We start from the raw sequence: 1,126,381 nt of genomic DNA on the forward strand, positions 1-1,126,381 counted from the left end.
TTGCAAATAGTTTGGGTTTTGCTTCGGATTCCTGGAGGTTACATTTATGCAAAACTGTTACAGAAGTGGTCTGTGCAGTGCAAAGAGCAGTCCTGAAGGTTTGTATCTTGGGTCGCTGTATCACTGTCTGGTATTTTAGAGAATAGTCCTTTGCTACTGAAAGAAAGTGCGGCAGCATTTGCTCTGCCAACCCGTCCTGAAAAACGAGACGTACATTTCAGAAGGTCAGCTCACCAGCAATAATAACAGAAATAGAAAACAGAAGCAAACGGCAGTGAAAGAATTCACTCACTCATGTTGCTCGATCTCATTTTTCTATAGTTTAGTCTCATTGGAAAGTGCCCTGTTGGGACCACATGGGTCCTTTGTGCTACTTCTAGTCGGTGTGAACAATGTTTATCGTATGGCAATGCATATTGCCAGCTTAATGCGCAGTATGAAGAACCTGCTATTAAATTGCATGCTATACTCTGATATTCATGGCATTTTATTTAGAAAATATTGTATCCCCACCCACTGTTCAGTGTTTTCCATGTCTGCCAGCACTTCTTTTCTTTGACTTGTCAAGTTTGATTATTTTGTGTCTGCTTGTTTAAGTGAGGGTATTGTGAATTATCTGATAACAGACTAATACACAAGTCTGTAAACATTCCACACAAATCACTGTGAGGAGCATTTCATCTAAAAGCATAAACAAAGCCATTAAAAATATTTTGCAGTACAGCCAAGGAGTTTCAAATGTTGTTCATTTGGCTTAACTACATCCCTGAAGGAGTTTTACCATTGGATTCCTTGAGGGAAATATAGGTTATTTAAGAAGAAACTTCTAAAACTTTTTCCTTAATTTTGATTTTGGCTGTCAATGTTGCAAAATCACTGCTTTTAATAGTCTCATTGCATTAGCTCTCTCATAGGCCTGACTTGTAGCGCTTTGGGAGTCTTTGTGAGTCTTTCCATTGATTTTACTGATGTTTAGATTATATTCCTTCAAGATCGTTAAGACTCCAAGCCCAGTATTTCTGATTTGTTTTTTCCCTAAGAGATCCCCATCCATTTCTTGAGTACAAATGTATGACAAGTGACAAAATTCCAGTTTTTTTTAAACAGGACACAATTTCTACCTTTACATGGCTTTCTCAGTTAATGCTTGAATTCATTTGTGGCAGTTTCTACACACTGATGGGGCCCAGTCTTCTTTGACTCTAAGTTTTGGCCTAAAAGGCGTAGCTCTAATGTTTAACTTTAACATGAAAAAGACTGAAATCTGTTGTGGGTTGAGATTTATCCTTGCCAAAACATTGCCAACCAAAACCAATTTACAACAAAGCAAGAGAGCTTTCCACAAACTATCCAGCCTTTGTTGGTCTTTTGGATACCAAAAGCAAGAGTAACCAGCCAAAAAAATGTAAGTGGAAGGTATTCAGGGCAACAGGAGAAATGGGACGGTTTTGTAGACTTGCTTATCCCCTTACCTGTTGTCTCCCTAAGCAGGTTTTAATCAGAGGGAGCCTTTGAAGGTGGTTACTCCTGGTAAAGGTGAAATGAAGCTTCCCATTGTCTCAGCCAAGGAGTTTCCCTGGGTTGGATACGGCTCCCTTCATTTTGGGAGGACAAACAACTCCAGGTCAATGAGGTGCAAATAGTCCCCATTTCCCATTCTCCCAGCCCAAGACAAGACCTTACAGAAGTCAGAAAAATAGCGAACAACACCTTCTTCCTCCCCCCAAAGATTAATCAAAAAATCATGGGAAACTAAAACCATGGAGAACCTGCATAAAAATATTGGAAAATACTCTCACAGTTTCCACACCATTAACCTCAATAAGAGGAGAACCTGAAACTCCCCAGAAAGTTTGTGTAGTCAAGTGTGGGTAGTGAACACTTGAAACAATTAGCTTCGCTGTCTGTACAAAAAGGCAACACAACACTGAAGGCCTGACACCAGTCCATCTTGTATTAAATTAATTTTCAATGGTAGGGATCGATACGGGGAGTTAAAACAAGCCAAAAATCACAGCTGGAAGCTGGCAGCAGCATTTCAGACTTGGCCAAAAATTGTTTGGTGGATATGCATGTTAGGTATTCAGATCTCTTCACTTTATAAGAAAGAGACAGTGTTTGCCTGAAACATCCTACTCGTCGAGTCGGTGCTGCGATGCTGGGGATGGGCTGGAGGAGCTGTGCTGACTCGCGGCGGAGAGGACTGAGCAGCCCAGGGGGAGGTAAGCAGAGGTAGGAGGAAGGCTGTGGGAAGAGTATTAAGAACAACAATCTTTGCTTTTTTCTTCAAATGCAGAACCAAACCTCAGGATGGGACTGAATGATAACATGGTGATAAAAATGCAAATACCCTGAAAGGCCTCCAAAGATGTGACTTTTTGTCGCTTTGTTCCAAGTATGAAATGCTCAGGCTCCCGAGTCAGTGTAGGAGGTTTAAGGGTTGCGTGCAGAAGGCCTGGGCTATAGTGAAGTTTTGAGGGATGAATCCCATCGCTCAGGTATCTTCTGAAGGTCACATGGAAGTGTCCGTCTACCTGGCTCCCCCCAGGAAGGAGAAGAGAGGGGTATACCATGTTCCTCTTCTCAAAAATCAAGTGTGGCTAGCACTTTCCTTTTGCACTTGAGCCAGCAGGCAGTTGTACAATCCTTTTAAGGTCTGACACACTCATTAGAAACTGATCTAAAAATGACAGTCTAGGTTTATTTCCTTCTGCTTCCTATGAGAAATACCCTTACTATGAGGCTGTCCCCTGGGGTGGCTTTCTAGGCATAGAAGAGATTTGTTATTCACGGGTGACATAGAGAGCATGACCCTGCCTGTACACACACTTTCCTAGTAGGGCAGAGTCCTTCAGAGGGAAAAGATATCTTCACTAAACAGTATAAATTTTTTTGCGAGTCTGAATTTACACATTTACGGGTGCCAAAACCCTCCTCTGTGCATTTTTGTTTGCTTGTTTTATCTGATCGAAAATACCTGCCAAGTCCAGTGACAAGGAATAAACTCTCTGTGCTCCCCAGGCAAGCCCTTCTCTCTTGATATGGGCTAGCTGTGTCCACTGACTCTTGCAGTCCTTTCTGCAGAGGGAAAGGTTGGCATAATGGATTTTAACTGAGTCCCAGCAGTCTCCAGCAAGTGCCCCCCCCAAAGGATTTTCCTAAAAGGGGTGAGAAGGGGTTCAGGCCTGGGATCTCTCTGCTGTTGGCTCCTATTTCTTTTAGTCATCTCTGTCCATATATTTTAGAGAAATGCCAAGCACACTTATTATAACCAAAGTACAGTATTCATGCACCTCGTTAGCCCAAACAACTACTCTTCATCTCAACACTCATTTCAAGACCACGCAGGTGAGTGACATTAAATGGGAAGAACTTCATCTCAGCTTATGCCTAGTTTGGGGAAATAAACAGTGGTCACACAGTGATTAGAGCTTGTGTTTTCCTCTGTTGTGTGTTCTAGTGTATAAAACACAGCATTTCTGGTTCTTCAGAAAATAATAGGAGAAGGGGTACATGTAATTTACAGGACCAAGCTCTTCATTTAAGTGATGACTAGGTGTGATTTTTAGGGTAATAATTCATTATACAAAAGCATATCCCCCTTTGCACAGCTCTGGGAGTATAGAGAGTGATTTGTACATTCGATCATTTGGTGTGTTTATCTTTCAGCTTCTAATTCCCTTGTGGGAAAACTCTGATGGGTTTCAGTGCATCACTCCTCATTAGCCAGTGGGCCAAACTATGGGAGTTCAAATTCTAAAGCAGAGATAAAGTGAAGAAACCTATTCATTATCTCCAGGTTTTTTAAGGGTATACAGAGCATGAGCACTTGGGCTCTGAGGCAGTGTAAGTGAACCTATCAGAGGAATTAAATCAGTTCATTGTAACTGTGCTGCCCTTTGGCACGGATCAAAGTTGGATGTGATCTCTGACCTGATGTGGTGCACCCACAGCTCTGGGTGTGCAGGGGGAAGAACTTCTGTTTTGCTCTCTTCACTGTTTTGCTATGCATGTTGCCCCGGCCATCTGAACTTTAGCTGGGCACAGTGTGCTCTTGTTACATTTGCAGCATGCACCGTCAGTGCCCTTGTCGGATGGACACCTCTGCCGGGGCAGGTGAGCTATACGTGAGCCAAGCACCCTGTGAACTTGTGTGTGCGCGGTCATGACTGAGGCATGCATTCTTCATACGAGTTCCTTCCTTTACTGGAAAACACCAAACTATTGCAGAGGTGTCAATATAATTGCAGATGTCTGCAATTCACCTCTGCTCCAGAGGGCCCTAAGACATATCTAAGAGAATGGTTGTCGTTGCTCAGCAGCTCAAAACCAAAAATGACTTTTCTATGTGAAGAGATTGGCGAGTGGCAAATACTGATAAAAAGAGGACACCCATGTCCAAACCGTGTATATTGGAACTGGCTGGGGATTTCTCATCAGAATCCATTTTCAGAAAAGTATATGATTTCCACAAAATCAGTAGGAAGGAGATAATTTTTTTAGAAATCTTTTTTGTTCTTAGATCAGCTCAGTATTTCTTTCGGTTTTTGTGAGCTGCTCTGGTGCCTGAATTGGTCATGGTCCTGTCTTCCACAAGGAACTGCTTCAGCTTCTACGAACATCATTTATTGTGCAACTTAGGTGAAATGGATTATTTGATTTAAAAACCCCTGCATTTTGATTGTTGTTCTGCAAAATTAATATTAATAAGTACGGAAGTATCACAATACTCTCAAGGAGTGGAATTTCTCAAAACACTTTTACATTGGTGGATTAGTCCAATAACACAGGATACAGTAGGGAAAAGGAATTGGACTTGTTCTGAAAAACTTTTTTGCCTGTTCTCCCTAAATCTTGACTTATCTTGACTGGATAGTAAGAAGAAAGAGTAAGAAAAATGGCTACTCATAGCCTTGATTGTGGACAGATAACACCAATATAAAAATCACTATTACTCAGAAGAATTGCAGACTGAATTTTCTCATTGAGTGAACTTTCCATTTAGGAAACGGCTTCCTTTGAAATGACAGCAGAAAGGCATTTCACAGGAGTTTTTCATCAGTATTAGCAGTGGAAAGGCATGAAGTGGAAAGGTGTTGCTCCTACCTTGAACCCTTTCACTCAGCCTTTTTCTGGAACTTTTCTTTTTGAAGAAATCAAAATCATAAAGGGCAACCAGTGCAGTGCCAAATCCCCCCCAGATCTCCCACCCAGGAGTAATAATGAGAATCAGAGCAGAACCACCAGGTTTAGTAACAGAAGGTGGGAATTTGCCTTGGGTTAAAAACAGCATACAACCGGCATTAAAACTGACTATCCATATAGCAGTCATCTCTTCTTTCATCCTCCTCCTCCATCTTGGTCACTACAATTTGATCTTGTAAGAGAGTCTATGTAAGCAGATGTTGTGTTCAAAGAAGGCTCGATTACTGCAAGTGGCCTTGGCAGGGCTTCTCTCGAGCCGACCTGATGGTTGCTTCTACTTCTTCAACACAGATGTTGCCTCTTCAAGGCTTTTAGACTGCTGAACAAGCAAGGGATGCTAGGAGTAAATAAAAAAACCATCATAGCTGTACCAAAAATACGATATAAATGGTATCAAAATGTAAAATATGGCTAATGAGTGGATGAATGAAAATAAGTGGCAGAGAAACGTGAGCATTACAGCGTAGATCACTCCCTAATTTGATTCAATTGCCTTTCTACATTCTTTCAAGAAAGAAAAATATTGCAAATATTATTTCTTTTCAGAGATGATAGGTTAATCTAAGTATTAATGAGGATATAAATCACTATCAGATTACCTCTAAAGATTAGCTTTAAGAGACAGGCATCCCAGCAGATTTAATAAGGACAGTTAGATTCCTCCATGGGATGCTCTCCATAGTATATATATTTAGGGTCTCTAAGAAATCCCCTGGAGAAACCTCACTGCATCACTGTAGAGGAAACCAAGGCATACCAGCCTACTTTTAAAATTCCCCCTCTTCTTCCTTCCATCAGCATCATACACAAATAGGAAATGAGTTTTAACAATTTTGTTAGAACATTTGCAATGGAACAAATAAGAATTTTATTTCAAGCTCCCAGTAACATATGTTTCACTCTATAACCTTATCACAGATTAGGTTGCTTTGGAAAAGACAGAGATTTATTCTGAAACATTTTTCTTTCATCTCTTTATAGTTTTGTTGATGATTTTAAATGTTTGTGCTATTGGTACTTACATAGAGTAAATGATAAATGATATATTACAACAACAACTCCATGAAGCTGAATTGCTTTTTTTAGTGAATTTAGTGAATTTACTGCCTTGAAAGGTAACAGATTGATAGTACTAGTGATTTAAATCCTCTCTTTATCCCCAGAACAACTATAATATGGGCATTGCAAATATTTTCCAGACCTATAAATCAGCCATGGCACCTCAACTATCACCCACAGGGACCTGCTGCTCCCTCGTTTTTTTCTCATTTGCTTTTTTCTAAAACTTCTTCCTCTAGGGATTTTACAAGATACATCAATTTCAAGAACAAAAGGGCGGTGGCACATCTCATGAGCTTCTCTTTTCTATATTAAACAATAATTATCAACATTTTATATTAGAAAAGGTATGTGGGGAACATCACGTTAGTGGTTAGTGGTGCCTTGGAAGGTGGACGGGAGCTGCTGAAATACAAGTCATAAACAATGTACTTCCAGCCATGGATGGGAGACTCTCCTTCACCTCTTACAGAAACTGTTTGTTCAAAATCTCAGCTTTTTTACTGCTACTATTGTCATAAACCTCTAAGCGGCCACCGGCTTTAGCCCACCTTGAAAATAACTGAAACTAGACAAATGTTGGAAATACAGGCCTGGATTCTCTCAAATATATTTATTCCATTGCTCTCACACTGCTGGAGTTAATCTGATTTATACACATCACCCCACGGGAAAAGCAAGTTTCCAAAAGAGCTCAGAAAGACCTCACAGGAGCTAAGGGACAATTTATAGCCAGCCCAATAATTTATTTTTCACAAGGCTTCCTCTGTTCAGTATTCTCAACCAGACATTTTGCAAATTCCAGGTTTTAATCTTTTGAGACGGGTAAAAATCAATTCATTACTGAATTTTTCTGAAGAGAATTGTGTGGAGGGAAAAGCAGGTGTTAAATAAAAACAGAAGCACTCCAAACATATTATTTCAGCTTTTATAAATAACAGTTGTCTCATAAATTCATCTCTTGTGAAGAGATCTCATCTATTTCACCTACCTTTGAAAACCTGGGAATATAAAATTAATAGAATAATATTTATTGTTATAGACCAGTAACATTTTAGAGGGAACGAAGGTTCTAGAATAGGTTTTATTTTGTGCGGGTTTTTTTCACTAAGGTAAGGATTCATTCCAAATATCACATAAATTGGAATCATAACTCTACAAACCTGTTTGGCTTTCTGGGCAGTAGCTAATGGGCTGCTCTTAAATAATTGTGTTGCTGTCTCACACTATACATAGACCTCTCTCAGGCTATTTTTTGAATGCTTCCTTTCTTTTGGCCCAGCTTTTCTGTTGTCATCCATTTCAACAAGCATGGACATTTTTATGACCTCATTTTGGATTAGCTGTTCTTAGCCACTTTTTTAAGGGACATTTCACCTTGAGTACAACAGCCCTTGGCTTCTAATATTCATAAAATTCAGATCTTGCCTACAGTCAGTTATTCCCATTGTTCCCTTCTACAGTTGCTTTTTTATCCTTTCAGTTTTACTGGCAACATGAAGTTTGTTATTAACCACCCAACAATTCCACAATCACGGCTTCTGAAGGTTCATGAAAACAATACAAATGCAGCAGAGAAAATATTTCATTTCCCAGTTGTTTTTTTTTATCTTGGCTTAAACTGATGCAGTGCAGGTACTTGAAATTAATAGTCTATCACAGCAAATCTCATACAAGCATTATGGTATCTATTTATATAAAAACAAGAAAAACATTTTTGCTTTATTAGGGACTTTAATCACATTTACCTGTTTGGATTTTAAAGCATCAGTGTCACATGATAGGTTTTACACAGCTGACTGCCTATTAATTGAATACTCTAATTCAGCCTCTAATTCTACCTTTTAATGGTTGAAAGCCCATTAAAGCAGCTATTTCTCTAATAGCTGTGTAGAAAAGGTGATGTTTGTTTTTGTTTCATCCTGACTGATTCTTCTTCTCATCCTCCGGCTGAGCAGTCTGATGGAGCCGCCCAGGCCCTTTCAGTTCGAGTTCGGCATCAGAGCAGCGCAAAGAACTTTTTCAGAAGTATACTTGTGATGAAAATAAGACAGACTGGCTCTGTGTACATTATCCCCAATAAAACACTCCTCTAACTGTTTCCTGTTAGCACATATCATTAGTCTAATATTATTTATTAGCCTAAAATAATGGTCTGCAGATCTCTCTTCAGCATTCAAAATACTTTCAGAAAATTTGGGCCAAACCTTTTGCCTACGCAGCTGGGCAGACTGGATGAAGCTAAATAAGTTCTCAGAAAATTGCACAGGAGGAAAGAAAGCTTTTTTCCCTAGCCTGCAGAGAGCTTTATAAAACTCTGGTCCAAGTTGAAGCAGACTAGGTTACAGGACATTTTTCCTCTTCAGCTATAAAAAAAGAAGCAGGTGTTTGCACCTGCCAAATTTGCTTTTGACTTCCATGCTGTGAACCTGTAATCACTGCAGGTAATGGCATCTCGCTGAAGAGTTAACTCAATAAGTAGCATTAAGGGACATGGAGCTGATGATTCATTTTGTTACAGCGTTTTGTTATACACTTAGTAGAACTGACTAAATATCAATGGCCAAATTATGACTAAATACCAGTGGCTAAGTTATCAAGGTAGCTGATTTTATAACTCTGTCTAAATGCGCTTTGCTCTTTTGTAGGCTCTCTAATGTATTACAAATTGTCCATTTTTTTAATTATTCTAGAATATGTCAACTTACATTGTTGCTTGGCCGAAAGTCAAATGTAACAAATGCTTTGTTAAATAATTGGTCTAAGACTAGAGAACAAAGTCATCCATCATCAAGTCACAGGTTTTGTTTTGTTTCCAATAAATTGTTTCAGTGCAATTTCCTCTGGTAATAAATCTTAAATCTGTGATATTTGATAGCATTACACAACACTGAATTTACTATATGTGTTTAAATGTAGGCTAAATACCTATATGAAAACCAAGAGCTTACACAGACCTTTTACAGGATTTTTGAGTGTATAATGGACATAAAATATTTAAGACATAAGCCAACTACTGTTCAGCTGAAGAAGAAACTTCTGTTATTTCCCAGTGCTCATTATCAAGTTTGCTGAACTTTCCTCAGAAGCAGCTGGTGCTGGGCAGTGCTCGACAAGATGAACAACAGTCTGGCTTGTCGCATCACAAGTAAGTCTCTCAAGTTCGGAGCGGATCACAGAACAGAAATCGGCTGTTTCGTGGTGCAGGAACTGTTGCATTAGCCATATTGTCAGCCTTTGGGTAAAAAACACATTTCTGCCCCTGAGTAAGGATCCTGGCCCTAGAAAGCCATGCACTAGGTGCTGGGGATGAACAAATGGGGAATAAAGTACATCGGTGATGCAAAGAAAACTCAACAGCCATTTTGGGAAGTCACGGTCCATTTTGTAGCATGACTCAATAAATCTAAGAATCTAATTCCTATTATACTACCCTTCTCTATTTTTTAAAAAATTTATTTAAATTGTTTGGAAGTTGAATTGATTAGTAAAGGATTGAGTTTCACAAGCTCACAGAGACATGAGAGTCCAAGTGATTCAATAAATCGAACAATAAATGGAAATATCTTTGGATATGTTCTGGCTTTCTCTAGGTTTTAAGATGGAAGTGAGCCAAAATGGTTCCAAAAGACAGTCAAATTTTGCCTATTTTTTGTGGAAATTTTTGAGAATTTTCCTGATTCTATAAGACTTTCAGATGAAATATGAAGACCATTTTATCACAAGTTTCTCTAAGACTGTCTTGCCAAATCGGAGGCCAGGTTTAGCTGGAAAAAACTGGGGATTTTGTCCTAAAATAGCAGTATGGATCCATGTTCTGTTGCCCTAAATCCCACTAACAGTGCTACCAGGATGTGCTAAAGCAGAGATACAACTCCAGAGAAATACATGACCGTCAGCTCCATGGATGAGTGTACAGACAGCTTCAAGTCTTTCATGAGATTTGCTATTATTTTGTAAGGCGAAGACAAGATATACACGGTACCTGATACATTAGCACAAGATCCAACGGCACATCAAGGGCAGTGAGTAAAAACATTGGCCGCTCAAAAAGACTTGTCAGGAATTTCTGGAATACCTGCAGCGTTTCAGCAATGCTTACAAATCGCAAATGTCATTTTGTGATAGACTGCAAATAATTAAAAATGGCTAAATATACTGCTTGTAAATGGGCTTGTTGAAAACTTTGATCACAGACAGAAAGGAATTCTTTTAAAAACCTACTGTTAACAGTAGGTAAAAAGTTAATGAGAAACATGTAAATAATTAATTCTTCCTCTAGAGCCAGAAAAGATTTGTTGTTGCTACTAATGGACTGACAATATAGGTTGTATTGTCTTTTCTGAAGTAAGCATTGAATTACTTGATCTCCGTACAAAAGAAAATAATTTATTGCACCACTAACTTTATTAATGTTTATATTCCCAGTAAAGAATATTTTCCTGGCTTAACTAAAGCAGCTTGCCTTGATGATATACACAGGATGGCAGAGCTAAACTGGCACTTCAAAATAAACGTCATACTTCAAATCAAAAAAACTGTTGAAGGAAAATATGCAAAAAAAGTCTGGCACTCAGTACATGCAAGAAAACAATTGCAAAGCACACAGAACTATTTAAGATGATCCAATTATAATACTGCATTAAAACATGTCTCCTTCCTCCACGTGGTGTTCTTTGAAGCAGTATCATCAGGACGAGCAACACCCTTCTTTTACTTACACATCTAGAGTATGCAGAGTCATCACAGCTTGAAGGTCATTCAGGTCAAAAATACTTACAGAATCCCAGGTGTTCAGACGTGGTCATTTCACAGCTGAACTGAAAATATACTCTCCCTACATGATTTGATAAATATTTTGGCAATATTACAATAATCTCTCGTTTGACATTATGATATTAAGTAATGTGATTGCTCTCAGTTGTCCTATTGAAAATAATTCCTACATAGTTCTGCTGAACTTATAAATTTCATGCAAGCTTGCTGAGTACATCGTCTGCATAGTATTAGAAACTGTGCTGAGGCAGATACATCTCGGGGACAATAGAGATACCTTGGCATAAACCAGCAGATAGTTTGGGGATAGGTAACAGGTTTAAAAAACGCATAAAAAATTGTATTCCCAGTTCTTTCTGTATAAGATAGAAAATCAACTCCTGGTATGGCTTCATTCATGTGTGACAGACACCGATAATATTTAATCATAATAAATGCACAGGATCTACTGTTGCTTCTGCTACTGATGGAGAAAATGCACCTTGGCTATCTGATGCTATTAATTTTCATTGATATGTAAATATAAATGAATAAATATATTAGAAGGAAGGATATTTTTTTCGTGAGAGGGAAAGTAGGTTTCAGAGGCTAGGGATTTACCACTATTCAGCTGTAAAAATATACGTTAATATTAAACAAAATCTAATCTAAAAGCCACTTAGAAAAAAACCTTAAATATCCCCAGTGAGTCTTTTCAGCTGTGGTTGCACTGATCTTTACAGGAGAAAGCCTTGGCAAGGCCCCCAGCAGGGATGCTGCAGCCGTACCTATGCCCATACCGTTATAGGACCTGGCCTAAGCTTGTACCTATCTTTAGCCTTGCATTAACGACTATTCCCCCAGTCTCCATGTATCCCATACAAAATGGCCAAGATCTTCATCCAGCCTCACGATTCCCCACCCAGCAGTGTTTCGTTGCGTGTGGCACTGTCCTGCCTCCAGGCAAATCTTTGCATCTCAGGTAGCAGATTGCATCTCCTCTGGACATTTCTTCCCGAAATGGAAAGCATTTTAAATTTCGGTAGCACCTACCAGGAGCACGAGGAAATTTAATGAATTCATCCTTTTTTTCTTTTACCCCATGGGGGTCTGAAATAGCTAGAGGCATTAACAGCTTTTATAACTTTGTAAAAACTCAAAGGGCTGATGGAGTGGGGGGGTCTTGCATAGCTCCAGCAATTCTTCCTCTGCAGAAGGAGGAAAGCTCACTGTCTTTCATGTGAGGGCTGTTACTCATCTTAATTATAAGGGACAGTAACAGATTGTCTTCCCACATTAATGGATGCGTGTTTTAGCCTTGTTTCTGACTCCTGTGAAAGCTATTCTCTGCTGATCCAATCGTTAGCAAGTCTCTGGTCATTTGGGCGGGGGGGCCAAAAATGCTGCATGCGATACCAGCCACATCATCCTTGTTTGTGCCTTAGGCTATAGAAGATGATGTGCCTTAACCATGTTAGCTGAGTTGATAGGCTTGTGGCTTTTCAGCTCGTTTTTTCAGAATACCACCTATGTATCACACATACCCCACATTGTTGCTGAAAATGATTTGTGTCAGAAATAAGGATGGAAGGAGGCTACAGTAAGTCTAATACACCCAACAGCAAGAAATCCTGCAGCATTTATACTTCCTGCAAGAATAATTTCTGGGTCTTTGTCACATGCTGTTTCCCACATCTGGCCATGGCATGCATCTCAACTTGTCAGTGGACGTTGCTATTTCTAGGTTTCTGCTTTGCAGGCTTGGTGTGTGCAACTGCATGTGACCTAGCAACAGATCTGTAAGAGCAAATAATATCAATCCTGATGGGAATCAAATTAATATATCTTTTACAGGGCACAGCTGCTGTACTGGTGCTGCTCCCTGCACAGAAATGCTATGAAAAATGTTCCCCGTTTCCCTACTCATGCCATGCAAGGCAGTCATTTTTTATTATGTATTTATTTAGCTATGTCTTACATAGAAAGCAGCCTGGAAAAGCATCAGTCAACATTAAGAATAAAAATAATGAAGAATTTCGTGATGAGGGCTTACCAAGCATGTTCTAGTATGTACCAAAGAAGCTGTGGCTGGGAGTCGCACACGCTTTTGTCTCCGTACGACCTCTCCGTTTGCTGTATTAACCGGCTGCCCAGTAGATGGTGGTGTTATTTCAACTACTTTGCTCTGCGCTCCCTGGGAAGCAGCCAGGCTGCACAGAACAACTCTGGGAAAGGTTGCTTTAGGATTTCGCATCTCGTAGAATTGCACTTACAGGTTATATCCTGCAGCATCCTGATATTCCTTCTTGTCGAAATAAATGTTACTGAGATATATATTAAATTAAAGGTTCTTACAATTGTCTTGATGAAAATACTGGTGACAGGAGGAAGGGCCCCTTCGCACAAGCAGGAAGAAATATTTCTTTGAAGGATCCCTTTTCCAGAAATTTCAGTCTGCTACAAGCTGTGCTCCAGCCCTGGTCTGGTAGTGTAATTACCTCCTTCTGGGATTTCCAGTCTTCTCTGCAGCTTATGTGGGATAACCTAATTACTCATGCTCTTTACCAGCAGTACCCTGTTCCTTTCTTTTTCTGTTCTTGTAACATTTTTTTTTTATTCTTTGTTCCTGTCCCCTCCTGAGCAGATACTTCATTAGATTTGCTGATTCTCTTGCATCTCTTTTTTGCAGCCTGTATTGTGTCCTTTTCCTTCTCAAGCTACTGGCCACATCTAGAAACGCAGCAACTCAGCTCCTGGCTGTTTGGCTGTCATGGAGTAAGATCCCACAAAGGAGTAGTAAACCCCATCACAGATTTGATGGTGTTTCCCCCTTTGGATGGGAGGTAGAGGGGGAAAACAGCATTTTTAGGGTGGAGTGTCTCTCTACAAGCACTAAATCAAGTTGTACTTAATCTTTTTGCTTACTTTAAAAACTATTATAGCCATTGCAGCATGACATGGTCAGTCACCAGCTGGAAATGATCACCCAAAGGCAGTTTGAGAAATTTGGTTGCTCAATTGATGATATTCAATCAATTACAGTCTGACACAATATCTGGAGACTAGCTTATATTTGAAGTATGACACGTTTCAGTGCATACTTTCTGAGTTGCTCCATGTATTTAGTTAGCTGGTGTGTATCTTCATGAATACTTTATATGAACTCAAAGTCTAAAACATGATGCAAGTAATTTTTCTGATGCCAGCAAGAGTGGAAATTTGTAGTACTTGTTTAGGTCTCAGTGTTTCCATATTATAATGTTAAGAAAGCAATAACTGATTATGAATATTACATACTATCTAGAAAAGTTTAGGACCAAACCTGTTTCTTGGATATGGCAACACCTTTAGCAAGACCTAGGAGTCCAAGCAACTTTTGGCATGAATGCCTTCAATGACCTACAGTAAAACAGAGTTCAACACAGACATATATCTATGTCAACATACTTTTGATAGTACTGTTTTTTCCACTCTTTGATCATGAATTGAGCTGCTGCACTTTTCACATCCGTAGCGACCACCAGCCCAGGCAGACCCGTGGCTGGGTGCGGGTGGGAGGTAGGGCCAGGCTGGCCACCCTCCAGCCGGCCAGTCTTGTGCTGCTGCTGCATCCTGCTTCTCCTGGGCACTGCCGAGACACGCCGCACACCAGGCAGTTTGCACAGCAGATCGGCAGCTTCTTGATGTCACAGACTGCAAACAGCAGCTGATCTCTCCAAGAGAGTGTGGCTGTTGCTCTGTGGCTGCAAACTTGTCCACCACCCTGCTCTTTCCTCTGAGGGGTGCCAAAGGCAGGAGTCAGTCTCCTCTCATCACCCTTTAGGGTCTGACAGCTGCCAGGGAGGAGCGCTCCTCCAGTTGCATTGCCTCACAGAGGCCCCACAAGCCTTGATTCCCATTCCCTGCTCCTTCCCAGGGAGTGCAGAGATGGCTCCAAGTCAGCAGCTCGCTTGCAGTGTGCTTTGCCTGAGGCTGCATTAGTTACCTCCAGCCAGGTTGCACGGAGATGGCAGTGCACTTGCAGCCTCTGGCATTTCTGGCCCTAGTGGGAGCTCCCAGAAATCTCAGAGTTTTGGGGGACCCACAGTGCAGATACAGCAGAAATCTGTGGGCAGGACCCAGGCTTCTGTTTCCACGATGTTTCCTCAACCACCACAGCCCACGCATGATCAAGGGGCAGTTGCAAATGCAGCGCTGTAACCTGGGTTGCAGTTATCAACCTAGCAGACAGCCATTCACATCCACTAGCCATGCAGAGTAAGGTATAAAAATGTAAAACACATGAGAATGAGACTGCTTGAGAAGTACAGAATATATTTTTTGTAATATAACGCAATTTATATGTAAAACATCTGTAATCACAAAAGTGCCTTAAATACAATATTCAAATTTCAGCAATAAAAATCCTGTATCTGACAATGATAAATCAGCACATTAAAAACATGCCACTCAGAGAGCAGATGCTCTTTGCACGGGAAACAAGGTTTGTAATGTGGAGTTAAAATAGTGGTGACATAAACAGGATCAGTCATGCACAGCTGGTCTGTGTCCCCAGCAGTGCCAGGACGGGAGCTGAGGAGGTGCAGAAGTACTTCACGCTGCAGCGTGTTGCTATGGACACAATGACTTCTTCACTGGGGCTGCCAGGACTGTGGGTTTACAGGATCGGACCCCATACTGCCCCGAAAATGATGGGAGCTACTTGCTGGTCAAGAGGTAAATTCTATTAAATTGGCTCTAATAGGAATATTGTAGCTATTTCTTTCTTCTTTGTGTTCCAGGACCCAAATCGCTTCATTTTCAGATTGTTTAAAATAATTCATAAACTCAACAAGTCTTACCTAATTACCTTGGTGTACCCCAGTATGAAAATAGCCTTTGGATCATACGTGTCCCTGGTCTTTCAGATGACCTTCTACTGTACTTGATTTCTACGTGGATGATCAGAAAGCAGCTTTTCATGTAACCCAAGGAAAAAGAAACTAAGGAGATCTCTCAAAGTAGAAAACATAAGCAGTTCCATTGCTTAGAGAAAAAGCACCCAAAAGATTTGTTAAAGAGAGTGGAATTAGTGCGTACCATATAGCCACAAGCTCAGCCTGAAATGAACTTTAGACAGCTATATCGGAATTGGGAAATTTCACTCATACAATGCAAAGAACAGGGTCACAAGCTAACTTTCATGGAAAGTAGACCTTTAAATATCTGGTCTGAGCTTGATTAGAGCAGTGGGCTGAAGTGCAAGAGGTTTTCTAGTATTTTCTTCTCTCTTTTTTTTTTTTTAGTTAAATCTATTTCTAAAGCAATAAGATGGAAGGTTTAGATGCTGGAAACCAACTATGCCACCAAGTAGTCTCAGTCACAGAAGACACAAACATGTAATACAGTGTGCAATTTAACAGGATTATCAGAAAGTAATAGTTAAGGTTTTGTTCTACTAAATGTTCACCCATCCTTTGTCAAGTAGTTCTAATTACTAGGATTTTAATGGTAATGTTTAACAGCCCTAGAACTCCAGGGTCTTTTAATATCTGCCACAACAGAGTTTTCAATTATCATAATTCTGTCCTTAATTTCCGTCATCATAATTATCCTTCATTACAGCAACATTCTTAAATCTGACTCATCAAAGCAAAATTTTTCCTTGTTTCACTTGACTTGCAGCTCAAACTGGGATTTAACCTCTCAGTCAGTCATTTCACCCTATAGTTTCAATGAATGAAAAAAAATCACTTCTCTGGTTTCCCACATGCAACAGTTGCTGTATCAGTGTACGGGACACACAATACTTTTTGTCAAAACTGAGAGTCAAAGGTTGAGTATTCATACAATTTTTATAATAACAACAGTAACAGTACAGGATAGAAATCTCTGATATTTGCAACAGTCACTCATATGACAGCATGGCTGACATTCAGAAGACCTAGCATGTTACAAAAGAAGTATTTGTAGTAGATAACAGCCATCTCTCTGATAATTCACCTGTCTTCGAAGAGCAATCCATTTGATATGCTATTAATTACATTAAAAAATACTGGAATACCAATAAGCTACAGATCTTAATTTATTTAAATCGCTTATATGCAATTCACTTTCAAAGTGCCTCAACATTTGCACTTGAAAAATGTGATCAGCCTACAAAAATTTTAGATGTTCTCAGTGTCAGATCTTCTAGCTTCCACCGGCTCTGGCTGACCTCAGTTTGATGGCAAAACCAGGATAGAGTCTGTCTTCCTCAAAAAATGGCGTTCAAACCCACTGAAGAAGGGTCACTGCAACCAGCGGTGCGCCGCTGCATTGGGTCATTCCTGACCTCACCCTGCACTTATCGAAGTCAACGAGGATTTTATTGCTGATTTTGTGGTAACAGACTCCAGCCCTCCATCTCTTTGTCAGTGTGCTTTCAAAGTCTCTTCTGCAGTGCTTCATCCAAGTCAAGAACTCAATTTAACAAATTCAGACCAGGAAGACTACAAAACAAATATAGCTGTAACAAGCAGGTCATGATAAGGGGTTAGGTACTTTATATTACTTCAAGTACTTTATGGTATCTCCTCTCTTAAGTCTGTGTAGCAGTCTCAGCCTAGAAGGTTTCTAAATTAAAACTAGAATATAAAAAATACTACATCAGAAGGCTTTAACAGAGAAAAATAACTGGCAATTTCACTGTCATCTTCTATCATTGCCCTGTGGGAGGCTGTGTGGTGTAAGGAGATTGTGTGGTGTAATGGATGAAGCAAGCCCTGGTAGCCAGCTGAGCCTTGGAGTGGCTGTGTAATTTTGGACCAGTCATTTGACCTTCTTTTGCTTCACTCAAGCCAGTTGGAAAATTAGAGGTAACATAGAGCCAGAGTGAAAACTGGACATTGCTTATAGCAGTATTTTCTAGAAAGTAAATTGCAAAACCATAATTTTGTGATACCAGTTTTTTTCAGTGCTGTAATGTGTGTGGTACATGCAAACAACAATTCTATATATACACAGGTGCAATATACATTTAGGAGATTTATAAATGCATGCCTTCAGTTTTTGGCTATGTGTTATGCGCTAAAGAGATCTGCTTGCAACAACCTCAAGTCTACAGATAAGAAAAGTGTAGTCTATACTCAATTGCTAATTAATCTAAGGCCTTCTCTTTACATTTTTATTAATTTTAACGTAGCTGGTTAGTGGACAAAAGACATGATTTATATAAAGGCCGCAGTTGGCTCGTCGCAAGAGGCTTAAGCTGTCAGCTATAACATAACAGCAAAGGAGGCTTGGATACCTGTTTTTTTTCTCTCATCTGTATGCTTGCTCTCATTAATCTGGTGTTGACTGCACAGTCTTGCCAGGAGGGGATAGAGTCATTGCCGTTAGACCACAGGTAATATACTGGTCAGGTAATAGAGGCTCTGCTGAGAGATCGCTACTGGGAGATGTAAATTTTTTCAGCCTGAAGTGGGCATTAAACCCATTTCTTCACATTTCTTTGGCAAACCTGGCTCTTTGGGCACTTCGTGCATGTTCTTGCGTTAATGTGGCTGACAGCCTCCGGTGACCAGCTCTGTCTGCCTCTGAGGAGACTCAGGAGTGCTCTGAAATACATCTCTGTTTACCCTCATTTCCCTGCCAGACTGAGCACAGAGCTGAGGCTGTCCAGCCGTCTCACCCACCTCCGCAGCAGGAGTGGACTGCGGCTCCCCTTCCAGAAGTTTTCCAAGACTTGGCCCTGGCTGATCTGATCTGGTCTTGGTGATCATCCTGCTTCAAGCAGGCTGGAGTAGATGACCTTCAGATGTTCCTTCAACTGGCATTTCTAGGCACCCCTGGTCCTGCCTGCTCGGTGGTATAACATCAGCTTAGGCACAATGGCATCATCTCTGAGCATGGGCAACAGCTGGGCCTTAGGTGCCTCATTAACCTATTTAAGAGGCTGCCTTGGGGACTTGGAAATCCTCAAGAGTTCACTTTGATTTGCATTTGCCCGTGAACTGTTCTGGGTGTGCAAGTCTGGATCTGGGTCTTACTCATAGCTCTTCTCTAATTGCCTTTGATCCAAAATCTACAACGGATGTAAATGGGAGATGGTGGAACAGGTTTATAAAAAGAATTGTGGATGCTATAAAATATATTTTCAATCTAAGATGATAGTTGACTTTTAATTAACTTCTCTGTCTCAGATAACTGTTCCTGAGCTGCTGCCAATGCAAGAGTAGCAGCTTGAGAGCAGTTTTGTTCTTCCTTTTCGGTAAAACTCTTTCAGTTGTCACAAATGCAGCAATAGGGTAATATTAGCGCTGAGATCTACCTTTATCAGATCAATAGGATTTGATTTAAAGTCTATATGTAGCTACTCCATTCATAACTATATAAATATTTTTTTGAAAAAAATCCAGTACAGCAAAGAAATATGTCAGAGTGACTGGCAATAACTAAAATAATGTATGAAGATAGCAATAATACCAGGTAAATGTGTGTGACACCAAAGAAATGAGTAATTACAAGGTATGGCTTAAATACTACTACCATACTGGGAAATTACTGCCCTTATATTATACTGCAATCTAAAGCAAAGATGAGCATCTTTATTTCCTGATGGCATTTTGAGAACCAGCCCCCATACAAGCTGGTGATCCTTAACTTAATACTGTTAAGAACTGTCAAGATTAAAGTAAATTTATGCACATGAAAGGGTAAGAAAATGCATGTGCTTGAATTTACATGCTTGTTTTCCTGCAGTTCCAGTGTAACTGCTCCTCATGTTCATAAAGTTAAGCAAGATCATGACTTGACTGTTGCCCATTTAAAATCTTCAGAAACTATTAGCTACCTTAGATAATGAGATGAGGAAATGTCGTTTGCATCTACAGAAAATGGTGTCCCAAGCTGAAGTAAATTTATAAACAAGTTATATCTGTCCTGGATGCATTACCAGCCCTTGCTAGGCATTGCAACACAATACTCTGGTTAGGGACCATCTGCCATTTAGCACGTTCAACCCAACATCTTCTGTATGATGGAAGCAAAAAAATGTCATTCTTTGCTTAGCCTCTACTGGAGCACAATCGGTGGCTCATAAAAGCTTACGCCACATATGGGGAAAGAATATGAACTAGCACTTGGAGTCTGCTGTGTTGGAAAATGGTTACATTTCAGAAGTTCTTCACAGCTGGAATTTCTATTTCATCTGGTGGAACTGAATCAGTTCATTTCATCCAAGCAGTAAATCAAGCTCCCAGAAGAGCCAGGCAGGCAAATTCTACCAAAGAATCGAAATTTGGCTATGTGTGGAGAGTTGACTCTGGGCTTGACTTACCTTTACGAATACAAGTGCATATTTCAAACTCTACAAGCACATATGGTATTGGTTGGCAATTAGGCATCCCTTGACAAGGTTATTTGTCTTCAGAGTCGACAAATACAGTACGATTAACCTTTGACTAGGTAAAGAACAAATATATTAAAGTTCCTTATTTAAAATTATTTGTTTACTATTCATAAAAGTCTAATCATGCCATCATTTAATCTAATAAAATAATATTAAAAGACCCATGGCAGGTAGGTAAAATGTAACAGCAAAAGCTCAACAAGAGATTTTCTCTGTAGTTTGATTACAATAACTTACTGGCCTAGCATAAAAACACTAAAGAGAATGGAAAACATTCATCTTGTTCACTTTTCTATCAGCACAAGACTGTTTTGCCTTTTGTTTCCTCAGTGTCTTGTCTACTCTAGTCTCCAGTGTTCCTGACTATGAGACTTCTGAAATAATTTAGCAACAAAATAGATACTGTTGTTAAAATTTTCTCTTTGCTATATGTCGGTATTTGCCAGACATTTCACTCTTCTCTTATTAACAAGTTGCATTTGCAACCTTTGAGCTAATGTACCTTCTAATAAATCATATTTTTGTGTCCTTTATCTCATATTACTATCATTGATAAGAAGTAACTACCCTATAATGCTAGCAATCAAATCTGTTATTCAGATAGTTAAATTTTATCAGTTGTGTTCATAACCAAATCCTAATTTTAGTACGACTTCAAAAAAATCTTTGTTTTCATTGTATTTAATAAAAAAGCCCTGTAAAGAAGAGCTTGGTTAAGTTTTACAATTATTCACTTCTTGTTAATAAGAGAAGAGTATAGAGTTAATAAGAGTTAATAAGTTAATAAAAGGTAAGAGTTAATAAGAGAAAACATATAGGCATGTTTTCAAATGAGGCTGTAATAAACACATTATTTTCAATGGAGCTTTCTTTAACAAAATACTAAATGCATTTTTGCAAATTAAATCATGTATAAAGAAGATCATGATAAAGGCAAATATGTCAACAGTCACAGGCTAGCCAGTCCTGTCCTTGACTGACTGAGGGAAAGCTTTTCTGCTCCGGTAAATATTAAGAGCAGAATTTGAAAAACACTAATTAATGTGCACAGCCCCTGTTGACTCTCAGAAAGACATGACTTTCAAGGTCACTTAGCCATTTTTAATTATTTCATCCTTAGTCTTTAACAGGAAACTCACATCACCATGGTATTCAAGAAAAAAATGATGTGCCATATATTAGAAACTACCCTAATGACTGAAAAATCTAAATCCATTTTAGTTAACTATTTAAAACCTCTAATTGGAAGTGTCTTCAGCAGAGACTTGCCTGGCATTTGGACAGGGGGATCCAAATATTCCTTGGATTCCCTTCCCTGCTTAGGTGGGGAGAAAAAAGTGTATAGTTCCCTGTGACAGTGAATGGAAAACAACTAATCTTCCTCTGATGCCAAAATATTTTTGCCTGGCCACAAAGTGAACTGTAATAGGAAAAAAATATCATAAATAAAATACGTTTTAACGATACACAGCAAATAACATATATAATACTTTAGTAGCAACACCAGACTGAATGGCTGCTCGTAGAAGAGACGTACTGTTGTTATGATCAGCATCAGAGTAAAAATGAGTGTCCCAGAATGGATTCCTTTTTGGCTCATTATTGGATGTAAAAAACACTACCTGTCCTGCTCCAGGGAACAGTAGATTGTTTGTTTGTTTTTAAGGGAAAAAGTCAAAAGGCAATAAAGAGGAATCATACAATCTGCCAGCAGTGCAAACAGTGAAAGCTGGACACGTACATCACATAATGCTTTGTAAGCTGACAACGGATACTGATAAATACCGTCAGACCATACCTCTGTCCTCCCACTGCTCATCTTAATCTTGCCTCAAAAATCCGGTAGTCTAGTTATAAGAACACAGAGATTCCTGTCCTGACACAATGGAGAGTCAGTGATGGGGGAAAATACTGAGACAAAAGTAGGATTTCATAAAGGAGAAATAGTTTTATTATAATTAACATAAGAAGAAAAATGAGTTATGTGAGTAGCAGGAGGCTTTTTGTGACAGGAGATATTGAAATTTCAATTCATCCATATGATGGAGGCTTGTAAAGCTCTGACATGGAAACATCTGTTGAAACAAACTGCCCTGTATCTCGCCTTATAATCTAGACCAGAGGTCTATTTCCAGCTCTGCCACTACCACCTCCGTGACCCAGGGTGAGCCACCCACCTCTCCTGTGTCTCTGTTTCCAGCTATGAAAAATGGTTTAATAACACCTATCTCACAGGGAAGTTGTGAGCTTGCATTTTTCAGTCGTATTGGGGACAGTAAGAAAGCGCATTGAGGTAATTGACTGATACTTGCAAAGTGCTTTGGATGCGAATATCAAGTAGTCTTACTTTATTCAGGCTTTCTTATCTTTAATTTCCCACTTACAAACCAGTGCACATGTGGCAAGTTTCTTAGTTACAAAAGACATTTTTTAAGGAAGTTTACAAGCAGTAACATCTCAGAAGGTCTGAACAGGGTGGATTTGTTTTGCTTCTTTCAGATTAACGGTTTAGATCTTTTACGACTGAAGTTTCAAAAGTGCAAGAAAAGACATATAAATGCCTATTCAGCTTTAAAAGCATTTGGAAGTCTATAGCATGATCGTCTTCTCCCCACATTAAAGAACCTGGTCATTTTTGGTGACTTTCCTTCTTTCCATTGCTGTCTTAACCTTGTGCTTTTATCGGTTTTAGTTTTTCATCTTCTCTTCGATTTCTTCCCCTCTAAGTGCACACACTTACTGTCTCTCACTTCCCCGCTCCCTCTCGAGGTATGAAATGCGCTACGGCTGTCCAGTGCAAGGGCTCTTGTATCGCTCAAGGTCAAAGTCTTGTGGTTTCTGTGACTTGCGATATGTTTTGTAATTCCTGTTGTATCCCTGAAAATGCTAAAGCTGCTGCTGCACTGGGAGGCCATGAGCTGTGAGTGTGAAAGCTTCTGATAGCAGGAGAAGTGCCCCAGGAGCCCCCAGAAAGAGGGCAAAAGGTGGGACCTGGCAAATCCGCCGGCACTAATGGCAGCTACCCCACAGAAATGTTCCCAGAGAATATCTGCTCTTCCTCATGGATTTGCAGAGGTGGAAGCCTCCTCTTCCTCCTCCCTTTCCCAACAGATTGAGCCATCACCAGTGCCCCAATTCACAGCTCAAGCTGTGGATTTTGCAAAACCAAATCACCTGGCGTATGTGGCCTTTGGAGAGTTGAACCGACCATGTATAAATGTACTGAGGATCTGGTGTGAACCCCATTAGCAGTGGCATGCAGCCAGTGCTGGAGTGAGTGGCCCTGAAGTTCACGATGACTTTTATTTTAATTTGTTTTCTAATCTGCTGAACAACCTTCAGCATGACCTGGTTGGTGCTTCTGAATGCTCGCAGCCATGGTTGTTATTGAAACAAATGCAGGAATTATTGTTCTCATTAGTCAAATATTGATTCATACGCTGTTTCTCCTGCATAGACATCATACAGTCATGATTATATTTACACAACAGGACCAAGACAAGTGGATCAAGTCCATTTGCATTCTACAGGCCATTGTGTTTTCTGAAGGATATAACGTTCCCTTTGGATGATCTAGGAGAAACTTTTAGGGGTTTAACCAAGATGCCTTTACAGCTCTAGTAGTATAAAAGACCATTTTAAATACCACACTCTTTTGTGAACCTGATTCAAACAGGTAGGTAAAAACCTGTCAGCTGTAATAGTATGCCTTGCCACACTGAAGTACACTGAGTCTTCATCAAAGTTCATGTTTACCATTGTATTTTCAAGCTCCAGAAATCTGAAGTTCCTATCAATAGGCACATAAGTTTGATTTCAAATTGTGATGTTACTTTTGCTAAATGGAAGTCCTTTTGAGACAATCGTGTTCCTGCTTCAATAATCTCTGCAGTTTCTTGTTTCCATCAAACAACTTTCTCTGTGCTGGAGTGATTGAAGTTTCTTCCAGTTCAGGAGCACTGCTACAGACAGAGACTGGTTAAAACTAGTTCCGACATGCATGAAATTCTGTCTCTTTTTTCTGCATGTCAGTAATCATCTTATTTGGTCTTTAAAATGAGGGGTCATTGTGCAATGTTGTTCCAGAAGGCTTCAAAGTCATTGATCAAGAAATATGAATCTATCACAGTGTGTAATTGGGCGTGAACTGTCATCCTCCCACAACAGGCAGTTTGGCAACATCAGAAAGGATGCACTTTTACTTAAATAGTCATCATAGCAGGATCTTGTCTTCTTGGTAATACAGCTTTTACTAACGGAGAATGCGGAAGATAGTTTGACAGAGCTGCTCAAAGAAGTTATGAGCAACCTTTGAGCATATTGCACAGGCTCTCATGATACTGCAAGTCTTCTCCATTATTAAAATAGATGAATTTATGGTCGTACTGTTGAGTAGCCAAGTACTCACCAAATCGAAATAGCTGCACAGCAGTATCCAGAGCTGCCAACCTGCCAGTTTTCAGAAGGGTCTTGGTGAAGGCCCAGCTGTTAGTCCCATCACAGTAGGTGAACAAATATTTGAGCTGACCAGCTGCTGGGAGGACGAGGGCTGGCGCAACAGGGATATCGGGTGGGAATTTGAACTGGTTTCTTGAGAGGGCAGTCTTCCGGTTTTCTGAGAAGTCCTGAAACACTATCCTTTCTGCTGTATAGATTTTAAGTCATGGTTTGACCTTCTTAGGCACACACTAGAAGTTCAGATGCTTGTCTCACACTTAACTCCCTTTTATGCACTCTATTCTGCTGTGCTGTCTGCAGTGAATGAAGGCAACCAGTATGTAAAATCATATTATTCCCTCTCTTTATTCCCTCTCTTTATCCCTCCTTGCCTGTGAGATTTGCAGAGGATGGTTTGTATTTCTGAAGTGTTCAGAAAGCATCACACTTGTAGGTAGCACTGCCAAAAATTAAATAGATTAAAAATGGAACAGGGATTATTTTAAAAAACAGCTTGGTATACTTCATTGGCTCCCATCAGTCAATAGGATGTGCATGAAGAAATAAAGCTACTCTGTGTCTTTTAAAATGTACCTTGAATTCTTTTGTAATGAGAATCTGGTCAAATAAGGGTAGAGACCACTTCCTTCTCTGTATTTCTCATTATTTTTTGGAAAAATATTACCAAAAAAGCTATGACGGTGCATGCAGGCTTTGTATAATAGAGGTTTACAATGGATTTGCTGACAGGCTCTTAGTGCAGCACTAGCCAACAGAGCTATAATAAAGAGCTTTATCTGGGATTAAAGCTTCTGGAATTACTCATTAATTGGATTAATGAACTGTAATTCATCATGCATGTCAATCCTGCTTTAGTCTAACTCTTCTTCTGCCCTCCTTGTAACATTCATCCAAGGAAGACCTCTGTTCTGGGAAAGTTCAAGAACAATGTTAAGACTTTCATGATTTCACATTCATTTTAAATCCCTAATGTGATCAAAATTCCCTTTATTCCTTCCCTGAACACCTCTGTAACTTTTCTTTATATAATATTTAGAGTACTTTGGGTATTTTTTAAAACCCCTCATTTCAGAGCTCAGGTCTGAATGAGTTTTTTTTAGATTTCAAGGCTGCAGAAGTGTCTTCAATGGGCTTTTTTTATTTTAAAAAATTAAAATACTGGAAGTGTTTAACTTAGATTTTTTTTTTTGAAATGCAGTACATTCTATTAAAATATTTTCTTAAGTAGAGTGACAAAGAGATGCAGCTTAAAACTTCCGATAGTTTGTGGTTAAAAATCTTCATTGGAAAACATGGTCTAGTTTTTATTTCCTCCCATTTTTTTCCCATGTGCTGATAAACGATCTGAAATATTAAAATGGTTTTTTAGCTTTTTGCCTCAGATAAGCTATTTCATTTGCACCTTCAAAGGACACTTCTTCATTGAATATACAGAATATACATTACTTGAGCGATGGCACTCTGAAACAGTAACATTAGCCCTGCTCAGCTGTCAAAAGCTGAAAAACAGATTCTGCAGATATCACTCCTCTGGAGTTGTTAATAAATTGCCTCGGAGTCTGGTTACAGAAGAATATGTGCATGGCAGGAAGTCAGAATTTGAAATGAAAATGTTTCTGAAGTTTGGAAGTTACCTAATCACACATCTTCGCATTTGCTCTGTGTGTGTCGAAGCCCCTTGGCCTGAAACTCGAACGGGTAAGGAGCTCTCTGCTTTCATATCTTGGTGGAGAGAAAGAGCCGTTTCATCTGCATATGCCAGCGATTCTCAGTTTTTGGCAGACAGAAGTTCCTGAGGGAAAGGAGCTATCTACTCCCATTTATTTGTAGAGTGGAAGTCAAACATGGTCACAGAGATGGTTTAATGTACATATACTTTCTATACAGAGCATTTGCAGTGAAACAGCAGGACTTGCCCTGCCTAAAAGAAGTGCAGAATAGACTGAGGAGTGGAGCAAAAAGAGCTTCTGCTATTTTATATCAAGGAGATTTTTCTCTTCTCCTGGCCCCTCTGTGTTGATGGGAGGATGCTTTGATGGGAAGCGGTGAAAGCCTGCATCTCACTGAGATGCACTGTAAAGCCCTTCTGCAGGAGGGGATAGCGCAGATGAACCAATGCCGGTGAGATCTCACAAACTCAACTGCTGCATGGGACTCATGTCGGCAAATGGACTGGAAGACAGGTCAAGCTGGTTGCACCCAAACTCTGATATTATAATACTCCCTGGCACCAAAGCAGGGATGTAGCTTAGCCGAGGAAGAAGAAGAGGGGGGAAGTGATATCCAAAGTGACATTTTTTCCATGTGCTCTTCACTTGGTCTGGGGAATTGAGTTAATGAAATACTGACAATGTTTCTGTGAGTGAATGCATTACTTAACATTAAGAGAAATAACTTTTATAAGGAAAGGTAATATCCCTTATTAAACCAACTAATATAACTAGAAAACAAATAGACTTTCAAGCCAGAGTCCCTTTGTCAGTCTGACAAGAAGAACAAAATTCAACCTAACGTAGGTCAGACCCAACAGTTCATAATTCAGCCTAATTGTGTTAATCACTTTGTGGGAGAGAAGGGAGCCCGTACCTTGGCACAGCGAGGGCTGTCAGCAGGGAACAGGGACCTTAGTTTGGGCACCTTAGTTTGGGTGAAATATGAAGGTGCTCAGTGTTGTAGAGTGGGTGAGAGGAAGATTGTAATGTACTGTAAAATCAGAGCTTTTACAGATTTGTATTAACTAGTTGCCTTCTAAGCTTTTAGTTCCTGGCTTGTCTTTTGAAGGTATTTTCCTGGGTCTTCTGTGAGGGTCAGCTCTGAGAGATTAAAGATGGCGCGCCTGTTTGGAGGAAATACTCTTCCACTGGAAAAATAGGAATTGTGATTCATATGGCATTGCTATCTTCCTAATAGGACTGTTCATTGTTTTTTACCCCTAAAAGTTTCCCTTGTTTTGTACACAGGCTCAGGGTGGGATTTATATCACTGAAATTTAGCTGCCTTGTATGAGATAATGATCACCCAATTGGTTAAGGCAAAAACACTCCTCCAGAGAAAAATTCACATCACTTACCTTCAGGGGAGGCTGATATTGGGTATTAACATTGGTAATTCAATAGCTGTCACGTCATCTACAGCATCATACAAAGGGGCCCCCGCTGGGGACGGAAACCACCGAGGTTATCCAGCCTAAGCTGCTCCTGATGTTTCAGATATATTTTAAGATGGGTTGGATCAGCCTTTACAGGTGGTGCAACAGAGGTCACCAAGGTAAGAAGCTTTAACCAGCTACCTTACCTGTGTAGCCATCCCAAGTATAGTGCAATTATTTCACTGTTTGTAAGTAGGACTTAGCAAAATACTATTAATCGCAGGAATTCACAGAAGCTGCTCAAGCCAGAAGTAGTTTTCTTTTAAAGAGATCAGCTTGTTATTTGAATCTGACCCTTGCTGCTAGCAGTAGGATTTGAAAGATTAAATCTAAAGGGAAGTAGGAGTGGAAGATATTTGCAATAAAAATTATGTACTTCTTTTTTATTAGAAGGATAAAAGTGAATTGGGCTGAGTGTCCAGTTGATCCTTCTGCTTTCAGGAAACATGGTGGAAACTTACCATTGCTCTAAGGTTTCTTGACATGGGTAGAAGGCAGAAATGAGCACAGTGAACCGATAGGATCTCTTAAATATAAGACACTGCTTTTTTAATATCAACTAGAGACTTTTTGTCTTGTTTTCTTCATTGCAGACATAAACTGGGATGGTGACAGATAGATGTTCCTGTGCCACGGACAATGAAGGCAAAGGAGAGAGCCCAGGGCTCCTGGGAAAATCAGCCTCTTACAATGCAGGTTACAAAGCCTCGGTCTTGTGGTGAAGCACAAGAATGACTGCACTAAGTCTAACCAACTGCTGTCTGAGATTTAGCTGCAAACAAACTCAGAATCATGGCCAGCCTGTGCAGTATAGGTTGCACAGATTGCCTAAACGTGCAAATTGCAACCAGCGTGTTTTTATAGCTGTAACTATAATCTTGATTTCCCTGTTTGCGAAGCAGAATGCTACACTGAATAGACGTGTGGTTTGTTCTGATTTATTCAGTATGCAGGGTATTAGACATACAGATTTATGCCATCAGTTATGCCAACATCTTCACGTCAAGAGCCAACATCGATTTCATGCTAAGGTGAAGCATTGTGTGGGCTGCAGTCAGGATGTACATATCTGAGCTACTGAAGGCCCATAGAGATTAAAACCTGTCTACAGCTACCGATAACAGTATCAGACATCCTCATTTATGAGCTGCCTTTTGGAGTCTGCAAACTCTAGGGTCTGTCTCTGATACCATCCATGCCAGCAGCGACTCGGTGGGTGTCCGTGAAGCAGCTGACTCAAAGCTTTGGTTACCCAAGGCAAAACTGTCTACCTCGACCTCAAAATCTGAGCAATTTGCAGGAAGTTTAACGCACACAGTTCAGGATGTGGAATACAACAATGAGCAAGCACTGCGTAGAAATGCCACTGCATATATTAATATGCCAGGAGAGTGTTACGCTGAATTGAAATTGTATTTCTGGCTGTAATCTTCTTAGGTGAAAATCATGGTTGCACACCTCACGGCTTGACCCACAGTGCTGGCACATCTCCATCCCGCTTACAAGTGTCCTCTCTTCTGAAACCCTCATGCAGCCCAAGTACAACTCTTTCTATATTGAGATAAATCTCTGTAGCTTGTCTTTTTCTTTATTCAAAGCAGACTTTTTGGGCTTTTTGATACCACAATATGCAAGCAATATACTCTGCATCTATCGCAATTAATCTGAGTGGCTTTGCTCTCCAAACCAGGTAAGCATTGATCTCATTCTGCTCCTGGATCACCTCTACTCTGAGTTTTGTTCTGTGCTTCCCAGAGCCCTGATTCCCCTTCCTAGGCTTTACCCCAAGCAAATGATAACACTTTACTTGTACTTTAGGATGTAGATAGAGGGCTAAGACTGCTTTTCTGAAAAATCCCACATCTTCTACCATAATAATAATATTATTATTTTATTAACACTTAATGACTGGATCACCTTACCAGGAAGATGACAGTTTCTGCACAATTGCAAAAAATATGTGAGCCTAGCAAATAAAATCTGATTTTCTAATACAGCACAAGATAAATTATGATATGTAGTTTTACAAAAGGGTGAGTGCCACAATATTAAAGAAAAAGTTTATTACAGATAATTGCTTGCTCTGTTGATGCTGTTTCTGTAGAACTTGGATAAGCAATTTAAGTTACAGAGATTTATAACTGTTTTCATGAAGATGTATGAAACGAAAAAAAATTGCAAGCCTTTTTAATCCACCTATAAATCATTTTATACATTTAATTTCTTCCATATAAATTTTATGGGTTCATATATAAAATACAAGTTAAAATTGCTACATGCTTTCAGATGAACCAGCTATTGCATTTCTTTTCACCTTTTTATTATTACCTTACGTACTCTCTCAAGTAGAATACATTAAAATTCCCACAGGTTACTTAATATTAAATATTTAATGGCTGTTATAATTCTGCATTTAAAAATATTTTTGTAGGGATGTCAGTGGTGGGTACTGCATATGTTTCTTCTTGAGAGGACTAGCAATGTGTTCATTAGTTTGGAGACCAGACTAACGGTGAGTGAGCCCTGGACAAAAACTAGCCAAGGCTGTCTGCGAGGCAATTGCCAAAGCAAGGGGAAACCAGCTCAGGCGTGAGCAAGCAAGCCCAGCAGTGCTGAGACCCGGCACTCTTGGGTCAGGCCAAAGCCTTCTACATTGTCCCATGGCTGATCCCTGCCCTCGAGGCAAGCCCTGGGGAGCTGGGGATGTTGGAGCCGCCACTCAAAGACTCTCCTTTTCCAATCCATTATCACTCTTGGCAAGATGTGGCAAAACCCCTCTTTTGCTAGCAAGACTCTACGGATATAATTGAAAGCAAGTGGCAGGTGCCAAAGCTCTTTCTCCTCTCTGCCCTTGGTAGCTCACGCTGTCCTGGTCTCCTCCCTTCTCCTTGTCATACCCACTCTGCAGCTGGCGTAAGGCCAGACCTGTTTCTGCGAAGCTAATGGAGGTTTTGCTGTAATTTCGGTGGAAACAGGACCTTAAATTGTGAAATCCCCTAAAGAGTTTTCTGAAACCTGTTAGTCTGCAGCTTGACTATGTCACTTCTATGGCAACGACATGATATTGTTCACTCCTAATTGTTTTGACTGCTTATTCATACGAGTGGATTATTATGCATATTTGTGCTTTGTGAGAACTGATTTCTGAAAAAATACCACTGAGGAAAACAGACTTAAAATGTCCTTTTAGCATTACATTCTGCAGATAGACCAAATACATATGGAAAAAATTTAGATGATCTTTTTTGCTTGCATTTTATTTCACAATAGCAGAAGAATTCTGACTTCAGAAATGGGGAGTTCTATTCATTAAGGTTCCTTTTAAAGCATAATTAGAATTTTAAAAAGAATTAGAGAGACAGTGGCGATAAAGTGTCTGTTTTCCCCAAAAGTTCTGTAGAGGAAATCCAAGAGAAAATTTCAGCTAGGGCAAATTTAGCACAATTTCTAAGTGTGAAAAAGAGATGGGGACATCCTTTTTATTATTTGTACAGAACTCTGTTTTCACTCAACAAGAGTACAGCTTAATCTTACTGTGAAAAACCCTGGTACTGTGACTACAGGCACGGCACTGAGGAAAACGGCATGAGTTGTCCCTTGCTGCTTGACTTCCAGTTGAAGTTCCATAAAGTGTCTGAGCACCTCCTTCACATTGTACCTTCTCTTACAATTGTCTTCTGGTTATGTTACCCGATCTTTCCCCTTGCTCCTTTTGTAATTTTTCTTCTTTTTTAATTGTGTGTGTGCATGTGTTTTTGGTAGTGGTGGGGTGCATGCAGTTTACAAACCAAATATTGCAAGATATTCCTTATTTCTGTGAAGGAGTCCTTCAGTTCCCCCCTGTTTGCTCCAGAATATTCCATCATATTCCAACTGGTCCACCAGGATTTCCATTTGCTTCCACCCTCCAGTGAACTCAGAGTCCTCCTAGGTTATTTAATGATTTTTCAAAGGACTTGAAAAGGTTATTGCCACTAAAGTGCTTATATGTCAGAGGACTGAGAAAAAGAAATGCAGTTTAAGCCACAGAACTTTACAAAATCTTTTTGGAGAAGAATCCTCCAGACTTTATATTTAGGCATCTGGGACATATACCTTGATGATATGCAACTATTATCAACATGCTGCGACATATATTTTAAATACGACAGTGCTTCAATTATAAATTACTTACTTGTTTCTCTATTATTTTAAATGGTAGTTAAGAAGTTCAAAGCCATTTCATTACTACTGCGAAATTTATCTGTGGGGACATTAGAATAAAAAGTACTTATTTGCTTTGTGACTTAAATTGCACCATTGTGGGGTATCAGCTTGCATTTTAAAGCTGTAAATTCACAAAATTACATTATTTTTATAGTTGTCATCAAAATATAAAAAGGAACATTAATCTTCTCGAATTTAATTTTGCCTGGATTTTAATTCCATTGCTTATTACCAGAGGGATTTATAGAATTTTTTTCCTTAATATCTCTGACTTCACAAAGTTTATGTTTGAAAAAAATTATATGCTACAGTACCAAAGTAATTTTCTAGTTGATAGCTTTAGTATTGCCCTCTTATTCTCTAATAATTTACATACAAGTATTACAGTACTCCATTTTTGTCCCAGTTCAATAGAAATTTTATGCCTGCAATATTTCAGCACTCAGCTGAAACACAGTGCTGGGAACAAGGTCGGAGTTTCCCAGGTTCTGCACCAACTTCTCACAGCTCTGCTCAGATTAGAGGTGGAACCAGATGCCCCACTGAGAAAAGATGCTCTGATACTTCTTTCAGCTGTCAAGTGGTTTTTGTTATTAGATTCAGGTTCCTTTTCCAGCAAACTTTATCTTTCCATCTCTTTCTGGTATTAAATCTCCTAGAGCATGGGCTGGGTGTTGCTGAGGTTTCATGCATCCCTACATGATGCATGATCTCTCTCAGCTGCAGGAATTGAGTGAAGGAAGAGAATGACCTAGTACACATCCTCTTTTGGGCAAACAGCTTTGTTCTGTATTAGTGTAGTTCAGAATAAACATTAACTTGTTAATACCATGTTAATTGTATCCTCCTTGAGGAAAAATGGGAGACTTTTTTCCTTCATTTCTTTTCATAGGCAAATATCTTATTGAGCAGATGGGACTCATACTCCAGTATCAGACAAGATATGCAAAATATAATATCCCTGGCTGCCTTGTTCACGCTGATATGAGAGAAGCCTATTTTGTCCCGCAGTTTTGAAGTCTTGCATGAGGTGCAAGATGAGAAAGGTGTGTAACATGGCAGATGCACATTTATTTGTCTCATGACTAGACGTGGGAAGAGCAGCTGAAGTAAGAAGAAGCTACAAAAAAAATAAATTCACTCCTTGGAGACTGCCTATATTTTCTATGACTTCTGGGATCGATCATTCTTTGCTGGTAGGCATCGGGGCGAGGAGGTCAACAATTGCTGAACTGCCCATTTGGGGTGAATTTCTGATACTGGAAATTACCATCAACATCCAAGTTCAGGGAGAAATCTCTCTTTTATCTCTAAATCAGGCACTTTTCATCATTGCCTACCCCACTCTTGTTGCCTGAAGTTTTATGGGCTGTAGTTTAGCTCTGTTGAGAGAACAGCAGCTCCTACATTATGAAACATTTTCACACAGGGCAGCTTAGCCCTTCTTGTATTTCCTTGTGGATTTTGCTTTTTCCATTTTGTTCTACAAGAGCAGGCAGCAGACCTAGTTTCCAAAAGGGATGGTTCGCAATGTTCGCTAACCTGACTTGAGAGAGGGAAACAGTTAATTTGGACATGCTCATTTAGATGATCTTTTTACCAGTCCTTGTGGGAAGCCAATGAATTACTTGCAGATATTAAAATCTCAAAAATGCGGCTGAGAAGCTAGTTTAATAGAAGTCAAAACTTATAAATATTCCATGTGCCTGGGATTGTATATTGCATTTCTGCAATTTTCATACTGCTATTATCTATTTTTATTATGAGCTTTAGTCTATCAGCAGCTCTGATAACTTCAGTAAAAAGTTTATTTAAGAAAACAAATCCAAAAAGGTTTTCATTGTGGACTAAGTTAGTGTATATTTGGACTGTCAGTCATTCTTATTTCTAGACAGGATTTATTGCCTGTTTGTCACTTGTAGTCTACAGATGATACTTATCAGTAAACAAAGACTTGTCTTTTATTATAGCTTATGCATGTCAAGGATGATTTTTTACTTACCTTCGACATCAGACAAGCCAATTTCTGAATATCCTGCACCTCTAGTTTGCCAGTTCATGGGATGATGTGACACCCCTGTTGTCATTGTTGAGGGTCTAGCTATATTAAGTGTTATGCTAGTGTCTAATTCATGGATCTATGACTGAAGGTACAAATGTGAACAAACTGTGGTGGGTGGGTTGGTTCTCACAAGTTCCCAAGGATTAAGATGGATTGGGGTCCAATTTAAACTCAAAATTAAGAAAAATGTGGTTGATTTCAGAGTTTCAAGAGTTCTTTTTCTATGATGAATCTGCTAGACTATGTGTCAGGGAGGGAAACTAAACAGAGAGATAGTTTACCCCTCTTATAAAAACTGATCCAGGATCTTACTGCTTCCTTACCTACTTACATTGGTTAGAGCAGTTACACAGTGAGGAGGAGGCATTTACATGGGGCCACATCCTTCATATGCGTTTCAGACATACTAAATAAATAATACATCCATTACTAATGTCTCAGCAGGATGATCTTTCACCCTTTTGCTCTAGTCTCCGGGAAGCCATTGTAGTTCCAGTTACAGTCATGCTCTTCTAATTTTTGAAAAGGTTAACACAGTTTTATCTTTAATAGCTACTTGATCATTGCAGAAGCTAACAAGTCATGTTGGAAACATTAGTCAGGGAGACAGGGGAATATATCTGGATGTCTCACACAATTATAAGGAGAGTTATTCTCCTGCTGTTATCACTACATTACCATGGCTGGTATTGAAATGACATATTTATTAGGGAAGAGTACATGAGGTTCAAGAAGGTTTGGGTGCCTGCCAGCAGTGGAGTGTTTGTCTCTCTCTCCTCCATCTGGTCATCTGCTTGTCCAAACCATCTTGTGAAAATAGTCAGGCTATTGTTGCTTCTCTTATGTTCAAGGATCCCACGTTGGCAATTTCATTAAAGGGTATCACCATGTTCACTGCCATAGTGATTTGATTAAATGGCAGAGCGTTGTTAAGTAGATAGCCAAATAAAACAGCTTTTTTTTTTTTAAATGTACCTAACTAAGTATATACACATCTGTGTATTGTCTTTGATAAATGAATTGTAATTCAATTTTTTCATTTAAAAAAGTAATCTTGACATTTTTCCCACGTCTTCTCTCTGACCATATCCAGCAGAGCGCTCTCTTCACCAGGAACAAGTAAAATGCCTCCATCCCTCCTGCTTTGGGTTTCATCTTCTCTGGATGGTCTGGTCAGTTGGGACCCATGCAATGGCTTGGAAAATCAGAAGATGTCACTTCTTCCCTGCTTCCCCAGCTCAGCGTTCAAGGGCAGGCTCCAGCATCGTGTGGCGGCGGGTGCAAGGCCAGCTTTGCTTTGCTCTCGCCTCCTCCCCAGTGTAGAGGAGAACAGATACCGAGGTGGAGGCAACACTTGGGTGCATCTGTGTGTACAGGATCCCAACAGAGAATGCTTTGCTGACCCTGGCTGTCTCTTGTGTCCAGCACCTGCCTATGCTTAAAGACAAGCCTGACTTAAGCTCTATAAATAGAGATAAACTGAAAAAAAACCCAAAACTGCTGTGATCCAATCTGTTACTTACAGCCTTCTACCTTGTTTATGGTACATCTCTTGGTGTTACGCTTCCTGATTCCACCTGCACTCGAGCGTGCCACACACAGAGCTTTTGCACTGCAGCTGGGAAACCTGCCCAAAATAAAACTCAGCAGGAAATGTTGGTTAAGTCTTTGTGGCTTGGACGTTGTATAATTTAATGGCCACACACAACTAGAAGAGCCTTTTTCTGCTTCATAAAGTAGTTAGGAGACCAACATAATACGACTGTGAAAGCGGATTGCATTTCTAATATATTTGCATGTTGAACTCCTTGAAAGAGCAGAGAAGCTTGAAATGGCCTGAACAGGAAACAAAATAAACACAGGAGGCAGAAAAACTGGAGGAAGAGCTGGAAGAAGCACCACTGCCAATGCTCTTTTAGCTGCCCTCACCTGGATTAGAAATGATACATTTTGCATTGTACATATTAGGTATCAGGAGCTGAAGTGACATGAAAACCGGAGTCATGGGACAGGTCAAGGAATGTAAGCAAAATCAGTTGCCTTTCATGCGTTTTCAGCCACAAATCCAACCTCTTTCCAACAATCCAGATTAGGAAATGTTATAATTCTTCCCATGGTGTAGGTAGCCATGTGCTCTGGGAAGGGGGTAGGTGCATGCAGACAAGTTTAAGTTGTTTTTTCAGTTGAGGCAAAAAACTATATTAACTTGGAGATCAGCACACTGATCTAATGTTATTTGGCAGTAGTCTACAACTATGGCTGATTTCTAGTATTGTGATGCATTTCTTTGCTTGCGTTAGTTCATAAAATATTTTGCAAAGAAAGACTACAAACAAAACAATGTTTCATACATACTCCTTTTTATTACAAAATATAATATTATTATACTACTTTTATATACTACTTATGTATACATGCATCTATATATAATAATATACCTATATCGATATCTATATTGGTAGACATAAATAGATATCAACATTGATATCGATATAGATATATATATCTCAATATGGATTCTTGTAAAAACATTCCATGTTTAATGAGTACTCTAAGTAAAATACAACTAGCAACATCTTTGAAAAAATCTGCAGATGTTAACAAGGTTGTTCAGGTAATTGTTGATACAGAAGTAACACAAAGAGTTTCTTACACAGTGTTTTAGTGAAGGCACATATTGCGAGTAGGGCACAAAGAAATTATACTCAGTGCAATAAGGCCAACATTTACCCACACCTAACTACATTTTGGCTGAATATAGGTTAATATTGTAGCATCTTTGGTAGCAATTTGCACTAAAAGTAGTATCTTAGTGGCAATATTTGTAGGTAATTTCACATCAAACTACTCTCAGATTGCATTTAAAGTATTTTAGTGGCTTAGCGTTACTACTGGACAATGCTAGTTAGTCACTGTAATTGCCTAAAGATTCCGTATTACTTTTAAATGGGGAAAAGAAAGACTAATGAAGTTATACAATTAGAGTAAACATAGCTAATGATTAAATAAGGATGTGAATTGTATCTATGGAGCTGTTCTGTGTTCTTTGATGTCCTGGGTTTAATGACACTTTTAGCTGAATCTTAAGAGCAGAAGCGTAAGAGAAATTAAAAGTTCCCCATCTAGAGTTGATGACCTGAGATTGTGCAACAGCTTAAAAAGATTAAAAATCTAGCTGAAAACCCAGCTTACTTTTATTATAATGCAGTTATTGCAGTACCAGTTTGATTTTTACTGTATCATCTGAAAATATTTTGGAATTAGGAAAAAATCTATAGAAGAGGTAAAAGAGGCAGAAGTGTAATTCTTTAGCTTGCACAATTTCAGGACATGTTTCTGACCTGAGCTATGGGTATGCATTTGGGGCAAACCCTGAGATCCTGTCCTGTGACCACCTCCTGGCATGCAGGGTGAGAACCTGGAGTTCCCAAGCAGACCTACAGCAGGGAGGATGTTTGGGACATCACAAGCATCTCGAAGATGGTAGAAGTGTCTTCGCTAAAACTTGTTAGATCAATACCCCTAGCTGGGAGGGAAATGCTTTGGAGTGAGATATCTGGAGGCAAGTCTGTAATGGTTCTGGGCAGTCTTTGCAGCAAAAGAAATGGCCACACCAGAGTCCAGAGAAAAGAAGGTATAAGTGATTTTTTTGAACAGTTTAAGTGAGATCAAAATATGAATTTTTGAGCTAAAACTTAATTTTATGGAAAATATTTTTTTTTCCTAGCTAAAGCACTCTCTTCATTTGGTTTATTTAGACTGTTTGTACTCGCGTATTTTGTAATGTTGGATTTCTCTGCTGCTTAATGTAAACACTGGACAACATCTCAGTTATTTTATCAAGAGTGTCATACTAAAAATGAATATGTCAACATGAATAAACTTAGAAAAATTCAAAATAATTGGACAACTAGCTTCTATTGCAGCATCCAGTTGACTAAACTAATAGTAAATGAGAATGCCATGATGGAAATATTGAGATGTACGGTGCAGAAAAAAACATAAAAAGCTGAATGATGACTGTTTTTTTTAATTATGGGAACTGAAGGAGGTGCAGCAAGCACTGCTTCTCACACAGGCTCGTGGGCCTTTGTAGCTGACTGGTAACATATGTTGTTTTGGCTTTCAGCAGGGTCATTGGGGAGCTGCATACCCGAGGAGGATTTGTATCCCATGTACCTTTGGCACTGCCTTGTCGGAGAAGGCTCCGCTGACACCCAGCACCTTCGGTCTGTTTTTGCAAGGAGAACACATTTTCCAACAGTTTTTTTTCTATTTTCTCTGGGATGTTTTGCCCATCACTGTAATGCTCGAGGACTTCAAAGCACAAAAACTTTAAGCACCTTTTTATGCTTTCTAACCTTGATAACAATGCCACATCCTTACAAAAAATACTATGTACAGAATTAATCATATCAATCACCTTTAACTATAGTGTCTGTAACATCTGTGGTACCGTGGCCCATGATCCTGTGATCATCAGTGAACAATCAATGAAAATCTGACATCAAATTACAACAGTGAAACAACACCTGGCTCCGGAAGAAGGAAAATGTAACGAGGCTGACTGAAACTGCTGCTATAACTTGTGACAGGCTTTGGCCATAATCCACCACCTAAACCTGTGTGCGTGTCTGCTGAGTTTAACCCCGGTGTGACGAGATACAAAACCCAGCCTGCAGAATCCAAAAGAACAACTAGGGTAAGTTAAATAAGTGGCTGCTTCTGCCTTTTCCCCCAGGGGCTGCTGGTACAAAAGCTCTGGAGTCACCTGGAACTTCTACTGGAGAGCAAAACCAGTGTTGAGCAGCTCACAGCCTGGGAAGAGCATCTCAAAAACTATCTGCAACTGCCTAGACTGTCATTTAAAGCGCTCCTTCAACCTGTCAAGTTTAAAAAAACCCAGGAGATAGGAACAAACTTCCAACAGATGTAGCTGTCATTTAAGATTAAAGCAAAAAGCTGGTGGTACAAAACCTTACAATGTGTGCAATCACGCTTGTTTCTACCAAAGCAAAAGTAGCAACATCTCTTAAAATATTTCAGTTAAAAATAAAAGAACAAAGTGCAACAACAGTAAATAAATCAAGACACTGAGTAGACGAGCTCCACAATATGTCCACACATGCATCCTATAAGCACCTCAAAGCCCTGTCCTCAAGGACCAATAATCCCTCCAAAAAATCATTTATTTTCTTTTTCACAAAGCATGCTGAAACATGAAGTCATAAACTCTCCTTCTGACAAGCGGGAAACGTACCTGCTCTAAAAGTAAGAGAAATAGGGAACAGGAATGGTTAACAAAACCCACGACATTATGCAGTGTCGAGTCTGGGCAGAGGAGAGCTGCCGGAGTCCCTGGCCTGGGATCAAGTGCTTAGAAAAGAAGCAGGGAAGATAGTTGTTTTAGGAAAATAGCCCCATTTCAAACCAAGCAGCCATCCTATCTAACACAAATTAGTAGTGCTTCCAAAAACAAGCCTCCTGCTAACCTGGAAATAAAGTAATCTTCCTATGTTAATCTGTACCGTGTCCAAACACTCCACGTGTCCCTTCACCCGAAGGAGTAAATGGTATAGACAGCGCCTCATGTCGCCAGGGCCTTTGTCAGCTTCTCAGGACCAGAGAGGACTGAGTGAATAGACTATTGCATACACAAAGTGGGGATAATTGCTTTCAGGTGAAAGAAGCTTAGAGTCATATCCAAAATCCACTTTTCCCCAAGCAGAAGCAAGCCATCTATATATATTTAGGGGGAAAAAAAGAAGCTTCACGGAAATGTGTCTAAACTCTTGCGTATTTTCCTTAAATAATAAAGAAAAAAAAATAACTTTTTGGTTGCATTTATATTTCAGAAATTATCTCTTTCCTGTTCTACATATATGGCTTTAAAACATCCTTTCGTGTTGTTTTACCTAATACCTTAACACTTGCATACAAAGTAACGTAATTTTCCAATTACTGCTTCTGCCATACACATTAGAATTCCTTCCCAAGTGAGTGAAATGATAATTTTTAAAAGCCTATCCAATTATTTGTATTTTAGAAATCATCTTGGCTAATCACTGACAAGCTGCACAGTACAAGAAATCAGTTGAGTGCATATTTTTTAAAAGTACTATATAATCAAACCATTTAACCAAGCATTTTATATGTCTCAGGACAAAACAAACCTCTGCCAATAAAATTACAAGGCATATCGCAATCTACAACAGATGCCTTATTGAATTCTTTAAATATATTACTCTATTAGCATCAGTTCGTGTCACTGTTACACTTCAGGTGAAACCTTCTTAAATGAACACCAGATAAAGGATGGACCTGTTGCAGCGATAGATTTACTGTTATGGATTTAACAGGTCTCCACTGTATTCACATTACTTTATTATCATTTAGCACATTCTAATTAAAAATAAAAAGACTTCTTCCCTTTGCCTTCTTCCCTTGTGCATTTTGAAGTGATTTAATTCTAAAGAGAAAGAGCAAAAGACAGATCAAAAGAAAATGTTAGACTATAAATTACCTGCTTCTCTGGACATATGGACTATTCATTAAGTACGAAGTTGAATGCTAGTTAAATTCCTTGTCTGTCAGGTATGCTAATTCACCCAAGCCATTTCAGACATCATGTAAGACATTCCCATGCTGTGATTTAGAGAATTGCTTCTCAAATGGAAGCTCCAGTTCTCAGAGACTCTCCGGCCACATCTATGCTGGTACAGCAAAGACTGGCACCGCTCACTGGGAGGGGGGCCACCCCTGCTTTTAACTTCTAAGAATGGAAAAAAGGACTTTGCTTACGAGTCCTGTGCCCAGGCGTGTTGTAGACGTGGCTGTACCACCCTGCCTTTCCTGCACAGCCCCGCAGACCTGCCAGTGCCAGCGCCAGCTTGGGCTGCACCAAGCACAAAGCAAAAGTCCTGCTCTCAGGACAGCAAAGCATCCTTCCCGTTAATCTGTCCTTGAGGAATGGCTCACGGGAAAAGAGGTGCAACTGAAGCATCAAAAACACATCTGCCTGGGCTGCAACCAGGAGCCGGAGGAGCCAGCTAAGCCCAGACACCACCGCTGTGCCTGCAGGATCAGGGAAGCAAGCCCAGGCAGGTGTCTGCTCTACCATTGCCATTAAAAACCTTAACTTAATTAGCATTGGATCACATCCCGAGAAGGTAAGCAATCTCAGCAGAGAAGATAGCCAAAAAGTTGCTAGGAATAGAAATCAGAGGTGTACGGACTTGTCTTTCTCTTGGAAAGACTCAAGTCTACCTATATGGAATTGGCACCAGCCAAATGCTGGGCTCTCCCATCTTTGAAAGTGTCCAAATCTTTAAAGACAGCCTGTGCCTAGCCTGTGGTTTATACTGGCAAGGCAGGGAAATTGCATTCAAACTGAAACGGAGATGCAGAAAAAACTGCTTTGCTGACAGCCTAAAAGTATGTTAATGGGAGAGCTGGTAACCCATGCCTTTTTGTATGTTGGGAATGGCTAAAAATAAGCACAGAACTTTGTTGGACATACAAAGCTGCAAAGTACCTACATTAACATTACATTTTATTATTTAATTTTAAAAAGCCCCATAGAATTTGCAGTATTTACGCAAAATTTGCAGTATGGTAAAATTGTCATTATTCATGGATGAAAGTCTTGAATGCTCATTGCTGGATTTTTTTTTTTTTTTTAATGTGATGATTCCTAACATTCATAAAAATAAGAAGCCAATTTGCACTGGATAGATCCTTGCAAAACCCTGCCAGAATCAGCTTAGCCTTCTCAGCAGAGCTGAGTGAATGCTATTTAGCATTCTCCAGCAATCCTTAGCACTTCCCAGGCTTCTTTTTGTCAGAGACTTGCCAAAGTATTTTGAACCACTTGCTTTTTTCTGACTTAGATAAACATCCTGTAGGAAATTAGATTAATACTAGTTCACAATGGAAAACCTTTATGACCCTGTTTCATTATTACTATTCGGATCATCATTCACATCATGAATAAAGATGTGGGGTATTGTTCCTAGAAATACATTATGCTGCTAAAAGGCTGTGTTGTTTCAAGCTACCTTTGCCTTGCTGGAAGGGAAGAGGTGGTGTTGAGGCAGGCTGTCTTGAAAAGCTTTCCCTGTTGCCAAAGTGAGCCGCTACAATGAACTTCCAAAAAGCAAACAACCTCTCTGAAAGGCGCACAAGCTGGTGCTGGTGTCCGACCTGCGCTGATGGATCAGGTCCAACAGTGTCCTTTGCTTTGCTGATGTGGAGCTCACTTCGGCAAGGCGTGCTTCACTTGACGTGGAGTAGAGCATGAATGAACATAATTAAGGATGTAAGATCAGGGCCAAAGGCAGTCTCACTCCTCACCCTCTCTCCAGAAGAGCCAGCACTGAATTTCACAGGCTAAGAAATAGGGGATATTACCTTAGACAAGAAATTTTTTTCTTTAAGGTCTTTTATAGCATACCTGAGTCTCAGGTTAAAGTTTTTCCCAGCCACTAGATAGAGACAGATTAACAAAGCTGAAGTTTAATCACAGTTGACATTGCACTTCAACATGGTTTTTGATGGGTGGGTTTCCAAACTGAGGAGCACACGGTTAAAATTTATTTGGGGGTGTTTCCCTACACAGTAAGTTTACCAAAAGGAAATTCACTTCCGTGACAGAAGAGAAATTTTCTGTGTATGTCAAACCACTTCAGTCATTTGGGATATAAAGAATAGATTATCCAGTTTTAACTGGATATGCATGTCAGAGAGTAGATTTTAACTACTGAGCAGGAACTTGGTTATAGAAATTGGGGTTCTCACTGTCATTTTTGTGAAAAGCACCACTGATTAATTATGTTGTGGCAGGAGTCACCAGGCAATTTTGTTAACAACAGTCTTAAAGTTATTTTTTTCTGAGAGAAGGCAAAGCAGAATTTTTGTCTGGAAAAAACACAGTATTGTTCTTTGTTCTCCTAAAGAGCAGTCCTTCGAGAGAAATTGTCAGATATTTGAGAACATGTTCTTTCATTTTATTCTCCAACTTTCAAGGCAGTTCCCAGGACAGAGTAGCTTTCTGGGAACTGAACCGTGGTACATAGGTTAAAGTTTTCAGAAGAATGGATTATGGATTGCCTGCATATCACTTTTTCCTATTACAAGATTGATGTGTATATGTACGAAGTAAGTTAAACTCAGACTATAGCCGGACTCTGCTTCACTGATTTCTCCTCCCTGAGAGCTACTCTTGGAGCCTCTAAGGGCAATTCCAGCCCTCAAATGTACATAACTTATTAGAATGACATTAAAAGTCTGGCCAATTAGTGAGAGCATAAATCTGAATTAAAATGTCCCCTTCTGAAGATTTTTGGTTGACACTGATGGCGATCGCTCTTGCTTTATCGTACCCCAAGAAGGAAATTATGCGGTGGGTTTGCATGGTTTTATTTGTAGATAGTTGATATTGCGTCTCACTGGCAGTGGGTACAGAAGATGTACAGTGGTTGGAAAGATGAGAGGAGGAGCCGGCAGTTCACACTTCAGTAGTCAGAGCTGCTAAACTTAAAATTCAAGCTACATTCCTGTAAACATGAAATATGAGGATGAGGAAGTGATTTAAATTTATGAATAGGGAATAATGTTCTCCTGCTCTAAAACTCTCTTACCATTTGCTGTAGCTAATGATGGAATGGTTTGTGAATTTACTTTGTGACTAAAATACAGATTTAACCAATTCTGAGCTTTTAGAACATCAGAGTTGGATGGCACGCAATAAGATGTAATTGTCAATTATCGCAATATATCCATAAAGACAAAGTCATTAAACAGCGGTGAAACTGCAGATGGTTTGAAAGGTATCTAAACGTTTCTAAATTTAGCCCAATTAAAATAATAGACAAGTGTAAAAAATAGTGCTTTAAGGAGTCTGAGGGGAAAAAAAATGAGACTAGTGTTCTAGTAGTCTGTGCTCTGTATAAATAAAGCTCTAAAGATTCAGAGACGAAAGACCTTAATTGAAGTCCATTAAAATCAATAGAGGAATAAAAACCAGACAGAAATAGAACAGGAAGGAAAACATGTCAAGGGAGTTTCAAAGTACTGATTGTACCAAGGGAGTTTCAAAATATTGAGTGCCCACCTGTAATTTCTACTGAATTAACAAAAGCTATTGATGATCAAGAACTCAGGAAATCTTGGAAATCTGTCTGCTGCTGAATTTTGGCATGAAGTCCTGCTCTAAGGATGTTATTCCATTGACCTCGCTCAGCCTGTGATTTCACCCCTGTCCCTCCATTTTTCTTTTTTACAAGGTGTGGACTATAAATAAGTCATAATGCTGAATCATTCTCTCTCTCTGCAGTGCAAAATTCTCCGATCTGCTGCATTTGCTTCATCTGAAAGGGCAGAGAAAAGCATTTATGTCTATACTTAGGCTTGTAACTAAGTACCCTGTGAGCACCCAATATCTCTAAAAATATAGCTGTCATTCAGAGAATACTTGTTTCCACCCTGTCCTCCTGTTCCTCATGGCTATGAGGATCCTGAGGAGCCTCACGGAGGTATAGGGACTATATAACAGCAGTGCTAACCTTTGTGTTCTGAATTCATGAGCCAGGCTTCAGCAGCAAAAGATTTTACTTTTATTTGTGTTTTCCATCTGCTTTTTCAGCTTGAACTGTCATTTTCAAGATTTTGTTCCTGTCTATGAAGAATGCAATTTTTCCCATTCAGGGAAATCCATTTTAAAGAACATGATTCTAAGGGTTGAAATTTTAAGAAAACATTAACTAGCATGAGAAATATAAGATATAATTAAATGAGATCTTATTGGTATACCTTAGAGGAAATTTTCTCTTATTTGCCTGACTCTTCTTTCTATTAAAATAACACAAAAGCAAAAAAAATCTACAGCATCCCCATGTCGTCATCATCTGAATTTACAGTGCTCTGATACCCAGTTGACCCATTAACGTTTATCGCTATAGCCAGATAGTGCTTATTTCAGGAAGAACATCATATTTGATTATAAACTGTGGAATACATATAATTTTAATATGCTGTATTGGCCAGTCCTTCCTCTTACAATATAAGTAGTCTCATTTATTTCAGTATAGCACAAAATTAAGTTAAGGAAAAAATAAAAGAGAGAATGGGTCAATTTAATAGTCAGGAGGTTGCACAGTCTGCACCACTCTTTCTGCTTCACTCAAGACAGGCTGCTGTGATAATTTTAACTCTGCCTGGTCAACGATGATGCAAAATGCGGGCCAAATGCTGTACACCTTGCTCATACCAGCAGTCCCACTGAACCCTGGTGTTTATAGCAGTTTCTGTACTCCATCAACCGGATGCCACGAAATGAAGTAGGATAGTCCATTAATTTCTTTTAGTGCAGGACTGGCAAACTGATGAGTGCATCAATTGCTGTGCTGAATAGGGGGCTGGGAGGTTAGAAATGCACCTGATACTGAATCTTTACAAAACAGCTCCAGTAAAAGTTATCATTAATCAATAAACAGCAAAATGTATTTTTCAGAGGTATATTTTCCAATAAGAAATCAACCACTAAAATGGCTGTCATAAGTAACATAGAAAAGGCTGGAAGTTTTCCCATTTCAGGTGAGATGTTTGTATAAATTGGCTAATAAACAAAAGAAACAAGATTATTTGGCAGCCACCTTTAAAAGAAGTTTTAGGCCCATCAAGCAAACAGATGATGTGTTACTGTGACTATGAGTGCATCCCTGGCTCAGAATTTCCTTTACTTTCGTTTGATAGACTAATTAATTCCCATTTATGTTTAAGTAAATGATTTTTCGCAGCATTCACTGACTAAGTTCTTATTGGTTAAACATAAACAAAATTTATGGATAACTCTAAACCCAAGTCCTTGGACTGCTGAGAGGACTGTCTTGAGATTTCAGCCTTCTATTTCTGACTTCTTAAAAAGTCCACAGTAAGTAATGACGCTCAGTATATCAGCCTGATACTGCCTCTGCACATTAGCGCTGGTTAGATGGTGTCCATAACTCTTGCAATGTTGAAACCCACAGTAAAAACAAGTACCATCATGAGGCTTTTCTCCCTCAATAAAAATGTTTCCTTAAGTGAAGACCTATAAGCCTTTATCAAAAGAACTTGTCTAACTAAATAGCCATTTGCTCAACACACTTTGGGGAGCAGAAAGGAGCAGAACGGCACAAGTTTCAGTGGTCTGAGCGGCTCCTCTGGCTTGCTTTCCTCTGCTGTCTTACAAAACATAAGCCCAAAGGTGGGCGACATTTGATAAATTGACACGGGAACTTACACCTATGTATTACCCTGATTAAGCAATCTGGCAGTTCAAAAATATCAACAGGAGTGAAGTTTACTTTAGTAACATCCTTGTAAATGCTCATTTTCAGATCTTTAGGCAAGGGCATAAAAATCAGTATTTATTAAATAAAAATCAATATTTATTAAATAAAAATCGTGATTATTCAATTTTGCATCTATATTATCTGGTAATCACATACTGCCCTCGCCTTTGACCAGATTTGGGCAAGTAAAATGAGTGTGGCCCTGACTAATGGGCACTGTGCTGGTGTAAGAAATCTGCTTAAGAAGCAAAAGCAGGCAGGTATTTAAAAGAAACAAGCAGGCAAACAAAACTATGTTTTCACTTAGAAAAGGAATTTAAAAAAGGAAACGGGCGACAGGCTCTGAAAGAACATTTGTTCTTAGCAGATAGGCAGGCATTTTTAGAGAATATCCAGACTACAAGGGCATTAAAATAAAAATGGAGGAATTTAATGAAGAGAACAGAACATTTCAAGAGCACTGGAGTACATGTTTCACATAATGAAGAATTCAAAGAAAAAGGAGGTAAAGAATGAATTTTAAATACTGTTTTCAGTAGTAACTATTTTAAAGTCTCTAATCAAAAACTGAAGCCTTTATACAGAGCACAGCAATTACAGCTATCAAATACTGTAAGTTTCTTCCTTTGCTTTTTTCTTTCTTTCTTTTGTTCTTTCTCTATTTCTCCATTTCTTTCTTTTTCTCTCTTTCTCACCTTCTTCTCTCTCGCACATGCACTCTATCCCTTTTTCATAACCTTTTCAGTGCTTGTTCTTTTTTAAAGTTTTTTCTAGAAAAATGTTTAAGTGAATGATGACATACTGAAAACATATGCAAAAAGCACTCCTCTTGTTGGTTTCTTAAAGTCTGTAATACAACCACTCTCTAAAAGTGTATTTGAGTTTTGACTGTGAGTAATTATATTTAGGGACCAATTAGGTAACATGACCCCAATGAAACAATGATGTACTTTGTTACCTGCTAAACTATATTTCGTAGACACAAGGATGTCTTATAGACGGCTTAGGTACCAAAGTGCTTTGGTATCAGAGTTCTGGCAACAAGATAAAATAGGAAATTATGTAGGTGAAAATCAGTTGTTTGTAGCTGGGCTCCATTTCCTGGGACCGCAGACTCTGAAACGGAGTCTATGTTTGTATCACCCTCGACAGCAATGGCATCACACAGGAGATGTCTAATAATACAAATAAAGCCCATATTCAACCACTTGCCAACAATGATCACAACCAATCATTTCAACATCACACATAGAGTATATAATCTTACAGCAGAAAGTCTGGGTAGCTTTAAATCATTATTCTTTAGAGTGTTTTAGTTTGTCGTTCTCTCTCTGTCATTATATCTCTCTTTTTTTTTTAAGGTTTACATAATGTATCATTATCAACAGCTGGGAATGAAATTGCCTACATTAGAAAAAAATAATAAAGCAAATAAGGCAGAAACCATTGGTTTATTTTATCCCCAGAACTTCCCAAAACACCAAAATCATAAAAACACAAGGAACTTTAAAATCTCTATTACTGCCCAATTTGGTTAAGCAAAGCACAAACACAAGAAAATTGTGGATGGAAGCAGCAAGACTACTGTTGTGTAACTTACAATGTAAAGAAACATATGCACATCTCACCTTTCTCTCTTTTCCAACCGATACCAAGCTTTGTGAAATAATACATCTTGCTAGACATATCTGAATGTCATGATACCCACAAGATTTTCTATAGACAACCTAGAATGCTGCAACATCCTTACATGAAAATGGTTTCTGTTTTCTGCTATTATCAGTGTAGATGAGCTTTTTGATACACACATTAGTTCCTAACAACATCACTGATCTCGTTAACACTATAAATATTTGTGAGGCAATATGAAGCCTCCAAAATGATATTAATGCCCATTGACATAATTTCCTTTTCAAGTGAAACCTTAAAAATATTTTAAAAGGTTGATACATTGAGCTTTTAAAAAGACACTGCTGAAGACTAATTGTCCTCTATCATGCCTGTAGCTTCTAAGTCTTCCGAGCTGTTCATTTTCATGGAGATATATATTAGAGAGAAAATTAAAGGTTTTAGATTGAGCGTGAAGATTGTTATATTGCAAATAATAAACCAAACGTGAGTGCTTGAATAAACTAAATTATTGGGATTTTCAGGCTCACCTACAAAAGTGTTTCTTTTATTACTAGTTCTACTGCTTCTAGTAATTCAAGATTTAACCGGAAAGAAAATAAATCCATTCCTTGAAAAAAATCCTTGTAAAATTAATTTAAAATAGAGCTTAAATGTTTGTTTTTCAGCAAGATGCTTGATATAATACATTTTTACTACAAATGCATCAGTCTGTATCTTCCTCCATTGGGGAAAGACTTAAAAAAAAAAAATTATATTGCTTTAGTGTTTCCTCAGGAGGCCTCCTCTTTTCCAGTTCTTTTATCATATCTAAAGTCCCCAAAAGAGAATCACTTATGACAGAAAAGCAGAAAAAAATTAGAAGCCATTTTCTTTCAGCTTCTGTGGACTACGCTTTAAGTAAGAGTTGCCTCTATTTTTCACCCAGGAATCATTTTCACTTGGTTATCAATACTGACAATTTTACTCGTTTAGGAAAGACATGATTGGTTTTGACAGGTCATTGCGAAGGGTGCGCCAAATTGTGTGCAGCTCCCAGGCTCTCTGCTCTGATTCCTGTCCCAGAACATTAAATCTCCGCTTTTCTAGCAGGTCAGATGCCGTCGTCTTCTCCTGAGGAGATCAATTTCCTCGATGCCAGTAAATGAACGAATGAAGACACCGCTGTGTCAAAAATCATTGCTGGATACTGGTAGTTCACACTAACAAGAGGAAAGAAGCCAGCGAGTGATTCCTACAGTTAACCTTCACACATACACAGATGGGCCTGAGCAAAAGAAAATGCCACGTAGAGCAAAGCCATAAAGGCAATATCAGAAAGACAAATGTTCCTGATAGAAAACAATCTTTCACCACCAGGTCATTGGTTCAAACCCATTCAAAAACTACAAGAATAAGAAAGGTTAAAGGATTGAAGTTACTGAGAGCCCAAGGCTTTAAAAGAGTTTCCCTGTCTTCTCTATGTACTTAAAAGGAAAAGATAAATAAGCAGCAATACCTAAGAGTACCTGGTAAAAATTTCAATGAAACATGAAGAATGTCCTTTTAAAACTACGGAAGAAAGGAGCTAATACATTTCTTGTATGCTCAGGTAACCTACTTCTAATGATAAATATGGCCACATTATCACAGGAAATAAGGGAGATAAAAGTTAAGTGGGAAAATGAACACTGCTCATAGTAACAATAATATGTAGAAAGTGGTGAGAATAATAAATAAAAATAAGATGTGATATTGATGCATGCTTCAGAAGATGATCTGAGAAGTGAACAGATAGGTGAGCAGTAGATGTAAGTCAAATAACCATTCGTGAAATAAAAAAAGCATATACTGCAAGGTCACCCAGCTGGCACATCAATCGCACCTCACACTTGAGCACACACTTGCCAAAACATTCAAACCGCATTGGCACTTAGACTGGAGTAGAGATGATGACTAGAGATTGTCTATCAAAAATATTAGCCTAAGAAATATTAACACCTTTCAGATATGCCACTGAGCATACACATGAAAAAACCTGCAAAGGTACCCACTTAAAATGCTTTCTTTAGAGGAAATCCCAGGAAGTTAAAATACAGTGTTTTTTCAGGCTCTTTCTCTTCTACTCATTCAACGTTTACACTACCTGCAACATTCAAAATATTTTTAGTTGTGGAGTAGGTTATAATATTGTCTTTTCAAGAGACTGGGATTGCTACATTTTCTGTACTGCTATGACTGTCTTTTAGTAAAGGTATTACTGAAGCATCTTTATTATTTCAGAGAAATTTTCAGTATGTCCTAGACTCGCATAACTCTATAAACTGCATCAGTTTGGGTGGCGCAGGTCATGGCACGTATCTTAAGAAAGAAATAAGGTGCCTAATTATAGTTAAATATCTGAGTCTACATGACTGGGAAGCAGGAATGCCTTTTATGGCATTTATAAATGTTGCCACTTAATTGTCTGGGAGAGGAATGAGAAAGAATAAACCTCACGTGTCAAATGTTAGTAAACTGATTAATGCACTTCTGGATGACATGCAGTTGGTAGAAAATTAAGCTGATGCAGGGACCTGTGCATAAAAATACTTCTTAAGCTCTTTTCTCTTCCTAATGTTAAATAATATGTGTTCCCCACACGCAATAATCTATTCCACTATTCACCGTGTTGAAAAATTATTAATTTTTTCCATTAGCATGAGGTTTTAATGTTGAATCTTGAGTTTTGATGCATGGCTTATTGGATAGATGACAAAACCCAGCATGGTAATTAGCATACACAAGTATGAGGGAGCAGAATCAAGCTTTCTGGGCAGCACAGTGAGTGCTATGCCCTGATGGATGCATTTTCTCGTTTGCTTGCGAAAACAACTGCACCATTTCCTCACACTGAGTCTCAGTTAGAATTCAGGAGCAAATGTGGAGAAGTCATTGACAAGTTTCTTCCAGCACAGAAAGTTAATTTAATTTGCTAGTAGACTGGTTTTCATGCAACAGCACCATGACATCTGACACGGTATGCTTTCTTCTGTGACTTAAATTGTTTTCACCAATTCTTACACCACCATTTGCTTCACTCTCCTTAATGGTTCAGTCACCAAATGAGATAGAGGAAAATACTCTCATATCCCTTTAAAATATCCAGGAATAATTAACCTCTAAAATAAACTTTTGCTCTACTTTTGGAGGAATCATTAAGCAATAATGGAAACAATAGACTTTTTAATTAAACTTCACTGGGGAGGCAATTCTGGCATTTGCTGAGCTTGTCAGATGCCTTGACAGCATTTCCCAGTTTTGCTGACATTTTACTACTTTTTCTCCGCGACCCTCACTGAACTTTAGCTTTATTTTGGGAGACTTGATGTTGACAAAGATGTTCCCAGCAAACTGAATTTTCTTCTTGCTTGCAGATGTTTTCTGACTGCCAGTGTCACCTTGTGCAATCCAAGCGTGTGTTGCTCGCTGCCTTTCTTATCTCAAAGTGGCGGATCAGGGAGCAGAGAGGGAAACATCCATCCTTTAAATTTTGCTTTGGGCATTGGCTCTCTGCTCATATTTTCTCATGAACCACCTGAGGTCCTGACTTCTCCAGGAGCAAGCCAGATTTCTGAAGGTATTTCCTCTCTATTTCAAAGAGGTTGTCCCTTGAAATTTGGATCACCATTACTGACCACCTTACCCTCTCTTCAAGGACTGGCAGGTACAAAATAGTGCTTTGAGGGAATCAACCTATGAAGGATCTGCTGGGGAAAGGACCAGTAGAAGAAACACCAACATCAGCAACTCTAGATTTTATCTCCTTGTGAATAGTCTGTACAAGAGCACAGAAAGAGCATAGAGTGAAAAGTGGACCAAAGAGGTGGAGCAGTAAATTAAGATGTCAGAAGCAATGGAGCATGATAAGTTTATTAAGTCTGTGTTAGACAAATGTAATGCTCAAAATGTAGGAAAGAAAGTTGCTAGAGAAAGACACGCACAAAAAGAGTGGTCAGAGCTGGGCTTATATTTAGAAGTTAGTGAGGGTGGTAAGACATTAATAGATTTTCAATGTCTCAAAGAGAGAAAGTTGGTTATCAGGAGCTGAAATGAGCAGCTCACACATACTCCTCAAAGGGAAAATAAAGAGAACTTCCCTTCCGTAGTGCATTTGGGTGCAGCAGAAAGACAAATCTGCTGCCAAACCATGACATGTTCCAACCATCTGCAAAGGCACAACGATGAAGGCACTAATACAGGTATCTGTTAGTGGCATAGCTCTCCTGAAAATGCTGATGATGATTTTTTGAAGTCTTGGGTAGGCAAGTCCAGGGGCAAAGTCAGAAACAAAGGAGACAGCTCAAGCATGGTGCAACAATTATACCTTCATCCTCATTCCAAGAAAAGAGTGTAAGAAAAAGCCTTATAAACTCCATGTGGGGAAGTTGCAACCTGAGTTAGGCAGGTATATCAAGATACCATCATAAAAGGATCTTAGGAAATGACTAAAAATTGTGTTATGAGATTATTATGAAAAGTGAGGTATACATAATCAATAGTTTTCTGGATGTGCAGAAAACCTTGGCTGTGAAAAATCCAAAGGAAACAACTATTTACTGTATTATGAAAACTAGTTCCTTAAAATCAATATATATTTTAGCTGTCATATCTTTTTTGTGTGGTTATCCAAAAATTTCAGTTCCAACTTGACCTTTGCAGCTACAGTAAAAATTAAAAATAAAGTTGTGCTATCCTCTTCTACCACCTGTTTAAAGAATGACATTCAATTCTGATATAATAAATACAAAATATCTAAATAATATGTTTGGGTTTTTTAAATTTCACTTAAGAAAACATAATTTGTTCCTTGAAAATTACAGTTTTCAAACACCAGGGCCTTAAATTTCTGACCAGGTGATTTTAATGGGAGTCACATTGGACCAGGCATTACATGAAAAATATGCTCCTAAGTGTCTTCATTAAAATTATGAAAACAGTGCAGTTCAGCTAAATCTAAAAAACTTATCCCTAAGTAATCTTGCAATGACTTTTCATTATGGTGCATTAGTTTAAAGCACACATTGAACCCAGGCCAAATCAATACTTGATTTAAAAAGGAAGAATGGTGAGTTTTGTAAAACTCTAGAGGTGTCAGCACCTGTACATGTCTTTTTTCCAATAACCATGCATTGCAATAACAGAATTTCTACCCTCAGCTGTGTCACTGAGAAAACATTTGGTTGGCATTTTCTACAGGCACAAAAACAAGCCCAGTAAAGAATGCCTCAACGTGAAGTCTGTAAATCCAGCTGAGGCCCACAACTGTATGAGGGTCATTTGAATAGCAGAATACATAAGTGACCATTTTCTGACTCTGACTTGTTCATTTCTCAACTCACATAATTTGAGAGGTGCCGAGTTTTCCCTTTCAAATCTTCCGTCATCAAAGGTGTACCTAGCAGAGTCTGATCTAATCCTCCCAGGAGTTAATTTCCGTTGAGTTCACCAAAATGTTCAGGACTCCCTGTTTTCATCATTTGTTTATAATATGAGCTTTTAGAATGGATTCCTGAGGATACAGCAGAAGTTTTTGCATTATGTGTTTTTGTAGCTTATTCTAATATCCATGAAATCTCTTTCAAATATCACCAGATGAAATTTTATTTTTATGCCTTTTCCAGTAATATTAATAAAAATTAACATTATGTTAATGCATAATTAAAGTATTAACATTAAACAAATGTTAAATAGCTAGATGATTTCTAGTCTGAACTACACCTGCACCCTTCGGCACTGTTGCTACGTAACAGCCATCGATACCTGGGAATTCTTGGAAGAGAGTTCAATTTTTCTTCCTAATTTCTCCCTTACACATTTTCTGCTCTCAGACTCACTCTGTGGCCTTTTGGGGGAATATTCTCCTTTCTGGACATACGTGTTACAGTGCTGTGTCCATGGAAACTGGAGTCCCACACAGGCAAGAAAAACAGAACAGTAGTTTTTTGCCTCCTCCAAGACCCAGCACTTAGCCCCAAATCATCTTCTGTACTTTCCTTATCTTCCAGATAATTGTTTGTTTCAAACTATTTTTTTTTCTGAAATGGTTTCGTTTTCATCTTAGTTTTCAACTATTTTTAAAGGTATAAAGATTGATTACATTCTCCCTCTTTCTTTTTAGCTGCCATTTGTCACTGTTGTGAAAAACATCAAAATGAAGGCTACTTCTATTAAACGGGAAACACTATAATTCCCATGCAATTTGTCCTTGTATAAGAAAAAAAGAAGAAATAGCCTTTCCTCCATGGCTAGATTTGATTTCCCCACATAAATCCGCACCTTCACACACCCCACCCACACATCATTTCATACATGCTGCCAAGTTAGTGAAATGCCACAGACTGCAAGCAAATATTTTAGAAACAATTGCATTCATCTTGTGAATGGCACCCTCTGATTAGCGTTCTTATAATCAATCACACTGATATCTGATTCACAAAAGCTCAGTTATGCCTCTGTAAAAGCAATTAGATGGAGACCTTAAAAGAACAGATTAAAAGGTTTGAATACTTGGAGAGAGTAATTTAAAAATATTAAAAGGAAATTACTTTTTAATTTTATGTATTCATCTATTTGTAAGTTAATGAAATTAATGAGGCAAGAAATGAAATGGAAATTCCACAACTTTGCATTTCTATAGTTAGTTTGTTTGCCAGGAGCAATCTCAGAAAAGCCTTATTTACTACCAGTCTACAGCTAAAAATAATAGATAGTCTAATTGCAAGAGTATTTCTATTACATATTTTGCCTCTTTTCTCTCTTATAATCTACAAATATCCTAAATATCTCCCTGAAGGAGTCTCTGCTGGCCAGCATGAGGCTGAAACCCTACCGTAAAAGTGTATAAAGTGACCCTGGAAAAATCAAGCATTTCTATTAAGATTGTTTTTTCCCTTCTGCAAACAATATCTGCCTAGCTTTCCGTGTCAACATAACTTTGAAATGAATCATTTGAGGAACTGAAAGCTGTGGCCTAAGAACTGTGAAAAAAGCAGTTTTCAGAAGCTATGTGTGTACTTGAAGTGTTTTCTTCCTACTGCTACAGATGGGGAAAGATTTGCTCGTTTCTTTCCTCTGAGCTTGGAAAAATCAGCACAATCAAAATAAATATAAGAAATGGGCTGAAACTCAACCTGCAGTTCCTTTGCAACCATTGAACACCTGTAAATTTTGATCAAGCACCCAAGCTAAGAATGAATTCTAGTGATTGATTAGACCAGGTACTCTAATGAGATAGCTGGGCAGCAGCTCCTGCTGCTGACATCTTCTTGAGCGTTTTCAGTCTGCAGCTGGTTCTTGGTAGGCTGCCATCCTCAATCCTTTTCCTTAAAAAAAAAAAAATCATAATTCCCCGTCCCAGCTCTGGGACACACTAATACATACAAGAAATTAATACTTAGCGTCTTAGAGATGCAGGTTGGGTTATGTTGCTTATAGCTGGTTTTGCTGTAGGCAGGATCACATCTCTGGATTAGGGTGGGCTATGCTAGGAGACAGGAGGCTCTAAACAGGCAGTAGCAGAAAGTTTTTGGTTGTTTAGGCCCTAAACACCGTTGGCAGTGAGCGTAGACACAGAGTGAGGGAATAAAAACTGACAGCACTGAAATGAAGCAGAAATGGGAACCACTGCTTTTGAAAATTCTCCTCCTAAATGTTAGGAAGATCATTAGATAAAACCTTATTCAAGTAGGTATTAATATTTAATAAAGATCTGAACCTCAAGATCTGATTTGGGGTGAACAGAATGGAAATAAGAAACTTGGGTTTTTGATAAGCAAACTATGACAATTCCTGTAAGAGCTCACATGTATCAGAGAGCTATGGAGGCTGTGCAGAAACGTTGGACTTTCTGCCTATGTCCTTAACCTCTAAACAAGCCAACAATCCGGTCAGAGCCCTGGTGTCTGTTAATCCATTTAATATCGAATGTGTGTGTTAGTAATTGTAGAATGTAATTCAGAAGTGGAGAAAGACAGGATTTGTCAAAATTTTTCAAGCTCATTTCCTGAAGAATTTCGAAGAAAAGCAAGTCCGATGCTATTGCTCATGAAATCGGTGGGAGTCACTTGGTTGAATCCTAAGATCCTTTGGGAACACCCTTAGAAGGAACAGGAAGGGGAACATGCAAAGCATCAAAATCTGAATTATTACACCTAAAGTAAAAGGGAGTCAGTACAATTTTTCGAAGAAAGTGACATCAGTAGCCTTTAGTTCTTGTGAGGAACAAAATGGAAAGGTAACCTTTTAGAAAAGTAGGAAAAAATACACCATCAGGGCTGGTGTCCCAAGCTAATATAACACCAACTCAGAACATATTTTACTTTTACTGGAAGCTATGAAATACTTAATTAAAAAGATCATGTTGGCAAGAAGTCTTTTTATTAGTTACATCTAATCACAGGCAATTACTGTAGTATTAAACAGGTAATATACCAGAAGTGTCATTTATTGTTATGAGATTCTATGTAGTTTAAAGCTCTGTTTAATAATACCAGCAATGTTGATAATAGCAATAATGGACAAAGCATTAGCAGGAAGCTTGTGAGAACATTCCCTCTCTTGTCCTGCCCAGAAGAAATCCTCCTGGCAATTTTGGGTCTCAAATTGCACCTCTAGGACTCAGCCAGATAGACAGTCAATAAATTGCAGCATTTGGGTCTCACCCCATCAGATATGCATGTTTTCAAGCTTCTTTATGTCAAAATGAGGTGCATGAGCAGCTCCCCTTTGGTCTGAACCAGGTTTCCTTGTGGACTCTTGCTGTCAGTCCCCCATCCTTGGAAACCAGGATGCAGCATGGGCTGTTGCAGGGCTCACCGTAAAAGCATCTTTCCTAGGACCCGAGCCTGGGAACCCTCTTTGCATTGATATCTTTCTTTAAGATGAATGCTTAAACCAGATTTTTTCGAAGTGAAGTAAAGTAACTCCTCTAAAATGAATGGCTCCAGACGAACACACAGCACTTCAAAAGAAGCAGACATCTGGCTTTAGATGCTCATTAGTCACTCTTTGCTTTGGCTGGGGTAACGAAGACATCGATCTAGATTTAATAATAAAACCCTGTAGGTATTTCTTTTCTTAATTTTCCCCATTACTTTTACACGTAGACCTTGACCCGAACAGTTCTTCCTGTACCCCCTTTCCCTTCTGCTAAGCAAGGATCCACTATCTCACCCGACCTATGAGTTTCCTTCTTCTCTTACTGGTCTAATAGTTGAACAGGAGCTACCTGTTATTAAAATATCCGTTCTCTTTTTTTTCTCCCATCTAAAACTTTTTAAAAAATGCCTCACACAGGGATCTTCCCTTTTATAATTTCGAGGCCCATTTAAACACAACTCCCAGATCACTCTCAGCAGGGGAGTTAAGTGTTCCACTGTGATTTTGTCCCAAAACAGTGGCTATGTTTCAGGTCTGATGGCGGTCCACGTGTCTGAATGGTCATCAAGCTTTAACTACTTTCTATTATTTCTAGACAAAATTATGCCAATGACAGACTGCACGGCACTCAGTATATATCAAAGCATCCAATTAAGGAACAATTTTAGACCTCTACCCAGAATTCATAAATTCTGCATAAACAGATTCCCTGAACCATCACTGCTAAGTCAGCTGTGAATATATGTGGGTAAGTGTAAGTGCTTATGTAAGTAAAATAAACAAATAAAGTAGCAGATGACATTATATCTTTAGTAACACTAAAATAGATCTTCAAAGTAAAAGTTGGATTTAGTACACATTTATCTGAAGACAGAATTTGGCCTAAGATGTTCAAAAACCTTTAAACGTATTGAGAATGCACAGCAGTAAAATATTTAATTTCCCCATTTGCAGCAGCCCACTAGCCACACTGAAAATTTCAGGCCCTGCTCTGCAATTAACTTGACTTTGAGAGGGTTTTAGACCTAACTGGAGTCAGCTGCAAGATAAAAAAATTCTACTGCAAGAAATTTATTACTCTATCTTTCATTTTAGATTTGAAGGATGTATCCTTTGAAAGTTTAAATCTAGCCAAATTTTATACTTTCTTTATGATCTTTGTATTATTTTTACAGGGAGAGATTTTTATTTCAGTGTCTGTAAACAAACAAAATGTCTTGATTTTCTCACCTACCCAAGTTGTTATACATAAAGTCGTGCTATCTTCTTTGATGCTTTCTCATTGAAATTGGCATCAGTGGTATTAAATATATTGGCATCTACATGATTTTAGGTGCATCAGTGCATCCTTAGGTATTTATTATTTTCGTATTTCTCATTGCTATCTTGTGTTTTTCTTGGCAGCAGCTTTCTCACCTCTGCTCACATCATCGTCTAATACAATTAATCAACAGGAAGTGCTGGTCTGTACAGTCACTGACTCATAAATATAAAAGCTCTGTCATTGCACCCTGACAATATCAAAATAACGATATCAAAATGTGTTTCTGTTAATCATGCAGTTACTTCTATGGAACCGCAAATACATCTTTTTTTATGGAAAAAAAATGGACCTTTTCAGTAGAGTTTGATTTCCAGAGAAAGAATTCACTGTATCTTTCCAATTTTGCTTGTTCTTCATTTGCTTCATGGATGATTATATTCAGAATATGGATATTATAATGACTGAATCTTTATTTCAATGACAGTTTGAGGTGGAACTATCTGAATCTGCTCAACAAGATAAATTCACAGTAAATAACAAATTACCTTTGTCTTACAAAATAAAATAAATAATGCATTCAAACTTTATTGAGAAGAAATATGGAATGTTTTCAAAATGTTAATTTAGAAAATTGGATGCTCATATTTATTTCATGCATTTCAGGCTGATCTGCAAGTGGAATCACTTGTTAACCAAAGCAAAACAGAGAAGTAATAAATTTGCAGAAATACTTAGAGTAAACCTAAGTGAAAAAAAGTATATTTTTCACTTTAAAAATGTTTAAAATAGTGGGAGAAACTCATGTCAATTCCTGCTTTTCTGTTTTCCACTACATTGCCAACTTTTGCAGTGTGATCTTAGCACCACTGAAGTCCATAGTAAAAAAAACAAAAATCCCTCACTGGAGTAAAACCAAGCACTTCGTGAAAAAAGTGGCACTCTGAAAATTAAGACATTGAAAACTGAAAACATTTTTTCTTCTGTCCTGTTTTCTTATGATTACCTCTGTGAGCCCTCAGAAACCTTCAGCTTATTTGTATGGAAATTATGAACACATTTTTGGCTCTATTCTCTTAACCGTCCACCAATGCAGAAGACACTTATCTTCTTATTTGCAAAGCAGAGCTTTGGAGCTATTGTTTACCCACAAAACAGATATAATATAGGCAGCAGCAGCAGCCAATAACTGTTGTCATGATCTCCACATTTCGGTCCAAAATATTCCAGTCTTTGGAATAAAAAAAAAGCTGGAGCTGGAAAAGCCCTGCATTCGCAATCCCCTCAGTAAGGCTAAGATTTTTTTAGTGGTCCCTGCCAATAAGACAGGACATTTATTTTGGCCGGGATTCATATGTGTTGACAAGGGAATGAGCAAAGTCCTAACCCACTTTACACAGGCCACGAAATATTCCCATCAAAGAGTAACACTGCTAAACTAAGACTTGGGCTGATTTTAAGAGGTTAATAATGCTGTATAAGCATGAATCCTTGGAGCAATTAAATCCTTCAAAAGGCAGCCATATAACAGGATTTAATCTAGAATAAGAAGTAAAAGACCTACAGTCTTGGGTCACATATGAGATAAAGCTCAAATTCTGCATTTTAAATTTTTTTCCAAGAAATAATTTGAAGAATATCCACTCTCTAAAGCTTTCCAAGATAATATACTGCTTCCTTTGATCCTACTTTCACACAGACACAATATGCCTCATTGTAATACAAATCCTCTCTTTTGTTTCCTGTTTAACATCAGCCATTTTGACAGAAGAAAAAAAGTCCCTGTTCCATCCAGGTCTCAAAAACATCTTCTCTGCATCTTTTTGCTTTACCTCTGAAACTGGCAGATCTCACAAAGGTACGATTGCATCTCCAATTTTTCTCCGTTTTCTGAAAATTTCCCTGTCCCACAGCTCGTTTTCACAAATCTGCAATTTGAACCCACAAAATACCCTCCGTCCTTACCTTGCGGAAAACACCAAATATATGCGTGTCTTAAATCTGTGTTCATTTCTCAGTCACATCAAGATGGTCCAGTTGAGGTTGTTGCCATGAACTCAGGGCCTGAGATTATTCACCCTGACAACCAAGAAGTCAAGCTTTAAATCTAGGCTCACTATCATTGACTACAGCTAGGATTTATGACTGAGCTTCTCTTAAATGCTTATATCAATGAATCATAATTGCTCTTCTGAGACAAGCTGGGTTTTGCTATCCAGATCTTCCCACTGCAAAATCAGCTGGCTGCCCTTGACATTCACATTTTCAAAAAGTTTCATAGATTTGCTTCATATAGTCGTTAAATATTATCCAGTCTCTTGATCCATTTGTGACACAGCGGAGTCCAGTATTGCACACAGAGCAATGTCATGGTGCCCAGTAAGGGGTGGTTTTGGAAAAAGAATCCCACAACAAACCAGCCCATCATTATGACTGACACTTCAGACAGTACAAGAAGAGTTTTGTAAGTGATTATGAATCCTTGGTGCCATATATCTCTTGCTGAAAGGTCTTATAAAGGATGATATAGACTTCTAAACACTTTCATATTTCTTCTCTTATTCTCCTCCACTCATTATCAATGACCTCAACTGTTGCATGGAGTTGTCCATCTGTTCTGTATAGGCTTCAAATCATTGCATTAAACCACATATTTTTCATGTTAGCCTGCATTTGTATTTGAGACAACCACGTTGAAACAGTTCCTTTTTCCCTTGCAAAGCAGTGGTTTAGTTAATTATTATTCTTAGCTCCTGCTGGAGTTTGTTCCTGTTTTGGGCTTGGCACACTGCTCTCTCCCAAGAAAGTTGTTTCCTACCTACGTGAGATAAACAGCTACAGCAGAAAGTTTCATTGCATCTTTTATTGCATCTTGACAGAAAATCTGTCAGTCATAGTGCTCCTCACTAGGTTTTAATTACTCTTTTAGATATTATGGACTCAGGTTTTCCTGACTACCTTGAAAGAAAACTCTAAAGTTTTAAACTTATTTTTGTTTGCATTTCACTGCAACAATTTCAGTGAGGGTGGACACATCTGGATTGTAGAGGAATCCTTGCATGGCTGAGAATTTAATAATTTGACTGTGCACAAAACAATTAAAAATTTTCTGAGTGCAAAAGCACTGCACGTTTTCACCTCACTTGTTCAGAGGAATATAAATGAGTGGGTCAGATGGGAATCTTTATTCTTTCTTTTTAAATATCTACTAATGGAGCAATTGTCAGAAGGCTGAGTCATAATGTAAATGTGTTTCTGACCAAAGGTCTAACTATTCCAGCACACTTCAGAGTATCCAGAGAAGTACATATAATCTGCATCCACTCCAGTTATTCAGCAGACTCCTGTAATTCTCTCAAGAGCCCTTTTGGAAAGAAACAAGCACACATGGGGAAATTGTTGGAGTAAATTTTGATCTAACTGAACTGAAGCTACTACTTCTATTATAGGAAGAAAGATTCTTTACAGAGGCCAAAAACAATCACAGTACAATATACTATAGTTCACCTTTGACATCCGAAAGGTGTCTGCTGAATATATATTTTCAGCATAAAGACTGTCTTCTAAGAGAATACTTAAGTCTATCCTTTTTGATATACAGGAGAGGGAAAAGAGCCACCAAAGGAGAGGGAAAAAATGGAGGTGAGAACAACAGTATTAGTACAAAGGGGAACCAGGGCATTTGGATCAAATAGTTTAATAGGAAGTAAACTAACACAAACAGAGGTGCAAATTATATCTGAAATTATTAATACAAAGTGAAATCATGCAAGACATATGGTGAGAAGATTTAGCATTACTCACTTAAGTAGAAAAAGTGTCAAGAACTATACTCTCCCTTCCTCTGGAGAGTATGTATCATTCATAAGCATTACTCAAATTTAAAGGATTCCATATACTTTTCTAACTACACTTTTTCTAGATGGGTGGATGAAAGAAGGTCAGAGGTTTAATAAGTACATAGGAAAAGAAAGGACAGTTAGCAAACAAAAGGAGCAGACAGTGAGAAAGAAGATGTTAAACTAGTCCAAAGACAGACACTGGGATATTTAGTAGCTTCTCTTGCAAATACAGAAATTGTTTGAAAAGAAGTTAAAGACCTTACATAAAAGGCTTTTTCAGAGGAAAGGTATATTTGCAATTTGGTCAAATCCTGAAATCAACCTGTGCTTTCCTATAGATCTACAGGTCTTCCTTCCACAATTTCAAAAGGTATTTAAAAAAAAAATCCTCAGTATCTATTTTCTTAACGTTAATTGTTGTCAAAGACTCTGATCTGTTTTGACAGTCATGGTACATTTATATGCAGCCTCTCAGCTGGAAAGGAGCTGAAGCAGAAGGAAGGATTTTTCTAGACTAGACTGCTAGGACACAAGATTTTGGCTGTGCAAACAGGCTCTGATTCTCAAGTAGGTATGTGCATGTGCTTGCACAGTGTTTCAAATATTTTTAGCTTTGGATTGCCACCAACTTGTAAACTTTCTGTGTGCCTGTGCACATTAATTCTTTTTCTCACTGTAAACTTCTGCACCTTTGGGGAAAAAAATGGCTTGAGATTATGTTAGGAGAGTAAACACACTTAGCCCTAGGTCTAGGTCAAACAATGACTTGAAGAAACAATAATTGTGTCAGTAAATTATTTCTGGCACAATATCTGTCACCTGTTTCAAAAGAATTGAAAGCAAACATGCCCATTCCTCAGCTTAAACAAATCTGGCCTCCATGCTGCTGAGCTGGCAAGAGATGGTTACATTTCTTTTCTCCTTTTTTTTAATCAAGTTTTAAAAGATCCTTGTTGCCAGGTTTCAACAACAGCCATTTTAAGCCCTGGGGGTTTTTTTCCTGCCAACTTCTGGTTTCTTCTTTGTTTTCTGAGGGGGAATTTGAGAGCTTTGCTCTGCATGAAATTGGACAGTCACTTCCCTTGTGCTCATGCCTCCCCTTCTGCTGGAGGGTCAATGTCTGGGAAGGACTTAAAACTTGGGGAATCAGTAGCGACTAGCAGTCAAAGTACTCAATGCAAGTATTTGTGTAAACATTAGGAAATTAAAATTCTACTTATTGTTAATACTACTGTATAGGAGAATAATAATATTGAATGCCATCCAGAGGGACCTTGACAGGCTTGAGAGGCGGGCCGAAGCAAGCCTCATGAAGTTCAACAAGGCCAAGTGCAAAGTCCTGCACGTGGATCCGGGCAATCCTAAGCACAAATACAGGCTGGGCAATGAGTGGATTGAGAGCAGCCCTGAGGAGAAGGACTTGGGGGTGTTGGTTGTTGAGAAGCTCAACATGACCCAGCAATGTGTGCTTGCAGCCCAGAAAGCCAATCGCATCCTGGGCTGCATCAAGTGTGACCAGCAGGTCAAGGGAGGTGATTCTCCCCCTCTCGTGGATCCCACCTGGAGTACTGCATCCAGCTCTGGGGTCCCCAACGTAAGAAGGACATGGACCTGTTGGAGCGAGTCCAGAGGAAGGCCACGAAGATGATGAGAGGGCTGGAGCACCTCTCCTATGAAGACAGGCTGAGAGAGTTGGGGTTGTTCAGCGTGGAGAAGAGAAGGCTCCGGGGAGACCTTACAGCAGCCTTCCAGTACCTGAAGGGGGCCCACAAGAAAGCTGGAGAGGGACTTTTTACATGGGCATGTAGTGACAGGACAAGGGGTAATGGCTTTAAACTGGAAGAGGGTAGATTTAGATGAGATGTAAGGAAGAAGTTCTTCACTGTGAGGGTGGTGAGGCACTCGAACAGGTTGCCCAGAGAAGTTGTGGCTGCCCCCTCCCTGGAAGTGTTCCAGGCCAGGTTGGATGGGGCTTTGAGCAACCTGGTCTAGTGGAAGGTGTCCCTGCCCATGGCAGGGGGGTTGGAACTAGATGATCTTCAAGGTCCCTTCCAACCCCAACCATTCTGTGATTCTATGATCCTAGGATCCTAGGATTCTATGAATAGATTTATCCCCACATCTGTTCTGGAGAGCTCATCTTAAATACATAGTTCAGGAATGCAGCAACTTCTGTTGATGCTTGTACTAGTTTAAAGCTTAACTGCAGTGTTGTTATTAGTTGCTTCTCAGTTTGCTTCTCACTTTACCCATTTCTGAAGTTTTTTAGACCAATCTTGTTCTTTTCCATCCTAAATGAAGAAAACCAGTTGGGTCACAGACAGCCTTGAAATTATGCTGTATTCTCCAAGGAAGGGATGAAATCCTGCAGTTTTATCATTTATGAGTGGTTGTTTACTTATACTGCCTCATAACTAGACCTTGGGATTCATTAATGACTAAAAATCAAAGACCCTGTAGCAAGCATTTATGTAAACCTTAGTGAGTAAAAAAAGAGTCATATGTATCTTTCATATTATGGTATAAGAGAACAATAATATCAAATAGCCCAGAGTATGCTGCAATGTAAATGTATCAGCTGCGGGTCTGCATAAAAATAAGAAGACACATAAAACTTTATAGCCAATGTCTTTTTAATATTCTAAATTACCACATAAGTATAAAAAATTACTTTACCTATGTCCTGTTAGCCAAGGAGGCCAGAGCTTTAATGTTTTATCTTGTAAATTTATTTTAAGAAATAAAACAAACTGTCTTTGAAAAGTACGCTGATGCAAAAATAATGATTACATGCAAAACCCTTAGCATAAAATGAAATTAGACAAGAAATAAGGGAAATGATACAATACTATTGGAATGATTAAATCAATTTAGGCTGGGGTCATGCTGCATTAAGGGAAGACATTATATAGGCAGGACTATATTTTCCCTCCCTTTAGAGAGGACTGAAGTTTATTTGACTCCCACACCTTAGCAATACATGTGACACAGAGGGACGTTATCTTTCACTGTCATTTCAGTAGGAAATGAAAGCTGTTGAATGCAAACCTTGCCACTGCGAGCCATGTATTCTTGAGTTTGGATTATTTGAAAAGGCTATACCAACAGTCACCTCAGCAAATGAAATCGTCAAGGGCAATCATATCTCCCCCATTCAATGTTTTAGCAGAAACAATTCTGATTTTGTAAACAAGTTCTCCTCATCTGCTGATCCTTTACCCCTTCTCTGTACCTATTCCAGTCTGGATTCACCTTATCTGAAGATGGTGTCCTGGTTTCGGCTGGATTAGAGTTAATTTTCTTCCTAGTAGCTGGTACTGTGCTGTGTTTTGGATTTAGAGCAATACTGTTGATCACACACTGATGGTTTAGTTGTTGCTAAGTAGCGCTTATCCTAAGTTAAGGACTTTTCAGTTTCCCATGCTCTGCCAGCAAGCAGGTGGGCAAGAAGCTGGGAGGGAGCACAGCCAGGACAGCTGACCTGAACTAGCCAAAGGGATATTCCATACCATGGAACGTCATGCCCAGTATATAAACGGGGGGGAGTTGGCCAGCGGGGGCCAGTCACTGCTCAGGGACTGGCTGGGCATCAGTCAGTGGGTGGTGAGCAATTGCATTGTGCATCACTTGTTTTTCTTGGGTTTTATTTCTCTCTCCTTTTGTTATCTTCCTTTTCATTATTATTATTATTATTATTATTATTTTATTTCAGTTATTAAACTGTTCTTATCTCAAACCCCAGTTTTACTTTTTTTTTTCCAATTCTCCTCCCCATCCCACCAGGGAGGTGGGGGACGAGTAAGCGAGTGGCTACACGGTGCTTAGCTGCTGGCTGGGGGTACCACAGGCAGTGTTTGCAGCAACTCACTTCAGAGTCTTATTCAGTAGCCTAAATATTTCATTATCTTCACTGGAAAGAGGCTGCAGTTGCAGCCCTACAGAGCAGCTCATGTGCAGCATGCAGCTGAATACTATATGTTATGTTTTTATATGTGTCAAACTGATGACTTCATCACCATCTTCTCTACCTGAACTAATAATTTTCCATATTGTACCAAATTAAATGTTTTGCTGAAAGCCAAAAAGCAAGATATCCATTTACTTTTCCTTTTCCTTTTTTCAAAAATATATAATGTTTTAAAAAATCATGATGATTTAAGTATAGTTAATTTATGGAGCATTTTACTTTATTTCCCTGTATGCACTTTTTTCATTCCAAATGCAGATGGAGGTGAGCCTAGCAGATGTACGGCAGTGGTTTCACATCTTGCCTCAAACCTTTGTTTCTCAAGGCTTTCTTCTAGGAGTTGAAAAGGCTACATCAAAATGTCTAAACAATGTTTGTGTGAAGTTGCGTGTCAAAAGATAAGATTATTTAAGATTCTTAAGATGTTAACTTATTATTTAGTTACATGGTTGGCATCACTTTGAGCACGAAAAATGCAAACTAAAATTAAGCTAATGAAAGGACTGGTTTTTAGACCAGGCATATGCAATTTGTTGAACTCATTGCTGTCAGATATTACACAAGGAAGGAGTTTAGAAAGATTCAAATGAATGATTAGCCATTGGTATGGATGGAGTGAATGTTGACTGAACATCAAATAAGGACATAATGAAGGGGCTGTTGAGCCCTTGTGCTTCAGGCCATACCAGTTAACTGCAGTGCTTAGGAGGAAAATACTGTTATGACTGGGTCTTTCCATCACCAACAGGATTATTGTACTTTCTTCTGAAATATCAAGCAATGCCTAAAGGAGCAAAGGATGCTGCAGTAGATGGACCATAGGACAGTTGTGATATTCCAAGAAACAAGTCCAGAAAAGCAAAACTCATCATTTTAAACCTCTTAATCTATTCTATCATTTATTCTGCGTATTCTGTTTGTAAACTCCATTAAAGTACATCAATGAACTATAATACTGAAGGCATACAAGAAATCTAATTATCTTTTGTCGCAAAGCACCATATGTTTCTTTTAACTTCAAATAATAGACTGTAGAACATTAGTATTTTAAATGAATCTTTGATGAAGTTGAACAAGAGAGAGGAAAACAATAAGTTAACCAATATATTCCGCATACATTGTTTTTTGCTAGATGGGTTTACCTTGTCACATACTTACTTTGCAGCATACCAAAGTGTAAATGAAAACAGGTGACACAGTCACTTTTATGTCAGCCATCATTTTGCTTCCAGCTGTGGCCCTGAGGAAGTTTTTGTTCAGGGTTTTTTTTTATTATTACTGCATTTTTGGCATGCTCGTCTCGTTGCAAAAGCACCAGATGTCTCCACTGACTTTTTGAATGAACAAGCAAACTAGAAAATAATAATAATTTTAAACCCCTTCACATATTGCACACATATATTGGTCCTGTTCTTTGGGATTTATTTTTTACTCCAAAATGTTATACTGCAAAAAATAAAAAACAAACAACACCCCAACCCATCACAAGAAAACGACTTCCCCAAAGTAATACCTTCTTGTGGCTGACGACAAGTGTGGATCCACTGAACTGAAGATTACTTATTCAAAAGGAGTGAAGGCAACGCATTCCCTCTCCATCCTGCTGGGTGTCTGTGTGCACCGAGGAAAGCGAGGCCGCGTGGGTGCAGAAGTGGGGCTGTCAGCCCACCCCAAGCCATGATCTTCACCCAGGACCTCACACACTGAATTTGTGCTGTTGACACCACAAAAGGGATTTCTCCAGCCCGTATTTCAGAGAAGGATGCATTGCCCCAAGAAGCCTGAACAGACGCACAGAGCTCACCCCACTTCACCCCACTTCACCCCTTTCTCCAGTGAGATGGTGAGCCATGTGTCAAATGCACTGTCTATTTTTCCAGGGGTATCTGTAAGGAGGTGAACCCTATTTTCAAATGGCAACCCTTCTGGTGATAAGAAGAACAGTATGGAAAAATAGTTGTTTAAAAATGTTTCTGTTGCTCACCTGTGAAATTTTCCTTTTCCTCTTCCTTCCTTGTTCATGGGTTTTACATGAGAGTTTCTGAGTTAACCAATGTAGTTGTACAGTTCTTTCTATCATTGGCAACTACCAGAAATTTTTTTAAATGTACGATTAGTCTTTTCTTGAGTAATCTATAAATAAACTTAAAAGATACACAAATGGCTGTTTACCATATTGAAGTTAGAACCAAAAAAAAGCTACTTTAGATACTTGGCAAGACTCATTTTGCTTTGTGTCCTGGTTTTGGCTGGGATAGAGTTAACTCTCTTCTTAGGAGCTGGTACAGTGCTGGGTTTGGGATTTAGTGGGAGAATGATGTTGATAACACTCTGATGTTTTAGTTGTTGCTAAGTAGCGCTTATCCTAAGTTAAGGACTTTTCAGTTTCCCATGCTCTGCCAGCAAGCAGGTGGGCAAGAAGCTGGGAGGGAGCACAGCCAGGACAGCTGACCCGAACTAGCCAAAGGGGTATTCCATACCATGGAAAGTCATGCCCAGTATATAAAGCTGGGGAAAGCTGGCCGGGAGAGGCGGATCGCTGCTCGGGCATCGGTCAGCGGGTGGTGAGCAATTGCATTGTGCATCACTTGTCTTTTCTTATTTCTTTTTTTTTGTTGTATTCTTTTTCATTACAACTATCATTATTCTTAGTTAGTAGTGTATTTTTCTTTTTACTTTAGTTATTAAACTGTTCTTATCTCAACCCACGAGTTTTACTTTTTTCTTCCCGATTCTCCTCCCCACCCCACTGGGAGGGCGGAGGAGGAAGCGGCTGCGTGGTGCCGAGTTGCTGGCTGGGGTTAAACCACGACACTTCGTCTCCAGCTAAAAAGAAAACAGAAACCATTTGGCATGTCTGCGAGGATAATGAAGACATACACAGGGACTATCACTAGCACTGCTTCATGAAGCCATTGCATGCTCTTCCAGGTGGTTAATACAAGCCTGTAACTTTAATAGTGCATTTGAAAGAAAAGTGAAATAGTTGTTTGGATATTTTGGTGCCAATCTTCTCTCCCTTTCTCTCTACTTCCCAACCCATTGCTCAGTTTAAGCTCATTTTATAACACTTAGTTACCTGTGCTGAAATTACACTCCTATTTAGGAAGATGGAGATTTAGTAGAAACTTCAGTGGGCTCAGGGTTGCTCAGTTTTTACTCCTCTGCCTGTTTCCCACCAGAGTTAGAGGCCATGTGTCTTGCAGGATCTGAATGTTTTATATTTTAAACGCATTTTTCACTTTTATGTCACATGATATGACATGGCATGCTCATTTCAGATTATGTGTCTTTGCCTTGATGTACAACATAAACCATGTACCTTTTTAGTTGAGATTTAAGGAAAAGAAGAAAAAGGCTTTCATACATGCACACACATTTGCTCCGGTTTTCTTTTAAAGGATTACTCACATTCTTTCCAAAAGAAGTTGGCAATACTTTTTCTCAGAAAGGAAATTAATAATAACAGCAACTTCTGGTTTCCTTAAATATGTTAGTACTTTAATATTTGATATTGGGTTAAGATCTGAAAAGAGAAATAAAAGCTGTTAAATCTTTAACACATCGCTTCAATTTCCTCAGAAAGTCTGGGAAAGCAATTCCATCTATTCTATTCATTACATAAAGCAAAAGAGGATTATTTTAAATGTGTTCAGAGACCTTAACTATGCAATATCCTGGTGGAATTCACATATAATGAAGATTTTAGACCAAATTCTGCTTTCAGACAAAGTCTCAGTAGTATCTTTGACTTCAGGACCAGTTTGACTGAAAGCACATCTTAACCACGTCCTGCTCCGGCAGTTTTGGGCAATGTCTCATTCCCTGCTCAGAGAAGTGTTCGTATGGGTCAATCCTGCTCCGAATGGAGGCTCAGGGATCATCAGTCATCTGCTATATGCTCTCATTCTGAGTGCAGAGTGAAGGAATTTGGAAACTAGATACAGAAATGTAATATCGGTTAGATAAAGAATTTTACTCAAAGCAATAATCCACAAATTAAAATGTTTTTAACTGGTCCTAAGAATGCCCTTTCTCAGTTTCACCCACAGAAGGAGAGGTGTAGTTGGTTAATATAATTCCCAGACTGAAAAGGAATATTTTCCTAGCTAAGCATTTCATTTGGATCCTGACAGTTCGTTCAAGATCTTTTGGGTTTTCATCTCTCCACTTCAAGTATATTATTCCAGATAATAGCTACAGTTTTTACCATTTTTATCTCCTCCTCTCAGTGGTTCTGTGAAAGTGCTTTTTGCATATATTGGTCTAAAGTGTTTCTTGCAGGGCTTTTGAGTGTACTGAGGGGCACTCCAGCCAGTGTTGGCTGGAAGTGGATGCTTAAGACACTTTTGACTTGTTTTTTTCCCCTGTTATCAACTACACTTTTGTATAGTCACTTTAAAATTAGTCTGTCAATACTAGTCTTAGTTGTGTTTCTTTATAAGAAGTCTCTCTCTACTGCTTCCTCTTTACAATGATTCCTTTGCAGCTGGCCTTGCTTTTTTGGGCTGCATGTTTCAATTTTCCTGGACTAATGAACCTTACATTACTTCTGAAATGTGGAATGCAGTTAGAGGGAGGGATGGTGACTGCATCCTCACCAAAAACTGCTGAAAAAGAGACATAAATTTGATCCCACCTCTGGCTGAGGAGGTCTTTCAGCCCCATCCCAAGGCTACTAGTCTAACCTCAGACTACTAATAAAAAGTGCAAAACTACCTCTCTTCTAAAAGTTCTGTTCTGCATTTAGCCAGGGATGCTGTTCTTATGTGAGCCTTCATCAGTTCTTCAAAAGAAAGCACGTAGATACTTCTCTTCATTCAATACTTTCAAGTGAGATGCATGTGGATGATGGCACGTCTCCAAAGACCCAAGTGAGAAACCTGTGCTGCAGTGGGCACAGCATGTAAGGGACTTTCCTCTTTTTACATCTTCCACTTCTTTTAAGTGGATGTCTCCTTAATTGTAAGGTTGAGGATCCTAATAGTTGATGATATCTCCTCATTGTACAGTTTTGGATCCCAGATCCCAGATACTTTACAGAAAGACTAAGATGCAAATAACTGAAATCTACTTTTTTTTTTTTTAATTTTTATTTTTTTCTTTCAGTTGGACTAGATGATCATTGTAGGTCCCTTCCAACTGAAAATACTCTATTCTATTCTTTTTAATGGGTTCAGTCTTAAGCATCATCCACACTAGTAGCTCCCCATCCTGCCTTTGGGCAACAGCTTTTTTAAGTTTCCTGTCTTCACTGCAGAGTGATTCTCTGATCACCAGGAAAGAAGAGAGAAATGGACAGTTTCCCCTGAGCCATCACAAATATTTCCTGCCAAGACCCCCATGATAAGATGAAGCTGATAATTTCATTTTGCAGCTGCATCACAGAATGGCAAAAAGGAATCGTATGGTGTTAGTGCTTATAGAGCTCATAAAGCCCTAGCAAGATCTCTGTCCCCACATGCCCACGCTAAAGAATGGATATGATAAAGCTTGGATATCATCCAAACCCTGCTTTCTGTCTCCAGTTTTGTTTTCAGCAGCCGAGCTTTTCAAATTTATACTAGAATAATGTGACCTCAGGAGATCTTTATTTAAACAAATAGAATTAGGTTGTATAGCTATGTTGCTAATGACAGTTCCTGAAACACATTTAACAGTGATTTGATGTTATTATTACAGCTAAGTAGTTTTCATAAGGCCCCAGATAAATGTTTCTCCACTAACTCATCAAGACAAAGAGTTGACCTCAGCTTTTTTTAAGAGTCCATCAATACAGCTCCTTGGGAAGCAGAGGGGCCGTTTAAAACAAAAACAAATCCAAGAACTTCCACCTCCTCCTGTTCCATATTAGCTAAACACACTGAGCCTGCAGGGCTTCCCATCCCCTGATGCCTCGTAATAGCCATTTTCATTCTATTTTTAAGGGTAAAGTTCTTCATAAAGGTGGGCTGCCTGCTGGGCTCCTGATGGATTTAAGATCTTGATATTTAGATTACGGTGGAAGTAGCTAAAGAGGAAGGAAAATATGTTCTAGTCTTGCTGTTGTGTTCAACGGAAGTCTAATCACATCAGGCATTTTTTTCAAATTAGCATTATTTGTGTTTAGCCTTCATTAACGCAGTTTAGATTAAGCAGTCAGTTACAGTAAACCCTACACAAACTGAGACGTGCTTTGTTTTAAATGCCATACCGTAAAAATCTCTTAAGCTTCTCTACAAAGGGGCCTAAGGGCTATATATTTATAGAGATCCATGAAAAGGATTAGAAAGGAAAAAACACACATGCTTTTGCGTGAATTTAATTTATATGAATAAGATGAGGCTATTAGCAGGAGGGAAGAAGATTCTACCAATAAGTGAGCATCACTGCATTTTGTCAGCATGATGGAAATGTTTTGTAGCTGGGTATTTTCTTCAGAATATGCATATTGCAAAGCTCACCACCCCGACATTGCCCTAGAGTCTGGGCTCAGTGCCTGTCATATTCAGAGGCACATGTCCCTTATTGCTACGTGCTCCTCTCAGCGTAGTCACCCCGGAAGAGCTGGGCTCATTTTCCTGACCTTCCTGCAAAGAAGAAGCTGAGAGAAGACACTGGAAACACAGACACATATTTCCCTCAAAGCACAGCTACAAGAGACCTGCATGAATTTTTGAGGATGGTATACACATTATTTGGTGCTTGATCTCTCTGGTCTTGGAGAGCTCTCCTGGACCCGGGGAAAGATTTGGGCTGCCAGGCAGATCTGGTGTCCCAGAGGAGGCCAACAGGCTCTCAGAAAGGTTTCTGAGTTACCTGAGGTTTTTCCACTGCCTGGAAAAGTCCTTCTGCCCCGTGTCCTGCATTGCTGTTCATGTCAGTCTGTGAAGATGTCCTGTTATCCTAGATGTCCTTCTCTATGCCTTCTGCTTGCCCTCTATACTTTTAAGCCTGAACTAATGTAAATCTACATTCTCCAAAATGTCAAGGACCATTTCCTTCAATCTTCCTTTCATGAGCATTAACTCCTAAACAGTGTGGGATACATACGGTTTCCTGACTGGCACACAGCTCAGTCTTCCAATTCCAGATAAAATTAACAGCGTGAGCTGCTCTTCCCTTTATTCAAGGTTGAATTTTTGCACGAAGCCCTTGTAGTCTGGGGGCTAAAAAAGTCATCAGATACCTCTGGATGCAGTGCCTGGCTGCTGGTGGTCCATGGACCTTGATAAAGTCTGCCACAGCCTCGTCAGCATATGGCAATGCATCAACAAGCAGGGCTGATGCAACAGCAAGATGAGTTAACCCAGCACCGGAGAAGCAGGACACTGCTGTGGGAATCTCTGGTTGCTCTCCATGATCTAAAGAAGCAAGTACAGAAAAATAAACAAAATTTTGCTTAAAAATGGAAGGAGATATGATTGAAACCCCTCTATGGAGAATTTTAAAGCAACCAAGGGACCACACTCTGAGTTTATAAGCTTGCCACCATGTACTGCTTGAGACTGAGTCCTTTCAGCATCCACTGCAACTACGTGCATGTGTTGAAAAGTGAATAAGCAACATTATGTTTTTCCCTTTGGGGGAAAACTCTGAAAACACTTTTTTTCTCTTTAATATACTAAGAGGTGTAAAAGATTTCATGCTACCTTCAGATGTCAGCGTCAGATTAGGATGTGATGACAGAGGACATAAGGTATTGCTGGACAGTAAAATGCCTCTGGCCACAAGCAAGCCTCTCCTCGTTAATTTTATCTCAACCCCATCTCCCTGATTTGTCACTGGCTCTGAATTCTTCAATCCCTTCTCTCCATAAAAATGTCTAGCTGTCTCTTAAATTCATTTATGCCATTGCCTTTTATGACCTTACTTGATAACTTACTCTTTGTGTTTTCTATCCTGAGTAAAAAGCCCTGCCTGAGTGAATTCCCTCATTGGTCTTAATTTCCTAATTTTGAGGTTGTGTGGCTGTCTGCCCTGCTTATTCAATTCCTCACCAATATGAGCATTCTATTTATGGATCTTTATTTTTTCTCTAGTAGCTAAAAAGATTGTTGTTTTGTTTTGTTTTGTTTTTTAAATGGCAGTTCATTTACTAAAAGACCTGTGGGCAGCCTTTTTCACATTTTTATGCCAGCTGTAAGTTTGGAAAAAGTTTTAAGAAACTTTACTTTTACACTATGCGTATGTATGGTATACATATAGCAGGGACTCATTACCAGGGTTGGGCATGGGCCAGATAAACAAAACCCTGAATCGAGTTGCTGGCTTTGGCAAGTTTCTTCCCAACATGCTAGCCTTTTCCCATTTTCTATGGATTGTATTTTTTAAACCATCCTTCTCTACTATGTCAACCATCAACAGATGAGAACAGAGCTTCTACAAAAACGTTCCTCCAGGCTGTCTTGATAATTTTTGCAATGCTTAAAATATCAATAAACTTTAAGAAACAGTAATAAGAACACTATGTTCACATGTATACCTCTACCTTTCATACCTCAGCTTGGGTTATCTGTAAAACTCTCTTATATGCATTTTCTGTTTTGATATGCATTTTCTATTTCGAGACTTTGTGCTCTGGTCCAGCTCAAAAGCCATTATTAAGACTTTCCCCATTTCATTTCTGTGCAGATTTCATTGTCCGTCATGGTCAATATGTCTTCCCTTAATTTTCACAGAGTCCAGCCAGGTAGGTCATGACCAGATTCTTCTATAATCTTTTTATATATTTAGACACTGTAATGAGATCATCATCCAGTCTGCTTTTTCTTTCAGGCTAAATATGCTGCACTTTTTGAGTCTTTTTCTCATCTGTGGCATAAATTTAACTCCTTACCTTTACCGTGCTGCTCTAAAAACTGACTAAAGTGTCAAAGCTGTAGGTGGTATTTCAATCTTTGTACTTTTGAGTTAATAGATGATTTTAAAAATACGGAGGGTCCAGCTTAGGTACAGTTCTTACACCTCTCTTAAGCAGAAAGATCTGCCTCCATGACACCGCTGAGTGTTACAGAAGATGCCATTTGGGAGCACTAGTCAAAAAAAAAAAAAAAAAAAAAAAAAGGTGATTGCTAATCTCTACATGTTGGCTATTCTGGCTGGTTATACTGGGACCTGATGGTTATCTTTACCAGCATCCAGCCCACCAGATAGAGGGAAGGATAAAGGCTCAGGGCATTCTTGTTCCTTTATTATAAACCGTGCAGACCGCAGAGCTTTCATAGGAAATGGAGTAAATCCTCAGCAAAACAACCCAAGGTCTGGTCTGGAACATGCATAACGCTCTCTTACAAAGGTATTTTTTTGTTACAGACTTATTAGTGTGAAGAAACTGTGAAACACTGAACCCATGGATTGTGCTGCAGCATTAAAAAATAATAACCAGTTCTTCTAGTGTTATCTGTGGGCTAGTGATGAAATGACTATGTCCTTCCTCTCAGCATTTAGCTATATTAATTCCTATGTCCCTGAGTTATGTGGAAAGCATAAGTAGAGAACCCAGAGGAAATGCTGCATTTATTTTTCAGTACTGTCTACAGTCTCAAGGGGCTGGCATGGTTTGAACCAAGGAAAGATAATAATTTGTTCTACTTGCAAGGAAGGAAAAAAATAGTCGGGGAGGGGAGGGTATTTACCGTAGTTGTATAAATAAGAACATTTTTATGTTGATTTTGGAGGTAGATGTGATAGGAATTGTCAGACACATAAAAGAGTGTTGGAGCTGATGCTCAGTAGCTAGGACAGGCAGCAGCCACACCAAGGACAAGGTCACACAAGTGCAAGAAAGATAGTGGGCTAATGTCTGTATTGCTATCATTTGCTGCAAGGCTAGCACAATAGACATGCACCGTGTAGCACTTTAAAATATTTGTTCCTAGCTGTAATTTCATGTATGGGCTGCAGCTGCTTTGCCTGGCTGCTGTATGTCCTTCTCTGGTGTTTTTATAAAAATGGGAAAATTTTCTCAGCAGAAAAGGACCATGTAATAGATAAAGCATCACAAGCAATTTTTTTAATATTGGCAGACTGGAATTAGCCAAAGATGATAGTTATCAGGAAAAAAATGCTGTCATTGGCTTGATTTGCTCAAGTCTGGCTGATCGTATGAGCATAGAGCTACACTTTCTCACATCCTCCAAAGCATGCCTAAGATCTATTCCTAAAATTACGTCCAAGTGCTATTCATTAACAGTTTTACCATGCATATTTATTTTGCACTGCAAATGATAATGTGTGAACAACAAAAGGGATAATGTCATTATGGAGGTGCAAGTAGCAGCTCTGTAGTTATGAGCAGGTTTATGTTTTCATTCAAAGCCATACAGCATTTTCTGCTCCAAAGATCTGTCTGCAGTAACTGATGTGTTTGCCTAAAATAGCAGACAAAAAATGTGTTTCAGGAAATTTAAATCTGGATTAAACACATTTCTATGCTAATTAATAAACCATCATTTAAGTATCATCTTGTGCTGTGCTTTTAATACAGATCTCCCACACTGAAGAAAATAGCTAGGGCAGAGACGGACTTTAAGCCTTACCTGTCTCTGCTCCAGGAGTCAAAATGGCAAGAGGTGTAATTTAAGTAGCCCACCCTGGAGATGGCAGCGCTGGCCAGATTTCCTGAGATGATGCGTGTTTTGCCTTTGCATGCTTTACTTGAGCAAAAGTTTGGCACAAACCCCAATGCCAGGATTTATATCAATAAGTCTGGAAAGACCTCAGGGCTCCATGCGGCTGCCTTTTGCAGCACTTTGTCCTGGTTTCAGCTGGGATAGAGTTAATTTTCTTCCTAGCAACTGGTATAGTGCTGTGTTTTGGATTTAGTATGAGAATAATGTTGATAACACACTGATGTTTTTAGTTGTTCTGAAGTAGTGTTTATACTAAGTCAAGGACTTGTCAGCTTCTCATGCCCAGCCAGCAAGAAGGCTGGAGGGGCACAAGAAGCTGGGAGGGGACACAGCCAGGACAGCTGACCCAAACTGGCCAAAGGGATATTCCATACCATATGACGTCATGCCCAGTATATAAACTGGGGGGAATTGGCCAGGAAGGGCAAATTGCTGCTCGGGAACTGACTGGGCATCAGTCGGCGAGTGGTGAGCAATTGCATTGTGCATCACTTGTTTTGTATATTCTAATTGTTTTATTATTATTATTGTATTATTATTATTATTCTTATTCCTTTCTGTCCTATTAAACTGTCTTTATCTCAACCCATGAGTTTGGGGGGTTTTTTTATTCTCTCCCGCATCCCACTGGGTGGGGGGAGTGAGTGAGCGGCTGCGTGGTGCTTAGTTGCCGGCTGAGGTTAAACCATGACGCATGTGCAACAGCGTTGGTCTATCAGTGAGCTCCATGGTTTTAGTAGCTCACAACTACAGGAAGAAATATGTGATTTTTGAAGGAAATATAAGTCACACCCAGAAAAAGAAGATCTAAAATGGCTTTGAGAATAATGTGAGAATATGAAAAGAAAGGAAAATATTAGTATGTCTCCCTAAGATGGGTCTGAAACCCATTTTGAAGGAACCAAAGGTAACCAAAGAATGTTACAATGCAGTTTTATATAGCTATAGGTGTGAAAAAGCAGGCTGCTTGTGTATTTGTTACACATTAGAAAAATGTACGTGCTTTGTGCATGCACAGGCTCCTTTGGCAATACAGCAGGAGCCATGCTGTCCTGCCTTGAGACAGAGCGGGTTGCTGTCACCCAGCCTTGAGCACTGACAGCACAAACAAACAAGGAGGCTGTGTCAGTACCCGCCACATTTGGGAATTTTTTTGACAAAATGAATTGCCATCAGTGGAGAATAATTTATCATACCTGAATCTTTTTTGGTAGAAAACACGGGCTGAGCAAACCCTTTTGTCAGGAAATACTTTTTAGCTGTAAGTTCTGTTCAGGATGAAAAATGCCTGCCCTAAAGTAACCAGCAAGCTGATACCCAGGACAGACAACAGGGATGTGCAAGGAAAGGTCCCTTTTCTGATGACTATACTTGTAAGGCTCAAACAAAAGAGACTAAAAGCCCCCTTTCTGCACAATGGTCAATAACCACATGGTGAGGGCTTGCTCTTGGAAGATGGCGGAATGGCAGTGCAAGGACATGAATGTGTGTCCTATGCCCCCAAACATCAGACGTTAGCTTTCCCCAGGAAAATTTTTTAAATCTCACTATTTCCTAGGAAGGGCAAATTCTTCTCATGAGGGAAATCCTTCTTTTCAGGAAGGAAGAACAAGACTTGTTCTAGAGCACAAGTCTTTTGAGGAGCAGCTGAGGGAACTGGGCTTGTTTAGCCTGGAGAAAAGGAGGCTGAGGGGAGACCTTATCGCTCTCTACAACTACCTGAAAGGAGGTTGTAGTGAGGTGGGTGTCGGTCTCTTCTCCCAAGTAACAAGCGATAGGACGAGAGGAAATGACCTCAAGTTGCGCCAGGGGAGGTTTAGATTGGATATTAGGAAAAATTTCTTCACAGAAAGGGTTGTCAAGCACTGGAACAGGCTGCCCAGGGAAGTGCCTGAGTCACCATCCATAGAGGTATTTAAAAGACGTGTAGATGCAGTGCGTAGGGATGTGGTTTAGTGGTGGACTTGGCAGTGCTAGGTTAACGGTTGGACTCGATGATCTTAAAGGTCTTTTCCAAGCTAAATGATTCTATGATTCTATGAACTGCTTGTTCCTTTGTGCTTTCTTAGAACAACAGCCATCCAGCACTGCATTGCCACCTTTCAGCAGAACTTCTTGTGAGCCATTGGATCTGGTTACTTATTTCTTGTGCCATGTGTGTTTGCAGGCTTTCCTCACTCTAAAGTTAGTCTGTGGTGTCCTAGAAAATCTGGACACCAAGAAAAAAAATTCCAGTTTGTTTTTTTCGAGATTTAGGAAATATTGTCATCTTTCCTAACGATATAATAAACAAAGAACCTATTGAAACAAAAAGACAGCTTTCTTTTTTTGTCTCTTCTCTCCAATATGTTACAGCTTATTTGCAGGAAGCAGGAATTAGCTGAAAGTAAATGAAACAACTCTCCACGATCACCTCAACCTTTGTGACAACTAGGCAAGAAATAGTTTTCTGGTCTTACCAGAATTTTCTCTGTCTTGGACAAGTGTGGCTGCCAGGTGTGGGTGGGGGGCCGAGGTCTCGCATCCTGTTACAAGAAGGCTGTGAGGCTGAGAGAGTTCTCGTGAGTCCAGTCAAAATTTTTATTTTTCTCGGGTTTCATTTCAGTTTTGATCTTCTAATGTTTACACTCAGCCTTCAGAAAACACCTAAATGGGTTTAGAAAAGGTTGCAATGGAACACTTCAATAACATGCAAGCCTTCCTCTCTGAAGAGTTTTACATCAATATCTTTGTGGAAAGAAACATTTCCTGATTTCAACAGGCCAGTGTTTCTCCTTAAAAAACCTTTCAAGTTTCTTGCCTAATTCAGACTATTGCACAGACCCCAACTCCCAGAAACCCTCTTACTTTCTTTAGGCTTTTTGAATCCTCCTAAAAGGAAGGTACTATTTTCTATTCCGTTTTCTGGAATAGAAAGACTGATGGAAGATTGTGATTGTTTAACATTCACTGGACTTTTGCAGCAAAGCCCCAAACACAATAGTTTCTTCTCAGGTTCTCCAAACCCCTACACTTTACTGTTGTGGGTCCAGAAGACAGCCAGAGACATTTCCTCAGTGTCCTCATCTGGCACTGGTGACAGGCATAGGCAAAAAGCTCCATGTAATTGGAATCATGGCCTTAAATCCAGAAATGTTTTTGGGAAACTGAACATGTGTCGTTCAAGCTCCACCAACAGAAGGAGGGCAACTTGTCCGTGAGCCAGCTGCTTCCTCATTTCACTCCCAGTGTACTCCCAAGAAGCCCAGTGGGTAATAGAAAACTTGCTTTACTACCACCCCTCTCTGTATGGATTAAAGCATTCACTACAGCCTTTTAGCAAGACGCCAAGCACTCCCCTGCTCAAGTAATAGACTATAATATCCCTGACATTCAGGAGGAAACAACAGAATACAATTAAAAACAGAATACAATTAAAAACAGAATACGTAATATTCACTGAAATAAAACAGATTTCCAATCAATTAGAACAGACTCTTCTTCCAATAGCACCAGACAAATAATAAATTTACAAAACTAATCGGTTCTACACAAGCTGAGCTAATGAGTGTCATTTGGGTCACATCCTCAAATTGCAAATAAATGTTATCATTTATCAACCTAACACATTACTCAATAAATCTTCTGCACCACTGTTCATACTTATCAGCTGTGTCATTTAATATTCCTTTCTGGTTTAGAAAACTATTTCCTCTGGTGCCTGACCCCTTGTAATGGAAAACTACTGAAACCAGACAGTAGCTAATTCAAGAATTGTATAATTTAGAGCTAAACAGAGCTGTGGACAGTCTTGAAATGCTCTAATATTCATTTTTCAGTGGGTCTCCTCCCAGGTTGGAAATATTACAAGCTGTTGAGATAAAAGTTTCATTTAAGGAAAGTCAGACTGTAGGCAATGCAGTAAGAGCTTTTACGGTATGTAAAATCATGAAAATGATTACGCTCTGTCCAGAGGAGGAGATCTGTTTTCTCATTTATGCAATAGAGAATTGTGGGCCCTCCCAATTACAGGCATAAACCCTCCCCATCTCAGCTATCTGATGTGCTGCGCACTACCTTGTGTGTAGACTGGTGATTTTAGTGATTTCAGCATTTCCCAATCCCTGCCAAGATGGGAATGAGAAAGGGGGGAGCTTCCAAACACTACCCCTTCGCCAACACCCCTCCTCCCCCCACTGTCAACCAGAAGGGAAACAGGTCTTGTTGCCCCACGGATGATACCTGGTGGGTCCTTTCCTTCATCCCAGCCTGCTTCCCCATCAGCGGCATCCTTTCGAGGCTTGCTGCAGGCTTCTCTGCATAGCACAGAGACAGATCTTTTTCTGACACATCCATTCCAGAACTGAATTAGCCAGATTCATCTTCTTCATCACAGACACATAAAAGCATAGGCATACAGCCACTGGGACACATCTAAGAGGGAAGTCTTGTGACTGACCTTGTTCTGAAGTGTGTTTGTTTCTGTGTCTCAAGAGCATGTTTAGATTGACTGTCAAATGCTAAAGGAGTTATGAACTGCAGAGTCCTCTTTGTGCACTTGCTTTACAACAGACTGCATAGCTGTACACAATATATAGGTACAGGACCACATTTTACCAGAAGGGCCCTTACTAGCAGTGTACCGGGTAGTAAATGATCCATTCCACAAACACAGGCTGAGCCGGGTGCATCAGTGGTCAGCTGGCTTATGTTCTTATGTGGATCTATCTCGCCTCTCATTTTCAATTCCCATTCCCCTAGCTCCTTCTGCTTGCTGCTATTTTTCCTATCTCCTGCCCCACTTCTGCTCTGACTAGCGCCCTTGCATTGATTCAAGTCCCCCCTTTACTATCGTCATCACTCCTGTGCCACTTCCTTTATGGCTTTTAATATTCTCATCTGCTTTCTTATTTTTCCTTTGACCTCATATCCCATCCATTTCCTATGACCTCATTTGGTCCCCCTCCTTCATTTCCCTCCTTTTCACTCATCTCAGTCCTTACCCTTCACCATTTGAGTCAGATAGATAAGTTTTCTTATCCCCCACCTGCCTCTGGCACCAGCGCAGCTAAAAACAAAGGCGAGGCCTTTTTGTTGTCACTTTGAGCCTTGTTGTGACAGAAACCCCAAAATGCAAAAAGATATGACTGCTCCAGCAGCTGGGGACCCAACATGAGCAGGCTGAGTCACCCCTCAGTAGGAGCGGTGGGAGTACGGACCGTGCATGCCGAATGCAAAGCTCTGCAACAACTCTCTGCCAAGCTGGGGGGGGACCAAGGTTTGCCAAGTTTCCCCCTTTGGGGAAGTTTTTTCACAAAGCCAGCAAAAAGCACCTCTGATACAAGAGGACTCTGCTGTCAAATAATATGTTCTCGTACGTATAGCCGGAGATGAAATCCAAACTAGTATGTGGCTTAAATTACGTAGCCAAAAGCAAACATAAGTGTGGAGAGAATTATAAGCAACTGAAAATTTGAGGCTGATTATGGGAGCTGTTAGGCAACCTTAACTTAAACATATCATATTTCTCACTATAGATATGGTTCCCATACTGCTTATAAAGAAGTCTAGATCTACTGAAATACTCCAGCATAAACTGTTTTGCAATCCTCATGAACTGGCCCTAACATATTAAGTTCTATCTTATCTGATTTCACTGAGAATGTATGGAAACAAGCAAATCTGCCATTTCTGATTTCCATATCAACAGAACTCAGATAAACTTGCCAACATTTCAGCTGCTCATTTGAACCGTAGTTTTGATCTTACTGCTCTCAGTGAGAGTCCTGAGCACCTAACAACACTGAGTATCCAAACTGTTATCTGCTGTGCAGATCTGAGAGGGAACATTACACTTGACTGTTACACTTATTTTAATGTTTGTTTATATAATTTAATAAACATAGGAGTACTATAGATGGAATCTAGCAATGTGTAAATACCTCAAAAATAGTATGCATAACATTTATGGCACAGCATAGTCATAACACATCAACCACTATTAAAAACACATTTACTTGAATTTTAGGGTTGCACTTCACACTGCTAAATGTCTTAGATATGTTTATCCAGCCATTTCTAATGTAACATGCAACATTAAAGTTAAAGTAAATGCATTCACAGTGCCTGTTGACCACTTTAACCAGTTTAATAAACCATTCATAATAAGATACATGCACAGAAGTGTTGCATAAGTATTGGATAAATCATCATTATTAAAATACTCAGCCTTCCAACTAAAATAAACACCTTTGCTTTGAATGTTAATATGCTGAAACTCATCTGAGTTATAAAGTCTCTTTGCACTTTCAGTAAATATTTTGCTTTCTGAGCCTAGTCTGTGTGTATTGTGTGTGTGAATACTTCAGATGTATGTTTTCTGGCAGTATTTACATTTCTATATGTACGTCACCTATAATGATAATGAACAACTGTTAAGCATCTTGCAGAGCTTTGTCTTTATTTCAAACTATTTCTTTCCTCTTCCACATAAAGAGACTGCCGTCTCCTTAACTGTGTTTCAGCATTTAGAACAAACTTCAGCTTTATAACCTGGAAATATTTTTATTCGGTCATGTTATCTACTTCAGGCAGCTTTTAGGTAGTCTCACGTGAGGTGCACATGCAGGCTATTCCATGACAGTATCTGTTTTCAAAAACATAGAGGTCACAGCTGAGAGCATTCACAAGCCACACTTCTAGTATTTGTTATTTCACTCTAGTGCATATTTTTACATAGAAGTAGCAAGTAGATGTCCACAGGGATGTGAACTTCACACAAATCCCCCGCCTGTTTATTCCGTGAAGATATATACTATACCTTTACTCCTTCGCTAAACCATTCTTCATTTAATTACTTATTTGTGCCACATATTCATTACACCCATGCACAACCAGTTTCCTGTCTTTGTGCTTTCCGTTTGTTCTTCCGTTCAATAGTGTGCAGAGCCCCGGTCATTCCCTCCATATATCACTCCTCTTCCTACCGCAGCTTCTGCAAAGCCTGGCTTGCAAGCTGAGGAAGAGCCAGTTTCAGAAAAAAAATTACCAACCATTTAACAAGACTTTGAGCACCAGTCATCTGGATTTACTCTGCAGGTCTTTAAGCTAGTATTGATCACAAGGAATAACTCTGAAATAGTAGGGTTCTGGGCAAATAAATAGGAACAGCAGAGAGGTGGTTTTTTACCCATGCTTCCAAATATCGAATGCTCCATTATGAAAGCCACTCTGGTTATAATTCCTCTCTTATCCTAACTTCTTTCTGCTGCTTGCTATTTTCAGTAAAATCTAATAAATAGTTTCTGTGGGGTTTTGTTTTCAAAGATACAGAATAATGGTTGTAACTTCCCTCGGGTGCCTGTTCACCATGGTTACCATGTCATGTTTCTGAGAGCTGCCCGTTGACTGAGCTTCGGACCGCAAAGATGTGGGCTGAAGGAGTGAGCCCCTAGCAGGACAGGGAAGCAGCTTGGGGTCTCCTAAGGTAGCAGAATAAATTAGAAGGTAATTGCCACTGTGTAAGCAGTGACAATCGTAATTTATTTTTCAAAAAGATATGACATCAGAAGCCTTAAAAAAAACCCACCTTTGGAAAGCCAGGCAAATTAACACAGGTAGGTATGTAATATCTCTCATCCTACAGTTGTTGGTAGTTATTATTGCAAAACCTTTGACCTTCTTCCCCTCAAATTTCAAAATTTTCACTCTCAGCTCTGCCATTTCTTAATTTTGCCCTTCTTCAACAATTTGCATTAGATTTTAAAAAGTTTTGCCCATAGCACTAAGTAGAAATCACAAGATGATGAATTTTAAACTTTGATTACATGCAAATTAAAGAGACAAGAATGCATCAATATGCTACTGTTCTGAGAAATAACTGAAATCTATTCTTTCATCAGTTTTATGGTTGTAGAAGTCTGACTTGTATGAAGATACTTCAGATGTATTTCGTTCTATCGTAGAGCAGGATGTGCTTTATATAGTGTAGTGTCTGCCGACTGAGTTTTCAAGATCAGTAAGTATTCTCTAAAGACAAGATTCTGAAAAACATCACCTAATCAGTGTGCTCTCTTGCCACAGATTTTATTGCACATGTTAGTTGGCATTAGCAGTCTGTTTTACTTCAGGCTCTGCAGCATTTTGGACATCTTTTGAAACTATTTCAATAAAGTTTTGGTACAGAGCTCAGGGTGTTAAGCACATGTTCACCATTAACAGTAATGGGAGTCATGCACATACTGCTATCAGGACCTCGTTTACTAATTACCTCCAAAGCTTTATATTCTAAACCAAATACATTAAATGCAGCATTTGCCAGAATGCACTTGAGTCTCTTTCATTCATACTTCTGTTCTGGTCTCCAGACAGACCAAATATTCTGATCGTGTCACTCTTTGATGCTAAATTGCATACAAATGTAGTCAGATAATTAATCACACTCAGTGCTTATTGTGCATCTTTCTTATTACTATGCAAGCAGATTTCGCACAGCTTGTAGTTCGTTATCAGATTGCATGAAAACAGCTGATTACCTTTCTTCTCATATAATTACATTAACAGCAAAGCCAACTTCCTTGCTCCATGTATCTTTGACCATGTGAAATATTTCAGGAAAGACTCATCAGGAAAAAAAGAGCAATATTTCACATTATCCAGGTTTCAGTTAACACTGTCAAACACTATATGTTCAGAAATACCCAGTATTCCCAACCCCACAGAAAGCAGAAGTAAAAGAAAGAAATCCATTCTGCTGTCACTCAGGTCCGGTGGAGCTAAATTCTGCTCTTAGTTGCACACTTCTGCCTCTGCCTGGTCATGCTCATGCTCAAGGAAAGACTCTGCCATGGCTGTTACTTACATGAAGCATTTTTTTCTGTTATAGCTACTATCATTCAACTTTTCTTCATTTAAAAATAAGTCATAGTCTACGTTCTCTGGGTTAACTTTTTAATAAGCTCATTCTATTATTTTTAAACAGAACTTTGCTGAAAGCTGGCTTAATGTGGCTTGGGGTTCACATGAGGACCCAGGGAGAAAATATAGTACTGACATGAGCACAGAAACATGCCTAGACTGATTTATTTAGCCTTTTCGCTGATGTCAAGGGGTTTACACAGAGTAAAATTTGGCTGAATGTCACCACCACCTTTCCCAGGAAGAGTCACGTTCTGGAAAATGTCACTAGTCCAACCTCCTTCCTTGACAGCATCACTCCTGAAGCAAATAAAGCCTTAACATTCACAGGGTACCTTAACACCCTAACATTCACAGTGTACCTGCAAAAGCTTCCTTGGTTTCCCCTTGATTCCTCCCACGCCCTCCTGCAAAAAAAAAAGAAAAAAAAAGAGTGCAGAAGAAACCTAGATTGATTTGGCCACAGAAATGTGTTTTCCATGGACCTTTATTTTCGTTGTTAAATTATTAAAACATCCAAAATTACCATGACCCAAGTTGCAACAAGTCACTGACTTTTACTCCTTATCACTCTGGGTCGCTGGGGCTCAGTTTTTTTACCTTATCCAGATATTGCTTTACTCTGTGTCCGTAGCCCCAAGTAAGATGGTTCGGGACCCTCCTTTGGGAGTGGGGGCTCTTCTTCCAGCCAGCCCGCAGCTTCCTCTGTCCTTTTGGTGTTCCCACCTTGGGGACCTGTCCCGAGCCCTCTGCATTCCCCTGGGCCAGCTGCCTGTGTGCTCTGAATAAGATGTGGACATTTATGTCTGGAGCACCCAAAAGAGAGGTGGGCCCCATTTGGACTTCTGTGCTTGAGATACAAGTTCAGCCTTTTAATGATGGGTAGAACCTAAATAGCTTCACATAAATTTATGCTGCTGATGTATATTTTTAAAATAAGCTAGAAGTGCTACTTGGTGACTATTATTTTAATTTCATCTTGACAGGTTGTGTAATTTTTTAGTTTTATCAGATTGTATGAAAATGCACATATAAGATTTTAGCTTCCTTTTTGAGCTCCCATAGTAGATATTTTGCTTTGTATTGAATCTACATTGTATTATTAATAATTGCCCCTTTTTATCTGATAACTTCCAGGAAAAGGAAGAAGAGTAGCTTAAATTTTGTAAAGAAATTAAGAGCTTTGCTGGCAAAAGATTAACACTGTATTGACCCACTTTAGTGTTCTTTTCAAGACTAACATTAAAGGAGAATTCATCATCTGAGCTTCCCCTAAATATCGAGCATTAGCCCGTCTCTGATATAGAAGAATATTGCTACTCTTATTAAAAGTAATGGTAACTATAAACCAGAGAAAACTTTGTTCAAGATGCTCTAATTGGCTTGATCCATTGAAAATAAACAGAGAACTGCCGTCTCCCAGAACAGCAGATAAAATCACCCTTGTTCTCCCTGTGCAGCTTTTGCTGACTTGTACATACAGCTGAGCAGATAGATTTTATTCGCTCAATATTTTGATAGGAAGGACTGCCAATCAAGCATTCACTTCCAGGAGATGGATGAATCTGTGCTAGTAAGGGTTGCTTAAGAGCCATGGTTTCTTGTAAGTGTTTATAAGAAGATTCTTCAGTTCAATTCTGTCCCACAGTGCAATTACAAATTCTTGTTTCTTACCATACATCTTCTTTTGTTTGAAAAACAGAATGCCTGAGCAGTTAATATGCTTATTTGCATATGGGCATTTTACAGCACACACCAACAACCGTGTTCCCTTATGTAATTATATCAGTTCAGCTTTTTCCTAGGGCTTTCTTCTCCTTCTCATTATGCCTTCACCAGCGCTAAATTTCTCTGTATGTGCCTCTAAATTATCTTCTTGGCCCAATCAATGTTTAGAGCTTTAATCAAACTGAATTCAGACTCCACATCCTTTCTCATTAGTTTGGTTACACTTAAAAAACTGTAGAGACAAATAACATTCATTTCTATGATACTTTGGAATTGCTTCTGGGATCAAATTATCTTTCCCACCTGGATGAAGCTGTTGACTTCGCTGGGATTGCATGTGCAGATATGAAAATAAAATACGAGACCAATGGATGCTTAATAAAACAACGCTTTCAGAAAATCAGCTCTCCTTTCTGCTAGGATAAAGCAGTGGCACAAAATCAACCAGAAACACATATTTACAACTCAGAGCCCTCAGTTTTTTTCCCAAAGGTTATCTTTATTTGTCTCTAAATTTACTGGGAGCGTAAATCCCTCTGGTAGCTTATGAAATTTTGTAAATCTTTTATTTTCTTATTAATGACTTCCCTCTCAAATTTTCAAAAAGCGGAAGGTACCTCATGAACTTTGTACTACTTTGTTATGTCATATGCATGTTTAAATACTTACTGCTTACACTTATGAATCTCACCACTTAGAGCAAATAGGGAAGGAAAACTTTCAATTAGCTTCCACAGTACCAGGTTTTCTTTCGTCACTGCTTTTAGACTCTTATGCTAGAGGGAAAAAGAAGGTCTTCACTGTTAATTTAACATATTAAGCAGAATAGCCTTTGAAATGTCTGTATGATTTTTGTACATATTTGCTGTGAACATGAATGTGTACCATATTTTCACTGCTAAAATATTGGAACTTTTTCAGATGGCAAATTGTTCACAAGCTTTATCCTTGCAAAGAGGAGCATCATTATTTTCTTTTGGTTTTTTTTTTAATTTTCAAAAATTAATATATGAAAAGAGAGAAATCTCTGCCCTCAGGTAATTACTCGAGTAAACTAGTTTCATCTTATATCAAAAGCAAGCTAATAATGATGTTGCAACAAAAGACATAAGCTATCATAAGTAAAAGGGTTTTTAATTACTCCTATGGTTATATGAGATGAAGGTAAAATTAAAGCTTCATGTCTCTGATGGGCAGGAGCTATATCTTGTCATCTACTACAATGTTTGTGGATATCCAGGATGTTTCCAATTATGCTGTTTTGGGGTATTGTTTTAGATTTCAATCTTTCCTTCCTTTTCTCTGCCTCCTCCCATTTTTTATTTTTATTTTACTAAGAGCTAGAATTTAATTTCTTTAGAAGGCCAACTTAGAGCATCTTGCTCTATATATGTGTTTGAGTTCATATACTCTGGGCCACTTTGAAAACGTGAGATGAAATACTATTCTTCTCTTCTGATATTCCCTGGGACACAATGCTCTCTGACAAATACCTTCTCAAGCCCAAACTCTGCTATTTGAATTAGCAGAGCTTGCTGCATCCCAGGAGGAACACTCAGTCTGAAGGCAGCACAGACATGTCCTCCTCTTCTTGCTGTGTCAGAACTAAAGCCTGGATCAAACATCCTCAAAACCAAACACCCTTGTGACAGAAGAACAGATGGACATCCACAATTTAAAATCTCTCTGGAATTCCACTGGAATACTTAGCAGTTTTTCTTTTGTTATTGTTGTTGTTGTTTTATTAAACCGAGCTAGATTAAAAAGTATCATCTCAATGAAAAAACTGAAAATTGTAATGAGTTTTGTGGTCAGGCAGTAATTATATTAGCTTTCCCCAAAACTGGATACATTCAAATTCTCATCTAATTATGCTTTCAAAATGAAGCAGGGGAGACAAAGGTCATAGTATTATAGCCAGCATATTTTGTTTTCCTTTGGAAAGAGTACAAGAGTAGTTCCAATGGAAACAGTTTGAGATTATGCTTGATAATTTGTAATTAACTCTCCAGGGTGCTGTGAGGCCTAATTAATTACTTATTGGAAAGCATTTGGAGATCTTTGGATGAAAGTTGCTATAGTAATGCCAAGAATTGTTGTTATTGTTTTCCATCCCCAAATGCAGTTAGGTGGAAAATGTACCTTTATTACCTTATGATATCTTACAACCAGGACTAATCTGCTGAAAAGCAGTATTTAAAAGCTGAGAATAATTCTCTCTGCAGTGGAAAGCTAAAGATGTTTATTCTAAAACTGTGAATATAATTTATGAATAAGCCAAATACATAAATTGCATTCAGAAGTTCCACAGTAATAACACACTTTATATTCTCCATCTGCAGATAAGCAGGTGCATCTATTTGTAGAATTTATCTTACGTTATGAAACTGTCTTCAGTGCTATGAAACTGCTGTATTATGAATGCCTCCGTGTGTTTAGCATCCAGCATTTGTTCTCAGGTCTGTCAACAGGAACATGTCACCCAAATGCAATTAACCCAAATTAATATAATAATGGAGGGTCATGGCGATATTAGGATTCCTATTCAAATCAGGATGATACGTTGGTGCAAAACATTCAGAAACCAATCCATTCTGATTTATTTTTCAAAGCACTTGGGTTTGCAGAGTGGAACAGACTCACATGTAAAAAAGAAGACAGATGTTAGCACTTCTCCCAAAAGCCAGAGAAGAAAAGGACAGCTTCAAAAAAAAAAACTTGCAGGAGGCTTGAGCTGGAGGAAGGAGCTTGCTTTTGCAGTACGGTCTCTGCTGTTCAGCTGAGCTCTGAGCTGCGGAGGAGGGAAACTGTGAGCAATGGAATAAAAATTATGTGCAAGGACCCAAGAGCCTTTCGGTGTCTCCAGCCAGAACTCAAAAAATGTTCAGTCTTGGTATAGAAACTGAGAAAGCTGTAAGAATTTTCTCAGAATTGTATATAGACTTTTTTCTCCCCCTCTCCCCCAGATCTTACAGTTTTATGGTAGCTAAATCTAAAGCAATTGGTTAAATTATGCTCTGTAACCCCTAATCATATCTATGTGTTTATCTTAAATATCAAAACCCCTTGAAAATACTTGCAGTTGTGAAAAAGGATTTATTTGTGTTACACCGAGGAGTCCAAGGGATAGGAAATATTCCTGAGGTTTCCTCGCTGTGAAGAGCTAACAACCTGAGAGTCTAAAGCAGGATGCTTTGCTATACTCTGTTTAGACAAAGAAAAGCTGAAGTTTGAAGCTACTGTCTGTCTTCCAAATACAGATCTACCCTGGAGGAACCCTGCCAGTGCTGTAAAAGTGTGAGTAAAAATAGACACAAATATGCATGCGATCTATGGTACCCATAATAACCATCTACAGAAATATGGTTTACTAATAGTAAGTCTTCAGGCTTTCTTCAGAAGAAGAAAGATCTCAAAATGTATTGCTTTTAATATTTTTCCCATGTAGTAATACATTTATGAATAAATCTCAACATGTGCACAAGATAAATGTAGAACACTTTTTTATGGTGTTGAATGCGCAGTTCCCTCAAGCATTAGCTGTCTCTAACAAGCAGGTTGTGGTGTCTCTCTGTTTACCTTGTCAGTAGCATTAATTTCTGTTATCATTCTTCTGGAAGAACAAAGTTTCCAGATATGCCTCAAAGGTGAACATAGTTACGCTGTTTACATTGTTATTCCTACAGGAATCATAAAATAGTACTTAGAACAATGTTTACAGTCATCAACAAGGCAGAAATCACTCTGTACACACCAGAAAGGCAGAAAACAATACCTCGTCACTAACTAATTACAAATGGGACTGCGCTGTCTAAAGATCTCCCGTCTCGCATATGATCTAGGTGCTGGGTACATCAGTAGCCTGAAGCGTCCAGCAATTACTCCGTCCATCAAATCAAAATTTCTCTAAGGTGTTTTCTTTTCATTGGTGCCCTGCAGACGATATGACTTACCAATTTCTAACTCTCTATTCAAAGCAACAAAATAAATAAACGAAATTTAATGAAGCATGCTTTAATGCACCAACTAAAACGCATTCTTCCTCAACGGCAATTTTTTTCATTTTTCTGCTAGGGTCAGTGACAAAGTTAAGCGAAGCCTGTAGAAGAGTTTCCTTTAACTTCAGTATGGTTTGGGTCAGAAGTTTGCAGTGGGGCTTACAAAAAACAGGAGTGAAGTGCGAATCCTGCTGCAGGGGGGTTCACACCAAGGGAGCATGGCTACTCGTCCTGCCCTCCACCCTGCAAGCTGCCTTCCTCTGTGTGCATTGAGAACGTAGCTACAGCAACACTTTTAAAAGTTACTTCTGTAAAATATACAAGAAACACTGATTTAAGACAGCATAGCAAGGATAATATGTGCATTGGTTGTAGACGACGACTCGGAGACAGTTGGGTTTTAGCACAGAAACGGGTATTTTCCTTATTTCCTGATTACTAATCACCAGTCAGCCTGTTCCATTCAACTTAAGGTAACTGTGATGCGATCTTATATTCACAGTCTTCTGGTTGTAATATTAAGCTTTTCCTGGCTGACACTTTACATTCATCATTTGGTGACTTGGTAGTCAAATATCCTTGCTATTTGCCGGAGGGAGAGCGCAGGGGAGACATCAGCTCCATCGCACATCCGTGGGAACATCAGCGACAGAAGTTCAAACTAATCAGCCAACGTCATCAAATATGTATCATAAAAACCCAAAAGCTATCATTTTGGAGAGAAGAAAAATAATAAAAGAACTACAGCATATGAAATGCATCAAGGATACAGCAATACCAATTTTTGTGGGAATCCTTGGACCTTGTCGACACAGCACTGTTGTCTATGGAGGCAATTATGCCAGTATAAACATATTGCTGATATAAAAGTGCAACTTTAGAAGCTAACCAGATAGAGGACATACCTTTACCCTGGTTAACCAGGAGAGCATAGGGGTCTGGGGAACCCTGCGGGACAGTCGTGCCGTGTTGCTGGCCCAACGCGGGCACCTGTGGGTCCACTGAAACCTCAGCATCGTACCCGGGGGGCTGGGGCTGAGGTGGGCAGAACCTCCCAGTACCAGGGTACCGGTACAAGAAGGACACCGGGGCACTATAGCTACGTCTTGAGTACATAAACCATGCATTGGAAATTACTGTCCAGAGACCAAAAAGAGTTTTGAAGGGTTTTCAGTCATTGGCCTTTTTTTTTTTGATGTGTCTAAGAGTGAGAGCTCGTGAAGTCACTGAGCACATAACCATGGATGACAGCGAGGTCAGGGTTTCCACCAAGCTGTGAAGTTTGTTCTTAGCACAGCACTTCCAGCTGCAAAACACAGGCCAAATTCAGGGTTACTGCTGTCACACGTATTTAGGAGGTGACAATCATGAAAGAAAGGGCATAAAAGGCCACCAGAGGTACAGTACATACATCATCAATTTCACAACCCATCTGTTAAATCCTGATCTCTTTAGACCTATTTCCAGCCAGACAAAATAAAGCTCTAAGACGACAGAGGCATCTTCTAATCACTCAGAAGATTGAAATAAAACATTGCCACATCATGGTTTGCTGTATCATTTTTGCCATTTGTACAGCATATTACAGTCTCAGTTACTCATTGAGTTCTGCACTTACACTATTTAAACTGAGACTAGAGCCGATGTTGGCTGCCTTTCTGTTTACAGAGTTTCAAACTAAAGAACTTATCAGGTCTCAAATACTTCAGTGTTGAATCTGTGTTCATATTACTACAAAGAGGCAGTTCTGGTGTTCTTGTCTTTCCAGAATACTATTCATACTATTCTCTGCAAATGGGGAAATATTTAGAAGCCTGCACTACCTCTAAAGCATTGACAAAATGTCTGAATTTGTTGGCATATATGAATTTTTTACTTATTTCTTATTTCATCTTATACTAAACTTTCCAAGTTCAATAGCCATTCACATATAAGAAGTCTCATTGATTGTGATGGACTTCTTTCTGCATCTCTTAGTAATAATGGATAAATGTTTCGAATTAATTATGTAATTAGCTACCCTCAATATCATTATATAACTAAATTTTTTTTAGCCATCTACATTAATGTGATTTAACAGTTATGATCCACATAATGAAAAAAAAACTAAAAAAAAGAGAGGAACTGCTCACAAACTTTCAGACACATGAAGAAAACATGGCTGGAAGCTGGGGGTAGCACAGACAGAAGGCTTCAGCGTGGTGCTTTCAGGTGTCACATATGACTTGTCCCCTTCCTCTGGAGATCCGTTCAGGTTGGAATGACCCCTTTGCTACGGCCTCAACTGCCCCTCAAGCAGAGCCAGCGAAGCTGATTAACCTGTGAGACCAAATGAGCCGGAGCAAGCAGCAGCTCTGCCCATGTTTGTGGGCAGGTTTGTGCATGGACCGTATTTCAGTGCCATGCTGGTGCGAGGGGTCGTGTCGCCCCGACTTGTGCTCATCCCAGCAAGGTCATCACCCGAGGTAACACCCTGATCTCACATGATTGCACAGCTTGTCCCCCAAAACGAAGCAAAATGCCTCATACATGCAGGAGTTTATAAAAATGTGCCTTTTCAATCCCTGGGATAATATTTCCATGTTAGTCATCTCTTAGTCATCTCTAAATCACCTCACACTTGTTTTCTCCGGTTTCTTTCTTCTCCTTCCAAATGTTGCCAAAATAATTGCACCCTTCACACTGACCGCATTGCAGCCTCTTTTTGCACACACCACTACTCCCTGATGACTGCTTTTTTTTTTTTCTTCTTGCTTTGAGACCAGAAGGGACTCCGGATTGATGTATCTGACCTTCTGTAACATGTACCAAAACACCTGTCTTCCAGAAAGGCACTCAATCTTGATAGAAAGATGTTAAAATTAAATTTGTCATTTCCATTGCTGTTTTAAATTCTAATTATCTTACTTTTCTGAATTTCTTTATTGCAATCATATTTTAATTTGTATATCAATAAATTCATGCACAGTTTCTTAGGCGGACTAGGAGGACTAGAATATGTTCAAGAAATCTGTTTCTAGGAAGCTCTAAATTACATTAGCAGTATATTTTAGTAATAACAATCAAGCCTGGCTCATTTCCTTGGGATTAATGACTAGCTGGGAAGGCTGATGGCCCCAAGTAGTAGTCATTATTTTATTAGAGATCTTTTTTTTTGTTTTTAATTAGGCAAAGATTAAAAAAAATCCTGTCTTCTCTGTGTGTAAGAGGAATGAGAGTATCACAGAAGAAAAAGTACAATCACGCAGAGTAGGGAAAAGGTCTCTTTAAAATGTTTGATAACCTTTGGTAAAATCACCAGGTCAATACTGTAACACACCAGTATTTTCTGTGGGTTTCATCTGTTCTCTCAGTGTTTGCATTTCTCTGCTCCCAGAGGGGGTTTTGTTGATGTTTTGAAAAATGAAGCATGTAGATTTTGAGGAACATTTGCAAATATATTGTGCACTTCTTTTAGAAAATGTTTTACAACATAATCTTTTATTATAGGTGGCTCTGTCTGACTTTGCATCTGTCAGCTAGAATGCATTGAAAATGGCTGAGGAAAAGGAAGACCGGGAAATGCCAAAGATCTTTAAAACATAAAAACCCCAAACCCTTGGGGAAAAAAAAAAAAAACAACAAACCAACAAAAGAAGAGCCAGAGATTTACAAACCAGGCAATTTAACCTCTCTTACCAGAAAAATATTGGAACTAATAGTTGAATTTACTAATTGCAATTACTCGGAAGATAGTAGGGAAATTGGTAACAGCCAGTACAAGTTCATCAATAATTGTGACACTATTTTGACAAGATTCTTTATCGAGAATTGTGTCAACTATTTTCTTCTATCATAAGGCAAGACACGTGTGCTACTTCCAGGAAATTTTCTTACGCTAACATGGCTTAGATGAGCTTCCTAGGGTGGACAGTGAAAAACTGTCAGCAAACCCACACTGAGAAGGAAGGCAAGAGGGGCCTGAGTGTCAGAAGGTGAGGACCTGGCAAGCAGCTCCTGAAAGAGCTGCTGCATCCTCAGCTTCCTGCAAATCCCTGTTTCATCAGAGCACAGACTTAGTAAATTTACACTTAATATGAAGCAGAAGGGAACTGCAAGCACACTGGAACATGAGAATAAATAAATAAATAAATTCAAAACAGTCTTGGTGAATTGTGGAGTTGATCTGGAAAGAAAAATAAAGGTGCTATTCAACAGGAACAAATTTCAAGTTTAAACAGGAACTATAATCTGCACAAATACAGGACGGTGAAGAGCGCCTCATTAGGGGTGATGTAAATCAGAAAAAGATGTGGATCTCATCCAACCGTGGCTGAGAAGAGAAGAAAGTATGGTCAGATGTTTACAAAATGTGCAACTCACATAGGCACGTACATCCTTGATTTTGGGGAAAGAAGAGGCATGGTACTAAATGACAAGGTGGTGCAGACAGTAATTTTATAGCTAAAGACAAGAGCAAAAACATTTGAGTTAGCTTGATTCTGAGGACAAGTTTTACTAACTGTACCTGACCAGGTTGCTCTTGGGTTTCTTTGCAGCTTTTGCACTTCTCAAAAAAAGTTGTCACGAAAAGGAAAAGGGAAGAAGCCTTCTCAGTGTGTCTGATAAGCAGGAACCACCTATCTTGAACAAGAAAAACTTAACCCACTATAGAAAAATCAGAGTGCAAAGTTCAGATCAGTTTGATCCTCATTTTCAAAACAACTTATAAATTACCATCATCTTGCGGGTTGTCTCTCTCTTTAAATGTGCTATTTGTAACTTTAAATGTTGTAGCTAAAGAGAATTAGTGCCCGTGACAATGTTGTTTTCAGTTCAAGTAGACTCTTGATGACTTTGTCTTTGTTAACTTATTTGTGCTCGCTTTGTGAAATTATCTGCCATTTACTCATCATGTTCTGTAAATCCTCTGCAGTAATAACTACATGCAACAGCCCTTCTGTCTAGTCAGTTGAGATTTGACAGCCTCTGTTTGCTAAACGTATCACTTCACTGAGACTTTGGAACACACTTTTCATCTCTCTCCATTCTCATTATCCAGCTAAGGTCCTTATAACATATGGTCCTATTTTCCTAATTGCATTCACTGTTACACGTCAAACCAAGCTAATCTTTCAAACCGTCAGGCTAATCAGTACAAAATGCATGGCCAATGTTTGCACACACGCTGGTAACAAGAGGGGAACAGGACCTACACAAATCAGAAAATGCCACTGAGTCCCAGCTGGCTTGTTCGTTCCTCCTTCATTTTCTAAGATTATCTGAAATGCATCTTCTTTCGCATTTACATTTTCAGAGTAATTTTCTCAGCAGAGAACTATTAGCGCTGGTGGCTGATGTCCTACCCAGGCAGACCTTCACCAGAAAGTACAACTTTGGCTAGTGATTCCCATGAGACAGATCCTAAGATGAAGGACCAATGTTGTATAGTATGTTGTTATTATTCACAAGAAAATACAATATATTATTTAACCACCTTTAAGGCAGCAAAAATGTAGAGATAGTGTGGTAATTACCACTCGCTTGTAGGTTTCTTATTTGGTAAAAATAAAAGGTAACATGCAGCCTGTAATTTACTTATCATATCTCTGACATAATCACAGCAAGCCTGATCATTCCCCTAAAGCAGGTCAGCTGGGAACATGCAGAGAGAGGTTAGGGGAGATATTGGTTTGTATGTTTAAATGTACAGCTGTAGACTATAAGAAACAAAGCCCAAGAAAAACTCCGTGCTTGCATTTTAAAAATATTTTTGGTATCTGGGCCAACTGATACATCATAGACAATTCCATCAAAGCTGTACAAATTCAGTAGGCCTGACCTAACTTCTGATGCATCTTCAGTAAATTACTGAATTTTCTTTAATCTTGAATAAATGTACCAGAAACCTGAAGCCTGAGCCATCAGCACTCTCTTGAAGAACTTGCATTAGCTTGATGCTTTGATTTAACCAAGCAAATTCCAACATCTAAAAGCAGAATACACACACAGAAGAAAGGAATACTCATTGGGCCAATTAGCAATTTTCTGTTCACAAGCTATTTTTCCTAATTCACCTTTAAAAATCTTACAAGTTTCCCAATCCAATAGCCCAGTGGAGGTGAAGCTGCTGCAACTCCACACGCTGAGATCCACCCAGCAGTGAGGCTGAGCATGTATTCCCAACAGACACACCACGAACACACATATATAGGTTGACACAGACAGTAACACTCATGTTAACACAGATGGTACCAATGGCCTCATCCCATCTCCCTCTCTGGCTGATCTGGATGAAGGTCCATTCATGGGAAGTACATGCACATATGCGGTGTGAATCCCTCCACCAGCTGGACTTAGACGCTTAGTCCACTCCGTAGCTAGCCCCAGATGGTCCTATCTCATACTGCCTCGCACACAGACACACACAGACATATACAAGCAGGTCTCCCAGCCAACCTCCAGACCTTACAATCTTCCCTGTAGCTAGTGTGGATCCCTGTCCCTTCAGCAGCCATCCCACAGATTAGCGGTTCTCCAGAGCCATCCCTGACTTATGATTTTCCCTGCCTTTGGTTCCATCCCTCAACATCCCACAATACGTCTTGTGCCGTTGTCCCCTGGGCCCCTTCAAGTGCATGTGGGGCTGAGCCTTTAACCACACACCCTAACAAAACCCACCAATTTTCTAAGTTTGGTCTGCCAGCACACCACTCGTGCCTGTGAGCAGCATTCCTCGCGGTGTTGCTCCACCGGCTACAAATGTACCAGAGGAACAGCCTGAGAGCATCTTCTCAGTGGGTTGCATAAGAGGTATAACCCACTTTAAATTAAAATCTGGGTGCCAAGGGATGATTGGTTTATAAGATCAGATTCTGAACTATCTTTAAGCATAAGTAAATGTTTCAAATATAATTAGTACAAATCCTCAGAAGCCTTCCCGAAAAATTAGTTTCTGTAAAAGTAATTTAGGAGTCACTCCCCCTTCCTGCTCCATGGACAATCCTATAACTTGCTCCTGGTTATGCAGATCTGGGGTTTCCTGCTCTTGCAACAGCAAGGCCTGTTTCCTAACACATAATAATGAGTAGTGAACAAGGGAAAGGACTGTATTTTCTCATATAAAGGGAACAAATACAGAATTCAAGGGTCCTGCTCTCATTTCGCTCACACCTTGCATGTCTCAGATTTATTTGAAACAGGAATTGAGGAACTGTCTTCTGTAAAAGAAACCGAAGTACTGCTCCATGGAAATGTATGTATTCACACTGGGACGCTATTTAGTGCTTTAGTTTGATCTCTAGTCTAAAGTTATATCTGAAGTAACATCAAAGCATGATTTTAGAACAGTTTTTCTTACATGTATTACACAGAGTTGACTTTATACAATTCAACTGATACAACTCAGACTAGAAACCAAGTAGGTAGTTATTTAATGTGAGATACATAGTAGTGCTAGGAAAGGCATATAGAAGAGAGGTAAAGACTATTAGATATAGGGAGCAGCCTCCATGTGGGGAGAGATTAAATAGGTTGGTATGTAGTCTGTTTGGGAAAGAGATGGCTGAGGCGGGATGTCACAGGAGAAAGTTATGAACAACATAGAAAAAGTTAATAGGGAGCAATTATTCACTATTTCTTACCACAGAAGAGCTTGGGATGGTGCACTAAATTAATTTATGTAATTTAAGAACAGGCAAAGGGCAGCGTTTTTTTCACGCATTCACAATTAAACTGTGGAACTGATTATTATAGGGTGTTACAGATGCTAAAATCATAAAAAGGTTCAAAGGCAATTAAACTAATACAGGGAAGAAACGCACTCCTGGGGCTAATCTACATAAGATGCGGATACAACCTTCAGTTCAGACCCCGCTAAGCTGCAAGGGTGACAGCAGAAGTGTCAAACTGCAGGTGTACTCTTATTCCTTAGGCATTTTCTAATAGCCACTGCCAGAAATGAAATACTGAACTGGATGGCTTTATAGCCTAGTCCAGCACAGCCAGTTTTATGTTTTCTATTCTGAGATTTCCCTGTACACAGAGGCCTCTCAGCAGGTAGCTCTGACCCTGGCCACTCCGGAGCCCCTGGCAGGAGAGGGCAGTCACATTGCACCAGCGAAAATCCCAGGGTGCAGTGATGAGCAGGCAGCAACCACCTAGCGATAATTAATACTGGTCACGTAAACGATAAAATTACTTGCTTCTAAACACATTACTAAAGTTCAGCTAATGGCCAAAAGAAAACAAACTGTAATTAAGAAAATTACGTACTTCTCTGTATTTTTGAGGCTCTCTGAAGAAGAGGAGGAAAAGGATGCTTAGGAGCATGGATTTTCAGATTCAGATAATTAAGTTCTGCATTAGAGGCTTATTAAAATATATTGCCCAAGAGACCAGACAGAACGTAAAATGGCTGGGTACAAAACTCTCAGAGACAGAACAAAGCTGCAAGGCCTAAATGACCTTTTACTATTCCTGAATATCTTATGATGTTTGAAAATGAAGATTGAGAAACAGATGGAGCTGTTAACGAGTTTAGGAAACAACACGACATATGCTCAGAAAAGCTTTAGGAAAAAGCTTGCATTTTGTACGAGATGCTGTGGGTCAGTTAAGATCAATCAAAAGTAGAAAGGAAAAAGAAAGGAAAAAGTCATAACTTTTTTGTTATTAAAAGCCAGAAGATATAAAGGCATAGCTCCAAATCAGCTGCAACTTTTGTTCATCCAGATGATACTCCTCACTGGCTCTGGTGGACAGAATAGGCTGCATATGTCTCAGAGGAAGGGAACTGAAACTGGCAGGTCTATACCAGAGCTAACTGCTGTGGTTTATGCCTAAATAAATGAAATCAATTAAATTCAGCAAAAATCTATGGATATTGTACCAGCAGTCAATTGCTGCTTAAGAAAACAGCACTAAAAATTCAGACTTTTCTTTGAAAACTGAGAGCCTATGCTTTTTATCAGTGCAACCTTTGAAGCATCTTTTCCATGGAGAAAAACCAGCAAACTTTATCTGCTGCCAGTGGAGTACTAGAATATGTTTAACTTCAGTTATTTACTGCTCACTGGAAAACACAGTTTTTCAGTATGAAAACTGATCTTAGGCCCTTTTGATTTCATGCTAGCCAGCTGGATGAGCCATTCCCTACCTCTTGGAGCACAGTAGCTTGCTACACAGGGATTGTCCAAACTGTTGATGTTACCCACTGCTGTCATGATGTGTCCTTTCTGAGAGTGCATGGAGCTTTGCAAGCAACACAGTTATCTGGCCTCCAGATCATGAGATCTGTGTCACTACGAAACTCATGGTTGTCTGTTGCACTTGCATTTATAAGGAATTTGAAGAAAACTCCTCTGCTTAGTTTTCAGGCTGAGGAAATGGTCTAGCTCTGCAAAATGCATTTCTGGACAACAACCCACAGAGCGGTAGCATGCTTTTATGAGATGAAGCCACATATCCTATTGTCCTTCAATATCCTGACATAATCTTCTATTTTTTGATTATGTTAGCATTTAATTTTCTTGACTCTATAAGCCATTACTGGCAATTTTATTAACTACAAGACCGAGGGAACGAGGAACAGTTCCTCCTCCTGACAAGGAGGAACACAGCGTTCAGGATTGGTACTCAAGTCCCTGAGGGCAGGGTAGGTTTAACTATCAACTTCTTATTCAGTTTTTTTTTCCAGACTTACCATTTCTCTGGATTTCCTCTCCTCCTCAGCAAAGTTTCCTTTGATTTAAACCCCTCAGCTTGTTTTCTGTGGTTGGAGAAAACCTGTTCCTAGTAGGAGCTCAGGTGAGGTAGTTTAGGGTCCCAGGAAAGCCTGGGCGAATGCTACTTGCATGTGTCTTAGCTATTGAACCGGGTCTGTACCTTGCCAAACCGCACCTGACAGGAAGGTTAGATAAGCTTTCTGTTACATTTCATACCCACCATACACAAAATAGAGATGTTAATAATTTATTAACATTTGTCATTAATATTGCAAAGTCAAGCATTCATAAGCCAGGTTGTCTGGGCAACCTTCTTTTTTGCTCTCTCGTGCACTATATTGATGCGATCTGTAATTACACCGTGACATGCTATTATTTCTGTAGGACTCTTGACTTGTTTGGTGCACAGATCAACCAGGGCTCCTTTAATGAGTACAACTAGTCAATATTTTGTTTCAGCCCCACTGTTAATTGTGTGGTTGTATCACATTTACCAGCACTGTTTAAACATTGTGCTGAGGACAGACCTGCTAAACTCCTTGCTGACTTTCAAACCACATTCATTATTTCCCCAGTTTTGTGTGGAGCGACCATTTGATCCTCACATCAACACCAAAATGACAGGATGGTAACCTGCTAATTTTATTGTAGGAAACCAAAGTACAAACAGATGAAGGTCAAAACGGTTTGCTAATTTTGGATGTCCACTCTGGGACCTCTGGGATCTGAATTTTTTAGAGTGCTCAGCATTATGCGACATTAGGTACGAGCAGTGCTCCCCTCCTATTGCCATCAGCTGCATCTGCAAGTGCTCAGCATTTCTACAGATCACACATGAAGGTGTTGAGTTGCATACCCAGAAAATGTTGCTACTGAGTAGGGCCAGCAACTACTATGACTTCTAAATATTTTTGGGTCATCTTCTGCCTTTGTCTAGCAAAAAGACAGAAGAGCTACCTGAATTATTTTCTCCACTTTCTTTGCTTTTAAGCAATAAAAATCAAATGCTGTAGGATAAGCACCAGTGTTATGCAATGTCCCCACAATTACAAACATGAGATGTCTCTAAAGAAAACATGGGTGTAACGAAAAGAAAGGGAAGAAAAGTAGGCTTTTGTACATGGTGGTTTTGGAGATTTTGGGGCACAGAGTCATAGAGGTTGGGGCAGAAAAGTCCTCTAATTTTTACTCAAACTTAATTAGCTGGGGTTTGGCTTTTTTTTTTTTTTTTTTTTAATCTAGTGGAATATTTTGAAAATATTTCTTTTCAATACTTTAGAAAGAAAAGTTTTGTTTTGGACAAGACCCCATTTTTCTTTCCAATCAAAAAAATGACCAAAGGGTAAAAAAATCATAACTTGAAAATGCTACAAGACTTACCACATTAGGTTGAATTAAACACTCTTGATTGTCCAAATTACATTGTGTTTCCATCTTATTATTATTTCATGTTATTCAAACTTTCCTTCTCATCCCCCCTTTGCTGGATCATCCCAGAAAGCCAGAAAACTCATCCGCTTCTGAAATTATCATCACTTGTGTTTAGGTGGGCTTGAGCTGGCCTGTTAGAACAGGATAAAATGCTGAACTCCTCTTTAACAGGAAGAAAGAAATGAAAGAGAGAAAAAGGAAAAACATATCAAACTCTCTTAACAGTGCACTACTAATTTTTTGCCTTCATTTATATTTTTTTTCACTGGTTTAAGACCACTCAGTGCTCCAGCGCCTCTGGCGATGCATGAACATGGCTGCAGCTCTCTGCAGTGCTAGTTCCAGCGCACCGCAGCTCGCAGCTCACCAGAGTTAGTCAGCAGTTTCTGCATCTCTTACTCCCACACGGTCCCATGCAGTTATGTCCTGATACTGCTTTCATGGAAGTACATAGCAAAACTTTCAATGGTTTTAACAGAGCCAGACTTGGCCCAAAAAGAACAGTATCTAATGCTCTATTCAATTTGGTAAATAATCTTTTCTTGTGATACTGCAAACAGGGATGAACGGATCCATCCAGTGACCTGTGTCCTTCTCTCATTCCCCTACCTTCCCCCATGCAGCTAAACAAATTAATACATCTTCAAGGCAATCAAGTTCAGAAAGGACAGTAAATGGTGTATTCTCTTCCCAAAGCCAAAATAATCTCCATTTGTTTTGGAGCACTACCATGAATCACTTTAATCTTTCCTTTCTTGCGATATTTTTTATTTCTTTCTATAAATTCCATCCTTCCTCGGCTGAACAGGGTCCATTCCAGTTGCATTTGAAAACTCCGTAGATGAGGGTTTTAGTCATTTGCTTTTTGGTGAGTAATTGTACTCATTTTCAGCCAGAAGACGGTTAACCTTTTGAGACAGTCAATTGCCCTCTCTATGTACCTATCACTGTTCGTACTGGTAGTGTAAGACTAAAACTTAATAATCTAGAAAAGATGAAGCATTAACTTCACTCTGACAAAAACTCATTCTAAGTTTTAAGGCCAGAAATTTTCAAGGGAACCTGAAGGATTTGGTTCTCAGAGAACTACAGTTTAGTAGAGTTGGAAACCTGAATAGCTTAGTTCTTATTAAATCACAGTCTGTATGACTCAGACAACATCTATAGTACCTTTTTATATTTGATTGTAATAACTACTTGAGTTCGAAGACTATTGCTGAAAGATATTGTAAAATATAGGGAATGCACGGATGTATATATCCCTTTTATCAATTAGAAAATCTTGTTTTGCTTTAGAAAAAGAACCGTATGTACTTAAATTAAATGATAGCAAACTTTAAAAAACACACAAGGAGATTGTGATTATCTATAAGCATATTTAAGTCTACATATCTTTGTAAAACTTCCATTAAAAGAAACATTATATGCATTACATATGCAAAACAAATATTGCAACGTGATACTCTTGGAATACTACATTTGATAGTAACTTAATAAACTCCAAGGTATAAAAGACTGTGCAAACACAGCAAAGCCATCTTTAACAGTTTATATGCAAAATTCTACCCCGCTTTCTGGAAAGGCTCACACTTATCCAGACAAAGCTCAAGGTGACCTTTAAAGATGAGAACTGTAAAAATAAAGTGAGGGGGTAGGCTCTTTACCTGTGTCCTTGTAGTGTGAGATGGACTTTAAGCACCTACATTTCCTTCTGCTTTCTCTCCTCTTTATCCTGGAGGGCCACCAGAATTGCCCTGGCCTGGGACAGCTGGGACAGAAAGAGACCGGAGGAGATCAGAGGGTGATTAGACCCATCGAGCACTAGTGATGAGAAGAGGGAAAGGAGAGGACAGGAAAGGTGGGAAAAGACCAAAGCCTGGCTTGGGCAGTTACCCTCCATTAGTCTGGGACTTCTAATACAGCATGGGCATAGTCAGAAATTCTGGGAGGTGGTTTTGAGGGAGAGGAGGTGGGAGAAGATGAAGACGATGTCTTTGAGAGCTGGCAGAAGACACACAGGTGGAACTCTTCACCTGAAAGTCAAAGAGAAAAAGAACTAGGTATGGCTTTGGGGACTGGTTTTGTTTGGCTTTTATTTCTACCCACTAGATGAAGAGGGCACATGACCTTTCCATTGGGTTCGGATGTAAAATGGATCTGTAAAATCATTCTTCATTTGACAGACTTGATCTGCTGGGTGGGAATGGTGAAAGCTTTGAGAGAGATGGTTTGGAAAAAAAAAAAAAACACAAAAAAAAAAACCAAACAAAAAAATCCCAGACAAAACCTGCTTAAGATCTTCTTAAGTGTAAAATATAAATAGCACTGTGTGAGATATGGCGAGGTTCTACCCCTGGCCAAGTACGCTAATGATGATGTTGCTATCTCAGAGAAGAGCAGATGTAAAGCTGAAGTTGCATAGTGAGGTGAGTCTCTGATTCACATACTTTATTCTTCCACTGTGCATCATGAAAAATCAGACTCTGGGAGTCTTATCTATGCTGTACAAAGCAGATGGCCTTTTGCAGCTCCTCAGCTACCCTGGTCTTATCTCGGTGTCTTCTAACACGCCACAGCATGGCCATCAGCAGCCTGTGGCAGGGAGCTCGAGATGCCCTTCCTGCTCCAACAGCAGGAGAACAGCAAATCCCCAAACTGGCACATCCATGGCTCTTTCCTCATCCCCATTTGCAGGAAAATATCTCATTTCTAGAAGCCTTTGTGTGGGCTTGAAAAATTCTTAGTAAAATTAATCCTTTTTATAAGCGTTCTAAACTCTTAATTCCTCAAATGTTAAGAACATTTACTGCTGAGAAATGTTTTGTAGAAAAAGTTTCTTACTGCTAAATCCATCTGCCTGATTAAAGGTGAAAACTTACATGCATTTCTTAACAGCCCCAAATGCGTCTTACGTGTGTTCTTATGTGTCTATTTTCAGATGTTTTTTGTTTTGCTGCAATCAAAATTACAAAACTTTTTAAAATGATAGCTCTGAAAATTATATTTTTGTGTCATTTTGATCTTCCTTCAACTGACTACAGAGTCAAAAAGCTAAAAAACATTAATATTCTTTAGGTAGTCATTATCTGACAATTCTTAAGCAATTTCCTTGCCAAAACTAGAAAGAAATATCCCTACAAAGACACTTAAAAAGAGACAATACCTGCTTTGGTCATCACTCCATGCAAAGCCTTTGTGAGAACTGAATTTAAGAAGACATGCTTAAAGCTGGAAGTCTTTCTTTGTTCAAATAAGAATGAACTGACCTGAAACAGCGTTTTGGCTTCTTTTCAAACCCTCAAAAACTTAAAGGTGTAGCACAAGAAATGTCCTGCATGAAAAAAATAAAATGGAAACTTTTACAATATGCAGTAATTTCTGCCCAGACAAAGGACGCACAGCCACCAAGCTCAGTAAAAAGTATAGCCCAGCTGCACACGTTGCAGCATATTAACTAGTCATGACCTGATCCTGCTGGCATAGTAATTCCATGGAAACACTGGGGAAATGGCAAAAAGGAAGGGAATGAGGATTTCTATCAGCCACCGCCTGGCAGAGGTGGTGTCTCATGCTGTGTGATATGTGGTGATGCCAGGCGAGCGCAAGCCCCTGCAGACAAGGGAAGAGCACGGTCGGTTCCCTCCCAGCCCCGGCTCCACAGCAGCGGAGACGCTGGGACACAGCTCGCCCAAACCACCCTGCTGTTTTAGCTGCTTTTTTTCACTGGTTTGGAAGAGGTTGAGTGGACCAAAGCTCTGCCAAAGAGTTACATTCAAATGTGTCTTGTAATGCTTTTATGGAATAATTAGAGGATGATGTAAGACAAAATATCATCAGCTTCTCTACCGTACACTTCTGCTGTCCACTTGGGGTGGGACTATGCAACCAGAAATGAGGTGACAGGTAGTCTTGATAAATATTAAGAAACAATGCTATGCCATTTGCAATTTAAAATTCTAAATTTTACCCTCTTTGGCTGTTCCAAAACACTTCCTCCAATAACTCTTGAATAATTGTTTTCATTGTTTTCTTTGCTCCCACAGGACTTAGTTGAATAATCAGCTTTGGCCAATTCTAAAATTGTTTACTTAAAATAGTTTACTATATCAATGGTTTACTATATATAGATATTTTCTGTATCTTTACAGAAAATTATTCTATCCCTTTATAACCAACTTAAGTTTTCTCTGTAACATCAGGACAAGACACTGTGCAGTGTAAGACATCTTAGCCTTGTCTCTCTGTCCTGGTTTCGGCTGGGATAGAGTTAATTTTCTTCCTGCTAACTGGTACAGTGTATTTTGGATGTAGTGTGAGAATAAGGTTGATGATAACACACTGATGTTTTAGTTGTTGCTAAGTAGCAACATTCCATACCATAGAACGTCATGCTCAGTATATAAACTGGGGTGAGTTGGCCGGGAGGGGCAGATCGCTGCTCGGGCATCAGTCAGCGGGTGGTGAGCAATCTCATTGTGCATCACCGTTTTTTTTCCCTTGGGTTTGGGGTTTTTGGTTTGTTTTTTTTTGAGATAAGAACAATTTAATAACTAAAGTAAAATAAAATGCCACCCTGACAATGCCCAATCTCATCTGATCTCGGAAGCTAAGCAGGGTCAGGCCCAGTTAGTACCTGGATGGGAGACCGCCTGGGAATACTGGGTGCTGTAGACTTCTTTATTGCTCACTACTCGCTGATGGTATGGAATATCCCTTTGGCTAGTTGGGGTCAGCTGTCCTGGCTGTGCTCCCTCCCAGCTTCTTGTGCACCTCCTCGCTGGCAGAGCATGGGAAACTGAAAAATCCTTAACTTAGGATAAGCGCTACTTAGCAACAACTAAAACATCAGTGTGTGATCAACATTATTCTCCCACTAAATCCAAAACACAGCACTGTACCAGCTACTAAGAAGAAAATTAACTCTATCCCAGCTGAAACCAGGACACTCTCTAAGGACATATGCTTGGTCAAGCACAGATTGACTAGGAAATTTGCAATCTTTGTCAAAAGCTCTGCAATAAGATTCTTACAAAAGAGGTGGTAACTGATGTAATGTCCACTTTGTTTCTTTTTTCTTTCCTATTGAAAGAAAATACTGACGTGAATAGATGGCTTATGCTAAGACAGAGCAAAGAAACGTGTGTGACTAAGTCACATTCCTGAACTTAAAATGAAGCGAGCATCAGGATGAGATTTACCACGCTACTTGTGTGTTGCTCTAACGCAGTGGCATGACCATTCTCACGAGTTGACCAAAGTAATGAAAAGGTCATGGGTATCATTTCTTAATTCATATGGAAACCACTGTAAACATCTCAGGCTATGCAATGTTGGCCTGCACAGGGGGATTTGGCTTAGCTGGGAACATGCCCTGCAGCCACCGAAGAGGCTGTGCGGAGCACATCTGCTTTGCGTGTCCATGGGATGAGCTCACAGACACGGCTGCACGCTAAGCTCGCTGCAAGCCAGGGGCTTCTCCCGGTCCAGGATACAAAATGTTGCTTAGAGTGTGACAGTAGAGAAACTCAACGCAGGTGATCTGCACGTGAACATTTGTTACTAAAATGTGCAGAGATGAAGGCACCCATTGCACACAACATACTTTGGCGCAGCTGTGCCGAGGGTGTTCTTCTGCTCTGAGGACACGTCAGAAGACAGCTGTAGGGGCTGTGTCCGCCTGTGCTTTCACAACCTAGGCAACCTTCTTGATGCCTTCATGTTTCATGTGGCAAATTTATTTGCTATTTGGCACATCACCACTCTTTGAAAAACAGTAAAAACACATGTATGATTTCTTTATAATCACTTGCTCTCTGCTTTCTTAGATACTAAGCCAGACAATGGCTTTCTATAGTGTCCTTTTATTATGAGTCTTCAGTGTAGTCACATTTTTCATCATCTGTTGGGGTTTTTCAGCTACTCCTCCTGACCCAATGCCTGGAAATTCAAGAAACCATGAAATATGCTTGATTCTCCTAAGAAGCTTCAAATACTTCTCCAGATTCCCAGCAAATCAGGCAATGATTATTATACAATTTTCACAAATCATAAAATATTCCAGAAAAGCTCCCTTTCTTAATATATTCATGATTTAAGAGAATCAATTATCACTGCCAAGTCTTATTTTAGGGCTGCAGCTTTAACAGACTGAGAGCACTGTGATTTCATTAATAATCAATAAAAGAGGCAATAGAAGCCTCCCCTTTAAGTATTCTATTCACCGTGAAGGAATCTTTTAGTTTAAGGCAAAAATGTAATGCAGATAGATGATGACAACATCACTGGAAAGATCTTCAGGCATTTACATATTTTTCTGATTCCAAAACCCATTAGAGAAGTCAGGCACATTTTGCACTCACTTTTGAGCATTGTGAACACCATGAATTTAATAATAAAAACGGTTCCAAGTCACTGCTAGCATAGTGCTAAATGCAACCTGTATTTCTCATAGGTTTTTTCCTACGTGACAATCTCGACAAGTCTAGACAGACTTCTTCTCCCACATGTTCACTGAATTCTTCCTGTTTTGCTACTGAAAAATTCCAGCAGCCACCACAGTGAAACAATGCAGCCAAAACCGAACACAAAACTACGCTACAAACCTTCAGTGGCCAGTTGTGGGGAAATATCTTTTTCTACAAAAACTGTATCGATAACTTGAGCATCTTGCTTTTATATATCCAAGTAAAAAATTCATATTCCCTGATGGTATCAGGGAATGGCTTGCAGCTGAATAGATACTGCTAACGTTTCCCTGCTAATATTATGGTAGTAGCATTGTAATAGCTGTGATGGTCTGACAATATAAGAGAAACAAGGTTTTCAGGGGGAGAGGTAATACCTTTTATTAAACTAGTTGACATAGCTGGAAGAACGACAACTCTGTGCCCCTGGTAAAAGTTTTGTGTCTGAAAATATCTGTTGTTTGGGTTTTTTTCATCTACTGAGAGCGATTGGTCTTTTTCCTACAACCACTTATAATTAATTCACACCAGCTAATCCAGGGAAACCTCTAACCCTCACTATCTCTGGCACTGCCACAGACAGACAATACAATTTAATCTCACTCTAAAGCGGGCAAAAATTGTCCAAAAAAGATGGGGAGGAAAAGAGGACTGCAGTTTTCTGTCCTGGTTTACCTACCTATGGAGGTAGGTGACACGTAAAGAATAAACCATACCATAAGAGATGCTGAAAAAAACCCAAGGAAGGTGATGCACTGTGCAATCTCTGTGTCGATGCGCAGACCCAGGCTGAGCTAGATGCAGTCAGGGCTTTGCACAGAGGAACCATCGACATCTCCTGGCCCCTTGCACCAGCCTTGTCCCTAGCAAACAGCGGGGAGCAGGGCTGGCGTGGGGCCGTGAGCCGGGGAGCCAATCACCCTGGCTCAGCTCCTGCAAAAATAAAGCCAGGACAAGGAGGGGGTAACACCACTTGAACCAACAAAGCCTCCTCTAAAGGAGAGGTCAATATAGAAAAAGACTAAGGGATTGCCTTAGTTGTCAAAAATGCCATCTTTTAATGAAAATGGCAAGCACAAAGTCACTTATTTTTCATGTATTACATGGCAACTCTTGTCTTGCAGTCAGGTATCACAGACGTGCTTTCAGTGCTGGGGTTTTAATGAGGTGCTTGATCCTTATGTAAAATCAGCACCACAGCCCTTATCCAGCAAGAACTAACAAGGAACTATAAATGGCCCAATTACCAGGCTGAAATGTCACTCACACATTTGTTATTTCCCACACCAACAAGGAAAAATAACACAGAGACACAGTAGCTGAAGGCAAATTGCAATTACTGTCGATTGAACTAGAACTTGTGAAGCTCTTCATGTAATTCAAAGCTTTAAAATTTAACGTGAACTATATTTAGTTTCAAACATCAGTTGGGTTCATTGATATTTTGTTTTAGGTTTGCCAAAAGTCACAATATCCTTATTAATAATATTAGCAGCTCTAAGTGTTGCCTACATGATACTATATTGAGTTCTTAACTCTTTAGAGAAGTTACTTTGGGAGTAGCAGCACTCGGGATGGAAGATTTCTGTGACACGTGGTCCTGGAGGTCAGACGCTCTTCCTCCAAGTCACCACCACTTCAGTGTAAGGCATGATACTTGAAGAAGGGATTTTGCATGTCTGTCTTTTAACTGAATTTTTCATCTCAAATCTTAATCATTCTGTTCCTAAATCATATGCTGGGAATCTTTGAAAAACAGATGCTAATCCCATCTAATTTAGAAGTTTATATTATCAGTACTGTCATACTGGAGCGCCTAAATAAAACCACCTTCCCTGGAAGAAAAAGAGGCCTTCTCGTAGTATCATCATCTTTGATATTATAATAGCATTATAATAATATGAGCTACACCAGATAGTGGGAGTGCCATGGCCATGGCACGGCACCACTCATCTCCTCCCAACTTTCCCCGTTTCTCAAACACATCAGCTAATCCAAGCAGAGCTCTGAAATAAAGCTTTTCCACTTCTAGATAGCACAGGTAATTCCCAGTGAGTAGACATAATCTAAATCCCTCACTGTTTTCAGAAAAATAAGGTTGTTTTTTCTCTTTTCTTTTCCATGAACTATGTTATTACTGTTAGATACCTGGATACATATCAATAGGAGATGACATGATCTCCTATAAAGCACTTTGGATGTAAAGATGAAACAAAGCTATGCACTGAACGTCTCATTTCTGAAGCGCTCAGGGAAGCCACAGGATGTGTTTAGATACCAGCACTGTCAAGTTTAAAAAGTCTGCTAAGAGAAAGAGAAGAGTGCTTGTATTCTCCCTCTTACTGCGAGCTGTCAGTAAATTCGCTAATTGGGGCTGTGAAATTGCTCATTGCTGGTGTTACCTGAAAGGCAAGCAAGAGATAGGGACAAGGACAGGAGCGGATCAGGCGCTGAAATGGAGGATGCTGTTTCGTGATTCACTCGATTCTAGATAGATCTTATACAGGTGTAGATCAAATGTTTGCGATATATTTCTGTTGATTTCCAGCCAAGAAATATCAAGCAGATTTTAACACACGTGCTTAAATTTGCTTGCAAAAGCATGCTTACATTGCACTTTACATAAAAACTAATTATAGTAATATGTGTTGCTGAACGCAGAGAGCTATAAGCACAGGAAAGAATAAACATGTCTTATCTTCTCACCTTTGTGAGTGATAATACTTCAGGCTTTTAACAGTGAAATAACATTTTTTACCTTTGGCATAGCTTGTTCATTCATTGGATTTGGTATAATGAAGGGAGACAGCCTAATTTTTAGTAACTTTTGGTAAATCTCACTTTACCACCCATCTTCTAGAAAATATTGAAGTCTTTTAAAGACAGACCACGTTATGGACTTTTTTGACTCCAAAGTGCATTATTGCCGAATTAAAATTTGGGGCGGGGGGGAAGCTATTGGGAAAAAAAGCCTGGTTTTCATCAAGACTATATATAGCATGAGAATTTTTCATGAGAATATTGCTATAAAATATCAACAACTTTAACACAATAAAAAAATTGCTCCTGAATTTTTGCTGTTAGTATTTAAAACACAAGGAGCTTCTTATTGCCATTTAGTAGGTCTTTCCTTTTTCTCTTACGGTTTTACTTTTGTTCTGTTTTGTTTTGGTGGCTGGCTTTTTGGAGGTTTTTCAGGTGGTTGGGAGGGGATTTGTTGGTTTGGGGTTTTTCTTTTGCATTGCAACCGTTAGGATGGAAGATCAAGATAAATTACATTTTCTACCCATCATTTTTCTCCTGGAGTATCCTTTGCATCAGCATTTCCCTCAAGCTAAACTCATGCTTCACCATTTTTTTAAGCACAACAAGCAATCTCTTGGTTGCCATCTCATAGCAGAGTCAATCCAGCTTGCAGGAGAGGATATTACATTATGCTTTCCACCCTGCACACATCACTCCCTTGAAAGTATATGCTCCTTTCTGCTGTTTAATAAAGGAAGCTTTGGCCTTTGGATCAAATGTCACTTGCAATACCCGTTGGAACAGTAGTGTACATTATGGATTTGCTGCAAAATCCACTATATTACGGAAATTTTCCTTAGGAATGCAGTGGTCAGTGGTTCCAGGAAAAAAGCAATAAACCACAGACAGACACACAGACAACCACTGGAGTGGACAAAGCTACTTCACTTTATTACTTTTTAAATATCACCTGAATGAAGGTGCCTGGTTTTGGCTTGGGACGACTGGACACTGAGATCAGGCCAGACTCAACAGCTTCTTTCCTCTGTCATGTAATGTATTGGCAAAGGAAAGCTACAGCCAAACACTAATCCTGGCAGCACATGTTGCATGAACATCTGCTGTAAGTAACTGCTATAATTTACTCTCCTGATCCATCATGCAGTCAGGGCAGCAAGCCACCCCTCTCCTCCACTCCTCCTTCCCATGAAGCAAAGAGGTAGGGGTGTACAGCTACCAAGGCTGTAAGTACAGCACAACAAAATTTCTTCTCTCCTCTGGTTTTGGGGTTTGTTGGGGTCTTTTTAATATAAAGATTATTAGAAGTTTTGCCCATCAGTCTGGGCTGTGTAAGCTTACACAGAAACTTAAGTTATAAGCAAATGAGCAACAGTGTTTAAAATACGTCCCTACCTGAAGTCAAACAAGAACTTAATCCCTTTGCAGGAATGGTCCCTACATTACAGCCTTACTTGTAGATTGAATTTGCCACAGGACAAGAATTTTCAAAGGGAGTAGATAATCCTATGGACATCCAAGGTATCCAGAGACATAATTAGTAGCTCCAAAGAAGCTGGAAGGAAATTTTAACATTTATATTTCAGATATTAGTGGGCTGGATTGTATTTTGTATCCTTGTATCCTGAGTTTAGGGAAAGAGCTTCCTTAGTTTTTTTCAGGCATCTCTCTGCTGACAGAGACAGATTACTGAAATATATGGTCTTTAGGTCTCATTCAGTTCCTAATCACTAGATCCTGTGATGCAGTAAGCTAACATTTTTCTCTCCAAGCACATTACAATTTGTAGGCGAACTCACTAACATTTTCTAAGCTTGTTTAATATTTCTAGTGTGGTTATCAGTCAGCTTATAAAATGTTTACCTTTACAGTGATTTTCCTGTTCCTCTCGGTGAGTTTCTTCTTTGGAAATTAAACCTACCCATGATCTTGTGCAAAGATATTGCCAGTGCTGTTGACCAGAAGGAGTACTGAGTTTCCTGAGGCCATTTTATAATTGCATTTTGGAATATAAATGAGTTTACTCTCTGAAGAAGATATTTCATTTGACTTCTTCCCAGCTTAATTTCTTTTTTAAACTCCATCATCCAGTGTTCATGCAGTCTATCCACAAATTAAATAGTATTTTGTGACTGTGCAAAGTAGTTCCAGTATGGGATTCTGCCACATAATTCTGGCCCTGCTTTATAACCCGCTCTCTGTGACGATGAAGACCAGATGAAGCAAAGTGGACGCAACCCAAAGCCTGCATGACGTGCAAGGTTAAGTCAAGTCATGCATCACTCTGCAGTGATACTGAAATTGCAAATTCAGAGTCCTCGACTTGCACAGCTAAGAGTCAAATCAAAATAAAATAGGCAACAAATTGCAAGTGGATACTATCTCAGACAACCCAGAGTCCCTTAGATGGAGTAATGCTGGAGTAATGCTGTCAGGTGGTGGCAGTTACTATTAGAGCTGCCCCACTGTGGGGATTTGGGTCAAAAATCCCTGGGAATACTGGATTGTTCCCTATTTCATATTAGTGTTTTGTGATTTCGAAAGGCCTGCATGCTAAACCCCCCAGCAGTTCAGAAGGGAGACTTCCACAGCTCAATATATGTCCTGCCAGAAAAAATGTTGCCACAAATAAATGGTGATTCTCGCCTTCTTGTATTCATGCTTTTTCTCTTGCTTTTTGATGGCATTTTTCCCTGTTTAGCTACTAAAACACACACTTATGCACTAGGCAAGAGCTCCTGAGATCCTTTGGTCTGTCCCCCGGCGCTGTGGTGTCCTGACCACCCCCAAGTTGCCACCGTAAATATCTAAAGAGGGATTTTCTACTTTGTCCCCACATAACCTGTGTCAGCTCTTCGTTATAGTTTTAACACACTGAATTCTTACACTATCCATGTTTATATCCTTTAAGAATTTCTAATAATGATTTTCCAGCCAGTCTAGACATTGATAGCTCATTTTATCTTTCCACACAGTGCATGCTTTGCTGACCCGCTAACCATTTTTATAGCTTTTCTCTAAACTCCCTCCAAATTAGTCAACATCTTTCTGTTAATGATGCATTCAGAGTTAACCTAAAAGGTGAAAAAGCATCACTAAATGAGCTCCTTTCTACGTTAGCAGTGGCTTAAATGAAAGCAAGTTCAAGTGAAAAAGCTGATTTTAATGGTACTAGCGGCTGAGTAAAAGTCTGCTTAGATGTGGAGCCACTAGGCAGATGGATGGTTACATGAATTTTAACAGACCGATATGCTAATGTGGAGATGCCAATAAACAGAACCATTCGGATGAATATTTGATGGATTCAGGACAACTTCATAAGGATTTCAATTTCATTAAAAAGGTCTTGGAAATTAAAGACAGAAACGTGTTCTCTTCATGCTGCTTAAAGGGAATTGTGGTGGGTTTTTTCAATCCAACAACATGAAATTTTCTAAAACAAGGAATAGTGAGTATGCAGTCTCTGTATCTATAGAAATGTCAATCTTCAGAGAAGGATTGAAATATTTATTCTGAGTGCAGCAGAAGGGATATTTGGGGCAGGGGGCTTGAGGTAGAGAAGGAAGTTTTCCAAAACACTGGTAAGGAAAGCAATGCATTCCGATGAATAGTAACTAAATGCTATTCCTCTGTATCCATAGACTACCATACAATTTCTTTGGTGTTACAAGTGAGCACTAACATGGAATTGCGTGGAATTGCTTGGGTTATAAAACATTGTTGGCTGTGTAGAGACATGTGTTTTAAAGTTAAAATTGTATATAGTTCTGTACATGCCTTGCATGTGGCACAGTGCAGAAATATAAGAAATTAAGTATCCAGTCTTTTAAAAAGTCTGCTCAAGAAAAACAATAAATAGGATGATAAAAGTTAGAAAACTTTTGTGACAGTGTGCTCCCCCACCACCACCTGACCTTTACTTCCCATAACCTTACTCAAGTGATAACCACCGATGGTGGTCGTAATGGATGCGTCTGGTTGTGATGCTGTGGCTGCATCCAACCCAAACTGGATTCATGGGAGACAGATAACAACACAATAGCCAAGGGCTAATTTGAGCAATGCGCCCACCTAACCACAGTGCTGGTCAATGTCCGACTCAAGCCAAATCTGGAAGAAACTAACATCTGTAGTCGGTATGTAAAGGTGACTATAAGTCAATTATCTTACTCCGTAAATAGTGGACAGCCCAGGGCCCGTTGAGCTCTCCTGCACGGCAGTGGGCTGCACACCAGGATGTCCCCTTGAGTAGGGATGGCTCTCAAGACTACTCCTCGAGGCTGAGAGAATCTTTATTGTGTCAGATACTCGGTAAGTGAATTGGGAATAAGCGCACTGAAACTTCGAAATCTTAGCTAAGTGATATAAAGGATTGATTGTGCACATATAATCCTTTAGACATAAACCATTGTCCAAGTCTGGGACTAAGTCTGGATCCAGCCGCACCTAAATTCCCCTCTGAGAAGGAGTTTAGAACGCAAGGGGGTCCTTTCTGAACCTCATGACTCAACAGGAGGGTCTCCCTGACAGTTTTGTCTGCCCCTGTCCTCTATGCAGCAAATAATCAAGTGTACTTTGCCATAGAATCTTGTTAAACCACTGTCGCATTTACTATCAAACTTTGTTAAATTGCTGGTTTAGATCAATAAACATATTGCTGCTTCTCTCTTACAAGTGAAGTGCATCACTCCATCTGCAACAACATTAAATGCCAGAGTCTAGATCCACAATTGCTAAAGCAAATACTTAATCTTTTGTACCTTAATTACATGAGCACTAATTCCATGACAAAGTGTCTCTGGCTGGGCTAGAAGAAAAATATGAGCAAAGCAACTTAGATTCAACATCAAATCATGAGAAAACTTCCGATGCTTCCCACAGCTGAGGATCAAGCTCAAAACATTCATGGAAATTCTTAAGAAATTATAACTTCTAATGAAAAGGAAAAGGGTCCTTGTAAATTTTTAATATGAACTATACAGACAATTACATTAATAAGATTTAATTATACCATGAAATATTTACTGTTTTTCTCTATGCTAAATATTATGTCGAACATAGTTCTAGAAAGATTTGAAAGCTTAAGAGATACCTAGAAACAAAACAGGAACAAGTATTAAAAAAACTAATTTTCACAATGTATTCATAGTATAGACCAGCGTTTCCCTCTTTACTTAAAAAATGGAAATATTTTGGTCAGCTATTGCATTTTATTCTCTTTATAAATAGAGACATAACATAATAAATACTTTGTGCAATATGTTTAATTAATAGAAAAACAGCTCATGTATTATAGATTTAATTTTAACAAGTATATCACATAATCTACAATTAACATCAAATTTTTGGCAGAAATGCATAACTATTTATTAGTGTCTACATTTACCTTTTATTATGCCAAAAGTAACCAGCCATATATTTACTGTCATCCATAATGAGACTAGATAATTAATCCACTTGTGAAATACTATTTCCTAAATTGTATGCTATTGCTATTTTTGTTATATGGCTCTTCAGTCTAACACTACTTCATAATTAACAGATGCCAAGTTTCCTGCAAGAAATGCACTGGTTTCTGTTCATCTTAGTCCTCAGCACGGATCCTGCTTCAATGTAGGCTATGTCCATACTGACCCACAGGTTGGGCTCCCTTTCCCACCCAAACGCCAGCCCCGGGTGCCCACACACCTGCCTGCATGTGCTAGGACTTCAAACTGTAATTTAAGCATATTACCGAAGCAGTGGAATACCCTTAGAATAGCTGTAATTGGACAAGCAAGCTGTTATTCTTTAAAATGAACATTTCTATTGCCATGGCAGTCTCCCCTGTAGTATCTGAAACACTGTACAACACATCTGTGGCTCAGACCCACTGATTTCACTGAGGTTCATAAGAATTAGGTGCCTGAACACCATCAAGTGAGGTTTTTCACCTTAAGCATGAAAAAAATACTTTATGCATCTAATATGGCCAATGTTCAACACCCAGACAGGGACCCCAAGGGTTTACCTGGCTTCCAGGTGAGTGAAGGGCAGGCAGAGCATCCAGGGCAGTGTGCTGGAAACCACTGGGGACCCCATAAAAACGTGCAGGACGAGTCCTTCCCGCGGCTGCCATCTCCTCCTGAATGGGAATGAGTGCTATGGAGGTGACCCTGAAAAAATAGGCATCATTTTTTGTAAATGGGAGGTCTGTCTCTACATTTAATACAGTTAATTCATGTACTGACTCATATCTATACAAGTTTTTTAATATGTATATGCATAACATACGTATTTACATATGCACACACACCTATCTATACGTGCGCGCGCGCGCACACACACACACACACAATCTGTGCAGAAGAAAAGCCTCCAACCTCTGCTCCCCCACCCCATCCCACATCAGAAATACAGATCATTCTTATTTCCACAGGGCATGACCACAATTTGTGGAAGAAAGAGGAGAGGCGTTCGCACTGCTGCTTAGCATGGGGGTGTCTGTGCTAAGACGATCTCTGCTTTCCACAGGCATCTCCACGTCAAGGGCACTGTGTGATTTAACGGCACGGGGTTTGCAGCCTGCTCCCCCGCACCGATGGGGTTTGACATAAGGAAGGGGGAAGTGGTACTCTGTATATTCAGCCCCAGCAATTCTTTATGTTTTATTTAACAATTTGTCACAGGAGGAGGCGCTATTATTAATTTTTAATACAAAATGTGCCTGCCGTTTCGCTACGGCAAGCTGTTTAAAAGTTCTGCTCGCAAAACACACACAAATTGTGATTTCCCGCTCGTCACAACCTCCCTGTCTACCTGGTCTTGCTCCCTCTTTCTATTTCCACTCTTCCAAGCAGTAAACCCGGCACAGTAGACCTCACCTTTTCTTTGTAAGGCGTGGGACAATCACCCATGCATCTCTCCCAACTGGTGTGCAGCAAAGTTGCCCCCTTTGGACCAGCAGCCCATGGATAGAAAAAGTGGTCAGCTGCTGTTACCACAGTCTCCATCAGGCTTTGCAACAAATTTCACAATATTTGGCACCCCCAAATCTTGAATTTTCTCACCTCAGACACATTGCCATGCACATGGGCAGGAGGAGAGAGGGAGAAGAAAATGCTGCGACCAGTGCACCATGGTATTCATGGAGGACACTACGTTCAAATTTAGGCTTTGAAGACACAGTGAGTTGAAAATAAATATCAGTTTACCTTGCCACCTTACAAGCTTTTTCTAGAATGCTAATTCATGATATAAATAAATCAGTTAAACATGTGTCTGTGTTAACTTTGCTGTTCCTTAAAGGAACTTTCACAGCAGTAAATGTCCCTAACATTTTGGGAGATTATTCTCATTGCAAATGGACCTTATACTTAAAATGGGAACTATTCTTTCAGTGCCTGGACAGCCATTTTAGAGGTGACCTCAGCATCCGAGTGCTGCCTCTAAATGCTAACACACATGGTTGTGGTTTTATTTATTATTTCACATTCTGTCCCTACGAGTCATCATCACTGCACCACAAGCTGATGTTCCTCCATCTCAGTCAGAGAAGGTAGTCCCATAGATAGGCCTCAGCCACCTCTTCTCTGGATGCTCTTTGTCTTAATCAAATTTTTTTTACACATAAAAAATTAACCAAAGCAAAGACACAACAAAGAAAAACAAAGAGAAAACATATCAAGTAGCCTGCTGACAACTTGGAGTGTATCCACCCAGAAGGCCAAGATAGTCTACACTTCTGCTGGATTTTAACAGCAGCTAGACAACTTTTGTCATCAGTAAAAGCATTTGTAGCCACACCACGGAAGCAAAGATAATAAAGGCAATGCAATTCCATGCACCAGGCAGTGCAGACAGCTACGGGTGCCTCCCACCACCCTGTGGACCTCTGCCAGGGAGGACACCTGAAAGTGGTGGGAGGCTCTGTGGGTAGGGTGCAGGGCCAGCTTCGGTGGGCCCAGGGTCTAACCAAGTACAGCACATTTTATGTTCTGAAAACAGAGGAAAATGAAAGTCAGTCAAGTGCAAGGAGGAGAATTAAAAACAGGACAATTTTGCAACTAGCAGAGGAGAAATGAAAATAAGATTTGGCTAGAGATCAGCTTTAACTCAGAGGCAAATCCAACAGGCGCTAGTGATAGCATTTAGCTATTATCCCTACAGTGACAGAGAAAAACATCAAAATAGATCATTTCCTTTGTCCCTGAAATAGGCCTTTGTCCTAGCTCCACACACGCACAACCTGGACTGGATAATGCAACCAGCCTTATCGTGGTGCTGATGCTCTGACAAGGAGCTTTGTGAGTAAAGCAAGGGAAGGTTTATCATCATAGATCTAGTTATCGGTCCTAAGAATACTTTCCATTTTAGTTTGGTCATTAAGATGGATTCACTCTGCAAGTCTTTCCTTAGTACCAAGCTAAAAATAAGCTAATGCTTTCCCTTCACCTGCACCGTTTCTGTTCTTTGCATACACTTTTCAACAGCATACGTAATAGTTTGACACACATACATACATACAAAATAGCATTTTCACACACAAAAATTAAAGAGAGCTCAGTTCTTTACAGCAACATCCGAGAAGCCCAAGATAAAATATGCTGGTTGAATTTAAAATGATTTCTGCCGTAACAAAAAACTTTTCCAGGGACAGATGCTCAGATAAATCAGCACAGCTCCTCTGAAGTGAACTGAGCCATGACTGCGTGTACTCCAGCTACAGATTTTGTCCATAGCAGATACTTCTGCAGACTGATCCTGATCCTAGCGAAGTCAGCCATCAAATCCCGTATATTTTCAGTATGGCAGGATTGGTTCCGGCGTATAAATATAGTTGAATTGCCAAAAAGATGAAGGAAGAAAAAGACATCGTAAAGTTCCTGGTTTGCTAAGCAGATGGGAGAAAGAAGGCCAATTATAGCGTAAAGCACCATTTCACTAAAGGAAGTGTGAGTGCTGGAAGAGCTCTGAACAGAGGGGATTTTGCTTTGCCATGTGTAGTCTCTGGGAAACAAAAGGAAGAGTGTGACTGAAATGAAGACAGGCAGAATGCAATATTTTCCTTTGATGTGTAAACAGATTTAATGCAACAAAAATCGATGAGGAAACTCTCCAAAGGAGAGTATTTTAATGTGTTATCATATTTCACATAGATTTCATAAAAATTCAATTTCAATTATAGCACAGTTTACAAACAGCGCTGTGCCTCCCTGGAAAACATATGGCCATCAAAACTTAAAACAAAATACTGCCAAAGTCGCTCATAAAAAATAAATAGCCATAAGCCAGTGTGTTATTGTCCTTTTAATGTTTGTTGAATGCCTATAATTCTTCTCGCGTCCGCCTCGGCTGTCAGCTTTCTGACACTCAGGTCTCCCATTCGCACACCTCCCCTTGAAGATGTCTTGGAGCAGGAGCTGTATTGTGAGCAGTGCTTGATTATTTTGGATATTATCTTACGTCTCCAGCTGGGCTGCTGCAGAAAAAGAAATTAAATAAATAACCATACACACCTTCAAAATAGCGATGTAGCAGCAGCAGGGAGAGGCTAAGCTGAGGTGCGGGCCAGCGCTGCAGCGGCTGCTGGAAGGGGAGAAACAGGCTCTACCTCAGACAGCAGCAAATGGTTTCCTGAGAGCTCTGGGCTCCATCCACCAGCTCCTGCCTTGATCAGTTAATAACCTGGTCCACGGCTTGGTTTGCCCCCATCCAGTGAGCTACGACAGCCCTGTCAAAGCTTGGGCACGTGAGCTGGGTGAGGAGGCAGCTCGTCTCCAGCCCTGCCGCAAGAGGCAGGACGGAGCCGGGCTCTGGCCCCATGCAGGATCAAAGAGAGTGTTATGCACACAGGTAGGGACCTATTTTTGTACTTTTGTTGAGGGATTAGATCGAAGTGAATTTTGAGCTTTTGCAGTGCTCCGCACTGCTTAATACACTGCGTTGTGCAACAAAAGGACATTCACATCTTACACAGAAGTTGCTGAAAATAGATCAAAACATTCAGTGTTGGCCTCTGTCCAGGTTTCGGCTGGGATAGAGTTAATTTTCTTCTTAGTAGCTGGTACAGTGCTGTGGTTTGGATTTAGTGGGAGAACAATGTTGATGACACACTGATGTTTTAGTTGTTGCTAAGTAGCGCTTATCCTAAGTTAAGGACTTTTCAGTTTCCCATGCTCTGCCAGCAAGCAGGTGTGCAAGGAGCTGGGAGGGAGCAGAGCCAGGACAGCTGACCCGAACTAGCCAAAGGGATATTCCATACCATGGAACGTCATGCCCAGTATATAAACTGGGAGGAGTTGGCTGGGAGGGGCAGATCACTGCTTGGATATCAGTCAGCAGGTCGTGAGCAATTGCATTGTGCATCACTTGGCTTTTCTTGGTTTTTTTTTTTTTTTGTTATTTTCCTTTTCATCACAATTATTATTATTATTATATTTTTATTATTATTATTAGTTACTATTATATTTTATTTTACTTCAGTTATTAAACTGTTCTTATCTCAACCCACGAGTTTTACTTTTTTCTTCCCGATCTTCCTCCCCATCCCACTGGGAGGGAGGAGGGGTGAGCAGCTGCGTGGTGCTGAGTTGCTGGCTGGGGTTAAACCATGACAGCCTCGCAGCTGGCTCCTTCCACCTGGGCTAGGAGTTGCAAGGCGGATAGGAATGAGGGTAAAGTCCGGGAAGGAAGGCAAAGGTGGCTTTGAAGCATCACGCAGTTGGCAAATGTGCAGCTTTGACAGCAGCACAGCCTGTACCCCAATGCCCACTGCTGGGAGATGCGTGTGACAAACCCCTTCTCATGCAACTGGGATATTGGTACAATTTTATGGAAAAGAAGCAATGCCTTTTCCCCACCTTTAACTTCTGGAAGAGTCACTACGTCTCTCTGTGCACTTTCCAACCGATGGAGAGATGAGCTTCTTCCATTAACAACAAAACTCTGCCCTTTCTTCATTGGAGACATTTCTCTTTTGTCCTTTAAGAGCTTCCTGCTGTTGGATGGAGACCAGCTTGGACAAGTGAAGGGATGCCATGGCTGGAGGAGGAGAAGGTGCCCCATCCCTCTCCGAGCTTTTGCCCCTGCGCAGTCCTCACAGAGGGTGCAAGGGAGGGCTGGGGGGAACTGCTCTTGAGACAGGGCTGAGGGGAAGCAGGGCGAAGACAGCATTCAGGGACAAGCCACCCTCCAGGGCAACACTACCTAGCACCCTTAGGTCCCAGATGCATTTGGGAATATGGTGGGGAGCTACTGGTTACACAGGTTTTGCAGTGTGCGTGGGCCAGAGAAGGAAGCTAGGGGTGGAGGGAGGTGAATATGAAGCAAGTGCTGATAAAATACCAGGTATGCAGCAGAAGAAATAAAAAAAATGAAATATATGGAAGAAGGAGGACATTATTGATAGCATTAATGAAGTGTAAGTGGGGGGAAAGAAAACATGATATACGCTGGCAAGGGAGGAAGAGCTCACAAAACCGATGTATTTTAGCTGTGAGAGAGAGGACAGTGTTCAGAGCTATTACTTTTCCTCGGTACACACCTGTCTAGCAAAGACTGTGCGATGCGATGGCAGGCACCGGTGCTGGCTGCACCTCCGCGAGGATGTTACAGCTGGTACCTGCAAATTTTTCTCCACTTTCACCGGAACAGGGGACAGACATCCTACATAAATATAAAGAAGAAAAATCATTTCTCCTTTCTTAATAGTGGCCTGCACCTAGGCTAGAGGAATTATTTTTCAGAAAGGATATAAAATGTATCATCCCTACCCTCCCATTGGCATTAATGTGTTGTCTCAAAATATGCCCGATCCCGACTCTAGGATGTGTACCCTCTGGAGTAAGGCCAAACATCCACACATCTACCGCTAGGATTTTACAGGAAACCATTTAGCGGCAAGGTTTTCCCACAAGTAGTTCGTCTCTTCACTAAATGGGCCATTTTGACAGCTTCTCAACCATCTTTCTCGGTGAGCTTTTAGGTGCAGTCTGCTATTATGGCTCCTTGGCATAAACAGCCGCCAGCTGTGGGGTTTTGGTCACTTCTAGAATAATAAAGACAAAAAGGAAAGACTGAATTTTTGTTGTTGTTTTTCCTATTACGAGCAATAGTAGCTAAGCTCACAGTAGACATCATAGGAATACTAAAATAGATCATTCCCCAAAGGCCTGAGAAAGTAGCAACAATGAAATGTTAAATATAAATGCATGACACTTTCAAGGTAGTTCAAACCAGCTTCATCAATAAATATTGTTATACAGAAATATGAGTCTCATAGCATCTTCCAAAAGAACTTAAATTGATGGGAAAACTTCAAGTACAATTACAATAGTGATAGCATCACAGTGCATAGGAATGTACATTTCTGCACATTAAATATTCTCCTTACAACTTACCATCTGGGTCTCTCCTATGAGGGCAAATTTATTCCGATATTTTCCAATCCTCTGTTTAGAGATCTGTAATGTCAAGGCAGCTTGAACCCCTAAACCACGAATTCACACTGAGACAAAAGCCCTGGAGGACATTCGTAGGTGTGTGCATTGACTCAGCCTCACCACTAAACAAAAAACCCAAAATCTGCAGCAGTTTTGGGTCAGACATAATGTGCCTTTTGTTTTTTTTACTTCAGTTTCCTCCTACCCTGTTAGCTGAGCATGTTCCTACCCAAAAGTTGGCAGTGGTGGGGTGGGAGGCTCAGGTGTCGGGAGGGGAGGGGTTTGGGTCTGTGTGCTACAGAAGACAACATGTATTTGGGAGTGATCTAGTGCATGTAGAGGAAAGCATCGGTCTAGTCTCTAAGTGCTCTTAAATATTTAACGAAGAGTTGTGAAGAGGAAATTGGCCACCTTGCTTAACCTATAAACAGCTGGGCTGTATTAGCTGACAAATAACAGCGAGTGTCTAAAACGCTAACAGGAAGGGAAAAATAAAGGCAAACAAACACGGAGATAATGGAGGCATAAAAGCACCTTGGTTAGCAGATAAATCAGTGGCCTTGCTCTGCGCGGGAGGTGGGACTGGAGCCCTCCAGGGGATTGCGCTGTGGGCTGTGAAGAGCAACGGTATTTTGGGGGCTCCTCAGAGAGCACTGCCTGTCCTCAGGACAAGGCTTGGGGAGAGGAGAGCAGCTCAGATATGTCACCTCCAGCTTTCTAGCTGATTCTGGCTAAAGCAACGGAGAAATATATCCTTTTCGCTTCCAAAAACTCTCCAAGAATCCACAACAGTAAAATTAGAAAGCTCTAACCTGACATTTATAGAGAGGAATATAAAATATTGTGGTGGTGGGTAAGTAGTTGGTTAAATCAGGCTGGAATGCCAGAAAAATGACATCCCGCGTGATGAAGCGCAGCCAGGAGGACATACCAGTGGGAGGGAGAAGAGTGGAGCCACGAAGTGGCCGGGAGGGAAAACCCACTGCTTGCCTGGGATGCTGCGGCAGCCTGCACGCTTGGGCAAGGCACCCGTGCCTTGATCATGCACGGAGGGAAGAGCGAAAGGAGCAGAGGACACGGCTATGGGCCTCCGGGCAGGGCAAGGAGGAAGAAGTGGCTTTGCAAGACCAAGACAGACTTGCAAGAACTTGCAAGCTCTCAGACGCACCCAGGGTTGACATTGCGCTACCACCATGAGAATCACTGGGGAGGTCTCCCCAGCATGAGATGACTTTCAGGGAGCTGCAGTAACCCCAGAAGAAGGTTGGTTTTGTGCAGATCAGCCCCAGGCACGCTCCCCAGGAAAGGAGCAAACAAATTTGTGCCAGAGCTTCCCCGCCCCAGCCAAGGAGGTGGGAGAAGTCGCCGTGTAAGAAAGCTGTGCTGGACTTTAATGAGGCTGCCCATGAGCAAATGTGAAACGAATAAAAGACAGCTGATGGAAACTAATCATTACTTAAAAGAGTTCAGTACAGATGTGTTTAAGACACAGTTATGAAAGACGGGATTTAACATCTATTCCAATAAAACCTGTGTCGAATGACAGCCAAGCCCGACACAGTTAATTAAAGCGTGGCGTTGAGACACTCATGTATAGAAAGCAATAAACAGCTTTTGCAGTTGATTAAACAGCGAAGGCTGGGGCTTTTAAATTGGCACGGGAGATATTTGCTGTAAGTACACCTCAGAGTCACAGGTATTATGGCTCCAAACAGGAAGCTTTTTGCAGCTTACCTTCCCCAAACCAGGAGCAGCAAGTGCACAGGCACAGGCAAATAAATTATCATCTCAGCGAGGCCTTGGCAAGGGTGACCATGGTCATGAGCGAGGTTGGGAAGCGGCTGGTGCATGGAGCAGAGCCCAGCCAGGCCTCCAAAAGCGGGTAAAAGTCTTTGAAAACAGGCACTTGTTTCGCTGCAGTTGTTTGGATTTTCCTCTTCCATTTCACAAACGCTCCTGTTGGTTTTTAGACAGAGAAAAACCGTGCCAGAGCCGAAAATGAGTTTGGGAGCTCAGAGACTCATTCTTAGAGCGCCTGGCTTCCATAGCTCATAGCTTTCAGCCATTGCCCTCAGCAACAGCCAGACATGCCGTATGACAGTCAGGATACACATACACAATAGCAAAGTGCCTTACCCCAGCTTCTTTTTCTAGACGAAGAAGGAACAATAGAAAAGCAAGAGGAGCATTATATGCATTTCACAATGCCCTGCCATTAACAACAGCCTCCTGCAGCCTTTGTTTCTCAGCAAATAGTTTTACTGAACAATTTACTGGGGCCACGAAGAACTAAAGCTGGGAGTGGGTGAATTTTTGCTTTCCACCTCACTGGGTTCATTAAGCATAATTAACCCTCTACGTGAGAGTGCCACCAGCTGTGCCTCTGCACTGCTCTATCGTCTGCTATGCCACCACCAGCGGTGACACCGGTAGCCCAGGATTTGTGAGCGTAGGTCATATTACTCATTGAGAGTCCCACACTGACGGAATATTTGCATGGATAGGATATACACAGCCCAGACAAAAAGGGGTAAGGTGGCATGGCAAAATTTTTGTTATGGATTTTTTTTCTCTGATAACTGACAACACCGTGTTTCCCAGACATATCTACATGGTAAACAGGGCAGGAAATGAAATCAGAGGAATTCTACTCAAAATATCAGCTGAGAACTGCAAATACTATACTATAATATAATATAATATTATATTATATAATGCAATGCAAGATGCACGCTGGTGTCAGAGGATCGATGGCAAAAGCAAGAGAAGTTGCTGGATACAGCGGCTCATTGACAAAGCTAATTATCCCTCATGAATAGATAATATAGAAAAAAATTATTATTTGTATAGGATCTGGATTTCTGAAGGAGGATAAAAACCATCTGGTTGTGCCAGGAGGAGCGAAGGGGCAGGATGGGCGGAAAGGAAGGGACACATCTTTAACAACCTTGTGCTGGTTTCAGCTAACAGGCAAAGTTCTCCAGGCTCGGGAACTGAGCAGGGCTCCCTGTCAAATCTGTACTGAACTTAAAAGCAGCAGAGAAACGCAGCAACTCAAAATGAGTTTTAGTAATGAAGCTGCGCTTTACTTTTCATAACAATGGATTTTTTAAAAGGTATGTCAAAGTGAATTGAATTTGGATCCATGAATACCACAGTAAGTGATGTAAGTGAAGTTAATTAAATTCTCTCTGTCTCCCAAGAACTAGATTTTTCCTTCTTCCAGTAGATATACGCTATAGATTGTAGTCTTGGTTAAATCTAAGTATCCGCTTTAGATCAACGTGTTTTCCTAGTGAAACTATTCTGAATACACTTCGAATGTATAAAATATTCTCATGAGCAAAAGCTATTGAGAACGAAGAAGATGGGAAAGTAGAGACAGTGTGAATCAGTTCGAAATTCTTTTCTGTGACATTTTCATGTACGTATAGGAGTGTTCCTGGCCAAGACCAGCCTGTGCTCCAGGAGATGGGGTATTGCCAGTCTCTCCGCTTCGGGTAATACTAATTATAGGTCGGCAAAAAGCTCCATCAATGCACAAAGGAGCCTGTGGGACTGACCACCAAATGGCCAAACTGTTACTTGCAGCATTAAATCACAGGGAATCCGAAGGTGTACATGCATGGGAAAAATAAGTTTTTCTCTTGGCTTTGTGGAGAAGATGGTGCTGCTCTGACAGGGTGATAGAAGACCCACTCTCTTTTTGGCCTTTGGCCTGTGAGTATCATTTCACATCATCAGATGCCCATCAGCAGTGTCCAAACAATGTTCATTACAATGACATTATTGTTTCTGAAAAATGAAAGTAAACAAGATGCACGTACATATCAGCAAACCATAGGGCAACAGGGTTTTACAAGCACTTTAAAATACATAATTTTCCAATTTTTTCACTTGAGTACTCTCAATAGCAATATTGTGTGTTCTTACAAGGGTTTCAGGCTGCAGATTTATGCTTTAGTGTGAAATACACTGCTACCTTCAGCAGTAAACTTGGTTCAGGAAAAAAAAATCTCATGTGCCCTGACTGCACAGTGAACCTAAAAAAATGCTATCATTAAGAAGCAGGTTTGCTACACAGAATTTTGAGCAGTCTTTAATTTCCGCTGTACATTCTCACACACACTGGATGGTGAACTCCAAGCTCACACATAAAACATCCAGAGAAAGGATTTTAAATCCTGGAGCATAAAGAAACCAACTTAATCAGCTCAAAGCATGTTGATAAAATATTTAAGTAGATTAGATAAAAATTCCACACTTGCAATGTTGTATGAGCAAAGCTGCTTAGTTCTATGGGTGGCATTTTTCTTTGCCATAGTCTAAGGAAAGCACCACAAACAGCTGTGCTATGTACACTGAATATATGTTACTTATATCATAATAATTGCTCAGTTCCTGGCAAACCTGGAATTCAGAGTACTCATAAAGAGCAGGTTATGTACATACTCATTTCCTATTAGAAATTTAATTACGTGGGACCAGGCTATGAAAACCTGAAATTTTCTTTCCTGCCTGTGTGCCTGGACTTTAGAAGTCATCCACATGTTTCTGTGGCACAATAGCCCCAAATATTCCTAAACTGAGTGTCACCACAGCTCATAATGACACAAGAAATACTTACAGAAGTGCATTTTGATACTCAAATACGAAGCTAATCAGCATCACGAGTAGTATCAGGTAAAGCAGATCCATCTCCGTGGTGATCGTTGCCGAATTCCCCTCGGCTTGGCATGTAGAACGGGTATGGAGAACTCTTAAAAGCATTCAAAACTGAAATTACAGGAGAAAAGGTAGGGTAATGGAGCACTTTGCTTTGCAAGGCTGCTGTAGGTTAGGTCAGACAGCATTTTCAATGGAAACAAACAATTTCTATGAAGTCATAGCAATGAAAAATAAACTGCAATATGCCTTTTAATGTCATAAATTCCCATTTCCCTATGTATTCTTCAGAAATATAACTTTTCAGGAACTCCAATACTTTATAAGGTTACCGTGATCCCCTGATTGCCTCGAAGAAAATACATATCTTTGCACAAAACGCATAGGCGGCCCATTCCTCGTGAGGGAAGCGAGCCAGCCGAGCCCGTCGTCCTTTGTAGCTCGTGTGTCTGATCCCCAGAGGAGGTCAGCACGAAGTGGAAGCGAGAGCGAACGCAAGAGCCATCAGGAGGAGAAATGACAGAATTTCAATTCCTTGGGGCCAGGAAACAGCGAGAGTGGTGGAGAGGGTGAAGAGGGAGAGGAGGGGACTGGAGTGCAAGTTAAGGGCCCCCGAAACCAGCTGGAGAGAAAACGGGTGTGATTGTTGCAATTACACAGAACAGACCTAATGCTTTATACAATTATAGCATTTACACAGAAGCATTTTCCCCCCTTCATGAGGGAAATGTGTGGTTGGGGCATTCCTGGGGTTGCTCTGCATGCCCACATTAACTTTTCTTACCTTCTTTTCCGATCTCTGAAATCCTCTTTTTGGCAGGGAGTGAGTGTGCTTAAATGCGGGGGGGGGGGGGAAGGTGGGGAACAAATCCAAAAAAACAACAACAAAACCCCCAAAATACCTCACTAGAGAGACCTGGGAACATGACAAGACATCAGCTATTTGAACTATCATCCCAGAGAAAGCCCCTGTCTGTTAAAGAAAACAGGTCTTTCTCCCAGCTGCCTTATGGTCTGAGTCTCTGAACCCGCTGGAAAATTCAGTCATTATCAGTTGTATAGGAAGAATAATACAAATGCTATTTTTTTTTTATTGTACAAATACAATGCTATTTTTTTTCCTGAAGGTTAACAGTATTCAGCCAATTCCTAAATATAACACCTCCAAGCACAGTTCAGTGGTGCACCAAACTCCTGGGGTATTTGTTGACTTTCCACCTCCAGCAGTCCCAGTGTGCTCGGTAAATACCATGGATTGCTCTTCCTCAGCCTTCTTTTCTGCAGCCAGAGGATCTGCAGTTGTACTTCTTACACTCAGTTGTTAGTGCTAAACTGTTAATGGACTCACTCATCTCGGGAACTACAAATGGAGCACATCATTGCTTTCTTGCTGATGCTATAAGTATCATCAGACAACTTACACACACACATACCTGTGGCTCTGCATTTAAAATACAGTTGAATAACCTAGTGCCCATTAAGTGCAGCCTGTTACATGGGTAAAATGTGTGACTTCAGCTTATCCCCGTAATTTTTATCCTAGAAAATGAAATGGTACTCTTTTGAAATAACACATGAAAATGAACTTTACTGGTGTTTGGTGGGTGAGTTTTGTGGTGAATGTTGCACCTCTCAGGAGGTTTTCAACCACTGACGAATTGCTTTTGTAACAAGCCCACAGAATCATAGTCCCTGCAGCCTGAACATCATGAACTTCTAGACTGACCCCTTGTATAACATAAGAACTGCTTGAATTAAATCTTGGCTGAATTACAGCATTATCTGCTTAGAAAAACATTTAGTTTTGATTTAAAGATTTCCAGTGATGGAGATTGCAACAATGACCCTTGGTAATTTGATTGCATGGTAAGTATCCTCACTGATCAAAAACAAAGCCTCAGAACTAAAGAAAACCACACATCTATCCTGAACATCATCAAATTTCACTCATCTGATTCTAAATTAATCCCATGGATTAAAGACTCATCTATACTCCTCTATCCTGTCTCATGGAGGGCTCTGTAGACTCTGATCAAATGACCGCTTAAGCTGTTCTTTGTGGTAAGAAGTTTGCAAAGCCATAGGTATTTTTTTTTATCAATGACTCATTCCAGTCCCACAGCTTAGCTATGCTCTTCCTTCAGCAACCCTGTTCAAGATGCTCTTAAATTTCATACAGTTAGTATTTCAATTTATTACACTTAGGAGTTCTGTTGCGCTGTTGGCATTCCTGATTCATTATCTGCATTACTGACCTGATGCTTCAATAGATTCAGCCTGCTGCTGTGAAATAAGGCAGGGCAGGGGAGTCAGAAGAGACTTTCCTTCAAGCTAACGAAGCTCAGAGGTTTCTCTGGCAGAAATGATTAGGAATTCTTTGTAGGACCAAGTCTTGTTTTTATAGGTATAGATATAATGAAATTAGATACATTGGCTATATTAGATACTTTAGATACTGTCTACGTGATTCTCTGATGTCCAGAGCTTTGCAGAGAAATTACCTCTTGCCTTTTTTAGATATGGACATAGCCTTGTTTTTTTCTGCTAAAATATGAAGATATTTGCTCACAGTGCCACTTCAATTTGAGGATTAGTTTCTTACAGATTGTGCCTAGCATCAGCAAGGGATCAATGCATGTCTTCATTTACAGAGAAAGATTTATAAGCGAAGAATTGACATTTTAGAGTTCTGCAGTAAGAAGGAGACAGGAAGGAAAGTGGCTCCACAAGTCCCACGTCACTCTTGGACATATTCAGATAGCAAGCATGGTCCAGTGGTCCAGTGACCACTCCCTCCAGTGAAAGAGGACAACATGACACTGTCGGTCTTCATGCTGCCCCCCATAGTCTGGTTGGAGATGCTATTCCAGCAGGCTCCTCCGTGCTCATGAGACGTGGAGCAGGACTGAGATGTGCACACCACAATGGGGTCATCTTCTCTGCTTCATTTTAACTCTTCACTTTCTTAAAGGCCGTAGAAAGAAGTATGGTTTCTCCATGATGGATAGGACAAGCAGCTTTAAACTTCAGCAATGGAAATTGAGACATATGCATGACCAAAAAAAAAAGGACAGCAAGTGCTGGAATTGGTGTTTTAAGGACATAGTTGTCACTCTTAAAAAATGCTGGAGAAAAGCCTATAGAGGCTGGCTTAGCTATAGCTGATGCTGTTTGGGAAACACAGAGAGGGCAAGAAGGCTCCCTGAGGTCCTGTCAAGCCCCGTGATTCTGTATTTGTTATTCTTAATTAAATAGTTCCCTCCCTCAGTGCTGTCTACAGGGTTTCTGTCATCTGTAAGGAGTATGACTCTGTTTTTCTGTCATTCAAATCTTGCAAAAAGATCACAAGTTTTAAAATTGTAATTTGAACACTAAAAATATAATAAGTACAAATAAAAAGAACAGTTCCGTACAAAGAACTCTATTTCATGTTATCTGTATCCATGGAAATCCAGTTAATTTCCCTGATTTTTTTCAACCTGCCAGTGAACTGCTTCACAGAGAGTAGGAATTAAAAAAACCTACAAAAACATTAAAGAACTAGAAATGCATTTGAGTACTTTGGAATATGAATAAGGAAGGGTTGAAAACAATTTAACAAATAAGATGCTGGTGACTGAGACCTACAGACTTTGGACAAACATAGATACTCTCTAAAATATCTGAAAACAAGAATTAAAATAATCCCATCTGATTCTTTTCATATATATAATATATAATGTGGTTTACTGGCTAGACTCCTTTTCGTGTTTCAATAATCCAAGCAACTTGAAACAGAATACCCAGTTAACCAAAACTGATTAGTGAATAGGCAAGTACTGGGGTATAACCTGTTTCCACTTGCTGCACCGGAATGTTGTTAGTATTTTTCATCTGCAAGCGGCAGAATCTGGGACGCGTAATTCTGGACTCAGCCCCCCTTGTGTAGCACACCACTATTATTTCTGATTGTAATCCTTGCACAGAAAGTGACACATCACAGAATCATTGTAACAAGAGTCCCTGGAGGTATTTAGGGTTCAAGTGTGGTCCCCAGTATTGTTCAGCCTGCTGTTGAAACCTTCTGGATTGCCAACAGAGGGAAGGAGACTTCGTCCTCTCCTGATGTGTATGTTGAGTCCCACTACAGGGCTCATGCGTCATCAGTGGAGGTTTATTCGGGTGCTCTGTGAAGCCTCTCAAGGATACTCTGTGAAGCCAAGGCAACTGTTAAGAGGCATTAATCATCTGATTTACAGTTTCACCATACCTTCCTGCGTGGCATGCCTGGTTGTTATCTTGTACCTTGACCTCCCTCAAAGCTCCAGCCATCTAAGGGAAAATCTAAACACAATTATTTCTTCATAATATCAACATTCAGAATAGACCATGTAGTTGCACAAGAACAAAACCCCAAAATCATAGTCTCATTCTTTCTCCTCTTTTAATTTTAGGTAACTTGCATGTAGTCTTCCACACACCTCCTAGAGTCTCCATCCTTTTGCACGCCTCTGAAGCGGCACCTTTGGAGACAGTCCCTCCTCAGTGCACAATACTTGCTCATGTAGCCAAGCGTATTTTGCATCCCCCAAAGGCTCGTCCCAGATTTAATCTTGCTCTCTGAAACTTGCTGTTATAAGATTGTGTAGGTGGTGTTCTTAATTAAGAAGCACATCGTTTCACTTCCTCTGAGACATAACTGTTGCTTTATTAGGTCAAGAGCCATCTCCTTTCCTGATGGACTAATTAACTGCTCCTTGTCCCAGTGAAGGGTAACGCTTCCTACCCTCTCGCCTTTGGAGAGTCGCCGAGCACATCTCAGTGTGAAGTGTCCTCTTCAGTGAACTTTCATATTTTACATCACGCTGTACAAATAAACACACTTGATGCAGCATCTAAATGGAGTTTCAGTGTTCACAGGTTATTGCTTGTTCCTGGCTGACATGATAGCAATTAACCACACTGGAGTGACGACGAGTGTGGGGTGACTGACCTCAACATTTTTCTCTTTGGTGGATCGTAACAATCGTTCTGATAATAACGATGTCCACGAAAATAGGATGTGATACAGTAATATGTGACAAGATTCAGGCTGTCATACTGTATTTACTGGATACGGCTATTTAAACAGACAATATAATTGCTGCTTTTCGATTACATTGTCATTATGGTCAATGTTTTGCTATTTCATTTAGCGTTAATGTGCTTGTTAACCTAAATTATTTTATTCGTTCATTAAAATATTCATTCTTCAAAAAATATATTTTTTTAGAAAGTCTATTTTATAAGATATGAGAAAAGAAAATTCTTTTAAGTTACTTTCAAATATTGAAATACTTTATTTACATTTTAGAATACTTACAGCAGTAGACGCAAATGCTAATGGATGTATGAACTTCTTAGTATGAAAAAAAGGGGTCTGCCCTACTGATCATAGTCCCTTAAAAGTAATGTAGTACTGTTTCAATTTTGATATTCCTGAACAAAGGGCACTGTTGTTCAGTCAGATGTGATTAAGTAGGACTTTTCAGTGACAAAAGATGCTGTTCAATCCTTTAACACTTATTAATTTTATAGTAAAATGCATGATGAGAGCAGTCATATAGTTTGACAGATATTAAAACTGGGCAGACAATATTTTGATTAGGCCTATGGACAACTGTAACTGCCCAGTGTGATTCAGTTTTGGAAACAGCAAGTTAAGCATTTTGCTGGTCTACAGAGGCAGGGCCCAAACCATTGGTGGTGGTGGTGTCCCCATCAGTCCTTCACATAGCACAGCGGGACACGATGACGTGTAATCTGTATTTCTTGCACAGCCCTTCAGTGCATGACACCATTACTTTTTAACTGTCGCCACTGTACTAGGGGATTACTTTCAGCTCTTCCACTTGCTGTGTCCCAGTGACCTTGCATATTTAATTATAATTGGAAGTCAAGTGACTTTTACGAGACATGAATGTTAATTAGCTTTCAAATTGCTGGAGAGGGTACTTTGTCTGGAGTTCCTCTGATTGTGATAATTAATTAGTTGTGCGAGGTCAATCTCCTGTCTTGCACAGTTCATTGAACAGCGTCTTTTCAAATATTTATAAAGATGTTTTAGTACCTATCACTGAAAGCTACATTAATGTTTTAATTTTAAGCAGAAAAAAGGACAACCTAATACTGTCAGACACAACTTTGGCAGTATATATAATAGCAATCTCAAATTAGCCATTTTATTGTGTTTCATTTTATTCATGTTCACTAAGAATAGGGGGAAAAGATATCTGATTCTGTAACATAGGAAACAAACTAAAAAAAATGAATTAAAGCTACAATTGTAGAATAATTTACATTGAAATACTGTTCAGGGCAATGAACTATTAGGACTTCAGGAATTTCAAGATGATTAGAATAACTAAATATATGCAGAAAATCATCACATCTCTTTCACAAAGGCTTAACATCTTCTGAAAAGTGTCAGATAAGACACATTAGGGCAGTACAATGTATGAACCCAATCACACACACACAGACAAAACCTGAAGAAGGTCACTGCCTTTTTATGACAGACATATTTTCAGACTGCCTATTGAACTACAAAACCCTACAGGATAGATACGGGTTTTTGAACAGCTGTAGCTCACCACAGCCAGTCGAAAGGCTACCAAAAGACCATGGGATGTCCAGCCTGGGGAAGCACGGGCTTCACACCAGCCTTGGGGAGCTCCCACGCAGCATGGCTTTTACTGCACAGTGACTCTGATTATGCTGTACAAAGAATCCTGGTATAGTCTTACTACATAAAAGAAGTTCAAATGACTATCAAGGATCTATAATTGGAATATTGTGACTCCTGCAGTAAGGACAGCAGTGCGGCGTTGCATACTTTCATGCCTTATGCTATTTCAACAAATGGGCTCTGATCAGTGGAGGATGCACTGGCCACCTTAAAACTACCTGGATGCTACACTCCCCCTACTATGAAAAGCAGCAAATACAAGCAGACTTTTAAAGTAGAGCATTTACGAGTGTACACACTAACAAGTGCAGGTTATGCACACATTACATTTTTGGGTGGGGTAGGAGGAGAAGAGAGATGTTAGGATCAACAGACATGCCTGGAGAAGGGCAACCTTAACCTAATACACAAGGCAGACCTCCCATCCCACCTCACTCTCACCAGTCTATTCTTCCTTAAGGACATCTCTTCTGACATACTGTTATAAGATGTGGCAGACCCCCTCCCAGTATGTGGGAACATTACTTGAGCACTGCTTCCTTTTCCTTTTAAAAAGAAAATTGGTTATGGACCTCTAACAGCTCAAAACAATAACGTGACTCTAGCTGCTATACTTCTGTAAGTTTGAGGTTCCTGATTTACAAAATACTTATTTTCATATCATATTTCACCAAATGTGCAGAAATTCTCTTGGGCAACTCCCAAATTGATATTGAGCTCCTCCCTCCAACCTTTTTCAAGGCTTCCAGAATATTTATCCAATTCCCGTAGGCTATGGGAGCTAGCTCCCACAGAAGATGAGGCTTGCTAACTATACGGCAACAAGTTCTGAACAAGGATGTCCGCTACACAACTAACACCAAAGCTCTTAACAAGATCTGGGCTTCAGAATCAACAGATAAAAATCTTGGGGTTTTTTTTTTTCTATTTTAAGCTCACAGTGGCAGCGTATAATTCCAGCAAAGGTCTATTTGCTGTGCTTCACACTTGCCAACGTTGGGAACTACTGTTTGAAATTCAAGACTCACGTGAGTCACCAGGAAGCACGTATCCCACTAAAAAGGGCCACCTACAACCTATATAATGCCATTTGCCAACCTTAGAGGACACCTCAACTGAGTTATCAGCACGCTGCTGTCACACGCCGTACAACAGTGATCACCGTGGTGTCTCAGGGAAAACTCTCCCCATTAAATTATCAAGATCCCCTCAGACACACAGGCAGAAAACCATTTTAGAGACTTGCTCCAGCAAAACGCAGTGCGGGACACACTCATTGCATCTGAACAACAACATAATTCCCCTCTGGAAAGAAAGTTCACTTACCTGGCACTGCTTTTCTTTAAGATGCTTTGCCTACCTGTACACTTACACTGGAAGCATGTCTATATGGAAACACTGCAGGCACAGTATCCATAAGGACATGTCTAAGCTTTCACTGAATTTTTTAAGATTTCATGAAAGGAAAAGCGGAATAAACCTTCTCTTTTACTCTCAAATGAAGTCACAATATTTTCCATATCCTCTTTCTTGCCAATGAAAAATAGAAGGATGGGGCTGTGAATTACTTTACATATAGACAACATACCCCAGAGGAAAACCAGAGTTTACCCATATCTGTATCAGTTTCTCAGGTGAAGGTGCAGGCTGCTCACCTAAACGAAGGGGAAGAGCAGCCTCCTGGTTGGAGTAAGACCTGTTACAAGTGTGAATGGAGCTCCAAGCAGCTGCTCTAACCGTCATAGGAACCAATACATTTTGCTTGAGTCTGACACACAAGCCCAGATACAGTCAATTATACAGGGAAACGGTCTCCGAGCTGACAGTGCACCCTGTCACCTCTCAGTCAGAGGTACGGATACTTGGTTATACTTTCTGAACACCATGAAAGAAAGGCAGTGCATGATAATGTCAGGGCACGAGGTCTGCTGCAACTTTCCTATCAGATGTGACTGCTCTCACACCCAGCAACGATGTGCCCTTCAAAGGTTCATTGCCAGCCCATACCAGGGCTCCACTGCCCTTAGACTGGGATACCCTGTTAGCCATGTGGGTGACGCACAAACCTTACAGTCATCAATGGAATTAAAACTTCGTATCTTAACATTGCCTCCTGCTCTTTGGACAGAGCAAGACCGTTGAGGCTCCCGGCCTGATTTAGGTGTTGGCCTGTTACAGAGCTCCGTGTATGGTGCACACACACAAGTCACCAGATTTAGACATCGGCACATCTAGGCATGTCGATGCAGGTGGAAACCCATTCCCCGAGGCTCAAGTGCAAGCCCTTCCCAACCTCTTCAGCTATTCAGGTGGCTGAACACTGATCTGTTGAGCAGATCACCTCTTCAGCTAGTGCTGTTGTGAATCTACATGTGCTTATCTTATTCTGTTTATCTCTAACGAATCATCAAACACCTACTTATGTGACACAAGATTGCTGCTTGTGCATTACCAACAGGAAACACAAGTGAGAAACTGTTTGACTACACAGCTTTTTTTCTGAAATCTTTTGAGGTGCCAACTCTTGTAACGTTCAAAATTGTTTATTTAAGATTCAGAAAAATTCAGTGACCAGCTTGTATAATCCTTTTTTTTGCTCCAGTTTGAACACTCACTTAAAAAGAGCTTAACAGTGATCCTAAATTAATATATCCCTTGAGTTTCCATGGCAGTTTCAGACCTTCCTTTCTACTCACCTGTGAAAATGAGTTTTTACTCAGAGTAACTATACATCAGTTCTGATACTATACGTATTGTGTATATGTACATATCTTGGTATTTAAAAATTACTTTTTTTTTTGGACAGAAATGGATCATTATTAGGTTTAGTAGCAGTAGTGGAGGTAGTAGTATCATTATCTTCTTTCCAGAAAAAACTCATTCAACATCCTCTTGAGGCCAGCAGACAATTCCCTCTATTCAAGCACTACTTTTGAAGACCACTGTCAGAGGTCATGAGAGTCACAACATGTACTAAGTGATGTGCAGCTGGCACAGGGAAGCAAAAAGATGCTTTATGCTTCTCTGCTCCTTTTTGTCATCTTACAATACGGGCACTAAATTAGACACCATTATTTTCATCAGATCTGTATTTCATACATGTGGAGACGGTAAGCGCGATAAATTAGAGAACTAGGATGATAAATTATCATTCCCTCCGTCACCCATACTTCTGCCCATCTAAGACTTGAAAAATTCCAAATGCCTCAATATCTTTGCAGAGATGCCCAGGGCTAGACAGACAAGATTCACTGTTGGTCTGCTTGTTCCACGTGAAAAATGTCTTTATTTTTAAGGCTGATTACCTTGAGGACCTTTTATTATCCCTGACATTTCTCTCCTTTATCATCTTCTCATCCTCCAAAAAGGGGGATGCACGAGAAGATACTTGGTTTTATTCTGATACATTATGCACTTTCATGTGGAACAAATTTTCTGAAATGTGTTTACACCAAATTTTATTACATATGTGACCGTGCTGATTCTGGTCACTAAGATCTTGACAAAAATAAAATAATTACTCTTATATTAGGACCTTCTCCACAATCGCACTGACAGATGATAAACTTAGGTAGAAGTTTTAAAAGCATTCCACTACAGAGCTTTCCTTCTGCACACATCAAACCCCATGACTGTCTTGGAAATGAAAGCCCAATTAAAAAATGCACATCAAAATAAATATTCTCAAATGCACTTCCTAGTGTGTTTATCAACAGGACTGTATTCATGTTGGCAATCTTAGTTGTGCGGAATGACTAATCAAAGTAGCAAGAGCATCATCCATCTCAATGTGTCATTTTGAACTTTTGCTGTCATAATTTAGTGTTTATGCAAACTCTTGCATAGAGCAAGAGGCCTATCACAAGGCAGAGACTCCACTGCACTGTTGTTACGTGTAAATATACTAGTATAACCTCTGTGGAAAAAAAAAGATCCATTAGACACAATTATATAAAGTTTGGCACAAATGCTTTTTTTCATAGGTTTTGCGTTGAGCTTCTCCATTCAGCAAAGAATTTAAGATCCTAGTTTGTGATGGAGCACATCATGTCACCCTTCAAGCTTATATGTATTTTTTTTTTCTGTTGAATGAAAATGTGGGTAATGAAAGTAAAAAGAGACATAGAGCTGTATCATGGTCACCCAGGAACCTGGAACCATTCCTTAGCCTAAGAGTAAAAAGTAAATGAACAGTGTATTTCAGGGTTAGATTTATCAGAAGTTCCATTTCCCTGAATAATTTTAATACCTGATATTTATGGAACGCACAAACTGCTTCACATTGCTAAAAAATTATTAGTACTGCGGAAGAAAAATTTTACCCTGACGAATTCAGTGAAATAGTACACTACTAGCATTTCACATGAAATGTCATTAGTATCTTCAGGAAAGCAACCACAAAAAGCCTTGCAACTATACCCTGAAGAGACAGATGTTTTAATCAGTGACACAGGCATATTTATCCAAATTTTTTTCTTCTAAGCTTATGTCAACTTAAAACACACATGAATCTGTGGCATTAATAACAGCAAGAAGGCTGTGGAAATGTAGAAAGTTACAAATTTTTGTTGTTCCTTGTAAAAGTTTATAGAATTTCCTGCCCAAAATTATTTTACTGAATTTATGAGGATGCACGTATAGGTTATTGATCAGGTTCTCAGTCTTTAATCCTCCAGCTTCTTGTGTGTTTCTCACAGCTACAGAGCCTGGGGATTCTGGGGCTGTTAAGGGATTGTGAGAAACAGTTCCTATGGAGAACCTTGGTAAAGTGAAAAACAAAAAACCAAAAAATCCATTGGGGATTATTACACGATGTGTAATTTAAAGATCTTTAAGGCATGGCAGTGGTAGAGCTCAATATCTCCATCAAAATTCTGCCTATAAACTTAAGACCAGATTCTGATCTAATATCCAATATCTAATAGCTCCACTGACATCAACGGTGTATTTCTAAGAAAATAAATAAATTTAATTTTTTAAAAAAGTAACTTACACTTAAGCAAGTGTAAAGTAAATAAAAATGTCTCACTGAAAGGAAACATGAGACTTCACAATAAAAAAAAAATTTCATCAGGTCCATATAAGAGTTCATGATTTCAAACTCATGTTACTTGTATACCCACTAGTTAAAATCTAGTTCTACCTGAGTATTAAAGATATGAGATTCTCTGCCAGAAAACAAACAGTAAAGTTTCTGAAAAGACCAACTACTTACACCTCATAACAACTGTAATAATTATGCAAAAATTGAGGGCCAAATCCATCTCTGATGATGTCAGCAGAATAAAGGCAGAACCTGTGGAATCATAGCTGTATGGTATGAAACTATTTAATACAGTATTTTTATAGAAAATAAAATAGTTTTAAAATTCTATTGACATAATATACAGCTATACACCTAAGTTATCCAAACATGTGCAGAGCTGCAAAAACATTCAAATAGAAGTTGTATAAAAAGCAAAAATTGTCATTAAGAAAAGGAATTTATCCATTTGTACAATGTTCTTTCCCTCCAATTTGCTCTTCTTTAGTTTTCATTTTATAAGTTAAACTTAAAAATTAGTCAACACACTGAATTAAGTATGTAGATTTTCATTTAAATAAATCAGTCAACAATTTTTTTATAAAGTATTTAACACTTCATTGTAGAAACATAGGCAAAATGACTATTATAACCAAAATGAAAAATACTGTTCAATTTAAAAAAATGTACTTAAACAAGAACCTGAAAAAGTTTATGATATGCATAACATTGTTCAAGCAAAATTGCACTAGTATTACATAAATCAAGAGTTTTATAAAGGCCCCAATATGGCAAAGTTTAGAAATAGGTAGTATGCATGCACAATAGTACAACAAAAATCTTTTATAAAACAGCAGTTATTTTTGTAATGCTTGTACAAAGGGAATAAAGAGCAACCACAAACATATTTAATCTGTTAGGTTAATATATTATGATAGCTAAAAGTCAGTCATGTCTAGCAGAGGAAGGAAGAGTCCTCCACAGTATATGTGTGAATAAGTCTTTTGTGCCTTTAAAGTTATGTATAAAATATTTCGATTCAGTTCAAACCTGAAAGAAATTGTATTCTTTATTTCCATCAAAATTAAAAAAGGTGAGTCAGATTTTTTCCTCTTAGCAACAACAGAAAGCAGACCAGGTCAGAGCAAGTGCTGGAAACTGATACTGATGCTTTTCACTTTCGATAATTGGATTTTGATATTTAACCCAGACTATTGAAACTCGGGCTTAGGTAAGGTTTCACTAATATGCAATTTGGTTATGTTTTACCTCCGCAATATCACAGTTTATCTTCATTTAAAGAAACTGCTGTGTTTTGTATTCTTTAATATCTCTAAACAGGTATGACTTTTTTGTGATTGTCAAAACTGAATGTTGTGATCATCTGTGTGTGCTTAAGGTTTGGGGTTTGGTTTTTTCCCTACTGCTTGGTATGTGTTGGGGAATTATTAATCCATAAGTAATGCATGTGATTAAGTGAATAAACATATAATGCATGTGTAGGCAATGCCCTCTTGTGCTCTAGGGTGGCTACTGTCCTACAGGACTGTTGGAGTTCATATGCTTTGTCCCACAGCAAGTAAGGTTTCAGCTTCCAAGATATATCGTTACTATGTTCTATAAGGTTTTAATAAATACAAAGCTTGTTTACATGGTATATATGTTTAGTATATCATGTACAGTCACTGAATTTCTGAAACATAATCATTGTGTTCATGCAGATCATTAGATGTTTCATTTCTATAGTCTTGTTTACTTCTTGGCAACCTAAAGCTAATTTAAAAGCAAGTTATGTTTGTTTGTGAAAAGTTATCTAGCTTTATCAGGATCTGAAGAGAAATTCTAATGGGCACAAAGAAGAGAGTAGACCATTCAATCATTCTTTCACCATTTAAAATAAACAAAATTACACACTGTACTACAGCTTCCAGACTACATAATGAAAAAGTGCAGATACCATCTTCATCGATTAAGTAGAACCAAAAAAGTTCATAGAAAATAGATTGCTCATTTTCACGCTACAAACGAATATGTTGTTTGCAATTTTAACAAATTTAAAGGTGTGTTATTTCAGCAGCATTGTTGTAAATTGTACCGTAGTGCAGTTTCTTCGTCATAAAAATACCTTACAAATGGTCAGTCAAAAGTCATCAGCAAAAGAAAAACCCAGAAAACAATCAACCAAACAAAAAACAGAGGTAATGCTGATGCCAAAACAATTATAATACTGTTGGTACATAGAAAAGTAATCCTTATATTTTATACATTTATACAGAGTATAAAAGGTAACAGCAGATTATGCCACAGTCTCCCTTATCCCAATATCTATTTTCTTTGGAAGGAGTTCTCTTCTTTCATCAACACTTGCTAAGGAGTTTCGACAGTTTTGTCCATCCATGTATAACTTTGCATATACTGGATTGGCGTAATTTGTTGGCTGCAGAGAAATTAAGCATAAATTAGATCAGTCGGATTAAACCAAAATAAACATTTATGGAAATGGAAATGGTTTTGTTAAAGCAAGAACAAGTACACATAAAATATAATTGGACATATTTAATAGATACCTGGACTTCTGCAAACCTGATAATGAGTTAATTAGTTAAAAATTAAATTAATGATGAGACATGCTACTAAAATAATCAACGACATGACATGCAGCATATTATGATATTAAAGCCATAAAAATGATGACAAAAATTAAAACAAAAACCTTGAAAAATGTCTCTGAAGTTGACTTGTCCACCTTATTACACTGGAAGATTTCAGAATAGATATGAAGAAGTTTATAGAGAAGGTGCACTGTGAGACCATGTGACAAGTTTAACAGTAGAAAACTGCAACCAACAGTTTCCATATATTACCTGTTCTAAGACATCAGCATCCCATCAATAGCTGACCATGTTTTCGAATTCTGTGGCCCAAATATACAACATGATTTGACCAAAAATTCAATACTTTTGTAATGTAAATTAAACTTTAATAATAAACCAGCATAACTGTTAATATATCAGAGTAGTTACAGATTGAGAAGTATTTTCTCAACAATTTTGGTAGTTTGGACTGTAATGAAAAAATCTATCGAAATGAGTGGTACTTCAGTATAGGACAAGTCCATTTTTAATTCTGCAAAGTACTTCAATATATGAGAAATCTCCTGAGTCTGACAGCACAGAAGGATGCATAACATGGATGAAAACTCACTCTCCTATCACTCATGCTAAGGAGAAAGCACTATTCAAGGTTTGTCATGTAAACATCTCCACTAATTCCTTCATACTTTATGCCTTTATTGTCTCCTAGAAGACCTTTGCTATCCAACTAGATGTTCAGCTTTTTACCTATAACAACTGGAAAGGCTATCTTGTGGTCAAAATCTTCCTTTTTCTTAGAAATAACAAAACAGCACAGCTTTGCTTACACAAATACTGAGTGGAACACCAGTAAGCTATAAAATAAGTAAATTAATTTGTTTGGTGTACGTAAGAAGTGGCTAAACTTTAAATTACTCAAAACAGAAGCGGGTAGGTTTTCTTGACTTGCAAATATCCTGAGTACACCCTGGGTAACAAGGAATGAAAGATGTCTAGAATCTTAGTTCTTCCTTTTCCTGTTGATCAATACCATTTCTGAGCCCAGGCTTCAGATATTCCTTAAGCTGGAATATCTACTAGCTACGGCAGCTACTCATTTAGTTAGTTAAAAGCTGCCTATTCCATCTATTGCAGATGATAAAGTGATTGCCTGGTGTTTCACACTTTCCTGGAATGGAGGCAGAAAAAGGTGAATCACATTTATTAAAAAAAAAAGAAAGAAAGAAAGAAGACGTTACTGTTCTATATTAATGGAACATAAATATGCAATCAACTGCTGCAGTAATTTATGAGAGCAAACTCTCAGTTATACCTGTCTGTCCCCATTGAATTAGAGATCTTTACATTTGTTGTAATGATTATAATCAGAAATTTAGGAAAACAGAAATTTAGTTTTATTTCAATTGACAGGACTCTTTATTTCATTGACAATCATTACTAAGGATGATAAGCACAACAGAACAGAGACACTTGGCATCTATATAGTGCCTTATGGAGTTATTAAAATTATATGTAATAGTAGGCTCTGTCTCTTTATACCTCTTTGAGTGGGTACTGACAGCATAATGCAGTACAGTGAGGTGCAGAAAGTAACTGGAGTGACTTGAATAACAGAAGGAGTTAATGTTAGAGATGGGCATATATTCTAGCTTTCGTCATCCATGGTTTTGTGCTCCATCAGAAATATCATACCTTACACAAATTGTTAAACTTCCAAATACAACATACTACAATCATGCAAGAACACAAATGGCACAAAAGATGAATATATAGAGAGGCACATGAAAACGAATGTCCCTTTTTAATATTTTAAATTCCAATGTTTTCAAACATCATGCTAAATTGTAGTCAAAATCTGATGGTTTAGAAGTAACTGTTTTATGATAAAAATTGATTGAAAGCTGAATATTCAAAAAATGCATTGCAGATATTAAAGGAAAATGTTCATTTTAGTGTGTTTCAAATTCCTGTAAAACAAAAGGACTTGTTTTCATTTATTTGGGAACTCCTTTCAGTTTGATACATGTCACTAAATGCCTGTAATTACATATAAATTGCAAATATATCAAGATACATGGCTGTGAATACTATGCTAAACTTATATAATGCTATAGAAAAGCATCACATTGCTTATCGGTTTTGCATTCCTTTGCAAAGACACATTTGCAGTTTTAGATCATGTTACAATGATGGGTACAGATGAAATTTTGTATGCAGAGAGGAATCCTTTATTTCAAATAGAAAATGTATTATTTACTGTCATTCTTCCTTCCATTAAAAGAAGAAAAACAAAATGGAAAAAAACCCCGAAAATGCCTCTATTCAAAAATGACAGACAAACTTTCTTTAGAAAGGGGCTGTGGTGGAATGAAATGGATTTGAATCATCATTTCTCACCCCTGTTGATAGTGGTCCTTTCAAGTCAGAGTTTAGGTAGATTGATGGAGCTGTGTGGGGAAGCTTGAATGCAGTGGGCCCTCCCCCTATGTATCTGGCCTGTGTAAACAGAAAATTTTAGTTTCTGTGCTAATAGAGCATTTTCCATGTATACTTATCAACACTGTTAAATAAACAGTGCACCGATTAAAAACATTATTTTAGAGTGATCTACAATCAAAAAAATCTACTTACAGGTATTCTTCAGCATGAAAAATTCTTGCATTCAATAAGAGAATAAAACTCAGCATTTAAAAATCATTTTCCATTAAGGATTAGAGCCAGACTTCACAATAAGCATTGGCTCAGTTACTCTTCCTCCCATGAGTAACTCCATTTTCAGCTTACCTCTTGTATTCAGCACACTGACTATGTGATTCAGCAATGACACTCCTAGAGCTAACAGTAATCCGGTTATTGCTTTGTCAGAAATGCCACAGAATGATGCCTGCCCTTTGGTGTATGTCTGATTACAGAGCTCTAGGAAAGATATCGCAGCATTACCCCGTTCATCCCTTGTCACATCACTCAGGGAGTTCAATCGCTGAAGAGCGGTGCTGCAGAAGTGACAGCATCTTTTACAAGAAAATGATAGTACTTACTAGCTTTGTGTAAACATTTAATCTATCTATCCAGCCAGGACTCCGAATTCTTTATGCCTTTGGAAGTTTTCATATATGAAATAAGTTAGTCTCATATGTATGCACACACTCTTTCATGCTTCAAACGGTAGACTGTACAATAATATATTTCCATTCAGTATTTGCGACTAGACTAAAAAGATAGGTTGCGATTTGGCAGCTTAAGGCGGATGTGTCTACGACAAAAAACTCATTTCGTAGTTTAGTTCTAACTCTATTTTGGTAAAATGCAGGCATGAGGAAAAATGTCCATCAGCAAGCATCAGACTGCAAAACAGCCGTTAATATACATATGACATTTATTCTAATGAAATCTAACTTGCCTTCGTATTCATTAACTAAATCTAAATGTCATTGTTTTATGTTTCTATTAATTACATTTAAAGTCAAAACCTTTGTAAGACATAAAATAAGTAGTGATTTTGCCACTAGAAAAAGAAAAAATTACCTTTTCTGCATTTACAGTAAAATCTGAGGCTAAAAGACCACCTTCACTGTGATCATGGCCCACCTCATACATGTTATATGATGGATTGCCAATTTCTACATTGATTCCTCCATTTATAATGGGTTGTCTTCTGATAGTTTTTGTCCTATAATGCATAAACACACAAAAAAAGAAGCTAGTGATTTATCAAGTCATTTCTTGGATGCTTCATCCCAAAACAGTACAAATTTTATTTTATTTCCCTTTAATCATTAAGACCAACAGGATGAGAAAGTGTTTCCTGCAGAGACAATCAGAAAATCCTTCCATTTTTCAAACAAAGTAGCAATCTGAGTCTATGTGTAGATCTCACATAAGCTGGAAGTAGCTTTTTATTGTTTTTCTCAGTCTGGCTGTCGTGGTATGAACTCATGCAAAGTGCTCACTCATTGTCTATAACCCTGACTTCCTCCTATTATTTCCAGATTTCCCTCACTTCCCAAGGAAAGCCTTGCAAATTCATTGCAGATTCCCTGCAATAATGAAGATGGTGTGAACATGAGTCATGTTCCCTTGCTCATTCATTTCACTTCCATTTGAAATCAGTTGCCCAAAGTCAGTTGTAATCAGAGGACAAGCAAATGGTTTCATTACAATGCATTAAAAATGTATGAACTTCTCGTAGTTCCAGTTTGTATTCCCTGCCAGTGGTTATTGGAAAGCTGAAGTTCAGCTTGAATTTTTTCAAACTTTAATAAAAGATAGAGTCTTATTTTTAACCTTGAATTAGATATCAGTAAAAATAAGTGATTGAGTTGAATTGTTTTAGTTGCTGAATTCATTTCTTTTAGCTAAGGAGGTGATTTTAGTCTGTGCAGTTGAAATAACCTCAAGAGGGTAATTTTTCCCAATGCAATATGTTCTCTAGAATTACAAAGAAATAATAGGGAGGTCACAGTCAGGATGATAATAGTCGAGTCCTCTTGTGTGGTTGAGAAAGATGCAGTCAGTGTCTGAAATCCAATACACTAAAGGATCTGTATTTTTAAGAAACAGTATAGAAAAAATATTTCCTAAAATAAGCACTTATCTGTAGCATATAACTGTTGAGCATCTATACCTAGTTTAATACTTGACAGTCTTCTTTGAAGAGATAAAAACCCTCTAAAATACATTTCCAAATATAATTTTAAGAAAAAAAAAGTTCTATATTGAGGTTAGTTCTATTCTTCTACTGAAGATCTATTATTTAACAAGTTATTCTCAATAACTTAAACAATTTACAGACCAGCAACAGGTTTTCAGGATTTGGCTACCACTAAACTTGGTTTTTAGGTACAGCAGCATGTAATGACATCCATGGACCCTGGCAGGGTCAGCATTACTAACAGTATGGTCAGGGAATGTATTTATTTTGTTGGCTTTTTGAAAAGGATTTAAAAATTAATGCTTACTAGTTAGCACCAGAGTTTGCTGGGGAGATCCTATGTATGATGCTAGATGATAGTAACTTAAAAGATTCTTCTAGTCTGGAGGACTGAAATAGTCTCATAAATGGTCACATTTGCAGAAGCAGTAGATTCATCACATATTTCTAAAGGACTTTACAAAAGAAGACATTATCTCGGTTTCAGAGGTGGGGTAACAAGCCCCAGAAGAAAGGAAGACAGCTGCTCAAGACCAACCAGCAGGCCAGTTTCAGGCCTGAAGTAAATGGTTTGCTGTCTGATTCCCACTCCAGGTCTTCCCTAGTTGGCCATGTCCTTATTACTAGGAATCTTCCCTTGTTAAGTCTGCATCGCCACTAACATCACTTTCTCGTTTCTCTGAATACAAGGAAGTTAGCAGCTCTCTCAGGTATCTGCATACACTAGAAACACTCTTGCTTCCCCTGCCACCCAATACGGCCTTTGAAGAACTGGCCAAAGTCAAAATGTCTACTACACTCCCTAAGTTCATTATCAGCTCTAAGGCAGCTAAATTCAAGAGAACAAAAGATTCACTGTTCAGTGCTGGAATTTGGCCTCCTATGCAAGATACTAAAGAAATACAGTAATGATGACAAGGCTTGGAACTCCACAGTAGACACTTTGGACATTGTTTACATCTTCACTATAGCTTATATAAAATTGAAAAGAACTAATCAAAGTAAATAAATTGAAGTGAACTGTAACTAGAAACTAGAAATTCTGCACAGGCTCTATCTGGAAGTATTTATAGACGTGAACAATATTAATTACGTCGTTCCAATGAAATACATTAATTCTGTTTACTAAGTTCACTAAGTCTCTGGATAAAATTATTAACACTTATACAGCCTTGGCAGGATTGAGCAAACTGGATAAGGAAAGAACTACATTTTCTTATCTAGTGTATGTGGAATATAGGTATAAATAATAGACGTGATTCTTCCAGCAAGAACCAAAACGTAACTAAGTCGCTGCATCCAGAAACAAGTTTTGGGTTGTTTGTTGCGGCTTTTTTTAATATCTGCTCCACATATATAAAGTGATTTTTTTAAATCAAAAAGATGTACGTACTTTAAAGATGTACTTTTTTACTTCATACATCAACATAAAATTACTTACCTTCGTTTCCTTTTGCAAAGAAATAGTCCAATTACCAGAGTAGTGATCAAAGTCACCAGTAAAACAAGAGGAACAATGATTGCAATGCTTCCTAAAACAGGAAAAGGAAATATCATTGAATACTCACAGCTACATCTAATAATTTCTTCACAGCTGTAAAACAGTTAAATTAATTTAAAAAGAATAATTTCCCTCACCAACAAATGCAATTTCATGTGATGAGCTTCACTGATTTGAGATTTTAATGTTGATCAATAAGAAAAATATCATTACAGATAATGGTGTACACACAAGTACTTTTATCAACAAATCAGGAAATTCCTCTTTCTGGATACCAATATACTTTGGACTAATTCCCGGCCCTCATTTGCAGCGATACTGTATGAAGGTGTGTGGAATTGCTGAACAATTTGGATTGGAGTGGCATGGCCACTGACTTTAACTGCCACCATCATCTTCAGTAGTTTAAGTCATGCAACTATTAATTTAAAATATTCAGTACGCATGGCTCTAATTGAAGAATTCTATTATTAGCATTTATATGTATTTATTACTTTTATTTGTGGGAAAATGAAAAGTAGTAAGCAATATTCATTTCTAGATGGTTGGTGCATTCCTGCATTTTACTGCATTGTACTCGAGAGTCAATAATTTTGTTATGTTGATATAGGCAATCAAGGAAACTACAATAATGCTTAATGTAGCAGAAAAACAGTGCACAGATCAGACAGCGATGTTAAAGGAGAGGAGGGAACAGGGAAGAAGAAAATGGGCTTAACATTATTTTGGCAGATAACTTCACTGAAATGAGACTACCTGCAAAAATAAGGTCAGCAATTGTACCCTTCTAAGAATTTCTCAGCTTTAAGGTAAGTATCTGGCAATAAAGAAATACATGCAACAAATAATTTTGCGTTATAAAAAACTGGCCCTTATAAACTACAGGACTCCAGTATAAAGCCAATGTGGAAAGACATGCATTTCCTTTAATATCACAATCCTTAACTGGTGGAAAACAAAAATATTGCTGGTTGTTTCACCGGTTACATTTATTGATTTATTAAAAAAATAAGCTGTTGGCAGTCTCTGCTCTACATTAAACACAGTCTAAATAAAGAATTGAAAAAGATGCCTTGAATTCTGCCTGAAGGCTTACTGAAAGCCGAGTCAGGTTGTCAGAGGCCCAAAATGAAGTACTACTGAATAAAAACTTGAAGCATCCTGAGTTCACTTCAGTTTACGAAGATTCAGGATGTGAAGGATATTAAAACAATGCTATTTTAAGATAACATTTGATAAATAACTGGATGCAGTTCTACTTAGGAGGCAAAAAAAAAAAAAAGGTTCATTTTGTCTTGGCAGGTAAACATTCAAGAAAAAAACCTGAAAAACAGCCCACCAGGCATGAATTGCCATCTGGTGACCATGGTGCAGCCTGGGGTCTAGGAGCAGGCACAAGACAAACACCCATTTTCCCAAATCATAGCAGGTATTTCCTCAACATGAAATACTGATCTAGGTTCTGGCTTCTTTTTTGCCCGTTTCCAGCTTGTAAGTGTTATTTCACTTGTCTGGATCTCTAGGAAGATTTCATCTAAGCATCAAGCTGACCTGAATAGTGGGCGATTCATTTTACTGCTCCAGTTGGGTTAAACGTGACCAAGAGACGTAGAGCAGGGTACCATCAGTGTACTCAATGCACCGCAGGGAACCTTGTCCAGTTTAAACTGCCAATAGTGTAGCAATACCATCCTTTTATGCTTACAGACATGTTTAAAAAAATACGACAGGAGCGATTCTTACTTTCAGGATGATTTTCACAGTAGGTAAAATTCAAACCTCTGCAGACAGCCAATGCAAAAGTTATGAACTACTTACAACTCTATTTTTGATGCTTTCAGTAGGACTTAAATGGTCAGAGGTCTCGTGCTAGTTCTCGGCACAGCAGTGATATCACCGAGCACTTGCCACTTGATACACTTTCTTTAAGAAAAGTGCAGGCTAGCCCTTGAAGCAGTGAGTGTATAGCATACGGCTTGCATCCAAACCACCTCATGAAACACTGAATGTCAAGCAAAAAGTTGAGAGAGATCTACATTGGGGTTTTTTTTATTAAAAAAATACAGGTAACCAGCACATTTCATGACACAAACTCACATTCTAAAATATCAGCAGGTTAAAATTTCTAAACTGAGCCAAATTTGACAAGTGATAGCAGTTATTTGAAGCACTTACTTGTACTGATATTGTCAGACTTGCTGCTTTTGGGAGCTGGCCTCTCACACTGTGTGCCTGACCAGTTGGCTGAACATCTAAAAGGATCCAATTAAGATGGTAAAGTTAATAGATGTCAGCTATTAACACACTAACCTATTAAAGAGACCACCAGCATCTTCTCAAGAGCTACACGAATGACAACAGTGATTCTACAAAATAAACAATAAGCTTCATGGAAGGAGTCAGCAGTACTCTGCCACAACACTTACAACGTTCTGAGTAAGTTTTTAGTTTTGAAACTACAGCTTTGTATCTTCAATTCCTGTTACTACCACTGCAATCTTCATTCCAGAGTCCTTTTCTAAAATTCTTGAATAATAAAACAACAGACATAATCAATGGTATGTTAACGTCCTATTAAACCAACTACCACCTACAATGCACTAATGAAGGAACACTTGAGCTGGATCCACGCATAGCCAACTTAGTCCAGGAAGGCTTATTTGCTGAGGCACTTTATTTGCACCATATTGTTTTAGGGTCAGCTTTGATCTAGAAGCTCTACAGACGTATGGCACAGATGGTCTTTAAAAACATGCTTATTAATTGACAGTTGATTCAAAAATTTTCACACAATAGATAAACTGCATTATAATTTAGAAGTTCTTCATGTTTATTGAAATAAGTTTGTTTATTTAAATAAACATGGTAAATACACACTTAAATTTCCTCACTGCAAAGGAACCCCCCAATTACTAATTAATTACACACATTATGGCTCACAATGATATATTTTAAAACTGAACCCAACTGACATTTCCACTCCTGCTTACCACCACTTTAGCACATTCTAAGTCACACGGAACACATGATTTTAATCTTTTAAAAGATGCATCTGTTCCATTTTTTTACAGATCTCTTTTTAGCAATTATATCAAATGGAAATGATTACACTGACAGCCTACGTTACTAAGATATTATTCAAGGAACTCTTTTTTTCAAAAGATCACTATTCAACATATGGCTGCAAAGTAAGTATCTCCAGTTTTGTAGAGAAACACCATAAATCTTTATACTTAGAATATTCTACTGGGATCCAAACTGTTGGCATGTGACAACCATGAAATAAAGTCTTTATATTTCTTACTGGAAGTTTTGCATCATTGCAGCTGGGGATTCAGCTTATGTGATTAAAGCTTGTTACGAGAGGCAATTTTCATTTAATACTACACTATTGAAAGGGAAAGATTTCTCTGAGAGCTAGACATATCTTAACTTTGTACCTAAATCCTTATATTGAAGGTTTCAAATGCTTCCACTGTATAAGAGAATCATTACTATAAATCTGTCTTAAAACAGTTTAAAGAATATAAGATAGTGAGACCAGTAAAAGAATCACTATGAAGCATGCAAGTATAAGCTTATGAGAAAATTGTGTATAATGTACAATTATGCTCTTCAAAATCTTACAGCAGATATGACACCACAACAGTTGGTGAAGAAAGAAATCCTACAGCTATATATGTAGTAAACAGAGGAACAAATTAAGGTAAGAATATTAGCAGCTCTTTACCTATCTCGGCATTTTAATTGTAAAAGTCAGATTGCTATATTGAAACACTTCTGAGGCATTTGATAGAAGTCTCATAAAAACATGATAGCTAGTTGCCACTTCATTTTCATTTCTTTCAAATGCTTGCTGTCTCCAATAAACTTCAAAGGGACTGAAGCTGACAGGATGGCAGTCATTTCCTTCTATAGTCAGAGGTAAAATGATTGCCCTTTTATGGTCCAGCAAGCTAGTAAAGACTTGTCTTGGCCAGACAGAATAAAAAAAGAAATAAAGCCCAGGGGAAAGGTATGTTGTCAGCCAGGGAATTTGACACAGAAAATTAGCCATGAGCAGGCACATGAATAATGATGGGGTTGGGACACGGAGAACTTTTCCTGTAGGAACATGGGAAATGAGCAGGTCTTAACCAGTTTCAATTGTCTTCAGATACCGTAGACAGAAATTGCTCTTAATAATAACATTTTCTGATATTAGGACATTTAAACTCAGACTTCTCAGTACCTAGCATGGGAAATGCCTTCTGGTTCAATCTGATGCACAGTATTTTGTACCTTTCCCAATCATTTGGTACCAGAAGCCTTTGTTCTGTAGCATTGTCAATAGTTGTATGGTCAGCGATAGGACATTTGCAGTACGGGCAAACAAAAAGGCATTAACGAAGCAGGACTACATAAAGCCAGTGGTTTCATTGACGACATTCATATTATCAAGAACTTTGAAGAAAGAACAGTGATAATGCCTAATCTGAGCTACATACAAACAAACACAGATGGAAACAGATGGGGAGCTTGACAGTGAAGGACAGGTTGGAGTCAGCTGAGTGGTGCAAGGCGCTACAGTGAACATCTTAAGGTGCAAACCTCCAGTTCCCAACAGAATCGGTGAACAGATCAAAGAGCAACAATATCATAGAGAATGCCAATATAAAAACTGAAAGCGAATGTAATAAAGGTTGTACACGGTCTGCTGCCAAGGTCATTAATAAAACTATGCTACAGCGCTCTCTCTTACAATTTAGTTCTACATTTAGAAAGAGATGACTGCTTGGGAAACACGTTCTGAGATAGAGAATGCCTACGCGATAGGAATTACTTATTTTGAGGAAACAGTATTACAGAAGAGACACGCTTTAAAAACTTTAAACTGAAATTATAAAGGTGTGCCACTTGTAACGAGGAATATTTAGAATTAATATATTTACATTTCAGAGACTGATCATGCTGTTGTTACAGAATCTATTCATGAGAGAAAACGTCTCTCTCCTCTATTTTTGTATAACCCTTACAGGTCAGTGCACTGAAACACTCTAAACTCAATTATACAGGCACTTGACCAAAAGGAACTATTTGACTATGAAATGTCTGAACAAATAGCAAAAACTAGTAAAAGGGCTAATTTGGTGGCAGTGTGCAATTTTTTTTGTTTTTGTTTCTCTTTTTTTCCCTTTTTTTTGTGCCACAGGCATTGTCATAAAAATATAATATAGCAGGTATAATATGCAGTTAAAAGTGCTTTCGTAGACAACTGCTTTCCAACTCAATATACCAGTGTATCAAAAAAATGACAGAAAGCAGCACTGAAAGATTAGTCTAAAGGTATAGCAGAATCTGTGAAACAGTCATTACAAAATAGAGGTGGAAGGGGAATTGAAAATGTTTCTTACCTATAAATGATATTTCTTCTTTATACAAAGTAATTTTCTAACTTTGCTTTTCTTTTTATAGTCATGGCATAGATAGTAATGTATAGTAAAACTTCCTAATGAAGGTATCCAGCCTCACTATTTCAAGAACACTTACATTAAAATTTCACTGGAACATGTCTCATTATTAATATTAAATCTATTTGTAAGACAAGAGAAGAGAACACCTGGATTATAGTTATTTACTATCTGTATTAAATTGCATTGAAAGATGGAAATCAAAATAATCCTCTTTTTCCCCCAAGCTCTGTAGCATGTCATAGGATGACAAAATCCTTGCACAAACCAAATCACTAAACTATTCCTTATAATAAATTTAGCAATACTTTTGGAAGGATGCTTTCTTCATACAGGGAGCTGATATTATAGAGTTATACCCACAGATAAACCCCTAAAGATACAAAGAACTTTCATAACAATGAAAGACCAAAAAACGCACCCCAACTTCGATCAATAGCACATCTTGTACCTTCTCCTATATTGTGGGGTTTAATTATTTTCAAATAATAACTTTTCCATAATTATTTTATACATGAACAGACCACATTTTAGTATTTTTGTCTAATGAGCATCACTTGGTATCTTTATAAGGAAAACAAAGTGAAGGAATTCGATGTAGAAGCTAAGGGATAGAAACTTTACAACGCTACCTGAAAATGAAATACAGATTCCCTTGCAATCCAATAAATTAAGAATAAGAATATTGCATAATCCAAAAGTAGGCAAAACAACAGAAAATTACTTTTGAGGAACCCAAAGAATCTTAAATTTAGTAACAACGTCCATGAAAAAATAAAATGTGATATAAAATAAATGACACTAAACATGAATTTTAATTTGTGCATGAGATTACTATATACAAATCATTCACAGTTGCTGCATGGTGTTCACTGCAAAGGAACAAGCCTTCAGATGCAACTCAGCCTCTATCATCCCAAGGTAAGAAAAAGAAGTAATTGAGGGTCATTAAACACGATGCTATTAGCAATATGTGTGCAGTACATATGCTATACAAGTATTAATATTAACATAGAGTAAATATGTAAAAATTAAGCATGTCTAGATGACTACTACTGTAGCTGAAATTACACTGAGCAACAAAGCAAAAGGAAAAGAAGAGATTGAAATGGTAAGAAAAAAGAATGAGAAATGACTGGATCAATAGGTATATGACAAACCACTTTTTTCTCTCCTTCTCACAGAGGCAAAGTAAGCAGTGATGTACAGCAGCAGCCACTGTGCAAGTTTTATCCAAACAATTTTAAACTCATGGACAAAGGATACCTGCATTACAGCCTAGCTAGTAAATGTTCAATGAAAAATATGCATACTCCTCTTTTCCAAGGTCTTCTCATTTCTTCCTTTGACAACCACTCTTCAAACATCTGTTTGCATTTAATTCTTGAACTAATACTAGTTTGCGATACAAACTGAATGAAAGATCTTCTATAATATAAAGTTATAACCTGCTGATTATGTTCAAATTCAAGACTTTTATAACAAAGGTATTTTTAGTTGAAAAAGAAAGCTCTCAAAGGACTAGCATAACACTGTGAAATTCCTGTTTTAATTGTAATTGGGGAGCTCATTAAATATACCCCAGGAAATCATATGGAAAACATTTATTGCAAGATACTTGATAAAATTTTCTGTTCTCTGACTTATACTGCCTGTCATGGTTACAATTGCCTTCTGCTCTTAGGCAGTCTTCTCAATGCTGCAATTGTTCTACGCTGCAGTGGTTTTTTCTACTTGACCTTGAGAAAGTGCCAGTCAGGATTGCATGGTACAGTCTCTTTCTTGTCCACAACTGGACTATGGATGTGTCTTAACCTTTTTTTGAACAGAGGTTTGCCATAGTTATGAGTTTTACATTTATGTACGAACTTGCATGTACTTACAGCATTTGTACAAGTCATACATGTACTTACATAAAAACTGTTCATATTTGAAGATTTTTCAACACAAAAGGAATGTCAGGAGGAAGGTACAGCATCACAGGAATATGAGCTGGATGGAAGTTCCTCCATCAAGAGGAATGCACTCTTTTCTTTCTGATTTCCGTGACATAAACACACGCACACATGCATACGCGTGTGTGTACCCACACACACAGACACACACAGTGTCTCTCTCCAACCTACTGGAAAAAAGCTGGCAAGAACATCTCTCTTGTTTATTTCACTCCTGCAGGAATTATTTTTTCTAATTTATCCATGTCTCCACTTCCAAGTTCAAGCTTCTTGTTATCACTTTTAAGCAATTCCACAACTTGTTCTCTCCCCATTTGTTCACTATTGTCTTTAACCTACCACTCCACCAAAATTCTCAGTTTAGAAATGAAGTAATTTATTCTTTCTCCACTCTTCACTCTTCAGTTTCCTCTGTTACCAAACTTACGCTTTCTTTCAACTCCTGTATGGTATGGGCCTTTTAATTAATTTGAAAGACCACTGATTTCTCTATCTAATTTGCTCTCAGAGTCATGCATCTGCTTACTGCAAGCAATTAAACTATCCAGGATGACTTATACTTCATTATAGAAGAACTGATGTTCGTTCTAAGGTAGTGTCCTGGTTTCGGCTGGGACAGAGTTAACTTTCTTTTTAGTAGCTGGTACAGTGCTGTGTTTTGGATTTAGTGGGAAAATAATGTTGATAACACTCTGATGTTTTAGTTGTTGCTAAGTAGCGCTTATCCTAAGTTGAGGACTTTTCAGTTTCCCATGCTCTGCCAGCAAGCAGGTGTGCAAGAAGCTGGGAGGGAGCAGAGCCGGGGCAGCTGACCTGAACTAGCCAAAGGGATATTCCATACCATGGAACGTCATGCCCAGTATATAAACTGGGGGGAGTCGGCCGGGAGGCGCGGATCGCGGCTCGGGAACTAACTGGGCATCGGTCAGCGGGTGGTGAGCAATTGCATTGTGCATCACTGGTTTTTGCCTCCCCCCCCCCTTCCTTTTTTTTGTTGCATTCGTTTTCATTACTATTATTATTATATTTCATTATTACTATTGTTAGTATTACATTTTACTTTAGTTATTAAACTGTTCTTATCTCAACCCACGAGTTTTACTTTTTTTTTCCTTTGCTTTCCTCCTCCTCACCCCACTGGGAGGGGGAGGGGGAAACGGCTGCGTGGTGCTGAGTTGCTGACTGGGGTTAAACCACGACATGTAGAAATGCAGCACACATAACCTGAAGCCCTCTGAACAGTCAACACATCTAGCCACAGGCAACTAATTTAATGCTGTACATTGTCCTATGAATTTCTCTGTTTCTGATGACACCTAGGAAACAGAGGCTCCGAACTGTAGATGCACAGAATTGCACACACCTCTATGCAGAAAGTAACCTAAGAAGGAATAAATTACTATCCTCTTAATTAGACAGCATAATATAATCTTACTTGTTTCACCTTAAAGTCCTCACCCACAGACATGGAGCATTGCTCAAAAGCTCATTAAAGCATTTAAAAGCTCTCTTTAAATTTAGTTGGCTTTAGATAAGGATCAATATGATTTCTATCTTCTACTGGTTTTGACTGTAAACTTGTAAAAGAAACTATCCTTCATCATGTTTCTATAATGCCTAGTGTAAGAGGGTTATGATTTGATCACATTTATTTGCAGATGCTAATACTACTACTACTACTACAAATAGACCACATCTATGTGCAGACGCAAATAATAATAGTAATACAAATAAAAAGATGGAATTATAGCAACCTATAGTTACAGTGAGGGTATAAAAGAAACAAAGGTGAGAGAGGATAATATTCTGTACTAAAGAAATTGATACAGCACTAGTATCACCTAACAACCAGTGACGATCTTGTGTACTTGAAAGTTTTAATTTTTTCCAACTCTCTTCATTGGTATCATACAAGGTATAATCTCTCCCTAAACCTTGCTTCTCTTGCATGAATGTGTATGCAGTTAGATAATTAGTAAGAAGGAAACAGAGGCAAATAAAGGTAATTATTAAAACAAAAGACAGACTGATAGAACAGATGGAACTGACAGTTTGTGAAATGAATAGAAGAAGCATTTCTTGATTATTTCTTGTTCATTCTGTTTTCAATGGATTTGTGAAGTTACTGGAGCAATTCAGACATATCTCATATGCTTCTAGTGTTATACACACCACACACCACCCAACCCATTAGTGAGTAGTACTAAAGATAGCCTTAAAAAATTTACTATGTGAAAGCTAAAAAGACAGCAACTATGTGTAAGATAATACTTCTTTAAAAGACACCCTCAGTGGTACATTTTTCAGAAAAGGTCAGTATGTCAAATTTTAACGTTCTGACTTTAAATTCTCCCACAACTTTTGTTATTGAGCAAGAAGGACAGTAATGGGAGAGAGGGGAGAATGTTCTTTATATTCCTAAAAATAATGCTAAGAATTAATAATCTAGATTGCATAGGACCTTATATCCAAAGAGAAATCATAGTATATTCTGTATCTTTTAAAACCTGACAGAGCATTCATTGAAACTGGAGACCAACTTCACAAAACCTTCCTTTTTTGGTTGCTTATATGCAGCCACGGTAAGGCCTTAATTCATTCCTAAACTGGTTAGGTGAAAAGCACAACTTCTATTTCCAGTATGCACCTAATATTTAGTGCATCCAAGTTTAAAAAAAAAAAAAATTGAGATAGGAAGATAAAATAAAAATGTACCCTAACAGTACAGGTTGGTAAAAGGAGAGTATGTTCTTACAGGCTTATAGTTCCTCTGTATAATTATGGCTTTAGGATTGCCCTTTAGAACAGATAAATCTTATTCTCTATTGTCTTTACTGAATGGTAATAAGGGCTTGATTATGTATAAAGTTTGCATTCTCAACTGATCTGGCTGTGAGAGAGAGAGGAGTTCCTGCTGAATGACAATAAACCCAGCCGTTTGCTATTTCTTCTAAAAATCACCCACCCATGAATTAGAGACTGGTTAAGACAAATGTTAGCCCTTAGATAAGTGTCTCTCAGAGACCAGAGACAGATGTCATACATAACATGGCCACACATGCAGATTGGAGGGATAAACCATTTTCCCTAACAACGGAGCAGAACCTACAAAGAAAATCTCTGAGACTCCTGTTCCCTGACACAATGACTCCTGTGAAGCATGGGATTACTTCATTCCTTCCTGATGTCTTCTACTTGCCAGTATCAGGTTGATAAAATTAAAAACAAGCCCCAGTTAAGAACTAATTTGGCGCCAGAAAAACACAAGATATTGGGAACAACTGGAGCTTGAACTGAGGTTGGCAAGGAGAACTGAGACATATGGAGTTACACTTCTTCCTCTCTATCACTGTAACTGTCTTCAACTCCATCAAACAACCATTTGCTTCTCTTCCCTTTCCTCTAAGCCACCTTGGCTTGGTAAAGAAAGAAACAATTTAGAAGATTCTCTTAATTCCTAGACACAGACAATGGTGGCCGTAGTAACCCAACAATCAGTCTAAAGAGACAACAGAACACCAGTTCTATCTATGCTTATATTCTGAACGTGAAGAAGTGAATTATTTACAAGTTTCATTTAAACTTAAACTTCGTATTGCCAATTCACCTGAAACGCTTCCTCACGCTGAAGAGAAACTTGAATTTAATCTTTCTCTACCACCTTCTTTTCTTCCACGCTTCCCCTTTTCAACCTTACAATACATTTAATAAAAAAAAAAAATCCAAAACTATATTGAAATAAGCCTGCCAACATGAAAGCGAAAGGACAGTTCAGTTCCGCTAAAAGTCATTATATTACTGGCGTGCTTTACTGCTTTTCTTCTTACTTGAGCTTGGATTAGTCACTCTACTATATAGCACAAATGCCTAATAAAAGCAGTCTTGGGAACACTGTCATGGTAAGAATAAATAATCAGTAAACAAAATAGGTTAATCACTACGTTCAAAATGTTGCAATTCCTTCCTCATCTTTTCTGTGGAAGACAACCTTCTCAAAGGGAGGAACCACAGCTTTCATCAACAGAATAGTCCTTGGGGTATCAGCGTTTCACTTTTTGGAAGGAAGAAAATGGAGACTAATACCACTTTTGCACAAGCCCAGCTTTTCCTTTTTGTTCTGTCTTCTTTAAGCCTTTGTTTTCCACATTTCCATAATTGTATCTTTCAGAAAGGAAGAGTTTCACTTTGTCCTAGAAAGCTAATACTTTTCCTTGGATTTCTGAAGCCTGTTTCATTACTTTCTATAGATGAGTCCAAACTTTGACCAATGCACGTCCTGGGCAGTGGCTTCAAACGTATCTGAAGGAGAAAAATATCTTCATCTGTCTGCAAGAAGTGTTTGGCAGCACAGCTTTTCAGAATAGTTCCTATTCTAGCAATCCATCTCCACACTTCTTTCAATTACGCAATTAGAAAAGTAGGAAGAAAGGCTCGCTGGGCCTGTAGAACCTATGATACCTTTTTTTGCTAGCATGAATTCTTGCCATTGTTGGCATCTGGCCTCACACAGAAGCTCTGAGAGGTTAAAATCCATGTTATCAATTGAAAGACTAAGTAAGAGATTCAAACATGATTTAAAATCCTTGGTTTTAATACTTTTTCTCATTTTGACAGTAAATATAGTTAAACCAGATCAAAAGATCATGAGAACAGGCAATGCCACAAAAATAAATATCAATGCTACTGAGAATGTTCCTAATTCAATCAACTTTGCTGAAATCCTACTGTCAGTATATGTCAGTTTTGACTCCAGTTGAAAGAGAAATTAACCCTTTTTAGCTATAAAATTTCATACTGAAAAAAACTCCACACAATTATTTTACATACTTTTCTGTAAAAATCCACCATTAAATAAAAAATTAAACTTCTACAGTTTAAATGATTAACACTTTAAGAATTGTGAAAGAGAGTACGTAAAATTCAGGAGTGATTCTCAATGCTGTATTTTCAGACTATTTTACCTATTAGAACATTTCACAAGACATTTTGCACTGTTACGTTCTTGAGAGCATTTTCGAGAAAAAGGAGGAAAGGTACTTGCAATACCTGACCTTACAGGCAGCAACAAGTTGTTCTTAGGGCTGCATTATTCTGAAAACCCAAGTATGATACACGGAGATACACACTGTTCCAAGCAACCACGTCCCATACAAACGCTGATCAACAGACCCACTCCATACTCTTCAAAGTTTAAGAGGTGGTAGTCAGAACACTAATCTAGTTTCCAATGGATTTATGATAGCTCCAGTCACAGAGTTTCATTGCTTGAGAACGCTGACAAAGGAATCGTGATCATATTTTTCAAAAAAATTAGATTATTCACCATACCTAGTCACTGTCATTGCTACCCACCAGACAACCGCATCGCATCCCCACAGCATTTTATGTTTTCATAAACCACGCATTTAGACGAGATAAGATTAAAGCTGTTTGAGTTTCATATTTTATCCCAAGTCTAGGTCTTTGGCTCATGATTTCACTTCTGACTTTTGCATCACAACTGTTGAGTAAAGCTATGTTCATCTGACTGGTTTTTCATATCTCTCTGTATGTCTGCCTTACAGCACTTTCAAAGACTAACGTTGTTTCTTTCCCTGATGAGGACTAAAATTTTCTCTGTAAAAAATAGACCTAAAATCCTTTAGAGAAATACAGCATACAAATGTATCTATTTTATACTTTTTTTTTATCAGAGGAGAAGTCAAAGTTATGATGTAGCTTGCATATTTTTGTTTAACAGTTTCTATATTGAAATTCTAGAAATAGAATTGAATGAAATAGAAAATGAATTGAAATAGAAAATGAAATAGAAATATCTATATTTCTATTATTTCTATCAAGTTAACAACGAGACTTCTGAACACAAGCTTAACTCCTGAAGTGGTACCTAAATAGCTCTTCTGTTCCTTTCTCTGTACAGATAAGAAGTAGGAAGTCAGGTTTGGACTACAGAACATGTGCAACATCACTGTTTGCTAAACTTTATGCTGTGTAGGATTAACCTGGTAAAATATCTCAAAATGTGAACAATAAAAGCCAAGCGGCATTTTCAGTATTTTCAATTCACTTATTAAAAATAAAGCTTTTTATTTCTTCCTCCAATGATACAGATACTCCAAAAGTATGTTTAAATATACTCATCAGTGCAACTATCAAAGGGTAAGTGTGTATTATAGAAACGAGCCCCCAGATTAAGTATATATTGTGAAATGTATGTGAATGTGCATGACTTGAACCAATGAACTGTGGCCTGAAATGATGTCACAGAATGTGCAGCATTAAGTGGAAGGTTAAACCTACTTGCATCTCGGTTCATTAAACGCAGTTAAAGTGCAAATTCCCTCATTCTGACAGTAGTAATCACAAGGGTTCACTTTCTGGTCACAGCGCTGACTTTTAAACCCCACAGAGCATCTGCAGAATTTCAGTAAAATAGACCTACATAAATATTCTGCCTTTTGCTGAACAGACTTTAAACGCATTATATATAATGATGGCAAGACACGCACACATACACAGGCACACACGCACAGGTAACAGAATTAATACTCTTTTTTCATGGAAGGTCCAATCTGACTATACTGAAAAGTTGGCTCATCAGCGTTGATCAAACACTTTTAAAACAATGGGCCTATACGAACTGATGGGTTCAGGAATCTAACATTCTTAACAAAATATTATTGTCAAACGTACATCAATACCTTTGTATTGATTGATCCAGATTGCAATGGCCTTAAAAATGTTCATGACCATTTTCTTAGCATTGTCAAGTGTTGGTGTATGCTGCAGCACTTATGTATTGTAAATCCATACACAAATTAAGGTATGAAACTTTTTTTTCCTTGAGATGCTATGGTGTTCCGTATGAATTTGAAAAAGAATAAGCCAGTTTTATAAGGAAAAAGAAAGGAAAAATCACAAGCTTCCGAAATAGCCATTCTAGGTGTTTAAGCAAACGAATCATCAGACTTAGTCATCATATTTGGGCATTACATATTATAGCTGTGATAGTCTCCTTTTGCTGAGATTTATGAGTCTCTCTAGTCCTCAACTAAAGACATTTAAGGAGATACAAATAACAGGTAAAAAAGGCTGGATCAAAATAATAACGAAAAAGAGACAGAGGCACTTAAAGCATTTTCAGCTGAATAAGGACTACCATGCAGAACTGCATTCCACTGTCTCTAACCCCAAAGCTGCAAACATCTATTGACAACTTCTTTTCAATAGTACAGCAACTACAGTTTTGCCCCTTTGCAATTCAGAAGTGCTTCAGCTCTCACAGGGAGGAACAGTTGGTTCTTCTCTTACACTGGTCAGACTACAAAATCTAGGCATTTCTGTATGTAACCTCCCTGAGAGTCTGAATACAACAGGCACTCTCTTTTAAGATCACCTACTTCATACACATCAACAAAATGAAGGGATGGCTGTATCTCTATTTACAAAGTTGTAATGCCAGATCCCTTTGGACAACGACTTACTTATGTCACCCTGGAAATGAGACACCCGAGTCCAATTCTCTCTTCCAACACCTCATATGTTCCTGGAGGATGCTCTGACCTCCAGGTTGTCTGAGAAGTGGAAGACTATTCCACAATGAAGCTTTTCAGCAGTCCAGAAAAGATCAGATTAGGCAAAAGTAAAAAACCCAAGGAGTATGACTAGGTAGCTCAGTGTAACTGAGAGCAGGAAAGAAATTAATTTCTTGCTACAGTGACTACTTCTGTATTTTATATTTAGCAGCTGAAAAAGAAGATACACCATAGCTCTCAAGAAAGGACTAGGATGTAGGTTTTTCTACCTTTTAAGACAGTACTTCACCGTCTAGACTACAGAATCACATTTCTTTTGGTATTTGATGTCTGGGCTTAAGAAAAGCGTCCTGAATTATTCTCTCAACCGTGGTGCAGGAAGGAGAGAGCAATCTCACCACAGAACAGCCAAGCTACTGTGGGCAGTGTGAAGGTTAAGGCAGAAACGAGATACATGAGCATATCCCCAGATCCATAAAGGAAATAAACATTGACATGATTCTTCCTATTCTCTAGCCATCAGGAGGAGTGTATCGCCCCCACCTCTGATCATCTTTATAGGAGAAAAGACTTAATCCACTTTTGAGAAGCAGGGCAGGCAACCATCCTGCACCTCCGGATTCCATTCCGGAACAAATGCCTAAATGGGCTTTAGATCTGGCCTGAAATTATTAGAAGTCTCAAAAGATGTATCTTTGTATCTTTGTATCTGTATGCATTCACAATCTATACCTTAGTTATATCTTTCAACGCACATATTGCAAAAAGGTAGACAAAGTATTGGGTTACAGAAATAGCTAGAAAAAGTACTGTAAGTTACGACTGCAACCAGCACATTATACATCCTAGAGAGATCAAAAATACAGACACATGCATAATAATTTTATTATTTGTTGGCACAGAGATATTTTAATGATCTACTCAATGCAGGATACTCACAGACAGACAGGTATATTTGTCTCTGGGTCCAGTTGACATGTACCACCATTGTAACAGTAGCCATCACATAACTGACAGGTAGAGGCAATCTTTCCATTAGTGCAACTGTCACGGTTAAAAAAAAATACAAATAGCAATCAGTATTTTATTAAATCTGGTGAATTCCCTTATAAATATCTATATATTAAAATATTGATTTTATGATATGTATAAGATCTACTGATTGCAAGAATTCTACGTTTCCACTTTGAAAAGCTAGCAGAGGCAGCGAGCTTATTACACAAAATATTTTCAATCTTTCTTTTTATGAAAATAAACTATTATTATACAAAAAAATCACTCAGCAATATAGCAGCACATCTTACTACACATGCTTTTGTTAGTACACAATACGCCTCTATCACTGTCACAGATACTACAGAATGAACAAATTTCAACAGTGTGGTAAAACTCGACTGTTAACTTTATTAAATATTCCAGTTTTTCCAAGTGAAGACCCATTCAGTCTCCTGCTACATTATGCTTCCCCCAGTGAGGAATGCTCCAAAAGTTGGTTTAAAAAGGCAGGAGCCAGTGGGTTTTGTGTGGGCAGGAGCTACGCAAGGCAACTGTTCTGATGGAACCGGTTCAGGGGCTAGCCACTGTGTAAGAGATTTAAAGGATAATGCAATATAATCGCTATTAAATATATGATTTCGAACACAATCATCGTCCTTACACACACTTACTTGCATACTATGTCATTACTGTCCTTGTTTATTATGCAGTGTCCCCCATGACATCTGATACACTTGTCCACTTCACATTTTGGACCTTCAAATCGTACTGGACAGACACATTCTACACTTCCATCATCAGAAATAGTACATGATTCAGAATTCACACAATAATGGTGGCAAACATCTGCAAGCAACGTGAAAGCTAATTACTAAAAGACATTAAGGAGTATCACAGGAAAAATAATACTTACTTTTCTAGGCTTTAAAAGGTTCTATAATAAAAACAAAATGATAAATGAAGTTGGTGGCTCACTGGCAACTACAAGAATCAAGAATACCGCATAAACAGACACATTAATATATTAATGATGTAGTCTTGAGAAGTGAAATAGAAGGATAAAGTCATAAGAGATTTTTTTTTTTCCTTCTAGATGTCTAACCATTTATGGCATCATTCTACATAATATAAAGACTACTGATGAGAAAAGCAGAGCATTGTTAATGTATTTAATGGGACACCGGCTGAATAAAAATCTTCTGATACATTCACATTACCATTAACAGCATTATGCTAAACTGAAATGGAAACAGTATTTTGAAATAATTAAGTTTTATTTTCATTTATCCACATATTAAAATTTCATGAAGTTCTAATAATAATATATAAAGACATAATCCATAAGTACTACAAAAAACTACATAGATGCTTATCTTTATAGACTATGCAAGACCCCATTATCTTATTTAACTGCTTAAATGCCAGCAGGACTGACATTTCAAGTAGTGAATTCTTTAACTCTTTAGAAGCGTCAGTAACTGTCTCATTTTTTTCATATCCCTTTAAAAAAACCAAGTTGCCTAACTGAAGAAGCTTCCAGAGCTACAAAATACCGGTATCTTAACATTTCGGTTAATTTTTATTTATGTGGCAGTGACAACTTTCTTTTGTTTTTTTTTTGAAGTCGTCATTTAAGCTCCTTAATGGGGCCAAATCATGCAAAGTCTCTATTTCTCTCTGTTTCTCTTACTTTCCCCAGTTCTCTGTAGTTACCACGTTGTGTTGAGCTTTTGGTGGTGTTCCTGATGGACAGATGAAGTAATTGATACACAAGATGTATCAATTCTGAACTATGCCTCTGTATTAGCTTAGAGTTAACCTGGTCCACATTAATAAAATATTACCTTTCTGACAAAACTAAAAAATTCAAGCCCTTGGAAGCTCAGGATATGGCTAAGGGTGAGTCAGTAGCAGCTAGAAGTCGGGCATTATCCAGCTGTTCACTAGAGAATGAAACCTTGGCCAAACGGCAACCTCAGCCTTGAGTCTGGAAGTGCAAACGCTCAAGCTGCCGTTTGACTGGGGGCACGCTGTAAGAAGCAAATTGGAGACTACTAAAATTGATATATTTTGCCAAGTGTATTCAGGGTGGATGATTTGTGAGGGTATCTCATAAAGCGGGAAACACATTTTGTTTATGGTTCTCTGTGCTCAGTTTTTCCCCCTGTCAGAGAAGTATGCACTGACTGCCATGCCGTTGGTACTCACCATGCTGGAAGGGTTCTGCTAAAGGCCAAAGCATGACTGTTGGAGGAGTTATTTCTGTTTGATTACTCATTGTATGTCTCCACCTATCTATGCAGGCTGTAGACTCATCTGCTTACGGAATCACTACTGAGCAATCAGAGAGGCTTAAAAGACACTAAATGAAGTAGTACATTGTTTGCCGTTCCCCAATTCAAGGTACAGAATGGTAATTTGCAGCAAAGGGGCTGTTTTTTGAACAAAAACTACCGCAGTTTGAAAGCTAATATTGAGAGACATTTTATGAAAAAAGCATTGCAAGGGGGAAATGTTTCCATGTACATTAGGACAAAAAAACCCCCAAAACCTAGGAATAGGAAGTTCATACTCTAAAACAATTATTGGGTTTTAGTATTGATTGTAGTCATAAACACCTTTAATCTTCTGCTGTATCTAAAATGCATACGCTACATTTGGATTGAAATGACACAAAAATAATTCTTTTTTTTTTTTTCCTAAAGAAAGGAATTTCAGTTTCAGGGAAAGTAACAGCTTGTGAGATCACTATATCCACTTTGAATGATCGTAACTGCATGAAAACGTTTTCTATTTTTTAGGTTGTTTGGGCCTTAAATGATACAAGAAATGAACTTTAACTAGTCTGTATGTCTTATTTCAGGAATTCAAAATAGGGAGTTATATTCAAATACATCAAATTCATGTGTATATAATAACATGCACGATGTTAGTAGAATTCTATGTAAATTCATTCACTTAAATTTATTTCAGCAGTGCCAGTGCCTTGACACGGAGCACACATTTTGGTTATTAGCCCTTATGTGAACTAATCACAGGAGAAACTCTGCATTGGGTAATTGGAGCCGATAAGTATGAGGAAAATAAGGTCTTTGCAATCTGGCAATACCGCAAGTAAATGTCTTCTCTCTGCCATAAAAAACACTAATAATAATTTCAGCTTGGGAGCATGAGTAAAATACCTATGCACGTTCATGTATCATCCTTTGCATATGAACTAGTTTCAATCACATCCTAGAAAGACTGAAAAAGATATCTTAGAGGCAACCAATCTTTGCAATAATGCTATATTAATATATTCCAACATGCATACAAAGTGAATGTGATTAATAAAGCAAAAAATCATAGATGTGAATTTATATACACGTTATTAACTGTAGACCTGTATGATTTCATGGAACTGTTATTCGCCACAACAAAAATACTCTAAAAGATCATAAGACTCTTTTTTTCCTAAAAGTATTAAGGTTTAAATAAACAAAAGCTTAATTTTATTTTGTTTTTTTATAATGTGTTCGAGTCTCTGTATTGTGGCATTTTTCCAAAGTGTCAGCAGACAATCCAAATCTGATAATAAGCGCTGTTTAAAAAGTAACCCTAAATTTACATTTAAATTAATTCTTAAAAAAAAAAAAATGTTTGCAGAAGCATTCAACTAGAAACAATTTGTTTGGTTTCGGGTAAGCCTCAAGTAAATATTTTTTCTTAATCTGTGTGTCTGTCTGTGCATGATTTATGTACTATACTGTTTTCAAATACCCAATTGTGTTTGCAGATAGTTATTTGTGGATCCATGCAGTTTGTTTAATACCAAGTGGGAGAGAATCACAATTACTGCTGGTTTTCCATTCAAAGGTTTCAATTTATTTCATAGTCTTCCAACTGGAAATACATTCAGTTTACTTCAGTACAAATCCTATTTAAGATACACACTAACCCTTTCCTTGTTTGACAGACCTTTCACTAAAACTAAATACTTCTTGTATCTTGTAGACAATTCTAAACCAGACCTTTATAACAGCTAATTTGCCTTCCATTTTGTTTAAATCTAGCCTTCTTCAGCAAATTCACTGAATTATGTACAAAAGAGATGATGGCTTTCACATTTAATGTTCTATTCTATAACAAGCACTATGACAGTCCTCTATTTTAGAGTGTTATAGTCAAAGCAAGGCAGGAGTAGAAAAAAGGAGATTAAAAAATATACCTCTAATCTCAGAAAAATAATCAGCTTTAGGCTAGGGTTGCTAGTGAGTCATCATGTTGAAGAGACATGAGGAAGACAAACCGTAATTTTGAAATTAGTGACCAAAAGAAGAAATTCAAGATTATGTCCAAATGTCTTGAGTTACTGAAAACAGATAATGGTGATCCATGCTAAGAGAGAGCATGGAGAGAAAAGAAAGATGAATGGAGTAAGAACAGAAGGCCTATCGGTTGATAATCTTCTTTCCCCCTTCCTCTGCAAAAGAAGTAAAAAATGAGAGAAAGTTCTAAAAAAGTGAGAAGAACCTTTCTAAAGGCATGGAAACCTTTAGAAAATAGTATCTCAATGAGAAGAGACTGATGGGTCAGTGGAATGAAAAACTAGGGGGAACTTCAGATGCAGAATCTAAGTCCTGAGAATTAAACAAGAGTAATACTTAGAAATCCTGATTTTCCATACCAGGAGGGGGCAGAAACCATATTCAAGGTGATCTTAGACTGAGCAAGATGAAGGAATATAGAGGCATGAAACTCAAAGCAGTTGTCAATATACTGCTTACTGGGGTTAGAAATAAAAACAAAAGGTAAGGCAGCAGTTCGAGACACATGTGTTGGTCTGCAAAGATAAGGGATACCAGAGAAATTCTTTAACTAACTACGTCAATTCACTATGTTTAGGTATTCCACCAGCATAAGATAACATATATGAGAAGTTGGAAAAGAAAATTTTAACACAATTATCTCATTTCTACTGACAAATTCAGCTGTCTTGTACAGCTCCATTGCATGTATTCATTCATGAAAATAATAAATAAATCATTCCTAAAAAAGCTCTTTCTTCACCTACACATGTAGATGGATATTGCAGGAATATGTCCAAAGATCACTTGAATACATCAGACTACGTTCCCTGAGCACCATGAATAATTTTGGAGCTAGGTTTACCAACGCGTGCTGTAAAAAAATCACTCAACTCATGTTAAACTTCCATTTTGTAGAATTTTTGTTATAAATCCTGATTTAATAGTTTGTGGAGATTACTTACAATACTGACATCTGTCTCCTGTATACTCAGGCAAGCAGTTGCAAAAGGGTTGATTCCCAGCAGTGACACTGCAGGTTCCTCCGTTCTGGCAAAAATGATCGCAGACTGTCTGATTGCAGTTTGGTCCTGTAAAACCCAGTGCACAGTTGCAGGTAGGCCTCCCTATTCAAAACAAAGAAAACTATTTTATGATAAAAATAAACAAACACTAAAGCAATAATCAGCACTTTAAAGATAGATGTATTTATCATAACATCAGCAAGTTTTAATGTATGAGTCCAACTACATTTCTTTAGACACTAATAAAACATGCCTTTGCAAACATTGCTTGAATTAAGAACTTTTAAAAAATAAAACTTAGCACTGTAAGATATGGACACCTCAAAAACTGCATCTATGCATTTTACACTTGTGCATACATGGCCATTGACTCTTTATTTGGTAATTATTTTAAAAGATGGTCTTAAGTAGGAATTTGAGATATGACTAAGCTCTTCAAGTCATCCTGCCAAGATGGGTTCTTCCAGTTGCAGAGGATAAATGTTTGTATAATCAACATTCATGCCTCTTCAGAATGCACTCCTTTATTCTCAAACCTACAAACCTTTATATATAAGCACATGAATAAACAAATATTTACTAATGCGCTAATAGCCAGCTTTACATAACAATTTTTACTAAAACACAAATATATGTGCCTGTTTTCTTATCGTACCCCTCTCACAAAATAAATACTGTAACATAAAAATTGCTGTCTTGCATCAGACCAAAGATGCCTGTAATGTCAATATTCAATGTCTGAAAAGTAGTGAACATCTAGGGATGAACATTTGCACAAAATGAACTCCTATTTATAGCTTCTTTTTAAAGGGTTTTAAAATAGTGTTTAAAACCCGATGCGTCTTCCTCCTATGATTCTTCCCTATTGTAATTTTCCCATTTTATTCCTTATCTAAATCTCATGTCTAAAGGATTTATAGCTTTGTTACAATTCCACTGTTTTAATAAACTCTTCCACTTTTCCCTGACTTTTTTCTTAAGGCTTATCTTCTTTAAAACAAACTTCTAGATCCCATAAATGTTCTTCCATCTCCTGACTTTGCTTTTATATCTCATTTGTAATCTTCTCTTCAAGTAAATGACCTGATGTGTCCAACTAGCCATCTCCCTTCTCACTTCCTAATAATCTATTCTCATTCTTGTTTATCTCTTACAAAACATTATTTTTCCCCCCACCCTCCTTCTCTTTGCTTTCATTCAGCCTTCAGGGTTTTCTTAAACTTAGAGAAAACAGACCGAGTTTAACCCTTTTCTTCTTCCTGGCTTCCTGGTAAGGAAAGAGATAAAGATTAATCGGGACCTGAGGACAGTTCTGAAATAAAGGGGCAGACAGGATGGTCTTCATTTGAATCATAAGGAACTCAACCTGCTGGCAAGTACAATCAAGAGCTTAACTGGGTCACTGCAGAGTAAGGGACAGCTGACACGCAAAGACTCATCCCTTTGAGTAAAGTCACAGACATACCATATCTCTGAGTAAAGGACTGTGCATAGGCTAGCAATAGTCAAATAGTAAACAGGTATCAGGCAGAACAAAAAGAATGCCTCGTAAGTAGACTACAGAAAACCAAAACAGTAACACACGTGCTTCGCACAAATAGTAAAAGTCTAAGAATTAAGATGGAGAACCAAAATGTCTAGTCTTGAATGGGAACATCAATATCATTGGCTATAGCAAATTTGGAAAAGGAAGACAACTAATGGGCTGTTGTAAAACTAATACACATTTCCTTGATATCTAGTCTTTGCCGGTGACAGAATAGGGCTACGTGTTAAGAAGTGTTAAAGTCAATCCGATTAGCAAGGTAACTACATAATGTAGTGTATCTGTGATGCAGAAGCCCTTTGGACCGGAATTACAGGCATAAACAGGAAAAATGGCCTATTAGATTTTATTATTGACAGCCCAGTCAAGATAATGATACGACTGTAGAATCCGAAAGAGATGAGAGAAAGTCAGGGAATATGTTAATGATGAGAAACTCCAGTTATCCCCATATTTACATTTGAAAAACTTCACACCATGCCATAAGGTAGGAACGAACTTCTTATATAGAAAAAATCCTACTCCATGGAGGGGTGGGTTAGCGAGCACACAAGAGAAGTTATGCTTGACTTGGGCCTGACTTGGTTTAAAACATGAAGAAGAGCCAAAATCCTAAGTAGCCAAATGAAATAACATTTAAGGGTTACTTTTCCATAATAATTCTCTCTCGTCTTCATACTGATCTACCAGAAAATCCTTACCGCTGCCTGATTTACTGATGCATTATGACTAGGTCCCGTCCTTGCTGTCTTTTGTCTCATTCATTGTTTCCTCATTTTAATACGATGTCTGGTGTAGGTATCCACAACTACTTTCACATTTGCCTCCTGATGTCTTTTACCACAGCTGCATCCAAAGCTCTGAAATGTGCAACCCTTCTTACCTTTTTTTTGTTTCTTCTCTATTTAGTTGACTGGCTCATTAAAGTAATGTAGATTAAACTAAATATTCCATAAACCCCACAATTCTAATTTTCTTCTGGTCTACCTTTGTTTTAATACTATGCAATTATTTAATATCATATTCGTTGGAGGATTTTTCAATGCAAGTGAAGCACCCTCATTTTTTCTACTCTCTCTGATTCATGCAGAATGATTTATTTATTCTTTTCCCTTCACTTACTCTTCTTACATGAAACCCTTCACATAATTCTTTTCTATATTTTCTATTTTAAGCTATGCTAATTTAAAGTGTTTTGCAAATCATCCTAAAGGCCATGAGATCAGTTAGTCTCTTCCTCTAATGAGTACAGCAAGAACAAAACCATTGACTTAAAAATAGCTCCAACCAGTTTAATATGCATCAGCCTGGTTATTCATATCTGTCCCCTGTGATGTAAACATTAAATCAAAGATGTTGAACTCAGATGTTAGCACAGACTCTTTTTGTTTTTCCCCATGTATACACTTGTATTTAAATTTCTGCCCCCAAGCCAGGAGGTTTCACATAATCCTTCATCTGAATCAGTGTTTCAGTAAAAAAGATAAAATAAAATAGTGATAGAACATAGATCTGGTGGTCTGAAATCAGTTTTTATTATTAATACTCCTCTATTTTTTAAGATGATGCGGCAATGATATTTTCCTAGTTTGTAAAAAAGATTATTCTATTCTTTGCTAATGTATGCTTATAAATATGCCAAATTGCTGACAGTTATATGAAAATTTAATACAGTATAGACTAAACTCCATTTTTGTCACTCAATTTAACATGACTTTTACTAATGTTAATAGTTCATTGCCTATTTATACACAGACTGTTGGCATCTAAAATAATACTAATAATGACATTTTAATCTGCCTTATTCTCATAAATTATTTCTGATAAAAAATGGTTCCAAGAACAGTTTAATAAAACTGCAGTATTAAACAATGACAAACAATGCCATAAGGTTTTGTATCATAGAATCAGAATGCAATGAATGTGCATGCACTTTGCTATTTACTATCTCTAATCCAGTTCTTGGATACACTGAGTTTCTCACTATATGTATATGCAAGTGGAAACAACGCATGTAGTCCCTATATTGATGAGAGTATTTTGTATTTAAAATAATTCTAAATAACAATTCTGAAGAAATGAATTGAAGAGAATACATTAAAGGGTGCCTGGTAAGACATATAAAACCAGTAATAAAAATAATAATGAAAATTCTCTGGGGAAACAATGTACTTGAACGTCACTATTATCTGAAGATTCTCTATGCAGCCTCTCAAAAAAATAAGAATAATAATTTACAGAATTTTTACTCTTAATTCTAGAACTGATAGAACTTGAAACAAACATAAAATTATCACATATTTTTTTCAAAGATTTTGCATAGCATTTAGTAAATTAAAGGAGAATACTTTATGGTGACTGTCGTGGTTTAACCAGGACAGTGACCCTAGGACATATGAAGTTATTTTTGGCAGTAGGACATGAACAAAATATGTGAAGTTTTTGGCATGAAGATGAAATGCAGTTTCCCCCTTTCTTACAAAGAAAAATCATCCATAAGAACATGACAGGGATCAAAATCCTACAATGTTCAATTAAGTTTTGATTACAGAGGCTGTAGTTACTCCTAGTTTGCCAATTTAATTTGCTATATAATAGCAAATAACTTTTCAAATATTCTTAAAAAATAGCTAATAAATATTTTAGTGCACTGTCTCTATAATATCTAGGTGATTTCTTTTGGGAATCTAATCGTATATCTTAAACTCCTATTTACATTTATTTTGTAATGAACAGAACTATAAGGACAACAATTTTGTTGATTCATGTTGATTCATGCTATTGCGTAAACAACAGAGAAATATTATGCATTTTGTATGACCACATAAGGTATTTTGCATGACCACATAAGGTATTTTGCAATTAAAAAAAAAAATTTAGGGAAATCGCACTATTTTTGTAAGCTTTCTGAAAGTTTTGAAAAATGAGATCATCCAGATGAATGCCTGCACCAAGACATAGATTATTTATGTCCTCCAGTCAATGGAAAATTCAATACCAGCAATGTGTGGTTTTAAGTTGTTATGTATGAATATGTACATGTTTAATTTGCATATTTCACTAGCTGTCACTATTAAAGAAAACGATATGGCACTACACCAGCCTACTGTAAGTAATATCATGTGTTCCGGAGTAGTTATCAGCAGTCTGTGGAAATCACAATAATTCATTTTGGTGTGGCTGATGAACCATAATTAGCTTTACTGAACCAATAGTAGTGGAGAGAAGCTCTATTACTGTACATAATTAGTAGGTGAGCTGATTGGGATCAATCCCAAGAGATACACATCCTCTCCATGTTGTGAAAGAAAGGGAGAAAAGAACCATCTCGAAATACATTAGGGTAGTCTCAAAGGCTGCTCTTACCAAGGCTGGTTGTGGTGGTTCTGTTGGGACCCTTAGATCAGCTGCGCACCAGCCCAGCCAGCCCAGCCAGCCTTGACATCAGGCTAAACACCATCCCTTGCCCCTTCCCACAGTCCCTGTCCTGGTGACAAGATGATGTGGCATCCCCCTTTGAGGCCACTGGGACTGACATGACATTCGCAAAGTAAACAGGTTCTTCACTGACAGTGTTTTCAGCATGCACCAGCGTGTCCCCAAATCAACTTGTTTTGCTTATAAAATAGAATATGAAATAATATCTACTTTATATATAATTACTTTTGGAGAATATTTCATCAATTTTCATTTAGTGGAAATACATAATAATTTTTTATTAATTTTGATACAAACATCACAATTCCATGTGGTTAGACATACCCTCGGTACTGTAAGTATAGTACAAATATGTCTTTATCTAATTTTGTGAACTAGTTAGATCTAGTTAACGTGTTCAAGACATTTAGTAAATTATTGCTCCAACATTTTTACTTTAAACTTTAAGGAGAAGGGAAGTGCATTTTTATGGTGACATTTAATTTTTTTCCAAATTCCCATTAATTTGGCTTACTGGAAAGTGTTCACTATTATACCCAAACTTTTAATTACACATCTCAGATGTATACTTTTAATTAATTGATGACATTTTCTTTGTTCAATTATTGTAGTTCAATACAACTGTCATAAACTTATAAATTTTAATTAAAGCTGCCCCAATCTCTAGCTATATAATGTTCACATAGGAATTTGCCAAAAGGCTTAGCAGTAAGTAAACCAACAGTGAATAATCCCTGAATTGCCAGTGGGATTTGTTTAACAAATTAACATTTGTGTGCAGATAATGAGGTTCTACAACTTAACACATCCAGCAAAGATTTAGCACAATCATGTTTTAAAAAATGAGTAATATTCTGCAATTTACTTAATTAGTTATCGCATTACTATTATATATTAGGTGGTGAAAGAGAACAGGATTTACACATTCACTAGAACACACACATTCACTAGAAGAGTATTTCATATGCTCCGTCATTTTATTTACATCAGAATATGATGAAAGGCTTGTTTTCAGGATATCTCTTCCTCAGTTCTTGAGCCAGAAGCCAACAATAAGGAAATTCCCTGAATCCTAGGGAAGCCTCCCAGCAGCGGGGACCCTGCAGAAGCTCATCTCCCTGTGAGGCTAAATTTACGGGCAGTCCCTAAGCTTTCCAAAGGGCATGCGTGTAGAACGACACTCATTACATCGACTGCATCAAAGCTGTTTGAGTTGGATAATATATGAGAATTGATAAGGGCAATCAGAGCTTCTAAGAAAGACAATTTCTAAGCAAGCTGAAATTATCACAGGTCATTTATATTTTGCGGAGAGCATTTGGATTGGCACTCACACACATATGGCTTCTGCAACTTCCAGAGGAAAAAGCTTCATCATTTTGAACAAAAATAAATTTAAAAAGAAGAGAAAATTGGGAAAATATGTGCAACATGATTGCATCAGTTTAGCAGGACACTTTGATGAGCCAATTGTATAATGGATCAAAAGTATAACAGCTGCTTTTTGAGGAACTGATTGTGAGCATTGTAGTATGGGAGGTGGTATGCACAGATAGGAATAGCACAGTAGAAGAAATTAAGATGATATTGAGCTGACTTTATTTTAAAAAGTAATTTTATACTTTCCAGAAATGAGAGAGAATTCTCTACCAAAAAAAAAAAAAAAAAGAATTGTGCAATGTACCTATTGCTAGCGGACAGGTCAACCTGGTAGGATGTAATGGTATAATTCTAGACACAATATAATGCTTAAGTTCTACAACCATTAAGGAAAAACTGAGCAATTCCTGGTAATAAAGAACCTTTTTTATTCCTACATGTAGCAACGTGCAAGAATAAAGTAACATAGACACTAATGACTCTCATATGAACCTGACAAAGCAGATGAACTCTGCCTTGAAGGCTGAGACGACGAGAAGGAAGTGAGTGAACACTGCTCTGGTCTGGATTTCACACCCTCAGTCCAAACTGGGCACGGCGTGTGCAGCCCCTGCAGCTGCATGTGCACTCACTGAATGCAATGACTGAATGACATGCTTTGCACAGTGGCATATTTGACCGGAAAGAGGAAACAGTTGTTGCAAAAACACTTGAGGAATTAAGCTTTGTTGACTTAATTACAGTTTTCAATGCTTTGGGGGCATCCAGTTTAGCTTCCCTCTAAGATACGTAATGGCCTGAGTATATCATGGATTAGATTAAAATAGCATAAGGGGACATCTCACTGACATGCTAGTTTGTTTCAGTAACACACGATTTATGGCCTGATATAGATATGAAATACAGTCTGATAAGAAATAGAGATTTCTTCTTAATAGAATATTTACAGGGTCCAGGGGCTAGGCATGCAAGGAAGATGAGATGCGGATCAATTTGAAAATTTTATCTGGAATGCTGGATGGAGTCACTTTTATTTAGAAAGATATACGGTCTTTCTTCCACATCTCCAGCACATGAAAGTTATGGCATGGGCTTCAAGGCATGGCTACCCTCATGAATTGGAAATGGCAGATAGGAAACCTGGTTAACTTGAAATATGTTTATTAAAACTTTGATTAAACTAGGAAAGTAGACATAGCACAGCAGAAGAATATTCCTATTAGCAGGTATGCCCAGTAAGAGTCATCAGAACCAACTCTATGCTGGTCTTGGCTCAGAGAGGCTTGCCAAACTTTGGCCATGTGTGGTACAGTAAACTTCAGTTGCAGTTAAAGGTTTGGATTCCCAAAAATCAGGCAACTGAACAATGAAATGTGGACTGTGGTGACATCCATGCTGGCTCTCCTGATGCATTTTTGGTGCAGGCACATTATCCTGTTTGAGAGCAAGCAGAAATAAGGCTAACGCCTGCATCTCCAGGCCCTCTGTAGCAGCTGGGCCATGATTAACAATTTAGCAGAAGTATACTGTGGAATCTGCTCATACCTCTCCTTTACTCACTGGTGACAAAACCTACTCCACTAATTATTTCAGCAAGGCTGAGAGATTTCAGAGGCTGGATTTAGCAGGAAAAGAAAAAATAAAAATATCCAGGTGATAGCATAGCTGTGTAAGCACAGCAAGCGTTAGCTGCCTGGTAAAGAAAAAACAAGCTGCTGGAGGTGAGTGAGCCCTATGGCTACTGCCAAAAGAAAAGGATTAAATAAAACCCTGGGGTCTCTGCAGGATTCAGAACTGAGCTGAGTTCTAGGCGTTTAGTTATTAATTTTATGAAGCCTTTTAACCCTACAAAAGAATCAATTAAATGCCAGACATGTAAAGATGTGGGAGTAAACGTCCTCTCTTCAGATGCCAAGGAAGTTCTGCATGTCATTTATATCACCCTTGACAAACTTTCATTCACTTGCATGTCCTCACTAAGCATGTATTGATCTCACTACATGGATAAAAATCTCGGCTTATCATTTTTTGCCAGTAGTTCCATCAGCTGTTAGAAGCAGTTTCAAGTATAATTAATCAACTTCAAGCACAAGTAATTATCATTTTCTAATATTTAGTCATTATTAGTGATGTTAACTATGAACAACATTATTAACCCTCAAATACTCAGAACTGAAAAATTCTCTCTTTGGCATACAACAGATTACTAGATTTGCATTCACTTGGATTTTTGCCACCACATCTCAGTAAATAAGAGGAGGCTCCAGAGAAGCCAGCAAGTGAAGCTAAATTACTAAACTATATAAACTAAAGTTAATTAGTAAGGAGTGCTGAGGAAAGCATTAAGAGCTAAGCCCCGTCTGTCACAGAGACTAAGATACATAATTCTGCATTACAGGGAGCTCTCCCTGTTTGTGCTAGTCACAAACTCCTCTTCTAAAAGTCAGGTGCCTGTACTTTTCTTTCAGAGATCTGGGTGTTGGTCACTTAATCACATAGGAGAAAATGATTCACACCATCTTCTGAGAAGAAGAGACTAGACAGCAAACTCTTCTCCAGCTGTTCTACTTTGAATCAAATATTTAAATATTCCTTGGAGCAGAAAATAGAATTCAACTTCTCCTTTCTCACAGAATTACTAAATTTTAGAGTACTTCTTATCACACTTTCCCTCTCTAGCCCAAACACTAATTGCATTATACAAGCTACAACAGCTTACGTGCTAGGGACAAAGATCAACTGTCAAACACCCATATTTTGACAGTTAGGGTAATCTCCCTGAAGATCAGAGATGTAATTTCAAATTCCTTCAGGAAAACAAAGGATCTGAGTTCTGATCAACCAAATCTTCCTGAGATTTAGATGAGAAAAATGCCTATTTTGTGAATTCCAGTAAGACAAAGGTAAAAGATTGAGGTCACACAACTCCGTAATTTAAGGAAATATCTCTGGGTATGCACATAAAAATTTAGAGGGAGAATTGAGATAAAGAGAGAGCAAGATGTGTGGGGTTGTTCCAGATGTAGTCTGGCTGCCCAGTATATAAACAGGGGGGAGCTGGCCAGGAGGGGTGGATCGCTGCTGGGGCATCGGTCAGCGGGTGGTGAGCAATTGCATTGTGCATCACTTGTCTTTTCTTGGGTGTTATTTCTTTTTTTGGTTATATTCCTTTTCATTACAATTATTATTATTATATTATTAGTATTATTCTTAGTAGTGTATTTTATTTTACTTTAGTTATTGAACTGTTCTAATCTCGACCCACGAGTTTTACTTTTTTTTTTTTCTTCCTCCCCACCCCACTGGGAGCGGGGAGGGGGAAGCGGCTGCGTGGTGCTTAGTTGCTGGCTGGGGTTAAACCACGACACCTTACGCTTTACAATTCCATTTCTACACCTCAACTTGTGCACCTTTATACTGAATACTTACCTATATGCTCCCTTTTCTGGGACGCAGCTTAATTCTGCTAAAACACCGAGATACGTGAATGAAAAGCACTATTGATTATAAAGTATATGTATGGTATATTCTGCTATTTTGCACATTGTTTAAAAACAGACAAAGCAAATAAGTTACAAAGAGAAAAAATATCACAAACAAGGAACAAATCCAAACATTTGAATTCAGGCAGGTATAACAGTAAGATACAGCTGCTCAGAAATATTTACCGAGGAGAGAGGCTCCACAGGTTCCTCCATTCTGGCAGTAATTGTAGCAATGGTTAGTTTCACACCTTTCACCGGAGTAACTTGGCCAGCAGTGACAACGGGGATCCCCCTTCTCGTTTATGATGCACTTTCCTCCATTTTCACAGGTTAATTTACAGGTATCATCTGCAGCAAGAGCACACACGCAGAGTTGATTTCAACGATCCCATTTCATCTAACTGGCAAAACAGAACCTTCCATCTTAGAGCTACAGATCTCTATCAATGGGGGGAAAAAAAATACCGCTTTTCCAAATGGAGAAAGTAAACTATCACTTCTGTTGCCACAGTGCTAGGAAAAAAATATACACTTAGGAGACAATAAGCACTGGAAAGGCTGTCAAGAGCTGCAGAGTTGGTGGGGGCTGCGCTAGCCTGTACAGCAGGGCTGGGAGCTTGCACCCTACCGAGTTGGGGGCCTGTGCATGGCAGTTATGCTTCATCCAAATGATGCCACAAGAAAGTTGACTTCCTTAGGATGTAAGTTAGTAATGATAGTATGAATTCTTGTTTGAAACTATCATTCCTAGTTAGTTTAAGAAATGAAAAAAATCAATGCTGGTTTCACCTGAGGGATCTCAGAAAATTTCCCAGTCACTTTCTGGTGATCTCACCCTTTTCTCATTTGATTTTTTGGATCTCTCTTCCACTCTCTCTATTAACTACCACCCTTTTTAACTAAAACCTATCCAAAATATTTAAAAGGAAATTATTCAGCCTTTAAATCCTCCTCAAAAATTGATATTTGCATACTAACTTATTGCTCCTAAACTGTATTTTCTGATTTATTCTTTTTCTCGTCTGCTTAGTCTGTAAAATCACTGAGAAGAGATACTGCCTGCTGCTCTGCATTCACCGAGTGCTTATGGCAGTAGTGCCACCACCTTAGCGGTGAGGTACGAGGTGACAAAGTCTGATTAGGCCAGATTTGATCTTTCTATAAAGCTGTTTTGCAATTAGAGTTGTGCCTGTCTTGGAAACACTTTGAAAAATAAATCTATATTCATTTCAGTGAACAAGATATAAAATCTTTCAATGACACCAAGAAATTAATTATAGACTAGCACGCATACAATGCTCAAACATCCAAATAACTGTAATCCTAAAGAAATAGACAAGCACCTTTCCAGCCCAAAACATGCTTTCAGCAATAAGACCTTTCATTTCTTACATAGCGAAACAAATCCTGTGAAGCCAGACTGCTTCCTAACTAATCCAGCATTTGAGCCTACATGGCTTTTAACAAGAGGGATACCACAAACACTGAGAACTCTTCAGTAATATATCCACCAGCTGCAGATGCTTTGCTGAATTAATCTGTTTTAGTTAAATGACTACTGAAAAAGAGTCAAGGTTCCCATTTGTCCTATACTTGTTGAGGTCTAACGTTGACTGGCACAGGCACATCAACTCCTTTTTTTGATGTTTACAGAAACACATTGTGTTGTAAGCGCAAATTTAGGAATGTCGGATATCCTCTAGCTGAATAGTTCTCTCCAGCACGGACTCTGCAGAGTCCAGTAATATAACTGTGCTTATGCAGCAGCCTTTTCTTTGGATGCACCCAAGTCTCTCTTTCCTGCCTGTGTATGTCCCTCCTCGGCAGGGTCTGGCTGCCTCCGTTCACGGCCGGTGCTGAGGTGGTGCAGACATGTAACCTGGGATCAAACCTACTTAAACAAAACTTCTGGGAACTGATCACCTTTCAGGCAATTGCACCTCTCTCCAATTAAGCTGAAACTAGACAACAAATCTAAAAGTTATTGTGGGGGACTGACTGGCACATCATTATTTCAGGTGTTTTACAATAAAAATATGAAACACTGTATGCGCTTAATTTTTTGGTATCCACCCTGGATATATACATCTGCTGTAACAAAGCTACTTTGTATTTGGGAGTTTGAGGATGCCTCAGTGTCTTATTTATTTGGGTGGTTCATTAAATCCTTTGATGTTCCATGAACCATTCTTCAGTTACTCATTATAGAAGTTGTTTAAATGGATAATGTAGCATATCTTATTGGAGAGAAGGTCTATTTTTGTTTTGCTTATCTTATCTGTTTTACTTATCATTAGTCATGAGTTTATAGAGCAGAACTTGGTAAAAACAGAATAAATAACACTGAAGTACAGACAAGTGCTCATTTTTATGAACCTTTCTGATAGCACATTAAAAACACATTTCTCTTCTAGACCAATTCTGCAGAATTAAGATATAAAATTTGAAAAAAAAAGAAAAGGAAATTAAGACAGACTATGAATTAAACAGAAAAATAGAGTATCAAAAGGCGTTTTAGAACTATAAAACATGAACTACAAACTTGAAAGTTACCCTAATCACACCTAGGAATATATGCCTTCATATATTCAGGAAAATATACTGAGCCAAAAATTGCCCACAGTAATGGTCTTCTAATCCAACTGGCTTTCAAAGATTGGGACATTCATGTCTTATACTTTTAAAATGCAATATATGTTTTAACTTTATGCAATAGTCAGCTGAAAAGGTTCCTGAAAAAACATAAAAGTTTGTAATATTTTGTGTCATCATAGGATTATTGAAATTTGCTACTGATTTTGTTCTCTATAAAACATTTTAAATTCAAGAGTTTCAACACAAATCTAATATGAAACAGAGAAAAGTTACTACAACGATTTTGGACTTCAAATAAGCTAAGAAATAGGATTGAAAGATGTAATGGATAAACCAGTTTTAAAATACTATGTTAGACTTCAACAATATAGGGGTTTTAATGATGCTGCTTTGTTGTCTGATGGCAAATACAAGAATCAAATTACTCTTGCTGATTCACATCAACTGAGTACAAAAGGGGATCAGATGCCTTTGTGTGGGAGACAGGAGCAGAATGGTCCCATAGGAGAAGACAGGAAGAAAAAGAAGACAGAAGAGAAACACAGAATTGTTATAAAAAGCTGAATACTCTTAATTTGAATTACTGAATAAAGACCTCTGAAAGAAGAGCTGGAAACAGGTCTAGTAAGTGCCCCCTCTTGGAACAAAGTTTAAAAAAAAAAAAAATCAGAAAAGTTTCCGTCTGGAGTCAATTCAATACTGCTCTGAGCTTGCTGGAACTTGGACTCAAAGACCTCTCAGCCGCTCTTTTCACTTCTGAAATGACAGAAGTAAATAATTTCACTTGTTATCTTACTCCTACTCTAGCTACTGGATCTCTCTAACATGAAAGAAAGGAAGGGGTTACAGGTCATGTAATTTTACATATTCTCTCCTAGCCTCATTATTTAGCCTTCTGCTGCCTTGATTTGCCTATTTCAATCTTAATATAACTTTAACAAAGAATCAAATAACTTTGATTTGCAATTTTTCTTATGTTTTTCTTTCTGATATGACTGTTTGACACAAACATTAAGGGACTTATGGCTTATTTGCTCCATCTTTGACCCTTTCCTTTAACTGAAAGTAAAAGGAAAATCTTACACAGAAGGAACACTGATAAAGCAGCAAAACAAAGCTTTATGAACCATACTGGTATTTTTTCCTTCACTCGTTCAATTTTTTGATATTCCATCCCTCTCCCCCAATCACACACCCTCCCCCTTTTATTGGCATTTCTAAAACAACCCCTTCTTTCTTGAGAAAAATGCATCTTACTTTTTGCTATTTTTTCCCTTTGGAATATCCACTGATTTCTGGACTACGCAGTTAAATGGAGAGATGACGCTATAAAGCACAAGGTTCATGAACTACATTCTTTGGGACAAGAACAGTTTTCCTCCCCACAGTGGAAAATACTCAGCTCATGGGGCAGAAAGGTATTTGTTCTTGCCTATCCTTCAGACAAGGGTGTAACTCATCCTTCACTGAGCTGAATGCACCTATTAAAGACAGAGTGCAGAGTTCTAAAGTTATGGTAAGGTTGTATAAATCTTCCTGTCCCTCCAGATGAGGGTCTTACTATCTGCTAGTTTTCCAGATGCTGAAATTTATCAGAACAAGTCGTAATCCCCAAATTTTGTCTGAATGCTGTAAGACAGATCCTCTTCTTTGTTTTCCCTTCACATTTTTTTTCTTTTAAAAATCTGTTTGCTTTACAATTTTAAATGGAAGAGAAGGGCTAAGAAAAGGATGCACAGTGAGAAAAAACTAACTGACACCTGCTGTAATGTAACCCATTTTCTTCTGTTCTGGGAAATACCAGTCCCAACGGTAACTCCTTTGTAAATACAGAAGATACTGCTGTAAACAAAAGATTTTTTTCAAACCAGAAGCAGATTTCTGTGCGACCTCTGTTCTATTTGATATCTAAAAAGACTGAAAGCAGGACAAAACCCAAGAAGATAGCATGGATTGAACTGCCATAGCTTTTGCTAGTACAGCTCCCTGAGGCAGACTTTGTGGGTAAAAAAGAAGGTATATAGGGATTAACCTCTACATCCCCAGCCAAAGCACTTGGTCTGCCTGCAATCTGTGTGTGCAATGGGCAAGTCCGCACAGAAATGTGCTGAAGGAAACACCATGATAAATTAAATGTTTCATCTCTGTTCAGAAGCAGTGTCAGATCTGAGTCTTCATAATTTTTCTCAGGCTTTTCATCCAGCCAAGAGAGCGCAAATATTCCCTTCTTAAAATGAAAGTGATAAACGTGCAGCTCCAGAATACAGAACTCTTGGAAGTGTTCATTACTCTTGCTCATTCAGCTGTGGTACACACTGTCTTCTTCCAGTGCAAGTCTCTGAATTTTCATCCTCTTTGTACGTTTTTAGCTTCATTGTGCTACAGACAATTAGATACAATAAACCTAATGGATGCAAATCCAGTGGTCTCTTTTAGGAAAATGAAGTGGTACTCTACGCATTTGAAAACTAAGGGTAGCTTCTAAACTGAAAAAGTCAGGCCTGCTATAGTCAATAAATAAACCACAAAAGGACTGTGCTCTGTTAATCATAATCATCTAGGGAGAAATGAGATGGAAGCTTATCTAAGAACACACAGGAACTCGCTTTCATTTTGTTTTAAAAACATTCTGAATGATGCAACACACATGTTGTAATAACTCCGGCTTGAAAAAGCCAAATCAAACCCAAAAGCTCTTTCTCATCAGTTGCGTGAGATGCTGGTGAAACAGCTGTCTGAAGCAATCTGGACTCAGTCTTACAGAAAGCCACTGAGGATTCAATATTTAGAATTCCTCATGTAGGACTTATGAAGAAAAATCAACTCAATGGATCAAGCCAGTAGTAATATTATGCAGAATTTCAAGACCTAGCTCAATATTCTTTTGTTAAAAAAACCCCAACAATCCAATGAAAAAGAATCTGAGTCATTTTTTGGGATACAGTCACAAGAAACAGAGCAAGACTGATACTACCTCCCAGTCACCAACCTTAAGGTAGACAGACTAATAAGAAATTGTACAAAGCGTGCAAGACATCTTTACAATACTCATGCCAAAAACCACCAAAATGAAGAATGGCATAATAATGTTGAAAATAATCATTATTTGTTGGAAGGCATTTTTCACAAGGAGAGAGACATATGCATTGTCAAAACAGAATCTTCAAACACAGACTCTCCTGGAGGCACTATTCAAGATGGATGGCAACTGAAGATGGCTGTCCCACTTTGACTCTGTCAAGTCATGGAAATCTAGTACTGGCTTCCTTACTACATTTTAAAAGACCAAACCACTTAAAGACATTAAAAAGTATTATGAATGTTCAATATACTACTGTTTACTATTGTAACTTGAATTATGTATTACTCAAAAAGTACAGCTTAGTCACACTTGTTCTTGATATCCACAATTACTACTAATTTGTGAAACTAAAAGACTTCTTACATGACTTGAAATAGCTAAAAAAGTCAAAAGAGTACCAAAACATGCAACTGTTCTTGTGCTATGATACTGAGGCTTGTTTCAATTCATAATTTATAATCTGTGAGGCTACAAAACCTGCAATCTACTATTACAAAAATAACATACAAGAAAAAATGTACAAAAAAGCCTATGCTAGACATTACTTGAAATATAATTGTAATCAGAAAACTAAGAAACACTTATTCAGCAGTCCTTTAAAAAGGCATAACAGATATTGCAGTTGTGGGAAGATACTGGAAATTATCAATATATTAAAAATGCTTTTCTAGGCATTTTCTGTCTATCCATAAAAATTTACAACCAGCAGTGAAATAATTTAAAAGCCTCTTCAGATCTTTCTCTAATAAAAACATACCTTCCTGAAAACTCTGCCATGGCATAATCCTTTGCCCCACTCGTAAAACTGTAGCATTACTGAAATTACGGGTTCAAATTACTACCAATCACCAGTGAAAAGCAATATTCTTTTATTTGTCCTTTCTTCAACACCTAAGTTGTAACTATGGGTCATTTGAAATAATTTTTAGGTGGTACTGCATCAGCAGAAAATCTTGACAGGTATCCATCTCAGATGAACAAAGAGCTGACACTTGGAGGGTCAGGGAGGGTGGATGGTCTCTGAAAGCAACGCGTGTTTAGACTGATTTGTCTCAAGAGTTAGAAACCTTGTACGGTATACTAGTGTTTTCCATTACATCTATTTCAGTGACATCACTTCTCCCCTAACAGTGGAAATTGTCGTAAAACAGCTGTAAACTACTTTATAGTTGTATAACTATTATATAAATACACATTGATAAGTATTCAGCCAAGGGTGTACAGTAATAAAGCTTTCATTTACTCTATTTTTGCTAGAGCATGGTGTAGTACATATAAAAGTTGGTACTGTAAATGCATTGCATACAATGTACTCCTACATAAACAAAAACCATGAATGGCTTTGTTATCTAGGACAAGTTTTCTAATGTTGTTCTAGTCTCTAAATTATTCTTAAATTTCTTGATACAGAAAGAGAAATGCTGCTAGACAGGATAGCTTTATTAATACCACATCATAAACCACTAAACCACAGTTGTGTTAATTCAATATTTAAAGACTAGGCAGTATAAATAGGTGAGATTTTCTCCACAGAATGATGACATTTCAGGTAACTTAATTTAATTGCTAAATTGAGCATCTTAAGTACTGAGGATCTCACCAAAATATGTATCACTTACACTTCTGAGCCTGGAATTAAACATTAGAAAAACATGCTAATACATTCTGACTTCTCATACACATAAGAAATCCTATTCTATGATTTCTAGAACCTTTTAAAATTCCAGCAGTCTGACCACCTTAGGTTTGGCCTCAATTAGAATGGGAATAGTTTCAGAGTACTTAATAATCTTCTATGGAAAAGAATTTTTTTTTAACCCTAAAATATAGCAAGAACTTAGTAGCTTTTTTACCATGAAGTCTGGTTTCCTGTGTCTTGATATTAGTCATTATAGATGTTACTGAAAGATATAATTTTAGATAAAAATGTTTCAGTTGTTTTTTTCCTTTTTGCCTGTTACTTCAAAGTCATTATTACTCGCTATGTTGCTCTTCCTGTCTTTTGGCTATTGCTGCAGTCTAAGCAGAGGTGTTTCTTGATGATCTTTAAGGTTATTTTTTTCTCCTGAATGGCTAATATTTAATTTGGAATCCAAGATGCTTCAGAGCTTTTCAAACTTCTTTTGCCCGATATATATACACATTCACTTTTAAATATCATCTTGTATCAGTTCAGCTGAAAGCTCATTTTTCATTTTGATTAATATAAACAGTTTTTTTGAATCAGGGATTTTGCTTCTTCATATTTCATTTCCATTTCAGATAAGTAACATCTATATTGAACAACATCACAAAACTTTTGAGTCGCAGACAGCCTTTTGCAATGACAAAAACTGACGGGTTGTTTAATTTCTGCTTCTCATGCAGTTTTCAATACCTACCTAAGAGGCTCTGATCAATGCATGTTCCATTCACCAATGATTTTCCTTCTGGACAAGCGCATGTTGCACCAGAAGGGTTGAGTAAACAAATGAATTCGCATGTCAGGTCCAAGCATGGATTAGGCACTGTTTAAAAAGACAAAATATTAAAAATATTGGGGTTTTTTTTAGAATTACACTGTGCTCTAGAACTAGGAAAAAATAAATAATCAGATATAAAAATTCTGATACACTTCCAGTTTCCAGGATAGCAACAGCCTGAAGTCAGTGAACACGCTCACTCAAATGGCAGTGCAAGACTCACACCAGGATAGAATTTATTCCAGTAACAAAAAATGTATTGGTATTATGCAGTAAAAACCCTCATCTCATTGTGGCTAGAAGTACCTGTATTCAGCTCTCTTTTAATTTTTTTATACCTCTTTGACAGTGCGGGTACACAAGGCAAGTATTTGTCCAATGTCCTTTCAAATGAGGGAAAATTGAATGAACGAATGAAAAAAATCTGAATCAAACATATAAAGAAATATGACTAAATCTATTTTCAGTTTGTACAATCAGGCTCTGTTTTATATTTATACAACTTGGTTACTTTCCCCCCCGCCCTGCGGTGAACATGCTCAATATTGAGTTTAAAGTAATTATGCTTACTCACAGTCCATTTGTTTGTAGCGGTGAAAAATCAAGGCACTTTTTGCTTTATCAACATCCACACTTAGATATTCTACAAGGCTCCTGCCAAATTTGTGTACTCTAAATGCACCATTTTTAGGACCTGCTCCATATATGTAATCCTCAAAAATGTCAATTCTATGTGGATGCAGTAAACCTTAAATAAAAATGAATAATAAACACAAATACATATTCATATTCAAATAATAAACTACTTTGTTTTAATAATGATAACTTCAATTGCATTATTGCAATTACCACCTAAAGACATCGTTATTCAGACAGCTTGTTTTGTACCCACAAAGATTGCCTTTAAAAAAGCAACCTTCTTAAAAGGAACTCTTCCCATACTACAAGCAACTAAAATCTCAAGCACTGTGTTAGCTTTCCACACAATTCAGCCTCAGAAACTGGTTGATTATTGAAAAAGTAGGGAAAGCCTACAGTAACAACTAGCTAATTAGAACATACTTAGGTACAACACTTTAACTAGAAGTATGTGACAAGGAAGAAACAGATTATTTCGCTGTACATAAAAGAAACTATTCTGACAAAACATTTCTTCAGCTCCTTCTTAACATATTTGAAATGCTAGCTTTCATACTACACTTATTTTAATTCATATTTATAGTAAACTAATGAAAAAAAAAATGTTAAGACTCTACCAGTTCCTCATTTTTGAGAGCTACGAGTGCCGATTAGATCGCATAGTTGGATTTCCTATGCACAACCGGCTGTAGAATTTCACACATTTACCCATGTAAAAAGACAATAGCTTCTGACTAAAACTCCTTTGCCAGAGATGCATCTCTTCTTGATTTGAAGCCATAAAGAAACAGAATCTATCATTCCTTGTGATACCTTGTTCCTACTATTATCCCTATTTACTGCAAAAATGGTTTTGTATTTCACTTGTATTTATTTAGTTTCAATTCTCAGCCTTTATTTGTTCCTACTGTTTTTCGACTCTATCAATACTTGGTACCCAGTATTTTATTCCAGTAAAAATACTTATGAATTCTAATTCATTATTTTATGCTTGTTTAATTAAATGGGTTCAAGTTTTTGCTCTCATTGCAAATCAATTTCTAAACTCCCCCAATTTTCCTTTGGTCCTATTTCTCTAATTTTTCCATAGTTACCACAAATGTCAACAGGAGACAAAGGGTGACATTGCTTTAGTGATCTCGCATTTCAGTATTAAATGCTACGTATGGAAGCAACAAAGTCTCTACATTCCACTTTCCCCTTTATAAACCCCAAAATTGCTGCATTTGGCACAGTGTAGTATAGCCCTTCCATGCTATAAAATATCTTGAAAGTCATAAACTTATATGCCTTCTATTCTCTAGCACTGTTGTGTCTTTTTTTTCCTTGAAGAATAACCTCACATTTATTCTTAAAATACAAATGACTATCGAGACACATTGAAACACAGTCTAGGATACTCTGTCAGTCTTCATACCAGCCACAAGCACTGAGCACAAGCACCAAGTATGTATTTTGTGATAGATTACAGCCTAGCCACCATGAAATACTATAACCGAAGGAGGTGCAAGCAAAGTTATGAGGAGGAGTTACTGTCTTTTAAAATCTCTTGTCAGGCATCTGCACGGTATGGTTCAGTGTTACAGGAGGTTGTAGTCAGATCCCTACACTCAAAGTGATCCTTCTTGAGATGACTACTTCCATGTATATTGATCCAAGTTGTGAAACAAAATGCTATTAAACCAGAATAAGATGATTTAGATCTGGTTCTCCTCAATTTGGATTATGGGAGATTTTTCCCAGTATCTTCCAGAACCCCCTGGTGAATTCCAGATCATTGGTTAAAACACTCAGTAGCACTAGATATAACATCATCCTGATGAAACTCCACTACCAGCTGCCCACTAAGCAATCCTCCCAAAAAGCCTGCCTTCAAATTTTTAATTTTTTTAATGTGTTTCCTCTTTTCTACTCAAATGCCATGAATTGTTACATACATTATCAAATTGTTAAAAAGCCAACATGCAATTCTATAAAAACAAAGTTTGCTTAACCAGAATCTCTTTTCTTGTGAAAGGAACTTTCCTCATTCACATTCTGTTAGCAGAATTCTGTGATTACTTACTGACCTGAAAGCCAAACCCATTATTTTTCCCAGAACTGATTCAGGTCAACTGTTCTATAAACTATACAATTCCTGTGCAACGCAGACAGCTCTAATTTCTAACTAGTCAAGGTGCTCCTGTTGCTATGTAAGTCCAAGTGAGGCCAAGCATAAATATTAATTACAATGTTATTTGATAATGCCTAAGCTAATGATTAGATAACAAACTTGGAGATTTGCACATATCACTGAATCTTTGTTCCCCTAAAGTAACTTTATCACACTATCTTAAAGCTAAAATTATCTTATCTTAAATATCTATTTGTTTAGATAATGTCTGAAGTATTATCTAACAGAAGCAATGAATATTACTTAATAATCACTGCTTTTTGCCTACATAGTTTCCCTGAATAGTCAAACTTCAGCCAAATAAAATAAAATAGAAATCACGTTATATAAAAGCTCTCCATACCTTGTTTAGTGCTCACAGACACAACTGAATCTGAACCATCAAAAAGAATGCTGCCAATAACAGATAATTCAAAATCAGCCCAGAACAAACGCTGACTGAACTGATCAACTACGAGACCTACAAAGAAAATAAAGTTCAAATAGGTATATAAAACCTGAAAAAAATTAATATTTTTATGTAACTGTATATTTGTATATTGTTCATATTCTTGTGAACACAAAATGTGGTGACAGTGAAAAAACATGACTGGAAACCAAGGAGAATAAAATATAACACCTTCTGCTTAAACCTTCCCCTTGAGGCAACCATGGTTTTTTACTTTCTTTACCTTACTCTTCCAAGGTCAGTACCTTTTCAAACCCATTATCCTCAGCAGGTAGGGATATATACCAGGTGGGAATTAAATATAGAATCTAATCTTGTAATTTGCTCTACCAACAAAAAATCTGTTATGTCAATAGATTTCTAAGCAGTAGCACCAGTGTGCATTCAGATTTCACAGTCTTCCTAACCTATCCTGTTTCCACAAGCATATAATTGTGTTCTTTTTTTATCACCAATACTTCACATGCAGTAATTATTACAGAATTAAAAATCAGATTATTTTAATTACATTAGTGCTGCAAGACTTAAACAGCTATATTGACAGATGTACATATTCGCGTATACATACAAAAAGAAAGCAAAAGAGTGAGTGACTGAGAGCACAAATGAGAATAAAAGGTAGATAACATTGTGACTACCCAGCCTCTAGGCAATAACTAAATAGTTAAATCAAGCAGTCCATGTTTCATAGAGGATGATTAAATGATTAATATGCCATTTTAGGTCATGTCAAAAGCTTCAGCCTGAAAAAATATTTGAACCATAAAATAATTTAATTCTGAGCTTTTGAAGTTGTCATGTGTTTTTAATAAGAATGGGAAAAAGTATTTTTCTTCCTATTTATGTAAGTAGGTAAGTCAGAGAAAATACATCAAAAGAAATTATACATAACAGCAAATATACTCCTCTCATGGTCATAAATTAATCAGCTACAGATAGATGAGAGGAAGTGGAGGAAGTCTGCTGCATAGACCAGTGAAATATGTTTACATTTGCAACTCCATTAAAAAAAACCTCTTTAAAAGAAACACTGGTATTCAGGCATACAGCTTAAGAGAATCACAATGTGTCAACTCTGTGTGATACATGGTACCTGTAAGGCGGGATATTTTAGAAGCAGTCCCCACTCTCCAGCTTTAAATTATTCTTTGCATTTTAATAAGAATATTTAAACATAAAATAATAAATGAATAACATTCTCAATGTATCTTTCACAGTATCAGAGATAACACAATGTAAAAAAGTACTTATTTTCGTTTTATACATATAGCACTCTTGTGATAGTCATTTTTATGTAAATCCTGTGAAGTCAATGCTCTTACTTGAAATAGGAAAGGCATATTTAGTAATAAATTTAAGAGCAGTGGAACACAGATGTTTAGTAAAATCTTAAACTTCATCTAAACAATAGTAGTAAAGTCTCATTTAGGAGGAAATATTAAAGGCTTGGACTCTTTCTTTGCATTCCCTCTACAAAGACATGGATCTGTGTGAAATATCTGACAAAAAATTAAAAGACTCCATAAACGTCTACTTTCTACCAGGAAGTAAAGGAAGAAAAGCACAGAAGGATGCCACAAAAGTGTTTTCAGGCAGTAGGTAGAGGAAAATACAATACCGTGGCAAGGCATTTGTGAAATTTCCTCTTTGCAAAGCCTGCTCATTTTTGGTAATTCTGCTAATTTACTTAATTTTCATTTTATTCATCCTTGGAAGGAGACAGAGGTCCGGTTGAATGTTTATATGAAACCTTTCTATATAAAATATATCAAGGAAAATTTTATGAACAAAAACTCTTGCAGTGCTGCTTCTGGTCAGGGAAGAGGTAAATACTTGCATTTTCGGACAAGTTTGATACCATTACTACCTACAAAATTCAATAAATTCACTAATCCAATACTGATGGCCAAAAAAAAAAAAAGAGGGGGTTTAAATGCCCTTTCAATGACCAAGGAACTGGTGACTGGCTCTGTAGGATGTAAACTTGGTAATCAACCAGACTGATAAAAAGAGACAAAAAAGCACAATTCCAGACAACATTAGAACTAAATCTGATGATTTGTATACCTGATATGTTCACAATGGTTTATATAAGAAGTTCAGCAAAGAATATGTAACAGCTCTGATAAACATAAAATTCTGTTCTTTCAGTCTGAATAATCAGAAGCTTCTTACTGAATTTACTATTGCCTATGTATTTTTTATTATTACTACCATTGTGCTTCTTACTTACCTAAGGAGCGTAAGCTTCCTTGCCTCAAAGCTTTCCTTATCACATACGTAATCTCTTAAGTTGCTATATTTCAGTCTAATCATGTCAATAGAGTGTTTCCTTTAAGGGATGAGTGTAATTTGCATACGCAACACCAGAAGCCCACCTTAGCATGGGACTTAACAGTCTGTTAAAATATTATTACTTGTTGCTCTGATAGTGGCAGCTTCTGAGGCGCTTAGATATTCAGATAGCATCCTCTTGAAAGAAGACTATGTTTCAATACATATGCGTACCAAAGTTGGACAACCCCTAATTTGCAATGCAATAATAACAAATTATCATTGTAAGCCTGGAGAAACATCAAATATTGCATGAGAAAATGGGTCATGAACAAATCATTTGTGGTTTCAAGACAGGATGCTGCTATTTGAGAGAGACACATTTCATTCTGGATTTATCATTTCCTTTGTCATAAAAACTACTTTTATCTTGCCAATGGAGTCTTAATGGTGATTCACAAAATCTCAACATGTACCGTCAAGCTTCAAAATAGTTCTGTAAAATACTGAAATAATTAAGTTGTTGCTTCTTTGAATACCTAAATCTTGTTTTATACTATTTTGCAGTGTATTCAGGAAAGAAACTAGAATAGGCTGTGAGATTTCATATGCATTCTTAAAAAATGTGTCTTAACATTAACTGGTGTTCCTTTAATTGATTTTGCTTGTTCAGTGTTATTCAATAAATTATATTTTAACTGATTATATATAGTCCTTTGGTACTGCTTTGTAAAATCATCATGTTAAGCTTTGTTACAAAAGTTTAAGTCATATTAAGACGTATCATTCAAAAACAGAACTAAGAATTTGATTAGTAACTGCATATGAATAACCAGAATACATATTTTAAAAAGCATGTATTTTTTTTTTCAAACTGAGAAACTGAGAAAATTCAGCCAACAAATCTACACTGAGTTACCAAGTACCTTGTAATCAGGAAAAATGGATAAGCTGTATACCTGTAGGTCTTTGTAAATTCTTTTGAACCAATATCCTTCTCAGAGTACCATCCATAGACGATTCCTCTATGTGAGAGCGATCCCCAATAACTGTCCAGTACATCATCCTAAAAGTGTTAAACATAAAAAGTAAGCTGGATGCCTATACAGAACCTCCAAACACTTCACTGATATTAAATTACTATGAGCCTTTCAACCTACCTGAAAGATGGGAGATAACTGATCCTGATTTACACACGGGTAAATTGAGCATGAAAGTTAAGTAAATGACTTGGAAAAGTTTAGACATTTGTAGACATCATTTTATTTCTCTTACTCGACTTTGCATTTTTGTTTGAATTACCAAAACAGAGTAATGTTGAAACACACTTACCCCTTTTTAGGATTTACAGCGATTGCGTATGGTTCTCCTGCCATGCTTGTAAGGAGTCTTGTACAGTTAGGTCCATTCAATTGACCTACATTGATGGAGTATCTCAGACTAGTCCAATGAGTTGTATAGTAGCTGAACCAATGCATTCTGGAATGATCAGTCCAGTAAATATTTCCAGCAACCCAGTCAACAGCGATGCCCCTAGGTCTTTTGAACTCTGGACACTAAAAGGAACAGATGTTAAAGTCAGAGTTACAGAAATGATCTTTCACAGCAGCTGCATAGTCACAGATTTATGTAACTTTTTACAGTTAAGTAACTTTTACCTTTGATATGGTGAAATATATTTCAAAACACTGCATTGGAAAGACATAAATTCCACCTGTAGGAGATAAGCTCCAAGTGATCTGCTGACAGTTCTATTCAATGCAGACAAACAAGTCAATGGTTCTAAACTGTTTTCTCAAATCTAAGGCTACCTATGTTAAGAAAAAGGCACTTAGGCATGAACTACTTGAACTATTGATCCTGAAGCAAATAAATGTTACAGTAATTCAACAGGAAAGGAAAAGGAAGAATCAAGATTGTACAGCTATTATACCACATGCTGAACTATGGTATGATGTCCCATCCCAAAGCCCTCAGTGAAAATGGTGCTTGAGACCATCCTGAGGTCTGGCTGCTCAGCAGTCTGCCACGGACAAATAAAATCACTGCATCTAGAAAACTTCATAAAATTACCTCCGTATTCTGACCAATACTAGTACGCAATTGTAAGGAAATTTTTAAAATGTTTCTCTTGCCTTGCTGTTAACTGTTCCTGTGTTCGACCACTGATTAAAACTAGAGTTAGTACAGTATTCAGCTTCACATGTAAAAGAGGCTTGACTGATTATAAATTTAAAATTACAAACTGTAGTATCTCTGTCATGATTTCACAATTATCATTAAGGTCTAGATCCTAAAAAATGGTCCTAAGGACAGGAGTTCATATTGCAAATAGGAGATATAGATATGAACAAGTTTCTTTGAAGTTTACTAGAATTCCTGCAGAGAGTGGTAAAATCTGTAAAGTAGGACTACCCAGCTATTTCTAGCATAAATACAGCATATCATAAAAAATTCAAGACCCACATGAGCTAAATACATATGCAATTGTTTGCCTGTTTACCTATAATGACATCAAGTTAAATTATGAACAAAAAATATCTATTCCTTGACAAATGCGGTAATGGAATGCTACTAAGCTACATAACTAAAAATCAGGATAAAAAATCCTAAAATAACTTGTTTTCCTCAGGTGTCAGAGTTCCCTAATACCACAAGACATTTGTAGACTATTTTCATCATAAAATAAAGGTCATTTCATTCTCTAGGTGAAATAATAGGACTGCAAGGGTGAATTTAGATAGTTCATTGTTCATAAACCTTTAATTCTGCAAAAATGTCATAGAATGCATGTGCTAAAGATATACAGAACCCTGACTTTCTATTTAAATGAGTATTAAAGCAGCAAAATCAATCACTGCATTTACAAAACAGTATTTCTTTAAAAACAGGGTCACAGTTATTTTTTTAAAGTTAAACAAAATAATGTATCATAAATCTTTGTTATGAAATGATGATACTGGCAGCATATGCTTCCAGAAATACTGCAGAAATAAACTATTTTTTTTTTCAAGAAATGAAGCATTTGCATGCAACAACCTCTTTTTTTCTTCGTTACATTATCCAAGCAACATTCATGTAAAGAACAAGATACCCAAAAATGTGGGTATTTGCAGATAAGCGTCATTGCGTTTTTAACCCAAACTCCTTTTAATTCTGGGTAATATTCAGGCACCTGTGTCAAGAAGCCTCTCATACCTGGAGATCTCCAGTTACTGCTTTGGAGACTGCAAGGGTTAATGGCACTGGCCTACAAGGCTGGAATCAAATATTCTTTTAAAAGGAGAGCAGCTATCATGGACAGCACAGTCCCTTGCCTTTCTTTGGAGTGTTCAAGAACCACTGTTTACAGGAAGACTTGGTTTTTTGGAACCTGGTAAGCACATGATGGGAGTTACCATGCAGAGTGAGAGGTGGTTACCAAAAAGCTGGTAGTAAAAACAGAGGAGACAAAGGGACGTCCTAAAAAGATTCCGGAACAAGGTTGGGTTGCTTACTAACAGTGACCCTTTCTCATTCTTCTCAGCTATACAGGAGAAGTGAAATTCCAGTAGTGCTGGGGTGCATATTAAAGATCAAATGAACAAGGAGATAACCAGAAGAAATGGAAAGCAGCCATCTGGTGTAAGAGATTAAAAAAAGAGAATAAAAAAACACTGGCTGATGCTATGGCTGTGTAATTCTCCGTTGTGTTCATTAAGTTTCAGCCTAGCTACATCATATTTCTGATTCTTATGCATCTTCTCATACTGTCTAGGAAAATTACTTACTGTAAATGAGCTTTTACCTAATAGCTTATTTGGATTATGATAATTTTGAAGAATGATTCTGCATACAGAATAACGATGAAAATACAGGAACAAAATCACATTAATATTTTCTACAGTTATTTTAGCCCACTTCAATGCTAAATATAACATACTACAACTTATTAGAAAAATTGGGGTTTGAAGCCTAATCACCTTCTATAGTATGGTAGTTTCTGCACAACTACAGACCATGTCAGCTTGACGACTTTTGATCAGAACTGCTGCCTATCATAAAACCTGTTTTAAAGGTAAAGAATTTAAAAAAGTAAAAAAAAGCTGCAGTAACAGCTTGGATTTGGAAACCATTTTGATATAATGGTAGATTACAGAAATATTTTCAACTCCTAAAGTTGAGTTTGACTGGAGAAAATATGTTACACATGCAGCAGGAACCCATCACCTTGCAATGCTTAGCACTTAGCATTTTAACACAGGAAGACTAAACTACAAATCTAGTTTATATCGTAAGCACATGTGAAGCAATGTTTTCTCTATTTACTTTACAGATATTTTTGGTATGGCATTGCTGTGGAATAAAGTAAATCAATTATTTATTGTTGCTTAAAATGTGTTCATTAAAAAAAATACATTATCTAACGATATATTATTAGAACAGTAAAAATAAATGAGAAACAATGATACTAGAAAACCTTTAGACTTTTACTTGCCAAAACAGAAAATTTTCCTTGACAGATGAGCAGCCCAGTAGGCGCAATGGTTCACCAAACCACCATTGGTATTACATAAGTAGGATCATTTAAAAATCCCAACCAGCTGATTCCAGAAAGAGAGGGTCTCCTAAGTACATAAACTTCATCCACACAGAGCTACAGCTTTAAGGTAAAACCATAAATTAATGCTATTTAGAGAAAACAGTATAGAAATTGTTTCCATTCACACTGATGCACTGAATTTCACTGGGTCCTGGGGTAACTGTTGGGAGTATATACGTGGATATATCACAAGAGTGGTTAAGGGTCCTTCTTAAGCTCTCAGAACAGTGGGGCTGGAGCAAGCTGCTAATATACTGACTGGATACATTACAAAACCTATGTTTTTCTTCCTATTACATGGTACAATTATTTTAATATTCAGCTTTGTGTCCTCTTCCATGAAAAACAGCACTTGAGTTTAAGTGGCAAGTCACTCTGTGTTGAATATTCACCTCAGATAACCTATACATCTCTCTCCAAGGATTATGCCAGTAAACAGCTGCAACAGTTATCACCAATTCACTTATACCATCTTAACTCGATTGGAATGCAATCCTCTTCTGCATCTGTTAATAAACTCTGAAGAGTTGATATTTACTGTTTCCTTTAATGCTTCAATTTGTACCAAGCTTAAATCCCTTTTCACAGAAAAATACAAGAGTTACTTAAAGCTATTCTCTGAGGAAGGCTCTTGATATGCTAATTCCATGGAGCAATTTCAGTTGAGATGGATTTTTGCATTAATGTAATTACCTGAAAATGCAGGTGACTTTGTTCAAGTTTACTGTCTTGATTTACATATCAAAGTCTAGATATAAAAGTTATAATGTAACCTTTGAAAACTTATCCATTAAAAAACTTGAGTTACAATTAAGGAATTCTCAAGCTTTCCAAAACCAAATTTAAGTGACAATATTAAAGCAACACTATAAAACCAATTAACCTATTGATCAGTTATATATAAGGCAATAATATTTGAGTATTAATGAGATAACGCTGGGAAAATATTCCGAATAGTTTAGCACAATGAGAAGTAAATGCTTCACAAATGTAAATGAAATGTGTCCAAGATATATTCAGATACAGTCTGTGCATTTTCCACATACAGATCTGCAAAAAAGCTTTGTATGGCTTGGATCAAGCATCTTCATGAGCAACTACCTGCACTGAAGAGACAGGGAAAAATAGTGTATTAAAAAAAAACCGTCATTTTTTCAATAACTTTGAATTAAGAGGAAGTGACTAGAAAGTATTCTTGCATAACAGTGAAACAGAGATACGAAAAGCAAAAAGTATTTCAGTACTTCAGAAAAATAATAGTAATTCTAAGAACATTTTATCTTTACTAGTTTAAACAGGGAGACAATGTCAAATCAGCTATGAAAATTTCAACCCCTGGACTATGAAGAAGTCTCAAGGAAGCTTATGTTCAATTTTATGGACCTGTAAGAAAGTGTAGATCCATTAGAGAGGTTGTGGGTCAGCAGACTACACTTATCCTTGCAGAAGGCATCTGCATATTAACCAAAAAGAAATAAAATAAATCAATAACAACAACCCCCCCCAACACTAATTTCACAAGACTTTACTAGTTCGTTATTTTCTAATAATGAACTCGATACAGAGATGTGTCTATCAGGATTTCTTAGGCACAGGTATCTGCCACATTTAAATGAGAAAAATGTGACAGTAGAATTACTCCGCATCTTCAATACATACTTAGGTTCTCAAAGTATCCTTCCCCAAAACTCAAATGACATATCTGACCTACTAGAAATGCTAGGAATAATTTTCCACTTTAGATCTACTTTACATACACTTTCTGTCAACAAAATCTAGACCCTCTTCTGCTGGGCAGGTGGAAGTGCTGGTTTTTAACCACTCTTCCCATATATATGACATCACAGACACAAGGTATCTTCAGTGTCCATTGGTGTCTACATCCCCAGGCTTTTTGCCCTGCTGGCTTCACAGGTCAGGAATGTCGTTTGTTTGCAAAGGAAATATCCTTGGATGAAAGGTACTTAGAAGTGGTTTCAGATGTGTAAGAGTTGAATAATAGATGAAAGATTAGTCTACTGTTGCTACCGCTGTTTATTCTACTGGGTATATAAAAGCATTCATGTGATGTAAGGTCATTCCTGTTACCTCTCCTAAGTTTAAGGAAACAGCCAGACAGGTGTTATTTCTAACCTGATTTATTACTGGCCAAGAAAAAACTAAAAACTCTCCTTTGCCATCATATTTAACAAAAAGTAGAAAAAAATAAATCTAAATATACAGCATTATAGAAACACCAATGTAAAGATCACACTGTTAACTTCAGTTCAGCACTAACACTTCCGTGAGAATTTTGTAGAAATATATTAGGCAAAATGAGTATCAATCTGCATTTATTTTATTTTCAAGTAAAGACCACTTGAAATTACCCTAGGCTATAAAAATCCACATTTCTGTTGTCAAGTGCAAAATTACATTTATGCTTATTCAAAAGAAGACACTTTGCAGTTCGACATATAAAGGAATAAATACTTATTGTTCTAATTTTTAAATGTAACTTTGCCGATATTATTGTTTATATGGTCACTATAAAAATCAAGCTTGTCTTTGGCCTATCTACATTTTCTGTTTTCCAAGGATTTGAAATTCATGCCTTTCTTTAAACCATGTGTTGCTCATATACGTCTATTATGTCCTCTCTTTTCTCTCTTAAAATAAAAAATCTTGACAGTACACAATCTTTCCAAGTCTCTAACATACTGGTTATTTCTCTGTAGAAAACTTTTTTAAATGCTATAGTCACGTTCTCTTAGAGACTCTACCAAGTCTGTCAGTCTTGAATGGAAAGGCATTAGTAGACATATATACCATTTGAATAAAATCATTCTCAGACAGACATTTTAATTTACCAAATCAGCACATGTTATTATAGACAATCAGAACAGAAAAGTAAATCAAAAGAAATTTCTATCATGTAATCTTTGATCTCGATCACTTACTATCAAACCACTGTTACTTTGCCTTCTCTCTCTGTCGTGAAGTTTTCTGTAGAAAATCCCTCCTGGATTAAATTGAGTACTCCAAACAATCATGTCCCCTTGAAAATATGCATCCATTCCAGTTATCCTTGAATTATGTTCAATGTGTGATATTTGCTGATGAACATCACTGTAGTTGAATGGATATGCAAAACCCAGGATGTCAGTGTCATTAGCAACATACAGAACTTGATCTTCAGAGCCTAGGGATTATTATAATGAAACAAAAATAAGGTAAATGTCAACTAATGCAAAATCAGTGTTTTTCACTCAAGTAGCTTTTTGGTGTTTATCTGATATAATAATTTCTTATGTTAAAATTATTTTCTGATTGTTGAAGACTGCAAAAACACTCACACTCTGGGCAATAACTGCAACCTTTCATAGTCTGAGACCAATATATATTACTTCAATGCTCTCCACGCTCACACTGTGACACCTAAGACTGTATTTTAAGGAGAATGTAATATGAGAATTTGACCACTTTGAGCAGTATACAAATATAGGGGATATTATGCATTAAGCCCATATGAATCGCTACATATTTTTATACACATGTTGTGTCCAGAGGGTCCTAAATGTATATATTAAAGTAACGTAAAGTTGCCAATAAGCATTATTTTAAATTGCTTAGTTGGAAATTAGAAATGGAATGATCCATCTTTAGTGAAGGCAGTGAAGTTTTGAAATTGACCGCAACATGAGCAAACTGGACCAAAGCTGCTACAGAACATGTGCAGTTGTGTCTTATACCTCCTCATTTCAGATAGTGAACATTTATGGATACCTGTGAATGGGTGGTATTTATGCATACCTAGTTACCATCTTGATTCAGATGTTGTAAAGTATGTTATTCATAAGAAAATGCTATCTGATATTCATTAAGTATTGAGAAAGTTTCAGATTTGCTGGATAGATTAGAATGCATTTGCAATTTTTTAGTTTTCCAATTTATATCACATTTATCCATAGAGAATCAACTTTCAATAATGTCTGTCCAACATATTTCCTCCTTATGAGTATGAAATATCAAAAATCACTTGTTCCCTCACTCCTGCTAAATACAAGAAGAAAGAGGAGTTCCATTAAAGCGAGTATCAATGAGGAAGAGGGAAGCATTAACTGTATTACAATGGAAATAAAGTTTGCAAAAAATTCAGATGTAGGATAATGATTCCCAGATTTTTAAATTATAAGCCCTCAGAATTATGTCTGTGTTTCTATAATAACAAGCCACTATCCTCAATTAGTAACCTTGTTTGTTCCCATGTCATAATCTGCTTCTTCAGTAATAGGCAAGGATGCTAAATCCTGATAGAGTCCACGTTACGTATAGAGGAAATTACTAATGACTCATTAATACGATCTTCCCCTGGTAAGTTTGCTTCAAGAAAACTTGAACAAAGCATGTAAGAAACCTGACTATCACCGTCTAACCACCCAGCATGGATGTACCTACATTACTGACTGGTGTGCTACAAAGCAGGAAGAACCGGCATTAACATGATACAATCTGTCATGGTTCCAGGACGTACGTCCACAACATGTGCTTACTGGCCACGAGGTTCAGATCGGGTACTGCTCATAGTTGTGCACCAGGTATGCACAGAGACGTACAAGGAGCCACACCTTGTAACTTTAACACTTGTTCTGCACTGAAGACTCCAAGTGTAGGTATAAGTCAAATTCATGCCAAAATCTCACTAAATTGCAGGTGAGATGCCATGATCATACTTTCAGTTATTCAGATACAGATCCATAAAGATTATGTTAACTTTACTCAGGCAGCTGGATTATTGCTTGTTTCATTTCTGAAATGATTTAAAGGTTACATAATACCTAGACTTAACTTTTACCTCCATTTTGTGCAATACCTCTGCCTTATGAAAGACAGAAATAACATCTATGTGTGCATATTTCTTTACCTTCACTGGACCATAATCTAGGCAGCTGATTTATATGAGGAGTATACTCTTAGGTGACTATACTTAGAAAAACTCCACTTAAATGACTTCTGTAAGATTTCTCAACAAGACAAAGCAAAACATGTTAACTCCAAATATTACTTAATTTATTCCTAAAGTTCTAAAACATGTTTCTATGAAAGAGTTGATTCTTCTCTCAAGCTTCTAAGGCTGCACCAGAATGTTTACATGCTTGCTAATATATAATCTCTGTTTTTCTTATCTGTGTATATCTTTTTGTAAATAGAGAAAGCTGGAGTTGGGAACGGACTTTCATATTAAGTATGTTCATTTACATGGAAGTGATAAGAATTTACTGCTTACTGAAATGAAAGGTAAGTCTGAGTGGTTTTGAGAATTATTTCAAGAAATATTTATCTAAAAATAAATTCTATATGCAACACATTACTGTTACCAACCATGTACATAACAAATGATTTAGTACTGTCTCTATTTTGATTTTTATAGCCTTACCTTTTGCTATGCAACTGTTATTCCTCTCTTTATAATTTTTCTCGCATGCACATTTGTATGACCCCTTAATATTATTGCAGTGTTGGGAGCAGGCACCAAATACCATACACTCATTGATATCTATGAGGAAAAGAATTGTAATTAATATACCTATAGTTTAATACATTATTACTTAACGTGTTCAGAAAATCATAGAACAAAGCACATGAACAAAAGGAACTCATAAACATTGGTATATCCTACAACAGTAAAAAGAAGCCTTCTGCAATTATCACTAATGTTATTTCTGCTGCAATCAACACATCTCAGAAAGATTTTTTATATTATTTCTCCATCCTTCCTATATCAACCTATTATCATTAGAGCTTGAAATCAACTTTGAGAATGAAAATGTCTGTTACAATTATCTCCAACATACCTGCCTCTGGAACAGTCAAAACTACATGATTATCCCTTACTGGAAAAGCTCCTGTGTACACCTTTTTCTTAAGAGTCAAACAATGAAGTTTTTGTATGCAAGTATATTCACTTGGATAGTCCCATTGAAGTGATCTCCACTTTTTCTGTAAGTTACTGCTCACCAGTAAGAAAATGAATTCACAACCCATTCTTTGGGAAGGTAGATTTATCTTATCTTTCTGATCAACTCTTTCATTATAACAACTATGTCTTTTTTTCTGACCAGTGTGGCATCATATATATTAAGACTACATTTTCTAAGGAATTTTACTTTCAATCTGTTTATTTTCATTTCAATTTTGTTTTATGCATCTTCATTATTTTAAGCATCTCAAAATATTCTCATATACCAACTTAAACACCGATCCCAATTGCTCAGTGAAATAATCGACTAGACCTTAAATCACCCGTTTACCCCTTAAATTATAAAATCATTTAATGGTCTGACCTGAACCTTTCGACATTCACAACCAATGTTAATCTTTGATAACCTCTCCAGGTAAAATGCATAAATCTACACCCTGTAAATCCTTTCAGTTTCTTTTCTTGATTTCTTAATCCCATAGCTATGAAACAGTTTTTACTCTGTGGAAAAAAGTATGTGATATGTATCTCCTTCTCCAGCATAGAAAATTGACTACGCAGTTGACTTTTAATACTTTATAGCAAGGGATGATGGAAAAGATCTGCACCTTCACATTGTCTATTCCTCTTGTTTCTCTGAAATCCAGGTTTACACTGACACAGTAGGGATGTTTTTGTTTGATTACAGTATGCATCATCTCCACAAGGATTCACATTATCTTCACATGTATATTCAGTGACACCTAAATATAAACAAACTGTCTAAAAAACCGCTGATAGATTTGTTTAAACTGATAAAATTGGGATCTAAAATAACAACAATAAATAACAGATTTATCTTTCTGTTAAAAGAGTATCAGGTAAATTTGAAACAAATATATGACATCACAATATATACCTACATATGTATATAAATTGACAGTATTTGAGATACTTCATTTCACATCAAGAATTTAATACTAAAATTTATTTTGTTGCAAATATGAAATAAAATACAATGAACTTACAGCTAAACTACTTCAAAAACTCAAGAACTACTCTAAAAATTACTACAACCTGAATTGCTATACAATTTGCCTTCCTCTTGTGGTATGTCAAACAGAATTAACTCTTTTTTAACTAAAAAAAATAAATTTAATTAACTTCTGTGTTGTTGAGTCGGTTTTGCACGGATGAAAGTCTCAGTTAATTATTTCTTTTCTGCTACAATCATGAACACATATCTTGTCAGCCAAACTCACTTATTTTGCAGTCTTGCTCATCTGAACCATCTCCACAGTCATCAAACCAATCGCACTGTAGCTCCATTGGAATACATTTCTTATCATTACAAGCAAACTCATCTTTTTTACATGGTCTTGCTTTATAGGTGACTTTATCTATATAATTACAAATTAATAAGAGAAAAATAAATCAGTATTTAAGATTCTTAGATTATTTTAGACACATACAAATGGGAATGACCATGAAGCATTAAGCAACTGGAAATTATTTCAAGCTTAATTTCTTTCAGTTTCAAATTCCGATCTACTAACCTCCAGTTAAGCTTTACTGAAGGACAAGCAGATCTCTGTAACAAAGTTTGCCTTCAAGTTGTTTTCTTTGATCTGAATGCCTTGAAAGGTAATATCACCTACCGCAGTGATCTTCATCCGAGTTATCACCACAGTCATCAACCTCATTGCAAATCTGCTCAGGTCGCAGACAAACCCTGTTGTTTCTACATCTGTATGGCCTTGTTGGAGGGCATGGAAACTTTACTGTATATTAAAAAAAAGAACCAGCTATTACCCAGCTAGTATTCTTGAACCTTCTTTAATGTCTCCTTATCAAAGCAAGCAGGCATGGCAACACAGTTGTACTTGACATATGAATGGTACTTGATTTTAACTTCTGGTACCTAACAGAATAACACTTCAACAATGTTTACAGCATAAGTTCTTCATTGAGGGAATGAAATTATTGTGTGTGATAAGGGTAATTACACTTCTTTTGAGAATCAGTAAATATGACAGAAATAAAACAAAGGAAGTAGGAAGTTTAATGATGACCAATATTTCAATGTAGAAGTAACTTTTTCCCATCTGTGCATTTCCTACAAAAAGATTAATTTCTCACAAATATCTTATCTGAAATTGCATGAATAGCAATAACAACAGAAAACTATATCCCACATTTCAAGCTAGTCTTCTAAAAGTAAAATAAAGAAAACTTAGGCACATAGGTCCTTATATATTTATGTTATATGTCATTTCTTGCTTTACTACATGAAAAGCACTGAAAAATGTAATGTCATACCACACATTTCAGCAACTTCATCAGAGTTATCTCCACAGTCATCCTCACCATCACAAACCCAAAAATGTAGCTTGCAGAGGGAATTGTTGCACAAAAATTCATCAGCTCTACATATATTTCCCCCTGGGAAGATGAAAAGAAGACAGAAAAAAACCCACGAAAACAGAAAGACAAAAGAAAGAACGTCAATTCTTGATAAAACCAGTACAACCACTTATCATATACTATCTGCAGAGAATGACACACGTAGCATAACTAAATGAAAAAATCCCAAATGAAAGGGTTGGAGAGGCAGACAGAAATACTCATTTAAAAATCTCTTCCTTGACCATTAAAAATCTCTTCCTTGACCATACACTTCTTTCACTTTCTTTTCATGACTGTTAGCTAGGAATTACCTATTTGGCCTGGCTAGAAACAGCAGTTATCAAAGACAGACACTGACAACTCAACAAGCTAGGCATGTTCCCCTTGCATTTAGCCAGGAGATACTTAAACTATCTTTCTGTCTGTAACTTCCTTTGGTGATGCTGCCTTTCAGAAAAGACTTGGCTGGGTACATCAGTAATTTGCGCTATCAGAGAACGGTACAAACCAGAAGACAGAAATACCGTCAAACCTGTGAAAGGCCACTTCAGTCCAGATTTGTTTCACATGAATGTCGGATCCTCCACCTATTCCTACTACCACTCTCTGGGCCACAGATCGTGTTCAGAACAGACAAAGTGACTGCAGTCCCTTAGCCATGAGGTAGCACCTTTTTCTTCTCCTGAGGGGTAATAAGCTTGGCCAGGCTTGTAACGTCCCCATCAACTATAAACTCTGTAATTAGGGAAGATCTAGCCATGTAGGCACAGAGTAGATAAGACTAGGTGACCTCGAACAATCTCTTCCTTTTTGTAACTTCTGAAATTTCTCATTAGGATATTTACTGAACACAGAATGCAGCAAGAATAAATTCTCCCATGTAACTTCAGTATTGAGTGAACTCTGAATCACCTAACAAAATGGAACAGAGGGTGAGAGAAAATGTTTTAAGCTGGAGTGCTCAAGCTTTAACCATTGGTTCAAGTTAGATTCAGTTTTAACATGTGTAGCAGTAAGAAGACATTTTGTTTCAAAACTATGACTAAATTTTACCACTACTAATCAACGAAGTTATGGAAACTTCTTGAAATTAATTTTCTATATAACACATTTTTATGGTAACTGGATTCTCAGTTTCCTGAGAGGAGTAGAGTATAAAAGAAACAAAGCTGTGTACCTGCAGAGGAGGAAACAATGAAATTTTATATGATAACACCAAAAGTCTCACTGTGGCTTACCTCAATGCATTACACCCACCCTAATAGTTAGAACAGGCTCCAGTGGCTTTTTACTTATTTATTCAGCCCTGTTCACATCCCATTACAATCAACAGAAGGCTTTCATTTGCTATAAAGGGTTCAGAATGGTTTAAATTTTTTTTCCAGAAAATTAATTTGCATGAAATACCCACCGTGTAAGAGGATGTTGGGAACTCTCACACTATGTTACCAAATATAATTCACTTCCATTGCAAATATAACTTATGAACATTAACGGAAGTATTCTTTATTACTATCCAAGGAAAAATATATAAAATTCAAGTATTCTTCATGATGAAAGACATGAATATAAATAATTGTATGTGTAATCACAATATAACCATAATTCTAGTTGTACAATAAGATTGAAAAGAGCTATGTTTATAAATATGCACAGTGGGCTACAGATAAATATTACGGAGATTGTTTTAGAATGCTGTAGAATAAAACTCCATTTGTGTTTGCTGTATTTCCAAAGAGGAAAAAATTAGTTATCAGTGAGATAAACCGGCATTTGTTTCATGTGATTGCTCTGCCTGTCATAATTCCTTTACAGAACAGATTTCTATAACAGAAATCATAATTGTGACATAAATCCAAAGTATTATAGCAATAACCAACTAGGCAAAAGGCTTCTTACTGCATTATAAGCAATTTGCAGTTCACAGAAGCTCCATTATGCTATCCAAAGAATAATGTGGGCTTCAGATAAAATAAGCGTGTTACTACTTACTTACACTTCATTGGTTTTTAAAGAGATACAGTCTAGATATTTTAAAAGCAGTTTTAAAATGGACTAGAGGTTTTTTAAAACTTTGTTATCTCAGTCTTCTTAAAACAATTCATACTTCAACACTTCTAAATATGATGTTTTTCTCTTTGCATCTAAACATCTCTGGAACATTCTTCCCATTTTCTTCATTTTCTGGTCTCTCTTTCAAAATTAATCATCCCATATAACTTCTTTTTTTTCCTAGTGGTAAGTGTTGTTTAACAGACTTATAACAAAATAAGGGAAGGATATTTTACTCCGTAATTGCTTGCTTCATCTCTGATTATCATTACTTATTATTGTACTGCACTATGCTTTTGAAGTTACACACTTATCATGTGACTGTAGATGACTAACAACTACTCACTTTAAAGAAAAGGAAAGAAGAAAAATGTGGAAAAAACCAAGAAGCTGACAAAATGCTGAGTAAAATTTTGCTTTAAAAAAAAACTTTTAATTTGAGTTAGAATTTCTGTGTTTGTCACAATTATTTAATTACTACCCTTACTAAGAATTTTGTGCAGAGTCACACTGCTACTGCCTGGTAGCTGAAGCAAGGTTCAGTTTAAAAAAATCAGCAGCAACTATGAGAATTAGATCAACAGATATATTTCTCAAAAACGTATTTGGAAGCTTAATCATAAGCATGAAAGTCTGAGCATAGTGTTTAGCTTCATGTGAATCAACTTATGTGCATAGTTCTGCTCTCTAAGGAGAGCGAGAATTCAAAATGTGGTTTTATGGCTTCTGATTAGTTGCAACATTTCGTGTCCACAGAAATAAATAGAAAACTGGGGTCTTAAGATTACTTATTTAGCAATTTTTCATTATATTGCATGGCTTTGTAATTTATTGTTGCCTATAAAACTGTAAATTAACTGGACTTATTACTGATTTCCCTGATGAGACAGAATATGCTTCCAGTAATAACACAACCTTTTGGTCCTTGGGGAAGGAAACACAAAGAAGGAACAATGAGCTGTGAGTCATAAACAATGTAAGTTTTGCTTCGTCCTGCAAATCGCTTGTGAGCTGCTATACTGTCGTTGTCAAAAGAGGTCACAGAGCTTTCATTTCATCACTCAGAATGGCCAGGGTACCACTAACTTACAATGGGTGTTAATAAAAAAACTAATAAAGTAAGGCTTTTAAAGAAAAGTGTCTCTCGCCTTGGTCACAGTTTTCTTCATCACTGCCATCCACACAGTCATGGATCCCATCACAAAGCCATCTGACAGGGATACAGTAGGCCTTATTTTTGCATCGAAACTGATCTTCTTTACATTCTGTTACACAATCCATCTGTGTGAATACAGATATGAACTAAGTATTAATAAATGAGTACAACATACTTAAGACAAACCTAACAAAATTTACCAACACTGTTTTTCATTGTCCAACGTATTTAGTACAATAAAGTTGTCCCTGACAATGCAATGTGCAATTTAAATAGTTACTGAAGTCCAAGTGAAATTGTAACCACACATTACATATGTTCTGATACTACTTCTTTACATTGTTTAGTATTAGCAATGGAAACAATGGCTACATTTACATTTCTGAAGTCAACTGCCCTACCAGAAACAACCCTGGACATGAGGCCAGTTAGCGCGAACCGGCTCATATCCATGTTGATCAGGACTAGAAACCTCCAGAGTGGATTGTCTTCACCTGCGCTGTGTGGCATTTGGCTCAGGCATCCTTCATCCTCTAAATTTTTATGGCTCTGAGAAATAACAACTATGTTTGGTCTTTTTTCTTGAAGTTGTTCATGAAGGTGGTAATTTTCTAAAAAGATATCAACAGTGCAACAATGTAGGAAGAACATGGCGTGAAGGCCCATGGAGGCTGAGGTGCCTGCTAGGATTGTATTAGATGAATCTAGAGGACGGAGGGAGCCAAATGTGGCACAAACTTGTCCTTGCTGCCAGTACGGAGCAGTCCCTGAAGCAAACTCCCCCAGAACCACGCTCAGGTTTTGACTTAGGGGAAAAAAAATTGTCTACTCCAAAGACGGCCACAGAGCAAACATAATGTGGTGTAACTACCAGGGAACCAAAATCATGGGGCTAAGTTATCTGACAGTGTCCAATGGATGCAAAGAAACCCCATTTGCCCTTTTAATTATTTTCAGTTCTAAAACTGTTAACAAATTTTATGTCAGACAGTAGGAAAAAAAATCAACGGAAATTTGTCAGCTACCTCATCAGATCCATCAGCACAGTCATACTCTCCATTACATTTCAAAGATGCCGAAATACAGCCTCCACTTGCACACACGTACTCACTTGAAGAGCAGGTTGGAGATGCTGGTTACAAACACATATTTTAGCATTAAGAAAAAGACAATTTATAACTAAGTTGCTTTCTAATTTAATGTTTTCATCTGGTTAACATAGTGAGCAAACACGTATTTGTAGCTGACCAGAGTTTTTCCAAACGTTCATAAACTACAATGAAATGTTTGACAAAACTGAGTTGTTGCATCCTAAGTAAATTGTATAACAATAGTGAAAGGATATTTGTGTTTTAATACTGAGAAATTTCTTTTTGTGTTTTCCTTATGCTTGGTAACAATGGTAACTACATGCATACACATATGCATAGAATGAGTATATTAAAAAAATTGCATTCTTTAAAATGGGCTTAGGGTTTAGCTAAAGCTATGTAAGTGCTTATAATTAAATAAGCTAAATTTATAAGAAACCATGGGTTTAGAAAGTATACATTATTACAATTAAAATAAATACATATTAATCAGTTTTATTTAAAATATAGCTGGACATTTTTGTCACATTGTAAATCAGGGGAGTTTTGTCACAGGCTTCTATCAGTTGTACCCGTCTAGACAAAGCTCATAAAATATTTAGGAAAAATCCTGCAAAAATAAATAACTGCATTTTCCAAGACAGTAAAAAGGAAATAAAACAGTAACAACAAAAATAATAATTTGCTAGAGAAAACCTTTGCATAAGGACTAGTAAACTTTGAATGAACACCACAAAGCAAAAAACCCCCAGAGACACTTTAGTAACATGCCAAGAATTACTGCTGTTTTCAGAGCAGAATTTTATACGCTGAGTACACATTATCAAATTATATTTCAATATAATTAAATTAAATACCATTCCCACAACAAGCTTCACATTGCATAGCTGTACATAAGTGGGGTTTTCAAAACACAAGTAGGAAGACACAATGATACACATTCAAAAAGAAAGTATTTCAGATTTCTTTGCACTCCTCCCTACTTCTAGTGCCCAAGGAATCTTGATTTGTTGATTTATTTTCTCCTTGTTTCATTCTGATTTATTCCTTGCTTAATTTTATTTCTCAGCATTATTTAAAACAATACCTGGTTCACAATTTTTCTCGTCATCTCCAAGTTTGCAGTCTTCATGACCATCACATTTCCATTTCACTGATATGCACTGACCATTGGAACACTGGAACTGATCTCTTGAACAGCCTGTCTCACAATACCTCTGGTACAATAAAAACAACATATATATGAGATCAAGAGTTTAATATAAACGTTGGTAAATATACAGCTGATCACAGAAGTGACAGCCTATACTCCTCCACACTATGAAATACAGTAATGCCTTGTGAAATAAAATATATTTGTAGATATGATTCACGGAAGGTGGCTTGCACCCTCTAAGTAGGTGGGAAGCACCTGAGGTCCAGCACTGGCAGGAAAGAAGAAGGGACAAAAGGGACAGGAAAGAACAGAAAAACAGCAAAGCATTATCCAGTGAGCTTCTACTACACAACAAACAGTCTACATTGTTTTCTCAAAAAAACGCACAAACCAAACCAAACCACTGCTGTGTGTAGAAAGAGTGGTTCCCCAGCCCGTACACAAAATATTTCCAGGATGGAAAGAGGTCCAGATCATTGCTGGGACAAAAAGATGTAGACTATTGTTAAGCATGACTTGATTTTATTTGCGTGTTCTCTTTTTAGGATAACTATTTCAATAGGTTTAGTTTTAATTTAGTAAAGATATTTGTCTACATGGATTCATGTGTAGAACTCCCATTGCTGCTTTTTAAAATATTCATATGTGGGAGTCCATTCTCCAACAATATAAACCTACTAATTTTCTAAAGAAATATTTTTCCTGGAAGAAAATACCTACCTCATCTGAGCCATCTGCACAGTCATAGTCTCCATCACACCAGAATCTTGCTGAAACACAGTCTCCATTTGCACAAAGAAAGTCTTTCAAAGTGCATGTTTGAGGCTCTGAATAAAGAAAAGTAACAACCCTAGGTTTATTAGCATTTCCATAAAATATTTTATACCTAACCCCCCCAATCAATCGATGAATGACTATAACAAAGTCAAAACCGCTAACTTGCAAACTATAAGGATTTTTTTTCTGTAGGATTTTGTTTCATAACATTTTATAACTAAATTTCATTTACATATAGTAAGATAGTAATGAAAATATTTTCATTTCAGTTCTATCAAATTTCTTTGGAAAATTATGTGATGCTGACTATATATATATTATTTATTTCAATGCATGTACACTATTACAGCTTTTGTGAGGTATGTACCACAGACTAGAAATTCATTTTGCACCTGTCAATATCCAATGTAATTAGAACTAACCAGATCTTTGACTTTCCATCACGCAATAGCATACCATTTATCACATACCTTTTAACATATGCGTGTGTGTCAAGAGTCAGCTTCCCCTGTGCTAAGCATTCAGGGGAACAGTATTGAGATGGTAAATGGAATGCCTAAGAGGTAAGGTTTCGAGTTTCAAGTCAAATCTGTTTTCCAGAAATTAAGTATGGGAGGAAGCATGACAATAATCCACTGACAAAATTGTTAGAGGGATTTAACAGAATGAGAATACAGTGAGTTACAAAAGTCAATGGACAGTATACTTTCACAAAAAACCCACTACTGTCAATTTGTTAGAAAACAGAGAAAAGGAAAATAAAAAAGGTAAGGATAAGGATGGAATTTTCAAGTAGTTTTAGGGAAACAGAAGGGAGATGTTAGATAAAAAGCATCTAAGGAGCTTACAGATGGATAGGAGACAGTAAAGGTTGGAAGGCAAGTGGGATATTCTGTGATAAATAGGTATGTTGTTCTACTCCCTGGGAAGAAACAAAACACAGGGAGATCTGAAGTCATTATAAAAGGTGGACACAATAAAGGGCAAGAGTAGACACAAAATTAATTCAAGGTTCAGGCAAAGCAAACAGGAGAAGCAGGCTGCAGGGAGTGATGGGGTACTCCTGAGACGGTGAGATTGGCTGTTTCAGCCTATTTACTTCACTGTCTGCACAGCTCTGCGTTTTCGCTACTGCTGCCACAAAAACACTGGCAAGGGGACCAGTGTGGAAGATTCCCCCAGCAGAATACTATGTGCTTTCCTTCTGAAAACGAGGACCGTTACAATAGACACTGGAAAAAATGGAGTTAATGTCTGGACTTTGGACCATTAGATTAAACAAAGGTAGAGAAGCAGTGGGGATTGAGGAGAATTTAAGCAAGTCTCTACATGCAATTTAGACTTTGCTGGTCAGAGAGCTTTGGGAAACCAGGACTGAAAAAGCAAACAAGGATTATTTGTGGGATTATTTCTATCACAGTAAACATTGCATTATGTCAATAATGTAAAATCAAGAATAAGGATTAATTAGTAAGACCTTTTCAACAGAGAGATGGGAAAAGAGTTCAGGCAAATGGTAAATGACAGTGACTAAATCAACGGAGGAAGGGTAAAAAAGAAAGAGGAGAGACTAAGAGCAGACAGTGCCAATGGACAGTAATGGACTGGGTAATGCTAAAGGGTCCTTTAGCTAGTTATGGAAGGTGGAAGCATGAATGCTTCGAAAAATGTACCATAGTGATCAAGGAAAGCAAACACAAAATTAGAGGCTTCTATTTGAGAAGAATTTGGTAAATACCAGCATGAGAATATACTAGACATGAGTTGTGCACATCTAAGTTAAAGTTGAACTTAGTTTTTTTTCTGGATTTATAAAAATCAAAACTGTTTCAAGAAAGGAATAGTTTTAATGAACCTTTCAGCTACTTTTTTTTTTTCTTCACTTCATAAAAAAAGTCAAAATGACCCTGTTTGAAAGTTTTTAAGAGAAATTTAATTTTTCAGATAGGCACAACTTTTCATTTTGAAGTTGTAGGAAAGTCATAATAAAAGCAGATCTACAGCAATTGCATCAGTTCTCCAGCAATGTTATATTTAAGCAAATCAAAGGTTAGCATTTCTATGGATTCTTAGATTATACACATACTACTTCAAATATTTTTCAAAGCAAAAGCTCTTTCTATAAATCTTAGCAAATCACTGACATTTGATTCTTTTTGTTGTCAACAGGCCAGGAAGAGGAAGTTCACGATATGATAAATTATGTAAAGGAAATAATTTGTGGAAAAAGTAATTCACATGCAAATAAACATTTGTCACGTTTCCATATCGATTTGCAAAATATAAGCAAATACATTTTCTATACTGCTAATGAATTATTTATAAACAGAGATTTGATTCTGGAAAAATGTACACAATGAGCTAACTTCTCAATTCTCTGTTTGTGAGAAATATTTCTTTGCTGCTGGAATACATCTCTGTGATTTACATATGAACAGAGAAGAGTACTTTCCCATCAGTGCTCAGACTGTTAGTGAAAGGAATAAGTATTAATAGATAATAATTCTGAATAACCAATGAAGGACAGCATCTTTACCTTCTGCTTTACAAAACCACTGAAACTCCTTCCCGAGAAAAGCATTTTTGAATTATTAGAAAGAATTTTACTTGAAACACAGCACAAAAGATGATTTACTTCTTTCACATTTTGAAGTCTGAAAATAATCTGTAGAGCCAACAGACATTTGCCACCAACTTAAATGGTAGCAAGAAAAGGATCTCATGAGAAACATTTAAACTGATTTCATATTTGGGGTTCAACTTTGCATTTAACAGGCATAGATATTGCACTAAGTCATGAATTGAAAGGATTTTTTAGGAGACTGGTGTACTGATATACAAGTCTGAGGGAAAAAAACATAACTTTTTTTCTTAAAATAGGATATGAAGTTCAAACTTACAGTGTACTTTTTACCTGTATTTGTACAGGATAAATATGTTTGCTCCTTGTGAGAATGTTATGTCTTGTAACTGCTGTTACAAAGCAAACTTTCAGAGAAATTAATTTGTATAATAGGAAAGGTGGAACTTATACGTAGAAAAAGAAGTAACAGCAATACAAACATGGGATAGGAGCACCTCAACCAAAATGAGTTAGAAGTGTACATTGACCTCTTGATTCATCCTGGCATTTGGCAGTAGTAGATCACAAAGATTTACAGGAATTAGGGGACATACTTCGGCCACACTTTCTTGTGATGAATCAATACTCATCAGATCTACTACTACATGGTTGTGTTGGAGTTGAAACCTTTCAATAAGCCAAGTCAGAATATCCAGTATGATGCATCCACATAACATCAGCGAAACAGTATTATCATGATGTTGTGAGTTAACCCCGCAGGGCAGCTAAGCCACACACAGCCACTCAGAAGGGTAAAAGTTTGAAAACTTGTGGGTTGAGATAAAGACAGTTTAATGGGTAAAGCAAAAGCTGTGTGCACAAGCAAAGCAAAATAGGAATTCATTCGCTACTTCCCATCGGCAGGCTGATGTTTAGCTGCTTCCAGGAAAGCAGGGCTTCATCACGTGTAATGGTCTTGGGAAGACAAATGCCATAACTCTGAACATCCCCCCTTCCTCCTTCTCTTCCCCAGCTTTTTATTGCTGAGCTATTGATGTCATATGGTATGGAATATCCCTTTGGTCAGTTGGAGTCAGCTGCCCCAGCTGCATCCCCTCCCAACTTCTTGTGCACGCCCAGCCTACTCGCTGGTGGGGCAGCATGAGAAATAGAAAAGGCCCTGATGCTGTGCGAGATCTGTTCAGCAACAACTAAAACATCAGTGTGCCACCAACACTGTTTGGTAACAAATCCAAAACACAGCACCATAGGAGCTACTACAAAGAAAATTAAATCTATCCCAGACAAAACCAGTACACATGACAAAATGGAAGAGGAGGAAAAAACAAAACCACCCTTCCTTATAATTTGCCATTACAATGCTGCTAAAACCAGTAACATGGACAATCCTGCAGAATGAATGCCTGCAAACACAAGATAATTAAAGCAGTCATAGGTGGGGTTTTTTCATATATTTAATGTAGCATTAAATGCAGATTTTCTTTACTTATTTATTTTCAATAATTTTACTTAGCATTGCATTTCACCAAAACAAAGACGACACTTGTTCTTTGTTAATCTAGGCATAAGATTGGTAGGTGTACAGAAAAGAAGAAACCTTTGGTACACATCATTTTATCATACTAAAGTAGCATACTTGCCTTGGGCTAGCATTGACACCTAGCTGCTTTTAGAAAACTGACACTAGCCATTATCTACTTGCGCCACATCAGTTGAGCCTTAAGCAATGCAAAGAATGTGAATTTACAGCACTGTCCACTAAAAACTTACTCAAGATGACATTATGAGACATTCCAGCTTAGTTTCTTTCAATAGGCTGGTTTAAAATGTTTTCACTTAAACATTAAATAATTGCTAGTTCTCATTGCATTTGGGATACAAACTTATTCCAGGACAAAATTAACTAATTTGTTTTCTTGACAACTTGTAGGAGCAACAAAACAGCACTGAGAAGATTCTCTAGCAACAGTAATATTTTTACACAGATTGAATTCATGTCTTTCTACAGCATTATTACGTTTGCATTGCTTCAATGTTTACAGTGTATTATATTGTCTTTAATTACATTCAATAAAACATTACTGGTGCCTTCTTTTCAGCGGGAATAAGATAGTCATTACTATGGAATTTTCCTTTTTTGAAGTTCCCTGAAAGAGAAAACACTATATTTGCTCTAATCTGTTTTTAAAAATCCAAATAAACTCTGAAAGCAAATTCCCCCTCAAAAAAGATATTAACTCAGAAGAGTTAAAAATGCATTCTACTTTGCTTAGTGCTAAATCAGTATGGACCTATAACCTTCCTAACAACTCTTACTTATTTGGGAGGGTCCAAATATCATTAAAGAACAGCAGACTGTATGACAAACACAGTTAAATAACAAAGTCATAGTGGGCACGACTATTTGCATTATACCACTAATAATTTTTCGCACCCACACGTGATATTTTTTAAGATGCATTCTGTTTCACTTCTGCTAACTTCACCAGGATGCTGTGTCTGTATGCAAAGAAACTATATAGAGAAATGTAAATATTTGAGCTGAATTTCTATAATTCAATGAATTTTGAGAAACAACTCATTTTCTGATATAGTTGCCTGACAAGCCCTTTGTATATTCATGCATGCTATAAACTTATCATAATGTGCAATGTAATATATTTTGTCAAATGCTTTTGCAGTTCTAATTTCGTATATATTTGTTTCATTACACTTTATTCTATAAGGGGCTTGACAGCCTATAAAGAATTTTATACATCTATTTCAAACAACTGAACAGTATTATGTATTTTCCCTATGCTTCCAAGATTTTGAATTTTACAACTGTGTCAGCCTACTGTATTTAATTTAAACAGCAGAATATGGCATTCAACAGTTAGAAGTGAAGTATGCATTTGGCAAGGAAAAGAAAATGAAGAAAAAGCTAACACAAACTACAGTTCACCACTCTGACCTTTAGTTTGATGCACTGGCTCTGTCTGGGTACTCTCAACTCACTAATTCCACCCATTACAATTAACTACAGAATTCTTTATCTGCAAGTCTAGAGAACAGCCAAGAACTGAATACGTAACTTAATTATTGATGTGAACTCAAAGATGGCAAGCTTAACTAATATTTAAAAAAAAAAAGGATGGGTGATTGCTCTCTCATTATTTGAACTTTTTTTTTTTTTAATCACTTTGTACTATGATAATCTAAACTTTAAGGAAGAAAATAATTAATACTGGGTGATAAATAAATCCCACTTCACATATGGTAAATTTCAAATAAGATGCTTGACACTTATTTTGCAAACAGCAATAATCTTTTGTGGAACTTTGGTTTTTTTAAATTTTCAAATTTTCAAAAGATTATCTAGTCATGTAGATTAACATCACTATAGCAAAACTATGTCTCTTTCTTTGATTTTTACATGAGAATAAAAGAACACAAAATAATTTCTTGGTATTTATAACATAAATGAAAATGGAAAAATCCCATTGGCACTAATAATCAATTCCTAAGGAAAATCTCTCACAAAGTTAAGAAAGCTTTTGTGTGTCAACCCCCCCACTGGGGTGTAACAATAAATGGCTCTGAGTGATTACTGAGCCACATGACATTTCCCCCTTTAGATGAAACACTTGCATATGAAAACTACAGCGCTACTGCTTGCAGTAACTCACAAGACTTTCAAATGTAGACAGTAATTAAAGGGCAGACAAATCCACTTTAACCTTTCAAGCAGAATGAGCTAGTCTTCAGACATCCTGTACCTATGGACACCATGTCTCAAAAAGGAGAAAGGGGCACAGAGCACATACTCAGCGTTAGAATGCCTAGTTTATTAAGCTTTCTAGGTCATTACCTTGAAGGTAATAACTATACATTCATGATATACAATCAGCAATATGCATTCAAGATTATCTACACAACAAGATATTCATTTCTTGGATTTCTAAGTACAAAAGAAAAAAACAGAAATTGTTAACTGAAGAAAAGGCACTTCAGAACTATTTGTGGAATTTCCCTCTTGAAATATTTTATAAAGACAATGATTATGAGATAAAGCCATTAAGAATTTGTCGTTTCTTCCTGAGAACCAGATCTAAATTAACTCACTGAAAGTGGCATTACAGAGATTTATTAGGCATTCAGGTTCCTCGTAGGTAGGAGAGAACTAGGCTGACTGAGCTACTCTGAATAACAACATCTACTTCTTAATGTGAATAAATATTATAGAAATGGACTTCTCACAATACAAAACAAGGGAAATCATCTCAGGAATATAATGAATGTAATGGGCAGGTAGTGTTTGATCAAACTTTATTGTTAACAAATATTAATCACTTTATCACTAAGCAGTTTTTATGATTCTTATCCAGAGATAAGAAATGCAATATGTAACTTATTGACAAAGGTAAATTATTTGTAATATTTATTTTGAATTCATCAGGTTATTGAGAAGCCATAGGTCAGGCATTTTCGCATAGCTGATAGAGAATTACAGCTCTTTATCAGAATGAATAAAATTGGAGAATTTCAGCAAGGGACATTTTCAATTCTGGTCAACTGATTTTCAACAGATCAGATGGCGTTATATAAAAACACACACGTGCAGTTTATCAAAATTGAAAAGTTTCCTCTTACATGTTGCTAAACTGACTCCACTCCTTATAACATGTACTTAGGTAAAAGTTACTTACTACAGTTTTCTTCATCAGAATTATCACCACAATCGTTTTGGCTGTCACATCTCCAATGATCTGGAATACAGTTGTTGTTTTTGCACTGGAATTCATGAGGCCCACAAGTTTTTTTATCTGTAATTAAGATGAATATCATTTACATCATTGCAGACAAAGAGTCAAAATGAGAAAGACTGCTACTAAACAGTGACATGACAATATTGTTAGATACATTTAAGAAGGAGCAACCATAATACTTGAAATGTTACTTTCAGAAATAACGTATTTCTCATACCACAGTCTTTAAGATTCTATTTATGCATTCATACCAAAAGAGATATGCTCATAAATTTGATGATAAAATTAAAATATGGACTGTATACACTGTCATTTAAAGTAAAAAATACAAAATTCAGAAGTGATCACAAATTAGTTCGAAGAGAGGGTATTATTGCACTGAATCTCAAAAACTGCATTGACTTTTCCTTGAATTTATCTGTAAGATTGCTGTACAAAAGATCAGATCACAGTAAACCACAAGAATATTTATTTGAAAATGTACAAAATATGTATTTCTCAAAAGTTATGTTTTCATATAATAATTTAGGACTAATCATACCTGACAGAAAACTTTGCATTTTGATTTACTTTTTCACCTTCTGATGTCTTGGATTGGAAGTCCACTTATACAAAGTAAAACATTATAAAGCATATAATGCTAAACTGAGATTAATTTTCTTCATGCAGTAAATTTTCAGTGAGCTTTCCTGTTTACAGAGCAGCATTGTAGGCAAAGCCTTTTGGAGATGCATGAACATCCTGAACTCCTCCAGCAGGAAGGAGCTGCCTCTGTGTTTTATTTATATTTTTTATTTCTTGAGTAATTCTTTCAGGTTCTAAGGACTGAGATGAAATGAAGTAAATTAAAAAGTTATCAGTGACATTTTCTTCAAAAAAAAAAGTTTGCTTTGTAAAAGCCTCAATGACATATTTAAAATCACATGTCACTGTGATGATATTTCAATAGAAATTTTTTAAATTTCCATTAGGCTATTTCATAGCATGTCAGTTCAGACTTCATACTGCTATCATGAAAACTCAATGAGTCCTAATAACTGACAGAATGAAGGAGGACTGAAACACTAGCTTAAATCAACCTGCTTTCTCTGCCTGTGAAACGGAAAGGATCACAAGTGAGAGGTATTAGGTTTGACGCTACAGCCCAAACTGCTGCTTTTTGTGCTTTGTTTTAGGTGTGGTTCTGGAACTAGAGTGATAAATTGAAACTACATTTGAATATCAAGAAGGTAGAGGTAAATGGTGTTGCAGCTCAGTTGTGTACACTCAAAAATTTTATAATTACAATACTGCCTTTTGCATTCGTTCCTTATTCTCTGCCAATATTGTGATTTTAAGTCGTTTTCTCCCAAATTCCTATGATATTTCTCAAGACGACAGTCTATGATATTTCAATCATGACATTTCAAATACTTGCATTGGCAAGCACTTAAAAAATATTTAACATTACAAAACATAAAAATATCCCCCCCGAAAATAAGACATTCTTGTATTTTGTTTATATAGCTTTGCAAAAGATTGTTTCAAACCAGAAATCCATCCTATATCTATTAAAGTACTTCTAGTAAAGTCTACAATCTCCCATTAACATATCTGCCCACAAAATGAGTCCTAAAGACTAATGACAGATTATATTCTGTTTAACCTTCCACATTCAATAGAAATACCAAGATCTAATCAGTAATACGCAGAAGCCAGAGATGACATCCCTTCATTTCAGCTGCCTGCTAGGATGAAGAGGACATTGAATATATCTTTTCTTATTCTTCATAAAGAATTATCTAGTTCTCAAGGATGCTAAATCCATTTTCTAGCATTGCTTCTTTACACTTGTGAAGAAAGGCTGGATTTTTTTTTTTTTTATTTATCCGAGCGTAGTCTAACCTTATGATTACCACTTGAATATTAAACTTTCTCTTCTTGCTCTAGTTTTTATCAAACACAAAGAAATATTTATTTATTTTTAATACAAAATATTTTGCAAGTTTGTAAGTCTCTCTCTTCTTCACAAATCTGCAAGCTTTATTCTTCCTTTGGGTTGACTGATCTCTTGTAGCAGCTTACACTTGACAATGTCTTACAAACCAGATTTGCTTGTCTTGTATTTCCTTCTTCACATTAATGAGAGCTGAGGAAAACACTAGGATACTAGAACTAAAATATAACAAAGAGGAAGATTCGGGAAAGTTGTGTAACAAATATCTGATCTTTGAGACAGACTGATTAACTCAACTCAAAGGAAATAGTGCAAGAACTTATTTTTTTGAATTGTGGAATCCTGAAAAGCACACACAGGCCCCCACACATTTTGTCATTGCTGTCTCAACACTACAATGCTTTCCATTTTTCTTAAAATGAGACCGCCTTAAAACGTGAAATTTCAGATAGGAATGGTACAAAGGCAAAGAATTAAATACTGATAACTCAATTTTCATATCTCTCTTCAAATTATTATTAAGAGATTCATTGATCTACTGTAACAGGCAAAGGCCCCTTCTCAGAAATTTGTGTGACTGCCTGAGTTGGCTGCTGGTTGGTTGGGGTTCGTCTTTTGTGCATACTGAACTAGGATTTTATTTTAGAAATAATTCTAAATGAGCATGAAGAAAATAGGATGAAGGCTTAAATGGAAAACAAAACAAAACAAACTGCAAAATATTACGTATGCACCCTAAAAGCATTTTGATTCAAATATCAATCCCTATGAATTAGAACACTATTTTGTCACTAATTGCACTACATTGTCATTTGGGGACTTTAATTCCATATATGTGCACGTTTGTGCATTTGTGTGTGTGTGTGTGTGTGTGTGTGTGTGTGTGTGTGTGTGTGTGTCTGCCTGAGAGGGACAAAATCCAAAATGAAAAGAAACTCGCTTTTGATCGAGGATCAGCTAGCTGTTGGAGAGCTTGGCAGGCTGTCACTGATGCTGGATACAGGAAATTATAAGCCTGTTGCAGGAAGTTTAAGTTTATATAATGCATCCTTCCAATGTCTCAAAGAACATATTCTTCATCATCAGAAAAAAACCTGCTTTGACTTTTTAGGCTAAAAATAAAATTAATATTAAAAAAAGTGAGGAAGCAGAAAGCAGCCATACTAATTTTGACATATTATGCTAATAAAGACCTGAAATACATATAACCTTTAAAGGAGATTATAATCACTTTCCAAGACCACACACGGCTTTCTTCACATTCTAACTCAAACAGGGCCTTTTCTGATGTAAAGTATTGAAGTTGTGACCAAGGATTACCATAACCTAATGGCTTCTTTTAATTGCCTGGACAGAAAGCATGAATTAACTCTACCTACTGTTCTTTGAAAAACACCACACACTCATTAATAAACATACATTTCCTAATTCTACTTCAATTGTCTGAGTTGGAAAGTAACCACAGAAGACTAAATACATTCAGACTACTTCTAACAAATTTATTCAATACAATATCTCCAACAACACACAGTAGCAGACTAAGCAAAATACATATGACTATGCAGCACTTAAGCAAAAAAGAGATCACCCTTTATACAAGTTTTGCATTGTAAGCATTTTAGAAATGAACTATAAACGATAACAAGTTAGTATTGGCATCAGCATATGCAGATCTTTATTATACTCCGCTTGCAGCTTTAGAATTTAATTCTATCAAACTTTGTTCATAAAAATAACCATCTTTAAATTTAAAAAAAAAAAAAATGCAGAAGACCAAACTGTGTTAAAACTACTGCTATAATAAGGTCATTTAAACATATTTCAAATGCTAAAATTATGGAAAACTTTAAAATGTGATTAAACCCACCCTGTTCTTGTCAAGGTTTAGTTGTTCTATGTGTACATAACCGTGTGTGGCATAGAGATTGTGAATATGGATATACTGTTCTGTCTCCTCCAACACAAAAACTAAGAGCATTATATGCAGCTAGCAGACTTAAAATAAAAATGTAGGTGGTTTTTCAGGGAGATGCGTAATTAAGCTGTGGAACTCCTTGTTGCAGCATGTTGTGAAAACTTTACAAAGGTTAAAAGAGTCTGAAATCCATAAAGGGTTATTGCATACAGAGACATATTTGACTCACGGTATCTCTGATTCTCAAATTGTTAGAGGCTGCAAGAGTATCCCAGGGAAGTTTCATTACAGGCCTGCTTTGCTCGCATATTCTTCCCTAGATACTAGCTTTCAGTCATTGCCAGAGACAGAATAAAAGGCAAGATGAGTCTTAGATATGAACTAGCATAACCAGTTGTATATGTTGTGACTGAACAAACCTATTTAACTTGGGATTGCACGCATTGCACCTCTATACTATTTAATTGTTCAAGTAATTTGGACATTACTCTTTCTATTGGCTAAAATAATGAATCACAGTGAAGTACCTATAATAAATACAATTTTTCCTGTTCAGCATTAGCTTTGGCTTTTTTTCCTCCTTGCTTTTAAACTGTGTCCTGAGGATATTATTAGATGAATTATTTCAAGACCCTTTGTGCCATATCAGTTGGGCTTGCATGGGTTACTCAAAATATGAATCCACAGTTTGGAAGCCTGGAATGCTGTCTGAATTGGAAAGAAGTGGCATGTTGGAGATCAAGGTGATGGGGGACAGTGCAGGAGAAAGCACCTAAGAAGTGGATCAGAAGGTGAGCAGTGCAGGGCTAGTTTTGTAATAGCCAAGAAGGGATATAAAGAGTCTCTATGGCAAAGGTTCATCTCGTTTGCATTCACTGTTTCTTCAAGCCAAATGATTTCTTGGACTGTAACTTCTCTCCAGTTGATATGATTCATTAGTTTCCCCTTCTTGACAATTCAAACAATGGTCTTGGATTCTCAGTGTTGAGGAAGAGTTCTATTTCCTAGGCATATTTACCAGCTCCAACATTTTCATGTACGTGCTCGTGTCAATTGCTTGAAACACATCCCTGGAAATTTGGCTGTCTCTCAGTGCTTTATTCTGGATTACAGCCTGTAATTTTGTTACTCTGTTGCCCCAGTGGTAGCATAAACTTGTCCAGACTCATGTGTTTCATCAAACCATCTATTGATGCATGGATGAATAATGGTGGGAGCTTTGAACGTTCTGTACAACTTTTTCTTGTTCTCTTCCATCTCAGAACATTTTTCCATCTTTTCCTTTATAGACCCATCTTGAAATTTCCACAAGCTTTTCTGCACTTGGTGAGCGTGCGTCTTGCATTGACTTCCATGTTCAGTGATTTTCTAACAATACTGATCCACTTATTCTGACTCTGATTACCTGTAATCCATTTCCCAGGTGGAATATTTATATTCATTATTTTCTTTCATTTACAACAGAACAGCTGACTCAGTACTTTCCAACAATGCAAGCAATGACTGAGAACAGCTACTATTACTACTATACAGCGTGATCTGTTTTTTTCCAAGTGATGATGAATAGCATACTAGGCATAAACAATAAAATATCACGTACAGACCAATGTGAAAACTGCTTAGATTTTCAACTTTCTATGAGTATTTTCTTAATAAAATAATTTTAACTGTTTCTGGAGAAATATAATCAATTCATCTGTTCTGTCAATGAGAAACATGCTAAAAACTGTAGAGTTATATTTGTGATCCAACAATGCATCTTCAAAAAAGCAATGAAAGAAATTCTTGGATTCACAGCTAGTACTTATGTTCTAAAAAATCTGCCTCAGTGGGTAGAACACTGTGGTTCTGAATATTGTGTAAAATCTGACAGAAATTAGGGCTTGGTTTGGTTATGATGTGATTCTATCCTTGATTCTCTGTAGAGGATCTGCCTCCTTAAACTATCAAATTTAAGTGCAGAAGTTTCATAAGCATCAAGGGTTCTTGGAGAAGCCCTATGGGGATGCAAAGTTTGTGGAGCGGTGTGTTAGGGAACATAAATCCCCGGAGCTCACCGAGAGAAGCAAAAGTTGGTTATGTCAAGTTGGAATCTGCTGTGGACCCTTCTGCACAGCCAGTCTTAACTAACACGATTTGCAAATTATTACGTTTTTCACTATTTATGAACTCCAGCAGCAACAAAGTATGCAGAATAACTTGGCAGAAACTGGATAATACTGGGAGAAACATCAAGAATGTCACTATATTCCAAATGAGATACTCATTTACAGCTCCTGCCAGTAAAGTAGTAGTATAATATGAAGTTTATAGACTACTCATATAAAGATTACCATTCAACAAGAACTGTATGAGCCAGATAGAGCTATCATATCAGATAGGTATTATCATACATTGAAAGAGGACATATTAAGTGGGATGATTATTTCCTTTTGCTACTTTTTTCAAAAATGTCAAGCTACAGTAATATATTCAAAACCACTGGCATACTCACCACAGTTAGCTTCATCTGATCCATCAGCACAATCTGGGTCTTCATCACACACCCACAGTTTAGAAATGCAGTGTTTTGTTGTTTTACACTGGAAATGGTCTGGAGAACAACTGTTTTCAGCTTTAAACAAAAGGATTCCAAATTAAAACCAGAAATTTCTGTTAATATTCAAAATATTTGTTTTAAAAAAATTTTTAAGGATTCAAAATTCAGAAATTGGATATCTCTAGCATCAAGTAACATCTGCAAGAAAACAGCATTCAGGTTTATATTGTTTATAATTTTATCTTTTTATATATTATTTTATATATAACAGTAAGGTCAAACGAATCTAATAAACAAAGTGTCTATTGTGATATTCTTTTAACAACAAATAGACTTAACATTGATACAAGCAAACCACTTCAGTAAAAAGCAGTCAGATTTATTTTTTTTCTAACTTCCTAAAACACCAGTTATCAATTCTGAAACTCAGTTTGAAGGACTAAGGCAGCTCTCAATGCTTTGATCAAAAAGGTAGTAAAGGTAATCAATATTATGTACAATTTTGGTGAAATTCTGTGCTCTCTGTTAAAAGAGGCCACGGGTAAATGGTGAGAAAAGTTTGACAATTATTTCACTTTATCAGTTTAGCAGAACAATTTTTTGAATGAATCCTACAGCAAGATAAAGATGCAAAGATGCAGCTAACCTTCATCTTATTCTTTCAGGATGCTTTAAGTTAAACCTTAACTGCTTTAACTTTAGAACAGCCACTTGACAACAAAAAAGGTCCTCAGTGCACTCACGTGATTCTAGATCAACTCCCTCACAAGCATATATGCCAGATCTTACTGTTCCTTCAACTCTTATAACTGAGAGTATAGAGGCAAGATGAATAAAGGACATCTATCTGGACTGGACTGTGAGCAAGCTATTTGTGATCAGATGCATAAGGATTTCTTTAGAGATAAGCATATGTACGAGAACCTCCAAACTGTTCTAAACTGAATTGAACATAGGTGGAAAACAGTATGATCTATTCTCTGATAAGGTTTTCCCACATGAATGTTTGTCCCACTTTTACCTAGGGAACTCCATAAGGTTTTTAACAAACTTTCCTATCCCTGTTGAAAAGCAATTTGCTCCTTGATACTATCATTCTTGTTTCTCAGGTTTGGCAAGACGAAAAATTTTAGGTTTGTTAAAAGGTGGTGTATTATTTCTTTCAGTGTCACGTTTCCATACATAAATTTACAGTGCTGGAATTAAAAAGCATTTAGACTTGGCTATGCTGCTAACTATACTTGATAAAAAATAATACTGATTCTCAGCTAGGACACCTCACCAGGGGATTTCAAAGTGCTTTACAAGGAAGACCAGCATAATTACCTCCATTTTATATATGGAAAGCCTTAAGTACGAAATGTGACTTTTTCAAGGTCACTTGATGTATAAAACAAAACAGTGGTAGAGCTGAAAAAAAGGTCTGTGTCTTATGAATCCTAGTCCAGTGAAATTAGAATGAAACAGAGAATCTCATGTGTTATCTGTCTTGTGACAGAAGCCCAAGTCACTATGAACTTTGTGGTAGACCTACTTAAAACCTCCCCTTTTCGTTATCTCCCCAAAGGCAACTGAAGAGTTTTCAGAAGCCACAAGCTAGATTTTATTAAAATATAAACTAGCACACTTAACTTTCTTAAGAGAGAAGCTAATAAAGTCTAGGTAAGACAGAACAGAAATAAAAAATGTATATAATTAACCTTCCCCACCCCCCGCTGTGTCTTTGCAGGTGGGTTGATGGCTGAGTTTCAGACAATTCAAAAGCTTGCTTTATGTCACAGCAGACTGTCCTATCCGCACTAATCCCTAGGAAGTTTTCAACTCCATCATCGCTGATCCTGACCCGATCCCTCCCACAGTCCCTGAGCACTGCTGTGCTGCAGACTCCACTGCTCTGATTTAATTTCTGTCAGCTACACCTCAAGGTTTTGGGAACCTTCCATATACCATGTGCAGTTCTTTATAAAGAAAAAAGCAATCTCCTCTATCTTCCACAGGAGCTTACCTGCCCCCACTTAATCAGTTTTTAAAGAAACAGAACATGCAAACCAACATATAATACTGTCTGTCAGAGGCTACAGCTCTGCTGAGCTGTTTGGAAGATGGCCATTAAACATGACCATCAACAAAGCCCTTGTATCCTTAGCAACCATTCCCTTGGAGAAGGCCATGTTCTTTGCAGAAATACAGCATATGCAAACCTTGAGAAAGCTAATTCAGAAAATAAGAACAAGCACCTTAGATCAGCAGTAGATCTGAATAATGAATTGAGTGAAGGAGAGAGATGTATTTCAAGACAGCACCATCATTTTAATTACAAAATGATCAAAGACACAAGCTATTCAATACATTTCCATGCTAAATCTAAAATATTTTCTCTACTTGTATCTTAGAAATATGGAGTGAAAATGAATTTATGAAAAGTAAGATGTATTAAAAGCTGAGTAAATGGAAATCAACTTACATATGCAAATTAATGAAGAAGTCCCCAGAGGAAAGGGAATAGAAAAGGTAGAAAACTCCATCAAAGAAAAAAGGATGTAGAAGGAGCTATGGATCTACATCTTTTCCAATAAAAGATGCAGAAAAATATCTTTTTCCATTGAAATGCGTTGCTGCAAGGCACGGCAGATGAAAGCCTCAAGAAGATGAGTCATTTGTGAGGTGGTTAAGAGTAAAATGGATGTTTCAGCCTAAGTCAGAAACCCAATTAAATGCTTGAAATTAATTGTTTACACACCCCTCTTCTTTGCAATGACTTAAAAAAAATGAAATTAATAAATGACATTTTAGTTTGTTCTCTTGTATACGAAGCATTGTACATCAGTCAATCCTGTGAATTAACTGTTTTGCATGTTCCTCAAATTATTTTACATAGAGGACATTTACAGTATTTTACATATTTTACTTGAGTTCCTTGTTTAAAACCAGCTACAGTTGTCAGAGCAAAATTCTCTAAACATAACTTACGACAGTCTCTTTCATCTTCTTCATCACCACAGTCATCCTGTCCATTGCATCTCAGATTTATTGGAATACACTTCTGATTCTTTGTGCACTTGAACTGACCTGACAGACACACATGTGTGTCTAAGTTAAAAGAATAAAAATATCAAGTTAAAAAGAGAACAGTTAAAGATTAAAAGATTTGAAAATTAAAAGGTAAAAGAATAAAAAGATATTCTTGACAGAATTTAAAGCATGGCATTTAAATCAGTTTAGCATGTTTCTGAAGTCTACAATGTATATAATCACCTACCACAGTTCAGTTCATCAGAATTGTCCCCACAATCATTCTCTCCATCACAGATAAAGGCTGGAAGAGCACAAAGTCCAGTTCCGCACTGAAAACGTCCTGGCTGACATCTGAATTCAGCTGAGAAAAAATAAAACTGCTTATGAATACGATCAGAGGAATGGTTAAAGTATCAATAGTGTTGTTCTTCCTCTATGGACTAACCAAAAGAATTTATAAACCTTTGTATTTGCCTATATAATCTTAATCCGAGTAGATATTAGTAACTAAAATGTACACATACTATTGCAAAATTCATTTCAAAGGCTGAGATTTTAAATTTGCATAACTGTAGTTATACGTTACTAATGATACAGTGCAACCCTTTACAGGTTGATGCTTACTATTAGCTCAACAGAGACTTGCAATTTAGGATCTAAACACTTGAGTTCAAGTCTGCATTTAAGAAACTCACTATTCAACTCTAATTCTATTTCCCATGAAGGGTCTAGCATTGTTTCTTCTCACAGCCACTGGATTTGAGTGAATGAGCAATTATGCACCTCTATAGTAATATTTTATATAAACATAGTGTAGCTTAAAATGTAATCTTGTGTAGAATGACTGCATATGTTAAAGCGTGCTTCAAAGGCCTCTGTAGCAGAAAAAGAGAACTAATTATAAAATTGTAAAAATATGGGTGAGAGATTTCAATACTAAAAAAATCAAATTAACTGTTACTTAACTGGAAGATTGTAGAACACATAGTAGAGCATTTTGTGTATACAAGTTTAAGGGAAGAAGGCAAGAATCTTTTGATTTATGTAGATTAATATAATAGTATTAAAGTAGTCAGTGACTGGGACTGAAAAGTAGCATCATCAACAGATAGTACTGTTTACGAATCCAGTACAGTAGAAAGGTACTTTTCTAACAAGTAAACTTGCAGTCAGCTACCATCACAGCAACCAACCTTTGGGATGCTGAAAGCGTCATAATAATTGACTTCCAGCTGCCTACAATTCAACAGGGGAATACTACAGTAACCTACTATTTGGACTATGGCAGGCTATTGAGAAATATGCTGCACCACCTTCAGGGTAGTGTGTCAAAGTTACACAGGATGCGTGAAAAATGTTCATTGCATAAAATTGTTCATACTGGAGGGGTGAGATTTAGCTCTCCAAACTTTCCCTTGACAATATTTATAACACTATAAAATGAAAATATTTATACAAAACATATTGTGAAAAAGACACAGAAACTTAGTAGGAATCACGTGGACAACATTGTTGTTCTTCAGAAAATTGCACTAAATAATAATGTGTAGCTAAACTTGTATAATTGCAATGAAACATAAGCAAATGAGATTTGAATTCCACATTTCTATTATATACAAAAATAAACCAAATAAACCTGGCAGAATTTTGTATTTATATATAAAAATCAGCAACCTCAGAACATACCTTTAAAATAAAAACCTTTAGCAAAAACATAACTGGGATCAAGTAAAGGTTTAAAACATGAAAAACATGTTGTTATGATTTTCCAAAGACCTTAAAAGACCCTTAGTAGACATGAGTTAATGAAAATCTTTTACAGGCTGACAAACAAGAACCTGCACCCTTTGTAAATTTGACAGAGACCAAGGAAAAAAACACCAGTGCTGCAAACAAAAGCGTTCAAAGAAATCCTCTTCCTAACAACTATAAAGCATTATATTTGATTTGGACCCTACTGACAAAGCCGGGTTCCGAATTCAGAATGCACTTACGGCATTCCTCAGGCTCGTCAGAGCCATCTCCACAGTCATCAACAGTGTCACATTTCCACCAAAACGGAATACATTTGTCAGTTTTGCAACGGAACTGTAAAAGGAAGGAAAGAAGGAAGAAAAGCTTTGATATGAATATTTATATATTTATTTTTAAACAGAAATAGTACAGTTTATGAAAAATTAGATTCACTGCTTAAGTCATTGTTCCATTAATCAACTCTGGCTGTTAATTTTACAAAACTTATTTTTTAAATATTCTTTCTTTTTGGCGATGTTTTGCAGTGAGAGTTCCACTGATACAAATCCTTGTAGTTTCAATGACACTGCTACACTGACATACAGTGCTCCTCATATAAACCACTCATTGCATTTTGCTGCATTCTATGAATTGATTGTTTAAGATCTTATTTAAAAAAACCACTTCAATTCTTAAACAGTCTTTGTAGGCTGTTGAAACAGACTTAATATCATTTTTCCAGATAAACCAAAACACCCACAGTTACAGAAAAGGGCCTTAATGTGCAGTGTTGTACTTGTATACAGTATTGCTTATATTGTTTGAATTAAATGAGAAAAACAGAAGGTAGACCTTCCAACCTTTCAAAAGGATAAAATATTTGTACAAAGAAGAAAAATCCTTTGTAAGACCTTGGCAATGCCTTTACTCTGAGCTCAGGCAACACTGTACCTTTGTTCTGACTGAAAGAGGAATGCAAACAAAACAAAGAGTAGAAATTACTTGATGGAATCTTCTAGGGCTAAACCTAAAATCAGAGTTCATTATGTGGCTAATGCTAGGGAGAAAAATCTGGACAGATTATCAGCAACTTTTAAGAAAATTTGTGTTTCCTACGTGGTGTCTGTATGAGCACAGAAAGGAAGGAAACCAACAGGTTCAGAAGTGCAAGACATTTTATTTTCTGTGACTAGGCATGATTTTTTAATTTCTTCACATTTTTAAAATCATTGATTATTCAATAAAGCTGTATTTAAAAGGTATATTAAATTCGGTGCATTAGCTCAGTTTTATCTTTTCTGCCAAGTGAATTTAGGGTTTCATGGCCATTTATGTAGTAGGACCTATAGTTGGAGCTACATTATTCTTGTACCACGTTGAGGGACACACTATATAACAGGTTGGGTTTGAAAGGCAGCTACTCTAAACTGTTAAACTGTTCCACAAAGGTATGCATCTCAGAGTAGCTCAGCAGAAGGCCTCCAAATGTAGGAGACAAACAGAAACTCAGACAATTCTCATTCTTAGTATTTTCTACTTGCTAGCGTAGCCTTCCTGTTGCTTAACTGTTTTAAGGTGCCAGCGTCGCTCTGCTCACCACAAGGGACTTCAGGCTGTTAAAATGACATCATGAATTTAATTCCAGGAAATGGGTACTAACTCTTAGATGCTATTATGCTCTGCATGAAAATGCTTGCATTCCCTTCTAAACGGGGGAGTCAGACGCTTTGCAAAATCAGGGGCCAGAGTCATATGTGTATGCCTGGAACGGCCTGGAACGGACTGAGTTTTGGTGTTCTAGAGTCTGATGCGGTTTGTATTAAACAATTTCTCACGTCAGATTAGCCATCAAAAGACACCTGAAAGTCTGTAGATGTGCAAGACGAGCGAGTCAGCCATCCAACTCCTTTTCATCAGAAACAGCTAACAGTGGGTGTGTTGTCAAGACCAATTACCTCATAGGAACAGCTATGATTTTACAGCATCATCTGAAAATCTTAAGTAGCAAAGTATATTCTTGCCACTGATCTCTGCATCTGATGCCATCAGATTGACAAATTATCAAACAGTAAACAGATTTCAAAATTGGAGGAAAATGACTAATAACCAGTGTCAACTTGTAACTGTCTGTCTGAAGCAGCTTCACGTATTTAACCCTGCTCTCCCTCCTATGGAATCCACAAGTGCTAAAATATTGCTCCTGGAGGATCCAAGATGTGATGCTATCCTTCAATTCAGACTATCAATGAATTATTTAGAAAGGAATGGAGCCATTCAATCAACTGTTAGCATATAAATTCACTGTGAAATAAGCTTCCAGTGCCATTTAAAGAAAATTTTAAAAAAGAAAAAAGAAAAAAAGAGCTGGTTTTTTTAACCAAACAAATTTGAGAAGCTAGATATGGGGGAAAAATAGGTAAGAAATTTCTCATTTTACAAGTGTTTTACACTTTCTTTTTGTTCATCACTTAATGGGAAGTTACAAGCAGCCAATCTAAACAGAAAGGATACGATGAACATAATAAAATCACACCAAACACTACCTTAACAGAACAGAGGAAGACAGTGGGAAAGTTTCTTAAATAACAATATTACTTGAACGAAACTGTGCATCATTTATTAACGTGACCACTGTTCCCTAAAAATTAAGAGCAAAACCCTTTCCTTAATGAGTACAGACGAAATACATCATGATGTAGAACGTTATAAGAGATCATTAGCATACATATAATAGAAGTGGACTACCAGAAAAGCTGGACTACTAGAAAGATTTTAAAGGCCATATCTACTATTACAATCAACCAATTAATTGTCTGGGTAGAACAGTCCAAAGACTTTTATCAAAATGGTTCTTTTATAACAAATCAATATGTTCTACTTAATCTACCTTATATTTTAAGAAAAAAAATCATCAAATATTTATTTCAAGTACTAGGGAATCCACCTCCCATAAAGAATTCAATGTTTTAATTGATGCAATTGTTAATTAATTGCATGGTCTACCATTTCCATTTCAGTTACTGCATTGTTTTTAGTGTAACCCTAACGTTTACCTACCTAGCTAACTGGTCTGAGTTTGTTTTCCTGTATTAATGTAAAGTTTGTTCATGCATGAATACTCCCAAATCATTGTTATATACACTTTGTATCATTGTTATAGACACTTTGTATTTTTATGTTTCATATTTTATACAAATGTTTTTTCAAAGCAATTTTTATGGGTATAGTAGCTGTATTTGTTCTAGTGACTGGCAGAAACATCCACATTTGAAAGGGAACAAGTTCTGCATTCTCTGGAAAAAAGGCATTTGCAAATCTATTTTCATCTAATAGCCTTGAGGATGAAACGCTTTAAATGCACCCATGTGTTACCTAGTCTTCAGCTCCTTTGACTGATGCTTCCACATTTCATGGGCACCAGCATTCATCATTTAAAAGCAGGTGGAAACACAGTAAAATACAATCCCCACTCCCTCTTCCCCCATGCACATGCACTTACCTGACTGGCAGTGCAGTTCGATAAGCATGTCTTGTTATCCGCAGCAAGGTAAAAGTTAGTGGGACAGGCACAAGTATACATCTTGTCAGGGGCTAGAAGGCATAAATGACTGCAACCACCATTGTTTAGTGTACACAGATGTTTAGACACTGTGGACAGAATAGGAAAAGAATATCAAAGTCTATTATTTCAGTGTACTTCAGAGTATCTGCTTTACAGAGGAAGAAACATGTATTACACATACTATTTTTACAACGGAACGTCTCAAATCAAAAACCCACAAGAGGCAATCTTTTCCTTTTGCCTTTAAGCTATTCTCTGTGGTATGCAAAAATTAATTATTACTATGGATGTAGAATCAATACGGAAAGAATGAGAGGAAGAAAAAAGCACTAGGGTTTTTTTTATAATGAGACAAAAAATTAGCTTATCTAGGTCAAGTGCCAAATTGTATTCAGTTACAATTCAAATACAGGGACATCAGGAGATCAGACACAATTGTAACGCCTACATTCTCTGACATTCCCGCAGTCCAACAAGTTTCTAAATACCAGTATTCTTCTGTATTAGTAAGACTCTCTTGCTTTTCAAATAATGTTAAATGTTTTCATAACACACTGTTGCCATCTTGATAACTGGTAACTCGTGCTGTAATGCAACTCAACAGTCTGTACTTCCAGTCAGTATCTGGGTTAATTTTTAAGCACCCAAATTGGTATCTCGCCACTGAACAAGATATATCACATTTATTTAATACCAGACATACTTACAACATTAATCACAGATTTATGTTTAAAAATGCTAATTTGAAAACTTCCACAATTTGAAACAAAACAGAAATAAAAATAAATCACTGCAGATAAACGAGCTTCCATTAACTCAGCAACTGGCTACAAAGTGAAATACATCAATGTGCTGTACGGAAAGCATAGACAGAATAGTTACCATCAGGTTGCCTATAAGAATGATACACCTGGATGTCTGTTATGGTATGCCATGAGTTTATCAGTGACAGTCTGTCTGATCCAGAGGTTTTGTGGGCACGGCTGAGTGATTTGGTTTTCCCATCTGTCCAGTAGATGTAGTCTTCAAACAACGTTAGTGCAATCACCCCTGGAATATCTTGATTAGGGACTGTAAGAAGAGATGCTAAGATTAATGTTCACTCTTGGAAGACTGCCAGTTAAAATATTCCATACTGCATGGGTTGACAGATACAACTGCTATATAATGTCTTGAGAATAATTGTCATGACAATATGTCAAGCCTAGAGGGTTCTTTATTACCAGTTACGATAAAGATGGATGGGGTACAAGCTCTGCTTGCTTAGAATTAGTTGGCCCAATCAGTGTTAAGGAAATGAAAGAATTTCAGTTAACAAAAATCACCTCCAGATTCTAAACCAATGACATCTTAAGCTTTAAAGCAGTACAGAACATAAATATAACTTAACCTACTCCTTACAGAAGGCACATATTCATTTGCTGTTTTAGGGGAATAAAAGTTATTAGAAAACGTCCAAAACATAAGGTATACATCTCCAGATGCACTGTGTTTAACACCCTTTAAGACAATTAATAGTGTTTCATTTTGGCAAAATATACTGATGGGTTTGGGGGGGAAGTTTTGCATTAAAATAAACATAGCAGTAAGAGGGCTTATTGCTTATTCCTAGCATAACCAACCATACAATTTAAAAAAAATTAAAAAGTGATTATTATACCCCATTGTTACAATATCACAAAATTATGAGCCAACGCGATTTTAAAAAGGATGGAAGGACAGAAGGGAGAAAAAGCTTTGGAGCATTCTTTATCCTACTGTCTACTCTTTAATCTTGAACTATTTGTTCTTGGTAAACATAAACTGGACTCTGCTTTTTTTTTTTCTTTTAGTGTATGTAGCTGTAATCATAAATGTCACAGGAGAATATCTGACCACAATGGTCAATTTGTAAATTATAATCTTCTGTCGCTGAATCACTCTCATTACTGATAGAGCTGAAAAGGCAGACCAGAGCAGCTGAGTTTGCCATTTTTAACCAGCATATCCATAACACCTTTACCTTGTTTTCTTAGATGAAAATAGCTTCATCTTTTTACCTGGAATGTGCTTAAATAGAGTTGGCAAATCTCATATTCCAGTTGGAACATTTCATAGTTCACTGCCAACTGATGACTAATACCGTGTATATGGAATGACAACTTAGCAAATTCAATTTCGTATACAATAGTCTTGCCGACAGTGAACGCCAGTGTAGGGTATGTTGCCTTCCGGTCAAGGAAACCTCACTTCTTAGACCTGAAATTATTTTCCCTTCTTGTATGTTTACGTATACCATAGCCATCATACTGAATTAACAGTATGATACTCTTTTAAAGAGCTTCATAACATTTCTAAGAAATTAGTCAAAGTGCAAAGAAATCTTAATTTTGGCACTTATTACATAGGTAATTTTGGCATGATTCCTTACATAGCATAGTACCCGCAGGAAAAGTTCTTATAATTTCCCTTATTTGTAGAATCACATTGTGAGAAGAACAAGAAGTGAATCACTCCCCATGGCAATTGTTGCTGTCCTGTTCCTCTGAGCAAGGAAGTGAAGAATTCTTGAAGTACCATTACTTTTAGTTTTGCCGCTAAAGTAACAAATGAAGTGCAACAAAACAAGAATACAGAAACTGTAAGTACAAGTATTTCCATTATATTGATTCTTTTTCCTCTTTCCTATTTTTCCTTGTCTTCTCACCACTGGATTTATCAGAATAAATTGCAAGAAAAACCTCCTAGATTTGGGAAAACACCCAAAGGCTCGAGCAAGGTTTGTCTGTCCACTGGAAGACCTATATGTATTATCACCTAATTAGATCAACTACTTCCATATTAATTTTATCCCCACTCTGCTCTGCAGTGAACTAAATAATTCCCTCGGTGGGGAAAATAAGCTGTAGACTAGACAATACTACCCGGCGTCACCCTAGATGTAGTATGGAGTGTGAGGGGATCTCTAGTACTGCCAACAGTGAAGCGAACCCAGCACCTAGCCACAACTGAGCCTCAGCAGTCAAATCCCAGTCATTACCTGTTTTTTTATGTTCTTTTGCTTAACATGGGTGATTCTCCTTGAACCTTCTGGAGAGATTCCTTAAGCTCTGCATACATCTTTGATAATGAGGAATTCAACTTAATACTGTTCCAGAAAAGGCATGTATCTCTAATCTTAATTTTAAAAAGTGAATGATCTTTAAAATGCTTTAGCATCATTATTAATTGGGAATACTAATTATCATATCACATGCTTACTGCCAGATTACTGCAATTAATTAAGGAAGCATAGAATTTACACATTCATGTCATTTGGAAAAAGGAAATTATAATTCTGAATTATTTCAGAATTATTAGTTCATCAAAATCTGTGTACAGGCATGCTCTGTAAAAGAAACACCTTTTGGTTTCCATCACTATCCAATATTTCAGCAGATCCCTGAAAAACTGAATTCTCTCAGACTTCCTCTTGTATTGGGTTTGCATGGCAAGGTTTTGGTAGCAGGGGGGCTACAGGGGTGGCTTCTGTGAGAAGCTGCTAGAAGCTTCCCCTATGTCCAATAAAGTCAATGCCAGCCGGCTCCAAGATGGACCCGCTGCTGGCCAAGGCTGAGCCCATCAGCGACGGTGGTAGCGCCTCTGGGGTAACAGATTCGAGAAGGGGGGAAAAAAACCCCCGCACAATTGCAGCTGGAGAGGGGAGTGAGAATATGTGAGAGAAACAACTCTGCAGACACCCAGGTCAGGGAAGAAGGAGGGGGAGGAGGTGCTCCAGGCGCCGGAGCAGAGATTCCCCTGCAGCCCCTGGGGAAGACCATGGTGAGGCAGGCTGTCCCCCTGCAGCCCATGGAGGTCCACGGGGGAGCAGATCTCCACCTGCAGCCCCTGGAGGACCCCACGCCGGAGCAGGGGGATGCCCGAAGGAGGCTGTGGCCCCGTGGGAAGCCCACGCTGGAGCAGGCTCCTGGCAGGACCTGTGGCCCCGTGGAGAGAGGAGCCCAGGCTGGAGCAGGTTTGCTGGCAGGGCTTGTGACCCCACGGGGGACCCACGCTGGAGCAGTCTGTTCCTGAAGGACTGCACCCCGTGGAAGGGACCCACGCTGGAGCAGTTCGGGAAGAACTGCAGCCCGTGGGAAGGACTCACGTTGGAGAAACTCGTGGAGGACTGTCTCCCGTGGGAGGGACCCCACGCTGGAGCAGGGGCAGAGTGTGAGGAGTCGTCCCCCTGAGGAGGAAGGAGCGGCAGAGACAACGTGTGATGAACTGACTGCAACCCCCATTCCCCGTCCCCCTGCGCCGCTGTGGGGGAGGAGGTAGAGAATTCGGAGCGAAGTTAAGCCCGGGAAGAAGGGAGGGGGGGGGGGAAGGTGTTTTTTTAAGATTTGGTTGTATTTCTCATTATCCTACTCTGCTTTGACTAGTAATAAATTAAATTACTTTTTTCCCCAAGTGGAGTCTGTTTTGCCCGTGACGGTAATTGCTGAGTGATCTCTCCCTGTCCTTATCTCGACCCACGAGCCTTTCGTTCTATTTTCTCTCCCCTGTCCAGCTGAGGAGGGGAGTGACAGAGCGGCTGTGGTGGGCACCTGGCGTCCAGCCAGGGCCAACCCACCACACCTCTGTTGCCGCTCTCCCCAGTTAGTTACTTCATTGAATTTAAGTCACTCAGTTGCTTTATTTTGCTATTATATTTACCACAGGATTTTGAGTACATCTGGGCACAATTCATTGTGCTATCTTTATATACCGAGACGTAGGTATATTAAACTCAGCACTTTTTATTTTAGGTAGATTATAAACATTTGCTATTGAAAGTTTTCTTGTAACTTCTAAGTCATATGATTGTGCCACAGTACAAAAATTAAAAGACAAGCAGGAATTTTAGGTACATCTGCAAAACTGCAGAAGATTCCCCACTGATCTTAAAAGGGCAGTTTCTAATGAGAAATACAAACCAGGCTGAGAGAACAAGCAGGAAGGAACAACAGAAACTGCTACTCTGAGTGAAACCCTGAAGCTATCCATAAAGCTATTTATTTTATTTTCGCTTGAGTTCTGGAAAAATATTTGTTCGTATAAATTATGACCCTCGCTGCTACTTTTGACATCAAATTAAAGATGTCAAAGGTATCACTCCAGTCTTTCTAAATAAAACAAATGTGCTTTTTTCGTTGTCTGTTTTCTCTTATTCTGATCACAGTTAAGATTAAAATCAGAATAAATGGGCATGTAAAAGCCTTAATGCACTTGAAGAGGATTTACATAGGAAAATTCTTTTGATTTCATCGTCTTTACTATTCCCCACCAATGAAAAATACATCTAGCAGTCATTCTCATTTTGGCCAACCAGGAATTACAAGTAAACACCATATCCTGAGTATAGATGTATGAGTAAATGCTTACTTTTGTTTCTGTGTATGTTTGTGGGTTGCCATACAATTTATCCTAGTTTCAATGGATTATGCATACATCCGAATCCAGATGAAACTTTATATTCATGAACTAAAGAAGATTCACAAGAGTAACACATACTGTCTAAATTGTCTCATCACACCTTATTAATAGGGAAGCTAAGTTAAATGGGTGGCGTAAAATGATAAATACTGCAGTTAGAGCACTGCATTTCAGAAAACTGTTCATTGACTCAGGTATATTTTTCTTTGATTTTTTTTTTTAAAGCCAATTTGCAAGCACCAGGTTTAAAAGGTTAAATCTTCCAATTGTCTTAAAAACAAAACCACAATATCAAACACAATGTAACAAATACTATACTCTCTTTTTTATGTTCTTTAAAAGAAGTATGACAGAGTATATCTGTTTCTAAAAACTGGATTTTCCATTATTACCACATATTGGTCAAAAGGTGAAACTGTCAATGGTTTAAACACTCACAGATTAGGGTTGTAGTTTGTCCTGCCACTATTTCTTATTTCTGAGTAACTTTATAAGTTTAATGGGCTTCTGCGTTAAAGTCAACTTTTCATTAAATAATGTTCAACACAAACTTGACCAAAATTCTTTCAGAAGCTTGCACCATTTATAGCTGTAAAAGCTATATGTATTCTTTTGTGACTATGAAACTTAGAGGAAATAATTAAAAAAAAAAATCAATCAAGGAAGCAATGAATGGACTGTGTTAAATAAAATAGTACAAATAAATAAATGTAAACAAAAATCTACGTAAAGTAAAACACACAGAAAATAAGTATAGTATCACTGGATACAAATATCTCTTACGAAAATTCTAAGCTGACCATAAAAATATAAAAATTCTTATAAAATAAGAATTAATAATAATTACATAATATAAAACCTCTTATAAAAATTCTTCTAAGCTGACCATAAAACTCAATGCATTCTCTTGCAGTTGATACATCTGTAAAGACTGAAAGAAGTTTCTGAAAACAGGCATTCAATGGCAGCTAATTCTGATTTACTTTACTGTTTAAGGAATAGTCCTATTATAGCTGAATATTATTTTTCTTTAACTTTTAGTATATTATAAACAATGGAACATCAGAACTGTTGACATGTAATAGGTTATAAAATCTACGGTCCACATCAACTATGAATGACCAAAAAAAAAGAACACAAAACTGTGAGGGAATTTTTACATCTTATTTTCTGATGGAACAGTAAAATAGTCTCTCATGCTCTTTATTCTTTGCCTTTGAGGACATCAGTGTTTCAAGCTTTCCAAAATTTCAGGTGGTGACAGCTATTGATTTATCATAAAAGTATGCAGTAGAAGAAACTCACTTACTTTCTTCAGTGTTCCCTTCACTTCAAGAGAACCTTAGCTGCATTACCGATCTACCTCTTCATAAATGACTTACGTTAGTTATATGTTGCAATACTAATTACTAACCTCACAGCATACATTACGGTGTGAATCACAGCTTTAAACAGGGAAGCAAGACTAATTGCTCTCCTTTCTTTGGCAAGTACTATGAAAACAGACTACTTTCTGCAAATTCAAAGTAAAGCCAGGTTAGTCATAACTGGTAAGTACCTCTGCTTCCCCTGCATCACCTATTTGAAAACATTTAATCAAGATGTCTACCTGACAATCCATTAGTAAGAAAGTAATATATTCTGTTAAACACAAAAATTACATGACTTCAACATAAGGGTCAGATCTTGACCAGCAAATTCATGGAGAATTTAAATAGTCATATTTTAACACAGAGCCATGAGAATTGCATTCACTTAGTATTAACTACTTTCTAGAATTACCTATGTATTCAGTAGTTTGTTTTTTGTTTGTTTTTTTTTAAGGTTTCTCATAACAATGTCACCCTATGGCCTCTATGAAAGCTTCCAAAATTAAGTAAGCTGAAGCCCAATTCGTATCTCAAAACATTCAGCAAAAATAACTAATAAAACACCCCACCTGCAAACCAATAATCCACTGGATACAGCTCTAGCAGTCCGTAAGTATTTTACTAGACCAGTACTTACTACACGTGCTTTTTTCCCCTCACTGTTAGAGCATCAAATCCTTAAATAATCCCTTGTAACCCATGCTTATTACTCTTCTTTTCTCTCAGATGAAGAAATCTCAGCAAGTGTAACTGAAGTGCAGTTCAGTCAGAAAAGGGATAACTGCCCTATCGCCATAGGACTCAGGCTCCATCATCATGGATGGGCACACTGGACAGCTGCTATGGCGTAAGGGAAGAGGCGAGAAGTGTCTTTAGCCCCTTTCATAAATCCTTACCTGAACAGTATTACTCAGCTGACTGCTTCCATTGAGTCCCAAATAGTTATTTCAGTGACTCAAGTTTCTTACAGCTTATGATACAGTACATCTCAGAACATACATGCCAGTTTTCATATACTGCAACATACACCATGTACCATATATGAGTAAAAAATGCTACACTTTGTGCCAGCAACAGAATCTTATTAATTCAAACTGATACTTACTTTGATTTTCAAGACCCTGCTCTTCTTATTTGTGTAATAAAATGCATTATGGGGGCATATTCAACAACTTACTCAACAATTATGAGGGACAAAAAACATGGAATGCAAAATCACCACCCTAAGTAATTTCTGAGGAAAAATTGCACCTGAAATTTGCTTTTGTGATTCCTTTTCCTATCACAACCTCCCCCTACCAGAGATGAGCGAGTCCCTTGCAATCCCTCCTTTTCTAACAGACCTTCTACTGCCACCTCTAGTTCTCTACTGGGGTTTCATTTTATACATAAATCATGGATTCTCTTACACCGAATGCTAATCCCAAACAGTGCTTGACCAAACAAGAGGAAGATGAGAAATGTGATAAGAAAGAGAAGGTAGAAAAGAGAAGGAATGCACAGGCCTATCAGAAAGCTGCAGAAAATAGGAGGAAGAAATACAGGGGGTAGTAAAAGGGAAAAAAGGCGAGGCTTGCAACAGATCAGAAGCAGTGGAAAAGAAAAATTATTAGATACTTGAAGACAAATAAAAGTGACCATAGATAACATACTAAAGGGAGATAAAGTGCTGCGTGAATGTAAGGGAAGAAGAGCCACATATCTCCGTAAGAGGGAACACGATTATGTAGACATATGAGAAGCATGCACAGACTTAAAATGTACGTCCCTCTCCCTCCTGCATTTTGTACTAATTTTGATCCAAGAATATAAATTCATATGCTGTAAGTCATATCTGTGATAAAAACGTCTACTCTTCTCTTGTGTGAACTCTGTGTCCCTTATATTTTCTGAGTACCTCTACTTAAGCATAAAAAACATTCATTTGATTTCAGGGGTGAAAATCATGCCGTCTAGGATTTCTTAACTACAAAATATGCTTACTGAAGAAGCCATACAGAAGAAGTGAAGCCCAGTCTCACTCAGCTGTTATTGAAACACAAGTATTTCCAAAAGTAAAAGCAAATACTCTAAATAAAATGAAAAACAACAACAACAACAAAAAGATCTCATTGTCAGCTGGTAAAATCCATGTGCCAAGAAAAAGTGTACTTAAAAAGGACAAATGCTGACTTCTTCTAACCAAGAAACACTACAAAAATATCTGTACTCTATCATGTCCACCAAGGTTAGATTTTCTTTGGCATTCGGCTCCTGTTCAAGCTGAAGCTGGCTGATCACTTCACTTCGGAGCTAGAAAGAGATCTGTCCCTTCCCTTTCCAAAAAGAAGGGACTGCAACCCTGCCATGACCTTGTGCAAAGTCTACAAGAAGAGAAGGGGTGAAAGATTCCTGTCATGCTCCTCCCAAAGCTGCATCCACCCAGCTAGAGTTCCAGTGCTGGTAAGTAACAGCTAAAGGTAATTAATTGTTGTTAAGCAACATTTTAAGTGACCTTCTTGCCCCACCATGGCATTAGAGCAGTTTCTGTTTAAGAATTTTGGCACCCAAAGACAGAAAATTTACATTGGTGATCAAACCTCAAAAACCAGGCTACATTATTTTGCATTCCACTCTCTGAAACTCTTGATTTTCTGAACTGCAATAAAATAAAAATAAAAAGCCTACTGACATCTTGACACAAATGGAACCAGTGATAAACTCTTAGGAATAATTAAGAATGCTGCACAGACAAACTACATCAAGGAAGAACAACACTTAATAAGAAAATAGCCATTATACATACAAAAACAAATAAACTCGAAAATTGCTGATCTTCTCTTGTGCTGCAATTACTGGCCCATACTGTCCTCTTTCCATTTGAACTCCCTTGTAACCATTTTTGTCTCATTTTACATTCAACTTGTAACCTCCTCAGGACACAGTCAATGCTTTTTTACTTCTGTATAGTACTTACTCCTGGTACTTGCTCCTTTTGATAAAGAATTTGAAGTGCTTAGACAATGAAATTAATAATGAACAATGACAATAAGATTATGTCTATTAAGCTTGTGAAAAAGTACGTAATTTTGACAGATGTAATTAAATTTAAGTACGATACACTAAAACACTGATTTTTTTTTTAAAAGATGAGATATTTTATAATCACTATTACTTTTATTAAATTGACACTTTGTTTAAAAAACCAAACCTGTCAAACTCAATGAACAGAAAAAAACATTATTCATAGAATATATACATTAATTCCAGTAACTGAAGCCATGTTTCACAGGAAAAAAACAAAAACTATGAATACACTTTTAGGATGTTATTACTGATATTTTTAATAACAACATGTGCATGCGTACATATTTCTTTCTGCAAATGTAATATATACATCACACACCATACTGGTGATATACATCACATATCCATACATACTAGAAGATACAACTCCTAGCATTAAGTGGTAAGATATTTTGCCAGTCAAAAAATGTAATTGAAATAGTGAAAACTGAGAATATTTCAGCATAATAAACTCAAATAAAAATTGTTATACATCCCAAAACTACTATCACAAAAGAAGCAGGAAATTTAGACTTAAATCTAAACATCTTAAGGCACAAATGTATCTGTGGCATTAAAGCTATTACATATGACTTATAATGATACCATGAGAAGAGATGAATAAATTTTCAAAAATCTGCCTATAAAATCAGTTGATCAAATCTAGGACTGAAATATTTTGTTGTCCCACTTTAAAATGTTTTATTGCCTTTTTAATTTCACTGTGAGCAGTTGTTCATATGCCAGTTACGCCGCAGCAGTACGTCACAGCAGTGATTATTCTCAAATATATACAAGTCACTATTCGAGTAGAACAACTCACAGTGTGCTAATGAGTTTCAAAGATTCTTTAATTATTTTTCAGGTTTACAGAGACCATTTACATGCCTACCAGCCCCTACACCTTAGAGTCGTGTCTTGCTGCTGGTTTCAATATTCATCCCCACTCCGCCCTGCAAGCTATTGCTTCCTTCATCTTTGCCTCTCCATGCTCCTGCCCGGATTGTCTCCTGCCATCATCCAACTATGAGTACATGAACTGCTAAGCCCCTTCCGTCTATCTCATTTATCTTCTACCAAAACCATAGGAGCTGTTCAACACTCTGCAACCTCCTTCATCAAAAACTTCTTATTTTTGATTGCTTTGATACGAAGAGGGGGAGACCTTGTGACACAAGAAACACTGTATTTCATGTTCCCTGTTCGGGTTGCTTTCTGACAGAAACAACTGCATGGAAAGTAATGCCCATCCTTTAAAATTTGTGATGGCGCATGTCCAGCTCATACAGAGAATATACAGTGAATGTCTGCTAAGTTTTTAATGAGTACGTAGAAAAATTATTTTCAGAAGTTTATAATCTAATCAAATTTGGGCATATTATCACAAGAACAGTGGAAGATACAGAAACCAACCTGTTGACAATCTTCATAAACTGGGCTCCATAAACTGGAGACTGTGGAACCTTAGAGTAATGTAACTGTGTGAATTGCCTTTAATATAGCAGAATCTGTGTATTTTTCCTGAATATTATCCTTTAAAAGAGATAGAATACAATAAAATAAAATAATCAGATTTAGGAAGACATACGAATTGGAGAATTTTAGCTGAACAATTATGAAAACTGAATCTAGAATGCAATAGTGGAGGTGAAGCAATTATCAGTTTGTGCTATCAGATGTGGCTATAATGAGTAATTCTATAGACTCCTCAAAAGTTAGGAAAAAATTGTTGCAATATCAGAATTACTTTTTATTTCTCATCTGCTGTGAGAAACCCTCTTTTCAGACTTCTCTAATTTTTGAGCTATGAAAACTGCAGTATAAATCTGGAAGGAATTGGTTTCTGTAATCTCTTAGATTACTTTTACATTAGGACAATTTCATAAATAACTGGATTTACTCTGTTATAAAACTCTGGTGGCAGTGTTCAGAATTAGACACAAATACTCACTTTCTACCTACAAAGCCCTTACAATTAGCAATTTTTGAAATTACAGGTGCTAAAAATGAAAAAAAGGTTATAATCTCCAAAAACCTTATACTTGATACTTTAAAACTTGCATATATGTACACCAATTCTGAGGTTTGTAAACACTCAGGCAGAAGCCAATTCTGAAGAAAAGGTTTTTTTCAAATTGAGATACTATAGGAAAGTTTCTCTCAGTTAACTATATTACAGCTAAAGAAGTCATTTATGAATACTTAATTCATTTAAGGTTCAACACTTTTTCATTGCTTAATTTTCATGCCCCTGTAAGATGAAGCAACAAAGTGCTCAACTTTTGTTTTTACAGTATAAAACATCAAAGAACTCAACACAGTTAAGCACTAATCTCGGCTCAGAGAAGCTTCTGTACTTCCTGAACTGGACTATCAGATTCCACTTTTAGTTTCATTATACTGAAATTCTCATCTTCAAAGAGTGAAATGGGAAAATGGTAGGCACCTCTGGGTTTTAAGGGCTCTGCAGGATAGGAAAACCTGCATGAGGCAATCAGATACCTAGGGAACTGCAAAGCTTGCATCTCCTCTGGGCAGTGGGAACCAAAAGCAGCTGTTAAGTCTGACAAATTCTTAAATGTTTTATTTTAAAGCTCACAGAAGTAAACCAGCTTAGTGCTTAGCCAGATTAGTGCTTCAATGCTTGCTTAATCATTTACTGTGCATAACATTTGTGAATGCTGCAGTGCTAAATTGGCTAAGCTCTAAAGACAGTTTACATAATCAAGCATTAAACTTCAAATAGATAAGCAAGGTCATTGCTGCCCCTAGCGCCAAGAAGAGCTCCCAAGTACTGTACGATTTCTGGCCTAGTTAGCATGTTTTCAAAGTTCTTACTAGGACTCTCTTGATAATTATAAAAGCCCATTTCTCTATTGAAATGCAGAGGAACTTTACAAGAGAAAAGCAGCAGATGTTCTCTTTTCCTGAAAAACCTTTAAGATTCGTAAGAAAGAAAGAAAAAAAAAATACTTGTTGCAAAAAGTGTTAACACTAAGATCTAAATACAAGTAAACTCCCATTGCATGGAATAAACACTCCTTGGTTTAACATACATGTCCTGGTTTCAGCTGGGTTACCCCAGCTGAAACCAGGACAATACAGCATGTCAATAATTAGCCTGAGATTGTTCTGTTTGTGCTCTAGAAGTATCTAGTGCAGAGCACAGAACACTGCAGTCTATCTCATACAATAGTACCTCTTTATGATATAAGGACATAATGGACACAATGAACACCAAAGACAGCATGGCTGGAATTTTGCAGATAGCTTCCGAAATCTAGTGATAGAAGGACGTCTTCTGAGAAAGAAAAATTCTGAAACTTTCAGGTTGAAAGAGAAAATTGAGAAAGGTTTGACCACTGCAGTCAGGTTAGGGCTAAGACGGACACAATGGCTATTATTTACTTCTTTCCTTTGAAAGATCCAGAAGGAAGAGTAAGAGGATAATTGTATGAGAACAAAATACCAGGACAGCAGTACAGGGAATAACATCAAGAGGAGCACGGAGCTTTGCTTCATCTGTCAGAAAAATAGACTGTCAGCAGGAATCCAGCTGGCACTCGGGGGTATGTCTGGGCAAGTACTGCTTAGGCGAGCGGGTTACAACTGTCCTGGGTTCGTTACAAAACCCGTGGAAGTTAATGCTGAGATTAATGGGAATGTTTACAGCTCTCATAGCTATTGCTGTAGTCTCTCCAATTTACCATCTCAAATAAGTGTCATTGAATTGTTTGTTCATTATCTATTTATAACTTACTATTCACGAAAACAAGGGCTAGAAAACTTTTGTTTGTTTGTTTTATTTCACAGCAAAGCTTCAATCTGTAAATAAAGTAGTTATTTCATGAACTGTGGTTTGGAGAAAACCTGGAGGCACCCGGTATGAGATAAAAGCCTAAACAAGCCCAAATGCATGAAGTTTTAACCAGGATAGCAGCAGTTCTAAGGTTTGGGTAAAGCTTGTGGAAGGGAGCTCAAGTAACAGTTTAATCTCAAAAAAAACCCAAACCCCAGCACGCCGATACTGAGTATTTCATATATTTGAATTAAAGTGAAAGATCTTTAATTACATCATGTGGAATATGAGAACTATTCATCATAGTGTAAAACTTTTTTTTTTAAAACACTTTATAGATAAAAGATACTAGCTTTTTAATTATCTGTCAGGTGAGAAGCAGAACAGAGGGATAAAGATTAGTTCATTACATAAGTCTTTCAAAAGTTATTATTTTACCCATCTACCAGGAAAGGCCCAAATTACATTTGCAATACTGCTCTCCTTATTGACTCATGCTGAGCAGACTAATGGGCATTTCCAGGCTTTCTCAGGCTGGAGTAAAAGCTGCTTTTAGCCACATTCTGACACACGGCACACAGGACGTATCCCTTCCACTTTTAACAGACAATTTTCACTGGCTTTGTAACTTGGTCAAGAACATGTGTTGCGAATATATGCTAGAGTACAGAGGGCAGCCTCTGATTGCTGAGTCTGTTCCTAGAGTTTCTGTTTTCATTTGATGTTTTTTCCATGGACATGTATTACTGCATGTTTAAAAATTATTCATATTCATAACAGAGGAATATGAAAAGCAACTTTTGAAATATTGATAAAAAGGAAACAATGTATCAATAAAGGTTGCAAAAATGTTTTAAAGAACAGTTTTTACATAACTACACATAACATGCAAAGCACCTTCAATTTAAAAATTATCAAAAAGAAAAAAACAAATTAAAAAAAAAGCTGTTGACCAACCTTTATGTCTATGAGATCCATCCATGTCAGAAAACTCAATATGATTTTCATCAGCCCAATACAGTCTGTGGTTGACATAATCTATTGTAAGAGCCATAGGTCTAGATATCTGTGTTTCTATCACAATTGTTTGACTGGAGCCATCCATACCAACACGGCCAATGTGAGGATACTCACAGCAATCAATCCAGTATAAGTATCTATAAAACAAAATACAACAGCTGTTTTGTTTAGAAATGCAAAAATAATAACAATAAATAATTAATTTATTTAGTTGACCTCAAGAACAAATCAGTCATTATTCTATAATGTTTCCATTTTCCAGATCGATTTTTGGATTTTTCTAGACCTGTCTATAAATGAGCGTGCTAAATGTAAAGGGTTTGAATAGGAGAGTTCTCATGTTAGATGTGATTTCATCGAATTAATTATGGACTAGTAAAAACTGCATTGAAATTGCTTAGTCTTGATACCTTAGAATTTGAAGTACCGCCCAGATTGGACTTCGCGAATCTCATATCCTGCAAAAATGGCATCACTACTAAACTTATGACAAATATTGTATTACAGTTACTTTTTTTCACACATATTACAAAACCTTGTTTTGTTGTTAATAGTAATACGAAGCAAATTATATCACTTCAAGAAGTACTAGTTCCAAAACATTAGAACAGTAACTCACATGAAGGGCTTAAAAACAGGTAAAGCACTGAGAAAGACTGTTGGAAAGCTGAGTAGCAATTTTCTCCTCAATATGCTATTTAGCCACAATACAGAGCATGTTTTTTAAAAACAAAAGAAAAAGTCCTATTATTTGGTACGTGGATGCATGTTGCTACTGTTGTATGCCATTACTTAGAATCTCAGGACTGATCTTTCCAGCTGGGAAACTGATATGTCTCTACTCTACAGGTTTTGGACAGGCTCCGAAAAACCCAAATGCAGCTCATATTCTTAGTAGCCACCTGGAATACTATTTGTGTGCAGGAGAAAATGGTGGCCCTAAGAATAGCTACAGGTATCCTACAAAACACAGGTGCAATATGTTGGCAGTGAGCCTGCTCCATATAAGCAGTAGAGAAAGGGAACTTTCTCCACTGACTCCAACAGAAAACTTTTTCTTTGGAAACATATCATTACTATTGTATGGCATCAGCAATATAGTTGATTTAGCATTTCTCATTTGTGAGAAAAAAATCTAAGATACAATTAATACTATTTCAAACTCTGAATTTGAAATGCAAACACAGTTTTTATTTCCAGCAGCTTTCCATATTAAAGTAAACGAACAAACAAATAAATATATTTATTAAAAAAAAAAAAGAGCTTGGCCTCAGAAAGCTAAGTCTGTTCACATACTGTGCACTGAGCAGGAGCACAATAAGTTTATTATGCCTGTGTATATCTAAACCTTCCTGGAAGACTGGGGCTCTCTGTAGAAACTTTGTAGAGTTGATTTTTGCATACACAGGGAACACATCCTGGATGTCCAGCCAACCAGAGAGAGATACCATGTATTGGTATCTTGAATACATTTAACAAATGTCTACATCCTCCCTGCCAAATTTTATAGGGAAGAAAGGTTACAGTTACAAGAAAATTCAATGCTGATTCTAAGAACTGGTAGAAAATGGCTTTTCTCTTAAAAATAGTAAAGTAGATGATACGTTACATTTCTTAGCTAGGAAATATACTGTTTTTCTTTGTTTAGGTAGAGTCCAGACCAACTCAACAATTTTCTCCTGTCACTGACACTTGAGATGATTACTTGAGCCTTAGGATTTAGAGATGGAAAAGAATCATTAATTGGGCGTGATACTATAGAAGTGTTATAAGAAACTACCACAGTTTTGTTCATCCAATTTATGCAGATGTAGCCTCATGTTCCACAAAACAGAAAGCATTACATATGGAATTCAGATCTGAAAAGACATAGGGCAAACTTTCCATAGTCTCTATTTCATTTATTCAGGGACTAGATAATAATTTAAGTATTACTATTCAGAAGTATTATTTTTCTTAAAGATTATATGCAGCATAAACATTTATTTAAGAGAATACATTTGGTTAGAAATTCACCAGGTTTTAATGACTTTCAATTAAATGAACACTGACGTTTTAGTGGATAGTGTTAATATAGATGACCGTTTACTGGTGAATTGAGAGGCCTCTGTTTACGAGGCACTAACTGCATATTGAGCCATATAGACCCAGTGACCAATGGCTGTGACTTTACACATATTGTCACATAAGCAGGAAATACCTCAATGTTTTTATGCATTTTCTGTTTCAAGAATACAAAATCATTCCTCTTCTATCCTCTGAACTAGATGCCAGCATGAAATGGTTAGATGGTCTATTTGAGTCTCTCTAATGCTGATTTGGTTTTGACCAAATAGAAATGGCTAGAAAGTTTCTGTTTAAAACAAACAAACAAACAAACGAACAAACAGAAAAAAGTAAAAAGGGCCTGTATCTCTTGGGGTTGGACAAGATGACCTTCAGTGGTCCATTCCAACCTCAACCATTCTGTGATTCTATGAAAATCAAATATTAAATAAATTTGTTAATGGAAAGATGATTTCTTTTTAAAACTCATAGTATTAGCTTAATTTTCTCAAGCACATCAATTCTATGGGAAAAATTATAATCTTTTAAAATTATAATATAACTGTGAAAAAACAAAAAGTCCATGGTTCCTATAGCTCTCACACCAGTCAAGAAATAAAAAATGGTGGTGGTGCTCAAAATTGCACTCAGAATATCAGCACAGATTTATATTAACAAATAAATGATAAGTAATGCAATAATCAGTAACATTAGCAATTAAAGGTACCAGTTAACAAACTACTTAAACTAACTAGGAAGTTCTCACTTCTTATCATTGGTGTTGCAATAAATTTTTCAGGCATATTGATAATTTCAAATTTCTGAAAACTAAAGTCAGAAACTAAGTCTCCTAAAATAAACCCCTTGTATCCTAATAACTAATCAGTCCAGTTATTAGACTTGTGTGAAAATAAAAACTTTAATTTTATAGAGTAAAAAAGGCAAAAGCTATCTTCAAATTATGCGGGATTAAACATTTTCACTCTTCGATTAACATGCAAAAACTATCAGAAAAAAGTCTTCAAATATGTGGTAGTTGAACGGCCTAAATCATTTTGGAAACTAGTAAACACAGAAAAGAGTGCTAAAAAGACAGTTCAGTGAATAAATGAAACAAAATGTAAGAATTGTCTTCCACGTAACATGAACTTTTTGTTATTTAGTAACACACTTCTTAGAAAAAGATAGGGATATTTTTTGAAATATCTGCTTTCCTCCTACCAAAAGAAAACATTTACAGAGTAGTAAATATAACAAAACATGGTTTAGTACCTGCATTCATCTTTCTATTATACCAATTTTATATGTAATGGTCATATAGTAAGCATTGGTAATGCATTTTAGACTACTGATATCCAGTGTAGCTGAAAGGTAGATAATAAAAAACTAATTAGTATTTCCTACCTTCTGTTTTCATAAAAAATATTTAAATATAAAATTAGAATTAAATATGGATTACTGCAAAATGGCTGCTTCATACCCAGCTTGAGGATCTAAGGCCAGATCTCTAGGAAACTTCACTCTTTTGTTCACAAGGACGGTAGGGTATAAGCCATTGAGTTTAGACACCTCAATAATTCTCTTTTCAGTATCAGACCAATAGAGATTCTTCCCAATCCAGTCAACAGCCAGTGCATTGGGAACAACTGTATTGTGGACTACCTGGAAAGGCAAAAATTACATAAATTATTCACCTAAATACTGGGAAAAGGAACATCGATTCAAGAGTTACTAATACCAGAATATTGAGAGGTTGGATATATGATACAGTCACATACAGCATGCGAAAAATAGGTATTATTCCCTGTTAAACACTGACACTTCTGAAGTAATGACACTTCTTAAGTAACTAAGACAATGTGACACTTTCCTTATAGTAAGGGAGAATGGAGAATACCATGAATGTAGTAAATATCAAATTTCCAACTTCCCTGCATTATGCCCTAACTTTTAAGAATTTCGTATCCTTCATTTTTCATCTTAAGTTTCTAATTTTCCTTTTGTCTTAATTTAAAAAAAAAAAAAAGACTTTTTTCCCTTTACTATTCTATTTTTCACAGAACCAAATGGAGATGAGGCTTCTCTCCCCATAGCGTGCCCTCAAACACATCTGCTTATTAGCTCACTATTTCTCTCACCAGTCTACATCGGCTTCTATTTCATTTTAATATGTAGTGCCATATGTCATTGTGACAGATAGACTATAAGGGCAGTCAACTCAGGCAAACAGAAAAAGATTACCTAGTTAGAAAGTAAATACTGTGCTCTTATTTCCAACATTCATGTGGCAGAAGAAAGAGGAACTTTCTAAGAATTAGTTAAATTTCAAAAGGACTACTTTATTAAGGAATAAACTAAGAGACAGAAGCAATTTAGTGACCTACTGGAAAGCCTATGCTCTACTGACAGGGATGTGTTATTCTCAAGGTTTTTGATGACTTGAATAATTCTGAGACTTGAACAACACCTCTACATATACATGATTACAAATTTCATCATGATTGTATGACTCAGTCTTGCTTGGCTGGGAGTACTTCATGTTAAGTGTTGAGTGACATTTAAATATTCCCCATCATTAGAGTCCAACTTCTTCTAGGCTTAAAAATTCTATTCCTGATAAGGTCTATTCTGATCTATGCTATTCCTGATTAGGTCCTGATTAGGTCTGTGCAACTAGAACTTAAGGAAAAAAAATCAGAGAAGGCAATACTTGAAAATATTTGAGATTTCTTAAGTACTAATAATGGGTTTATTACTGTAGTGTACATTCTAATTTATTGTCATCTTCACTACTAAAAGCACGTGCAATGGAGTATACACTTTACACGTAAACCTGACTATGTATAACTGAATGTGTTAATTTTATTTACCATTTGAAGATACTGAAAAGCCTTCAAGGTAACAAGGGATACTGTGAGATACTGTAAAACAATTTTATAGTTATGAATATGTAAAAGCACCCTTTCAGGTTATTACGTTATTTATCACCTTATAAAATCTTTTAAAAATTAAATCCAGGCATGCACCATTTTTTTTAATATGAATAAAACACTTTCTTTTCTAATACCTTAGCACTACCAGCATGAGTTTTATAAATGTGTAATTGCAGCAACTGCTGCACTGTAACATAGGACATTTCACGTAGAGATGGATAGCTCTGCAAACTTAGATAGTGGTTTAGCTACACTATCTAGAAGCATCAACCAAAGTAAGTAGTATCTCTTTTCTGATGACTTTTCCTTTGGAGAGTCACTTTAAGCTTATTCCAGTCACTGAGATCACCAGTGTAACATTTAATGTACACAATCCAGCTTACTACAGCATTTTCCAATAACAGATTTCATTTGAATCTGCAATACTATACATAAAACACTGTGTTAATGTTTGAACACATTTATGTGAAAAAGTTGTTCCTTCAAATTGTATAAATATCTCCTTCATGATCAGATGCAGAAGAAAAATGAAATGCCACCAGGTTTCCCAGAGCAAGAAAGCTAGAGTTGGTATGCTGAAAAGATGCTATCTTCTAAAAGGGAAGTCCTAGGTAATATATCAAATAGTATCATTTACACTAATAGTATATTAATTTATAGTAAATAGTAAAACAAGAAGTATGAAGGAAATAAAATAAGAAATCCATTCTTCAAGGGAGAAAACTGTCAACCATAAAACCTCTCTTTCATGACAAAAAAAAAAATTAAAATACTTAAACAGGTTTGCTGGGAAACTAATTTTTTTAAACATCAATTATTAAATATGTGCTATGGTAACCTATTAAAATCTAAGTCAAAGAGACATAAAGTTTCTGTTTGGCACCTGATAAAAGATTATTGACAGAATATCAGACAGCTACAATACAAAATTCTTGATAAATTTTTGCACATATTTTTAGCTTTCAGAGGCCAAATTTGGGCCAAGTTTTTCAGTGAAAAAACCAAATATTCTTATGAAAATTAAATGCACTTATTTTCACAATTTTTGCTTTGAATTTGGCATCCTATTTGAGTAAAATCTCCATCTACATGGCACTTGTTCTGTAAATTGCAAAATATTAATGAAGGAAAAAAGAAATACCCTCCATGCCCCCAATCTAATTTTTTTCTAATGTTTGTTCAAATTTCTGAAAACTTTCCTTAAAAAATGAAATTATTATTACATCACTAGAAAGCAATGGGAGTTTTTTGTACTCTCCCACCTGGCAATTACAACTTTTTGACTGGGAAAAATTCTTTGTTCTTCTTGAAATAGTTAAGATTAGAAAGAAAAAGTCTGAGGTCATCCCCAGTCCTGAAAACATTCCCTAAAATAACAAAATACAGATTCATCCAGAATGGACAAGAAGCTGAATAGGATGCTTTGGAAAATGTTTAAAGACAATAAATATGATTCAAGGATTCAATGGATTTTGAACCCCACACTCACCTGTCTCCTATTTTTTGCAGGAAAAATCTTTGCAGGGACTCGCTAGAACTTTTGAGCGCACGCTGGATTTTAGTTTTACCCCAATGGAATCAGAGTGGCACAACTTATGCTCATCCACATTTTTTTTAAGTTCTAAGAACAATTATTTCTGTGTGAGGGATGTAAACAAGGTTCACTGCTGCCAGTCAGTTTCAAACCTTAACCCTCAAAAAGACTAAAGTCGGTGTGCTCTGAGGATGTGTCGGTCCATGTACTAAGCTGCAAATGAAAACCAGAAATCTTTTCTCTCTGCATAATTTATTGGTGCACAATGAGGGAACAAAATTCACAGGATATCTTACTGTTCATTTGTTCCGTGTTTAAGAAGGTCAGACATAAGAGAATGAGCAAAGAAGGATTCCTTCCTGCTTATCACAAATTCTGAAAAAATGTTCACATAAGTCAACAAATGTGCTTAATAGTGGATTAATGAACTTAGTCCACTACAGAGACAAAACAGACAGGCCGTGCAGAAATGGGAGCACAGTTTTACCCTGGATTATTCACAGCAACGACATTGAGTTATTTTCATTATCAGTGTAGCAGAGGTGAGACAAAAACAAACTGAAGACCATGGAAAACTGTATATGAAGAAATAATACATCAGTGTATTTACACAGCTCACACCTAATTATACCTCTTTTTTCTTTGGCGTCCTGTAAACCACACTGAACTGCCAATTCAGTCAACTGTCAATTAAGTCATAAGGAATTTAGCTCATAAATACAGTCCTCTTAGTCCCTATCTCTACTTCAAATAAGATACAAATGCAATTAAATTTTACTAGGACTTGCTAGCTCATGCTGTGTTTGTATGCATACACCAACACCTCACAATCTGGGTTAAAAGCAAGAAGGAGCATTTCCCAAAATACTCAAAAAGTTTAATTCCAGTAGTGACATTATTAATCCCCAATTACCTTGATGTCACTTCCGTTTAAACACATTCTGTTTATGCGACTGCCATTTGGTCTGCTGGAATCAATCCAATAGATGAACTCTTCTCTATAGTCGAAGTCTATTGCAATCACATTGTTCAGCCCCTAAAAACAGAAAAAAAAAAGTCTATTTATTCAAATGTTTGAATACAAACTGTTAGATAGCATTCAGAATGCAAAATACATTGCACATAATATTCAAAATGCTTTATTTTACTGACTGCGTACTTTTGAAGTACCTCTCTCATTTTCCCATACATTACTTGTAAACAATCAGAATAAGGTAAAAATTGTAACAGAAATAAATATGGTGACAAAGAACTATCTCACTTCAAAAATGCCAATGACATATGAAACTAAATGAAGCTTCTGCAGTTTTCTTTCCTATTATTAAAATGAACTTTAGCAGTAAATACTTTAACTTTTGCTCAATTTCCCTGTTAATTACTACCTTTGGCATTACTCTGGCAAACTAGATGACATTCATTTTATAACAATAAACTCAGAAATAGCATAAAATTTATTATCTTTACTTAATGAAAACATTTCATTATTAATATAAATTAATCAGGAATTCAAAACTGTGATGTTCAAAAAAGCATTAATTTTAATTCCTGAATAAGGAGGTTTTAAATTCTTAGATGCTATACTATAGGTACTATGTACATATATATATATGTATACACACACACACACAGAGGTAGTATATACATAAAGTGTGAAAGAGACCCAGCAGGCATCTGGAAGTCTCGTATGGCTCCAGTTACTAAGCCAATACATTGTAGGAAAGAGTGCTGATCATATCTGAGGTACTCCTACAGGTTGGAAAGAGCAGTCATACAACAATGGCTTTTCATCCCAAACGGCGGATAAGAAAGAGAGGTACTGTACTGCATTCAGATGACGGCTCTTATTTCCGTATCTGGGAATAGGAAAGCCTTGCCCCATAATCTGCTTAACATTCTGATATGTAGTGAAATCACAATTATTCTTAATATATAAAGATGTTGTTATCAATCAAAGATGGAGCAGCAGCGGTAAAAAGAATGGATGCAGTTCGCACTCCTTTCGAAACCACAGGATCAGTTAATCAATTCCCTTATCAGCCCAATGACATTCTACTCAGGTAGATCAGCAACCTCCATCCTTAATGTAATTCATAGTTGTAGAGGGGATGTGCTGGACTAGCCAACTCTAAAATAAACAACTAAGAACAACAATATTTAATTGTACAGAAAGTGATACACAGCTTATCTGCCAACTACTACAGTGTAATACTGTAAATCTATTTTTTGATCAAAATGTAGAGGAAAGGAGTGATTAGGCTGCACAAACCACCATTAAAGAAAGCCTGAAAGAATACAGTGTTGGAGGACCACTCTTATTTTCAAAAATCACATATCCATGCACACAGTATTTTAACAAAACCAAATGCAGCTCTGTCAGTCATAACTGTGCTGCAAAACACTCCTCCTGTCTCTTTTTCTACTATTAGTATAAATGCATCTACAAATAAACCCCCACCCCAAATTCTTAGCAAAGGAGACATGTGAATGAATACAGAAGACTATCAAATATTTATAAACTCTAGAAAACATAGTCAGTAATTTGCAAAAAATTAGCCTTATATCTACATATTCTACAACACTGTAAAAGTTTCTTAAGTATCCAGACTAATAAAGAGAATTGACTGCCTGCAAGTCTTTGGTTTCAAGTGTTTTATTTTGGGTCAGTTTAGTTCCAGTATTTATCAGAACATCAGTTGCAGGTAAAATTATTTCTGTACATCTGCAATAGAGTTCTCTGTCCAGAGAACATCTCCTCTTCATGATCTACACGTTACTTTTAAGTCCTCCTAGCATAATTCTGTGACATTTCTTGTGTAATCTGCTTTTAGAAGGAATAGGGAAGCTTTCAAATGGCATCAGCTGCATTAGTCTCTCATCTTAAACCTGTGGTTTTGTTTGTTCCTGTTACACACAGCCCATGGTATCCTAGGCCGTGATTTGCATTCCCTTGGTGTCCCAATTTAAAAAATGGAGGTAAAAATCACGAGTAATGAGGACGCAGATTCTCTCTATCTACTCTGTCTATGGAAACCCTAAGGATTTTGATGACTACGAGTGAAGGAAATGGAAGGCAAAGAACATACATGAGACACAATTCAAACAGTTGTACTGTTTATGTATATTTGGGGGGAAAAAAAAAAAAAAGAGAGGAAAAAGCTGGCACATAACAACCCAGAGAAGACTGAATGAGCTCCTACTTTCAGCTCCTTTACTCTGAGTTTATATGAACAACTGTTAGAATGGCAAAGCACAGATCAAATACACAGAGAAGGGTGGTTTTGCTCCTTCGCCAGAGCAGCTCTGGTATTTGCCTTCATCTGGTAGGTGTCTAAGAAAGAGCTGATCCATCGTAACATTACAAGGACAAAAAGATGTCCTTATGAGGAAGACAGCCCACCTGTTCTGCTGGTACAGCTCCCTCTTTTGCTTTCAAATCTGGATGCTTTTAAAAATGCCGTATTTGTAGGATCAAAGGCCAGTAGGTTCAATAGCAGAGGTGTTTATTAATGTGACATGGAAAACACAGATTCTCTTCAATGGCTGGAGCTACACGGTCTCTAACGTACTGAAGAGGAGTCCATTAAATTCAAGACTGATGAAGCTCTGAGACAATCTGTTAGCACCAACCATAAAGAAAATTTACTGTTGCTCCCCTCTTTTCACAGGCTTCTATTAATAGATATACCAGCAAAAGAGGAGAGAGGCAGTGAGATGTAAATGAGAGGTAGTCAGAAGGATTTCAGAAGAACAAACAGACTTTAACATAATGCTTGCTATGCTTAAATAAAGTCAATGTTTAATGCAAGATGGTTAATTTTGTAATTACTGTTGTGAAGACCTGAGCACCTCTCTTGTGACGTTAAGATGCACAGCTTACTGACACAAGAAGTCACAAAAAGCCTAATGATATTGACTGGCAATAACTGATTTTCTAGTCTTTCTACACAATTGATTAATTAGTACTCAAGGAAATAGATGTTTTTATTAAAACATATTTTGGAACTCTAATCTATGGTAAGTAACTACACTTAGGTGAAGCACAGAAGCAGAGCAGAAACTGCTAAAAATGACAGCTCTGTATTTACTGGGTGACTTTCTATTTTTTTAGATTTTTTCAAATAAGTTTTTTTTTCCCTGTTATAATAATTTAGAGTAATTATTTAAAAAATTAGATTTAGCCGAAGATATAAGTTCATGTATTGTAATACTGTAAATCTTGGAATTGTCTGTCTAAATCAAAAAAATAGATTTGGATTATGACAGTGAGTAGCCCAAACAATACATGGCCAAATAGTTTTTTGGGCTTTTTTTTGAAAACTGAAATACACAAATTGCGCAAAACATATTGTGATGGAAGGGGATCACAAATAACAATTTTTTTAGTACATCAGAATGACTGACGAAACAACTGCCTGAGCTTTAATCATGTCAAATTCAGATAAAATAGTCAATTTAAAATATTATAAAAACTCCAGAGATACTGCAGTTGTTCTATGGTGCATACAATGCCAATTGTAGGATGAGGTTTCTGTCAGTTGCACACTTTAGAAAAGAATAAAAGTATTGAGTTAAACTTAGAGCATGGTACTATGATTATACCTGTTTCAACAAAGTGTAGTTGGATCCATCAGTGCTAATTTTTCTTATTTCATGATGATCAGCCAGAATTAAGAAAGGTTCCTCATCTAAACCCCGGGAGAAAGAATATATTAGACTAGCTTTTACGTTAATTTATGGAAAATCAGGAATACAATGCTGAAATACAGATGGTTTGAAAAATAAATGTTACATGCTCTGATCAATGTTATGGATGAAAGAAATATTTAAAACATTCAAATGTTCCAAGAAAGATCAATGATGCAGTATAAAAAATGAACAAAGCAATCAATTAGTATATCTTTCAATGTAATTTAATTTTTTTGCCTTTGTAATATGGGAACCATACTGTATTTTATCCTAATTTAATGTCAGAGATTAAATTTGAACTATATTTCATACCACTTGTTTTAATTTCAACATTCACTTTCAAATTATCACTAAGACTATTATTTGTTATGGTTGCAAACCAAGCATGTTTTGACCATTGCTTTTTGAGATTTCAATACTCTGAACAGTATAGACATAAAGAAACAGCTATTTGGACAAACCTTGATTCTCTAATACCGAACTGAAGCCAGATTTGGCTTTTTTAGCCCTGGTTTTCTAGTTTATCAAAAAATATTCCTTCAGCTACTCATTCATGCCATCACTTACTTTGAAACATCTTTGACACTGACATACATAATAGTGAAAAAAAAAAAAAAATTGAAAAAAGCTGTCTTAATTTTTGCTCTATTAACAGAGACCTCAGCTAAAATTAAAAAAAAATTACTTATAATAATTAAAAATGTATTAAAGGCTTGTATCTACTGCTCATACATTCTGTAATGTAATGTGTTGTCCAGCCTACTCTGTTCTTCTACTGAATACATTGTACCACCTTGCTTGCACTTTATGTTCAACTCTTAAGACATCCTCCAGTTCGTAAATGACCGAAGGCATCACCCTCAGCACTGACTGTTAGTGGTTTGTGGAGAATGGCTGTAATGCTCTGCTCCGTTGTCCAGAGTTCAAGGCAATTTATGCAAGAAATCAGCATTAGGCCAAACATTCACATGTTGGCATCTCCTCGCAGCACAACCATCCTTGCCACAGCACAAACAGCTTTGTCATGATCACTTTTCAAGTTTGATATATTACAGCTCCAATAAACTGCACTATGATGTGTTCCAGCTCCTCTTCTCATCTGAGTGATCTATGGCTTCTAAATGTACAAGTGGCTTGCAAGGCACGAGATAGGAGCAAAGCAAAAAACAGATACTGCATTTCTGCCCTCTCCTGTCTTTCCTCTGATTACTGAGGGAAGCACCTGAGACAGGAATATGAGGCAGACAGAGGTTCCAGTCTTCTTGTCATTTAGAAATAAAATAGAAGTTTTTTGATATTTGAAAACAAAACACAAACAAACAACTTTGTGGAAGACTGGAATAAGGAGGAGTCTGCTCAAGCCAAAGATTGCCTACACTATGAAGGAAATCCAGCGGAATGCAGTAATGGTTTTTTTTGTTTCTTTCCTGTTGACATTTTGCTCTTCCTTTCACTGATCTAGTGAATCTCACTCACTGAAGCACAGAAAAATAACATCAGTGGCTTAGACAGAAGGGTGAGGAAATAACCAATGTTCTTATATATCTTGAACTTCGCTGTGTATTACATATAAGACTGGAGGATTTCATATGCTATAGGAATAATAGATTTTGCAATTTCTATTATTTTTTCCTGTTCCTCCTTTTCATACCAGGAAGCTTGAAGTACCTTCTAATATTCTAAAGTTGATGAAATAAAACAGCAGAAGTCTTTTAAACACTTATAAACATACTATTATGATGTGACTCAGAAGTAGAATTAAGTGATGTATTTTCACTTTCCTAATACTTTTTCTAATAAAGTTACTAATTCAGACTTTCATAATCCACTGTAACTTTTCACTACAAATGATTTGAGCACAATACACACTGAAACCAGAACTTATTAGTACATTCAGACTGAATCATATTCCTATTGTTTATTGAAGAAGTAGTGTGCTTCAAAGTAACTCCGTTTATCTTGCATAAAAGGGTAACACAGACCATGGGGCTAAGGTATTTCAACAATTAAGTTGGACATAGCTGTGGATTAAAAAAAAAACAAACTGATACCTGAAAGGGATTTGCAGCCATTTAGGTTATCAGGCTGTATTTCATACCCATCTGCACACAGGCATTTGTAGGTTCCATATGTATTGATGCATTGCTGGCTACAGGGAAATCCAGATGAACATTCATCAATATCTATACATGTTTTGCCATCATCCTTCAGCAGGAATCCAGGCCAGCATTTGCACTGGGAAAGAAAAACAAATACATTCATTTTGAATTACTCATTGATTCTGTTTGTTATCTTATGTACTTTCTTCTGAATATGTTAGCATCATAAAGTTTTTCCTGTAGTCTCAGTTTTTCAAGTAACATCTTAATTACATTGCTGTTTATACTGTTCACAGGCAGACATACCTAGATTTCTTTTCAACTGTTGCTGGTGTGATCCTAAGTACCATTCCCTCCCAAGTAACCCTGTAGAATGAGTAATTATTCTTTCTCCTTTAACTGAAGAAAAAGTAAAACACACTTTTTCAAAAATATGGAAAGGATTCTTCCATGAAAATAACGACAGATGGACCCTTTGGAGTCCTTTATTTTCAAGTACACATGTGCTTTTTGGTAAAGATACACAGTTGTTAATAATTTTTCTTGAGTCATTGATAACATCTAGCATTCTGTGTAACAAATACAGTAATGTGAATGAGAACTCTTAAAGCTGATTTTCATTGGGGTCTGATGATCACCGTGGCAAGCTTATCACATGCAATGTGAATGATGCAAAATACAACTGGATAGAGGGGTTCTGAAACAGGGGCATAGTTTCATCAATGGGAAACTTTGTGTCATGTTCCCTCCTGTATTCTCTGTATTACTCTCTGCAGACCCATGACATGCTTTCTCCACAACAACGCTACTTCAGCAAGGTTTTTGCTGTACCCAGCCTAGTCTCCAGCTAGTCTCCAGCTCTCTAGTCTACGGCCTCCCAACTAGGACATGGTTTCAGAGGTTTGAATACCTTTAAAGCTAAGCCATGTTGGACTGATTTTATTTAGTTCTCAGTGGGCCAATATTCTATTAAAAAGATAAAACTTTTGGGGGTGCAGGTAGGGTTACTTCAGAGTTAAAACCCTGAAAAAATCTCTCTTCTATTCTCAGCTTCTATTTACAGGTTAGTGCAGTCAGTGGCTAGGGTTTACATAATACCCAAGAAGCATTCCTCTCTACGTCTCAAGGCCAAAGAGCAGACTCAAATGATTCAGAAAACACCACCACATGCAGGCAGCTAACAGTTTTATTCTGCACCTAAGGCGATTATACTTTGTTTAAATATTTCTGTAAGTCTTTTTGACTTGGAAAAAAATTTGGAGAAAACTGCTATTCCTGCTATTCACTCCTATGTGTTTTCCTTTTTCACAACTGATTTTCAGTGCTCTGTATACATCAATATGATTTGCTGTATTTAAAGCATCGTATGTTCTCTTCCATAGGTTTAAAGTATGTATTGTACCAGTTTTTTAATACAATTGGCAATTGTTTGCTTACGGGAAATAAAAATGTGAATGTTCTTGCTATGGTAGGTAAGCTACTTCATTACAAGGAAGTACAACACACTGGAGTTTTATTATAATCACGCAGTAGTTAAGAAACAGTTAAAATTTAAGAATTTGCATTATATTACACCACATTTTGTAATTATTCACCTTGTATCCAACAGGAAGATCCTGACAATCTTGAGAACAGCCGCTAACTTTCTTACTGAGGCATTCATTAATGTGGCAGCTTTTCTCATCAGATCCATCACTACAATCTTCTTTGTTATCACAAATATCACTTTGAGGAATACACTTGCCATTTTTGCACATAAAAAAAGAGCTGTTACATGACTGCTCTGGAAAACAAAAAAGAGAACACAACTTGGTGTGGTCTATTAGTATTTGGAATGAATTTTCTCATGGATCAGCTGCAATGCGTGCATGTGAGATGAAACAATTGTGTAAAAATTGAATATTCATTTCTTATTGATAGTATTATAATACCTTTTTACTTTTCAGTGTCTTTAAAGGTTATTCCTCTCCTGGAAAATGTGTGAATACTTCAACTTATTACTCCCTCTTACACATTTGTTTTCATATAATTGAGAATCCTCTATCTCTGCACAAAATATAGTTCTACAGTTTACAAAACTTAAAAAGCATGGCTTCTCTCCCCTGTGGATGCTGAGGTGTTCAGTAAGATGACTGACTGAATTCTGATGCATTCCTTGTCTGAGGACATGCATACATGTTTTTTCCCTGTTTGGCAAAACTTGAATATGTCATTTCAGCTACATTCAGGTTCTTCAAATCAGAATTACAACACTTAAATATAAGGCAGGTATGTTGCCTCACCTCAAAGCAAATGAGTGATTTCCATCAAAATTGGTATAAAGGACTGGGCTACTGTGCAATAAAGTCATAAGATCTAGACAGAAGAATTGGTCTTTCAAAAAGCCACAGAATAGAATATCATATGCAGACCGGGATTCATTTACCTCTCAAAAACCAGTCAGACCTCAACAAACTCATGTCAGTAGAAAATATCAATAAAACCGATCACATTTGGTCAGTAATTTACTAATAAAAATAAACCAGTGTTTATTATTTATAGGAAGAACAACTTTACGTCCCCTTTTGTATGATCTACTTCTGTGTGATGAGTATATTAAATATAGTAAACATTTTCAGCGCAAGCTAGAAATTTGGCAATTATTACATTAATATCATCTTATTTTACTACTAACAGAATTTACGCATTAAGGAACTAGCAGTCATCATATGCCACAGGAACTGGTGACCTGAACTTTGTCAAATGAGGTTTTGGATGCTCAGGACTGACAACACATTCTCCTCGCCAGACATAAGGAATATCACCATGAAAGCACTGGAGATTTAAGCTACGAGGTTTTACATTTGCCTATCTACAATCCTAAACCATTGCCTTCCAAAAAGAAAGGTCACACACGTTATTCAAAAAATTAAATACAAACCTGAACTTTTGCATTTTATGTTTATAGGTGCTTCATCAGAATGGTCTGGGCAGTCAAAATCACCGTCACATTGCCACTGGGAATTTAACAGGCATCTTCCATCAGCACAAGTGAACTCTCCAGGACGACAGTGACGATACCCTAGAAATACAGCAATCTATGACTTCATACTTCACTTCATACTCTTGATATAAAATTTTGTATATACGAGGCAATGTAAGTAAAAGCATCTTTCGTTCTGTAAAGAGATACAAAGCAATATATGCTTATACATGAGTGTCTACCAACAAAGAGAGAAATCAAATGTCTCTTATGCAGTACAGTATAGTCATGAAATAATTCCCACATATGTAAAACATATTTATGCAGCTCTCAATCATAAATACATTTTCTTTTAGGTGTAATTTAACTTTTTGCTATTATTAGGAAATAGCTTTCTAACAGACATTTCAGAAATTACTATACCCAGCAAATATTTTTGCGACTTGCTCACTACTATACGCTTTCCCTTTAAAACATGCAGAACACTAATCATTTTAATCCCACTAAACATGCATTTTCTAAGATGGTCACAAAATCAATATATATAAAATGTATACATTTTCAAAGTTAAAGTGGATTTCTAACAGAAAATTATAATATATAATGAAGTAAAGAAGCCACAGACAGGCATTTGTTTCTTAGAACACAGCTGTTTAACCTAGAGTTCAAAAATAACTTTTTTGGGAAAGAAAAGTGTAACTTTTCCTGTATTCTTTGTGTATAAATTCTGCCTCAAATAATCTGTAGTCCTTTAAAAGAGCCTTGAAAGCAAGCCTTGATTTAGTTTATAACTCAAGAAAAAAATATGAAGTAAATACGGTTATAAAGTAAGAATTATGTAGCAACATTTGACCATCTGGTATGAGATATCCATCTACATCAAGAGCTTGAAACCTCTTGTATATCTTTAGTTGTCATTTAGAAATGTGTTAATGTACTATTTTCAAAATGCAATATGTCATTACCTCAATTACAAACATTACTTGGAATTCAAATATTTCTGTGGTCTCCTGAAGGTGGTTTTTTTCTCTTTTTTACATAGATGATGCTTGAAAGAAGATAGGCTGGCTTGATACAGAAAAAAGGTGAAGCTTTTTGGTTGTCTGAGACACCTTTGAGTGCAAGATTTTACAGACCAACAGCTCTACCTCATGTCTGCAGCATTTCACAAGTATGTCATCATCAGAAGGGTCATTACAAATGTGCAGAACAAAGGCTTCTGCTTAATATCGCCTCTGCTCTGGATGACAGGACATAAAGAAACTGGAAACTGAAACCAGAAAATCCTTCCTATTCCTGTATTTGTCTTTTGATTAGCCACATAAACAAAGTATTTCATCTTCTCGATGAAATTTCATATTCTTGAATAGAGTTCCTAAATTTTTTTTTTTCATTTTCAAGAACATAAGAGATACCTTACAGTATGAGACAGTGGCTCATATAGCTCAGTATTCTGTCTCTGACAGCAGCAATAGGATGGGCAATTCAGGGAGAATGTATGTTGTTCTCATGTTCTCCCCAGCTTGAATTATTGCTATTTTTTTGTTTACAAGTAATTAATTATTAAGATTTCATTAAAAAGACAACATTATACAATGGAATCAAAACTTGTATCAAAGAAATTTTCAAGGATTAGAATGACTGTGAACTTTGAAAATATGTTTAGATGCAAATTCTGATACAAGTAAGAACTGGTTACTCCAATCACCAGTCCCATTTTTATATTATATCTGAATAAAACTCTAGAAAAAATAAGAAAACATACCTTTCAATGATACAAATGGAAAAAAAAAATCTAGATTTTTAAATGGATTTCCTTAATCCAGCTTTTAGGAATATATTTCAAACCAAATTTCATCCCATTAAGTAGACTGGCTGCTGAAGAGTATCTTTTTTTTTTTTTTTTTTTTATATCAAGATGCAAAGGTCTAGATCTAGAATCTAATAGAGCTATGATCAGGCTACCTAGTTTGCAGTCAAATCAGAAATCACAAGTTTAAAATCTTGGTGAATTAGGCAGTTTATTTTTACATCCTGACAACACCTTGAAAAGTGTGTTTTGGAATTTGAATCCTACTGTCTACAAGTAGTTCCCTTTCTCATAAAAGAATGTAATCCTTTCCTAAAATTACAGTATAACGAGTTTACCATACTAGTCACACCCTAAGGTGTGTATTTGATTACCAGGTAACAGAAAATTGCATTGGAGCAGTGCAACACGTAACACATGTTGCTGTAGATTTCAGTTTACTCAGTAGAAATTGAATAGAGCCAGTGCCTGAAGGTAGGTCCATACTACAATTAGATCAGGAGTTTGTACATCCTCTGCTTGTGTTGCTGTTTCCTCCTCCTGTCTCTTTCCAAAAGTCTGTCAAACTATCACTATTTATTTGTCAGTATTTTAAGGGACTGTGCATGTATATGATACTATAGAAAACAAATTAAATACATCAGCAAGAAATTATAAGCATGTAGAAAAAAAATGGACCTACTTCCAAAGTTTGTGACTGTTTAGTTCTAAATACTTATTTAGGAATTGAAGACTGCTTGCAAGTAAAAACCGATCAGAAAGGTTCTCCTACTCCCCCCACCATTCAACTTGATCATATAGTGCTAAATAGAGGAACAGACCCATAATGAGTCACTTTCTATAAAGGATTCTGGCACGCACAAACTAATACTAACAGAGATAACAGTTTACAGTTTCATTATTGTGTGGGTCCACTCTCACGGCCTCCTTTTGGCAAAAGGTGCTAGATAACCACATCTGTTAAGACACCATTGTGAGTATAACAGCGTGTGCTTCGAACCTGGCAGGGTGGGTACACCAAGTGGAGTCGCCTATCTGACCTCAGGGAGAGCTACAGCCCCCTGTGGATTAGCAGGCATGTGTGCTAGTAGCCCCGTGTCCCGGGCTGGGGCAGAAGGGGCACATAACTCTGCTCTGTGTGTCTCTGTGTGTTCAGAACTTTGGGGAACTGATTATAAAATGGTGTTTAAAAATGCATAAGGTCTATCAACATTTTGCAGGTGTGATTCACCCACTGTGTTGCTGCTATTGATACTGGATGTATAGTTCACTGATTTTGAATTAGTTATCTGTCATTAATAAATCAATAACCTGCTTTGATCCTGATTTGGTTCAAACTACATGAACTAAGCAGTTTTTCCCTACAACAGCTTATTGTTGCAAACTGCTCCTTTCAAAACACCATGTCGTTTACATAAGTGAAAAGCAAATGGAGTTTGCTAGGAAAGACGTGTTTGTTCCCTTCGTTCGTCAAGGATCCAGAAGTCTATGCTGGCAAGCGGTGTGGCGCAGTAAGGGAGGAACAGTAGAATGAAACAGCTGGTAATGAGAACCCAACATCCACACTGGATGCATTTCAGGATTTTACTTCACACTAGGTGTCTTCTGCTCTTGTGGACTTCATGCCCACCATGAAGTGGTGAAGTATATCAACCGGCTCAGCTTCAGAGGTTTTTCGTGGTTTTTTTTCCTGTCAGTTCACTTGCTTCGACACTGCTCCACATGAGCCAAAACACAGTACACGGGGGTTAGTGGGAGATTCGTTTCAAAGGCGCTCTCATGATCTAACCTATCTAACGTGGATGTGGCAGGAATGGCTGTTGCCTCTTAAGTACCAGCCTACTTCTGGTGAGCACAGAGAGAGAATGGACAATTTGGTGACTGCCCAGTTCATCACAGGAGCGGATTTTTTCCATGTCCTATACAGTTCTAAGTGATGTTGATGAAATCTGTTCTTTATATGACCAGCAAACAAATAAGTTCTTATTTACTACATTATATTATTTTCCTAAAATGTTCCATTACCTGTCCAACTCAAACTTTACATGAAAATTTTACTAAATGCAAACACCAAACATGCTTTTTCTTACAATCTTTGGATGTCTACTTACAACATTTATGCACACACACTCTTCAGGTGGTGTGTACAATAGAAATGCCTAAAATACATAGCTAGCTATCTTCTGCGGTGATTCTCATCTCTTGTGCAAATTTAATGGAGTAAATAAGCAATATAGATTTTAACTGCACAAAACTAGGCATGATAATCAATAATTTGTCTTTTTGGAGAGAATATTTGCTCTATATTTTCCATAAATATTATTTATATAGATCAATGTTTCTGAGTATGGCCTAGATATACTGTACAGACATTCACACAATATAAGAAACCTAAATTCATATGAATGGTGAAAATTAAACATTCACATATGGCTTTAGTTGATATCATTTAACTGCAGTGATAATCACGACAGAGATGTTTCATTACTTGATAAAAAAAATGTGTATAGAGACAAAGAAAAAAAGAAATATAAAAAAGATATACACAATGAACAAGAAATTATAGACTGTACATTTTTAAATTCTGTTAAATGTTATTAGCAATCAACTATAAGTCACAACTATAGCAAATAATTTGTCACTGTAGCTCCAGCTCCAAGTTAATTCCAAGTTGTATTCATTAATGCATAATTTAAAAGTTAACATTGAAACAATTTGGAAAAGCAAAGAGCTTTCTTTTTCAATAGTGACTTAAAGTAACAGACCTTGCAGAAGGCCTTACGGTTAACAGTCTGAAATTTTTCTGTTTACTCTACTTTTGTTATACTTGCCACATTCCAGAGATTCATCTGATCCATCTCCACAGTCATCATCATGGTCACATACAAACTGTTTGGGAATGCAGACTTTGTTATGGCACATGAAAGCATTCTCGTCACAAGTGTTATTAGGAGCTAAGGAAAATACAGTACATAAAAATAAATGAAATTGAGAACAGTAAGATATACAGCCATTTTCTTACAGAAAGATGAAATAAGATGTAGCTAGTCTGAGTGGATTCAATGGAAATAACCATAACTTTTGAGTCATACAAAGAGCACCACACAATTCAATAGCAGAAAAAGCTACTCATCACCACAAAGATAGCTAAAGAAGTAAGGATAGCTAAAATCTCACGTAATGCAAGACAGAAAGGCTTCAGAAGTTGACGCTGTCTACAACTAACCTAAGGTCTGCCTCTGAGGACAAGAACACTTGGGACGTACAGATGTCCTTCCTATGTTACTCTGCTCCTGAACAAGGCTCTTTAAAATCCATAAATACTCAAAATATAACTCAGCCTAGAAATGGTAAGTGATAGGATATGCATTCAGTGGAGAGAACATATTTCAATATTTTTAAGCTATACCATTTTTATATACATTAATAAAACAAAACCCCTAATGAAACTACTACTGAAATGTATCTCAGAAGACTGGAAGTAATAGTTTATAGGGCAAGAGATGTCAAGATTTGAACAATTAGCCGGAATAAATTGGAGACAGATCTGTATCTCCCTTTTTGATGCACAACCTCCCTGACATGCAGCAGCATTTTCTTCAGCATAGTCAATAATGTGCTAATTTTCATCAGTAAACATGCTGTATAATGTCTACAACATGACACACATATTGATCTCCAGCTGGTGTGCCTCAGCATGTATTAACAAAACTTGAAGATGCTAAGCTGATTAAAACATTGAAGGATCCTGGTATGTACACTCACATGTGGTCCATCAATCTTTACTAATAATCTTGACAGTATAAGGGCATGATACTACAGACACAAACAGCATCTGGATATTGTAAAGGCAAAAGTACCAAGAAAAGGAACAGTATACATTTTTAACATGCAAACATACCACAGCCCGCTGTCGACAGTTCGTCACTTCCATTAGGACAGTCTCTTTCACCGTCACAAAGCCAGTGTTGGGGAACACAGGCATGGGAGCCTAAGCAACTGAACGTATCTGCTGCACAGGTCACTGAACCTGAAAAAACATTACATGTGAGTGCTGAACACGTTCTCACTGATTTTTTTTTTTTTAAGGTAATGGGTAATGACTGAGCAAGGGGTTTTTATCGTAAAATAAAATTGAAAGAAGATTTTGTTCTGCACAGTATGATAAACATACTGGCTAAGACTGTATTTTACAGTAAAATTTTGACAATCTGCTATTTCTTCCATTCTTTTTGTTTATTCAGTCTCTTAACTTTCTGCAAGGAAATGTAGTTTACCATGCTTCATGAAAACTATCCAGCAGAATAACTTTTCAAACCAACTTTGATCTTTATGTTTGACTGCATGTTTGGACTGACCAAACAAAGGAACTAATCTTGTAAACCGCATAATCCCCGCATCACTATACTCTATGCCAGGAGGCTAAAGGTATTCAAAACTTGCATGAGTTTTGTAGAAGAGAACAATGTGTATCAAGTACAGTAGTAGTGGGAGTAAGAAAATATCTTGACAGTTCTAATGCAAGTAACTCAACATATTGTTTATTTGACTAATTATTTTTTTTTTAACAGGCTTTTCTCCAGGTAAGAATATTATATCCTAGGATTAATTTTACTCTGTTTGGAAGTAAACTTTTGCACAATCCATCACTTACTGTATTCTCTTAGATAAGTTAAATATACTTCACTAAAAAGGAGACAGTGTATTTTCTACTAATTTTAATTAGAAATCAATAACACGGTAAAGCAAATTCAAAAATTTGATTTTTTTGTACTATTTATGCAAGAGAGACAACTTTTGTTTACTTATACTCATTTGCCATTTTTTGATACTCCTGAAGTTAAACTTTATGTTAAATAAATATTGATTTTTTAAGACTGAAAAATCTGAAGTCATCTTGATCTCTCTTTTCTTCTTGCAATTCAGATCTGCCTCCTGTTCCTAAGGAGAAATACAGCCTTAACTCTCCCCTCTTCATAACTGGTGTGGATTTTTCCCTCTTCAAGAGATGGCCTACAATTTTATTGGTGGGCTTTCTTCCAATAAGAGATCTACAATGTGTTGCAAGTCAAGGTATCAAAACAAGCAATTCGGAACAATACTAAAAGAAAAAAAAAAAGGTATGTTGTAGTGAGCTTTGCAATTTGCTGGCCTTTGTTTTCCTCTCCCTTTTTCTATTTCCTGCTCTAAGTTTCCTATTAAGGAAGGAATTTAATTAAGGAAGGCTCCTATTCAAGCCTTGATGTTTCTTAGGGTTTCACATTGTTCTACAGTAGTCCCAGAGGAGGTGCTTGTATTCTCATTTCACACCTTCTCCTTTTCCTAGGGGAGAGAGGCAGAGAGAAATCTGCCCTTTCAAACAGACATTGCCTCCAACTCCCCAGTCCTCAGCATGACCTGAATGTATTGTAGCATGAAAAAACGTATTGTAGATGGATGTCAACTTGAAGTTAATGTAGTAATTTATTCATATTTTGCCATATTAGAACAGTATAATTTCCACCTTCGTCCTTTTCATTTGTTGGCATTTCTACATCTGTGTTTAAGAAATTACTTTAACAAAGCACAACTCTGAACAGAAGCTGAAGAGATTTCTTCTCTGTCTACTTAAGGCTTCCAGTAAAGTTATCAACAATATTTTTACTGTTGTATCACAGATGAAATATGGAATAAAATACTCTTTGTTGAATGGACTTTAAGTAAGAGGATTTTTGAAAAGGAAAAAATATTTAAGAATTAAAATTTGGAATTTTAAAAAGAAAATCTTAAAATACAGCATAGATAAGGATGGAACCAATATATAAAATATCATGAAATTGTGACAGTATGACTTGATACAATGTGATTTTTTTTTTTAAAAGAATTCACTAACACATTTCCAGTCAACTGAGCCCCAGAATGAAAGTAAAATTTTCAATTCCTTATGCAGTTTGAAGGGTTTGGGAATTTGAGAGGAATATTATGCAATAATGCTTATGACTGTATATGTAAAAATTTAAAGGGAATAGGAGAAAGAGCTGGGGAAAAAAACCCAACTTTAGAATGTTCAAGCACCTACCACTGAAATGTAAAACTCAAATAGCGATACAGGGGTTTTACCTCAAGGACGGGAATTGGAGAGGAGTTTGGTTCTCCTTTTGCCTATGCTGGCGGGCCATTCATATCTTCACTGGTAGACAAATCATATAGTCCCCGTAAAAAGGTATCTAGCTGCTGGTTGGAGGGAGCTGGGGGAGGATATCCTCTAATACCCTATCCTTAAAGCACGCGGTCTTTGGAGATGCTGTACTTGTTCCCTTTCCACCACCTTCATGGATCACTTGGTCTCTTTCAGTACATACGATCTGACACAATACAGAACTAAAATTATTCTACTTACCACAAATAGCATCACTCTCATCTAAACCATCTCCACAGTCATCCTCACCATCACAAGTCCATTGCTTAGAGATGCATTTGTTTGCAGAGCAAGCAAATTGATTCCATGAACAAGACGAATCTAGGAATGACACCAGCCACTGCATTTGTCAGGTTCACAACTGCACTGCATTCCCTGTGTTTTCTAGCACAGTTTAGGAATCTCCACACCGCTCCTTTCTGTCCTCCCAATTTTAGTGTATTAAAACACCCAAACACAGTATAATCCTGATCTTGGTATTCAGGATGTTACCAGTTTGTCTAAGAGTTTGCACTCACCAATACATTTATATAAATAAATAAATAAATAAATTGTAAAACATTCAAAACACATTCTAATATTTTTAAACATCTTGCTAGTGGGATGAGGACAAATACTTTAAAAACGTAAGTCTGGTTTGTGTATTTCACATGGATATTACAACTATAGTGAACTGCTTTATTTTGGTAATAGGGCAGAGATGGCACAGTCCAAATTTTCCAACACAGCCTTCCTCGTGGTATTGCAGGATTTAACTCAATCTTTAAAATATTTCATGTTCTTTTCTCTTGCAAGAAAAATTGCTGTGCGTTTGCATTCTGTTGTCCCATTTACACTTTTGTATACATTGAAAATAATGGCATGCTTCTGCATTTCAAAATCAGTCTGCACAACTGTTCTAAATGCTATTATTATGACCTTTTTTGAAAACTTTAAATTGCCCACTTTTCCGAGACTTCTTTCTTAAAGAATAAAATTTATTTTGTTTTAACTGATGACAACAAATTTTAATATTAACAATAAAAAGAATTTTAGGTAATGCAATCTGAATTTAAAAGTAGAGTATTGTAACAAGTACCTCAAAATGGGTAAGAGCAATAAGTAGGGAAAAAATAATTGACTAAACCCCCTTCCCTCTCTCCCACAAAAATTGGCTAATAGGTTTTACAATATTGCATATAAGTATGTATGTGTAATAAAACCTGGAAACGTAAACATCGAGTTACACTTGATGAATGTGGTCAACACAAAACCTTCTGATTTTCATGGTGCACAGCAGTTCCTAATTTGAAGATATAAGATGTATATATACAATGTAAAGTGCAAACCAAACATGGTAACATGTTAATGGAAACTGGATCATGAAGAGAGTAACGTGTAACTTTCAGTCATGTTAAGTGATAAAGCCAAAAAAAAAAAAAACCCACAAATTTCAGATTTTATTTAAATAGGGAATAGGAAAACTTGATACTGCTTTTTGCTCTTCTGCTACAATTTAATTATAGAAATAATCCGTTCAGTTAATCCATACAAATTTAAGTTAAAAGACCAGCTCTCACTATGAGCAAAACCAACCTGCATTGCTCCTCAATCAGGTAGAGCTTAAGAATCTTAAAAGATCTGAGACAGAATGGACCCTTAACCTGGTTCACAGTTTATGCTGTATTTTATTCACATCACTTTTGTTGTTACTTTAAATAATTATACCTGTATGGCCTCTGATGCAAAGAAATGTCTATTTTTATGTCATAAAGGTATATTTGGGTTACTTCCTGTTGGGGTCAAGATACTGATACGAACTGACTATATCTATAAAACCGTCCTAATGAGGAATTATGAAGAATTAGTGAAATTGTTAAGTACTAAAGCAATAGAAAAGTTTGTATACAAACACATCTTTAGGAGAAAAAAGATTTTGATAGGGCTTTCATTCTGGCATGAGATAGGGTTTAAGATATTGGCAGCATGAAGTATTAGAGAGTCGAATCTGAATATAGTATTAAAGATCTTTTTATACAGCTCTAGATTCAACCTCTGAGATATAAATGCACACTTCTTTCTGTTTTCAAAGTGCATTAGTGACTACAGAAATACAAATAAGATAAAATGCTCACCACAGTGCAATTCATCTACTCCATCCTCACAGTCTTTCTGCCCATCACAAAGCCAGGTGGTCAGAATACATCTTCCACTAGGACAACCAAAATAATTTTCTTCACATGTGGGTTTGTTTTGAACTGTGATAAAATAAAGAATGTAATGTAAAATGGTCTCTACTAGTATGATTAGGAGCCTAATACATTTCTGCTAAATTTCTGAATACTAATGGACAACAGTGTTTATGTCTAAAAATGCAAAAAAATACTATTTATATTATTTAATTGTGCTCTTGCAAATGAGAAAATAGTGATAGCTAAGTAGTTTAGGGAGCTGAAACACTTCATTTATTTAGAGAAGAATCAGAGCACAGCTTCAAACTAAATTAAAAGGACCTATAGAGGAAAGGAGTTCAGTTTACAGGTTTTAAGCTCAGGTAGATCAACACTGCTTGTTATTTTACACCAGCTGAAGAAATTGCCCTTCTGATCTATCTGCCATCATCTACAAGATACCCTAATTGTGGCAGTATTTTTGTCATATTCACTGGGATAAGCTACAAATCTGACGCATGACTAACTGGAACTATACCACTGATGTTGGAGCCAGAGATTTAGACTTTGTCACAAATTAAAAAGTTCTTCTTCCTTGCCTTTTTTCTTTGTAGAGCGTGAAAGTCATTTAAGATTTTACTTTTATGAATGCTTAGAAAACAGATGTGAGGAAAGAAAACACACCATATATTTAGTTTCATGACATAAGCATAAATATTAGTCCAATGAGTGGCACAGGTTATTTTCAAAATCGCAAGCAAGGTCTTTGCCTGGGAAAACCCAGGCAATATACGCTAGTTCCAAGCACTGGAGATCATTGAAGCTCTCTTCCAAGGTTTCTATTACTCCCTTAATGTATGGGGGCTATCGACACTGGTTTTGTTCCCCTCGCCCCTGCCCTTTTTTAAAAAGAAAGTTAAAGTTGTCATATTTATGGCTTCTACAGCTGTATGAATAGAAACAAAGAATAAAGAAAGAAGTGGGATGTCTGTGATGACTGGGTAGATATTAAAGATTGTCTAAGTATAGCCACCTCTAAATGAGTATTTCGCCTTAATTTTCTGTAAGAACAATGACACTGAATAAAGACTGTTAATGGGAATTATCATATTCATAATAGAAACAACACTCAAAAACTTAATGTTCCAAAGTTGGTCAGTTTTGAATGAAATGGCAAAGGAAATCACATGTAGGTTGAATTGGAATGGTATTGCTTCCAAGTAAAGGGAGGAACGATCCAGGCAATTAGTCACACATTAAAATGATGGAACTTTCTGGCACACATTTGGAAGACAGAATAAAGTAATACAAATAAATGGATGATGGAATAAAATGCAACATTAGTTTACTTATGCAACATTAGTTTACTGAAGCTATAGCATACTGCCCTTAAAATCTTCTTCGGTATGGAAAAAAAACCCTATAGACAAAGGAAATACAGTAAATCTAAGCTATTTTGAGCTCAGTGAAGTGTTATATACAGCAAATTCTAAAGAATTAATAGATAATCTGGAGAATATGGAGATTAGAATGCAAACTATAATTTAATACGCATCTGGCTTATAGGAAGGATGAAAGTTCTTAATGTCAGGTTGATTGACATTAGTGTCAAAGTTCTAGGTTCCTTCTGGATCCTGGTAATATTTTCATCAATAAAGTTGGCATAAAATACATGAGAATTCTAATAGAAGCTTCTGGTGACACAATGGGATTATCACACAGAACAACAGAATACTAAATGGGAATAATCAGATGATGTTAATTACTTGGCAAAAATTGGATGGTATTTAACAACACAAAATTAAAAGTTTTATTTTTACAAATTAATAACACTAATTAGTAAATATTTATTTCTACTAAATACTAATTCTTAGAAGAAAGAAGTATTGGTTACAGGAGAACAATTACAATCTAGTGTGAGTCAATTATGAAAACAAACATAAACAAAATATTAAAATTGCACGGATAAAAGGCAAAAGTAAGACTTCATCTGCTATGCTGCATACTAGTCTGGTATATTCAAGAGAGATGCAGGCTGAGATGACTAAGATGACACAGACAGATATCCCTATCTTGAAAGCAGGAATTCTAAAATGCCTTGGCTTATCTGCCATTGCAAGTAAAAAGTAAGGATATGATTACTGAAGGACAACAAGGTCCTTCTCAGCATAAGAACAGCTATAAACTGGAATACATCTAGACTAGAAATTAAAAGAATGAATGAAGTTCTGGAAGACGATAGTAACACGAATACTATGAGCAAAAAACACTACTAACTTTTAATTTTAAGATTTTTGTATAAAAGCTCAAGGTGCAGAGGAGGAGATGCAGGCTTGACATCCCCAGAGTTTCTTTACTAGTGCACTGTCTTCAGTTTGATGAGAATTTCCTAGGATGGGCCTAATCCTACAAATATTTATCAATAAACCTGTGTTCATTAAAGTATTCTTATTCTAAATACAGCTTATCACTTCTTTATTTATACGTACGTTTACATATTGTACTTAATATTCTCAAACTTAAATGAGGGGTTCTGGATAATACAGGAGTAAACACATAAATGCCATCCTGCATTAGGTAAGAATTTAATATTGTGAATAATGCATTGGTTAACATTAAATATAACATAAATAACCTCAGCCCTGGGACTGGGACTCAAGTGTACCATGATTGCTTTGTACCGGCTGAAGACCAGAACAATCACAAAAGCAATAACCCTGGATTCTACCCTGGCAGCCTATCCCAAGTACCTCAACAAAATAAAAGAGAAAGTAAAAAAAGTAAGCAAGAAAAGAAATACCATCCACTAAAGCAGTAGCTAATAAAAGTTCCTGAGTGATTGTGCTGATGCTTGATGAGCTTGACATTTTAATGACTAATGTTTTACTTAAATAAAAATGATTAATGACAGACCTAACCTGGAGGAAATAGAAAGCTAGATATTACAGTTTTCCTCAGAGAAATGCAGTAGTAATTGGTAATAATTTGCATAATCTAATGAAACACAAAATACAGATTGGTGAAAAAAACTGCATTCAGCATTATATTAAACTCTGTATTAAATAAAACAGTGTTGACTGAATAAACATTTTGCAACACAATTAGAAAAAAGAACCAGAAATATAGGAACATATTTTTCAAAATGTAAAAAAGTAAATTAATTTTTTCTCTTTTTTTCTTTTTCACAGTTACCTGGGCATTTTAGTTCATCTGTGTAATCTCCACAGTCATTAGATCCATCACATATCCATTCTGGCAGTATACAAAGCGAAGTTGAATTACAGCTAATAAATCCTGAAGATTTTATTCCAAGTTTATAGAAGTAAGCACAGTTTGTATTATCTGGAAAGAGACAGTAAATTACTATATCACACCTAACAGAGATTGAGAGCCTTATAGTTCGGTTCTCAGGTTGAGCTTGAGTTTGCGCGGACCATGCAGCTGCTGGTATCCAACTAGTAATGACTATGAATTAACTGTTATATAACAAGCAACAATCATGGAACAGATGCTACGATGAAGCACAACGCAAACTTACTACAGTTCTTTTCATCTGAAGCATCTGTACAATCAATGATCTGGTTGCACTGTGCTGATTTTCCAATGCAAATCCCATCTGCACAACGGAATTCTGTTGAAGCACACGTTGAATCTATAACATACAGTTATAAAAGATATAAATTTGTGTACTAAACAGACTCTTCAGATGCATATTGTATGTATTATGTTTAAACCTTCTACCTTTTAGAATGAGGCATTCAGAACACACTGAACCTTCCATAGCTAAAAATTCAGTAGAAATATAAGGTCTAATAAACTTGAAAGCATAACTTTCTAATTTTTAAATTTATTTTTTGAGCCTAAAAGTCTCTCTCTAGATAATTCAACTCAATTTGAGATAATCACCATGTGAGGAAGGAGGAAGCATTTTCAGGACGATCTATGAATCTCGCAGATTTCTTTCATATAACACCAGGTTGGGGTTTTTGCCTGTATGCTTTTCTCTCTACTCATATTCAGCTAAATTATTAAAAACCATGCAGTGCTTTCAAAAAAATGCTAGTTAGTACAGCTACATAGGTTTTAGCTATATATTGTGCATATTAGCATAATTTCCCCTCCAATCTTTCTGAATTGTAACTAAGGATCTGTGTTGTCTGCTAGCTAATCTTTATTCATTGGCTGACACATAGATATACATATTCATGTTTTAAGACACAAAAAGAAAAACAATTCTGATATAAAAAGGAGAACAATTCTAGTAAGTTTTGCAAAGGACACAGACATTGCCATGCATCTGAGAAGCAAAGAAACAGAACACTAGCTACTTCAAAGAAGAAACAGTGCAGCGGATGCAGAGAAGAAATCACCCATCTTTCTACCCTTCCATCTGTAGTAAAGATACTCTCTCATTTACTACTTCACAGAAGACGCAGCAAATGTATTTTATGAGTTTTCCATAGCCAAACCCACTCTCCTTCTAGAGGACTGTAGGTGTAAACCAAAATCGGTCTTCATATCAATCCCAACATACGCTTTCTCAAACGTACCACTGTGTACTTGCTTGTTTTTGAATTCTAACAAAACAAATCACCCATAATTCCAATAAAGTTATTTTCTAGCTACTTCTATTTATGTACTAAGTATTTACAGAGCAATATTCCAAATTCACCTTGGAAGTAACTGTCATTTACCTTTACAGTCAAATTCATCAGAGTTGTCACCACAGTCGTTTGCACCATCACATACTTTGTTACTTGAAACACAGCGACGATTAGAACATGGCTTGAAACCCTTCCGACAGCCTCTATTTTCTGGAAAGTTAAGTACAAGCACATAATTTCATTTAGACACTTGATATATAATAAAAATAGCTTTACATTAAAACCAGACAAACATTCCAGAAAAAACATTTTAAATTAAAATGCATTTGAAGCTACAGGAAAAACTTCAGAAATTGTTCATTTATGGTCCAGCAGAAGAACTTGGACTGATAAACAGATAAAGAATAATAAATGAAAGCGTGATGAGAAAGAATGAAAGAATGACAAAAAATGAAAAAGGAAAGCATAGTTCCCAGTTTTCATTATCTTCTGGTATAAAAAGCCCACGTGTTTTAAATGCATTTGTTTTGACACACTTTTGTCAGGCATATGACAATGTTCACATATAGCATCAGTAATTCTATCATACAGAATGAAACATACCAAATTTGCCCTAAACCAAGTTAAGAATAAATGGAGAGTAAAATAACAAAAAATATTAGCTGAAAAATTTCTGGATTTCTGAATACCAATACCGCAAGTGTTCTGCTCAAGTAGGTACACTGTTGAAGAATGTATGAATTTTACATATGTTGATACGTTTGAAAATTGAGGAATTACTTACTGAAGCCCTAACCATTGTAGAAGTCATGCCACAATAATAAATAAATATTGTTCATTGGATTAGTTAATCAATAATAATGAGTCCAGCATCCTGTACTTTATCAGATTCAGAAAACAACATTCTGTATATGACCTAGTGCATGACAGAACCACAGTTCTTCCTGCTTTTTCCAATGTGTAGCAAAAAGTTCAGTATGGTTGATTTAAATCAGGGAAAATGTACACTGTCACACTACAAATTAATATAATGTCCTTCATAAAATTATGTGGCAAATCCATGGAAAGACAAATTGTTGGATCTTTCTCTCTGTTCCTTCAACCTACTCTCCTCTTCTAACAAGGTAAAAGAAACTATATGAAACCTTAATCTTTCTTCCATGAACTGTGAATGAAATAAATAACTAAAATTAATAGTAGAGACAAAGAGGTTTAATCCATATAAAAATACAGCTCACTGGGTTTTTTGGTGGTGGTGGTGGTGTTTTTTGTGGGCTGCGGTTTGGTTTTTTTTTTTTAATTACTTCTTATGTCTAAGCAATATGTATACATAAATACAAATATATCAACACATACTTAGCAAGGAAACCTAAGAAGGAATTCACAGACATAAGTCATTTACTTTTCAGTGCTTTGAAGCTGTCGCTTGTAATTCAAGGGCCTCTCCCCTCGGGTAATTACAGTGTTTTGTATATTCCAGATTCTTATTTCCTTGCCTGATGTGATATCTTTTTTCAGATTCAAACAAACAAACCTCCTTAGTTATCTACATGTAGATGATCTGATGGAATGTTACTGTTTTAGTTTTACATAACACGATCAAAGCAATTATCACATAGAAGTCTGAAAGCTAACAGGACACAAATTGAAGATGAAAGAAGAAAAAAAATGACACGGTATCAGTTGCTATACTCAGATTGTTGGTGGTAATTTTTTTTAAGGAAAAAAAAAAAAAAGAAGAAAGCTATTCCGTTTCTTTTTTCCAGTATCAACCCTGGCTATTAAAATGGCAGAGGTGAACTCCAGGAATTAAAGCAGACATTTTCATAAAACCATAGAGGTGGCAGGTATAAACATAATGGGTGGGTTTGAAATGACATGTAATTGTTCATATGGGAAACAATATGGAATAGATACCAAGGCTGTGATTCGGCCTTTATCTTGTTCTGTATATCCATGAGTTACAGGCACACAGGTAACAAGGAGATTTCACTTAACGTGCAGGATACATGAATTCACTAAGGTGACTCAGTGATTTAGGAAAATTATTTGAACAGTAGTGTTTTAGACACTGCAGCAGGCAAACTCAGTTGGACACAAAAAACCTGTAAGTGATTCAGTTTGTGATTATTAGGGCAAAAAACCCAGATAAGGATAGAATCCCTCGGGAAAATTATGAAAGTAATGAGTAGACACCCTTGAGTCTAACTTGTTGCAAGATGCAGACTGATTGGTGTAAAGAACAATTATATAAACTTAAAGAGAAAATTGTGTGGAAAGATATCTACTACACAGCCATTTTTGTATTTTATAATACTTCTATTTTAGTGTTTTCTATTCACAGTCAGAGAAAATCTTATTAAATATGGAAAACTAAATCAAAATTGCTAAATTAAAGCTGAAAATACTCAATTTTTCATCTTTGAAAAAGCAAGTAGCTGTGTTTTTCCTTATTTTTGTTTTAGAGACAGAAATATGAGAACATTTGAGATGCTTTTTATTAAATGTAAGTCAGCTAATACATGAAGTTTGCAAGGAAAATATGTTCAGGTGTAAGTAATTCTATCCATTTAATGTCAGGGTTTTTTTAACGTGTGCGTTGGCATTTTCTTCTTGTGCATCTTGGTGAGCAGTTGGTATGAATAAGTAGAAAAGTCACAGAGGAATCAATGTAAGCATGTATAACCAAAATAAGAACGTGAAGGTGAAACTTCTAGAAATACTTACCACAGTAGAAAAGTTTCTCATCAGACTTGTCCTTACAATGAGCGATGCCATCACAAGTCAGCTGATAATCAATGCATTCACCATTTCCACATTCAAACTCTGAATAAATGTTGCAAGTAGAATTCTTAGCTAAAAATAAAACACATTAACACATAATTTTTAATAGATTTTACACTTAGTGAAAATGAGAAAAATGTTGGCTGCATTTAAAATATCTCCTACACAGTTTTTGAAAACCTAAGCACAAAAAACCCCCACAATGGCATCAGAACTTAAAAGCTTCTACCAAGTGGTGGCCTGCAAGACTGCTACGCTTCCCTGTAAATTTGTTGATATTATGCAGGATTGAGGACAGATACCTAAATAGCAAACAATTTCCAGAAATTTCATGTTAGGGTGAATTCCAAATCAAGGTAAAAGAGAGTCTGTAAGAGAAAAATACATAGCCAAATATCCATGAAGGAACATGTAGTGAAGCAACTTAAAGGCAGTGATTCTGGTAAGATGATGACTTTGTAACTACTGTGCTCAGCTATCCTCTACACACACGTGCCTCTCCACAATCCCCAGCTTGTATGTAACTGTTTCTTAATAGATGTTTAAAAAAACCTCTTCAACATAGCACATCCAAAAGCAAGAAGTAAACACTTACCATTACCTAGCAGTTAATTGGAACTCTCAACTCTGTTTTGTGGCACTGTGCAGCTGCTCAGTGTGTACACAGGTACCAGCATTAATGTACTACATCCAATGTTGAAGATACAGCCTAACGCCCACTGAAGAAAACCTGCTGTTTCTACTTCACTTATTTCTTTTTATTCACAAAAAATCATTGGTAGATATGTAAATTTTTTGCGTTCTTGCCTTCTCAGAGAGGTTGTTTTATCTATTACTTCAGAAGAGAAAAAGATGTACATTCAAAATTTTTACTCCTGCTTTCTCTTGTATATAGATTTTCTACTAGTTCAGTTAGAAACTAAAAAAGTATCACAAAATTGACACAGAACAATTTGGTCATGAACTTCACGATAGCACGTACATTTGCTTTGTGTACGGTTCTAAACAAAATATCAAACTCGAGAGAAAGAAGAGTATATAGGACAACTCAAGAGGAAGAATAGGGAAATGATACCTAATTATTATGCTTTTTTCTTGTTTCCATTATAATTATTTCAGCACAAATTCAGGAAGAACCAATGTCTGCTATATGCAAAAGTCAAGCCAATATAAATTGAAAACATTTCTTGATTTGATTTAAACATGAACAAAAATATAAAAGAAGTGCTGAAAATACAGATTCTAGACAAGGTGAGATCTGATCTTGAATATGATTTATACAGTCCTTTACATTTTAATCAAGTTTATCACAGCAATTATTTTTCTCTCTTTTCCCCCCATGTTTTAGCATTGTAAGAACTTAGATCTTAGGAAAAGTAATTCTCAATTACATTTGTAGTTCATCTAGTTCAGCATCTTAGACTGCAATCTTTAGAGAAAGATGGGAAAAAAAAAATCAAAATGTACGTATAGTATAATCTGCCCTCAGTTAAAGTCTAACTGGAAACCCTTGTAGAGATTGCTTCAAACCCCAACTTTCAGAAACAAAGCATTTTAATGCCTTTCAAAACTGTTTCTTTGATGAGAAATAAGCAGTCTGGGTAGTCTTATTACCCATATAATCATCCAATCCCTCTTTGAATTTTACTGAAGCTTTGTCTCAAGAATCTTGACTGGCAGTAAGTTACATAGTCTAATTACACTTTGAAAGGACAGTTAATTCCTTTTCTCAGTTGGAATTGCTAACTTTCAATTTTATTGAGTATCCCTTTCAACTGTGTTATGAAGAAAGAAACTTTTGATCTCACAGCTAAACTATAGTCTGTCTTGTTTCCACCCTTCCTGTGCTAGTCAACTCCAATGTTTAACATCTAAGTCTTTTTTTTTTTAACTAATAACTCAGATCAACACTTCCTGCAAACATTCTACAAAATAGTTCAGAAGATGGGATCTGACATCATGGTCTAGATGAGGATTTAAACACGGTTTTACCTAATAGCAATTTTAAGAGTTGTAATGTTTTTGGAAAATGTAAATGCCATATAATATTATAAAATAAATTATCAGACCTATGAATTTATCTGTTGAACCTCTTTCATGTCCACTGCTGATCACTTTCTTGACAAGGTAAAGAAACTGGTGAGAAGAAGTGTTTTAATTAAGGTTCAACTTCAGTAACTCATCTGATATAGCCGTAGACAGACCCAATGAATGCATGTAAATAATTACTACTGAGATAGGTAAAAGTATGATAGATATGTAAACATCATAACTATTACTAAGAAAGTAGTATCTTACTACCATAATAGCAGTTACGTTTTTCATCTTGTGGTTTTTTCAACCTCTTTGGGATGCCAGCAGCCATCTTTCTCATCCACCTCCAAACAAACCAGGACTTTTATTGCATTCATGCAATGAGTTTAAATCATTACATGAAATAAATAACGTCCGTTACATTTAATGAAGGTAAAATGAGGATCAGTGAAAGATTTGTCTCCTTACTGCACCAGATATTAAGAATTCCAACTCTTCTTTGTATTTTCTCTGATTTTAATTAATCTAGGAAACTGAAATGTTTATGATATAAATACCCTAACCAAGCATTGAAAAACTTTTAACATGCTACAATTTGATCTTATCTTCTTTATCAGCCAATGAGGTTTCTGCCCTGCTGTGAGAAAGTAAAAAAACCCATTAAGCTCTTGCCAGCCTAGCAATGAAGGAAAAATTCCTTGCCAGATTCAGAGAAGGCAGTGGCAGTTAATTCCAAGTCTTTAGCAATACCTGTACTTTACCATACTCTGTCTCATGGGTAAAGGGATGGGTGGATGCTAGCTGAGCAAGCGACGGATCTGACCCACAAGAACAAGTGCAGACTGGTAGGCAATGGAACTTAAGGAAATTTTCCAGCTCCAAGAGGTCTCTTGAATGATCAAAATCAATAAAACTTGACAGTGTGGGAGGGTGAAATAAGGTGATTATATAAGCGTGGTGGTAATATTCCATCTGCAGGAAGCAGAAACATTTGGCTCTAGTGGAAAATATCTTTTTGTAAAGTAGTAAAGTCTTAATTTATATCTTTCAACCGTTAACAATCAGATTCCTGTCCATACAATCTCAACTGATCACTGGATTCTGTTACTAGACTAGAAGTCTGCTACTCTGAAACAGTGTTATAGTTTAAATTGAAATCTTTATCCCTGCAAATCATCTGTAAAATTCATTATATCTCAATTATACAGCTAGACAAAGCCGTTTTTAAGTAAGCGCTGTAAATGTAATACAGGCTAGTTGTACATTACTTTACTACTGCATCTTGACTCTAGATCAGCTGTATATTCCCTGTTGTGAAGGATAAGAGTTTTAACCCTCATACTTCCATATTTAAGTACAGAACCAGGTCTTTCTGTGAAATCTCAGTGACCTTATAATGCACTACGTAAATACTTAGTTAACAACTAATAACAACATGTATGTGTGAGCCAAAGCTAAAGGTGGAAGGTGAACTATGAAGTGTGTGAAAGTACAGTATAAAACTGTAGCAATTCACGTATTTGTCTGGGACATGTTAGTAGCTACTGTATGTTTATACTGATTATATGCATAATTAATATATACATCTGGTTTTATTTAATAACAATATTTTAGGAAATGAAGCAAAAGGCAAAGCTATGGATCCAAAATAAACATGGCAAAAGAAATCTTAGGATTAAAATCTTGGATTCAATAACGAGGCAATTAGCTTGGTATGGTATAAAACTAATTACAGGCTCCTCACAAAGCTGTGTAGCTGAGCTGCCAAGCCTAAGAATCTGATTCTAAAGGACTGGGGTCCAGCACTAAGGATGCCTTGAGCCAATTTAAAATCACATCAATACTTAAAGGTGTAATTCTACCCTTTACCTCATCACAGTCTTTTGTTCTCACTAGTTCTCTTTAACTGGCTCAAGTGATCTTGCAGTGTCAAGTTGAATGAGCTCTGCTCACTGATCCAACCAAAACTAGGTCCAAACCCAAAAAATCCTAATTCCCAGTCAAGCAAGTCAGTTCAGTCATCATTCAGTTATACAACTCTTCCTGCTGATGAAAGGCATATGATGGGAGGGAGAATAAGACTGTCCTTAGCAGAAGCACACTTCTTGCTCTTCTTCAACTGATCATTAAACTACAGTATTCTTTCCTGTTACGAAAATACTGATATGAAAATACTATTGACTCAGATGCACCAGGAAAGCCGAATATCATTCTAGCATGAAAAATATCAGTGGCATGACTAAAATAAACTCTGTTAGCAAAGGAGTAGGTTTGCAAAATAACCAGTACAGGTATGTCAATGAAGGACTACATCTCTTCACATCCCACACCAACACAGCTCTGCGTATACAGACCAGCATTTTAAAAGTGACTCTGTATCGGTAGAAGAGAAGCCACTTGTTAGGCTGTCCAGGAGCAACAGACTGCCACAGAAGAGTCTGAAGCAAGCAAACTGCCTAAGCTTCTAGCAGGATGGTAAATCTTGCTAAATCATATACAAAACTTAAATATAATTTTTCTTGAATGTTACAGTGTCTCTCTACTGTTACAATCAAAACATTTGATTTAGAGAAAGCAGGTGGGTCAAAGCTATGAAACTGAAGCAGCAGAACAGGCATACTTGGCAGATAAATATGGAAGTGGAGAACTTGATCTAAGAGTTGGGATTTGTGCCCCACAGAGGTAAAGGTCCAATAAACCACTGGAATTCGGAAGGGGTCTCTAACCGTGACAGAAGAGCTATAATACAGTGACATTACAAAGACATAAGGAACCACACGCTTCCCCCCCAGCTTGCCCTCCATTCCAAATCCAGCCAGCTACACTTGTTGAGGGGAGAAGCACAAAGTCATGTTCCACATTATGAATGTGGGTCATCCCTGGGGAAACAGCCCAAAGCTTTCCAGTTAATTCACTCCTGCTAAGGCACAGCATTAGCAAAGTGATGGAGGTTTTCTCCAAATTATTAGAAAAGCCGGAAGAGTGCAGAGTGTGTACATATATCGCATCCTTCCAAATTACCAGCACATACTTCATGTTCATAAACATCAATTCTGCACAGGGACAATGTGATCTAAAAAAGCTGCAATGGATGACCATATATTCTGAACCACTTTTGAACTATGAAAAAACAGTTCTCTCATATTTCTTTATCATGTACTGAGACATATTGGTTCCGAGGAAGCATGGGAAGATGCGAGGAGAACTTAGAACAGTGTAATACAGAATATTCTCCAACAAAACCAGTCTCCAAGGAGTCTGCCAACTTAAAGCAATACATTTCCCAATTACTAAACCACCAATTGTACATGATAAAATACAACAGCTCGTTAAGAAGTTACAATTATTTTATATGTCTAAGGACATGAAATAAAAATATTTGTACTCAACAGAAACAAACTGCAAATAGGAAATGTTGAGTAGAACACAACTACCCAAACTGGAATTTAAGGAGAGTAAAAGTATTAATGCTTTTTAATACTTAAAAGCCTTGTAAGACATAGAATAGTTAAAAGCCTGGTATGTGCTGAACTGCCAGATCAATTTTTACAGTATATAGAAGCTATAAAATTAATGGCTCGGGCCAACTGTCTTTGCTTATGATAGCCAACTGCATCACACCATAGAAAAGCATTGTGTCAGCTAGTATTACTTACTCACACATCTGTTATCATCTATCAGTATTCTATCCCCTCTACATGAGCAGTTCACTCGTCCGTCAGGAGTCAGAAGGCATAAATCATGACAACCTCCATTCATTTGTGCACAAGGAGATAACTCACCTGAAAAACAAATGATAAAAGATGAACTCTGTTTTATTAAATTTGCTTCAATGGCCAATGTCTTTGAGAGAGCAAAGATCACCATATCTCAGATTCATGGGCAATTGATTCAAGTTTTATCAGTCAGATGAAAATGTCAGCATGCCTCAGATGCTAGCATACTAAAGACAAACAAACGGAGTTACCTTGAATGTAATAATTTTAAACCCCCACAACATTCAAAACTGCTGATATTTGAGAGGAAATGATTTAACTGCTATCAAATGAGCACAATGTCCATAGCAGAAAATGGTCATTCAATAATTATTTACTTGGGGAAGAGGTTATATCCCATCTTTTGTTAACAGTTCCTACAACAAAAAGAATTTATGAAACACCATGAAATATTTTAACTTGGTTAAAACTAAGTAAAATTCTTGAAATGAATGATACTGGAATTAACAAAATAGTGTATCTTGCTTTGTAACTTACAACTGTTAGTATCATTGGCAACAGCAATAATGCCCATTGGCTGATGCGGGATATCAGAACGAAGAACTTTTGTATCTCCTCCTGTATATTTACTGGAACGCAGAATAGCTCTCCTCACTCCATCTGACCAGAAGATATAGTCATCATATACAGCCAGGCTGAGAAAGGTACCTGGTCCAGATTTGACAATTACCTAAAATACATAAGTACAGAAGAGAAACATGAGAAAGAACATTGTTGCTGAGTAAGTTGTTTTAAAAGTGCAAACTGTGACTCACATCCCTTTATAGTTTTAGACAAAACACTTTCTATACCTACAGCACCTGGAAAAATGAGATAACAGCACTTAAAATGTGTTAAAGGGATGCTACAAGGGTCCAAATTTCAGAAATCCAGGCATCTGTTCCTTAAGTAAAAAATCACAGTTTATCTAAATGTGCCTGTAAAAATACCTACTCAACACACCACCTGCTTAATAGCTCAAACAGAAAAGAGAACAAGAGGTATTGTAGCATGGCTGAAAGACTAAAAATTCTGAGTCTTTATGAATCAAAGCGAGAAGCATGTTTCAGAACTGAGGAGCATTCATCATATGATCACATTAGAAACTTGAACCCAAGACAATAAATGTTTTGTATGTGTCTTCCAATTTAAAAAAATCTCCTCAGTCACCATATTAATTATCAGTTTAAAACTGAGAAAGAAAATACGAACTGGAGTTCACTATATAGTAGGGTTTGAAAGAAAACTGCAGAAATACAATTAATTTAATCCCAATCTAAATCACAGCTCTTGTAAAATATTTTCGTATATGTTCTTTCTTTCTATGTATCAGAATTAAAAATTTAATGTACAGTTCTTGTTCTGAAGAATATAACACATTTTTAATCAGTTCTCTCATTGAAAATTTAATTTTGGCTGAACAGAATTATTGGAAGGGGGTTATTATTTCTCCATTAGATAATGAAAATAAATAATATTCTGAACATATTTATTGCATTGTATTCTTCCACATTTCTCTGGGAAAATTAGTAACTTATGTATATTTATAAAGTGGGAATGGTTCTTCTGACCCAGGCTGGCAAAAAACCCCTGCATCTATGTACCTAGCTGCTACTTATCACAGGGAAATTGAGATAAAACCAGAAAAAGAATATCTTTCTTTTAACAACCCAACAGAAATCACTCTTTTTTACAATCATCAATGCTCAACCTGTATCTCTACTTCGGTCACCATGGTTTTCCATCTGCTTTATGTCCTTTATCCTCTTTCCCAAAGGACCTTTTAATAACAATGTGAGTTCATGGAAATCAACTTGAAATATAGAGGATAATTATCTGCATAAACACAGCACATCTGATGAATTTGAGCTATTCATGCTGACTGCACACAGGCACATAGGCTGCACTGTGCACGCAGAGCCAAGAGGTACACTGTTTAGCCTACTTGCAAGTGGATGTTGTGTACCTTTTTTTTTTAAATGATGGGATGAGAAAGAAGTAGTAATGGTCAATCTCATAGTTAATAAATGAATAAATAAATAATTGGGGGGGGGGGAGAAGTCTTTCTTTTCATATAAAGAATTCACCTAATATATAGGACATCCAAATTCAATTCTGGTGAATAAAACCCTCCCATTTTTCCTTCCTTCCTCCTTAATGCCTTGGAGATGAAGAAGGCGCCCTAGCTCTGCAGTATTCAATACCAAGTAATATTTCAGTGGCAGTTTGTTCACACCTATGTCAGTTCACTGCCCAGGATATTGCAACAATTTGCTAACATAAGTAATTGTAGTCCAGTGCACAGGAGCATTCCTGGCCACGTTTAAATTCACTTATACAGATATAGTGTCAAAATTACTTATATTAATTAGATAATTATAACAAATTCTGCATCACTATGCACAATATATATTTCTGCATATTTGAAAGAACGTTTCACCAGCAAATCCTTTTTTCCAGTGAAGACTTTTTCCAGTCATAAGTGTCCCAAGAGGACAAACTTTCTCTAACCAACCTTTTTTCAAAATTAAAAGTATTAAAAGATAAATGGGAATGTATTAATGGCAAAAGACCTCTTCTGTAATTGTGCACATTTACTGTAAGACACTTTTCATAGTACACTCTTAAAAGCCTATGCTAGTCATATTCAGACACATTTCAGAAAAAAAAAAAATCAATTGTGTATGTTTCTGAAAGTTCTGTACGAAATCTGGCCATGCAGATTTTACAACCCTATATTTTTTCTCCATGATAGTGTGCAACTGTCCCAGTTTGAAGGAATTAATTGTCACAAGCAATGCTAAAGAAGGCACTACTCTGTTCAGCTTTCTGTGTTCTGTAGCACTGTCATAATTTTTCTCAAATTGTAACAAAAGAATGTAAATTCATTACAGAACTCATCATCGTTGTTCAACCTTGGGAGATTTGAGATCCAAATAAAGGGTCACAAAAGCTAACGTCCAGGAACATTTGTTCACTAATGCTTATAGCATTTCGTTCACTGAAGTCTCCTCTATTATGTCACAGCACTATCCAAGGACACCGGTTTTATTCAAGCATCCAAAAGAAAGAGTTCCTATTTCTACCAGCTTTTGGTCAACTTTACAGCCCTTTTAACTTTATAGTTTATAGAATAACACTGAAAATGACTGACAATTTCTAATTATTTTTTTTAAAATCTTGATAGCACTCCTGGATGATCAGAATAACTGACAATGAAAGACGATTTCTTTAAAAGTCTGTTCATCCTTTGGTTACCTGCCAAATCATGTTTAAGTCCTGAGGATTCAGTATCAACCAAATTTGTTGTGTATCAAACCTGTTGTAAGTCATCTATGTTTCTAAATCTTGCATTCTGTACAGCTTGCATGTTCATTTTCCCAGCAGTGGCTGAAGCTCTGGACAGATACCTGCAGATTCACTAGCAGGATCATGTAATGAAAATTCAGGTTCTTACACTGTGACCCTGCTGAAATCCTCCTTGGGTGGCCCCATCTGGCTGGCCCAGGAAGGGTAGGAAGCACAAAAGGGTCTGCCCACTACTCCCTGCTTCCTTTTTTCTTGCTGATTGCTTGTCTCTAACAAAAATAATGATGGAAGCCAATGCAAGCACTTTGCAGACTTATTCCTCTGAGTTATCGATAGTAATCTGTTAAGCGTTGGACCTAGACATAAGACAACTGCCGCAGTCTTTCAGGGAATGCACGTACCCAAATACATAAGACAGAGAAGAAAGCCAATGCAGAATCAGTGATCACCATTCAATCATAAGAAAAATCATGTTTTCAAATTGTAAAAACTCCAAGATTATCAACTTATAGCAATTTTTATATAAATTGGTGGCTGAGTAGGCACAAACGACCCAAAGCACTGCTCCCACTTACAAGAATACAGGCAAAAACCTCTTTACATATCCCTTCTGGAAGCACATTATCAACACAAGCATAATGCCCAGTTAATCTGCAATCGTACCACAGCAGTATATGCTGCCTGTTGTTCAACTACGGGTGCAGAAACTGTGCTGGAATACACTGAGTCAGAGGGGAAAAAGGACAAAGTTCCGTAAGAAACTGCACATCTCTGTTACACAGAATACCATACATGGAATAACTTTTGAACCTCTGCAGACAATGTACAGGTAAAAAGAATTAGAAGGTACAACCTCAACCATCAATTTTAGTCAAGCATGATATAGACCACAATGTAATCAAAATTTAATTCAGAAAGGCCACATTCACGTACTCCCACAAACTATTTCAGTACTATATAAATACTTAAAGACCTTTTCTAGAAAGGACAAAAACTGCCAAAAAGCACCCTGTGCCACGGGCAGAAAGCAAGAATAATTATGGTCATCAGCAATGTTTTTGGTCACGGAAGAGAGAAATGTGGTACTGAACAAATGTGTACACATTGAAAAAAGCAATGCATTGCCATTCTGCATTACAAAGATCTGAACAGATTTCTTTTTTTTACAGTAACAAGTTTTTAAACAGTTTTTTTAACAGTATAAAGCAAAATCAATCATATAAAGACCCTGTCTTGACATACTTTATCGTAAGTCTAAACTGATACCAAAAATTGCAACAATATATGTACAATTTTAAAACATTACGGAAACCTGAACAAGACATCCCCACCGTCCCTTCCGCCTGAACCAGTGGAAGTCAGACACATCCAATAGTACATCACATGTTTTAATACGGAATGATACCAACATTCAGTTACAGCATGTACTTCGACCTCTGAATAACAGATTAAAAGTTTTCTGTGCTTCCTGTAAAGAGATAAGGAGACTGGGGGCTGGGGAAGGAATGTCACAAGTAGCAGGGCAATTTAATTTTCACTGCGAACCTTTCTTTTTTAAGTTCTGATTTTTAAGTTCTCCAGACAGCTTTTGTTTTAACATATAAATGCTCTAAATTTGAGGTATGTGTAGCAGTTTCTCTAGAAAAACACGACTGAAAAAGGGGAGGAGCCAGTCAGGTAGACATGTCAGGTAGACCAGAATTTGTGCCAGGATACTATAATTTGAATGATTTACCTAAAACTCTTATTAGATTGTCAGTAAGAATTAGATTCATAACAATTTTTACCATGACAATGCTTAACTTCTATAGAAAGACAGGGTTTTTTTAAAGATGAGTGCATAAAGTTAATGCATCAGCTTAAAATATGGGTTGCTTTTAAGTATTTTAACTCTAATGAATGGCTTATTGGTAATACTTCTCTTTCAAAATGCTTAATAAATAGGCAGTGCCATCTAATAAAGCTTTTAAAAGTTTTTTAAGGGCTCTTTACTCTTCTAAAGATACTCAAATCTACTTAGAGGTCTATAACAATGACAAATCTAGTATAGAAAACTACACTCAAAAAGGTTAAAATTGAAGTCAATTGCATAATAAAATCGTTACACAAGTATAAAGCAATATCAGTAATCTAAAAATAAATAACATTTTAGATGAATATCAGAAAACTCAGTCTGACAGAACCGATTTATACAGAGCACCACATTAATCAAAATTAGAGAATTTATTTTATTCTTTCAAATGGAAGACATAAAATAGAATGCCATATTTATTATTGAGTTATGAATACTGTTTTTGAAAGAGTATAGACAACGATTCTGTGAAAAAAAAATTATATGAGACTGTGATACAGGGAAACCAGTTGCACAGCCAGGGGAAAAAAATAAAATAATCTAAGTAATAACTTTTATGTATTTGATTTAGCCACCTAAAAAAGATACACTTAGATCAGACTCCTTGTTTTGTTTGTTTTTATGTTGTTGCTTTAATAAAAAGCAAAAATGCTATCTCTTGCTGGATAAACAAATCTATCAGCCTTGATCTAGAGTATCCAAATTCTGCCCTTCCAACATTGTGATGTTATTAGGACAAAAATCTTCTGTTAACCAGAAAAAAAAAACAATTGCGGGGGAGCGAGGTGGAAGGGGAGGTTAAAGACAGAAGAAGAAAGAAATTTGGTACTGAAGAGAACACTTGTGAGTTTACCAATTCCTCGTTCCTGTTGCCACAAAAGAAATTAGAAGAATTGCTAGTCTAGGTTTATGTTGGGTTTTGTGGAAGAACAGCGTCAATCACTGCTATACTTTACTAAAAATAATCATGCTTTTTGTTGATTGGTCTGAATAAAGACCGTATTTTCATCATTGTCATCTCTTTCATGCATGGATTTTCTTTTCATTTATTGTATCTTTCAAAAATACCTTCATAATAACTTGAATTACAATCACATAACAAAGGATACAATGGACATACTAGAATACCACATTGACCAAGAAGAGTAAGATCCTGTTTCCATAGAATTGTCCAAGTGCAATGTAACAAAATCAGAAGTGCTTCCTCGTCAGCAATTAATTTTTGTTTGTCCATGCTAGAAATGAACATTTAAGACACTGAAAACCAAACCACATTGCTAAATTTGCAGTGTTCCAGCTGATACTTAGAGCTGCAGTTCAGCTGAATGACATATTAAGCAACTGTTTATAACAGGCCTGTACTTTTCAGTGCCATTCAAATGGAAAGTATACATCTCTGTAAATCACGACTATATTAACCAGATTCTTTGCAATTACATGCTTATTAATTACACAATACTGATTTTCAACATCATAAATGACAATGACAAACTTCATCTAATGTTACTTTTATTTCAATCTCCTAGAATTTTGTGGGATCCTGAGGTATAAATAATCTTACTCTCCATAGCCTTAGAGATTATTTTTATCTTTTCATTAATTCCTTCTTTCAGTTAATTTCTACCAGGCTACTAACACTGGACGTCAAGATATTTCAGCAAACAGTCCCACACTGAGAGTGTTGGATCTGAGTCAACCAGCTACTTAGCTCACACGGATTAGAGGATTTTATTGCCATTGGTTAGGGAATCACTTTCATTAAGTTCGATCTTAGCATTACTTTACAGAACTACTCAAAGAAGGCAACTCATCAACGTCAATGGAGTGAACTCCCGAGAAAAACAACTAATTAAGCAGGGTGGGTATTCACTCTTCATATTGGTTCTGGACTTCTTCAGAAAAATGTTAAAGGGAAACATGGACATCTGGAAAGTTGAGAAACAAAGGCTCTTTTTGATCAGATTTGCAAGAATAGAACATTCCCGCTACAACTAATATATTTATATTGCTGAACAGAGAAAATTAAAAAATCCACCACAACTCCACTTCTAGTACCATTAATTTCCAAGATTATCCACACCATTCTAGCTGCTTTTCAAATACAGAAAGAATGAATTGATTAAAAAGCTTGGAACCTAACAATAAACTATCACAATAGGGGGAACAGGAGAGGCAAAACATGATGAACTTAAATGTCTAGGTGGTAAACTGTGCACGTTGTGCTAACAATATCAATTTTTACTAGCATTTCTTGTTTCTCTACTATTATTGCTTCCAGTGCTGTTTAACAAAATCAAAAGGAAGCAGTAGAAACTGATGAAATAATTTCTCTATGAAGAGTAGGCTCAATCTTACTTTTTTTCTAGACAACCATCCAAGCTTATTAAAATACCTGCCTTCTAGTTGACATTATTTTCCTTCGGGTTAGTTTTCACATCTGATTATTTATTAGTATATAGAGAATACAGCAATGTGATTCTTCAACTCAGAATCACATTCAGGACCTGCATCTTTTTGTAACTGCTCATGTTTAGATCTTAGTGAGAATCTTTTCTGAGATTTTTTAGCACATTCTGATTTTAATGGGGTTAGACATTTTACATTTCTAATTGTTAATATTTTGCATGATTTATCTCTGTTCTGGCTACCTTGTCCAATCTCACTTTTATCCTGCCTTAGTGAGTTATTCGGCCACTTCTCAAGGTAACGTTGATATCATCATGAATACCTTTCAAGAATTGACCAAAATTACTCTGCTGTCCTCAATCATACTTGTACTACAAATAAATAATATGATATGTCTGAAAAGTAATTTTAGATGTCAATCATACAGTCAAGTTTTTCATAAATGCATAGCCAAACCTTTAACTTCCATTTCTGCATTTAGTACTTTGAAGAACAGATCTGATAAAATGTTACTGAAGATAACAGAAGTTGAACACCAACTTTGGAACTTGTTTAATTGCTTAAATACAGAATTCCAACAGAATAAAAACATATGGTCTAGAAATTGAAAGTTATAATTACTGGAAAGTTGCAATTACATGAAGGTTATAATTACTGGAGACACCTCTAAAACCATATTGATTTTGACAATCACACCTGTAGGCCCACAGAACCTTAACCGAGATCAAAACTTTCCAACCTGGATGCTAGAAAATAACCAAACGTCTGTTCACAGGAAATTAACTATATTTCTAGGTTCTTGATATGTAAAATGTTACAGAATACTCAACATTGAAGAAGAAAAGGAAAAAAATCAAAATAGCCCACAATTTATTGGAAAAATAAGTCCAAAACATAAAATCAGCTTTATTTGCTGTTGGCTCAGTCTCTGCGTTCAAGAACAAAATGTTATAATTAAAGCACTAAGCAGCTAAAAACAGCTGTGGCCACAATGTTAAATCCAACTAAGGGCAGGAGCAAAAGTGGAAGAAAAAGGGTAAGAGATTGTGAAAAAAATAATTGCCACTTTTGTTTTTTAAACAGGAGGATCTGACAGAGCAGAGCAAGAAATGTTAAAAAACACCCCTGTATATCTTCTAAGTAATAAAAAGGAACAAAAGAAACAAAAAAATGCTTCCAAACTTGAAAGAGTACTCCAGCAACCAAATACTAGTATTAAAATATCAGCTTAACACAAAATCAATAAACTCTTACAATCCACTTAAAAGAGTCAATTCAATACTGCTAAACTATTTACCCATTCATTGTACTAGATTATTGTGGTGAGTAGAATGAAGAAAGAAGTTGCTATCTGGAAGAAAATTCATTACATTACCATTAGCATTTCCTGTTCTACTATACAATTTCTGCCTTTGTTAACTTAACTGAAACTAGAAAGCAATGAAGCAGAGATCGTGAGGAAAAGGGTAATCTGTTTAAACTATTTTTGAGAGGCAGTTGATGGCAGGACCTTGCTGAAACACCCTAAAGAATCTCAGATCACCAGAACGGTGGAATGATTATTACTTGTATTATCCTAATGTTACAGAAACCAGAGATTTTGTCAAGCTGGACAGCATATGAACAAAGAAAAACAACTGCCCTGGAAATATTATTTCACTAGATCAATAATACAATTTCCTGGTTGGATTCTGGCATTCTTGTATCAGTAAGAATGCATCTACAATGGTGATGAGCAACTCTGCTGCAGCACTGCTAGTGAGCCCAGTAGAGTTTAAGTGCAGATTTGAATGAAACAGCCTGGTGGGTTTCTTTTCTGGTACGACAATCCCCATCTAACTAATGCAGGAAAAATGCCTTCTGAATCCAGGAAACACACACAACTCTGTTTCAAAGCTCATAGCATGTGAGAACGCAGATCAGTATTTTTGACAACAGAGTTAGTTGATTCTCCCAAAACAGGTACTGGTGTAGGACAACCAAGAGTAGTATAGCTTTGTATAGGTAACACACTAGAGCTCCCAAAAAGCCTTCAGAAGAGCATGTTGGACTCAGTTTATTGCTTTCAGCTTTTTTGTTTACTGTAATGGGGAAGAAGAGTTAAAATGACAGAAAGCCAAACCAAGAGGCAATATACTAGGAAAATTAGAAGTTTCAGTGTTCAGTGGCTGAGAAAACTAAATGACCAGTTTGTCTGGCTGATGTAAACTGAAAGCCAGAGGTCTGATAAAAAGATGGGATTTTAGTAATGGTTTCTGCAACTAAGTTGCATCATCTCCCATTTCATGTTTGTGATGCGTATTTTGTTATACCCTGTGCATAGACGAAGTTAAACTGTTTCCACATAACCTACTAGTTACCTTGTACTTAACTGACAGCATATTCAAAACCTTAAGTAAAACAGGATCAGGAAAGTAAAGCTAAACATGATAGCAAAATGGAAAAGAAACAGCAGTACTAGGCAGACATACACATCAGAAAGTGGAAATGCAGCCAAAATGAATAGGAAAAAAAAATACTAATTCTAACTGAAAACAGTGTAAGAAAATAATTTAAGAACCCCTGTTGAATTAGAAGAGGAACAAAAGAATGTCCAATCTAGAAAGAGATATTTTCGAAGAAAACAACTGAAGAAAGCATAGAAGATAAAGGAAATTATTTTAAAAATTATTTACTATTGCTAATCTAAATGAGATATTTTTCTCTTTTCCCTAATAAATGTGACAAAAACAGTAGTGACATAGACAAATAACGTCGTAGATAGAGATGGTTATGTACTTAAGCAAAGCAAATCACTGGAATAAAATGGAATGTCTGTAACTACGTACATCCTTAACCTCCAGGAACTTAAGAATAAGTGTCTGAATTTGCAATCAACTTGCAGGCAAACACAATGAAGTATTAGCACAAGTTCCTACTTGTGAAAGAAATAAAAGTTGCATGTGTCTTTTAAACAGGCATTTTTAATTGACCAATGAACCTTACTTCAAGACAGGAGTTTGTCGTTTACGATTATAATAATGTAGATGAATACATCATGTGATGGAATAATATCCAAAAAATCCTCTAATATACTATCAGTCTTCAAAAATGACAACAAAATAGAAGATAAAGGAAAGGAAGTCAAGAGGAGGAGGATGTAATACACTAGAACTTTCAAATTGTGATTAAAGTCCTACAAAGGAAATAGTTGAGAAAGCTGACAAGTATGAGAAAAATGGGTAATTTCCTCTACCTATACTTCCTCTACCTGTATTTTAAGATGGCAACAAGTCCCTCAAGATTCCATTTGAAAAATACTTCAATGTGGTAGACAGCAAACTGAGGTACTTTCCAGATACATAATTATTCAAATTAGTCAGGAATAAGAACAGGTAAGACTGGATATATCTTAGGAGAGCTGATGAATGAAGCAGGATTTAAGAAAAGCATCAAATGGCAGAAACTAAGCAGAGATCATTTGAACTAGTTCTATCCTTTTGTAATTTAAGTAGGAACTCCAAGATCATTGCATATAACCCAGTTAAAACTTTTGATTGCTTACATTTAGTAACGTAAGAGATAGAATAATAAAAATTCTGCAAATACTATTGAGCTGTTATATGGTTCAATATAGATCCGTTACATGCACTTCTGGAACGCCATGTGCTGTTCTGTTACATTATCTGACAAAAGATGCAGCAGTAACTGAAGGACATACAGATCTAAATGATATGAATCATCTTTGAAAGTATGACCCAAATTTAAATAAAAAGTAAGTACAGATTTTGTATAACATTTCCAGTCAAGATATAATTAAAGGATAAAAACCAAGGAATAATATGAAAGAAGGAAAGACAGTAATTCCATTTTTATCTCCCAAATGACAAAACAAAACAAAACCCCAAAGAAAACCATGAAACTGCCTTCTGTATGTTATTCTCAGATACACAGGTGGATTCACTGAGAAAAAAACCCCAGAAAGTTAATCAATTTTCACAGTAAATATATAGTCAGAGATTGTAGACTTTAGAATCCATATAGCTTTGGTTTGTCCAGTTTCTGATATAGTTACTGCATCTGAAAACATTAGTGAGCTGCGGTTAATTTATACAAATGAAAAAAAAAAGGATAAAGGATGTGACACAAAAATATGTGCCTAGTCATGCTGATTTTACTTCTGTTCTGCTGTTACAAGCTTGGCTTTCTTGTTTTGCTCTGATAAGGAAATTTTGTCTAAACAAAGTATGTGGAACTTCTCCTGGATAAGATTCCAGAAAAACCTGTAATTTTCATTTAAGATGCAAAAAGATTTCAAGGCTTTTATACAGTATATGAAGGATTTTTTTTACATTAATAGATATGAAAGTGAGCTGATGTACCAAACATTATCCTGTAGAGCTGGCAATTGAAAATACAAGTCAGAACGTGCCCTTCGTTCATTTTATCATGCACTTTGGGAGGTACAAAATCCCCAAAAGGAAGACTTCATGAAATATGAGAAATGGAGAGCTAAACATGCAACAAAATCGTGAGCACAGATCAACTGCCTTCAGCATATTCCAAGCAAAAGGTCTACTTGAGCTGAAACTAATAGAGCACTCAAGTATCAAAATGTATTATGATAGAAGAGTAATGGAGTGTGGTTGAATATATCTGAAAATGAATAGATATAAAAGGAAAAAATAAGATTTGTAGAGTAACACTCAAGCGTTACACAAAAGAAATTCTAGTGCATTCAGAAATGTTTGGCACTGGAAGGAAAATTATAATCCTATGTAAAGCAGAACATTTCTCTACCTCTTCCACTGAAATTAGTTCTACGTTTTTTTCAAGCTGATACAGATCATTTAGGACAGTGATGCTTCAGGCTCAATACTAATGCAAACAGATTTCGTGGTAAGGGTCTGCATCTCCAGGTCATCCAGAAACTGGAACGTGTTGAGTAAACAGAGCATTACTTGTAGTTCAGAAGTGTTTTCAGTTTTAAATCTAATACACAGCTAATATTAGGAGAAACTTAGGCAACTAATGATCTTTCAGTAACATTTTCATTTTAAAGATGCTAACAAATGCAAACAAACAGCTTTACAATTAATATGTTTGGGATTTTTGTTTTACTTACATATCTTTGTGATCCATCATATTCACACCTCTCAATTTTTCCCAAGCTGCCATCTGAAAAGTAAAGTTTCTCTGCCCTATGATCAATGGTAAGTCCATTTGGTGTCAGAATATCTGTACTAATGATAACCTGTGCATTTTTGCCCGAGAGGGTAGATCTCATGATGCTTGGGAGCTGCTCATTCCAGTTAGTCCAAAACATTAAGCTGTATTAAAATCAAAATAACAAACAAAACCATAAGATACATTTTATAATTTAATTCTCTATGAAATGAGCAACAGAAAAAAACACATGCCTTCATAGACAATTATGAATGGCATCTATAAGTAATTGTGATAATCAACAGTGAATAAGAAAATGTAATAGCCAACATCCTATAAATTATAGCAGTTTCCTAGTTCATTAACTTGTATACGAGTACAGATTTTTTTCTCTTCACAGGTCTGTTCAATTCTGATCATGTCTCTATACTAATATACCATTACAGAGAGACATAAGCTGTGTAACGATATAAACTTAATTCTGCTAATGTGTATATTAGTAATTTCTAACAGTGAAATTAATCTGCTGCTTTTCCCATATTAGAATTGTGATACAGACCAAAGGACTGGTATGCAGAAGGTTGATAATGGGGAATCAAGTGACCTTAACAGGGTCTACAGGAGGCTCAATTGGCCCGTTGCGACTGTTAAACAATGGTGGGCAAAATGGTATGGAATGAGCTGTGGATGTAATTTATACACTGATCAGAACCTGCCCATCCTCTCATTGCAATCTCCATCAGTATTTGATTGGTTTATTTATGATACCTAGATAAATCATATTTTACAATGCAGCATAAACTCTCAATTTGCATAAACTGTATGTGAGGTCACACATGGAAATAACCTCCTTGACTACCCATGCAACATTGTACGTTCAGCTAGCACAAGTTAAAAATAGAACTTAGTAAGGCAGACATGTAGCCTAGCCTCCCCAAAGGGGAGAGAGTTACAAGAAGCAGAAAAAGCAGGTGGCCTTTCTTCCAGAATTAACAAAGATTAAAGTAACTCAAATTTGTAAGACATTTATTAGCAAAAGGCTGAAGTAGAAATATAAACCCTCCTATTATCTTACTAGGAAACACAGTCTTCTTGAGAGTGGCAGACAGGGAACTAAATTAGACTTCTTTCCAGGATGTTGTCCACGAGCACCGTAAATGTACATCTCTTGTTATATAATTTTATACAACACTGAGTTTGTGATAAACACATGGGCCTACCAATTTGCCACACAAGAAACTCAGATTCCTTTTTGTAAATGCTTACATTAATTTTGTTTTTATTTAAGCCATGAGAGTAACATGTCCGACAAAAGAAATCAGCAAAATGATCGCTCTTGATAATTTGCATTTAGCTCACTTTTCTTAAAACCAGCTTGAATTTTTTAACATTCCATGAAAATGTAATGATTATTTGATCTGAAACATAAAAACATATAAAATGTTGTATCTTAATTCTGCAAATGCTTTAAAAAATTTAATACTAACATTTGTTTCCTAATCAAAGAAATCTACTTAACCTTCATAGGGTTCAGCAGTGTTAGTTGACTGTGAAATAAAGAAGTGCTGCTGTGTCCTTGACATTAGGCAAAAATTAAAATCTGGTAAGAAAGATATAATACATACTTTTGACATTCGTCTAGAGCTAACACATGTGGATGATCATCTTCAGACATTGTTATTACTGCTTCCCGGTTGAAAGCTCCTCGACGTCTCTGGTCAACAGTGTGTCTTGTGATTGAGGATGTGGTTGAACTGGTCCAATAGAGAGTGTCCCAAGCTCTATGATAAGCAAGTCCCTCCACTGACCCAACATCTGGAAGACATGGTTACAGACAGAGCAAATAAAACTCCTTCAAACGAGACGTTTGTTTTTCTTTTTCCTTGAAGTTGATCCTGCAGAATCAGAGAGTTCAGCTATTTCAGCCTATTGACTCAGTGAATTCTTTTATCATTTCACTTGTTTATTTTTTTCGTGGAATCAAAGTCTTATTATTTTTTCATAAATTTAAATAAAAAACCATAGAGAGCAAGATCACTATTAATATCCCTGTACTATATTTGTCAATTCTAACACTCATTAAATTAATATTTTTACTACAGTGTCCCAAGATAATACATTAGAAATAACAAGCATTTATTCAAGACAGCAATAATTTAGTCACAACTTCAAACATCATGTAAGCCAAGTCTTGGGCATGTTTTCACTAATTACTTATATTATTTAGCATTATCTTTCAATGTTTTTTCTAATACAGATACGCATTACATTAACGGGGATCAAAGTGTCCTGTTGTTATTAACTGTATAGGCTCTTTTTAAACACCTGAAAAATACTGAAAAAAGACCAAGTCTGAAGGTCCCAGCATCAATACATCGTTTTAATAAGCCACAATACCACACTCTTTCATTCTACATAAAAAGCTGTGAGCTAGAAACAAAAGCAAACATTAATAAGCAGCTAAAGCATATATTTAACATCCAGAAAAGATAAATTGTATCTGATTCCAATATATAAAAGTGACAGACTGTGAGAAATAGGAGTAATTATTTCCTACCATTATTTTTGAATTACTACAGAAATGCACGTTGATTACTTCACTTATTATTTCGTCAGAAACAAATAATTTTAGACCAGAAGGTTCATGCAGCTTATTAATGAGCTACAGAAGGCAAAAAATCTAGAAATATAATAAGGATTACATTATGCTGGTTATTACAATTGACATTCAGCTTGCTGGAAGATGTAATTTTTACCATGCAATTTGTATACACAGAACAGAAAGTCCCAAAATAAGTTTGATCTCACTGAAAGTGTTAACACAATCAAAACCATGAGACAAATAAATCAAAACTATAAGACAAATAATTACTTATCAGTTTTTTATATTTCTCTTTCTAAAGCATTTGGAGATCTTCTGACTACATTTTCATGACATATCTGTAGAAAAGACTCAGTGACTTGTCTTAAAGAAGAAATAGAAAAAAAAATTAGATGACACTCCTTAAAGGGAGGTGAATATATGTAAAAAGGGTTCTCCTACTTATGAAAAAGAATTTACGAAAAAAGATATATTCAGCTCACTTACAAGTAAATCAAAAAAGTGACTGAGTTTAACTTTAAAAATGGCATTGAAGGCAACTTGAAAATTACAAAAAACTCTTCTGAACATTGCAAAGATGACCCTTTTGATAAGAATTCTGGTTTTCAAAAAGATGAATGAGTTACATGTATTCTTTCTTTGAATGCAATATTTAGTTGTCTTATTAATTTATTTTGAATTTTAAGCATCAAAAACATATTGAGATATAGCAAAGGTTTTCTTTTTTGTTTCAGAAATCACCAACTGAAATGAAAGATAATAAATTCTTTCATACATTGTGACAGAGATGTGCAAACACCTGATGAAGTATTTTAAAACCAGTTAGAACACGCCTGAATGCAGGCTTATTATCAACTATGGTTTATGCAGTTTCTGGGTATGTCTGTCTATACCATGAACTGAGAAAGTCAGTTGCTTCGTTCTTGGTTCTTGCACCCCTGAGTACCCACACCACATGCATGTTACTTCATACCAGGGCAACCTTGTGGAATGAAACAACTAATTCCTTCTGAGATGTAACCCATGTATTCTTCTGGCAAAAATTTGCTACTCTTTCTGAAAAAAAACTCTTTTGAGAGTATAAACAAGACCACATCAGGTTTTGTTCCTTTTACCTACAGAGATCTCCCAACCACTGAAATCTCCACACCTCAAACACAACTTAACTTTCTCAAACCATGCTTCAGGACATGCAAAAAACGTCCTTGACATCATAACATCAAAATATCACTCTTAGGACTGACATACGGCCAGCACACCATTTTAGTCAGCACGAGCCAGAAGAAATCCTAAAAATAGTGATAATTTCTCAGAGCCAGAGAAACACAACACAGGATTCAAAGGAAACTTGGACTGCCCAAATCATCCTAGAGGCACCAGGCCAAGCACTGCATACATGAACCACTCTACTCCTTCGTCTGGGCCCAGGGAGCACTCCCAGGGCAGAAGTCTGTACCATTTAGAGACGGGCTCTGATATACTTCTTGGTCACTTCTTGCAAATCTTCCACTAACTGTGAAACTAAAAGAAAACTTAGTAAGTGTGATAAATGTTAAAATAAAGAGCCAGGAATACAACTCTAACTTAATCTACTAATTTCCATTGAAATTATATGCTGAATCCCAATTTACCACTACTTACAATTCTCTAAACTAAAACCAACGCTTTTAGATATAATTTGGACAATGTTTTTAGATACACGTTTTAACTCTTAGGTTTCCCTGTGTGCAGTCAGGAGTTGGTCTCGATGATCCTCGTGGGTCCCTTCCAACTCGGAATATTCTGTGATTCTATTAAAAAATGACAGAAGATGTATTGACATTTTCTGACCAATTCTGCACTTTATTTGTAATGAACAAACCATCAGAGCATTTATTGCACTATTTTTACCTTTCATATCTGTGAATGTCGAGTGTTTCCTCATCTTTATTATGGAAGTTTTTAGAAAAATGAAATCAAGTCTTTGCCTTGTGGTTAAAGACATAGCCCTTAGGAGGTGAGGATTTAACTAAGATTTGCTGCAAATCATGCTCTTCATTTGAAAGATGACTATCAGAAAAAAAATTCATTTCCCTCATGTAACCTCTTGAATTTCTATCAACTTTAGCTTTGTTTCTTGTCTGAATCTGTCAAGAAATTTGAAAGCAAACTGTTTATACAACATAGTCTAAAACCCTTCTGTAGTAGACAAAAGATAATGATGTTGTTCCTGCCACAGCTAGATGTGATGAACTAAAACACAACTAGAATGATGAAAGTGGTCTTCAAATACAAGATCTATAGGTTTACTTCTAATTTCTATACTTAAGAGAACCCCATTTTTCTACAGGTATCAGAAAGTATAGCTTCACATTCTTACCAACACATCATACTGCAACTCCATATTAAGGTCTGTAAACGGTGACAGAAGAAGGTTTAACTCAACATTACTATCTATAAAATGGTAATTTCTAAATTTTTAGAAAACAGAGTCATGGAAAGTTATGCCATATATGGAGACAAACAAACATTTAGCATACAGATGAAAAATGCATCTTCCTCTTGTTTTAATAAAACATCTAAAATGTGCAGTTTTGAAAAACCTTGCCATATATACATATGTTCTGAGTGGAGCAGAACTAAAATAAAGCAATCAATAAAACATTTTATTTAAAAGAGGACAGCAGCAACAACTTTAAAAGAAAATAAAGAAAATAAGATTAAAAAGCCCAAGAAATCTCCATTTTAATGGGAATTTCAATGATTAAGACTGTGACTGAAAAGAAAAAAAAAAAAAAAAAATCTGAAAATAACCCAGCAACAGAATCAGGCTGTGAAAGCTGCCTGAAATCAAATATCTGATATCCAATTAAGGAAATGTTTTATCACAAATAAAACTTCAGGAACTGCTTGATGTATATATGCTTTTTAAGAAGAAGAGAGGGCTCCTTATTAGATGATCACACCTTTGAGTAAATTAAATATGAAACTATCAAAAGGTTCAGGTGACAAGCCTGTGGATGATAATGGTTTCATAAACACCACAAACACAAAAATTCAGAGTAAAAAAAATACGCTTTTCTTTAAAAAAACCCAAAACATTCAGAGGAATTCAATTGCCTTGATGTAAGACAAGAAAAAAAACACTAATTAAATATAAAATTGTCTGCTGCAAACACATACCAAGTGCATTTGCTTAGCTCCACCAAATGTATAAATTCTGAAGGATTTATACCAAGCACTCTCTTTTATTTGCCAATAAACTTCCAGTTTTATCACGTTCCTCATTTATGGAATTGAGAACTCCACCAATACAGAAGGGAATCATTTAATACTTTTAGAAATCTGTAAATAAGGTGGTTTTAAAGTCAATGGCATACGACTTAGAGAGTAGGTGCTAAAGCAAGCCAAGATTTAGATAAATTCTTACAACAGAAAATACAACTAACTTTGTTCTTATTAGCATGTAGTGTGAGCTGGATGAAGTACCATCAGCACACTACTCAAGCAAATCTTCAGTATAATAAGTTATCAGTGCTAATACAATACTTTTTGTTAGTTTATATTGTTTCTAGGTTAAAATAAACTTTTTGTTTTAGAGGTCAGTGAAGAATCCCAAAACTCATATAAATCCTTTTATGAATGATAAAATAGGTGCCAACTGAGGACAGAAATGGTCCTAGAAATGGTCCTCTAGCCACTTTCAGGTGGTTCCTTAAAACTAAAGCCTTCTAGCAACTTCATATTGCCAAAGACAGGACACTGGAGAAGATTCCAAAGCAACTGCACTCTAGTGTTATATCATTACTGGTTTGCACTGATATTATTTTATATTTACTTATTTCACACTTCCTTAAGGAATATTCTAGAGCACTTTTTTTTTTTAAAGTTAATTTATCATTAGATATTCAGTTACTTTAAAATATATCAGAAATAGCACTATCTGGCGCTACAATTGGGGGATTCAGTCCCAAAATCTACTGACAGGATGAAAATTAGCAATTTATTTACTCTCCGCTTCGTATTTTCACAGCATCATATAATATTCTGAATTAGTAAAGCACAAAGAAACTGGAAATGAAAAGAAACACATTTGTTTCACTGACATATTGAATTAAAACACTGATGGCATTAGATGCCTACAGCACTGATTAAATTTATTCTAGCCATGAAGCAACAGTTTATGATTTTCACATGAATAGCATACTTAAATGAAAGGAACATTAATACAATATGATATTAATATACAAATACTCACATTATTCACCTGCCACTGACATTCTGAATTAAATCAGTAATGGAGTGTATAACTGATTAAATATCTACACAAGAGAATGCAACAGCTTATGATTTACAAAGGCAATGGTAGAGTGATCACATCATTACGTTGCCAAATGCTATCTATCACTTTTACTGAACTTAACGAAGATGGATTGCATCCCACAGATGAGATGCAGCCTATAAATATTGTCATGCTGATCTTCATCTGACTTTCCCAGGGAACAGACAAGCAACAAATCAATAACTGAAGAACTCAGATTAGAGCTCCCTCATTACTGCAAACAGAAAATAAAAATACTAAAGGACATAAAGTTTAAATTACCCAATAGTTGTTGCCACTGACTTTTGGTAATGTATATACCATTTCTCAGTTTCCTAGATTTTTATTCCCTATCTTCTACTTTTAAAATTCTCTAGAAAGTTTACAGTCAAAACTTTTCCAGTTGCACCAGTTCAATTACCTTTTTCCTTTAATTTCATATTTTTAACAAATCCTTTCCTTTATCAAAGTTGTAAAGCAAGAACAACTGTCAACAGCATAATTTTAATACTGAAAAGCCATCAAAGTAATAAAATTGAACATAAACAGCACTTCAATATCAGAACTTTGGAGAAGGCTTTAATGTTCAGTACTTATCATTAAACACCTGCTTGATCTTTATTCATTCTCTGAATTGGCTTTCACAATCTACCTTTCAGGATACAGCCTGTCAATTGTTATACCAGACCGGTCAAAGGAGATGATATTGCTTTCTGTCAATCTGTTTGTGTAAGATCATGGTGATAGATAGCAGGTGGTCACCATTTGATCTGAGGTGAAAAGAATGCCTTACAAGCAATAAAGCACCCAAAGAAAAGGGTTTATGTTCACATATCTAGCTGACTGCACAGTTAGAACTTTAAATAATTCTTTACCCTTCTACGTTACTCTTCAAGTACCATAAAGCAGGAAGCCTTTTGCTAAATAAAAATTCTAAGACAATAATAAGTTGCAATAAAAAAAAAAAAAGGGCAAGATGAGGTCCATTTGTCTCAAAAATTAGAGGGTGATTTAATTTCTTAATTGCTTCCGTCAGTGACATGTAAAAGAAGGCCATCATATATTCTATTATAACAGAAATCTTAAATATCAAATACGGCATAAACAACTCTGAACAGTAATAACCAACTATTTCATTGTCCTATTTAGTCTAAGAACATTATTTTATTTTAGAGCACATGTAAAGTTTGCTAAAATTATACCATAAATCAGCAAACATCTGTATCATTTTTCTGTATCTCCAAAATATAAAACCATGCTATATGCTATTAAACATTAAAGATTATTAAACGCAATAAGACAGTATAAACAAAGGCTTTGGGTTCTTCAAGGCAACAACTAGCTTAAATTCAAGACACTATAAACATCTCCATGGATGTAACCTGTGTTGGGTTTGTGTAGCGAGGGGGGGCTACAGGGGTGGCTCCTGTGAGAAGCTGCTAGAAGCTTCCCTGGCTCCAACCCAGACTGGCCGCTGGCCAAGGCCGAGTCCATCAGCAATGGTGGTTGCACCTCTGTGATAGCATATTTAAGAAGGGGATAAAGACTCCTGAGGAGAGAGTAAGATGGAGGCGGAGGAAGAAGGAGAGCTACAGTAAAAAAAGAGGAGGAGAGGAAGAAGAAGATGAGAGAAGAAGAAGAGGAGCTCCAGTGAGGAGAGGAGTGGGATGCGAGAGGAACAACCACGCACACACCGAGGTCAGTGAAGATGGAGGAGAGGGAGGAGGTGTGCCAGAGCAGAGATTCCCCTGCAGCCCGTGGTGAGAGGGCAGGCTGTCCCCCTGCGGCCCATGGAGGTTAATGGCGGAGCAGAGATTCCCCTGCAGCCCGTGGAGGACCCCACGCTGGAGCAGGTGGCTGGGCCCAGAAAAGGCCGCGACTCTGTGGAAGAGCGCATGCTGGAGCAGTTTGCAGAGGACTGCAGTGCATGGAAAGGACTTGAGTTGAAGAAAATCATGGGGGCCTGACCCCCGTGAGAGGGACCCCACGCTGGAGCAGGGGAAGAGTGTGAGGAGCCCTACCCCTGAGGAGGAAGGAGCGGCAGAAATAACGTGTGATGAACTAACTGCAACCCCCATTCCCTGTCCCCCTGTGCCGCTGCGGGGGAGGAGGTAGAGGTATCGGGAGCAAAGCTGAGCCCAGGAAGAAGGAGGGGTGAGGGGAAGGTGTGTTTTTAAGATATGGTTCTATTTCTCATCATCCTACTCTGATTTGGTTGTTAACAAATTAAATTGGTTCATTTTTCCCCCAAAATTGAGTCTGTTTTGCCTGTGACCATAAGTGGTGAGTGATCCCTCCCTGTCCTTGTCTCGACCCACGAGTTTTTTGCTGTATTTTCTCTTCCCCATCCCGCAGGTGGGGAGGAGTGAGTGAGCGGCTGCGTGGTGCTTTGTGGCCAGCTGGACTTAAAACATGACAAACCTTATTATTCCTTCAAACTACTTTTCCAGTAGCCAGTACTGGAAAGAATGAACAGTTGTTGGGAATAATCTAAAGAGAAATAAAATCATTTTAGAATCCAGAAAAAATAACCTTTTGTTTTTGCAGAAAGTATAATACTGAAATCTCACACCTAACAAAACGTTTGGCGTCTTCCTAATGACAATCAAAAATTCAGTCTACGTGCAAATAAAAATGAAAATACAAATACTGGATAATTGCTCAAGTAACACTTCTAATACATTCAGCAAAAAGAAACTACCAGGTAAATATCTTTCTGGATTTATAACATTGCTTTAGTCTATGTCAATGAAGATATAGAAAATATTGTATGTAATTACTATATCTGTGAAATCAGTACGGTGTGAAAGACAGGCAGATGTCTAAGTAGTAGGATATCTATAGTCCATCAGTGAACGTATGAAGGTCTATACAAAATACCTAATGAGACTATTCAGAGTGGGAAACATCAAAATTTAACATGAAAAAGACCATGAACCTAACCTGCAGTTGAGGACTTTAATCATACTTCTATGAACTAATCAACCAATTGAATAGTATATAATAGATGGATGACATTTCTGTGCAATGAAGCGCGTTATATATTGATTCAATGTATCTGTGGTATACCATTGGTAAAGCCCAGTTTGGAGCTAGACAAGGCAGGTCTGCACCTTTGGGCAAAGCTGGACCTTTGAGAGCAGGTGACCTATCAACACTCTGTGAATACCCGCATGCTCACTAATATGGGGTTATAACTTATGGAGTGCTGATGATGTAAATAGGACAGAGATACTAGAAGGAAAAGCTGATCCTGAAAGGATCAATCAGCAAGTCGTACAGTGTTTCTGGAACGTTTTGTTTGTTTGTTTTTAATTTCATTACGGAGATTGACAGAAATATGTTATTCACTCTTACAAATGTTTTCAGTTATTCAGGCAGAGCTCTGTAAAAGTTGCACACCAAGAAACAGACAATTCATAGCAGCATTTCAATTTTAGATTATTTGAAAAAAAAAATTTTTTTTTGTCCCCTACCAGCACTGGTGGGTTTTCTACATTTTGCTATACAGTTTAGCTTACTTCTGGATCAAACAGATGAGCTCAGAAACCCACAATGAGAGAAGAGAAACAATGCCACTGACTTTTTGGTCATTTTTACCTGAATATACATGGAACAAGTAATCAACTCTTTAAAAAGAGGGAAAAATTACTTTGAAAACAGTAAGCTTGTTCCAGAACAATGCTTATATATGCATAAATGCTGGGTTTCTTTTTGGCTCCCAGTTAACAGCATTTAAAATACACACTAGTTAAGCCACAGTAGATAGTATCATCATAATTTGCTGTGATAATCAGCTTTTAAAAATCAAGTCTGGTTTATGTTTCTAAATACAATAAGTATTTAATTCTATGTCTACATTCTTGTATAAAAGAAAGATAATATCTTTCTTCAAAGAACGATTTAGCCCTTTTATCATGAGGGAGAAAATAACCAACAACTTTTTATGAGGAAATCTATATCTACCTCCAATTACTTTTTTTTCCCAACAATGGATATAGCCCTTCCATAGCTGTTCCCTGACAGCTTACTGAAGAAAACCACATCAACAGAGATATAAACCTGCAATATTCTGTCCTCTATTATCCTAGATATAACTTACTCCTCGATTAAGTTTAGGGACTGTCTTAGGGTCAGCCGGGAATAATGTAACAAAGGAATAATGATATTTCATATACTTAAGGAAATCTAGAGAACTCAACAAATTAGAAAAACAATAGTATTTTGTATAACTGTAAACGGTAACCCTCCCAGTATAGCTCAACATATCATTACTAGTTAACAACTGTTACAATACCATAACTTCAAAATAGTTAAAGTATTCATGTAAAAGAGGCTTTAAAAGCAGAAAGACTTTTAGAATGGAAAGCTAACATATAGAGATAGAAGTGTTTTATTAAGTTTTAAAAAAATCTCAACAATTGTCATGGAAGAATTTTTTTTCCTAATTACAAGAGCACACATTATCTTTTTATGCATTACATGCAGACTCTCAAAAAAAAAAAAATACTACTTAGTCTTACCACCTTTAAATCAATAAAAATTAGCGCTACCCTAAGACTAATAAGTCTTCTAATAAATAGGTATAATCACTCATTTTTCTTGTTACTGTTGAAGTAAAACGAAACAGTATAGAGATATGAGAAACATTAATAGCAGACTAGCCTAATAACCTAATAATATTTGCTGGATCACATTACTCTCTAGAATAAAACAAAGGAGAAATGTCGAGAGATGTTCCTCTCTATAGCTTTTTCCTGACAATTCACCAAATACAGTTTTGCATTTTATGCAACTAAGCCACAGCTGCTGATGTAAAAATTTACATCAGCAAATATTTACATCAACAAAAATTTAAGGGCAACGTGGAAAGTTGAAGCAGCCACAAACAATATTAATTCTTCATGAATAATCTCAAGTTTAATAGGCAGAAGCACCTTTCCTGAATACTGAGATTGGGAATGCTCAGGACATACTGAACTGAAAGATCAGTGTATGTCAGCTCCCGTCATGAATACATTTCAGAGTTTCAAACTAGGAACAGCTAAACAAAGCATGAAATGTGCAGAAAGACATATTTCTAGAATAACAACTGCTTAATATAAAGTTAGTAAACTTTATCCACCTATAGTTACAGTTATTTACTGAACAGCTCATAAACTTTACCCATTAATCATAATATCCAGCCACATCCAGAAACAAAATATAGTGATAAACAAGACACTTTGGTTTTCACTAACAAGGCTGTAGTTGTAATAATAAATTTTAGTTTTTAACACGTAAATGTCCTAGACTTAACAACAGCCTCTCACTTTCCCTTCTTTAAAAAGTGAAAATCACTGGACCTATATTCCAACATATACAATTATGAATCCAATTCATTTATGAAATGAAAAGCAACAATATTAAAGTATTTACTTTTAACAGATTAAAAATGTCCTTCCTGGAGAAGAAAGCTCCAAAACGAAAGGGGCCTCATACAATGTACCAAATTTAATGCTCTGTAAGAGAAATGGGAACATAAATGCCTTTTTGACAGTTAAATTGGACCCATTTAGTTAGAAAGAATAGTAGCACACATTGGAACACCTTTAAAAGATTCAGACTGTAAAAAGCCTTACAATACATCACAGGATCTGACACTTTATGTTAGCAGTGAAAAGATTTTTGCCTTCTATAAACACTAGCACCTAAAGTTCAAAACAGAAGGAGCATTTTTTCACATAACACTTCCTTTTGTGCTGTGAAAGATGTTACACTGGCAAAATGTCTCAGTGCCATCGTTTACACAGGTAGGAAAAAAGCCAGCTCATTGAGAGTATCTCATCTTAATAGTTTTTCCTCTTTCTCATTTGCTTTCTTTTGCCTTTCTTCCCCCTTTTTTTCTTCTCTCTCTTCTTTAGTCTCTAACTTCATTGGTCTTCTTTCTCGTGTTGTACCACTACACTAAACCTACGTGGATGCCGCACTGTTTTTCTACAGATACACTGAGGCGGGCTTTGGTTAATGAATACATTACCTCAAACTTCTACCTATGATAAAAAAAGGAGACTGCACTATTAGCTTAGAAACTGAGACTTAGCTTGAAAAAAAAATGCTTCCTTGCATAAACATAAGCTTTGAAACAAGGAAGGACAACCAAAAGCAGTGTCCAGAAATACTGTGAGGCAGCTTCTTCTTTCCCACTGCAAATTAGTCATCAACTAGCATGTCATCCACTGTCTAAAGCTAATCTTAATTTGCATTTTTACTGGGAGGGAAGATAGCTCACACAGATGGTTTATCAGAGAGATGGTTTAAGATGGTCTTCTCTGTTCTCAGTCGATAGAAATTTTGGACTTTTTCAGAGCTGCTGATACACAATGTCATGTTCACCAGGGAAGGAAGAAGGAAAACATGCTCCTCTGGCACTCTGCTTCTAGGCAGGCAGAGAAGGAAGGATGCTGAAGTAGAGAAGTTTAGCAGATGGTTTGCGAATTAGGGCTTAATCTTGGATATTATAGAAGAAAAACCCATATGTTTATCCCATCCAATATAATGTATTTTTGGCTTAATGGGTCAATCCACAGTGGTAATCATCTTATGTGTAATAGGAAACAAAAAGTTTAGCATACTGGTCTTCATTATTTTAATTTAATTAAGGCTCCCATTAGTTGTTTGCTCCACCAAAACCACAAAGAATCTACTTTGTGAATAATATACTATCTTTCACTGACTTTCTCTGAGTCAAACTGAGACCTCTAATTCCATGCAGAAGAAATCTCTATTCAGATCATCACATCATTAAAAATAAAGTTAACTCGCCATGTATCAGTTGACAAAACAAACAACAGTCAATGGGAGATGTGGTATGACAGGGGATAAGCATGTAATATTAAAAATCTCATATATCAAATAGATGCTTGCTTCCGTTGAAACATTTTCATTTTCAGTCGTTTCATTCTACTTTAAAATTACTTGCAGATGGAAGATAGGTCTATTTAGATCTATAAAGATTTAAAGTACTTCATATAAGTTTATCAGAGTGCCTTCAAAATGGCTTCCAGTTTAAATACTACAGAAACTGGTTCAGAAGTTTGAAATAATAGTGTTGTTCTGTCTAGAAGTGATTAACGACAAAGAAAATAAGAGTAAAATTCTCCCCTGGGCTCCCTTTGAGAGGAGAATCAAGCCTATTGTTCCAAATGAAACTGATAACCCGTAGCACTTTTGAACAAGTCAGATTTCCAAATACCTCCTTACTTAACTCTGTGCCTTTAACTGCTACTGATTTCTGTTCTTTCTTTCTGTGTACTGCTCCATTACCTCATTTTAACCTAGGTTTTCAGTAAAAAATTCTCCCAGAGAGAGTGGCAACAGTTAGAAGGTCTAGTTCTGGTAGAGCTGAACAGAAATTGTAAAGATTATTCGGAGATGGCCACCCCAATATATTGATTTAAACTCAGTGTAACTTCCATGTAAATTTGTTACCTTTTGTACCTCCTTTTGTATTTAATGCCTTCTTTCAATTTTCTACAAAGCCTACAGTCCATTGGGGGCTAAAATTAAATGAAAAACAACTTCCAAAGTGTATGTAATCTCCCTGGATCTCCTCTAGACTACCAAATGAATTAGGATTTGATTTGTCGAGGCACTGGTTCTCACAATTAAAAGCTCGAGAAAGCTTACGTGAAGTGAAAAAATACTCCTTTTTGCAGAGTGAATCCTGCACGATTCCTCAAACTGTAAGAACAGAGAAAGTATATATACATAGCATGAATTTTCCAAATATAATCCCTGTGACTGTGTTTTGTTTTACAAAGGGCTACCATTGACAATGAAAAATAGGAATGTCATGAAGGTTCTCAAACATTTCGCCTTAACAGGTTCATGAAGCTTTTACAACACAACAGGATACAAAAGTACACATATGTATAGCTAGCTTAGGTTACAGGTTAGAAGCAGAAGCAGTCTAGCCTGTGTAAAGTGAACTGCAAGGCTGATCTTTACAACTAAAAAGTGGAAGGTTACAAAGAAATTAATGGGTGGGACCCCACAGTAAGTACCTACTCATTACTTCATAGTCTGATACTTCTCAAAGAGTGTACTTAAAGCAAGAAAGACAATAAAATATAACTTTTTACACTCTTTTTGGAAGAAAAGACTGAGATCAAAACACATGATATAGATGGTAGTCATGTAACAACATATTTAAAATAGATATTGCTGCATCGATAAGTTAATTTTAAATACGTCTGCAGACTGGATTAAACTGTACGTGATGCTACAGCAATAAAGTCATGAGCAATACTGAATGGTTAGATAATTCATCACCCAAAAGAGTGTTCGTGGGAAATCACAACCAAGAACAAGGTAAATTTTTAAAAACTGGCAATCAAGAAAGATTAACCCCATAAAGTTACTTATAAAAATAAGAAAGAAAAAGTCCCTACTGACTGACCAAAGCAAATAATGCTCCTTTCATCGGCAGAGTTCAGAGATAAGAAAGAATCCACTCCAAAAACCTACGCTGCACAAAAAATAAAGGTGTTAGGGTATGGCATACTATGCACATGCTACACTGGTTTTTTTGGTGTTGTTATTGTTTCTTCCTGCTGAAGACAGAACCCTATCAGGTGCTGGGTTCTTGGCGAGTTTTGAATCTGTTTTTAGTGAACTGGAACAAGTTAGATAAAGTTGTTTATATGCTGTAAATCTACTTTCCCTGAGCCGAAAATGTGTTAGCTAATGGGTTGTTTATGAGTTGCAAATCTGTTCAGTGAGGTGAAAATTTGTCAGATAATGGGTTGTTTATGAATTCTAAATCAATATTCAGTGAGTCGGAACTATGTTAGATAATAGCTTGCGTATGGGTTGTAAATCTGTTTTCAGTGAACTGGAAACATGTTAGATAATGGGTTGTTTCTGGGTAGTAAATCTGTTCTCAGTGAGCTAAAAACATGTTAGATAATGGGTTGCACGTGAGTTGTAAATCTGTTTTTAGTGAACTGGAAACTTGTTTAATAAAGGGTTCTTTATATATCTTAACTCTGTTTTTAGTGTGCAGAAAAGTTCAATAATGTGTTAGATTTGAGTGGCATATCTGATTTCAGTGAGGTAGAAATCCATCAGCTAATGGATTCTTTATGAGCAGATCTACATTCAGCGAACTAAAAATCTGGGACAATAGTATCTTGTGTATAATGTACTCTATTTTCTCTATTTGAGTCAAATACTGAGTAAAGGTTTGCATGATTTGTAGACTTCAACTTAATGAGGTAGAAAGGGGTTGTAGAATTGTTAGAACAATCCTAGATATTTTCAATGTGGTTTTCAATCTCTTCTTAATAAAGTAAAACTGGCTACAGATGCGTACTAATAATTTTGGAGGAAAAAGATAGCAAAATGAATGTCAAAGAAGTTATTTTTTTAATCCTGCAATGAAACATTATTACTAAAATCTTTCAGCTGGATTCCATCTAATAATTTCTATGCAATCACGTATAGTTAACATGGAAATCAGAAAATTTTAGAATTTTACGTCTTCCAGTGAATGAAATCACTGGTGTCAACCAGTCTTACCACTGCTTTTTCCTTTATAGGTATCACTGTTGGTCAAATACTTCCGCTATATCAAGTAGCCTCATGAACTGTCTCCTGTTTACAGTGAGAGAAAATCATGTGCAGACTGCAGAAAGGAAGCATATGTAGTACAAAAATACCAGTTTAAAATGAATGACTCAACATAAAGAAAAGGGATTTAAAACACATGAAGGAGAACAATAAACTAACATATACTGGGATGTGATATCCCTTCTCATTTACAATGAAAAAACAACTGAAGCATTTCTAGAAAACAAACACCATAGTTCACAAATACATCCCAAGCATATACCGTAAATTTTTTGCAAGGATACAGAATTTCATCTGACATTCAATTATTCAGAGTGCTGACTCTGCTAATGAAAAATGAAATCAGGCATATTAAGATTACAAGTAGAAACACTTCCTAACAATTTCTTAAAACTATAATTCTCAGCTATGCTTTATAGAATGTCTTTAGCTCTTGTACAACAACCTATTATAAAGTAATGAGGAATACTTTATTGTTCTTTTAAAAAACCAATTTGTATCTGCATTGGTGATTCACCAGTATTTCTTTCTGCTCTTTGTTTTAAATGTAAAAATTTCCAGTGGCTTTTCCTGTAATACTTTTAATCTCTTCCTATAACACCAAAGCTAAAATAGTGCTTGTATGTCACCACTGCACATTTCTGTGAGCTGTCCGTGTCTCTTGTATAGTTAACCTCAACTCTGAATCCCTAGGTTTTAATGCTTTCCTGGGAGTAATGAGAACATCCTGACAACATTGCTTGGTTTCTCTTTACCATATCTTAATACAGATATTATTAATTCCTCTAAAATACGCACACATAAAAACTCAAAGTAAAAAAAAGGCCTTGTATCGTATTTGAAAAATGCTTTTCCATTCATTAGAGTCAATAGTTTTCATGACCACGAATACCTTCCCAGCACCACAGTGCAGAGGTACATAATGATACAATTATCCAATGTCAGTTGTAGAATAATATTTCCTCAGTTTGCAGCTGTTTAACTTTTTTCTTTTCTAAAAATATTTCCATTAACATGTAACAGCAAAGGGTGATACGTTACACATCAAATGTACTTCCATTTTTCCTAATCACTTTCTTTGGTCTTGTTATTAAACTGTTTGACCCAAACAAATAGCTAAATGTAGCAATGCCATGAGCAATGTAACATAAAACATCAGAAATTCAGATGAGAATTATCCACAACATAAGGAGCAAAAATTATACAACACTTCAGACATTTTGGAAAATAGTTACTGAAATGAACTGCAGCCTCCAAAAAACCCAGACAGTACTCAAAAATTACTCAAGGAAGAGAAGAAACACAGTAAATATATGCATGATAACTGACTACAGATGAATGAGGTTTATTGCATATTTTAGAACAATTAAATTGGAACAGAAAGGAAAGACAGCAGAAGTTTTTAGACTTTAGATTTTTGTAGCACAGATTTTTGGATGTTTAGCATTAAGGATATATTTCTTACACATTCGCATTCAGATTTTCCTTGAATTCTAATCTTACCATGATAAACCATGATAACTTTGTACATACACCTTGTATTAAAGTTATGTTAGACTATAAAGATTTCAGTGCCAGATCCTCAGAAGATTTTACTGAGGCCTCAGCTGCAAAATATGTTTTGTGTCTTGCCCTGAAGGCTTCGGTGACCATACTGGCGGCAATTCCTTGATAGCAGTGCCAAGCTTCAAGTATTCAGAAGGCTAAAAAAAATGTCAAGTTTCATACAACTCCTCCTACTAGTGTGGTGAATGAAGGCATAGTAAACATGCAAAGCTGCTGAGTAAGCCTCTACTAAAACCGAAGAATTTTGTAGGTTGGAATCTGCCTCTGATTATCACTGAGCACAAGTCACTTTTCTTGGGGTCACTACAAGAAGGGTGAGTCAACTGGACACACTGACCAGGGTCCTAATATTTTATACTGAGGAATGGTTATGTCAGCAGAGGTATCTTACAGTACTTCACCCCCACTAACTAGAAAAATAAACAACTAATAGGTTCGTGGGGTAAGGGGACTTCTTTCATTGCCAAGCATTGCACAATAAGGTTTTGTTTCAACAGTAAAGCTCCTTAAAATCACAGTAATACAAATTAAGCACCGTCATTATCACTTCTGTTTTCTAGTAATATGCTTCATGCATTGTAAGATTATTATAAAATAAATTATTTTGAAGTTGTAATTTTAAAGATAATGTTTAAATGTATCTTATAGGGATAAAATACAATAATTATGTTATATCCTTAAGTATGATAAAACTTTATTGACACTTTTACTCTATAAAGTCAAGTGATTATCAGCTTTTCACTTAATAAAGTTTATTGACATAAAATATGTATTTTGGGAAATAATTTTTTTACTTACTTTCAATTAGCACTTTTCTGCCAGCCCAGTTGTCTTTAATAACTTGTATATTTCCAAAGTGGGCATCACTGAAGAATATGCGATTCGTACCTCTTCCTTTCAGACTGTAGTCAAAAGCAAGAGCTATCACATTTTTGAAGTACTCTGGATTTTCATATGGCCTTACTGGTGAATTTAAGTTGGTTTCATCTGAAAGATGTATACTTTTTAATATTGTCCTTCCTGAGTACAAAAGGTAACCTTCATGTCTCAGGCAAGTAATTCCATCTTCTGCAATATAGCCATGTGCACAAGCACATGTTCTCCGTGCATTTCCCCGATAAAGGCAAAGTTGATGACATCCACCATTATTCTTGGCACAAACATTAGTACCTGTTAAAAAAAAAAAAAAATCTATCTTTTATAATATTACACTTAGCTAACTTAAATCAAAACATAATTCTATGTATTCTAAGAATTCTTCTCTTAAAACTGTTTCTAGAATATTCACAAGTAAAAAAAAGGCCAAAATAGTAAAGAATGTAACTTTAACCACAATGTAAAGACAATTTTAAAGAAAACAATTAATGAGCAAATATAATTCATGTCCTTTCCAATTCACAAGAGTATATATTTTATTAATAGAAAATGATAAAATGGGTTATTCCTCCATAATCAGCTGAAGACTTAGAGACCGTTTCAAGTGCTTTGAAAGATTTTTTTTTTTAAAACACCTGTTACTGGCAAAAAGTCAAACTTAGATACCATCAGAATACAGTACTGTTTTTAGACAATTTCTATCAAAATGAAAACATACATATTGACAGGTACAAAACTGTGTCAATCCAGTTCCCTGTTTTTAATAAAGACATTTCCTAACATTTTGTTCTAATTTCCTTTAGAACCTGGCTTTAAAAACTTACTCCCTGACAAATGCAAACCATTAAGAAATCATTGTCAAATTAATAACTTCAATGACTTAAACTATTGCAAGCAATATTTAAAATTACAGTAATTGTCAATAATTAGGAGCTATTTTCCTTTGTCATTTTTGGACTATGTATGAATTACTATTACAGTTAGTTTAGATAATTAAGTTTCTGTTTCTGACAGCACTTTCCATATAACAACTCAGCTCTTTCAATATAGTCATTTTCCCATTTCTGAAAGTTTTCCACATAGTGAAGGAGAAGAAAACATTTTAAATAGACCGTTTTCAGGTAGAAAACCGTAATAACTGTCAGGGACTATGTAGTGTCTGAAAGCACTGTTGATTGTATTTTTTAACTGCTACATTTCAAGCTGAAGATATGTTTAAGAAAAAATAATGGAGGATGAGAGCTAACTTGCTCTTAAAATTAGAAACGTTGAATTTTGTGTTCCTAGGCAAAATTACATGAGACATATTCCTCTACAGTTATGTAAAAACATTTGGATATTTAGCTGTATACTTTTCTACTTTTGGTCTGTTTTAAAGATTCTTTTAAAGTTTTATTAGGCTAGAAAAGTTAATATCTGTTTGGAAGGATGAGAGGTTGAGAAGAGAAAGGAAAATATTTGAAAAAGATCCTGAAGCTTCTAAAATCTCTCTTCGAAAACTTCAATGCTTCCACAGTTCACCAGCTGTAAATATCTTTAAAAATGGCCAATTCTGAAACAAGTGTAGTTAGGGCATGACCTTGCACACGTGTAAAATAGCACTGAAGGATAGGAATTCGCTTGCAAATAGCACTGCAGGACTGGCTCATCAGAAAGGGTAAAACAGGTGTTTGAAAAAAAAGCATTCATCACAATCAGCACAGGTTGTTGTTTTTTCATTTGGGGTTCTTTTTTGTTTGTTTGGGTTTTGGGTTTTTGTTTGTTTGTTTGCTTGTTTTAATGATAGAAGGTCAGGAAGCTAGCTAATTACATTTTTTTTTAAACAGTGTTAACTACTTCTAGTTCAATGAACTTAAAAAATATATATAATAGTGTGATATAGAAAAACATTCCAAAAACATTTTTTCACCTGTTTTTTCCCTTTTGTCCTTCTGGCTCACTGACTTCCCCTCCCAAAGACATTAACCATTTGTACCCTAGTAAAATTTGAAAAACGTATTAAAAAATCATTCAGTTATATTTTTCAGTCTAACATCAAAAGATTTTTAGCCTCAGTAACCGTTTCTCCTATTCCTAATGCGATCAAGTCTTTAAAGCTATCAATAAAAATCATTACATTTAAAGAAGCATTGTTTTATCCCACTGTTCTGTTTTCCTAATTCTATAATATAAAGCCCTTCCAAGCAAGCAGACATTAACTATTTCTAGCCTAGTTAAAAGAAACGATAAATTTTTGTGTAGATTTTATTTTAATCCACAAAATATGATGCCCACAGTACTCTGAAATTACATGCAGAAATTCTTAGTAAAATTATTATGCATATGTTTGCAAAGTGATTTTTTCAAAACTATTTAAAATTCTCTTGGGGAAAAAAAAAGACAAGACAGTTTTTCTTATTGATTGTTAAACATGTTTTCTTTCAAAATGCAGATTTATTTTACATGTCATATTTAATGCAGTTATTTAGGAAAGATGTATGTAAAAGAAACAGGATCTTCGGGTATGTAATGCTGTAATTAAAGCAACTTTTGAGCGCTACCAACACCAGAGATATATTTGTATTAAAAAATTTATCCTGTATTACAGTAACATTTTTTTTTCCTCTTTTTGAATATATTTAGAGAAAATCTTGTCTGGATGGTCTGGTAGCAGTTTGTTCTGAGGAAATCATCATCATTTTTGGTAGACTTCTAACCACCTTTGCTCAGTGAAACAAGTTTTTCAAGGACTCTTCAAAACTAGAATTTTAGGAGGAAAAAGACAGCTAAAAGCAAGATTATTCTCAGTCAGGTAGCGCAGAATAAAATTTACCCATCGATACCATAAATCACAGAGAGTATATGATAACTTTTGTCTCTTGAATTCGCTAAACAAATTGAATATAAAGGAAATCTGATTATTTACAAGGTCTTTTCCCACAGAAAAAAACTAGGACTCAAACCCAAGTAATTTTAGGAAATATATATTTGAGACAGAGAGGCTGGGAATTTCTAGCTGTGAAAAAAAGAATTCTGGTTTGCTTTACAATAGAAATCTGACACTGCCTGAGATGACTGCTCTTTAAAGCACAGTTCAAAGTCCCTCTCATTCCTAAGACTGTTTTTTGCTTTAAAAAAAAAAAAAAAACAAAACACACCAAACTAAAAACCACCAAACCTGGAATGATAGGAAGTGTTTTGGTTTTAGATTTTCTCCTTAAAACACTCAGAAGAATTTTAGTAGAATTTGTACTATACGTTTTCTTTAGTACATTAATTTTAGCTTAAAAAAATAAGTCAAGAGTAAAAGGTGGAGATAAAATCAGTGATTACTTAACTTTTGGTATGCTTTAATATACATAAAAAGTAGCAGGTGATATTAAAACAATTAATAGCATCCTTAAGAACAGCCAACCTTTCTCTCGTGCTCTATTAAAGACTTTCACTTCCTTCAGGTTTATTCCAAGGCCAGTCCTCATGGTCACAGCATCCGTGGCCTCATTCTTGTGGCCTCTTCTAATAGAGCCATTTGCATGTGCTCTGTCAAAAAAGTTGAAGATGTCTCATCAACAATCCTCAACTAATTCACACCAAACAAATGACTGAAGGGCAGTGGAGAGTTCACCTAACAGAAGGTGAAGAAACCTGTTCTCATCTATGACACTGATATGCTTTAGCTTTCAGCATCAGAAATGCCCTTTCTTTGGAAATTGCATAGGTTTCTGCGATCCACTCTGTGACCTTGCTAAGGCATGGCTAATCCTACAAAGGTGAAGCACCTGGCACTGAAATAACATTTTGAGACTCAAATACTTATGAAAAATAAATTACCTGTCAGACCAGTAGATGTAAGCTCCAAACACCGCGACTGAAAACATATCCACATTGCTCCCTGACAGCACAATCTCCCGATTCCCTCCACTCTCAAGGTCAATTCTTTCTATCTTGTCGGTACGAGCATCACACCAATATAATTTATTTTCCTAAAGATTAATTTTAAAGGAAATATCAACAGTCTTGTCCAAGTATTTAATTAAGAGTTATTAAGATTACATCAAAGTGGAAGACCAGCTGGCTTTAATGAAACATAACAAATACTGAACATTTTAACAGATACTGGAAGACAGAGGAACTAACCTCATAGTCGATGGAAATCCCATTAGGCCACGCAATCCCCAGGCTCACAAGCACAACCTTCTCAGACCCATCTAAGTGTGCCTTGCCTATGCAAGGAGTCTGTCCCCACTCTGTCCAAAATAAATACCTAAAATGTCGTAGAAATTACCATTTAAAATTTAGCATCAAAATAAGAGTTGAAAATATGTAATACTGTACTTCATTTGCAAACAAAATGCACCATTACCATTAAATAGGTATTTAAAAAACATGATAAGGCTCATGTCTCTAAATAATCTTAAGAGTTTAAATGGTTCATACTACTTGTTTCATAGAACACTTTGTTGAGAGATTTTTTGCAAATGATATATATGAAGTAATTCTTAAAACTGTATTCAATCAGTCAACATGCAATTCCATTCCTTAAAGAATTCAGCTTTGTGCTTTGAAAAATAAAAGCAAATTAGAAAAAAAAATACCAGAACAGAAGCTCTTGCATCTAATTACTAACAAATGTGATAATACAAGAGATGTATGTCTAACTTCAAAATGTTTTAAATATGAATCAGTGAGGAGCACTGTGGGAAACGGTGAAGCAAAAGGATTTTATTTGGGAAGAAAATATTTTTCCTATTCTCCCTAATGCTCATGGGAAGAATCTGCATCTTACTTATCTAATTTTATATTACTGTGTACTTACTGGCACAGTAACATCGCTATTTCGGGATAAGATGCTAGGTCAAACTTCTGCCTTGACCTCCTACTTTGCAATCTGTTGCTTTAGGTATAGCAAAATGAGGCTAGTTAATCTACACAGAGCACTTCCTTTACTGAACAGTAACTTATGGAATAGCTTTAAGTAAATGTCTATATGTCTACAAATATATATATATATGTATATATGTGTTAAAATATATTATAAACACACACACAAAAAATATCTATATGTTCTGAGCAAGAAATCTCTTTCTAAGATAATATAACTGAGGTCTAGCGTATTACTAATTGCCTGAAGAGAAGCATTTTCATAGCAAATATCCGTAAGAACACACTAAAACATTGTTTAGTAATATGCTGTACACAAAGTGAACAGAACATATAAAACCGTTCTCCACTTTTTCTCTGTGTGGAATGTATGTGCTAGTCTGTTTTTAAAGATTACGAAAGTCTTCTGTGCACTACTAACCAGTTCTACCCCTGAGTCTGGTGATATCATTACACCAATCTATTGTTAAATAGCTATGTTTCATAGAATCACAGAACGGTTTGGTTTGGAAGGGACCTTAAAGATCATGTAGTTCCAAGCCCCCTGCCATGGGCAGGGACACCTTCCACTAGACCAGGTTGCTCAAAGCCCCAGCCAACCTGGCCTTGAACACTTCCAGGGAGGGGGCAGCCACAACCTCTCTGGGCAACCTGTGCCAGTGCCTCACCACCCTCATTTGATTGGATGACTGCAGATATGTGAAATAAAGAGGGATAAAAATGGGACAGGGGAGAACAAATACGGATCCTATAATTAGCTCATCAAATTTAGCATCTGAAACAACATCCACCTTACCTTGCCTCTAATTGTAGGGCTTTCTGGCTATAATAAAACTGAATTTGTTTTCATACTTCTTGACATAACAAACAGTAATATGAATACTAACTATAACACTTATACTACATTAGGAAATTGAACTGCTGCATTAGCTAAATTAAAAATACGTTTTAGAAATGTTAAAATAGACAGTATTAACCAGCTGGATATCAACAATCACTGGTTAAGTTTAATACAACTTTAACCAGATTACTAACAGCACCTCTAAACAGAACTGGACTTGCTTCCAGGCATCTAGTCAGAGGTACTTTCTTAACACAGGACATCATCTAAATGTTGACTACAGAAAGGCAGGCATGCAGTACACTTGAATTAAACATTCCATGCTCTTTCCTTAGACTAGTTACTCTGAGGAAAAAAAAAATAATTAAAAACCATAATTAGCAGGTTAAATGAATCTAGAATCCTCCAAAGAAAATCCTGAATAGCTGCCAAAAACGTAACGCAAGTTACTTAATACTCTCTTAGAGCATTAATGATTATAAATATATTGATATATAAACTTACATAAACTATTAACTAGCATAGAAAAACTTGATCTTCCCATATCTTCTCAAAAGGTCTGGGAAGTACCATCTAAAATACTTGTTTCCTGGACCTTTGTAGGTAGTGATATGCTACCGACACATTTGGTGTATATACTGCAATGCTAGAATAACTACGACTCATTTCGGAACTATCCCATATATAATTTACACAGCTGACACAGAGATGCAAGCGGCGGAAATTTGATGCTGGCCTAGAATCTTCAAAAAAACTTCTTTGGAAAAAATTAAATCAGAGTTTAAACTCTCCCCCTATCCCCATCCCCCCCTGCTGCCCCAAACCCTAAACACAAATAAATTCCCAAAATGTTTTTGAAGAAGGTATCTTCAAAGTCTAAGAATTATTTCAGTAGGAGCTTAACTCCATATTTCAATCACAATTCTGAGCTTGATCAAAAAACTATTAATTAAATTGGGGGGGGGGGGAAGTCAGCCAAGTGTATGTTATATGAATAAGTATACCTGACGAGGGACAAAGACACTCCTTTGTAGGACTACACGTTCTTAACTTTTTCCTTAGTAACAATAAATAATGTTACCAACCAGCTGAATGCTGGCTGCTTCATATCTTGGTATAACTGGCAGATTCAACGAGATCCAATAACTGCTATTTTCCTCTCCATTCTTATAGCTGTCAACTCAAGCTTCAAGAGAAATGAAGAATGTGAAGTCAGGGCAAGGGGAGGGCAGAATACCTTTGAAAGTTTTGCCTCGTAAAGGGAAAGAGATATGGCAATAACAGAGAGGGTAAAAAGGCCTTAATTTTCCCAGAGAAAGGTATACCTGTACTTCACTAGCAAAACATTGCTATCTTTCTCCTGAAGAAACTTTGATTGGAGACATCTCAAGATATCATTTTGTGGCACAGTATTAAAAAAGAGAGATGAAGCTTACCTACCTTCACAGAAGATACACCGTTCTACCAGACATGTAAAACAATTACTAATCTGTGGTCCTCTCATCCTCCTATGTTTTCTTAAGTACTCTAAACACATCCGAAAGCTAACTATAAAACTCAACAAGATCAAAACATCTAAGGAATGTTTCACAACTGAATTCATTTCTACATTTAACATTTCTCTTCTTTACTGTTTTTTGTTTCAAGTGCAATAATTTAAACACCTCCAAATTACATTTTACCCACATTTTATTAATATCTGCTTTTTGGTGGCATTACACTATTCTATTTTAAGACCTAAGAAGATGGTTCAGTGGCATCTCTAAATATCCATTAACTTAAAAGCAGGAACTGTTTCTTTCCAAAGAATCTTGTTAATATTGTTGGCTATTATTTCATCTGCTTATGTGCAGACTTCTTTCAGTAAAATAAAACGACAAACTATTGAGTCAGAAAGCATCATGTGAAAATACTGTCATTATAATAAAAAAAAATCCACACTTTAGTAAAAAAGCAACTTTTATATCAATAGTAGTATTAAATATTATTCTGTCAAGGGTTCTGCATTTACTCTTCCCTGTAGCAACTGTTAAATGCTGGATCTCAGCTACAACCCATCTTCCCTCTCCAAATACCGCAGAAGAGTTGATTACACTTTCTAGTTGAAAATAATGGATTTTATTTATATAATTCATATTATTTCAACATTTTAATATCTAAGTATTCTCCAGAGAAACTGCATCTGCTGCACTTAGTCCTCATAGACTTCATGGGGGCTTTTCCTTTCCTTTGAGGTAAGTAAGGGGTGAAAACCTACCTGTGTATGTGTACAGCAAATATGTTATATACATGTTGAGGAAAATTACACTGTAAATTAACTATTATTTTGAAAAAGTTTGGTCTACCCTTCTGGTCAGAAGAATTTTATCAGGATTCTGTGTACTTACCTTCAAAAGTTTTTTGCTTTTTTAAAAATTTTTTCTAACAGAAGAGCACAGGTATTCTGGTACATTAAAGACAAAAATATAATAAGTAATTCGGCCAGATCCTGACTAGGATCTGGAGAAGATCCTACTCTGAAGAACAGCATTAATCCTAAACCGTTAGCAGATACTGCCAAGCAACCAGTGGTGTTACATGAACACAGCTGTAATGATTTGTGGCAAAAGCTATTACATTTTGCAGAAAATAAAACCAGTTATTGCTTTCACCTTCATTCTTAAATACATTAAGTTGCAATGCTCTAGTCTGCAAAATACACAGATCACTATGTCTAAATTCTCATAGAAGAAATCATGGCAAAGATCCAAATGGCATTTTGCATCACTGGTATCAATCTGGCTCAGCGAGAAGTCAGAATTCTTCATTACTATGGCTGCAAACTCCTCTGAATACAGAGAGTGCTTTCCTGAAAATAGTGAGATACTGATTTGATTGAATCTGGGGAAAATGAGCTACAGTGTCATCTCTGGCTTTAGGGGGAGGTAGTTGCTCAAATACTTAAGATTTTGGTACACACTGTTTAGCGCTCCTGTTTTAGCAGGGTAAGTGTAGCAGTTAAATCCACTGAGTCTTGCTTATATGCCTTTTCCTCAGAAAGTACATTTCATATTCCCATGAAAGAAAGATGGGAATTCTTTGCAGAATTTACTGCTTCTGTTTTAGCCGTAGCTTGGCTAACAATAGTTTTGAAGTTGGAAGGGAACAGAACATTCTCTGTTTCTGTTAATGCTGCAGTGTAGTCCCTGCTCTCAACAAACAGTTGGATGATTACACATGTCATTTTTGACAACCCTTACGCTCTTACCCACACGCTTCATCTCACATCACTCTCAGCTACCCTGGGCAATCTTCTTGGTTGTTGCAGTGGGATGTTACATCATACTTGAATTCATAACTACCAAGGATTACACTGTTCTAGGATTTCATCATGACATCGAGGACTTCATTAGCTAATGTGACTTCCCTGGATTTGCTGGAAACTTATGAACAGATTTAAGCATGCTTCCAAGCAATGTCTAAACTTCTGTTGAAATGATTGTCTTAGAAAATGAAAGCTGTTTTGCAAAGAAAGTACAGTATGTCATGTATACAGAGACCAATGACAAAACTTAGCGTATGATAAGAATAACACTTCCTTCCACCTGTGCTTAGTTACAGTACAATCCTTTCCAATACAATCCTTTCGGGTTTTATTAAATGCTTATCTATTAGAACGAAGGCGTCACTTTACTTATCTAAGAGCTTCAGTGCTAGCATGCAAACTTTAAAAGAAATGCAAGTAGCCATGGTCATGTTACCCTTTTTCTGGGTGTACCGCAATAGATCTTGGCTGGTCCAAACCCTGGGATATAATTACATATCGGAATGAGCCGTTGAGCCTGGCAACTTCAATTAAGTTGAAGCCATGATCCGTCCAATATATGTTACCTAGGAAAAATACCTTGGAGTTACTGGAAAAAGAAAAGACTATGTGAAAAGTGTTTAAATCTTAAGTGCATAAGTTAGGACCAGAAACTAACTGCTGTATTTTAACTTATATGTATCTTATATTTGTGATTTCGAGTCCTATTCAGCCTTCCATTTTAAAGTATAAACTTGTATTCGTGGTTGTCACCATTGAGATTGTCGTCCAAGATATTTAAATAATTTTTCTGTCTGTAGTAAAACTGGAAAAACCAGTCGTGGTATCTTCAAAGAAAAATCTCTAGCCATCTGGAATACTAGCAATTAGAGCTGAAAGCAAACCAAGTTATTTAGTCTTGAGCTGAAGATGCAAGAGCGTACTGTCAGAAATCATGACAATTCCTGAAGCAGGTTAAGACCTACCTGCTATCCAGTCCACTGCAATGCCTTCGACTCTTCCCAAACCGTTTGTAACAATGTCTTCTTTCCATGTTTGGTCTCGTTTAGATCTGCTGATTTTGTTGAAACCCATGTCTGTCCAATAGATTGTATCATTTCCTATAAAATACATGGCAATGATTCTTGGATTAATTCAGTTACTTCGGTCCAAGTATCTACACCAGTAACTGTAAAAACTGCCAATTATAACTTCATTAATATGTCTCAGAGTAAACAGAAGAATGGTATCAAAACTATCATCTTTAATTCTTCATTCTTTTTCCTTTTTTAAAATTTTATTTAAAATAATTAAATCAGAATTCTAGGTTTTCTACTGGTTGTTTAGTACTGCACATATAACACAATAGGGCCATGACAACAGACGGAAGCTACTACCCTGTTAAAAAAGCACAATAAATATGTTGTCTTTTTTTTTTTTCCAAATGGGATAAATGTTTGAAAAACATTATTTTGTTTATTAATCACCATTCCAAAATATTTATGAGTCTGAAAAACTACAGTGTAAAACTGCCTATACAGTCTTTTCCTTCAGTAATCATACAGATTGAATTTTGGCAGTATAAAACAATATAACTAGAAAAAAAAAAGTGTGACATTTGAGAGTGATATACTGATAAAAGAATAAAAAATTGACTCTATCCACAATTCATCTTTTATTTTAAATGTTCTGACAAGCTTTCACTAAGAGTCTTTTTTGGTGTTTTAAGGCATTTCAGCTGTCTTCCCTGCCGTTCTGCTGCCGTTTGCGGAACTGTTCATAAGGCGGAATAGAGTGACCACTATGTAGTCTTAGAGCACAAACCAATTTTCACTGACCGTTTAAACTCGTCAGCCAGGCTGAGAATTTGGAGTGGCCAAAGCACAGACACGCACTCCCCTCCATTGCCACAAAGTACCCTTGATAAAGAGACGGGACAAACAAAGCAATGACGTCCCTCAAGCAGAATTCTCTGTATTTCCATTGACAGAGCTCTGAGTTAACAACGCAGATATACTGCAACCCGCATTCTGGTTTCAAAGTCATCAGCTGGGGACCTCCTGAGTGAGCTATTTTGTCTGGGAAAGACATTGCTCAGAGATAAATGATATTTGTTCCTTCTTTATTTTTTCATACTTTATATATCTGCTTTTAATTCCACAAGAGAGAGTGTGTGTGTGTATATATATTTATATAATATATTTCTATATATAAATACAGAAATATTACATATATAAATATGTATATATCTACATATGTATACACATATATATACACACATGTATGTGTGTGTCTGTGTAATTATATATATATGTGTATATACAAAGGGAAAGAGAGAAACAAAACTTACACAGGTAACAGTCAATTCCAAGACCAAACCAGTTTCATATGCTCAAGAACCCTAGCCACACCACCAATAAAACAAATGACAAATTCTGACTTCAAGTATCCCAAACATACAGTTTGATTATCACGTATGGGAGCCATGTATTTTGCTACTTATTCGAAATAAGTACAAAAATTACGTAGATCTTAATATTAGCTGCACATACATTCAACAATAAGATACTGATCCATGATTTTGTGCAAGTGTATGCCAAATACCCTTCAGTGGAATATGAGATACACAAAATTACTACAAAGTCTTATCTGAAAGTACATAGTTAATAAAAAAAAATTCTATCTACTCTGTTTACCAACTGGATAAGACATTCTACAAGTGAATTTTATGTATTTCATATTTCAGTTTAATTCATCTCCATAAAAATAAACCACTTTGTGTTCATACTATGACTATTTAAGTCAGCCATGTGAGCAAGAATACACATAACAGCTTAGAAACTGTTATAAGAACACAGAGATCTCCATGGTTTCACTTGCATGACTAAATCTTAATGTATACAGCACAACTGACTTTGTAGTGCTGTTTTCTTAAAATAGTGTTTTTCAGTAACCCAAAAATTCAAACAACTGAATTACCTGAATTACAACAACTTACTTGCCTACATTTTGTATCCTGAATTAAATCTTCATTAAACGTAGCTGCAAAATGCATTGAGTATGACATTTTGATATAATTGTTCAAAGATGCTCCAAGGCAAGGAAAAAAAAAAACAACGAACTATTTTTTTTTCTGAAGTACTGATAAAGCTTATTTATTCACAGCAATGCAAAACTTTTCAGTCACTATGACTGAAAGAAAAAAAGAAAAGAAAAAAACTATACTCTCTTGCTGTACAATGTGAAAATATCCAAGGAATTAGTTGTCACCAAACTAATAAAGATCCTTCTGGGTTTCAAATACGGATAATACTACAGCATTTGCTGAGTTTCAGTTTGCGCTTGGATACAGGTGATATGATCCAAATGACAAACCCCTCTCATTTTATGGAGACCGTAATTTTTATGGGTTCGTTTCTGTTAATAATCAAAGTTCTCCGTATCTGAATAAAACATGGAGTAACATTCTCAGTAGGACTCAACCACTGAAGACCCATGCCATGCAGAACAAGCTAACAGGAATTCAGATTAAGCAATTGGCCTTTATTTTGTTGTAGTCTGTTCACTTACAGAAGTGGACGACGTTTTCACAGATCTGTGTGTCAATGCTGTCTCTGTCAGGTAGCACTATTTATATTATGGGTGCACAAATCTGTTTTATTTTCCCAATTACTCCGAAAAATAACAGACATGGAGATGAAAACTCCCTTCCGCATCTGGTTCCTGAAGTCTGTTCTGGCTTCAGACAGATGGAAAGACGGCCTATACTCAGTTTGGAGCCTTCAGTATCTATTTACCTATTCTATTGCTGGAATCTGAAAAGAAGAGAATTACTACCTGGAAATGACAGTTGCCACAAAATGGGAAACAACTGTCTGCAACTTTACGCAGCTTCTACAAGCTTTTTGCTAAGTGGTGAGCATTAGTAACCATGGCCTCACATTGACTCCTACAGTCCACAGGCAGCTTAGCAGCAAACACTGAAAATTAATTCCATCTAATGCATTAGCATTTTGCCAATAAAATCCTGTAACTCAAAATTCAACATACAAAGTATTTGCTGAATATTACCCCTTTTGTCAGGCTTTGTCAGCTTAGTCTGTAAATGTTCAAAATGCCTACTTCAACACAGAGAGTAAAATCTATTCTCCTCCCACCTATACACACCTGTATGTACACCACAGATACAAATGCCTGGAGGCACAATGATAGCATGAGCAAGAGGGGGACAGAAAATGGAGACAAAAGGGTGGAAAAATATGTGACAGAACACCTCTGGGTTCCCAGCTCCCACTAAGTTCAGCAAAACTCAGTGAGGGACTGGGAAGACTCTGCTTTTCACAGAGGCAAAATCTTGCAAATCTTAAGCTGTTTCTGAGATGAACTACCGCAGAACTGAAAGGGGCTCAGCAATAACACTGTATTATTTCAAAACTACCAACAATTTTAACTATTACTCCACCTTTATGGAGGCTTTTTGGCACTAATGAAAACATTCATGTAACTGCTCACATTGTTGTACTTTTAAAAGACAGAAATGCTACTACTCATTAAGTAGTTTGTGCCCTCTAAGTCAGTAGGAGTTAAGATAGTGTCTCCTGATGAACAGGATCATTTTCTTGGAGACATAGTTCTATCCATCAATTTGAAGACCATCATTCTGCAAATAAACGTGATGTTCTCATTTCTTCAATACTTAGAATGCCCTTGATGTCTCAAATACAATAGTGTTTCTCTGCCATGCAGATTCTCCTCCAACCAGACCAAGCTTAAGTACAGAGTACCTCCCACCATGTGAAATAATGATTTCAACAAATGCAAACCAGATACTAAGGTAAAAAGTATGGTAAGCTTCCTGGAACAACGTCGAGAGGAAAGAAAAAACAATGGGCATTTGCCTGACATACTGTGCAGAAGTCTTCAGTAGCAGGGAAGAATCAATGCCATTATCTTTGACAATACAGAGATGAAAGGCTACTAGGATCACACTCAGTTTTATAAACCCATGTCTTAAATAACACTGGCAAACCCACTCCCCATTGACCTCTAAAAAAGTCCAAAGGTCAAAACTACTCTTGTAGTTCTTTAATAAGAATTTAGAAGTATCAAGACATAGGGAGAAAAAAGGTGTATTTATCTTCGAGCTCTTTCACGTCTGCAAAAAATATTGCCATAAGTCTTTTAACTATGATATGCTATACTACTAGCATATTTTAATGTATTTTAGCCACTTTGCATACCTAAACATTACTGAGAGTAGATCAGAATTTGGGAATGTTTCACGATTAAGAATGAAATGCAAGCAATAGTCACTAAGTGAAAAAAACTCAAGATGAAATCTGAAAGTACCTCCATTTGCCTTCTGAATCATATTTAATGAACAAAGGTTTTAGGCATGAATTCAGAAAATTCAAGGTAAGGTATCAAAATAAGAAAAACAATTGCTTTTTAAGCTGAAATGCAGTTGAAAGCTGTACTGTAACTTTTTATAGCACAGTATCCCCTTGTGATTTCACTGCTACAGAAGATTTACATTCATGTTTAGCAATGCATTTGTCACTGTCAATCGTATTCATGTTCCCTGTGCCGTAACTGATCATCATGCAAGTTGGCGAGCCTCACTCAGTTTCACCCTTCCTCAAATCTCATTTTTCCAGAAAGCTAAAAATTAGTACATGCATCTTATTCTTCCAAAATATTAATTTGATATTGACTAGTGAAGTCCAAACAAAGCTCTCTCAAGTAGGAGCTAGCATATCCTGTAAGTAGACTATGCTAAAAATAATCCCCAAACCAAACAAAACACAAGATGTAAAATCCCCAATAAAATCCTAGTATCAGCATTTTAGAACAAAAAGGTCAAATTTCAGATTTCTGTATTACACATCATCATTTTTTTAAAGCTTGCAAGACTTGAATTAAAAAATGGTATTTTTTAAAGTAAGTATACTATAATAAAAAAAATAATCCCTGGAAAACCCAATTGCATTGTCTCTCTGTCACGAACAGGCGTAGCTACCACTTCTCTACCATCCTGTATCTTTCAAGGAACAGATGAAATCAGCTGTATCCTAGTCTTTCCCATCTAAGATATGTGTATAAAGACATTGGCTTTTAAGTGATTTTTATGTCTCAGTAGACTGTGACTGAACCATATCTATAAAATAACAAAAGCTCTGAACATTAGCTGTCACTAATTTGAAAGCAAAATATACAAGTATAAGGGCACTGTAAAATGTTGAGTGAACTTGGAATTTTGCTAGGCAGAATAGAGGTACAAGAGCATCAGTGAAGAAGGCAGGCCGATAGAAGAGAAGACTTTAATGAATTTAACTCCTAACCTGTTAACAAAAGGTTAGTGATACTTGTGTGATGTAGTCAAACAGAACAAGCAGAAAAATGTCTGTTTTTAATATGAAGGCATGTATTAACATATACTTAAGCAAAAACTTAGGATCTCTCAATGCTGAATTCCCAGGTAGAATTTATTTCAAAATGAAAAACAATAGAGTATGACAAAATAATTGTATGTTTGAGGAAGACAATGTCCATATGTATATAACATATGTAACTTAAAATTTTAATTCTAAACTGCTAGTTTGTAAACTCAATGGGTAACAAAAAGAGCTCATGAGAAAATCAGTTTAGAAGGAAGGCTGGTCAAAGAGCTAATGGGTTAAAAATATGGAGATACAAGATCTTTTCAGGTCACTACTCGGTCACAGATTTCTTATTTTCTGTAAACTAACCAAAAATTCCTAATGTCTTTGAAGATATTCAGACTTTTAGTCTGAATTATACCTTTTAGTACCAGTGGAAGATGTATCCAATTACTTTTCAGGATCTGATCCTTAACTTCTTTCCACCTTCTTTCACAGGCATGCAAAACAGAAACCTCCTGATTTCACAGGAGGCTATCTAAACTAAATTTGTGAGGCTATCTAAACTAAAAACTGTTTCCTACTTATACACTGCAGTGGAAAGGTACGTCGTGTACTTAAGATAGAAATGCCTGTTCTTCAGGCTGTTAGAGCATCCACTTCTAAAAGGAAGAAACAGATACAGAGTTGGCTTGTATGCTGCAGTGAAGTGGCTGAGCTTTACTGGACAGAAAGAAAACTATCCCACTCAGCTGTCAAAACCACTTGCTAGGTACAATACATAGGACTAAGAAAATTCAGTGGGAAAAAAGTCATGACAGGAACAAGCTTTTTTCTATGAAAAAAGAACTAATGAAACCTGCCTTCCTACAGATTATGACACTTTCTGTAAAACCACCAGTTTCCTACTCAAGTTCTCAGTGATGTCTCCACTGAAAAACAGTGGATAGTGCTGCTAATGCAATCTACATATACATAATACATGTTTTTCTATTAACTGTAAATAATAAGGAGCTAGAGGTTAACACTGTAACACAAAATCAACTTCCATTTCCTTTAAATATAGTTTTAATTACTTAGAAGGTTTGAAAACTGGGGGTTTATTTCATTTATAAGAATAGTATACTGTATTTACCATACATACAATAAACTATACATAATGTTTACCTGCATGGAAGTCTATGCCCACAGCAAATGAAGTTCCAGATATAGGCATTAAAGCATCCATTTTATCATTTGGATCAAGAGGAATTCCTCTAATTCCTTCATGAACAGAATACATAAGAAATGATTCAATACCTATAGGAAAAATAAAATAGCCAATGAGAGCAAAGTGGAGACTTTCCCAATTAACAAGACTTGAGGAATTAACAAGCACTAGACATAGTTTTCCAATACTGCTCCATAGTTTTCCAGATGGTAACTCCATCTCTTTGAAAAAACATCCACAAATTATTATGGTGTATTTCTAATTAAATGATAAACGCAGTCTTATAAAGAGAAGGGAATTACTGTCCATTTCAAGCATCACCTTATAATTAAGTAAATAGCAGCAATGAAAATAAAAATTAGAAAGAAAATATTTTTGAATTATGAGAAATTTAAGAATATTTCCAGTGCACATCTGCACTTTCTGTACATATTCAGCAAGAGACAATTTTAAAGAACTTATGGAAAGCAGGACTCAAGACTAAATTGGCTTTTGAGGCATGGGATTCATCTCACCTCCTTTAGTCATGCACACTTCCTTTACAGACAATAGAAAGAAATACATAGTTTTAGCGAACAACACAGTTGATGCATTTTAAATGTCTACTTTCGTGTTAGATTAATCACACTCCAGATGCACCTATTTCTATTAAGTAGGAAGAAATTCTACTTCTTGTAGAGGTCTTGTTACATCGTCATTCCCAGTTGAGATGAATCACACCTAATTGTTGACAACCAAAATTACAACAAATACTTTGTTGCCCTAATCTGTTCATATTCACTTCTAAATTTAAGGGAAATTATGCAGCATGACGATACATACTCATATTATTGAAGAATTTTTAACTACCATACACAAAAAAGTTCCTTTTTCTTCACACCAATTCTTTGACAATTTCTTTCTTTGTAAAGAACTAGCTAGTAGAAGACCCTAAGAATGTGGACTAAAAAGTTTCAGGCAGAGAATTATAGAATTTTCTTCAAAGCAAGAAGAAATCTAGCTAATAATGAAAAGAGCAATGCTAAACAAGTATATATATATAGAAGAGTACTTTTTCTCCATGAATTTTCAAGACAGAATAAAAATGTTTTTGACTCATGACCTCTTTTTAATTGAAGAAAAATTTAATCATAAAAAGCTGTTATGATCTAGAAAGCAGTGTATCTAGACATAAAGGAGGAATACATTTCAAATACACAGTGTCCACCAATTTTACCTTAACCCACAAATGAAAGTTATAAATAGCTGAAGAAGTAATTGGAAAAGTAAAAATGACTATTTTTAAAAGAAATTAAAAATGTTAAGAACATGTTATTGTCACATATGAAAAGCACTGAAGAAGTAGAAAAGCCACATTTATGTTGCTTAATTCTCCTTCCATGTATACTCTACTATTAACTAGATGAGGTAGCAATCCCTCATAGGAATAAATAATATTAAATTTATACAGCTATAAGGCACCTTGACCATAAGGCTGTTTTGTATTATTCAGGCAAAAAGTAAGACTTTGGATGTAAGCTATGTTTTGATTTTTTCCTGCTCAAATAGACAGAAGATTTAAAAAAAAAATTAAAAAATGAGGCCTTACTTTCTATTGAGGGCAATACAATAGGATGTGACACCCAACCTTTCAGATTCTGTAGCCTATAAATTAGTTTAAAGATAAGGTATATGACCTTGAACAAATATGTACTGCTATTAATGATAGCTCAGATGGTCTGCTTTTCTGCCTACATTTAAAAAAAAAGAAAAAATATACCTCAGTTTCCACAAAAATCTACGCAGAACTAAATAAAGAAATTAAAAGCTAAATTTAAATTCTGTCCTAACCACAAGAGACATTTCTCTGTTACTGCTTTAATCAAGCATATTAAGTATAGTTATTTAACTTAAAGTCAATAAAGAAAGTTTATTTACTCATTAGAGTGTTCCCATAAAACTGAAGTTAGTTAAAATAAATATTGAAAGCCATTTTACCTTTGCATGCCATGCGGTTTTTTTGAAGGTTGTAGCCTACTGTACACACACAAGTTCTGGTGGTTTCTGATGTTGGTAAACAAAGCTGGGAGCATCCACCATTGTTTAACTGACAGGAATTGCTACCTATAACATGAAGGGAGAAGAGACAAGAGGAAACAAAATTTGAACAGTGCAGTCCTGACTAAAAATGAGTGTTGGCATCAATTTATTAATATTACCAAAATGAAATTTTGTTCAGCTAACTTCTTTGAAAAATTGAGATATGCACACAATATTTCAGGCTGTGCTACTATTCATATACTCTTCTGTGCTTCACGCTTATAGTATATTATCTGTGCACTTAAGTGGTTTTTTCCTCAGAAATTTTTTTTTTAAATAAGTCAGTTTTCTGAAGAAGAATCTGCCTCTTTTGAAGTAAAAGCATATGATAAAACTGAAAATACTAGATTAAGTTTGGAGTAGCAATGATGAAATCTCACTGACTTTAGTCTAGAAGGAGTATCTTATTCTAGACCATGAGCAAATAATTGATCATATTGTATTCATTCATCAAATGTTATATTAACCTCATTATCTTCATGAACCAGCATTTGTCTAGTATATTTAAGATACACTCCAATGTGATCTCCCAGATCCATGCTCCTACTTCTTAATTAAAACAATATTTACTTTTAATAGATGAACACTTTTTAATTAGATTTATAATAAACATTATACACAGTACAATAAACACATTTCAGAAATTTGAAGCTTCATGAAGAAACATTTAAGTCGTCTAAGACATTCAAGGGATTAGTTCATTACAAGTTACCAAGCCCATATGAATCAGAGCGCTACTTGTCACATTTATTTTTGCATTCCTAATTTTGAAGTAGAAAGCATTTCTTCATCTAAAATCGTAGATGATTTCTAACGATCCAACCATAAAAATGGAAAAGACAGGTGAGGTTTCAAAGTCTCAGGTATCGTCAGACAAAGGGACAAAATGTACAGTAAAAAAAAATCTAGGACACCAGATTTGTATACAGAGAAATCTGTAAGTGCCCTCACATCGTATTTGCTCTCATGTCACTTTGATTTAATGAAATGCAAGATGCATACGAAATATGCAGATTCTTTAAAACGTGCAAGTGTAAAGCTGAATCCCATCTACAGTGTTTGATTCTTATATCCAAAATCCTGACATTGCTCTTTGTCAAAATATAGATCAGCAAGGTGACATTTCACTACAACAGTGAAATTACAGTTAAAGTTCAGTAGTACAAAAAGAACTGTTCCTTTTCTTGACTTTTGTACAATGAAAGATGCATATTAATGCCACAGACACCAGATATTTCTAACATTTGGGCACTCATGAGGCTATCTGTATGTCTCCATGGTAGGGAGTTCAAGCATTTCAAAATGATAGAAACATTACTGAATGCCTAAATTTTTATTACTTACTGTTCCACCACATTTAAAACTAAGGGCCGGGCTGGCGAAGCACCTTTGGTGTTTCCTAGATTAGGTAAAATGGCAAGTGTTCCCAGAAGTGCTCAATATGGAACTCAATTAACGTACTCTGTACATAGACTACTTATTGTAGTAAACCATCCTGTGTTCTTTTGGAAGCTTCTCCACAAAATGAAATAATTTGTTTCATGTAGATCCCATCCTCATCCCTTTCAGTAGCTGGAATCAGAAATAATCTCTTTCTAAAGACTCTCCCAAATGTTTTCATCCCTGATCTCCAAATTCATAAAACTGTGTGCATGACCCCAAATTACACTTTTTCATATTATTTTAGCTCCCACTTTGCCAGCTAAGTTTTGGCAGTATTAGCAACATTCCCCCATTTTTCTGCTCTCTCACTTTTCTTTTATACTACTGTCACTTCTGTCAATTTAGATGAATTAAACTCTCTTAAAACAAATAGATAATGAAGAATATTAGTGAATTCTCTCATAATACTTCACTTAAAATGTCAATAATTTGAGATGACGTTCACACACTGATTTTTTTTTTTACTAAAAATTTTAAACTTAGATTCTCTAAAAGAACTTCAAACTTCACTATAGTGTAAACTTCAGAAAACATCTGATAAATTAAAATATATCAGGCAGATATGCTAAATCAATTATCCTACTATATTCAGTAATTTATTCAATAATAAAATATTTTATAGCATTTTATCACTGAATTACAATGAAACATGTATTATTTTGTTCTAGCCACGTTTGGAGAATAACATGGGAAAAGATACTACGCAGTCTAAAAGTTGGTTAAACATGCTTAAAATTTAACATACCTTGCTGTGCTGCTTTATCATACACTTTCATATGTACAACACCTGAAGTTTTGTTTCGCAGGACAGTTGGGTTTCTTCCGTCTTTTTTGTTACAGGTACCAATCTGAGCTAAGTTCTGGTCTGCCCACCAAAGCTTTTTATCTGTAAAATTTTCAAGTTTTAAAAATTAAAAGGATCACTATCAAATTATGTATGTTTGAAACCTAAGGTGGGAAAAAGCTTTTAAGGTTAATTCTCAGATCAATTTTAAGGAAAATTGCTCAAAGAATAAATAAAGTTGAGTTTTTTATTTTAAAAACAGAAATTTTGGATTTATAAATTTACTTTTTTATCTTTAGGTGATAGATTTTCACACATTTTTAAGTGGAAAAACTGAATTATGCCCAATTTATAACTGAAAGTTACAAAACCATATTCACAGATCACGTACTAAACACAGGGATTGTTCTCAAACTTTGCTATATCCATTTGTCATGTACGCAGAGATGACAGGAACTCTGGTTCCAGGTTTTCATTGACTTGAGTGTTCAAATTAAGAAGTATGACAATTACCATAAAAATAATTAAGAATCTTGTTACTGTCTTAAAGAAATTTTGAAATTACCAACTTACAGTGATAGTAACTTTTTCATCATAATTTACCCAAGATTTTAAAATAACAGAAAAAATGAGACATGCTATGCACATATTAGCATAAAACTTCAAACCATCCTTGTCAATCCACACATGCAGAACACTTGAATCAAAGTATGAAGGACTTGTCAAAAATCTATGACAGAGAATTCTCACTTGATGCGCAATTGCAGTACATGCAACATATTTTTCAACGGTTAGATTTCAGGTGACTTCAGTCATAAAGATTTCACTTAAATTCAGACAGGATTCTAAGTGACATGAGGATAGAAACACTAAGTTTGATCATACTGCTGTGGCCATATTGGTTACTGTAGAATGTAAATTTTCATTAAAAAAGAAATTAAGATACAAATGTCAGTATTAATGTAAAGATAATCTTCATAACAATTTAAACAACAGTGTATGAAGACAAGCAGTTTAAAAGAAATTTCAAGAGACAGAAAGGTATATGAGACGTATATTCTCTACTTCATTTCACTTACTTCACTTCAGGAAAATGTTATTTTTGAAGCCCCATTAACATAATTTAAATACCAACATTAGGAATTGCTTTAGTTTTGTTCAGAAATATACAACACTTATCAGTGTTATCAGTTTGTCATTTTGAGACTTTGACTCATTACCTGCTGGAATTAATGAAAGTGCCTCTTCAGTTAAAGAGCTTGTTAGTCTTCTATTCATCTAATGAAAGCTAGTAACATGCCTCAGTGTCCATGGTCTGTAATTTCTTTAAGGTAATAATCTTTACTACTTTTCCTCAAACCAGTATTGGGGTGGTATTCCTACCAAGTTTTGAGTATTTCATGTTCCATGCCATCACTTGATATTATACAAATGGGGTATAAAATAAGTCACAACCACCACAAAGCAAAAAGAAAAAAGCAAATAAGACCTATCAGGAAACACAGCAAGAAGAAATAATGCAAACAGAAGAAAAGAATATTAAACATACACTTTTGAAAACCTTCACAGCAGTTCTCATAGAAAATTTGTATTCCCTATTGCTAAGGCTTGGAAGACAGAATAGGTTAAAATGAGGGGCAATCAGAAGAACGCTAGAAATGCCCTTCACTCTCTTGGTATTTCTTTATACTCCTGTGCATATAAAAGGCCACATTTATTAGCTTTACTGTAGCTCTGAAGGATGACATCAAGATCATAGAACTGCTTTCTACAACAGCTATGTCTTGTTGGCGTTTCAACAAAGACGCTGGGGTGATGATGGAAAAGCTCTGTAGTATGGCACTGCTACTCATAATGGCCATACTGTCAGGGACTATCGTCAAGTGTCTAAGGCGTGCCCAAGGACTGCTCACCCTTATATCACACCTGAGAGTATCACAGCTTGAGAATCAGGGTACAGAAATCAGCCATGACATGCTTTTGTGACTTGCCATGTGTCAAGAGAGAAAAAAACCCAACCTTTAAATTTCACATATGCAGGCACCAGCATTGCACCCTCAAGGTGGAATCATTTGTTTAATGCAAACTAATGTATTCTACATAAATATCTTCAATGAGGTACACAGCAATGGTTCAGTTTAAAGGAAACTAAAGAATGCACTGAAATTGCAAAAAAGTATTTCTGAAAGGCAAGCAAACTTTCGTCAGATCCAAAGAATAATAAACATAGTAATGATGCTTACTGTCTAATTTTAACAGACTAAACACTTGAGAATTTAAACTTGCTTCCAAAACAAGAACTCGGCTAACTCATAGCGACTGAATGTTCACAGTGAAGAGCTCCTTACCTAACCAATGCCAAGTCCTTCAGCTGTTTCCCTTATAACATAATCTTTTCATTTTTATCATAATTAATTTCAGCCAGCTTGTTCCCATTATTCATCAATCTCAATGGTTGCTGGAAGCAAAGCAAATCAGTCCTTTCCTGTCTGGGTGAGACTGAAACACAGAGCATACCGAACATACAGAAAACACTTAGCCAATGCTAACTCTTAATGTCATCCTTCCGACATTGCATAAAAGCATTATTTCGGTGAAGAACTTCCTGATGTTTCTAGCTGTAGACAAACAAATCCAATGCAAAGCACTGCCAGCTATTTCTGTCAAATGTAATGGGAACAACACCATCCTGTATTCTACTTTTCACAGTAAAAGCATGAGATACTTCTGCTAGTTTTTGATAACTGTTTAAGACCGTAGAAAAAATCAATGCACAGAGCTAACACAACCTTTGTCAAAATACAGATTTCCTTTGAAGCGAAACCAAGAACACGCATATGCCATACTTTCTTGATGAACTCAAAAGCCACCCCATACAAAATCTTGTCGGACTGAGCCCCAGCATACTGCAAAACAGTGGAATGATTGACTGGTTGAATCCCTTCATTTTGCTGGCAGCCAGATGGCCACGCAGCACATGCGCTGGCCAGCATATCACTTCATGTGTAGCTCCAGAGTGGCAACAGCCTGTGCTTTGTTTTGACACAGAGAAGATGGGGAATGGAGTGGAGAGAAAAAAAGGGAGAAATTTAAGGAATACGTGAGGAAAATGGGGTATTGTGATAGGAAATTGTGGAGTTGTGAATGGGGGAAGGCTCTACAAGCGCTTGCAGTAGAGGCATCTGTTGTGCAGAAGAGCAGGAGAGAAACTGTAGCAAGGTCTTAGGACGAAAGATGTGGGGTATTGCACTGGAGGTATGTCCTAGTTTCAGCTGGGATAGAGTTAATTTTCTTCCTAGTAGCTGGTATACTGCTGTGTTTTGGATTTAGGATGAGAATAATGTTGATAACACACTGATGCTTTAGTTGTTGCTGAGCAGTGCTTACACTAAGTCAAGGACTTTTCAGCTTCTCGTGCTGCCCTGCCAGCGAGGAGGCTGGGGGTGCACAAGAAGCTGGGAGGGGACACAGCCAGGACAGCTGACCCCAACTGGCCAAAGGGATATTCCATACCATATGACATCATGCTGAACAATAAAACTGGGGGGAGCTGGCTGGGGGGTGGCGGCCCGCTGCTCAGGGACTGGCTGGGCATCGGTCAGCGGGTGGTGAGCAATTGCGTTGTACATCACTTTTTTTTGTGTATTCTTTTATCATTATTATTATTTTCCCTTCCTTTTCTGTCCTATTAAACTGTCTTTATCTCAACCCACAAGTTTTACCTTCTTTCCGATTCTCTCCCCCATTCCACTGCAGGGGAGTGAGCGAGAGGCTGTGTGGCGCTTAGTGGCTGGCTGGGGTTAAACCATGACAAGGTACTATGGAGAGAAGGTTATAGAGAGAAGCTGAAGGTACTGTGTTATTAAGACTCAGGAGACATGAAAACAGCCTTTACAAGTTCCACTTTTGCTGCAACAACTGCTGATTTGAGGCTACTTCCATAGAAAATCCTAAATTAAAATGCCTAGTTATATATGAAAATTCTACTGACTTTACTCTAGGGAAGAAATTAATTTTCACAAGTGAACAAAATTGCTTGTAATGCTAAAACATATTTTTCATTAAAAACAAATTACAATCAATAACTAAGAGATCATGAAAAAAAAGAAAAGCAGGCTCTGCCTCCCAATGCATCAGAATATAATTTTAAACAGCTTTGATATCAAACTCAAACTTCAGTGAACTAATGCCCAAACACTGACACAGAAACCATAGCCAATCTTCTGATTTCAAGTCCTTAACACATCAGTCCTCACTGTCTCTAGAGTACACACAGATGTATGATGAGATGGCCTCAGCGTTCCAGGTTGACAAGTTCCACAGTCCATAATACGTTTCACAGTGTCTGTTTCTCAGTTTCTTTGAATGTCAGAACACCCGATCTGAGTCCTTAATCCCTTCACAAGACTTAAACAGTACAATGACCTCCTTCCAACTCATTGTGGGTTATCAGTTTCTCTTGACTTAGTCAAGTCATTCACCTTAGTGACTGGCTAACGCTCTGTAGATCACCATTTCAGAAAAGAAGTTACGGATTTTTATGTTATGAATTTAAAATTATACTTCTGAGGATCCACAACCGATATTTTTCCTAAAATCCTATACTACAGAGAAATTTAAGGTATTTTGTTAGTAAAATTTAATCAATTAAACAAAATGTAGTTCTGGTACTCGCCTTCTAGGAAGTCGCAGCAAAGAAACAAGGTTTCATTGGCCCATCTCTGTTATATTCTGTGAGTTAACAAAATGGTATAAAAACAAGTGCAAACAACTCCCCTCTGCTCTCAGCCTTTTGGAAAAGTAACTATTTTAAACAAACTCAACTAGCTAACATTTTAATACCATATTACCTCAGAGCTAGATTTGACCAATAGTCTCAAGGGCAACATAATGTAGTTTTTGTGTGAATGTTAAATTTAACCATGAAAGGGAAAAAAAAAAAAAAACAGAAAAAGGAAAAGAAACTATCGCAGCAATTTGAATTCAAGTTTCTCTTCAGTTTGTCACATGTATTTTTAAACTGGGACAACGTAAATGGCAGTATATGGACAGTACGACATGCTTAGGTTACTAACAAACTCCCGCTTTGCAGTGATTTAACATTTCACTCATGACTACATTTAAAGTATTAATTACAGTGAAATACAATCTCGCAGCAATGTTCTACATGAAGAAAAAAGTACGAACATTTCTTCTTTTTCTCCAAATAGTTATGTATCTTTTAAATGTCTTAAATGAAATAATTAAATGGAGCAAGTCTGTACAATTGCGAGTTTAACATCATCAGCATCTTCATTTCAGACAGAAAAAGTTATTACTGTAGATGAACCAAAAGTAAAACCCTAGACTGAAAAAACTTTTAAACTTCAGGAACACTGCCTTTCCAACAAATGTTGTGTATTAACTTGATTTTTAGTTCATTTTCTTTTCAGTTAAATGAATTGTTGCCTATGCTGCAGTTTTAATATTTAAATAACTAATTTGTAGAGCCAGACAGTTGAGTGTTTCATGATGGAAATTGCAGATCTGAAAAATAATTTCCATTGCAGTAACTGTAAAAAGTTACTGCACAAAAGAAAATAAACTCTGAAAATATCAAGGAAAAAAGCATTTTCTGAGTAGTCTTCACAGGTATACGATCAGACAACAATCTACAGAATGAAAATATTCTGAATATGAAGACCTGGAGACACAAATGGAACTCTCTAGTGAAACCTGGGTAAAAATTAAAGGAAATCTATCATCCTATGCATGTAAAGATGCTAGAATTGACTGAGTGAAAAGATCACCCTGCGAGATCAATCTGTTAAATTAATAGCAGCTTGCATCTGATGATTCTTTTATCAGACAATCCTTAGAATAAGAAATTCCTGTGCTCAATTTTGATGGTGTGAATTATAACAAAAAGACAGATGCGAGATAAGAATATAAAAGTGATCATGTGATACAACCCAGAAGTGACATCATGGGAATTTGACTTCTTTTCCTTTTTTTTTTCTGTGAGATTATGACCCACAATAATGAAATATCTATCCCAAAGGTTTAGGCTAACTTTTTCAATGAAATGATTGTATGTGAAGAAGCAATTTCAGTCTTCAAATCCTCTATTTGACCATGAATCAGCATGGCCCTTTAAATAATTTTGGTAATGACTGCTGTCTTGCGTATAGTATACTAGAACTTACTGTTTTATGTATCCAAATCCATCCATAAAAATTTTTTTTTTAAGACTGGAGTACAGGAAGGAAGCAAAACACATACAGTTTCAATGTTTTTCATCATTTACTTCAAAGAAGTGATGAAACTCCTTCAGGCATTTCTTTAGTACTTTGTGCAAAACCTCATGCTTGGCTATGGTTTCGACAGCCTCCCAAAACTGCAATCTGCTGACTTGCCTGTCTCTTTAGGGAAAGAAAACAAACGAAACCCCCAAAATAACCAACTTGGCATATTCTTTTACCAAGACATGAAGGCATGGCATGCGCTTAATCAAGAAGTTCAATTACCAATAATTATCTACACCACAAATAGTTTCATTTCTCCCTTTTAGTATTAGTATAGAGCCAAACTATTTCTACATCACCAACCGAATGTTCCACCATGTACCTCTTTTGCTTACTGAGTATTGCTGCTTTCATATACATTTAACTGTATCTAGACAATTTCCATCAATTGTCAGACATGTCAGATCATAGAGTTCTTCTCCCTTTCTGACAGAAGAAACAGAAATCATCACAGCATAAACTCATTACTAGTACTTGAAGTACTTGACTGTACAGAGGTTGTGTACTGACAACACAGAGGTTGAGTAGTCTCCTATGTTACCTACACCATTAAAAAGGACAAATCACGACAAATCACAAGTGAATACTCAAAATACACTTCAAAATGATTCATCTTCCTCTTCTATCCTTGTTAACATGACACCTGGATAAACATTTAATTAAAAATATAACTTACAAAATCTTACTGAACTTGTATTTATTCTTCTCTTACATGGAGGCTTTCTATGGTGCATTGCAAGTTTTAGAGAGGTGTGGATAGAGTATGGGGAGTTAAATGAGAAAGCTCACGCAATTCCTGACATATTAACAACAAACGAAACCAAACAAAAACAACGCCAAACAAAAAAACAACCAAAACCAAAACCAAACCAAAAAAACCAACCCACAAATTCTGAAGTACAGACATCTTGAGGTCAAACCTCTTATGACTACCTGCCTAAAACCATGAACTGGTCACAGCTGGCCAGTTATGCACTAAGACCTAAAGAATACAGGTTTTAATTGTTCAGAAACTGCTGGGTGGCCAATATACACCACCACACAGTCTCATACCAAAGAACCCCCAACGTGTTACACAGCTATTTTTGACCATAATTCTAAGCAGAGTTTTGGACTATTTCTCTCCGCGTTATTAATATATTCTCTCAGTAGGTAACTCATCTGCGATACCTAGTATCAGGATGAATTAATCTATTTCTATATTCATTTTAAAATATAGTAGATGATTTTACAAACCCACTTGACTTTAGCATAAAGACAACTTGCTTTCACAAACTAGGGAAGAAATAACACTATTTGAAACCTTTAAATATCAAACTGAAGTTAAATGATTTATTTGCTTGATTATGCTAACAAGAGTGTTGTTCGATCACTAATTACAATCTTGTTGCTGAAACTGGGTTATAATATGCATTAAAATTGTTGTATTTATCCATTTTGTTGGGTAATTAGCATTAAGCGCAGCAACATATTGGGAAAGAGCAATTTCAAATGCCAAAAATTGCTACACTAGCATTGTGGACAGTCCTTTGGAGATTTCGAGCAGTACTCTGAATGCAAATTTTGATGGGCCATTAGTTTTCATTAATGGTGGTTTGAGTATTTATGGAAGACAACTATGTACTGTACTTAGAACCGGGCAAATTGCCTAGATATATTTCATGTATTAATGCTAATGTAATGAATGGTGTTACGGCAATTAGAAGACTGATGACTTGGAAAATTAAGGTGTATGTATTTGAAGTTTCCTGATCTAAGCAGCCCCTTTCCCTTTGCAATGACATCCAGCAAAGTCACATCTCCCACCATTTGAGTTACTAGAAAAGCATTCTGGTGTTATTTTTAAAACTTTATTTAGGGTAAAACAAAAATCAAATAACCAATATATCATTTAACCACATGATGAAAGTAAATGGCAGCATGAATATCTTTTGGTAATATGAACTCACATTTTCTGTCTAAAATGAAATATTGTAATTGTTACTGTCTATTTTGATTGTTTGATAATACACCTCGATGGCTGTATTATATACAGTTTGTGTTCAAAAGACTTTGTTCTAATATCTGCACTCCCATTGAAAAGCTATTATATATGTCTGGTTTTGTTGTATTGCTGATTGAAATTTTTTTACATGAATTTCAACAGAAATAGCACTTACATATAGAACCATTCACTACATGAAGTTACTCTATTTTATACTAGTAAACAATAACTAGAAAAAGGCTACTACTTAGCATCATGGAATATTTCCTTTGAGGTTTCTACCACAAGTATTTAAAAAAAAAATCAGCAATGCACAACAAATTATCCTCATTATACAATCTACACAATCTACATCATATTCCTATTATGTAGTGAAATGAGCTGAATTTTGTGATTTTGTGTAAACTGTATTTCTCTGAGGACTTGATACAAAATCCAATCAAATACCTCCACCAAAACTGCTGACAGAAGCCTTCAATATCTTTTTCTTCTCAGCTACAAGCTTACAGTAACTAATCAATACTTTTCTAGCAATGCTCAGTTTATGATTCAGAGCCATATATCATTCAAGAAAGAATAAGCCCGTTTGGAAATACATTAGATATTGCTGCAAGTTCCTTTGTAACTCAAATCTTGTAATATAATGACTCTGCTCACCAATCCCAAAATACATATAGTTCTCACCACAAAGGTAAATTTCCAACCAGTTTCAGTCACAGTCAAGGAACCATTTTCATTAAGTAACTTGGAAGGCAGGAAATGAGACTTCTTGCAGAATGCCAAATACATCTGTATAATTTCATCACACTCAGACATTGGCTACTGGGAAAACTGCTAAAATCAGATACTGAATATGATATATTAAACTCAAACCTTAACACAAGTATAGGAAGTATTTTCTTAATGTTGAAAAGCGTATTGCTGTACCATATAAGAAAATCAGAGATTCTCTCACATGGAACATCCTGAGTTTCCAAAATAGTGCATATATTTGTTATCAATTTGTAAATGGTGTCAGTAGTAGGTGTTGAAAATTATGCGGGGCATAGGGTGCTGTGAATTAGATAAGCTTCTAAAAGACCAGAAGAACTTCAGAGGTTTTTGAACAAAATAAAATGAAGAGTTAACATAGGAGCAGAAGAAAATTACCGTTGACCAAGTGCAAGACAATAAACAGTGGGAGGTACTAAACAAAGCATTCACACGCATTTTGAATGGTAAATTAACTAAAAATGGCTGATGTTGCATGTACTGACATTTCACTCAGTGAATGTGTATTTGAAGAAAAAGTGGGAAGAGTAGAAAAGCAAATGTGACTTCGTCATGGATTTATAGCAACATCTTTGTAATACAGAATGGCAACAGCAAAAATAATTTTTTGTATGCTTAAGGGCATGGAAAAAATAGTAATAGCAAAATCAGGCACCAAAAGACTAGGAATTTTGGAGCTCAGCATACAGAAAAAGAAAGATGACTGACACTACTGAGTAGAAAACCAATAAATGAAAGAACCAAAACACAGAAAGATGTGAATTATATAACTTGTTTCCATTTCCCTCATGGATAAACCTGAGAGTCACTTTGGCACCAACTTGTTTGCTAACATTATTTTTTCATGTCTTATCATTACCTTCTATACGCTCCTACTAAAGGATATAATAGTAGGAAAATGTTAAACAGAGCCTGGAAAGGACTAAACAACAGTAAACATCTGAAACAGTAGTGGTAACTTCCAAACAGTTTACAACGACTAAACTGCAACACTAAAATAGAGGGATTGAAAGCAATGAGGTACAAACAATGAGGAGATTGAGGAGTAGTACTAAAGGGGAGTGGCATTCGTCATTGCCTGGTGAAGTTCTGAACTACTCCATAAGCTATATTAAAAAGCAAACCAAAAACTTTACTGACCTAGCTAGCATTATTTATTGAGTTGATATCACAGTACATAACCATGGAGTGCCTCACTGCTTCTCATTTCTTTTCCTGTTTTGAAATTAACAGAATCAAAGATCACGATAACACAGAGATGGCAGAACACAGAGATTACCAAAGCAAGAAAGAAGTCAGTCTTGGGCCAAGCCTCTGTCAGTCATTAGTTTTTTATAGTTCTGAAAAATCTTCTGGAACCTAAACTGTAAGACATAGCAAAAACCACTGGAAACTGTCAGAAGATCTGTTAGTTTTCTGTGCAAGGGGCTGTCCAGACAAAGAATGGAAGACACTAGCTCTTCATGCAGACTACTGGATTATCCTCGGGTGTCTCTGGGAGCTCCTGCTTTCTGACAAGGAGACTGATGGCTGGGACAGATGCTAGTAAGGAGATGCTTCAAAAACAGCTAAAAAAAAATTCAGAAGCAAGAAGGACTGAAGTACTAGAAGAGATCACCAGTATAATAAATTAATTAAGAATTCAGCAATTTTTCTAACAGTCCTTTTTCCCCCAGTGCACCTACCCTTGGCAGAGGGGGGAGGGGGGCATGGGAACCAAGGCTATCTCAGATCACATTACCCTGTCCCCTCAATCCACCGAGGTTCTCTCCACCGTTTCCTTGTTTTAGCTCTTCAGACCAATAAAGGTTCTGATGATCAACAACAACCAACCAATGTATGACCTGGTGAGACTACTGTGCAAAGGGAGTCTCAAAATACCCTACTCTATCTCCTCTTTCTGCCCCAGTGGAAACACAACCCAACAATACGACAAGATCATATACTTAAAACAAAGAAACAAAAAATATAAGCTGTCCAAAATACTACTTTTACCTGGGGAGACACTAAATGCAAAAGACAGAAAAATGCAAAAGACAGCAGAAGCCTACAGGACTCTGTAGCACTGAGTGGAACCTAAATGCCATAAAACAGTTAAGAGTGTGGGCACAGATATCATATCTCTTTCCTTTTCAGTCACTGATGAATTCAAATGGTAAAAAAAGCTAGCTTAGTATATACACGGAGAAGAAACATTCCAGCTCATGTTGGTTTTTATGTTTACTGTGTTTTTAGATAAAAGCAGTCAAGAAAATTTATGAAATGGACCAAAAATGATGCAATAAATGGCATAATTACTGTGATTCACCTCTAAAACTTCCTATTAAACTTGTAGGCAAACAGATCAACAAGGGTACTAAATTTTCACACACTATCATGTTAATTCTTACATTAGAACAAATTATTCATTCTTCTTTATTTATATATTATTAGTTATGATCATTTATCAATTACAGATCTCTTATCTTGCTTCGTATTGCATTGGATTTTCTGTTCTGATCCATTCTACATGCACGAAAGCCTGACTATAAGAAGCTGATGTAAAGCCACCAGCACTTCAGGCAAATAGATGGCATTTATGTTGCTACAGTATGTTCCACAATATAAAAACATACAGGAGAAATGAATACAGAAACTTTTCATGTTTTTCAATCAGCACATACAGTCCTGTTTATAAAACTGTATTTGTTTGCACTTTTCCCCAACAGATTTATATACGGAATCATACTGTAATGTCATATTGCAGTTTATCACAACTATGGCTCCAAAGCAAAGACAAAATCCAAAAGCAAAACTAACAGAAAAACCCAAACACAGTGTAAGTTTTGTTTACCAATTTTGAGTAGAGTTTACCAATTTGAAGAACTGTCATCACCCATAAAAACAAAGCATCCCAAACTCGGAATATTAGACGTATATATGTTTAAAAACTACGCAGCAGAAATTCTCCCATCTCCACATCTGCAAAAATTCAACTACTTTCACGCAAACAAGCATGAAACACTCTTCTTTAAATGATAGCTATAAACGCTTTATTCAATATCCCAGATGGATCATCACTGTTGTAGCTTCTGTGAATCACAGATGAAGACTTGGTACCACAGACATCTCAGTGACAGTATGAACAAATACTCTTTACAACAGCTCATATTAAAGACTTCCAATAGCTCCCTAAAGTAAAGGTCATTCTATTTCTAGTCACAATCAAATCAACGAAAGACAATTTGTCTATATTAACATTCATGACTCCTTCTGACACAAAACTTGCTTTTGTTTATGAATGCATACATAAAAGCATCCCCTCTCCAACAGATTTTGACAGCTTTTAGAATTCAATACTGGCCAAATATGTGTATAATAAAACTATTTTAGCAGTTACTACTTTAAAATATGACTTAATTTATGCCATGTGTATAAAGTCTTTGGAGTTCATTTAGCATAGCTTTCACAAGCACATCATCTATATGTACATTATATAATTAATCAATCAAATAAAATACTTTATAAAAAGACTCTGGCAGTTGATGAGTCAACTATCCCAACAGAAGTCTACTTATCAACTGAACTTTTTTTTGGAACATCCAAGATAAATATAAATAATTTTTAATTAAACCAGAACAGAGGTCAGCAAAGCATTTGGAGGAAATATGGAAAGCTCTAAAATCATCGCTAGAATAATATAAATACTAGTTCTGAGTCAGACTGGAATTTCTTAACATACTGTATCTTAGCTCCAGCAAGGGCCAAGAGCTGATGATGCATATGAGAAACAGTCAATTCAAAGCAATGTTCTTATAATATTCAGCAATCTGCAGCTTAAAGACTTCCTGAATTTTTTAGGAATTTTTCCTTATGTTACCGTTCTTCTTTTGATTTTTTTTTTATAAGTTAGATGTTTTTGAACATTCTAAACATTTCTAATGTGCAAAGTATAACAAACAGAACAACTTTTTTTTCCAACCAATTTAATACAAAGAATATTAGCAGACCTCTGAAAATCCAAATCATCTATTTATTCAAATCATCAACCATTAATTCATAACCCAAAGACGCCTTCACAAAGTGCAAGCCAATCCAACTTTGGCTATTCTGGGCTATTCTGAACTAAGACAGTAGAAAGAAGTGAGCAGCAGAAGAAACAAGGCATAGATAATTCTCTGTAATAAAGAGCATAACACACCTCCTTCCAACGTGCTTTACAAGTAACCATAGTAAATATGAGCCATCAGTCTGTTACCTTCATCCTGTGTATATATATACAGGACTATATTTAGAAACATATACTTGTAATCCAGATTGTAAACTGTCTGTTCAATGAAATATAAAAAACTTTTTTCACAAACAAAACAGTCTCACTAGTGAATGTACTGCATGTATTATTTACATAAAATGACAATAGCTTCTCCAAGCTTTTGATATTTCATTATTAATTAGCTTCCAATCATTTAAAAACTAAGTTATTACCACTGGACTTACCCATAATGGTTAAAGCTGTGGCTTTTGTTAAGTCTTCTTTCATTGATTCTATTATTTCAAGATTACCACCATCCAAGTTGCATCTATTTATTGTTCCATTTCCTGAACTGATCCAGTAAAGTTTGTTCTCCCCATAATCTATTGATAAACCTGTAATTAACGTATACAACTTTAACTGTGGCTTGAATAGATAATACGCATTTAGTGTTAAGCTGTTTTCATAACAAAAGTGTATTTAAGAAATATATATATACACACAATTATGTTTTCTATCCACTCATACTTTAAGAAAACAATCGAGAAAACCAAACAAACTTGGCCACTTATAGTGAAAAACCCCATGCTTTTAAAAAGATTTCTGCCTTTTATTTCTCCCAACATCCAGAGAAATCTATCAGTGACTGACTGATGAAAGAGCATTATCTGGCAATGAACAATTACTTGAATGAACTGAGGTCCTAAGCGAGGTCATTAACTACTAGTAAATGTGAACCAGAAGCCATCATTTATATTCTAAAATTATGAATACATAAAGACTTAGAAAACAAGCTACTTTTTGTGATTCAGAACTATAAAAAGTCTGTTCTCTCCCTACGTGCACAGCTCTCCGTTTAGAATGCTGAAATACCAAAACCTAATACTAATTCTCAAGAAATTTGTAGTATTAATTTTAATTTTGCTTCATAGTGAACAGACCTCATGATCAGTTCTTTGGAGTTAGAAGCAAGAGAACTGCAGAAAGAAAAATACTTGCAAAATAACCTACTAAATGAACAAAGTATATAATTTTCTGGAAGTAAGAGCAAAGAACTAAGAGATAATGTATTTCAGACTTCTATAATCCTCTAAAAATGTTCAAGTAATTGTAGCAGGAAATTTTCCACAGTAAAGTACGCTTGGCATGGTGACGATACATGCCGTAATAATTTGCTTTGGTAATAGACTTTTCCCAGAACTCATGTTAGGTATCCAGCAGCAAGTTGCCAAAAAATACTGTATGTCACTCCATAGGTCAACCTCTAGATATTGTACAGTACTCTTCTTCCATCCTGTAAACTGCTTCTCTGTGGAAAGCCAGATCTATTTTCAAAATCCTGACGGGAGAAAGCAGTGCCATGTGCTGCAGTACTTACAGCTGGCATCATGCCACTACTTCTTTACACACATTTGACATAGTAGGCCAAAAGGTGTCCGCTTTCTAAGCTTCTGAAAAACAGCTTTCCAGTTCCTTTACAGTTACTGATATTTTTTCCCCTCTCTGAAGGTATATCACCCAGAAGAAAACAACACATGCTCAAGAGAGGATAAGGATACCGAGTAATGCCTTCAGGAGAGATTGATCTTGCAGCTTCTCTCTGAACATACGTGTTTTCGTGCTTGTACAACAAGCATTGCTCAAAGCGAAAAGACAGTGCCACAGACCTTGGAGACAAACAGCACTTGCAGTACTTAGGCCTAGCACAGGAAACTTTCCTGGGAATATGGATGAACCTTGCTATGGGTTACAAAGGTAATACACAAGTATAAAGGTTTCCTTACTCTGAGATGGATAGCATTTGCTATTCTCTGCAACTCCTGACTGCTACCAGTCAGCTGCTCACTGATTTCACCTAGACAGATCTATTTATGGGGTTGCTGTGAATGCAATTTACACAGCAATTACAATGTTATCTTGTCAGGTTTTCTACTTCAGATATTAAGCTGGTGTTTCTACACATGGGTATTCCAATTACACAGCAGCAACTGACAGAAATAACATTCCTATCTCCTTCTACCCAAGTCTACCACATTTTTCTTCCCAAAGTATTTTCCTCTTGTGTTATTCCATCTATTACCAACCTTTGTGAAAACGTATTTCTAATGTAGGCAGAGCATGTTTATTTAGATTTTTTCAGGAATTGTCCTGGTTTTGCTAATGAAAATAAGTGACCTACTAGCCATAAGCATCACAGATACTCATGATGCATTCTAGTGTGGGTGACTGGCTTACATGTTATGTCCCAGCTGCCTAAGTCAACCTGAACGTGTGGATTGTAAAACATTGGTCTCGGAGAATTCTGTTGTGTTTTTAAAAAAATACTACCATGACTTAGGCCATTGCTGTCTTCACATGCATTTTCCAATTTCCTTACTCAAATTTCCAAAAATATGCTACTATTTAAAAAGTATATCACACAGGTTATTCCAGCAATTTATACACAGAGGTTCCAATCTTAAAGCCATATATGTAATGAGAACTTAGCTTCCACTACCTGAAAATTAAGTTTGATATTTAAATTTGGTGCATCCCTGAAGTTCAAGGAAATGACTCTTGATAGCATTTTTCATATACTTATTGTTTAAATGACGTATGTTCCTCTAACTTTATTTTTACCTGTGGAAATGTTCTCTAAAAAGCAGTGGAAGCTTAAGGAAACAGTGTGTTCCAAGGACATTAAAGATGGGATTCATTCTTACTACCTAAATCAATTAAATGTTGGACACCGCTATTACAGCTTAGATGAATTATAAGAACAGTATGTGGAATTTTTGTTCACATTTCCCACTTCAGTGACTTAAGAAAGGTTCTTTAAACTGTTTATGGCTGATTACATTTCATGTGAAAAAAACGTGCTTAAAATTAGGAAATCCTTAGGTTTATTTCTCTGCTAAACACACAGACATACTTAAGAAATAACTTTTTTTAAGCAAAATAAATTTAAGATGAAAATTTCAAGAGCCACTCTCCAGAAGATTTTTGGTTCACATCTGCAACAATTTTGTTTGTAGACTATGCTATATATTCAAAAGAAAGAATAAATTAGCAAGGGATATTCAAGTAGAGAGTCAGCCAAGAAAATGAAACAAGAACAGCTAAAACAGCAAATAGGGCTGTACTATAATCATGAGCAAAAGGGAAACTCTAAGTTAGTTCAGAAGAAAGGACTGAACTCTATTAAAAAAAAAAAACAACCACAAAAAAAACCCCCAAACCAAATCCAAACAACACCCCTCCCCCCCCATAATTATGGAGTCCTTTCAATATAGCTGAGAGAGTGATCCAGTATGTTCTTAAAGGTTATTTATCCAAGCTATTTAAAAACTTACTAACTTTTAAATACTACAATACTCTACAATTTAATAATAGCCATTTCCTTAAAAACAATCCAATGGATGCGTGGTTTGTATTTTTAGAGTTTTGTAACAAACAACTGTTTAAATGAAAATAAGTTCATTCACCTCGCTCCCCAAATACTCCAAATTAGCACTGCATGAACTAGAGTTTCACTTACGGAGAAAGACAGTTTCTCAGTTAGAAATGAAATATTAAAATAAGGTTTTAAGACTGCTACTCTCTGGCTCTTCAGCAGTGTTTTCTTGTTCTTAGGATGGGAATGTCTTATGCTAATAGTAAGAATAATTTAAACCACTAAAACAGGCATTTTGCATATATTTGAGTTTGACATTGGAAATTTAATACTTGTTTTATCTATAGTGTATCTGATCATTTTTCCTCAGACATGCAACAGAAGCTGTTTTCATGTCCATCCTAACTGACAATAAAACTGAGCCAAGATGTCTACCAATTAAAAAGTTTTTCAGCAATAAACAGGTGCAAGATTTATTTTCCCTTTACATACATAGATATATATGTATCTACACTCTTTATATACTACATATTCTACACTTTACATACTTGATGATTCAGCATGCTTTCAGACTGCCAAGAAGAAGGGAAAAACAATTAAATCTCTATGGTCTCCTTATTATGCGATAGGTCCATTATTATGCAGTAAGAACTTTCAATCTGGAATATAACCTATTTCAAGTAATTCTTATCAGATCTGAAAGGTGTTAAAAATTAATCCAATACTACAACAGAAAGAAAACAAATTGTCTCACTTGCAGCTCTGTGGTGAAGTAAAAAATTTGTGTCACAATCCTCATTCCTACAAGGCCTACAAGGAATGTTTAACTGCGTAAATAGTCCATCTGATAGCAGTGAGACTGTGCATGTCCGTGAAGAAAAACGTCACAAAACCCACATGGATTTGCACATGCAGCCTTTGACAGTACTGATATACTTACAGAAAAAAAAAAAAAGAGTACTTACCATTCTACCATGTATTTGGTTCAGTGGCTTTACTGCTACTCAGAACAAACTCAATGACAGAAACCATAAGGACTGCAATTTAGGACCTTGTGACCTATGATCACAGGATATTCAGTGCAAAAAGTTGCACACAGCCTTACTTCTTAATATTGTTGTAATATTATTAAATGTGTTTATGCTTCACCTTAAAATTAGTGGGTTTACCACTCTTTTTTCTCCAGATAAATAGATAACTGTCTCTTCAGTGGATAGATAGAAAATCAAATCAACAATAAAACAGTTACCAAATAATTTCTATAAAATTCTTTCAATCTAGGGTCTAAAATGCATGTCGTGTTGCTCTTATGTCAAATTTATTGAACTATTTAACTATTTAAGTAATCTTTGCTTCTGCTTGCTTAATGCATTCAGTTATGAAAATCCATAAATGCGTTCAAATGTAATCACTTTATTGATGGGTCATTAATAAGGCAACAACAATTGACATAACCACTTTAACTCTTTAAAAAATGAAATTACAAAAAGAAAGAGACCTGAACCAAAAATAAATAAATAGTACATATAAAGAGAGCATTTTTTTTTCAGAAAGTGCCATAATTTATCATCAACTATGTTAATTCTCAAATACTAAAACTGAGGCTAAGTCATTATATAAAATGTATGCTTCAAAAGTTGCTCTTTTCTGTATGTGAAAAGTTAAGAGCCAAATTATCTTTTGATCATGCAGCTGGGATTCTGGTGAGGAAGGTTCTACATTTCCAGTCAAAGTATCCTCTCACATATATCCATAACTTATTAAAAACCTGCTCTCTACATTTTTTTACCCATGATCTAAAGATTGAGAAATTCAGATGGGTTCTCCTTCACCTTCAGTCTACTGTAATCCTAGAAGTTACTAATGCTATACTTAACCCACTACAGTAGATTTCAATTAGAATGGACCAAAAATATCTTAAATTGTGAAACACAGAAGTACATCAATGTTTTTCATGTCTTTATGCCTGTTCTTATCACTGTTATATAGCATATGAAAAACGTCATGGTATACTTAAATAGCATTTCAAGACAATGTCCATAATAAAGCACTATCAAATACAAACGGAAACAGGAAAAAAGGTATTTACCAACAGGATCTTTTTGATTCTGAAAGAGTATTTTGCTGTTGCTGCCATCCATGTTTGCCATGTTAATTGTGTTACCATCCGTCCAGTAGAGCTTACTGAAGAAAAAAACAAACATATTTAAAATGTTGCTTTGTGTACACAGTATTTTTAATGCATCAGTAGTGAAAACATTCGTAAATTTAGAAGCAGGAAAATATACAACTAATGATTACATGACTTAATCAACAGTAAGCTTTGGTACGGAAGCAGTACTCAAGAAATTCTCAGCAAAATCTTTCAAACGCATGCATTTACATTAAGTTTGAAAGAAAACAGAATGGGCAAACTCAAAATCTGAATGAAGAAGAAATCTTCTGACGAGCTTTACCGTAGTTTATTTATTAAAACTACAGATATCTTACCCTTTTACTGGGTGAACTGCAAGACACTGGGGTTTATCAATTCCATGGATGATTGAGGTTTTCAAGGAACCGTCTAAATGTGCCACATTAATTTGTGTTTCATCAAATTCTGAGCTAATCCAGTATAAATTACGTGATATCCAATCCACTGCAAGACCTCTGATACTCTGAATATCTGCAAAAAGTGAAAGCAGTTGTTCTTTTGATTTTCTTTCTGGATTATTCTCAGTCTTGCAGAAAAAAAACCCAGAACAGTTTCTTCTATAGTTTGTTAACAATATTGTACAATATTCTATTCAGATGTATTTATAAACTAGTTGCCAATAATTAATAATCATTATGTTTCTTCTTGGGCCTAATACACTTGCAATAAGAACATGAAAATTGCCGTGAAGATTTGGGAAATCCTCCATAAATACTTCTTTAAAAATTAGCATAAAACCTATTGTCCAAAAATAATAATCAGACAAACGCTGAATTTTTGCACTGTATTTTTCTACTTAAGAAAGCATTTATTACTCAGTGCACTATTAAAAAGTGTAGTTTGTTGTGGGGTTTTTTAAGGGACAATGATGTAGAATGAGTTAGCATCCACTAGGAAGTTCAACAATCATATTTAACAAACATAAATATTACTCATGACATAAGAGGAAGGTTCATACTTCTTTAGTTGTGAGTTATACTTTACATATAGAACATTAGGTGGCTTTCTACAACAAAACTATGCTGAAGTTTAAAAGCCTACTTCCTTCTTTAGCAGCAGAAAGGTTCAGTACAGAATATTTGAATTAAAACCGCTGGGCTATAGCATAGTTCTATAGCATGCAAGTAGGTAAGCAGCTACATTACTGATGAAGTCTTTTGGTTTTATTTGTGAAGACTTTGAAGACTCTAACTTACTCCCCTGCTTTACTGGAAATGGCTAAACATCTCTCAGCCGATGGGAAGTAGTGAATGAATTCTTTATTTTGCTTTGCTTGTGCATGTGGCTTTTGCTTTTCCTATTAAACTGTCTTTATCTCAACTCACTAGTTTTCTTACTTTTACCCTTCTGATTCTTTTCACCATCCCACTGTGGGGAGTGAGCGAGCGGCTGTGTGGGGCTTAGCTGCCTTCTGGGGTTAACCCACACCCCCAGTATTATCTGAGGTAGCCAAACATGAGTAAGATACGATTAATTTGTTAGCTTCACAAGTGTCTTTCTTTGTATGTGATAGTCTTCCTTAGCAAGATATTGATTTTAAAAAAATTTAATATATGTTAATATCTGCCTTAAATGCTGGCTATAAAATCACTGCTCAAGATCTAGATACCAACATGCCGCTTTGCCTTGGCATAGCAATGGTTCACATTGACCAGCATCTTTGTAGACGAGGAAACAGGCCAAGGATGATTTAAAGATTTCATTATAATTCATAGTTTGTACACTTTCTCTTTGTCAACTTAACGGGGTTACTTCCACTGTCAGAATTATTGTCATTGACAAACTAACATGGATGTGGCTGTGGACCGGCTTGCATATACATAAGGTGAAACGGTGACTGGGCATTAGGAAGTTTGCCAACTTTAGAGAATGCAACAAAGGACACCGAATACATAGCCTTGACCCATTTTAAACTGATCCCCTGCCTTTTTGGGTTTTTTGGTTGGAGGAACTAGAAAACAAGCTTTTCATACTCTTAAAAAGATTAAAGTATGACTTTGGCACTTTTGTGACACTGGCATAAGACTTCATCCAATGAGAATCCCACTAGCATGTGCTTACAAAGCTTCTTATGTTCTTATAAGAAGTACAAAAATATAACTGTAAGCAAATGAGATCATTTACACATAACGAGTAGTCTTTATAATGTTTTGATGTGCCAGAACATTGTAACTTTGCAAATTTTATATATAATAAGTTACATCTACCCCCCCAAAACCCCCCAAAAAACTCCACCACAGAAGCTACCACAATAAAAATATGAAAGAATGCTGATAAACAGAAACACTCGCATATAGTATGTTTCTTCAAGTTTCATTAAGTTTCTTGACAAGTTTTGTGATTTTTTCACTATATATTTTATATAGTAAACAATGTTTTTATTCTACCGCCTTTTAAAAAACCCAACTCTTTCTCTCTTGCGCACCTCAACTCATGATGTAAAGAAGAGCTCTAAGAGGCACTCTAAACCTTGCTCTCATTACTGGTACTGAAAAACATCTCCAATTGTTAATAAAGTTGTCTCTCAGATAGCAGGGGAAAAATAAAGATACCCACACAAAATAAATAAATTCATCAATCTACATAGCCAAGTGGGGATATTGCCATATTTGCCCAATGATTTCCCAAAATATGCTAATACAAAACAAATTTCTTCTAAAGCGACACCGGGGCAAAGCTTTAATTAATTTTATTAAGTCCCCAAATAATCAACTAAAGAAGTATCTTCTTTTTTTTTTTTAATTTGTTCTCAAAATCAGAAAAGGTCTGATCTTACAGAATTGAGTTGTTTCTTTTCTCCTCTTCCCCTTCAAACATACATTTAACAGTTGAGGAACCAGAGTTTGCAAAATTGCCTCCAGGTAGTCCCCGTCAGACAGCTTTCCTATTTTCAAGCAGGTAGGTATATTACAAAATAGAAGAACATCATGTGCTGCCAGGAGAGGAACTGACAGTGGTTGGAAACAAACAAACAAAAAACCACCACTAGCAAGGACAACAAATGGTATCACTTTAATACCTGAGCTACTGACATAGGGATGAAGCAATCGGGTATAGAATTTAGAGTCCATTAGGTTTCTGAAGCAAATGAAGGCGTTAACTGCAGAAAAAACTGCCAGCCATGATATTCCATTTGCAATATTTTAAGTTTCCTTTTATTGCTGTCAGCAACCTACCTATCATGCAAAAGCTCAATAAAAAGGAAAACCTGAATTGTAGTATTATAAGTAACTGAAGCAGCAACGACAGAACAAACGTATACAGGATTCAAAACCACAGAATCAAAAGACTCCACTTCCTCATGGCATTCAAGTACTGCAAACAGCCTGATGGCAATCAGTTTGAACATGACACATATAGCAAGAAGACAATAGGTAAATGCATAACACCAGTATCACCAAAATTACAAAGCTACCATATTGTGTGTTTCATCAATGGTGCCAAAGCCGAAAGATCTACATGGACTGGAAAGAAAAAATAACTCTGATGGAGCTAATTTCTTTGCTAGGTCAGCACAGATAGCCAAAGGACATAAGAAATCCACATGAAATGCTTCAATGCAAAGCTATGTCAGGATACTGTTATTTTTTCCTTTTCATCTTTATTCCTTCTGCCTTCCCCAGAAGACATTATTTCCATTGTTTACTACACATTTCAATCTTGTATAAAGGCAACGTTACAATTACATCACAATTTATTTAAATAAAAATGAATTATGAATCAATAAAATGAACTAGAATCCTAAACAAAATCATGCTTTCTTATTGTTTAGATCAATTATCCAATACCAGTGAAAGGTACACCCAACAAGAACTTGCACTCTCATATTTTAGCATGCTTATAACACACATTTACCTATAACGAATTATTTTTACTTCAATGTCATGCTATTTACCTCTTGAAATAATGGTTTCTAAGCCAGTCCCATTAATGAAGGCACGCTTGATGGTCTGTGTTTTCACATCAGTCCAGTATAAGCGTTCCTCAACAGCATCAAAATCTATGACGGTCACATCATCAATGTCAGGAACAGTGAAGGCTGTGATGAAGTTGAAGTATGGGTTTTCTATGTCCACCCCTCTTATTTCTGAACGCCTTGCATAAAGAAGAAATTTCTTCCTTTCTGTTAGAAAAAAGGAAAACATCACTCCTCATCCTCTTCACAACATCGCTAACAGAAGTCCAAGTCATTCATTTGAGATCACTTCACAAATGTGTAAATAAAGTTTATACGAGTGATTTAACATCTCCAGAAAATCTGCAGCCTAGTGATGCTTGAGAAATAAAGTATGTTACAGAGCATAAAAGTCACAGGAAAAATATATTAATTCTGAATGCTGGACATGATGTTACTACACCACTAAATCAATATGGTCTTATGGATGTGTAAGGAAAAATGTTAAAAATTATATTTTAAAAATTTTATCTCACTTATCCCAATCAAAAAAATACTGTTTCATTTGCACATCGTAACAGATATTAACATTTGGTATCTCAGGGGAACAGAGTATCACTGTAACAGGGAGGTTTTGCAAACAACAAAACTCAGGAGGAATTCCACAATGTATGTGTAAGCAGTGAAAGGCAAACAGGTGGAAGAAAAAGAACACACGGATTGTTTTAATTTAGACATCCACTAATGAAAAAGGGTGACACATTAAAGGCAAAACAGAACTCTATTTTTTTATCTCAAAAGTCTAAATTATTGGAGCAAAAGTCTGTGAATGAACAGTAATGGTAACTTTTTTCCCCGCAATATCCTTGATATGACAAAATATTTTTTTTTTATTTCCTAAACATTATTAATCAACACTGAAAAGAGTAATGTAGTACAAGGTTTTACAGATAATAGACACAATTATTTGACATTTTGAGGGCTTTTATAGCTTAAAAGTGTTTATTGTAACTTTTTATAAAACTCCCCTGCAAGGCTGCATGTCTAATATTTACTCTTCATTTCATTTTCTTAATCCTTGAAAATGAAACTAAAACAACTTTAGAAGAACAGGTAGAGATTTAAGCTATTAAGTACCTTTTTGTTATTCAGCTTACCTGACTCATCATTTTCTGATGACGCACTTTACAGTATAAATCTTCCTGTTTTGCACAGATAAGTTTTACTAACATACCATACACATAAGCAACAGAAAAAATGGCTGTGGTAATAAATATCAAAGCTCCACATACCTCATATATTAGAGTAAGCTATCAATTCTCAAAAAGTACATGTCCCTTTAAAATATATCATTAAAATGCGCTGTAGAGATTGTTTTTAAGATTATGTATTTTAATTTGTCCAGTTTGAAATTCTAAAATCAACACAATTGCTAGGTTTTGGGAAGAAAACTTACCGTAACATGTTTTCTTGTCTAAAGACAGTTTCATTAGATGTGGACAGGCACATGCAGCACTTCTGTTGTGATTGATCAGACACATGTGAGAACATGGACCTCTGCCCTCATTAGCAGCGCACGGATTGGAAGCTAAAATTGAATAATGAAATACACAAAATATAAAAGCACCTTTTGGAACTAAGGTTTGTCAAACTAGCATAAGCTACACTGGTGAGAAAGTGGTGAAAATTCTGCTTGAAGACAAACCTGGCCTCATTGATTAACTGAGCTTATACTCTAATCACTTTTTTTAGGCTAATATTCAACTCTTGTCCAAGCATATATTTTTTATATTTTTTTTGTTATTAGAGTCACAAAATTTATCATTGGAACTTCATGAAGCCACTGGATGAAATTTTCTCAGTGAAATATCAATTTTGCAGTCTATTTATAACATTTCAATGTAAAGAAATGTACACTCCTAGCCAGGACAGATGGGGTAAAATATGATGAGGACCTGAACAACAAATTTCGTTTTGTGAAGAGTCAAACCTTAGATTATGTGATGAATTTTAGCAAATTCAATGTTCCCTCTCAATTTGATCTACCTACTAGAATATTAGTTGGAAATCTAACATGCAAAGATAATTTGAAAAAAACATGCCAACGTATTTCTACTTTTCTCAAAGAAAAACCTCTCCAAAGTGTAGCTTCTTTCAAGTAGCTTCCTATAGTTCATTGATTGAACAAGATGTGCTAAAATTGCTTTAAAGAGCAGAAAACAAGCTGAAGGCAGAAGACTTCTTAGTCTTACAAAATCTAGAAACTATTCTTATTATCTTCATTCATTATTATACACACACAGTTCCAGAGCACTCCTGAAGAGACATTCCAAGCATAAACAGAAAGTAATGTTGATTTTTCCATTTACTAAAAAAACTGTAGAAAATTAACAGTGATGAAAAGGGAAGTGGGAATGACTAACTCATAAAGACAAACTTATAATTAACAAAATCAATTAGTTTAGAATATATTCCTCCAACGCTGTGCTAGCCTGCAATATAAGTAATTAGATAACTAGAGAAATCTGATGTATGAATTTCTTCACGAAATAAATTCAGCTGAAACTCAAGCACTAAAATTTGAAGACAAACTCAAGGTTTGCTTCATTGAACCATTTCTTTCTCATCAATGCATGCTTCCTTAAATTTATCCACCAACTCCTGAATCCTTTAACTACTTACTTATCTGACCAGTACTACAGGAAGAATGAAACTTTCAAAACCTTGGATAAACAGGTTAATGAAATTCTATCCAGCATCTTCCACCATTCTATCAAAAAATCACAGGCTTTTACAGTTTTCTGTAAAGTCATTCCATTTGCCCCTTTCAAACACTGGCAGCACTGGAGGCCACTCAGTACTCCCAGCCTTTGCAGTTTCTCCTGCTATTCCAAGGTTTATTAAAAAGAAGCATCCCATATCCTCTGTCAGCTCTTCTAAACCTCTGACAAAAGTCACCTGGGCCAATAAGCTTAAAAACATTTATTCTTGGTTAATGACTTAATATCTTCTTTGACCGCTAATGGACTGTAAATATCTTACTATCCTTATGTGATGACTATATTTGATTCTGCCTTTCCCAAAAATTACAATAGAGAAATGTTTATTTAATATCATCACTTTTCTTGTGTCTGTAGTAACAATGTGAAAAAATCTGGAGTGATCTTTTTTAATAAGTTCAAAACTTCGTGTGGAAAATAAAAAACGTGAAGCTGAGGAAAAGAGACTGAAGTTAAGAAGGTTCCAGGAGCCCTTCAGGATAAGAATCAATTATTAATGGACGATTAATATTAATAAATATAAGTCATCTCTCCCTATGGACTACACATCAAAAATGAAACATAATTTAGGGTTTTGACAATATTGTGAAGGAGATCATAGAATCATTTAGGTTGTAAGGGATCTCAGGAGATCATCTAGTGATTCAACCTCCTGCATTTTTTGGCATTCTTAACACTGCTGCTGCGAGATCTAAAATTTAGTCATATGTTTTGTGAAACAGCATTTCCCTTACTTTATTTGCCAATACAAAGCAGTAATTTCAGTGGAACCTCAACCTCTTTGTATGCATATGACCATCTGTGGCAAGGATCTACTTAGGGCCCAAGAATAATAAACCCCATCTTGTCTTTCTGTGCAAGTAGTGCACTATGTTCTTCTCTACCAGAGTTGCTATTTGAGTATGGAATTCAAATAGAAGAACATACAGAAGAAAAAATAAAAGGCATGCTGGTTAATGATCATGTTAAAAAAAGACTTGTGGTCAAAGTGTGCTATGAGCATCAACAAAGAGGAGGCAGTACAATTTGTGTACTATCTGTCCAGATCACAATTCCCTTCCACATATCACGGAATACAAAACTGGTGGAAAAAGAAGTGTTATAAAGCACACGTATTTGTTTCCACATGCATGCACAACTGGAGGAGTAAACTACCGTAATCTAAAAATTACTTATACCAGCACATATGTATACATTCCTTTCATATTCATACTGCTTTCACTGAATAACAGCTAAGCCCATTCTTTACTTTCTAATAAAAACTAATTCTCTTGAAGGCAAATAGATATGCTATTGCTTTGATTCTCAAAAATTTGGCTCTTTTATTTCCTTGTGCTAGTTCTAACACTTCCTTCTATTTTTACTGTGAATAACCACATAACCATTCCTTATTCACCTTCTCCACGCCATTTATGATTTCACAGACTGCCATCATACAGAAGCCTGTCTATAAGCTGTATTTCAAGAAGCATCAGCTTACCTATCCTCATACAAAAACCTTTCCCATACTCTTGATCAGCCTGTCAAGCTTTCTCAGTATCTTTTATATGATCTGTATACAGTATTCAAGATATGGGAGTGATATGGATTTATACAGTGTCACAGTTCACTATCTGTGGTTCTTTATTCCTTTCCTAATCATTTCCACCAATCTATTTTCATTTTGATCACGGCAACCCACAGAACTGGCATTTTCACCAACTGGCCAGCCTTTTGCATTATTTAATTGATTTCCACTGCTGATTGCTTGTCTATCTATTTCTCTTACAGTACTGCGCACAGATATATGTAGCACTGTTTGTCATCATATTTCTTCTTGACTGCTCTCTAAAACATTATTTAAACAAAATATTTATTTTTCTTGACCAGTAACCCTTAAAAAAACCCCTCACACATTCTATCTCCAGTTGACAAATGAACAGTTGCTCTGACAATCTCTGAATATGCATTCACTATGGACCAGCTTATTCTCCGTATTAACTTCATATTGATCCTGTCCCTTCCTGGCATCAGATTTTAGCTAGGCAAAATTTTAATCTTATACTGTAATGGTGCACAACATGATTAAATTCTGCCTACACCTTCAAATCTGTACACTACAGTTACATCAAAAGGATACTTTTAAATTGCTGACAATCTATTCCCACTCATATTTAAAACCAGTTATAGATCTAATCCTCTGCTCACTGTCAATACTTTCTGTAGTATTGCTTTTCATAGGGTCAAAGATCCTTCTGCTGTACTCAGTCAAGTTAAAACCTTTATACTACCTGATTATATCTGATTATTTTAGCATTAATCTTTGGAATTTGCAAGTTAGGACTGATCAGAGAATGCATTAGTTCTAAAATACATATTTATTTCCTATATTCACTATTTCTACTTCAGTTTTTAATCATTCACTTGAAGAATTAGTCAGTATACCATCTAACAAAAATTTACATATTCATCATGAAACAAAATAAACAAGAATATTATTAGCTCAAAGTGAGCACAATTCTTCATGATACTCTATTGTTTACAGTACGATAGCTTTATGGTAATTCTGAAGCTCTTGTTAATTAATCTCTCTGTTTCCCACCCCCCCATCCTCCCCCCAGTGTACAGTTTGAGATGAAAGGGTAGTGCAAAACACAAACAGAGAAAAATGTAATTCATGATATAGGTCCAAAACCAAGAAGGGACTGCCTGGAAGACTGACCTTAAAAAAGCATACTGACTTACTAGGCAGATAAGAAATGCAGATGTAAAAGAATAACAAATGTTGCAATGCTAGGGTATTACCATGTGGAAAGGCCAAAGGCAATAGTACTTTTGGGAGTGGGTGCTATGCTTTATAGAAAACTTTCAAAAAATCAGAAATGTACTGTTTAAGTAACAAAAAAGCAGTGATAAAGGATTAAATTAAATTCAAGTGTGAAAAGCTACACAAGAGTTACATGACAAAGTGACTGAGAAATAAAACATCTGATAAAATTCAATACATGTATGGTAATATACAAGGAAAAAAACAATCTCAAGTTACATACATGAGGATGAGCACTGAAATAGCATCCATACCTCCAAGATCTTTTTCTGAAGCAGCAGATTATATTTATACTTATGAAATGGCTGGCCAATACCCCTCTTATTACAAGAGCTAGGACACACTGAACAGAATTATCAGGTATTAGGGTCAAAACAAGCAAGACGATGTCCTCTCTCACACAGTGTATAGTTACGCACCAGAGCAATCTGCCCAAAAAGTTGTAGACATCAAGAGTTTGTGTAAGTTCAAAAGTCAACTAGAAAAGTTCATGCAAGAAGGATCAGTCAAAGGCTTGAAAGCCTTTGAAGCACAAAGATACCATTTTAGGTTCAAAAATCGCTGAGTTACAGGTTACTGGAAGCTGAAAGGCTATACGGGAGGAGCATGGTTGTTATCTTCCCCGAGGTCCATACTTTCCTGTAGGCACTGATCAGCCATTGTCAAAGACAGGATGCTGAATTAAGACAAAGGTAGGAAAGACTGCTTTTATAATTCCTAAAACAAAAATGGAACTTTCACAAGGCACAAAGGAATCCAATTTAAAGTTCAGAAAGATTGTATATAATTTGCATGGTTTATAATACACATACCAATCTTGCTGCTGGTTTTGACGTAAAAAGAATGTACACAAGAAGGTTGTGATAAAATCTCAAACTAATAACATTTTTAAAATCCCCTCAAAATAAAATAGCCAAAACTTTGCTCATGTGAATCTTAAGGTACATTTCTGTAAAAAGTTATTTATTTTAAACAGTTGGCAATCCAAGACAACACAATATTGTAACAAAACAGTGCTAAGAAGTTAAATGTTTTTCATGTTTTAATTACAAAACAGCCCAGTGGTACCAATATACTTTATATTCAGCAGTTACTATACTGCTTGTCCTGATTTTTAGTCTATAAAAATTCAATCTGCAAAAAGAAAAATAATGCCATGGCCATGTTTTGGGTTTTTTTAACTTCAAAGTAATACCCTTGAGAAATGCAAAAAACTGGGGAATGTGTGAGGAATTCACAGCTTTCTAACTGTTTTCAAGCTGTGATCCTTCCAATGCACTATATTTACTCCTCTCATCACTGTCCTCAGCAGTACACCTCACGGTGCAAGTACAACTTGTGCCTAAAAGAGAAGACCTTGTTCTTTGCAGCGAGTAGATTTTTAAAATATAATGGTAGTTGAGAAAATATTCTTCCTAGAAAACCTGTGTTTGCTATGATAATAGCATTCCTGACACACAACTTTGATTCTGTGAAGATGAGTAGGTCTCAAACTCATATTCCTGAGACGTGACAACATTCTGCATCAGGTCATGAAGCCTTCCACAATCCCCTGTGCTTTACTGACAGATGAACCTATCATCCATACAAGTATCTCACTATAACTTCACTACCTTAAATTAGCATCTGTCCTAGGTTAACTGAAACAATGTTGCTTTAGGCTACAGGAATTTATTTAGCTCTGCTCTACTTTATTTCAATCAAAATAAGTTGCATAATATATTTTAAAAGCTAATAACCTTTCACCTACATAGGCGACCCAGATGTATACCTATGGAGCTGAGACTACAAAATGTTTGTCCTTCAGTGGTATATTTATACTGACATTTTGCAATGTAAATCTACTGTTAATTTTATTTTAGGATTCTAAACTGCATGCTGTTTCATTTATTGCAAAATTGCTAAAAATTCAAAAGAAAAATTAAGAAGCAATCGCATAGTATCACCATTTTTCTCTAGCTCCAATATAGCCAGGTACTGGAGATTTGTAGAAAGAAATTGCTTCCATTGAAAGAGAATAATTTAGAGCAAACTCAGAAGGCCAATCATAAATTGGAATCTGGTGTTTTCTACATCATAAAATAAAAGCTGCAATTACATAACTTGATATTTGAACTTCTTGATTCTGGCAAATAACAGTTGAAAACTCTTCTACAGCTTATACCTTGCCTTGAGGCCAAGGTATCTGTGGCTATGGAATACTGACTGATGTCTCCCTAGGCTATAGTCTCTCTCTAAAGACGTTGCCTGGCCCCAGTCCAAACAGAAAATAGTTGTTTTTTTCTGACAGCAAGAAATGGCTAATGGGAACTCTATTGCTACTGTGAAAACACCAAATATAGAACACGGTTCCTCAAATCCCAAAGTTCAGGAAGTGACTAATTATAAAAAAGCAAAAACTGAAATGTAAGTTCATTATTATTTTAAAATAAAACCATCAGAAAAATGTGTCCTGACAGCATATGTCACATATTGCAAGGTAGATTAGGAGCTGTTCACTGCGAGTCTTTATCACAGTTGTCATCATGCTTAGACTCACGAACTAGCAGTGAGTTGTATTCATTGCTCTCCTTTTTTCAATGCATGCTATTAGAGGGCATTCTTCAAATCTTTTGACTACTAGTGCACAGGGAGAATTTTACTTGCTGGTACTCATTTACATTAGAGCTATATCCATAGTCTTCTATGTATAACTAATGCACAACTGGGTTCTAAGACATTTACAAAGCTATACAAAATTGTCAGGATTTAATGTTTTCAAATAAAGATTGCTCAGAACCTACTAACATAAAAGTCTGAATAGCTTACTGAGCACTACAAGCCCTGGGTGTGAAGAAAAACAAAATATCATTTCTCAATATTAAAAAACCCAAGTATCTGTGATATGAATTTTAAAGTGGTTTCTATTACCATCAGCTTTTTGGCAGAAGAGTCAAAATTTATCCAGAGATCATGGAACATTCTATAACTAATTGGTGGTCATCCTCCAGTGGTATTTTTTACTTTCCTATATTTACATACAAATTAAGTCACTGTCTTTTGTTATATCTCAAAATAAAAAGACATATTCAATGGGTTTTGAAATTGTCAGTAATATCATAATAATGTTTTCCTGTCCTCTACTTGGTTTTGTAACTTTATTTTAAACGTCAACGCAGCTATATTCATATCGAAAAATGTCACTTTATTTAGTTCTTCCTTTTACATTGGGATCCACTGAAAGAACTGATCTCCAAGTATTCTTCCAACAAAATAACTGAAGAAGTTTAATCAGGACCGTTTTCTTCTGCTCAGCATCCTATCATATCCTTTCATTACTACTTCAGCTAACTACCTCACCCTCATTATTTCACATTGAATGAAGTCAAGCATCTGATTCAGAAGTCCAAGGACTCCTAATAAATGACTATGTAACAACACTTTCCAACTATTTCCATTAACATTTATGATTCCCAAGCCAGGGATACAGGGCCTTTGAAGGACTCAAGTCAGAGAAGCAGCAACTGTAAAGCCCAATTAAAATTCTCTTTTTTATGATGGTAGAAGTGGCGATAACCATTAGGAAGAAGAAGAAGAATATTGCCAGTTGTCAGAACTGTACTAAGTGTCTTGGACTCACCTATCCTCAACTGGACAGCAGTTGGGGAAATAAGGAAGCATGATAGAAGGCAGGAAGACGTGCTTGGACCAGCAGCAGATAGTGCTACCAACAGGTAGGTATCGGGATGAAATCAGAGCAAAATGTGCCAAGTCCCTCTATAATTAATTTGGATTTAATTATTGCTTATGTTATTATCAACATGCTTAGGTACAGTCTATATATTGCCATAACTGAAGCCAGAAAATTTAGAGTGGAAAATAATTTTACACCAGTTAAATAAAATCTGTGTATTTGTAATCCTCATAATCCTCAGAGAAGTAATAAATACAATTATACTGTAAAAAAATACTAGATGTGCAACTAATGGGCTACTCTGTGATTTCTTTCTTGGTCCTCATGAACCTTCACATGTACGACCACTGAAATCAATAACTTCAATTTCTTGACTAAATATTTACCATCTGAATGAGAGATTCACTATTCAGTGATAAAATCATTTGAAGCTTTAGCAGGAATTATAGGAAAATCATTAGTCTTTTTACCTATGTGACAGACATTGTAAATCTGTCTCAAGGAGCTAAGTTTTAGCAGGTTCCTGCATTTTTCATTAGGAATTAAATAGAATATTTCATTAAACTACATAGATAAAATCTGGTCAGTTTTCATTTTCAAGATTAATACAGTTTTATCTTAAGTTATAGTAGCTGAAGATTACTAAATACACGACTACTGTTGGACTACCTTCCTAATGACAAAGCCTATGCACTTACCATAATTGTACAGCAGTGTTCTGGTATAAAGAGATGTTATACTATAAAAGCTGGTAAAAAATTGAAATGGAAAAATATACACATGAAAAGGAAAGCTTTATACAGATGAAAATGGGAAGTTAAAGTTACAAAATAATGTATCAAGAAAGAATTAAAGAATCTCCTATTATTTAATTAATGCATATACTGTGAACTTCCTTTCAGTTTTGATTGTTATCCACACCAAAAATAAGTTTTGACGCTTCTCGAAGTTTTATACTCTAAACTCATTCCTCCAGCAGGTTGAGTTCATTCTCCCATGAAAGACATAGTGTGTTAATTTGAAATTAAAAATTGTAAATGTTATTTTAATATAAAAGCTGTTAAGTGAATAGGATATGCTTTGGAAAAGTGTCAGTATGGATAACACCCAGTTGGGGTTATTTAGGTAGAAATGTAGCAGCCTGCAGTGGTGGAATCTAAGTTATGCAGTCCTCAGAGTGAACAAGAAGACTGAGAAGCAAATAGAGACAGACAAGTGAATGAGTAAATTAAGGCAAATTAGAGCACAAAGTGAATATTTACAACTAAGAATGGTATACACAGTTTATTTCACAGAAAAGTTCACCTTCCTCTGGAGACAAGCAAGAGAAAGACAGCTAACACTGTTATGTTTACCTTTGTCGGACCAGTTATTCCGGTTAAAAAAATAAGTTGGAAGCCTTTTAAATAAATGTGGTTCTGCACTATATTTGTAACAGATCAAGAACAAGAGTCCAAATGCACAATATTCATAGACACTGATCCCATGAAGTTTCTGATTTGAATAAAGATTCTATTACCGCCCAAGGAACACTAGTGCTGAATATGACATTTAATTAAGAATTGTCAGTTCAAGGCAAATTCATATACAGATATTTGTATATAAAAAGAATACTTTCTTTCCCCTCATGGGAATAATAATTAATTATTCTATAAATAGTCACCTTGTGGTTGACGACTTGGATGATATATCTGAAGATCAAATGGCTGAGCACTTGTTTTTTGTATTACACTGACATTTTGGCCAGTCCATTTATTGGCTTTTGCAAGTGTATTGGTCCGCCAATCTGTCCAATATACTTCACTCCCATACAAAGAAACAGCAAAAGGGTGAGAAAGATATTCATGACCCCGTATAATCTCTATCATGCTGGTTCCATCATATAATGCAGAATAAATGGCATCCGATCTACAAGATAACCCCAAATTTAAGATTACATAAAAATAAAATAAAAATCGCACAACCGTTATGACATTGGTGCAAAATGTATAAAAACCTGACTCTTACTGGTAAGACCAAAGAATGTTTACAGTGCAGTCATTAACTTCAGAGATGATTTAGTTCACATTATTAATTTAACTAGGAATATGAAATACTGGTTTGCTTGTATACTGTTTTTAAATTCAAATTTACCTCCATGCTGTGAAAATACAGCAGCAAAATCAGTTTCCATTCAGATGAACTTACGGAAAAAATACTGAAATAGCTTGGGTCTTCCATGTATAAGTGTCAGGGAGGACAAATGGGCGACTGCTTTCTAAGGCACAGGGAGCCAGGAGCCATGGATGGTACCACAGCTGGCAGGGCAGAGGCTCCACTGTCCAGGGCCACATCCCACTGGCCCTGAGCAAGGCGAGCAGAGCAGGCCCCAGGGGGTGGCAGCCAAGTTCAACCAAGAGTCCAAATCACCAGAAAAGTTTGTGGTGACAAGACAGGGTCAGGCCAGGAAGCCGCCCTGTGGGTTGGGATCTGGACCAACAGGGCCCATTGCCAGGCAGTGCTGTGGCTGGGCTGGAGACTGGTGCTCCAGTGGTGTCGCTCAGGCAGGTGCCCAGCTCCAGGGCTGAGCTGAAATGGGCTCCTGGGACCATGGGCAGGGTGTGCGGGGGAAGGTGCCGGAGAAGCCTGGTCACGGCCATTAAGGTCTGCCGGTACAGAACAGGAAGACCGTGAAGAAATTATGTATAATAGTAGTGCAATTAAAGAAATGTACATACTGTACATTTGCACACAAGACTCTTCATGTACATAATGTACATAACTACATTCCACTTACCGTGTAGTTCACATTTCTGTATGTAAGAATAAGGATTTATAAACAGATAATAAGAATACTGTTATCACTTTACCTGGCATCTGTCCATACTATTCTTTTTTCAAAGTGATCTACAGTAAGGCCATTAGGCCAGGCTCCAGTATCCATATCTTTATATATGATCTTTCTTTCCGCTCCACTCATGGAAGCGGATTCAATACGAGGAAAATTTGCATCCCAGTCTGTCCAAAACAGAATTCTGGTGAGAGGAAAAGGAAAAGAAAAGATATAAGAAAATATTAAAGCATGAAGAATAATCTGAAATGGTTCAATAAGACAATAGTTGGAAAAGAAGTTCAAATATTCACATGTTTTAAATGAAAGGAATAAACATAGATTAATTTGGGCAACGATATAAATTCCTTGAAGTAACAGGGTAATATGGAGGTAATATTTCATTATTAGTGTTAGAGCAATCGTGAAACTCAAAAAGTTTTTTTAAAAACTAGAAGTTTAATAGCATTCCCTTTTTCATGTCCATTAATACAAGTAACAGCTTGTCTTGTCTTCTATAATTAGCAACCCAGCTCATTAAAAAAAATTATAATGAGAGCCTTTGAAAGCAATCCACAGATGAGGAGGATGGGGAGGGGAGAAAGGGAAGAAACGTGATTTGAGGCAGCAGGGATTAAGGAACAGGCTAAACTAGAGATTTCCATTTATTATTGAGTGTTCCAGTGAAGACCCCTAGATTTTGGTATGTTACTAACAAATTTTATACAGATTAGTCTTGCTAAGAAAATGGAAAAGACGTGTTGTATGGTAGGCTCTCTCAGTTATGTACTATCTCCAATTTTTTTCCAGTAAGGAGAGCTTTCACCTGTATAACCAAAGAAGTTTCTTGTTAAGTAACAGAAGCAGTGTCACCAAAAGACCAAAAATACACTCTGTTCTTAGCTTATTAAGTTTTCAACAACACACAAACTTTTTTTTATTTGTTAAAGGAAAAGAATACCTTTGATATAAAAACTTTTGATTAGCTGTAAAGAGCCAATTGCAGAGAATCAGACTATAACAAAACTTTTGACAAGTAACATCGGACAGCTTCAGACCTGAACATATATTCTAATAAGGCCTCTCCATTTAGTGCCTGTGAACAGTAGTACACGCTATATTTAAATAATACGGGATAAGGGTATAAAAAGGCCTGTCTTTCTACCAAATTCCATTTCTCTCTCCCTGGGTGAGGGTCTCTGCTCCGTGTGCGTGCTGTGTGTATAGACAGCTGTGTGCTAGTGGCTGGAGCCAGACAACAGGTCACAGGGCCTGTACGTCTGGGCTGCCAGCAACTGGAGCGAGTGAGGATGTGCATGTCAGTGTGTGATCGCTGGCAAAATGAAGCCAGACTAACTGGTGAGTGCGTTAAGTGGCTTGGCAGCCAGATGTATGCGTGCATCTCCGGGAGCAAGGCACCTGGGGGAGCTGGCTACCAGAGGGAGCAGGGGGGCCAGGCCAACTGGCAGAGAGATCGTGAGGTCTGGGGCCTGAGACGCCCATTTGTATGTGTGTGTGTCGTGTGCACCTCTTCGTGAGAGGCAGCTGGGGACAGCGAGGATCCAGGGCTAGCTACTGGAAGGACTGGGTGGGACTGGGTGCCTACGCCCAGCTACAGCAGTGTGTGTGATGGGATCCTTACCAGCAGCTGGTGTGGGGCTGCAGCCTCAGAGGCTCATACGTCCTGGAGCCAGCAGCTGGGCAGCCCAGCGATCCCGGGGCCAGCCACTGGCTAGACTGACTGTCTAAACCCAGCTACTGGAGAAATCCACCTTATACATACATACGTATTTCCCACTAAAAGACCTTCATCCTTAACAGCCAGAGAGGTTAACAGGATGAGACCATTGGTGCTGTTTGTTTGGCTCAGTGCTGAGAGTTTCTGCCTGTGTAGCAGACTTACGCGGCCACACATGTGTTTATGTATATACATTTATTTATACGTGCATCTGTGTGTGTGTGGACTGAGAATACATGCTCAGCCTCACTGCAGGTTGGAATACAGCTATGGCAGCCGCACCTCCACTGGGATACAGGATTTGTGCAATCCTAACACAACCATCTACTTTGAATCGTCAGTGTTTGTTTAATCATATTTATTTGTGAAAAGATTGCGGAGCTGTTCTCATTTGTGTTCAAAGATTTTATTCTTTCCTTACTTCTAACAAAATGTAGCATACAATTGCTTCTAGCTTTTCAAAAGGCAGATTAAGCCTTCAGTTTCAGGAAGAGTGGTGATTTGATTTTTTTTTTCCCCTCCCAACCATTTAATTTGAACAACTTATCTGCCAATTCTTCTGCCAACAGGATGCCTCTTTAAAGATCTCTATAGATAAGCGATGCACTCTGTAAATAAGCTTTCTAGCATCTGAATTGAGAGGGCAGCGTCCTTACTCATTAAAGCATGTACTTCCCAATTCAGAATTTAGGTCCCAGAGGGACCTCAGGTCCTAGAATCTGGGACCTTTATCTACTTTTACTTTTATGTCCACAGCTGTGTTTCTGAAATAAATATTCACTGAAGACGCTAGCAGGTTCCTAAACAAAATTAAATATCATGACTCTGCAAACTCATTGTAATTTATATTATTTTTGGCTACATTTAACTTGTGGTTGTTTTTTTTTTTCTCTTTGAAAGAACAATAATTATGAGAAGAGGATGCAGCTATTGACCATTACCTTTTGGCCTCTCTAAGAGGATCCAGCTACACACAGTATTGGGTAATGAGGTTTCTGTAATGAATTTGCAATTTTGTACAGCCTCACAACACTGCTCTAACTCCAAGAATCATAAAATTTTTGTAGTAGTAGACTGAATTTCAATACAGAATCAGAACTGACACCTGGCTTAACAGGGAGTTAAGGGTTCCATGAACAGTTTTACTTCCCTTCCACTACTTAAGTCTATTGACTTAAATTTTAATATAAATGGCATGTATGGGTCATTTTTGCTCTGCCAAAAAATGAGAGGCTAATTTTAAAAGGAATCAAAAATAGCCTAAGCAAAGTTTTAATGTTGGTGGGTTTTTTACTGTGAAGATTTTAAAATGGAATTGTGAAATACATTTATATGTTTGATGATTGCTAAAATTACACTTTATGAGAAAACAGGTTTTATTGTGTTGGCGTATTACCAAAATCAGGCAATATTTTAATTTAAGCACACTTTTTTTAAACACTCAATTTTGGCCTGTTTTAATTAATATTTTGTTTGATATTATGAAAACATTCTAATATTTATTAGAAACATTTAATTATGACAGGCATTAGATAAAATAATTATTTATGGTAGTAGGCTGAATCTACTACACTCAGTTGCTTATGATTAATATTCCAGTTTATAGAATATCCCTTATGAATAGGTAGAAAAAATACTGACAGAAGTTGGCAAGCATTATCTCCACTCTAAAGATGGAGAACCAAACTCAAAAGGTGGGATTTACCTCACTCAACTTTTAGTCTTCCAGTAACACCTAAGCTATACTTTTATAGTCGCACCAAAAAATCAGTCTCTAAGTGAGATGAATCACCTTGGCAATACCTAAATCTGTCCACTAACCACACAGGAAGGTTAGACCAAAGGCTCCAGTTACTATCATCCACGTTAAAAAATTAAATTAAACAATCACATAGCAAGGGAAGGAATTTGCCAACAAATAGATTCCTGTATCTCCCGACTTACCTTTTCTTAACCCTTTTCATTGGGGCAAACCACACTAATAATGGATTGTATTTCACTCAAAATATACTTTCAAGAACTATTAAATCTAAGTTAGGAACTATAACTCACAGCAAAAAAGGAAATCAAACAATCTCACATTTAAACCTCTATCTTTAAAATACTTTGCAACGCGAAAAAGTAATCTTTTTATAATTACCCATATCTGGGATCCAAAGCAATAGCCCTTGGATGTTCCATAGCTCCTGCTATCAAGGTTGCTCTCAAAGTGCCATCTAGTTTTGCTACTTCAATTTGGTCCAAATTGCTGTCTATCCAGTATATGTTTCCTGCAATCCAATCTACAGTAAGACCTTCAGGTGTGGCCAGACCATGTTGTACTACCACCTCAATGGCACTAACACCTTAAAAAAAAAAAAGGGGGAAAAAAAAAAAAAGACAAAAAAAGACAGTCTTAAAGAACTAATATAGAGTCTGATATAGTGAACATGGACATAGAAGTCTATTGTATGTTCTTGGAGTGAATTCTTGATTAATCTGATGGATGATAACACTTTATTCCATGTGACACTTTTTCTTTACAAATGCGATAGACTGCTGTAAATAAGTACACTTTTGGCAGTATACAAATAAATTCATTTCCACAGTAATAGCAATTTTTAGTTCTCTGATGCTTTAGTAAATAAAGCTCTGAAACTGTCAAAAAAGGTCAGAGATCACATGCAGAGTAACACAGGAGACGTACATGTGCCCTATTACCAGTGACCTCTTTTGCAGCATCTGTGAAGGACACGCTCACTCTTCGCCTCCCAGTGACTAGACATATTAGACAAAGCTCACGCAGCTCTATTTCAGTTCTTTCTCAAGCAGAAAAAGAGAAAACTGAAAGATTGTGATGAAGACAGAAATGGCAGGGAGAACCCTGTTTGGACTACACATTTTGAAAAGCTCTACAATAAATAGCCTTACTTTGTTCCTTCGAATTTACATGCACAATTCATCCTGTCACTGTCTACTAACAGCTCTTCCCTACCAAATACTTCCTCTGGAAGGTCTCAAAATGTTTCACGCAAAGGGCAACTACAGAAGCACCCTGTTAGCCCTCAGGACTTCCAGGAAGGCACAGTGTTTTTTGCAGATGCAAGTCAGTTCTTGACAGCTGCAAGACTGAGGGAGTAAATCATTGGTTTTTTTTAATACAGCACAGAAGTCACTTGGGTTCTGGTACAGTGTGATTATAATACAGTGTGACGACAACAGACTACCTTACTGGTTTTGTACAAACACCACAACCATTAATGAAAAGTAGCAAGTCTTTGGCTGTCTTTACGTACTTAATTTCTTTCCTGGTCTGGATCTGTGGATATAAAAATACCCACAAGTACCATCTACTAAGGAGAAGAAAAAACCCCAGAAAACAAAACCCAAATGTGTCGGAGAACATATGCACAAATGCATATGTGAACTTTTACAGAAGCAAGTTAAACATGCTTATGCCTGTTAGCTCATGCAGGAATGAAAGCACCTGAATATACACTTCAACAAAGAACATTTTGTAGAAATACTTTTGTATATATTATGAGATTATATTGAGTTATAGGCCATAATCATGTCACCAGCGCAAAGAACAAGTCTTTCTGAATGCTATAAAATTATGAAGCAAAATCTTTCACCTAGTGAGAGCAGATAATTTATCAGATGTCTGATAAATTCTTATACTTTTTTAATAAGCTGAAGGTAAATTACCAAAAAAAAAAAAAAAAAAAAAAAAATCAATATTGCGCTCATTGGACCAGGAAGAAATATCAGCCCTTTGCATTTGCCATTTTCTTCCCCCTATAGCCTATTGCAAAAGGAAACTTTTACAACAAAAAGTCGTCTTCTAGCTCTACATCAAGTGCAATCTAGATATACACCTTTTTAAAGGCAGAATGCCATTGTAAATTCTGCTTCTGTGAATGGTAGCCCAGTTACAATTTATCAGGTCTAACACCCTGTAACTGCAGTTGTTCTTACTGTTAAGAAATTAAAGATTGAATTCATACCTCCAGTATCAGAGAGCTTGCCTCTGTAAATTTTGTCCTCTACCACATCTGTCCAGTACAGTAAACTGTGACTGAAATGAAAATCAAGTGCTATTGTATTTCTTAAACCAGGAACTAAGAGGCTGTAGTCACGTTTGTGAAGATCAATTTTTCTGATCTCATGTCGAATAGAAAAAATTATGAAAGCCTCAAATGGATCTGGAAGCAGAAGATTATACATTTCAAAAGAATAATAAAGAAGATATTGTTACATATTGATATAAATGACAAGTGGAATAAGAACAACAGAATACTTTATCAGGAGAAACAGATGATTAAAACAATTCATCTTCTGATAAGGAGTCTTTCAAATACATTTTCAGTCCCACAGACTTCTCACTTCTCCCTTCCAGCATTATCTTTGATCACAACTAGAGATATTAAACATTAAATTCGGGAATATCAAACTCAACTATTGAACTGTGTTTTGTAGCTCTACTACACGGAGTCCATACTTAGAGCTTTAAAAAGTCACATGTTATCAAAATCAAAATCTGTTTTTTCAAAAGTTTCAGAAAATCAATCCATTAAATTATACATTGTTTCAAATGCCAGCTAGTTGAAACAATTTACTAAAATATATATAATGTACCTTTTGAATATATATAATGTACCTTGTGTTTTCAATTGAAGTACTTAAAAAAAACCCCTCACCCCAAACTACCAAGCAAGGAAATGAACGTTTTATACGCTTATTGATACACCTCATCACAAATCCAACTGCCACTAAAGTTCTCCTTCCTTTGTTATTCAATTAATGCTAGATTATTTGTGCCTGTGAGTTTATATCAAATTACATACAAATATCTGTAAATGCTCTCTGCACAGGTCAACCATACTATAAAATTGATTTTTTATTATAGTTCTTACTTATTTCAGATTAGGAAAAGATTTTCGAACAAGTAGCTGTGTTACTAAAACAAACAAGAAAGACAAAAATTGCATTCTGTAAAGTGTTGAATCAACTCGGTATATCTACTTTAATAAAGAAAGTTTTTCACACCAATCCTTTTCTGTGGGAAAGTAGCTTTTTTTTTTTTTTGGCAGTACTTTCTCCTAGAGTGAAACACAAATGATACCGGGGTTTTTGTTTTCCATACAATTAAACCTCCATCTTATATAAAAGACAGATTATTGGCAGTTTATGGCAATAGGTAATATTGCATTGTTCTTCTAAAATACTCAAAGAAAAAGTTGCACAAATTATCACCAAATAGAAAGATGCTTATACACCTTTTTTCGAAAAGATTAATTTCATGTTCTTCTCTTGATAACCATTGCACATACAGATTAAATTATCTGTGATGTTTTCAGTTCATCAGGTACCTCAGCAGAGCTATGTTTCTGCTCTTGAAGTACTTGTTCATAATCTGGCTTGGACTTTCCAAATGATCCTCCTATTTGTTAAAGCAATGAATGATTTTCTGCAAAGCCAATTTTTCAAAGCTCTGCAGTAGTTAAATAATTCAATGAAGAACAGGATCACTGACATTAGTCACTATTTCACAAGTACCCGTTATCTGAACCTGCGAAACACTTTAATGGCACTTCCCAATTTCTGATAAATTGGCAGCTATTATGCAGGAGACCACAGGCTACTGACATACTGGGTTTTAGGCAACTCCAATGCATAAGAACACACATGATGGACATCACTAGTAGCTTCTTTTATGGTTCTCAGTAATTAACACCACAATGGAAAAAAAGAAACCTAATAAATCCGTGCTATGTTGGATGGGGTTTTTTCATTCAAAGTAGAGGAAGTCTAGCTTAAGCTACATAACCTACAGTGCAAATTATCAAATATACTAATGAAAAGGATTAGAGTTCAATGGGATCTTGACAAATTTAAGGTACAATACTTAAGAATGTAAATCAACAACGAGAAATGGGTAAGAAAATACATGTAGGCAACGTAACACCATTTTGTTTATTTGGACATTTTGGTTTAAATGAGCAGGTCATATGCTGCTTTTTTCCCCCTCTTTCTTACCCTTCCCATAACAATGCAAAGATGTAAATTCAGATCCTTGGTTATTGTGGCTGATATACAGTCGTCACAGATGTGATACTACGTAAAACAAAAGAATGATTGATATTGCGACAAATAAGAGACACTACATCGCAGTGCAAAATTTCTCTGGAAAGAATTCAGAAAGCAGACAGAAACCAGTTTTACATAGCTTCCTCTATGATAAGGCTATTTAAATATAGCCAAATGGATAGCAGTAATTATTGCCTGGTGAGTTGTGAGCCAGAGTCCAGCCACCACTCTGCTTTACATAATGTAGCAATCAATCACCATAGCCTGGATGACTGGAGTCTAGAATTTTACTTATTACTGCCTGGCCCCCCCAGTTATTGTATGTGTAGTAAGTACCATGTTTCAAGGATAATAAGCTGCAAACAATCAGTATATAACTGATGGGATACCAGATCTGTAGGAAAGAATCTAGAAAATTATATCAAAAATGGCATGGCACTGTAAATAAGGTCAACTCAAGATTTGCACTTGAAATAAATATGACATAACCCTTCCACTCCCTCCCCCTAAGCTTTGGTGAAGACAGTCTACAATATTGTACCCTGTTCTGAGCACGGCTTATAAAGAAGAATGTGAATCAACTACAGGAATGCAAGAGGAAATCAGCACGTGTTGTAAGAGGTCTAGAAAGCATGGCCTGCTGGGAAAGAATGAACAATCTGGAATTGCTTAGTCTAAAAAACAATGGAATAAGATGATGAGTGGAAGCACATAAAATTCTCCAAAGACATAAAAGGCTAATGAATTGAAAATGGGAAAAATGTTGTTTTCTATATAAATAACAAGTAGGCCAAGGATTAAAGGCTTAAACTGGAGCAGGAAGACTCAGAAAGTCTAGGAAAAAAAAAAGGAGAGTGAGGCACTGAAACATCTCACCCCTGGGAAACTTGGAGTTCACCACTGAAGGTGTCTTGAAGGTCTTTGAAAGCAGATAAACAACAGCAGTATTAGATAGCCTTTGATCTTCCTTCCATCCTTATTATTCAATGACTCTATAAAATGAGCTGTATTATAGTGAATTAGAATTTTCAGACTGAATCGAATCAATTTTATTTAAGATTATGCTTCCATCACCCTATAAAACAAAAATTTGATGTTATTTTCCCACTTGATTCCTCTTCTGGAAATTGAGAGCAAATACTCTTTATTTTACCAACTGATTAAGAGTATTTTCATAAAATCTAACCTTAATTCAATGTAATGGTTATTGATTCCATTCTTCAAAGCTTTTTTTAAAGAAAAGTAATTGATAAAAATTTATTAGAGAAAAATAATATATTTCTGTACCTTCTGATTTCATGACTGCACCAAGCTTTTTTACCATATAGGTAAGCGTATAAAATATATGATACAAACATAAAGCATGAACTACATTAACAGTTGTAACAAAAAATTCTGATAGAAGAAAACTGCCTAAACAACACACTCCAAAAAGACTGTATAGAAAGAATAATGCTTCACCTTTTCCAGTGGTTTTAATTTAAAATTCTTTCTTGGGAAAAATGCTAACTGAAGCTTACTGTTTCATTGAAGCTTACTGTAACAACAGCAGCACAGCAAGCAACCTACACTGTGCTTTTATGAAATTTACCTCAAAGGAAAACGATAACTTCGTAAAAAGTCTGAAAAAAAACTTCATTAAAAGTTTGACACTGCTCAGAGAGGATTGGACTATCCTTCCCGCCCCCCCACCCCTCTCCATTTTAGTATTGAAAGCTATCTGGAAATTATAACAAAATTGAATTTAAAACTAGTTAAAACAGATCAAACATACAGACACATCATCCTCTTTTCCAAATATATATATCTAGTGATATAACAGAGTTCCCACAGCTTAGAAAAGGTTGATAGTCATTTTTTAACTAAATCTATACTAAGCTAAGTGTTTCTAAGTTCATCTAACTTTTATTACCCCAAATTCTGAAAGGCTGAATGTAAATATGGAATTTAAATATCTTTGAAGAACAGGTGTTTTTCTGTATGCTTATTATCATCTAAAAGAGTTCAAGTGCAATATATCAGCCCAACTTATTTTGAAATATGTTCCAAGAGAAACTAGGAAGAAGAGTATGAAAATATATAGTTTATATTGACTTTCTATCTGAATAATGGAGCTTTGTAGCATACTTTTAGTTCAATCAATACAAATTTAAAGGTGAATGAAACATTTAGTCTTTGGGAAGTCAGTAATGTAACAATACACATGCCAGAACAGCAAAAAGCAAACTAGATGAAAACAAGAGATACGGAAAGTGAAGAAACTCTGAAGGAGAAAAACACAACAACACTTTAAAACCTCAAGAAATGAAGAGAACATAAGCAGAAATAAGGGAAAACAGGGGAAACAAAGAGAAAGACATTGAAAGAGAAACTAAAAAGAACTGCTCAATTCAAGCAATTTATTTCTATATACTTATTGTTCCATAACTCATTATATTTCTCTGGTAATTCATTAGATTGCTCTCACAAACACACTATTTGATTCTGATATGCCAGCAAAAAAAAAAAAAAAATCACATACATTACTGCATTTTCAGCATTCACATTCCCATTAGATTTCTGATGGACACTCAAGTAAATGTTTTTACAGTATTTTCAAAAAGTGAAGTGCTGCATACTAACTTTGCACGTTATTTCTGCGTACTAGCAAAATGTTTCACTGTATATAGGAAAGTGCTATTTTAGATAGTAAAAAAAATGTAGCTAAGGGCAAGGTAGTAATTTTCCTCTGAGTAATTTTCTTCTCCTGGAAAAAGGATTATTAGTTACTGCTCTAATATAATACACACCTCCTCCCGGTTCAAGGCATTTTAAATCACTATGGCTATTCTAAGAACTACTTTATACCAACTGGTATTACTGAAGAAGTAGTTTGGCATTTGTGGGACTGTTTATCTTCGCAAGATCACTTTGAACTCTACTTGTAATAGTATTATACGAAAGCTTCATTTAAGATCTCATGCACATAGACATAAATGGTATGGACATTTTGAGGCTAATGGATTCACAAATGAGACCAAAATTGTGCTCACTTCACTAAAATGATGTTCACACTGTCAACAACTAAAGTATCAGAGGATCTGTCCTTCAGAGTACTTATCAGGCCTTTCAAATGAAATAAATTGAAAGGGGCCAAGATTATTAGTGACTATAAAAGCATATGTCATATTTAATATGGAATAATTTTGTTGCAGCTTTGATGGCATTAGGATAGTATCTTTATGGTTTGTAAAGAAAGGTATCATTTTTCTTTATACCAGCTGACATCACTGGTCTCTGATCATATATTTCATACTACATTCTTTGAGAAAATCTGTAAAAACCAATTTGTAACTTCAGATTCTCACCAACATCAGTAAACATCATTAAGCAGAAATATCTCATGGGCTTAAGAAAAACTGAGAAACCGTAGTCTCACTTTTCTTACTTTTCAGCACAAATGAGTATATTTCACTTTGGTTTTTTTCCCCTTAGCTTCCAAATACTGGTCATTTCTATTTGCTTTAATTTAAAGTTTGTTTCAAGCTTTCCTCCACCAAGTTACTAATGCTGTCTTAAATGCTTTTCATCCTTTCATTTATGTAACCCAGTAAGAATGCATTTTTTTAATTACTGGAAATGTCCATAATAAAACAAACCAGATTGATCAAAAGTCAATGAGAATAAGACTACAGCAGTGTCATAAGAACTTTAACAGCAATAAAATAAAGTTCAGATTTACAGAGCCACAGTAATATGCCAATGAAGCATGATTTGAGAGTCTACTATCAGCATAGCTCAGTAATGTCTGAACAACATACATTCCTGATATCATACTGTAGTAGTAACTATTTACATATGATAGTAACAATTATGGAGACAGAAAGACTCAATTTGGAGATCATTCTGGAAATTATAACAACAGTTATTCCAGCCTGATGAATGTAAACCACATTCTTAATGAATTAAAAAAAATAGCTCAAAGGCAAGATGTGTAATTCATGAGCATTTGCTAAGCTCTTTAAGAGAACATCCATGATATAAAACTAGATTTTAATTATTCATTGTTTTGCAAAGAGAAACATTATTTTTATTACATCCAATAGATATTTTGGCCATAAGTAAATTATGGGCTTCATTAGTATTGTAACGAAGTTCTAAAATGTTGTGTAAATTAGCTCAAACATTGTCAAAGCAGACAGATTAGAATTTCCCTTTTCTGAAATATGGACCATTAAGTTGGCTGCTAACTACTAAATTATTTCAGGTGACTAGCAATAGGAAACTTGGCCTTTTATTTCTAGCTTACTGATTCAGAATTTTTTCATGTGAATCATCTGAGGAAATGCTGAGTATCTGGAATAAATCAAGAATATCTTAATCACGATATCTATTGAATTATGAAATATCCAAATAAGTGATAGTTTGGGATATTTCTACTCAGAATTGATAAGATGCTATCAAAGAAAAAAGACAATAAAGAAGAAAAATACTAAAGAATCCTAAATTGAAATTTTGAAAATCTAGACAGCAAAATCAATGCTATTTTTAACTCCCTACAGGGAGGGTAAAGATGTGATCATAGTTTATATTGCACATGCATGTTTATATTTTACACACAACACTGCACTTGAAAAAGACACCCCTAACATAGTTTCTAAATCATGCTTCGGTACATAGCAATAGTGAGCAATGAGGGGAATGCATTCCCCTCTCCCATTTTGGCTTATGTTGGTTTTCTTCTTGATTAGGGAGCTGAACGGGCTTACTGATGTCAAAAAACAAGTATCAGAATGTCGTAGGTGAAAACATAGCTTAAATTGTGAACACTAACAGGCAGCAGATAATTGACTGCATGTGTGTGCACGCACGTTCAAAATTAAACTTCTGAACCCTCAAGTAATACTGATCAATATCACGATGTCACAGATTGATCCATTTCTTCAAAATACATAGTAAATCCCCCACATTCCATATATATATATACACACACATACACTTACGTGTATATATATCCCCTGCCTATTAAATGTACATGAAAAACTGTATAAAACTTCAAACAACTTAGAAATTATTTGGTATTAACTTTCTTAGAAAGTCTTAGAAGCAACGAACTAACATTGCAATACCCCTTCATCCTGCATCAAGAATAGGGACAGCTTTAATGAGGTCTTCAGATTGCTATCAGCCCCATTTTTGGATAATCCAAGCCTATATTTCTTATTTAAAAAAAGGAAATAACTTCTCACTAAATGGACATAACAGGTATTAACATCTGGAATATTGAAAATATGCTGAATTTCAGCTTACCAGTACTAACACAATTTTCTCCATCCTTACTGAGCTTCCAGCCTTCGTAACATGAGCACTTGACAGTATTTTTATGCTGTTCACATACTTGACTACACTTAAGGTGCTTGGTACAGTAATCCATAATCTCACAAGTTTTGTTGTCTATACTAAGACTGAATCCTGCAGGGCAGGAGCACACAATTCTTCCTCCAGGAACCACAGAACATTGATGGCTACATCCACCATTGTTAAGGGAACATTCATCTGAAATAACATGGAAAAAAAAACCATTAAGGGCTACAAGGGCTGTCAGTTATATTGTATATTCTTAAATTCACCAGGTCAACTAAAACACATAAAAGGCCTCTAAGAAGTGCAAACTGAATTTTACATTTGTTAAACAGCTTTCTATATTTATTTTAAAAATTATCTGTTTTGTAAGTATTCAGCATGGTAGCTTTACTGCAACCTTTCAAGATTTTAGCATGGCAGATGTACAATGTATGTACATTTTCAGACTTTCATGCATATTATTTCATTCATTAATAATTAACGAGTGTCCATACAGAGTCAGTCCAAAGACCATTATAGCTCAACCGTCTTCAATGGTGACCAAAAGCTGACGCACAGAGAAATAAGCATACTTTCCCAAATACTTCCCTTGCCTCCAGTACTTGAGCTTTCAGGGAGAAGGCTCCAACTCTTAGTCCTACGTATCTATATCACAAGCAACTTGTCAAAGAAACATGTACAAATAAGAAGTAAAAAACAGGATTTCTTTCTCCTCCTTGTCCAATAAGAGCTACTAGAAAATACTACTTCTGCATTCTCTGTGTTGGTGCTGTCACATTATATTCTGCAGGTAACTGATGATTTGCAAAGCTCTGCTAAATGAATTGAAGGTGATTTGTGAAACCTTTAAAGCATCTGAATTAAAAGCATGATAATTGCATCTGTGAGAAATTCTGTGACCTCTGGAGCAAAAAAGCATAGAACTACTCCTTACCTCACAGTACTACTGATATCAGGGAATCAATGGGAGGGCCAAACTGGTCCATTGTTGCACTGGAAACTAGGCTTCACTTTTTTTTTTAAATCTACTTGTGCCTTTATTTTGTTTGATTCTAACAAGTCTCTGAACGCCTTGCTCACTGGTGATAAGATGTATAAAACACAACAGTTTTCTATAGAAGAATTATTTCCTTCCTACTTTAAAAAAAAAAAAAAAAAGCTCTACTTCTAACAGTCCTTTTTTCAGATTTCAAGTTTGGGTCTTTGTAGCTTTTTTTATTATGACAAAAAAGAATCAAGCTCCTTAATGTGTCTAACATGCAAATGTGTGGCCCAACATCCCATATTTGTCCTTCAGTTTATGCTTAGGTATGTTTTAAAACTAAATAATTAACAACTGCTGAAATACCTGTTGACTAATAGCACACCATCTAAAAGTTGCAACAACCATTAAAAACCAAGCTTGGCCCTATACAGTATCCAACAGGATATAGGTGTCATAATGGGCTACTACTAGTAGGAAGACAATTGTCCAAACACAGAAATAGCACAGAAATAATATAAATGACTTTACGCTACAATTTCTTTCACCTGGAGTCTAGACAGCATGGGATTCATATGTAGCTCTCAGAGGATTTAGGTCTACAACATAATCCTAACATATTCCAGAGGAACACTGAATTTAAGATGCCCTCTTACAGTACAGTCTGCAGACCAACAGAGAAGGACAGTGTAAAGATCTCTGCCATATCCTGCAGCAGCTGTTGCCCAGCCAGCGAACTCTGCCTCCTATGCTAAGCCATTGCGCTTAGTTAGCCCAGTGCTGGGTCTCCTAGTAAAGATAAATCCTAGAGGGTGAAAATGCTTGCAAACATCTCCAAACGTTTTGTAACAGAATGCTGGAGACCGTAAAACATTTTACGCAAAGCAAGATCAGTGCGGAGAGGCAAACTGTTGATATAATAAAAAAGAATTATAAAATTACCTAAATTTTTCCTACAAACCGTGTTTCACTTCTTATCCCTAAACCATCACTATAGTACAATACTACTGCTATAGTATTGCAAGTTCTTTTAAAATCTATCCATTTTATCTTTGCATATATTTTATAATAATTCAATTAGATCATCTGTTACACTTCTATCAGATTTATAAAATTATTTTTGTACATTTTTTACTGAATACTGAATACAATTTTGCTGAGATAAGCTACATTGTCTGACATGCCATGAAATCCTTTCAACACCACCATCAGGGAGACATGTTAACTCCTCCTAGTCGTCCCAATGCATTTCTTCATGAACTCCTACGCAGCTACTGACAGGAGTCTATCAACTCAAGCTTTTGTAGTTGGAAAGAACTGGAAATTAGCTTAAATGCTTTCATATATACCAGAGCCTTTTAAATTGTTTACCTCTAGGAGTATTTTAAGGGGTTAGGAAATGAAAGACTTATCTAAGGAACTATGTTTTCCCTTATTTGAAGAAAACTAATACTTCAAGCACAAACTCAGTATGATTTAAATTAAGTAAAAATCCTCACACAGGCTACTGTGGTAAAATTTCAGCAAGATTAACATGAGAACTGTTTTTTCAACAGGAAGTATTGTGACAGACAATATCAAGAATAATCAGGAAAATGTGTCTAAAAGAAGTACCACACAGATCGCCTTCATCAGATCCATCAGGACAATCTCTTCTCCCATTGCAGAGCTTCTCAGGCTGTAGGCAGATGGAGGTATCATTAGCACAAGGGTATTTTGGTGGTCCACACATATAGCCCTCGCAATTATCCTCATCAGACTGATCCTCACAATCAATATCGCCATCACATAGCCACGCTTTGCTAATGCATCTCCCTTGGAGAAAAGAGACAATAAACACAGGAAATCAGACTGGAAGCAAACTTCAGAAAAAAACCTTCAGTAACATTACACAGATAGATTTTTTTTATTATGCTTTTCTATTATTAGTACTTTCCTCTTAGATGAACAGAAATAAACCAACTTGTACTTATACTCTGAAGCATCATCCACATCACTGTTGACAGTCTAATTTTCCAAACAACATCAATCCTAATTATTTCTATGCTGAACAGAACTGCACACAGGCAGGACACATCCTCATAATCTGTTAAATATACCAAATTATACTAAAAAGTTCTATTTTTTTTTTAATTTCTGCTTTTCTTCATCTCTCTTCCTTTATCTTCTACTCCAACAGCCTTCCATAAGAGCAATGTTTCAATACATGACTTTCTACTAGCACGGGTTTGAGAAACAAAAATCTTTCTAGGAAGTATACACAATACATTCCCAGATTATGTCAGATAAATGATCTGCTTTTAGACAAAATAACTACAGCAGATGAAATTTCTTACATGATTTCAGTTTTATTAAACCAGGGTTCAGATCATTTCCTTCACTCCTCAAAAGGGGAAAAAAAAATTCCACTTTTGTGCTGACCATCAATGTTTAGAGATGCTAGACAGTCTCTTGATTGAGAAAGGGGTTTTGATCTTTAAAAAAAACATACAGGTATTAAATTAGAACCACCCAATCCAGGGATTTTAATAGGTGAAAAATAAGCGAGATATTGTGAATGCTACCACTTACAGGTGTGCACGTGTGGGTGCTCCTGTCCCAAATTATTTTTCAGCTCTCAAGCACAAACTTGTTACTTGTTAGCTACAACCAGTAGGGGCTAGTTGTAAATTTTGGTAACACCTGGACTGAACAGAAGTGGCATGTACTTTATTCTCCAATTAATAAAGAGACAACAGGTAGAACCATGGGTTAGGAAGCTGATCTTGCACTGTGTTTCTGCCTATAAACTATTTAGGTAGAGAAAATCAGGCTGGAATGGGAAAGAAGATCCTGGAAACGTCTGGATGCATTGACAGCAATGCTGGTGGATGCCCACGGACTGACTGGTGATGCTCACTGCAAACTGTTGTGCAGCATGAACTGACACAACTTTCTGCCCATCCTTCCCAGTTTAGCAGCAATCTTCCCGATAGGAAATTGAGACGGATTATGACTGTGGGGGAAGCAATCGAGCGAGTGTGTGAAATAATCAACTAGGGTAAAACTCTAATATTGCTGGTTCTTTAATACACCTCAGTGTCAAATCTGCTACAGGCTGTCTTTTACTCTGTATCGACCATGACAGGTTCAATATAAAATCACCTCAAAAGAGATTCTGTACTGCTGTCCACACAATGTAGCAGCTGTCCCTAACTGTAACTCTACTGTCTGCCATAATACAGGAGCAGATTTCAATTTCCTTTAAAGGAAATATTTGCTTAAGATTAGCATAATGCTTTTTGTTTGATATTTTAGTCTTCTTTTAACGGGAAGGGTGCTGACGTCCTCCCAGAATGACAATGGCATAAAATACAGCGAAACAAGAACAATGAAAAAATTATGTTTCTGCAGCACTCAGAAGGCAAATATGAGGCTGTTTTCACTTTCGGTGAAGAAAAGCAAGAAGTGAAACTTCAGGATCAAACTACAGTGAGTGTGGTTTCAAACAACAGAACATAATTTTATCAGTGCAAAATCACCTGGGAAACTTGAACAGGGAGTGGTGTCAATTAGAATGAAAAGCTTTCACAATTTTCTATAGTGGTCAAAGTCCCAAATATCCTACACTGAAAAGACAGAACTGCACAGACTCAAGGAAACAAAGTTGTATGCATGATACGTATGCAGTTTATCGTTACATGCCATCACAACTGTTTCAAAAAAAGTGTCCCTATTCTTTATTATCTTGAAATGATCATTGATTTTATATATTATTATAACACATTAGTAGAATGAAAGCTAATGGAAAATACCAACATCAAGCAAACTAACCAGATCCCAAAGTAAATTGATGTTGCTTCCAGTAGAGCTCCTAATCTGTTTTTTAATCTTTTATACATATAAATGTTTACAGAGCAAATCAGTTTTCCTACCTTTCTCTTACCTTAATGAAGATATGTTTTATAATAAAAGATTCGTCTTCTACTATGATAGCTACGACATGTTCTTAAGTAGAATATACTTTCAAGGAATTAATCTTTGCCAAAATTCTAGAGAGGTGGACTTAATGAAGTATCATGGCTGTCTTGAAATCATTACTTAAAATTCACTGAAGTATTTTTGCTTTATTGCCCCTTATTGAAACTCACATTTTTGGTTTCCAGGAACCTTTTTAGTAAAATTCCATCAGAAATTAATTGCCTCTATGGATATATCTGTTCTTTTCCATAGCTCTTTTGTGTAACACAGAAGAAATATGTGTAAAGTAGTGAATCAGGAGTTCTTAAGCAAGAAGTATGTGGGAAAGCCTGATACGAATGCTTCTCCAACATTTTTTATTCCCTACAAATATTAGCAAGTACACAGATTTAACTTTTTATGTACTGTTCAGTCTTTGTTGGGATACTGAGCCCAGAGTTTTTTGACCAATTATATATTCAACTGTAGGAAAACTACTTTGGTGGAGCGTTAATTGCATTCAGTTTCCTTTACAGTTAATTCTTACTGCCTAAAGCCGTAATGCCTTCCTAACCTATAGAATGGACTCAATCTCATTCCCATCAAAATGAAAGAATGTTCTAATCTGACACATTTAACAAAATGTTGTGATGGTCAATGATCTTGCTTGTCCTGTAGAACACACCTGAGACTTAAACTGAACTATATTGTTTCAAGAACATAAAGCTTTTAGTAGAAAGCAGATGTTTATAAATGTCTCCTGGATGAGACAGAAGAAAAAAATTCAGGGCCTAAAGAAGACAGCTGTTACCACAGAAAACAATGATACCATGAACTGAGGATAAACAAGTATCGGAACAACATATATCGTTTTCTAGTTTACTTGCTGTGGTGGTTTCTTTTTATTTAAATTTTTAATGTCAACTGGATCCACCCCTCCAGTCGGAAATTTCATCATTCTGAACCATCATTATGTTCAAAAAGGTTACTAAAGTAGTTGTACAAGATGTGGAGCTCTAAAGATCTAGAAGTGAGAGAGAAGACAGAGCAGGCAGGGAACAAGTGGAAGCAACACTGGTAAACCCACCTTATGACCGATACCCTTTCTGCCCACCCTTTGAACTCCTCCATGCGTCCTGTTCTTATGTTCTTACTAAATCTCCTCTTTCAAAACTCCTCTCATGCCATATCTCTCCACAGTAACCCTTTCCTTCTCATCAGCCCTCACAGAATCTGTAGGGCAGCCCTACCAATTTCCTCATCAAACCCCCGTCCTTTCCAGCCTTCCTCAGGATCAACTTCTCTCCATTCTTCTTTACTTGTCACATATTTGCATCTTGACTTACACTCCCCATCCAGACAGTACTATTGCTGTTGCTCTCCTCTTCCAGTATCACTGCGATGATCACCCCTTGACTTTATTTCCTCTCTATGTACGTTCCTTATATTCCATTCCAAAGAAATCCTACTTCTTCCCTCATCTTTTTTTCCCCTCTAGCATATTATTAACGTGAGAAAAAAGAAGTATAAAACAATAGCCCACAGGGTAGCATTAAAAATGGTAAGATACAAAATTAACTGCTTCTTGAAAGAAATACAAAAAGCAGTAAGTATGACAAATATACATTACAGTTCAGATCTACTGCTTACTAAAGAGAAGTATTCATGGCCCTTTTGCATTTGTCTTCACAGAAGTACTTGATTATGATCATTAGAGTAATTCGATAACTTTTTAAGCGAAATTGCACAGGTTCTGCTCTTGGTCCAGTACTACTAACTGCAAAGTAGGGAGACGGAATAAAAAGGATAGATTTATGTAGTACATAAAACTGAGTTGAAGTACATGCCTGTAATAATTTTTGGAGGACAGAGTCAGAATTTAAAATAGGAAGTTGGATCTTAGTCTAATCTAATTTAGTCTAGTCTAATTTAAAAGAAGTCTAATCCAATTTAAAAGCAGAAAACAACTGGCTAGAAGCAGCCCAACAGCAGTCAATCTCAATCAGGTAGTTATTGCATCTCATATCCTACTGCTGTGCAAACTCTAGTATATTTTTCATCACACATCACCACAAACAACTGTGTGATGTTCCTGAAAAAATTAGAAACGTCATTCTGAAATCTGTTAACTCAGGTGCCCTGCAGCATTTTGGCTGACTTTGGATACTGCAGCTCAAGAACTGCACAGGTCGGACAGTTCCAGTGAGACAAACAAAAATAATAAAGGTTAAAAAAAATAAAATAAAAACAGAAGACATGTGAGGGGAAAAAAAAAGTATTTATTTATTCAACAAAAAAATGTGGTTAAGGAGACATATGACACAGGTCTTTCAATATTCAAAAGATTTTTATACCGGTGAAAAGATGAAGACAATCAACTAAGCTTGCAGCAAAGATTCAGATGACTTATTAGGAAAAAATGTTCAACTATTAAAGGCAAATTACTAAAAGGCTATCCATATAAGTTATACAATACCCTCTTGTTGTCGTTTAACCCCAGCCAGCAACTAAGCACCACGCAGCCGCTCACCCCTGTTGGATATTCTTAAGTGCGTATCAGAAAAGGGGCTGGATATGATGGGTTCTTGAGACCGCCATTACTCTAAGCAGAAAAATCACTTTTGGCTGAAGGCTGACAAATGCTGTAATTGTAACATGACTCTCACACTTGTGGCATCGTGACAGATTAACCAGAGCCAATAAAAACTATAGTAAGGCAAGACCCTGCAGCTACAATTTACAGCCATAAAACAAAAAAGAAGTCAGGAAAAAAGTGGGCAGTAACATTTCACTATTACTGTTCTCACCAACTGTCATTTCCCTCAAAACGTATTGGCTGTTTTTCCTCCCCCCATACACACGTTCCTACCCAGATGCACCATATTGTGTGCAACGGAGATCAGATGTCACCACCTAGCGATCTATAAGGAGAGAATGAGCCAATTTCTCCTCATCTGAACAATTCTCACAAATGTGGAAGCCAGACAATATCATTTCTTTAGAATAATCCACAGAGAAAATGACGTTGAATTGGAAACCTGAAAGGATCGTGACAGAAACTATTTCTCATAAAACCATTATTACTCATTTGTCCCACCATATGGAATTACTGAAAAGTAGCTAAACAAAAATTTGCTTTTGCTGTTTTCTGCTCCAATGCATTACCAACATGCCTCCTCCAGAACAGCAGTTCTGCTCCTTCCAGGACTGACAGAAGGAAAGAAAAAAATTATGGATGAAACTGTCACAACTGATTCCTAAAGTGATGTTTCCACACAACCAACAAGCACGATTGCATTTTCCTCTTAATCAAAGCCATATACCCTTGAATTTAGCAAATGTTTGGTGAAAATAATTTTTTTGCTGTATTTCTGTGTGGCAATCAGAGAAGTCACATTTCATCCTTCATCCTGTAAACTGACTGAGATATTACTCTCCTTGTGCACGACTGTAAACATAGGTAAGTGTATAATGAGGCAGCGTAGTTTGAGACCTTTTCCCCATTTAAGCACTAGGAAAAAGACCGTATCAAGAAGAAGTGTATTTCCTGGGTCAGGGCTTCTATCAGTCTATTTCAGGAAACAGACCATCCTATTAAAAGTGAACGATCCCTTTTTACTTATTGAAGCTATTTCATTTAACAGCTACTTGTTCTATACAACTTTACGGAAACTGTAAGAACACAAAAGGAAATGTTTTGTTTAGACAAAATTCAGTATTCCATATTTATTTATCCGGACATCATGATTTCTATAACTTTAAAATCCAAGTAGCAGCAAACCTCCAAGCATTTCTAAGACATCCTAAAGTAGTTCACATTAAAAAATGAACTCTGTTCACACTGTAGATTTGAATAAAGTATCTTACTGTAGCCATACATGTTCACAAAGACTTTCGGACAAAGCTCACATAACTAGACTGCAACATTTATTAAGCTTAGCTATAACACAGGCATGAGAATGGGTTCTCCTTTCCTGTAATAATTATAGTTGCCTAATGGCAACTATATATACTATATATAGTACTATTATATCCTGAATTCAACTTTGCTTTGAAAGTTATTTTACCCCTAATATTTCATTAAGCTTTGAAAGAAATTGTAAAAACATTAATACAATGCTGACATATATTAATTTCTTCCTTAACCGGACTGTCCCTTAAGAAAATGTTCCACCTAAGCATTATTTTGCAAAATATCCTCATGTAAAGATTGTCACATTCTTTTCACACTTTTTAATGAAGTATACTTAGCAAAAATTGATTTTAAACGTTCTCAAAGAATGTATTTTTCTTCCAATACTGTGGTTCGAATTTCCAGTGCTGTAGTTCTAATTCTTTGAAGTCTTCTAGCTAATTACTTTATACCATTTCAATCAACTTACTTCTAGGGCCAAAGACGGAAAATAGAAGAAAATACCTGAACTTTGAAGTACTATTAAATGCTACATTTAAGTACTTTGTTTGATGTGCTATCATACAGAACAGTTTCAGCTTTAAGTAGTCTCAAACCCCATCCATTTTATATTGTAAATCAGAAAACAGGTTAGGGGAAGTACATTAATATTCTTTTCCTGGTATGAGTACAATAAGTAACATCACCTCAGTAGTATTAAACATTAAAAGCAGTATTGAAATAGTAGATATGTGATCAAATCACACAGACAGACAGACAGACAGACACACAAACAATGAGTAAATGACAGCAAAACATATCTGCAAGCATATACCTGTACTCTTGCAGGAGAACTTTGTTTTTCCATCACATAGTCGTATAGTTCCATTACAGCCTTTTTCATCACTACCATCTTCACAGTCCTTTTCTCCATCACAGCGCCACAACTCAGGAACACAGTTCCCATCAGGACTGCACTGAAATTCCTTCCCATTGCATCTTCCAGGAGATGGAGTTTCTTAGAGAAATAAGAATTACATTGAAGAATTTGCTCATGTGAGTTTTTTCCACGCCAAGTCTACAATGACTTAGAATCCCCCTTCCTAACCAAACCAAAACCAGAGTCTCCAAGTATAACACTCAATACTCACTATTCCTTCCTAACTTATCACTCCAAAACACAAGCTTCAGACAAGCTCTTTCTTATCCTGCTCACTCCCTTCACTCCCTCCTCCACCACAGGCTCAAGGTAAATACCATTTTTTTTTTTTTGCACAGCTGTCAGACAAGAATGGATTTGGAGATATAAGGAGGACCAAGGCTGATGAAGTTTTCCTGGTGCTTTGTAAGCCCTGCCTCTCACCCTCAAGCTACATTCCCTCCTCCTTCTTCATTCTCCTCTTTTTCCAACAAGGTCCATCTCCTAGTTCACAGAACATGAAAGGTCACACCTCTGCTCTAACTGACACAAGGCCCTGACACCTGCCTGCGTTGTGCTATTACAGCACTGGCAGACTAATTGTAGCCTTTCTGAATTCCACAGCAATGAACTTCAGTCCAGTGCAGCTATGGAATCAGTCTTGAACGTTCCAAAGCACAATCACTATGTGATTTTAATTATTCATCACATACTTAATTCTCTAAGTATTTTCTAGATGATGGCCTTTTCAATTTTATCCTTGCCCTCCTTTTCCCAAACTATTACCACTGCGAGTATTTCTAGTATTTCATAACTTACTAATGACAATAACATGTACTTTAAAGTAATGAGAAACTTACACATTCCTGTTTGTACCAAAAAGCATTATTTGAATAAATTCTTATAGCACTGTCTATAAATATATGGTTTATATTATTAAAAGCTGCCTTGGTTTTCTTCTAAATAATCTGCATTCTTGCATTCTATCGTAAATAAAGCAAAGACAAGTTGTTGGAAAGTGTGCATCGCGTAGCAGAGCAGGACAGAGAAGATGTATGAACTGACAATAACTGTGTAAACCAGTGCTATTTCAGAGGCAGTGGTGCAAATCCCAACATAACATGGTATTGTATAAAAAGGTATAGCGGGACTTTAAAATCTGAGATGGACGTGAACAGGAGAGAAAGTGAGTATTTTAGTTCCAGACCAATTACTTTGATACAGATAAATAATAATAATAATTTTTGTAAATATATAAAATTTAAGGATTTTACACTACTCATGCACAGTATTCTGCTAATTCATCTATTTGTATGAGGTCTGCAACTAGATTTAGAATATAAACTCATGAAAAAGGACCAATAAAATCGTGTACAATTACTTTGTTGTGGAAAAATCAGTATAAGAAAAATATGACAGAAAAATATTCCCTCATTCTTATCTGATTATTCTTTATCCTTTGCTATAAGCATCCTCCCCTTCTCTCCCCACCCAAATAAATACAATGTATGGCATTTGAATGAGACTGTAGTTTGTTAAAACATTTTTATGCTTCCGTAACACTATTGAAAAACAAACCCACCAAAAATGGATCACACGAAAATGAGAGTGTTACTGCATAAAAAACCAGAAAATATAAATGGTAACTTAAGGAGTGCAGCTTACTGTCTCTTTATCTAGGCAGCATGCATCTCTGTAATAGGACAAACATCGCATTTAGCATAATTCAGTAAAGTAAAACTACAAAACTTATCTCAGTATAATACCCATTCTGTTTTCAAATACATTCTTCTTCTATGATACACTTCTGTATTATCATATTACACTTGACATATTTTCCATTCCAACCTTTACCAAGGTTAAAAGCATTTTCTCTTTTTCCATTGACTGAAGATGGGTCCACTGTATTTTAATAAAGTATTCTCTGTGTTTTTAAGTATTAAAATGTGGGAAGAAAAAAAAAGCTAACCTTCCTTGCTGCAGTTTGTTTTGGTTTCATCACTGAAATCTCCACAGTCATTGTCACCATCACACGCCCAATGACTTGGGATACATCTACCATTATAACATCTGAATTGATCAGCAGAACATGAGTGAATACAGCCTAGTTCATCACTTCCATCACCACAGTCGTCATCTGCAAATATTAATTTTTTAAGTTATTTTAAAAGATAAAAAATCTGAATAAAAGATGAGGAGAAAAAGATATTTCCAAAAAGGCAAGAGAAAAATAACATGCAGTAAATAAAAAAGTATGTTTACTGCCCACAGGCATATGGCAAAATTATTTCTAATGCAAGTAATTCCTTAACTCTAATTTTCCAACAGCACTTGACTCTGTCATGTTGCATAGTCTAACCCCTTACACTTATTCACAGTTATTCAATCACAGACACCAGCAAGCATGAGAAGGCTGTAGATTTTCTTAATTTCTTTAGTCCTGTGTAACTACACAGGTTTCCAAACATAGTGGTTTTACTTTATTCTCAGTGATTTGTTAAGTTAACTTAGACAGTTAAGCACAGACACAAAGAGCCTCATATAAATGAAAATGAAAACCTGATGTCAGAATTTCTTTTCAATAGTATTACAAATGTTGTTTCCACATACTTGCAACAGTGCAAGGTGGACAAAGACGGCAGCACATAAATAAGGGTGGAACGTAGTCTCTCATTACTCTAATGTTGTAGTCATTACAACAATCTTAAGGCAATTCCCCTAATTTGATCGTGATCGTCCAGGGAGGGAAAAGATAAATATGTTAGGTAAACACTAAAGGGTCTCCTTGCACAGAATTTCAGTAAGCACACTGTGATAATGTGGGGAATCTGTCCATTTACAGCTATGAATTCCTGTCAGCCTCATAAAAGTACAGTAATATCAAATGCTATGGTGGATGAAGAACCAACCCAATGTTATTAGGACTGGCATGACATCACTCCCATATCACAAGCTCTGAGAGAAGATTCATTTGAACAGCTGTCATTCAAATATGTACTCTCTCAGACAACAGAAATAACTACATTGTAAAGTCTTCCTAGCCTTCCCTCTTGAGGGATGCTATTTATTAAATTGAACTTGCCCAGAAACAACAAAAAATCAGATACTTTGGTCACTGGAACTATTTTGTTTTCTAAAAGTAGAAAATACTTTCATAAGCAATAGCTTAGCTTTTCTTTTTTTTAATAATGAAAGTTTACATCACACTTCATTCTACAGAATATACTATTTGTAACTATTACCATACCCACTGCATCATTCCTTAGATGAAGCTTCAATATTGTTGCTTTCTAGGTGAGGTCAGTAATTTAAAAATACTGTATTTATTCTCTGACCACTTACAAGCCAGACTGGCAATATCAGTCTCAGAACAAAAGAGTGAGTTTCAAAGCAATAGTTATGTAATATCTACCATATTCGTTGCAGATATAGGACACGACACTTGCCTGAATCACAGAGCCATTTGCTGCTAATGCATCTTCCATTTTTGCATATAAATTGAGTTAGTGGCTCACACGTTGGGAATTCTGTGAAAGTGTTCAAAAAGAAATAAAAACCATTTAATGTATATCCTCTCTAATAATATTCTTCCACCTTCCTATATGAATAAATTGCAAAAGTGTATTGTATCAAACATTTACACCTGCCAGATACTTAATCTGGAGAGGAGAAAAAGGTGAGACACCAAAAAAGAGGATAAAAAGGCTTTTAACTGTAAATACTAGTCCAAACCCTATCCTTCCTCAACATGGACCACTGAAATGCATTATTCTGTGTCATATAACATGGTCCTATATTCCCATCAGACCAGGGCTGTCTTTGCCACTAAGCATGCTAATATTTATGACTAATTATAGCTTGACGGCTGATACATATTTTCAATGTGTTTATTTATATAAAAAATGTTCTCCAATTGCAATAGCACTGCCAGTAAAAAACAGGAAATGGAAGACTATAAAATGAGAAGGTTAAGTACCAAGCAAAAGAACAGTCAAGAAACAAAGTTACCGTACACTGACATAATAAAATCCGAAATTAAAATGTCAGTATTTACAATCATTTCCTCCAAGCATTCCAGTAAAAGTAGTAGAAAACTGAGACAATATCATTCACAGACTCATCTATATTACACACAGAGATTTTTTATAATTGTCTAATATGCTTCTGCATAGAACAACTTAATTTTTTCAGACTTCTTTTTCTTCTAAAACCAATGACATAGCTAGGTATGTGCATTCATACCATTAACATGTTAAACAGTGCTTGTCCCCATTCAGTTTGGAAAATACAAGATCTACTTCACAAAACCTGGCAATTCATAGCAAACAATCTGAAAGTCTAACTTGATTCAAAAGGAATAAGGAAGAGCCTAAATTCTCTATACAGACCATCAGGAGAATAAGACACCTCTCAGTAACTGATACCTAATGCAAACCAAAGATGACAATGTGAACAATCTGCCTGAACTGCTACTTAAAGGCAAGTTTGTCCTTCACTGAAGGATTTCAGGTTGGAAGTTCCTACACAGTACATCCTATATGCAACAGAAAGAAATGTCCAAAATGGTGCGTAGTCCTGTCAGTCACACCAAAACTGCCCAAGATTAGAACACGTCTCCAAGTGTATTCCTCGTTAGGTTGCTCTAGCTAACATTGGGTTGTTCTAGTGTTGTTACAACTGAGATGACAAAGCTAAACTTCATAAAGATTTTGAGACTTAGGCCATGTAATTAGTACTGAAGAGTTTTTCTAAACTTTTAAAACGTGCCACATAAACGTAAAATTTCCTTAGGACAAGAATTGAAATAGTCATTGAAGACCATGAATTTCTGACTTGGGTTTGCTGTCTCTTGCCATCTTTGGTGCAGAAGATGTTTTACAGTTAATTCAAAAGCCTTTTTTTTTTTTTTTTTTAACAGAAGCTTAGGGAAAGTTTTGGCTTACAAAAAAGTCACGCACGAACATGAAGCACCAAACCAAACCAGCTGCATCAAATAGTAAAATTGAGAGATCACCAAGAACATCATAAGACTGAAGTGATTTTTCTGCTTCAACACAGAAAAGGGTGGGAAGAAAAGTTAACACTGGTGACAACACTTTGTCAATTACTCCTAGAAAGTGGTTTGGTTTTTTTTAATTAAAAAAAAGCTGGTTTTCTTGGGGGAATGCATTACAGTGACAACAAAAATCTGTTCCAAGACAAATAATGGAGATGTGCAATTACGATGGTACTTAGCTACAATATATGCCTTATGTGCTTCAAGCAAAGCTGAAAGCAATTTTTAATTTTGCTTTTTAGCTGTTCAATAATTTTTCTACAAATTTAACTCATATATTAAATGTAATTTTCCCCTTTTCCATACATGAATGCCTTTATGACTTTATTTTCTTTATGTTCATCTGTCTACCCAAGACCTGTATAAAGAGACAGAAACTAATTAAAATGAATTGTGATTATCCTCACCACCACCCATCTCATGATTCTCAGCCCATCACAGTCTTTCCAAGGATGTTTTGCAGTATCTCCAGTGTTTGCTTCTCATAGCCCCAGCCTCCACCATCATCCACAGCTCCCTCTCACATCCTAGAGGACAGGCACAATACTTCCCCTCATCGTCCCTATGGTCTCCCCAGTACTCCTTTCCTATTTCACAGCAAAGAGATGCACACCCTGTAACTGATTCACAGCCATCCCTGTGCTGACTGCCCTGCAGACAGAGAAAGCAAGAACGGTTCCTCTTGAGCTCACAGTGAAGTCTCTCCACAGTGTAGACACCAATCTCATTTCTCTCTGCTATCCAGCTGTCTTCTAAAAGCTCTGGTTCTTTGATACTTCTTTCACCCTTCTGTTATTGAGTGCAAATGCTATGACAATGAACTCATAAACAGATGGACACAAAAAATGACCACAAGTCTTATCTCCTTTAGAAAAGCAGTAGGAAAATGAAGAGAGTCTCTTTTCAAATTTTCTTCAGAAATGTCAGGCTTCTTAGTAAATCTGGTTGTATCTTAAGAAAAACTGTATGCATTATGATACTGGCATCATCTTTGCAGTCCTGCTCACCCCAGCTATATGCCAATATAAGTATGCTTAAGTTCTTGAATCAACAGGAACCAAAAGTTATTCATAGCTGAGCACTGGTGCAGTTAAAAGTCAACGATTTGTAATGGCAACAAAAAGCAAACCATGATTTTACTTTTAATATAAAAACTTGTGAATACAAGAAGAGTTTTAAACTGTTTCATAGAAGAAAATATATACCACTAAATAGAATAGCTAAATGAATGCCATTAGCCTGCCCACTAGCCATCAAATTATAAGGCAGAATGAAAAATGAAATATTTGACACATTTGCACAACCACAGTGCTCGAGGATAAAGAAACAAGATTCTAAAACATCAAACATATGTAAAGTTTGGCCAAACTGAAAAACAGCAGGTGAAATAAATGCTGATTAAATGATCTGAAGAAATATTCCAGATCAGCTGACAGGATACCAAACAAAACACATGGGAAGAAATTACAAAGATGATGTTAGTATCTGTGTATTGATAAGGTATATGAGAACACAAGGTACAGCTAGTCAGATAAACTATTACAGAACCAAGTGCCATGCTGTACCATTACACAGAATGTTATAATTTTAGAGATTGCAAAATACAGTGAGTCCACTGGGATCACCTATTCTACCTCTGTACACAACAACTTACTTGATTTGGAGCATGGCAATTAGAAGTCTACCTTAATAATATTCTCATTTTTACTCACGTAATGATTTTATTTTGATTTAGATTTTATCAAATATGTCATCTATTTTGAAGTAACTGATCAGATATCAATTACTGTCAATATCAAATTAGCTTTCTTTTTTCCTGCTTTATATCACTATTAAAAGAAGAGAAAGGAAGAAACTAATAAGAAATAAGGCAAGAGAAAGCAGATGAATATTCCAGGAAACATAACAACTATTTACATGTAAAAATCCTGAAAAATCTTGAATGCAGTTATAGAAGAAGGAGATGGTGAGAATTACATATGGACTGCACATGGGTCGGGGCAATCCCAAGCACAAATACAGGCTGGGCAATGAGTGGATAGAGAGCAGGCCTGAGCAGAAGGACTTGGGGGTGTTGGTTGACGAGAAGCTCAACATGACCCCGCAATGTGTTTGCAGCCCAGAAAGCCAACCATATCCTGGGCTGCATCAAAAGAAGTGTGACCAGCAGGTCGAGGGAGGAGATTCTCCCCCTCTACTCCGCTCTCATGAGACCCCACTTGCAGTACTGCATTCAGCTCTGGGGCCCACAACATAAGAAGGACATGGACCTGTTGGAGCGAGTCCAGAGGAGGGCCATGAAGATGGTCAGAGGGCTGGAGCACCTCTCCTGTGAAGACAGGCTGAGGGAGTTGGGGTTGTTCAGCCTGGAGAAGACAAGGCTCCGGGGAGACCTTACAGCAGCCTTCCAGTACCTAAAGGGGACCCACAAGAAAGCTGGAGAGGGACTTTTTACAAGGGCATGTAGTGACAGGACAAGGGGTAATGGCTTTAAACTGAAAGAGGGTAGATTTAGATGAGATGCAAGGAGGAAGTTCTTCACTGTGAGGGTGGTGAGGCACTGGCACAGGTTGCCCAGAGAGGCTGTGGCTGCCCCCTCCCTGGAAGTGTTCCAGGCCAGGTTGGATGGGGCTTTGAGCAACCTGGTCTAGTGGAAGGTGTCCCTGCCCATGGCAGGGGGCTTGGAACTAGATGATCTTTAAGGTCCCTTCCAAACCAAACCATTCTGTGATTCTGTGACTTAAAAAGTAACAATGTAAACTCAGCTAACGAGTATTAGCTGGTTGCCAGTCATGAATAATTGAAAATTAAACAAACTTAAGGGACTGTGGATGAACAGAATTTACTGATTGGATCCTATGTGTTGCCTTCCATAGATTCTCTGGTAATTGAGGACCTGGAGATTTACGTTGATGGAACACAGGGCATCATGGCATCAGCGTATGACTTTCATTTATTCATTTACTTTCTATTTTTTTCCTTGATCTCCACTGCAAGTGCTTTGTAGGTACTGAGATTTTTGCAGAAAACCTGTTATCAGTAATAGAACTCTAATAACTCTACTGAAAAGGTTTACAGCCGTAAGAAGTTTCAAAAAAGCAAAAAAAAGGTAATGTTTTATCAACTACATTGCTTTCATAGTTTGATTTTGATTAAGAAACAGTATATTTTTATAACAGTGAATCAAGTTAGAATATCAGCTGTATCTGAGAAACATACAGGTCTAACTACTAAGTATCCTAAGAAATATACTTTAGATTTTAATTCTTTTGTGCACAACCTTTCACATCATGTTTACATGGTTGATGCTACTAAAATAATCAATCAGCATTCTCCCTTGAAAATTCTTGAAAAGTCATTTCAGAAGCATATCGTATTATATTGCGACACACTTACTAATTCATATTAGTAAGCCAACTGATATCACAAATATTACCTTGTAAACAGGGAACACCCTGATACAATACTTTGCAGACAGCTCATTGACCCTTTTGCTCTCAGACTCACAGCAGTTACCTGTGACCTGCCAAACAGATGAAGGCAGCCATGCTGACTTATAAAAGCCTTAATTGTTTGGAAGCAGCTGATTAGAGAGAGTGCACCTCTCTTTGCAGTATCTCAGTAAAGCAGCAATCAGCAGAGCTGCTGATACTCTCTCATGACATACCCAAGAAAGACTAATTTTTTCTGCAAAATACAACATCAAAATAACCTTCTGTTCAGACTTGAAACAGTCTGATTTTATTGCCATCTACAATATGCTGAGGGGGCCCATGTGAAGAGGTATGCGGCCGAGATAAAGATCAATTTTTGAGGGTGACTGTATTTGATAATGGGCTGTAAATTAGAAAAGTGTGAAGTTGATTGATCTGCATATTCGGTATTGTAGTTAAAAGCTCATTAATAGAAAATGCAGCCTTTGCTTTGGGTTTATTTCTTAATCAAATAAATTGTATTTGCCATTTCAGAAAGAATATTATCACTTCATATAAAACCAAAAAGGCCCCTCATAGTTTTTCTATCCATCAGTTCATGTGTAGAGAGATCCTTATATGTTTAATTTTTTATAGAATAATTTTACTTTTTTCCCCAAAAGAAAATTTACTTACCACAGGATGTCATTTCATCGGTTTCATCTCCACAGTCATCCTCCCTGTCACACAGCCATGATGTCGGAATACAGCGTCCATTCCCACAAGCAAATTGGTCAACCTGACACGTTCTTGCTGTCAAGACAAAACACTCCAAAAATGCAAGGGAAATGGACTAAATCTGTTAGGTCTCTTGGTGCATGTCTGTATGTAGACGTTGCAAGTCTGGAGGGCATCTCCTGGCCTGCTGCACATTTTACCTGATCTGACTAAACATCATTCACCTCCTTTGATTTCAGAGAAAATTGAGATCATCTGCAGGACTGTGTTCTACCTCTGTTATGTAGAATTCTTAGTGGTTTCTTCAACATATGAGAACATGAAGTTTTATATGTAATTATACAAAACTAGGTGGTAGAAGAGCATTAATGTTTGATAAAATAACATTAGTGCTAGAGTTGAAGTAAACAAAAATCAGGGCATAAAAACGTCTAACTTACAACTGGAATATTAACAAATTGTATTTCATAACATAAACAATGATCTAGTGAAATTCATATTTACACAGAAAAATGGTAATACTGCATGTGTGTGATGTGCCTGGCCTCACTGTTTTTAGAATCTTTGCCTTTCCAAAATTGCAATTGTAATGATCCATTAAAGGAAACGATGTATGTCTTTCTTCTGAAGAAACAAAGATCACTAAAAGAAATCATGCTATGTAACTATGTAAATCACTCTGAAAGCTGATGAACAGTAAAACTTCAATAAAAATCTAACATATAAAACTGACATTACTTATAATTTTGTTTATTCAAAATGTGAACCCATAACTACAATGCCAGTGATAGTGACACAGATTTTGATTCCAAATGTAAGCTATTAGAGTTCATCTATATGTGATTCCACACTTTAAAAAAATGACTGATACATCAGAAACCCCAATAATCAAAAGAAAATTTCTTCATTTGGTATTCTAAATTACCATTTTCCTTTTTCTTCACAGAAATAACCCAAAATACAATAGAAGAATATAAGTTTAAAATGTTTCAAAGAAGTATTTTTTAAAACATGAATAGTGTTTGCCACTGCAGGAACAAAAGGAAAAACAAGAATACAAAATTCAACCCATAGCCAACTGACACAGGGACAAAAAATATGGTCTTCAAATCAGACTCTTATCCTACAAGCAAACAGTGGAATATCAAAGGATATCAAGATGTATTACAATCCGCAATAATATGGTAGAGGTGATATGGACACTATAGGTCTGCATTTGTGCTAGAGTGCTTTTAGCCAAATTGCGCAAGTAACAACCTGAACCGGTTATTATACATATGAAAATTTAAATCAAGGAAAATGAGTTCAGGGAATATTTTAATACACAATGTATGCTGTCTATCACTGCATTTCAGTTTAAAATAGTCATCAGCTTATTGATGCCTGATATTTTGTATATCAGATATTTAATGATTGTTTAGTGTACTCTACCATCAAGCGCTACACATCACTTCCATACAAGCAAAGGATAGATTTGGAACTCCATGATTTACTGCAGTAGAATCAGTAAACAATCTTCATCTTGGTGTTTCCTTAAAAATCCACTATACAGTTAATAACTTACAAATGAAAACAATTTCAAGGTACCAAGGGGAAACTGAATAACCAATTATGCTTTTGTCAGCATAAAATAAAATTTACTAGTGACATGGCACTCATCACAGCATGTTAACAAACAAAATTCTAACTGCCAAAAAAGATTTAGCAGGGACAAGTTTGTACCTAAGCAGTGCTTTGACAGTCAACCCATATGAATAGATTAAGTGCTGAATTACTTTGGAAAGCACAGTCAAGCATAAGGATTAAGTAAAATGTAATTTGTATTCCAGGCTTAGTGGCATCAAAATCTGAATTAATTTAAGATGTCAATAATCAGATTACTAGTAGCAGACTGGTTCAGTTCAGAGCAGTCTTGAACTGTTTATGGAACTGGAGTTAGAGAACTTGTATGCACAACCAAGTAAAATTTTTACCTGCACAGGTTTTATTTGATTCATCTTCATTATTACCACAATCATTAGCTCCGTCACAAAGCCACCTCTTGGGAATGCAGCGATTATTTTGGCACTTAAACTGATCATCAGGACAACTATGATTGACTGGGGAGAAAAAAAGAGAGGTTTTTTCCTAAGAAAATAATCAGAGAAAAACAGCTGAAAACAATACATTAAACAGTATTCCCTGGTGATGCAGTTAGAATGGTTATCCTGTATACATAATCACCACGATATAAAAATTGTTCAGCAAACCAGTCAATTAAAAAATATTGCAGTACTTCCAATCATAAATTAAACAATACATAGTAAAGATTCTCCTATCATACTAGTGTCAATACGGAGATCCTCTTCTATTAACTACTAAGTGATAAAACGTAGCAGCATTTTACTATGTTGCTATTTCCTTAAAAAAAATGTCCTCAATCACATTTTATCAATGTGATGAGGTTTGCAAACTGAAGTGCATATAAACAAAGAAAAATACCAAAGGGAACAGATGCAAGTTGCTAAGTACATATCCAAAATATTATACCACAGTGAGCAGGGATTTGGGCAGGTTATAAAATGCTTCTAAAATGATGCACATTACTGTCTATTATGTCCACATATAGATCTGCTGTTTACTTACCATGAAATTGTAGGTGTCATAAAGCGAAATATGCAACACAGTGTAAAACTGACAAAAAAAATCTGGTATTCAAGAGTGAACAAGGTATCTCACAAACATGTTTTTGCCAGCTACCAAGTATCATGGAAAGGATGAAGACTGAATGCACAGAAATTATGTAAATACTATTGGCCTGCTTTTGCAGCTGTAGTAAGTATATATGTTCTGCTTCTTTTATGCTAATAAGAAGATCTATTATTAGCAGATCTTGCTAATCTTGATATATATGAGAGCAGTAAACTATACACAGTTTCAAATGCTGGGTTAAAAATAATCTCAAGCTGTTTTCTACCCACTCAGCCATCCACAGTCTCTTTTTTAAAGTTTAACATATACCTGAAAACAAATGATATTTAAAATGAAAGGATGTCTTGCAGGCTTATCCTTGACATTTCAGTAGCTTTTATCTTTGACCTTTCTACCTATTCTTCCTATTGAAAACAACACAGAGCAAGTGTGATATCAACAGCACGTGAAGTCTTCATGAGTGTTTGGTGTGGAGGGTGCAAGAACACTGAAAGTAAAGATTAATTAATAATCTGAGCAGAAAGGTATTCCAAGTCTCATAATACTTAAGAAGCAACCTAGTTTGCAATGTGACTGGAGAACAAAACTGTTATCATCCACGTAATAAAATTAAAAATTGAAGACTTCTTTTTTAAATCTGACTTTAATACTAGACATAGATTTTTTTTAAATGGTAGTTAAGCTTTTGCTCATACATATTTACTAACATGTGAGTGTATTCTATTCATAATTGCAAATATTTCAGACTAACTAAAAAAGAACTATTGAAGTTACTATAGCAACTGCTGAAAAGAGATTAATGGTATCATACTGGCCACCTAAACTATGTATCACATACAGATTTGGGGCCAGATTATGATTTCATTTATATCTGTATAAATCCTCTGAGAATTACAAGCTTTGATCAATGAATTGGTCTATGTTACACTAATTTAAATGAGAAGCAAGTCAACTCTGCCAAAAGATTTTCCTTCTCACTGTCTTTGTTGATCTCCTTATTTAAGTGTAAGAATCCCTCATATTAAAATAAAATGTTAGTAAGCACTACCATTCAGAACTGGACAAATGTTTTGAATAGAATTAGGACTGAAATCAGTAATGACTACTACATGGAACTATCAAAATACATAAATGCAGGGAAAAAAACAAACTGGCTATGTAACAGCCATGCAGAAAAAGACCTAGGCATTACAGAGGATCACAAGCTCAGTATGTATCAGCAACATCAGGCCAGTGTGAAGCAGGCAAGATTTACCCAAGGATGTATAAAAAGGACTATCAACCCTCACAAACACATTCCCTCAGCCTAACCAGCTTCACAAAGGCCTCAGCAGAAGTACATACATCCAGTTTTGGACATAGGATCACTTGGCGAAGTTCAGAAAAGAACAATGAAATCTAGGAAATCCTTAATCTGCTGGGAAAAAAAGGACAGATTAGAGTTGCATTGTCTCAAAGATATGAAATACTACGATAAGAGTTGTCAGACACATAGAACAGTGCTGAACAGTAGAGGAGTGTATCAGTTCTTCATGTCTATGATTGATAAGGAAAAAAATAATGTATTTTCATTTCAGTAAAGGAGATTTGGTTTAGAGAAGTGATCTAATGATAGAAATGGGAAGCATTGCGACAAACTGAGTACGGAAAGGACTTTTCACTGCTGCAACTCTAATTTTATAGCAGGCTGTCTAAGTGTCTTCCAGGAATGACACAGATACATAATTGGTATGTTTTATATTATTTTTCATTTCAACAGTGGGACTCCCCTACAGCACAAAAATACAGCTCTAGTAAAACTGTATTTTTAAAGACAAAGTACATATAATTTAAAACTGGGAGGGGGGTGGTTTTTGTTGGTTTTGTTTTGTTTTGGTTTGGGTTTTTTGGTGGGTTTTTTTGTGATTTGTTTTTTTTTTTTAAGAGAGACATTACAGAATCACAGAAATGTTCATGGTTGGAAGGGACTTGTTGAGATCACCTAGCCTAATTCCCTGCTCAAGCAGGGCCAAGTAGAGCACGTTTCCCAGGACCTTGTCCATATAAATTTCGAGTATCTCCATAGATAGAAACTCCACAACCTCTCTGCGCAATCTATTCCAGTGTTTGACTATGCTCACAGTAAAAAAGTGTTTTCTTGTGTTCAGATAAAATTTCATGCTTTTCAGTTTGTGTCCATTACCTCTTGTCCTGCTAGTGGGCACTACTAAGAAAAGCCTGGCTCCCTGTTCTTCATTCCCTCCCATCAGGTATTTATACACATTGGTAAGGTCCCTCCTGAGCCTTCCCTTCCCCCCAGACTGAACAATCCCAGCTCTCCCAACTTCTGGGACAAATGCGCCAGTCCCTTAATCATCTTAGTGGTCCTTTCCTGGACTTGCTCCAGTAAGTCCCTATCTTTCCTGTACTGGGGAGCTCAGAATTAGACACAGTCCTCCAGATATGACCTCATCAGGGCTGAGTAGAGAGGAAGGATCACCTCCCTCAACCTGGTGGTGATGCTCTTCCTAAAGCAGCCCAGGATGCTCCTGGCTTTCTTTGCCATGAGGTGTATTGCTGGCTAATGGTCAGCTTGTTGCCCACCAGGACCCCAAGGTCCTTGTCTGCAAAGCTGCTTTCTAGCTGGATGGCCCCCAGCATATACTTATGTCTGGAGTTATTCCTCCCCAGATGCATTTCTCTTTGGTGAGTTTCACCATATTCCTCTCTGTCCAATTCTCCAGCCTATCAAGGTTCCTATGAATGGCAGTACACTCATCTGGTGCATGAGCCACTCTTCCCAGCTTTGTATCATCTGCAAACTTGTCGAGTGTGCTCTCTGTCCAAAGTCATTAATGAAGAAGTTACTGGCCCCAGCATTAACCCCTGGGATTAACCCACTAGTGATTTAGCTCCAACTGGACACTGTGCCACTGATCGCAAGCCCCAAGGCCTGGCCATTCAGACAATTTCCAATCCACCTCATTGTCCACATACCTAACCCATCCTTTGTCAGCTTGTTTATGAGGATGTTATGGCAGTGTCAAAAGCCTTACTAAAGTTGAGGCAAACACTATCCACTGCTTTTCCCTCATCCACCAAGCTAGTCCCATCACTGTAGAAGGCTATGAGGTTGGCCGAGCACGACTTCCCCTTCATAAACCCATGCTGACTACTCCCAATCACTTTCTTGTCTTTCATGCCTTTGGAAATGGTTTCCAGGACTAATTGCTCCATCACTTTCCTAGAGGTTGAGGTGAGGCTGGTCCTGCTTTGTGAAGGTTGGACTAGAGATATTCTGAATATCTGACCCTTCCAACCTGAATTATCCTGTGACCCATATAAAAAAGTGTAACAGTGGGAAACAAAGCAAAAAATTTAAAACATTTAAAGAATCAGAAATGACGATGTCAAAAACAAAAGACGATTGCTCTTGTACTATGCTGTGAAATGAATATACAAGTGTCATTTGAAAGGATTATTATTCTATATGCAGGAAAAGACGAAAATGAAAGATTTACATGAATGACTTAAGGATTATCACTTTTGTTTGACTCCCCTCAGACTTACATTATTTTGTTTCCAATTCTTAAAATAAAGTATGAATTGTGGGTTAAAATGTAAAAGCATACATACAGCAAATTTCAGAATGCTCATCACTGCCATCCAGACAGTCATCATCCCCATCACAGCGCCAGCGATCCTGGATACAGCGCTTATTGTTACACTGAAACTGTTCAGCTTTGCACAACTGTGGTAGCACTTCTCCGTGTTTAACTAGGAAAAATATCCAAGAAGCACATCTATTTTATCAGCTTGATGCATACAGAATGCAATACTACCTCTACATAAATAGATATAAATTCTTGTTATCACTCTTCAGGACCTTTTTTAGTAAACTTTGCATGTTTGAGGTAATTCCACCCGAAGCCTGTAGCAGCATGCATATCTGAGTGTACGGTTGAGGTAATATATTTTTAATCAATGGAAGAACTCAGAACAGAATGGCACTCAAACTGTTTTTTAACAGTGTAAATGATAGTGTAAATACATCAGTTTAAAATATTGCAATGCCTCATCAACAGTGAAAAGAAAATATTCTTACAGACACAAACCAAATTCTGGTGCACGTTAAAGGGCTAGAAAATGATTACTGAAAAGCTGATTCCTGTATCCAAGCAACAACTCAAACACCTGCATTATGCACTGGTACAGACTCGGCAAAGAAGAAAGGATAAAATTCTGCTGAGGTAGAATTAAGTAGCAATCTACAAGCTTATTGATAAATCCAGACAGATATATTTCTCAACATAAGGTTCAGAATGCTTAATGTGTAAATACCACACATCACTCTATGACCCTATGAGGAACACCAAAGTCCTTGCAAAGAGCTGGGCAATGAAGTGTGTTGGGGAAAAAGCAGGAAACCTGCTTCATTCAGATCTGAAAGTGTCTAACCTCTCTTCCTAATGCTTACATTCCATCTTACCAGTGAGAAGTCCACCTTCCAGTATTTTCTGCTAAAAAGAAAAATAGTTTTCTTTAGCAACAGTGATGGCTCTGTCAGCCATGCATTTGGGTCAAATTCAAGGTAATTGCAAGCTCAATAATGTTCACCATGTAATGAAATAATCCTTATGCTTTACTGATCTCTACTAGGCTTATTGCTGGAGACCTGTGTAAAGTTTTACACACTGAACTTCAAGAAACAGATCAATGAGATTAGAAAAAAAAAAAAAAGAGAATTTTGAGTAAGTTACAAATATCAGGTCTAAACATTTAAAAAAATACCTGTATTATCTGATGAGTTATTATTTTTAATTGAAAATCCTACATTTTATTATTAGCACAATTTTTTTAATTGGCATTTCAATGATGATATCCAAGGAAGAGATGCAAAAAAAAGACAGCAAAATTTGCATAGTCTGTGTCAGGACCTATTATATATACATATATCTGCTTGACATGTTCTAGGAACAGTTTCAGCATGAACATTTTCTATGCCAGATTTCAGTTTAAGACACTTAGTCCATATAATAATCTGAAACCAGTTTATACAGGTTTAATATAATATAATAATTATATAGATTAATTTCTGGTATTTCTGATATTCTTTAAAAGAGGTCAGTGACATATTTAAGTGCTTTATCATATCAGACATTCTGAAATATTTTTCAATGCATTTTATCCTCAAATAATGTGTACTAAATATTTTGTCTTTTTTGAAAAATCTTTATTATATTTAATAAACTGTTTTCAATTAGAATCTTTATTCAAGGAATATTTCTTTGTCTTATAGAACTGCAAAAAGCCTCTAGGAGACCACACTTTCTTGTTTTATTTTCAGATTTCACCTGATCCCTTAACAATAGTATCAACTCAGATATTCTTTAAAAATCTTACTCATGCAGGTTGTATTGTTTTCCTCCAAAAGCTGATTATCAGCACAGGCACAAACTCTGCCTCCAGGAATGGCTAAACAAAGAGTGCTGCAGCCTCCGTTATTAACACGACATGCATTATCACCTGTGAAAATAAAAAAAAAACAACTTTAACAGGCATGCTAGAACTAGAAGATTTTTTTTTAGAATGTAAGCACATGAAGAAGTTTTTACAATTATTTTCCTCTCATTTTAGGGACACATTATTCTCATGGTTTGGTTACTACAGTTTATAATATTTAAACAATTTTATTTACAGGTTGCAATAACCTGTAAGAATAAAAAAAAAAACAACTACACCATCAGCTCACAACATTCTATCTCCCTTTTTTATGAGGGGAACAAATACTACAAAATATTTAATAAGATGCAGCCACATGTACGTAGTAGTTTTAAGAAATTAAACGGTATATGAAGGAATGTTCTGAAGTATATTGGCATCTGCACACGTTAAAACAATATGAATACAAATGCAGACTAAGAAAAAAGAGAAAGGAAACAGAAATTAAAAGTACAATGAGATCTATGGCAGATAGAATACAAGGCGGATACTCCACTACTCTTTTCTGAACACAGCTGCTATTTCTCTGCCTTCTTTTTCTGTGTTATTGTTTCTTCCCAAAAGCTGTACACTGCTCACATCAAGATACTGACAGCTGTCAGGTGTTTTAATCATCCACCAAGGACTGCTGCATCCTCACTACCTCATTCCTCAGGCAAGCAGACTTAAAACCGAAGCCCACTGAAGCACATGTTACAATTTCTGTTTGTGTCACTTTGGTCATGATCTAATTGCTTAGATATGCACTACTGAGGACACTCAACTTCTCATGATCAAAGCTCTGTTAATTGCAAGTGTTGGTGATAACTGACTATGATCAGGCAAGCTACAAAACTTCATGTCTGCTGAAACTTTAAATTAAAACTACCTTTTTTTCATCTTCCTGTCCTAGTAAAAAGCAGGTGTTCCTTCCTCTGCTCCTCCTTTTTAGGTGTACAAAACATTCATCAACGTCCTGGGTTAAAACAGACTCCACACAATTCCCTCTCCTCAAAGCATTACCGCTGCTCTTTTCATAGAAAATATAATATTAAGTTCTCATAGAGGTAGCTGCGAACACACATATTAAACTGTCCTGTCAGAGCCACACCTGCATGTGCAGGGAAACATTTTCAAATTATCAAATGAACATCAGATAACCAGCAAATAATTTAAGATTTTGAAAATTTTCAAATTTTACGATGTACCTCAATACGTCTTACAATACAGACCTTGAGCATTTCATAATTGACTTTTTTCTGACCCACCATACATCATTTCTTAGAAGCAAATGTGTCTACAGCCCATTAAACCCCACTGAACTTTCAGATAAATTTGTGTACTTTCATTGGGCAGGTTGTGAGGGAGATAGCAAGACCATAGCTGTATAAACAGGGAAAACTGGAAGTCTCTATGAAGTGTGAGGGCTGGATCACAATTTTAGATAGAGCAGTTCCAACTTAGACTGGGCACTTAAAATACTTTATTGGATCTTGACTTCATGTTTTAGACTATGACCTAAAACATTGTACAAAAATCTACTCCTTTATTACATCTATGCTCACCAAAACCCAAATAATACGAACAAAACATCAAAAGAGTAAGAGATGTATTTGCATCTAAATCTTGGAAAACCAAAGGTACACCACCACCTGAGAAAACATAGCCTTGAAACTCTCTACATCTTTACAGGGCCACCCATTATACAAATTAAAGAATGTCAGTAACACAAAGATTTAGGAAGACGTCAGAAGCTGCCAAACCAAACAAACCAAAAAATAATCTTCAAAAGTGAATCCAAAAAAATAGAGCACAAGTCAAGGAAATTTGCAGTGATTTAATTAAAAAATATACATGAGTGTGTCAGATCACTAAAAAAGAATAAGACTATAGAATAAAAGACTATTTAAGACTAACATAGAAAACACTTTAAAAACCCACGATGATTCTGAAGCCCAATGTAAGCTCAAAATAAATTAAATCAAAAGTAAAACACTAGATCAAAGTCAACTGGTCCATCTTGTAGATGAAAAGTTCCTACTTAACCTCATAACTGGGACGACAAACTACAGCACAGTAGGTTACTTGCTAAGTGAGCGATAAAAGAGACGATGACAAGGAAAATACAAGTACCAAGAGTTAAAGCAACAAGATCCTAGATAAAAAGGTTTATAAAGTGAGCTTCAAGGACACCTTCAACCTGAAGGTGCAATGAGACCTTCAGTCCCATCAGTCTCGCTGAAGAGACTCCTAGGCTAAAATGTCTCCTGAAATGCAGTACAACAAACAGGTTAAGTCTCTTTATTGAGTAAGCTGTGGAACTCGTTTAGCTACCAAGTATTTATGAAATTAGATTTCCTCGACTGCTGTTCAGGACACCTACTTTATATAGGTGTTCTTAAAATATTCCCAAACTTTTAAAACTACTTTCAAAGCTATTATCATATTTTTCATATTTTGCCAGCTTTTAAAACAGCTGCTGCCCTGCTGCTTGCATATGATTAAATTAGGCTGATTCCATTTTAATTTGCTAAAAAATTAGGCCAGAGCTAAAACAACAACGTACTTGCATCTCAGTCATCATTCTCAGAAAAAAAAAATATGGCAACCATACACATTTGCTTAATCTTCTCATTTAAAAGATACACTGAAGTATGTATTGCTGCTTAGCAATCATTGTACTTCTCTGTTTTCATGAGTATTCATTTATGTTTGTACCTTCCCATGAACCTAACCTGAAGTACCGCTAAAGTTGTGTAAGTCTACTCTTAGGATCATACTACACATATGAAGAGCAGCAGCCTCTTCTTTGCAATCTGAGGAGTTAAAATATCAACTGATTTCAAAAAAGGCCATTTTAACTGCTGGAAATGGACTTGCACAAGAATTACTTACACATGAACATCAATTTCCCCTTTCATAGCACTGGAAATACCCGCAGGCCTTGGCAGGTTCATATGCTGACTGTAAATCCAACTCCTATGATTACTATGCTTCCTGCCACCTCCCCTTTTTTTTAAGGTATTCCTGACACATAGACACCCAAAGACTAAGCCTAAGAAAGTAAGAGGAATTCTAATCTCTGAAAGTAAGAAAAAACCCTTCCTCTGCAAGAGGGTCATGCCTCATGAGATACAAAGACAGTGAAAAACACCTCTTCTTAAGGAGATACCAAAAGAAGCTTAATGTCGCTACCCATAGTACTAAGCAAAGCAGGATTGGCACAGTCAAGTATCCTGTAAAAGACCTCCTAATAAAAATGCCAGTCTCAATTAAACTATGCCAAAATGAATTGACATGGTTTCTGCTTGTGTAGACAGTGACAATAACTGCAGCATCAAAACAGTAACCTCAAAATATCAGAGCCAAATGTTTCTAAGGTACGTGCGCATAAGCTATAACTAATACCATAAAATGAAAAACTATGGTTTTCTCTGTACCACATGATTCAGCCTTGATCTTGCTCTTTTAGAGGAAACACATCAGCAAAAAGAAAAAAAAGAAAGAAAGAAAGAAAGAAAAAATTAGCTTCACTTTCTTTAACATAAATGCTTATGCTCCTTTGGGAACAATGCAAGATCAACCTCACTGAGCATGACAAAAAGGGAAGATCCTAAAAGCTGCAGTTAGCTTAAAAAATTCCAATTGCAATTTCACACAAAGAATGCATTAATGAGCCAAATTCTCCTCAAGATTTAAGCTCATGCAGCTAAAAATGTCTAAAAGGTAATATTTTACTCTTCTGTCTCTGGTATTAGCTTATTTGGAAGCTAACAGCAACTGCATTCATTTTTAAATTTACCTTTTTTCTAAAAACAAAGGAACTTTCTGAATACTGAATAAAGCGGCAGAAGTACTAAGTATTTAAAGCAATCACCACATCCTTTCTTAGCAGACACAGTTCAAAGTGTTCTGAAATTTGGTCAACTTGACGGTAGATTTGGGGGCAGATTTTGCCTTAAAAAAAACCCCAAACCCAACAAAAATCCCCAAACACACCATGTTTTTGCATGACTTTGGAAGTAAGAGAGAAAAACATCTGTGGTAAGAGATGCACTGCTACAAAGACCGTGACATAGCACAGTACTACACATACTACAGTTTGGTTTAGGTATTGAAAATTTAGATGTTACAATATCAGAAAGGAGAAACTTTGAGCATTGCCTCCATACTCATAAAACCAATTATAAGTTGGGTGTCTGGACCTCAGCACTCCATAATCAAGTATTAATCTCAATGGCTTTCCCTAAGAAAGCCTAGCTGGACATATAAAAATATTATTCAGTATGAAAGGGAAGACTTCATATTAACCTGTTGTAAAGAAAATCACTAAGCTTTTCAGAAGGGCCTCATACGGTTAAGTGAGACACTGTAAAAAGTGGTTTTCCCAAGGAAAAACAAACTGGAAGATGTACTTTCAGATAGAGAAGAAGCCTTTGTCTTCTCCAAAGAATATTAACTACAAATCTAAGTCTTCAAATATAGTAAATTTTAAAATGAAACAAAATTAAACAACGCTCTACATGCAGATATTACATGCCAAGTATTTTGCCTATACACGTACACACTTCCCATTTTATACTTTAGCATCGTTTTGAAAACTAAACTGTTTCTTCCCTTTGTAAATCACCAGTTGTTTTTTTGCTGGATGGAAAAAACCCAGTAAGACTAGACAGAAGAAAAACAATAAAAGAATATTTAGTATGTGTGGTATATAAAACCTCTGAAATAAACCGATGCAAAATATTTAGCCAGTATATATAGGCAAAATATTCACTATACTTTATTTTCTTATATACGTGTATCATTTTTGTATACACACAGAGAAATGTATATATATACATTTGGCATATAGATATATGCCTGTAACAAATATAAAGGCTAAATATTTTCTCTGTATCTGTGAGTGCTCAATATTTTTTCTAATGTTTTGATTCTATCCACTCTATACTAGTGTTATCAGTTGCTCTCTAAGCCATTCTTTGACTACAAATGACAGAGACCCAGTCAAATCTTCCAAGCGCTAAGAACAGACATGAACAAGACACTGTACCCACATCCAGATCCGAAGGTGATGATACTGTGAAAATAAAATTGGGCTTTATGCACAGGGACAAAGTGCTCATAATAGGTCCTGTAAACTTTAAACAAAACAAAACAAATCATGTGCCTATCATCACGAGAAACTTTAGCTTCAAGAAATGAAACTTTACTTTGTTTTTGTAAAAAGTATGACATATGTTTTAACGAGCACATTTTAACATTGTATCTGCACTAAGAAGCATTTGGATAAATGGTGAAATTTACATTTTGTGACTTTTCTGGTTCATGTACAGAATCAAATGTAGCAGGACTGCCAACACCTTAGTGTCTCTGATTTTCTATAGGAACTGTTGAACTGGAAACATTCTACATGTCAAAAATGATGATCTATAGAGATTAATGAGACCTATAGACATTAATATTTAATATGGTCATCTTTTAAACAGTATTTTATTTATACTAATTCCTGATGTTCAGTTTTATGTTTGCTAGCAGGCATTAATCAGATATTAACCAGAAATACGTTTTCATTAAAGAAAGCAAATATTCAACAACTCATCTGAACGCTGTACGCAGTAAATGGATTTCAAAATTTTCTTCAATAAAATACATTTGTAAATTTACCTGTATAGTAGCAATTGCATTTTCTAAACTCCATCCATGCAAACCTATGGCCTTTATCTCATTTCTCTACTGATATAAGTAGCAACAACTATGGATTTTTCCACTACTCTCAAAGGCTGCTTACTCTGATTCCATGTAACAGCACCACATACTTTCAGGAGATTAGTCATACGGTGCTGGTGTAGACCAAGATGGGGGAGGAAATTACAAAAAAGAAAAGACAGACAGGATCTATGATCTTATTTAAGAAAAGGTAAATGCAATTATATATTTTATGTCTGTGAGCCAATGTGTATATGTTATCTACTCTATTTTACACTTTCACAGTATCTCTTTGACACACAAGAAAAATGGCAATAAAGGTAGCGTAAATACACAGAAGAAATTCAGACAGGTATAATACTATGATTCACTTTTTAGTAAGTACGAGATGATCCATTTCAACATCAATTGATTGAAACATTGGAAAGTATCTTTCTCATGCCACAAGTCATATTCTTTTTTCTATTGTTGTTCATCTAGTCACCTCAAAATACTAGGTGACTGTAAGGGAAAATATCCTTTTATAACAGACCTTTGGAGAAATCATATGTTATAAATACCTTGCTGTTTACGTGGATCATAAATCTGGAGCCCAAACAAAGGTGGTCTCTCACTTCTTAACAGTGTCACATTCCTTGTAACAAGATCCAACTGGAAAATTGACCCATTCATATAATCTGTCCAGTAAATATAATTTCCGTGATGTGATAGTCCAAAAGGATGATTCAAATCTTTTCCGTTGTAGACTACCTGCAATTAATTAGTGGTAGGTGAGCATTAGCAAGGTTAAAATAATTATTAATTTTTCTTAGCATACAGTGCAGAGAACATAAAATGGGAAATAGGAAAACTGAGATAAGTCCTGTGCCCAAACATAATGACTTAATGCAATAAAATCAAATAAAGACTGTAAAGCCGTTCTATGCACCAGCATCAATATCTAACTTCAAAACTTTGTATAAGTTCATTTTATGTGTCCTCTGTCAGATAACGCAGAGGAATGTAGGTAACCATGCAATCATTATGTTCAGTAAATATCTACCTCCCTCCCTTGCGAGGAAGCATGGTTCTTCACATAACTTTGAGTATCTGTCAAGTATATCAAATACCTGCTTCTTTTAAAGCAAAGAACAGTGTGTAAGAGTTGCTTATTTTTGTTAAAGTGTGAAGTAAGTGCAGAGATTGCTTATTTATTTCTGTGAACGTTCTCTCTCGTTTGGGTTGTGATAACTTAAAAAAACAAACAAACAAACAAAAGCCACAGTTTGTTCCTAAAATAAGACAAAATTTCTTTCATGCACCTTCTACTTCTGGTTTATTAAATCATACATAAAACTACAAATTACACCCCAAATCTTGTCTATTTTATTGGTCGCAGAAATGTTCTAAAACTGTGTCATTTGCTATAGCTCCAGTCTCAGGACTCCTTCACAAGAACTGCAACTACCACTACACTACACAAGAGCTGTCTGATAAAGAGGAACAGTTTAAAAATATTTTCAATCCCTACAGAACGAAAACAAAACTTTAAAAAGAATCTAAACTTACCATCAAGTAAATTACAGTAATTAGAATGATTTACTTTAAAAAGACATAGAAAACTGCAGAACTGTAAATCATCTACTTTGGGGAGCCCTGTCTTTATACTTCATCATAGCAGCTGCAGTTTGGAATGACTAAGTTCCAGTCTTCTTCTGCTGGCTGGGGTCCTTGCTTGAACTAATGCCCAACAGTGTATTTCTATCTTGCCTCTAGAAAGAAGGAAGCAGTTCATCAGATGCCCTACCTTGTCTCTATTTAGAGACACAAACCCAAGAGAACAAGTAGATAAAGCCAACTAAAATACAACTACTTTGAGGTGACAAACATCATTCCCTTTTGCCCTTCAAATTTTCTCGTTGGGCTTGGAATTCTTTTGGTCGAAACTCCTCATCTCAGTTAACTGCTTTTGATCAAGACTAATCCATCAGTCTATTATCCACCACCTACTGATGGAATTCTTGTAGGACTTCCCCACCCCCCCAAAATCTTCACTGTACTGACACAGAATTAAAGATGCTATTGACCCAGTTATATTTTGACCAAAATATCCTATAATTAACAACAAAAGATTCAGCATCAAAAGCAAGTATCTTCTAGTTATTTTTGGCTACATAAATTTTATTCAAATAGTTATGCATTTTATTTAAATTACAGGATTATAGAAAAACACTTTTCAAAAAACCAGAACCATTCTGTGACACACTTCAAAATATAATCTGTAAAGACAGGTGCTTCTCTTATTATTCACCAGTTCTAGCGGGGGGCAAAACCACCAAAACCAGCAGTTCTCACTAGTAATCCATGTGTAATCCACGGCAGCTGCGTTTAACCTTCCCAGACCTGTTCTGTCCAGGACTTTTCAGGAAGTCTAGCATTGCTAGTCGACAAGGATCTCTAATTAAAAAATGTCTTTCTGCCAATGCGCTTAGCCTCCTCCCCACTCCTTTACAGGACCATAATGGATTTGGAGCAAAAGTAGAAGCGCCAAATGTAAATCCTAATCTAGCCATTATGACAAACTGCAACACTACAGCATTAGTACAGGCTAAACAACAGATCACTCAAAATAAAGGATTTTAAAAGCAATATTAAAGCAATACGAGCTTGTACAGGGATGAATTCCAGGGGGGACTGTGTCTACAGTTACTACTTTCAGTACTAGAGATCTGCGTATTGGCCCTATCAAGGCCATCATACAGAGGGAATCATGAGTGAAGGATAAACGAGAAGTCACAAGACATGTACATTTTGTGACAAAATCCTCCCACAGAAGGCCTTAATGCCCGCCATTCTCAATTAACGGTAAAGTTTCAGTTGTCAGGGTACTAATTTTATGAAGCAGATGGTAAACGTTCCCCAAATTATCAGACTCCGGTCGAAGCTTTAACCGTTTTCCAGATGTCTGTCCTGTGCTTGTTACTTCTACAAAACAACACAGAACTTCTGTACAGACTTGTATCTAGCTAGTATAGCATTAGCAACAACTAAACCTCTCTCCGTCTTTGACTGCACTTGTTGAGTGCTTCCCCTCTGCATATTACCACAAATGCTCAAATGGGGCACTGAGCTTCATCGAAAGCAGCTTATCTAGTGAAGTTAAATAAAAGCCTCTCTCTGGCCGAGCCAAAAGAAGTTTTTGTCCTATTGAAAAGCTCTTTGTAGCTTCATGGCTCAATCAAAAATGTAACTCATTGTCACATGAGAAAAATAGATTAAAAAAAAATTAAAAAAAAATCAACTTTTGTGTAACTTTCTAAAGATGAAAATTTTAAGCTGTATTATAGTCTCCTACAGGAGACTGACAATGTTGCTTGTTTCAACAGAGATGACACTGGACGTGCCGCAGGGTTATGCGGACTTTAAAAAGCTTGAAAAGTATTTTTAACATAACACAATAAAATCCAGAGAAAGAGCATGCCCGTGGCAAAACAGCAGTATGTTTCTTTTACCTTTCTGTCAGTTCCATTCAGAAATATCCTTTCAATGTGATCATAATAGGCGTCACACCAGTATAATACATTGGCATGATAGTCCAGAGTTAAACCATTTGGCCATAGCATCTTTGAAGTTACAAAAATCTGCCGACTGTAGCCATCCATCCATGCCTTCTCAATTCTTCCCACACTGTCATCTATTTCATCTTCTTCCCAGTCTGTCCAATACATCCAGCTATGAAATTATAAAAATGAACATTCAGATACCATTTTAATCATGTGAATTATACTGTAGACTTTTAGCAGAAGTTCGCAACGGTATATCCACAAGCCAGAGCGATTTTGGCTTTTGCATGTTTCTTTCCACTGCTATTTCTACAACTATATTTACTTTCCCTGTGTACTGGATGCTGCTGAAATGATACTTATGGTGTTTTGCTCATGTTGTAATGAATTACATGAATACCAAATGGGCTAACTGACATGAAAAGTGAAAGAATTGTTTAAAACCTTATTTAATCACACCAGAATTATGATTTTTTTTTTTAAACCAGCAATTTTATTGACTTTGTCACAAAGTTCAAACTTTTACTGGTTTTTTTTTTGGCCAAGTCTAATTTGCCTTTATGATGCAAATCTGATTTTTATTATGCTTAATACTATCAAAAAAGCTGCAATACATGAATTAATTGCACTCTAGTTTAATAGCTACAGGATAACCTTGACATTCTGTGAACTTCACATCCCACATGAAAGCAGCTAAATTACTCAAAAAATTATTATGAGCACTCTGTCCCTCACAAAGATGTTTAGAAAGATAGATGGCTATAAAAATTGTTTGAAAAATAGCTGCTAGGCAATTTTAGCATAGTTTTATGGTTTATAGTGCAGCAATGTAGATAGCCAAAACAACTCTGAAAAATAAGTACCTACGCTACTTTGGAAAAACTAAGCAAGCATTGTAGTAAGTCGTCTAAAAGTATTAGCTCAGATGAGTTCTCCAAGGCATTCTCTACTGGATACTACAGAACACACCCTATGTTTCTTTTTTTTTTTCCTTATTGAATTAATCTGATTATCATATTTTATTTCAGAATTGGCTGGTGACAACTCTGATTTCAACAATTTAAAATACACAACTTGAACTTATACAAAAGCAGAGCGTACCAAATATGCTAAGAAACACCACTTTTCTCTTTTTTCTTTCTTTTTTTTTTTTTCCCCAAAGGAAAAACAGGTTCATGGTAAGAAATACATAGAAGCCTGTCTGTAATCTATGAAGCATCTAAACAGCATTTCAGATCATACGATGCACAGTAACATCAATATGCTGAAAACATTTACCAGATAGTAGACATTTACTTTTAAAGTCAAATCTAGGATTTCAATTATTAAGCATTAAATAGAGGAAAAACATCATACTGATCTGAAATGGATCCTACTTGTTAAAGTTGTCATGATTTAATTGGTATTTATGTGCCTCACCTTTGATTTCACCAGATTTATGTTTCTGAAATAACTTGTGTGATCCTAACCCACTTAACCTGTCTGTACTTTGAAGAATAAAGTCCTGGAATTTAAATTCTGAATTTACAAAGGAATGAAACTCTGAAGTGAAAAACAGTTTTGTTATCAAATCTGTGTAAATGATGCCAAATCTACTGGTCAAAAATTTTATGCAAATACACTTTTATGTATAAGCATAATTTGATCAATTTGGTTTTTTATATAGGAAATTGGAAAAGATAAAGAAAAAATTGCACCATCATTACACAGGTTTACAGATATGCAAATGTACCTTTTTTGTTTCTTTTCTGTCTCTCCCAAGTCACCCATCAGAAGGTTGTTTTGGGTTCTTTTAATATTTTTGTAACTATATGCTAAGAACATCAACCAGTTTTTGATCCATGAGGCTTATAAACTTCACTGCATGTTTGACTCAAAGAACACTAGGTTTAATTACAGAATTATAAAATCTGCATACGCCCTAAAGCTCAAGCAGAGATGCAGGTCAGTATGGTATTTATTTTATTGGAAGACAAAATATGTTTTAGAAATATTTACATGACTGTTCAGCAGCAATTACTGAGCTTTTCTCCATTAACTTTTCGTCTGTACTTATTCTAGTTTTCATGTCATAAACTAAAACATGCTTACAGTAACAGACATTTACATTAATGTGCTTTAATTGTATCTCAAAATGCAGGTAATGCTTCTACATTGGTTAAATCAAGATTAATATTTTCTTAACATAATTAAAATGCCGTAATAAATGCTATCCCTCAGGAAAAGCTTCCATGAGAAGTATAATCATGAAGGGCACACTATTTTAATAGAAAAGTGTTTTATATAATAGCCCTTTTCAGACAATACATCTTCATACACTATTTCCTGTGCCATGCTTTTACTGAGCTGGAAAATTTAACAAAGTAATTGTAGGTATGGTCATGGTTTGAGGTCTGATTTTACATCCTTACTATCTGACCTTAATTAATTGTAGCCTTTCCACAATGACTTCCATTCCTCAAAGGACAAGCTCAAAAGTGAAAACCTGATAGTGTAAATACATTCTAGTACTAGGAAAAGAGCAACCAGTCCAGCCACACTAGAATTACCTGCCTACATCATTCTCCAGTGACAATTCCCTGAATAAATGTAACAGTGAATTTTTAGGTAAACCACAACTATACCACACTAATATAATGTTCTTTTTATTATGCAGCCTATCACAATTAATTATGCTAGTAAGTCATGAAAAGTACCTGTCTCATCTAGTTTTGTAAACCAATGTGTACAAGGATATGGTCACAATTATCGTCAGAAATTGAGACTTACAAAGAGAGAAATAAAGGAGAGTATTATAAAGTTCACTTAGTATTAAAAATATATACAGGTCTGATACACTCAATTTGTTTGAGAAAAAGGTGAATCACATTCAGATTAACTGGACGTAGGTTCAACCGTGTCTGGGCATACACATTCTTCTGAAGGCTTCAGGCGAGAATGCTGGACAGGAATCACAGAAATTATAGACTACTGTAGAATTACAGACTACTACATGACTCTACAAACCCTATCCTAAGCAAAATTCAATCCCGTATTTGTACTATAAAGACAATCATTAAACAACATAAATTAGTCTACTTCATACCCATTGACAGGATCAACAACAATTCCTCTAGGGTGGGACATGTCTCCCTCCAACAAAGTTTTTCTACTCTGAGCAGCTTTTTCCAGTCTGGCTACAGCAATCGTTTTCCTGTGGCCATCGTTTGTCCAATAAAGATTACTTCCAATCCAATCCACTGCTATGCCTTCTACATTATCAAGATCTGTTGAGAGAGAGAAGACAGTAATAAGAGATTAATATTATATGTTTATGTTCTAACATTATCCATTAGTATAAACAATGGACAATATATGGTCCATATAGCTAAATTAGATTATTTCCTTGAATCTGAATTATATTTGCTGTGTCTGTCAGAATTAGTCTTTGCCGAAAAAACCCTACAAAAGACAAACACTAGTCATAAAACTTGTGTATTAAACCATAAGCCTTCATAGGTTAGGCATAGCTGGCCCTGGGCAAACCACTATTTAACAAAACCCTACTTAATTTTAACCCTAAATAGCAATATCACTCAAGTCAAGAACAGCTTCCAGGATCAGCTCTAGTCGTCTAAATTATCTTGCTTTTACCCAAATCACAAGTTTCACTCTTATTAAAAAAAAAAGCAAAATGGGCACTCAATTTACATTTGTTCCATTGACCCTTGACCTTGCAATACATGTAAGCAAGAATATCACTACAGTCTGAGTTATTCTCCACAGCTAAGTATATAGGCAGTCTATTAACACAGTAAGCAATACACGAGCAAAGAGCAATGCTACCATTGGATGTACCAATGGGCTCATGAGTTTGACAGTGGTAGCGCTCCATCCAGAACTAAAGTGAGTCGACAATGTTCACCCATTTGAGAAGCAGTAAAACAATTCCCCAAGCAACAAGTTTTCCCTCAAGCTTACCCAACACGCTGTAACATTAACTGAGCTCTGACCTCTCCCACATGGTCCCAGTTCCTTAACCGACAACATAAGGTCTCTAAAAGGTTTTCCATCTCTCTTCCATCACACCCTTTCCCTTTTCTTTCAGAAAGATCTCAAAGTCCAAGTGCGTGGGGTGAGATATGGAGAATTTCCAGTCATTCTCTCTTGGCCTTTGTAGTGTTGTGAAGGTTGAGGCACTGCCCGACTTTAGGCATCACCCTTTGCCACGCAGCTGATCTTACACCAGGCTTCTGGCATGCTCCTCCCGGCGTGGTCACTCCTCATCTACAGGATGATCCCACCATTTGTCAGGTGATACCAGAGGTGCGGTAATACTGAGGGGAGTGACGGAGCTTCAGCTACAGCATCGGTGACCACCACCTTTTCTGGTCGCTCTCCCTCACCTTTAAACAGGCTCCAGCAGCCCAAGCACCAGGCACTCCCTACCCTCTTTTCCACAGCCCCTCCATATTTCGCTGGGCAGGACGGAGCCGCCGCTCCATGTACCCCTCCACCAGCCGACACCAAAGCCCCCCTGAGCACAGGGCAGTGCTCACAAGTGGCACAGGCCCAAACTCCCCCGAGCTGCGCCGGCATCAGCTCGGCTCACACTCTGTAACAGGGCCGGTTCCCACCTCCAAGCGAGGGCCTGTGTCCGGCTCTGAGCCCTCACTAACAGCCCTGTTAGCGGGCCATTACCGTGGCTGAGCCTTCCCGGTCGGTTCCCTGGCTCAGCTCGGCGGCCCCAGCCCCTCCTGGAGAACTCGGTTCGGTGCACACATGTGGTGTAACCCCACTCAGCAACTCAGCACCACGCAGCCGTTTCCCCCTCCCCCTCCCAGTGGGGTGAGGAGGAGGAAAGCAAAGGAAAAAAAAGTAAAACTCGTGGGTTGAGACAAAAACAGTTTAAAGTAAAATATAATACTAACAATAGTAACAATGAAACACAATAATAATAGTAATGAAAAGGAATGCAACAAAAAAAAGGGGGGGGGGGGGGGAACAGTGATGCACAATGCAATTGCTCACCACCCGCTGACTGATGCCCAGTTAGTTCCCGAACCACGATCCGCGCCGCCTGGCCAGCTTCCCCCTGTTTATATACTGGGCATGACGTTCCATGGTATGGAATATCCCTTTGGCTAGTTCAGGTCAGCTGCCCCGGCTCTGCTCCCTCCCAGCTTCTTGCACACCTGCTTGCTGGCAGAGCATGGGAAACTGAAAAGTCCTCAACTTAGGATAAGCGCTACTTAGCAACAACTAAACCATCAGCGTGTTATCATCAACATCATTCTCACACTAAATCCAAAACACAGCACTGTACCAGCTACTAAGAAGAGAGTTAACTCTGTCCCAGCCGAAACCAGGACAACACAGCACGGCGCCGTGCCTGCAGAGACCCCTGACACAAGCACCAGCCCTTTGACTAGCTGTTTCCTCAGAGGTGGCTGGGACCGGCCATGACCGGCCTGGGGCGGTTGGGGGCCAGAACATGGCATCCAGCGGTGCTGCCTGACAGAGGGCTAAGGGGCAGGTTACTGGCTGCTGCCTCCCAGCGCCATCCTAAAGCTGAGGAAGCCACATTTGCTTGCTTTAGTATCCTTTCTGAGGTCAAACTTTGGGTGGCAATGCTTGTTTTACTGTTACCTTGTTTGGTATCTTGTCACCCGGATTAAAAAAGATAATGGGGTAACAGCGTAATAGCTGTGACTCCAGTGTTTCCACTGAGCCTGAGAGTTCACAGCACCGAATTGGTGCCTCCCTTTGCTGTGACAAAAATGAAGGTCGGTATGGCTGAAAAGGTAAAAAAAAACCCCAAAACCAAACAACAAAACACACTAAAAAACCCCCTCCTTACTACGATGCTTCTTGACAATATGGATTGTACCACTTGTTTGTCATACCAGGATATACAATCCTACAGTACAATTTCAATGACAGGAATCATCAAGACTTGAAAAAAGGAATGTAAATTGCTTTTTCTGTTCACATTTACGCCAGTAATGCCATCTAGATGCAAGCTTTCATCAGATTCATTCTTTCTCACCAGTGTTGACATCACTTTCAGATCAATGCTGGAGTTTTTGGTAAGATTTCCTCAGAACAAACATGATGCAATGAGATTTTTATTGTAATGTACATACAAAATTCACGTATTACCATTTTTTAAGAAATGCTGATGTGACAAAATCACTGATCCTACTTAAATCCCGCTTACACCAGATACGCACGTGAAAATCTGCTAAACTGCACACAACTATTTACTATTTGAACTGTGCTGCCAGACATATGTAATTTAACTGTCAGCTTTCCAGACAACAACTTCGCATGAACTCCTGAAGTGCTGGTTTGGGACATTTCAAGTTGTTATCAGTCATTTTTACTGCAACAGCATTGTGCAGTGGCGCTGTGTTGCCATCGCCTAAGCCTTCCCTCAGATTTCTCCACCAAGATGCCTCCCCATAATACAATCAGCAAGTACTAATGGAGAGGTCTTACTTGCTAACATTCATAACTTCAACATACTTATGAATTTTTTGCAACCTATTAGATTTGTTTTCCTTTGGACAAACTCTTCACGTATAATATTTTTTAGACCCCAAACACCTTTACCGACTATGACTCTAATAATCTAATTCCCTACAAGAAACCAGTAGAATTCTTCATGATGGACGGGAATGCAAAGCTCTTTTACCAAGTCACACTCTACATAACTTATTTAGTGCAGTACGGAAAACTTTCTGCTTACTATAACCCATAGATAACACGGTATGTCATCAACAACACACTAAGATAAAATATGACAGTTTTAACCAATAAATGAAATATTGGGCTTTTTATACACTTGGATGCAATAACAGCATCTATAAAAGGTGCCATTACAATCTCAGTAGCATTGGAACATGATAGATTACTTCACAGCCTTTTTGTTGAACAATGTTTTTTAGTGATTGTAATACCATCATATTCCCTACCAAGTTAGCAGAGCTGTTTTCAAATACCTTGTCATTGCAACGTGTTTCAATTTTTGTTAAGTTTATAACTATTTCCTTTTACCAAAAAAGCAAAATGCATTTAAATATAATGCTGAAGTATATTAAGATTATGATATAAACTCACACTATACTAAAACTTAAAAATAACAAGGATCCCCTTATTAACAGAGATACTTCAGTCAGTATGCTTTCAATGTGTAAAAATAGAAAATTAAAAGAAGCTGGTGGCTACTGAAAGTCATAGCATGACAGCCATGTAATATTTTTAAAACTGCTTTTTCCCTTATCAGTACCCTCTGTCTGGGCACAATGGCAATGGACAAGCAGCACAGATGAATAAAGATAAATATGCAAATGAGATTTTTTTTTTAACATAAAAGGAAAGAAATTATTGACAATAGCATAGAAAGAAATTAAGAAATGAGTTTACTTGTCTTGAAGAAATCAGCAAGGATTCTTTCTAGCTTTAATGCTGTCTGTAATTCCAAGCATGTATTCATCCTATCCCATGCATATTGCTTATGTCAAATTAAACACTCATGGAGATGTATGTATATATGTATGCATATAAAACTGTGATGCATTTGACACTTGCTAGGTTTTGTTTGTTGTTTTTTTCCTTTAACCCTTGAACTGCAAAGTACAATCTACCACCTGCAGTGACCTGAACAGTAACAGCAATTAAAGGTATGTAACATCTCCAGCTGCCACTTTTAAATGTGTAGTTCTTTGAACATGGGAGCAGTTGAAGCCTGACTACCTCTGTATTCATGTGCTCCTTTGTTTTTTGACTACTTAGCTGAAGAATAGTGAAATTCTTGCTTTTCTTCCATTCTGTGTTCATGTTGCTATGCCCAGCTGCAGAAATCAATAAAATAAGAGTGAACTTGCAAATCATCAGTCCTTGATATCTCTTCTCCCTATTTTTACAAAATTTTAGGATTTTAATTACACTTGGACCTCTGCCCTATACATCAAATTAACCTGAAATCATTCTGAAGGTCCAAAAGATACAACAGAGAGACAAAGGTACCTACCAAAGTATCATCTAAATCTTGTTCACGTAAGAAACTAGACCTAAATTTAGTAAATCAGTCATGGGTGCAGAGATGACACTACATCCTGTAAGACACAATATGAGAAAGTTATGGGAAAAAAAAAAGTGGCATATGCTGAGGGATTTCCCAAAATGTGTTTAACATTTTTATCCGTATTTCTGATACACCTAAACATCACTATGCTTTTGGGGAACTATTTTTCCTTGTGATCTAAAAAGCTTGAAGGAAGCAATGGTGTCAAAATTCACTCTCCAGATGGAGGATATGAAACAACAGTATGATGAGACACCTAATCCAGCAACCACCTCGTCTGACAAGAATCATCCAGTCAAAGTACAAAACAACTGTGGATCAGTCAGAGTGGGTCAGATCAGTGCCAGCCGCTCAGCCAGGTTTCCCAGGCTGATGGACACTGTCAGTTTTATTTGTTGTCTCTCAGTGCCTTTGCTACATTCTTTTAAAAAGGCAATGTCAGAGTCAGCTGAAACTCTCTGAAAGTGGGAGAGTGGCATTTGCTCTTGAAGTGATCAAGTATGTTGAGAAGAGAGAAGTGCAAAATATGGCAAGGAAAAGAAGAGAGCATCTCACCAAGGACCTGGGAGCCCAAGGCTCGCAGAGAAAGACTGCTGAACAGAACAGGGAACAAAGACAAGCTTCAGGAGTGAAAGAAAAGTCCTTTAGGGCTCAGAGGGGTCTCAGCAGATTTTGCCCAACTCAAGAAAACACTGACACAACTAAAATCAAGCTTGAGGACAAGGAGTGACTTGTTCAAAACCCGTTTTATTTTTACCCTGTCTGACCTAGACATTTTGGGTTAAACACAGTTTTTATACTGATAAAATCAGCTTTTTAATGAAAATGTTTTGGTCTTTTTTTCTTGTTTGGGAGACAAAGCAGTCCAAATATGGACTGTATTGGTATGAACAGCAAAGCTAACGATTAGATTAGAATGCTAGATTCCCCCTAAAATTTACAAGCATATTGCTCCAAGTCTATTCAGTTTCATACAATAGTTACTGTATCTGACTTACCATGCATTCTGCGGTAATTTTGGAGCATCTATGTCTCTAAACCAAATACAACCTAAGTCAAAAAAACTCATGGTAATTAGATATTAAATATATCAGAAAGTTTTAAAATAACAGAGAATTCTACAGCACAATCCTATAGAGACAGTTTACATTCTTCTTGTGAAGTTATGGTTTAAAGTTCACTTTTATTCAACTATCTAAAAGCTCGAAATATATTCCTTACTTTTTAGGTGGGCTTCACATCAAGTAGTAAACAGGAACAAAATAATGGCCATTCTGCCATTCTGGTTAAACAAAATTGTTTTGAGTACGCCAGTTTGAGTAAGCCAGTCTTTCTGCAGTGAAGCCCTTTCAACGTAAAAAGGATGAGGTGAATAAAATGCCATTTTGATCATTGTTCACTTGATAACTGAAAAATCAACATTTGTAATTCTGGAAATACTACCAGAATTTTACAATCAACAGCAGTATGTGGGCCCAAATATACTGAATATAGATACAAGATTTTTAAAAACTCATATTTCTAGAGGCAACAATTTGCCACATTGTTTTTAAATATGCAAGAGATTATAAGCACAGTGTGTAATTTGGTAAAGAATGGCCTAGCTCATCAATGTCAGTTAGATCATGTACACTAATAGTGCCTAAAATAATACTAGATTAACATGAAAACCAGTGAAAAAGAATAAATCTTCTATATACCAACCAGCTAAGCAGCTTCCAAAGATCTTTACAGACTTACTTTGACCTTGTTTAAGAAACAAGTTAGCCCTTGACCATCTTTGCTAATATTTACAAGGGAATAATATAACACTTTAAGGCTCACAGCAACCCCAAACAACATAAGGGGGACAAAGACAAGCCAAAAACCCTCAGAATTTGTGTTTATGTTACTTCAACTGAACGATATTTAAATCCCTTTAGAAATGTCTGGTTTGTTCCATTTTTTTATTTAAAAAACTGATTTCACATGCAAGTTTGAAACCTTAATTACAGCAATTTCTGTTGCTGGTGAAAGTACACTACTATTGCAGTCGTGCTGCCAACTCTAGGATAGGCCGTGCTGTGGGCTGTCAAATAGTTATCAATACTACACAGCAGTTTCTTTTCTGAAGTGAAGAATAAGAAATCACAGCTGAAACTATATGGGAAATCAAACTCCAGCAGCGTTAGGTGCTCAGCGTTCTCAGTTCCTAGTCAACAGCTTGTAGGATCAGGCTCTCATGTAGGCAAACTGTAATTATCTGAGTTACAGTGTTGTTTGAGCTAGCATATCTGTCCTTGCAAAACCTGATAGTCATAAAAAATGACAACTTCTAATCTGAGAAGTGACACCTACCACAGACAGAGTTCCTTAGCAGCATGCTGTCCAGAGCGAATATTAAACCACCTCCTGACACACCTGATCTTCTCTAGTAGCCTTCCACCAAGGAACGGTTTAATCTGTCCCTGCTGAGTTCTTGAGAGCTGACAAGAATAAAAGCTGAGGTGGTATGGCTGGAGGCCATATTAATTTTTTAAATCATGAAAAATACATTAACAAGTGTTCTTTAAGCATACTTTAAAGTTACGAAACTACACCAAGTTCTAACTAACAACTTAAGCTCCTGGGGAAGAAGTCGGGGGAGAATGACAAATTTTTTTGGTCTTTGTAAGTATTAGGACCACCAATAATAAATCATCGGATAATCCATAACTCTTTTGGTATTGCACTGGTATTTTTGCTACGTTGTACTTATAAAGAGCAGAAATTCCAGTTAAACATTACTTAAAAGATTCTCTTCAATTTGCTGGTTTGGTATACAAAGTTTATTCATGTTTATGTGTTTGATTAGACTAACCCCAACCTGTTTGACACCCTTCAGCAAGGATGCTCCTTGGCGTTACCTTATAATGTTTAAATCTACATACTGTCCGCTCCTTCCTCTACTCCACATTTGGATTACTTTGATGTAAAATGAAATGTATGTTCTTTAGTAAAAGAAAGTCAGCAATGGAAGTTCTGTGATGTATATTATTCATTTCCATATTCGCAGTGAAATGAAGAATTACCAGATTGACAGCTGAGTATTCATTATTTACTCAGCGAGCTGCCTTTTATTAAGCAATCTCCAATACAGGGTAAAGAGCCATCTATTCCTTGCAACTGCTACTGGAGGGATCTTTGTGCAGACTCTGAGGTCTGTGGAGAGACCTTATACCAAAACAGCACCATGTATCACTGCGAACTGGAGATAACTTCTCTGAGACGGGTGGATTAAAACATGGGCTATGAAGGACAGGGAATGAAAATCCCTGTGCTAAAACAACGGTATTTTAGTTACTTTCACTGTCTCAAGCTTCAATTTACAAGTAAAGATATTAAGCTCTCTGAAGGCCAAGATGAATATTCATACTGCTTATTTTCTTGAGTACTAGAAAATGAAGCAGTTGTCACCTCCTGCTGAAGCAGCCTTTCATGAAAAGGGTCCATAAAAGACAAAGAAATATGGGTTGACAAACTGGAGGTTTTATCACAGAAACAGCATTTAGTGTGACGAGATATGATTCTAGACCAGGGAGATTCTGTGAAGTGTGGTGGGAGAGGTGGAAACTAGAGAACTGCTGGTATTTTCTCTCATTGCTATAATAAATGGTACAAACATCTTAATTAAGGTTCTAAAAAATGTTTAGGTCTTCCTATTGCTTCCACATATACAATGGAAAATGCATCAGGAAAGACAATGCTTTTTTTCTAATGAGCTTGCAAGCACTACAGGAAGTCTCACTCTGCCAAACTACTTGAATAAGCTCCAGAATCCATGCTGTGACACAGGTTGGAGTGAAGAAGTCTTATGAATTCCACAAGAATACAGGATGGCTCAGCGAATGATTGCAAAGAACTACATTATGGATCCATTGTATTTAACTACGGAAAGAATACAGTGGAGATGCAGGAGTTACTCACTGGTGAGCATAAGCTTAAATGGACAACGTAAGAATTCACAACAGAGCAACTAAACCAAACTTTACATTTCTGCACTCAGGAAAAATAAACAGGAAGCTGTAAAACCAGAAATATCTCCAACTCTGTTCAAGGTCTAGTTTGGGTCCGTTTTCCATGGGAGATTTAAACAAAACTTTAAATTATCTGTAAATGTCAGTTCAACTTCTCCTTAGTGAGATTCTCTGAATGTCACTATCAGTTAGCATTGCCTACCATCTTTGAGGATTGTTTCTCGCTCTGTGCCATCAATTTTCTGTCGTCCAATTAGGAAACTGGTAGTATCAGCAAAGTAAATGTAATTGGTTTCGGCATGGAAGTCCAGAGCACGAGGATTGACCAAGTTTTCTATAGGGATCATGTATTCATCAGATACTTTGGTATTCAGGTCCATTCCTCGTATTATTCCTGGGCGTCCCTTCCCATAAAAAAGAAACAATTCATTCTTTGGTCCTGCAAAAGAAAGATTACAAACATAAACAACTGATGCTGCCTAATCTTCTTTACAGTGCATAATGTCACTGTTTAATTAACTGGCACAATTAGTGGGGGAGCAGGAGCGTTATTCAATACCAAAAATTAAACTTTCATATATTCCGAAGGTATCTAAACTCAAGAAATCTAGCTAATTATATTACCTTAATTAAAATACAAATTACTTCAGTGAGCTGCTTGCATCTAATTATTTTTTTCTATAAAAGTTCACAGTAAAAAGCAATGCTAGATCACAGAATAACTTTGCGTCTACTGTGAAATGGACATATATAGCTTTGTAGACATTTAATTTTACAATTCATTAGGATCTATCAAGGTAAAATAGACCATGACTGAAGTAATCATTAAATCTAACAAGACCATAAACTCCAGCAAATACAAACCACCATTTTTTTCACCTGAAGTTTCTAAGAAACAAACAAGACAAAAGATTACAGTAAATTTCTTTCAAATGGGAAGGAATACAACAAATCAACACACACTGTTCTTTCATACTGAGATACAAAACTTGGATACCAATATTTCCTATTTCTGAGGAGATTTTTACAATTTAATCAAGTAGGTTAATTACAAATAACTGAAGCTTAGTAAGGTGATTTTCTTCCCTTAAAGAAACTTATAAATATCCTTAGATCCTTAGTATTATCAATATACCTCTTAAAATTCTCTAAGATATATACTTTTCCTAATGCCTCTCAGGGGTTTTTGTTGGAATTGTTAGTGAAAACCGTATGAGGTTTGACTGAGGTCAAATATATCCATCTACCACCATCCATCAAAGTATCTAATCGCATGTCTTTCATCTGACCTAAATCAATGCCATTTGATCAAGAAACCAGACAAAAATAGGCGTTCCCCAAAACTTTCAGGACTGTCTTGTTGGCTGTAGGTGACCAACAGATTGTGTATACCTAATGTTAGGTATAACCATAGTCATACAAACCAAATTTGCTTTCACAAGGTATGATGAGAAAAACCTTGCTTGACTTACTCACATGAATGGTCTGCTTCTGAGTTACAAGTTGATTGTATGGGTAGAAATTAGATGTGACAAACTATTTAACAGCATTTCAGTGCCTATGTACTGTGAGAACGCATAGTATATAATGAAAGAGTAAGACTGATTAACTTAAAACTTGAGATGATTTTTAGAATTGTTTAAACAGCATCCCAGGTTTAATTTGTCACTTCTATGAACTAAGCCAAATCAAGTCATTTTAAGGGAATGAAAGGAGTATATGAACAAAGTCAGGCACATGTTGCAAACGAATTTTACCCAAAAGCAGCCCATGTGATTTCTATTGTTATTGATAAGCATGTTAAATAACACCCAGAACTATACCCTGGAACATTAGTGGCTGGCAGACCCTTTGATTTAAATAACGTACTTTTGCATGACCTGCCATCACTCCCCAAGATGAAGCCAGTCCTACAGCGACAAGTCCGTGCTTTGTAGTTGCTGCTGAGCAGACAGATGTGCGAACATCCCCCCGGCATTCCATATGGGTCCACTTCACATGCATGGCTTCTGACTACGGCGAGTGAAAAACAGCACGATTCAAATCCATTTAAAGCAAGATAATTACATGCATCAGCATGTAGAAAGTTTAGACAGGAAAAAAAGGGAATTTGTGTCACAATAAATCTTTCCCCAGAATATAACTACAAAGGAAGGTGGTTTTTTAAGATGATACCCAAAACAGACAAGTAATCCAAAGGGCCATCTTGTGGCTATCACGCCATACCCATCGTTGTGTGCGATCACCCCTGTTTGAATAAGCTTCTGCACAGCATTTGCCAGGCAGCACTCCCCTGGGGTACCTGACACTTTTCCCCTTTTTTATTTGTTGCTTGGGTTCATTTGGTTGGTTTGTCGTTTTTTTGAGAACAGAGTGAATCCCATGCCAACGCAGTTTGCTATTCATTCAACTCCATTAGACAGCACCTGTCTGGGGCAGAAACTAAAGAACAGAATGAGCCTTGTAGCATTTTTCCATATTTGTACAGTTGGGGCATAAATCCAGCTGAAGAAGCCAAAGAATTCCTTTCCCTTGATTTCGTATTTTCAAATGCATGGCTCTAAATTAGCAGACTAATGTATTAAATTCATTTTTTTAAACTCTTTAAGGTAAATCTGATGAGAAAACAAAATCTACCCTGCTATCCTATATTTACTAAGCTGGCTTACAACAGGCCAACAGTATTTTAGCTCAAAAAATGTTTTTCTCTTCTTTCTCCCTTGCCTCAAGCTTTTTAGTTGTTTTAAAAAAAAAGTAATCAAGTGGTTTAAGGTCGATATTGTTAAAGGTATCAGAAACTCTACCAAGCTGAGACAGCTTTTACAGCGAATCTTGACAAGCAACAAACATGTCCATTCAAAACAAAAGAAGCAGCAGAGTGAACAAAGGGCAAGAGGAACAGAGTAATCACAGGATGTAATAAAAGATTACACTGTGCTCATGTCTCTCCTCCACTCAACCTCGCTGACTCCCTCAGGGGTACGAGAAGGGGGCCTATAGCAAGGAAAGAGTCTTTGCAGCCTCCTTCAGACACTGACGTCTGCAAATCAATGCCCTCAGCTATAGGGTGAAAATTAGTTCACCCAGTCTACATCAATTTAGAGTTTCTTCCCACTTCAGAAACTTCCCTAAAAGCAGTCGGTCTGTTTAATAACATTGACGTTGATCACCAGAATTGATGTGCTAGCTTTTCTCTACAAGCAGTCACAGCAACAATTTATTGCTATCACTCATATCAAAAAATCCTCATAAAGTATCACTGTAAACATTTTGGGTCTTGCTATCTTTGCACAAAGTTCCCACAAATCGCACTGCTGTTCTGAATGCAGAAAGTATGCGATCAGAGCCATGATTAGAGTCATACAGGACTATGGACCGCAGAAATTGCTATTTTACCAAAAATTCTGAGATTATAAAAAGTTTCTAGACAAAAATGAGGATTTCTTTCACAGAAGGCGAAGATGATATTTATACCAACCAAGGAAAACTTAACAGCAATTTCCTATCTCACCAATTGCTGTGCTAGCAGTTAGGCAGGCTAGCTGCTCACATCTCCATGCTCTTTTGGCAACCGCGAAGACGGGGGCTCTCTTGAGGTTTTTAGTCTGTCTGAAAAGCAGGCCCAGAGAAACCAGGAACCTCTGAGGTCTGAGACCCAAGCGTGTGGACGGTATTGGACATCTAACAATTCTGAAGGTGTTAAATTCTGAAAGTGTTGAGTGTGTGGAGCCAGAAAACTTGCAGACCAGGGCTCTTTGGCGGTTCTCCAAGTTGACTGCTCAGGAAGCAGTTGTGTTCGGACCTTAGAGACGCAGGGAAACTGGCAGTAAGCGCATAGAAAACTGGGCAGAGGAAGAAGCAACAGAGAGTTTTGCCACAGCGACAAATTTTCACTGCATCTTCTGATACATTTTTCTGGAAGAACCTTTTTAACCACACTTCCATCTAATATCTGCTTTTACGTTTCCTAGACAGAGGAATTTTGATCTTACCTGCTGTTTGAGTTCTTTTCTGGTATACACGGATCTCTTTAGCGTTGTCGAGTCTAGCAAGAGACTGAACATCGGTGCCATTGTATCTGTTTATTCGTAAAATGCTGAGGTTATCTGAATTAACTGTATATAAATAGTTTTCAAATACTGCCAAACCACAAAGATGCCTAATCTGGAAAAGAAAAAAATGATATAATTATTTTAGCTGAATATTTTAGGTATATCTATGATTTGTAAGCGTCAAACATTACTGTGAATTGTACATGCTAAACTGTACAAAAGGATTTCTGAATATGTCAATAAATAGTTGTAAATAATAAACACAAACTATGCTACAAGTATAGTTCACATTCTTGTAGAAAAGCTTTGTACAAGAAAGGCAGAAAATTGAAAATATTTAGCCATCCAAATTCATTTATCCTCTGAATTTCCCAGTTTCTCTGTCTTTTAAATTAAAAACTCCAGCATACTTTAAGTGCAACAACTTATTTTAGTATTAACTAATAATAATTAACTAATAGTAAGATAAATTAACTAATATTAGCTAGCATTAACCAATAGATATAGTAAATATAGATATTTAAAACAGTTTATAGGTTGAATTGATTTTTTTTTTTTATTATGTTATAATCAAAGCAAGGCAAATAGTGCAAGATACACCCGCTGAATATTTTCTTAAGTAAATAAATGAATAAATAAACAAATTCCCTCAGCTATGCTTGTGTTCCTTTTGTGTTAGTGTCTTTGAATATGGTTGTGGTCACACGGCACTGCTTGTTTCTCAAAAAGTGAATTCTAAAATTGTATTAATCTGTGATGTGTCTGGGTACATTGATTAAAAATGACCTAACGCTAGTTAGTTAGCCAATCCTAGCTTGAACGTGAAGTGTTGGATAATCTAGCGGTTGTGCTTGGTTTATAGATTTAGAAAACATAAAATATCTCATTGGCAATTTTGAAAGCTGAGCAAATTAAAGAGAATTTGTTGGCAGATGTTCAGATATTCACAGGCTGAATATCTTATTAGTTTAATCAATAAATTGTTCACCACAAAGTATTTCCTTAGCTCACTTACTCACAAATTCAGACATATGTTACCAAAGAAAACCCAAACAAAAAACCCCTGTCATGCATCAAATATTTCAGTCCTTTCTGGAAATTACCCCCCAGTTGGCGAAATCTTGCCATTGTATTCTGCCTGTACCCAGGAAAAAAAAAAAAATTGAGATCAATGGAAATGTTTGATTAAGACCCAATAGAAATCCAATCCAATTATAGTAAGATGGAAGAGAAAACAGCCTTGAAAATAATGATGCATCTGTACCAAATTGTTGAATTCTTCTCTGCATTATAACCCTTTCTTCTCTATTTCCATTTGCACTCAGTTTAAAGCTTTATTATTTAACTCCCATGAGAGCTCTTCTATATTTACACTATTAAAACTATGGGACTCTTTTTACAATGCATTTTATGATGACTTATTTGTATTTAATTTATGCATTTGTTGTTTTTTACGTCTCATGAAGCTTTCCAGCTATCTTATGCATGAATGGAAATGTTGCTTGCTACAACGAATAGTCCTTTGAAAGCGACCCAGGCTATCAGTCATAAAAGCCCTTATGATTTGGAAAGTATGTCTTTTGATATGCTCGTACTTATGAAATAAACTGTAATCCCTAAAATTTCTTGAGAATAGTTTTCTGGTCTGCTGTTTCCTTGGACTAAGGAGGAGTAACTTGGAGTAACAGTCATTCTAAATCCTGGCAAATGCAGGCACAGAACCTAGTGAAATTACCAGTTTTTCATTTGAGTGGAAAGACAACCAATATGTTTCTCCTTTCGTGATAGCAGTGACCAGTTGAGAGGCCAAACTTTTTAATACCCTTCACCCATACTGAACAAAACAGACATCCTTCTCCTTTCTTAGCTAGTTTAGAGAAGAAAGAATCCCTCTGAACTTGATAAAGAATCCTCTTTTGCATCTAAATTTCAGAAAGAAGAGAAAGAACAAGCATCTCTCCTATGACACCAGTACAACTCAGTTACAAGCCTGTAGAAGTATTTCTTAGTTGCTTCTGAAAATGGCTTTCTTTTTTTAAGTATCTATTCCAAAATGTTACCTGAAAAAAAAAGCTTACAAGACCTGCTATTCCAGAACAACTGGCTAAAGACTTGGAGTAATTTGGTAAAAAATAGGAAGGTGTTTGCTATTTAGCCAGGTGACCTAGACTGGTTTTTGTCACATTTTCTGCCTATTTTTAAATGGTAGCTATGCTAACCAGTTGTCTCTTGGTAAACAGTGATTACCTGGAAGCAAGCGAAGAATGATGGCAGAATGGGTAAAATTTTTATTCTGTCTGCACACTTTTACACGCTCTGTTTAACCTCAGCCAGAAGCAGATGTAAACATGGTACCCACACCAGCTCTGGGAGTCCATGTAGCAACCAGGAACAGTTTGGTCGTTGCTAATTTTCCCTTGATTTACATAAGCCTCCCAACTGCCAGGGAACCCTTCCTTTCCCTGCTAGCTACTACCCCGCTCTTCAAGCTGAAGCCACAATAACGGATTGATATACTCCTGCTCAAAGACTCATACAGTCTCAGCATTTGTATTTATGACTCTGAACATCTGGATCAACTGGGAAAAGCATCATTGCCATCAACAAAATGTGATTTAAGGGCATCCAGATTGGTCTGAACAAGTGAATAGCTTTTGCTGTTCTGTTTCTTTCACATTCATGTGCCTGTTAGTCTCTTCTTCCTGAATTGGCAAGGATATCTTCTTGTCATTAATAATTTATCCCCTAGTATCTTTCCATCACCCCATATTTTCCCTCCTGAAGTCTTTCACAATGGGGAGTGTGACTTACATGGTGCATTGTTAATGAGACACTGCATGGAAACTTGTCCATAGGTTGCAAAACGGGCTAAATTGCAAATAAAACAAAACATGCAGATGGATATTTAATGTCTAACACATTTGAACTAAAAAGAGAAAAACCCCTGAAATTACTGTGCCCTGGTTTCGGCTGGGATAGAGTTAATTTTCTTCTTAGTAGCTGGTACAGTGCTGTGGTTTGGATTTAGTGGGAGAATAATGTTGATGACACACTGATGTTTTAGTTGTTGCTAAGTAGCGCTTATCCTAAGTTAAGGACTTTTCAATTTCCCATGCTCTGCAGCAAGCAGGTGGGCAAGGAGCTGGGAGGGAGCATGGCCAGGACAGCTGACCCCAACTAGCCAAAGGGGTATTCCATACCATAGAATGTCATGGCCAGTATATAAATGGGGGGAGTTGGCCAGGAGGGGCGGATCGCTGCTTAGGCATCGGTCAGCGGGTGGTGAGCAATTGCATTGTGCATCCCTTGTCTTTTCTTGGGTTTTATTTTTCTCTTTTTTTTATTATATTCCTTTTCATTACAATTATTATTATTACTTTATTATTAATATTATTAGTTAGTATTTTATTTTACTTTAGTTATTAAACTGTTCTTATCTCAACCCACGAGTTTTACTTTTTTCTTCCCGATCCTCCTCCCCACCCCACTGTGAGCGAGAGGGGTGAGCGGCTGCGTGGTGCTTAGTTGCTGGCTGGGGTCAAACCACGACATACTGTAACTGTTAGCATTATGCATGTTCATTTATTGATATCATTACTTTTTACTAATTTGCAAATAAATACCTACTTGTCTGCCTTTAATTATTGTATGCCTCTTTCTCCCTTGATAGTCAACAACTTCCACACTGTCCAGATATATGTCAACCCAGTACACATATTTATTGACGAGGTCTAGTGCAAGAGCAGTTGGCTGTTCAATTTTAGAGTCTACTATCCATGTCCTGTTCATTCCATCCATGTCACATCTCTCAACCTTGGCAGCATTCCCGTAGTCTGTAAAGAAAAGCTTTCTGTTGAAAGAAAATAAGATGTTGTAAGTTTCGAAGGGTTTGAGCAGAGTGCAAAGCTCCTGGTGGCTCTGTGCAAAGTAAGTTTTTGTTCTTCGTCATTTCAGGGGGTTCATCTATCAATAACCCATATAACCCATATTGATAATCATATAATTACCAAAAAAACTCACCAGATCTTCTACCAAATGCACAATTACACAGAATTTTCTTTCAAATGGAATGTACAGAAGTTCTAAATATGTTTCCTTACACCACAGATGATACACCATGTAATACTTGTCTTTTAAATGGATAGTATTCATATATACAGAGACTACATTACAATCTTAAATCTCTCTTTAACCATTATTTATAAAAAATGGCAAGATAGTTACAAATAACAAAGAGTGGCAAAACCACAAAGCAATTACATGGTTTGGAGAACAATTCATTGCATATGAAATATAACAAATACAGTGATCCACACTGTCAGGTTTTTGAAAATATATTTCTAAAGAAGATGCTTTAGTCTGTAGCGCAGTTGTATCCATTCCTGGAAGGATGTTCAGGCTTTAAAATTTTTCCACAAATCCAATGAGTCATTCCATCCAAGAATAATGGGAAACTATCAAAGACTTAAAATTGCTACTAAAGCTTCCTAACCCGATACTTGATTAGCATTCACTGGGTTTAAGTACACACAAATCAATTTTGATTAACCTGACAATATTTTAACAAGATTACCTATTTGTGAGACTAAATTACTCTTGCAAGCTGAAGACCACCTTGCCATGACTTTAACATGCTATAAAGAATAATCTGATTCCAGACTGAATGTTACTAAAACTACTTTGAGAATCAGGATTTCATCTTCCAAATGAAGTGAATTATCTCCTAGTTATTACCACTAATGGGAATAACATTGGATCAACAGTATATAAACATTGAGATATCTTTATGTTAAAGAGTAGTCATTTATAGCCTTGTAACCTCTCATAGAAATTCAGCATTGTAGTATGTTTTAGGCTGGAAAGAATATATGTTTGCTAAATAGCCAATGAGACCCATATCCTTTATTATTACCATCTTCAAATAAATAAGAATACATTTTAAATGCAGTTAAAGTGTTTCATGTGCAAAATATGTAAACTAAAAAATAATTTTAAAAGTATTAAAGTCAGTAGAATTATCTATAGTATATGTACAGCAGCTGTCAAACGCCAAAATGAATTGATCACAGAATCATAAAATAGGGCTGGAGGAGAATTTGAAAGGTCATGTAGTCCATCACCAGGCCATAAGGCAGAATAAACTTTACTTACCACATTCCTGAGGGATAACTGCATTCCTGACAGGAATTTCTATTTATCAAAATAATTTCGAATTCCTGTCTTGTCCTTCATTGTAATTCTGTATCCTGGCTGTACTTTAAGAACATTTTAAAAAACACATACTTAACATTCAGGTCCATATAAATCAAAATGTGCATACTACAGATGATGTGCAAAGTAAAAATTATGTCTGCAAAGCAAATGTTTAATTTGGAATGAAAACAGCCAAAGAAAACTCTGTCTATAGATGTATATACACTTTTATATATATGTACGTATGTATTTCATCAGCAATAACAAGGTCAACACCTATTACATTTAAAATAAGTTGTTAAAACGTTACACGTACTCTAGTCTACAATCTGGACTTCTGGGGATTTGATTTAGGTTATTTAATGGAACTTTGTATCTCAAGATTCAATAATTCAAAAAAAGCTCATTTCGCAATCATAGAACCAAATGGGTTTGCTGTGATCAGGCGCGCACGTGCACACACACACACGTGTGTATATATAAATACACATACATACACACAGCAACTACAAAGACCTGCAGCTTGACTTCAGACTGACTCTTTACTTGATTGCTTAGTGCACAGTATTCTTATACAAGACTTAACATTTCTATGTGATATCACAAAACAGACTAAAATACAAGTTAGAAATAATAAGTATTTGCCTTTTACAACTATATTCTCTTTCCAGATCAGGCAAGAAATAAAACGTTTGTATGTCAACAAATAGATACAGTAAAGAGTATCTAATTTAAGATGCTTCTCCAGCTTTCCGGGATGGAGGATCATTTCTTTGTTTTCTAAATATCTGTTTTATATTAACATCATTTGTGCTAAGGAAGCTAGCATGACTTCACGTGTAAATGACATTCTTTTCATTTTAAAAATCATTACTCTTCTCCTGGAGACTGACAATAATAAAACTTTATCTTTTAATATCGAGGTAAAAGACAGAACAAGAAAGTTGTTGCCTAACTGCTGCCGTATGATCAAAGTGTTGTGAAAATTAAATTAAGAAAATTAAACGCTTTACCATGTAATCTTGAAATGCAATTCTGTATTTAAAGACTAATGCAGATTTTTTAGAACGAGGTTTAAATCGGAATTGCATTTATAACACATGAAGCTGACCCACAATTACACTGTATTTCCTTTGCCTTGGGAGTTCTCAAGGATACACTGTAGTAGTATTTATTTCAGCTCAAGACTAATTTTTGTGCTCACAGATGGTGCTGGATTTGCCTATCCATTTTCAGCAGAGGGCGGTGAAATCTTTTATCAATTCACAGAGCAATTTCAGCAGGAATACTGACCAGGCGCATTTCCCTCTACAGCCCAAGCGCTATGCATTAGTACTGCCCCTGAGGGACCAGCTCTGACGGGGACAGGGAGAGAGCTGGGTTCATTACAGCCTTTATTTCCTGAGACTACCAATGAGGATGCTAATTGAGGCTGCTATAAAATAATAAAAATTTTGGCACTAAACTGAATTTTATTAAGGCATGTTATCTTTGGAAAGCTATAGACTTCTTCATGCATAAATATTCTGAATATTCTCCTAGCTCTTTGAAACTGTACAAACCCCGTGTTCTGCCCATTGTTAATCAAGAACAAAAAGGGCCATCTTCTGCATCAAGTCCAGGTGCTTTGCAGGCATCCTATACTACTCTTTTTTCAAACTTCTTAAACTCATAAAAGTACTGAGTTGTTTTGACCCAACGTTCCATCCAGAAGCTCCTCCAGAATGGTTTCGTTGTTGTTCCAGCAGTTAGGAATCTACATCTAATAACCAATGACGGTATCTTCAAGGCTAAATTATACCTACTGATTTCTGCAGCAAACTTGTTTGGCTTCAACAGTTCTTTTCACCCACCTGTCTTCCCCTCCAAAGGTATTTCTAGATGGCAATCAAATTCTTTCACTCTCTACCTAGCAGCTAGAGATAAGCAAAGAAAGTTGGTCTTTCTCATCTCATAAGACAGGCTCTTTATGTTGCCCTTCTGTGCAGTTATTCCAATTTTAGGTCATGTTATTGAACAAGCATGGTCAGCACTGGATGCGCTGTTCCAGAGAGGAGTTCACCGGTGTCTGTACAACGGCACTGTAACTTCCCTTCATCAGCTGGAGAGTCAGCCATCACTGGATGACATTTGCTATTTTCACAGCTCTATTACACTGCTGATTTACAGTCATCCTCTCACCAGCTATTACGTACATCCTCCTCCTCCTGCTGATTTCCCGGGGTTTAGCTGACTTTCGCCAGTCTATGAAATACAACCCATTTCGTAACTTAAGAACTTAGTCTTAAAAAGTTATGGTTGGAGTTTTTCCAACAAGAGTTTGGTTTCAACTAGGAAAACACAGGGAATATTCCCTCCACATCTGAGCAATGAAATCTCTATAATATTTTAAAATATCCTCACTGACAAACCCACTGACAACAAATAGCAATAAAGTCATGTTACCAAATAAAACTAATTCCAGAGGAGAAGAATGCTGTCATGAGACAAAAGTGACAGTGAACTTTCCAGTCCCTGTTCTCATACCAGTGGTCACAGATTCATCTTTTCTTCATTATCAGGCCCCGAAAACACATAAGGAGGGCCTCAAAAGGCTTGCTTTCCTGACAAAGACATCTGTCCTTGAGAGAAACTTCCTTTCAGACCCAGATAGTTACTGTCCTAGTTCAGCTGCCAAACGTTATATGCCTCCCTTATCACCATTGGTTTTGTCCAGCCACTTCTCTCTTGTCACTTCCTTTTGTTTTCCAAGCTTTCAGTCACCGCATTCATAATCCACCTATTTAATTAGCCAATTAAAAAAAAATGTTTTCCTTGTAAAGCTGCATTTGGGCATTTGGATGACTGAAAACTCTTAATTTCTGATGCACCTAAGAAGCCAAATACTATATAGCACAATCAGATGTTTGGGGGGCAAAATTTCACAATTCTGCAACGTTTGGCAAAAAAACCACCACTCATGTACAGAACAATATTATAAGGTATCATGAAGTAGTTTTCAATTTTTTCCTGACACATACAACTGTGCTTCACAGTTGAGTGTATTCATGTGTCATTATTATGAGTTTTTATTCTTTATTTCCCTCCTCAGTCTCTCATTACTCTTCATAATAGGGAAGAGGTACACTTGTCACCGGGTCCAGAAGCTCATCTCTTCAGCTGCCAGGCCTCAGACTTTAAACTGTTCCCTGTATAACTCACAAGCCAGCCTACTCCCACTTCTTATTGCTCCTTTAATTCCCAGGCTGGCTTTTAAACCTCAAGTGCTCCTTCAGTGGACCTATGGAAGAGGAATGTGTTATTGCACAGTAACCTCATTCCCTTATAAGGAGAAGCAAAACACAGTTTCAGGCATGCCCAAACAGGACAGAGGTACAGAAAACAAACCATCATATATCTGATAGTATGGTGTGGTTTAACAGCAAAGTGCAAGAGTGGAGGCTAACTGGACTCGGGTACCAAAACACTGTAATGACAGATGTATCCAAATTACACACCCTCCCCATTCTGCCGGAGGGAAGACGTGGTATCCTATAGAGTTACCTAAAGCTCATATGATAACACTGCTGTCAACATGACCCAACCTGTGCCAGCTGCCACATAGCAGTCACATGGCAACGACAGGGAAAAGACCATTTTTTGCCTCTCCATCTGTTTCTCTCTTCCTCTGGTCTTCTCTTATCAGAGATAAAGATGTGTTAGTGTAAACACTGCTTCGTAGGAAAAGGATAAAGATTACAAATACACACACATTTAAAGGGCAGCACTTTCTATTTCAGCTGAAGAACCAGAAAGGATGTTCTTCTGAAGTAATTACAGGTCCACAAGCTTAATCTCAAGAAGGTGGGAATTGCTGGGGCAGATTTTGAAGGGAAGAATGACAGAGAGCTTGGCAGTTCACAGGGCAGAGTCAACTGCAATGCAACATTATCGGAGGTAAATTATTATAGTATATATAGAAAGAAGGCTGCTTTCTTAGACGAAGTTACTGCCGTGGACCAGACCTATCTAGATTAAAGTAAAATAGTTGATAGCATACTTCAACAGGAGCTAGGAGGAGAAAGAGCAGTATTTAATTTTCAGAAATTACACTGAAAGTATCATTATCAAGACAGAAAGCTACTAAAGATATTCCATTGATCTTGGGAAAATGAATGAGTGACAACAAGTCAGAGGCTTTTTTCCAATTTAGAAGAAGGATTATGGTGGGGGAGAAGACTCTGAATTGGAGTAACAGAAGCGGGGTGCAATTTAATCGGTTTAAAACCTAATGAGAAGACCATTGGCATTGAGTGGCACCAGCCAGATACACTGTAGGACAAATTGTAAACACAGAAAGATACACTGTAGGATAAGTAAAATTATGGGGACTGTGGGGAACAGGGAACCTGCTTCAGAGGAGGTGATCAAAACATCTATTAAAAGGACTGTGTGAAAACATCTGTGGGATTCTCCGCTTGTAAATTACAGCTTACGGTATCAGGTGGTCTACTTAGTGGATTCTCAGAAGGAGACTGCCATGCAGTCCTGTATCTGATTTCTACTGCATTTAATCAAAATGAATGTGATTTGATTTAATTTACATTGCATTTAATTAATAGTATGCTTTATAGCATGGTCCAGGAACATTTTCCCCTCTGTTGATGTTTAAGTTGATTTCTGGGTTTAGTAGTTTTCTTTTTCATCTGCATCTAGCGCAAAAGAAATCAGCCACACTCAGATTTAGCCCATTTTTGGGAGTAAATGAGCCATGGCCCGTAGCGTACCAGACAAATCTTAGGTACTTCAAGAGTACTACTTGCTAACACACTCACATTTAAAGCAATTGCCAGGTTTGGGGAAAAGGCAAATTTTTCCCCAGGGCAGGAGAGTAAAGGCATTGGATTTGGGCATTTGGGTCCCATCCCGTTCCCCCCCCCCCCCTTCTTTCTAGCACCATGCAGCATCCATCACCTTGAGGATAATTGTCCCTTGCAAATCCGTGCTATTTTAGGGGGATTAGAAACTAGCAGGCTCTCCAGCAACATGCTGTAATTTTTGTTAACTGATTTTGGAAGGAAATATTGGGTGGATGTTTTTTTTGCTACATAGGAGTGGAATTCTACTAAAGCTCCTCTGTGATTTCTGCAATGTAAGGGAGGACGTATGTTCCAAATTGTCCTAGTATTTTGGAATCCTAGCAATGAGTGCAAAAGAGTAAAATAATAATGGTTTCTTCTCATAGAGAGCTGCAGATTTAGTGCCACGCAGGAGGCAGCACAGAGCCGAGCTGCAGATAAAAGTAAAACCCAGTTAGACAACTCATTCTCACCACACAGAGCCAAGCTCCAATCACCGTTTGTTGCACAACAGAACATAGGCAAAATCAGCAAAAGCTCAACCCAGAGGCCTTAGGGGGGGACATTTGTAATGAAATACCTTTCTCTTAACATGGAAATCACCAGCTCAAACAAAGGTTTTCTTATTTGCAGTAACAGGGATGGTGGTCCGAGCAGCAAACGGTAAGCAGCTGTGAATTTGGGGATGGATTAAAAAAAACAGCAAATCTGGTTCACTGCTAAAGTAGCTACAAATTGTCATAATCTGTGGAGTTCTTATTGAACAGAGCAGCACAACATGGGGGAAAAGAGAAAAATCCTGCAACTATTTTTTTTCTTCTTTTTTTTTCTCCCCTACTAAAACTGTCCATCTATAGAAATATGCCTAGTATAAAGCTAAATTGGTTTGCCATCAACAGGACACCCCCCACCCCCCCCAATAATTTCCTTACACAGACAGAAATATGCATTTTTAGAGATGTTATAAAGTGAATGTAATATGATAACTCAGGACAGTGATTTGTTACATTGTTACGACTGTGCTCTACTATTGTTTTAGCTTACCAAAACAAAATCCTGCATAGAATTTTTCAAATTTGATCCTTTCCACTTCTGAGGGGATAAAAGCCTTCACTTTCTTTTCTCTTAGGAATGGCAATCAAATATACATAAAATAAAGATTTTAAAGGTCATAACAACCCTTAAAAAGTTTTGTCCGCTCCCTTTTCCACCCAAATGTGCTTTCTCTGCATGGATTTAACTGCAAAGCCACTCCAGTGCACCTATCTACCATCTCTGGGTGCAGCAGGAATAATACATGATAGTAAGATGTACAGCTAACTTTCTATCTCATGATATCTTTTCACAGTTTCAATTTTCTCTCACAAGCTGTACATCTTCACACTCAGAGTAAATACGTAGCAAACCCATATCAACCCTACCATATTCTCTTTCTTGCTCCGGTTATGAATAGGTGTGAGTTTCTGTACATGCTAAAAAAATGCATGCCTGGAATATAACACCAATAAATCAAAGACAAACACCCACAGAAATGAAAATTCAATTCATAGGCTTTGCTAGAGGATAAAAATGAAAAGAAAGTTTGTCTTACACTCAGTCTCGTCATAACAGTTAAGTCTGTTTTTTTTCCCCCATCAACAATAAGACCGCAGCTATGAGACACACTCTTGAAAAACTGCATCCCTTAGCATATATCAAATTTATACTTGCTTAATCTGCTGTCTAAATACAATTCAATATCCTTTCATTAAAGCCGTGTAACTACCTTGAGTAATTGTGTGCAGCAATGGTGCGTTTTCATTGTATTTCTCTTTCTTCTGAACAAAAGGATGTTGTCTGAATTTAGGAAATTTATTCCCAATATAAAATTTTAGGAAGTCAATCAAATTTTACCTTTTATGTCACTTTTTTTTCATAAATATATGCAAAGTTGTAATAACTGTTATTTTTAATTGAAAGACACATTGCAGATATATTCATGGATTCATTAAGAGCCCTGAACATTAGTATTTAACTTGTCAAATTATTGCCATTCATCTGAAAATGTATGGATTCGCACTTCAATCAGATGCAGAAATCCAGAAGTAGAGTCCTTTCAGACTGCACGTGTACTTCCCCATGTGTTACTACAAGCTCATCAATTAGAATAAGAACGAAGCAACATTGATTATTCCCAGTCTATCACAAACCAGCTGTGCCCAATTGCTGTCTTGAGCCACTGAGAAAATTCATTTTTTAAAGACACTCCAACTGTCATGTAACATGGTTTTATATCATTACTTAAGTAGACTTTTAAGGTGATAGCCAAATAGTACCAAGAAGTCTTTATAATATTTAAAAATAGTATACATAAAACCAAAACTATTTCACAAACAGGCTTTTATACAGTTATAAAATGTGTGTTTACATCCAAATCATGCACATACTGCTGTTAGATATACTTAAATCTGTAACTCTGAGCCTGGAGAGAACGTGATGATGAATATAGTTCTTGGATTATCCTGAGTAATTATTTCTGAGGATTAGATGGTTAATTTCAACTGCTTTATATTTTATCAGATATACAAGATGCAGTGAAATAATTTTGCCGTAGAAAATTAAAATTCTGGTTCTTCATTGGAAACTCAGGGTCTGACATATATGCTATCCTTCAAACTCAACCAGAGATATGTACTTTTAATGAAATTTTTTTTAATTATTCTGCTTTGAATGACTTCTGGAGCAACAAAATGGTGCCACTTGACCTTTTATACTATTTATGTGAACCCAAGTACATAGCAGAATACACATATTCAAAGACTTATTTTCAAAGATTTAATTAGTATTGTACTGAAGCTCTTTCACAGAAAAAATAAGCACAGTACTTTTCTTGAAGCTATTTAATTTTCACAATATATTATTATATGCAGTCAGACTCTATTGTTTCTTCCACTTAATAAACAACCCCCTCCTTTAGTTGTAAAGAGACAATTTTAAAAATTACTTTCTAAAAATAGGATTGGGGGGGGGGGAGAAAGTTTTCATTAATTGTTCAGTACTTGTAGGGAAAAAAAAATAGAAAAAAGAAGACCCCTGAAAGTGTGTCTGACTTGCAGCTTGATGAAACTCAGGCTAACAGGAAAGCAGTCTGGAGCTTGGTACGTTTAACTTTTGTCCTAGAGCTAAGTTCAGCTACGGAGCAAATCAGGACAGCACTAGCAGTAACTCGCTTTTTAAAAATGACTGTCTAGACACAGGAGGCTATTATTTCCTGAACACAGTCTCACTTCTCCAGTGGCTTTTCTTTTCCAGAATTTGAGACACGGCTCTTCCAACCCAGCTTGAGAAATGATAGTTATATGGACTGTTTGGCATTATGAAATGCAAAAAATACACCCATTCAGTTTGTCAGAGACTTAAAATTATGTTTTCTACATCACCTACATCTATCACAATACAGTTGTCTATCTTAAAATAGGAATGCTTTGTCTTCGAATTTGTGATTTCTGTCAATCAACTTTTTCTACTTAGTTACAGAGAATGAAAAAGACAGCATTTTTGCAATATTAATTTATTTAAAATTTATTATTAATGTGAAAAATAAATTAAAACAGCTCTTCCACCTTGGTATTTGATGACCTATACCAGATTAAATGTCAGTAATAGCTGGCATTTGAGAACCTGTCTCATCCATCTTATACAGAAAATGCTACAATAATCATCATTATATAGGATTATATTAAATTAATCAAAAATCCACAGTTTGCATGCTTTAGGCATCTCAGGGCTCCTCCTTCACAGGCAGACCTGAAGAAAGGCTAGGATTATATTTAGAGGTGTACTCTTTAGAACCAAAAGCTTCAGAGCCCCGTTTTGAAAACTGATGATTTAAAGTCATGATGAATTAGCAGTCAACAGCAAGGATGGGGATTTCTTCTTTCCAACAAATTCATGGAAGAATATATCAGTGGCTATTAAATGTAGTGATGTTTCTAACTCTGAAAATCACAATATTGTACACCGCTGAAAGCTGACAGGTTTGCTGTGGGAACTACTACTGTATGCTTCTTTTATTCTTACTTTCTCATCTAAGTATTTCGTTTTGCTACAGTTAAGAAAACTCACACCTAGAATGCTATGCTAAGGGACTGTGCTAGTACGTTCTTCAATACCACTGTTCTCAAAGCTCTTGGTTTAGATTTAAGTCATTAAATATAATCAGTGACATCAAAGCTGAAGATTATCTTGGATAAAGACATAGGCTATGCTGTAGAATAACTAATTTGACAAAAATTACATTTTAAATGTATATTTTAAATATATATATAAAATTCTAATTTATATAAAAATATACCTTAAAGCAATCTTTACACATGCTAATAATTTCACCTTATGCCAAAGGGGAGTAAATACATTTCATATTCGATCTACACAAGCAAACACTGCTAACACAATGAATCCTTAAGCTAGTTTAAATTGTGCATATGGCTATTTAGCGCCACATAGAATAGAAAATAGACAGCCTGTATTTGACAGCAACGGGCAGAGCTGATCTTTATCTCAACATGTAGCTTTCCTTTGGGATGAAGCAGTAAACTTTGCAGGTTAGGGTATTACTCCAATATAACTGATGATTCCAGTTGCGAACAGCAACGAGGAGGCACTTGGGGCTCACCAAGAAAAAAATGTATCTACGCAAACTATAACAACTGTGCAAAATGAAATAAAACCAAGATTCTCATCCAACACTTCCATGTTCCTGTTTAGAAATCTCCTTTCTTTAATGTTTTTGTAAGGTAATAAATTCTGAGGTGAGTATTAGAACTTGCCCTACATTTTGAGTTTCTGATCAAATATCTTCTGCTAGAGAGATTGGTTTGGACACTGCCGGGCTATGCAAGGCTTGTTAACGGCACATCTTTATGCAGGTCTGCAGAGCCCGTAATCTCCCCACTACAGATTCCTATCTGGAGCATTATTTAATGTCAGCAACAACCAAATTATTTGATGCCATGCCTCACCTTGGCATTTGACAGTAAGTAAAGAAAAATAGGCAGTTCTGCTTCCCTATTAACTGCCAACTAAACAAGTAATTTTCTCCCCAAAAATTGTACTTGCAAGTTAAATTAAAAAAAAAAAAACAAAAACAAGACCAAAGTCTAGTCTGAAACAAAGATCATAGACAACAAATTATCAAGTTAATAGAAAGAAAAAGCAAAGCACGATTTATACAGAATCATAACATTTGAAATTAGACTGGAATTACTGTATTTGCATTATTTTATCTCTTCTGAGATCAAGGACTCTTTTAAATCTTCATGGTATTTTTTCTTAAGGCGTTACAGAACAGAACTCAATTTTAGTTAAGGGACAATGAAATCGGTTGTATTCCACCATGGAGAAAGCTCTAGTGTTTTTGCTGTTGTTACTCTATTCTTGATCTCTTAACCTTTAATTTGCAGCAGCTAGTCCTAGTGGGAAGGCAGAATTACTTATAATACTACTAATAATTAGTGCCTAACCACTAGAACTAATATGAAACTGCTAGAAAACTGTGTATATATGCAGGATTTAAAGCCAATGAATGCTGATTTGAATCACAAATACATAAACAACAGAAGGATTTCAATTTTGACTTCCAAAGGTTGCCACAACTGAGAGCCCACTGATGATCTGTCATTACTTGTTACATTTCCACTGTGGCAGAGAAGTTATACAAATAATTGTCCAAAAATGTTCACGTGTGCTCCTCTAGTTAGCAAATGTTTTCATAAAATTTTCCTCAAAGTTTTACTGACTGCTATGAAGAATACAAAGACAAAAAAGTTTCTGTACACAGTGGTATCTCATAATAAGCAGATACTGACGGGAGTGTAACGGTAAATTAATGGAGGTTGTGTATTTTGATGCTCAAAGTGATTTTAATTGAGCTGGGGGATGGAAACATGGAATGACACATGGTGCACTCATGCACCTACATTAATGAAAGGATGGAACAGTTACAGTACTCTGATATTTTATGGCAAGTGACAAGATGTGAAATAAAACAATTTGTGTTAAGGAATTTTGCATATAGAGTCATTCTGTTGTCCACTTTTTTGTACTGAGAGATAGATATGACAATCAGAAGTTCAAATACTGAGGCAGGAATGGGTCAGAGCTGTTCCAAGTGAAATCACCAGAACAGGAAAACAAGAGGCAATAAATGCTTTTTGCAGCCACACACCATGGTCCAACCAAATAGTCCCTCATTTCTTGGGAGTACTTCCAAAACACTTCCGTGCCTCTTGCCGAGCTGAGAATAGCTTCCCTCAGCTGAGCATTGACAGAAAGGTGGATTCCCCTGCTCAGGAGATCAGAAAGTAAGGAGTTACGGTACTTCTAAGGGTGAACTTAGGCATATTTCTACATCTTTCTTTCTCTTTCACTAACGCTTACCATCCCATAATCATAAATTTAAGGCACAACTCAGCAGTTCATGCAGCTGCTTGGAATCTGCAGTATTGTCACTTTTCTTTTGCTCAGCCAAGCTATGACAAGAGGTTATTTTTAAGGTTATTTTTTGGTCCTGATGGTTTTTGATACTTTCGAGCTCATGGCAACGGCTAAACACACATAACTCCTGAAAGCTGCATTATCCTCTCATTAAAAACAACTTTATTGCCTATGACGGTGACTATAAAAACCATTTTTTCCTGAGAGTCTACAGTCACATACAGTTTGCTTTCAACAGCTTACAGTCTTGTCTTCCCTGACAATTTTTAGTGGAGATTAACTGATTCTTGATTAATATTTGTTGAGTCTCTTATTCAGAAAACTAGCATATTGGTACCAATTAGATAAACTATACTCTGATAGGAGTTACTGAATGACTCTACGGCAAGGCTCATTCCCTAACGACCCCTTACATGAACGGGACATACAGGGGGAACTGCTTCTCGCTCTTTATGTGTGAGCAATGATTTGGTAGACAAAGATCAGAATATTCACGTTTCACTCATGTATTTGTAAATGCTAAGCTATGGTGTCTACTTTAGTGTTGGAAAAGTATAATGGCTTATAGTCCTGCAAAATTCTTATTATTTCATAGGAAGAATGAAAACATTTATTATGCTCCATTTATATAGACTTTATTTATTTATAAGTAAAATATGGTCAGTGGGTATTAAATCCTTATCCAAAATTACACCTTATCACAGGACTGGTATTAATGTCAACTAGTCAGAGTTAAATTTCATTCACTCAGATAATCAACTGAAAATATGAGAAGATTAATAAGGCAATTTCCCCTCTGGGAGAAAACAAAATCTGATTTTTCTCAGTACAATACTGATTAAGATCCAATATCTACAAATCACAGGCATAGAACCTGACAGTCAACTTCAATTTTTTTTTTTTTTTAAATATTTTTGTTGGTGTTTGTGGTGGGTTGACCCTGGCTGGACGCCAGGTGCCCACCAAAGCCGCTCTGTCACTCCCCTCCTCAGCTGGACAGGGGAGAGAAAATATAACAAAAGGCTCGTGGGTCGAGGTAAGGACAGGGAGAGCACTCAGCAATTACCGTCACAGGCAAAACAGGCTCGTCTTGGGGAAAAAAAATCAATTTAATTTGTTACCAATCAAATCGGAATAGGATAATGAGAAATAGAACCATATCTTAAAACCCCCTTCCCCCCACCCCTCCCTTCTTCCCGGGCTTAACTTCACTCCTGAATTCTCTACCTCCTCCCCTCGAGCTGTGCAGGGGGACGGGGAATGGGGGTTGCGGTCAGTTCATCACACGTTGTCTCTGCCGCTCCTTCCTCCTCAGGGGGAGGACTCCTCACACTCTGCCCCTGCTCCAGCGTGGGGTCCCTCCCACAGGAGACAGTCCTCCACGAACTTCTCCAATGTGAGTCCTTCCCATGGGCTGCAGTTCTTCACAAACTGCTCCAGCGTGGGTCCCTTCCATGGGGTGCAGTCCTTCAGGAACAGACTGCTCCAGCGTGGGTCCCCCGCGGGGTCACAAGCCCTGCCAGCAAACCTGCTCCAGCCTGGGCTCCTCTCTCCACGGGGCCACAGGTCCTGCCAGGAGCCTGCTCCAGCGTGGGCTTCCCACGGGGCCACAGCCTCCTTCGGGCATCCCCCTGCTCCGGCGTGGGGTCCTCCACGGGCTGCAGGTGGAGATCTGCTCCACCGTGGACCTCCATGGGCTGCAGGGGGACAGCCTGCCTCACCATGGTCTTCCCCAGGGGCTGCAGGGGAATCTCTGCTCCGGCGCCTGGAGCACCTCCTCCCCCTCCTTCTTCACTGACCTGGGTGTCTGAAGAGTTGTTTCTCTCACATATTCTCACTCCTCTCTCCGGCTGCAATTGCTGCTGTGCAGTAACTTTTCCCTTTCTTAAATCTGTTACCCCAGAGGCGCTACCACCGTCGCTGATGGGCTCGGCCTTGGCCAGCGGCGGGTCCGACTGGGAGCCGGCTGGCATTGGCTCTATCGGGCATGGGGGAAGCTTCTAGCAGCTTCTCACAGAATCCACCCCTGTAGCACTTGCGCTACCAAAATCTTGCCACGGAAACCCAATACAGTGTTCATAGCTGTCCAATGAACGACATGTGGACAATCAAATTGTAGTCTTAGAATAGTTTGAAAACTGATAAAGAATTGTTGTTGTTCATGACAAACAGATTAACCTATTTTACATCTTTTAGTGGACTTTCCTATCTCCCATTTATTCAAAAACATTTGCAACTGTTCCAAACATGAATGTTTTACAAATGGCTGTAACAGTACTTACAGCTTAAATAACCTTGAACTATAGTGTTAGTGGTTACTCCAAAATACATTTTCCAAAAATATTCTCAGCCAAAACCATACAACCTAAGATGTTGCTAATAAATACATAACATGATTTTAAAATATCAGTAAACCAAATTGGTGGCTTTTATTCACATAGTATTCATAGGCAACTTCTAATCCTGTGTTCTCTCACCTTTCCTAAGGATTACAAATGCTACCTTTGCTCTTCTAAATTTTGCTTGAGAAACTGTTAGTACTCAGAATTAATGAATTTGGTTTGAGATTTTTTAGAAGCTGTTAATTGCCATGAGTGCATGGCATATCTGAAATTTGAAAGATCTGAAAGATGTCTGAAATTTTGCTTATATATGTATGTTTGGTTTTTTTTAAAGCTGAGTTATTGGCTTGAAATTTCCCATTTCATTTGAATAGATCATTCTAATCCTTATTTACTGATAAACCACGACAATCATCTGCCACTATTTTCCACATGAAGCTTGTCTTATTTCAAGAACAGTGAAAACCTGTGTTGGCATGACAAAGTACTTCATAGAAAAGCCGTATCTGTAATACACTTGCCGTACTTGTTACAGAATTTTGAACATAAGTAATGAATTAAACAAGAGACTGCAGGAAGCAACCTGGGAGTAGTGGGATTGAAGAGGCTGTCAGCTGATCCAGAAGCATAGCATCCACTTCTGCTCCAAACACACCTTTTCTTTTTTTTAGGTGCTGGTAAAATTTATTAGCACAAAATTGTGTATTATCTTGGTTTACAGAAATGATTGAAGGGATTTAGCTGAAATAAAACAAACAAAAAAAAAAACAGTTCTCCCTGTCTCCCCCAAAGCACCCACAAAACAACCAGCCATGGGAAAATTTCAGCAAGTTACGCGACAAAAAAAAAAAAAAAAAAAAAAAAAAAAGGACTATTTCAGGGAAATTCTGGGCAAGTTTATATCTATCTATCTATCTATATCTGTCAGACACCTTCAGCTACAAGATTATGACTCCTGCTACACACCTGCTTCTTCTCTGGGGGGAAAAGCATGGCGCGACAGCACGTTCAGCACAGAAAGAACTCCAGAAAGTCACAAACCATTACTGAATTAATAAACCAGAGAACTAAAGGTCACTTTACTACTTCCCTTTCCCCTCCTGCCCTATTCCACTCACAGGCCTGGTGCCTGTCCACACGCAGAAAACCTCATGGACAGAAGACAACCTGCCCCAGGGAAGGAAACCTCCATCTGCAGAGTGGCTCTGACATGCAGCCGCAGATTAAAGTCACCCACCTGAGTGGGTCTGTGCCAGGCTGTGCACGGTGCTGAGGAATGGGGCCACGCGGTACCACCTCACCCCACATTTCACTTCGTAATCTGCAATGATCCAGTTCCTGAATTACTAACTCACGTAAGAAATTTCACAAGCAAAACACCGAAAATGTAGAGATGTATTAGCAGCACTGACTCCCGCGCGCAACGAAGAGGAAGAGGTAGCAGGATTGGAGGGGAGGGGAAAATCAGTACACCCCAGTGATACCTGACTACAGCATTTCTGTAATAATTTTTCAAATACCAACCTAACGTATGTAGAATTAGATAGGAAGACAATTTCTGAAAAAATGACTAAACTGGAAAAAACGAAGAAAGAATCACAGAAAAATAAAATAAAAATACTTTTCTGGCCAAGTGTAAGATTATACTAATGTGCAAAGTGATTAGATTATGTCAGCATGAACTAATACATTGATAGCTGAGCAACCCAAGCTACCTCACAGATTTTAATACCAATTCTAAGACAATTTTCATACTCAAAGAAGTGACAGTTATGGCTCAGGTCATTAAAACTCTATGAAAAATGGGATTCCAATGTATTTATGATGCACCCCACCCAGTCTCACCGGCATTTATAAGCCCAATCTGCGTAAGTGGTCACCAAGTCACTCTTCCCCTGCTCAAGTAGTCCTGCTCTCCTCAGTCTCCAGGCCACCAGGCACACAGCGATGCATACAGTTGCATTTTAGAGCTAATTAACTAATTAGTTTTATTAATTAACTATAACTATTTAATTTTAAGAAAAGAAGAAACAATATAAAACCCTCTAATAATGCTGAGTACATTATATGAGATGTTGTGTGGTGACAGCAGAAAAGGAGGTGAACACCTCTTCTAATACTGCAGGGAAGGGAGCTACACGTACCAGACCAAGATTTATCAATGGAGATATCTTTTATTAAAGCAGCTGATACAGTTTGAGGAGAAGATTCCCTTTACAGTAGACAACCCTTCAAGTGTGAAAGCATATCATGGTGTGCCTACGTGTCAGGAAGGTTTAACTTCTTTATTTCAAAACAAAATTGATACACGCTGACATGAGTGGAGAGTGGATCAGAAAACAGCCTTGTGGGTTTTGGAGAGGGTGTGCAGGGGGCTGATTGTTTGCTTGCTTTACAAAATGAAAGCAATAGTCTACAGGCATAATTAACAAAATATATTTCAAGACTATTTTTCTTATATTTAGACATTATTCTATTTGCCGTCAGAAAAATAATGAATATCTACTTTGCATATTACTTGCAATACCAGTTAATTTACTGTAATCAGCCTGAGGTGAAGGGAGCACAGATTAACTTGAGGCTTTTTTTCCTCCCCACTTTGTTTCAACTTAATTGTCCTCCTCTGACATAACCCCAGTGAATAATCTTACAATCTCTAGCACTATTTTAATCACTCAAATTCCTCACTGCTCTCTATGACAAGGTGGAAGATAGCCTGGGTTGGGACATACAAGACACCACCTGCAGAACAGTTATTTCCTTTCTTACCTTATTAAAAGACGTGTTCCTGGTCTTTTCACTTTTTATTCCAAAAGAGGGAGAAGAGAAGAGCAGTAAAGATACTACTTTATATTCTTTAAAGGTTTTCCTGTGTTCAGCAACCAGTAATTGCTTGATATAGCCTACTTCTTGATGGTACCCAGCAAGGGATGTGCTTACTTGTCAAAGCATAATGGAGAGAGCGCAGCACTGACAATCAGCACAGCAGATCATATGGTGCCCAAATCCCAATGAAACTCACGGCAATATAAAGGATAAACCCCTGGGAATTAGTTGCGCAGATGCTTTTAAAAATCCTGATTGCTTTCTTCCCCTGTCTAAATGTCTTTGAAATCTACTCTTCATCCCTGGGAAGTCAGATTGAAACAAGAATTCACAACACAAGTTATGAACCACAGGTCCCTGCACAGCGACTAGAGGGAGTGAAGCACTTTGAATAGTGCTACTGTGAATCCTAGTTCAATTATAATGCAAAACTACATCCTTTCTGTTATTGTTGGGTTTCGTTGTTTTTTTTTTTTTCTTTTTAATTAAACTAGTAATTGAGGCTGTCCTATGTGCTGAACTCAATTAAATATGTCAGGGTATGTTCAAAACATGCTCTTGAAACTCTGCCACTCAAAGTCCAGGCTGGAACATCTAATCTACAAATATCAGACAGCTGTAAACAGGAAATAAATTACCATCTGAGCATCATGCTATTAAATATGTCTTGGAAAAGGCAGCACTCATCTCAGTATCTACATAACAGTTGAAAATCTAGGGACAATTCCAAAGTTGAGGAAAAATTCTATCAAAAGGAAGTGTAGACTGGGGAGGGCAGGGCATTTCTTTTGTGTCTTGGTTACATTATCCCTCATTAGGAGTTTTGGTTGAATGTTTTATCAAGCAGTGATTTTTGGCATCACATGAAATTTTCTGTTAAAAGGGCAGCATAGTGTAACAGATACCCCACCGGCTGAGTTAAATCTGTTGCTGACTAGATGGGTTTTTCATATCTGTATGCACCTCTTTCAATATCAGAGAACCTGTCCCAACATTTCCTTTTGAAACTTTTGTGATTTCTATTACTAATTAAACATACAGAACAAAAGCAATAAGAGCATGCATGAGAGACAAAAAAATTCTCGTCTCTGCTCTGATGAAAGTTTATTTATGCATTGATAAAAAGCTTCAATGAGAGAATATCTGGTGGCTAAACACTTGTCTGGTGTATTGGAGGAGTGGAGATACCTGAACCTGGAAGTTCCAGACATTATACGAGGATCTCCTGTAGCCATTGCTTTCCCAAGATGTTTCCTCTTTCACGGTAACTTTGAAAGTTCCCAGGTTCACCTCAACATAGAACACAAAATCTTTTGCAGGACAGAAAAAGTCTTCCCCAGCAGCTCTACTTTTGAAACACTAAAACATAAAAATCGTTAGACTTTCTTCACAGACAAACAAAAAAAGTCCAACCCATTTTGATGCTAGAAATCCTAGATATCATTCTTTATTCTGAAATGCTCTCCTTGAATCATACTTAGATATAGCCTAAACTGAAGAAAGCAGCTCAGAAGGGCAGTAGGTGTGCTGTTTGACATATATTTTGTTTCCCTAATCTGTTACAGATATCCAGCTATTCTCATATTCAGGAACAGATAAGCTGTTTCAAATCAACGCTCAGTATTTTTTAAACTGCACACCATCATCACATATTTATGAAAACACTAGCTATTTATAGAAAAAGATAATTGGACATAAAGCTGTTCAATGCTCATAACAGATCACTGGACATTAGTGAGATACTCATTAATCTTTGTTTCAATTTGAATGGGAATATATTCTGTTTGAAGTACGTTCTAAAAACAACTGCTAATAAAATGTGTATTCTGCTCTTATTGCTTCCAGAAATGGAAGCAATAAGAGCAGAATACACGTGTTTTATTACCAGTTGTTTTTAGAATGCATTCTCTAATGTCACATAATGAAGTCAGTGATCCAAGAAAGCCAAGAAAATCACAGGGTAAAAGGACTGAAAAGGATGATATTTATTAAGCCTCTTTTCAAGTTTTCCTAATAAAAAATACTGTCACTAATCAGTCAGTCATAACAAATACTCATTAATTTTCACCCTTCTCAAAGCACTTAGCAAAAGTAAGGTATTTTTAGAGGTGGTGAGGTTGAGGTGTAGAGCAGTGAGCTCACACAATTGACAAGTATTAAAACAGGAAAAAACCCTCAGGTTTTTTTAGCTCTTACACCTGTGCTTTATCCATCTGTTTATAGTTGGGTCTTTACTAAACACCGATCAGGCAGCATGCCTAGAGCTTAAATACATCACCAAGTGACAGAGATGTATTCGTATTACCTTGTTTGCTAGGTATAGCAAATATTTGCTTTCATTTCCCAAGCCCTGTACTGATGTAAAATAATTTATAAATCTATTGAGTATAAAACCTCAAAATTGTATAATTTGGCTCATGCAAAATTAATTTGATGTGCTACAGAAGAAGAGGAGGACTCTACATGGCCGCGACACACACCAAAAATTTCTAAACAGAAACTAAGTGCTCAGTTCTGCCTTCTCCTGAACACACAGCTACAAAACTCGATAACAAATCGGTTTTGGTAAGGTTTCATTAACACCTTCTCTACCTTTTTGGTAAAGGTTTTAGGCCTCTGCCACAGGCAATACTGCATAGCCAATGGCAGCTGCTGTAATTAAGACAAGATGCTTAATTTTATCAACACAGTGCACGTATGTTTTTCATTTTCCCCTATTTCTCTGACAAATGTCCCAGACGTATTTCTGTGCAGAGGATTCACTTCAAGGGACTGAGCTTTTGCAACTAAACTACCTTACAATCACAGGTCCTTAGATTCATTTTTGCTGAGATCCACTTGCTTTTTGCATGCTGGATTCTTAGTTCAGTTTTCAAGGACATGCACTTGATGAAACAAAAAGATGCACATACTCGCTGTGGGTTCTCCCACCAATCAATTTTTACATCACTGGCTACAATAAACATTCAGCTGTACTTCCCCAGGAGTGTTGAATACTTGTAGGTTTAAGTTAAAGACTAAGATTGTACCACCTACCTGAGGCTTCTTTTCAAAATCATGGAGTTTATATTCTTTCTTTATATCTATTCCCAGTGTAAAATGAGACCCACTCTATTTTTCTGTAGCCTAAATTCCTGCCTCTTTCCAAGTCTCTCTATCCATTTATTCTTTCATACTAACACTGACTGACTTAGTTCCTTAACTGGATGTTTATCCTTACCCAAGTCAGTCACCTCACTGTTTTAAAGCACTGCCCCTTGACCGAAACCCATGAAGGTTAAGCAGTCTCGGCTGTCTCCATTTGGGAGATAAAAGGCTCAATTCTTTCAGTTTGTTTTTGAGATTTTGAGTTTGGCATTCAATATAGAGTAATTGCGTATTCTTGAAAAGAACTCATGTTGCACATAGATAAATTCACTGTATTTTAAACACACAATGAATTTTAAAATGCATATAATGGTTAGGAATATTTCTTCATTTCTGTCACAAAGCTGTTTAATTTTTTTTCCTTTAATCTATTATGACTGTAGCTATAAATCCACTGATGGAAAATAAGCATTTTTATTTGATTAAGCATTTTTAAGCAGCACTGAGTTTGGGGAACACTGGCTTGAAGCACAAAATGAAAAATAAAATGACACAGTGAAAGGCAAATGTCACCAATCTCATGATTTAAAATACAATTAGAGAAGACTTCAATCTTATAATGAATTCCGTGTATGAATTTTTTCTTTAAACTGTTCCACATATGCAAATATGCATGCTACATAGAGAATTTCACCTACAGAGGCCGGGGCATGGTCAGCCGACGACCTCTGACAAGTGGACTGCAAAACATCCCCGGTGCTAACAGCACTGCAGTCTGACCTTTGCTTTATTTATCTTATTTGGGAGAATGGTGTTAGAAACACAAAATAGGCATAAAAAAATCACATAAACCAGAACTGGAACAACCTTCTAAGCCATGTCTAGACCCAGCAGCAACACAGGAATGGTTCTCCACAGGGAATTTTCCAGGTTTCTTTAAGTCTACTTTTTGCTATAAAAGAATGAAGTAATAGGGCTATGCACAGATGTCTGAAGTTTCGTGAGACTTCCTAGTTAGGAAGATAATTCGTAGCCACACACAAGATAAAATATGTATCTGCAGGAAATCAGAACAGTTAATAAGAGCCACCTCCCAGATAAAACTTTAGCATCTTACCTTTTTTCCCTGGTTTTATAGCATAATTCCTGTCAAAGTAGCTTCCAAGAACACCTAATCCTACAGAGAACCTGAAATTTGAAGTACAGTTTGCCTGACAATTAGATTAGGGAAATGGAGGAAGCAGAAAATACGGTCCATCAATATCCCTTGAAGCTTGAGGGTTAGCTCTAACATCCACAGCGCTAGTCTGTTTAGCACTTCAATAGATTGGACTTGATGGTACTGGGTTTAAAATGATACTATTTACTTTCACAGAGAGGTAAACAAAATATGGAAACTATCAGACTGAGTTCAGTGATGTATACATAATGCCATTAGAGCTAGACTAAGTGCCAGTACTACCCCGGCTGAAGGGACCGCTGAACACCGTAAGAGCTAATTTACCTTTCCTTCTCCTCCGTAATTCACGGTGGCTGGCATTACCCTGCTTGCAGCTTCCCAGAAAAAATCTATTCCATGATGGTACCAGTTCCAGGAGCCAGGTAAAGCATTTTATTGTTATAAAAAGTGCTTGACCAGCTTTCATTTTATTCATTTTGGTTGCAAACAAGTAGTGACTGAGAAGTGTTATGTATACTTTCTTTTCTCCCCAGTCTTTCCTAGCCCAAATAGAAACATCTTTCCCCAGACATTTGGCACTGACAGTGACAGTCATTACTCTTAACACTGAAATACAGTATCACCTCCAAAACCCCTAAGATCTCTACTTAGAAAAGGAAGTCTCTGCAATCTTCTTCTTGAGGTTTTCTTACCATTTGCAGAAATCTGTACTACATTGCAGTGGCAAAAGCTTTCTATCAATACCTGTGGATTTCAAATTGCAAATTAGGAGCTCTATTTCTCTGCAGTATCACAACAGCAAAATAAAATACCAGCAGGACACCAGATGTGAAAAAGCTAGAATTTGGCTCGTCAAGAAAGATTTGGGTCCCATCCAAGGGTAAGGGAAAACTGAAGCTTCTACAATTTTTTTAATTCTGTTTTACATGAAGTGGCCCATTCATTGCCCTTATTTTCTCTTTACCTAAACAAAAGTAGGTTACTTAAATTGATATGTAGTTCAACCAAAGACAATTAACAAATGGAGATTTGTGTCACAGCACTGGAGAAGATATTTTCCCACCACAGAAATATATTCCCTTCATTTTCCTTTGGGTGTTTGGATAGACGTGCATTTAGCAACATATATACTGTCTGTGTGACTGTACCTAGGAAGACATTGAGTAAACGTGTCATTTACATAGGATCATAGTTGCTTTCTAGCTGCTTGGAAGACTGAAAATGTTACCAAGGATTATTTAACACATGCACGTTTTATAATTGCACATAATTACTTACATGACATTAAGACAGAACTTACAGCTTCATAAACATATGAAAGCTACTGTCATAGCTTTTCTGTCTACCATATTCTCTTTCAGCAGATAGAAAATGGCTAAATTACCTTTCTCATTCATGGCAAACTTAATACGAGCTCTCAGACCCACCACATGCTGAGGAAAAAATACAGCCCAGGTGCCCCTGGTTATTACTAGCTGTCATATTTTTTTATTCTAAGAGGCCTGTAAGACTTCATTATCTGATTTTACAGTGGTACTTTACTGTTAACGAGTAAAATCCAAGTAAAGAAAGCACAGAGAAATGAAACTGTACACCCTGGGAGGTGGCCGGCTGGCCATCCCGAGAGCAGGATTCTCCACAACAGCCTGGGTTCGAACTGCAGCCAACTCATCCTAAAAACTGTAAATCAAAACAAAACCTGTGCCCTGGGAACAATCCACAAATTGCATGATTTTTTATGAATGTGTGGGATCACATCTTTTCTTTTTCCTAATACCTACCCATGTCATCTCCATCTGCAACACCCTAGTATTAGTCTTCATCCTGAAGCTTTCTTCACGTTCTTCCTTCTTTCCCTTAACTGTTCTCCTTATTTTCTTCTCCAAATAAGGTTCTCCACTTCCTTCTCACATACTTTTGTCCCATCTTTCCCAATTTGCTCCTTTTGCATTTTCACTTCTACCTGCTTGTCTGATCTCAGATTATTTTTACTGCGCTGTCTACAACCTGGCATTTCATATTGTCTTTTCTACCTCTGTCCATACTCATTTTAAGCACTAAATTATACTTTCTTTTCTACAATATATGATAACAGAAAGGAATCGGAGCTTTCCAAAGTGATGTTTCAAAATTGAAGAAGTAATGGCCTAGAGACACTAAAACCCATACATTTAAACTTGATCACAGAGAAGGCTCCATAATTGTGAAGTTCACATTTTTATTATAGTCTCTTTTCCCCTGAAACATCTCTGCAAAGAAATAACATGATAGAATAAAGTACCCATCATTAAGCCCCAGTATGTGTGAATATGGAGGTAAGCCAAAACAGAAATAGATAGCTTATTTGGCTTTTGGCAAGATAGTATTTGGCATTTAATATATTAAGTGGTAATCTGCATTGTATTTATTCAGTTGAGCATTTAAGGTGCATTTAAATGTGCGAATGATAAATAGAAAGGAGTTATACAAACTGCAATCAAACTGTATGCTATTCTAGGCCTAGGAATTATTAAAATGAGATCTAATACAAAGAGAATTGTGTGTGGGGGTGTTATTATGAAGGATACTAATACTAATATCTCTAGGGTTTTATTTGTAGGTGCAATTTTTTTTTCTCCCAGTGAAAAACTGGACCTCTAAGGCAGCTGTCTTACGAAATCTCATCTACGTACGGTACAACAGTCTATGTATGAGCTTGCTTTTCTCATTCACCTTTTACAAACACTCAGATGCAATCAAAAAATTTCTGCAGATCGCTGGTTAAAAGCCAGTGCAACAAACACAAAACCCACAGATCAGGCACTGACTCAGAATCAACTCTTGTGATTGTACCACATTTATATTTTTGGAGTCATTTTGGGAGTTTTATACTGTCACGTATCTGTGGTCCAGCTCCTGTAACTTGATTTCAGATTTGTTCGCCCCCCTCCATGATTCTAGGTATATTAATTGCCAGATGTTTACTTGTTGTTTGTCATGTGTTCATATCATTATCTTCAGGGGACAGATGTTGAACAGCTGCAAAGGTGTACTATCTTTTGTACGTGTAAGCAAGTAAGTTTGTATTTCTGCCTGGGATTCCAATCCTTCTCTGTAGGTTACCCGAACTTATTTATCTTTCTGCAAGATAACGTTTGCCATTTAATATATTAGAGGATAATCCATGTTATGTTTGTTTAGTTGTGCTACTCGGAACATTAAAATCCAGGAATGTTTATTCTGCAATGTTCTCAATCGGTTGCAGAAGCTGATAGCAGAATTTTCTGGAGATTTTGACTGCAGCTGTTTCTCTGTTTTGCTTTATGTAGCTTATTATGCATTACAGTCAGTACTACAGCCCCTTTATCTCCATGCGTTTATTTGAATGCAAACGCCCAAACTTGTTTGTGTGCAATTTTTTAACCAGCTGATGTTGGAGCCAGCTGAGGCAAAAGGAAAAGAAGTGTCAATATACACATCAGTATTGCATTTCTCTAACGAGAAAGAAAGAAAACTGCCAGCTTATTGAAATCTCAGTTTGACCTTGCTTGTGCTAAGGGTACCTAGACTTTGTGGAATTCAGAGCTCTGCTTTGCAGGAGCCTAAAAGTCAGACCTATTGCTGCAAAAATGGAGCAGAATGCATACTACTGCAAAAATGGAGCAGAATACATACTGCTTATTGGGCTGTGATATGTGTAAAAATTCAGGCAGCCAAAACACAACACTGTTTTGTCCACAAGACATATTCGTGGTCTCCATGACAATGTTTGTCCCACAAGACCACTGCCTTGACTTGAATACTGCTGTGGCACTTTAGCCCCTGACTTCAGGTCTTACACTCTCCTGTAACCCTCTTAACTAATGAGTTTGTTAGGGCTAAACAATGCATGTTTAACTGAATGCCACAACATGTATTCACTCCATATTTAAAGTGATGTTAACGATTGTGCATAGTTTTACAATGAAATGAAGAAAAGACCATATTTAAGAGCAGTACATTGTGAGAGGTGACTGGAGCTTGCCTGTGAGTGCCTGCAGTGAGTACACAGTCACTTTGTTCTTGCCGTTTTTTAAAAGTATTCTTGCTATCCTAGAATGCCAGCAAAACTTTACATGAAAATATTAACATTTCATATGCAGTATCACCTGCCGCCTTCATCTGTTAAAGCTGATGCCTTCAAGGTGATATAGCTAGTTGGTCTTTGGACAATAAAAAAACGCAAAACATTTTGTAATAATGATCTCACGGAAAGCAAAAGCACCATCTGACATAGAGAGCACAGAAAGCGCCGTGGGGCACAGGAGGCACCCAGGGCCCCATCTGGCTTAACTTCTGTTGTCAGCAAGCACAGAGCACTCACTCGTGGATACGTTACTGCTTATGCCTTGTAACTGGTCAATGATGTTAATTACAATTAGATGTTCATTGCAGAACTTTGTAGCTTGTATGGACAGATGAACATAGACTTGATTAGCTAGCTACAGACTAAATGGAAATATTTCTGAAGCTAATGTTTCTGAAAACTATTAACAGAATTTGGTCAAGTAATATTTCCTGTTACTAACTAGCAACAGGGCAACAGATCATACAGCCGTATCTCTAAGGAGTACATTGCATGAAAGATATGAATATCCTTATCCAGTCTTGTGGTTTGTGTGTGGATACTCATAGTAATAAATCTCTTGTCAAAAAACTTTTGCATTGTATCTCTCAGCATCTGTACTCCTACTAAAAAACAGTATTATCCTGTATGTGTTTATTTTTTCCCTTTTTATAGAAGGGTCAAAAGCCATCTCACATGCTATCGTGCTGATACGCAACTGCTGCCAACTTGGCTCTCCTGTAAGTAGTGTAACATTAAGGTGATGACAAGCAGGAGTTTGCACTCCCCACACTCTGGCAGCTGTGCCTCTCTGTACCTTCCAATGGCACTTAAAAAACATGGAAGTGGAAAGACTGTAGAAATAACTTTCTGAAGTTCTGCTGGGCAGAAGAAAACTATATTTAAGAATAATGAACAATGGATAACAAAATACAGAACACATCTCGCTTTGAAAAACAGCACCAAAAAGTAAGGGATGACAAGCAATATGGAGAAGAGAATTAGACATCGTACTGTTCCAACTGAAATAGGAAACAGTTGAGTAAGGATGCATAGGAAAAGCTGTACATCCACTTTGATTTCAACAGAAGCTGAACCAACCCAATGGCTCACCCCTGTGCAAAATCCTCCCGACCCTCTTTTCAATGATTAGTGAATCATCTACGCAGCTACAAGACAGGGAGCACCTGGCTCAGCAAGAGGCCTTCAGGAAAGGATCTAAAGAGTGGGAGGATCTCAAAGCAAACATAAAGGTCCCAGTCCTATTGGTCTTCTCTTGACAGCGGCAGATATAGCTTGAGTTGGTCTTACTCTCACACTGTCCATTGCATCTTCTCTGGCAGATGCTTACCCACTCTGTTTTGCGAAGTCACTTCCTGCTGTGACCATGTTCAAGCACTGTTTTAAAACTGTTTTTTGTTTATCTTGGATTCTTTTACAGGTCCGGTTTAGAGTGTGGCAACACAAACTGCTTTCTGTTGACTTCCCTCAGTTGAGGGAGTGACAGCTGGAAGGACGTGGAAAGAACAAGAGCACAAAAATGTAACTGGAAGAGGGAAATCAGGATGACTAAATCACTTTTACCAAGGTAACACCTAACCCAGAATCTAGCCCCAAGTCAGTTATATCACAGTGCTAAGGAAACACTGCAGAAAAATAGTAAGTATTATACTGAAGTGTTTACAACAGGAAACAAACAAAAAACTTGCCTACTTGCCTTAGCTTCCTAGGAAAACGAAGACCAAATGGAGACTACACAAAGCGCAGCCACTAAATAATCAGAAGTTTGGATGAAGGAGGTGCTGGTGGTGGGGAATATATGGAAAAATGTTGCAAGAAGTGAGTTTTCTTAGTCTAGATTAAAAGAAGGCCTGTTAGTTGTCCTGAAGTATCTAAAAAGTCACTACAAAAGGAGGGAAATAAACTATTCTTCATGTCAGCTTGCAGCATAATTAAAGGCAATAACTTTAAGTTGTAAGAGGCAAGGAACGTATAGGTTCATGGAATCTCTTCTCTGAATATGAAACTGTTAAACAAAACCTCCTTGAGGAATGTTGCAGGCTAGTTTTTTCTGCCTTCAAAAAAGGTGGTAAAATAGGTGACTCTAACTCTAATCTCTACTCTTTTTCCGTATAAACATTATGTAACTTATCTCCACGCTGTGAGATAAGTAAGAACAAAATAAAAACTCGCATCAAAAATGTTACAAGCACAAATTCAAGCATTCAAATGTTAGCAAGAATTACAATTCCTGTATTGTCTTAAATTATCCCATGATATGACCAATCAAAATTCTTCGATTACATCCATGCTTATTATTATTTCAAAACACCCTGCCTCATGCCCTGGAGAGTGACTATTGCATTCTTACATTATGTGATGCCTCGTGCCCTTTGACAGAAGTGCTTTTTGTTCAAACCCTGCTCTGCATACAAAGCTGTTCATTTCCAAATGGGCACTTCACCCATGTTCGCACCGCTGTTTCCCACTGCTTCCCACATATTAATGAATTCTTCTTCACAAAATCCAAGCTTAAATGAAGTAATCTCCCATAGAACTTGAACCCAGAATTTCAAAACTACCCACTAATTAAGACCGCTCAACTTAAAATATGTTAAGCCTGATATTGCACAGCCTGATTTTGCCTTTGACACTGAGACATTATATTTTCAAAACCTTATTCCAAATCACAGACAGTTGAACACAGTCAAAACTTCTGCATACCAAGGACACAGGTGGCTCATGCTGGCTATTCAAATAATATAAAATACATAAGCAGTAGTGTCTTGTAGAACATTTGGCTAAAATAATTCACCGGCAACAGACAGGAATCCTCTCCTAAAATCTTGGACAAAATCCTAAGTAGAATTCAGTTTTCTTTCCCAAGAAAAAAATATTTACTCTTCACACTATCCCTACCTCCTTCATGTCCTTCCTACCAAATGTAGATAGCAAATGAGGAAAGCTTCATCAAGCCTGAGAGTCGCTATGGTCTACAATGTGTAAGCCAGCTGTGGTAAGAGAAATGAATGTCTGCGCATGTGTATTTTATGTGTATATCATACACAGACACACACACACACTATATAAGCCACCTGACTTAAACAACTCTGAACAGTCTCAGCTGTTAACTGAATTGGGTATGACCTGTAGGCATTCAAATCTTTCAAAATAAAGCTGCCAGTATATTGAGTGTTTAAACATGCAGTTAAGTGCCAATATTAAGATTTCACTTTTGAAAATGTCAGAATATATATCAATTTTTGAAATGTGAGCTGCATACACTAAAGTATTATGATATACTAAAATATTACCATGTTCAGAAAACTGCCTATGTGACAAATAACAAAACAATAATTTAACAAGGAGACTAATACATAAAAAAACAGCCAAACAAACAAATCCTTGAACTTTCAGAAGATGTAACATTTTCACATCAGTAAACCATGTCAGACACTCAGGAATACAAACAAGAGCTTGGCTTGGTGTAGTCAACCGATTTCTCTTCCAATTTAAATATTTCGGTTAGAGGTCTGATTTTCTGTTGAAGACAGTGTAATCCCTGTTGGAAAAGCAGTTTGCTTGTTCTCCTCTCCTTATGCTCAGACAAATGAGCCGTGCCAGCAGAAAGTACCATGTATTATCATTCTGCTGGCTAAGATCAGCCAAGAGGTGGTGCTGTACAATTTTTGTGTCTGAAGAAGTCTATAAGCAAAATTGTACGTTTGTAAAACTTACCAAACTGTAAGATTGTAAGTGGTTATTTTTCAGGAGGTAAAAAAGGCAGTGAGTTTCAAATATCCTACTATTAATATAATGTTCTCATTTAAAATCTGTTAAATATAAATCCCTGAGTATTTTTGTTTGGGGTTTGTAGATTTGCTGTCAAATCCTAATGAATAAAAATGATTAAATCAAGCTGAAGTAGAATCAATGAGTCCACTTTTTTTCCTGATGGCCTTCTTCTAGACTTCTCTATGCTAAAAGTATGCATCTTCAATGAACTAATTACCCATTGATTCAAGGTAAACATGTTTTCAAGTGCCAGTTTGGACACTGTCCAAACTCATAAATTCTGTAGCTTAGAAACTCTAAGCCCGAGGCCAACTGCAAACTGAGACCAAATTTGTGTGTGTGTGTGCGCATATGTTTGTGTGCGTGTGTGTTATCTTATCTCTGAAAATGAATTCACTAGCTCAAGCTAACTGGTAATGAGCAAACTTAAAGTAAAAAAAAAAGTTTCTAGCAGTAGGGCATATTCATTTTGAAAACTAAAGAAAGCAAGTGCTCCCCCACTTTCAGTTACTTTGCTACAGATTTCAATATGGTAAAGCAGCAATTGATTTTTCTTCCACTGTGGTTTGACATAGGTGTGTATTTTGATAGATAACTTTAGACAACTTATTTAACAGCTACGTAACTGATCAAACAGGAGAAAGAGAAATTTTGTCAGTAACTTGGAAATACTCATCTTTAAACAAAACCTGCTCATCACCCACAACGTCCATAACCTTCTACCCAACGCAGTAATTAGCCTTCTCAACCACAACAGGAGAAAACTGCTCATACTGCTTTATGGATGCAAAACGAAATACAACTTTTAAACTTATAATTCAATTGCAGTCTCTGTTAAAATCAAGGCAATTCTTAAAAGGCAAGGATGCAGCCTGTGGACAGGAACTTTTGCAGATGTTCCATTGTACATTTTTTATTTTGGTATCAAAATCCTTTGAAAACCCAGTGTTCAGTTTCATTTGCAGTAAATCCTACCACCTCTAAAAGAGAAGCAAAAAAACCCTAAAATTTATTTTTTTGACCCTTTTTCCTTAAAACCTCTCCAACTCTTTCAAGTGGAGAAACAAAACAAACTGTTACTTTGGTAATGTTTCAGCCACACTTTTTAAATACCAACATTGAAGTGCTAGTAAATACATTTATTCACATTTATTCTTCTAGTATCCCATTCTTTGATGTTATAAGCTTATAGACACGTACACATATACAGCCTCCCATACCGAGGAAGTGTAACACAAGGCTAGAATCTCCCTGCCAGACAGACATAGTCCTAAGCGTCCCTAATGACAGAGATTACAACTTTTACAGGAGTCATATGCTAACGTCTCCTCAGCCTTGTAAAGTTTTCCTGTATCTATCAAAGTCTCTGCTAATTAAAATTATTTTTTTCCTGTCCTTTCTTTGACAAAGAGAATAATAAACCACCTTTCTATTTAACTAGTCTTTTATAGAAAATAGTTATGGATTTTTTCAACCTTCTCTTTTCTAGATTAGATTACCACAGTTCCTGCAAGTTTTACACAGGCCATGGGTTTTTTACATCTTTTATTTCTTATTATTATCTCTAGATTTCCTCCAGCCTTTCTATATCTTCCACCAAAAGGGATCACATTTTAGCTGAGCTTTAGCAAGGCACGTTCACACTGCTAAGCATAGCAATGAGGGCACTGACATGCAAGAAACCTCAGGAAAACAAAATTTGGAAAAACAATATGAAAAACTAACTAACCATGTAACCAGCCCTGAGAGAACAGCAGTTTCTATCAGGATGATATCATCGTACTGCTGATGAATTAACTGAATGGGTTTCATCATTTTTGCAAGTGTGGGTGGTTCTGGTTAATCCACAACAAGAATAATGCCAATGTTTTTATACTTCAAACACTGCGTATACACAGGCGGTGATCTATCATCAGCAAAGAAGGAAATGAATGGCATGACAATAGCTTATTAGAAATCCTGTGGTTTACACAATTTTGTACTGCTACAATACAAAGCCTGATGTAAAAACAAGAAGAAATGTGTGGTCATCACTAGGAAAAAGGATTCAGGAAACTTTATAACATCATAATACAGTATCTGCGTTAAACATGAACTTTTTGTTACTATTTTAATTTTCTTCATTTTCTAGAAAAAACTTAAAAGTCCCTCTCTCTCTATACACACACTCTCTAAGTCCATGATAATGCAAATACATCTTAAAAAAAAAAGGGTCCTAAGCAGTTATTTTTTAAGATATTTTTCTGTGCTTCCACTCGTGCAGTACTCTAATTCATATTGGAACCTGTCTTCAACATAAATGACCTTACAGAAGCTGGTTAGATAATAAGACAATCAGGTAATTAAAAAAAAAAATAAAAGGAGAATTCAAATGGACATGAACATAATGTACGTGCATTATAGAGCCTTAAACTCTCATTTATATTCTCATTCAGAAACAAAGTGGCCTCAATTCTCTCTAGCTTAATTGCTTTCATCTTGAAGAAAATCATCGATAGGGTGATTTAAATCATGTAGCTTTTGCCTGGACATTTCAGTTATTAAAAAAAAAAACGTACTTCAAGACTTCCATACTAGGCAGAATAACATGCTCATTTTCCATCTCCTTCACAAATAACAAATTCTAATTCATAGATTCACAGTAATTTCAGTAAAAGATGAGCATTTTGATCAGAAGCTTAATTAGCTGAGGACTGAAGGACAGGGATCTGAGGACACGCATAAGAGTAACTACACTAATTACACAGAGACAGTTTAAAACAAAAGTGAGAGGACATGTGTTGTATCAGCTGTGAATTGCCCCAAGCAATCAAACTCACGGAGTTTTATTAGTGTTGTTGCGGTTCACATGTTCAGCCTGGTTTGTTGAGATGGTTCAAATGGTTAGTAACCAAAAGCGTGAGGGACACCCCATAACAAAGCAGGCTGGGGTAACGAAGATGCTGTAGGCAGATGACAGCTGAGTTCTTCAGGTGGGGTCAGGAGAACCTGAGCCAAGTGAGAGAGGCGTGATGCTGCATTCAAGGTCCTCTGGACCAACTAGCTGAAAGGCAACTTTTGATAAGTGAAAAAAGTTTTACTGACTTATAAGCTATTTTATTTTTTGCAATTTTTTTACAAACTACAGCTATTTTGTGATTTCATCGATGTTTTTGTATTCCCCCTGAATTTTTTCCATAATTATTGACACCACTCAAATATTGTTTGCTACTAGTAGCAACATAGCTATGAAATCCATTACCGGGCACATGCGGCATAAGAAAAAAGCTTACTTAAGTTCATGTTGCAACAGATGTTTCATCAGTATTACACTAGTTAGCTTTTTATTCTCCAGACAGCAGTACTGATTATTAGATAATACCATTGCTCAGAACATCAGTAAGCTATTCTAATAACACTGCCAGTGTTCACTTTGCCAACTCTTTCACAAAGTTTTATGATCACTGGAAAAATATATTCTTTATCACTCACAGATTATCATTGCTATTAGTACCTGTTTTTTCTTTGAATGCAACTTGTTTTGGGTACTGAGTACAGTACATCTTCAAGTATATACACAAGATTATTGAATGTAGTCATCAATTATTAATTTCAGTAATATTTGATTAATAAAAAGGTTTGCACAATAGCAAATGCGCTCACGTAATTACTTGAAAACATGCATGTACCAAACCTGTTCAAGCTTATTCTATTTTTATTGTCTTGATTATAGTAGTCACTCTGATCCAAATCTATAACCTGATGTTGTTAATGAGCTCCCTTTTAACGCAGTTATGTAATGTGCTTGATATTTTGATTCCTTCAGTTTTGTCAGTGACTGAATACTTTTCAGCTGTATTAGCTGACCTTTTCATACAAGTTTGTATCTTTCTGTGTTCATAAATCCAAATTATTTTTTTTTAGTTTATTGAAGAAAAAACATTATTTCTTCTGTTTTCTGTTTGCACACACATGCAAACTCATATCATGTTATTTTGGGAAAGAGGGCAGATGAAGTTGCCCCTAGTTCCTTTTTGTTATTAAGAGCAGTAGCAGCAGCAAGGTTTCCTAGTGAGCAGATCTATACTGCTGCACAAGAAACAAAGTTTCAAAGGAGATTAGGTCCAGGGGGAAATGTAAAGGTGACAAGAGTTTTATGCCTCAGTTTAGTTAGCAACAATTAAAATTAAAAGATGGAATAGCATAGAACTGGAAGCAGTTTTCTGAAAACCTGAGATGAGACAAAAAAATCTTTTTTCCTAAATGTTTATCAAGCATTTGAGCTAAATAGATGACAACAGAGGTAAACATAATTTTAAAGGATTTTTTTTGGTCTGATTAAGTATCTTTTCTCCTCTCAGTCATTTTGGCTCCACTATTATACCATTTCCAACCATTCACAGCCTGAAAGAGGTTGTGGAGGGGGAGGATGAGCAACAAAATCTGAATTCTTAATGAAAACTTTCATATTATGATTAGTTATTACAAAGTTTTTTGGGTTTTTTTTGTGGGTTTTTTTAATGAAGAAGATTCTTTTTCAGGTCACCTTTAAAACTTTCTAGAAGTTAGTGTGTCTTATATGTATCTTACAGCTCTTTGAAACTGCTTTGTGACAAGAAAAGGAACTGAGCTCTTTTAATAATGGCATGTTATTAAAATACTAATGATTTTGCTGTTTAAAAGTGAGCTCTAATGATTATAACACTCCTCTTTGATCAGCAGAAAATGGTGACTAAGCTGAGAGGGAAAAAAAAAAAAAAAATCTCTCCCAAGCCTTGTGGCTGCTATAAAAGCTCAGAGACAAGAGAGTAAAAAGAGAATAAAAAAGGCAGCAGACAATAGGTGTAGATGTTTTATTTTTATCCTGAAAGACTCCCCTGTCTAAATAACAATGAAGCAAATAAAGAAAAATATATACTGGTTTGACCTCCCCTGCTTTTTGCATTCCTGCTCTCTTCCTCCCCTCTAAGAAACTTGATCTCCTCACTGATAACAAATTCCTTGACTTTCTCTCCCTTTTCCATGTTCGAGAAATCACTCAAAATCCAATTGCCATTTATCGCACTGTCAGGGCATTCTGCCAGGTCAGGCCAAAGACTTTTTTCTTTCTCTTTGCCTACCCAATCAACCTCTCGGGCATCACACCGTCTCCAGCTACTTGTCTAAGAACAGGCGTGAAGCAAAAGGCCATGCCCCTCCGCAGCCCGGACACGGGGACCCCCTTCACTAATCAGGCTAAATGGGAGAAACAATTCAAATCAAATAATTTCTAACTAAAAAAAAAAAAAAGAAAGAAAAAAAAGAAAAAAGTAGGGGTTTAAAGTAAAGATACTTTTAATACTCTCACTAAGGTCCAAAATGTTGAAGTGCACAGCCCAGTCTGTGGCTACACGCCCAAGTGCCGGCAGTGCCACCCAGCTCTCCTCCTCGCCAGGTCCCAGAGCGGCACCCGCTCTCTCGCCCTCTGAATGGGGAGGGGGATCTGCAGGGAAGCCAAAATCCCTCCTGGCACAGCCCAGGACCCCGCTTTACTCTGTAGGTGTGTTTTGTTACCCATTCATTTACCTTATATTATGCTTAACTCAAGGCAAATAAAAGGTAAATGCAAACACTGTTCATCGTGTCTAAGACAGTGCATTTATGATTTGGCTTTTTTGAAAGATATAGGTACAGAAAAGAAAAAAAATGAAATTACTTTCAGTAAAGTTGATTCAGAAAGATCTCTCTCCACCTCCGCATCAGCTTACTTGCTCTTTTCTGGCTATGGAAGGTTTTGTAATACAGGATTTCAGGGTTGGCCTCGGGCTCTGTCTAGTCAGACACTCCGTCAAAGACTTTACCCATGCAAAAGTTTCTCTTAGCTTTTTTCTAAGATCCCACCAAGTAGGATAGCTCTTACTGGCTTACCAGTCTTCTCATGCTGCCAAACTGGTTGAACTGTCAGCCCAAAAATCATTCTATTTATATCTTCACAGGGAAAAAAAAGAAAAAGAAAAGAAAATTTCGACCTCTTAAGGGTTGTTTTCCATCCGCTGGGGTGGCTTTTCCACACCCCAGGCACTATCTCCTGTGCACAACTCTCTAGCAAGGAAAACTTTCAATTCAATGATGTGTAAAACCTTTCCCATTCCCTTGGCTTTTTAGTGTGAACTGCTCAGTGGACCTTACATTACATTTTGATCTGTCCAATAAACGCAAACATCCCAGGAGGATAATCACGCACAGCTTGAGTAAGAATATACACAACAGCAGCTAATCACGCTGGACGATCACAGGGTTCACATGACCAACCTCCAACTTCTTCCTCTTACGCCTACCGGAATTATTTCAGAAGCAGAATAAATTTACAAGTAAAAAGAAAAACTCTAAAAGGCAGAAACAACTGTTTCTTATGATTTTTCTAGATCTTCTCTCAAATATGGTATTTTAAAGATGCTGCTCAACTCGGTCCTTATACAGAAGGCTGCATTTCAAAATGTCCATCTTACCCCTTGCTTTCTCCTATTTTCTGAAATTTTAGACTGAGGCAAATTTCCCTACTGTGTTTCAAAAATATCATTATGTATTTTTAATTATTATTATTTTCATACTGTGGCTTAGATTTTAGCCACAGTAAAATCTGTGCTTAGAATACTTAGAATCAAAGAGGAAGTTAATGGAGTAATATTTTTATATTTTTTCCCCAGAACAAATTTCTGAGATGAGGAAGGGGAAAACTTAAGCTATTAATTCTTCCCTTGTTTCCCTTGTTCACCTTTGTGGATCAGAAAGGTATCAACCGATTGCTATTACAGACTTAAAATGCAACAGAATAAATTTTTTTTTACTGTTGTGCAGTTTTGCTTTTTTTTCCTGACTTATTAACGTTACCAAGAAATGGTACATAACACCATAACACATTAATAGATGTTGTTCTTCTAACATCATCATATCACAATCTCTTCCTGTACGCATTTAGAAATGTTGTGTGAAAGAAATAAGCAGAGCTTGTGGGTTTTTTTATTTCTACAACATAGCAGAAGGAAAAGCCGATTAAAAGATTTATTCAAATATTTACGTGACACACACTGTGGCAGTATTAAAGTGTGAGCTTGCTCCTTTTACAAATCTCTTTAGCAGTAAGTCTTTTCTCCCCATTGTTACTAATACAGCTTCTAAATGGTAGTTACAAGCTCCCGTTTCAACGACTTCAGCCTCTAATTGGGCATCCTCTCCGATTCTTCTCTCCCTCCTCCTCTTCTCCCCCTCCAGTACGCCTTGCCTTTATAGTGATTCATGTAGGAGGTGTCTAACCCATTTCCTCACTCCCAGTACTTCTCTACACTCTACTCTGCACATCCTCCCACATGCCAGCTTTGCTCTGCACATCCTCTTTGTAATCTCACCCCATGCGCCCTTTCTCTACACATCTCCTTATATTTGGAACAATTTTTGTAAGCGGGTGCTAGATCAATACCCTCTGCGTTTCAAACGCTCTCCTTAAAATTCATCTTTTTCCGTAAGCCTATGAAATATAGTAGAAAATTACAATCAGCATCCCAAATAGCATCAGAGCCATCGTTACAAGTTGCACATTTCTGGAACCAGGAGTAGCCCTGAGCCAACAGCCCTATCTGCTATTCCTGCCTTTCCCTGTTTCCTGGTGTTCCCAAAGAAATCAGAAAATGGGGCCAAGAAGAAATTAAGGCACTCTGATATTTATATTACTCCATGTATGGTAGATGTCTAAGCAGCACGATCAGGACTGAACATTTCAAGTGCTCCTGTTGGGGGGGAACTGCAGTATCTCCCTACTCCAATGCATTTTTCCTTTGTAAAATGTTGCTATACATTCTCCATTGCCATTATGGTGCAGTGGAAGGCAACAATTTACCTTGAACACTGGAGGTAATTAAGTATACATATTTACAGTATAAATATGTAGATGTACACAGTTAGCAGTGCATTCTACAATATTAATTCCTAATGTTCCAGAATGCATCCAAATATCAGATAACAAACAACACGCATTTTATGCTCCCTATTAAATACAAGGGGAGGCAGAGACATAAAATAAAATGCTTTGTCTATAGACATTTAGCTGGTTTGTGGCAGAGCTAGGAGAGAACCTAGATCTGATCTATCCTCTTGTGAGTTTTAAATGTATTACCTTCCCTATCATATATGTACAGTAATCAAAGTCTCATGAATATGCACGCTGATTGCCAAACGAGCTGGAATCCTTCAAAAAGTCATTCCCCACGAGTACAGCAGACCTACACTGAAGACCTTAACTAGAGCTAAAATCATTCTAACTCAGCTCATATTTGTTTCATGTGACAGTCATCAGCACTATCATGAATTTTACATCAATTTCAAGGACCAGTAGAAGTGATAGCTTCTGTTTCTTGACCACTGAAGAAAAGAAGTCCCATGTTAAAATTTATCGAAACTATGAACTGCAGACATACGGAGCCAAACATCTTACTTCAAAGGCATTTGATAGATAATATATTATTGCAAAACAATTTATTCTCCCTCTCTGTTTCTGATTGCCACTTTATTTCCTACTAGCATTGTTCTAGCTTTTTATTCAATACATATTTCACTGACAAGTCTGGACTCTGAAGTACTCCCAGTGATCACTGGAGACACAGCCGTTCCCTCTGGTAATGGCCTCCCTAACACAGGTCTGATACTTACACTGTGCTACTCTTAACTGCAAATTAGTTGATGTAACAGATGAGTATTAGTACTGCAAAACCTCTCACTGGGTAAATTATGAATTCATTGTTTGGGGGTGGTGGGAATCTTTCAGGTGGGCATCCATTAGACATAGTCTGGAATAATCAGAAAATGAAACACAGTTCAGATTGATAAAAGTGCTGAAATCCTAAACCAAAGTAACATGCTTAGATTAGAAACATAACAAACTTGCTTGTTCAAGAGCTTTTTGAAAGGCAGAATCTTTCTTCTCTCAATTTAAAGTTCAGTTTTAGAAGAATAACAAAAGTTCTTTCATTCATTGTATGATATGAAATAAGCTTAGTAGTCCAAGTTCCATTGTAAGCTCATAGAAGAATATATAAAACCATCACCAGTAAACATCTAACAAAACTCGCAGGCACAGAGATGTAAAATTAATCACACTCAAAACATATTCTTGAGTGCAGCGAGGGGAACCATTCGGAATTAAGAAAATTTCCACAGGTGCTTAAGTTGTTTTATTGATAAATGCAGAATTTCTGGTTCATGAAACAACTAAACACGTAACAGCACAGATGTGAACATGAATAGCAGGGCTTGACCCTGTGCTACTACAGGAAGTTTGTCATAGACGTAAAGGCTTGTGATCAAGCTCTGAATTCCTTAGCATAGAAAATGGTCTTCTCTGCGCGAGTGTACCTTCAGCTTGTAGAAGAACGCTGGGGCCAATGAACATACCATGATAGCAATACATGTGACAGGAGCAAATACCTTACAACGTAATTACATTTAATACCTTATTATGCAATTCTTATAGGAGATAAAACCTCCCAGAACAGCCTGGCCTTCACATTTAAATAAAAAAAAAAAAAAAACCCAAAATGTGATTTATAATCATATGCTTACAGCGTATAAACATAAGGCCAGGTTGGATGGGGCTTTGAGCTACCTGGTCTAGTGGAAGGTGTCCCTGCCCATGGCAGCGGGATTGGAACTAGATGATCTTTAAGGTCCCTTCCAACCCAAACCATTCTGTGATTCTGTGATTCTATGACAACTGCCTTAAGAAGCTAGTGCACGCAAACTTTTATGCAACTGACTCATTCAGTGCTCAACTTGCAACATTTTTTTAGTATGGATGTTTTTGTGATTCTTTAAATAAAAGAAAACCAGCAAGTTACCTAGACAGCAATATCATGCTAATACTTCGACACAGAAATACGTCTTAACTACTACCAGTATGAAAGAGTAAAAAGAAAGCAAAAAAGACAAAAAAAAAAAGGACCAAACATTTTTAAGTAGCCAGAATGCTTTTTGATTATCTATTTGCATTCTGTACCAAAACCCAGTCACAAACAAGCAGAACTAATATCTAAGTTGGGGTCTATCAGTTAAAATATACGTTAGATATCCGATTAACAGGACAACATATGTCAGATAATTAATAAAACTGCTAATAAAACCAGTAAAGAAATAACTGCTGAAATGAAAACATGTATTCTGAGAAAATTTTCCACCCGGTGTTTCCATCATGAAATAAATTAGTATTGCTATATGAAGAATCACACTGTGAAATACCATAATCACTTCTGGTCTTTCCTACAGGCCAGCACTTACATCTACACTAAAATAGACACCATTACTCTCATATATGGCACTGAAAAAGGCAACTATTTGAATAAGAATGGTTTGTAGCTAGCAGATAATAAACAAAGGAAAAACAGTCTCTCTTTCCGTTCCACCCCTCCTCACAGAATCAAAGGGTTGGATACAATTCTTACATCCCTGACAGATAAGATTAGCTAATGACAAGCTTTGGATTCATCTAGTAAATCCAGCAAAGAATATACAAGCAAACGTAGAGAAAAAAGGCTGCTGTTGACAAATTTGAAAGCTTCGAGTTCTTTCAGATCAGAACTTGCAGAAAATCAATTTATACATGAATTTTTATTTTTCTTTTAAAACAACTCTGCAGTCAGATCAAGTCAAGCTTACCATCTGCTGCAGACAGAAATACAGCTATATTCAAGAATTACATTATAAAACTTTTTTGTAAACTTTACATGCAAGCTGTTCTTGTCAGAATTAAAGTCATTGTGATAATGCATCTTAATATTCAATCAGGCTTCAAATAAAAGAGTGACAAAAGTCCACATATGGATGACAAGCTGTTCAACAGTAAATATTTTTGTATTTATTGAGAAAGGGCTTATGGCAGTTTAGGACATATTCCACCAGGCATTTCAGTCTAAACTACTTACAAACTAATAAACCAAGATAAAATCCTTGTTCTAAAATCCTCACCAATTTAATTCTTAAATTAACTTGATCCTATTACTATTCCTATTTAGTTATGCTTTTACTTCATCATTTGCTTGAAAACTTTTCCCAGCTGGTGGCTGTTATAGAATGGAAGACTTTTAGTACCCTGTATTTTAAGCAAGGCTTTATTTCCAAGTGACACTGAATGTATCTATGGAAGAGAAAAAGCAAATATAATGTAATTTTACCATTACAGCTGACCCTCTAAAGCAGAGTAAAAATTCTTCCACCTTTTTATGTAATTAAACTTGTTAAAGCCATTTCCGATATTCCTGCAACTGAGGGGATACAGTATAAAAAAACCTCAAAAGTTCCTTTTCCACATACTCTAGTTAGAAACACAATTTACAGAAAAACAGAGGCAAAAGAAAATCTTATGACAAGTAGGAATACAATTGTTTTTTCATTTTCGATTCCATTTTGAGAAGTTGAGGCACATGCTGCAATTAATATAGTTAACTACTTGCTACAAGTTCATTACACGTTACTCTTGTTACAGCAACTATGCAAGTAACTCAATGCAGCAATGAAAAAACAGTTTTTAAAACACCTGAATCAAACAGATATACTATATGCAGTCACAGACAAGCACACATCATATAAAATAAATCCTAATGCAGATAAATAATCTTACCCTGATGTTGGATCAACAGCTATGGCCTTAGGGTTATTAAGATCCAGCTCGATGAGGGTAATGCACACTGATCCGTTCTGGTTGCAAACAAAGATCCTGTCACTGACGTGATCCACAAAGTAAAAATTTCCGGTGATCCAGTCGATTGCTATTTGGTGTACATCTGCCAAAAAAAAGAAAGAAAAAAAAGCTCAGGAATGCAATTGTAATACAAATAACTGAACTGCTAGCTGCTTCACCAAGCAGATGCTCTACTCAGTTCAAGCTGTTTTTACATGTATTATGTGGTATATAATACGGAATCCAATTCTCAACACATAAACATTGGTTGGAGAGAATTTTTCCTTTTTAAGTACAAAAGACTGATTGCAACTTCAAGGGCATGAAAGCTACACGTTTATTTGTAGTTCTCTTAAATATTTTAAAGTTTGTCATTGTGAATTTTTTTATGGTATATTCAGAAGCAACATCACTGAATAATGGTGCATCTGTGAAACAGGGGTCCGAAACACTGACGGCAGCAGAACACAGTGGGAAGGCAGCCTCTGAAGCCACTCAAGTTCTGAAGTTAAGTGTTCTAGGATGTCTGTTACACCGTGGGGATGCTACACTGATAAAGCTTTTAAGAGCTCATTAGTTGTGTTTAAAGGGGACTAAAATCTGATAATAAATACTTCACAGAAATTAAAAAAACCTGTGCATGTCTAAAACCACTGTATGTAATAGCAGACGTGCGTGTGCATACATTCCTTTTCATTTAAATTACTTTTTTTTTTTGTAGTTCTGAGAAATCTGGATGCTGCCAGATTTCTGATTCAACTGCCATAATAAGTAGCATTAAAGCAACTGTCTGCGTGTTACTTATATAGAGAGGTTTCTTAACAATGACTCCGGGAGTTTTCCTTCTCGGGACGCTAAGGTAGCTTCACAACTACCTAACGCAACTGTTTTAAAACAGTCAGTTCTTTTTCTTGTGGGATCCTGGAACCTCTTTTTGTAAATGTCTTCTAAATCTTGCATTTTTCTTATAAGTCAACCTACCTGTCCATACATAGTCTTACAGTTACAGTAAGCAAAACTATAAAGAAGCGCAAAGAACATAACTATATCAATCTCATATAACTAAGATTTCTTTACTTCCTATTCTTGTTGACAGTACTGTATTGATACCACCTTGTAAGACAGACTTAGTTATTCTTAAATTAAGAATAACTCAATTACTATAACAATATTGTTATTGTTATATTGTTAAATGTTTCCAATGTTAAATATTAATGATTTTTTTTAAATTTAAAAAAAATATATATTCATATTACAATGGTTTCAAAATACTGCTAACATAAGTTGCAATTCTTTCATGATGAGAGAAGACAGATGTCATAAAATATAATTTCACATAGTAGCTTTTTTTTGGTTACTTTCAGTTTTCTGTATTTCTATTATCCTTCAGAAGTTGAACTTGTGGGTTTTTTTTCCACACTCCAACAAGAAACTGTAGCTACCATCACATACGTGCTGCATTGGAGAATATAAAGCAAACTTGATTCAGAAAAAAATTGTAGTCTTTAAGTTTTTGACAATAACTGAGGGCTTATGGGTCATGCATTTGCTAAATACTTAAAACAGACATGGAGACACATGCATTGCCCTTCAAAGTGCAGGTAACATAAACAAGATTTACTCAATAAAATATCAGGAATAGCTACCAGCTGTATTCCATCTCAGCCATCCCATTACACAGTTCACTGCTGTCTCTTCTATCTCAGATTTCTCCCCTTCCGCTATTCATTTTCCTTTTAATTCAAAGCGAATATTATGCCTCTTCCCTTGTGATAGCTCCTATTACAAAGATATGCTGAGCCAGAATAAAGAAATGCTCCATTTAGTCCAGTATCCAACCTCCAGAGGAGGCCAATGTCAGCTGCACTATGAGACATATGCGAGCACTAATATATTTTAGACAAGAGGGAGGAAAAGTTGTTTTTTTTTCCTTGCCCAAACAAAATATAGGACATGCTTTTAAAAATATCAGAAAAAACTCTGTCCCTCTGGAAATCAGTAATAGTTTAAGCATTTTCAATGTGTCTGCTTTCCATTTTCAGAAGTTGGATTCATGGAATTAAAGGTTTATGGCTCACTGATTCAATGAGACTTTTGAAAACTGAAGATAAGCTTCCATGTAAGAGAAGCATTTTTGAAAATATTATTTATAAGGAATGAAAGTTACAAAGGGAATTCAATTTTAAATATTTGTAGAAATGAAACTAGTAATTAAACTCCTGCAGTGAGAGCTCTGGAAGTTTGCTATACATTGGGAAGTGGAGGAAAAGGAACAAGCTTAAGTAGCAGCCTGCTGGAGGAGGCTACTGTTGTCTTCTTAACCTGTGGGAAAAGTACCTATTTTTACAGAAATGTGATACATACCTAAAAGTATGTCACACACAGACTATTAGATCTGTTAACATAACAATACTCATATTTATAAAATGTTGGCTCTATTCTTTCCTTAGTTATTCATTAACCTGTCACAAGAAATGGCACTAAACAGGTTTTTTATATGGAAAACAAGGATAATTAATTGAAGGTCATATTAGGGATAACCATTTACGTCAAATAGTTAAAAACTGAGGTTGCTCAGCAAGCCAGGAAAGTGGGACATCCAGAAGGAATTTCACACCATAACCTTTGTGTCAAAGACTTCACAAAGCATGGGTAGCTCTTAACACCTATTTACCTGATTTCCCTTCCCCAGCAGGTTGTCTTCGGGAAGGGCATGAGGTACCAGCAGCACAGGCTATTTGAGAGACTTAGGCTCATCACAACTGCACTCCTTGTAAAGCTGTTCCTTACAAAGCATGCTATGCTTAAAGACTTAATCATAGAGTTTCCAGAAAAAGCGGCACATTAATTCACGTTTTTCTTCAGAAGTCTACTGCGTGAAATGGAGGAGAGATCTCCCACTATGCAAAGAACACTTCTCTCAGAAATAGACCTTCTGGGCAGTACATCACTGTAATCTAGTAATTACCTGGCCATTCAATGCACAGCAGCGTTTGCCTTTAACAGTTACAAACACGTTGTGTATTGTAGATACCATTGATCTGGTTTGGGGTTTGTCTTCTTTGTACCACGCGCTCTGCAGGGAATTGGACACTTCCAGTTTCTCACAAGAGAAGAAGTTTTAAAGAATTGCCCAAGTCCACTCCCCCATAAAATTATATTCTACATGAAAAATCCACTTAGCTAGCAGATAACAGTTTTTATGAATCAAACTTTTAATCTCTATGGTTTTGCTAGCAGCTATGCGTTAAGCTGCTTTGAATGGCTCTCCAGTTATCACACAAGTTGAATGCACTATATACCATAGAGATAAGGTTTTGGTTGCACTGGGGACTTTTAAAATATATATAACTTCTTGTACTCAAGAAGTCACTGAATTCATTTCATGCCTATTTCTGGATTCATACATTAAAACCCAGTATGTACACATGTCTAGTCCACTTACATCTTTAAAGTAATTAATGTTTTTTTCCTTCACACAGTTTCAGAAGTCTCTAAAAAGAAATGTCTCCCCCTGAAAACACACTTTTTTCTTTTTTTTTCTGAGCAATCTTGTATATATTTTTGAGGGTTTTTCCTACATTAATAACAGTTTCCTTGGAGCATTTCTGCCAAATGTGATCATCCTTCTTTTATTGCTTTCTGAAAACTAGGATTTCCTCTTAAGGACTTCATAAAGGATAGTTAAGACATCATATAGTCTAAATTCTACTCTAGTTAATGACATTATGTAGACCATGGGCACTAGCAAAAGTGTGGCTAGAAGTATATTTTTTCTATTTTTTTGAACACATAAATATTATTATACCTTTAGAGAAAATAGCAATTTTATATGAGGATGGCTAAATCTTCAAAGGGTACTGGAAATATATGTCTTACGGCCAAAATAAAGTTTATGAAAATCAGAGCCATATTGAATGCCTGTCTTCTTTCACTTTAATTTTCAAACATCTCTCTTGTACTGTATGCATTACTACATTTATTTCAATTTGAAATCAAGACTTGCACAAGAAGACTTCAGTTAACAGAGGAGAGGGAAAAGCAGCGCCATATTCTTGTATTTATACTACTGTTGTAATCGAGGATTCAGCACACGTACTGCCTATTAAAATCAATATTATGTTAACAGATTTCATTTTTTCCAGATGTTGAAGAAAGACTAGAAACTGAAAAATTAGTAAGCTTTCTCCATTTATGCACTTCAGTAAAAGCATCTCTTGTTTTTAATGTAAGAAATGATCTAAGCAAACTACTTGGTGGAACTCATAGGAGTTGGAGTCTTTTTTAGAAACTTCGGAGTGAACTGGGGAATGATTTTGGACGAAATAAAATTAAAAATGCTCATTGCACTCTCCATATGCTTCTGGTTAATAACGAAAGAGATAGACAACCTCTCTCTGTTTTAAGGTAAAGAACTTAGTTTCTACTGCCTTATATACTTAAAATTTTCCTTTCTCTGAACATGGCTGCAGTGAGGACTGCCTAAAGGAACTTGGAAATCTACTCAAGACTCAAGCATTTTCCCAAAATTAATGTATATATTTGGAGATGCTTAAAAATAATCTTTATTTTTGTCATAAAATGTTTTTTTTTTTACTTTTCAAAAGTTGATCTTAAAGGAAGAATTATTTTGATTTACCCATAAAGCTAAAAAAAAAAAAAAAGGTACTAATTTTTCCTCCATAACCCATATACATCTCTTCTGAATGAATGGAACATCCAAACTTCCACACAGGAATTTCATGCTGCATTCTGGGCTTGCCTGGGGGAGATAAGAGATGGGGAAGTGGTTTAAAAAGCGGTGGTTGTACCTTCAATAAAAGAGCATGGGCAGGTACCCTGACTCCCCATGATTGCAGCCTCGAAACCGCAGTTGTGGGGAGGGAAGCGTTTGCTACTCCTACTGCACCAAAACATCAGGGGTTTGTTTTATAGAAATCTTTCCACTTTGCAAAGAGCAGCTCAGTGTTGTCACAGGTAGTCACGTCTGCTAAGAGTCAGTTGTTTAATTTATTCTATTATATAAGCACGGTGGTTTTGAGGATTGTGCAACAGTTGTTTGGACGGTTGGCCATATGCTAGGGGAATAAACGCTTCGGAGAAGCAAGAGAGGATCGCTGTAATAAAACTTTCAGGAGCTTAACATTTCTGTAATGAGCATCCTAACACATGGAAGATGTCAGTACAGTCCCCAACGGTAGTGCAATGTAGGAGCGCAAGGGTGGTACTGCTCAAGCGCCTGGTGCCAGGAAGAGTCACCTTCTGATCCCCCTTCCCCCAAAGGCCAGGACAACAGATCTGCAGATCTCCGAGGCATGTTCACGCCCGCTTACCCTACAACCTGTTCTGTCAGTAACCGTTTGCCTCCGGGGCTCGCTTTCATAAACCAGCCCAGAATAAGTAAGAGTTTGCTTCACTGTATTTTGACTAAGGAAGAATCTCCTGCTTCCTGCTGAGTCAAAAGAGCTGAGACAGAAACAAAGGTTAAAAAAAAGATTAATCTGGAAGCCAAAACCATGAAAAATCAGATAACATAAAAAATAAGTAAAAATGGGACAATGTATTTGAGACATTTTGCCTTTCCCTATGTTTTCTCAATCTTCAGGGTGTTTTTTTTTTGACATATATGCATTTTACTTCTCCACGACTAGAAAGCTGCTTTAATTTTTTGACTGAAAGTTGAGATTTTAGCAGGTGAGGCTTTGTGAACTGTGTAAGGTAGATAAATAATAACAGTGCCACGCATGGCCAGACTTGCTTAGTTTAATTTACTATCTATTCAGAAAAAAAAGAGATAAAATTATGTATTTATAAAGGAACAAACAAATTTTATCCCAAAGAACAATAGGAAGCAACTTGGGGACAGGCTTTTTGCCTCCACCTGAGTAAAAAGACAAGTTCTGAATAACAAGACAAACAGTAGCAAGCCTTTCTTTTTCTAAAATAGCCAGTAATAGTGAGACCAGGTAAATAGTAGTTAAAACACGCATAAATGTCAGGCTGTGAAATCTTGCAGAAGCACTGCCTTTGCTGTGCCTCTCTTCTGAGAGTAATGTTCCTAATTAGCAGCCCAGACAACCTTATACTGACACTGTGGCTTGGGAAAGTTAGGCTGACATAGATTTTTCTGTGCCCCTTCTACTGACAGCAATTTGCCGTCATTATGTCTGCAATGCCATTTACAAAATATGACTTTTATTAAAAACGTCACCATTCAATGAGTTAGACACACTGGTGTCTAAACTTTTAACAGCCGTCCTGAGTGATTATTGCATATGTTTAAAAATGAAAAATCAAATGAAAAATATCCATCTATCTTTTTCAAATGACTCATCCTCAAATATCTAATTCCTTTGAATTAAATCAGCCTTCTCAGATATTGTTTGTAAAGAGTATAGTGCAAAACCTAAAACATACTAAATTTAAATAAGCACTTTAAAGCATCCAGACTTCAAGTTCCTCAAAAGAAAAGAAAGCTTTTCCTCTTGTTTGCTGAGTAACATAATTTATATTTCAATAAATTGGGTTACTGTCAAAAATACAGTTGATATTCTTCCAATCCTACAGGATGTTAGAAGATACTGCTTTAACAACCTATAAATGTGAACATTTAGACAACAGCAGTTTCCCCAAGCTGAATAGTTTTCAAAAATACGAGCCTAATCTAAATATTATGAATACTTAATGAAAGCGTCCCAACAGCTCACAAAGACACCTAGTCTCAGAGACGTAGTCTATCCAGTCACTCAGAGATTCAAGCGTTCAGCTTCCAACTAGATACAGAAGAGAACACATTTAGGCATTTATTCTGTATGGGCCTTTCTCTTTCTGTTCAAAATCAGACTTTTATCCTTCTACTGGATGCAGCCCACTTACCAAGGAGAGAAGATCCAACGCCTGAAACTTCACATGATTTAGGAGTTTTTAAAATTAGCAGTTACATACCTTTCAAAGGACTCCATGAAGACCGTGACATAGTCTGGCCTACAAGATCCCTGTCAGTCCTCACATCTATGAATTAGTATCTGAGCACTGATGACAAGATATTGTCATAGAAGCCAGTTTTGGGGCCTCTTAAGCAGTACAGCAGCGAGCTATGTAAGTTTGCTGCTCAGCTCCAAATACAATCTTAGCCCACCTGGTAGCACTGTTCTACCTACACCTTGCCTTGCAATAGTCCTGTTGTACACTTCTTCTACAAAAGCTAGACATTTTCAGGTTTTTTATGGCTTAGTTTCTTAGGCCACTATGAGGCATGTTACTACTGATGGAAGTCAGGCAACGGAGTCTTATTAAGACAGACATGCTATAGTACATTGGCTGAGGTTGAACATTGAGCCGGTACTGAGAGAAATGCAGGTTTAACGACAAACTTCTTCCTCCCATCGGGAACCCTGGGATCACAGAACAATAACAACAAAAAGTCACATCTTCCTCTTCTAACAAATCCCTCTGTTTACAGAGCACTCAGAGGAAATGTCATGATGGCGGACCCCAGGTATGCTTGGGTCTGTGCCTTTGCCAGGAATTTTAACGCAGGGTAGCAAAATCAGGTCCTAAATTTTTTAGCATATTTCTTCTTTTACTCGTGTTATAGAATGATTCTACCATACAATGCATCAAGTTTCTGGAATGAGTAAAACGGGTGATATTTTCTATTACTGCGTCTTGAGTCACAGAGCTGGCTGTGATGCCAACAGATTAAATGAGTAAGAAAGAAGTGTGAAACAATGAAATAAGGGCCTTATGAATGGCCAGATTGTATTGGGTCTAGCTGAGATGGAGTTAATTTTCCCCATAGCGCTGCGTTCTGTATTGGGAGCTAGAACGGTGTTGATAACACACCAGTGTTTTGGCTACTGCTGAGCAGTGCTCACATAGCATCAAGGCTGTCTCTCCAACATTGCCCCCCCTCACCAGTAGGCTGGGGGTGGGCAAGATCTTGGGAGGGGACACAGCCGGGACCGCTGACCCAAACTGACCAAAGGGGTATTCCATACCATATGACGTCTGCTCAGCATAAAAGCTAGGAGGAGAAGGAGGAAAGGGGGGCATTCGTTTGTTTACGTTTGTCTTCCGGAGCAACCACTATGCGTACTGAAGCCCTGCTTCCCGGGAAGTGGCCGAATATCGCCTGCTGATGGGAAGTAGAGAATAAAACCTTTTGTTTTCCTTCGCTTTCGCACGTGACCTTTGCTGCTGCTTTATTAAACTGCCCTTGTCTTGACCTATGAGCCTTTCGTCTTATTTTCTCCCCCTGTCCAGTTGAGGAGGGGGAGTGACAGAGCGGCTTTGGTGGGCACCTGGCATTCAGCCAGGGTCAACCCACCACACCTATCTTTTAATCCTGAGTGTTAAGATTTTTATAAGGAGTGAATTTTCTGACATCAATCTCATGTCAGAAACAAGTAAGAATAATTGAAAACCATAACGTTTCTAATTTCTGCATTACTGAGTTTCAAACACATTGCCCAGTGATTGTAAACTTGTAATGGGGTCCCAGTAGCCTGCATACATGCTGAACAATAAAGACAGATTTATAGAGGTACATAGCTATAACAGTCTCTTTTTTTTTTTAACTGCACATTCAAAAACTTCTTATAAATCTGCTGAGACTGTAAATCAAACCCAGTTATTTACTTCAAAGCAGTTAAGTCATCCACTGTTAAAATTAAAGCATAATTCAGCCACAATAGGCATCCCATCAAGCATGTGGACTAAGAGAACTGCTGCGGGGAAAACGACGTGGCTACATTAGGCTGTAACACTTGCCTCGTTTAACCACCTTCCATCAAAGGCAAAAGTGTACAACCTTCCACCTTCCTAGGACTGCCTGCTGCACGCATTATGAACTTCATAAACCATCGTCACACAAAAATAAGGTCACTTAAACATTTTCCCATAAAGACGCTAAGGAGTAGATTATTACAATTTTAAAGATATGTCAATAAAATATGGAGTTACTTTTGCAATACAAAGTATTTAAGGAAAATGACTTCCAGAGAAAGTTTCAACAGTTTCATACTAGAGGTAGGCAATGGTGCTTTAAGGAACGTTTCTGGGGGGATAATGTAGAAGTAAATTGTCTTCGTCAGCTCTTAAAGAAAGGGTTAGGGAACAAAGAAAACTCATATTGCACATTTTTTGTAGAAGGTAACATTCGTCAGACAACACTGGTTAACAGGATCTGGAGTATGCTGTAGTTTCTTGCAGGTAAAATGCAGGTCATAATTTTGTAGGATAATTTCATTTTGAGCCCACTATAGTTGCTATTAGCAATATATAGTCTAGACAATACGAATATGCAGTACATGACATGACCTCGTGCTATAAATCAGTTTCTTTTCCCCAAAGGGCATTATTCCATTCAATTTTAATCAGAAGGTACTACTGACCATAGAGTATTTCATTCTGATATGTAGATATATTAATATTGGGCACAAAAGTATTTATCTTCATCTCAAACATATTAGGGGAAAAGGAGTAGACATTACACTTCCCAAAAATTTTTTTTTCTGAAATAAATCTTATTACAGAACTTGTTCATAATATAATTAAAATCTGCATATGGAGTCCAATTTAAATCCAGCTTGAGAATTATGACTTAGATAATACTAGAAAATTTAAAAATATCTTCAATTATAAAAAATATAACCTGCACAGTTAGCAAATATATACCTTATTGTTCCACATAATATCTCTGAAACAAAACTGTATCATGTACTTTACTAGATGAGATAGCCTCTTTTTTTAGGATTGCTAAGGAAAGAAAAAGAAATTGCTTCTTATATGAAAGGACATTAAGCTGTTTTCTTCATCTTTTTCCCTCCCTCTAACAGAGGAATCACTGTCACCACCTGATGCCATCAGCATGCTTGTACTTCTGCAAAACACTCAAAACGACTGTACAGCACTCACTAATGTCACTTGCCTCATATTATAGTTTGAGCAAAACAAATAAAACCCTTCATGTCTATGAACGCTGACTGCCAACTGACTATAACAAATGCATATGCATGTAATCATTACCTCATCCTCCCTTTCTTCCTATCTGTCCTTTTCTTTTTCATCCATTTATTACATCTTTTCAGTATCAAAATAGTAACCTTTGAGAAGACTGCTATTTATTTTATGTGACCTGACCAACAAAGCAGACAACTGCCCAGACTTAAAACACAGGCATCGCTGATGCACCTAAAAAAAAAAAAGTTATTTTTTCTTGCTAACTTATTTCCAGTAATGCAAGAAATAAAAATAAAACATGGGTTTAGAGTTACGCATTAATTATTTTTCTATCCATTTTCAACCAGACATCAGGATACTGCTTTTTTTTTTATTTATTTATTTCTATCATCATCACTATAGTAGCGAGATCCAAGTATTGGTCTACCCGAGCGTTACCTTAAAATGGAATACCACCATAGATTCCATTAAACAGTCTCATAAACCACTCAAATAGCTGTTGCTTCCAGTAATATGGCTCAAACTCAACGCTCTTATATTTGCAGAACTTGAACTTTGCTTTCAGAAAGCTTCCAGCCCTTTCCAAAACTAGCCATTTTAGGAAGATATGAGGCCATAATCCCACCTCTTCTCAACCACAGAAGTCTTGTGTACTTTGTGCTAACTACTTCTACCTTGTGTATCCCCTACCATTTTAGCATTTCAGTTTTTAAACCTCACAGCATCCCTATGCCATATGGAAATACAGTTATTCTCATTTTTCATTTAGAGGGGAAAAGACAAGATTACTTGCTAAATGTCATCCTGTAAGTCTCAGGAAAAACAGTGGTCTCCTGACTACCAGCATATTGCCTTTCTTCCTAAATCACTCCTCCTTTCATGTAAACAGCAAAAAGAATTTCTCCCAACACTTGCAAAGACATACAGAGGAGAGACATGAATATGCATTGCATCCCTCCTCCAGGTCCCCTCTGCAAGCTATGCTCTTGTCTTCCTTGTAGTAATATTTTTTGCCTACCCTAATGTCAAATTACTTCTGCGATGAGTGATCCCACAGGCAGCAAGATATATGGTGTTAATGCTCTCTGTGTTTAAGAGCAGAGCAGGAGCACGGCCCGGTGTGCTGCCCAGGCTCTGCCTTCACCTTACCCAGCCTCCTTCCAGCCAGCAGCCAGCTCGGCCTTGCCCAGGCCTTGCACGAGGCTCTCCAGACAATTTGACAGTTCGCACAGAAGTGTACTTCAATTCTTTTCAGAGCAGCTATCTTCAAATATTTTTTTTTTCAGTCTACTTTATAAAAGAATAGTTGTCTGTCCAAGTATATGTTTGCAAAAGGAAAAACCCCCAAAACTCAAACTGTGACCAATTATTTTGGAAGATACAAAACATGGATTACAGTGCATTCACAGACTGTTATAAAATACATTTTCCCACTACTTCATCTTACTTGAGTTGCCTTTTCCCAAAGGGTTCGTTTCTGAAGCTAATGCAGTGGTTATGCCTATTTAAAACAAACCTGAATTTTGCAACGAGTTGAACAGACTCAATGACTAACCAATATATCCTCCAAAGAGTCTTAAAATGAAAATACGTATTTTCAGTATATTCATAACTAGAAGAGAAACAGCACTGATCTTTTTAAACACGTTTTACTTATCTCCTTATATATAAATATAAAAACTCCCCCATATTAAAAAATGGAGTCACATACTTAAGTAAAATAGCAACAAACAACATGCAAGCAAGTCCAAAAACGCCAAAAAGAGCGAGAGTCTCTGGACCTGCAAACTGTGGCAGGTATCCCCACACACTCCTCAATGAGCTCATTATTTTTGCTTATACAGTGTGACAGAGATTTTACGCAATTACACATGTAAAGACTATCCAAACTTTATCATCAGCTCGAGAACTGTCATGGTGAATGCCTAACCCAACACATCAAACTGCAGCTGTTTCGTGACAGGTTGATAAAATGCAGGGCTTCAGCTTTGCGTAAACAGACCAACCCTTTTGCATATTCTGTCCTTCTCTTCTCATTTAATTACTTACAATGATTAAAACGTTTTTTTCCAGAACTAAGAAATTTATATAGCTTAAGCCTGACTTTAGCAAAAGTGATTTACACCGCTTAAAAGATTTCTTACATGCAATTTTTCAATTTCAGAATAAGTGCCTCTCTAAAACCACCATTAAAAATTTTAAAGCAAAACCAAGATTTTATTTTATTCAACCTAACTGACAAACAGGGAGAAGGACAGGATTTGTTCTTCCATTTTATTTGTTTCATAATGCTGACATGATCCATAAGGTTTTCAGCATTTCAAGTTCTACTCCAAAGCTGAAGTCAAAAGAAAGTTTTAAATCAAATTTGCTTCATTCTAAGTAGAAATCCAGAATATAAATTTTGTGGATTCAGAAGACTAAAATATTCCTATGAACTGGAGATAATACTTTTTGAGCTAGTCATTGCTTCAACCATTCAAAGAAGTTAAAAACTGAAAAAAGCAATCATATATTAAACCCCCAAATCAGATGGTGGTTTTAATTTGTCATGTCCACCACAGCGTAAATAACCACCACAGTTTTATCAACTTTTGCAAACATGCAATTCCTCTTTCTGTAAGAGCTCCTCATAAAGTACTAAGTAAAGAGCAAGCCCTTTATTTTATTTATTCTGACGTATACAAACTCTTTGGTGTGTCTCCGTCATAGACTACAGTACAGCACAGAAATACCCAGGCTATAGTGAGTATGGAAAGCAGAACAGCCCACAGCCTAAAGTGGTATAGCTTATGTAATTTCTTAAAAAGCAGTGACAAAGATGCTGCAACTGTTTTTTATTTTATCAGAGACGTAGCTTCTGATTTCAGATTTACTTGGATTAATGAAATTTCTTATTCATTTATGAAACGCGTGATCTTTGTTTACCCTTTTCCCTGTAGCAGTACAAAGCATTAGATCGAAATATGAGTTGCAAAATACAACAATTAGTAGAGGCCACCAGCTAGATCACAACTTGCAATATTTGTGTTTTTATTCTAATACTCTTTTCATTGCATAAGATACATAAGCAGATTTTTTTTCTTCCTGCTGCTTTCCCCAAAACTTATAGCAGGCAGTTTTTTGTATTACTGTGCATCTGACATAGAAGGGCCAAGTCACAGCACATGTGATTAAGTCCCTGCAAATACTAACAGGGGTTGTGCCAATTCCCTAGCGGTCACTTCATTGATGTCCTGTAGACTCAGTTCTGTATGTAGCAGATACAGCACAGTGCATTCCTAAAACTTCTCAAGCTCTTTGCTGAAAACATACTGTTTCCTTCTGGTTTTAGCTACTGGATAAATCTCTGTCTGGGACGGACTTTGCTCTGTAATTGCTCAAGTGCTTCATTTTTGATATCAAAATATGGTACCGGTTATGACATTGGATATAAACAAACAGTATTTTGGGTTTACAGTTTTTCTTATGTCCCCTTCTTTCCTATAAAGACAAAAGTACTTTCGAAGAAGCCACAGACTTTTCTTTTTAAATTTTTTTTGCAATGTTGGTGCAACTTGTGTTCTATGATCTGTGTCTCAGAGAAAAGTCTTTAGGAGGCCGAAGAACTGATTTTAATTACATGATCTGAAGTGCATTATGTAGAAAGAAAGGTTTCTTGACTTCTTCAGTTGACTTTAGTAGAAGTATGTGGCAAATTTGTTGTCAATTAGTCTAATTGAAGCAAACTTGATTAGCATTGTATGTGACATGAATTTACAAAGAAATATCACCACTTAAGAAGAAAATATCAGAAAAAATGTGAAATATATAAATAAAATAATAAAGTACCAGTAGAATATGAAAAAAGTTCATGCATATATAATTAGTTGATGGTATGTAACACTAAAATATTAATCAGATATTGTATTGCCATTGAAGACAGTTTCTAAGAGTGTGCATCTGAAGCCTCAAGTTCATAACCAACTTTACTGAAATGGGCAGGTTACAACTATATGTCTCCTATATACCTCCTATATACATCCTCCTTAGAAGAAAGGCAGAAGACAAGCTTCTTTGAATACTGAGGACATCTCAAGAGCCTGAAAGCTATAGCATAAACAATAGAGGACTTTTAACAATTGCTGTAGCTAGACAGTTGCTTAGATCCTGCACGGGATCAGAAAGAGGTGGAAGTTTTGGCTGTAAAAGGCAACACCATTCTGTTCTTGTTTCACTTGCAGCATGTTACGAAAAAAAGGACTTTCTGGTTTCAGCAGACAGCAAAAAGACCTACTCAACCAGTGCTGGAATCAGAGGAATGAGGGAGCATCTTTCCTGATCTCTGAGAAGGCTCTGCTATGCAAATGTCTGTGTCTTCCTGGACATTTCCCCATTACCGAAGTCCACAGTGGATTTACAGAAGCAGAACAAGTTCAGTTTTTGTGAAAACCATTCTACAAAGAATAGTGCCAGTGGCTACCAAGTAAAAACCAAAACGAAGCCAACATGGTGCATATGGATATCAAAGGCTTATGGGAAGATGTGTATCTAATCCCATAAAGCATGCATTATTTAATTCCACATTTCAGAAAAAAAAATACTTGCGGGTTTTGTTGGGGTTTTTTACTGATATTTCATTATTCTTGTATCTGGGGATATAAATACATTTGTAAAATATTCACTACAAAATTGTGCATTTTATGTTTGCGGTAACCTAGTTATCTATACATTAGATCTTTATAGCCCCCACAATTATTTTATTCTATCTTCAAAACCTTGTTAACAAAATACAAATGTTAGTGTTTTACAAGCAGTATAATAATTCAATTTGACAGAGAGGAAGAGTCCCTCAGCATTATGCCTGATAAAGATAAATTTACTTGGTTACTGATACTATGACAAAGTGTCCATTTTTTATTTACAAAATCCTTCTGCTACTGTGGGAGATGGCTTGCTTGCTCTTGGATTTCCTCCCTGGTGCAGGAGCTCTTCTATCAAGAAGGGGTTGAGATGTAAGGAAGGCACAAAAGATACAGTCATGTCCCACTGTTAGGACAATAATGAAGCTAATTAAGATGGAAGTCCAAAAATGGTCAGCTAGGAAGCTGACAAATCGGGGAAAAGGGAATCTGACAATGCAGCACTGAGAATAAGGACATGAAGAGACATAGGCTTTGCAGAGACAGCATTCAGGAGGCTGTCCCAGGCAGAGCCTAGGAGTTGGGGGGGGGGGACTGGGATCAAAAATTTGCACTGAGAAATGCCATTGAGATGAGACATTTTCTCTACTCAGTCTGAGAATTAACTGTCCAGGGCATGACTACTGAAAAGTATATAAAAAGAAAATAGACAGCACACCAGCTTTGCTAAGAACAGAAGCAGGGTTTTGACTGATGTCAATGAAAAATCAATTGTGGAAGCTGGATAAGTAACAAAGCTTGAAGAAATAGTAGTATTATATCTTTGAATGACTGAAAAATTCCACTCTTGGCAATTAACAAGCAGTTAATAAATAGATCTTGTGTGAAAAAGGACTAAGTGCAGGTAACCTAACTTTGGAGGGAAATGCCACCAATTCAGAGCATCCGCCATGGAAGCTTGTGCCTCAAAATGACATAATGCAATGTTACAGGGACACTATTCAAGCCGGTAGCACAATCCGCAAGTCAAATTGAATGGACTGTATCCAAAAGATGCACCAAAAGCAGACAGATCCTTCACAGCTAACATTTAGAAGTTCCTAATACATGCAAGACCCTCTTAGGATCTCTGATATACAGATTATATCCTAACTTTTGTGCAAACACCATCAAGCATGGAGACATACACCCGAATATATGAATACCAGTCATAAAAAAAGATAATGGATTTGCAATACCCACCATGGTCAAAGGATGAGATCCAACTGATCGTGCTTGTTGGAACAGAAAGGTTGAATGAAAAGATATGAACTACCCTTATGCTTCTAGTAAACCTGACAATGATCAAAAAGACTATGTATAACTAATAATCAAAAAAGACTAGCCAGGAGCTAAAGATAGAAGCATACTGATAAAAGGAAGTTTCTGTACAGGCCTAAGTCTCCAAAGGAGTCTTGTCATTACAGGGGGCAGAAAAACTGTACACAAAAGGACAATTATCAGATAGCATTGTTTCCTGCATTAAATAAAAGCCCATACTGCACCAAGAAAATACCTCATCAAGGCTGTATCAAATACTGAATCAAAAGTTCTGTAAGTCCAGGCACACCAGAATGAGGAATGAATGTATGGAAAGATGCAAAGATGATGCAAACAAAGCATTTCCCATATCAGGCCATGGAGTATGAAGGACACCCAAGTACAGATTTGGACTTTTTTGGCTGCTCTGAAGGGGAATATCTAAAAGCACATGGAAATTAAAACAAAATGTAAATATAGAAACATATGAAAATCCCAAGAGCCATTCAGGAAATCATGAGGGAAGACTCAGGAAAGATGCAGTCTTACACATATGACAGTGATGGACCCATGTAACTACCTAAGATGGGGGCCAAACCTAGTTCCCTGTTAAGCATCACCAAGTTCCACAGCAGTGGTCTGTGCTGGAACCTGTATGAGAGAACGTTTGTAAGTCACCTGGAAGATGACATGAATAACAAGGTGATAAAGTCCAATAATAAAAATAAGGTTTCCAGAATAGTAAAGAGGAGAGTCAGATCTGAAGAACTGCAGGACCTCAGGAGACTGAGTGACTGGGCAGTAAAAGGAGATGAGAAATTCAAGCTGAATAAAAAAGAAATTAATGAGAAAAGTATCCTAGTTTTGTATATTTAATGATGGATCTGTGTAGAGCACTTCAGAATGAGATATTGACACCATAAAAAAACAAAACAAAACACCTTTGGGCAAAGTAAGAAAGGTCACTATCCCAGAAACAGCATTTGTCCAGTCTTCCCAGAAATGCAAGAACAGCAATCTAAGATCAGCCAGGGCTCTAGCAGTGCCAAGTGGACACCATATACAGGACAAGTATGCTGTGATATTTCTTTAGGATACTCTTCTCACATCCTTTTCTGGCTCCCATTACTGTATGAGATACTCTGAACACTACTAAAGTGCCATTTGAGGTGTAAATGACCTTTGACATGAAGCCTTCTCATTTCTGTTCACCTTCTGGGAGGTCTGTAAGCACGGGCCATCTATCACAGAAGAAAAAGAAAAATAAAAAATCACATTTTACAACTATATGACAGCTTATAACGCCTGTCTGGAGACAAGCTCGGGGCAGACTTTATGTAGGAATAAACACCTCCCCCCCAGATCTTCACAGTTGTTCTCCTCCTGAGTAAGCCAAACTTTGCTTTGATTTCTCATGAATATTCACAGGAACTTCACAGTAAGGTTGCTGACAATAATCATCTCTAGTGCTTAGTGTTTCCTTCAATGATTGAGCCTCATCAATGCCAAGCCAAAACGACTGCAGCTATTCTGAACACAGCACTAGTAGTTGTGGCTAATCACTACTAGGAACTGTTTTAGGTCAGGGGGTGGGGGGGCAATTAGGGGGACCAAAACGAGGGAAGAAAACAGGAATGTAACCAAACAGACACTGTTGGATCCTGGTCAAATCCTCTGGGCTCCCTGTCTGATGGTCTTCACAGCAACCACATCCAAAAAGTGGGAGAGCCAAAAAGTCCGCTTTGGCTTGTGCTTCTGAGGGCAAGGAGAAGGTGCTGGGTTCCACAAGCAGAGGCAAGTACTCCTCCCCACCGGAGACTACCGACCCTCCATGACCATCACCTGTTTCCAGTCCTGGAGCAACTCTTCCCCTGGGCTGTGGTAGGGCAGGCTGGGGAAGGCAGCTAGATTAAAACTGAATTAGTATGGAAGAAGCAAGAGGTTTCTTTTCATCCAGATCGGTGCTGTACAAGCACATCCGCCAGCAGAAAAGCCTGTGTGCCTTCCAAGGCGAGATAGGATCGACTGTCTGGGGGTATAAAACACCACAAGGTGGCAAAGCTAAACACAAGCATTGCAGGATTTGTACTGCTGTACTGTGATAACTGAATGCCAAGAAAACCTGAATCAAATACCAGCCAAGCAGAAAATATCATGCTTTGAAGCATCATCCCAGAAGAGATTTTGTTATATTCTGCAGAAGAATAGTGGCTAGAACCCAGGCTGTGCTGCCTGGTGCTTGTTTAGAGAGCATGTAAAGTGCTTGGTACTTAATGATGAAGCAGCAAAATGCCTGTTAAAATGAGGAAGAAGGAGATTCTGTCACCCAGAAGATGCTGCTCTTGCTGCCCCCCCACTCCAACACACAAAAGCATTAGTATACGATTGCACATCATGGCTTTGGAAGGGCAGAAAATTGTGAGAGATTTTCCACATTCGTGCCATTCAAAAGAATTTTTGCTAGTTTGGTCCTAGAGGTAGCACTTTACATAAATCATCGTTCCTGAAAGTCTTGCTGTACTAACTGGAAGCGGACTGTGAGCTAGTGTAAAGTGTCAAGGAGCATGCCCGTTATTATGGGCAGTGGTTGCACAAGCCTCTCTTACAGCAGAATCGTCCCTGAAAGCCTATTTGGCTCTGACACTGTCTGCATAAATCTTTCCAAGAGGAAATTTTCTAGCTTCTCTTCCAAAAACTTCTAGGTCTTAAAAAGACAAAGATGAAACAACATGCCAATGCCTGGCCTTGGCTCAGACAAGAATGCCTATGCTGATATTACCATGCCTACAGAAACCTATCCTTATTTAAAAGGATAAACCTAGCAAACAAAACCTCTCCATGATACAATAACTCTTACAAGCCTGAAACTAGCTTAATAACTAAGCACAAGGAATGCCATCACTGGACTTCCACCCCATTCTCCTGCAGCAAGCAACACCCGAGTGCGGGATCAGCCTCTCCGCCTTCTGTACCCTTCTGCAGAATAAGGCACAGATGCAGACCAAGTTAACACTGCTCTTCAAAGGAATCTGGTTGTATCCATCTGGGACACATACACACCAAAATGCAGTCATATTGGACTGTCTTTTGAGGGAGAATGCTAAATACTAAAGAACTGTAATTTCTTTTCTTCTGTGAATCCAAAGCTTATGCTCACTACCTGGAGCTGGTACTATATGACCTATCATGAAAACAAAGTCATTTTCATAATCCCTGCTTTCCTAAATGTGGTCTTTCGTCTTAAAATATGATCTGCATTCTTTGTTCCTAACTACAAGACTTACTTGCCTTCACTAAAACACTTTGAATAAGTCCACTTCAAGCAGTCCTAATCACTTTGTATAACTGACTTTTCTACCACTTTTTGTGTCATACACAGATAAGATGTTTTCTTCCACTAACAAAAAGAACAGATTAGAAGACTGGGATTAAAAAAAAAAAAATCAAAATTCCACAAACACTCCTAAGAACACTTTTTCTTTTCTTTCTTTTTTTCTCTAATACTTTTAGGAATATCCTCTTTCTTGTTACACACAAACAGAAAAAAAGAAGTTTCCTATGAAGAACAGACCTTCCATTTCTATGTGAATAACTCCATGGGCATGATCATTTATTTGGCTTGAACTGCCAGAGAACGCAATTACACTTGAAAATGCTCAGGCTGAAATTCCTGACAAAGAGGTAAAAAGAATTAACTTGCCCCATCAGATGTAGTGCTATATGATGAAGAGAAACAGCAGAAGTCACCTGATGGGTAACAGAAGATGGAGGGAAGAAAAAGAAGAATTTAAAATTAAAACTCAGTTTTGCAGTAGCCACAAAATGACCTATACATGTGTGCAAGCATATATAATAGATACAGTAACATGAGACTCCTGCCATGTCCTTGCAGGCATAACTCCAGATACATGTCTGGAAGAGAAGATATCAATCAGGTGGATAACTTCTGCACTGAGTACCGGGGGAAAAAAACAAGCAACAAACCTGCAACAGATGAGTTCTGATTGAACCTTTGTTTGTTATTATTCCCATAAGGAGCAGCATGTTGTCTGTGCTGTCTCATGCCCCAGATGCCCCAGTGAACCAGTCTGTTGAGACCATTCACTGCAGAGCTGTGAGCAGAAGTGGGACAAGAGCAGCTTTCACACTACTTGTCCCTCTGAGAAGGCATGCCCAGACCATGGGGATTGATGCTGCTCTGCTGCAGCAATCCAAGAGGAGCATCTGTGGATGTATGTGCCTGGGAAAAACACCACCACAGCTAAATCTGCTAGATTTTGTCAGTCAGAGCTCCAAACCTGACTCCAAGCAACGTTTCTCTAAGTCTCCAAGCACTATTTCTCAAATCAAAATTAAACAAGAAGTTGGAACAAGTCTCTGCAGTCGATTCATGTCCATGGGAATTTCTATTCTTCATTTAAACAAGACTGAATGATTACAGTGAAGGTTCAGAAAAATATTAGAGACCACAGGCTGATGTGTACCAGCACTATGAAAAATGATTAGCTCATTAATTCCAGGCACTGTATTAATTTCAAACCCATCATACAGCCTTAATTTTGCAAACAGATGCGCTAATGCAGATCCGAACACCACAGAGATTAGCAATTCTCTTCGCATGCAGAGAACAGAGGGAGAGAAACGCAGGAGAGAACTGGTGGAGAACTACAAAACACAGTGCTAAGGTCCACTCTGATGATGAAGATAAGTGACAGAACAGACGCACATACAGTTCAATACAAAACAAATTTTGCTAAGGACTGTAGTTAATTTGATTGTTCTTACTAAAAGGAAAAGTAAATAAAATATCAATAACAGAGTGAATTAAAAAAGCACAATCAAATACTACCACCAAGAATTTTAGGGCTCTTCGATATCTAAAGTATGAAAAGCCCTCTAAAATACAACGTTAAAAAAAACCCTGAATAAAATACAAAGAAGGAAAAAAAAAAACCAATTATACTTTACATCTAGGATAAGAGACTCCTCTAAAAGTAGAATAGTCACAATGTGTGGTGAACAAAAAAAACAAAACCCAAACCTTCTTTTTGTTCTCTTTTTTTTAAATTTAATTTTCTATTCTAGTAAATATTTAATTAGGAAAATAGATTAAAACAAAACCCTTACTCTGCAGACATGACCACATCTTACAACAGCTATCTTGATAGTCTAAAGCACAATCTCTATGAAGAATTTATCACTTTGATGTGCACCTCTAAGAGTTATAACCAAATTTGTGATTTGAATATTCATGAACTGGATGGGCAGAGCGTTTGAGATCCATTCAGAGCTATTCTTTGATGCCCATCTCTCCTTAAAAGGATTTTTCAAAATCTTAGGTCCAATCTTAGGTTCCAGTCTTGAGTTTTTAAAAGCCTGTTATTAACACCACCACTGCACTCCTCAGTGCTGTGGTTTATAAGCTGATCTGTGGACAGCTCTTCTGTGAAAGATGAAGAAAATTGCATTTTTTTGACTGCATGCCATTTTGCAGTCTCTTCACATGAGAATGTGTAAGTGGATGAACACCTCCTTCAGAAGATAACAGCTTTCCACAAATTGAAAAAGCTGATTGAGAAATAATGCTGTAATGCCAAAGACTAATTCAGTATGATGAGTTTAGGTCTTTTTTTGAATTTTTTTCTTAATTGCAAAAAAGGGCAGCAATTTTTTTCCAGTAAGTCAGGAAATATTTTGTTATTTTCAAGAACTAACGTACCTATGGTAGTTGACAGCAAACGTGATAAGCATATGTCTCTTTAAATCATTGTTAATATTGTCCCAGTAGCAAAGAATAATTTTCAAGCTTTATGTAGCACTACTTTGCCAGAGAAAATGAATCATTTTACATTTCTTCTTCTGTTGTGCTGCCATTTTTGTAGCTTCCACACATTACATTCAGTCTATAAAAATGCACATTTTTAAAAACTTTGCATAAACATTGCAACTCATACTGAAAAAAAAATATATATAGGAGTGAAAAACATAAAAGTGCTTCAGTATGAGTTGCAATATTTAATGCCTTAAGACTATTTTCAACAGCAAGCCCCAAAATACTTCTGAAGGCTCCTGCAACAGTTCGCCAAGAGAGACACTACTGTTTTGCTAAAACACTGTTGAATACTTACTGTGAAGATACTGAGCAATGTTTATTATCCACTCATCTGTTAACTTCCCAGCTTTTGTTATTTTGGTACACTTCAGCTGACTTGAAAGATCTCTTGATTCAATCCAACAAATTGTGTCCTCTTTGTAGCTATAGTCTAGCGTCAAAATTGCAGATCCTTTTACAGGAGTTCGGGCAGACATTTTGCTTCCATTAAGGTATAATACCTCAATTGTTTCAGAGCTTGCAATCAGAAGAAGAGGAGGTCTATCAGCAGGCTCTAAAAACAAAGTGAAGAGAATTTAAAGGGTTAACAGACTGTGTATACCATATTTATCCTTTCAGTTTTAATGTAGTTTTTAGTATTTTTACCTGCATGATTCAAGAGATATAATAAATTGGTTTTGTTTTTATTTTCATAACTATCATATATTCCAAATTACTAGTCTATTTTATCCTGCTGTTCTAATGGTTCACATCATTAAAGAAAATTAATTACCCTAGCCCCACAGCTTCTGTTTAATTCCAAGTATCATTATTGCAACATTTTTCATGCCTAAGTCATAAAATGAAATACAACTTATGCAAATTATTTCTATCCAGATTCCTGGCATTTCTAAAAGAATGAAGGCCAGGAAAACCTGCAGAACTTATGAGTACACATGAAATGGTAAAGTACTTTTCATATTAGAGTCTGTAAAACAAGACAAAAACTGAGGAGAGGGTGCTGCTGAAAAAAATTAAAACCAACCTAACAAAAAACCCAATGCAGTGAAACCTGGCTACGTCATACAGATGATGGACCTAATACCATGCATTATAAAGGAGAAAGCATCATGCCATGGAGTTTCCTGACAGCAAAAAGGAAACAGAGAATGCGTAGTTTCCATTCAGTTACCATTAACATCACAATAAAAAACCCAACCAAACAAAAAATATGAAGAAGCAACTCATATTAAGATATTACATGCAACTTAAAGTGGTGTCACATTCACCTGAATCACTTTGCCTAGAAATCCTGCTAGTAACTTATAAAAATACTTGAGCAATGTGTGAATAATGAAAGAAATAATAATACCCCAATAGTGAAGAATCTGTATCTTAAAATACAAAATGTTCCAGTTCAAGTTAAAACTTTAAAAAGTTACGTTATCCAGATAGAGGAACAAACAATTCTCATTGAGACAAAATATTTTTAGCATTATGATGAGTGCTATTTGGCACAAAAGCAGCTGTTCTTGCTTTAGGTGTATCTTTAATTGCGTTACTGTCTCGAACATCCAGGGCTGGTTTGAAATTATGCATCTGACTTAGTCAGCTGCAAATGAATATTAGTCTCCATATGATGAGGAGTCTGTTATACACGGTGCCACTGCCGAAATTGAGTGACATCTTGTTCTAGATCTAGGCTAGTACTTTGAACTGGAATAAGGTCCCAGTTAATCCAGAACTGTCAGGGGGACATACATCTATATCAAAACCATATGCCAGCAGTTTCCCTTCTTTTTCTGGGGAGAACTCCTTCATTAGAAACAGTAGGGTAACATTGCTTTGCTTCAATTTATAATGAAGAACTGCTGTTGACATAAAGTATTATGTGAATTGGCTGGAAAAAACCATCAGACAGATGTATGTGTTCAAGACAGAGGATAGAGAAACTGCGTCCTGAAAAATCCCCTTCCTATTAGATGTTGTTCAGCGTTCAGAGTCCTGCTCCAACCAAGACTGAGCTGATGCAGGACCTTATGAGAAGATTCCCTGAGAGACGAAGATATGGTGACCCTAAAAATTGCTTCAGGTTTAGCTGGAATAACAGTGATGTCTAATTTTGCAATGAGGTATGTTCATGTGAATCACTTAATGGAAAGTTGTCCTTTGCAACATGGTCAACACCACTACAACATGTCTATTCGTCCCGTTCATTTGTTAAATTAAATAATGTTGTCAAGTGGGCAAACTTTTGGATGTTGTATTTAAAAAAAAATACCCTAAACCATAGAAACTCACACTGCAGTTGCAAGCATACGTGAAAAATATTTGTGTTGCCGAGTCAAGAGCTCTCACCCCAATGTAATCTGCTTGTATTCAAAGCAATAAATCAATGTTTAAATGCTGTATTGACATCTAATACTTTCAATCAACATTCTACCTAATAAAGTTTTCAAAATTTTACTAAGCAATTCCAGCTGTCTAAATGGAGAAAAAAATTGCATAAATAAAAGGATTTGACAAATAATACTTCATCAGCAAGTCTGATTAAAGAGAAAAAAATGCTTCAGTGAATATGGTACTCAGCGGTCTCACTCAAATCCACAGAAGTAGGCGTTAAATTCTGTTCTTTGGTACTATCTGCTTTTATTTAAACATCTCGTTTGCCGATATTTTTGTCATGTAAAAAACTTCTTTTCTATAAGAGATTAGCACGTATTCTTTCTAAAGTGGATTTCATTTACTCTTTGCCTATTGCTTCTTATTCCATAATGTATATTCTACCTTGTAACATACTTTTTCCCTCCCCAGTAAACCCCACACTGACATCTGCAAAACGACACTTCTGTAGCATTACTTTCTGAACTTACTGACTGTCCTCATTGGCCTCACATTCACTTCCACCTATACATCTGTCATATCCATGCATAGGAATTTTTTTAAATTTCAGAAGATATCTAACAACTGAAGGGACTGAACTAGTTTGTGAAACAACCCCTTGTGGTGTAAGCCACGAGTGAAGCTCCCTAGTCTTGCTTTTTCCAAAAGAGAAGGCAGTGGGGTTCTCATTAAGCAATTTTATTTGAAATCTGCCAGGCAGGTCCATTTGCAGTCAGCAGGTGCCTGGTGTATGTAAATCTCTCTTTCCCCTTTTTCTTATCAACTTCTGCTACCCATCAGAAGAAGAGAGCCAGACCTAAGAACTTCTGTCTCTATCACCCACTCACCCCAGAGACTTTCCAGACTGGTACAAAAGGTGTGTTTCCATCTGCACACTGCTAAGTTTTGGGATTTTTTTTACATCTAACAGCTCTGTGCTCAGCTTCTCCCTTCCCACAAAATAATACCACTGCCCAATTCTGGATCCAATCACTCCTTTCCCAACCAGCAGCAGTGTGAAAAATCCTTTATTATTATTATTTTTGCTCTTATACTTTGTGTTAAGTAAGATATTTCCACTCTCTGCAATCTATAAAGCCTTCAGGAGTAGGCAGCTACACAGGAGCTGTTTGCAGTTACAAAGCCAGCATGGTTGTTCCATTGTCCAAGGTTGCAATAGAGAACCATATCCTTTCTTGCACTGTTTTGAACTGACCTATTGAAAAGTGTAACGAGGATTTAATACCTCACTAAACTCCGGAGAAAGGTTGTATTTTAGTATTAATGTCTAAGACATAAGGGAATTCTGAAAAAGAATTAGTGTCAAACCTCCTGAGCAACAGTTGTAATCAAACCTGGCTGCAGACAAAGGAATTGGAAGGACTCGTGGCACTGCTAAGAGGTTCTGCTCAGCAGGCACTATTAAACATTAAAAATGCATCTGTGTTCTGGCAGAACTTATCCAGAAACTAGATTACTGAGCTTGAAATTATATTTTTCAAGCAGCCTATACATGAAATAATTCAATGGATTGAATCAGTTAATCATGTTTTTTCACAGTAGGGTAGGTAACCTGCTTATTTCAGTGTTGCTCAGATAAAGGCTGATTTCATAATTACTTATTAAAAAAAAAGAGTAAAATTATTTTAATGAAAGAACTATACAAAAATATTAAAAGTTCCTACAAAAACCACAAAAAATATTTAAAGCATCTTACTGTATTGTATAATGCAGATGAAAACCAAAAAAGATTAAAAAAAAATCATGTCTTCTCCCTCACAAAAACTGCTTGTCTCTTTCTCAAGAACAGAATCTACAAAGCTTAGAAGTTTAGCGGACAGATCTAGGATGAGTTACAGTGAGCTGACAGCAGCTTTTCAAATAACTGGACTTCATGTGTGTTATTTTTTCATGAAGGTTTTTTTTTTTTTTTTTCATTTTATAGGAAAGATAAGAAGTGAATAGCTCTCTAATCCAGGAAAGTTTTATGATTCATCCCTCTTGACTAAAACGAAAGCATCTTCCTTTGAATTATGTTTAAGATAGAGTAGTGGAAAAGATGAAAGACTTGCATTTCCCCCCTCCCTGATCTTGTCTAAAATACAGATCAATAAGCGATGTCACAACAAATCAGAAACTAAGGTATTTTGCTCCACCAACAGTTCTACTTCTCCTCTGGAAGAAAAGCTTCAGAAATGCCAGCAATTTTTTTTTTTCCCTACTACAATGATAGGAAAAGGATAAAAACCAGAGTTTAGTGTTTACAAGCAGCTTAAAAACCCTTCTCCTGAGGTATGAATTGTAAATTATAAGTACTTTGCTCTTAGCAATACATCTATTGTATAAAAGTCTGAAAAATATTTAGCAGTGTTGAATAAAATGCAGTCCAATTTTATTTTGAAATTAATTTTCGGTTTATCCACAATATACCCCACAAATGGGCTGCTTTATTACTAAAGCCCCAAAACTTAGTTATGTAAGATTTTAAAAGAAAACTGTGTTGTGAAATCAATTTAAGAGTGATGAGTGTTTTCTAAATATCAGAAGAAGCTTTTTGCTTTAATCATTCTTAGTTCATCTTGCTTTATCTACATGACAAATGTTGCTTATCGCATGGCATTTCTCTCTAGACAGGCTATGCAGATATAAAACATACCGGGAACTTTTGGAAGAAAGATGAATTTTTTTTCCTCAGCTAAAGATTTCCAATTCTGTCATTTTGTTTCCTTAAATATTCTTTCCATCAAATGCAGGCTTTGCAATATAGGCATACAAACTTGGTAAACAAAGAAGTTCTAAAACTCTGTTCAGCAAAGCTGTATTTTGTTTCATTTTCCCCTCAGAAGAAGTCATTAACTGCTTCTTTATTCATAAAAGAAAGTGTGGTTAAAAAGTGTGGAAAAAACCATGGTGTGCCTCCAGCTGTTTTGATACCTATTTTAATATCCTTCCCAAAGGTACTGTGCAGCTAAAAGTTTCCGGCTCCAAAGTTATTTAAATGAGCTGAGGAAGAAAATGCAGAATTTAATGAGGGATAAACCTTACCACCTTCACAGCCAAGCATTTGGCTGCCTGAAGGGCAGGAAAAAAGAAGCTTCTGTGAACTTCTTCGCTAATTGTACCATACGACATGCGGAAAGATGGTTGTGCGGAGACGGGCTCCGAGGCTGTGCAAGAGCTGCAGGTCATCTCCCGTGGCCACTGCACGCGTCCCCCGCACGGGGCAGGGCTCCTCCAGACCCGTGCTCACAAACACGTGTCACCGGCTCGGCACCTTCGGTAACTGGGGCCTCCACCATGTCCCCCACTTCTCCACTCGTAACTCCACTCCACTCTCCATTCAGAAACCTCCCACTCAATTTACAGAGACAACTAGGATGTGGGAAAGGGCTGATAGCTTGGTGTTGCGTATTGTGCCCTATCTAGGATCTCAATGTGGACGGCAATTCATATTCTTAGCAGATCTGCTGTTATTAACATTGAAGGTTTTACATAATGCCTAACCTAACCTAACCCTCTACTGCTGCTTCTTATCTTTCATAGCTTTTACACACAGAGCAGAATATTCCTTAGCTCATTTTCTTTATCTATTTGACAACTACTTTTGTCAAATGTAGACAAAGTGGATAGCTTGCTCTTTCCATCCTTATTTTCTTTAGTCTTTTTAAGGAAAAAGAAGTTGATAATTTTTCTAAGTGTTCTTTCTTTTTTTTCCTTAGACACCTTCTGTTCCTGGATTCTGTTCTACTGATCCACAGCTGCCTTGCGTGATGCCCCTCACTGGCTGTCATATCCCAGCTGAAGACTTCCCAGCATTGAGTAAGTAGTAGGATTACTTCATATGTCTTGGAAGTAATAATCCTACTTATACATACCAGGGTAGTACCTCTCCCCCTACGCAATGAGATGACATGGACTCATTTTTGACTTGTGATCCATTACACATTTTCGGTACTTTTCACCAGCCTATTTATACAGGGCCACACTTTGGTTTTGTCCCTGCTCGAACCTTATCCTGCAAGGCAGAAACTAGTGAAAACCAGCTTGTATGATCAGTGAAGCTATGAATGTAACGGTAAGGGTGTAGGAAAGCGACCTGCCGGTACCTGGAAACTTCACTATTTTCCACACTGTAAGTCGGGCCCAGTGAAGCAACTAAGCTATTACAAGCCATTGCAGCTCTTGCAGAGCTCTGTGATAAAAGCACCTTCATTACTGTGCCAGGTGTCTTTTTGACCTCTGTGCCCTATGAAGTATTTGGCCCAAATATTCATCATATTCATAATTTAATCCAGGATTAATTCAAGGAAAAGTGGTGTTTACACAAAAAAACAATGTAATGAGCAACACTCATTTCTTTGCAGCACCATGATCTTGATTTGTACTGTCCTGCAGTGACTTCTCTGATTAATGACTAGTGATTCCCTTCTGAAAATAACAGAAAAGATGAAAAATACCGTAAAATAAACATGATGAAGTATTGAGAAAGACAGAGCAGTAGTTCTTCTCTGTTAATCTGATTCATTTCATCAACACCACCAAGATACTGACAGCTCACTACAACACTCAGTTGTTACACAGTCTGCTGGATCTGAGAAGGGAAACTCAAAGATTCATCTCAAGCTCAGTACTGGTACCATGAGGATTTCCTGATCTAGAATTGCGTTATTGATTTTCATGTAGTGAGGAAGAATAATATTAAAATGACTTTGTATGAACTTTCTTATCTCACAATACTTCGCTGTGGATTTTTAAAAAATTGCTCAGCTATGTTGTGTGGATCAATACAAAACTCGGTACAAGCAGTAAAAAACTCTGTAACTCTTACTGATGCTCAAGTCAGAACATATTTAGCGATGCTCTTTAAGTGAGGAAGCCTCAAAAAAAACAGTAGACCTTCCCATTTTCTGGTGGCAAAATAACTACAAAAAGGAAGACTCAAAAAATGTGTAAAACCCACAGCTTTATACTTGGGCGTTGAATCATTGTGGATGTTGAAGAATTGCTTAAGGAATTTTTTTGGTTTTTTAATATAAAAGCTCTGTTAATTCAATTATGCTGAGTAAGAAAATACTGTGTATAGTATTGCTTCATTAAACACAATTCACTAATTTCCTCAAATACCCAATTCACTATGACTAATGAAAACATGCACTAAGCAACAAAAAGCCTAGTGTGAATATGTATATCACGAAATTCACCTCTTGGGATATTGCAAGGACAAAGCAATCTCATGTCTTTTTTTATCCTAAGGGTACAATTACCTCACAATCATTTCCTCCGTCTTCTCACTATCTCTGTTGTCTTCCCAGAGTAAACAGCCTATTTTGTTTGAGTGAGGAAAATCTTTGATTTATTTATGAACAGGGAAACTGGGAACTGTTCTAATCTTGGCTGAATTGAGTATTTCACTTTAATTAATAATAACCATATAATAACTTCTAATATTTCCCTTGCAGTAGTGTCGTAATATGTGAAAAGTTTTTCTAGGGTTGTTTTGTGGCTCTTTGTAGTAGAGTGAAGGAAAGTCCATCTCTTCTGTCTTCGTCTGTCTATCTTTTCATATGTATCCTCTAGATAGGTCCAAAACACAAGATATTTTCATTAAGGTAAAAAGATGTTAAAACTTACCATTTTTGGCCTTGCAGGATTTGTTATCAGGCTGAAGTACATAACCCTCCACACAGCTGCAAGTGTATGATCCATCGGTATTTACACACATCTGGCTACAGCTTCCATACGTATTACATTCATTCAAATCTAAAGGGACAATAACGAGATCTTGTTTAAGGATTAGAAAAAAAAGAATTCAACAAAAAATCAGAATTCTAAGAGAAAAGTTTAAGTCATTAAGTCATTATGGTATGATGCTTTATGGTTCTCCCTTCTCAAGCCATGACCTTATCACGGATGTTGGCTGTTGAAATTACTCCAGTAACCAAACAGAAGGCCAGGAATTTTCAAGTTTAATAGCTATTAATTTTGAAAGATAAAACCTTCACTTTTTCAAGTAGTATCCAATGTCTACATCATGTTAGGGAGACATTTGGGTTCTTGTTAGTACTAGAGACCACTAGTTATCAGGGTTGATGAATGAAGCAACATTTCAAGAGAGGAAATAATTGATTATCCTTCTCAACCTATTTATGCTGGCAATGTCTTATAGTTCCTTAAATGAACTGTCACTACTTCTACATTAAACCATCATCTGCTACATCAAAAACTATGTATTTCTCTAATAAATATAAAGAACAATTTTCTTAACTAGGTTATATAGGCATAATACCATAAAATCAAGATATACTATTTAACAGTGGTTGAGGGTTTAAGTAATAAATTGACATTTTAAAAAACCGCTGTTGAAATTATTTCCTCAGATGTATTTTTAATCACAAAACATGACAACCATACAGCAAAAGAACTTAAAATAAATTACGTTTATGAAGAATCTGGCTTAGCACTATTACTTGGAGAGAGGCGTGATTGGTAGTGAGCACATACATAAGGCAACAGAGCTCCAATATGATTATAAAAAGAGAAAAAATAAAACAAGAAACAAATACCTGGATAGAGAATTAACAAGTCATGTATTTCAAAAATGGAAAAGAACACCCATTTCAGTCTACAATTAATTACACCAAAATAACATTCCCAGCTAAGTTGTATGATCTCGGAGTGTTCATTTATCAAATTCTAATCTAGGTGGGACTTTACAGGCACGAGGCGAAACACTACAAGTTTTACAGTGTCTCCTGGTAGTGAGGTCGGGAGAGCGGCTCGCACAAATGAGCTGTAAGCTTGTCTGAGCAGGGGGAGACACTCCCCACCTCCTCCAGTCTGGCTGAGGATGCTTTCCTTCCAGTAACTTAGGAATAGCTACTGCTGGGGCACAGGCACAGGAGCACCACAGAGTCGGCAGGGAGGCCCCGACTCTCATTTTGGAGGGCGACTCTTTCCCCCTGCCTGCCCCGCAAGCCCAGGCTCATTCCTGACGAAGGCCTTGGCAAGATGGGCGAGGAAGCGGCTGCGCTGGCCGGCCTGCGGCGGGCCAGAGCTGGCAGCCCACCGCCAGCTCGCTGCCCCTGACAGCCATCAGGGAACCATCGGGAAACCTGGCTGTTAACGTTACTGCGTATTGCTTGTTTACCTGTGCAGCTTCTTCCATCGCTGCTTGTTTCATATCCATCGCCACAGTAACACCTGGTGCCATTCCTGGTAATGGCACATTTGTATTGGCAGTTCATCTGTTGGCATTTGGGTAGCAATTCTGTAAATAACATTAGTTAGAGCAAAATGTTACTAAATATTTTTATTATTCCTAAATTGCAAACTTCAGAAACTTTTATATATATGTAAGTGCATTTCTCAGGAAGGAAACACCACCAGCATTTATGTTAGCTGTTTTTGGAAATATACTTATGACACATAATATATTGCAAAATGCTTGCTTTGAAAATTGCATTTCAGCAAGTTAATAAATAGAAATCAGCACTTTATTTCTACCAAAAGTTGCTCACAAGTTTATTATCGAGGTGTACTGTTGCTCTGCTTCATGGCAATCAATGGGAATACATTCTGGCTCAATAATTTAACATTGGATGCGCAATGCTGGATAAACAGTGCACATTATATACATCATTACTACTGAAGTCCATCATAGAATCTATTGCTTAAATACATACCATCAGCACAAGGCATGATGCTAACAACCAGAAGAAATATGGTAGAAATATACACTATAATGTTTTTCAACATGAAACAGCATGAAAACAAACAAAAAACCCTCAAACACTTCTCAGCCCCAAGCTGTATGACGCGTATCAATAATTTTGCTGATCAAAAAAATAGTATTTTAATGAACAACATTTTTCCCTGCAGGAAAATAAGAAAAGGATTGAGGAAAACAGCTTAAGGAGTTGATCTGAAGATATTTTTCAAACTTATATGCAGATGTATCAGAAAACAACCTGCAAATGGACAGAGAAAGGTTCTCTTACAGGGTTGGCTTTAAGTAACTGGGTATGTCCTAATGAAAAAGAGAAATCTGTATTTTAATATGCGGGCAGTTTTAATCCGTCTGATCATTATTCATCAAGTTCTACTCAGGGGTAGAATGAAAAAGAATATGAAGAAGAGTCTGCATCAGCATCTGAGCCCTGGGGCTTCAATTCTGGAACGTCTGCCGGTGTCAAAATAAAGCTGAAATTTTGGGAGCAAAGTGGATGTGGCTGGCACCCAAAGTTACTACTTCCTATAATGTAACTATTCTAAACCCAAAGAGGTTTCATACAATTATCTCAGGGCACTCCCTAGAATTCTGTAATCCACACAATCTACAGACTGACTAGAGGCTGATAAACCATCCACCGTCCAAATCTGCCCATTTTCCAAATGCTTTGTGGGTTATTTCTCTGCCTTTTGTGCCCTTGTGAATAGGAAGATAATGCATTTTTTGGCCGCAGCTTGCTTTGTTGGTTTCTTGTCCCTAGTCCAGTCCTTAAATCTATTACACCTTTCCAAGACCAAGTCCCACGCAGAATGCAAACCAGGAAACTTCCCTAAAGGTAACTTGAAATGGGACTGCATGCCGAGGTGTGGAGCTGGAACCGAGGCTGATTAGGTGGTATCTGTTTATTTAATATTTCTATCTGAACAAAATCGACATATACGTTTCATTTTCTAAGCAAACATGGATCAACCATCCTTTACAACCTATAATTTTCTTCCTCAAATATTTGTCTGACGCTATACAGCCAAGAGCTTTTACCGGATGATAACTATTTGACTCACAGACGGGACCTGGCTTGTTTGTACTCTTTCCATAATGGATGCAGACAGCCAGCAGCTTAAACCAGAACGGTAGGACCTGCACACAGCCAGTAAAGGCTGCTGGAGAACAGCAACAATAAATTGGCAAGTGAGATCCATTATGGGAAAATTAATAAAACCAGTCTCCCTGCTCATATTTTTCACAAAAACTGTTGCATTTCATTGATTTTAAATGACTGCAGTATCACGTGGGTGGCTTTTAACAACAAACGGTTGCATTTTCCTTACAGTAAGTATAACTGAAGTGCTGTGGATAGACCATTTCTGCCAAAAATATTTCTTGTCACACATCTCAACCTTCATTCTTTCCGCACTTTTTTATTTTTCACGCTGTCTCTCACAACTTCATTGGTGTCCTCATCCCATCTGCTATGCTTTTAGAAAGGGCTTCTCTGAGGAGGGATTCTACTTATACCTCCTTCTCTTATGCAAGTCCTTACATTCACTTTATTGTGAATACTGTCTGATACTATTGGTCAATCAATGAATTCATTTCAAATTTGTTTTCTCAAAAGACATGTTTCACGGTAATGGTTTCTGACAGTTAAAACTGGACCAGTGAGAAAAACAAAGTATCTTCTCTCATTTTAGCCAGCTAGGAAAAGCAGCAAGCTATCACTTGCCTCAAGTTTTACACTAAAACTACTTTTACCTGGAGGGTAACGGCAGCCAGCTGGGAATTCTTCAAACACACCAGACTTTCCCACAAATCCATTTAAGAAGCACTGTTGACCGCCATATGTTTCTGACTTCAAACTAACATTTCCCCTCCACTAAATTATTCATCAGATTATTACAACAGTAATTTGCCTCCATTCACAGCTCCACTGAAGAGCTTTCTTATTGCCTGTGTGAGAGACACCTTCGTGCCCCAGAACATTTTTGCTCTATTGCTGATCTGCTAAACCTGCCAGGGGAATCCACAAGCGGAAAAGCAAAAAAATACAACAATAACGTCAAGGGTAAGCAAATATATCTTCTGTTTTACTAGTTCTTTTCTTTTCTTCATTTTAAGTAACTGATCCTGAAAACCTTTGGAAGAAAATGCAGTTTGCTTGCTTCTGGAAACGTCTGAAGTATTGAAGGACGCGCTATGGAAGACAGCGTATACGTTTATGGTTTGGTTAGATTTGTAACAGGCTTCTTGGGAAGAGGTGAGGAGGCAAAGAAAAATCATGAAGCAGTGAACACTGATATTTTTAATGCTCCAGATAGCAAATTTAAAGAGATAAAAGCCAGGGACCCTCACTTCTTGTTCTCTCCTACCTTGCTTTCGGATCAGAGTAAAATTCTGCACCCACTTTGGTCTCCCTTTCTCAATGTGAATTGGTTTACAAAGTACCTAGGCAGTGAAGAATGAGTATCACTGAGCTTTCCCCTTTTATCACAGCTACAGAAACCTCTGAATTTGTCAAAGCATGGTATTTCTGCTGCAAGATTTAAAGGAAGAAGCTGCACTGAGGGAAAGCAACAGGAGAGAGCTTTATAGCTCGCAAGGAGACCCACAATTCAAGACCTGGAGCTGCAGAGCAAGCCGTGAGATTTGCAGAAATACAGGGTAGCAGAAGTAGTTGTGAGTGCCTTTGGGATGATCTATTTTCTCCATGCCCAGGGAGTACTGACAATTCATCCAGCTCTGATTTAGGTCATTTTGTTCAGTGTTTTCTTTCTTCCACAGGAGACATGAAGGACAGGATTTTTTTCTTCCCTACATCCCCATGAGCAAGCCTCTCTAAAGTTGTGCTCCAGGTCTACCAAAAAAGCCACCCCGCTTTCTCAAAGACACGCATGTCAATCTCACGCTTCCTGACTTCCATATTCCTCTAACTCCCAGGTATCTAGTCCCACAGGAGAGTAGTCAGTCAGGTAAAGATGCTGCTGATCTCATCTCCCCTAATGCGATATACCTTTGACAATGACTCAGGAGCTGTAAGCTTCTTGGACAAACTGCTCCCACAGGACTTGACAGTAATAAAATCCTGGCTTCATTTATTCCTTCTGTGTTCAAGGAAATACACTACTTATCATAGCTCATGCAGGATGAATGCTATAAGGAACTATCATCTCTTGAATGGCTTTTTAATGAAAGGATTAACCAATTGATCTGACCATCCTTTTTGTCAGTTCCTCCTGAGCTGACATGAGGTTCACAATAGGTTCACACCAGGTTCTCGAGCTCAGATGTTTTGGCTGTTTCTATTAACGAGAGCAGTTCAGCTTGCAGTTTCTTAATACTGGAAACTTTTTTGGCTCTCGGGGATTGTCAAGCAGTAAAGTGGATTCATGAAGATACCTCAGTTAGCTTTGGCTTTCCTGCGAGGATGAAAGAGGACTAGATTCACACCCAGCGAAATGCAGCATTTAGATGCCATTATTTTTGAGCCACTTGGATGATAATAAGGCCTTTTGCCTGTAGTGGGTTCCAAATTATGTTTCATAAGTACATCTGTAATATATAAATCCTGTACTGCTCTTTTTGTAATGACAATATATGCTGGAGAGCACAGACAACTTTACAGTACTTTGTAAATTAAAATTTACTGATTACATAATGTTGATAATCATCAATGATACAAAGCTGGAGTAAATAAAAGAAAATGGCTGAAGTTTACTAGTTTGAAGTGCAAGATAATATGCCTAGGGAATAATAGTGGAGCTTCTGCTGTCAGTTCGGGACTTCACAATGTGAAACAACAAAGGAACTTTGTCAAATAGTTCATCAGAGAATGACTATGAGCTACCAGTGCAATGTTGCCTGGGAAAAAGGGAAACGCATCACTGAGAGCACTGGGATAAGTATTTCCCATAGAGAAAGTGTTGGTACCAAGGCCCAGGATGCTCGTGAGTCCTTTTCTTCCAGGAGGCAGCTGTTCGTGGCTGTGCCCACCCCGATGGATATTGTCCTGGTTTTGGCTGGAATAGAGTTAATTTTCTTCTTAGTAGCTGGTACAGTGCTGTGGTTTGGATTTAGTGGGAGAATACTGTTGATAACACGCTGATGATTTAATTGTTGCTAAGTAGCGCTTATCCTAAGTTAAGGACTTTTCAGTTTCCCATGCTCTGCCAGCAAGCAGGTGGGCAAGGAGCTGGGAGGGAGCAGAGCCAGGACAGCTGACCCCAACTAGCCAAAGCGATATTCCATACCATAGAACGCCATGCTCAGTATATAAACTGGGGGGAGTTGGCCGGGAGGGGTGGATCGCTGCTGGGGCATCGGTCAGCGGGTGGTGAGCAATTGCATTGTGCATCACTTGTCTTTTCTTGGGTGTTATTTCTCTCTCTTTTTTTTTTGTTATATCCCTTTTCATTACAATTATTATCATATTTTTATTATTGTTATTGTTATTATTATATTTTATTTTACTCCAGTTATTAAATTGGTCTTATCTCAACCCATGAGTTTTACTTTTTTCCCCGATTCTCCTCCCCCTCCCACTGGGAAGGGGGAGGAGCGAGCAGCTGCGTGGTGCTGAGTTGCTGGCTGGGGTTAAACTACAACAGGTATCTGGAGGATGAACTCAGATTTGAGCAGGATCAGAGAATGGCCTCAGGGATTAGCAGGGGAATGGAGAGCTGCAATCTGAGGAGAGACTGCAAGTTTTTGTGTTGATTAGTGCCAGGAGATGAAAACGAAGAGGAATTATGACTGCTGTCTATGAATATATCAGAGGATCAACAGCGGGGAAAGAGACAATTTAAACTAAAGGGCTATTGGCAGAAATACAAATGGGTATAAATTGCCCATTAATAAATTCTGGCTGAAAATGAGAAGGTTCTTAGCTATTACCGTAATCAGGTTCTGGAACTCCTCTTTGAATGGGAACAGCAGGGACAGAAAATAAATAAATGCTTTTGACATGGATCATGATAGATTCATGAAAGACAGCATATGGAAAGGCCCCTGAAATACCAGAAACTGCGTTTGTGACCCAGGAGGTTCCTTCTACTACTATATTCCTCAAGCAACGCACTAGCTTATGCTAAAACATCATTTTTCATTATGGAACTAAGATGAATCCTTTTTTCCTTGTCTCTGGAACATACCCAAAGGAAAACTTAGGGGAGATTGTTACTGAACTACTCTTCTAATTGTACCCCATACATATTATTTTCTCTCTTAAATATTCCTATTCTTTTTGGCAGCTTTGTGTTTCATGAATTTACTTGATCTTATCACTGTGTTATTCATTCAGTTTTTGTGATTCAATATTCATACACTGATGTCTAGACCATTCTTATCACACATATGCTGTAAGCCTTATTTTTCTTTTCTAGTTCATTTTCTGAGCTTTTGAAGTTCAATTCTTTTACAGATCAGACTCTTTAATGTAATCTACCCTAAGTTTTTCGTTTGTTTGTTATTGTTGATGTTATATACGTAATATAAAGCTCTACGGTTTGCTTCTCCGGCAGAAAAGGGTAGCTTGATTGATAGAATTCAATTGCTGGACTGAAATAACGCAGCATATTTTTATCTAACATTTGTTGGTCATTTTATTAGTTTTGACTATCGTACCATAAAAAAAATAAATGACAAAAATGTAATGAACTTTGTCACACACCTCAGCCCATAACTCTGTTATGGTAGATATACCACTGAAAAAGAGATATGGAAATCAGCGATCAGATTGATAACCTTATAGTCCCGCTATGGGTGACCTCAGGCAAAGTTCAGCAGAGAAGCAGAAGTAGTGAAATTTCAAAAAAATGCAATATATGGCAGATGTGCCACATTACACTCAAATCAGGGGGAGAGAAGGGGAACAACACCTTAGGCTAGAAAAAAGATTTCTGTTTGCCCTTAGACAAGTGCTTAGATGAACACGTCCTCCTCCTATTTTGTGTTTCCCATGGCCAGCCCAGGTCAAGCTGCAGCCTCTGCATCCGGGCACCATCCGAGTCACTGCTGCTTCCCGACTCAAGGTCAGGAGCCTTGGGAAAACATAGGACTAAAGTTGTTTTTTACTAGTTCCTAAAATAAACCATCCATTCAGAAAAATCAGCTAAAATTTAGATGCGTTAAAGACTGAGACATTTACAGTTAGGGTCTGCAAGCCAGCCTCCAGCTGCCTAGCCCCAGAGATCTGTTAGGCAGTACGGGATTTCTGTATAATGCACAGACAGGGCAACAATAACCCAGAATGACAACTGAAAAACCCTGCATCCTGAACGGCCTATAGCAAGTTAAAGCAAATTGTAAGTCCTGGGTATAACTGCAATCCTTTTCCTTCATAGAGCTTAGATGGCTAAGCCTGGACTGCTGTGAGGTAACTCCATTTGCTTAAACTCCAGAGTGCAGCATCTTTTCCTAAGGCTAGAGTGTTACAGTAATATTTCTAGGACATAAGAAGAGAAATGATGCTTGAGAATGGTGCTTTGTCCTGGGTACCAGGCTGCTCCTGAACTTGCCATAAAATAGTTACTGGATAAAACATAGTAACAGATTGCTGTATTTCCACCCTTTGCCATTACTATAATCATCAGGCAACGAGTCACACTCCAATGTGCATTCTCTGAGCCCACAAAACTCCCTTTTTCCTAACAGTATTGATTCAACACAAGAACACCTTACATTGCATAAGACGTAGTGACTGGTGCATCCTATGGGGGAACGGTTGATGGGGTGTGAGGTGTGAATACCCCTGAGGCTGAAGGCACAGCCGGGTAATCCTGGGTCCCACCTCCTCAGCAAGTGCTATAAGGACAATGCTGCCATGTAAAAGCTGAGCATCAGCTTTTGTCGTATTAGTTATCATTTATAAGAAAAAGTTGTCTTAACTATATTGTATCAGAGCTCATCCCCATCAGTAGGTGACTCCACATTAGGAAACCTTGGTCCATAACACCAAGTGATACAGAAAGTTTTACTTGAAACAGGGAAGGTGTGTGCTCGACGTAAGCATTTCTCAGCATGCCGGCACACGGATTGTGCTTCATAAATTCCACCTGATGTATCTCAACCCTCTATTGGATCTCTCTACACATCACTGTCATTGTGTTGGCAATCAGTTGCTGAACAACTTAATATATTATTTTAAATAGACACTACAATGTATTTTTCTCTTTTACGATTACAAGAAAATTACACATCTTGTTTAATGCACTTGCCAGTCTGCTCAAAACCAGAAGTGTCTTACTGTGATTATTGTTCAGTGAAAATGGGCACATCTTGCTGAGAAAGTTCAGGCTAGTTGTGAGTAACAGGATATTATTTAAAAAAAACAGATTTCTTTTTTTTTTTTGTCATTTCCAACATAATGAAGTCAGAAAGAAGAAGGAATGTTGGAGGAAGAGCAAAGCTTAAACAAGCAAATCAAATCTCCCAAATCCATACCCCAGTCAGCACTCCTTTTCAGATGTGAGTATATCCATCTTCAAAATATTACCTAACAGTATCTCCCTACCATGTTCACGGATAAATTTATTTTTCAAGGATGTACTATTGAAATTTCTTCCTGCCTAAATCTTGACCTACAATATTTGGCTGAGCTTCAAATCAATTTGTTTTATGTGGTGTTCTTCAACCATAGCATCACAAAACACTTTAAAAGATGAGATCAGCAGGTAGTAGGCATGTAGTAAAATATTAGCTTCACCAGTGGAAATGGCTCATTATTTTGACCTTTTGCTGTTTTAGTTATACCTTGGCTGCCATACACAAGCATAAGCATAAGCTATAGAGAAGTTCACATGGGAAAATTTAAACTGGGTAAGTGACTTCATGACTAAAGAGAAGAGAGTAATTTATCTGGTTATTAACCTGGATACAAGATAGAGATTTAAAAGAACAGATATCCTTCATATGAGAAGAATACACGTTTAGTTAAGTTTATATAAATCAGTTTACAGTTTCAGGTATTTTCACAGTATTAAATACATACTGAAGCAGGTTCACTGAGCTACAGAGAATCATCATTAAATTAAGTGTGTCTAATGAGATATGAAGCCTGACAATACTGAACATGTTCATTAATAATTCAGAAATGAAAGTAGTGACTAATAAAGTTTGTGAATGGTGACAAAGACTGGCAGAATGGATGAACTACAGAGAGGACCAGCAGTCAACAAGAGCAGACTACCCGGGCTTCTTAGTAGTCTGGACAGCATTTACAGAGTTAGCTCATGATTTCTCAGCCTTATAAGTAAATTGCATTTCAGTGCCTGAGGAATGCTTGGAGAGAAAAAATGTAACTTGGTCGCAGGAGCAGAGCAGGCCTTGGTAAGAAAAAAGTTCAGTAATGTTTTGGGGAGGTAAAGGATGTTAGGAAGCCTCTCAAGGGCAGCTTTGGAAGTCTAACTATGGTTGAGGAGACTGTGCCTGATGAGGCAGGTCCCCTCTCCTGGGTTGTCCCTTCACTAAGACTTGTCCTTTATTATTCACATTCCAGAGGTATGAACCCTTTCCCCTCCCACTAAAAAGTCTTTCTGGCATTTCCGTCTAAGCATAAGAAAACACTTTTTCACTGCAAGGGTGGTTGAACACTGGAACAGGTTGCCCAGAGAGGTTGTGGAGCCTCCATCCTTGGAGATACTCAAAACCCGACTGGACATGGTGCTGGGCAACTTGATTAAGGTGACCCTGCTTTCAGCAGAGGGTTCGTCAGCTAGATGGTCTCCAGAGGTCCCTGCCAACCTCAGGGAATCTGTGGACCCTACAGGCTGTCCCTTCCTTGCAAAGACCTGCTACCATCACTTCATCCTGCAGCAGCCTGAAACGTACAACAGGGAAGGGGCACAATTAAATACCATCTGCAGAGGGCAGGTGGCAATGGGAAGAGAATAAGGTCAAGATGGAGAGCTGGGGAAGAGCTTTCTCCTCCTCTCCCTTCTCCTGCAGGCGAGATGCTGGTGGGAAGGCAGCTTGGGCAGTGATTGCTCCCCGTGGAAGCTGCTATCGCCTCTCTCTCCCACGTCTCTTCTAACCCCTAACTTCCCTCCAGCAGTGACAGCTGCACAGAGCTGGCAGGACACAGGAGGCTGTTCATCCTTGCACAGTAAATCTCCATTTCTTCAGGCAAAGCATACAGCATGTCACCTTCGAGACTTCTGCACTAGTCAGCTATCTACTTAGGCAATAAATAGAGCCAGCTCTTGTATCCTAATTCAACAAAAAGCAAAGTCACAGGCTAGGGAATAGGAAATGCATGCTATATTCACCAAATGAAGAAAAAAAGGGATTGAAATTTCATAACTGACAGGCACACAAATGTAAACACCCATATGATGCTGTTGTACGCTATCGTACAAGTGCTGTTGTAAGACTCTGTACAGTTAACCTTTGGATGTGAAAAGTAGCAAGCGATTGTGGAGGAGAAATAACACACTGACAGGACTGATATGGCATACTCGTATAGCCCTTGCATTGGTTATTTTTTAAAACTGAAAGCAATTGGAAAATCTCGACATCTTAATGGGCTGTACAAGTGCTCCTCATGTGCTTTGGTGTGAGGTCAACCAAATTAAGTTAGAGAGACTTCTGTCTGAAAAAGTAAAGCTATAAATTTTGGAAGAGGTAATACATAAGCTTCCTCTCTGATGAAACAACATCTTCCACTTCAGCTTCTTAAATCTCACTTACTTTGACCATCAAGTATTTCAATGACCTTGTTCACTCTCATATTTATATACTCAGCCTTGTTTCACATTCTGATGATGATATTTTTTAATGTGCTCAAACACGCTGCTGTTGAATCTTTGCAACATTCATTTTTTAATAATGCTTTATACCTTTGGCTTTTTTGTTTGTAAAAATATATATGTTATGTGCACACATACCTACATGTCAGTAACTTCAAACATTTACTGAATGGATTTTAAGAAGTCATCTCAGAAGTATTGATTTTAAGCATTTTTTAAATACAACAATCTCCAACTAAAAACTACTGAGTGAGTCTCAGAGTGCTCTGGAAACATTAATTAATAATTGAAGCCCCACAGTATTCAGTTGTAATAGTTATCCACTACATGATTAGTGTAAATTCATCAGTGATGCACACTCCTATATACAATTCCACTTAGCTCCTCTAGCCACCGGATAACAATGACTTCTAAGTGGATGAAGTGTGACTGTTACTGTAGTTTTATACATTTTCCAGCTCTATTTAATGGGAAGCCAGCTCACAGTATGTCATCATCACTGTTCAATGTCTCTCTTAAAACACTCTCTTGTAGATGACTGAAACATCTAACTTCCTCATGCAGATCTTCTCATTCAAAACCAATTGTATTAAAGTCCATCTACATGAAGCAATACAAAGTTCACATGAATTTGTTGTATAGCATCATATAACATATGAATTAAGAAAAATCTCTTTTGTTAAAATGTGCTTCAGTACCAAAATCATATTACATATCTTAACACTTTTTATAGTCCAGAAAGCAATTCTGATGAGTTTCCTATAAACTTAAGGGAAATAGTTATGTTTTGAAATATTATAGATTAAGAAGCCACAGAATAGAATGAAAATCTTTTTATTAAGGCTCTAAACTAAAACTTTCTAACATCTCATCAATGAAGACTCATGACTGACACAGTTGTTGCCAAATTAATGTCTGTTGCCATTTTACACTAATCAGAGTTTTATCATAAAATAGACCAGAACATGACTCTGAAGGTTTATAGCTGATGTTTTAATTACAATGAAATTATGGGGGGCCTCCCATGCCAGTAACCTTTCTCCCTGCTTTGTGAACCCAAAGCAGCAGCTACACAGCAACACCTCCACACGTCTCAGAAAGAAGTGACCTCTGCGCTAGCTCTGAACAACTTGGTGTAAGGAGCAGCACTTGCACTGGTCCAAGACTGATTTAGATCCAGTGATCAAGGGAAGACACTAGAAAGCAGGAAACACTCTCCTATACTTAAATAACAGCAACTGATACTACGTGCTACATCACAGGCCCAGACCATCACAAGAGTTCTCAGTTAACCAACCTCAGTCAATTTGCTTGTACGAAATGCTTCAGCTGAAATTGTTAATACTGCAATTTTCAGCACTGCTATCTATATCTAATGAAATCAATAGGAAGTGTTTCTTTTAGTCCTAGTGGCTGCTAGGCTTGGACCTTACACCATCTCTACAGGCATTAACATTTCAACCACTCAGCAAGTTCAAAGAAAGTTATATTTTTTTATGGTTTCTACAACTTGGGAGCTCCATATGAGGTCACTGTAAGTCACCCGAATCATTTTAGGTTTCGATTGGCTCACCTTTGCCCACATTACAGAAACAACATCATTAACGGTCATGAATGCCTATTAATACCCCCCAAATCAGGCAAAGTTAATTGCCTGATAATCCTCAGCATCTTTTCAGCCTTTCAGCCACCACTGATCACTTTTTGATCACCTGTGGTGAGATGCAGGCACACAGTGGTACACTAGTTCATATATTATTTTACAGGGACACAATTTACAAAAGCGTAATCTATACGGATAACAATGATGTGTCTTCAAGACCGTGTTATACATTTATGCTGTGGGGCACTTCATTTGCTTGTTCCGCTGGGTACTCAGCTTAAGAAAAAAGATTAAATATCCATTAAGCAATACACTTTAAGAAGAATTACTTTTCCTATTATCTAACTCCAGTGTACTGGCTTCAGTGAAACCGACCTAGTTTCACTAGCAAATAAACTTTGTGGAAATGAGATGTCCTGCAAGTCAGTAGCATAAGTTAGAAAAAATCTCAGCATAGTTGTTTTTCAAAGATAATTCAGAAATGCAAAAAATACCACTGTTCAGGATTGATAATATCCTGGGTTATTCTGCGTACATGTACCTTTGAACAGTGGAGCCCAAGAGCTCTGGGATCAGGTATGACAAACATATGTCCAGTTCACATTTCATTATGCACTAAATCCATCTGGACAAGAGGAGATATTCTGCTCCCGGCTCCTACATCTCTGTTCTGTCTTCACATTAAATTGCTGCTTAGTCTTTCATTATATTATGAATCAGAATAAAAATATTTTAAAATATCAAGCCTCTATTAAAAATAAAATCAGTGAGTCTGAGAATAAAAAATAACATCAGTGAGTCTGAGAATAAAAAATAAAATCAGTGAGTCTGAGAACACAGACTGCTGTGAAATGGTGGTATTTACAAGCACTCCCTCTCACTAAGAGTCCCACATTTGGGAGAAGGTGCATGCAAGGAGTAGAGGGCTATTAGCTGGCACGTTAATTCACTACTGCAAGAAAATGGGATGGCAGTGTTGCCAGACTCACTCTTACATGAGCAAAGCAGGATCCATTGGGCACAAGCTTTAACAATGTTGGGAGTATTGTGCATGGTCACTCGTGCTCTGTGGAGTGTAGGAACTGTCACGTGTAGAAGCCCCTAGGCAATCTGACACCGTAAAGCAAGGAATTTGTGTGTTTTCATATATTGATATATGCCAAGTGTCCAGTCCAATGGCTCAGTAAGTTCAGTTGATAATCTCTATTGTGCCTTAAGCAGATACAGCCTGGCAGTTGCAATGCCGTGCTCCCCTTACGTGGCACACCAAGATGTCTTGGTCCTCTTCTGGAATGACAGTGTGCAGAGAGAAATGACAAGTTTAGCCTCTGTCTTTGTTCTGTTGCCTCAGCTAGTGCTGCAGATATAATGGTGCAATAGAGCTGGGAAGGGTGTGGGAGTTTTAAAACATTCCAGAGAGGCCAAAAGATTATTACTTTTCTTTTCCTGACACTGAAAAAAAAAAAAAGCTAGCATCTTTATTTACTTTGCTCAGTTCTCAGTTATGTGGAAAAACATAATTAAATCATTTTGAAATCATAAAAGACACCTATAATAGCTTTTTCCAACGTCCAATTTCATGCCTCTTCATGGAAGTAGTACCTCAGAAATTGCTTCTCTTCATGAATACAACTTCACTTGACAGATAAAATCCTCAAAAAATTGCCAAGCAGAAACCTCAGGCTCACGAGGCAGTGCCTTCCTGGAAACTCAGCCAAGGACTTGGAATCAATTACATAAAGGGATTGAATAACAACAGATCCCAGAGAACCAAACGAGCGATTCAGTAACTGAACTTTTTTTAAGTGCACAACTAAACCCAGTGAAGGGTAAGAGAAAGGACTTTAAGCTAGAAGAGAATTAAAAACTGGTAGCAAGGAAAAATTATGCTGGAGAAATAAAACTCTTATTCAATTGTTACTTTTTTTCCTGGGAGACAGACATATATACTTCTGAACTGTGGCAGGGGCTAGAATAAGGGATACATTTTTTCACAAGCAGCATTTACAGTGTCTGCCAGCTAAAGAGGCTGAACGTTTAAATTTTTCTCTGCAGCAAGAAGGATTGGATTGCGAGATGGCTTCTGGAGTGTGTTTGCTCCATTGGAGGTGCACATTTCATGACAAATTCCACTTAGAGTTGTATATTGCTGCTGGTGTCTGGAAAGACTCACAATTGCCAATTCTCAAAATACTGTTGCGAGTGGTTTTCTTAACAGCTCACTTAGCGGAGTGTTAGCGTGCATAAATGCAGACATTCAGAGAAGCTAGAAAATATGAACCTTCAAATCCCAAAGCCTAGAAAATCACTGTGATTCAAACTTACTCTCCTGATGTCTGGGAAGAGACGCACAATTGTATGTTTGGTGATTTGTTATCATCTCACCTTGCATCCAGCTAGGATTGTTTAGTGCTAACTGTTCTGGAAGAACTAAATATACTTAGAGCACCAGCTGAAAACATGATCAGGAATAACACTGTAAAGTATGGTAACATTTGCTGCCATTTTACCATGACTCATCTTTCCTCATTGCTTTTCTTATATTTTACCCAACTAATGAGACTTTAGCCTTTGGCAATGTGTAATTGATTCAGTGTTGCTGAGGTTGAAAGCAACAGAAGCATAAGAATTGTTTTTCATTCATTGCTTCATTTAGTTGTCAGTCAGTCATCTACCCAGTGCAGCAGCTCCACTGCTCAAAACTGTGCATCATTATTGCCCATTGTGCTGGTTTTGGCTGGGACAGAGTTAATTCTCTTCATAGCAGCTAGTATGGGGCTGTGTTTTGGATTTGTGCTGGAAACAGTGTTGGTAATGCAGAGATGTTTTTGTTATTGCTGAGCAGTGCTTACACAGGGTCAAGGCCTTTTCTGCTTCTCACCCCACCCCACCAGCGAGGAGGCTGGGGGTGCACAAGGAGTTGGGAGGGGACACAGCCGGGACAGCTGACCCCAGCTGACCAAAGGGATATTCCATACCATAGGACATCATGCTCAGCATATAAAGCTGGGGGAAGGAGAAGGAAGGGGGGACGTTCAGAGTGATGGCGTTTGTCTTCCCAAGTAACCGTTACGTGTGATGGAGCCCTGCTTTCCTGGAGATGGCTGAACACCCACCTGCCGATGGGAAGTGGTGAATGAATTCCTTGTTCTGCTTTGCTTGCGTGCACGGCTTTTGCTTTACCTATTAAACTGTCTTTATCTCAGCCCACGAGTTTTCTCACTTTTACCCTTCCGATTCTCTCCCCCATCTCACTGGCAGGGAGAGAGCAAGCGGCTGTGTGGTGCTTAGCTGCCAGCTGGGGTTAAACCATGACACCCATACATGCTATTGTCATAGGCACAAATAATACATCGGAAAACTTAATTTTGGACCACTTGGTAGATAAGGAATTGGCTGGATGGTCACACTCAAAGAGTTGTGGCCAACGACTTGATGTCCAAGTGGAGACCAGTGACGAATGGTGTTCCTCAGAGGTTGGTATTGGGACTGGTGCTGTTTAACATCTTTGTCAGCGACATTGACAGTGGGATTGAGTGCACCCTCGGCAAGTTTGCTGACGACACCAAGCTGTGTGGTGCGGTCGACACGCTGGAGGGAAGGGATGCCATCCAGAGGGACCTTGACAGGCTTGAGAGGTGGGCCCGTGCGAACCTCATGAAGTTCAACAAGGCCAAGTGCAAGGTCCTGCACATGGATCTGGGCAATCCCAAGCACAAAGACAGGCTGGGCAATGAGTGGATTGAGAGCAGCCCTGAGGAGAAGGACTTGGGGGTGTTGGTTGACGAGAAGCTCAACATGACCCGGCAATGTGCGCTTGCAGCCCAGAAAGCCAACCATATCCTGGGCTGCATCAAAAGAAGTGTGACCAGCAGGTCAAGGGAGATGATTCTCCCCCTCTACTCCGCTCTCATGAGACCCCACCTGGAGTACTGCGTTCAGCTCTGGGGTCCCCAGCCCCAGGACACAGACCTGTTGGAGTGAGTCCAGAGGAGGGCCACGAAGTTGATGAGAGGGCTGGAGCACCTCTCCTATGAAGACAGGCTGAGGGAGTTGGGGTTGTTCAGCCTGGAGAAGAGAAGGCTGCGGGGAGACCTTACAGCAGCCTTCCAGTGCTTAAAGGGGCCTACCAGAAAGCTGGAGAGGGACTTTTTACAAGGGCATGTAGTGATAGGACAAGGGGTAATGGCTTTAAACTGAAAGAGGGTAGATTTAGATGAGATGTAAGGAAGAAGTTCTTCACTGTGAGGGTGGTGAGGCACTGGCACAGGTTGCCCAGAGAAGTTGTGGCTGCCCCCTCCCTGGAAGTGTTCAAGGCCAGGCTGGATGGGGCTTTGAGCAACCTGGTCTAGTGGAAGGTGTCCCTGCCCATGGCAGGGGGGTTGGAACTAGATGATCTTTAAGGTCCCTTCCAAACCAAACCATTCTATGATTCTATGATTTTATGAATTTTTACTAAATATATTTTCCATAGGACAACGACATGTGTTATTTTTCATTGTGAATTCCCCAGCTGTTGTTTCAGGACTTTTTTTTAAAGCACTTCAAGCCTCTACAGCCCAAAATAAAACCCTTCCCTTAGCCCATCCTATAAATCAAACAACTGGTAAGTGGCATACTCCAGTGATGAATCTTTTCAGCCATGTGTAGTTTTTATGGTTAGGTAACGGTTATATTTCTGTGTAGCTGTATGTACCTCTGCAAGTACAGGAAAATAAAAATGCAGTTTTTCACAGGAGGTGTCATTGACACATTTTATTAGTGGGGATAGTGTAAATAAATGTCATCCTCGTATCCTGCCCCTTTAGCTTCGTTCTCCAGGGTATAAGCAGAAAAGGCTGATAAATAAGTTAATAAAACATGATGTAAAAATTCTCAATGCCAATTTCAGCATGCCAGAGCCTGAGATTCTTAGAGGCACAGCTGCAAAGGATAATACCGAAAATGAGCAACTCAGGTGACGTGCTTTAGAGGTTAAACTGTACTACAAAGATCAGCCCTATTTCTAGCTACCGAGAATAAATAAGGAATTGCCATGGTATTTACACAAGGGCTTCATGTATTACTTCAACATTTGACTACTACATTCTGGCACATTAAAAGTTAACTTGGCTCTTCCTTGGCTTCTGGAAGGAGAAACAAGCAAAAGGAGGGGGAAAAAAAGCATCTGTTTCTTTTTTCTCCAGTTTCCTTTTCTAAAGCTTCTGATTTTTTTTGAGAGAACAGTCCAACTGTGCCAAGTGCTTGGCTTAAGACAATGAATATTGCTCAGGTTTGGCGGGGATCGCTGCTTCTCTCAAACTCTATTTTGATATATTGTCTCCACAAAGTAGAGCAAAATTTTAGTATCTCTCAGTGTAGCTTTTCACAACATCTTCAAGTAGAAACACAGGAGATGGGTGTAACTCTAGTTGGTCTTGGCTCATTCCAAGTTTGGCAGAGAATCTGATTATTTTCCCCTCAAAGAACTATTATGCTCCAGCTATGCAGGACTCAGTAAGCAGAGCTACCTACATCCAAATTAGGAAGTAAATAAATAAATGCATCACCTTAGTTTATATTTGTAGCTATTTTTTTGCATCTCAGCATCACAAGAATGGATTTTTGCAAGATTAGATTACTCAGAAATAAAATTATTCAGTATAACAGTATAACATTAACATTATTGTAATACTGTTATCTCTATATTGTATATAAGTAAAAGTTACATTTATAGTTAATAGTTCTAAATAACTATTTGTAACGAATTGTTTATGTAAAAATATTGTTAAGACACTGTTAATTATGTACACATCCTAATTATATTCTATATATGAAATACAGAATAAATACTGTATAATATATAGTTAACAGTATTTTTTAAAGATCTAAGTTACAGGGTTCTCCTATCTAGTAATATCATCAGAAGTTACACATCACAAGATAAAGACCTTATCATTTGGAAAAATGAAGAACAGATTCATCTACTTCTCTGTAAATGCTTCTTACGGGAGACTATTTTCAGCATGCTGTAGATTTTGTGTGTCATTTGAAGACTTTGATAAGGAGTTGTGTTTTGCCTTCATAAAACATGGGTTTGAAATTGGACAAAATGTCTCATTATTAATTTATTTTCTGTAGTCTTCACCAGATTGAAGAACAAGAAGCAAACCTTTCTCCTGAACCATGTTTGTTTGTTGGTAGGTTACTAGTTATGCAGCCAAAGAAATCTATAGCAGCTTTTATCACCGTCAAGAGTAACAAAAATCTTTTAGCGGAAGAGCTTTCTGAAGGCAGGAAGCCTTTTACAACTGTGGAACATCTTTAGCTGGGATTAGATGTCCTTTTTGCTTGACTTAGTGGCGGAACTTCTCAGAGGATGCTCAGACTTCAAAGACACTTTTTCTCCACAGAGATAAGTACTCCCACCATTTCTGGAAAATTTGATAATGCTAGGAGTTTGAACAGCAATTACAAGAAATTCACAGCTACAGAATCACCTTTTTTGCCTTGAAAAGTAATATTAAAATAAAAACAGGATACAAGCATCTTGCCTCCAGTATATTTGTATTGTTACTACTGCACTTGTGCCTGAAAAATTATACTGTTTACATATTGGTGATGGCTATGTCCTTATGCACTCATGTGAAGAGACATGCACAAATGTATTTATAAAACATCAGTGAAACAAACTTGATGCATGGCTCTTAATTATCTTCTTGCTATTCCCTGTTACTAAGCCTAGTGGAAAAGCTTAGGTACACCCTAAGTTAAAGATGAGATCAGAGTAGCTGAGGGAAAAAAAAAAAAAAAAAAAAATCCTTTATTTATTTAGTCACTTTTAATAAAAGCCATTAAGTACATGAATTTCAGTACAATCTGTACAGTAGAAAATCTGAATAGATGATTACTGTGAAAATAAAAAGGCAATTAAAGTGGGAATGATTTAAAATAGTTGCAGTATAATTAAATTTTTCATGAAGAAAACAGAAATTGAAAATTAAATTGGGAAAGCATTTTCAGCAGTAGCTAAATTTAAGTGTGTACAGTTCACCTTCACTTTTTCTAACCACCAGGTTATAATAATTCTATTTAAATTTAGAAAAAGCCTGGCTTTATTTTGTAAAGCCTATCAGCACAAACTAATCTTTTTTTTTTTTTCCTGTTCCAAAGTGCTGGGCTACCTTGATACTATATAGAAAGTATTAGAATTGATCGGTCCATCACTGCTGCCAGGTAACTGAAGGGGATGGTCTATGTCAACAGCAAAGCAGCATTTCTGTGCTTTCCTTCTTTCTTAGCAAAGAAGCCCAAAACACACACAAATTTCTTTGGATAAAGTGATGCTTATTATTTCTAGGCAACTTAACTCTATAATACAGCTTCTGAGTAAAAGATTGACTCTTAAGTAGTCTGAGTTTCAACTCTGCTACTTGAACTCATTATTTCTGCTGCACGTTTGTATCTCCTGGATTCGTTTGCTCACAGTTTCTTTTAGCTGAGGGTAACATTTTCCTTCATCTACCCATGGCAGCTGCTGAAGACATACCAGTAACTGATTTACTATGGCTTGATTATATTCATATATTTACATTATGTAACATGATAATACAATATTATATGACAATTATACTGTTATATATAACATATATAACATATTATATATAACATGTTATATATTACATTTCTATATTGATCTTTGAGAACCTTACCTGGACCTCTCTTTTTCTGCATGTGTTTCAACAGACAGGTCTTGTTTTCAGCCCAAGGCTGGAGATGGAGTCTAAAAACTTATAAATACAACTTCTAATACAGAGTCAGCTATTACTTGTTTTCAGCAACAATCTGTTAGTTGCCAAACAAGATACAAAACAACACTTACAGGCCTGAGGGGTTTGATTTTTTTTTTAAGAAAATACTTCTTCTTTTCTAACTAAATCCTTCATTTGATCTAGTTCCTAAATTAAGTAGTTCAATTTCAGAAGCACCGAGCATTTTTTAACTCCAGCTGCTAGAAGGAATTGACTCAATGGGAGCTATAGCTGTTCACCATATCTCAGGAAAACATTTAATTTGTGCATCTAAATCTAAATTTAAGTGATTTATTTAGCTACCATCTCTACAAACAAAAAATAAGGCCTGCTGAAACAAGCAAAGTGCCTGTTTATTCAGTGTTCTTTTGCAGCCCCATCAACTTTCAATGGCATTTGGGTTGAAGAAATTCTGACATTCCTGTCTAGGGGAGGTTTCTTCTTTTCCTTTCAAGTTTCTGGGTCTTGTCCTTGCAGTAAGCAAGTCTTGCCCTCTTTTTGATATCTCCCAAGTTTTTAATTTTGCTGTATGCTCCTCATTTTCCCTCCCTCCAGTGCACTGCCAAAACTTCTCCATTCTGAACACGCTCAATTATTCTCCGAAAAGCACCGTTTTCTACTTCTTCCAAACCATTTAACTGTCCTCAGCCCAGCATACAGAACAAAGGACACTAGAAACAAAAGGCTTTTCTTTCCAACTGCCTCTAACAGACACAGTCTCTCCAACTAAAAAAATAATATCTAATACTTACACAACTGTGAAAAATAATTCTGCTATCACATTTAAAAGAAGAGAGGTTTCAGAAGGCAAAAATGTATTATTTTGCTGCATTTTTCCTTTCTTGTTTCTGTTAATGAGGTTGTAGGGCAAGTCAGAATAGAAAATTCACTATTGAAAGCTCCTCACTGTTACCTGACTACAACTGTACTATTAATTGAAGCTATTTAATATACTTTAAGACTGTAATGTATTTTTTTGTTTCATGCTTTAGCGATTACTGTGAGTGAACTTCCTTACCTCCAACCGTACCTGCTGCTGGCCTCCCTCTAGCAGCTATGGACACCACCTCCCCTCAAGGCAGGTTACCACCAAATGGTTCCATCCTGCCATCATCTGAAGCATTGCCAATGCACAGAGTTTTCATGAACTTCATCAGATTTTTTTCTGTATCTAAGTGACAGCGACATTTCAGAGCGATGAGGAGGCAGTAACTACCATCCCCTGCAGCAGCTCTTTCACAGTCCTTCCACGCATCTCTCTGTAACTCTCACCAAACTCAGAAGGCGGCGGCAAATCCAGCAGCCTTCAGTGGTTAAACTTCAGTTCACAAGCAGCTTTATGATTTCTCTGGTGTAGCATTGCTATTTGTTGTATGTGTCTTAATAGGAGAAAATTTGTTCTGTGGATGGCAACAAAAAATTGCTGCTTTCCTATTCCAATTCTGGTGCTAACTTGCTTTTTCAGCTTCATCTTGTTTCCCTTCCCTAAACTGATCCTTCCTTCCTGTTTTTTCCCCACAGTTAGTTACATACAAACACATATAAGTTGTATCCTATAATCCAGGCATGTACCATTTTCAGAAACATACGATAGGAATCAACTGATAACAGACACATGTTTTAAGAGAATACAGTAGATCACGAGATGGATCTGCATTAAGACGACAGCAACAGGGGGTTGTTTGGTTGTTTTTTTCTTTCCAGAATTAACTTCATTATTGCATAGCATGGCTTTTATACTTGTAATAATACTTAAAACATCAGGAAAAAATCCTCCATCTCTGTATACCATAAAGCTATAGTCTCTCGACCTCAGTTACAAAATTATGCCATTTACTTAGTCCTATACTATACTACATAGTGTAACTTAAGAACTATGGTTCCACATATGGTGTGGTTGTACTGTGTGAAAACAGCAGTTTAAACACAGTTTAATTATATGAACAGTTGAATATACATAAATTCATCCATGCATATTTAACACACAGTTCCAGAACTCCTTTCCAAGCCTTACTATCTAATGCAAAGAGAGCCTTACATTTGCCTGATGTAACCTGCAACGTCCATTGAAAACCGAAGCCAGAACACGACCCAAACAAGTAGACAGCATGCATCCTAGCAGTCACAACCAGTTTCAAGTTACGTCCTTTAAGTAGCTGATGAATGGACATTATTATAAAGATGTCTATAAGATAGGTCTATCAGAGGAGCCCTGAATAAAAGAAAGACTTCAAATACCATTAAAATTAATGAATTAGGTCAAGTCAGGTAATTCATCACCTGACTGAATTGGAATCCAATCTAAGGCATCCTTTAAAAAAAAGACACATTCAAATGAGGCAGTGTTCACAGGAAAGTTCACAGTGAAGATAATCATAATTTAAATGAGAAAGCGCCTGCATAGTTTTAGCAAAAGCTGACAGGGATTCTGTGCAAAAGCAGCATGGTAAGCAAAAGCAAATTTCCACAAATTAATTTGACCTTGATGAAAGGCACATATTTTTATCAATCAGACTTAACAAATATTGACTTTAGGCATTAACCAAAGACATACATAAACATTCAGGTTGTTAAAACAGTTGTCAAGTTAATTTTCCTTCTGAAATCACAGTTTGCTGATAAAGATCTAGCTGAACTTAACCTCTTGAAAAAAAAACTGTATTGCCTCATAAAGCAAGTGTCGGATGGATTAGTCTTGTCTGCCTATCAACTGCTAAAAAAAGATGTGTCGCACAGGCAGACTGAAATCTAGAGCCAGAGTGCTGGCTAGGATAGACATATAGATGAAACTTGGTATAATTATAACCACAACAGGCCCCGTGACCATGGCCCATCCTCCTACAGCAGCACCAGCCAGGAGGCAGGGGGAGAGCGGTGAGGGCATCCCTTTTGCTTGTGACCACCATTTATCACAGAGGTTTCATTTCCACTGGCAGGCCAGCAGGGCAGCATACTTCAAGGGGCATGTTATGGGTCATCAAGTAGAGGACTTTCCTAAGAAAAGAGTAATACATGGTAACTGTTTAATTTTCAAAAATACGAAAGATGAAAAGATGCTTTAATGGTACTTTCTACTCTCCATTCTTAGTGGACTACTGGCCCTTCCCAAAAGGGGAGGATAGCAGCTTGTGTAAACCGGTGCTGTCTTCTTTCAAGCCACTCCATCAGCAGTTGAACGAAGAATCAACCATCACTCTGAGAAAAACAAGATTCCCAATACGTTTCCCGAGTGAAGCTTGCCCGCTAGCACTTGCTGAGAAGGTATAAGATCTGTACTGCCAAGCGGGGCAGGAGCTCCAAGCTAATGCCGGGCGTCCCTGCAGGAAAGGCTCCCCGCTTGCGAGCACGGAGAGCTGTTGAGCTTCCTCTCCTCCAAGATCAAAACGTTCTCTGAACTGTCAGATTCCCTGAAAGAAGGGAAGAGCAGGGACCATAGCAGCAGTCAGGCTTCAGCCAAGCATTTTCAAACATTCAGTAAGGTGAGTGCAAGATTAGATTTGAGGAGTACACAAAGGCTTTTTCTGTACCACAGTATTCACACATCTATTTTGTGTCATATCCAGCCTTCACCGAAGAAACACCTTGAGGCATTTCATGACTATGTTAACATTTCAATTATGCTGCATTTAAATAGATTTGGTTGTGCTGAGTCTTATTTCTTGCTAAAATACTTCCCATTCTAAATATAGACTTAAAGAGTTATTTACTAAGTCAAATTCTGACAGGGAACACACCAAGGAAGCAGCAAAGCGGAAAGTCACAGTATTTGCCTCCCCTTTTTAAAAATTCTTTCTGTCTCTCTGCCTTTTTTCATCTGCTCCATGACTGGAGGCTGTGCACAGAGAGCGCTGCAATGATACAAGCAGAGCTCTGTAAGGAATCCTCAGAATGGATTCGGCGTGAGGAAAGGCAAAAGACGGTTTCTTTTCTCTGCAGCCTCCTAGAACTGGCTGTAAAATGAGCTGGAGATCAGCCTACCCACTGGCATGGCCAAAAAGGGTGCAGGCCAACATAAGAAATCCGTGAACAGCCTGGAAATGAACAGCTGTAAGTAACTCCGGGAGCCACTCAGCCAACCAAGTACACCAATACTTTTTCCTCAAATGTCCTCGAAGTTTATAGGAAGCAATAGTAGCAAAGAACTGGAAGATAAAAATTGCTTCCATAATTTAGCAGCCTCTCTGTAATGACTGACTTCTCTGCAAGCCATGAAAATGTCAAAGCCTCTGCTAGCAGAGTTTGCAGAGCTCCTTTAAACAGCTCATATGCAGCAAGCCCTTAAGAACCTGCAGGTTCCTAAAACATAGAACAGTTCCATACTCTTTGAAGAAAGAAGAAAAACTAAGAGTCAGTTAAGTTTCATAAATGTCTCCTCTTCTTCCTATTCGTGGCTAAAGAAAGTGAAAGGTGGCTAATTCCAAACTCTCTGGGTATAAAGGTTTACATGAACATTTTTTTCTAGCACAGGCTGCACATCTCTGTTGCTTTAGCTGTTCTGCAAGTGACAAATGTTATAGAGCCTGAATATTTTCCTACATGTATATTTAAGATTTGTACTAACTGCTGTTTATCCAAAGAAAGTAATGGCTTTGAATCCTGTCAAAAAATATACCATAATACTGGCAAAGTTTTTACTGAAGCTGGTTTTATGAGAAAGAATAAAACAAGTGTGCATAGCTATTCAGCAGTATATACTATTCACTTTTTTAATATGCCTAGAAATATTTGAGGGAATGTGAAGGTGATCTCTTGAGAATATATTCAATACCCACTGTTACCCTTAAAATCCCATGCTGAAACATCATTGCCAAAAATAGCCTCCTAAAGGTGACACTTCTATGAAAGATGTCGCAAGTTGCAGCAACAGCCACTAGAGTATATAAGCCGTATTTACAGTGCTACTACAATTTGCACATCTATTTCATGTATTCCTTTTCCTATTTGATATTCCTTTTCCTATTTTACTTGAAGTTTTTTGGTTCGGAGAATATCTTTCAGTACATGCAGTTATGCATGGGGCTTGCCTGAAAAATCTCATTATTATGGGAATGTGTAATATATCTACAAAACAGTGGTTTTGATTCAAAAAAGGAATCTAGAAATCAAAGAGCAAGAGACCAGTGTTGTACACCACATTGTTATTCCATAAGAAAAAAATTTACAAGGCAAAGAAAGCAAATATTCCAACCAAAAATATCATTTAATAAAAGAAGCAAAAATTGAACCTCTTCCCACATAGCTTCATATGAAGCCGGTAATAAACAGATGTTAGCACAGGTACTCATGCATAGGCTTTCATCTGTATGTACATTTTTACAGGTCAAAAATACGTAGAATTATTTACACGTATCCTTTTGCACATGGGTCTTTGGATGATCAGTGTAGAAATGATTTCTCACCAGCTGCCTGCCTTCCCCCAAACCATTCATGCACCGACTGAAACAGAGGAGACAGTGAAAGCAGACTAGAACAAATCCTTTGGAAAATTCCCTGGAGGCTGACTGTGCTCAGCCTGGGCTGGTTATTTCAGCACAGGCAATATCCATCTCTAACCTGGCTCGTACGGCTGTGCAGAGCATGGCAGCTTGTGACAGCACCAAAACCTGCCCAGAAAAACATGGGAATGACAGGTCCCAGCTTCTGAGACCTTCTTCTGGCCCAGGCGCATAGATATCAGCATAGTAGTGAGCTAACCTGAAGCCACCTTAGGCACATTTTAAAAGTCTCAACCCCATCACAAGACTTTATTGCAGTATCTCCTGAAAACAGGCTTTTCAGTACAGAGACCATATGTTGCTGCACTGACTTGTACATTTCTTAGTAGAGCTGAGGCTCCAGACCTGATTCAGATTTTGGGGTATCATATCGGTAAAAAAGTAAAATCCTATGGAATATTTACATAGAAAATAATAATTATTACTCAGGTGACATAAAGGTTGTTGTGGGACCTAGAAGTGATGCTAATTTTAGGTCATATTGTCGACTGTAGTGAATAGCTTCTTTTATTTCCTATTTTATTTCACTTCCGTTTGCTCTACTTGTCACCGTAGTAGGTGATTCAGCTACAGGATGCAGATGAGCTGCAGGATGTTAGCTATTGGTATAAGAAATATTTCCACAGTTTTACTATAATGCTTTGCACTCATTTCACATACACGACCATTATTATAAAACATGGGGAAAAAAGCAACCCTGAATTGTTGAATTAATAAGAAAGGAGTTGTGTAAATTAAGTACTATTAGCATATCCCACCCCCTACTCTTTTTGCAGGGAGGATAATACAATTTTTTAACTGCTTTTAGTACAACCAAGGAAAATTTACATTTTAAAAAAAGCTTGAAGAAAATACCGAAGAAACAGAAATTATAGCTTTCCTTCAAACACAATTTGCTGTATTAATAAAACACAACTATGATCCTTCTAGAAGTCCCCCCCAATACAAAGTTCTTTTTTTTTGAGATAATGGGAACGTTTATTAAAAATGTCAAACCTAGCAGGTTTTTTGTTCTACATTGATTTAAGTTTAGTGAAGTTAATGGCTACCTTTTGGGAAAAAAAAAAAAAAGTCACAACCTAAGATTGAAGTAGAATTCATACATATCCTCTTGACTCTGATGTTAAAGTTGATTAAAATTAGATATAATCAAGTTCTTTGTTTTTAGCATGGTTGGTATAAAAACGAAATGTATGGATTGTTCTGAGGGGATCCAAGCACCTCAGTGATGAAGGGAGAAACATCCCACTGACTGAGCAAATGAATATATATTTATACTCTGCTGATATGCTACGGTAAATTATATCTGTTCACTCTGAGGTTATACTGCAACAGTTTATGTGCTTTATATACCTGGGGATGTGATGTTGTTAGTTACTCTCTGTCCCAAAATATATATAGGAGCAGACTACCACTTCCCCTTCATCAGTTTACTGAAGGATAGGTAAAGGACATGTAAGGTTTGGGCTTCCACCATTTTTAGTGAGGAGGCACATATTCCTACAGTTCTTCTCTCTTGGTAGAGCTCTTCTTGTAGAGAAGGCTCCGGGGAGACCTTACAGCAGCCTTCCAGTACCTGAAGGGGGCCCACAAGAAAGCTGGAGAGGGACTTTTTACAAGGGCATGTAGTGACAGGACAAGGGGTAATGGCTTTAAACTGGAAGAGGGTAGATTTAGGTGAGATGCAAGGAAGAAGTTCTTCACTGTGAGGGTGGTGAGGCACTGGAACAGGTTGCCCAGAGAAGTTGTGGGTGCCCCATCCCTGGAAGTGTTCAAGGCCAGGTTGGATGGGGCTTTGAGCAACCTGGTCTAGTGGAAGGTGTCCCTGCCCATGGCAGGGGGCTTGGAACTAGATGATCTTTAAGGTCCCTTCCAAACCAAACCATTCTATGATTCTGTGATTCTATGACAGTTACACAGGCATGAAAACTGGGATTGTGAGAAATTACATCCCTACTACCATTTGTTACTGTGCTATCAGTACAGTATCAACCCACTTGGTTGATGAGGGAAGAGACCTTGGTTGTCCTCTAAGGTTCACTCTAACATATTTAAACAAACTGTTAATCATTATAATAATATTGGCTCCTTGGAGTAAGCATAAAATGGACAGGAAAGCCGATCTCCTTGTGAGAATCAGACACAGCATCAAGCACAGCTGTGCCAAAATTCAGACTTCATCTTTTAACGGCAAAACCAGATCTTTATTTCAATACAAATGAGAACAAAACTGGGATTATACTCTGATGTAAGGACTACTAACAAGACTCCCAATTAAAATTATACCAGCAAAATCCAGCAACGTGTCAACCAGTAAGAAATCCAATTGTTCTGCAGACCCCGGCTGCCTACCAGGCTTAACTATCAGAAAAATACAACTACATCCAAAACTATTTCCAAAAATTCGCATGGAGAACTTTTAAGGGACCAATATTATTTTTACTGACTTTTTACAATGTATAATGCTCTCTGAAGTGCCTTTATTAGTTCATTCAGGGTTTTAATAAATTGAGAGACCATCTAGGATCAGAGATTTACTTTCTCTCAAGCAGTACCTCCAAAACCCCTTCCAACATTCAGAAGTTCAAACCAAATGCTGACTATCACAGTGTGCTCTTCCTGACCTGAATATTTCCAATTCAGGGTTTCCTAATGAAAATCTCCCATCAAACACTTTTTTATTGACAATGGTCTGCTCTTCAGAACAAAGAGAACTACACCTTGAGAATAAGAAATGTGTATCTGCAACCCTCCATATTTTATTGGCTACAAAAGTTCTCTGACTTCATGCTTTCTCCATACAAAAAAAATGACAGAGAAAGCTGTGCCATTAAAATCATACGAGAATCAAGACTGCACTAAGAGCCCATTATTGCTGCTAATGAGGCTGATACCGCTGCGTCGAGTTGCTCTTTTGCTACTGCTGCTCCACAATTCAGGCAGTCTGATGAACTCGGATCTGCATTGTCAAACATCAAGAAGGCAGCAGAGGAAGGTCACGAAGTCTGTGTAGCGTTAGGCACATTGGTAAAGTCAGAAGAAGAAAGATTGTTTAGAAAATAGTGAGTATGCAAACGCCCTGTCCTTTTCATTAGCAGAATGTATCTCTAGCACAGGAAACTGCTGCTATTAAAAAAAAGGAACACTCCTGCGCTCCACCCAGGTAGCTGCAGCTGCAGTATATTACAACTTCCTACAGCCATTGCAATGTAACAGGAGGATGACTTAAAGGAGCTTTCTGAGCAAAGTGTCACCGCTTTCCGTGAGCAACCTGAGATATTGCACACACACGCATCCACATCCACACGATTTGTGCAGCTTCCAACTCAGCATAAAATCATGCAGTTTAAAATATGACAATCATAACTTCACATTTTCAGATGGTACCATTTGTTACAGGATGGTTGTCTGCTGTGTAGTTTATCTTCTACATATGAAAAATTTATAGTCACTCTTGAAAATGTTTCTGAGAAATTCAAGGAACTCACTATCAACTTTCTGTATAAAACAGCTCACATAAAAAATTTCTTCCTAGTGATGCTAACACATTAGTGCTCAGTGTTGGAAAGCAGGACTCCCAGAAACAGCAAATGACTGACTTAACTCATAAAGAGCATGCACCAAGTAAATTAACCAAAGGAGGCATAATCATATGGGAAAGGCTATACTGAACTCAATATGCCTGTTTTCATTGAAAGAGTAAGACAGGAGGCACAACAGTCCAAGTATTGCTGTGTCAGGCGGGTCAATGGACTAATAGAATGGACTATTGGACCATATGGACTATAAAAATACGTCTATTTATACCCAAAACATGACTCAAAACTGAAAAACAAAAAATCCAGAAATATATTAAGTCCATATTTAAGATACTGATGTCTCCCAGACTTTTGGCAATCACTTCACCTTTGGTTGTATTTTCCACAATTACATGGACCCGTGCTGTGTACATTGATAAGCAAGTATTTATTAGCTACATTTACCATTTAATTCCATATTTAACTGATTTAATTTAAGTTCAGATGAAATTATTTAATTTCATTCTTAAAGATGGAGACAGCAAATATAAAAGGTGGATATCGATAAACATCTGTGGAAAAGCAACTGAAAACTGGAAAAAAATGAATAGTAGAACACCAAAAATCCCAAGCGAAAAGACCTGGTAAGATGACAATTACAGCTGAAAAATAAAAAGCTAATGTATTTTCATGATCTCCCATCTCTTACAAGAATGACTATATCCCTAGATAAAATCTTTTTTTTTTCTTTAATGAAATGACATTCAAAAAGCCCTTCAAGAAGAACAACTGGCAGCAGCTGCAATATTCTTCTTTAGATTTGTAAAAAGAGAGAAGATGACCTGATTGAAAAAAGCTGGTCAGCAACAATAGCTTTGTCCCATCTTTTTTTCCAAAGGAGAGAAGTGCTCCCTGACTGAGAAAAGAGTGGGCAGAAAGCATGCTCTCCTAATCACTCTCAGGTAACAGGTCCCAGCTGAGCTCTACCAGGCAACAAGCTTTCTATTTTCTTTCAAAGAAAGGGAGGTAGACCTCATTTAGAGAATTTAGAAGTTGGATGCTTTTTTTTTTCCTCCCTTGTGAATAGAAAAGGCTGCAAAATTGGCTGACTAATACTGCAGAAGCTCTTCATAGCCATATTGGTTTTATTGTGCAAAAGAAGGAGAACTCAGTACCTCTTCTGCGGGAAACAAACACGTGTGGATATCCACGGGCCCTTCTCAAACTAGCCAGTATTCCTAATTCTACAGCGAGTATTAATAAACCTGTATCTTGATCTGTTTCAAGCTGTTTGTAATGAACCATTGAAGTATTGCAGAACAGATGAGAGATACAGTTCAATCCTTATTTTAAATAATAAGATCTGCAAGGGAAAAAAGGAGGAAAAAAAAAAGGGAAAAAAAAAGGCAATGGCATAATTTGGGCTAGTTTCCCTTGACCCTGACAAGGAATGACACAGAACACAGAGCCTGAGGTTAATTTGGATTTCATAATTTAATGAATGGAGCCTGTCAGTCAGAGAGGAAATGTGTTAATAAAATCAAATCAGGTACAAGGGGGGATTAGAATTCCTTTCTCTGCATGGGACTACAGTGGCCAAAGGCTATCGTTCAGAATATTAAAACGAAAAGATGCTGATAAAACAGCTTAGCATGTTTAGTAGCTGGTGCACAAACACAATAATCATTTCCACACTGAGCACAGAATCAATACAGCGAATTACTTCCAAATGCCTAACAGAGTGTTTTCAATGTCACCAAGGAAAGTTCTGTCTCAAATCTCAGAGTCTTTATCTCTTGCCAATACATCTCCCACTCACTTCCCTCTGCGACACTTTTTTCTAACTCTGAACATCTTCTGCCTTGTCTTTTGACATCCTGCTCTTCTGCAACTGCACAACTTCAAGTTTCAAGTTGTATCCTCTCCACCCTCACGCACTTTGAACACTAGAGGGACCAGCAGAGTTAGTTATTTCTTAGGCTGCTCCATCAAAAAAAATGAAAGAAAAAAAAGGGAAAATTTTGTCCAGAAGACTTTCTAATTCTAATCAGTTAAGCAACTTTTTTTTTCTTTCCCACCTCCAATTTAATTAAAAAAAAAAAAAAATCCGTGGACAGTTTCTATTTCCTCTCTCTCCAGCTTTGTAATTCAGTAATTCTTTCTTTCATAATTTTGTCTTCCAGTATTTTTTTTTTTAACCTTTTAACCTTCAGTGCTTTGTAGTTACTAACGTAACTCCTAGGTCCTCTTGTTATTTTGACTTTCTATGGGTCCTTTATTGTCGAGTCTTTTTGGCTACCACATCTTCTGAGTTTTTAAAGAATTTCTATTATGCTTTTTCATAAATATTTTTTTAAACTGAATATGCTGCACTTGACAAATCTACAACTCAGTGTTTTGTGCATCCCAAAGCAAACAGTACCAAAGAACTTGTCGAACAAATAAGAACTGTAATAATTACAGAATTAATCTACTTTTAGTTTTGATTTGAACTAAACTAAAGAAGAATTAATGTGGTAAAGAATTCCACAAACATGTCACATGAACAAAATCCACTTAAGTAAGACCAAGAAATAACAAAACGAGATATTAGAACAGAATGAGAGACTGAGTGGAACACACCACTGAATATCTATAAAAAGAAAAGCAACCAGAGATAACAAACAAGAATGAATGATATCAGACTTAGTAAGATCTTAGACAGAAAGCACACGAAGAGCTGGAAAGGCCTAGAGGCTTCCTGAATGATGGACTTAGGACAGAAAAATGTGGAACAAAGCAGTTTTATGCTCTACTGTTCTTTTCAGTATCATGAATTATGTTCTGCTGTCTGCTGTGCACGCCCTTTCCTTTAACATCCTCTGCTTTTTCACGATAAATTTTTGTGGGCAATAATCTATATAATTTTTTTTCTGCTCCAACCCAGTTTTCATCTATTTCAAAATCTTTGCTTCTATGTAAATGGTGATACTTCTAAAATGTACTCTTAAGTCTCCAGGGCATCCAAATGAACAGCAGCCCTCAGATCACTGAATTACCAGGCTAACTGACAGAGTCCTACAGTTCAGTGATAGTCACTGTTTCGTCTACTCAATGTTGGATATTACTTTATGGATATTTCTACTTGATTACACAAACTCTAACTGTAAAATTTCTTCTTGATAAAAGCAATGTTTTATATTAAAATGATATGATTAGATTGAATCCCTGAGTCTTTAGTGCTAAATGTTTAAAAAAAGGGGTTTAGCACCTGAGCATGGATACAGTGCAGACACCCGTTACTTATATCCAATCCTTTGACAGAACAACTACCATGATCCATATTTCTTCCTTAAAGAAAAAAACCAAAACCCTTCACCTCTTCCATGCTATGCTTCAATATTTAATTGCCAACTCTAAACTATTTGTAACAACTTATTTCTTAACTACAGGGAGGAAAAAAAAAAAGAAAAAAAACCCAAACCATATACTATCAGGTTGCAAGATTAAAATTTCTTTTTAAAAATTAGATATAATCTCTGGTAAAAATCTTTAAGACTACTGGATAACTCTAAGAAACTCTCTTCACATGACCATATCTTTTAACTTCTTGAGAATTTTTGTTCTCTTACATCTGAATCATGCTGCGAACAATACGCATACAATTTTGTGTGAGTAGCAAAGAAAATCAGGAAAAAATTACACAGAAAACCAATGTATAAAGAAAACAACAGTATTTGCAGAAATAATGTAAGTTCTGGTATCTAGATTTGAATATACTTTTTAAAGATGGAGAATATGTCTGCCTCTGATAAAAAGCTTCTAAATCAGAGAAAGCTTCGAAGTAAATTGAATATATTTGTCCAGCTCACTTATTGAAGTCAAACTATGGCCAACTGCCCGTCAGTTAAACATATAAGACTCTGCAGAAAGACATCTCCAAATTCTTTGGAGTGTGGAGGCACATGCATACAGCAAATAGCTAGCAGAGAAAATAATAGACGTCTGTCATTATTTCACTTATCAGTTATTGCTCTCTGTGGAGTCAATCAAATGCGTGAGCACTGCTCATCTGCTTCAGAGCAAAGCCAGCCGGTAGAGAGCAATAACATCCTACCCCTTCAGAGCTGTTTCACCTCTGTGTGTCTGCCCACGGCCATGTATTCATATGTCCTGGTAAAATGAAAATCACTCCCCGCACATAGGACAATCTGTGCACGTATGCTGGTTCATGTGCTCACCACCTTTCACATGTTTTGATCTTCCAAATTTTTCTTTAGATTGTTCTTTGCTTGCTTAAACATCATTTATTGAAATCTATCTAAGATCACATTGTAAGAGTTATCCAATACCACAGAGTAATAATTATTGTTGAAGATACAACAGTGGTCCTGGCATACGAGTAGAAATTAAGAAAGAAAGAGACCATTCTCTGTGGAGATCTAGTACACAATTTGAGTTCTAGTGTGAAAACGACCGTTTCAGTGACTCTTCAGCCACTTACTGTGCAAATTTACTGTTAAATCAGTGTTTATTATTGGTATAAATCTACTGCTCTACAACTCTGTACAACTGAGTTTTTAAATCAGAAGTATAAAAAGTATGATTTCACAGCCAGCAGCTTCCCTCTGTTAGGAAGTTTGCAGGCTCCTGAGCTTTTACTGGAACAGAAGAGATTTTGAAGGTTCTGCATTGTAAACTGTCTCATGAGGCAAGGCAGACAGCTCATGTATTTTCCAAAACAGCTATAATTTCAGTATTACATCAAGAGATTAAGATTGCAGTAAGGTTTCTTGTTCTCTGCCAGAACACCCTGCCCTTCATGGCTGGAATGGAAAAATGGCATCCACCATCTAGCACCAGGCGTCAGTTGGAATATTGTTACAACCCTTAAAAATGAGAAGCTGGACAAGCCTGTGGAAAATGCATGGACATAAGAGGTTGAGGTAGAGGTGGATTAGCACTGGGAGGAAAAGAGATTTAGAGGATAGAAAGGACAACTTGAATACTCAGAAAAAAATGCAGCTGGCAAAGGACGCATTTTATATATACATGTAATGGCTGTGTACCCTACAGTGTACTGATACTTGCCCGAGTGCCTCTTGATGACACCAGCATATCATAAAGAACATCAAGAATCCTCATAGGAATCTCCATTCTTAGGTTTTTCAGGTTTGGGACAGTAGAAATGCTCTGTATGACAGCTTTGTTCTTCTGGGAGCTGTGCAAAAAGAAAACCTTGAGAGAGCAGCAAATTGGCACGGACAGGAGCTGGTGCTGAGCCCACCTGCAAAGCCACAGAAGTCGCATAATGCAAATTAAACTAAAAACCACAATTCCTGCAGAGTGGCTCTTTTCTGTATCTTGCTGATGATTGTCACTCATCTTGATGAGAACTGTTATGCTCCTCGTTGCAAGCTGTTATTGAATTTTCCCTGTGTATTTCAGGTATGCTGAATGCCAAGTCTTTTACTGCTTAGCTACTGTTCTAAGGATCTTATCCTAACTTTACGTTTTTCTGAGCATTTAATTGTTTCTTCAAGTTGTTCAAAATGTGTGTTTTGATCCAGGGAAGAGGGAGAACAGTTCCTTTCAAGTCTAATTTTGAAACACTATAGAAAATTAGAGGAGAATAAAACTAGGAAATATATTCCCAGATTATTTAATTCTGTTTCTACAATTTGAAGGATTTGCAAATTAGTTTGTAGGATTTAAGAGCAGTAAATCAAAATGTTGTCTGCTGCACAGTTCCCAACATTAGGCCCACACATTAGTTCTACCAGCAGTCCTCGAGAGAGCGGATCAGGATGTGCTGTTGACTTGTCCGCAGGAATGAGACATAAGGGTTTGCAAGGTCACGCTCAAAGTCTTGTTCGGAGCAAAAGCGACCACACCATACACATGGAACAAAGAATTTATTGTTAGTCCAATTCTTGTGTATAGAGTAAAAGTTCACTAGTCCAAATTATATAATTAACACAGAAAAGCCTCAATATTAATAGGGTACTTTAAAGCTAAGCCAGGTCCGGCAATATTTGCTTGCTCACTGCACAATTGCTAAAACGAGGTACAACCAGCTCAAGCGCAGGCAAGCTGAGATGGGTGCTGAGACTCGGCTTTTAGTGGGAACAGTTGATACCTATGTAGGTTGCTCTTTGTCAGTGGATTCCAAATGAAGAAGGATAAATCACTAAATACTATTAATGATAATTTTATTTTTTTATTTGATATTTGATTTTGATAGCTTTATTGTACAGCCCTGTGTTTAATTGGTATTTGAGCTTAAAAAAAACCCACAGAAATATTCTTTAAAACTTTACTACATCATGTTAGAACTCTTTTTACTATAAAATATTTTGCTTATATTTTTGCTTGTGGTAAAATATTTTCCCTGCTAGTGTCACTAGAATAATTATCTTCTAATAAGACAACTGTCTTTTGTTATGAGATGGTATTTTGGTTTGAGATTCAATAATTAATAAAATGTGAGATATGCTGGTCACATAGTTTAAGGTCTCAGATTGCATTAAGGTCTCAGATACTGTGGTGGTTAGTGTAGGAACCTCACCAGCACAAAATATATTTTCCTACAAAACAATATTATAACTCTTTACCTACATTTCTCTAAATTTTAGTTTGTACTTTGACACCAATGAACACTTTCAAAAATTAATTCTGTAAATATTTTAAAATGTGTAATGTGTGCTACCCTGTGGCTACTCAAGATAAATATAACCTTATTATACAAATCATTATTTTTTGCCAGTAACTAAGGGCAGAATTCCCTACAACTGTAATTTATCTGTTTTCTTGGTGATGCATGAATAGCTCAATTTCTTTTACTGGCTGACACTGAAAAAATAGTAGAGATGTGCCTCTATTAAAAAAAGCAGCAGGTATTTTTTCTTGACTGTATTGAATGCAGGTAGGGGGCAGATTTAACATGTAATCAGATTCCACTTTTACAGACCTGGATTTCAGAACAAACCCCCTTTTTAAGTTGGTACTATCTGATGATGCATATTGGATCCACCAAAAACTGAAGTATTAAAAGTGTTAATTAACAAAAGTGATGTTAATGAAATATAAATATTCTAGTGGCTTAGTGATAAAGAAAATTACTTTCAGATCACTTTTGGATCATGCTTGACAGTACTACATAGAATAGAGCTACAGTTTAAAATTTCCCTTCCGCTTGCCTAGCTTAACTAGTAGCTTACATCCAGTGAGAAAACATGATTTCTTATGCTCTTCTTACTTACATTTTTTGACAAGTTACTTACATTAAAAGTTCCTTTCTAGTTTGGTGTTTGGAGCCCAGAAACTGAGAACTTTGGCCAAACCCCCAAATGGTTAGGACTAAAGATGAATGAGTAAAACAGGAAGAAACACAACCAGAAGAAAACCTAGTAGGAAAGGAGACAAGGTGGATATTTTCCCTCTTTTCTTCTTTCTTCCCATGCACACAAAAAAACATTGTGACATAAAAAGAAATCATAACAACAAAGAAAAGGGCACTCATTACTTCTGAGTAATGAGACCATGTAAAGTTGGGACAAATGAGCAAATGTACTGCATTTCATTTCATTGCACTGGAAGGGGACTGTCTAATGACTCTTTAGGAAGGTCTTCTTTTATATTAAAAAAAAAAAAAAACCAACCAAAAACAACCTTGCTAAAGATTATAGAAATGTATATATCACCTTGTTTTTCCCTTTGGCCCACAATAAGCAGTGGGCTGAAGAAATCAGGCTTTAGAGTGAAACCACTCCAGCAAGTTCACTTTTCCAACTGCTAAACTTCTTGCTCATATTTTACAATCTAAAGGAAAAGTGTTTGTTGTTTTTTTTTTTTTTAATATACTATTAATGGTTACTTCATTTTCAAAGGGAAATTGTGGAAGGCTCATCAAAATTATATTACAGGGAGCAATCCTTAACTAAAAGAGGGATGACCAGAAGATATAACATAAATATTTCATCTCTAATTTCTTAGATTCATTGATAAATATCTCTGTGAGTCAATCATAGTAATTGTTAAAATAGTGCTTTATAAATGAGAAATAGACTGCTCAGTAGCACTGTGCCCATAATACAATAGCCAAAAATTCTCCACCCTTAGCTCAAAACCTAGAAATTGGTTTATGCCTAATAGCAATTAGTAGGGAGAACTACAGGCTCACATCCTACTTGTTCAAAACTGGTCACGACCACTTTGAGTGTTCCAGTGAATAAATATTTACCTCTGTACTGGCTCTAGTAGATTACCGGACGAAAAAACTGAATATTTGATCAATTTCATTTTTTAATTGAATATTCGTTTTGCATTTTGTCCAACTCTTCAGCAGACAGACTAAATCGAAATTCATACTGGAGTTCTACTGAGTGTGTCTAATTGATAATGCCAGCTAATTAAATTTACAACTTCTATGCATATTAATTCTCCATTTTTATTTTGGCACTCTGAAATTCCATCAAGCTTCAACTAATAAAGAATGCAAACATACGTAGCCATTTCTGTTGCTTAGTATACATCTGGAGTTTCAAAGCACAAGACCTACTACTGCTAATAAAAAAGACACCTTTTGAACTCACTTGGAATATGAAAGACAACCTCAAAAAAGCCAGACTTTTCTGAACCTATAAAGATCAAACTTATGGTTTACTTAGGAAAGATAGCTATTTGAAATTTCTTAGATTAATATACATATCATCATAAATTAAAAGCCTTACAGATCTCTTTTAATGTACAATATCAACTTACATTTTCCTTCCCCTACATAATTCGCAAGAAAATATAATGGACAGTTTTCACTAGCAGTTAATGATGGATGCTCTTTGGATTGATCTAACTAAAATCAAAACATTTTGTGAATTTGCCCTCCAAAGTCTGTTCCCATGTGATTTTTACTCTAACTTTGTATATCATGTGATTTGGAAAATCCTCCCAATCTGTGGATTTGTCCTTAGAATGCATGCACAAGTGTTAGAATTATATTTTTCCTTATTGATATGAGGCTTCTTATCCACACAAGAATTCAGTGAAGAGGGCCATATCTGTATTGCTATAATTGTCACAATCACTCTCATTTTGCTGCCACTTTCATAGTTCTGACTGCATAAGTTTCTATTGAGTAAAAAGAAAACATTTACTCTTTCAAAAGCTTATGCTTCTCTGATATCAGCATCATGTCACATCATCTTACAGGAAAGTAAAATAATAAAGACCAGAAAGAGACAATGAACTCTTGGGTTCAGAGCACTAGCAGGACTCCCACTGGTGGTGTACATATGTCCAACCAGCAGCATATTCCAAATCCGGAATTACATTACTCACATGAGTGGTTGACATGTTTGACAGCAGTTGAGGAAGAAAATGAGTTGTAGGGTGAGTGGGAGATTGAATTTTCCTTAGAATATTTTGTTCTTTGATTTACCTTTATATTTCAAAAGAAAGATATTTTCTGTGCAATTTGAAATCCAAAAAAAAAATTATAAGTATTAGAGCACCACAGAGCAAAGAGATGTTTTCAAAACTGACTTAGACCATTTAATGCAATAAACTAATTTATCTGAAGTCATAGAAAAATGGTGTTGACAACCAATAATAAAACTTGGATGTTTCAGAATGTTGTATTAAAAAGACTTGAACTTGATGGACGAATTTCACTGACCTCACCGTAAAACTTTTACATTACAGAGATGTCATAAACAGCACTCAGTAAGAGTAAATGCACTTGTTGAAGGAAGGAACTAATGTGGATACATTGGCATTTATTAGGACATCATTGTTTTGTTAGATTACACTTTTATTTTTGAAATCGTAATAGAATTCAGGTCACTGATAATAACCACCATTCATTCCTGAAGGATTTTTTACAATGTAACCCCAGTGAACTTATGCTGCCATCTGTTATATGCTCCAGATGTGTGCCACTAAATAAGCTGAAATTTACAGCCTTCAGGAGTAATTAGTAAGTGGAAAATTAAAATTAATAAACGATGTATTTTTCCGTATGATAAACTATAGCTAATCATAGGAAGACTTTCATTATTGCTAAGAATCTCAAAGAATATAGCAAAATACGTGACTGTTTGCCAAAAGAGCTGTCAGCTATTGCTTACTTTATCGGAAAGAGTCAGATCTACCCTGTGTCAGTCCCTGAATTAGACAGCAGTAATAAGTTATGATAGCAATCCTTCTGAGGGTTGCTAAAATCCACTCCTTCACAAGTGACACCAAGTAAAGACAAGGCAAATGGAGGAGGAAGATTTTCACTCTGGCTCAGAGCGAGCTGCTGCCTGCTCCTCTGGGGCCTTCCACAAATCCTCCCCGACCTCAGGGATGACACCAGGGCAGAGCACAAGGCTTGATCTCGCTCATCAAACTCCATCTATCAGGTTGAGCGGTCTCATGTCTTAACACAAGAAGTCTGATGGAGGTTGTAGATTCTTCAGCTGTGAAGAAGTTTAAGACATTTAATATGGATCTCTTCTATGCCTGTTCTTGTTACAATCATTGATTGTATTACTAGGAGCTAATAGCTAATAGACAAGATCATGGCCATACTGTTATGGAGGAAAAAGTATAAAACATTTCAAAGTGGATGAACGAAATTCATAAAACTAGGCAGAAAAGGGTGATCCAGATGCAACGTGACTCTGGAAGATGCTAATCTTCCCAAAACAGAGGGCACACACACCTAGTCTCTCCACCAGCCCTATTTCTAGTATTTTTCCCAAGCACTGACTCCTGGCTTGGGGAGAGGCCAGATCCTTGGCCAGATGGACTTTTGCAGAGAAGTTCTTTGGGGGTCAGAATTACAACAAAAAGTTTCTCCCTTTGCCTTATAATCCCCCTTACATTTACCTTTCTCAGTTACAGTCCATAAAGCTATTGAATTAGCCAATAAAGGCCAAGTATTAAAGCTATTATTTCTGCACATCTGAAGTTACACTTGAGAATAGAAGGCTTGGAAGAAGGTCTGCTTGATTCTTAGGGGGAGAAAAGGCTTATTTATAAAAAGTAACAGATGTAGCTAGATGAAAAGAAGCCAACCATACCAGCTTAAAAAAAAAAAGAGTAATACTTCATTCAGCAAAAATGGATACTTGCAATATGTGAACACGGTATTAAACTGCTTCTGAAATTTTCAACTTAAGAATGCATTTATGCATAAGTAAATTGAATTATTTGGAAAAAAAAATAATTCTTAAAATCACTGAATCATTTGTGCAGGATTTTTCAGAGAATCACGAACATGGAAGGCTTCTCTAGTTCTATCAATAAATACGTCTTTCTCTTTTTATTTTATTATAAATCTTACATTAATTAAATGAGCTTCAGATGTCACAGCTTATATTTGAAAATGGTTATTCTGCACCAAATAATTTGCACTAGTAGGCCAAGTTAGCGCATGCAATTCTCTAATGTGCCCTTACAATGTATGTACAAGAAGAATTTCGGCTGAATTCAAACGATGGGGAAGACACGTGAATGACAAATGGTTACCACTCCTGCTCTCTGTGCAAGTTTACAGCCTGATTTGAAAATATAGTTCTTTCTGCACAGGGCTATACAACTACCATTGCATGGTAGTAAGTTTTCTAACAAGAGCACTGTGGCTTATAAACCTTAACAAATGAGGTATGTTTTAATTCTTTCATCTAAAAGCAATTCTCCCAGGTGGCTTATAAAGACCAAGATAACTTATATTTGTGTGACAGAGAAGCAGAGAGAAAATGCAATATTTTATTGATGATTTGAAAAAGTCATCAGCAAGCTGCATTTTGTATTCTAACAAACATGCTATCCCTCGCTGTGTTGCCACCATCCCTTAAAATATCTTATCACCCAGCCAAAAGTATCCTAACTTTGGTTTCTTAAATTCTACCACAGATTCGTACTATGTAGAGCTCAATAGGCCTAATCTAACACTATTTTTGCTAATAATCTCGTGAATAATACAGACCTAATACAGCAACATCTCTACAGACTGTGCTGGTGGAAATTCACGGTGCTAAGGATTAAAACAGAATGACAGTGATTACCATAGGTATGTTTTGTATTTGAAAACTGCTTTTTATGTTTATCTCCTTACAGGAATAATTAAGCTTGTTCTTAAAAGGACTGAATAAAAGCCAAAAAGGACATAAAGATAAATACATAAATAGCTGTGGGTTGCAATTAGTAGGAACATAACAGCTATGTCACTTGATTCTTAAATAAAACCATGTTGTGTAGCAATAGAAGAAAGTAATATGAACTGCAGGACCACAGAGTTGAGAAAAAAGCCCCTTCTATTGTTTGTTCCAGGATGCTCAAGCGCAGGAAATGCTACCTATGCTGTCTTCAGTGAAAGTAAAAACCCATTTCCCTACATTTAAAACCAATATGCCTTTCAGTAGTACTTTTTTTTTTTTTGGTAACTTAACAGAAAAGCATCTAGGACACTTGAAATACAAACATCCTAAAACTTCACAGAGTAGTAATGTCATCATAAGCCTCCAGCTTCCTGCTCAGCTTTGGTCCTGTGTGAGTACTAACAATAATGCTCTTCAAAAGTAAAGAAACAACCAAAACCTTGGCTGAAGTCATTACCACTCTGAGCCTCTTTGATCAGAAGGGTCCCAAGGATATTATTAGCACAAGGTTTACGTTTTTGTGTACAACAATTACTCAGAATTTAATATTTTTCTTCTGCATATTTACAATTTAGAATTGATCTGGGTGCTGGAGGTTATTTTCTTCTAGTACAAACAAAATAAAGAGTACAGTATCTACATGTACACCCAAGGGAATAATACCTTCAGTAGGGAACCCCAGGCCCATCCGTTTTCTGTAATAGCTGAATGGGAATGACTACTTAAAGTAATAGGTTTTAAAATGTTTTCTGAGATAAAGCAGCAGTACTCCAGCACCTTTTTTTTTTTTTCATTGTGATTCTGTTAGGATACAGGTAGGCAGCAATAATTCAGTATATAATTCCATTTACACATAGATCTGAACATAGACTTGAGACTCCTTTGTATAATTCAGGACTCTGGAATTGTCACATTCAGTGTATCTCACTAAAGCCTTGTATTATAGTTTGCAAATGCAAACCAGTTGTTAAGTCTCCCATCCCTAGGGAAAGTGCATGCATTGCAGATTTAGCGTATTCTGTCTGCAGGCGAGAGCCAGCCAGAAGCTCCGTGCATCAGCTTTTCTCTTGGCCAAGGAAAAAGTGACCTTGTTCCCTGTCCTTCTTAGCAGGTTGAAAGACATGGAAGAAACTGCATGAGAAAGAAGTAAGTAGCGACAGAGGAGAGGAAGTGGTTATATTATCCTTTCGGGCTGTAATGCAAATAAGCTCTGTAAGACTGTAAATATATGCGTGACTATCTTCCTGTATGCTTTTTGTTGTATTTTTTCACATTCACCTTCTCTCTTCTGCCTTTCCTCTTAGGCAGGCTGTTACTGTCTATCACCTCGCCATGGGACCAGGTGGCACTGACACGTAGGAGAAAGCAGCAGCAGCACAGATAAAGGACGTGGGAGCCACACAGATAATTTTGTGTGGTGCTTAAGAGGAGGAGCAGCAAAACAACTGGCATCCAGCTCCTCTGTGTCTGTTAGCAGGTGCAGCAAGTATCCGTGAAACTAAACTGCACTGGGGGAATACAGGGGGTGGTTTAAAAATAATCTGTCAATAGACAGAAAGTCTATGCAGACTTCAATTTGCTTATCTGCTCCAGTTGCGCTTTTCAGCTGGGCAGGCTTTTATGTGTTACTGAGCTAATACATATTCATATACATGTATACATACACATAGGTGTATATATAAGAGTATGTTATATATCTTGCACTGATCTCTATTGGATGTACAGTCAGCTTTGTCTGCATCTATATGTTCAGGTCAACCTCCTGTCCCCGAGTCCCGCTGAGATGCTCTTGTCCTCTCTAATAATACAGCTATCATCAGAGCAAATGTTGTGTGTCTCATGATCTCTAAAATCAGAAGGCATATATAAAAATATGCAAGAGAAATGCTGGAACTTGACATGACATCTTTTCACGGCAAAGCCATCGGACATTCATTTTTGTTCATGTATAATTCAGAGTGGGAATTCAACCTGAAAGGAACACATTGTATGTGCAGTTATGCACTCACAATAATGAAGAATTTAAGAGTAATGTTAAAAAAAGAAGAGCATTCCTCTTCAAAATACAGCTACATTTTTCAAGTGTTTTTCCACTTGAACAGTCAGTTTACCATTTTTGAAGCTGTTGGCCTATTTCAACCAAACTGAAGGTTGGGAGTTTTAAAGGTATTAAATTCTGACAAGATTTGTGAAAATCGATAGCTTGGCAGGTGAGAAACTTGTTTCCCTGCCTCTGCTAACAGGGAAGCTGTGAAAACACTCCCTTCCTGGTTTGTCCCAGCGAGCTTGGCAATCGCCTCGCGTACGCTGCCAATGAACACCGGGACAGCACGGAGGACGTACAGCCCAGAGGGCTGCCCACCGGGGCGAGCAGCGGGGGGACAAGCCGGGGTTCGGGGAGCACTGCAGGGAGGCAGGCAGGGAGCCGGAGAGCAGATATGGGGAAATGGAGACTGTGGTGGGAAGGATGGCAGCAGAGGCAGGTCTGGAAGGAAAGCTTGGGTTAGCACAGGAAGGGGAAAGGCACACGTGTGGGTTTCAGGGAAGATTACAACAGCCTGGCATTTGGGGGAGGGGGATGGATGGATGAAGATGCAAGATACTATTCCATTTTTTGATATAATTTATGCTTATGAAACAACTCTTTTTCTCTTGGTCCTTAGTGAATAAGGATCTTTTCACTTTCTGACTCACTACTTTCTCGGTCTTTGCACTGTTTCCAATAGTTGAACCCTGCGTTTCCCCCTTTCCAGGAGGCTGCTGCATTCTTGCCTTACTTTGAGAATTCAACAGCAGCAGCTCTTCTCGCCGACTCTTGCCTTTAATCCCTCCAATCCTCCTGCAGTGCTTTGATTCACATCTTATATTCCTCTCTCTGGTTTTCAGAGTCCTAGCCCCACATCCTCCTACAATACCTATCCCAAGTGTTTTCGTGTCTACTGCAGAGTGCAGGCATACAGTTTTCCTGCCTCTTTCCCTCCATCTTACTCTTATTTCTGTCCTCCTGCTCTGTAGCATGAAAGACAGGACCAACATGGTGCCATCAGTCTCTTCGTCTAACGGCAGTTTATAGCCACCTCTAGGACTTGCCGGTCATCAAACTTCTTGAATAGCCTGCAGCTGATTTTCAACTGGTTTTACAAACATCTTGAGGTGTTAAAGTGAATACAATTTCCTTCAGCCTGAATGGCTTGGAATCAGTTATTTCTCTTCTATACCAAAAGGCAAATGTGTATTTGACGTCTCTGACGGCTGTCTTTGTTCAGGGATCTATATGTCTCTGCTTGTAGATTGTTGCGGCATGATAAAAACCTAAGAAGCATTAAAAATATTAGCCGTATTTCAACTGACAGCACATATATCTCAGTATTAACTATGAGTATATAAAGAAAATCAGCTTGTTTTATGAACAGGCTCTGCTGCAATTGTAGTAATAGACCTGGTGCTATTAAAGAGTGACAGTTTGTTGTGCTTCCATTACAACTGTCAGGTTTCAGAATTGTACAGACCTTACACAATTGCCTGTAGTAGCATGCCATGCCTACGATGAGCATGAGAAGCAGAGCAGAAAGATTAACCGCAAATCAAACTGAAAGAACTACACAGGTGAGGAAAAGTTTGTAGAAGGGTAATGGCTCTGTGCTTCTGAGGAAGATACAAGCTGTGAAGGGGCAAGTCTATTTTCCGAGTCCAAGATGAGATCAGGAATGTCAGAGATTTAACCACAGTCCTGCAATATCTGCTCATGCAAGCTATTAACTTGCCGATACTCCAGCAGGATGTTGTGAAGCTCGATTAATACTTGTAAAATGTTTGAAAATGAAATGCTAAGAATTAACCTTGCTATCATGAAAATCAGTGGGAATTATGCCAAAATCCTGGTTTTCAGCTATTCATAATTTCTCCCATAGATTCTCTTTTATAAAAGAGTTACAGTCGCTTCTTGTTTGTGATAGCCTGTTATCCATTTACCAGCTCCCTTTTAACAAAATCTTCTTAGTAAATGGTTCTCGTTTTCCATATTTAAAACTGTTAATTCTTCTCTCTCTCTCTTATGTTGTATTGCACAAATCCAAACCCCAATTAAAAGAAAAAAGGTAATTGTGTTGACAGATTATTATCAATATTTTTCAGGGAAAAAAAAGACTTAGAAATGACTACAAAGTACAAATATTTTTTACAATTAAAATGCAAATTCTAGGCCTTTAAGCTGAAACTCAGTACATGAATTCTCTGTGACATAAGCTGGTCAAAAACGATATTACATTTCGTTTATCACTTCACATAAACAGACAAGAATAAATCTGGTAGCCAAATCTTTCTCTCTCAGATATATGAAGTATTCTGCTGAGATCTGACACCCATCAGGACGCCCTACGAAAACTTATTGTACTGCTAAGAATGATTTATAGTGTGCTATGAACATTGTTGTTTCATATGGTGAGGTCTTGTTAGAATGCTGATGTATTAAGACAAAGTACCATCACCTCCTAAACTTAGCTGTGATAATATATAAAACCTGTCTTGGTGGCCATCTAGCTTCAGCATTGCCATCCATAAGAAACAGTATCTTTCATCTCCGAGGAGCTTTTCATAATGCAGCACCTTCCCTCAGAGCTGACAATTTCTGATCAATCCTGAGCATCGAAAACCACATTAAAGAAAGACATCTCATACTTTCATCACTAAACAGAATCATCCCCTCGCCCCACCACTTAAAAGAGTGTGTTTATTGTTAGTCCAATTCTTGTTTAAACAGTTCTGGTTTTACAGTTGGTGGCATTCCAGGGGCTTAAGCAATGAACAATACATAGTTTTAGTGTTGTGACTCTGCAGTGGTTTCCCATTTGATAATTATTTTTTAATTAACTCACAGAGCCTTAAATGTAGGGAATTCCTCTTATGGCAGCTAAAACTACATAATATAGCATTTTGGCCAATTTGTCTGTTTGAATTGTATTTTCATGACGGTTTAAACACCATATAGCAAGAAGAATTAACAGCAGAGTAACAAACTCTCTGTAACAAAATATTACAAACATACTAGTGGCACTGCCCAACGAAATTTCCCTTCTCCAATTACATGCATCTCTGATATCTCATAAACAACTAAAAACCAACATAAATCTCCCTCTGATGCACACAGGACAATTACAGATTTCAGTCTCGTTGCATAGCAGATATCAGAACGCAGATCAGCACAAACCTGCTGAACTGAATCAAGAAAGAGTGGATTTTATTCCCAAGAGAGATGTTATGCACATGTTGAATGTAGGCCCAAATTTTTGTCTAGCTGACATACAGGCTTACATCTTAGCCATGGAAACTGTCTGAAAAAGCTTATAGAAAAGAGAGAAATAGAGAAGCAGTCAAGGTGCTGCTTACATCCATTAGTTCGTTAATCAAGGAATGGGATAATAAGCTTTTTGTTTTGTTTGAATTTAGCAATCAGACTGCTACAGCTTATATATGAGCATATATTTAGCAAAATTAGCAAACAAAGTTAGCAATCAAGTAGCTGAAAGAGATCATCTCATGCATCCAACAAGGCACGAAGGTTTATATGTGAAGAAGATCAAGGCAGGGTCTTTGGGTTTGTCTGCATTGCAGTAGAAAGGCTGCTGCAGGGAGAGAAGCGCTGATCACCCAAGTCTGCAGTGGCCAGCTGATCAAAGGAACGGCTAATTGACAGGGAAGTCATTTGGGTAATTATGATTTGGTTGCTCAGATCTTACACATTTTTAGTTAAATAAATCTCTGCCTTGACAGATGGCCAGTAGCCTGGTATCTCTTGAAGCTGAAAGGGTTGTATCTGAACATCTAATCGGGGGTTATAGGAGTGAAGAAATAATGTTCCCATCTGTAGCTCTCAGTTACACAATGCAAGCATTAAGTATCTAGTATCTCTGATACAGAGCAGGGTCAAGATTCATTTTTCATATGGAGGAACTTTTATTGGATGAACTGTTGAGCAATATTTCCAAAATCCCATAATTTGATGAAAATGAGTTTGACTCTACTATTAGTACCCTTTGAAGTAGCTGATGAAAATGCCTTACTGCCAAAGTAAAGTAGGGAATAAAGATATCAATATATGATTGGTTCTAACAAAGAAGAAAAAGGTTATAGTCAGTGGATCTTGCAGTCACAGGGCAAAATCAGACATAGCTGAATACTTTCACTACTAATTTACAGACTGGTCTCTTACATACTGACTATTCAAACTGCACAGTCATCTTGCAAAAAAAAACCATTATCACAGTTAGGTAAAAGTTTTACAAAAATGAAAGGAAATTCTGAATAAGAAGGATCCTACATCTGATTTTTATTAGACTGCTAGCAGCTAAAGATGGAAAGACTGGAAGGATATTTTTCTGTGCACTGGTTGGTAGAATGAAGGGATTTCTTTTGAATGTAGGCAAAAAGGTGGACCTTTGCTGACTTCACCAGAAGAGAAGGAGCTATGTGCTAACTATTTCCCTTTCTTATTTAAGATCACCTCATCCAGATGGCTTTATTCTATCAGAGCTCCTTTGAAAGGCCTTGGCAGCACACCCTTAAAATTCACCACGTTCCCCTTTGCCCTTGCAGTCGCTTTCAGTGGAAGTTACAACTACTGTTGTGCAGGATTCGACCCACTCTGACTTGCAATACTTGGGGAAATTACCATACATTTCTCTCTAAAAGCTTTTGAAGCCTCAATTTCCATCAGTTTTGATGCTACAATAAATAAAGCAATAGCAGACAACTTTACGAAAAGATGCTATGAAACATGAAGTGCAAAGAAAAACCAACCCACCAACCTTACTTGCACTGGGATTTTGATCCATTGAATAAGTATCCAGATTTTAATTGAACATGTTAACAAGCTCCTAAGTATAACCTGTTTTCCTAGCCAAAAGCGTAGTTAACCAAACTGCACAAACCAGTAGGAAGTGATAGTAATTTTTACCTTCAACAAACACATAAGAAAAACAGCTTGGTTTAGTAGAAGCTATAGTAGGGAACACGATCATTTGCTCTCTCTATTCTTACCTTCAGTAGACAACTATTTGTGTTAAAGAATAAAATTTAGTGACAAGTGCTCCATACATACATATCCAATTATATTCTACTTTGAGGACTGGGTTTTATGTATTTGTTAAAAGAAATGTGTGAGGTAGACTGTGATCTTTCTCAGATGCAGCAGATCTGATTGCTGTGTTTCTTCAAGGCCATGTAGCTAATTCAGCTTTAATTTAAGGCCACAGCAAACTAAATAAATCTCATTATTTCAAGTTAACTATAATCTTTTATTTACTTGGATTTGACACTAATTATAGTAGAGCTTTCATAGTGATAAGTATCTTCTAATACCTTTATCAAGGACAAAATAACAAATACTGTAATAAGACAGTGACTTTGGGTCAAATTCTATTAATTTACACTGATATAAATCAAGATTAATTCTTTGAATTTATACCATAATAGAGAAAAAAAACAATCTGGTTTTATGCTTTATATTTTTATGCTGTGCCTCTTGAATGAAGTTAATTTAGACTCCATTGTACATGTCAAAGTCTCTATGTGTCATTTATATTTTTTAATACAAAACTAAGCATTTCCACATACATCTCCAAAACAAAACATCTCCGTGAAACAATAAGGAAATCAAGGTCCTCATTGTTTGTTGCTCAATGCTTCAAAATGTCTTTTGAAAATGGAATTGTTAAGTACAGCTTATAGATCTGTAACAAAAATAGCTTATGCAATTGTATGCAACACTCAGATTTTTAGCTGAGTGTGCTCGTAACAATCTGGCATTGTTCAATCTTCTGCCAGAGCTCTCCTCATCAGATGTTCACCAGGTGTGTTGAGATACACAAACAGGCAGCATTTGGGACAGAAGCCTTCCATAGCAAATAGTCTGGTTCTTGGCTGTGTCATAAGAGGTCTTTTCATTTCTTACATCCGGCAGCTCCCATCGCAAACGAAATCTAAACCTCTGGAGTGAGATTTGCACGCACCCTTGAAACGCTGTGTCTGGGTGTTTAGGCCAGAGGTTTTGCACTAGGACATGCTGTTTGCACTAAAATTTAAATTATCACGTTACAAATGCAGAGATGTTTTTTATTATTATTGCTACCTGTATTTTGAAAAATTGCTGAAGACAGCTATAGCTGGGGGAAAGAAGAGGAGACATCCTGCTCCCTTTGACTCGACTTTCAATGCGGCTCAAGGTGCAGGAAGCCACTACTCCCTGCTCCAAAACCAGGACTTTTAGGTGGTTGGATCTGAAACACCTTCGAGGTGAATTTCCAGCAGGTGCAGGGGAGAGCTGATGGCAGGCAGGCAGCAGCAAACGGGCAGCAGATGGGCAAGTCGGTGGGAAGGTAACCCCAGGCTATCGGTAGACTGCCAGGGCATGGAGGGCAGCTCTGTGTAATCAGCAAGTGGATCAAACAGCAGAAAGACTTCACCTCTTGGTTCACCACAAGTCATTGATCACACCTGTTGGGTTTTGTGAACATCTTTTTTTAAGATGTTTTAAAGGCATGGCCAGCCCTTCCTCCTCACTTCAGTCTGTGGGATTGAACTGACATAGCACAACCTGAATATTGCACATTTCAGCAATGCCTTCTTAGAAATGTATATCTTACTTTTGTTGGGTTACATGAATATCTTATTTTAATCCCCATTTGAAATAAAGATGTGTTTATTGTACAAACTTGAACTAGGAAAGTATCGCTAAAGACTATGTAGTCACTGTGGCTGTAGCGGCCATTGAAACACCAGCTATAAGAGCTAAAGAAAAGGAAAGCAATGAAAGAATGTAAAGAAAACATACAGGTAACATTCCCCTATCGAATATCACTTGTGAGGCATACAGTACAAAATATTAATGACATGAAGCCCTTAAACTTTAGGTTTTTAAAATTCATTAAAACAGCACTATTTTGTTACAATGAAAATCATACAAATGCAATAAAAGAGGAAATTTATCTGAGGCACTTCAAATCCTAGTTGCTGGTTGTTGGTTGTTTTTTTTTTTTTTTTCTGTAGCACAACATGCAGATGATTCGCACTGGCTCAAAGCACAGCAACCTAAGGAAAAGTATGCCCCAATATAACACTGAATTCTTATGCATGACTTTGGACTATAGCTCCCACCTCATGTCGCATTTTATTTTTCTGTAGAAATGCAGCGCTGTATTCCCATTTCCACAAATGATTAAATCTAGTTTGGGTTTTTTTTTTCTTACTGATACTTTGGAAAACTGCATAGCACACATCAATGGCACTTGGTCTGTTTGGAGACCAGTTATTAATTCAGATAGTAAGTATCCAATTTGCATTTCTATCAACATAGAAAAAGACAAGAACACTGCCACCAATTTAGCACCTCCTCTTGCTCCAAACCTGCTTTTCCTCTCCCACTGCCCTTATAGACCTTTCTCGAGCACAGCTGAAATTAGCCTATCTGCATACACAACATTGACAGACATATTCAGAGGTTCTTCTAATTTGATTTTTATCAGCTCAACAGGGAAAATGTGAATCTTCACTGCATCTCATTAGGGACCAACCAATTACACTTGCTTGAACTCCCAAGCAGAGATGGATAAATAATTATCAATTTACTAGATGATTTAAGATCCAATTTTTACTCATAAGAAGATTGCCATTTTTTTGCAGATATTTGTATTATTGCCTTTGGAAATACCCTGTGAACTATTTCTGTAAATAATTCTTGATCTGTAGTTTCTAGTTGTCTTAGGGTTTCTCTGGGGCATTTGTTACTCAGCACTTACAGGCTGAGATAATTGTCTGAAACCACAGAACACATATTATGTTTCTGTCATGTATTTGGATGGCTGCAATAACAATAATTATTTTCTGATGTGAATATTAAATTTCTGCATCTAAAGCAAAATTTTCTGCAATATTATTTTAAAAACTAAGTTTCTATAAGCATTCTTGTCACTAAAACCACTAGACGGTTTGAATACACCAAAAAGCATGTTCATTTGAACTACTAAAATCATGTGTGTAACAGTGGTTTGCAATCTTTCTGCAGTGTCATTGGAGAGTAAGATATGAAATAGATATATCATTGCATTTGCTGAGTGTTGCTTCTGTTCTGGTACTCTTCCAGCCTCAGGGGCGAGAGAGTCAAACACCAGTCTCAGATCTGGAGTCTGAATGAAAGTAAAAAGGGAAAAATCTCAATAGGCAAGTAACCAGAGCTGGGATCGGTAGGGAGGAAAAGGAACTATGTTAAGAACAGAAAAAGATATGGAACTGACAAGGAATGAAAGCAAGCATCCTCTGATAACAACGTATAGAATATTTAATGGTTTAGTTCCAGGCCCTAAACAGCTCTCTACATGAATAAAACATGCGCCTCTCTGTTTCAGACGTTATTCTTCCTGTTTTTAATATTTTTCACAAGTCTTTAGTCTGTCTAGAAACCAACAAAAATAAGAGGAAATAAAGATATGGATAGGCAGGCATGTATAGGTTAGAAAATATGCACATATATAAATTCAGAGAGCTTTCAACTTAGAAAGCAAGAACTATCAATGAACGGATTTAACCCATACTTAATTAACTCTATATTTAATTATTAAAACACCACAACTATAGCAGTATAAAAAATAGCTGCCTGGACACTATCCTTCTTTCCAAACTGTATAATTACAAATTCCACAATATTGAATTCATCCTAATACTACTAAAAAAAATATTTATCTACTAACAGAACATGCTATGAATATTGCTAGATAACCGAAATTGTGCAAAACTATTCACTTGTCAAAAGAATTACAAAATATTCATGTACACAGCTCCTGTTAAAGAAATGTGGAGGCACACATTTTTTTCATAGGGGAAAAATAGAAGAAATAAAAAGATATACTAACACATCAAAGAAAAACAGTGAAATCCTTCTGGAGAATAAACAGTGTTAAGAAAGGAAGCCTCAGCAAAAAAGTCCTTTTTTTAAGACAAGCTTTTTTCCCCCATTTCTATAGCTAAAATTAGAGGGGGAAAAAATCTGTGGTAAATATACATTAAGAATGAAGCTCAACAATTCTTTTGGCTTCTTAACATTCCAAAATAACTATCTCTTGTTTTAAATAATTCTTTAATTTCTTTGAACAATTCTTTGTATGCAGCCTATTTATAGTGGAGTTAAATACTCAATAATCCAAAAGTGAGCTGCTTTGATTATCAGCTCACTATGTTCTGCTTCTTGAGTGGATGATAGGTCTTAGAATTAGCTGTCTGTGCGAATTCATGAAAGATACTGGTAAGAAGCCAGTAAGCTCCTTTGTGGAACCAGGTAGCTGAAACAATTTGAGACTTCCTTAAAATTCTGGCAACCGTCACTATTCAGCTTGATAGGATACGCACAGGACATTTGGGAACAGGAGTTTCACTGAGTATTATTTTGTGACCGTTTTTCTATTAATGAGAGAGAAGTAGAAAGACCAGTGAAGCAGAGAAAAAAAGCTGCAAATAAGCCTGGGGCACAGCCAAAGAGGTTCTGGGAGCTCTGTCCTTAAAAAAAAAAAAAGCTAAGCAGGAAAGCTCCTGGGCTGAATGCCGGAGACATCATCTGTGTCACCATTCCTGGCCGAGAGAAAAGAGCTTTGGATGTTCTTTGTGACTAAATAGGATTGTGTAAAAAAAAAAAAAAAAAAAAAAAAAAAATTACTTACAGCATCATTTTTTTTCTTTGTACCTGAAATAAACTCCAAGAGCCTGAATTCGGTTAACTGCTTCAAAGAAAAAGGCGCAATGCAAATGTTACATATGGAATTCAGTTTCCAAGGAAAGTAGCTAGGCATTGGTCCTCCTGATGATCCATGATGTAACAAACAGTGTAGGTACTTTCATAGCTCACTGATATTTCAGAAAATGAAAAATATGATTTAAAACAAGGGCTGGACACATAAAAATGAATTAAAGCAGTGTCTGAAGGGTTTCTAGAAAACAGCTGAGGGATGTCTTGCTTTTGAAGATCAAACATCTGTTAAAGTAACAACCAGACCGTCTAGACAGATTATGAAGTCCATTTGTCTCACAATGGTAAGACAAATCAGGACAAAGTGACTAGTAATGCAATTACTACTGACAAAAATATTTTTCATGGTAAAAGGCTAGAGAAGTTAAAGGAAACTTGCAATTTCTTAATAGAAAAGAACCGCAGCAAGGACTTAAGCACCTGAGAGAGGACTGGAAAGACTGCAGAATGCTTATTTGGTAATATTTGGAATATTGACAGAAAAAAAGCCCAACCCTATTTCCAGCAACCAACCAATGGTGCTAAAGAACTTAGAACTTATGTCACTAATGTGACTTGGTTATCCCACTTCAGTGTCTGGTCTTTTTACAAGGTTTTGTTCCAGCCATTCGTCAGATAAGGGTAAGGCACAGTTGAAAGCTAAAAGGAGATACAAAGAAGAAACTCTTTCCAAGCTGACAGAGGACCTTGGGAGACTTGTCTTCTTGGCATAACAGATTAATTGCTTCTAGGATAAACCAGAAATGACCCGTTTTATAGCTCCTATGAAATTTGTCATGGAACTTACAGTGATAAGCAGGAGAGGAAACATCTACCAGGGCAGGGAAAGAAAGCTGTTTGCAATAGTCCCCAGTACATCCTGATGTCTAAGATGTCCACAGGACAGAGGGTTCTCATCTGCTCCATGACATTCCTGAACAAATATGATCAGTTTGTAAAATAAGAAAAACAAGAAGTAGTGAAAAAAATGAGGAAAGTAGCTTAGGGAGATATATGTAATACTATATTGGCTCAGGCACAAAATCCATCAGCTCAGTGTCCTGTTTCTGAAAATTGCCAGAAGCCAATGCTTAGGGAAATATACTACCAACAAGACATGTGCAGAGTCATCTTTCCTCTGGTTTATCTTCCCAGGTACTGATAGCCAGTGGCCAGTGAACGTCCCGAGCTGATGGTTGTATCAGGTGTACTAGCTACTGATCAATATTACCACCAGGAATGTGACTAATCCCTTTTCTGCACCTACTTTTTTTTTCAATTGTAGGGATAATTTAACTATGTCCTGAGTAAAAAAGTTGTGAAGGGAATGGCCACAAAACCCAATGCACCACAACTATTAAGAAGTCCAGTTACATTGCAGACCAAGCACCAAACATAAAACAGACATTAGTTGAAAGTCATTTTCCTGTTGCGAGAAAAAGAGGCAACGCAACTTGGAGGCCCCAGTCTGTAAGTGTAGTTTACCTCTGGACCTCTGTTTTTCTTTGCTCACCGCAAAGTAATAATAATGTTAGCAATGCAATTATGTACAGGAATAGTAGATACTTACTGAAACTTAACAGTTATCAGATCAGACATGCTGAGACAGCCTGGGGAAGATTAGCTGCTAAAGTTCTTGTGGATCTGGAGGAGAAGTGCCGTACCTGTCATTGCCTGCTGAATGTTTTAACTGTCAGAAAATGGTAAAGAAGGAAACACTGGTGCAAACCTGAAGTAGAAGCCTTAGCAAGCAGTGAGACAGAAGAAATCACAAGAAGGTGGCACTTCCCTTCAAATGGGCAAGTCCATTTTTAAGAGACTTTCCAGTTTGGGACAGCACTTGCACTATGCAATAAAGACAAACTTAACTGGTCCAGCCAAAAACTGAAATTGGAAAAAACTGAAAGAAATATTTCTATGAGGCTCTACTTGAGCGTTTAGTAAAGAAGGAAGAAACTTTCCAGGCCGTTTGGTCATTTATCAAAGGTATAACTGAGCCTTGGGCCATTTTGTAAGTTTTCACCCAGTGCCAAAAAAAACCCCAAACTTCATTCAGGATACACTCCAAGGGAGCAGGCATTACATGTTGATCTTAATAATTGTATGTATCCAAATATTTCTTACCTATACTTACTGATGTATTATGGTGCCTAATTTTTATTGGGTGATTCATTTTTATATATGCTAATCAGTATCAATCCTTCTTGTATTACTAACTTGCATAATTTCTTACATTTGTTTTATTTCCTGACCAACAACTTAAATAACCTTTCTGGGTTATACAGTAACTTGTTTATATCAGCATTCCCACAGTTCGATCCACTTAGGTCAGGCAGGAAAACTTCTAATTAACTATGTCTCTCAAGCATCTAAATTGCTCTGCTTGAATTTCTGCAAAGTTAAAAATCTCAATAGGGTCAACATCATTTTAAAGGATTCTTATTCACTAACATCCTAGATGCAATAGAAAGTTCAATCATTTTTTCCACACCACATAAAAGGAAGGTATTGGCAACTGGAAGTGGATCCGAAGGAGAGGGAGAGATTGCTTGCAGAGCAAGCCAAGGCCTGTTGTAATTTGAAGTCATGGCTTTTGAACCTGGCCATATTTAAAAGGCTAATGGTGGTGACAGTGCATGACCTGCCTCATCAGTTTGTTTGTTATATTAGGCAATCGATTATTCTGTTGCATGCTAAAACCTTTGAAATGTATGAACGATGTGTAAATAATTTTGCAAAAACCTAACCTACACTGTGAACATAAGCCATGAGCGAGAATTTCCTCTCAATAAATGAAAACGCAGACACTGTAGAACTGTCTATGGCCAGACACTCAGCTGCAGAGTGTTGACTCCGCTCTTTAAAAAAAAAAAAGGAAAATCTTGTTAATTTATTGATTTATTTGTTAAGATAATATATATATTATATATGCTGAAAATAACTGTATTTTAAAGTTTGCAAAGTTTTGGCATTATGACAAAATCTGCCATAAAAATATACAAAGCTATTGTCAAAATCATAATTCCCAATGGAGTAAAGCACAACAGTAGTGCCAATTTTTAAAACTGCACAGTTAAGACACAGTCTCTAGATCTCCATAAGTGAAAGACGAAGTCAACTGAACTACACCTTTCAGCTAAGATCTGATTATCATCTCATAAATCTCACTCATTTGAACATGTATTATAAACTTGCATTGGGAATCAAGGCTGTTCTCTGACCTGGTCATGAGCCGCTTCTCTCCCCTGTGGCGTGCAGGCAGGGCGGTACGGCTCCTGCGCAGGTTAGGAAACTCTGCTGAGATGCTGGGCCACATCAAAATACTTTGTATGGGGCCAGCTGAGAATGTAGGTGGAGAACCTGTAAGAGTTGTCTAGATTCCTAATGCTAGGAAAGCTCATCGTCACATGTTTTACGTGTGCTTAGTAATACATAGTGTTTATTACAACTATTTTCATGAGTTATTCAGCAAGCTTATAAATTCCCAACTTTTTCTTCCAAAAAGGCCATATTTGATAAGCTTAAGAAATATACAGCAACAGCTGAACACGCTGAAATTCCCAGCACTACTGGGACGATGAGCAGTATCTCACCTGCCAAACCCAAACATGATGAAAAGGTCAACTAAGAAAGGCTAGCATCTTAAAATAGGCAAAGGTGTAGTATATTTGAAAGGCAAATAAAAGGAGAAATGAAAAATTAATAAAAAATAGAACTGATGGAAATTTCTTACTAGCAAACACAATACTTCCTTCCCTTGCAGCACACAGTGGACCCTGTTAGAATTGGAAGCCAGTGAGCACTTGCACTGCATATTTAATTCAGCAGGTAAAGTCCTAACTGTTGAAAGCATTAAGTTCAGATGTTGTATGTTCCACTGGCATAAAGGAAACAAAACGCTTAACCACATAAACATCCACTCTGAAAGTTTAGCTGTATCTGGCCTATAATATGTATTTAATATAGCAATGCTCTCAAGAGAGTTCTGGTGACTAAATACTACTTTGTAAAGGAGATCACATTTCATTTATATTGTGCACTCCTGAAAAATTATGTGCTTCTCTTACACAACATAAAGGTCAAATCATTAGCCTGGAAAATTTCTGCATTCAGAGTTAGAGAGAAGAGCTATCTGCAGCTTTCTTATTCAATGTCTGTTCAAATGTTTGGCTGGGTATTTCATAGGATATCTCAGATATCTTCAGACTGGTAACATGTACTGTTCAACTTAGTCATACAATGCTCTCTAGAATGCAATATATTGATTCTTACTTTGTTTGCCATGAGAAGTTTTAGGTTAAGCACAGTTTCTCTGTTCCAGCACTGTGAACATGTCTTTCTGTATTGCTTCTATTGATAGATTATCGACGTACAATGATTTTAATGTCAAGGTTAATTATGTGCAGGGTCATTGATTGCTTGCACCTTTTTCTTCTCTTAAGAACCATAAAATTTTGACCTACCAACAATCTTTCCACTCTTACTTCCACCAAATCACCTCAGCCAGAGAAAAGAAAAACAATTCTGGCTGAACCGGTTCTGTCAATTCTTTAAAATATTATATCACTATCTGAAGTGATTTATGTGGCACATCAGATGAATGGGAGCATATATCAATTGTGTGATCTATGATGCATGTGCGTCATGTATTGTGACCAAAAATTGATGGCACAATAAAATGTAATAGGTGCAGTCACAACAGACCAATATTTTTGTTAAATGTTTTAAGGATTACTCCAGAGCAAAATATTTCACATATTTTAATATTTACAAAAAAATTGAACGTGTGGAAAAAGATATACAGGACAACTTGCTCCCACTTAACTTCCTTGATGTTGTGACATATTCAGGTCTGGCTTCCTTCATTTTACATGCTTTGCATTTTTCAGGGTGGAGCAAGAAGGACTACCAATACAAGAAATCTTCATTCTTCATCTGCCAAAATCAGAAGCCAGCCAAGGCATATATGTTCAAGTCATTCAAACAGCTTGTACCAGCATCTGGTATTCAATTTTTTTAGGTTTGTTCCTTCTTAGGAAAAGAAATAGCATGTATATATTTAAATGGGGATGTTTAATCTTACATAAATCATGTAATATCACAAATATAAAAGTATTTTGTCAAATAAATGAGCTACACACACTAATCTGTGGATGAAGGGACATCAGTATCTCACGGAGACTAGCTACAGATCAACAGAGATAAAGCACTTCAGGTCCTTACGGTAAATGATTCCTGTAATAACAATATCTCTCCAAAACAAATTACAGCCCTTGCATAGGGCGGGCACACCTCACAAAGGATCTGAGGGAGACTTATGCCTATGTGGAGTAACAGCTCAAGAGTGGGTATCCTACAGCATGTAAAAACTATCAGACACGTTTAGTTCTCGAACCTCTATCTTAATGGTGTATGGATTCTCTGGCAGCCTACGGAATGTATACAGTGTGTACACATAAAATGATATAGAGTTTTGCATTTAACAAAGTGGTCTAAAACTCCACTCTTGCATAACTTTAATAAAGAGGCAACCTCATATATGCAAATCTACACTGCAAAAATAGTAATTATGTTTTCATTGCAATTTAGACAAAGAAACAGGCACAGTATTTTAGTGGAATTTGTTTTAATCTAATATCTGAATTTCCATCAAACAAAAAATATCTGACTTAATTTAATAAATATGTAAGATCTGGTAAAGATCTTTCATGATAAAAGGAAAAGTAAATAAAGGGGAACAAAACCAACTTAGTAGATGTCTCATCAACTCTCTGTGTACTGTAAACTGTCCACTCCTTACCATTTTTCCTGATGTTTTAAAAATCCTATTCTAGAATTCCTGCAGTCATCCACAGGGATAAATAAAGAGCTAAAAAGAAAAAAATTGTGTGTGATCTCAGTTCCTTCCTAGCTCATGCTTTGACACAGAGCTTTTTTATTTTCATTTAGTTTCCTTAGCACTGATGACTCAGTTCCTACACTGTCATTTCCATCAGTGCGGTTGATACCTAAGCTGGGGTTGATACTCAAGCTGAGGCTGATACACTTCAGCAGTAGCTCAAAAGAGCAAAGGAGCCAACACTCCCGGCTCCAAGGAACATGTAACATCAGAGCTGCAGAAGCAGCTGCAAGGTCTCAGTCTTTGGCACCTCTGTCTCAGTATTTTAAATATCTAAGATTGTTAGGTTTCTAAAGGAATGGGAGGAAGAAGAAAGAAGTCAACTAACCATTCAAGCTCACAAATTTGATGCTACAGAATGTAGGTATTTACAGGATGACTTTACACCCTTGCTATAACTTGACTATTGCTTTAGTTTCGGAATTAATTTTCTTCTGTATCTTGATTACATCTCTGTGTAGTCCCTTAATCTCGCTGTGTAATTTGGAACATTATCATTTCCTTTGAACTGACTTCTCCCAACTGTTTAATGTCATTAGCAAACTTTAGCATCTCACTGCATTGTTCTCTTTAGAAATTAAATGCAGAAAAGAAAACCACATTGTCTGAAGACGCCCCTTCAGTCACTATCTTGCCTCAGAAGACTCATCTGTTATCAATATCTTTATCCACTGAAGTCCCTCCTGGTTCCACTGTTGATAGATTCACCAATTAGTGTTTTGCTTTATACTTTATCAAAGCTTTCCAAAGCTCAGATTGCGCAAGTACATTTACATAAATGTTACTGCCTGGAAAACACACTTTATGATGACCAGCTCATATACCTCTTTCATATGTGCTGTTTTCTAACTTGTTAACAAGAGTCCCATGTAATGCACTCAGTAATTAACGTAGCTACACACTCAGCAAAGATGGGCTCCTGCTTGTCTGAATAAGAAGGAAGAACGTATAATTGCTAAAATTATGGTCCCAGTGCTCTAGTTTGGGATAAAATACACAACAATATAATAATGAGAAGATTGAAAACAACTATCAAGCTCAGCACTAATTTTGTAAATAACACTGTAATTGCAGGAAATACGGAAAAGAGAAGAGAGTAAGGCAGAGATCGACACATAAAACTACTATCATGTATCGTGTTTGACACATGTCTTAGAGCTTCCCTGAACGGGAATCAGAATGATGAGACAACTAGCGAGAGCTGTGCCGCTGCCCAGGTGGGACTGGACATACCCACGCAGACATGAGCCCACCTCAGCTGGTTCTACACCCCACTTCCCGAGCCCTCCTGTTAAGGAGATTACATGCCTGTGTGCAAATGAGTCTGTCCTCAACGTGGGAGTAGAGTGACCCTTGAAAGGTACACTGGAAGGATCCTGCCCTTCGCACCCTCCTTTCCTTCACACACTTGCAGAGCAACTCTGCAGGCAAAACAATGTGCAATGTACATTGCTACTCCCTCCTGGCTTAAGCTGAACTAACTGATTCCCTAGGTTTGCTTTTATGTTTGAATGTAACTTACTACACAACACAAAGCAGTGTCACCATTTAAAATCATTGATGAGGTGGCCTAGCACATTCAAAATTTTTCATTATCCCATTTAAAAGAAAGTTTGACCAACAGGAAGTATTTTATTTTAATAGATGTTGATTTTTTTTTTTTTTTTAATTTTTAAATAAGCTAGAAAACACTGTGTTTTATCTACTGGAATTTTTAACAGTTGAGATCTTAAATGCCAAGCATTGTGTTTCTAATGGAAATGCTTACACGCATTTAACTGTTGCATTGTTAGTTGTGCTGATATGATAAAAGCAACTTCATATATCCTGTGATTTTGCCCTGACTGTTTGTGTCAGTCTTGTAAAAGCAAGGAGGGGCACGGCGTGCTCTCCTGGTCTCTAAATGGCAACATGAATTGTGGTCATTAGAGCATTCATGACCTGTGTACAAAATAAGGTATCAGTGTTAGCACAAACTGAAGGATCCTCTGGGACACAGATAATTGCTCCTACTGCTATGTATCAAACTCTGTCTCCACTGCATGGGTTTATGAGTTTCAAAGATGAGAGATCTTTTCACTTTGAGGTTTAGGAATGATATATGGTAGAGTATACTCTATTTTCTTCTAGAAATGAGATTTATTGCTAATCCAAGGATAAAATAAGGATGATACCAAAAAGAAAAAAAACAAAACCAAACAGAAATATAGTAGTTGGAATAAGGCCTAGATCTGACCACTCTTAAAAGCAAATACATATCAAATTATGTCTCTTTCTTGTGATCAATATGTCTTATTTATTCATGAATACACATCTGCATGTGGAACCAATAAGACTGTATATAAGTTTAAAAGAGGCAACGGTAACTATATCTTGTTAATTCTATTTCCTTTGGAAATCCCTTGAGCAAACTGAAAAACAGGAATTAAAAAAATGTCTGGGTCAGCCAAAAATGTATATTCTCAAGTATTGATTCATTTATTTTTGGCAGAACCACCTTTCCCCCAGCTATTTTCTAATTGAGAATTAATAAGGAATTTGGCCAATGGTGGATGCAGCTCCTTTGCTAACACTGACCATATCTGATGCCCATGGAAGAGTAAGAACAGGGCAAGTATGTGACACTTCCCCCTTAGCAGTGTCTCAGACTCTAAATATACTCATGTCAGGGATTTTTCTAAGGGAGCTATATTTGCTATATATTCAATAACCCTCAGTAGATTTTTCTTCCATACACTTATCCAGTTTGTCCTTGCACCCATGTAAACTCACGCATTTACAACATTCTTTGGTGAAGAGTTTCATAGGCTTCTTATCCAACATGTTGAAGAAATACCTTCTGCTGATTGTTCTGAAACCTGCCACCCATTGGTTTTGTCTGATGCCCCATAATTTTTGTTATAGAAGAGATACTGAATATCAATCCCTATCTATATCACTCATGCTTTTATAGACCCCTAGAATATTCCAATATGGACAACCATTTTTGAGGATGAAGAGTCTTAGCTCGCTCCATTATTCCTAAAAAATAGTTACTTCATCATCCTTGTTCAATAAAACTTGTTGCCCTTCATTAATTTCTCCCCAGTTCTACAAAGTATTTTATTTCTATTGTGGGCATTTTTAATAAAGTTAGCCAATAAAACTTAAGGACAAATTTAGACATTTATTATCAAAACAGACAGGAAGAAGCTGTCTTTCATTCCCTAACTAGTCTTCTTGATACCCAGTTTGTGGGAGATTGAAACAGAGATCCCACTTGCCTGACTTGAAATTATGTCTTCCCAGGAAAAATCTTGGTTAGGATGTTCCACTTTAAGAAGTTAAATATGTATTTTAACAAAAAGTTAAAAAGATAATTACTCTAGAACTCAGTGTTCATCCTCCAGAAGCATACACCTAGGCTCCATTTTTTCACTAAAGGATATGTCAGTAATTTAATGAGAAACCAGTGTCAACAGAGGTTGAGAGCTGCCCACATAAAATACCTTGCAGCATGATGATCTAGTAAACTGCGTTAACCGAGGCAGGACGAAGTTCATGTTGACCCAAGCAGACAGAGTTTGAAACAGTGTCTCTTGCTTCCTGATGAAATTATTTAAGCACAGATGTTTTAGCAAGGGCCCTTCACCCAAAATTCTGTGCATCTCAGGATAATATGTTCTGAAAATGTGATTAAAATTCACCATCCCTTTCATATTGTTCAGTAAAACCTGAAATGTCAATTAAAAAGCCACCAAAAACATTCACCAAGTCCTAGTTTGTTACCAACTTTTGTTTCCCAGAAAAAAGTACTATTTTTTTAAATTCAAATCAACCCAGTAGATTTATTCCCTACAATGTTTTAGACCTTTACATCAGTCAGTAACATGCAGCATTTCTCTTCACGTGCAGGAACATAATGTTTTCACAGAATGTATTTTGCAAGGCAGCAGCCAAGTGTAGTATGCAAACAAACACACTCCCACAATCTCTAGACCTGAACAACACATTAAATCTGAAATTCAGAAAGGGAATAAAATGTCAAAGTTGAGTTTTGAATAAAGCGTGACAAAGAACTGATGGAATAAGCAGGACAGGCAATAATTACTTAGTGATGAGTGAATGGAAATAAGAAAATGAAGACATATTATCACTAAAAGAGATGTGAAAAAATGGGTTTGCATCGAGGCAAACATGCAGTGCGATGTCTCCCACTGCATGGGTATGGTTTTCAATTTTTCACTTTTCCTCTAATTAGGCTAACAGCAAACTGACAAGTGCACCTTTATGAGGTAGAAGACATGTGTATCACTTTTAAGCTCTTTGTAGGTTTTCCATTTCCGTTCATTTACCTATATCTATTCTACACGTCAAAGGACACTGCGTGCAAATGAATGCTGAAAGTCTCAGAGCTTAGCAGGTGTTTCACATTTGTCTGAGAAAGGTATTCCCACCGTCTCTGCAGTCAATGAACAGCTTCCTTATGTCATGTTTAGTGGATGCTTGAGGACAACTCTCTAAACCACTTAAACCACTTAATTTTCTTCTTTCCTCTACTGAAGGGAGGACTATTCTTGCACTAATTTTGTAACCATGAAGGAAGAACAATATTCAAAGGCATTTTTAATGACTGCTCTTCTGAAACCATTTTCAAAATTTAAATTCAAATGCAAATTTAATTTTTAAATTAAAACAAATATATTTCTAACAGCTTGTTTTACTGCTAGTAGTCCCCACAGATCAATAGAGAGATTCCCACAACTCACGTTTAGAGGGTCCCTGTCCTGCAACGTTTCAAATTTCAATGCACAAAACAGGCAAGGATTAAGAACATGCATTACGACTACCTTGTCACTGGGGGAAAAATGGCATTGAAAGTTTAAGAGTTTTACAATAAACCAAATATTAAAAATATCAATTTGGATGAGAAAAGAAGGGAAACTATCACAGTTAAGGTTCATCACTGGATATGGGGTCCTCATCAGTGATTTAAGTGATTTGTCTTCAGACACTGCCTGCAATCCTACCATAGTTCATAGGACTCTTTCAATAAGGGACTATTAATGTCTGGTTACCCTGCAATAATCGCATGTGCCTTTTTACAGATAGCTTTATAACTATAAAATATTACATAGGTATTATTTCAATTGTGTTATTATTAAGAAGAAAATATGAGTTTATGAATTGGCTTATCTCCGTTTTGGAAACTGTAAAGGAAGACGAATAGAAACAACAAGTGTCGCAGGTTTCCCCTAAGTAGGGTTTTCAATTGGAGATGCGCAGTTGTTTGTACAGTCCTTTCAGATCCTCAAAAGAAAGATACTCTGAAATATACTGCTGTTGTTATGGCAAAGGTCACCAGATGGCAGTGTTAAACATTTAAAGATTTAACTGATAAAGATTTATTCTTTTAGATGAGCAAGGTTTTAGTCTTAAAAGAAAATGCTATTGTGTTGCTTTTTGGATAGAGAATCTTTGAGGAAGGTTTCTGACAATAAATTAGGAAGTTCTCTGTCCATCCCGATTTCTCTAACTAGGTTAGAGAAAGGTTTAGAGACAGGTTTCTCTATCTCTGGTTTAAGTTCTCCAATGAGAGGCGATTGCCTGTGTGGGCTGCTTCTGGCTTCTTTGTTTCGAAGAGCAACGTATGTAGTGTAAAATATACTCATTACACAAAGAACATAAAGCTCTGGTTACGTAGTACTCATCTTTTTCATTTGGAAGCAAGCCACAAAATTTTGATATTTGGTACCACTTGTCAAGAAGTGGAAAATTATTATTTACCTTGGAAAGGGGAGGTGGGGAGAGTCCCCCCATTCCTTAATAAAGATTTCCTTCTATTTTTCTCCATACTTACAAGTCCCCGTATTTTTTCTGGAGTGTTCAGGGAATCTTTTGTAATAACAGAAGAACATACTTTGACAGAAATTTCTTGGCAATGCTTTATACTAATTGGTAGTTATGGTCTAGGAAAAAACATACAGATGAGCTCTCAGTATTACTCTGTTCTCATGGGAAATTCACAATCTACCCCACAATGAAGATTTCTTCTTCACAAAGATCGGTGGAGTTCCATCAATTTGTTAACCTGAAATCTTTATTTCAAGCACTGGAAGATATATTGATCAGCACTCTTTCACAGGATATATATATCATATTTGTCTACTTAGATCTAATAGTAGTGGAAGGAGTGGGAATGTGTACAAACTTGCACATAAAAAGATAAACAGCATAGTCATGTTTGACATGAATTTTATCACCTGGCTAGATGCTGAAGAGATTTATGAAGACAAGTTGTCTAACTGGACCTGAAACGACACATAAAATCTCACTAGCTGGTCACTCAGGCAGGGAAAGCTCTGAGGAATTTTAGACCATGCTTTTATATTTAGTGAATTTTCTTGTCACTTAACATGTTAGTATAAATAATACTGTATTTTTAAAACTTCATCCTCGGGAGTATAAAACCGTCAGCATGTATAAATTGTTATAATAATGTATGACAGCATAGTTTGGGCGAGTCAGCAAAACTGTATTTAGAATTAACCCAGTGATTAATTTCATTGGCACCAATTGAAAAGAGAGTCAGCAAATACACTACTTTTACAGCGCCATAGTAATACAGAGAGGACCTATAACCACATGTTTCGGGTGCTTTGAAATTTCATTTTATTTCCTGGTAAGGCAACAGACTTCCTGATAAGTCACTTAAACTCTTTTGGTTTTCCTCCTTCTCTATAAAATGGAAATAACAATATTGTCTGACACCTTTTTAGCTGTGTTTTGAAACTATGGTCTGCCTATAATCTCATTCTAGCCAATGACAATACCAGTGAGAATAATGAATTCAGGCATTTGGGTATTTTAGGGTATCACTATTTTCCTGTGGTTTGTGGGGAGGAAAAACTGAGAGTCTTGAAACCATTATAACATAAAGCAGAAACCTTCCTGAAATCTCAAAAAGTACCATCAGAATATTAACATGACCTTTTGCACTGTCGATGTCTCTAGACTACACAATTAGTAAATAAATAACATTATCTTAATACCTTCCATATTCTGGAACTTGCTATCTCCTTTTATATTAAACGCAGATGTGCTTTAGGGAAAAAAGTATATTTCCTTCATCGTAAACTTAAATTTGCTACAACAATTAGTCTGCTTATGTCTGGAATTCTATCAAGAATTTAAAGAAAAATGGCAAACACAATCAACTCAATATTACAGTACATTTGACCATGTAATAACACTCCAGAAATCAGTTCAGAAAGAACAACATGTAAGTCCAGTTCTTTCAACTAAAATTCCAGGTGCTCAGAGGCTCTGCTGTCAGTCTGAAACAGTTATACATTTATTTTCCAAGTACTTAGAGCTACTGTCTTTCATACTGTAGAACACGTGGTAAAGGCTGTCCGTCTATCTCTCTTTGCATGAACAAGGACACTAATTTCTATATTTGGTTGCATTTTACTGAAGAACTCATCTAAGAAAGGCTTGTTTGGTTAGGTTCAGAAATCAGTTCTGACAACTATAATTCAAATAATCTCACTGAAATCAAATTAATTACACTGATTCAAAGTTGCCAAGAACTTGAATTTAAATTCTGTTAAAATTTAAGAATCATTGAGAGTGTTACAGATTTAATTTTTATCCCATGGAGTCTTCCTGTGTATAATTTCTTTTAATCAATGCATGGCTAAACTATAAAACCTGACGAAAGGAAAGAAGGAAGACAGAATGCTATTTTAATCTATTGATTCAAAGGAGACGTCTGTATTATTTTCCTTTGCATCTTTAATCAGTTAAATGACATTAAAATAACTAAAATGCACAGACTTTTGGCTGGGGAATACTTGTCAAAGGTGTAACATCTGTTAAAGCTGTGGAAATGAAATAAATTTAGCTTATACACCTGTAAATGGCACTTAGAGGGGGGAAAAAAAAAGGCAACCCCTCCCCAACCCAAAAACTGAGAAGCTAAAACAGAAAATTTCTATGCAGGATATTTTTGTTGTTGTTGTTCTTGTTCGGTCAGTTTCCTTACTGTCATGGGTGGTATTTATTTATTACACACTAACAGGAATGAAAATGGAATTTAAATGGCGATTTCTGTAGGGGTGTCAGCCTTTGTTCCACAACCAAAGTGTATAAACTTAATCTGATTTTTAACATTAACATCTGCATTAAATACATATTTGCTGCCTCCCTTAAATGAATTTACCGCTATTGCTGGCTCTTATCAGCTTCCAGTGTCAGAAATTGATTATCATGGACAAGAAAAATTCCGGAACATGAAGCAAAGCTGACCAAAACAAAACTCTAAATATATCAGCAGGAAAAAAGAGAAGAACAAAATGGCATTGGAATGTAAGGGAAAAGGCAAATCTGCAAGAAAAATGTTTAAAACACTTTCTCACATAATGAATTTGATTTAGACTAACAGGAGAAAAAGTCTCCCAAGTGGTAGTTATTAACCAAGGCATCATTACACATACGTTTATACACACAAACACATAAGACCACTAGCAAAAATAACTTCTACTTTTAAAATTTTGTGCCAAATTTGAAAATGTAACTTAATCCAAGTGGGAAAGTAAGCACCATATCTGCCCCCCTACCCCCAACTCAAGAGAGCACAGTTTAGCAGTAAGTCAGCAGCTTTTTTAGACTGAGCATTTTGGTGTGACACAACACCTCCCCAGCAGACAGCGCTGACTTTTTTTCAGGTCCATCGGATGTACCCAACAGAAAGACTGGAAGTTATCTGAGCAGATCTAGGATACGAGAATCTACAGAAAATGGGTGCTCACATAAGCCAGCAGGTATCCCACTGATTGTGATAGTCTTGAGGCTTAAGATCTGAGGCGAAATTTACCTGTGTGCATCTATGCATTTCTGTGCTTCTGTTTCTGTTTATCACAACAAACTAAGATGAAGTGTCCTCTTGTCATGTGTATGACAAGAACAGAAGAAATACACTGTTGCCAGGAACTTGTTTGATGCTTATCTGTCTACATTCCCCTAACTTATTCAACTCAGAAAAGCCGTTTGCAAACAGACCATTGGATGGGACCTGGAGGACAGACGGAAAATATGAGAAGATTCTCAATGCCGTCTTTACACCATCACTCAGCAAGTCTCATGTACGACTGGAAGTCTGCTTATAATCACTGGCAATTTTAGAGAGCGGAGCAGAACAGACAAAGGCAAAAGACTTAGAAATTGCCTTGAAGTGAAAGGGCAGTTAATAGGAAGAATTCTGCTGTTTTCAGTGGTAGTTAATGAGAGACTACTGGGAATGATCTAAGAAGAAGGAAGACTCTGAACATGATTAAATGGAGAGAGGTGTATACAAATTAACCTCCAGTGGATTACAGTATGGAAGTTTCTGAGCTATGAAACATTAGAGCTCATCAGGAAAAAGACAGGACAACTTGAAATGTGGTAAGAGAAGAGGATGATCCACCTAAAAGAGGAGAAAGTAAACAAAACAGGTTTGCAGATATTTAAGTTGGGACATTCTCTAGAAAACATGACAACTCATGCAATTTCAGTGCTAGCTTGAACACACTGCGAGGAACATACTTTTTTAAAGATATATAGCAAAGAGTACCACTACAAACAACAAGGAGAGGTGAAGTACTTGTGATGGGACTGATAACAGAAGCAGTAATTGCGAAGGTGATATGCTGGATAAAGGAATCAACCCAATCTATGTATGCATTTGAGAGAGGTCAAAAGAAGCACTCCAAGTGTTAGGACACTGCAGTAAGGGGTTAGAAAATAAAAAAAAAAAAACAACTTAGAAACTGGAACTCTCCCAGGAGGTAAAACAGATATTAAAGGAAATGTAGTAATAGGATAGTGACTAATAGTAAAAGAAGTGACTGTGACCATATACAGTCACAGTGAATATAGCACAGTGACTATAGCACTGAAGTATACTTCAAGTGTCTTGAAGTGCAATGAAGATGATGTTAGAGATAAAGAGGACAGGGCAGACTGTTTATCTATGATGCAGTCAGGACTAAATGAGAGTATATATAAATGGGCTCTGTTTAGTCAAATCCACTTTGGAGTTCAATGGTTGAAGAGATTGAGGAGAATATCAGGAGTCTGTTATGTGGACTTGGATGTAACTGACAATGAAAATTATGCGTTAAAGCTAGCAGAAAAACAGTCATCTATTTCAGGGCAGTGTACATGCCTAAGTGGTGCTGGGTAGTGCTGTGGAAACAACTACAACCTCCACTTAAAACCAGCTCCATTTATAGATTGTCATATCTACTTCCACACAGGCACATACACTACCTGGTTAAACAAGTCACTTCTGAATATGACAAGAAAGCATAGATCAAACGCATGGCTAGGAGACACACTGGCATTTGCTTGGGTTTAAGTACACAAATCTGCTTTGTAACCGACCGGAAAACTTAAACCACAATGTGTTACAAGGTGTTTTTCACCGTGAAGAAACGTTTGGCAGGATGGCCAAGCAACTTCAAATCAGAATTGCTGGACAGTTAGCACCCAGTAGGCACTGCCTGGAAGTGTGAAAGTAACACCTGGAATCACGTCCAGTTTGAGACTAGAGATCATGGACTGGAAAAACCTCTTCTTTTCAGAAAAAGAACCCAGCATATATACCCTAGTAATAAATAGTTCTCTCTTCAAGAAGACAGGCATACTCCAATGAGTGCTCTTAGTAGCGTACTTTATCCTGTGCCCTTGCTCCCATGAGTTTCCCTTAGCATGAGTAGCGGATTGCAATTCTTCCCATGTAGGTGGAAAATCAGCAGCAAACAGTTTTCATTTTCCTTCTAGAGCTCCAGCTTTGTAGAAAAAACTGTTAGAATTTGTAACAGAAAAGACGCTGCAGCTTGTCCTTAAAGAAAGTACATCTGATATGAGTAAGTGTTGGGGTGGACACAAGAAAAATGGAACATCATTAAAATAGATTCTAATTTTGTGCAGTATGGAATATTAGAGCAGCACATTCCCCATTTGTTCTTGCCTTCATGCTAGAGGGGTCACTCACAAGGTTAACACTCCTGCGCAGGACAGACGGTGGCTGCCTGCTGGTTTCACTGCGCCAGGGTGAACCACACAATTATGTTGGTCATTCAGGGGCAAAGAAGGGTTAGTCAGTGTGAAATACTGAATTGCGAATCTCTTTTTGAAAGTAGACAGTAAGGAAGATTGACAAAATCAACATCAAGATTCTCAGTTGTTTAACTGCTTTTCTTATGGCACGTAAGTGTCTCTGGGAGACTGATATGCTTTTACAGGTTGTCATGTCACCTTAAATTTTGGTGACTCAAGCATCGTAAATGACTTCCCTGAAGTACATAAAAAAACAGCAGGAACAGTAGAAGTAGCTAGTGAATACCTCTGGATATTCAGCACAATTTAGACTCCATGAAATATAGATTTTTCAGAACAACTTATCCACGGCAATAACATGCTGATATTTACAACAATACATTTGATTACTTCTGAGTATTGCGTTAAAAAAGGAATAAAAAAACCAGGAAATTTGACAGCAGAGTGGATGGTGGCTGCTTTTGATGCCTTGGCTGCTCTCCACTACCTTCATTACTCAGCTCAATGGGGTGCAAGATCAAGAAAGTCTGCTTCCACCTCTAGGCCAGGGCGGCATAACTCTAGCACGGTGCAGTGTTCTTTAGGGAAGCATGTGAATTGTAATCACAAATTACAAACCCCTCTTCCGTACAATATTATTCTTCCAGAAGTCAACACCAAGGAGGTGGTGGAGAACGCAGAAGAAGGGATGAAAGCACAGACAGCGCAGTAATGAATAACAATTTTGTTTAAAAAATGTGTAAAAACAGCCTACTTTCATTTATTGTCTTCTTAACATGCACAGTTGGACTTCTCTCATATTTATGCACTTTTGCCGATACCAACTTATTTCCACTGAAACAGCACATACCTTTGTTGTACTGCTTCTAATGCGTAATTTATTTTGGCGAGAATAATCCTGTGCATTAGACTAAGTCAGAAAACAAATAAAACCAACATAATGAAAGTAATTTCTTTTCCATTTGATTTCCATGCAGAAGATTTAAATGTGTTTTGGGAAAAAGCACGAGGACCAAACAGACACTGTTGTTGAGAAGCCACTGAAGGAAAGGTGCACCAACCTCAGAGACCTGCATGCTGAGCCTTCCCCCCTCCTACGCCTGCCAAGGGCTGCCAGGAGGAGAACAGCAGGTTCCACAGCACACAAACCCTACGGCTGGCCACAGGAGCAATGTATCAGCCTCCCAAAAATCAAAAGTATGGGCAGGACATTAGGATTTCATAACTGTTTCTTATAACCACTTCATACCACAGCTCTTTGGTGTGGGAGGTTATGCTTTTATTCCTCTATTCTGCTTCAAAGTTCCAAGCACTTGTATTAACACATAAGAAAAATATTCAGGTCAGTGCTGAACAGTAATAATCTTCCATGCAAAAGGATCATAAAGTAATTGCAAGCTAAGAGTTGTCCTCAAACTGAAATGCACCCATGTCTGGGATGGAAGGCAGGGAATTTGTTACAGCCACCTTAGTCCTTCTAATAGTGATAACTCCAGATAAACTAAAATACAGCATCTAATGAAAGTTAGGTCTATACAGACCTCACAGAACAAATATAGTCAAGATAATGAACGCAGCACACCTGGACTTTGGAATAAAATACCGCAGGAACCAAGTGCTTTCCTAACCTGAGACATGGAAGTCTAGTTCTGTTTTCAACACATTCGGAGTAGTTGCGAGGCAGAAGGAGCAGTGCCAGGCCCATCACTTGGTTATTCCTGAGGCCTTTGGCATGACCATTCTTCTCCGTTTTTACTCACCTACCCACTGTACCGCATTTTCACCTTTAGCCCATAGCCATTTAGGAACACATGCAGTGTGGTGCCCTTTCTACAACCAAGGACATTGATGCGAGTTACATGTAGGCTAAAACTGGAACACACATGATCCTGTTCAAGCCAAATTGCCCTCTCTGCTACACAAAACACTCTGTAGACAGCTTTTAGGAAATAAATTGTGTAAAATGGACTGAATCTGACTCAAGCTTCCACTGTATGAACAGGTAAACGGCTCCTAGACTAAGTACTTGAGGATCTGCATTGGCTGATCAACATTCATAACTTCTGCCATAACATGAAGAAGATAAAGCACAAACAAGCTCTGAAAAGAAGATAAAAGAAGAGCTGTTAAAAGCAAACATTCGTCTTTCATTGTGCTGTTAATTTTCTCTTTAACAGATCACATTCCCAATCCACCCTGGGCAAGGCAATAGTCTCAGTGGTGGTGTATTTTGCAGATCTCTCAGCAGTAGCACACATAAAACCGTACCTATATAGGACACAGCTGCTTGAAATTTCCAGGCAGCCGCCAGATTTGTTTTCGTTTGGGAGGATATCCCCTCAATTGATGCACAGATGGAGAAGGCAGTTAACTAGCAACAATAATAATCATCCTCCATGACAGGCTTAGAGCTGAATTCAAATCTAAGGTGAGGAGCTGCGGGAGATTTTAAGGCTTGGAGTCAGTGCCCTGATCGTTAGTGAGAACACTAGCACACAATGTAAGAAAGGCACAAACTCTCTGTTTCAGTTGGGGATGGACTCTTCTGTTTAAGCCTTTAAGCCTAGATAGAGCTATTAGACAGAACGATTTATTAACATGCCTGCTGCAGTACAGGATACAAACCAAAGAGAAGCCACTGTTTCAAACAGCTATTAACCTTGGTGAACAGGTGAATTCTGTAATCATAAAAATGTGTTATCTCGGAGGCTATCAGAGCAGGGAAGGACAGTCTCTCTCATCTCCTAATCTCTCATGTGATTCCAATTTAAATGATACAAAATCCCTCGGAAGTGAAAGGTTTTGTTATTTCTTTTTTCTACACAGTCCCATTATCCCAAAGAAAAGTTTATCACACAAATGTTAGATCCATTATCTGATTAATTATCATTATCATAATACTAGTTACGGGTAGAAAGATTGATTAGTTTGGCCTGGGTTTAGATACACATGCTAATATATGAATGCCTCGGAAATCTAATTTGCAACTTAAGATGAAGTCCTCTGAGGCAGGCTTTCCAATACTTCTGGCTCCACACTAGTATAAAATATGAATAGTGGGTGAAAATTACACCAATGCACCAGAGTAACCCTGAACTCTGGGGAAGATTAGAATTCAAACATTTTGGAGTGCACCAAATTCTTGTTTTCAAAATGTTACATCAGCTTTTCCCTACATACTGGAAATCAGGGCATAAAAATGTTCCCCTCCCTCCATGAATAACTACTCTACTATATTAGTTTTTTAGTGCATGGAATAGCCTAAAATGAAAGTAGTCTTGTACTTTCTATCTATAGCACCAAATTAGAAGAGGGAAGGTGTCGCAGATATTTTGCAGTTAAACAAAAGCCAATTCATTTTTCTGTAAATAACTACTGAAGCAATAATAGAAATATAGAAATATACATATATACAATATATCTGGCTTATTAGTTTTAAAACAATTCAAAATACAATTTCAGCAGTCCCCAAACTGCAGTTTATGAGATTTTATGATGGACCATCAGACATTTCGGAGATGTCTAGTTCACCATGCTCCTGGCCTACCTGGGTAGCTCTCCAGGTTGGACTGTCTCATTGTGTTTGGTCCCTTGCCAGCAGTCACGGCTGCAACCACAGCAGAAAATCAGCTGAACCTAACTAAGATTTATGCTCCATCCAGTTTCATTGCAAAACAGAAGTTTGGATTGTTTTTTATTTTATCCAAATGGTTTCAACCACCCTTACATTGCAATTGCGTGAGCAAAGGACAAACAAGGTCAGACAATAATGAAATTATAATTCAGTGACAAAATAACAAGCAACAAATGAATGCATTGGTAAATCAAGCCCAACAATAGAACATTAGTCAAACAACAACAAAATGATTAATAGATTTAAGCATTCCTGTCAATGATTAAAATACCTAACTCTGGTACTTATGAACTTCATCATTTTCTCTCTGTGAGTAACAACAGCCATGTGGTAATTGCTGCCTTCTTTAAGTCACCAGTGCAGATTTAATGTGCTCAAAGTAAAGCTATCACTGCTTTAAAGCCATGCAAAATGATTGCAACCTTTTTTGGCACCTATCAATAAAAAATGGGTTTGTGGTGATATTAAAAGATGAAAATCACTTTCTTTTACTTACTGAAAATCACTTTCTTTTACTTACTGACATCTCCTTTTTGAAGTTAACTTTATGACTAAAAAGAGAACAGCCACCTTTTGTCACTGTTGAAAGATGGATGGATTAAAAGGAGCACATATCACTGCTGCAAATAGGCTACAGATCTTCATCAATATAAATCCACAAAGCATTTGACTGTACCAGGGAAACATATTCTGAAATTTTCATTCCATGAAGAGATTACAGGAACTTAAAAGGCAAATAGCCATTGATTCTTATTACACAAACTGTTAAAGGAAGGAGAAAAAGCAAACATTTAAACTATTCCTTTAAAATCTCTTCCTTAACTTGCGATTCTTCTTATTTAAATGCTACGCACTGTTAGCAATTTTGTGGAGTCTGTGCTATGTTTTCCCCCTCAAACTTTCTTTTAGTTTGCAAATCAATCAAATTTCATAGAAACTCTTTTGTTTTTTTCATTGAGGCACAGTAGGGAACATTTTCTCTACTCTTGTTGGTATGTTTTTTTTCATTAGGAGGGCCTGTTGAGTGTTCTGAATATAGCAGTCACGTTGTTTGTATTTTATACTATTGTACCCTACAGGCTCATTGATCCTGACTCCATGTAATAACCAACTGGTTTTCCCTTATGTGCATACTTATGCGTGTGATAATTGCCTCTGGAGTGACTAGTTATAATTATTATAAGGTAATAATTATTACCTTAGTACCCAGGTGTTCAAGCCACAGACCAGATTCCCTCTATCAAGTCAGAGTTTTCTCTGTGACAGAAAACTTCCAATCCTTGACAAACCAGCTATGCAGGGGAATAGGAAGGGAAATAATGAATGACAGCAAATACGATGGCCAGTATGAGAGGCAATTGCGTAATGTGCCAAGGACTCCATTTCATACAGACTAATTAGACCTTTTCGTGTCATTCCAGAACATCAATACATCTCTTGATTTTCTTAAAGATATCAAGTACCCACAATTTTTAACACAAACTTTATTTTTCAAAACCTTTTTGACAAGAAATATGAATGAATATTATGAATTCTAACTAACTTCAGAACAGTAATAAAAGCTTTATCCTGCAGTGTTTTAGATTATGTATCTCTTTTTTCCCTGAAAACATCCATCTTTAGATGACTCTCTGAGGAGACTAGAGAAATTTCAGCGCTATATTCTAAAAGTAAATTACACTGCAGCTGGTGACACACATCTCTAGCATATATGGATTTAAAATAGCATATATGGAATGAAGTAAAAAGAATTAGTAAGCGACTTTACAATGGCATGGCTATTTATTTCAGGTAACATCAGATGTGCTTTCAAAGGTTCCTACCAGTCATACTCATCTATCAGCATCAGTGGTTATTTCCTGCCCACTGAACGGTCCGTCCAGAGCAAACGAGGGGAGGACACCCCGGGAAGAATAATGACGCACCAGGAAGAAGATTCCCCATTTGAACTCTGTGATTTCAGGTAGCACAGTGCTCTCCTCCTCCCTGGGGCGTTTTCCTGCCTGGACCCACGGGTCTCCTGCATCTCAGCACCACCTTCACGCCCTCCACAGCCAGAATGTACTTGGATCAACTGTTATGTTTTCCCAAGTTCATCAATTAACTGTGCTTTGCAAGTAGCACAGAAGAGAAGAGTTACCATGATAATATTGCAGAGACAAGGCACCTCTGATCCAAATGCAGGGAATCTTCAAATTCTTAAAATACTTAATGTTTTGTGAGATCTTAATTTCCAGTGATTATTTTAAATCTTTATCACAATGAATAAAATCTATTTTTCCAAAATTCTAGATTTTAGTTCTATAATATATTGTCTGACCTTTCTCTAAAATAAACATCTCCATGTACAGCACGGATTTATTGGAGGTTTCTGCAACTCTCTTCTTAAAATGCATCAGCATGGGAAAAAAAACCAAAGCCTATATTCTTCATATTTAAAAGGGCAGAGTTTCTGCGATGTTTTACTAAAAAGCTAATATAAAATTTTTGTAAAAATTCACCTTTGACTTTTTAATTTACAAATATTTTAGCCTTCTGTATACAGCAAAATTTAAAACCACTTAGTTTTTATTAAAAACTCGCCAAGTTGTTGGCTAATGTCTATTAAGAAAGAACAAAATCAATCATCATGTTATTGTTTTACCCCACTCATTTTTTCCCCCCAAAAATGCAATTTTTAACATTCAGATGCAAGTACCTTCCTCCACAAAGTTAAAAATAAAATGCCGCAAATAAAAAATGTTCATATTGGCTATGCTTGAGAAAACCACTTATTGTGCCAAAAATACCTATGTAAGAGTCTTGCTCACTGGTAGCTCACCTGAGAAAAATCTAAGTAAAAACTGAGTAAGTACTCAGGCTGTGCCTCAGACTGACAGCTGAATCCCAGCATCTACTTGCATTAAGTCCGTAAATGATCAGGTCTTTAGAAAAACAGTATAACTGCAGTAGAATCTATAAAATCCTAATTATCAGCTTACTACTAATGCTAAAGTTTGTTCGGATTATAGTTTCCCAAATACTGGAATTACAAATACGCAAGCTTTAGTTATGGTCACGCTTTCTGGTATGACAGGACTTCCCAGAGTGAGAGGCAATGATTAGTAGCTTTTTAAAATTAAAACTACATTTTCTATAGCACAGGTCAGTTTAGAATAGAAAACAGTCTCTGTTATAGCTAAAGCACAAAATACTTTCTTGATGTGTGTTTAGCACTACAATGAACATTTCCAAGCTACTTGCCAGCAGAACTCACAGTGCTGAACATCAGCACGGTCAGCTCCTTGGAAATCTCTGACATATTTTGCATAGCCCAAATAGACTTCTCGTCTACATTAATAATCCTTTCACACAGGGAGGCAAGCTCTTGAACAGAAATTCAGGATAGAACATGTGTTACAGCTAAAGAAGATCACAGCACAGTAACTTCTCTGCACATAATCAGCATGGGATGGATGAGTAGAGTCCACCTCTCCATTAGGCAAACACCACTACCAAGGATGAGAGCTGGTAAGGGAAAGTTAGTAGGTCTGTGGCTGCCTGCTCACCTTTTCCCATGTTCAGGAATAGGGTATGACTATAAGAAAACTCCAGCTGGTATGTGTACAAGCTGGGAGAGAACGAGCATAGTTAAAAGCTGCTCTTGTTCTCTTGTTTAGATTTCTCACTCGCAGCAATCATCCAGCTAGCCCCCAAAATGTGTCCCACAGGAGGCAGTAATGGTAATCCAAAAGCACTGAAACTTGTGGCAATGAACAAGAAATTACAAAAAAACCAAACCAAACCAAACCAAAACAAACCCAAAGAAGCCCCCAGTAATTTCTATTTGAACTAAATGTTTTCAGATTTTACGGAGTCTGTGACTTTTTCATCCAGACCTCAAAATCAAACTGAAACACCATATAAATTCTGGAAGATGCAAAGATTTACTCAACTGCTACAACTTTTCCATGCTTCTAGCACCAAAAATGCCCACAACATGAGACAATAATAAAACTCACCAAGAATTAGTTGCTAATAACAACTCTTTCTGAAGGCACATAAATTATTTTGGAAGTCTAGAACTCCTAATCACATTCTTTGTCAAGTCCCTAAATGCACAGCTGTGCCTTCATTAGGGGAAAAAGAAAGATGTGAGAAGCACTTTCACAGCTGAAGTCAGAAGCAAAGGCCTGCAGATGTATCCGTTAACAAGAATTGTGTTTCATTCACATTACTTTTTACTTGGAAGATGATTGTAACTTGTGCTAACGCAAGCCAACAGCAATTTCTACATTCATTTACAGTCCATATATTGAAAAGAGCTTTCTGGATGCTTTGGTGAACACTGACAGCAGCTTCATTAAGATCAACAGACTGACTTCCCTTATGCAAGTACTGGAGGGCTAAATACTTTGAATGCACTATGGTGCCTTTTATAAGTATGTCAGGGTGGACACGGACATTTATAGAGCTGAGGTGCAAAACAGCCCAGTTGCTGGGCAATGCTATGTGATTTACATTAGACCCAGCTTCTCCCTCCTGCTGTGTGCTGTGAACTCACACGTATCATGTACATCCTTAGGTATGTATCATATGTATTATTTATATCCTTAGGTATACAGCAAGGGTTCTTTCTGACTTTGTGACGAGTCTTAGAAAATCTGAGGCATTTTGCAAATGGCTCCTCCCAGCTGTAGACCCCTTTGGCATCAGGACGGAAAAATTTCCTGGACTGGCAGAACAATTTTTTATTAAATGTAATGTATGGACTTTTTAAGGTATGTAAATCATGAGATTGCAAATTTCTGCATTTAACAGGAAATGTTTGTTAGTTCTTACATCCAGCAAATTTAATAGTTTTAGCACCGGTATGATTCATGTCTTTACAACAGTTTCAAGACAATATCGAGACACCTAGCACATACTGGTAGCCTTCAAAACAAAAAGTTTTCAAATAGTAGAAAGCCTTATTTTCTGTGGGGATCATATAAGGGCATTTTTTTGTCTTTCATCTAGTTCTCCTTTGTAAACCCAAATAGGACACATATGTAGAAACCAGTAACCTTTTCATTAAGAAAGGAGGCATCCATGATCCCCGTTTTACTTCATCTGAACAGTAATCCACAACATGTCACTAAAAGGTATGTTGCTATTTAAAGCATTTTTCCATTTTCTTCACTGTGAGGGTGGTGAGGCACTGGCACAGGTTGCCCAGAGAAGTTGTGGATGCCCCCTCCCTGGAAGTGTTCAAGGCCAGGCTGGATGGGGCTTTGAGCAACCTGGTCTAGTGGAAGGTGTCCCTGCCCATGGCAGGGGGCTTGGAACTAGATGATCTTTAAGGTCCCTTCCAACCCCAACCATTCTATGATTCTGTGATTAAGCTCAAGAGGGGGAAATTACAGTTTGAAGATCACTGTGCTTTATCCTTTCCACTAATACCAGACATTATGACCAATGTGAGATTTGGTTTGGATTTGTGTTTTCTTCCCTTCTCTAAAAATCAAGACATCCAACTTCCACGCTAAAGGCAGGAAGGAAGCCCAGGCTTTCCTGAAGGGCTAGTATAGCACTTTACATTTTTATGCATCACAGGACATTGAAGTTTACCAGAAAGCAGAAGTATGGGCCCCACACTGTGTCCACTTAAATTTGTGAGTAATTCTCCGGTTATTTTTTAACATAAATTATGAGCGTCAGTTCATGGCAGAAAGCAGAACAGTTGCACTTTGCAAAAGTATTTTTAATTACAATGTACCTTAAATGCGAGTACTCAAGATGTCTGAACAGTTTTGGTTTTATGTAACTGTGCACGTTTTATGTAACAATTTGCAGAACAGAACTTATTCCCATCCTGTTTTATCCTCCTGATGCCACTGCGTGCCATTAGTTTGAGAATTTAAAACTATATTCATGGCTTTCCTGTAGAAATCAACTCTTATACCTAATAATTACCTGCACAAAAATGTTTCATGCCATTCTTCTATCACTTCATTGTCTTTCAATGAAGTAAAAAAGCTCAAATTTGCTAAAAGACAACTAAATGTTTTGCTACTTCAGAATTGTGAACTATTCTCTTTTTAATCTGTAAGTCTATGTCACTTTCTACAATAATGCCTTGATCCCAGATGGAACTGTCCTACCATAAATATTTTAAAATAGAACACAAAATGTGACTTCACATTGTTTTTATTTTTGTTCAAGAATTTAGTTTAGCAAGTAAGTCAAGATCTGAATGCTCATTAAATGAAGATGTTTGTTTTTAATAAATAAATTATAAGAGTTAATAACAAAGAACACAACTAAACAAATGATTACGAAAATGATGACACAACCAGTCCAGGGCACAAGCTATTATTTGGGGACAGCTGTTCAAATCGTCTTAGGATAACACTGAGGCAGCATGCCATGGTGGTACCTTATTATCATGTTTAAAATTAATAAACAGATTGCGATTGTTCCTTCAAGTACCAGAGCTTTACCCTAAAAGCAGGGAAAAAAACCCTGCAAGGAATAGTTTCTGAATAGGCAGAGTGTGTTCCAGATTCCCAGAAAAAGGGGGCAGAGCAACTAACAGCTCCTGTCCTTCAGCAGAGGCCATTTCCTCTCTTACATATCCCCTTTGTCAAAAGTACATAGGTCACAGCTCCAGTGTCCCTACTTCAAAAAGATCCTCTGGGGGTCAGCAGGCTTTGGCTGGGACCCCATCACCTTTATAGTTGTGTTACAAGTGTACGTAACTGATACAAAGAGCTGCCTTTCCCATATGTAGCTGGATTCACTTCTGCTAAAATTCTAGGAGATGCACATCATTAAACAGAGGGAAAAAGTCAATTAAACAAGTGGCAGGTCCTACATCTGATGCATAATTTTGAAAGAGGCTATCAAATATGCAAGACTATTAGAAAATAAAAAGTACCTTAGACAGCAACAAATTGTGCTGAATTGCCTGCTGGTAATTAAAAAGTGCATTTGTTTAAAAGACCACATATAGTTCTTAATGAGTGAGGATTTTGACCTTCTATAGCAGGGCGAAGAGATGTGTTTGGGGCTTAAATTACTATAAATGAGTCTTTTATTTTAAAACACAGACATTTTCTCTCTGGCTGATCTGACTCTGGGAATGTGACATCAGCTCTTACGGAACCCCACATGAGTGTGGAAACCAAGCTGCATCATGAAGGGGTCAGAAAAGTGTCACTGTGCATTGGATAAACCTATTTTTGGAATTATAATCTGGTCTGCTGCTAATTCCTCCTCTTTTTTAATCTTAGTGGTCATCACTTCCTTTGAGAAAATGGGAAGGCTGACAATGGTCCATTGTTCCATTAATTCATCCCACATATAAGATACCTTATCTTCCAAACAGCATTTTTAATACTTTGCTACATGTAAATGGATGTTAAGAATGACTGGATAGACAAAAATTGTTTTAGAAAGATGCTAAATATAGTCCAGAAAGTTTGATTTCATAGGATATGTTCTACCACAATATCTCACAGTTAAAAAGAGACACTCAGAGAGCAGCCAATACAACTATAGCAGCCTTATTCAACAGTCACATGCCAGAAAACATTATTGTTTTGCACAGGGTGGATCATGGTCACATCCTGAACTTTAAATATGGCTCATCCTTCTTCACACGTAGCATTTTCCTAGAGTTTCTTAAAAAAAAAAAAAGCAACAAAAAAACCCAAATCCGTTTGCATATGTAAATGCTTAAAAAGCACCTGATACAAGTGATTCAAAAAAATGAAGCACATTTTTTGGTTTGGATAGGCCCAGTCCAGAAGCCTAAAATCATGGAAATGTTGTCATTAATTTCAGTAGGATTCTGGTATCATCCTAACTAATTTTTTTTTTTTTTTTTGATTCTTGCACACTGCTTATTTTAAATTTTTTTAACAAGTGTCTTCACACTTGAAGAAGTTGTTAATGAACTTAACTTGAGAGAGCATTATCTACACAGAGAACAGTAAATTAGGTCTATATTTTCTTAGCATAATGTGTTGGGTTTAAAAAACAATATTAGTAGAAATTATTAATCTGTCTTCTGCTATGTGCTAACAGTATAGATTATATGTGATTCACATGCATTACAATTCTATTACATTTATTTAGTGAACAGTACTGAAGCATATATCAGTATCATTTTATATCGTCTGAAAATTTTCTGAACTTCACAGTTTCGGGTTAATTTTGGCTCTCTCTCCAAACTTCAGGGAATGGAAGTTTGTAATACGTAGTATGGAAGTAGGCAGCTTCTTCAATTCAAAATCTGTAAGAACATGATGACAAATCATAACTTTTGACCATTTAAAACGTACGTTGTATACTATCTTGCATACTGGTAAGACAAGTGGTGTGTGGAGCAACCCTGGTAAGATCTATGATGTTCTAAAGGACCAGTACCAACAACCAGAGACAAAGAGCACAGGGAGTAACCACCACAAAGCAATGATGATGAGCCATATAGGTTGATACTATTGCATGCACAGCAATGATGCTTTCAATACACCCATTTTCACAAAAGAGAAAATATTCTTAGATTACGGAGTCTCCTTGCAAACTCTCATTTTCTTATATGAGTCAGTGCAGTGGGAACACGCTCCTACTCTTTGACGCACATATTTCGAAACAGAGAGCACGGACTTAAAATAGGTCTGCTTTACTAGCCCTCATATGAAGGATTATACTAAACCTTGTTATTGACTGGTCTCTGTATTTTCCCAGTTTTTGTTCTTACTTGACTGCTTCCAGTGATTCTTTTTTCTTGCCATTTACTGTCTGTACTTTCCCATGGTACCACTTCTTTTTCTCTTCTTTCTCCCACAATTTTTAACTCTTTCCATTTCATCTCACAGTATTTTAATCTGTACATTTCACAGATAACTCCAATTATAGGCATTACTCCTGTGAGTTAAAGACTAAGTTACACTTTCTTGACACAGATTTTTGTGGAGAAAAGATGACTGAAATCTTCCAGAGAGGATATAATGAATTCTGAAAACCAGTTTTTGTATGCTCTGTGCATGTTCTTGCTTCTGAGTGGAAGACCAAGAGTTATTTCTCAAAGTGTCAAAGCGAACTTCTTCACACCACTGAATATTATCAATCTCACTTAAAATTGCTGGTGACATCTTGACTTGTTTATCATAGTCTAAGAAATGGTGGTAACTTAATTTTTAAACTATATTACACAATTTGAAAATGACTTAGACTTTTTGATTATACAGTTTCATGAGCTTAAAATTGCAAAATGCAAGAAGTGGGATGCAGTAAGAAATTAAAGTCCTTGTCTAGAAGAAAAATTTATGAGTTCTCTTCAGCTATAAATTGCATTGTCTGAAAAGGCAGAATATGGTGTATGCCATATATACGTGGCCAGGCAGGTGGATGTTGTGTAGAGGCATATGTATTCCAGGTGGGACTACACCTACCCCAACTCCCAGAATTTACCCACTTTGGTTAACAATACGCAACTAATTGCTGAGATGGGAACAACTGAGAGACCAGAACTGACTCTTTGCCATGAGAATTCAAATGAACACTCCTGGAGCTTCAATTATCTGCTATAATAAATGTTTAAGTGTTTATTCCACAGAGAAGAGCGCCATGAGGAGCAAAAGCACCCCCCACGCAGGACATCTTGTAGTTTGCTCATTTGTTTATTCACCTTGGGAAGATAAGGAGCTGGGAAGTCAAATCCCCTCAGGCAGGGAGTGAAAGAACTTGAAATCGAGTCTCATAATTTAGCTCGGCTGAGGACTCCCGGGGCAGAAAACTGACAACTGCACTTCTGACAAATTATGTGATGCAAGCCCCAGAATTTGCTCTTTTCTTTCTTCTTTTCCGTCTTCAATTTGATACCATTCTGCGAATTTAGGTTGACTTTATGAATAGCTTTAGGAGGACCAAAACCATGTTTTTCAGCACACATGCCTTTCACTTAAATTTCTTCCTCACTTCAAACACCAGGTTGCTCAATTATTTTAAAACTCAGTTGATACGAGCAATGAATAGGCAAATAATGTCACTGGAATAAGAGGCCATGGAAATCTAGTAATCACACATTTTATTGATGGACAGGTGCCTCAGGTGCATTTTTCCTCATCAGATATAATTTTACTATTAGTTAATGTAAAAAATATTAATTGAATTCTCATGCTATAGGTCTAAATTTAAAAGGTCCTGTATATTCTGAAAAAGAAAAAATGCTCAAAATGAAACTGAAAAAAAGCATTACTCCGTCTAAATCAGATTTCAGTATGTCTAAGCTATCCCCTGCACCCCAAATATTGGTGACAATAGCTGAAGATAAACGTTGTGCTATCGTTCTCCCTACGCCTCAAGGTTACTAGTGTTTTTTAAGCATTTGGTGTCCGGCCCTAGTTTCTCCTCACTGAAAAGCTGTCTCCGATGCCTGTATATTGAAAATGCAGTTAAGACATACTCTGTGATGTGAAATAATGGGAGCCAGGCAGCAGCTACAATTCCTGCTTGCGAGGTGAGTTTATGAGTGTCAGGTTTTTTGCCATGTGAATATATCTGAAGTCCTGATATACAGATTATGCCCAGAGTATTTATCTTCATAAAAGTACTTTGAAATTTATTTGTACAAAAAGCATCTTACATTTTTTACATAAGATAATTCCCTAAAGAGTTTTATTAGCTGTAACAGGGAAAAATAATCAGGTAATTATACATACTAATTAACAGAAAGATAATAAAAATTGTTGCATAAAACTGAAAAGGGGATGCTCATAATAAGAGTTTAAATGTCTGTTTTCTTTTCTCAATAGAGGGCAGCCTAAAAACAGTAACAGCAGGCAACAACAACAGCAGGCAACAATAAATACCATTTAACCTAAATCCCTGGAAAGTAGAACAAAGCTTTCTCAGATCATTCCATCGCATCCCCTACGACACTCACTGTAGCTGTTTTCATCAGGTTTGTGTAGCCCTGAACACGAGCCAGTTAACTACAATCATGACTAACTGGCCCTCTTAACTACCATGAACTGGTTTAAAATATGATTTATTAACATGTCTACCACACTTTGTGCATTTTACTAGGCAACAGGATCATAGAAAAACTGAAAAATTTGAGTTATAATAAGGATTATATTTAGATCCTAGTCTTTTTTTTTTTTTCCTTTCTCATGAAGTCGTGTAACAAGGTAACAAAGAAAACCTAAATTAGTCTAGAATTATAAGTGTTCCCACCATTTTCTCATGAGACTGAGAGACCTCCTCTCTCTCATAAGGAAGATTAAAAAGAACCCCATGGTGCAACCATTCAACACTGCATCTCCTATTGTAAACATGGCTTCCATGACCTTGAAGAAAGTATATGTATTTAAAACATGTGTGCTAAAAAGGAAAACTAATCAGTATTTGTATTCAGGGAGGCCATAACTGACCAACACTTGATTTTGCCAGTAAGGAACAGTATCCAACATTTTCTCTCGGGAAAATTCGTACTGCAACTTGAAATGGAAATACTGACTGGGAGCAGACAAGATACATCTTGTCATCACTCCTTCAATGCACAAGATCACAACACTCTATACAAACTATATACTACATAATGACCTATTATCATATATTGTTATCATATATAGTCAAACATTTAAATTCTACACTTAATTTGCCACATAGACAATGCTGATACCTTAACAATGGTGTTCATTTGTGCATTCTGGCCTAAAAAAATCTCTTCAGCAACAGCCCATAAAAGGTGGGATGAAATCACATCACTCAAACGTCTCCCGCTGCTCTATCCCCCTGCCAGCCACCTTTAATTCGCTTTCCTGCAATAGGATTTTGTGATAGAAAGTTATTAAATCACCAAGCCCATGACTTCTTTGTCTTGACAGCAGAATAGACTAAATGACCTTGGCTAATTTCAATGAGCCACATCATGCTCTATCAAGGCAAAAAGATGTGAAAGAGAGTAATATACAAGAAATTGGATATTTAGACAGTGAAACGAGAAGGAGATACAATAAAACCAAAAAAAGCAAAATAAGCCTTCGCCCAGACAAATGTAGTTACTTACTAGCAGCTCTGTTCCAAAGCAAAAATACCTATGATCGTCTTATTTTAGTGCCTACACTTTTTTCTCTTTTCTGTCTTATAACCACAAGTAAAAAGCTTGATGCAGAACACAGAGTGGTTGCAGAGAGAATCATTTTGAATGTCACCTAATGGTTTCAGCAGCCCCACTGGTACATCAGGAGCACTGTGAGATTTCCTGAGGGTTTAAGGATTCAGTAACCTGATGTGACACTTTGTACATCACAGTCTTAAAGGATGACTGATTTAAAGCTTGTCAGAATAAACCAAATGAGTTTACAGGGATTTCTTTTGCAGGTGTGCACTACTTCTAGAAGCAGTCTCATGAGAAAACGGTGGGAACATTTATAATTCTAGACTAATTTAGGTTTTCTTTGTTACCTTGTTACACAACTTCATGAGAAGAAAAAAAAAAAGACTAGGATCTAAATGTAGCTCCCTAACTTTCAGTTTTATAATTTTACCTCATTCTTGAAAGGCCTGAAGTATCCATAAAATTCTGAAATTTGTATTTGCCCCTCTGGTAAACACCACTTAAAATTTCCCAGTGTTCCAGCTGTAGAAGTGCCAGAACAAAAACATGATTCAGTAATAGCAGCATTTATCTTTGTCTTATGATAACAATTCATTCAAAAAGCCTAAACAGAAAAACAATACTCTGATTATAGGCTGCTACAAACATAACAATTATCCAGCCAAATCTTCTGTATGTGTGTTCTGCAGTTTTTTAATACTAAATGATCCAGAGTTTGCCTTTGTATGTTTTATTGACTAGAGATTATGGTTCAGACCGCAGTTAACAAAGATCCAAATAATCTGAAGACTTGGAAGGATTCTATGAGATTTGTCACGTTCAGTAAAAATTTCAGTTTTAATTAAAAAAGAAAGTATCTCAAGTAACCTCTGTGATCTCTCCTAGATTTTCTCAATCTTAATTAACCTACTAAATATGTTGGGTTACATCTAGTTAATATAGCAAACAAAAATTTGAAGTTATTTTCATAAGATATTCAGTCTTCCGAAGGTAATGCAGATTCTCCTGTATGCCCAGGCTCGTCTTGTCAACAGTGCTAGGTAGGCAGACAGGTAGACATGCAGGCAATTACTTTATGTATAGTGACTCTCCAAATAGCAAGGGGCTTTAATGGATGTTGCGGTCTTGCTATTATGATTAATTTCAATATGAGATGGTATAAGCAATCTGAATAATCAGTATTTCAGATGGGAAAAGATACAGTCACATTTTTCATGCAACTCCATCTTCAGTGGGGAGCTGCTGTGATTCAGAGCCAGGAAGAACAACGTCCTGAGCTCTGCCAAGCCCTGGTCCAGCGACTCCTGCACGTCACAGAGCCAGGATACTGGCCAGATGCTATTGGTAGCTGATCAGTAGCAGCAACTAAAATGAGAGAAAGCGTCCTCAAGAAACTGCTCAACTCTTTGCACTTCAGGGTTTTAGCGCAAGTAGACTTCCAGGGAATCCCTACAGCACTCCTGCTTTCCCCTTCCCAAAGTCTTGGCTTGTGTATCCTCAAACCAAAGAAGTACAGAGCATAATCCATGTCCAGGCTGGGACAGAAGACTATTTAATGAGATCTCAATGTACTTTATTGCGAATGCATCCATTGGAGAAGTGTACATGCAGACTATTAATGCTGTTACTATTTCGTCTTACCAAGTAGAATGGATAAACTTGCTGCAGTATTCCCGCTGCATAATACAACACAGTCCATAGAAATGCAATGGATACTGCAGCATAATGCAAAATATACGTCAACTTTAAAGTCAGAGCATCAGCGTGTAATTAGTGCCTTCACTGGGCTCTCACCAGGGCCTCTTAATTCCATGTCAGTTTTGCTTCTCAGTAATTGTTCCAAAAATGTTCCATTTTACGACAAATTGGCATGAGCCAAAGATATGCAGACTATTTGCGGTAGCATTTTTTTCAGTATTCTTTTAGTATTTTCTGACTGGAATACCCAGAATTTTAGCATAACTATTCCTGCAGCTATAATAACTTATCCCTTAAGTGAAAAAGGACATTTCTATATTCTGTAGAAGTTCTAGTTTTCTATAGCTCTAACTCAGAGACAGACCGAAAACTAAGTTTGGCATATCACCTTCAATTTTTTGCCATATATATATATATATATAAAAATAAAGTACTGATTTATAAAACTGTACAGATCACCTCTGCAGCCCTATTAAAAACCCCTTCTAAGATTCACAGTGATTGTAATGATCTAGAAATTATCTTAAGGATATATCTAATCCTTTACCTACTCAAGGCCAGGTTACTCTCTCTAATCCATAATGGGTATTTGTCTAAGCTGTTCCTAAAGCCTTCAGAAAAAAAAAATAGGTATTTTAACCTTCAAAAGGCCGTAAAATCAGAGTCTGGAGCAAGCTGTAGCCATATGACACCTACTTTAACTGACCACAGCCAGTCCCAGTCCCGCATCAGTGATGACCCTGGCAACCTCATACGTGACTGGGAGGAACCACGGGAAGGAAAAACTTAGAGCTAAATAGTTCAGCTTGCAATAATTCGGCAACTCCCCTGTGGCAGAAGACTTCTCAGCTCATCGCATGGCTGAGCTTTAAAAGTGGCTGAAAATGCAACTGAAATAAAGACCTGGCTCTCAAAATAAACCTGAAGAACTGTGTTAAAGAAAGAAACTTAATTGTCAAGAGCGGCTCCGGATCAGTCCTCTACCAGAACTACTCAAGCTTGAGTCTAGTTTGGCATTGGTAGATTTTATCTGAGCCTTATCAAGCCTCCAAATAGCTGATGGGCACCAACTCCCCCATTCAGCAGGACTGGATGGTGGTGAAAGTACCTGGTGAATCTTAGAAAGCTGAACAGCCCCAGCCCCAGCCTACACTTTATAGGAGGTTTTAGTATATACTTTGATCCCTTGCTTATTCAGCCTCTCTAAAGCATTCTTTAATTAGTGAAAAAATAGCAAAGAATCCAAAATGACCAAATACAGGTGTCTTATCACTATTATATGCTGTGAGTTTCAGTTTCAGTGAACCACGCACCCCTTCTCCTCTGAAGGACATTGAAACACATAATGTGAAACCACCATACATAATAGAACACTTTTTATTTCATATTGCCACAACCCCTTCTGAATTTATGCATTACATTCACCAGCAAAAATGCATATGTGCCTGAAATAAAAGATGATGAGACAGGAATGTCATTGTATTTACTACTATTTCCTTGAAATTTCACATATATTACCATTTCACACTGCAGATATGATCATATTTTTACCTGTCCAGGGAGAGGTGCAGGCCTGAATATATCTCTCAAAGATCATAATATAATGAATTAACATAAGAATGTTAAATTCAGAGAAAGAAATTCCAGCTACTGAATGCTTATACACCATTAGTTCTTAAGTACTATTAGAAGCTTTCACCCCTGTGGAGCTGTGACCTGTACACTGAAATGGTCTTTGCCATGGTCACACACCCCATACTTCATATCATAACTTATTTTCCTGGTGCATAGACTGTGACTTATTTACACAGCACTATCAGTGTCGCTAGCAATAGATTATTTAAACAGTCAGCTCTGTGACCAACTGAGTTGTTTGCAATTCAATATTTCAAACTGTTATTATCCTCTTGATCAATCAAAAATCTCATACGAACAATGTTAATTAAAGAGGTACATACTCAGAATGACATTTTTGTTACTAATATCAAGATAAAGCTAACTATTTGGCAAGGTTTCTGAAGCAACTTTGCAGCTTTTGACTCAACAGTTACCCATGCATTGTTCTGATATAAAGATATTTATAGAGAGAATAATTACAACTATACTGTGTTCATACCAAATATCTAATACATAGGAGTGTATCATAATGACACATTAGTGGCAGTTGTTAGTATCAAACTACACGATCATAATGTAAAGTTATTGTTTTCTTTATTCTTTGGCTTTGCTGATAGAAATGTGTCCACTAATAATTTCAAGAACTGCCTCTAATAAGCAAGTCAAAATACGTAATTGCTACAAAAATCAATATTAACAAGTTGTTAACCATTTACTAGATGAGGTACTGGGAAACAACTTTAAATTCTTAATAAAGTATAAAAGAACTTCATTATCTAGGTGTTCTGTGTGGTTTAGACAGAACGTTTGTTTAGTATATTTTACTAAATTCTATATTAATTTATTAGACCACACATTAATTTTACCATTGGGAAGTTTTCATATTCAAAAGGAAGGAGTGGGAATCAACATGAACCTTACAAGGCGTATTTGAGCATAAACTAAAAGGGCATGAATAAAGATTAGGTATTTTATGTGCTATCACATTCCGAAGTACAGGCTACATATACAAAATTCTGCATATGAAAACCAAACATATTTAATTTACACTAACATGGGATTTTATTTTTAGTCTACTTATTTTTTCTGATCCCATTACTCTCCTAATTTAAAGAGTTAAAATACAATAAAAATAAAAGAGAGTTATAATACAATAATTATTCAGCACTGGAAGTTTTTAATCCTCTGCCATCTAATCCAGAGTAATTTATACAGGTATATGAATTATTGAGGAATATACATTTAAACAGTACTTAATGGATCAATACTGTTCTCTGAAAAACACTCATCTGCAACTTCAGAAAGCTTCAGTATGGGACAAATACTGCTTTGGCCAGTTTAACTTCTGGGGTTTTTCGGATGCTGGGACCAGTGCTCAAATCAATATGCTGACACAAATTTTGATTTTATGTAATGCTCATTGAACAAGGACTATACAAAAGTAGAGCCTTCAAGAAAAGAAACTACTCCTATCACTGCAAATAAGAATTGTCATATACTTTATGACAGCCTGGATCCTCACCTGGTTATATAAAAATAACCATTTGTAGTTTTGTGAAGTCAGCAGTATTACACTGATTAATTCCAGCTGGCTTTATTTTTTTTTCCACACGGCTTATTTTTGGTGCGGGCTTAGATTTTACTATGACAGTTCTGGAAATCTGTCCACGTGAACTTTTGAATTCTAATTTAACTTTCTGACCTATACCATTAATTGTATCTTTTACTGTATATTGTCACATTGGATTGTAGCAGAAATCCCAGGGCCTGTCCCTGAGTTTCTGGTTTTGAACATGAGATCTGCTGAGGACCATCAACAATCATTTGACTAGCAGTACAGTCTATTGATTGAGAATAACTGACATGTTAATGACTCACAGTATCCAAGATTCGGGCTTAACATGGCAGCCTTATAACTATCCCCAAGGCAGACCTTAGTAAGTCTTCTGAATAGTAGAGCTGAGAGATTAAAAAAGTTGACCTCCACCAACTTCTCCTTAAGACTTCTCATTGACAGAATGTGGTAACTACACTCTTCAACAGTAGATTATTACAATAAAATCCTCCCAAAAGCAAGTCCTCAATGCAGAATAATGCTCATAGCAAATCTGATGCATTCTTCAGTGTTTTTCTTTGGCTTTTTTGTTTAAACAAAAGTTACAAGGAAAAAAATATTCTGGCAAACAGTGGGCTGCCCAACCTTTGCTCCCTAAGAAAGGGCTTCCTGATCCTTCTCTTGGTATAACCATTTCCATCATACAAGGTTAGTAATTGTTAAAGAAAAAGTCTGAAAACCTGTATGGGTTTTTTACTTGCATTTGCTTCACACAAAATATTTTTAAAATATTTTTAAAACTTGAAATATACATTAAAATATGCCTCTATCAATTCCCTTTTGCTTATATGTATTCCCAAGAATAAGAAAGTCCTGGTTTTGTTTGAACTCAAAAAAAAAAAAGGGGGGGGGCAGAGAAGACTTCAAGTTAAAGCGTTTTTTCCTCAGCAAATTTACTTACCCCGGCAATGTACTCCCTCGTCATACCCGTCAGAACAGTCATAAACACCATTGCAGAGCTGGGACACGTGAATGCATTTGTTTGTACCGATGCAGGCAACGTAATTCGGGATGCACTTGAAATTTGCTTCCTCGGGACCTAAAAAATACACAGGAAGTTTCTTATACATATTTTTTTATCTACAACAAGGCAAAGAAAGTTCTATATTGCATTTCTATTTTAAAGTTAAGGGCAACACTCCATGTATTAGTCCATTTTGTAGATTTTTAGCGCATCATCATTGCTGTATTTAGGAGAATTAAAATCATCAAGAAATGATTAGTGCAATTAAAAGGAAATCAATGGGTCAGAGAGGATTATTTCCTGAAATACAGGTGTTTTACAGATGCTAAAATTAAGCTTTGCAAACATTAAAAAGTATAATACAATTTTCAATTGCCTTGTGAATATCATATCATAATTAAGAGTCATATCAAGAGTAATAGGTACCAGTATTTACATTCATTGTTGTGCTATATAGATAATTTTAGGTATTTATGAAATTACATATAAATGGTACACATTTATGGCTGCATTAGATCAGAGAAACTGTTCCTCCAGCCCAGGAGTCTGCCTCTGAAACTGTGCAGTACAGGATGGTAGGGAGCGGATAAGGATGCTGTGATTGCTCCCTTTGGGATACCATCCCGGCTGCAATCACTCTGTGTCCCCTTATCTCTGAAGTGTTAAGTACAGGGATTTTTGAGGAAGTTCAGGGATTTTTGAGGATCTCTCTTGTTCATCTCTTAGAGAGGGTTCTGACTGACACAAAAACCAACAAACATAATTTCACATGACAAAGACTTTGAGATTTTTAACACACTGCAAAGAACATTTAGAGGTCTGAAGGGTTTAGCTCAAATAGAGGATGAATCATAATGCATACACAGTATACGATTAGCTACACAGAGACTGAAGGTGTGGAAATTTTTCAGGAAACAACTTAAAGCTCCTTGATTACATGTGTTGGAGCCTTGAGTCTGTGCTAAACTCTGACAGCTTGTAATAGTCCTCAAGGGACCCTAGGATGCACTGTGCTCAAGTGCAATATGCTTTCACCTTCTTTGAGGCACTAACTCCAAGACGAAGGACAGAAATCACAGGCAGTAGCTGAAAGCTCCCCTATAAGCGGGAAAATCTCAGCTTTGGCAGATCTGGTCTCTTGAAGTCAGCAGGAGAAAGCAAAGGAGAGCTCTGAGGGGAATTTACGATTTCTATAACAAATACAGATAGCTCTTAGCACAGCCCATTACATAAAAATCCTAATTTAAAAAACTTGTCCCAACTAGAAAACTTAAATTGAAAATTCCCACTGCCATACTACATGTCAGGAAGCCATCGTCCACCATTTAGAATGGACACAACAAATACCAGTTTTCAGTGGTTGACAATGCTTTTGCCTGTATTCTTTTACACAACTCCCATCAGCACAGGGCAGGCGCTCCCCTTCCCCAAGCAGAGCACGCGGCCCTAAAACGTGCACATCCACTGCGCAGGAAGGCATGATGTACAGCGTCCTGCTTCCCTCCTCTGACCCTTCCAGCTTCACACCTTGCACCGATGGAGTGACACCACTTACATCCTTGATGTATCACTGATTAACAGAGACATAGCACACTGGTACTAGGGATAAAAAGGCAATGCATACAGGGATGAATGTACTCAGTCTCAAACAATTTATGTGCTTCCAGGATGAAAAAAAAAACATATCTTTTATTATGGCCGTATGCTACATACAGTTTTTCAAGAAAACTGCATTCCTAAGCTAAGGATAAGGGGTCTGAATACCTTTTGAACTCAAAGAAAAGAAACAACTATTCTCTCTATGCTTGAGGTTAAATAAGTGCTTAGCAAATGTAGAGGTATTAAAACACTTCACAAAGAATACATTTTTCCTGTATTTTCCAGTAAAATATAGGAGGAAATTAACAACAGAAAGTCGAGAGATGATTAAAACTTATCTAGATGTTAGGACTTGAAGATGACGGTAACAAGAATCAGAGAGGTGTGACCTCCTGGTGCTGGCAGAGACCCCTGCACCATGCAAGAAAACAAGAGGTGGGGGCAATGTGGCTCCATGCCCTTCCCAGGCAGCACGGCCACTGGGTGGGGCTTTGGGTTTTTTCTGCTTGGGCTTTGGGCATTTTACTTTTTTTTTGTTACCTGGAGGTAGAACACTTCATCCCATGAAGCACCCATGCACACAAAGCTCGCTATAGTGCCTAAACCCTCTGGCAGTGCCCAGCGTTCCTCCAGGACTGGTTTGACTCTGCAGAGCTTTCAAAGAAGAACGTCAATAAAGCAGCTTAGGATAGCCATGCGCTCAATGTCAGGCAGGTCATATAAAACCGAAAGGTTTAATTTGATTCCCATTGCAGTTGCATCAGGACTCAAAGGCACCTAACATTTAACAAAACCAAACTCATTTTCTGATTTGCCATTTATAGCTTGCTTATTCATTGCATTAGAGCAACTGTGAATAGAGTGTGAGGAGTAAAAAAAAAAAATCTTTTCTTCTAAAATAGAGAACATTCATTAAAAAACCTTAGATCTGTGAAGCATGTAAACAATGGTACTTGCATTACTTACATATAAACCCAAGATTGCTAGAGGGCTTTCAGCATTCCTACATTATCAAACAGAAAACTGACATCTGTGATAAAAATATATAGGCATATATATTTATCTTCTAAATTTAATGAGTGAAAAGAATGAATCTTTTAATTAACGTTTAAAATCTCAATAGATCTAGTCTGATATGCTCCTGTCTAAAGATTTTGGGGATTTAATTTTGATTTGATGATGCTTGATTTTAAAATACAAGATTCCTTCAGGACACAAACATCCTGTAATTTTAAATATATTATCTAACTTAAAATACTAGTAGGGGAGCTTCCTAAACTAGATTTCTTTGACTGGGAACTGCGTATGAGGGGAAACCGAAATAGAGTCCAAGAAGTATTACTGACATTGTTTTGTTTTCAAGAGAAATTTTGTGCACCACTTGTGAAAACAGACAGGTTAAGATTAGAAGTGATTAACTTGTTCATATGATTAAGATAAATTAATATGTACTTTCTGTTTCCTTACTAGCATGATGATTTGGAAGTCAACTTGACTTACAAATGAAGATGAACTTCAGTCCAAAAAAGTCCTGTTTTACAGAAGACTTATGACCTATTTTGTCTGCAAAATGACTCTAAAAGGTAACAGGCCTCAATCATCCAATGTCAGCGGAACAAGAGAGCATGTCACAAGCCCTCCCTGCCCACAATTCCTACCACCTTCACTGAATAAAAAAATTAAGCTAAACAAAGCCACATGTTGTGATGCCTTTGAAGCAGCACATGCTTTTCCCACTGAATCCTACCCAGCTGCTGCACTTTCTGAAATACCTAATGCAAATACAGATGAGCAGCTTTCTATCTTTGAGATAAAATAATTGAGAGCAGCCCTGAGGAGAAGGACTTGTGAGTGTTGGTTGACAAGAAGCTCAACATGACCCAGCAATGTGCGTTTGCAGCCCAGAAAGCCAACCATATCCTGAGCTGCATCAAAAGAAGTGTGACCAGCAGGTCAAGGGAGATGATTCTCCCCCTCTACTCTGCTCTCATGAGACCCCACCTGGAGTACTGCGTTCAGCTCTGGGGCCCCCAACGTAAGAAGGACATGGACCTGTTGGAGTGAGTCCAGAGGAGGGCCACGAAGATGATGAGAGGGCTGGAGCACCTCCCCTATGAAGACAGGCTGAGGGAGTTGGGGTTGTTCAGCCTGGAGAAGAGAAGGCTCCGGGGAGACCTTACAGCAGCCTTCCAGTACCTGAAGGGGGCCCACAAGAAAGCTGGAGAGGGACTTTTTACAAGGGCATGTAGTGACAGGACAAGGGGTAATGGCTTTAAACTGGAAGAGGGTAGATTTAGATTAGATGTCAGGAAGGAGTTCTTCACTGTGAGGGTGGTGAGGCACTGGCACAGGTTGCCCAGAGCAGTTGTGGCTGCCCCCTCCCTGGAAGTGTTCAAGGCCAGGTTGGATGGGGCTTTGAGCAACCTGGTCTAGTGGAAGGTGTCCCTGCCCATGGCAGGGGGGTTGGAACTAGATGATCTTTAAGGTCCCTTCCAAACCAAACCACTCTATGATTCTATGATCTTGTTTACTCCTCTTCGCTCTTCCTTTAACAGACAGCCACCTCTGGCAGCGTTATCAAGTGAACTTTGGGAAAACGAATTTAAAAGTGTTCTTCTTCAAAATAATCTCAGTGTATTTTACATCAGTGCAAGAATGCTAAGAATATAAAAGACAGATGGTGTCTTTTCTTCCCTTCAAAAGACACAATAATTCCTAGCCTTGCCAGTTGGTGGAAAAATAGTCAAAACTGCTGGCTTTAATTACAGTAATACACCATCTCGATGTTTCAAACACTCATACCAGGACACTGCTTGGAGGGCGAAGAGGATGGAAGCAGTATTGCTCATGCAGTGCTGCGCAGCTCAAGAGACTCTGGCTCAGGAAACAGAGTATCTAACTGTCTCCTTGGTATAACTGCCTCTTAACAGATAGCTAAATGAGAAATGGAAAAAAAAGCTGAGCTGCAGAAAGGTGAGCCAGGGGCTGTGGGGGATCCGCCCAGTGCTGGCAGCCAGGGCTGTCCCACCCCAACCGGCGGGTGGCCAGGGCAGCCCCAGCCTGGGACAGTGGGCACCTCCGTGGGGATGAGCCACGATGTCTGCCCATGGGTGGGGGTCAGGATCAGGCCTGGTGAGGGTACCAAGGTTAGACACAGCCCTGAGATGGCCAGGCAGGGCCAGGGGGATGAGTCACTGCTTCTTTTCCAAATCCTCCAGAAGGCAGGCTGTGCCCAGGAGCACGCAGGCTGAAAACAGAAGGACAGCGATTCATTTCAGATCCAGATTTCTTTGGTTGTTGCATTGACTGAGATGGCCATTTCTGATTTGGTCACACTGTGTCAAGGCTCACTGCACTTTCCCAGCATATGAGAAAGCATGAAGAAAACTACATCATGTTTTGGCAGTACCTGTGCAGCGTACAGTAAATCTAGCTGAAGTCCCTTCAACGAAAGTGCCCGTACTTCAGTGAGGGTTGAGATGAGGTAAGAGACTCCTTGTGATATCCTCCAGCAGGAGATGATGGAATCGATCAGACACAACCTCTGGTTTCCCACCGAAGAAGCATCGTGAGACAGTATTAAAGGCCGCTGTCAGAATTAGCAGAGACATTTTACCATGCACTTTTGACATGGTATCTCTCTTGAATTTGTGCTTAACCAAAACTGTACCTGCCTCGCTTCAGGCTCATGCTATACTAAATTCTGAACTAGAGAATGCAACTGAGAATCTACAAGCTGATTATTTCCATCAGTTTTTATCATAAGCAATATAGAAGTGTTTATTAGCAAAAATTATGGATGAACATTATTTCATTATGTACGTTTCCTTCTTCTAAAAACATTCCCCCTAATTTAATGTAAATTAAGGTACAACTTTGTGTGCTAAGTTTACTAAGGAGTTACAAAGTAAGAATAAAATATATTTGCAAAGATTGTAGAGATAGCCAGGCAAAAGGAGACACGCTAGGGTGCCCAGCACAAATTCAAGGTCCACAAAAAGTTACTAAATTACAGTAAAACACCCCCCACACACTTCTTGCAAATTCATTTAGAGATGCTCATATTTGACAACTGTTACCAAAAAAGCATCAAAGCTGCTACTTCTGAGTTTATTTTTTCACCTTTGTCTTTCTCAGCTAAGTTTTTACGAAGTGCTTTTTCTTTCAACGTCTCAGGTAAGTAGTTAGACTTTTAAATAAAAGACTAGGCAGCCAAAAGTGGTACATCCCTTTTACATCACTGCATCCAATTTACCTGAAGACCAGCAATTTTCTAGTAGTTCTAATCCTGGGCTGTCCTCAGCCACAAGAAACAATTACACCAAACTGTGGGATGCCTTCAAAATTCCCATTTGTGTTGTACACCAGTGACTTACAGATCCATCCTGCTCTCCTACGTGTTTTTATGGAGTGAACCTTCTCCACAGCGAGCAGTTATCCTGAACAAAACCTTATTCCATTGGGTCAATGGCCTTTGAATTCAACTCTGTTTGCACGCATAGGTGGGAACCCTGGAAAAGGTATTTTGTACCTTTCGAGGTACAAAAGCACCAACATGCACTGGATGGAATCTGACCCAAAGACAAAATTGATAATTTTGATGCAAATAACAGAGTTGTCAAAAAATGTCTTTTACTGTTCTGACTGCAGCACACATTCCTCTAGAGAAGTTTTGGTACAGCAACTACCTAGGTCTTCTCTGTGGTATTATCCAATGAAGTTGATTAATGACTGTAATTAAGCCAAAATACCCCAAAATTTAAGAAAGAATAACCCACACAACTTTTAGGATCTCTCTGGATAAATATGGGCTTAAATGAAAATACTCCACTATGGTACAATACAGTCTGTGGCTTGTCAAACACACATGTAAGATTGAGAGACCTGTTTCTCCCTGTTAACTCGCCTCCATAGCATTGCTGGTACCCCATTTCTACTGTGGACTCAAAGCATGGTATAGGATATTTAAGATGGCAGAATTGATTAAAAAACTTAATATTTATTCTTTAACATAGCTCTTGGCAACAAGAAACAACCTGCCACATGCAGCCAAAGTTACATAAAATATCTGATAGTTTTATGAGTGTGAGAAGTCATTCTCATAGGCGTTTTTTTAAAATTGATTTTTTGTCCAGTTCATCATCGATAACCAGGGATTTTAAAAGTGCTTATCTTTTATAAAACTTGAAATCACAACATCTTAAAGTAATGTTTCTGACCCTGCCAAGACAAGACATACTGTACCTTAAAGGTATTTAAGGTTTAGGGCTAAATTACGGCCATTAGAAGAGGTTGCTTTTCTGCGAAAATCAGAGATTAATGGGAAAAAGAGACTATACTTCCATGATTAATTTTTTTATGTTAATGTTTGAAAACTTCCAAGAGGTTGAATACTACATATTAATTTCTGTAGTTACAGGTTAATGTGTGAAGTGTAAACTGAACACACATGGTATCCCATCGTATCATAATGGCTTTAAAAAGTAATTTTTCACACAGACTAGATGCACACTTTTAATATCAGGACTTTGAAACACTGGGGTAAACTTATGGAAATTACTTAAAATCTTTAGTCTGGTATCTTACATATATGCAAAGAAAGAATTTCATATTTAATAAGGATTTATGTATCATAAGTATCCGCTTATTCATTGCTACTTTTAACCATATGCTTTACTCAACCACGTAGACTGATAATGAATACAAATTTGAAGTCACCTTCAATTAAATCAGGCATTCAGCTGTCCATGAAAGAAGGAGAATAATAAACACTTATGGTAGGATGTGGACAACTGAAGAGGAAAGCAGGCGAAGTACTGTGCTGTTTGCAGCAGAACAATAGCTGTAATCTCTGACCTCACAGACACAGCATATTGTCTCCAAAATAATATTTCACAAGAAAGAATAAAATCAGTGGCAGCTAGTAGGTTTGTGAGTGTGCAAATGAATTGATATAGTTATAGTACACCCTCATAACTTATGACCAAACGTAAGAGATGAGCTAAAGACTGTAGAAAGCATTACCGAAACAAACAAACAACACAGAAAATGAAGAACTTCAGCAATCAAAAGATGACTTTGAGTCATCACAGTTTGAAAATCAGTGATCTGTGCTGATTCACAGCCCTCACACGTCTAGCGCCAAGTGTCTCATCTCTCTTCTCTACAAACGGAGGGGTGTCGACACAACCAGCCCTATGGTATCTACCTCCCTTTTCAAGAACAGGCTTTGGCTCATTGTGCTTTGTACAGGGAGAAGAAACACAGCCATCCAAGCCGCTGTCTCCCAAATCCAGTCAAGGATTTGCACTGATCTTAGCCTGTGCTTAGAGTGCTGCACCCTCAGTAAGTTTGCAGATGACACCAAGTTGGGTGGGACTGTTGATCTGCTTGAGGGCAGGAAGGCTCTACAGAGGGATCTGGACAGGCTGGATCGATGGGCCGAGGCCAACTGTATGAGGTTCAACAAGGCTCAGTGCCGGGGCCTGCACTTGGGTCACAACAACCCCACGCAACGCTACAGGCTTGGGGAAGAGTGGCTGGAAAGCTGCCTGGCAGAAAAGGACCTGGGGGTGTTGGCTGACAGCCGGCTGAAGATGAGCCGGCAGTGTGCCCAGGTGGCCAAGAAGGCCAGTAGCATCCTGGCTTGTATCAGAAACAGTGTGGCCAGCAGGACTAGGGAAGTGATCGTCCCCCTGTACTCGGCCCTGGTGAGGTCGCACCTCCAATACTGTGTTCAGTTTTGGGCCCGTCACTACAAGAAAGACATTGAGGTGCTGGAGCATGTCCAAAGAAGGGCAATGAAGCTGGTGAAGGATCTAGAGAACAAGTCCTATGAGGAGCGGCTGAGGGAACTGGGGTTGTTTAGCCTGGAGAAAAGGAGGCTGAGGGGAGACCTTATCGCTCTCTACAGCTACCTGAAAGGACATTGTAGCGAGGTGGGTGTCGGTCTCTTCTCCCAAGTAACAAGCAATAGGATGAGAGGAAACAGCGTAAGTTGTACCAGGGGAAGTTTAGATTGGATATTAGGAAAAATTTCTTCACTGAAAGGGTTGTCAAACATTGGAACAGGTTGCCCAGGGAAGTGGTTGAGTCACCATCCCTGGAGGTATTTAAAAGATATGTAGATGTGGCACTTAGGAACATGGTTTAGTGGGACTTGGCAGAGCTAGGTTAATGGTTGGACTTGATGATCTTAAAGGTCTTTTCCAACCTAAACAATTCTATGATATATAATTTAGTCAGTCAAAACCTCATAATTAAAAAAAACAAAACACACTGAAATTCACTTCTGAAGGACGGTTTCCAATTTTTTGTGTTACTGCAGACAAAATAGTTCAAAAGGTTATCTATCTGTAAAGCTTAACTAGCCTTGTAGAGGCACACAAAACTCGAATTTCTATACTGCTGTCATAGGCTTTTAGCATTGTTGCTAGCATTATATACAAATGAACTCACAGGTGCAAAACAGCATATGGATATTGGATACGATGCTCTACAGTTGCTTGCCTTTTCCTCTTTGTCTGTGTGTTTTTGTAAGTACTAGAGGAAAGCAAACAGCAGACAGTCTAAATCTAACATTATACAATAACTTTGTTTAAATGCTTCTTTTTGTTTAAAAACATGAACATTGTTTGCATACTGCCATTATAATGACTCTGTCAGGAGCTCTATTTGAGAAGGCTCTCCAGCAAACACTTTCCCTTTGGCTATCTTTTTCCTGATCACTGCTTTCTGTGTGTCAGACACTTGTTCATCTTCGCTACACAGATGTAAATAATTAACGGAGCCACAGGACTCATCTTTTCTACTGTAATGCAGCTGATAGCCACTGGAGAGAAGTAGAAAAACTATGTTGAAGGTTGCACCAAGGCTGACAAAGAGGAAAAAAGAGGTAAAGGAAATCTTTCTAAAACAGCTCAGCTTTGGATCATTATTCAAAAATTCCTCTGGGCACACATGGGCTGGGATGGGGCTGGAGTCTGAATACAGCTTGTCGGGTGATCAGGCCGAGAGCAGCCGCCAGAATCCGGACCCGAACTAAAAGTGGTTTATGCCTAACATAAATCTACCTACTAAAGCTGTAAAAACCATGGAGGTAATCGGGCTGGTAATAGTAAAATCAGCTCATAACAGCAAAATACACCTAGATTCCTAAATGCAGTTGGATATTTTGCATCCAAAAATTACCTCAAATAGAAGAGTCACCCGGCCAAAGGGAGAAAAGACCACCTCCTCAGCCAAAGCCCATCCACTATAACAGTTCTACAAGACCGGAGTAATTTTTCACTGAACAGCTCTAAATTTAACCATTTCTGGATTGAATAGCATGACGATGTGATTCATTATTTATTTATTTATTTAAAAACAAGGTTAAGGGTGGTCAGAGAAATCAATGGCCACAAAGGGAACACCAAACCTTACCTGCCCACCAACTTTTCTGCAGCCTCTCTAGTTATAGAAAAAAAGGAAAGAACAAACAATGGCAGAGGCAAAGAGAAGGGGAGTCTCCAGACTGGAGTCGCCTGGAGTGTTCCAATATTCTTTCCAAAGAGTTCATACACTGTGTCAGAAGATTAATGTAATAAATCAATTAATAAATATATAGTGCTTAAAGCCTGCCACACTGTATCAGAATGAAAATTAGTTTAGGGGAGAGGGTAATGCAGATACATAACTGTACTTTATAGAGGAACCGACAAGGACCTAAAGTCCAAAAGAGAAATATGTTTCAATGTGATTTTTTTCTTTGCGCTTGCATTTTTTCAGATGTCAGTGAAAATGTCTCTATTGGTCTTGCCAGCACAGCTGCATCTTTATGCAATAAGGCAACAGAGTTTACTTTGCATTGCACACATTTCTAAGGCATTTCCATCCCTATAGAATGGATTATAACATTCTGGCCTTTACTAAAGTTAAGGTAAATATCTTAATTTTTGCCTATTGCTTAAATGAAAAACCTTCTATTCTCTCTACTGCTTCATTAGATGCTAGCAAACTCATCTTTTCTGTACACATTATCTGACCTTCGTTGTCCCAGACTTAACAACTATGTTCGTTTTATGGACTCTATACATACATATAAATAAGTATATACAGTGCCTTAAAAAAAAGCATATATGACCTACTAGCAAGTTAATATGGTAAATCACACTTTCCCATTCCCCATTCTATAATACCCTGGAGTTGTGAATATAAATACTAGAAATGGGTCTCGCACAGTTTTTACACCTCTGATTTTTCTTAAATATTCCTAAATTTCACCCTTAAAATTTTCATTTGAATTTGTCACAAATGAAAAAAGTAACCTTGCAAAATTACATAGTTTGGAAGAAAATTCATTATCTCACACGAACTATCAAAAAAACCTCTCCCTTCGCAGTCAGAAAATACTAATAAAAATATCTAGCTGTAGAGAAAACAGGTTGGTGTTTGGAAGCAAGAAGAATGAAGAACCCACAAGAGGACATACGTAGCATGAACTTTTTTTAAAAATCAAGTCACTATCTTGTCTTGCAAAACTCAGTGTGCCAGTGGTGTTTGATTAAAAACAACAATAAAACAATTCTCACCATTGTAATCTTCCATCACAGCTGCCCGGTACAATATAGTCAGGCATCAACGAGTTTTAGTATTTTTATATACTTGCTCAATGACCGCAGTTTCAACTTGTGCAGTAAAACTTACCATATAGACAACAAGAGAGAGAGAATTTATGTTCTTTGCTACAGTCCCTAAAAATCAAAAAGCTAAAACACAGTTTTACTAAGCTCTTGCATGTAGGATGTATCAGAATATAAAGGAAGGTCCTTGTATGTACCTATTCATAAGCAAAACCATTGCAAATTTATATTCCCTGGTTATTTTTGGAGAACAGATTCACAAACATTTGTCGATGAAGACTGTAGGAAGAGGAGAAAAAAAAACTGCTCTGTTTTCAGGAAGCAAAAATAATTAATATTCTTTGTAATTGCAGAGACAGAAAAGCTTTGTTAATGGATTTTTTTGGTGATTTACTGCAACACTAAAGCAATACTTTATGATCAGTGAAGTAAAAAATGAATATTGTCTCATGTAGATGGTCATTCCTCATTAGTTATAAGGAACCTATTTTTAATTTGGAGATTTTTACTTAATTAGTGTCACACATCTCAAGGCTGTCTTGTGTCAACCGTTGTAATGACTTGATGTCTATGCGCAATACAGAATGGGCTGCTAATGGAGTCTCAGTTTGAGAAAAATGATAATGAGGTGAACAAAAGAAGTGTTAATTACTTACACAATTAAAGTACCTAATACCAGTAACATTGCAACACATCAAAACTTATGTTATACATATTTACATATCCAAAGTGTATAAATGTCAGTGGCAAAATGCATGTAGATGTTCCTTATAGAACAATATAGTGGTGTAATGGAACGGCTGGATACAACACAGAATATGATATCTGAATCTCTGAAGCATACTAGCTCTATTAGACATTATAAAAATGTGTTTGACTATATTTACACACATCATCCATCTATTCCATTCTATCGTGTTCCAGCTCGGCTCTTCATTAGACTGCAGAAATTCTATTAAAATAAGGGAATAGAAGGAGTTATTTACTGGATCATATCTGTAACAAGCTCTGGAAATTTTGATGGAAATCCTTCTATGGCCCACATCTTATGAACCTTCATGCACCCACACACAACCTTAGAAATGTCTATGGATTGAGACAGAATTTACTAAGTTCATGTTTGCATCAGTAGAACTGGAATTCAAACCCAGAAATAGTTCTCAAGTTCCAAATAACGTGAAATTTCACAGGGTTTGATGAGATTTATAACATAAGACACAAGTGTTTTAAAAACAAGAAAGGACTCAAACATACACTGATACCTTAACTTCTTATTTTAAACAGCAAAAAAATGAAGTTTCCATCTCGTCTGCAATACATTAAGCCTTTTTAGTAGATGAAGTTAGGATCAACATACATGTTTTATTTATGATTTTGGGGTGGAAATTTACCATTAAAATGCATAACTGTTCTACAACCACATGAAAATTTAGCTTAGAGGGCCAACATTTTCTAAGTATTTGAGCTTTTTTTTAAAAAAAAGTTATTAAATCTGCATTACTTATTTTAAAGATTATCTTATATGTTTAATTCAGCTTTACTGCAGTAACTTAGAAATACATCTCATGCATTTTTAAACTGAGCTAGGTAGTTTGCCATCATAAAGTTATTCATTTTTATTTTGTACACAGACACATAAATGTAAATTACATCTAATTAAAATAAATTGTGTGACTTGTTTCTTCTTATGCAGCCACGCACTGACATGATGAGAACCAATTTTAATTGTTCTAAGTACAAAATTTAACACTATAAATGATTTAATCAGGTTTGTTGGAGTATACACTGTGTCAAAAAGGTAAAAATTACAGGGCTTCATATTGTATAGACACTGAGGGTCCTGTTTGATTCAGTATTGGCCTATAACTATAAACTGACCTGGAATGTCTTTAATTTCAACCAAAAAGTAACATGTGTTGTAGTGTATATCAAAGTAAAGTTTCCATCTCTCACAACATATCCACATCCTTACTTCCTTAGAAACAAATACAGGTGAACCAAAACTCCTACGGAAAAAAATTAGAACAGTTGGTAAAAAATCCTGTATTACTTACAGGAAATGTTAAATTAGTAGTTCTCAGAGACTTCTAAAAGGCTTTGCAATGTGATAGGTACTACAATTCAGAGAGAGAATTAGTTTCATATGTTTACCAGCTACAAAATAAAATAACCTTCCCTCCCCATTTTTGTACTCCTAGAATAATTCTAAAGAGGTGTTATTTAACATGATTCAGCCTTGGCTGTATCTTTTTCACAATACAAAACCCAAAGTGCCTTCAGATAACAGCACAGTGAAAGCAGACAAAGAACCCATGTTAGACACAAACGCAGTAAATCTTAGTGAACAAGCCAACACTCTCTAGCCCTTTCAAGCCAGACCTTCCCCCATTATTGGACATGTACTAATGAAATTCATGGGAAAGTTCCAGCTCATTCAGCTCCATTCCCTTTGAAAGAAGATTTTTTGAACTCAAGGCCAGGCCACCTCAGCTGCGATTGAATACAAACACCTAGAGACATGATCCTTATCCACCTGCTCAGTAAATCCTGGAGGCTTCTGCTGGCACACAGGCAAGACTGCAAAGTGCTCAGGGTGTATCTGCAGTAATGCTTTAAACTGTCAGTTTCACTGTAATTCTGTATAATAATGTTGTTTGAAACAAAAATTGGTAGTTCGCCACTAAAATAATAGTCTAGCACACCGGAATTTCCAAGAACCTGTGCCTGACTTGTAACAGAATCCTCACCAAGAGGAGGGGATAGGGGCATTAAAGTCTGGTCAGTCTGAAGCAGCAAGAACAATTTCATGTGAAATACAGAGGAAAAACAGTGGGAAAAAAACCTATTATTTGCCTGCTGAGTTCTGGTCCCCAAGGAGAGCTCCAGAGACTTTTTCTCCTTCATCAGCCAATAACACCGTTTTTCAGAGTGGAACATTTAGACTTTTAATTGCTTATAATGTATTTTACACTTTTCATCACATCCTAGAAGAGCTGAACACTTCAGAGGACTCAAGAGGAAAGGGAGTCCAGAAGCATAGGGACTTCAGTAGTGGCAAAGTGAAGTGAATGGTAGTATCTCAATGCTAATACTTCTTGAACACTGGAAGACAATAACCCAAAACATGTTCAGCTTTTCTTCTTTTACCATATCTGGCAGCATTACTTCTAAAAGCAAGAATGCCATAAAACTGAGGAAATGATACAGTTGCAACGTGAAAAGTCCAACCAAAACCTGCTATGCCTAAATGTGAATGATCACTACAATGCGAGTAAGAGCAATTTGTGCAAGTCTTAGGTGCGACTTGCTCGAGGCTTTCCTACCTGACAAGGCGTGCTGTGAGGAGGTATTGTAGCAAGAGAAGAAAGCCACTTACTCCCAAGGAGCTTAAATGAGTAAAGAGAAGTAGTTGGGTTTTGTACTTCAACTTGTACTTCATAGTGGTAGATGCCCCATCCCTGAAAACATTCAAGGTCGGGTTAGATGGGGCTCTGAGCAACCTGATCTAGTTGAAGATGTCCCTGCACATTGCAGGGGGGTTGGACTAGATGACCTTTAAAGGTCCATTCCAACCCAAACTATTCTATGATCTTCTCAATCTTCTTTCTCTTCTCTTCGCCCTTCAGTACAGTAGTGTTGTTAAGCCATGAGATTCATCATTTGTAACTAGGGAAACCACTTCCATCAAGGGGAGCTTCACACAGTGCTTACTAAATAATCCAGCCTCTACTGGTACTCATCAAGGTCTAGCAGAGAGGTGTGTGTCATGGAAAAGTCTTTAACAATTATGCTCCAAAACGAGAAAAAAAAACTTTTTGTTTTACATAACAATATATTTCAATGGATCCAAGCCATTATTAAAATCCTAGGCTAAAAATCTATTCAGAACAAAAAAACCCTCAAACTAACTTCTTGTTATAAAATAATGAAATAAAATCAAACCTGTTCCACGTAAATCTATATGAAATGGTAAAAAATTACACAGAAAAACAGACACAGAACACAATTTGTCTTAACATCTGTCTATACTTTTTTGGGAAAGGTTTTATGTATCTGTACTAGAAGTTTATGATGATAAACTAATTAAGTAAAATTAGGGTGTTGAAGAGAGAAATGAAGATATGCTTCTACTTTTAACAGTCAAAAAAACAGTTTATTGAAAGTATTTCATCTCTTTCACAATAGGACTAGTAGTGAAGAGATTTTCAGTTAATCGCAACATAGTATGCTGAGCTGGACTTATCATAGATGTTAAAACCATTTGCCCCAATATTGGGCTTTAACTGTCAAGAATCAAGATTTAAAAATGTATTCAGGTGAATAGTTGTAATGTTTTCAAACATCAAACCCAAGAAAGTGTCAAAATGGTTTATAAACAAGATGTATATTCTGCTGGTTTTATATATAATATTCTAAACTTTAGAACATGCTACTTTGTCAAAATAAAAGTGGAGTTTCTGTCTAGAACTTTTTTACTGTCTTGTCCTAATACATTGTGACTCAACAGTTACAGGAAAATTCAATATAGAAAAAACATTATTTAACACTGCATCTATATTTAGCAAACAATCTAAAGTCCTTGTACAGATCTGTAAACAAATCTTTTCAGATTTAGACAGGAAAAGCATACAATTGTCCCTGTAATTTCATGATGATTAAAAAAAAATAGAAAATCCTTTACCAAGTGTTGAGTAGAGAAATATTATCCTTCCCATTGATTTACCTGTAGCAATATAGACCTAGGCCATTTTGGTATGCATGAATTTTCTGGTGTGAGCTTGGTATTTTCAACTCCAATTCTATACTGAGCTTTACGTGTATGGGCACAGAATCCTGCCTTTCAAGAACAGTGGTGACACTAATGACATCAAACCGATTATTTTTCTATTATATTAAAAAAAAGAACCAACAAAAACTTTAAGACATGGTTCCTAAGTACTGCTAGTGAATCAGTGTTCAGTAATTCTTGCTGAAAATGAGCAGTACCTATAAAACGGATAGGGTTATTTCAGCTCAGAATAAGTGCTGCAATTTAAGCATCTTTTGAGTAGGGACATGTATTGTTCACTTTAAATAAAAAGTGGAAATTTGCCAGGGAAGTGACAGTACATAACAGATACTGTTGTGTTTTAAAAAAAGTCTACAATGGTTGACTAAATAATGACAGAAAGTATATATCTGATAACTACAGAAGATACATGGGTGGGTTTGAATGCTGTCAGAATTATTTAGACTCTTCACAGTCAGATTATAGGAGAAGTAGTTCATTTACTTGAATATAATTTCAAGAAATTCCTTTTGTGGTTACTGAACCTATCTGCTTTGCTCTGGCATTTGGTGAAGCACAAAAGTCACTTTATTCTGATGGAAGCAGCTCAGAAAGAAAAGATTTTAATATTCATATTTTACCTGAATACATTCCTAAGGACTTTTAGGACATATATATTTAAAGGATTCCATTTACAGACTGCTGCACTGACATTGTTATCCTATTAATCTCAATAGTTTGCCTTTGTGCTGTATGTTTCTGGGTTAGGACCTAAAAAGCAACGTAATTGTGTTCCTTTTCTTAGCATTGCTTAGCTTTCACCCATGCTCAACTCCTATTAACCTTAAGCAACTCCCACAAGAGCAGGATGTGATTTTAGTTATCGCGTGTTCATATTTTTTTAATGTTCAGTTTCTTACACCTCAATGTCTCTTATTTCCTTCCTAAGTAAAGCAATCAATGGTGTCCACTGATATTTTGCTTTAAAAACATTTTGCAAACATTTGATTTTGTGTCTGTTCACTACCTTCCACCCCTTCAAAAGTTCTGGGTCTAGATCCAGAGCATGTAAGGCATGTGGAGTGAAATCAGCTGAAATTTGGACAACTAAATTCTATATTGAGACTGGAAAAGTCCGCTAAGCTCGGTGAGTGACATCCATTTTCACTTTCAAGAGGCACTATGTAGAAACACCTGAGATAGCTCAAAACAGAGGTGTTCGCATAGCACACTGAAGCATCGTGGTAGAGATGCTAGCTCAGCTGCAACAAACAAACTTTATATTAATTTAAATTAATTTACCTTGATCATTAACTCCAGCTGGGATCAACCTGGGCTTTCAGTGCTGCAACTATACGAATGCTGGTTCTTATAGCCCTACGGCAAAGAGGAAACTGAATATTGTTTCTTATTTCCTAGACAAAGAACTGAATTGCAAGTTAAGAAGGATGGAAGTTGCTTGTATTTGTATTGTCTTTTTTGTGTTTTCCTGGAAAAAGATAGAGTTAGGTACATTACCACAGTCGTCTTTTTGAGAGCTGTCCATTTGCTGCACAAATACTCCACAGCGGTATGCCATTTGAACGTGCATAGTATTTTAGTACAAAGCCTGCAGGGATCCAGTGTTGTGCCAAACTACCCATTTTTGCCTTGTTAGTCTTGCTTAAGAAAGAAAAAACGTCGGAACCTCTCCCTAATGAAACCTGCATTTGTTCTCTGACTAAAAACAGAGACCAAAACTGATATTGTTTGTTTTACTGTCAATTTGTGGCAGCTGATTTGCCCATTTTGCATGAGAATTTTTTGATGTCCTTCTAAATCCAAGAAGATGAGTGTATGAGCCAGCACAGGCAGGACACAGAAACAACCACAAAACCACAGATGAAATGCAATGAGTAAAATTATTTTCGTTACCTCGCCAACTGGGGAATCCCCGAAGCAGTACCCAGGCAGAGGCACACAAGCAGGAACGCAGGCACCGCGGAGCTTGGTCCACGCTAGAGGATCACCAAACCTGCTGGTTTGGCCTGTATTTCAGGGATTCACGCAGGCGTAATTTACCACTGTGCTTTGATCTTTCCCGCAGCAGGGCAGGAATCCCAAGCATGTTCGAGAGGGTGCCTCTAAGTCTATCATAGGTCTATGTTATCTAAACACAGATGTTCTACTTGTCCAACACACAAGGCCAAACAACAATTAGTATGATATATGTTTTTCGACACCCCAGCTGCCAAGTCACTTGAACATGTTTATAATCCTCCTCACCAACCTTCCGTTATTTTCCCACAATCAGTTAAGGAAATCAGTAGCTGGGATGACTTTTTATCCGCATTTTGTGGTTTTAAAAATGTTTCATTCTTGTGCTATTGAAATTTGTTTCAGTTTTAAAAGAATGTAGGAAATTTCTTTTTTCCTGATCTTTGACTTACATGTCTCAATTATAAAGAGTATAAGTAAACAATGGAGTTGGAGGGAAGTATTTTAAATGTAACTTTTATTCTTGCTTTTTCTCACAGAAGCTTTTTGCTTTTTCCCATTCTAGAATGATTAAAAAAGAGAAGCCCACACCATGAAGAATGTACTCAGTCTCTGGACCTCTTAACTACAACAAATACTTGAAGAGTGATGTTTCCCTTTCTCTCTGCTATTGTCCTGCGGATGCTTTTACGACGAAAAAAAAGTCAATATGCTGTTTGGGGGACCTTTCTCCCATCTTCTGTTATCTCTGCCTCCTGGTGATCTTTGTTTTTTGAGTTTTTATTTTTTAAAAAATACCACTTTTAAGAGCTTCTTTAGTCCTGATTCATTTTGTGCTGTTCACAGTCCTTTCTCTGACAGTCACTGGTTTTGCCCTGGTGCATTTACTTTACACATTAAAAGAAAGGCATTGAAGCTGAGATCACAATGTAAAAATATTGCCCCCATTTTTCCTTGCGAATATATCACCTAATTTTCAGATCTGTTCTTTGGAATCTTATTCCTCAACTTTGCTTGTATCAGGTTTGCTTCAAGGTAATTCTCTTTTATCAGAAGAACAGTAACAAGTAAACCTCCCAGCCTATGAACCAGTATCCAAATAAATTTCAAGGACTTTATTTCACAGTTAAACAGAAATGCTTTTCCCATTTACTTTCATAAAACAACAGTTGTGAGCCTCCTTGCTCCAGGCAGTGGCTCATGTGAATATTAGTTTTAAAAGTTTCTCCCCCTCACACTGCCTACAGAGTAGCTACACAATCCATCAGTAAGTAAAGATATCAAAGACAAAATAAAATTTAAAAAAATGGTATTAGTACAAACATATCTTCATAGTCAAAGTAACATTGGAAGTATAACCCAGGATCAGAGACAATAAATTAGGTAACAGACATGCAGCAAATGGGGGAAGAAAAAAAAAAACAACAAACCCTCAAGATCTACATTTGCTATAACATTTTTGTGCACTTCTTTTCTTAAAGACCTACAATGTTTGCTGAAAGGCTTTGATTGATGAGTAAGAAAATAGCTTCTTCCTTAATTTAAATGAGTTGAAAAAATAAGGTCTTACATCTCTCTCTATATATTCAATAAATGTATTTGTATGTCTACAAATAGATAGATAGATACTTTATTCACTGCCATGGAGGCACCTTTGTACGTAGGAAGGTAAACAAGAGGAATATTTGTAGAGCTCCATAAAAGTTCCAAAACCTCATCAAGTACTCGCATTGTTTCCCTGGTATATTTACTGGTGTGCACACAAACAACTATTACCTGAAAGATTTTCAATCAGAGGTCTAAGTTAACTTCTTTAGTTCCCAGTTAAGCTCTCAGAGAAACGGCCATGGTTTCTGAGCAAAGAAGTCCATAGACTTAGGTGCCTAAAAGCAGAAACCTATTTTTTAGATAGTTAAAGTCTGAGACATTCTGAGTTTCCAAAAATCCTTTGTTCTCAATGAATTATTCAAAGTTTAAATTTTGCATCCACAAAATCAGTTTATCAGACTATTGAAATTCTGTACATCCACTGCCAGGATTTTAACTGGTTTAACAAGTGGATTTCAAGACAGGCACAGCATTGTGTTCATCATTCAGCTTCTTTTTCAGAGGCGTTACATTATTTGATGACTAATTGCTGTACTGAACATCCTCTTTCCTGTTACACAGTTTGACTTTTACACAGTTTTTGGGTAGCGTACAGAGAGCTTTGCTTTCAGAGTGACCGTGCCGTAGGGGTAATGGAATTCATGCTTGGCCTATTGTGCAGAACTGCCAATTTCGCTACTGCACGGCTATTTCATAGCATGACTTTTAGTGCACAGCAAATCTCTTCCCTTTCTGAACATGAACTGCAAATTATACAATTAGTGTCCTTTTATATCTGAAGAAAGAAATCTAAATGTTAACTAAGTATATTTTTTCCTCTTGATGTGTATTCACAATGGCACCTCAGTCTTCTTAGTCCACCAACCACACATTATTAATAGTCTTTTTTTTTCCTTCAGACTTCCTATTTCATGTCACTTCTAAAACTCTATTTACCATGAAGATTTAATTTTTCTGAATACTTTTGCATCTTTGTTTTCATCAGCTTCAGTTAGCCCCTGTGCCATGACAATACTAGGGAGACTGTACATTTTACCATCTTTCTCTCATCTTCTACAGAAGTAGATTTCTCAACAGATCTCAGTAAAAGCAAAGAAGATTTTTGTAACAAAATGCAGGCAGACTTTTGAATGACCCCTTTCAACATTTATAGAGGCTTATATCTTTTTTTAATTTGTCTTTTTTTTCTTGAGAATTTCCCTAGGTTTTCTATTGCTAATCTTCATTAACTGTTTTGCTACAGCGTACCTTTTCATTTCCAAATAGAAATTAAATAGGAAGAAGGAAATCGTTTGTGTTTTGTGAAAACGGTCCCCAGAATGTTGTAATCTAGTTGCGATTTCTCAACTGGAGCAGAAGAAACACTTGAACTTGAATTTTTGAACACATCTTTGATGAATACTCTAGCCACTGGATTATTCTGTGCTCTCTGAAATCATAACTTTCTCAATAACATTTAATTAAAACCGATGCTGTCCATGCAGTGTTTCTATTTCAACATTCAGCATCTCCTGTTCACCCACAAAGTCCATATATTCCAACATAACCACATAACTCTTAACATAACAATGTAACTCTCTGTCTTGCACCAGTTCATATTTTTGAGACTATACCCTAAGTGTCTTAGACAACATCGGTAAGATCACTAAGTAAAATAATTTCGTTCTGCTTTGTTTTTAATGGGCAAGCTGAGACTTCTTCAGCCTGTAGCTTAAATTGTTCAGCAGTTCAGATACCATCTGGTTTGTGCTGGACACATGCCATAGACAGATAAATACTTACAGAAAGTCTTGGTTGTTATTGCCACATTCATCCTTTGGCTCTGTTTTTTTTACACTGCAAGTCTTTCCTGGTTTATAACCATATCTACTTTCATTTGTAGGAAATCATCCTCTTCTAACAGACTATTTCACAATTTTTTTTTAATACAGCATGCATGTGAACTGAAGAAAACAAATAATCAATTTTCATAAGGGCCTGGAACCTTCTGCTACCTCCCACTGCTTCTCATATGAACTGCGGGTAGTGTCATCAGGTAGGCAACTTTCAGACTAAGAACAAGTGATGCAGCAAGAGTTACTTCAGCCTTGACAGACAACTCCACCCCCTAGCCCGTCATGCACACGTTACAATTCAGTGAAATAAAAAGCAGTTTTCAGTGGGGAGAAATTGATTTTATGCCTGCACTGAACTTGGCAAAACTGCCTCATAAAGAAAGGGGTATTTTTTTTTTTCTTCCAATTTTTGAAAATGACTTAAACCAATTTTTTTTTTTTTTTTTCCTGCTATCTCCCTCTGGGTTTTATGGAAGGATAGTTCTCCCTATCGAAGACTGTTTGAAAGTTAAAGGCACAGTCACATGTATGCACTCACAGAGCTGGCAATCAAATACCTTAATTCTCATTATGTCTTCTAAGAGCTTCCCAGTAGAAAGCTCTTAGTAATTAAACCCCTTCTCCCTCCCGTATGCAATTTTGCAGGCACTATGACTACTGTTCTGTTTTATTTTAAAGGAACTTGGTAGAACCAAAATCCAGTAGTGTGGTGATGCTGGGAAGTCAGCGCAATCTCAGACATCCCTTGAGTATGGCAAACGCAACAGTGCACTGCATGTTATAGAAACGGATTATCACTTTTGATTCTTGTAAGTGTATCCTATTCAGCCAAGTATGCCATCCTTCAAACCCCTATCTTTTTTCTGGTGGCAATGCTATAAGCACTAGTTCAATCCCTTAGACGAAAATTTTTAAAGCCAGACTGCTTGTTTGAAGGCTGCATTGTCACAAGTAGCTGCATTAATTAAAGTAGAACATCCAACTGCCTTTATAGTTATTGATGCTTTGAAGGAACTGAATCTTTTACAAGCTGCTTTTCTAGCTGTTATCTCACTTTTTCACCTAGCTCTCCCTGTGCCTTCTCACAAGTTTTTTTTTTTCCCTTGACCTAAAGCGATTTACAACTTATCTGTGCTCAACAACTGGGAAGACTGCTTGAGTGACTTGACATCTGTTTCCATACAGCTAGAGATCTCTCCGTCACCTTTGATCTGAGGACAGTTGTTGACATGCACAGAGATTCAAATGACTGTCAGATCTGACTGTAATCGGTCTTTTGTAGAGCTTCAGTGAGCTGCTGAACAGAGATATAATCTCAGGAGAACAAGTCCCTCAGTGCACAGGAGCTCACTGACATTTATTCTTTAGGCCAGCATAACAATCAGGCTTTGACCCTGTTTTGGTGCTTAATACAAAAACAACCTTAAAAGAAAAGGCAAAGAGGAAAAAATACTTATCCCTCTCCAATCTAAAACCTACACCCTCACCAACAAACAAACATACAAGAAAGATAAATGAAAGTAAACCAAACAACCATAAATGAATTCTATAGATAAGCTTCATTTAATCAAACTTTTTAGTAAGTAAAAATTATGCCAAATTCTCCTAGAACTATGAGATTTCATTCTTATTGAGTTCATTATCCTAATTTTATCAAAACCCCTCTCTGTCCCCTATGAAACGAGCAAGCCAAATGTTAATCCTTGCAAACTCCAAGGTGTAAGTGAAGGCCAGGATGTCACATCGGTCTTCAGGACATGGAATGAATTTTGTCCATTCTGGTATGTAGGAAGATAAATAGGTGGCCAGATTGGTAGGCATGTGGGTAGATGGGATATTTTCCTTATTTGTTACATTCTCTGAATCTATGTCAGAAGAACCAACATTACGAAAGGAAGGGAGAGCACCGAGTGAATAGAGAAGTATACCCATCATTGATTTTTCTCTTTCTGCATTAGGTGAGGCATACAGAAAGCATGCAAAAACACTATTTTACAGTGACAGAGAGAGACTTCAAAAAGAAAAAGGCAAATGTCAGTTAAAAAATACAAAATAACTTATATGAAATCATTTGAAGAAGATGACAAACAGCAAGAACAGGAAGGACGAAGAACAGTAATTACATTTATAACAGAAAAAAACTTTGAGAGCACTGGGTTTGATACATCTTTCAGTGGATACATCTTCAAGAGCAACAGCTGCTTTTATTTTGCTGACCCTTTAATGAAGTGCCACCAACTTTTAGTCAGAAAAATCTTTTCTGAAAACTGTTACTAAGTCAGCAGAAGCTACTCCTCATATATTTGTAACTGATTTTTTTCATCCTTTTGTATAGAGACACCTGATCTGGGTATTTGGTAGTAAGCAAAATCTTTTAATCGGAGCAAGCAGGTAATGTAATCAAATGACAAAAGTCACTAGCTGGAAAAAAAACAATGATAAAACTAAAAATCGGATGAAACATCCAAAAAAGCCATAGTGGTAGCAAGTAGAAGACACAGCAACAAAATATAGAAAAAACCTGCACAAGAATCTGATGCAGGTCTGATGCAAGTATCTAGGGTTTCACAAACTAGACGATGATGTGCTTGTCAATAACACTGTTTCTGAGACAGGTAATTATTTCACTAAAATGCAAAAGCATGAGACTTCACATGCAGTTCTCAGTAATACCACTACATTAAGAAGAGCACACAACATGTATTAGGTATGACACTGATTATTCACACCGAAGAAACACTTTCACATACGAGCTCAGGCATAATATAGGGAGACAGACTGGATGGCCATCAGAAAGTAAAGTCCAGGCTGGGAATCCTGCACACACCACCTGCCCGATGGCCCGATTAATTATTCTATTTATTCAGAACTATTTAAAAGAAGTTTAAAATTACACCAGTTTGAAACGACATACACAATTACCAGACAAATCATTCACATACACTTGTAGAACACACAAACTAGAATTGAACACTAGCAGAACCACAGCTCACTTGCCTTTAAATTAAATGTTGCTACTAACTGTATAGTATGTAAGTGCAACTAACAGGTACTCTGTCATAATCTTTATGTAACATAACCCCGCTATACTAAGCTCACACACGAAATAAGAACAATGTGGTTTAATACAATTATGATCTTCACAGTCACCGTTTGCTTCAAATAAAAAAAAGTTTACTGTACTATGGCACCCTGTAATTCCCCAGAAATGCATGTATTTATACAAATCACCACGAAATATTAATGGAAAAATGTGAAAGTTTGACTTAAATAAAATCCTCAAACAAGGTTCAGATCAAGATTTCAAGATGATTTTCATTCCAGTCCCTGAATTCCAGGAAGAGATGTCAATATTGGTATGTCCTTCTTATTTTTCTGAAATATATATATTTAGCTCCATTTAACATAACGAATGAGGCTTTAATTTGAAAAACATCAGATCAGGGTCTCAAGGGTATGTTGATAGAGAGACAGTATGTAAATTATTAAATTCAAGTAATTGAACATACAGGAAAAGCAAAAAATGCATGCAATATCATGCATAATTGAATACATACTAAGTGCATGCACAATACATTTTTGAGCAATTTGTTTATTAGACCCATAATTGAAATTTTTCTTCCATTTGGAGCTATTAATATTCTCTAACCTTTCTGAAAGGCAGCTGATGTTCTTTATTCCAGACTTTCAAGTATGATGCTAAGAAGCTAATATAGCTAACATCTATATAATTACATGGAGATTAGTTAATATTTTTTATTTATTTATAGCAGCATAAATCAAGAGTAAGTTCACAGAAATCAAGGCAATTACAGGGCTATAAAATAGATGCAGGTAAAGATGACCTACCCCATTAGAATAAAGGTTCATTATGGCTGCTTTTCAAGTAGGAAGAATTGATTGACGATGGGGGACTATTTCCCATGAACAAAGTATCCAAGAGATATAGAACCTTTTACCTGATAGGAATCGTCATATTTAGTCATTATTCATAATCAGATTAATCATTTATGCAATACGCTTGCCAGAAACTTATGCTGTTTCTGAGCATTATTCAACACATTATTCAACAACAGTATTCCCACACTAAATCCAAAACACAGCACTGTACCAGTTACTAAGAAGAGAGATAACTCTGTCCCAGCTGAAACTAGGACAGTTTCTTACTAGCCATTCGACTATTTATTTATCTCATGGTGCCATACAATTAGTTTCTGAATTCCAGTGACATTCCTTCCCTGCTTTGATCTCTCTTCAATCGAGCCAGCTATGAACATCAGTTCACAGACGTATACGTATTATTTCCTTTGCACAATTTTGTGAATAAAAGTATATTTTTATTCACAATAGTATGTAGGTCTTGACTTCTACAGATAACCTTTTACTGTATGATTCTGGGTGAATAAACTAAAAAAGGATTCAAAAACCTTGTCTAAAAGAAACTCTATAAATTTAATATGTCAGTATTCGCCTCTTATTTTAATGCTTTCTTCCCTTAAGCATCAATCTGAACAGCATTTGGTTTCCATAAGTGTTTGCAGAAAGAAAAACTTTTGCATCTTTTCAGTGTTTTCAAAAGAAATTATTTGTTCAACAACTTTAAGATGTTCTTTATCTTCCCCCCATTTGTAAAAATGCAGGATTTCACAGGAATTAAAAATCTATTCACAGTTCATTACTCTGCAGACTAACAGCTTTAATTGGTCAAATAATTATTTGCTAAGAAAATTTCAGCCAATTATCTTGAAGTATGCTGTTGGTGGAGAGGGAGGATTATTTGTCAAGAGGATGCAGCTGCAGAACGCATTCCATGATATCATAAGATGATCTGACTGTGTCTGGATAGGCTGAAGAACATTTTTTTTATTATTATTATTCTTTTTTGTTAAAGGGATGTGGAAGAATCCCTATGCCAGCTCTCCCTTTTATCCAACCCCCTCAATAACTTTTAATCTTCAAAAAAAAATGATAAACCAAGATGTGGGAATCTGTCCCTTTTCACAAGAAAACATCAGAAATTCCATTAGGGCAGTTGGAGCTCTATGTGAAAGGCAGTAGCATATCACAGTAGAAAAGGTAAGAAAAATATCCGTTTGATCTGTGTGTCCTGCAGTGCTAACCAACATTAATTATACTGCAGCTCTAGTAACTGTATACAAGCCAACAAAGAAATTCTCAGCAGTCAGTTACAACCAAAATTTAATTTCTTTAGAATAGGATCTGTCTATACTTGAGAACATGATCTTATCTCTGCAGCTTTGTTTACTTCTCCCACTGATTTAGATCCAGGAGATAGAACTTATTTCAGTGATAAACTTCTGAACAATATAGATGCCGTATTTATCCTCTTTTGTGCGATCTTTTTAAAAACTCATAAAGCTTTTTTATTACAATCACACCTTCAAAATATTACTGATTTCCTGAGACGTGCCCCTCACAGTGAATGCGTCTCACTTCATGAGACATGCAGAATAGGAAAAGTTCAGTTTTGAAGAAAAATACACAAGTTCTGAACTTTGAAAATATTAAGATCTTGTCAAAGAATAATAGGGGAAAACCAATCAGAACAGTATATAATAATTTAGAAAGACAATTTGCCAATCATTTGCTCTACTCTGAGCTTCTGTGGGGAAGTTCTCCTAAATGACAACAATTTGACTGGCAAATTGTAGAGCTGCAAAAGCTCATCTTTGGCATCTCCATTAAAAGGCTTTCAGCTATTCCTTAGCTTGCTGAATGTAGTTTTATTTTGTTTACTTGTTTGGATGTAATTGCATGCAATTTGTAATTGTGCCTTCCCCTATAATTACATATGCCACTTTTTGTAGTGAAAAAATGATGCAACCACCACCAAAGCATGGCAGCATAAAGATACATGTGGTGAAAACTGATAGATTTTCACTACTACATATGTTTTTTAATGTGTATGTATATCATGTAAAAGAATGAAGACCTACTAATTTCTGTTGTGTATGCATTTCAAAGCTGCACCAATTTTTCAATGGAAATCTAAACATGCATTAGAATTCTTTTCATCTTATTGATCACAGTGCAATGAATACTTTGCTAAACTAAAATCCTTTCATTGTTTTAAATCTTTTTTCAGATAACTATGTAGACTCATACCACTATAACTGAAATAGCGATATTTTACAAACTTCTGTATGGTGTCCAGTGATTCATGAGTGTTATCTAGTGCAGCATTTCACATGCTGTATTTCATTAATTTCTAAAAATAGGTCTAAAATACAGAAGTCTTTCAGTCACCATATGGATGCTTTTGATAATTTCTTCAGATATTAATTGAAGAACACATTGTTTATACAGAAATGGGGACAAAGTATACAGCATAATTGTACAGTAACAGAAACAGACGTCAATGCAGTTCACTGAAATGAAAATCTAAACCAGAGTTTAAGAAGTCCAAATCTAAACAATTCAGAGTCTAACTCTGAACTGAGTAAGAATATTGCAACTGTGCATGAGAAATGATGAGAAACTAGAGAGGAAATTCTCATTGTCCTTCTCCCGGCTGATCACGAGATGAAGAGGAGACAATACCCTGAGAATCAGCTCATGCTGGCTGTTTCTCATTAAAGCTATGCTTAACTACTGCTTCATTTTTTTCCCTTGGTTTCCTTTTCCTTCTAACAAATCTTAGATCTAACAGCAATGTCAAATCCACAACCAAGAATTAAGCACTGCAGTCTCTCCATCATACAAAATGTGACACTCCCAAAGGATCTTCTGAACACATGCCCATGGAGCGAAGAGGCACCGGGAAACATTGGCTACATATTAGACATCTTTTAATTGGAAACTAAGACTGAAACAAAACTGAATCCCCTAGTCCATAGCCTGTGGGGTAGGCATGGGTATGAATCCTTCAGAAAGAAAAGGGAACAGAGAGTGCTCTGACTGCTAAGCCATTATAGCTGAGTGAGATGGCAGGAACACCACGAGTTCTTGTACCTCAAGCAGCAAGTTAACAGAAGTGTCCCTGAATTTTTAATTATCACTATGTCTTACTTGTGGACTAGATCTGCCAAGCTTAGATGAGAGTTTGTCCCTAATTTCTCTATCTAAGGTGGGTTTTGGATGCACAGAAAAGCAAAGCCTGGTTAAAAAGAGAACTGTCCAGAAAGTTTCAAGAGCCTCCACCTTCAGTTAGCCACTGAATGAGGGTGGATGGGATCACACACAGAGGTAAGCTACTGATGGAATGATGAACTTTGCTTTAGTTTGGAAAAAGTCAACTTTTCTCCTAGTGCTTCAAATACATGCCACCCAAACTTCTGGCCCACAGATATGAATTTACTGTCAAAAAGCATGGAAAAGTACATTGCACCAGTTCACCAAAATATTTTTGCAGTATTGACAGAATACTAGCAAAATATTTGGATTCCTTTAGGTTCACCGTTAACAAAAGCAAAGTGAAGGAGTAAAACATCTCAAGCAACTGGCCACAATGAAAACATTTTAGTCACTTAGATAAATGGCTGCAATTCCAACAACAGCATTACTAACATTGCATAAAAAGCATGTGCATAAAACCTACTAACTAGCAACGGCATATGTGTACTCTAGCCTAAACGTTCTCCTCTGGCATAAGAACATTCGCATATGGTGTATGTCTGTATATTCAGAAAACATGAATTACAAAGCTGATGAGGAGTGTTACAGTTCCGCATACAAATCATTGGTCACATTCACGTGATGACAGTTAAATTATAGTTTATCTGTCAAGTCACAGTCATTAACTCTGTGTGTGTGTGAATATGTGTGTGTATGTAAAATACACTCCATTTCCCAAGTGTAATGCACATGGGTTAAGCTATCATATTTTACTTTGAAACAAGATGGAATATTCATACATTTTTTGCTGCTGATTTGACAAGACGTAACTTCCTGAACTATTGCAATTCGTCTGTAATCTGACCAGTCTACCCAACAGACATCCTTTTATCCTCATTTTACAGATAAAATAACTTGAGACATTACAGTAAAATAGCAAAATGGTGACAGATAAACTTCCGATTCTTCATTTCTAATCTGCCCTTGCTGTTTTCACACTGTCTTCAAGATATAGCCAGTCTTCAGTAGTCTTCCATACTTTGCCTTTTTCAAGTTAATTTTTATGACCTTTTTAGTACTGCAATAGTTGCAACATATGCATGTGTAGATCTTTTGTAGGAAATAAAATTAAGAAACTTTACTAAAATAAAGCATGTTAGGTACTAGAGAAGCTTCACTGATGTGACTTTTTACTGTTTTCCAATTTTATTCATACATTTTACCCCTCTCAACCCCAATTCCTTTTCAGAGCAGATTTTTTGTAACACTACGCTCAACCTTTTACTATGTCCATCAGGAGCTGGAAACACTCAGAATGGGTAAATATGAAAAAACAAATGAATTTGTAGCTGGTGGAAGTCCAGCAGTCCCTCTATGATTTCCATGGGCCAGTTATTTCTGGCAACAGGGCGGGAGGAGGAGTGGAAGGAAGAATGAAAAAGGAAAGCCACATTCAAACACCTTAGAAAATTTCCTCCAAAACACAATCTCAATCTATTTCTCCATCAGCATTCCAACTGACCTCATAGGAACTAATCTATTTCTTATTCCTCCGTCATCAAATGAGAATGAAGAGGAGAATGAAAACAATAGACACAATGTACAATGAACATCTCTCAGGCAGGCAGGAGAGGAGAAGGGATGTTTTCTGATAACCTGCTCGCTCCATCCCCACTTCCCACTCTGTCCCTTCACAATGCAACACCTGTTTGTGAACTGGGCACAGTTACAATTGCAGTACTTATGCTCTGTAATTCAGGTAGTAACTTACTGATGAGCTGGTTTAAGCATGAAGTTGTTGCAGAGAGGATGCTGAGACAGGCTTCTGCAATGCAGCAGGTAGTGATGCCAGCAGTGACCTTTTGCTGTGCTCTCCCCCAGTTTGATACACTTTTCACTGGACCTGACTCAAGCTCCCTAACAGTAGTTACCACTTCTAATGCCGTTACTGCTGATTGGAGAGTGCTTGATCAGGCACAACTGTGGTGTTGTGATTAGTGACTACACCTTTGTGCACATGTATTACTTATCAGGTATTCAAATGACTGCTATCTGCTTCATTATCTGCAAAGTTTTGTTTTCCACTAATGAAAAACAGAAAGCAGAAAATAAAGGATAGGAAACAGTTATGAATGGAGGAGAGGACTGCGTCAATTCTCACCCCAGCAGCAGTTGCTTCCCATGAGAACCCGCCACAGGTTTGCACGTGGAAGACCACGGGGATGACGGCACGAAACCACAGCGTAACAACAGCAAGGTGAATTGCAAATGCAAGGCCTGTAGCTACACAACGGTGAAGGCACGTATGGGACCACACAAAACCCTTTAACTGTGCATGTTGGTATTACTGTCTGTATTACTGTCAGAATACTGTTAACTCCACAGAGGCCTTTTCACCAAGGTACATGCACAGTAGAAACACTCCCCCCCTCCTTAGTTTGTATTATCTTATCTGAAATCCTTTTAAGTCACATTTGCATTTATTCTTCGTTCTGTACTTCCTCAAATCGAGTAACTAGTCACCTACCTTCTAAAAACTGACATTTATAACAAAAAAGTCATATATGAAGCTACTGTTCCAATATATCCAGTTTTTATCCCATGTACTAGCAGGTAATCTAGTGAACCTATAAGCAAAAGAAACCTTTAAAGCTTTGAAAAATTAAATTAATTGCCATATGGTGCCCTGACTTTGAGATCAGTATACAGAAGCTCAAGTTATATTCACAATAATGTCAACTAATCACAGATAAATTCTGCATCAAATCTTGGGTATTTGGCATTCTAACCTTATCAGCATCGACTGTGGTGTCTTTGTCAAACCATTCTTGGGTAAATCGTGGTTTTGCAGGTATCAAACTCTGTAATCAGGGCAAGATTTGTCTGTCACTTCTCTTCCACACCAGCAAACCCATTCTGGGATGAACTAGCTCTTCTCCAAGATGTTCTACTGCTGCAGATTTCCATAATCTATTAAAGGTGCCTATTAAAAAAATAAGTTTGCAGCAGCAATAGCTCATGGTTTAATCCATGAGAGTTTCCTCCATGTACAGATACATGCAGCAATAGTTGCAAGAGTTAACAGTGGAAAACAGGGTTGCAAGTACTGTATGTATTTTTCATTTAAACTCAGTAATTCTTTAGAAGGCTTATTATGTCAAAATAAAAGTGTTAGTATCATTTATATCCTTCTGAGAAATATATTACCTTATATATCAAGAAAACTAATTAGACCCAAGAACATTGTTTTCTAGTTCTTTCTAAATTGTACACAACCTTTTTATTGGCACAGTGAATTGTCCCTGGTTGAAAGTGATGATTCCTTCAGAGCTAAACACTTAAGTCTTTATTTAACAGTGGAGCAAGCCCTGAAGAAACAATATTCCCATGTGTCGAAGTAGTATATTTTTGAAAATACAGCCTTCTGCAGAAACAGATTTCAATTACAGTTCTTAATGCTTAAAATACAGTGACCTCACTGACTGATTTTCCCATCTAGTTTACACCTATGGAATATATAACAATTTCAATATAAATGCGGCTGGCCATAACCAACAGAAACAATATTTACTTGAGAAATCAAATGCTACATTGTAAATCATTGCATAAATTGACTTTCTACACTCACAAATGTCACTAGCTCCAACCATGCCACAGCAATGACAAGTTACTATGGAAACTAATGTATAAATTACATTTTAGAATAATTAAAAGTGTGCATTTACTTCCCCACTATAGTATTTATTAGAGCCATGTAGAAAACAAACCGTCTTGCACAAAGGCATCCACCATCCCAGAATTGACTCCTGAACCCCATGGAACTGAGAAAGAATACATCTATCTGTCAATGAAATACTTGATAATTTATCTAACAAGACTTGTCCTCTTTGAGAGAAACCATTATCTGTGTTTTGTATCTCCGTCAGGCACCAAACCAAATGTAGAAATCAGAAGCTGTGTACTCAGCCGTTATTTCTCAGGGAGACAAGGGCAAAGCAGACTTGAAGGGAGACAATCATTTTGGATGCTCTAAATATTAGCAATGGAAACTATTTCTGAAGTGGATGTAGATCTAGATACATCTTCCTGACCTTCTACGTCTTCACAGAATGCAGCAATGTAACTAATCTTTTTCCCTCACATGTTAACACAGTGATAAGCAAATGAAAAAACTAACAGCATCTTAGTCTCAAAAGATCAAATCCTTTGTTCTGCAGAGCATGTCAGTGTATCTGTAGAGGGATCTGTGAAAGGAATGGAGTTAATTGCTTTGTGAGTCCAATGCACTGTTAATAGAAATTTCTTCTGAATAAATAATGTGGAAATAGGAGTATTAAATAGTTCATGATTTTCTAATTTACCTTAATTTGCACTCATTTTGAATTGCCAGAGCTGAATGTGTTCTGCTTCTCAGCTAACTAAGGAGTGCAGAAAACCTTCCCTCACCCTGGAGACACATGGGAGCTGAGGGCCAGAACAGACGAGCTCCCAGACTCCAGCAGTAAATATGCCCTGATGTGACTGTGTGCATGTGCATGCCGCATGCCTCGGTTTTCCACTGGCAGGGATACACTTGAGATCAAGTATTCATGAAGATATGAACAAGGGATTCCCATAGCTCAGAGCTGTAAAACCCTCAGCCTGGTCGATTCCCAGATCCCCATCACAGGACTGAGTGGGCACTAGCTGACTTCTCACCTCACAGCGTGTTCTGGGGGAAAATGGTAAAAGGCAACATTTTGTGGCATTGACTCATAAAAACACCTTTAGTGGGACTTGATTCTCCATTATTTTGTGCAGTGCCATATCTCTTCTTTCAAGTGACAAATGTCTTCCATGCCTGCCCCTTCTCCTCTCCGCTTCTCGTAACAAAAAAAAATGTGTACATCCAAATCAAAAGGTTCTACATCTACTAAAAGAAGTAATTCAAAATATTTTATAATACAGGTTTATGTTTACTTTGGGGAAGGAGCATCCATGCTGCGAACTGTACATCTGTATTTTTCTATTTTGACTAATTAAAATCCTATTCACTAATAAAGCTCTGAAGAAATCAAATAAAAATAAAATAAAATAAAATAAAATAAGAAGACCCCAAACCCTACCTCTTTGCTCACACTTAAAGGCTGGCTGACTGCAAAGGCAGCAGGGAAACCTGAGCCAGAGAGACCTGTTCACATACTGGAACAGCAAAGCTGCAGCAAGTTCTCAGTCTCCTCCACAGCCACCCTTTTCTACTTGAGCGGTAATCGCACTGTTTGTTGGCAGTTAAATGTGCTCTGCCGCTTAGTCTCTTTGCGTCCATCACACACACCTCAACACAGTGCCACTGAAGAGACATTCTGATAAAAAAATCTGCCTCCCCCAAAGTTTTACTCACATTTACTCACTCCTCCCCCACATTTAGCTAATTGAAGTTAACAGAATAGCAATTTGAGTGCAGAGTTAGCTATTTCTCTGTTTTTAATGTGGCTTGGTTTGGTTTTAATAAAGTATTTGTGTCCAGCGATTAAGAGAGGGCCTGAAACTCAGGATTGCTTGGTTCTGCCCCCACCTCTGTCTTCCTGGCTCACAATGTGAACTCGGGACAAAATACTGGTTTTGCTAACTTTTGCTTTTCCTTAATATCACTTACATGCTTATAATAGTAATCTTCTACAGCATAATTAATTACGTGTATATAACATTTGAACTCCCCCACTGAAAGGTGCTATATAAGTGTTATTTAACCTTGAGTTCATTATCACTATTAAGTCTTATAATCAGAAGAACTTAATAATCTTATTCGTACTAAGTCATCATCTAAATATTAATCATTCAGAAGGTTAGAAACATTATTAATACCAAATCTCATTTTTGGCTTTATTGCAGAACTTACACGAGGAAAAATGAGGGGGGAAAAAAAAGAAAAATTACATCTTTTCAAGAGCAGTGTAGGTTAGTAATTCCCCCGCCTCACATCTGCCCAGGAACAACTCAAGAATACGCACTGTCTTTGAGGCACTACATAGTACCATTCCAGACAGCTTTGTGTCATGACAGCTGCTGTTTTAGAACATATTTCAGTGACAGAGAATCACCAGTTGACACTAATCTGTAATTTCTCACTGCTGGGAACTTACTTGAGAAAGACAATGTATCAAAACATCTTTTTTAGCTTAAACTGAGTAAGTTTTCTAGCAGTAAAAGAAAACACCAAATTTTGCTATTCAAAACACAGTACTGCTCCACTGGTGAAAATGAACTTTGCAAATTAGCTTCTAGACAACAATGGAAAATGTTCTTTAAAGGAAAGCCTAGGAGGACTTTCTTCTTCCTAGTGTCTTGGGGTCTGCACAGTGTCACATTTTAACTGTTAAATATTTAATTTTCTTAATTTTCTTTCCCCCCATATAAGTTGATTATGGAAACATCATTAAGAGATGGATTGAGATTTTCTAAATGAGTTAAAATTCTGTTTCACTATATTGCTAAATTTAATCATGAAGGCTAAATTTATATAGAACAATTCTTCAGAGGCAAGTCATTTTCATAATGCGAGCTTAGTAAAAATCCAGATTAAAAAAATTGCTAAGGGAACCTTTTGGTTTTCCCCCTTCATGTAAATAAATAACCACAGTCATCAAAAATTCCAAGTTTGTAGATGGATTCTTACAGTGTCAGCTCAGGCATAGACAATTGTCTTAGTTTTCTGCTTAAAAGGAATTATCACCTTGGTCACTATGGCTTTAAAAAAAAAAAAAAAAAAAGAAAAAGAGCCAAAAAGCCTGTTCAGATATTCCCATTCTATACTACTATTAATCTGTCCTTAACTGTACTTTAATATGCTTCTGTGCCTGTATTCCAAAATCTCCGGTGGCCTCCATTTTTAGCATCTCGTGTCATCAACAACAGGACTGAGTCTAACCTAGATCAGAAATTGTGGGGTGGGTCTTCAAGGTAAGAAGAGTCTCCGTGTCCCTTTCAGCAGAACGAAGCGTTGTTAACTGTTGCAGTATATTAGTTTGGTTGACCTCGGCTCTCTCCAGCAGAAATGCATAGCTCTGTGCTTATGTAAACACAAATATAAACTCCTCCATCCCTCTTAAGAAATTACATCCCCCAAAGCAAAATTAACACACTACAAGAAAATACAGTATTTCATTCCATTTCTTTTCCTTTTTAGGACTAATGAACAACCTACATGTGACAGATCATACTCATATCCCTTGAAGTATTACTAGTAGGTGCAGTATTACAGCAATTAGTATGTTACTAGTATCTACATAACACAGAAGTTGGTATAGATACAAAATGAGACTTCTAATCTTAGAAAACAGGTGGAAATTGTATCAAAAAGAGAACTAACAGACATATAAGATAAGAGAATTAATAGGATACATACAGAAATAGTTAAAATTGTGTTTAAGTGCCTCTCGAGTCTATACAAGCCCATTGAAAAGGCAAGAAGCTTCTGGAAAAGAATAATTAATATGAGTTATATCTATATGATAACCTTTTTTGCTAGTGTCCTTTACCTAAATATCTTAAAATAGCTGTATTGTCATGAGATAAGAGAGAGGGTCATCTTGTGAATTAAAGATTCCCTAAAAGATAAAAAGGATATGCTAGAATAATTTTTGTTTTTTCTTAATAGGAGATGTAGGTTATTTCAAGGATCAGTGCTCAGATCTGTGATATTCAACATTTAAGTAAATCATGTGGCAAGTTTGAACGTTTGTACATAAGTTTGATTGAAAAGGCACAGACAATACAGAATGTCTGGTGATAAAATGGTAGATACAGCTCAATGGCAATGAGCTGCACACAAGTAAAAATAACCTTACCTAGCACAATAATAGGCCCTAGATAATACATTGCCACGCATTCAAGACAGCTGGTGTCATGTCAGACAGTTCTCTAAAAGTGTCAGCTTAGTGCTCAGTAGCACTCAAAAAGGCAAATAGAAAACTATTAAGAATATCTCAAAAACATCATTATGCGATTGTATAAATTCATGATGTACCACGTCTGGAATTTTCCATGAAATTCTAGACATCTTACCTCAAGAATGACTTAGAGCAGAACTATGGAAAAGTACAAAAATATTAAGATACACTGTACAGAAGTATCTAAATAGGGGAAAAAAAGGTAATAAAAAGGAAAAAAAAAACACAAGTAGAGCAAAATTTTTCAGTCTGATAAAGAAACAAGAACAAGACCAGAGTATATGAAATAACGAATCATGTGATGAAGTTGGAAAAAAAAAAATATTTCATGTGTTTCATACAAAAAAAGAGGATAAATTTTAAAAGAATCTTGTAAAACCACCATTTAAAACCACAGTTTTGTAACACACTGTTGTAGGATTTGATGGAAGTCAATGGGTTCACAAACAAGTCAGGGGCAGAGTCTGTCATTGCCTATCAGTTATGATGGCACAGATACAAATTCCAGCTAAGAAGTGCCTTTCTTTTCTCCTTAAGTCATCACTTAAAACCCGTGAGGTATCCCAAGGTTGGGTGAGTCTCCATTTGTCCTGTATCTTTTATATTTCCCTAGTGGCCACTTTCCAAAAGACTTTATTGAATTGGTTGGACTCTTGGTATCACCAGCTTAGCTGTTTTTATGCTTCTGGACTATGCTTCTGAATCCTTAAACTTATTTATTATCAGTGTATACCTGATCCAACTGAACTTTGATTTAGCTACTATTTTATGTTATTTATTATTGGATAAGAGTTATCTTATCTAGTTGAAATAGTTAGGAGGTAAGAGTTCATTATAAAGCTATTTCCCAATAGCAAACATTTTCTCCCCTTCCTTTTTTTTAAATTTATTTTTTGATTTTGCATTCTCATAGCTTTCCAAAAAAGTTATTTAAACTCTATTTTACATGATGTGACAGAAGGAATATGTTCCTCGCCCCACTCTCAAAAATTTGTATCTGTGCAAAGGGAGAGGTTGAGTGCACGCTGAGCAAGGTCAGCAGTGAGACAACATTTAAACCAGGGTGAACCTACTCATGCAGAACTGTTAGCTAACTGAGAGCTGAAAATCTGTTGAAAATTTGCTGTACTGCAAAAAGTGAAAGACAACTTAATGGCAAAGGTCAAGGACTGAAATCAACAGAACAAGATTCTGCCTGAGCCATTGGACAGTATTATCCAGTATTTTTCTCTAAAACAACAACTTACCCAGCAAATTGCTAAATTCCTCCCATTCAAGACACACATCAGTCAGACAATACACCAGGATTGCAGTCCCATGGCAGTTTAAAATATCTGTTCCTGATCTTCCTCTGTAACCCAGGCTTGGCTGTCCTCCTCCTGTGTGCCAACACCAGCACTTGCACAATCCAAGCCTGCTTCGAAAGCTTCAACGTGCAAAAACTAGCCCTACTGATTGAAAACCTGAATAGTCTGCAGACAGATCAGCTCCCAACATGGCTCACTGTGCAGATGAACAGATTTTAAGTGACAGCAAAGAAGGAAACAACAGAAACACTGCTGCTAGAGGAACCGCATGCAAATAGTCTGATTCACTCTATTTTTTATCATCATTATTATTATTGTTCAGTGTAAAACAAGAGCCTATATTTCCATGAAAAAAGTCCTTACTAAAGAGGAAGAAGTGGGAGTTTTCCTCATCTTTTCAAATGACTATTCGCTTCTCTCAGATATTTTTATAAAGAGATTTAAAATGCTTTCAGTCCCATAGATAAAGACCTCCCAGTAGTACAAGGAGATCCTAACTGATTAGCATTAGTAACATGTCCAACTACATAAAAATAATTGAATTGTTCAATGAGCAATTGCCTCTGCTACTTGTGCAGTGGCATTAAGAGGGCATAGGAGAACCGAAAGAACATGCTATTGTTAAGGTACCATGTCAGGTTTTGTACTGTTAGTATTACTACCAGACTACATCTTGTCAAGCAACATCCCAGCTGTCAGGCAGCTAAATATAACGCAACAGCTAAATATGATGTAACACTGTTGGTCCTCATGCATGTCATCTTCGGTACATTTTTGTGGGATGGGATCCAGACTCAGACAGCAATTTGAGTTTGAGCTTTAGAGCTCCATCCTGAAATGGAAGAGATGACTCTTCCAGCAAAACTCATGACAAGCCATGGGATACCACAGTTAACAATAACATCCTAAATCCGTTCACTTAATAGTTATTGTTAGACAGAAAGCCACCAACACAGGCAGGCAATTAAACTCTTGCAAGGCTGTGGTAATATTCTATCGCAGCAGTTTTAGTATTTCAAAATTTACGGTTGTTCTAAATTGAGAAAAATAAAAAGTGTCCTGAATGGTTACCCAGTACTGGCAGGTTGAAATGTCTTGTTTCAAACTCATACTTGCACTCCTTGGTTTCAGGAACTGTACACGTGTGTAAGATGGCATTTGGAAGGAGTATACAGCCCATCACAGACCACGCTCAAGGTTCTGCTCTCCATCTCTCCCAGCACCGGATTCAGGGCACTCTATCACAGTCGTTTTAGATGTTTTCAGCACAGTTCTTACTAACACAGTATTTTGAGAAGTCATATCATAGAATCATGGAACGGTTTGGGTTGGAAGGGACCTTAAAGGTCTTTGAGTTCCAATCCCACTGCCATGGGCAGGGACACCTTCCACTCGACCAGGTTGCTCAAAGCCCCATCCAACCTGGCCTTGAAGACTTCCAGGGAGGGGACATCCACAACTTCTCTGGGCAACCTGTGCCAGTGCCTCACCACCCTCACAGTAAAGAGTTTCTTCCTAATATCCAATCTAAATCTACCCTTTTTCAGTTTAGATTGGAGGTCCTTCTTCCCCTTCCCCTCTTCACTCAAAATATCAAACTGACAGATCCCTACAAAGTATTTTGGCTTCACAAAGCCAACAAGCTCTACATATAATATTTGCTGTTCTCCAGCACCTTGTCATATCAGAGAAACAGGTATGTTTCTCTGCTTCTCTTCTGACAAGTTTGTACACTGTACAGCAATGAGGCAGCAAATCTAGATGCTCCCCTCTTCTGCACCAACTAGACTGTCAGTCATAAGTAGAATGTATTTAATCAAATCCAAACAAACCTCCCAGACACTAGCTAGGTTGAGAAAAAACAAGAATGCTTCAAAAGGGGATGCAATTCTTTCAAAAATAATCATCTCTTGAAGCATTACATTTCAATAGCTTAGATTTGGGATTTCTTTGCCAGTTCACTAGGCGTGCCGACTTCCTTTCACATCTGCTCAGAGCTGGATATCCTACATCTAGTGAATTTTATTCAGCTTCTCCAAATGGAATTTATGCAATAATTTAATTAAGCCTTCCTTTTGTTCAGCTAGCCAGCCTGGGCCAGGGGATTACAGGGATTCCAGACCCAAGCAGGATGAATATGTGTTCATGTTTAAGCCATACTGATGATGAATTAAACCACAGGGATGGAAAAAACAGATTAATATAGGGGCTGTATGATATCACCAGGAACCTTCCGTACTTTTTTTAATCTCTTTTAGTAAGAATGGAGAAAAACTGAAAAATACTTCTGCTTTCAACAAAATATTTGTTCAATACCAGTAAGAGACGGAGTTAATTGAGCCTGAGGCTCAGTTATGTGGAGATCCTCAGTGTTTCACATGTTCGACAGAATCTCCTATTAAGACAGAAGATTTGGAAACTCAGAAGGCTGCCTCCAATGAAAGATTTATAGCATTCCTCATACTTCTAATTGTAGCACAAGGAAAAGCTTGCCTTAGATTATTTTCAGCAATTTCCTCCTCACCCCAAAACCAGGTCATGCACCAAAAGTACATAGGTCTGTAAAAATGAAATATATTATCGCTCTTAAGCATATGAGTATTTAGGAACATTTAACCTAATATTTGCTTCAGGCTTACCTGAAACTGTAGTCTGGGGTTTACTAATGTTCTTGTTTTATTATCCTGTCTACTCGCAAGACAATCAGAATTTATCTAGCTTGATAGAGTAATGCACACTAAATAATAATATAATTTTTAAAATATATATCAAAAGCATGACTATCTTCAGGATGTGCACTACACATAGGGCCACATACCTGAACACAGATTTATAACGCTTATTATTTAAGCATATGAACAGTGAGTGAACTCTGTTCATTTTTATGTGCTCACAAAGGTAGCAGCTGAGAAGAAAAGCAATTTTAAGTGTGCTGAAAAACTAGACTTAGACCTCTTCAAATTCTACACCAAAACTTAACACAAGATAATAATAGTAAAAAAAAATTTCTTTGAGAATCATTCTCCATTTCATCTCTTCCAGTTGTAGAACTCTAAATCTACTTCTATCAGGATATTTACAATAAACTGAAGTAGAAAATTCAGAATTTTTTATTGAAGCATTTAATCTTTTTTTTTTAAGAAATGAATATACATAGACCACTTCCTCAAGGAAGATCAACTGTAATGGCTTCTTTTCATTTGTATTATGGAATGCTGACAAAATTTCAGCCTTCTCTGTCCTATTTCATTATCCTTCCTCAGTTTTTAACAACATATGCTTTGTCAGCACTCTTCATTTATAGCATATTGCTCTATTCTCTATGACTGTTCTATCTTGCTAAAAATAAAATTGGGAATTTGCCTTACATAACTCGGGTATGGGGATTGTTCTGTCTCTCTCCTATTCTTTCTCACCTTCCAAAAATCCACTTACTGTCATTTCTGTCTTGAAGCTTCTCAAAATAATATATATCAGTAAGGTATATATTGCTCTTTCTTGACAATTGCTGATTCCTTAGCTTCACAGAGGTTTTCCCTGCTCTTACAGACAGCACTCACACAGCCAACATCCACCCGCTCTTGAATTTGTGCATGGAACTTTTTAATATGTCTTTAGCTATCAGCAATTTCCATTTCATTACTATTAAGACAGAAATGTTATAAGACAGAGTTGCATATTTACCCATACAGCAGTGTTTGGAATTTTTTGCTGGAACAAGTTTTGATGCCCTCACTAAGCATGGCTCCAGGTTCCATAACTTAGGAATGTTTTGTTGGACAGTGGCTCAGCTGGCCTCACAAACACACCACTATCACCATAATGATGATAAAACTTCAGTGTAAAATGGAAAGGATCAGTGCAATGAGACAGCTCAGTCAGCTCTGTAACTAAGGCTAAAAAATGGTTTGAACTATCCAATATTTAGAAATTCAGCCAAAACCATACATCCATGGTTTCAGCCTTCAGCAATTATCATTTGTTTGACAGGAAAGTACCCCTTCCCCTCCAACTATCTATCAACTTACTGTTCCCCATCCAAAAACAAAGTCAGGCCATAACTTTCACTTCTACAATTTGGACAAATTAAGATCTTTTAGTTTCTTCCAGTTTTCCATTACACGAAAAGCATATAGACTTTTCATCTTTCTTGGAAGGAAGTCTTTTATGAATATTGTTTAAATTGTCAACACATGCCTTGAACTGTGAACAGAGACAGGTGACTTTCTGACAGTGTTTATAAACGAACAAAATTCAGAGGCACCGTTTTTCCATTCCTACCTGATACACCTTGTGTATACATAGCACTAAGAACTCATACTTAATTCATTTCCATCAAAATAACAGCCTGCAAGAGTAATGACTTCCTAGGTAGGATCTTCCTTTCTTAAAATGTGATTTTATTAAAGGCATGGGCTTTTTTGCATGCTGCTTGCTTGCACACAAGAAATTCCAGCCACTCTGAATCTGATCTGTTACTATCATCATTAACCGCATCCCCAACCCCTGTGTAATCTGAAAATTTTATGAATACTAATTTTATATTTATTACTTGTGATAAAATGTGTTAAATAGTACAGAAAAAAGAACCTCAAAACAGATCTACTCAGTGATGCCAATTTTAAACAAAATTGTTTTAAAATATACCAGTTGCTTATTCTTAATCTACTGCACCGTGTTGTTTTGCTGTTCTTCTTAAGGTACCATGTGCTACAGATGTTTTTGCCAAGGCATATGACTAATGTCAACATCTTTGTTTTATCAATCAAGCTTGTAATCTCATCAAAGCCAATATCAAGGTCCTTGGCAGGATCTATTTTCCTTCAGCCAATGCTGTTAGGCATTAATTACATTACCTTCCTTAAATTTTTATTAAGCAAGCCTTGTCTTAACCACCGCATTATTTTGCTCCGCATCAGTATCAGGCTAACAGGCCAGCCATCACCAGGACCGTTGCATTACTCTTTTTAAATATTGGCACAACGTTGTCCTTCTGTCTGGCATCTGTACCTTCCCCAGATGAGTTATTTTAGTTATTACAAAGAACAGTTCCATACAAACAACAAAAATGCCATTGCCGAAGTAACTTTAATTTGACATTTTTGGTATAAAACTCTAGAATACATTTTCAAGAAGCCTTAGGCATCTAAATCCATAAACATGAAGAGCTTACATCCAAATTTCTAGTGCTTATGGGTACCCAGAGCTCCTTTTACAGAGCAGGCATAAAAACGAGGTCTGAAAACGTTCAAGTTTATGATCAAGACCCATCATGGCAAGACTACATTCAGCTCTTTCACTTGTTAGGCTCATCATGTAGACAAGCTCTGTTTATTTCAGGAAAAAAAGAAAAAAAAAAAAAAGGTGTCCCCCTGCCTACTACTGCCTACCTTGCTGACAAAACATTCCTCAGGGGAGATCCTGGTCCATATCCTCCTCCAGCTGAGGAGACTTTAATCCCTATTTCACACCTCCCTGGAGGATTCCCAACTGTTATGCTGTCGGGTATTATGCAACTCCATCTGTTTCTGCTATCACATTTTATAGGGAATACGTACGTAGTCACTGAGCTAAAAAGAGGGAAAAAGGAAACCTGACTCTACAGTGTGGGCGGAGGGAAGAGCTAGATCCCAGGCCCCGCTTCTACCACCATTCAGTATTTTGGTGGCGTGCTCTAGCCAGTGATCTAGTGGTTAAGAAGAGGCTTCTAAAGAGCAATGTAGCTAACTGATTGAAGAACATAGCGTTGGATATTGCCAAAAATTATTGCAGAGCAGATAGTAACAGAAATCTATTGATTAAAAACATCCAGAAGGAAATTGTTCCTAAAATTTCTTAAACTATGTTTGCATAGCTATATTCATATATATATATATTCATGTACTCGTATATTCATACACAAACACACACATATATTTATATATTTAAAAATAAAGACTGCAGTGAAATAAAAATTAACGTCCCTATAGAACATGAATTGCATTGGAAGTTCTGAAACAAATGAAATGTCATTTCATTTTCCTTCTGCTTCTGCATATTATACTGCACTGTGTTATGTAGAATAAGCACCTATGTATCTTATTAAAAAAATAGATGTCATTTCAATATAGATTTAGCATAGTTTATACATCTAGATAAATGAATCAAAATTATGAAGCAAAAATGAAATGTTGCAGACGTCAAGATGAAAAGTTTTGACACTATCAAAACAAAATGAGGAGCTTATGTAAACCGACTGTAACTGAAGACAGCAGTGATACAGATGGGAGCTAATAAAAGTTTTAGACCTTGAGAAAAGTTCATACTCTGGTCAAAAACATTGCACAGAAAATTGGTGTAACTGCTTTACTATTCATATCTCTTTTAATACATAATCTTTTTCAAAAATACTTCTTCCTGAGAGGTAAACCATCTTCCACAAACAATACAGTATTTCGAATCAGTGCCAATTATTTAGCAGTTTTTCCCTAAAATGTTAATATCAGTGAAATAATTACCTTCATTCTTTTATCAGTTAATTTTTCAGAATATGGAATATCGCTTGCTTAAACATGCAACTAGCAACCAGCAGATTTCCTTTTTCTCTTTACAAAGCTTTTGAAGCAGCAATACTAGTAAACCAAAGTACAGAATACCCATAGGAGCAGTTTCTGTTCACTGCCTTTCTAACTTCACCACTAAAAGTAACCATTTTCTTAGTTACTGCTAATCTGTGCCTAAATTTTTTTATTATTTCTTTTATTGACAGTTCACTGAAAACAGCAGCAAAATACTATAACTCTCAACCACATCAAATAATGCTCTGCATTGACACAAAGAACATAGCATCTTTGAAACCTTTACTTGTTTTCCAACTCTGCCTCTGAAAATCTCAAAGAAACATGAGGTGAGGTGGAAGTCTCCCTGACATGTCTCTCAAAGTAACAGAACTCTGTTCATTTTCTAAGAAAGGCTCTGTAGTCTATCAAAAAGGAAAATTTTGCATTGTCTCCAACCCTTTCATTCACCCTATATAACAATGACAATGAGCTGTTTGCATTTAAGTGAATATGCGGCACAGAAGCAATTTCAACATGCGTGAATTCTTTTCTACATTAGTGTGCTCTATGCAGTGTTAAAATGCCAAATGCTTATCCATTTCACTCACCACTGTAACAAATATACATAAATAATGCATAACAAAAGATCACAATATCAAGATTCTCCACGGAAACCCCATGTTAACTAGTTTTGTCTATTAATTCTTAATGCACAATGAAATGGCTAGTTTCTCAGAGAGTACTTTGCTGGAGCGTAGCAGCTGATCTAAATAAAGTGAAAGTGATATCCTGTAGCAGAAGCAGGACGATTTTCACAAGCCAACATGGAGATGACCAGCTGTTTTTGAGTGATACCAAACCACAGACAGATATTTACTAAATTTTCAAGAAACTCCATCCTTCCTATAAACCAAAATACCAGTTGAAGCCATGTCTAGACCACACCATTCTCTCACATAATTAAAAAAAAGAGTACATAATTTAAGAAGATTAGAAAGTAGGGCTGGGGGAAAAAAAACCAACCAACCAACAACAACAACAAATGAAACAAAAGGAGTCTTCTAGTCAACTGATTTTTAGCCACAAAGAAATCCAGGCAAGGAAAGAGGGAGAAAAAAGAAGAAAACTACTTATTCCAGAAGGCCTTGGGAACCTCTTATCGAATCCATATAAAAACAAAAAAGGTATAAAACATTTCTTACAAACATTGACGTAGCTTGTTAGCCAAGCCTACTTATCCTAATCCTATATATAATTTATATACAAAGTCCTGTAGCCTTTTAAAAAGAAAGTACTCTATTATTACAACAGTAGCCTAGAAGCTTATTGCTAATTATGACCAGTTACAACTTTAACAAGCTCAGGGAATCGACATGGCTTAAGAAAAAAAGCTCGAACACAAATTAAACACGCTGCAAAACTCTCAAATTGGTTATGTTTTAATACAGCCATTTTGTAAGCTGTTCATATCAGATGAATAGTTTATATTGCCAGCCCTTAGCTGTTACCCTACTGTGTTCGTAACGTCTGTATTTGAAAATTTTCATCAGGTTGAGTCTAGTCAGGAAACTGCCATATTCCATTATGGTCCAAAGCAAACAGTTACTTGTGGACTCATTATTGCCTGGTTGTAACTAGCATAACAAGTTTTTAACAGCTTTTCAGAGCATAAGCTATTAAAAGTAAGTAGTGCATGCCAGACGCAAGGTTTGAAGTTCCTGCTGTGAATACCAGATCTCTTTGTGCCCTTGTCTTCATTTTCAAATGCTGGCTCACATACACTCAACATTCTGAAAGCAAGATACTTTACCATCCCACATGCAGATAACATGCAGGAAATAAAACGGAATAGTTAATTGCTGTCTTTGGCTAATCGATTCCCTACCCATTTTTTAAAAAGTGTGGCCCATCTTGGTCAAATTCAGTTTGGATAACTAAAATAACTGCTTTAAGTGCTCCTTCACTGTCAGTTAGGGGGAAAAAAAAAAAAAAGTCTTCTTTCTCAAATAACATACTGTACTGCAATAATCCTCACGGCCTGTCCCAGGTACGTTCTGCACCTTGGGAATAGCCATACCTGGTTGTTTCCCCTTTTCTGGTGACCTGTCCTTGTCGTAAATAGAACAGGACAAAACCAAACCTAGGGATGGTGCTCTGAGAGGAAGAATCAGAAAGAGGATTTGTCTTATTTGCTGCAAATTTTGGAAACATAAAGATGTTCAAGAGGGTAGATATTTAAGAAAAATTTCCCTTTTACCTCCCTTGTGAGAGGGTGCTCTGGGAAACATAATCCCACTGCAAATAAGGCAACTCTCAAACGACTGCTGGCATTTCCTACCTCCACGGTGAGTCTGTCCCCTCAGCACTTCCATCTCAATCAGCCGCCTCTCTTTTAGGCATATATTCTCAGCATGTTATGATTATTTGAAATTTTGGATACATGAAACTGTTAAACTAATATTAAGTACATTCTTTTATTCAATATGCTGCTAGTCTTTCTGGAACAGGTCGAGAGGAGGCAGAGATTTAAAGAACTTCTCTGAAGGCTCTGCCGTTGGAGATCTACATAGGCAAACCTTATCTTCATGCTTGATACAAACACATCGATGGTGACAATATTACACCTGGGCACTCTGTTTTCTCAGTCTGTCCTCTATTTCTTTGAAAATATTTCCATTCGCTTACTGTCAAATAAACTGCTAGTGAGCTATGGGAATTCCAGATATTTGTAGCTACCCAAACTGATTAACTGGTTCTCAGAATAGTTTGGTAGAGCGCTGTAAAAATCACATTTTCAATCAGACTGAGGATGTCTCAGCTTCAAGAGGTAGTTGTATGTCTGAAGTAAAATGTGTCCTAAGGAGCAGTTCCTAAGACTACAGTAGAGGACTAGTTTAAAATTGCTGAAAAGTACAAATTAAATAGTTATTTTGTTAACGTCATTTTAGAAATTAAATAGCATTATAGGAAAAATGTCACAGATTGACTTTGGGTTTTCTTGACAACTCAAGAAAAAAGGTTTTAGAAAATGACATTTCTTAAATACTGCTTCGCAATTTAGAAACGTTTGGTTTGTTGTTTTTTTTTTTTCATTTGTTTGGACTTTGACACAGGTTCTGGATTTTGGGGAATTCAGAGCTGGAGGGGAGAGGGCAAAGAGGAGATGGAGAAGACAAAAAAGAAATGAATCATCTTAAACATTACGTACACTTCAATGGAAGAAAAACATAGAAAATTAATATGCCTTTTATTGGAATAAGCCCTGTATAGAGGAAAAGCCTGTAATTTGAATTCTTTACCTAATAATTATATACAATTATAACCAGAAACAAGAAACAAGACTGAGATCAAGTCTTCTCCTTTCTTGTCTCAGCCACTTCTTCTTTCAAAGAGACAAAGTTTGAAGAGTCCTACTTGCAGTCTTGGTGGCAGCTCTATGTGCTGCCATTTAACCTACAATGGAGCACTAAACAATGCAGAAGAAAGTACATGCAAATTTTAGCCAGCAATTAGTGGGGTTTATGAGCTCACTCAGAATATTATTCTGTGAACTGATGGAAAAAAACCTGTTATTTCTTTCATGAGCAGTTGACATTTGTGAACAACAAGGCACCAGACCATCAGGTGGCTAATTTAAGCATTAACAGTCCTTGGCAGGAAAGATAGCCAGACTGCATGCAGGCATTTATGACAGCATTTCTAAATGTAGGTTTTAGTCTGTAATCCTATAAATGAACATTCTTTTGTGCAATATTTTGACAAATCAAGGGAAAAAATGCCAGGAAAAATCCAGCAGATAGTATGAGTCACACCTTTCCTAAGCCATTTCAGGCATCTGTTACTATGGGACCATATGGATAAAACAGAAGATGCAGGTACCTTTTCCAGTCACAAGTATTCTAAAGATATGCATATGGGTACAAAAATGTTTTAAAAAGAGACCCTGATTTCATTGTCTGCTAATACTATGTACTATGCTTACAACAGCTTTTCTCTTATCAATGTTACAGTTGTTATTCACTGTTGCTCTTTACACTCTGACATCCAAGTGCCAAAACCAAAAGTAAAACACTTCACTTTTAAAGTTGTTGGGTTTTGTTTAATTGGGGGAGGAGAGGGTGTTGTGTGTCCAACACTAAGCTCCTCATTCCTCACCTATAATTCAAAATTTGATTATTTTAATACAAGCTTATTATACTGTTAGAAAATTAATTAGTTCAACAGAATAGACTGGAATTGTATTTATTTTCCACATATTAGAAGGTCACTGAATGATGAATGTGAAAATAGCTTTGATACCATGGGTTAATGGATCATTACCTACATTTACATAAAACAGACTTAATTGTCACTGTTCTTTCATTTTATAGCCAAAGAAGATTCAAGAGGTATCACCACTAAAAAAAAGTAATAAAAAACCTAACACTCATTAAACGCTATAAATAACATTTGCTTACCTCATGTATTTCTATATATGGGTTCCAAAGTGTTGGCAGATCTATAAAGAATCAAAACCTTGGAGGCAGAATAGCCCCTGCTGGTACTACATATGTCCAACTGCACTTCAGAGAGAGATGCCACAACTAAAATCCCAGTTTTTAAGACAGATATGTGAATCAAGGCACAAATCTTGGGAGGGTTATTCATATTCCACATAAAAATCATAAAATTATATTAACAAATGACAGTGTATGAATTGTTTAATATTATGATTTTTGCACTTAAATCATAGTATGATGTATCAGCTTACAATTTCTAAACGTACTTGCCAGTTTTACTGCATTTTCCCATTTTGGTTATCAGAAACATTTCAGGAACAGACTGGTAAGAATTTTTCAAGCTGTTCTCAAGGTGTGAATGAACTTCAGCCACTTCCAAAACTGTGAGAATTAAAAAACTAGAGAAAAGTGCCATTTTCAGGCACCTGAAGAGCTATCAAAACTAGAAAGCAAAGTCTAAAATAATATGCCTTTTAAAATGCAAAATCACATACAAGTATATATAAACCTTGTACGTCAGAGTTTCAAGTCAGCTGGGCTAAAGTGACTGTAGAAGGTAAATTAGACAATAACATTAGAGGAATTTGTCACAGTATTTTGAGGAATATCCAAGTCTTATAATAATTTACCACTATGTTGGGGTTTTTTTATACGCATTTTTTCTTAAATAAGTGCTGCTGTTTTGAAAACTTCTCTTGCTTTGCTTTGATGTGGGTTCCAGTTCTTCGATTTGCATGCATCCTTTTGGCCCTGATGCAGGACTCCGTGCTGGTTTGGATTCAGCAGAAATGTTACCACTGTCAGAGCTTTTTCCTTCCTTCCCTCTTCTCTTCCTTCCATCCTGAAGGTTTTTAAATATAGTATTTCCTCTCCAACTTCCTTATCAGTAAACCATATGCAGTACTCATCATGAAAGCTGTGTTATCACCTCTGGTCTTCCAATGACAGCTCTAAGAGAAATCAGCTTTAAATCAATTACAGCATCAATCAGCCTCTGTGCACTTCAAATTCAAAAGGATCTTGTGTTTGAAAATATCCACTGGAAAGAGGGTCTGAAAATATACGCAGACGACTATCTTCTTTCTCTCAGTTGCAATGTCTTTTTATCATAACGATAAGCAATGACACTTGAAATAAAAGTGTTCAAAATCTGAATCTCGCAGCCTGAACAATGTTAGTGTCTCAGGACATTTAAAAAGAAAAAACCCAAATAAAAACCTAATGCTGCCTGTTTTATCTTCTGTGCTTCTTCCTGTCAAGTAAAATGAAAGCACAAATCCATAGAATACACAAGGAGTATAAAATGCTCTTTCTTTCCCTGTACACCCCTTGCTGTCCTGCACTGAAGGTAATTGCTGTTTCGTCAGGAATTGCTGAAAAATAAGAGAAGAAGCTGCAATAGGTAAGTGCAATTGTAGGCATAACACAGAGGTGACGAGGGTCTAGCCTCTGAAGGTGCTCTATTGCAAGTCAGCGTCCCCTCATTTGTCCTTTCAAATCTAGCTAGAAAAAAGGTTAATTTTCTGTTAGAGATCATTTCCAGATCCAGTATATAAATAACGCTTGTCTATATTAACATGTATATTTATTATCTGGCTCTTAAGTTCATATTTTACTGAAATTCTAGTTCTGTATTTTTTCACTAGTAAAATGTATCAACAAATAATTTTGATTTTTATACCGCTAAGTGTCTCACTATACTAGTGCTAGCACTATGCTGGCTTCACCTACAATCCAAGTACTGCCACGGATATTATTAGAGCTGATCATACTTCACATGACCATAGGAATCTTAGTCATCCTTTGCAAATTGCTTTAATGATATACTTCTTTGAGATTTTCATGTATGCAGTCCGACATGTAACACATTAAATTTGAAGCACATTTGAAAACAAATATAGTATTAAACAATATCTTAATATACGTATGGAGGACTATTTTAAGCTATTTTGCTTAAGGCAGACCTATATGTACATGAATATAAATGAAAATGGGTTGGCTTTTTCAATCAAAATAAATCAAGAAAAATTATGCTTCCTCCTCTTTTTGTTTTCTCCAGAGGAAGTAATCAAGTTCTGTTTTGAAAACTAAAGGATATTATAGCAAAATGATTTTACTAGGTACAATTAGAAAATAATCTTATTTCCAATTGTCAGTGAGAAATATAATGTGTTCTTACTAAAACATTAATTACATACATGTGGTGGGTTGACCCTGGCTGGACGCCAGGTGCCCACCACAGCCGCTCTGTCACTCCCCTCCTCAGCTGGACAGGGGAGAGAAAATAGAACGAAAGGCTCGTGGGTCGAGGTAAGGACAGGGAGAGATCACTCAGCAATTACCGTCACAGGCAAAACAGACTCGACTTGAGGAAATTAGTTTAATTTATTACCAATAAAACTAAATCTTAAAAACACCTTCCCCTCACACCTCTCTTCTTCCCGGGCTCAACTTTACTCCTGAATTCTCTACCTCCTCCTCCACAGCGGTGCAGGGGGATGGGGAATGGGGGTTGCAGTCAGTTCATCACACGTTGTCTCTGCCGCTCCTTCCTCCTCAGGGGGAGGACTCCTCACACTCTGCCCCTGCTCCAGCGTGGGGTCCCTCCCACAGGAGACAGTCCTCCACGAACTTCTCCAACGTGAGTCCTTCCCACAGGCTACAGTTCTTCATGAACTGCTCCAGCGTGGGTCCCTTCCATGGGGTGCAGTCCTTCAGGAACAGACTGCTCCAGCATGGGTCCCCCGCGGGGTCACAGCAAACCTGCTCCAGCCTGGGCTCCTCTCTCCACGGGGCCACAGGTCCTGCCAGGAGCCTGCTCCAGCGCGGGCTTCCCACGGGGTCACAGCCTCCTTCGGGCATCCCCCTGCTCCGGCGTGGGGTCCTCCACGGGCTGCAGGTGGATATCTGCTCCCCCGTGGACCTCCATGGGCTGCAGGGGGACAGCCTGCCTCACCATGGTCTTCCCCACGGGCTGCAGGGGAATCTCTGCTCCGGCGCCTGGAGCACCTCCTCCCCCTCCTTCTTCACTGACCTGGGTGTCTGCAGAGTTGTTCCTCTCACATATTCTCACTCCTCTCTCCGGCTGCAGTTGCTGCTGTGCAGTAACTTTTTCCCCTTCTTAAATCTGTTACCCCAGAGGCGCTACCACCGTCGCTGATGGGCTCAGCCTTGGCCAGCGGCGGGTCCGTCTTGGAGCCGGCTGGCATTGACTTTATCGGACATAGGGGAAGCTTCTAGCAGCTTCTCACAGAATCCACCCTTGTAGCCCCCCTTGCTACCAAAACATTGCCACACAAGCCCAATTACTTATAATTTAAAAAAAAATTCTTCTCAATAAACCAGTAAGTTACATTATTTTATGACAAAAGACTGCAGGTCATCTGCCCATGTATGTAATCACAAAAGGCCTTGATACTCAGCAAAAGCAAATACAGAGGTATTTCATACTGAGGAAAAGAGACAAAAATGGAGTCCCAAATCTTGGTTCCAGTCTTACAATAAAAGTATTTAAGAATGTTTGGTTTGATGAGAACAGGCTGACCTTAAACATATGCAAGTATTAGTAAATAAAAATGTTGTTAAACAAATTAATCAAGCTAATACTGGTAACAGCCTACCATACCTGTTTCTCCTCAGGTATGAGGCACTAGATCCTGCCTTTGCACACCTGTGGTTGGAACTTTCTTTCTATTCCAAAACAAAATGGCAGGCTCAATACAGCAAACAGTACAGAAATTTGGGTGCATTTTTATTCTGCATGCACAGGTTAGAACAATTTCTTCATACATTTTTATCTATATTTATATGTATGTATGCATATATTGTGATAGCAAGAAAACTAAGCAAGGATAGAGATAATGGAGGGTTTTTTAGAAGTAAAAGGATTATTTAATTCCAGTCTTCTGTTTTTCCTTTCTTTAAAAAAGGAGGTCAACGTTGAGCTAAAATAGTAATATATTTAGCTGTAAAATCATTTCATAACAAAAATAATGGCATTCCAAGGTAACTGCAAAACAAAGCCAGTTTTTCCATTTTAATAGCTACTCTGGGAGAACAATGGGGTATCGCACTCTGGAGAGAAGTACTAAGTTCAGTCGTGAACTTCTTTTACTAAGAAATAAGAATGTGAAGTGAGACGTGATCTTAGGGTCAGGATACACAGCTCGGCTGTCCTGGTATCCAGGTGCAAGACCGACACCGGTGCTCCCAGTCTCTACAGTTCCTCCTAGCTGGAGGGTGGTAGGGGAGAATGCACCAGAGAGAGACCTCTCCTCCGCCCATGTTCTTAAAAGGGTCAAGAAGTAGCAAGCGAGGATGGCAAACTCAGGAGCTGACTTGGCAGAGCGGTTTAATAGATAGTTTGGCCTCAGCTGATTTAAATCCTTTGGAATTTTGTTCCTGAGAAAACTCATAGTTAGGAGACTTTCTACAACGGATAGAAAAGGACTAATAAGTAGCTTCACTCTGAAGGCACAGGCAGGACAGAGAAGTGGACATAATCCAGAAACCTTTAAGATCAAGATATTTCTGAATTTCAGATAGATCATAAAGCAGCTGCAGGAAAAGAACAGAGAGCACCTCTGCTGCTCACAGTGCCAGGAGGCACGGAGGACAGGGTAACAGTAGACAAGCTTTGCTCATACTATTGGTAAAACATCAGCCTGATAATGCTGACTGCACTTCAAAGCTGTACATGGAAAAGTTGTAGAATACTTGAAATGGTGATTTATATCCAAATAGTTCTCATATAGGCACTCAAGACTTCAAGGGAAAATTCTGTCATGTGGCCAGTCTCTGCTATTGAGGCCAAGTTTTATAATCAGTGTAATAAGCTGATGAAGATGGCTCTACCGTAGAATTAGGGGGGTTTTTTTAACCTTTTTTTCTATCAAAGGCAGTTCAAGAACCTAACTCCTATAGTGGTTAGAAACTTTCTTTTTAGAAATAAGAAAATAATAGTATGAAAAGAGAATTCAATGTGAGCCTTTGACCAAATCCAATTCCCAACCTGAACTGCAGGTTTTGTAAATGTTCTCCAACATTTCATTATAACTATTTCATATATCTTTGATCTTCTTGTTCCTTTCTGGGGCAATTTTTAAGTGTCAAAGTAGAAAGAATAGAATAGAGTCGAGTTGAGTCGAATAGTTCAGTTGGAAGGGGTCTACAATGATCATCAAGTCCAACTGCCTGACCACTTCAGGGATGACCAAAAGTTAAAGCATATTATTAAGGGCATAGTCCGAATGCCTCTTAAACACTAACAGGTATGGGGCAGACCCTCAACAAATATTTCAGTGATGCTTACAAAGAAAGATAACTCTCCTTCTAACAGGAATATCCAACCATATTAATTTTCTGCTTTTGGAGGTATAGCAAACAAATGGTTACTTTTGTTGTTAAAGCTTGTAAACTGATGGTTAGTGTGGGATTTTTCATTTGGAATAAGAAATCATACTTTGTTATGTGGAATAACTTAAATTTTTTGAGTTTACACATTCCTCTATAGAGACCACAAACTTTAGCAGTCATTTTCATTTAACAATCCACAGTATTTCTTGACTTTCTCCCTTATTTTACCTCTGTGTAAATACACTGCATCTTTAGGCACATGTTCCATTCAAGTCAGAGGCAAAGGTAAGTGTACCGTAATAAGCAAAAAGCTATATATCTTTACACAGATGCATTAAAAGATCTTATAAAGGGCATTATACCCTTGGGAAAGCCACCATTTACGGTTCATTATCCTAGCAATCTTTCCTTAGTAATAAGTAATATTTAGCAATATAGTGTATTTAGGGCAAATCAGCAAAGCACATAACTGTGTGCTTACATTTAAGGATGTGTCCAAGTCCTTCTCTACTCAGCACAGGCCACTGACCCCCATTCAGCAAAGCACTTACAAATTTCTGCATAAACCTGAAAGCACACACACATTTGAGAAACTGCAACATGTATTACCATCAGTTTTGCTTAAAAGCAAAGAAATTGCCTACAAAATACTTAAATCATTGCCATGCTTGTAAAATATTCTTCTTCCTGTTCAATGTTATAAACTCTTCTCTCAGGAGTTAAGAGTTTTGCTGTATTCAAAGCTATACAGGAGTTAATAGTTTTGCTATATTCAAAGCTATATAGATAGGGAAGTGCACAGAAGAAAGTAAAGTATGAGATATTCTGTACTGACAGTGAAAGTTGCAATTTTCCTCTATTTCTACAGTCCATTCCACAATGCAGTCCTCACTGGAATATGGTTAAACATTTAATGCTTAAATGTGTTTGTCACTCACCCTCTTGGCTCTGCAAAACCTGAAGCAAAATAGATAGGCAACTTGTAAGATACACTCTACTTCACGTGTTTGTGTGTGTGTTAGAGAGATAATTAGTTTGGACTAGAAAAAAACATTTGCTGCCCTCCACCAAAGACACTGACATTGATGTGATGTTATCCTATTAGCCTTAATTCTCCCAATAAGTACCAACCTTTAAGAGAAAATACACAGAAGAGAGGAAAACAGGCACAAGATCCAGCTTATACTTTTGAATGTTACCCCATAAATATCAGAAAGACAGTTTTGACCTTTTGTAATCTGCTGAAGGACAGAGATTTCTGAGAAGTCTGTATTTTGGTTTGTGGTTTTTTACATAATTTTCTAGAAAGAAAAGAATCAGAAACTGATTGTATACACATAAGTTAGATTATGCTGGGCTCAAAGCTCTTAAGTTTGCAAGTGTTACTATAATTCAAAGTACGTTTACCAGACTTGTTCTTCCATCCCCACCCAGTTTTTAATACTTTGGACCGTTTGTTCAGGGTTTTTTCTGAAGTTGTTTCTTGGTAAATCAATAGATCTTAAAAATGAAAAAGGTCTAAGGAATTTGCTTTGAAGAATTATATCAGTAAGTTACAAAACACGAATAAAACTAACTTCAAGCACAGAACCTCCCAAAGCCACTTCTGGAAAGACAAAACTGTACTTAGTATCTGAGGTTATTGTATAGAAAGCCCTGGAGAATCATGCATTTGCAAATCAGACAGCATTTGAATGCCATTTTATGAAGGCTGGTTTCTGAGAGGCAGTTGTCACCTAGAGGCTCTCTGATATTAACAGCAAATCACTCCTGATAGTGTGTTTTGAATCAGAAGCAAGAACATGGTTATAGCATTTTGATCTTATGCTAAATATTCATGTAATGGCCACAGGGGTGAATAGTAACTATTCTCCAATGAAACTATTTTTTGTAGATAGGTGTCAATGTCACAGGAGCCAAAGATTAATCTTTCCCTTTGGTTGCTACGGAAGCGCATGGATAGGATAGATGAGTTCTTAACACTGCCAATCCAGACAACCAGGTTTTGCCTGATTGTTTGTATTGTCCTGCCATGAACCAGAAATAAGATCTCAGCTTTACTGGCTGTTAAAATGCTGCATTGCTATTCCACTTTTGTCCATTTGTTTCAGCAACTACAGTGACCTAACGCCATCTATGTTTTGAACCTTTTTAATTTTTTACCATTGAACTAACATGACATTAGGTAGAAGGCAGAGATTTAAGGAAGCTATGTCACATGATTCCATCATATTTTTTTTTCCTCCCCTTCACCTTGCTTCATATTATGTTTCAACCAAATAGATCCAGCCTTTGCCAATCAACCACTAGAACCAAAAACTCTTCACCCTGTTTATCTAATATAGCTGTCTCGATGAGTTAAAGGCTGCTACCATGGAATATATTATACTATATTTATTCTAATCTTGGATGGAGATATCTTAGATATGAAATTATTACAAAACACAATGATCTGAATTGTAATTAAAACCAATATTTAAGGTTTTGTGCAATAATGTATGACTAACGATGACTCTACTACCACTAGAGAGAAAGCTGACTGCAACCTTAAGTTCTTTATCTCTCTGTAATTGGAACATATCCTCTCCCTTGATGTCCTGGCAGAGGTATATCTGCTATGACACTGTGGTTTGAGTCAATACTCTGTACGAAAGCTCGAGAGAAAGGAGCTGATCTACAGAGCCTCTTCTGCTGTTCTCTTTCTACTGTTTATTTTCCTTGATAAGCATTTTGACCACAACCAATGTCACTGCAACGCTTTCACATACCTCGAGCTGAGAAAAGAGAAACAGTGAATGACAACTGGCTGGTTTATGGATTAAGCTTAGTTTTATCCTAACTCTTTTGGCAGGCCCTGTCATCATGCTGCGGTGAGCAGAGATCAGATACCAACTGGCAAAACCATACTGCAGGGCTGGAGATGCACAGCATATGCAGAAGAAAAGGGATATCACCACGATGGCTGATCTTTGAACTGCCAGCTAACAACTTCTGAAGAGAACAACAACCAAGGTCCCTAAAAATACCTGAGCAAGACTAAAAGGAATCTTTAAATATCTTCTAAGGTGATGTTAAAGAGAATTAAATACAAGGCTCTGCTCTTGGAACAGATCATACCCCAAAGCTAGCTGACTTCTATTTCATGCCAAATAAAAGCTGTATGAATCACATAATAAAATGTTATGGCTGCTGGCACAATTAATTAGAGATGGAGGAGAGCACAACTTTCACCTCAAACAGAAGTGTCAGAAGAAGAAAAGCTGTTAAAATATTGTGACCATTTCTAACTGATTCAGTACAGAAATTAAAGAGGTGCTAAGAAAATATTAATTTACAGGAATTAAGGAGAGTATGTATCACTGTAGCATTCCCACTACATGGTAATGTTTGTAAAACACCTTCTGGAGATCATATTGTGATGCTGGTGGATCAGCGCTTCAGATGGCAGATCTCTTAATTTCTCTGCTGCTACTTATGGCAACAAGAAATGTAGCAGTATCTTCATGGGCCAATTAAGTCCATATATACTTTTAGGGAAAAGAAACCTCCACAATTAATGCAGTAAGCACTACAGTCCACCTTCATACTCTTAAGTCTGAATCTTCCTTCTACACTTCAGACAATTATACTCCTTTGAGCACTTCAGGAACAAAAACGAATTCAAGAATTACTCAGGATTGCTCAAGACTGATTACCCAATTGAAGAATTACTCAAGATCGTTATTGCAATGTAAACCCCATTGTGTATTTTATTTGTGGCTGGGTTCATGAAGCACTGTCTTTATGTAATTTGAGCATATGAAGTCCATACGCTACATGCTATGCTGACGTGCACTGCACAAAAAGCCAGGAAATCCCCTAATAATACAATGAAGCAACAGTTTTGAATCAATGAGAATAAAAGTAACATTTTTCAAAGAATATTTCTACTTCGAGCACAGGTAATACCATATGTGTCTATTAAGTACACCTACAGTTCCATTTAAACTGACAGAGTTACTGGTGTGACTGCTTAACCTGAATAAAAAACTTGCAGTTCTTGCCATAAGTTCTACTTCTCCGAAGTCATATGGATGGTTGGTTTAGGAGAAATGTAAGAATAATAGCAGTCAGAGAGTCACCAAAAAACCAAAAAAGTTAACAGTGGTCAAAACATACCTTCCGTTCACCAAATGTGACTGTGACCAGTCATTGCTATGAAAAGAGACATGGATTTAGGACCCAAGTTTTGGCAAACGAGGATTACCCTATTCATGTCCCACTCATTTTAAACAAAATGAACAGTCAACCTAAGCAGTACATCATTGTGTGACTTAAATGGATGACAGCCAAGATCATCAGTTGTAACCACTGATGCCTGATTATGTCAATTAGCACAAATACTATTGTAGAAATACTTATATACACAATACAATTCAGCATAGTTTGGGCATCCAGTTTTGACAAAAGCAGACAATGATTACACAAGAGTTCATTTATAATCTCCCTGCACGTGTCAGTTCTAACTTCTCAAAATGTCCGTTTAGAAGACTTAGAGATTACATGTATCTATTTCAATTATATGTAATTACTAAACATGTCTTCAAAGCTTGTTTTGTTTTGGTCTTTTTAAGGTTTCTCTAAAGACAGAGTTGCTGTTCGCTATAGAATCCAGGAAACTTTCTGCAAAACAAGCTGTTAGTAAGTAAGACTTTTCTTAGTCTTATGTTTTGATATTACGGTGTGTACGGTTTGTTAGGCAAGAGGTACGCTTGACTGACTCAATGCAAATTGCAACACCACACAGATATACACAGCGACACACTTCTGTCTCCACCAAACCTTATTAACAACTATGATTGGCAAGAAGCTCTGTGTCTTAGAAATGAAACTTAACTAGGTTTTCTTCTGTGATGTTTACCCACAGGGAATGAGGAAAAATATGTATTCCTAGTTAGAATTTTTCCTCCTTGCACGTAAGAGGAACGAAGTTTCCCCTAGGTATACATCCTTCTATGTTTATGAACAGATGTAGGAAGGAAGCATAGTTTATGGTATACTAGTTTTAAATTGACTCATTTGTGATTTCATTAAAATGCAGAATAAATTTGATAACCCCAGGCAATATTTCCACAGAATTCTTTAGGTTAAGATTTTCTATTTCTCTAAAAAGAAGAAGAGATTTTCTAAAGGCTTGCTGATTTTATATATCATTAAAACTGCTGTTGAAAGAGGAAAGGAGAAAAGAACAAATTTTGTTCCTCAATATTCTTCACTACTTCTTAAAACAGCATATATTTCATGAACCTGAGAAACCTAATCAGAAAGTTAAAGAGCCTCCACTTGCTGAGCATCTATGCAAAATCCACACAGAGTAAATGCCTTTGCATATGTTACACTTTTGACTTCTCTGCCTTTTTCTTCCTCCTCTATTAAATGTATTTATTCTGGATTAGATTCACCTGATTTTTATGCAATAAAAACTGAAAGAGAAAGCTGTTGGTATGAAGTTATACAGAGCAAGAAACTACAATATCGTTCCCTTCATCTCAGGAGTCTGTAAGATATGAATATGAAAATGAGCGATAGTCCTTGAAAAAGTATTTTCATTAAGATGACGGAAATGCTGGTAGCAGTGATTATGAAACTATCTCTACAATCACTTTAATTTTAAAATATTGAGCATTAACACATCCTCATTATCATTACCTTTAATTAGGCAAATACCTGCATTCTGAATAGCGGCAGAAACTTGTAGGGAACTGCTACTTTGAACTGATCACCATTTTCACACCTAAGAAGGTGCTACAAGCTGGTTTGCTTGGCACAGAAGCATGGTATCACCTACCAACAGCAGCATCTTTTTTCTGGAAGCAGCAGCTTCTGGTGAAATCAAAACCATACCATGCTTTACTTTCCACTTTGACCATAAAATACTGAGTGGTAGGCTGAGGGCATACATCAATGATATTAGCTAAGGCAATATGGAAATGAAGAAAAGTATTTGGTGTGCGAGATCATACCCCCTTTTCCTTAAAGCCTAGAGATTTAGGTCGAAAGTGACAGTAAATAATAACGAAGCTCAGTAAATCTCCTACAGAGGTACCTGGGAATATTTCCTAAATTCTACGATCGACCAAAAAACCCAGTCTCTATAGTTTGGCATACTACATTCTATGTAAAATTTAACCTTACAAACTACTTTGATGATGAACAATAAACTTTGATGAACAATAAAAACCATCAATGTTCTTCTGGTTAAATATTCATTAGGCCCAGATATTTTTTATCTTTCATTAAATTTCTATGCCATTCAGGTGCATTAGTGACCCTATAAGCTATCCTCAGACAATTTTTGAACTAATGCTTGAAAATATAGCATGCACGGTATGCATCTGGAATGCCAAGATGAAAAATCATTTCAAAATTTTGTCATGGGAGATTTAGTCACAACCAATTATACTGAGGTTTTACACAGACAGTAAAAGATAACCCCAGACCTGTACTGCAGGTGATCAACGGATATTATTATTTGCAAAATATCTGTTTCTTCAGTTGCAACCATGGTAATTAGCCGAGACAGTGACAGGCACATACTCTTGATAGAGTAACCAAGTCTCACAGCAGAGGGTATGGTCTCCTTCAGCCGCAAGCTTGTATTGGACTCCTGTTATTAGCTGTTCCTGGCTTACTCTTCCTCACAGTAGTATTCCTTACACACTACAACATACCAAACTGTTGAATACATGGATTTTAGTAGAAAGTGTGAACTCTGTCAAGTTTGAATATCTTATTAATAGTCGGACTTTTAATTCAGTACCAGGAATCGCTTACCAAACGTAAGAATTGCCGCTTAGGCAGGAGAAATTATATATAGGTCATCTGAAAATGTTTTCTGGTCAGTAAAACCATAGGGCAAACAATACAATACAGTATTTATTCTTCTATATTTATGGTGAAGATATAATAGAAATGTAGGGAGAAAAAATTAAGAGAAAAGTTCCTTTATTTTTCCATAATGTTTCCACCTTACAGATCCATCATTACAGCTGTTATTCTGTGAACAAAGAATGAAATCTAGTTTTGAAAGTTTAATTTTAATTAAAGTTTTTGGCTTTGTGACAGAACCAGTTCAGATCTGTTTACTTCAAATAATCTTACTGCTCCTTCAGTAGTTCTCGTGTTTGAACAACAGCAGCCAAGTCGTAAGTAACGTAATAGACTCTTCCACTAAAACTCATTCAGAGATTAGAGATCTTAACATGAATGCCACTTTTCTTGCTCTAACATACTACTACAAAAAGTGAAATAATCTTTGTGTAGCATTTTTTGGTAGCGTGGGGTGCTTATTGATAAACTAGCTATTTGAAATTCCTGACATTTGGATTCCTGCAAACTATTTATTCAGTGAGGACAAAAGAAACAAAGACTAAGGGAAAAGGAAGGTCAAGAAACTGATTCAGAGTTCACTCCCCAATTAATTTGATCCGCTGGGAGTCTTGAACTTTTCTAAAAATTGGAATTCATGAGGAAACATGTAGCATGATCTAAGTATCTGTGACTGGCCTGATTTAGACTGCAAGAGTTATGGGGACAACCAGACAAATACTTTTCTTTCCTGCATAATACAGGAACGAAGTAATGTAAAAGAAAGCAGCATTTCCCAAGTGGCCACCGGAAGGTAAGTGTTGCAACAGAGGTTTTTATTAGTGCTGTCTTAACTGCTTATCTTCTGAAAAGCCATTTCTCTTTGAAAGAGATGAACAGTTCATTGCAAAGTTAGCTAGCGAGGTAAGTGTATGGACCCACTGGGAACCTGAGGTTGGAAATAGAAGGCAATGTCGCTAAGTAATAAGCCCTATTTACCACATTAGGGTTTTTCTTTCATTTTGGTTTTGTGTTGAAAAACTGTAAGTGAGGGAAAAAGCCAGTCTGCAAAAACCTTAATTTACAAATAGCCTTGCGCTCTAGCCAGGGGGACAAAAAAAAAAAAAAAAAAAAAAAAAGATGTATTCTACTTGATTAGGTTAGAACTGCTCTGAGAACAATATAAATGGAGTAGAAAACAACTATGGGATACGGAGAGGTGCAGGGAGGGGAATATCACTCCTCTAACATCAGCTTCCAATTTCAGCTCAAGTACATATATTTCTTCCCATTAATAAGTACGTATCTTTACTAACTTGTCTACTTACCTTAACAAATCTAGTTCTTCTGTAAACGGATGTTATACCAGGTATTTCAAGAGTATGTAAGACTAAATTTGGCCAAACGCATCCTCTGGAGCATAACCACAGATCTCAGTTTCTCTCTGTGCTTGCAAACATTGAAATTCTTGCGCAATTAACTTTTTATATATTGTGCATTGCTCACTTCCAGATCACATAGGGCTAATTAAAGATTTGTTAGTTTTGCAAGGTTTCAGCTCTGACTAGTTACACTGAAAGCCGTATGTGAAGACTAAATATCTATAAGCAGAATTTGCCTATCTAATAAGCAGATTAATGCATATCAATTTTGATGAAGAATCCCGTTCCACTAGGTGACCTTCCCTGGGATGACATGTAAGCCTATGCTTGTATTTCTCACCATTCCCTTGCCTGCATTGGATCTCATATCTCTGCTACTGAACCAGGAAACAACTACTTTCCTTGGGTCAGGTCACCAGAAAGGAGCAAAAGGAAGGCTTCAGAGGAGGGGACATACGGGAGAATCCATTTGGCCACAAGCAGCCTCACCTTTTGTGCGGCACCTACATGCAAGAGGAGAAAGAAGTTGTGCAGGGTTGGCTTATTCTTTTCAGTCCAGAGATGACATCTGTTCAGTGCTGGCGGAACAATGGGGAACAAAAAGGAAAGAGGGGGGAAAATAACATTGCATGTGTAATCATTTGCATGGGTGTATGGAATATGCTGTGTGCAAAAAGCAAAGGACCTTTAAAGAAAGCAGATGCTAAAATGTAAGAAAATATCTAGTAAATATGCATGAATTTTTAGATGTTTTTACCTTGGCCAAATATGGATGTGAAGAATAAAGATACTGGTGTATTTCATGGGCAGGAGCAAGAATATAATATGTATATTCTCAACATTTTTTAATTGCCATTTGAATGAAGAAGGTCGTGGGTCACTTCGGAAAGGGATGGAGGGATAAAGGAATTTGGGAAATGCTTCCTTGCTTCACTGAGCCTTTACAGCATCTCAGTGAAAGGCTGTACCATTTATATGTAATACTCAGCCAAACAATGTATTTTCCCTTAATCTCTCTTTCTCTTAAATACTGGACATATTTCGTAGACTGAAATATCCTAGTATTTAGCTCAGCTCATATAACTGACATTGAAATTTCTGCCAATATATTTAAAGCTTAGAACAAGATAAACAACTGAAAATAGGGTTTGATATGGGAAGGCGGTAAACAACCTCAACTGTAACCCCTGCTGCAAGTTCTTCCAGTAACAGATATGAAGCAGAGTTTTTCCCATAACCCTCCAAAGATACTATGTTAGATTCTTTTCAAGTCAAACCAATAGAAGTAGTAGTCTCCTACCAAATTATGAACCTGTCTGTGACTGAACTTATCTGCCGATTTGCTACATCTTATGTGGTAGAGCAGACATTTCTTCAAGAGAGCTTGCAGGAGCTGCGACAGATAGACTTCTGACATCTCTAATATTTGCTTGGAAGAGTAACACTAAAATTGGCCTGTCTGAACAGTATCCAATCCAAAAAGCAATTTACATAACAAAACAAAGTACATCATTGAATGCACTTTTAAAACAGAAAGGGCACTTGTAAACAAAGTATTCAGCATGTCTATTTTAATTATAACTATATACACAAAACATACACTGTAGGCATAGAAATGGATGGCAATTCTCTCTCATTCTCTATCCTTGACCTAACTTCAAAACATTAGATAAGATATCAGGAAACCATTTTGAGGGATGGTGAACATTTCCACTTCAGGACCTACATAATATTATTTTTTCAATATTTCATCTGCCTGTCCTATGCCTTCTTAGTCGGAATGTTCTTTATTAGCCTTCACATAACAAGACTGAGTGCCAAAAATGCAAGCATTCTAAATGCTCAGGATATTTCTCTTTTTAAAATGGTAAGTATAATTGAATACTACTTGCCTGAGGAGATTAGAGTTGCAATATGTCTTATATATCCTAGTTGACTGGATAATATACTTAATGGAACATACCTGGGAAGATGAACCGCTTATCTGGTCGTAGCATATGTCTCCAGGAAAGATAAGACACTTGACTTTTTTTCTTCCCCAACTGATAGTTCTTGATAATTCACTTGTTTGTTCATTTGCATATATGAACTATTTTACAAAGTCTTGTACACCCACTCATCAAGAGTAAAATGCAGAGAGGAGTACCAAGCAACCAGTAGCTTTCTGACATCTCTGAGCTCCTCTGAACCCCTTCACCAGCAGGTCTCCATGGATAAAGCAGCAAATCAGAAGACCTGCACATCCTGTGCTCTGTAAAAGGGCTGCAGCAGGAAAAGCCGCTGCCAAGTGAGATCAGTCAGCCTTGCAAGGGGCCTGGCCTGAACTGTAAGCCCTTAACCCAATGATTAAGCATCCTGGCATAAAGTTAAATGTATATATCCCTCCTTCACCCCACAGCCCTCTACTGCTTGTCAGCCATTGTCAGAAAGACACCTCATACGTCCACACACCAACTAAGACTTTTTGTTAATCACCAATAATACCTAGAGTTCATGTTTACAAGAACCTGCTTCACAGGTATAAACTGAAAGGTAGACATTTTCCTAACCCTGGATTTGGGGTGGTAATTATAATCTCTCTCCTCATTTCAACTGGGTATAATGAAATTCAAGTGGGAGGTTCACTCGTTTCTGCCACAGCCCATTATTGTGCCTTAGCCAATAACTGTGTCCATAACTGAAATTCTCAGCTACTGGCAATAGTTGTTACTTAACAGGTCATAATATATACCTTACCAAAAATATCTTAGCTGTACAGAAAACCTTGCTATTTACTTATAATTGTGCTGCTTTAAGAAGTGTTATGCAGCTACTACGGCAGTATTTTTATTTGGTGGCATATCCCAAACCTTTCCCAAACATGTCACAGATCAGGTGATGAAGGGATAATGTCCATTTAGTCCTTTAGATTTTACTCTGGAGGAAGGAGGGAGAGTAAGGAAAAGAGTAACCTGTTCTGTACCTTCCACCTGGAGTACAATCAAGCAACCACCGCTGCCTTTTGAGTGACTGTCCACACACTCATTTCCACTGTAGCTGATTACAAGCAGCACCCACAAAGGAGCAACTGGAGGCTGGTCCTCAGCAACTATTTGATTGAGGACAGCAGAATAACTCTAACACATCAAGCCGGAATCACACAGCAGTGGGGCTGCTCGCATGGACAAGGGTAGCTCCTCATGGGGATAACAGTAGGGGAAGAGGGTCCATCGCAGGAGGCCACGAAACACTCAACAAACCAGCACCCTTCTGCCTACGGCCAGAAGACAAAGTGCAGGTAAAAACAATTGAGATACCCAGCAATTTTTTTTTTTCCTGAAAGCTCTCCTTTGCTGATGCTTAGCTGTCTCAGGAAGAACACTGGCAAAGAGTACCAGGCATAAGCATTTTATTTTATGATCCTTTTTTTCAGAAAACCCTTTTCTTTAATGATCAGAGATGAGAACTATCGTTCCGTGAAAGGATGCAGTCAGCCTCCTCTGCAGCTACTTTGAGTCATTACGTCCCAGAGCTTTACTGAAAAGGTAGGAACGAACTCAGCATTGGGAACAACAGATAAGGTGGAAATGGTCCTGGGTAGGCCAATCTTTGCTTTGAGAAGGGGATTTTAGTCCCAAGGAATCACAGTGGGGTTTGGCTCTGAATAAAAACTTCTGTCTGGTGGATTTATGTGGAAGCTCACGGAGCTGCAGAGTAAAGGCTGTGTCCTGTTTGGCTCTGAAAGGTAGGCAGGTGGGTATTTATTAATAGCATGGCTCTCTCCCAGGCAATAAAGGCAGCGTTTGTGGTGAACTGAGGTAGGAAATTTGCTGACACAATAAACACCATTTCTGAAGCCATTTGGCAGAGTCATGGCCAAAGTCAAGAAACCAGTCATATGAAAAAAGGGTCTACAAAACTTCAAAAATCCTGAAGATTCTTTGGTGCGTTTTGCTGCACCACACGTAAGTCCTAAACTACCTAAGCCTCTAAGGATCAGAGAGGGGGACAGACCTCCCCCTCGAAGGGCTCAGGGTTCTATGGATAGATCTACTTTGGGAAGGCAAAAAGGCTCCAGAGCAAGATGCTGACAAAGGACAGAGAAAGAAACTGGTTTTTGGCAAACTCCTTTTTACTTACATTACTACGGAAAGGGAACAGACACTTTTTACTGCCAACAACCTTGCTAGCCAGTAGCTCACAAAGAAATGACTTAATGGATTTAATAGGTGAATCATTTCCTATATTAAGTTACCAATAACTATAAATATAGTCATGACAGCTGAAGTTCCATAGTCTTGGTAGCACGTCACCCTAGGGCCACGTTTTCTCATACTAGTTGGTTCCTGATTTAAAGGTCAGTTTTAAGAGCTCAACTTTAAGAGCTCACTGAGTCACCATTAGCATGGTAGAAACAGTTCATGGCTCATGGACATTACATCACTTAAAATTTCTGACATTGCTTAACAACTGGGGGGAAAAAAAAAAAAAAAAGACCAAAAAGGAGTGGTATAAGCTTACCTACAGCCCTTTATTTAGTCAGTGCAGATGTTACTGAAAGCTGAAGACCCACTATAGTAAAGAATTGGTGTAATCACCATAATCCCACATGAAATTCAACTATATTCCCATTAGGTTTGGTGAGAAGGGTGTAGGAATTGGATTTATACCACACAAAAACATTCCCATACTGAAGACATTCCTATGTGATCAGGGAATGCACTCCCGATACTTAAAATACTCTCCCTTTTAAACATTTCAAAAGATTTCCTTTCCATTTGCTGCAAGCCATCAAATGTTGTGAACAAAACAGTTGTGATAAGCAGACTACAAGATCTAAAATATAATGTCTTTCTACTTTTAATACAGGTCAGTCTTTTAGAGCAGGATAGAGCCTATGAAAAAAACTCTTCCTGTGCTCCTTTTCTTACTCTCTGTTGTTGTTTTTCTTTTCTTTTTAACGGTATTCCATATAAAAATGTAACAAAAGACTTGTTAAGTTTTACAGTCTACATCTAAAAATGCCTTTCAATAAAGTGAACCTGCAGGTGCAGTACTTTGAAGAAAGTAACTATTCCAACTTGGACAAAATGATACAATTTTATCAGCATCAACAATAAAGAACAAAACCAAAAAGAATGGTGAAAAGAAAGAAAAAAAAAAACATATGGCCATACTTTAAATCAGATAATTGTGGCACTAAAGATGGGACAGTAAAAGACAGAAGAAACAGCATTTGAGGGAAGGGGAAATCTACCCTACTATGATATACCTCATTTGGACTGATATTTGAGGAATTATTCCAGGCATTCTGAAAATAGGGAGTTTGAATTTCTTTCCTGGAAGACTGCTCTTAAAAACATGGAATTTTCTTTTTTTTTTTTTACTGTCTAGTAACAGTATGAAAAATGGAAGAACTGATTCACTGATTCATATAAGCATCTTAGAGTCCAACAGAAGGTAATAAGTAGTTTAACATTAATTGCATTTGTGAACAGGAAATGAAAATGCTTCAAAACCAGTTAAATTGATACACAGCACTGATACTCCTAAACATTTAATGCTAGCATAAAATGGACACCACCACACTAATCCATTTTAAAACCTACAACAAAATTTCACTGTATGAGTGTGGCCTCTCCTCCATCTAAATATAAAGCCTAATTGAAACATAAAATTTAAATGAAACATCCATGTGGCACAATAAATAATAAAATAATTATAAAGTTGTTTAAAGTAATTTTGATCTGTGTGTTTGTTTAGAATGGTTAGCTGCATAAGCAACACAAGTCAATGCTTGGCAATAAAGCAGTCAGAATATAAAGTGCAATACCTGTGAATGCTTTCAGTCTTGACGTACATATTTCCTAGAGACTAAACTACATAACTGATTTATATTTTCATTCCTCCGTTTTCTAAAATAAATCCTCAAAAATGTCTTAAGTACAAAAGTTCAAGGTCCAGCTGCTCTCACAATCAACTTTATCTTTCAAAACAGTTGAAACAAATTAGGATAAAATTATTATCTTGAATTTTACTGTAGTTGGGGAACATGCTGTTTCCACACATTCCGATTAATTATGCGCCTTTGAATTTTCCTAGGCCATGCTGTGGTACAAGTAACCGATATGTTCTAACTAAGTGTATTTTTATAAGGAGAAATATGCTAAGCTGGGGGAAAAAAATTACATCTGGAAGGGTGAAAGCAAAAGGAAAATAAGCGTAAATAACCAAAAAGCTTCTGCTCCTTTGACTGTGAAGCATGTTACCTGTTTGGCTTCACATCTTTCAGTGACCACAGAGAGAAACATTTAGGTTTCTGTTCTGATCTTTAAGAGAAGGATTAGCAAGACTTAGGAGCTGCAGGTTTTATTTTCATCTAGATTCTCCCTTTCTGGTTAAAAACAGTGAGATCACAGGGATTCCTGTGTCTTGACAGAGCTTTTCAAGTAAATTAAACTAATTTGGATGAGCTTACTTGATTAATAAAATCCTCTAGCCTCAAAATATTTCCTTTTGATGGACAGAAAAGATAACACATAAAGCTGTGTCAGAGAAGAAATTTGAGTATGTTATTGAGCTAACAAGAAGCTTTCCATTACCACTCTTTTTTGATAAAAGTGCTCAGGGTGTAACCTCTATGTTTCCCTGTATGTGAATTAGTATATATTGCCCCTCCCTAATTCAGTGGCATGTCATAGTGATAAAATGTTTTCCAAAGAGTTGCCATCAATTAATTTCTCAATGGTCTACATTTAGTTACACAGTAAAATCTAAGGATTTTTTATAAACTGTCAGCATTGACCTAACTGAGCTCAACAAGAAAATTTATTAATGACTTTAGATGAAAGAGAGCAGGCTAGCCTCTGAAATCCCATATATATTAGGGTATGGTACATGGCAGCTCCCATATACTGATAGTGAATAAAAACATAAGTTATCTTAATGACAATATTTTTAAATCAGTTTTTAAGTACTATTTTAAATGATCACTTAATCTGAAACTCTAAAAATGAGAACTGAATAACATTATATGCTAACATGTAGCATATTTCAAGATCTTCCATCAGTTTAGCATGCACGTTCATATATCACTGACATTCACATATAATTTATGAAACATTCCTGCACATTATCAGATTAAAAAACATGTTTCTGCTTTTGTTTTTAAAACACTACAATGAGAAACACTGAAGGACTTGAGAAACTGCAAAGGCTAAATCACAGAACAGTATTTGCTACAGTAACCAAATCCTACCTGCAAAATCTGACTGAGTATTTGTTCTTTTGCTGCTAACTTGACAAGATAAACCATACAGTAACAGACCATGACTCCAGAAACCTTCTCATCAGCTGTCAGCTTCGTGCAAAGATCAAAGTTTCACAGCAACACATAAAGTTGAGGGAAATAATAAGGGGCTATCTAAAGTCACAGTAGCTTAATACAACAACGCCTATAGGAACACCAGAATGATTTAGGAGCGTACACCTTCCCTCTTTAATGACGCAAGCAGTTAAGTCTTCAGTGCTGAGGTGCTTTTGGAACACCTTCCTCTTAATGGTATGCACTCATATTCTTGCAGCAGTGCTATAATCATCATGTTGTTTAAATTTGTTTGCCAGACTTTAAAGAATTTGCACCTCTTTCTCACAACCTGATCCAAAAAACCTATTTCGGCACATGAGAAACTTTAAGCACATCTGCGTTCACTAAGTAACTCCCAACTGATTACTATTATGATAAGTATCAATCATCATTTGTAGTAACAGAGATGTAAAGGGGCAGGTAAAGACAGGGTATCTTCAAGACATCCATTGGAAAGGCTTCTGCAGTTTGAAAATATAGAAAAATTGAAGTTTTGGCTTTTCAAGGAAACTCAATATAAGTCTGCTGTAATTTTAGCTGTAGGAGTTACTAAGGTTGCTCTTTGTCTTGTTTGTTAATAAATCACAAGAAAGAGAATAAACAGAATGAGAATATTTACAGAAGTGTGCTCATTAGAATAAAGTCACCCTTGCCTGCAAAATTTCACCCTTCTGTGTAATAATTATAGCTCAAAAAACAAGGTTAACCTGATTATACACAGTACAACAAACAAAATATTTTAAGCATCAGCACCACATTACTCCCAGTAGGCAGCTGCAGGCAGAGTACGGACCAAGTCCAGACTATTCACTGTTAAAGGAAGGAGGAAATGTAAATAAAAACAACGTGAACTAAACCTATAGTGAAAGATCGAGGTGGCCATGATACTGCAACACATGCTAAAGACATACCACGCCTTTGCTTTTGCATGACCATGCAGAGAGATACAATCTGTGCTTGCTCTAACATGCGCAACAGTGATTTGTGTTTGCTTTCCTCTTCTTTGGAAGAAAGGCACCAAAATGAGGGAAGATGGATGCGTGACTCCCCATTTTGCCACAGCACCTCTAAGTACTTGATATCAACTTGCTGGAAAGACAGACTGCACACCCTTTGGGAACAATGAGCAGCCCCAAGAGGGGGTACAACTCCTAGCAAAACAGTTTTTCACATATGCCTTTTGGATTACGGGCATTTTGGGACAACTATTTCTTTTGCCTTTATGTTTGCTTGCAAAGTACCTATCTGACCTCTTACTGCTGTAAGAAACACCTGCATACAAACCTCGTCAATAAACAGTCTCACACACTGCTGTTATTTCTGTTTTGAATTTTACACAGCAAATTACTAATGTAAGATGTAAGCTGTTTTTGCAGTAATGTGATTTTAACCTTTTGATTTTTTTTGCCTTGATTAATGGTAAATTACTGTGAATATTCAATGTCTTTTAGTAGTCTACTTCTACATATTAACAACAAGATAATTATAGGTAATTCATTTTAACAAAATTAAAAGCTTGCACATGTGCAACTTTCAGCCCAAAGATGATTTGCATTTATTCCAATAAAACTACAGATCATGGAAAGGTGCCAGTACTTTTCTGATTACCAACTTACTCCTGGAGTTTTACAGGGATTTTATTTTTTAATTTTGAAGTCCTTTTATTCAACTTCCACACTAGAGCAACATCTCAAGCTTTTCAAATGAAGCCCAACATCAACAAAATCAACGCAAGTAATTTCTGTTTTAATGAGGCAGTCCATATCTGGCATTTAGCAAATACCCTTGGTAGACTCTGAAGGGGGTGGAGGAGCTTATGAGTTGCTCAAACTTGCCGTGCTGATTTGCAAATGAGCTGGCGCCGGCTGCGTAAGTGACTACTTCAGCGTCCTGTAAGACCTTCTGTAATAAGATGTACACTGGAATAAAGACATAATCTGGTTTTCCGCCTGTTTTAAGTTTCTTTCACATTTGCCATTCAGTGTAAAGACTTAACGTTGCCATTCATTTTTTGCACAGCACTTCCCCATTGATTTCAGGTGGATCGATAAAGTGAGCTGCTGATTGGAAAACACAGGGCTGACTGCCGAGCCAGTGCCGCGCCGGTGGAGGACAGGCAAGCCTCTGCTCCCCCCGGGAGGCAGCCAGCAATTTAAGGGTACACACCAGAGTCACCCATATTTCCACAACATTTTAATTGACTTGCCAAGAGTCTCCACCACCCTATCTTCCTCTCTGTGAAAGAAATACAACAAAGAAATCAGTCATATAAATAATGTGGTGAATAAAAGTTGCTTCTGAGGAGAGACTGGGCAGAAAATAATCCTTTAAGGCCCCCAGCTATTTTAATTTTTACCGTGTCATTAAGACTCACATATTTCTGTCCTGGATTACCTAGACAGAAACACATACACACCTGCATACATCATATTCAGTGTATCTTGTTTGTTTGGGCTTACTGTGGAGCACAAGAGCTGATCTGTTGACCTGCTGTGGTTCAAGAGCAGACCTGGGTTTTTCCAGTCTAACCAAAGCACTGGCTATGACAACACTACAGGATGTCTGGTCTGAAGTTTTCCAGTTCAGCCAGAAAAGACATTCATCAGGAAAGTAAACACATTCAGGGAAATACAGACATACAGTAGTCCTACTTCTGCCAAACTAGAATGCAGGGGGGAAAAAAAAAAAAAAATCTGCCTTCAAACATATTTCTGCTGGGTAATGTCAAATTGCACTATATAATTTTCAGGAAGCAAACCAAATAATCAAAACCAAAACTAAGAATCAGAAACAGCTGAAGAATATAAAACACAAAAGATTCAAAACTGATCAATGAAAAAAATGCATATATGAAATAATTCTCTGCCACAAAATATAATTGAGACAGGTTGCTCAGTAAAATACAGTGTAAGTTTAGACATCTATATGAAACCCTAAAAGATTTCGAAGTCATCATCACTAAGGGTGGTAAATTTGACAGAACAACATAAAACCCATCTATAATCAGTAAATAACTTTAGTTATTTGTACATATTGGTAGAAGCAAAATAGCTGAGACTTCATTACATCCATTGCAATGTTCTTCAACTATCAATTAGAAAATTATTTATTTAATCAATAAACAGTTGTCAAGAGGCCACTCTTTCCTATGAGTCTCCAATTCAGATGGAGTGAATTCAGGGTCAGTTACTGGCTTTTTCGCACATTTTCTGTGTAATGTGTATTTTAGTTGTCTCCAGACGCAATTGCTTTTAATTCTCATGGTGCACTATGACAGTGTAATGAGTCAATACTGTATGCTCATGCCATGACCTTCTCTGGTTACGTATCTTTCCGGTGCAATACCAAGTGTGACCTTACTAATCAATCCTAATTGATGCTATTGATTCATTTGGAGAGAAAAGACACAAGCTTCCAAAGGAAGTCTAAGCCTTGCTAAACAGATCATTTGTGAAAGAATCTCCTAAGGAAAAAAGAAGTGGAAACCCATTGTTTGGGAGCGTTAAAACACAATGTGACAAAAGCCATTGTCAATATATCACCTAGAACATTATTGCCCTGGAGGGAAGATTAAATTCTCTGTCTTCTCTCCAGCGAGACTAAGCTTATTTGCTGTGTACTGAGCTTTGCGACACGTGCTATTCAAAGCAACTTTGAGGCAAATCACTTATCACCAATTGCTATCTGTTCACCATGGTACAAATATGTACACAGCAGTTTTTAGGGCACTTTTGTCTTATTTCATTTGTAATTTAAATTGACTCTCAAGTGAACAGGAAACATCCCTCTTTAGTTCAGTGACATGCTCTTAATTATTTTTGTAGCTGTAAGAGCTATGAAAATCAATGTTATTGTTAAGACAAATACATTTTATGTAAGTCACAGAAAATACTATTACAGGCTAGTCCCCTTTTAAATGTGTGTTTTATTTTCTTCGTATTAAAAAAGCCCTTATATTAAAAGCACAATTCAGTCCATTCATAAATCGCAAGCTACCTAGAAAGTTTTCTAAGTGAATTAACTAGACTTTGGGAAAACCCACAGATTCAGGCAATGGAAAAGTCAATTTTTCAAGTGCAGGAAGGCCATGCTTTTTTGCTAAAGCAGAATTTAACTGCACAAGTTTGACTAACACACAAGTTGTTTAAGAATCAAGAGAAGACCCATCCTCACAAAGCACACTTCTGAGATCAAACCCCCACCCCACTCACTGAGTTAACTGTCTAAGCAGAAGTTAACTCAAAAAAAAGCTCCACTGATATTTCTGAATATTTATTCCATGTCGCCATGACGGGCTGCAGAAAAATCACTATCACTCCATTCACTATTAGGAGCTGACTTAATCCACTGTGGTTCTATGGACCAGAGGAAAAACTAGATATATTCTACCCCATATTCTCAAGAACCAGTTTTTTACATGCCACTTTTACACTAATACACCCACAGTCTCAAGGAAGCCAGGCTGCACTTAGATTATTCATAAAATCTGAAGAAATAACATTCTGGGAGAGAGAACAAGAGAGAGAGATTGTGTGAAGGCCATAGATGAAAAAGTATCAGTAAAACGGAGAGAGGGAAAAAAATATACCACCACAGATTTAAAAAAAAGAAAAAAAAAGTCTTCAAACGAATAATGGAAAACTACAAAAAGAGTCTAAACCATGTGGAGAGAAAGAGACAAGAGAAGGAAGAGCTTTGGGAGACAGGGACTGTCGCTGCAGTGAGCCACCAGGAACTGTCCTAATCCCTCACCCTGGTCCATGCTGCCATTGGAGAGGGTTTATCCACGAGGCTGAAGAGCTTCAGAGGAACGATTTAATGTATTTATTTCTTGGCAAGGTGTGACTCAAAATTAAGTTCCTAACTTCCCAACTAACTGGAGACTGAAATAAGGAGCTGATGTATATTGTGATTTGCTTTCCTGTTTTGTTGCCTTGTTGTGACATTATCTCCCTCGTTCTGTTACAATTTAAATGTAAATCTATTTGGGGTGTTTTATGCTAGTAACTCTACAATTTAGTATTGCAATACAGAGAGTCCACTTTAAGTGCTAAGCGCTCCCAAAAGGTATCTGTCGTACTGCCACATTTCATTATGCTCAAACATCAGTGAGAGAAGGGAGAGGACGAATGCTCACATATTATGACGCTTTACCTCGAGGTTGTTTCCCTGGTTGTGCAGGAAACTGCACAGCTGTGCAGTTTTGAAAAAGCTTTCAATTATATTGATATAAATGCTCATAAAAAAAAAGTAATTTTACTTTTAGGGTCATTAATACTGAAATGTAAGGAATTTGATTCCAGCTACATCCTATTAAAGAAACCCAAGTTATTTAAATAGAATTCTTTAAGCACCCTTTTCATCTCACAAAAATCTCCACAACAACATACCTAACTTCATAATTTTCCAGCAGTGCATTTTACAGATAGCTGATATATGGAGGCAGTGCAGCTTGCCTTAAAAGGGTCAGGTAATTCCCCATTGGCCAAGAACTCCTATCATCACAACCAGCTTTTTATTAGTGATTTTAAAATATCATCAGCCACCAGGGTCAGCAGATAATGTTCAGAGTATCCATTTCTTTGACAAGATGTACAGGGTGATTTCAACAGTATCTCCTTTGACTAAGGTCTTAGGCTTCTTTGGCTAGAGATGACTTCCCTGCTCCATGCAGCATCACTGCAATAGCTGGCTGATCAAAAATAACAGTAATAATTATGTGATCAGCAACATCATTGTGATAGAATATGTAAGATGCAGCTTTTGTTACTTAACACCAAGTATCACATAAGTATGAACATGTAAATAGCAAAGCATCATCCCACTTGATATGAACACAAAATTCTTGGGAATAAAAGACTCTGGGTAGAAATTTATAGTTAACAGAAAGCTGAGTTCTGAAATTTCTCCCTATAACTGAAAATTCAACTCATATTCCCTTTGGTCCATTTTAAGCATACATTGTGGAAAAAAATGTTTCTGTACTCAAAACACAATACACAATCACAAAGCAAGTTTATAAAAAAAGCTTTTGAAAACACTGAACATACACTACAAATTGGTAGACAGTAGGGTGATAGTGAAGGAAATCTTGGGATATTTATGCACCTACTTTACAAAAAAAAAAAGTGAAAATTCATCTTGCTTTTCCCTTAAAATTTGTTTCATGAAGGTCTGTTCAAAACACCAGGTAAGGCAGCATTACAAAAGGTATCGCAATAACAACGAATCAGTATGATTAATTTTTCATAAAATGTAAATAATTGCTTAGAGAAGAAAAATCAATCATAATTTAGAAGAGGAAAACAATTCAGTGTATGGTCTTATGACTTCTTTGTATGGTACATCTGTCCTATATACAAGTTATAACCCCCTAAAGCCAAGTTTATTTTGTAATATAAAATGCCTGTGATCACATGCTGCTCTAAACTGTGTGGGATGACCAAGACCTGCAGCATTACTATTGCAAACTAGTTCAAGTTTGTACGTTGTTTATCATCTACAGGATGGCAGACAATCTGATATTCTTACTCCCATACAAATATTGTTGATGAGATTATTATTAAAATGAATTTGGTATTCTGAATTCTTTCCCTCCAACCCAGAGTTTCATGCCTTCAAGAAATACTCAGTAAAACACAAACAGATTTCTGCAGCCCCCCAGTCCACATCTCACATGCTGGGTTGAGCTTCCAGCTCACTTTTGTTTAAGTTGGATTTAGGTGTTTCAGTGCTCACACAGCTCTAAGCAATATCTTCTCATTTGTATGTGTCTGACCTAATTTGATTCCATTTTTTTCTAAACCTCAGAGGTAAGATATAAATGTCAATACAAATTAAACTCTGGCCAATGTAAATCTCTTTAGTCTTTTATTTCTATTTAAAAGCAAACAAAAAGGAAGAAAAGAAAGAAACAAAGAGAGAAGCAGGCTGCAATCTCCTATGACTTCAGTTTGAAAATAACCATTCAACTTAAAAGGAATATTATTCTGAGTTTAAACAGCTATATTGCCTTCCACTAATTGGTAAATGTGAAAATGATCATTAATGCTCTAATGTGCACAACTGACATTTCCCTATTCTGTGAAAATTCTACCTATGTCTTGTAAATACTCAATCCAGCTTCTCGTTTAATGTCTATTGCAATATCTTTAAATGCAACAAATCTGCGGAAGAGATTTGTAAAATGGAAAATTTACAATAATAGTAGATTCAGATCCTTTAATTTTATTGACAGTTAGTTTAAAAAAAAAAAATCTAGATTTTTCTATGCAGCTAAAAGAGCAATCTATGGCATTTTCCAAAGTACCTGTGTAGCATTTCAGCCTTCTCACTATTTGAATGAAATATGAAGTCAGAACAATGAAGTATAAACAGAAGTAGACAGAGCTTATGCCTTCCCAATTTTGAGCAACAGAAAGCCTATCCACATCTTTCTTACCACAGTAGTCCATGGCTCCAATTTATAAACACACGGGATGTATTTAATGCACACTGAGATGGGGGAGGGGGGGTGTTATATCACTTCTTCAAATTTTTGTTCAACTTCCAAAAAACCTTTGCAAAACAGACAGACCGTGACAGTGTGAAATTTGGGAATAGCTCTATTCTGTTCTTGCATCCTCCCTCTTCCGCTTAGATCTGCTGCGTTACCTCCTACCACACTGTTGTGCCCACAACGGCAACCAGACACATCCAGTCTTCAGCATTTATTTCTAATGCTTTTTAACAGCTCCTTGCAGTAACTTTTCTTTTTCTTCCAAGAATTTAATCACACTTCGGCAGACATTCAGCAAACATCAGCTGCCATATTAGAAGTGAAGGATATATTATAGGGTTTTTATCTTTATAAAGTTCTATAAAAGCTACATGCAAGATTGCTGTCTGCCTTTTCAATCAGTGCTGATAAATAAAGAGGTATAAAACAACTGCTTTCTGCTTTATAGCTTACAGTCTCTGAATTTCCTAATGAATGAAAATTAAATGGCCATGCTGGCAAAGGGCATGACCTTCATTTCTGACTCCCCCTAGTTTCAGCTATGAGGTGAAACCTCTTCTAAATCAGCCCAGTGGTCCACACTCTGCTCAGAGGTACAGAAATCCCCAACTCGGCACTCCTGAAAGCTCCTAATCCTCCTGCTTTCCCCTTCTCCTCCCAGCTACCTCTCTACATGGTGTTATTTTCGTAAATAGTTATATTTTAACAATAACCACTGCTGCATATCCAGAATCCCACACAGTTAAATGCCAGGGCTGTTCTTAGTTCCGGATTTACTCACGACTTTAATTTTCATTTCTTGGCATTGGGGGAGGAGGAAAGAAAGGAAAGGGATGAAAATATACTCTTAGCGATAGATTTTTCAAAAATACATAAATAACATTCATTGCTCAGAAAACATTAAAGAAATTACATTCTACAGCAAACTGCTAGTAGTAGCTTGAAACAAATTCTGCTAATTGTACTTTTCAGAAAAAACCCTGCGGTTAAGATAACTAATCAGCTGGGAATATTATAATCTGGCAAAGAAAGCTGTCAATTGAAGGAGGAATTTTTAGCATGGCTTATGAGCCAGAATTAGGACAGCTACAAATGTTTCATAGTATTTGGCAATATTTGAGGAAAGGCTAAGTTTTAAGCAGGTTAAAAAAAGAAAAAAAAATTCAACTTAAATGTATCACCAACCAAAAAAGACAGTTGGGGAAAAATAATATATATAAAATACATATTTTTAGCACTACATATATATATAAGCACTATATATACATAGACATACACTATACATATATTTAGTGCTAAAAAACAGGATTCCAGTGTTCCATTACTCTCATTTTCACTGGAGAAACCACATAACCCCTTTGTGCCTCAGTGTATCATCTGAAAAAGCAAGGCTAATAAGTGTTTATAAAACTCTGAAGTATGCTGGGAGACTTCAGTGTCCAGAAATCCTCAGAAACCTAGAGAAAAAGCAACTGGTTGGCAGTTAAAACAAACAGCTCAAGAAATTGCACCTTCCCTGATGTGACCTTACACTTAAATCTTTTAATAAAATCCCTACTGCCACTTTCTTGTCTCAGGTCCCAGCTCCTCCGTTCTGTCCTGTGTCCCATTAGAAGCAGACTGGTTCAAATTGGTCATAGATTTAGTGATTTTTCTGCTCTGTTATAGAGCAATAAAAAGCAAAACAATGTTTACCCTGATAATGAAAACTCAGAATAATCTTGCCTGTGACCGGAATACTTGGCACTGTACTTAGTTATGTTGAAGCCAACCTTACTCTTACTTGTGAACTACAATACCAGGGTCTCCAACGGGGGCGGGGGAACCCAGGGAAAAAAAAAAAAACAACAAACACACAACAACAAACAACAAAAAACCAAAAAACAAAACCCAAAACCCACAAACCGCTCCACGCAAAAAAAGACAAAACACAAAAGACAAAAAAACCCATCACCATCAACAACACAAAACCAAAGCCAGAAAAGCATTCAATCTGTATACGCTGATGCAACCAGTCAGAGTCAGCAGCTGTTCTGGAGTTTACAAGCACCTTGTAATACAATCCTAACTCCAGAAAAGGAAGAAGACATAAATGCCAAAGAAATTTCAACTTTCCTCTCAAACTCTAAGGAGAGGTAACATTTGTAATTACCGTCATGATACTAGCAATTCACAGAGTCCCTGTAAATGCAGAGTCTGGGATACCAGGATTAAAAACCTGCAGAGAAACATCACTAAAGAGGACAAAACCATTTTGGCGCACAGACTACACAAAAAGACAGGACTGATGAACATCTGAGAGTAAACAGAAAAAATATGGAGAAGTGCTATCAAAACTTCAGCTAGTCATCTCAGTTTTCAAATGACAGTCTCCATGTAGAAGTATCATCAAAATAGCACTTGTACATTCTAATTTATAATTTTTATGTAATACATATGTATGTATTATCTGTCATCATAGATCAATAAAGTGTCCTTGGACCACACTCGGCCCTTGCTAAAACAGCACTGAAAAAGTACAGTACGTGTTACAGTCTAAAGACTTGAAAGAGACAAAATTTGTACAGAAATGCAGTATCTTTTACTGGACTAATTAATATAATTTTGGGGGGGAAAAAACCCAACAAACAAATAAGATATAGAGCTTTTTCAGATAACTTGTATGTACAATGCCTGCCTGTAGTTTCCATCTATATCAAACAAGAGACATCACCTATCCCTACAAAATATGACAGTTTTCATATAACAGTAGAATTAGTGAAGATGAAGTTATATAGTGACAGCGTTGCTTCATTTTACTTCCTGTGAAGAAAAAAAAAAAAAAGACTAAAAATATCTTTGGATATCCATGCATATTTAAGGAGTTCCACAGACTTTTAGTTATTCAGTGGGATATATGAAGTATTTGTACTCAAGGCTAATAAGATCATCAGGGGAATAACCACTAACGATTATAAGTCAGGAAACAAAATTTACAACACTGAATGGCACTCAGGCTGAAGTGATCTGGCACATTTAGGAAAGATCACATACCAATTAACTAGCATATTTAAAGAGTTTATGGAAATGTGCAGTTGTGTTTCTTAAAAGGTAATAAATAAATTTAATGTGATTAACAACTGGTGTATTTGCCTGTGTACATTTTATGTGATCTTTTTCTTTTTTTATTTAAAAGAATTACTAACGGATCTATAGCAAAACTGAAAGACTAATGAAGCAAATCTATAGCTTCTAAATTAAAAAAAATAATGGATAACAGACGAGAGAGAAAGACAACTAAAGGGTTGCATTAAGTAAAAGATTCACATTGGTACAGGCATAAAGCAAAGGAAGACATTTACTTCAATTTACTTTACTTCCATCTAAAAGCAGTAATGTAGATCTATAGAAACAAAAATTACTCAGGCTGGAGCTAGGACAGTGCCAAGCAGCACTCATGTAATAGGGAAATGCTGATCAGAGAAAGAATATGAAGGTCATGTTCTAATTGAAGACTAATTGATCCCGGTCCACTGGAATCAATGAACTCTTTACCATTGACTTAAGTGACAGCAAACTGCAAAACGCATCCATTGTAGCTTCTGCTCTCAGGGCACACACCAAACCTCACAGGCCTGCAACGGTTGCTTCTTACAGCTGAAGCAATGAGTGATGGCAGTGGTAGAAAGCCAACCATAACTAACACTCATCGTGCTTCACACTACGTAGTCCTTTATGCTTGGTAGTTTGACTTAGTAAAAAATCACAGAACTGTGAGCTGCAAAACTTCCTGTCAAATCTGGGATATGACATTCATGTTGGAGTTTTAAATGAAGAACCTACAGAATATAAAAAAAAAAAAGCTATATGTGCTATGATAAACAAAAAGAAAATGAGGTGATACAGTAAATAAGGAACAACTCATTGGTCTGATACACACAAAAATTCAGAAGTTATCTTTCATGCAAGACAGGCCATTACAAGAAGTTCCTTTTAAGTGATGTATTTTTATTCTGGATCTCCCATACATTGGCATGCTCTTGAAAGACTTAGTTTAGGACTGCTCATAAAGAAACCATTAGTCACTTCTAGCCCTATTACCAGAACTGTTACACTTTTTTCCCCAGTATAATTACTATACGATTCATCTCTTACTCCTCCTTTTACAAGTGTTGATTTGACTGTGACTCAAAGTCAGTTATTTTCTGAACACATGGTTGCCACTGAATTGAAGTCACATTGTACGGATGAGTTTGATGCTTTTGTTGCCTCTCTCAGTGAGTCCACTTTATTCTCTTACTTCATTCCTGGTGACAATTTGTGGTGCAGCTGGAGGTGTATTGAGCCATCACCGCAGGACTGTCAGCCACTACACTTCTAAAGAAGAACACCTCCAGCTTTCAAACTCCAAAGGGAAACAAACTAAGCACAGATTTTTAGGAACTGCCCACTGACAATGAAGTTAAGTTAGCATTGCATTGGACAAGAAATGTATTTCACATTGCATACAGTGACACTGGAAGCACTTCGGTCATTACAGGAGTGTTCTATGTCTATTAGTGCTCCATTTATCAATGGGGATTATTTTTAGTGTACCATTGTGTTTTATCTGTTTCTGATTTTGTCACTGCAAAAAGAAGTTGCAATAAAGGCTATTTCAGATCCAAATTCAGAACAGGGAGAAGTGCAATTTCAAAAGAAAAAACAAACAAACAATAAAACTCCAGCACTGCACAACAGCCATCCCAAGCTGAACCAATCCCACCCATACAGAGTCTCCAGCCTCTTTCCAAAAGTGCAAATCCTCTGCAAGGAGTTCTGAGCTGCCAGCGACTCTGCTGGTAAAGCCACACAAAGTCGGTCACCATGCAGAGACCTGTCAACTCAGATCATGCATGGAGCAGAACAGCTGTGGTCACGGTGCTGTGCCCACCACAGCAGTCTATGCACACTGGTGGGAGCTGGCTCCCCTGCAGAAATCACAGATCTTTCTGCAGTCACACTCCCATCTCTTTCACTCCCAGGATAAAGGAAATGAAACCAGTTTGTGGTCTCTGTTCCCACAGTGTGGACATGGAGTTTAAGAGGGTCAGAGCCTGCTTCTTCACAGGACATGGGTCAGTGCTGCCAGGAGGAGGGCAGCCTCCTGCTGCCCATCTCCTCCCTCTGCTGCTCTGGCCTCAGGGTTCTACCTCCTCCCTTCCTCCAAGACACTGGCACTTGCCAGGTCTTCCACTGAATCAGTTAACTTGCAAGCCCCATAGGTAAATATCAATTTAAAAAAATAAAATAAAATAAAATAAAAAATTACTCTCATTTCAGCAAATTAACTTTGTTCATGGGGCAGTTTGTTGGGCATTGGGATGAGTTCAAAATAATTGGGTGCATGGCTGGTGTCCTGGCAAGAGGAGGGACAGGATGGGACAGCAGCAGAGCTAAGCAGCCGCAGGCTCTGATATCCCATGTTACATTCCCACACAAACTAATGTGCCATTGATAACAAAACTCCAGCACAAACAAGAGCATTTCCCTGCATTTCATTAGCTATCAGCAATAGCGTTCAGTTTTTCCATGGAAACATGGAATCTGCATCTCAGAACCATAACTGAAAGTTAAAGGGAGTCCATATAAAAGCATTTGGTTGTAAGTATAAACGTATCTCCAATCAATTGCCTAAGGCAGATCCTGCATATGTTACTCATCTGACCACTACATCTAATTAAAAAGTTTAAAATTTTTGCGATTTTTTAAAAATATCCTCTAAAAATACTACATGCACCCATGCTACGTATCTATTTCAGTGATTCCATTCAGTGCATTCAATAACACTGCTGTTTACTTAGGTTCTAAAACATTAGGGCATTTTATTTCTGTATTTACTTCCTTTTTTCTGCCTCTGTTGATTCTTGGACAATTACAACTACTTCTACTCCCACCTTCCAGTTATTATCCTTAATGGTGACCCTGAGATAATGAAATCACCTCCAAAATGTAACACTAAAAAAAAAAAAAAAATTAATGAATATATTCAGATTTCACTACTAATTCAACATGAAAACTAGAACGTATGTCCTAGTATTCTGGGTTTGCATGGAAAAGGCCGCAGTGCCCCATGTTCTGGTGGAACAGAACTGGTTGAAACAACAGTAAGAAACTTATGAAGGAGTTGGAAAACAACAAGAACAAAATAACCAACCTCAGGCACAATTAAATAGAGAAATTTTCAGCAAACTTTTTTAAAATTAACATGTTCCTAAGCAATTTCAAAATATCTGTTCTGGGCCGCTAAGAAACAATCACAAGAGGCGATATTATGAACCATGGATGTAGTGTTTATACAGAGTCCACTGTGTACCCTCCAAGAGCATAATCATTTCTGGTGGGACCAGGGCATGCAAATGTATGAGCTCTGATTCCAAAACCACAGCCAGATGTTGTAGACTTATCATTAAAATCACATGGAGAGGCACTGTTTGCAAAACAATTTTATCCCATAATCTCTTGACTGATGCTTGAACACAAGCCCAGTTTGCCAACTGGCACCAGGCTGGGAAGGCTCTTGAGCAAATCGGCACATGGCTAGCCCTCACTAACGCAGCACACTCCATCCTCCCTTCCCCGCCCCCAGTGCAAAGGGGCAAACGTAAGCTTTTTCTGGAAACAACAAAATCACTTAAGATTTCACTCCCTTCTTCATATTTCCACCACTGTCTCCGAGCTCTTCCTCCACAGTGAATCACAAATTCTGAATACGTTACAACATGAGGATGGCTGTTCCTAATGTGCAGTGTACCAAATCTCTGTATTTGAAAGCAGCCTCAGCCTTCCTACTGCTATTCCACAGCTCTCCCTGGTTTACTTTGCCTTTTAGCAGCCAGTACTTTCAAGTAGCGTTAAAGCTTTCCCAGGCCTCTGTGAACAGCAGCTAAGAAAGAACAGGGAGTGGAACTTCATCTCCATCCTGTTCTTCATTTGAGGGTAAGCTTTTTCGATTTCATACACCAGATGGACTGTTGAAACTTGTTTCTGCAGGAGTTTATAACTTCATTTACACAACAGTGTCTATGTTAAGGTCACATCGGTTAACAGAAATTATTGCGTGCCCTTTCTGTTTTGGTGGGTAACTTTAAAACTACTTTTGTTTTCTTCTCCATAACCTTCAAGCAACAGTAATACATAAATAGGACCAGTTTGTTTTGGAAAAGCAACTGTCTTCAATAAAGTCACTAGACTTCACTGTTTTGGAACAAACTATAGGATCTACTCCCAGGCAGGATTTTCTTTTTTTAAATCAGTGTCCTTTCCCTTTTACTAAATGATAGCTGTAAGTAATATGAGTATAGCAAAGCCACTAAAAGTATAGTTATCCCACAGATAAAGCATTCAAACTACGACTTCAAAAATGAAAGACCTTAGTTGCATTGGAATAGTAAATTTTCTCTGAATCTAGTACAATTCCCACTGAAACAGATTTCCTGAACTGAAAAAAATATGTAGTTGAGTACTATTCTACTTGAAAAATTTTTGAAAGCAATGCTGTAAAAGGAATTCCTCCATAAACCACATTCCCGCTCCATTAACCCTCATATAGTTACAAAAAATTACAACATAATTATTAATTTTAACAAAGATATTTTACTACAGAGACCCTATGGTATTAAGAAGTGTACTATGATTCTTAATATTTTTTTCATTTAGTAGGTTCAATTCCTTTTCAAAGATTTAATCTCTGTGACACAGATACTATATTACAGGAAACAAAAACACTAAAAAGACAGATGAAGGAAAAAGCCAGAGATTGAAAATACTATAATTAAGCTTGCAGTTTACAACCTAACTTTTTTTGTTCCCACATTACATCGAGAAAAGCTGTTTTTTACCAAACCACCAAAGATCCTTCTTTTTCCCCTCCACACCCCACCACCAAATTGTATCACTGTCCTGGTTTCAGCTGGGATAGAGTTAATTTTCTTCTTAGTAGCTGGCACAGTGCTGTGTTTTGGATTTAGTGGGAGAATAATGTTGATAACACGCTAATGTTTTAGTTGTTGCTAAGTAGCACTTATCTTAAGGACTTTTCAGTTTCCCATGCTCTGCCAGCAAGCAGGTGCACAAGAAGCTGGGAGGGAGCACAGCCAGGGCGGCTGACCCGAACTAGCCAAAGGGATATTCCATACCATAGAATGTCATGCCCAGTATGTAAACGGGGGAGAGTTGGCCGGGAGGGGCGGATCGCTGCTCAGGCATTGGTCAGCGGGTGGTGAGCAATTGCATTGTGCATCACTGGGTTTTTATTTTCTTTTTTTTTCCCCCTCTTCTTTTTTTTTGTTATATTCCTTTTCATTACTATTTTTATTATTATATTTCATTATTATTATTATTGTTAGTATTATATTTTACTTTAGTTATTAAACTGTTCTTATCTCAACCCACGAGTTTTACCTTCTTTCCTGATTCTCCTCCCCATCCCACTGGGAGCCGGGGGGAGTGAGGGAGTGGCTGCGTGGCACTTAGCTGCTGGCTGGGGTTAAACCACGACAATCACCCACAGTCATTAGAGGAGCAGGACTTGGGCTTTCAGTCTCAGAGGCTGCAGGCACGGCAGCTGCTGGGAAATGGCGACCATCAGTACTTGCCCCCAGCAGAGATGCCGTCTGGGTCTGCAGCGGCACAGCAGCCTCCACAGAGCTCTGCTTTGCCAGGCCAAGCAGCAGCTTGGCGGCCCAAGCTATTCTCGGGAAACTGAATTTCAAATCTCCCTTTGGTCCATTCCCATCCCCTTACCCTGGCAGGGCAGGATGAAGGGGAAGGCAGGATCAAGAGACATCTTAGTTTAAGTTAAAAGATGCTAAGTCTGTCATAGCCTAAAAGAAGAATAGCAGAAAGTGAACTGAGGTGCTGAAGCAGGTGAAAGGCCATTTATGATTAATAAGATGTTGTATTTTTCATCTTTCCATAACTTCAATTAAAACACAAAAAAGCAGATATGAAATATAGTCCTTTACTTTGTGGGATTAAGATGAAAGCACGTTACTGCTTTCATTCACAATTCAGTGCCCTGACACCACACCTCCGCAATAGCTTGTCTTTCAAAAACTGTCCCAGACCACATCAGAAGGGTCTATGTATGCATCCCCCGTTTCTCCTACTCCAAACGCTGCCCTACGCAGCATCTCTGAGCAAGGTGCAGCAGGCAATCTCATTCTGCTTGCTGGCACTGCACCAATTGACATATATAATATCCACTGGGTCAGCGTCAAAAGAGCATTTTGAGTCAAAAATCACATTCGAGAACCAGCCGGCCAGGACATTCAGCTAATGACGACTGCCTCACTTGCAGTCCTGCTCCAATGAATGCCAAATACTTAATCTACAGCTGCCACCAGTATTTCCTACATAACCCAATCTGTCACGCACTCTCCATAGCAGAGCACAATTCCTTGAAAAGCATAAGTGGCTGGTGGAAACTGCCAGTTTGAGTGGCAGCTGAGCTGCTTGTTGAAGATCTAAAGCCTGGACTTACACTTCTTAAGCGACAGGCATCTGTCTTAACTCTGTGGATGTAGCCTTTAATTGTTCCGGTGTCTGGCAGCCCAAGCAGACAAGAAAATGGCCATGTAAATGTCCTACTCAACCACAGCGTATTCCCACTGAACACCAAGCTGCACACGAGGAGTCTGTGCTATGGATGACATTGCGAAGCACAGCATGCCAAGCATGAAATAGTCAGAGAATTTCACTGCCACTTTGAATTGTTAACCCATACACAACATAAAAAGTGAATCCTGGATACCTGGGCAAATGCCTTGCCTCAGGAGGTAGGATAGTCTCTACTAGAAGCAGAGGAACAGCTCAAGATATAATTCTGGTAGGAGAAAAAGCAAACAGCTATTCTCCGGAGGTAATGCTCTCCCCACTGCTCCCCTTTTATAACCAGAGAGATAAGGAACTTATTAACACAGCATAAGAGAGGTGTGCTAAAAATGTGAAGGTAAAGTTACAGAATGCAAACCTGTAAAAACACTTAGATCCTATGACCCATTATGGCCTAGTGCTGCAAGCAAAACTTGGCTTTTCCCATTCCAATCTGCTATTACTTCTGGAGCCAGGACACCAGTTTGTGAGAGAAAGCAATTTTTGCAATAACTTTCTTTTCAATTACATTAGCCTTTGCATTTCTTCAATATAAAAAGAATGAGTGCCTTGATGATACAGGAGAATTTCTTCTGCGAACCTGAGGCTTCTTCATCGTACTTTGAACACCGACACCTGGGACATCAGGGAATTGAGATTGCAAATTACTGATGTGCTAATAAGATTCTTTATGTACAAATAGGAATAAAGAAAGAAAGAATACTGGCAATTTCAGTAGGATACACACAAACAGACAAAATTAAATAACGCTGTGGGAGTAATTCTCTGTAAAAGACATACTTTGGGGCGTTTTCTTTCTTTCCATTTAGTTAAACAAATTAATTGACTAATAGAAAATCAGAATTATGCCTTTTTTTTTTTAATTTAACTAATGCTTCTTTTTTTTAATTGCTTAGAGAGTCTAATTATTCCAAAAGTACCTATGCAATCATATATGCTATAGTTACAAAAATTCATCCTAGTATATTGTGTTAGAAAGTTCTGCAGACATATGAGCTAAAATTTGAAAGCTAAAAATACGAAAATAAAGGAGGAAATGCTACTTGTAATTCCACTGAAACATACTATACGTGTAGAGTTACTCAAGGCACTGAAAACGTGAAAAAAATCCAAAAGCACATACCTGTCCTTTTTTTACTCTGGTTTCTCAGCTCTGTTTTTTCATTTTAGTTTATCAAACCTGCTCATAATTAGTTTTGGCTTTATATTAAGAATATCTACTCCCCTCATAGCACATGGACTCAGGATACTGACCATATACACTCAGTTTTTGTGGCATAGGGCAGGCACCTATTTCCAATCTTAAGCAGCACAAACCCTGCAAATACGTGGTCTTCTGAGGAGTGTGTTGCTGGGATAGAAATAATGATGAGAACAAGTTGTTTTTTGATAACTGAAAGGAGTTTCAGGCAAAAAAATTATTTGGAAAAAAGAACAAAGAAAAATCACAGCATGGAGTTAACACCAGGTAGAATCTGATGCACAAGTTCAAGGGGGGCAGCCCCCTCAAAAACTCCAAAAACCTGAGATGTTCCATCTTGCTGTATCCAAAGTGTTCTGTATTTTTATTTTTAAGTAACATTAAGCATTTTTCTGCATTAAACATTAAAAAAAAGGACAAAAAAAAGGTGACAATAGGGGTTTTTTTTAATCAACACAAGTGATTTAGGTTGTCTGCATCAGAGAGAAAAAAAATAAGATTATTTACAGTGCTCTTGTGATACATTTTTATTTTAATTTCTTTCTGGAATCACAAGAACATTAAATCAGAAGTGATGGGGAAGTTGATGACACATTTCAAAACTACAGAGGAGTTAATTTCTGAACTGATGCTTCAGTCACTGGCTGTTACATATCATCCAGCTTGCCAATTCTAAGAGCAGTAAGAAGTCTCTCTTTTTTTAAAAGGTTTTATTCTTTTTCCGTATGATTTTAATTTTTTGTCCTTGGAACAGTGTAACAATGAGTGAGAATCTATTTAATTGGAAGTTTAAAAAGAATGGATACATTTTATATGTTACATAAATCAGAGCAAGAGATTAGAGTTCTTCTCTACAAGATTTTTTTCAAATTTCCAAGGGCTTGAAAAGATGGAGTTTTGTAATGCATAAAGTTGTGAGAAACCATCTGACTTTGACAAAAGATTTTTTTTTTTTTAATCCTGGGAAATTTTAGAAGACAAATAACTTCTCATAATATAAGAAAGTTAGCATACCACAGCACACTAAACCATGGGCATACAGTCTTTCACAGCATCAAGAAAATGATCACTTAAAAAAAAACCCTTCAAATGCTTAGAATTTGTCAATACTTGCACTGTAAGTATCATTGCAAGTAAAGTGTATAGAGTTAAATGCACATTTACCTTTTTGTGGTTTGTTTTTGTATCTTAATCTATTCGATATCATCATGAGTACAACAAAATTACAACCAAGTGTTATGGCAAATGTTACTAAAAAGCCACAGCAATATGAAGGGTCAGCCACAGTAATTGTAAAGAGTTCATACTATATGTAAGAATCTAGTCCCATATATTTTGTTAAATTATTCTAATAGGACAACTGAAAATGCATTGTGATCAAAGGAATTGACCTCAAAATCCAAATTTTCTGATGACAACCATTCTTCTTCCCAGTCCTCCCTTTTCACAAACAAAATTAATTTGGGTGCTTTACATAAAGATGCTCTACCAGACTCACTTCTTACAAACATGCTGTCCTTTGCTGTTATTCTCTATATACTCAGGGCTGATGTGTGAGCATCTTCCTCCAATTTATTGCCCCCAAAAAGTCTGGGGTTTTCCCCCCTTTTTAAAATGAAAACACAATATTAAAAAATCTGCCAATTATGGTTAAGTACCTGGTATTATTTTCCTAACTATTTTCCACAAGTCTTCAACAATTTGTAGCCTCATACCATTGCTATTAATCAGTCATAATACCAACTTAAAAATCTGTATGTAAAAGTGGTTTCTTTTAGATACCAGAGCTGCCAGCTAACTAAAGGTTATGCACACTATTTCCCACAAAAATATATTTTTAGTTCCTCAACCAGATACTGCAAATCCTGCTTGTGCTTCTTCTCTCTAATAAAGAGCAATTATCTTGGTAGAAGGAAGGCATCTTTGGCAGGAAACAGACTTAAAATGCTTGGAAATATCAGTTTTCTGAATTCACAGCCCTAACTTAATGCTGAAGATTTTTTCTTTCAACTCCCTCCCAAAGCCAGGTTCCCTTTTTCTCTTTTATAGTCTCTGGAGTACCCTCCCATTTCAGCATCCTGTTCTTTTCATACCTCCCTTTTATTTTTTTTGGGGGGGGGGGGGGGGGGGGGGGAAGAAAAAAAAATAGCTATGCAGCAGTGGAATTTCAACAGCTACTAAGCACATGAAAGAAAAGAAACAGCAAGCAACAAGTGAAACGTGAAAGAGTTTTAGTATTTGGCTCCCCAGCTACTCAGGACCGACTGTTGTCGCCGTTGGTTGGAAGAGCAAGAATTTGCCGGGGCAGTCAGTGGCAAGAGGGAGCCCGAAGCTGCCCGTTCCCTTTGAGATGTTCAACAGCCGCAGGGAGCTTGCTGACATGAAATCTTGGCAGAAGCTATAGAGGCAGCTCGGGAGTCCCATACAAGCTACACAATTGCTCATTTGCCTCCCTTGTCTGAGCTCAATATCCCTCTCCCAGTGCAGTATTACTCTTCGCTACGGGAACGCTGAGAACTTTCACTGTTCAAAGGCAGTGATCGACATGAAGGTCAGCTTCTTGTCTAACACACCCTTACTCTTAAAATGAAACTTAGTGTTCACTTTCTCTGACTTTTCATGGGACGGACAGAGACTTTATACATTATTTAATAGGAATTTTAGAATGAAAGAGTAACTCCCCAAGGCTCTTCCAAAAAGTACAGGAGATTAAGGAAACAGGAGACTAAAGCTGGAGGTGCTAAAAGTGCCTTTCATGAAAACCAGCAGGTTTATGCCTGTCTGCACTGCTGTTCAGAGAAACAAAATTTCTGATGTATTTTCCATTCTATTACATAGCTTTTGTGTGCAATTTGCTATCTAATTAAGAGATCCAAAAGCACCATGTCACTGGTTTCAATAGAATTTAGTTCAAAACCATTCTTGGCCAAAATACCCATTATACTTAATAAAAATATTATGCCTTCTATGCTACAACATATTGTAAACAATGAGTAGCTATAATTAGCAGCTGAATGTGTAGATATGAGTTAAGATTAATGATTGGTTAACATGGCACTGTAGCTGTAGATGATGTATCATCGCATATGTATTATAGTAACTATTGTTACAAAAATTCTGTACCGATCAATTTAAAATAACCTTGTAAAGTTTAATTGCTAACAGGAGTAATGAATTGAACAAATGTCAGATCCTAGTAAATGTGTCTTTTATCATAAATCAGTATTTCACATACAATAATTATCCCATTAATGCTAAATGAAATGCTTATTGAGTGTATTCAGCATGCACTGTTAAGTGGTTGAAATGACCAGGTAGACGTAATAATTTCCTGACAGTCATAGTAAAAAAAAAAAAAAAAAAAAAAAATCAAATCACTTTGAAAGGCAAATTATACTTGTTAAATAAAGGCACTATACAGAAGATAATTTTTAATAGAAGCAAAGGCATAGTGTCCTAAGTTCTCTTTAACAGTTTCTGAGTTTAATAAATAAAAAATACAGTAGTAACCTCCAGTATCTTCTTAAAGCAAGAAGGCTCTATGCTTCATTTGATTTTAGTTCTGTCTTATAAGATAAGGATTGGAGAACAAGTTGTTGCCAATTTACCTAACTTAACACATCCCAGGCTTGCCAAATATGCTGTGATAATTAGCGTTAACTACTTTCTGCTCATCTTTTTATTATAGGGCATGACAAAGGGATTTGTAGATTAAGTCCTCAACTTTATTTGTGACACTTTACGGAAGAAAGCTTAAAAGGGCACTTAAGAGGTTTAGTGTGAAAAATACAATTAAAAAGGTAAACAGCAAAACTGTATTTTACGTTGAAAATATCTAAGGTTTTAGTCAAGCCTTTAAAGAAAGCTAAATATTGTTATGATCACTGAGCAATGCCATAAATAACTACGATCTTCTTGCTTTCTTTCTGAAGTATGTTCTTATAGTTTCTGTCTACCTGAGAAACACACGTGTGAGTACACTACTGTCTCAGTCTGGTACGTTGAGGAAAGAAGTCCTTTGCTGTCATATGTAAGAGGAAACTAAGACAAATATACAACTGTACCAACAAGCCAATTCAATACGCTCTGCACAGCACTGCTCTAACACTCCTAATGCTCAGACAAACACAAATACTCCCACAGTCAGATTAAAGGGACACCACCAAGGCTTCGGTCTCCTCTTCCCTTTCCGTTCCTAAGCTCAAATCTGTCACATACTTTTCTTGTGTAGGTTTCAAAATGAGAACTCATCTTCACATTTTTCTCTTTTGGTAAATCACTATGGCATGAGTCTTGTATCTTTCTGAATCAGTTTGCCTGCAGGCCACCACAAATATTGCAACAGTTTCTTTTAATAATTTTATGCTGCCGTGATCAGTGAAAGAAATGTATGCATCTATATTTGCTACCTTGGAAATAAAAGACTTTCTAAAAAGCTTAGAAAAGCTTACGAGTGTGTCTCCTGGTTCATTAGCAATTTATGTGCACCAGTAATAACCATTATCATTAAATCATAATCATTAACCATTAACATTAAATGTTGCTTATCCTTATCCTCTATACCATGTTAACCAATCGTGCATCATGAAATAAACTTTTTTCAACTCTTTCGATCTATTTTGCACAATATATCACGTAGGTCACCTCATGTTGCGAGGCACCTTTTGCCTGATATAAAGTTGTCCAAGTTAGTAGGCAGATTAATTTACTTCTTACCTGTTATAAACTGCAACCGTTTTCCAACCATCTCATTAAAGTAGTGGTTCTTAGCTGACAGTTTTAACAACCTCATATCCCAAAAACTGTCACATGAATCCTGAAGTACATCATGATTACAAGAGAGAAAGAAATACGTTGACTGGAATATTAGTGAATAAAGTGCACTAAATTGTGACTGAATTCCTAATATGATCAATAGTTTAATTATCATATCATTCTGTCATCAACATGACAGAAGCCTGGCAGCTGTTGCAAAGCCATCATCTAACAAACTGCTGATCCAGAATCAACATAGATTTGAAATCCAGAGAAAGAAACACAACATGTTTATGTAAACCTATAAACAAATATAGATGGGATAGATACCTGCCAAATATGAAGTCACCATAGGCTCTACTTCTGCCCACTATTTCTGAAATTCCATATACTTTGTTCTTGTCCTGTATGTGTTTAGAACATTTTGAATACTGTTTTACAGGCCGTTTTATAAGGTAAGTATCACTGTAACATTTTAATTTGAAGTGTGAAATAAAAACACTTACTAGAAAAACATTGGCCAACTGTTTTACTAATTCTGTTTATTAAATTTTCAAGGAAAAAAAAAAACTGCCTTAAAGAGTAGTACTGCTTACAGCAACAGTATAGAAGCAAGGTACATTCGTACAAGGACCCTGTGCAAGGAATGGAAATAGTCCCCATTTGTCTAGCAAAGCGTACGTTTTCACTGCTGCTTTTCCCTGTCTTGGTTCATAGACCTCAGTGCTCTCTTGATAGTTACGCTGCTGAGTCAGGCTATGGGTACGGGCAATCAAATATTATCTTTTTTAAAATCCCCAAATATTGAAGCTGTTCAAACAATTAAGTGATTGTGACTTACTTGCAAAATAACTGGTCACCAAGAGATACAGCCATTCTCAAAGCTATTAGTTTGCTGATTCAAGCTCAGAAACTGTTTTAACCTCAGTGGTAGCTCAGCTTCTCTAACTCCCCCACACAGCAACATCACAAGTTTCACACCATGCTTTCTTGTTGGTGTTCTATTAGAACTATGCTAACACACCACTCAAAACATCTTTTGTTTCTCTACCCACAACGTTCACTATGTACGTCACTTGAGGTACCATTATAAACCTTCTTCAGAATAACCTACCACTACAAGAGAGATTTTTTTTTTGTATGCATGCATTTCTCTGTGCGTGTGTGTGTATATATATGTCGATCTTTATCTGAATTATCACCTTTAAAAGAAGTTAAAAGCTTTATCGTTTAGCTACATCTACCATGTGATATCTGTGACATCTATTAACAGACAGAACTCCACAGAGGTTATATAGCTATGTTTTTTTAATATCAGATTATTTTCATACATGTAGATCTTCTCCAATAGATATTTATCAAGTGCTGATAGGCTGATAAACTGATTATACCACTACTTACCACAAAAACTGATGATATTCTTTATTTCACCTTACTGTTTAAGAAAAAAAGAAAAAAGAAAGAAAAAAGAAAAAAAGAAAAAAGAAAAAAAAGAAAAAAAAGAACTTTTTTCCTTCAGTATTGAACAGAGACAATCCTGGAAATAATAAAATATCATATATTTTTATCTTAAAAATTTCCCTTCCAGATAGGTCTATATTCTTTATGTGCCACTTTGCATTTTAAAACCAAGCAAAGGTTATTTTATTGCACCTATTTACGTTTCTTATTTTCTATTCATGTTACAACATGCTTCACAGATTGAAGCTGAAAATCCTTATTAAATATGGGGCTAAAACATTTTTTATTCTCTCACAATTCCTGGAAATTTTCAGAGTGGCCTTATCATGTGAGAATCTGTGTCTCTGGACACAGTCTCTGGAAAGTGTGTGAAAGTGGTTTTTATTTTATGCCAAAGCTAATATTGCAATATACCGGTCACATATTTATGGCCACACCTAACCAGCCTTTCTTCAGACCCTTCATGGCTAAGTGATTAAAGAATAACATTTGTAACTGTGTAACTTTTTTTAATGACATGGCTGAAATAGAGTCCATTACAGGCTATACTGTCTCTTAAAATATGGGGTGAAAATTCTGTTAAAACAGCAAAAAATTTCCAGTTGACTCATATTAGAAAAACAAACTATGAAACTCAAGGACCACTACATTCCACTTAAATATGAAAAAACAGTGAGCTATATTTCTCCTGCGTTACAGAGTACAAAAAGAAAGCAGAAACATGGAAGAGATTCAAGGTAATGCAAGACTGAAACGAGGAACCACACTCCTCATGAGTGAATTAGCCCTTAAATCATAAATAAATAAATAAATAAATGCCAAACTTAAGGACTACAATTCACATGGATGGACAGCACTGATTAACATACTGGAGGTAAAACAACATTAAATCAAGCTATGCTGAGTATAAGGCAAAGCCTGGGCGCCCCCAACCTTATACCTGAGGATGTAACCAAGGAATACAGTTACCCTTCATCTCAAGGCAACCTCCACTTGAGCGGGGGTCCAGGCAGCACTGGCACCAATTCCTCCAGAGCCAGAGTCAAGTTTTACCATGTTTCCACCACTCAAAGCATCGCCCTGGGGCAACTGGTTGCAGAAGCACTCTGGCAATCAGGCTAAATCCATGAAAAGGCAGACATTTGAGGCTGCCCAAAAAGAGATGAAAGAACTGAAATTATATCACTTTGCAAGAGTTCGCACAGCATAGCAAAGATGACAGAATCACCTCAGAAGACAAATTCTTCACAGAAGTAACAGGTGATATTACAGCACAGAATGAATAGACTATTAGCCTTCAGCAAATCAGGTATTTATTGGTTTTAAATTGTACATTAGTGCTCAAGCAACAATGATATTTATACTGCACATCAAACTGCAAGAATAAGAAAGTAGTGAGCTAAAACTGAAGACTTAGATTAGTGATCTTGTATGCCCTGAGGGAATACGAGATCTAAAGAGATGCACACATAAAGTAAATAAGATACAATGATACTGGGGGAATAATGCCAACTGAGTCAGCAATATGAAAAAGCTACTGTTCAGAAACATCCAACAGATATCAGACTCCAATCTCAATAGACAGTTTGGAAACTGAAGGGTTTTAATTAAAAGAGGGAACAATCCTGAAACAAGAGTAAGCACAGAGCTAAGAACACCTCCAAGAAAAGCACCGACCAGTCCTTTTACAGTACTATGGCCAGAAAGCAGCATATATACCTCCATATATAACACTCAAAACAAGCTGGCGTACACCAGAATGCTATATCGTCATTTTATATTTTTGTCTTCAGAAGTTTTCCTCAGAGAGTAAGCTGAAACATCAACATATCAGTATTAAAAATTCCTGTTTTCTTCCTGCAGCTTTTAAGTTGTAGATATTAACAAAGATGAAATGTTTATCTATTCAAATAGAAAGGCAATTTTGACCTTAGCGCATTAGTCTAAAAACAAAATGTGTTGTTTTGATATTTACAAGATGCCAGAAATAGCTGCACTTCACAATCAGCCTCATACCATCCTTGCCAAAACAGCCTTGAAAAAGCCCCTCTGGAGGAGGACAGAGGGAAACAAATAAGAAAAAAAAAAAACAGTTACTAGTACAGGATTTACAAACCGAACTTCAAAACCATTGAATTGAGCACTTGAGCTCTGTAGACAAAGGATTCATGAAGCCCAAACTGGAAGCAGACTGCATATATGTAAAATCTTTTCCAACATCAGTTAAAAAGCAGCGAGTGACTGCCAGAGTTGCTGCAGAGGATGAAATCTGCTATCCAGGTGGCAACAGAGGGTGCCACAGAGATTAGTGAGCAATCATTAGTTTGCACAAGCCACACTCCTCCTGGTTTGTCCATACACCGTTACATTTGTCTGGCAAAATATGAGACAGAGAATTATTATTTTGAGATGTTTTGTCCATGTACAACTGCTGTTATACAGTTTATTAGTGAGCCACACTGAGCACTGAGAGCTTAGGCCCTGAGCAAAGCAGACATGCAAAAGAGACTGGTTTTAACTAATGTCTGAGTAGTCAATAATAACAAGTAGTGGTAACATAGTAAGCACTGCGGTATCAGCGACTGGCTGTGCTGTGGGTGGCTGGAGGAGGCCCTAACAGCTACCAGAAAAACCATGCACGCTGCTTCCAAGCTTTTTATTTTGTTAAACATCTCTCAGTAATACACCAGTGTAAGGTCCTGTACAGCCTTCAAGGATTTCTAATTTTTATTTTATTCACTCCTTATTCCAACAACAAAGATCCTGCACGCCTTTAGAGGAATATTAGTGATGCAGAAGACCCAACCCTGAACCCTGTGAAAGCCATTACAGTTAGCCAAGAGTAACTGGGCTGATGCCAGCTCAGTTTATTGTATCGCCTTTGTTTGTTTCCCTGAAAACACAATGCTACAGTGAACCAGGGGATGTTAATGTGTTTCCATGCCATGCTGCATTTGTTTTTATTGCCAGAACTCTGTACTTAATATAGCTGATACCTTCTACGAGGCTAAGACATCTTAATGAGCTCAGCACAACCATGCAGAGGCCTACACCAAAGATCACTGCCTCGTGAGCAGTTTATTGGGGCGGGCATGGATCACTGTCCAAATATTACTGCTAGCTGCAGACTAGCTAATGCGCTTTTAACAAGCTAAAAACATCTTGCTAAAACAAATCTGTCATTATAAATAAGTGACAGTAAAGTGGGCACACGGTGTAATACGTTTACCAAGGCCATCACATGGTGGTAGGAATTAGCGTTGGTACTTGGCATGTTTCTATGCTGATAATGGTTGGGTTTTTTGCATATACTTTTTATTCTGGCAATTTCAGTGGCTAAGAGAGATCTTACTGTCAACTTGATGCATATATTTGGTATAAGACAAAATCCCTTCAACATTCCAGTATCATTAAATTGTACCACGAACACGGCTGTGCCTGAGAAGGAGTCCTGCCTACCCCTGTGCACTGAAACAGCATTACCCCAGGCAAACCCTCTGATCTCAGCCTTTAAAAGTACATACAGTACCAGTACTACCCTACTGACCTGCAGTACTACAGATGGTTCATGTACATATATAGCTTTAATCAAGATAGGAAGATGTGCTTCCTGAGAGATGGGATTCAGTCTCAGTCCAGCATTGCACCAGAGTACCAAAAGATCTGCTTTCAGGCTTAAACCAAACCCGTGCACTTACCTGTGCATTTACAAGTATGGAGCTCCTTCCGTGCTATATACGATTAAAAGTAGGATTGTTATAGAAACATACACCCCCACACACACACATTTATGAGACGGTTCTTTTGCACTGCTCTGAGAAAAGAAATTTTTAAATTCAAACATAAATAAAAGTACATCTGATATAGCGCTCCCCTGCACAGCCAGAAAAATATAAACAGAGCTCAATAACAAAACAGAGCTCCTCAGCAGAGGCAGCCATATACAAGTGCCTTAAATCCAACACCTCCTTCTGCATTGAGTAACTTTTCACATCGATTTTCCAAGCACTAGGAGTTTTTTTAGTAAGTTACCAACCCCTTCCAATGAGGGTCATACATGCAAGGAGTCCAAATCTGGATTAAAAAAATGAAAGTTTAAGGTAATTATGGGTGCTGCATCACTGCTTTTTCTACATAATTGACTCCTCAGTTGCAATTTTATACAACTCTTAGCATTCTTCTCCACAACGGAAAAGGAACATTCCCCTTGACGGTGTACGAAGTTTTTCAGCTATTTACTGTCATACAAAAATCAGATTGAAAAAAGTAAAATTCTCTTAAATAATCTCACGGTATTTTTTGTGCATTCAGAATTGTAAGCCTGCTGGCAACTAAAACGTGGCCACAAATACAGCTGAGTCATGGAAAAACAGAATAAACGTACCATGATTTATGGTTTTATGATTTACCACAGAAAAGCAACTCAGCTGTCTGGATCACTGCAATTTTCTCTTCCTTCCTAGGCTTGGATCGCTCCCAATTAGAGCAAAGTATTTCAATTAATTTGAAAACTAATTCTTTTAAAAAAAAAACTGTACACTGCAGACAGGACCAGAAGATAAAGCTGTTTGACTGCAAAAAAAGGAGCTGAAAAGCGCTCAACAATACTCTGTGACTAAGTGTCTGGCAGATCAGGTAGGGGCAGGTGAATCACGAGTGCAAGACTGCATGTGTCACTGTTTGGCAGCAGCCGTTCGTAATCTGGGTTGAGGCGTAAAGGTTGCACGGTTTGCATTGACCTGTGTAGGCTGCTGGAAGACTTGGGAACTGATTAGATCCTGTCGCTCCTCCATCTACAGCTTCCCCTCGTGAGGCCAAGGGCTCCTCAGCCATTTGTCCCACACAGCCTTCTGAGGCTTTTCAAATGGGCACCTGCAGCAGATCATTGCACCGGCATCAGCTGTGCTTCCTACATTACCAAGCTGTGGCTGCATTATAGATGCTGGCTGTACAACTACTGTGTGCTCTCATCTTTCTGGGTACTATTTCCCACCACGGCAAGCCAAAAAACAAAGAGACTAGGTCTTAAAGGTCGAGGAATATTATATGCGTCATTTCAACCTATCATCAGCTCAAAAAAAAGCCAACCACCAAACCTCTTTTTCTTTAAGCTTAGCTTAGTCAAAGTTAACCTTGTTCTAGCTTATTAAGAAACACTTATCTATTTCACATTTTTCCAGCACTTCTAGGGAAATACAAAAGAATGTTAAATAAAATGTTTAAATCCATATACATACTTGAACCAAATATCACCATACTTCATAGAAACAATAAATTACCCAAGTCCCTTCTTCCAGCAGCCTCTTCTGTGTCAGACTAAAGAACAGTGCTATGAAATGGCTTCTTTTAATATTCTTGCTTATCTGTACCATTATAGTGAACAATGCTCATGAACGATGAAAGGGACACTTGGAGGGCAGCCCTATGCCCAAGCCCAGCACCAGGACTGTGCTCTCTCCTTCACAAGCAAAAAGGGACATTATGAACGGCCCTTGTACTGATCTTCTGCACAAGTATGCATTCTACCTTGCTTATATATGAATTCATTCTCCCTCTGAGTGATCTCCCATTTTTCCTGCTTTGGTGACTTGTCCCTCATAAACCAAGCTAAAAACTGCAGGAGAAATTCTTGTTCATCTAAAAAAAAAAAACCCAAATCAGTGGGAGTTTTCCAATTTGGGGCTCAATATTCACAAGCGTAGAAAGTGTATTGCATAATATTTTGTCAACAATACCAGATGCATTTCTAATAGAAATAAATTGTGGGATATTTATTTATTGACATTTCAGATGACCAAATATTGTTACATCTTTATCTTAATTATATTTTGCATAATTTGGTATCTGAGCAGAGGTTAAGGATCACACCTGACCCCTTTATAAAGCAGTCAGCAGTGTTTCTTCATAGGTTAGAATCCTGGGGTTGAATACGAAACTTAAGCTGAATTGTTATGGCACAACTGCAACTAAACAGTAGCAAAAGACTCTGGTTTAGGTACAAAAAGCTTGCAGAAAGGGAAAAAGCACATAGCTAAATCTATACCAAAATATAAATTGATGATAACTTAAACCCCAAATACATCATTAAATCCTGCAGTATATCTTCCTAAATTTCAGCTCCAACCTCTAACAAACGCTCGCCGTGAATGCAGAATTTTTCTGTTACACAACCTACAGACAGTTTTGGACAGGTAATTCACAACAGCCTGTTCCTGTGGCCTGGATGCAGGAAGCACAGCTAAAAGGCCAGAGACAATAACTTCAAGGACCAAACCTTAACGCACATGGATAGAGAAGGAACCGTTCATCACCTAAAGGAACCGTTCATCACCTAAACTGTTTCAAACCCAGTCCTGTTTCGTAGGCTGGAGCCAGTGGCTTGCCCACATAGAGCAAATTTAAACATCAGGGTTCTTGACATGGTAGGTCAGGCTCTTCTTCCACGCATTTTGCTTGCTGTGTAATTCGATCACTAACAATCTTTGTGCCAGTTCAAGACAAAAATGTCCTTAATGTCTTTTAAAGGCAGCATTTTTTCTCCTGAAATTAAAACCTTTTCAGGTTATTTTTTTTAACCACAAAAAATTTCTTGCTGCCAGTACTAGTAATATATTAATTATTTAACTGAAATAAATGCATCTGTTAATGTGTTTAATTAAGCATACAAAGCTCTTTATTTGATGTTATTTGTATTTAAGATTTCCTGTTTTCCCTGAAGTATTTATTATCCAAGGCATGATTCTTCTAATCTTAGATATACTCTGGGACTGAAGTACTATTTTATATCAGCATTTCTCAGCTGCTTTTAACATGAATAGATATATTACAAACCATGTTAATGAGCTGTTTAGTATTCATATATTAGACTTTTCCTCATTTTATATGGAAATACTACTATAAAAATTCTAAGAATACTAGTTTTATGTGCATGATAATGATGAGATTCAAAGCAAATAAGAAGGAGGATATCTGTGGTGGCAGTGAATATGGAATGGATTAGTACATCGTCAATGTGCTTTACACTGGTATAAAATTATTAAGCATGTAATTAAGTAGGATCAATTGCACTGTTTGTTTTTGGGGTAATGTTTTAGCTATTTTAGATGTTTCATCTTTAAGAATTTAATTTCACACTTTAATGATCTTCTTGTAATTTCCTCCTCCTGCTATGAAGTCACATAGTCAGGATATGCATGAAATCCACTACATATCAAGAAGCGACTAGGGTGGAAGGCCAGGCCAAAGTCACTGCAAAGGAAGATAAGAACAAGGCAAATTAAATAATTTTGTAAATACAAAAATAGTTCAGTTCAACTGACCTTATTCATCAGATACATTCAAATCTCCAGGATTGTTAGCAGGAAAGAAATTATATAGTTACTTGCAGCAACTGCAGCTTTGACCTGGCTGACCTCAGAGACGTCGCCAGTGCAGCCAAAGTGAAATGAGATTTGACGTTGTAGGAGCTTAATGAGTAAAACCGTCAGCCTTCAGTACACTTACATCTGCATGCAGGTCACAGAAATAAATAAAAAACTAAAAACCCAGCTTTGGGTAAGGTGGAGGGAGAGAAGACTATTCTCTGTCTTGGATAGAGAACTTACTATTGCGATACTGAATAAAAACCCAACTGTGAAAATAAGTCTGCTATTAAACTGAAATGTCTCATTTCGAACAGGGAATTACAAATCAATGAAACAAAGCATCTGTTATTATGGAAAATCCAACGTCTGAGTAGGTTCCCTTACTAATTTTATATGCTGGACGAAGCACACGCTGCCCCTGCAGTCCCAGCTCACTGTGTGTTCTCCTGTACGTGACCTCCCAAGGACTGAAAGCAGAGCTATGGCCACCAGCAACACTCTGGATTGAAGGGAGTGAGGAGGTTGGACACAAATTCATTGAAAGGCAAGACAACAACAGGTGCTATTTATTTTACTGAAAATATAGTCAGAGGAGATAGATTTCAGTAAGAATAATGTATCTTTATTTTATTATTGTACTGAACAGGTATTATACTAGATAACTTCTCTCTTAATAGCAGAGCAGATATCTCTTGTCTATACTATCCATTATTTGTACCTGGTTTTTGTACTTGAACTCACCATTGGCTTTAGATTATGGAGCACCCTTGTAAACTAAACTACCTCTTGCAACAAGAAGCTAGAAAACCAAAGACGACAGCACATTAGAGATCTACCTTAGACAACTTTAGATTAACTAGTTTAAAAAATTACCTAAAATATCAAATAGCCCAGTATAGCAGTAGAGCAGAAAGTCAGAATGAGTTAGAAAATGCCATCTCAATAGTCTCTAAAGCCTGAGCCCAAAGGCAGTGAGAGACGCTCTTTGTAGCCTTGTCATACTTATGAACGCTTAAGAAGCGAAGCAAAGAGAAGAAGCACTTTAGAGGTAATTTTATTATATGATAAAAAAAAAACAAAATTCTTTTTTTCCACCTAGATTTTGTTTCAACACTTAAATAATGAAAAATAAGTTTGCCACATCTTTACTTCGAAGCAACTCATGTTATTGCAAATATACCATTAACAGCTATACCTTCTAAGAAGCTGTACCTTTAATGAGGTTATAAATGTCAGATGGTAAAAATTAATTTAGCATTCTCTGTGACGAAATATATACACAAACTTTGGTCCAATCCTATGAACACCTGTCCTCATGAGTAGAACTAACTCGGAATTATTTCACGTTGGGCATATCCAAGTTTTACATACAATTTAAGAGCTATTTCTGAGGGCACAGCTCACAGCCCTACAAAGTAGATGGGCATGGATGTTGATGCATCTTTGAATAATGTAAGATGAAGGCGTTAAGCAATGCAGACTTCAAAATGTTTCATTTGGCACAGTTTAACCCAGAAGTACTGGGGCATGAGTAAGAGCTGCTAAAACGTGGACTTTCTGGATTAGATCTGTACATCCATAAGTTAACATAAGGAACTAAATCCTGAAGGATACTTTTTGAAATGAAACCTTTTCCATCATTTCCTTTTCTGCTTTATTAAAAGGCTAAAATGTAGCACAGTTGAATCCAGGCTGCTGGCTACAGTGAGTTACACTCCTTTGTCATAGTTATGCATTATTCTTTGTGAGCAGAGGTTTTTGTCTTGCATTATTTCTTCGTCCATAGCAAAGTGTCCTCTTTGCTGACTATAACTACTGTGCATTTTATCGCTAATAACACCTCTAAATTCTTATTTTAAATCACAGCCCTATTTTCAAAAAGAGCAATTTTACTTTTCTTCCAGAAAGTCATTTGCTTGCTAATGAGAGTTGTTTTCATCAGTAATTTTGAGAAGAAAAATGGTTATTACACTTTAGCACTTTTTAAGTGACAAATAAAGAATACCAGCCAGCCCACTATTTAAATATACTACATTTCTCCCAGTACAAGATCTACAGGCCAGATGTATCATTATAATTATAAACATTTGTAATGAGTTTCAGTGCAATTGGGGCCCACAGTGAAGTAGCATCACCTCAGATAAAAATCTTTCAACAAGAAATTTCATACATAAGATTGCTGTAATTTATAAATCCCTGCATTATCAAAAATCACCTTTTTATACCAGCAAAGCCAAAAAGGGTTTTGATGATGCTATGTACCTACATTTTTTTTCTAAACACGTTTTTAAATTTTATCAATGCCTAATCAATAGACAATGCTGTGGTACAGCAATTTCTTTACCTCCCTTTTACCAAAGCTATTCCTGGTAGACAGTGCAATGACAGGCTAACAATCAACGCTCTCACAATCATCTTGATATTTGGCTGAATTATCCTGCTTAAGGTGCATTCCTCATTTCCCAAAATACTCCCTTTTCCTGATGCTGACTATTGAACAGCAATAGTATGACAAGACAGCAGGAGACAAAGGACTGTTAATGGGAAGATAAAAACTGAGACAGAAAATGAAGCAATAAGAATTAGAACATCAGTGAAGAGAAAAGGATGAGACCTATGAGAGGGGAAACGGAATCTGTTTAGGATGATGACAGAGGAAAAATAAAGGAACATGGAGGATGAAAAATAGTTTTCATAGTAATTTTAGTAGTTTTGTCAGGAGAACTAAAAAAAAAAAAAAAAAGTCCTTAGGTTAGGCTTAACAGCCAGCACAACCTCATGAAAGAGAAACTGTGCCAAGTCTTTCCATCTCTTCTCTCCACATGTCCACTTTTTTTTGGGTGTAATTTATAGCTTAGCTATGAAAATAAAATTGCTTTGGTTTAAAAACTTGAAAACAAAGTCTTGGTCAAAGTATGAATTACTTTTATAGGTTTTTCAAAAGATTGATCTTTTCATTTTCTTGTCTTATGAGTATATATCCCATTAGATCTGCTTCTGTGTAGGAAGTGCAATTTTAGCAAGCAATTAATCCATAAATGAGCTGTTTCAGAGTTTTAGGTATTGGGCATCATCCTTCAAAGGCTCTGTCCTGGCCTTGTATTATACCTACATGTTTCCACAGACCTTAAAAGAGGCTCATTTTGTCGGCAATCATTTAATTGAATTCCCTGTGAACCACTTTTGGAAAATCATGCACAAGATAATCAGCCGTAGACAAAAAAAAAAAAAAAAAAAAAGGTAGTATTCCTAATGACCATGTCACTGAGAGACACAATGACCTTTAAGTCCTTCAATACCGAACTTCTTGTTGCATACTTTATTCCAAAAGAAAATATGCAGCCAGAGAGCTACAGAAATTACACCTATTTGAACCTGGACCTCTTGCCAGGGATGTTGAGTTTCTGTGCAATAATGACACCGTGATTCCCCCTGTAGTTCTCATCTTTCACATAGACCAGAGATTCTGTGATTCTGACACCACCTCCCCCCCTCCAAATTCATAAATAAACATTTTGGAAAATTTGCCCCATGGGGAAAGGCAAAAAGAAATCTAATGCTGCATTTTATGTACTCAGATGGTCACAAGATCTAGCACTTTCCTGAGTACAAGGGAAAATCTTGTCTAAAGATCTTTTCATATTATGAGCTCAAAGCATTTAAAACACGAAGGAATTCTTCTTTCTTAAACTTTTTGTGCACCACACAGATCTCCCGCTACACATTTGCAAGGTGTGAATCATTACTAGTAAACCAGAAACGAGCTAGCCTTAGAAAAACCTATTGGCCTATAATAAAAGTTAATGTAACCATTTATATTGGTAAGTTGTAAATAATTGTTTAAATATCTGCATATATAACACTTACACTAACTTCAGAATGATAATCAAAATCTATTGTAAAGTCTTTTAAGTACCTTTTAAGGCAATTATGTTTGGCTGAAACAGGATTGGGTGCATGGACTATGTAACCGACAATGTTAAAGAACGTTCAGACCGGAAACCAGAGTAGAAATGAATACACAGAATAGAAAATAAACTATTAAAAAAAAAAAAGTTATTGAATGCTTTTAGTCTTTAAAATGATTTAAAAAAAAAAAAATTAGCAGAAGCAAGTAATTCAATTCCTTGCCAAATTCCGATGTTTACCTGACTGTAGCATGTCACCTTTGAAATGATCATTTAAGAAAAAATATTTTTTATTCACAAAACTGAAATTGCAGCCCCCTACAAAATGAACACTGCTGGAAGCCAAGCCCCTGTTGCTAACCCTTTACAGATAAAGCAGCAGTGCCCAACAAGTCACCAGGAACGAGGCTCACTATACTTCTGATACCAGTTGGACAGATTTACACCTTGCTCTTGCAAGATCCTTGTGTTCAGTACAGTGTAAATTTTAGTTCCCACAGTGTAACCTGGCTAACAGGGTATATGATACATAAAATAGGTGTTCAGTGTACCATGGCATTCCTCAAGCACTTTGTTATCTATCCTTTCAAACATTCCCTCTTGTGGATCTGATCTCCCTATCCTACTCCAGTTCCCACAGTTATCATGGACATATAGAGCCACCCTTTATTATTAAAAAAAAAAAAAAAATTATTAAAAAAATTAAAAGCAGGCACAAGCTTAGTCATTCCATACTTCAGACGGCAGAATGCAATGCAGCTCCAAGCAAAAGCCACATAACCTCCTTCTGGTGGGATTTCTCAGCTCATGTTCAGCCCTATACCAGCATTCAGTGTTACGCCAGCACATTTGCTTGGCTTTCATTCCCTGCAAGTTTAGATCTGTATATGGGCTGTATAGACACTGCCCATATAATACTGGGATCAGACAGAGATAGTCCTATGGTGGGTTGACTGTGGCCAGTTGCCAGACGCCCACTCAGCCGCTCACTCGCTCCCCCTTCCTCAACAGCATGTGGGAGAAAACAAGATGGCAAAGCTCATCGGTCAAGATAAAGACAAGGAGATCACTCACCAGTTACCGTCACAGGCAAAACACACTCGAGTTTGGGAAGATTAATTTAATTCAGAGCCGGACTGCAGCCCCTGTCAGGAGAACCTGCTCCAGCGTGGGCTCCTCTCCACAGACCACAGTTTCTTCAGGAAGCATCCACCTGCTCCTCCATGGTCTCCCCACGGGCTGCAGGGGAATCCCTGCTCCATCGCCCGCAGCACCTCCGCCCTGTCCTCCTCCTCTGACCTGGGTGTTGACAGGGCTGTTTCTTTCCTCACTCCTCACTGCCAGGCAGCGTTTTGCCCTTTCTTAAACATGCCTTCCCAGAGCTGCCACCAGCATCGCTGACTGGCCCAGCTGTGCCCTGCCCTGGGGCCGTTGTGGAACCGGCTGGAACCGGCTGTGTCCGACACAGGGCAGCCCCGGCCTCTCCTCACAGAGGCCCCCACAGCCCTGGCTGCCAACACCCAGACACCCGGTACAAGTCCAAATAATAATAATAAGATCCATAGTAGGGCTGCAGCCATATGTTTAATCACACCAAGTATTCAAAGTCACTCACACTCACACAAAATGAATGAAGTAGTTTTATTCAGAGAAGGATAATGCACATATTCCAGTAATTTGACAATGTGCTTATGTCTCAGATATAGTATTACCGTCCGTTGGGAAATTATAAAAAGGAATTGCCTCTAAACGCTCTCTAGGGCCTCAATACCATTGCTTACACTCTGGCTGTGACAGAAAGTGCAAAAACATAAAGGTTATTCCCTGGCCCAAGACGAGTGCTCCCCTGCATCCAAAGACGGGGCAGCCCAGAGGGAAAAGGAGCAGAATCAGTGGTGAGAGGTGTGGGAACATCCCCAAAGTGCGAACCCCCTCAGGAAGACAACTGGGCCTCATCAACACCGGTCCCAAACACCACAGCGGAACAACGTGAACTCCTCCAGAGCGACTGCAATGCAGGATTTGTCTCAATGGGGTGCTTCTCTATAACCTTTCCAAAAGGCTTAGAGGGTATGAGCGCCATCGACATTCATCCTTTCCAGACTGTTTGCTCTAATATTCCGTTAACTACCAGAACATCAGCAATCCCATCACACCAGCAAAACGACTTTTCCTGGAGGGGCCGAGCACGGCAGTTTTCCCAAACGATGGAGTAAGGAGAAAGCAGAGGTCAGAAGCTGAAGCCCAGGTAGCAGTCACGCAGGTGTTCACCACGGGGAAAGGGGGCAGGCAACGGCAAACTATCTGAACGGGATGAAGCACAGCAGACCTGAGAGGCTATATGCCAGAAAGTAGGATGGCAAAAACACCGGCCATAATAAATACATCTTTATACATCTTTTCTTCACCAGTAGTTACCAACTACAGTAGCTTTGCTAGGGTAAACCACAAGGAGATCCTCAGTGGGAAGAGTGTTTTCTTTCACGTCTGCAAAAATGGTATCAGGAAAGTTAATCCTACTTCAAAACATTCATCTTGCTCTGTCAGGAGCACTTCTTTTCACCTGCTAACATAAAAGCATGGCAATATTGTATTGCTGCATTAAGCATTTAACTTAATTTTATGTAAACTAGCAGCAGTTTCATAAAATTTGTTGACATTTGTCATTTTCTTGTGGTTCATTTCCTACAAGAGCTTCAGAAGTTAAGTTTTACTACTGATATGAAAGATCCTGATTCAGAGAGAGAGAGTACACATTCATCACCTCAAAGCAGTTTAATATAACCAGTAACACAGTCAAGTATCTCGCTGAAGAATAGGTGTAAGCAGCTATTTTATGTAGCAGATTCCTTGTTCCATAGTAACTACATACAGCAAAATTATAAAGAGTGAAAATAAGACCACATTCTTCCCTCATGTCCAGCGTTTTCTTCATTTACCTTCAATAGCCTCATGGAAGCTCATCTTCAATGTATGCAAGTTATTCATTGATCTGGGATTTTCCAAAGCTACTTAAGAGTGGTTTGGGAACCTGGCTTCTATTGAATTTCAATGAATCTACTCATAAAAGAATTAGGAGCTTTAGGAAATTTTATCTTTATTGTTTCATACCACAGGAGCAACATGGCATCCAATTATCTTATCCTTTGCTGGTAAAAGAACTACAACTGAGGTACTCAATTAACAATTTTTAAGCTCGTGAAACTAGTCTCACATAATTAGCATCCAGAGAATTAACGAAGCTGTTTTAGCAAACAAAGTGAGACTCAAGCTTTTAAACAAGGTATTTCTGGTTGCTGCTTTTCTTTTGCTCCTCCAACTTCAGTTTAATCATGATTATAGAACATGATATTCCCTCAAAATCCCAGAGAAAGATTATTATCAGAGATAATTTCAACATGTTATGATAAGCCTGCATCTACTCAAACTTCTAGAAACAGGGACCATTCAAATTTGATGATTTGCTAATGGAAGCTGGGGTTCTTTCAATTCAGGACCAGTCAGCTACAAATAAATTGTGTGTGTGGCCTGTATGCAAACAGTCATTCGGACACCATTTAAGAAAGCTCAAATACAAGAACAACAGTGCCAGGATAACAAAGAAAGTGCAGGTGCGGACAATACGAGAGACAGAAATTCAGTCTGGCAGTGCAGAGTAAATCGTTTTCAGAATTTTGATGCTGATAAAATAACTGAGTGTCAAGTACTTTCATGTCTTGGTAGTAGGAGATCTCATATTGTACTGTGTTTTTTTTCCCCTCTCATAAGATATTCATGATATTCAAGCAATACTTAGGGTCATAGGTGGTTCCAATGGGCAACTGTACCATAGCAAAGCACAGCTGCATGCAACATGCCACAGAATGATATGAAAAGAGCTCAGGGTATACTTGTGCCAGACCTCAAGTCCCTCTTCATAGGGCAAGTATCAGGCAGTATTATAGCATCCTCCTCTACTTCATGGTGAAGAGACTCTAAAGCAGCCCTTGCTGGAACTGCTGCTGCTGCACGGAGCATTACAAAACCCAAACACAATCAATGTGTACAATTCCAGAAAGGAGCTACAGAAAATAAGCAATTTCTTTTCCTGCTCCTTTGTTTCACCTTGCCTTAGCACAATGCATTCTGACAGAAAGGAGTTTGTGAACTGAGATTAGAAAACAATATGCAAGCCAGACAAATTCTGAAGCTGCAAACACACAAAAAATCCTTAAGTACTAAATGGATGGAGTCATTTGCCAATATACCTTTTAGATCTCAACCCTGTTAGTAGGAGGTTGAGGAAACTAGGCAATAGTACATCAAATCAAATGTCTAGATTTCAGAAGCCATTGATATTCCTTGGGCAATCGCATGGTTTATTTAGAGATGAATATGTTATTCACAGAGGTACAACTGCAGAATGCAACACACACTGCTACCCCAAAATTACAATGTTGTAAACTGGATCTTTGAGATACAATTAGTGAACTTCCCTACTTAAGCCCCTATAAAAGTTGTTGAGATAGGCAAATGCTTAGAGCGCAAGACCAATACCAGTGGCAAGAATGGTAAAATAAGCAAAAAACCCAAAACAAAACACAACCCCCGCCCCCAAGAAAAATAGTATTAAACAGGTGTTTCCAACTACTGAGTGCCTAAAGCAGGCAATAGTGAACAGACACTAGGTGATACAAAAGGTTGTCACTATTTTTGTTTTTTAAACTCTATGCGTTTTAACAGTATATTTGACTTTTGTAATTGTCCCACCAAAATACTCCGGCAGATGAGTCTACAGACAGCAATTTTTTTTTTTAATTTTTTTTTTTTTTCCCTTTTTACAGTGAGGAAGTCCTCTAAACATTTGCATCAACCTCCAGACCAACAGCTATCTGTAAAAGTCAAACACGTCTGGCCAGATTCTGGGGCGTCTGAGAGAGTTCTATTGATTTCAAGCGAGTTTACTGATTTAGCCTACTGAAGAACCTAGCATCATCCGATTAGGTTAAGTAAATTGATTTTTGAATCCTGACTATTTGCAAAAACCTTATGAACAACCTAGAGACCTATCACCCAAGAAAGGGTAGAAATTACTTGGTCAAGAGTTTTATTAATACTTTTTTTTTTTTAATCAATTTTCTCACAAACAATTCACAAACAGAAAAGCAACAGAATTTGTTCACTAAATTATTCATTACAAATTACTGAACCAGGTTCTTTGGCACTACGAAAAGCAGCAGCTCCACTGAGAGCAGAAAGAATTACAGCTGCTAAGAAACAGAGAACACAAGTATAGATGCCGTAGGAATTCATTTCTGGTTTTAAAAAGCTATTTGTGAGATCGTGTAGTGGAAGATGGGAAGTAGAAGGGGAACAGACTGGTGATGGAAGCTGTCTGTCAACTCAGAAGAACACAGGCAGTGACAGGACACCTCCACCACACTCACTGAAAGCCCACGGAAGCTGTGCCTGCGTAAAGCCCTGCCCCAACTTTTGCCAATGCAGAAGCTGAATTCAACGACAACTAAGAATGCCACCTTTTCCTCCTCTCTGTCCAAGCCTAGATCTCTTTAGTAATGCTAATAAAGGGACTAGATCGTATGATTGCAAGTGGATTCCTGAGGAAATTAGTTGATACAGTCGTATCACATGTGTTTGTACAGCCTAATAACTTTCAGGTTCTATTGCAAAATCTGGTTAAAATGCCGCCAGGAGAGAGGCCACAAAGATATTTAGTTCCTCAAAGTTTTCTGCAAATAGATGGTTGAGTGATGAGACTAATAAGACTTTTCATATTCTCACCATGGGAAAAGCTGCAGCATGAGATTTTTTCTCCTTTTATACACCTTGATAACCCCACAGGAGAGAAGTTAAGAACTTCCACTTGCAGGAAAAGATTTGATCAATGCTTGCACGTTATTAGAACCCAGAAAACCCTATTACTAGGCACAAATCCACAGAAAATCAATCAAACTCCATTTGTTTATGGCTATAGGAACAACTAGCAATATCTGTCAGGCTACACCAAATAATTCATCGTATGTAAGTCAGCAAAGAGCTGACAAATAGAGGCTGCATTCATCTATAAACAAACAGACACATGACTCAGTGCACTAAAACTGGAAGGTGCTGCATCCCTGGCGTTAACACCACAGAGCCCTCAAATATTTCATAAGAGTATTTTTAAGGTAGTTTATAACTCCTTATAGATACCGTGATGCAAAGTATCAGCAGAAAAATTCAGGAACATTATATTCATCTCTAATGAGAAACAACTTACTGATGAAGCTAGAACACATACACGTATTTCAAGAAATACTACATTTGACAGCAAATTATGCTGACTAAACAAATACAGAACCATCAAGACCAAAACATAATTGTGAGCAAATATGTAAGAAAGTTTCACCCAGCATCCCAGCGCTGTCGCTTGGTTCTCACGCAGAGTCCTGGGCTGAGTTGAACTGAAAGGGCAGGACAGGGCACCAGACCCGGCATGATTACCATCTCAGCCCGTACACTCAAGTGCTGCCCGGGCACCTCATTAACCAGCAGCTCATCAGCAAACGGCTATGTAAGCTGTACATGCATAAGGATTCAAACACCTTCCTGCTCTACAACCGGAAAAGCAATGATGCTAACTCCTGTCTTTGACTTAGGACAGCCTAAGTAATGCATCCTACAGAAACTGTTAGCATCTGCAAAGGGGGAGGTGTTTCCAAGAGGACCAGGCTGGCTGATGTCAGGAAGAGTGTCGGCTTGCTTTCCCACCCCGTCCCCCTTTCTTCAAGCCATCAATAAACTTCAAAGATTATGTTTTTAATATGCCGTGGCACTTTGAATGGCACTACTGAACACAGATCATATGGTCCAGTACAATAAACATGCGAAGTTCTTTGGAACTTTGGAGGAAAATATCTAGGCATCCAGCAAGCTGCTGGATCAGGAACTACGTGCTAAATATCAGGAGGCAAATTAAAAACTGTGTGTGTGACCATTTTTGTGCTCTTATCATAATATTCATTAGTTAGCAGAAAAACTTTTAACTGCAGATACTAACACTATGCTTGAAAATATTGTATCAGAGAAGAGAGTAATCAATCATCAGTGCAGTAATAAAATCTTAACTGTACTTCAAGCTTGCAACTACAGTCTTTTGTTTTTGAGAATCCCAAAGCGTTTCAAAAGGCCGTTAATCAGAGCACCCTCACCACAGCCCCAGAGGCAATTTTCCTATCTGTTGCAGAGAACAAACGCTGGAGCAGGAAGGTTGCAATCATCGGTGCAATGTTTGCCCAGACAGAAATGGTTTCCAGACATCTTGAATTTCTGTCCCTCATTTTAAAGATCAGACTCCTAAATACTGTCTGATGTTTGATATTTTCTTTTCTTTTAGCAGTAAACCACATTTCTAGCCTTCCTGATTGTCAGTATTGCTTTGATACAAAATACATGGTTCTTCTCTTACATTAAGTGATTATCCTGGGGATAAAATCAGGAAATTCCCTCATTTTCCTCAGAACGCAGGAAACAAGAGAACATTAAGATTTAATATCACCTCATCTGTAGTCTACAAGGCTGATAAGAATAAAGTCTGTAAGGTTGCTACTCTGGTCTTCAGAAGCTCTTAGCCACATTAAAAAAAACAGGGTCTTTTATTATAATTAAACATGTTTTATTAAAGCTTTCCCTCATTTTCCTTTCTTTGCTTCTTTCCCCCTCATAGTTTTTACATCTTCTTTCATTCCTCCCTTTGATGTTTGCATGCTTTTCATACTTTTATTGAAAACATTTTGCACTATTCATTTCCAGCCCACCGCCCCCTAAATGTATTTAGAGGAATACATTTTTCCTGTGTCTGACTTTGCCTCTGCCCTCTACAGCTCATCTACAGCTCAGTGAGAGCGTAGGGAACATATGCTTTGGTGACAGTGTTCATTACAAAGTGGCACATGAACAAAACACCTTCCATCTCTTCCATTTCTTTTGTCTCTCACCTACACAGTGAACGTAACCTGTTCCCCTTGATATGAAGATTTATTCAGGATTTATTAAAAAAAAAAATTGAATCTGTCCTTTCAATTGTACAGTTAGTGCAACTATAAACATGACCATTAAAAGGAAGATAAAATAAGAGTGGCTCCTTCTTTACTTACATGTGTCTAAAGACTCATCTGAATCATCAGGACAATCAGGCTCTCCATCACACAGCCAGTGCTGGGAGACACAAGTCACGCGATCACGACACAGAAACTCTCCTACGTCACATAATTGATGTTCTTCTGAAAACAAGAATGTTTTAGAATGCAATGATTAAAAATGAAGGAAAATAAAGCGGCACAATGAAAATGAAAAGTGAAAATAAAGTGATTCTGAAATCAGAAATCAAAGCAAACAATAGAAACAATGTGAAGTAATAATTTAATGTTATCTAATGCCCTTCCTTAGGTTGTAGAGCTCTAACATCCAGCTGCAGTGTTTCAGTGGGAGCATCCCATAACCGTTTCAACCAGACATGAACAGCGTTAGCATAAACTACCTCTATGAAATAGAATTTTAAGAAAGTCTATTTTTCTCTATTTCACCATGAAGTAAATTTGTTCACTAGACAATCAACAAGCTTTAATTTCGTGTTATCAGCAGGGAGGTACCCCATTCTCCTCTCCTGCCCCAGAAAATATTTTCAAATCGTTGTTTCAAGTAATCAGATCTTCAAGGATGTATTTCTGTAAGCAGCCAAAGGCCTTTTTAAATAAACACATATATTTTTTTACTATTTCTTCACGTACATATTTTAATGACCAAATTCTGTCTCAGTTTTATATAAAAACTATTTTATATTTCATGTGACAAATTTGCAAACAAAGGTTTTAGTTATTTAAGGTCAACACTGAAGCAATGGCCTTAAAAAGAGGGCAATTTTGGAAGCCTGGCACACCCAAACTATCTGCTGGATTCAACCACCAAAGTCTGATGTCCTTGAGATCTAGAGTTAATTAACTCAAGACTATTCCATCATTAATTAATGTAAAACTATTCTAACATTAATTAAAGCTCACAAGGCCTCTGTGCAATATATTATATTAATTTTATCAATATATAAGTTACAGTAGTGCCTTCCACAAGGTTACATTGCAGATCGCTGGGAAAAGGTTTCTTGATTATTATTACGCTGATACAAGTGAGAAATAACTTCACTGGAGTCAATACTGTTACAAAGATATAAAACCAGGTATAAATAAGGAAAGAATTAAGCCCAATTCCACTTGTAGATCTATCCATTGGTTTAGTTCATACCAAAAGCCAACGGATACTGTTACTTTTTTCTTATCACTATTAGCATGCTGTAAGTCGGCGCTCTGTACACCGCTAGCTTCAGTGTCTGCTGAACCGAGTTGCTCTCTTGAAAGATCTTCGTTGCTGCAACTTGTGATTAAGTGCTTCGACTTTTCACGAAGCGTTACGATACTCCTTTCTTAGTCTGATATGTCAACTAGCAACTAGCATGATAACAAAAACCACTGTTCCTCAGAACAACTCAGCTGGCCTTCTGAACAAAATATCTGTTTTGCAGACACTATATATATATATTCTGTTGCCTAATCGCTGTAAGATGTGTTTCTAAACATGCTTGTAAAGCTGACTCTGAGCTACAAAGGAAAACTCTTATGGCACAGGTTTTGGGACATTTATGTATTATTACTCTAGGAAGTAACAATGGGAACGCTGTTAAAATTATCCTATCATTTCCTATGTGCACACCTCATTTTCAAAGTCAGTCTCTAAAATTATTGATGGCTACAGTTTCAAATGAGTCAAAGTTGCAACTATTACGTAGATATGTTTCATATTGCTTAAACTAGCTACATCGCGGCTTCTATGACTCAGTAGGAATCAAAGCATTTTTGTTATATTTTAATTCCTTGCCTTTACTTCAACAGCAAACAGTGCTCAGTCGTTTAAGTTGTTTATTGTCTCTGAAAAAAATGAGTGACTGTATAATTAAAAGTGTAAGTTTACACACACATGGAAGTGGTTTTGCTTAAATCTTTCAGGGAGATGATTAAAGGTCCTGCTTTGATAGCGCTTCTTGAAAAACCATCTTGGAAGTCAGAGGGAGGGAGTTTGGCAAGTTTCACCATTTCAAAGATACACAGTAGTGTGAGCAAACCCTGTACAAAGAACTGTTTAGTATTTGTTTTTATAATATTCTTGAAATCCACAATAAATTTCTGTTTCTTTATGGAAACCTTGTACTACAGTGTGAACTGTCATGTTCTGTGTATTAGATGTCTGTTTGTAACAGACTTGGGAATATTAAAACTAGCACAAAACCCGTTATCTACCATATCCACTTATTTATACCACTCAAGAACAATTATTTCTCAGAGCAAAAAATAGTTGAAATGGCTAACTTCATGAATTAAGATGCATAAGATCAAATTATTTCAAATTAGATTTTTCTAAACGTTATTTTTCATAGATTTCTGAACTGACAGCTAAGTGAAAAATACTTTAATGAATAAATATAAAAATGTAAAGTTGTGAAAACACTTATACAGTCAAGTTTACACAAGTGACTGGTTCTACATGAACCTACTCAGTTACCTACGTGCACAATACCTATAGAAAAAGAAATCTTGTTTTTTTACTAAGTCCCAACTGACAATAATTGGATAAAAGGAGAAATCAATGCTGTCATTTATGCCAAAATGTAATACTCCAAGTTTAATCATATACTGCAGCAAGCAGAGCCCAGTGGTAAGAAAATCACATTTGAAGCGATGAAGAATTTCAGTCTAGTTATTCAAGTCTGTAAACAAACCTTACAGCGATGCCAATGAAATCACTGTGAAATGTGCAGAACTGCTCTTCTGTAGCTTTTCGGTGCAATGTCTATATTAAACACTGTCCGTAGTCCGTAAGTCCTGTGACTGCCACCGAAGAAACCCCAGAAGTAAGGGAGGAAGACAGTACGAAAGGAATGATCCCCGTTCTGCATAGTCCTTAACATCGCTCCCTTGGAAATGTAAAATTTAAAGCAGACCAAAAGGCAACCAGTAAAGCCACACTACCATTAATTTAAAGACCTTTCCCCTCTGCAACATTCCCTTATGTTTTACACTTTTATCTGTAATAAAATCCCTTTTCACTACTCAATGACAACTGCCAGTCAAAATGCATCCAAACAGTGCTACTGCCAGCCATAATGAACCGGAATCCGATGGAAACCTCTGAGTAACACCATAAATGCCTGAGTAAATGGCAATCAAATGGGAGCTATATGGAAGAGGGAAGTATCCTATCACCATGCTCAAGGGGAATGAGAGTCTGACACAAAAAACTGGTAGGTTTTCTCTCTATCTCGAGAAAAACCTAGCAGAGTGAAAAAAACACTAACTTATAAAACAATTGGAAAAATAGATCTTGTTTAGAATAAAGCAGCTTAATATTAGCTCAGTGTTTTATTGGCTCTGAAACTGTTTTTTCAAACTGTTTTCTTTTGCATATCTGTAGAATTATCTTTATTTGAAAATAAAGCAGCTGAAGCTGCTATCTTTACAAAATTAATTGCACTTCCTAAAAAATGGTCATCTAAGATGGCCTTATTTTATAAGTGAAGAAAGCAGTTATTTTCAGTGACACTTCTCTGCACACTGTTTCCTTCTGTATTATGTGTGCTGCACAGGCAGGCTCCCAGCGGATGAGAAAATTCACATATTTTTAACATACCAATTCTTTGAGATACAGAGCAGATGGTTAGAAATCATTTCTCTATGGGTAAATGAAAGCTTCGCCTCCCTAAGGACAGTACTCCTATCCTATGTTGCAAACACCTGGCAATGCCTCTTAGAAGGAAAGTTTCACAAAAAAAGCCGGTGCCTTTGTTTTAAAGTCAATGTTTCTAGAGCCAAAAATGTGGGTTTTTTTTCCAAAAGACAGGCATATTTTTAAGAGCACAAAGCTCAAAATCTCCATTAGAAAACTAATTACAATTATAATTTATGCAATTACACTAAACTTGGAAAAACAAAATTCCATTATGCTGTTAATAGACATGGGGGAAAAAAAAGGCAAACAAACGAACAAAAAAAACAGCACACAAGACAGTGGCCAATGTCTGCCTACAACAGGAATGCTAGTTTAATAAGGCAGTTGCCTCTGTAAACATGCATTCAGCTCCTAAATGATGAGCGATAAAGATCGCTGTCCGTGATCACATTGACTGGTGGAGGCCAAAGGTATCTGGATCCTTCTTATTTGAGGGAATGCAATCATGAAAAGCAAGTCAACAGGGTTCTTGAAAAGTACTATACAGGAGATAACATTTATGTAATTGAGTGCTTCTTCAGTTCTATTATGAGAATCTAAATGATTCGCTGTGAATCTAATTAATATCTGCCTTCGTCAAGGAACCAGACGGGAAGAGAAGCTGTTGTATTCCTAGAATTGTTTTTCCCTGCAGGCGTCAGCACTGTCCCCACTTTCAGAAGTCCATTGCTTGGGCGCTCTATGGATCTGCCAGGCTTCCACTATGGTCTAGGTGACCCCACCACCCCTCTTAGACGGCAGTTGCTCTGTGTGCTGTCTTCAGAGCACTTCAATCTCCATCTGCTGAGAGCACCTGAGAGCCCGAAGAAACAAGTCTCCCATACGGCAACACTCTTCAAAGTGAAGAAAACTCAGTCGAATAAAGTCTTGATCCGTTATAGCAGGGAGTCTGCTCATTAGGCTTTCACTCAATATTCATAAAAACCACATGTGCAAACTAAGCCAAAAATCACATTCAAACAGAAGCTTTTGAATGATATGATATAGCTCTATATGAATGAATGTTTAGGGATAAAACATCATCATAACATAATTTTCAAAAGCTTTTATAAAAATAGCTTAAGATTAACTTGAAGTAAAAACGTTTCATTAATTCCATTTCATTAAATTTTGCACTCATTAAAAAAATAAAAGATATTTTTACCATGGTTCAAGTGAAACAAAAAACTCTGGAATTTTCAATTTCCTCTCCTTTTTCAAGAATGGAAAAGGGCAAGAAAAGGCGTACACAGAAGAGGGGGATGGGTGTGTAAACATGCTTTCCTTTTCAATTTGGGAACGGCAAGATCAAGGAAAGAACCATGGAAACCATGAATAAAAAAGATAAACACATACAAGTGCTCAGCTGGTTTGTCCCCAACTGCGTACCCAGACAAAACTCCCAGGAAAGAAGGGGAATTGCCTGCCAAAATAGCAATTTTTTTGGAAGCAAAAGAGCAGGAAGACTAAGAAAGAGCAGAAAGGCCAGTAAGAGTGGTCAGAAAACTGTAATCCAGCTGTACATTTTCATTCAGATCCACTGGTGACCGCATCACTTGTCTGCATGACCAGGAACATCTACCGATGATAATAAACCCATTCTGCCATGTTTCAGGGATATTATGCAATCAAAAACTTGCACTTTTAAGGTCTTAATTAGTTTTGCTTTGATTTTAATTAAGTTATCTTCATTACAAAAGCTTAAGAACTCAGAACTTTTTTTTCCCCCTCTCAAAAGCATGTTTTCCATTTGGGATTTTCTTTGATCTCTCACTGAAACATGGAAGGGTTTGCAGATTAATTTCTGCAAAATTTACTCAAAAGTTGAAAAGTATATTCCGGTAGTAATTTATGATAGAATTCATCATATGCTAAAACCTAAATTATTGTAACTGAAAGAGAGATGGGAAAAAAGAGCATGCACAGCACTTCTTACTTACGACTTTTCAGACTTTTATATAATACTTTTCCAACCTTGTATACCTTTTGAGTTAAATCTACATTTTTAGAGCCCAGCATACAGTAAAACATTTATGTTTTGGCCACACTAAACTACAGACAAAATCCTTGGAATGAGTCTTGCAGAACAGTAAACATGGTTTTACATTCAGAGTATAAAAAAGTGTTATCAATTATTGCTGTCCTACCCAGTTCAGTACAATGTTGTGTTCAAAGTCAGAGAGTAAAGGTTTATTCACAGGATCCAAAAATCTCTCTCAAGATCTACCAGACCCTGATTTGTGCTTCTGCGGTGCAAAGGGGCTTAGCCAGCTGTAGGTATGTTCATATGTACATAGCATTCCTAAACAGGAATATATATGTTTTATGTGTATTTATTCAGTTCCTGGCATATTAGTTATCACTCACTTAGCACCTACTAATCAACTAATTGCTTTATCCATAGGCAGAGCACATGCACAGGTACCAGTCACTAAAAGCACCATATGTTCAGTTGATGCCACATACCTTTAAATGCCACATGCAAGCTTTTCTCAGTCTGCACATCTTCCCCCCAACAAGGTCACAGACATCTTGTTTAGAGTCTGGTCAGTCTTTTGATTGACATCAGACATCCTAGTTCTCAGCCCATAACCTAGTCCATAAATATTCATGCTCAAAATCCTTATTTACATCACACAGCTACAATAATTCTTCATATTTTTCAGACTTGCTCAGTGCTACCATAACTTATGGATCAGGCTGAGCAAATATTGTTAGAGGTGAGTATTAACAAGAAGACTAGAAACATCCACTGTTTCATACAAATCCTGAAGTATTTTTGGAGGTGGGCAGGTGATAAGTCTAGGGGCAGCCTTGTTCCTCTCATTTTTGCTCCTCTTTTGACAAAAACGTATTTCCATTAAGGGGGCTGACCCCGAGTCCCCTCCTGTGGATTTGAACCAGAGAAGGTTATTATTCAGCCTTAATTTGGCACACTTTATGGACAGAGAAATCTAAGAAATATTCAGATAATGAGAAAGACCCAAATATTCCTGAGACAATTTTTACCTAATCAGCAAAGGGTCACACAATAATACGTATCTCAGCAACCTACGAAATGACATGATAGTGATGTTCTCTAATGACACAAAAATACTACAGAATAGCCAGATGCCTTCTTTAATACAATAGAGATATACTAATAGAAAAACATTACCTGTAATCTTGTCATTTGCCAACTCCTACTCCAAGCAGCCCTATACAGAAAGGAAGTTGAAGTCCCAACAAACTCACTACGAACCAGTTCTTCACAATTATCTTGTACCTCCTTCAAAACTGGAGGAAACATGCAAACACGTTCCCCAGGGTGAAGCTGTCCTTCTTTCCAAACAGCCAGACTTAGACTGAATGTTAATGTCAGGATGGAGGGTCAAAGTGACCATCACTTATCCCTCTACGTATGAAGAATGACAAGCCCCATAACAGAGTCAACAACGTGCCCTTTCAGCTGCTGACAGCTAGACAGTGCCAGGGTGAACATGAGCGAAAATGCTCTCATTTGTGGAAAGCCCTCAAAGGTTTCCACTGAAATGAGTCTTCTCTCTTTCCCATGTCACAGAACAAAATGTCTTTGAATAAACCATCTATATGGAATGTGAAAACCTTGGAGCCTTTCCACCTTGGTCTGTATTATCATAATGTGTTCATAATATTATCATTTCATTTGCTCTTGTGTAAGCCTCCTCATCAGGAGGAAATGGTTGCAACAGAAGACTTAAAAAAAAAAAAATTACATAAATAAAAAATTAGGCTTTATAAGGAACTGTGAGGATCTTCACAGGAACCTTCACAGACACCCAAGAGCTCATATATGAGGACACTATGTGCTTCCTAGTCCAAGTATATACCTTGATAAGCAACACAAACTTTCACATGCAAAAGAAATTCTAGGAGAGATGACTTGCATAATACATTTTTTGTACACATACATGCTTGCTGCTTCTTCAGGAAGCTCAATGGAGAAAAGACTAAGGCTTTTAGCTACTCCCAGGATCAAATCTCAAAAAGGTCTGACAGACAAACTCCTGAAAAGCAGAAGAAATGAGCAGAAGGACTGGGACTGAGAACAAGTCACCCTGAGCCAATTTCAAACCCAATTCGACGCAGTGTGCCACTTACTGTGCCTCTAAGCAGGACTTCAAATGAATTTTTTGTTACGCTTTTAACTTCGCTAGTTGTAAAGCTTCCAAATTTAACTGTAATGTTTTCACAGCAAAATTGCTTCTTTTTCTTAAAGTAGGATGGAAATCCCAACTTGAGACAAATTATTTAAATAAATGCCATACACAATATTTTCTCTTTTGAAAGCTGAAAACATTCATTACATAGCTTATTACAATCCCTTTGATAAGTCCTCCGTTGAGCAGATGTTCTATCATTGTGAATTTTCACATACTAACATTTTTAGCAAATACTGAGAGATAATTAATTTAGATAAATTTCATATATCAAAGAGTAATCAATGATGTCACTGTTTTAACTCAGTAGTTTTATTACCATGTAAAACATAACAAAACCATTTCCTTCGCATTTTTCAAACTCTAATAGAATGACATCTACCCAAGCAAGGAAGGAAAAGCACGTACTAAACTGTTGCAACATTTTAAGACACCAGGAACATTGTGAGAATAAAAAAAATCTGCTCTGTTTATGATCACTTTGAATAAAAGTAAAGTTTTAAGTTTTCTTTTAAAGTGTAGGTAACTTCATGAAGGAAAGATACAGCTAGGTAAGATGTAGGTAATTCAGATGACTGTACAATGGGAAAACAGAGTTATACTTAAAAAAGAGAAAATAGAACTACAACCAGCAAGTTATCTCAAAGGACGAAAAAACTCAAAGCAGTATGGAAGGAACTATAAAGTATCTGGACTGAATTGAACCGTCTTCTTTACTTTCTCTTTTATTTCCCTGGAGGAGGATGTTGAGGCTATGTTATCACTGGTGGTTGATTTGCTTGTTTCCTTTGTTTTAGGACTCAAGGACAAATTTTGTTCCTTTTGCCAAAAATTACATTTTCAGCATTGTACCAGACAGTTTAATCCTGAAATGGTACAGTCTTCCAGCAACTAAATGGTTTGCTCAAGAACAATCCCAAGAGCTCATATACTCTATTACTTCTTTTGGATTCAGTGGGCCCCTCTCCCTTCCCTCCCACTCGTGTGCTTCAGGAACAACTGAGAGTCATCAGCGCCTTCAGAGAACCTCAAAACACACAGGACTAGCAGCGACCTCATGAGGTTACCCAGCCCAGCTCCTTCAAAGTAAACCACAGTCTCGTTTCCTCAGGCCTATCTAGCACTCAGTTATCAATGCAGTTCTTAAATCCTGCAGTGAAATTTCTGTCCTCCTTAGCTCATCTATTCCAGTACTTAGCTACTCTTACGGAGAGAATATTTGCCATAACGGGCAGCCTAGCTGTCATTACAGCAATCAGATAATATTTACCCAGCTCTGAACTGCCGCTTACAGCTCACACTTAAGCGCAGTAACACGGGGCTATCCATCTTCTCTGCCCACTCTTTTGTCGTTCCATTGCCAATCATTTAATACTAACTGCTCTGCTAACCGTGATCAGTGTCACGGAGATAGTGGCCGAGCTTGATGGATAGCAAAGCTGGTTTTTATCCCACAGCAATTAATGTAACAGGCTGGGGGAGATGTATGGAAGAACTTGCAACTTGCACACCATTTAAGTACATGAACATAGTAGGTAATGACACTGAAGACGGCAAGGCAGGAGAAGTGAGAAACAAACTCTTGGAGAAAACCTTATCAGACGACAATAAACATTAAGATATTTTTGCAGCTAGGAAGGAAGCCCTGTCCTACCATACTCTCATAGTCAGGAGTGGCAAGCCCGCTGTCACTAAGCATATCCCAGAATGATCCCACTTAAAATGACATGAAATAATGATGAACAGGTTTCAATAGCAGATGGAAGCCTATTACATAATTCAATTTTAATGACCAGAGAAGTCTTAAATACGAAGGTTTTGTTTTGTGCAACAAGAGATTTATATGAAATGAAACAGCCAAATCTGCTACCGTAAGCAACTACATATGTTCAATACATGTTCATTTTATATTGGAATAATTAATCTACCGGGAAATGGGGTTAAGGACTGCAAGGTATCCTTATACTAAACTCAATGATTAGAAGAATGAAAGAACTAGGAGAAAATCAAGCTAAAACTCCTTTCTAAATACAGTCTACATAAACAGCTAACAGGAGAGTCTTATTACCAGGGTTAAGTATTCAATTCAAATTGGATACTGCATAACTTCAATACCAAAAAAACCTCAGAACAAATATTAAAAATGTGGTAGTAACATTAGAAACTTGCAACAACAACAACAAAATCTATTTTTCACATAAATCATTTTAAAATTGACTCCAGTCCTACAAATGGCTCCATATTTATGCTGGGCCCTACTGAAGTCATATCCATTATTTTAAATAACTCCAATCAACAGTTCTAAGTTAAATTGTAAGAAGTAAGTCAATGGCACACCAAAGGGTCACCTAATTTAAGCTTAATTGCCATTTAACAGTCGGGAAAGTAGTTAAAATTGTGATCTTCTGCAGTTCAGGTCTGACTTTTTTGATAGCATGATCCAAGACTGATAATTTAAGGTGTAATTTAGAAATGTATTCATTGAATAATAATTTTCACAGCACTAGAGAACAAGGTATTGTGATTTTAGCTGCTGCTGTCAGTATGCCTTCAATGTGAATATCTGAGTAGGCAAATATATCGTTTAGAGGTAGGAAGATGTAATATTTAGTAAAAAGTTACTACTGGAAAATTTTAAATGGTATTTACAAGGGCAGCTTGTATTCTGTCTAAAATGGCAATGTTACAAAGAAGGATCACATCAAAATAAGGGATGGACTTCGTATCTGTAGTACCTTTCTGCTTTGTAAAAATATAGCCAACATATATGCATACTGCATCACCTAGAACAGCCCAGTATCACCCAGCTACCTACAAACTAGTTTTGAAACTACCCCTGCTTGGATTTATTATCCCACACAGGACAGCGGGAATAGCATTGGGTGAGTTATGTGAGCCTTGAGTAACGACACGCAGGATTAATGAGCACATATGCCCATTTGCTCCTTGGAAACAAGAAGGAAACAGTCAAAGCTTTGACACTAGGGAGAAGAGTTGAGTTGATAAAAGGATGAGAAGACCATCACAGGCCTCAAGTATGGTCCGATAACAGAAACTTTTCTTTTTAAAGGAAGCTAAGAATCACTCATCTCTGATGAGAGCCTTCTTCCAGGAAGGAGCTCTTGTCTTAGGTTGCATTCTAGGATCATCGTTGGTTCATCACTCTGAATTATTTAAAGTTATAAAAAAAAAAATAAATCATAAAAATGTATTTATTGAATGTTTTGAAACATTAACATCTTTTTTTTAAAATCAATCATATATAAATTAAGTAATGAAATATTCAAAGGCAAACCAAAACCAAAGAACTATCAGTTTAGATAATAATTTCTTTGGCTTATTAAGGTGAAATTCTATTATCCTTCATAAATGTTAACTTGTATTTTTAGAAAATACTGTAGAAAGATAGATATCAAAACAGATATAAAGGAGAATAAAGACAATTTTTGATACAATGTTGTCAAGGAACTTTGTAGAAATAATTAAAAAAGGTTTATTGCCAATACATATGGACACTTGACAAACAAAAAGAGCCCCACATCCTTATGGAGGAAACATTTAATTCAAAGGCAGTGTTCCTGTGGGAAGGCTTGCATCAGTTATTGCTTTTTCAGATCCCTGCAGTCCCTAGGGCTATTCGTGTCACGCAGGATGGTCAAAAGGATGCAAACCGTCAATTAGAAAACTAAGGACAGCATCAAGAAAAGAATCAGTACAATGGTATGCAGGATTGCATGCACATGCTAAAGGTTTTAGTTGCACAACAAAAATCAAGGATGAAATAATTTCATTTTTAACATAACTGCTTTCTTCAAACTGTCCTGGTATCAGAGGATTGAAGGGTGGCCAAGGCAATCCTAACTTTTACGAAGTTCCACTGCAGTCATGGAAATCAGGCTCATGAGCCTGATGTGCTGAATGAGGAGTTAGTGGACATCTGAACAGGTATGACATACCACAGCTTTCGCAGAGGAGAGTCTCACAACAAAACAGGCTGGAGGAAAACCATCACAAATACAAACTCAGGCTCCTCTTTGTCCCCGCTCTCTCCTGTGCAAAAATATTTAAGTTACTTTTGAGACTTTCCACATGTGGGGAACAATAATGAAAATTCAAATGATGGCTGAGGAGCCAAGAGAGGAAATCAAGAGCTTCATATTCAGGAAAAATTGGCCAGCTTTAAATAAAAACCAAAAGACATTGTCAGGTAGTAAGCTCACGATAAAACCTGCAGATATCATCACTTTAACAAGTCAAAAGGATGATCGATATTTAACCTTTGTTAGCAATAACCAGATCTCACTTCAGCAGGAAGGGTGTTCAGGACTTTATTACGAGCTTTGCTAGCTGCTGAGATTGTGCTAAGAAAATTATGCCTTGGTTTTACCACACATAAAGGGGAACAAAGACTCTCTTTCCATTGAGCTACTTTGGCTCTAAATGCTTATTACTGCTTATCTTTAAGTGATTTCATGCATATTGAAGGTGAGCCATGCCGTATACTGTGAAATACGTAAAATCTTGTAAACTGTCACTTTCTTGACAGTATTGCCACAGTCGTTCCCAGCTACCTCCAGGTGATGTGAAAACATATGCTTGAACTGTCTCTGCTGGGACTTATTAAACAAACAGTATGTTCTGTAGATTAAACCATAATTAGGTATGATGTCAGTATTGTAAAAGCACAGTAATTATGCCCCCATTTGTTCTACTAATTTCCTTAGCACTAAAAATGTGAATTCTCACAGGCTAGCATGAAACTGGTAGTTCACAGTTCGTAAGTCTCCTCTCTTCTGATGTAAAAAATACTTCTGTAAAACAAAGCCAGCAGCTTCCTCTGAATATATATTTTTTTCATGTAAAGACTTCACGGGACTTTGGATCAGGCCATAAATAAGGAGCTCTCATATCTCTATGTAGTATGGACCGCTTAATTGAGTTAAGTGGCATTCATCTTTATACCATCTCCTCCCTTGAGACTAGAATAATAGCAGGTGCCTACACAGAAAAAACAATATTAGGAAGCATGTATTTTTAGCAACTGTAATTATATTCCAGCAGCAAGAAAGAAAGAGATGCAGAACCGTACAATGAGGCAATTCTCCCCAGAAGACAGACACAGCTTTGGAGCTCCGCAGCAGAACGATTTCACTTGCGAGTGATTTCGAGTCAGGGAATTACTGAGAAGGCTGTTTCTTTGGTGCTGCGCTAGTTATTCTTTGCAGCTGCTCTACAGAATTTCAGCAACTGGGCTAAATCACTGAAGCAGACGCAATCCTTACGATTCCTCGGAAACATATGTGTACGTACACACACTCCAGAAAGAGCTGGTTTGGCCTGATCTATGATCACAGCAATAACAATACTTTTTAGTTCTTTTTTCTTTTTTAATGGCACCATATTTCTAAGTTTCCCCCAGCTGGGGATTCATCAAGAGCAGTCCACTGTATTCTAGGACACAGGCAAAAGCAGTTTCACCTCTCAAATCCACTGTTGTTGAAAAGATGCAGACCTGAATGCCAGCCTAGATTGTGCAATATTTTTAAGATGCATCCTAAGCAATTGATATTCCAGCCACATAATGGTCAAAATAACATGGGGAGATACAAAGAAATGGGGGTTTGAAATAACTCAGTTGATGAACTCAAGTAACTTCTTTCAAAATACTAATGAAGTATTTTTTCTGGGCAGTAGGCTGAAGGAAAGATACAGGACAAAACATTCAAATCACTACTACTACTGATTACGTGCAATCATTTTTTCATTATACCTATTACTTTTGCTGTATGCAAGGCATGATGTATAATTTAGATTTCATTTAGATGCAAGTGAAGAAAGAGCTTCATCCCATTCATAAACGACAGATTTTCCTGCTGCAAAGTCTGTACCTCTCACCGAGCAGCGCAAATAACCGCACGATTTGATAGAAGCGCAGCTTAGGAAATATTTACCTCACAAAGGTAAATGTTTAGTTTGGTGGTTTAGTGCCGTATTAGTTTAGGGGGAAATAAAGCCTTATATGTTGACTATGAAGGGACGTGTTCGTGGAGCTGCGGGAGGGCGCCTGCTTTGCTCAGTAAGAGCCCACACTGCTGCTTCCATCACCCGCCCAGCAGAGACAGTGGCAGCTCCCACCCAGGGGCTGCTAGCTGTTTTTTAAGATACACAGATTTTAAACCTGTAATAGGAAATTACTATTGTAGCAAGCAATAGAGCATCCCGTGCGTGTTGAGTTTTCAGGGTGGATGTTATCAGCGTAGACAAAATTATACCTACACTAGAGACTTCGTATTGTAGAAATAAATAACTGGTGAAAGAAACCCTTGCTCAGAACGACATCGCTTTATAGAACAGCATTTAAATGCATGAGTTTTACAACTCCTATTAAAATAAGTGTTAATAAAAACCACACACTTAAAGCATATGAATATATACGCTTGTGGGTGTATCTATTACAGCTTGAAGAACCAGGACCAGAAGTAAATACTCCCCAGGCGTGCAGCCCACTTAGAACAGAACACCCATGAAGAAGGGGATGCAGGAGGCGTTTGCTGCAGTGCAGCTTTGGTGTCTCACTCCCTCCCGGGTGCCGTGGTGTGCACGGTCCCGAGCACTTCGGTGGTCATCGCAATTTGGGGCTATCTTCAGGGGAAGCATCCATGAAGATTCCTTACCACTCAGAACAATGTTTTAAGCGAAACGTAAAGAATTTAAAGCCTGACAATCAATAACCCAGGCAAAGGTCTCTTGCATGATGGGTCTTAACATTTTACAGTGCCATTAACACATCCTTGCACACTTCAAGACTGAACCTTGACGTATTCTTTAATAATCTAGGAGGATTATAATGCTGACTGTAAATTCTTAGCAAAGGAAGCTGTGCTCACTCAAGAATACTCTTTGTCTAAAACTCTGCCAGGAACACATGCTCTGCTATATTCAATATGATTCCCTTTGTACATTAGTGCCAGGGCCAATTCAAGCACCAGCTCTCATAAACCAACTCTTACAAAGCTTTTTCTTTAAAATAAATAAATAAATAAATAAAGTACTTTATGCTACCAAAATCATGTACAGTATTAACTGTTTAAGTCATCATTTGAAGGCTTGTGTAATAACTATTTAAAATATTTTATTTCTTAAAAATAATTGCAATAGCTCATATTATGGTGCGACAGTCAAAAAATATTAACTGTAGTTTCACTTACTGTATTTGCAGAACAAATACAAGCCTGAATTAGGGCTCCGGGAATGGAATATTTAGATTGTACAATCTAAATATGTCTCCCAGGGAAAAACAATTAATTATCTTTGTTACTGCCACTACTGCTCAGAACAGCTGCAATTCCTGGCTTGCCAAGTTCACGTCATTGAGGGTTATTCCTATTAATATCAATTAAGATCTAAACTGTTTGAGTCTCTTCAATAATGACGCTCAAGTAGATTTAAAGTGCCATTTCACAGGAAGCACACCTGTAGCAGAATGGTGGCACCTATTCTTTTTTATTTAAAAAAAAAGACTAAAAAATACAGATATGGCTCACTGAATTGTGTTCAAGCACCGGTAACTAAGGCACACTAATTCCTAAGATAGCTCCAAAGACCTGTGTATTTACTTCGACATAAGAAGTGTAGTAAAAACCTTGTTCCTTAATTGAACTGGAGATACTATTACACCATCGCTTGTGGACTGCGATTAAATCAGCCCGCGACGTTGTCGAACTGGTATTAAGCACATTGTGTGACCACTGCTGAGTGCACTTACAGACCATCACGGCTGGAAGGAACTCTTCCCTTGCCATCTCAGCCTTGCCTTTCATCTACCTAAACTATGAGATCAGCAGAGAAATTAATCTTCTCACCTTAACAGAAGTCCATGCTTTTCCTCACACAGCTTCTGACTTTTGTTCCGGTGACTATTTTAAGTTATTCAAATACATTTCTCATTAAGCCATTGTGGGCTGATTAGTATAAAGAACAATTATCACCTTGCAGCGAGCTTCTTTAAACTATAAGCAAACAAGTGCAGATACCAGAAGACTGGTATTGATTGAACCAAGTCTAACTAAACTAGTTAGGCTTAGGAATTAATAAATTAATAATTTTTCATCATTTACCTTCTACTTGACTGATAACAATACACAACTTTTTTTTTCCCCCATCCAATTCTACTCTATGTTTCAAGGACACATTTTTAAACAATTTTTTCTTAGGTTCATTTTCTGCGGTGGCATTAAAGAAAAAAACCCACAGCAATGGTTTCGAAGGTATTTCCAAAGACTGCATTGTGAGACTAAAGTAATTTATGATGGGTTAGGAGAAAACATTAGGTAAGATCCAGCAACATACACAGGATGTTTTGAAAGCTGCTTTGTGCATCTGCACAAAGAAAACATTTTTTTCTGTTATTTGCTACCTAGTAATAACCACTATCATAAATATAAAGAAAGTTTAAGCAACAACAAGTGTTCAAATCCTGGAAGATACAAATACCGGAAAAAATCCAAGAGATTTTAAGGGCAATTTGACATGAAAAATAAACCATATGTTTCATTTTGAAGAAAATCACATGTTATCACTGAGAACAAAAATAGTATTCCAGGTAGAAGGCATGAATATTGAGGACAACCTAAGGTGATGAATGCAGCTGAATACACGGGGGAAGACTTTTTTTAAACTCACACCACCTGTATAAAGATATTTTGATGATCCCTTGAGATATGCATTAAAATGACTGGATATTTGAAAGCATTTTGGAAATCTGCCTTTTGAGGAAACAGAAAGAAGACGACATTGTAATATTGCAAACAGTTGATCAAAACTTTCACAATTTTGAAGTCCAAGACAAAAATCAGAATAAAAATAGGATAAGATGCTCTAGTCGCACAATATTTTGTTCGTTGCTTTGCTAAATGGACCGAGGACTTTTTTTATCATTATTATTAGAATTTGACAGAGAAGATGGTAAGTCAAATGTAGGTGGTCATGACTTTCCCAAAATCTCCAGCCAGGAACACTAATGTGTTTTAAGCAGTCACTGGAGGGGGCAGAGGGAGGACCTGAGGACACAGCAGGTCAGCTGTATCTCATGGTCCGAGTAGCTGAAGATTCAAGGCTCTGTTGAGATCTCTGCACACTGTTCCCATCATCCCCACGGACTGAGGCATAAACATGCAAACTATCTATGTTATACTTCACAAAAGAAGTAATTTTTAAACCATCTTGGCCATTGGCTTACATCTGCCAGTCGGATCACTTTTTCTCTTTCCATCTCCTGCTGCGTTGATGGAGATCCACGTCAGAACAGCATTTTACCCCAGCCTGGACCTCGGGCAGCACTTTCCCTTGCCTTTGTTCAATCAGAAATATCACGCTGTGAATCCATTTTAGCTAAAAGGGGCACGACACAATGCAGTCTGAGGAGCAAGGAGGTAGAGCCGGGTCCATAGTTTCCCTCTTTTGGCCGATGTGTGACCGGTTTAACCTCCCACAGAGATTTATCTGCCGTTCCAAATGAATTTTACCTTCTGCAGCAGAAAGACTTGTGTATTTGTGAGCACTAGGGAGGAAAAGTAAAATCTCTCACGCTTCACAAAGATGAAAGAGTTACAGATCCATGTTGCCACAGAACTCTTCCAAACTCCACTGATTTTACCCCAGAAAAATCAGGTCTTTAAGGCTTTTATTGGACACTTGCATGAGAACTGCTTTTCATGGTTTCACTCCCCTACTGTGCCTGACCTCAGCAAGGACAACAAAGATGTTGTTTGGTCCTCGTGGTTTTCTGCGTTGGCCCAAACACGTCACTGGACATCATCTCCCTTCTCATTTCTACCAAGTGACATTACTTAATGATGCCCCAGAAAAGCCGCAGGGAAGAAAGAAGCCTCTCTCATTTGAAGAGGGAAAAGGCCAACAGTACCATGGGACTGTTGTTAAGGAAGTAAAAATGAGATGAAATGATGTTGGAGACAAGGCAGACAAGAAAGAGATGAAAATAGAGACAACTAACAAATATTAAAAATTATCAGGATGAAGGCAAAACAAAGAGCAGCCCAAGGAGTTACTAGCTTGTGTGAAACATCTTTTATACACTTAGAAACTGGACCCCTGCACATCCAAAATCTGTAGAGGAACCAGATGAGTCAGAAGGAACCTTTTATCAGAGCTACACTAAGTTTGCATCAAGTAGACAGAGAAAATAACCTTTGAAACTGAAGTCCTATTCATCATTCAAAACCAAATGCAGTATCGCTCCTGTTTAACTCAATGCTGCTTCTAATAAAGTGGTTTAGACTCACTTTATTGGCTTACAAGTTCATTTTTATTCTGATCAGATTCACTGATAGACACTGTTGTGCGTCCTCGTCTTGTCGAAAGCACACAGGACCAAGACAATCTCAAGGCTGGCATTTCAGTACATAATAGTACACTTATCATTCAAAAGCAAACATTTTATTTAAAAAATATCCCAACTAGCATCCCGTGGCAGGTTAAAAATCCTTCTAAGTTTTTCTAATCCTGGTTTGGTCAAACACCACCAACATAAAAGAGACTACTTCATGAAAAATTCCTATTTTTCCCCCAACGCTGAAGGTAACTGCTTTAAGCACTGCATAAATTAAAATTCAGCAACACTGAACTTAACCTAGATAGCTACTTTACATAACTTAGAAGTGATGAATAACAGAATTCTGCAGAACTACACAGATTTCAGGAAAGTCATTTTATGAGTGTTCTAAAAGTAACGACCTCTTTGAATAAACTCAAGTTGCATTTCTTTTTCGCCTTACTGGATACAAGCTAGCATTTCCCACTTTCTGCATTTTCTATTATTTTTCAAATAGTTCATGAGAAATTCTGTTATCACGTTTCATAATTTTTGGTCAGGCTTTTCCTCCTCTAGGCATGCAATTATATCATTAACCCCGACAGACATGCCTGCCCTGAGTTTTCTGGTGTACTTTCCACATAAGGACATAAGAGCACTAAGCTGTATTTCTGCTTGCAGTAATGCTACATTGGTATCATACAACTATATTGGTATATACAAAACTCATTCATGCACAACACGAAGTATAACTTTTTCCTTGAGTATTAGTACACCCACATAAATAATTAAGAATTCCAGCTTGCTGAAATACGGTCTGGGGAATAAAGATCGCCAAGAGAAGAGATCAAGTGAAATTTATTTATTTAGCAGAATGAAACAAAGGCTGAAGGGAATATCTTCACCAACTATGAAGACGTTAGAAGAGACACAGGAAAAAGGAATGTTTATACAGGTGTCCTTGTGCATTACTACCTAGACTGGCCATGACTTAATGTAAAGAAGGTTAGAAAAGCTAGATTTTGAGAGACTTTTCCTAATGACCAATAAAGGCATAAAATAAAAAAAAAAAAATTACAGTGGAGCTTAAAGAAAGTTATGAATGGGACACAAAGCTGTTATATGTAATATATTCCCGACATTCTTGATCTGTAAAGCACAGACACTATGACCAAAACTTTCTATAGTCCATTCTCATGAGCATGTTTATACTTTAATGTGTTTACTCAGAGCTATTATCAATAGCATTTTTTCACTGCATTACGAAGACCAGAAGCTGGCATCAGCCAACTTGCATTTAAAAACAGCAGCCAAAAGGAAAGCATAATGTTACTGTGCCGTACCCCTTTAAAAATCTCTGTCCTCCACTTAATTGCAATGACCCTAAAGTAATAAGCATTTCCTGGAACATACAAAGTATTCCTTTTTGACAAGGATAGAATATATTTGTTTCCCAAATTAGGTGGAACCCTACAGATGTTGGCATTAAGTGTACTGATGGGAATCACGATCATCTGTCAGAAAAATGTACAAATCCTTTGGGCTCTATAACAAGTTGACGGCATTCTTGTGAAATATTAACTACGCACAATGCAGACATTGACATTTAACTCTGTATTTCCACTGGATTTTTTTCCGACTCATCATTGCTCTCTCCAGTTTTCTTAGGCTCCATATTTTATAGAAACGACCATATGTTTAGATTTGTATTTGATGACATAATTGCAAAACTGCAGCGAGCAAGCAGCTAGAGCTCTGCATGTTAGCTGTGTTGTGGCCACAGAGCTGAAGAAACCTTCTGCAATGCAGTGAAAGCCACATTAACAACTTCCATATCTTAGCAATGAAATGGGTATTTATATTGTCAGCTATAGTAGAAGCATGAAACCAGGCAGCCCTCAATATAAACTAGGTCCCTCAGTTACTTTTACAAAAGTAATAGAGGAAATGGTAGATTTGAATCTGTCTAAGTTTCTGGTTTCTGTGGAGAAGAGGAGTTGGCCTTTCTGTAGATCTATCATCGTTTACAATACAGCAATATGGTAAGACAGAAACTTCATGAATGTTTTATGAAGTTGTAGGTGGTAAAAAACTGCTTCTTCCTCAAAAGAGCAAAATTAGAGTTAGAATCTTTTTCTCGTCAAGAATTCCTTCACGAACCCAAGGATCCTCTTCTTCGTTAAAAGTTTCACTAGAAGCGGTATGCTTTCCACATACATGCAAGTTGTTTCACTTTTTGACAAACAGGCTTTTTTCTGATTGAATCTACTTAACTGAAAAGATTTCCAGCCAGCAACTTCTGAAGCACTCAAAAGAGAACATGCTGAAGGTACAGCAGCATGAGATGGGCATGGGGCAGGGGGGATTTAACAATAACTGCACGTATCTGTCCTGCTCTCTCATGTGCAGCTCATTAGCTCATCCCTTCAGAAGAGCTCCAGAAGATAACAAGTCATCCGACGCAGGACAATACTTCACTCTTGAATCACAACACAACTTTTCAAGGCTTTCTGCTCTTGACAATCTTAGCTGAGGATATAAAAGGAGTATTTTCAAGGAACTGAAGAAGCCCTGAGCACTTTTGCCCTCCTCAGGCTGATCTCCAAACTATGAAAAGCAGAAGAAAGTACCTGAAATTGAGCCATTAACTGAAACCCTCTACTGCAGCTGCACATTGCCTCCCACTGACTTCAAGGCTTCATCCACTCACCTGTACAGCAGTACGGTTCAGATCTGCCCTGTGCTGCACTCGTGAAATCCTGGCCTGAAAGAAGAATCCCACTGAATTGAACAGTGCAGGATTCCACGCAAAAATGAAGTGCCTGTATAAATTTTTAGTATTTACTTGGACACAACTCCCATCTGGGTGACTTTTGTCAGTGTAAGATCCACAGCACTACCTTGGTACCAAACCTCTTTTGTAAAGACCAGTCATACACTTACAAGCCACGTAAGGAGTAAACATTATACAGGCAAGAAACAAATAAAGTGGAGGTGGCCAGAGAAGCAAATGGAAGCTATTCCCTCACAATATACAGTGCTGTGGCCATGGAAATGCTTTCCAAAGTCAGGATAAGGGCATCGGGTGGGTCTGTGGGCACGGCGTGCCGTCCTGCTAGCCCTCAGGTGCTGGGGACCCTCGGGCATCTCTGAGCTGTGCTGGAGATATGGGCTGGCTCATCGGGTTCCCCTATACAGGAGATCGCTCCATGCAGTACTTGGAGCACTTGCAAACTTTTGCTTGAATTGCTTCCCTTTTTCTGTATTTTTAAATTTTAAAACTGTTAATAGGCTTTAAGATTACAACTGAAACCAAAGCAAACATTTAACTTTACTAGTGTTTTTTAGAATTTCTTTATACACTAAACTAGGAAATGCCTGGTTTTCTTCAAGTGCTACAAAAAGCCAAACTTCAAAATCTTTCCTGGAACAAAACTTCTGTCCTCTGCATTCTTCTAATCAGAATATTAAAGTAATTAAAACTCATCCAATAGAGCTAATTATCATTTCAACAGAAGCAGAGCCAAGATTCAAGAAGGGAAGTGCTATTAAAAAAAACCCAAACATACAATCAACAAAATCTTGTACTCTCTAGAAAAAACATAATTGGTCTAACTTGATATAGATGTACTTTAGTTCTTGGATGCAAAAAGCAAAGCTTGATTACAGCAGTAGAGAAAGCTACCATGATTATCCTAATTAAAAATTTGCCAAGTTATTTATAGTATAATACAAGGAAATGACATTCATTATCCTATAAACTATTCAACAAACCATTAAGCACTGTAATAAAATCAATTGGCAAAAAGAGGTGCAATTATATTTATACTCGTGTAAACTCCTTAGTGAACTAAAACCAAAGCATCACTCAGTCCCAGTATTCTTTATACAAGCAGTGCAGAGGTGTTTGAGAGATTTAAAAATATAAAAGTATCTCTTAATTAGCACACTAACAGTTGTTTAATCAGTTAACTTCCAATTCAGTAGCCAATCACCAATTACACATTAGGTTTGCAGAGCACTGAGTTCAGAAGAAGAAGAAGAAATTTTGAAAAGCAGTTACCGCTCAACAAAACATAAATAAAAGTCTAAAACTATTTTACCACCTTTTAAAATGTGTCAATTTATTCTTAATTAACTGATGAAGCAGCATTCTGAAGTCTTTCTATCACTACACACACAATTAACTCATAAGCAATCAAGGAAATTAGAGGAAAATTAGAAACAGGATTGTCATAAAGTGTTGATCATCTACACCTGCAATACACATCTGCTGGAATTTAACTTGCATTATGAAACAAGTGGACCAGCCTACCTTTTTTTTTTTTTTTTTTTTTTTAATATTTTAAGCACAACATTGTCCACAATCTGGACTGTTTAAGTCAAAGAAAATAACTGCCCTATAGGTCAACCTTTCTGATTCATGGTAACAGTAAGAATCAATTTAGATGAACTGGAATACATTTCACAAAGATAGAAGTGAATACACCACAATTTGCCAACACCTTTTCAGTGCCAATCCTATTTAAGCCCACTTAGAAAGGCATTACACTACTATCCTATCAGTTCTACTGCCCTATCAATTTCTCAAGCTAGAAAATAAAAGTTCATCACCCTTATCTCTATCAGCATGTCCTACATCAGCTCCCACACCCAGCCTGGGACTGACCTTTGGCTACACTCGTGGAGAGCTGCTACCCGCCAGGGTTTGCTTTCACGTCAGCTAAGCTGGAGAGTCATCTCTCACCGATTCATTTGGCATAAAGTGCAATAAAATAAATAATAGGTTTTTTCAAGCTCAAAGGTTGGTTAAGCACCTGCAAAAACAAAACGAAGTTCTGTGGGTTTGCCAACGTATATATATTTTGGAGAAGCAATTAATGTCTTTGAGGTAGCATGTTAGTGCGAGGGGAACTCTGTGCTTTGATCTCATTAGTGAGAATGAATCACGACTGGAATTCACCAGGGTAAATAAAACCAGGAGACTAAGCTCACATCCATCTCTACTACTGCAGAAAAACAGGAGACTGTAACTAGGACTTCTTCACAATAATGTACATTATTCCACAGTTTCATCCTTTCGTCTCTTAAAATGACAAATAAAATACAAACATAGTTATATTTTATTATTTCTAAGTAGCCTATATTTTCCTCCTTTGTTCCAAGAGATCTTTGACAACTTCCATTTCCAAGAGCAAGTATAGGAAATGTTTGTACCATATCTTACTCCTGCTTCGTCCTCTAAATAAGAGATACATATTAGTTGCACATATTATTAAAACCCCCAAACCTCTTACACATATTTGTGAGAGCCTTCGAGATGAGCATTACCTCAAGTGTCAGTTCAACTTACAAAATCTATTAGTTACACAAATAAATCTAATACCCTGTATTGAGGCTATAAGGCACCCACAAATGCCAGCTCTCCCCACCTTCTGCTGGGTCCTTCTGCACGTGCCACGCACTGGATGAACCGCCGGCAATCACCGGCAGCAAGGCGTTTTGACACAGTGCTAAGCAGAAAGATTACTGGAAATCTGTAGTTGAAGCTCACAGAAACAGCTGTTTTCTCTCTGGTAACGTAGAAACTAAGTTTCACATCACTCGCTCTCTCATGAGAAATACGAGCAATGAAAAAATCCAGTTTGTCCCTCTGCTTTTGGTCTCCAGTTGAGAAAAAGGACATCTGTTTGGGCTGAACACCCCCTGCCAGCTGACAACCTTAAAAACACTCAGAGGAGCAAACACCAAATAGCAAATTTTGATGTTTTCTTTCTCTGTTATTAATATGTCTTCCCTTACAATAAGGTCTTTTTTTTTTTTTTTTTATTCCCAGCATACGCTGAAGAGTCAATATGAAGAATTTGTACCATACTAGAGGGGAAAAAAACCCAAAATCTAAAAGCAACACGTCTTCCCACTTAGTTGTGATGTCCTTCAGGTTTACAACATAAGCACTGATGCATATACATGCCAGCAGAACAATAATTAGAAGGGGGAACCATTCACTATAAGAAATGGAGTCACGAGATTTAGAAGTAGGGTTACAAGGGAAACCAGCAGATAGCTTCAAACCCGCCTGAAACCCCCTCAGTAAAGTACCCGCTACTCAGCTCCCACAGCGGTTCCCCCCTTCCTCGGTGCCCTGGCAGATGACTCGGGCACAGGGACCCAGTTATAAATCTGTTTTCCTTCCACGGAAGTTATGGATTTTCCACTAGGAATTACTGAGCAAGTTCTTATATTTATGTATATAGACACATTTATATTACAGCTGAGGGTAGGGGACAGAATAGTTCAGTTGGAAGGGACCTACAAGGACCATCTAGTCCAGCTGCGGTATGACACAACCATGACCAGCTGGCCTTAAATCTCCATAACGCACAGCCAGCGATGGACTCAAAGGAGCAGGATTTGGCCCTTCAGCGTGAATCAGTGAGGCTTTGTATTTCCTGCCACGCATTTTCCTGCATGTATTTCAGCTTCGTGTCATCTCATGCGCTGACAGCGCTATTAATCTCAGCTGGAGAAATCCAAGGCAATTAAAATATTAGCTTCTTCCTTAAGCTTTCTGGAAATTTTGAGTGGTGCCATTTCAGAAAGAAGAGGAGACAAGTTCAACCTCGCTTGCTCCTCCTCCCACCAGCTTCAAACTTATACGTTTAATATCCACAGTAAATATGAGTGAATTTAATGGCTTTATTGGACTACACTTTACAGGGCAGATACTACGCAAAGCAATGTGGGAAAATAACAAAGACACAAATGAAGCTCAAACAAACAGAAACAGAATTAAATCTGTTTATTATCCTGCTTTTCTGAAAGAGTTACACAGCCTGGGACTTGCAGAACCATTTGACCAGTCCCTCGGCTGTGAAGGCAGCCAGGCAGCCGGGGCTAGCAGCGCCAAGCAGCAATGGATGCCATCAACGCAAAGCTGGGAGCTGCTGAGGGAAGAGGATGAATTTGGGGAATAGAGCTACGAAAAGCTAGATTGCCTTTTTAAAAGGCCTACTTAATTTGTAACAGGGTTTTGATGACACGGGAAAATTTTAGGAGCCATATGCAAGGAAACAAGTCCTCCATCTAAGGAAACTAAACCACATTTCTTGTTTAAGTAAAATGCTAGAGTGGTAGCAAACATTTTTAGTTCTAAGAAATGTTGATGGTGTTTTGTTTAGTATCATTGAGAGAAAAGATGAAGGGGAGGATGAAGAGGAGGAATGTGGTATGTGATAAATTCAGCGTGAGAACACATTCAGAGTGAAAAACCTCACTTTCCTCCAAATTCAACTTTCACAATCCAGCAGAAACCCGCTATTTTTGCCCCACACAAAATTCATGTCTTGTTTTTAAACAACCGATGACCTGTTTGCGATTGCAGCTATTTGGCATGAGCCACCAAAGGGATCGTGTAATGTTTTCTCAAACTAGACTCAGGAAAGGACTTTTATGAACTCTAAAAATAGGATTAAGCCCCCCCAGTGCTGCTAGCACACACTCCTCCCGTTTGCCAAACCCAAGCCTGCCGCTTCTTTTTAATTACTCGAGTGCACAAGGACAAAGCTAGGCAAAAACATGTTTTCCTCTCTCTTTTATAATCCTACCGGAGGGGCTACTTCCCTTATCATATATATTCCATGTTTGCTGAATATTATTCCCTTTTTGCTTGTCCTCTTTTTAGGTTATTTCAATTTTTATTTAAATAGAAGCTAAGGATGAACAGCTTTTTTTTTTTTTTTCTTCCTCTCAAAAGAAGCTAGCTCTTGTTAGACATCCTTATGAAGTGACCACATTTTTCTGAAGGCTTGGTTTGGTAATAGGAACAGCTAGGGGCTGAAGTTCTTAAAAAATGTAGACGCCAAATTACCTGCTGCTGTCTCTAAGCCTTCTAAAGAGATAAAGGAGATGAAGACAGGGAAAACATTCGATCTTTCATGCTATCTCCTGGTAGAAATTCCTTCCTATCTTTTAAACACATTTAAAGCAAGTCCTGGAATTAAAAGCATATATGCAGGTGAAAGTATTTGTATGATACTGCAGAAGATCTGGCTTTGAAGAAAATTGGAATTCTTTAACATCTAAATAGTACATGTGCTGCATTTTGCCTGGTTTTAATGTTCTGCAAAACTTGTGTGTGTGTAGTGAGGTTTAGTCAAAGTCACAGAAAAAGTTTATTTACTTGTACAGTCTTTTTGATACATGGAAGATTTAAAGGCTGAACGAGTCAATGGCATTTTGCCACCAACTTCAAAAGGGTTGGGATCTTCCCCTTAGCAAAATTACATACAAAATAACCACAGAGTTGTTACTTTTATAAAACTTTCATAAGATTAGCATAAAATAAGCAAAGAGCTTTGCTCAAAATGACATTAACACTTGCCAGCTTTCAGTGCAAGAAGAGCAGTGTCCTGTTTCCAGTGGGTTTATTTGTAAAGGTGCACTAGAACGTGCCTGAGAAAACCACGGTGAAGAGAGCAAATGGATCCATCCCTCACCCTGTACGCTCACTGAGCTCCTCACATCACCGCTGTCTTCATTAACAGAATGGCACTTTATCATTACAGCTAGGTGAAAAAGCAAACCAGCTTTCTTATTTCATTTTACTAGGTTTACAAAAATATGTTAAAAAAAGGGAGATGAAAAGTAAATGTCTCATGCTTTCCAAACTAAGATACAGGATTAACAGTATCTGAATGAGAAATCAGTCACCAAAAGGGGACACACACACACACACACACGAAGTGAGAGATCTGGCCACTCAGACTATTTGTTACAAGCTTTATGAAACCAAGGATGTGAGCAGGGCACGCACACGCACGTTCAGTCAAGTGTATTAGCTTCTGATTCATGCTGCCAGCACTGCTCACGCTCTTGTAGAGAAACAAAAACATGCTGAACTGGTAACAATGCCGTGCCTAGAGCCAGCAGATGCTGCACTATGCAGTCTCAGTCTCTGCTAGCGATATTAGGGATGCTGCAAAAAGGGTCCAGAGTAGTGGAGACAGAAATCCCCAGGTAAGGGAGCAGGTTTCTGTATAGCATACAGAGACACCTGAACAACTCCAATGCTGGTGCTCCAAAGGATGCGCACTGTAGAAAGACTGACCTAGGATTAAAGTTAATGAAAAATGCTACCCATGTGGGATTGAAGTCTTGCTCCTTCTGGAGCAGGTAATTCTGATTTAATACACTGGTATGTGCCTCCATCCACACAAGAGTCGCTGACTGGAGCCTTCTCCTTGAGGATGGTATCAACATTCATCAGATAAATAACAAAAAACGCCTTACTGTTTTCCCTTCAAACCATGCTGGAGGGCCATTTCTATAGTAGCCAAATGGTTAGAGTGTGTATGCCAAAGCAGTTGACATACATCTCAAACTCCTCAGCTAGGGAAGACACTTCGCCCAAAATTTCCATCTCCCAGGGGAGAACCCCAACTAGGGCTTTTGGCTATGGACTCCGCACTCTTCCTCTGAAACCATGTCACCACACAGCTGGTAACACAAGCGTCCCCAGATGAAAGACAGCATTTGCACCTAGGAGCCCATCAGACCACAGACTGTCAGGACTGGGCTCCGACCTCGGCTTCTAGGAGAGCTCAGGCAATTTTGCATTGAACAATTACTGAACAACAATAAAAACAATGCAACAATTACCCTGAAAAGTCTAACTTGTTTTCCAACTACACCTCTTTGTCATCTTTCCAGGAGGATGCTCAAACCTCCCTGACAAAAGTTAATGGAAAAGTTTAATAAACCTGTGAAATCTATCTTGAGAAACCAGCAAGAACTAATTGCCAAAGACAATCATCTTTTGTTAAAGACGGAAGAGAACAAATCACTTGGGCATGGCATTTACAGACTTTTTGCAAAATGATACTTGATTAGTCCTTTCAGACATTAAATTGAATAAAACACTAGCAGTAGCTAACTGTAATGAAACAAAACTCAACAAATACGCCACACAATGTCTTTTGTTGTTGTTGTTGTTTTTAAATCTTTCACTCTTTGCAGTTCTTATGTAAGAAAACTTAAGTTGAAAATACTAACAAGTTACCTAAGCTTAAAAATAGCTGGTGGTAAGTCACCACTGAGTCTATGATTCTATGAAATTATTCTGCTCCTTACTAAAAGTCACTTTCCTTTACAATTAAGCCCTCAGGAAACAAACTTTGTAAGCAAATGATCTACCACACATTACAGCAGCACGTTACTGACCTGTCTCCTACAGCTTATGATCACGGTGAACCACGTGCAACACATAACACTTCAGAACAACGTCCAGATTGTGTAGTAACATCAGGACTGCTGTAATCAGCAAACAGAAACACAGTCCCTTGCACTACGTTATATTCCCCAAGGACTAGACGATGAAAGATGCTGGCAACTGCTGAAAGGAGAAAAGCTCAATGAATTATACAAGCTGCATTAAAGCAGCTTTCACATTAGCTCCGCAACCAAGGGACAAAGGTTTTGAGGTGGGAAACAGAATCTTAAAACACAGCGCTATCATAAAGTCCAATACATAGGGAGGTCCGGATTATTCCCCATTGCCAGGCTCTTGTTCCACTAACTCTGCAGCTGAAGTCTCGGTATTCAGCATTCGAAACCTTGATATTTCTCACTTGCTAACAGGCTCTTACCAGGCTCAAACTTGAGCTACATGCAAGGAAGAAACAACTCCAAGAGAAGCAGAGACAAACTATTATGTTGGTACAACAATCTTGGGACCATTTAATCCATTCAGTTTGGTTTTTTAAAACGTATTTCACTTGGCCTTTTCATAACTGTCTTTTAGAAAATAAATTAAAAAAAATGGTTTTAGCAATTTAGCTATGTGACAACGGCTGGTAGGAAATCTAGTTAAAGTTTTCTAACATAACAGAATTACACATGTATCATGTTGTCATCCTGTTTGTAAATGCCACTGGATACAGGCCAGATAATCAGGATTTTAATTAACAGCTAATTAGAGACACGTGTCTTCTCTTGGAGACTCCTAATAATCTCTAGATATCTCTAAGGTGGTTATCACATCCTTTACAACAACTGTTTTGCACAAATTGGAGTGATCCTTTTTCACTTTTAATGCTCCACCTCTGCTTTCGTGGGTACATCACTTGCATTAATTGCGACAGACAAGTAAGGTCAGAAGTGGCCTAAAAATCAAGTTACTTCAAATTAAAGTACATGGAAAAGGTTGGGTTTTTTTTCCCTAAAATTTAAATAATATTTATGCTTCCATTTACTGAAAACTAGGTTTTGAAAGTTTGATCAACTTCCATTTTTCAAATAAATAAATAAAGATATGTCTACATTTGAAGGACTTCTTTTGTCAACAGCGCATGAAATTGAAACATCTTAGAAGTTTTTAGGTATTTTGGTGAAGGAATTCCCCCATTACCTCTGTTTAAAAATAGATATATATACACATCTCAATCAGCTGAACTTCTTTAAAAGGAAGTGCTTGATACAAAACTCACCTTCTGCCTTGGGCAAACATATTTTTGATTAGCCCCGGCCTACAAAGCTCAGTGCTGAGCAGCACAGGTAGAAAAAGAGAGGAGCAATTTAGATTGTTCTGGGACTCGAGGGAACACCGCAACATCCCAAGACGTATCCCTGGGATTTTAAATTGCACAGTAGCACTGCGCCTGCCAGTCAGCCTCAAACACCAGACAGTGCTTCCCAATTCATATGAAGAAGGGATCCACTGTGTGATGGTGATTAGACTGATACGTTTTGCTGACATTGCCAGAAACGTTTATTTTAATATAATGGAGTAAGTAGCTGCAGCAAAATTTAAGTTTAATCTTGAAAAAAAAAATATTACGCAACAGATAGACTCGGTATGCAGAGATATATACAGAAGTACAGCGAAATGAAAGCAGTTCCCCTGTCAAGCAAAATATTCAGCCATGGGAGTCAACAGGATTTACCCTTACCTAACCACATTCAGGATCGAGCCCCATGTATGTTCCAGATTGACTAAATGATGCTAATTCAGCATCCTCTTTGCTTTCCACCTTTCCCTCTTCTCCAAAATAAAAGAAAATAAGAGCAAGATCTTTACTGGAAATTTGTATAGTTATTACCCAGGTGTATGGATACAGCATACTGTGCCTGAAGCTAAGAAATATGCTCTCTTTGCTTTTCACAGTGGCTGCATCAAGCCTCAGGAAACAGAGAATTGATACAACTCAGACACACAAATCACTTTTAAGTAGACAGTCGATCCCATTTCTCTCTCCATTTATACCCAAGAACCTAAATGATTCTCCTCTGCTTTGACCAGGGATACAGTCTGGCTTGGCAAAAGCGCTCCGACACAGCAGAACAACGTACACGGGTATTTTTCAATCCAAGTTGCTCTAAGAGTTATGTATGTTTGATACGGTTTGTTCCATACGATAGAAAGACAGTATTTTTTTTCATAAGCAGCCTTATCAATACACAAGTAAACTTCAGAGCCGGTTCCATGTCATACAAAATCCACCGTGCTTCACTTCTGAGTGAAGCTGACTTCAAAGGAACCATCAAGAAGCATTTCTGAGGTTGCAAACCTAATCAGCTCTACAAGGCTTTGTAAACCACTTACATAGCCAGGGTCAACATCAGCTCTAGTCCAAGTTCCCCCAGTGACACCTGGGCAGGTTTCTTCTTTTTCCTTTTGCATACTTAGGCATCTCCAGTTGTTACAGTGCTGTTGTGCCACTGCTTCTGTACAGCACTCAGAAGTCGCAGTTCAACTATGGCTAATAACACACAATTTGAATGTTTCTCTGTTTTGTATTTAAACTTGCTTGCACAGGTCTTCATAAAAATAAACCATCCCCTTGTATCCCCACCCCATCTCACCCCCCACATGCATTTTCTCTCCCCCGGATGCCAAGTGAGCAAATAGCAAATTTCTCTTACCGAGAGACCTGAACAACAAGTTACTTTTCCTGAACACTGAAAATAATCTTTGCTCTTCCCCCAAGTTCAACCTGAGACCTATTTTCAACAACAATTTATAACGCAGGCAGTACGAGTGTGTTAAATTCTCAGCAGAACAGCTCTCACGCCCGAGATCACCGGAGCCCCCCTGGTTCGTGGTCCTAGGGCATGAATGCTGGAGACCTACCCCAGACACAACATCCCCTACCTTACCTTTCTTATCTTCACAAAATTTGCTATTCTTTCAGTGTAATCACTGCCTCAAGTCTTCTGTAAAGAAGTGTCCTTTCCCATTTCACTTCCCAGACCCTTACCAGCCTCACCCTTACTAAGCATAAAAAACACCACTCTTTTTCCAGACCCTAAGCTACTCATAGTGAAGATGGCTCTCTCCTTTCACCCCCCAAACCACATATTTTTATCTAAATATCATTAAGCTTCTACCACTCACCCTGTTCATTCTGCACAGCTCTATATTTCTGATTATTCATTCTTCCCACATTAAATCCCAGAAACTGCTTTCTCTTCCAGCACCATAAAAGCTGCTGCTTTTCTTTTTCCATCCTTGCCTCCTGAATCTTTACAGGGTCCAGGTGCTTTCCACCAAGTCCCACGAGGAGGCAACTGATGAATCACAGCTGACCTGAACTCTTCTCCCCTTTAATCACACCTGACCTGAACTTCTACCATCTTAAAAAACATTTGAAATCCTGTAGGACGCCACGTAACTTTGTCTATGGTCTTTTACTGTATAAGACAACATAAATACACATGAAATTAAAAAATATTGAACTAGCTTGTTCTATTGCAATTGTAACTGTTTCTAGATTATGGGACTGTTAGAGGAAATCACTACTTTTTGCAGTGTTTTGCTCAGAATACCCAGTGCCTCCTTGCCCTGCTCCCTCACCCCAGCACCCCAGGCAGGAGCAGCCCTTGGGGCTTCCTGGCAGGAGAAAGGGCAAATAAACCAGTTGCTGGCATGATCCCAGTACCCATGTGTTTTATAATGGTGTGATTCCAGTACCCGCGTGTTTGATAATGCTGGGGGAGGCTGACATCCACTTTGAGCAAGGTACCTCTTTCCGGAACACAGACATTGTATCTGCAGATCTTTAGATGTCTGGGTAACCTTCAGCCAAAAAATCAGCAGATGAAGGGTGGTTGTTGGATCTCAGTTCTAGACCGAGTACTTAAATACTTCATAAATCTCACATTAGTGTCTAGGTCTTGCAGGGAGGATCCAGTGATGGAGTTTATAAAGTTATAATCACTGCCATCAGATGAAGCTTAGAAGAAAATGATAGATATGTTCAGGCTCACCTGCCAGTGGGGCTATTAAAGAACAAAACAAACAGAGCTGGAAATGATATTAATATATGGTTTTAAAATAAAATCGATTCTAAGTTCACCAACTTTTCTGTAGTGTTACCTAATGCACTGCCTTTCTTGCATTGTTTTCTTACCCCTAGACAAACATTTTTAAGTAACGTGTCAAAGTTACACATCATCAGGATGGGGTATTGTGGTTCTGAAAATTTAAAAAGCAGCAGGTTGCTAGAACCCCTGGTTAAAGACTGGTTTTCCAGTATTGTTTTTGACATCACTTTTTCTTACTGCCTATTGATATTTCCAAGAAATTATTTTTACACCACAGTCTGTGGGTTCATAGAGACCAGGGATGGACATCTCATATTAGGAGTTGGAAACACTGTTTTCTTCTTTTTGCATTTTTTGGTTTTCTTACACACGCCAATTCTGTGCCGGCTGCACTCATTCTGTGCATATCCTGTACAGCTTTCTTGAAATTTCTGTTAAGTGATTAAAGAGGGATACTGAATTAGCATTTATCTGAATACTTTAAAAGTGTCATACTTATTGAGAAGTTAAAGTTTACAAATAAATACAAATATCATAACAGCCTATTTATGTATTACTGCTGCAGCCAAACAGGAATATTATTTGTAAAAATAATTGTATGTAAATATATTGCAAAATAGTCCAACGGAGCAAATCAGACAAAATCACAAATCTGAGTGTCAATAGCATCGTCTGACTCATGAAATAGAAATAGAAATAGAAAACTAATGCTTTCCAGGGACATTATTGATACATTTCAGTTGTCTAAAAAGGACGCCTGCCAGTGGCTGACCCAGAGGTCTAATTCTTTTTTCCAGTATTCATTTTTCCTTTTCTACCTTTCTTTTGTCATGGTTATGGTGAACAATTACTAGGGTCATCGTTATTTTTTTCCATATACTTTGTATTTCTCCAGAAGAATAGCAAATATCATATACAACGTAGAATATAGTGAATAGGTCTATAATGTGACATCATAATTTTGGATTGTATTTGCATATTAATGGTGCTGATGGGAAGAACAAATTGAAAGCAGTTATTAGAACATGTAAGCTGAGTTTTCTTGCATAAGCCATTTTCATATCATGTCACCATAAAAAAAATTGTGATGAATGTTCCCCCTGAAGCTGACAAGTTACAAGGGCTTGTACTAAGGGAATAATAACTCCAAGATTCATAAAAACGGTAATTACTTTATCAACCTTCTAGTCACATTGCAGACACATATACTGAATCACTCCAAAATAACACTGACATTAAATTTAGAATTTATGTTCATATTACACTTCTTACCTGAGGTTTCCTTTTAAAAAAAAATAGGTCCAATATATTACTAATTACCCTGAAACCAAAAAATCAGGTTTATGTTATATATCTTTAAACACCGAGCTAAGGCTGGATGGGATAGGGAGAAAAAGGAGTAGACATCAGGAGGAAAGAAGTATTCAAGTTTAAGGATGACATTGCCAAGGAGTAAGTTACTATATATTTTGTCTAGAAATAGCAAAAGTTAAGAAGTTGACAGCTCCTTATAAGACACCATCTTCTTGGACAGCCTCCCAGGAAGGACAGCAGAGACAGAAGTACACCATAAACTCAATCAGCTTAAAATGGCGTTCGATTAATTAATAAAAGAGATTATGCGGTCATGCCACAACCCAGGAAGATCCCCCCTGTCCCACATGCCCCTCAGCTTTGTCCATCACCACATTGGCTGTGAACGAGATCGGGTCCAAACAAATCCTAAAACCATGTTTTATTTCTCATATGAAACTGTCCAAAATACCTACAACTGCGCAGGTACAGAAATGATCAGAAATAGCTACACGCATTAAAAAAAACGGATATTCTTGTCTCCAGAGGTAGACCTGACATGCCTTTTCAGAGCACGTCTGGGACCTACAGAGAAGACAGCTGAGAAAAGTAGTGCTATGTGCAATAAAGAAGACAAAATGCTATTTGTGATCACAGAGTTTATTACTGAGCAAGGTGGGGACCCCTGCACTCAGTCCCCGAGTCCTGTTTAACTGTATAACATCTGCAAAGTGGCAGGGTCTTGCTGACACCTTTGCCTCCACGTACCAATTTATTCCTCGGCCAGGAGACAAGCGTGGCCCCTCGCTGCAGGCGGGAGCGCTGCCGACTCCATTTCCAGCACTTAACCCTCCTCGGGCAATCAATAAGGACGGCAAGCATTTCCCTGGGACTGCGGATACTAAAAGATGGTGGGGTGTTTTGCTACCACCGTGCTGAGCTGTACAGCACTCAGGTCCTTTCCAAAGACCTAATACTCCTTTGCAGTGTTCAGTGTCTTCATCGGCATCCCTGTGAGATAAATAATATTACCATCGAGGACGGGCAGTAGAGGCATTTAATTTGCTTGCTTGGAGCTGAGTAGATAAGCAGCATTTGTTCTGTGTTTCAGTAATAGGGTGCAACTGGGGGGCAGAAAGGAGGTGCTCTAATGTATAAAATTAGAAATGTAAATATGATTACAATTTTTAAAGGTTACTCATAAGACTGAGGCAGAAAACCATCCTCAAAATAATGCCGCAATTTTTCTGTCTTAAGTATAAAGTTACCCTGCTTGTTCTCTCTGTGTGAGCTTGAACTACTCCTTTTTAAACTATTCATCATATTATTTTAATTTCTAATCAGTCCTTATATCAGGACAAAAATATAGCTGGACATTTTAGCACTTTAAGAAGAGCCTCTTGCAGATGGAAATCTCACTCCAGAGTGACTGTATCTTCCCTGTGAGCTTCCAGGCTCAGTCTAGCCTGAAAGGAGGCAATAGCTCAGCCTTTGTTCCAGTTCGGTCCTTGACCTCCTTGTTTACAGTGCTAATGGGGACAGCAATTACTCAGAGTCAAGATGGCATTTTTGAGATGTGAATAATCACACAAGAAAATAGACTGAAACAGTCAGTACATTCACATCGCCTGCCTAACTCAGTTATTAGCTAGTTATGATGTTCAGCCACTACTACTGTTCTATGTAGGAACAGAGACAGTGACCTATAGGAAATATAATCCATATCCTATTACCAACTCCCTGAGACATTTTTTCCTTCTAAAGCCCAAGTTTTTCAATGACAACCATCTAAAAAGACCCTCTTTCATGTCGCTTTTATCATTCTGACCTTGCTCTAGTGGGAATTTCTATTCTGTCCTTTGAGACATACAAATGATGCAAAATTTCATTCTTCTCTTGCTGCAAAAAGATCCAGAGTAAAACTCCAGCTCGTGATGTGGACTATCGCCCCACCGACTCGTGTGACCGGCACCCAACGTGGGCTCCTGGTCACGATGCACAAGCTGCCTGTTCACATCGCAGACTCACGGCTGGCCTGTCCCTGCAGCACCAGCTATACTGCCAAGAAAACGCAGTATAGGAAGATTTGATATATTAAATAGATATTATACACAAACTATATTTACAGAACTTGGTTTTGCAGAAGTGTAAATTATCCTGTTTGACAATATAGTCTTTACAAGTGGAAAAATGCGACATTCACAAATAACTGTCTCAGTGTTTTGCTTGGCAATCAAAGTCACAGATTACAATCCTGGAGATTTTAATACACCTCTTCAACAGCCCCCTGTAATGCTACTTGAGTGAGCAGAAAACACTCTATGTAAAACCACTGTGGCCTGGATTTCCTTAACTGTATTGGAATAAGATGAAGATTTCCCCAAAGCACGGCTGTGACTCAAATGCACTCAGGTTTGCCCAGCTAATGGGGTCAAAACCTCTGCAAACAGCAGGTTCATAGGTACCATGGCTCAAGCGCTGTAGCCTTAAGCACAATGCACTCAGCAGAGCTGTAATTATAACACTTAAAACTATTCAGAAGACCAAAACCATGCATTAAGTAAAAACGGCAAGTATAAAATACTGTACGGAGAGTAGATTGTTTGCTAGAGCTCATGGTTTTAAGCTTCCCAATTCATAACATTCAACACTTATCACTGTACTTTGCATCTGACTTTTTATAAAAAGACGGGTATTTTTTGTATCTTGGTGCCAGTAGCACACAGGAAAAGGGAGAAGAGTATCTGAGGAGAGGATCAAGGCTGTGTTAATCTGAATTTCTGATGCCACACTCCTTACTATTCTTTATTAGGGCTTTGAAAAGCAAGATCCTTGATTAGTGGAGGGCTTCCGCCACCAGTGTTGGGGTCCTACACAATGACTGGAGCATAAGAAGAATAATTTCAGGACATAGAATCACAACACTTGCAAAAAAAGAAGAGATTATTTTTTCTACTTTGTTTTTGGAGCTTTGATCAATAAGTAGTAATCTTTCCTAGAAACCTCAGAAACGACTTCTCTGTATGGTGGTGGAATCACAGCCCCTTCCGACTTGATTCACAGTCTTAATAAGTTCAGTTATCTGTACTTCCGAGTCTCACTTGAATGTGGATAAAAGCCTTATTTTGATTTATCAGTCTAGGAAATGCCAGAGTGGTAACACGTACAGCACATACAGTAACCATTTCCTTACAACAACGCTAAGGTTACACAAATAAGAACTATCATTTACAGTTTCCTGAATTTCACAGATGAAGAGAGGAAAACCATTCTGTCTACTGCACCTTTTAACAGGCTTGTGAGATGTATATAAAAATCTTAAATAATTTCCGTAAGAAAAAAGAGCTTCTGCTTCACCCTCAATTTCCCTGTAATTTCAATGTCTTTAATTTTCAGATTAAGTTGATATAAAGAAAAGTGACATCACTGAAATGCTACTAGCCATCTGACTTTCTAAGCAGAGCTATAGCCATGAAAGATTACTGGAAATCATGTGGTTAAAGCACGGCAGTACATGTACAAAATGTAGCAAGTAAGGTCAAACTTGCAAGCAAATTCACACGATAAGAAAGAAATGCTTTGATGATTTTTAAAACATCATAGTCATACTATATTGGGTCATCCACACTAGCTTGAATCTTTTTTAAAGTTATAATAAATTGAAAAATCCAATTTCTTGGATGAAATATTTTTATTTTTAAGTCAAATTCAAGCTTGATTGAAATGTACTTGCAGGATTTGCAAAGTAAGCCAAGTCTGTAAAGCAATCAAGAAGTTTTGATGTAGGTAGCTGGAATAGTGTCATATGTGATCTCCAAGTTTCCAACACAAAGTTTCCCAGCGATGTACGAGGGAGGGGAGCTCAGAGGTCCAGCGTATCTGGTAGATATATTCTGTTCTGGTGGAACTAATGTATTTAGTTGCTAAAACTAAATGGGAAAGTTTTAAAGGTGTATTTGAAAATGCATTAAAAAATCCCCTAAAAGCTCTGTTTCTGATCAGAGGAGGTTGAAATAAAATAATGTTTCAAACTTTCAAGTAATTTTCAGTGATTCACCTATTTTTCCTATCAATTAATAAAATTACATTAGCTGCTATGGAAACCCTCATTTAAGCAGATAATAGTGATTACACCAGTAAATTGGACGGGCCTGATCAAATAAAATTCTTGCATCTATTTTGCTGAGCCAGATCCAGGAGTGACGCATGATCTGCACATCCCGTTCTGTCTACAACACAAAGATAATACACATGAATTATTTGTTGCAGAATACACTTTGGGAAGCCTGTCAGAACATTGCACTGCGCATACATCAGCCTGTAAAATTTCATATAACTGTTTTAAATCCATCTGTCTGTAAACGGGCGATCGAACATTTTGCTCTCTAGTGTCTATTGGCCGCTCTTTCAGGATTTCTGGATGTCAGCGTACAACCAGCATAATCAGACTTTTTCCTGAGAAACAAAAGTTTTTTTCCTCTGTCTCCTTCTGTTTGGAATGTGATTATCAGGCCAGGGATTCGGTGTTATTTTATTGTCTGGCAGCTTTAAAATAGAATTGAGATATTACATATCCGTTTCCTTGATAGCCTTTGCAAGATTTTGTCTTTGAGAGTGTGTGAAGCTGCATTTCCCTTGGATCTCTCGCCATGAAGTGCTCTGACCCCTCTCTGCAGCATCCTCTGTGCCCTATGCCTTGAAAGGAGGCCGTGGCACAGCATCCTGCAGCCCGGCCCGCAGGGTGCTCGAGGCCAGACCTGCAGGAAAAAATACCTTGCAGGTTTAGGATGCTCCCCACAGAATTGGAGGGGGGAATGTTAAAATAGAGAGCAGAGAGCTGGGCTAGGAAGGAATTTAGACAGCAGGCTATTTCTGGGTGAAGCGAACTGGAAAGCTTTTCTTTCTGTAACAGTTGGCAGAGTCGCAGCTCGCTGGCAGAGAAACCCCAGAGCAGGAGATGAGATTTCGGATGGAGGTAAAGCTCATGCAGAACTCTTGTTTTCCACAATCTTCTTGTAGAGAGAGGGGTAAAGGGGATCATCCTCCAAAGAGACCCTAGCGTACTCACTCTTGCAGATTTGCCATGTGCTCTTATGTTGAAATAATATTGTCCTGTTTTCTGTATTATTTTAGGAAGGTGTAAAAAATAGTCAAGAACTTGGAGTACTTCCTCTTGGACTACACCCCAGTTGCTATCGTCTCCTCTGCTTTACACGTAGCTGAGGTCCAGCACATACGTCGTGTTGCAGCACTACGGTTCCGTGCACACACTCTGCAATGGCACTTTAGGAGGCAAAAAAACCCACTTCAAATGCAGTATACCTCTACCAGTATTGTTTTCTTTAGATGGGCTACCAAAGGACAAAGCAGTTTTAAACAAATCTTTCATGTTCTCAAAGAAATCCTCGTATTGTTAGTCATTTGCTGGGACAAAAAAATATCTACGTATTGCTTGAGGGGAGCTTTTCTGCTCTTTTACCCTATCTGTAATAACAATTACTTCCAAAAGTTCAGAGAAATGAAAATTTAGCGGAGCTTGTAGCAGGTATGACATATACACCTTTTACAACAGGATCAACACAGGCTCTTCGCTGCTTTTTACCCTTAAAATTATTTTAAATTGGCTTGTTGGGACCAAACTGATTTTTCCCCAAACTGTGTCTCCAATTCTGCCGTAGCTTTGGAGATGAGATCGCTGGCAAACATTACAAAACACCTGCTGTGACCACAGGCTTTCCGGAAGGCTTGAAGCCGACTTCACTGCTAGAAACCCCATCTCTCAAAGGCTTCCTTACGTACCGTACTTTGATTAGTGCAAAATCATTCTTAACCCTGTGCATACAGGCTCTGCATAGGAAATCGCTGGAGCAGGAGGTGCATTAGGGTGGGCAGGGGGACAGAAAGGTCTGTACACCTCCCCACACCTCCCGGTGCTTAGTTACTCCTAAGAGGGAGAGACTTTCGGGGAAGAGGCTGGGATATTTCTCACATCTTCGTCATTCCCCAAGGTACCCAGGGAAGGGAAGCTCACATGCATAGACCATCAATATGTGGGCTTAGTCTTAAATTGCCTGTCACGCCGCGTAGGTAATGCTACAATTACTGGCATCTCTTGACGTTAAACCCTGTTGTATGCTGATGCGCATTGCTGCAGAAGGATATTTCCTTACGTTTTCCTTAGGGCAGAACATCACGCTTTCCCTTTAAATACCCTGATTCTAGATGCATCTGATGCAAGTATTATTATTATTTAAAAAAAAAAAATCTACCTGCAGTTTCTCTTTATATTTCAGTCATACAACCACTCCCAACCCCTGTCATTTTTTGCACTCAGACACTTGCACCAATAATGGGTGCAGAATGAGCTCTGTACCGATACGAATCTGCTATGAATCCACAAAGGCAGATTTTTCTTATTAAACAGCAGCTTTATTTGATGACCTGGAGGGTACAGCAGCATGTGACTAATTTCCCTTTAACCAACCACACCTTCCAGCACACAGGAAAAAGGCGATGGCTCTCCTCCCAGAAAATTCACTAAGAGTCAGGAAAGTATGAGAAGTACAAGTAATGGTATCAGAAAATGGTATTAGATAAAGAAAAAGTGAGCTATGATCCATCAGGGCAGTAAAAAGACATTTCAGCTGTTGATTCCTCAAGCAAACTCTGTAAAAATGGTGGCAAGACATTTCAAGCGGAGGGATTTTATCTGCGAAAGCTACTCTTGTATTTTGCTGGAACCAAATGTGTCTGACTTTGGGATGCAGGGCAGGTACATTTGTTCTGGCAGCCTTTTAATCGAATCTCTTCTCTGGCAGAGAGGCAGTTCTTGTGTGTGACAGTAATGTAGATTTATGGAAAATAATAAGGTGATCAGCTGCCCTGCAGAGTTATTATTTTGTTTCATTCAAAAAAATAAGACACTAAGACTAAATTGATGGGTTGATGTATGCAATGACATGCGGTGCCTGTTTCATAGCTCAATGAAGTTAATGGAAAAACTCCCATTGCCTTCACTTAAGAATCAACCAACAAGTTTAAAAACAAGGCAAAACAAAAACTTAGAAAGAAAAAAACCTAGTGCTAGGTAAGTACCAGAACAGTAACCATTTTATAAATATCCACATTGTTAAAAGAATTTCTTTTGACTCCACTCTTGTCCCTTTGTGTTCCCTGGGTTTCAATATTCTAGCAAATTTGTTTAAGGCAAGATTAATCACTGAAGCAGTGAATTTAAAATTAATATCCCAGAATATGAATAGAATATCATTAGGACATGAATTTTAAATTTATAATAATGTTTATGCAAAAATAATAATTATTTTTTTTCACTCATCTACCTCCTGGTAATAATCTCATCTTAATAATAAACTCTGTCAGATCAATAGAAGTTCTTTCTTTGACTTCACTGGGCACAGGAACAGACGCCTAATCAGAGAATAAAACGTACTACATGATGCGGTGCATACAAGTAAAGCTGCTTGTGTTTCAAATATCAATCTGCAAAAACACTCGACACTTCTATTTTGTCCTTTGCAAAAAATCCCTGAGAAAAGACTATAGAGCAATGAATACGGATGAGAAAACTTGTAGGGCAGGAATTAAAGATGATGCAGTTACACATATATATCCTCACCTTTTCTGTTCGTGTACAAGGAAATATCCAAGTCAGTAACAAATGCTGTAACAGCTTTGCAATCACAACTAGACACAACACTTTGTGTCCTTCTTCTTTTTTGGTTATCAGGCCAGAGACATTTTCAGGAAACCTGATATTTTCAATTTTTTAATTAATATTTCCAAAACTTCCTTTCATGCACACAAAATTGCTTATGCTGAAATAGCTGGAAGTATCAGAAGAATCCAGCTGGCTTCACAAATAGAAAACTGTGGTTTTCACCAAATAGAGTATCAGCTAAAAAATATCCTTCATTTAACCACAAGCAAAATATCACAGTCGCAGGCAGGTCAAGTTGAAAAGAATGTACTTTTCCACCAGGATACAGACTAGCCAGAAAACAAGATGTATCACGTTATGTGACTGTTACCACCAAGCAAGCCCGCTCAGCTGAGCCCTTCTCTACTCCCATCTGTTTTGCAACGGGAGTCCCTCAGAGGAAGCATTTCCATCGCTCCTTTTTAAACACAGTAGCTCGATCCTGAGCCTTTGCAACACTGCATGACCTAATAACAGGCGTCAGCTTTTAAACGGAGACTCCGTGTAATTGTGAACTACCCGAGACGCTGCTCAGGAGTAGAGAAAATATGGTGAGGTTTCTTATTTACCTCTAAGAGGGCTCACGTGCATCCTTGCAAAACTCTGCCCCGCCATCAGAGCTCCAATGCAGATCCACTGAGCGGGCTGCACGTACTAGAACTAGTGCAGAAAATACCCAAAGTACTCTCTGGTGACGTAGATGCTACAGTAGCTGCTTTTTCTACTGAACCGCTGTTTCTGTACTGACTGGTAATGTCAAGTCCTTTTAAACCAAAAAGCCTAAATTGCGCACTGTCCTCTGAGCCTTTTCACAGACAGGAAAGTTTCTAACTTGAGAGAGCAATCTTATCGGTTCTCTATTTGATACTTTAGCTCGCTTACAAAGTTTTTCTTTTTTTTCTTTTAGAAAACACATGCAGCACACTTACTGTGAGTTCCAACACTGTTTTTTTCCCAAGACATTGGTCAATCTTTGTAGATTTAATTGGGGTAGATAAGACAAAGTAAAGATAGAAAAGTAAATGAAACAGAAGGGTACTGGGGTGGCTAACGCTGCTCATGATCCCACTGTTAGAGTTGTACCAATTCACTTGTCAAGATTTTGTCCCAGGTCTTATCCAACAGCCCGATTTGATGAGCAGGGAGGGTGACACCAGGCAAGGGCACAACTGCAGCACTGCAAGACCACACAAGTGCTCACTAAGCTAGGATTGAAGAGCCATCCATTTTTTATTCACCCTTTCCCTCAACATCAGTGCATACCTTCTGCATGGAAAAATCCACCTGAGAACATCTGAAATTGCTACCTGCTCCTTTTAACTGATCGTGCAGCCAAAATTTCTTACAGGGGTGCTGGCACTGCTGATGGACAAAGGACAGTTACCCGATGGGGATGAGCAGTTCCTCCGAGTGCACTGCGACGTGAAATATTTTTCCCCTTTTCTTTGCAAATGTAAATGGCAGTAAATATTTGGGATTGATGTATGTCACCTTAACTTAGTCTCTGTAACTTTCATACAGTCTTCAGCATCAGCAAAACTTGAATGTTGATACTTAAATACTTTGCTCCGTGCAGCAAGTCATACAACACAAGTATAAAGTTTCTCATATTCCTTGTGGCAATGATACTTGGAGGGGCAGAATGTTTTTTCTCCCTCTTCATTAGGCTTTTGAGTCCAATCCTGCCATTGATCAGCTCACCAAACTCCAAGTGACTTCAACATGAGTTCATATATAGCTCACCGGAAAAGTGGGATTTATTAACACACTGCCAGAGCTCACAGACTGCTGCTGCTACCTTATTGATCGGATCCTGTGAAACAGCATGTCTACCCAGGGAGATTATGGATATAATCAAGTAAGGGGCATCAGACTGACTGATATTTTTACAAATTTCATATTGCTTGTTATTTTCCTGGTGCTGTGTGTGGGAAACAGAGGTACTAACAGTGCAGGAGGGAAATAATCTCTGAAGAGTGAATATAAAATGAACTTACAAACACTAAGTGGCATTTACCCTAGGCAAGAAAAGATTTTATCTGGGTCTTATCAACAGTGCTTTTCAAGGTATGAAGTCCTCACAATAGATCTTCTTGGGTTTGGCGGTTTTTTTCTCACTTAGCTTTAACTTTTCCAGCCAATCTAGCCCTACAAATTTTTTTTTCTGATAAAAAACCCCAGCTGACACTGGCCCGGGGTCTACCTAACCATTCTAGGATTTAGAAACCGAGTTTGCTTTCCCATTCAATACGCCTGGGCTCAAGGCTTCAGGTGGACTTTAATCAAATGCACATTGCCCTTTGCTTGATCCGAACAATCAGCTCAGAAAATTTCTCATTATGGCTTTTGTAAGAAGAAATAATAGCCTGTCTTCTTGCGAGCAAACACAATTTGAATGAACAAAATTAATAGCTGTTTCTCTTAATTTTTTCCTCCTACTGATGTGATAGGTTATATATGAGGTGTAATTACGATATGTCAAAGCCGCTGTTGAAAGAGTTAATCCACTACGAAAAATTCCCATCAGGAAAAAAAAAAATAATCTATGGTATGCAGATGAACTGTTTACTTGGTAGCTCTTCTGTGATCAAAATGAAACTAAGCTGAACTGCTGAGACAATAAAAGTAAATTGTTACTTGGGGTTTGCAAGCCTCAATTAAATAAATACTACGCAGTAAACAACATTCTGGATTTTAATTAGGATAAAACAACTGAAAAAGGAGTTACTAACCATTTGTGTTTATCTCATAGTGACCTTCAAATACTTCTTACAGGAAAGTATATAACAAAGAGGTTTAGCTTAAAAAAACACAGAAAAGAAAACTCCAGTTTTACTTTCATCAGCATCAAAAAGTCATCTTAATATATATTTCCCCTCCTGAAAAGTTTCTATAAAACTTTAAATTAGATAAATATGGGTATTGATGGTGGTTTTCTCATCCCAGCTTTTCAATTACTTTAAAGAAAGCAGAGCATTTTGAAAATAATGTGATCAATTTGTTGCACTTGCTCTAACAAGACAAAATAGCCATCTAATTATCCAGCCAAACAAAAATGAATGCTAAGTGGGGGGTAACTAATTTTAAATGGCAGGTACCAGGACGGAAAATCATGCCTCATTTTGCATTTTTTCTGGTAGGTGTAATGCAATGCAATACAGTATTTTCATCATCCATTTGCTTTTTTGTAATGCTGTGCACTTTGTAGTAACAGAGTTTAATTCCTTGCTGAGTTACCAGATTCCAGTCTGTCTTTTGCAACAGAGCTAAAGCAGATTTCTACAGAAACTGAAGACACAATCCACACTCTCATCCCTCACCAGTTTGTCCCAGCTCTGCAACTGGGTTCCTACAGCATACCGTAGCCGACTTTTTCATCCCAGAGCGCCGTATGTAACAGAGAAGCGCAAACTGTAACACGCGTTACTACGGCTTAAAGGAGAATAAGATGTCTTGTTACTTCTTCAAGTGGCGCAGTCAACACCCCCAGCGACGTGCCCTTTGGGTGATCTAATTACTTCCACAGGAGCGGCAGGAACGGTGGCACACACATCACGCACGCGTCCACGGGGCTGTACGAGTGCTGCTTGACTGGCAGCGCAGGGGCACTTAAAGCACTAAGTACTGCATTACTCACGGACGCCACCAGATCCGTGCTCCCGCGTCCCGATCGTTATTTTTAAAGGGGCTGTCTGAGAACAGCTAAAGGAAAAAAAATATTGCCAGTGTGTAACAAATGGGTGGACCCTTGTCACCTCGGGCAACATGCCGTGTGTGAGCTCTCTGAATAAAGGCCGTGGCTGCAAGCTGCCTGCTCTTCACGCAGCCCCAGACGTGGCTGATAGCGGGTCTCTCCACAGGATGCCAGTCACTTCTCTGGGTGCTTCAGATCCCGAGGAGGGCTGAAGCATCAAAGCCTCCAGGATCTTCTGTTTCATCTGGGAGCTGTGGCAGCAGGAGACAGGATACGAACCTCTCCCCTGCCTCCAGCAGGCTGAAGAATATCACCTTTGCAAAAAAACATATTTATGTACACGGACTGTTCAAAGTGTCAATTAATGTCAATTAAGCTGTCTTCAAAATGCTGAAATTCTAGCCTTCTTATAACATTGTTCCATTATTCAGCAGCAAGACAGCACGTTCTCAGTGGAGACAAAATTATTGGTCTAAAAATGAAAAGTTAAGCTAGTAAAGAAATAGCAATGACATTTCTAGGGGCTGACATTTCTGCACAACATGGTGAGCTATTAATTTGCTAATTACTCACATAACACTAATTCAGTTCATACTTTAAGCAACAATTTAAATTGAACCTGAAGATTTAAAAACTTGGCTGAAAGGCTTGGATTTCTCCCTTCATTTTACACTACAACCTCTAAAGTAAATTAACAGGCTCCATTTTTGTGTGGCTTACTAAGGAAGAGAGGTGAGAACCTCGATGGTCAGACTCTGCGCCGCCTTGGAGCAACCGTCACAACTGCCATATAGTCTCCTCCGTACCAGCAGAATTGATATATTTTGACTAACTTTTGTATTCCTGAGAATACCACTTGTGTCCAGAAACACAACTGGTTTTTGCCATTTCTCTCTCTCTGCTTTTTAGCATGCTGTTGAAACACCTGCATTCACACCTGGAGTAAGGCAATTGCTAGGGTGCTCTCAGACCTCCTCTGTACGAGGAGGTTGGGAAGGGATCACACGCGTAGGTGTCAATACCTCCTGCTGCTGCTTCTTTAGGTGATGATGCCCTAAATCAGCTTTTAATTCCAATTTATTACAGAGCCAATGCCTTACAAAATGTCATTACACCAGACCTCTGCTGCCAGGTAATTTTCACCAACCCAACATCCTGATAGGGAGGGTTTGGGTAGAAAAAGAAATTTTTTTTTTTTTCACTAGCAATCTGGAAGTGAAGGAATTTTTTTTCCCAAGAAAATGACAGAATGGTCTGTACAGAGCAGGCCAAAGCATCAAGTCAGATTTCCGATGCGATCTCCAGCTGTTCCTCGGCCAAGACTCACATACCGTCTCCGACAAGCCAAGTCATCACTACAGTCAAGCCTCAGCTGACAGCAGTCCTCTTGGCTCTCCTTTCATTCCCTACCTCTTATCTGCTCCTCTTAACCTCCTAGTCTCCTTGCTAGTTTTTTTCCCCTGCTTAGAGAAAGCCAAGTCCCTAAAATAGGGTTCTTGTCCCTATTTTAGAGATCCAGCAGACACAAAGACCTTGGCCACCCCCAAGACCTCAGCAGTTTTGTTCTGTGTTACCCAGAGGACAACTGCCGAAGGTCAAAAGGAAAAATTTCTACTGCCCTTACATACATACGGCCTTCACTTCCATATGACCGACAGCTTCCAGGTTCACAGAAGAAAGATTGACAGTTCTGTGATGTGGAACATCAAGTTAAATCCAACCTAATTCATTTAAAAGATAATCCATCTTTTAACGCTTCAGTTATTTTTTTATCAGCATAACACAAAGCCCATAGCATAGCCAAATTCAGAAGTGACATTGGGGCTATTTCTTTCTCTCCTCGTTCCCAGTTTCTCAATATTTGTTTGGATATTGTCTGTAAAAAAGAAATGAAGAAAGCAGCAAGGGGAAATCAGGCAACTCCAAGTTACCTGGCAGTACGCTACATTGCACACTCGCTGGAAATCAGCTCTGCTTAAGTTCTCCAATGGTACTGAGCATTAGAAGAAGAAAATCCATGTTTGGATGATTTACAGCTCTTTAATTATTATTTTGTTATTGCTGTATGTCTCTTGAGGAATGCCGTTTCCTGTGTAAATTATTTTTCTCCACCAGCAGCCACCTCCCATGCCTCAGGGAGCCCCACGCCAGCGTTCCGCCAGCTACAGGCTCCTCGAAGTCTCCTGCGAACAGATGTGCAGGTACCCCTGTGCCGACACGCAGGCAGAAAGCAATCAGTTGTCTTCAAATTGAGGGTTTAAAGAGCCATATTTAACCAATCTCCCTAGCTATATTCCTTAATGGAAAGCTTATCTAAGTGTATATAGATGCAGGTACGTGTGAGTGTATACTCTACTTACATAATGTCCACCCAAAGAAGTTGAAGAAGCTTTCTTGTACTCATCCCCAGCCTCATCCCCTACATTGTCTTTCTGTAGATACATGTTTAGGGTACATTAGAGAATGGGATGCATATGACTAAAATCTCTTCTGTTCAAGCTATGTTCAGCTGGTCTAGGATGCCTCCACTGCTGTAAATTCTAGTCCAAACAGAATTCTTTCATAAGATACCAGAAAGTTGAGATGTAGCAAGCTGCTATTAGCTGGCTAATGTCTTTTCCCCAGACTTCTTTGCTGCAGCCAAGCAGAAGCTCACAAAAAGACATCTCAGCCAAAAAGTGTGTGTTCAGAGTGCTGGTAGGCTGAGAGTAACAGCCCCCGCAGAGCAGGATTGCACAAACCTTGTTTATGGAGATGAAAAGGAAAGTAGGCGAGTTTCACATCAAATGCGTATAAACAGACTTGTAGATAAAACAATGTATTTACAAAATCTAACCTATGAAAAATTAATGTTTAAGACAAACACTGTGATCTCATATGTGAAACAGGAAAAATGGGTGCCTGTGGGTATGGAGAACCAGGAAAGATGAGAGTGTGAATTTGGGAGAGCGCCAGTACAAATTTATAGGAAATCACTGAAAGCTCACAAGGCTGCATTTAAAAATTGACTTTCCCCCTCAGTCTCTCAGTAGATCTTGCAGTGACATCTTATTGCTGCTAAGTGAACAAAGAAGCCTTGAATATATGGTTAAATCACACACAATAGCAAACATTAATTAATTGATATTTGAATAGCGTACTGAGAGTGTAACAGTTGTACAAGTGGGATTTGGGGAGCATTCACTCAAATTTGACACCTCTGGTATTCTCAGTTCTCTTTTCAGCTCCCTGGCACGGTGAGAGCTGTGATTTTAGCGATACACAATGCCTGATGTACTCGTTCCCATGGCTGGGAAGTTAAGGTGGGGATCGTGGCGGTTTTGTTTTCCTTGTCACTGCTAGAAGTACTCGTGCTCTCTGAGCACAATGAGAGGATGCAGGTGATCTTTCACTTTTGAAAGTCGCAAGGCGTGTATATTTTTATTCAATTTTTCTGAAAGGTCAGTACCATTCAGGTCACTTATCAATGATACTTCCTTGCCTATGTATCATTTTTATACTGTGGCATCGGTTTTCCTGGTTCAACAGTGAGCTCCTAATAAAAGAGGATGACATGCATTAGAAGTAAAGAAAAATAGCTGTAATAATAGCACTCCAGTCCTACTTACTTGTCTCTTAACCTCTTTCTTTCAAAGGCTCCCACACTGCAGTGCTCAGAAGAAAGTTACCATTGAATTATCTACTGGAAAGCTATCGGCATCTATTGCTGCTTTGGTGCAGCAGCGTACAGGGCAACAATAACAGGTAACTCCTCTCAGATCCCTGCCCCTCTTCTGTCTTAAAGTATGGGTCTAGAAATAAAACCTGCTGCAGACATCAAATATTTTTTAGATTAAGCTCACAGTTTCAGACAGGTATCAGCTCCGACTGACAGCTCGGCCCCCAAGGACCACGGTGCTCGCCCACTGCCCCCCTGCTCCTCACAGGTATTGTTCTGGGGAAGCAGTTCTACAAAATTCTCACTGATCATGAAAGGCAAATAAACTAAATCCCAGAAGCAAAGGCAAAAGCATCAATACAGTTTTCTCTAGCAGCCCACTGCTATTTATACAGGTGACTGTGAACATTCACACATCAAAAAAGGTGGTATTTTGGCATATCTTCCACGAGCAATTGTCTCCCTAATGGACAGAACGGTAAATATGCTGTCCCTGATGAGGAGAAGATGCTTGAATCATTACAGCAATAGTCTGTAAGGAAAAGGATGCAGATTCAGTTCCCTGTCAGATTTCCCGATATGAGATTTTTCAGAAATCTCACAGGTACCTTTGGATTTCAGTCCAAGGATCTGGGTGGCTTTTAATGCCACAATTAAAATTTCGGTGCTTTTCCGAACTTCACAGAGGAATTATCAAGACCGATACATTAAAGAACGAGGGATTCATTAGGAAGCTGGCAGCACACAGCTTTGGTATCTAAAGTGGGTGGAAGTTGGGACTGGGTGAACAAAACCTCCGACCTAAAACTGAACTGGTTCCACAAATGATTGGTTCAAGAGTGCAGAGGAACGGCTGTGGTCTGCTCCCTTTGTAAGGCATAGTAGCTATATAATTGCTGAGTTCTACTTCTGTTCCCCAAATCCTCTCTGAGAAGGGCCCAGAAAACTTCCCAGCAGAGGACGGTTGGGTCTCTCTCTCTGCACGGCATGATGGCAAGGCTTCCTTCATCCTTGTTGCCTTCGCAGCAGAGGTGGGACAAATACACTCATCCAGTGTTTTTCATGGACAGGCAAGACAATTTCACATATAAATTTTTTAAAAAGCATGTCTTGTGCTGATCTTGCAGCCTGGGCATTTGCACCACAATCTGTGCTATCTCATTTCTAAGATTAAGCAGTTAAATAGTCTTGGCCTGGATCTTCTTAATCACACTAACACCACTTTTACAATGATCTGGGCTGAAAGGTTTCATATTAAGGACAATCGCCCTCTTCCTTTATTACCAGCCAATGCTGAGCCAGTGCATTTAATAGGAAAATCATCATGGGCTTCAGAAAGAGTAAGACCAGGGTTAGACTCCTGTTGACATGGAAATACTCAGAAATGTCTATTAAGAAGTGTCCCAAGCACCGAAATTCTCTGTCTTAATGAAGACACTGCCACACGTCAGAATTTGGAGCTTGTCTTCCTGTTGAATGCTAGTGCAAAGAATAAATAAGAATTAAGATCGATCAGACTCATTTTGGCACTAAAAAAGCTAGTGTACTACATGTCCTTGCCAGTGCTCCCCCGTGTATCTAATAGGAATAGCTGCAAGGACTGGAGAAGCCGTAACTTTTGGAAAGTACTATATCTGCTACAGAAGCATCACATTAAGTAGACCATTTCCAATGAATCCCAAATGCTCATGTTCATTAGCTTTTTGTGAAAGCAGAATACCATGTAAAATGTACATTGCACAGCATGACTTGTACTAGTGCTCTAAACAGTGAAAGAAGTCAAATCACATCCTCAGATTAAACATTCACAGGAAAAAAAATTATCCGAGCAAAAGAAACATTGTTCTGTAGAATTGCAATCGAACAGAACTGGGAAGACTATGATTTCTTTACACAAGAGCATGAAGTACATATATTTTAAAATCACCTAATATCTGCTTTATAGACCTTTAAAACAGAAAATAATGTATTTTGCTCTTACTTTAGATAAACAGCACATGATGAATCTGGGGACTTTGTTCAGTGTGGAATAGGATATTATACTGCAAATGTGTCAGTTATGTTATTAAATCAAAATCACAACATTTCTATATTAGCTTTTTAACCTGAGAGACAGTGCCTTATATAAACAATGTTCTCCATAAGTAAGGGACTACAGGAGCTGATGCTGAAAGAAGCAGATGTGATCTCTAAGGCTTTGCTCAGATGCGGGAACCCGGTAGCAGTTCCCAGTTGCTGGGATGGATGTGGCAGGATGAGGCCAAAATGCAGCCTTCCCTACCCACCGCCATGCGTCCTCTGGGTTGCAGCTAAAGAAACTCTTACCATGTGGCCCAGAAGGACCTCCATCTTGGACATCTGCTGGGAAACTTTGTTCTTTGGTAAATGTTAGGTATTTCTGCTTTTCACACGGACAAATCAATGTGTCAGACATCAAGGACTTCACAAACACCACTTTGAACCAGTAAAGAGATTGAGTTCACTAAACGGGATATGACAAATGTCATCATTGACTGGAACAATTACTGGTTTTCCTCATATCTTTATAAAAAGTGCCATCTATCTCATAGCTAGAAGTATTTTTTGCCAGGTAGGTGAGCTAGACCAAACTAAAGAGTGGATTTAAACTGGAATATTCACTTGTTTTTACTACTGCGATCACTGTATAAATTTTGCATGTGGTGAGCAACAGGATGCTCTTGACTACCGTGTTTTTATTGCTAGTTCTTTCTGTTCATTTATATAAAAGTAAAAAATGAAGAAAAATATTATCTAACTCACCGGGGAGTTATGAACTGTCACTGTTATTGATAACAACAGGAAATGAGATCTGCACCCGTTCCCCTTGCTCAGCATTGACGTGGTAAAATCATAAAGCAACTGGAAAATGCAGAGCCTGTGTTTCTAAGTGCAAGGCAAGGGATCAGTTTCAGCACCGTGCCACCCCAGTCTGACATCTCTGTGACTCCAGTAATTTCAGCTGAATCGTACTGGAGCGGTGAATCAGACCCCTGCAGCAACTCCTTCTTCTTCATTTTCCAGTTCACCAAAGAACTTTGTCTACGGCAGTTCAGCAATACATTTTTACATGTCTCTGACTTGAATAAAATGCTTCAGTGTCTACTGAGCTGTGGTCTAGATGTATCACTATATAGTAAAGAAGATGTAAGTAATCTACTTAATCAAATCTGAGGCCTTAGCCAGGATGCTACATTGGATGGACCGTGGCCAAGGACAAATGCTTCATAAGAAGGCAGACTTTGCAAAAGCACATTTAGATTTGATTTTAGATAAGAAGTCATGCTTTTATTGTGGAAATCTGTGGTAAATTTACCAAAGATATTTCTTATTAGTATTTTTGAGGGAGTCATGAATCTTTCCTAGCAGAAGTCCAGCAGCAGGATTCTCTGGGGAGGGGAGATAGTGCTGACTACCAGCATGGTCCAGCACAGCCCATTGGCTTCTCCCACCTGGACACCTGAAGGTGACAGGATAGCCCCTGTCCTCCCAACAGCCACCAGCATGACAGATCTGGCGCACATCCTGCACATTCCTGCTATGATCCTCCAGGCATCTGTCGGCAACATCTCCTTGGCCCCTGGAGAGCACTGCAGACCCATGCTGAACTCCAGAGGGTACATACCAGGGACAGAGCAAGAAGAGCAACCCAGGAAAAGGACGGTGGGGAAGACAGGTATGATTTTGAGGAGAGAAGGAAGCCAGCACAGATGAAGAGAGAAGATCCCTGTTGAGTCATCAGGTGACACAACTTACAACATGAAGAGCAAAAATCAGTGGCTGCTGCCCAGGACTAAACACTCCACTCACACAGGGTATTGGCCAAAGAAAAGTCCTCAAAACAGCCTTTAAAAGTAGCAATTCCAGGGCCTCGATGTCCTCTTGTCCTCCAGAAGTTATGGAAAGCAAAGAGCTGAAGTAACTCTATTAACTTGTCCTGGACTACTGGAAATACCTGACAAACAGCCAGGACTATGTCACCAGAACCTGGAGAAAGAAGCTTAACAAGAGATGCACAAGCTTAAGACAGCATTTAATGTCTAGTCTATTTAAGTCCTCTATGCTCTTGCAGCAAACGCTCTTGCCCCTAAACGCTTCAGAGAAGAGCATCATCCCTTGGTTCTTCAAGGCTGATCACCTAAACAAGATTTATGTGAGGCCATGAAGTCAGTGACAGAATTGTCCTGTTCTGGACGAAAATGCTACAGGACAATCTGTGGCAACCCAGGGCAAAAGTCTAAAGATAAAGCAGTGCTCAAAAACTTCCTTAACCTTCAGCCCTTTCCCTTATTATTTCCTCATTTGCCTCACGACCCTCCATCGAGCTGCAAGTCCACCATGGGAAGAGGACGCTTTGCTTCCAGGCATAGCTACAACTGTTCCTATCAAGCTTACATCTTGACCATGAAAAAATCACATTTTTCCCAAATCCTGCCAGAGGACTCCAGCCTTCAGCTTCCACTTGAGATGGTTCCTCATGGATTTCTCAAACTGTTCTGAAGCCCACTGCCTGGATACCTCTACAAGGATGATACAGCAACGGCACGAGCCCAGGTGTGTGCAGATGCTGCCACCCTGCTACAGAGGTATCAGTTGTGCACGGCAGAAAAGCAAGCACTTCGCTTCAAGTAACATTAAAAAAAAAACAAGCTTAGAAAGCTGTGCTGCCAGACAGCTCTATGAACACAGCTTTTACCCTTCGTGTAAGTACAGAAACTTCTGCAGCTGAAGAAACGAATCAAGAAATATGGATAAAATGGAACAAGCACTAGAGCTTGAAGATGTTCTCGAGTGCCGTCTGGTTCTTAAGCACAGCTACTCCCGCAGGCACACAGATACTGAGTTGGGCTGTTTCAATTAGCAGGGTCCTCACATCACAACTACCAGCATCGTATTGAACTAATCGCTGAAAATGGTATACGAGGACTAAGTGCAACGGTCTCACCCTCTTGTAAACCATCTGGAACCCACAAATTACATCGAATTCACACGAGCGAGGGGAAAGCCGCAGGTGCAGGAGTGCTGGTGCTGCCCCGGTGCCCTGCCCCGATGCCGGAGCTGCGGCACGTCCTCCTGCAGCATCCCCGACAGCCTCTGCCTCACATGAGCGGGTTTTGTCGCCGAGCTGCTGTGTCCTCTGACAACTTCAGCAGTACGAGGCTCTCGGAGGACGCCATGCTGGAACTTAATAGCTTGTTGTTCTACAAACTGTCCAGCCACGTCGTTGGCATGAAAGAAAAGCATTGGTGTTGCTTCTATCTGTACTTCAGCCTTTTGAAATAAAATATTGCCTTTTTTCTTTCAAATCCGAGTCCCCTCAATGAGCCCTCAGTTTTTCATTTCTCATCAAAACCACAATGTGCACAGTGATTCATGCATAAGAGATTGGTAGCAAACGCATGCAATGCTTGTGTAGGTATACTTGATGAGTGAGGCTAGAGATTTCCAATTTGTAAAGTTATTGTTCCATAAGCACAGTTTGCCATGTAGCAACTGTAAAATTCAGAAATATTTATTCAGATAAGATCTGATACTGATCTTCATCGCATTTCCATTTTGGCAGAGATTTTTAAGAACCTTACCAGTCATCTTCTCCCAATTACAGTACCAGAGCTCCACCTATAATGAAGCAAATCCCAACTATCTTTGGAAAAGCACAACATGTGAATCTGACTTCCACATTAATCCTCGAAAAAATGGATACAGTCTATGCAGTGTTAATAAGGCAATTATCACGCAAGCGGCACATTTTTTTCTGATTTCCTAATTAACATGACTATCAACTGCTCATTAATAAAGCAGTTTCCTATGCTTTGACTTGCAGTATATTGTAAACAAATTTAAGATGCCATTTCCTGCTCCGTCATTTACATCACACTGTTAATTCACACTTGTATTTGTTTTTCCTATTTGTTAGTGCATTTCAGAGAAAACCGTACATCATGATGGGGAAGAAAAGCAATATTAGAAACAAAGCCACAAAAAGCAGATTGGTGGATTATTCCCTATTAAATTATGCACCCAGGGAATTTTTTCACAGTACGTGAAACTACATGCCAGTAATCTGGACAAACTACCTCCTCCTGCATCAGTATTTTATTTGCCTTTCTCCAACAGATGCTACTGACAGTTTACTATATGGTGTACTGCTTAATAAATTTAGTAGAGGAAAAAAACCATTTATTTTCATACAAATTAGAGCATGCATGAATCTGTTAACTGCAGCGTTTGCGGAAAAAAAGGCTACGGTCCAGTAAATGAGTGGGAAAACAGGATTCCTACTCTTTCTGCTGTAAACACCAAGCAACTTCCAACACGACACATTCTTCTGATTTGCTGTTTCCTGTAAATGCCATCCCGTGGCTAAATTTTCCAGAGCCAGCAATTTAAATATCCAGCCCTTTGAAATTACATCTCTTTGGTGGTGCAGCTGTCTGCGACTGAGCACAATATGACTTTGATATACACGGTGTTATCCTAAGTGGTGGTTTTTAAAGAAAAACAACACACCTTTGCACATTCCTTTCCGACCGACTGTTTAATGTGAGAAAACATTTCCGACTGAACTTCTGTTGAAGGTTGTGCGAGCATTTAGAGGCTGGAGAAATCGTTTCTTTTAGTATATAACCTGCACCACCACAGGCTGACTAATGAGTCAGAGAGTGCTGAAACCCTCAGGTCCCATAAACATCCACTAATGAGATGAAACAAGATCTAAAGTGCTCAAATGCTGATAAGTACAGAATGTAGCTCACGATGTACTCTTCACAAATTAGTGAAGGGTTGCTATGGCTCCTTAATGAAATGTTATTATGTTTTAAAACTGAAACCAGACATCTGGGGGGGGGAGGAGGGGGGTGTTGGGAGGAAATGGGAGCGAGTGTTTGAACACCGTTGTCTAGGCTTCCTTTCATCAGCCAGCTGAATTTGCTTACTTGTCCTGAATGAGTGGATCCATTTCTTCAGCTGGTGCAGTGCCTTGCAATAAAGCCAAGCAGTGTGTGTCGTCTTCCGCTCCCTGGGAAGTAGAAATCTCTGGTATGGGAGAGGAGGCTTCTGTAGGAAAGACTATACGAGCTGCTCTTTCCCGGCTGTAAAAGTCTCCTGTCCTCCCGCAGCGACAAAGAGCATCCAAAGGATTCGACAAACACGAACACGCCAATATATTCAGCACATTCTCAAAATGACCACTCAGATCTTAAAAAATTTAAGCACTAAATTGTTGAGAATCGCTTGTTTCATGCTAAACTCAGACGTGAAAACATTTATTTTAAAGTTCTTTATATGAGACCTTATCAATTTCTTTCCTTACCAACCTTGGGGGGGGGGGGGGGGGCAGGGGGAGAGAGAGAGATACATACATACATACATACATACATACACTGGCATACATATATATACACATACATGCACACAAATATATATATACAAAATTTGACTGAGAGACAAGGATGGGTCCAGCTCCAACTACAGCAAGCTCTAGGATTTCCCACCTCCTGGTAAACACTGACTTCTTAAACAGTGCCCAGCACACACACAGCTATTTCCCTCCTGAATTACAGAGCAATCACTGTATTATGAGCTTCAATAAGAACTAAATACTCCAGCTCTGGCGTTGGAGGTGACTCTGAAATCACTTGCCTGGAGAGGAACGGGTTAAACTAAAGCCAAGAGATAGCACGAAGCACACTTCCTCGAGCAAATCTTGAAAACATTTCTCTAAATGCATGCCTTCAAACTTTCTTTTCAGAGGATGAAGTGAGGGAGGACCACGCTGACAAAGATTAAATGAGCTGACATTCACTCTCCAGCACTCTGGGATGCAGAAGCCTGCTGCTGGCACTGCATATCAACACCGCGTGTGGGCGGCAGGCGCAGCCCCCAAGGGTGCCTTTGAGAACTGATTCCATCTTTCCTAACAAACAAGCACACAAATATATATCCATTTTAAATTTGATTCAACTTAAATCAGTTCCATCGAATCAATTTAATTCTCCTGCTCGTCTCTTCGGCCTTACCTGTGGCAACACGTCCAGCCTGAGCCCCCTCTCCCTCATGGGGAAAGACCTGAGATCCTGACTCACTATTGCCTTTCGAGGGTCCCTGTTTTCCAAACTAAAGATATTTTTAATATTTCACACTACATTATGCTGGCAACTCTGGTAATAGATCTCAAGGGGAAAATTTAAAAAATGGAGAAGAGAGCCGCACAGTTCAGATGCCCGACAGCTACTCCTGGGCTTGGCAGGCCTACAAATGACATGCCAGGGCCCGTGCACGCAGCTAATGACTATCAGCCCAAATTGCAGGTCTGGGTTCGAACACCTTCGTATCAGTCATTCTGGCTGATGAATCAATTGAGCCGATACATCAGAGCAGAGGCCCGACCCACTTCCTATTAGAGTCAGTGAGACATTTCTTACGTTAATTACCAAACTTCCCCTACAAATACTTGAGCTGGATGCAAAACAGGCAGATGACTTTCTGTGGCCCACATTTTCCTGGATGTTGTTTTAGGGTACTCTGGTGACTTCTTCTGACCTTAAAACCTTGAGTATGACTTCATCATTTAAACGTACATGTGAAATTGTAAAACGTATCATTCAACCTTGTATTGGGTTTGCGTGGCAAGGTTTTGGTAGCGTGGGTGCTACAGGGGTGGCTTCTGTAAGAAGCTGCTAGAAGCTTCCCCTATGTCCGACAGAGCCAATGCCAGCCGGCTCCAAGACGGACCCGCCGCTGGCCAAGGCCGAGCCCATCAGCGACGGTGGTAGCGCCTCTGGGGTAACAGATTCGAGAAGGGGGAAAAGTGACTGCACAGCAGCAACTGCAGCCGGAGAGAGGAGTGGGAATATGTGAGAGGAACAACTCCGCAGACACCCAGGTCAGGGAAGAAGGAGGGGGAGGAGGTGCTCCAGGCGCCGGAGCAGAGATTCCCCTGCAGCCCGTGGGGAAGAGCATGGTGAGGCAGGCTGTCCCCCTGCAGCCCATGGAGGTCCACGGGGGAGCAGATCTCCACCTGCAGCCCCTGGAGGACCCCACGCCGGAGCAGGGGGATGCCCGAAGGAGGCTGTGGCCCCGTGGGAAGCCCACGCTGGAGCAGGCTCCTGGCAGGACCTGTGGCCCCGTGGAGAGAGGAGCCCAGGCTGGAGCAGGTTTGCTGGCAGGGCTTGTGACCCCGCGGGGGACCCACGCTGGAGCAGTCTGTTCCTGAAGGACTGCACCCCGTGGAAGGGACCCACGCTGGAGCAGTTCGTGAAGAACTGCAGCCCGTGGGAAGGACTCACGTTGGAGAAACTCGTGGAGGACTGTCTCCCGTGGGAGGGACCCCACGCTGGAGCAGGGGAAGAGTGTGAGGAGTCCTCCCCCTGAGGAGGAAGGAGCGGCAGAGACAACGTGTGATGAACTGACCACAGCCCCCATTCCCCATCCCCCTGCATGGCTCGAGGGGAGGAGGTAGAGAATTCAGGAGTGAAGTTAAGCCCGGGAAGAAGGGAGGGGTGGGGGGAAGGTGTGTTCTTAAGATATGGTTCTGTTTCTCATTATCCTACTCTGATTTGACTGGTAATAAATTAAATGAATTTTTTTCCCCAAGTTGAGTCTGTTTCGCCCATGACGGTAATTGCTGAGTGCTCTCCCTGTCCTTATCTCGACCCACGAGCCTTTCATTATATTTTCTGTCCCCTGTCCAGCTGAGGAGGGGAGTGATAGAGCGGCTTTGGTGGGCAGCCAGGGTCAACCCACCACAAACCTACTCAACAGGACCTGGCTCTCAATTCATGGGCAGGAGCCCACCTCACCTGGCATCTGTGAGAACGCAACATTTGCAGGAAGAATAACACATCAACATCGCAACGGCAGTGCATCCGATGAGACCTGAACATAGAGCTTCCTGGGGGAAAAGTTCTACATGAAAACAAGCACTTCAGTATGCAGAGTGAGGAATAAATCTTGCCACTCAAACTAATCATCATGGTAAAAATAATAGATTGGATTTAAATCAGATTTACTCTTTTATTAATTATACTGTTTTCTTCCTCTAATTACAGTGTTCAAATCATATAATGCTATGCAGGCATTTGCAACATTTTAAAAGAAGGATAAAGAAAAGTAAAGGAAAGAAAGTTTATGTGTGTGTGTATAGTGTGTGTTTGTATATATATATACACACACATGGTCTAATTATCTTTAAGTCATTCAAATACTGATCACAACAACCTGGTGCTGGAAAATCCAGGTTGATACTACAGTTCTGTAATCAATATTCCCAGAGTAATTACACTGCTACAAGAAAAAAAAAAAACAAACCAAAACATTAAAAGACTCAAAGTGATTTCAAAGTAAATGATTCAGATGATATATTATGTGATTTCTGTTTATTACTACCTACTGTTTCTGATTTTTAATACCAACATAGAGGTCTCAGGACAAGATTTCCAACCAATTTGGTCTTCTTCCATTTGGCAAACACTATGTCTAATGGAGCTTGAAATTAAACCAGCTTTTTTGGTTATTTCCTGCTTTGCAAAATCCCAGCAGTGATGATGGGCTCTCCTGTTCATGGGCTGCAGCAGAGGATGCCCAAAAGAAAAAAGCATATTATTGTCGGTCTCACACATACGGCTGAACTACTCTGCGAGGTTCAAGTCCATGAATGAGGTCGGTAGGAGCTACCACTTTAAAAATGGACAAAACATAACAGCATAGAGAATTTTGATTTTTGCTGTAAGTAGAAATGATTGTGATTTATCTATTTGACCGCCTGTGCTGGGACAAATGTAAGTGATAAACGGTCACTATAAATGACAAAGCGGTAGATCTTGTTACCACCTCACTTGGAATCTGACAATATCATCTCGGAAATCCCTATCTCACTAGAGTAGGAGCGCATGTAACTTAATTAAAGAGACTTCTTCAACTCTTATTGAGTGTTTCAGTCAGTCAAATAAATGCACTCACAGATCTGTTTAAGTTTGTCTTTTTCTTCTTCAGGGTACTCGATCTTTTCCTGCATCTCAGAATCTGTCTGGACAATCTAATCTGCTCAGAGAGATGAGCAGTTATGCAAGCCATGTTTTGAAATGTCTAAGAAACACTTGACAGCCACAACCTGGACTTTTTCTTGTCCATTTGGGAAATTACATATGCATTTAAGTTGGAAGTTACTCATGCTGAGCGCTTAATAGATTAGTCTTCATCCAGACTTTTAGTTTTCACCTCCAAAGTAACAGTAATATCTGCATGTATGTACCAGCTACAGCTACACAGGATATTTCAATTTGATTTACAGTCTGGCACTAGGAAAAGTATTTTGCTAATTTTTCCATTTGTTTACTCTGTGCCATCTGCTAATTCTGCATGAATACTTCATTCCACTGCCTCCTACACTGCAAATGTCTCCCCTTTTTCCAGTATACCCCGTGGTTTAGCGTTGCAAAGGGCCTGGGTTTTGCCGGAGCCATCCCTCATGGAAAACATTCAGAGTCACTGAATTGACCAGCTGTGCTCTTTCAAACCATACAAATCTGCTGTAGGGCAGTGACAGATTGACATTGTCCAAGATTTATGCTCTATTTTCCAAACATTTCCTGGGAGATCATGACCTTGTTGTGGATTTTCTTGGTGGAAAAACTTAGAATTATTAACTTCACATGATATGTAAATATACAGATCAATGCTCCTCTCAGCAGACAATTGCCAGACTATTCAATGACTGCTTTTTTTGTACAAAAGAGACCGTCAACTCTCTCCTTCCCTGAAAATCTCCTCATAAATGTCTCTGATGGCAGATCGTTAAATGCTGAGCTGTGGCATTTCCCTGAAGATATAATTATAAAGCTGTGGGAGGAAAAGAGACAACTCTTTAGACCACACTCTTCTTTCTTTTATGGCTATGTAGTTCAGTGGCTAATGTGTATATTGAATTTAATTTAATCACTTCTGTTATTTCTACTAGTTAGATAGCAGTCATTTCATTCAGACTTATTATTAAATTATTTATATGGGACCTCCTACTAGCTCAACTTCATTAAGATGGAGTTAAAAGTTTATAAGCTCAAAAATAGCATGGCTATCTGAGGTCATGGCAAGAAAGCCGCAGCACACGAAGATTAAATTTCCATGCCAGTATGCATATGCCTGTATATGAGCCAGGTGCCTAAAACCCCATCGCCACTGGAGATCCAGCGCATGCAGGCAGAGGAATTTGCAGAGCAACGCGATGGGAAGCCACAGCCCAGCCACTCCCCAGGGTTCATTGGCTTTATCGATCAAGTCTCCACTGGCACAGCAGATGAGACACGTTGGCTGCATGTAGATACTGACATTTTAGTCTTGTATTGAATCCCACCAAAAGAGCCTGGAGTTGAGTCACTACTTAAGAAGTTTTGAAAAGTTTTTTTCTGGGAAAGAGTCTATTCTTTTCACTAAATCTTTCTGAACTTCTTTTTCCTCAATATTAACTTGCATAGTGTTTGAATCCAGGAGGAGTGTTTGAGTAATACCACCGTATTCATTTTTGCTACGGGCATCACAGTCTGGTTTTAGAAGCTCGAAAAGAAGACAGGGATGCTAATCCATCCCACTCACCTGTACCACACAATTAATGTAATGCAGGATTACCAATCTTACCTGTTCAGCCTTCCATGACAATTTTCCCACATTTTCCCTACATAATCCATGCTATTGCCTACTTTCACTCCACTGTTCTCACATACTGTACAGTACCTATTGCAAACCCACGAAGCACCTCTCGGGTATCCCCTGCAACGGTGAACCCAGCCGGCGGGCATCACGGCAGCGCTGCGGGTTGGACTCGTGTGCTGCTGAGAGGCAGACCCCATCCTTGGCACTTCTGGCCGAGCTAAATGAAAGCCTCTTCTCTGAGCAGAGCACGGTGTGATCAGCTCTCTTCACCACTGATACCACTATATGCAACTACCTGAAGTTAAGATTTCATCCAAAATTACCTCTTTTTAATATGCTTAACTAGAAATTGGCTAGATTCAATTGACAATGATTTGGTATCCCTCCGTTTATTTTCACTGTGTGAGCAATTCAATAATTATCTGTACCACAGCCACATTCTTCTGTCACACATGCACTGACTTGACAAAATATATGTGCAAATATCCCCAGAAATGTGAACTTTGCATATCAAGTTTCCGTCCACAGATCACGGGAGTTGTGCAGCAATATTATTGTGGAGCACAACCTATTTTCATTCCCAAATGTGGTATTACTGAAGTCAATCGAGTTACACCCAGTTACCAAAACAAGAAGAAAATTTAGAGCACTGTGTTTTGGATTTCAAAGACTGAGATGTTTCCTAGCCATTTAGCTGACTGGGCATGTGGTTAGTTTCCATGATCAACAGTACTATAATAAATACTATTTCTACAACAGCAAGCTGCAACTATCTTTTTTCAAAAACCTGGCCATCTCCCGCAGCTGCCAGGGAAAGAGCTCGAAAATTCTTGTTGTTAAATTATACCAAAACATGTCATGTAATATACATAGTCATAAGAGATTATAAGAACAAGGGACATGTGAAAGAGAAAGATAGGAAAAGAATAAGGGCTTATCTACCCCAAGTTGTTATTTGACTTAGCATGATTTCAAATTAATCTAGCTAAACTAGTGAAAAGACTTTGTAAACCTCATAAACCATTTTTACAGTGGTTTAAATCAATTTAAAAAAACAGATTAAAGTCTTGGACACAGGAACTCGTTACCATGAGTAACAGATTTCTGCACCACAGGCAATCTGCGGTAAAGTGGAATATGTCATATAAACCGAAATAACACTGTCTGTAGAGACACTTGTTTTAATTTATCTGAATCACCTAAGCCTGTATGAAATGGAGACCTCCTGTAAAGAAAGACTAGGAGAGGCAAAGCAACGAATGCGCAAGAAAAGAGCATGGACAGTGTTTCAAATTATACACTACATGCATAGGGGTCTGGAGATAAACATTCATGTAACACAAATTTATAGCTCTGCTGAGGGCTCTTCATAACATCATAACACCAGAAGAACAAAGCTGGAGTGTCTTCTTATGAAAATGGGCAAGAAAAAAAAAAAAGGTTTTCTAGCCCTTTGCTGATTGCTCGCTTTCATAGAACAATCGGTTTATTTGACTAGTTGCAGTCTTTCTGCATTGCAGCTTCTGAACCTAACCTGCAGGAACAACAGCACTTGAAAACTTAGTTAAATATTGCCAACCACATCAAAGATCACGGCAGTCAGCTGAAAAATCACTATTAACCTCAGTGATCTTTTGCATATGTGCTTACTGTGCTCCGATGTCCGACATGTAAAGATGCCACTTTATAAAACTCTTTGGAAGATTAGAAAAAAGAGGTATGAGAATTGAGCTGCTCTCCATCCCAAAGACAGTGTCTTCACATTAAAGATAATCATATTTACTGTTAGAGGTGGACAAAAGTAATCAAAGTGAGTTATTTAATGATCAAAAGTGTTCTGTAATTCTTTGTAAAGTGTCACTAAGATTGTATTAAAATCATACTGCTAATACTCTTAAGAACAACGGAGCAATTCAGTTCAGAAGCAACTCAACAACATACACTGCATGCACAAATATCTTAGACTTCTGGATGTTTGCTGTTTATTTTCTCTGCTATTTATACTCTTAATTTATAAATAATGATTTACAAAATTTATCAGCTCAAGTGGCTGGTGTTCTTTCTGCTTTCCAATTGCACGACAAGTTGGAAGAATTAGAAACAATTTCCATGACATAACAGGGCAATGCCAACATGTGCCACTGCAAGTTTTTCTAAGCAACCTCTTTCCCCCTTTTGCCACAAAACTGCAAAAAAAAATTCATCACTAGGAATCCCATCAGAGCAGGTTATGTCATTAAAAAAAGTCTGCAAATATTTTTTCTAACATCTCCCTAACTATACCTCTAGCGCTGACCCCAGTTCTCCAGGGAGTTCAACTGGACTCCTTTGAAAAAAGCATTGTATGTAATTTTTTTAAAAGCAAGTGAAATGTTACGGTCTGGCTCCCTGCCACAAAAGCAGGGACATTGAAAATTAAAAATGACATTCCTGGCTTTTATTCACACTACCAGTTTCTTTCTCAATCTTATGCAGCATACTTGTTTTGTCACTGACCTTTGTGGTGCTGTAAGAAGGAAAAGTTTGACACAATAAATCATGTCACTTTTGGTGTAATTGTATACATTTTTTTTTTTCCTTTAATCAAGGTGAAATATAGGGCTATGCTCTCTTTAGTGGGTTCAAATAAACCCTAAATCCCAGTAAAAATTAATTTTTTTGTCCTAATCGAATCCCCTGTTGATCTGGGCTTGTACATGGCCAAATACACTTTGGCACAATAACACACAGAAAATTGGGTGCAGGGTACATTAGAAAACGAGCTAAAACTTTGCAGTGCTTAAGCCCAGCCTGTCATGTTTACCTGCAATAAAATGTGTTTTTAAATAAACCCCTTAAATACTTAGTGCTACATTATGAGCAACTTCATACTCAGCATGGTTACTCCAACCCGTTTTGAAGCTCATTACCTTATTTCTGAGTCACAGCTCTATGTTAACTCCCAGCAGAATTTCACCTTTATGGGGTTAAATGAATTGGTGGAAGGGTTGGGACCAGGAGTAAATGTTATTTGTCCTTTAACATCTTCTTAAGTGTTTTATTCTATGAATATTTCATATAGAAGAAAAGCCTTATTTGTGCATGCCAGAAAATAAAGGTCTCAAGGATCTGTCATCTAGCCAAGAATAGAAGAAAATCTATCAGAACTCCTCGCCAGGGAGAAGAGAGGAAAATGCAGCCCCAGGAGCAAGAGCCTGAATGACACTTGAAACCGCTTCATCCTCCCAAACTTACATCCTCACCCGGCAGAAGAGCATGCTGCTGCTGCTGCACCACCACCAAAGCCTGAGAAGATCAATAGTAAGTGGGTAATGAAAAACACAGTTGTGTTTAAGGGACTTTTCTTGCTTGTTTGTACAAAAGTTTTCAAAATTGAGTCTCTGTACTTAAACCTCGTATGTTTGTTTAATTATGAAAAGATGAGCAACAATAGGCAAACCTCCCGTATCAGCTGCCCAGGGAATTCCTATAGCTACTGAGATCAAAGTCTTGGAGAAAGGGCAAGAAGACAATCCTGAAAACCCCCCAAAAACAGGAGCAGCTAGAAGAAAGGAGCAGCGCTGAGAGTTGACTTGCACCACAGTCACAGAGAGTTTTTCACAAATTCACTCAAAGGGTCCAGATTATAACCCATTTTGCACAGATTATTTCTGGCTTTACTTTCTCGAATTTATTGGAGCGAGCTGGTTCATTTTCCACCTTGTGAACAGACAGAAGATTGCACTGAAATTCAAACTCTGACTTGTATGGTTTTAATCAAAGTCCATCTTCTGATGGTTTGTTTGAGACAGACTGATGCTGAGGATTTACACTTTACTGTCACTCAAAAGAGTCAACACTCCCAATAATTTTTTAACTGATTAAGTTTCAGTTTAAAGAATATTTCTAATGGCACCAAACACAAACATTATTTCAAGGGCAATGGAGTATTTTTTTTTTTGCAAAGGAGAAGTAAATAATAGTGAAATGATATAGATGTCAGATTGCCTTGATCCCAGGTTAGAAATTCTATTTTAATGCAAACTTCTTACACACCTCCTTCAGGACTGAAATCAGCTGTGTCCATGGGAAAGCGTGTTTAGTACTGAACAGTGATTCCAAGTCTCATTAATTTGATCCTGCTGCGATACTTAAATACTACTACAGTATTCTCACATCCCCTTCCTAATAAACATAAAATAAACATATTTATACTTATTAGAAAGAAGATGTGAACATTTATTACACATTTTTGGAAAGCTATTTATATATTTGCAAAACCAACAACCCCCATCATTTTTTTTAATTAATAATGGGTGTCACGGCCTTGATATTTATAGGTACAGGTTTTTCGCAAGAAAATGTTAATTATATTCACCAGCCATGAGCAGAATGTATAAGAAGCAATTTATAAATTAAACATAGTAGTTTGTGGTTTGAGCAAATCAGAGCTAAACTGAAATTAGGTTTAGATTCACAGATCAGAAATACATACTGATTCACTACAGCATATCAAAACATAATCAAGAGATGGCAGAACACTACTGGGGTTTGGGGGGCTTTTTGTGTTTTTTTTCCTTAGCACACATTTATCTACATTAGATTTATAAGACAACAGTGTCAAAGCTTAACAAGGATTTGGGAATAAATGTGTGGTTTTAAAATGTGGCAATGAGAACACATAAGAAAGAAGAAAGAGGTTAACTCATGCATCTGGTGCCTGGAAAAAGAAACTTCTAACTTAGATATTGGGGTAACTCAGTCCTAGAAGGCAGAGAGATTCAGAAGATGGTAAATTGCAATATGAGACTGACTTTTAAATTAAAAACACTGGCACATGAGCAGAGAAAAAACCTGAAGCCAAGCCTAATTACTGCCCACATTTCTCTGGTTCAGGGAAATATAGCAGAAGTGTACAACGAAAAGATCTTTGCAAGAAAACTCTCTACACTGAGGCTACAGCGAGTACTTCTCCTAAGTGTATTTGGGAATGCTTCTCCAGTCCAGTCTGTGAAGCTACATTTCTCACGTGATACTGCTGGATTAGCATCTAGCAGATTTCCTACCTTCAACCCTGTCATATTAAACAGGTAGCTAAAATCTCACAAATAAATACACATACACATGCACACACCCCCATATACTTATACACAACTGTGCTTTCAACTGCTCATATGAAATATACCATTGCAGTCAATGGAAATGCCTTCAGCCATAAAGTAAAGCATGTTCTTGGATTCAGTGGCTGAGTTGTTCCATATTTAGGAATAAACACCTGTGAAATTCATAGCAAATATGCGGTGCTATAAAACAGACATGCGTAACAAGACGAAAGCTGAAGTCAGGTGCCGTTTGCTCCAGCAGCCCGTACCAGCTCATTATGGCTTTCTATTCATCTCCTAAGCCCTAAATTAAGAGGTTTGGGCATGCCACTGGGGCCATCACCATGACTCCAAAGCATTCTGGAGGCCAGCTGCAGGACCCAGGGGCTGAAGGGTTCCTCTGTCTTGAGGAGATATGTGCTTTGGGTCCTGGGGTTTGCAAAGAAAATTCCCTGATGTTCAGCAAGATGGCAAGTGCCATACTCGAAGTTCAGCAAGTGTCTGTATGAGGTTAAAAAAATGGAAGCAAATCTGAAGTCCTGAACCTGAAAAGCTGTTCCACAGCATCAGAACAGCATCATGAACTCGGGGAAAACAATCCGTGGTGCTTGAAAAAGCACTCAGCAGAGCTAAATCCCTCATCTGATAATATTTATTGGGGGGGGGGGGGGGGAGAGAAAGAAACCTACTTGCTTTGAACAAACTTGCTAGCAGAGAGGGAACTGCAAGTAAATTGACCTGCTCAGTAGGAACGAACCAGAGATGTTAATGAAGAAAAACACTTTTTGTCTCCATCTATTGGTCAAAAGTCAATTTAGCTGCTGTTTGGGTATGTATTTTGCAATACTATTCCAGAAAGGACATCTGTGTAGCGAATACCCCAATATCCCCATCTTTTCTATCTTGTGATGAGCCTTTTTGATGCCCTGGAGCACATTCTCCATCTGCCTGATAAAAGCCTTTTTGTGCAGAATGCAGGTGTCCAACTTCATTATTTGCTCGTAAGACTGCAATAATGCAGCAGCCTCTGACAAACCGCTTTTCTCCCTGAGAAATAAAGTATGTGCCTTTAAAAAAGGAGAATATTACAGACAGTATCATAAACTGAAGAGGTAATTCGGATTTTTAACTAAGCACAGGAGTTAGAATAGCATATTGACAGTATCATCTTGATTTCTGGTGACCTGGAAACCAGAATCGTTTTTTTGGTATAATAAACATAAATGTAAAGGTCTGAACCAAAAAGAACTTATGTTTTAGGAATTCTTCAGTCAGGAAAGAGCATTAGCACTTCAGGAGAGAAGGTGCAAAGGGAATAAGTAGCTATTTAAATGTGAGCAGCATCCCCTTCTTTTTTTTCCTTATTTTTTAACATTAGCATCCACAACAAAACAACCTGTATGTAAGTTAATATTGGCATACTGTCCCTGCTCAGAAAGCATTCCTGCTGCATTACAGAAGGCAGCTGGGTGGCACAGTAAATGTGTCATTTGCTATTTAACATCTCTGTGACCTGGATTTAAATTCAGAGTCGCACAAAATGAGACTTCAGTTCCCTCGGAAGGCTATTAAGGCACACACAGAAAGACTTGTGAGGCATCCAAAGCCAGCGGGAACGCGCTCCCCGCGCTCGCCCCTGCGGACGCACACCCTCAGAGGCCGCAGGGGAAGGGGGAACTGGATAATTTTTATTAAAAGGATGCCTTCAGATTGGAAGAAAGGCACCCAACTACTGTGAATAAATCTTCTGTTTATTTAAAAGTTTACCCACAATGCTTTAACCTCCCCGTGAGAAAAGGCATTTGATATGTTGCTGCCCGTCCTAGTGCCTCATCACAGAGCTTTACAGGTCTAATTGTTTCCTATCCACAAAGAACAGAAAGGAGAGCTGTGAAAAATTCAAAAATGTTATATTCTCTCTTAAAGCATCATTACCCACCGTCTACTGCATAATACTCCCAGCCTTGCTGGTGCATCTGCATATGAGAATGAATTGCCTGCCTTACCTTTACGAGGCAGGACAAGTGCTTATGATGAGGCTTACCTTTAAATTAAGCTCAAAACTCTCCTTTTTTATTAGTTTTTCATCCGCCATCAAAACTTCAGCTTCAGCATGAGTCATTTTTTCTTTTTCACTTTTCTGGGCCCAGTTATTACCTTTTGGAGAACTGGCCCAGCAAGACCTGGGCACCAACACACAGGTGAGTTGGCATCTCTTTACCATCACATACCACAAGTGATGCGAACCCAGCACCTCTCACTCAACTCCCGTGCCCTCCATCCCATTCCCAGTCTGAAGACACAGTTTAACCTTCATCCCACACCAACCTGGATCCCTGCAGCTGCTGCAGCGATCCTGCCCTGCCTCTGCCTCCAGCTCCAGACTCCCGTCCTCTGCAACCAGCCACATCCAGCAGCTGTCCCAGCTGAAATCTTCTCTTTTTTTTATATTCTTTTTTCTTGTCGTGGTTTAACCCCAGGCAGCAACTCAGCACCACGCAGCTGCTTTCCCCTCCCTGCTCCCAGGGGGGTGAGGAGGAGGAAAGGGAAAAAAAAAGTAAAACTTGTGGGTTGAGATAAGAACAGTTTAATAACTAAAGTAAAATATAATACTAACAATAGTAATAATGAAATATAATAATAGTAATGAAAAGGAATATAACAAAAAAAGGAAGGGGGGAGGGGGAGAAAAAAAAACCAGTGATGCACAATGCAATTGCTCACCACTCGCTGACTGATGCTCAGTTAGTTCCCGAGCCGTGATCCGCGCCTCCCGGCCAACTCCCCCTGTTTATATACTGGGCATGACGTTCCATGGTATGGAATATCCCTTTGGCTAGTTGGGGTCAGCTGTCCTGGCCGTGCTCCCTCCCAGCTCCTTGCCCACCTGCTTGCTGGCAGAGCATGGGAAACTGAAAAGTCCTTAACTTAGGATAAGCGCTACTTAGCAACAACTAAACCATCAGCGTGTTATCAACATCATTCTCCCACTAAATCCAAAACACAGCACTGTACCAGCTACTAAGAAGAGAGTTAACTCTGTCCCAGCCGAAACCAGGACATTTCTTTCTTTTTTTTGATAGATTCAAACAGATCGATTCTGTGGTTCCCTGACTATCACACAGGAGCCTGTAGTGGTGTTGGCACACAGGAGGAGGTACAAAGGTATCATCTATGTACAGCCTTAGATTAATCCTGACCAAACCCTGGATATGAAGCCCAGAAACTCAGCTGAAAGCACAGCTACTTGTAAAGTTTCCAGGTAAATAAAGTTTACATAGACTTTGATTTTTGCCATTGTTTCCTTGAAAAATTGAAACAAATAATTTCGTTTCAGATAGCTGAAGTTTAACCAAAGCATCTCAATTTGTCAATCTAAATCAAATCATTCAATATTAATGTATACTTGTCTGAACCGCCACAGGGTCTTTTCATTTTCATTAAAAAATAAAATATTGTGAAGCGTTTCTAAATATAATGAAGAGAATGAACTGAGTTGTGAGTAATGCTGAGAGGTTCTTGAGAAGGGAGCAATCAAAAACACAGCTATATTTTTCAGCACACTTTTACTGGTCCTTTTACTCTTCTATCTGGAAGGTAGATTCAAAAGAGAAATTTAAGCAGGATTTGGATACCTGTCTGACATGTGCCGGACCAAAATTCATTCTTTAAAATTCCCTTGGACCTCCTGATGTCTGTATCTCGTGAAGTACCAATGGCCCTGCCAGCTTTCGCTCCCTGCCTCATTGCTGCCCTGCCCTGCTGGGCATTGTCTATTTTTAGCACGAACCTCTTTCCCCAAAGCATCTTATTGTTATTTTTCTTATTATATGAAGTGTCTCCTGCAGCTCAGACAGGTCCCAGTGCAATCTGAGGTCTGAGAGCACCAGACCAGGCTGCGCCCCAGCTGTCCTTGCTCCCCACAGCCAGGTATGAAGGTGCGACCTGCACCATCAGTCTCACTCCCGCTCTCCCAACGCTCCTTTCCTATTTTATTTTACCAACCATTTCAGTACGCTATGCAAAAGAACAACTCTCAGCAGGAGAACCAGTCTTCAACCTTTGGCCATGCCAGGCATTTTCTGCTGGCAGCATAAGGAGATCCCACACCCCGTGGATCTCATGTGGACACAACTGAGGCTCCTGCATCTCTCCATAGTTTGAGTTTATACACATACGGAGTTAAACCCACATATTTGTCTAGTTACATCCTCAGTTTTACCTGCATTTTGTCACTATCACCAAGAGTTACGTGTCCTAAAACACCTATGAGCCCCAGGTTTCATGAAGTATCTCTTTCTGGTGGAGTTTCCTTTATTTATTTTATTTCCCTGCAGAAAACACTCATTGGGATGTTATCCACTGCTTTATTCAATTCCAACAGGACTCTTCGGGACTAGGCAGAACTACAAATCTAATGCTTCAGAATAAATCAAAGCAGAAAATTACTTTGTCTCTGGCAAGAAAAAGATTTGATTATCCTCATTTCCATACAAAGAAATTACAGGAGAACTTGCATTCAAGTTTAAAGGCCTGACTTGTTCTCAATTGAAATGTAGCAAGCAAACAGATATGTCCCTCCAATCTTATCCTGACAGGAATCAGTGTGAACTGATTTGTCCCCTCTCTGGTGACAGGGAGTGAATGCAGAGCGCTTGGTATTGCAGATGTAGGCTATTTCGGTCCGTGCGGCAAATCGGCGGGGATTTTATGTGTAGCAGGAATTGAATTGTGCATCTCTCCCAAATGATGGGAAAATCACTCCCCATGAAGGTGAGGCTGTAGAAGGAATCAAAGTACAGTGCAAAGCACACTATAAATAAAGGTCAGCCTCTCTCTTTTTTTTCTCCAGAGAAAGACTAAACTTGGAGACGTGCTGAAAAGAGATAATTGCATTGTCTGATGCATATTTGTAGTCTATAAAATCTTGTCTTTCAAAAATATCATCGAAGCTAAAAATGGGCCGTATAAGGATTAGCTATAAAAGTCAGTAGTTAATGATTCACCATAATACATGATTTAGCTGTAAGCTAGAAAAACATAAAAATAGCTCAAGAAACTAATTTCTTATGCTTTCAGGCATACAGATGATTTAAACTCAGGCATTTCCATATTTTTCAGATCCCTGAGCAATGGCATCTGATGAGAAACTGATCTGTTTAGACATTCTCTTTCTAGGGTAAATAACGACACTTTATGGCATCCTAGAAAAGATTGTGTAGTTCCATAATTGGTAATTTTGTACAGCTTGCATGAGGTCTGTGTCACCTCACAAATTTCACAAAGCAACTGCTCTGACTGGGGTGCTATAATTGATTACACAAAATTGCCGGGATAGAGAGACGAGCACACTATCAATTACATTGATAGAAAATTGGTGGGACCGCAGAGCGATTTATAGCAACCACAACTAAACTCCTAATGGCAAGGACAGGTACAATACTCACGTCTTAGGCTCACTGTTAAGTTACAGATCACGTAAGAAGTGATTCTGGATAGACTGTGCCAGCGGATCAACCTGGGGTAATTTCCAGCGGGACGGCACAGCTTTGCAGTGCGTATCACAGGGAAAAGCCAGAGCTCGGTGTTGGAACGCCTACGTTCCGTTCTGTGAGGCTGAATCCCGAGTTGTTTCCCTGGCTCTCTGCAAGTGATGCCGGCCTGATACCAGCTTTGCTATTGGCATCTTTACTCTCCTGCTTACCTTGTTTGGGAGGTACAGCCTTCAGTCGTCACACAAACTTCTGCAAACGCAAGATCTGCTTTTAAATCCCCTAATATTGCTCTCTGTGGGTGAATGAGATTTTTAGCCATTGAGTTCAGCTCTTGTCAGATTTACCTCTAACTGAGCGGAGTGCTTGTGATTTCATGGGCTCAGATAATGAGGCTCAAATGAGCTCAAATGATTTTCCATATGCTACAGCGAGAGAGGGTCTCTCCTGCCCTTATTTCACCACAGCAGCTCAAGTCCTGTAACGACTCTTTCCGCTTCTCAGCTACAGGAAAGGGAAGATGGGATGGACGACACAGCAACAAACTTTCAGTTCTCCTCATGTACTTTGGCTGAAGTCTGCATCTAGATCCAGTATTTTCCTGGCTTCAGCGTGGAAAAGAACAAGCTTTTTACGTGGTCTTCTGAAATTTCACCATCTATTACCATTAGCGGTACAAGAACAAAAGATTTCCTACACAAATAAAACTGTACAGCCTAATTCATGTCTAACTTTTCAGACAGAAACACTACTACGTGTTCAGACCACGGCCCTAGCCTCCTTCTCTTGCCATTGCTGGGAGCCCTATGTGTTAACTGAAGCCCTGCTATTGCAGAAGCCGTAAGATAATTAATGAGCAGAACTCTGCTGAGAAACTAGTGAAGAAAAATCCTAATGAAGAAAATCCTTATACTTTTTACATAAATATATATATATAAAAGTGTATATATAGTTATATATATATACACTTTTTATATATATATGTATACTTTATACTGGTGCATCTCAGACTGATGTCAGCAGGAGCCGCGCCAGTTCTTGAACTCAGACCCCAGTGTTTTTGTAAACACCACAAAATAACTGAAAGTGCTTGTAATATCAAATTCCTACACCAAAATCTTTTATGTAGCTTCAGAGCTTCCCATAAAGACATTAAGCACAGTTATAAAAAACAAGAGTCTTCCAGGAACTACACTACAATGACTCTTTTCCGACAACAGTCATCAGAAAATCTCTTTAAGATGTTCGATGTGGTAAAATATGTAAATGACATACAGTTGCTAGGAGATAAAAAACTACGTGAACTTGTGAAAACATTGCAATCTGCTGCCTTTGAATCTGCAAGGTCAGCTGTATTTTTCATGATGATAACTTATTTATATTGTCTCTATGCTAAAAATGAGTTTCTACGCAGGTTACCTCTTCACTTAATACTAGCTGACCTACTGTACCTATAAATTGGTATTTATTACAAGGCTGGTTAACTTCCTCACAGAGTTTACAGCCTTTTAATTACGTTTTGCCAGACTAATTAATAAATACACTGTACACTACTCCTGCTGAAACAAGCAAAGGGTCTATATTCAACACTTCTGTACCCATTTATTTATTTAAGCATTTCATTAAATGTTAGATATGTCTCTTTTTAATGAAAAACGCTGGAACATGAGAATGAAAGTGTGGTTTACTGTCCAATTAACAAATCTAGTAGCTTACTCTGTCACTCAATGAATGATAATGCATTGCTCATAAATCAGGAAGAGAACTACTTAGGCATAGACCTTGTAATCAATGCTACAAGTATTGGCTGCTCTCCACATAATCCAGCGCTAAATGTGCAGCATGATTTTATTCCAGTAACACATTAACAGAATGTACAACCATTTTGACTTTTGTAAATGGTCTAACGGCGTCGCAGCAAAAAGCATTTGTCCATTTTTTAAAATAAATGTATCCCGATGACGAATGTGTTTAGTAATTTTAGTGATGAACCAGCAACATGAACTAACTATGGCCTTTCAGTGCTTTTTCATCCCTACTTTTCAGATGGGCTCTCCACCAACGGAGGTGCGCTGGCTAGGATTCAATTTTCATATGGACCTTAATTGTTCTGTGTTTCCATGGATATTCTTGGGATTCCTTTATTTCTGCATCTGCAGAGGAGGATACTGCTTCTATGGGCAGCATCAGTTGCACTGTTTGAACATAAAAAGAGTGCCAAAACACTGTAGGTTGTTGGGGCAATGGTCAGAGGCTTTATAATACCATTGTGCCAGAAAGCTCAGAATAAAACCAGCAGTTTTCCCGCTTCCATCCCCACTGATGACTTCCAGGCATTGTCCTGGTCCGAGGATTTGCCACTCCACTGTGGAAAGATGGCAACATTTCTCTTCTTGGACTTAGTTATAAACCTTTTCTGATGTAAAGTTGTTGTGTTCTGAATGCTCAGAGGGTATTAAACAGGGCAAGCGCTAAAAGCATCTCGCGGGAAATAAAACAGAAACGCGCTAGAAGACTTTACAAATATATCGATAGAAAGCAAAGGGCAAGGTACATAGCTTATGTCACTTTTTGGTTGACAATCCATTTTTGCTGATGCAGATGCTACGAGGAAGCAAAGGAATTGGAGACCCCAGTAGAACAACAAGTGGTACTGACATGTCAAACATAAAAGCCTGGTGAATCCAGCAATTTTTTTCTACAGTGAGCTCACTTGTTTGCTAAGCAGCTTTGCCTGAGCTTTCACAGTGGAGTAACAGTAAATGAATTATGAAAGATTCCCCTGGGATATCTGAAAGGGGAGAAGGTTCCAGAGTAGTGGAAGAATAAATCCTAACTCTCATCCGAAAGGGAGAGAATGGGATAATCATTAAAATATTAGCAGGATGAGCGTGTTGAATAACAGCCAGAAGATCTTTACCAAAGTCATCCTAAGTAGGATTGAGGAAACACTGAAATTAATAATATGCGGATTAGTACAGTTTCAGGATGAAATGGTGTTTATGTATCAAATCTTTCCAATCGCACAAAATGGACAAATAGGGGGATTTTGTGTGACCTTTTTTGCAGAAGTTTCTTCAATTAAAGAAATGATCGAGATGCACAGTAATGGAAAATTTCTGAAACAAGAGAAAACAGGTTTGACTCTGACTGTTCTGCTGTACTGTCTACACAAGTACTGAAGCAGATAATTTAGATTATTTTAGAAATATAATGGAAATATAGTATTTTTTTCCTACTTTCCTCTCTTCCAGGAAGAAGTAATGCATTTCCTAAGGGAAATAGCTGATGTACTGCCAGGGTGATCTTGGCGCTACCAGTAAAGAACATTCAATGCATGTTATTGTGAGAAATAATGGGAAATGGGAAGGCAGAGGAAAAGAGATGTATCTGAAATATATCTGAAGGAAAGGAAATATTAACAGCAACAAAAAAATATTCTTTAAAAAACATCAGATTATTTTTGAGATGACATGAAATGGAATCAGAGAAATTTCTCGGCAAAGTCTCTACTGATGAAGGACTGAACCTTCCTTCTGCAGCGGTGGAGCTGTCACTCAGACGTACTATCTTACCGGACTAAAGACAAAACAGAGCTTTTACATTTGTTCAAGCCAACAAAAGCAAAAGAAGACTTTAGTTGGGAAGGCACAATTTCATTGGGTTGAGTAAAATATTGCTATCACTCCAGATCGTGTCTTGTGAAAATTACCATCTCTCCCTAGCAGCTGTCAGCATAGTAAGTAAACAAATGTAAAAGAAGAATTATGCAAAGACCAATAGTTCAGTGAAGTAGAACGATTACTTATCAACAGTGGCCAAACATGTATGAGATGAAATACAATCTTTCTGAAGTGTTTTAATAGCTCCAACATTGTTTGAGTGTTGGGGAATGATCACATTAACAGCAATATGCAGGTATCTGGCCTGATCTAATCTCAGGCTTCATTACAAGCTCTGGTTGAGAGGACACCGTCATGAAATGCAATGCAACAACCGAACCAGTATATTAATTCAGAAAACTAAAGAGTTCTTGGGAATGAGATAACACTCCATTTGTCTTCTCCAGACTGTCTCTGACACTCTTCCTTCTCTTATCCCTGCGAATGTGTCATCTCGCTGCTTCTTAAAGTGTCTTTGCTCGCCAGTCGCCACATTTGATGGACATCGGTGTAGGATGAAGGTACGGTATTACCTTTCTGCCTCGGACTGTTTTTTTATTAATCAAGCCATCTAAACAATATAACCCCAAGGTGGGTGGTTGATTCAGGCACCGGTGTTAATCACCTGCAGTTTTCAGTCTTGTGACTGTACCCCTGTGAGAGGAATATGCTGGAACTGAACGTATTTGGAATTAGTCTTCTTGTTTTAATGGGATAGCCAAGTTAAAACAAACCTAGGCAGAATGGTAAGACCGGAAGAAAAATCCACCAAATCCATTTTAATATTTCCCATTGAGAATATCATGAACATCAGAACCAGTGGTACCACATGGATAACATCTGTATCAATGGCTTTCAGCAAGTTCTTGTTGGAAGCATCTTCTCCAGCACACCATCTAAGGAATCCAATTCACAAATGCCATAGTTTGCAATACTCATAACTGATCGCACTATAGGCATCTGGGGCATGGATGTGAATTAAAATAATAAACGAGAAAAGACTCCTTAGACTTTCAGAACTTGTCCATCTTCATGACCACTAAACTGACTGTAAGATTCGTGACTTCGCCTGATTTCACAAAACCATCTTTGCCTGAGTCTGCAAAAGTCTGCAAAATATAAAGATGCAATTTTTGTTTCCCCTCATTTTTTCCACTTAATAATTTCACTTCTGAGATTGAAATAGTCATTATGTTTAGAACTACAAAGCCTTGAAAAGTTTTATATAATTATTGTAATTCTCTAATTAGGTCATTCACACCAGTGAAGTATTTTCCTTACTGCACCTACCTTCCAGAGCAGGTCTGAGTTGTCTTTCTTTTTCCTATTTTTAAACAAAAGGCAGATTTAATACTTTACCTAAACAGACTAATTAGTTGGTTAGATGCTTGTAGGCTGACTGCTGAAGAAGTAGCTTGCATTTCATTAATCAAAATCAGCTTTAAAACCCTATTACTCATAAAACATTTACATTTTACAAATCAGCTGATATATTCGCAGACTATCCATTAGAGGTTTGCTTGTGCTTATCTAGGATTCAACTTCTTACTGAGGTTGCTGTGTATCTAATGAGTACAATGTGTTCCAGTGACCTCCACAATGTAAAAATGCTGCCCTTGTTTAGACACAAACTGCTTTTCCCCATTTTACTTGGTGAACATGAAAGTGGTTAACATGAAAGTGGTTAACACGCTATTGGGCCATGCATAATTTAACGTTATATTTATTATTCTCCTGTTCTGCTTATATAGACTTGGGGTGGAAAACTTCAAAATTTATGTATTGAACTCAAAGATAACACTAGAGCAAAAGCCATAATACAGGCATATTAAGTAAGAGAAGGTTGTCTTTGAACAGTGGTTATGGGCTAATATATGTGGAACTTTGCAACCGTGAGAAAAAAGTCATCAAAGGACTTAAACAGAAGTTTTTCATTAGTTGAACTGTAACACCAAATATTCCCAAAAAGCAAAGGCAGAAAAGGCACGGCTTAAAAAAGCACAACAGTTAAGTTGCAGCCAACAAAGTATCAACTGGATTTCTTCTTTGCTTACTAACAGCAGTGCAATGCTCTGCCTTAAGACTTCCTGGGAGCCGTTTCCCAAACTGCTTGATCTCTCTAAATCTCTAAAATGAGAATAATAACAATTCTTATCTCCTGCTTTAAAATGCTGTGAAGGTCTCTTGTCAGGTGTTTATGCAAAGACTTCCACAGTGGCTCTGAGCTCAATTGAAGTCTCTGGACACTGTTGAAATTTAAATAAAATTATTACTAGCGACTATTACCAGTGATCACCATCTCACAAAACTTAACCATCAGCTGCCATTTGAATGGTCGGTTTGAACATGGCAATTGTAATTCACCCTATTCCAGAAGTGATTTCTATCTATAATTTATATGGCTATAAAATTTAAACGGCTCAGCCTTTCCTCCTCCGAGTTTGCGATTCACCTGAACAAAAAGACATGCTATGCCCGACATTGAAAGGATGTTGTTTCACCTATGTAATGGACTTCTTTCCTTCTTTCCTTCCTTCCAGGGCACAGTTTTACAAGGATGTGATCCTGCTCCCGAGGAGCTGTGCCGCTGCTTTCAAAGGGTGAAGGAGGAAGCAGCATGGGCTTTATCCACAACAGCAGAGGCCAGACTAACCGGTTGAACGTTATATCCTACTGCTACCTGATATATGCACAATTTCTCCCTCAAAGCCAAGCAGACCCTGAATTCATTACAATATCATGAGCTTTAAATAAATTAACACCCAGCTTGTGTCAGGACTTGCTGCATGCTGAGCAATTTGCATTCTATACTTCCATGGATGTTTCTTCTCCTTCGCAACTCTCCTGTTGGCAGAAATCAAATCAGGACACGAAGGATTTCACCTAATTCTAATTCTTTACATCTTTTACTTGAACTTTGCTTAAAACAAGTATGAAAATTGTAAATTGAAGTTTTAATAAAAGTTGATATTAATCAAGGCAGAAATTAAATAAATCAAGTGTGACAGAACGCCCGTCAGACTGGACTGAATTTGGCTGTCCTAATGGCTTAGGTTAATTATTGGTCCCCCTCTCCCCAGGCAGGCTGGCTCACGCACTCAGAATCACAAAGAGTTTGTGTCTCGCCAACAGCATGGAAATCACAAAAATTCAACGCAGTGCTGAATGCTGGAGTATCAACATAATTGCGGACTCTTGGACCATTTCTGTAGCATACTTTGGTGCAGGATCAACGTGTGAAGTATATTATCCTCTTTCAACTAGTTATATTTTCTCACAAAGCAGCTCCGGCACACTCCAGATGTAATTTAGAATTGAACATGTCTGACACTACTTGCTGCATAGTTTTTGTAGTTATTATACTCAGGTTTTCCTCACTTCAAATGCTTTTTACTTGCCTCGCTGCTGGCTGCATTAACTTGGTGCAGTCTTGCAGAGAGGAAGGAAAAATGCGTGAAGGGGTTTTTTCCTGCAGGCTCCCCATATGTACCCTCACACGCTGCACACGTGCACAAGCATGCCAATCCTGTCTGCCCTCTGTGTTTCTTAAACAGAGAACTTTACAGTTCCTATGAACTTCTTGAATTATGTTACTGAATAAAATTATTTCCTATTTATGAAGAAAGAAAAATGACAAGGAAATAATATAAATAAAATAAATTAATGGTTATTCTTTCTGTTAATTTAGGGCCTAGCCTGCATTTTAGTAACAAAATCTCAAAATAAATAAAATAATTCTCTCTTAACTTTAAAAACAAATAGAATTCTAGCATACAACCAAATGACCAAAGTACAAAACCATGCAGGTCAGTCTCAGTGTTCTTCTGATGACAGATCTGGGACACCGTGCCCAGCACTTTACTGATGAAAGAACCACAGCTTTCCAAAAAGAAAGAGATGTCCTCAATTATTACTAATTTTAGGGCTAAAAACTGTGCAAACCTTCCTTGCACATTAAAATAACAAAGGTATGTAGTGTGATGACTCGTTTCACTGCCTAAGCTTCTTATTTCACCACGATCCTTGCGTGCTGTGCGCTCCTCCTGCCCCTCCCGTTTCCACCCGTCAGAGGTAAATTAGGAAAGGAGAGCGTATTTTTATGCCCTGCCTCCAAAAACCCCATAGTCACTGAACAGAAGAACTGCCAGGTTTTGGTAACGTGCTGCAACTATCAACAAGGTTTTCCCATGGCACTAAGAGGTCTCCATGACCGTTAAGTCTTGAGGTTTTGGGGAAATATTTTCTGATTTATCTTGGTTTGAATTTAATTCAATTCAGTTATTTATAAACTCTGTTAGCCTCCACCCTACTCACACTGCTGTACCACAGGTCTGTTGATTAAAGATCCATCTATTCCATAGCAAGGTCATCTCACCCATGAAAGCTATTTATGTATGGGATGCAAGCTCAGGACATATTGATCCATAGGATGAAGAGAGATCATAGGGCAAAATGCCCTGACTATTTTTAGTTGGGTTAATTTTTTTCCCCCCCTATCAGATAAAAGGAAATGACTGCTTTAATGCATTGTGCTGGCTCCCTTACTTTTCAAAGGAAAAGCCATATATGTCTGTATGTGCTGCAGTTTCGCCGTCAGTTTTATTATACTACAGGCTTTACATTAGCGACATCAAGACAGGATCTGAATGCTGGCCATTAGGTCAGATTGATGGTCCACGCTCAGCGTGCTCAGAGAGGCTCTGAAATTACCAGGGTGCCAACGTGACTTCAGGACAGCGAACGCCAACATGCAAAATACCTGATCCGTCCGACACTGCTCTTCTTGTGAACCACTGGTATGGCTTTCCCTGGCTAGAAAGTCCAGCGCTGCGGTAAAACGGAAGCGAGCATTTCTAGCCCCTAACACTTTCGGTCCTGGACGTTCAGAGATGGCTTGGCTCGTGATGTTTAAATGGTATCTAAAAACTATTTGCAAAAGCTACCCAACCATAGGGTGAAGTCATCTAATAGAAAAAATATATTTAGCAAAAAGCTTCAGTTCTCCCATTTACCTTCTGTTTGCAAATAAAAAACACTTCAATTTATTTGCTGAAGCATTTCCATAAAATATTAAAACAACCACCAGCATCAATTTTTCTCCTATTGCATAAAAAAATTTGCAACTCTATACAACTCCAGTTAGAAAGCTTTTATTGCATTTATTTCCATAAGATAAAATCAGAATCTGCTCTTTTACAAATCTGATTGCTTTTGCCTTCTGGTCTGCTTTATCTCTTTAATGTTTATTCTTCCAGTCAGCACTTTGCAGCACTGATTGCTTCAGCTTTTTTCCCCATTAGACAAAACTTTTCCACAAGTCACAAGCTCCGAGCTGGGCTTGGCGCTAGTACCAGCTCTTGTCTGCGTCATGCAGGGCTGCGCCGTCTTCCACTCGCAAGTAACGTATTTCCCAAATATCTCATCATATTTGACATTCCTATTTCTAACAGTATTCCCACTTTTCTCCCTCATGTGCTTAAACATCACTTAGTTTTGATGGGCAACAGAGAGGCTGGTACCACAGCCACCCCGCAGCAGGGGCGGGAGCAGAGGGTTCCGCGGGTTCCACGTGCCAGGACCCGAGGCACTGGCTTTGGGACAGGGCGGTTTAAGAAAATCAGACGTAGCGTGATTGAACGCTTTGGGTGAGAAATATCATTTTGTGATGTCGTCTCCTGTTTTTCTCTGTCTGGTTACCTGCCTGTTTGGGGTTAAGTCTTCGCTCCCTGAACACATGTGCTGTTTCTTATGAAGCCGCCAGCTGACATGAGCCAAAAATTAACCTGAAAAAGCAGTCCTTGGGAGCAGCTCTGCCACGGACCAGTCAGAAGGAAGAGATACAGAGAAATTTTCAGGCGGGAGGAACGGAGAGAGATTGCATTGTTAGCCCCGGGGCCGACTTGTTTCCAGGCTTTCAGGCAGGTAACGCTGAGGAAGTTTGTTGCAGATATTGTTTTATGCTCTGCAGAAAACATAGCAGAGGTTTAGTTTTCCTACAAGCACCTCGTTTTCAAGAAGCAGTAAATACTGTTTGAACCTGCACAAAGGAAGAAGTAAAAGAGAAACGACTATCAACAATGCTGCTCTTCACTATTTCAGTCTGGGGATGGGTGATACGTAACAAGATGATATCACCTTCTTACTAGAGGCTGCATGCAGATGCTCTGTGCCTTGGAATAATAAAAACCCCACCACTTACGTCCATCTAGAGGCCTGGGCACAAGAAAAAATACTGCAATTGTGTTCACTGCAAATATGCATGCTTTTTGGCCCAAAAGAAGTGAAGCAGATTTCCTTTTCCTACTTGTCCTGAACTTCATCTGTAGTGCAGCTATTTAGGGAAACTTTTAATGATGAAAGGTTAATTGTCTTTTCTGTCATTAGCCCAAATGAAATTAAAATTAGCCCAAATGAAATTAAAAATAATTAGCCCAAATGAAATTGAACATAAAAGTTCTTGAGATGTTAAGAACTAAACCATCTGTGCTCTTTATGCTTATGGCAAACCATTGTTCCCTCTGCTCGGAGGGAGGATACGGGAGCTGCTGTCTGATCTCTGTAGAGCTTGTAGAAAAAAGGATGGAGATGGATGGAGTGGCTGGTGCCCACTCAGCAGACGCAGAGGGGACTGATGGTACTTGGTGCAAATCAGAGTGGTCCCCAAGTTGTGCTAACTACTAGGTTTACTAAACTCTAAATTCTTGCTCCTCTATTACCAGCCATAAAGAGCTTAGCTTCATTATGCAACTGTGATTTCGCTTAATTTTTTGAGACTTCAACATAATTTTCTTCATGCAGAATAAGAAAAGCTACTGAAAATGCCAACATTTTAGTTGGGTTGAATGAGCTTATCTCCATCACTCTGCTAGAGTTATAATTTTTGCTGCGTAATGTGGAAACCTACCTGGTTTCTGTCTAAATACAAAAGGAAGGAACATTTACTCTTGGTTTTGTGTATGTATTTTAGGTAAAATAACATGAAGCATTCTACGAACGCTCAGATCTTTTCAAAGTTAATTTGCATATGAGCTTATTTACTGTTAGTATAAGCAAAAATAACTTTACATACATCTTCTACCAACTTTTAAGAAAACCTTTAAGAAAGGTCCCTGAGAAAAAAACAAATCACCAATGTTTAAAAAAATAATTATTGTATTAGGCTTCTGTTATTTATGGGGACACTTAAATTTCAGGTAAGGCTGGGGCCCACCTGGCTTGTTTAAGGGCGATGGTCCGGGTACACAGGGCACGGTGAAAAGCACAAGACTGTCTCGATCCACCTTTTGGCTAGTTCTGCAGGAGCCACAATTCAGTCTGCCTTGGTTTGCAGGATGCTTTTAAGGTCTTTTATGAATGCTTCTTGCCACAGGTAGAGACAGCTCCTCTGTCACAGCACAGGGTGCAGATCTGGCCACAAAAATGACTGTGGTCTATATTTTGACTGAAACCTTGCCTTGAATCTTGAGCCTGCAGCTATGTCAAGCTTGTTCATAAAGATGAGCATGAGCTGATTAACACGGACACCTCTTCTGATGTCAGCGGAGTGATTTTTATGGGTGAAAGCCTGCCACGAGCAACGCTGCACAAGCGCCCTCCAAGCCTGTACATCTTCCCAAAGTCTTGGTGCAGTGTTATTAAACGCTCGCACTGCACAAGAGCAATTTGGCAGCAGAGGACATTCGTCAAAGGGGGATCAGCTTCAGCCAAACGAGCCGCCTGTCAAACTGGAAAACTTCCACTGAGCTGTGCTGGGGACACCGCAGCTGATCCCCCAACAACTCGCAGTGGGTCTGTGGTGACCACCTCAGCCTCCCACTGCTGGCACCCCAAAAACACAGTAAGTCATTTTAGTCACTAACCCACCCAGTTATGGGGAGCTGACACCTAAGGGAGAGGCAAGGTTGTAATGTAATGTATTGTAATTATGAATTTCTCCTTTATTTGCCATTGCTAACGACATGTGCAGGAAAATGGAGTTTTGCTTCTTAAAACCTCATTGTTCCTGATACTTTTCCCCCTGTCTTTTAATTAGAAGCTATGACTGCTCATTCATTATCATTTCCACAGCACAGGGCTACAAGTAAATATCAGCTTTTTGGAACACATACATCCGCAATGTCCTAACACTTCCCAGTGAATAAAGGGAAATGCTGGAAACATGTTTCATAAACAGAATACTCCCCAAAGTCTTCATGGTTGCTGGTTTAGTTTTAACTTGTCCATTAGCAGCTCTTAAAAACTCCTGAGGCTTCATATGCAAAAAACCTGCAAACATGCCTCTACAGACAAAAGGTTAAAACATTTGAGCTGGGAAAAAGTCAGGAAGGCAAAAGAGATGTTATAATGTGCCATCCTATCCTTTCCGTTTCTGCACGTTCACTTTGTTTATATAGTTAGGAGAACATAGGTTTCAGGGTAAAAGGAAAGAGCAAGGAAGAATAAGTAGGCTGCAATGTACAAAGCAAGATAAAAAACCTCAGTTTAATGAAGACTGTCGAAAACTAGGAAACTATCTTACAAAAAGGAGGCAAATGAAGCCAAACTGTTGCGCTCTCAGACTCCCTGTGCTAGGCATGCCTTTCCCCCCCTTGTCTCCCAACGTCTTTTAATCTATCAGACTAGATAAGTGATGTTTCCCTGTCTTTAATGTATCTTTTACTTTTTCTTCTGAAAAAGACAGACAATATATTTTGAGTAGGTAAAGTCTAGAATTTTAACTCCATTCGTCTGCTCTTGTTTTCGAACTAATATATTTTGTGTGAGTATCGTCTATGACTATGCTGGTAAATTGAGACAAATTACTTCAACAGCCAACAGAAGGGCTGGGATATTGGACCTTCTTTTTCCGTATCCTGCATCTCTGCAGAGTTCATCTGAAAATGTGGTAAGAGCTAATTTAAGTGTACATAATACGCTAGGTAAGCTGTATTTACATTTTATACAATTATTTTATTATTACTATTAATTCAAAAGCATTTGTTCTTTATTGTTTTTTAGATTTGATAACGTATCATTTGTTTGATCTTGTGTTTGTATAAAAGTAACACAGGCTTTAATTTTAATGGAAGAAAAATGTTCTTAGCATGAACCCTCTCACCCCCCCCAAAAATGTAAAACACAGACTATATTTGTTTTACTCACTGCAACTATTTTAAGTTGTTGTGTGAAAATAAGCATGAACGCTCAGTTTTAAGTCGCAAAATAGCAAGCCAATACTGTAACATCTGGACCTGGTTTTCCTTAGTCTATCCATCTGGCAAAAAGCATCAGTCTATCTTCTTCTTCACCTGAATTCTGGCAGTTTGGGATCTCAAATATTAAAACTTTCTCAAGAACTGAACGCTTTTTCACGCTACCATGTGCCAACACGGGAATTCACACTTTCAGAACATGCATACGTAGGTGTTAATGACTGCCAGGTACCAAACAAGAGAGACGCCTGGTACGGTGGTATTATGCCCTTGCATGGGTCTCAAAAATACCCGCTGCAAGGTGAGGACTAGGAGAAAATGAAGCCTTTGACCTCGTGCAGAACCAGTCATTTCTCCAGCTGCAAGTAGCCCATTGCTGGTTTTCAAGACTACCAAAGGACACCTGCAGAGTAACTGCTACGCCTCCCCTGCTCCTCCTCTCTTGCCCTCGGAGGAAGGCTGCTCTTCCCGCAGACCTCCCAAACCACGCCGGGCAGACAGAAACACTTAAATGTCCTCTGCAATTATTTTGACTGCATTATAAAAAATTGCTACACTGCAGAATGCAAGTTTGGCCTCTCAAGTCCATTATGCTTTGACAGTGGAACAGTTGCCAGCAGTCAGCATTTGCGAGCAATTAATATAAAGCACTGTGAGATTCGAGATACCATTACTCTTCCTTCATTAGCCTTATATATTTGCCTTTGACAAGTCTGTGGTTGGCAAAATCTGACTTTTAAGAGCTTCTACGGTACGCAATTTTACCTTCTAGTATGTTGAAACTTCCAAAGTGCATATTGAAAAAACAATACATCAATAACAAAGAGCATCCTAGCTATCCTGAAAGGATTACTTAGTGAGCATGGAGGGGCTCACAGGCTGCACGGCAAAACCTGACGCACGCCATTAGGACAGTCCCAGAATACTATGCTGGTAGGAAATGCAAAAATGCCATCTCTCACAGAGATGGATGGTTCTGAAGAGAGCAGATGAAACCTTTAAAGGTAAAAACTCAAATAAAGATGCTCCTACTAGTATTTCCCATATATATTTCCTATATATATTCCTATATAGAGAGATGCACAAATGAACAAGTACATGAGCCCATCATTAGTGACATGGAAAAATGTCTTTAGAAAGAGACACACAGCAGGAAAGGACAGAGAACAAGCACTTATCCGTTATTCATCCCCATCTCAAGTAGTGGCCACAGCAGACAGAAGTGGCAAAAGATGCCAACATATCATGCCGTGTTCACCCAAAGCTTGTAATTCTGGGAGTATTAGACTTGTTATGTTCTTGTTAACCTACTAGAACCAGTATGTCATGATTAATTATTAATGAAAATCGGTTGAAGTATGTCCTTCGGGGAGTACAAATACTCTAAAAATCCTATTCCAATCAGCACATTCATTCTTTGAAGTACACTATTATTTAAGATAAGAATTTATGGTACAATTTATAGGTCACCTTGCAAATGGATATAATAGATTTTATTAGTTTATTTTTATTAAGTAATGAAGGCATTGGTTCCAACAGATAATGCAAGTGGCACTGTAGCAATGGGCAGTCATTATTTCCATGTCAATATTCATCAAGTGTTATGTCTCACAGAAAGGTGCTGCAGATCCACAAGGAAAACAAATGAATAACAGCTAATTTAGGAATCTGCATTTATTCCCCAGTCTTTTACTTAAAGGAAACTCTCTCTAAAAAGGAAAGCATAATACTCAAAGATTTGCAAATCAGAATTCAAAGTCTTATTTATTTTTTGAACCCCTGTATCCTTTAAGTAAAAGGCATCCTTTAAGTAAAAGGCATTAAGGCTGCAAAGGCTGACCCTGTGCACGGGGATGGAGAATGGAGTATCAGGCAGAAAGAGTGAGGAGGAGTGAGCAAGATGCTGCTTATTTGATTGACAACAGGGGCGACAGTGATGTGTGACCTTGAAATAATGTCCAGAAAGCTCAAATTGCTGAAAGAGCAAAGCACAGCCTCTGAATGTTTCTGTGTCTCTGGGTTGCTTCATAACACAGTTATTGACAGATAAGAGCATTTTTACATGGAAAATTACTCCCTCCTGTTCTTCCTCAAAGACTTGATGAGAATCTGTGCTACTGCTTAAAACTTATCTACATCCATCCTGCTACCATCTGCCCCCATAGCCGCTTCTGTCCCGTCTGTTTCTCTGCAATAAGCTTTTGCCTGAAAACATGACTTTATTTATTTTTTTAAATTAACCCAGAGACTGTCTAGCGGGTGTTTATCATTACCGAGTGACAGTTTATCATAATTCTTCATTTCCTTCTTGAAAGATGCTTAAATGCTTTACAGATTTCGCAAACAGGGATCACATCGCTGGAATACGGCCCCCATAGTGAGCTACTTGGCAGCCTCTTAACTGGCACGGCAACACTGCGCAACACTGACAACAACAACAACAACTGTCTGTGCACATTCCTGATGGCTTTATGCAGGCAGAACAACAGTAGGAGTTATTTTTGGCTTACTCCTGCGAATATGTTTGTATTATTATGTTCTCCTTTGAGGCACAGATAGATTATGATCAAAGACGGTGTCGGGCGATTTCACCCTTTGTACAGCTTCCCATTTCATCACTTATAATAGAGATGTCCATTTGTCCACAGTTGAACAGGGTTTTGTTGAATCACACTAAGGCTGATCAAACTTAGTCTGAAGCAAAGTATTATAGATAATAGATCACTGCCTCCTTCCCCATCCCTGAAGAACTTGATGTTTGAGATAAGAGACTCTCCTCATCTCATCTTAATAATACTTAGCACTTTACAAGCTCTGCTTCAAAGCGTTATACAGACATGAATTGTCACAAAGCCCCAGTGAGACAGCAAGGTATTATCTTCATGTAAAAGATTTAAAAAAAAAACCCAAAAACCAAACCCGGTGAGCTTTAGTGACATCTCATGATGGACAGAAACTCTGGGTCGGAGCTGAAATTAGATCATGGAGGTTCTTTGCTGCCAGTTTAATCTCTAAATATAATTTTACCCATCTGCCTCCTCTGGATATTAACTATTTATAGAAGTATTGTCTCCTCCTCCCTTTACCCAGATTCTTCATTTTCAATGTTACTAGCGTGATAATTACACAAAATTGAACTATTAGCACCAATTTCTATACAAATCTATAAACTGTGAAGCATAGCCTCGGTGTCACATTGTCTAGAAGAGAAAAAGGGCATGATTTAATTGAATATGACTTTTCTTCTTTACCTAATTCATTTCGTAACAACCTCGTGGCACTGGTAATATTTCTCCTCTTTAATGGGTGGATTAAGCGCCGATTCCTCTGATCCCATCCCTGTCGCGCTCTCCTCTTGCAGCAGTAACTTCGTATATGATTGACACTACCCAGCCAAACCAGAGAGGCAGTCCCCAGGGACCGGCAGCAGACCGGAGGAGCTCCAGGCACTCGCTCCCACAGCTGGCCCAGCTGGCAGCATCCTGCATCTGGTGCCCTGCCTTGGCCACCAAATTTATTGGCAGTAGGGAAGAGAGCAACAGGATGATACAATTCCCCAGCCATCTGGCTATGGTGCTGATTTTCTTAACCTTGTATATGCTAAATAGTATAATAAATTTTGAAATAAGACTTTGAGATGGCTCAAGGGATCCTTTATTAATGACAGGATGAGTCTGTCATGAACAAACATTACCAGCTATATCTCACATATCTCCGAGTGTATCTGCACCCTGTTATTTTAGCCTTAGCTTTTCTAGGTAAGCATCTCTTTTTGTAAACTTTTTTTGTTGTCTAACCCTGCTCTGTGCACTCAGAGCTACGGCTGCGAAATAAATACATCCATTTGGGAGCTGTAACCACATCATATACAGAGAGCAGCCTTCCTTGGGAGTCGGGAAACTTGAAAGTGATTTTTGCTTTCCCCACTGATCTGACCCTATTACTTCAGCAGATGAGAATGCAAGCAAAATTAATTCCCCTGCATGGTGAGACTCTTGTTTCAGGCCAAGGTAAGCAGGGAGGCTGTGCCGTGAATTCCTCCGACTCATCAGTGCCAGAGCCTGCTCGCCGCGGGCTCTGCAGCATCCCCGGAGGTGTGACAGCAACACGGTGCTCCTGGCCACGCGTTTTCAAGCTACCAGGGAGGGGCTTTCAGCTGAACCACCGGCTCAAACATTGTGATCACGGTAGGCAAGAGGCAGAGAGAGAGATGAGAGAGGGAACGGCACACCAATACGAAGGGAGCGGGTTCTGGGTTTGGTTTTAATTCTGCCACTGACTTTGGCCTTGAAGAAATCACTTAATCTTCTACCGACTCCATTCCCTACCTTGTATACTGGTGAGCTGTCTGGGTTAGAAACTGTCTCCTAACATCTGCCCACAATAGTTCTGGTTGGAGCTTCTTGGCACTACCTTAATGCTAACAAACAACAGTCTCTTCAGAGCATCGAATTGCAAAGAGAAAGAGAAGATGGAAAAAATTATCCCAGTCCCTCCCAGTGGCTATCCCAGTCCTGCTCCCGTACTCCACAACACACCCCCTTCTGGGGAACCACCCAAACCAGTCAGCTCATTTTCCCAGAAGATTCTTCTTCTAGAGCAACTGAAGGCAAAAAAAGAGCCTTCCATTCTTTTTACTACTGATTCAATATCTATTTTAATCTAAATAGAAATGACCCAAAATCAGGGGACAAACTCACTCAAAGTCACCCTTTTTTTGTGAAGCACATGGGTATGGTCTTTCTCACTGAGTCCTTCACAGAATTGCCGGTCTCAACTCTCCTAATGAAAACATTTTGTTCTTTCCACCACGCCGCACAGCCCCTAAATTAATTCTCCGCTGTAATTATATTTGTAAATTGTCTGAGTTAAGTTTGCAAACCGAACCTACCGAGAGGGGAGGGAAAAACCACATCTGCAAGCTCAGGATTGTTCCATATGGGTTTTTCCTTGTTTCTTTCTTTTTTTTTCTTTTTTGTTTTTCATTATCAAATTCAAAGCGACTGTTCATTGCTACAGTACTTCACAATTAATTGCAATTAATTAACCTTCGAGAAAACCTGTAAGTTGATGTTATAAGCTCCTTTTTCCTGGTCTGCTTTTCTCATAAGACTGTTTTGGGGAGATGTTAGGCTAAGGAAGGATTAAAAAAACCCTGATACCAAGACTGAATACTAATTCATTTGAGGTTTCATCTGAATTTCCCAGCTTAAGCTGCTGTCCATCCTCTTTCTGAAAGCATTTTACCCCCAGAAAGCACAATCATAGAGAAAAATAAAGGAAATAATTTCTTTTTGTTGATTTCTCTGCTTTATCTTTCTGTAACTGACATAAGTTATGGGTTTGCAGTATTTCCATAACTGCTCTTTTCTAGAGAAAGAGTTTAATCAACAAATATAGACTTGATGGAAACCTAGCTAGGAGCAGAGATTTGAGGGAATCGGTGCCATTTACACATTACAGAGCCCACGGGGAGAAATCCTGCTCACCGCAGAGCCCAACAAGAGCCCCTCTCAAAGTGGAACACGACGACCTTTCATCGCATCCGTAATGCTGCGCACTAGGCTGCTCTTCAGCAGAATTGCCTGTAGGTCCCCAAACCCAACGCTTTTCTAAAAATCAACTATTCTGCCCAGAGGAGGCCCGATGAGCTCCCCCAGAGCTAACCTGTGTGCACAGCCCCGGTGCAGTGCTCCCACCCCAGGCACACGCTGAGTGAAAACACGGCGAGTTTAAGGCAGGCAGAGTCTTTCACAGCACAGAGGAGAAGCGTGATTAATCCCGTAACGGGCGTTCTTCTACAAACCCTAATCACGATTGGCATTAGCTGGCATCATTACTTACTTCGGCTGTCTACGATATTCCTCTGGGGAAAAAAGTCTCCCGTTCTTTTCTCTAAGAGCTCAAACCTGCATGTGTGGTCCCCACCAGTGACCACACACATCAAAAGGTGCACTGGATTTTCTATGGTACTGGGGGGATGTATGCAGTACATCTGGACTCCAATATTCCCAAGCATCCTCTGCATTGGTCTGTCAGCAGACTAAGCTTAGGAAAACTGTTCCATCGGAACAGGGGACACAGGAAAATGATCAGTTTTCTACGCTAAGATTGCAAGTAGGGACACTTCTTGTTTGTCTTTCCGAAAGAGATCCTGGCTTGCTGCAGAACAACGACAGCTTAAGGGCTCCCAGACATGTTTTTATGTAAATCAGACTTCATGCATTATTTGAAGACACGTTTTGGAATGTAATTTATTAGTGGGTCATATTTTCCTTAAAGTTGAGATTCTATTTCATGGAAGACTGGCTTTTGTCAAAGCTTTTCTATGTATCTCAACTTCCACTACTGTTTTACTCCCCTAATATGAACAGAAGGAGATGAAGGCTCATTAACAAGCATAAAGAAATTACATGAGACAATGCTATCAGTTTTAAATTCACCAGCCATTTCACCTAACCTTTTAAATTATGGTAGCCTGCAAAGTATGCTTCAAAACCCAGGGGAAAACAGTTGCTAGGCACTCACAGATGCGCAAAGGGAAAGGAATCCTTTACCCCTGATCGCTGGCATGAGGACTATCCATCATCACAGCTGTGCCTGTCCACGGCATCTCCACGGGGCTTGCCAAAGGTATGGAAGAGTTAGGACAAGGACCCCAAAGCGGTACCCAAGGAGTCTCCTGAGCCATGCGGGAACCACCCCACATCTCAGCCGTGCTCCCTGGCTTAGAGATATCATCGCACAATGTATGGTACCAGAAATAAACTACAGGAATAACCTAAATGGGAGAGAGAAGCGGGTAGAAGTCCACAGAGCTGAAGCACAGGACATACATGGAGGGCAACGGAGGGCACATAAATAGTGTTTCTCTCTCTAAGTGAAGGGCACTGGCACAGAGGAAGACAGTCAAAAGGTAGCTTTAATTTTTATCACAGCTGGCCTGACCTTGTCGATGTATTTTTATTGCAGCAACAATTAAAAGCTCTGGTTTGGGATTAGGACTGGAGTATGCTAAGTGCTGTACAAACAGCGATCCCAGACAGACAATCCCCACAACAATGATTTCATAATCAAAGCATAAGGTGAGGCAGAGACAACAGATGGGTACAACAAAAGGTTAAAGCTGCACACCATGACAGCGAAACGATGATGAACAGTGCCACAGTCAGCATCTGCAGCACGCAAATGCATGGCTGTTATTTCAGGATGCTGTAAACACCACACCAGAGGCAAGTGTGAGGACAGGACCTGAGTGTGAATGTCTAATTGTGGCAGGAGCTCTACAAAGCAGCCAAGAAAAAAGTGGAGAATTGCTTTAAGAAAAATTGAGTAAGCCTTGCGGGCAATGATATATAACTAAAGACATAGGTGGTCACAAAAGAGAGACAATGACAGCATAGGGGTAGTAGGAGAACCCTTTAAAGATGAATAGTTGGTATTTGATGACCCCATTTTCCTCCGCTGTCGGGATGTCTTCTTCCAGACACACCAGCCCCGGATACCTGATGTCTTTTATCCGTGGGGTTTTCAGTGGAAAATGCACACTTCTTTCAATATTCAGGAGAAAGTTGCCACTTAATAATAGAAAAGAAAACCTAACTGCTCTAGTATATTGGTTGTCATTCTTTGAGACTCACGTAACACCTGACTAAAAATCCATCTAATAGCAGCGCATTTTAGTCCAAAGGAGACTATACTTCTGTATAATCAGTGTAACTGTGCTTAGAACTCAGCCTGTCAATATGGTCTTTCAAAAAAGTATTTCCAAAGGCTGCTTTCAGACTGAAGGCTTTGGTACTTAATGCATATACACTTTTCTGCAGATTTTTTTCCAATTGTAGTTCCACAATGCAGCCTTCAGATGTATAAATCATGCAATCATCTACATGTATCTGTGGGGAGTTGATTCCAGCTTGCCTTTTGCAAGGGACTGCAATTATGATCTGGGGGAGGAAATCCACATTTTCTTGTTTTTAAATAAATGACATAATCTTTACCTGTAATAGCCATTCTCTTATCCTGCACACACAAAAATGTCACATATACTGCAGAAAACAGAGCCACTCATTAAGGGAATCAAGTTGGGTAGCCTCTGGGGCTAGTTTGGAAGAAGGTGATTTCCATCTCTTACATCTCTCACCTTCATATATGTGTTCTTACAGGGAACTTTCTAACTGTCTTTCCTCAGCCAACACCTAATCCCCTGCACATTTCTCTAACACCCTTCTAACCTGCATTTATAGCAACTGGGATGACATCTAATGTCTTCAAATGTCAAGTTTTCTGCATATTACGGAAAAGGAGGTACCCCTGTGCAGGTAACTTCTCACTAACCCTGGGGAAGAAGTCCAACATGCAGTCTGATGAGAGGTAGGAAAACCATATTGACATCCACAGACATCCGCAGCCTCTCCAGCAGCACATCATTAAGAGCACAAGGAACATCCCAAGAGCAGAACTGCTCTGTCAATACCTGGGCGATGGCAGAGGAAGTACTATTTCCAATCTTAAAAATCCACCAGCTCTTTTCAGGTGTGATTCCACCGAGGTGTGCATTCCCAAAACTAGTTGGATTATCCTATATGAAATTCACACTTCTTAAATGTCTGGTTTGGGGATTTTTGAGGCATGTACTGCATGATTAACTTTATCAAAATAGAAATCCACTGTTTTAGAAAGCACCCTCACTTGCATCTTCTGTTCAGCTAGTGAATTGTGAATAAGGGGGGAATTTCATAATCAAGTAGATTCAATTTCTTCATAACATCTACTACAAAAGAATTACAGTCAAATGGCTGCTTTCAGATCATTTAAGACAAGAGCTGAAGCCTACTGAAATTAGTGAGCATCCTTCCATGACGCTGGGTACAGCAGAGAGGACGGGGAAGACACCGAAGTTGCCACTTGTCATAATGGTTGTGTCCAAGCCAGGCAGAGAGGGAACCCTGGTTTGATATTGCAAATATCTCTGCTCCCACCAGTGGACAGTTCGGGAGCACAATCTTCCGTGGCCTCTCACTGGTACAATACTGTATTGATATTAATTGAGATGTATTGGTCCAATATGAAATGCTAAGGGCTTAGATTTTATTTCTGGCAAAGCAGCATTTAGCTTTTGAAAACATAGATATAATTTCACGAGTCTTTTCTATCTGTAAGAGCGTGAATAGAAAGGAGTGCTTTACTTAGCACCCATCTCTAACAGAGAAAAAGAATAATAATCTTACTCATTCTGCAGGATAATGCCATGTTTCTGTACCACCTCTTTACTCAGCCACCTACTATCACCAGCTCGTGGGTGACCTTGTAGCTGTCCACAGCCAGGTTCCCTCCCACTCCATGCTCCAATATCCCCCCAGCCCGGCGCACAGGGGCAGGCAGTCAATCACGCCTCCCCACCGCCGAGCCCGACCTGCCACAGAGGAGGTACCCACTCGCTCTTTTTATCCCAGAGGTCACTCGTTGGAACCCTCTTCTTAGCCAGAATGGAGCCCCGCGAAGATGCACGGCCAGAGGTTAAAGCACAGGGCTGGAAGTCTGAAGACACTTATATATAGACCTGCCGCGTGTCTTGCGGGAGTGTCATGAATTTTGTAGCTCTGCAATGTGCTTCTGCAGAAACTGATAAAATGCCACATGTTTGCTCCAAAAGCCACTCGCCACAATACCCTCGACTTCGGCACAAAGAGCACCGAGGTCCAGGCGAAGAGATCATGAGTTATCATCTCAGCTCTTCTACTGACTGCCTGTAATATTTCTCTGCTCTTTATAATTCTTAATAACCAAGGTCCCCAGTCCCTGACAGGGGACAGATAACTGCAATTTACCAAATGTATAGCTACAGTGACAGAGAGGTTGGGCAGGTCATGGCAGGCAGACCTGGGAACAGAGTCCGCACTGCTGCGAGACAGACTTGCCTCTTACCCGTTTGGTCGTTCAGGAGCAGACAGAAAATTATAAGATCACCGAATGGCCATCTAGCTGGCTGGCAGGTCACCTAATGATCACGAAATGAGATGACGGAAGGAGATGTATGACTGGGTTTTTGCATTTCTGATATTATGCACTGTACCTGACAGCCGAGATTTTAATACTTGTTCTCAAATATTTATACAATCTGGAACAACATAAATGATGAGTTTCTTTGCACTGGGTGAAAATCCCAGAGGACAAAAGAAGGACTGCAGTGGATGTTGGCTAATCACCCAATTAGCAAAAAATTGTATTTAAATTAATTTGATGAACCAGGCGAGGTGTCAAAAGGAGCCTGAACTGCAAAATGAGCGAGCAAGACGTAGGTGAAACTGGAATTTTATGGATCTTAGCACATGCTGAAGAACTTGTCCTGTGCCATGGTTGATAAACTTAGGGAGGACAGCACATGAGTTCTTATTGTGTTTATAGCAAGTGGGGGCCTGCTTAGGATGGCTTTAGAACAGTTACGATTCAACGTAAAAATTGCATCTCTACAGTGAAGATACCTCTTTCTTTAACAGACAACAACAAAACTAGCCAGAGAATTCAGGGTTTTCAGAAGCTTTTGCATGTTTGAATGAAAAGGCATGAGTCCAGCCTAAGCAATTAGGCAGTAACAGGCATTGCCATCAAACAGATAATTCCTGACTCCGATAAGAAATAAGTTTTTTGAAATTAACTTGCGAAGACATTCTCTTATTTGCAGAATTTAGTAACAGATAACTCATGAAGGTAAATTTTAAGCAGAGACAAGACTGCCACACGAAGCATTAGCAGGATGCAATGCAGAATACTGTGAACTATTCTACATACCTTGGTTTGAAAAAGTACAGCTAAGTCCTGGTAGGATGATTAAGGAGGAGGAAATTAAAAAGAGCTTGGTCTGTTTAGCCTAGCAAAATGAAGTCTGAGAGGGGATACAATTATTCTTTATAGGTATATTTGGAAGTAAACAGCAGGGAGGGAGAAGAATTATTTAACTTTAAAGGCTGATACTCATACAAGACTGAGGGGCTATAAATTGTTCATGAATAAATTTAGACTGGAATTCAGGAGATTTCTGACAATTTGCAGACCTTCCAAAGAAGCTGGTATAGGCAAATTGATTTGAAAGGAAACTTGATGCATTCTTGGAAAAAATAAGATAGAGCAGATATGATCCTGGAGGCAAAAATTAAAGTTTTTGATACAGGATTCAGGAGTTTGATTTGCTGTGATTGTTCAGATTTGGCTAAAGCAGACTTGATAGCCTTGGGTGACCTTTTACACATGGAAGTCCCTGATAGTTTGATCTTGTTGACCATAGAAGACAGCTGGACTGAGTGTCAAACGCTCAAGATCAAGAAATAGTTTTCAAGGTGAAACGCCGTTCCTCAGATGAAAGTGGCAGGTTAGTTTTGGCAGTGATGTGTGCTGGGATTTAGGATCTGTGCTTTCTATCTTTGTAAAGACATGATTTTCTCTACTGTATAAGAAATTCTCCTGCTTTTAGTGAAAAATAAAGGCAAATCGGACAGTTGTGTAGTGATCATTTGTGGATCAAATGTAGAGGGTGGTTTTTTTTGGTTATATGTACATTTTCCACAAATATGTTAATTAATATTTAGCCGAATAATATTGGCGGATGTTACATTTGCCACCAACATACTGCATGATCTAAAAGCTCATTTACTTTGATCCTGTGCTTTGTTCCTTTCTCATTTTTAGACACAAATTATATATGAAAACTGATTTCCCTTCTACAAAAACGTCTACATGTATGATGTTCACTATAAGTACTTCTAAGCAACCTCATTTTTTAAATTTACTGACAAGCCCTTTAACTACCTCCTGTAAAGGCTTTTATGTGTTGGAGAACCACTAAGGTTTTACCAAAGACTGTCCACAACGCACTACATTTTTTATTGCAAATTACAAAAATTAAACTATAAAAGGGATGCATTTGCAAAATTACTATTTTTTTAAAGCTCAGCAACAAGTTTTGATCTCATAATTTACATATTCGTTTAAACTTACGCTTCTTCCTAATACTCCCATATCCCTTCTAAATCTAGCACATTTCACCAAAACACCTTTAAATATTCTTGCATACCTCTGCACTAAAGCTGTTTTCTTTTCCAACGCATTTCAAAATGGGCCATTGCCACAGTGAGGATTTTAGTGCAATCCATCAATCTCACTACATTATGAACATCAGTACTGACAGAAAAACCCTCCTGGAATTTTTCTTGCTTATTTGGAGAGAGGAATTGATGAATATCATGGTATGTTTGAGCACAGCATTCACGAATTGATTAAGGAAACTAGACAGAGAAGGCTGACTCAGACATGCGATACCCCCTGCTAACCTCTGGAAGGGCTCAAGGACTGATCCTCAGCTGGTGGAAATCCTGGTAGCGCTACCGAAGTTGATGGGTTATTTTAATTTATATGACATGAGATCCCTCCGTGATTAACCCTGAATGGGGGAAAAAAAAAAAAAAAAAAAACTTAGGAAGAGGGGGAGCAACATTGACTTTGTGCCGTTCTCTCCTCCAGCAAGAATGTGGCTCACGTTGGTCTGAAGGAGCCTCTACACGAGCATGTGTGCTGGATGTAACACTCATCCATCTTCCCAGGTTTACACAGACATCCTCTAGAAACCTTGTTCTTGCATTTCTTCCCTCTTTTATTCCTTCAGCTTATTTAAAAAACGCGGAGGCACATAATGATAGAGATAACTCTCCTGTACCCTCCACAGCACGTTCGGTAGCTATCAATGTCAGCCTGTGTGTGTTCAAGGTCTGCGGTGCAGTGATTGAATAATGTGTCTGGTAACATGATCTAAATATGAAATTATCTATCTATCTACCTAAAAAGTTAAGTGTTACCATGTCGATAGCAGAATCTGACTTTTGCACCTATTAATATATGATAACATTATATGCTGCAACTTAAAAATGCTGGCATGCCTGCATGTTTTATTTCCAGACGTCTGGAAAATGCACAGACTTCTATTATTTTCAGTACTGTAAACCAGATACTATAGCCTATGAATTTAGAATAGAGTAGAAGAAAAGGGAAAAAAAAGTTATGGTTCTAACTTTCACTTCAAATGAGGTATAGATGGATGTCAGTCTCTCATCTGGGATACAGAAGAAAATATATTCAACATCATTTACTACCCACTGTAGAAGGAGAAGCAAATTGAATGCAGCAGTAACAACATTAAAACTGCAACAGTTTCCAAGAACTTATCATTACAGAAAGTGCATCCCTTTCAAGTGTCAGCCCTCCAGCACTCCAGATCCTTATATCACATTGTTATTACTAACCTCTGATCCTCCAGGATTCAACAGAACAACAAAGCAAGCCAATTAAGTAACAACAGATCCATAGATTTTTTTCTGCCATTGTGTTAAAGACAGGACGTCATACCATCATTGTCTAAATATGTAAGATGAAGAGCCTAATCTCCTGGGCTCTGTATACTTAATGGAGAGTAGAGAGGCTCCTCCAGAGGCCAGGCGCCCCGACTTCTCTAGGGAGGATGACAGGGAGGTGGAAAATACGAGCGTCGTTCTGCCTGCCTGACTAGAAGCAGACACATCGGGTTTTATTTTTCTACCCAATTCTACTTCACCTTTTTAGTATCATTAATATTAAACATCTATTAAGCCAAAAGGTAGGAGCTGAGACTCATTTACTTTAAAATAACCACTGAAATAGTTTTGCTCAGTCTAATTATTAATTACTCTTACGGAGCTGTATTTGAAACTGTTGTGATTATCAAGCTTACACAAAGCCCTAGGCATCCAGTAGGATGCATGGCCTTTCCATAGTCCGTAAGTTAAAGGCCTGTGGTCACTGTCCCTGATAATGGGAGGCAGATAAAGCCATACAGCTCTGGCCAGGGCACAGCCGCTCACCAAGGAAAGGACATTCATATGGCGAGTGGAAGGAGTATTGGAAGACACTCAACTATCCTCTTCAGCTGCAGGAAAAAGTAAAGTGCAAGTGTGATAAACATTGATTTTCTACATTGTCACCCTTTATTTTGCAACTAACACCCTGGAAGGAAACGCGCCCACAGTTTGCAAAGCTAGGCAATGAACCGCCGGCATCCGAATGCAAAGCCCTCCTTGTGCTGACTTTATCCTTAAAGCACATCCCTACGCATCACGTAGGGATCACGTCTATGTCATCGGTAGTAAACGCTAGTTGTGAAAAAACCTACTCAGAGCAAGCACATTTCACCACATTTTGAGAGATGAATAGGTAGAAAATAGCAGCTAAATACTTAAAGCGGGATCAGGATTCATCAATACGATACAGCTCACATTAGCGAGAGCTACACAGCTAACTGCTGCAAACTGCTGATGACATTTACCACATGGTGTTTAGAGAAATACTGGAAAAAACTAATTAAATTGAACAAGAAAATGACTGGTTAAATGCATAGTTACCACACAGAAAAAATATCCACCTTCGTATAATGAGATCTTTTTTGCAGACTTAAGAGCAGAGGCCCGAGATGACGCTTCCTCCACAAAACTGAGAATTCATGGTCTTATTTACTCGCTGAAGAAGAAAACATCTCTCGGCACTTCTTTGTTGTGGCACATACAGAAAGTCCTGAATGTCGTCAGAAGGGAATGACTCCGTTTTGGAGAGGGCGCAGGAGCGGAACGTGGGGACCTGCTGCAGCGACACCCATCCGTGTCCCGTCCCCCTCCCCGGGCTCCCACCCATCAGGAACAGGCAAAATCCAGTTCTGCTGGCACTGTGTCTGCCGTAAGCCGTCCCTGTTGCCTTGAACTTAGGGAGGGAGAGGAGCAATAATAGACTGTGCAAGAACTGAACTGAACACTGAAACCCCATTTGCTGGTTCCTGCCGGATTGCTATTTAAGGAAGCACTTTTGGGGTATAAAATCTGAGGGGGTTTTCTCCCACGTTATCATCCAAGTGTAACTACTCAGTAGCAGGTAATCCGTGCTCAAAAGTTGGATCCGTTCACAGGATACTAGCTCTCGGGAGACGGTCTCTTGAAAAAGCGCCAGCTACCCGAATCAGAGCAATTAATCAGTTACCGCAATACTACAAACTCCCTTCCATCACTAAAATGTTGCTGTGACACACCGCTAGAAACTGCATGCTTTTCAGTAGACTCTTAATATCGTATCACAGACAAAAAAGCATTAATCTAGAAATGGTTTAAAATGGGTAGGACTATAGGATCTGAACTAATGATTCATAAAATCATTTGCAGCTATTAGTCTACAAGGATAAGTGCTGCTAGTGCTTTTATTTCAGTGCTTGGTGTGGTACCATCAATTTAAAATCTATCTCGTATGCTGTGATGGATTTATGTATGCTGTGGAACCCATAGCAGCCTTGTCAGGACTTTAAAATCTAGATTGCCATATACAATTACAGGTGTCACAATACGAAATAACAATCGAAGACACTTAGAGGAAAACTCCGAAAATTCCTGTGCGTACCATGCGGGAAGGGAGTTGTTTAATATTCCTGTATCATACTGTGATTATTTCACTTGATGGAAGTGATATATTTTTACATAACTTGATCTAAGGTTACATCTCTCATGAAAATGATTTGCAGTCTTGAAGTCCCCAAGGACAAGGAAAAGTAAGAGGGATATTTTTAATGGGCAGATGTCATTTCCATGTTTCCGTTTCACCAGCTGTCAATACAAAATCTTTCGGCTGGACTCTATCTTGAAAAATCAGTTGAAAAGACCTTAGTTGGCAGATATTTTCTTTAACCTTTTTCTTGAGTAGCAAAAAGGCAGAAATATGCAGTGCTAGGCATATCTAGAAGCGTTCATATTATGTAGGTGAAAACAGTCACTGAGCCGAAAGGAGTGAGTTGGTTTAAGGACGAGCCTCTCGGAGGACGTGCCGTGGTCCCTCTGGATGGAGGTTGGGTCTCCGAGACCTCGCAGCACACAGGAGCTCATTTGCTCCCTCTCCCCAGTGCAACCTGACAGCAGTACTTCATTTCTATCTGTATAATAAATTAGATAAAATGGTTGAGGTGTTGGGAGACTCATGAGCCCAAGGGATTGCTAACTTGATGAAGACTTTATTTTTAAGTCACTAATTGACATCCAATCATGAGCAGAGTAATGAAGAAATCATAGTTGTCTGGAGACCGCATGGGGCTGACAGACACGTTCAATCCATTTTCTGTAGGGCACACACGCGAAACGCAATGCAATATTACAATATACATTGTTATATGGGGCAAGGGCAACCCTTCCAGGAGAGGGATTGAAGGGGCAGAGGGAGACATGAATCATTTCAGCCTTTTCAATGCGATGGCCATCCAACAGCTAAGGGGAATCACTTGGCTTACAGTAAGAGCACTCGACCCCCTTCTTACAAGTGCAAGGGGCCCTCACTGGGATTTGGGGGTTTTTGGACTGTTCCTGTTCCTTGGCACTTGCTTGCGCTGAGTACGCTGAAAAAAATAATCTCCAGTGAAGACGGAGAGTGTATGTCTGGCAGTGTAAAAACGGTAAATGTGGTTTCTGAGGACTTTAATTTAGCAATGTTTAAGCTTAATTAAATTATTTGTATTGTACAATTAATTATGCTAAACTGCCTAAGCCTTGAATGAATGTACTTTGCCTTTTAATCTAAATAAAACACACGCATAGCAAACCAGTAACAATGGAGAAGTCCGCAGCTGATGCCAAGATGAGCAGAATTTGAGACTCACGTGACCTTTCAGGAGCAATGCTGAAAAAACAAACAAAGCAGAAAAAAAAACCCAAACTGCTAAGAAACGAGAAAGCGCCTAAGACATTTTCTCAGAATATAGAGTACCTTGTTATTCAGTCACTAGGAGAAGTAAATGGACTCTACCGGGTACTTCGAGCTGCCCGGGAAGTTCTTTCCACTGTCAGTTAAAGAAGCAGTAAGGAAACCAAAGCTTCTTTTGAGGTTCCTCATCTTTGTCCCTTACAACTTGCCCAGTGAAGGGAACCCAAAAGGACAGAGCTATTGAGCTGCCTGTTTTAACTAGCTGGTTTGCTGGGAATGAGCCACCAGTGATTCAGAGTTTGGCTGGATTATAACAGAGGACTCAATGTTTACCTTGGGGCATACGAAAGATTTGGGAAGTCTCCTCTTTTTTTGAGCGGGATGAATGAATCAGTATGTGCAGGCCTGTATCTGATTTTAAATTACAGAAGAGCTATATACACATACAACCTCATTAGCCTTTTACAAGAGTAACTGTCATTTTTATTCTAATATTATGACTGTAATGCTGTGGCTGGTTAATGCTTCTGATATTTAATCACAGAGTACAAACCATAATTGTTCTATTTCTAATACCTCTCTGACCTCTATCCTCCAGATGATAAACCATGTAACTGGTTTTCAAAATACATAAATGTCTGTAGATTTTCATCTACATTTACTTACAATAAATATTTGAAAATATTTTAAGAACTTACATTAAGCATTTCTATTAAGACAAAAATTTTGCAAGATTTTGAGCTATACATGAAGACATTACTTCAAAATTTTTAAGACTATTGGTAAAGAAATAGAAATGCTATTTGCATATTGAACTGTTCATTTCTAGATAGGCAGTTAGGGGATGATATTAAAATGCCCTCTGGTTGCTCTAACCCAGACATCAGTAGGTTCAATCTAAAATGTTAAGATCCAGTAAATTCTTTCATTTTCTTAGGCACATTTGGATCTTGCAACCAGTATTGATTCAGTGTTTGTGTAAAAAACCTCTCTAACATCTCATTCACTTGATAAGTCCTTTGGGGCATAATATTGTTCCTTCTGCTATTATGGACCATTGCCTTCAAATACTGTAACATCTGTGGTACATGATTACCAACTTCTCGGGCCAAATTAGTCCCTGGTGTAACTTCACCGAAACTCATCAAATTATGCCAGGGTGAGTCTGATTCTTTGCCTTTCCACATTTCTTCTCAAAAGTTACAGTACAAATGGTGCAATCCTTCACCTAATGTTTTTTTCTAAATAAATAAGCCAAGAAAATCTAAGTGGCCTGGAAAGAATCATTCAAGTAAAAAGCAGAATTATTATCATTATTATTATCCTTTTGTATGTAATTCCCAGTTTTCTATATAGGAGCAGTCATTATTAATTTTCCCTATCTCAGAACATAAAGCAGAAAAAAATCAAGATGTTTAAGACTAATTGGAACTTGATACTTCTTTAACTCTTTTGGAAAGAAGCCTAATACGCCGGCTGTGCTTTCAAGTGTGGATTCTTTGGGAGACAAAATGAAGTGCAGAAATCCAGATGGGGAAGAAGAGGAGATGCTTCACGTATCCTCAGGGAGTCTTACAAGTCTCTTTAAAGAATTCTTTGGAAAAAAGGCTATATTTGGAACCATACAATAATTTAGGTTGCAAGGACCTCAGGAGGTCCAACTCCCTGCCCATACAAGGGCTGACTTCAACGTTAGATCAGGTTGTAGATCTTTGTCCCCGCCATTCAATCCCGTCCTGGGGTTAGCACTATAGATAGCCAATGTATAGGAGGAATCCTTAATGGGGTTGTAATTGTCATTAATTGCAACGGTTGGCTCATCAACAGGGGTATTTTCCACAGCTGGAAAAGTGGCAGAAAATGTGAGTTATGGCAAAGCTGAAACGCAAAATCTGTGCTGTGGCTGCAATGAGAACGGACCGTAGTGGAGAGCAGGATAAAAGAAATACTGCCCGGGGCCGAGCACAGCCTTGAGCAGTACACAACCGGAGAAAATATGAGAGGCTGAAGAAGGCAGCATTCATCCAGAGGAGGAAGGAAAAATGAGAGAAATAAAACACAGCGGAGTGGAGAAATTTGTCAGAAATGGCAAAGAAGGATCACAGAGGAAGAAGAAAAACCTGGGTGTAATGGTGAGAAACAGATTCTCTGCTACACAACATGCACTGACTGCAAGTTTCTCATCAGTCCTGTTTTCTACAGATGTAAAACATCAAAGAAGAAAAGAGGGAAACCCACAACACAATTAATATGATTAATCTAAACATATATATGTATATGGCAAAATATGCCAGACTAAAGTGATATCACAGGTCAATCATAAATCTACCCAACACAAAGAGACCCAACTGGATCTTTTTAAGAAGTCATTTGTGTAGACATGTACAACCAAACAGATATTAAAAGAAATACAAAAACCTTTGCATAGGAAGAGCATGAAGGTGAGTAAATAGCAAGGAGGGAACTGGATTCAGATCGGCCAGGACTTTGCACAGAAGCTACTGAGCTGCCACCGGAGCACTGCGACTCACATGGCACGGAGATTTCTGTCTGGAGATAAATTGTCTCGATTGCCACAGGCATTGAGAAACTGTCCCTTCTCCTTCCAGCAAATGATTTTGAATGGAGTTACAAATGAGCTGCACTGATGAAAAAATCAGACTGATGATCTTTAAGACTCTTTCTTAGTGGGCACCGAGAAAGGCTTATAAAATTCACTCATACCGCAGTTTATTGTACCATAAATTATCATAATGATTTTTTTCAAATAAATACATACTAAACATTGCAAACCATGCAATATTTGACAAATATATTTTTCCAGCGAATAACCCCCATCTTATTTCCAGTAGATACAATTCGTAATACCTATTATTGCTGTAAGATTCAGGGGTCTCTCTTTCGGCTACTGTGATATTTTAAGAGTTATTCACATAAATAATGGTTGCTCACAATCACTGACAAGACACCAGCTCCCTGTTGTTTCATAAGAGTGCTCCTATTCTACCTGTATTATTTAATGCTGTCAGATACTTTCATAGAGGACTAATAATTATTGCACCCTTGTAATGATGGATAAAAGTAAGCTATGACTGACTAGGAATTACAGAGTTATTGATTAAATCAGGCTACTGAAATCCCATGATTCATTTTTTTCATGGTATGCAGAAGATATTTTATCAGTCACACAATCTTGTCTCTTTAATATCTGTAGCGTAATTTAACTTTCATTGTTAGCAGGAATCTTCAAGAGCAGTTTATGACCTTGGCTAGCTACATCTAGAAATAAAACCACTTAATAATCTGTTAGAATTTACATACTTTTTCTAAAAATAGAATATATGCTATATAATATGCAGATAATATATGCTGAAAAAGATCAAGTAACTTATGGAGAAGAAAGGGAAATAAAAGAGACGAGACTTTGATTTTAAAAAAAAAAAGATGGGAAAAATTAGCTTCTTAGAGATATGGAATGTAGAACAGAGATTCACAACTTCCTCATGACTTTTTTTAACTAATACTTCCATTAATAAGGCATATGAAAAGGAGTAGGGACACAGAGGAAAGGAGACAGAATTGGTTTGCTGAAAATTCAAAAGTCTTTCAAACAGCAACACCACTTCCATCTGCTTTAGCAGATGCTCTTGACTTCTTTTGACTACTCTGAAATGATCATACCTTTTAATATCACTTTTTAAACCTAATTTCATTGGCAGCAAGTAAGAGTTAACAGAATAATTTTTATAAAAACATTATGCATTTGCTTAAAATACAAAACTTTTTCATGACAAGCGGTTTGTCATACTTTTGGCAAGGTTATACATGATTGCCTTTTTATTTTTGGCTGTTACAGAGGCTAATGGCATACTAAAAATCTTCTTTCATGTACAAATTAATTGTGTCCTTTTGCAATTCATATTAGCCTGCCTTACTTTCCGTTCCGAGGCTTTTAAAAGGTTTATATGGAACCAATGGATGTTCTCATTTATTGTGCACACCACTTCAATTACCCACTTTCCACAAGTTGAAAGCAGAAGGACTATAAATGCTGGATACAGCCCATTGTCGACATGTAGTAATTTGGCAGAAAAATTAAAAAAAAAAGTTCTCTTCAAAATAAAAAAAAATATTTAAACTCTCAGAAAGCTTTGGAGATTGTTGGCAAATTAATTTAGCAACTACAAAGAAGCGTGCTCCTTAATGATGGAATTGCGTGTTAGCAATTTGCAAAGCTCTGGGTTTCACTCCTGTTTCCGAGAAAAAGATATTATCTGCTCTTCCCTCGCCATTAACGGAAGTTCAGCGTTCTCCTTTCTGCACAGCGTTTTTTGCAAAAGGGAGAAGATTTTCTTTCACACGTTAAAAAGCCTATGTCAAGCCAGGGCCTTGTTAAGCACGGCTGAACGGCGCTTGTTGAACACACCGTGTTGGGTGCAAACATCACGTGGGCTGCGGAGCTGAGCACGGCCGCTCACGACGCTGAGCTGGGAGACCTGAGGGACATGTTGAGCTCGTATCGCCGCATTCAGGCTTGGTATATGGAGGCATTTTTTATAAGCTTGAGATTTCTGGAAGAACTTACGGTATTTCAGCAAGCAGGCAGCGAACATGGGGGATGGCATGAAACAGGACAATGAACAAGCTTGCCATCGTAAGCGATTTTGAAATCCTGAAATTTTGATAATACACCTCAACTTGGCCCATCTAAAACACCTGCAGGGACACGCAATCGTTAAACCTATCCACAGACTTGGCGTCTTTGCAGGCTCACCTCTAGCACTGCCAAGTACTAACTTGTTATCAAGCAGAGTGAAACCACCCTTTAATTTATGCTGGTCATTGAAATACTGCACCTTTGTAAACACAGCTAGAAAAGCTAACAAGAAAAAAAAAATCTATACTTACAAGGCATTTATTCTCCTTGCATTCAAAACACAAATTCTTCAGGCATATACTGACTACAGGAAAAAGAAAATTCAGTCATTTTTTTCCCTTCCTTTTTCCTAAATAATGCCTTCTACGTTCTAAAGAATATTATTAATTTTTCAGCATTTGGTTAAAACTTTTTCATGTGTTCCATAATACCAGGCAGACTAAGCTGCAGAGATGAAGGAAGTTGCCTTCCATCCAGCCACTACTGCTGCAGATGCATCAGCAGGAAATTTGGGAAACTACATTCATATGAGTAGAAGGAACCATTGCCTATCAACTCTGGTAATTACGTGTCAGGGTATGAGATCTTGAGTAATAGGTAAGTGTGATTTCAAGTACTGCTATATTATTATCAGGTAGCACTAGGTTGTCTCATTTTCTATTGTCTGGAAATTTAAAAAAAAAAATTATGTACTCAAAATGTATATACATATTACTTCCTTTTCTTGTTTTTACCTTCACCAAAAAAAATACTTTTTGTACAAGAATGCTGACATTTTTAAAGAAGGAAAAAAATAATTTTCTGTTTCTTTTCCTCTTAGCATTTCATGCTTTGTGTCATTTGATAATATACATGACTAGGTTTAATACTCAATCGTTTCCCAAATCCAATTTGACTACCTAACAGGGTTTAATTTACATGATGATACAATTTCTCACACCAGAAAGCATAGTAACCCTTCTTCTTTGGAGGTTAATGGTGATCTAGCTTAAAGCCCAAAAGATAATTACAAGGAATGTGCTTCAGGTGACAAAGTACTTTTGACAATCCCAGACTGTTGATAGCTTTTTAATTATACTTCTTCCCACCATAGGAAACAGTATGCTTTCTCCTAAATAGTTTGAAGGCATTTCGGGTTTATTTATTTATTTTTGAGTAAATTGCTATGCACTGTAATCAATATTTTAACTGACTGTTACCCCAGGCTCTGCTCTCTTTCTTTCTCTTATTTGGAGGAGAGATTAAACTTTGGGTTAATTTTTTTTTCCATCTAAAATGAAATACAAAAGAGCATCAAGAGAAGAATACAAACATTTATTGACTTGCTGCTTATCTTCTGCACCCATTTGATATTTTGTGACATTTAGAAATTGAAACTTTGCAGGATTTTTAGGTGCAAGCTTTGCTAACAGAGAAGGTCAGGCTCTTAAGCAACAAGGCAGTTTATGATTATTGAATATGACCAACTAAGAAGGAAATAAAGGAAAATCCCATAGCTGGTTTTGCATATTACTGTGCTTTCCGAACATTTTTCTGCCCCTGCTTTACTCTGTGGATAAAAAAAGGCTGTTTTGGTCAAGAGAAGAAAGTAATTGTTGTAAATGAATGTGGTACACGGCAGGAGCCATAATGTGCAGGGGTACCCTTTTTCCATTTACTTTATATGCAAGAGTTGATTGTTTTTTATGCCACTGAAATGAGTTTCCCACCAGTATTTATGTGTCTTACAACAAATTGTTTGTCACTTTCCCTGATTAAATGTGCTCTTAATAACACCCAACTTTAAAAGTCTTTTCAATTTGGAACCTACAGTTCAATCATGATGTCTGCCCCTCCCAGCACCTCTTACTTGCCCTTAAGTAAACACCTCTATTATTTAAAGAGAACGGCAGAAAAGTAAAAAATGAGACCTGAATGTAAGTGCTTCTAAAAAAAAAAGGTCTTAGAATAGAACCAAAAATGCAGACAAACAGTAACTGCTGCAGAAATGAATTAAAAGAGTAACACTACCTGCTCCCCCAAACATTCACTGCATCTTATTAGTCTCCTTGCATGATGTTATTAATATGCACAGAGAAAACAAAGTCCTCTATTAAGTCACATAGGAAGTGAATGAAAGCAAGCACAAAGTAAATCTCTGAATGGTCAGATTTAGGCCGAGGCTTTTCTTACTTTTGGTTTATGCTTTTCTTAGTCCCGTCTCTTGTTTAGCTCAGACTCAGATGAATTTCCAAGCCTTTGAGGAAATACATCATTTTAAGGTAACGGCAGGAATTCTTAAATCGGGAATAGTACACCTGAATCTAGTTTTGTCCTATTAATTGTCAATCCGTGTAATTAATCCCTGGGGCACCCCTGAGTACCTGAGACCAGCGGGTGGGAGGAACCTATAGGCAAGTTTTCAGGGCTTTACAATGAAGCTGTGCAGCTCCTGTGCCCTTGCTCCTGTGCTGGGCCAGCTTTACACTGTGGAGTCTTGTCAGTGGCAATTACAGCGGTGCAGCTCTGCTAGAAAAGCCTCTAAACATCGGTTTAAGTTATCCTAGTTCTTCCGTTCATTTTTTCTTTTTTTCCAAATAGAGCTCATATTGGCTCCCTGAGTGAAACAAGTGCTCCTGAAAAAAAAATTTTAAAAAATTAAAAAACCCCAACCTCCCCCCCCAAAACCAAGACCTAACCGGACCAGCTCCCCTTATGCTAGGGATTGCATAGGATCAGCTTAAAGAAGCCACAGACAGTGTGTGTTTTTGCAGACAAAGCAAACAGGGAAGAAAGACTTAGGCACAGTATGAAATTTGTGAAGAGTAGTATTTGTTGACAAACAAATAGCTTAAGATACTCTACCCTTATGAAAGCTAGACTGGAATGAACTCCCCCAACAAACTTCAAGGCATATCTTTGCTAAGGCTTTACCATATATTTACATTCTTGTCATAAATGACCTTTTATTTTATTGTGTGATGTTTGCCCTTATTAAAGCCTAGTGACAGTGGAGGGTAGTATTTTAAAAGCATGTCATAGTTAGAAATATTCAGCATTTCTATTTCTAAAAAAAAGGAGCTTTGCATACAGCACTGATGATACTTCAAAAGATGTGTTATTGCCTAGAGTGTGGTTACAAGGAAGTGCATTATCACTGATGCTACATTTTAATCTGAAAATAATAAAAAAACGCTCCGTAAATACATTGCAGCTACACTGAGTTACCGCAGTGAGAGCCCTGCTACTTACTCCCTGTGAAACCCTACTATGTGTGGTGCTGGTGGAAATCAGAGTGGTCTTATTCTGTCTGATTTATTTGAAGTTTCAAGGACAGACTGAAATAGCAAATGGCATCTTAGATTCGCACTTTTTCCCAGTGTAGATGTATATAGGTTAATAGATAGATAGAGCAATTGGGACTGAAACACATTATGTAAGTTAAAAAAGGACTGAGTATGGGGTTTTTTCAGGGCCTCAACAAAAAGCACTGTACAGATGGCTGATACTGGAGTTCACGTTTCCCTCCTGACTCTGTAGATGAGAGTAGCACCTCTGCAGTAAGTAAGGCTTAAATTAGTTTCCACTAATTTGCAATAACTAGAGTAAATGAGATCAAGTTTAGTCCAGGACATTGAATCACTTTTTTTTTTCTTCCTCTCAGGTAGCCCTTAGATCCTCCAGCAAGCTTTTTTATCACTAGGGAATCTCAAAACAGACTAAATGCATTATGTGAATTTCAGAAGTCATGAGTTTGGATTCGGTTTTGTTTTTCCTTAATCAGTCTAATATAAAAGCATAAAGTCAGAATTATAAGTATTTTCTAAAATCCTTCCAGTTCTTCCTTTCCTCTGCCCTTCCTCTAGATATTGATTCCTCTTCATATATCACATTGTCAAACGCTTTGATGTGGTCATCACAGGCATTACATCTGATTTACTTCCCTTCAACAGTTTATTTTCTACATAGGTCAACGTTTTCACATTTATTTTTTCTCTCACATTATCATCATGTTTTCAAATAACTTAATGACAGTATATTCAATGTATGATTTTGCTGCATCAAAAACCCCTTCGAAAACAGGCTTCAAATATAATGGCTTTCAATGTCACTTCTTCTGACACCAGGCAGTTGTGAAATCTGCACGGGAAGTTTTTATTCTCTCTAGACAGCTGTATAGTTAATAAGCTAAGAAGCTACATAAATAGTCTGGGTCAAAGTAGTATGTAGTGAATTGTAAGGATAATACAGATTTCTAATTGCAATAGTGATTTTAATTTAAGGCATTTGTATAGCTGCTTTGTATTATTTACACAAAAAATAAAATTTGCATTATCTGAGCTGTGCTTATTAAAAGATTCTTAAGATTCAGCTGTTTACTCACGGTACTGCTGCAAGCTATATATTCAGCTTCAGCACAGCCTCCCCCTTAGAGACCAACTCTTCCTCCAACCATTACTGACTTAAAGCTTTGCTTTCTAAAGGTTCAGACAGGCAACAAGCTACTCAGTAAAGTCTTTACTAGATATTCCTACTTTAATTTGTGAACATTAGGACTAGGAGCTGTATCTGTTATTATAAACACCGGAAGACAAAGCTGTAGTCTTATTAAAGAAGCTTGTTTTGTGGGTGACCAAATAGCAAATGGCATCAGAAAGCAAGTGTTTCATGCAGGAAGGCTGAAGAAACAGAACCCCTCTCACCCAACACGTCATAATAAGAGGCAGCTGCGCAAACTTTAATAAAGGCTGATTCATATTTTCATTCCTATTTCAAACGTAAGGATTACATCTGTTGAGCCACGATCCTTATGTCTGCACAAATCCATGTTTCAATCAAATTGCACCTTTTTTTTTTTTTTTCCTCTGCCATATGCATAATGATACGGTGACAGCTGAGAAGAGGACGGGCTGACATGTTCATCGCTGTGAAGGATGGCCTCCTGTCATCTCAGCTGTGACAGAACGGTCACAGCCTGAAAGGGTCTAATGAATAAGGAAGGATGTATTTTGCCCTTCCTTAGTGAAAAGTTGCAATAATGCCTTTTTTCCACTTAATGTAGCAATGCAATATTACACCAAGCAATACTGCACGAATCTGTCTCCTCAAGATATTCAGTATCTATTTTTATGAAACTGAAGAGTTTAGTAAAACAAAAGCAGCAAATTTCAGGCTGCTCCTTAGCACAAGAGAAACGTATAGGATAAATATGTCAAAAGGCAATTTTCACCCACATTACCCGAAGAGGCCGAGCAAAACATGCAATGCTCCCCCATTCAAATGGCAAATGTAAACACCCACTTGTTTTCAAGGACACCCTTCCTGGAGCTATTAAAGCCAGGAAAAGGTCATTTGTCAAGGTATGATCCAGTGGTACATCTTTTCCTTCTAATAAGAAGGATTTCTTTTCTCCCATGACAGCGAAAGAGAAACAGGAGTACTGAGCTAAAATTTCTCAAATTGACAGTAACTATGACTTTTATGGGTGCTCTAAGAATATGATCTATACACTTGTAGTAGCTAGAAAAGATTTTGTAATTCATTTGGTACTGCAGAAGGTCATCCTTTTCCAGATGGAGTGGATTCAGCATGTCCTTATGTATATAGGATTATAACTGTGTGTTTTATACATACATACGCATTTCGGTTTATGTGTTTTATATGTATAGTGTACACATATTATACATAATAGCCTCTATTGCCACTGTTAATGACTCATCATGTGTAGTTCCACATATAAATCAAGGTTAATTTGTGACAGTAGGGGTTGGAAGGATGGTAGGAATTAAAACCCTATACTGCCGGATAAAGCAAACGATTGATTCTCTCTTCAAATATAGGAAGGTTCTGAAATGTTGTTAGATGTACAATCTCTTATACTTTTGCTTTTTCAATTAAGTAGCTATTCAGTCTAAATGCTACAATGAGTGTAGATGCAAGACAGACATGACCAATGATTTTTCTTCTTCTTGATCAAAAAAACCCTCAATTTACATAGCATATTCAGTAAAATGTTACAAATACATAATGCTGAAAGTGTTTTATTAACTTGCTTGGTTGGGGGGGGCATGGTATCATTTGGATTCAGCATAGTATAATTTTAGTCAAATCAGATAAGAAGCACAGAACTAATACCCTACATAACATAGGTACTTGAAGTTTCATTTTTGTTTCAATTCTGGACAAGCCCTTAATTTTCAAACTGTGCATAAATGAACATTCTAAAAAAGTTAAGTGGGTCCAAATAATTTATTTTAAATCAGGCCTGTCCTTGTTGTGTTGTTTCATCTTGTAAATGCAAAATAAACCACTTAACAAGAATAATTTCAAATTGAAATCCAGAAACATTTCGAAAAAAATTATCAAATGGGATGTTTCAGCATTGCCTCATAGAAAAACCTTCCAGGACTTCACTCTGAAATAGCATCCCAACACGGGATAGCTTCGTACAGCCTAGCTGAGCTAGCAGAGAGAGAGGCGACTGGACGCAGTGAAGGTTATTTGGTGGCTTCTCTGAAAAGTCCCCAGCGGACTGGGACACGGGTGTCCCCTTGGCATTTCTGCCTCTCCCTGTGCAGTTCAACATCCCATGAACTTGAGCCCTGTAATCCTCTTTCCTGGAGCTGTAGCCCCAGGTCTCAGCATAGATACGCTCTTTATTTTTTCTTGGGCATTGCAAAACCAGTTCAAGCATAGCTTGTCCTACCTGCTGCAGTGTGATCTCCAGCTGTTATTTCTAAAAGAAGGCTACATTAGCTTTTTATGTGGAACACATGACAACTCCTCCAGGCTGCGAAATAGCCTCCTAAACCTCTCTCTGTAGCTACCAGTGTGTTAACGATGTGCAAGCATCTTTCCTAAAGTCTTGCTGAGGCTACCCAAGAGGACTGAATCAAGCACTGAGAGTCTCCGCAAATCTAAACTAATAACACCTCGCACGGCCATCTGCCAATTGCACCTACGAGTAACAGGTTTTCATTCAAAATCGACCAAGGAAAAAAACTGCAATCGTGGAACCGAACTCCCCGACTTTGCTTGTGAAATTGTGAAAGTTTGCAGGTGTTCACGTTTAGACAGAGAGCTATTGAACCCCAGCTGCTGCGCAGGCGGAGGACCAAGGACCTAGCCCAAATTGCAGGTGTCCACAATGTGAGCCTGAGCTGCTTCAGTACATGGTGCAAGGGGCATTATAGAAAAAACTCAACTATTCCATTCTTAGTATCCATAAAACTGCCTTTTGGAGTAGCTTTCGGCAGTGGAGTGAAATTAAATAGAATTAATTATATCAATTATTTGGGACACAATGAGTTTAATTTTTTTTACAGCTCTTATGCTTACTAGTTTTTCTCATTTAACATATTCCAGGGCATTCAGTGTAGATGGTAAGTCCCTTACCATGCAAACAGTACTATAAATGTACATTGTGCTTTAAAATACAAACCATTACCTGATGATTTAAAGATCTGAAAATCCAGACCCCATGTCTTGCAGCTTTTTCCAGGGGCAGAGACCCCCTTACCTGCACCAAATGCAAGGAATTTCAATGGGAACATGGGTACAGTGGATCGCTATGAAATAAGTCTCAAGCACTGCAGTGTACATCACTGCTTTGAAGTGTATGAAAAGGCGGTAACCAACTAAAGGGATGAAATAGTCAAATTTTATTTAGCAACAAATCCTGGAAAACATAAGGATTTTGCTTATAAAGAAGTTACTTGCAGATGTTGTTTTTAAGTAGGGAATTAAAAAGAAGAGAGGATGATGGCAATATACTGCTCAATGTGTAAATTACTTATGTGTACTTTAGTAACTTGCTGTTACATAAAATGTGTAATTAAAGAGTTAAATTGCTTCCAAGCTTACACATATAGTCTAAATAGGCCATGTATTCACTATGTTGAAAATGCCAGGGCTTACACAAAATAGAAATGTGTTAATCTTAATTTACATCTGCAAACTAATTCTACCTAGAAGTGCTGTACGGAGGAGCCGGGCTAGATGTTGCTACAGCGAACCACCCGCAGGCTGCCTGCCTCCGTTCCTCAACCTGCAAGGGGCTGCTTTGCAAACCTTTGGTGTGGCGATTACAAAGAAGTTTTAGGAAAACTCACAGACAGGTTGGCAAGTCATTAATTTTTGCTGGAAGACAAACGATGATATTTAACCACCCTGTTGTCTAAATCTGAAGAATTATTCCCTTCCCTAAGCACCTCCGCGGAGGAGACGGCAGCAAGAGAAAGAAAGGGTGATGCTGGGGGACTGCCCGGGCTCCCGGTAGCCAGCAGCTCTTCTACTGATCTGCAAGGAAATCTGTGAGCAAGCCAGCAGAAAACAATCAACTCTGTCTCAATTCCATCACCATTTTGTTGAAATCAAATTATTGCTGCTACATGTTTCCATTCTGACAATTCGGTCATCTTCTGCTATTACAAAACACCCAAAGTGAGTAAATTCCCAGCTGCATTTTGCCAGCACGTAGAAATCTGTATGATTTGGAAGTTACCTCTTGGGATTACACTGCTGTTGTTTTAGTATGGTGATTAGTTTAAAGTAATGAATGTGTTTGGCAACAGGTATTTGGCATTAAGGATAACTACTGCTGGCCATCAGGCTTGTGATAGCAGAGATTTTTGTTTTCTTTGAGAGTTAGTCCATCATTAGGTGGAATATTGTGAATTACACGGGGCAGCTTTCTCAGGCTGAGACACTCTGCACGTATATTGCAATATGGAATTTTTCCATGGATATTAACATACGACATCAGTCAATGATTTGGGATTATTTGGAGTACTCATCAACAAGCTGACTGAAGTCCAGGACTCAATCGGGTTCATAAATTCTTTTTTAAAGGAGAACGTAATTTTGCCTCTGTCATTGTTAATCTCTAGCTTCCCTAATCCTTCTTGATGGATAGAATTTTTTTTTTGCCATTATTTGCAAAATATTGGTAAACAATCTATCTGTATAAAAAAGAGAGAAAGTACCTTTTAACAGGACATGTGAAGTGTCAAAAAAAAGTTACTTTGCATGAAAAATCATGCTGCAAACATGGTATGATTTGGTATAGAAAGTCGACACACAAAGGCAAATTTGTGAAACTGCAAATTAGAACATTCCAATTATATGTATTTTTGTGTACAACAGAAATTAATGTCTTATGAAATTTCACCCTATTTTTTTAACATGGTTCTAAAAATTAATGAAGGCAATAGATGACCATAATCTTCAGTGTACTTAAAATTTTAGAAAATTTTTAAAAATTTGGTTTTCATGAGATTATATCCCAAATTTTGATAATATTACATAATATGAAAGTCTAGTATGTACCAGGCTGAAGTTTTCAGATTTTGAAAGTCACAGGTTTAAGACCACCCAGAATCGGTGGTGTTACACACACATCTGCAGGTGCATGAGGTGGTGAGGCAGGTGAGATAAGGGTCTTTTTAAAATTTGAGTAAGAGCAAAAAGTGTGGAAGTCACCTGCAGATATAATGGAGACAGTGGTACGAAAGCAGCAATAACCATTACTGTTAAGGGCTTAGTAGGAACAATATGAAACTCTCTTCTCTTCCCACACTCCCTACAAAGACTTGCAAAGAACCTTTGGCATAGCAGTGCAAATTAAGCCTGTTAACAAGTATGTATCTTAGCTTTTCTTTCTAATTAAATGGAAAAAGATTTCCTCAGGAAGCAAAGAGCACAGAAATGCAAATGGAAAGAATTGACAAATAAAGCTAATACCCTGTTTCCACAAACATCAAAGAGTTTCCTAAGTGACATTTTGTACACTATTGAGATTTTGTGCTGGTTATATCAGAGGTTTATTACTGTTTCTTGCTCTGTTTTAGGTACAAATCTGACGCTACCTGTAACGAAGAGCTGAAAGTCAACAGACCTAACTTGTAACCAACATGGCTCACCCGTTTATCAGAGCTCTGATAAAGCAAGTAAAAGTTTTCAACTAGTAGAATAATCTTATACTTGGTTTTTTTGACAGACCATTTTATTCCCTATTTGCAGTAATGCTCATTCTTACAGGTATTTAATTGTTATTTTTGCACCACTGGAACAACAATTCTGTCCATTTCAGATTTCAACTCTTAATTTGGCAACTTCTGCTTTGTATCTGAAAGAAAAACTCTTAAAAGCTGACTACATCATGTCACTGCTACCTAGTCTTTAGAAAGTACTTTTTTTAATGGTTAAACATTAAATAATGGAATTTTAAAACTCCAACTTCAAAGTACTATTTAAAATACATTGTGTGCTTTCTGAGATTCTTCATCGTTTTGTTAACAGCCACTGTCATATTTGATCTCCATCCTGTACACAAGCAAAATAGACTAAAGCATTTCAGCCTTCAATGAATTCTGCTATACACGCAGCATACCACAACTCCTGCATACTAATAATCAGCTTTGATTGACAGTTCTTTAAATTAATGGCATTTGGACAACAGTAGTGAAGATGATCAAGTTTAAAAACAACATTAAAATTAACTGGCAGAAAGTTTAGCCTGCTGTAAAACCCCCTAAGTGCCCCATAATAGCCAATATAAGCTTCTTTGCTTCTGCTGGTGTTTGAGTTAACTAGCATGTTAATTTATAGACCATTTTGCAGCATGTTATTTTGGCCAAGATCTCTCTCTTTATGGCTTGCCTTCCATAGCATCTCTTATTTACCATTTAATAAATCGTCTACAATGTTTGACAATCAGAGGCCACTGGGAACTTTTCTACTGCCACCAAAAATTTCCTCAGGAGCATCACCTTTGACACAAAGGTAGAGAAGAAAGAGTAGAGCGAGACCTTTCTCACCGCAGCAGACCACCACCAGCCGAGATATGACAAGAACCCTATTACTACTAATAGCGTAGGGTCTGCAACGCACAGACGAGTAGGTTTAACATTACCTTAGCTCTGCGGGGAGAGCCGAGTTTGCAAGACTTGGCATTCAGCATCCCCTCTTTTATCTAGACTTCAATTCTATACAGAAAACAACTAAACACCAACGAGCCCCAACACCAGCACCTCGCCAGTGCTCAACAGCACGGATCCACTTCTGTAACCCCGTTTCGACCTTCGGTTTGCAAGAAATGCTTCTGTTATGCAAGCGCCGTTTTATATCCGTCCTTCCCCACCGGCACGTGCCAGTCCGTCCCGCTGACAGCATCGATCGCAGTCACAGGAGATACTTAGTTCATGACTCCAAGCTGAGCTACTGCGCGAGTCGTTTGCTAAAGCTGCTGGGGTCTGATCATAAATACGATAAGAAGTAAACTGGAAGAAACAGTATACACAGACAGTTCAGCAAGAAGTCAGTTTTTTCCTCAAGCCCTTTGGAGAGACGAGGAGGAACAGCTTGTACTCTTTTTTTACTTAGTTTTTATCTAGTTCATCGCTATTCCTAACTAATTCAGCCTTCAGAATTTTATAAGCAATTTAAGCTCTGCAAGGTCACTATTTCCTAAAGGGATTTTAATTTTTAAAATTTTACAGATGGTTATTCAGTTCAGACCTGCGAGTTCATAAACAATTTTTGAAATACATGGTTTACAGTTGTATTCTAATTGTAGCAAGATGAAAGAGGAACAGGCCTGACTTCTTTTTTTCCTAGCTTCGGGCAGAATATTCTTCCTTTGAGCTATACATTTCAGCCTTTCTAAAAGCGTCTGAAAGGTAAGACAACTAATATAAATAAGATTTTCTTCCTACAACTCAAGTAGCAAGCCTTTCCACCTGCTTCCAGATGTGTCATATTAAAGTTTATAGATATTTTGAAAATATAACATCTCTCTCTCTTTTCCTTGACACCAACAGGCACCTGGACTCATTTTTTAATTGTAAGTGCTTTCAGTTAAAGTGTCAGTGTGTAGGTGCGAGTGGTGATGAAGAGCATTAGCACTGCACCTCTCCTAGAGAAGTTCACAACCACACTTATTCCAGTTACACTCCACATCCCTTCCATTTTTATTGTATTTGAAAGTAATGCTGACCAGGAGATAAACGATCAAAGAACAAATCCATTAATACATGCTAATTGTATCTACATTCATTCCATTTTTTAATGTTTTTATTATTTTTGCTGAACTGGTAATATCTTAATTAACTGGGAACATTTACAAAATTCTCCTTGGGTTCAATTTGCCCTAACAGGAATGCCATTACTCAGTTATTGCTCACCAGGGATGACATCCAACCAGCTGAGGCACTATTCCCCTCTGAAGAGATCTGACCACGGTGATTTATGGCCTTTAATGATAAATAATCTTTTACTACTTCTACTTTTCTTAGCCAACTGCACCCAAGTTCTTCATGTGACATCATTTAATTTCCATTAAATGGAAATGTGTTATCCTTTTGCCAGCAGGCCTCGCAGGTCTATCTCCTATTTGGCATAGAGGCTGATAACACCGAATCGGGTATTTTCATTGTGAAACATACTCATTTATGAGCATAACCTCTCTTTTCTGTAATAAACACCACAAAGAAAGTATCTTCTTACAGAGCACTTAAAAAAGGGCTTCTAATTCCAATCTTCCCCTTTCAAGTACGTCCAAAATTTCTCATTTTTTTACCTTTTTGCAGCCATTTCCAACCCCAGGATCTCCACAGCTTAAAGAAGAATCAATGATGTAACCTATTTAATTTGTCTTCTGGGACTTCTCACCACCTGAATTTTTCCTAGAAAAATTCTGTGCTCTGTAATTATGGCATTTTCTTTTAATGGTAACCCAATACTCCATATTTTTAACTGTATTTTATACATGTATTACTGTGTATGTTAAAAATATATGCATAGTAAGATACTGTCAGCACTTTTTGCAGTGAGTCACCAGCTTCACAGTTGCTGTTCTGAAATAATATTTTTAAGCTCCAGTTTTTCCAGCTGCGTCCAAGCAGACCACTGCTCCTGTGCTGAAATCCCTTCACTTTAATGGGTATTGTGCACATATTCTCATCAGGGGCAGACTGCAGAATAAAGTCTCAGTCTGGCTGCCTTTTGTATGTGTCAGGCTCTCATGGAGCTGTAGAGGTGAAAATTGAGAGAAGTAGAAAAAATGACATTGTTGACACCCTGGGCACAGATATAACACCTGAAAGTATGTGTGGAGTATTGTAAAAACATAATTAATTAATTGGATTTCAGGCTGATGATGTCTCCTAAAATAGTCAGAGCATCTCCTCCTCTACTAGGAGCAAGTGGCTGTCCTGATTTCCTTTCCAACAAACTCCCTTCCTTGCAATTAAGAACAAGTTGAATGCAAAGACTATGTCTGCCCCACTGTCGTCTTCTTGCAGAAGATGAAATGCATTACACAATGAAAGTCAACGAGCCTGTGTAACACAAGGCCAATTCCAGCGCTATCTCGAGGGGGTTATGATTGACTGAGGCAATCGGAGATGCTGGTGGTATAAGCTTATACAGTCCAGTAGGAATATTTACTCTCCATTTCATATCTGCCACAAAAGCCTTAAAACCTGTTTGCTCAATGTCACTGTTTCTGTTCATCAACACCCAACACAATGATCAAACTCTATTCAGTGGGGACCTGATATTTCCTCCGCCTTTCCTCTGCTGAGCAGCACAGGTTAATAAACTGTGAAATGACTCATGACATCCTTTCGATGAATAATAATCTCTTTGCTTTTTAAAATTTTTAGTTTCAAAATTGAGCAGTTATTTAAATAAATCAATATTCACTTGGAGGCGTAGTATTTCCAACCAGGTTTAAATATTCCTTATTTTACAGTTTCCTTCTAAGTCGTCAAACTTATTAGAAACTATCGAAAGCAAACTGTTTCAACAGCTGCCGCCTTAAAAATAAATGTTCTTTCTCCATTTCTACAATTAAAAAATTAAGTATTTAGACTCCAAATAAGCTAAATAGAACCGTCAAAATATCTCCTACTCTTTAGGAAGCTCCATGATACCAACGATTAAAAATAAAAAGAATTTAGAAGATCAGGTATTGCTGTTTTATTTACAGAGTTTCCTTTATTATTTGCAGTGACTGTTTAGGGAAATCTGGAATTAAAAATCAAGTATTCTTGAATGTCTACTGAAAATAGAATGACATGGCCAAGAGGGCTCGTTGTGCCAGATGAAGGCTGCCCTTGCAGGTGCTTTGGCTGTGTTTTATTCACCCAACCTCTGTGTCACTCCTTCGCATGCTGTATCAAAATAATATTAATAGCACGTCTCACTCGTGCTGTCGCTGCCATTTGTTTTTAATTTGGGATTCGGCAGCTACAAGCACGTGTTGCTGCCAACAGCCCCATTCTCCGATGCTATCTTGGTGCACGCTGGTGCCGATTCAGTATGTTAACGCCAGAAGAAAGGTGTGGGGTTCACTGCCCATCGCCTGCTTTTTGCTTTGTGCTTTCCTGGACTGGAAGGGTTGCTATCAATAACCATATGGAGGCAGATAAATGGGAATACAATTGACTTTCCATGAAAAAAAGACTGATTTTTCTCAGTGTAGCAAGCATATACAGACCTCTTTGTAAGTCCAGGTCAATTTGGGCGTAGCCACCAGCGCAAAAAATGCTGGAGGCTTCAAGAGAGACTCCCAAGAGGATACATGTCTGCTTCAAAGCAGTGACAGAAACACCCAGCAAACAGCTTGGAAGCACTGGCTCTTGGCTGCTCCTGCTCCAAGGAGACCCAGACCTGGAACCACCACGGCCCAGAACCAGCTGAATTGGCAGCAAATGAGAGAGATGTGCCCAGCGCCTCTCGCCTCCATCCCCACGCGTATACGCTGCTATTCCAGCACATTCCTCCCTGGCGCATACATGACTTTGTGTCCTAAAGGACATTCATCTCTTAACAAAAGGAGAAAAAAAAAAAACAAACCATAAAAAATAGTTGCAAGTGCTCATATGGCACAGGCTGGAACCAAGCCTTTTTGAGCTACCAATTATTCAAATAAAATGATGATGTTTCCCTTTCCATTAACATTATCTTCCTCACCGATACCTGAGGCTGGTATTTATTTATGCTAGCCTTAAGAGTAAGTTTAAAGGCCCTAAAGTCTCACTCCCCAACTCCTACCCTGCTCTGATGCACTGACTTGGCACGTCCCTGCGCCACGGGAGCCCCCTGCGAAACGTGGGACTTCGTGGGTGCCAAAAGCCCGCTGTGTCAGTACCTCTCCTGGTGAGAATCCTTGAAGAGAAAAGGTAAGGAAACCACAGGGGCTGTGCTAATTGATTTTCCATATAAACAAATAAGTCATTAAATAAGCAACTCAGTGGTTTTACTTGCATGAAGTTGATAGCTAAATGCTCAAAAGGAATTACACTTAAGTCCTGGTTAACTCTTAAATCTATATATGCTGCTTATGCTGCAAACTAACATACGCTAGTCAGGAATAACTACAGTAAATAAAAATATTTATTTCCTGTATTTATGTGAAACAAAAGCAAATGGAGCTATTTGTCATAACAAAACTACATGTTTCAGAATAAACTAAGCCAACTGCTTATATTTTAGATTTCTTGGGGGAGGTATTTCAATAAAAGACACACTGCTTATATATATACTACTATACACTACATTTTTACATGTGCAAAAATGTACAAATTAAGTGAAATGTAGTCTACTAGAAAGTCTACCCAGCCTGATCCAGGGGTCTCTAACGCCCAGGAGATCCCTGGAGCACAGAGGTATTCTGTATTTACTCCCCCAAGCAAACCTCAAGCACTGGGGAGTCTTCACCAATTCATTACCTTGATCTATTCACTGCAAACACAGTCACACCAAACCGCTTTTCCTCCCAATCCCTCCTTTCTGTCTTTTTCATCCCCATAATCTCCTAGACTCTCAATACCCACAATTTTAATTGTCTATGCTCTCCGCATCCAAGATTCTCTTGGATAAACTACAAACTCACAAGCTACGAAACCCATTGCTCAGCACAGTGTTCTCCTACTAAATGCTTTTCTTCTCCAGGTCTTTGGCTTGCTTTTCATTGCCTATCTTAGTTTGCAATGCCACCTATTTCAGTTTGCAATGGCCCTTTCTATCCACCAACCAGTCCGTTCCTGCAGCTGCAGCTCCTACTCTCATCACTACGAGCATCAGCTTCTATGACCAGCTTTCCCACATTATTTCACCAGCAGTATTTTCTTTAACTGCACATCATCCCAATATTTTGTCTCTGCCAAGATCTCAGAAATGACTCTTTGGAACAAGCAACAGTCTTGCTCTTTAGTTGTAGATTATAGTAGCCAATGTTCTACATAATTTTGGGAATATGCCTTGTAACTCTTACCAAGAAGACAGGAAAAGAAACCACAGAAGCACAAAAGTTCACAAATATATCTAATTATTTAATACACATGCAATTTTAAGGAATAGCTACAAACTCCTCATATCTGCTATAGTTTAAAGCTCAGTCTGTGCCTGCACTGGGCACTAGTGTGATGCCATGGGGCAAGCGCCACTGCTGACCTGAACTCAAACGTACCACAGACACACCCCAAGTGAGGGCCAGTCCTGTTTTCAAGCACTGGAAAAATACTACCTAAAGAATGAATAAAGGAACAAACAGAAGTAAAATACGTAAATATTAGTAATTCACATAGGTAATGCTTTGCTGAGATCCCATATTTCACCACCACTCTAGTACCACTAAACTTCGACTGTTGTTCCTGCGTCGTCACAATTTGTAAGATATATTTCAAAACTGCAAAAGATATGCACAAAAAATGCATACAAAAAGCAAAATGTTTCTTCATTTCAATGTTAATAACGTTTCCAATAACTGTTTTCATTCTAAGTATCTCAAGATATTAACTTTTATACAAAACTCATTAATTTCATGAATTATAAATTAAGGCAATAACTTCCAAACACCTACCTTTGCTAATTTCTACTGTATTAGCAGTTCTGCATTATTTGAATATATTTTTTCATTGACTGCAACAGCAACAGGCCAGGATTATAAATTTTTTAAATACTGGGGTATTGGATTTTGAAGAATTAAAACCAAATGAAGTATCTTGGGAATACTGATGAGACTGTTGCTTGGTCACTTCCTACAGATATTCTGTTTGCATAGTAGGCAGATGGAGGATGCTTTTCAATTCATTCAAGTCAGTAAAGTGTAGGGTGGAACAGGACTAAAACATGTCTGTCTTGAAAATTCAATGCAAATTCTTTCAACTCCAAAGACAGAGTGGAACACACAAAACTCACACTCCTTGTAGCCCGGGCTGCATTATCTTGGTCCTGAAACATAACTCAGAGTCTGACAGATGACTTAAAGTAACGACAGTAGTCAAAAGCCATAAGGTAATAGATACAGAAGGTATTAAAAAATAAATTGCATCTAAGCCCTAGAGGATTTGCCTCTGCTGTGAAATTCTGCCAGGACTGGCTTGGCAGCAGAGCACCAACCATCCCTAACGCAGAACAGCCCCAGATCCCAACAACCCGCATTTAGTGCGGCTCACAGAGGTGATCCTCAAGGGCACCTGGCTGAGACAATCTCAGAAGACAGCCGGTTATTGCAAGATTTCTTAGAGGTTCGCTAGCCTGGAGCAATTTTCATTGGACTCAATGAATTCATATAAGAACACTTATTTAAGCAGAATGTGAATTTCTGGTACCTGTAGAGGTTTACCCACCATTGGTCTCAACACTTTTCCAGGATGATGCTCTTAAGCAATCATTCTTTAATTTGACAGGTATGGTCTTTCTTGTATTTTCTAGTAAACGTTGTAATTTCCAGGTCTTGATATTCCTGGCAAAGAAATGCAGCACAAACCTTGAATAGACCTTTTCCTTTTTCAGTCACTTAGTGCAAAAATGGGGGGAAATACATATTTTCTATTTGAAAACTTGTATTACAGGACCAGCACTAAAGCAAAAATGGTGATAATACGTCAACTTTAGTATGTCAACAATAAAATCCAAATTCTGCTCTCCTTTGAAATCCTGCAGTACCTAATTGACTTGCATGGCAGAATAAGATCCATGAAGACAAGCATAAAAAATAGGGGTTTAAATTACAGTTTAATTTATTACAAATTCTGTTTTATTTAACAGTCTATAAACTCTGGCAAAAATTCTATAACTTTGGTTTTGTACTTTTTTTTAATTAGTTTTTAGAAAGATTGCATTATATAGAAATTTTAATGAATTACGTTTTGGTTGATCTCCTCCTCTGTTACCTATCCCAAATTTTCTGGTCATTAGGTATTTCTCATGCATGTCAGACCTTTCATTTTTAATGCTCAGAATGATCAAGGAGCCTGATGTTTTGTCATTTATTTTAAAATTAAGATGACCCTGAAAACTAGCTCAGTTAGTCATTTCTGTATAGTAGTCCCTTATCATTAAAGCAGCAACGTTTTCCCAACCTCCATAATTAACCTTTTTGTACAACCGAAAGCAATAGCAATCTATCCTTTGAAAGCCCTTCTGGGTCTACTTAGCACACTTCTCTCACAACTAAACAGAAATAAGCCAGCAAAGATGGAAAAAAAAAAAAAAAAAAACCACCAGACCACCCTGCTTAGAATAAAATCAGATACTTTGTTCTGTATCAGTCATAAAAATATCACAAATCGGAATTAAAACCTCATTTAACTTTTTTGTTTTTCCCCAGGTCATAAATGCTTTATTTTTTATGTCTACTCACCCATCAGTTACTGGTAAAATGTGTATTATCCAATTGCTTTCAGCATAAGATTATTTCCCCTTATATGCAATTGTTTGCTTCTACTCACTATTCAAAAATCAATTTGTATTGATCCAGTCAGTGGCTGGCACATTGTTTCCAACAAAAAGGAAAACTATGTCATGCAAATTCAGGTCACTACAGAGAAGCAAGTTCCATGACCATATCTGCCTTTCTTTTTCAGAAAAGATATCTTGTATTTTTCTGCTTCAAACAGGGAGAGAAGATGATAATAAACACAGGTTTACTTCATAAAACTAGATGCAATACTAAAGGAAAAATTGCAGCAAGAGAACTTCGGCTTATGTCGACAGGCACAAAAGCAACAGTGCTGATTTACCCCAAGAGCTTGCCTCTCACTTATAAAGACAGGACAATAATGCTGGCAAAGTTTTATTTATCATTTTAGAGCTACTTGGTGTTTGGGATTGCAGAGGTACTCATAAATGACAAGGCTGAGATTCACGTCGGGCAGCCCATGTACACGTCAACAAGGCACTCCAGTACCACCACGTACGCTACGGAAAGCCTCTTTTGAGAGACTGCAATGAATAATTTTAAATTTTTCTCTTGGAAAACAAGCCACTGCACATGACATACAGGAAATTATACTTATCTGTTACATAAAAAGACCACTATTTTAAAGTTAGTTAGAAGACCTATCTGTTTCTTGTATCTTGGCTGTGAGCCTCTATTTCTGTCGTCACAGAGAATGGAAATATCCGAGGTACAAATTTGCCACAGTGGCACAGATAAAACCTGTGTTTGTAGGAAGAAAAGGAATCAAGGTCTTGGCAGAAGGGATTTTGTTTGTTTGTTGTTTGCTGTTTTCATTTTTCTGGCAGCTATCTGAAGCAGTTGAAGAGTTTTGAACGATGGAATAAATCTCAGTAGAGATACAGTGGGTAAAAGCAGGTGGAGTGAACAAAGCTGAAATTTAATCACATTTCTATTATAATCAAATACGTATTCACAGTTGTGTACAACATATTATAAAAACACACAATGAGCTAAACTGTGATTTCAGCAGTGTAAATAGCAGAGAAAATGCATTGATCTCAGGAGAGTACTTCTGGCTTCTCACTGGTATAACCAAGAATTTTGAACAACATATGCTAATTATATACAATATAATCTGGCAATCTGTACAGCCATCGCTGAAACTCAACTTTGATCATCCTGCCAGAAGGCTCATTGGTCTGAAACTTTGCTGCAGCAAGAAATATAACCCTCTGATTTTTGTCAGGCAGCAAGTCAAACTTTGAGTCATATTAAAATACAAAACATCAATACACATGTAACAAAATATCTACATTCTAGTTTACCTTCCCAACTCAGTTTGTGGATAAAGTATGATTTCATAACATAATGACTCACCAGAACAGCAAAGAAAAATATCCTGCAAATTTATTTTTCCATTCTCAATTTTACATAATTTGCTGTTCGATTAGTAGAAGCATATAATTAAAAACAAAGGCCACGTAATTAAATTAGGAACTGATCTGTTTCTAAATTGTATTCCTCATGGTTAGAAAGTCAGCAACAAAACTCAGCCTACATTTAGAGAGAATGCCCATAAGAAAAAACACCCATAAGAACGCCCATAAGAAACCCATAAGAAAAAGCAGGCCAGTGAAGGCAGGCAACGGACTCACCTTTTTTTTTTTTTTTTTTTACTTTTCCTATACAAGTTGTAGGATTCATCTTAGCTATAATATGCATTTAGTCACAGTTTATCAAGTGCTTTTCTTTAACAGGTACAAATAGCCCAAAAAGATTAATACTGTACTAGTCGTCTTTATCTCCTTGGTCCCAAACCAGCTTTTATCACACTTAGTAAAATTGAGTATCTTGTCTCATCTTCATTTACTCTAACCAGAATCACTGTGGTTTCGTTGATACTTGATGTACTTTAAAACCTAATTACTCTCACCTCTAGTAAGGAGAAGGGATGCTTTTGCCTCGTTATGGGGACTCCTATTCAAGTCCACGGAAAGCCTCTCCCTGCCTCGCAGGTGCGTGGCTGCAGCCCGGCTAAGAGCCCAGCAAACAACATGGAAAACTGTCCCACTGCTTTTTAAGCGCACTGGGCTGGGTTTTTCAGGCTTAATGGAAATCTGAATATTGACTCTCATTTTCATGTTCCCGGATGCTATCCAAGATGAGCGTGGAAAACCATCTTACAAACATTTTGAATCAACACCTGTTGACTTTGATGAGCATTAGTATTTCCCCTGCAGGTAGCTATGCAAAAAATACCTCTTTTCCTGTATGCATTTTAATATCTACCCAATGAACTCCTCCTCAAAATCATCTGGTTTGAACCTGAGGTTACAAGTAAACCATAGTACATATGATCATTTGTTGCTCCTGACACCTTCCCTTTTTTCCTCACTTGAAAAATTGATCAGCTTAATACCAAAGAAAGTTTGTATTAACATAAATCTATTCCACTTAAGCACTGGCTTGGACAACGAATTATTAAATCTTGACAAAAAGAATATTTACGAGATACAGAAGAGCCTTGTGACATAGAGAAATCAATATTTTTTTCCCTCAGAATTCTCGGAATCATCAAAAAGATAATATTTATATAGAAAAAAACCCTAAGGCAATGACATGCATGGTATCGTATTTTTCTTAAGTCAGTACAATAAAATAAACAAGAGAAGAAATTAAATCCAATGAAAGAGCCTATAATACGTCACAAAGACATATTCTTTTATATACTAGGAAAAAAGGAAAGAGTTCAAGCAGTTCCAGAGGGGAGACTGCCACAGGCACGCAGAGTTGCACCCACACCCACAATTTAAAAAAACCCCACACTGTAATGGGGCATGCAAAGTTTCTCTTTCAGGATTTATATCACCACGTTTTCGCACTGGACACCAGCAGAAATCCATACGGTTAACATGCATACAAAATGACCTAAACCCCCCCTCATTACCAGCAAAACCTCCTTTAAAAGGCATCGCCTCAAGTACAGCCCGCTAGCTAAGATCTGGTCTTGCATCAAACACAGGAAAGCCAAAGCGCTGGTTCTGCACCCATCTAAGACTCGTGCTACTCCACTGGAACTGTTGTGTTAGGCGAGGGTGGGAAAGCTAGATGCCTTTAGAGATGATTTGAGGTTTTCTAGCCACGTCTTACACACGAAGTTGCACCCCAGGATTTGAGGACTTGCCCTTCCTTCATCTTCAACTGGACCCTCGCAATTTTTGAAAAACCCAGCCATGCTTATCTTCCTATATAGCAGTTATCACAAGCTCTGAAACAGGAACAATATTACTTTTTTCCATACTTATTTTTAAAGGTTAATTAATTTTTGTACGCTACCTTGTAACATGCTTTGATAACTAAATTCCATTATTATTGACTTTCTCATACATCAGTGCACAAGACAGCATGATTGGCATTTTTTGCTTCAAACTGATGCACTACTGGAATCAAAGGGTATTGATGGTCATGGTTGAGATGCTGTAGAATTACATATTACCTTCCTAAAGTGAAGCTGACCCTAGCCAGCACTATTGATCTTCCATTAAATTCACCTGTTAAAAATCAGAGGTGAAAAAACCACCTAGTTTCCTCACTTCTAATTCATTTTGGTCTTATTTCCTTTTGCCTATTATATGGTTTAATGATTTTAAAAGGTACCAGGTACCCAGATTACAGCCATTTTTCAAACTCATTGATTTATATATTCAGGTGAATTTACGTACAACTTTTCTTTGGGAGATTTAGGCTTCTGCAAAATGAAGACCACCCCCCAGGCAGGAAAGGGCAGAAGAGCAGCCCACCGCAAGCACTCACCTACCAGGAAGGGAAACAGCCCTTTTGGGAAATGACAAGATAAATCTAAGATCAGACAGCCTGTGATATTTGTAGTGTTTGAACTCGAAGGGAAAGAAAATTAATTTCTCCTGTTTTCACATACTGGAGTGAAAACGCTCAATTGCTCTACTTACACCACCTTGATTTTATTCCTAGATTTACCATTCACCATATTTCTAACCTGGGAAAAATGACGACAGAACCCTGTGTCTAGCACTTATAAAGGGATATAATCAAGCCTCCCTTAATGGGTTATTAAAATTAGTTGCAATGCGTAATTATTATTTAAAGAAAAACACCTGGAGATCTTCCAGTGAAAGGCATTAAATACCGGAAAGCATTATTATTTTTACTGTATTTGAGTGCATTCATCTGCCATTGCTTTTCCTTTTAGACAAGAAAAGCTCAGAGGAGCTCAGCTGACCTATGTGTTATATATTTCCCTCTTATGCTCTGTGGTTCTGTTCAGGTCTGTTATGTAATTTAAATGCTAGTTTTCATTGTTCAAAAGGAACCATATTTCTGAGATGCTTCTGATCGGAGATTATTTTCATTTCATTTTGTGGTAGTTTGAATTCTGGTCAATCTTTTGTGTCTTTTCTGTTCAGTGCTAGCTGCTTTGTACGTTAGCTGGCAGTGAGTTTTACATTCCAGTGTTATGGGAAGGGAATGTAGAAAAAGATCATCATCCTTTTGTACTGCAAAAGGAACGGTATTTCATTTGAGACAAAAAGAGCACGCTTTAAAGCCAAATATCAGTTGATATTGTAGCATAACATCCACTTTTTTTAGACATGTGCAAACCAAGCCTCTGGGAACATGCAGTACTTTGCATAAGAGGACAGTAAATAATTTGGCATTGGTTTATGCTAGGCCAACTTAATGCCATGCTATTAATATAAAAAATATTGCTACTGCATTCACCAAGAGATTGAAGAAGTAACCAAAAGTATAAATGGTCTAAAAGTCATTCTAAAAAAATTAAGAATAAAATATAATTAAACAGTTAAAATAGATTCCTTTTAACTGGATGTGGAGTTGGATAAAGAACAGCACGACGACAATGCACCTGTAAGAGATGTCAGAGAAAATAAGGGGTTTGTTTTTTTTTAAATCTATGCCCTGCTCTCTCTTTGAAGAAGGTGGATTTTTCTTTCTATGACACAGGTAAATGTTTACAATGATCATATGCTTGTAATTTCAAATATGCTCAAAGCAGAGTCTCACTAACTTCAAAAGTATTATTCTGGCCACAACATTAAAAAACACGTTAGCTGACAGCCAGGCACCTACCCAGGGTAGCAGGCTCCCTGAGCAGAGTTGTTCCCATTCGCTTAATGAACTTTCCTAAAGTTGTGTCCTGGTTCCGGCTGGGATAGAGTTAATTTTCTTCCTAGTAGCTGGTAGAGTGTTATGTTTTGGATTTAGTATGGGAATAATGTTGATAACACACTGATGGTTTTAGTTGTTGCTAAGTAGTGTTTATACTAAGGCAAGGATTTTTCAGCTTCTCGTGCCCAGCCAGCAAGAAGGCTGGAGGGGCACAAGAAGCTGGGAGGGGACACAGCCAGGACAGCTGACCCCAACTGGCCAAAGGGATATTCCATACCATATGATGTCATGCCCAGTATATAAACTGGGGGGAGTTGGCCAGGAGGGGCGGATCGCTGCTCAGGAACTAACTGGGCATCAGTCGGCGAGTGGTGAGCAATTGCATTGTGCATCACTTGTTTTGTATATTCTAATTCTTTTAGTATTATTATTGTCATTTTATTATTACCATTATCATTATTTGTCTTCCTTTCTGTCCTATTAAACTGTCTTTATCTCAACCCATGAGGTTTTTTTTTCCCTGGTTCTCTCCCCCATCCCACTGGGTGGGGGGAGTGAGCGAGCAACTGCGTGGTGCTTAGTTGCCAGCTGGGGTTAAACCACGACTGTTGCTAAAGGGTACAGCTGCTCTGTGCCCATTTGGGGCTTTAAAAATCCTCCCCTTGAGATCATTAGCAGTTGCTATGTACTAAACAGTTTTCAAAATCCAGCCATCTATCTTTGAATCAAAAAACCCACATGCACAGAAGAGGTCCATGGAGAGAAACGTCTGTGAAATCTTGACCTTCTGATTTCATCTTCAAACCTAGACTCGGATGATAGCAACAACTCCAAAATAAGCATTTGACTGATAATATCCTGAAAGCCAAATTTATGTTCTTTAAACACTTTGATGGAGCCACAAAACAATCCCCTTTGCCTCCTTTTCCAGAATTTCATACAATGCCTTGTGAAGACATTCTGGTTTATCATAATTGTATGCAAAGAGGAAAAAAACATAAACACATTTGGGTCTGTGATTTTGAGGCTATGATTAAATAGTAAGATGTAGCTTCTTGAGTTTGTAAAATGCTGCCTTTCATACATCACAGTCCTTACTCATTAGATGTCAATATTTTCAAACATTATTCACACAAAGCTTGACAGTGAAGCAAACACAGCTCTGAGGAAGAAGCAAGAGGGCCTCTGTGGCCCTGGCAAATCCAAAGATGCTTCATGTCATCCGAACCAGCCCTGACCCCTTTCTCTGCCTACCATCCCATGGGGGAGAGGAGTTTCAGCTTCCTTGGAAAGACCATTTTGATCAGTATACCAAACTCCAAATGCATAAGGGTGTGAAAAATATTTATTTAGAAATTGCCTTTTCCCATCTAATTTGCTTTGCCTTAAGCCACTGCTGTTTTGGTAATGGGGTTTAACCAAAGTGGCCCTCTAAACTCAATACGTGGGAGACAGCATTAGTACATTTGGATGTTTTTATTGTCAAGCATTTTTTGCTTGGGCCATAGATGCTGTAGATGAAGCAACTATCCAACGAATAAAATCCCACCATTCATCGGCATACGCTTAATCATAGCTGTCTTATTTAGGCTAAAAACCTGATGCAAGGATGAAAGTTGAAAGCTGTGTAACTTCTTGTTTTCTGAGTTTGCTTTACTTTGTATTAGAAATTGTGCTTCTACAGCACAGACTCTGGCTGGCAGGATGGAGATCTGCACATTTCAGATACAGAAGCCTCCCAGATGTTCAGAGGGTGCAGCTACTCTTGGTATCCCCCCGTCTTGGATCCATCTGATATTGAACAATATCCAAGATTACACAGTACAGGCACTTGAAAGGAAGACATCTTTCTTGAAAGGCTTTCTAAAAATGGTAAGAAAAAATGTTTTCTGTTCTCTCGTGAAATGCATCCTTCCTGTGGTGATTAACATAACCACTCTGAGCACGATCAGCAGAGCTGGTCTAAGGGCACCAGACCGTGATCATTTCTATTTCGGGAATCTGAAGAGGAGTTAATATTGCTACATGAAAAATCTTATTAAAGTTGTGAACTCTGAAGATTTCAGGGAAAGAAGCACTTGTTTTGCATCAGTGAAACCCTGCAGCTTCCTTGAGCTACCCCTAATTTACACATGGGGAACTGAAGGAAGAGGCAGGATTCACTCTGTAGAAATTGTCTTGGCTCTCACACCTGAAATATAAGAACAGATGAGATTCACGCTGCCCCCGGCACTAACACCCCGCCCCACAAAACGGCACAGGTCAAACCCTGCACCCTCTAGCTACCTGCTTCTGCTTTCCAGGCTGAAAGTTAGAGCTTGCATCTTTATTCAGTGCCTGGAAATAACAGTTAAATAAGAGCTTTCATTTATATCAGCCCCACGCAACACAACTGCCCTAAAGCAAAAACATCTTACGCTGGTCACAAAGTACTGACAGATTTTTGTAACCAAATGTGACCCTCACTATTAAAAATAGTCATCACATTTTAATATGCCACTTTGTAAGTCATACATTAATAGGTAGATGTATACATGGTGTGTCTGATTTGAAGGTAAAACAAACATTTCAATAAAGTGAAATAAACATCCTACATTCATACTAAACTGACTGCAGCAAAGTTGTAATGCTTCCTAACACTGAGCCACTCTTCTTCCAGAATGTTTTTAAAGGATTGACATAATGATAATAAAATAAGAAATAAAAATATTCCTCGTTCATTCCACAATAAGCCTGCAGACGTGGCAGCTCCTGATCTTTCTAGTTACGACACATCACAGAAATCCTCTTTCTTTAGTTGTTTTATTACAATACCGAGTACGGTTGCCACGACACGGGATCCCATTTTCTCCCATGCCCTCCTGAATGCTGATGGCAAGGCTGTATTTTATAAACACTTTCCAATTATTTCCTTTGGGCTGGATGAGACACACACTGGTGAGCACTTAAAAGTTCAGCGTTTTCTCCGAGATCTGCAGCAAGTGCCTACGTGAAAGCTCGCTCTGCAGGGCACAGTGTATTTGAAACACAGATTTCCTCAGCTCCCCGCAGGATCTCACAAATAAATCTCACTCGGCTCTCCACAAATCGACGTTTACATTTGCCTATGAGGTCCTCCAAGTGCCCCAGTGCTGGTGCTAGGTCACATAAAGAAGAAACCCTCAACTATCTAATTACAACACTGAAGTGTATGTGTGCCTAAAAGCTCTATGCAAATACTCTACTCCTTGAATATTTTAATAACATAATCATCTGGTGCAATTAATAATAATATCATGTTATGCGGATAATGATGCTTAAGAGAACATAGTCATTTGAATCTATGTGACACCCTGTGTTTGCTCCATCCATACTAGAGAAGGAACCGATAAGCACACCCCATGTAGGTATTTTGGCAATGCCACTCCACCTAAGCCTGGCATGCCTAGAAGAAAATTTGGATCTGGAAAAACACTGCATACCAGAGGGAAAAAAAATATGCTGACACCAGTCTCATTTTGCACCAGTAATTTACGTTCTGTTTTTGCACTGCAAGGTGATTTGATGAGCCAAAATAAAGTATTTTAATAAGTCTTCTCATGAAAGTTAAAGCTGGTGAAATCCATTTCTTTCTTTCACAACTCAAGTACCCCAAGAGCAGTCACAAACCCACCTGAGAGCTAAGTGTCCTTGATGCTCCATTCAGACATCTCTGATTAACTGAAGTAACCGCTAAAACCCATATATTGTCAAGACTTAATAAGAAAATGTCTGAGAATGTAAGGAAATGCTTACAAGCACTCAGCCAGGTCACGTACTCCCACTGTTTTGAAAGGTAACCTACATCTTGCTAAAAGAAGTGACCTGCAACAAAACAAACTATTTTTTTCAGTCACAAAAAAACCCATAGAAAAATCCTTGAAAAATACCACCAGATTGTAATGCATATCCTTATCTCCAGAAGAATCATCTGCCAGATAAAAGAGAGAATCTAAATGTAGACATCTCTGTTAGAGCACCTGAGTTTGCTACAACAAAGAGATCAGCAGTATTACTGTATCCCATTTTGGGATTCAATTTTTGGGCTGACTAATTATCCTGGAGCATTCAGTAGCCAGAGTTCAGAGCTCGCCTTTGATTCTTGCGGAAATGAGTAGCAATTGTACATTCAGAACAAGTACAGCATATGCACAAATTTATCTTCATTATCAGTCTGTTTGCAATGACCAGAACAGTTGAAACACGCCAGATTTTGGTCTTATTTATGATACTCATGAGAGTCCAGATATGCAACTAAATACTCACATCCGTATCACTAAGACGTCGCTAACTTCATTTCTTCAATTGTAAAATGGGAATAATAATGCTCAGCAGTCCACATTGCTCATTTAATGAAATAATTAACTAGAGACAATTTATGTTCCAATTTAGATACCCCTTATAACTACAGCAGAAGTAAGAGAATTTCACAGCGAGCGAAATGGCATAGTGCCTTCGAGGCGATTAAGTGCCACCGGCACCTGCTGAGGCACAGTGCCACAACAGAGGGGCCACCGCTCAGGCTGCCACTTTGAAGCTGCCCGGCAAAAAAAAAAAAGGCAAAGCCACATGAGTTAGCACGGAAAGCTTTTTCATCAACGTGAACGTTTCAATGTGTTCAAATCGGTAGAGGCTAAAATTATTGACTGGTCGACCTTTATGCAGATTAGAAAGTTTCACATAGATTCGACTCATTTTGCAAGCCTTACAAAGCTCAGCCTGAACAGCTAAGTTATTGGACACTGAAATGTTTCACATTAATCAAAAAGCTATCTGTAATCAGTTATATTTCCAAAGGTCTCTACAGAGTTACACACCTCTACAAATGTAGCTTTTGCCTGGAGAGACTTTTTTTTTTTTAAACGTATAGTTTGGTAAGGAGACAAGTGTCCGAGGCAGGAGAGGCTGCAGACCCCAAGAACGGCTTTGTGCGACTGCAGATGGGCTACCAAAAAAGGAGCATTAGGGTACATTTACCCTAATGGCAACCTATGAAAACACGGTACTTACTGGATAAAGGTTACTGCTCAATGTTACTTCTGCTTCGGCTTTCAAGATCACCATGACATACATTAAAGAACATTTCCATGCACATTTTCTTTGTGCTAACAGTCAGTAGAGTACTTTGCCGAGGGTAAAGTGGAACTCAGCCATTTAATGATTTATGCTTCAGATTCTTTGTGAGCCATTTACAGCTATGAACTTTAACATAAGAGTTTAGGGATATTTCAGGAGCCATTAGCATAACGATCCCTTGTTAGGATCCTCAAACGCTAGAATTCTCAAATGGCCTTTTTCAGTTGTAAGGTCAGAACAAACATGCAATCAAATTGCTAAATATGTCATGCACAGGAGCCACACATCTGTGTTCCTATGGAAACTGCTTCAGTTATGTTTGGGGCTGACATTTATTCATTTTTCTGTTATTTTATCATCTCTCAAAACTCTCCTGTTCATCCAAAATTTTCAAATTCCAAAGGCTGGTCTCAGTACCGGGAACACTTTCTGAATATTGAACGAACAGTGGTTTGGTTGGGATTAGTATATATGTCAGAATCTGAAAAGAAACTGAATGCCTAAAGTTTGCGATTTATAAAATCTCAGCTGAGTCACTCTTGTCCTTCACACTTCTCCTCTACACCTTCAAAAAGGATACTGCGCTACTTCAGCAATTAATTTAGTCTTTACTTTTCTTATTTTTATTGCAAGTTGACTGCTTAGCCAGGATTTTTCCCCTTGATGTACCCATCTTGTCTGATTTTCCTTGCTACATTTATAGAAAAGTCCGTAGACATGTTATGCTTCACAAAGCTTTTTTATATGTGTAGGAATTCATATTAGTGTAGCTTGGGAAGACTGAACCAATTTAGCTAAAACCAGGAACTGACCCAAAGTGCTGTCAAAACCTTAAAACCTGAACTTCTTTAGTCTTTTAGATGAACATACCAATTTAATGAAAAGTGGCATTCTTCTGAACTTCCGTATTGCACTCACAGCCAAAAAGAAAATAAAACCTATTCATAGGAGATTACAGGTCCAAAGTGAGGAAACCAGAGGAACAGCAGTTTCCATACGGGTGGGGTATGGCCATCGCTTATTAAACAGCACAATTTTATACAATTATTTTGGATTATCGGAGACATTACCAAGATAGATTTTTACTGGTTATATTTTTTTCTAGTCCTGCCTTCTCAATATACAATTCGCTTTTTCTGTATTTTTCCATGTTACTCCTGTAATTTGCTCTGCTAGCAATATAGACTGGGTGTATTTGTGCAGCTCCAAGATGCATTTTTTGACCAATTTCTCATTACTACCCTAGTAACCAAAACAACCTTGTCCTTCACCCATTAAACAGATTTCCTCCTGAGCAGGCAGGATTTATCAGTAAGCTTTGTAAGGAGTCATTTGGACCCGCTCGGGGCACCTATTGGATCTCCCAAAGCTGTCGGCCTCATCGCTGTGTTAAACCCCCATAATTCACATCTCTCAATCTTCATCACTCAGAGCCACTGCAAAAGGTCAGTGTCTGTGAGACACGACTTTAATTCTGGTGTCAATAGGACTCTTACCTCCTCACAGGCTACCTCTGTCCCACCATGCTTGTGTCTTTGATAATTAAAATAGGAACTAACTCGCTAGTAACTTGGCTTATCACAGTCTCTTCAGTGCATCTGCACAGTGATTTCTACTTCAACACCCTAGGCGGATTTGTCCTCAAAGTCAATCTAGAGTCACGATGCCTCTCAGCTCTGCTTATGGCTAACTTCTAGATGTGATATTTTACTAATTTGTTTACGTGTATGGTCTGCAGTGTAACAGATGAGGCGGTTTTTTGTCCTAGTTAGCTCCATGAACTCATACTACCACTTCAAAAGGTTTCTCCCCAAAATGTTTGCACCTCACAGAGCAAGACAAACACATAAAAGAATGACCACCAGTGCAGGGGAGGTCTCTGGGACTGGCTCTGATCCCCCAAATCCAACACTGACTTTCATTCAAATCATTGCAGTTTCTGAATACATTCAGTGGCTGTTTGCACTTTACACTGAAGGATGGTTTCCCAACCCAAGTTGGCTCTAGTCAAAGGGCCTCTGACCTGTCTTCCACTCACAAGGTCAGTTAGTGCAAACCTTATTAATTCTTGAGGTCTCTTATGGTTGAAGAGCTCTAGGTGCCTTGTCCAAGTAACACTTCCATTGCGTTGGCTCAATTATTACAGTTTTTCAAGTGCAATGAGATAAACATTGCTATACAGCCTTTAATACGTAGCCAGTGCATCACCTCCTCCACTTCACATTCAGAGTCTTGACAAGTCAAAGTCAAGGCTACCTTTACCCGAGGATCAACATCATTTTTGACTAGCCCAGGCTGAAGCTAAATTTCTGAAGCTGAACCTTTCCTGTCCATCTTTTTTAGTTGTTTTGTGTCGGCAAGGCTCAGAGCTCTTTGTAAAATTTCCAAGTATGATCAATGTCACTATACAAAGCAAAATCTGTCTTTCTCTGCTTTATCAAGCTGCTCAGCATATCTACCTTAACTGGTTTTCCAACCTAAAAGTTTGTTTTCAGTGAAAACCTACTTCTGAGGTAGACATTACATTACAACGCCAACACTATAGTATCAGCTACCCTATGTAGGTCCTGTAGCAGTTACTGCACTGGTTAGAAACACTTTCACTGTCTTTTCTAAAGAAAAGCCTTTTATATTCTGAAAATTTCCTTGGCAAATTTACATAGTGGCTCCTTCTTGAACTTTTGATATTTTGTGCTAACAAGGATGGTTTGCACAAATACCATAGCTTTCAAAAATCTTTTTGAAATAAACCATGGTTTAAGCTAACTGGAAATACATGTATATCTGGCCTCAACTATGGGAGTGAGTCTTCAAGGAGGCTAGTATTTTGGTACGATTTTCAGGTGAGTTTTAAAGGCTTCTTTCACAGCTCGATGTACCTTTTATTTTTTAAGTACTTAACTGGGAAGGCGGTTCAAAATCTTTTAAGACTATAATACTGTTTGGACCCTCCTGTTTTGGAAGTCAGACATTACTGTACGTTGGAACAGACCTCTGAAGGTCCTTGTCCAACTCCCTCGCTCAAAGCGGAATTAAATTCAGAGTTACATCAGCTTGCGCTGGAGCTTGTCAAGTATACTGTTGAATATTTCTAAGGATAGAGATATCACAGCCCCTCTGGCCACCTGTACCGCTGCTAAACATCCCTCATGGTAAAATTTTGTTCTCTGTAGTTGGAGTTTCCCTTGCTGCAATTCATGACCATCTCCTAATGTCATTTTGCTGTGCACTGCCAAGAATAAGTCTTCTCCCACCCACCGTGTAGAAACTCTACTCCTCTCTATACAGCCCCTAACTGCTCAGAGGCAGCATTCAAACCACTGAAATTCATTTTTCAGATAAACATGTGTATAGGGGAATTAATGCATGCTTATTGCATTTTTTTTTAATTTTTTTTTTTTTTTTTTAAAATGAGACCAGGCACAGGTTACCAACCACACTGTGGTGATACCAGTTTTGGGATGAACCATCTCCACTTTGCTGCTATCTTTGAGAGAGACTGGGAAAGCCCTTAGCTCAACTAGTATTTATTTTTAAATGAGCTTTTTACTGACGATTACACTGATTATTCAGAACTTAAGATAATTTGAGGAGTGTTGACACGTAGTGGTAGAATGACTGTTAACACTGCCGACATAGAATAAGAACAGACTCTTCAGGATTTCTAGTGCATAGTGCCAGCAGTCAGTTCCACGATACATTGAAAATTCATGATCACACAGTGCAACGTCATCCGATACTGCAGGTACCTTCTGAGACAGGCAGACAGACAAACTGCCTAACTCTATTGGCCTGGCAAAAGTGAGAATCCAGACCAAGATTTTAAAACCAGAAACACCCCCAGCCTGCTAAATTCACCTCTCCCCCCGCAGAATAACGAGCAGCTCTTTTCCGACTTCGTGCGAAGTGCAGGGAACTTTGCAATTTTGATGATCAAATTGTCTATTCTGGTACCTAAGCATGAATTTGTATGCTAAGCTTTAGAGTAGATTTCTGAAAATCCAGGCTCCAGATCAAGTGAATCAGGTAGTAAATCAAGTAATCTAGGTTAATGAAGGAATAGCCACGCTGGCAGGGGGTGTAAAGACAGAGCACTATACTGTCTTGGGGAGAAAAAGAAGAAAAGAAAAAAAAAAAAAAAAAGGTTGAAATTTAAAACTCCATGAGATGTACCATGAAACAGCAGAGGGAATAACTCTGTAATTAGCATAAAAGATAACAATGGCTCTGAAAGCCATTTGACACCAAAAAAAAGCACACACAACATTAAAAATATGCATTATTACACTCAAAGCAACATAACAGCTTTCCAGAGTAACATATATATGGATATGTGTTTCCTTAGGATTTAAAATTAACTCCTTGATAGATTGAAGGGAATAACAATCTGACATAAAGAGATCTTTTAAACAAGGCACATATGCAGTGCAATACTTTAATTGTACATCTCTGTATTTTAGAAACACATCTGACCTTCTGCATACTAAGAATTTATTGATTTTCAATAATTCTTAGTGCTCAGCAGGAACCTTGATTCTCAGAGCAAGCCAAAAGCGAGTATTTGTAAATCTCTCTCTTAAATGGTAAGTGCCTTAACAAAAGGTGTCTGAGCTCTTTTTTAGCAAATTTATCTGTTGAAAATTTAACAAAGTTACATGTACATCTGTCACTGTAATGCTCAATCCTTGTGATTATAGGTTTATGAAAACAGCTAGGTAGCCACCAAATTTCTTCGAAAAATATGAAGAGCATTTTCTTTTTATGATTTTAGGACCAAGAAGTGGCTTCAAAACAAGGATTATTCATAATTAAGCAAATGGGGTTAATAAATTAAATAAATTCAGCCATATTCATGAGTTTCTTGAATTATACTGAAATATTCCTCAGTGTCTTTGGGCTGGGCATCACATTACCATACACATGGCAAAGGAAAAAAAAAATAACAATCTCAAAAAGTTCTCCTTTTTGTCCTCGTCGGCTATGATCGGGCTAGTGGAGATGTGCATCAGCAGGATCAGCTTTTGCCTTCCTGTTATTCCAACCCTGGGTCTCCCTTGAGTTAAACAGGCACCACACCACCATTGCAGGACAACTCTTACAGACACTAGGGACACATTTCCTTAAGATGTCAAAGTATTCCCCTTATTTTTCTCATTTTGCTTACTGTTCCCTTGATTGCTTTTGTCAATCTACTGTTTGTCTTCTCCTTGGTTTGATTTGTCTCCCGTCATGTATCCCCTTAGTTTTTAGTCTTCTAAAGAAAGTATTTTGCATCAGAAGGGAAATTTTTTCAGCAAAATTTTGTTGGATTTAAAGACTGGCTATTTTGACTTTTCAATGATGCTCAGCTCTTGCTTTACATATTCTCTTTGAACTGTTACATTGTTTTGTTCTTTTTAATTTTTTTTTCCATTTTAATCATCTGCACTGTTTGAAAGGTACCTAGCAGTGTTTTCCTGGAATCATACATGCACAGTGCTGGAGCAAATACTCCACACTGGACGTCGCAGACAGTATGCCTTCCTAACCAAAATTAAAAGAAATGAGCTAAGAAATGCCAGGACAGGTACCTGCTTCAACATAAAATTTTCCAGTGGGCCACAGCGCACACTGTTGTCTCATCAGTAAACACATCCCGGCATTCACTTTTACTTTGTTAGTAAAATATCACATTTTTCCACTAATTAAGAACATTGCTATGCATTTCTTTTTTAAACACTAGTTACCTACTAGGACAAAGAAAAGCATGAACATTCTGACACTGACAAACAGTATTCTTAAAAAAATTGCAACAACACTACTGAAACTCTTCCCCCCCACAACAGCAGCATGAATTATTCTTCAGCAGCCAGCAAATAACATCAACTAGGAATGGAAGCAAGATGTGCTACTATAAAAGGACGTTGTCTCCCCTTGGCTAAAATGACCTTTTTAAAACCAAGGTAAAACTTTTAATTAAATCTGAGTTGCTTCTAGGACTGTCTTAAAGCTAGGAACTTTTCATTAAATGAAGGTAATTATGAAGTACCAAACATGTGAGACTTAGAAGTAGATTTTATGTATGTATCACATATTGATTCATATAAGTTATATAAATTTGTACAAGAAGCAGATTGATGTAAGCATATTTTATTTAAGAAGCGAGAGATTAAATCTATGTCCATTTGTTTGTTACATATTGGTTTATAAATAAAATAAGTTGTGGCATGTCTATTTTATTTGCTTGTATACAAAATAGGGGTTCATTTATGACAAATTGATTAATGTATATAATATGTTGACATGCATTTGCAGAATATTAAATGTAGCAGAATTGCTGATACCCATACTAGTAGGATTTAAACACATAAAAGTCTATTTGCCTTTAACTTTGAGTAACAACCATTAGAGTTGATAGGACTTCTGTACGTAACTAGACTTTCAGTACTTAAAAAATATTCTTACACTTATATGAATTAAAGGCAGCTGTAACAGAATTTGAATATTAACCTAATATTTGCATGATATTTAAGGACAGCTGAGCAGCCAAATGTGGAAAAAATAGTTACGTTCACAAGACATACATATGTAAAAACATTTCCATAACAGGTGCGTTGCACATCTTATTCACATGTATTCAATCTTAATATTAGACACATATTTTCATAAAAATGTTGTGGTTGGCTTAATGATGCACATTTTAAGCAGCCTTTGAATCTCATGTCATTCTCCTCATACTCTGGGCACAGACTTACCAGGGGGAAGGGCACTTGGCAGGAGGAAGGGAGCAAGAGGAGGGCTCCTCCACCCTCCCCAACATGGCCAAACAGCACAGACCACAGCAGTCTACAGCCACATCGCAGGTACATTTCTTCTACCGAAGTAATGGCTTTATAAGCCTTTTCTACCATAGCCTGCTTGCTCCATCTGTGTTATAGCCGGTCACATCCATTATGGAAAAGAACAACACAAAAACCACAAATAATGCATTTTATTTATGAACGCAGGACCAGACTGCCAGGCATCGAGCAACAACTGCGCTGCCCAGCCAGTGAGGCAATTTCAGTGTTGGCAATGGAGCTGAGGTCCATTGGAGCTCCATCTGCTGACACGGACAACAAACTCGGCCAAAGCTGGTCTGGAATTATCACATCCATGATTTCCACAGATCTTTCATCTCTGGCAGAGACCTGCCAAAAATCTGAGCTAGTGACTAGTCACGGAGAAGGGAGCAAGACCAACTTTTCCCGATGGGAGATGACTGGTGGAGAACAAGGAGAAAAAGAAAGAAAAAAAAAAAAGAAGAAAAAAAAGATGAAGGAGAGGCACTCCCCACAAAACAACTGCAGATTTCCTCTGTCAAAGCCTTTTCCATGGTTTTCAATGTGGGAAGGGAAAATACAGGTCTATGTATGTGTTTAATACATATATATTTGCTAAGGACCACAGCAAACGGTTTGCATAGTAACTGTACACAAGGAAGAGTAACTTGTTGGAAAAAAGCCATACAGTCATTGGTTTGAGCTTCAATATTGGGTCTCAATTCTGGTTCGAAGGTGGTAGTTTCTTATGCAAAGGGGGATTGGTTTCCAGTACTGGCACCAGTGAACTCTACTCTGTGTAGTAATGACAAAGTTTCGGACTCTGACAGTGCCAGAAAGATCTACAATTTTATAAATGCTTTTCAAACATTACTATTTATTCTTCGCCATGCAAGACAGGAAAAGTACTCCCATTTTAAATGCAGAAAAGGAGACACAGAAGAGAAAACAATAACTTTAGGCTAGCAGAGACTTTGGAGGGGTTACAGCACACTTGGCAGAAGTGATGGAAATCCGTGTCAAATCAATAGGTGCAACTGATTACCTGCTATCACAGATGATGTTGATAGCACTGCTTCAGACCAGAAACTTGAAGGCTCTTGTTTGATGACAGGTTAAAGACGTTGTGTTCACATCTCACTTCAATTACATTGCAGAGGTAAGAGAAATTAAATAGGCATTAGTCAGCCAACCTTATTATCTCTGAGTTAAGACAGAAAGACAGAAATCACTAATATAAACACATATTTTAGTAAGGCAAACACCACATTACACAAGACTTACAACTACATACATTAAAAATATGATTAATAGAGTAAGATCAGAAAGCATTCTGTCAAGTGTCATAATGTTTTACATGTTAGAAAGAATAGCATGTTTGCAAATATGCCTGACCAATTAACATCCATTTAATCTTTTCAAATGTTACATTTGTTTTTAAATGGAAAGGTATTTGCTGAAACACAAGAGCTCTAGTGACTCCAATGCACTCCTAACCAGAACAAATGCATCTACCCCAAAGCCCAAATATTTCAGCCAAAAAATCAATGCATTTTAACACAAGCCAATAAAATTACATCTGAAATGAAATATTCTTATTATAACCAATGCATTTCCCCTTGAATGTATGTAACATTACTGAAACCAACCTGGAGTCATTGCAACTCAAAGTTAAAACTGGTTAAAAGGCTGAAGAGAGGAAAAAAAACAGACAAAAAAATTACTAACAGTGCTCCAACCCTTCCTATGTATCAGAAAACATGGAATATTTGTACTTCTTGATCACCACTCTAACCTCGTTCATCTTGTAAAATTTAACGCAGTGTCAACAACTCCATGTCTCTGCCCAAAAGATATTTTAGATAGTAGTAATCTCATTTTAGTCAGGCGATAGATTTCCTTAATAATACAGAAAGAAGGATGAAGTGTAGAGAGCATTGTACTACTTCCTTCTTTTCTTTTTTTTTCTTTAATTTCTCTTTTTATTTACCTATGTATTTTAGGAATTTCATGAAAAAAAATCTTCCAGTTCATATCTGTATTGCCTGGATGCCGTGGTTTTTGTGGGGTTTCCTGTGATGGGGCAAGGAAAACACGGAGCCCTGCGGGAAACAACGGCTCAGCAGAAGAGCAGGCAGATGTTGCCGGTCCCTCCCTCTCACATCCAACCATGCAGCAGTATTGACTGAAAAACAGTGTATGCCTGAAATCTGCCTATACTGCCTTGCCACTTTGTGCCTGATTTGTATTTTTAACTATGCTGGAGAACGCAAGGTGCCACTCTTGCATCCTAGAAAAATGTGAGAAATACTTTATTATTTATTTTTTAGAGAAGGTTTTTAAAAAAAATGTTCTTTATCTTTTGCCTGTTTTCCCCTTGACAAGTGACTTGAGATATACAAACCTGACTACTAATACCATATATATATAGCTATATATTGTTGCCTGATTAGATCATCATGGTTTGATGGGACTAAAATTTCTAAGTTCCTGAAACAATATGTACTCCCTCTAGTGTCCACAAAAATCCACTCCAAACAGTGAATAAAATGCATAGAATCAGAGCTAAGTCATATCCAGTTTTAAAATAAAGGCATATAAAAACTAACGCATGGCTTGAGAAATAATAGACACTGAATTAAATCTCACCCATTCACATTTCAAACAGGAGCTAAAAATTTATGAAGAGTTAAGGCTGAATATGGACCTGGTCAGGAAGAGACCCATGTAACTGGGAAAAGAGGAGTGTTTCACTGTTTGGCCAAAAATATATCTGCTAAACTTCTCTTTGGTCATAAATCAGTACACTTAAACTGATACACCAGTCAAGTAATCTGTCTCTAAGAGAACAGCTAACACTATAAATTCACAATAAGATTAAAATCAATTATTTAAATCAAAAAGTTTTCTGCTTGTTGGTTTAAATCAGAGCTAAATCACTTTAAGTCAATTCACCTTACTGAACTCCTTAATCTTTAAGTCAATGACAAAAGTTGCCATTGACTTCAAGAGTATGGTTTAGGAGGATTCTCTTGGGCTGCACAAACCAAATTCTTGCCTGGTTTTGCCAGAATCACATTTAAACAATTATTAGCCACAACTGATAAATTTGTTTTATAGACTGACATAGAACCACATCAAGAATTACACAACCTCATGCTGTAAGACTAAGGAAACACACAGTCAGAAAGCTTTCCCCATGCCATCCCCCACGTGTTTATCTTTTAACTAGCCCTGGTTGAAAGCTAACTTTGCTTCTTCTCCAGGAGCATTAAAACCCAGATCCAGCAGCATGTACACAGAGCTGTTTGAACCAGTGCAAAACTCCGTTCACATCAAATCAGGCCCCATTTGTCCACTCGCACAGAATATGTTGGCGGATCAGGGTCTAAGTTTTCTGCACTTGAATTGTTCTTTTCTGGGGCATAATTACAAATGCAGCATTTTTAATAAAAAGCTGGCTAATGTTTTACTGCCATTGCAGTGAGAGAGAAAGATCCTGCATTCATTATTCACAACTCTCTCTGAAGTCATGGCTGGATTTTGCCAACACATTAATTCTCACTATTTTTCTGAGGAAAAAAGAAAAGATCTTTGGAGGAGAACCAAAGTCGCGAGCATACACAACAAGCACACACGCAAATCCAAATCAGAAAATGTTTTCAGCTAAAAAATGGTTGCATATAAAAACAGAAAGGCAATTTAAACAATCAAATTAAATAATGCAATTAAAACAAACTAATTCATATATTCCCATGGGTGTCTTGATGAGCTCTAAATGTAGGACCAAGTTAACTGAAATAGTACTATTAATTTAACATAACAACGTAATGATCCTTGCCTCTCCCCCCCGCCACCCCCAATGGCTGTTTCGCTAGATATCCCATCTTTATATATTTGAACTATTCCTTTCTTAATAGCCATTTCTGAGCATCCAAAGGGCTTTTGTGACTGGTTACATCTTTCCGGGAACTGCAGGTAGTTCTGATAAACATTATTATAATAAAATAGGAATCTACCACCCATAATGAGGCAATTATCTTGCAAGCTAAAAATAAATATGAAAAATCCAATTAAATGACTTTATTCTCACTAATACTGACCAGTTGTTTTTCCCTGCACCTTTTACTCAGAAGACATGCACAAGTTATCATGTAATTTGCACCCAGAAACATGCTTATGCTGCTGTATATATACATATTTGGAACCTAATTTCACACCTTACAGACCGACCTTTAATAAAAACGGAGCCCTGATTCAATAAATACTGTTTTTACGTTTTCTTCAACTCTTCTGGGAAGCATCAGCAACAACAGCATTACCATATCACCAAGGCAGTCAAGAAATCTGTAGCTTATTACCTATGATCACACCAAATTGCAGATGAATTATGTAATTTGTCTTTACAGGTCACATTATAGTGACTACATTGGCATTGTCCCCATGATTACACCTTGATTAATTGCTGTATTATTTGTAGAAGTTTAGCATAAGCAGCTGCTGGGCAGAAACCCAATGTAAACAAGGTATCCTGCTTAATCGGGATATCCTATTGAATTATCTTTTATTGTACCACCAGAAGGCTATTAATAGTGACATTTTCAATAAGCTGGATTTTTGAAAGTGAACTAGAAATCACCACAGTGGGAAGGCACTTAGAAGTTATTGCTACACCACCGAAGAAATACGAACATAGTTATTAGATGTATTTTTAAAGGGAGACTTTTTTTCCCTATATGATTTTCTGCAACTGCACTCACAGTTTTAGGTCTTAAGGTGTTGCCTGAGCAAAACAAGGGTTGTGCTTACTTTGCAAGGAAATTCTAAATTGATGACGACAAGCATAGCATATTAAATACAAAACTAGTAGGATTTTAAAAACTATAATGGGAAATAAACAGCTAACCACAAAGAACCACATGGGATAGAAGTGCATCAACCCAGTCCGACAGCAGACTGGTCCAGGAGCAACTGCACAACAGCAAATAAGTAATGGGCTTTTGTTCACACAGAACTTTCCAATCATAAAACTATGGGTGTTGTATTAGAAAGAGATCCTTTTTAAAGCTAGTTTAAAATACATATGGCAAGAAGATGTGAAGATAGGGCTCATACACCAGGCACACCAATACTGTCTCAGAAACTTCTGCTGCACCAAAAGCATATAAAGGAAAAGGTGGGGGGTTGGGGGGGGTGGGTGTAGTGGGCAGACAGAGATAAAACAAGCAAAGAAAAAAAAAAAGAGAGTAAATCTGGTGGATGCCCTCCTAGTCTTTCAGCAGGTTTTGCCCTGCATCTGTGCAGAATCAGATACATGGACTTGGGCCAAGAAATACACAGTTACGATTTTACTGAACAATCTTTATTGGAGGAGAGGGGTTGTTAAACTTTTACTTAGAGCTTTTTTTAAAGCTAGTTTAGGAAAAAGGTTGAAGCTCTGGGGATGGTTATTCCAAGATAAATGTAAGAGCTTTACAGACCCAGAGTGAATCTGCTTATTTAGAACAAGGAAGGAAAAAGAAAACATTCTCAAGAAAGTAAGGTCATCTCCCATTTTTCATTTGTCCTTTTCTTCCCCAAAACTACCTCTCTCACCCTAATCTTTTTTTGCTTCAAAACTTAAGGACTCTTCTGGCCACTTTACCCACTAAAAGCACCTGAGTCAGACCTCCCATCCTTCCCTTTTATCATGCTAACAGAAGCCTTTTTTTTTTTTTTTAACACCTACTCAAACTGTTTTCCAGACAGTTCACCTTCGCATCCCTCATCGCCCTTCCCACTTCATCACCAGTTAACAGGTGGCATTTGAAGCCTGTCAGTTCCTCATGTTCATGGAGGGGGTATCCTGATCTCTTTTGAAGAGAAACTTTGATTTATCTACATGCTGTCTTCCTAAATGCATCTTTTTTTCCTACACCAGATAACCCCTGACTCAACATACATCCAATACGCATTTCATAATTTTTTGGTAACTGATCCTCTACTTAGGAAGGAACTCAATTTTGCAGGTTCAAGAAAAATCAGCTTGCAAAGGCAAATTAAGTGAAAAATGTATTATTCTTGCGAATGCAATTGTTACATAACCCCCTCATTTATAAGATTATTCACTGAATAACGACTTCGGGAATATCTTGTGAAGATCAGTTTTACGTGTCTATTAGTCGCCAGTCCTGAACCTTACCACTCATCCGGTTCTCTCAGACAAGAGCTGTAATAGCAGATTTGTCTTTAGTTTTTGTTAGTCCTAGCCTACAACACAAGAGGAAAAGGAAATAATTCTTAATCCGCTCTGTCTAGCTGAGAACAAAAGGCAATAATACAATTGAGGCACAAGTGAACTTGCTCTAGACCCCAGCAACCCGCCTGCGTTAAGCAGACCAGACATTAGGAGACCACAGGGAAGAAGATCAGTTTTAAAGCAGGTTGCAGAAATAGGGATACCAGGAGGTAGGATGGCATGTTTTCACCAGATAGCACAACTTCACATTTATTACTAGAGGAGGTTTAAGGACTCGGCAAAGGGAAAGACGAGAGCTCCCCCAGGAGCCTGGCTTTGGGCTTGCCTGGATCGGTCAAGCTGGCACAAGCTATTCTGGAGAGGGCTCTGCCTGGCTGAGTAACATAGCTCAAAAACACGAGCTCACCTTGAAAAAGTGGTGGAGCTTGGGGTGGTTGTTTTTTTTTTTTTTTTTTTTTAGATTTATTCTGGCCTTGTAAGGAACAGAAATGAACACAATTTCCACGCAGGCAGGCAGACTGCCTCTCCTGGTGGCAGTGGCCAGTTTTCTTGCCCAAAAACAAGTTATAAATAGCAGTATTATTCATGCATCAATAGCAGATATTCAAACACGTCTCAAAGACAGAGTGACTGTAAACCAAGCCAAAGCAATACATACAAATCCATACCATTCCTAAAATAACCTCTCTTTTGTAGCTCTTAGCCAAGGAGCGGCTGCATCCTCCTGGTACAGCAGAAATGTCAAAGGCATCCTCCTCTTTATCCATTTGGATGAACTCGCTAAGAGAAGCCGTGCTGCTGGAGCAAATCAGGTACAGTTTCAAACAGAGATTAAGTGACTTTCACAAGTTAGAAAGAACACTGGAATAAGGGGAATGAAAGGGAGGAGAGATTAAAAGAAAGGTGAAGAGTTGACCTCCTTTGATGAAAAAATGAACAAGTTAAAAAATATTAAAAAAGCACATCCGAAACCCAAAAGCTCAAGCCGTTCCAATGGTATTCAGACAAACCCCAAATAGGAACAGATTGTTAAGATTTCTGGAATCAAGAAACATGATTTTTGTTAAGTGCTATTTAGTGATAGTTAATATTTTACATGTATTTTGGGGGAATGTTTTTCCTTTCAGATTTTAGGAAAAAAAAAATGAGGCTATTTTTAAAAGCCTATCTATTAGTATACACTTTGTACAAGTGAGACAGATTTATGAAAATGACTTTCTAATTAAATAAAAATCAACAGATGGCACTCTATAGGCAAGTCTCTATTTTCCTCATTTAATATATGGCTTTGACTGAAAAATCTTGTGTGATTTGAAGAGTTTGTGATTTGAACATGACGATTCCAAAAAAGTTGCGTGAAACCTGTTTAAATTGTGTTGTCCCTAATGATGCCATTAATGACAGATGAAAGACACGTGCAAGCCAAAAGATCTGAATGAACTGATTTCAGAGGCACAAAGCACTGTTAGTCATTCCATTCAGCAATTAAGTAATTCCTAATATTTTACATGAATAACAAATTTTCAGCCACTAGGATTGTAATTGTCTTCTGTTAACAAGATCATTTAATTCAAGCCCCCCCAAAGACTTATTGGCCGCAGTTACATGTGCAACTTTGCACAGGGAATCACAGGATTATTACTTGCCAAGTGTGAAATGCTGTAACTCCACTTGCTTAACTCTCTGTATGGAGTATTATCAAAAAAAAAAATAAAAAAAAATCAGTAAACTGAGCTGCACACAGACTGTATCTCAACAATGAAAAGCAAAAGTGAGTCTGTCTCGCAGCAGCCCTCCGAAGCAAGTTAGCAGCCTTAATGCACTTTTTACTTGACAAGCACAACCTTCATCTAGCTAACTTTACCTTCTGTAACCCTTGGCTGGAAAACAAGATTGACTGGGTCTGACTTCTGAAATACATTGCTCAGACACAGAGGGAGTTTTGTTCTGCACTACGTAGGAGACATGATTTCAGCAGTGTTTTCTAGCCGAGGAACCATCAGAGGCAACTTCGGCCGCAGCAGCACTGGCATAACCCATTCTGTGCAACAACTCCCCAGAAGAGTATTTCAGGCTCTACTTTGACCCAAGTGAGAATTTTTAACTAGCACTAAATTAACTTCCCCCCCTTCTCTCCTATTTTGGGGGGTAAACAATTAGGACAATAACTCAACAATATTTTTTTTAGTTGGTTATCACAGATGAAAGATGACTGCATTGCCATTCTGAAAAGCAGACTGCCATGTAATTGCACGTTTTTTGTCCTTGTGCAAATAAGGCACAGTTTACTGTAGGCTGATTTTTCTATATGTAACATGTGGATTAGCAATTAACATTTTAATTAAAGATGGATTAACCAATATTAGGAAAATTATGTCTGGAACTGTTCAATTTAAAATCCACCATATACATACAGATAAACATATCTTTAAGTGCAAGTCATTTTCTGGTCTGTGTAAAAATGATACGATTTACAACTTTGAGAGACAGCATAATAATTTGATATTATTATACATGGAGATAACTACTGAACAAATATAAGGGAATTTTTTTTTGAGAAGCTGTATAATTACCATTAAATTAAGTGTTAGATGTTCATTTAGTGAAAGTTCTGACTGCAGTTCAAGAAGCTCTGCCTATAGACTAGTTTAATTTAGCTATGTTTAAACAGAGCATAATGGCGAAGGAGGACACACTGTTCTAAATGTAAATTGTATTAGCAACAACATATGAGATTTCTGTACTTCTTGTTCCATTTGCAGTTTTTTGCCATGAGAATAAATCACAGCGTGTTTTCTGTTCTTGTAGCAATCTTTGTAGGGAGAAGCCAGAATCCGTACCATGTGCCTTTCACTCTGCATCTGGTCTCCTTTTGTCGATGCATCCTGGGTGCTGGGTTTGCTTTTCCTGTTGTGGTTTTTTTTGGGGGGACACCTGCTAATCTCCATCTCACCTGCTTTCCAAAGAGGACAAAATTACGATCAGGGAATAAGCGGCACTAATGGCCAAGTAAGCCAAACAGAGAATCGGAAAAAGAACATAATGTGTGGAATATTTGAATCCATTTACTGGTCATTAAAATTATACAGGAATTGCACTTTCAATTCAGTCATATAAAGAAACAGGGAGAAGTACACTTACAGCAAACAGTATTATCAGAACCTGCAAAAAAACTTAAATGTTCTCATTAGCATCTTTTGAGCCAATTTGGATACAGCTGAATGATTATGCATTTATAAAAATTTAGTATACTTGGAGGTCTAGTAAATAGCATAATAAATACAATGAAGCATTGATTTATATAGCCAGCCTTTTTACTCTTTAGTACCAAGGTATTTTAGCTTACAATAAAATACTCAAAAAAAATAAATCCAGATCTTTATAGTGCACTGTTTCTGAAGCAGCAGCAAACAAAAAAAAAAATATTTTAAGATCTTTAAGCCAATTAACTTCAAAAAGGCAAAGCTTTCTGGGGTTGAATACATAGCTCCTGAGCATCTCCCTGGGTTTAATTTCACTGAGATGAGTAGTGATAAAGAGGTTTGCTTCCAACAGGTAGTGAGGTGGCAGAGCACCCACTGGTGGAGAGAGACACATGTCAGATGAGAAGTGACTGCAATAATTCACAGCTAAGCAGACAAGAAAACTGAACACCTATGGAAAGGGAATAAGTCTTTTCACCCAGGCCAATGTTTAAGGCGATATTTATATAGGTCATGTCAGATTTGAGTACGACTCCTTTCTGTGTGTCAAATTCATATATTTAAAAACTCACTTTCAAAGTTTGGAAGGAAGAGGAGACTGAACAATGAAGCTACCCATGTCTACAAAGCAACTGGAAAACACTGAGGCAGCAGAAATACATTTTAGGGCTGCTCATTTGAGTTTAAACATGACATTTTGCTATTTCATAGGCGAGCAACAGAGAAATATTCACAATACTGACTGCTTATTCTGCCACCTAAAGACTGGCCCAATATTTTCATGGAATAACATTGTTAAATAGTGGTCCAGTCTTTTGCTACTTTTTTTTTTAAGATACTAGTATCAACGTTATTCTGGACCATATTGAGGTTCAAAGCCTTGGGCTTGGAACTACCTTACCCACATTTAACCAAGCGAAAGTTGGTATTAGACAAGAACAGAGCCAGTGGAGAAAGGCAGGGATGGGACGAATTGGTTTCTGAGAGGACAGGCTTCTTTCTCGCCTACATGACTGGGGCTGGCAGCAGTGGTAAAGCAAATACAACCTCAGTGCCTGTCCAGGCATCCCAATGGCTGACACCTTTTGCATTGTGGGCAACCAAAGCAGCCCCGACTGCTGGCTTCTACACCAGCATTTGCCTCTATATTAACCTCTCAGACTCACACTGAAAGTCTTTCTGAAAAATATAACTGCATGATTTAACAGCTTTGAGATAGAGAGACATTACACACAGCATGGCTGTAGATCACAGCCTGCTGCTCTGAAGAGGCAAACGGTCGCACCCACCTACATGGCTGCATCATAATGGGAACGCCTGTATTCCTACCAGTTGCCATAGTATATAATAAACAATTTCCATCCATTGAGAAGTTCTCTGGATTTAAGAAACACAGGCCCCATACATTTCCACTGTAAACACTGTAGTGTATGTGCCTGTTCTTTCTGTAAATCTTTTGACTTAGTCCTTAGAGCATCCTTTGAGATCGCCACGGAGTTAACACCTTGTTGTTTCTTTAACTTGTCAAACCATGCATTGCTATTAACATTTCAGAAATAAAAGTAGAAGTCAACAGCACAGACTGTCAAAACCTCAGCTGCATTACTGGAAGAACAGAAATATAAAGTGCTGGTCATAAATTCCACTAAAAGGGAAGTTTTAAAATCCACTCACAGAAGTTGCTGTAATATTTGAGGGGAGAGAGGGTATTTCGAAGTGGCACATGTGCCGCCTGAAGCTGAGCTGTCATAGCAATAACCTCATTAAAGCACCCCTCTTGGGAGCGCTAACCTGTATTCTGACTGTTGGAAAGATGTCATTTATAATGGGACTTAATTCAGTTAAGAGTCAAAGTACAGTAGACTTGCAGAAAAGTGAAATTGCTAATTTAAGGAATTCACAAAGGAGCACGAACACCGTATCAAATGGCTGTAAAAAAATCTGGCTTTTGCCCTCGTCATCTTCCATTTCCTGAAACCACCACCAGTATTTCAGTCTTAGGCCTATGATTTGCAAGTTATTGGCGATTCCTCTTTCCTCCTCATCACCCCTCTAACTAGGGCTCAGGATGTGGCTCCTCTTTTCTTTTATTACCCCTACATACAAGGCATCACCATTTCATCTGCTGACCCTAATTTTCTGCGGCTCTCACACTGAGCTCCTGCCCCAGCAACTCACAACCCACAACCAACGCTGCAGCTGGATCTGCTCCACTCCCCTACTCTGCCATCCTTAAGGCTTTTCCTTCAGTGACCATCTTTCCCCCAGAATCCCCACAAAATGGGTATTCAAATGAACATTTCCATCCTTAGAAAGAAACATCTGCCGATGTCTAGAGCTGCCTCAATACGATACTCATCACTTCTGTAACGAAGTGGCTATTCAGCAACCAAATATATTAATGCATAGCTGGATTTGACTTTTAAAGATCTATGATTTAATAACTTTAATTGACAGCAATAATGCTTAAGTACAATGTTTTGGAAGGGCCTTTCAGTTTTTAAAGGCGGAAAGATAATTGTGAATGAAAAATGAAAGAAAACTGCACCGCTTAGTAAATGAGTCATTAACCTTTCAACCTGAGAGCTGCCACTGGAAGCCTGACCAGAGGGACTGCAAGAGCTCCAGCGGCTGCGAGAGATGCAATACAGTTAATTCAGTAGTTTTAGATTTCTTTTAGTTGTCTTTTAAACTATTCCAAACTTGGTCTCCATCTCCCCAAAACAGTCGCTTGACATGGCATCAACGTGTCACCAGACAGGTTTAGTTTTTTTCCCCTTTGGTAGATCTTACAGAAAAGCTGAGCTTTACGTATTCTGTGCCCATAAAATACTGTCCGCAGCATTTTAAGCTAAAAACTGAACTATTCATTTGATGCCAGTGCTTTGACCTTGAGTGACAAATCCAGAATTTTTCTTTCATGCTAGTAGTTCCCCAAACAGCAGGGGCAATCTCCATAAGGGTTGGGGAGCTGCAGCGGCACCACGGGGCAGCGCTCACAAGGGAAGCCCCCAGCCCAGGACAGGAGTCAGGAGAGGCACCACTACCAGCAAAGCACAGAAACTTTCAGGTTAAACTTCTGGAGCATCCTAGAGAAAGAGTTAGGACTCAATTCATACTGTTCTCTCTCAAGGTTGCTTGGACAAGTTACATGAAAGTTTATTTAAATCAGCTCTCCAAAAAGACAATACACTCTGTATTTTTTTTTTTTTATTAAATCTTGTACGGCGTTAATCCTCAAACTTGATTCAAACCCTTGTACAAATTTTAAGACTTGCATCTTCTGTATTTTGATCAAAGCTTGCAGTGTCACTTAGAATAACAATATAATATAGAGAACAAGTAATGAAAATGCCTGTGCAGTGTTACTTGCATAAAACGGGTTATTTACATTGGGCTACCAGTATGTTTTTAGTTAAACAGAAAGTGCTGCTCACATTTGCACTGATCTCTTAGTTATCTCACACAGACACACTTACCAAGAGATATTCCTGCTATGCTTATAAAATAAATACCAATTTTCTTCTAATCACTTCCTTTTGATTACAAAATGCAATTATTACATTCTGGTTTGTTACAACAAACCATCTCCACAGTTCAAGGTATGATTTTATCTGGTAGACATGGAGCTGTACAAGGCTTTCTGTATTTTAATGTGTTTATTTGCTAACTGTTGGCAGAGTTGTACAAGAGTGTGCTTGAAGCCAGTTCCAACTTACAGATTTTACAATAAAAAGGGAGAAATATTGGCCAGATAGTTAATTAAATGGCACTGGGACTTTTTTTCCCCCCTTTCACAAACTCCAGTTAGTATTCCAAACCTGTATTAGGTGCCCCAATGACACTGAAAACAATAAATCTTCATTTATTGTCAGTAGATTTCTAACCTGGTTGTTTTAAACAGCATGATGAACACATTTTAGCAGAATATATTAGCCGTGCCAATTTAATAAGATGGAGATTGATGGAGTCTTTCCTTTTGTTCCTCCATATGGGGCAGAGCCCAGCTGCGAGCGCTCAGGGAAGGAAATCCCTCAGGTTTTCCTTCTTCAGCAACAGTATCCTTGCCTTTTCTGGGACACAGTTTCTCCTCCCCAGGCTATTACTAGCCAGTCCTCTCCAAATCTCTGCCACTGAAATTTAAGAGTGATCTCAAGCTTTAGCCTCACCCACACAATGAGAGCGTGGAAAGAAAAGGAACCTCAGCCCCAAGGGCAATATTGCCATGCCCAAGGTCTGCTCAAGTTTCCCCTCCCTATTTTACTCATTATTTGGTTCAAAGCCAACATAAATCAAAGTCGGTTGCCTGGCCCTGGCAGGGAAAGAGGTCTGAGGAGTGGGCACCCTCCTCTGGGCAAAAGCCAGGGTACAGCCCAGGCAGGCAAGTCACAGAGGTGCATCCCTGACCCCACACTCCAGGCACAGCATCACCAGCATTGCCACCTCCAGCACAGAAGGCATTTCTGGCTCTCAGATCAGATTATCTCGCAATCAAAGGGTTACTAAGGGCAAAGATGGAAGGAAAAAGGAGAAAGACTTTCTTTCCCACTCTATAACCCTTATCATTGCCCTGAAAAACACAAATGCTTCTTTTTTTCTGAAGGAGCATGCATTTAAATGCATATTTATCTTTGCTCAAAGAACTAGCACCATCCCTGATGCCTGCCTTGCTAACCAATAAAGTTGAAGAACATGCCCATGAGCAACCCTGCTCCACCACCAGCACAGGCACAGCTGAAGCCCAACTCCAATCTTTCCTGCAGTGCTTTACCTAGTCCCAACTGTTCAGGTACTCTCCTTTAAACATTGTATTTAATTTAACAGTTTTGCAAAAGCTTGCCCCAGCCACTTCCGTAGAAAAGCCTGCAAAGGGGAGGCAGAAGGTCTAACCTTGCGAAGTATATGAGCCCCACTGGTCTAGCAGAAAGTACATGTTTTAAGTGGTATTTTTCCCCCAGGTATGGGTACACATATTGTTACCAGCTAATGAAATTCATACGCATACCTCCTACTTACTGCTTTTGAAGGATATCCTTTTGGATGTGCTGTGGTCCATCAGACTTTGACGTCTAAGAACATATTAGTCTGCTTTTTATTCCTCTTGTAATTAGAGCCAATGTTCAGGTTATTGAGAGAATTAAGATGATCAATATTAATGAGCTTTTGGACTATGTTATTAGGTAGTTTCAGCCCACAAAGTACTCTGGCTTAGTTCACCAGGGTTTTGTTTTTGTCTGTTGGTTTTAAACATTAACAGATTTCTCAGAAAAAATGGTAGACCTATCTATGCATTCAAACTGGCCAATTTTGAAAACTCAGTTTATACCAGTAATTATACACTCCTGCCCCTAAAAACAAAACAGCTCTAAAGATTAGTCTACTCTACAAAATACAGTTGAGGGATGTGCTTATGTTAAATATAGCCAATTGCTTTAAAGGGCAACGATTTCCACAGCACAAAGTTCACATAAATTTCCCCACAAGTCCCAAATGCAAACACTATCTGCAAAGTCCATATGCTTTGTATTTCACAAAAGCTTTGCAGAATACATTTAACATAAAACAGAGTTAGGTTTTACTCTTCACTTCATCTTTTTGACAGAAAGGTGTCAATAGAAAGATGCCAACAAGAAAGCTAACTGTAGCCCATGCAACTTTATTACTGAAGTATGGGGAGATTACTTTGTGCTATTAAAACATCGCTGCACTACTGCTGACTTTTTTTTTTTCTCCTTACAGTGGCAGCAATTTCTATTCAGATAAGCTGCTTTAGACCTTCAGTTATTTATCAGTGGCAAAAAAAATTCTTTAAGTCTAGAATAAGGCAGGTGAATGTAAAATACACCCACGCATACCTGAAGTCCCACAGCATGTTACCATTCATTTCTATAAAAATTAGATCCGGATCATCCATGAATTCTTCACTAATACATTCATTCCCAAAAGCAAGTGCTTCAAGGAGGCTCCTGTATTTTCAGGAAAGAAAGAAGGGAGGTTGATTTCCCCATGGTTTATAAAAGACAATACTTGCACATGCCAAACATTGCTGCTCATCTCTTCACCTATTCAGAAATACAAGCTCTTTTTGGTTCAGAAGCACTGCGAAAGTTGTTAGGGTTTTTTTTTGTACTGGACATGGCCTTTCTTGCTCCCTACCAAATAAAATAATCCTGTAATTTAACCAGTAAACCTCCCTGCCTCTCTTTGTTTCCATTATCCACTTCTAGTTTGTTTGTTTCCCTGAGGCTGCAATCCCAAATGAAAGCAGCATTCAACAGGCACCTGTATCATCAAAAGCTGTTACTCTCTGATAAGCTCTGCAGCACCTGGTCACCTGAAGTTGTAAGAGATTTTCCCAGGCATGAGGTTTTGTAAATTTGATAGGAAAAAAAAAATATATGAGATATCCTACTCGAGGTGCCAACGTGAAATGAGATGCGAACAAGGAGAATTACCACTCCGCTTGCCCACGGTATGAACACAAAGCCCATGGCCAGCGTATGCTTCTCAGGTGTCACATGAAATACAAACACTCAAAGATTTCCACTTAGGTGGGGCAACTTTTCCACTCAACATAAAACAGGATAGCAAATGGAATTAAACACAAAGGGATTTTTTAAAACTAGTAAGGGGAAATCACTTGTATGTATGCACAATCAGGCAGCGGTGACCACTTCAAGATGACCATCCTCAACAGACAGGTATTTCCTCCCCAAAATCAGAGAGTCACTACCTGGCTTCAAGAGCAAGCACTCGGCAGTGTTAATTTACTCCTAGGACCACCAAGGACATGCTATGCTAACTTTAGAAAAAAAATGGCTACTGTGGGGCTAAACAGACTGTTGATCTATTACGCTTTGACATTTTTCATTAAGATATATAAACTTGTAGAAGACACTCTCTTAAATTTGCATATTTGCATCATGCTTTTCATAGACACATAAACAGCCTTTTATAATGCACTTAAATTACTTTTGAGTTGCTGGATTAGCAAATGCAATAGAGGAGCGGAATCCAAGTTGTGCCATACCTACTAGCTCTTTAGTACTTATTTTATGCAAATGCTTTTAGTTATACTCCTAAGATTTACAGCCACATATTAAGTTCTCCTGTATTTTGAAGGAGAAATTTTTTTTTTTTTTTTACTGGTCGGCTTCAGAGCACCAGTAAACAACAGAATGGCAATCACAGGAATTCACTGTGAGTTTAGCTGTATTACAACTTTTTACAAGGCACTTTTGACACAGTGTGATACTATTGTGAGAAGACAGGCCACCAATTAATGTAAATCAGTGCGGTTTCATTGAGGAGCATTTAACGATTCTAACTGACATAAAATCATAACATGGTTCATAGTGTTTTACTCATTACTGAATACCGCTAATTGGTTAGGGGAGTTCTGCTGTTTTCAGTAAAAGAAACAATTTGTTATCACAGAAACGTATGAATTGTACCAATATTCCACAGCAAAGGTAGTAATGGCATTAGAAATATAAGCAGGTTTTATACACTCGAATGTGCTTTAAATACTTAGCCTCACAGTTTGTATTGGAGCAGTATTTCAGAATTTTGTCATCATCTGCTGACAACCATCTGCTTCAAACTTCTTACTGCCCTAAGAGTGGCCAAAATTGGGTATTGACATACAGAATGTCTACACAGAAAGGAAACTACTCACAGGACAAAGTAAGTGACAAAGGCTGGAGACCTGGACATACACGCCTAGAAATCTGGGGAAAATAAATAAGAAAATTACAGAAACCTAGATCTGACACTCTCCTGCGATATTACTGGAGATGCAGTTTGCAGGTCTCTGAAAACGTAAAAGTGGCAGATTAGCTGACACCAATTCTCCAGAGGAGTATAATCTACAGAGTAAATGGGTAATATTGTGTACTGTCAACTCCGTTCAAGTCACAGCCATTCGAAACCCGGAGAAAGAAATGTAACATAGCAAGTGCAAGCCGAGGAATTCATTCAGATGGGTCTGTACACACACGCTGACCTGAATAGCTTGCTCCAATTTGAAGAAATGTGATAATGGGCCACTTGGGTCAGGGCATAAGATTTTTGTCTGCTCAAAAAGCCCCTGGTACTCCTGGCTTTGCTGTACTTAGCAACAGTACTTTTCATGGCTCTTCCTATATATCCAAGGTTTTATATACATATGCGTATACATGCAATACATTCTCATAGAAGTGGCTTATAGCAGCCCTACACCATTAACTGCTGCAGCTCAGATTAGCCTCCAAGACACTGCCTGCAAAATACTTTCTTGCTCCAACGTAGCCTTGCTTTGTTTCTATCAAAGGTGTAAAAGCAATCCAACCTGACAAGCTGTAGGCATGGGACAGTGCTTTAGTTTTCACACTTTTGTCGTCTTGACTTGCTTCATGTCCCTTGTATATGATTTAATATTGCAACCTCAAGTGTTTTGCCTAAGACTACTATTATAAGACACTACTATGAAGAAATCATTCACTGTTCTTTCTGTAATCTGAATATAAGAATAAACCACTTGGCTTAGAACATGGGACCGAAGAAGAATGAATTCAGTTGTGCATCCTTTTTCCCCTGCTTCCAGTTCTTAACTCCCACTGCCTGCAAACATCCCTCAAAAAACAACTTCAATGTAGTTACACAAAATAAGCATATTTTAAACCAAGTGTTTCTGATGAACTTGGAAGTCAGACCAGTTTCCCTCCAGGCAGTACATGAGTATCAGCACTGGAGAACACACAGGCTTGACCCATCCCTACTTATGCTTTATGAAATACTGCTGGAAAAATAGCTACTTTAAGATAGGTCTCAAAAGAAAGTCAAGTGTGCTCATCCCTGAATAAGTCTGCAAAGATTCACAGGAAACCGATGTGCTGCATGAGAAGATACCACCTTGTTCAGATCACCAAAACCCACCAAAAGCAAGAAAAATTTTTCACAATGAAAAGTGTAGTTCTTCATCTAGAAAACTAGCAGCTTCATCTGCATTACACAGAACTACGTTTAACTAACCTAATGACTTCCAAGTAGTAGATCACACGCATCCTAGCATATTGAGCTGTCTGGAATTTCCTCTGGTTTTCTGACCTCATGAGAAGGTGGTTTCTTTGCAAAAATTGATTTTTTTAAATGATAACTTATCAATTTATCATTTATTAAAAATAGTTTATGTAATAACTCATCTTATAGAGGATTATTACAAACTGAGAAATGAAAAGTAATTGCGACTTTGATCCATATATTTTAAAATGTGGGAAATATAAAAGTGGGTTCAGTTTAAGGAACCCAGGCAAAACTGAATCAAACTTTGGAATAAAAATATTGGAAGAAATATCTATTTCTTGCATAAAAGCCATAGGACAATACAGACAATATAATTTAATTAAAGGTCCTCTAAGTAAGACTTTTCAGTGAAATTTTAATGAAGTGGCCCAGAGTGCCTTTATACTTACATGCAGCCTGGTCCTATAATCACCAAGGACAAAACAAAGAATCCATTGATTTCAGTGGTAGAGATTCAGGTCTGTAATCTATTTGTTAGCACAGTAAAACATAAATACAAACTGTTCTTCTCCAAAGAAAGACTCTCATTGGCAAATGACATACTTCCATTTCATAAACACACAGTTTTACACAAATACCAATATACTTTGGGTAAATCGCTGTGTGTTTGCATATGCAAAAGAGCATCCAACTAGCTATGATCTTACTTTGCTCTCTCCTCTTTTATCTTCACAGTATTTGCAAGCAAAAAGAGGCAGGTGTTTTGGGGAAACCTACCTATCATCTAGAAAATTACTGTGATTTTTCATTATCTTCTTGCATTAGTGTAACTTTAACTTGTATTTTTATGACTACACAACACTACAGTATTTCTCCAAAAAGGTACATTTGAACAAGGACGTATCAGAAATGGTAGCACTGTGGTACTTCCAGTGCCTTAGAATTATTCAGGAGAACTATGTTTGAGGAAAACTACTTTCCTGCATGTTAAGTGAGGTGGAAACCCAAGTGCTCTCCACCATATCACAGCCTCTGAGAATAGTATAAGTAGCAGCCCAAACTATTTGACAGTATCAGAACTGTATTTTAAAAATCACTGACAAGAATATTTTTGCTAGTTTGCAGCTAGGTAAATTAAAATCATAAAGGATTATATAAAAGTTGCATAGGTATCTTTTTGTGGGAGTGTGTGTGTGTGTTAACAGAACAGTCTTTCTCCTTGACAGAACACCTCACATGAAAAATACTGCATTTGCAAAACATTGCATCAGCATTTGTCCTGCACATGGTCTATCCCCACTCCAATATATCATTGAAAAAAACCAAAACTGCACCTTTTCACTCTCCAAGTCTTCTTTGCTCGTTCAAGGAAAAACAATAGTGAAGCTTATGAGCTGCTATTAAAAAAAAAGAGCTCTACGGTAGTGAAAACCTTGAGGATTTACACATATTCTTCTTATTCTGAACGCTTAACTTTTCTCATATAGGACTTATCCTATTACACTTGAAGCATAAGTCATTCAATAGTGTCACACACAAAAGTTACCAAGGGACGTCCTACTGACAAACAGGCAATAGAAAGTCCAAAATACATTGATATGCTCAAGAAAAGGAAATAGGTACATTCTTATTTCCCAAGCGAAGCTGAGTTTCAACAGTTTAGCTCCTCTAGAAGGCCACATCGCTCAGCAGGAAGCAGCACGCGAGGTGTTCAGGAACATCCGGCGGGCATCGAAAGCGCATTTCAGGATTCAACGTACCATATCTAGAACTCGTAATACTGTAATCTCCATTTTTCCACCTCAGAGAATTAGACTGTATTTCTAACTGAATAGAAATAAAAACCTCAAAGTGCACCTCACTTCCAGGCTGGCATTACATCATCTTTAAAAAGCCCTATTACTTAGCAGTACACTCTACATATTGCAGTGTTTTGTTATTAATACACCATTGCAATTTATTACAAAATGGTCAATAAAAATGTGGTTGCTAAAGAGACATACAACCTTCTTTCTAGCATCCAGCTCTATCCTCAGATTGGTAGGGTTCATAAACACCACACATCGAGCCCAATTCCAATTCTACATTTACATACTGCTTGGGAAGCAATGACATATATAATAACAAAATATAATAGACCCATATAACACTTTCCAGGTACACAGAAAGATCTTATTCCTGCTATGAGGATCTTACAAATTAAATCAGATTAATAATATAGTGAACATATTACTGGCAAAAGCATGTGTTTGTCTCTCTAATGATCCTTTCCAGTTCCTATTAAATCTAATTAAAAGGCATTGACTGAGTTTTATTGGAATTCCATTACCGAGGTCCAATCCTGCTTGCACGCAGCCTGGCACCCACGGGAAACGGCCCTTCCCCGGCCCACGGAGGCTCTGGAGCATCCTCGCACACACAAAGCAAAGGCGCCCTGTCAGCGGGATCACGGCTGGGTTGGGTGGCTGATTTTACAGTAACAAGTCCTGGTTATTTCACTGAACCAACTACCAAAAAAAGGAAGATCCTGCTTTACAGTACTAGGAAGTTTTGATACATCTTGGGAATTTTTCGCATTATGGTCAACAACTGACTAGCTAGCTGGAATATAACTACATTTACAAATATTTTCATCTTTTCAACAGATAGAATTTAAGGGCAAAAAAATCAACTTGTTTAATTAAAAAACAAACTAGTGGGTTGGACAGAAGGTGCACAGTCATTATTTGAGTAATTATATTTAAAAAATCCAATTAGTTCCTAATTGCACTTACAAATTTAGGACCTAGTTCTGCAATTTCTACACTTAGCCCAAACTCACACTAAATACAGACTCAATAGTCTGCATGACTTGCATAAAAATAGCCAAGTTCTGATATTTTCATCTTCACTGTTCATCATTAAGAATGTTTTGGGTAAGTGCAATTAAAATGAGTTCTCTAAGCAAAATTTTTTTAATTGCATTTGAAGGAACAAGACTATTAAAGAACAGATTAATACATAAAAACTAGGAAAAAGCAACGACATGCTGGGATTCAAAGTATGCTACTGTAACAAAAACAATGTTCTACTATGTAAATTCCTAGCATTTCTACAGATAGCCATAATTCTAAATTCACAAATTAAAATTACATACGTCCTTTTGAGTCAATACAATAAAGAGAAACCTATTTTCTTCAACCGCAAACACCACATAAAGGGACCTGCAACAAGGCACTACAGGAGCACGCGCTTCCAAGCTGCAGACTGAAGTCAACATGAGTTTTGCCACTTTCTTTAAATGGAGAAAGACTGGGGTCCATATCAACCTTAAAGGTACGACATATGCTCAAATTTGCACAGCGGCAGTCACGTAACACCTCAAAAGAACCACTCTGTGAAGTAAGAGCTTTTCTCTAAGTCTTTGGATGACAGCTACTTCAACCTGCAGGAGTATCAGCAGAAACTCTACGATCAATTAGTAAAAGGTTTGCTACAAAACAAGTTTACATATAGTCTTTTCACATCAAACACCTAGTTTTGAATTTTAAAATGCATTTTACCCTTTTAAATAGTTCGTGTGTTTCTACCACTTTTCATTATACTAAAGCTCTCCAAAACCACTGAACTTGAAATAACAGCCCGGGTAAGAAAGAATGTGCATGTCAGTTCACAGAAAACCACACACACAGTTTGCTCAGACTCCAGAAGTGTCAGGGTTTTGTGCATGCAATCACATACTCAACTGAGGACATATAAACATCACTGATTACCTGTAAAACCAGTCATTGAAATTGCACTTGTGAACATCTCCCACAATTTTTGTCTTTAATTACCTCTTATCACATATCCTTCTAACCACTGTCCTAAATTCCTCGACAATTTTCACCCTCCTCTGTAATTTTGCCTCTCCAATGATACGTAAGTTCTTAAGTAATATTGTTCTTTGGAATAAATAAATGGCAATGACACTGTGACCTTGGAAGCATCTCTTTTGTATGTAAGATGCTAATGCTTATTATCTAGGTTCAAGACAAACTTAAGTATGAGAACATACGCCTCTGCAGTATAGCACAGAAACAGCTTTTTTTTATTTTGAGAATACTTTCCAATGGATGGCCAAGCTGGAGCTCAGTCTGGTGAAGTACAGCAGTGCCTGGTACACCCAGTTTCAAACATTAAGCTACTAATAACGAGATAGTTGTAAAGTTTCCTGATGTAGTCACTGTTGCCTGCTGTGACACCTTACCAGGGAAGGAAGACCATCAGCAGTCATCACAAGGAGACAGATTTATTTCAGCTGGTTTGTGTTTCTGCTACCAGGGTGAGTAATCCAAACTCACATCACCTGAACCTTAAACCTGAAAATTCCGTTTCAAAGTAATTTGTTTCCAGCCTTCACTTAAATATGGTCAAAGGACACTGTGAAAACAATAAATTCCCTGCTAAGTGGAATAAAGACAAAAGTTTTGGAAGTGTTTGTGACTCCAGAGAGGAGTAACGTTCATGAAAATTTGTCTTTCCTTCTTTAAAACAGCTTAAAAATTACAAAAAAAAAAGAAAAAGAAAAAATTGAATGTGCGATTTGCCATCGCTCAGGGAACTTGAGTTTTAAGTTATCTGACAACATCTTGCTATTCGAGTATGAAGTCTTCCTTTACAGGACCTCTTGCAAGACATGGCTGACGAGCTGTTTCATCACACCAGCACGTGAACAACAGATTCGAAACACTAAAACTGCATGTGAAAGAGTCGGTAGCAAGACAGCACTTCAGTGCTGCCGACAGAAGCGATCTGCCACCAAAACCGAACACAAACAAGCCAGCAGCTTCACCACAGACAGTAAGTCAATTAATAACGAGCAATGCACTCATTAATACTACTGTGGATATGCATTTCACTGACAACACCACACGTCTGTGAAGATTATCCAAATCAAGCTCCTGTTATCCGGGGCATCTACGCAATTTGGACAACCTCTAGATAATCGTGCCAACTAGTACAGTGGATTCATGTAATGCCGTTCCACAGCAGCAGAGACACAAAAACCAAACGACTATCGCAAAAAAGGGGCGCAGGAGCCTAGGTATGAAGCCAAGGTGAAGCTCCAAGGCTGAAGAGAGCTGTGGGAAGGAAATAAGCCCACCAGAGCCACAGAGCACCTTCAGCTCAAGTGCTCAGGAGGTGGACGTGAGACCTGTGAAGTTCCCCTGCACGTCTTTAGGGAGAGCAGGTAACAAATGCAGTCTTCTGAGCTTCGTAAGCTGTTGGCAAGGTTTTTCTCAGGCTTATGAAATTCATTTATTGCAACAGTTGCAACTCCTTCACAGGATAACTCCAAGGGAATCTTGCTCCATGAGCTTCCTCAGGAAGAGACTGACTGAAGCATAAGGAAATCATACCTCTTCATGGCTTAAATGGCACAACCTCAACTGCGGGACCTCTCCCTTATCCTATCATCCTCCTGGCTGGATTCCTTTCTCCTCACTTCCTTTTTCCATCTCATGTCCAGCTCCTCATCTCCATATCATTTTCTCTTCCCAATTTTTTATATATATATACACACATATATGTATATAAAAATACAATTAGAGTGCTTGTAACCTGGCTGAGGACAGACCTGATAGACTGGAAGAATTTCACTGTATTTCAAACCCAGAGAAAAGGTTTAGATAATTCAAACTTTGGTAGGGCTTCCCCCCCCTGCTTTTTTTTTCCCTGGCATTATCCACTGGTCTAATAGAAGGTGTTACCTCTCCCTACAGCACCTCACTAATATTTTATATTACCATGGCTACCACAACACTGCTATTAACACAACCCATGACATTTTCCCAATTCTCTTACTACCAATGGTGAGCCTCAGTGCATTCCAAATTTCAGTGCCTTTCACATACATTAAGCTTAGCATGCTCCAGTGACTCAGAATTTCCTCCTGTAAAGGAAAATCAGCTTGGTATGGTCAATAATTTTTGCAGTGTATCATAAAGTTTATCTGATGTGCAAATGTAATTCTCTTTCTGGATGCCTTACCCTGAATTCCTTTTAGGTTGAGACCACTTGACATTTTTTAAACAAAATGCCTTTTAAGTCCTAATTTGTACTCCACTCGGTTTTGATAAGACATGACATTATGATATGATGAGTTAGTTGATTCTAAGTAAATTTGATTTATCCCACTTTTTGGGCTGGTATGATTTACAAGGATGTTGCCTTTTAAGATGGGATTGATTTTAATGTAAGCTGACAGCACGGGGTTTTTTTGTGAAAGACTAAATCAGAGCAAGGTAACTATGAAAACAAAACAAAGGGAAAATGAAGCAAAATTCAAAAACCAGAAATTAATATTCATGAATAATTGGCACCTGCTTATCTCCATCAAGGAAGACAGAGTGACAAATCAGTTTCCAGAACAATTCCACAAAATGTTTGAAAGTTTGATTTTTATTCATAAGATCAGATGCACACTACAGCTGCTGAAATGTAATCTGACCATTTTGTGAATACCATGGAAAGTTCTTGAAATATTTTCCCTCAAACAAGCAGCATCACGACCACGAATCTTCATGTATCAAAGTAAAAGCATATGTACCCTTCATAAAACTGAAAGATTTTCTAAGAACCTTTCCTATCTGGCTGTTCAGGTGCCATTATATTGAATACCAGCCTCATCTCTTTGCAATATCCTTGTACCTTATGATGCAGTGTTTTAAACATGCAAGTTTGTGATGCTGCAGCAATACTTTTCTCTTTGATAGGCAGTTATTTCTCATTTTTACAGCATGAATCACCTATGTAATTTTGATAGCTAGGTGGGAAAGGGACCGGAGAGGTTTGGTAGTTTGACTGAAGCAGAAATCTATACCCCAGACTGACTATCTAGAGGCATTCGCACTCACTCAAACGAGTTGTAAGCAGTTAGTAAACAATTTAGTAGGCAGTGTGTACACGATGGAGAGGAGCCGGATGTCTAACAGTGAGAATTCAATGCTTTATAGAGTTATATTTCTACTGAAATCTACCTAAATCCTCACAGACTGGGTACAACAACATTCAGAGCAGTCTCATTCACGAGACCATGCAGTTTTGAAGCTGAAGGGCTACAAACAAGCCGACAGGCTATTTTCTAATTAGCAGTGTTTTCTACAGCAGCAAGAAAACCTGAGTCAGAGCAGCACACTGCCATTCCCGCACCTGAGCGGAACAGAAGGGGGACTTAGTCTGTACTTAGAAAATATTCAATTCAAACACCTCCCAGGAAAATAAGAGAGGTCTGGTAACGGTACAAAATGCGACAAAAAACCCTGAGACTAACTCCGGCAGGAGGACCGCTCCCCTCTTTGATCAGAGACTTCTTCTGAGGAGAAAAAGAGTTGCAACTTCTGAAATTTCCCACACCTCGACTAAGAGGGTCCTGAGCTCCTTCTCCCTCACCGGCTCTACCGAGCTCAGCAGCTACCCGCTGCCTAAATACAAGTTCAGCTATTAAGTGGGTGGCAACTTCGCAAAATTAAAGGCAGGAACTTTTGAAATACTCGGGAAAGCGGAGGGCATCGGCCCTTTCTGCGGTACCTCGCCGCCCAGCCCCGGGGTTTGCTCGGGGAGCCCCCCCGGCCGGTACCGCTCCACAGGACGCGCCCGCGGCACTCGCCAGCAGCAGGTACGTCCGCTGCCAGGGGGGACTGGACCCCCGCAATTAATGCCCGCGTTGCTTTCTTACAGCGAAGCGGTAATTTAGAGCCGGTGCGTTCAAGCCGGATCACTGGGGGGACATCCCTCCCTCTCCCCCCCCCCCCCCCCCCCCGCTGTCCCCATTTACTTGTCGCCGCTGTAGGGCTCGCCCAGTTCTCGTTCCGCCGAGAGCCGCAGCCCAGCACGGCGCTCCCGGCACCCAAGTTTGCACGGAGCGCTCCGCGTCCGCGCTCGCCCCACGCAGCGCGGAGGGGGGGGGGGGGGGAGGCGCGCAAGGCGTCGCAAAACTTCCCAGGGAGAAGCCGGCACCGGCGGAAAGTTCAGCGGGCGGCGCGGAAGGGGCGAGCCTCCCCCCCCCCCCCCGGCGCACCTGCTCTGCGTTCCAGCCGCCGACGCGCCTTACCTCCGCTGGCTCCCGCTGCCAGCGCCTCGGCGACGGGCGGTAATCCCCAGAGCGTCGCCAGGGCCAGGAGGAGCGCGGACATCGCGGCGACCGCGCCGCGGAAGGAAGAAGGGAAGGAGAGAAGGAGCGAGCGAGCCTCCCTGCCTGCCTCCCTGCCTGCCGCGGGTGCGGAGCGGCGGAGCCTCTGCGGGAGCCGCCGCCGCGCCGTCACTTTTCAACGCGGAGCGCGGCTGGGCTCGCCTCACGCAGCGAGCGGGCAGCGCGGGGCGCCGGCGGCCGGCAGCGCCGCGCTCCGCCCCCGCCCCTGCCCCGCCCCGCCTCGCGCCGCCGGCCCGCCCCCCCCCCTCCCCGCCCCGCACCGCGCCCGCGGAGCGCTAAGCGCGAAGCCGCGGCTGCCACTGACCGGCGGGAAGCGGCTGTCGGCCTTGTCTGTCCCGCCGTGCTTGGTTTTTGGTTGGTTTTGGGGGGGGATGTTGGGGTTTTATTTGGTTTTTTTGGTTTGTTGGTTTTTTTTTTTTAAGATTTGAGGCTTTTTTTTTTTTTTTTTTTTTTTAAATTCCCAAAGACAAACCTCAGGAAGGCTTGGGTGGCACGGCGGGTGAGTCAGCAGAAAAAAAAGAAAGAAAGAAAAAAGATAAAAAAACCCACAAACCCTCGTGCCTTCGGCAGCCGTGGGGGTGAACGTGCCGTGCGCAGGCTACGTGCTGCTTCCGTCTGTGAACAGAAAGTTGACATCCAAAGCAGCCCCGGTAAAGTTGGCTTCAGTTAATGGCGCTTCTTGAAGTACATCTGAGCAGGCAGCGAGCTCACGGTTTGTATTTGTTCCCCGCTCTGCGCGGCGGAATCGTAGCTCTTTAGGTAAGCGTATTACTTTGAAATTGTCACGTCACACAAATGTGGTTTGCTTATCACGTTTCCACATATTTTTTTTTAAAACCAGGCCCGTTAACAGATGAAGCTGATAAAGCTTTTACATCATCCTTAGGCATTAGTTTTCTCCAAAGGCAGCAAGGTGCTAAAATTGACTGCTGAGACCTTTACATTTCAAGGGTAAAGCCTCAGTCCTTTTAACTTCGTGTTTATATTCCCCAACACAGAACCTAAATACCTTTTATATGAAGCGGTACAGCCAAGAGACTTCCAGGGGCAGAAAGACCAGGCGATGCTGAAGGACGGAATAATACACAACCTAGGAGAAATATGAAATATTTAATTATTTCTGTTGAAAAGGGGGAAGGACCCTGCGGTACGGTTGCCCAAGAACTGAAAAGCCCAGTCCTGGTGCCGGGGACTCCTCTGAGGTCAGGCCCTGGCAACACTCACCGAGGGTTACTGGTAGCTTTATTACTGCAAATAATTTACAGCTGAGGGGAAAAATCCAGTTGGATCAAATTCTGCATTTATCTACTGTCTGTAAAGCCTAGGTAATTCCCCTACAGTCAATTAGTATTTATACAGCCATAACTGAGCAGAATTATAGATCCCAGTGTAGAAAACCTTTGCTAATACAGAGATGAGCAGATCTGAATTAAGGGGGAAAAATCTGGCAGTGTCCATGGTCTTGGAAATCAGTTGCTTTTATAACCAAAATGAAGTCATGCTGAATGTCACACGGAAACATTATTCCACCACGTTTACAGATGAGGTTGCTTTGCGTCCTTCTGTAAACCACCAGAGCCACCTATATGGCTCTTAATGCATTAATTATGATTTTATTTGAGCAACCTTTTACATTTCAAATATGAAAATATGTAGATGCTAGAGCCAAATGAGAAAATGTGTGAAGGAAAACCAGGGAATTCCAAGTTGTGAGGATCTCCTGCTTAAATCAGTGACATTTCCCATGTGCCAGGACTGTCACATGGTATAAAGAAACACATATTTGCAAGTGAACGTGCTGTCCCTGTATTCTTGGGATACGGAACTATCTTTACGGAATGGTCTTCTTTCATCTTGAGTTCTTGCATCTTCTGCAAAAGTTTCAAGGTCTGCAAGGTTACAAGTGGTCATGCTTTTCCCTCAAACGTTACCTGTTAATTGGCGAGCTGCCTTTTCGTGCCTTCTCACAAAAACGCCTCTACTAAAATCCTGTTTTCAGCCATCTGATGGTTTATTTCTAATTTGTTCCTTTTCAGTCTTATTCCATACTTATTTAACAACAGTCCTCACTCCTCTTCTTGAATAATTTCCTTTCATGATACGGTGCAATTTGCTGCCCATTTTAAACATTAACATTTATGAGAGTCTTTGAAGAATTAGTTGATCTTGCTTTCAATACTGCAGATCACACATGCACCTAAACTTATTAAAATATTTAAATAATACTTATAATAAAAGTCAGTGGCCTCCTTGTTTACAGGACATAAAGTGTCAATATGGAGTATGCAGTCAGAATTATGACTAAAAATGCAATTACCTGTAAGTAATCATTTGTCAAATTGCTGCCTAAAAATGTAGCTTGCTTTAAGATAGCGCTATGGGGCGATAATTATCATAGAAGCCTGGTTTTAAAATACAGGCTGTTGAACAAATAAAAGTTGACCTTTGATAAATCATTCTCCTCAGCTTTATTTCCATTAAACATCACTCGCTATGAAGTGATGGGACGATGGAACATCTCTATATGATGGGATGGGACGACTTCAACAATACAGTAAAAATACGTAGGAGTAACCAGCATTCGCACATCTCCTTTCCACCTCAAAAAAAGGCAGCACCAAGAGCTGTATGAAAGTGTTAATGTATATCTTCTATGAATAAACCTAAAAATGTTTGCTGAAGTGACCAGAGACAGAATCCAAGCCGGTATCTATACGTGTATTATGATCCAAATGCTTTAAGTAATTACCTGCTGTATAACATGCTTTTTCTGTACCTCAGACCTGAGAAAAAATAAAGGAAATGGAGATTTTAGCTGGATACAGTTTCTGCGTTTCCAGCCTCCCTGCTGTTGTGCGTATGCACGCAACTTCATTCAGGTTTCTGCGTGGTGGGTGAACATCAAGACATGCAGGACTAGTGGCAGATACACAGATCAGGAACCAGACCAGTTTGTCGAATATTTGTTGAAGTCTCCAGCCACTCCTATTTGAAAGAACCGAACCAGAAGCACCGGGGCGTTGAACTGAGAGCGGATACGGAGCAGAGAGACAGAAAGGAATTGAGCGTGTAGAAATGTCTTTTCCTTGCTACGGCCAAAAAAAGTTCATTGTATAGGAGACTAGAGCGAAGTACTTGCCGGACAGAAAATTCAAAGTTTACAACTCCTGTTAGAGATCTGTTTGCTCCTACGGTGTTTTATAACTTCTTCCTCCTGATCAGAGTTATTACCACTGACAGGTTAAATAAATGAATTCATCAAGCTATAGAATATTATGAAATCTCTTATTGAGATAAATTAAACAAAGTAGAACCAATCATTTGTACTCGCTGGTATAACACAACACAGGAATATTAATTATCAGGCAAAGGTAATTCTGACATTAGTCACCATGAAACTACCTCGATTGCATCGCTGAAAATTGGGTTATGCCGTTACTTATTTTTTGTATACCAGCCATGGCCTTTGAGTAGGCGCGTAAGTAGGTAGGGATGGTCGCATCGACGATTCCCCCGCTGCCCGATGTGATAGAGGGTGAGTTAAGGGATGCTGCGGATGCGGGGCGGTAGGTACGAAGGTTGCTGGCGATGTGTGCGGCCCTTTGGAGAGCATCGCGGGCGCCCAGCCGGGTTGCTAGGGGATGGTGCTGGCAGCCAGTCTGAAGGCAGTCGGGTGCCCTGCCTTGTCCCACCAGATAGAGAAAAGTTGCCAGGCAGCAGCTGACACAGGAGCAGAAAGAAGGAAGAAAGTATTTGAGAGGAGCGAGAAGGGAAGAAAGACCAAAGATTAAAAAAAGAACAAAAAAACCCACCCGATCTGAATTCAGGGTTTTGCATTACAAGCTATCCCTGCTGGAGAAAACATCCCTAAAGGAATTTTTCATTACTGCAGTGCAACAGTGGTTTCATTATTAAAGACTTTCTGAATGTGCATCTTCAACAGCTGCTGGAAAAGTTCTTCATGTGTGAGCTGTAATGTGTATATTTGCATACCAAGTGCCATAGATGGAAATTGCTGCCTGGCATTCGAGATATTTTGGCATGGCTTTAATACATAAATTGGGAGGTATTAAAAAACACATGAAAACGGATCAGTGTGAAGACTTGCCTCACAAGTGCAACAATAAATGGGACAAGAAAAAACCAAAGTACTAAACCTGGCAACCATGATCTTGATCTATTCCCAGTCTCCATCTTCCGGCTATTGTAAAGAAATTCCGTTATATCATTTTGCTTGCAAATGCTTGAGAGGTAGTACTGGACCATATGCCAGTTCAGGTGAAATGCAATGAACTGATGCAAGTCTGCTAAAGACAAGGCAGCTAAACGCCAGCTTAGGGTACCCAGACATCTGCTTGGGACAAGTGACATTTTGCAGCTAACTGGATATGCTTTAGTGAAGACATCAATGGGAGATCTTAATGCTGATTGCAAGGTTTGTTTCTCATAAAAATAGGCTCATAAAAGTTATTAGAACAGAAAAGGACTCATCACCTTTTGAAGTCTGTTTAAAGGACAATTTCGAGAAAAAAAAAAAAGATCTCTTTCAAAAGAATCTTTCAAATTATTTTATTACCCAATAAATTAAGTTGCTTATATGAAACAGACAAACGTCCTTACCTGGCATCCTGCTGTACTCAGCGGTGCTGCACCAACGTGCAGGGAGAGATCAAATTTATTTCCAATAAGTGGAGTAGAAACTCCTTGTCCAAAAAAATAATGTTTATGGCTGATGCTGAGAAAAAGTGTGAAAAGTAGAAAAAAGAGAGAAAAATATCTGGTTAAATCTGTTTTAAACTCCTATGGTAAAATTTGTGTCCAGACCATGTGGCACATTAACCAGTTCAAAGTACTTCTTTCTCCAGTTTATCCCAAAATAAATATACTCTGTAGCTCCAAGTACTGTAATAAAATTACCTTTGTTTAATAAAATGTGATTTTCCAAGAGAGCGGACATCTTGAGTTCATCTCACAAATACCCATGAGCGCATCCTTAAAGTTAAACCCAAATTTATTCTACATCATTAGTCCTGAAGGTCCAGTTACTGAAATGATTGAGATTTGGACACCTAAGTACCTCTACAGTACTACCAAAGGGTGGCAGAGGTAACCAGTCCTACCAGTAGTAACTTTGGATTAATTCCATAGTTTATAACATTCACGGAGCACCTATTCAGAAATCTACAGGAAAATTGCCTAAGGAGAGAACTCATCCTTTTTTTATTAGATCTTAATGCAACTAATTTATGAAATTTTCAATTTCATCGTGTAAGTGTTGTGAAGTAAAATGTACAGCTTCATCTACCTCTTTTATTTCCTAAACACAGCATCAGGAATAACCTAGTGGGATCTTTTTCAGTGGTAACGAATGATTAAAATAATAATAATACATAATGCATAATGTCATTCGACAGAAGTCATTATCCATTTCCACAATCTTCTATTAGGTTTCCATGTTTTACTGCTCTCAAGGAGCGTGTATTTGCCATTTGCCAGAAGCACAGAAACTAGAAGGAATATTTAAAAAACAAGTATTTTTTTAAGACTTACATCTGGCGGTACTGAAATTGGAGAGAATTCGTGCCACTTAATAAGTATTGTAAATGGATCCCATTATGACACATATCAATCATGTATTCACAATCGTGCAGCATATCATGAAGAAAAAGATGGTACACCACACAAATATGTGTGCCTGTACTGACAAACCTGGGAAGCTCGTGGTTATCTAACATGCCCTGGAAATACATAAATCACTTCTCCTTTCAACAATAAATCAATTATAATAGATTTATTTATTATTAAAAAAGTGAAGTTGCCACTATCTGTTGTATATCAGCTCCACATACAAAAAATATCTCCGTTTGGAGCAAAGCAGTGATATCACTTCACATTTCCTGATGTTGTGGGGTGATATTATAAGTGCTTTTCCCAAGGGAAGTGCTCCCTTTCCATCCCAGACATACCTCCACATTGCTTGATTCATCAGCGTTATAAACTCATAGAATTTCCCCTTCTTGATAAATGTTGGACACATGCATTAGTGAAGAAGCCTGTACGAACGCTTTCCTTCTGGCACAACTTTCTATTCTACAGAGAAGCCGAATTTTATTACTTAGCTGGGGTTTAGCCCTATGGCTACTGGTGCATTGTACCAGCCTGCGTCCCAGCCCGATTGCACTGCAGCGGCATCAGTGCCGCCTGGCCAGGCATGAGAGCTTGCGTGCGTAACTGTTTACTATCCAAACTTCCTTTAACATTTCCTGTAGGAGAAATTAGTAGTATTTACCAGTTTGAGATGTTTGGAAAATTATCCTGCCGACAGCTATTATATTCACTTTTACAGTATCTTCCTCCAAAACCTGTCGGAACGAAAACTTATGGGTCTGCATCACAGCATTTGAAAGATTAAATGAGCCTTCCCCCCCACTTCAAAGCAAATTATTGTGTGATGGCAGCCAGGTGCCATAGCAGGATTTTCATTCTGGTTTTGGGCTAAATCTGATTAATCATAAAAGAGATCAAATAAAGGAACATCTGGTACAACATTTTTGCCATCAGATAAAGGCTTTACGGTAGCAGTCCAAATGACTGCTGTGGCAAACAGCCATGACTACAATAGTAGGCAAAATTTTCCTTCATGGCAAGAAAAATTAATATTTTCAAAAATAATTTGAGTAAATAATTGTTTCACTCCATAAAATCAAGAGCAGAGCGTGTGATTGTCATTAAAGTTTAAAATAACCCCCAAAACTCAGTAGGCGAATAATAATTGTATCTACCATTGAAACATAATGTACCAGGTACCTTGTTTAGAATTAAAAAAATGCAGACAAGCTCCACAGTCTACACGATGCTTTTACGCTTTTAGCATAATCAGGCTCTGAATGTCGTTTAAATGCACCTTTTAATATCACGTTGTCTTTCGTCGGGGAATAGTAAGGCTGCGACAAAAATTGTTTTAGTTTATTTTACTCACTTTCGTTCTCTGTATAGAAGGTAATGTGAAAATGTGCCCCAGGGTCTGCCCCATTCCATCGCAGCATAATCCGACTGGTTTGGGAGGAGTAGGATCTGTTTGCAGTACTTGAGTGCCCCCCATAGGCTACTGCTCAAATAAGTGTTTTAAACTGGGCATGAAACCGAAAATCTTTCAATCTTGGGGAAAAGGAGCCTAAAACCTTAAAAACAAACAGCTCCCTCCCCAATCAAGATATAGCTCACAAAGGAAAATTACAGTGGTTGACATAACTCTAATGCCAATCACTATTTCCGTTATATTTTATTTTTTGAGAGCTGTGTGTGTTTAGTAGGGTTAAGGCTTCAGTTAATTCTAAATACAATTTATTTAAATGTGGCCATTTCAATTGATAAATTGTCTTCCCTCATAGATATAGCATATTTAAAAAAGCAGAATAGTGACTTTTCCAACAGAATTAACAAAGAATTCAAGGTTTGTAGGAATAGAAACTGCAAAAGGATATTGTAACTTGCAATGATATAGGTCTCAAAATAAGAGAATTGACATAAATTCATATGTTCTATTAGACAAGAAAAAACCGAGTTAATTATGATGCATACTTTAAAAGTAGGAATTTTAAAGTTATGTAAATAGTCTCTCTTTTTGTAACTGCCTTCTACTTATCTTTGGCAGGACGTTAAAATGTATTGTCCTTTTATCTGCTGGTTGATGTTAGAGTAAACATTGCACTTCATAGCTAATGCAACTTCACGCATATGACCTTGGGGGTGTCAAACACCTCCTTGTCAAATACCTACCCGCCTTTGGAGCATCTTACGTCTGCATAAATGCACTTATGGAGCACGAAGAAGGAAGGTGGCAGAAGGGGCAAAGGAAAGTACTGGGAAAAAAAAATCAACTGTGATATAAAAAAAAAAGTTCAAGAGGTGCAGTCATTGTGAAACATGTTACAACGTACTTCACAATGCAACAGAAACCCTCAGAGGGGTTAATTCCCCCAGGCTTATTCAGCTAATGCAGTTAGGGAATCACAGCATTTGCTCTTTTATGTCAATAAATGGAATAACAATGAAACTCAGAAATTGCTACATGGAGGAGAAGGAGAGCTAGAAATGAGAAAATACAGTGAATGATGCTGAGTGAAACAACAAGGTATTGAAAATTCAAATTCAACTTCTAAACAAAGATCACATTCACCTTTATATAACTCTTCTGCCTTATGGGAGAAGCAGGTAGATCTGCTATCTGTGCAAGTGCACAAATGAGAATAGCATGGCTCTGTATATTAAATTTAATCCCTGTCCTAAGACTGCAGAGTGGCTCTTCCCACAGAATGACTTTGACTCGGTTTGAAGTCCAGCTCATTTGCTGTTAGCCTTCCCTCACAGGAAAAACTTTTGCTCACTTGGACATGGCTGATCTAGTGGGACACTCAGAAGCCCCTTTCTCTTCCCAAGCTCTGCAGCGTACACTGAGTAGATCTGGAAGAAGTTGCTAGGTAGGTCTTCGTTGGTAATAGTTTTACAATCACTGCTTGGGGCTTTAGATAGATTCCTCTTGAAAAATGTGATTCTAATTCAAATTGCTCCTTTTCCCCTCTCCCTCCCTCCTCTAAAGGATGGGTATCCTCCTCCTCTGGGCAGTACAAATTCTGCCATGTTCTCTACCTGGGATGAGGATACAGGCAGTGGTAGTAGAGGAAAAGGAGAAGAGTAGAGAGACGAAAGACCTTTATGATAAACCGATTCCTTGTTGCAGTGATCCTGGTTCATATGGGTACTCACTTCAATAACCTGAGCAGCTCTTTCATGGCTGTGTGCTGCATGCCTGTCTAAAGAGAAAGCAGCAGCAGGCTGTGCACTCGTACAGAAATAAAAGGGCACTCAATATTAGGTAATATCCAATGCCAGTTACATTTGCAAAATAACTTCAAGGGCTTCAAAATTTTTGTTCAATACTGGAACAGCAGCAAAAGAGGGCAGATGATATCAAAACACACGTGTACATCTGTGGCTGTGAGGGACCTGGCCTGAGATACTGAGACTTCACTTTCAGGTCTAATCACGAGCGTATGAATATGGACCTGTTGTTCTCCAGCCCTTTTTCCTAGATGACAACATGACAGCTCTTCTCCCCACATGTAGAAAAAATGGGGTTCAGCTGCTCTTCTCCATGAAAGAGGGACACAGTTCAATATTCGCATTCATTTTCAAAGGGCTTTCAAGGATTCCTGTCAAAGAAGTCTTAAAAGAAAATTGCAGCAAGATGATAAAGGAAGTTCTTTCATGGATAAATAACTAACACATAAGAAACAAAGGTTAGCAGTAAATTACTATTTTCTCAGTGGAGAAAGTGGAAGTCACTACTGGAGTCCTCAAGGAGCCTGAATATTTCTGCAATATCACATACAAGCCAAGAAGACATCACTTACATTGCGGTTTACACTTTATTTGTCTTAATACATGCAGAAGCCTCGTGTACACCAGTAACCTGGTGCCTTTCCTCTGAATAAGAATGCAGGAGATTGAAGAAGAGTGAGTAAATGATACAGGGGCAAGAAAAGACAGAAAGGGTAACCCAAGAAATTAACAGAAGAGAAACTTGCTGGCAGCTGGACCAGTAGGGAATACTGGTCCTAGTGGAAGCCTTCTCCAGCTGATCTTAAAAGCTTGTTCAAATCAAGAAAAAAGGGAAGGAGAGGCAGGAATGGGAATGACTTATCTGACCGAAAGAGGTGTTAAATAGCCAGTGACCCGCTGGAAGATTATTGAATGAAGGGGTCCTGCAGCTTCCAAAATCAGAGTTTATTTACTTCTTTATCAGTAAGGCTTTTTCTTTCTAGCGATGTACATCTTGAAGCTGGCACTTGGCCAATACTTTAAGACGATGAAAATAAAACTACAGTAACAGATTCCCCCCATCAACTTGTACTGAGCACTATTTCTTAGGGGTACATGTGTATGCAAAAAAAATCCAACCCAGACACCAGGGACTGCATCTGTGTATTTTCTCAAAGTAAACCAAAGTATCTCTGCAAACCCATAAACAAGGAAGGAGGCAAAACCATTTAACACACACTCATATTAAATGCACTTTGATAGAAAGCTTAATTCCTTCTTTCTGAAAAAATCTACACGGATAACACTATAGCAGGACAAGCGGCTGGGATTATTTGAAAAGAAGGCAGGAAGATCTTGTAGTGCCCTATGGCAATCCATCTGGGGAAGATTTCAAAAATATCCAACACTTACTTTAATATAGTCTGTCCTAAAGGCAAAACTATTTGCTTTTCACAAGCATTTTTATGAGCTACATCTTAAAAGTAATCACTGGCAGAGATAATTTATTGTTAGCCAGAGAGGATATTGAAAGGCAGGGGAGCTATTAATCATCTATGCAGATATGGGTGAGATGCTGGCCCTATGGAAGTCAATAGTAAAATTCCCATTGACATCTGTGAAGCCAGGCTATTACTCTATGTGCTGGAGGTTTAAGTGTTTGCTCTATCTATTAGGTCAAGTTTCTCGCGTGCATAATGTTGCTGATTTACACAGAGTTACATCACAGTTTGACCGAGGAAATATCTCCAGTTTGCCGAAATGAATGCTTTTCTGCAAGAGTCACTGCTTTTAACGTTAATGACACGAATTGTTTCTGTATTACAAGTAAGATGCAGGTATGCTGTTAGACATAGAGGTATGGTCGCTCTTGCTTTCTAAAGAATTGCGAGGAGGCTACGGTTCAGATCTTGGTGTGACACTGTCACTGTCTTCCTAGCAAGTCCATCTGTATTTAATGCTGCTTTCCTTGGTAGAAGTTCGCAATAGAGCTGCCAACTGTTACAAACCAACAGCAAGTCCAATAAACCATTTCAGAAATATCCACGCTTGAAATGCTTACATACAATTACGTATGTCCTTCGGAATAATCTGTGCCTTTCATGTAAAGTGGGTACATGAGCCCCAAGAGTTAACTCTGCGGCAAAAAAAGAAAGCCAGAAAAGCATATACAGTTTTCAGCAAGCTATTCCCTTTTCTGTTGGAGATGATGATATGTTTCATAGCAGATCACTTGGTGACATTACGCCACTTAGATGTCATGATCAACACACTCTCACTTCTGCTCAATATTTAGATTCTTTGTGAAATGTGTTGCCAATACTTCATACAGCTCCATCTCCTCTGCAGCCATAAAGGATGTGATCGAATTATTTCTACCTGCTTGTAGACAAAGTGCTCTGGAAGCATCATTTTTAGTCTCAGCCCAGGGGAACAGAAGTGATTAAACAATTGCTGTTTAAAAATAGCATCACACATCACCAACAGTCCGTCTTGGAGTCAGCTGCAAACTAGCAGCAGCAAAGATGTTTGTTTTTATACTCTTCTGGGCTGCTATGGCAGCCAAAATATTCCCTTTCTCTGAATTGATTTGTTCTGAAAGCCCAAGTATATTTGTTTTCCTGAGCAAATCCTTATGATTAATAATAGTAGGTGAGAGTTATTTTGTGTGCTTTATTTTAATGAATAAAACCCAGAGCACAGGGAGGTTTGTGTTCAAACAAGGCTTGAACAAAATTCAGTGAGGGATTTTTGCTTTTCATGTGTCTTTTGTTTGGTGTTCAGGATTCAAACCTGTCATACCACGTTCTAAATCCCTATACGGGAAAAGAAGGGTCTGACCCCGGTGATGGATTAAATCACTCTATCCAGAGTATTTGGAACTGCTACGTTTTGTTCAGAAGCATAGGGCTGATATGAGGAACGATAGCCTTATCTATATATTTGTTTTCATGTATATTCAAAACAGGCTGAAAAGCCTGATCTCTCTTAATTAAATCATGAATAAATATGAGATTTCCTCCCTTTAAAGCCCAGCCTGCTGCCTGAGCTCAGACTTTACATACCGGGCAGAGTTTGATCCTGCAGGTTCAGCTCGCTGAACCCTGTTGTCAGCAGCTTGAGTGATACGTTCAAAGTGCAAGATCTGGTCCGGCGCATAGAGAATGAGATCTATTTAACAAAATCCTGGCAGCCTAGAGCCTTAAATTCAGATTCAAGAGACGCGCTGGCCTCCTTCCCGGGGCTGTGGGATGTCAGCCCTGGCATTCGGCACCGTGATCCCACTTCCTGGGACCCGCGTTCCTCATTACCACCTCAGGAATAAACGTATGCTCCTCTCCAAGAAGGTAGGCAGCACAAGGTGAAACCCCCAGCTTCGAGGCTCATCTGAGTTTCCTAAGGACGCAGCCCCATCGCATTTTTCCCTGGAGAAGTGAGCGCACGGAGCAGCCAAGGAGCTGCGGCAGCAGGTCTGGCCCAGCATCAAAACCCACCGGGAGCACACCCAGACCTCGGAGGTTTTGGCATGCGTTGTTCTCCCTACCCTTAGGTCCTACGCATGAGCTGCGTTCTGTCTGTCGCCTGTCATACTGCGGCTGGCCACCCATCCATCCCAAATTTTGGAGGGGAGATGCTCCTGATTATGGAGCATATGTTGCCCTTCCCTGCGCAGTGCAGAAGGCAGCCAGCGCAAGCAGAGGTGGGTGGTGGATGGCACGGGAAGAAGCGGGGGGACGATCCAGGAAACGTGATCTGTGTTCGGCACGCAGAGAGGCATCAGATGCAAGAAGCATCTTAATTACGGCAATTCAAGACAGAAGTAAAACTGCCTTCCTAATTTTGCGGAGCGCTGATAGGAAAGACACAGCCCGCTAAGGCTGTAGCACAGATGGAGCCTGACTGCCAGCGATAAGGTCATTCAAGGGGGAATGCGGATGGGGCAATACCTGTGGGGCAAGGTCCTGCTCTTCCACTGGATGCTGGCTTTGTGCTAAAACTGTCAGGCATTGCCTTTGGTTGCTCCACTCGTTTACCGGTTCCTCCAGGAGAGGAGCTAGTGAAAAGCATGCATCGCTGGATCAAATATTCTCCATTTGTCCAAGCTTTTTCAAAAAGCAGCTGATTTCAGTGCCTGCATGGCTCTGTAAAATAGCTGTGGAGGGAAATGGCTGTGATGATAGTGTGTTCCTCTGTTTTTTCCATGCAATGCACAAAAGCCTTTTCCACTTTACCAAATATCTATATCCCCAGAAGGGCATCATAAGCCAATATTCGTGTAGACTTCCAGAGCACAGCAATTTCCTTGGAGGGGAGTGGGGTTTCCCAAGGGAAGTGACTAACCCTGATTTTCTAATCAAACAGCAGAGAGTTGTAAAGCAAACAGAGATTCAGATGCCAGCTTCATATCCCGCTCCTTGTGTTAACTCTCAGTAACACGTGACCCATCCACGGTCTGCAGAAAGAAGGGCCGTGCTGCTTGCTTGCTTGCTTGCTTGCTTGCTTGCTTGCCTGCCTGCCTGCCTGCCTGCCTGCCTTGCCCTCAGCTATTGAAGACAATGCTCATCCTGCTGGGTGGTAGGGAGAGGATTTGTGAGCTTGCCAGGAGTCTATAAATGCCAGCACCTGAGCAAAAACACCAGGACAGATTGAAGAAGACATGATGACAACCTGAAGAAAAGGACTGGTTAAGGGTAGTAGCTCCTTTTTTGAAGTGGGCGAATGCACAAGGCATGAAGAATACGTATCATTTTGAAGTCAGACCATTAAACCCATGCTCTGCCACTTGCTATATCAATTTCAGGCACCTTAAAAGATGCTGTGGAATAAGTGTACATATGGTGAAGTGTGAGCATGCATCTGTACAAATGCAGTGTTTAGTAGAAATGAAGGCAGGGAGTGGGGAACTGACTAAACATAGATTTATGCTACACTGAAATACTCAACACAGGGAAATCAAGGTCATATTTTTTGTACGCATACTTCAAGTCCAGGCCAGATTTAATGGCTGAATTTAGTGTTATTTTTCTCCCTCACTGTTACTGTTAAAATTCTCACAAACTTGTTGTAGCAGATTGTGTAATGGCTTTATTTTCATGTGGACAGAATCACTTTAGTAGTTTGAACCCCACCCAACCCCCTGTCTTGCTATCAGGTGGATATACATGCTGTTGTGGTGTTTTCTACATTAAGTTGCGTCTGCTAGGCCAATTCAGGACACTCACTGTCAGCAACAGAATACACAAATTTCAAATAAGCTTTCAAAGTAATCAACCATTTATCATTTATTTATGCATCCTTTTTATATCTAGCTTAACATTTAAGCATTAAGATAAAAAAAAGTCTTTGAGTTTACTATTGCATTTCACTCCGCATAATTAAAAGTATGAATCTTTTTTGTTTGATATATAAAACTCTTGTGATGGGGTATAATTCAGCTAACATTTCTGCTTTTAGTACCTCTTTACTCCTGTATTTCACTAAAGGGAATGGAAAAAAGTAGATGTGTGTCATACAGTGCTTTTTACATTTTGGAATTCATAACCCTCATAGGACAATAGCATAAGTGATGCATCATCAAGTTATGCATCATCTGCTGCACGTACCTGACACTGACTGAAAAGCAGCTTTCCTGATTAATGCTTTCACATGGTCAGACTGGAGGGGCTCTGCTGCCCTAGGCAAAACTCCATCTTTGCCAGTCACCCGTACAAACGGGTGCTGCATGTTTTGCAAGAACTACTCTCAAGACTTTCAAGTTCACCCTTTTCCTGTCACCCACGTTACATCTGCTTTTCAGAAGCAAGGCTGCTGCCATGGCTATTCTGTCTGAAAATGGAAAAAAACATTAGTTCTGTGCTTTGACACTCTCTTCTTTTTTTGTTTGTTTTTTTTTTTTTTTTTAAATCTTCCTGTCCACCCCACTTCCCATTCCCATTCCCATTCCCATTCTGGCTCCCGCTGGCCCAGCAGAGGCTAACAGCATCCCTGCTACTATGGAAGAAAGTCAGCTACAGCAGGAACCATGAACTATTCAGCGCTGATCTGAAACGCTGTCTTCACAACAGAGCAAAAGCAAAACAAGTAAGAGTGGTTTGCTGTAGATATTGGTGGCTGTTGCTTGACAATGGAGGAACTACATTAAAATCAGAAATTTTGAAGTTAGAAGGTGTCTGGAGAGAAAAGAAAACCTTGACCCTTTTACAGGTTAAAAAAAAGAAAAAAGAGATCATGGAGAACAATATCTAAAACAAACACCTAGGAATACCGGGTATTAGAGAGTTATTTGGTGATGGAGAAGAAAACTTATTAGATATGAGTTCCAGTAATAGCTTTCTATAGCAACCACAGAAATATGAGATCTGGGCAAAAGGAAAAAGAGAGAAAGATTTCTTTCGCCTCTGCTGATGAAGACAACAATTTTTCCTTGAATAAGGCTGGAGAAATTTATCAAAAGCCATTATTCATAACATGCTCAACAGGGGAATATGAAAATATCTTACAATGTAATAAGCAGGTGTCTTATTCTTGCCCAGTATTCTCTCCTCTCCCACCTAATGATGGTGAGAAAAAAATTGGTTTAATTATTAGTTTTACTTCTTTGCTGAATAAAAAAGAGCTTACTGAGAGGGATTTGCATTTTGGACCTTGTTAGGAAGTCAGTACACACCTGTACAGTCATATACTGAAGGCCTTAGATGAGAAGATTAAAATGTCCAATAATTTCAAGATAGAATTTGCATGTTCTGATCCTTAAATTACAAAGATATAGCCATAGCTGTGGCAATTATATGCTTTCTATTTACCAAACTAAAAAATTAAGGATGCAAAAAAGTGGATCCAGAAGAGTAAAAATTGATCCCATACCTCACCCAAATTAAACAGGAAAAGTGTTGTTGCTGCTTAAACTCTAAAGATGCTTAAATAATAGCTCTGTTTTGAAATTTCTTTTATATTCAGAGGTATACTTGGTTTATTTTTGTGCTTCTTACAGACAAAACTTATTTAGTTTGGGTCTAATGATTATTAGTTAACTTATAATTCCCTTACTTCAACCATATTTTAAATTTCAGAGAAATTAATATAAAGTATGAACAGAAGGATGAGAAAAAGGAAATCCTGAGTCCCAAACTTGAGCCTGCCACTTGCTAAATGCTTTGCACTGATTCCTTATAGCTCAGACACGCAAAATTTCTGTTGATCCTGTCCTACTGTGGAAGGATCCTGCCAGCTTCTTTCACCCTCTTCACCTTAGCACCTATTTTCATACTTTCCTATCGCTGCCCCAGCCTGTCCCCATTACTCACTTAGATCAACCCTTACTCAAGCCTAGAGAAAAAAGATTGCAGCCCTAACAGATTTGCTACCATCTTACTCAGTCCTGTCTGCCATGTCCTTGGGTAAATTCATGTACTCCGTATTTGTGCCATGGTTCGCATCTTGTTCAGGTCTTGAGATGCCACTAGTAATAGACGTGAATACTGACAGTAATAACGAACAGTCTACAGGAAAGAACAAGGCTTTTTCTTTTTTACCTTGCTATTTGAATCTCTGCTGTAGCCAGAAGTACCAAGGGCTTCAGTTTCCCACTGCAAATGTACCTGTCTCAGCTGAAAGGCAGCATTATGTAAGATTTATACGTTGCAATTATAAAGTATTATTTTTAGACATTTCTCCAGCATTACAACATTTTAGCCAAAATCTAAAGTTGCGTAAAAAAGCACTCAAAATGTAAACCTTAAAATGCAGTTTTAATAGCATCCTCAGCTTGGCAGCAACCCAGCATAGTATTGCTCCACTCCCATACCAGTAAAAGCAATAAACTATGTAAAGGCTACGGGTGGGGAACACAGTCAGGAGGCACCTATACATAAATACTGGTTTCTACTCTGCCCACCAGAAATGCCAAGAACATCCCATTCACAGCTTCTACAGCCAAAGCTTCGATCCTGCAAATCAGGCTTTAACCCACAGCCCAGTATTGGGGTGCATCTGTATATATGTCAAAACTGGTTTGCTGGGTTTCTTTGGACCTGATGAGCCAAGAATTACTAGATCTAAAACTGGGTTGTGGTCGAGGTAAACATCATGGGTTAGGAGCATATTGGCAAAAGCAGCTTTATTTGAAGAAAAATGGCAACCTTGGCACAGGAGTTCTGATTAATTCCCAGCGCCTGTCTCTCACCTGAGAAATGCCAGGTGAAAAGCTAGAGTCACCACAGCCCTGTCTCTCTCCTCCCCTAAACACTCCCTGTCCTCACAAAAAAGTTATTGAGAGAGAGGAGGGAGAAAAAATTGCTGTTAGTTCAAATCTGAATTCCTCCCAATTTTATCCCGTTTATTCTGTGCTGCAGAAAGTGCTCGGGTATCAGTTATCCCATTTCTGCAGAAGTAACAGACTTACTTTGCAGTACCCAAGTATTCGTGAAGAAAACAAGCCTCTTAGACATCTCAAAACGACGTCTTTCGTGTTTGTTTTTTTTTCTCTCATGGTTGTGTTCTTCCCTGTTATGTCTGATAACGCTCTGTTAATCGGAGTTATTTCCATGCATATCTGATAACTATTTATAGCATGAAGAATAAGATGTATGGGAGCAAGACACGGAACCAGAGCTCCTTTCTACCAACCGAGAGCCCTAAATGTTTGTCCTGGTTTCGGCTGCGACAGAGTTAACTTTCTTTTTAGTAGCTGGTACAGTGCTGTGTTTTGGATTTAGTGTGAGAATGATGTTGATAACATGCTGATGTTTCAGTTGTTGCTAAGTAGCGCTTATCTTAAGCCAAGGACTTTTCAGTTTCCCATGCTCTGCCAGCAAGCAGGTGGGCAAGGAGCTGGGAGGGAGCAGAGCCGGGGCAGCTGACCTGAACTAGCCAAAGGGGTATTCCATACCATGGAACGTCATGCCCAGTATATAAACAGGGGGGAGCTGAGCGGGCGGTGCGGATCGTGGCTCGGGAACTAACTGGGCATCGGTCAGCGGGTGGTGAGCAATTGCATTGTGCATCACTGTTTTTTTTCCTTCCCCCCCCCCCCTTCTTTTTGTTGCATTCCTTTTCATTACTATTATTATTATATTTCATTATTACTATTGTTAGTATTATATTTTACTTTAGTTATTAAACTGTTCTTATCTCAACCCACGAGTTTTACTTTTTTTTCCTTTGCTTTCCTCCTCCTCACCCCACTGGGAGGGGGAGGGGGAAACGGGTGCGTGGTGCTGAGTTGCTGACTGGGGTTAAACCACGACAATGTTAAAATCAGAAAATCAAGTTCCTCCCCACTTCTGGTGCTCTGGCAAGTTGAAATAGGAGACCTGGAGGATGTCCCTCTGGCCAGGCACCCCCTGGCACAAGGGAAGAGGAGTTCACATCTCCTTAGGGTGGGCCTAGAAATGGGTCTTTAGTTCAGAAACTCGTACACTGTGTATGGGTCAGTAGTACCTCATCATCCATCTGGGTTTTAAAAGGAGAAAGCCCTACCTGGAAGGGCAGCGATGGGCAGCTACCTTTACAAGATGCCTCTGGGCTTCCTTCCAGGCAGCATAGGTACTGTGCTCTCAGCCTCGGCTCAGGCAACTGAGCTCAGGACAGCAAGGTGATTTTAGGCTTAGCTCTGTCATCAGTATTTCTTGTTGCAAATCAGAGCGCATCCCTGCTCAGTGCATTGGGTTTTTTGGTTCATGCTTCTGAGGCATTCAAATTTTAGTCCAAGTTCCTAATACCTAGAACTTTGGGTCCTACTATTTCTCACCATTTTTAATTCTAGACTTAAGTGACTTGTGGCCGTTTAGTGAGATGTATTTGCATTTCCAGAGGTTGTAGAGGAGTGTCCTCCTGCTGAGCCATCCTCCCTCACCATCTGAGGAAGACAGGGCTTTGCATTGTAGCAGCACTCAAGAGCACTCACAGGTCCCGTGTGTTTGCCTGTGAAACCAGTTTCTCTGAATTTCATTCTGCTCCTACATAATGGCTGCTCTGCCTACTGCAGTATAAAATTAACTTCAAGGTGAGAGCTTTAACTGTGTGCATCGACACAAAAAGAACCCACCCCAAAGTTATCAGCAAGAATATATTGTAAGAGATTATGCTGCGGAAAAATACCTGCTGCTGCTCCTTCCATCCCATTTCTGATGCAATCTCATCTTGACTCATGTAGCTCAAATTTCTTTAAAGGAATAAAATTAAATAATATTGCAATAGCGATATGCAGTCATGATTCAAGTTACACCTTTGTCTTCTCATTAAGAGAACCTGAAAATGTTAGCAAATTATTACTTAATTAGCATGGATTCAATTTTATTGACATATTTAAAATTTATGCAAGGTCTTGCTACTATGGACCTTATAGATGTTGTCCATTAATAGTAGCATTAAATTCATGTAAGTCTGAATTTCAGGACAGGACCAAAACTATGGGATTCTATTGGTAGAACAATGTTAAATTTAGCAGTACGAAAAAGGGACCCACAATCGTTGCACATATTTTTAATACTTTCCTGGACAGAATGAGTATGCGCAAATGGAGAAAGTAGGTTTGGTAATGGTGATTTTGAAAAACCACAACCGTAGTTTTATAGAATTATAAAAGACTGTACTGAGCGATGTCAAATATAGCTCCCTGCATAAAATGTTGTTAGTTTGTCTTGTCAGTCTGCGGATGCATGTGTGCTACTCCATTTGGCATGAAGGGAAGCTGTGGGTGTCTTGCTGGAGTAATAGAGCCACAAGTGAATATGCTAGCAATTTTAGAATGATCATTTTTATTCCCTTTCTCTTTAAAGCTCTCTCTAGAAAGGCTTTATGTTTCTTTGAACTTTTTCAAAGTTGACTGTTAGGACAATAGGGTTTTAATCTACCATCAGCTCCATCCTCCTCTCTCCCTCTTTGTCTCTTGTTTTTCCTGTCTATTAAGCAGAGATTTCAGGATTTTTTCTTTTACCGCTCCCTTCTGTTTGCAGTGATTTTAGAAGAAACTCCAAATCCAAATAATCTCACTAGCTAGGCTAATAACTTTGCATTCACACTGCAATGGACGTGTGGAGTTAGATCAAATTTGTTTCCAATAACCAGTGATCTCCTATAAAACTCACCAGATTTGAAATGGAATACTGGGTTATTTTACATACTTTTTCTTTGAAAATGTTAACAACAGTAATAAAAACCCAAACCCAAACCAATCATTTGATTTAAGAGCCATTCTGAATAAACAGAGATTGCTTCCTTAGTTTTGATTTTAAAAGCCTTTCTATTTTTACTCCAAAATATAATTCACATAATTTAGGAGTTATTATAAAATAAGTCGTTAATAGATTTTTATTTTCCATTCATTTAGTGTGAAATAGAGATCTGTGGGCTTAGTCCATTAAGCCATGATATCTGCTACATGAAAACTACAAATATTCTGAAGTTTCCAAAACAAACAACCCCAAACCTAAAAATTAGCTTAAAAACTCAGAAATCAGCCTGAGGGAAGCTCAAGGAAATGAATAAAAATATCCAGAAGGAATTAGAATCAGCACTGAAGAGACAGTAATTGGGTTGACTTTAGGCTAACTAATTCACGCACTGAAAGTCTCATGATTTGGGGGGTTGGAGGTTTTTTTCAATGTGCTTAGACTTGTCTTCAGTCTCGTTCTTGGCCTTACTAGAGGGATGCCACTTGTGCTGCATATTTCCTACACTGCTTTTTCTTATTGCCAGAATATATACACATGCATATATGTATGTATATGTAATACTTATATATATTTCCAAATTTATATGGAAAAGACCTTCTTTTAAATGAAATACACCACAAGCAAACTACTACAAGCCAGGGAAGTAATTACTGCCCGAGGTAGGCAGGCTGCAGTTCTGTGCTCCTATGTGACATTTCCCTGGCAACTGTGTGACACAGGAGCTAAAACTTCCGCTTCAAATACAGTGCTAATGCCTCCTTCTTCACCATTAAAAAGTAAGTTATGATATTCTGCCTTTTTAGTAGGGAAAAATGCATACTGGTGCAGTGTGGCTAAATCCTGAGCATTTAGCCCAAGGTAACACAAAAATAAATTCACTCACTTCAATAAAGTAATTTCAAATCTACACTGGAGTAACTGGAAATAAGCATTTTTCACTTGAACTCAAAATTTCTTCCTAACTGAATTGTTCAAGGAGATCCCATATTTTCACCTAACACCATGTAGAGAGAGCTTTTTTCCCCGCTTTGAAAAAATAAAACCTTCCCTTGCTGCATTAACCACCTAGATATTCATACGGTCAGCACAAATTACTGGGATGACTCAGCCAAAGAGAGATGTGTTTGCAGTCAGCAATCTCTTCTCCTCAGATGTCAGTGGTCATATCAAGAAAGTAAACAAAATTAGAAATTAGACTGAGAAGAAAAATAACGGCAAAAAACTCTAGTTTGGTACTTCCAGTAAAATAAGAACTCACCTTCCTGGGAAACTTTCTGGGCTATTTGTGTAGCTTCTGCACGACCAGAGGACCTATATATACATATATATATATATATATGTACAGGTTATGGGTTCTCATGCAGCCAGTGCTTTGCAGAAAAACGTATTGGCATAGCCTTAAATAAGAAACGAGATCCAGCTTTTGACCAACTTGGCCAAACGAATGTGAGAAGTTGGAGGCAGAACAAGGATTTGTGCCTCATTTTTGTTAGTGTTGCACTGCTCTTCCAGAAAGCAGCAACGAGGGGGCACTCTGTAGGACATCTGGAAACCTGTAAGGAGAAAAAGAAAAGGCAATGTTGAGAAAACCGAGCTGGAATTTATCCTTTGCAATTAAAGAGGATGTTTGTTCCCCAGACTCGCTCACAAAGTCGCAACTTCCAGTTTACACACCTGGATTTTCTGGATGAAATAGATTCAATGAAAGCCTCCATCTGAACTCCCATCCATTCAAATTACTACATTTCTTCAGGTTCTCCTGTGAAGTAATATTGTACCAATGCAGAGTAATATAGTTTGGCCTCTGGATTGCTCCAGGAGCTTTCAGAATGATTATGAGCCAGTATTTCTACTCCTAAGGTCTGTGAGAGTCAGGATGCTTATCAGCTTAGGTGATGCTATGATTGAAAAAGAACAAAAAGAACCACTAAGCCTGCACCTTTTAACCAGAAAGTACCTCTTAAAAGCATTACAGTTGCTGGTAAAAGTAAACATATCTATTTTAATGCCTTCTCTCAGATTTTTTGAGTTGTGTAGTGGAATGTATAATACTATATCTGGCCATAACGGTAGAATGAAAGGCAAACAAAATACTAAGATATTTTTCTGCTGCATTTTTTCTACCGGAGAGGTTACAGTATCAACAAATCATCTCAATGGTATGGCCTCACCTGTAATTATGTCTTCAATTTTGATTATTTCACAGAATGTGTAACACTAATAAAGGGATATACTGAGCAAAGATGCAAACTGTAAAAAAGAGAAACCTTTAGATAATTTTGGTTTTATATGTGGATAGATAGAAAATAATAAGATGGTTTAACTTGTGCAGAAATGATAAAAAAGGAAGCAGTAAATAAAATACTAAGTACTGTATATTATTTACCAGGACGTAAACTCTGAGATTATATAAACTTTCTTAATGTAAGAGAGATAAAAAATTCAATAAAACTGGAAGCTCTCTCCTTTCAAACATGTAAGAAAACGTAAAATTATACATCTTCTCTCCCACCTTCTTCTCACACTATTAACCTCTGGAACTCAATGTTAGTCACTGTTGGGATTCTAAAGAATAAGGGTTTGTATAGATAGTAAGAGCATCCACCGTCAAATATATAGTGACGACTTCATGAGATGCTCACACTTCATGGAATTAGCCAGCCACATACTGGAGTCAGAAAAAAACTCTCTGTGCAACCTTGTTGTCCCTTCTGAGGTCTCCTTATGTCTTTCTTGCAAGCATTAGAGAGAAGAAAATTCCTGGGTTTTTGACCATGCCAAGGTCCATAGTGAGATTACAACATCTCCTGAAACACAATAAAAGTTATTTTGATTTTTTTCTGCATCCAAAGTAATTAGCAAAATGTTCACAGGGTCCCTGAACCCCTATGAATATGAATAATTTCATATTTCCTAGAATTCAGGTCTTCTGTTCCAAAAATTATTCCTCCCAGCTTTTTCCTCTCTAGCAGTGTCTCTCACTGGAGGTAGCCAGGACATCATCTTTGCAGATGGGAGGAAACCCACAAATAAAGAGGAGATGAGATGCAATGTTTGTTTGAGTTTGGTCTTGGCACTGTATTGATACGGTCTCTTTGACTTGCACACAGGTAGATGGGTCATTCACTACTCTCCAAAACACATCATGCTATATTCCCTGCAGATAATCTCAAGTGAAGTCACCCCCAGGTGAAATTATTCTCCACCTACCTGCTGGTTTTGCTGTCAAACCTAATGTGTGCTGTGAGCAGGGGTCTGGGGAATGAACATCCTAGAAATCCTTCTAAAAGGCAGGGCAGGGAGAAGGAGGATAGTTCATGTTGTAGTTAAACAGTGCTTGCTATTGAATCATTTAAAGATTTCTCAGTTTTCAGAAGCTTTTAGTTACCATGGTTCAATATGACATGATATATACATAGGCGTACACCAGGTCGCGTCAGCCAAAGAAATGTCGTGTCAGTACTTGCAACATATGAACGGAGAATAATTTGCTAATGTCGTGTAATGAGGTGTTAGGTCGCTGGTGCAGCCTGAGGAGGCTGGTGCCGCGATGACATTGGCATTACCTTTTCCTGCCGTAGAGGGAAGAGGAGCAGTGGCAGCCGGCAGGTTGCAGGTTTCCCCTCCATCCTTTTGCCAGCCCTGCGGGACTCAACGCCTGGCAGGAGCGGCTGCCGGAGCAGCTGCCTGCTCCGCGCCGGAGAGGGGGCAGATACAGGAATGTCTGCAGAAATGCATAAATCTCCCGGAGTGAGCGCTAAGGGGCAGTCCTCTTTGCTGGAGAGGGCTGCACATAATTTATTTTCATTCACGGTCTTTTCCTTTCATGCTAGCAGATAAGTAATCTTCCTCTTCTCAACTACATCCTTAATTATAGTAGACAGAAGATTATTTACCACATTGCAATTTCTTTCAGATCCATTAGTTTGCTCAATGTACAGCTAACCATGGCATTACTTTCCTTTGACAGTGTTATTGCAAAAGGGTTTGCTAATACACAAAAGCAACATGTTGGTGTAATAACACTCAAAACATAGCACCTACGCTAGCCGTGTTTTAAAGGGTTAGATGATAGGCATAATAACAATATACCTTGACGTTGCACAATCCACCCGACAGGACCATCAGAAGACTTTAATAGAAATAATTAATACAATAATCTTGGAAAGCACTTCCGAAATGGGACTATATTAAGTTTAGTAGCATATAACAGAACGATATAATAAGTCAAGTCATTAACTGGAATATTGCTATAGATTGAAGAGAGAACCTGATTAAAAAAAAAAATTATTCCATTATTTTTACTTTTACTGTTCTTTCAATAGTCAAATGTCTGTTATAAAATGTGCCTTGAAATATTTGTAGATGGATTTTATAATCCATCCAAAGTAGACACCTTCAGCACCAATAAGCTGTTACTTTCATGTATTTCCGTGCTCTTATCTGTAGCCTTGATGGTTAAAAAAAGAATGTTTTGTTCGCTTTTTTCATTTTAAAAGAAATGCTTTTCACATGATTCCCGAAAGTGGGGCTTTTAAGCCAGCGACTATGAGAGTTCACATCACTCCATATCAAGCAACAAAAGATGGATATAGTGGACAAGGAGTACCCAGGCAGTGCACAGAGGTAAACAGATTATTTCAAAGGGCCAGAGGAGAGGGGAGGAAGAGGAAGAGGAGTGTGAGAGGAGAGTCGAGCGCTCAGCCTTTGCTGGGTCGTGTCGTAAGGTGAATAAAGGAGCGAGAAAGACAGCGGCTCCTTAGGTTCTGCTTGTGCCGTACCACGCTGCCAACAGCAATTGCCCTTCAAACCTGGCAATCAGATTGGGATTTTTCTTATCCCATTTATATTTTCAAGACAACTTCTGAATGTGTTAAAAACTCAAAAAAATCCCCAAACATAGCAATAAGACCCCCTCAGCTTATACCCTTTAAAATGACAAAAAGAAAGCTGAAACAATTTTTGCAACCTCAGGAGCCTGTTCTCCAAGCAGGGCTCCTTTCTGGTGCCCCCAGGCATCTCACAAGATTATTCCGAGGCTTCGGAAGAGCATTAAGGTCTTTTCACATAACCGCTCACTAGTGCTGAGTTTTTCCCTTAGGAGACACAGTACAAGCGGTTTATCTGTTTCCCCTCCCAGCCGGGCTGCAGGAACACTCCCCTGCGTTTCTCCACCTCACAGCAATCCCCTCCGTCCTATGTCCTTACTATCAGCAGAGGACTTGCTGCCTGTGAAAGGAGGTGGTGTATCTCTGGGAAGCCCACGCAGGCATCCTTAGAAAGAGAGCGCATCCCTGACGGTGTGTTGCAACGTGCTGCAATGCAAGGCACGTCCTGAGGCTTTTCCTAGTACCAGCATTGACTCTCCCTCATTACTTGGTTTTTTTTTTTTTCCTTTGCAAGGCTGAAAGAAATGCTTGCACAAATTATAATAATCTTTTTTTCGTAAGCCTAGTAATAAGCACCTATTTTTAAACACCAGTTTTGATCTTGTATGTGGCAGCAGTTCAGGTTATAGATTAGTTACTGGGGCAGTGAAATTAATGAAATCTCTGCTGCTTAGTCTAATAATAACAGGAATATGGCCAAAGGGGAAGCGGAGTTTGAATGGAAGAAAAGAACAACATTCAGTTACAGTAACAAATGTGTTATATATTTTTATATTGATTTGAAATTCACTGTTTCTTTAGGTCCCCACACATTCAATTCTCTGCCTGCTGTTACCCCAGAGTCCGGGATTTAACAAGCCTTTCAGATGAACGCTGCATTCCTGCTTTCACAAAGACTATTTCAGACTTTGAAAACTCAGGGATATGTTCTTGTAGTGTCTTACCTTCAGCTACCTTTTTCAAGCTCTTCTTTGTAACCATCACAACTAGCAGCAGAGTGTTTAAAAACCATAACCTGAGACTCCAGAAGATGATTTCATAGTAAAGGACAGTTTTCCATGCAAATTCTCGTGCAGGGCACAGTCAGGCTTTGCAATATTCTATTCAATATTTTCGTTTGCAGCTTGCTAAAGTCATTAAGGAGACTTCAGGTGATTTCTGCAGACTGTCACTCACGCCCATATATATTAGCTGTCTGTATGAGTGGCTGCCTTCTAGTCATGTTAGTCCTAGGTCCCCTGATCTTATGCAGTATTTTATAATTATTGACTCATTGGTTAAGTTAAATCTAAGTCTAAACTTAGTTCTTCTAACATCTTAATTGAAAAAGTAAAAAAAAAATTGAAAATCTACTTGAAGCAACAGCTGCTGTTAAAACTTCGAGGATGATTTTCAGACAGGGTTTTAAGAAAAAATGCCCTTGTGTTATATCTGACTTCTGATTTTTCTTTCTTTTTCAAAATATAGCTTACTTTTCAAACATGTCTTTCTTTGATAAGCCTCAGAGCACTAGTGTTAACAGAAGTTCTGAATCAATGTATCTGTCAGTGATTTTTTTTAAATGAAGCAAATAAGTTAAAGATCAAAATGAGTATTGGAATAATACAATGCATTTCTTCACATGAGAGAGCGACCTCATTTGCCACTGCTTTACAGGAGCGATGTGCTAGCAATGCTAATAAAGTGCTATCAATTCATATGCCTTCTCAGTTAAATACTGTTGATTTCAAGAAGTGACATGTCTTAAATTGTATAGTACTGTATGATATGCGATACACACACACACACACACACAAAACCCCGTGTGATATAAAGCTTGCCTACTCAATACAGTACTGACCCAGGAGTGGGATGGAGCGTGGTGCTGGGGCTACGGCTCTTAGCTGCGTGATGCTTCAGCTTTGTCCGGAACTGGGTTCCTATATGCAGAAATGTAAGGATCGAAATATTGTATTATGACTCATGAAAGGAAAGCTCATGCCCATCGTAACTGGCCCCCTGATCACCCGGGCAAAATAATATGTGGGTACAAAATGTGCATGAACACACCTCTCCCCTGGCTTTCGTCTGTTTGACAGGTGAACCCGGAGCAGGGGAGCAGGGGGCAGATGACGGCGTGGGTTTCAGTGTGAGCTGGGAGTTCCAGGCTCCCAGTCACTAGTCCACACTAGTTTGTCTTTGCTCCTGTTGTTACCAGTGACTGCTAAATTAGAGTTAACCTGGGTCTGCTTTCTTTGCTGAAATCCTAACTTAGCTTTTCTATGTAAACACCCATTTAGTATCTATATCTCGCTCCCACCTTTGTAAAGTAAAATAATAATATTCCCTTGCCTCATATGGTGTAATGAAGTTTAATACATTAAAGATAGTGAGGCACTAGTTGCTATAGTAATGTACTATTTAAATAACTAAGGAAAAAAAACCCAGAGAGAAGTGTTTCAACAAGTGCAATTTATTGAGGGCTACTTGTTTTGCATGAAACATCTTTGGGATGGTGAACACACCACGTAGAAAGTCTCCAAGAGGCTATTCAGGAAAGGAGCCTGGTAAGGGCAATGAGGTGCCCAGTGATAGCAAACGCTGAGCATGGAGAAGGCTTTCCCATCCTGCCCACATCCAGGCTTAGTTGTCTGCGGGCGAGGCAATGGCCGTGGTGGGTGAATTGTCCATCTGATACCCTCAGCCTGGGAGAGGTACCTCTGTCCATCCCTTCACAGACCGACCGAGGTTCATGGTTTATTTTAGGAAGGGCCGGCAGTCACATCCAGCGCCTGTGAAACAGCCACCTGGTTTGATCATTTGTACAGACGCAGAAGCCTGGAGCACAGCTCCCTTCCCGGTCAGAAGCAATTAAACTCTCTGCTGCTAGATTAAACTGTCTTTGGAAAATACCTCTAGTCCTGAGATCAGAAACCCACCAGTAGCTTGTAGTGCAATGGTTAAGGAACTATACTGTGCGGCTGGAAATGTGGGCTTGAACTTTCCCTGGCAGAAGGTGAAATTAAATATATATTCTCCATTTCTTGGGCAAATGCTGTAAGAAATAGCTAGCATATATAACACATAAGCACTACTACCAATCATGGTCTCAAGGGCCAAGTTTTAAAAATAAAGTGACTTCATCTGTATTCTTCACATGTTTGTTGGCTGTGATCTGTGAACAGCTATTAGATCAAATTCCTCAAAAGATTTAAGGAAAAGAAGGCTGATTTCTGAGTCCTGATCAGCCTGATGGGTGAAGTAGGCACCACCCTGCCAAGAGGGGAGAAGGTGTGGGCAACAGAGGAGGCCAAACCCTGCATGCCCAGGGAGGTACCTCACAGCCAGAAGGACATTTCGCGCAAAACCTTTGACGTAGATCCTTCAGTTTCACCTAAGTCACACTTTAGGCACCTGCATTGTTTTTAGATCTTGTCCACAATCACACTGAATAATTTCCTAAGTCAGGCCACAAGTGGAAGAAGAAAATTAGAAGCCTACCTCATTCTGTAAAGATGCTCCTCAGTTATGAAGGCAAGGATAATTATTTTCATTGTATTTCTGATCGTGATACAGAAAAGATGAATAAGACAAAGAAAATGATGGATCTTTATGAACATTTTAAAAGTTGTGTATTTTCTAATTTGGCTTTCAAAGAGAAGGATTTTTTTTATAATTAGATGCTGTATTCCTTTGTAAAATTTTGTTTGGACTAAAATGCATGGATAGAAATGGAGAAAAAGGGTGAAAATATATCTTGGTAATAGGTCAAATGCAAAATGTATAACTTACAAACCAAACCTTAAAGCAAGTGAACCTCTGTTGAAATCAATAGGAGCTGAGATGGCTGACTGAGCAGAAGGTGGGAAAAATAATAGTTTGTTGCTTCTCTGCAGTGAAGATAAGTCAAGTCAGTCCACCATGACCTCAGTATATAGCAGACTTTATACTTAAATGGCTTATTTTACATACGGGCAATGGTCTTCTAACCTTGACTCCAGCATGCACCAAATTCCACTAACAGCATTACTGATGGAAGGAAAAGATTACAGTAGAGTCAGACAGGATTTTTTTTTTTTTTTTTAAGCAGAATGTTTTAATCAGGAAATTCTGACTCACTGTAATAAAGCGAAGTGTTTCATGGGAAAGTACCAGTTTTGAGAAAACTTTTGCCTCAAATGTTGTACAAATTGAGGGTAAAAATTCTGATTCTGGTAATATAGAGGGAAACCTACCTCTAGAAATAAATGTCCATTTTTATCTGATGCAAACTAGAGACTTAAACCCAACCTTCCCCAAATATCATATGAGCATGTATCCCCATTGGGGTATAGTCTCATTCTTTTTTCCTATTCCAAAATAACATTTATACAAAGAGGAACCACTGTGGTAAAGACTTTCTGAAAATTTTGTTACAGTCCCCACCTGGGAAAAGGATCATGTCATTGTTTTGAGTCAAGTAGGTAGTCAGCCTCCTTTCCTCACCCTTACACCTCTACTTGTTCAAAAGCTATTTATTTATCTGTGAAAAGTAGACTCAGCCAGGAGAAGGACAGCACAGGAATAGGTAATAGGCTGGCAGGCACCAGCCTCCAGGAGGAGCCCCAGACTGAAGTCCCTGAACCAGGCAGAGAGAGAGTTGAACTTGGCTCAGGCACACCTTAGGTGAATGCCTCCAACAATGAGTTTTTATAATTTTGCTTTATGGTGAAAACTTCTGAAACCTCTTGGTTATACCTCACCTCAGAATAGGACTTTTGCAATCTGAAAATGTTTTATGGGATGAGGAAATTACTTCCTGTCTTGGGCTACTTTTCAAATTGGACCCAAAGTACCATTATTGAATAGTTTTGGGTTGTCCTGGCTGGTAACTGCATTGACTCCATCATAATGAAGCTTTTATACCTTTTTAAAAAAAAATTTTTTGGCAGTAATTGCCTGAATAAACTGAAGGGAATTTCAGGCTTTGAATACTCCTATATTCAGTGAATTGTAAGACTTTTTTTTTTTAGCATTCTGCAGGTATTAATTAGTTAGGAAAAAGCATTAACACTTCACTCACATTCTCAAATATCTGCTCACGCAAATCGATATCTGCTCACACCAATCATCACATTGATCTCCTTTTAGCATTTTAAATAAACAGTTAACAAAACAGCTTTAATTATTTTATGGTCCTTCATGTCAAGCGTTCTCCCTGTTTTAGAGGAAAGTGTTTGAAACATCATGGGGTAAAATTAAATTACTTGACCGACACCACAGAAAGCCCAAACTATGTACAAAGTCAGCCGCAGTCACTCAGCTAATAAGTGTAATCTGTTGAACTGCTATAACCCAGACGTGCTTGATTATGTGCACAGCAGTGGTGGCTCTAATGCTTTTTAGCTGGTGGGATTCTCAGCAAAAAAACTTGCAGTGGACGTGTGCGTGTGCATGTGTGTGCATGCAGCAGAGGTTTGAGAGAACGGTATTGTACAAAACAAAACCACTGTAAATGATTAATTTTCAAGATAATTTGAGCAAGACAAGAATATTTAGTTATATTTGGGAAAACAGAAGAAGGAGACATTTCTTTGTAAATGTCCTTGCAGCCTCCTTCTCTGCAGCACTTTTTGTGGGCAGCCGGAGTGGCCACATGCCCATCTCTGCAAGGCTGGGGCAGCCCATGAAATCCCCTCTGAGAGCTGGTGCTTGGTGCATGAAGGCATCAGAATCCAGTAATGCATTCACTGAACTTGTTTTCCGACACAAAACTTCATCATAAAAAAGAGAGTTCAAGAGCACAATTGCACAATGAATTTGTACAGCTGACCATACAAATAAAAGCAGGATACGGAGGGGAGGACCCCACTCTCTCCGGGGTAAAAGCTCAGGCTGGTGCACAGCACCTGAGTTCAACGCCCACCTCTCTAACTCATGCTCTCAGAAATCCCATCGAGCTATGTTTTCTCATGAAGCAAGGAAGACGGCAGGAGACAGGGGACTGCTTGTGTCTGCCCCAGTTTTACCAGGGGTGAAATGACTCATAGCTGATATACTCTCAGAAAATTAAGGTGTGTAAGGTCGTATCTTTCAAAATTGCAGAAACTTTTGAGAGCTAATTTTAGGTGCAATTGGTAACTTTGAGCTATAGCAACCGCTATACATAGAAGAAGATAGAAACTTTTTTTTAAATTGAAATTATAATTGACCTTTCTAAGATCCGTATGTCAAAGGCAAGAAATTGCAACTACTAGTTCATGAACTTGGTGGATAGCTATGTGAATGGGAGTTTGTCTGGCTATAAACTGAGAAAAATCCCAAAGACCTTCAGGATTTAATGATATATAATTATTATTCAAAATACATAAGTACTGAGAACTTATGAAATTCCTTATTATTTTGGGTAACGCACTTCTGCTTTTGAAAGGTACTCGGGAAGATACAGGAAGTGTACGTCTACTGACATCCCTCATGCCTCCCACCTGCAAGGAGAGGAAGATAAGAGCTGGCATGATTAACACAGAAGAGAATAGTCTGGGTACTTTTATGACCAAAATGCAATCTTCTTCCTTCTGGAATATTGTGGATCAATTTTATGCTGAATTTAAATATCTGCAGAATCATAGGTTTAATATAGATAATGTATTTTGTAAGTTTTTCTGATTTAATTTCCTGGCACTCTTTGTTGTACACTGTAGGCTTTGTTACATAACAAGCTCTAGTTGATAGATAAAAATAATATTATAATGAAATGTGAATTAACACTAATTCAATTTGGTGGGTTTTGGAGATGACAACTATCGATATATGGATTTTCTTGTTCCAAAGGAATATACAGTCAATAGCACTAAAATTGGGATTAATCAAATGAATTGTCTTATTCATGTATGTAACTGCTTTCACAACTCATAATTTTCCCAAAGATTCATAAATTTTAAGGATAACAGTTATCATAATAACATAGCATCAGTCTACATTATTGTGGCTGTAGTTAGAGTCAACAATTTAGCTCAGACCTTATCACGGTTTCCAGTGAGCACCAGAAGTTGTCTGAGGAAGGGCAGGAGTGCACGGATGGGGATGGAGAAGAGCATGAAACCCAGTGAATTCAGGGAGCAGCAAACACTTACTCCCAGCTGCTGTGGCCACCCACGGTCAGCCACCGAGGTGACCGGCTCAGCCCTGCGTCACATTGATTGCAACTTCGCCAATCTGCAAAATCTGACTTCCTGCATAATGCAGACCAAAGATCAAATAAATGTGGAAGATCAAATACATGTGACAGCATAAGTCTAGCTGTTTTGTTGAATTTCTTTGATATGCATGGTTACAAATTTCTCTCTTTACTGTATCAGAAATGGTAGCCAAGCCATTGCAAAAAAAACCCACCAAAAAAACCCCAACCCAGCAACTTTTGGTAGCTGATTTTGTGAATAGCTTTATTGTTTTTGGTATCACTGACACTGGAAAGTAAACATAATGCTCAGGCTAGTGTGCACATGAAGAGAAAACGTCCAAAAGAAAAAAAGAAATCAGGTCTAATTAACCAGTTGTCACAACATATTGTATGGTACATTCATACTTAAAAAAGGTTCAAAGCCATTTAAAGAATGTATTTATCTATGAAGAAAAAACACAGTTAAATCTAACTGTATCAGCTGTAACAGTAGATTATGAATAAAAGATCATATATGCCGTTTATGATATCTTCAAACAGGGAGAGCCAAAATGTGTTTCTAAGATGGCAGAACAAAGTACTTCAAAATCGGGATCCTTTCCAAGGTCCTCTAATGTCAGATTTAAAATAATTCCTCTAGAATCTGACTCTTCCTCGAGTCACTGTAGTAAAAAGCACTAAAAAAAGAAAAATGGTCCAGTTAAGAACAACAACATGCAAAGCAAGAGAAGCATGTTATGATCAAGGGAACTGAAACATTTCCATTAAGAAGACTATGCCTCCAGCATCTTCTGCGATGGAGAATGAAGGAGGTGAAAGAAGAGAAGACCTCACCTGGTTTACTTGATTTTTTTTCAGTGGAACCCAAATAACTTTTACAGCACAGTACCACAGCAAAAAAGCTTTATTTTCTCAGAGCTCCAGATGGCGAGAGACTCCAGTAAAGGAGAAGCTTTCCACCTCCATCAGTAGGCTACGTGCACCATGTTATTTACATGAATCTTCATCCCCAGATAACTTTGGCAATTACTTAGGAGTCATTAAAAATGTAAGCAAACTCCAAATTGATTGAATGATGACATTAAAGGAATCTGTGAAATGATTAATGCGGTCCAATCGATGCACCGTATTGCATTCAGCTCCCAAGGTTCAGTGATGTAGTGCTGTCAGTAGCGGTGCTGGCCTCGTTCAGGGCTCTCAGGCTGGGCGTCCCTTTTGGCTTGCCCTTTTTGACTGACAGGAGTGGGGGAATGGCTACTGGGAAAAGGACGGCCGATGAGCTGGACTCAGCTCCCCGTGCCCGCTGCGGCTCGTCGCTCAGCAGTCAGCTGCAGATGTTGCAACATCTGGCCTGGAAGTGGGTGCGTGCAGCAGCGCAGGCACAGCACTGCAGCGCAGGAACTGCTGGCTCTGGGCGGAAAGTCTATGGAAGTGGTACTCTCCACATAGCCCTATTTCTTCCTTTTTCCCAATGGATGGGGCCAGAGAGCTCCTCCCCTCCAGTTTGGCTAACTGGCTTCTGAAAATGAGGCAGTTCTGCTGCTGGCTTGCCAGCATAAGATTGGAAAAGAGGAGGAACATGGGGCTTACATACACTTTTTATCTCTAAAGATACACTTTTTCATGCCTCTCCTCATCCAAATCATTTTCCGTTTTTTGGATGATTTCCCAAAGTTGTCACAAGAGAGGAAAGGCTTGAAGGGGATTTAAATTAGGAGAGTTTTTTTGCCAGATCAATACAGCGTTGTCATTCAATATGTAAGGGGAAAAGTGCAAGTATGAGACACTTGTGAGGGAACTGGGCAGGCAGTTAATAGTTGAGGGGATAGGTAACAGGATAAGAAGTATTTAATCTTGTAACAGATGTCCTCATCTTTTTATTTACAATGGACTATATCCTAAAATGTAAGAAATCTGCCAAATTAATAGCTAAGGAAAGACTTTAGGTAACTTCAACTTGAATGACTTACAAGAAGAAAGGCAAAACTCTGGTTACTCCAACACTTGTATTTTTTTTTTCTTTTTTCTTTCCCTAATGTAAATTAATAGCAGCCCAAAATGGATATCCATGTTCAATCCTATGTAGGTACAGTTCATTTGAGGTCTTGTTTGAATCTGGTCACCTCTGTTGCTGAGAGGAGACTGTTACTACCCCATCTCAGTGGCTCCGCCACGCTCTCTGCTGATGTTCACAGCCTGTGTTATGATGGAAAGGTGTTTACACCGAATAATCACCGGTGGCCAGCCTTGCAGAAAGGGAAAAGGCAAGGCTTTCATAGCTAAAATTACTTTCTCTCACTTTGAGATGGATCCCATCAAATCAATGTTGTGAGAGGTAAAAGAGTTTGGGTGGCCTTTCAGTGTCACTGAACAAATTGTTGCTATTCTTTGTGGTAAAATGACAATGCCATTTCCAGAGCTCTCAGTCAAGGCAATATCGTTCCCAGATACTGAATCCTAATTGTTAGATTTCTTTATTTTATTTTGAGGTAAGTTGATGACAGTGAATACATAAGAGACCAAATATGGTAATTTGGTTAGTAAAAAATGTACGTTAAAACTGTAACATTTCCACAAGTGGGGAAAAAAATATATCAGGCATTTGTCAGATTATCATGATCTCTTATGATCTGGCTATAGGAAAAGACCATCAAGTTTGTCCTACTCTCTCCAAACAAAAAGGAACAGGCTACATACCTGGTGCTGGGCGCAGAACCCCAAATGTAAATGCAGACCCCCCAGATTTATGCATGCACTTTGTGGCTGTATTTGCATTGGCCTGCAGTGATGACCAGGAGCAGATCTCCATAGTGGAGCAGTTGGTGCAGACGTAAATCAATCTGAATTGAGGTGGAGGGTTTGACGCAGAATGAGGCTGGACTAGAGCAGGTTGATTCCCAGTGCTGCCGAAGCCTCAGCAGCCAGTCCTGGCTGGGCAGTGCACCCAGAGTCCCAAGGGTGCTCACTCATTTTAGATCCCACTTGAACGTGCAGCTAGAGACACTCTTGAGATCAATTTTTAGATTAGCTGAATACTTACTCACTGAAACTGATTATGAGTAGAGGCTGATTATAGTAATTTTTACATCTCTGAACAAGTTTTAGATGTCTCTGATGAGTGCATATCCTTCTCCCCTCAAAATGGAGGCGCTAGAAATCAGTGAACACTTAGCAATGTTGAAGATCTTCTCTTTTGTAGTCTACTTTTTGACAAAGGCTTTCATGCAGTTTTGTTTCACACAGATGTTGAAAGGATTAAATACAAATAAGGCCCAGACCAAAGCAACACATCAAATGAGGCTGCAAAGAAGCATCCGATGTGACTCTGTGGCACATTATCAGCTTCTGTGGGTCAAGATCATGTACAGCCACTGAGATTTTAGGAGGATATTCACTACTCAGAAGGTCTTCAGCTTCCTAAATAGCTGTAATCTGTGTCTCCCAGAAAAATTTCCTTCCTAAGTATTGACATTTTGTTATAGAAAAAGAAATATTTGACAAAAACCCCTGCACAACAAAACACCCTTTTAAGCCTTGATCCCGATCCATCACAATCCTGAATCTACCAAAATAATAATATGTCATTACAAGCCTAATTGACATTGTTTCATTATGGATTTTTATGTCCACTAGACTTTGACCAGGCAGATAAATCATAGTATTGTTTACACTGTGCAAAAATTTTCTATCAGGAAATAAATAATGTATGCTTATCCCCAAAACATCTATACAAGTTACTATACATCAAAAACTAGTTGTCAGTCAAATGTACCTTACCTCCTACCTCCTCATAGGCACAGAAAATTCTCCAAAATCTTCCTGTCTGCCATCCTTTATGGCATGTTGGGGAAAAATATAAACAGTTGTTCAGCTGAGAATAAGATGTGAATCCCCTACTTAAATCAAGGGTTTACTAAATAAATTTAGGAAATCATGTTGAAGTTCAAGATTTAGAATCGCTTTAAAATTTTGAAAAGGTTCTATTTTTTGTGCTGGATTATTGAAGCAAGTTATGGTGCAGCATGACAGGTTTCAGAAAGCAAAGAGATATCCTGTTTATTAATCTAGGTCTAGCTAAGTCCAAGTATTGACTGCTGATTTGCCATGCTCCCTGAAAAGATGTCTAGAGACTGAAAATATAAGGATGGACTACAAAATTTGTAATCATCTAGGACTGGGCATATCCCTGATTAATGAGAAGATGACACGATGACTTCTAAGCACAAGAAATCAATGCTCTATGTTTCCCCTCTCCCCCACCCCAAAAGGAAAGAAAAATTATGTACATGACAATACTCAACTCTAACAAGTTTTGGAGACATATAATATATGCACAATGGAAATGCATGTCCAGAGATCCCAAATATATCCACCTGTAAACTTAGTCAACTGCACCAAACAAACAGAAAGAGGGTTTTCATGCATAGTTTGGAAATGTTTTCTATTGTTTCTTTTATTTTCGTTTTGTCTGTATAGCTTTTGAGAGTGATCCTTAAAGATTCCTATTATGTACTTTATTACACTTATATTTAGACCAGATATAATATTAGACGTATTATATGTGGTGATTAAACTTACTCTTTTAATAGTTTGGGTATAAGAAGTGAACATTAATTTCTGGAATACAAAACTAACCTTTTTTTCCTTTATATTGGTGCCTTTCTTTTAGGTCATTTCATTATATCCACAGAATTAATGAAAACAAGCTCTTTACCTTTCCTTTTTCCAAATACATCTGTTCATACGGAATTGTGAACCACATGTTGCAGAAATGATCACAACATTTCAAATAGCTGGGTTTGCTTCTTTCACCTAAACTAAATTTTTTAGATTTTTTTTTTTTACTATTCTTGTACTATGTTCTACTCTGGAGATTATTATAGTTTATCTTGCTTATCAAAAGCTCACTGACATTTATTGAGCTGGAAATATTGTTTGCTATTCACTGTCAATCAAGATCTTGACTCCTACTTCTAGCTATCCATTCTGCTTTATGGTTCTGATTGATATTGGAAAAAAATCGTTACGGGATGAAACTTAACACAGAGGTAACTGATGGATATAGTGTTGTGTTGAAGAGACAGCCTGTGTAGCACCTACTGTCAGAATTTGGAAAAGTCACCCAAAAACAAACTGGCTGTGTTACTTAAACTCTGCTGCTTTCAGTTAAGAAAACTTAATGAAAACTTAATGCTAGGAGAGAGTCAAGGCAAAAAAATCTGCAAATAGTTGGCCAAATTCACCTACTGCTGATTATTATGATCTCAGCGAAGCATCCTTTGGCTTCAGTATAAAGAGCATCAAACTTTCTGTTTGTTAACATTTCAGATGTGAGAATGACAGAATAGATAAGGAATAGTTCAGAAATGTTGTAAAAAGACAACAGCGACAAAGCGGGGGGAAGGCATAGTCCTTCCTTCCAAAGTTAGAGAAATTGGGTGTAGTGAGTAGCCTATACCATTTATATCCTATAGATCTAATAGGGTATATCATATGAATGCTCGCATCCTTGACAACGTGCTCAGTTCCTCAGAGATGATAGATTTATCTATATGAAAATGTTTTAATGTTTTAAGGCAGCCTAGGAACACACTGAGGAAAGCAACTTCAGAGAGTGAAGGTGTTGCAAACATGCTGAAGAAAGGTCTGAGAGTGCCCACACCTCCAGGGAAACAGGAATCACCATCCCAGCTCCCCATACCACTCTGTTTAGGCACTTAGGGTAACCAGTTAAGTTACTTTGTCTCCTTCAGCTTCAACAGACAGAAGCAGGACCCTTAGAAGATGATGTCTGTGACTGGACACGGCAGTCCCTGTAGCTGCTGCACTGGATGTGGTCTCGGGCTTTGCTTTACTTAGTTGGCTCAGGTGGCTTAGGTGGCTTTAAGCTTTACTTAGTTGCTCAGATATTGAGCCAAAATGATCTCCCTAGTGAGGTCCCCATTTCGTGTCATCTTAGTCCCACACTCCCCTCCCTAGCATACAAGCTGGTTCCTATTTAAGGTCTTCTCTGGCGTGAACTCAAGGGTTCCTTGTCTGGGAACTCTGAACTCTTTCCCATTACAAAAGGATTATCCCATGGAGACTCACTAAGTGCCTGAGCTGAGCTGCATATTTTCTTACTCCCATGCCTTATGATCATAGATAGGGAATGACCTAGGTGATGCCTCCATATTCTTTCATAAAAGGCAGAATTACAAAGGAGCAGTGACGATACCCTAGCAAGAATATAGCCACCTTCCCATCACCATCAGTCTGCATAAACCTTATGCCCAGCATTGTTAGGTCAATGGAGCACATATTAGAAAGCAGGCAAACTAAGTAAATCCTATTGTGTTCAACATATGTATATAAAAAGCAATTAATATTCCTTATAGGTGTTGGATGTACAGCGTGGTAGAATCAAATCCTCCTAACACCTCCTTTAAGTCTCATGGACAGAGGGAGTGGGAGCTTCACTACACTCATCAATGGATAGGACCAGGCCTGGCTTGCCTGGCTTGGAGGATGAGGGGGAGTGGTGAAGTTAAAAAGCATATATTAAGTTAACTAAACATGGTAGATCAAGACATATTTCTCTCTTCTATAACCACTAATCAAGAAAACAGTCGTACTTTTTGTGATAAAGGCATATATTCAGTTGGAGATGGTCAATTTAAAAACAAATTGTCAGTCTGTGAAGGGCTCCTTAGCTGTGAAAAACTAGGACCTCAATTTTTTTTCAAATCAGACAGCTTTGTTTATGCAGCTCGATTTCATTACCACTGAGGTGACTTTCAGGGTCACTCTGAGAAAAAAACCAGCAATTATATTAAATAGGAGAACAAAATAAAAAAACCCTGACTGTTCTGTTTACTTGAATCCTGCCATTCTGTCATTCCAACATGAAAACTGTCCTTGAAGTCTAGTACAACCTACAAAGGCAAACAGTGGAGCTAGTTTATATAAATCAAATTGGTGTCATATGATCCCCCAGACCTGATGTGTTTCTATACAGTTAGAAGCAAACTCTATTTTAAGCACCAAAGGACTATGTGCCATCTCTTCTTTTTGTTTTGTCATTCGCCAGGGGCATGCATCTAAATAAAAAGAATATCTTTATCAATAAAGTCATTCTCCATACGGTGATGTACAGCCCAGGCTAAACTCTAATAAATGACCTGCTCATAAGTCGTAAGCAAGTGCAAAGCCTGAGTCATTCAGTTGTCACACCTGACTCTTACACTGAGTGATACTTCCAACTGAGAGGAAAACAACTCATGCATACGGTCTTGCAAAATACGAATCCTAAAAACTCAGCAGCGAAACTCATAGTGTTATTACTGGAAATGGGCTTGGACCACTGCTGGTATTACTCCTGCTTTGTATGTAGGAAAAAAAGCAACAAACAAACAACTTTTAAACTGGGTACATTTTTTACCCAGAGGGAAAGCACATAATGAGAACGGGGCAGCAGAGGCTTGTTTTGAAAAAGCAAAGAGACGTCGATTCTGAGGTGAATATTTCTTCCAATATTTCAGGAACCTAAGTTTAAGGTGGAAGAATTAAGAATGAAAATAAAAGGAGAGGGCAAAGAAAAAATATTTTTATTGTCAGCTGCAGTTTTCTCTCTTTCTCTCTTTTGCTCTTTTTCATTCTTCCCCCTTCCCTCTCAAACTTTTTTTAGACATAAAAATATCATTTTTTAAGGTTTCAATTTAAAAAAAAAAAAAAGGCATTAAGAAGCCTAAGTGACTGTTACTTCTGAATCAAGTTATGTCCTTAGATATGGATTGAGAAGAAAGCCTTCCTATGGAAAAAGAAAAATGTCTTTTTCTGTCAAAATTTATCAAATAAAAGAGCCAGTTTACTGGCAGGAGAAGTGGAACCACTATACTTTAAATTTTTCTGAAAAACAAACATCCTAAGCACAGCAGCCTATTATCTGCTTGGCACTAGTTTCATTATCCATAAAATTATGTGACCTTGGCTATAAAAAAACCTATAATCTGAACTGCATAAAAAAATCCCCTTCCCTTAAACAGGTTTTGTGTGTTGTTCTTGTAGCTCATTCATTTGTACTTTCTATTTCAGCATCTCTCTAATAACTCCTTCGAGATGACACTCGCTTGTACACTGAGTGCACTGGTTAAAATTCACATTTGTTTCAGAAATACTTAGAATTAAAATACATACACATATTCATAATTTTTTTTTTTTTCCCTTCAAGTAGTATCAGATTCTGCCTCAGCTTTCATATAAATAGTCTTTGCTGGTAACCTTTCAGTTACAAAGAATTCAGCATTCAGACCTATCAATCTTTTAACACAGAGCTGCCAAATCTCGTAACAAAGGAGTATTTTGTTTGAAGGGCAAACCAAATTGACTTGTGTTTCCAATAACTGTAATGTCTGGCTTCTTATCAGTATTAATAAGAAAATGCAAATTGCATTCCTGTCAAAGAACTGAAAAAAAGTTAAAATGAGCAGTAAAACCAGCAAATTGCTTGCAATATGCTATTATATTCAGATTCTTATTTTCAGCTATACAGTAGTTTACTTGAGGTGAGCAAGAACAGCAATCAATGTAAAAAAGGACAAAAATGTTCCAAGTCTGACTTTTAAATATGAGCAAACAGAAGAACATAATGGATAATTGTACCAGAAACAATAACACATATCAATATGTGAATCATAAGCAAGTTAACCGTTAATCTATTTATTGAGATTTTTATTTAAAATAAAAACAAAACTGGTATTAAATATGCAAGAGTTTAGAAATTCAGAACTACCTTTGGAAAATGATCAAAAATTAGTGAATCAATTTTCTATCTGCTTTGTGAAAACAACTTCTGCTTTATTGCTTTTTGGAAACAAAATTAAAGTGAAGCCTTATAACAGCTATTAAAAGAGAGAACTTGCGGCTTGCAAAGTGTTGCCTCCTTTGACTAAATTATATAATTTCTGTTTCTTGTTTGATTACCTAATGTTATTCAGAAAGTGATGGGTTTACTAATTTTTTGCTTGTTCAAATTAAATATCTGGTAGACTAAAATTCAGCTTTTTCTCTTATGTGTTTGAAATGACAAGAAATCACCGTGCATCACTATTGTGTATAAGGGTCAAATACGGTCCAAGTGTAACTCTCACTAATGCATGACAAGAACCTGGGGATATGTAATCAAAGGACAGGTCACAGGTTAGCTTTAAAAAGTTTATTCTTTCGGTGAATATGTAGTGTTAAATCAAATGTTCAATCTATTAGTTGTGTACCTTCTTTTCAGGGTAACCTGCAATTTAATTTACATTAGGCACGAGTATCCTGGTTTGCAAATTAAGGATAGAAGGAAACATCACTGAAATGTCTTTCTAGTATCAACATTACTTTGGCAAATATAAACTGATGAAGGGGATCAGCGTTAGACCATGTTTTCTGTTACTTGTGAAGAATAATATCTGGGTATGTCAAATGTTCATAAACATGGAAATTATTTGAAAGGTCTTATTTGAATGTGAGCACTTAAAATGACTTTTGAAGGGGTTACTATCCTCAAGAAGATAGTGCTCAGGAGGAGATGCAGCCTTTCCTAGAGGCAGATCATGTGGCATTCAGGAACTAATAGATTACAAAATTCCACCCCAGATCCAAGCCAGAAGCCATTAGAAAAACTCGTACAACACTGGTATCACTTAGGAGCACATGTGCCTTCTGCAACTCAATTGATTACCAAGTAGACTGAAGGTGCATTTGCATGGGGAGCACTTTGCAAGAATCTAATCTCAAAGTGACCGAGGCAGAAAAGTTGGAAACCTACATCTTACTGTTTACTAGTGAGATGCAGATGTGAAAAAACATAAATTCAGACCACAGAGGCCACCTGATAATGTAAGGGCTCTTTAAATCATGAATCAGACAAACAGACTATTTAAATTCTGCTCAAGCTATGGTATAAACTATTCAAAATTCCCACGTATTGCCTCTGATTTATGTGTTATCAATTGTTTGGCATGACACAAAAAAATAATTATTAAATAACAGTGCCAGCACTCCAAATGAGACTGGACACATGCTGTCATCCTTTGCCATGAGTAGAAGAACAGAATAAAAGGAATTTTTGGCCAGACCACAGGTGGTATCCCATTTTGTCAGTCTTCATATAGAAGCCATCCCATTTTTTAAAAAATCTCTAGTTGTCGTCTTCCAACTCTTCCACTCTGCTATGCCTGTACAGTATTTGTTTGGGATGTGCATGTACCATGGATTTGTGCAGTGACACAACGCTGCATGACTTCGCTGTTTCACTTTCTGTGCCTTCCCTAACACGTCCTGGCATTTTGTTTGCTTTTCTGACTTTGAGTGAGTACTGACTTTCCATAACACTTCTACACCTATAATTTCTTAAGCTGTTTTATTGCTCTGTTACTCAACACTGTGAAATCCTTTCACTACTGCTTGTAGAAGGCATTCATATTGCTCAGGTTTGCCTGAGCATGCTTTCACATTTAAATTGACAGAGCTCATACTGTTTTCTATTATTTCCTTTATTTGGATTTGACTTTTTTAAAGGATGTCTTATTCTTTTTAATTATCTCCTGTGCAGTATTCTTTAACTAAGCCCCATGATTATTTTTTTTCTTGACCTTTCTAAAGATATTTTTGCTGAGAGTTTGCCTTAAGTCAAAAACAAGGTGTTTTTTTTAAAAATAAAAAGTGCTCTCAGCCTACTGCAAATATTTCACCCCTTTGACTTCCCCTTTTAGCAACATTTTAAATGATTTTCTCAATTTTCTATAGTTTTTCATGTCATATATTAATTTGAAAACTACTGTATAAAATTTAGGATGATTTATTAATTCAATAAAGTTGCTAGTACATCAGTACAGCTAGACTTCCTATTACTCAGTGGCCTTTAGGACAAAGTCAGGAGCTGCTTCTTCCTAACTGTCTAATGTATTAAATTATCATTTAATTTATCTAAAAATTTAATCTGACCCTCACACTCAAATGAGATGATTAATCTATGGGGATCAACTGAATGCTCCCACTCTGCTGTTCCCACTACCCTGGGTGATCTGCTCTGGGTTGTCAACCTGAAGGCAGAACTGCTCTGAAAGCTGGAGTCTCTGAAAGCCTGGTCAAGAAGGTCTCTCTCTCCTTCCCCTACTCAGTAGCACTGTGGCCGGTGGCCCAGCACTGCTGCTGTCAGCTCTTTTTCCCCTCCATGCCTCCAGTTCATCTACAGTGGTCACTGGGTCTCTGAAGAGCACGAGTTGATTGTAAAATGTGTTGGCAGTCAGTTCAGAAAACTTCTTGCATGACTTCTTCCTGATTTTCATTTGTTTTGTAGAGTTGTGCTTATTGCTTTTGTTTCTTTACTTCCCAGTTGATCTATTTAGTGTCTTTTTTTTTGTGTTTTGTCTCAGGAGGACAGAGGGCTTATCCCTCCATCTGAAACACTGACATACATTTGAACTCATGAGGCCAAAAGGACCTTGATTTTGTATGAATAAATTATAAGTGCTAGTAACAAATCTGCATTTTCCTTAATTGAATAAAATGCTATGTGTTGTCATAAATACTTCTTTGAAACTGGAATCTCCTATCTTGTTTGAATTATACTCTAGATAAGATTATTTTTGCTGGGTTTTTTTCTGAAAAACATCAATAAGGAATAAACTTCTAGAAATTCATGCTGATCCAAATTAGAAGCAAACAACTTAATTCTTGCCCTAATTCCATCTGTAAGTGCGGGTAAGAAATGTTGTCAGACTTCTGTAAACAGGTGAGCCCCAACCCTTATCCCATTCATCCACTGGCCAATTTTTTGAGTGTCTAATTCACCTAAGTGAGGGACCTCTAAAATCCACTCTGAATGAGCCCAGTTTCACCTCAGAAAATGAACCCAGATGGAAAGCTTGGGAAACTCTCTGAAACTAAATGAGTATTTGTCTAATTGAATAGCTGAATTTGAATTAATGAATTTATCCTTCACTCAATTTTTAATCCTTAAAAATATCAGAATATAGTTGAAATCTTGATGCTTTTGAAGTCCGTGAATTTAAGTGTGTTGAAGATTTTATTTTATGTCTTTGTCAAAATAGCCTAATGTTAACTAAAGTGATTGAAAGAGTATCAGATAGTTATAAACAGTTTAGCTAGACCAGCTTTTTCATTCCCTATGTCCTGTGCTTTAAAGTCGATTTAATGAAGAAGATATTGTCACATTTCCTCGTTTCTTGTATATTCATGGCTTTAAAATGTCCAGATAATTCATTTCTCAGTAATCAAAAACCCTACGAAAATATCAGTAGAATTATTCAAATCTCCTGTAAAATTTCAAAAGTATTTCCATAGTAAATGCAAAAATTAATGGCAACACTTCACAAGAAGAGGTTAATCACAGTTCATTGTTTTGCTATTCACTACAATAACAATACTCATTATAAATGCATTTGGTACACATGTAGATGTAATATGCAATTTTCATAGATCCACTACTCAAGTATTACAGCTAGATGCTTGCAATTCTTACTGTTAACTACTGTTTGCAGAAGAACCGGGTACTTAGCGTATCAAATGCTAGAAACCATAGCTACAATGGATCTCTGCACCCACTGAAATGATTTTTGAAGGCTAATTCCTGCAAAGCCAGGCAGTGCGAAGTGTTACGCATGACTCAGGAAGGGCTAAAATTTTTAATTCCATTTGAAAATTGAACCTCATTCCTTGGAGGCTTGGAGATCGCTTTTGAGAACTACGTGGACTGTTGTGGACTCTTGCATTTGTGAACTTGTCAATATACTGAGTGCTTTGGATGCTTAAACATAGCTGCATCTCTGGGATTAAAAGGGAATTTATCTTATTCTTTAAAGGTAAAATTCTCTCTATTATGGCCCACACAAAATATTTGCATTAATTTGCATCACTTATCATGTGAGTAATAAGCCCTGTGCTTCTCTCAACATTGCAACAAAAGTTCTCCTTAGCAAGCCTAAAAGAGTTCATCACTCTCTGAATTCGTCAAATGCACAAAAATCCTCACCTCACGAAGATTAACTCTGTCCACAATACATTAGAGACCAGTCCATCAGGACTGTTTGCTGTGCTTGTTCACACATCAGAAAGTCTAGTTCTCTGCAGCCTTTAAGTAAATTGAATTTTAATTTCGGATTTGATGTCTGGTCCCCTAGTTCTTGTTTTATATGAATTATAGATTATACTGGCCAAAATATTTTCTGCATCCCATTAATTCCATTGATGGGATCTCATGATATACACCGCAGTCACTGCTTCCATACTCAGAAAGAAAAGGTGAAAGATATTGCTTATCTTACAAGAAGCTAATGTGCAGCCTCCAGGTTCATGTGAAATTTTCTAGTAGGACATATTTTCACAGGGCGCATAAACTTAGCACAAGATCATGAGTCAGGCCATGTGAGATTACTGCGTATCACAGCTGCAGAGTGATTCTTCTATCCAGTCTTCCTCATAAAAATAGCAGATAGATTACAGCTGAGCATTGCTTTGACCGTTGGTGATCCTTGTAAAGGAGATTCAACACGTTACAAGGAAACGGCGCTGATGCTTGTTAAGAAAAACCTAAACAATTCCAATACAGCTCTCCACAGCTTTCATTCTGCTTCTGTGCTGTGCAGTTCAAAAGGACATCTCACCTTCTTTCATGTCTTTCCTACTTCTGCCAAAATGTCCCTGTCAGCACAAACGACAATGGGCAATCTGCCCTGACTATCCTGGTGACCAAGGGGAAGTGATTGATTACCGGGAGAGAGCACAACGTTAGGCACTGGCCACAAATATCTGTTTCCCTATATATTGCATGGTACAGGAGAGGGAAGGTGTTCTTGCCAGAAGGGAGCTTCTCTGCAAAAAAAACCCAGAAGAAATAAGGCTCTTTGGTACTGCTAAATTTTTTATGCAGTTGTCTTCCAGAATAAGTCTCAGGTGTCCTCAAATATTAATACCTGTAATGAAATGCTCAGATTAGCAATTGCATAAATCCCTTCCTCAGACAGAAGTTTCAGCCTGTGGGATCGCAGCCGATTAAAAAGATTGTTTCAGCCACAGTCACCTTTACTTAAGCTGATGCCAGGTGCTATCACCCAAGCTAGAAGTCAACCCAGTACGTGAAATATGTTTCTCTGGGGGGCAAAATCTGACTCATATTATTCTCAGCATACCTGCGTGGTGGGTGTGAAATGAGACACCCCGGGACACGAGAATGAGGGCAGATTGCAGTAGGGAGGATAAAAGGGCTTCATGAAACCTTTTAATACATTTTAACTAAGAGACTTGGGGCAGTATCTTGTTCTCAGTTTTGTATTGACCTTTATGGGGTTTTAAAAGAGAGCAGAATTTCCCTGTTCTTAATTTATGCCACTTACCAAAGATCCCTGGCGTCAAATCTGTGCTAATTTACACAATGTTCAAATCCTCTAAAGTCAACGGGTTGCAGTGTAAATCAGAGCATAAATCAGGTCAGAATTTGGCCCCTGATGAAGAGACAATGAAAAAATGTTGCCCTAAATGATTCAAAAGAAGCGGCTAAACCTATTGATTTTTATTTAAATGAATCACATTTGGATTAGACCTCAAAATGTTATTAAAAATTGAAACAGAATGATCTTTATTCTAGAAGATGAAAGTATTTAGCATATCTACTCGCTTGGGACCTGAAGGGAAAACCTGTACTGATAGGAAGAACCAATTCCTAAACAGTCCCTGAAAATTAAAATATTCCATGAATGACAGGATCAAAATTTGGTACTAAATATCTAGATAACTTTGAAATAGCTAAGCAAAGGGGGGATAAAGAGCAAATGTATTTCCTTTTTTTTTTTTTAATGCTAGGATCTTCATGATTCACTACAGTATTTGTTCCAAGGCCCTGGATATCTTTGCTGTCTCCCCATATTCATAATAGATCATTTTGGATCAAATTCATGGCTAGCTTTCACAGGTGCAGTCACATTAATTTCACACCTCAGAATTTAGCTCTTTACTGTGTATCTGGAGACCATTCATGAATATTCTCTGGAAACTGGCTTGCTCCCTTCTCAACAAATAACCATACCAGCCTCTGATATTTTCAGCCAGAACAAATTCCACTTGGTGGCTTTCATTTATATACATATATTATTCAAATGTAGGAAGTATTCCAGCAGATGGAAAGCAGGGTGTATATGAGCTTCTATGGCAAACTTTAAATAAATTGGTTTTGTGAGGAGTCCTTCTCAGCTGGTTATTACATCAATAAATCAAGAAGTATCAAATGTGGAAACATTAATCAGATTTTGATAACGTCTTCTAGAGTGATTCAGAACAGCTGACATAAAATAGCTATAATTACACATTGTGGTATTGTATCATGTGTTTCATATTTCATAACATTTATTCTCAGTGAATGTCTCAACAGTCTCCTATTAGTGGAAGACCATTATCCTTTGACAATGGCCTATTTTTCTATTCTACTGACATTAACTCTTAATTATCTTTTTTTTTTTTTTTTTTTTTTACCAATAATAAATTAAAGTCAATGAGGATTATGGAAATCTCTCTGACTAATACCCTGTGACTGTTACCTTAAATGCTTAGGGCTACAAAATGAAATTTAGTGTGTATGAGCTCAAAGAAGCTATTTACTACTTTAACATTTTACAAGTCATACATTAACATTTAGCAAGTCATAAAAAATTTACATCTTTAAGCGATTTGTACTTAATAGGTTAGTGATATGCATTTAATTCAGGATGCCGGGGAAAGAATCTATAAAATGAAGGCATTTTGCATTGTCTGCAAATAGTTTATACTGCTGGTGGATGTTCCATCAAACCTACAGAAAGAGTCTGGTATGCCTCTCCTGTTTAGTTAGAAGCTATTCTCCATGGGAATAATAACATGCCCGCAGTAGCAAACTGATACAAACTATCTTAAAGTTATTCAGCTGCTAGTAAATCAGTTGCAATTTAAGGAAAAAGACTTAGATTAATACAGCAGCCACTATAACAAAGTGATAGACATGGGTTGCTGTGATTACATTGGAATAAATATTGCTCTATAATGTCTGTGAATATCTGCCCTATTTCTTTTCAGTAGGTTACTGCAGTTATTTTTGGTCACTTTCTACATACATTGAAAAGATCAGTTATTAAGGACATAAACTTCATCTCAGAATCACGGTAACCAAACTCTGGAGTGCTCTGTAAATTAGTTACATCCATCATTAACCGAGTTGGTGCCACTAGGTGGTACCCAAGAATATGAAGCATAGACAGTCACTTTCACAGGATTTCCCTTGTTTTGCAAGGGAAGAAGCTTCCTTTGTGCTTCTGAAAAAGCCTGTGATGTTCTCATCATCTTTCAGGTGGATATTAGAGGCACAGAGAAATTAAGGCCAAATCCCTCCCAGATGTGATCCTGTTCTCCCAGTTCCCATGCAGCAGCGCTGAGCACGGGTGCAGCCTTCTTTTCAGACACGGATTATTAAAACCTAATGAAGAGGTATTCAAGATGAGACTGCAAGGCAAAAATTCTCCATACAAAACCAGAATGTAAATTAATTCATGTAAATTCTGATCTTCTTTCGGATGTACACTTGATAGAAAAAAATAAAGATAGGTTTTCCAGATACATGGTTCCTGTTAAATTATTTACTCTGCTCTACTCATGATTATATAAGCTAATTTGGACATGCCACTATTTTGCTATTTGCATGTCTTTGGCGTTGAAAGCTGAAAAATGAATATGATGACAGTACAGAATAGGACGTCTAGACAGCAAAATACTGCAACAATAACTGGTAAAATGTTTCATTTAAAATATCCATATAAAATATTGCAATTTGTTTTAAAAGAATAAATTTCAGACATAGCTCTTACTTCCGTAAAGTTTCTCTCTTTTACGATGCAATTGTGTATTGCTTATCCTTTAAAGAAAACACATTTCAAACTCATGGAAAGTCTTGAATTGGGCTCCACAGGATAGTTGGCTTGTCCTTTGGGAGACCTCCCGGGAAGCAGGTTGGTGTTGCAAGAGCTCTTCGGTGTTTACCCTGTGGAGTTGCTGTTGCGTTGCACTGCTGCGGAGGGATCTGCACAGCACATGTGGCACGGCCTTCAGCAGGTAAAAGTGTAAAGTTACTGTGAAAACAGGGAATATGTGCTCCAATCCTGATGCTCTCGCAGGAGGGGAATTAAAAAAAGTTCCCGAAAGAAATATTAATATCTTCATGTTACAGATTTCAAGGAATGTTTTGTCGTTTGCTTGGTAATATTAATGCTTTTGAAAACTAATTTTTTCAGTTAATCTTTAAAACAGAAGTATCAGTTAGATCATCCCACATCTCCAAAATAAGGCACTTTTTAAGGCACTTTGATCAAATACGTTCTTCTCCCTCATAACTTGTTTTTCTTATGAGTCGTTCTCTTCTGTCTAGCCCATCTTTGGGGAGGAAAGGAAAAAAGTATTATGCACACTGTCCAATTTTGCTTGTACCTTTGCCTCCTTCTACATTAAAAAGTACCTTGTTCCATGAACATACAAATACAGAAGTATTTCTAAGGTCTTGAATGCAAACAATGCTGTTGATGCTTCTGCATCAACTGTGCCACAAGTACTGGGTCCCTCCTCTCTCCTCTCCAATCCTCCCTGCCTTTCAGCATGCCAGGGAGCACAAAGTCCAGCCTTTTTTAAACTATTCCTTTTATTAGACAGGTAGTAGTGCTGTTTCAATGCTCAATAACTGAAACAAATACTGTTCTAAAATGTCTGAAAATATCTTTTTATCCCCTCTACCAGTTAGAAAGTAAACTTTCAGATGTTTTCATGTTTCCAACTGTTGAGTCAACATATGTGCATCAACAGCTGCAATTTCTTTTGGGATTAGAAGAATTTTTTGCTCAGTTGATCATTTTGAGCATGTCCAGAAGCACATACAAACCCAGGAAAAAAATCACGCAACATGCTATCGTGAACCGCGCTGGCTGTGGCACGCGGTGACATCCGCAGTGCCGATGCTTCTCAGGTTTGCTTTTTCCCCGGGGTGCCGTACTCTCCGCCTCCTGAGGGGATGACAGAGTTCAGACCTATCGCTCTTTCATCTCGCGTAGGTAATTCAGCACCTGTAACTCCCAGTTTAAAAGACCGTGGGGACTTTGAGCAGCTCGCAGAGGAAGGAGAAGTATTACAGTTAATGTTCCAGCTGATTTCAAAGCACAGTAGGTTAAACCTACTCATACGGGTAATGAAGCAGCTTGAAGACAGGTCAATGGAAGTTTAGAAAATCGAAAGCTGTACTGTTTGCTGGGTTTTTTACTGCAGAAACTCCTATCACAGAGACCTTAGACACCTTTCATTAATCCCTGCCAGCACATTGGGTCTTTGAAGTAAATGTGCAGCACATTTGCTGTATTTTCACTTGAAATCCAAGAATAAAAACAAAAGAAAAATGAATATGAAATGGTCATGCTACAATTCATAATGTTGTTGAGTTTTCATTATGTTTTTATTAAATTGAATATAATTTGAAATGTTGGAATAGTTCCTCTGGCACTGGGCGCTAGCGACATTTCTCATGTCTTTGTGAGCAATAGTGGGGGAAAAGAGGGCACAAGAAGATTATATTTTGCTTATTTTTAGTAACACATTTTAGGATATCCTGATTGCATAGTCTGAAAAGGTCTTAGCTGGTGGGAGGTTCTATAAAAGATCAGGCCCGAGGAGATAGATATAACTACCCTGCATACCTATCTGGATTTAATGACTGTAGTTGTAGAGAGAGGAAAGAAACAAAATTATTTTCAATAAATTTTACACATAACCTGACACCCAATGAAGTGCATCAACATTAGCAATCAATTAGTAACTCAATGCATAGTTTTGAGTAGCTGTAAATTACTGCATACACTAACGGCTCTTAAGCAAACCTCCAGAGCAGGTTCAGTTTTTTCACCAATAAAGCAGCTAACATCAAAAAGCTACAACAGGGAAAAATGTTCAAATTAACTTAATCTATTTTAATATACAAATACACAAATCTTACTTTGAGTGAAAATAGCAACAATAAAAGCAATACAATTCTTTCCAAATCTCTCTGGACCATTTAGAATATTTCTCATTCATGTTATAGCTCAGAAAATACTCTTTCTCTCTCTTTCATCTGAAATGTCTGTCACTTCAGTTGTGCTTGGAGACTTCTGTGGATTTTTTTCTGTTTGATTCTGTTTTCCCTTTACACTAAAACTATAGCGTATTTAAGTGATAATAACTCCTTTACTTCCCCATCCCCATAAACTTGCCTCCTTCTCACTGAAGTCGCTAAGAAAATATACTCTGAAAAAATGCCATTAAGCATTTTTCTTTATTGCCTTTCAGCAACTCTGAGGCACATATGTTTTGGAGTCAAACATATATCTGACGGACTCCCGGTGACCATCAGAATCAGATATGCTAGGTAAGAGAATGTGATTTTTAAGCCTATTCTCTTAGCTTTATCATCATTAATGGTACATACTTCCCTGAAATTTTCTTTAGAAGCATTATGTCAAATGCTGACTTCATTGCACATATGTCACGCACTGATATCATTATTATTATGCAAGTCTTACTGGAAGGAAGTTGGGGCCAAAGTACTTAATTTACTTAATTAATTGTTAACTGTTTGACCAAGTATGTCTTCCACAGAGAAGATGGGAGTACAATGAAGTGAGTAAAATTTCACAGGCCTTTAGATCAAGCATTAAGTAAAGCAGTTATATCTTTCGGAAAAATGAATGTCATCTAATACAGAACCTCTTTCCTTTATTCAGAAAATTTGTTAATATTCTTGCTTATGCCAGACACAAGCAAAAGTCCTTCACACAGACACTCAGCCTTCCTTTTCCTTGCATTTCCAGTATGCATAATTCACCTTTACAATCAGGTGTTTTAGAAAAACATCGTGATGTTGATAAAAATTCTACTATCTTGTGCACTGGGATGGTGAAATCAGACTGAGTGTCCCTTGCTATGGTCCTGAAGAGAAATACCAGATGGCTGATAGCCCTGTTCTGCAGGTATTTACAGATAAAGTAATTCTACTCAGAAGAGGAGTCCCATTAAATGCTTGCATTTATTCAGGCAGTTTTACTGACAAATAGTGAACTGTGATTGTGAATGGGCCCTTAATAAATATACGTGTTTATGTCTATTTCTCTCTCTTGTCTCTCTAAATAGCCATTATATTCATCTGTCTATCAGAGTCAATATTCTTTTACTCATATCTTCTTTAGTTAAAATTAGGAAGTGGAAGAGGACATCAGTCTTCATTATTATAACTTGCAATGCTTAAAAATATAAAACTGTAGAAAGACAGAACATCCTAGAAAGACAAGAAAGTAACCAAATGCTCCTTTTCCCTCTTTTTCTGAATACACATCCTACCTTCTCTTACAGATTAAGAGCACAATGATGTGCGCCCACTTAGACTTCATTCCAAAAAAGCCACTGCTGAGACACATTGGTTTGCTTCTTTAGAAACTTGCAAAGGATCACATGAGGACAACCTGGGTTTATGTAGGTAATTTACACAACATCTAAAATGCATTGGGAGCCAGTTCTACTTCTCAAGGCAGCAACAAAACTTTCTCTGCCCTTTAGCATGCATCAGTATGCAAAAATATGGAGATGAGCCATTGAGTGAATTTATCCTGGGAGTTTCTTTTGGCTTCTCCAGTGGCTGTTTCTCTCTGTGTTGCCCGGGAAGCCTGAGGCATCGGTGGTGTGGGGTGCTCCTCAACCGCCTGCCAGCATCTCCTCAGTGTTTCTCACTACTTCTTTCCAGTTATTCTGCCAGAGATAAAGCTGTGTGAAAGCTATATTTACCAAAATCTCCCATGCCTTTGCAGTTAAAGGATAGGAAGTTGATTCATATTGTACAGCCCCATTTAAGTCCTCTAATCTGAACTATGAAGAGGAAATTGAATTAAGAGCTGAGTCAGGCAGAATTATACATTACATTCACAAAAAATAAAACATCCCAAATCTCTATATTACATGCAAAAAAATACATTAAAAGAACGTTAAGTTAGCAAAATCAAATACTTAGAAGCCTGGAAATGCCATAAAAACCATTGCTACCTCATGCCACTTCAAACTAAGCCTCCTTCTGCGTATGAAATATAATACTATCTTTAATAACAGCTTTTCATACCTTTTTCCACAAAACTTCTCCCTCCCTCTTTCACAGTCTTAGTCTCCCTTCACCTTATCTCACCTGTCCTCAAATCTTCTTGCTTCTTCATTCGCCTCTACTTTTCTCTCTTTATTTCTTTCACATCCCTGAAACCATCGAAATCTCCTCTCCCAGTACTGGTCAGTCCTCAGAAGAATTAATTCTTGATAAGTACCAGAAGATGTGGAGATGTTGATCAAGGGCAGGGTTCAGGCCATGGGGACTCAGAGAGTATGCGATGTCAGGCAAGGGGTGCAATATTGAAGTTAACTCTTTGCCTCTTGCAGATCTTTTCAACTGACACTATTGAAAGTTTGCGCTATAGTTTATCCTGTATTTGAACTAACAGAAGAGTATCACCTTGACAGGCAATCACTTCGGAAAAAAAATCTGTTTAAAGCTAGAGCAGTTACACTGCAGCCTGAGTCCCACATGGAGACATCAGTGCATGTCGTTGCAGGATCTGGGCTAGGCGAGTTAGGAAGAAAACCAGTGAAATGGATGATACCCAAAATACTGTCGAAGGAGATACTTTCTCTCTAATGCCTTTCAAGTATACAACCTTAGGGCTCACTCCTAACAACAGAAGGTAAAAGATTTTTAAACAGACGTGCAGTTTTAAAATTGACAGTGTCCCTTTAACAACTTCAACAGTTGGAGAGTTTTATGTAGGTGGGTGAATCTGATGCTAAATAGTTAAACCTGTTTTAACTAAGAACTTGTGACTTCCAAAATAAAATCTTGTCTGTAGAAGAAAGTAACAGCAATTGGGAACAAAGCACAAAGGAATAGGCCAGCTCTAATCTATGCAGGTTCAAGGAGGCTCATCTATGTGCTTGATTTTATTTTTTTTTTAAATAAGAAGAAGTAAGTCAAGTTTCTGATATCTGTCTCTATCGGAACAAAATGTTTCCACTACTGTTACACAGTAAGTTCAGTCTCTCATGGGTCAGAGATGTTGGGAAACATCTACTGAGAACACAGTGCATAGGAAGTACATAGTAAGTGCATAGGAAGCCCCATTATATTATAACAGTACATGTAATTTTTATATCAAATTCATATCACCTCTCCTACCAGCTTGTCCTCATTTATGATTTTTAAGGATGACCAGCTGTTGTAACTGTTCATAGGGCTGCTCTTGTCTGCTGCCTGTACAGGGTATTTCAGCCTTCTCCATTGCACAAATCCTTCCTCTTCAGCTTCTGAGACTGCAGCTTCTGTCCACTAATGCTTCTTTCAAGTCAATGCCCACTCTTCAAATCCACCACTGTTTATCCTTCCAATACCCTTCTAGTCTATCAGTTGTTCTCTCACCTCATCTTAAAGTCAGTTTAATTTTTTTTTCACCATGAACAGACCAGAAATAAAATACATAGCTATTAATGAACTAATAAAAAGTCACATCAGTTTCATTACCACTAAAGACCCAATTTCTGCTGCTGCGATGAGTGATTTTTGGTAAGAAGTCACTGCCCAGTCCAGCACTCTACTGGTGCGAGCTGTAGGGTTGCCAAGCTCCTTGGTATGCCAAACAGATGAGCAGTGCACGTGTGTGTAACACCTTTATATTCTCCAGATGACACAAGTGCAATGCATCTCAAAAGTACCTGTCTTTATAGTACCTAAGACATGGAGCTGATCTGCAATCAGTGCAAGGAGGTCTGGGGCCTCCAGCACTGGCTACTTACAAAGTTCTGCATTGACCAGCATGTCCTGTGCTCCACCGGCACATCTGTGTGCACCGTGTAAACCCACTGTGGGCTGTTTCTGGGCTTGCAAAAGCTAATAGATCTGCAAATGCAAATGTATTCCCATTAATTAGAATGAATGACCACATGGTTGCATGGTTAACTAAGTTCCCAAACTCCCAGGGAAGGAAGCTTTTGCACTGTCAAACACTGCAGAGTTTGCATCTAAGGGAAACATTTTAGGTGTCTATATTTTATCAACAATTAAAGAACTGAGCTGGTGCTTTCCTTGCACGTTTGCAATTTAAATCTAAAATTTTGGGCCACCACAACATATTTTGGTTCCCGTCTTGATTCCCGATTGATTCACAGGGACGGAGAGAGTGACCTTGGGTGTGATGTTGGTAGAATTTAGAACAAGAATTAGCTACATTGCCTCGCAGAAATTGTTTGGCTAGTGAGGATAATTTTTTGGGCAGCCTCTGCGGCTGTACAGCATAAGGCAATATTAGATGTATCTCTGTGTGTAACCAAACATAGAGGGGAGTAAAGCAAAGGAGCCAGGCCAGCAAAACCGGGTGAGGAAGCCATGAGGCTTGGATTCAACAGTCATCTCCTCCAAAGAAGAGTGCAATTAAAACCTGGACTGCATTTTTACATATCATCCTGTAGTTAATCAGCCAAGGAATGCTGGTAACACAGCCTTTTCTGTAGGGCAGCACTGCCAGACAGCCGCTGTTCTTTCTGGGTCAAAAAAACCCCACTGTCTAAAATTTCAAAAAAATTTTCAGCAATCACCATAATCCAGAAGTACAACAGCCAATTCCAGTTCCTCTTCTTCTGTGTCCAAAAAGGAGCCCCTACTATTGTTCATCCTTGCTGTGTGTACTTAGAGAATTACCACTGGCCATGGGGGAAAGCCAAGAGAATGAACAGCCACCGAGTACAGGCACATTCCTAAAACTGAAGAACAATCATCCCCAGAAAGGGATTTGGAAGAACCTCAACAATCGGGAACTTCTCTAAATCATCCTCTCTTTATAGGCCACTGTGCTGCAGGAGAGTTGGTCTCCTGGGTGCAGGCTGCCATGCGCTCCTGTGGTAGGGATGCTCTCTTACAAAGTGTTAAGCCCTTTAAAATGAACTGTGTTTAATATATTTAATAGATTGACTATATATTTATATCCAACTTTTTAATCTGCTTCACCTCTGTGGAAGTACTGCATCAAGTGCTCTCACATCCATGCCATTACCGGTATACCTGTAGTACCCCAGTTATTGCATAATTTAAAATCTTTTGGCTAGACTGCATAGAATATAGATTAGAAACAGTTTACACTTGAGAACATTAAAGCTAATCATGATTTTTGTGTTTTGATCAAGATTATTTGTTGTATAGACTTGTACTGTGTCTTGGTAAAGCCCATGAACAGTATGTGGCAGATCTGTGGAAATACCTAATTAAAAATATGAAGGAAATTAATTACGTAAATTGAAATACTGTGGGTTTCACGGTGACTCTGTTTTGAATTTACAACATACCAGCAGTTTTCATGTAGCTGAGATGGTATGATTTTTAACCTTCCAATCAGACCAAATTTAATTTCTGCATGTCTGAAGCTTCTTTCAAATCAGGCTGGCCAACAAATCCTGCCTCTTTCTTGGAAGTCTCATGATGACAAAAGTCATTACGACATTTTGAACAAACCAGATATGCAGAATCATGAACTTCGTGGCAGGTGTGGCAAAAGTTACGCTTCTTGTTAGTAACATTTTGGAATATTACATTACTCTTTCGATGTAATGAGACCTTTGTAACTCATTGCATTGTCTGCTACATAAAATTTTCATGAGAAGTGATATGAGATATCCATCTGAAGAAGGGGAATGCTGCTGTTGGTTTAGCTTTGTGGCTATTAGAATAACTTAATACCAATATCGGGGTGTACACCCCGTTTTGGGGATCTTTGTGGATAGATATGAAAATGATATCCCCCCCCAAAGAGTGAAAAGCTTGCAGCCCTAATCCTGCCGGCTGCTTCAGAGGAACAGGACCTGTACCGTACCATTTCCGTGGAGATACTCCACTCAAGCCCAGGACAAATGTGTACAGAGCAGCTTGGGAGGATCAGACTCAAAGTTTAAAAAAAAAAATTCCATGACAGTTAATAAAAAACTCAATTATATGTCATATAACATTAAAAAATATGACAGGAAGAGAAAACAACTCGTGAGACACCTATTATCCAAGGATATTTCCAATTACAAATTGCAGCACAGCTTGAGCACCTGGGCTATTAATGTACACTATCCCAAAAGCTGATTACAACATCATGATATGAGTGATACAATGACTAATACAGTATCAGTACCACCATCTCCCACTCTATTCTTTCAGTATCATGTAAGTGGAAAGTGTTTAATTAGAAAGCTTTCAGTATTCATTTTCTAGCTTAATAGGCTTTTCTGGTTGATAACAACCTTATTATGGGTTGGGAATAGATGCTTAACCAACCCCAAAATATCTTTTTCCTCCTTCTTGTCTTTTAAGAAAAACAAGCAAATGTATTTCCCGTTCATTGAAATGCAGTTATTAGATTGTATGCATTTTAATAGAGCTGTGTCAGTTCAATTAGTGTAAGGGCAAGAAATCTTAAATTATATTCTAATTTTGTGAGTGTAATATCATGGGTAAAACAGGGTAATTCCGGGCTACAGATGCAATTTTGCTGGTGCTGTATGGTAACTCTGGGCAAATGTGCGAGCCAGCAAATCTGTCTGTAAAAATTCCTTCTTGTATACGGTGATGCTTAATTGAAGTATTAGCATTTCATCCAAATGAAGTTCTTGCGTTACTATTCAATATATGCACTCATTTCCTCCAGTTTCAGCAAAGTCACTGGCTCCCTACTTGGTACCTCTTGAATAAGTTAAAAGTGTTACAGTAAATTATTGGAGGATTTTATGCCAGAATTCCTCTTTTTTGTTTGTTTGACATGAGAGTTGAAAATTACGTCACATAGAAATTGAAGCATCTTGTGCTCATCAAACGTAAAGATTTCACTTTTGTTCCAAGGAAGCTTGTAGTGTAAGCGATGGGGTTTTGTATCCTTTATGTTCCAAAAACTTTCCTTTGCCTTTCTTGATAGCTATTGGGAACAAAGAGAATTTATCTAAAAGGGACTCCTTGTCTTGCTAAGTATTAATTAACATTTTCCTCAGAGTCTCCATTCAAGATATGGGCTTATTTTCGAAAGTGAGAATCTGGGGCTTGCTTTGGATTATCCTTGTTGGTAGGGACAGACAAAAAAATTTATCAACCTTTTTTAGAGGAAAATCTTACATAGTACATTTTTTAGTATTTTAGGAGGGTTTTTAGTGTTTAGGAAGGTTTTTACATAATACTTCAATCAGTTTTGTTTAATTTAGTTTTATATGGCTCTAACAGACTCTGGAATGTGTAACTTCAGCTGGAAATCTGATCCCTGCCAAGTATCATCACTGCTATGCTGAACATTTATTGTGTAATACACTTTAGGATGGTCACCCAGCAAATATAATCCCACAGTTGATACCTAGGAATATATCTTAAGTCTCAAAACATGAGAACAGATTCGAATTTCTGAACTTTTGAATTTCAAGGCCAGGTTGGATGGGGCTTTGAGCAACCTGGTCTAGTGGAAGGTGTCCCTGCCCATGGCAGGGGGCTTGGAACTAGATGATCTTTAAGGTCCCTTTCAAACCAAACCATTCTGTGATTCTACGATTCTATGAATTTCACCTCTCCTTTATCTGAGGATAATTATCCTCAAATTTTGCACTGAAAGAGTAAAAAAAAAAAAGAAAAAAGTAAAAAACCTTTCATTTTGTCAAACCGACGTAGGGTCTTAAAAGTGTCAGGAACAGATGGGTGCAGGCACACCTTTGGCTCACTGTTGCAGTCAGTTGGAAGCAGTGGAGCCAGATAGCAAGTTAGGCAGATTGCTTCCTGACACCAGAAATGGGGAAGAAGTGCCTTTTTAAGGATGAGATTGTTTTTCAGTTAATGATTGAGATGTAGTACAGAGATTGTTTTGTTGGTCTTAACTGCATAGTTTCAAACTTCATGTTTTTCTCCAAGTATAGTCATAATTCTGATTTCCTACATTTTCTAATTGGGAAACTAAATCATGCTCAGTTTCACCGGGGTCTCAAACAGATTGTCATATTTTCTCTATGTGGATTTTTTTTGGCAATTTTCTTATATTAGAACAAAATGGTTATCCTTTTGTCCGTAGGGTCCCGGAGGAGCATGCATATTGGAGGAAGGTCGGTTCTTGTCTGCACTCCTGCATCGCCTCCTTCTTCCTTGTCCTCAGACATTACCTTTCCTCCCACTCCCGCTGCTGCCTGCCACTGTCCTTAACACCCGTACCTTTGCGACTCCTCTTTCGGAGCTGCTAGTGCCTACAACAAAGAATTATCCTCATTATCAGCTGCTACTCTGTGTTTTCCAGGGAAGTTTTGTGTGGCTCCTATGTCAGAAAAGGAGTATATTTTGGTTGTGGGTAAAATGTTAAAACATAACTTTGTGTTGCAGTGGGGTATGTTCAGCCATAGGTCTGTAGGGTAAAAAAATCCTTTACAAAATCTTAAAGCATCCCTGCCAGCGCAGTGAAAGCAATTACGGTTGTTAGGTTTTTGTGTGCAGTTTAACTCATAGGAGTGCTTTGCTTATAAAAAATCAAGGACACTAATGATGAAATGTTCAATATGTAATCCACAGCCGTGAAAATAGAATGCATAAGGATATTTGTTAGGGTTTTTTTCTGGAACCATTTTCATGATCTGTTTTCATCATAATCATAAAGACAGTAAAAATATAAATAATAACCAGTGCTTTTAATGTTCCTGTTACCTGACATGAGGAAAACTGATCTTTAAATGTTGAGAGAGCTGCTCGATCCTTTATTTTCAGTGTAAACTGCCACTAGGTCAAAGTCCTAATACCTTTCCTAATAAACAGTTTTATATTTTTACATCACCTGAAGCACGCAGCAGTAGCTATAATTAACTGTGTTTTGAGGTGTTCTGTTTGTCTGTGATGCACATTGACTGTTAAAACTGAGGTACTGCATACACGCAAGGACTGAAATCGTCTCGATTCTGCTCGTTTGGTTGTCAAGTAAATAATCTTTGTGAACAGGACATAATATAACTAGATAGATATGATTTCTTGAGCTTGAAGTTCACTTTGTACTAATATGAAAAGATACAATTTTGTTATTTGTGTGTTACTGAATAGTTTGTGTCTCCTTAAGACAGTACTCGATAAATGAAGAGATCTCTTGCAAACTCCATGTTGCTGATTTTTGCCTGTTTATTGTAAATCTTGTCTCAGTTGATATTCCCCTTAAATCTCCCTTACGAGCTATGGTTACTGATGAAAATTGAGCTTTTCAAAAGAGAAGAGAATGAGAAAGAAAAAGGAAAAAAATCCTAATTTTAAGTTTTGCTGGAGAAAAGCTTGAGAAAGATATCTCTGTGGTCCTAAAGGTTTAACACCAAAAGTCAATTGTGAGAACTCCCATTTTTTAAGTCACTGTTTTCAGACTAATCTAATGATCAGGCCTGGCTTACCGTTTTAACAGCTGCATCTTTCCTGACACCCGTAGAATTATTCATAAGGCTGACGTCAGACTATGCCAAGGTAAGTAACATCGGTGGGATTAGGCTATTATGAGTCAATCTTATGCCTACTGGAAACATAATTTTGCTACTAGTACGAAAGGTATACAGATAGGCCTTTTGATTGCATTTAAAATAGTCTGGTTTATATTTATAATTTGGTTTGTGTATATTCTACTTTGTGTAAATCAGATCATTTTGTAGTGGCTATCCCTGTGACTGCAATATGCCTTTATAAATGAAACATAATATGTTGTTTTGAATGCGTAATGGTAGTTTGCATATTGTTCTATAAGTTTTAGATTTATGCAAGTCACAATGACTTTTCTTATTAATTCTTTTGAATATATTTAACATATATTATTTTATATAAGAATCCTACTTTTTTCCAAATGCTTTTTTTTTGTTTGTTCTCTTTTTCATCTGTATTGCTCTCCACTCTTCTCTGCTGTTTGACTGATACCTGCATGCAGGCTCTCTCTGAAGGCAAACAGCCCTGGCACACAGCACCGGAAGGTTACAGATGAATAGCAAGAGACATATATAAGACATAGGTAGCATTACAATAGAGAAAAAAATGTGATGCATTATTATTGTCTGCATGACCTCCCTCTGAAGCGATGCACAGCACCAACTTTGATATAATTATTCCTGAATGTGCCAAAGCAGTACTTTCTGAAATAGCCCCGGTGTCAAACATGATGAATGACCAATTCTGTAATGTCAGTCCCAGTGGTAATTCCAGCAATGGCACAACCCACCAAACCCTGGGCTGTCTGCAAACCTAGCTGGGGAGAGGGACCGGGACGGACTCTGAGCATCAGCTCCTCTTGTCTGCCTAACGCAGGACGTCGGACTTCCTCGGCTTCAGTCCTGCTTCAGTTCAAAGTGGAGGCACTTGGAGCACGTAATCCAGTCCCACTTTGTCCAACTCAGAGATAGCACGCAGAGTTGCTTTTACTCTGGCTGTTAGGTGATGTGTGTATTTGTCAGACTCATCAGAAGGCAAGATAAATAACCAATGAAGTAGATTATATATTTTTTTTCAAAATAAGCACCAAAATATGAGCAGGTTTGAACACAATTACAAAAATTCCATTTCTGTTAGTTACACCTTTTTACAGTATTTTTAAAAGAGGTATATGAGTATTTTAAATGAAGTTCAATTTTGTGACTATAACATAAATGTAAAGCTTAAAATTCCACATGTCTGAGGGTAGTGTTCAATAATTTATCAGGGCTGTAGCGAGATGCTTTCCTTATTCAGTAACAGCTTCCACTTCTGCCACTGGATACCTACTTCTGCAGGGTCCCATCTCCAGACTTGCTGCATCCCAGGAGCTAAATCTATCAAGAATATCATCTCAGTGCTATGGTGGGAATTTCTGACAAAGCAAATCAGTGCAGTGCAGCACTTTGCTTCTCAACATGCATCTACCTGCAGTGACTATGCTGCTGCTCATCAAAGAGGAGTCCCATAGAGTTTAAAAGATAAGGTACTCATGCTGATGACTCACCTTCATTATTTAACACATGGTATCAGTACATATGATGTCACTAAATTTCTTTTTTTAATCTACTCTGAGCTCCTGTTTACACTGTTTTCCATTCCAGCAATACCCCATTTTCCTTTTACTTCACTTAAAAAAACTTTGTACTTCCAGAAAAACACATAGAATAAGTGGAATGCAGGGTGCCTAGCAGGTTTTAAAAAAAAAATAAAAATTCTCAGTCTTGTCTTGGTATTTACTTTGAAAATGTTCACTTTTGGTTGTGTTTTTAATAAAAATCAGTCATCTTTATATGCTGTCTTATGCAAATTCTTCTAGCTTCAGATTTCATACGAATTGCCACATAAAGCATACAATCAATAATAAATGATATATTTAATACAGACATGTTTTTGGAAAGTTGTGTTTCTTTCACTAATTAACTCTTCCAAAGTCCCACCTTAAGATATACACAAAAAGACACTAGCATTGGAGATCAATTATTATCATAAAGCTTTATTTGGGGTTTAAAAGCTAAAACTTTTCTGTTCCTCAGATCTAAACGAGAAATTATTCCTTTTCTTTTGCTTACATGTCCTGTTTGTAAATCTCAGCCTGAAAAACGGCTGTTCCCTCTGCTGTTCACCTCCCACTCTAACCAATGCTTGGGGACCATTTTTAACCTGCTAGGTTCTTATTTAGAGATTTTATTCAAAGAGTGAAAACCTTTCAAAGATTACTTTTTCCATAGCCAGTGGTAAATATCAAATCTGAAGCATGGCAGTCAGATTTAAGATTGAATATAATATTTCAATCTTAAGCCATCATTGTTTCAAAGAACAATGTAATTTATTAGAGTAACAAACCAGGCTATAATGGACTCAAATCAATATAATACAATTAAACCACATAAAATATGCGGAGCACAGTGGCATTTTGGCTCTTCTAACTACTTTATTCTCATGCTTATATGCAGTGCTGTCTCAAAGCATGGGCCCATGGGGACCATCTCCTGGTGCCCTAATTTGAAGGGATCCTGCAAGCAGAGTGTAATACCTAATGTACAGGCATCAATGCCCATCTCACTTCTCCTGGTACTTGGTGAATAAGATGTGGAGTCTGTACAAGAGCTCAAGATGCTTAAGAGAGCCATGCTTGTTCGTATAAACAGAAGATATTACTACATTGTTCTTTAGAATAAATGGATCAAAAGTGGTTTGGTAGGTGGATGGGAGGAGAAATACTAAAAAAAGACAAAACCCTTTGCAAATGGTACAAAAGCAATTTTAAAAGCTTAAAAATAAGGCTAATTATTAAAAATAATTCATAACACTTCCCACTGTCAAAATCCTGCATAAAGCAAATGGTTCATACACAATAGTGAAATACAGAATACCCTTATCTGATTACAAAAGGCATTTGAAGCATTTAATGCTTTTAGGCTTTGGTCTGGAAAGGTGCATAGCACCCACATGTGCTAATAACATATCAACATCCAGGATCAGTCCTTTAATGAGTTTTTCCTCAAACTTTTTTCTTTAATTCCCTTCTCATCATAAGACTTCTTTCATTATGCATATTAGTCCTGGAGTCTGATAACTAGACTCTGTTTTTTTCCAGTATGAATAGCTTTAATTCTGTCAGTTTAGCTTTATAGTCATGATATGCTAAAGCCAAAGATACAGTATTCTGTTATAAACCTACTTGAAATATCTGACAGATTCCAGCTTTTGGCAATTCTTTAAAGTTTCTGGGCATAAAAGAACCTTCCACCAACTTAATGTTGCAACAGGTATTTGTAATCAATGCTAAGTACTTCACAAGTATATTACTTTCTATTTTGATACAAAGCATGTCTGGACATTTTAAAAGGAGAGGCTACAAAAAAAATGTGCCTCAGCCTCCTCTGGGAGTCAAGATTGGTGTATAAATTGTTCATGGTGGCTTCTAGTGGTGATTCAAAGGTCGGAAGGCTGTGTTATGTTTAATGACAACTGTACAATGGAAGTATTGTGGCCATTAAATATGAAGGACCAGAAAGTACGCACTCCCCAAATAACTTCTGCAGATTTGAAAAGAAAAAGCTGTTTCTCAAGATGAGTGTCTCAATCCAAGTATCATGTTTTCACGAGTTTCTAAAGGATAAAATAAACGTCTCTTGAACTGAGCCTTATCTTCAGCTGGCGTGAAGGCCCACTCATTCAATGCAACACGGCTGAGTCACCATAGCTGAACTTACAGTCGTGAATACAATTTCCCAATATACCTAATGCCACAATGAAGCATGGGACTTGGGCCCCAAAGCATTATTTTTTTTTTTTTTAATAGGACTGAAATTTTTTTTTAAAATTGTACCCTTTTCTTTAAAATATGTGATTCTCAGAACTGTTAAGAATGCATTCAGCTTGCTTGGGTTTTGTTTGTGTATTTGGTTTACTTGCAACAGAGCTTTCTTATTTAGTTTACTTGAAAGAGAACTGTCTTATTTCACCTTTTTCATTAATTTGAGACAGTAGATGTGGTCTGGCTTTGGTTCAGAGCTGTCTGGTAGGTTCAGACAGTGAAAAAAAATTAGGAAATATGTTGTTGATGAGAAATCTTTAAAACCAAATTAAAAATTGCAAAATCATGAACTGAAATTAATACATATTCTTTTCCTAGCTCCCTCATATGTTAGTGCCTCGCTAAGATAACCCTAACCTGATGGTTCGGACAGTCAAAATAGGCTTTTACCTGAAGCCCTGACACTTTCTCTCAGCACTTGGTGGGGATTTGGTGCTCGGCAGTTTGGAGCCCTTACGCCAGCACACCTGATTTTTATTTTTGCTGCAGTATTTGGTTTGCTGGAAGGCAGCTTTGAAAAGGACAGGTCTACATTGCATAAAGCCCAGCACCATAATGCTTGGGTCAGAGGAGGGCCTATGTCAGGGAATTTCTTGCTGCATTGACACTCCAGATAGGGCTTACGTGGCTTTGTTTTGCCATGGTGTTGAGCTGTGGTCAAGCTGACAGCTGACCTGTAGTCTCTGGGGGTGATGAACCCCTTATGAGCTTTATTTTCCCAGTGCCAAACTACCTTTCAAACTGGGACAGGGAAAGGTGACTTGGCCCTGAATCTCTCCCGCTCTCTAAATGTTTTTGCAACTGCAAATTGCTTCAGAACTTCCTCTGCAGAGCTGAGGGCTTTTGCAGTGTTTATATATAATTTGTTTATTCATTGGATTTCTTGTCACGCATGTATGCAAAGTCCCTTTTACTACAGGCTCAAATATTTGTTTCCTTCCAGTGATTGCTTTTGTGGAATCTCTCATTATTCTAAGACCTGTGGCTAAAGTGTCTTTGTCTTGGATGGAGCTAGCTAAGCCCTCGCTGATACCTACCTTTTGTTGCTGAACTGAACCATGGAATTTGTGCTTTCCTCCAACTATATAAGATAAATCTCAATCCCTCGAGTTATTTTTTTCATCTGTGCTATTTGTTTTTGTGGGGGTTTTTTTGTACGTGTATTGGTCTTTTTTCAGCTTTCTTGGGGGGAGGGAGAACAAACATAGGGGCTAGGGAAAGAGAAAAGGAATTAGGGAGTTTTCAAGCAATTTGAAAGACAAGACCTTTCCAAGAAGTTCTCCATTTTCAGAAGTCTTATTTTTGTGGCACTAAGTGTAGAGGTGCCTGATGTTTAATTTCCTCATATTTTTAATTTTTTGTTTACATCTGTTTATCATTATATTACATGGTGTCTATATGCTGTCAAGAACCTTCGCATCTTGCTAGCAATTTTCTGCCTTAATCCATACTACATCTGACACCCTCAGGGGGAGGGTGGGGAAAATCCCAACTGTTGATCAGCTGATTGTTCATGATCCCAATAACATTACTGGAATTACTTGATTTCACGTTGTACCTTGTGTTCTAAGAAAAAAACAAATGAATAAACCTCATATAAATATATTTGACTTTAACAAGTTTGCAATTAGTATTACATTCTGCTTATGCTAGAACGTTAACATATGTTAGCTAACGTGAAAATAAATATTTTCCCTAGCCTGGATGTGATAGTCAGATTTCTTTTAAAGTAGCAGAGGGTTTTCACACCCAACAGTCTTGCTGCCATTAGGCCACCAGAAGTGGTCAGCCACTGCTTGCTGTGTGCAGAAGCTCACGTTGTCTTGCAGATCAACTTCTGAGAAGACTTGCTCAACAGCTGGACTGTATGTGATTCCTATGGAAATGAGAAAAAAATTTGTGAGTGACAAAACAATATCAGCTAGGCAGAGAAGGCTTCTGCTCATGGTACTCATCTCTGTGTACCCTGGGTACTCAGTGAAAATGAATTAGACTGAGTAGATACACAAGGCAGCTAAGGCAAATTACGCCTAGTTTATAGATGTGGAACTTGAGACAAAGTAAAAATTAAGGAATCTGCACCAGGGCACAACAATAAATCTGGGAAATGATAGTCAAGAAAATGTGGCCTTGGCCTTTTGCTTTACCCACATTAACTTTTCTCCTTCCAGCACTTAAGTTATGCTTGTGCCATAACAGATGCTGCCTGAGACAGCCCTCCCCTTTATTTTGCTAAGAAAGAACAATTCTCAGAGCCAAAGTATTGGTGAACTGTTGTTGGCTTTGCTTTAAGCACTGTTGTAAGCACAGTTTACTTCGGGATGACATGACAATAATTTTTCTCACTTCTCTTAAATAAATTAAAAACAAAAAAATAATATTCTTGATAAGACTTAATAAAATAATTATCTCTATTTATCTTCTTCTAGTTTGTAATATTACAGGGCATTTCTTCTTTGAGTATGGAATTTCAAATCTCACTTCTCTTTCCATAGAGAAAAATAAATGCTGTTGAGGCAGCAGTATTGAGGGTAACGTCATGGGTTTCATATTGTGCTGAAGCCAGGTAACATTCATTAAACAGTCTCTCCCAGGTTTAACTTATAACTTTTGGACAATACAGAAACCTGCCTGATCTGTCCCACTTCACATTATTAGATCTGGAGATAGGACATGCTCAAAAAAAGATCTCCTTTTTTCTTTCTCTTTTCCCTGTATTGAAATGGCTTGCTGAAATATGGGATCAGCTGGACTCAGGCCAAAAGCACTTTGAGGCCATATATTTATAATGGTTTTGTTATGAAGAATAGCATTTGGCTAATGAACCCATACAACTGCTAGAAGAATATTGATATACATTCAAATCACAGGTGATATACAAGGGGATAAAACGATGAAGAATCTTGCAGAGGTTAGTTTGTTTTGTTTAGGTGTTTTCTTGCCATTTGTCTGTTTATTATATTTGCTGTTTTAAACTGAGTTCAGTAACATAACAGATATGTACTATATTTTCCAAGATCTTTTCTGGTCACTCTTTTGGTACAAGATAAACTTCTTACAGCTCTGTCATCCAATTCAGGCTTTCGTTGAAATGTATTAAACCTTTTCACTGAATTCACTTCTTCTGCCAAGGATGCTTCTATGAAGTACATTTTTCACACTTTTTCTACTATGGCTCTTCGCAAAGATTAGGTCATTTGTGTCAACTTGTAAACAGTCTTTTGGCTTATGATTCTTTTTTGTTATTATTATAGATTAAAGTGGTTTTAGTAGCACAGTACTGTAATGTTGAAAGATAATTAGAATGTCCCAGTTTCAGGAGCATAGAAATTATTATGTTAAGCCAAAGTAATGCTGAAAGTAGGGATTTGACAATAACCCATACCAGATGCTCCAGAGAAAGGTAGAAAAACCCTATACAGCACAACAATATAATAGCTAAATGGGAAGTTTCTCGTTATACCTATCGGCTAGGAGCTTGAATGCCCTCAAGCATAATACATGTAATGTTTGAATTCTTATTTTATCTGCAGTTGTTCTTATATATATTTAAAAACAGATATGATTCTTTACCTTGCCTGTGTATTACAGCATGCCACCTTTTCCTGAGAGGCTTTTAGTGCTCTCCCCTGGTTAGAGACAATTCTGAAATACTAAGTAGTCACAAATCTCCTTTGATTATTCAAGAAATTCTTCCTTCTACATGATTGGGAACTAGTACCTACTTTTGGCTTGTACACAGAGAGGATATAGGACATACTCTAATGTGTATTTTGGAAAAGTGTCCTACAACATAGGTTTAGTGTGGTTAGAGATGAAATTCTAATGCTATATTCTCAAATCCCAATGCATGTCATGAGTCTGTTTTGCAAAAGCATCTTGTTTATGTACATGAAAGTGTGGTTCAGCATTAATACATAAGAAATATCACATAACTCACTGCACATGCCAATAAAAATTGTTACCTGAATGAACTAATTCAGAATCTTACTGCTTTATCTGTTTTGTTAGGGCATGTACTCTGCCTGGGTACATAACTAAAGCCCCAACAGTCTGATACAGATGTCTCCAATCATGGGGGTTTTTTGCCCAAGTACATTTGGTCCATTTTGCTGATAGATAGCTTTCAGTTCTTTCTAATTTTTTGTAAATGGCACTTCAAAAGAAAACCAGGAAGGGAATGTTTGGAAAATATTTCAGCAAGTTGGTTTCTGTGCTCATGGCTAGAATATTCCGTGAAGAGCTAGACACACTGACAGATACTCATGTCAATATACCTTCCATAAAGTAACATGAAAGGCAAAAAAATATGCAATGACTGACAAAAACAATGTAATAAGTGACATCATAGGTAATAAGTACAATGTAGGAAAAAAGGTTGCTAGACATTTCGAGGCAGTATTTGCAATACTTACTCTCAAATCATTTAATTCCAGTTGTACTAGACAGCAAGAAACAATATAATCCCAGAAGCAACGTGAAGAAATATGGCCAAGTAGTAGTGATATATAGTAAAAACATTCTGAGACCAGTAAGAGAATTGAGGCTACCTGGAAAAATCCAACAAGTGTAATATATACTGCTTATCTGAACACGTTTGCCTGAAGTAGATGCACAAGAGTAGAGTCTACTCAACAGTGTGGCAATAGGGCAACGTAAGGTGTGGGGTTTATTGAATACACCATACAGTTCTCAGTGTGAGAGAGCAGTCACCCTTTGCTGAGCCTACTGAAAGTACACACCTATTTCAGGGACTCCTGGAGAGCAAGCAAGACTTACAAACAACAAACTTCCCTCCGCAGTTGCCTCCCAAGAGCAACTTGAAACACAACTGAAATATAGACTTCTACCAATTCTAGTAAAATGCAGAAGAAGGGAAGCTGGAAACCTGCAAGGAAAGGCAAAATATGTCTATTGAAAGCATTGCAAACCAGGTAGTTTTGTGGGTAGGCTGTTTTTGAATTCATCCGCTATCACTGAACAAAGAGCAAACAGAAATCACTATTCATTATCAGTTTCGGTGGACAGACCCTCTGACCTATGCAGAACAAATGTATTTACTCTTTGTGACTTCTGACATATTGATCTTCTGGAGTCATGGAGCCACTTGACAGCATCTTTCAAGATGCCTCTTTCGGCATGCATGCCTATGGGGTCCAGGAGCTCTTGCAGAAGCTCTGTGCTTGGAGGACTTCTACTTCCCTTGCAGTTCAAGCTACAGTTAGTGTCATTCTGACTGTGAGGAGAACAGAATATAATATAGGAATATAATAACAAATTCCTTTGATTGTTGAAGAGGTCTCCTATGCAGGACATCTGCTGACTTCTGAAGGGCTGTGCTGAGAGACCAGATAATTGAGACAAAAGCATGAAAGCAGTCTGGTTCCTTCCTACTCTCCAGATGGATTTGGTACAAACACAATTGTATACACTTAATGATGCAACCTGAAAAAAGTTAGAGATACAAAAAAGAATGTTCAAGAGTGAAGAAACTAATAATTTTAGGCACAAGTGTCCATTCTGTCACTTGGGAGGTCAGTGGCCTTGGACAACGAATCTTCATTGAGTTACACAACTTCTGTCCCCAGCAGACATTTGTGTGAAATACAAACAGCAAACATTAAAAAGGAATTTGTATCAGCCAACAAGGAGCTTAAGCAAGAGCACAGGTTAGCAGAGAAAAGAGGTTCAGGGGGAATCAGAAAGTCAGTGTATTGTATGTGGAGTGTGCAGCTTCTCTGTAAATAGTTAGCACTATAAAAGAAACAGTTTAGTTTTAGAAACATGGAGTCCTTTCAGGTTATTATTCAATGTGTAGTATGTGAAAGAGAATCTTCAGAGGGAATTACAGCATAATGTTTGAATTTGGTTTTGAAATGCCATTCATATGGAGATATTCTTGTCTCCAAAACTCTATGAATCTGTATAAACTCATCTGAAATGTGACATCTTCTTGTTCCTGTTGAGATTATGGAAGTATGCTAAAAAAAGGAATAAAGATGGAAATGGTTTTTTTCTCTATATGACTTTCACAAGAAAACAAACTATAAATAATAAAAAAATCCCTCAGCAGTGGTATAAATCTGGGTTTGCTGTGAGGCTTAGCCTGAAAAGTCATTGGCGGGCTTGAAAAGATAGCTGAATGATTTCTAAATATGAAGGATTGTGGTTATACCACTTCCAGCAAGTTTCTGATTCATAATCCTTTCTTTTTGATTCTGTTTCTTTTTCCAAAGCTTTAAGAACATAAGAAAATCTATTGGTAGTTTAGTTTCGTAATTGTCAAGTCCCCCTAATAATTAGGCATGCAATATGAATGAGTACAACACAAAAGTAAATGTGTAGGAGGCTGATGAGATCATAGTTTTACCACAGTTAGTTTATTTAATTCTCAGTGAGTCTGAAGTTTGTGGAGCTGTCAAACATTTTTTTATCAGGTCAAGGAAAAAAAAAATTGTTATGATTCATACAGAAGAAACTGCACAACCAAAGACTATCACTGAAACTTTATGCTTCTGTTATACACTATTTATAATATCCAAGCTGATATTAAAGCGTGATGACTGTATGGGTATTGTAGGCTTGTCTTCCAGAGAAGAAAGGAATCTTGGCCACTGGATATGAGAAGGACTCTTGCTCTAGCTGCCAGGCTCTCTCCAGATAGGAAGGAAACAAAATGACTGGCACAAATGCTCAGCGCTAGCCCATCTGACCTGTCCAATTCCTGTTTAGAGTAAACACCGGTGGCCTAGGATAGGGGGATGGAGTCCATCAGCCTGAGCAAGCTAGAAAGACCCCAAGAAAGGAAACATCCTTGCCACGTTTCAGTGCTAAGGTGAAGTTCTGCTCTGTCATTTACTCGTGTGGTACCTAATGTGAACCTCAACAGTAATCTCAACAAAATCAATAGACTAATTGCAGAGAAAAGTGTTACCCAATGGGAATAATGATTGGCAGAATTTTGCCCTTAGAATTCAATTAAAGTTATTTACCAGATTGCTGTTTTCAGTGTCTTTCTTATGAACTAATTTCAAGAAACAATAGCAATTACATATCTGTCAAAAAGTGTGATTTTCAGAACAGTAAATAGCAACAGTTCATGTGCACTCCTTTACGCACCTGTAGGAATTAATTCAGTGATTTACACTGGGAAGGATGGGATCCAACAAACTGCCCCTGCCATGACTGCTAGAGATGTGTAATGCTCACCTGTATGCTCCCTAATAGCAAAGTTTTGATAATTTATGACCTACCTCGTAAAAGCTGCTTTTACTTACCTCAGCTGAATAATGCCTACCTTTGCACCAAAAGCCTCTTCTAGCTAATTGAACTGGTTTCTTCGGCAGAACTTCCTGGCCATTTGGTCACATCCATGCAATACAATACACAAGTGGAAAACTCATTTGAGTAACTCATGATCATGGAATCTGGGTGAAATCATTTAAAATGAATATGTGTTTAAAGAAGTGATTAAATACTGAAATTGTTCAATGAAAATTCCATATACCAAATGGTGAGATATAATAGCTATCTGATCTGTTAAAAGGAAAAACCTTTTAAACTAATCGATCTTCTGCACAACAATTTATGTCAGTGCCTTTTAAGATGATCCCTTCTTAAATGGGTAGCTGACAAAGAAATATATCTGATACAACTGCTAAATGAATAGATTTGCAACGTGCTAAGGCAATACATTTAAGAGGTCTTTCATGTATTTTGAGAAGAGGTTAAAAATCCTGGCAGCTCTTAAAAAGCAGATTCTTAAGTGGTGTACTTTTTGTGCCATACGATTATGACTGAATTGGATAGAACCATTACGGCCAAACATGGTTTCTCCCCTTCTTCTTCTCAAGACTTTCTTTTCAAATGAACTAGGCAAAAATGTTGGGCTTTGTTTTTACTCTGAAAAAAAAAAAAAATTAAGCACATCTTAGAAAGGGACAGACTGTCTACAGCAGTTTTACAAAGCCTGGAAGCAGTACCTCATTCCCACTCATTCATCCGGCCCGTCATGGTCTTGTCCAAATTATCTAGTCTCTGGCTGGCCTCCAGGACAGGCTGATGAAGGTTTTGTTTGCATGATTTTCTTTGGCATTCCATCATCCGTACATGTAAAGAAGCACTAAAAAATATTGGAGCTTACCACTTTTTTGTCCTTAAGAGAAAAAAGAGGTGGTATCATCACCATTTCAAGAGCATTTTAGTCAATAATATATTGCAAGTTTTGTCTCTAAAAAGTAATACAGTGATGCATCCTGTGTCTCCTGTCATACCTCTCCTATGCTAGTTATTATGAAGAACAGTGTAAGATGGGAAAACAACTACAATTTTTCATCATGATGTTTGCAGATAGTGACTGGTAAAAGGTGGGGAGTCTTGTATTACTTGCTCCTGCATATTCAAGTACATATGCTACATTAGGTGTAGTATTGAACCAGGAAACATCTGTCCTGAAGAAGAGGGGAAAAAAGCATTGTCAGAACTTGCTTCCTTCTCTGCTTCCAGAAATAAGCACTAAAGTACAACCCCTTGTTGGGGGCAGACTGTGAAACAATGGTCTCACGGAGACTGGCAGGCGTATTTACCTAGAGGTAAATCCTATCAAGGATCTACGCTTTTCTCCTGTAAAAAATGAGCCAAGACATGGCTATAACTCAAAGTATATCTCTGTACTTAATGAGAAACCACATGCTGCTCACCAGTATGTCTCCATCCAAGTCTGGGCGCATCATCTTTTTAAAATCTAAGAACAGTTGAGATTTAATGTTCACCAGTAAATTTCCACTCTGCTCCCTTTAGGAGAATGCTTCCGCATCGCAGACATCTTTATATGCCTATAACTCTTTATTTTTAGTGTCACTATATTGCCTATGAGGCCTCATCACAGGGGTGGGCAGCTATCTAAATAAGGTGAACATGCAGGACTAAAAGATGATTTTCTAATCTCAGAGTAAGACAGGCAAGAATGTAGAAATAAATAAAAAAGAATGGGCAAATATGAGAAAGCAATGAGGTAATATTGATTAACATGGTATGTAGTACATCTCAGCGTACCCATAGCCAATGAAAAACAGAGTCATTTCAAGAAAAGAGAGGTTTGAGGGGCATTCTGGAGGAGGAGCAGTTATTTTTTTCCTATGTTTATGGGGAGCTCCTGCAAAGAGCGAGTGATAGTATGGGAGAAAGCATGAAAGTGCCAACTTGAAAAATGAACATTTTAAAAATGGAGTTTAGCAGTATGATCTGGTCGGAGGTGGGGATACAACATGACTTTGGAGGAGGAAACAAGAAGTTTGTGTTTGACAGAGCAGAGGAAGCAGGAGGAGTAATATGAGCAAGATAGAGGATTAAGAACAGTATTCTGCTCGAGGCAGGCATGTATTGATAATGCCAAAGAGAAGAGTTCTGCAGAAGCTGAAGTTCATGATGAAAAGAGTCTGAGTTAATTTCTAGCCGTTTTGATATTTACAAAACTTATGCATACTAGACGTGCTGAGCAGAAAATATCTGCAAGATATGATCAGGAGAAGAGATAGAAACTGATGAAATGACAGCATGATGGTGTCGTCCACAGTGCTCACGGAGAAGAAAGCTTTTTATTCAAGTGAGGCATGTACCCAGGTTAGGTCATCTGAGGCCAGAAAGTGTGATGTGTTAATAGAAAATTAGCGATGGGACATAATGTGTGGCTAACGTGGATAATGCCAAAGGAAATTGTCAGCAACCAAAATGAGAAGAGCGTGTTTTTTCCCAGGTGCACCCTAACAAATGGACGATGCATTTGTCAGCTGCTGAGTGGGTTGGCATGTAAAGTGACATTTAGAGGCCCAGTTTTTGCTGCTTATCATCTGGTTTGTTGTAAGATCGCTGCAGAGGTTGCTGCTTGGCCCAGCCTGGTCCCAGTGTCATGGGCTGAGGAGGAGGCACCATCTCTGTGCAAGCAGAGGGGCTGAACCCGAGGGGCAGGTGCTTATCGCTGTCCCCTGCCTGGCTGTGGTCCCCAGGAGTCTGGAGGTGACCTTGGCCCAGCATCACTGCCCCCGTGCCTCATCCTCTGTGCTGTCACGTCTTGGCCAAAAATAGCAATGCAGGTGATTTTATTTACATCCACGGATAGGACGGATGATGCAGCACTTTGAAGTGCTAGAAGCACCTCGCCAAGGTTACAAGGACTTGTAGGCTGGGGGACAAGTGCATAGATATTCCACATAGTATGGACCGTGCATGAAATTCAGATAATCTGAAGGACAGAGTTGTGAGTGCAAAGAGGGCACTCCTCAGGAGCAAATTAATAGAGAGGTTAAAGATGGCTTCTCTGGTTACTATATATATTTCCAACATGCTAGAGAGAGGCATTATAGAAACTAAGATACAAGATAGACTGCCCTCAAGTGAAGAGTGAATGTTATTCTGCAAAGTAAAAATAATGGGTGATAAAATTTCTCACTTTATGTTATGCATCCCAGTGTGCACTAGTGTGCACAGGATACCTGTGCAAAGGATTTTCCAAGTAAAGAACATGAAATAGGATCCTTTCTTAGCAGAAAAACAAGATTTAATTAACCATTTGTATTTATCACTTTTTTATGGATGTAAAGTGTTCCAACACCTCAATCAAGACTTAAGGTCCAGCTTTGACAGATACAGAAGAAAACAACCTGCCATCTAGTTTAATCTTTTACACTGTGACGGATCACGTAATGCACAGGATAAAATAATTTCATTATTGTAGTTTTTATCACGTAATTGTCATCCTCATATGCCCATTAGGAAGTGAGGTGACACAGTAAGTAGCTCCCCACGTGTTACATGCCTGTGTTGGGTATGAAAAGAATATCTGCTGGGTCGGATCCTGAAGGAATGATACTCAGAGACACACAAGGCTAAACTAGCAAAGAGGTCGGGACAATTTCTCTGTTCATACTACCCTTTAAAAAGCAAGAGATCTTCTGTGCAGAGCAGATAAATTACACCTTGGCCTCTTGAATGGGGTATTGAATAGAGGACAGTAAAAGATATGCATGAATAGACATCTCTGTGTATCTGAGCGTGCCCATGTAATGAACCACATTTCTTGCAAAGATAATTTCAAAATTATACAGGATTTTACTGATTTCTTTGCTTTAAAGAACTCAGCTCACATTAACCAACAAATGGGAACGCTTTGCAGTGAAATTATGTGAGAGCGCTGAAACAATATGTATTTCTAGTGGTTAAATGTTGATATTTGTCTTGAATGGAAAATGAAATACCTTACGAAATCAGGAGTATCTGATTTACATAGAACATGCCAAGTAGAGAGGTAGGGCATCATTGTTCTGAAATATTTCTCTTACATTTTATTTTTTAAATACTGCATTAAATTAGACAGATTAAATATGGAAACCAAGTAGTGTCTAGGTTATATCTTTTACCTTTTACATTTTGATGAAATCTAAATTCTATTGTACATGCACATTTTCACTAAATATAGGTTTTTTCCACCAGTAAAAGAATGGCTGATACCATATTTAACATATTATTGCACAGGCAGGTCATTGTGTAGGCTAATAGTTGTATTCATGCCAAAAAAAATTGATGAAAATCCATGTTTTTTTCTACGGGAGTGTTTCCGTCTTGCCTCCATATGGAGATGTCACTTTGGTGTTGCGTTAGGCGAGGGAAGATCTCCTTCCCTGGCCCCACAACATACCACTGCTGGAACCAGTCCTCTGCTGATGTCTTTGGAAGCTGTAATGCAGAAATGTGATTAGAAAATACGGGAAGAGGATTGTCCCCAGTATTTGTATTGCAAATCCTAGTATGGGCCAGCCTCCTGAGCAACCTGTTTGTATGTATGTCTGTAGGCATGTATGTATGTTCTGACGTGGGGCAGCCACCAGGACCCTGTGGGAAGGAGGGCAGTATATCCACCCGTGGCTGTCACCTCCTTGTGCCATGGATTGCATCTCTGAGCAGCTTCAGCAGGAGCTCCCAGGCTCTGTCTCTCTTCACAGGAGTCAGACTCAAAAGCCCACGTATGAATATTTAAACAAAAGGCATTAACAAACCTGCCTGGGAAATGTAATAAGAATGTCTTTTTGAAGAAAATATGCTACTAAAATGACAGATAGCCACATTTTTCACCTCTTCAGTTCTAAGTGCTCTTAGTGCTAATTTGTGAATTATGGTTTCTAATGAAAATAGTACTTTATGCAGTAAGGATGGTATTATATTTTCTTAATCTATTTTACAGAAGCCCTTTTGTTGTTCAGGCTGTTCTTATTTAAAAGCTAAGGCTTGTTTTGTATTTCACTGCCTGTCCGCCAGCCTGCTGACAAAAGTAAAGGGTATGAATTTGTTAGACCCTACTTTATAATATATTCTGTTTATCATCATTTCTTTTTCATTATGGTGGTGTTATTTTCACCGCAGTACTGAAGGTGCTGTCAAAATTTCCATTATAAATGTTGTTTCTGAGGGGCTTGTAAGTCTAAGGATTCTGTATTAAAATTCTCTCTGGCTGAAATTTGGCATGCAAGTCTCAGTAAGAAATGTTTTCTTTACATGCAGTTTAAATTGGCTTAGTCATCTTTTTAAAAGAAATTTGCATGTAAGTATCAGGAGCCACACATATAGTACAGTCTCATATATTTAAATAACAACAAAATAAACATCTATTTATACAAAGTGTTTCTGAATTTCAATAGGTATCAGTCTACTACCACTAAAAGAGACGGAAGAAAAAGCCCTGATAAAATACACCTACTCCATAAATACACATTGACAATTTTATGACTTCTAGGTTGCTACAGCAGATTTATACGGTAATAAGTAAAGATGTTGTGTTCAATGTTTGACAGAGATGCAATGCAAAAATGTAGAAGTTAGTAATGGAGGAATAGATACATCATCGTACCAGCACAAGACAGGCGTTTGTTTTGGAAGGGATTCTGTTGACACAAGCAAGAGCAATCTTTTAGTGACCTCTTATTTCATGAGACATTCAAGCTGCTTAGTCAGAGTTTCTTTACATTTTAATTTATAGAACCTAATTTGTCCTGTCATTTCTCTGCTTTCACTGACTTCTCAGGGATGATACACCTGTCTGATGCTTATCCCTGTTGTAATACCTTGTTACAGGCTCTTTCCATGGTTTAGTTCACCCACTCACCTCAAGATCTCACGGTTACTGCTTTTCCTCCTCTAAATTTCAATAACCTTACAATGGCAGAAAAAATAAACAGGTCTCTAAAAGAAAATTGTAGAAGAAATATGTTTAATTGAAGAGGCGCAAAATATGAAAAAATAAGTGTAGGATATGCATCAGACAGTACTCGTAGCATAACTGTTCTACAAAAATGAGGAAACAGATGTTTCTCATGCCTTGATTTCTGGCAGTGTGCAGTTTTCTTAAAATAAAATAAAGGCATGGTAGGAGAATTGAAAAGGGGTGATTTTTTTCCCGAGTTTGTTCTGTGCCTCCCCTACCCTGCACTGAGCCCCAAGATGAAGCACTGTGGGCACCTGCCTGCAGTGCAAAGCTCTGCCTTCTTTCGGTCTTGTATACTAAATACAGACTAGAGAGGATCCATCCGGAGCTGCATTGTGCTATAATCTTCTGTGAAAAGACAGCAGAAAAGATTTCTAAACAGACGTTTACAGTCTTTGTTTCAAAGCAAAAGAGTAGTTGAAATTCAGTGGAATAATGGTTTCTGTAGCCAGCTATTTTTCCTCCGTGCCGTTCACCGCCACGTGAGTGTGGCGCAGAGTAACCTGCCGGATGGAGCATCGTGCGCTGTGGGTTTCCTCTGACGGGCATGCTGCGGAAGCAGTGCTCCCCATTGCCTTTCAAAGACCTCCAGAAATCTTCATAAAGTGCTTTCTGAAGGTTTGACAGTTTGAGGTTCTTGTTGTTTGGTTTTGTTGTTTTTATTTTTTTCTTTAATAATGATTACAACTTCTGTAACTGTCTTTGGAGACTAAGAAGTTTCCATGGCTCAGAGCATATGCAATATCTTGCCTGACTAATATCAGTATATATATGTGTATGTGTCTGAGTCTAGTTTTTTTTAAAAAGATGGTTCATTAAAGAAAAAATCCCCAGCGATTAAAGTATGTAGGAGATACTGTTTGTTGACGGAGGTAGAAGGGAATATAGTGGCAATATATAGGAGGGCTGAGACTACTCCTCCTCCTCTCTGGGGTCCATCCCTCTTGTATTCCTCTAGCCCCCAGAGATGCCCAGCAGCTGGAGGGGTACAGCTCTCATGAACCCAGCAGCACCCACTGGGGGGGCAGATCCTGCTCTGGGCTCATGTGCTCACTGAAGCAGACCCAGAAAGCTTCGTAGTGACAGCAATGCAGTGGCAAGACACTGAACTCCTTTTTAACGTTCCCAGCTGAAATACCTACACAAGCTCTCAGGTCCTTCAGTCATGTAATAATTCACAGTGTTTGAAGAAGAGTAACTAAGATAATCCTTCAAGCAAAAAAACCAGCAAAGGTGCAAAAATGCCCATTTGCTGAGTATCTATTTAGGGGAGAACCATTCCATACAATGACCCAATATTGTAAAAGTGCATTTTGCTTCATGTATGTACACAAATGACTGTACTTCAGGGAAATTCACAGGTGAAGCTTAATCTTTCCTTAGAACCATTTTGTGAAATGACTGATAGTTTAATTCATTCCCCTCTGTATGTCCTGAGGTCCAAAAAAATAGGTAGTCATATGCACAGTCAGCAAGGTAAGGTACTGTGGTACCCTTTTTATGGACTAGATAATAATAGAGCATTACAGAGTCTTTCAAGTTCCTTCTCCTTCAAAAGCTTTTCTGTATTAACATATTTTACAAAAAAGCAAATTCTTTCACTTTTAGAAGCTACATTGTAGTGCTGAGTTTCAGTGAAGGACCTGGGAGTATAAATAGAATTGTAATGTTGCCTTTTGAATAGTAATTTATTTAATCTTTGAAAGATATTGCATACAGGAATATAAGTAAAGAAAAAAAGATAAAGTAAATGTGCAAATCTAACAGTAAAATCCAGGTGGATAAATGTAGAGCTATAGTTAGTTCTCTGCAGAATACAGCAGGCTCATGGGACTGACACCATGTCAATAGAGCATTTCTGTGAGTCATTTTTTCATTTTCTTTTTCAAGACAGGAATGAAAGAACTCAGATAAATACTGCAGGGTCATCTCTAGGAATGAGATTCTGCTGATATGTGGACCTAAATCTAAAGATGTTTCCATAACTTTACTCCTGTAATGGTTAAAAACCTTCCAATTTCCACTTCCATTTATTAATGAACATTTTATTCTTTTTGTTTTACTCTTGTGCCAATATTGCCTTTAAGTTAAGCAGCTCTTCTTCCTTCCCAGTGTTAAGCTCCATGCTGTATTCAGAAAGGAGATCATGTCCCCTCTCAGCCTTTCAGCAGTGGTAAATTGTTCCATTCCGTTACCCGTGGACATGCTTTGAACAGCAGTACAATGACCTCGTCCCTTCTTTCCAAACACTAGCTTAAAAGTTGGCTTCCTGCCACTTGTCACTCAAAAAGCAAATGCAAGAGTGGTTGAAATTGCACAAATGTCTCTATTATTGCTCAACTTGTTTTGCCTATCCCTCTGGTGACCAGAGCTAAACAGCAACTCCTGATACAGCTGACAAAAAACTGCGGTACCCAGGAAAAAATTGACCAAATTTAACATTCAGGTACACTTGCGTCAACCTTAGCAACCCCATGGACTATTATAAAAAATATTTTCACTATTTCTACTATTAATCATAGTAGAATTGTACCCAAAGACTAATCCTTTTTTTATTACCTACAGTTTCTTGTAGGAGGTCAACATTTCCATTTGGATGTTCCTTCAAGAAAATATCTGAGTAATGTCCAACACGCTCCAGTACTGGAGGACCCAGTGGAGAGTGCAGCGAGCATCATTTTAGCTTACTACAGGACAGATATCAATAACTCTGTTTCTCTGTCCAGATTGCTATTTCCTTCATATGACTCTTCGTGGAGGTTGCATTACTCATTCCCACAAAGACACAGGTGCAGCGGGTTCAGTGCCAGTGAGTTCAATACGGTGCGATAAAGTCAAGGCAAAGCAACTAATCAATTTTGGATGAAACACACAAACCCCTCCAAGAAAAATAAACCCCAGAGTTAATTTACTCAGTCATCATCACCATCAATTATATATACAGCATGTTTAATATTAATTGCTGCTGTGAAAATACTAGGCTTCTCTTTACAAAACAATCTATGCTCCTCGAATACAAAAGAGGTGCAAACCAAAATTGTTGTTCTGTGTACAGATACTGTGCATCTTTAGTAGACCAAAAAATCAAGGATCCAGATCTTTCAGCTGGAAGTTTGAAATTCAGATCCAAAAGAAACATTTCCCATGCTCCACTGCTCTTGCCTGTTAGAGGGATGCTTTCACAGGGCAAGCCTGGATTCAGAGCTTGAGTTCAAATCCAGGATTTTGGCTTGAGACCATCTCTTAAAAGTAAAAATGAAGCAACCCCGAAATATACAACCTCTGTTTCTGCCACATGAGTTAAAGCAGGAGAGAATCCTTCCCTAATGACCCTGACCCAGCATAAGTGTGAGCCTGCTTAAAACACTGCTTTACCATTTAGGAAAATTTATGGCACTGTAAGTACTGAACATTTGGTCGCAGCACTTCCACTATAGGTTTGCCTAATGAGTCTGTAATCATCATCTTTTTGTTGAGGCTTTTCAGCCCGACAGGGTTGGTCTGACATTCACCCAGGCGCTCACATTTGGTAGGAGGAGGAACGCCGCAGCAAAGAGGCGCAGGCTGCAGCCGTGAGGAAACGCTGGCGGGAGCGGCGGTCGGTGGGAGGGCAGCCGCCATGCAGGGGGCTGCAGCCGGCTCTCAGCACAGCGCTGGGACCCTCTGGAAGGGGAAGGTGGGCCGGTGTGAAGTGCCCTTCCGCCACCACCGCTCGTATTGCTCACGCTGTGTATTGTGAAACTGGGTCTAATGTTTAGTTTTGAAAAATGTATAAGTTTAGTGGTAAATATATCCCATTTAAAGTGCACGTACGTATGCAATTGGGCAGTGGCGTGGTTTAACCCCAGCCAGCAACTCAGCACCACGCAGCCGCTCCCCCCTCCCAGTGGAATGGGGAGGAAGATAGGGAAAAAAAAAGTAAAATTCATGGGTTGAGATAAGAACAGTTTAATAACTAAAACAAAATAAAATATAATACTAACAACAATAATAATAATATTATAATAATTGTAATGAAAAGGAAAATAACAAAAAAAAAGAGAGAAATAAAACCCAGGAAAAGACAAGTGATGCACAATGCAATTGCTCACCACCCGCTGACCGATGCCCGAGCAGCGATCTGCCCCTCCCAGCCAACTCCCCCCAGTTTATATACTGGGCATGACGTTCCATGGTATGGAATATCCTTTGGGCTAGTTGGGGTCAGCTGTCCTGGCTGTGCTCCCTCCCAGCTTCTTGCCCACCTGCTTGCTGGCAGAGCATGGGAAACTGAAAAGTCCTTAACTTAGGATAAGCGCTACTTAGCAACAACTAAAACATCAGTGTGTTATCAACATTATTCTCCCACTACATCCAAAACACAGCACTGTACCAGCTACTGAGAAGAAAATTAACTCTGTCCCAGCCAAAACCAGGACAGGCAGAAAAAAGAATATTTGAACTGTGATGTTCAAAGATGGTATGGGTGTCTCACTTGCTTTTTCAGAGTCCTGACCCCCCTGAACTGCTGCAAATATATTCCAAATACTTGGAAAACAGCACAGAGTTGTTGAAAGTACATTTTGTAGAAAGGTGACCTCAAAAGTAAACCATTGCCACAGGCAAAAGGATGTTACCAGGAACTCCTCAGAGACAGGGGTCTAATTCTTCCCTTCCTTAGGCTGGTTTTACCCCAAAGCATCTCTGCGTATCCTACTGGAGTTGTGATTTACACCAGTGAAGGATGGCAGAGCCAGTATCCCTCAATAAGAAGGATGTTTATAAAATAGGAAACCTGTATCTCTACCCTCTTGCACTGGGTGCCATTTCCAGTGGTGGGCAGAAAGCACAGACAGGGAAGGGAGCACTCCTGTCCTGCAGCGTGGGGGCCCTGGAAAGGCTGCAACGTGCTTGTGAAGTAGGGAAAAATGATGCCACTGACATCCCGTCTCCCACTAATTTTTAAAGAAAAACAATTTTCTTCAGGCTGAACTGCAGCTCACTCTAGCCCTTGATGGTGGAGAATGTTTTAACATCAAGATTTTGTTAGGAAAGCATTCTTCTTCGAGGAGGTGAGTGCCGTAATAAACAAAGTTTTTTTAAATCTAGGTTTAGTGTCTTTAAAATGTCTTTTCATTAAATATCTTTTAGCCATAGGCACTTCCATTGCACAATAGTAGTGCTCACTAAGATGTCATGAAATTATTTTTACATTGCAAAATACAACACAAATCTAACTGCTTTTTATGAAATTTGTTCAGCACAAGCTCCTCAGAGAGACCAGAGAAAATTTGTTAAATGTTTCATGGTTGCCAAATTTGATTCTTCTCCCCCCAAAAACCCCCTTCCTGTCAAAGAATTATCACCCAGCTGTCAACAGATGTCACATTTCATGTGGGAAAGGAAGAACCCAGCCTGCAAAAAAGCATATCCAAATTCACATCAGCTTGAATCTTAGAGGAAGTAGAAGGAAAAGAAAAAAAGTTGTTTCAAATAACGTTCATAAAGTTGCACGAAGGATGCCTATGTTATGAATGCAATACTGCAGAGAGTGGAGGACGTAGAGCATCGGCTGGGTGTGGGTTCTTCGGCTCCAGGAGTGCAGGTTGCATCTCCTCCCCCTTGGCCAGCCCTGGGATATTACCTAACAGTACTCAAAGGCTGTACGTTGTTTAGAGCATATTATTACAAAAAGTCTCTTAAGTGATCATCCAACTCACATATTTTATTGGGTTCTTCTGAAGTCCGTATCAGAGTAAAACTCAAGATCTACAGGGTTAGAGACTAGAAATCTGGAGGATAAGCCATGAGCTTTAGGCCACTAGCTTTAAAGAAAATCAAGGCATCTAAGATGTTGCTGAGGATCAGCTCCTGTGCAAACACACAGGGAGGGAGCCGAGGGCTGAGAAAGCCACGCAGAGAGAGAGAAGATGGCTCAGAGAGTGCCAAACCCTTAATTGGGATGTACAACACCCCTGCAAAGAAGGTGTTATTATCCCCATTTTTGCAGATGGGGAATTATTTTAGGTGTGACTTTTTTCATTTGCTCACGACATTAATTTCGAGAAGAAGAAAAGCAGAATTAACTGCTGTGGCTTCCCTGCTAGAAAGGAAAATAAATGCCTCTGAGAAAACATCTCACAGGAAGAACACAGCATTTGCCGTTTCTCCATTTCAGTTTCAGAGGTGACTTCCTCAACGGCAGCAATATATCCTGAGAGCCCCAGTGGTGAAGGTAAGGAAGGTAGTCAGCATATTAGGAATTTACAACTTCTTCTTTCTATTTATGTCCTGTAATATCCTGCCCCAGTCCAGTCTGTGCCCCTGATGGTTTGTCTTTGGGGGGCATTTGTCATACGGTGTTGAAGGACTTGAAAAAAATAATAATAAAAAAAAAAAAATCCAGAGCCTATGTGAAGAATAAACCAGAAGGTATGCTGGGCTGATGGAAGTTGAAAACCAGATTAATCCAATTTTCTATAAAAAATATAGGGCTTGGATTAGTTGTTAATAAACAACTAAGCTGATAATTAGTTATGAGCTTTTGAGGCCACCCCATCTAATATGAATTTGACAGGCGTTACCACAGCGGTGTCCTGACCCCCTGCCAGAGCCAGAATAGAATTCAATATTAAAATGTGAACTCACATAATAGGATGAGCTTTGGGTCAAAAACATTTCATCTAGACTTTCACAGTGGTCCATCCCATTTCAAAGGATCTCCACCCACAGCAGCCACAAAGGGAGACATCCATGTCAGCTACAGGCTGTCTTGTGGTTTCTGCAGAAAAGGAAATCTCATGTGCTTTTCTACTCCTTATCAGATTTTCTTTATTTTACATCTTTACTCATTCTTTTACTTTTCATCAGAAACACTTCCTTCTACTACCAAGCTTGCTAAGGAGAAACTTTTGTCCACAGTTCTGCTGGGGTTTGTTATATAAGATCATGCTAGACAATTCAGCTTTTATTTCTGCGTATCAGAGTTAATTATTGAGACCAAATTGTCATCGGTGCCATAGGTTTGTTATTCCATTTTTCTCTCTTTCCCAATATCTAATGGAAAGATGCTGTGATTCTCAATACTTGTCAGTGGTTTTTTTTTTTTTCATTCAATACAATTATCTGTGTCAACTTTCTGTTGTTTTAAAACTTCGACTGCAAGATTGACACAATTACCACTTTTGTGTCCTCACAGCGAGTGGAGCAAAATATTTCATGACAGCCAGGGAGCTATCATATGATCAATCGCGCTGTGTCCTTTTCCTTGAAGTCTAATTGCATCCTACCAGCAAGATCCTCCTTCTTCATTGATTACCTCCCTCCCTTTATTTCTCACTGATTCATTTCTCCCATTCTCAGCTTTAATTAACAGGGATTTCTCTTCTTTTTTGAGACATTCAGAAACTCCTCGACAAGCAAGGAAATAACTACCATGCATCCGCGGTCACATGAAGAGATAATAGCCCCGCTGGTATAACTTCTTGCAGCTAAACTTTTTTAGCTTTCTATTAACCTTGCATGTGTGTGTGTGTATGCGTGTGTGTATATATACATTTTTAAAGCACTTCTAGAGAAAGTCTTTTATCTTTCCAAACCAACAACAGGTCAATGAAATTCTTTTGCATTCTGCAGCTGCAATCTTCTTATCTCTCATAGAGTGGCAATCATTCTGCTCTCCTGACTGACTCTTTTTCTTTAGTTTGTTGAAAAAATATACTAACAGCTTTGCCCTTTTTCTTCTGTTTCGGCTCTCGGCAGTGGAATGGTGGCAACTGGTGCACTCTGTCTCTGGATGCATTTACGGACACAGGAGCTTGTTGGAGTGTAAATATGCCGCAAGGAGAATGGTATTACCAGTTCTCACAGGTTATATAAATATTACTGTAGAAATAGCATGGAAAAAAATAAATCTAATTAAAAAGACTTATATCTGACAAGAGTTTTGATTGTACTCAGCTAAACCTGAAAGCAAGTACTTGTGTTTGACACAGACTTAAATCTTCCTGAATGCATACATAAACCTATTGACTTTGAGACAGTATTTCTTTTCATATTGGTGTATGGGTCTGGAAAAATCAAGGCTGGATAAATTGGCTTCAAGGTTGGATGATTTGACTATATGATTTAGGCACCTTGCGGATGGCAAAGAAAAGTTAAAAGGTTCCTTTAAAACAAAACATCCTTCCTTTTGGGTGTGTGGGAGAAGGTTATGATGCTCTGTGTCACAGAAAGCCATAAGAAGCAGAGTCGGAGACACACGGTGCCTAGAGAAGTTGGTTTTGCTGTATTTCTGGAGAGAGCCCAGCTCTTACTTTGCTGTTTTAGAAGCTCTTTCTTTAAATGCATAGGAACTACATCGGAGCTCGATGAAACTCACAGCTGTGCAGGTAGCAAACATAAGAGATACTTATGTTCTACTTAAGACTTACTTGAAATTACAGGAATAGAAATAAACCTTCTTATAGTGCTGGTAACAGCATTGCGTGTCTTGATTGTCAGCTAGTACAAGACCCCTATGTCTTATGTCATTCGCCTCAGGGATTATAACGTCTCCCAGGTTAAATATAACTTGTGGTAATTTATGCTCAATTATTAACCTTTCTTGTTCATACTCACATTCTCTGTTTACCTATTAGCCACATACCACCAGTGCAGCAGTCTGGTACAAAGGCACAGTGTACTGGAAAATATCTCACCACCCTGAAGAAAATCTGAAAGCAGGCTTAGAAAACGCATTCTAATTTGTCATAAAAGCAACATTATCACTGTTGGCATGGATACTAATATTTGGATAATAATTAGTTAAATTTCTTTCTGACTACATTGGCATTGAAATACTATATCTTCAATAGCAACCTTATCTGTGGAAAGCTGCCAAGCCTTTGAGAGAAAAGCCAAACAAGGTAAATAAGAAGGTTCAGGGAATGGCAAATCCGTCTTAAAATAGGACCATAACAATGAGAGAAGGAACAGGAAGGGCAATTTAGCAGACTCAGATAGAAGTATTCATGAAAAAGAGCTCATGGAGCTTGAATTATGTATAGGATGCACAGGCAGACAGCTGTTTTAAACTGCATTTGTTTCCAAGCTCGGGCGTAATATCCCAGCACAATCACATCATGCAGATGATTGAGCAAAAACTGCAGAGCATCATTTGGTCTCTAACTTTGCAAGCCCTTACTGGGCTAATTAAGCACACCAAAGGCAAACTGTTTGGACTGTTCCTACCCAACAAATATGTTGATATGTTGAGTTGCATTGTTCCTGGTTTTACTCATGTGATGCATAATATGACATTTTTTTTTTCTCTTGTGTAAAAGACCTCATGGGATAACAGCTCCTGCAATCAGTCACCATCCCATTGATTTAACTCCTAACAAGATCAAAACCAAACATAGTTTCAAATACGTCCTTGCTACTGAAGTCATGTCGTCAAAATAAAAAAACAAATAAAACTTTCCTGGCCTTATTTCACCGAAATGTTTTCCAGAGGTACCTTCACTAGCTGATCATGACATGTTGCATCATCTGCCTGTACTTTTTGTTCTCTGGGCAACACTTTCTCCCTTGATCTTTCAGAAATGTGGGCTACAATATAACTTATTGTACAACACTGAGAATGATATGGGCTTTCGAGTTTTGTCCCCTCGCTATGCATTCAGATCTGAAACAACCCCCAGCTGTCGCATGTGTTCAGTCTGAAAGGAAAGAGCCTATTTCACAATGTGCAAATGCTCACTAAGAAGCAAAACAGAGAAAAGAAGCAAAGACTAAGCTGAATCTCCCAAATAACCTTGCTGATTCCAGAAAACAGCCTTAAGTCAATAAAGATCTCGCCAATATGGATCTCTTCTTTCAATCTGGAGCAGTCAGGCAGGCACAACCCTTTCCTGTTGATAAACCTTTCTCTTTATCTGTTTTGTAAGACAATGAATACATACATTAGCTACAGTTTGACAGCTTTACAGGTGTAAGATTCTCAATATTGCTGTGTGCCGCCAAGCTTTTTATGACCTGGCACTGCGGACTCGCAAATGTCCATGACAACAGTCCATACAGTTGATCTACCAACACTAAATTAATTGTGCAATATCAGCAATCAGAAGTGATAGGCTTTAATTAAACGTCCGGTAATGATAGTAAGTTGGTGACTGGCCACAGGCTTCTCTGTGGTTTGGCCAGGTAGGTAGATTGTCTATAAAAATAATTGAGCAATCTTCTGCTGAGCTCTTCGCCTGCTCCGATCTGCTGTTGCCATTGGCACAGCAGCACACCGCCGCTCTCCAGTATCAGCTCGGCTTTGCCATTGCAAGCCCCAAATTGCAATCCAAATATTTCCTCTTTGCAGTATAGGAACCTGCTGTAAACCACATGTTCCAGGTGCTAGGCGCAGCATGCACGAGGCGTTTGGCAAGGGATGCTGATGATCTGAAATTTTCAGTCAGTAAGCATAGCGATACAGTGATACTTCTGACTAAAGATGTTTTAATTACAAAACAAAAGTTGAGATAATAGGCAACCTGGCACTATCAGACTATGGAAAAAACTACAGCCAGCTTACAGGGCTACCGAAGTTCCCACAGTGTTACACATCTGGTATCGATTCGATCCTCTCTTTCTTGTCACTAGCTTTCCCCTGCTTAAGAAAAAGGAGGAAAAGAAATGCAGCATTTTTACGATTCTTCCTCTTTGTACCTCCATGTATGACAGGAAATGGATTCTAAAAAGCTGCCAAGAAAACTGTAAAAATGACATCCAGAAGTACTTCTGTAAAATTCTGATTACACTTTACATCTGGCGAAAAGACATGAAGGCTTCACTGATATCAGAACAATCCATCAGCTTTCACTCTGCATAATTACTCCTCGCGAAAGTGGTGCCAGGGAAGAGGGCTGGAAAATGCCCTTAAGTTCTCATGACCTCCAGCTGTGGCAAGCATTACTATCAGCGTTAATATTGCTAGCAACTATTTGCATGAAATCCTGGTTATAATGAGATTAATTGCAAGACCTAACGGACTTCATTAAGGACAAGATTTCCCCTGATATCATATATTTGTTTTTAAATGAGATTATTTAGATTACACTTTCTCCTACTCTTACAATGTGCTGTTTGCTAAAGATGAAGTCAGGCACCACTAGTGAATCTTTAGTATGCAACTCTTGTAATGTTCATATTCATCTGCGAGTTCACCGTTATTTGCTAGGATGTACTGTCCGAGAGGGAAAATGAGATCTTTCCAGAAACTGCATATTCAGAATGAGCTAATTGCTCACTTGGTTACCAGCAGCTCATGTCCTGAACATCTCAATGGCTACTGAAATGTGAAACCTGTACCTTCCATATTAGCTGCAGCTCTGCTCCAGACAGGCAGAGAGAAACTGTATAAAAACAGCAGCGTAGTGCTCCACGGTTATTGTCGGAGGCTAGTTTGTGCGGTGCACCAGCTCCCTCTGCTTTTGCTCCCCGCTGGCAAGGTGTACATCAGCTCAATTCGTAGCGCAGGGTTACGAGGTGCATCTTGGCTCAGCACGTAGGCAAAGACAGCGCTCATCTCTCTGGGGTGGGAGCAGAGCCTGGTGGCATCTCTGTGCACTGTCCTACCTGGACGTGCATGGCTATTTGTGTATTGAATGCACCTGAATGCAAGGATGTTCATTCTAAATTTCAGGTCAGTAAACTCAACTGCAGGAGGGATTTTTGTGTTTTAATAACGTTCTTCAGTGTTTTCAGACCAGTGTGGTCTTCATTTCATGTTCTAGAAGTCTTGATTTTATCTCAGTGCGATCAAGAGACATTTAATGCATCATCCCACTGAGGGGCCCATTCCACTATGTAGCTGCTCCTTTCCCCTGCTCTGATAGTGGAGTTTCTGCTAGGAAGAAAAACTCTCTGCGGTCATAATTTTGGAGCCTACTTGCACATAACAGGGAGAGGTGGTGAGAAAAAAGTTTCCTTTCAGAGTAGAGTTTCCATGTTCAAGCTATATTCACCCACATATATTTTATACACACACACACACGTATTTGCATACACACAAGTGTAACTACAGCGCTTAGCACCCCTCACCGACCATCAGCTACCCCACTGCTCCAAAGATTAAAGATAGCTCACGATAGCATCCTATAACAAACTACAGTATAATGAGAATACTTGTATACACTGGCAAAGACCTACCAGACCGTGGAGGCTATTTCATGTTGACTGGTGGAAGAACTGCATTTTCTAGGTTTTCTGGGAAACTGTAAGTTTCTAGGTTTTTATTCAATCTAGTTTAAAAAAAATAATAATCTTACATTAAACAACTTCCAATGTTCCTTTTTGGAAAATATACTACACTGTAATATAGCTTTAGGAAAAAAAAAAACCCAAGCCCTTAGCAAGTTAATCCTACACATTTCCTTATTTAAATATGTAACCTTACAAGTATACTTAAAGTCTTATTATAGTGTTTATTTAATGTGATTAAGCTGCACTTCATATGTAAGCTACTGCCCATGAATCAGTACGTCCCAGGCGCTGGCACGTTTCACAATGTTCTCTGAACTCGATCAGTTTGTCCATACCCTGTTGGTAACATAACGCTGTACGCTGAGTATCTGTTTGAAAGCTATTGTGAAGCTCAGTGCATTGCATAAGAAAGCACACATTCCACAGCAACAGATCTTTCTTCGTTTCATCATTTCCACTTTATTTATTGCTATCTGGTTATTTTGATCATTACTGTGTTGCTATTAAGTATTCAGAAAGAAACGAGGTATCTTCCCCTTAAGTCAGGATTTTTTTCCTTTCCAAGATGTCTCAGATGCCTCGTAGGGATTTCAAGCATCAGACATAGTATCCGTTCACATTGTTTTATTAGTCTGCTCTTTTGCTGTGGGAGGGGAGACAGCTATGTGTAAATACCATACCTGTACATTATGCAATGTATAGACTAGGGGAGGGATCCGTGTGATTTAGACCTAACTACAATGTTTTTGATGATTCTAAATCTGCACAGTTGCTGAAACTGTTGCTATGTTACATGAAGACATTTTGTGGCACCAGAAATTATTGAAGAGATTGAAGAGCTATGCCAGATGAAACACAATGCAATGCAATTCTAGTACGTCCTTTTCTTTTTTTGCAAAATTTGGAAAGGTTATTACAGAAGTTTCCTTCAAAGTAAAGAAAAATCCCTTGCTTAGAGCTTAATTGTGAGAAATGTAAGTGCCAGCGTATTCTCTGAGGGTTATTTTTCAGCTGTTTGGTTTTTTATTTTTTTTGAAAAAAACTGAAATACTCTTCTTTTAAATGCTTCTGTTTAACAGCCATGCTAACACAATTTACTACATACTTAAGAATGCTATAAAGCTCACAGAATGATGCTACTTACAGAGATTTTCAATCTCCCATTTCATACGTTTTGTATGTAAAATCTAAAAGATAGGTTCCTGCTTTGTTTCTCGAGTCGGGACATCTCAGGAAGCAGACAGTACTATTAAATTCATGCTATTCTGTATTGGAGAATACAAATCTTGAAGACTTGCAAGGTACATTTCCATAACAAAAATAGCTATACCAACTCAAAACACACACAAAAATAACTGTGACATTGCATTCCTTCTGTGCCTGCTGATGGTGCTGAGCTTGTGAAGTCCATTTGAACATGATGCTGTCTTTAGGGTGAACAGAAGAACAAACACTTTTTCCTTCTCAGTTGCAGAGATTGAATGGAAAGTTCCTACTCTGCAAGGTCCCTCGGAAGTGACAGCAATAGCTAAATGGTAATTCCTTTATTTGTTGGTGTTTGGGTTTGTTTCATGTGAAAAACAGCAAAGAACAAAGTTGCTCTTGTATAGAGGAAAAGCAGTAAAGCTTTTCTATTTAGCAATAGTAAGCCTATTGTCTAAAAAGCCACGTAATGAGAACAGCAATGCAGGGAGTGATTTCCCTGTAGATTTTATCAGGGTGGGCTCCAGTGAGACTGTCAAAAATCCATTGTATAATAGCTTTCATGTTTTCAATGAGACTGAAGTTTTGCTAGTATAACAGATTATTTATCAAATAATTTTAGTAATGATTGGGATTAGGCTGTTAATTGTAAACCATGCTAAGTAAAGAGTAGCACATAATGCATAATCTGCAAACAGACTAGAAATCAAAATGAAAAAATAGAAAAATCACAGTTCCTGCTTCATTCTGTTTGGAAGTACCAGTGCATGAGTTCACGTCTTCTCACAGGGCGTCATGACGGCTGCCCTGGGCTCAGTTAATCCTTCTGAGCCGTTGCCTCGAGCCTTCTGCCCTCATCCTCCTCCCTCGACATCGCTCGCCCCTTCTTTCCCCCGCCTCACTCTTACCACCTAAGCACAATCTCCTAAACGTAAGAGATTAAATAAGAGCTGTGACAGTGACTAGCAGAAAAACACTCAGTGATTAAAAGGAAAAGGATGTACATCACAGGACCTGCTTTAAAGCTGTTATCGCAGTATTAATACTTTGGTGCTATGCCAGTCACCAAATGCTCTGGGCACCAAATACACTAAGCTTCTCCTCGTTCGTCCCGGAGATGGCTGCTGCGTTCCCCTGTAGCAAAGTGGCTGCAGGTAAATACAACAGGGGGTTAAAATGCTGAACACATGGAAACTCCACTTCTGCCAGACTCCCAGGAGAAATTTGAAACCATCTTACAGTGCATTTCAATTTCCATATGAATTTCAAATGAAATGAGGAAGGGATGAAATTTGAACAATGCAGATTGTCAAATAATTGGGACAGATCTACATAAAATGTTCTAGTCTCCCGAAGATCTTCATGAATTATATATCTTGATTTAGAAGGAACATGTGAGTGTCCCAGCAGTACTGATGAAAGGCTACGAGCCTCATACTGATGTCAGTAAGTTTTGGAGCTGCCCAAGAAACCAGAGGATTCACCCATGGCTTCTTGGACATAAGAGAATGGCTTGGTACCCAACAGCATAACACAGTTGTAAGCAAGGACCTGAAAACCTTTTCCCTTTCATTGCCATCACCAGTGACAGACCATTGCCAAATATAGTGTAAGCATCTTTTTTTTTTTTTTGCAGCTGCATAGGAACATGCAGAATTCAATTCATTTTCCTGTGTTAGCAGTAATAAAGACTTTTCCCCTCACAGAAAACAAATAGCTGCAATTCATAGGCAACAGAGATAGGGTGAGGAGAAGAGTGATGTCAGTCTGTACAGATTCTTATATAACCACTCTGTAGGTGCAGAAAGTCTAAAACAAAAGTTGTGTATATATATATATATATATATATATAAACCTTTGAGGGCCAGCAATTTTGGGTTTGATATTGTTTAGATTTACAGTGCTTCTTCTGAGTTTTGTTTGTTGTGCTGTATTTCTTAATGATTGACTTGCTGCAGTAAATAAATCAGGAAATCATCCTGTACTCTAGTGTTCTTTGGGCATATGGATTTTTTTCCTCTTCAAAGCTTGAGTTTCTACTGTGTGTTGGAAATTTCAAAGCTCTCCGAGGAACTGAATACAGGTTTTGTAATTATAACAATTTCTAGCCTAGCACCTGTACATCTGCTGTACCCTTTAGGGAACAGAGCAAAACAAAATGTATCAATCCCCTCCGGATAAAATGTGACAGGATTTCCTTCTTCTATTTTTCCAGACCACCTAGGCTTATTATTTTTAGAACATTATGGATTGTTATTAAGCAATAGTGGATTGTTGTGAAAACACAGGCAAGATGCATAACATAGTCCTTCTAAACAAAACCGACTGCACAAGTACAACTCCTTCTTCTGCAGCGGTGCAACTGGATTTTCATAGACCATAGCAGAAATAGATATACAGGACTTCACAGTATCAATGTTTTATAGAAAGATAGCTTGAGGTCTTCAACAAATAACTACTATTAACCGCTTTTGGTGACATAGAAACATCTTTCAAAAGAAACCTTTTAAAAGTGTTCTAGTCTGATAAGTGTAACAAACACTGCAAATTTCCACTTCTTTTTTTTTTTTCCTGAAATAAAACTTATACTGTGTATACATATATGCATAGGCAATATAAGCCATTATGTGCAATTGAACTTTGTGAAATGTTTTTTATAATACCATTCTGTATCATCGCGCTGCATACATATTATTTCATGTAAAAGGAAATGCTGAAATAGTGCACTGAGCTATCAAATAAATATTATGCTCTAAAATGAAAATATTATTTTTCTAGGGGACAAGTTTCTATTGCGATTTTTTGAAAGTATGACACAATGAAAATGAGCTACTGGATTTTCATCTGTGTAGCTCCTAGTAAGTACAAAAATTAGGTCGGACTCCCAGGAAGGTGTTAAATTTGTAGGGAAAGCCCAGCCCTAGTTAAGTTAATGGCAAAAATCCCATTTCACCTTGGTGGTTTCTCAAATCACCTTTGAAGACTGATTACCTTTCTGCCTCTGTTATCATTATAATTATGCTGCTACTTTTTTTTAATTATATGCACACGTTGGGTTGTGTCTCTTGTGCTGCTTCTACATATTCCCCCATTCAGGATTTGAGAGCGGAACACCTGATGAAAAAGGATATCTGAGTATCGCCTTCACTGATCCCACTCCAGTTTTCTGAACATTTCAGTGTGAGGGTGCACCGGGAGCATCAAGTCTTCCTCCCATTTGTGCTGCCCTGGCGCTTTGCTGTTGTTTGAGCAAGAACGACAAGAACGTGGGCACCACACCAGCCCTGCTCCCCTGTTATATCCGTGCCAAACACAACGCTCTCTGACCCAAACCAGCCCAAGACGAGACAAGGCCAGATCAAACTTGATCCATTCATGATATTGTGTGGGGGCAAAATTATATGGGTTTTTTTTTTATTACATATTATTACTGTAGAGTAAATGAGTAGGTCACTGTGGTGGTGAAGTGTATACATGCACAAGGTGTGACCAGCAAAACAGAGAGTGCCCAGCCTGACCCGCAGACAGGAGCATGGCTCCTGTGAACGCAGTTGTGTGGACCAGCAGATTAAGCCTTTCTATAATCCACCACAGTGATAACAAGGGATTGTGTGTGATTTGCAGTGAAATATTTTGAAAGAATTTATGATTCATAAAAAAAACGATTAAAGGTATATGGGGTTATAGACAGATTTAAGACAGAACTCCAAATCTGTTTGGGGCAGAATATATGCAAAATATTATTGAGTCTATTTCAGATAGACCCACCATGTTGTAGATGTTTCTTAAAGAAAAGATGCTTGTGTGATGCTTAATTCATACAAAAATTAGTGAACAGCCAAAAGTTAGAAGGAAAAGTGTCAACCTAATTCTTATAATTGTTACCAAGAGAGCTGTTAATAATTTTCACAGTAACACCAGACTATTCGCAGCTGCTGTCCCTCTCCAGGAGCTACTCTGTCTGTCTTTGACCAAAGAGATGACATTTTTCAACCCTGAATCAGGCTCAGACCTCACCTGCCCATATAGAGGGACAGGAGGAAGAGCAGCTGCAGTTAAGTCCAGCCGTACCACCACTCTTTCAAGGTTCAGCTCCTCCCTTGCTGCCAAGTCCCCTGGTCCTGCCCTCAGACACTCTCTGATCTTTAGCGATCATATTTTGTTCTTGAAAACCGTGGAATTGGCCTGAGCTGTTTCTGAGCAAGATGCAGCTTGGACGGTGGATTGAATGACAGAGTCATAAAGAAACAAGGAGATAAGAATAACTAAAAGCTAAGAGGTGTCAAGGACAGCTTTTTAAAGCTCTCCTCAGCTGTAGGTGGTATGACTGTAAAGGACTGTTCCTAATTCAATCCAATTTAGTTTAAATGACTGCTGAAGAATGGTTTAAACTGCTCTGCTCACCTTTGCACTGATCTGGACTACCATCACTTACACAGTCAATCATTGCATTGCACCTAGAAACGCCAGGAGTTCAGGGCACAGCCCAAACTGAGACAACTCTCAGAGCTGCCCTTAGTCCCTCCACGCAAGAACATACAGAGCAGCTGAATTGCCCACCTCCTGATGATCCAGTCCAAAGTCCTCATTTTCACGCAAGCCATACCTTAGAAGTTATTTGCTTCCTAATCCACCGCGAAGCCCTGGGCTCTTGATTGCCCACCTGCATGCATGTTGCTTTGCTCCTGTGATCTCTTCTGGAGCTTAGGTTATTTCTTGAACTGTGCAGACATGCACACAGTGAGCTCAAGTACTGACTTGAACACTATAAAACCTGGTAGCTACGCCTGTATGGACATGCGTTGGCTAAATTTGCCATATGAATGCAACCTCTCTGGTTACTTTAATCATTCCCTGCAGTGAACAAGGATCATGGACGCTAAGTCCTCCTGCAACACATGAGCTCCTTTTGAAGCTCAGTGAAAGCCATTTGTAACCAAATGTTGCCAAGCAGCACCTCTAAAAGAGAAGCAATCAGTATTGTTTGGTGTTCCCAAATGAGCAGGACTCTGTGGGTAGGATTGCTGCAAAATCTAGTACTGAGGCAATGCTGTGAAGAACTGCTTGGTGTGTTTACATGCATTTAAAATGTGTCATATAGCTATACAAAGTATCATTTTTAATGTTTTCTCCAAAAAGTCCCACCAATTTGTAAAAGCTTTTTTTTTTCATTTTGAAATAACATAAAATATTGCACATCAAGAACCAAGTGCTCATTTCCTTGCATAAATAATGATCCCATATACCAGATCCAGTATTACACTGGCCCACAGTGTAAAGGTGGTTTTGGCAATACGGAAGGCTTATGCAAATACTTACTTGCCCTCCTCCAAAAAGGATCCAAGTCTACACTGGCTTGTTCCCCGCTTCGCTCCAAAGCCCTGCTCTGTGGACAGTCCATGTTGCGTGCATCCTAGTTTCTTCCCATGATCCCTGCTTAGCCACAGGAGACATATGCAACCCACGGGAATGCAAATCAAGTGTGCTACAGTTTAGACCTGGCCAGTCTGCTGCAAGGAGCAGTAGCTCTGCACACTATGGGAGTGAGGTTACCCACCTCCGTTGGCCTGAAGGTCAAGGCTCTCTCCTTGACATGGTCTGCCAAGACAGACAGAAGCAATTTTCCCTTTCCTCCATTGAAGGGAACTCCAGGAGCTAGTGTGGTTGGTGTGATATAGGCAGCAGTTGCTGGTTAACACAAGTAGGGACTCAGGGAGATCCTGGGTTTTAGCAGTATTGGTGTAGTCAGCTGGCTTGCAATCTGGAGTATGAAAGGACTGGCACGTTCCCTCTGTCCAAGGCTTCATAAAGCAGCTCTCTACCTCAGAGAACATTGCACCTGGGCAACTGCTTTCTAATCTGTGTTTTTCATATCATTCCTGCCACTTTGACATTTGGAATAAAAACCCAGGACGATGTAAACAAACCTTTTAGCTAAAAGGGATGGCTAAAAGGGATTGATAGTATCAAAAATGGATCTTGCAGCGATGCTCTTTATCTTTTTCCTTCCTCTGCCTTATAGCCCTTTATCTTTTCCCTACTTAGAGCACAGAACTTCTTAGTTCCTGCTATCTAAATTACAGGTCTTTCAGCAGTTTGTTAAATGCAAGGAAACATGGATATTTTGTGTGGTTCAGTAAAGCTCTCATTTTGTTAGTTACTAAGTCAACACTCACAATACACTGTTATTTAGGGTTTTCTCATATGGTATCACAATGTCTAAAGGCATAGCAACCACAGCACCAGAGTAAGAATGAAAAACATGACCTCAGAAAATCAGCTGGGGAGAGGGATGTTTGAGAATGTGCAGAACGTTTGAACACAAAGTCAGAGGAGATGTTTTTAACCTTTTCACTCATTTTGAAAGGTTTGTCATAGATACGCGGTCCTTGACAATAAACAGAAAGGTAGTACTTTGGAGAAATGCATCAGATCAAGAATATGGCTAATTGAATTGACAGGTTAGTGATGAAAGCTTGTGTTCTTTTCAGAAATGAAAGATGCCTTAGACACCCTTTGCCATGTTCTACTAATTGAAAGTATTTCAGAAATTGAATGCCTTCTAAAAATCGAAGTGGAAAATAATATTGTTATCTTCTGTCTTAAGAATTCAGCCTGAAAAATTTGCTTAAAAGGAGGAAGGGTGGAGATGGACCTTTAACTCAAAGGTTAGAGAGAACCATCAGAAATGTAATTTAATGTAGAATATGAAGGGTTAGTTAACAGCACTCCAGGCAGAGATGATCTGCAGATTAAATGTTGACATATTTTTAAGGTTTTCTTACTCAATTACTATTCCTCTTCCTGTCTTGTCAGTGGACACAAACTAAACAGTTAGCGGTAATACAGGAAAACAGCCTCAGAATCTTCACCAAGAAACAAATTAAAATTGCATGCCATTTCTACATACATAAAGAAGAGAGGGCAAAACATTCCTTTCCTGGATTGTATTGGCAGCAAGTGGATGACAATTGCTCTCCCTTTCTGTAGAGGATGATGGAAGTTACTTAATCTGCAGTTCAGAAGTTCTCAGACAGTGTTGAACTAATTTTCTCATTCTGAATGCGCACAATGTTCTGAGTATAAAGCACATCTTACACAGAGCGGCTTAGTGGTTGAGCATATACACTAATGTTCAATCAGTGCCAGTGCTCCTTTTTTTATTAATCATTTTCCCCGTAAATTTTCAAAATGGTCCCCTTTTTAAGAAATAGAAGAGTCTGTAATTCTCCTATTGGGGCTTTAAAATGAAAAGGACTGCATGGATAGTGTTTTTAACTAGTAATAGAGAAAAGAAAAAGCAGAGTATTATGCTGAATTCCTTCTATTTCTTTGGGTTTAAGAGTGAATAGAAAAAATTCCACAGCCAGGAAAGAACAGGAAAAATCTCTATTTCAACTCTACCTAAAACAGAAAAAAAATGTCTCCAGTTTAATTATCTTATTTAATTGTAGTTTGATTGTGGTAAATGTGATTCCAATTAATTTTACTTAGCAAGGGCAGATGGAGGCAAAATCATGTTGATACATCTGAAGATAAAACTCAAATTTATGCTAGGAGAAATAATAGTGAAATTGCCTTGCCATGTTTGATAAAGTCACAGTGAAATGTCTGAAGTACAGAAGATAACTTCAGACTACTTGGATTTAGGTGGTCGAAAGATACATCTGGTGCCAGCAAAGAGCATTTAACATTGTTATTCTTATACACCAGATTATAGAGATGAACACTTAATGAATAAATTCTCAGCATTTACAATTTCTTTTCAAAGCCCGGTGGAATATATTAATTGAAATTTTTAACAGAAGTCAAGCAATTGAATTAGTTAAGCAATTATGTAGGTCCCATTAGTATTTATGTATATATTTTAGGCTGTTGAATAACTCCACAAATCTGACCCTAGGTTATTTCAAAAACGTGAGTTGGGGCCAAGGGTATGTAGAAATATCTAGATGCTTTTGAAAAATCCACTTTGATTCTTCTGTACATGTTTAGTCACTTGAATAACTTAATAGATCTGATCGCTAGCCACTTTTGCAGAGTTTAGCCTGGTTTTTTTCTGTGTATCAAATTATTTGTCTCATTCACATTGATGGTCCGAACTGAGTTACAAACCCATTCAATCACATGTGAGTTTAAGATTGTTAAACTCATTGCTTGGGATCACACTCAAAATTTGTTGTGCTTTCTGCCTTTTCCTCTGTTGCTCATTGGCTGTTTGCTGAACTGTGCAAATGTTTCTTCTCTAGTAACGAATACTTATTTTTCATTGACTTCTTAGAGCAAATACTCCCATGTGCTTGTTATCTTTTTTCCTTCTCCCTGCTCTAAAGATGTTTTTCTTACATAAACAGCCTGTATTGCTCTGAACCCTTTGATCTGGAGATAAAAATTCCCACACCAATGACTCTTCTGATTTCCCTTCTGATTTTCAGGGGCACACTTCTCCCCTCAGTTGTTAAGGATTTTTTTTCCCTTCTGTAGTTTCTGCCTCTCTGAACCAGAACTTTACAGTCTGCACCAGGGCTTAACTCTTCTCGTCTGTAAAGGAGCTGCCAAGTCTCACTCACTTTGAATGAGAGATGTGTTCACTTTGATTTTAAAATTGCCTTAAAATTAAATGGCTCCGCTTTTGTGGCAGATGATTGTGTAGTGTATTTCAATAAGACATTCAGAACAGTGTTCCTAATCCTCTGAAATTTCATATATTTAAATTATCACATTTTGAGTCTTGTGTCAGGCTCCCCAGATTTGGAGCTCTTGTCAGTAATAAACCATCGTCTTCTCATTTCACCACCTTCCTCTGTGTTTGCTGTTGTTTGGAAAGAAGAGCTGTGAACAACACTATGCTGGTACCGTCTCCTTTTTTCTGCAGCATAGATAATTCTTGCTATTCCATGCCTCATCATTCATGGTTTAACGTGTACTCAGAATTACACGGTGAAATCTGAAGTGAAAACCATGTACTTTTTGCTATCTGTCCTTAATATGGGGGGGGGGAAGAAAGAAAAGAAAAAAAAAAAAACCCTTGGAGTAGAAGTTGACTATATTTTTTTCCTTTTTATATAGCACTTACTATGTTGTTATAGTCTGCCAAATTAATAATTTTTTTATCAGTGGATTCCTAACAATGTAACTGAACTCAAGACCTGGTATGTTACTGTTAATATATACTCTGCTCCTTCCATACTCTAGTGCATTCCCTGAAGATGGAGCTCTGCTGTTTTGCCAAGATCTGAAAAAGATTAAGCAGGATCCAGAAAAATCCAAACCTCATGTACTGATTCCCAACAAAGTTGTCATAACAAGATCTCCCTTCTATCTACCTCGCCAACTTCTCCTAAAGACTAGGGTCTTTCAAACTTCAGCTGACTCCCAGATTTTTACCATTATATGAACAAATCTAGGTGAAGCAAAATGCAGCTTTGCACTCCAGAGCAGTTGAACTAAAAATAAAGGAAATTGAAGGCACAGAAGGCACAAGATCAGCGGAACATTTAAGATTTCTTGGCTTTCTTGTGGCAGAACAATGATGATTGATAGTCATCACAGTTAACTGTTGATGTTAATAGCCTTCCCCCCCCCCCCCAAATTTAAACTATGAAAAATTTCCGTAAGGCTCTAGACCAGAGGTCAATATTTAGGCAATGGATGCTTTTTTTTTTTTCCTTTATCCTAAGGAGTAACAAAATTTAGGTAGGGAAAAATAATCCATTTTCTTTCAGCTTCCTCGTAGCAAAACCCATGACTGGAAAGAGCTGGGGAGAACCTAGTCATAGTTTTCTAATGCTTGTGACTGTTATTAGTGAAAATTTTGCTGGTCCACTGACCTCCAGACCTTCCCAGAATGGGAATGGCTGAGTCTATTGCAGCTGGGAGCAGCAGTTGTTCAAGCACTCCCCTTTTCCTGGGTTGCAGCAGCCCTTCCTCAACCAAGAGGCCCAGAGGTTTCCGAGACCCAGAGCACTTTTACTGTGATTTTGTACAGAAAAATGTGAGGCTGCCAGAGGACTGTCCTCTGCCAGCCCAGCCTCTGAAAACCACTGGAAAATAATGAGGTGCTCATTTTTGTCAGCAAATGTACTGTATGAGGACACAAGACAGCCGTGAGAGTCCTGTCCTTTTTTTAAAAAAAAATTATTATATTATTATTATAATTATTTTGAGATAGTTGAACTGGGAGAGGCTAAGAGTTCTAATTTGGGTAGCAAAGCTGATAACTTTGACTATCTCACGCTACCAGGATAAGCCATTGCAATGCTAATTATAGGATTAAAACCTAGACATTATAAACCCAGAGAGATAGTGCTCTTTATTTTTTTTTTTTTTTCCCAAGGAAACTAATTAGATTAGGTGCTAACTGCTCTAGAATGTTGTTGTTGTGGACAACTAGACAGTGATGTGCAGAGTTCCTGCTGGTTGTCTATGGGCTTAAGTTATTCAAGCTCTTGGATTGCATTAAAAGGCCGAATGCCCAGTAGCTTCCTTAGGTAGTTGTAATATGAATAAGATTAGTGTTCATATCGGGGATAACAGTTCTCACATAACAAAAAAAGCATATTATGATTAGATGACATTCTGAAAAGCTTTTTATTATTTTTAAAAATAGCTTTTCAATGAAAGTTTAAATAAAAAAAAATCAGGTACAAATGCAGAACAGAAATATATAGACATATGGATCTTGGATGAGTTTTGTTCATGTATGAAAGATCATGAAGGATACAAAAGAGAATTGTGACATATGGAGGAAGCAGATTAATTAATTTGAAAACAACCTTTGTACAAGGAACAGTTTCAGCTAAAGTAATTAAATTTAAAATGTTGTATAATTGTCAAGGTTTGTGTAAAGAGAGGGACTCTGAACTGTTATCAGGGTCTGAGAGAGTGCTGTAAAACCTTGTAATCTAATAAGGTAAGAAACATTGATGTACAATACTTAACAGCCCATTTTACTTGCAGAATTATTCCACGTAACCAAGAACAAACACATCATTCTGCCTGTAACATATGCACTGATAATTATTTACTGTTCCCTCTCTTTGCCCTGCTCCAAGTTCAGCTTTGGGGAAACATGCATCACTTTCTCTATGATCGTAATCATTTTCCCTCTTCATCTCTGACAGCACTTTTCAAATCTCGCTTTCCATTGCTGGTAGACTAAAACTATGTTCTTTCTACTCACTGCCACATCTGTCACAGCTGGGGATGTACCTGCCCAGCTAACTCTTGTCAGACACCTTGCTTGACACTGACAATGTTATAATCACCTCTTTGCGTATTCTGCAGTTTCATCACTTAATCATGGGACTGTAAATAACCGTAGAATAAGAAGCTATTATTTTAGATCTTCTTGACCATTATTTATTTTGAGGAAAATACCCTCAAGCCATCTAGTGAGGAGATAGTCCAATAAAATATTAAGAACAATTTTGTCAATGTAAACTGTGAAATATTGAGAGGGTTATGGTGTGGGTATTTTTTTTTCCTTTGTGAATCTCAGATGCCAAGTAACCCTTGCCTCGAGCAAAGAAAGATTGTTGCCTAAGCAGAATGGTAGCCTGGGCACAGGTCTCACCGTATTAATAGCACTCTAACTCTGTGTCACTCCTCTTCAGCAAAGTGAGATTTGGATTTTACCCTAAGTTTTCAGGGAAAATCCAATGCACCATTATGCAAAGATTGATAGATCCTCCTTGAACACATCTAGGAAAGAATTTCGAGTTACATTAAACAGTAGCACAATTTAGTCTGCCTGTGAAGGAAGGTAAAAAAGAGAACAATTTGTGTTGCCTACCTTGCTCAGCAAAAACAACGTTTAAGATAGAAGGCTTACAAACCTCTTTGGTTTTGTGTTTGGCATGTATCTGGGACTTCTTGAAACTTGCTAACCAATCCCAAATGAAAAAAGAAAAATTCCAAAAAGCCAATATCTGAATGCATTAAGTATATCCCCTCTGAATTCCCTGCCAAAGTCACTTCAGTCATCAAACTCACACACAAACGATATGCGTGCATTCTTACAAGCAATTGCCTTTTCCTTTCAAATATTTCTGAAGAAAAAAGTAAAGTTTAATTATGAAGAGATAACCAGAGGTGTTACCCTCAGAATTTAATTATTATTTGATTAAATTTCAAAAAACACAACTAAGCTATGACAGCGGCAGAAAGTATAGTAAAATGGTAATTATGAAATAGAAGATATGAATTAAGATAAGTTAGGAAACATTTTTTAAGTGTATGCCTGTGGGAAGGGGAATAAAATAAGTGAATGTTCTCTCATTCTCATAAAATATTAACATTTTGAGTTAGAAGACAGATTAATTGATGCCATCTGCTGAAAGGATATGGAAACCATGCTACCCTTTATCTTCTGAAATACCTTTCTGTGAGAGAAGTGGGGTTTTCATGTTGTAAGGTGGGCTTGGCTGTAAAAGCTGCACCCAGTGTTTCTTTGGAGGGGTATCCTACTAGCACAAGACAAGAAAATTGTAGCTGGATTGTGCCGATGTAGTTCAACCTCTCTGAAGACGGCAGCTTCTTCAGGAACCGGACCTGCATTTTGAACTACACAGAATTTGAGAATAAAAATCAAACAAGTATGGTGGGATGCACCAATAATGAACCAAGGATAAAAGACAGACCGAACTTTGCACTGCAGAAGCAGGCAGATGTGTAAATCAACGTGGCTTCTACCATTTACTCTCAAAGCCCTGCAGTTGCAGTTAACGCTGACATATTTTGAGCAGCTGGAATTTTAGCTGCTGGTTTCCTGAAGACAACAAAATTAAACATACTTTCAAGGCTTCATATTAATGATGGATAGTCTTATACGCTTCTTTAAATTGTCAAGCTGTTTCTCAGCATAGAGAACTGCTTGCTCGCAGTGCCGAGAGCAGAGAGCTGAGAAGTGGAAATAGGAGAGCTGAGGCTTCGTACTTTTGAATGCATCTGCCCTAGGAGGCAGCTAAGCGGAGAACAAACTGAGCTGGAAGCAGTGCCGAGCCCTGGGTGCAGGATGGAGCAGCAGCCCAGCACGTGTGCTGGGGGATTGCGGTCCTCACGGTCCCCTCCCCGCTCCCCGGCACAGGGGACCCCAAACCTGCCTCTCGGCCCATCTGCCCATCCCACCTTCCTACTTACGCAAACACTCACCGTGGGGTCTTCAGAAATGACAGCAACTCAGTATTTAGCTTTCAAGACTTGATTTAAAGGTAATGACCCAGGAATGTATGCTGAGAGCTCAATCTTGCAAATCTTTACACAAGCAATAATCCATACACACAGAATATTCACTCTCAAGATGGGATTAATTTCACATAAAGTCCTACTTCCCCAGATATAATTTATAGGAAAACAAATCTGTTCTGTTCGATTTCGCTTCCTAAAGAGGTGTAGCCCCTCAACTAAGCATTTATCCTTGTTTTTCAGTTCTTTAGCACTTCAACTCCTTCTTCACTTTGGAATCTGCATTCTGGTGTTATGTTAATTGTACTTCCAGATCATGAAGACACATCTAAGGAAAGCATCTAATCCTGAAGTCAATTAATAAATCCATCGAAACAACAATTTTATTAGAACTGGGGAGAGGACAAATACCTTGCGTGTGTGTCTGCTGAGATTCCTTTGTACTGTCCTTTAATTAAGGATTTAACAGCTTACAATTATCCAACTGTCTTTTCCCTGGGTTAACTAGTTGTCTTACTGCCCCTAGGAAAATACTAGCTTTTTCCTCCTAGCATGCCCAACGGGAGGTTTCCTCGAGTGCAAAGACAAATCTGCCATTGAGGCTCCACCTTTATTTTTCCAGAAGGACGCACAAGTGCTGCAGTCTTTTGGTACAATTTTAATTCAAATCACAGATGAGTTCTACTGATACTTTGTGTTTCAGTGGAAACATGCTGCTTTTTTGCTAATGACACTTTCTTTCATAGGCACTGTGCCTAATTTTTAAAGGAATAGGCTTTTATAGGCTGCAAGGTAGAAAGAAATAATGGAAAAAGTGCATTTATTCTATTATGGTCTTATTTCAGTTTCACATACAAAAAATGTATAAGGGTCACATTTTCACGTCAAATTTTCTGGTCATATCAGACAGGAGCTCAAACATATATTTACATGTAGTTTCTGTAACAGTGGAAATTAATTGCAAATACAGTTGTTCTGTGTGTGGAAAGATAAAAAAAAGAGTCTCACCTTACTTTTCTCACTATTTTCATCTGTGAATTACCTAGATGGGTACAGACTGTATCCTAAAAATCTCTGAAATTGAACCTGGCATCCTTTAGGAAATATTTTAACCAAGTAATTACTGTGAATTTCAAATCCAGTTGCTAGAATTTTAAGAAATTACTTACTTTTCTTATTTCTATCATGCCTACAGAAGTTTCCCTAACCCAGTGCCTTACCTTAGGAATATGTATGTGGAGAAGTGACTGTATGCCAGAGACCTCTGTGCACATTCATAAATGGGAAAGTAAGGATCCTAATACTTGACATCACGCGAAAATACAAAGATGTTTCTCCTATGGCAAAGTACTTGTGGTCTCCCTTCGTCTGTTGCTAGGAGACCTGTTCAAGAATTAATCAGGGAAACATCACAAATGCTGCTAAATCATGCACCACACTACAGATTGAGCTGCTCCAAAGAGATAGGAAAACTTGCTTTTTCTTTTAACCCAGCACAGACTGGAATGCAGCACAATTTCCTTCAGTAAGTACACTGCTGTACAAGTGCAAAATATTTACACTGTGTCTCCAGCAAAGTTGACAGTTATGTCTAGCCAAGAACTACTTGTACAACAAGGACAAACATAGGCATATTAGAAGCTGAAGATGGAAGCGTATGCTCAGCCAGCTTCAGGGCACGCTGGAAGTTCAAAGCTGGACTATTGATTACATTTTGTTTTAAACAGACCTGGAGATTATAACAGAGGATTGGTGGGCTCCACCCTGCCCTGAGACCCTGACATGGGGACTGAGAGATGCTAAACGTGACAAAAGCAGAGATTGAGTTGTCATGGCAAGGAGTGATGCTGCGAACTGGAGAAAAGCATTGCAAGCGTCGGGAGGTTACACCATTTTACCTGTCTTGGTGTAGATCCAGTTAGTTCAGTGTAACTGTGCTTTTTAAGAGCATTCCAGTTCCTGGGTGGGAAGGCAAATAAGCCATTCCTGTATCAGGCACTTTCAAATCAGGCTGGCATGCTCCTGTAAAGGAATCGCACAGAAAAAGCGTACCAGTTAAAACACACATGCGCTTCAACCAAACGCTTAAACCATTGCCAAAACCATATTTAGAACAGACATGAGACTGGGGCTGGCACAGAAAGGAGGGAAAAGCTGGCACTTTGTGCACAAACTGGGACCCAAGGGCTCAGAAAAGGATGCCAGGGAGCAGGAGGCTGAGAAGTGCTGGAGTGGAGGGTCAGATACTCCGTTCTGCATTTCACAACATATGTTTCATAGCTGCTCAGCCCCAAGTTGTAGAAATTAGATCTAAGATTCCTGCCACCAAAAGCCAAAGTTTTACAAAAATAGCTTTTCTCGTGTGAATGCAACCATGCCTTAACTGAGGACTAGGTCCATTCTGGTTTTGGACTTAGAAGTGGGTTCATGTTCTGATCCAAGGGATTTACACTTCAGCCCTAGGTTCCAATTTCAGGATATACGTAGCTGGGATTTTATTTTATTCAGATAAATTTAAATTTAAATTTTATTCAGGCTGTGACTATGATGGGGGCTGAAATTTGTCCGAGTATCTTTTGGATAATGAAAATCAGGCCTTGGAGAAAAGCCTGTGCATAGACTCCACGGAAAGAAGAACAGGCTATTTTGCTTTTAAAGCTTTGTGCTGCATTCTAGGGCATTTCTTATGCCAAGTGCGAAATAAAGCGCATTTTTTAGAAACAGACGGGAAATTTCAGAGCACTGGTAACAGAACTGAGAAAATCTCAACTTTTCGTTTAGTCCTTGGAGGTTACCAGCTTGAAGTCGGCACGTGGGACTGCGACTGCTGCTCTGCCGGTGGTCTTGGTCAAGTTGCCATCGGACAGATGTCTCTCCTGCAAACCCACCACAGCAGCTGGCAACCTGGTTGGAGATTTGTTTGCTGATATTCATAAAGCTGTTTTTGTTGTGCTAGTTAAAGGTGCTATTAAATACAAAGGAGAAGAATTAATCTTAGTGAAGGAGCCAAAAAATGAATTGGCGTGGAAAGCGAATTACTTGCACTTCTCAATATGTGGCCTCTCCTCGTCGGGATGGGGACACGTTGGCAGAATGAACAAGCAGAGCCTGCTGCTGTAGCTTGTACTCTCGGTCTGGAGAAAGAATTGTTTTCTGGGTCTTGCAGCCTGATCTCTGAAGTCACTAAGTACGTTTTCAACTGAACAGAAAAAAAGCTATTCCAAACCAATCTTCCCCCCAGCCCCCAAGTGCAGCACACTTTGTGTTAGCAGATACCTTCTGTCAGATCGTTCTTTTGGGGGCGTTTGGTAATTGGAATGGAATGGAATGGAATGGAATGGAATGGAACAGAATGGAATGGAATGGAATGGAACGGAATGGAATGGAATAGAATATTTTCAGTTGGAAGGGACCTACAGTGATCATCTAGTCCATTTTCATAACATTTATCCTGGCTTCATGACACTCTGCAGGAGTCTCTCTACATGGATAAAGTCACCAGAGGACAAGAAAATGAAGTTCTCTTTTGCCTCTGTGTGCTCCAGAAAGCCTTCTCCTGCGGGCAGAGCAGGGGGTCCCCTTGCTGCTTCAGTTCGCTTTAACTAGTAGGTAAGTGGGAAGACTGGCATGCCGCACCAAACGCAAGCAGGTAGGAGAAGCAAGCAGTCCTTTAAAGGATTTTTGGAGCTACTGCAAACCCTCTCCTTATCTGTGCCCACCGTGCGTCAGCCCGCTGTCTCGGAGAGACTCCAGTAGGCGCTCAGATCTCACTCGCAAGCGCTGTGCGTACCTCAGACTGCACGGCTTTGATCACGACTTCATTGCACCTAGCATAAAGCTGTAAAAATCCACACCTGCAGGATCTCCTCTTCTTCCCACGTACGACACCGGCAGCAGTCCCCCTGATGTCAACGGGAGCAGGATCAGATGTCTGCGCTCCAGGTTTTCAGAGCAGTATGCCTGGCTTTATAAGCATCTTTTTTAACACATCCTTTTAGGTAAACATACTGAGCTGCATGACACCAGCTCAGCCTTACAGCTAATAATAGAGAAGCTTAGTAAGATTCAAAGACAATTAGAAAAAATATTTGAAATAAAACAAAAATACCCCAATAAAATGTCTGCAGTTACATTGAGAAAATAGAAATATATGAGGGTCGTAAATCCCCGCACACCAGGAGAGAAGTTATCTGGCTGCTCAGGGTCAGGGTGAGCAGTTGTTATAGACATATCCGAGAACTATTTGAGCAGTATCAGACATCAATATTGGCCACCGTTGATAGACGGATCTTGCGCTAGATTAATCTGATCTGGCAAGGTGAATCCTATATTCCTAATACTCATAAAATGTATATTGGCTTTTCATGTAAAAACCCTCCAAAACTAAAGCCAACTCCCCCAGGCTTCAATATCAAATCTGTTCATTTCCATTGGTTAAACCCTAAATCACTTTTGAAAACAGAGTGCTCAAACTGGAAAAATGGCTCTGGCGATATGCAGCCAAGGAAATCCTCCTTCTTCCATCAGGACATCTAGTCACTCTGCTCCATCAGCACCCCACCCCTCTCCAGCACATGCTCCATTCCCTGCAAGGGGTTTTGCTATTTGAGGAGGATTAGCTGCTAATTTTTGGTTGAATCTCTTGATTTTCCTTTTTCTCTTGCATGCTGATCCAGGCAAACAGATGTCTCGAACACCTTGGAATATGCCCATTCTCACTCCCGGTCCTCCTTTTTTCCAAACGGTAATTGTTCCAGCATCCGAAGAGATAAAAAGGCATTAAAGGTAATGACCCTTGTTCTGATTTCACATACGGCTGGGCCTTACCCAACAAAATCCTAATCCCTGTTTTACAGATAATTATGTATCAAAAGTGATAAATGTTCTGTGACAACAATATATTAAGACTGCTGTATCTGTGAGTAACCAGACATGTGTTTTGAATGTGGTGTTACGACAAACACACATCTAATGCGATGTTTGTAGAAGTATTTATCTTTTTGAAAACTGGGTAATAATTTTGTGTAACTCTCAACTGAAATTTTGAAGGCAATTCTCTGTGTATTCAGCACTGTTGCATTTCTACAGTTAAATTTTATAACGGCACATTAGCCTTGAATATCTATTAAAAAGAATTTGTAATCGGTTTGATGAGAGATGGCTACAAAGATGGTGCGATGCTGCTTTAAAATTATTGATTAGATCAGTAAAAAGACATTAAAAGTAAGCATGAATAGCAAGCTTATTAAATGATATTGCCGTGCCTCCTTCGGCACTAGCTCCTGAAGTAACTTTAAGCAATGTAAATTATATTAACACAATACTAATTTAAAAGAAGAGAACACAGCACACTTTAAATTCAGAATGAAAGCTGATCAAAATTAACAGGATCTGGAGGTCAGGAACCAAAGGATTTTAAATGTGAAAGCAGAGGAAAACAAGGAAAATAATGTCAGTTATTTAATTATTTTAGCTTTTAAAGCTCTTTAACAAAGCAGAGTTCAATCTGAGAAATTATTATTGTTCCAGAAAAATAATTGACAACTATAACTTCAGCATATTTAAAACAGTTTGAAACCAATTAGCTTCTCACCTAGACTTGAAGGAAGGCCAGTGCTACTTCTGTAGTATAATGTAATCAAAATCACATTGACGTATGACACGAACTATCCTGATACAAGTTTTTTTTTCAAGTTTAGAAACAAAATTAATTGGACAAGTGTAGGGAGAGAGTCACCATACGCTAGGTTCATCAGTGGAAAAATCCTTTGTACAGCAATTCAAACTTTATCCTTCAGCCAACACAAAGCAACTTTTTAATAGGTTTAACTTATTATTCAATAATGCACTGATGTGGGAACAGAGTGGCATGTATCCAAATAAACCCTAAGGGCTGGATTAAAACACATTAAAAATTACTAAGATTTCATATGCAATTCTATATCTGGGCATGTGACTGTTTGGCTCTGGGAAAAGTTGTGCACTCAAATTCTCCGGTTGTGTGTGCAGACCTCCACGACAGACATGCACTTGTGCATTTATGCTTTGGTCTTCAGAGGATCTGTACTTCTGAAAATCATGTCAGCTCTTATTCTTGGGTTTTGGCCATTTGGTCTCCCTTGTGCTTGGGCTTGCTAGATCCAGGGTGAATACTGCCCCAATGCAGTTCCATTCTGACATGAATGAGAGTTACGTTTGCAGTATAGAAGAAGGCTGAGACCATGGATATGACAGACCACAGGCTATCCAAGATCCCCGCTCAGTCATCATCTGGCGGGGCTTCTGCTACCAGGTTAGAGCCACTGTGGCCACATGATACAGAGCACTAGCCTGGTCTGAACCCACTTGGCTGATTCATATGGGCTCAGGAATTTTTTGATGGGTTAACTTTGTATGAGGAGATGCTGTGCTCATCATTATCATTGGATGCTGAGACTTCCAACATTTGTCTTCCTTCAGTGTCATAACACTGACACGAAATCCATGTTGTGGGCGCTGGTTACTTTGAGAGAAATGGAAACACTGGGTCAAATCTGGAGTAAAGATCTGGTATTAATAGTGATGGTCTATGCCTGGCAGGACCCAGAGTCCATCAGTTGGGGGATGTATCTGTTCCTTGCCACCCAGTGTTGAACCTTTGGGACCATCTTAGGTTATGAGGTTCTCCTAGATGCTCCACAGGCTGCAGTATTTAACATTCATTTCTTCTCTGAAACATTTGCAACTCTTTTTCGTTCGATACAAACTTAGCTACTTACATATGCATTTTCGCTCCAGCTCAGACTACCTTTCCATGCACAATGACATATGTCTTGAGACCGTTGATGGCAACGCGGGACTGGAAGGGAACACCTGCTTCCTACATGCCAGGCCCCCACTTCTACAAGCGTATCGTGTCTTACATACAGTGACAAAACCACATCTTATAGGAAGTTACACTTGTGAAAAATAAACTTTTTTGCTGAGTGAGTCCATTAAAGAGCAGTTCTTTGCATAAAGCTCACATTGCAGCTCCCAACCCACTTACGAACACTACATTTTACCCAAAAACTAGTGGGGACATGGTGAATTTGGGAGTGCTGGTGCAGCCAGGCAGGTAGCTTCTATCCATACCACAGCAGCTTTAATCAATGTTACCCCAGATTTTGTGCCACCGCGTTATGAGGACATGGGGTGCTCCCACTGTGCTGTGAAACATTGCTCCTGCTGGGGCTGGAGACTCGTATCTTTACAGGCATTTGGGCAGGCAGGGACATGAGGTAGAGCTAGATCTGGTGCAAAAACAAGCCAGAAGAAAATAATATATAGACAAAGAACAGCTGTAAAGCTTCCTATGTGGTGGGGATGCCCACGAGGGCTGCACGGGGCAACTCCTGCTCTGTTTGTGCCTACTGCTCCAGCGCCAGCGTGGGGCTGGCATGTCCTCTGCCCTGGAAGGAATAAGGCTCAGAAAGATTTTACCAACAGGTATAAGGCTGGTGGGGATGGACCTCACTATCCCCAAGGAAAGAGCTGCCTCTGCTACAGACCATACTTAATTTAAATGCTGTTAGTAATGTGTATATTACATTTGTATACCACATCATAGCTTGGTGCTATGAATAAATATGAAGACATAAACAAAGTCATTTATGTGAAGCCAACAGCAATATTACTGCCGGAGAAAGACACATGCAAAAATAGAAAATAAAACTTTTAAGTGTAGTGGCTAGAGGATGTTGCTAATGAAGAAATAAAACATATTTTCTTTTCCAGTATTGTCACTGATGCTTTAACTTCTGATATCTTAAACATATCTTCCCATGAATAATATTTTCACTTCCTGAAAACAATTTGTTATCCAGAAAACATTGAACACTAGCAAAATCAGGCTGTACTGACTTTGATGCATTGTCTACAGAGTTACAAGAAGTATGGATACTCAAGATGTCAGTAAACAAAAAGATGAACCTTCATACAAAAGAATGAAGCTATTTTTTTTTAATAAATGTGACATTGGATTGATAAAAATAGAAAAACAAAGAAGACCAACTGGAATGAGACACGGAGCTTCCTGCTAAGAGTTGTGTGCCAGTTTGACAATTAATTGATTCAGACTGATTGGTGACTTGGCAGGTACCATCAACACAGTTTCCTGCAATCTGCCAGTCCAACCATCCAAAGGATGTTACTGGATTCTGCCCCACTCTGTTCTCTCTCCCATCTGCTGTGTTACGCAAGATGAGATACAGCAGTCCTAGAGAATTTAAGAAGTATTACAGAGAAAAGAAAAAGCGTCTTCCACCTTACACTCAATGTAACATTGTAGGATCACGATACATTGAAAATGAAGATACAGAAAGGGAAATTCCTGTCTACTTTCTGAAAACTTGAGGAGCTTTTACCACATAGAAATTGGAGGGGAGCAGCTGCGCTTTTTCAAGGCAATAATCAGACAATAATGCAATAATCAATTTTATCAGATTCTCTACAGATTCATTGTGGCTTCTTAGTGGAAACTGTGCTTTTCATTTTTAAAGCACATTAATACATTGGTTTTCCTAAGGTAAATAAGTATCCTCTGCAGTTCCTAAACAACCACAGATTTTTAACACCCTTAAGATGAAGTACCTATCCTGACCTGTGAGGGCATCCATGGTGTTGGTATAGATAATTCACACTTTTTAGCCAAGAGGGGCACCTCTGGAACTGACACAAGGGCATGCCAGTAGATGTACCCATTGAGTTCTCCTAAAATACTCCACGTGAAGTGCCTCAAGCCTGCCAGAAAATACCATGGGAGATCTAAGGCTTACTAGACCCATCTTTACCAGCCACACAAGCTCCCAAGAAATCTGAAAAGGCCCCGGCAAGTGCCTGAACACCTCTGCCAGATCCAACTGTTGGATGCCTGCTCCCTTTTTTGTGTTACTGCCTGGGTAACACTGCTCATGGCCTGCTCATGCCACGCCAGACACATCAGCCTTGGATGTCTCCAGCAGACCAGAGCAGACTGGAGTTCAGGAAGGAGTGTGGCCTCTGCAGCTGACAAGGCAAGGGATGGGTTGGGCAGCTCTTTCCGTGCCAGAGGCTCCATGAGAGCCCACCTGCACACCAGCTGCTGGGGCACATTGCTGGTCAGGGGCTCTCCTCCATCAAAGCCTGGTGCAGATGTGGTCTAGGATGGCTTCCCCTGGCAGAGAAGATGCTGGCCACCATGCTGAGCGCATGTATTAGCACCACCTGAGCTGGTGCAACACGGGCTCCTCAAGCGGCAACTGCTCTGCACGTGGCTTGTGCTCCTGCTGGTGATGGGAGAAGCATGGGGCATGTATTCACTGGGAGGACCCCTCAAAAATCATGCTGTACGTGTGGATGAAAAATACGTGACAAAAAGGACAAATCAACGTGCGGTAGGCCAGAGGCAATCCTGCCCAGTGTCTGTGGTGGTGTGGCTGCCCCAGTAGTGCCCCAATCTGCAATTTCAGGTGCATTTGCTTACTTCATGGAGAAGACACAGGGGCCCCTGGCTGGTCTGCTCCTCCAAAGCTGCAGAGATACATTGGGTGTGTGCACCATAGTAGGGAGATAATTAATGTCATGTCTTTTGAGGAAAGGGGGTGATGTAGTTCACAAGCTCCTCACGGTTCAGGAGGGTCCTGTGCTGCAGAAAGGCTAGAAGGGTCCAAAGAAGCACGTACCAAACTGTTGCATGATACCTGCAGCAGTGTACACTGTCTCAGTGCAGAGCAGAGGGAGACAGGACACTCCAGAAGTGACCTCAGCCTCTGACGTGTGGGGATGCTTGATATTGCAGCCTATCCTGCTGAATGATGGATGGCACTTGGGGGTGCCATTAAGGAGCAGAGTCAGCTTAGCCAGTAAGACTTTCCATCAACTTTTATAGATTGGTACTGTTCAAACATTTTTAATATTTACATTGGAAGATTTCCTAAGAGTCTAGAAAAGAGACTGTAACCATCAGTCGCAGACTGATATTCCAGTTGTACAGATAATGGAGCTGAGGAAGGAAGAAATTAATTTGGCATTTGATTTTGGCTAAAGTTTTATTCAGCATAGAACAAAGATCAGTTTAGAGCAAAATTTAACCTACTGGTCTTTATTATTTCTTGCCTGTATTTTGTCTTGTCGGTATTTGTCTGGGAAGTATTTTCCACAGACAATATGTCTAAATACTGTCTTTGAAAGAGTGAAACACCGATGTTTAAAATTAACTATGAAACAGCTGAAAATGTCAAAAGGGAGAAATTGTTCTTTGTATAAGGGATGGCTTGAATGAAAACAAAAACCCCTGCAGGCACTCACAGGAGATGAGTATGGGTGGATGGGCAGCACTTGCATCACTGGTGGAAGACAGAACAGAGATCTCGGATCACTTCCACTATCAAGGGAGGAGAGATGGCTGCTCTTAGAAGTCCTCCTCTTATCCACTTATTCCTTGTTTGCAGTAGATTTTTTAGCATCTTCAAGAAGTTTATTTAAGCAGAAGGCTTAAACCACTGAGGCTACCGAGGTGCCACTTTCCCAGCCCTGTGCTGAAGCAGCCCTCTCAGCTTCACAAGAGGCACATCTGTTGAGACACAAATTTATTTAGCAGAACATTCATAAGATCTAGGCCACTTTTACCATAATTAATCAAACAATTACCCTACTGAATGGCAGTTCCCTCACTCAGATGGTCGCTGTGTCTGCGTGATCAAGGATCACAGACGAACTTGAGAGCTGCTTCTTCCTGCATAGGTTTTTAGCTTGTAATTCCGTATTTCTGACTCCTCCTGTACAGTTTCACATATGTGTGATCCTCTTTAGTTATTCAGTTGCTGAACTTGTTTGCTGACTTTGCTAAATACATAATGAGGCATAATAAGCTGCAGCAATCTTGCTGCTGAAAAAAATGGAATACAAAAGAAAAACTTGCTGTTCTATGTTGTACATCCTAATGGACAAAACCAACATTTAAATTGACTCCCCATTTTATGTTATGTGTATTTTTTGTACAGAATTTTCAATGTCCATATGGACAAAAGGCAAACATTTCAGCTAGTTAAGCCACTTCAGCCATGTAGGCCCAAAGCTTGATTTAATATTTTGTTAGATAACTGGGCATTTTTTGAGCTTGTCCATTTGTCCAAACAGCTTCTGTGCCAATGACAAAGATGAAAAGCAAGTATCTCTTAAGTTACAAAACTGTTATAGACATACTGATGAGTGCAGATTCACTAAGGCTTGCCAGCTGTGAGAAACAGTAAAGAAGAATACCATTTTCTACCCCAGACCTGCAGACTTGAAGTGCAGAGAAAACCACGGATAAAATCTGTAGTGGAAAGGAGGAGAAGGAGCAGGAGATTCAAGCAGAAACTAAAAAGAATATAAAACAGGCTCACAGGTAGATTTTAAAGTTCCCCTATGCTGTTAGTGGAGCCGTGCTCTAAGAAAAATTATTTCATTGTTTCAGCCATAAATAAGGAGCACTCATATCTCTGTATGTCCAGAGTCCAATTATATGCAGGGGTAAACTTAAAGGTTCAGTTTAACTGAAAGTTTTCTAAGTATTTCCTCCCTAGTCTGGGCATGAAGCTGTCTGGTGGTGCTAATACTTTTCCAGTAAAGTATTTTATTTCCCAATGAAAGTTAACACAAGACATAAATACCATTGAAACATTTTTTTGTTTGTTTTTACTTATCATGTCTGTGGTGTTCATTCATTCTAGTTGGATTTAGATGAAATTGCCAATTTGCTTCATTGAGGAAGATTTTCTCACATAGATCAAATCCGTCATCTTTCTTCTTCTCAAGCAGCTGAAAATCCACCAAGGGAGAGAGATTATCATGCCAGAAATTAAATCAAGCAACACATTGCATAAAAAACTTCTATGCCAATTCCAAAAAGCCAAGAGAATTGTTCCTGATTAAGCATTTCGCCTTATCAAAGACAGGTGCATTTTTTTCTCCTCGCCTAACAAGATCAGAGATTGATTCAATAGGAGATATGGAAGATGCAACTACATTTCCATTATTTTTTACTTTTTACAGCATTAGATAATTATTTTTGAAATGTTCTTTCTTAATGAGGGTCTAGTGCTGTACCATCCAAGTTCAATGTATTGAAAACCGTGCCTTTGACTTGTGCAGCTTCAAGATCTGTCACAAGAATTGCAGCACACAGTAGAGGTACATTTTCTGTCGGAAAAATCTGTGTCATTGATAACAGAAATTACCGCAAGAATAGTTGTTCTCTCACAGTCTTATCATGCTACCATTAGAAATTTGCCTTAAAATGGTCTGAATTTTAGGCTCTACTTAAGGAACCCAAAGAAAAAAATGACCTACATTTATATCCAATAAAAACCCCAGTTCTTCAAAGGTGTTTTTCTCTCTAGCCTGTCACTCAATAGGAAACAAATAAAATTGTTATGAATACATGAAATCGAACCTTACTAAAAATTTCGAAGGACAGCCAAATAAAAGCTTCCAGCTAAGTCTTCAGTTTTCTGATAAATCTTCAAAGCTGCACAGCTGAGTTCTGAAACTTTTCCCTTTCAAAGAGAAAGCACCGTGTATTTAAATAAGACATCCTAAAGTAAAAAACAAACAAAAGAAAGAAAAATATCCCACCATGCTCTTATATCATTTCCGGATCAAAATCCCTCATCCCTATTTTTTCTCCTCGTAGATTGAAATGCAATATAAAAAGGTTGGCACGTGCCAGGGAATCAATTTGGCTTATCAGGAAATGGGCTGTAAGAGTACCCTGTCACCCCAGGTGAGCCACCCACCAAGACCCGTTTGAGCTGGGCCTGCTGTGATCTGCTGAGTACTGGTCGCCTTCTGGCCCCAGTGTGGGAACTGCTGGCCAGGGGATGGGGATGACCCCATCCTTGACTGTAGAAGACATTCCAGAAGACGAAGTTTATGTCTCAGACATGCCTTAGGTCTGCAACTCCAATCTAAAAATGAAACTAGAGGCTGATCTGGGTCAAAGCACCCTCTCGCTCTGAATCCAGGTTTCCTTAGTTAGTAAGGTGATGCGTGACCTGCACGGATGTTCAGAGGCAGAAAGGCTCGGTGGAGACAATGAGTCCTGTGCTCCAACCCCCAGCATTATTTTCTTTCTGCATGCAGTTACCATAATGAAGAGCAATGCACAAACTACTGTCTAAGCATGGACTTTAACCCAGGTTTGCTGCTCCTTGACGGGCAGACTATCCGCTACAGCTTGAGTTTTATATCCCATCTTGCTAATTCTTTCTGACTCCCTTTGCCATCCAGTGACCCCACAGCTGTGCAAGTACTGCCTATCCGTAATGTACTCTGAGGTGAAAAATGCATGTTTTATCTGCTTACCCAGAGGAGGAAATTGAGTCTTATTGGTACTTATGCTAGGCTTTTGCACTGAAATTGAGACTTTTGCAAAGTTAAACTTTTTAAACTTCTGATTTAAACCCTCAGGAATATACTGCAGACTGTGGAGCCTAGAGGGAACAAGAGTGCCTTTTTCCAACCTGATTAAGCCTGGCATTTAATCTCCAGAGAGGACTGAGACTTCCAACACAGTTATGTGTTTAGCATTTCCTAATAGCTAGCTCCTAGTAATGCCCCACACAATGCGAAAGTTTTCTAGATTACTCTCAGGGGCTTTAGATATCTAAACTCTTAGTTTTGATTCTGTTTTGAATTTTAAATTCTGTTCTCAGGCTAATTTTTTTTTTTTTTACTTAGGTCTTAGGATATCTAACTTAGATGGGAATGCTTGTTTGGAAACAGACCCTGGTCTGCTCTGATGAGAAGTCAGATCTCAAACTGAAATAATGCTTTTTCAGAAAGGTTAACCTATTGCTTAGTCCAGGCCAATCTTATTGATTGATTGATTACTATTCCTACTTCTATGCCGTATGTATTCAAAAGACTGCTTTTTGACCATTTCTGGGTAAAATCAGTGGTCCAATTCAGCAGACTTCCACTGATACTGCTTGTGTTCTTAACAAAAAAAAAATCTAGGTAAAAGTTGTTTGGACTGTGGGCCATCACGCCTCTTGTGAACATAGTATTCCCAGTTTGCACTGCTGGAATTCTGAATCTCAGGGCTGCTTAAAAAAAAAGTCAACTCCTTCTCCGCAGTCTCCACAGAGGTAGCTAAAGAGATGTTATGTGGTGTAAGAAAGTTACTCTTCCAGTATCTCAGAGGATCAGATATCATGGAGAGTACTATACTCTTAATTACTTAACCATCACTTCATTTTTAGGGGCTTAAACAGTGATTTACAGCTTCAAATTACTGAACAGAAAACATATCAAGCAATGAAAGCTGGAGTTGTTAATAAAGTACCTGAACGCAATAGCTTTCCAGAAATTGCTGCAGCCATTTCAGCAAGATATTTGCCCCAGAATACCACGTGGCAATGTACAACCTTTACAGCCTTTTCCCTTTCTCCTTTTACACCAGGACTGGCCGCAGAAAGTTCTTTAATCTCAGCTGAGCGATAACTTCCCTCATGCCCATCACGCCCTTACATTGCCAGCAATGCTCCGTGGAAAAATGAGCTTCACATAAAATATGACTACAGCCTCTGTTTTCTTTCAGAGTAGACGGTTATATATCCCTTCTTATTCATTGCTTATCATGGAGAGCACTTGCCTGAGGTGAAAGCAACATGCTGAATTCCCAACTTTGCCTGGCAAGACTTGAACCTGCCTCTTTGTGCAGCGCGTACCAGCCACCAGCCTACAGACTATGCAGGCTGAAGGCACCTATCGTCTCTCTTTCTCAAGCTGCCTCACTCTGCATAAAGTACTTTGAAGTATACTGGGAGAAGGATAAAAAACATGAAAGAAGCTTTTGTAGGCTTGTGGTTTCGATGCTAAGGAGCAATGGACCTTGGAGTGTAGTCCTTGCCTCAAAGACAGCTATTTATGCAGTGGAGTTTCATGTAAACTGTATAATCATTCCCCTGAAGCAGAGATTCATGTTCGGGACTAAACTAGGACACAGAGCTGTAACAGCCAAGTGGAGGCCAGGCTATGAGCTGCCGTGCAGGTGATTAAAATGATTGAACGGCATCAGGACTGGGATGTGTCTTCCGCATTTTGGGGGAAGTGCCGTAGCCACAGCTCTCTTTCGGAAGATGTGTCATTCTAGCCTCAGTCTGTGGTTTTAACGAAAATAATGATGTGAGCTTTTGCTGCGTTCCCCGAGGAATCCAGCTGAGGTATCTGCAGAAGAGCGTGTGACATTAATGATACCAAACAGGGGGCCCTTGCTGAACGCAGCCCTGAGTGGCTGTGCTCAGGATGTGCTGCTTCTCCTTCTTGGCAGCTTTAGTCTGAGCGTATCTATTTTAGCCGGCTCTCTCGTGCTGGCTGTTTTCGACCCTAACAAAACACTGCTTTGGAGAGGAGTAGCCTGAAAGCTATTACAGCACCAATTAGATGCCTGCGGGTGCATTTCCACGAGGCGGTGAGCTGACATAAGAGCTTATTGCCACTGGAAAGGGGAGACCCCGCTCTGCCCATCCTCTGCTCCCTGTTACATGCTCCAACAGCGTATTTTGCACCAGCTTTGCTGCCCATCAGACCCCTCCGTGAGCTAATTCAACTACATAAGCTGGTGGAAAATGCACCCAGCAAAAAGATATGTTCTTGCTAGGCGATACAGATGACTGGGCTCACGGACAAGCCCAGTGATGGCAGAGCTGGCAGGAGAGATGAGGGACCGCACGGGTGGGAAAGGCAGAGGAGACGACCTCCCAGCTGGGAGCAGCAAAGCATCACAGCGCATTAGCTTGTGTGCGGCCACAGCCCTTAGTTTCTTTTTAAAATAACACAGGATCTCATAAACGGTGATTCAAAGCACTGAGCTAAAATACTGGTAAGTAGGAGAGAGAAAAACCTGAGAGCCCAGCACCACACTGGCAGTGATGCACACACAGCGGTGTAAAGGCAACAACAGAAAGTGGAGGCGAGTGATAAAGCAATTGCCAGGAGTCAAACAGCCACTGCAGCTACTTTTATTAGGGATCTTACTGGGTTTCACTGAAGTGCTTATGGTTTGGAAGTGCTCAGCTCAGGTTTGGGCAATCTGAACTTGCTTGCCTGTATGAAAGCGGCACTTCTGAGCTTACAGGAATGTAAGTATTAGCAAGGATTTTGTTAAGCAAGTGAATTAGAAAATCATTATCCTCTTTGGATGTTCAAGAGACTACTTTTAAAAGGCAGGGTTTTTTTTCTATTCTTTCAAAGGTTAGTTAGCTTCATCGGTTGTTGTCCTGAAGCTGCCTGGATTATCCCATATTGCAATTTTATACCCTACTTTTGTAAACTAAAATTTCTTTCTGTGGGAAAAGCAAAGCTCCTCTGCTGTCTTGAGCAACTATCACAAAATTAGAAGACCTATTCTTGACAGTTTTTATTTAAGGATGATCTTATTCTATAAGAATCTCTCAAGGCAAACCATTAGTTCAGTTTTAGCTCATTTTTTCTTTCAACAGTTAGCAACCAAATGTATGATTGCTCTCATATCACTTTCTGACTCTCTGTTAAACATTTTCTAAAGTCTGTTGTAGTGAATGGGAAGATGGACACAAGCAGTCGCTGGATCAGGCCTTACAATGAAACAGTTGTGGCTTTCCAAAATAATCCAAGGAGCTGAACTCTAGTTTGGCGATTCATTAACCATCCTATTGCTAAAGAAGCATCAAGCCAAATCCAAGTCCTTTCAGGAGATCAGGTTGACTGGAATGAGACTGAAATACCGGACCTCATAGGCTGTAATTCCTTCCCTCCAATATACTTCTAAGTATAAGCCAGAGGCAGGTGGCTTGCAAGCAACTTCACATTTTAGTGCAAATAAAAAAGGTAAAGTTAGGTGGATTACAACCACTGTGTCATTGTATTGTATTAAACTATACTTGTTTTCATACTTAGAATAATCATTGTAAAATTGCTATTTCCTCTCAAGTTGAGCTCAGTTCTGGGTGTTCCACATAGTATCTATGGAGTGGCAAAATACTGACTGCTGTAAAATTGGCCACAGAAGCTGAATTTCCTAAATGTGAGTCACACCAATATAGTAGGGTGCATGTAGCATTAAATTTACAGATGTATACATTTTTTTCTCCAAAGAGAATTCAAGGATTTAAGATGCCAGAGACTCCTTCTCAGAAACTCTGCTTTCTCACTATTTCTTTTCTTTCTTTTCTGGAAGTACTGCTAAAAGGTAGATTAGATAAGAAACTGTTTGGAACTCAAATTACCGATAATGCTTGGATCCTGAATATACCAACACACTGTCGGCACTGAGGTGTAGTATTTTATTTGCTGATTGCATGAATGTTATAAATGTTTTAGCATGTACTGACAATTGCCAACAGTAGAGATAACAAATCCTTATTTGTGAATCCATGTTAATATAAAGCCCATCTGAGCAGATACCTCAACAGAAATGCTGTTCATAGAGATACCATTGCCACATCACCACACAGCTGTAATCACAGAATTTGATAATATTTCTACAGTATTTCTGGAGGGGGGGAGGATAAAAAGACCCTTAATGAACATATATAAAACCACGCTCATAAATCACCGACATAACATTTTAAATAGCTCCTTTGGAGTTTGATCCTCTAGCACTAAAGCAAATGGTTTTTTTTCCTGTTCATTTAGGTAGGATCAAATTCAAAGCCTTAATGTCCCACTATGTCACTTTGGGGAAAATCTCTCCTTATTATAAGAGAGTCTTGTAATTTGGTTTCCAGCTGTAGAAGATTACTTCTTTCCTTTTCCCTTTGTATGCATTTTATGACAGAAATAAAACACTGCACAATCACAGTGCAAAACAGAAGCCCCAAGGGCATCTTACAGACACTAGTGGCTCCTTAGGAAATCTTTAAAATCTCCAAAGCCACTGTGATTACTTTGTACTACTTACTAAAGAACACTTTCCCACAACTGGTAAATAATATGAGATTTTGAAGTGTATTGAAAATGCTCACAGAAGGTCAGCTACATACACTCACTCAGAGTCAGTCTTGTTATACTGCAATTGAGATATAGTGGAAATATTACATCTTTAATAGCCAGTACTTCATGGAGGGATGACAAGTGTATGTGCTGTCCCAATGTCTGGCTCAAAAAGCATTTTTTTGTGTCTGTTTTCCTTTGTTTACTTGTAATCTTTAGTAGAAGCCCATCTGGAGAAAAAGAGAAAAAGAAAAAAAAAAAAAGAGAAAAAAATTCTGCTGCAAGTATTCAGAGCTATACAGAAAAGCTCAGGAAAAACCCTAAAACAAAGCAGACGAGAATCACAGAGGCCTTATCCTCCCTTTTCTGGGGCAGCAGAGGGCTGAAGAGATGCTCTGCATAGCCCTGGCACTGCAGCGGCTGTGGGGCACTGTGGCTTTCCAACCTGTGAGTTGGCAGCGCCGGTGCGGGAGCAGGAGCCGCGTCAAGCCAGGTAAATCATGCATAAAACTGACATCTGCAGGAACAGATTGGCTAAATCCTATGGATATCACAGAGCCTGCACAGAGCCACCACGTCCCGACAACGGTTCCTCCCTCCTCTTAGCGCTGGCACCAGGGCTGGCACCGTTGCCATACATTTTCCCTCCCCCCCTACCCCACCACGCAGGTCAATAAAAAAAAAAAGACAAAACCAACATTGTATAGACAAACGTGGCAGTCTCCATTGCTCGCTTTCCTTCAGACCCTTCTTGTTGCCCATGTTTAGTCCTGATAACAGAATACACTGTGTAGTATTTTCATTTTTCTTCTTACAGATGAAGATTTCACGTGCAGAACTCATTTTTGGAGTATTCTAGCCTTTAAAAATTGAATGTTTGTTGAACATTGCTCTAACAAGCAGTGTACATAAAGCATATGTATTTGACAGGAAAAATAATCTCTTCTTCCCAATCAGAGACAATTTGCATGTCTTATGTTACATGACATCTTAGAAAAATGCATTCTGTTCTTTTACTGCATTCACTCCAGCAAGATGGAAAGCACGTATAGCATATGATATTAGCAATTCAAGCTAGGCCCATACTGAGGTATATGCATATGCTGAACTTTGAAAGATATATAAAAAGCAAGGCTTAGGACATAGAGAAAGAAAAATAAGAGAGAAATTATGAAAAGGAGAAGGAAGAGAAATGATGCAAGGGGTTCATTTATCATTCAGATAGTTCTGAGGATAATCTTCATCTTATGGGATGAAAATGCAGAACCAAGCAGTTCAAGCTGCTTCCAGTAAGGGCACAATTCAAGTTCAGTCTGTAAACTTTGTACAAATTTTATTGGGAGCAGTAAAACATACTACAGTGGAACCATGAATATTGTGTCCCTGGGTATCACCTGTGATAACTTGGGAGTTTTACTGAAGGGAAGAGAATAAAAAAGAGGATTAACTGATCAGTCAGTGGCCAAGAAATACATTCTTGGAAGCAAATAGGTTATATTGATATTTAGGTTCAACCTCTCTGGTATTCACACTCACCTAAGCCACATAAACTCTTTCCCTTTCTGCTCTTATCTCTGCTCTTTGTCCAACCTTATCTATGTAGTTCAGCTCTGCAGAACCAGGTGTCCAGAAGTTGGTTGATGGGGTACCCAGCCCCTCTGCAGAGGTTCGGGCTCTCTGTTACTAGGCGCAGTGGCCAGGAGAGGGGACTTCCCGTGACTATGACCTGCAAGATGCTCTCACTGGCAGAAAGCAAACTCCTATTTCATCTCCAAGAGCACACCAGACGTCCCAGAGTCGCTCGGGACTCTTGCCAGGATTTCACGATGTAAATAGCATTGGTGACTTGCAGCTGACTTCAAAATTGCCCCTGATGAGCATGGAGGTGACAGGTTGCTCCTCCAGATCCTCAGGAGATGCTGCTGTGACAGCCCTGAGGAGCTTCACCGTTAGGAGCCCGAGTTCCTTTAACGCACCACTTGCAGCACTGTGGTTTCCCCTAGTACGTGGACGCTGTTTTCAAAACTGCACAGACTCAGATGTTGCATGGCAAACAGCAAGGAACTATGTGGTCTGGGTGAATTCTCAGTGCAGGGGATGGATACCACAACGTAGCCGCTGGGATAAATCCAGTTACTGCTCTCCAGTAACCAGGTCTCCTCTACTAATGAGGTCCTGGCCTCTGCATACCTACCCTCCATAAACGTCCAAGTTAGAAAGCTCAACTTCTTCACCTGGATGGATTTACACAACTTACGTAACACAGTTAAGAAATTTCCAGTATTTGGTTTCTTTTCCCATGAGCTTTATTCTTAGAAGCGATCCAAGACTTTATTCATTACTTGATACTCATGACTGAACATATTTAGGGCTTTCATCTGGTCTGTCTCATCTTTCCAGCCTGTACTCAGTGTGCAAGCAGTGGCAGCCTGAGATAGACGCCATCTTTTTGCAGCATAGCATATATTAATGTCATGGGCCTTTAGAGCTGAGGGTGAGCCAGGCTGCCCTGCAGCACAGGCGGGAGGAATTACACATCTAATTGCAACGAAGAGCATTTAAAAGCAAGGGAGCACACAGGGGGAGAGGTTGCTGAGAGGAGGGATGCCAGCAAGCCTGGGGCCGGCCAGCGAGGCAGGTACTGCACGTGGCTGGGTTGGGGGGTGGTTGGGTTCCCCTGGGAGAGCTGCAGAGTTTTTGTTTTAAGTTAGGAAACCTGGCAATACAGCTCTCCTGGTCATTTTTGCCCTTGGTGTAAGGCAGGCCCTCCTCCAAATTGTGGCTGCCCAAGGGCATTACAGTCAAGGTGGTGTTCGCCTTTGTCCTGTCCTTGGCTCCTGGGGGTGCAACTGGGGTTCAGTGGGCTGTTGCACACAGGTATCAGATGCATGTAGATCCTTGGTCACTTGGCTCTGCTGTGCCTTTATCCTCTACTTTTTGCCAGAGGTGCTTTGAAGAAAGAGAGACTTATGGAGAAGCTGCATCAACTAAGTATGTTTAAATCAAAAACTCCAAAGGACAAAAATTTTCCTGAGGAAAGTGCTCAGTTTGCCAAGTGATAATGAATTCACCCAAGCAAACCTCTGCAGAGACTGCTTCACTGGTGCTTTGTGTTACCTCCCACTGATCCTGATGTTACCTTTGAAGATGCTTTAAAAAAAAAAACTTTCAAAATTTACATCTACATGTTCTGTTGTGTTTTTATTTAGCAGAGAAACTGTTTATAGCTGCTTGTTTGTTATAAAACTTGGTTTAGCTAGATTAATGTAGTAAGGGCAGTTTGAATGAAGTAATTGTTCCACAAAGTATCCAAGCTTAAGAATTGCTTAGTTGATCTGTATATCTTACAGTTAATTCCCCCAAAATGAATGCCTATACCTTTCTTAACATTAGCAGAAGTCTACAGCCAGTTGCAGCCTGGCTAGCTGAAATTGAACTTGGTTCACAGTGATCAGGATAAACTTTGCCACCTCTGTGGAGGTAGGTATATAGAACATACTTCATTTTTCAGCGCTCGAAAGTACAGATTGGCTGAGAAAAGCTAATTATTGGTTTCCCTGTGGTGCTGGAAGAATGCTTAAACCCTTTAAGAGCCCTTTGAAATTCCCAATTAATCCTTTTTAAAAAGGTGGTTTTTATCCTTTAAATGCTTCCAAATTTATTTCTTAGTGTACAGGCAAGAACTTGCCAGCTGAAACATGAATATTTCTAGTTTTCTTTCTTGCTGGTCCATTTAGTTACAGGTCCCTCACTTAGAAAGACCTGCTGCATCTTAGAGCACTTGGCGCAGTATTTCTTCCAAGTTCTCTGCCTGATTGTTGTAAGCTGTGATGCTCCACCTGGGGCAGGGGTGAAGAAGAAATGGAGAGTCTGTCTTCATGGAGAGTCTCCAGGATGCCCCTGGTCACACTGGCAGGTCTTCCACAGGAATTAGTAGCTTGTGACTGTGTACATTATTTGTATTAGTTTCTTTTTAAATGCGATAATAGTTAAACCATAAGACTGAGGAGATTTTCAGAGGTGCTATACCCTCATCAAGTGAAGCTATGAGGTATTAACTGCTTTTGAAGATCTGTTCCCTTCATGTAGACATCTGGCTCAGACAAAGGAGGCTGAGCAACATAGAAAATATGAAATAGCACAAGCATAATTACTGAGCAATGTTTTCCAAGGGCACACTACAAAAAAAGACAGAAATATTATAAGCTTTCCTTATTTTTCAGAAAGTTGTATTTTACTGAGGCTGTTACTGGCAGAGCCAATGTCTGATCACTAAAAACCAAGAAATCTGTTAAAAGTACAGGAGTTTTATGCTGTGAAGTTGAAAATACCAGTGAGGATGGTATTCTGAGAGATTTGGTGCCTTTTTAGGATAGGTGCCACTATTTTTCATACTCTCCCTGGGATGTTATTCTTGATAATTTTTTTTTATTTCAAGTGTAATGATGTGGGATAACTTGCATTGCCAAACACTGTATTTGCAGACTTGGAGTTTGAAGTTTTGTTGTATACTTTATTTATAGCCGCGGAATGGCTGCTTGGTCTGGGACACATGCGAGGGGAGTCAGCTCCCTAAAAGCACAAGAGGAAACAGAGGCTGCTCCAGATCGTACAGTTTTTTGGGACAGAGCCAGAGTTACAAGCCACCTTTTCCTCAGTCCAACATGTTCATATTTTCCTCATCACTTGTCAGATGAGTCAGAACTCTGAGGCTTTCTTTTCCTTTTTATAAAGAAGAAAACCTTGAATAAGACAAAGGTGAAATAATCTAATTTAAGAGTGAGGAGAACTTCCTTTTTGCAATTTTGCCTCTATTATCACAATTCAGTGTCGGCTATTGACACTCAGTTGAATTGCAACCTTGACACCTATTTAGTTATGGCATGCTGTTTATGAACAGGCAGAAACTCTTCCCTCCAACGTTTGTGGCTTAGTGCCATGAAAAATCTCACTCTGTAAATACACACATGAATACAGTATAAACTAAATAAGTGGGAAAACAGTCTGGTTAGACTCAGGAAGAGTACATGTGATCTCCAGCTTGAGGAGTAACTTCTCCAGCCTTGATTAAGAGAGTCAGGTTGTATGTCTCTCTCTTGTAGCATCATTGCAACAGCTGCTTGTGACTAAAAGTCAATTGATTAATTTCAGCTCCTCTGACTCTTCAATAACTTTCCAGATATAGAGCACCTTAGAGGGGCTAAAAACAGCCACTTAAATTCTACCTTTCTTCATCCAGCCTAGGTGTCCCTAATAGTAACTCCTTGCATTTTTTAAATCCACATTGATTTTTTTTTTTCTCACTAATTTCCTTTCATTGCCTTGACATGCTTAAAGTAACGTTGCTTCCCCCCCCCCCCCCTTCTTGCATTGCTTTCCCCATTTCTAAGATTCTGGTGCTTTTGCCCCTACTTGTTATGTTTCTGAGGTCACAGGGTAGCATGGCAGTGCATTACTACTTTTTATTAGATTTATTGGAGGCACTGTAGACACAGAATAGTATTATAGAGATGCCCAACAGCAACTTGATATTAAAGCAAAGTAGTTTTCCCCAGTGTAAACACCTTTGGCGTGAGAAGTAATCAATTCTAGGCTTAAACAGAGCATCCAGGGTCTCCTCCCATGGCAATGGTGAGCCTGGTGCGTTCTGGGGGATAGTTTCTCTGTTTCTTTAGGTTTGTTTGTAATCCATCTATTGAAAGGCTGCGCAGGCTCTTTTTTAGAGAGAGGAATCATAAACCCAAGAAATTTTAACCAAGATGTTAATCTGTTTTCCAGGAGTGCAAAAGAGGGGGGGTGTTTAATGAGCAAGATTCCTGCCAATGTAGTGGCAGGAATGATTGCTGATGTAAGGTCAATTTTGCCGAGTGTCCAAATATGTATTATTCAGTGCTGGTTTCAAAATATCATCACCTGAACTTGCAGTTTGCAAGAGGTGATTCTTCCTGTCTTGGTTTTCAACTGGCTGACAACAAAAAAAAAGCCTCTTTTTTTTCATGTCCACTTTGCAAAGTGATTGTACCTGTTTTTACCAGGACGTGGCTTCTTGAGGGGCTGGGGTTAACCTCAGCTGGTGTGTCCACTGAAAGGGTCAAGAATTCACTGCACCCCCCCCCTCTCCATTTTCTATTTTCTTCTCTTGTACCTGCTCTAGGCTAGCTTAGGTCACTGATACAAAGAAATGTCACCCGGGTTTTGTGGGATTGGTTTTTGACTTATCTTGTCAGTCTTGCTGACTATGTAGCAACCCAGAATAAGGAAAGCACCGAAGGTATCTGGTGGGAAGAGTTGGACTAGCATGCACAGCCATGAAATGGCATGGTCAGAAATGCATTCTTCTTTTCCATGTGTCTGTTTGGTTTTTTTCCCTAGACTTAATTACTCTAAATATCCACTTTGGTCTAAACTTGGAAGATTCATAAGCTACTCTTGCTAAAAACAGTCACCTCTGAGACAGAATGTAACTCCTTCATCTGTTTTGTTTCTTTTATTAGTTCATTTGGAGTAGTTCTCCTATTTCGTACTTCTCTCAGACTTAAGGAAGGGCCTCTTTCTTAAAAAAAAAAAAAAAAAAAAATCCATAAAGTATATGAGTCTTCCTTGGCAGCATTTCATACAGACAGCTCCTAATGCTATCAGAAAAGACAATTGATTGCAGCTGTCACTTTCAAAAGTGTGAGAAAAAGGCAAAAATATATGGGGTTAAGAGTTACTCCTTATATTTTAAAAGCTACAATATAATAAAGTAATGTGGTGAGACAGTTTGAAAGCGGTGTTTAGCAAGGATGCTCTTTTGTCCCACAACACTTCACAGTAATTGTGTATGGAGAGCTTAGTGCAGAGCCCTTACTGTTAGCGCTCAGTTTCTTTTCTCTGTGGGTTTTTAAATTTAAGGGATTTCTTTTGAACCAGTAACTATCCAATATTTATTGAAGTATTGCACATTCCTTTACCTCTGTGTAAATGCAGATAAAACCATGGAGGGAGGAGGGGGGCCAAGACAGATAAGAGTTCCTACTCGGTATTATGGACCCCCCCCAAAAGATTAGTTTCCTAGAAAGATTCACAAGAAGATAAGTGTTACCTCTGAAGGGTCAAACAGTTTATCAGGAGTGGTATTATCTAGTTTGACTCTAACAAAATACAGTGAGGGTGAATTTGCAGAAGAGATACGGGGACAACCTGAGTGAGTATCTGTGAAACCGCACAAGGAAAACCATTCCTTGACTTTTTAACCAGTCTGACTAACAAAAGCATCACCTTTTCAGAAGAATTAAGTTCTCTCAGCATACTGGTAGCATGAGCTGATTGGTAAGGGTTAATTTGCCTCTTGTTAGCACAACTTCAGGCGCAGTAAGTCCTTGTAAAAATGTATGCAGCACAGCAAATGGAAAAGAAAGCATGGACCTGACTTGGTGACACAGATGCTTATTTCCAATACTCGGTCTCTGTGGAGAATAGTTATTGATTATGTCAAGATAGGCTTGAAATGCCCCCACAAGGCTACAATTACGTGCCACTAGTATGCTCAGTGAACCAAGCTTGGATGTTTGACTAGTAACTTGGATATAAGCATTAAGTGTTCGTCCTGAGAAAGTTTTGATAGTCAAACCAACTCTTTGTGATTCAGAAAATGCTGACTTAAGAAGTCTGTTTGCATATGCCTAATTACCAAGTTGTGACAACTACAGTACCTGAGCAGAAAGAGCAAATTAATTAGACCAGCCAGTTGATAAACTGTCTCTTCTAGCAGGAACTCGTATGTCTAGAAAAGCAGGGTAGACCTGTATATTTCACAATAACTGGCTATTAACCAATGGAAATGCACACACTTTCCTTGACTTAATAAAGCATGCATTTCACGTTAGAGCTACATGGTGAAATGGCTTGCTTAAAATCTGAGCCACCTATTTTTCTGTTTTTGATAACTTGAGTCTTTGGAAATGAGCTCAATTTCCTGTGTAAGTCCATCCCATATCAAGAATGGATAGCTTGTATGCATGCTTGAAGGCTGTACTACTGCATGATACCTCTGATATGAATATCTAAACGCATGAAGTGAGGGTTTTTTGGTTTGTATAAAATACCCTAATAACACTCCAGAGTTTGCTTAAGGATTTCTTGTTCCCCTTCTCCTCTGTAATTTTATTCTTGATGTGTTTACTACAGACAGTTACTAGATTATAACCTGTATATGTATTTTTATCTGGAATCCCATTTTGGTCTACCCCAAATGCTATTAGCATAAAAAGATCCCCAGAGCCTGCTAGTGTGGCTCATGGCATGTAAATTAGCAAACACTACCATTCTGTCAAAACTCTTAATATCTTACCACCATGCACTTTATTACAGATGCTAGGTTTCTTACAACAATTAAATTCTTTGGTTTGGTAACATCCAAAGACAAGGGTTATGCATCGGCCATTTTTCCCAAAGTGATTAATCAAGAATTCTTAATTATATAAATGGGTTTAAAGTTTATAGATTTGTAAGTATGATTGTCTGTTTGCATATAGATATGTTCTATGTCCCTGGCTAACTGGAAACATTCAGTGCTTAGGTTTGTGCATGGCCTTAACAGGTCAGAAAGAGCCTTTTATGGCTCAATGGATTTCCAGTTTTCCAGCCACTTAAATATAAAACATAGTGGACTGCCAAAGTGAAATTTCTGTTTCCAAATAGGTGAAGTTTTGGAGGAAAAATACCTTTCTGAACAAGTCCAAGGGTAGAACAGATGAACTGTGAGTGAATCCCCAAGCAAACAGCAAATCTGGCTGAGGGTGATACCCCCCAACCCCAAATTTGTGCCTGTGAAAACAATCCTGGGGATATGGATTAAAACTAGGCTTCTGCCTGCTTAGATTAAATAGGAGTCTAAAGTTTGGCTGCTAGATTCAGAACAGAAGAGGTCTTTTATGCTTAACCTTGGAGTAAGTGTATTAAATGAGACTTGCTGTATTCCCCACTTGCATCCTTCAATGCCTTTGTTTTTGTTTGGGTTTTGTGAAGTGTGTCTTCCTTTGTCCAAGCCTTGTTAATGTAGAAACAAATGAGTTTTGGAGTGTTCAGGTACTTTGATATTAACAAACAAAATATCTGAAGCCAGTGTGTAACTATAGGACTTGTAAAAGATCCTCCTCAATGTGAGGGTGCTTCAGGAGTTGATATCACAAGCATGGGAGTGGAAGAAGCACTTCCCAGTAACTGGTGTATAGCCATTTACACTCAACAGCATCAGGGTAGTAGGGAAAATGCTTGGGCTCTGAGCTTCCCAAGGGGCTTCAGAAAACCTTCTTCTATTCCTGAGCTAGTTGCTGGCAAACATACCACACAGCCACTCTTCTAGAGCCATAAATAATTTACATAACCTACTTAAAGAAAAACGTTTTGAGGAATTTGTCAGGGCTGACTGTAGAGCTTTGTTTTCAGCTATAACATGTTTTCTGTTGCTGCAGGCATTTCTGCTTGCTACAAAATTTTTAGATGAAATGATTTTTATATGTCTGTTTCAGCTCAGGTAACACAGCCAAGGTGCAACTCTGTAAGGCTGGACCAGTCATCTACTGAGCTACTGAAGAGATGCTTATGCTGGAGCCTATCAATGTATTTAATTACTGTAAAATACAGTGCATGTTGGCTAGTGTTATCTCGGAGATAACAGTAGGAGCAGAGTATGCCAGAGAATGCTTTGAAGGGAAAAATTCTTGTTTATGGTAGTAGTAAAATGTGCTGGGGGATTGTAAGAAAGAAGCATAGATAACTTAGGCTTGAACCTTACAATGGCAGCTTTCACTATATGACTATAACTTGCTAGAGTAAGCACATGACTCTTCCACTATCCAGTCTGGAATTTGCTTTATAACCATTGTTCTTGTACTTACGAACAGTTAATAATTATTTCTCAGTGGTTTGTTGTTCAACACTCTCAAAATTGAGTTGATGTAACAGTGAACTGTATCCATGTGTTTTATATATTGCATTTCATGCAAGAGGAGAGAGAAACAACACTGGACAGAGTACCAAGCAGGCAAATACAGCAGAACTGAAGAAATATGAATAGCTCTGATAGCTGCTTGCCTAGCAGATGTACACCATCATGCACTGAGTGCTGTTATCTGAACAATTATATGATTTATGTGTTGTGGAATGGTTTATGATTGAAAGTTTTCATGAGCCCATCTTAAAATCTTTTTGATCTTTCTTTTCCTTGGTGTAACTTTAAGAAAATATCCTGACAGCCTATGGTACCTTTTGACATATGACCAGCTAAACAATACAGCCATCAAAGAAAAAGATGTTAAATGAATGATGTGAAGAATGGTCCTGGAGACTTGCAATGTGCCCGTTTAAATTGGGTCAGCCCATTATGACTAGTACATTCAAAGCAACCCACAAGCTTTGACTTCTTGGGAAACAAGCTTGAACTGAAATAAATTATTCAGTATGCATCCTATGCTTATCTTTATGTACATAATTTTCCCTGTCCAAATAATTTAACAATTTAAAGGCCACGCTTGTATTGCTGTTTTTAGGACATCATCAGATTTTTTTCACTTGGTATACCAGTTAACCTGCTGTGCTTTTGATGAGTTTATCCCAATAATTTATATACATGTCTATAAAAATGGATTTAGCCATGTTTACTGCTGTGTGTTTCCCACTCGGGTAGCTATTATAAAATTGGAGATAGTTCAGCGTTTCTGTGAACCTACCAAATATTACCGTTATTATCAATGTGTCTATAGCTTCTATGATGTTATAACAAGCATTGTACAAACACAGGGCAAAACCCCCTCGAATCTAGTTACTGTTCCAATGTGCTTCACAGCAGATGAATTATGAAGAGTTTTGAAGGGGAATAATGAAGTACCTTTACAGGTATTTCTAAAGTGTTCCTCCCAAGAGTAAAAGAGAGCACAAAGGTGCTTGTTTGAAAAACCTGAGTGATGGAAGCCAATGTTGTGGAGTGAATGGGGAAAGGCTGAGCTCTTGATATGGCAGGAGGGATGTTAGAGCAGATGTCATTTTGCTAAGGGCTGTGAAAGTAGATAAACAACTTGTTTGATGCTTTTAGGGAGGGATGCATAAAGAGGAGCAGTGTAGTCAGCATGATGGGTTAGTAAAATGCTCTTTACATCAGCGCTATGAATATAGATCAGTAAAGCAGGATTGCTTTTGTTGGGGCTGCAGGAGTGGTGCTGTACCTGAGGCCCGAGAGCTGGGAGCATGGCCTTAAGGCAAGATGAAAAGTCGCATCCCCAAAATACCTTGTGGATTAGTTCTGCATAACTTTAAATTCAAGGTTATTTATAGCTGTTTTGCTTTATCTTCCCAAACATCTTTGAGAATGAAACTATGAAAAGAGTCCTTCTAACATGTAGAGTGGGCTCTGCTTCTGTATAAGTCACCTACAATGCCATTGCTCAGCAGTTCCTACTTCTGTTAAACATCCCTGCCATCTGCAATGGGCGGTAAAATAATTGGTTATGCTTCATAAATCACCCTTTTTACTCTTTAAAACTGTTTTTAACTAGTTTTCTGATACTGTTAGTGGGCAAAGACTATAATCAGCAAAGTAAATCGAATACAAAGCGGTACCTTGACACTTATCCTACTTTCTATTGAGAAACAATGCTATGAAGTCACCTGCTTTTTATATGCATGATAGATAGGAATTCAGATATTCAGATTTATCACCTATCTTGGGTGTTTATAATAACTGTACCATTATTATTAAAAGGTAATGTCTTATATTGTGACTACACAGGATTCCTTAAGAAATCAGAAAACTGATGCAAGTAAAAGAAGTGTTAAAAATGAGAAGTTAGAAATAGCACTGGTAGCTGGTATTGGGGAAAGGACTATGGCTACAGCCCCATTTGGATAGTAAGCATGTTTTTTTAAAAGGACTTTCTAAATCAAAATACAAAAATCTCAGACCAAGAGGCAGAGTTGTTGGAGTAATTCAATACTGGTGTAGTTTAACAGTTGACAGAAACTTCAGAAAATATTCAATGAGGGTTCTGTATGGGAAGAAAGGATATTTGTCCAATCGCTATAACATAACAGTTTTTCCTTGTATTTCCTAAACATGGTATCACTACAGGAATACTGTGAGTGTAGCAATCAGAATGACTCTTTCCTTGAGGAACAGGATGGCTTGATATCTTAGCTAATCCTATATGTTTTCAAACAGTATTTAACATCTAGTTATCTAAGTCTACTGATTTGCAGTACATAAAAAGAAACACTTAACATCTAAATTAAATGCTTACAAAACGACAAAAATAATTCCAGCAGTAAATGAATCCAAGACACTATCTTTCTACTTTAGAGCGAGATTAGGAAAATATCAGTTTAAGGAAATACCACAACTAGAGTGCTCGAAAGTACCCTCACTTAGCATCAATGTTGTCTGTCTGCAACCCCCACTGACACTTCAGCTGCAAACATTTTTCAAAGTGGGTAAGGAGCTGATTAACAGTGCAGGTTTATAGAGACAAACTCATGTCAATTAAGCCCCAGGAGGGACCATCAATTAGTGTCAGTCAGGAAACCCTTTTACCACTTAAATTAACATATTGAAAAATGGTACTCAGTCATTCAAGGTTCAAGAAACTTTTGCCATCCAAAAATACATTCTTTTGCAATAAAAATCTTCCAGCCACAAAAATACTTATTCTTGCAAAATAGTCGTATTAAGAATCAGCTTTCTCTATTTTTGTTGGAGAACTATTGTTTTCCTAAATCATTTTTCTTAATGACTTAAGATAGTGTTCAAGAAACCTTGGCCATGTTCTGTTAGTTTTTTTACTTGGTTCTGCAAGGTGTAATTAGGTTGTGGAAGTCACTGTGGTGACAGGATTAAAGCAAATAACCTGGCAAGATGAAAAAAGGAGCAATTAGGCCAAACCCTTAGCACCTGCATTTAACTGGACTACAATTCAATGTTTTAAGGCTGCTCTGTATAAACAATAAAACTTAAACAAACAAAAAAAGTGGTACTTCCTTATTTTGTCATCTTCCCAGTTTCTGGCTCTTGCCAATTGGCTGGAATAATGATGAAGATCAGTTTTGGGTAGGAAGGGACTTGATAAGGAGTTGGTCTGTTCTGATGCAACAAGTCCAGCTAAGTGTTTCAAAGATTTTTTTTGAGAAGTCCATGATATGTTTTTAATTTATGTGCAACATTGTGAGACACGGCTGTCAAATTCAGATTCTCTCCTACAAATCACGTGCACTGGGGGATTGCTTTAAAAATTAGATGATTGCCAAACAGACAGTGAGGATTGATTTGTGCTTTCTTTCCATACAGCAATCAGATGAAGCCTTGGCAATGTTGTATGAAATTAGTCCCACGGTGACAGTGAAGAGAGGTGAGAAGTGCAGGAGGAACAAGGACCTTTCAAAGTTCTTGGGAATGGAAATTCCACTTTTTTAGTGTTAATTTTTGCTTTATGCTCACATTGTTTACTCTTGGAAGATATTGTGCTATGAGGAAGACATTATTCCACTTTGAAACCTCATTGCCACAATGCGGGAGCCTTTAGGACTGTGTTCAGATCTACCTTCTCCTCCCTGTGGCTTATGGCCACGGGAGGTTACTGAGCTTTCTGGCTAATGCAGCCCCCCTCCAGAAGTACATCTCCATGCAAGTATTACTGATCACCACCTTCCAGTGAGCAGCTCTGGGGTGCCTGGTCTAGCTGCAGGAGTGCAATACATGAGAAACTTTACTTTTTTTCAAAAAGGCCTTTTTGTTTCAAAGTTAGCCTTGAAGGCATGTATCATTGTATACTGATAGCTAAGGCTACAAGGATTTTCTCTTTTTAGGGCAGATATTATGTTTTCTGTTTCTTTGGGGACACTTTATTTTTAGGATATCTACCATTTTATTGAACTATGTTGCATTGAAAATGTTTACCTTATGTATATTGCATTCCATGCTGCAGCCTGTGGCGAAGACACATATTAGTAAGCATATTGCTATTGATTTTGCTTTGTCCCCTTTCTCCCATGTGCATATGAAGTTGAAATATTTGTTTGCGATCTGTCCCTTACAGTGATCTGTTTGTGACTTCTGTGGTTTGTGAAAACTGATTGTGCTGCTGAGGCACGGAAAAGAGTGATTTTTGTTATGAGACCATTCGTGACTTCGGTGAGCTGCTGAGTCCCAGTAACTGTTGGGGCACGATGATTTGGTACAAAAGAAAATAGCTAAATCTGGGGTATGTGAGCTAATTCGAGTAAGAAAATGGTCACTACACATGCTGTATCCTCTGCCTTTTAGTTCCTGGCCCCAGAGAGGAATCCAGAAGTCCCAAACTTTGCACTGAGGTCTCCTATAGAGCAAAGGGGAGAGAGTATACATGCAGCCCGGAAACACTCCTATCATGAAAGGGAAGCTCCTCACCAGGAGACGGTAAGCAGATTTTTGCCTGGGTATCTGCTTTTCTGTAGCTTTTGCACCCAAGGTGTCCAAGCCTGAGTTTACCATAAGGGTGTATATGTGCATTTAAAATAACGCTTCAGCAGTGGTACCTGCGTTTACAGAAGGCAGTGGCGCAAAGCAGCATTCCCCTGTGCCTGGGTTCTGGGAGCAGGTTTAGGTGACACCTAGCCCCTGTGATTAGCCCAAAAGCCACCCAAGCTAATGCCTGTCTCCCCTGGTCCATAGTGCCTGCAGTTATGTAAACATGGTATTAATGTAACACTTCTAAAAATGTTAACAAATTTAGTATTTTCTGCACATCTGTTCCACTATGAAGGTTATTAAGTATTATGCAGCTATCATCAAAACATTTTTTTAATTAGCTTCTTCAGCACTGTATTTAATTACAAGCACTTAGCCACAGGGAATATTTACGTCTCGTAACCTCCCAATGAGAGAATACACAAGCTATAAGATGACATGACACAGCAATCTACATATGTGTGAAATTGCATGAAAGGCTAAAAGTTTTCTCACATTGAGAGCTGTGTTAATGTCATACATCAAAAAGCAAGACCTGAAGAAACACCATTGAAGAACTTCCAACGTGAGGTGCCCAAGCTCCATATGTGATCGAATTGCAGCATATATTTGTCTCAAATTATTTTCAGGAAATCATAGGCAATAGTAGACTAGCTTTAAGGTTCTTATTTATTGCTAGCTAATTATATTCATGTTGAAGTGCAAAATTCATATTTCTTTCATTTCTTTAAGCACTTTTTTGTCCCAATATTGTGTGGTGGATGATGACCCTTTAACTTGTGTGGTACAAAAAATCAACAGTTCTTTGACAGCTTAGTATTGAGGCTTCAATGGAAACTCAAAATCTGGCAGGTATTATCTCAAAGGAGCAGTGGCTAATGTTCACTGTATGGTACTAACCATACAATATAATATGAAACTTTCTCCTTCCAAGCTATATAGGAGAATCTATTGTCTTTTAGAAAATGTGAGTGGACTCTCCCCTGCTCCAGTGTGGCTTTGAGATCTGTGAGTAAGAAATGTAACTAAGCATATAGGTATGTGTACCAATGATTAAGGTATATAATATTTTTTCCCTGTATGTGAAGGAGAATGTGAAAGTCACTTCTTACCTTTTCTCCTTTTACTAAGTGTTTCTCCCCCTTGACTTCTGCAAGGTTCCTGAAAGCTTAAGAACAGTATTGGCCATAATTTGAGTCTATTTTTACCAAGATATTATCTGTTTAATGGTAGGAGGTAAATACACTTTTTAAAAAAATTCATAAAAACCACACTGACTATTTCTCAGTTTGAAACTTCCCATTTTAACTGGTGGTTGTGGAGGAGATTTCAGAAACGTACGGCCTTTCTGAGAGGGCTCCTGGGCAACAGCCAGGTATAACGCTGATTATGCAGGAGTCTGAAATATAGTGGCTAGGCAAGTAAAGTGAGGGTTTTCTCATTTTGTTCATGGCTTCCAATCTGCAGTGTTGTATTGGAGTTGTTAGTCATAATTTAGTGAGCTCAGGTGAAAAAGTGAATGTGGAAAGTGTTCACTTCAGGTTGTGCTTCCCAAAGCCAGCATTCAGGGGGCCACATGTGTCTTGCATGGGGGTGGCAGAAACAGGAGGAAAAGCACTTCAACAGAAGTGGTTTCTCGTTCCCAGAAGGCATTTTCACCTACGCTGACAGCTATTAGGCAGAGTGCCTCTGAAGCTGCAGAAACAAGTAATCTTCTCGGCTGTCCTATTTGTCTGTAAAAAGGTGTCGTCTCAGCTTCTCTGAAGCCCTAAGCACCAAGTCTGGAAGCTGTGTTGTGGTGGACATGTTATCCTCATTCCCCTAGACCCTGTTTCAGGTTTTTTCAATACGAACAGTGAAGTTCATGACACCTTAACTCCTAGACTCCCTTTTCAAGGCAAAAAACCTCAAATGGACTTCTTGCATACATGTGGATTTTCAGAGTTGTTTCGGAAAGATGTTTTACCAGTGTTCAGTAAGTGCCTGCGTTCCACTTGCCCCTGAATTCCCCAGATAAAGCAGTTTGATTGCTCTTCTTGCATCCAAGCTTAACAATAACAACAATGAACACAATTTCAAGCACTTACCAAACCATTAGCCAAGTTCATTACACTCAATTCATTTGAGATGCGTTTCAGTACCGCTTGAACTTGTTGGTCCTCTGAGATGTTGACACTTCTTTGAGAGTACATTTATTCAGATGGAAAGGGTCCTTAGATGCAGCCATTTAACCTGTTACCACTGTTGGCCATACCAGACCTTCTCAAACAAAATGGGAGCTCTGTTTGCCTCCTTCGAAGGATGCTGTTGCTCATTCTTCAGTGCCTGTACACAAATGAACCTATTTGGCTCACTTTTCTGCAATGACCAGTGGGTGTGTCCCACTCTTGGCTCTTGTCTTCCTCTGTCCCTCTTAATGAAGAGAGTTTTGGAGGCTGTTTTCTTTTTAGCTGCTGATAGGTTGCAGAATTTCTTTAGTTTCCCTTTCTTTGTGTTCCCTAGTGAAAAATACATTTCTGTGGTATGCAGTAATTCTCCAAAGTTACAAATGGTTACAGTTGCTTAGCTGGCTTCCACTGAGATAATGAATATAATGACAAATGTTAAATACCTTTGTGTCAAACCACTATCAGATGTGAGGTTGTATGTTGGATGACATTGCTGGTCTCTGCTACCTGTAGTAAATGAAACACATTGAACTTCTGTCTCTTAGGTCAGGAAGTTGCCTTACCATGTTGTTCGCCTTCTATCTTCTGGAGTGTGAATGTGCTTGTACGTATTGTTTTATTATTTTATTGCCTCTTTGAGCAAAAGCATTGAAATCTGTTCATCATGAGCTTGACTATTGTTCCCTCTGCATTGGACAATATGAATCTCTATTAAATAACATTAACATGTCAATATTTGCTACTGCCCTGTGTTGTTTGCATGTTGGGATAGTTATATTTACATTTATTGAAAGAGTATCTGAGAGAAGCCCTTTTTCAATCTTGTCCATTTTCCAGATTATATCCAGCAACATTTGTTCTTACCTCTTCTTCCCTTTTTTCCACGTTCTCCTCACCTTCTCTATTAGTCTACTTTGCCTTTGAGCTCCACTGGAGAGCCTTATGAATTAAGTGATGTTGAGTGTGCAAAGCTGACTCTGCTGGATGATTACATGTGGATAAAGAAAGTTTGCAGTAGGTACAGCCTGTTTCTTTTCTTAGACAGCAGGTTTTTTGCATTTCACTGGTGGAAGTGGCCAGGTGAGACATAAGATGGATGAAAACTGAGCTCCTTTTGTTCAGCCACTAAGTGGAGCGGGTTTTGCGTCTGACACAAAAGTAAGTTTTCTTGTGCACCTCTGATCAGGAGGGAAACTCCACACACTCCGTGCAGTGTTACATTGCACTGTGCTAATGGCTGTTGTCAGGGGAGTCTGACAGGCAGCAATACCAGGTTTAGTTAAGGTAACTACTTGAGGCTTAACAGAGAGGAGAGGTGTCTGAGCCTGGAAAAGTGAAGTTATCTGAGATAACAGGTCAGAGCAGAAATGTGGCCCATCTGAGTACACGTACATAGACCTCAGCGTTGGCCCTGAATGCTGCTGGGGGGTAGGGCTTGCTTTAAAAAAAAAAAAAGCAAGCCCTTCAAATACAGTAAAAGCCAATGAAGTGGTTAAAAACAGTAGTATGACAGTTTCTCCATGGAATCTTTGACAAAGTGCATGTTTGACAGACTGCATGTTTGAATATAGTTGTTTCATAATTCTTATGAAGCAAACTTTCACAAAAAGTAGGAAAGCTATATTTTCAGTGCTTTGATTAAAATGTATTTGAAAAAGCTTTTGACTTCTAATTTTCTCTGTTTTTTTGAACCTCTAAAAAAACCCCAAGCCCTCAAAGATGTTTGTCAAAACAGGATTTCAATGAAGCTGAAATTATTTTTTTAAAAAACATTGACCTTTTATCTCAAATCAGAACTTAGTTAGAACTTGCATTGACTAATCATTTTTCCTTGCTTAAGAATCATTTAATATCCATACTATTTCAGTTCTGCACCAAACTTTACTGTGTAATCAGTTTTCCGTTAGAAGGATCACGTGCTTAGCCTGTGCCATGGGTTAATAGTTTAGAACAAAGTTCATCCTTAAACCACCAGGAATAATCAAAAAGTTGAACTCCTGCATTGCAAAAGAGAGCTGGCTAGAAAACAGAGTCCTGCTCTCGCCTGACGTCATGCACAGACTTTTCGGGTTCATCAACCCGAGCAGAGTTGCAAACATGCTAATTTGCAGTCTGCTGTTGCTACTAGGATTTGTTTCAGTAAACTCTTTGTTTCGCTTTTGCCATAATTGTGAATGATTCCCTGAGGCTCCAACACCCTTCACCCTTTCCCATTGTCCCCTAAAAAAGCCATTTGTTGTGATGCTGCGAGCCAGCGAATACAACATGAGACTTGTGTGCCCTGACATGCGTGGCTTAACCTGCTCTGGAAGAGCCATAGGGCAGGAGCTCCTCTTGAGTGAGTGGGGGTGGTGGTGAAAGGCAAGTACATTTGAGGAAAAAAAGGAGGGTGAATTAAGTACAGTGTTTAAAACACCTTGCTTCACTCATTTCTTCAGCAAGGCTTGCTTTCCTGTGTGGTGTTTGTTCTACCTAGAGGTGTTGGTGTTGAATTCTGATGAGAAAGCTTGAAACCCCAGGCACGTCATTTTTTTGGAAGATTTTTTTTCAGTGGAAAAGAACAGCTGTCTGTGTTCAACTTGCTGTGTCTAGTCACCTGTGATAACACTTCTTCCTTTAGCAACTGAGTACAGTGGGCTAATTTAGGATGAAATCTAAAACTATCACGAACGAGTACTGCAGCTGCTGCATCCGTTGGTGGCAAGAGCAAGGCAGACTCATCAGACTAGTAGGGGCTGCAGAAATTCAGGTGGGTCAGCGCTGCTGACAGGAGTATACTTGGGATGTAATTGTAGCAGGGTGAAGCTGTTGCACTTCTTTCTCTCAGTTTCTGGACAGAAGCATGTGCTCAGATGTGTGGTGAGTCATGTGCAGTGTGTCCAATGCATCTGTGGTGTGGTGTAAATGTGTAATAAATCCTGTACTGTTGGGGCTTTTAAATTTACCAAGATGTAAAAATCAATTTTAAAGCAGGCAAGCAGTAGGTTGCACACTCCTCAGTGGCAGTGAGCATGTGCTGAGGGGTTGATTTTTGTATGGTGGAGAACTAGCAAAGGATTTCTGGCACCCCTGTCCAGACATTTCAGATGAACCTAAAGAATCTATATTTCAAAAGAGCAGAAACAGCCACCAGCCATCCTTATGGCAGCTGTACAACAAAGAACTCCCTAGGGTCATTTGACTGACGCAAACCTCTCTGGTTGCTGCATGAGCACCATCACCACCTGGTGTGTTTTAAATAACCTTCTGCCTGTAAGTGAACACACTTTGTGCAATGGGTTAATTTCAGAAGTTATCTGTAAATGACAGTGAAGTGTTGAAAATAAAGGCGTTACTGTGTGTTAGGAATTTCTTAGGGGTTAGTTGTTAGTCCAGATTAGGGGGGGAAGGGAAGATTCCTACTGGTACAGTGGGAAGCTTCACTGATGGGCAATAGGAGATTGGCACCTGATTGTCTTTAGCATCTTGGAAATTCTTACAGTTTTGCGTATACAGCTGTTTAAGGCAAATTGATCTGGCAATACTAAAATTGGAAGTTATCACCCTTCTCTTACAAGTAAAGAAATAAGGTGCAGAGACAAAACAACATGAACAGATCAGTGGGTGAGTAACACAGGTGGAAAAGAAGTGGGGTTTCTCTAGAGCTAGTCCAGGAAATAATTTTTCCATATGTAGGACAAATAAAAATTAATTTTGAGTTTGCTTCAATCTATGCTTGTTCCAGTCGATGCAATGAAATTGTGCAGGAGGTGGCAGCGGTAGGAATTAGTTCATTACACCCTTAAAGACAAATGGGGAGCTGGTTTTGATAAACTAATTTCTCACACGTATGAACTCCAATGTAATCATATGCTCCTTCTGTATAAAGTAACTTCAACGTATTTCTTCCCATATTACTTGAGAAGGGTGAATCACCAATCCCATTGAGTGCCCATGCCTGTGCTTCAGCAGGTCTCTGACATCACTGGACTTTAAAGGTCTGTTTGAGGAGGATCAAAACCTGGCCTTGATGAGAGATCTGTAGTTTTGGAGGTGAGAAAGGCCACCACAAAGTGCTTTTAAGAACGGCTTTGAGTCTATAAACAGCTACTAGTGAGAGCTCCTGTCTGCCTCCTAGGCAGTTGGATGGGGGGAATACGTAGCTGTTAGCTGATTTTTATTTCCCTGTTTTCCAAAGTATGTTTCATGATGACTGTTGTTTATAATGGAAAGCAAGAAAGCACTTTGGAAATGACAAATACCAAAGTAGCTTGGAAACCTGCTGAAGATCTCTGGTCCTTGAATAAATGTCCACATGACTTTTCTACAGAAAAATATCAGAGTGCTGCAGACCAATTTTCAGCCAAGTAAACAGATACAGATGGGGAGGGAGATGCAGAAAGGACTGATCTGGAAATGGATTTTAAATATCATTAGCACTTCTTAACTTTTATCATAGAGAATATATCTGCATAATGATGGCAGCGGAGGTGAGTGTAGCACACTGTACTGTAGCACTACTGCAGTGAGGGAAGCAGATGCATCTCCATTAGAAATATAGATTTTCAAGGTTTTCTTTTAGGTGTCAGACTTCTGTAGCTCTTTTTGGTTTGTAATTCAAGGCTATGCTCAGGAGGGAAATATATTCATCTCTTTCTTAATGGGTTTGCACAGCTCCCATAAGTGTTGATGGGAATTATAACTGGACTTTGAAGGAAAAATATACCTCTTAATGCTGTATTGTAGTTTCAAGTCTCAGCGCACAGTGGGATCTGTGCATGTGTGTCTGTATAAAATGCCTAGGGGACATGGCTTTGAAACACTTTATTACTTGGACAAAAAAGGATGGTGACCTGTCTTGCTACCCTGTATTAGAGTTGCGATATTTGTGAAGTGGAGGAGAACTCTGCTCATGTTTTACATTAGAAGTCTGGTCTCATTAACATTGAAAGATTCTGTAGTGACCAAATCATTGGTGCAGGGAGTAACGCTGATGACATAAAACCAGAGCGTTTTAGGGAAATAACTTAATTGTTTTTCTGTGGAGTCAGAGATCCAATGAGTTTCTAGAAAATACAGCTTGTTAAAGTTTAACCTCTCAACCCACCAGTCTTTTTAAGACAAGAGCATTCATGTTAAATATCCTCATCACTCAGCCAAACTTGGGAAGACTAACCTTAATTCCACATGAAGAAAAGAACTTGCAGAAAATACTTTCAGAGAAGCAAAGAAGAACAAGCCCAATTTCTCCCTTGCTGTTCTCTTTCCAAATATCATGTGTTCATAACCCATTGGCTTGCTGAGAAGTCTGTGGGTGGACAAGTAATAGCCTTAATCATATCCATTCTTCTTTTTTTGGTTGTTTGTGCTGTTGCTTCACTCCTGGTCCTCAGGCTTAGAGTCAAAGCACGTGGAAGAGCACAAGTGAGGAAGAACTCTTTCACACTGTTCTTCATGTCCCTCTATGTGAATCTAATTCAGCTCAATATGCAAGACCTCAGTAACTTTTTGTTTTGATTAATATGCAACTATCATATCAACAATTTAAATTTACTGTATCATGTTTAGTTTTATCTTCAGTTCTGCTGTCAAGGCATGTATTCCTTGAATTAATATTCTTCTGGGTCAAGACGTATTATGCATAAAAATATCTGTGAGCCACTTGAAAGGGGGGGAGAGGTGTACAGTCTGTTTTTAACACTAGAGGCACAGTGAAAACTTTCTGTAGATCATATCTAATACTGAGCCATTCAAGGTTCATCAGTATGTTTTTCTTTTTACAAAAGGGCCAATCCCATAGAGGGTTTTTCCCAAGGAAAGACAGTTGTAGAACTTGTCTGCTGTACTTCTTTCTGTTACTGTGACTAGTTGGTCTTCCATTACTTGTTGTTACTTTCTTTGAAACTTGTTTAAGATTTTGAAAAGGCATCTTGATTTCATGAAGGAGAGCATGTTCCTTATCTGTTTCTACAGGAGATGGTGAAGGAAATCTAACAAAAAGGATAAAATATTTTCTGATTTCTGTAATCTTGAGCAAGATGTGCTTTGAGTACCAAGAACAATATTGCTGTACTAGATGAGCACACCACCTAGATAACATGGCCTGCTTCTCATCTGGGCTACCTTGTCCTTATGGTTGGCTGACTCTCAAGAAAAGATAGTCCTGTATGGGTAGTGTTGCACTGCTTGTTCAGTTATGGTGGGGACTATAAGCTTCTTGCATTCCCAAAGTCTGAAATAGGGTTTGGATCAAACTGCTGCAGAATGGCTGTTTCTTTGTTATGACTGATTTTTTTTTTTTTCCCCCTGAATGAGGTATAAATACAACTTAGACTGGAAGCGAATTGGAGCTGATGATAAATGCAGCATTCCCAGCAATTTGTAGCTAGCTCTGTCCCCCCGGGTCTGGATGAGGAGGCTATGCAGTTGATCAACCACAGTGACTGTAACTAATGAAGAAGCCAAAGCCCCTTATCTCAGCTGATAAATCCTCATCTCCTTATATCTGTCTTCAGCACTGTCACTTGAGTGCTTGGCTCTGCCACCAGATTTCTTTCAGAAGCAGGAGGTAACTTTAGACTTGCTGAGCACAGTAACTACATACAGCATTTAATGCAAGACAACCTTTACAGAAATGTCTCCAACTTAAAATAACTGTTCCTAGTCCTCTAGCAAAATGCTACTCTATTATTTGTTTACTACTTTGGGACAACACACAGCTGTATTTGTGAAAACATGCATCTCTTGCTAAAGAACGCATCATCTCTGACTCATGAAGAAGTGCAGTCAATTCCACCACCCCAGATGAAAATACAAAACAGAACGAAGTCCAGGAAAGGCCTCCCGTGGAAGGTCCCTGGAAGCATCTTCCCATTTTATTGGATGATCAAAGGTAATAGCTTTAAGTGCTATTTTTAAACCAACCGTCTACATACTTCATAATAACTTCGTTTAGGCCATATTTCCTGAGTTTACATATGAAACTTATGAGAGACAATCTAGCTATCAGAAGCCTTGCTGGAGTATGTCTGCAACTTTCCATGTGCTCATCAGTGTCAGGAATACCTCTTTTTGGTGACTGGGTTAATTTGTTCTCAAGACATTCATACAGTCTATGTTCACATTTTTGTCTCATCATTTTAAGCACTGTTCTAATACACTTCCAAGTATAAAAGCAAGGTTGACTGATCTTTAAATCTTTGGACCTTCCTTCCATCTTCTCTTCTAAGAGTTGACGCTCTCTTTGCCCTTCCCTGGTCCCCCAGGATTTCCCTGTCCTCTGAGTTCTCAAAGATAATTGCTAATGGTTCTTAGATGGCTTAAGTTAATTCCTTGAGTACTTGAAAGTGCATTTCATTTGTCCTTAAAACTTGACTGTGTCTAACTTAAATATTCTTCAACCTGTCCTTTTCATATTCCTGTCCTACGCTTTTATCTCCCAGTTAAAATTAATTGTTCAAGTATCTGGCTGTAATTAACCTTAGTGAAAATTGAAGAAAGGCAGGCTTTGGATGCTTGAGCTGTTCTGCGTTTGCCATTATTTGTTTGACTAAAATAAGGGAACTTGATGGTTCTTTATCTTCTGTTATGGATGATGCATTTCTAGAACTTTTTTCTTGTTTTCATTTACATTAATAGCTGGTTATAACTTGCTTTGTACCTCTGTCTTTTCAATTCTATGCCTACATACTTGTGCTATTCTTTTATACTTGTCCTTAATTATATTTCCACTTTCAGCACAATTCCACTTTAAATACAATTTCCTTTTGATTATCTGGATTGTTAAAGAGGTCTTGAGTCTTTCTTCCATTTTCCCTGTGTCAGGCTTATTTGATATTGTGTCCTTAATAGGCTGTCCTTTAACACCAGCTGTCCTGTACTTTTAGACCATTTTTGGGTTTTGTTTTTTTTAACCCCAGGGACTATCTTGACTATTCCTCCAAATTTGCTGACATTTCCTTCTTAGTGTACAACTTTTTCTGTTCCTTTGGAATTATGAACATAATTGTTTTATGAGTGTTTACATCTTCTGCCTTCAGATTTTCAGCCAACAATTCTTATTTTCATTCCTTCGTTTTCTTCCTTCTGTGAATAGATAAAGCCAAAAGACCTAGGGGTGCCAATTCAAAGTGTGGAAGCTGATAGTACTAGTGGTGTCATTCAAGACCTGTTTTGATGGGCAAGTCCATACCTATCCATTGATATAAGCAAAAAAAGCATCATTTTAGATGTTTAAACTGGCTGCATAAGAAACACAATTGATATGGGTACTTAACATGGGTCAACATATACAAAGTATGAAAAGCTGTCCTATGAGTTAGCAAGCACAACAGCCTGTGCAGTGTGGTGCTATGCTATATAATTGTGAGTAGATGTCTTGGTTTTGCTTTTTTTTTTCTAAGATACCCAAGCTATTGGTTATATGCAGGTAATACCCAGCACATGTGGGGAGGACCATGAACGGGTCAAACTGCAGGATGGAACAGGGAGATGAACAGTCAGTCTTGGCCTGGGTCTGAACAAGATTTCTTAATTCATTAAAGTATGAAATAGGAACACAATGAAATAAAGTCTCTGCTGACATGCAGCACCTCCCCTTCTCCTGAGCCTCCTTGTCCTTCCTATGCCTTTCCTGTGTCCACCCTCAAGCAGCTCCTCTGCGCTGCAGCTGTTCCTCTCCCCTTCCTTCCCTACATCGAAGCCCTCAGCCAGTGGAGCCAGAGTCAGTTCAATAACTGCAGCTGTGCCACTAAATTGTAACTTTCAGATTTTTATTGGAAAAATAAATTGAGAGATGCCTAATGATCCCAGGAGAAGGATCTCCCAGCACAGCATAATCTAACAGGAATTTAGAGTGGCAATCTAGTAGGGGCAGCAAATGAAGCAGTGCTGGAAATCCATGGTTGCAACAACAGCTCAAATTTAAAATATTTCTAGCTCCCTGTATCTGCATTTCACACAGCTATCAGTATCAGCTTGTTCTGTAAGCTTAGCTGGCTCTTCTCTTCTTTAAAAGCCATCCCGGAAGCTCCTTACCACAGCCCTGTTTGCCAATTAGCCTCCTGTTCCTGTTGTGCGCAGCGACATCATTTTAGGAAAATTCAGTACTTTTTGTTCCGTCTCTGGGAATGAGCTGCCCTGCTTTTGTCATGCCCAAGGAGGATCTCCAGCCTGCCAGGACCACGGTTCGGCTGCCACCCACCCGTGATTGCACTGCAGGCAGCTGCGCAGAGGCAAAGCAGTCATTTCATCGTGGGCCATTCAGTCCTTTGTCACCCCACCAAAATAGGATTGCTGTGCCCCTGGGGATCTGGGAGAAATGTGTAGAGACATCTGCATCCATACTGGCCCTTGGCAGAGGGTGTCTCCCAGTAGCTCTGCTCCATCAAAGCCATAATGCTGCCTCATTCCTTTCTCTCCCTCCAAAATGTTTTGTTGATTTATTTTTCTGCTTCCCCACTCACACTGGGCTCCACAAGATGTAGGAAGGAGGAGAACCTCCTTTGAGGCAGCAAATCACAGGCTGCATTATTGAATGGCTGTCCCTTTTCTTCTTGGGAGTGACCGTGGATCCAGAAGCGGGGTTTGAGTCACATCTTTCCCTTTGGTCATACTAGGCTATTACCATCTTTGGGGTCCCATTGAAGAGAAGGTGCTGAAGATGAAAACAATTTCCCCACGTGGTTTTTGTACACAAAAGGTCTTGCCCATCTTGTGCAAGGCCACCTTCACGTGCATGGACTGAGAGATGATGTGGCTGAAGTAGCCCGTAGTCAATTCTACTGGCATACAGGGAGAAAATCACTGTGCAAGAGTTGGATTTGTTCTTACAACTGAAATAAATGCGGTTGAGTCTATCAATAGCTTTATGGTCTGACCAGCAGGGAAGAGTTGGACCAGATGGATGGGGAGAGGGAATCATTTGTAAATTGCAAATGAAAATGTTTTGATCTGTATAGATTTGGCACAGAAATAGGAAAAAAGCACCTTCTTCCTTCCCCTAGAAGGTGAAAAGATTGTCCATTCCCAAAGTATTATAGAGCTAACTATATATTCTTCTGTATTATGCCATACATTCCTTTCTCTTTACTTATTTTTGAAAATCCTCAATCCAGTGTCTGTTAGACCAGCTTCCCAACTGGGTTACTGATAGGTAAATTTGTAGTTGTAAACACTTGATGGTAAAATTATCTTTTTTCTTGCACCTGCATGGCATGCAGCCACACCTTTCAGTAGGCTGCTACTAGTAGGCTTGTATCTATAACTTCCATATTGAAAGATGAAATGGGGAGATGTTTAATGTTCCCTCTTAGTTTTTTAATTAAGAAATGAATACAACAAGCCAAGAAGATCTTGAATACTGCATCTGTGCTAAATACAGATATAAATTCTTTTTGAATTTTTGTTAACTGTGAGCCATGTCTCTTTCCCGTTGCTGTCAAACAGGCAGTCCTGGAAACGCTAATGCACCTGAAAGATTTTACTTAGGTGAGTGGTTTATAGTGATTGGGATTGGCACTGGATTAATTTGGAGGCTCTGGAGCACTCAGGAGTTCTTAGGAACAGGAAAAATTCTAGCTTACATTGGGTTTGCTCTTTGGCAAACTGATGTAGGAGAACTACCTTTTCTACCACCTTCCTGAAACCCAGTGTTAAATTTTTGTGTGTTTTTTTTTTTTAAAGCACGGTCACTATTTTGAGATGATAGGACAATATGGTTCGGTATTCTTTGCATCTTTTGTAGGTTTTTATCATATGTTTGTATTGCAAAATAACTTTTTAAAATTAAATTTATTATTTTTTTTCTGTAGTCTGTGTAGTTGTAAGCATGTAGGAAAAGAGAAACTTATGAAATTGTACTCAGATCTGTCTGGGGGCTGACTTGGCTGGGCCACACTGAATCAAACTAAAACTATTCAACCTTCTTCCAATATCTGGTTATTGGTTTATGATAAAAATCAAACTGCATGTATTCACTATATCTGAGAAACAAAACTATTGGGTTTGGTATCTGCAAGTGGAACTATATGACACAGATTTTGGAGTGCGACTACATAGACAGGAGAACTACATGCATATGCACGAGTCATATGCATATGACTGAGTTTTCTAAGGAGACTTTCTAACATAGGTGGCAATTGTCATTATAGATGACACAGTGTAGTGACAAATAGAACCACTTAAGCCTAGAAGTTGATATTTTTAGCGTATTTAAATTATTCAAATCTAGTTACTTCTAACTTTAACCTGCTGCCATGGCAATAGAGATATATATTAATAGACTTAAGCGTGTGGCTGACTAATCAGCTGCAACGTCTGCCTACAGGGTGTAGGGTTTTTTGTTCAGCCGGTTCCTTCCACATCACAAGAAACAAAGCAATGTGGAGACACCCAGGCCAGTTCAGCCAACCACGTGGTCGCTTCAGCAGTCACACAAGTGCGTGTTTCACAAAATTTGTAGAGGACAATTTCAGAATATAAATGGCTTAACTTCTCTCTATATTTTTAAAAAGGTAAAAATTCCTCCACTATGTACTTCAAGCAGTTATTAATGCTTTTCACCTAAGTGGGAATTACTTCTACATGTTCATGAGTTTGGTAGTATAAGAGGAGACATTAGAAGAGCTGGAGCTCTGTGTGTACAACTTCTCAGGCCTAGCTTCCTAGCAGAAGGGGAGACTTTGCCTTTTCCCCTGCTGAGTTGCTCCTTGCAGAGCAGCAGTTTTTGCTGTAGCACGGTCAGTCCCCTCCTCTCAGCCAGGCTCCTACTCTTGCAAGGATGGGGGATTTGGCTCTGTCTGTAAATCAGAGTTTTGCTGCTGTTCAGAGCCACCGCTGCTCCTTACTAAACAGAGTTACAAGTAAAGGGCACCTGATAGAAAAATCAGACCTCTTCCTGACAAAGTATATTTTCAATAGATTTTATCTCTTTAAGTGTAGTATTTTTGGTTAGTGTATAGAAATACTGTCTTTGTGATTAGATGTTGCATGTTTAACACCATGCTGTAAGGTTCTGCAGTCCGTGCTTGTACAACTGCTGATAAAGAACTGTTCAAAAATAAATAAAAAGCTTAGAGCTGAAGTTGAACTGCCCTATGCAGTGCCTTAGAGAAGGAATTAGATACCAAAGTAGTTGCTTTCCTGAGGGCACCTCCCCTAGATTTCTTGTTACCCCCATCTTGGGTCAGGACTTTGAGAGCTCACTTAGTACTGCATTTTTAATTGAGCAATGACGTGTATAATAGGTAACCTATGTACTTATGTGCCTCATCACTGGGTCACACGTCTGTCACTTAAATGGTTCTTAATACCTGGAAATGCAGTATCCCGTACCTCATCCAATAACCTTGGACAAGGTTCCAATGGGTCTTCATTTTTCTCAGCTGGGGGATAAACAGTGCTCTCAATACTCTTCCACTTTCCTTTGATGCACCAGCCGTATTTTTTTTATGGTCATATAATTTTTAAACAACCACTGAGACTGTAACCTGCATGGAAGAAATTAATCCCATCCCTGACCTTGCTTAGTTTTGGAGCAGAGACTTGGAAATCTGAGCTGCAATTCTGGCTCTTTACTGCCAAATTACTTTCACAGGTTTCTGAAATATTAATTATTGCAAGCACAGTTATATTTAATGTATCTGTCCACTAAATAAGTGTCTATCCTCTTGGCTATTTCTATTTCCATTGTAATAATACCTGTAAGAATAATTCCCAGTGTAGCCCCAAATAGTGTTAACATCCTGTCACCAACTAAACAGCCCCCAAGTCCCCCTCTTCAGCAGAAGCATACCATGCATTCAGGAAAATCATAATCAAGACGCTCATCAATGAAAACCTGAGAAAATAGCTAAAACTAACAATATTTTTCAAAAAAGAAAAAAACCCCTCATTTTCTTTAAAAACAATTCCCCAAAATGAAACCATAAGTCAGTTGAAGCCAAGAGATTAATAATAAACCCATGAAAGACTTGACCCTGAAGTTTTAGGTCATTAGTTGAAAATTATTTATGCTGTACACTACTCTAACCTTTCTTCCCTCTTGTCAAAAATAACAGATCTAAAGGAGGGAACTGTAGTCCTTAAAACAAATCTTCCAATGATTTACCTAGTCCTATAAAAGCTTCTTATTCACAATACTCAATAAAAGCATTTGTGAAATAAGCGGAACCAGGAACTCTTCATTCCAAAATATGTGAATGATTATTAATTAGTGCAGAACAAAAGTGTCAGTTTAAAAGGTTTTTGGAACTTTTCCAGTAGTGATCAATATTTATGTACTCCTTACCAAAACTAAGGCACTAAGCAATCTCATTAGTTCAGACTGCCCAGGGTAGGTAAAATGAGGACAAAGTGAATCTGTAGGAAGGAAAAAGTTTAGGGCTGGTTTCCGAAGGACATCCCTGCCCTTGCCCCCAGGGAACTTTCAAACAGGCTGCTGGACTTCTTACCTGCTCTGGTCCTGCAACCTGACTCTATGAGACTATAGTCCTATTGACTTTAATCGGACTTTCATACCAGCACGGATAAAAGTTTATGAATCAAGGCATTAGCTGATATTTGTGGCTTCTCTGTGAATTGATTTCTTGGAGATCACAGCCAGATCCAGTTATGCTGGGAAATATCAAGACAGCTCTGATATTAAGACATTTCTCCTCTCTTGTGCTTTCCAGTGAATAGCTGCATGATTTTTCTGACAGCTTCTGACTCCTAACTGCATATTCGTATGTTCAAATAGCGAGCTCTACATCTCGGATGAAAATCGTAAGACAGTTATAAGGATGTCCCCCTCTGCCCAGCTAACGGACAAGGTGAACTAGGCATTCACAAGCCCTGGGTTAAGCAAACTTGAAGGCGTTTAGGAATGAAAATACAGGTTCTGCCACTTGATGTTAAGGACCCCTTTGAGTACGTGATAGCAGTAGACTGTATGTCAGAAGACAATCATGACGCTGAGTCACAGCCATAAGTGGTAGGCCTGAGAAAAATGTTGTTATTCTGCTAGTCCACCTTCACAGCCAACATTTCCTGTAGCTGCTGTAGGGACACGCTGGTGGCATGTATTTCAAGACTTCTGCAAAATAATTCCAGTCTTTCTAGCATTTATTTTAGTTTTCAGATGAATACATCGATGTTTCTCTTCCACTTGCTTATGTCCTTTATATAATGCATAGGTTCATTGATGATATTCACCAGAATAAAACCGTTGTAAATATTTAGCAATATACACATGAGTGTCTCTGTGGGATTTCTGTTCTTCTGTGCCAGTATAGGAGCCCTAACACTGAACGTCATCCCAGCAAAGCAAGGGAACAGATATCTTCCATGGCTTCTGCCTGAAGAAAAGGGCTGAACTCTGATAAGTGAGTCAAGAATTCATAAATGTATTGTATGAAAAAGAATTCAAGAAATTCTTTAAGGCTCTTTACTGTACCATATCAGTAATGTATTGTCTATATCAGTGAGAGCAGTAGCCTTTGATTAAAAACTGCATAGCTTTTGGACATAAACAGCCCAAAGAAATTGGCTGTTCTCTTTGGCAAATGCAGACCCATGGCTCATGTTCCTCAGTGAGCATTTGCTCTGCTGCTCTATAAGTCTGAAGACCAATAAAGTGACCTTTATTTTTTGTCTCTTCTGCTGTCCTGTTTCTGTAGGGTTTTTTCTTTAACCTTCATCTTATGGCACTGATGCTGAATGCAGATGAGCCATTGCTTCATTCCTCTCAATGATGATTTTCAGATAATTAACTGAAGTCCCAAATAAATATTCTGCAATTTTGTGGATGTTTTGTGCAATGGGTCTATCCCTGCTTCAGTTCCTGACCACAGAGAAATATTAAGAAGCTGCCGTGCAGTTGACTCTGAATCAGTATCTTAGCTTCTTTTGACTAGAAAAAAAATCCACAACTAAAGAATTTAGATTCATATTACTCAAGCAGCTGAAGCTTGGTGCAATACAAGTGTTTGGTGTAATTATTACTTGTAAAGTGGTAGTAGCAAGTATAGGAGCACCAGCAAATTCTGTTGGGGGATGTTTGACTCCCTGTACAAAACACAGGTGAAAAAATGTTGCTAATTAATGCCTATGAAGTATTTACTTATAATTATATCTGTCTCCAAAGACTGCGTTTTCATTTTGCTTTGCAGTGCTGGCTCTGACTCTAGAAAGGAAGGGAAAATGTGCTCTTTATGGCTAAAAGTGCTTTTCTAAAGTGGATATTTAGTGGTGCTCTTGACAGGAACTTATTCATCCAGAGAAAGTCAATAGGACAACCGCAACAGACCCAGCAGGATCCTTACACTCGATACTAATGGCAATGAGGCTTAGTTTGGAAAAGCAAAAGCACAGAGAAACCTCTCTAATATTAGAGGTTACTTACTCTTTAGTTCTGAATTTTGCCTTTTGTCTCTTTTACATCCCAGTAGATGAAGGTGAACGTGATAAAAAGCAAAAGCGGGGGGGGGGCCGGGAAGAGTAATGAGCATAGAAAAAGCTGAAATGTGTCAAAATTACCATTACTGACAAGCACAATGGATAGTTAAAGGCGCCCTTTCATTAGGGAGTTGTGTATGTTGAATGTATTCCCTTTTCCCTAAAAAAATGTACAAAATAAAACTTGAGGTGTTATTCAAATGCTGTTTTATCAACTCCTATTGAAGAAAGCACTCTAATTTTGTTGACTTTCTTTCCTTACTCTGCTTCCCCTGCGCCTCTTTCAGTTAACAGCTTGGCTTATATTTTTGCCTTCTGGGTCTGGACATACAGGAGGGACATGGCAAACGCTGAATTCCCCACTCTGTTTGTTTGTTTGTTTTGTTTTGTTTTTTTCCATGTGCTTGTGGTGATGGAGCTGTGCTCTGTGTGCACTGCTCACAGCTTTGAGAACATAACCCTAGATACAAGCTGCTTCTGTGGTCTGGTTCTTGGCTGCATAATTTAAACATTAGGAGACTGGAAGGAAGCAAAGGGTCAGAAATGAATTCTGCAGTCAAATGGCTCAGGGGACTTTATTTCTCTGAAAGAGGTAAACAGCTCTTCCTGTAGTGGGGCTGGCATGGAGGGGAATGCTCTGCAGAGGAGAGTGAAGGGGTTGAACTTTATTGCTTAGGGGAAAAAAAAATACTCAAGCACTCACATATCCAGCCCATCTCTGTTCTCTTCCATATATTTTTTCTTTCAGCTCCTGCAAGAAGAGCCTAGAGCTGAGTTTTTGGCCTTTTTTCACAGTGGGTTAGAGCTCCTCCCTCTCGCAGCCTATTGGGACCAGCTTTTCTTTTGCTGCATAGGGACTAATTAAACATAATGGGCCTGTGCAAGGATGGTCATACTTTAAATACCACAAATTCTGGTTGCAGTGAATTCTTCTGTGTTTCAAGTGAGTTTGCCCTCCAAGGGAAGAGGGGGTAAATGGCTCCGCGCTCATAACGCAGTGTCAGAGTTGCCCCTTGGAGCCAAGGAAAAAAGGGGAGAGAGAAAGGGAGGGGAGATGGAGGGAAGGAGGCAGCGGAGCAAAGTGCGAGGATAACGGGGAAGTGGTTACCTTAGCAACAACAGCACTTTGGATGGCTTCAGACAAGAGTACAACTGGGTACAAAGTATCTGATTAAAATTTATTGCAAGGGATAGAAGCAGTGCAAGCCATAGCAGATCCAACGTGTGCGCAGAAGAGCGGGTGCTGGAGAAGTAAAGTGATTTGAATGATTTCTGTATTGTCTGGGCCATCTTCTGTACACATGGAGAAGAAAAGAGGTTTGGGAAGTGGCAGGTGGGTGAAAGTGGCATGACCAAACTCTGAAGGCACAAAAAATCAAAATGAAATGCATGCCCTGGGTTCACAGCTTAGGGAAAACATAAAGCTGCCTCACATAGAAAAAATTCTTGAAGAATGTCCTGCTACAGACAACTACAAAAACTGCATTTAGCTAGGACAGACCTATTTTTTTCTTCTATTGAGATGGACCAGCTTTTGGCAATAGTAGTTGCTAACTGTCCTACTGTGCTTCTATTTGTGAATTGATTTTTTTTTTTTTCATTTACCAAGGTGATAAATAAACATCCCAACCACATACTCTTAAGCCAAAAATAATTGCTTCTCTTTATAGCAATACTAGGCCCAGTGGCAAAAGAACTGCTATTAATATTTAGACCTCTGCTTTCCCCCTAGGGTTGCCGTTTGAAAATTTACCAGGTAGAAGTTGTCTATTTATAATAGACATTTAATTAACCTAGTCAACATCTTAGGTTATTTTTAGTATTTTATGTATTTTATATTTGACAACTCCTGTTTTTGAATTGGAATGAGATGCTCATTTCTGAATGTGAATACTTAAGCCATCATTTAGACGCCTGAGAGTCCATTGTAGATACTGAAAGTAAATGTCAATTTGATAGTCATGTACTTTGCTCTGTGCTTAAGTTTCCTCATCTGTAAAATGACTGTACTACATTTCTATCTCACCGGGATGTTGCAAGATTTATTTCTGTAAGAAATATAAAATGTTTTGAGTTGCTTGTACAGCTGTGTAAGTATAAAATGCTATTACAAGGAGAACTTCAAAACTTCAGATTTTTGTCTGAAGTCTTGAGTCTTCAATACTGGACTCAAAAACTTACGACAATGCCCTTTCATGCAGTATTCCCATCAGATTTGCCTTTTGTGAGCGTGCTGTGGTGCCTAGAAAATGTCTGCAGTGAAATGCAACTCAGTCAAACATTTCTTGGTTTGTTTTTAGATCTCTCAGGTGTTGCAGCTCAGAGCAGATATGATGGGTAGATAGAGAGCTCAGTTGACCTGTGAAGCATAGACTATAAAATAAAGATCTTCTGAGTACTCATTGGACCAAACTCCCCAGGAATTGTAGAATCATAGGAAAACTCATTTGGTCTTTTCAAGCACTAATGTTCAGCACGAAAGGAAGGGGGTTTTGTAATGATGTCATTGTCCTAATGCAAAACCATATGTGCTTAGATAAATACAAATCATTGGGAAGTTTCCATGAGTTACTGAAAGTCAATAGGGTGTAAGGGCCCTGAGGGACCACCATCCTGATGAGCACACATTAGCGTTTCCAACCGAAGGCAGCAAGGGGAAGGTTGCACAGCCTGAGACACTTGGACAGGGCCATCCATGTAGCCCCTCATGCTGTCCCACTTCAGGTGCTTCCTTGGAGGCATCATCACTCTTTCCTTTGTGGTAGAGAAGTGGAGAAACAGTCTCAGATAATGAGGATCCAGTTTAATGGATCAAAACCAACACTGCATTTTATCAGTCAATGTTGAGGTAAGCTCCTGAATCCAGAAGTACCAGTGAGAAATATTTCAGGCAAAAATGTATAATAGTAATAAAATCACCAGGTTCTGAGCTAGTCAGTGAATACAGACCATACCTGAATGTTTTCAAGGTATATTTCTTTGATCAGGCTGGTTTTGTTTAAAAACAAATAAATAAAGGTTCCTTAGAGTTACTGCTTCCTCCTTTTACTAATACCAAGAGCTTTTAAAACAGCTGCTACTTTGAGTTTTTGTCATTTAAAAAAATCTGTTAGCATGCTCATAAGAGTTAACTAACGGTGTTGCAATTTCGTAAGTTAATACGATAATCATAAGCTAGCAGAGGTCAAAATAACTAGCATGTCAGCAGCAGACTAATGGGGCTCTGTGCTTCACGATCGTTAGTAGTATAGGTATAGCTAACAACTGTAAATATTCCCTAAATTTGAGGAAACATCCTGTTCCTTATGCTCCTCAAAGCAACCAGAATGGATTGGTCCTATCTATGGCGCTGTCAACCTCTGTACCATAACGTGAATCTGATATTCTTCACTTGGCTTTGTTATACTCCTCCTAGACTGACTGGACTAGCTGGTCTACCTGCTGCATATTTAGATATTGCCACTGGGCTGCCCTTTAAGAGCACAGGGCTTGGAAACCTGGCCAGGGAGTGGGGAAGAGTATGAAAGAAGCTCATGGCAAACGCTAAAGGCGTGCAAGCCACTGTGAATGCTGACATCAGTTTGTGAGTGTCACTTTTCACAGCGCAATGCCAAGATGAGGTCCTCCTTCCCACTTGCGCAGAAGTTATGACCCATCGCTCCTCTCCATCCTCCACTGTAACTCCTCTCCCGCCCTTAGCCACCACTGAGCTCTGAACGAAGACGAGATGACTTTCATAAAGCTTTTAGTGTTACTGCTCGTTGCGTTGTAGTACCATGCATGATAGATTGATACAGCAGGATTAAGAAATAATTTATTATAATCTTCATCAGTTTAAAGTCTCCATTTGATTTAATGAATTGAGAGTTTATCGGAAAAGCTTTTATCCACGGTCATTGACTTGAATTCCCTTGGCCTGGTTTCTGGAGGAGATGCACTCTGACAGCTGGTTTGAGATCAGGAGAATTGGTACAGGTCAATTCTTGTTTGCATTTCTAACTAGGGAAAGTAGCAGGCAGGGCTGCTGTCTGACCTGTCTACTATTTATCTTCTGGGTATTTTTTTAAGTGGTATGGTATAGGAGATAACATGATCTGTTGGGAGGGCATCGGTGTTAGAAGAGCTGGAAGATACATATTCAATCCCCATCTTTACCTCTGAGTTCCTAGATAATTGTCTCGATAATCTTAGGCAAATTAATTTTTTTAACCTATTTACCATCTATACAATAAAAAAGAAAAATAAAAGAGCATTTTGAAATAATTTCCTTGTCAAGAGTAAGCCAATTTTTGAGTAGATTGACCTGGTTCAGGAGACACGCATGTCAGAAGTTATAGTTAATTTTATATGATGGTCTACTATACGGAAAGTCTATTTTAAATAAGACTAGCTCTAAAATTCAATATAAATTAAACTTCTAAATTAAAATTTAGCAGCTTTAACTTTTATAAAGTGGCATAAAGTATATGAGATAAAATTAATGTTAAATGCAAAATTAATGTTTTATATTTAACTGTTCATTATATCTAAATACTTATATTTTGGGTAACCACTCAGAAAGAAAATCAAAAGTAAAAGCTGAAAAATATTAAGATATACCACAAAAGTTGATTTATGGAGTGTGTGTGTATATGTACAAAAAAAGATAGTTAGAAGAATGTAAAAGATCCTCAGCATGAGTGTTGTTTACCTGCTACATTATTTAAGTTCGATTTTGGGTATAGATCTCAAAATATTGGATAAAAAACAATGTATGTTATTTAAAATACACCTAAGGCTCTTCAATAGATTTTTATTAAATTTGATTCTTAAGTGGGATCTGAGAGATATTATACAGTTAAAATATAAACTCTAACTCCATGAGTTCAACACATTAAAAGCTGTAGAGGTATTTCTGCTACATAGGGAATGTCACACAATTCTAGTCAACTATTAGTCAACTATCAACAACATTTTTTTTTAATGGCTTTACTTTATTACTGGATTGAGTTATTTGGGCTAACAGCACTCTCCTTTCCAAAGGCGTACCGTGGAACTCCCTTTTCCTGCCTATGCGGTCCAAGGGGAATAGATTAGAGAAATGTATTTTCCCTTCATCAAAGCAGGAATAAACTTACATCCTCCAGTTTGCACCCCAGGTCTGTGGTGCGTATTTTATGCATCTCTCTACCAAAAATCAGTAGAGAATAGCAGAGGTGCAGAACATACAGCAGAGATCCAAACTGCACTTGAATGCAGATAAGAGGGAAGATTTATCCTTGTCTATGGCACTGTTAGTGATGCCAAATTTAACAATGATTTCAGGATGGGTGATGCTGATTCCTCCCTCTCTTCAAGTACAAATGGTATTTGGTATCAGCATTCTTTACCACTTCTGACTATTGCTGTTTAACACACTAAGCAAATTTGGCTAGTTTTTTTTAATGCGTAGGAGAGAGGGTCCTGTTTAAATTTGAACAAGGTCTCTCATTCTTTAATAGATTGTGTGAAAATGTTTAACACAAATTGTTTCGTGTCATGGAAAGACTCAATTTAAAGCTAAAACATGCCATCCCTGGGTGTGTAGCAGAGAGAGGCCCTCTGAGGTTTGGGGACCCGGCTTATTCAGATGGCTTGCACAGGAATCACCCTACAGCGTTATGGAAGTGAACGGGAGAAAGAATGGTTCAAGGAAGGTGTGTTTTGGCAGGAGCGGAGGGGGATGAGGATGAAAAGGAAGAGCTGGGAGGGAATGAAGCCTGCCAAAATAGCAAAAGACAAAGTTTTTCAGCAGAGCAGAAGAAATGTCTTGTTAGCAGAGGATATGCAGAGCACCTGGCAGCACAAATAGCGATTGGGGCTGGCAGCCGAAGGAAAAATCCCTGAGCCAGAAAGCGGGAGGTGCCCGCGGCACAGGAGGGGAGGGTGACCTGGCAGGAAGGCAGGGAAAGCCAAAGGGTATCTTGGATGGTTTAACTCCTGCACGGTCAATATGACTAGGAGAGCCTGGTTATGCTGAAGCTCCTATTTGAATTTTTATCTTTGCTTTTATTAATGCAATGCAATACAATCTTTCCTCTCCAATAACATTTTTTATATGTATGTGTGCCTATGTATTGGATATGTGCATATATATTGCCTCCTGACTAATTTCCCAAGGAAAAAAAAAGTATTTTCTCAATTTACAGGGAGGATTTATAATATTTTTTACAAGATAACTTACAAAATAAGTTGGAAATCAATGCATCTTCAGGCCCTCTCCTTTCTGAATAAAATAGAGGATGTCCTCCCTGTAAAGCTCCTAGTCTTGTGTGATACTGTAAAGTTACTGTGCAGTAAGGGAATTCAACTTTCAGGGTGTCACCACCATCGATAGTCCTAAACTTTGAGTGGTTTATTTACAATTCCAGCATTAATCCTTATATGAAGGCAACACCGTACTGTACATCAAAATCCAAAGGGATGGAAATCAAAGAAATTTTTCATGGAACTAGGAAGTATTTGATATGACAAATACTTCATAAAATTAGAAAAGCCTTATCATTTATAAGATGAATCACACTGAGTTGTAACTGCCCTGCTGTGCTTTGCATTCTGTCTGCTGATATCTAGTATTTCAAGTGCATATATCATCGACCTCCTTATCTGTACTTTACAATCATTTTCTTCTTTTTTGGTGGTGTTACAAAATTTTTGCTGATCACTCATCTTTAAATTTAGTTTTGGAAGTGTTCAGTGGTTAATTTAAAGTATGCTTAAGGTAACATTTAAGCTCAAATTGCTGTTCTGGGATTTCTGGGGAGGGAAGAGGAAAACTTTATTTTATGTACTGTCTTTTCCTCCAAGAACACCAGGGAAAACAGATCTCTGGTACAATCCACACACATGACAAGAAAAGATACTGTTTTTCTCAGTAATTTATCACCTTCTGTATGATGGAAAGCCTAGTTTTCAAAAAGAAATATCAAGGAGGGAAAAAAAAAAACCCTGAAACAAACTCATATTCAATACAGGTGAGAAACTCGATGACCAAAAGACAAGCTTATTTCTTGTATTTCTGATGGATCTGGGTCTACTAGTTATAAATTCTAATGGGGATGCTAAGATATGACCCTGCTGTGTAATTATTGTCTAGTTTGTGGTGGGTTTTGGGGAAAGATGTTATTCCATGAAAAATCTGTTTAGACACTTCATAACACATCTCAAATGAACACCATTTTCTAGTGTGTTTTCAACCAAGCAAAATGTGATATGTCATCGTGACTGTAACAGAGAACCATATTTTTAAACAGATGTCATTTTTCTTATGATTACTGTATTCCATTATGAATCACCTCCGTTGGGGGGGGAAATCATCTCTAAATGTACAAAACCTTATACCTGAAATACACTGTGTTCTGGAAACAGTAATAATAGGACACAGTAGTCCTCCTGAGCCAGCCTCAAATGCCAGTAGCTCTTTAGAGAAGAAATGCCGAGGTCTTAGAAGATATCACTAGGTATTATAGATATGAATTTTCATATCAAACCCAGCATGTTGCAATACCAATAAAGCCTTTCAGTATAAACAAACACAATTGACAGTGTTGGGTATCAAATGATCTATAAAGTACTCTATTTCATATAAGATGGCTGTGGAGATTTAATAGCGACAGAAAGTTGCTATAAAATGCCATAATGTTGCACATAAGAGAGCTGCTAATTAGAATTGTCAATCAGAGATTGATCACTACCTCATAAACTGTGTAAGTTGTTGCTGCATCCAAGCAATTGCGTTATCTTAAGGGTACAAGAAACTGCAGCATTCCGCTCCTAGCTGTCAGCAGGATTTAACGGAGCGAAGGTCTGTTCTATCATTGCAGTCTGTTCAGCAGCCCTACCGAGAACACCTAGGGCATCGTGAGCTTCACAGGCTGCTGATAGAAAGGAATGATGTGATGTAATGTAATATGTATGTATCTTGGACTTTTTTTTAATTTAGAAAAATGAATTGTAGTGTCATGTTCACTCCCCCATTTTCTTGTTTTTTATATCAACACATAAAAGGAACATCTTGATGGAGAGGTTCTTCCTACTCTGTGTGGACACTTCTCAGAAGTTTATATATTGCTTTCTCTTAGAATCACTTTGGCCCTCATGCATCTTTTTTGTCTTGCGAAGGAATTGTGCCTTCTGCAGCTGCATACCAACAGGTGAGCACTGTATTTTTGTAGAGTGTTCTGGTATCATGAAGGATAAAAGGAATATATCAGAGAGGATATATATGTATTAAAAGTCTTGATAAAGATCTATAGAAAATACAGTGTGAAGACAGTTGGTGCCTTCTACTTTCAAAATAAACTGAAGACTAATTTTATTGTAGATTAACAGGGGCCTGATGTTACAATGTTCTTTCCTTTTTGAATTCTCAATATTATCTGGTCCTCTCCTATTCTGAGGACACAATTTGTATAGAAAGTGTCTCCCTAACCACCTGCAGATATCCAGAAAGAGTGGTTACAGTTTGCTGTAAGAGGTTCAGGATGGCAATGACATGTAGTTACTGAAGGGCACAAAATCTGGAAATAATTGTATTCAAAATATTTGTGTTTCTCCATGTGACACTGCTATCAATCAAAATATCTGTAGAGTGTCTGGAAGGAAGAAATTCTAGGAAAGCATTATTTTATCTCTCTAGAAAAGCCTGGTGTGGTAGGTCACCATCAGCTCTGCTGAAGGGGACAGAGCAGAGATCAGGATTGTAGTTAGTTTGGTGGGAATTGAAACAATACAATGACTCTACCTTAAGCTTGTGGAGGATTGGGGAGTGTTGGGGTATCTGAGACAAGGCAGGGTCAGGCTAATGTCTATAAATTGTAACAGTGGAATATTGGGTGTAAGTTGACCATTTTGGGATCCAAGGGTTGCAGAGTAATTTCGGTGGGAAGGGGCCCCAGCAGGTCTCAGGTCAGACCTCCTGTCCCAGCAGGGTCAGCTCTGGGGTCTGACCCACTTGGTCAGGGCTTGATCCACTTGGGTCCTCCAAACCTTCGAGGCTGGAGATGGTGTGACACAACTGGGCAAGTTGCTCCCCTGCTTGACTGCCCTCATGGGGAAAAAGGTTTTCCTCATAACTGCTCTGAGTCACTCTTCTTTAGTTTTGAAAGATTAGTGTGATAAATGAAAAGATGATGGAGATGGAGTGAGTCATTCATGACCAAAAATAAAATTACCTTAGGATATTGTCTTGAAGAAAGACAACAAAGCTCATCCAGCTCCCAGATTTATTTTATGGCAGTTGTGATTAGCCATGGGAAACAATGCCTTGCACTTAAGGCTTGTATGTAATGTTTTGCAAAGCAATTCTCAAACTGTAAGTATTAGGAAGGTTAAATTAATACAGAATTAATGAAAAGACTCTATAACTCATCCTCCCTAATGTTAATCATTCAAAACATCTTTACTTTTTAACTGACTACTGTCAATTATCATCTCTAAGAGATGCTGAATAGGTAATTTCTTGTATACTGATTCTTGTCAGTATTTTATAAAACAGTCAGCATCTCATTCAGAAAGCTTGAATTTGGAAAGCACAAAAACCCTGTTAGAACAGATGGTTTCTGTGATTGACGCCCTAATGCACAGTTTCAACTCTGTCTAGTCACTTTAACAGGAAAGTGTTTTAAGGATTCACCAGTTGGCTTGTCAAATTAGCATCAGGGACCAGTTTGGCTGTAAAATCACAAGCATAAATCATTTGGTGACCTGAAGGTGGATGAAGTATTAGCTAAAAGGAAACTTAACTTGAAGAAAAGCCTTTTCTGTGCTCTGATAACATCATCAAGCAGAGAGGTTGACCAGTTGGAGCTGAGCTCTTTTGTGTGGGGTGTGTGTCCTTCTATGCTGAAGTCGTGGAGGCACCTACTGCTCTACCATGAAATAGTGGCAGGGCTAAGAAAGGATATTTGTGAGTCCTTAATGCCAGGGTCTGATGCCCCCATGATCCAACTACTGCTGAGATTTTTACTCCAGACCATCCTTAATGGAGGGCTGTTCAGAAAGCCATGTTAAACTGAACTGACGTGAGTGGTGGAATAACATCTTATAATCAAGTATGCGTAGTTCATTAAGTCTAACAAACATCAGTCCCTTTATGCTGCCTCCATTACTTTGTTCTCAGGAAATTTGACTTCCATGTAATAAATGCTTGGCTTAGGTGATGTTCATCTTAAGTCTTTCTGTTGTGTAGAAAGCCTTTAGCAGAGAGGGGGTGGGGGAAGAAGTGGCAAACCAACTACTTCAGTTCACTGAAAAAAACATATTTAGTTATTTTCTCAGTACAATTCTGCATTATGAATAGTGCCAGAAGACTTCTCTGGACAGAATAAGACCTATAAGAAATCCTGCCCCTCAGGGGATGTGGTTTTCCAATTCCTGCTTAATTTTGCAGAGAATATCTTTATGCCAATAATACATGCCTGACATGAGAGAGAGAGCTGTAGAAACTGGACTGAAAAACAAAGGCAGGGAGAAGAACAAGAAGGAAAGAGTACAGATAAAGTGAAAAAGAGAAACAGTAAATAAATAACAAGGGAAGGGGAAAAGGGCAAAAAAAAGAGAAGTATTTCAAGTGGTTGAAGATAGAGAGGGATGAGTAGAAGGTGACAGGTTCAAAACAAACAAGCTATAAAGTGTGGGGGTAAGCTCTGAAACTCCTGCTGCAGGATGCTGGGAAAATTTGTACTCTCTCTCTATTGCTTTTTTGCTGTCAATATTGCTTCCATAAGCTGTACATGTTTAGCTTAGATGTCTTTAGCAGAGAGAAGAAAATAAAAAGGCATAGTAAAGAGATGTTAAGTTCAGGTAGAAGCTAGACGCGTTCATTGAGGAAAAATCCCCTGTGGGTAACTTACTATTTGGAAAGCACATCTGGTGGGTGCTGAGCCACTGGCAGTGGGATGGGCAGGGGCAGGCTTTGGCTTTTCTCACTGTTGGAGATGGGACGTGGGATCTGGCACTGCTGTTCTGGCCCTGTGGGGCTGCTCCTATGTCAGGAAAGGAAACAATGCTGGCAGAAAAGCGTGGTCAGTGCATGCTGCAAAGGAAAGTTTATAGACCCTAAAAAGAAGGGTGCAAGCAGAGCCAGAAGATTTCCAAAGAGTTAATATCCATTTCCCTTTGCTCTTCTCATGGCACTCAACTTCCCTGGCTTTCAGCTCCTTCCCTTCCTCCCGGTAAGGTGGCTTCTACTTGCTGCCTTCTTTATGACATTGCTGAAACCCATCATTCTCCTTAAGTACACTTTTGTCCTTATGGCTCCCTAGGCAGGTATTATCTCTCACCACTCGGTATTTAGACTTACGCTGTGCTCAAGTATAGTTTGTGCTAATCTCCTTCACTCTGAGGAATTCCTAATATTTATCTTGAGCATATGCAAGAATTTTTTTGAAAGATGAACATGAGGTACATCTCTCTGAAATACATGTGTTTGTTCAAAAGTGTTTTGAACTGCACAATTTAGCTGTATGAAACAGTCATTTGAAATGAGAGGACCTTGTAAAATTGCTGTTTGCTTGATGCTGAGATGCCTTAAGGCGTCCTGGTGGGATTTACTAGCAGCACCTCAGTACAGGTCCTGTGCTGCTGTTAATGGCACATTCTCAGCAGGATGAGCTGGGAACTGGATCCTGCATCACTCCCTTACAAATCTTGGTCAGTTGACCCGATGCAGAGGTGTGAGGTGGTACGGTAGCATGGGTGGTACAGCACTGGGTTAGAGCGAAAAGGACCCAATCTGTGACTTGCTGAACCATGATTTTGTTTCTCCCCTGTTAGTAGACCAGTTCCCTTTATGTGCCCTTTACTAAGGACAACACTGTGGTCCAAGTCCTTTTTTCCCTTTGTAGGCTTTCACAGGTGTGCAACGTGCTGCCTTGCAAGTGATGGGCAAGCTTTCTTTTAACCTGATTAATTTTTTCTTTGGTGAACTATGGAAAATTAACGAACACATCACATTTAAAATTTAAAAGTACTGTTACGGTGCACAAATGCTTTGCAAAATGTCATCTCTGCTTAGACTGGGAATAATTATTTGAGTTTTGCATCAGTGTAAGAAATACAGTGCTCCAAATACAATGAAATGTATTCCAAAGTTCCATATCTAACATGCAATCAAAATGGAGAGATTATATGTGCCTATAAAGCAGAAATACTTTTCTCTGCTTCTCAAAGATAATTTTATATAATTTAACATACATAGAATATAATTATAAGCTGGGTGTTTAATTTCAAATCTGAAGTGATAAAGCCCCACACAGTTTTAAAGTGAATGATTTGTGTAACTTTGCAATGTGTAATCCTTTCTAACCACTTCTTTGAAACAGTATCGCATCACAGACAATGCTTTATCATCCGTTGCATAAGGGAACTAAGTCAGTTTTACTGAAAGTATAAGAAACTGTTTACCTCTGACAAAATTATAAGGCAATAAATACGAGTAATGTCAAAGTTTAACTACCCAAACCATTGTTAATTACCCATTTCTAGATGATTATTAGGAGAAAAAAAGAAATAAAAAAAATTTACTCTTTCCCTGCATGAAATGCTTATAAGAAACTTCAAGTGAGAATAGTGTAAGAGTGCCTCCAAGTGGCACCTATCTAAATTCCACTTCAAAGAAAAAAGTTGAAACAGGCTTAAGGAATTAATTTGCAAAACCAAGCTTAACAAATCCTGCCATTTTTTTCTCTTAGTCCATTTCATTCCTTACATCATTATAGACATGTATGTGTACTAGTTAATGGGACTTGCTATGTGTTATTGAGAAACCACAAAAGAAGGGTATTTAATCTAAATCAATGTTCTTAGAGAAATGTCTACTTCCTACATTTGTAATGGTCATTCTTTGATTAATTTTAGCGGTTAAATTAAGCTTATTGACACAGCATGTCACGGCATCAGCGCTTCCTGGGAACTGTCTCTTTGCAGAAATTGTGTTTTCCTTTGCTTTTGTGGCGCTTCCCCGCGAAGGGGTCCCCAGGTGGCATCCGAGCAAGGGCAAAGTGCCAACCTCTGATCCGCACCACGCACGGCTTCGCCGGTCTCTGCCGCGCGTTCAGGCTGCACCACTGCCATTGATGTCTGTGCGAGGAGTAAGGGTAGACTATGCAACAGGGAGACTTTTTGCCCTACGGCTGAAGGTAAATGAAGTGGAGTGACTAACTGAAAGGGGAGATCTGTGGATTCAGTAAGCTGTGATGTGGTAGTACTGAAAAGACTGGAAGAGCCTGTATGCTTGCTAACACAGGATGGTGAATTTCGCAGGCACGGTCGCGTGCTGGAAAACGACGGGAAAAGAAGGAAGTGTCGTCCTGTGCTTTCTGAGGTCTGGGCTTTGGATAGACCAAAGGAGCATTTTAGTATCAAACCTCTCTTGGTTCTGAAACTCATTGGAGCTAGAAGAAAATCTGTTCAAAACATACAAGAGAAAAGTACTTTTTTCCACTGTAGAAGTGAAGTTCTGGAAGTGACTGTCTCAGGAGGTTGTGGAGACAGACAGCGTCAGCCCGCTCAAAAGGGATGAGACAAATCCATAGATAACAAGTCCATGAAAATATACTGACGGAAGGGATCAGGCGGAGATGTCTGCACTAATATCCCTAATCCAAGAAATGTGGATGTTGGAGAAGACTGCGGACCGTGGCAAGTCATGCAGTCTCACCCAGCTGGACTAGATGGATCAAGGGTCTTACCCAGTAGGGAATTTCTTTTGCCCTTAACAGAGATTATACCCCGCATGTTGAAGAGGATTGATTACAGAATGGTTTACGTATTTTTTTTTTTTCCCCCCTCTACTAGAAAATCTGTGGCTGTAGTCCTGAAGTTTTAATCGCCAAAGATGAAAATGACTCATATAAAGAAGGCTTTATGTGGAATTTAAGAATGACACAAAATTATACATGGGAACATATCTACAAGTTCCTTGAGCTTCATGTGGCTTTTCATATAGGTGTCTGAAGTTATTGTATCCTTTTTAAGAAGGAAATAACCTGATATCTGGGAGAAAATCACTGTCTAAGAAACCTACTAATTTAAATAATCTTCCATGATTGACAGGTTATAACACCCACAACTAATATGTAGCTACTTGATGGCAGACTTCACAGTTTACAGATAGATTAAAAGAAAGTAGGAAACCAGTTCTTACTTTAGAGTGAAACAGTATAGCATATATTCAGCCTTCCTTTGAATAAGCAATCTGTTTGTTAAGAGTGAAAATCAGCTGATATACATTAGAAGAAAAAACAGAAAACATGAGTAAATGTTGCACTTATATTGCTTTGTGTTTTTGTAGAGGTCTTTATAAAAGACAGTAGCGTTTAACAACACCTAGTTTTTTACAAGTCTGTCTACACATTAAAGACTTGGGACTTAAGTTTAGACATGAAATTAATAACACCAACAACACAGCCTGGGAAAACACAAGTGCAAATACCTGGTGTTTGTAACCTGCATCGAGGTTTACCTTTGCTCTAAATGAATGATTGCATTTTTTGCTGAATGTTTTCTGTGTCTATCTTAAGACTGTTGGTTTTTTTGCTTTTTAAAGATAAATTATGTTTAGCTCGCTTTGAGTTTTATGCATGAAATACTTTAGTTTCTCTTCAATGGTGATTTGCAGTTTAGTAATCCTTGGAATGGCTTTGTCAGAGGAAAGAGCTTTGCTCAGAGATCAGTCTGCAGGAAACAGAAGATTTAAGAGACAAGCTAAAATAGTGGGGAAATTTGGGAAAGCGTATCTGAACAACTTATCTGAGAAGAAAATGGTAGAGGAAAAAGTACTGACAGAATTTTTTTCAGGTTATAATATGTAGTTTATGCAGCTGGCACATAATACTCCAGACCTTGATCCATAGGAAGGTCAAAGCAAGTTGAAGACGGGTAGGCAGAACTGAGCTGGCAGGAGCCGAAGGTTGTTGGAAAGAATGTGTATTATTTACCACTGGCATGAAGAGTACTGCCCCAAATGGCAAGCATTTAAAAATTATTTTCACAGAAAAATTGTTGGTAGACTCCTATTTTTGCCCATTGACTCAGTTCTTTTAAACATTCCTCAAAAGTAGTTTCCCTGTCTGAAAACTTCACTGTTGGTTTTTTTTTTGTTTCTCTTCTAATGTGGGACCTTTTACTTCTCTAGGATGACTAGTGACCTGTCAACAAATAAGAACTAATTATATCATATTATCCATATGTAACGTATTTTTCAGGAAGATGTAAGTATATATAAGTTGCATAGTGACTGCATTCTCTATAAGGAAGTGCTCAGTTTAACAAAAAAGGAAACAATAAGTTCCATAGCTGGTGAGCTAAACCACCTTTTCAAAATTAATCCATTGAAAGTACAGGCACGTATCAGCAAATGAGTGCATAGAGGAGAACTCAAATTATGCATAGGCATAAGCAAACGTGCGGTGAAGTAGGGATGAAACAGCTGCATCTCAGGTTTGACGCAGTAGATATTTTGCAAGGACAATACCATTTCACTGGCTAATTGTGAAATACTTTTTTTTTCTCCTTCCTCTCAAGTCCTTCTCAAGAGGTGTCTGCTGGTATCATCCTGTGCTCATGACACAGTGACTAGCCAGAGAATACACCGGAGCCAGAATGGTGACATAGCTGATGGCAGTGGCCATGGCAATGGTTTGACATTTTCGTAAAAACCTTTAAGCACAATGAATCATAAGAGCTTTGGGCGAGATTCAGCACAGCTGATTTAAGATGATATGATTTATGCCCCCGTCAGCTCTTGTCTCAGTATGTCTTGGAGGACAAGAGTCTTCTGCTGGAGTATTGTCTAATTAATATTACTGCAGAAAGAGAGAGAATCTGTTGCCCAGTGGTTAGAAAACAGAGGGAATGCAGGCCACCCATGTTCAAGCATCTGGTTTGAAGCAATCAGATGTTTGCCCTCCAACCAGCTATTGTGGAAGAGGGAAGCTCCTACTGCTTTGCTGCCCACCAATGCTGGACCTGTGAAGTGGCCACAGCCTCCTTATTCTGCTTTCTGCCAGCATTTCTGCATTGCATCAATTTGATCCTCGGTTTTGTTCTTTTTATCTTTCAAAGAACAAAAAGTGAAGAGATTTTTGCAATGGTTACACTCCATCTCCAGGCACTGAGAAGATTACTCCTCTGGCTTTTAAATCTCTTTATTTCAAAAGATTATCTGCTAACTACCTATATCTCTATAATCTCATCAAAAAGCAATTGTTCAGAAATGCTTTAGAAGGCAATAATTCAGAATTAGGTAACTCTTTAGAGAACATCTCAAACTCACAAGTATATAATGGGTTTAATTTTTTTGTAGAAAATTAATTTTAATTCATAGCTTTGTGAAAGTACTGCTTGTAGCTCTTCTGCTAGAAAATTATTAAATAACATTGCCAGCATGATTCAGCATTAGTCAGGAGTGTTACCATTGCCAAAAAAAGTGAGTCAGGCTCTACCATACGTTACAGTTATAGAGGAGATGGACCCATACCCTAATTCTGAAATACCATTTAAAAGTACAATAACCCAACATGTCATTGGAATCAGAGCAGCATTTTGTTCTCCAGGCAAATAGAAATGTAAAGATTGTTAAAAGTATGAAGATATAGTTAAAAGTATCCTTATAAACAAATAATCCCTTAATATTTCACATTCTAAGACACTAGTTTCACAGCCAGGATAAATGCAAACCTCAAAGTGTAGGAAGTAGCAACAGGAGATTGCCTTTCCTCCTGATTTTCTTTGGTTAGCTGTTCTCTCAGGTGAAGGGAGAATCCATTTCTTCTCCCAGAGAAATCAGTCCGGTGACTTGGCTCTGTCTACCTGGATTATCCCCCTTCTTCCATGAAGACGAGTGGGGATTTCAGGCACAAGGTTTCTCTCCAGCAATGTCCTCAGTGAAGCTTGACTTCATCTTTCCTTGTCTGTTCAGCCCTTCTGCATGCTCTGTGCAGTGGTCAGTAACTTGGAGGGTGCCCAGAGACCTGGTGATTTCACTGTTTTTTCTCTCAGGAACCTCACAGGAATGAAGCGGGTGGGTATTTCCCCTGCAACGGCAGAAAGGGGGCTCTGGCAAGTCAACTGTGGTTTGTACAGAGTTTTGGAGACAGCGCTGAGAGCCAGACTGTCAGTCACTTTTTCTCTTTTTGTAGGAATTACTGATATTTTAAGAAATACTCAAACCATCTTTCCAGTTTTTGTCTCAGGTTTCCAGGTCTGTAGAAGACAAAAGATTCAGAAGGCATCTTCCCAAAGACGGTAGCTCCACCGTAGCAGTTCAATTAGAAATCAGATAGTCCCACACATCCCATGCCTTCCCATATTATCTCTGGTTTACCTTAGAGTTTGTGACCATCTGCTCGTACTATTTGCGTCTATATTTATTTGTGTGCATATATATTGGTGAATATATCTCACATAGACACCTTTTCCTTAAGTGACGCCCCCCGAAACGTGGCAGCAGAAGCTTCTGTTGTTGAGATAATTCTCACCCACCAGTGTGGAGGAAGAACTGGTCCTAGTCCGTTGCTATAGCAATTTTCAGAGGTGTGAATGTGGCTTAATAGTGTCATCTTGGAGCACTATAAATCTAAAGTAATGCCTGCCAAACTATTACATTCTGAAAATTCCATACTAAGGGAGTTAATAAAATTGATATGTGTGCAAATGGCATTTATAAGTTGCACATTACTAATAGTATGCTCAGTCCCATTCCAATAAAAATCGGTTGCAAAACTCTCGTTGACTTTATGGCGTTCAAGATGAGGCCCAACATGTAGCTGTGATTAAGTATGCAGTCTTGACAATTCGATGAAGAACAGATAAAAAGCAATGATCCTATGGAGAACAAAGCTTCTTGTCTATTTATCAACAAACGCATTCAAAATCTTCCATCATTAAATTATACATCAATAATATTATAAAACGGAAAGGAAAAAAAGCAAGTGTCAAACTAAAATCTTTGATGTAAAAACTTGTGCAAGATGATGAAAAGCAAAGCCCAATATAGCTGCCTAATAAAATCTGCTAGGTGTGTAAAATATATGTACCTTTTCTCTCCCATATGACTTTATAATTAATGCTAAATCATTTATTGTTATAATTAGCAATGGTTAAATAATGATCTTTAGCAAAATTGTGAAATATACACTTAAAACACTTCTGCAGTTTTTATGTATTAGTGTTATGAGACCAAAAGGTCAGTAAGGGTTTCAAAAACATATTCAGCCCATGTCAGTTGTAAGGCAAATGCAAGTTACTTTAATTGTTCAGAAATCAATAATATTATGGGCTCTTGTTGTGGAAGAGGGACAATATTAAGGGCACAATGCATTAGACTGCCATGTCTCTGGGGTCTATTTATAAATAGAGAGCCAAACCAAGCAGAAAGTATGGGAATTACTTAGTTTTTCTTTTTTCTTTTTTTTCCCTTTTAAATAGCATATCCTATCTCATTTATTCTATTCACCTGATATCAGTCTAATTCTGTAGACTTTAGTGGAGTTGCTTGTGCATAGCTTTTGAGTGGAAGAGAACCCTGTTGTGGTTCTTTTTCATAGATAATGGGTGTTACTCCTCGTTAGTCTCTTTAGAGTAACAAGTTTATCTGTATGGGGCAGGATCTCTGAAGTTAATACTCTGTAACGAAGATGCTCCAATGTTAGTTTTCCTTCTTTATGAAGTTGCTGGTACTCACCAGTCTGCTCCCCAGCGCAGTGCTGTCAAGGTACACCAGGGCATACTAAGGCGCTGTAGGTAGATGGGGATGGGGAGTACCTGGAATTAATGACTACTTGCTAAACTGTGGCTTTATGGGTAGAAAAAGTTATCTGTGTTATTTCACAATGTGCTCAGTCATATGTTTCCACACAGTAAATGTTGGTATGTCACCAGCCAAATTTTGCAGATGTATGGCTAGTTATTTTATTTCAAGAATCCAAGCAAATATAATTTTATCCCTTTCTGTAAAGCAGCCTATCCCACATTGCTACACTTATCTGTTAAACCACCAGACAACCAACACATTTATTATGTATCAAGGTCATTATTTATTGCAGCAATCAAAGACTATAAATAAAAAAAATTGTAAGACTGAAATATTCTGAACAGATACTTTTTTAATTATAAGAACCTGATCCTGTCTTTTAATGTATCAATGCGTCATGGTTACTTTGCAGTGTTTGCTTTTCAAGGGACTGAGGATGTGATTCTTCTTGCAGTGGAAAATGAATCCAGAAAAGAACAGCGCAAGGGAAGGGGCAGAAATACTGCGGCCACCAGTCCTTCACCAGGGAGGTGCAGGGTCATGGGAGCGACGGTGTCTGCAGCAGAGAGTGACTAACGTAATCTCAGAAAACCTTGAAAGATTTTGCAGCAATTCCAGCAGGAACTATCGGCCAGGTTGTATGGTTTAGTTCATGCTATGAAGTTCATATAAATAGCATAGATTTGTTTTCACCTCGTTTTTCCTTCTCATCCTCTTTCTTCTCAGCTAAGCACGAACCTCAGCCTCCCTTCTCAAGAAAGGGTTGGAGCTGGTTTCCAGCAATTATTCAGAAGTAAAGCAGATCAGCGTAGCAAAGTTAAAGCAATAAAAATAACAGTACCGACAGGAAAAATATTGCATGATGGATTCTGATCTCCTGTGTTTCAGCATTAATCACAGCATTGATTTTAACAGGGATGACTTCTCAGCATAGTGACTGTAGCTGCTTTTTGTCCTTTTTATTTTACTGTGGCTGATTAGTATCTGTCCTTCTATGTCCAGTGCAGAACCATCCTCTGGAGAGAGTGCTTTCAGAAATACTTCCCCCCCTCAGTAAAATAATTACTTGAAGAGATTAGGCTTAATAACTGCAGTTGAGTCATCTGGTGTTCTTATTGGATTATTATGGAAAAATAGAAGAGAGAGAGAGAGATATAATTTGCTAAGAAGGCTGTTGCACTGCATGCCCGTAAACTGTAGATTATTTCAGTTTAAACCACTTCGAAAAAAATCTTGCAGGAAAATATCAGGTTGTGGCATAGCTACTCCACAAAAGTGAGAAAGCTGCATGAGAAAAGCAATGTACAAACTAGTCTGAAGGTGGAACTGATATCTGCAGACAATGAACTGAATAAATAATTCTTTGTGATCAGCATGCTCCACAGTAAGAATATTTGAGTTATTCTATTGTATTGGACATTTAATTTTTATTTCTGTGCAGTGAATTAAATCCTCTATGAGCAACACTGTGATCCTTGTCTTCCTGCTGCATGTAAATATGCAAATGTACATGTACAGCATGAACATGCATATCTCCCAGCATATCACAACATTTCTTCTCTTTGGTGTCCTGTTAATTTGCCCCTCTACAAGTACATCTTTGCACAGGCTGTTTCCCATGAAAGGAATACTTTTCTTCCTCTCAACAGCAAAGTCACTTTTCTGTTCATTCATGATCCTTGTTAAGACTTATTTTTTAAAGCTCTTTCTAGGAAATGCCACTGTCTCAATTATTACTGACTTCAGTGGTGCTGCTGAGAAATTAGATTGCTCAAAAACTTTATACCTGAGGTGTAATTGAATAATCAGATAATGCTATTTGAAGATTTAGTTGCTTCTTTACCTCTGCCCTCTGATATTTCTCCATTCCCTGCACCTTCTTGCTCTGTACAGGTATTTTGCTGACCCTGTTCAGCAGACCCCTTGGGGATGGGTGTCACAAATCGGATGCCAAAGACTGGGCGATGAAGGACAGAGTCCTTTCAATGGCAGCACCAGCTTAAACTGAGTGCAAAGCTATGGTGTTGCAGGCACGAGAGGGTTCTATGAAAGCGTGACTTACTGATGTGCATCAGGGTAAGTTTGCGTAAAAAACCCTCTTAAACCCAAAAAAGAACTGGGAGCAGGCTGCTGCTTGCCCGCAGAGACTGTGTGTCAGTGGGAATTGGGAGAGCTGAGAGGGTACACGCAGCCATGCTGTGGCTAACGGTGTAGTTCTGCTGCAGCTACCTTGTCTTTTAATGTTTACCTCTCTCTATTTAGCATAGAAGATGACTGTGAAAGTGATAGTTCTTCATACATGAACTACTAAAATTTCATGTCCTTTACTATAAGAACGACTGCAACTGAATTCAGTGCAAAGTATTTTATCATTATTAAGGCTGCCCATCTTTGTTAGTTCTTCTACTGCCTAATTGCCATTCTAAATATTCCTGCAAATGTGTCTTGGCTTCCCTGGACTGGTACTTTAACCTCTGGAAAACTATTTTTCTTGAACTAATGTGCAATTCTCATTCAATCAGGGGTGGCTGGGCTTGACTTTGTAACCTCTTGAATGCAGTAAAATCACTAGAGTAATGCTTAATGACACACAGGGCTGAAAATATATTTTAAGATTTGCGGGGCTGTTACTTTCTCAATTTCAAATTTATCAGACAATTAAAATAATTGAATATTCAGTCTCCGTTTAACTTAACAGAGATGTTGGGCCTACTTAACAGACTTTATTAAGCTCATGGGTCAAAACTAATTTGTTAAAACTACTTAATGCAAGAGATATTGTCCTGTATTACATCTATTTAATGCTAGTCTACAAAGAAGCCACATACCAGATTTCTAATTCAATGCTTACCAGTCTTTAGAACATTGTTTCAATCCATTTTACTGAGCAAATTTGACTGTGGCAAAATCAAATAACAAAGACAAATTAGTTGCATCTTCTGTTAATCATTGATTATAAATTAGACATGCTAGCTCAACTGAAATGTCTCTGAGGATGTGAATATTAGAGTTAATTGTTTAATTTGGAAAAGAGCTAGAAAGTTTGTTTCCTTTGTACTGGTTGTAATCCTTGGAGATTAGCATATTTGGACTGTCTCTTTACTCAATAAGTGACACTGTCTTTCAAATACTGACTCCTTTAGATGGACCACTGTTTAGAGAGTAGCTGATACCTGGACAGCCAATGTATCTGTTGCACTATGATGTTGACTCTCATTTGTTGGTGTGTTTTCCATGATCACACTTCTTGCATAGAAAGATTACTCAGTTTATCAATATTTGTAGAGCTATTTAATTGGACCTGATTCAAGTAATTAAGTACAAGCTTAAGTCCAATCAAGTCAAATATATTAAAATCAAGCTTTTGCTTAAGAAGTTTCGTAGGAAAACAGAATGAGTAACAAACCATCAGCTGACAGAAAAATGCTTACGCTTAAGTACTATTTAAAGACATTCTAATCATTTATTTCAACTGCCTTAATAGTTCTGCATAGAAAAATTATCCTTTAATTTTGTGTCAGTATAACGCCTAGCACAATGGAAATCAGGTTCTGGCTGATAGTCCTGGGTGCTACTGTGTTATAAATAAACAATTTAAAACCCTTTTATGACATGATTTCCTATAGTTCCTTTTTCAAAGGCTTAGAGTCAGACTTGCTCCAATCTGCTCATTACTAATGGAAGGCAATAGGGCTCTTAGAAACACTACTGGATCACGCTGAACATTCACCCTTAGTATTTTAATGACAGGAGTGATAGTCAACTATAAGAAAAAACTGTGATGAGTTTAATGCAAAGATATGAGGAAGACTTTGTTGACTCAAGAGCTCAGTCAGGGAAAGCAGAGAGATGTGCATCAAAATGAGGACTATCACCAGATAGTCCAATTCAGTGGTGAACTCTTGGAGCAGTCCTTTTCCTTAGCACTTTATATGAGAAAATTCTCTGAGGAATTTTATTAAGAGCAGTTAGCTCTGTGAATCTCAGAGGAACAGTGTAAAATAAAAAGTCGTAGAGCTCAGAAAGGAGAACAGGCAGCAGTGACAATCAAGAATATTATTTAAATGAACTTTACCCCTTGGTAAATAGCGAAGTTTTCCCCTTTTCCTCTGTTATTCATGCCAATGTTTAGATGGGTATATGCTGTAGGTTGACATGTCATCTGAGTGTGCTGGCCTGCCAAGAGGCATCATTTCTAACTTTTGACAAGTCGCATCTCTATAAATGCCATGTATTCTGTAAACAGCTGTATAATTAGGACAAAGAACATTTGGAGCATCATTTATTCTAATGTATAGCTGGAGGCACATGCCATCCATTAAACCTGGGGAAGGGGCTCTGGTTTTTTTGTGAAATACAACCAACCAGTGGATTTCACAAAAGCAACAAATTCTGTTCATATAACATTTAAGATTTTTCCAATTATTTTTCTGTTTTGCAAAATACAGCTTCGGTTTTACAAGTGCATCTTAGAGTCAGCCTGTAACATAAAGAAAGGCGTCGAAGCTCATGAAATACGTTTTTGATAAGTTATGCATGTTTTGACGAGGCGAGGGGGAATGCAACCCTGGTGAGGGTGGACTGTGGCTGGGAGCAGGGAGCGGGCTGCTCCGCCAGCGCTGGGGAGCCAGGAGCCGCAGGTGACAGCAAGACCAGCTGCGATCAATAGCTTTCTATAAAAAACGCTGATATTGAGGTTTCTATGCAGAAGGCATTTAAGTGCATTATTTAAATGCTTTCATGCTTTCAGTAGGTGCTTAAACTCAGAGTAAAGTAAGTACACGTTTAACTCTATGCACAGATGCTTTCCTGAGCTGGTGCCTAAACCTGAGGGGGGAAAAAAAATTAAACAGTTCTTCTAATGGCAAAAAATACTGTCTTAATGAAATCAATATAAGCATTTATCTTGCCATTTCAAATTAGTATAATGATCAGAATGAAGAAGCAAGTTTAGAAAGTGTAACCTATCAGTACAATGATAAATTGGACGGGCTTCAGAATATCTGGTCAGCCTTCCTGGTGATTTATGAATGTCAGAGGCTTAATAACTGAAAAAAATTGGTTGAGCCTTTCTATCTCACTGTTTGTGTTTGCTGTGCTTTGTGTTTTAAAATAAGCTGTGCGAGTGTTTGTATCAGTATTCTAAAACATTGAACTAAATACAGAGCTAAATCTATGTTGATGTAACTTACCTCCTTTTCTGGCTACTTTCCACATAAACTTCTCCAACTCAAAACCCCCAAAACCTTTCTACTAGAATACATATATGTTTTCTTTTGTGTCACACTAACTCTTTCTTACACGTATACTGCTTGAAATGTACATTTCATTTTGATACTGTAAACACCTCTAACAACAACAGAAGTATATCTATCAAAACGAGTATGCGTGTTATTAAAAAAAAAATATGTAAAGGAGAAATGACACTGCAGATAGCTGCCTTTCCTCCTGTGTATGTGCTACCAGCCTCAAACACAAAATTGGGTAAGCTGGATTTTACCCAAGCTGTGAACAATGCAAAATAAATTGAGTGGAAGATATCTCTGCATTTCTGATAGTGAATATTGTCATTCTTGAACATTAGTCAGGATTTAGTCAAAGAACCCAAAGGCTTGATACTGCTGTTTCCTTGCATACAGCCTTTCTCTTAACTTCTGGAGGCAATGGCAGTTATGCACTCCAATAAATATGCACTTCAATGGCAGTCATGCACTCCATCCTAATATTTTTTGCATATAAATTTTAATATGATGTTAAGCAACATGTAAATTATATTCAACTTACCATGCTGTATACTGCAATAGAGTGCAAAAGAGTAGACACAGCACTTAAACTAGGTTATCTCTTTAGAAACCTTGAGAAAGTGGGATTTTTTTTTTTTTATTTTAAATTTAGCATCAGAGAAGGATTAGTTGGGGTCATTTTCACCTGTTGTAAAATTGGACTAGTTAATACTCCTCTGTCTAGATTGGAAGCAGTCAGTAGATTAGTGCTGAACTCTGGAATGAAAAATTATATAATTACAGCTGTGAGACATTTTAGTCTTTGCAATGTAGACGTTGCAAAATCAACACCAAAATGGGAGTTAAATCTGGTGACAATATATCTTCTTTCCTACTCCTTAAATTTTGAGGATTTTACGTAAAGTTTGTATTCCTTTTTAAATATTCCTAGTAACCTGATATGCTCTGCCACACTGGTGCTTATCATGAACTGAGATTATTTCTATAGCCTCACGAAGATTGGCCTCATATAATCATGCCACACCATAACAGGTCTGCATAAGATGTCATTCTCATTTTTCTGCACAAAATTTAAGCTGATCCCCTCCCTCCGCAGTAAATTAGACACTAAAGCCTTCAGGAAATCAAACTGAATAATCAAACACTTAATAAAAAATGCATCATGGTACGTCAGCCTCTGTTATCAACTTGGAAAAAAAAAGCAGTATAAAAATGCTCAGACAATAATGATTTTCATGAATATAAACATTAATGCTAACTTCAACCTCAGTGTACTTCTGAGATGTTTAAACCCTTTTACCACATTAAGTTTTCTTCAAAACTCTTGACAAACAGTACTTCATAAAAAACATGCAAGTTGATAAATGATTATGAATGAACAGATTATGAATACGGAGTGAAATTAGGTCATGTCAAAGATCTGTACCATGCACATTTGTAAATATTTATCACAATCCCATCACTGTCACTGGTAGGTCCCACTGAACAAGGTGACTCCAGATCTCCCTGCCCCTGTTTGCAATTCTTTGTTTTAAACCAGATAAAGAGCAAGACACAATCTTGCAAAAGCCTTTTTACCTTACTTTTCAATTGAAGAGTCTTTCTATATTTCTTCCAGAGATGAAGAGGAAGACAAAGCATTTAGAGTGTTAGGTGGTGATTTATGGGGAAAAAAAAAATATTCAACTTACTTTGGCAACGAAAAATATAACTTCAGTCATTGAAAGGTGATACTGTGCTGTTTTCAATGATAGAAATTTCACAAATGTGAATAATATATTGTTGTATATACAAAATTCTCCTTAAACTGATAGTAAAGAGAGATAGTTTATTTTCAGGTTTTGAATTCAGTTCCCATTATTTTGGACTGTTTATGAAAGGACTGCAACTTTATCCAGTATGTAGCATATACCGATATGTATAATTTAGATACACATCGCATTTATAGTATTGAAATATAAGAACAGTCATGTGAGCAATGACAAATTTCTCTTTATATTTGCAAAGTAAATATTGTGTTTTTATAATATTTGCCTTCTATGCAATACTTTATTAAAGCACAAACAGTTTACTCTCCTTATCAGGAAAAGGCTAAAAATATTTTTAACAAAAGAAACTGTGATGCTGCGGCTTTGGGACAGTGTGAGAAATTGCTATGGAATTAACACATTTTTATATTCTGTATATGATGTTTACATCCAGCCCATCCCATGGTGGACCATAGCCTTTACTGATCTGTGGATAACAACTGTAACAAGTAACAAGGCATTTTAATTTGCCTTTTTATTTCCAATATTCAATGGTGATGGCCAGCCTTAAAAAAAAAAAAAAGAGAACATTTATGTATAACCCATGTGCTGGAAGGTCATCTTCCTCCTTAATGTAAGGTTTAATTTTCCCATGTTTAATCAAGCCAATTTCTCAAAGGTGTCTGTGGAAGCATACTCCTAGTGAGGATCTAAGCTGCAGTGAATATGCCCATGTATAATATTCAGTCTTGCATTAACTTTAATGTAGTATTTTATAGTAATTTTTTTTTACAGGACATTGTTTAGTTAATGAGATAAAACATTAAGTTAATACTCTGCTCTTCAAAAATTATTTTACAACTGTTTTTTGTTTTTTTTAAAAAAAAGTCACTTTGTAGGGACAAAGTCATATGAAAGTTGAAGCGCCTAGTTTGGCAAATACATTTAAGATGCCCAAATATCAGTTGCCATCACATGACTGGTGGTAAATGTTGCTTTGAAAACACTTGTTTTACAAGGAAAAAGAACAGTACAAGTGTAAAGGTTGTTTTCTAATACATTGTTTGTTGTACCTAGCAGCACTTTAAGACGTCTGTGAAGCAACCCGTTGTAACAATAACATCAATGACAATCTGCGGTGAACGGGTACACCATAAAAGTACTAATAAAGTTCCCCTATATTCATTAATGTACCTTGTAATAGACCAGTTAGAAGACAATTTGTTCTTTGTTTCATGCAAATAGTTCTATTAATGGAGCAAAGAGAATGATGAAAATTTAAAAGGTACACTAAAACACTGATGAATATATGGGCTGAGTGGTGTTTCTGTGGCTGGGATATTGAGGGAAAACAGAACACTAACATGCTCGGTATTACCATTGCTATGAATCAGTTCAGCCCTTGGTCTGGATCGGTTTAGATATTTAACAAAAAAGTTTACATTGCCAAAAAAAAAATTGTTTCCACTGTTACTGTACAGCTACGCAAATTATGTGAGGATTAATACAGAACTGAATACATACATAGTGCAAATGGGTCTTAACTCCATTTGGTTCAATAAATTTGTACCAACGTGGAAGAGTGTAGGGTTTGACATGATCTTTCGTTGTGGGCTGAGGATGGGTTTACCACGTATTTCAGATTCTCTAGGCATTTAACTTAGATATTTTAGCTATCCAAAGCCAGGAGCCTGAGTAGGCTATGCAGGAAAGACAGATATCTGCAGATAGTGATTCAAAACATCTCCATTAGATACCAGAAGTTAAACTGTATGAAGAAGATTCTGTGGTTACAGGTTTCAGAAGTATGATAGTTGACAGAGAATATTCCAGTCTCTAACCCAGCAGATCATTGAAGCTTTTACTTATCTTTGAATATAATTTTGAAGTACTCATTCTGAGTCTTCCCATTGTGAATTTATTAATTGTGAAAAGGAAGCTTATTGGAGAAGTTATATCTGTGTTTTATAGATTAACATATACCCCAATCTGGAAAGGGATTTGTATATATAATGTTAAGCTCATCAGATTTAACAGAACTATTTGTAGACTTAAAATTCAGCACTGGCTTTATTATCTAGCTAAATCAGGATCAAATAAATCAAAGTCTAGCTTCTTACTGACTGTAGGTAAGTTTGGATCAGGGCCTACACTGTCGCCATCACTCAAACTTCTTGAAAGGTTTTAAGAATATCACCAAACATAGAAATTAAATAAGAATAACTTTGTGGTGCTCTTAGTGTTGTTACTGTTGTATATTTTGTGAGTCATCAGCTCATCAGAATATGCTATTACAGGAAGGAACCTTACACAGCTAAAGCTCTCAAACTGTGATAGAATTGTGCAGTCTGATACCAAAAACCCACAAAAAAAGTTGTGCAAAAACCTAAACCACTTTGCTCTGGGATTTCCTTCCAAGGGATAAATAGAGAAGCACTGGTGGATCTCTGAAGGAGAGGGCTTGATGCAGCATAATACCTCAGAAATTGCTTTGGAAATTTAGCACCCAGTGATCTCAAACTACCTGGAGAAATAAACCCCTCAACATTCTAGTCTTTCCCATTGGTTTTATATCATTTCCCCTTTTAAAGCGTGATGGGCGTTCTGGAAGAGTCATCTTCTATGAGTCCTTCAGGAAGGAACTCCTCTTCTGAGGGCTGAGCTTTTCCTCTGCATTTACACTTCAAGGATATGTTCAGAGCTACAGTGACACCATGCCTCCGTCAGCCCTTGTAGAATATAAGACAATCTACTAGGAAAAAGCAAACAAGCTTTTTACCTTTTTTATAATTATTAGATTCTTTGCCCTAGAAAGAAAAGCCCTATGGAGATACTATCACTTTCTATTATATCTGATGGTTCTTAGAGTGATTTCTGTAGACTCCTATTACAGTTTCATAGTATCCTATTGATTTTGTTTCTCTTAAGGGCTTTCACAACAAAAGATTGTATATAATATAAAGGACAATAAAAGAAATTGCTAAGCACTAAGGATTATTATTCTCTGTGTTTACTGTTGTACCAACTATAAGAAAAAAAAAGAAAAAAAGGCTGAGGCAGTGTACTTATGACTACTGGGATTTGTAGTTTGTCCTGTGTAAATGTATGCTAACCTCCAACCGTCTGAGACTGTAAAATCAATAATAAGAAATCCACCCACCGTTTATTATACTGAAATTGTTATGCAGGATATATATTAAGAGAGAACATTTCATCTACAGAGTGTACTGCATCATGTTACATATCTGTACTTTTTTGAAAGCACCTATCATATCTGTGTGGATATTATATTACTCTGGTATAATAGCATTGCACTGGCAATTCAAATTCAGTATTTTTTTTTCTTACAGGCTATATTTATGGCCAAAATAGCCACAATTTTCTTCACATAAAATAGGAACTGTAATCTAATCTTTCTCTTCCTGCCAGAAAAATATTGTAATTCTATTCAGTCTTCAGCCATTCTTTAAAAAGACTAATGATGGAATTTTGGAAAAAAATACAATAATTTCTTTTAAAAATAAATCCAATCAATGTTTTCTCAGTTATGAAAGTAATTGTACTATTGTAACAAATATTACTGCCACTCCTTCAAACTTTTTTTAGTCACATGAGTAATTCTTACTCAAGTAATGTATCTCATTGAATGTGGATTAGCATCGGTCTTGGATGTAATGAAGATGATTTTGTGTTTCTTTTGCAATAAAATCTTGTTAGATAAGAACTCCTTGAACACTCTTTCTGTTATATGCTATTGATGACTGATGGTATTGATGAAACTTAAACTTTCCCAATGTCACATGAATTTAGACTTGAACGTGATACCGTTGACTCATCAATAGAGCTCAGGGTGACATCAGTGATGCCAAGAAAAAAGCCTGTTTATAGGAGTTTGGATTCTGAAAATTGATGAACACCTACAATTTTAAATAAGACGAGTGGGTGTCCTCCACAGATCTGGCATCTACAGTAATCATACAGTGACCAAATAAACCAAAATGGGTAGATATTTTTGCAAATATTGCTCTTAGTATGTAGCCAAAGTTTATGACAATATTCCCTTGGATATCATAAGAAAAAACTCATTAAATTTTATTATGATACATGTGGCTTTGCAACTTTTACACAGCTAAGAAATGGAATGTACAATGCAATTAAATAACACAATGAAATGCTAGAAAAAGAACAATATATTCTTTTAACTACAAGAAAGTGCTACATTTAACTACAAACTACAAAATTTAAACCCCTGTGGTTATTAAAAACATTATAATGTACACAAAAGTTGCCTTTTCAGTTCCTCAGAAAAGGAAGTACAGATAATTTAGTTTCAGACTTCAGTATCCAGGGAAAGAAAGAAAAAAGCAGAGTGGGGTAATAACAAAATGACCTCATTTACTGAGATAGAAATGCACGGTTTACCCTTTGATGTAAAGAATCTCCTCCTCCTTTCAAATGAGGACATATTTTTTATTTCCAGGTTTATGAAGACAGGAAAGTAAGGAGTGGGCAGAAAATTCAGATGTTACATAACAGAAAAATTTGACAGTTTCATAAAAAGAGCTCCTGACAAAAAAGTTTAATTCAGTTTAGAATGTTTTCTCAAAAAATATTATTGTCCTTGGATTATTAGTTTTTGAGGGCCTCATTGTAGCCTGTAAGTAAGGCATAACTCAGTTCAAGAATCAGAGGCATCAAGACGATATTGCTATGGATTATACTTGTTTTCTTCATGTCTTTTTTTTTTTTAATTGGGTAATTGAATACATGCTATAACCAAACTGGTATAAAAGGTCAGAGCATGAATTAGTCTCCTCTTGGGACACTTTACCATGTGTCCTTGCAGCTTTTAAGGACATTTCCACTATGTTTAAAGAAATAGAGTGCAAACCTGGGCATCGACCATTTATTTTCGGTTGAATCTGCCTCCTTGGTTTGTCCTCCACAACACAACAGGAAACCCAAGCAGCCGTTAGCCTACAAAGGAACTCTGATAAATAATGTTTGCTGAATTAGCTTGTTGTAAGCGGGCAATGCGTAATGAATAAACTGTACAGAAAGGGAAACCTTTAGAAATGAAGATTAAAATATGGCCTAAGGTTAATAATATATTATCCAAAGTTTTGTTTCGTTCACTAAGGCATATCTTGGCTTACATACACTGTAGTTATTGAAATTATAATAGAGAAAATATTTCGGTGGAGGAATTATTGCCAATATTTATATTTAGAGAGAATGTGAAGTATAACATGCAATTTAAAACTCATTAAAATTATCTTACTAGTTATTTCTTTTACAAAAGGATTTGGACTGGATTAATTATATCATGACCAAATGTAGAGAGGCCAATGCAATGTTTTGCTGATGTTGTCCTTTACAGTTATATTGTAACTCTTGACTTCTGCTGCTCTGTATTCAACCTCTCTTCAAGTTTTTACTTTGAATCATTGTCTTAGTTTGTGTATGTAAAAATGTCTGTAAGAACAGACTCATGATTGCTACTCTTCTTTGTAGGAAAGAGTTCTGAGAAAAGCAACACTTTTTTTTAATTGATGTATTATTCATGACAAGAGTGTTTCTTCCCATATGAAGACCTGCATGGTTTGATGAAATTTGACCCACGACTTGCATCCAAGCTCCTTCTTGTGGATTGGGGTAATATGGGGAATTCTGTGAGTATCAGAAGGACTTTGCATCCTTGTTAATGGGTTTTATTGTATCGCCTCAGTTAAAAAAGAGAAGGAAAGAGAAGGAAAAGCATGCAGTCTTGTGGTGTTGCTGTAAATGCCAGTTCTTTGGTGTTAAGAATACAAATATGGCTTGAGCTTGATGGCCAGCACAGGTTTCTGGAGAAGCTGGGGTCAAGGGTGAAGCCAGTCAGTCAGCCTGGTTTGTCTGCCTGCTCTTGCTGTAGCAACTTAGAGCTGAAGAGCTTAAACATTTGAACGTGTCAAAATCTTTTCATTTTGTTACCCATCTTGTTATTCAAAAAGTATCCAAATCTTAAACCTAAAAGTAAAACAGGGTAAAAAGAGTGGGGAAAAAATGAGCTATACCTCTGCTTTCACATACAACCCATACAACATAGATGAGTCACTGTGGACGCCTTGTAATTTTCTGCGAAGCAATAAATTATTACCTTAGCCTTCACTGGAAATGGGGAAAATGTTAACTAAAAGTGTTTGAGAAAAATAATAACTCCTACCTTTTTGCTGCATACTAATAGACATAGCTATCTTAGATGAGTCATGTTAACGGTCAGCCGTGGTGGGAACTGAAGAAGCAATATCAATTCAATATTTAATTTAAAATAAAACAAATCCAATTATTCTAAATAAATATGTTTTTTCCCCCATTTGGGAATATTTTCAGATATTCTTTTAAAAGTATTTTAAAAGAGATTCAAACTGAATAGTAATATGTCATAATAAAATGTCATTAACTTTATATTTGAAATCTAAATGGAAAAGAGAAAATAACGCTGTTATTATTCAGACTTAAGTTTAGAAAAATAGAATTTAGGAAAGTGAAATAATCTGCCACTGGAAGTGGTAATGTGTGGTCAGTTCAGAAGCCTGTGAAGAATTTCAGTAGTAACTTTAAATACTAATGAATTGCTTATTTGCTGTAAAAATAAATATTTTTATATCATTACATTATGATATGACAGAGAAGGTTTTCTTTGCTGCCATTTTAAAGTTTTGCAAAAAAATTATTTTTTTGGAAAAATTTTACCATGATGGCCGAAGTCTTTTGATCAGTGATTTAATTCTCCTTCTTCAGCTTCTCCTTTCCTCAGTTTGATTTCTCTCCCTCCTCCTTTTATATATCTATTTAAAAAAAGAAGAAAAAAGAAAAAGGAACAAAAGAGAAAATGGAAGAACCAACATCTCAAACTTCTCACTTTTAAAAAGTGGTACATTTCAGTTTTCTCTTAAATTTAAAAGTCAACCTTTTTCGAATTCCAGTTTCCCCTGGAAAGTGCGTATCATTTTGCCAGCTCAAATCATGATACATTTATTAAATATACATCTGCCTCACCAATCTTGAGCTCTCGAACTGGGGAGATACTGTTTACAGGAACAGTTATTCTGAAGTTCTTATTTGCTGCTTTGTTTTTCCAAGTGGATGGACTTTTAGACCACTGGGCTGATTTCATCCAGTTTCAACAGAGGTGTTGAGCCTTGAGGGTAATAAGGACTTCCCACAGGTTTTGTGAAATAGGCAGGCGGAAAGGCGAGAAAGACACAGTGAAACAGCTTATTAGACACCATCTCCACCGTTCACTTACAATTTCTTCCCACCTGCATTCCCTGGTGACTTGCACTGATTTATGTCTGTGAGTAAGGCAGCCTGATGTCTCTCCCCTTGCAGACTCAGGCACAGAAAGAGGTGAACCACAGATGTAATTTAGTTAAAAAGCCAATGCCTTGCAAGACACAAATCTGTTTCTTCAGGTGCTCATGAACTTCTTGCATTACAGATGATCTACCAGAGGCAGAGGAAGCTTCGGAAGCCCCATGTTGTACAGGGGCTCTGTGGTATAGATGGAAGGACAGAGGGGAAGGAGTTGACTAGCTCTGAAACTAACCTCATCCAGTTCCGAACACATTCAGTGAAAAAATCAATTTTTTTTTTTAACATAGCTGAAGTCATCAATGCTAAAGGTAATAAGAAAAAAGGAACTAAAAAAAAAAAAAAAGACACTGACTTCAATGATGGAAAAATTAAGCCCTTGATCTTAACTTTCACGGTCTTGCCCTGAATGACTGAAGGAAATCCAGTGTCAGATGCAGACAGAGCCCCATCCCAACACTGAAAGCCTGTTGAGGATCTGGCCTTCTGAGCGTAATTGAAATTTTGCGAGACTAAGGGAAGGGTATTGGACTGTGACACTGAAAAAGTTTAAAAGTGTTTGAAGAAGGTGTCAAAGTGTATACTGCAGGTTTTACATTTTTTTTTTTAACATTGTCAAGTACATGCAATTGAACAGCAAAATGTATAGAAGCTCAAAAATATCTTGGTTTGTAATTTTGTGTAAGTATATTGGAAAAGCAATATATGTGCTGTCCTCTACTATTAAGAAAATTGATGATTACAGGGTAACTTATATGTGATACAAAAATTTGGGTAAAGACTGAGTTCAATTATTATTCAGCACATTGACCAAACATTACCAAAAAAAAAAAAGTTAAGCAAACCATATTGAACATCTGTCTCAAAAATGTTTAAATCAATAGTAAAAGCAAACTTTATTTGACTTGTAGTCACAGTCTAATTCCATTCCCAAATTTTCCACAGGCTAAGTAATTACAATTAACCAGCGATTAATGCTTTAACTGATAAGAATTTTGTTGAGGAACCGAATATACCATACTTTCAAAAAATCATGGGGAAAAGCAGGTTAAAGGGGTATTTCACAGGCATAGCTACAGACAGAACCATAGCAGAAAATGGACTATTATTTGATCATTTCTGAAATTTGTCTTATATTTGATTTATGACTTTATAGTTTACAATTTTAGTTTATTACTTTTTTTTATGCTCGTAGACAGAATTATTTTCTCTTTTTCTGGGAGTAAAAACACAGGCAATTTTATCTTGAGCTCATGGGAGAAGAAAATTTTCTTCAGAGTATTTCCTGTGTTAACTAATGTCTTCTATTTTTTGATTATGCATTTTTTTCACTTTGTATGATATTTGTTCTACACAGCTACAGTTTCTTGAGGTTTTTTTACTAAAAGTAATCTCATGAAACATTTGCAGCATCTTCATAACACAATATTTTCTTTTACAATGAGGCCAAAAGTCTCCCATTTGATTCAGGTAAAAGCAGAATATAGAAATTTTAAAAATTTTTTACATCATGGTCATCCAATTTGTAATGGTATCATAAAAACAGAAATTTAAAATAACAGATGGAGATATTCCAGTGCATTTGACCTTATGAAAATCATTGGGGTTTAATTCTTTTCTTTCTTTTTTATTTGTACAGTTTCCTCAGTCAAGGCATTCTGACAAATTGTATCAGTTTCCAGAACTGAATATTTTTTCAACAGAAAAGCATTCCCATTAAAAATCTCAACTGATTCTACTGCCTTCCTGTAGTGTATCTCCTGTAGTAACTGGTTTTAGTGTCTTCCAGATACAGAAAATGCTTCTGGATGTTAAATAAATGCCCAGGTAGGTAGGTTACCTGATCTGCCAGCCACTTTTGATTCTCTTGGTACATGCCAAAAGTTTTTCTTCATCCTAGAATGATTCATACTGGCAGGAAACACACTATCTAGACTATTCAGCACCTCTGCCATTCAAAAAGGAAAAATATGGGGTAGCTTCCTTAGCCATTGTCTCTATTTCAGGCTTTGGACTTTAACATTTAATTTTTTGAGGAATCAAGACATGACAAAAGTCCAGAAGGTGAGGGACTTACTCTATTACCTGTAACCTGGTGAATTAGGATTTTAGATCTGTGGCCATGCCTTATCTGGATATGATTAACTCCAAAATATTTTACAGTTATGTCCCAGCTCCACGTTGAAGGACTCTGGTCCTCCTGTCTTCCTCCCTGCCTGTTTTCCCTTGCAGCCTGGCTTTCCTCTGCCAGACCTGGACTCGCAGGTGACCAAGAGGATCCATTACATATGCACAAACTCAGACCCACCTATGGACAAAGCAATGGAGGTGAGATATTCTGACACTGGTGACTGAAGTGAACCTGCAATAAGTCCTTAGGAAATTGCCCAAAGAACCTTGAAGACTTAACGTGACTTTGTTCAGTCCATCATCTCCTGGGACTCCTCAAGATAATGTGGCTCTTTGAAAATGGGAGTTCGTCAGGCACACATAATTGAGCTAAAAGAAAAAAATACATGGATTAAGTGCTGTGGCCTTTGTTACACAGGATATCAGACAAAATTAGACCCTGCATATGGTACATTGTACATTTGTACAGGTACTGTATGTGGTAACAAAACAACAGCAATTTCCAGTGGTGTGGAAAGTTTTCCCTGTCCACGTACCAAACCTGTTGGGATTTTTATTATTTTAGAGCCTATTACTGCTTCTGAAACAGTTAATAAATTTTACCTTTTAAGTTCAGTAGTTGCTTAATACTAACAATAATTTATTTATTTTTTTTAATTCTGTGCATACTTTGAAAGTTTAATCAGTATTCTAACGAGTTTCCAGGTTGCTCATTCCTCTATTGCAGAATAACTTGCACTGGAGGACTTAAAAGGCATCTCTAATTTCTGTTACTGTCAGAGACTGGATAGGTCCAACATTTTACTTTGAAATTATGTTCTCCTTATGAACTGCTTATTAGGCAATTATATGTGCTGTTTAAGTTAGAACTAGCTAGAAACCGAAATAAAATTATTTTTAAAAGACTCAGTGGTAGTTCTTGTTGAAAGGCAGTTATGACTGTGCGGCTGTCAGATAGGGTTTAGAATAATGAGACACACCGGTAATCAGCATGAACTGGCAGGAACATTTTTTCCATAATTTCATTCCAAGGGGACCTGATTAGAAAAAATATTGCGCTTCTTACTTTTGAACGAGCATTTTAAGTAGGCTTGGCTAGAAAGAGAATTACATATGGCATTACTATTTCAGGCGTCTATAAAGTGTAAAATATAAGTAAAAAGAGGAAAATTACTATTTCAAGGATTAGCACTTTAGCAGGCCAGCTAGCCAAATGTTTTTACTACTTACAACTTAAATGTGCTACTCTCAAGTTGTGAATAACATTCTAGTTGTGACAGGCTCCAATATTTGTGAAAGAAGAATCATACAAATTAAATACAGGGACCAGGTATAAGGTTGTGATTTCCATCTTGCCTGTACAGGCTGGTGCTTTCTTGTGTATTCTAAAATGTTCAGTCTACGTTTGGTTATCATTTGTCATTTACAAGGCTCCCTTCATTTAAGTGGATCTCAAAACACTCCGCAACCTACTTTGTGCAATGAACTCTACTTCTCTGATATATTAGGAAGTTCTTGTTAACTTTGAGAACACATAAAACAGATTAACATAAAACAGAATTAAATAACAACAACAAAGACATCTGAGTTTGTAATACTGTGAATAGCTTACTTTAGCACAGAGTAGGGAAGATGGAGTAATATGTCTCTGCAATCTCTTGTTCCTCTTACCACTTGTGTTGCAGTAGAGCTCAGAAGTCCTAAAAGAAATCTGCAGTATAAACAGAGGGTGAGAGAGGAATTAGAACAAAAATACACAATTATTTCAGCAACAAAAGACAGGAGATCATTAGCAGAACTGGAGGAATAGCTGGAATCTCTTGATTCAGCATCCGTTGCCCTGAGCACTGTGTCAGGCCCCCTTGGTCACGGGTATTACTATCCAGGCATGATTCAACTTGTACTGCTGCAGAAATGCAGAGCTATGCTCTTTTGATACTGAGTGCTTTAGAAATTGCTTTCACTGTTTTTTGTCTGTGTGAAGATGAAGTGAAAAGGTAAACAAAATTGAAATATTATGGCTAAATCTTAAGCCAATGATTAAGATTGCCTTAGAAGAAGAAATTTTTACATCTTTATAAAACCTAGTTTAGACTCTGTGTCACCCATTTTACATTACTGAAACCTGATCAAGTTTTTGCAAGTAGCTACCAGATACTGCTTTATCACCACAGTAGATCCAGTCCATAGGCAAATATTATTCACACTGATGTAAGTAAGAATAAAGTCTGATCATTTCCTTTTGACTTTTCAAAGAAAAAAAGCATGATGTAAGGAATCACCTGAGCTCCCACAGATTCTCTTGAAGGAGCAAAGAAGTTGGTGACACATTTGGAAACATGAAGCTGAGCTACAAAGCCCTATCCTTTCTTACATCTGTGGATGTAACTCAACAATGCTTTTAAAACTGAAATTATAATTATAAACTAAAAAAACAGCTCACAAAGGGGAAAAAATGGGCTGTTCAACATCAGCTAGCTACCTGGAGTTATGAAAAGAACTGCCATCATTCATTTTAAGACATAATGAGATGCCAAAGTTGAAGAATATTTATTTGGTAGTCATCTCCTATATGCTTCCCTATTAGTTTAAGTTGAATAAACTCAACAGACCAGCATTAGTAACAAGCCAACAGAGCGCCAGTTGCCTGGAGCATCATATGGGTAAAGGATTATAAAATGCATCTCAATAGGTAAATCTGTTGCCATTCCACATTTTATCTGAATAACTTGGTAATGCTGTTGGTAAGCCAAAGCTGTTCTTAATACCAAAAAAAAAAAGCACTTAAAAATGCTGGACCAGACCACTGGGGAAGGAAGGAAGGTATAGCTGGCCTCCCCTCAGTGTAGGTGACATGCTATACCCAGTGGACTATATGTAAGAGCATTTTCAGATCCCAGCTCACCGACACACCAGCGGAACGAGTCGCACTCTGCTTGTGCAAATGAACAAGACTGAAATCAAACACAAGAAGAAAACACCTTGCGGCAGCCAGACGCAGGCAGGAGTATGTGGAGTTAAAAAACCCCCATAAAATGGTAACTGTGCCCCCAACTAGGAACAGCCGGATTAGCCTAAAAGAGTGCTGTGTTCTTGAGCGGGGAGCACGCTTCAGAGAGCGAGGAGGACTGCTGACATCTAGTGTTTTCTACTTAAACAAATCATCTGCTTGTACTCTTAAGGAGCAGAAGTGTCTGTATTTGGTTACAGCCCCTGGGTTGCTCAGAGAGCACAAGGTGCAAGGCTCCATGACTTCAATTTAGTAAGGGGGTTGCAGAGGGTGCAGGCTTGAAAATCCCTGTCTCTGGTGCCTGTCCGTATTATCTGTGTTTCTAATACACCTATCCATTTGTACACTGAGGCACAGAGGACTGCAGGGGGAGCTGCGTTTGAACATTTACTTTCTTTTCCCCCTGCTAGTCTTATTTTCTTGAACCAAGAAGCAATTTCTAAAATCAAGATCATCAATCAATGCAAGCGAAAGTCAGGAAAAGACACTAGGAAAAGTTTTGCCTTTCTGCCTCACTTCCTAAACCCAACAACAATCAGATTTTACTATATTTGCTTTACATACAAAACAAAAAAAAAAAGCTGGAAAAGAATATTTTGACAGATATTGTAGATGCAGTAAGAGCACATAAATATTGTATGTCCTCACTGTGATTGTCACTATGCTTCCTTTTAACCAAACATAATTCTTCTATAATAGTTTCATTGGAGAATATGTTTTGCCTCCCTACGCAAGTTCATTCTCTTTACTCTGTCTATTTACAGTTTGTGCACACTGTCTGATTATGTTAGGACTGTCATTCTGTTCTGTCATTATTATCTGGATTGTTTTGTTAGCTCTGTTGCTGTTAGACTCATTATTTTCAGCCTGCTAAATGTCCTGACCTAGATTTGATTGCCTACCAGGTGACTCATTATTTAAATTAACTGGTAGATCTACATCAGGCATTACAATCTAATTCCTTGAATTAGATTGCCTGCTGATTCTTCCTCTCCAGATGATTGATAGTTTGAATGATCGTCATTTATGAAAAAACAAACCAAGCTTTTATATATGGATCAGTATTTAACTATTCCTTTTCTTTTGTACTTCAGCCTCAAATTTGTTCTTGGGGCCTCAAATAGATGTAGGGATGTGGACTACAACGATTTTACAGTGGAAAATATTGAGAATTTAATATTTTGCCTGTAATAACATTTACTTAAAAATTCTAGAACGATATTGTCTGGATATAGTTGAGGCTGTCTTTATCTATATTGCAGATACTTTGACACACCAGCTGCAGGGAGACCTTTGAGCTACATGCAGGAGGAGATAGTAACTTCCCTGAACATCTCATGCAATCTAAAGGTTACATTGAGAATGTCTTTTTTGCAGTGATGGATGACTGCCTGCACGAGCTGTATCATTATTTTGTATGGGACAACTAGTGCGAGTACTACTCATCAATGAGAATAACTGGTTCACAATCTGTCTCTCAAAGATAAGACACGAAAAGGACATAGATCTCGGAAATGACTCCCAATCTGTTACCTTAACCACAAGACCATTCTGACGAGGATATCAGCTTTTCTTAATGTGTTTGTCTAGAGAAGACACTTTGCATAAAGAAATGAACTATTTTAAAAACTTTGTAATCATTACCCTCTATAAAATGATTTTTAAATGCATCCTTCTTGTACCACTATAATTAATATTGTTTCCAGCCGACGGTCGTTTTTGACTCTGCAAGGTCAACTGTTAAATTGCTGCAGTCACGCTAATCTCTAAGCCTGTTAGTGTTTAACAGGACAGGAGTTTCTTCCCTGAAGTTTCTGCTTTTACAGTGGAAGGGGTGAGATCTCCTTGCCGCTCTGCTAAAGGTTCCTCTACCTCTTCTTTTTCCCTAGAGCATTTATTCTCTTGGTTTTAGTTTGACAGTTTTGAGTGAGGTTAGAAGAGTTCATCTTGTTTACAGCTTCCCTGGATAAAAGTAATGTATGTGTATATTCATGTACTAAAGCTGTAAAAGGTTTGTGTTTTGGGAATAGTTTGCTAACCCGCTCATTGAGAAAGCTTTGTCTCTGTACACGGTCACAAGGCACTGAGAAAAGGAGTAATGGTATTTTTATTTCTGTAGTTGAATGTGTAAAAAGAACAGAATCCATCATTGCCACGAGGCTAATAGAAACCCCTCAGCACTGCAGGCATAGCGACTTCTGTTACTCAACATGAGGGTGGGTGGGGAGTAGGCAAGCAGTCAAGCTCATTGCTGAATAGTCTCAGCTCAGTGAACATGCAATCACAGGCCTAATTGTAATCAAATAAGTAATCCAGGCCCCAATCCATAAAACACGTAAGTGTATAATTAACATTAAACAAGTGCCTAGTCCTATTAGGTTTAATAGAAGATAAGCACGGGCTAATGTTAAGCATATACTTTGTTGAATCAGGACCTATCCAATCTCCATATACTTCAGAGTAGCAGCATTAAAACTCTTCCAGAGTAAAAAGGGTTTTGCTTGGGCATGGACTCTAGCAGATAGCAAAACCTGGGGTGTATAAGAAATTTATGTGTATAATGTGTAAATGTAGACAGAGGACGTGAAAAATGAAGAAAAGCAGTGCATTTAAGATAACTTAAATTCCCCTGGGGAGCATGCATCTGTGCATAAGGCACCCCATGTTTTATTTTGTCCTATATGAAGTGTAAGATAGGGTTAAGATACTGTTTCTGCTTGTTAAAACAAGAATAACACTTGTGTGAAGGTCTGCTCTGTGAGAAAGGAGCTACTCGTAACACTAAGAACTGATGTGACTAAAGCCGTTGGTGGCAAAGGGATGACCCACAGAAGCAAATAGGCAGACCCTGTCCACGGGTGCTTGGACAATCTGATTCAAAAGCATCTCGTGATCGTGAACTCCAGCATCCAAAGCAGAGCCAGAGAGCCTGTGTACCTCAGCATTTCCATTGCTGGCTTTCAAAATTACCTGTTATTGAAAAATTATATGAGTATTAAACCAGGTAGAAATAACAGGGGAAAAAAACAGGGAAAATAGAGTGGGAGAGAATGGTAACTTACTATCAGTACAGTCAATAATACGAGAATATGTGTTAGCTACTGATCGCAAAAGACATAAACTATCAAACTGTTCTGCACAGCCAGGGTAAAGACTGCAAAATTAAACATTAATGCTAAGCTGCTTAAGATGAACGCTGTGACTCCAGACTGTGTACATTAGAAAGGTTGACAGAAGACTAATTTCTAAAAGAGAAAATGTTTTAAAAATTAAGCACAGCCATCAATAAATCAGCCAAGCTTAAAATAAAAATAGGAGTTTGGATCTATTCTGACATTTGAATATAATATAGTTATAAGAATAAAGGTTTTAGAGAACTACGTTCTAAAGTAGTCAACTATTTCGTACACTTAATGTCTTTCATGCTGGAGATTGTGTTTAAAGAATTGTAACCAATGGTATAGTTCATGGATTTGTATCAAACTTCATAGGGTACTAACATTACAATAATGATTTCTCTTAGAATATATATACCAGTGCAGATCTTCAGAGTGCTTTACCAGCATTATTTAATGACATGCACAATAGCCCTTTGAGGTAAGTATTGTAGAGATGGAAAAGCTGAGGCATGGCAAGATATTTCTTAAAGCTATTTTGTGAATAAGCGGAAGGGTAAGAATTAGAATTTAAGAGGACTTAGTTCCTCAAAATGACTAGGGATCGTCTCTGTACAATGGTTTTCAAAAGTGATTAAATTATTAAAATGCTTTCATTCAAAATGCAAATAACACATGCGGGCTCTAGCCCACTCTGATGTCTTTGGCCTAAACTACTTCTTTTCACTGTTGAGGGCTAGATCCTCAAAGAGGCTTTGTAATCTGGCCCCTTTTAGCGAAGTGCTTACATCAATAATACTACAAACGTACAAAGTTTAAGTACATGCATTAATGCCTCCATGGATTAAAGCCATACGGTTCAGCACCTTAAAAGAGTGAGCTGTAAATTTACATTTTAATGTCATATACTGCTTAAGACAATTAATTTTTAATAGCAAAGGCATTGTTTTCGACACACTTCCTCCAGCATAAAAATGAAGATCTCAGTGGTCCAATCCTTTTGCTTAGGGGCTCATTCAGTACCGCCAAGCCTGCTCTGCCTTAGGCTGTTAGCTGGGTGATGCACAGGTATTTTGGGGCATCACTCAAACAAAAACCACCTTACAGCCCTTCTCCAGTTGTGCTGAACTCTGTCCCTGGGGGCTGAGGAAATTCCTGAAGGCTCCTGTTGTTGGGGAATAACACCCAACTTGATGCAATTGTTCACTCGAAGTCTTAACGTGAATGTTGGGGCTCTTCTCTTTACAGAGAACAACAAAAGAAGAGGAAGGGTGGGGTGATCGGTTTTCAGATACCACTCTTTTATCTCACTTATGGGCCTTGACTCCAGCTCACACTTCATAGTAATAATGAAAACTATATATATATATATGTATATTTATTTTTAAAAAGTATTGTCGTTAACTTCTCTGTTTTCATAAGTAAAATGTTTTTGTTGCTATTTTACAGTTAGCCCACCAATATTTCAACTGTATATGTCTATCAGCATTTCTTAAGCAGTTATCAACATGGTATCTAAGCAAGCATATGGATTCTAGAAGACAATGAGAACTGCCTCGAAGGCAGTCTGTTCTGTGCCTTAAGTTTGAATTACAGCAAGCAGACGTTATTTGTGATGTTTGGTTTAATTGTGTTTTTAATCATGAACTGTTGCATTTGATTATGATTTTTGTTTTTCTTCTCTCTGGAAATGAAACGGCAAAGAAGTGCGCCTTTCCATCTGACTTGCAACTTAAAGACTGATTTTCTTATTTCCTTTTTTGGTAAGAATTTTTCAGAGCTTGTATCTTGCTTTTGAGAAGACTGTACTTAAAAATTGCAATACTCTTAGGCTCCCAATGCAAGATATCCCAAGTGCGACAGGCCTGGCATACAAGATGACAGTAGCTGTCTTTAGCTCTCTACGGAGATAAAACTAAGATAACATAGAGTCATTCTGCTTTTCAATCAGGGATGAAAAATGTGATTCAACAGTACATGAATTTGAACACTTCAGGGATGATTTTATTCACTGGCTCATCTAGAGGATGATCAGCTGTGTTGGAATTTACAAGTTTCTTGTTTAATATTCAGCAATCTTAACATTCAGTAAACTCTAGTCTAATTTATGGTTATTAGCATAGCTGCTTTTGTGAACAGATCCTGAGTTCAATGGGCTCCTCAAGCACTCATGTAGATGGTATTTACAGTGATCCTTACAGTAATCACTAATATTTGATTTTGAAAAACAATGAAGTTTCTCTTTTGATCAGGGATTCATGCTGTTCTAAGGAGCTGTGTTTCCATGTTAAATGCAAAGTGTTTGCTTTTGACTGATGAGCAACATTTTTTTTCTGTTTTGTGGTAAATTCTTTGTACTTGAAATAAGTTCCAAATCAAAGTGAGAAAACAAAATGCAAAGTTGAAGTGAAACAAAGCAAGAATATTCAATTCGAGACTGTCAAACGGTACTACTGTTGTATTTCAAAATACATTGATAATGTTATTCCAGTGTATTCTATTTTGATTCATATTTCAATATTGTACTAAATTTGCTACGTACAGAATGTTAGTTCTTTTATAGACCTCTATATGAGTCCGATGGCATCTTCTGCATTTTGCCTGTCGCAATCTGGAGGAGAGTGATTAATAGTAATATTCTGAAGGTGGAAACTCCTCTCCTGGGACCTTCACCTGGCACGTATGACCTGCCATATGGTCATGTGTCCAGATGATCACTGTGCTGTTCTTGGACACAGTCAGGGTTTCAGGATATCAGTTTCCCAGTACAAAGAGCTCTCCCACGTCTTTTCCAGTGCAGGAATGTAAGAAGACAAAGTGACTGGTAACTCTTACAGCAAGGCTCCCACTTTTCCTGTCCATTACACACATTTATAGTAAGCTCTGGACCACGTCTGCTTGTGGAGCTGAGGCTCTCTCTTGAACGATTCTCTAGGATGTTCCCAGGCACAGTCCCTAATTAGATTAGGTATAGCTATAGCTGTACCTACCTCTAGTTACATATAAATTAGTGGAAATGTTTCCAGATTTCCATGCCCTAGTTCTGTCCTGCAAATGACAGGACAAGGTTTAGACACTCAGCAGCTTTCTTCCCCCTGCCCTAGTTTCCATGAAGGCAAACATGCACACACAGTTTGGAACGGAGTAAAAGGGTATCCCATTCTGTAGTTTAAATCATGAGGAAAGCCAGATCCTTGGGTATGCCGGGGCACAACGGCACTATCAGCTTGTTAGCGGTTAGTTAACTAACCCAGTTAGTTCTGGGTTCCCACAAGGCAATGCTGAAGCTATCTGTGCTCTATAAAGGGGTGACATCTGCAGGGACCATCCTCCGAAAGCAGCACGATGGGCTACGTCCTAGGTCAGATCCAAAATAGAGGCTTATGCTATATTGGTGTGCTAAGGATACAGTGAAACCTAAAGGTTGGCCCTTATCTTCTTGGCTGTATCTGGCCAGTTCCTGGTATCTTAATCTTCTCAGGAATGATGGGTGCAGTGCCAGACCTGAATCCAGCAAATGAGATGTTGTCCCAGTATGTAGTATTCTCTATAAAAGTCTCAGCCATCACAAAGCAGAAGCAGTTTTACAACATATGCAGAATACAGAAGGATTTAGGAAGAGGACAGGTAGGAATATTTCAAAGACATTTTCAACATTTCCTGATGTGTTTCTTCTCAGGTCTAAATCTTTCTGTAGGATCTGCACCCGTTAGTGTAATTAGCCAAAGCCTGCAGCAGTAGCCACTTAAGCTACCAGGTTTCAGAAGGACTGAATATTTCTCAGCCTCCTCCATCCATTTTTGCAAATGTGCAAAAATGGGATTACTGGGAGGCTTTGTATGAGTTACTTTAGCTGTAATTCCCGAAGAGTTTTTAGAGCTGCTAATCTGAGAATTCGTCTCTGGAGGCTGATGACTCTTAAATCTATCTTACAGATTTAAATACCTCACCCTTAATAGCCAGGGCCGGGGTTAGAAATGCCACTTACCCTTTCCATCCCCTCTCTGCTCTCTGAGAAGGATGATAAAATTACCAGGAGAGACAGATAAAGATGAGCAGAAGGGTTAGGAAGAAGGAGAGAGGCATTTTTCCTTGCTCAGCCTAGCTTGCACTCTAACAGGTATTTACAGTCTCTGGCTTGTGGTGCTTGTACTCAACTGTGTCAATCTGCTTCTATCCACAGGCTGACTGTAGCTAGGAGCAAGATAATTTATCTTTCTTGCTCTTACCCTTGTCTGTGTCCCCACACATTAAGGATGTTTCTCAGGCAGCACAAATATGTGTGAAATCTCTTGATTGCCTTTGCCCCTTGCGAAAAGGCATTGTATGCTCTGTCCTTGACCAGCTATTATTATGCCTTTATAGCCGGCTGATGAATTCTCAGAGCACAAGCACAAATTCTGATGGACTGAAAAAAAAAAAAGCATATATCTATATGCTCTGTACTGGAAGGGCATAGCTCTTCATGACATTGCCTGCCAGAGAGCTGCCCAGCGCTCTGTGCGTTGGATTTTCATATTCATGGGCTACATTCTTAGCAACTGGTCTCAGGTGCTTATGGACTCCGCGCATCTCTCCTCCGTCTTTGCAGATTAGTGCTTTTGGGTGGGGAAGGAAGGTGCTGTATGCTGCTGCTCTTCGTAAAGGTCACTGCTCCCAAAAGGATCGGCAGCATCGCTGGCACCATTACCCTTGCACAAGGTATTCCCAATTCTCCAAAACGTAACGGCTCACAGTAATTTCTTCCTTGTCAGCTGCAAGGATAAAAATCTGTAAATTTTTTTTTTTAAATGTGCAGAGTTTCTGCAAGCATTTTTCACAATAGCTAAATATTTCTTAGGAAAACACTAAGACTAAGTGGAAGCTGGGGGGGGAGACACAAATTATTTTCAAGTGGTCATGTTCCTTGTTGTCTATTTAATTCCTGATACAAGTGGAGGCTTCCACAGATATTTATCAGGCTAAAGAGAGTTTTTGGTGCTGGTAGACTGCTCACAAAGCAGAATCACGCAGGTTGCATTTTTATATTCAACATGTCTCAAGTGATAAAATATAACATCTTCAATTTTAGAGAACAGTACCAGTAATAAAACAACATGTAAAGATTACAGAGGAATAATCTGTAAACAAAAGTATGACCATAAGTCACCTTTCGGAGACCCATACATCATTCTGGCATTGCCTCAAAATATTTAATTGCAAGATTACTGGGATAGTTTGTAACGTGGAGACTCCTGTTCTTCTGGCCTATATGCATAACCAGGGGAATTGGCAAAAAATGTCAGGTTTCTGATTCATCCAAAAAATGTACTGAAAATCAACTTCAATCTATGATTATTTTAGCTCTTGAAAGCAGTTATTTAAACCAAAATAGTTTAAGCACAACCAAAGATAAGAGATAGAAAGCCTTTTGGTTTTTCTACATCAATGTCAGTGGAACAATGTCATTTTATATGAGGGGAACATCCGCCTGTCAGTGATTACAGATTCAAAATCCAAGGTTTGACTAAATTAATCATTTTTATTTTGGGAAAAATATCTGTGAAGTATCACATAGCATAGACATTAGTACGTGTTATGGGTCTGAAATCCTCACTTCTGTCTTTTTCAAATGTATTGGGAAGAGCATTATAGATTTAGTTCTAACACTGTCTTCAAGAGAATAGTGAGCTGATTTGTATTGTACAACTATAATCAACAGAGGCCTACAAAGATATGTAGAAATACTGGAGAAATATTGGGAAATAGCAAAGAAATACCTTTGCAGATTGACAACATTAACAGGAAAATAATATTCTGAAGCTGCATAAATTCACCTCATATTTCAAATGCTTAATACAAATAATAAAGTTTTAGTTAGGAGGAAGTCTTGTAAGTTCTGTGCAACTCTTGAACTTTGCAATTTTTTTTTCTGGCATAGGAGCTTCTTCAGTAGGCATATTTTGAGAACAGTTGCTGGCAATTTATGCTGCATGCATTCCTAGCAAAGCATTTTTGCAAATGTACAGCCATAATCCAAATTAAAGATGAAAACAGGGCATTATTAATTCCACAGTGAAAGCAGAGGCAACAGGAATATTTGGAGTGCTGATTTTAGTTAAGTAGAGAGATAATCAAATATATGGCAGCTGAAAACAAAGAAAAAAGTCTAGGATAAGAAGATGTTAATGTGCGTTTGGCAATGTAGAAAAGAGAGAGCTAGCAGACGGGGTAAGGTCAAAGAGAAGTAGTCAAAGAGTTCAGGTCAGCTCTGGGACCTCTGTATTAGGGAAATCAAGGCTCACAACATGAAGGAAGTCCATGAAGTCTTGGTTTTGACTTTATCTACTGCTATGATCTTACAGACAAAAATGTGCACCCACCAGATTGAACGTTTTCTTATAAATCAATGAGAAGTTGGTATAAGCTCTGTGTTGACTGTGACACATCGCTATACTCGTTCGTTACGGCTAGATGGATAATTACTGTCTTTAGATACCATCGAGACTTTATCTGGAGGTTGCTCACATGCAACAAGATGCTCTCAAGGCAGCAAAAAGGGACCTATAATACTGGCTGGATTTGAATACAGCTGGAAGGTAATCTTCTCCATCTATCTGCCAGCATGTGCCTGAGGTGTGTGTTCCAGCAACCGCTTTAGTCAGGTAATCATGTGAATTCTCTCATTTCCCTATGGGAGGTTATTAAGCTGTATAAAACCCTTGACACACCTCATTTATTGGTCTGGAGGATGTCAAAACTCTTGAACAAGCAGGAATATCTTCATGGAGGAGCAGTTTTCTTGCTTCTTCTATGGGAGCAAAGTTAAGTGACCGAAAGTATACTGAATTTGAACCCAAACTCTTTCAAAGTATTTATGTATATATATTCCTCAACATAAGTGGTGGACGGCAAGGGAAAATTTATGACAGACCCACATAACTACAACTCCTCCACCTCAGATCTCTGGTGAAACAGCCCAGTACTTCATTTTTCCCCAGACCAGACCTGAAGGAAGGGAGACTTTGTCTGTTTATGAAGCAACACCAAAGGAGGTGAATCACATGTTTCCACCCAAGCTTTTCATTACTTTGGGAAAAGTTTGGCCATGCTAAAAACATTTGAGCCTCAATTTGTATTTTCAGTTTTTATTGTAAACTAATGCTTTTTTTATTGCTCAGAATTGTGCTGCTCCCCCATCACCTTATCTGGTGTCTGTCAAAAGCATGTGTTGGCTTCAGATGTATGTGCAGCTCCTATTGAATTCAATGGCACTTCTTAACCACAAGGATTCAATTATCTGCTGTTAATGGCCCATCCATTTTGAAAACACCTATTGCTTTCTCTAAGTATTCTCTTAACTCATCCTACTATTGACTAGGTTTATCTGGACAAGATATCTGCTGAGCATGCTGTCAGGATACGGCTCACCCGTGTAGCCTTTTCTTCATTTGATGTTCTCTAATTCCTATTTTAGTAAAATTCTTATCTTTTCTACAGTGGTGCACGTACCACTGTGCTTCTGTCTGTGCATGAATCTTAGAAAACTATGCAAAAATTTAACTTCAATGATTTCTCCCAGAAAATGTTGGCAGAATTTGAAGTAATATCTCTGGGAGAATCCAGGAAGACTGTGGCGAACTCCAGTTTGTAACCAAAATGCCACCAGCTCTTTAATGTCCAAATGGAACAGACGTGATTTCCCACTTTAACATTTCATCCCAAAGGATGCCAGAACCTATAGTACACAGCCTTAAAGTAGTTTCTGCCGCACAAAGATTAAAAACTGAGTCAATGCTGCTGGGATTGCTAACTTTTTGGTTTAGGGAATCTGATGCTATCAGGGTGGGTGCCTGGGCCACAGGTAAAGAAAACCTGCGAAGTATGAAACAACTTTAGCTCTTCCCTCCACACAACAAACAAAGTCATGACTTTTTCCCACGTCTTGTCTTAGCAGTAGCCCCTCCATGTGGGCACTTAACGGCTGCATCCTCACACTATGCATAAAAAGTTGAATATGTTATGTATTCAAACACCGGTGAGTGTTGCCGAGAGCTTACCGACTCCCCGACGGCAGCAGCTTAATACGGACAGCACATCATTTTCCTCCTCCAACCAGTCTGCGGAAAATTGAAGTCTTTCACATGTTCACCTTGACAGATCTAGGTTAGCAGGATCCCTGACAGCCCAGCTGTCTTGCGTCCCTATGTCTCTATTTGGACGCAGACAGCATATTTTAGGAGGGGCAGAAAGAAGAACAAGAACAGCTAATTTGCCCTTCTGAAAGAGCTGCGGTTTTATGAAATCCTGCCAACCAAGCAGTGCCACGCTTTCTGCTGTTGCCTTGTCACTGTCAAACAGGTTCACCCTCCCCATCCGTGGCTGACAGTCTGAGATGCAGAAACAGAAGATGTCCCTTTTTCTCTGTTTACACGTTTCGTGCACTTGCTAATTACTTCAGAGGATAGTTAAATTTTACTTTGCAAACCATGCTATGCAAGGTATTGTTTTTGTCTTTGTTCCCGGCAAATGTAGTGTGTTGTTTCTTTTGGCACATAACATTGACAGTAGTCTCTGTGCTAGCTGTTATTATTTATTTATCAGTTCAGTGACTCCACTATGCTAAGGCAAATAAAAGGTATTGTCTTTGGCCATAGGGGACAACATTGCATTTGAATGCTTTTATTTACTGATTGATCCTTATTAATATAAATTTCTAGGTTTTAGTCAGGACATTTCCCCATTCATTAAAAATGCATGGTAAAAAAACCCAATTGCACATGGTACTTGAAATCAGAGTCTTTCCAGATATAGGGTGGGTAGAAGTTTTCATGGAATATTTGTTCATTTTGTGGATACCAAGCAGCCTCAGACCTCAGGTCATGGTACTCCTGCATGACACATGGAGGTCTCCTTCTGAGCATGTATAACTGAGCATGCACACGTGCAGACTATTTCAGTTGTTTATCAGTTCAAGCAATGGAAGCAGGATATTCTTCATCCCATTTCAGTGTTATGCACCGGCACACTCTGTGAGCAATGAACAATGTTAATAAAATCTAATTTTGGCCTGCACAAAGTTTTCATAGTCAGATTAACGAGGGATGTGAAATTCTCCTTCTTTGGCACTGCTGGCACGATCCCAAGGCGTTACGCTTACACAGATATAAAAGTTCTTTAGCACACTGTAGCACTTCCCACACAGGAGTAAGCTCTTCCAGAACACGTATGTGGCAGCTCCTCTTTGTTTGCACTTTCTCCGCAGTTGTTTTACATTCCTTTAAGAAGGTGTGACAGAGCCAAGTGAAACCTGCCGGAGAGAGGGGAGACCGGCTTATGTCTGCAGGGATGGAGCAGGCGCAGGGATGGGCACCGGGGGCTCAGCATGGCAGGGGCCCCACTAGGAAGAGGTAGGAAGCACCGGGGTAAGGTTTTGGGCTAAAGACATGCACACTAAGGATTGATATAGATGTACCTTTAGCTTAGCCTCCATGGAAATATTGCACAGTCTGTTTCGGTTTTTTTTTGCTCTAGTTGCTGTAATATATGGAACTGAGTAAGTCTACTTTGTTATTCTAGCATGAAGTATCTTTCACATTAATCATTGTGTCCCTGCGGCCCACTAAAGTCCCTATGCTAATTTGAATTAATCACTCTATTCTGGGCAGGTATCTCATGGCATAGTCTTTCATTATCCCTATAATTTGTTTTGTTTTGTTGTTTGGTTTTTTTCCTTCAAATATATGGGAGATGCCAAACAGAAGCTGGGGGTAAATAGGCAGCCATACAGCATACATGCATTAGTTTCTCAGCTATATTTATAAATTGCCAAATAATGTGGAAGATGCAGTGGTTGCACCATGAGCGCAGCAATCATCGTGCAAGTGAGATGGTGCACAGGTGTTCAGACTCAAACAAGGGGATGAATTTCTGCCTGCTATTCCAGCGGGATGCTCGATCTCTGAATCCTTTGGAGGAGGAGGAATGGCAATGGGTTGAAATAAAAAAGTTATTTATATTCTTGACAGCACTGATCTGAAGTAACTTACTGGGTGAGGCGAAATGGCTGAGCTCACAGGCGTTGACTGGTGAGAAAGAATGATGGCACGAACTGCTCACTGGTGGTTGAAATTAGGTCTAAGAAGGTCTGTTTTCTTAAAGACCTTTGCTGAGCTCATCTCTGTTTTGTAGCAGCAAAACGCTGACCTAAGACTTCACCTCAGCATAAAGCAGTGAGTTGCTCTCGTCATCTGAAAATGGATTCCTGGCTGTGTCAGTAGGAAAACTCTTGTGTTTAGAGATCCCAAGTGGGTAGAATTAGGTGGGAAACTAGGTGGTACCCAGCAGCCTTTACTGATCTATGGGATGCAAGGTAGAAGAGCCTGGTGGGCAACACCAACTTAGCTCTGCAAGGAGCTGCTGTAGGGCTTGTGATTACATTCATTCTCCTTCAGGCAGTTCTTACTGAGAGCTCTTGAGTGAATCCACATGCAAATACAGAAGGGCTCAGTTTGAAAGGCAAGCCACTCTTTGCCCAGGTAGCATTCCCCAGGTGGAGCAGGAGGGCAGATAAGTGGCTGTCTCCCAGAGCTCTGCCAAGCAGCTTCCAAGCCCTGATGGCAGCGGCCACCATGTTGTACACCCTGACTCTCCAGAAGTATTCAGTGGGACAGAAAACTAACAGACTTTTACAGTCATATTACAAAGCTTTCACCTTGAGATTAACCTTGATGTCTGTTCTGAAAAGCCTTTGTAGCACAATCTGGGCTATTTGCCTTGTAAAAGGCGAGTAAATTACAAGCAGTTGCCAGTGCATCTTTTCTACCCCTTTATTCTGTTCACCTAAGGAAAGGTGTCTGTCTTGTGACGTGTTTTATTTGTAGACCGATGTAGCTGACAACTTGCATGAAGGCTTAGGGCATTATGCTGAGTACGGGAGTCGGAGAGGGAGAATGCGCAGGAGCAACCGGGAAAAGGGGAGGTGACCCCATATCTGTGAGGGAACACGGCAACAGCATGGGAAATAAGAATATTCCACTGGTGTATTTAAACACTCTGGAAAAGGAGGAGATCAGATGTCACATGTCTGGGAAAGAGCGTCCACATTGATATTTTTGTATAACATTTAAATCTGGTGAATCATACAGTTAATGACTGCGTAGGATATTTCTGGTTGGTGTGGGCTTTGAAGACCCATGCTTCTAAAAAATCATATAGGAAGAAATTCTTATGTTGAATTAACTCCTACTAATTATTGCATGGGAGGAAGCAGTCTGTCAGAGAAGCATCCAGTCAAGGGCATTCTCATACGTTTGCTCACCTCTCCTCGTAGAAGTGGGACTTAACTGGGACTAAGGTCACTTTTCATGTGCACCACTGAAGCATAATGTGAATTGCAGAAATCATGGCTGAATAAAGCTGTTTTTGAGGATTTGACCCTTAACTTGTCGAGCTCATCACCCTTTGCGCCGCCACACCCTATACTATATATAAAACCAGTAAGAGGGTCTTTGGTGAACTGGGTGCAAACTGTGTCCTTTAGCTAAGGACACTTTTATACCTGTATGTTCGCTTGCCTAGAAAGGTCTGGTAACTGTGATTAGGCAGACCACTTTTTAAAGACTTTCAAGTGACAAACTCCACGCTTTCCGCCATGATCTTTTTAAAAAGTTTTGTTAAATAGGGCATTGCACTTGCAAAGCCTTTCTTGTTCTGACATTTCTGAGTAATTCAGATTGAGTTTCAGCCTACTGGACTTACTTATTTGCATTTCAAAGACCCAGAGAGTGAGTTGCAGAGCCAGATACTTCTTGAGTTTGGGACTTAAAAAAAAATAATCAAAAAACTTTGGCAATTGTTAGCTGAAATGCTGACTCATCAGTGACGTCACGTCTTTGTAACCTGCCTCGGTCTCTAATTAAGGATTTCTAAAATGAAACACGGTGCAAAATGGATAAAAGCAAGGAGAATTTGGCTGACAGGAGATTAGCAAAGGACAGAGCTGGATCTAAAGGGAACATTATCCTCCGCGCATCCCTGAAATGCCTGACTGCGGATCAGAGAGCTGCAGAAGTGTACCTGCTTGTAGGGACCATTTATGAATGCACAGGATTTATAATAAACTGCCAGGTCTACTATGTCTTTCATTAGCTGACTGAATGTGTTTTTGGTCTCAAGTGAAGACGACACAGAGCTAATACTCTGCTAACCCGTATCCTGCCTTGGAGCCGGTGATAAGCTGCCAAAACTTGATGAAGGGCTACAAAAAAAAGGTTAAGCCTATGTTCCAGTAGCAACAAAGGAAAATGAGGGTAAAAGAGTAGAAAAACTGTTAATTTGTTTCTTTTTTTTTAATTTGCAAAACTGAGCGCAACCCACCACTGAGCATGGGTCCCTTTAGATCTCTGGTCCATGTCCGACCCCTGGATTGTACCAGCTTTACAAGAATTCTTCAAATAGTTGTAGTGAAATAAGATAAGTCACCTTTAGATATCATTACCGATGGAGTAGTAAACACACCCTTATTTATGTATTTTATTATTTCAAATACCTTCACTGACAAAGTAAATCAACCATACTTGGATTTGCCAAAGTGTCTATTTGATCTCAATTTAGTGTTGAGGAGCACTCAGCAATTTGTTCACGGTAATGGTTGTTATAGAGTGATGGTGTATTGTATTCGTTAAACCCTCAATTTTGGTGTCATTAGATAAGTAGACTGAGCCTGGAACCAAAGGCTAAGGAATATAATTACACAGATGCTCTTGTGCACTCTGTTAAAATATTGACAAAATGTTTTTGTCCAGATTTCTTCTGGTCATTTGGAATATCCCTGGATTATTCTAATACTATATTATACTAATATAATAATGAATACTTACAAATATAAGTTATATTAATGGTTATGATAGCTGCTTTGCCAGACATTTAAAGATTCCGGCGTGGAACTAATAAAACCCCCTTTCTTTCTAATTATCTTGATTACTACAGGAATGAAACCATTGACGTATAATTTTCAGAAAATCAAAGGACATCGTAATCTTAGCAATATTAGACAAAATAATAGCCCTCAGAACAAAAGTTCTTTCCATGAACTTCAGAAAATGGGATGACTTTTTTTGAAAAAAAATGTTTACCTAAAATTCACATTATACAGCATGACTATGAGTGGAAGTTGTTCTTTCTTGCTGATCTATACTTTTTTCTAATCTCTTATTGGGATGAAAATTAAAAATAGCAAATTTCTGAAGAAAACTTACTTCATATTAAACTAAACTTTTTAGTTTCACGCTTTTGATGTATTTGTTTGGGGGTGGTTTTTAGACTCCTTCGTTACAACATAAAGTTTGAAAAGGCATGTCAAAATAGAAAACTGAAAATGAAAAAAAGTAAAAATATACTTTTTCCCTTATTTCAAGTTTAAAAATAAATTATGTCAAGATATTAATCAAAATTGACTCTGTTTAAAAAATGTTTTTCCTTTTACATCTTTCATGTTGGAGAACAATTAAAAATATTTTAAAATTCCAATGAGCTGTGAAGACAAACTCAGCACATTTTTATGTATGAATTTTCCAGAATCATATTCTCTGTCTTTTTTTTTCTCCCCTCCCCACCATAGCATCTGCTAATGAGTGTGCAGACTCAGCACCATGCAGCATGCCAACTGGGAATGGATTGAGATATTCCAAGTGAAGAGACAGGCACAAAACTGCTGGGGGACCCTTAAAGTTTAATTAAAGAATGAAATTGGAACCAATGCTACAATTTTAAAGCAGTTTGTAGATTTCAGTAACACAGGAGTTTGACTAAACATCTATGGCTAGATTTGGCAAAAGGCAAGATATTTCAGTAATCAGTAGCAAGACCTCTCTTCTAGAAATGAAAACAACCGAGATAATGACTTGGGTAATCAAAAGTTCACCATTCAAGTGTAAAAAAATCTTTATAAGAGAGAAAAAAATTATTCCTCTATGGCTCTGAACAACACAAACTTATTTACAATTTGTCATTATTATTTCACAGTCTCAAGTGCTAAGCTTGAGCAGGAGGAAATTGAACAGGAATCAAAAATGTGTGGTGGTAAAATCATTAATATTTAAGATTTGAGAGGTCTGGCTAAGAACTTTATTCTAACTAAAAGAACATTCTTTTCAACTAAAAGCTGTGATTTTTTCCAACTCCTCACTTCTGAGCTAAGATAGCACTGGGTGTGCCACTCCTGTAGGCTTCACCAAGAGCCATCTCTCTGGATTGTCACATTATTTATTGTCTGGTTCCTTCTTAGAATTGTGGCAGTGAGCAAGGTACTTAAGGAGTCTGGCTTTGTTAACATTGAAATGATTGGTTTTTTCCCACCTCGTTCTTTCTTTTTCCTGAAACAATATATAGGCTGGGCCTCTGCAATCACGTGGGAGAGACCAGGGCAGCAGAGGGGGAGATGCTGTCCGAATATTCTCTTACTATGATCATAGTTAATAAAGCTTCTGTCTGACCTGTCCTAAATTGTACTTGTGTTTTTACACACTTGGAGTCCCCAGATCTCTGACAGATACAAACGTATTTGCCCTCATGCTGTTCAAGTGTATTTCCAGTTCTATTGATGTCTTCTACTTTCCGGGAAGTACCTGAAGAAACCCAGCTTAATGATTTCTCTCTACACATTCCTTGTCTAAAGCATGCAAACTTTTATGGAGAGTCTCGCAAGTTCAGGAGGTACTTTCCAGGAGACACCATTGTGTCCAAGCACGAGTCACAGAAAACATCTGATTTTATACAGCAACTTTTATTTGGTTGTTTAACTTCTAGAATATCTAAGAAAACTTTTTTTTCAAGTACAAATGTATTATTAATATCAAAGGAAAAAAAAAATCACTATTATGTTGACATAGGAAAGATGAGTATTAGGAGGAAAGTATTCATGAATTTGCTTAATGGTCTCGCTGCTCCGGCTTTTGGATTAGGTTGTTCTCATGGTGGGATTAAGAGACATACATTGAAATAAAGGGCAGGAGTATCTGATGAATATTAACAAAACTCAGACAGCTCCAGGTATAAGCAATGATTACCCTGCTTGCTTTGCCTACACCAAAGCCCTAGAAAGCCAGGCTTACTGCTTCTGCCACACAAGGTGTCAAGGTTTATGCAGTATAAATTACCAATGAAGTCATAGCCAGACTGCATAAAATACACTAAGAAATGAAACATAGTAAAAGCTCCTGCAGTGCTATGTGTAGGATGACTGAAATGTTTTATTTATATGTCTCAATCATTAACCATGTTATTTTTTTCATATAGGTTAAATAAAAAATTGGAGAACAGCAACATTGGTTTATCTGTAGGTCAAGTTCTTTGCCAGGAACACTCACCTTGGTCAAGTCTATCTTTCTTCATCGATTTATCTTTCGTAATTTATTCGAGACAAAATAATTTATTTTGTTGCTTATAAAATTAATTTCTTAGTGTCCCATAAACATAATTCTTTTTGCATGAGATGAGTGTCTTCTCTGTTTTATGCACTGCATTACAAATTCAGTATAAATTTATAGTTACACATATGACAGTTCTCAGAGAAAAATTAAAATTTTACCTAAGAAGCAAAGAGCTGAAGAAGGACCATTTTCTGAAGTTATCTGAAAATATCCCCAATGTCACTGAAAACCTGGCTTTGATCTTTTGAGATATATAGAGTGAAGTCCTGGCTTGGCTGAGGGAGTTTTGCTATGGAATTCAAGGCTTCTCTTCATACACCCCTGCAAAATGATTAGCTATGTACTAAGATATAATAAGAATAATAAACCCTTAGGCTAGTCTACATGGGGATGTTATTGGGGAAGGAGTGGAAAGATGAATGTAAAGAGCCTTTTCCGTCCCGGGGTGCCGAACTGCCCCTTTGCCACCTGCAGAACAGCTGAGAAGGGGGTGACACGATGCAAATCAGTTATCTCCCCGGCTACACCCTGCAGGAGGTACACGCTTCATCTTTGCTTTGTGCTTTCAGGGCCTTACTCCAGTTTTGGTTAATGCACAGGGATCAGAGCGGGCACTTCTACCCCGAGCCTCTTAATTTGCCTCATCCATCATAACCATGGAAAAGCAGCCGTTGTGCCCGTGCGGGGAGCTAGGCAAAGTTGCAACTGCACTTTAAATTCAGAACAGAGCTTGTTCTGCACTGACCTCCCCGTGTAGACAAGCCCTTTATGAGATCATCTGCAGTTTTGATGATAATGGCGGCTTTATTTTCTTCTATTAGGCCTTGGGGTGCAAGAGCTATTGTAAATCCTCTTGCACTTGTGCATGCTATTTCTCTTTATTCCTATCCTAATTCACAATTCCTATCCCCTAGACCAAGATACTGATGTAAATAAGCTTTTTTATTTTCATTTTTCAAAGTTACAGCTCTACACAGTATGACACAAAAAAATCCACACGCTTTCTTCTTTTTTAAGAAAAGTGTTTTTCTTGGGGGGGTGTGTGTGTGTGTGTGTGTGTGTATGTGTGCACGTGCGCGCGTGTGAGCTTTACCTAAGAAAGGTCAAATGCTCCCTCTCACTTTTGATTCATTTAATAGCAGGATGCTCTTTCTGGCCATCTGCTTATTGTTGAATTAATTGTCAATTAATTGTCTCTTAATTGAAGCATTTGTTTCCAATTTTCAAAGATTAGCAGGGTATTAAACAAGAGAGGTCAACATAATTTAGGAGAATGTTTTAAATTTTGCGTATAGAAGCTGGGAATTGTAGCTTTCATTAAACATCACTCTGGTATAATTTGTGTCATTAAAAGTGGCAATTTCAGCCAATTACTGCAGCTGTTTTGAGTTTACTTGCTTGAATGATTCCTGATTCCAGGACTCAAGAAGAGCTGAACTGTCACTATTGCTTGCTGCTGCTATATCTGTTTAAAAATAGAATTAAACATATCAAGAAACCTATAAAAGTTATTATTTTTTTACTGGAAAATATAAGTCTTTAATAATAAAAACCAAACATACATTAATATCTGTTCATAAAGGCAGACACTTAGACTCTAATTAAGTGGCTTTTAAACTAAGCCAGATTTGTAAAAGAAAAAGGCTGATGGTGGTGGAAGCAAGACTCAAGCCCTAGCTCTGCACGAGGGCTGGCGAAATGGTCCCATATGCTTAAGGGTGATCTGTGGAGACCAGAATCCAGCACAGGGAGCACAAAGACCGATTGAGTTGTATCAGGTGTAATTACACTGGGCAGATTATGAAAAACCTTTAAACGTACAGGAACTGAGCTCTGAAGTCTGAGTGGGACCATTAGATCTGAACCTCAGCACTGCACCAGCCATTGACTTTACCATCAGTTATTCAGGTGTGGAGCCCTGGAAGTCGGGTTTGACGGATGAATATTGTCCAGAAAGTACCTGATTAAGCCCATGACAGCTCAGGACTGCCGATAGCCATCAGTTTAATGTTTTGCTTCTGTTTTACATTCCATTAAGTAATTTAAATGCTTAGATTGAATGAGGCCTTGGTCTCTTAGTGCATCTGCTTTATTAAATGGAAATGTTAGTTTTGGAAGATACATTTTTGAAACAACTATTGTGTTTTATTCCCCAGAAAGTTACATACTAAGGAAAAAAAATCATGCCTTAGATAAATTCAGTCTATAACTTTATTAACCAGTGATTCAGCAGGTTCTGGGGAGAATCTTTTCTTTTACATGTGGGATTTGATATTACATGTCTTTTTGTACTGAGTAATTTTAAATAAATTTTAGTAAATTTGAAGCTGGGAAAGCAAAGCCTGTTCCCTCTAATTTGATGTTACTTTATTTAACAGAACACTGCCTTCTCCTCAGATTTTGGGATGCAGACCAGAAGGGATTTGGTTTTCCCAGTATCAATGCCTAGACATCGGCGGTTGTGTATGTGAACTGATACAACCATCCATTTGACCACATTATACCCACTATCTAATCACAGAGAAAGATCTTCCAAAGGCCAAGCTAACAGAGTTTAGGAGATCTGAAATATCAGTGCCTGAGTAGATAACACTGATTGTTTAAAGAATACAGTATGCTCTGTCTTATTTGATAGAGAAGAAATTAAATTTGATTTTGATGTTTGCATGTACTCGGTCTGTACGAGGATGAATGTGTATTTGTCTGTCACCATGTGGGGAAACTCTATAATCTCCACCCTTACCCAGCCCAGACAGTCTTATTTGTCTCTTCTCAGACATATAAGATGCTATGTTCAGAATAGCCACAAGGCAAGCCAACTTATATCAGATAGACTGTGATTAGCGTATTTTACAAATAGATAAATAAGATATCAAGAAATGTAAAATGTTTTTTGGTGCTGCCCTTCCCCCTGTGGCATGAAGTCTTGTGGCTTTTCTCTGAGCTCTGCTGATTCATGGGACAGCCTGCAAAGGGCAGCTCTGAGACAGATGGTAGGATAAACGCAGTGGAAAAAAGGATCAGGTATTTGAAGCTGCTCAGGGTTGGGAATTTTAGCTTAAACCCTGAAGAAATTAATCCAAAAGAAATGTAAGATGGGGATACATTATTTCTCTCGCTGGCTCTGCAGTTTGTCAGTAAATTGCCTTTATTTTGTGTGATAAATGTAAAGAAGAGGATGTTCAGGCGACAGTTGGATGTCAGGGAGTATCAGGGTCTGAATCAGAGTTTAAATGGGTCACAACTCCTTCTACTTACAGTAATTAACACACTGTATACATTCAGGGAGGAGCAAAGTGATAACACGTGTTACAAAAGCCCAAATTCCAGGCATGTTCTATAAACCAGGAGCAAAGATAAATCTGCTCTTTACTTGCATTTAGCGTAAACCACAGAATCCAACAAATCTTTCCTGACTAAGCCCATACTTAACAGCTGGGGACTTGTTCTCACTGGGTCACGCCTGCTGGCTTCAAATGATTTATTTTTGATTTACATAAGCATGAGTGGAAAGTATGGCCTGATTGCTTTTACTGAATACTGTTGTAGAGGTGCATTACAGTACAATAAAGATAATTTAGTGGTTCTACACCAAGGTCTTTCCAAAAAAAAGTCATAATTTTGTTAACGGTACCTACACAAATTCACCAGAACAAAAGCACTGAAATAGAGGATTTTTTTTTTTTTTAAATAATATGCTTTGTGGAGGTCCTCACCGAATGCTATGCAGAATAAACTTGCAGAGAAAGAAGAAGATTTAAAGTAAAATTTAAAAGGAATAAGACTGTATGGCTCAAAAATAAGGATTATGTAAACTGGAAAAACATACATTTTCTATTTGGTTGAACAGTCATAAAAAGTCTGTATTCATTTATATATTTATTTATATAACGTGAAAATAATTTTAGATAGTATGCATCAAAGTTCAGGATAAGACTTCCACTACAGAAACTTTGGTTAATTCAATTCTCCAATAACCTAATTATCAACGTTGTATATTTGCTTCTGGAATTTTTTCTCCCTGAATCCTTTTATAGCTGGGAATGACCTTTTTCAAATGCTTTCCAAGTAACATTTTGGTACATTAAGAAATAGACTAGAATTAATCTTTAACCACAAAACCCGACATTCTCCCAAAAATATTGAGTTCACTGTCAAGATCAGTTCAGATGAGATAGATAGGCTTAACTGCGTGCATTTCATTGACTAATTACAAAAATTAATAGGTTTGCTATGCAAAATCTAAAGAATTGGTTTGCACCCCATATACTAAAACCCAGACAGTTGTCTATGTCAAGTCGTTGAAGACAGCAAACAAGACGAACATCAGCTCTTTTTCTTTTTTTACTTTTACAACTTTTTAATGTGGTCTGGTATGTTGAGATGCTGTTGTGTCAATAGATATAGCCCAGGGAATGCTCCAAATAACTACTCTCAGATGCTTTCATTAACTATGCATTCTTGCAAGCACATCTTTGCCCAAATTGCTCTTTTATATTTTCCTCAAATTGATATCAGCAATTTTCATCTTATTAGTGGAGCTTAAGTATGAACATAGTTTCTAACAAAGGCAATTCCTGCAGGTACCCTAAATGTTCTAAATGTTTTAAAATATCATTGTTTTCCTTTGTAACTAACAGGTAAGGTCATTAATAAAGCCCTTACAGACTTTGATTGATGAATCTCCACCATTCATTCCCTTATATCAAGCAAATTTCTGATGCCTAAATTTTTCTTCCGGCAAAACTTAATCTTTCATAAAAACAATGCCTATCATCGCAGCTAGTTAAATGTTGCTTCTTCCTGACATCCCTTTGAATTGGCAAGCTGTTCAGCAAGACACAGAGCCACGTGGGGTGCCTTTACTTCGAATGTTTAGAACCTCATTGCATTTCTTGGTAAATTGAACACAAAAATTTGTGAGTTTTACCCTGGATGATATTAAATAGGTGTCTTATTCCCGCTGTGAGTGAAACTCTTGCAGAAGAGAAAAATGTGGGATGTGTGATGTGCCGCCACAGTGTAAAAATTGTCTGGCTTGTGTTACAAATGGCTTTATCTGTTTCAAAGCCATTGAAGAGAAAAATCATTTTAAATTATTGTGGAGTAATGTTCTAGCATATAAAATACGAGAAGTGTCAGCTACAGACCACTGAATGTAACAGGTGACTTGCTCTTGAGACATCTGTCAGTAATATTGGGGGAAAATGCTGTGTTGTCAGAAAGGACTTCAGTTTGAGTGACATAATACTGGCGGCCTCATGCTGACAAATCTAAAATGTCCTTGAAATTTATAAATATTATCAATGGCAAATTCCTATAAAAACTGTTACACTTGAAGGCATTCTATAAGAAATCTCATCTTGAAAGACAAATAGATACTCATCACAGAAATAAAAATTAGTTCTTGAGTTGCTGAAAATAATCCTAACTTGATTGCCTTGGATATGTGTAAAAAACTTCAAATCCTTATTAATTTTAATGTTCTCAAACACATAGACTCGGTACATCGCATCACAGGCACTTTGCAAAGAGTGTCTTCACAATTTGGAAGCAGTCATGAGCCTGATCAAAGCAGGACAAAGAAATAAAAAATAACCAAGGGAGGACATTAAATTGAAATGAATAGATTTACACATAGAGATTAGCAGATCCACTGGCTTCATTTAATCAAAAAAAATTCGAAGTGTTTTTGAGATGTTTGCATTGATTTTCGTACCGCAGCTCCATATATAGTCATAAAGCATATATTACATACAAAATAACTCTATTGGCTAAGCAGTATTTTAATTGTAAGGTTAAACACTTCAGAATTAAGAAATGCCAAGTGTGTAATTGCCTGTGCAATTTTATCTTTGTTCTTTTGCATATCTGTCCTATAATAGCTCACCGAGGTGTTGCTGCGGGAGTAGTGGCAGCGGCCAGAGTGCGTACCTGGGTTGTGACAGTTCCCTTCCAGTCATGGGCACAGCGAAAAGCCGGTGTTGGCTCTGTTCAGTCTCTCAACAGCCCTTTTTGTCCCTCTTCACAGAAATGGGTTTTACACTTTTATGAAGACTCTTTTAAGCACAGCCACGAGTTTATTTTCTGATTTGAAGTCCAACCTACATTAGAAAAACAGTTAACATTTCAGAGCTTATTCAGATCAAGAAAGAGAGGCATACTTGATAAAATTTCAAATCTGAGATTTTTTCTTAATTCCAACATCTCAAGCAGTGGTGATAATATTTCCTTAGAGGTACTCTTATGTCTGATTTTTCAGCTTTCTGCTTTTGTATTCCTCCTGTTCAGGATATGCTCAGTCTTGGGAGTGAGGTAGCAATGTGATGCTGAGACCTATAGCTCTTCTGTGGATGCTCAGGTTCTGCTTTGGGAAGAACATTAAATTAGACAAAATTGTCAGGGTTCTTATCTTTTTCACCACTATTTTCTTGAAGAACTGTATACCCAACAAAGCTGCTGTCTGTGCTAGAGGTACATAAGAGGGTGTAGGCTCAAGGCATTTTGTTTGCTCCGGGCCTGGGGCTGCCGTACTGCTGCGAGCCGAGCCAGCCGCTCTTCTCGCTTGGTGAGTGGTTTTATAATTCCTCACATCAGCTCATCTTGGAAACAGATGAGCATTAATGCTGGTTTAAGAAAGGGAGCAGAAGCGTGTAAGACAGCTCACAACACTTTAAATTCTCATGACACTCTGATGGAGCAGTGCTGTCGCTGTGACTTGTAGATGCAAATCAGCCGTAGGCTATGTTATACGTGGTGCAAGTACAAGGAAAACGTGCTCTGTGTAAAATGTACTGTATAGAAATGCCCACACTACAAATGATAATTTTTCAGAGAAAGAAGTGGTATGGAAGCCTCCAACCACTTCCTGACGGACTCGCTGGCATTATGATTGAGTTTTCAGCAAAGATTTCAAAAAGACATATTTCTGATATTTTATTTAGTTAATAAGAAATGTTATCATAATTACCAGTGCCACAGCAATAAAAGCACTGCGTTGTAAAATAGCTCACCATCAGGAAATACCACCTATGAAATAAAGGCTGCATTAACAGTATAGCTACTTCCCGATGTCCAACTGATGTATCAGAGTATATGTAAGGCTCTGATTTAAATGTACGGATATTGTGTGTTTGTTTCTTCAGTCTCGTTATAAAGTTAAATTACTGTCAAATTCATTTGGCTAGAGCCAAACAAGGGCAAACCTGAGAAACGGATTCCTTTTTTAGCTATTGTGATTGATCTTAAACTATGTTAAAGGAGGTGCCTCCGTTTCCTTCATTCGGAAGTAAAGGACCATGTTTCTATCACAGGATCACCCCTGTGCTACAGCATTGACTTCGTTTTTAAAGTCCACAGACAGAGAGGGTAACAGGAAAGAGGAGGCGTGAGACATCATAGATTTTTAGTTGAATCCTTTTTATCTCTACTGAGAGCCAGGCAAAGCAATTTGTTGAAAGGATTCAAAGACACTGAGAGGAGTATGGTTATTAGACGTGTTCAATAGCTGCTTTTTGAAACTCTACAAAAAGTTTCCACTAAGGAGAGCAGTCTCGCAGGTTCACTGTCTGAACCAGCGAGAAGCGGAGGTGGGAGGAGAGTTACAGTACGTGTGTTAAAGCCGTCGCAGAGATGTTAGCCCTTCCTTTTTCAATTATCTGCCATGAAAAATGTCTGCTGGGAAGGCTGCATCATAATACGTGCATCTCTCTGGTTATGAATGACCTGCGTATCTTTGAGTATGAATTGCAGCACTTCTCCTCGCAGAAACCGAGGAAACAACTGAAAGCGAGGGATCTGACAACAGAACCTTTTGAATATTACTTTGCCAATGGGATTCTGACTGAGAGGAAAAACAAGAGTTTCTGGGCTCTGGAGAATCCAATTAACAGACATAGGCTCTTTTAAGGTCATGTTAAAACCTGATTCTGTCATATATAGGTTATGTTATACCTATACAAATATACTACATGTAAAATATGCATATATGCTTTGGAACATTGCAGCAAAAGATATATAATGTCAGCAAAGGCTTTTATTTTAATACAGAACAGCAAATGAATCCTAAAACAGTTGAAAATATTATTAAATATTTTTTCACTGCAATAAATAATGAGGTACTTCCTCTGAGGCTGCCTGGCAGCTAGTAGTATTTTTTTCTTTTTTTTTTTGGTTAATGTTAAGCCCAGTGAGTTCCCTTGTGCCAGAAAGATGGAGGGAAGGGAAAGCATCACCCAGGTGAAGCCCGGTGAATGTGATATTAATATAGCAGGACTGATCTGGTCCTGCAATTTTATAAAGAAATGCATTGATGAAAAAAAGTGGCTATGCATAAAAAGTGATATAAAAAGTGATTGGTCTCACCAGTTAATAAGGAAAGGACACGGTTACTGTGATCTTTTATTTCACTATTATTTGCACGACTCACTTTGGGAAACACATATTGGAGGAATAAGTGAATATGTGTGCTTAAAAGGCACGTCAGATGGTAGTAAATGCCATGCTGCATTTTGTAAAATAATTTGTGGCTTATTTTTCCTGTATTGCTTTCTCTCCCTACACACTAAAAATTCTCCGATATTTTTTGGGGTCAGGGAAAGCATAACAGCATTTCTGTGAATCTGAAAACTTCTGTGCACGCTGGGATTGTATTATAAAGCAAAATGTGATGTAAATGGCCCATACACGCTCAGTGAAAATCAGGGCGAACACTGTATCTCACTTTTCTGCTATCCTTTGGATCTTTTCTATTGTGCCCTGGTAATGCCAGAATAGCCCGTATAACCCCTTTTTTATACCTTTGTAATTGATGTCTTTTGTCTAATAAAAGCACTTCAGTAGAATATGTTACTTCTGAGAAAAATTAAATAACTTTTTTGATGCAGCTTGAAAAAAATCTCAGCATGTGTCTCAGACCTATTTCATACACCTCTTCGATACAAAAACAAAAGAACCGTGTGAGTAAGCTATGTTGCAGATATATTACTATTGTTCCTGCAGGGTAGGTGATTGTAATCTTTTATAGTAAATTTTAAAAAAATGAACTGCTCCAATAAATTTCATGTTTTACAATGAAGACACTCAACATGTTAATCTTTTATATGGTCATTGTCCAGAAGAAATATACACGGTGGATAGCTAAGACACCCCTGTAAGGCACTAGGGCAATATGCTTTCTATTTCAAATTAGGCTAGCCAAGTAGTTTTATTCTTTAAGGCTGCTGTAAAAGCTATCTAAATGAAAGATATTAAATGGTGAAGTTACATAAAGGTGTGTTTCATTAAAATGTTACTGGAAGGTGATTCTGTTTTTTAACTCTTAGTGTATTTCTGAAGGTATAGTATAAAGCTAGGGAATTTATACTGGCACTGAACAAGCCTTGCATATTTATTGCTTAATTGGAGATAATTGGCCTGGCCATAGAAGTGTAGACCTTGCCATTCCAAGATCATGACATGTAAAGGTTAAGTATCACTTCCAGTAAAATCTTCTCAGGGAATTTAAAAGTTGCAATACAAAGTTTGGTAAGACATCTAATTTTCTTGCTGACTGCAATTTTTCTATTTTTTAATTTAAGGTTAATATAGCACTTGAATTTATTTATAACATGTGTGCCCCGACCAAAAATGATTATTAAAGCACTTAATGTTACTTTAATAACTACATACATTTTTGGCATTTTTTTCTTAAATGGCTACTGAATTGTTAAAGCTATCTCAGTATAGCACAATTATTCTCAAATAGAATAGGACAATAAGGATATTCTTCTATGAAAACAGAAATAATAGGAAAAAAGTTTAATATATCCATCTGCAAATTAATCTGCTTATCGGACAAAGCAAATTGTGAAATAACCACTATTCAAGATCACTATACTAAGAAATTCATAAATATTTATTTAGCATTGCTACCTCAAAACTATATACCATAATTTAATGGCAGTACTAGTATGATATAATTTATTTTGTGGGCTGCTGTAATAAACACTATGACTGAGTTAACTCTCAGCTGGGGCTAGATTGAACTTGGTTCCTGTAGGTAAGCTCTATCGAAAAACTAACATTGTATCTTCCAGTCATAGGTTTGCCATGGGGACACATTGGATTTTCTAGTGCTATACGTGCCACCCAGAAATGAAATATATTAACTTGTATCACATTTCTATTAGAAAACAAGATTTTTAGGTATTTATGACTAAGCTGTAAAGCTTGTTTCTCAGTGAAATGCAGGGACTTTCATCTTATCTAACAAGTTTGCCTCTCTCATTTTCAGACAGAACCAATTTGTTTTATTATATTGTGTGGTGTTTGCACTGTGGTTAATAGTTACAAACACAACATGAAAGATTGCACAAATCTTCATGTAATATGGACATCTATGCTACCGCAGATGAGGATGAATCAGGCTGCAAGTTTGCAGCTAGTTTGAACAGGTCCAAATATGTGTTAGCGTTGAATACATCATCCCTTCATCCCCTCTTCTGTCTGTGCAAAACTTCTAGGCGTCTCCCACATAAGCCAGCAGTCCTGCTTTTGAGTGACCTTATAGTGAGCTGGATCAGGAGCTGACATGGCTGAAAATTAAGATAAATTTAAAAAAAAACAAAAAAAAAGGTAAGAATGAAAATAATTTCTCAACCACGTGATTATCGGTGCTGGCACAGGAGAAGTGCTGGAAGTATGTGGCCAAGAGAGGTTCTTAAACCTTAATAAAACTGTGTGTTCAATTTTATTTCTTTGCCATAGCAAGGCCAAAAATTTCATTTCAAGGGAAATGGGAAGAATTTGCACTATTTTCCCAATGGCATGTACTGTTCATCTTCAGTTTTCATCGTGTTATGAGCTGCCAGAGGTCATTTATAGCCACATGAATAATTAGAAAATGTTCTTATGCAGGTGAATGTGTTCTCTGCTAATCACATTTGTCCTTCTGAAGTCAGAGGAAACAGTGGAGTAGAGAAAGTGATTTTCACAACACACTGTTAATTAGCCCAGCATCTGATATCAGACTTTTAAAACTGAACACCCCTTATTACTGAGATGGTGTTAAAACATTGATTTTAAAATAAAACCTTCCATTTCTCTGCATATACATGTGGCTGTTGCCACCATGAGTATTCTCCCAGAATTCTTCCATTTCCTTAATTATTACTAGCGTTTTTATTCAGGACTCCTTTTCCTATGGACCCCGTGATGCCATTGCTTTGTGCGTGGGGTCACTGCTGATTCCTGACGGGAATCTGCCCCGCTGCAGGGCAATATCTTCTGCTGGAGAAGGAAACCTGGCTTTGTACCTCTGCTGTGCTGTGCGCTGAGCAGCCACTTCACCCCCGGCACAATCACGAATGGCATTGCCGTAGCTCTCAGTAGTTTCTGACTGATTTCATGAGTGGTGCTTGCTGTGGCACTGAGGTTTTTTTAGCTGTACATATTTTTTTTTTTTTTTTCCTTTCCATGAAGATAACCTTCTGGGGGAGGAAGGGTACTATTCTAGCAGTGAAATCCCTAAGACTTGTACTGGGAAGACGTGTAAGAGTTTTTATTGGTGGTATTTATAGACCTTTTGCACTACAGGAACTGTAGAAAAAGCCTGCAGTGAAGCTGAGAGCTTGGCTGGGAGGACTGGCCCTTACCTGGCGGATACTGCGTCTTAGCACTGCTCTGAAAGGCTTGAAAATTGTAATATTTTACGTGTGATACAGAACAAAATTAGATATTGACTAATAAGAATTTGTGATAACCTGCAGCGAGGCATTTTTCCAATCAACTCCTGAGACATCAAAATTATGGTGTTGGCTTTTGTAAAGCTGTGATCAAGCATTTTAGTAATAAACTCTGTTTTCAGGCATTTGTAATGGAGTGCAGAAGAATATCTGGGGACGTTTTGGGGTTAAGCCTGGCATACTGTAGAAATACCTCATCATGTATGCAACCAATTTTCAAGTAGCTGAATTGGGATTTTTTTTTTTTTTTTTTATGGGAAATGCATTGAGAATTGCTCCAGGCAGGCATTTTATTTTCAAAGGTGGGTTAATATGTTTAACAGACTGGGGCAATTTGAAATGCTGACCAGAGCTCCAGCGCCTGTATTAATGCAATCATTATCTTTTTTTTTTGGCAAAATCTCATAGTGGTTGTGAGGAGATATTGGGATCGTTTTATAGCAGGCTCTGAACTTCCATAATGAAAAGATGCACCCTGCTGCAAAAAGTTTATCTTAAACTTAGTTTTGCAACTGACTGTGAAGTCATGGCCTCATTTTTTCAACGCTATATGGGAGAAGGATGGCGGAGAGCTCACAGACAGATAAAGCCGGTGGAAACAAATACATGGATGAGCCCTTGGTTCTAAATTGTTGGGAACTTTTTCCTCCAAGGTCAAGTGAAAGTTGCTTTCTGCCAGAAATGTGCAGCCTGTGCACTTATGTCAGGTAACGTAATTTTTATGGGCTCTGTCTTTCAAAACCTCTGGCTGGTGTAAACTTCTTCAGCTTGTGCCAGTAGGAAGCACGTTATACCTTTAGTTCATTAAAATAAGATTATAGAATAACCTTTCTGAGACAAAAGCTAGGGGGGCAGTGAAGGGGGTTTGTGTAGTCTCATATTTTTGCCAAGAGGACCCTCCAACTCCTGTTCACCACCTCTTGTGCAAAAGAAGATTTAACTGCATGGACAGCAGTGTCTTCACCATAGCTAGATTGGGTGGAAACGTGGTACCTGAGACAATAATTCCTTCTAATAGTTTATTCTTTGGGTTCCCTTTTAAAGGCAAATGCAATCCCAGCACCTTTAGATCTGCAGTGCGAGGAGACACAAGGACCTCAGCTGGTGTGGGGACACAGGTTGTCTTCAGAAGCCCAAATGTCTGCAAATTCCCTTCCTGCTCTCTGTCTTGGACACACTTTTGGCATTGAAGGCTTCATGTACGATAAACCAGGATTAACAGATCAGCAAGAAGCTCCCTTGTTGATCTAGGTCTAGTTCCAGCAAAGCAATTGTGCACGTACTTGACTGTAAGCCTGTGTATATTTATGTTGATTTACGGTGACTTAGATGAATCAACCTGCGTGCTTAAGTGCTTTGCTGAATCAGAAATACAAATTTTCCACCAGCAGAACAGGGAAGGGTTGTTACTGGGGGGACCTCTGGCTTTGATCTAGCCGCACTTAAACATGTGTTTCATTTTAAGTGTGTGAATAATCCTAAAAAATAACTTTGTGAAGTCAAGGCAGGGCGCTCACTTCCATCCAGCACTGATAAGGGAAAGCCGGTGCTGGTGCACAAGTACCAGCTCTCTCCTGGCTCTCTTGCTCTCTCTCACGCATTTCTGTGGTGCAGAGAATGGAAAAGATTAAACAGGTCAAGAGGTACCTCTGTGGTACAGCAGCATAGCCACAATGCTTGCATTTATGCTTTACTCTGAATTGGTTTTTATAGTAATTTTATTTGATATATCACATTGCTATCAATGATTCTGCTTTCTGAAGAAAAAACCTGCATTTCTATACAGATAATGTTGATCTGGTATGAATGAAAATGAGCTAGAAGAAACAATTCATTTATTTTTTTATATTTGTATATCTTAAATAGAAATAGCCTTATATAAAAAAACCCAAAATTCTGCATTTAATTTTTTTGCAAAACATCTTTAAAATCTGTTTTATCCTTTTGTATCATAAAACTAATTTCCTCCCTTTAATGACTCTTCACAAAAGTTCTCAGTGCTATAAACTCTAGTTTTAGCACAGTAATTTTATGTAAAATATTTCTATCATTTTCTTTGAATCAATAAGCAATTTTCATGCCAATAGATGGTGTACTTTTTTGTAATTTACAGGTAAATTGTGTGCTTTCTTAAAATGTGAGACAAGTCATTTTCCCCACACTGATATAATAACAAAAATCTTGCAACCGGATCTCACAGTTTTGGCTCAAATTCTGGCTGAAGTCAATGGGCAGCTTTAGGAGGTGGCTCTTCTGCCACAAATTAATAAGTCTGTATCAGGGAACGGAGTGATATCTACTATCAGAAACTCTTTCAGATTTCAGAGAGATTGCTGCATAATTCAATTTATACCAATATTTTCTCCATTGAGGACATATTCAACCCACCAACTGTTTCATGCATAAGTATTTAGTCTATAGAATAATTTTAAGTTCCTCCTATGTTATATATGAGAGTTAATTTTTTTTGGAGCAAGATCCAGCACGCTGAAAAAGAAACAACATAGAGTTTGCCTGTAGAAAACACTGAGACCTTAAATCTGACCCATCACTTGGAGCTCCTTCCATTGAGTTGCCGCAGCCCTGAAGCGACCCATGAAGGAACCTGGGCTTTTGCTTCTTTAGTCTAAAACCAAATGAATTTATTACTTGAAAAAATGAAGTTGTTTAACAGTTTTCAAATATATGGACACCCTACTGTGGTTTACTTGCTCTTTATTGGGCCAGATATTTACATGTGCTTCAGTGTTCCATTGCTAACCTCTGTGCATTCAAGAAAAGGAGATGCATAATGCAGTAGGCACCTGGATTATGGTGGTGCAGTGGTTGATTTAGGCCGCAATGCCATAGACAGCTGAAGTCTGGACGACCCTGCTTTGGACTAGCTATTTGTTATTGCTATTTTCCCCATGTGAGTTCTAGCACCCCTGCAGATATATGGCTGAAAATTAATCCGGCAATTCAATATATATAGCTGCAGCTCATGATTTGGTTATAGAAGTACTAGTGCTAGCAAAAAAGGGGGTAAGCATTAACACACAGTTCAGACAGAGAGAGATCAAACCTGTCAGCAGTAGCCAAGCCTTGCACCAACTTAAAGTGATTGTGGAACTGCAACCTTTTAGCTCCTTTCTTCAACCTGAGAGATGCATCTTACCTATAAAGCTTTATGGAAAGGCAAGTGAAGTGCAGGGCACCATGGCGTGTGTGACTTATGCTGCGAAGAGGCATAAATAATTAACAAATGGAGTAGAGTCTGGCACAGCTGGGTTGAGTGGCACTGACCTTGAGCATCCTGAAATCTGCTCTCACCAAGGCAATTAGTGGCTGATTCAAAGGGCAGAGAAAGCAGCCAGGAATCGATAAGGTGTAAGACACGCCATGGCCATGGTCCTGTTTCCTCAGACCTGGATGCTTTTCCTATTGCAGAAAATAAGAACAGTGTGGGAACGATTGTATTATATTCTATTTATTATATTGAATGTTCACATATGTTTGCATGATATTCCCATAGACAGCTATTTTGGCTACAGCCTCTCTGATAAAGTCTATATAGTAATTATATCATACACTAGTATTAGCTGAACATTTGAGTAATTCTAAATAGTGCCTCATTTTGTTATGTTCTTACACCAGTAAGAATTAAATTATTTAAGAAAACTGTGGGAAGTGTGAAAATAACTTTTTCCCTGGAGTCTAAGAAAAAACAGACCAAGTTGTTTCAAGAATTGACTTTAATCGCAGCAAACAGCAGACAGCATGACTAGCTATCCATCATTTTGTTTTATATTTAGCAGAATGTCAAGAATTCAAAGTGGGAAAAAAGGTAACGATTAAATAAAAGGGTGATGGCATACTTGGCACCCCTTCCCCATCACAATTTGGTGTGGAAAGGGTCAAGCATTTTGCTTTGTTGTAGTGACACTGGCAACACATCTTGCAGGACCCTAAGCTCTGGTCTCCATAAAGACAAGTTCTAGACCACTGAAAAATTATCATGTGGATTTTCCTGCGTCCTTGACTTCATCTTCCTTTGCATGTATCTCCTTCTTTTATCAGCAAGGATCACCCCGGTATCCCCTATACTGCCGTCTCTTACGGCCATCTGTGGAGGAACTCCCCTCTGAACTCCTGCTAAGCACTCTGTGGGAAGGAAGCCCTTCTGCATCGCCTGAATTCACACCTCGCTGTATGTATACTACACAAGGTATACCACAGCAGCAGGAGTTGTCATGTGCCACAGCTATCACTGCCGTGTTCTTTAGTGGTGACTAAGTAGATTGTTGCATCAAAGTGTGCACATTTGGCAAATCTTCATTATAACAGCAGGTAAACCAACGAACAGGAGGGGAGGGACTTGGTGAAAGACAGAGACTGAGCGCCACTTGTTTGTCTCAGGTTGCTAGTATACTTTCTCACAAACAGTGACAGGTTTTAATCAGAATATCTCAGGGTTAGTTATTACCCAGGAGGCATTTCTGTTAAAAGCAGAGTTATACCAGAAAGGTTTGTGGTTGCGATATGTGCAAAAGTCTATTTCAAATGAGTCTGAACATGCCTGGGGTCATCCTGACCTAGCCGACAAAGGATGGGGCCTTGCAAGGAGAGAAGGTCATCTATGAGAAGAAGAAAGTCTGTATCCATTTTCAGGATACCCCTTACTGAGGAATACAGACATAAAAGAGTTTCATTGTGGCTTGAATATAAGGTTGGCCATGAGAAAAAACATAATTGTGTAAGAAAGGAATCTCATAATGGGAACAGCTTGGTTCTCCAGACTGCATCTGTATCTGTGTCTGGCTGTCACTGAAGAATAACTGCCCAGGCATCGTGCTGGGACACGCTTCCTAAGAAGATCCATGAGCAGGTACTCAGGTGCTCACAGCCCTGTGGACAGCTCGCGTTGTGCCCGCCAAGCATTTATCTCCCTCGCAGCAGATAAATGGCGAGTGTGCCAAGCACAGGTTGAACAGACTTTACATCATGAAGAACCGGCGGATGGCATTTCCCTAAGAGCACGAGAACTGTGCTCTGGGGCGGCCACGATGCCTTCGCAGGACAGCTCGGCCACTCCTGCTCCCGTCCATGCTGTCACGGCTGAAGATGTGCTCCCTAAAGCTAGTAGCTTTTAGGGACATTTTAGAGGGGACCTGCTCGAGTGCTTCAGCTCTTATAAGGATTAGTAGGAGTTATTGTTCCTCCTGAGCCATGTACTTTGCACCTGCCTAAACTGCAAAGGAGTCTCAGCAAAGCTCTCCTCCCCTCATGTTTCTCAAAAATTCCTGTTTGCAAAAGGCCTTTCCTGCAATCCTACCAACTATCATCTAAACTGTCAGAATATACACATACACGTGGTGATGTGGTCAGTGATGGCTACTAGCCCAGGAAAGGTAATGCTGAACAAACCTCCGGCATGTTTTGCAGCTTGCATTTGGAGGACTGCCTCTGACACGGGAGATGGTGCTCTCCGTGCGGTGTTAGGGGAGCAGATGCTGATGGCCAGCGTTTTCTACCCACTAGCTGGGTCTAATCACCCTTTCTGTGCCTGTTCATGATGCCTCCCACTCTAGATTTTGGATATGCTCAGTGGTTTGGGAACCTAAAACTCCGATGCCTACAAGTTTGATCTAAATCTAACATTAGATCCTAGGGTCCTGCCCCAAATCATTACAGTGCATAGGATATTCACATCTTTTCCTTTCTTGCCATTTCTATTGAAACATTTTTTCCATGTAGCCAGACATCCAACTAGTTAACAATACCCACCAGACTTAGTATATTAAAACCCAGCATCTGTGGCACCTTTGATATAATTTTCTGAGTTATGTTACTTTCACTGGGTTACATATACTTTAAAATATTTGGTATTTTAGCTTTAAAACCACGTTAAAATGAAATGTTCAAAAAGCTAGCAGTTTTCCAAAAGCCCCTGGCTTTTTTTTTTTTTCTTTTGTGCAGAAGAATACACAAAGAACCTTGGCAAATAATTAAACATTCTAATTTGAGACAATCTTTGATTAATGAAGAAGCTGCTTTCGAATGCTCTTCTCTGGCTCTAATAATTGATCTCTAATTGTCCCATCTAAAGGTTATATATTGCCTTTCCTCATGATTGTGTCCTCCTAATGCCTTATAACTCAGATCCAACTATTAGCAACGTTCATTAATTCCTCTTGAAAATGCTGTGAACTTTCCAAATTGAAATAGCGCTTTATAAAACCAAGTTTAGTTTTGTACTAGTTTTTTTAGTCTCTTGAGAAAACCACACCAAGAGATGTCACAAACAGGATATGTAATTATTCAATTCTAAATTATTTTAGAATTTATGTATAAACTGTTTGAGGACGTTGCACAGAGGAGGTGTAGGAGGATAACCTAATTAAAAATAATGGCACAGGTGCTTTTTGCTCTCTTACTGCAAGTAAACAGGTGATGGATTTGCAATTAAGTGTGTGATGTCTAAGTGGTAAATGCGTTTATGCAAAAATTGGAAAACTATAGAACATAGGATCTGGTAAAATGCTCATGATGACAGAAAAAGTCTGGGTTGTTTCAGAGGGATTTTACTTGGATCTCCAACAAGCTGGGACAGCTAAACATATTTACTTAATTGCTTACCTAATTGAGAGATGAGGTTTCTTCATAGCATAGGTTGTTAACTCATTTCTGGAATAAGATGGTTTTTAATCTTACTCAGCTTTAGTAAGACAAACCCTTTTAACCTGGTGCTTGGCAGGCTTCCTTTTATATAGCTTAAAGAAAATTGGCTAAACTTCTTCGTTTTTCCTACTAGACATTAAATTATGTACCCCAAATGTTGGTGTGTGCCTGGTGCTTGACCACAGCATTACAGTACCAAAGGCTCGTAATTACCCAGCACATTTTCTGCGTAGTTTGATATTAAAAAATGCATAAGGTACTTGCATGAGCACAGATTTTTACAAATATGTCTAATTAATACAATTTGAAAATGCTTTTACTTCCTTTGCTCCTGAATTTTTCAGTCTAATTTCGTTAAAGTGGAATACTTATTCATGTGCTGCTTTCCCCAATTTTGGCTTAATTGTTTCCAGTCTGTACAGCCCGGCTGTCTGGAGATGTTTATTACTGAGTAAATGTATTCTGGAAGGAGAGAGCCTGGCTAAATTGCTGGAAAGAAAAATTCTACAATCTGACCTTATCAAGACAAGATCCAGAAGGTTCTTATTTTTCATTTTGACTACGGACTGTTAGCAAGGAAAAAAACAATCCGAAGAAGTTAACTAAAGTCTACCACAACAGTCATTGGTGCTGGGGGGGCGGGGGGAAGCACTGTCAAACGCTTCTAATCCATTCTGCAGAATTGCAGAAAAAGTGTTACATATCCTGTAATGATACAAAGATATTTTCTTCTGGCTTTGGAAAACACAAATCTATTCCACACAAATGCACTTGGTATTTAGGGAACCTTTTAATATACCTTAAGTATATGATAACACAGAATGAGAGTATGGCATCAAAGTATTCAATAATGTATTTTGAGTGATCTTTAGCAACTCTCCTGAGCATTTATGACTTGCTAGAGGGAAATGCACTTTTCAAAGATCATGTGCAGTCCCTATGGAGACCTGTAACCTTCCTCAGAGCAATTCACCACAAACTGATAGGTCTGATCACAGCACAAGTGAGACAGTCAGTTTAAAACACTCTGGAAATGCTCTGAGAATACTAATAGGAGCCCTGCGACTGCTGAGTCACGGCCTGCAACCAGGGGTTCAAGCAAAGGGTTATTTGTGGATTATAAATATCGGTAGGAAGTCGGGTATTGGCAAAAGCTTCATTTAGACCTTGGCTGGTTTGTGGTCTGATTTGCTGCATAATCTGTTTATTAGTGAATCAAACAAAGATAAAATCTTCAGTTAGGGAGGGCTGGCAGGTTCGAATCTGGGGATGAGGAGGGAAGGAGTGAGTGTATGGATATCAAAAGGCTCCTTTGAGCGGCACAATAACCTGTATTTGTTCTTCTAGAAAGTGTTTGGTACTTGTCTGTCATTCTCACGGAACCTGCTGGGTTTATGAATAAAGGGCAAGGTTTTCTCCTCACCTCTGTCCCCTTGCAAGAGCGATACTGTGCCCCGGTGGCCTTAATGCAGGAGCTTGTTGGTTTTCTTGTGTTATTTGGCATTAAAGTGTTTTTCAGGAATTTCAGCTTTGCTGAAAAAATCTACCACTGTTTGAATGTGTGCTGTTAAACCACCTTGGATAGAAAGCTGCAGAATGAGTTTCTTATCACCGAACGTGTATGAATATATCCCCTTCCTAAGCCACCGCTGACGCTTTATGGTGGCCTCCCCCGGGTGTCACACACCACTTTGCTGCCTGTCATGATCCTTTATGTACTATTGCTTCTTCTACTGCTTCGAGGCCATCCAGAACAGTAGTGTGCTATTTAAATCAGACATAGCCCATCTTTGTAATTTCAGCTCTTGGAGGGTCTGGATCCGCATGGTGCTTCTCATTAATCAGTACTACGCTGTGTGTGGCACTATTTTTTTTTTTATTTTTTTTTTTTGATACAACACATGTAGTACAAGCTCAGTTGGTTATTTTCTGACCTGTCTTTTCTTCCTTCTTCCCTCCCTGAGTCTTGCTCCAGATGGTAACTGCTGCAAGAACTTAAAAATGAAAGTGTGAAGTGCATTCACTTTTATGGAGCTGCAAACAGGGGGCAGAGGAGGAGGGAAAATGCACCGGTATCGTTTGTCTGCCTCAGTTCAACTGATGTCCTCAGCCATTAGTCAACCTGCAGTGGTATGAAGCGCATCATAAAAGACACGGTACACAAATATTTAAAAAAAAAAAGAAAGCTCTTGTGTTGTGGGGAGCCTCTCAATAAGGTCTTGTTGTTATTATCCCATTGCATCTGGCCTGTAGCTGATTTCTGATTTCCCCTTTCTCAGAAGCTCTTTGACCACAGGCAGGAAATGTGCTACAAGTAGATGAAGAAGTTGGCAATTGTCCTGTACTGTGAAAGCCTGGACACACAGCTGGCCGTTTGGTGAGTGAGGACCTGCAGATGAAACAGTGGCTATATAGAAAGAGGCTGTATCCGATATACAGACACCTTTACCTGTCTTTGAGAGGACCTTGGAGAAAGAGTAGTTGCGAGATTTGCCGTAAATCCATCCCCAAAGCACTCACATATATTTTTAAGGTTATGCAAAACATAGCAAGTAGCTGCCATGAGAAAAGGGGGTGCCAGGTCCCCCATTTTGCTTTCAGTCTCTCAAATTCCCCCTTTGCTGTCATACTATTGCTCCCTTGGGAAGGGACAGACACATGCCCCTTCCAGTCCCTGTACTTGGTAAGAATGGCTCGAAAAGTCCTCACTGTCCAAAGCAAACATTAATACCAAATATTTGACCAAAGGGGAAAAGAAAAAGCTCTTATCCTCTGCAAAACATTAAGATAAACAACAGTGATAAACCATTCCTTGTAGCGAGAGGCTTTTAAAACACATGTGTATGGGCATCCCACCTGGAAATGCAGGTGAGGGCATCAGAAGTACAATTGTCTTTTATTAGTAGCAGCTAACTTGGAGAGATACAAGGAAATTTCATCTATTCAAAATATGTTCTCTTGCTGTTGCAGCTACCGTGGAGTCATCAAAGCCGGGGGGAGTTACTGTTCTTGTTTTTCTTTACGTGGAAATCACTTGACCCTGATTCCCTTATTGTCCCTCTCTGGGTATTACTATTATTAGTGCACTGGTGGAATATTTCTCTCTAAATGTTACTGCAGAAAAGTAAATAATTTCTTATTTCTAGTCTTCCTTTTTTTTTTTTCATAGAGACTCTACTTTAAGAATAGATTTTAAAGGACAAATACTGTGTTTAAAGATTCAGAAAGAAATGAAAATGCTAACTGATACAGAGCCTGAAGAAAAACAGTATTAGGAGCAGGTCACATAACAGGGAAAAATCCATATGTATTTAAGGAGGTGTGCCTAACAGTCCAACTGAAAAGAAAATAGAGAAAAGTGCTTCAGACAAGCAAGAAGATTTCAGGAGCTCACTCTGGCCACCCAAAAGGCAGTCAATAAATTAGCAGGAGCTACTACTCACTGCTCCATAAATAAAAAAACCCAAACCCCTGGATGATAGTCACAGAGAGTTAACTCTCTATAAGGTGAAGCTAAATCGACTGAGTGAGTTTTTTTCAGTCTTAACCAGAAGACCAAAAGTCAGAATCACACAACCAGAGTGATCCACTACTGCAAATAGGCCAAACAGACACATTCCCTTCAAACCACTTCAGAAGCAAAATATAACTCTCTAGGGTCTGGGAGGGAGGAGAAGAAGGTAAGTGAAAGCAGGTGTAGGGCATCCTGATCAAGTAGGGTTTAAATGTGGCCTGAGGTAAAAGATGAGCTTTTCAGGCAGAGCAGAAGTGTTGGTAGGGTGGGGAGAAAATAGAAGTGGTAAGAAAGTTGGTGTAGCAAGCTCAGCAGAAAGAAGGGCAAAGGTTTTATGCTGTTGTTTACCAAGTCATTGCTGTTAGACCTGAGGTGAAATGCATCATGCCGTCATAAGGTGCAGATGGCATGCTTTAAAAAATAGCTGTGGGGCTTGCCTTATAAGTACAGATCAACCTTAGTTTTTCTAAGCATCTGTGCACTGAGTAGAGCTCTGTGCTGCAGGTGTAGTGTGTGCTGCTTGGACACATCATTGCCTTGCTTCTCCTTTTCAGACTGCAGAAACCACAGTGTTTTCCTGCCTGAGGGTCTTCCAGATCATCTTATCCTGGGTAAGACCTGCCTTTTTCTGTTGAAGAGAATC

General features: G+C 37.9%; 1 protein-coding gene and 1 pseudogene across 1 annotated transcript; one reads left to right on the plus strand and one right to left on the minus strand.

Moving 5' to 3' along the window:
• The first annotated feature begins 107,116 nt into the window (after positions 1-107,116).
• Positions 107,117-107,235, plus strand: LOC127018742 (uncharacterized; annotated as a pseudogene).
• Positions 107,236-142,900: 35,665 nt separating this feature from the next.
• Positions 142,901-892,766, minus strand: LRP1B (LDL receptor related protein 1B). Its single transcript, XM_050899978.1, has 91 exons — positions 892,678-892,766; positions 724,091-724,216; positions 610,388-610,525; positions 519,234-519,353; positions 517,718-517,846; positions 510,021-510,278; positions 487,949-488,111; positions 446,137-446,359; positions 442,450-442,621; positions 440,327-440,470; positions 438,660-438,896; positions 429,480-429,660; positions 426,344-426,563; positions 423,413-423,602; positions 417,066-417,188; positions 415,299-415,439; positions 410,966-411,091; positions 408,951-409,067; positions 403,232-403,312; positions 401,755-401,922; positions 399,702-399,884; positions 392,650-392,850; positions 390,000-390,245; positions 382,628-382,825; positions 380,782-380,986; positions 376,944-377,108; positions 375,758-376,002; positions 366,292-366,423; positions 364,836-365,063; positions 361,237-361,411; positions 360,836-360,930; positions 355,619-355,768; positions 342,065-342,205; positions 339,775-339,900; positions 337,755-337,886; positions 331,194-331,328; positions 330,665-330,794; positions 325,340-325,466; positions 325,034-325,185; positions 324,618-324,742; positions 321,146-321,517; positions 303,893-304,082; positions 302,227-302,431; positions 290,054-290,246; positions 289,457-289,582; positions 283,710-283,838; positions 281,073-281,192; positions 279,917-280,030; positions 279,571-279,720; positions 276,343-276,465; positions 274,430-274,549; positions 271,952-272,080; positions 270,882-271,004; positions 266,199-266,339; positions 264,874-265,061; positions 263,231-263,414; positions 261,093-261,178; positions 257,407-257,529; positions 253,507-253,688; positions 249,918-250,117; positions 236,193-236,381; positions 235,248-235,396; positions 232,009-232,102; positions 230,259-230,375; positions 229,970-230,089; positions 226,955-227,074; positions 220,550-220,666; positions 213,221-213,327; positions 212,432-212,561; positions 211,279-211,385; positions 210,246-210,378; positions 206,959-207,081; positions 206,298-206,420; positions 205,902-206,039; positions 205,269-205,403; positions 204,118-204,237; positions 201,641-201,882; positions 195,452-195,675; positions 195,079-195,185; positions 191,741-191,857; positions 189,160-189,333; positions 188,505-188,630; positions 180,630-180,794; positions 170,538-170,699; positions 165,958-166,132; positions 165,230-165,334; positions 151,526-151,602; positions 149,291-149,381; positions 146,724-146,868; positions 145,596-145,694; positions 142,901-143,041 (listed from the first exon to the last, which is right to left on the minus strand). The coding sequence occupies exons 1-91, from the start codon at positions 892,757-892,759 to the stop codon at positions 142,901-142,903; spliced, it is 13,800 nt and encodes a 4,599-aa protein (XP_050755935.1). The 5' UTR covers positions 892,760-892,766.
• Positions 892,767-1,126,381: the final 233,615 nt, after the last annotated feature.

The sequence above is a fragment of the Gymnogyps californianus genome, chromosome 7 (genome assembly GCF_018139145.2).
Source record: "Gymnogyps californianus isolate 813 chromosome 7, ASM1813914v2, whole genome shotgun sequence".
In the NCBI taxonomy this organism is placed as follows: domain Eukaryota; kingdom Metazoa; phylum Chordata; class Aves; order Accipitriformes; family Cathartidae; genus Gymnogyps; species Gymnogyps californianus.

Coding starts and splice junctions, on each gene's coding strand:
- LRP1B (XM_050899978.1), bottom strand. CDS start 892,759: ATGTCCGCGCTCCTCCTGGCCCTGGCGACGCTCTGGGGATTACCGCCC. Junction 409,068..410,965: donor ATCAAATAAAACCTGTGCAG/GTAAAAATTTTA, acceptor TTGTCTTGACAG/CAAGAACGTGTCAGGTTGAC. Junction 365,064..366,291: donor AGACAAGAAAACATGTTACG/GTAAGTTTTCTT, acceptor TTTTTCTAACAG/AAAGGAAGAAATTTCTTCTT.